General features: G+C 41.4%; 23 protein-coding genes and 6 long non-coding RNA genes across 108 annotated transcripts; 13 read left to right on the top strand and 16 right to left on the bottom strand.

Moving 5' to 3' along the window:
* Positions 1–40572: 40572 nt before the first annotated feature.
* Positions 40573–61877, bottom strand: LOC110363265 (uncharacterized). The gene is made up of 4 exons (XR_002421219.2): positions 61522–61877; positions 55817–55885; positions 53578–53730; positions 40573–41323 (listed from the first exon to the last, which is right to left on the bottom strand). It is a non-coding gene; the product is annotated as an uncharacterized LOC110363265 (long non-coding RNA).
* Positions 61878–83551: 21674 nt separating this feature from the next.
* GRIN2A (glutamate ionotropic receptor NMDA type subunit 2A) lies at positions 83552–257621 on the bottom strand. Of its 5 annotated transcripts, none has more exons than XM_021295689.2 (15): positions 256872–257620; positions 255848–256079; positions 254050–254472; positions 163225–163817; positions 151687–151801; positions 142107–142312; positions 140507–140675; positions 140233–140386; positions 136114–136239; positions 133491–133720; positions 127249–127409; positions 110887–111074; positions 96968–97206; positions 93708–95368; positions 83552–90161 (listed from the first exon to the last, which is right to left on the bottom strand). In XM_021295689.2, exons 3-15 carry the CDS (start codon positions 254452–254454, stop codon positions 90146–90148), a joined length of 4263 nt encoding a protein of 1420 aa, XP_021151364.1. In that variant the 5' UTR covers positions 254455–254472; positions 255848–256079; positions 256872–257620; the 3' UTR covers positions 83552–90145.
* On the top strand, positions 125306–128603 carry LOC110363222 (uncharacterized). The gene is made up of 3 exons (XR_002421152.2): positions 125306–125514; positions 127092–127175; positions 127666–128603. It is a non-coding gene; the product is annotated as an uncharacterized LOC110363222 (long non-coding RNA).
* A 39759-nt stretch (positions 257622–297380) lies between the features above and the next one.
* ATF7IP2 (activating transcription factor 7 interacting protein 2) lies at positions 297381–304580 on the top strand. The gene is made up of 6 exons (XM_065030512.1): positions 297381–297662; positions 300029–300210; positions 301892–302025; positions 302515–302649; positions 302886–302969; positions 304383–304580. Exons 2-6 carry the CDS (start codon positions 300039–300041, stop codon positions 304386–304388), a joined length of 531 nt encoding a protein of 176 aa, XP_064886584.1. The 5' UTR covers positions 297381–297662; positions 300029–300038; the 3' UTR covers positions 304389–304580.
* A 5287-nt stretch (positions 304581–309867) lies between these two features.
* Positions 309868–332119, bottom strand: EMP2 (epithelial membrane protein 2). The gene is made up of 5 exons (XM_065030513.1): positions 331893–332119; positions 316731–316842; positions 314509–314602; positions 313094–313240; positions 309868–312477 (listed from the first exon to the last, which is right to left on the bottom strand). Exons 2-5 carry the CDS (start codon positions 316806–316808, stop codon positions 312293–312295), a joined length of 504 nt encoding a protein of 167 aa, XP_064886585.1. The 5' UTR covers positions 316809–316842; positions 331893–332119; the 3' UTR covers positions 309868–312292.
* A 4382-nt stretch (positions 332120–336501) lies between these two features.
* LOC110363229 (uncharacterized) lies at positions 336502–339220 on the bottom strand. Its single transcript, XR_010466291.1, has 3 exons — positions 338994–339220; positions 337184–337385; positions 336502–337051 (listed from the first exon to the last, which is right to left on the bottom strand). It is a non-coding gene; the product is annotated as an uncharacterized LOC110363229 (long non-coding RNA).
* Positions 339221–385346: 46126 nt separating this feature from the next.
* On the bottom strand, positions 385347–410934 carry TEKT5 (tektin 5). Its single transcript, XM_005508467.3, has 7 exons — positions 410185–410934; positions 408920–409003; positions 407440–407510; positions 405633–405776; positions 401518–401740; positions 388454–388608; positions 385347–385686 (listed from the first exon to the last, which is right to left on the bottom strand). Exons 1-7 carry the CDS (start codon positions 410932–410934, stop codon positions 385473–385475), a joined length of 1641 nt encoding a protein of 546 aa, XP_005508524.2. The 3' UTR covers positions 385347–385472.
* Positions 410935–413270: 2336 nt separating this feature from the next.
* Positions 413271–418419, top strand: NUBP1 (NUBP iron-sulfur cluster assembly factor 1, cytosolic). Of its 2 annotated transcripts, XM_065030500.1 has the most exons (11): positions 413271–413319; positions 413393–413494; positions 413658–413794; positions 413990–414058; positions 414570–414602; positions 414991–415081; positions 415419–415573; positions 416617–416727; positions 416851–416953; positions 417678–417761; positions 418254–418419. In XM_065030500.1, exons 1-11 carry the CDS (start codon positions 413286–413288, stop codon positions 418304–418306), a joined length of 972 nt encoding a protein of 323 aa, XP_064886572.1. In that variant the 5' UTR covers positions 413271–413285; the 3' UTR covers positions 418307–418419. The 2 variants fall into 2 exon arrangements, with proteins under 2 accessions (XP_064886572.1, XP_064886573.1); XM_065030501.1 differs by lacking the exon at positions 416617–416727.
* Positions 418420–418858: 439 nt separating this feature from the next.
* TVP23A (trans-golgi network vesicle protein 23 homolog A) lies at positions 418859–429802 on the bottom strand. 2 transcript variants are annotated; one of them, XM_065030505.1, is made up of 7 exons: positions 429191–429802; positions 429041–429120; positions 424531–424567; positions 423491–423580; positions 421544–421669; positions 419717–419846; positions 418859–419532 (listed from the first exon to the last, which is right to left on the bottom strand). In XM_065030505.1, the coding sequence occupies exons 1-7, from the start codon at positions 429197–429199 to the stop codon at positions 419471–419473; spliced, it is 534 nt and encodes a 177-aa protein (XP_064886577.1). In that variant the 5' UTR covers positions 429200–429802; the 3' UTR covers positions 418859–419470. The 2 variants fall into 2 exon arrangements, with proteins under 2 accessions (XP_064886577.1, XP_005508566.3); XM_005508509.4 differs by having other exon boundaries at positions 424423–424567; positions 429191–429799.
* Positions 429803–435275: 5473 nt separating this feature from the next.
* Positions 435276–474617, top strand: CIITA (class II major histocompatibility complex transactivator). Of its 9 annotated transcripts, none has more exons than XM_065030462.1 (21): positions 435287–435564; positions 442150–442495; positions 451310–451453; positions 453136–453264; positions 453686–453745; positions 455039–455122; positions 455721–455780; positions 458658–458807; positions 459997–460137; positions 460276–460332; positions 462310–462375; positions 462834–464541; positions 464659–464832; positions 465811–465882; positions 467165–467245; positions 468665–468757; positions 469089–469172; positions 469941–470024; positions 470510–470593; positions 471223–471315; positions 472404–474617. In XM_065030462.1, the coding sequence occupies exons 1-20, from the start codon at positions 435553–435555 to the stop codon at positions 471293–471295; spliced, it is 3702 nt and encodes a 1233-aa protein (XP_064886534.1). In that variant the 5' UTR covers positions 435287–435552; the 3' UTR covers positions 471296–471315; positions 472404–474617. The 9 variants fall into 9 exon arrangements, with proteins under 9 accessions (XP_064886535.1, XP_064886534.1, XP_064886538.1 ...); XM_065030466.1 differs by lacking the exons at positions 435287–435564; positions 442150–442495 and adding exons at positions 444682–445852; positions 446215–446457; XM_065030463.1 differs by lacking the exon at positions 464659–464832 and having other exon boundaries at positions 435276–435564.
* A 1793-nt stretch (positions 474618–476410) lies between these two features.
* Positions 476411–483769, bottom strand: DEXI (Dexi homolog). Of its 2 annotated transcripts, XM_065030528.1 has the most exons (3): positions 482794–483769; positions 479337–479393; positions 476411–477040 (listed from the first exon to the last, which is right to left on the bottom strand). In XM_065030528.1, exon 1 carries the CDS (start codon positions 483261–483263, stop codon positions 482982–482984), a length of 282 nt encoding a protein of 93 aa, XP_064886600.1. In that variant the 5' UTR covers positions 483264–483769; the 3' UTR covers positions 476411–477040; positions 479337–479393; positions 482794–482981. The 2 variants fall into 2 exon arrangements, with proteins under 2 accessions (XP_064886600.1, XP_064886599.1); XM_065030527.1 differs by lacking the exon at positions 479337–479393.
* Positions 483770–484888: 1119 nt separating this feature from the next.
* CLEC16A (C-type lectin domain containing 16A) lies at positions 484889–655350 on the top strand. Of its 21 annotated transcripts, none has more exons than XM_065030478.1 (39): positions 484889–485128; positions 492714–492842; positions 493570–493703; positions 494656–494804; positions 495443–495548; positions 497436–497559; positions 498423–498597; positions 500157–500210; positions 501665–501778; positions 507083–507311; positions 508688–508817; positions 512446–512546; positions 516763–516885; positions 518328–518437; positions 518942–518986; positions 520755–520805; positions 522798–522926; positions 526693–526813; positions 534596–534747; positions 535552–535756; positions 537166–537333; positions 544879–545025; positions 549410–549529; positions 553860–568942; positions 571147–572573; positions 574147–574360; positions 587117–587237; positions 599707–599977; positions 600242–600268; positions 601321–601456; positions 605174–605260; positions 606287–606400; positions 619574–619723; positions 625953–626074; positions 638988–639103; positions 640070–640254; positions 647312–647553; positions 648329–652892; positions 654399–655350. In XM_065030478.1, exons 1-24 carry the CDS (start codon positions 485049–485051, stop codon positions 554198–554200), a joined length of 3237 nt encoding a protein of 1078 aa, XP_064886550.1. In that variant the 5' UTR covers positions 484889–485048; the 3' UTR covers positions 554201–568942; positions 571147–572573; positions 574147–574360; positions 587117–587237; positions 599707–599977; positions 600242–600268; positions 601321–601456; positions 605174–605260; positions 606287–606400; positions 619574–619723; positions 625953–626074; positions 638988–639103; positions 640070–640254; positions 647312–647553; positions 648329–652892; positions 654399–655350. The 21 variants fall into 21 exon arrangements, with proteins under 21 accessions (XP_064886550.1, XP_064886555.1, XP_064886545.1 ...); XM_065030483.1 differs by adding exons at positions 645228–645305; positions 646515–646665 and having other exon boundaries at positions 599707–601456; XM_065030473.1 differs by lacking the exon at positions 600242–600268.
* On the bottom strand, positions 622019–625955 carry SOCS1 (suppressor of cytokine signaling 1). Its single transcript, XM_065030506.1, has 2 exons — positions 625362–625955; positions 622019–623003 (listed from the first exon to the last, which is right to left on the bottom strand). The coding sequence occupies exon 2, from the start codon at positions 622926–622928 to the stop codon at positions 622305–622307; it is 624 nt and encodes a 207-aa protein (XP_064886578.1). The 5' UTR covers positions 622929–623003; positions 625362–625955; the 3' UTR covers positions 622019–622304.
* On the top strand, positions 652968–655350 carry RMI2 (RecQ mediated genome instability 2). Its single transcript, XM_065030525.1, has 3 exons — positions 652968–653466; positions 654399–654580; positions 654917–655350. The coding sequence occupies exons 1-2, from the start codon at positions 653196–653198 to the stop codon at positions 654545–654547; spliced, it is 420 nt and encodes a 139-aa protein (XP_064886597.1). The 5' UTR covers positions 652968–653195; the 3' UTR covers positions 654548–654580; positions 654917–655350.
* A 3559-nt stretch (positions 655351–658909) lies between these two features.
* On the bottom strand, positions 658910–757583 carry LOC102084597 (uncharacterized). 2 transcript variants are annotated; one of them, XM_065030448.1, is made up of 74 exons: positions 756341–757583; positions 751798–756261; positions 748489–748539; positions 746938–747098; positions 745337–745407; positions 743173–743338; positions 742341–742478; positions 741306–741495; positions 740157–740284; positions 733673–733776; positions 732038–732203; positions 730456–730638; positions 728849–729001; positions 727464–727608; positions 724384–724542; positions 723547–723665; positions 722201–722482; positions 721022–721177; positions 720394–720578; positions 719416–719598; positions 718568–718653; positions 718212–718381; positions 716826–716985; positions 715708–715787; positions 714317–714497; positions 713040–713195; positions 711076–711209; positions 709974–710132; positions 708730–708910; positions 706724–706935; positions 704948–705136; positions 704068–704207; positions 702573–702735; positions 702376–702462; positions 701734–701868; positions 701227–701346; positions 700253–700470; positions 698433–698626; positions 697446–697748; positions 696461–696690; positions 695271–695432; positions 694399–694476; positions 692853–693209; positions 691959–692315; positions 690563–690913; positions 689547–689678; positions 688491–688640; positions 687917–688033; positions 686114–686287; positions 685203–685410; positions 683821–683987; positions 682384–682496; positions 681252–681330; positions 680518–680655; positions 679623–679785; positions 678231–678352; positions 677187–677327; positions 676077–676190; positions 675554–675682; positions 674904–675065; positions 673649–673813; positions 672450–672615; positions 671013–671197; positions 670339–670431; positions 669886–670090; positions 668773–668960; positions 667987–668084; positions 667412–667596; positions 666185–666387; positions 665507–665696; positions 664734–664843; positions 663509–663628; positions 662951–663090; positions 658910–659906 (listed from the first exon to the last, which is right to left on the bottom strand). In XM_065030448.1, exons 2-74 carry the CDS (start codon positions 751856–751858, stop codon positions 659891–659893), a joined length of 11577 nt encoding a protein of 3858 aa, XP_064886520.1. In that variant the 5' UTR covers positions 751859–756261; positions 756341–757583; the 3' UTR covers positions 658910–659890. The 2 variants fall into 2 exon arrangements, with proteins under 2 accessions (XP_064886520.1, XP_064886521.1); XM_065030449.1 differs by lacking the exon at positions 751798–756261.
* A 2266-nt stretch (positions 757584–759849) lies between these two features.
* On the bottom strand, positions 759850–793479 carry LITAF (lipopolysaccharide induced TNF factor). 12 transcript variants are annotated; one of them, XM_065030522.1, is made up of 8 exons: positions 782007–782160; positions 781506–781684; positions 778749–778912; positions 770915–771024; positions 769770–769851; positions 762086–762244; positions 761539–761695; positions 759850–761223 (listed from the first exon to the last, which is right to left on the bottom strand). In XM_065030522.1, the coding sequence occupies exons 6-8, from the start codon at positions 762237–762239 to the stop codon at positions 761115–761117; spliced, it is 420 nt and encodes a 139-aa protein (XP_064886594.1). In that variant the 5' UTR covers positions 762240–762244; positions 769770–769851; positions 770915–771024; positions 778749–778912; positions 781506–781684; positions 782007–782160; the 3' UTR covers positions 759850–761114. The 12 variants fall into 12 exon arrangements, with proteins under 12 accessions (XP_064886594.1, XP_021151485.1, XP_021151484.1 ...); XM_021295810.2 differs by lacking the exon at positions 769770–769851 and having other exon boundaries at positions 782007–782157; XM_021295809.2 differs by lacking the exons at positions 769770–769851; positions 781506–781684; positions 782007–782160 and adding an exon at positions 793462–793479.
* A 2866-nt stretch (positions 793480–796345) lies between these two features.
* LOC110363242 (uncharacterized) lies at positions 796346–841992 on the bottom strand. Its single transcript, XR_010466289.1, has 6 exons — positions 841233–841992; positions 838604–838670; positions 812987–813200; positions 811602–811717; positions 806130–806292; positions 796346–802498 (listed from the first exon to the last, which is right to left on the bottom strand). It is a non-coding gene; the product is annotated as an uncharacterized LOC110363242 (long non-coding RNA).
* A 161-nt stretch (positions 841993–842153) lies between these two features.
* On the top strand, positions 842154–852451 carry SNN (stannin). Of its 3 annotated transcripts, none has more exons than XM_065030529.1 (3): positions 842154–842300; positions 843287–843414; positions 849705–852451. In XM_065030529.1, the coding sequence occupies exon 3, from the start codon at positions 849784–849786 to the stop codon at positions 850045–850047; it is 264 nt and encodes an 87-aa protein (XP_064886601.1). In that variant the 5' UTR covers positions 842154–842300; positions 843287–843414; positions 849705–849783; the 3' UTR covers positions 850048–852451. The 3 variants fall into 3 exon arrangements, 2 of the variants coding, with proteins under 2 accessions (XP_064886601.1, XP_064886602.1); XR_010466288.1 differs by lacking the exon at positions 842154–842300 and adding an exon at positions 842974–843139; XM_065030530.1 differs by lacking the exon at positions 843287–843414 and having other exon boundaries at positions 842166–842300.
* Positions 851905–868109, bottom strand: LOC102084789 (thioredoxin domain-containing protein 11). Of its 4 annotated transcripts, XM_065030502.1 has the most exons (5): positions 867974–868109; positions 865403–865551; positions 865094–865270; positions 863972–864112; positions 851905–853100 (listed from the first exon to the last, which is right to left on the bottom strand). In XM_065030502.1, exons 4-5 carry the CDS (start codon positions 864028–864030, stop codon positions 852590–852592), a joined length of 570 nt encoding a protein of 189 aa, XP_064886574.1. In that variant the 5' UTR covers positions 864031–864112; positions 865094–865270; positions 865403–865551; positions 867974–868109; the 3' UTR covers positions 851905–852589. The 4 variants fall into 4 exon arrangements, with proteins under 4 accessions (XP_064886574.1, XP_064886575.1, XP_064886576.1 ...); XM_065030503.1 differs by lacking the exon at positions 865094–865270; XM_065030504.1 differs by lacking the exons at positions 865094–865270; positions 865403–865551 and having other exon boundaries at positions 867974–868102.
* Positions 868110–868131: 22 nt separating this feature from the next.
* On the top strand, positions 868132–916889 carry BMERB1 (bMERB domain containing 1). 2 transcript variants are annotated; one of them, XM_065030507.1, is made up of 6 exons: positions 868132–868376; positions 891147–891270; positions 907388–907461; positions 910387–910501; positions 912061–912143; positions 913524–916889. In XM_065030507.1, the coding sequence occupies exons 1-6, from the start codon at positions 868271–868273 to the stop codon at positions 913634–913636; spliced, it is 615 nt and encodes a 204-aa protein (XP_064886579.1). In that variant the 5' UTR covers positions 868132–868270; the 3' UTR covers positions 913637–916889. The 2 variants fall into 2 exon arrangements, with proteins under 2 accessions (XP_064886579.1, XP_064886581.1); XM_065030509.1 differs by lacking the exon at positions 868132–868376 and adding an exon at positions 868426–868527.
* A 1984-nt stretch (positions 916890–918873) lies between these two features.
* MARF1 (meiosis regulator and mRNA stability factor 1) lies at positions 918874–943988 on the bottom strand. 8 transcript variants are annotated; one of them, XM_065030455.1, is made up of 27 exons: positions 943857–943988; positions 942402–942609; positions 940165–940833; positions 938681–938855; positions 937574–937800; positions 936558–936675; positions 935676–935848; positions 934463–934891; positions 933762–933931; positions 933498–933659; positions 932618–932807; positions 931776–931954; positions 930744–930824; positions 930162–930398; positions 929300–929419; positions 928788–928963; positions 928344–928564; positions 927504–927646; positions 926764–926897; positions 926058–926260; positions 925348–925575; positions 924335–924565; positions 924017–924229; positions 923216–923276; positions 922988–923125; positions 921811–921981; positions 918874–921296 (listed from the first exon to the last, which is right to left on the bottom strand). In XM_065030455.1, exons 2-27 carry the CDS (start codon positions 942546–942548, stop codon positions 921067–921069), a joined length of 5226 nt encoding a protein of 1741 aa, XP_064886527.1. In that variant the 5' UTR covers positions 942549–942609; positions 943857–943988; the 3' UTR covers positions 918874–921066. The 8 variants fall into 8 exon arrangements, with proteins under 8 accessions (XP_064886527.1, XP_064886531.1, XP_064886532.1 ...); XM_065030459.1 differs by having other exon boundaries at positions 918874–921251; XM_065030460.1 differs by having other exon boundaries at positions 921811–921909.
* Positions 943989–944129: 141 nt separating this feature from the next.
* NDE1 (nudE neurodevelopment protein 1) lies at positions 944130–962618 on the top strand. 7 transcript variants are annotated; one of them, XM_065030497.1, is made up of 10 exons: positions 949038–950551; positions 951656–951847; positions 952468–952599; positions 953776–953929; positions 956068–956216; positions 956548–956684; positions 957737–957916; positions 958991–959082; positions 960053–960186; positions 961229–962618. In XM_065030497.1, exons 3-10 carry the CDS (start codon positions 952514–952516, stop codon positions 961320–961322), a joined length of 1026 nt encoding a protein of 341 aa, XP_064886569.1. In that variant the 5' UTR covers positions 949038–950551; positions 951656–951847; positions 952468–952513; the 3' UTR covers positions 961323–962618. The 7 variants fall into 7 exon arrangements, with proteins under 7 accessions (XP_064886570.1, XP_064886565.1, XP_064886566.1 ...); XM_065030498.1 differs by lacking the exons at positions 949038–950551; positions 951656–951847 and adding an exon at positions 944130–944469; XM_065030493.1 differs by lacking the exons at positions 949038–950551; positions 951656–951847 and adding an exon at positions 947595–947693.
* Positions 962619–964627: 2009 nt separating this feature from the next.
* Positions 964628–1022500, bottom strand: MYH11 (myosin heavy chain 11). 5 transcript variants are annotated; one of them, XM_065030453.1, is made up of 43 exons: positions 1022352–1022500; positions 1015796–1016157; positions 1010978–1011134; positions 1003714–1003741; positions 995835–995937; positions 994115–994135; positions 991731–991823; positions 990854–990917; positions 990315–990413; positions 989150–989293; positions 986886–986981; positions 986396–986514; positions 986074–986226; positions 985493–985666; positions 985122–985295; positions 984535–984649; positions 983462–983655; positions 983181–983302; positions 982995–983064; positions 982693–982853; positions 981767–981875; positions 980748–980879; positions 980282–980488; positions 979753–979890; positions 978978–979101; positions 978329–978500; positions 977463–977675; positions 977169–977313; positions 976874–977080; positions 975700–975804; positions 975446–975598; positions 974777–975025; positions 974304–974516; positions 973381–973593; positions 972574–972735; positions 971665–971793; positions 971048–971136; positions 970691–970814; positions 970333–970541; positions 969671–969779; positions 968914–969086; positions 967765–967792; positions 964628–965334 (listed from the first exon to the last, which is right to left on the bottom strand). In XM_065030453.1, the coding sequence occupies exons 2-42, from the start codon at positions 1016135–1016137 to the stop codon at positions 967765–967767; spliced, it is 5832 nt and encodes a 1943-aa protein (XP_064886525.1). In that variant the 5' UTR covers positions 1016138–1016157; positions 1022352–1022500; the 3' UTR covers positions 964628–965334. The 5 variants fall into 5 exon arrangements, with proteins under 5 accessions (XP_064886525.1, XP_064886524.1, XP_064886522.1 ...); XM_065030452.1 differs by having other exon boundaries at positions 967761–967792; positions 1022352–1022499; XM_065030450.1 differs by lacking the exon at positions 967765–967792 and having other exon boundaries at positions 1022352–1022499.
* On the top strand, positions 993278–1027526 carry LOC110363231 (uncharacterized). Its single transcript, XR_010466290.1, has 4 exons — positions 993278–1004323; positions 1007682–1007851; positions 1024680–1026054; positions 1026342–1027526. It is a non-coding gene; the product is annotated as an uncharacterized LOC110363231 (long non-coding RNA).
* Positions 1027527–1027661: 135 nt separating this feature from the next.
* Positions 1027662–1033537, bottom strand: CEP20 (centrosomal protein 20). Of its 4 annotated transcripts, none has more exons than XM_065030510.1 (6): positions 1033392–1033537; positions 1032743–1032940; positions 1031507–1031591; positions 1030917–1031091; positions 1030558–1030700; positions 1027886–1028339 (listed from the first exon to the last, which is right to left on the bottom strand). In XM_065030510.1, the coding sequence occupies exons 1-5, from the start codon at positions 1033417–1033419 to the stop codon at positions 1030572–1030574; spliced, it is 615 nt and encodes a 204-aa protein (XP_064886582.1). In that variant the 5' UTR covers positions 1033420–1033537; the 3' UTR covers positions 1027886–1028339; positions 1030558–1030571. The 4 variants fall into 4 exon arrangements, with proteins under 4 accessions (XP_005508539.2, XP_005508540.2, XP_064886582.1 ...); XM_065030511.1 differs by having other exon boundaries at positions 1030558–1030697; XM_005508482.3 differs by lacking the exon at positions 1030917–1031091 and having other exon boundaries at positions 1027662–1028339; positions 1033392–1033536.
* Positions 1033538–1037086: 3549 nt separating this feature from the next.
* Positions 1037087–1088917, top strand: LOC102094737 (ATP binding cassette subfamily C member 1 (ABCC1 blood group)). 5 transcript variants are annotated; one of them, XM_065030696.1, is made up of 33 exons: positions 1037192–1037254; positions 1037859–1038038; positions 1049310–1049486; positions 1050377–1050502; positions 1051361–1051498; positions 1052611–1052736; positions 1055229–1055290; positions 1056169–1056300; positions 1057326–1057553; positions 1058283–1058460; positions 1059186–1059347; positions 1060122–1060214; positions 1061527–1061730; positions 1064154–1064300; positions 1064670–1064757; positions 1066173–1066242; positions 1067181–1067307; positions 1068429–1068605; positions 1069417–1069584; positions 1069953–1070130; positions 1074434–1074478; positions 1076169–1076253; positions 1077325–1077463; positions 1078331–1078538; positions 1079290–1079600; positions 1080461–1080660; positions 1080812–1080938; positions 1081291–1081392; positions 1082374–1082520; positions 1083625–1083783; positions 1084789–1084955; positions 1085688–1085882; positions 1087459–1088917. In XM_065030696.1, the coding sequence occupies exons 1-33, from the start codon at positions 1037207–1037209 to the stop codon at positions 1087565–1087567; spliced, it is 4803 nt and encodes a 1600-aa protein (XP_064886768.1). In that variant the 5' UTR covers positions 1037192–1037206; the 3' UTR covers positions 1087568–1088917. The 5 variants fall into 5 exon arrangements, with proteins under 5 accessions (XP_064886770.1, XP_064886771.1, XP_064886768.1 ...); XM_065030698.1 differs by lacking the exon at positions 1037859–1038038 and having other exon boundaries at positions 1037087–1037254; XM_065030697.1 differs by lacking the exon at positions 1074434–1074478.
* A 2713-nt stretch (positions 1088918–1091630) lies between these two features.
* Positions 1091631–1118258, bottom strand: ABCC6 (ATP binding cassette subfamily C member 6). Its single transcript, XM_065030702.1, has 31 exons — positions 1117792–1118258; positions 1116160–1116336; positions 1115686–1115811; positions 1114970–1115107; positions 1113840–1113965; positions 1113210–1113271; positions 1112302–1112433; positions 1111509–1111721; positions 1110483–1110660; positions 1109857–1110018; positions 1108227–1108319; positions 1107479–1107682; positions 1107183–1107329; positions 1106409–1106496; positions 1106038–1106107; positions 1105202–1105328; positions 1104553–1104729; positions 1103951–1104118; positions 1102336–1102516; positions 1101786–1101849; positions 1101160–1101280; positions 1099946–1100153; positions 1098541–1098851; positions 1097603–1097802; positions 1096903–1097029; positions 1096227–1096328; positions 1095352–1095498; positions 1094657–1094815; positions 1094248–1094414; positions 1093622–1093816; positions 1091631–1093114 (listed from the first exon to the last, which is right to left on the bottom strand). The coding sequence occupies exons 1-31, from the start codon at positions 1117840–1117842 to the stop codon at positions 1093006–1093008; spliced, it is 4530 nt and encodes a 1509-aa protein (XP_064886774.1). The 5' UTR covers positions 1117843–1118258; the 3' UTR covers positions 1091631–1093005.
* LOC135575489 (uncharacterized) lies at positions 1103314–1110355 on the top strand. 3 transcript variants are annotated; one of them, XR_010466310.1, is made up of 5 exons: positions 1103314–1103779; positions 1103932–1104043; positions 1104585–1105316; positions 1106335–1106521; positions 1108570–1110355. It is a non-coding gene; the product is annotated as an uncharacterized LOC135575489 (long non-coding RNA). The 3 variants fall into 3 exon arrangements; XR_010466309.1 differs by having other exon boundaries at positions 1103314–1104043; XR_010466311.1 differs by lacking the exon at positions 1106335–1106521 and having other exon boundaries at positions 1103314–1104043.
* Positions 1118259–1119091: 833 nt separating the features above from the next.
* Positions 1119092–1148237, top strand: NOMO2 (NODAL modulator 2). The gene is made up of 31 exons (XM_065030703.1): positions 1119092–1119270; positions 1119574–1119663; positions 1120822–1120867; positions 1121301–1121401; positions 1121525–1121631; positions 1121823–1121895; positions 1122401–1122553; positions 1123698–1123835; positions 1124595–1124684; positions 1125281–1125386; positions 1125771–1125921; positions 1127181–1127358; positions 1128095–1128236; positions 1128882–1129013; positions 1129748–1129884; positions 1130149–1130236; positions 1131239–1131302; positions 1132409–1132504; positions 1134773–1134982; positions 1135276–1135358; positions 1136297–1136456; positions 1136578–1136704; positions 1137344–1137457; positions 1138120–1138247; positions 1138790–1138931; positions 1139701–1139784; positions 1142187–1142297; positions 1144153–1144254; positions 1144472–1144591; positions 1145482–1145574; positions 1146452–1148237. The coding sequence occupies exons 1-31, from the start codon at positions 1119142–1119144 to the stop codon at positions 1146581–1146583; spliced, it is 3627 nt and encodes a 1208-aa protein (XP_064886775.1). The 5' UTR covers positions 1119092–1119141; the 3' UTR covers positions 1146584–1148237.
* The last annotated feature ends 5196 nt before the right edge of the window (positions 1148238–1153433 follow it).

The raw sequence follows: 1153433 nt of genomic DNA, 5'->3' as shown, positions 1-1153433 counted from the left end.
CACCCTGTTCTCCAGCCTTTCAAGAAATCCTCGGTCTTCTCTCACTAAACTACAGTACAATTTGGTTCCATTCCTGCATTCTGCAGTGTTCAGATCTTCTCACCGTACTGGTTTTGACTTTGGGCTAAAAGCCCTACACGAACAGCTGCTGTACTCTTATTAACCAACCTCACCATGTGGAGGAAGTCTCTTGTACAAACAATTCGATACAGACTTCAACACTTTGACAGGACAGTTTTAAAGCAGATCCATATCTTTTGCAGGAAAAGTTTCAAAATAATTGGGGAGATTTATGCATAAACTCAAATAAAAGTGTATGTTTAAGTATTTTGTGTAGTGGGTTTTGTTACTTTTTTGCAAGTAGGGAAAGGTTTCTAAGCAGGGAGGTTTAGGGAGAACATGACCTCTGCCAGTGGCAAATTGTAGGATCCTACAAGTAAACCTTCTCCCAGAATATATGAATATTTTCTCCCCAAATTTTCTAACGGCTGAAAAAAATGCAATGTGCCAGCAGACCACTGAGAATCATGTTGACAAAAATAACACTTAAGGAAACAACTTTTGCTGTGCTTCATCTCTTAGTTAAACCTGAATAGTTCCCATAACACACAGATACAGAGAGTAAAAGGAACAAGTGAGAACTGGGAGAAACAAACATTTTCCTTTGGAGGAGCTCCTCTCACCCAATGATTGTTTATGGCCAGACTCAAGAATACCCAGGTACAGCAGCCTCTCACTCATTCAGCAACGGTTCCGTAAGTTGCCGTTTAACTCTTGCTAACCTGTCCGAAACAAACTCTTCAAGGAAAGGTGACTGTGACTCACCCATCACTTCAGAAGGGCCACGTCAATTATTTTTTAGCAATGCTAACGTGCAGGAAAAACTTGTGTTTGACTTCTTTTCTTTTTCACAACCATCCTCTTTCCTCAGTCCCTTGTTAGACAGTAAATCTTCATTTATACAATTGTCTGAGGTAACAATGGCATCTGCAGCACCAACTATGACATTTTAATTAGCTGACCAAATGTTCTCAATCCTGGTTTCAACCTAATTAGTATATTTTGAGGTTCGAGCTGTGTACTCGTTACCATACAAATGTTTCTGCAGTGCAAACTTCCAAAGCAGGTTGAAGTGAATGAAAATACTGTCGCAGAGCTCAGTAAGTTTGAAGTGGATATTTTACACCTCGTATCAGAAGTATCCAGTACCTGCCTTACCAGATAACAAGAACTGATTCTCAGCCCTTCTGTATCCAACTAAGATAAGGCAAGGAGTAAATATCCTACATTTAGACTTATAGAGCACATTTTATCTCTAAAGTGCTTTGCAGGCATTAACCACATAATCATTAAATATTGATATTTCAATGATTAATGCTTTGTTGTTAAGTTAAATGAGAAGATAGATACAAATGTTGGGAGAAATAATCTGCCTTGGAAGCAAACCATGAATTTGTGCATAATAGATCTGTAACTTGTGTTTCAGATATGCTCCTATTAAAAATTTGGCAGCTTTAGAAATAAAACTGTGGTTGTAGTGATCCTGCTGCAATATCCTTCAACTTCGTTTCATCCTGTATCAATAATTAGGCTGAAAATAAACCATTATGCCTGGATGGACTGTTTTCCACAACAAGTATGTTTTGAGGCTTTATGTGGCACTAAGTCTGATGGATCTCAGGTCAGCATCCTGGCCCCATCTGCAACACAGCTGTAATGTTCCCTTTTGTGCAGTAAAGGGAAAGGAGAACAACCGCTAATGAGACATATGTTTTCTCTCTGAGTTTATTAATTTCTTGCATGTTCTATTTTGTGACTTTGGAGATGATTTTTTAATTAGTTCATTGCCTACAGAGGGGAAAAAAAAATATAGCTATAAAAACATTCTTCATTTGGCTGACAGGTTGCTTTGTTAACTTAGAAAAAGAAAAAAACTTAGCTGCACCAAGCAGGCAAAGTATAAGGAGCAAATCCTCAGGTGTTATAGTTTAGTACAACTTGGGCAGAGTTAAACCAATTTCCCACAGGTGAGGACAGGGTCCCAGAGGGTCTCCTTGTTATTTATTTCTCTATTACACATCTCTGCTAGGTCAGGAAGTTCCTGGTTTTCATTAATACAGTTCCTACAAGAGTTGCATGGAGGTAATGAATGAAACCCAAGAAGATTCTTTCTAATCTAGTTGACCTGCTTTATCCAGCTTCTTTCCCATCCTTGTAATATTCCTCCTGTGACCTCACAGAAGTAGAGCTCATTTCAGATAATTGCCACTTGAAGAGAAGCAATTGACAAGTTGTTTGGGCTTTTTTTTTCCATTTAGTTTTCAAAACTCCTTGGAAAGACAGTTAATTATGAAACACAAGTGATTCTGCTGGTATTTTTAATACTTGGCCAGAAATAAAATCATTCCCTCTTCTTCTCAATGACTTTATAATAGATTCTGAAACTATCAAGGACTACAGAATGCAGAAAGGGGGGAAAAAATATAGATTTAAAGCTTATTTAGATCCAAGAGCACTGAGTGTTCCTATCAGAAGCAGCTAGGACTTTTTGCTCCACTCAATGTGCAAAGAGCTTGCAGCCGTATCCCACCCAGAGGTTGCTCTCCCTGGGGAAGCCCAGAGGCATCTGGCTCAGCTTTGGGGCTGTGTAAATGCCAAACCACAGCTCCCACGAGGCCCTGCTGCATGAGAAATACTCATCACAACACTGCAAAGATGGCTTTTACAGTATTTCTAACGTGAACTGTTCTGCTTCTAGTTTTATGCATCGTATCTACATACACCCTCCAAATTCTGGTTAGGGGAAATAGACACATTTTTATAATCAAGGTGAACCATAAAAATGTGGCATGGCTAGTAGAAAGCTAGACAGAGCCACTAAAATAATCTGGAAGAAGGCTGGTAGCCAAGATATACCTGTTCTGTAACATATTATTCTTAAATACCCCCTGATGTAAAATTCTCGTGCTTTTTTCCTTTTCCTCTTAGCTTTTCACATGCAAGTGGCTTATGAACAAACTACAAGCTTCCATGGACTGTTGGAGAGGTGTTAGCTGGTATGAATAACGGGTTTGAAGAGCAACGACAAAAGCCTCTGCTCTGTGCGGTAAAGAGCCATGCAGTAAACACGCCTGGCAAGCAGAGAGCCCACTGGGCACTTTCCTGCTTTTCCAAGCACTGTGGAGTAGAAACCAGTGCTCAACAAGATTTGCCTCAAGTCAGAACAGAAACCCTGCTTGTCTACACTGAACAGTTGCACAGAAGGAACAGGACTACATTGGAAGAGCAGTCCAGATATGGAATATTCTTTGAGAGACACCACAAATTAATAGCCAGGTTCCATCTACTGTTAAGTCAATGCAGGCGGCTGAATGCACGTTCTCACTACTTATGTCTTTTCAGGGAAGCAGAAGACTTGCAATGATTTCTTTTATTTTATTTTTTTTTTTTTTTTAATATTTATAGGTTACCTTTAAGTAACACACGCATTTTTCAGTCTCCTCCATCATACATGGAAACCTTACCCTGAACAAAAACTATCTGTACCACCTCCGCCAGTGTGATTTGGTTTTGTGATGATGCCCATTGGGAACTGGCCTAGATCGTATTTGCAACCACTCATACCAGATTTTCATTTGATAAGGGGATTTCTAAATGCAAACCAACATCCCAATGGTGACAGGCTAGTTATGCACCCAGGGAGTTCTGAAGGACGCTGAGCAGCACTCTTCTGCTGTGCAACCACCATCCAAACAACTATTATTATAATTCTTATTCGGAGTCACAGCATCAATTTCCCCACAAAACATATGACATTATAGCTTGCTACAACCTTGGCACCACTAGATCGTGCTGATGTTATTTTTGGCCTGATAACACGGGCCAAGGACAGCTGTGGCACAATCCTGATCTTGCTATTATTGATGACAGGACACCAGTCTGCTGGAATGGGAGGTGGAAGAAGCATTTTCTACCCACAAGCAAACAGCAGAAACTGGAAAAGAACATAAAAGCTCATCCTATTGTATATTTTTGGGTTTTTTGGCAGGACCAGTGTAATCAGATATGCATATTAGAGTGTAACTTTTTAATGAAAATACAGAATTTGTAAGAATTTCCTCATGAGAGTTACTGCAGACTCTTATTCATCCTGGGAGAAGGCCCAGCCAGCAGCATATCCACACTGATATACCCCAAAATGCTGTCACCAATAAAGGGTTAATAGGCCCCTGTTCACCATATGTTCAGGTCAAAATAGCCTACAAAAGGAACATGAATCTCTTTTTTAAGGCATTTCCTCAGAACCCTACAGAGGTCAAGACTGCTGAACGTATTTTTCTAACCCATCCAGATGCGAAAAGCACCTAAGTCATTCCCAGAGCTCATAGAATTAAGAAGGCAATGGATGGCAGGACAAGAATGCCAGTAACACTGCAAAGATTAGTTGTACAAGGAATATTATCTAAAATAGATCTCATATTAATGCCAACAAACTCTACTTCAAATCTAGTTCTAAACTTTCAGAGGCTTGTTTTGATCTGCAGTAATTAGCATTCATTCATTCATTAAAATTCATTATTCACAAATACACGTGTTATGAAAGCAAGAAATTTGTGCACATAAATGGAAATAAAATATTCAACTATGGAAGAGTATTTGTATTGGTAATCTACATTTGACTTTATATTAGTTTTATTCTGTTATCTTGTTTAAGCATAGTGTTAATATAATTTTTGCAGCACACCATGTAATCAAACGCTGCAGCTGTGGGAATCTGTTATATTGCTACAGATTTACCCTGTGGTTCTCCACAAGGACTGGGAGTGTAATGCCAGGATTTGTTCTACCCAACTGCTCTGCTTGACAAAGATGAGACTCTTGTGACGTGTGAGCCTCAAAAGGAAATTTTAGCAAAAAAAGATTACGTATTTATTTATTTTGCCTTGGACTGAAACATTGCTTTGGGGTCTAAATATTTTACCGATTATTTTCATTCCAGTCACCACTTTCAGGTTTTATTACAGAGAAATTAAAACTGGATAGTATATTTTACCTTCTGATATCTCAAGAAAAACTAATTCACAATTTTCCTAGGAAAATATTGGTTGGGGAAATATATCCAAATTTCCCTAGAACTGTTAAAAACAGCTGACATTTTTGCTATCTTCAGTAATTATGTAAAGTTCTTTAAATCGAGTTTTATCTGGTTACAACAGATTTGGTATTTTGTCTACTATCTAAACAGCAGTTTAAGCTGTATTCCACAGTCTATCAACCTTTCACAATTGATAGATTTTTAAATGCTAATGTAAAAAGATGTTTCTTCCCAGGTTCTTTGTATTGAGCCTCTACTATTGTGTTTATTGCTTGCTGAAAATCAAAAAGTAACATCAAATAAAGGTGAGATAAAGCCATAATATTTAACATTCCTAATAAACTAACTTGAGATGAACACATCTGACTGTAGGCATAGTAAAACTCTACATCATTAGCACCTCATTTTGAAGAACTTTGGTGTTTAATATTTAAATCTCAGTAAAATAAATTATGTTTATATATGTCAAAGCAATTATCCCATCAAATGAAGGTGCTTTCACACAGCTCCAGTGTAAGTAACAGTGGTAGCGTTTTCAGTTTTTTTAATACAGTTGGAATCATTATTTTAGTAGCTATTCAACAGGAAAGAAACACTTCATGCTGCCATTTCCAACATCCTTAAAGTATTATTTTTAAAACCACCTAAAGAATTCAAAAGCAGGGGCACAATTCTCTGTTGATTACATTTTATAAGTTGTTATAAATTTTTTATAGAAAGGAATTGCTTGCTATTAGATACTCCAGGGTTTTTAAGTTATTTCTATAGAGCTATTTTTAATTTATACACACACACACACACACAAATAGCTACATTAAAGGACGCAGCAAAGTCACCCAATTGAAAGTGAGCTTATGCCAGAATTAGAGAGGCCCAAGAAATCTTCCCTCTATCTGCTTCTATGTGCAATGTCTCTGCTGCAAGTAGCACCACGAACATGGGATGTTGGAACAGAAGTGCTGTGGGAAGACTCCAGGTTCAGTGGGCAACCAGAAATCCAGCGATTTCTAACTTTTGAGGGCATTATGACAAACCCATTGGCTCTCAACTTAAAATTCTGTGTTTTTAAGGGATAAAAAGTCAGATCATACTATTACAATCGTGTTTCCTCAGCTTTGTCCTTCGGTTCAACTTCCCTCAGTGGTACTGGAGAATCTGGCAGGTGTCACATTGGTGGGGATACCTGCACTGGGCAGAATGCACATGGGTGGGACAAGAGCCCAGGACATCCCTCTCAATTCGGCACTACTGTTTTGGTTCTGCACTGTGTGCTTCATGCAGCATGGAATCACAGAATCATTTTGTTTGGAAGAGACCCTTGATTACATCAAGTCCAATCATAACCTAAGCTAATTCCAGCACTAACCCATGTCCCTAAGAACTTCATCTAAACATCTTTTAAACCCATTCAGGAATGGTGACTCCACCACTGCCCTGGGCAGCCTCTTCCAATGCCTGACAAACCTTTCCCTGAAGAATTGTTTTCCCAATATCCAGTCTAAACCTCCCCTGGTGCAACTTGAGGCCATTTCCTCTTGTCCTATCACTTGCTACTTGGGAGAAGAGACCAACTGCCTCCATCTCCAACCTCCTTTCAGGCAGCTGCAGAAAGTGAGGTGGTCTCCTCAACGTCCTGTTCTCAAGGCTAAACAGTCATAGTTCCCTTCAAACACTCCTCTAAGACTTGTGCTCCAGAGCATTACTGCTGCTACTTTGGCTAAATGAAGTTTTAGCTATTCAGAGTGTTTCATATTCATACATTAATTAGACTGGATACCACAATTTTCTTGGGGAATACAAGAATGTGGAAGAGAAACAGTAACTTCTAACAGCTTATAACCCAGTTAACTGGAACACATGGGAGAAGGAACAGTGGCTTTTCTGTAAACTCAGGAGCTTCCACTTAAATATCAAATACCTTCTATGAAAGTCAAAGACATTAGACATTGTTTATAAAAAATTTAAAGAGTTTTCTGTTACTGCAAAAGGGCAGGGCAACCTCTGTCAGCAGGATGTTTTCTGCAGGTATTAACTTCACTCCAAAAATTTCTGAGCAAGTTTCCACATTTCATCCCAACTGTTGCATCCTCTTGCAGAAGAACAAAAAGAACCCAGACTGTGAAAATCAACTATACAAGAACCACCTCCATCTGAGTTCCTCGACATGCAGAGCATGCCCAGGCCCAGCACCGTGCTCAGGTTGTGATTAACACATATCATGAGTGCAACCACATCAAAATCGACATGAAGGAAAACTCAATTCAGCTGCACATAGTTGAATCCTCAGCAAAGAGCCAGGTCATATATTCCACACCAAGGAAGAGCACAGTGCAGTCTTAAGAGAAGTCAGACCTTTAGTTTATGAACAGAGGCATGTACCAAAAAAAATAGCCTTCTCTCCCTTTTTTTCCCTCCCTCTTTCCTCTTTTTCCTTGTTTTGCTTTTGCTATTCTAATTTATGGTGTTCTGCAGAAGACAAAAGCCCAGAACAACTCAGGACACTGGCACCACGCCTGGAACAGTGACATATTGCACATATATTTTTCATACATTTTCAAAAATATCCGTGCGATGGGTTTTTTTGCATGAATTACTGTACATGTTTGGCAGAGCAACACTCCTCCCTTTATCCTGGGCAACTACACAGGCACATTCTGCCTTCAGTTCCTGCTGAAACTTCCCACAGAAAGAGACTCCTTCAGAAAAGCATCCCTTGCTCAGAGCAGCTCTGAACTATTCTTGTAACTGTCAGCAAGAGCTTGAAAAGAAGCAGTGGGAATGTGCTGCTTTATAATAGATTAGGACCCGATACGAAGCAAAAAGCAAGTACAAATTTCAGGGTATGGTTCAAATCACAAACTGAGTAACCAAACAATGCAGTCCACGGATACAGAGTTCCTTATCTGAGAATTATTTTATCCTTACTCCTAATCTGCCTTGAAGTGTTAGCATAAAAAGAGGCCTTTCTTGAATAATAGCCGCATCTGATTTCTATCTCTCAGATAAAAGATTTTTAAGTAAGTGAAGCAAAATCCACTTGGACTCAACCATGAATCTAGCTTTAAAAAGCGTCTGTGCGATTTTCTTTTCATAGCTCTATATTTGTCCTACCTGTGCTCAAATTATCCGAACACCTGCCAGGTTTCACCAGGACACGTTGTGCTTCACGGCAGCGCTGTGAGCTTGTTCCAGGGCGGTGCTGGCGCGCCACCGTGTCCTCGCGGACCCCACCTCAGAGCCAGCCAAGCTGCTGCCGACAGGCTGAACCCTCATCACACAGATGCTCGGTGGAGGACTCACGGAAAGGTGTGAAATGCTCATTTATTCAACACGGTAATTCAGAACTTTCATATTACACCTGTCGTTTGATGCAGTGAGTACAAAAATTAAGTCAAAAATCCAGCACTGAACACAGGCACTTAGGAAATTCTAAGACTGAAGTTTCTGTTCTTTGGAAGTCTCAAAACACATTCTCCTGGAAACAGGTTGTGTGCTGTTTTCTTTGTTCAGTTCTCCTTCAGTTCACACTTCAGATGCTAAAGATCTATATATATCCTTCCATATTTCATTTAAGAGCCAAGACTGATATTGCTAAGGGTACTGCCCTCTCATCTGACAGTACAACCAAAAGCCACCACTAATGTGCCTGGAGAAAACAAAGTTAGCGTGGTAGTAGGTTTCATGAAGACTTAGTGGAGTATAAATTTAAGTCGATGGCTTTTTCCCCAGCATCCAGGATTTGTATCCTTAAATGCAATAAGATTTGAAAATTCTTGTATTAAACTATTAAGAACTAGTGCAATTAACATTTCAAGGTTCAGCTTCCTGAATCATTGAGTTGTTCAACTACTGTGCAATGCCTGTAGGTAGAAGACATAGCAGACATGAAAACACTACTTGTTTCCTCATCTATCCAATAGGATATTGTTGGAATTATGCTTGAAAATCACCCTAGAACCATGCACTTCCATTTTCTTGTGAATATGCAAATCCCTTTTCATTGATGGCAAATAGTCCCACCAGGGTCTCTCTATTTGAATCAGACAGTAGAGGCCTCAGCAGATACATCCTGAAGGCAGGAGAAGGACAGGCAGGGACACACAGCGATGCTAGATAGAATAACAGAATCAACTGGAAGCATTGCAAGAGACACTTTAGATCATCAAGTCCAAACATAAACTAACTCTGGCATGAAACCATGTCCCTAAGAAACTCATTCACACATCTTTTAAACCCTTCCAGGCATAGTGACTCCACCACTGCCTTGGGCAGCCTTTTCCAATGCCTGACAACCCTTTCTGGGAAGAATTTTTTCCTAATATCCAATCTAAACCTCCCCTGGCGCAACTTGAGGCCATTTCCTCTTGTCCTATATCACTTGTTACTTGGGAGAAGAGACCAACACCCTCCATGCTACAACTCCCTTCAGGTAGTTGTAGATCGTACCCTTTACAAGCAATTGGGAAGAAGGGAGCTGCATGGTGTAGGACAGCAATCCGCAGGGTGTAGGACAGCAATCCGCAGGATTTGAAAATTCCTGGAGCTTGAGCAGCAGTGGAGAGAGCTCAGCTCTACACAGACTGAGGAGCAGGAGGCTTTTAGTTACCACACACAGAGAGACAAACCAAAAGTAGCATTTCTTTCCCATGTGAAGGTGTTTCCCATTTTCTCAGTTGCTTGCACTGAATTTCATTTGCCATTTTATTGCCCCATCCCTCAGATTTATTTGCTGGACCCTCATGAGCCAGGTCCTGTATGTACGCCAGGATACGTGTACCTGCTGTAGCGGTCAGTATAACCCTTGGGAACTTAAGCCTCAGGGGAAAAATAAAAACAATTTATTAAAAGATACTCTTTTCTGAGAGAAGTTTTCCTAAGTGCACACGGGAATAACAGATAATATATAGGTTAAGCTACAGCTGCTGTAACCAGTGTCATGGTCAGAGTGCTGAGGAACTAACCTACGGCAGAAAATACTGCTCTGAATTTTATTTACTGGGATGTCATAGTTACTCTATCGATTGCACCTTGCTACACTCATTTACTGTGCACTTTTTCTATTGCTTTATTTAATCTTCTGCATACTGATAGCTGTTGCCGTAGCCATTAAATGCCAATATTAATTTTAAAAGCAATATCATATTAAACCAGCCAAGTAACATAAGGAAAACCTATTATATCACCTGTACAGCCCTGGATTTTAAACTGTTGGAAATAAAAACAGTTTAGTCTTTTCCCACTAAACCAGTACCTTTGAGTTCCCTAGACATAACTACAGAAATTGTTCTTTTTTGTTGTTGTTGTTGTTGTTTTCTGTTGTGGCACTGACAAAGCCAGGGAGATGCTCAATGATTAAATATAGAAATTAGTGCAAATATCACTTTTTTTCCTCTGACATACACCTCGTTTGAAATGAGTCTGTACCGTCTTGCAGCCTCTGTTTCAGCAGCATTATACAAGTCTCTGAACACCCTGACTTGCAAGAAAAAATTGACATAAAGTGATTTTTAGAGGAACTCACCACACCGTAAACAAAAGAGGGAAAATTATGTCAGCCTAACAAATTAAATAGATTACAACTTGTGCATAAATAGACTGATTTAAGACCCCAAATACCTGAAAGACAGACTTCAAGTCTCTATATATACATATTTTGGGGATTGTTGTGCTTCCCTTCCCCTCACTCAAAACACTGTATTAAAATAACCACTGGTGTGGACCAGCAGAAACCAAGTTGGCCAAATCAGTTACTACTGAGTGAGACAAGAGGCGATCTCTAGTGAAATATAAGAAACAAAGGTGGAACTACTGGGCAGTGATAGACAGAGAGCCAGTCTGCCCTTAAGACTGCATCACTTCTTTGTTGTCATTGTTTGGGGCTTTTTTATGACTAGAGGCGAATTAAAATGGTCTTTGTTCATGGATTTCCTATGAACGCCATCTGGCCATGCACGTTTTTAGATGTAATTATTATCAAGCACCTTAGATCTGTTACATCCTCATCCAGGTGGTACATCGTGATTTTAAAGGATCAGTGCTAGAACCACTGAGAAAATGGATATTCATCCATTCGTACCAGCCTTTCTTTTTACTTTCCAGCATAGGTACTGCTAATCATATAAATTTGGGTAGTTCGTAGTTGAAAAAAATGACCTCAAATATAAAATCACAGACTTGGAAAAATCTAAGAGAAACACAGTAAAAATTCTGAAATGCCTTGTGTTGACAGGTTGTCATTATTATTATTATTAATAATAATAATAATAGGGGAGTAGAGGAAAAAAGTATATCCTATATTAACCTTGGACTATACCTCTATTAGGCACCTATTAGAATCCTTAAAGATTTAGGACATGATATAGGGATACTGAGATAGGCATATTGTTCACAAAAATTAGTGCAACTCCCTCAGTTCCCCACGTCTGTGACAGCACATCCACCTCTGGAGACACGACACATGATGGCACACGATAAATCAGGGTCACTGAAAACACGGGCAGAGTTCAGAAACAGCTCTTACATGAATCCTGTCAAAAATTCATCACAATTTCAGAAAGGTAATGTATTCCTCATTCCCAGGAAGTTTTATATTTCTTAACAGTGCCCCAGTATCTAAAGCACCACTTGGTCTGGCACAGCCAAAACTAGCGCCCTACTTTCTCCTGAACACACCTTGATAAAACAGCTGACTGGATCTGAGTAAAATCAGTTCAGTAGCTCTGGACTGCAAAAAGCCACAGTGACTGATGTGACCGTGTCCTCAAAAGGCACTTGGGAACTTTTGCTGACTTCCTAGGGATCTGTCTGACAGAGCGCTGAGACTCTCAGTGAGTACAGCCCAAATTTTCCCTTCATATCTACATGAACTCTGCTCTGCAGAGCATCTTCCAGGTGCCTCACATGGCTGTTCTTGACCCACGGAGGGGCCGTGGGGCCACGGCAGCACCCACCCACCCTGGTTCAGGGTGTCAGGGCTCCCCCAGGTTCTCGAATGGCCACTCTGCTGAAACCTCCAGCTTTTTGAGGGTATTCTAGTTCACAAGTACAAGAACACAAACATTAAAACACAAGCAGGGAGAATTCATACCAACATATCGGCCCCAGCTTGAGCAGCAATTTATTCACACTGCTAAGGTAGCAGAGGTTAATGTTTCTAATAGAACTATAGTATAATTCAGCCCAAATTACTCCTTCCTTCTAACACATTTTTCACAAAGACCTCTTGTTCTTTGATCCGAGCAACTCAATTCCTTCATCTGGAAAAACACAAGGAATACTGATTCGAATCCTCCGGGAACTACATCTTTCCACCATGTACCCAAAATGCAGCCCAGGCTATCAGCGACATCATTTGAGAAACGGTGAGCTAGTTCTGACAAAAGCGTTCCTCCAGGTGGGACACGGGATGGAGACAAAGCAGAAGGCAATCGGGTAGGGAAGAAAAAAGTCCGTCCTCCCGTTTCAAGAGAGAGACAGACGTTAATTTTCATGGTGTATTAATAACCACTTTCATATTGGGCTTATTAGCAATGTTTGTTATTCTTACCCGCCTTTCACAATATACATTGATATACGAATATAAGGAACAGACACACTCTGTAGTAAGTGGTTTGATGATCTTAATGTTTTGGGCTGTATTTTTATTAGGAGGAACATACGGCACAAAGAAAATAAGTCCACCATTAAAAACATCCTGCGCATAGTAAAAGCAGCGATTTTAACTCATTCTGATAATTTAAAATCCTGTTAGAGCATATATAGCCAAAAATGCCAATTTCAAACATTTAATTGGTCCAAAAGTAAATAAAGAAGATCTCATTCTCCTCTCATGGCAATTTTCACAGACTTAATTCTCCTTACTTAATTGAAGTTACTCCTGATTTACACTGATGTGAGTGAGTGAGAATTTGGGTCCGTTATTCTTATAAGACAAATTTCCTGGCTGACATTCTAGTGTTACTGTTCACACTGAGCAGTCTATTAGTAACCTTGATGGCTTCACTATGATTCAGTCTTATTTCAAATTTAAGATTGAAGTCTTAAAACTTCAAGTTTTTGAATTCCAAGAACAGCAACTGAATGCTGGGATCAAAATGCTCTAACAGATGCAAGATATATTACATACATCTTTATATATTTGTGTGCAGAAGTAAATCACATGCTAAGGGACCAACATACAGCTTTCCAAAATGCTCTCCTGTGTTCTTGCAGGACTCAGAAATCTCTCTGTGGGTTATGGTAAAGAACTTTTGCATTTCCAGGTCAGTGCAGACCTCTCTCAAACACATGCATTGTCAGTTATAGGACTGAATCAAAGGTAGAAACAGAACCACCAAACAGACCTCCTGTCACAGGTCCTGGAAACACAGGGGATTAACATAGAAAAACAACAAAAAAGAAAGCCTTTTTCTTTTCTTTTTCTTTCAGACATATGGCACACTATGAGAGCCTACATTTCCCAGTGCGATGGAAAGTTCTCTAAATCGTGCTTTTGTTTTCTGCAGGAAAAAAGTAGGCAAACAAAAAGCCGCTTATGCCTCTGTCATCTACAGTCAAGTAAGCGAGTCCTCTGCGGTAAGAAACACCAGCTGCTCTTCATGTTTTGAACAAGAGGTTCCTGAGAGCAGAGAGGAACCGAGACGGGCCGGGGTTGTGATGGGAAATGCAGGGTTGTAGTCGCAGGCTCTGTTGCTAAGAGGAACAAACGTTTCTGTTCATGGTGCCAAGTATGAAAAAGTTAAAAATAATAAGAAACCCTAAAATATCCTATTTAAGCAGTTTAAAGAAGTACTAGTTCTAGATTCACCTTTCAAGGTTTTTATTGGTTTTAATTTAGGAACCTTAAACACGTGTCAAGAAGTGCCTGATACAGCTAATAGGTGTCTTACTGCTCTTAGCCAGAGGAGCTGCTGCTTTTGCTCAGTTTGTAAGGATTTCCACTGTCAGATGAGTCTACAATCAGCCGAGACAAACCAGAGCGCTGCACACAGGTAATTCTGAGGACGGGAAGCACACAGTAATTGCACAGGCTGGTGCATTCCTGCGTTTCCCCTCCTGCTCTGGATCGGTTCCTTTCAGAAAGACTCACACCACTTTTGCTTCTCTGCTTTTCATCTTTTGGGTACAGAAAACCAGACACAGTTACATATAGGAGAAAACCGCACTGACTTATCATGCTTGATTCGTTGATGTTGTCATGGAGTTAAATACCCATTTGCTGCTGTTTACATCTGTTTTGCTTGTCAAAAATATGAAGGGCTATCATTCTTCTGAAGTAATAATCTATTTAATAGGAGACAGTGGTGTAACTTTTTCTTTTAAAAAAATATATTAAAATATACTAGCTACAACTGCCTATACTAGCACAGAAGTTGTATGATTAGAACCCTTTCTTCACACACTCAGCTTCCAGTAAAGTGATCAAGGGCAGAACTGTGTTCCAAAGACAGGTGGTGATATCCCAAAAATTCTAATTTGGAGGTTTCTGTTTTTCCTTATGCTTCCTAGACTTGTAAAGCAAAAACCAGAACCTGCAAGCTTGGAAGAATGCAATAGAGCAGACTCACATGAATGACCTTGAAGTCCCTGGAGTCCCTCAGTGTATGTTCTTATGTGAGGCACACTCTGCTTTTTCTGGCTTCCCTTCCGTCAGTAAATATATCACCCCCATCCCCACCACCTCTCTGGCTTCAGCAAAATTCTCTTTTCACGTAATCAGTTTTCATTTTCATCAGAGCTGAACACGAATCCTGAGATATTGTGTCCTGTCTCTTGGAACCACCAGGAGCTGATTCTCCACGTCCTTTACCCCACGTGCACTCAGCCCTTTGGACACACACAGGACAGCCTCAACACTCACATCCATGTATTTGTCTTTCCTGTAATTCATTGTACATCCTGCCCAGGTTTTAAAGTGCATTTCTAGTCAAAGAACACAGGGTTAGACCACCAGGCTTTCTGCTCTTGTGAGCTGAATGCTTTTTGGCTGTGTACCCGAAGCTGCCGTTTGGCTGTGTTGCACAAACGCTGTGTATCTATCAAGATGGGCACCAGATTGTATTTGGATAGTTAACGCGTCAGTAGAGCAGTCTCAGCCAAAAATATGGGTCTCTGGCAGCTTGTTTCTCCTGTGTCCAGTTCACAAAATCATCACTTAGCATTTACCCATAAATCTCAAACTTTGATAATAAAAGAAAAAAAAACAAAGGATTAAAAAAAAAAGAAAGAAAAAGAAAGTATTAAAGTGGATACCCTTTTATTATTTATGGTGGCTATTTACGGTTTCTAGGTGAGATTTTAAGTGATTTAGGAGAAGAAGGTGAGGCTGCATTTGGAGTTACTGAGTACAGCTCTGGGCTCCCCAGTCTAAGAAGGACACGGAATTACTGGAGGGAGTCCAGCGGTGGGCTATGAAGATGATTAGAGGCCAAGACCACATTTCTTATGAAGGGAGACTGAGAGAGCTGGGTCTGTTCAGCCTGGAGAAGAGAAGCTGAGAGGGGATCTCATCAACGTTTATAAATATCTCAAGGGTGGATGCCAAGAGGATGGACCAGACTCCTTTCAATGGTGCCCAACGATAGGATGAGGGGCAGCGGGCACAGACTGAAGCACAAGAGGTTCCATCCGAATATGAGGGGAAACTTATTTCCTTTAAGGTGCCAGAGCCTGGACCAGGCTGCCCAGAGAGGCTATGGAATCTCCTTCTCTGGAGACATTCAAACCTGCCTGGACACACTCCTGTGTGATCTGCTCTGGTGAACCCACTTATAGCAGGTGTGTTGGACTAGATGATCTCCAGAGGTCCCTTCCAACCCCAACCAGTCTGTGCAGCAGCTGGTGCCCTGACAAGCTGCCACCTTTTCCCACCGGTGAGTTATCCCCGTCCTTCTCATTCAGTTGAACGTGTGAAATGCAGAGCTCTTCCTCTACAGCTTAGAGACACGGCCAGACTCCTTCCACACAACACCCCTGCCCAGGAAAACAGCCATCCCAAAACCAAAAATTCAGCCAGTGCTGACTCATAACATCCAACACAAACGGATAAGGAAGCCAACAAGCTAAAGCTGCACAACCTCATGTCAGCTCAGCGCTGGCGAGGCAGACCTAACTCTTTTCTACTCAGTATCTCTAATCCAAGCGCAGATGTCGTCTCATACGTCAGTGAATCAGACCTCGCAGTTCCTTCTCCAGGAGGCTGACACACGGCACCCCAGGGAAGAGGCTAAAAGAAGTAACTGTAAACTTCAATACACTGCTGCGTTAAGTGGCGTCTGTGCTCCCTGCCTGGGCTTGTTTATTTATTTATTTATTACAGCATTCTGATGTTTGCAGAATTATGTGTTAAAGGAAATTATTTTCTTTTAATCCAATTGAACGTAAATAGCACAGCTGCACTTGAAATTGGCACAATTTGAGTAATTTCATTATTAAAGCTGCCATTTGTTTGTGTTCCTACAGTTTCTGCTACTTGTTTATTTCAGAAAATTCAGCATTCACTTTTTTCACAGAACACTTTATTTGCATTGCCTGGCTTTGGTTGTTCTGTGTCATGGATGCAACACATCCGTTTAAACACACTTAAAACTGAGAATTTCAAGAGCTTTCTGAAGCCAAGGCCAATGGAGGATTCAGCACAGTTAGACCCACAACTGCTACCATTACTACTGCATTTTCAGCTGTAAATGATGTATCATTAAAGCAGAATATGTTTTCAGGCCTTTAAAGGCATCATTCAAAGCAGAACTTAACTTAGCCAAAGCACCCCTGGGAGTACAGCTGTGGACAGGCAATATATCTTGTATATTGATCACTGCACCTCTTCCGTGGAATTTGAGACAGATGTTGTGCATGAAGATCATAGCGGTGTCGCAGAGATTTTTGCTCTTACTCCTCCTAGCCAACATCTCAGAGACATTATTGTCTCTCTAAACTGAATAATACTAGAGTCATTCTTTGTCACCTACTATGAAGTATCTTTGTGCCAGCAGTCACATCAGTGGGACTTCAAAACTCCACATCCAAAGAGAGTGATCTGGTTTCTCTTGCTACATGTTCTAAAAGCCTGTGTTCATGGGGACATGAAGTGACACCACTCCCTGAACTACTACTTCACGAAAGGACAACTGGTCTGAAGATTACAACAGCAATTATTTATGTTGTACCAACATTGTTTTCCAGCTCACTCCAGTATTCTGTGAATGACACCAACAACAGTGCCATGTGCCATTTTAATTTGTTACTCCTTTATTTTCCATCTCCATTAGTATCTGGACACTCCAAATGAGATCAGACGTTAGGTTGATATGCACCGTACAAACAGAGAAGAAAAAATAAACCATTTCCTAAGGAGCTATGAGAGTATATCAAAACATGGAGAAAGCAAAGTTGCTCACCCAAGCTGGCAGAGCTGAAGCCAAATGTTCGTCTTTAAATCATATCATCTACTAAATATCCTGCACTGCTTTCCATTTGCTCCAAGGTAGCACCTTCATGCTGCCTGTTTCTATTTTACAGAAGTGTACTTGACCTCTAAAATACACTAAAGTGAAGAAAATTGCATTATTTTGAAAATTGGTCTCACTATAAATAATTTTTTTAATCAAAATTTCCTGGTCTATTTTTTTTTAATGGTTTCCAAACAATTATTTATTTTTTGATTATTTCCTGCTTACTTTTAAGTCATACAAGGGTTCAGGGGCACTGGTCTAAGTAGCAATGCTTAAATTATGAGACAACGACAAAGAAAAAATATAGCATCTCTTCACAAGCAATGAGAAGGGAGCAAAGGAAGAGCACTTCCACCACTGTCACCGAGACAACTTGCATCAAAGCCTGATCCAATACACCCAACATACCCATATTTCAGGTACACCTTTCAGTACATTTTACATTTCAACACATGTTCCATTTTGGTAATATTTCACATACACACGTGAAAGAAGAGGAGCTTTGATGTTGATGATAGTGACAAAAGAAAGGCAAAGTCTGCATTTCCATGGGGTTTAGCTTTTTAAAACTATTTACGAAACAGTCACTAGTTTACACTTTTTAGCTGAAAATGCATAAAAGATAAACCATACAATGTTATCTGCAAATAGGGACCTAAGCCATTGAGATTAAATGATTCATCCAAGGTCACAGAAAGGAAAGTTTGGCAGAAGAAAGAAGTGACTTTTGATCTCTATCTGATGCCAAAAGGCCACTCTCACACCTTGGGCCCAGGCAGCATTTATTACCCAGACAGGCAGGATTGGGAATGCAAAAACAGGAATTCCTTCATATATTCCTTTGTATACTGTAAGAGCTAGCATTGGTCCCTGAAATTGCTTTATATGAATGTTAAGTGTGTAGCTGGAGATATTTCCAAGCTGACACTAATGCAACCCAGCAATACCATTCGCAATCTGAGCTGTGCAAAATACACCAAATATAAAAAATTTTCAAAAACACGATCTACAATTAATATCAGCTTGCACATTTCATGATACAAACCAAGGTCTTTTTTAATGGAAAAAATATACTTGACATTGAGGAACGTTGCTCAGAATTTTTTTTTTAACATTAAACAGCAGAGAGATTTGCAGAGGAAATATAAGTGGTTGTCAGACTAATATGCAACACCAAAAAACAGCTGGTACAACAGGTTTAGATTCCTGGAGTTTTCTCACATTAATTAGTTGTGGATCTTGTAAATTATTCAGCACTTTTTCAAAAATATGTTGTCCAAAGAGAAAATACCACTGGAATTAATTTAGAACACTAGCCATTGCAAACAATTAACATAAACGCTGCATGACCATGTCCCATGCTGCTGTTTTCTTGTGCACCGTGTGGCGGGGGGTTTTTTGATATGGTAATAAGAGACAGCAACAAAAGCAAGTATCAAAATAATCTGCTTAATAAAACCTTTTACACGAAATCTAAAATAAAAGGTACTCTCCAACTATATGATGTAAAGCAAATTTTCTAGAACACGTTGATCACCATGGAAATAAGAATATTCTGCACCCACACTTGGCTCATTCCTTGCAGTAGGACAAATAACTAACATCTACCATTGCCTCTCTGAGCGGTCTGCTGGAGTCTTTTTTCTTACGACTCAAACATATGCACACATGGACACAAATATAGAAACACTGCTGGGGGGTTATCCAAGCAAAGACCGGTCAAAGAAATACACTGCGGTCCTGCTTAGTTCATGTCTTCTGCAATGCTCGCTGCCCAGAAAGGGGATGCCAGGGAAAGAAAGTATAGTCTTTAGTATGGAATTTCTGTGTTTTTTTTGAAAAAAAGACAGGTAAGTATTTTAAAATAAATAAACAAATAAAATAAAAAGCAGAGAACTGTATAAAACATATAAATCAACAACCACCACACAAACAGGCTATTTATTGAGACATATGCCTCACCAAGGGGAAAATAGGAAAACTGGTGACAGAAAAGTCCCACATTTTTAAATGCTCCTAGAAGAAAAATTGGCATAAATCCTGCCCAGTGAAAATTCCACCTTCTGCACAGAGTTAGACCAATGGTATATTTTCAGAGTTGGATTTACACTGCTTGTTGTGAAGAAGGATGAGACAAAAAGTTTACATTTTATTTCCCATTATTCATTCATATTTTACTGAAAGATGCCATTTCAAAAACTGAGTTTAGAAAGCACAAAAATAAAGATTTTCTTCCTAAGGGAAGATTTCAGCTTTCTTGAAGTGAAACATTTGATTGTGCAGGAGGCGAGAGGCTCAGTTTCATTCATTAACAGCATTCACTCCAAAGCCCTACAAATTGCTAGATTTTCTCTTCCAAAAAAACAAAACAAAACAAAGTGCATTATCCAACTCAGCTTAGAACAAAACTGCCTTCTCTCTTTATCTGGCTACAGAACAGGCCAACAACACAGTAATGTAGCTGAGCAAATTGAAGACATTTTCTTAGGAGAGTCAATTTTCAGTTAATATCTCTTCTCTTTAGCCTGTGTAGACTCAATAAGCAGCCAAAGCCAAGGAATTTAAGGCTGCATCTAGCTGCTTCTGCCTTTGCCTTGAGCTTCATCCCACCTGCTCCCTTGCCTGTTCTGTCATGAAGACATCACCTTTCGGGAAGGACACAGAAAAGCCATTTGTCACCCCAGAGGGGCCTGTATCAGGTGTCTAGCACTGCTCTCTCACTGCTGTTAGAGCCCAGATTTAATGTGAGTTATCGGTTTCCATGGATGTTCAAGGTTTTGCAGTTTGTGTCCTCCCAGAGCACACTGAGAGGATAGAGTCCTTGTGCAACCCTTTGCTCCCAGAAGCTGACATAGAACACGTCATTGGGATGCTCAGAGCCCTTCATGCTTGGAGGCTTCTTCAGCTACGCAAAGCTGTAAATGTTTTTATCCTCAGATTTCTACAGCAGCTCCTTAGCATGTTCTTTCCTGTCAGTATTGCTCGTTTGTTGCTGTCTGGGGATGTCTGAATGCAAGAGCTTTCTACTCCTTTTCAAAGTTTTACTCCCGGGTAAAAGCAAATTCCCTTGTCTTCCTCTGAGTTTTCAATAGCTTGATTGAATCTGGAAAGCCTCTGAAAAATCCGTTCATTTCAACTAATCATCCAAAAGACTGGAAATGCTTTGAGGATTATCCCAAACCACAGAGTTTAGCTTTTTCTCCTCAGTCTTTTAGGGGAAAAAAAATCTCAACAACTCTCTCCTTCCACCTCATGTTTTCTCTCATCTGAGCTCTGCAGCAGAGACAAACCTACAGCTATCTCCTTGCCTATGTTTCATATTCATATCCAGCAGGAACTCTGATGTTTGTGCTCTGCCTTGAAGGGAAGTAATACTGGTAAAACTTCAAAGTCAACAGGATTTGATTTTTCAACCACCACCACAAAATCCTGACCAAAGCAATTATCAGTAGCAATAATGCAAATCAAGGAAGCTGAATTAAACTGTTTACCCACTGGAAAGAGTGGTGCCAGCAGGCAGCTGGATTAATACATATGGCCAGAAGAGCAATGTGGTTACCCATCTACTAACCCGCAGGCGAGTAAATAGTGGTTTAGTTGCATTTAACCCCATCAGGAGGTGAGACAGTGTGCCAACATGAGATGTACAAGATTTCTAAGCAGCATCTTATCTGCAGATGGAGCTGACCAGACCAGAAATCAGATGAGTTGAAGAGCTGGCTTTTTGTGGTTTAATTTCTCAGGTCAGCAGCGATACCTCTCAACCAGATCCTCTCAGATGCTCTCACAACACCATGGAAAGATCTTCCTCACCATTACTGATGCACTACTAAAGATAATGTTACATGGCAAAACATTTTTTGCTTCCTTTACCCAAGAAAATACCCACTGAATGGCAAACTGTTAAATGATTATTGAGGGGGGTTTTAATGCAAATAATTAGGGCTAAGCCTGTATTATTAACTCCTTAAATCCATTATGAAAAATTATTGTCTACTTACAATCCAAATAGTTGGAGGCCTAATTAAATTATCAAGTTTTTCTTATCTGACATTCGGTTTAGAGTCCAAAAAGCCTGTTACAAAAACACCTTGTCACTGTGCCAAAAGTTCATGCTGCTCAGCATGTCCTGTTATGTGTCTTTAATCAGGAATGATGCTGTTATGCCCCTTTTTATATGACACTCAATGCATTAGACTACCTGTGAGATTTGGGCTTTAGTCTCGCCACTGCGCAGTATCAGATACAGCCACGTATAGCACACAGGTTCAAGTAAGAACAAGAAGGGGAACAGGGAGAAAATAGTTAAAAGATAAAGGATCTAATATCCACCTGGGTTTCTGCCTCACTTCACTGATCTCAGGTGGGCTGGACACTGCATAGGATAGGACGGAATTTGCCATGCTACAGATCACTACTATTCTTTGTTAAAAGAAGAAGGATGATGAGGCATGATCCAGGTTAAACTAAAAAGGTTTATATTGTATTTCCCATATATATGGTTTAGCAGAATCTTCCTTTCCCCCTCCTGACTGTTATGCATTTATATGAGGGGATAATACCCTTGATATAACAGCAGGGCTAATGACGGACAAAATGAGGTTTTACTATCAATATTCCCAAGATGATGAGCAGGACCAGAAAACATGAACTCCACCCAAAATATCAAGATTTCAAAAGCTTTTAACATTTTTTACTTAAAAGGAAAGGAAGCCAGACAAAGAGAAGGATCTGGAGATGATATTCCGGGCAGGGACCTGAATCTGGTTCCGCCAAAGCTCAGTTTGAATATCCTGGGCTCTAAGCTGGTGTCTGTTCCAAGATCTTCCTCCTGGCAGCTGATATGTTTCCACAAAAAAGCTGTCATTTTGATGAATTTGCCAAGGAGACAGTTCTGTTGAAAATGCCCTTACCGGGTTTGTATTCATCTCCATGGTAATTCACATGTTTCTATCTTCCATGTTGGCAATTTTTTCTTTCTTTTTTTGCATCCATCACTAGTACCTGCTGCTAGAGAAATTATTCCATCCGATCCCAGAGTTGTGATGCTCCTGAGTTACCATTTGTGCTCCAAAGGCCAGAGCTCCTCTCCAGCAGAAGACTCTGAGGAGGTTCAAGTGAAGCTGGAGGCCTGTGATATGTCACCACTTTCGATGGGACAGCTCTGAGCCTGGTGTTGGGATGTGCTTTCCTGCTGGGGTCTGCCAAGTGCTGTTGAGTGGACCGAGGATGCTGAACTATGAATCATAACATGGGAAATAATAATAGTCAAGACCATCCAGTTTTCCATCTGCTCCAAGGGCCCAGACAGAAGGTTGCAGCGCAGAAGCAGCATGGTGCTTGCTGTTCCATAGCAAGCAAACAGCAGCTGAAGACATTGCCTAAGCCTGTTACATAAATCCAAACAGGAAAGAGCTGTCAGAAATTAGGAAGGATAATGCCACTCTCTGGGCAGTGATCACATCGAAAGGAAAGGGATGGGGTCAAACTATCACCAGCAAGAGAAGGCAAATAAATTCCACCTCAGCTTCAGCAGACCCAGCTGCTACACCAGGGTCGTGACAACCCTGGTTTTCCCTGTGTACTTCCTGTTTGCCCCACTCCGTGCCCCACTGCATGGGGATGTGCAGTCCGAACTTCAAGGCTGCAGCACACACGGTACATCTGCCCATCACACACCTGGGTACCTCTGACAAAGGACTGAGTTCAGCTGTCACACAGAGCCCTTCCTTCCACACAACTTCTACTGGTACTCAGGACCAGTTAAGCACCAGTTCACAGCTCCAGGAGCTAGGCAAAGGAAACATGTCAAAGCCTAAGAAGCTCTCAAATGCAGTGAAGTGCTAGAAAGCATCCAGAAAATCTGGTAAATTGAGCAAAGGGCACTGTCCCATCCCTTCAGCTTTGCATGTTGAATCAGAACTTCCCAGAGCTCCTTTCAGACAAATTATGCATTGTACTCAAAATTTTATTTGGAAGTTTTACAAGTGGATATTAATCAACATGTCAACTACTAATGATGTTCCCAAGAGTCTTAGATCAAGATTTTAAAAAAAATGTAACTGTTATTGTATTTTCACTGCTAAAAACTAAACTGAAACTTTGGTGTTACAGTAAGAAGTTATAAAAGCCAAGAAATAATAAAAAATGGGAAAGTAGGTATCCATCCAAGAGTTCTGCCAAAATAAACTACAAAGCCCTAAAATTACTTTAAGAAAGCTGCTCGCAACTAGCGTAATATAATGTATCCACATGCAAAACCAACTTAATCCATGGAGAGCAAGACATCTTTTGCACTCAGCTTCATACCAGGCTGGACAAAGATTTGAAATGAGTAACAAAAGTAGCTGCATTTTTTTCTTTTAGCAATTCTCTTTCTGTCCCTCTAAACATTCCTCTTCTAAACAAAAAACTCTACATTCCTTTGACTGTCAGATCACACACCACAGCAAGTCAATAGAAATGTTTGCTTTCCGCCCTTATCTTCCCTTCTACAAAGTATAGCGCTAGGATGCTGAATTCAGTTATGAAAATAAATGCATCACTTTTTAATGTGTGACTAAAGCATAAAGAAGTTTAATACCAGACACCAGCAAAATATATAGTGAGGGTTTATTCATGCACTTTGATACACATGAATCAGGAAGGCTCTTTCTACAGGCAATTCTAACAAGCTGTGTGGTTATAAATTGTCAAGCCTGAAAGCACAGGATCAAGGCCCCAAAACAAAACAGACACAGAGATGATAGGAGTGGAGAGTAAGAGAAAACCCAGGACATTTGTGGCAGGATGAAACAGAAGAAGCTGTACAACGTTACAAGGAGCCTCTGTTTCAAGAAAAACACATAACAATACTCAAAAAAACATGGGCCTGTTTTTTCTCCTAGTTCTTTTTACAAATCTCCAAACTTTTCTGATATGCATTCTGGCTAAGGTCAACACTAATAATAAAACAACTTTGAGCAAGACTGGAGAGTTCAGCAGTATGATGTATTTGCAAAACTAATGAGCAATAACAACCCATAAACTGGAACACTATTGGTTTTAACTCTAAGAAATGTACTCAGGGGATACAGGCTGGTAGGTTAAATAAAGAAAATGGCATTCCCTTCCTCTAGATAACAGTGGTGATGACTATATGCAGCATTCCTTATTTAAATTATATACCACTTGCACCTGTAAGAGACTTCGAAAGTAGGCCACTAACAAACATTAAAGCATTAGGCTCACTTATAATACATGATAACTGAACCGGCAGTAAACAGTGCAGATGATGAAAGACACACAGGTTACAGGAGCATTAAGGAGACATGGAGATTAATTTAACTTTATTAAGACCTTGTGAAGAACAGCTTTATCAAGGGGACTAACTTCGTGCATTTCTTTTAACATATGCCTGGACCAGCATAGGAGACAAACACCATAATCAGAGCAAATACAGCATAGATTTTGCAGGGACATGTGAATCATGTTGTTCTAAAGCCATTGTGTCTCACCCAGCATCAGAGTTAAGACTACATGAAACAGACTGCATAGATGCATAAATCCCCAGGTGACAATTGCCATCTCCGAAACCCATGACCAGGCTGATACAGCCATGGTGCCTCATCAGGCAGTTACCAAGCACAGCGACACACCAATCTGTGCCATCCCTGCCTGAGACCCACCAAGACCTCCAGGATTTCCCCCAGACTGTGGCCCTTCCTTTCCCCCTTCCCCTGTGAGCAGTCTCTGGTCAGGATTTTCACAATACAGACATAGCAGAAGTGAGCCGTGCTCAGAAATCAGTGTTTCTGTCACTCAGTTTAAGTCCTGAAACTACATGGTCTTCTAAATGGCAGAGAAAACCAGACAGCAGCCCTCATTCCCAGTCTGGGCAGAGGTGCAGGCATCAGAACACCCAGCAAACGCTCTTCTGGGCATGGGCACCTACCTCCCTTCATGGCCACAGGAGAGACAGACAGGTGAGGAAATAAAAATCAATCATTAGAGTAAGGCACAGAGTCTAGCTGATTAATAAGGAAATGGAAACTCATGCATTCATCATTTGGTGAATCAGACATTTGCATCAGTAGACCTGTAGCTGTCTGACCATCATGAACAGCAACATGCTTTTCACATCTACACGCCCGTCTGGTGAAGGACTCAAAGCAGAAAGCAGCACTCAGTACAATAGCAAGACGACTTGGTGGGGACATTAATACAGCATGCCCTTGACTCCAATTTAGCCTACAAGATGTATCTGAGAAGACTTGTGTTCAAAGGAAGATCACACAGGGAAACACCCATGCCTGTCCCACTGAGCTAATAAAAAACAGGTTTGTGAGTCCATGACAATATTTGCTCCATTCAACCTCTTCTAGGTGTTGTGGCAAAATAATGTGACACCTTTTCTGAAAAAAAAAATGTCAATAATAAGAAATTAAGTGACATGCTTGAAACCCTATAAAGCACCAAATACCAGAAACCAATAAAGAATGCATAATCTCGCTTCATAGTCCCACACACTGCCTATCCCCCTTATCCTGCACTTCTCACTTCAAAGCAGCTTAAAATACCTCCCTGACTGAAAATAATTTCCAGAGTTTGCAAAGAGATTATATCACCCATCTCAGTAAAAGGCAGTCGTTTCTGAAGTAGCATTTAACAGAGCACGGCAGCCTGGAACAAAAGGTGAAGAATAACTTATTTAAATAAAATGTGGGAAGAAATCTAGAAAGGCAGAACTTTCCTTTCAAAATTAGCTCAGGATATTGGGTTAAAAAAAAAAAAAAAATCCTGCACGTTGTGAAAATTGCAACAAGCCGTTGAAAGAATAAGATCTAAGATGTTTCATGAGTTGATCAGTCCACCTCCCCCCATCATCCTGATATGGTAACTGTATATTAACTCCACTGCTGAAGGATTTTAGCTAGAAAGCCACCAACTGCAGCTCAGCAGCATTCCTGGGTGACCCCTCATCCAACACTGACCAGACTGACTCAAATCGCCTGGGGAAATCAGGCAAGACCACACAAAGTCTAACAAGACTGTCATTTATCTGGGAGCTCTTTCTACCAGCAGATTGAAGACCCATCTAACAGACTTCCCCACCCAATCATGAGTTTGCTGACCTGAAGCAACACCCTGTGGTTTCTTTTTGGGCAGCTATTTGTCATGTTGAAATGTGCCCTGAATGTAGGTGTGTAAGCCCGCTGAAGGCAGCTATCTGGCCTGGGAACCCTGCCCTTAATAAACAAACTTACTGCACACAAACAGCATTTCAGCACCTGGAGTCATTCCCATATGCCTGGATGGCATTTTTTCCCTGCACCCTTGTTAACAGATTTTTGCTAAGGGGTACAGCTACTAGGCTGTTGAGAGGCTTCGCTAGTCATCCCATCACGGACAGAGACATTTCTATTAAAGGTACTCTGTGCCAGCAACCAAGGGTTGGCATCGCATCCTCTGACACTTTCTCACACCTGCTACCTAATGCAAAAATCACGGCATCTCAGCAGAGAAGAGCAAGGGACAGAGCTCATGGCCACCACAGGCTGCCAACAAGACAGCTTGCATTGCCTCACAAGCCTAGAAAAGCCATGAAGGTCAAGTCATCTGACTGCCTGAAGACCAACAGTGGGAAGGAATATGCTATAAAAGATTCCAATATGAAATTTAATCACACAGCATCATAAAAGAGAGACAAGTTTTGGACATCAGAGTTAACTGAGCAGAGTTGATTCCACACAGGAAGAAAACTAAACCTGCAGCAAATGGACAACCACACAACATGAAAATAACACATTCTTTTGTTTTTTCTTTACAAAGTCTCTGCACGCTCAGTATTTGAATGGCAAAGCTAAAGAAGAGAAAGCTCTTCCTTGCACTGGTAGTTTCTATGGTACCCAGACAGTTGTCCATGCTATTATTTTAGGAATTCTCTGCCGCTTTTCTGTTACATTGAGATTTTGTGGCGCAACGAGGAGTTGCAGGATACAAAGCCTCTGACAGGGGATGTTCGACACCTCCTGAGCTTTGCCCTTTTGAGCACTCAGAGCTCGAGAAGTTGACCAAAAGACGAGGGCCACTTGCTGTCAGATCACACAGCTACAGAGCTTGGAGAGGTTCGCTTGGCATTTTATCCCATGAAATCTGGAGCTACCTCAGGGACAGTTTTAGGACAGAGTGAAAGATGAAGTTATCACTCTGTGTTAACAGGATCAAGTGTCTGTCTTGAGGATGTTCACAGACATCTAATGCTAGGAATATTTTTATAGAAGAAAAAAAGCAATAACAATCTGCTCAGTCAATAATTCTTTGCTTATCCTGGATATTCTCAAAGATAATTACCTTTGAAAAAAAATGTCATTTGTTGACGTTTTCCCCTCTCAGTTAATTTATCCTGACTGCTCTAGCAATAAAATGAAAATATCTATTTAGGATTTAAAATGATCTATTGCCTGAAACGTAAAATCAGAAATCCACATTAAAATTTTGCTTGAAGAATAAAGACGACTAGATAAAAGGAGATAAGTCCCCTTCTTTGGGACACAATTATCTTTCGTAGCTTAAAAAAAAACACAATAGTGTAAGAAATCACACGTTATGAATTATTAAACACTGTAACATGAAAATTGGCCTGTAACAAAAACCCACTCCAGAGAATACTCCTGAACACCAGTATCATCACTTTCTCACGTATGCAGAACTCAGGATTTGTGCAACTCCCCGCATTGGGAGTTAACTATTCTAAGTAAAGCTGGTGATGTTATCTTGCAGCAATAACAAGAAGGCAGAGGAACTACATTCCCAAAGTATGATGTTGCAAGTTAATTTTGTGACTTTCATGGCTGGAATATGAATATGTCCCCCTGGGACACAAACTAAATCACATTCAGCCATGTCTAACACTGACAAAACCAGTACAACTAAGAGAGAAAAAAAAATCTAACTACTGTTTATTTTCTCCAAATTCATCATAGCAGCTAGAATTGAAGCTGGGACGTTTCAGATAATTTTGTAACAAACAGGGGCTGTGACAGCTGTAGTTGGAGCACAGATGAGCTCCGTCATGAGGAGCACTCATGGCACACCACAGGCTGCCCTAATGGGACATGGGTCTCTCAAGTTCTTTTGTCATAAGTCCCAGTCCCATCCAGATACCTTAGCTATTATAGAGAGTCTGGTATGTTAAGTCTGCATCACTGAATCCTAAACACTTATAATATATTTGCTAATAATTTGCTTCTTGCTTAGACTAATGGGACAAATTCACCTAACACTCAGCTCTGGATATCTATAGTTGAAAATGCAAGTTTCTGAGCAAATACATATGTATCAGAGATTTCATTATTTTATTTCATCATAACAAGGCAATGAAATCTTAAGCAGATCTTAGGTGCAGGCTTCAAATTTGAGTGTTTCGCAGATGTGATATTAGTGCATGGTGGTGTGTGTGTATGTATTGCAATCTGCACACTCACTGCTGACGGTACTGAAGGAATTCTAAGTGCCCCAAGTCCTTTCCTTCCTCATTTTTTACAAGTGAAAAGCAAAATATTGTAATAGCTTCTTCTCTGAAAGAGCTTCTTAAAATAGTATTTGTAAAATGGCCTTTGGTGGATTGCTGAGGTTAGGCGAGGAATAAATTTGGTAACAAGAAATAAAAGCCCAAATAAGGGCTAGAAAAATTATTCCTATGCCTTTCTTAAATGCAGATCTGCCTGAAGTTATACTTCACTGTGCTGTTTGTACATAACTTCAAAAAACAGGCTGCAATGAGTGTGTGCCTGTGTCTCCACCAGCTACACGGAGCCCTTAGCATTTTCACTCAATTTTCTTTCCACTTCATACTTCAGCCCTCAGGCCACCACATATCCAGCCCCGCAGCACCCCTGCTGCCCTTATTTCACCTTCTTGGGGTTGCACCCAAAGGTACGTGCGATCATCAGCCTGGGTTTCATAGTTACATGAAGCAGATGGAACCTCTTGTGAAGCTGATGCTGTAGCACAGTTGTTTGAGATACAGCTGCTGGAGTCACACAGGCATCTTGTAGAATATTCAGGCTGCCTCCTTAGAGGGTGCACCTGGAGAAAAACTGCCAGCATGTACACAGATACCAACTGCCTCTTGGTGCTCAGTGCAACAACGCAAATTCATACCAGCAAAGAAACTGGTGCAATCACTTCAATCAGATCGTATCACAGAATGGTTGGGGTTGGAAGGGACCTCTGGAGATCATCCAGTCCAACCCACATGCTAAAGCAGGTTCACCTTGAGTCATCTACACTTTAAACACAAAAGCAGCCTTAATAACAAATTAACTCTCAGAACCACTTTGGCCTTTGGCCCCTTTCAGCCATCCTTTATACCTTTGTGAGGACACTTACTGCTGTGGCTTCTTAGCATCATTTTATATTATTTGATAACTGAAAATGATTTTGAAAAACACTTTAAAAAGGCTTCTCTTCAAAGAAGTATTTCTCTTCTCTCAGTGAAACTGCTACTAAATATAAGAAATGCTGTCTTTGAAAACCTACAGAGAGCTAGGAAATGAGGCATGATTCCTTAAATATAGCTTCCTATTTCTGAAGTGTACCTTTACCTAATACGTCCATAATGGCTAGAAAAGAATAGGACTGTGTAGGCACTTGAGCGGCGCTAGAAGTAGAGAGGAGGAGGTGTTGCTTGCCTAGATTATTTCTAATAATGAAAAGGTTTTCATGCAGCCTTTAACCTACTAGAAATTTTATAATATACATTAAATATCTTTTTTCAGGATCTTCATAGTCCTTTCCTTTCAATGAAACTAATGCTATTGTCAACTGTCATTGGAGAGTTACTGATGAATTTTATAGTTTCATTGATATTTTTTGAAAGATCATCCCTCACAAAGATCATCATTACTTCCTTCTAACACCAACTGTGTTAGTTCCTTCTTGAAATTGCAGATCGTTCCAGGAGCAGAGCTTAGTTCTGTTGGCCAGACACTACTGCTGAAAATTACTGTCTCAGAAATGCGTCTCTCAGGACTTAATACATCAATGCAGACACACAGGATTCTGATAGAAAACACAGTATTAAAAAAAAAAAAGGACACCAATATCTTTTCATGAATAAGGGTGGTTTTTTTTTTCCTTTCCAGTATTCCTGTCCAGAAATATTTTGATTCCTAAACACAGTGTTTCCCTTTAGATCAGTTCTACCTGAACTGCATTTCTTTATCTGCTGTTTCTTGAAACAAGTCTTTATAGTGCTGTGTTACTTTTACCATACCTGTTAAAGCACTTTGCATCATTACTTCCAGCAATCAAACAGGCAGAGGGGTAAGATCTGATATGGCCACAGCCTTCGAGTAGCAAGAGAAGGAGAGAGAGACAATCAATATTTCTGATCTTAGAGGATATTCTAGCTAACCAATATAAAACACAATTCCACGGTTGGAAATCAAAATTGATTAAAAAAAAAAAAAAAAGACTTGAAGAGTGATGTACTGTAAGCTACTTACTGACTGGTAAAGAGGGCCCATTTCTTGAACTTTTGCACTCAAGACTGAGTATCTTTCCAGAAGATACACTTATTTTTGTATGAATTACCAAGCAGGATTCCACAGTGTGTGCAGTGCAGGGTGTCTGGGGTACAATTACAGGAGCGCCTTCTGTCATTCATGTCTCTGATTTACCATGGCTTGATCAATCTCTTCCATTTGTGATAAACTGCCTCTATCTTGAAGACAACTTGACTCATCATATCCAGAGTCACCCGTCAGGTCCTTCATTCAAAAGGGCTTGGCAGAAACGGGGATTTCACTGAAGCACCAAAGCCACCCACCTCTCACTCCCTCTGTTCTCTCTTGATCTCAGACCTTGCTGCCTTCACTAATGATATTTACCTGCTGTCACATCTTAGTCTTCCTTGTTTTTTTCAGTCCCTCTCTGCTTTATTTATGTATTTACTTATTTTGCCTGAAAGTTACAGTCATGCAAAGTTTGACTGCAGTCTGAATTTCAGAAACGACTTCTGCAAAAGGTGCTATGGCGTATCCTCTTCTGTCCAAGTCAAACTCCAAAGGCATTTGAAATATATTGCCAATTATAAGACTGCATACAAATGTCATATTAATGTATTCTGAAGCACATTACACATAACATTTGTAGTGGGTTATATAAAAAGCAGCCATCGTTTTCTCTTTAGCCATACAGGCAAATTCACCTGCTGTTCCCTGTATAGCAATGAAATTCCTAGTGATAAACAAATTAAAACTCCCAAGTTCAGACAAGATGTCTCATTACCATGGAGATAACATGGTCGATGCTATTAGAATCTCAGTATCTATATCTATATCTGATGACTTCTGGGGAAGGAACAAATTACTACAAGTCAAGCAGCTCTACCACAGTCCATTGAGAGATGGTCACTGACAAGGAGCAGATGAAAAATTTTAGCTTTTTAATCAACGAAAGACACAAACCCAGAGCTTGCTGTGTCACTCTTGGATGTCTTATCACAGGCAATCTCCTTAGATAATTCGTATTTGATTCAGCTGGCAATTTCTGCTTGTAGGAATCTCTCCAGACTCCCAGAATTCTTATGTCAGGATTGAACTTCTATCTGGAAAGCGTCTGAGTGGGGCTGTTTGCACATTGCCTTTCCCACGGCCAGAGGCATCACTGGGCTGGGAGGCCTCTGGAATGTGAATATGTAGCACATACTGCGTGCACCTTCTTTAGCTTTCAGCGAATTTTTTTTCCCCCTCAATCGATGGAGTCATGAGTGCAATGTCTCAAAGAAAACTTGAAATGAAATTTCTATTGTAGACAGACACAAAAGACGAGCAAGGGAGGAAACATGGATCAACACTCAGACTTAAATATGATGTCCTAAGGTCACTTCCAGACAGGGTTATCCTACGATTCTCTCATCATTTCTAAATCCAAAAATCCAGGCTAAGAAAAGGCTTCCTTCTTGATTCCAATGTTCAGCATAGTGACTGTTTTGCCAGTTATGCTTTTTGATAGTTACGCTTTCTTAGTGGTAACTAATTTATGAACTGAAAAAATCAGTAAAATATTTCTCTCTCTTCAGTACTAACTCCACCTGGCTTCCTAAGTTGCAGACACTGATTCATGTCTATTTATAGGTCTCTCACTCATTTCTGTCTGCCTCCGTTTGTGTTATCCCTTTGTACCTTCTAATCTGTAGAACGGAGGAGGAAAGAAAGTGCCAGCAGCAGAAAAGCCTTGTTATTTGTTTCTCAATACAATCTTTCTTCAAGGAGCAGTAAGATCTTAGGCTAAAGGCTGTCACAGCTTTCATCAAAGTTGGCTTTGGTTAGGAGCATTGTGACAATAACAGTGGATTTACTAGGTTTGCACTTCACAATCTGGAATTTTCTAGAGTTCAGTTACTTCATTATCAAACAACTTGTTTTGTCAGTTGGCTGTCCTTCGTTTCAAGGCACACCACTAAATTTAACCCAAAATACCCATATTCCAGAGTGATGTGCTATTCCTATTGTTGCACACACTTTACAGCAATAAATTCCTAGTAGGAATCATGGAACTGATGAAAGATCTGTGATGAAAGATCTGTTTCTGTCAATTAGAAACAACTCAATCCCGTAACATGTATTCCACCTTCCACAGTTTTTTATAACTTTGATTTAGGCCTGGTAAGACACAGACTCCCTTCTTATATAATAGACCTTGCCATGAAAGAGATGCCAAGCTGCCTGTGGGCTGTATAACATCACTTATTTCAAAGGCTTAAAAATAAACACATTGTCTTCAAACTATCACAACACTATTTCCTTGTGTTGTAACTGTGGTGCAGTCACTGAATTTCACACAGAAACATTGTTTCCCATCCACTCACTACAACATTCCCCTTGCCCACTGTCCTGGTTTAACCCCAGCCAGCAACTGAGCACCACACAGCCACTCACTCACTCCCCTCTGGTGGGATGGAGGAGAGAATCTGAATTGCAAAGGCTGGGAAATTCATGGGTTGAGATAAAGACATTTTAATAGGTAAAGCAAAAGCCGTGCACAAGCAAAGCAAACCAAGGAATTAATTTCCCACTTCCCATCACAAGCAGGTGTCCAGCATCTCTAGAATAGCTGTGCTCCATCATGTGCAACGGTGACTTGGGAAGACAAACACCATCACTCCAAATGTCCCCTTCCTTTCCTCCTTCTTTCCCCAAAATAGATACTGAGCACGATGTCATATGGTATGTGATGTCCCTTTAGTCAGTTAGAATCACCTGTCCTAGCCTTGCCCCCTCCCAGTTCCCTGTGCCCACTCACTGGTGGTGTGAGGAGCAGAAAAGGCCTTGACTCTGTGCAAGTGCTGCTCAGCACAAATCCAAAACACAGCCCCATCCCAGCTACTATGAAGAAAATTAGCTCTATCTGGCCAAAACCTACACAGCCACCTACACCTACAAAACCCCAAGCAACCTCCCTGCTTCCAGCCTAGTTCATTCTTTCCACCACCACAGGAGGTTTGCAATGACACGTGGCAGCTTTAGTGCACAGCAAGAGCTCAGCTCTGAACCATCACAATCCTGCAAGCTCCAGATGTACCCCCCAGTGCAATGTCACAGTGCTGAATCACACAATTCAAATCTGAATAACAAGCAACAGGTTTCTCTACATGCAGTAGGACAAGTCAGTTAAATCCAGACACAGGACAGGGAAAAAAACAAAAGCTGGCTATGAATAAGTCCCCCAGAGGTGGCTCTGAGCTCTCTGCCAAGGCAGGAGGGCCCTGAGGCAGCGCTGGGGTGTGCACAGCATACACAGCTCAGGAGCAGCCCCCGGGTCACAACGTGTCCCCCGGGACACACAGCTCCCACGGGTGGCACAGGAACGACACAGACTCTGGGGTTGCCTTTGGATTGTTTTCTGCAGCTCCTGCCTGACAGCAGTTCAGTCATATATACATCACCGTACACAGCTTTTCCAGCCTCTCCATTATGCTCTGACCCTCATATATGAACATGAGTATATTAAGAACACACTGAAACATCCCTTTCACTAAATAGATGAATTTGGAATGATTCAAACCTGGGACAAAACTGATCAGCCTTTGTGATAAATTATCTAGCAGGGACAAAATTCCTTCAAACTTATTTTTATGTGTTTTCCTCATTTCTTTATGTGTTTTCTTTTATAGTATCTTTTTGACAAAAGATGAGTAGCAAAGACATTTTCTCATTTTATATCGTAAATATTTTAGTAATATGGGTGTAATATATCAATAATATTGGTATATAATAGAAGCTGTCTTTGGTTTATTTATTAACATTTATCAATGCTTGAAGAATCCACATTCAGAATACGATTCCAGGTTGATTGTTTTCTTCACAATCTGCAATGACATTGACATTCAAGTTAAATCTTATTCATACTTGCATCCCAGCCTGATTTATTTATGATGTATCAGCTTATAGACTTAGGAGAGCACTGCACGCAAAGTTAAACAAAAAAGCCCAGAAAGCAAAAAGTGGTTGTATTGAAAATGGCTGCAGAAAAATCCCAAGAGAAACAGTATGGAGAAAAGTAGGGAAAATAATACAAGCAAAGAATAAAGATCATCTGAGAAAAATACTGTACTGCAAGATTTGCATCAGTCACCTTGAAAAGGTGGCTTTTAGGTGAGTTGGCTCCACAGAAAGGTACCATGATCTGAGAAGACTCAGAGGAAATGCAAATTCAGATGCACTCCTTAGATGATGGTTAAGAATTGTCACAATCTCAGTTACCGTTGAAGGTACAAGATTACTCAGTGATTTTAATTCTGCAAGTAATTTCTAAGACCTAGATGAATATGTGTGTTTACATGGGTTTTTCCAACCATTTAAGAATTTCAGAATCTGAAAGTGGGAGTAGCTGTTGCCACTCTACTTCAATTTGTTCATGCAACTGAAATAGTATTCAGAAATATTCCATTTGATAGATGCACATGGATACAGACACTTCAGAAGTTGGAACTGAAGCTTCTCTACCCCTGTGCTGACCTACTGAGTGATCTTGGTCAAGAGCCTTTTGAATTCAGTAGAGATTTTGGTGACTGCAAAGATCAGTGCCCTGGCTGCTCTAAGACTAAATTTAAGTTTAGGGTTACATGAAAATAGTGTCCCTAATTATCATGTCATTATGTGCCTGACAGCCCTTTCTGGGTTCAGACACATAGATCCTAGAGCAAGGCACCGAGATTTGACCTAATACACCAACTTCCATGGACCTTGGCTAATATCATTGCTTCTTGTAAGTTAATAAAACATGGATCTTCCTTTCTAATACATTAATATAATTCTTACTATTTATATTAATAACAACTGTTATTAATATCAGCATATCGCAATATTATTGTATGTGGACTCCCATTGCAAAAGATCAGCTGAACAAAGGGCAACCTAATACTACTTGTAGTCTTTAGACAGATGCAGCCTGTTAAGCAAAACCATCTGCAGTAACCTGCTCCAATGGATTCTTCTTCTTATTATAACAAAAAAAATTTACAACATTCCCACAGAGATAAGGAAAACCAAAGGCCAGATAGCATTAATGATCCCTTTTTCTTTTCCAAAACATTTGTTCATTATAAACATCATGCAGCTTAATATACAAAGGCAATAACAGTCCAACTAATGCCAAGACCACTTGGCACCTGCCAGTGTGACCACTATTAAATCCTCTGCTCCCTGGGCTCCCTTCCCTACCTGTTTTCTCTTGATTTCTACAGAGATTAGAGTCTCCTGGGGGCACAGCCTGCCTTTTTGTTCTGTGTTAGGGACACAGCAAAACAGGGTATCTAATCTCTTGTGTGAAGAACAACACAGGTGTACAAAGGAACTTTGCTGAAGTAAAAATAATGAGCAAGTAGTCCATGCTAGGTACATTTGCAATTCAGTGTCCTAGATGAATGCCAGACAGTACATCTAAGTCTGAGATATGCTTAAATATAAGAAAATCCTAAAACATGCAGCAGAGCTGAAGCAACACTTTCAATAGTTTCAAGAAATGGAGAAACCAACATAGTGTTATCTCATGTATTGAATTATCATATTCCCCATGTTGACTCACAGTCAATCATAAAGATTGGTTTCTTTTTCCTTTGCAGAAGTAATACCTGAACAGGCTTCTACCTGAAAATGAACATCATCCTGGTGATGAGGAGCAGTCCCAACACGAATCTGCATCCCTTAAGAACTCCTCCCAAGGTGCTTACATGGAAAACTCTGATTTCCACAGCCCTATCAAAGTATTTAAGGCAGAAGATGAAGGCAGGAATTAACACAATAACAGCTTAATATTTAAAGATAACACATTTTATCAAACTGTGGAACTTCAGACTGTGTATTCTGCCCTATGAAAGTCTATGTACTTCTTCCTATCAAGCCCTAATTTAACACTAACAAAGAGGCCCCAGGTCTTTTGCATGTTCTGAAACAGTTTACAGTAGGAGACCAGTTTCATTTTTAAGCAAGAAAAGTAGGGAGCAGAGGTTGGCACTACTACAGAATTCATTCAAGACTTATTTAACTTCATTCAAGGGGGTTCAAACTGTGTGATCAAGGAACAAACTCTGTTCTGGTTAAGGAACCAAAATCTTCAATAACTCTTTTTTTTTTTTTTTTCTCCTTATTTTTGACTTTTATTTTCTATCCATGGTAAGATTTTGCTGTAATTTTGTTTTTGTCATTGCTGAAACAGGGATGATATTCATTACCAATAGGACTTTTCACAGTAATTGCTTTAGAGCATCAAAGCGCTCTTGTGGTAACATTGGCTCAATTACTCAGTGTTGGCAGATGACTTGCACCGTACCCACATTAGTGGAGTGGTTTCTTTTTCTTTAATACTTATTCCTATTTGTCAAATTAAGAGCCTAGTTTCTTCCAGATGACAGAAAGTCTTAGCAAAATCAATAAGAAATTCCTAAATAAAAGAATCTGTGCACATAGCACCATTTTTCTTTTAATTGCTTCATTTCAGCAAGGCACAGGCAGACTGATTAGATCAGAATTTATGCATGCCTGAATAGTTTTGATAGGTTCTGAGATGTTATTCCAATGGAGTATTTGAAACTGGAGCTGAAAAGCGTGTTGAGTTTACAAATCTGGACCATTCCTTATTGACGCTTTGATGATTATCTTTTGTTTATTGATTATCCAGGCTACTACAGAGTCAATATCAGCCAGGATGATGAAAAAGCCAAATTAGTTGACGTAGTTTTCAGCTAAGATATATAAGCAATCATCACAATTAAAAAGAAAATTATCAAAACAAAAAAAAATAGGTATTTTAGAAGTATGTGGCTTATTCTCTTAAAAGTCTTCTCTCTCCCTCAGTTTAGATTTATGTCTGAAAAAGAAGCCCAGGAACAAGGAAATGAGAAGGAGAGAAAACAGTGTGAGGGTTGCATGTATTAAAAAACCAAACGCAATCACCATTTTTTTTTTCCTCCCATGGAAGTCAGGATTATTCTTCTTCACTTATTTCTCCTGAGTCTACTTTTGCAAGTTGTTGGGTTTTTATTATTTCTCATGTTTTTAATAGGGGCATTTTAACAGTTTGCTGAGACCATATTGCTGCCACAAGAATGCTCACAGAAGAAAAATGAGAGTCATCAGTCCATTCAAAATTATTTAGCCATTGTTTCTAGAAAAAAGAAGAACCAAACAACTATTTCCTATAACAATGAAATACTCATAGGTGTTTGTGTTATCCGAGTTCAGTGTCACGCTGGTGTACCAATGAACCACACACAAAAGGAAGAATTTATTAACACCCATTTTTGCCATTGTAATAATTGTGTCCTTTTTAAAGACTTCTGTTGGCAGAATGGCACAACATGACACCTCTGAGCAATATCACTTTATCAGCTAAAAGCAGCAGCATATGTATGGCCTTATGATTTATTTAAACATTAAATGAAGAAGCAGTAATTATTTACTATTGATCCAGGCAGCCAGTCACCTGATCTGAACAGAAAAGACTCAAATAAGAGTGGTTTAGTGAATAATAGCCATGAAATCTACCAAGAGAAACTGGTTTGCCAGCAAATAAGTGTGATTAACGAGCATGGCAAAGTTTATCAGGAGACAATTCAGGTGCAGAGTCAGACAAATCGTCTGTGGCAAATGCTGTGCCCCATTCTTCTCTTTGGAAATTGTATCTCATCATGGTAATAGCAGAAATTAGACTGCTACCAAATTTTTGTTACAAGGTTTAGCTGCTGTAGTCATCCTAAAACACAAAGGTCAAATCTCCCTTAGAGCCAAACTTTTAGAGGCTAATTGGAAGTTTTTTTTCTGACGAACAATAGCCAATTAACACATACTGCTTTCGCTTTTCACTGGCTGTCAGAGATGTAGCTCTTGGATGTCTCTCTCCTGTTAATATTATGAATTAGAACTTTTTTCAAAGGGAGCAGGAAAACAGAAATAGAAACTGTATTGCTAAGAAGCAGATATGAACAGGAAGGGGAGAAAGGGCTGTGAGAATAACAGACTAAAGATTTTCTGCAAATTCAGTCATGGTTCACAAGTTATAAGGTCATACTGTTGCATTAACATGTAAAGTTCAAGCCTTGCTAGAAGAAAGCCCAGCTGCTTGCTGGTGATGCTAAAGAGATCCCTCAACCCTCAGGACAGCTATAACCCGGGAGATGGGGGTTATCCCATGAGATGCCTGCCGTTTCAGCATCCCACCAGCCAGCAGGTAGTGACAACCCAAACAGCACCTGGAACACCTGCACACCTTGAGGTGACAAGTATTTTCAGACAAGGTGAGAAGTCACTTCAGATTCCAAAGCAATGCACAAGACAATAGGTCAAACTGCACTTGAGGAGAACTGAGCATTTCAAGGGACCAGAGCTAAATCTGAACCATGGATCTAAAGCTGGGGAACAGGGGAGTATCTAAGCAAGGTCTTCAAAACAGAGCGCATTCACATCTCTTGCATGGCAAATAGCAGATACCTGATAACACACACAATGAACTTCTTCCCTGAACTCTGTACCCAAACACTGGATCTTCTGTTACCATAGAACAACCCATTCAGATATTTCCTATATACTCTGGAACTCCACACTACTCTAGACAAAGGTTGCTCACTCTAAAAATCATTTACATATGATCACCCTGACACATTAATTCATTTGCATAAGCCTTTATACATTTGCTTGTGGTCAAAGCTCTCTGGTGCCTCAAAAAGCTGGGAAGACCTAGGAAGTGCTTCCCCAAAACTCCCATGTGGAAGGAAGTTACAGCCAAGAAGCTGGGATTAAGCTCGTCAGTAGAACTGAGTGGTTTTTTGGATCTGGATCGGTCTTTAACCCCAGACTGAATTTAAGGACACAAGAGATGCATGCATCTCTGCAGGGAGGGAAATTCTACCCCTGCCATTGAAAGCCAAAGCCTGCTGTTGTCCTTCTGCAAGTATTGCATCTACAGCTCTGTCATAACATTTCCACCAGTAGCACTGAGGAAAAGAGCTCTACAAGGTACAGAAGCCATGAAATACAAACACTGTGCTTTCATTTCCACCTGCTGCTGCAAAACCCATGTCAATGCTGCCTTGCACAGACAGGTGTGGGTGCACAGACCAGCCTAGCCCAAAACCTGTCACACTCCTATGTACCACACAAAAATCCTTGCACTTCTGATGGCGTTTGCCCTGCTAGCAGAACCTCTGACACATCAGAAATGGCAATAAAACCAAACAAATTAAATACAACACTCAACTGTTTAACTGGCCTAGTGTGCACAATCTCTTAACTGAGGAATGCTTGGATTTTTTCCAGAGTTGAACTGGGTCTCTCACCTTTTAGGGCTGGATATATAGGCTGATGAATTCTCATGCAAATGGCTTGGAATAAGAAGATTTTGTGAAGAAAAAAAAATAGTAAATTAATGAGTCTTCCTTTCCAGAGTTAAAAATAAATTTATCAGAGACAATATGAAATAACTGAGAATGAAAAATTGTTCTGAAGATATAATGGGCAAAATATTTTATCCCAAGGCCAAAGTTCATCAGTTCTCAGATTGATTTATTTACACAGCACCACTTTGGGGTATGGTAAAATTACAGAGCAACCATCTTCCAAAATTTGACAAATTTGTCATGTCAACGGATGGGCTGTAAGAACAGAAGTTCTGAACTGGGATTAAGGATGATTTGATCTTGAATGATTCCATCTAACTGCTAGTTACAGCTAAAGCAGCTAGATATAAACGTAGATTGTTATCCCTCTATTATAAATCATTCTGTTCATGATGTTGCTTGTTCAGAAAAGCTACATATATCTCACCTTGTAAACTTTCCCCCACTGTTCTCATTCTTTGCAAAAATTACACTGGACATCAGGTAGCAGAATTAGTATTGGCTGACCAGAAAAATGGATGTCTTCCCCTCTTGACATTTCAGCTATCACATTGAGTTACATTGCTTAAATCTAATCATAGCATGCTACCTTGTACCATGCTGTTCCACCTGATGCAATAAATCACTAAATCCTGTTAAAATAAGTCTATGTTCAGCTGCAGTGTTGCCATCATATCCCACTGGTTTGTGTCATGCTTAAGAGATCCAGCACCAAACTCACAGTGAAACAGAGTGCTCTGTTTCGTGGGTGTTGGAATTGTGCTTAAGTTAAAGGCATGGATTTGGGTGATCAAGACTCCACTTTTCTTCATCCAATTCAATGCAAGGCTGCCGTACACATAGGAAACTTGCTTGTGCTGATGTAACATTTCGTAGGCTGCCACCTTCCCAGTTTGGCTTCTGTAGGAAAGAAAATGTCAAATGTACGTGTCTATATGCAAATGTTATCTCAGGTCTAGAAACCTCCAAGTACTAGGATGACCTAGAAAAGTTGTTACTTAGAGCAAGCCTAAGCAATAATCACACAAGTTTGGACTGAAGCATCAAAAAAAATAACTTCACTAGTCTGTGACCACAGCTCCCATAAATAAACCTCCAAAATCAGGCAAGGTAATAAAACTACCACAGATGGCATTGGGGATTACTAATAAGAAAAATGATTCAAATGGTAATCTGTTACAGTACTTAATTAGAGCTTCAACTTGTAGAGTAGAGTTTGCAGGAAATACTGTGCAGTTATGTACAGCAAATTACACAAAGACTGCCTGTCATAATCCATTTGTTTGGCTCATAATTTTCTTTTCTGCTCCATTTTATTCACCTATTAACTGTTATAATAATTTCCAACCATGAACCTACAGTAGTTTTCGAACAGTATTTGCACACCTTGAGGTACCCAGACACTGCAAAATGTATGGTCGATAAAAATCTACTGTATCATATGTCAAAGCAAGGGAACAAAATGTAATGCCAGGCTTCCTGAAGCCTGCCATTGAGAATCTTCCCCTAAAAATTAAACAAACAAAAACCAGCAGGCCAATAATTAAAAGGAGACAGGACAGTTCACACCATCAGATGTCAGTGGTATTTATTGTAATCTCTTGCTATAGCTAACTTTGCCCATGCTCTTTCATGTTTTATTTTTTAACTCCCATAAGGGCAAGAAACACGCTAGACTCATCCACCGATTTAACATACTGGTGCCTCTGAAGAGCTATAAACTCCATTCCTGGTCATGCCTACTTATCTCCAAGCTTGAACCATCAGTCAAACATCCACTTGCATCCACTTCTGTCACCCAGTGCTTGTCCCACCCAAATAGGATGGATGTGACCAACAACCACACCTAAGGACCACAGATATTTAGCTCAAGATGTACAGAAATACACCTTCCTCCTTGGACAACTGCCAGCAGTGAGCAATATATCACTTGTGTTGGAACATTTCTGGCTCTACACAAAGCTGTAAAGATTCTTTGGCAGAATTAGGAAGCAACTTCAGACAACTTTCAGAATTTTTTGGCGACTAAAAATTTCAATGAATATAAATATTTCAGGGTTTTTTTGACATAGGTCCAAACCACATTTTAAAGCAGGAGTGAGCCTGTCTGTAAATGCCTGTGCATCACTGTAAGAACACCCTTGTGGTGCACAATGCTTTGCTTTCCTGCCTCCTTCAGCCTTTTTTAAGAGTTACTCAGCTGTAGATGGGAACAGGATCTTGGTTTACGTTTGGGTTTGCCTAATCCTGAATCCTCTAGAGAATACAGAAAATGGCATGATCCAAATGCCGCTTTCTAAAGCACAGGTCCAGACAACGTAATCAAAGCATTCCTTTGACACATTTACACAAACACACAGCAGCTTACAAACAGCCACACAAAGTGAGGATTCTGCATTGCGTGCGATGTTTGCCTCTGCTAAGCTGATTGCTTAGGCAATGTGGGGATTTTAGTATTGCAGAAATGACCTATTAGTCCTGCAGCTGTGTGAATTTTTTGTCTCCTAAGTCCAAATAAACCTGTAGCAGGCTTGCAGTAGCCTTGCCTTTCTACAAACAGCCCAGTTAACCCTTCCCCTGGCCTACCACTCTTTACTATCGGTGAGCCAACCATCTTGCTAGCTACAAGTGTTAGAATATGAATTTGTATGGTGACTGTTCTGACACGGTATTTTGCTTTCTAACAAATCCCCATCATATTGTTTCAAACAAGCCTTTTCCTTTCCCCCCAGACCCTGGCAGAACAGCATTTCCCTCCTAGGGCTCTCTGGAGATGTCCTTCTCTGTCAGGCCACCCATCATTAGGCTTAAACACAAAATTAAGTTCTTCAGCAGTCACAGATTGAGCCACAACACACGCAATCCTGTGTAAACAAACCTCAGACAGGGATAATGACCACAGAACTGCGAAATTTGATTTGAGAAAAGTATGATTCCATGAGAGCAGATTAAATTAGGGTGGGGTTTTGATGTATCGCAGAGCGGGTGAAAAAAAGAGTGGTTGTCTAAAGCAAGCTATTTGTTCAGCTTTGGATAATCTGTCCTCAAACAGCATGTTCCAAGTCCTAATTCTTGAGTAAGTAAGTGCACTTTCAACCTTACTAGACTAATGGGAATTGCTTGACCATAGCTAAGAGAGCTACCAACAGAGCATTAGGAACAGAAGACCTTAAAAAGACCAATAAAAAGAAAACCTACTGCTATCCTCTATTGATCAAGTACAACTAACTGTTGTAATTACTATTCCAAATTTAAAAAGCAATTATTCAAGTTGCAGAAATCTAGTACAGCTTTAGATAGGTATCATGGCAAGGAGATACTCTCCTGCCTTGCTTAACACATGCCACTTTTCCAGCTCACGGTGTTATCATCAGTGTAATGTCACTGACATCTATAATTCCCAATTTAACCACACAGGACCCCAAAACTGTATTACATGTGACAGTAGAGAGAGAGGAGTGTATTCCCAATTAAACCTGAAGATTGACAAAGATGTATGTGCTGCTCATTACAAAAATCTATTACTCATCCAAATCTGTCATGGAATGATTCATGAGCAATTCCTCTGTAAGCTATGCAAAAACTGTCCCGGTTCAGAATTCTTTTCTAAATTTAGATTCTACAGCAGTTCACTTTAAAAGAAATATTAAATCAGTGATGGGATGTGGAACATTATTCTTTTAGATAGGAATAAGAGGTTGTCTGGGTATTCTAATTGGTTCAATAAGCTATGAATGAGTATAACCCACTTTAAATACTAAGAATAATTTTGAGCCTGTGTTCCGCTGATTAAGAAATACCTGGTTTTGTAGCTGAGCTGAAAAGCCCTGTTAACTGTAACTAGTAAGCCTAGGCTAGTTTCAATGACAATTGAAGCTAGATAAACACATTAGAACTTTGTTTCTGCCTTAGAAACCACAAAGATTCAGCTTCACAGTCTTGCCTCCAGCAATGCTTTACATAACTGCATTTTCTAAAATGTCATCAGCACTTTCAGTGCCTGAGGACCTACCATGACAGAACACCATAGTTCTATATGTGTCACACGTATTCTGGCTACTCACCAAAATAATAGGAACATCATTAACTTGATTGACTACATATGGATCAAGAAAGGCTAAACTGTTCTTTCCACAACTTGACACAAATAAAAACATTTAGAGAACAACTTAAAGTAGATCAAAATTTCCAAACGGACTTCAGTTTTTCCTTTGGATGTGTGCGCAGATTTTGCATGAACTTGCAATTGAACATCAAAGAATTTCATTGTTCCTTAAAATCAGAATATGGACAAGCATTATCTTCTGCTTACATGGACCCCAATTAAACATTCCCATTCAACAAGGAAATTGTTTAAATTTAGTCCACTTTGTTGGCGATAGAAATCTAAAACTACACTTTACTTTCGAGGCACTTGTACTCTCCAGAGTGGCAAGATCCCAAAAGATAAACCTGACACCAGTGGGGTTTTATTGGGCAGATGACCAGAAATTATGGGCTGATGATCAGAAATTCCCTGATGACACTTGATCCCCCGGAGCAGCTCCAGCATGAGAGTGCAGACATTCAACTCTAAATTGTTTCTGTCCTGAGCTTCAGTTGTAGAACAGGAACCTTGGCAGCCTTGGAACACCCAGCTCAGAATAGAGCTTTCAGTACTTTCCCCTTTTTTTACTCTTAATGGTTAGTTTAGATGACCTTGCTGGATACAGAATATAGCACATTCCAAAATCTCTGCCTTAATTCCTCTAAAATAGACGTTTTTCTGCTGGAAGAGGCATTTCTTAACACTTTTGGAAGCTAGTTTAATTGCAGTATTCTTAAGTACTTTGTGCGAATTTAAACACAAGTGCAAATTGGAGTAAAGGTTTTACTGTAAATTGGTATTTTGGGAAAAACAGTAACGATTAATTAATAATTGCACTCTGATAACACTGTGAAAGAGGTCATGTAGGTACACAGAGATATTATGATTCCATATTGCCAGCAAAGTGCAGAGGGAAAAGATAAAACAGGGAAATTACATCCAAGAAAGGAGCCAGAAAAGCGTATTTACGTGGCCTTTCATCTCTGGCAGAAAACATGGTGATCTGGGAATTCACCTTAGCAATCTTATCATTAGCTCGCAGCCTGCCCAAAATGCACAGCAGACTGTGGAATAAATGCATACAGCTCGCAGAGAAAAACATCTTGTTTCACTAAGATCTATGTATTGCCAAAGGACAGTGACATTAAAAATAGGAATATGGCCAACAGCAGCCCCTATAGCAAGTTCACGGCAAGAGCTTGAAGGTACATGAGCAGCAGAGAAATTCAGCAAGTAACATCTGTTTCTTTGATTTTTGCATTAGACATTTTCCAGTAATAAGCCAAATGAATCTGAAAGCCAATGTAAATCATATCAACTCCACATTTTTTCCTCTTGGAAAAGACTTGCACCAGGTCAGATATCTCAACCAATTGAGAACAAAACTGAGAACAGTGCTAGGGAATAAAGAACAAAAAAATTAAACACCACAGACTTCGCTGATCCTGAATAATTGCCTCCAAATGCAGTTCATAAAGCACAGTGAATAAAACACATCTGCAGCCTTCTATCCAAACTGCTTCCCAAGGCAAGATGCCTCATGAATACAACAGATAAACGTGTGCAAAGAGCTGTTTATTCTCACTCTATTTTTTTTTCTTTTTCTTGCATTTTTCATGTAATAGAAATGAGCACACTGGTACACTGTGGGACCCAGAATGGCACTTGCTTTGGACATTTTATTTGTGAAGCTACATATCCTCTCAGGAGTCAGAATTAGCAGTCAACATCTTTCACCTCACAGGGCGCAGGTCAAATCCCCTCCTGTTTTGTGCCTCTAAGTCATTCAAAAATTGTGCCTCAAAAAACCTCCAAATAATCTCTTTCATACTCAGCACTATCCCTACCAGCACAAAAGACCACATAAGACCCAAAATATAGGAAAAAAGAAATTAAAAAAATCACATATTGGTGATACAGTCTTCAAATATTATAAGCTATTCTTCAGTCCAGAAAGAACACCTGAGGAGCGAGGATGCTGCTGTTGTGCATTTCCCCAGGGCTGAAGGACTCGCCACAGAGGACACTCAGCGAGAAGAATCAGTGGTGAAAACTGCATCACATTGCAGGGCAAAGAGATCTGCACAGGTGCAGGTGCCCTTCAGCTACTCCGCTCACCCAGCCACTCCTGCTAATACCATCTGGTTTCAAAGTTCAATAAAAACATATATTCAAAAAGATTTTTAAAAGGCAACAGGAAGGGGAGGGAATAAAGAGCCCGAGCTTATGGCAGAAATAAATTGCTAGAGTCCTATGTCTTTAAGCTGCGATAAATATGAAAGAAATTAAACTAAGAGAGCCTAAATGAACTAAAATTAGTACTGTGCCAGAGGAGAGTATGTCCATCGCCAAAGGCAAAGAAGGAGTTGATGAATAATGCAACTACAGCAGCCAAAATATAAATCCCTATTCCCCACTCAAAGTCTTTTTTAACAAATAAATTAGTCATGTCATCAAAAGCAGAGGTACCTATGCTTCCATACTGGCTGATATACAGGGATGAGAGCAGATGATGTTAGACAGGACTGAGCAGGATACAAAGTGTCATGGTGTGCAGAGTCATCAGGAAACTGAAGTGTTTCTGCTCCTTCTGCTCTTGGTGCCACAAAATCCCCAGCATTCACTGTTGCCTACTGACATCCTTCGCAATTAATGAGTGCCATGCAATTTTTACCCCTAAATTATACTTGCATTTCTCTTTTATTCTTTTCATTCTTTTTCTAGCTTGAATATCACAAGACAGGAGCAAAACTTTTTCACATTGATCTTCTTTCTAGATCCTAAGGACCAAACATAGGCACTAAACAATGAAACATGAAACAATGGGCTGCTGCTCAGTTCCAGTCTCTCCTTCAAACAACACTGCTCAAAAAAGTCAGCCTGCCCTTAAAGAGCAGCCATTTTCATGTAAAAGAGGCAGGTGTAAGTTTATAGCACTGGATTTCAGCTCTTGATGCCGATGGGGCTGCAACCAAGCTTGATAGAAATGAAAGCCTGGAGGCTTGATCTTGAATTAACTGAAAGTTGGTAGCAAAACTTCCATTAATTTGAAGAACAGCCTTCTAGCTGACTTGCTACATCCATCCATTCCCACCTCACTCCCTGCTTTCTATGCTTGTTGGAGGAACTTTGCAGATTGGCTGCTCTGTCCCCTTCAATATCATGGTGAAATGGGTAGTATAGCCTGTCTTATCCAACTGGAAGATTTGCTTAACCTGAAATTTCTTCCTCAAGACAACATGATCCAAAGGAAAGCTTATTATCTTAATTGGAAGAGATAAAAAAGAGCATAGGTGTGTTTCTAATGTCTCCTATATCTCCCAAAAGAGAAAATGTTACATCCAGATTAAGTGGGTTATCGCTTCCAGGCTCCATTTGTCTAATGTGCTACTGGAGATAATTCACCATTCTCTGAATTGTTGTGCAGGAGTATAAATTTGGTTTTCATAAAAATTCACTCTGATTGCTAAAGCCATTCAAACGCTCTATGATATCAATGCGACTAATCACATTTTCCCCTCCACGTCCCTCCCTCTCTTTTCCCTCTAAAATCGAAAACGATGCTTCTATATCAACATTAAATGAATTTGTTTGCTGCCCAGAAGCCAAATTAAATGTGTTCTTTTATATCCAGCACTCACAGAATAGGGGGAAATAAGAATAAATGAGAGCCATTAATTAAATCTCACAGTGAACCACATTGCTGCAAATGGAAAAGAAAACCTATTTTTCCCGTAACTACTATTTTATGCTAAATGCATCATAATTGCTATTCAAGACCAGATTAAGAGTTTGTTTTTCCAGAAAGCACTTTCTTTTTATTTGCGATCAGACTGCAGACTAAGTCAGACTCTCTGCATCCAAAACTGAACATGAGTTTTCTGAGTGGTGGGTGTGTTTGTGGGGCAGGAGTGACTGCAGAGATCCAAGGAACAAGGCTGAGCTGTGTGACTGGTGCTTATGGACCTCCCAGCCCAGGCTATGGGATCCTATATCCTATAGGATATATATCCTATATATGGGATATATATCCTATGGGATCCTATCCCTCCTATGGAATCCACTGTTGGCATCATTCTGTGCTCCTAATAATACACCCTTCTAAGTTCTTTGTCCCCTGGTTCCCTTCCCAAGTTCAGGAGGGCAGTGTCTCTACAGGTCAATAACCTGCAATATCATCTGTACAGATACATCCTAGGCTTTGTGTGACTTTCGGCATGTAGTTTCATAAAGAGTGTGGGCCAAGAAGTTTGCAAGCCTTAAAATCTTTTCTAGGTCTGGCCATAGAAAGACTCTCTCCTTGATAAAAGACCTTCAAGTTTAAACACAGTTTTCACTTACCCAGTTGCAAGGTTTCCAATTTCTAAGTAGTTACAAAGGTGGATTTTGTCAAAATACAAAAAAATATCAGTTTAGTTTTGTCTTCAAACAGGTATCTGTCCCTGTGCACTTCCCTCCTCCTGAGCTGATCAGAGAGAATATCCTAAATATCGTAGTTAACCTCATACCTTGTGCGAAACAGTTTGTTGGGCATTTTAAAAATAAAAGATATATCCATAAAATGTTCTGAGCTCATCTTCCTGCATTTTGTTACATTACACATGTATGAAAACCTTTTAGCTTGCAACTCTTACAACATAAATTACAGCAGGCTATATAAAACCAAACAACACACCCTGGAAAGCACCAGGAATGGCAAATTCTGAAACCACAGCCTGTGTTTAGAGATACAGATATTTCTCAGCTTGCTTTGGGACACTGGAAGGATTCCTGCTCCCTGTGCCAGTTAACGTTTTATAATCAAACCCCCATCAAAAGCCAAGCATCACGGTGACCCCTCCATCCACCAGAGGGGAGCTAGAGCTCTCTGCATCCCCCACATCCTCGCTTTGCATCACACACGGATTGCTAACAGACAGCAGTCAAAGACAATCCTTTCCCCATGGGCACGCTCAGCCCTTTTAATACTCCTAATCCCTCAAAGGCTCAAGTCAAGCTCAAATCAAATAAGAAAGGATCTTTAATAAAGGAAGGATTCAAGATCTCGGTTCTCAGATTTGAGGCCAGGGAAGCAGCAGAGGGAACACAATCCTCACCCGCTTGTAATCCCAAAGAAGGCCTGGCACTGCCTGGGGATGTCCCAACAGCTGCACAGATGTTATTGCTAAATTGTACCTCCCATCTGAGTGAGCAGTTTAAGAGTGTGATCCTGTCCTCCAAACCAAATACATTTCAAAGCCAAGTTCTAACAGCTGACAGCCCAAATGAGAGGAAAGAAAATCTTCCACTGAATACACAGCAGAAAGAGACCTCATAGTTTTACAGTGACAATAACTGACAGGTATAAAACAGTCTGTAGCCTCTGGAAAATAATATCCAGAAATGTGTGAGTAGCAAAGCAAAGATACTAAATATGTGTGTATGCCCCTAGCTATATCCATCTAAAGACAGAGTCTCTTTCTGTACACATGCACACAAAAAAATAGAGAATCTTATGTAGTGTAACATTGTGTAGATGTGTGCATGCACATGTATGAATGTTATAGTAAATATAATCTCAAGGGTTTTCCCCATAATTCAGATTCTTTGTTTCTCTTCTCTCACAAGCACAGAGCACTTGTTCTCCTGTTTTCTATTACCTTAGGACTTGCTACCCACAACTTGCTTGCAAACCCCTCATTCAACAGCCTCCGATACACTTAACCCCCCATAAATTTGTCTAATTCACAAATCTTTATAAGTGGTTCCATATTTTGTACTCTGTTTTACACGAAGAAATAGCTTCTCTGGTTTGCTTTAAACCTTGTGCCTTCTTGTTCTCCAGTTCAACTCACCATTCTTGGTTTTTAAAGGCAACTATAATTTACATACATACATAGTCTTTTCAAAGCCCAGTTATTCTGTTCAGAATACCTTTCTTTTACACATATTTTGGAGCCACTCCATCTCTGTCATCCAAGATATCCCTCCTCTTTCATCTGATTCTGTTTTGTGAGGTGATGAGAATCAGAATAATGTGCTGTATTCCATATGTGAACATACATGTGTGAATGAGACTGATTCATGAAGAGACAGAATGCAACTTTTTGTGTTGTTCAACTTTACATAACAACTTCTACGACTATATTTAGGTTTTGACTATCAAGAAGCTCAGAGAATTACCAATAATTCAAGATCTCTCTCCCTGTGTGTACAGCTCATCATTACGTGGGCATTGATGCATTGTTATTTTTCTACTGTGCATTAACTCTGCATTTAGCCCAAGGTTTTATAACCCAGTAACTCAGTATTGTGAGATTTACATTGTAATTAGAAAATGCGTAATTCAATTAATGACAAAGGGCCATTGATTGTCTTAAATAACCCTTTCCTTCTTACAATTAATCAGCAATAAAGAAGGGGTTGATCGTGGCATACAAGAACAATAGCCATCTTCTCTACTCGTCCCTATAGAAACCTTTGAAGTCTGGAAAAGCAGAGTTTTACATGGCAACATCAATTCTGTCAATACTTAACTGACCAAAAAGAAAATTATTTCAGTCAATCACAGCTTTGAAAAATGCAATTTTATGTTCCTTGAGCTCTTGTTTAACCAAACTATACCAATATTATTTAATGAATATTCTCAAGCCTTTATAAGTGTTGTATAATTTAACAAAAAACAACTTCTCAATAGGTTGCTCTGATTGTTTTCAATAACACATAAAAAGAGGGACTATAATTCCACCAAATAGTTATGTAGGATAGTTTGCTGGGGTTTTATTTTTTTTTTAGTTCAGGATTTTTTGTTTGGTTTTAATATGCAGAGAGTACATCATCTGTCAAATGAAAATAAAAGTAATTCCTAATAACATTCTGATTTCAGGGTAATTTCTACTGAATTCTGTTGGATTTATTCCTCATAATGTGATTCCAAGGGACTTTCCAACATGCGATGGTAACTCCTTTTAGTATGCCAACCCTTCTCATAAGCAATGATGCACAAAAAATTGCCTTTATAAGGCAGTAATCCACACATTCTCAAGCATCACCATAAAAGATCATAGCAAGTGATATTGTAATGCATTCAAATCTTCTCAGTGAAACTGTCTTTGAAGCAGTAGGTTTATTTTTGCTTTTCTGATGCAGTAAGATTGATAGCACAGCACGGTCAGGAGCCACCACCTGGATGGTGCAATTGCCACAGGAGCAAACCAAAAAATACCAACCCCAAAGCAGCTTTACTACCCGTTTGAATGCAAGTAGCATTATTTTACTACCAGTTTGAATACGAATAACTTTAGACTATGCCAAGCAAAATTAAGAAATATGAGGTGGCTAGGTCTAAGCACAGGAGTGCTGAAAGCCGTGTGGATGTAGAGCCACAAAGTCTAATTAAAGTCTTAAGTACTTAAGGTCCGATTGACTTGACTAGAATTATTTCATTCTCTTAAAATTCCCTGCATTTCTTTTACTCTCATTGCATTTAATTATAGTTTTAATATTTTTTCCAAGCCAATAAAACTGCCACTTGCATGTTGAAAATGTTGAAATGAGATGCTCTCAGTAGCTGAAATCTGTTTCTTAAACCTTTTTCCACAGGAAAAAAAAAAATGGATCAAATCAGCCCTTTCCCACACAATTCCGGTTTTGACAAATTGGCATTTCTAGATGAAATATGTTCTTCTACAACATCCTGTTCAGTTCTATTTAAATACATAAAAAATGTGAGCAGTGAAACTATGTGATGAAGTATATTTTATCTGGGGCTCAAATCATGAAATATTGAACATGGCTACAGGAGGCTTATTTAATAACAACTTCGATGAAACGAACCAGACCAAATCGGGTTTTGGAGTTGTCAGGAGAAACCACTCAGAGAAAAGTACCTGTCTTGCAAACAAAAACATTGTCCTGTCATTACTTCTCTCGCAGAGGTCTTCAGAATACAGAGCTGCTATTAATATTTCAAGTAAAAGGGAGTAAAATAGTGTGGCTTTAAACTTCACTTTGTGAATCTCTCTGCCCCCCAAATACAGCCAGTTTAGGATGCTGTGACTTACACAAAGCTGGGACAACATAAACAACTGTATTTACTTTTTACAGCTAATTTAGACCTTATTACATGCTGCACAAAATAACATTCACAATTAGCATAAGGCTGGTTCTTGTACCTTTTTTTTTTATGTGAATTCTTTCTCCAGTATCCAACACTGGTGACTGCCATAAGCTAATCGTATCCATGAGGCTACAGCAGACTCATCAATGGACACTGAATAGGCTGAAATTGTAGTTCTCAAAGCATTCATTTATTTTTCAGAGATGTATAATAAAGAAGATAATTCTGTTTGGTAGATCTTCATCATTTGATACCCTTCATTTAGTTTAATAATCATGTTATGAATTAATTAGTTTTAAAATTTATTTAATTTTTATGCTTATTGTCAAATGGTATGATTTTAAAAACTGGAGCAGGGTCCTGTACATTGATGAAAAGATCTAAAAATTAATAAAACAAGGAGACAATGAGGAACACAGTGCTTAAAATGTAAAATTTAAACATTAATTTGAGTTCTTAATAATGTATGTCATCTATTATGTGACTAAAACAATGGGAGATAGATTAAAATTTTGGAAAAAAAAAATAAATGTAAATCGAGTAACTAAGATTCTCAGCTATGTCTCATATAATAGGCAATAAGCAGCCTTCAACACGGCCATTACAGCAATCAATTTTAAAGACAGCCCTGGCAGAATCCAAGCTGTAGCAGCAGCTGACTAGAGACCAGCTTGCAACAGTTGAAAGTGGCAATAAAATTGTTAAGATTTGAGAAGATTTAAACAAAAAACAATCAATAGGAAAACCTCAAGTACCATGCTGTAGTATGACAATAGGCTAAAAATCAAGGAATAATATTCAAGTACAGAATCATAGAATCATTTTGACTGGAAGAGACACTCAAGACCATCGATTCCAACAACACTGGCATCAAACTGTATCCTTAAGAACCTCATCTACACGCCTTTTAAACACCTCCAGGAGACACAACCCTCTTAAATTAATATTGAATAACAAGCTTCAGTGTACCTGTTGTTCTTCTCTGTGTGCGAATTACCTAATCAATGCAGGTTCCAAATCAATCCATGTGTCCAGCTGAGGCCAACCGGGAAATGCATCTGCTGTTTCCAGAGGATTGTCCAGAAGGGAGGAGAACCAGGAAGAATCAACAGTGTGAAGACTCTGGGCATAGAAATGGTTGAGGGAATTAAAATGTAAAAAAAAAAATAAAAAAATAAAAAAATCACAGAATATTATTGCCATAAAACTAAATAGATAATTTTTGGTTGCTTCTAGATGGTTTCTCAGTGATTGCTGAGCACAGCACACAACTGATCTGCCTTGATCTCCCTCAGATCACTCTTGCCCCATTTTTCTCAGAGGTCGGACAACAGAAAGAAATCCCAGACGTGGGGAAGAACATCTCCATGTCTGAAAGGGCTATCGATTTGCAACTGCAAGCAATTGATTGGTGACTTGTTCCAAAGGTCACAGCAATAAGTTGAGATAAGGAGTAATGATACATTGTATTGTCCCCCTGCTTCAAGGGTGAACTCGGGGAGGGGACAGATGCGAAAAGATAATCAGTCTACTAGTGATAATGACAAAGATAAGAGGACAAGAAAGTTATGCTGCTCCCGCGCCCCTTTGCCCCCCTTCTCCCCCTCCAAACGACAAAATGCTCCAGGTTTGGGATCTGTAATGCACCTGTTCTGATAAATTGACATAGGTTTCTTTGATGCATTTGCAAATATCCCCTATAAGTGCATGTATTCTCTATATACCTGCGTGCACATCTAACACATGCAGAGCAGGATCCGAGCGCCCCAGGCAGCCGGGCCTCCCCTCTGCTGAGCAGCTGCAGCCGACTGACCCGACACAGCCCTCATCACATTCATTTTCACATTTGCTGTCCTTTGCTGCTGATTACAAATAGTGCAAATAATTAAACCCTTCATCTTAATTTCACAGCGTTGCCCCTGTGATTGGTCAGGGGCAGTTGCATTGGCATCATCTCAATTCACTTACTGCAGCACTTTTCTGTTGCCGCTGCCTGTGTGATAGGGATTGACTGTGGTGGTGAATTTTTTTTATATTTATGACAGAGGCCTGGGTAAGTTGTGTTTACTAAAGGAAGGGACGCCTGTGATCCTTTCCAGCTCTTCACTTCTGAGCTAACACTGATGTGCCGCTCCGGGCTCCACCGTCTCTCCACATTGTCATGTTATTTACCGCTTGATTCCTTCGAATAGTCGCAGTTAGCAGGGTGCTTAAGGAGTCCATCCTCCCCAGGGATGGATACCCGGCTTTGTTAACATCGAAATTACTGTTTTTCCTAGTCTCTTTCTTTCCCTGACACAGTCAATGAGTTGGGTCTGCAGTCACTTGGCAGAGAACAGGGAAGCGGGGGGAGACGCTGTTTTCTCACTATAATCGGTTAATTAAGCTTCTGTATGACCTGTCCTAAGTTGTACTTGCTTTATTACACCGCTGGAGTCCGCAGATTCTGCGACACGATGTAATCACTGTTTAGGAATGGTAATGCATGCAATGTTGAAATTCATACATAAATTATTTATACCACATCTGATTGGGAAATTCACCAGATAAACTACTCACAATGATGGTTCTGTTGGCTCTACATTTTTTTTGTGAACTATGTACCTCTGAGTACATTGCTTGTGCTTTGGAGAGAGATGACTGAACCAGTATAATCTTTACTCGGCATGTCAAGATATTGCAAGAGGTTTATACCAATTCTTGTATGATAGAGGAGTGTATAACTAACTGAGCACCTGGGTTTAATATTACCATTAATATTTTGTAAAGTGCTTACAGGCCAGAATGAATAAAAGCAAGTCTGTGAGAAAGCCAGAAGTGGAAAACAGGCTATAACAATGAAAACAATGATATTCATGAGTGGAAGTACCTGTCTGCATGTGCAATTTACTGATTTTATTAGTTTCCATATAACTGTAAAATAAGTTTGACCTTGTTCTAGCCCTCACATTTTAGTGGCTTGTGTTTGATCAATCATCCTTTTCGTATGAATAATTTAGTTCCAGTAATAGCACATTACTCTGAAAAATATAACTGCAGGTTATAACTCTGTACTTAAGTGTCGCAATAGCTGATGCTACAAAAGCTTATTTTCACCTGACAGTATTTTCAGAATGAGCAAAAGATAACAATATATCTAGAACCAGATTTATTTATTTTTTTAGATATTTTTGCCCTAAGCTTCAAGGAATTTTTTAAAAATACTTACACATGTAAATATTTCTGGCACAGAGGTGAAAAGCTGGGTAAATCAACAGTATTCTGGTTTGCTGGACAGCTAGAAAACAATAATACACAAAACCAATTAGTTTTGGATCAACCTGACCTAAACAGCACTTGACAGTAAGTTGCTTCTTATCAATTTCTTTCAACATGTGATTAAGGAAGGAGACCAAACCAAAAATCAAAAAATGACTTTTGTCATTAAAAGGAAAACAAATACAGCAAGGAAAACAATTTCTCTCTTAAGATTCTCCAAAAAACAAAACACCTCGGTTTGCTTATTCTTCCCCTCACCCTTTCATGAATGCTGCCAAAGATCACCAAAACGATTTGACATTTCAGTGGCCCTGGCACAAATTTCTTCTTCATTCACCCCATTTGTTCTCCCTTTTGAAGGAACCACATCTATTGCTTTGAAAGCACTGTGCTGTCATCCAGCAAACTGCTTAGGCCTAACTTCAACATCCTGTACCAAAGTGCTCAAATGTGCCTGCAAGATGTAGTTCTGGCTCAGCTAGAACCAAGTCTCCTGCCCTTCACAGCTTTGGTCTAATAGTATCCAAGACTATTTAGCACCGCACTGAACAGGAACCAGAGATGTGTCTATCACACATCCTTTTACTCTGCAGCCACAGAAACGTCAGCATGGCTTAAAGTTAGCACAGGATTCTTAATATTCTTAAAGCAGAGGTTAGTCTCATCTGCTGAGCTCAGCTGCAACAGCAGACAGCAAAGTGGAGAATATTGATAAATACTCCAAATTAAGACAAAAAAGGGAACGAGGCAAACACTATCACAATAAATACAAAAAACCCTGCAATGCTGTGTCTAACATCTGCAGAGAACAGTGGACTCTTTAAATGAATTGTTGTATTTAATTGGGACATTCTGCAGATACTGTTGGAAAAATACTTCCAAATGTGTTCACCATTGATTACACTGAGGAAAAATAAGAGGTCCAGTAAACCAAAACATTTGTACACAGAATTATTTTTCCAGAACAAATGCCCAGTGTTCTTATTGTGTTTCTAAAGCTGTGCTACCAATTACCTGGCACAAAACCTGAAGGGTTATTTTTACTTGCAACTCCAGGAACACCAGTACTGAATTGTTTGGGGACTGAACTAACAAACCCCAAACCTACCAGGCCTCTCCTCCTCCACCAGCCTGGCACGCTTCTCAGCTCCATGTACATTCAAGCTGCTCCTTCACATCTCCTCCTCTGCCTGTTTTTCCATTACAGCACTCCAGCCACCTGAGCTGGACCACCAGGTCTCAGTTACTCCTATGACACTCCATGTGTTTGTATGCAGGCACTGGAGATTGGTCTCTTTGCCCTGTTTTATCATTCCAGAGGCTTCTCCTGCTCCTATCACCTGCACCACTTGCTTCCAACCCCATCCACCACTGCCTCACGTAACTGCAGCCTGTAATCTCCCTCCCACCACTCCCAGTTTCCAGCTCTCCTGAGCAGCCACCCAGCACAGGTGCCCTTGTTCCCCCTTTCCAGGCAGATCCCATCAGGGGAAACCACCCAGACCCCTGACCCTGCCACTGACACAGCGGGGATAACAGCCCCAGAGCTGGACAAGCCCCAGCAGCCTCTCCACAGAGTCCTGGGTCCCCAACAAGCACCCACACACCCCAGGAGAGCAGGGCATGGGACTCTGCCACTGCCAGCCCTCGCTGCAGGTCTGGTGCTGGTGTGCGGCTGCTTCTGAGCCCTCCACAGACAGATTTCACCCTTCAGCAGCTATTGGGACACTGAGCCCCTTCTGCAGCTGAAGACCTGCAGGGAATCAGAGAGTAATTTGGATTGGAAGGGACCTTGAAAGATCATCTAGTCCAACTCCCTGCAATAAGCAGAGACATCTTCAAGTAAATCAGGTTGCTCAGAGCCCCATCCAATATGACATTGAAAGTTTCCAGGGAGAAGACATCTACCACCCCTCTGGGCAACCTGTGCCAGCATTTCACCACCCTCATAATAAAAAACCCCTCTTCCTTATATCTAGTCTAAATCACCCCTCTTTTAGTTTAAAAGGGCCAAGCCTTTCCCATTTCAGGCCTGTTCATACTGCCATCTGCTCCCCCAGCACAGCCCCACACACCAGGTGCTGCCTGGGCATCCTCAGCCCTTGGCACCCACAGGCCAAAGCCTCCCAGGTGCTGGGATGTCCCAGCAGTGAAAAGTGAGAAAAACACCTTCTTATCCCCATTGACTTCAGTGGTGACTTGGAGAAGTCATTGATTTAAGCAGGAGCCGGGGTATGGAACACCTTGCAAGATCAGCCCCTTTCACTGCAAAAACACTTAGAAGAGCTTGTGACGTCCTCCAACTTCTAATTTGCTGAGGTGGTTTCAGCAGGCTGGCGAGGATCGCATGACAGCGTTTACAAGCCACCCCCGGCTCAGGACTACCCAGCTAGGTCTTCATCACCCGCTGCGCAAGCCAGCAATATATTGGTCCAGAGGTTTTTATTGATACAAATCCTCCTCTGAGGTAATTTGGCTGGATCAAACTTTGCCATGTCAATTTGTAAATTTAATTAACTGTGATCTCAATAAGAGCCAAGATTAGGAACATAATGATTAATTAGATCCTTTTAGGTAACGCAGTAGTTGAATTAGCTAAACAAAAATAATGGAGAAGCTAGCAAGATAACACTCCACTGAGGGATGTTGGTTTGCCTGACAAAAGCAAATGCAAGAAGCATTATGCATTAGCACAATAAAAATAAATACAACATTAATCATTGGAAATATGTAAGTTACTTACAACTCCTTTTTATACAAAGACATAGCAATTGTAATAATCTCTTAACCCAGGAAAAAAGGAAGGTTCAGCCTCTCTGTATGATATCAGAATTTAAGAGTTATCTTTAATCTCAGGTAAGGAATCAGAGACTGGTCCCACTAGCCTGTATTTCTGAGATGAGATATTACATATGTGAAGATAATTCACAATGTTTATCTCTTATTTATGTGGGCATAGCAGGCCTTTAATTAACCAGTACTGTACAACAACAACAATTATTTTTGTCATGTTTTAAAGCTCTTCTGAGATGGAGTCAGTTTTTCTGAATCTTGGATTGGACCAGATGATCCTTGTGGTGTCTTCCAACCTGGTATTCTACAATTCTATTATTATTTTTATTTATATATTTTTATAATACGTTAATATACGAACACGCACAAAATAGCAACTCCAAGCATTACGGTCACTGGCAAGAGCACTGGGAGTAACTCAAACCCTGACTGTTACAGCAGAAACCTCAGCAGGTTCTTCCTTTCAAGAGTTTAGAATTGTACCAGTGCAGGTTTCTGTGAGCCAATATCTGAGACACCAGTTTCTCCCACATTCCTTTTAAGTTAAAGCTCTTTCCTCTATCTTTTGCAAGTTTTACTTCAAAATTAGTCTACCCTTTGCTAAGTATTTTAAAAGCACAGGATATTATTATGTAGTGATTAGAAGAGCTGCCACACAATGGTCAAAATTTCACAGGTGCGTTACAGTTTACAGAAGTCAGGAAGAAACTTCTAAAGCTTAAATACTTTCAGAAGGTTTAATCAAACCATTGGCTATCTTAGCATTTATAAACCAGACAACATGAGCAAATTGGGTTGAAAACCAATCTTTAGGTCTACCAGTAACTGGGAGTAACAAAATGTGTTTAGTAGCGGTCCCAATAGTCTGTTCCGGTTCCGCAAAGACCTTGCAGGCATCATTATTCATTTGTCCCTCTTTTCCCTTCCACTCTCTCTTTTCTCAACTTAAACAGCTAGATTGGACTAAAAGCCTTTCTGATATGGGTACAATGAAACTAAGTGTTTGACTCCTAGCAAAACAGGATTTCAGCCTAACTTTTCTTAATAATGAGTATAATACAAATCAGAAGATAAAAATTACTAATTTCATTCTAAATGCAGATAAGACAAGTTTAATCTCTTGCATTATTTCCCACCACTGTTCTTTAGACTGAAAAGATTTAGAGGATACATATTTGTCATGAGGTTGAACCATAGTGGTGTCTTCCTTACTTTGTCAAAGGAAGTCATGGCACTTGTGTTCTAACTCAACAGCAGCATCAGAAGGATGAATTCCAGATTCTGGGGCTGGTCATCACAGGCAATGCTCTTTTTACTAGTCAGTCCTGAAATTTACTGGCATTATTGTTGTAGCATAACTATGCCAAATAAGTTTAGTTGTGTTTGTTTTCCATATCCATTTAAATCTGCAATGGTTGCAATAACAGATAATAAATTGTGACACTGAGTTTCATAGGTAAGTTCTAAAATTATTGCAGTCAAAAACATTTGAAACGGATTGACAAAAAAAAAAAAAAAAACAAACCATACACACACCAATCACAAATCTTTAAATATTCAAAATTGCAGAGCTTTTTAGGGAAAAAATAAAATTTTGTGTGCTACCTATTTTATTTTATTCTCTCTACAAAACCAGACCTGCAGCTGAGGAGCTAACTCGATCATTTGCACTGAGTCACAGTTAAAGGGAGGCTGCCAGACTCAATTAATGTATCAGTTTAGTGCAGATATTGTTCTGTCAAACTGAAGGGAGAACTGTTGTTTTGGGGTTTTTTTTCAGGTCCCGGGAGTTTATTGTGTCTTGCCTGTGAAAAAAACACATTTGAGCATTTCCAACTCCTGTTGCTACTGTCGAACAACACAGAAACAAAAGCCTAAGAACCACAGGCTATTAGGACTACGCACATTAAAAAAATATGTTCGCACAGCTGAACACTTGCATGTCTGTCCAAAACAAGTTATCTGAATGTATTTTAAAGTCATTAGTTGCTATGCTTTAAATCTGATCAGCGGGACTTGCGTGTGTTCTGGTGTGGTGGTTTGGTGTTCTGGTTTTGTGGAGGTTTTTTGTGGTTTGTTTTGGTTATTGGCTTTGGTTTTTGTTTTGTTGCTGTTAGTTTGGTTTGTGTTGTTGGTTTTAAGCAACTGCAGTAAACTAATTAAGATTTACTGAAAGTATTAGCTCTTACAGGGCATCTGAGTGGATTTTATGATGCCTAATAAGCATTGAACTAAAAGTCACACATTCTCTGTAGGCAAACACAGAGCTTTCCTCCTCCACCCAGCCATATTTCGACAAAACTTAACATGCTTTGCTAACTGGTTCAAGCTGGCCAGCAGTTTGAACTTAGGGTGGGACGAGGGTCCACTGGGCAGACAGAAGCCCCATAACTTTCCTTCCCATAAGGAACTGAGTTAGAAAATAACAATGGGGAAGAGGATCAAAAAGCAGGTAACTGCGCACACACAAGGCAATGGGACTCAGAACAGCAATTATTGTTATGAGACTCTCATTCAAAGGCACAACGTGGGACTGCTTTACGACACCTGATTTCCAGATCAATCCATCCAGCAGCAGCCCTGTCCTCTCTAAAACAGAGAGCGCTCCTCCAAAAAGTTGAAACCCACCAGTCCTCTTCAGCTACTAAATGGTCTACTTCTATTTTCATGCATCACTTCAAAATCTACGAGCAGCCTGAGTATACTTATTCTCTTGAAATGTAGAAATGATTATCGCTAACATTCCTAGACTCTTTTTAAAAAAAATACCTTACAGAAGCACAAAAACACCACATAAAGAGAGGAGGAACTGCCAATCAAGTCCTACCATACTGAGAAGACAAACTTGTACTCATAACTTACCCTACTAAGCATTTGGTTCAATGCTCAGACAGTTTTGCGTCAAGGACAAGAGAAAAATAATGAAGGCAGCAGTATCTTCTCTCCCAGGAAGATGTGTGGCAGGATTCTAAAGCAGCAAACCCAGCTGCTACCAATATTTCTATTTATTAATTTATTCTCAAGTGCAGCTGAACTCCCTTTAAGGCAGCCACACACCTGTAGCAAGCCAAGTCGGTAATTTAGCCACTTAGCAGCACAATTGCACTAAACCTGGCACAATCCCTACTACTGCAGCACAATGACTAGCACTACAAACTTCAGAAGAAAGCTCCCTTGCCAAACGATTATAGGGGTTTTTCCCCTTTATTTTTAATTTGTTTTTGTTTACTTTTGGCTGGAGAAAGAATAAGTGCAGTAGCTGGTGGCATTATTCCATTACCCCCTTTGGCAAAGAAGACACTAGCATTTCGCGTCACTCACCCTGATGTTTTGCATTCCATTCCTCCCAGCCATACAGACTCCCACTGCGTTCTGCATGCCCGGTAAATAAATATTGTGACTCTCTGTAAATAAGTATTGTGTCTCCCAGCTAATGGTCAGGCTCCAAAGCTGACAGCCAATTAACCATCTTTTGGCTGCTCTTGGAGCATGTGCCTTCTGCCAACATTTGAACCCAATCCATTAAAATCAGCTCTAGCTAAGCACAGATGTTTTCCTGATTGCTTTCTGCAGACACCAGAGGACAATGAACCAAGCTGCCTGCCTCCAAGTACAGTTCCCAAATGTGCACTAACCTCTCGATGTGAATATGAATTTCATCTGGGAACTGATGTGAATTGCAAAGGTGCAATGTATTTCTATTCACTATCCAAAGAAAATACAGGAAGGGAGGGGAAAGGACAAATAAAAATATTTTAAAACCCTTTAAAAATCATCCTGCATTGCTAGTTCATAATTTATTAAACATTAGCAACTTTCAGTATGTGGACCTCAAACACATTTGGCCCTAGGGAGTCCCTTAATAGTTATAAAACTCCTAATTTCTCATTAAGAAACGTACAAACAGTTCAGAACATTTTGATATTACCCTGTCACAGTTGGAAGAAGGTTTTTACATTAAGTGTTTAAAATTGATGGTGCTGTCTGCAGCATTTTCTGCCTTTCTACAACAACAGAGTTAAAGGACAAAAGAAAAACCACTCTTTTTAGCAGAACTGAATTCCAGACCACACTTTAAGGCTCAAATGTTATACACTCGTGAAAGGATAACAAAAATCTTTAATAACTCCGTGGAAGTATGCCCTGAAGCAATAAAACTTAGAAGACATGAACAGGTCATCTAAGGGAATTCCTCTGTGTTTGAAACTAGAGAAATGTTGACAGCTGCAAAGGAGTAGTGACTATACACGTTATCTGATGAGGTATCCACACAAAATACTTCGATGGCCCTGGGAACCAGAGCCAGAAGCTGGGACCAAGCACCCTCAGGATGCACCTTCTCATTTTCTCTTTCTTCAGCAAGTGAACGTGTCCTTCTTACCTGTGTGGCCTCAAACACACCCTCGTCTCACTGGCCCTACATCTAGGGCTAGCAGATTAATTTTAAAACCTTTAGCTTCTAAGTCTTACCTAAGCTGCATTATATTTTCGAAATAATTATGTGCTAAGTTACATATGGGAACACTGATATCCATGCCTGTGTATTTGTTTAATGTTAATTTTCTTTTCCCTCTTCTGAGAGCACAACACGAACGATTTCAATGTTTTTCCTTTTTATCTTTAAAAAACATTTAGAAAATGAGAAAGCAAACCTTCTCCCCACTAAAACCGTATCTTAACATTAGCTACTAGTAAAGGACTGAGCTAAGACCCTGCACACACTAACCCACACAACATATGAACATACAAGTGGGCACACACAAAACCACTGTAGGAATGACTGCAAATGTGAACAGCACCTATGTTTTTTTCCTGCTGTTGTGCCTACTCAAACACAGTGATCCACTGCCATCTTTACAAAATGGCTGTAACCAAAACCAATGAGCTTTTCACTTTTTCTGCTGATCCCCTGAAGCTATTGGTACAACTACCAGGCAACACCAACACTAGACAAACACACTGTGTGTGCTCCACAAGCACTGAAGCCTTTTCCAGGTTTACATAGCTCTGCTTGAGAAGACCAAGTAACTGATAAACCCCAGGTCATTTAAGCAAGTTACAAGATTGAAAATTAAGACTTATGTAAGGATGTCACCCTTGTTCAGACCAAAGGTCCATTTAGCTCAATCTCCTGTCACCAGCATTGGCCTCAAACAGCCCTGGGTGCACTTGCAGCTTTAATGCTTCATTCACAGTGCCTGGTGTTTATTTTAGTAAAGCCATGACAGATCAGACAGTTCATACAAACTCAGTCTCTTTTCAGTCCCTGGTCCCAATATGGGGAATGCTTTATAAAACACAGATGTGCGGCAGTTGGCAGGGCATCCATCAGCTTCAGTCACGTTCAGTCTCTCTTAGGCCTTGGCAGGTGCACAAGAGCCAAGCACAAGTATCTGACATGAGCTCAGGTGTGGGGCAGGACACTCACTGCTGCCAAGGAAACCCACTCCATTTAATTTAATTTGCCAGAAACAAGTGCTATTTATGAGAAGTTTCTCTTCCTAGAATAAAGGAAATTTATTATAGGAGTGAAGGCCAAATCCAATAAGACCTTCCTATCCAGATCTTCCACCATGGTTCAATGTACCATGGAGTAATCAGTAGCTACAGGATTTCATACATGAATTCTTAAAAAGTTTTACTACAAAACAAGGTATCAGTCTGGAAACTTATTCAAAAATGTCTGAACTTTAAACTGTTTTATCACTGAGTCTTTCACTGGGGAGCCCAGACAGATAAAGGTAATTCTTGGCACATAGTGAATTCCAAATTAAATTTGTAGTTTGAATTATTTTTCCTGACAGTTACTGGTAACAGAGATTCCAACAGCTTCCTCGTTAAAATGTAGCTAAAGTAGTGCTAATATTTAAACTCTAGCTGTAGTAAATTTGAATGCACGTTTTGACAAATACCAGCCAATGACTGACTGCTGCAGAGAAGTTACTGGTGCAGCATGAAGAACAGATGTGCTGGTTCAAAAGCTTTCTCAGGGTAACAAGCAAAAGTTTCAATTAAAAAGAAAAGGCACATTCTGAAGTGTAGAACACCATTGCATGTGAGGTTCATAGGTTAATATAATGAACAGATACAGCTCCTTGAATCAATAGAATTCGTCAGTGAATTTGTCAGAGTCTTTTCTCACATATAATTAAGAGGCACTTGTGAATGTATTCAACAGAGCAAAAAGTTACTCGCTTTTTCAGTAATCTTTCAGATTTGTCCTGCAACATTTGGCAAACAGTGAAATTCAAACAGGCCTGTCTTCACATATCAAATTCGCTTACATTCACATTTGGCCAGCGTGCCATGAAAATCAGGTTATGATGTTAATCAGGTGTGCACCTGAGCATTTAGAATTATCAGCGTTTTATCATCATATATTTCACTTTTAACTTGAAACTAGTTCCATTTTTCAGTGACAAACTGGGAATTTTGTGTTCAAATACAAGCACTTCAAACTAATTTATTTTAAAGTGTACAAACATGGCACACAACCAAACATATCTTATTCAATTTACAAGAGGCTCAGTGCCAAGCCTTACTCACAGGTATGATATGGACAGTTGTCTCTTTTTGGCCAGAAGGTTGTTAGAAGCAAAGGGAAAACTGGAATTAGTTGCAGGGAGACTAGAGGTCTGGTGCACTTGGAACACTGCACGCTTGTGTAATTAATATCCTTGGGAACACAGAGGCTGTGAGAGGATGCGGCATGTCCTGGGGAGCAAATTGCACAGACCTACCCAGGCAGAGGCTCTTGGGAGGTGTCAGGCATGTAGGAGTCAACAGTTTAAGACTCTTGCAGCAGTAAAGCCCAAAAGAATCCTAATGTAGAGCTTTTTTTCATTTCAGTGACTCAAAAATTCCTTAGCATTTCTGGAAGAAGGGAATTTGAATCTGAGTGCAACATCAGGTGCTGCTTAAAATAAAAGATATATTTCCCCCAAAGACAACACTCCTCCTTCTTCCTCCCAACACATTGATAGGAAAATGTAAAAAAATAAAGTTAAAAAAAGACACTGAAAAAAATGGTAAAGTGATTTAACACAGCCAGTCTGCATTACTATGAGTGGGTAGAATTTGTTATCAGAAATGCTCACTTTTCCCCTAATCTTCAATGATTCCGAAGGCTTTTCTACATGGCCACATCAAAGAGTATCAACAGTGAAAGACATTTGTATGATAATATTAATTCCCACGCAATTCACACCATCTTTTGATTTGGATTACTTTGATTATTATAGACAAGATGGGTTATATTAAATGTTTCACACCCTCAGCATCGTACTGTGTAATTATTTGCTCACTTAATTGCCATAAAAAATCACATCAGCTGGGAAAAGCACTAGTAAATATATCTTAAATCTGATTTCTAAAAACCTCCCTTCTTATAGAGTACGACTAAAAGTGGATAAACCAAGATAAACCAAGAACATTCATAAATAATTCCAGTGAAGACACTAATGAGATAAAATGCTGTAGGCTCCTCCTGGCATGTGCCAAACCATCAGATTACAGTGAACGGTCTACAGACACCAGAACCTCCTAAAACATTCTTCTTACAAGCTAGAGCTTCACCATATTTTTAGGATATTAGTCACCGTATCTTTAGGATCTGGTTCATTGTATGTTTTGTGTGCAGGTGAAGCACTGCAGCACAGTGAACACTACATAGGACCAGGACTTAAACCAGAGGTCTCATTTCCGCACTTTGATGCATTCGATAGCTGACCTTACAAAAAGCCTTTATGATCCATTTGCAACATGGGGACAGTGATACCACAACAGAAAGCATATGGGTAAATACAAACACAGATCCACTTTCACATACCCACGTTAAAAGCACCAGCTACCGTGCAAGAAGGAAAGGCAAAGAGCAGGTAGATGGTCCACCTCGAGGCCTCGCTCTGAATCAGAGACAGTACATCATCTGAAGCCGATTGCATTTGCTGTGGAAGCACTCAGCACCACTGGAGAACAACCCAAGCAATTGTATAAAAAGTGCCGACAAGAAATCTCATCAGAACAGGCCAAGCGATGCTCATGTGCAGCGCTCAAAGAGCTGGAGCACACAGCACCTCCCAGCAAGGGGGACACCCGTCCTGCCACCTCCTAGCACCACATGTAGACAACCTGTCTCTGCAGCCTGACATGATCCGTGGAAGTTCTCCAGGGACAGAAAGGATATACTGTTGGCATTAAACAAATTAGGGAACAGACGTATTTAAGGCTCTCCTTTAATTTTCCCTCTGAAAACCCATAATAACTAACAAAGGATTAAGATTTGGTGATTAGCACCTGAATAATAACAAGTAATTATTTTTGAGCCAAACAAGGATAGAGTATCCTGGTTAATTTATACTGGGTAATTAAGGTAATAAATATTTGAGAGCTTATAAAATAGTCCCTAAAAGTGTCATTTTAATAGGAGCATTATTATAGGCAGCACTAAAGAGGATTGAAACAGGTACAACATACCTGTTTCAGACGCATATTTTAAAAAGACATAAATCTCATCACTTAAGCTGTCATCTAAACTAATCATTGGATAGGGTCTGTTCCACTAAGCTTGTTTATGGGCAAATCTATCATCAGATTAACTGGTGTAATTATACCAGTATCACCACCTGTGTGAACACACCTAATTTAGATGCATTTTTGTTTGGCCTGTCTTGCACCAGTTGGAAAATGATGTAACTGGAGAAAGAACAGGCTCCTGTAGTGTTTCCACCCATGGACAGGTGAGCAGGTGGAGGGATCCAGCATAAGAGTTCATCTAATTTGCTATCTGCACTGGGACACAAAGGTAATATTCCACCCTTCAGTACAGTGACAGGAAAAGAGCGCAAGCATGGACTGATGTTTCCAACTCTGCACCTCAGCAGGATAATAAAATAGCTGAAGTCTTTTTAAAAAGCGTGTCCTGCTGCAGAGCTGTTGTGTACTGAATCCAGCACTGACTTAACCCAGTTGTATTCCCTATGACCACCCAGCATGGGTGGTGACTCATCCTTTTGAATCCATTTGGGTGCCTTCACCAGAGAAATTAAGCTGCATAAATGTGGGCTCTTGCTGACCAGCTCAGCAAGCCCAAACATTATTATGTTTTATAGCCCTCCTCAACCAAATTACAGCCATTTCTTATCACATCTTGAAAAGGGAGTGACTCTTCCTTAAAAAAGAAAGATGGGAAAATACAGCCACAGAGGATTAAGGAGTCAACTTGCATGGCCAGGACCCATCCTTGCACCGGGGTCAGGGGCAAACATGTCCCCAAGTCACTGTGGCTGAGGAACAGCATGGGTCACATTACCTAGCTCAGCGAAATAATCATCAGTAATCTGGGCTTTCCAAAATGCAGTATGTCCTCCTGCAACAGGACTGTATTTGTGAGTTTGAAGGTGACAATATTTGCAGGTGGAAAGCTGTTGGAATTAATACATTCCTCCTGCTAAATTATATTTTAAAGTTGAAAGGACAGACTGCACTGAATCTTCCTTAATGAAAAGCTCATAACATGACCTGCTTCACCAGGAGAGTCTTATGTCCTGATTAATGAGAAATCATTAGTCTCATTGGTTTTCACAAGTAAGATGAATCTTTAATATCTAACAAACATAAGAAGAAAACTCTAAGAAACAGAGTATCCACCTTCATGTTTGCGTGCTAGCATCTCCTGACCAGCTAACCAGTTTGGATATGTTGCCCCCCACTAGCAACAGCCTTACAAAACAGGGGAGAAGGAGCTTACATTTTTCAGAAGCCAATCTTCAAATTAACTGCACTTCTATGCAATTTCATTTCACTTTTTTCATTCCTCTTTATGCTCAGTTTTATGTGATTTCTCAATCTAATGTCCAGCTTGGAGTTTGGTCATGACTGTTGGTTTGGAAGGTTTCATACATGGCCTTCCATCTCTGCTTTAATGAAATGCTGAGTTTGACAGAAAATTAATTCACCAAGCCACTTCTATCTTTCCTCAAAGACAACATAAACCTGTTGTTTGGTGGTGGTGGTGGAGGTTTTGTTTGTTTTTATTGCATTTTGTTGATTGATCAGAAAATTGGTGCTCCTCACAAGATTTGTCTCTACCTTCACACACTTCTTTGATTGTAAGGGTCTGGTTCAAAATTTTGCATGCCTGTTTGAAAGCAGAAGTCTCTGATTATCTATTTCCTTCTAGGCAGGTCACAAGTACTGATCAATCCTCACTATTGTTTACCATAGAAAATACCTCATTTTTTTTCTCACGTAAGCACAAGCTGTAATACTCAAAGCAATTTATTTCTGTGGAAACAATAAGCTAAACAATTAATCACTACAGCAACCCCACTAATATTCCACTCATCCGAGTTTGATTCCCAGTCCTTTCTGACCAGGTGATAAAATCCTGAGGTGAAACAAAGATGAAGCTGGCAAACATAAGGCATCTTAAGAAAAGAAAGACAGTGATATACTATTTTCTTCTTCAAAGGAAAGTATAAAATAGCCCGAAGTAGGAAATAATCCTATAATTTGATGTTATGCTTTACATAAAGTTATCATAATTTTGGCAAAACAATAAGATAAAATGAACCATAGAGAGAAGCTCTTCTTGGGTTAAATGGTTCTGATATAATAAGAGCAAGAAAAAAACAGCAATTTGCATTTGCAAAAAAAAAAAGCATGAGGATTCACCTGAGAGTGCTATTTCAACAGCTTTATCATGAATTGTCCCAATGTTAAATGTCAGCTGGTTTTGCAGCAAAATGTGGAAAGTGTTCCTTAGCTAAACAGCAGATTTTTTTGTTTCTTCATTTAATAACAAATAAATTAGGAGGAAGCTTTTGTTTTTCATCAGCTTGACAATTATATCACTGTTTTACTGGAAATAAGAGCAGTTGGCATTTTCTTCATGCCAGCTTCTGCATGTGTGAGATGAATTGTCTCTGAACTACAAGCGATAACAAGATACTCCTTGTGCCAGAAAGCAATTAATTCTTGCACTGCAGCCAGGTTAATCTCGCGAGTGGAAGCCCCTGTCGCTCAGCCACGTGGCAGCCGCAGCTTCTGCACCCAGGAAAGTCATCTCTGGGGTGACGGCTTAGTCACGGTGAGGAGCAGAGACCTGCCCTCCTGGAAATACACCACCTAATTTTATTAAAAAGAACCGTCTTTCTAATCATGTGGGGGAAAAAAAAAAAAAAACAACATAGAAATAAAGGGTGCAGTCAGAAGATTGTAAATTGATTATTTGATTTTCTTAACGTTCAAAAGGATTTAAGGGCTAAGGCAACTTATCACTCTCACAAAAATGACTTTTTGGCAGCTTTTTCTATCTATTAGAGACTTCAAAACATCTGCTGTGAATTGGGGTTTACAAGACGGGCCCAAAACTAACTTTTCCTAGAAAAGCAAAGCCTATCGACGTCCCAGAGAAAACCACTGTGAACGCTCTCAGACGAGGCAGGAACCTCCGAGTCCTGCAGGAGATGTTGCACCCCCAAACCAGCAAGCACAGCCAATGGGGCAATGGGAGCCTGAAAAACCCACTTCTGTGTCCACTCACAGAGTACAAAATGCTGATAATCTGTCCAATTAACTATGAGGATGAAAGCTCTTTTCCTGAAGTCTGCTAGCAAGAATTCCTCCATAGCTGCACCCAAATGTACAACTATCATCTCTCCTACTTCCTTAGCAATGTCACTCCAGTTACATAAACATGTCGTGCACACTAAATTTCACATCACCGATGCTGCTTGAAGCATGCCATAACATTTTCCAGCCAAATATATACACCACTCCAGCTAATATGCATATACATATATCTCCAGTACACAGTTAATGAGATGCAATTATTCACAGCTGATCAGACTCTTGTTCAAAAACCCTCTACATGAAAGCAAGAAAAATTTGAGTTGCAGGGAGACTTCTTCCTTTCATCAGTACTGTCAATTATAATTCCAACATTACGTAAGAAACAGGAGAAATTGGTTCTGATCTGGCTAAAGGTTAATAAATGCAGTGGTTCAGGGAACTAGAGCAGAAGAATACTAATGGCTCCTGCACCTGGAACGCAGCTTCCCTCTTCATCCTAATTAACTTCTCCCACGTCAGCACATTTACAGTGCATTTGTGCCCAATGCATTTATGAAATAATGCAGCTCTTCGGTTTCAGTAAGTCAAGTCAAACAGAAGAAAACAGGTTGTTAACAAAAGCCTGACCTTGTTATCACTACTTAAATAGGCTTAGATAGCATAAAATAATATTGACAGCTATTCTGCTGCTCTGTCCCTACTTTAATTAAAAAAAAAAAAGCATTTTTATATGGATTAATGTACAAGTGTATTTGTTGATTTTCCTATGTTAATATCTTTAGATTTCTCTGTAGATATTCTAACTTTTTCTCACACACCAACAAGTAACAAAAGATTTTGGCAATGCTGCATTTCTTGTGAAACCATATTCTCAACAAAACACGTAAAAAACCTCAATCAAAATGCTACAAGAGATTTCCTGGCATTGAAGCAGTCAGGAATACACACTATACATTAAATTAAATGAGGGCACAGGCAAGGGAGAGACGTGGGGAGTGACGGATCACTCATCTCTCACAGTGCCACCAGCAAGTGCAATAAATCACAGGTGAGACCTTCACAGGATGAAACATGGGTCCTGGTCCCTGTCTCAGTGTCCTGCCCTGCGGTGGCCTGGGGTCCCCGTCACACAGCTCCACGGAGCTGACACTCGGCCCTTGCACCCCTTGCAGCTGTGAGAGGAATCATCTCACCCCGACTCTGCTCACCAAATAACTCTTAATCTGCCACCTGCATTTTGCCAAGTCGGTACCTCGTCAGAGAGTGGCAGAGTAAACTGGTCTGAGAAGTTCAGACAACATTTTTGTCATTATTTGTGTCACATCCTATCTTAATTCTCATTTTGTGTCTTTAGCTCTATAAATCATGACTCCCCAGAGCTGGAGTTCAGATCCAGCTCTCCTGGCTAACACCTGGGTTTTGGAGACGGGGTCTCCACCACCAGCTGAGCATTTTGTGATTTGTGGAACATGTTCAAGGGGAGAGACACTACTGGTATAACCAAAAGTGATTAAGTTTATAAATAGCACATTAAATCAGGTGTCAGAGGGGAAGGCAGTGGAGAGACTCTGGGTTTGTAAACAGCTTGTCTCCCACCACTGTCACTGTGTGCGAGCTGGTTCCTTCAGTGAAAGGACACACACCCCGCAGTGACCTGGTGGGTCTGTGTCCAAGGCTGAGGCACCACCCTCCACCGCTCCAAACCCCACCAAAACACCAGCACTATAGGTAGAACTGTTATTTTCTCGATCTGCTTTCTTTTTTCAGGACAGGGAATCCATTCCTTCAGCAACGGGAAGGGGATATTTTTTTCTTGGTAGACAAGATGCAGAGAGCATCAGCTGCTGCCAGGAGGAAATCAGATGGAGGAAACCCACAGCAGCAGCTGGTGCAGCTGCAAACAGTCCCCGTCCGCTCATCTCTCACTCCAAAGTCTCTCTGCAGGACTGCGGAGCTGCCTCCTCTTGTGAAGATCGCTCCTGCCGCACAACAAGCTGATCCCAGAGGCGCATAAAGCAGCAATTCAGTCAGTCCCAAGCATATTCTCTATCTAATGCCAGGGTAGGATGTCTGAAAGCGGGGTAGTAAACAGGATCACAGCCGAGGGAAATGCAGAGCTTCAGCCAGTTCCCAGAGATGGACATGAATCCACTGAGCAAACGAGTATTTACCTCTACAGTAATTGCTTCCATGTTGCTATATATAAACCAGCAGCTGTGGGTAGAGGCAACTTCAGGAACAACTTGTGACTGTTGTGAGCATATAACAAGTATTCTTGCTTTCCAAATGGTTGTGTTAAACCTCTGGAAGGTTTTATTTTGGTTAAGTGTGAGATATAAAGCTTTAACTCCATTTACCTGGTATCCAGAGACATTTGGCCAAGTGTTTTCAAGGGCTGCAAACTAGTGGCCAGTAATGTGCAGAACCAGGCTCTACCAGGGACCTGGATCACATCCTAAATGACAAACCATTGGTACCATGCAGATGTGTTTCAAACATGCACTAAAAATATTTTCCTTTGCTTCTCCACTGAGAAAGACCAGCACCTCCTGGCCATATTTAACTGACGTCAGCTCACAACCTGCCCCATCCAGCAGCTGTACCTGCCACCTCTGTACCCAAGGTCCTCAGTTGTTCCTCTGCACCTTCTTCCAGGCACCTGGAGAGATACAATTGCACACAAAAGTTCACTCCTTGCTATGAAATTAGTCACTGCTGCCCTTGACACAGATCCTTCCCTAGATCGTAATGTTTAATGCCAAGGAAACGTTAATTAAATTTTGTGGAACCATGGCACAGGTAGCTCATTAGGGACTTGTTTGCTTCTTTTTATTTAAACTTTCATTAGTTCGCATTATGTTACATTACAGGCTGTAGCCACTTTCCCCTTTTCTCACTCAGCAGATCAACTTGTAGCTTCCTGGATTGTAAACAACGCAAGGTAATTAGCCCAAATAACACTCGCTCCCTCTGGGAGTGACCTTTTCCATGGCGTTACTTCCCGCCAAAGGGAACCAGCAGCTCCGTGAGCCCTGAGGAGGAGGCCCGGCTGTGAAACTCCACTTGGAGACACATCTTCACTCCACCGAGCCCGTACAACATGCATTCCTCAGAGTGAGAAATCCCACCTCTCCTATTGTGGGAGGTGCTGGAGAGTTACACATACCACAACTGAAACGTTTTAGAAGCTGCAAACTCCAGAGATGCTTCTTCATGCAGCTGCATGCCGTCACCAGCATTTGGGGTCTGTGTGATACCACAATGTCTTTCAGGCCAAGAAAAAATGAGGACCTGGTGCTTACGGCTCTGCCTTCCCCACGGCCACCTGATGGGGACACCCATCACTGCACCCAAGAACCTCCCTTGAGCTGCTCCAAAATGCACACGTGTGCTGCTGAGCAGTGAGTGACCTGAGCAACCACGCTGAGAAATAGCTGAGGAAAAAGTGAATGCAAAGAAATATTTTCGTTTTAGCTCGAGTATGGCCCACCTGGTTCATGCCAGAGTGCTTCTGCACACGAGCAGGTCAAACAGAAAATCTCCTCAGTCAAAACAAGGCAGAAACACAACTGTGCAGTCATGAGTGTGACAGACCAGCTATGTTGCTCTTACAAATGTGATTGAATGTCTCTCAGTCCTTCGGGCTTTTCCTACAACTTGAGGTCTCGATGGCAGACACATTTTCCATCGGATGGCCCAGATGATGGGTCACAGCCCCAGACATGGCCCTTTGCACAAACAACTCTCCACCTTGTAAGTGCAGAGTGAATCGTGGTATGGGAAAGCCTGGCTAAAAGAAACGAGCAGTTTTATTTGGGTTTTGTTTCTTTTGTGAAGCCCATCAGCTGCACAGCCAGTTCTCTGCTGGCCTGCACAAGTGTTTGTGCCAGAAGAGCAAGAGCTGAACTTCCCTGGATCACAGAGCAGCCTCTCCTTGTCCTGCTGCTCCTCATCAGGGTCTCCTGAACCCACACTGCAGTCCCCAGGCTCTCACCACACTTTGGCTACTCTCGTTTCCCCACTTTCCTTGAATGCTGTCCTCCCAGTTTCTCCCGCATCTCCTGTTTTGGACACAACAACCTACCGCGGAGCTGTATGACTCCTATCTCTTCCACGTGTCTTCCCATGCACTTAGACCAGCCTCCTCGAGCTGCTCCCATCAGTTATTGCCATGGCCAACTGGACAACTCCAAAGACGTGTGTCGAGTGCCAGCACTGTCTGGAAGGTTTCAGGCCTGGCTGTAGGCAAGTGTTGGAAAAAAAGATCAGAATTAGTGTTTTAGTTAAGCAGGAATTTCTATCGTCAACTTGCATTTTGGTGGATGGGTTTATATTGTCTAAAATAACTGAACAGACAGTTTTCAATATGAGAAATCCATCAAATCTACCTGATGATATGCAAGGAGCACAGATGAATGAGAGCAAGAGATGTTACTCAGAAAGGGGGAAAAAACAGTGTCCATAATGCCAGAGAACAATGGAGGATGGGGTGTTAATGAGGAGTTCCTATGAAAAATGATCAAAAGCTGGTAGAAAATACAGGCTGCGCAAAACTGATGTTATCCAGTTCTATTTCACTTTAGTCATTCAAGGTACTGAATCAGAGTTATTATAACAACCAGTCAACCATCTCAATGGTTTTCCCTTCCTGCATGTTTATTATCAGGTTTTTCAGATTAAGGCAAGAATAGTGAGCAGTTCATGTTAAAGTACAAGGTTATGAGCACATTTTTCATAGGTTGTAAAAACTGTATTTGCCAAGCTTCAAGTTGCCACATTGCCAGGGAAGGAAATTATAGACTCTAAATCCATTTGCAGCTGCACTTTATTCCAAAAGTAATCATGTGGGGAAATACAAGGATTTTAAAACATCTGCTACATGGTACACTCAACAGATAAGACATCCACACTGGGGAAAACAGATTTTCAAAGTTTTTCAGCCTGACACAGAAGCCAGTGGAGCCAACAGCACCCTCAGTACCTGCCTGTGCAATACATGCGCTTCAGCTTTTTTCTTACATTGTGCACACAAGCTGAAGATAAAACCTGACAAGGCCTTTCATACCCACCACTTGCAAACTGCCCTGGCATGGTTTGAACTCAAAGTTTTTGTTCCCTGTGCAACCTGCCCTATTTTCTTTCTTTCTTTCTTTTTTTTTTTTTTTTCAGGATCTGAATTCAGCGTTGGAAGGAAGAAAGTAGTTCATTGTTCACAGCTTAACTGATGTATTTCTGCACCAGCACCTGCGTAGACAGTTTCTCTCACAGGTATGAAAGGACATCAAGGATGGCTGAATAGAAACTGAGCCCTCTGACGCTCCACCGCAACTAGGACAAACCTGGTGCCACCAGGACAACCAGAGGTGACGCTGGAATTCAGTGTCATGTCACCTGTGGACAGAGCCCAAGTTGCTCCTGACACAACCATGCACCAGGTCCTCATTTCATTAGCTGTTGCTGGAGACTCAACATAGAAGAAATACATACATGAAGACAGGTGCCAACATTTTCAGATCGTTTAAAGGGCCACAGCACACCTGAAGAAAATGTTGCCAGAGTTCGCTGCTTACTTACCACTCCTAAAAATCTTATGATGCTGTCCCTGTCTGCCAGGATAAATCACAGTGTGTATTTGCAGGAGGAGATAAGGTATTGCTGGAGAAAGGGTACTGGGGAAAAGGGAAAGGAAAAAAAGAAAAAATTATTTTTCTTTATTCTAAAACTTGGTTCTTCAAAAGAAAAACACCTAATTTGCTGAGAGCTAAACTTCTTGCTGACTAAGAAATCTGCTACATGTGTCTTTTTCTTTCCTTCTACATATCTGAGGACAAGAGAGTTTGAAACAACTTATTCAGGCTGCATCATCTTTTACTTGATATTACCTTTCACAGAGCTGGAAAGGTTGAAGAGAAGTTCCAAAATTAGGCTGCACTAAACTAGCTTCATTAACGTACAAAACTTCAAAGTGGACAGTTTATTCCATCTGTAGCAATCAAAATGTAAATAAATACAAGAATTCAAATAATTCATCCAAATATTTGAGGGCATTGTATCACCTTTGGGAAGCGTTACACTTAGACAAGCGCATCAGGGAACAGAAAACTGGCTCTGTCACACAGGAGGTTCATCACGGTTGTGTTGGCTGGTGGGCAGCAGGGTGGCACCACACCTCCCAGCGTTCAGACCCATGTTGTATAACATGTTCTGCAGCATCTCTTATTAGAAATACAATAATTTTAATTCAGCAGTTGGACATATTTATGAGTGTAAGGAGAATTTTCTTCTGCTACCTGGATGAGCTGAATAATGACTATTTTCTTTATTTAACAGGGAAATCTGAGTGAGGCACTGACAGGTTAGACTCTGCACCGGCAGCAGCCGCCCTGTAGCTGCTGCATCCCATCCACAACACTGTCACACTCCAACCACTCCTCTTTCTGCACCAGAAAACAAGTCCCAGAAGCAAATACAACCTCTTACAGCTTCAGTACACCCGAACCAGAGTTTCTGCTGGGAAATAATTTTCTTTGAAACAGCCATTTGATACTTTATTTTCTGTCAGCAGATGGACAACTTGTACCAACCTGTTGAGTTACCCAGTGACACTCGTTCCTCCTCGTCCTCCCCCTCACCTGCCAGTTCAACAAAGGACTCCCTGGAAACATGCACTGGGGTTATTGGCACAAGCTGTGCAGGGAAGGCAATTAGAAGACATCACAATATTAAAAGAGGACTGTCACCATCTTACATCCACAAAGAGATCTTTAGTTTGATTGGTGGTCCATTAAAATGCAGGCCCTTAATGAAGATATAATTCCAGCACAAAGAGCCATTTTGGAATACGAATCAACTCTTCTGATTAAATACCTGAAACCATTATTACAGGACTTCTCTTTTTATAACCTATCTCATTAAAAAAATATTTGGATCCCTCTTGTTATAGTTAGCTCAAGTTCTCTCATTAAGTCCTCTTTTATGGTAATTTTTCTCATGCTGAAGCTCTTAAGGGGAAACAAAGCTGTTTCTTCCAAAGGGCTTTATCTTCATGCCCCTTGTAAGGACAACAGAGTGAGAACATTCAGGCCAGCCAGTCTGCACTGTACACAACCAACCAGCCAGCAAAACCAGGGAAAAGGAAGACAAAAAAGGAAACACTTTCTTATTCATGAGTCCCTGAAGACACTTCAATGAGTTCACAGGGGTCTAATGCACAGCAAATGTCACAAGCATGGTCTGCTGAAAATATCTCGTGGAAAAGCCTTTAAACAAAAATGATCTAACAACATAACTTATACAAGGTTGAAAGAAAATGCAGTTTCTGTGTAAGATCAGGACAAACAGGCCAACGAAGTTCACTAAGACTAGTGTTCTCCATGTGTTGCTGTTGGTTTCAGGTCACCAGCTTTAAAAATGGTCCTTCCTCTGCATGCTGACGTGTCACCAGTATGAAGAGCAACATGATGTCGGTACTGTCAAGGATTTGCAGTTTGTCTTGCAGGTAGTTAAGGAATGAGACCAATTTGGAGGCTTATCTTCATTGCTATAATTCATCCTAAATGTTGGTGGCTCCAGAAATGTGCTCGGCTCCTTATACCTCTCTGTACACCAGGCTTGTGCTGACAAATGGTCAGACATGGTGAAGATATGCCAATAGTCTTCAGGTAGAAGAAAAATCAATAATTGAGTATTTTTAACTATTTTATTGCTGCAAAGCCAGCTGGCCTTTGCGAAGACTGGGAGCTTCATACTTTAGGTACTGTTTCCTATGACAAAGCAGCAAGCTGAAGAGGAGCTGGAAGGAAACCACAGAGGTGAGGTGGCTCACGTGGTAATGCCAAGGTCAGCGTCAGAAACCAGTATTTCAGACTCCCCATCCAGCGATCTGTTTTGCTCCCAACTAAAAATAAAGCAGGACTTTCGTAAAATTCTACTGTCAGGGAAGTACAAGATTTTGTATCTTCATCCAGGAACACACAAGCTGACCAGCTCTCCTTGCACCTGGCGCTGTCGAGGACTGTTGGACACAGAGTCAACATTCCTCCGGCCATACTGACCACCGAGCCATCTGTCCCCCTAAAAACCACTAATATGACTGCTGCTAAAATCAGCAAATAAGGGGCCTTTCATATTAGAGAGGATTTAAGAGGCTGTTTCTTTAAAATGTGCATGCATACACACACAGAACCAGCCAGTAAAATACCAGCAGCCCTGACTTAGTCTCAGTAACAGTCACATTTCTCGTCTCCTCAAGTTCTGCAATGTCTGGTAAAGACTAAAAACCTAGGACCAGCTTTTCCCTGGGCTGCCCAGTATGGTGAAGCCAGTGGGAACACTTCACGATTAGGAGGATCAAAGCATTCCCCGGACATAATGAGTCTCCGTGCGCATCAGCGCAGCCACTTGTGCAGGGGCTGCCGAGTTGCTCTGCGTGCTCGCTGAGGTAACAGGCTGCAGTTCACTCCGAGTTAACTTGTATTTAATTCACCATAGGTGGCCTGTGTATAAATAACTACATCTCAACTTCCCATCTAAAACCCTGGGATTTTGTTGTTACGGCACTGAGGCAAACACAGCACAGCGTTACAATCAGACAGACAGCAGGAGGGTTCGGGTATCACGCTCCAGAGAACCTCAGGTCCGACGGCCCCTGTCAGCCTCAGGGAGAAGAAATGTTTCCACAGACGTGTGCAGAACCAGCTGCGGAATACACCGATGTGAGCAGTGGGCTGGCAGTGCTGGTTTATACACCCCCCAATCTACCCACCGGCTCTCAGAGAAATACCATGATCAGGTAGGGCTAGTTTCACCATTGACTCATTTTTTCCATATCAGACCATTTCTACTACCTGTGCACAGCTCCCCGGAGAAGTAAACTTGTGATTTTTCAGACTGCAGTGTGAAAGAACTGAAGACATGTGCCATTTTCTCAACGCATCAATATTTAATACCTTTCTTGATAACCTAAACTGTGGGTTCCTCATTCACTGACTTCAAAGCATTTAGTGGTCTAACCCAGTACATCACATTGTATAATCAATTCTTTTTGTTTTATGCTGAACATTAACTCAGAAAGTCCTTCAGCACAAGGAACTCAATACCACAACACATAGGCATTCAGGCCATAGAAACCCCTTAGCACACACAGCCCTGGCCCTAGCACTGCTCTGTAGATGATTTGTCATTTCTTCACTATTCCAAGCCAGACTGATTTGAAGGAGATCTCAAATGACCTATTAGACTCCAACATTAAGGAAAAAAATGTTAGTGTTTAGAAATGCCAGCAAATAAATATACACAAGGAGAAATAATTTAAGCTATCCAAATGTTTTGAGTGCAAAAATAACAGCCAAAAAAAAAAAGGTTATGGATGTCATTATGTTCTGAATACCAAAATCACCTTCTCATTGCAGAGTGGCAGTGCAGAAATAAGCAAAATGGTATTTTTTATAGACACAGAAATAGAAAAGAACATGGAGATTAAAATGCTTTTAACTAACACATGGAAATGTGCTGACCATGCAGGTCTGGTTCAAGGTGCACCTCACATTTCCATGATGTTCTGGAAGGTATAGAAACGGAGAAAACTGTTAGGAATAGACAGAGAGAATGGGTGATAATATCGAAGGAAGGTGAATATCGAGAGGAAGGTGATAGTATCGAAGTTGTTTTGTTCAGACAAGAGATACGTGAAATTAAACAGAAGTACAAACATAGTTAAGGTCACATTAGGGGCTCCCATTTGCTAATACTGCAGCCATACAAAGGAGCTGCTGTGGATTTAAAGCTGTGCAAAACAGGACCTGCTTATCTTTCAGAAATCATACCAGCATTTCTATTTAGGGTAAAAATCTAAATGGCGTAACAATTTGAGATCTGATTTTTTTGTTAAAGAGTTTAATAAATTATTTTCTTGGTTGATTAAGACTTACTGGGAGGTGTTCTTGCAGGTGAGTGGCACGTGCAGAAACCTGCACCATTTTTTGCAGGATGCTTAAAGCTGTCCGGACCTATTTGAAAGTTTCTTCCATAGCAAAAACCCTCAGCATCATTCCCACCCCTATTTTTAAACATAAGCTCTTCACACACACAGTTATGTATCAAATAAAAAGGGTAACAGGAATTAACATGCACTGCAGTTTCCAAAGCCCAGTTTAGGAAACACTCGCTGTGGCCAAATCAATGCAACAGCAGTTTTGTTCTCAGAGGAAAATCAAGGTTATTCTAGTCATCCTTATTCCTACTACTATTATCCTCTCCAAGGTCCACAAATGGTTCTTCTTTCATAACCACAGTAAAGGAACTGAGAGGCATTTCAGCTACCAGGAGAATTATACAATTTGCCATCTTTCTCTTGCTGGGAAAGAGGAGGGTAAAATCAGCACCATGACATTGTGATGCACCTGTAGCTTTTTCTTAATTTGGCAAATCTCTCAACAGATAAAACTAAACCGTCGTGGAAATCAAGAGTAAACCTGTTCAAAGTCTCTGTTTTCCCTTTAGCTCAGAGAAATGCCTGCTATGGTTCCTACTCAGTTCGTTTTTTTCTGAGCAGGACAAAGGGAGAAAGCTGCTCTTAACCAAGTCTCTGAAGAGCCAAACTTCATCAACCCCCAAACTAATTAGTAGAACTACATCCTTTCATTATGAGAGGATCTTAGGCTTTCAAACCTGGTTAACATTGTATTTTGTCTCCCTGGCATCCTGTGCTCAGATTTTCTGCTCCTTGTATCTTTGATAGGTCTTCATATACAGAGTGATGTGTTACCAGCCTGACTGCTGGAACGCTGCAATCGTGGGCTTTGAAAAGGCTCGATGACCTCACTTGACGTGTCACGTCTAACTGGCAGGCTAAGGTGCACTCTAAAAAGAGAGGAAGAAAACACCAGACCTCGCGCTTTTCCAGCATCGAGGGGGTTTTTAAGAATTGTGGCTGTTAAATTCCATCTGGAGCTGCATGGAGACCACTGGAAAATGTCTTTAACCTTACAGTAACCTTGGGCAGACAATGGCAATAATGATTATATTCTATATTACCACCACTGTTGCCTACTGCAATGCTAAGAAACTTCAGTGCATTAAAAGCATTATTGCCATAGTTAAGGAACAATGATCGTTTACATCACAAACACAGATTATTTTTAATAAGTAGGATTTGAGAATACTGATTTGAAAAGAATGCAATTGATCTCCATAATGATCATTGTCTGTAAGCTAACAGGTGGCAAATAAGTAATATATAAACAGTCAATAAATTACCCCCACAGAAAGTTTTTGAAGGCTCTTCTAGAAAGAAAATATGGAAATCAATGCAGAGACCTTCAGCGTGTGGAACTCGTTCAGTGGAAAGAAGGCCGGGTGAGAAGCTGGGCTGCGGGTGAGGAGACGCCTCCTGGAGCAGACTGACACACGGGAGAGCAACAGCCCTGCCAGAGGAGCCCACCATAGATCCAATGCAATCTGTGAAAGCCACGGTTTGGGTTTTGTACTGGAGCAAATCTGCCAAGGGGAGCTAACGCTGTTGGTAAACTGTTGAAAGAAGCAGGGAGACAAGTGGCAAGTGTGATCAATGGGAAAAACTCACCTGGACAAGGGTGGATGGTGTTTCTGCATGTAGAGACAAGCAGCCTTCAGTAGTTGGCCTTGAAACAGGTGGGTTTGCATCCAAATTACAGGAAGACACTTGTGTTCATACCGGGTGAATTGCTCAGTTTGCTGGCACTGCTATGCACAATATGTCAGACATAAAAGCTTCCTTTTCCCAGCCACCACTAACTTTTTGGGTTTTTTTACTGAGCAAAGTCTTAGAGGACTGATAGTTACCATAGACACATCAGCAAAGACTCGAAAGAACGATCTGGGAGAATATGACTATTCCCAAAGGGAGTCACAGCTGCAGCTGAGATGACTCACAGATGCACAGAGAGGGACCAGCTCCAGGGGCTGGTGGAGCTGGGGGCGCAGTGGGAACACACACCAGCCCCAGATGGAGCCTCACCTGGTCTGTCCTGCATCTCCGATTTCCTACAGAGACTCCTGGGTCTTCTACATGACTGAAGGACTTGAGCTGGGCCTTTGCTGTTCATCACCCAGCTGAACCAAAGCCACCCAGATCACCATGCACTTCTGGGCAGAAAAATCAGCCTGTCCACTGCATAAAAATACTTTCAAGATCAGACGAAGATTCACTAACCTGGGCACACTGCATTGTATTTCACGAAATGGGGGTGTTTAGATGAAAACAGAGTGGGGTCCCTTTAAAACAGCTTTCTAGCAGAGGACAATAAGCCCAGCAGTCTTTACTCATTAAAAACCTCATTAAGGACACAATTCCAATTTTATGTCTCTCATATTATCTGTGCAGTCATGTTTATCTTGGGAACAAGTAAATGGGTCTGTTCTGCTGTGAGACATCTGTGAGCAACCTTTCACCTCCTGTCTGTTATTTTTATTCTCAACATGAAGAACGTTTATCAAAACAATGCTGTGGATTTATATAATGACTTTCATCCCACTGCCTCGAAGAACATTATTCTAATTGCCAAGGGTTTGTTTATGCCCATTTTGTGGAATAAAGGAAGACTTTCATTAGCGCTAATTAGACATCCTGGAAAACTGGGTCCTACAGAACACTCTGGAGCACTGTGTGAACTTTGCTCCTTTAGCTCCCCATGCCAGGCAAATGGGCAAATCTCAAAACCTCTGTTTTGATGTAAGTCTTGATTAACCAGAACGTTAAACAAGTTTGCTGCTCTCAAAGTCACAGAAGAGGTGAAACATCGCTGCCATGTTCTCACCCCCTGGTTTGCTGTCCCCCATCCTCACCTGGTGCCCTGGAGCTCTCCGCAGCCCAGCTCTCCAGCCCTGTGCAGGGCGGGCAGATGCTGCTTCACCATCGCATTTCTGCAGCCCAGATCATCTCTTCACACAGACCCACTCTGTTTTCTGCACCTGATGTATTTTGGAATAGGGGAAAATGGTGCCCCAGGTTCACCAGCCACCTCTGACTTAGCTCCTGCCGCTCCCTCTGCTGCTGGAGCATCGCTCAGAGTAGACTTCTTGATCTGATTTTCTCATAAGTCAATTGTCTCCATCCTTTTCATGAGTTAAACTGGGAACATCAAGCATAAACTGTCAGCTTTACCTTCAGGCATCTTCACCTTTAGATAATTTCTAACAGAGGAGGATGGCTTAAAACACGTGGCTGTTAACACCTTTCAAATCTAATCAACTACTAATGAAAAAACAAAGGTGAGCCTTATTCATAGATGATGCTTCATCTTGTACCATTTAACAAGGAAGACAGACAAGAATGATACCATTGTTCATTTTCATATCAATTTGCAGAAATTATCTTTATTAGAAAAATGAATTTTTCATATATTTACAATTTTTACATCATGTTATACTTGGCACATGTGTTTTCTCCAAATAGTTATATACATTTCGGTACACACAGACATTCGAGTCCCCCATTCCCTTAATGTTTTTCTACATATTTAACAAAAATGAAGAACACAATACAATCTGTAAGACAACCATAATAATTATATATTTCTCTATCGTAAAAAGTTTGAAGCAAACAGATTTTTTTTGTTTGTTTTTTTAAGATATGTTTCAAAATATTTATACAGTATTAGCACTCAGTCATGCACTGGGTTAAAGACGGTCGGGTGAGCTGCTGTGAGCCGGAACGCGGGGGAGCAGCGGGGACCCCCAGCTCCTTCCAGCTGCAAAGTTACCACCGGGTGGACCCACCGCCCTCCCGGGATTTGCAGATTTGCAGGTGGGTGCAGGGGCATTCGGGGGTTCGCGCATCATCTCTGCAACACGGCAGCTACAACTGCCCGTGCACAGACGCTTGCGGGTGAGTTCATTTCAGTTTGCTAAACCTACCTAATAAAACAGGCAACAGTTGGAATGTCAACACTAGTTTTTAATTCTTCTCTTTTTCCCCAAACCCTCTCTTTTGAAGAATCCATTAGACTATGAATTTTATAATGAAATTCTGGATTCTCTTAAAAATTAATTATTTTATGCTTGATTCTCCTTCACCAATCCTCTTTTATTTCTACTCTAACATACTGATTTATTTCCCCAGGTGTTAAGAGGTCTTCAAATCTCTACTATTCTTTGCTAGCAAGTGGAAATTTATTACTTACTCTTTGGTTTAAAATATTACGCTCTTGAGAGCGTTACAGTAAATTGCACTAGTAAATAACAGAAGTGATAGGCTTTTTAATTTACTGTCTGTGGAATCAAATGGTTCCAAGATTTCTGGTAAGACGTTATTTATGGAACGCCAATTTCTTCTGCTGTGACGTAGATTAGTGCTCCGTGTAACCAGTACCATTTAGTACACTTGGAGTTTTTTCCCGCAGCAGAACAAGAACACTTTTCCAACTGTACTAATAACTAATTTTCTTTCTCAACAAAAGCCCAACTTAATACTGTGAATTCTTATTTTCTCAAAATAACAAATGTAACTAAACCGGCCTTAGGATGACGACTGAAGACCCCAAACTAATTTTTAGTTACATCTCTCTTTCCAGATATCAACTGAAAATGATTTCTAATCAAACTCAAATAGCAATACATTACTTGAAACTGTTAATAAATGGTTGTAAAATCTTTGTCACAATGCTGAATTTTTGTCTTGCCCCTCATCCTCCCCAAAAACTTTATACATATACATATATATAAGGCTTAGCTATAGCTCATATATATATATATACATATATGTATACAAAGACTAATCAGGACAACACATGAAATTTACATTATTCAAGTAAACAGGTAAAAACATTTTTCAAAGTGTAATTTGAGATTAGAAAAAATTTCTGGCGGTTTTTGTTTAGCAGCACAGAAACATCAGAGTTTCATCTAAGCCAGCAAAAATCATTAAGCAGGATGAAAGGATGCACAAAATGCCCTTCAGGTTTAGTGTGAATCTGATGTATTGGAATTAACATTATTAACTGACAGGTGAAGTGCTTCTGAGAGAACCTGAACTGTATGGATGTAAATTTTGCATAAAAACAGCATAGTTAGTTAAAAATCAGGTAGGAGTCAGCCTAACATGTTAATGAATTTTGTTTGTAACTTCTGGTTTCAATGGGGAGGACACAAGCTACACTGTGCACGTGGTGGGAGGGATCAAGCTGTTCTCCATCGGTGCAAAATAGATGTTCTGGAATGAATTAGACTATTTCAAAATATTATAGCTGATAGAAAGTATGAACTGTAAACAGCTCCTATTAAAAATGGCACTAGTTTCCTTCCTAGCTGCACTCCATTTTACGTGATGCAACTTCCATACCTTTGCAACATGAGGTTTGGTTTTGTTCTGTTTTAATTCTGAGTGTGAACTGTACTAAGCATCTGCTCTCCCATCACTCACACACCCCTATTTAAGTCAAAAGGTGGTTTACCCAATTTTGGAACCCAGACCTAGGTCAGGTAAAAACAAGTTAGCTAAAAATCTCCTTCTTGCAGATGAAGGACTTGGAGCAAGTTGCTCTCCAAGACACACTTGCAATGAACTGTAGAGAAAATTTGACACTACAGAATTCTCTGTTTCTGCATTAAGGTGGAAAAATTAATAACTACTCAATTCTCCCTTTGAAAAAAAAAAACTTGGGAATTACTTCAAATTAACAATTCCAAGGAACTCTGATGTGGTTTCACATGTCCTAGCAAAATGCAATCCCAATCCCAGCAAGTCCTTCAGCCCCTTCCGCAACAGGTCTCAAACAGCACAACAAATGCTGCCGGCGGGTTTGTGATCTGGGAGCTTTGGGAAGGAGACACGGGAATCACTCAAATGCTGCTGAAATGTGTCCCATGGCTCTGGGTGGTGACTCTGACATGACAGGGTTGGAAAGTGTATGCACGCACACGTGTGGATACTGTATATATATTTAGGTTAACAACGTTAAACTATTAATAAACAGCTTCTTATGGTATTTGGTAATTAAAATATCAGGCTTGTATCATTCAAAATAGTGCAACCTACATAGCAATATACAGGAAAATTACACACATTGTTCCCATTACCATTAATATGCTTGTGCATATCAAGATGACAGGATACCCTTTTTCATAGGATTAACCTTTTGCATATTTAATTGTATTCTTTGGCCCATTTTCCTGTGAAACCTCGTATGACAACAACTTTAAAACAAAAATATATTACTTTTCTTTTTTTTTTTCCAGTGACTTTCAGCAACCGAAGCCGAATTCAAATCACTTCAGTTAAAAATGATCATTTCCTCCAGAAACCACACACCCCGCAGCCCGCACACAACCCCCGCTGGTGCGGATAACTGTGAACCTCCACTTGAAATGTTCGCACGCATTTACACTTCAAATGTTACACAACACATGCTCCAAAATTTGTTTTCAACTCCTGTAATCTTGTCCCAAGAGCGAACAAGAAAGATCTTCCCCGGCAGCGTGGGAAGGCACAGCACCCTCGGCAGGACCTTCCACTGTGTCACCTGCAGTCCAAATACACGCTTTGCAAGGGGAAACTGAAGCCAAAATACATTTCCAACAGGTTTTTGCCATTAAACACCATGATCTCCATAAAAATTATCAGACTAAAGAATCCTGTACTAATGATGTAACATAAATCTCTTCAGAATGGCTATTCTTATGTACTGCAATGCATAAAACAAATTTTAAAATTGTATTCTCATAATGCATTTGCTGAGAAAAACATATTTCCTCTATTAGTGCTAGAAGTGCAAAACAAGACATTCTCCATTAAAATTGCATGTCACTGTAAATATTACCATTTGCCCACATTAAAGCTTAGTACCATTTATGAGAAGGGAGGAAACCTTCATCGATTCCCAGGCAAAGTATCATCTCACTTGGAACTTTACAGTGCACTGAATAAGTATCACAATATTTATTGGTATTTATTTTCACAGTTTTATAACGTGCACATAGAAATATAATTTTTGAAATATATTCGTGAAAACAAATGCTAATACAAAAGGGAAAGGACAAAACATCTAGTAGTATAACTGCTTATCACCACTACTTTTTAAGAGTTGGAGAGGCAAAACCATCTCTCTTAAATATGTAGTACTATATTTAGTGTGGTTATCTATTAATAAAGGTATTGCATGACAAGTTACAGAATGGTTATATTCTCTACTAATTTAGCATTGTTTTCAATACAGGTAAAGAATTAAGCAAAAGGAGTAAAAAGTGTCATTTAAGTGCAAAACAACAAAAACCTGGTAAATAGTGAGGTAACTTAATTTCACTTATATTATTTCTGGTTCTTAAATAATAGATATGACAGAATCATCACAAAATCAGCAGTGGATTCTTGCAGCTGTTTAGACTGGCATTCATTCTAAAAACAACTTCAGTCACGGCAGATATATTCTGCAGTATGTAACAAAAAAGCTCATGAACCTGCGAGAAGAGCTAAGTGCATTTTCAGTGCATTGCGGGGCGATGCACATTGTAATCCTGCCTTCCAAAGCTGCAGGACGTTGGAAGAGCACGTGTTTCAGAGAGCGCACGCTGTACACAGGGCGAGAGAAGCAGGGCGAAGAAAGGTAAATGCTCAACTGAGGTGACATAATGAGGAGCTTATTTACAAGGGTGCAGTGACCCTCCCCAGCGGAGCAGAGAGAAGCCAGGCAGGATTTCTGCTCCCATTTAACAAGGCGACAGACACCAGAGAACATTGACCACCACCTCTCCATCCCACAGACATGGCTGCTACACCGGAATGAAGGTGAACACTCCACAATGCAAGCCGAATATTGACGAGAACTTTACGCTACGTACGAAATGTGCACATCGGACAGAAAAGTCTGCACGAGCAGAGCAATGGAAGACGTGACGGTGTTGAGGCTGCTCCTGTTTAACCCACCCACAGGTGGCTCCAGCCAGAGCCTTTCCTCCATCACACCATCTACCTGTCTGAACTTGCATCTACATCTGCAAATAAACACACACCTGCGATTAAACTGTGCTCCCACCTCACCATAGCAAATACTAACATGGTGCTAATACAGTACAGGCGAGTTTGGCTAGGAAACAGCTTATATCATAAACATCACTCTTCAAAAGGCCTTTATGCTCTTTCAGAAGTTCCTTCAGCACTGTTATATTATACTTGGAAGGCTCACCTCTCAATTGAAACGAATTTTAGATTAAAAAGATAACATTGGTAAAACAAACAATTCAAGTGTATCACTGGAAAACAGTTTTTATGCTGCAAACCAGATTGCCTTATACAGGAAAGATATCTACTTTAAAAGGACTCTTGAGCTAAGATAGGATGAGAGCTGGGAAAGCCAGTTTAGCGAGGGGATGGATGACACTCCATCTTGAAAGAAACACATGATGTGATGATTAACACCAAACACAATCGAGCCAAGCCACAGGATGGTTAATGCTCTATACTAAGAGAGATTTTGTCATGAAAGATCTGTTTTCACTAGGTTTTATACACCAAACATCTTAAATGCAATGTAAAACAACAAAATTATTCACCTCTTGAATTCTTCCTAAATCCAAGCTGACTCTCAGACCTTTCAATTCATACCTCAATTCCTGCTCTACGTTGATGGAGCCAGCAAGGGAAGGAATAGTGCCAAAATCTTCCCCATCACTAAGACACATATGCTACACTGCAGAAATATTAAAATTGCAAGTTGTTCTACAAGGAACATATTCTGACACTTTTATTTCATGCTGGATAAAGAAAACGATGGCACCAAGTAGGCTGGGATTACTGCAAAACCCAAACCTGACAGGTGCTACCTGCATAAGGACAGGAGCCTATATGCACCTATACACACCTGCAAGGTTTAACTTGGTACTACTCACTTGCAGATTTAACTAGCAGATTCTGGAGGGATAAGTAACCCATTAGTTTGCTAAGCCCATCTAACTGAGATGTCTAAGTTAGGAGCCTATATTTTCTAAAAGGTTAAGAGAGGGAAGTAAAATCTTTCAGGAGGATCACACACATAAATGCTTTCAATCTTCCCATGCTTTGAGCTGCCATGCGGATGGAGAATTCTCTCTCTCCCCACGGGCAACAGAAAGAGCTCAGCCTTCCAGCACAGCAAGCCAACACTACACAGCTTTTGCTAGCTTTAAATGTACCTAAACCTATTTCTTTTCACCATGAACCCCCCCACACATTCTCGATTTCCCTTATTTCACCTCCTAAGTGTTCCTGAATGATCACAGGGAAAGACAGACGTGTTTATGAGATGCTGCCCAAACACAGTGAGCTGGCGGTGAGCTGGTTTCTGTTTGGCCACAGCGCTCTTTTTGCTAACCTAGGTTCTTAGATAGCAGAATAACGAATTCTGAGCAAAAGCTGCAAAAACATTAAATGAAATTTTCCAGAAATACAAGAACTCTCAATTCTCTTTAATTTTATCTTATATATTAAAATATCTTATTTCCATGCGTTTAAGATAGTGGGTGGCTATACTGCTCTACGAAACACAAGCAGAACACAAAATCCATTTGAAAGGAAAAAGGAAAATTTACTTTAGTGAAAAGGGAAAGACAAAAACAGGAAGAAGTTCTACAATATCTTTAAAAGAGGAAAAAAAGCAAGAGGCAGGTATGTCTATGTAGCTGGTTTTACCTCCATGTACCTACTGCACTCCTCAGCAATTCAATATCCTGCCTCCACCAAAGTTGTCGTCCAGGAGCAGTGTACCACTACAGGACATGCTACCAAGAACGGCCCCGAGCATTTACAGCCTGATTCAGTTCCAGCTGGCGCCACGGCAAATCCTGGTGATAGGAATGAGCAACAAACCGCTAGAGCTGTAATCAGGAAAATGTAACAAGTCCCCAGCACCATCCAGATAGGTACAGAAAGGATGGCCACTTAGGCAGGAAGATTCTTTTCTCCTCTTCAAGTATAGCAGCAGCTAGAGTGAGAGAGAGGGAAATACAGAAAGTCTTGATCTCGGTTTAATGCAAAGTCAGTGCAAACATATCAACAAAGCTCAGGCAATATTCAGAATTCTATGCGCTCTACGGCTGAGCTTCACAAGCTGTGGCTTGTGGCTCTACTGTTGAAGAGTTTTCTTCAACTTCTCAGCTGCTGCTTCTTTACACGTCTACATCTGCAACCACACCAGCTACTCACCTACGCCCCTACACTTTAGCTTTTTCTTCCCCCTTTATTCACTCATATTATATGCCAAGATCAAAATAATGAAAGCATGCAGATTCTTATTCCCTCTACTTTCAGTATCTGTTGGTTTGGGGTTTTTTTATCTCCTTTAAAGTAGCATCTTTTCTTTCCATGTGAACAACTGCTGCACAACATTATCAAGTCTTCCCTCTGCCTCTTTGATTTCTTTTGGTTTAAGGGAGGTGGTTGTATTGCATATTTGCAGCTAATAATCATAAATATCTGCAATCACTAGAAATCTGCTCAAATCAAAAAAGCAAACACTGCAAGATATTTCTTTATAGCTAATTTCCTTGTACATTTTACAGAAGGATAAGTCCACCTGGGTTTAGGATGTTTACATTTGGATCTCAAGGGTTTACCTAGAATATGCTGTAAATGGAAGTTTTTCTTTCCCACAACTTCATTTGTCTATATACTGAATTATGTGTGTCTAGTTAGATAGAGATGATGATGCAAAAGACTCAGAGCGATCAGCAAATATTTTGAGAGCTTTAAGATGGTGTGAAAGAGCCACCACTGGCTTCTGTGATTCACTTGGTAAAATTGTCAGTGACTTGCATGACAGGTTTTGGTATGATACCAGCAAATACTACATCTGCTGAAACATACCAGGTAGTTCAAAAGAATTAAGATTTTACTTAATATACTATGATTTGAAAATTAAAATTTGACTGAAATACTTTTATTAAACTCATTACAACAATATTTATGACTTTAGTGCCTTCCTGTAGACCTTGGACAAGTAGTACCCCTATGTCTTTGGAAAAAGGTTTTGGTTCAAGAAAAGCTGTATTCATACCCTAAACATCCTCGTCCTGCTTAGTTCATACGACTATTCCTAAGAGATGTGAATCTCTCTAAGGGCAGGTAAGGACCTTCTGTTTATAAGAACTGCATCCAGTGAGGGACCAGAAAGCACAGAACATGTATGAGGGCAAATAACTGTGACCAAAGGTTGAATAAAGAATACTCAAAACATATTTGCTCCGGCCAGCATACAGATAGCAAATAGAAATGCTTTCTGAACATACTTAAAATAAAGTATACTGAGATTTTTGGAAGCTGGAAATGGACTGAGAAGCCCAAATCTCATTACACCTCCTTTCTTCAAAAATATCATCTTTCACCATCATGGTGAACATAGAAATACATTTGTAACTATCAAGAACTCATTCAGGACTGTTTGGTAGTTAAAGTCAGCTTACATCTGCTTAATAAAAAAATAGTAAGCAAAATTCAAGAAGCTATATTTTGCCTGTCCTTATGTATCCTTTATATTATCTCCCATTTGCAACTCTCCTCTGCAGTACGCTGTTCCAATGCAAACAACCTGCATACTGTTCCTCTGGCACACAAACACCACAACTACAGCGACAGGCATGACTCTGTAGAAAAGAGGTTTAGTTTAGGGAAAAGTTAGGGTAATATTCACATTTTCCAGTTCACAGTGCTAATGGCTTCCCTGCTGACTGTTCCTCAGTGAAATGTGAGGAATAATACTTGAATAATCTAAACTTCCTCTACACAAAAAACCTAAAGCAATTCTCAGAATAGCAGGAGAATGGGAGAGCACCACCTGTTTAACATTTTCAGTATTTAAATATATTAACAATTATATTTACTTCTTTAGTTTAAATTAAATTTACAGCCGTACACTCTGTTCCTGAAAGCTTTCCTCTCTTCCCTTCCTCACTCCCTTATGATTAAAATCTAGCATGGGTTTGTTTGTTTTTCCAGTGGGGGTGAGGAGCGGTGTGTAGTCGACATTTTATTTGTGAAATAATCTGGGTGATCTTTTCTAGAAGTAAAAGTCATATAACAATGCATCCCTGTTATGTGAACATCTTCAGATACCAGTCAGTGATAACAAATATACTGTTCCTTAGTTATGTGTGCATATATTCAATTTATATAACAGACATGATTGGAGAGGTTAAAAAAAAGGGATCTGATGTTGAACAAATATGCACAATATTCTGGAAGGAAGAAGTCCCTCAAAAGGTGTTAATCCTTCACTGTGTATGCAAATAAATGGTATGCGCTCCTCACTGCTTACACTGAACGTATGGCTGTTGGTGTTTGACACTGTCTTAACAGCTTTAATACTATTAACATACAATTAATTAGATGTCACTAATACACTGTCAACACAGAACTACAGTGGGTTGGGATTTCGTTTGGGAAGTGAAGGAATAAAAGAAACACTATACAGCCCTGAGTAATCACCAGTAAGGGGCAAAAGCAAACTCACGTACACATTAGGCCTCAAGGTTACTAATAAAGTCCACAGCTCCATAGGAAGTGCCATAGAGTGATATCTAAAAATATATACTCTGGATTAGGCAGCTGTGAAATTTTTGACAAGATGACTGCAGACTTTTCAATGAACTTAATTTCTAATGGTAAGTCCATGTGAAATATAAGAAAAGCATTTGTACATTAATGTTAACCGATATCCATGGGGCTGTCTTTTAGTACACAGCAGTTCACACGTCTGGGCCTACAGCCTTCCCATTTATTTTCTGTCAATCTCCAATGAACATACTAATTCTGTGCTAACACACTATTGTTTTATTTATTGAGGTCCCAGGGTCTGGGGTTTTTTAATTATTATTTGGCTTTGAAAATGATTATGAAGCTAAAATATATTTTTGAAACCCTAGCTTTCTGTTCTCTTTTAGAGTCTTACGTTTGTAACTGTGCAAATGCATTCCTAATTCTTTTTGTCTGTGTCATACTACATGCATACCATATTGCTTATCCAGTGCTAGAAAATCATTAAACATTTCTAAGGACAAACGTACATTGAATGATACTTAGCAACATAAATTAGAATAACCGAAATAGTAAAATAATTAGATACAAACAGCATAGTTGCCAACATTATTGGGGCTATTTCAGTACAGCTTGCCATTTATATATAATGCATACATAAACGGCTATTTTTTTATCCTTTTCATCAAGACATATTTTAAAAGGATGGTTAAGAGCATACTAGTTTACCTATTCATGTACAAAAGTACACTGGGAAAGGGAGAGGTTTATATATCATCTACCATAGCAGGATACTGTTAAAGAATAAATTCTCCCCTCTAAGATGGTGGCAACTATTTTTTCCCTATAGATGAAGTGTTCATGGAAAATTTAAACATCTGATTCAATGCTAGGCATTTTCTTATACACACGTCTATTGCTACAGGAATTTAAAACCCTTGGAGTTGAGTACAAGCTATTCCTATTTGCAACGTAAGGCAAAACATGCTCTGAAATGTACATGTCATTATGGATCCGACCATCCCTGGAAGAGTATGAGGCTGTAGACTTTATAGATGACCTTAAATAATTATCATGTCTTCCTCTTGTTGGTAATGAATGTTTATAAAGATCAGCTGGACTTCGCCTAAGAGATAAGTGCTGGTCATCACGGGACGAGTGCAGGAAGGGATTATCATCTGAGTGAACAGGATACAGGGACTTGCTCCGCTTACTGTCCTCCAGAGCTCGAGTGAAAAGTGAGGCCTTGTTGCCCAACAGTTTGCTTGAGGGCACGCTAAACATGCTTGCATATGGACTACTTTGTAGAAATTTCTCTCTTTCTTTCAAGCTTATACTACGAGAAGGTCTTCCAATATCAATTTCCCTAGACTTATCAGCGATATTATCGAACGAATGTTGCCTGCTAATCCTCAACTTATTTTTTTTATGATATTGCAGAGCATTATTTTGTGACCAACTATGCTCATATATTTCTTCAGGAAGCGATAAGTTCGTTGTGTCCTGCAGCATCTGATCTTCTTCAATATCGTAGAGGTTCCCCATTCGCAAGCACGCGTCGCATTTATAGGGAGATCTGCTCGAATAGTGTCCCGCGTATGTGGGCACGTTGGAAAGACAGCTCCTGCAGTGGGTGGAATTCTGTCGGTACCTATCGTTCACGTCAACCGGGGAAGCATTCTTATCTTTTAAAGTGTAGTGCTTTGCATAAAGTTTATACTGGTCATTGTTTGGAAGACTGTCGTCGTTGTGCAAGGGAGTCCTGTTTGCGTGTTCTGCTTTCCTGTAGTTGTCATTGTGATCTTGATAAACATCAGGAAACTCTATAGGTTCTGGAAGGACAATGTTTTCAACGTACTGAGGGGTGTCCAAGCGGAATCCTGGCTCCTTGTCAGCATCAATCGTGTAGATTTTATCCCGTGGAGAGCTCTGTTTGGTTTTCAGATATGTCAGCTCCACTTCACTACAGTCTTTTGGGTATTTTGATGCTACTGTCCTTTTTTTAAAATTGTCCTTGGTTTTGTGGTGCTTGTTGTTGTTTTCGGGTTCCATATGGCAAGTAGCTCGGCTTGACGTCTCTGATACATCTGAATGGACAATCTCTTCAGGAAGGTATCTTTGGCTTTTCAAGGAAAGCTGCCTGTTTTCATCTGACCCGTTTTCTCTCTGGGAGCCTTGGCTCTGACGTACAGATTCTTGACGTAAAGATTCAACAGATTTCCTCCAGAGCTGCCTGGGTCTGGAGTTCACCTTTGCTTCTGTTGTTACTGCAACCTCTACTGTATTTGGATTGGACTCATTCAGTGTGAGAGGATGCTGACCTTGGAAAACATAGTTGTTAAGATTGTCCTTGTGTCGATTGCCAGGAAGTGTCTGCAGTTCACTCATGTTGTCACCAAAAAAGTTGTCCTTTGTCTGAAAGGATCTGTTATCAGAAAATATCAGGTTTCCCTTATCCATGACCATATCCATAATCAAGGAACCCCTCTGAATAAAATCAGCTGTTCTTTTGGGGGAGTTAATTCTTGAAGGATTGATATTGGTCATATTTTTCGCTGTTCGCAGTAGTTTTAACATGTTGCTTTGGGAATTGGTCAAAGAAAAGTCAGGAGATTTCTTCTTTTCTTCAATATGTACTCCATGAATGCAGCTGTAAATACCCTGTAACAGAAGTAACAAATTAAATCACTAGGTGTAAATTTTAAATACTTCCATTCTATTTTCAGTTAGGAATAAAGAAAAATTAAACATTGCTTATCTAATGACTGGGAAGACTAAAAGTACATATCTATCCTTTTATTATTATTTTCTTGCATCAATATGGAAGAATAATTTCCACCATACCTGTTGGAACTGTAAAGAAGAAAATTAGCCATGGTCCATGTTGGCCTCCCCTGCTTATTCCAGAAAGCAAGATTAGAATAGACCCTAAAAGGCTTCCTAGTCTCACCACAACATGTAACTAACCTTCAGGAATGGAAACTATTATTTTAAACCAGTGATTAAGCTACCCCCCTAAACAAACCTGCAGTCAGGCTATTTGCTTGGATGTTAAGGTACTCTTCACTTCCGCTGAAATAAAAAGGCTTCTAGTCACAGTATTTTAGCTCTTTTGTTTCCTATCCTGGCACATATGAAAAAAACCCAGCTCTTTCTGAAGCCTGAATTTGAGTCTATTTTGAGCAAAAGGTTGAGGTCCATCCTTTAACTTCAACCTCTTCAGTCCCCCTGTGAGCTCAATTGACATTTCTGACCCTGTGAACTTGCAGCTCTCAGGAATTTGCCTTTGAAATAAGGCCTTCTTTCCCCTCGCATCGGTTAGGAAAATTTCACGTGTAAAAGGCCAAAAGTACAAATTTCAAATGTGAAATGAGGAGGTTAAAGTGTATATTCTTCTCTAGACAATCCCTAACAGAGTAAGGCAGAATCTTTTTAATGCAGCTGCAATACAGTCCAATTTACTCAACAGAGTAATTTCTGCACATTTTAAAGCAATTAGGCATTTTAGTATCATTTCCAATTCTCCTCAGCTATTTAAAAGATCCAGCAAAAAGTCAATCACCTAATAAAAGTACTGTTTAAAAAAAAAAGACAAAACCCAACTAATTTGTCAAAAATGTAAGAACGAGCTCATACTCCCCTTATTTTACAACAAGTATCAATTATTTGGATATGTAAATCCACTTCGGGTTGGTAAAGTTATCATTGAAGTCTGTCTTAGTGTACAACCAAACATAAGCAACACTTGTACTTGACCTTTTCTCATATGGTTTATTCAAGTTTGCTATCAAGAAAAGCCTATAAAAATATTCCAGTATATTTTTACCACTTAAAATCTACCTGTTTAAGAAATACACAAAACTGAGAGCTAATGTCTGCCATCAGTTTTGTTTGTTTGTTTGTGGTGTTTTGTTTGTTTTGGTGGTGTTTGTTTGTGGGTTTTTTTGGTGGAAATCAATCCATTTCCTATATCTGAACAACTCCACCATTTCTTCATCAAAATTTCCCTTAATTGTATTTGTTTTCAGCATTTGATTTCTTATTATCCTGGCAGATGACAGTTCATACCCTAGAATAAACCAATGGAGAAAAGACCTCCCATGGAGTACAAGTGCATCCAAAGCCCACCTAGAGCATCACACTGGTGCTCTAACATGCACTTCAAATGTTCAAGTAGGAATAAAAGGGAAAATCATGGTTTTGGGAGGTAGGGTTTATGATCTCTATTGCCCAAAGGGGGAAAATGAAAGTCATACTAACCCTGCTGATTGAGAACAACAATCCCGGCCTATCTGAGCAGACTCCAGTGAAGCAGAATCTAAGTTTCCAGTAAAATAAGTGCTCCCAGACAAAGGTGATTAAACTGAGAGCCATGGCTGCTGCAAGCATGTAAAACACTCCTGCCATATTGTCGATGTCCAGCTGGCTGCTCATGACTTCGTTCTTCTCGTTGTGGCAAATACCCGTCAGCCACAGGGTTTCCAGCTCTTCCATTTCCCCTAAGGAACAAGGAGTCAAAGCACAATGCAAACGTTACTGCTCACAGGATTCAAAATCCTTTGTGAGTTAAAAATACAGCACCATTTACTGCTGCATTTGTGGAGCACTTTAGTCTTATCTACTAAGGATTTGCAAATATAGCAGGTTTGCACTCACAGCACCCTGGTTTCAGATATCCTCAGATTTCATAAATTACATGGGATGCTGGTTGCTCTAGAAAGCAGGATCTGTGATTTGGGTAAAACTTTCCCTCCCTCCTCTCCATTTTCCACACTTGTTCCTCCCTGATCCTCTCTGACTTTTCCCTTTGGCCCTTCCCTTAAACGCAGCAAAACAAACTTCACATGTTCTCACCATCCCTTTAAAACATGGCAGAAGTAGTTTTTCTTTCCTGTTAGTCCCATGATAATCTTGTTTGTCCCTTTTGTACAAGTTGCAACATTCTGGTTGAACCTCTCCTGACATGTCTGATCTCTCTCTTGTCTCTGGTATCTCTTGTTCCCTAGGGTTTGAGTATCTGGGGACTTGATTTATTAGTGTTCTTGTCTCTCATGTTATTTTTGATGTCGAACAGCTACTAACCAGATAACCTCATGAAAAACCTTACAATCCAGCTATCTACATGTCCTTTGAATCCACATGTCCCTTCCATACCATATTTTTACTCCAGTCTCTCAGCAAAACGATAGTTTTGAACATTAAAAGACCATCCACCCAGACAACAAAGATTAAACGGCAAGTTTAAACATTCAGCCTGAGCAGCACAGCCAGGTCCCGCAGCCCCGCGACGCTGCGCCGGGCCAGCTCTGCAGTGCCATCCGTCACATCTCCTCCCAGACTTGGCTGCATTTCAGTAACAGGTAACTGATTCAGAGATGGAATTTTAAACCACTTTCTGATCTACAAGCACTTTAGAAAGAAATAACATTATTTATCAAAACTCTCTGTTTTTTCTCGCCAGTAATACGTGGCAAAGCAATGACAGTCACCATCACTGGATGTAAAATCTCCCAAAGCGTGATGGCTGCAGGTCACAATAATGTCATTTTGGAAACAAAAAGCTTGACCAGCTTTACTTGTACAGCACAGGCAGCCAGTGAGGAAACAAAGTTATACATGATGCAGTATGAAGAAAGTCTATTGTGTTTCACACACCGCTTTTCTATAGAAAATAACTGTCACTTAATGCCTGGATGCTTGCATGAATACAGTATGTCCCTTTTCCTGATTTTTTTTAAAAATTATTATTTTATTCTAACAAGCAGTATCTCAAATACAGTTCTTCTGGCTTTCTGCCTTTTTTCATTTTCTATTTCCCCCCGAGACCTGGGGAACGCAGTAACTGCCCACCCTTCCCACGGCACAGACTCCCACCCAGCCTTGTCCCTCATGGGACCCCCCTCTGCTCCCTGCCGGCCCCCTGATCCCCCACCTTTCATCTCACAGTCTCCTCAGCCCTCCTGCTGTTGTCACTGACTCTCAGACAGCAGCACAAAAATTAATGGCATCATCATGTGCCCGGAACAGAGCGGTGCTGGGGTCTGGTTCTGGCTGTGCCACATCCTCACTGCCATTAAAACACCTCATGTGCTTCCAGCCAAGGAAGCAGATCCACCCGCTGCCTCTGTTCCTTACTCTTAGAATCTGTATTTCACTGATGAGATTTGGCCTGGGAGGACGGTGTCCCTTAGCAGTGTTCGCTCCTGCCAACACGGACAGAGGTGTGCGAGGAGCTGTAGTTGTTCCTGCCAAGTCTGTTTTTCATATTGCATGATATGATTAATTTTCAAGTGTTTAGTGTTCTCACTGACGCATTGCATGTGTATACATGCCTTTTTACTCTTGTGGGGATATAGCTGAGGAATTCTATTATTATTATTTTTTTATGTCATTAACTTCATTGTTTCTAGAAGACACAGCATGCAATACAGGGGGCCAGAGAGTACAGTATTGAGCTGGCTTGTGTGTTTCCTAGTTTAGGATATGGCTTCAATCTGTGGGAAGAATTTCATGCTACATATCCCTAATCCTTACTCAGTGATCAGAAAATGCATTTTCACTATTATAATCCATATGTCATTGGAGTAAAGATCAGGAAAAAAATGGCTAGAAGCTGTTTTGACATTTCAGCCACCTTCAAGCTGGACTAGCAGATCGATGACCTGCGGTGCGGGAGCATTTTGCAGGACAGTGCCAGGGCAGCAGGAAAGCTGCAGCCCACAAATAATCTGGATGTACAAGTTGCAAGTGGAACACAAGACTGTGATGGAGATATTTCCTCTCACAGAATGTGAAGGAAAAATTGAAGTAGAAAGGACGAGGTACTTTAGCAAAGGCATTTCACAAATTTGTAAGACACATTATTTAGTTCCTAGTTAATTCTGAGATTAGTTTTGTGCTTGAAGCTTGAACTGAACGTGTACATCTGAAAAAGACAGTGTATCCTCTCCCAAATTACAGTGCTCAGTCTTCAAAATACCTATGAGCATCCCCAAAGAAGAAACTCAATCCTAATGAATCTTTTAAAGCCTTCTAATCCAGGACACAGGCACAATAAATTATTAATTGCACCAGTGGAGATTTTGCACTGTCACTACATAGATAACTAGGGTTCATTACTGCATTTCCATATCTTAGAACATTTGGATTTCTTTTGTTCTGCTAAACCTCAGTGGACTGTTCCCCTCATTTCTCTTTCAAGTCCTCCCCAAAGTCTACAAATAAAAGTCACTGAGGCCAGAGAATAGAGAAGAACCCAAGTCAAGAGAGACAGCAGGATTTCTGGTTTGTGCATTAGTAGCCAGAGCTCTGACAACCAGCCCTCATTACTTCCCACAGGAAAATTCACATCTCCCAAGACTGTCAAACTTCAATTTGATTTGACTGCTGTGCCCTTTTACAATTCATAACAAAATTCACAAAGGAATTTAAACCTCGTTTTTATTACTGTTTCCTCTACGCTTCTTTCTCTTTGGCATGTACACCTAAAGTAACTATTGATAATCCACTAACCTTTCCAAAAACATCACTACAGCAACCAACCAAGCTTGTTTTGAGTGGAGATAAATGACAGTGCTTTGGCAAGCTATGAAGAACAAAGCATCCCCGAGTCCTGCAGATCCTGCTCTGCAATATCGCTTCCATTATATCTGACATTGACAGAAACCACTGCTAATTAATACCCAAAAGCAATCCACAATTTTATGGATTGCAGAGCACTGTGAATCACTGGACTGTTATATTTATTAAATTATAGTCTCTGGGAATGGACAGATGAAGCCGGTAATTCTGGTCTACGTATATAAATCATTTACCATTTACAGTATATATTTATACATACATGTGTACACATATACATACATATATATGTATACATACACACAGAAACACAGACAAAACTGTTACTAATTTAAATGTAATAACCCTTCAGCATAGCTGACCCTATAAAACTGGCAAAAAATGCTTATTACTCTTCCTGCTCATTCCACTTTACCCAGGATATTTACAGAAGGCACAACATTTTTATTACAAAATCCTCAGGTATGAGTAATTTTTTAACTAGGGTGTCTATTCATTCCTTTCAAAAATCAGCCTGTTCCAAACTTGGCCTGGAGCTGGAATGACAAACACTGAACTTTGAGGCTGGTTAAACTTTGGTTCAGAAATAATATAGAGAAGAATCAAGTCCTTCAGAAGGAATGTTGTTGTATTGCAAACCCTTCTGGGTGGTCTGACTTGTGAGGCAAATACAGAGTGATGACACCTATAGCAATAGATTAGTCCTGGCAATTGAAAGGCCAGGGATTAGTGATTGTCAGGCGCTGGAGACTTGTTGTCTCCACACATGCATAATTCTTATCAGCAATAAGAGCTTGAAACCTTCCATAAGACAGACCTTGGAAATCTAAGTCAGCAACCTCAATATATATATAAACGCCTGGCCCAAAAGAACCGAGTGCTTATGGAGATCAAGTCTGCAGCTAATTGGGGGGGTCTCAAGTTACTTATAAATATTAATCAGGCTTGTTTTAAGGCTTTTTGTTTTCACTTCAGGCACTTACTAAAAGTAATGTCACAATCATTTTCTACCTCCATCCATGCGTGGACTAGATAAACAATTAAATGACTAGTGGCAGATTTCAGCAACAAAGTACATCATGACACTAGCACAAGATTAGAAAAAGAAAAGTTCCAACAGATTTAATAAAAAATCGTGTTTCTTTTTTGTTTAGTATGTTCACAGTATATTTGACTCGCAAAATTCACAAATAACTGCATGGTGCCTACATTAAGATATTTTTAAAATTTCTATAGTGCTGTATCAAAAAGTCTGCCTCATGGTGTAAGAATCAGTGTAAGTATTTTAAGGATCTATATTTCAAGCAGTGTCTTAAGCCTCTGCACAATTCCCTCAAAACACAGTATGGTCTTCTCTAATAAATTGCAAAATTCTCACTCTCTCAGCGGTAATTCAAGACTATTTACAAGCGCTAAATCCCTTTGTGCTTCTCTGTGCCATTTGCACAGAAATGGGCCATTTGGCCATTCTGGCTTTGACTACCCCAGAAGACCTTTTTTTCCTACATTTTAGTGCAACACCTCTAAAGTATTTGACACTTCATCATTCTGGTAAGGAGTGACAAACTGGCCAGTGCACCCCCTGAAACATTTTTTCTCAATAAAAACATCATTATCCAGACACAGAAAAGGGAGAGATCAAAGGATAGAATGACACACTTTTGCTTGTCGCAGCCCTCGGCATTTTCTGCGGGCTGTGGGAAGCGTCACCCCAGAGCTGAAGGACACGCTGCCCTTCTGCAGGCTCCGTCACTGCCTCTTGGAGACATGTCACCTCGCAGGGGCTCTTTGAGAGGTGTCACTGGCATCCCCACATTCCCTTCACTTCCCAGGCCCAGCACGTTGTAAGGACCTGGCATCCTCCCTTGGTTCTCAGCTTTGCTCATGAAATCACCTTCCTGAGAGAAGCAGCATCTTCCCAAGTGATGGACCAGCCATGAGACACTGATGGATAAAGCTGTCTACCTTATGGGTCATTTCCTTCATGTTGCTTTGTTTCCCCAGTGTTTTTTTCCTCTACATCTATACACGCATCCAGGAAGATGCACACATACTGAAAATTACATGTTATTTATAAAAAAGAGAAACCTTCAAAGCATATGATCCATCATTCTCCATATTCACTTATAGAAAAGCAGTCTGGAGTAAGATTTTTTTTCTTAAGAGGGAATAAGTTTTTCAATACTTGTCTGATGCTTTCCTTGTGATTAGTACAAAAAAAAAATAACCTTTCATTATCACCCGAATATGTCCCTAGCTACAAACTTGCCAGAAATAAGCAAGGCCGAAGTTTTACAATTACATCCAAAAAGAGAACAAACAGACTAGTATAATCTTTTTTGCTGCTTATTTAAAAAGAAAATAATAAAATCAATTCCAGGAAAGAAAGCAAGATCTCTGAAGCTTGAGGGGCACCTGAGCATCTCCTCCCGTTCTCCCTCAGGACACAAAAGTGTCCGAGATGGAGAATCTAACCCTGTATCCTCCTGATGGCAAACCCAGGAGCATATGTTGACAGTCAGCAGGTCCCAAGCATCAGAAGTTCAGCATCGCTGGTGGTGTCTCCATCCCCTCTCCAAATCCACAGCCAGAGGGATTTTATCCATCGCCTCCCCCCAGCTGCCGACGAGCACCAAGGGCACCGTCCCAGCCAGCACTACTGCGGCTTGAACTTCATCCTGGTAGAAAAACACACCCCAGAATCAAAGAAAGCCCATTATCTACCTCCTTTGATCTTCAGTCTTGGGAAGTAAGCCAAGCCTGGGCCTGGTTTCAGTGTGACTTGGGAATACAGCCAGATTAAGCACAGACCCACGACAGTCCAAACTGGCCGTCCCAAGCATGGGACCGCATTTGATTTTAAAGGTGCTACGTCCTGCCAGCCCCCAGTGAATAAACACCAGCAGGAGTTTGGACAGTGTTTGATGCAGGGAAATCAAAGGAATAAAATGGACAGAGATATGACTGTGGAATTAGCTCTGCACATGAAAAATGCTTGTCAAGAAGCCATTAAATAAAAATTACAGGATGGAAGGAAAAGCAGCAACATATAAACAGTGATTAGAGTCAAAGTATTGACTATGTGGAAGAGGAAACAGAAAATGCCCTTGTGAAGAATTTACTGTTTACTTCTGTTTCATTTACCTGCATTCTCTGCAAGAACAGTCATCCTATCAGATGAGTAATTACATTAATTTTACAAGATTTGTAATTGGAAAATTGACTTTTAAAATTTGATTCTCTTATTATCCTCCAAATGATCAAAGTAAACTGCTGAAGAATTTGTTTTAATATTCCTATAAGCAATAATGTCTATAACTCACTGAGTTCCTATTTTTTGTCTTTAAAAGACAGGTGTTTTTCTGCCCTACTTCAACCATGTAGGTTAAAGCCATAGGTTCCTGGAGACAATCACTGATGGTTCACAGGCTGTCTCAACTACTTCCTTAGGTACTGTGAAGGGGTAATTTTCATCAAGTTCTTCCTTTAATTTTAACCTATTTAATTATTCTCACACATGGAGAAGAAATCTATTTCATATGTCCCTTCTGGATCCAGAAAGAGATTTTTAACATTTCAGGTGCTGTTCGGAAATGACAGCTTCAGGGTGGTTCAGAGTGCCAGCATGTACCTTCAGCTTACTGCAACCCGAACCTCGGCATGGAGGAACAGCCAAGCTAAAACACTGAGGACAAAACAACCTAATGCGGGTTTCTCTGGCAACATCATTTCTCAAATGGGCTACTGCTCTCGTGAGTGTGGGTGGGAGATCAGACTTACACAGTGAGATCCACTGCATAAAGGCACTTGCAACTGCCTGAGCTGTGGAAACCCCAGTGCCAACGTGCCTGAACCAAATCCACCCTCCTCCAACTCCAAAAAACATCGATTTGCGTGAAGGAGAGCTGCCTGGAACAATTCATTCTCCCCTGCACTGTGTTGTTTCACACACTGTCCCTATTGAAAGTGTCATCTGCGGATTCTGCAGGAACGAGCACAGGGCATCAAGGAGAGGATGCTCTGCCCAGGGGACAGCCGGGCTGCAGCCCCACGGCTCTGCAGTTCTTTGGTTGAGTCCAGCAGAGCTCCAGCCTCAGTGCATCCCAGTGATCATGGTGCACGGGATGGAGCAGAAGGTGCAAAAGCAAACAGGTATTGAGGGTAAAAGGGGCGGTGACTCCAGCGCAAAGCTCTAACCTGTGGTGCCAGCACGTAATGAAAACTGACCTAAACCAATTATAGATCTTGAATAAGAGGAGTAAATATATGCTTTCACATCAGTCAGACGTAGGACATCACCTTCAAATGACTGTGGCCGCACTAGCAGAATCATCTGCTTGTTCCAGCTGGACAAACGGCAGTTCTCAGATGTAGGGACGGGCTGTTTCACATGTGCTCTGGTGGCAGCTCCCACCGAGCGATAGAGGAGGCAGCACCCGTCACCTGGACACTCCAACCTGAGAGGGTCTTTACCCTCAACAGAGGAGTCAGGAGCCAAATGGGTCAATGTGTGTTTGGTTCAGTAAGCTCATCAGTGCCAGTTTGACCGATTATATGATCCATACAGCAGCTTTTGGATGAGATTACATAAGAGCACAGTGACCTTTTGAATTCAGTCTGGATCCCCCAAAACAACGTCCTTTACTATTCTTTTCTGAGTTATTTCCCCCGTAAAAATAGAAAGATGAACACAGATGACTGACAGCAATAAACCTCTCATGAGCTAATGACTGCACTCTGCATGCCCCCATTAATTATGGATGAATTAACAGGACGTTAAGCATGATTTTCAATATTACAATCCCTCTAACTCTTGTTTAGCTACACAAACACCCTCCACTTACACACTCACACGCTCCAGTCACATTTGTTCCACCCACTGCTTAAGGAGGACACTAAATATATAAACAGAAAATCACTGGGATTGTGGGTGTATTCTGCCTGAGCAGCACACATGGAAAATATGTCCTTATAATCGCATACGTATTTCCTTCTTGGTCCTTAACAGCCAGTGTGAGTCACACTGTCACACTGCTGTATAATCTAGACAGCAATTTGGAAGGCTTATGCTAAAATATGAAAAAAATAGCAAAGTGCTTTCCTCTTCCACATGTGAGGGGGCAAATCTCATTTCCACAGTTGCCTATTACCCCTAAGGAGTGGGAAGCAATTATCCACCCAGGAAAATAATTTTGAGTGTATTAAGCCACTCTAAAAGCACATAAAGATTAATCAGAACTGAAAGTTATTAGGAAGGGGATAACAGACTCTCTGTGGAAACTCAAACCAAACCCAGTTTTCTTCTTTACGTCTCTGTGTCTCTAATTCCTTTAAAAGTTGCAGTGTTCCAGGTTAAGGGCTGAATGCGGCTGCACCCTCTGCCCCTCCAACCTGGAGATCCACCTCCAGACCTTCCTGAACAGAGCCCATAACCTGCAGCAGCACAATGGGTTACAAACACCTCACACAGCAGATGCTTGGCCTGGTCAGCACCTCCTCCACTCCTCTCCAAACCTGCTCCCTTCACCCAGCATTAATCTGTTCCTTGTTTCCATCCCTTTCTGTTGTCATGCACCTTTTATGCCCCTATTTCTGCTGCAGCCCCATAGCTAAAGGCTCCTTGCTGTCTTTCTCTCTATCCCATGCACACTCTCTTAATCCCAAAGCAGCTTTGCCATTTGCAGTTCAATAATCTCATTTGCTTGCAAATGAAAAAAAAAAGCCATAGAGAAAGAAAAATAAATTTTCCTCACCTCCGAGGCACCAGTGATTCTGCTCCAAATCCCCCAGACATGATGCTACAGGCTTCAGAGGCAATGTCTTTCAAACTACTTTGGAATATATTTCTAGAAAAGTACCACTCTGCTCTAAACGGCACCGTGCAGCCCCAGCCAGAGCAGTAGCAGCAACACCCGGGCGTTCAGACCTGGCCCGAAGTTCCTGGAGTTGCAGGCTGGAGGAACACGGTTCCTGCACAGACCTTGCAGTCCAGCACTTGCTAAATTACACATTACTTGGCCTTGTGCCTGAGCTTTACTGAGCACAGGGCAAGATGGCACGAAGCAGCAGTTGCCAGCTGCTCGGGTAACGTGCTGGATTGGGGTACGTCAGCCTGCCTGGCTGCTCCCTACAGAGCTTTATGAAAGAAATCAAAGCACATATCACACGATTCTTCCGTGCATTTCTGTTCTCACACATCTCTGTGGCTGTGGGTGGAAGATCCAAACAAGACAATGTTGCTGCTTCTCCACAGCCGTATTATTCCAGTTGCTTTTGGACTCCTGGATGCTTCTAGTTCTCAACAGAAGATTGAGAAACAGTCTTCTGTGTCTCAGTAGAAATATTTTTATTGCTCTGCTAAAAAAAAAATATCAATGAAAGTTTCATCTTGTGACCACAGCAAGCCAAAAAACCCACACAACCACCAGCGTGCTTTAGAGAATTATCCTGAAGATCAAATATTTTAAACAAAACTGTGGATGCTAATTGTCACCTGCAAGTTGTTGCAGGTATTGAGATGTGACGTACTGATAGTAAGATGTACAAAACCAGAAATACGCTGGTAATACACTTCACTTGTATCCTTTAAAGTAGAAAAAGCAACTTCTAACTCTTCATATCAAAAAAATTCCATGTTCCAAAGCAATTATTCTCATTCTAACAAGTGTATATTTATCTCAGCTTCTACATATATGAACCTGTATAGACCAAGTGATGAAACATTTTGGGGATAATTCTATTTTTGACATAACTAAGTAGCTATTCTTTACATTCCTCAGCAACTCCTGCCCATCCTCCTGTCCTCTGTGACTTCTCCTCCTTGTCAGAGCAGCAAATGTGGCACCTTGTAGCCTGTTTCCTTCCAGCAAGACAGAATCCCAGAATGTCAGGAGTTGAAGGGACCTGGAAAGCTCATCCAGTGCAATCCCCCCATGGAGCAGGAACACCCAGATGAGGTTACACAGGAAGGTGTCCAGGCAGGTTGGAATGTCTGCACAGAAGGAGACTCCACAACCTCCCTGGGCAGCCTGGGCCAGGCTCTGCCACCCTCACCAGGAACAAGTTTCTTCTCATATTTAAGTGGAACTTCCCATGTTCCAGTTTGTACCCGTTGCCCCTTGTCCTGTCACTGGTTGTCACCGAGAAGAGCCTGGCTCCATCCTCCTGACACTCCCCCCCTTTCCATATTGATCCCCATGAATGAGTCCCCCCTCAGTCTCCTCTTGTCCAGCTCCAGAGCCCCAGCTCCCTCAGCCTTTCCCCACACGGGAGATGCTCCACTCCCTTCAGCATCTTGGTGGCTGCGCTGGACTCTCTCCAGCAGTTCCCTGTCCTGCTGGAACTGAGGGGCCACAACTGGACACAATATTCCAGGTGTGGTCTCCCCAGGGCAGAGCAGAGGGGCAGGAGAACCTCTCTGACCTACTGGCCACCCCCCTTCTAATACATCCCAGGATGCCATCGCTTTCACAGTGTAATTGCTAATTATCAGTATAATTTGTCCACACAGTAGAACTATCCTCAGGATCAGAGCACTACACATGTAGTTACATATAAACCACCCAGCCTAAGCCTAGTTATCCCTAAACCAAACCTACATCCCTCTGTATTTACCTTATTTTTCCCAGTGCCTACAAGATAAAAGAGAAGGTCGAAAGCCATTGACATTAACACAGAAAAAGCATCGTGCTCTGAGAAGTATGAAAAGACACTCCTGCATGAAGTCATTAATACTTCAGTTGGGTGCTTTACATCAGCCAGGAAAAGGGAAAATCTTCCTGTCCACTGTGCAAAAATTTCATTTCAGTGTGTAAGTGAACTGGCTTGGATACAAGAACGGTACAGATGAAGCAAGGAAAAAATCAAATGAGAAAAATCACAGGAGAAAGACATGCAGAGGAAACTGAAAGCTCTAAAACTCCTTTCAAAAGACTATCTCAGTACTGTGCAAATGTGAAAGAGAGACGAGATCATGATTTTTGAAGGTGCAATTAGATATACTTTTAAACAAATTGCTTAGTCTTATTCAAATATACAGTATCATCCAAAAGGTTCTCCCATTATATTAACATAACATTCATATCAATAAATTGTGTTTGTTCAACTCATTAGGATTATTTTTCTTACCGTTATGAAACTCGTTAGATTTATATTCATTCATTGAAATTATTCCATACTGTGATGAATGCTCTATCACATATACTGAATAATAATGCAGTGTTGCTTCCAAGTGCTTTTCTGTTTTATAGGCTTAGTCTTAAAGAATCCTACATTCTGCAGAGGCTACACGAGTGAAAGAAGTATTTCTGCCTTCATTTGTGAACGTCTGTTTACTTAAACAACCTCATTCAGACTCCACTGAGGCTTTCCCAGGAGTATCCTCATAAGATGGAACTTCCTACACATCATATATGTCCAACTGCTGTTCTTTTTAATAGTGCCCACACCATTTTCTGAGCAAATCTAGGGATCCTTTACAAGGGAAAATGAACATTTTAGCGTTCATGGGTGGTTCAGAGTACTTTCTAAAAGTGCTGAAAAATACCAGTGAAAAAAATGTCATAAACACATCCGCAGCCTCCATGGTTTGGGCATTCAAAACTTTTGTTTATCTTCTGAAGCAATATCCGAGCAAGATGAATGTGGGAGCAGATATTTCATGACAAGCTTTCATTCAACTGGGTGCCAGCTGTATCTATTGCAATTCTATAAATTATTCATATGGAAGTTTTAATACTGAGCTTTGTAGACAATTCATTTGTATTATCTTCAGCTACTAAAAATGAGTTAGAGCTATAAGCATTCATACGCTATGTAAATACACAGGTCAAAGTGTAAATACATGATAAGATTTTTCCTTCTTCTCTCCCATCCATTTTATTTTCTCCCTGACAGTCAAAGTGATGCACAAAAAAGCAGTAGCTTTGGTATTGCGACAAACTTTTTCATGAATAGCTTAAAATACCTTCCCTTCTATTTCATTTGTTTTCTTTCTCTGTGATTCTATTTCTTTTTGTTGCATAAGAAATATCAAAAAAAGATGAAAGAATAAGCATGAAGAAAATGCAAGGTGACGAGAATGAAAACCTTGGTGATGCTCTGACAGGTAGAGGGGTTAGTCCACAACTAAGACACCTCGGATCCTCCTTCAGGCTACAGAAGCAGTTTCTTCTTTAGTACAGAACAACCAATTCAACCTCCCTGATTCAACTTCGTCATCTAAAAACAGGTCAGAATTACAGCACCTAACACTTAGTAGTGTTGCACAAGCAGAAAAATATTCTAGTCATATATTCACAAATAGAAAAACAAAGCGAAGATTTTAACCAATTAATTGCAACTGTTTAAAACAAGAATATGTCATTGCATGAAACCAGCTTATGGGTCACCAATTAACTCCTCAGCAAGGTGAGCAGTGTTTCTTCCACAAGCCTCTCTAAATCCAACACATCAGGAATGATGACACCAGTATGTCTCTATGTTCACCCGACAAAATGCATCAGTCATTATGATTACATCTCTTCCAGTCATTTAGGTTTATAACAGGAATAAAATCCATGTGCAGGAAGACTAACACACTCACTGTCTCCAGTATGAAAATTAATGTCTTGGTTTTTTATGGAACAGGAGACCATTATGCTAAGGTCCTGCACTTTGCCATTTAAATTGTCCTGTTATACAGAAATCTACTACTCTTAGTCTCAGTGACATGCTATCAGTGATTTTAACTGCATATTTATTTTTCAATTGAGCCTTCTTTTTCACTGGCAGAGAAATGCAAAGTTAACACAAGTATCTATGTAAGAGAAAAATTACCAGAATGATTATGTAACACACCATGTTCTAATCTGCTGCAGGATTTCAGCCATTCATTACAAATGTTTTTAACCACCATATTTTCATTTGCATGCACGTATGAAAAGCTGGAAGTTTCACTTTGGCAAAGAAATATTTCTACAATCAAAATATAGTTCAAGCCCTATATGGAAAACAAGCCATTAGTACTGTCTATAAATACACCAAAGATGTGCAGCAAGTTTTCTACAAGGCAGAAGTGCCAAGAGGACCTAGAATTCTTCTTCTGTGCTAGAATGAAAAACAGCTTGTTTGAAATCCAATAAAACCAGTCACCTTACTTCAATTCCATAAACATTATTTTACCAGAAGGTTAAGTTAATCCACCCTAGATTAGGGATCACTTGCACCAGTTCAGACCTGAGCTAAAGAATTTTAAATAGCAAAACAGTTATGCTGAAAGATAACTCATCTACCATGTAAAAACTCCTCTGTCATTGCTCAATGGCAAAATAAAAAAACACATTTAGAAATTCTCTCTAACACTGAGGCCACTGTTACTTTGTGATGTATGTGAAAACACTCTGCAAATAGATGCAAACATCCTGGGTGGTGAGATGAGTTAGAACAGAGGGGAAGAGAATTCCTGTCTCAGTATCAATAAATAATTTTCGACTTTATTTTTGTGCTTGTTTGCTTCGTTTAAAGACTGTAAGAAAGCAGTAATAAAGGGCTCAGAGCCACTAAAGCTGAATTAACTGTGCATACCTAAGAAAGAAAAGAAAGGAAAAAGGCTCGGTCCCTACCATCTCCAACAAACTGAAGGAGGGCCAGATCGATCTGTCTCTTCCAAGGTGACCCTTTCTGAAGTGCTATTCCATAGCCCGTGGTGGCAAAGATGTACCCGCTCCCTATGGTGACCAGTTTGCAGCCTTCGTCTCTGCCAGCCTTGTAATTCAGCACCGCTGCGTCATAGATGAAAGCATCCAACTTCCTGAAATAAAAGACAACACTTTTACAAACCAAACCATGAGGGACAGCTGTTGTCAGACTTCTTTTGTCCTTGATATTAGGACCCTGTTGAATATCACATGGATTCTTTGATATCATTAATTACATATCCTGCTCTGCACTATCTAAAATTAACAAAAGGCATCTATTTTAGCGAGGGGAAAGTAGGACACATAGTTTTGCATTTCTATTTTAAGGGATGCTGTTAAAAAATACCGAGCAGGAGAAACCAAACTACAAAATGTCTTGCCCTGTTATCTTGGTATCTGTGCTTTCAAAATAGATAATAAATATCTTGAGATACACAATTATCCCCAAAACCAACACAAATTATAATAGAGCATTTAGGAATTGAAACAACAATAACCAATTAGCTTATTTTAAATACTGAAACAAACTGCTAACATGACTTCAGCACTTTTCCACACACACCCTTATTCTATGTCTCTTTCCAAAAATAAACAATGAAGATGGAGATTGAGTCCTTGAAAAGACAGAGGAAGGTATTGGAACATATCTGATACAGCTACCTAAATCCTGCTTAAAAATTAGAGAAAATATTTCTTTATGATTCACAGTTCCAAACATATTATTTCTGTGCTTGGAGCATAGCAGGTATAACAGCACTGTGGAAAATTTCAAGCATATCAGCCCATCTACCTAAAAATGTAAGAATGGGATAATCCCATGCTCTGAGGTATACAGGGAACACAACAAAATAGAGGAAAACAAAATCAGCAAGGAAAGGAAAACAGGCAATGTCCTTCATGGATAATTTTTAAGAAGCACTGTAAAGCAAGAGTCAGAAGAGACAGGCGTGCAGATATTTCACAAAATAAAAGTGCATATAATATATGCCAATAAAAGAGCCCCAGTGCATGACACGGAGCACTGCGAACATTCTCTATAGGGATGCAAATGACTGAGGCTGGCAAAATGCTGTTCATAAACAGCTGGGACCTGTCTTCACGGAAAGGGAAACACAAAAATAAATTAATTGTGAGACAAACAAGAGCATCAGCTTCAATTACATTCTATCAGTATGTAGCAGTTGTGAATTCTGTAGCTTAAATTGGTTTACATTGATAAAGCTTTTCATTTATATCCACAGAACACAGCAAGACCTAGGCATATCAGATTTTGGCTACTAACAGAAAAAACAAACCAAACCAAACTAAACAAGCAAACAAACAAACCCAAAACAAAACAAACAAAGAAGCAACCACGAACTTTCATGCATGACATAATTCAATGTTTGTTCTTAAACAATCAACCAACAGATTCATGTACAACCCCGATTTTTGTGGAACTCTAGATCAGATAGCAAAAATGTGGCACTAAAAATACCCCTGTCCATCTCATGTCAAACCAAGAGAAACCCCAGGACAGAGGTGGTTGAATTTTGTCTGCTGTCATGAAAAAGTGAAGAGTGAAGCTCCTGTCACTGCTTTCTGTAATTTATTGCTTCCCTTCAAGGATACTTACCTCAACAGTCACCATTCAAGTCCTCAAACTGGAATGTAGTGAAGTAGTTAATTTAGAGCAAGTACAGGTGGTTCATGCAACCATTAAAAAGTACAGAACATGGAGAAAACTACAAGGTGATGTGTAACAGATACAATCTGGAAACAAGATACAGTTGGCTACCAGGCACTGAGGGTGACTAAACTAGAAATGGCCAAGAGGTGCTGGGGAGGAGATGCTGGGGTACTGCCCAAGCCCTCAGGCTCCAACACAAGGCCAGACCGCCTTCTAAATGTGCTTTGGTTCAGTGCTTTGGAGACAATCTTTGGTTCATGTAGAGAGAAAGGACAAAAATCTGCATCCTTTGGGCAGGCACACAAGGACAAAAAAGAAAAGAAGATAACTGTTTGCCATACCCTCAAGGTACTTGTGACAATTCTGATCTGCAGCAGACAACCATAACCAATACAATCCAGCCTCATGGTTTTATCGCCCGCAGTTATCTGTGGGAAGGACACTGCTCCTCTCAGCGATGCCTCTGGCGGCCCAAGGGGCTGGAAGGGAACGCTCCACTCATGGGGATGGATACTGCGCAACAAACCCACCCAAGTTAAAACACACACTGGAATCTGGCATCTGGTTATTCTGGCATTTATAGTTTTGCAATGTGAGCACATAAAACACATGCTGGTAAACACAGAGTCAGCTCTTCTTCTGTCAAAACAGACTCAAGTCAGAAATACAGAGGAAAGAGATATCTATGCTAAAGACTCCAAGCCAAAAGCCTTGTGGTGATTCAGAAATCAGGCAGGTTGTCTCCTTAGCTATTCAGTAGTTTAGGAAAACCTTGGGACAGGAAGAGAAGGAACAATCCCAGCCTCACCCTCTCGCTGTGGATCCCCCCAGCTTCCCTGCAGAGTGGCACCAGCTGCAGTGGACACACACAAGGAAAGCAGGTTCCGAAGATGCAGAAGGCTTTACTTGAGGGTTTTCTCTGTACTATTTCTATAAGGTCATAATAAATCTCACTATGCAAATCAATTTAAACACATGAGGTGCTTTACTGAGAGATGCTGAGTGCTGAAAGGTCCTGTCATCAGCTGCTGCCCATATGCCTGAGTTGTAAATCAGAAAGTTGATTGCCCTGAACAAGTCCTGCTGTCTACAAATATAAACTCAGATTCAGAATATATTTTCTCCATTTCCAATGTAAATCTTATAACCTCTCAAGGCTTAATTATCTCTTCACCATGTGCTGATTACAGAAGTACTAATTCCTTGCAAAGCAAAGCAAAGCTTCAGAACATGCTGTACCCCTGGCAGCGTGGGCAGGGAGTCACAAGCCGCGAGTGAAGCTCTCAGATGGGAGGACAACCAACTCTTCCATCACTAGGAGTTGAATTTCCAGACACCATGACTTTTTAAGAACTTTCAGACAACTTTAAACATTCCTCAATAAGTTTCCAAAAAACAGAGAGCAAAACCTGGGCAAGTCTGAAAATCAGGCCGTTTCCCAGTTTGTAAAGACGGCAGGAGCATCCGCTGCAGAAGAAGACGAAGCAGAAATCTGCAGGGAACAGCAAGGACTTTCCTTTCTGCCCCGTCTGGCTGGGGAAAGCCACAGCTTTGCTGGGACGAGCTGGACACAGAGCCCGGCTTTGGCTGTCCTTTTGGTGACAGGACTGGCAAACCCAGCCCTGGGCTCGGCTCACCCTGTGTCTCTTTCTCTTTTTCTGCAGATGGACTGGTGAGCACTGGGATCTTTGTTCTCATGGCAGCAAAATCAACTGGGCTACAGAGCTGAGAAGCTTTGGATTGGTCTGAGTGCTGAGCACTCTGCTATTTAACTTGTATATTCAGCATATTCACACTTTACACACACCGAGAGAGGCTCAACATCCTGCAAACCTTAATCGCATAAAAATGAACCAATTAACTTGTTGTTTCAGTGCAGCCACTTCAGAGGGCGAAAAGCTTTGTGTCACATTGCGTAGGTTTAAACAAACTGCTAAGAATTATTAGAAAGATGAAAGAGAACTACAGAAACTGGAATGCAGCAAGAAGCCAGATTTATAACAGCCGCAAATCAGCCAAACACACCAGGCATCTCCAGTGATGGCAGAGGAAGAGACCACAGTGCTGTGACTCATCTGAGCTACCAGCAGGTCTGTAAACTTCCTCAGAACTACTGCAATAGTCCTGGGTAGGAGAGAAAACAAACATTTTGGAATATTTGTATCACAGAGACTGCAAAGGCAAATGTCCTTCATGAGGTAGTAAGGGGGCATGGAGAATTTTAGTGCACACAGCAGAGGAGAATGTCAGGTGTTATTAAATTATTAACTGGAATAAAAAACACCCCACGCGTTACTGAATGTAATAACGTGATGTGGGCGACCTGTGGAAAACAGATGTGGACAGTCTTGTACGTGGATATTTAGGAGTAACCAAGCAGTATAAGAGTTGAAAAACCAGAATAGCTATTGCAAAAACCCATTCTTCAATCTGTTGCCATATTGCATATTCAAAAATGACTGTGTAAAGAAAATTAAAGGAAAAGGTACAGAAAAGTAATTTCAGAAAAGCTGAAAACAATTCCCTGTAATTTTCCCCACCTTTATTATTGGCACATACTTCTCACCAAACTCCTATGATGAAAACTGAAAAGCAGGATTAAGAAAAAGCCCCTTTTATTACTCACAGCTTCTTCCTCAACAAAAGAATTATAGCTCCTTTGGAAAATGTTACTTTGCACCCTTAACCAACTACGGGATCCTTCAGCAATTTCATTTTCTTGATAGAAAGAAGAAAAGGGAAAAAAAAGTCTAAAAGAGCATCTGCTCAGTAGCTTTGGAGACACCAACAGGAATGCAGCAGACTAGAAATCGATGTCTTTCAATTACTTTATGTCCCGCTAAGACTTGTGTTGCAATATTCAAAAAATGAGAGGGATGCTTTAATGCAGTCCTGTTTATTCACATTTTTCCATTTCCCTGTCAAGCACTGGAGTCTATGGAACAAGTAATATTGTGTTTCCATTGCGGATCAGAGAAACGGGAGCATGACTCAAGTCACTTCCCAGTTTTCAACTACTGCAGTAAATCCAAACATACACTATCTATAGCAGAATTAATTTCTTGCCAAAGTGGGTACCATTCAGGGCAATGTTCATCTGTCAGATCCAGTACATTAACTCCAGAATCCATTTTTCTCATGCTCATTTCTTTATGTTTTCTAACACGCCAAACACATTCTTTTCGCAGCCAGCAAAAGCTGTTTATTATTACTGACACAGATTTGACTTACAGAAAACCAGAATGCATGTAACATATGATGCATACACCACCATAGGAATTTGCTTGCACTGCATTTTGCTGTAAACAGCTGCATTAAAATGACCTTTCTACATTATTTTTGACTAAGAGTTTGTTTGAACCCAAATACACACCTTCTGGGGGTTGTTCTGAAAAAATACAGGTCAGTTATGTATTTAATTATTGTAAGTGATAGAAATTTAATTCCGAGAAAACATAGTTAACTAAACCAGATCTATTTTTGAAATTTGCCTAGGTGACTTAAAAAACTAAGAGATGTTACTCCTAAATTTGGTTGTAAATAAATACAAAAGTGACTACAAAGATTATCACATAGCAAGTGTCATACCTGTTTACTGAGGCTCCAGTCATGTCTTTTGAAAGCACAATATTTGAAATTACTGTCTTATTACCAATATCAGACTGCAAGTCAGTAAATCCTCAAACGATGCTTCTAACAGCACCTTTACCCTTCTCTCTTTACCCCCAGCCCATCATCAGGAACACTTTTACCTGTTAAAGCTTTGTCTCTCCATTCTCAAAACATTCTGCAAAAACCACTACACTTTTCAGCTTTTTTGCTCTTAGAAAGAAATTGTATAGTCTGCGGAACAGATGATTGTAAAGTAGTGCTTATAATTTGATATTAGGCAAAAAACTGGCATCCACTTAAGGGTGGATTAAACATAAGCATATACTTTAGAGATCATCAATACCATTATTGGGAAGGCAGTAAGTGCAAAAATACTGGCTTTAAAATATGATGGATTTATAGATGTATTACAAACGTGATAATTTACATTTTAGCCCTTCTTTATGCGCAGAAGGGCTAAAAGAATGTATGTCAGGAGCGCACAGTGAGACAATGCCATACGTGCGTCTCTAAAGCTACATCCAAAGGACGTGAAGCCACAAGGTCACTGAGGAATGACACAGCAACTGAGGGCAGGACGGCTGCTCTAAAGTTGAGGCTTCAAGGAAAGTTCTCTAAAGTGACACTGTGATATTGCTGGAGCAAGAGAAGCTGATATTTAACCTTTAGCATGAGGGACTGATGATTTCTTCTACCCAGTTTTGACTAAAACACGTTTCAGGTTATCTGATGGCACTTCATGGCCAGCAGGGTCTTTATCTTACAGAACATATTCAAATAGCTCCTTGCAGATCTGAAGTTCGCATACACTGGATGGATTCTTGACATCTTGACATTGCCAATTCATTAGGGGGAAATTTAACAACCAGCCCACTGCAACGCTGCGGGTTAGCAGAGTTTAACCCAGTTAAATGATGAACTCATTAGCAGAGAACAAGCTTTCAACTTTTCTCCCAGCTCAAACCGTCCTCGCTTCAATCTTCGTGTAGAAAACGCAGACACAGAATTGAACAGAGGAAGCTCTGACAGATATTAACACCCTCATGGGATGTGATGGAGGCTTCACCTTCCCTGTCAGGCCTGCCCAAAAAGCCGCTGTGAACCCTCCTGCATCCCGGGGCTGCGGTACCGGGACCAGCACGTTCACACACAGGAGCCCCCGCTCACCACCCACCTTCCCGTCCCTGCAACACTTCCCTTAGCAACCAGAATAATGCAAAATTTAGTGTGCCTGTATGATTAATTTATGCAACGGAATACTGTCCCACTTCAAGTCTCAGAAGCCAAGCAATGAAGTACTTGCAAAGCGTCAGTTTATCAAAACACAAAATTGGAAAAGTTGAGTAGGGGGAATGTATTTTTAGATTAAAGGTTTTGTCCCAGTTACAATAGCATAATGAAGGATAAATTCAGCACATTTCACCAAGCACCCGATCTCATCCCCAAATCAAATGAATACTAAAACTTAGAATAGCTTCTTCTCAAAAGAAGACGAGTTAGATGGGATACAGCTACTTTCACCTCTTCATTTCATCTCCAGGTAGTTTATAATATTTAAAGACATTAGATAGATAATTGCATTAGCTAAAAAATGGTAATATAGACACAGGAGGTAACCTTTCTTCAAGAAAATCAGAAAAGCATTCACGTATTAAGGAATTAGAAATAAATTAATATGTTTTGTTTTGTTTTCTAGAGGCAAGTTGCTACGGATCAGCTGAACAGGAAAGACAGGTGTTATCTTTCTTTGGTTTGGGGTTTTTTTGGTTTGCTTTGCTTTTTGTTGTTTGTTTGTTTAAAAAAAGGCAGCACATTTATGGCCATGAAGAAATTTTTGAAAACTTGACCCAGCTTAAAAGGACATGATGATGTCTGCTTCTGTTCATAGACAGCTTGAATTTACAGCAGTATGAGCTTCCCCAGACAGTTCATGAGTGCCTCCTCAGCTCCCAATAACCCTCTAAATGCCAATATTAGTATTTGCCTGTTCTTCAAAGCCTGCAGAGAACCAGCCTCCCACAGAAATGGGAACAGCCATCAGAACAACTGGTGCCAGCAAGTCCTGCCAGCAATGGCAATGCCATGGGACGTCCCTGTCCCTGTGCTTGGTGGCACTTTGTCCTCCACACCCTGCACTTTCTTTTAAACTATTAGATTTCAGAATTGATACTTCAATGACCATATCTTCTGAAGAACGGGCCTGGATCAAACAGTAAATGTATATGGTTCTGTATCTCTGCAGTCTTTTGGCACAAATAGCAGCTGCCCAGTTGCAAACCAGCTTTCCAGTTCCCAGCTTGGGTGATTGCAGCTGTAACACCAACTGAAAATCATTCCCCTCAGAGTGTAGCACCAAAATGAGTATTAAAATGAACACTGAAACAAATATTAGATTGAAGTCCAAAAGAAAACATCAAAAAGTAAACTGAAATAAAGCTACCGCAGCCATCTGATGCCAAAATAAATGAAGCTATTGATTGTGGAGATTGCCTGAACCTGGCCATTAAGGAAAGAAAAAACTGAATGGGCTCAACTGCTTAGCAGATATTTTGGTTTTTTACAGAATGTCAGTAAGAAAATCATTATTCACATCAGATGGTTTTAAGAAAAGTGTATAAGTATTTGTACAATATTTGCATAATAATTCAGTACTTGCTGCCAAAATTGATAGGGATAAATAGACAGTCTGGAGCATAGCAAATGTCTTGCTCACCCAGGTAGCTTTAGATCTTTGTTCAGTGCCGCCAAATTATTCACCTTCCACCAGTTTCTTCTGTTTCTTTCTGAGTTTGTTTTAATTCCAGTATTCACAACACCTGATCTCCAGAATGTAACTATGCCAATTTAGCTCCACAGATGCAATGTTCTATCAATCACTACTGAAATTTATAAAGGTCCAGTGCCAAACAGGGGAAAGAGAGAGAAAGAGACACTAAGAGAGCAAAGACTTAAGCAAAATAGAATCTTCAGTGGTCTGCAGTTGTGATTATTTCAACTTGTAGGAGTACTACAGAAAAATTCTGAAAGTATTTTACATGTCTATTTCCACTCCAGATAGGAGGCAAAATGCACGCAGGCATAAAATACGATACTCCATGTAGGATTTACAGTAAAAGTTGCCTGAACTCATCAATGCCTCAGTAGCGACCCAGCTCGGTTTCAGATTTCATTTGACTGAGCAAATTAAAGTTCAGTTCAGCTTTTTTCTAAGGAGTTCCCATGGTCCTGTCTCACAGCTCCATGGAATTGTTTATTTTGTCTTTCAGAGCAGCTGCAGAACTGGTCTAAGCAGAACTGGTTCTAAGCCCCAGCCTCCAAAAATGTTCAAAAGTTACATCCAGAAAAATGGTCTACATGTGCCTTTGTATGGATGTGGAGCAATCCAGGAGCTAGTTACATCAGTCTTCTAAGGTGTTTTATATTCCTGCCCTTATAAGTACCATTGACAGTGAATTATCTGAAATATTAATTTCTCATCTTATGTCACACAGTCACACTTTGGATTTATCACCGACTTAAAGGAATGATCCCCTGGCACAATAATTTGCCCTTTCAGGGTCTGACAAAAATCTTTTCAATTAATATCCTATAGATCTGATAAATACATGGACAGTAATTTTCTTAAACTTTTCTCCTTAATAAAACAACATTTAGAGATATAAATTGGATTCATCACTCAGTCCTTTCCTTTAAAGAAAAAGGTTAATTCCTATCTTGGATAATAAGTTTTATTATAACAACAGCAGATGCAGACTCAGGAAAATATTTTTCCAAACACATGTGAATAAACAAGTTTCAGATTGAGTAGTTTAAACTGGTGAATTTTGAGTATCCCAAAAGATCTCTAAGGCTTTCACACTTTGAAAGAGGAGAACATCATTCCCTCTTCATTAAGATCAGTACATACTTCACCTCCAGGTGAAGTATCTCAAAAGTGTGACTGGGGCATGGATCACCCATCTAAAAACTCGTTATTTCAGTTGCTGTATTTGATGTTTTAATCCTGTTTTGTGAAAGACACAACAGCCAAGCAGGCTCAGAATAGGGATCTTGGATGAGTAGGCCATGAGAAAGAAGGAGAATGTCGTGTTCTTAGAGTGACAGCTGGCCAGCTAAAGCTGTCTGTAGCGCAGTTTCTCTCATCGTGTATCATGATGGGCATCCAGGAGGGCTGGAAGCAATAAGTTATTATAGACTGTGGATATCCCACACTGCCCCACTGACCTTCCCCTTTCTCACCCAAACAAACTTGAGTCAACCATCTTTGGCAATCTCTTAAAAATTTGGTAAAATAATTGCTATATGTACTGGAATACCAGAAGCCTAATAAAAAAGAGAATATTCTCACTTACAAATACTGCAAGGTGCTGTCAGTCAGAAACAGTCAAAAAATATTGAGCCAGAGCCAGTAGATTAAAAGTTTAAAAACGTCTGTCTGCTGAACATTCACGTTCCAGTTGTGAGCTGTTATTATCTGCCCACAAGAATGACAAAGATCTCGTGCTTTTTATGGAAAATTAAAATACATAATTTTTCTCTCAAACAGGTAACTTCTCTCATAGCTTTCCCTCCTCTTTTTAGGTGAAAAGATATGAATCACAAAAAAAAACCCACAACAGCACCACAAACTAGAAAGCTTTTCCTTTGATGACAATTTTGATGACAATTTTTCTGTAAAAAATAAACTCAGAATACTGCAAAAAATACTGAAATGGTTTGTGCATCCAAATGGAGATGTCAGCTGGCTGCCTAAAAGACAAGTTTGGTTTGTTTTTCACTTCAGGCGCACCACCACTTTAATTGACAGACCCAATTAACAACAGGACCTGCTGGGCACAATCTGCATTATGTTCCAGCAGCCCGAGCGGAGCTGCCAGCGCAGCCTCTGACCAGTTCGCATCTGCTCAGCAAACACCAGCCTGTGCGAGGCTGTGAGCTGGACACAATTCACAAGCACTGTAAGCACAACAAAAATCCAATTCAGGCCAATAAACTTAAGAGACTGAGGGTTAAAAGGGCATCAGAGCCTTCTAGGGTCTTTTCTTGCCCTTTCTCTGCTTAGTACCATTAGATTCTAAAAAATATTCAGAATCATATTGTTGTTTTCCCATGGGAGAGTGTGCTGGCGGGGAGGAAATAACTTCAGCCACCCACACTGTTCAACCAGATACTTTCAGGTGTTTCTTCTTGCATTATTATTTGCCATTAAAAAATGCTGAGGAGTAGAATCATCCCACATTCTACCAAAGCCACCAGCAGCTGGGGACACGCAGCAGGCCCAGAGCATCTTCTCGGGGACGGCTCCGGTGTGATAACCCACAGCATCTGTGGCCGAACCCGCCCAGGCTCCGGCAGCGCAGAAACGCCATCATCCCCACAGCAGCCTTTGCAGGCTTTGTATTGCTGTCAGTTTACCACAGTCGACTGGGGAATAAGGTATTAAACTCGATGCGTATAAAGCACCAAGCACAGCAATCTTTAACAGGAAGGCAGATGGAGTCCCGAGTAAACTTCAGCATCAAATCCCTGAATATATAGGCACAGCTGCGGCTGTAAATAACAACTGAAAACCGCTCAGGCCAGCGAGAGGGTCTGCAGCTGCACAACAAGGGGCTGCTTGCCCGGGGAACACAAGGGATTCATTACTGCAGTTGCCTTGAAACAAGCTCTATTCTCAGCTTTTTTGCAATGAAACTGAAATAAAGTCCTCGCATCAATATGCTGCCATAACACACAGTGTCAGACCATTTCTTTTCTTGAAACAAGATATGCACTGCGTGATACGCAGCTGCAGTCCTCACATCGAGGAAAATTAAGTGAGGAAAAAATTAGATGGATTCATCAGTGATGGGCAATCGGCAAGTGAAAGCTTCTCATTTTTTCTCTACAGTAAGAAAAGACTCTCCCAATTAAATGTTCTGATTTCAGCCATCAGCAGTAAAATCCCAGACAATATTCCAGTGTAGATGTGCTGGGGCAAAGGTGAGAACATGAACTACATTTCCAGTTTATTGCCATTGCATTTTCTCCTCTTGACAGTTTTACAACAGCAGAACACTCGCACACCGAGAAACACGACAGGTGAACTCAACAGCTGCAAGCTGATAGAACCCACACCAAAGAACCACACCAGGTAAGGCTGGTTTGCTTGCAAAAAGCTCATATTCTTTAACTACAAGCAAGGGAAACAGAAGAAAACAAATTCAAACAGCCACTGTAAACACAACACAATAATTAGCTACTTCCTATTCAAAGACTTATTCTTTTGTCAAGAAGCAAAATCAATAGGATCGCTCTCTCTGGTACAGACGATTCTAGAAATGGAGATTAATTAAACACAGCATAGACAGAAAAGCTTGTGATGCTTTTTTAGAACTTTATTTGATCAATAAACATCTAAAGAACACAGAGGAGCCATCATGGCTCTAGCAGAGCTGGACTTCACCCACCAAGAACAGATTAGCTAATGTCTTACAGACTTCGCTCTTCTGAGTAATGCCCAGGAAAATATCTGCCATTGCTGCTTCCATTAAGGAGTAAAAAACTCTGGAGAATTCCTGAGCTGCTCAGTGCTGCCTCAAGGGCAGCCTGAGGCTCTGCAGGTCACACAGCACACGGGGTTCAGCTGGTCCCTTCCACGCACAGAATTTAGGGAGAACCACTGGTACATTTTTTGACAAGCTTGTAAGACTGTGATTACTTTCAGTACCAAATTGCATTGAAGCAGGTACAATATTTTGCCATTTTGAAATACATTAAGTAGTACCTCAATGACAAGATGCATGAACTCCGCTCCCGTTTAACAGGCCTGGTTGCAAATTGATGCACAGATAGTTCTGCTGCTTGTTCAAATGGTGTTTCAGCAGCTTTCTGAGAGCTGCATCTGTGAATCTCAGAAATACGACACAACTGATATTACTGAGACTTTACAGATATTTTAACTTATTTTCAGAAACAAAGGTTGATTTCTTATCAAAAGGGAAAAGCCAATATAGCTGATAAATTTGCCTTCACCACTGACAGCAACAACCCTTCCTGAGACAGCTGCAATGAACCTCCCATGCGGATTCACTTGAAGGAACAGGTATAATGTCAGTGTCAGTCTAAAGCAAAAATCTCATTTCCATTTTGATTTGCAGCATTTCCCAGTCGATTCCTTTCTAGAATGATATCAAATGTTTTTGATGCTAATTGAACAAGATAGGTCCAAGCCTATTGCCCATGTAGTGAAGTTGTTTGCTCTAATTAAAAAAAAAAAAAGAGTACATGCTTTCTTTGTAAAGTAATTTTTGAGCCACTTTTAGCTTCACCTCTCAGAGATGAAACACAAAGGGACTGGGTGTTTTGTTCAAGGATTCCTGGACAGAACTGTGTGCACACTCCTCTGCACGCACAGCAATACTGCAGCACAAGACCTATCTAACCCCTACAGCAGGCCAGGAAATAAAGGCAGGAACATCATTTATTTAATACACATTCCTACCCACACTTCTGCCCTTGAGGTTTTTCATGGGCACGTTAGTGACTGGACCCAGGCAGATGATTTCTCACTTCTTGTGAGAAAGCAAGATAAGAAATCCAGTTTGTTTTTTGTGTTCAGAATGAGGAAAGGGACATGAGCATGCCTCAAACAAAACCAGAAATCTGTGCCTTTGTAGCTTTATGTTTGTCTCCTTCCCACTTTCTCCTTCCAGCTCAACTCAATAACATTATGTATTAGACATCATGGTTTGCTTTGAGAGATATTCCCAATACATTCCAAGAGGCTAACGCTAATTAAAGCTGATCTAAAGACTTAAGAGTCTGAGATACAACAAAACCAGGCTGAACTGTGACAAATAACTACTTGATAGTTTGATTTTATTCAGATTGGGTGCCACACAAGTAGCATTATGCAGTCATTAAGTATTGCCTGATTGCTGGTATTTTTTTGTTCCACCTTAAAATAAGAACTAAACCCTATACATACAGAATTAAAGGGAACAAAATCTTATGCCTTCAACGAAGCAAAAGTGGTTTTGAAAGTGAGTTGTAAATATTAATACATACAGGTTACACAAACATTCCTCAGGATTCACAGGTACTATTTATTTTGACTCACAGCAGCAGTATCAACCAGACAATCTTTGCAAGTTCTTCTCAGGTCATGGTCTATGACTGTACAATTACCAAGCAGTTAATCTTAAAAAGCTGTGCAGAAGTAGCAAGCTTCACGATATGTAAGAAAAATTGCTTGTTATACGCTTCCAGTGATGAGGATGAAAAAATAAAAGATAGAAGTATAGAAAAACCTTTGACAAGAGATAAATATGAGAACAGACAAAATAACGGTAGTAATGTAAACAGAACATACACACATTGAAGAGGAAAATAGAAATTATGTATTTGCTCAGAAGCAGATGCAGTTTGAGGAAGGAGAGACAGGTCATACTCAAAAGAGCGGTAGCGACACAGGCTCCTCACGGGGCAAGATGTATTAAAAATCATGGGATCAAACAAAGCAGAGAAGGTGAAAACTTGATCAAGTCTAGGTAAGGATGAAAAGACAAATTTTACATGGCAGCAAGAAACAACCTGGTCAAATAATTCATGAGGGAGAAAGGAAGAAGATGCAGCGCAGGTTTATACAAAATGAGGAAACAGTTGTGTATACCATGGAACAGAAAATTGGGTAGAAGAAGTGAAAAATTATGCAGAATATTAATCTGGAGGAAAAGAAGAGGTAAGGAATTGTTAATATACTACCAAATACTTGTTATGATTTCTATTCTCCTCCCTATGGAGAGTGCAACTCATTAAAGGAAAAATCTGGGTGCACTCAAGGTGCAAGTGACAGGTGAGGATGACAAAGCCTGATCCATTTGGTAACTTAAATGAAATTGTCTTTCTAGAGAGAAACCGCTCTGAGGCAAAAAGAAGGTACAGCCATGCTGCCTGACGTGTCACCGAGTTTACTGCCCGCAATCACCGCACAGGTCGGGTCTTTGCACAGCTCTTGCTATGCAGAACCTGAAGGCAGAACACACATAACCTACTTCATGCTGCTCTCCTGCTGGAATGTCCAAACTGTGACATAAGCAAACACAAAGTGACACTTGTATTGTGGGCAGGTTCAGCAGTTGGTGCTGTGCTGCTTAATCCTTCTGCAGGTGCCATCACACCAAATGCAGAGGAGCACAGCTGTATGTACAACAGCAGCTACTTAGATCAATCCAAAACACACCGCACATGGCAGCTTATTTGTACCATCTGCTACAGAAATGTCAGTCAAGGTGAGCAAAGCAGACACCTGGGATGTCCACACCGAGAAATCACTTAGAAGAGGAAAGAAACTCCAGAGGGGGAAAAATTATATATATAGATATAAAAAATGAATAGCTTATGCTGTCAAAAGGACTAAAGCTTCAGAAGAAGAGCAGCAGCTGGCACAAGAGCAGCCAGCCTGAGTTTCAGTGAGTGTGCTGAACTACCCTGCAGCCAGGTAGCCCTCCCATCTTCATGCTAAAGTGTCTGACAGGTGCCCTGATTTTAAAGGTAACAGCAGTTTTTCAGGGCTTTCAGTAGCACAAATGGTTGGTGAAAAGTACATGGAGCATACGTTCCCCAGATAAACTATATATCCAACTGAATAAGCCCTAGCCATGGCTGAAATTAAGGGCAGCTTCTGTAAAAATTCACAGCAGGAATGGTAGTGTTCAGGACTATAGAATATAGAATGATGCATTATAGAATAATGCAGAATGCAGCTCTCACCCAGGAAATACAGCTTGCACAAGCCCAGCCGGAGCAGTTCTGCCTCCTCCAGTTTTGCAGCAAGAAAAACATCACAACAAAAAGAGACCAGACAGCACCACAGAGATAGCAGTGAAGGAAACAGTAGGGAGGATAACTTTTTAAAGAAGGAAACCTGCACTCTAAGGAAAGATTTGGGGACTTCAGGGGGTTTTGCATAAGAAATACGTTATAATCCCCTATATGTTTGGGAGAAGGAGAGCAAAAATTAAAAGGACAAGCAGTTCCTGAAAAGGGAACAAAGGTAACAGCTCAATTTAGTACAGGAAGAAATGTGTCCTGTGTTCACCATAAATAACTGCAGGTGAGATGTGCCTTAAGTAGATGTACTTAAATCCCCATGGGTAACTTAGCCTTCTCACTTCAAAGCGAAACAAACTATATTGATAAATTATTATAACTGTAAGCCAGTATTATTAACAAAAATACACATGCTGTCATCAAGCCTACAGGTTTAGAAAAGGCAGCTAGAACTAACACTTTCCTGTCACCCAGATGAATACTGATACAAGCAGTGAGTCACTCTCCTGCCTTTTGAGGACTGAGAATGAAAATTCGGTCTCTTTGTCCAAGCAGACAGAACAGGCTCCTTCAGAGACAGAAAAGGATGGGTGGCACTCAAGTCTGCATCTCAGATCTTAAAGAAGGACAATAATATTTGCCAGAATACTTACCAAGATTGCCAGAAGGGGGATTGGATAGTACATTTGAGACAATCTCAACAGGTTTTACAAAGATCAAAGTCAATACTTCAGATGTGACAGTAAATTACAGGGCCATGCTAATTAGAGCAGGGAAGAAAATGTAAAAGGGGACCTAAAAGCATACCAAAGGGACGGGAGGTTGTAAAGAAATAACAAGTAGTTGTGCACCGGCCAGACAAACAGGCTGAGTCAGAAATTCACCCTCTGAAAGCACATTCCTGTGAGAGTTCTGCAAAGATAACGAGGGTGTACAAAATGTCATGTTCTGTATTGAGCCCTCACCCAAATCCAGGTCCATCTGTATTGTCTCTTTTTCAAATACTAATTCTTCCCTTTTAATCTGTTTTACATAGGACACCGAAGCTTCCATGCAGTTTTAAAGTAGTCATATAAATGTATTACATAGCATTCCTGACATCAGCCTGTTCGGTATCACAGTAAGTACAGATCAGTGTTTCTCAGTTTCTGCAAGGTCTACAGTATTCTTCAGAACTAATGGAAACAGCTTACCCAGTTTTCAAGCTGACCAAGGCATCTTCAACTCCTTTCTGATTATACTTCGTCATGTAAAGGTGCATATCAGGGTAGTTGTTTCTGATATTCCTCTCGGTGCTTCCATTTGGGACTGTTCCAAATCGAAAAGGAGGTGAATAATCATGCGGCCTTTGAAACTAGAGACAAATGGGAAAAATAGTGTTTCAGGTGGTCAAAATGTGAAGATTCACAATTTCAGTTTGAAAAAAACAGAAGCTGTATAAGCTGCCTGGAATTTCTTCTAGGCAAACGCCATGGGTTAATTCAGCTCCATTATCCCAGAAACTGTGTCTTCACACTGGCTGAATGTACAGAATCATTTACATCCAAAGTAAAACCAGCTCAAGTCCACCACTCTAATGTGACTTTCTCCCATGCATTGAAATACGGCAGGACAGCAGAACATGGAGCAGAGAGATAGTGGAAGATGTGGAAGATGCTCCTCACCTGCCAGCATCTCCCTAGAGAACCCAAACTACAAGCAGACACACTGGTAAAGAGCAACCAAAAGAAAAGAGCATTTTGACAGTCATTTCACACCTTCACTGTGGGTCCCCACACCAAGATACCAGAAGGACCATTTGCACCACAGGACCCCAATGCCCCGCCCAGAGGAAGCAGATTGACGGAGAATAAAAGTTCTCACATCTTCCTAAGGGCTCAGCAGCTACAACACTTGCCATGAAAAGGGGCTTCTGGAGCTCTCACATGTATAATCCTAGTCCCTATTTATCCTTACAGTTTAAAACTACCAACCATTTGCTCGACAGCATATAGGTTCATTCTGCAGTTTTCCACTCTATGTCACTATTGCCTCAGCACAGACAAACAGGCCAGGGAATATCTGCAGAGGAACAGCAACAGCTCAGGGCACACTCAGCTCTCACATCTGGAATCATCTCACATTAGCTTTTCCTGACAGACCTGAACATTTCATATGTGCCTTTTTGATATCCCCCTTTGAATACCAAGTGACACTTTAGGATTAAGTGAAAATGTTTCATTAAGAAATACATGAAAAGGCCACTTAAATTAGAGAAACTATTGGCTAATGAGGAAATTCAATTGAGCATTGATAAAAGCAGTCACCCGTGAATCCCACAGCAAAACATACTCTGTTTTTACCGTGGAAGTTAGAAGAGCAATCTCTATACCCTGTGCCGCAAGAGACAGCTAATATTTACACAGCCGCTGCTTCCTTTGGGCTACATGTGCAATACTTCTCTTTTTAAAGGTTGGTGTCAGGTCACCAAGAATCCCCAGGACCCAGTGCCAATTTGCAAAAAAAAAAATACAAATAAGCTTATACAAGAACTGCGAGTATTTTTCAATTCCATCAAACCTTGACTGTGAAATTATTGCTGCAACAATATTTTCATGTTACAGTGCTACAATTAAATGCTTCATTTTAATTAAGCATATTTTGACAAAGCATAAAGAATGAACTCTATTTTTCTCTATTCATTTAGCTAACAGATGTCTTACCTTTCTCATTTTCTCTTTTCACAGCTTAACTGTTTAAATTATTACTTTGCTACTACTTTACACATACTAATTGACCTATGCACTAAAATTACACTGTACACTAGTCATGTTTCTTAGTCTATATTTGCTGCCTCCTTTTTGTGTTTATTATGCCACACTGAGACAAACCCTGCACTTCAATATATGTCTAGAGATTCTACTGATACAGATGTAGCTTGCTTTTAACTTTTGTTAAATCTACAGAGAATTAATCCCTGAAGTAGCAAAAAAGGCTTCCAATATTTCCTAATGTCTATATCAAATTTTCCAATCAATAGAACTGGAAAAAAAATAATTGAAGAAACAATGCTGATTTCAAGACCCGTAAAAATTGCCACTGCTCATACAGTTTACATATTTCTTATTTTTTTAATTCAACTGTAACAAGTATTTTGCCAATTTCTAATACTGGGGTATGGCAGGGGAACCGAGGGAACAGGAAGATTATGGTGGAGTATCCAGGTAATTTAGAAATGGAGTTTGGTTCTGAATATTCTCACTTCTCAAGAACATTCATATGAGTTTAAGTTGTTGGGAGGAGCTTCCTCCCACAGGAAGGGTTGAAGGAATTGAGGTATCTCTCCCAAATGGAACATTCACGGAACACAAAAATGTTTCTGCAGGAGAGCAGAGATTAATAAAAAGTACTGGTTCATGCAAAGATCATGGGGATAACAAGCAACTGAATTGATGAAATAATTCATACATGGAATTCAAATACAGAAAATCCAGAGAGATAGATAGTTCCAAACACCACCCATTGACTGGCATTTCTTGGCACAAGACACTGAACCAACCAATTTGAACAGTCACAAGGAGATAATTATTTGGGAAAGGATTATCTGCTCCTCCTGCCTGCTCACGGGAGAAAGAAAGAGTTTAGAAATCTTTTTACTAGCGTAAAGCGTATGGAGTTCTCATCAATAATTTTAAACTGATGGTCTGTGAGCTGACGTGTCCACGGGCTCTGACATCGCAGCAAAGATCTATGTGGCAGGCGGGAGACACGGAGAAATCAGCATCAAGTCTCTACATGTGCTCATTTTCCCTGAAGCCCCACGGTGGGAAATAAAAACACATCATGTCTGCGAGGAAGCAATTTTCTTCCCAGACATTTTCTGATATGTTAATTTTTTTTAATTTCTAATTTAAATTTCTAATTTAATTGAATGCACAAGCCCCCTGCTTGAATAATAATTGTGGAGAGATCTATTATTATTCAGAAGACCAATCAATTCATTCTTGTTTCCCCATGTTCTGCTGCAACTGGGGCACATGAAACAAAACTCCAGCCCTGCTGATGTAGGAACCCCAAACAGGATGGCTGAGCTGAGGAAACAGTCCTATTTTTTTATTTGTTTTACCTATATGTCTTAATAAAACCGACAATTTCATTGAATTCAGTAAAGTGATCTTCCACAAACATTAAGTATTGACTGAATCTGCAGATTTGTGTGCTTGACTCAAAAGGTCAGTATTCAGAGCAGCTGTTTGTTACTGTTCTGGGGTCTTTGAGGAACTGTGGGAAACATTACTAAAATAGCAAAAAAAATAGTAAATATTCACCCCTCTGCTCACACAGATTTTGATGGGGAGTGATAGAAAAACACCCATATTTGAACTCTCTGCTTTCTTTTACCAGATGGAAAACATTGACAATTCGACTTCTGATCTTTGAAAAACACGGCTACTGTGTTTAGTCATTCCAAGACTGTTGTTTTAATCAGCAGTTACTGAAATGCAGTCGATATCTATGTCTGACAACTCTCAGAAAGCACTGCAAAGGTCTCATATTCAAGTGGAAAGACAGACTGGGGCAAGAGGGTCACCCCAACTACCCCATCATCCCCGCTCTGCCTTTTCACCTCCGTCTGCTCTGCTTTGACACAGATGTATCTCTAATAACTGCAGAACTTGTGCCACCCTATTGCACAAAAATATAGAGCCAACGTTACAAGAATACTGTGAATCTGGCAAAAATAGGGAACTTTTAAGTGGCATAACTGAGGCTTCCTATTAAGGTTGAAAAGAATCCCCCAAACCATGTGCATGGGGGGCATTTCTTAAAATGAGACTGTGTGGAAGAATCACAGCAGATAAATGCTTTGCAAGACAATTTTGTCCACTGCCATCTACTCTCCTTTACTCATCTTGCCTCTCATTACATGAAAAAGGCACAAATGGTCTCAAAAGTAACCAAATGGAAGCTTTGCTTGATACCTTTGGACTAATTTTCTGTACCTTTTCATGAACACAAAGCTTTTAAACATCTTTTCCATATACAAGGATGTCAAAATATAATTTTCCTCTCATCTTCTGAATCATTTGAGTTTATGAACACCCACCCCTAGGAGCTCCAGTACATGCTGTGCCATGTATTTCTGGGTGACACTCAGATGACATGGCATTCAGAAATTGATTAGCGACATTTCAAGTGTTTAAAAATTTATTGAACTTCTATATATTACTTATTAATATATATACCATACATACACACCATATATATTCTACATAATGTATATACTATACTTCTGTCTCTCCCTTCTCACTGGCTTTTGCCTATTACCACTTTGCAGCAAGAGTAAGATTTCTCTACTAAACAACAGTAAAACATTTGCGAATTCCTGAACTGTCCTACTAACAACATTGCAGTAAAGAAGGGAGAAAAAGAATTTCGCATGAAACACATTATATTCCCATAAATCAGCCTTAATTATTTGAATGTTTAAAATCCGAGAAAGCTCAGGATTGCAGAGGAGGCAAAACCTGCGTATGACAAGAAGAATGTTTTGAAATAGATCATCCTTGCTTTGCTGGACTTCTGGCTTGTTCAATTTAATCAGAAAAGGCATTGCTCCCCTGATTTATCTCTGTACGCTTCAGGCAATATTTGAAGAACTGTAAAATAAAAACAAAGGTGGCAGATCAAATAAATGATCAGAAGACCACACAAAAGCAGATGCTATCTTCTGATTCAAGTATTCTGCTATTTCTGCTTTCTGTGGCGACAAAATCCTCCTTAGCAGAACGAATAGAAAAATAACAAAAATAAGGAAGTTATTAGTCAAAAGCTAGAGAACAAAACCTGGCGCTTTCACAGCCCGTAGGTGTGAGTGGCAAAGAGCCAGCAGAGAGGGGAAGATCAGGGACAGAGGCCAGTGTTGGTGCTGTGCCGGGTACAAGCCAAACCCGGCCAAAACCCAGACTTCCCAGGAAAACGCTCTGCACTTCCTCACAAACAGGGGAAAGGCATCGCTCAAATCCTTTCTTTTGATCCTCAAGAGAAGAATACCTTTTATCTGCCTCTTACTAAGAGTATTATCTTAAAATAGAGGTATGTTTAACAGGCTTCATACTCTTTCAAAGGTTTTGCGACAACATGACTTAATGAAAACAAAACTACTGTCGTTTTTTGTTCCTTTTTATCTGGCTTTCCTCTGGCCGCGCTTGCAATTCATGTTTTGATACTCCAGGAGATCAATCAAAGGCTGGTCATAAAAAGCAGTTAAAACAAAAAACAGACACAAGGCTATGTGAGCTGTTGCCTTTGTTTTCTGTCCTTTGGGAGAAATCCCTTGTGAAGTTCTCCCCTGTGCTCTACTCTATTTAAATATTACTTCTTAATGTCAATATTTAGTTTCATTTTAAAACAGCTGGGCACAAACTGGAAAACAGCATGCCCTTGATGTATTTTGTGCACAGCCATCGCAACAGTAATTCTGCAAATGGGCTTCAGTCCCTCCATGCAATACAGCTATTACAAAGCGGTCACAAAATTGGAATAAAAATACAAGTAATTGCTACGTTTCTAAGACTATCAAAGAAAATTCACAAGTACAAAGATCTGGGATGTATACTTTCAGCAGAAGAAAGTTCAGTCAAGCTAGAACAATATGAAAAATAAGCATATTTATTATTTGCCAATGTGTGAAACTTGAGTAGAGTTTAAGGGAACCATCAGTGCCTACTGCTCAAAGTGCATTTGATACAAAGGTTCTTCAATCAGGAAAGGGTCTTCCATAAATATATCAAAATTCTGTGCCCTATCCTATGTATTTACATCTCATTCTAATGTGATAACACAAACCCCCAAATTTTCTTCTCTGTTTATTTTTCCTCTTTACTTTTGCCACTTTATGCAAGGAAAACATTCAAACATCCACAGACAATAAGTATCACTTTTTATCATCGTTTTGCCTATTCGTGCTGGCACCATTTAAATCTGAACTCTTTCTATAACTTCCTCGCACACTATATAGAGAGCAAAAAGACATCCTTCCAGGAGCACTACCTGGCTTCTGATAATTACTGGCTAGTTGCTGGTTTATTAATACTCCACACAGGGATGTTCAAATAACTCAAATATGCCTTCCCTGCATTCAAGCTGACTTCTTCATTTTTCACACTGTCTTATATTGGTGAGGCGTTCCTTTTAATCATGCAGGAACTGATTTCCATCACAAGTTCAGAGTACTTTTCAATTAATGCAGTTACTTTTGAAAAACACAACGTAAAGGCTTTGAAAACAGTCTGATATTTTCATACTCTGGGTCTCAGGTTTGTTAAAGGGTTACACTCAGAAGGAAATCATCCACTTTTAGCTTATTATCTTGCTCAGTTTTTTAGCACAAAGTACAAATTTGTCCAAGGATTATGAAGAACAGGGACTGACCTCTTGTGAGCTGAAGACCTACCTTTTTATCACTCAGTCCAGTCACTTGGTCAACAAATTCCTCTTGAATCATAAAGGCAGCTAAGTTGGCTGTATAACTGGCCAGGAAGATGACGGCAAAGAAAGCCCAGACCGACACCATGATTTTACTGGTTGTCCCTTTGGGGTTTTGCACAGGCACAGAGTTGTTGAAGACCAAGCCCCAGAGCAACCACACCGCCTTCCCGATCGTGAAGGATGGTCCGTGGGGATCTGTCATTGCAAACAGCAGTTATTTTTGTAGCAATTACATCAGACCTTGGCAAGATACCTTATGTAATAACAACAAAGTGCTCGCAAAGATATAGGTTAAAAAATATTTCAATACATATTCACTGTACTGCCAGGGGAATCAAAGGATTTAACATAGGTACTCTCTATGGTAATGACATATTTGTCAAAAATATTTCAACATTTTTATATGTGGCATTGACTTCAAAAGTTTTTAAATAAAAATGGAAAGCACAAGTTTGGAGAAGCAAACTGAGCTGTCTCTTGCAGTAATGTGTGTGCCACAGGATTGCCCCTCAGGCTTCTGTGCCAGCAGACACGGAAAATGGAAAACTGTGGCTTTAAGTCTGAATTATTCAATTCTAGTACTTTTCTCACTCAAATTATTTTGTAACTCTGGCTGACTCACATGTGCAGCCTCATCTCTGCCTTCAAATGCCTTGGCTTTGCAGGTAACAACCTGTCCCAGCTAATCCATTCTGTAATTTTTGTTATTCCTGTTTTCAGTCAGCTTTTAATTCACCCCAAAGCCAGAAGAAATGGTCAGCATGACACCTCATGCCCAGTTCACGGCAGAGTGGGTGAGCAACCCTATTATCTGCTGAAACAGCCTCGGCTGTGGAGCCTCTGAGAATAAAGGAGTTAGTTCTCCCCAGCGCAGTCACTGCTCCTCATCCATGGTCCCCTCATCCTCAGGGGAGAGGAACAAGCCTCCCCTGCATGTGACTCATGTGACCTTTTTATAAGTATCTATTTTTTAATTCAATAGCAATTCAGACAATAAGCTCTGATGCAGACACCTGTAATATTATCTCCTTCCCTACCTTGCTCCTTTATCCAAGGTGATGCACATTACAAACTCTGATTCAGTTATTAATTTAATTATTATTAAAACAATAAAACCCAAAGTGGGTGTAATCAGTGAATGTTCTCATTTCAGTGGAAACGCTCTCTAATACAGTGCATATTTTTCCTAATGCAATCAAGCCCAACATCTTAGGTTATCCTCTTTATTCTGCAGCCGTGATCAGAAGACAGAATGCACTAAAAAAACACAATGGAGCTGACTTTTGGTTTATGAAATCAGCTTCTAGAGCCAACTAAGATTGAGATGATACAGCAATAATATGTATTTTCTGAGTAATAATGATAAGGAAAGCATATGACAAGTAAGTAGGCTAAACTTCCATTTATGCCATTGCAGATTGTATTACCTGTATTACCATTGAGCTTCATCCTGCCAAAAATGCCCAGGGAAAGGAGCAACCTACATAAAGATTCCTATTTATTTTAAGCTTCCCATGTTTCAAAAGAATGGCAGCTGGATTTGTGGATCCAGAGCTAAGTTAAGACAGTCTAGTGCCATAATATGTCTTTGTAGGCACAAGTACACTAAATAATCAATTCTGGCATGGGAGGTGGCCTAGAAATGAGCAGCCTCGTGCATCCCCAGTGTCTGTGTTTACCTTTGATTTCCCCTCCCTAAACACAGTGTTTGTTTTGGACAGAGGTTACACGTTTACCATCTTACTGAAATGATCACATCATCTGAACATCATACTAATCCCCTTTTTCAGGGAACAAACCAATCATGATCTAGAAGAAACCATTAGCTTTTAATAGTCTCCAGAACTGTGTTCACCAAGCTGGAAGATCTCTTGTTATAAAACAAGGCAAGTATGATTTAGAAATTAAAACCAGGCTGCACTCTGAACTGTAAGTAAAGAAAGGGAAGGGTGAGGGCACCAGAACACATGGAATCCTCATTCTTAGGTCAAAGTGCTAATAACATACAACTGCAACATTCACTGAGAAAGGCAAGCTCTGTATTAAATCTGTTGTGCTGGTATATTTTAAGAATGAAGTTTCTATAGCCATGGATGCTACAGGGAAAGAAGCGCTGCCCTTCTGCCACTGGCCTCATTTCCAGGCTGAGCTCATCAGAATTTTCATAGGGACTATATAAAACTACATCCCATGTAACTGCTGTTTTTCCAGATTACCCACCAAACCACACCAGTTTAAACCATTATCTCTGAACTGAATTCATGAGAGTCAGGAATCTGTAGAACTTATTTCAATACTGTGACTCAACAACTGGTACCATATAGAATACTAACCAAACACTGCCTGAAAACAGCTCTCTCTGATATCACTTACCCTTCTATATGTCTTTATTCTAATGACTTGGAATACAAACATAGGCATATAAGCCCTCAAGAAATCATGTTTTAAATGAAAAGCAAACATAGTTTCATAGCTGCTTTCACTGTTTCATTCCTATGTCATGTTTATTTTAACAGATGGAGGGCAAGGGATGGGAAACACAAGATTTTTTTTTATAGCTCGAGGGTTGTGTAAAATGCAAAGCTTACCTCTCCCCTGTGCCAAGTTCCTGTTATACCCAACAGGACTGAAGTACTCAAAAATGAAGACAGCCATGGCAGACACAATGAGAAGCATCACAAACATCATCACCCAGACAGAAGCACTAAAAGGCTCTGCAGCGAAACAGACAAGAGAAAGAGAAACACAGTTCATTAAACCAGTCGCAGCACAGGAATCCTAATGTCTTCGGTTGGGCAAGCCCAGCGGCTTCCTTTAAATTCAATTTTTCCTACCACAATGCTAGCAAATAATAGTAATATACAAAGAACTGCTGTTACTATACACAAAATTCAGACAGTCAAAATCTTAAATGTAAGTGGCAATTCAAAACCAAGAGATGAAGACTTTTCTTGGACAAAGCCTTAACTGACACTGAAGGGCAAATAGGGGGTTTGACTCACTGTTTATTCAGTTTACAATCAGGTAGCCCATTCCTATTTATCTTATACTACATATATTTACCAACAGAATGGTCCAGCCATCATGACTGTGTTCCTGCAGAGCAAAAGCAATTAAGCATATGTTTATATACATTTGGTAATTCATTGAAGTAGATTTCTCTCATTTTCTATTAAAAAAAAGTGTTAAGGAGAAAAGTTAAATGCTTGCATTCAAAGTAAATATTTCTTATTTCAGATTTTTTTCTCTCCATGTCCACTTTCATCTACCTGCAATGAAGATGTTGATTTACCAACTGCAAACACATCCTTTTGACAGTTTGATTCTCAGCTAGGAGCATATTTCTGAAATCAAAATGTTTTTAAGGAAAATGGAATATCAGTTTGAAAGGCAGAAAAAACACACTTAAGGAAAAGAAGTAGGTTGGAATGGCATTTTGTATCCTAATTCTGGTAGAAAATGCAAGTGCGAGTGTGCTGTGAAGTGTGACAAAAGAAATAGTATACTATTTCAAATTAGGACAGAATAAAGAAGCACTTGAAATGACAAAAAAATCAGTTTGTTCCAATGTTTTGCCTGGTTTTTAAAGCCCAAGAGGCTCCTCCATCCCAACTTCTTCATTCTTTGAATTTAAATTCAGATTTGAACCACTGAGAATTCTTCTGTCATTGCGGGAAATGACATTATTTGCTTGGAAGAGAATAGTAAAGTAGCGAAATAACAGAATTCTCAAAAGGCAGAGAAAGTTCCCTTCAGATGCAGACAGGTAAAGGACATTGTGTAGCTGAACACAGTGAATATAAATATTCTATGGATTCACACATTAATTGGAACAAATTTGAATTCATGTAAAACTATCGTGCAATTTGGACAGCATTCTCACAGAATCAAGCAAACGAGATAAAACCTATCAGAAGCAGCAATGGTAATTTGTCAAAATCTAAATAAGGCAAAGGGCAAAACAAGCTGATGTGGAAAAGGGAGCTATAAACAACAGTTTAAGCAGAATGTTCTTTAATAATTTAAGCAGTCTGGTAATGAGGTGGAGGATTAAAAGAAGCGATAGAAAAATAAAAAGCTCTTTAGAATAGCAAGCAGTAAGATTGAACAAGTACAAAACCAATCGAATAACAAAGTCAATCTTCCTGTCACATTAGAGATCAAATGACACATCCAGGGCTGTTCTTTGATTCTCAAAGGACAGAAAGAGAACTTCCCTCAGGCAAGCAGCAGGTTTTCTAATAATCTTCAGCAAAGCTATGATATGGCAGAAAAATACTAATATATGACTTGCCAGTGTACATTTCAAATGATTGGCAATGAGAATACTGAGCAACGAAGATGTCTTCCTCCAGTAACTTTGAGTTTTACCTCAAACCACCAAAACCAATACTTAAAACAAGACAGAAAATAAACAGGGGCATAGATTTCTTATTCCATCAATGCTTCTGAAAAAAGAAAACTGACCTCACCTATCAACTCTCTCCCTCTTGTATAAAAATTCAGATTTGAGGTCTCCCTTATTTTGCTCATTTGTTGAAATAAATTTGAATCAAATCCCCACATAATCTTTACAAAATTATTTGCGGATCTAGTATATATGAATTTTAGTATGATATGATTTTTTTTTTAATGTGGATAAAATTCTGTTTTGAAGATGACACCCACATGAAAAGCAGAATGCAGCAGGTCATGAGGAAGAGGCTGCGAGCCCACCCGTTACTCACATCTATCAGACACCACCAGCAAATGGAAAATCCAGTTCAGACAAAATCCCGTACTTGCTACACGCATAGGAACAAATCACAAAAACAGGTATTTCCATGAAGTGCAATCAAGTGCTATTAAAAAAATATATCTTTGACAAATTAAAAAAAAAATAATTAAAGAATTATGTACGATGACTCTATTTTTAGTCATTCACTTACCTGAAATAAAATCAGTTCGTGAATAAGTTCTGCCAAAGCATTTTACTACTACATACACCTCATCGAAATACACAGTCAGTTCCAGTAAAGTGGCAATTTCATCTGTGTCTAAAAAAACCCCCTGAACATACTTCTGAGAGCACAGTCTTGATTTATTGGTGCAGTAAATCAGATTTTTTCAAAAGTAATGCTATTCTATAGAGCTTTAGAAGAAGAGGTTATTTTTACTTTTTGAATTATATGTACGTCCGACTAAACCAATAACATTAAACGCATTTAGAAATCTAATAACTCTGTTGTTGTGAAAAATGCAAAAGCAGCCTCTGTTAGGATAGTTGTGGTAAAGCAGGTTTTTAAGATGTGTCCATAGTAAAAATCAACTACACCTGCAGCACATTTAGAAAACACCCCTGTACTTATATTTCAAACAATAATTTCAACATGCTGCAACTGCAATTTAAATATTAATTAACTTTATAAGTCCATGACTCATAGAAATGAAAAGAAATAATCTGAATATTTTCATTAAAAGTACAGCCTCTTATAATTTAATTTTAAAATTCATTCATTAAACAGAAATGTTAACCACCAACAAAAACTGTCTGGGTATCAGCAGGTTTGGGAGGTTATTTGTTCGCTCCCTGTGTTATATTTATTTGCATCATCTCTGACACGTGCCTTTTGTGGAACAGGTCTGAGAAATAAGCTTTGCGGCTAAATAATGATTCTTGTGTAAGAAAACCCAATTATTTGCCTACTTGTAGCTGATACTGCACCAACAATCTGCTCCTCAATGGCTACACGTGATTTCAGTGGAAGTGAAGAACCTACTTTAGCAACCTAAAAATTAACCGTACAATCAGTGACACAAAAATGGCATCACTGCTGATCCAATGGACTTGAACGTACTAAACTGTTCCCTAATATTGATTCTCTTTTTCTTTCCAATTTCACTGAAACTATTTTAGTATTATTAGCACTACCTTCTGGTGCAAAATATCTTAAAAAATACTGGGTCCAAATACACTATGAAGAGCATAACAGCATTTTGTGCACTTTTGGTCCATCTCATGGCTCATTCTCTTTTCAGCTCCAGGTAAATTCAGGCTAACCAACAAATACAGAACTAAACAATAAGCACTAAAAGACAAGGGGAGGGAAATAATGAAAGGAGAAAGGAAGAAATGAGACGAAGCAAATAAGGAAAGACAAGCCAAGGCTTTGTTTCTTTATGTCCCCTCTGCTTTCTGGCCAGTCTTTCATTTCTTTGCTATATCTCTGCTGTTCAGCTGCACCAATGGAGCAAACAGCAGCTCTCCAGTGCAGCAGCACAGTGTTCAGAAGCCAGAAATATCAAATTAGCTGTCAAATATCTCCTAATCACAAGGAAGGCTCTTTTTCTTAGCTATTCTAGGAGGGGTTTTAAAATTATTTTGGAAATGTGAATGTTAAAAATATATGAAACCATTTATAATGGGCTAAACAAGCATAAAGTAGTTTGTAAAGAAGCAGGTTTTGAGGAAGTCATTTTCCCAACTGCTTTTTTCAAACTGAACTCATGATAATTGGTTTTCTCCTACAGCACCTGAAACCAACAGCACCGTCTCCATGTGCTAATAATCACATTAATCAGCACGTCAACACGATAGAAACTTCCTAATGTAAAATTCAAAACTTAACAGAAACATGCCAATGCACTATACAGCTTAATGAACAATGAAACCTACCCAGCTCTATAAAAATGCAATTAAATGATCTGGAGGGGTTGAAGAATCATACCTAGAAAAGCAGATGGTGAAACTGTGCCATTGCTCCGTGACACCATGACACTAATCCCAGTCTCAACAAAGGGCACAGAAAAGTCGACCACTTCTGAGCGCTCTTCGTTAATAGTGAGAGACCCCACAGCCATAACCGCACGATGATAAACCACCTGAGCCACAAAGAGAAGATACCACCAATATTACTCGGTAGAGAATACCTCATTTCTCCAAAAGAATTACAAACATTCCTTAGTTCTTACTTAAGAGCTCTTTTACCTAACAGAACTTACTTCCCCAATCATTCCATTCCACACATTATTGACTTTTTTGCCATGTTTCCCATTAGTCACCAAATACAGGTCATATGTGAACTTGACAGTTTTAGACAACTTCTTCAAGATATCAATGCAGAATCCTTTGCAGCACTTCTTTACGTTAATTCCCTCATTAGTTGAGTTGCTGTCAACAGAGAAGAGAGACAAATATTTCTACTGGGAAAAACAAAATCACCACAACGGCAAGATTCAGCACACTGCGAAACAGCTTATTGTCATCCTTGTGAGTGACCACCTTTTTCTGAATAATGGAAAAATAATCCACAGGATGCTTTACATGGTGTTTGCAGGTCTTACTAAGCCTAGCACAGTTGCTTGGTGAGACATAACTAGAAGATAACATAGACCTTGTCTGACATGTTTGTGCTGCAGTATCCAGCCTAGTGCACGGCACTTCTCCATCAAGACGTAGTCTACTTGTACTATTCTCTTAGGCTTAGATAAAACATTTATAACTTCTACTCTCAAGACATAAGACTACATGTCATTTAGTAATTGGAGGGCTCCCACATGTAAGCTGTGGAAAGGCGCAGCAGTTCACCGTAATGACACTGGATGCTGCACCTTCTGCACTCGGAGAAGGTGAATTCCAGGTCACCTTGGAATACAAAGACAAGGACTTTCCCTTTATGTTTTTCTGAAATGCTCATTCCATGATCTCTAGAACTTTCCAGTATAAACATCTTCAGAAGCCAATGCAATATTTCATAGGCTTTGAAGGACCCAAAAATAAAAATGAATAGTTTAGAACTCAACTAAGTGCAGCTATGTTTAAAAAGAAAAAGAAAGTTTATCTGGACTTATGAAGTCTGTGCATTAGCATTCAGCAGCCTCTGGAAATATTCAGAAACATGCACTGTATCCCCTAACATCTGCTCAGTAAAAAAAATATGTTATTATTATACTCAGTTCATAAATACGGAGACTGAAGAACAGAACAGGTGAAACAATGCTGATAAATGCACAATGAGAAATTTTTCACTGATTTCTAACAACCACTTCAAAGTTCTAGAGCAATCAAAGCAGGGGACTTTTCTCTAGACAATAAGTCACACTGGTATTGTACACTGGAGTAGTTTATCCTGTACCAAACTTCAGCCTAAACATACATTTTCAATAGGAAACATTCTCTAAATCATTAAAGACCAATTAAAATGGGCATATTTCATCATAACTGGAAACAATTCAAAGAGGACTCATTGAAACAATCCAGCGTTAGAACACAATCTCCTTTCTTGTGACTGGAAGGGCTAGTTCTAGTTGACTTTCAACTTACTATAAACTTACTATCTTGTTAATTCAATGTGACTTACCTGACCCAATTATAACCAGAACCTTTCAACTTATAAAAAGGAAGATGTGCAAACAAGAACACACTGAGGGGAACAGGGAAAGACAAAGAGTAATTGAAACAGAGAAGGAAACGGAAATCCAGATAGCAAGAAGAAAAGAACAGCAAAGTATCAGAAAGCAATTTTAAGAAGCAAGAGAAAGATTTAATGAGAAAATAAAATATATTTTGCACTCAGAAGAGGAGAGCTGTGTATTTACTTACTTAATTCTGACAAATTTACGACATGGCACAGTGTTTTTTTGGCAGCTTTCCATCAAAGGGTCCACATCCTCAACGATGACAAAGGGAGCCTCCTCCAGGGTGACAATGCTCAGGTGGTTATCGTCAGGGTCGCTGTCGGCAAAAGAGCTGTACCTTGGCCAGACAGAGTACTTGAGGCTCAGCGAGTTGTTCTCCCATTTCCCCACCTGAAACGCCAAGACACGCAGAGATAAAAGCTGCTTGCTGGTTTTGACAAACGAGATCTAATATCACATGTGCCTGGATACAGGTACAGGAAATTACATTGGCAAGACAGTTGTCTTGGGTTTTTGTTATCAAAATTACTTTGCAACTTTTTAGTAATTGCATGAAGTGAGAAGGTGCAATGTGAAAAAGACAAATAAGGTCACGTTATTTTAAGAGAAAAGAGCTTTCTAAAGCCTGGGTGACATCAGTTATTACTATCTATCCCCTGGCTATAGCTGCACTGAAATTTGACATGTACCATGTCCGTTTGAGACAGAACAGCAAGCAGATACTCCATCTGTAACGAGGATCAATTTGCAGTAATAAGAAAACTGTTCTCAAAAAAAAAAAAACTAATCCACCCACACACCAAACTGATAACCAAAGTATCATAATATCATTTCTGTATCTTTTCAAAAGAGAAAACACTACTATTCTTATCGTTTGCATGGTCATCATGAAACCCTTTACCCAGGGTTCCATCTCACCTGAGCCAAGTTTATAAACGCAAGCTCAATTGTGCATGATTTAGTTCTTATTACAAATAATGTATTTTATTCTGTTTTACTTAATGCCAACTGGGATATTTAAGAAAGCATACCCCACTTTACATTAAAATTGTAGATTTATTTACTATTCTAAATTATCTCTTCTGAATTAACCTACTACTCTTTCCACTTCCAGAACACACGATTTGAATATTTTGAACACTCTAGCTCTGCTGCTGATGCTGGACTCACAAGTGAACAGCTTCCATGTTTATTTGGTATTTGATTTTAAAGCAGCTGTACTGTTGAAGATTACATGTTACACTTCCATCATTCTGCTAGAGTTCTGAATGGTCAAAACATGGTTTAAATTTTCATTTAAGTGTAGGGTAAGAATTTAGTTTTGTACAATTAAAGTACATAGTCAAAATATGGGAGGATTTTTATATTTGCTTGTGCAGAGCTAATTATATAATTGTTATTAAGAATATGAATGGTATTATTTATACTATGTTTTGCATCTTCATATATTATTTAGTTCTTTCAAGATCATTGTACAATTTATAGTCTCCCTTTTTTACAGGGTGATGGTTGAAATGACACAGAAAAGCTGTAGAATAAGCAAAACTAAAACATGAGCAGGTTTCTGTCCTAATAAAGAGAATTCATTAAATTGTATCCATATGTAGGTGTCCTGCAGGATCAACATTTATGTCACTTATGGAAGTCAAATCTAGTATTAGATCCAGTCAATATCTGTTTTGAATGTCTTTACAGCCTTCAAATGTTTAGGGGAATACCAAACCAAACCACAGGTTATAACAACTACAAATGCTCATCGTATTTCTGAACATTATATGCTTATAAAGCGTAAGAATTTGTGTGCAATCCCAAATGTTTAGTCCTTATTCAACACCATTGAAGTGGCTTACCTATGTCTACAAAGCAAAATAAATATCTGAGTTTAAAAAAGCATGTCGAATCCTTTTTTCACCTGTAAAAGTCATTAGAAATGCTGCAGAACATGGAAAAGTTCATATGTAAAATACAAAAAGTCGAATATGAGAAGTTCAGTTGCTGCTCTCAGTAGGAGACAACAGTGAGATTTGAGTGAACCATTTTACAGTGAAATAGTTTAACAACCTGAACATTTTCAAAATTCACTTGCTTCCAGCGTTTGGCAGCGTTCATTTGCAATGTGCTGCTTCATGGTCATTACAGCTAATGATCAAATGAACTAAACGTGGCATCCCCTGTCCAACTCCAAGCATCTGGATTTGAGGTAGAAGGGGTCTGTGTTTAAATTAGCATGCTTACCTGCTAATATGAGTATCCCTGATACAGATATTCTTTATGCAACATTTTCTAAGTTAACGACAAATTATTTGTCCACTAGAACACATTAGTTTGCACTATAAACCTCCAGTACAGAACAGTAACTCTACGTACTCTTAGCAGAGACCAGAAAACATTTCCACAGCCCGTCTGTCACAGATTAACAGGTCCACAAAAATAAAATAGTGGTGAATTCACATGTAACACAGAAACAGAGTGCCTTTATTGAAGAAATGTCACCACTTCAGTGAAGAATGAGCATCTTACTCTTTCTCTCTGCAGCCTAAACCTTCCTACTTGTCCTGAGTCAGTCTCAAGGGAACTCTTTGCCATTCAGCAGCTTTTTCTTATCTCCTCAGTCTCCAAGCCATCACATTGGAAAAGGGTAGCCAGAGGACAACAGAGAGTTAAAACACTGCACCAGCCTGCAAGGTTGTCAAAATTATATTTTGATATGGTGGGAGATGGGTAGAATAGAACTTCTCACAGAATCCCAGAATGTCAGGAATTGGAAGGGACCTCAAAGCTCATCCAGTGCAATCCCCCCATGGAGCAGGAACACCCAGATGAGGTTACACAGGAAGGTGTCCAGGCGGGTTGGAATGTCTGCACAGAAGGAGACTCCACAACCTCCCTGGGCAGCCTGGGCCAGGCTCTGCCACCCTCACTGGGAAGAAGTGCAAAGAGTCCAAAAGTGCATCTAGAAAGAGAGCTCTCCTGCTTAGGCCTCTTAAGAATCCAATTAATACTACTATAGAAATTAAAAGTGATAATGATCTTATTCTGAGTAGATACAGTGGAATATCTGTGTTGCTAGGTTTGAAAGTGGAGGGGGGAGAGCATTAAGAAAGCTTTTGAAGTAATAAACACAGTAGTGTGCATTTGTAAAACAAACATTTAAAAAAATAAAATTCAAGCTGAGGATAATGCTCAAAAAAGATATGCTCCATTACAGAACTGTCAAAAATTGCATGTTAATGCTTTTACTCTGTGTGGAAATGCCACGAAATATCCAGAGATTTATGATAAATTTCTGTCATTCCTAGTTAGACTGATAATGTTGTGGCTTCAATCCCAGAGAAGATGGTATTCACTGAAAAAAGGCAATGGAACCGTTCTGGGGAAAGATGCTGGCCCAAATGATTTATGGCCCGAAGACTCCCATAAAAAATACAGTTTCAATAGTCAGTCAAACCCCTAATTCACTATTATAGGTGCAAACCAGCTTCAAGCACAGACTTGCAATGGTACATATGTAATTGTATTTCTTTCAAACTTGTACATTCTTTGCTATTTCCTCCATCTTCATTTGCCGTCCAGAATATTCCCTTTGGTTTCATCTCTACAGGACACATGAAGGAAAGTAAAAACTGGCTGAGAGCGGGGAAGAGCTTGTTTGATGTCAGACTGAATCAGCAATCACAGCGTCCTCACCTCATCCCCCGCATCGCACAAACTCCCTGGATTACACACAGGTTTGACCGCCTCATGCATTGCTGTTTATTTTTTGAAGAATGCTATTTATTTTTTGAAGTATTTGGTGTGGTTCTGTGTAACAGCTACGTAAACACAAGAAGCCTGAGACAGACAGGCACCTTACAAAGTTACGTATTGCTGTTCCTCGCAGTCACCTCTCCCGCTGCACCCTAGAGTAGTCTCTGAATAATACAAGGATGACTGACATAATCCTAATCACACACCCGCACAGAGACCAGCAAATCAGACAAAAAGAGCAAGGCCAGCTCCTGAGGAGGGAGAGAAAAGAGCAGAGTATGTTCTCCCTCATGTGCCAACACTGGCACGAACACAAAGTCTGTCACACCGGCATCTCACACAGAAAACAAACAAATAACCGCGGCCTATCAGCCTCTTCCCAGCAGATGGGAACTGTACGCAATACACAGTCATCATCCGTTTGTAAAAAATATGTTACATGACAACAGGGGTACTAAATGCACTCCCAGGACTACCCAACTAGACCTTTGAAAAGAGAAAAATGTTGAGGGATGTTCTTTCTACGTGAAACACACACGCATATTGCAGACATACTTCTGCAGCTGTCTCAGTTTTGTGAATAAAATAATGCTGAGCAAATGCAAAATCTAATTCATCTTGCTTTATAGAAAAACTATTTATTACTTTTATTTCCACTTACAAGGAAGAACCACTCTGGCAAATTTTAAGTTGATAGCTAGAAAGCATAAATTGAGTTTGTCGGGGTAGCAATAACAAGCAGCTGCAGAACAAAGCACAAGAGCAAAATCATTCCTCCAAAACAGCATCTGTCACACACCTTCTGCTGCATCCCTTCGTGTTGCCGCATGGTTCTGAAGGTCCACACTCCACAATGACAGTCTAAATTTAAATGACAAAACACGACGCGAGCACTTTCATGTCTTATTAATAGGGAGTGCTGGTTTACAGTCCTGGGTGGTTTGAAGGCGTCCATTTAAAGACTTTGAAGATTTCAAAATTTGCTGGAGAATCTCAGATGGGGTTTGTGAATGTGCGGCTGTCCCCTCGCAGGCAGGAGTGAGCAGCAGGGCCCAAAGGAAAACCAGCAGCCGGGGTGATCACAAACACTCTGGGGAGGAAGGGAAAGCTGCCACCTCCTGTAGCTTCGTTTTTCTATATAGAATCAGTAACTAGCACTCACCAGATGCTCAGTGGATGGTAGGGTTTTGGCACTGGGAAGTGGTCCATATAACTCTATGTAGCACAAGAGTTCACACTCACACCAAAGAAGACATTTTATGAGTTGACTATGTCATATGAAAGGAAGAGCTCGACAAATTGACAGCCTCTTCCGCCACCTCCCAGTAAGGGAAGACGTTTTATCACCCTCTGCACTCAATGGAGATCTTTCAGCCCTCTAGAAGCGTGCAGATGGCCATACCTTCACATCCAGAGAGGAACAGCTGCCCTGAAAGTCTTCCTGCTCTTTAATTCTTGTCTAATATTAGCTGTAAAGAACAGGAGCAGAGCACAACTTGCTGCCAGTTCCCATGGTAGCTGCGATTCCTTCACAGGAGCAGAGAGGAGGGAAGCATCCTCCTTGGGAATCAGGGATTTGAGAAACGCTGCATAATAATCAGTGCAATTCAGTACAGTAAAGGTCAAAGGAAAGGCCTTCAGGCTGAGTTAAAGCTCACTGATACAGAACCAATATGCAATTTTCACTCAACAGTAAGTGCATATTTACAGGAAGACTAAACAGCTAAGCAAAAAGGATGGAACGAAGAACATGACAACCTAGGAGATGGTAAGAACATCTTGTTTGCACTATGGGCGAAGATAATATATCACATTAGGCCACAGAGCTCTTTACAAAGGACGTACCAGCAAATCGATGATTAGATCATGCAATTTCATCTGTTCTAGTTAAAATATATGCATTTCTTCACAACTTTTAGGGAATGTCTATCATAAGGCACCAGGATCATTCAGCTGTTATGACCCCCACCCAGAAATCAATTGAGATTTCACAAAAAACTACCCTGTGCCATCTCAGTGACCTTCTATTATCACGATACTCTTACAAAACACTCTGTCAGAAGTCTGAGTGAGTGTTAGGGTTTTCAATTCTCATCCAGGGAAGTTTCAGTCATAGCATTAGACAGGACAGCTGCCTTTCCTGGGCCCATGATGGTGGATGCTCGTAGCCAGATGGAGCTCTCTGTGCAGACCTTGGTTCATTTATTCCAGGCAGGAGTCACACACCCTCTGCCCACTCATTCCTGTTTACTTACAAATGTGTACAACCTCACACAGAGCTTGTCAATCTGACATACGCTAGTTAATCAGAGCAAAATCGAGTTCTACGTTAAATCCTGCATTAATAGGAAGTTAAAGATGATTGGTTGTATTTAGAATAAACCTGGATGTAAGTAACGGCTCTTGCAATAGCATTTACCCACCAGTTGTGCCACATAGTACCTCTTACTCTTGCTTCTTGCAAAATTCATTGACTACAAAAATGTAGGTCTCTTCCATCTCACAAATTCTCCCAGAATGCTGACCATCATGGTAATTTTGCCTGTACGTATCTGGACCACCAGTAAAACATTCTTTTTTATCCTCGAACTCATATTTACACATGGAACACACTCATCTTTAAATGCAACACGGTCCTCCCTACCCTACTTAACATGTATGATAGGCACAGCTAATTAAACCACCAAATTTTCCACTGCTAATTATATTCTAGTATATGATTTTAATATTGGATTGATTTGGTTTATTTCCATGCTAAAAGTTGCCTGGTTCTGCTGGAGCTCCGCAGGTTTTTCAGCACCAGCACTGTGCTCCTGCAGCGCTTTGGTGATATTTGGGCAACACCGTTATCTCTGGCAAATTTATCAAGTTTCACTGAAAAACACACATTAAGCTTGTCTTCTTAAAATCAGAGAAGAGCAGCCCCTTTGCCTGTCAAGATTACCAGCAAGAACACAAATGTTGATGCCAGAAGTTTGAGCAGCTGCTTCAGGATCTGTCAAAACATCTCGCTGGATTCCTCCTGAACGTGCCCAAAAGTGATGTTCAGTCTTCCAACTATTACCACCCTACCAGCTTCTTTCAGAATCTGATACGGGACAAATCCCTCAGTCAACCCCATTATGTGAAGTTATCACTTCAAAGTTTTGATCCTGAGCCATTTGTAAAGGGAAATGAACTTATTTTCCTAGGGGTAACATGAATGTTCTTCAACTATGGTTGAATGGATTTTCTGTAACTTCAAGCCTCAAGTCAAGTATATCAATTTTGAGACTGAAGAAAAATTACGTTTAAGTAAAAGCAGATTATTATACTAAAACCAAGGAAAATTGAGTTTTAATATTAAATCTTGTATTTTCAGCAGAATATTGGGTAAAAAAATCTTCACATAAAACACAATTACTCTTTCTTACATAAATAATAAAGTAGCTACTTGTGATTTCTGTGTACATTAGTTACATTACAAGGATTAGCAGGCTGCTGCATCATCACTTTTTCACAAGTAAATTACTCAGATTCTAGTACTTGATGTTTTCCATATATGACTGACGATATTGAATAAGACTTCAAGAAAACAATTCCATGATACTTGTTGCAGTAAAGTAATTGGAAGTAAAAGTAGGTGCCTGTCTGGAAACTCAAAGCAGGAAACGTTTGACGTCAGATGAGTAACTTTGACAGTGCTGAAATTGAGCAAAACAGTGCAAGGAGAAAGGACCAAAGGGAAAGATATTGGCTAAGAGATTTGGGGTGAGAAATGTAACTTGGAAAAGAACGTTGAGACAGCACTACAGAGATGTTAAAATAAACCAGGGCGAGGGCAAGGTTTATTTACTCATGTCCCTAAGTCAGAGGAACTGCCCTATTAGTATTATTACTATTATCACCATTCTTATCATTACAACCCAGGCCAGGCTGGACAGGGCTCTGAGGAACCTGATCTGGGTGAATATGTCCCTGCTCATGGCAGGGGTGGCACTGGATGAGCTTTGGAGGTCCCTTCAACCCGAACTATTCTGTTATTATTTCTGAAGTGCACAATGATTCTCTGCTGATATAAACGTGGCTGCTCCAAGATAGCCAAGAGCTACATCCAGCTTGCCAGGATAATTGATTACTCAGTTTATTTGTCTTCATCCACAGAGGCAGGGATCAGCTTGTGGTCAGAAGAGTAATTCTGGTGGTGACAGCCCATTCTTGGCTGCCTTTCCCTTCTCCCCTCTGACATAATTAAAGCTGGCCCCATTCCCACAGCTCTGCGATGGAGCAGCAGACACACGCTGGAGCTGGGGCAGGCTGGCTCCACCAAACTCCTCTGGCCGTCTACCAGAAGGGCTCTGGGGCAAATGGGAAGCTAGAAGCAGATGCATAGACACTTTTTGGGGGGCATGAGCCTCCCTTCAATCACTCTTTTTCCTCCTAGAAGCCCCTCAGACACAGCGATGAGCAGTTTGGGGTTCACCAGACAGAAAGCTGTGCACACACTGTTATTTCTTGGAAACAATGTTGGTTCATATATCCAGCATTTCTTTGCTGCTGTTAGCTTATTTTACAGAAACATCACACCAATCTCCCCTGGTCCTCTGAACGATCTCTTTCAAGGTACAAAATGTAGGAAATTATTACACCATAAGCATTGTTGGCTGCCTCCCTAGCTATTTTCTCCCCTTGGTGTCTCATACTAATATTCCCCATGTATTATATTTTTTCCAGAACATGATATATGAGATGCAGACTGTTGAGGAATTTTAAAACAGGGTAAGAAATTTTCATAATGGTTACTGAGCAAACGATTCCTCTAAAGATTCAGATTGACACATTTACATAGGATTAAATTTAACCAGAGAACTAAATTTGCATCAAATGAACATCACAAAGTACATAGTGTTATCTAGGACTACTCTCTATGTTTTGCCATGGCTAGTATATTTACTGAGATGTCCTTCAGTTAATCTTATTTTTTCATTAGTATTCAACATGATGAAGATCCTTGCAGTCTTACAAACTGAAATTGTAAGTTGATTTTATGGGATCTTAAAACTATAAGAAAAGGAGTTCATAGATTTCAGCAGCAATTTAGGTAATGTAAGATCATGCTTTAGGAAGTTAAAATAAAACTGGTAGATGATACAGATGTATTTTCTCCTACAGTCTCATATTCAATACAGTTTCTAATGTCCCTTTTTAAAACACAGGACAAGAGACAGTCTGCAAAACTCAGAGCCAGGACAGTCACAGGCCGAGGTGGGAGTTTTAAAGAAAAATCACTCATTATAAGCTTTTTCTTTTATTACTTACATGTATGATTAACCCTGATATTAAGACATAGAGGACTTTTTAAAAGTGTGTAGCAGGACATAGTCTCGGTAAGATCTAGAGGACCAGCCCCAAGCTATGTTCAGATTCTAGGTCACTGCACGCTGTCTCTGTATTATATACATAAGAAAATAATATTATTTACTCTTCACAGCAACTTTTCCTTCTAGTCTATATAGAGGTTTATGGTGATCATTAGGCTACCAGGAGAACACAAGTCAAGATTCCAAAGTTCTGAGGCAAACATTATAGGGATTATCCTCCGATTCAACAATAATTTCACCATTATAAAAAAAAAGCAGTTTAAAATCTGTCAAACAATACAAAACAAGTAAATAAAAGGACTGAAGTTGTCAATATACACAAATCCATCCAAATTTAAGTAGTTAAGACATAAGTTTCAGGAGATTTTTCACTCATCCATTTTATTTTAGTAAATTGTAAGAAGAAATGCAAGGCACGTTTCACAGAAATCTGAAATCTACATGGCATATCTTCCCTGATATGTTGCTTTCCCTCTTAAAACTCCTTAGACTTACTCAGAATAAGGTAAAATTATCATTTCTGAACTGTTGTGACAAATCTGCTGCAGCGGAATATCATCATTGACACCCGTAACGTTAACCTGTCTACTTGTGATCAATGGGGTTCTACCAAGTCTCTCCCATGTCTCCGGTCGCTGCCCCCGCGGCTCCGCTCACCTTTTCCCACTCGCGGTCGTTGTTCAGCACAATCACCACCAGCCTGGGATGTGCCTGGTAACCATCTGCTGTGAAGGACAAATCTCTGCCTTCCCAAGTCACATTCATCATAAACCTAGAAGGCAAGAAAAACAAGTTCAGTGAAATATTAATGAGCTGTCCTGCAGTTAATGAGCGAGCTGGCTCGGTCACCAGAACCACTGATGAAATACATGCCCCAAATCCTGGGAACGTGGTGGAAAGATGACGTTTGGAGCACGGCGAGTCTTGAGCATTTCATAGAATCATTTTGGTTGGAAGAGACCCTCAGGATCATCAAGTCCAACCATAACCTAACTCTAGCACTAAACCACATCCCTAATAACCTCGTCTAAACACCTTTTAAACCCCTCCAGGGATGGTGACTCCACCACTGCCCTAGGCAGCCTGTTCCAACACCTGACAGCCCTTTCCAGGAAGAATTTTTTCCTAATGTCCAATTTAAATCCCCCCTGGTGCAACTTGAGGCCATTTCTTCTGGTCTTATCACTTGCTACTTGGGAGAAGAAACCAACCCCATCCATGCTCTGAGCTCCTTTCAGGCAGTTCAGAGATCAGAAGGTCTCCCCTCAGCTCCTGTTCTCCAGCTGAACCCTCCAGGTTGTGCTCCAGCCCCTCACCAGCCTCATCGCCTCCTCTGCACTCTCTCCAGTATTTCAATGTCCCGAAATTCCTGTGAAATTTCAATGTCTAGTATTTCAATGGCCAGCATTCCAGCCATCTAACAAACTTGACTTTTCTCAAAAACCATTTTCTCTCAAAATTTCCCACAGATTTACTACATAAATCCATATTTATATTTGCTCCGGTACCACATAGCTTCAGTGTTTCTCAGTGAGAACAGATTGTTTCCACTGCTCCAGGGTCAGAAAGAGCAATGAGAAATTGCAGTTTTTATTTAAAACACAAATACAGGGAACTTAGTGCCAAGAGTGAACTACCATGGCACACAGGTCAAGCTCCCCCGACTGTGATATTGCAAAAATCTATCATTTTATACATTATCTGAGTGTGCCTCACCAAAGAAAATCAGGCACAAAAGGGAAAAGAGCAAAGGGCTGGTATTGGCATTGGTGTTCTTTGGGCATGTTGAAGAAAATCACAACTTCAGACTGCCAATGTGGCAGGAGAGGGAAAACTGCAATGCGGAATCTTGGAGATCTCATGGTGCTTCCAGAAGATAACGTGCTCTCCACCCCATTTGCACGTTCTGAAGTGGATTGCATTGAATCGCACTGAATTCTCCGTGCATTTTATTGAAACAAATTCAATTCAAGCTTTCACGTAGGTGCTCTCCTTCTGCAATTCAACTCAACTCCAATGTCATTTACCTCTCAGACAGATGTGTTCTGAAGGGTGTTAAAGTTACTCTAACTGTTCTTCATACATTGCTCTGTGATATTTTACCCACAAGAAGCTAATACCAGTTTACATGCGATTTTTCTTTTATTTTTTTGGGTTTTGTAGCAATAGTAATAGTGCTTCTTTAGCTCCACATTCAAGGGAGAAGGCTTTGCATTGACTTAGCCACCTGAAAATCCCAACAGCAGAACCACACTAAAGTATATACACCCAAAAGAAACAATGGCCTTGCATCATAACAGTTAATAATTAAATGTGCAGTGCCCTAAACAGATATATTAACATCATTCAGCACCAGTGTGACAGCAGTTTGTAGAGTCACCCATTGTAATAACTCATATTTTGTGACAGACTTTCGGCGTGAAAATTTTCCCCTTGGCAGAACTTTGCTTTTCAGTTGAACTGATTTCCTGTATATTACATTCATCCAGCACTGAAAGAGCTTGCTTGGGAATAAAAACCTCATTTGCCACCATGAGAGCAAGTGACAAACCACCAGACAGAATTTGCCTGCGTATACATGAAAGAAAACAGCACAATGCTCGCTCACTGCTAGAAATCAAACGCATGGTGACCCGAGGCATAAAATGCCCAGGACTTGAGTTGTACCCTTCTCTTACGTAGCTTGGTAAAATTGCCACCCCAGATTTCAACCACCACTCAGCATATTTTGGGATTAATATGCAAAGGCCCCAGCCCAGAATTAAGTCAAGGGCCGCACAAGGTGCAGGGCTGGAGCTGCACTAACGCTCAAGTGCTCCAAAAAGAAAGATGAACCACAAATCTAAAGCGAAAAAGCAAACTCAGCGGATAATTTTAAACTGTGTGAATTCACCAGTCATTTAGTAGTGAAACACATTCTGCAAGTTAGAAAAAAAGTCCCTAATGTGTAAAAGTCTCTTAAAAGGGTATTGTCCGAGTTGTGGACAAAGGTACCACGGAGTGACACAGACTGAGCTACCCCAGTTTCTCAAATTGCGGCAGTAAAAAGAACTTCAAAGAGATTCATGTTTTCCCAAGTACATTTTTCTGCACAAAATTTATCGACTGCCTGTGTTCTTCAGAAACCAACACCTACAAATACACGGTCCTTTTTGAATTGTCATTTTTCCTCCACAAAGGACAGAAGTCCTGCTCTGCTTTTACTGGCCAAGATCCTAAACTGCTTGTCCCTGTGAGAAACAACCGTGTGCTTCTCTGTTCTGGGTTCAGCAGAGTGAAGAAAAGACGGTATTTGTATGATGCTATTTTTATAGAGTTTTAAGCCAAAGATTAATTCTGTGCATGATGTCTTTGTTTTCTAAATTGGTCAAAATATATTTCTGAGGTACTTTCAGAACTGCATATTTTTGTTCTTAGCTAAATGACGTGCCTGATAATTTGAGCTTATTATTTTAAGGGGGCAATTCAGCATACACCTTGGATTAGTAGCTAATCTGCTTTCATATCTCATTAATGCTGTAACCTTTGCAAAGGCATGATAGCAGGAGGCCTTGTGATGATATTATAACATTAAAATCTTAATTAACTTTTGCAACCTGAAGTTTGTGAGGAGGATTAGCCAGGTGATACGTGCATGAAAATTGGGATTTGGGGGGCAGAAGTTAAGCTATTATCACCCTGAATCCAAAACAGATTTTTATCATGCAATGAACCAAGCCTGTACTACATATTTCAAACATTTTTAAACATTTATGCAATTATTTTTTGCTTGTCACCTTCCTCAACAAGACTGAAAAGAGAAGTGTTGAAACACCACAGCAGAACACTGTTCCCATTGTATTTACAGCAAGCCTTGGAAGCACAAAGGTTACAAACTACTCGCCAAATTTCCATCTTCTTTTTTATAGAATCAAAGAAATGAAAATTCTGACTCTACCCAGAAAAACAGAACACGTTTGAATAAGGTGGCCCTTCCTATCATGTAAATATCATATCAAAACTCCATTGACTAATTTCCAGTAACAAACACGAGGAGAGTTTGCTTAAAAGGTCAGGCCCAAATTTTTAGGAGATCTCAGTTTTTAGAAGACCATTTGCTAGGCTGCAATATTGCTGAAACAGGAGCACCTTTCTGGCCAGCCTTCTTACAGAAGTCGGGGACTTTTTCGCCCTGAAGGCGTTTGGTAAGGGATTTCCTATAAACAGTTGAAACGCCAGCAAAGCCACCATCGTGCCTGGAGCAGGATCTCTGAGGCATTCTGCTTTGATGTTATACAACAGCAAATGTCTTTGCAAGCTATGGGATTTCTTTTGATATTTACCATGTATACGTATACACATACACGCAAGACACACAAATATTCCCCTAATAGACGCAAGAATTTGAGAGCAAAAGTAAGAAGGTTTCGTGTATTTTGTGGTGGGCAATTTTTAAGGAGAAAAAAAAACAAACCAAAACAACAATATGAGCCATAATACTTGCTGTGTCTCACAGAAAGAGCAGTTCTAGCCCTGCCTTCATAAACTGCTGTGAGAAAACATGCAGCGAGAGAAGGAAAGCTCAGTGCGGAGATCAGAGATGTCCCCCCGCAGCACTCCTGCCTGCTGGATCTGGGGCTGCCAGGCAGGGAGCATCCCCCCAAACATTCCTGTCCTCAGGACGGGTGCTCTCATGTCTCCCAGAGACCCTGCAGCACCACTTTAGAATTTATTTCTCCCTTAGAGCAGCTGCACTTACTCCTGCTCACCCATTAAGAGCAGGAGCCAAGAGACTCAGTCCCTTGTTTCTCCTTTTCGGGGTAACGTCAGCCATAGGCAACAGCATCTGAACCAGTTGCTCAATCAACTGGCTGCTCCAGGGGAAAGAGAAACGAAGATTTTTGAGATTCATGGGGCTAGAAATCAGTGAAAAATATGGCGCACAACCTGGAACCATCCCTCAAAAGCATCGCACAGCCGGGAGGAAGCGCTGCTGTAGAGACACCACAAAACACGTCTTCGCATTGAGGCGGCAGCACTCTGTGCCTGCTGGGGCCACACAGGGCTACTTACGCTTAAATAAAACTGAAACATTCTTCCAGAAAGGTGCAAGGATCATAGCATTAAAAAGATGTCATATGTACGAAAATACTTTCACAAATGCGTAAGAATTGAGGCCATCTAGAAAAGACCTGGATCTTAAAAGCTAGCAATAGTGTGCATGGATATACACATACCCAGGAAATCCTTGGAGCAATGTAATAAATTAAAACTTCTTAATTAATTGATCCCTTAAAAATAAATGCGTGCACTGTAGTCGTGATAATTATTATACCATATGACAAAAAAATACTCTCACCAAAACTAATACAGTGAAAAATCTCCCTGCTTCTCCCTTCAAAACTGTTTTGATGTTTTCTCCATTTTTCTATCTTTGTTTTTTTGGGTTGGTTGGTTGTTTTTGTTTGTTTGTTTTTTCAGTCTATCCACTGAAATACAAATGTGAAACTGTCTGTGCTAGGACCAAGTAACTGAGCACAATTAGTAACAACAGCTGCTTTTCCTACAGAAAGAATCCTTTGGTTTCTCCCCTGCCAAGGCTGAAACCTTCTTCTCCATTAACCTCTTTTCACAACACTATAGCATCCACCAATAAATGCATTGCTAGAGCAGTGAGGGGGGAGACGTGTTGAATTCCCAGTGGTACCTTTAAAACCTTCACTCTGGTGGGTGGGAGGGTGATCGTGGGAGAAACTGCTCTGAGCTCCAGTCCAGCAAAGCACCACAGGCACATTATTTTATAATGATAATTTGATAGAGATTCAGACTTTTTAAAAGAGAAATTCAGGACTCATCAGGCTCGGGGACAGAGCCAGCTCTGCAATAACAGGCTGGTTTATAATTAGCATGAAATCCACCCAGTATCCAGCTCCCAAACCCGTCACTGGCTGGGAAAAACATAATGGGTACAGCAGGGGTATTGACTAGAACACACCGCTCCTAAGCTATTGCTAAAGATGAGAACTGAGTTACCAGACCTGTACAATAAAGCCTGGAGCCTGATAGCTGCAGGGAGCAGAAAGCCCGTGGGATTCCTCGCTGCCATGACTTCAGACCCATCTTCGCTGCCAGCCAGATCAGATAATCAAACCTGATCAATTCCTCAGGTGCTGTCACTGGGGACTCTCACATTTTATTTAGTGCCTTCTTCACCATGGGGCAGAGTTTCAAACCCGTGACAACCGCAGGCAACGAAGAGGAACAGCAGAGACTCAGAGAAATACAGGTTTCATAAAAGGAACTCTCCCCCAAATCGCCCAAACAAGGAATTTCCAAACTGGGATTTAAAGCAGATGAGATACCTCACAACCAGTGTGTCATCTGGTGATGTTTCTCTTTCCTCCCAACAGTATGAACCAACCATTTTAATAATCTAGACAGCCAGCCTGCCTGGGGTTGGCATTCACCCAGCATCACACCTAAAAGAGCAGGAGTCAGTCCAAATTTTGTTCTTCTTTATCTTGAGGCTCTGAACAGCTAAATTCCTTGCTGTGGTACTAACATGAAATCTGAAGGATAATTATCAATACAAACCCCGAGAAAAAATATTTATCATTAAGAAACAGATTTCCTAAAAACACTGATAAAATTAAATCAAGCAATGCTGAATGTAGAATATATAATGTGTGGTCTGAAGGACATATAGAAATAGGTCTGAAATACACTATTAAACAAGGTAGCAATACATTTGTCAGACTGTTACCCTATTTTTAAAGACAATTTAATATCTTAGGCTATGTAGGATTTCTTTTTCTAAATTCAAATCCTTCACAGTGATGCAAAAGCTCCTCTTCTTCCTCTCTGAGCCTCCTCCTCCTCCCTCCTTTGGAGCTGTATCTCCCTAGGCCTTGAGCCAGCATAGAGGAATCAAATTTTGGGAACAATATGCTCAGCGACTGTGAAAAAGGAAGGGCATGCCAGCTACTTGTACCTCCCGTCAACTGCTCCTTAAAGCATTAGTTGCCGCTAGGTCTGGAAGAGTCACTTTGCCCCAATTCTGCCAGACAAAAGGCAAAACACTTGGGGAGCCCTTCGGAAAGGGGGGCAAGGGGAGGGAGCAAAATCAGAAAGAGCCCAGCTGCCTGGAAGCAGACTAGTGTAACTCATGAAACATGAGAAGGTTTAGTGTCTTAACGTTGTTATTATTAGCAATAGTATTTCGTAAAAAGCACTGATACGGTTCCATTTTGCTCCAGCACCTCAGAAACATCCCAAACCCTTCCCCACGAGGCCGCCTGGCTTCCCGCACGCGGCTGCTGTCTGCACAGCTCCAAGAACCTTCACGTGTATTTTGAATTTCCAGGCCTGCTTTCAGCCCCCAAGGCCGACTCTGCCCAACTCCAGAACAGACACCATGCTTGCTCTCAGTTTAATTTTTTTTATATTATCACAAAAAAGGGGAAAATGTTCTGAAAGTCCCCAATCTGGTAACTGTTTGGTACCTTCTGCTTTTTAAACAGACCTAACCTGGGAAAAAATTTGATACAGATTATCTACTATTTCTTGACTCGCCTCCTCAGTAAACCAGCACCACGTCAGAATCTCTTGGTTGGAGTGTTTTCCCCCACAATCCCTCTTCTGTGAAGTTTTACTTTCTGAGAAACATGTCAACAGTTTCATCAGTTCAGTTCCTTGCTATTTAATGCAACTATGTGGAAAATGCCCTCATACTACAGAAGAGGGCAATTACAGCACATGAATTCTTGAAGTGCAAATATCTAGTTGGTCATGTTTAAAATCTGCTCCTCAGCATTCAGTCAGACTTTGTGTGTCCCCGTGTACCAATCCAACTGCTACAAAGCTCTTCAGGGCCTCCTGAACAGAAAGCATCACTACACAAATTAATGAGGCTAAGTGGGATCCTGCTACTGACTTTTTTCCTTGCCTTCAGTATCTTTTCTCATTCATTTTTTCATGTTGACAATAATAATTCCTTGCAATTCAGAATGTCTTAAATTAGTTGTTAATACTACATCTAGGACTGGCAGTCTGGTCCTTATTCAGACATGCTTGCCTAAACATACTGTGCCTAAATACACTGTCAACCCTGGAAATCTGCTGCTTTCTTCATGCCTTTGGCCATTTGGGTGCATCAGCCAGCTTGGAGTTTGTGTCTGCAGGGCAGCACTTGCAGTAGTGAAGGAGAAAATTAAGCAAATCCAGCAGCATGCAAAAACTGAAACTTCTTCAAGCTTTAAAGTTACCAAAAATGAAGCACTAAAGTAAAAATGCTTCCAGACAAGTTGTCCCCCTCCAAAACACGTGTGACTATTGAAACCTGGGTTACCCCACGGATCGTCACGCGGGGTGTGATGCACCCCTGGGAGCACATCGGGGCTCCAATGGAGCTGCAGTGGGATCACAAAATGGGAAAGACAAACAGTCTCCTGGAGAGCCTTCGGTGAATGTAAATAGCATTTGGTTTTCTGCACAGTGAGTATGTTACTAGTGAAAAAGCATTTTGCTTCATATATAATTAGTTAAATAATGATACATCTTCAATCATACAACAAAGCAGATGATATTTATCTTTCCCAAGTCTTTTGACAGAACTCAAATGAACAAATCCTCTGTAAATTGGCTGCTGAGCTGCGTGCAGGAAAAGATTAAACAGATTTGCTGGATTATTCATGAAACCGTTGCGTCCATTTAATACCTAATTTTGCCCATAAGAAAAAGAAGAAAATTTATCTGTCAGTACTAAAATCTAAATCAAAATATTAAACTTGATGAACCAGGATCAGCTAATAAATGTGTAGCCGGCCCTTTGGCCATCACATTGCTCCTGCTCCCCGGCTGGGTGATGGCGAATAAAGGAAACTATAGAATCATCAGATGTCCAGAGTTGGAAGGACCCATAAGGATCATCGAGTCCAAGTCCTGCCCGTGCATGGGAAGGGCCTGGGCAGCTTTCTAGCCCTGCTACCAAAGTAAACAAGTCTCTAAATCTTGCCTATTATTTGGTTGTATCTGGAAACTGAATATATCTAAATAAATGTCAAGACCGCATGGTAAACACCTGACCACCTACAGATAGACACATCTTTTTGCTTTTCAGGATAACGACAACAGAGCAACAGCTTTGTCCTCCCCATCCCTCCCTGCACTGATCAGAGTGGTTGGAAATGTGAAATTTATTTCCTGGGGTTATGACTTTTACGCACATCATGAGGACTCTTCTAGACGAAGCAGGAGCATTTCTATTCACAAAGCAGCAGCATTTTCCATGACGACTGGCAGGGTGATTTTGTTTTGCTGTTTGTTTGCTTACATGTTTTTTTTTTTTGAGAGCGAGCAGCGTTTGTTCAACTGACATTGCATTAATGAGCTGCTAATTCTATCTATCCCGCTGCGCTAGTGCCAGTATTTTTGTCTTGGGAGAATCTGGGTCTTATACAGATGAGAAAAGATTATCTGAATCAATACATATATATGTATATATGTTTGTGTGTGTGTTTTTAATGTGTTGACAAGGATCCCTGTATTTTAAATCCTTTATTCACAGGGAAAAACTAGTTTTCCCATGTGTATTAGGAATGAACACTGATCAAATCATTCCAAAAACTAAAGCAAACCTGATTTGTTCTGGATCTAGAAAGCCAATAAAAGCATCTCAAAATTGCAGTGACAAAGGAAGGATAAATTGTGCGCTTCAAAACATATATATCTTCAAACCAATTTAATACACAAAGGATTTGAGAAAGAGAGAGGAGGAGCTTTCACTTCATGGCTTTCTTTACATAGAATTTCTTCATAAATGGAGATGAAAATCATTATCTAGATGGGAAGTCATACATAAAGCATTAGCAACCTCCATTTACAAGCAAATTAGCTATTATGGCATCGCCTTAGAACACTATACTGGGTTTAAAGCTGAATTAGACTGTCACTGTAATAGATGGAGTCTAAAAATCCTCTTTCTTTGCTCCATTCTGGAGCTTGGCTTTGCTCAAGCATCACCTCCCAGAGCCTCTCCCAGTCCCCAGCTCACAAACAGCGTCCCTATTCCCCAGTGGGGATTTCCAGCGCAAACAGGGGACATGGTACCACAGATCCCTGGTCCATCAGCTCTTTACAGCTCCTTGAGGCCTCTTCATCGTCAGGATGCTCCAAAACCCTTAGGTCAAGTTAGCTCCTTAATACAGCATCGTATACATTTATCGCACAGTTTAAAATACACATCTGTGACCTGAAACTGCAAAGACTGCATTTGAGAATAAACCTCCAATTTAGGCATTGATTTGCCATGTGAGGGAGAAACCTACAATTTAGTGCCGAGGATAAGAAAGTACAATGAATTTATGTAATTCACCTTGGCATGGAGAGACTGGTCAGCTCCCAGAGATTACTTAGCACTGCTAAATGCTGCTATATACTTGCTTTTCTTGCAGATTATATGTGACAAGAATAGTCTTGGGGAGTTATTACATAAGAAGGACTATTTAAAGTTTACTCATTTTAGTGTAATTCTAACATTTCTAAATTCAAACCAGCTGCTGCTGCTTCTTCTGGTGGTGGAGGAGCTCCATGAATCTCTGATACAGAAAATACATTCTAACTTCATAGTTCAGTGTTTTGCGTTGGGAGGTGACTTTATTAAACACATTACAACTTCTCCTATTGATAATTTCCATGCGCACCAAGCACTGCACACTGCAGAACATCCCGCTGAACTCTAATCTCACTGCCCTACCACGCACAAGCCCTATCCTTGTAGTTGTACAGATTTACTGGGGAAAGAAAAGATTTGTGAAGAAAGACAATTTGTGCCGAACCCTGAATACCTAATGCAAGTGTACACCAGCGTATCACCAAACCAAAGGGGTCCTTTTCAAAACACGTTTAAGTTTTTGTTGCCCGTCCAACTGAACCACAGTATTTTAAACACCAACGCTTCTGACAACAGAATACAATTTAACTTCACCAAAAATGGTGTTTGAATATTAATAGTGATCTTCTTTCTTTGTGCAGATCCCACTGGTAGGGCACAGAATTTGGTTAAAGGGTTGCCACCAGCTTTCGCTTTTATTTGGTGGTTTTGGCAAATGCATCAAGACAACCCACATGAGGATCACACACTGGGATTATTTGGCTTCTAAGGGAGCTTCTGAAGAACGCTGTGCACAAAGATGCCATTTTCACAGAAAACAACTGTTCCAGGACATCATATGGCAATCCACCCCTAATCTAAACATAATACGCACCTACATCTCAGAACATAAAAATTGTTCCACAATCTCTTATCTAAAATGAGCACTGACTTTCCTTCTTGTGCCAGTTCCATGCTGCTTTTCTGTAGAAAGCACTTCATCTGTGTTATTTGGTCAGAATAAATTTCATAAATACTGCTTAGTGGCTTCCAAATGAGATATTGTAAAGAGCTATTAAAATACATACAAGATTCCCTTTACTCGCTCTCAAAAAACAGATTAAGAAATATATTACTGTGTGGCATGTATGATGCAGCATTTTGTATAGAAGGAATACCACATCTAAAAGGGATAATTAAAAGGCAAAAAAAGAGCAAAGAATCCAGATTTAAACCTTGGCAGTTCCCATATGACAAACTATTTTGAGAAAACATCCATATCAACTTAGATTAATGCAGATTAATTTTTACAGTTATTCTAACACAGGTGACAAAAAGAAAATCCTCTCAAGCAGAAGCGATAGATTTCAATCATTAGGTGATAAAAGCTGCCTAACTAATCTAATACTTCTATAATTTCCAGGGACACCTGTTTAACGCTGCACATCTCTTGTTTTCTAAAACATTACCAGGTTCCTGCTGATGCAAGAGATTCAGGCACAGCCTCCAGAGCATGTTGGCAATTTTACCTCACAGTTGAGGTACACAACAGCACAATTTTTATTCATTCAGCTTCATAGCCTCTAAGACCAACATCTGTCACCTTCCACATCAGATCTAGAGCAGTATTTGTTCTCCACAGCACAAAACAGCAATTCCATGTGCGCGGTTATCAGCGCAGCAAATCTATTTGCACGTTCCTTTGGAATGTCTGAAAAACATTCCTTTAAAAGTGCATAAAGGGATTGACAAAAAGCAATATTCTCCTTCAAGAAATATCTAATGCCAATAGAATGGAAAACTACCATGGCTACGTAGGAAAAGACCCCCAAAGCAATAAGCCTTACTTGTGCAAGGTGTGAGACGGCCGGTCATTTTTCTCCAGTTGCCCGTAGCAGCTGGTTTTTGCTTCAGGAATGAAGGAATATTTTTCCAGCATGGCTGAGGCAGCAGTGGCAATAATGCCAAGGCCATCTCGTACCCGAGCTTCTAAACTGTAGTCCCACTCATCGTAAGACGCTGAAATGAGTCCTGAAGGGAACTCCTTGGGAGTGATTTCTGTGTTGCCACTAACCAGGCTGGGAACTATCCAAAAGAAATCATAGCCAGTGAGGCCCAGGGAACGAGCCTCATCCAGTATGTAGACAGCTTCATCCTTGGAACAATAGAGCAGGATGACGGATGAATGGATTTTCTTCAGCTGAATTTGGGTCTTGGCATCTCCAAAGGCGGTATCAAGTATGATGACATTCTGCATGTCCCAGCCCACAAAACTATTTTCCACTGTGGTCTTAATGATGTTGATGAAGTCCCGGTATCCAGGGAAGGTGGTGGTCACCAGAGAGAATACGTGCCAGTCATAATCCTGCATGATCTTCAGCATGACGATGGCTTCTTGCTGGATGGAAGCCCCAAACTGGAAGAATGTGGACATCACATCCTAGAATACCAAACACATTGAAAGATTACTAATATTGTACAAGCCTGGAGGGAAAAGAATCTCTAAATCATCTTCTCAGTTTGATCCACCATGGCTACCAGACCTTCATTGCATTCAAATAACTTCCTGTGCATTATGCTGTTTATATTGTTAATAAGCAACACCAATCATAAGTAAGCTGATTAAAATATTTGCCGAAAAGTCACAAACAGATATTTACGTAGGAAATTTCTGAGTGCTTGATCACTTGAAGAGCTCAAATCAGTAGGTACTGACAAAGCTCCCCAGAGACAGCCACCACTGTCAAACATCTCCAGCAGGTAGCTTTAGATTCACCAAACTTGTTAGGAATGTGACCCAGTAAATTCATACCAAGTTTTAGTCACAATGGAAATAAACTGCAGTGCACATGCTGTATGTACATGAAGCAGCGGGTACTTCCAGCCCTCGTGTCAGAGGGATCTTCAATCCCACAGGTTCACCGGACTTGGTAGAAGCTGCCAAACTGCGCACAAGCGGATTTATCATGGGCTCTGTGCTGACCACGCTCCATGGGGAGCAGACAACCCTTTGCTGCCCAGTGTAGGATGAAGAGGATGGGGCTCCAGGGACGAGCAGCAAGGTGCCTGTGTCCTCAGGAAGGACTTAGTGGAGGTAAATTCAAGCAATGGCTGCCTGACACAGCTGTGCTGTCAGTTTGCGAGAGAACCTGTTTCTAATATTTGTTTTAGGCTTCTACAGTAATCATAACATTTTATACAGCATAAGGATGGGTGCCTCTTATTTTAATAACATCTATCAGAAACAGGCAACACAATAACATATTTTGTTGGCACTAAATTTATGAAAATTTTCATTGGTCTATTTTTACCAAGTTGCTGTAAGATTTAAATTCATTTTTGAATTTTGCATTTTAGGTTTATATACATCATAATTATTAGAGTACCAAAACAACACAGAAGAAGCTATATAATTCTTTGTTTTTATTTTACTTCAGTAGTGGCAGCTTATGTGCATCATTTTCAGGCACAGAAAGCACAAAATCCTGATGAAAAAAAAAAGCTTAGAATTTAAAAATAAGATATTATCCATTCAAGATTTCTCATGCAGCCTTTACAGGAAAGACACACAAGGTGATTTTAATTGGAAGAGTTTTATGAATAAGGTTGCAAACTGGTATCCTATTTCACACTTGCAGGGAATAGAAACAGATTGGCAAGGTGATGTTAAACATACAATTATTAGCAAGAAAGGTAAATCAGCTCTACAAGTTCTGTATTCTATCTATGGAAATCTATTCAGAGCAAATTGAGTATCTATATATTTTTTTAATAGAAGATGAGGGGTGCTATTACTTCCCAAGTGTTAAGAAAGGGTTTTATATAGCTTGACGGCAATAAAAGTCTTACAACTTGTGTCAGACCACAAAGACTAATATTGAAGGCACAAAATACACACGACTGGTGGCAATGAAACTGTTGGCCACAGCTTCTTTGGTACCTCTGAGACAGTTTTTTGAATGTCAGTGCCAGATCTGCAGTGGTTTGGGGTTAATTACAGATGTTCTAAAACATATTTGGGAGAAGAATTGAATTAGGATTGATTGCCGAATGCTTCTAGGAGCTATTTTCTGGTGACCTGACGTGTACACTTAAAAATAAACAAGCAAACAAGCTTTTCATCTGAGGATACAGCTACAAAAACCCAGCACACAGAAAATCTGCTCAAAGTCAGCATCTAATGGTTTCACTACTGATTCACTATTAAAAAGTAAATTAGATATATGGAGACAACACCATGAATCCAAGTTCGCTGTAACTTCCTAACTGAAGGTTAAAAAATATGGGAATGCAAGATCAATCACTTTCGTTTTCTTCTCCAGCTTTTATCTTGTTTTCTTGCTTGTGATTATGCTAGATAACAGTAAAAATAAGTAATTCACAACAAATGAAATAGATTCTTTCCAGCACATCCTTCTACTCTACCGCGTTTCCATGGGATTTATGGCTACTAATGCAGTGGAGTAATTCCTTCAAACAATCCATAACCTGGGTCCTTTGTGCACCAGAAGGAATTTCTCCCGGAAGGTCCCTGCAGATGAAGCGTTTGAGGGCAGAGACCAACGCACGTGGGCATTTCCAGCTGCCACCCAGCCACTCCATCACATTTTTAAGCCAGCGCAGCCCTTGGCATTTGTCCTGGCCACAAACAAAGGTCTTGTGCACAATGGCCTGTGGCGTATTGCAGGAGCCTGACAACACAAGGAGAGCACTAAAAATACCAACCTGCCTTTTCTAAACATTTCCTTAGAAAAGGAGCATACAAAAGGAGTTTTGATACAACATTTTTGTACAGTTCCCACCCATAATGCATGAATTCTTTCTACATAATTGTGAATGTCAACTCGAGTCAAAAATCAGGTGATTCTAATGAATTTGTGATCAGAATGGTGGAAAAAAAAAAATGTAATTATACGGTGAAAACACCATATAACTTCTCATCTGAAGGAATTCAGGTAGCTCCACTGACTGCATGTGATGTTTTTATAGAGGTGAAGATCTGACTGTATGTGTTTGCAATGAATTTGAAACAGATGGAAAATTAAAAGGATATCGCAGCCTTAGGAAGTTCAGCAGATATCTAAATGCCTACAAGGAGAATATTCAAGGACATATTATCTATTAAGTTTAGGGGGGAAATAAAATGTTTATTGAAAAAAATAGCAAATAACTAAATAAAACTATAAGGGACTCAACTATTGTATCCTTAAACTTCTACAGAACTGTTTGTTTTGAGGTTTTTAAAGCTTCACATTTGTCTCAAAAAGCATCATTATTCCTCTGTTTTATACAGACCTAGTATTTTGCTACACACATAGCGTTTAAGTTGTATTTTTCTGTATTGGAAAGTGAACTGAATTGATATTTGTAAAAAAAAAAAACAAATTTATTCAGTTATTTTCATTTAACTGTCATCTTGCCATCTACCAGGTCATCCATCTAAGCCATTGCTGAAGTAGGAATAGATGTAATACATCTTTACATCAGAAATATGTTTATTTTCTTTCTTCAGCGGCCCCACTATTGAGACTATTGGTGGAGGATGCATGGAAGCTGCACCCACTATCCCATACAATAAACTTTTATCCAAAGGAATTCCACACACAAATCTCAAAGCATGAAAATCCCAAGAATGTTACACTGACACGTGCAAAAAATTAGAAGTAGTTGTGGAAATGATTAAGCAATGCTTTATTTGATATTTCTGTTCTAGCTTCTTAGCTGGGTTCTACCACAGCCACGTAAAGAAAAACAGCCATGAAAAGAGAAGGAAAAGAACAAATGAAGAGGTTTTGTTTCCTTCTGTCTTGCACATGAACATACAGGTTATAGCAAAACATCTCCCCATACGTTTCACACCAGAAGGAAGCAATCCTTTGACTGCTTCTTGCTTACCATTATTGTTCAATTTTGTATTAAATATAGAATTCTGTCATTACCAGAGCAGGGCACTTCAGAGTTCCCATGCTCATGCACAAAACAGCAGCTCTCCCTGCTGCTGTCATATCATAGATTAATACATTAGAGCAAGTTGCTTTATAATTAGTGTACTGCATCTATAAATCCATCACTATTGTCAGAGTTGCACATTTCGCTTCCTCATTTCCAACAAATTACAGGAAGATTTCCCTCCAAACATCCTCCTCAGCTATTTCCATGACATCTTATTTTCCCAGTTCCAGTTTTTCCATGGGATCAGCAGCTGCTGAGGAAAGTGCTGCCAGGACTCTATTCCTACTCAGGAAAAACCTGCAGCAGTTGATTAGTTAGAGAATGTTTGTTATCCATTATAAAATAGTATATCTTTTGCTACATGAAAATGAAATGCCAAACCAGAACAAAACAGGGGTCAACATAAGATCAAATCAATTTTCCACTTGGCAGACTTGTCGAGGACGGTTGTTTTGCTGGTAAGACAATATTATGACAGGGAGCAAAAACCAATCTGAAATACGGTTTAGAAAGCAATCCAGAGAATGATTATATTCAGCTAGACACAAAATTATAATGACAGGACTGCAAGTAGGACTTCAAACTTATCTTAATTACTTAATTCTTACTCACTTTTTGTCTTCCAGAGAGGCACAGCAAAAGTGATTCTTCTCCTATTTTACACCACTGTAAATTCAATATTCCATTTTTATAACAGATTTAAGGCAAGTGGCACTAGGTCTATATACACAGTGCAAGCTGATTCCTGTTTAATGAATTATAGTGGTTATTTAGCATTTTTATGAAGACGAGAAAAACTGAAAACTAGAAATTAGTCATGAATTTAAGCTGACTGCTTCTGCATCACATCAAAAATATACAGAAGGAAATTATTTGTACCGATCTCAAAGTAGGTAAATAACGGATCTTTCAGTGTCTTAACTTAGTACCATTTTTCTTGGATTACATGAAATAATGTAATGCTCCCCAGATAAATGTGAAATGAGTTGTATTCAGCTGTCATTATTTGGCTTCAGCCATCCGGTCTTGCTTTGCGGTACTGTACAGCCCCACGAAAATCTTCCCGTAAATGCAAACGCTGAAGCGGAGGAGCTGAAAGGAAAACCTTGCCTCCCAAGACACCCTGCACATTTCTAAACTCTTGAGTTCTTAAATTCCTGCCTCTATTCATTAACAGTGTATAACATGCAATTCCCAACACAAACATCTCACTGAGGCGCCCAGGGAAAAAAACACCCCCGTTATCACCATGGGAGCAATTTGGGGGCAAATTATACAAAATTATGTACTTTCAGGCAGAGCCGAGCAACGTGTGAGGGTGGAAATAATTTAGTAATTATTACCAACAGCAGAAAAGACTTGTTACCCAAGGACCTGTCCTCTCCTGCCTCCCACATGGCAAAACGTGCCTGACCCCCACCCGCAGGGTTCTCTGCCAAACCCCGCATAGACGTGTGAATGTGTCTCGCCATTTGTCATGGAGAAGACTAAGGCCTTTCAGCAGAGCTAGAAAAATGATAGAAAGTTTCTTTCTACTTCCAAGAAATATATAAAGGTCAACAAAAAGGACAAACCAAGGCCTTACTTTTTATTTTAAAAGTTTGCTCTGGGAGAGGAATACTCAAGTTAGAAAAGGGCAGCAGCAGGCAGGGGAGTACATTATGGCTTTCCGACATCTGACATGTCCCCTTTTATTATTTCAAGGAATAAATATCAGAGAAACACGAATTTGAAAGGTTAGCACCGGCTTAATCAAGCATGTTCTTTCCCATTTCCAGAGGGAGTCTGCAAGGATTCATTTTGCAGAGGCTTCTGTATTTTCAGGTCACGGTTTCATCTTAAGAATTTTGCTAAAGAACGGGTAGGGTTTGGTTTGTTTTCTCTTTAATGTATTCATTTAATTTTGTACTACCTGTTTGACTTATCTGACCCTATAAGAGTTGAAGTTGGTGGCTATTTCTTCTATACCAGAATAGCAAATAAATACAAAGTAATAATGACAGAGATTCTACAGATCATTGCAGAGTCCACTGGTTTTTGATCTTTTACATTCTTCATATAATAGACTATCATGTCTAATGAATTAAAATAACTCAACATGCCATCTGAGTGAAACAACATAACTTAATTATGGAAGACGAGTAGTTTTGCAGAGAGCTCATGAACCATTCCCTGGGCTGGAACACGCTCTCTGGGTTTCCATTCATGGGTTGTTCAGCGTTGGAAATTGTGATGTATCGGTCTGAGCTCCCATTCAACCAGGACAGGCAAGTGAAAATGCTTTCAAAGGCTTAATTGGAACTCACATAACTTACCTCTAGAAATATAATACCACAAAGACAGGGGATGAATGAAGGATACCATCCAAATTAGCCAGCTGATAGGTCTCTAGCAAATAAATAAAACTATTGGTATACAGAATACCTATCCCCACTGTCCCACTCTCTTACATTTGCACTGGCCCATTATTTGCCAGTGTTCACATTGTTTCACACCAGTGTTGAGATATTACATATTTTACTACCAAAGCACTGTGCTGGGCTGTGTGGGATTTCTCACCTTCCTCAAGTTTCAGTCTATGGCTATAGAGAATTATCTATCAAATCAATTAGTTAATATAGCTGAACCACATCTTCTCCCATAAGGCCATCAGAGATGAGCTTCTCTTGATTCATGGGCAATTGGGGGAATTTTAATGGATATAAAATCAAAGCACTTAGTTAACAGTGAGTCATATTACTTTTTGGAGCAGACAGCTAGTTCTAATGATATATCTTCAAAACAATCCTGCTGTTAATTGCCATGTTTACTGAAAACAACCCTGTGTATGGGGTTTAACTGTCTGATTTCAAAATGAGACCTTTCTAGCAGATTTTGGTACAGGCAGATGGATCTCTGACACAACGGAAGATTCAAAAATTCCCAAGGAAGTCCAAAAAGAGAAGCAAATGAAAAAGCAGTGGTTTATCGTCCTCTTTCAAGTAAAACTGAAGCTTGCTAATCTCTGTTTTTAAAATTTTCAACAAACAAAGCTTCATTCTAATAGTTTAATCTTACAAACTTTACTACCCAAAAGGGTTACATCATCAGTCTTTAAAAAGTGCAGCCGCCACATTTTGTCAGATTAACAGATTTTTACAGCACTTGCCTATTCTTTTTTAAGCAGCCATCAAACTCGATTTTGCTCTACCCTACTCGTAAGTTTAAACATGCACACAAATTATTGTGAACCATCTGCAGAATCTGCTAGAATCCAATTTAGTTGACATGTTTTTGGGTTCCCACTAAACTAAAACATGTCTATTTGCTAATATTTTTTCAGTTTAATGGTAGTATTTTAGCAAAGCAAAATTTCATGTGCTTACATGAAAAACAGTCTCTGCTGTGGAATCAAAATTTATGTTGTTTGAGTAGCTTATGGAAATTTTCAAGAATCGATGCTATGATAAATTTTCATTCCAGCTACTTGGTATCTAACACACTAACCATTTAATTATAAAGATGATATCACAGGGTAATTTAGAGATGTATCTTATATCCCAAGCCCATAGGAAAAGTGGTTCGGAACAAGGACTTAGAGTGGTTGAAGACACGTCTGATTCTCTGTTCAAATTTTCTATCTCATCTAGTACAAATATTGCACAAGAAAATTCTGCACGACAACCTGCTTACAGCAATATTTGCAAAAGGATTTTCATACAGCTTTAAAATCAACACCATCCAAACTATTAATCCTGGAAATCGAATCAAAACTTTACTTACCCACAACAACATTTCAATATGCTACGGCCAGGAATCCAGCATTAGATCCAGAATCAGTAACAATTTATCATTTAAAGGCAGTTGAATCAAGCCAAAGAAACTGATTACTTATAGTATGTATTGCATGTGTGCATAAATGCCATACAGTATCTAGAAAGATATGCATATTAAATATCAATAAAATGCCTTAAGACATCATCTCCTTATCTGAAAACATTTGGTCCCAACTGAAGGCTAAAATATTTCTCACTTGTGTTGAGATGAGAAGCCAGAAAACCATTAACTAAGTCATTTCCATAAATCTACACTTAACAAGCAAAAATGAAGGCAACAAACAACCTCCCCCTCCACCCCCTTTCACCAAATGGTGAGTATAAAATATTAAGTAAATAAAAGAAATAAAAAGCAAATTTAATTTTTGACTGTGTGGTTGTAACAGTGTTTTTCCTGGGACTCCTGGACTGGCCACCCCTGTGTACCTGGGCTGCTCCAGCAGCATTGGACTCAATAGCAAGGGGACAGCTGGGGAGGACAGACAGACTGACAGACAGGAAGGAAATTTTTTAAGATAAAGGTTAAACAGAGTTCAAGGAGCCATTCACAGCAGCTTTCCGTGGCAACAGAGATTTGTGGGATATATTCAAGTAGTAGAGGAAGATTATGATAAAATGAGAGATTCAAAACTCTTGATCTCTACGCATTTTGTGGTTGCTAAACAAGAGGTTGAAAATTGACTGACCTGCCTTGGAAGGAAAAAAAAAATAAATATATCTATATCACAAAAACATGGTAACTTATCCAAAGCAGAATCACAGCACAGAATGGTCGGGATTGGAAGGGACCTCTGGAGGTCATCTAGTCCAACCCGCCCGCTGAAGCAGGTAAAGCCTGCGTGATGCTTTTAAATTCTTCTAGAAGGAATGTTTCAAAATAGTGTGCTCCTCTGTTCTTACAAATAAGTAGCAGATTTGAAGTAGAGAAGGTACTCAAGGGAAATTCCATTTATGCTTATCCTTTATAGTCTCCTCTTTAGGCATCATCTTTGGCCTCTGGGCAAAGCTACAGCAGCTCTTCTGTTATGCTGATAGAAACTACAGGTTTTCTCAAAGTGAGTAGTCAGCCCATCAGTCTAGCAATAAATGTCCTTTGCCATCGTACATTTAAGAGCAGCAGGTCAGAAGCAAATTCAGTTACACAATTTCTGATATCTATGATCTATATCAATATTTACATATCACCCCAGCTTAAGGCAAGAGGGCAGTGAACTATATATCTTAGAATGAATCCTACTCATATGAACATAGCCCAAAGTCCACTACCCATGGATGATATTTCACTGGTATTTGTTGCAGAGCCTTCGAATAATCAGAGCTGAAATTACCAAACAAAATACATTTGTCCCAAAGCAGCTGCAAAGTCTCCAGCACTCAGAGTTATGACATCCAAAGGAGAAGGGACATCAGAAGAATTCAGCTGTGGGCAGAATCTACAGCTTCACAATATCAATGTGCCAACTAGAGAAGGACAAGAGCATTTAACATTGCATTTGGGGACGGAAGACAGGTAAGGTAATGTAACAGAGATATGGAGACAAAAGACTCCGTTGCACCTACTTTTTCTGATTCTACTCCTGTGGTTCCAGACCTTTAATTTAAATGTGCATCTTCTTTGGCGCATTCTGTTTAAGGATGCATTTACTTACAAGAATAACACATGTCAAGAGATTTACCGAGCATTGTTCCCATGAGCAAGTAATATTCCGGGCAGAAAAGCTTTAGCACCATATATTTAAATTACTGAGATTTTATGTGTGCAGTAAAACTATTTCTTCTATAAAATCGCTTAGCCCAAGTTACTTTTCCTTAGTTAAGTGGAGGCAAAATATCTTGAAGCATGATCCTGCTTTACAGTAAATATCAGATGGAAAACATAACTTCAAGAAATGTTCAAAATGCTACGTTTGGGTCCTTACAAGGCATAGACATTTTTTCTAGAAATTATTGCAGATTTGACAGTCACACTAGATACAGTAAACACTGCACTGCTATAGCAAATTGAGTATCTCATTTCCAGCTATAAAAAACCATGTTTGTACAATGCTCAGTGCAGCGTGAAGAGGACTGGAGCCATCTTCTTAACCTGCACAATAACTTTATGCTTTGAAGAGACATAATAACCCTTGTACTGAATACAAATAAGTAACAAAACATATTATTTCAGTTGATGTTTTTAATGCCTGAAATTTTTAATAGTTACATTTCACAACACTACACATATAGCTATTTCCTAGATAGGCACAACACCACACAAATCGATGACTTTTATAGATCCCTATGAAAATATAAAAATAAGCTTCATAGTTTTTCTAACCTAGGTAGGAAACATTAAAGATTTTTCAGTAATCTCAATGTAGTCTACAACAGTTAATAGATTTCTTCAAGTATCCATAATGCAATTCAATTGTAAGTACCCTGACATCTAAATTCAATGGGAGCTCAGGGTGCTCAACAGCCCCCAAAGGTGGGTGCAGAAAGGAACATCTGTCCAGATGTGAGAGTTGGGCAATGCCTTTTTCATTTGTGCTACCACGGGTGTCCTCAGAAAACTGTTTCAGTGCTCAGTTAACTGAAATAGATGATCTACCAGTGCAAAGTGGGAGCACTGGCTCATTTTCATTAATGGAACTGTGCGTCAAAGGGATTTATTTAGATGCCAACCCTTTGGGTTCCTTTGGGAAAAAGCCCTTTGTGTAGGATGGCTGACAAACAAAACACCTGCTCTTACCAGTTGTTAAGGGCCTTCAGTTCCACACATAAAAGATGAGCTTTCATTACATGTCAGGGACCTTAGGTAACAAAGCTTGTTAAGAAAGTTGCAATTGCAGTTTAGATTTGAATGTAATACACACAAGGGATTGTGCTTTGCCTTTAACTAGTGTATCCTGATTACCCCACATTTGCGTCCCCTAGTGCCATACCCTAGAATGGCGATTTTAAGTCCACCAACTACGGGACTGTTCTTTTTGCAGGTCCTTTAGAAATAACGCATGGACCTCCTGGTGTCCAAAATCCAGTTGGAAAAATAGCGAGGCTTGAAAGTAGCAGCCTCACCATTTCCATCATATACTTGCTATTTACAGCACGTGTAACATTTTACTATGATTAAACATCTTATTAAAATAAGGATTGTAGGATTGATCCTCAAACTAGTCATGGCTTACTGTGACAGGATGCAATACCAAAAAGGAAAATGAAAAGCTGTGACCTGATTCTTGGCAATTTACTCCCCCAAAACTCCAGAATATGGGTGAAACGTGGAAGAAGGGAGGAAGATTTCACCGCCCAGCTCTCACCAGGCAGCTCTGGCACTCCTCTCCATGAATCATAATTCTCTATAGAAAAGCAACGTGACTTCAAGTTTGCCAGATGATGATATTTCATGTTACATTAACAGCTAATTAAAAGAAGATGAATAATGAAGCTGAACTGAATCTCCCACTTTTTGTGTGAGGAAGATGGATTTACTGAGCAAGCAGGGATGGTCCTGTGTTCAGAAGCAGATATAGCTCATTTTAGGGAGAAAGGTGTTGATTTTTGAAATCTTTACTAAATACAGCAGTCTTCCTGCACAGTGTGTATTGAAAAATGGGAAAGAAAATAAAAATGAAACGCACAAATTCTGCCTTATCGTTTGACACGTTCCATTCCACACGAAGTAGAATTGCTGCCCCACATGAAGCTCTTCATGGGATGGGTACCTGACTGGCTGGAAGTTCAGGTGAGATCTGTGATTCTTCTCAGCGGACAGACATTTGTTGTTCCAATTGGAAGCAGCTATCAGTTCATTAGAAACCTCAGAGAAATAACCAGAAATAAGCTCACGTAGAGAAAAGCTCTGTTCTGATCCTCCCTGATTCTATGGGAGTAACTTGGTTGCTAAAGATCAGCACAGGAGCAAGTTCTAGGAACTAAAGTATCACTACAAAACTTACAAAGAACAAGCGACTATGCTTAATGTTACCAAAGCCATGCTTGCAGGGAATGGGTCAACAACCCACAATGTGCATCTTTTTTTCCCTACTCAGCTTTCCTTTCACAGGGCAGCCTGGCACAGGCTGCACACTCGCTGGCAACGAATTCAGAATCCCTGAAAAAAGCTACTGCAAAGGACCTTGGATAACAGGAGTGGAGGAGAGGAGCAAGATCCCCTCCACTGCAAGTTCCTCAGCACAAGCCTGGAGAATACAGGGAGATGTTGGAAACCATCGCAGAAGGGCTGGGTGTGCAGGTACCTGCTGAGCAACCCGCTCCCCACAGACACCTCACAGGGCATCCCATGAGAAACAATTTCACCTACAACATCATCTCCAAAAGCCATTTCTGGTGACAGCTCAGCCATGTCCAACACACCCTGCACCAGTTCTGGTGCCCAGGGCTGGCACTATGCCCCAGACAAACATTCGGTGCCGGAGCCACCATTAAAAATCAATGATTAGTGCAAAACAAATTAACTCCCTCATGGGGAGGAGCAGATATTTTCTTTCACTGTTTGTTGATCATGTATTATTAATAAATGTTTGGGCAACCACTAGTTCTTGATAAAAATACTAATTCTGAAAGTTCTACATGATTTTAAACTATACACCCTCATTTGAAAACACAAACATGAAATCCTCTGTCACTTGAATTTGTACTGTCTTTCAGAAAATATTTTTTAAAAGCATAGAGCAGAAGTAATATAACGTGACAGGTGACCGGACACAAATCACAGCTCACCATTTTCTTAACCATCCTAATTAGTAAACAAATACTAAAAATAACATGATTTCAAATCAAACGGTTAGGGTCAGTAAGAGTTTAACTCACTAAATTACAGCAGTAATTAGCCATTACACTCAATACCATGGCTTAGCCAGCAATAATCTGTCACCTCAGACTGTTTGCACAGTGACTGTACCATAAAAGGCATTTTCACAAAAGCTGCAATTTAACAGCTATCAATTTTCAAAGAAATAACATATTTCCTTTGAAATAAGGAGTGCTGCCTTAGAATACGCAAGTATAATGCATCTCCTTGTAAATCTTCCCGCCCAGAAGACTTATTTATCCCCAGTGATATGTAGAATAATGTAGCACAAGTCACATTACAACACCACACCTGATGAAATGTCCTGAAATCATCCATACAGAACTAGTTTCTATTCTTCTCTTTCATTGGGGGATTGGACTAGATGATCTTTTGAGGTCTCTTCCAATCCTAAACATACTGTGATACTGTGATGTGACCATAAGTCTGGTCCAAAGGTGGTGAATAAAATTCAGTGATAAAAAATTCTAACTTCTATCGTAGTCTGATAAAAATCCAAACCTGTAAAATACACTATGTATAAAATTACATACACTGAAAGACTCCTGCACTCTGAGGCTTAATCCCTCTCCAGGAGTTTAAACAGCACATTTTCCTTTGATTCTTTTATTTTGTCCAAGCAATCTTATAAAGGAGTTAAATTTATCATTATACAGTCATTCATAGACACAATACACTAACATTTTCTTGCTTACTATGAAAATATCAAACAGCTTGTGGTGATCAATTAAAATATTCCATTTGGGTTTTTTTATGAAAAATTGTTTTTCTTACAACCTCACTTAAACCCCCAGGAAAGAGCAGATTTTATGGAGTATTCATGAGCAAAATTCAACACAAAGCATAGAATTCAGTATAAATTTCTAAAAAAGAGTTAAAATAACGTACAGATACTTGGTGCTCTGACAGAAATAAGTGTCTACGGAAAAGTACTGTCTGCTCATAAGAAAGGACTCAAATAATTACTTGAAAATGAGACTACTAAGTCAAAATGAGAGCTCAACTAAGCAATGATATTTGTGCATACAGCGGTTCATTTGGAAATTAAATGTATACATAAGAGATATTTTCGTTAACTCGTTCATATCAATTGTTAGACGACGAGCAGAAGAATTTGAGAAGATGATGCTAAAAATGACTGTAGTTTCTTCATCAAACAAGCAGAAGAGCCACGAGTGGGTCCTGCCTGCTCCACGGTGATGCCAGCAGGCTTTGTGGGCTCTCCAGCTCCTTTCAGAACAGCCGCCAAACGCCCCCGCTGCGCTGGGAAGCCCACACCAGCTGCACCTTCCCTCTCACCAGGAGGAGATAATTGCCCAAACTATTTAAATGTTTTCACAGTTTACCATCTTTAACACAGACCTCTTCTGACCCCCCCCAAGCAGCAGCTGAGGAATGTGTTTCTATGAAACCAGGAGCACTTTTATTTACCGCCAGGCTTCAGCTCTGCCCAATGCAGATTGATGGGCCCCGACACTCAAACTCAGCAGCATCTCCAGAAAGACTCAGGGTATTTGATGACAAAGTGGGGCAAAAGTCTAGTTAGTGAATTTGATTCAGCTGTCTACACGCTCATAAAACAGTTTCATTTATTCCCTTCACCACAAAAATCAGACAAGTCAACCATCTTTACACTCATCACCCTGTCCCTACACAGACTGGTATGTGCCCCCATATCACCAAGAGCTTAATGTACCTCTTTTGAAAGGGTCTGTTGACCAATTTCTATGTCCTGGAGTACTATAAGAAAATCATGGGGTAGGGTAGGGATAGACACAGATGAATGAAGAAACTAAATCATTACAAGTAAGCCATATCTTTAAATAACTGCGTAGAAAGGTGTAGCAGCCACTCCATTACCAAGCTATAGCAAACTGTAGGACATCTCCATTGAATGGAACTTCCTACAAATTATTATGTCTTTGTATTATTATTCAAACTACCATTACTTTCTTGGCAAGGTATGTGATTCAACCACTAGACCTTCGGAACAAGTATTTTAGCTTCTCATCAAAATTCGGGAGGGCACACTGCCCCAAGGCCTCCTCATTAATGTGCTTTGCCATTGCACAACTTCTGTACTCCAAAATCCACAGACTGGGAAATCCTGTAAATCACGACAACACACAGTTTGGCAGACTTTGCTCTGATTTCTCAGGCCAACGAATGCTAACCAATATTAATGCCAGTTGTGTTGTGTGTCCCATTCCCCCCTTTTTATTGACCGCTAACTTGTTCCCTCCCATGGGCAGCTGTCACGCTCGTGGTGCAGCTGGAAGAAACATTCATGAGCTCCATGGTCGCTTCAGCGCAAAAATCAGTCTGGTTGGCTTCAACACGCTCTTGTGTCCCCTGCATCTGAAAAACAGCCAGCTCTGCTCTGAGGATGATGAAGGGTGTGCAGTGACTGTCAGTGCTGGCAGAGCCATGACCCCAAAGGAGAGGCTGGTGCTGAACCCTGCAGGGACCAGAGCCAGGGATGCAGACTTGTTATCTGATCATGGACTTAGTCGCCTATTATTGAAATGTATTAAACTAATTATACCTCTAAAGTTTAGGTTAGATTCAGAGATTGTATTGACATTTAAAAACTCCCTAGTGATTAGAATCTCACTGAGATTTGTAATAATATAAATTACTAACTGCAAAGCAAACCAAAATTATATCGCATTCCAATTCAAAAAAATATGATTAGGCAGACTATCTCAAAATCACGTATTCGCCTATTTAAGTCTACATTTAGGATTTACGTTTCTATCTCTGAGCTGTAGCATCAATGGGCTATTTGGAAATATTAAACATGCACTAACACTTTAAATTTATGCAAACTTTGCATTTATTTAATGCAGGTTTTGCAGGTAATGTATTGCACATCAGCTGTCTAGCTTGACACTTTTATTAAGACGTTAAACTCAAGAAATAATTACTTCATCTTTGGTTTTCCTGCTCAGCATATAGATACAACATCCTCTTTTCATATTCTGAACAGATTGTTCAAGTAATGCTGTTACACTAGGAGACAACACAGGTCTCTGCCTGCCCTTGGTATTTCTAATTTTGGCCAGGCAGACCAGCACAAGAAGTGCCTTTTTTTTTGGGTGGTGGGTGTAACATCTTTGCAGAAAGATACAAAAACCTGGACATTTAAAACCAACAATGATTAAACCAATTAATCCATGCTACCAGCTGAACATGCTGGGTAAACTACATGAAGAGAACAAGCCAAGAGAATAACAAATGTCATTTCCATCAAAGCAGATCACAGAATGCATACACCTCCCAAACCAGCGCTGTGACCTGAGGTCATGACAGCTCCTCGGGCAGGATTAGAATACTGCACTCTTGCATAACAACGCTCACCAGTATCCAATTAATTTGAGTGTTATGAGTAAGTGACACCAGCTGAATGAGATACAGGATTAAAAGTAAAGACTACAGCTACAGGAACCTCTGGAATAATCTGTTCCTCAACCAAGTTCTACCTTCTAAATGGTCATACAGCTGTTCAGTTCTCTGCAGGATACTCTACATCTTTTCCAAGTCACATCATTATACATATCCAGGTACAGCTATATCCAGCATTTGGAGGCCATGCAATAAAATGCTTCAGAACAGATTTCTGGACTCTATTAGTTACATAATATAACTACTACTGCATATTAAAAATATGAACAATAACATGTATAGTATATACAATGCTCAGAGAGAATCCTTTTACATACCCCAAAATACCTGTATGTTTATATACACAAGCAACAACATATTCCTCCTGTCATACTGAGTCCATCATACTAAGTGGTGCCTTAGTACTTGATGAGTAATTTGAAGAAACTACAAAAACAGTGTAGAACTAAAGACATTTGCTACTTTAGTCATTAAAACCTTAAGTATCAGACTTTATTTCAATCAAACAAGTTTTATTATGTCAAAAGTATTTCAGTTATTTTCCAGTAGAGGGCAAGAACAGTGATTTCTAGTTCACTTACTACCCAAAGAACATTACCTATAACTACATATCAGCCAAATTAAGCACTAGCATAGCAATACTAATCTCAGTGGATGTTTTGCAGCCTTGTGGTGAAGGTAAGCAGTGAAAAATAACTTTGTTGCTTGCTTGCTTGTTTTATCAGAGCCCAGGTTACATGTGCAGCTCTGCACCTATTCCCCCTCCAACACAAGCCACAAATCCCCTCCACATCCCAATTCCCTTCCACAATGCTGCTGCCTTCCAACTTTCTTTCCAGATTACACCTCGGAGTTGCCAAGGCCATTTAAAGTTAATGAGGGTGGACTGGATGAAATTTTCTCGGGGCTACAATTCTTCCACAGCGCTTTCAGCCCCGTCTCTCACGTCAGTAATACTCTGTGTACTGACGGAAATTTAACTCGGCTTTACTACACTCGCACATGGGCCGACTGATGAAATGCCACAGAACGGAGCAGCAAGTTTCATAACACATCGTGCAGAACAAGCACACAGACACACGCAGGAGATTGCAGGGGCGTTCTTTCCTGCAGACCTGGTCAGAAATTAAAGACTTCATCAGTTTTCAGAATAACATTTTTAGCAGCTTTCCAGAAGCAAAAGCCTAAACCCTTCAAGGCCTGATCCCAAAACTCAGTTTTACAGCTGGTCCACAGCCTTGGCTGGAAAACCTGCACTTCTAATAGTACAATGAAAGCAAATATCCATCTTATTATCTGATACAAATGATGCAAGCCTTTTCTATAATATTTTAACCCAAAATGCTAGATCTATGAGGATCCCAGTAGAGTGGTAACCACATTAGGAGTGTGTTACTCCCAGTTACAGAGGGTGGTTGGTTGGTTGGTTTTTCATGGGTTGGTGGGTTTTTTTGGTTTTTGGTTTGTTTTTTTTTTTTTTTATGATCAATGTATCACATTCGTCACCACTAATGATCTCAGAGGTGTACAACTACTCAAATCTGTGTAAGGAAAAAATGATCCAAAAGACCAGAGAGCATCCTGAGAAGGTGGCAGGGGTGGCAGTGGGGACTACTGGAGTTTAATGGCAGGATTATCCCAGAACCCGCATACATTCGTAACAACTTCCAAACATAACCCAAACGCATTCTAGAGTTTCTTGCCCAGGAAACACCATATTATGGTTAATTTATTGAATAAAACTACAGTCAATCTTTTTTTTTTTCTTTCAGATTTTACAGGTGCATGTGAAAACTTGCAAACTTGTATATATAAACAATAAGCAGAAAAAACCCCACCACTTTTTCCTCCTCTGTGCAGATCCGGCATGCCCTGCTTTCCATACAGGACGAATCTCGGATTAGACAAATCTGACCCTCCAGATTTTTAATTTAAAGCCTCACAATACCTGAGTGCTTAGCTGGTTGATACCCAGGAATAGAAAGCATTCACTTTTGCTAAAGAAAAGTAAGTACCTGTCTTTTTGTATCAAAAAGGGTTCAAACCTCTTCCATAACACTTTAAAAAAGATTAATCCTTAATTTCCAGATCTGTGAGGGATCCCTTTACAATCTCCTGTCCTGATGTGTTGTTGGGTGAGGAACCTTGCTGTTTTGTGGACGGCTTTTTCCTCTGTCGTTAAAAGGCTATGATAGAAATCACTTTTGGGCTTTTTACAAATAATGAAGAGAAAATTAAATTCCTCCTCTTTTAAATGAGTTGTTTTAATTAGAAGTGGGAGCGAGACATAGCTCCCAAGTGAGCCATAGCGCCTGGATCCTCATTCGAGACAAACAAAAGCGTCATTTGCAGCAAGAAAAGCCTGTTTGTGGGTGTTGAACCCCACGTGTGCTGAGCCATAATGATGATTTCTGCAGTGCTCACAGCTAATTTACAGGCTTTCCATAAACATAGCATTATAGTGTTTGAATGATTCCTAAACATAGAGGAGTTTATCCCAACACGTCTGTCTGTAATTATCCTGTTGAAGGAAAGCAAAGCAGACAGAGTAATCACATCTTAGAAAAGTGATTCCTGGGAAAATAGCATCTAAACCTTTCTTATTTCTGTCCTCTTTCCTAGTTCAGATTTTTGTTACTTAATGCATTTTTTTAAAAAACTCTACTTATCACAATAAATCCTTCCCTTAAGGTTAAAACCATCTGAGGTTTTGGCTGGAAATTCATTGCATAAGGAAGGGAACATGCACCTCAACTATCAGCTTGAACCAGAACCCACATCCCACAGAAACTTCTGCCATCAGTTGACAAAAAAAAAGGCACGTACTAAGTTATCTGTTTCTGGTACTTTAAGATAAAACGTCTGACTGGAATTGCTAGTTTTTAGCAAACAAGAAACCTCCACTTTTAGATTCAAATGCAGCACTGATTAGATGGCAGTGATCTGATCATAAAGTGGCTCAGCCAGAGACGCAGTGTTTGTCACAGATACACGGAAAACTCTCCAATCTCAGAATTTACTACATTCCCAGGTTTGCCCAGCTGTCTGATGGATCAAGAAAAGGACACAGCAAGTTCACAATTAAAGATGGGAAGTCTTGCATCACTCCCATCCCACAACTCACTAAGTGGATATTTAAATTCAGACCACATATATCTGAGCTGCAGAAGGCAGCACTCTGACAGCAAGATGGGTACTGGTGGGACTGGGAAGGCCCCAGGACCCCCAGCAGCTGCTGCTCAGCCCCTTTTTCCCCTGTAGAACATGACCCCCCCATGGGCACATCCCTGCTCAGCTTCAGAGACCACCCAGTCCTGGTGACCAGCACAACTCTGGGGCAGCACCCACCACCGTGTTCCCCTGGGGAGACAATGCCCAGAACTGCTGCCTAATTTTTTACTTGATCTTTTTTATTCTTATTTAATAATAAACATGTTAGCAGATCTAAATCATATGCTGAAAAACCCGACTCTCATTTTTTACAGGAACTAAATAATAGGTAGCTGCGTTTAAAATCCAGGCTCCGCCTAAATTCAAGGAAAAGTTCTCAGCAACTTCAGTGTCAGTCAGATTTGCCACTAGAATACCAGGGAAAACATATGCTCTTTTCATGAATGTGCAGTTTTAAAATGTATTTATTACTATTTATTTTATATATTATATTATTTAGTATTTTAGTATAGTATTATATTGAAATAATAATGTATTATTTATTATAGAATTACTACTATTAATAGAAACAATTGCTGTGATTTACTACCTTTGCTATGCACTGAGTTTTAACTATAGCGTTACTGTATCATCACACCTTTGATTTGGCGGCCCAATAATTCAATGTAACAACAGTTCAAGCTGAGAAGTCAAACCAAAAGAAGCACACAGGGCTCCAGGCTTCAGAAGTCAGCAGGTCTGCAGGCAGAACAGGAGGGAGCTCTTGCTAAGAAAAGCTTGTGATTGTGTTCTCTTGCTGGCCTCCTACTCTGTGGTCATTGCCCTCTTTAGTTTCCTGCTGCTTTCCAGTGTAATGGAAAAGATGTAAGCAGGAATTAAAAAAAAAACCCAAGTTTCAGGGCTTCCTGACTGGTTTTGCACTTGGGTCTTTTTTCCCCCCATTTTCTATGTATTTGTATATAGTTATCGTATATAATCAAATGTTGCCACTTAGCAAAGTATATTAAACAAAGAAAACATGATTTTAAGAATGCACCTAAGTCTTCAAAATTGTGACCAAATTGGTCTCTCCTTTTAACATTCAAGATTCTTTACATTAGCTTAAAAAACAAAACAAAACAAAACCAAAACCAAAAACAGTCACACAAAACCAATTAGGTTGCAAACTTTCATTATGAGAAGATATCGAGATAAATCTTTATGCAAACCCAGTTGGAGACTTACTGATTTGCCACATTTACTCACATGGGAAAAAGCTATTCCACAATATTCTCTGCATTCCTCTCTCAGGGTCTCAATCAGGGTACCCAACCATGGACTTTGCCAATAGTCCACCAGCAACAACTGCCTGTTTCAAAGCACACATCCTGTATGCATTGCACCGGTGGTGAAAAAAATTGTAATGACAGAGGATAGTAAGTGTCCTTTCATAGCTCTAAAACCTTCAATGATAGTCCTAATGAATAGTGCCTCTGCAAACATCTTTATGACTGCATAGATTAATTTGGCAAGGTGTGTAAAATAGTCTTAAAATCAATCTCCCGGAATTTCAGAAGATACCTACGTATTTATCTGTGCTTTTGCAAACCGCTACATCAATGCTGAACAGTGCAAGAATTTAATATGATAAGAGTTTAACCTAGCATTGCTCCAATCAATAAATAAAATTAGAATAATTTACTCTCCCATGACTAAATGCTGAATTGAGCAGTTTTTCCAGATACACAGCCAGATGAGACCAGAGATTTAATTTCATTAGGAGTGCTTTTTGCTGTGCTCTTCTAAAACTAACTCTAACTTTACCCTGAATAAATATAGCCATTAAAACTGCTTTGTAATCTTAGAGAGTGGTGTCAGAGCCAAACTGTCCATCAGAATCATGAACAGATCACATTCACTTTTTGTTTCACAAAATACCATTCAAAATAGTAAACGTGTAAATAAATAACTTAGAGCATGAATTACTTGAAGCATTAAAGCAAATGTCACATTGAACCCCACTTGGCTATGACAGCCCTTGAAGGAATCCTATTATCTATATCCATGATATTTTAAATTGCCATCAACATGAAGCATCACCGGGATCAGCCCTGGTTTGTATCAGGCCAAATGAAAGAACTTCTGTGCCACCATTTCCAGCATGGAAAGCTTTCCTCTAAAATAAGATGTTGGCTGTCACTTGGCACAGCAGGGAGACAAAACCGTCAAAGAAACCATCTACCCTTATCTTTTTCCTTTGATACATTTAACTCAGTGCTTTGCACCACTAAAGGCTTTAAATTCTTTCTCCCTCAGCAAAAAAAGTGTGTCTTACAAGAATAAAACATCATTTGGTTTAATTCACTCTACAGCAGAGAAGTTCCTCTGAAAGCTAAATGCTGTTTCCCAAGGTTACGTACATGGCAGGAGGAAAATGTCCTATCAGCTCAAGGTTCAAATTCTTGAAGGTATTGAGGTAGGTGACCAGTTCACTTAAATGCAAAGATCTACCAGAGCCAAAACTCCTTCGGGATCTAGGCCTTGGTATATTTAACACATATTTTCAATAAGTGCTCTATGTTTAATAATTGTCAGTATTCCTCCGAGAGAAATACCACAGTTATCTAACATCATCAACATGTATAATTTCAATGGAGCAAACAAAACACACTAATTGTGAAAGCTTGTACATCCTATGGATTACATTGCAGCATCCAGGGAATTAAGTGTGTAAAGGCTATGGGTCTTGGGTCAATCCCACCCCAGCTGCTTTTGGAGTGGAGAGAGCATCTCTGATAGTTGCCAAATGGCAACTGCGGAGCCTTAAGGTCCCCGGAAACCTCAGAAAATGGACTTGTATAAGTAAAACCATGATCTATAGACTTTGCTTTGGAAATCCCGTCTATTCTTCACTGTCACCCTCCAATAAGTGCAGCTTCACAGACCATGACGTCCCTGTAAGTACTGCATATTGCCATTTCTCTTGTACTGGACATATGCGAGATGCTTGACGTGATTAATTACCGGTGGTTTTGTACTGCCCCAAGGAGTTTTCAAACCAGTTTTTAATATGACAGAGTGAAGCTACAAGATAATGAAGCAGAAGCTTCAGAATTACAGAAATTATAAGCTGACACAATTAATCAGCATGTATAGAAAGCAAATAACATTAACATATTGTGCAGGTATCTCCAAAGACCACCAGAAGGCAGATCATCTTCAGCTTGGGTCTTTTGATGTCAAGACTGAATTAATATTAAGTCCTTCACTATTAAAACAAGTGGGAAACATCATTTGTTGCTCCTGGGGGAATGCAGTAAGCAGAAGAGCCATTCACAGGGAGAAAAGTCTCAGCAGAAGGTTGGAATGAAGCCAGAGGCAGAGCATCACCTCTCCCCAGCAGTCAGCAAAGCTCCTCCTGAATGAAAGATGGAATCATGGCCATACTGATGATCTCCACCCTTTCCTTGTGCTCCAGGACCAAAGAGCGAGAGACTAGAAATCCAGCATTCCTCATATTATACAAGGAGTCTCCTCAACTTCTCTGAGTTCATTTTAAGTATTGTTTTAAACTCTGAAAACGTACCTTTGTCTTTGCAAGAACTATCTTGGTCAACAGATGCCAGGCCAGAAGAACCTTTCTAACCAGCATAGAAGCCTCCCGATATGAAAGTCAGGATACTTTCCTGGACATGACTCTTTTCTGAGATTTTTCTAAACAGTTTAAAGCCCAGGATTAGTGCACACTAACTCCTCACAAATAGAATTAGTAGTTGCCAAGCAACATTCAAGAGATTACCATAAAAGTTGTATAGAAAAATAATCACCAACATGGACAAAAAAAGCACCAGAGTTTGTGGGGGAGTAAAAGAAAATGAGGAAGGAGGGACACCAGAACACAGAGTTTTCAAGCTCACCTGGAGGATCTGCTGCCACTCAGTGCAGTTCTGTGAGTAAACTACAGCTCCACACACCTAAACATCTAGGAATTTTGCCACCAAACAGGAATCACAAGCTTCTGAACCTAAAAGCAGTTCACGCTTTTAGAAAACAGTTGCTTGGTCTCCTCAGCCACCAACGTCACAGAACTGGATCTGAAACACACGCTGAGATCTCTCTTTCCCAGTCCATCCCAACAATCAGTCCTTAAAATCTGTGTTTATAGCCTTCTCCTCCTCCTTCTTCATCCCCCCTACACTGACTAAACCCCAGGGAAGACCTGGAATAAACCTGAAAAAAAATAATTCCCTGTGTAGATTCAGAAATGGCTCACTCGGTAACTACAGCACCAGGAGGCCACTCAAGTTTGATTCATGGACACAAGGCGTTTCTCACCCTTGGCCAAATCCACCCTGCTCGATGGCCTCAGTGTTACTGCCACTAAAGGGACAATTTAAGTACATTCTGTTCCTTGGTGTGCTAAAACGGTTTGAGAATAAAAGACACCATTTTGTAAGACAAGGCAGAAGAAAATTGGCTTCAAAATGTTACAAACTGATTTGTCACTAAGAATCTTACTAAAAATCATTCCCAATAAAAAACAGACATTTTTCTTGCAATTAAATTTTTAAAAATTAGTTTTTTTCCTGTTCAAAGAAAGGAAATGCTTGAAATAGGAGTGTTTGAGAGCACACGGCAGAATAATGTTACCTGAATAAACTCCACAGTCACCTCATCCTCTGCTTAACTTTTATTAGTGCTGAAATTCAACAGGTCTAAGGTTATATGGTTACATATTTTCACAAGAAGGCACACAAGGAGGTTAATATCTCATGATACTTACAGGAGCACCAAACATTAAAATCTCAAGAATTCCAGGTCCTTGGGCGGCAGCATGTACAATAAGGAGATTCTGCTCCCTCAGCAGAAACTGGAGAACTTAAACCAGCACAAATCAAATTCAGTACCGAATCTTACCTCTTTTGCCTGGCAAGAACTGACAAAGCCAGGCAGTCCATTACCAGCTCCCTAGGCCTAAGAGGCTATGCTGGCTGCCAACACTTCTTGACCTGTTTCTTTATAAACTGCCAGAGAAGGAGAAACACTATGATGCATCTGATTTACTGTCATGCAGGGTACAAATGTTTGCTGACTGCACAAGGTATAAATTTTCCCTCTACTCTTCATATATATTTCAAGATGTTAAATTGAATTACCCTCAGTAAGATAAATTGTGCATAAAGAGAGCACTTGTGATTACAAATAGTCTTAAATAGACCATTTTGCAGTGGAATAAAAAGTTGATCTTACAAGTTTCACGACATCTATCTCATTTGCCCAATGTCTGTGCGGGATGCTTAGAGCAGAAGTGTTCATCCTGCTTTTCCCGCTAAACCTTCAGTAGACAATTTAGCCTCTGACATTCTAGTTTGTGCAAGAAGGAAAGATGTCACAATACTGAGATCACTGCAGCCAGAGCTATGGATAGATTGCAGGGAATCGGATCTTTAAAAGGATGTGCAGCCTTGATAACTGTCTAGACAGAGAAGATCGAAGAGAACCTGATAAAGCAGCGAAGCCCTGTAAGGCTGCAAAGCCACCTGAGCTCCAAGTCAGCCTTGCTTCGAGGGGGTGATCGGACCAGATGACATCTAGAGATCCTTCTGAAGCTGAATTTTTCTTTGCTTCTTCAGTCTACATGTTAACATCCTCGATGACTAAGGAAGCCTTTGTGATTAACAGAGTTTGGTTAAACTTGCAAGTTGATATCAAAACATCTTGAGTTATCACAGTACCCTGTTTCAAAATGTTACAATACGGCCGTATTTTGACACCTACTGCAGTTTTACATCTCCATCATTGAAGACGGGTAGCTAATTGCAGTGTGTTTACACAGAACCATTCAGAGGATGGCACAGGAAAAATCAGTTCTTGATCTACTTCAGAAACACTTCCTAAGCAGTCACTCTGTTACATCAGAATTTCAAATTTCCTTAACAAAGGGAGCGTACATCAACAACAAGTGATGTGTCATTCGGAACTCCTAGGAGTTGAGATAGTTTGTCAACTTAAATTTGTGGAAGCCTTTTCAGGGCATGGGAACTTAGATTACAATTTTAGCAGCACGCAAGCTCTCTGCAGAACAATCCTGTCACTGAGGTGACACACGAGGCTCCATGTCCCAGCGATACAGCAGTTATCTGTGATGCCACCACAGGATGAAGCCCCAGAGATTATTAGTCCCTATAGACTAAACTATTGTATTTGGCTGAAAAATACTAGAGTTCCTCATGTAGTTTTTAGAGCTATGTGCCTCTGCAGGTTCCAAATATCTTCATTCTTCCAGCCTTGGTCCCTGTTTAGTTGTGAGGCACAATCAGGAGAGTTAGTTATAAAGTCTAGCAATTATAATAAAAATGGTTGCTAAACTCCCCAGGACAGCAATGAAATGCACACATACTTCCTAATTATTGAGTTGTATTGAGCCCACAGTATTCCACCCATCAGCAAATTACATAAATGGCTGAACAGGCATCCAAAAATCACTGGAAGGAAAAATACAAATATACCCGAGATGGGTGTCATAAGATAAAACAGGAAGAAAAAGCTTGGCTGAGAATGCAAAACAGAACAAAATGCTGGTCTTAGATGTGCAAAGATAGCCTGTAACTATTGAATATATTGCGTCAATATCAAACAATCATGCTCAAAAATAATTACTTTTTCTTAAAATATCCCTAAAGACACAGAAACACAGGCATAGGTCAAAGCAGGGGAAAAAAATGATGCGTTTGGGATCCTCTCTCTCAGGATTTTACCCATGTGAGCTGCACATGACTGAACAATGTTTCAGCGACAGGTCCTTAAACTCAGGCTCAACCCTGCCAGCTCAGAGGCTTAAACCATTCCAGTCCAGTGAGTGCGGGCTCAGGGCCAGTGTCAACTGGGAATCAGCACTTGAGAACAGAAGCCTCCAACTGCTGCTTCTCAGCAGAGAGCAGAGCAGTTGTGGACACAAGCAGCAAGCGTTGCCGGGCTCATTTTAGAAGTCTAAGCAGGTCTTTTTGGAGTACAGCAGGAGAACATCTCCAGTAAAGAGCTACAAGGGAGCAATGTTTTACCAGCACTGAGAGTCAGTGGTAGGGAAATAAGTTGTAGGAAAACAGGATTTTTAAACCAAGTAAAATGTAGACTGAGTTAAACACACAGTAAATCTGATTTGTGATGGTATCTGTCAGTCACAGTTGAGGGACCTGGGGGGTTCAGCTGGAGAACAGGAGCTGAGGGGAGACCTTCTGATCTCTGAACTGCCTGAAAGGAGCTTGGAGCCAGGGGGGTCGGGCTCTGCTCCCCAGGAACAAGCGCCAGGAGCAGAGGAAACGGCCTCAAGTTGCACCAGGGGAGGCTGAGGTTGGATATTAGGAAAAAATTCTTTGTGGAAAGGACTGTCAGGCATTGGAATGGGTTGCCCAGAGCACTGGTGGAGTCACCATCCCTGGAGGGGTTTAAAACGTGTTTAGACGAGTTTCTTAGGAACATGGTTTAGTGCTGGAGTTAGGTTATGGTTGGACTCAACGATTCTGAGGGTCTCTTCCAACTGAAACGATTCTATGATTCTATAATCCAGAACAAAAAACCAAACATAGCATCCACACATCAGCTCCCTCGGGATTGCTGGGTGCTACCAGGCATGGTAAAGAAAATATTACCATTAGCAATGCAGCATTATTTTTAATTGACCAAAAAAGCCAGTTGTCAAAGAGTTTCCAGTCTGCCAAATGAGTTTTTAGGTGTGTGGGAAGACACCTAAGGACTTTAATAAGTTTCTTACAATGAAAATATCCATTACGGTGGAAAATGGAGTGAAAACTTAATCAAATAGATGAGAAAGTGAGGGAAAGCCTCCAGCATATACTGATAAACTAAGGGCTATATTCTCAAGATTACATTATGTCTATGATGAATTCCCATGTTAGCTATATATAACAAAAACCCACACAAGTCCATGCCTGTCCCATACCCCACATAAAGGCACTAAAACCAAGAACATCCAGCAATTATTCTGTCTGTAATATCTTCAGCTACGGAACTCAGATTGGTTGAGGAGGAGGCTCAAAATCCACTGATATACTCAAAGATCTAAACTTAAAACTATTTCCTGCCCAGACAGCCTGGGAAGGGGCAGTACCCTGTGACATCAGTGGGTTCGGGCATTGCAGGGTTTTCTGAACATGTATTTTTGTGACCATAAAATGTTCAAGTAAATTTTCTCAAAACGATGGGGTCATCCTCACTGTTCTCACCTCAAAATCATCTATCCTCTTCTTGTAAAAGTGAACTAGTCCATTGAGAGTTGCATCCCCATCCAACATTAACCAACTCTCCCAGCAAGGTAAGGCAGAGGTCTGAAATGCTTCTGGAAGAGAAGTTGTGTTCTATTTTGATCACAAACCAAGTTCATGCCATACACAGGCAGTACCTATACAGGCACATTTTTCCACAGTCATCGCCTTTTGAAATTCATTCACATTTTGGAAAGAGGCCAAATATCATATCCTCTTCACAAGCTTGTTTGAAAAGCTAGATCAGTTCTTTGATCTGGTTCATGGCACAGCCGCACAAACATTGTGCTGGCACAACAGATGGCTGGGGGAAGGTGAGGAAACAGGCATGCTTCATGTTGTAGTGCTATCAAAAACAACTCACCATGAAGCCATAGCCTCCATATACAGACAATATACAAATAGATTCCAGATGAAGTCATTTGAAAAATTTACAACACCCTAAAGACACAAAGAAGCAAATCAAAAGTTCTCTAACATCCTCCATTTTCTGTGGAATCTTTATTGTTCAAAGATAGTAAACTGGCAACAATTAGGAAGATTCCAAATATTAGCTTAAATGAAAAGAAGTCACACTACCACATATAAAAAAAGAAATGCAGATGCTCTCCTACCATTACAGCCAAGAGGAAAAGCACTGCCCTGGGCCTGATACCAGAAAACCTGACAACACTGCACACAGGAAGTGATTTGCCTACAAGTCTGTTATATAACACGGATACCAAACAGGGTTCCTGCTGGCCTGGGATTGGACCAAAGAATGTGCTATTTTTGTTTTGTAAGAGTCGTGTCTATGTGTGCCCAGCAAAGGCCGCTGGTGCCCAGCAGCTCTCTCTGGCAGCCACAGTCCTTCCTGGGATTTATTCCCACTGGGACTACATGACTTTTGGAGGAGACAAACCTCGATTCTCACATTGTCAGTGAAGGAGTATCCAACTCAGTCCACCCATCGCATTAGTAACATCTTCCAATCACTCTGAGTTAAAAACTTGCCTGTCTTCCATAAATTTAAGCTCGAATACCCTTCATCCCAGATCTTCGTTACTCAACTGAAGAAGGCTCTGTTGTCCATTTAATTACATACTATGGTCAAGACACCAGCTCAGTTTATCTTGGCAAGTAAAATAATATCTTTTAGGTTCCTGCTGAAGCAGAAGTATTTTTACATTTTCACATAATATTATTTAAAGTTATTTAAACTGAAAAATATTCATGTAGAAAGTGCATAAATGGTCTGTCTGGGTATTCCTGAAACTTTCAGAACTGCCTCAGAAAATCTGTGGAAACAAAGCGCTGTCGGCGCTCCCAGCATCTCCACACCACCACACGGACCAGCTTTGTCATTTGCTGGGCAATTATTGGAGGATGGAAGGTGAGGACAACCTGCTGTCACTTCCCTTCTTTATCTTTTCTTTTGTAGTCTCTACCTACAACTGCCATACTTCATTTACTACAGCTTTATCATCCTTAACACAGAAGCACAAATAACTTCTTTATTTTGCCCTGATATTCCTTTTTGAGCCAGCACCTCACCAGGAGCAGGAAATCTCCCACTTCTTCGGAAAATGTCTGGAATTTCAGTCCGGTGTTTCTCTTCCTCTTGTCATTTCAGCACCTTTGTCCATTAATGAAGACTTTAGCCAGTACATGAGTATTTAATCTTTCATGATTTCAGACAGACCTTGAGGATTCTTGCTTGTACTGTGCAATGCACTGACATAAACCCATTGCTTGACTTTTCCATCCCCAGCTACTGCTGCTCACTTACAGCTGGAATTCCTCCCAAGAAAAAGCAGCATTTTTTTTTCCTAATTAAGCAAATACAACAAAACTCCAAACCTTAACAAGTCATTGTGGTGCAGAGTCCTGCACAGCTCTTGTACAGCAGCCTGTAAGCCAAGTTCTGCTAATTACACATTTAATTGTCTCCAGAAAGAACACTAATTTCTTCACTGAAAGAACAAAAAATTGGCTGCATACTGTAATAAAAGATATGAAAGTGCTACTGTGATTAAAAAGTCTTGGAGATGCTGCAAGGATTGTGTAGTGGCAAACATCCAGCATACAGCCATCAAACACTGACTTTGAAACTCCTTAACATATAAAAGAAGAAAAGGACGGAGAGGAATTACGATCAAACTCATTCAAGCCTAAAATAATAATTGAAACACCTTTTACTTAATGTGGAAACCATTAACAAGTTCTCACAAAAAATGCCAAACACCCCAATGCTCTAAGAAGACACCTGCTCTAGCTGCAAATAGGGTTGAAAATCAGACATTATTTCTTAGGGAAATAATAATAACAACAACAACACTAATAACCTGTTCTGAGCCCCCAGCCCTCCTGTGAGTGCAGCCGATGGGGGGACAGGAGCTTTCCCGGTGCCCCATGTCTGGGCAGGACACAGCTGGGATGTTGGACACACACCAGCAGGGATGGAACAGAACCACGCCTGGCTGACAACAGGCAACTCAAACAGATTTCCTTCCATGCCACTCAGCATCTTCAGTTAGCAAATACTGCTCACTTCATTTAAATCTGATAAGAATATTTCTGGGCGTTTGCTGCCCTTATTTATTGCTTGTCTCTCCCCACCAGCAAATGCTGGCTTATTTATGCTGAGACCCTGATAAAATCTGTGCAACACCTGCCATGCTGGAGTCTTCCCCAACTTCATCTGAGCTGAAGAGTCTGATGTGACTTGATGTTATACAAATCTCACTTTGCACTCTGCTATCAAAAACTGCCATGCCAGCTTGAGAATTGCCCAGCCAACAACAAAAACTGCTTGAAAATGGCAGTTTCCTGAAGAGCCACATTTTTTACCATTCTGGATTGCTCTTTAGAGCCGTTGCCATCAGACCTGTCAGTATCCTCCTGTGTCACCAGCTTCCCTGCTAATAAATCTGGGAGTTCGAGAGCCAATCCTCAACACCGGTATTCCAGCCCTGCAGCACATTTAGCTGTTGCCACATCACTATGTTTATTTATAGTATTTATGTTTTATCTGCAGACTTCCAAATATTCAAGACTTTCACAGAAAGGTAATGCCATTTAGGCTGTTTTAATAAAAGGACTCTGCTGCATTTTTCAGCAGAGAATGAAATAATGGAAGCAGTGAGCTTAAGAGAATTTCAGCATTGTACATAAAAACACAAAGGAAATAAAGACAACTCAGGAAGGAACAGTCAGCATTAATCTGAATAAAAGAGTGTTTACACGACTTACTAATACGACCTTACAAAACTTGATACTTAAAACAGTACCAGGAGCCCAGCACTGCTGATCTTACACAAACTGATTGGACCCTTTGAGAAAGCATCTGCTTTGCAATACTTACATTATTTGTAATAACTCGGGGAGGTGTTTTCTAAGTTCGTAAGTTTTCTCCTCATATCCCTGCTCCCCAGGAAGACTACAATTTAGAGAGAGGATTTCAAACAAATGGAGCCATATGCTAAGAAAAGAAGATGATGGACAATGACTTGTGTGGGTGTGGGACCCAGCAGATCTCCTTCTCGCAGCTTCCCATCCCATCACATTAATAACTTCAAATTAACAGCTTCTACATAAGTAGAGCCAGATTACCCAATTCTTTTCTGTTGAAATCTCCACCTAGAAATGCATCAGATGTGAGTGATGACTTAGTCCCAAGAACAAGAAGGACTCGTGGCAGCTGCCAAGGGCAACAGGCACCTTGGGTGAGAGCTCGAGGGAAAAGATTCGACTGTGCCATCATCACCTGGAGCACGTCCCGTTCTCAGAACCAAAGAGACGTCATGAAACTGTGTACAATTTAGCTCTTGCCAAGCAGAAACACACTCCTGTTTGGATGTTTTCAGATGCATGGGGGAGAAGGTTCAAAATGAAGAGCGACACCACAACAAGCAATCATTACAGCTGCCTTTTCTCTGGGATTCCTGCAATTTAAGGGTTTTGATCACCAGCATCAGTGCTTGTGTAAATTATAATCTTAGACTGCTAAACAGTAGGATATGCGCCTCTAATACCTTTAGAGTGGGTTTTAAAATTATTATTTCTTTTCTCAAAAGGAGGCCACACTGAAATCTTTGTTTTATTATAGTCACAGTTAGCAGTACAGTCCCATGAAATATCAGCTCTCGTTTGCGCCAGGTCTTTCTGTGACAGGCCTGAACTCAGAGACCAGTCAATCCAAACAAAACCACCAAATTACTGTGTCAGTGCTACAAAAACCATTCCTTGGTATTTAATGAAGCTTTTTAAGAAAAAAGGCACCCTAGGACCAATGTCTTTTCATTCAAGATTTATGAGCTCTATTAATCTATCAAGTGTGTATTTGTATTAGATCTTACATAGGTCCCTCAAGGCAAGGACACTTTAAAGCTAATTAAATAGAAACCACCACTTTCACTGTACTCAGGGCTCAGCTGAGGATGCTGTTTCTACACTTAGTTACTGAGCCTTTGCCATTTACATGATACCCAGCTTTTCCAAATTATATGCAAATATTAAAAGGGACATGAATTAATAAAAATCAGCAAGTACTCCTTGGTTTTTATACACCTGCCTATTAAAAATAAAATAGCACTGATTTAGCTGATGACCAGAAAAAGCTTTCCAATATTTAAAGCACATGTCCTCCAACAAGCATAGCTTTCTGAAAATCATATACAATGCCATTCCAGGGCTGACATGTCATAGGAGGTTTCTGCTCTAAGTTTATCTGAACCTCTGAGCAAAACCCCAGCATCATTTCAGAAGGTTGATAAGACGGTACCATCAAAGACTTTCCCAGGAAGACGAATCGAAGAGGTGAACTACTGAAGCTGCCTTATTAGTAGTACTTATATAATAGCCTAAAACACACATCTTGCATATTAAGGGTATGGAATAGCTATTGGTGATTAGACACAGAGAATATAAAAATAGATATTTATTATATTATAGATGAGGATGGGGGAACATTTTTTTAATAGACACTGTTGGAATTCAAGTTTGTTTCTTTTTGCCAGTTAGGGAATGTGTGTCAATATATCAGTCTAGTTTCAGACAGCAGGGTCACAATATATGATACATATATTATTTTTCCTAGCTTCATTCTGGGTGATGATACGTGCATGAGCAGGTGCTCTCTGTTTGGAGTAATCTTATGATTTTGCTCAGCCCAAACAATGGCACTTAAAGGTGGCAGAACAGCCATCCAAGCACTTAGTAATTTATTTGTCATAAAACCCTGCACAGTGTTCTCAACAGTGTTGAAGTGTTTAAGTTTCACATTTTTTCAGTAGGTAAGATCATGAGAAGTGCCAGTGTCAACTCCAAGATATCCACCACCTCTATAAAAGAATATATGCAAAAAATGCACATATAGCAATTAAAGCTATAGTAAACTCGCATAGCTAAAAGCACAGGAAATGTGGAATGAAAACCACATTAATTCAGCTGCTTTGCACACATGGTTCCATATTAGTTTTTTTCTAGATTAAACGTGTAGGTAAGCACATTAGTATTTTGTGACAATTTCACAGAGAATTTTCACTTAGATTATAAACAATGGACCATTTTGTGATGGATCACAGGGCTTCACGAGCAAAATACCCAACAAAGAGAAATTTTGCCTGTCTAAAATCAGTCCTGACTTAATCAGAAAAAATCTGGCTCACTCAAATAAAAAAAGTCACAGTTCCCTAGCACATATTCCAGGTGAGACAGAAGTGCTAAACAGCTTACCAAGCAACATCAGGCTAATTAACATCAGATCAGGTTTACTTGGAAGCGATTCAGCAGCCTCAGCTTTGCAGCAGGAGTCTTGTCAGGACTCAGCGATGTGCGAGGCCAAGACTGACACCAAGAAGCATGCAGGCGTCTCGCTCACAAACCCCAAAGCAAGCCGGACAGGAATTGTCCACTGCCCGTTGGGCTGGAGTCCCCAGCAAGAGCCCATCCAGGCACCGGGCTGCTGGTTCTTCGTGTTACTTTACTCACAGGTGCCGTTGCCAGCACCACACGGCTGGTTAAACCACCTCTGTGTCGCTCAGGGTCCAGAACAGGAGCAGAACCTCAGCACCCCCGGGGCTCCTCCATTCTTTCCAGTTCATGCAGTCCAAGATGCAATCAACTCGACTGTCCATTTCTTACTGAGTAATACCCATCAGAATTTTACTTCTTTTAATGAAGATATAATTAATGCTTGTATTTGTCAGGTCATGCAAACGCTGACCTATATCTTTGCACTGCTATGAGTAGTGAGAACCTCATCAATTTGACAGACTCATTGAAGACAAATTCTGATGAGAACCTTTGTCTTGAGTGTGGGCACCAAGGATGTAGCCAAAATAAGCAAAGAAAAACGAGAGACCTTTAAAACCAAATTAACTTCTTACTGCGTATTTTCTACATGTCACTGCTGTCCAGAATAGAAAGGGATGATGAAAACTAACAACTTAAAATGGTCACCATGATCAACTTATTATATCACATTAAATTATCCTTTGCTTGCTATCAAATACAATTTTTAGAGAATTTGTTCTAAAGGACACATGAAAGACCGAGACCTTCATATAAACCCGTACAAAAGCCTTCAACTGATTGTTTTCTGCTATTATATAACCAGTGCAATGCCTACCTTCTTAAATTAGCCCTTCTAGCAGAAGAGTGAGTATTTCAGGGTTTTTTTCCCCCACAGATGCCAATAGGTAGAGCTCACCAAAAAAAATTAAACAGGATCTAAACCAACTTAAACCCAAAACAGCTTCTAAATTCAAGAGTGAGTGTGTTAAGGCTTGTACTTAAAAGTGAAGCTATCCCACACCTCTTTCATCCCACGGTAATGGCATTTAATATATAAAAATAATTGTTCCAGAAAAGAAGGTCCAGAAGCACTAATGGAACCCTGAGCTATCTTACAAAGGGATTTCTTGCACAGAAAGAGTACAGCATGATAAAAATGAGCTCCAAGGACACATTTCACATTTAAGTAGAGTCTATTATCAAGATAAAGCATTTTCATGCATCATTTTATCTTGGGAGAAGCTGCGTAGCCTGAGAAATGGCAGTGTCTAGCTGTTTCTGGCATTAAAGTCCTCTGTGCCGTGACAGAAGAGTGATATGAGTCACAGATTAAAATAGAGCTTTTATCTTCTGCCTATTTCTCTATCAAGTGTAAAAGTCCATAATTTCCCAATTTATTTCAGAGGCAGCAACAAACAGATGGACCAACCCTTTGCCTCTGTCAGGGTGTCCAGGTGCCCAGTGCCAGCCCAGCCCTGCCCTGGGGCACCCACAGCCCTTCGCTCTCACTCACCCAAGGGAAACGTATCACACTGAGCCCCCCAGTTCTTTTTTCCTCCATCATTCCACAGGGACCTTAAATATCTACATCACCTGTCTTGTTCCCTATTTGATAGCTATTTTAAGCCATATATTGAGATGAAGCAGTGACTAAAAAGACTCAGTGTTGAGCTAGAAATCTAGATTTAAATTCTAATGCTCTGTCACCTAGAGAAATGCCTCTTGGTCCCAGTTTGTACTGCAGTCCATTCAGTCACTGTGGTGGCAAAATACCTGAAGTAACAAGGAAGCATATGACGTAAACCCTGGTCAGAGTTGAAAGATTAGAAAGGAAATATGGAGAAAGAAATTATGCACGTCCATCTCAGGAGAGGCAAACGGTGGAAGCCAGAGAGCCCCACAGAACACGGGTGACCCAAGGCCGCTGCACCCTCCTCATGTCACAGAGACCAAGCATCACCCCCGTGAAAAGCTTTGTGGTTTTGTGCAGAATACTGACACAGCATTGAGAAAACAAGGGCAGAAAGCTGCGAGCACTTAAATAACTTTGAAATCATAAATAACTGAAATCATTTGCCATTTTAGGAAATTCCATCCCAATTGATTCAAGTAATCTCTACTAATATTAGAGGGTCCTTCTTTTGCCTTAGAATAACACAGGGTCTGTAAAAGGACCATCATGTACCATGACAGGGCCAGCGCTCTCTCTACAGTCATTCTGAGATTCTCCTCCTATACCTTGTTGCTTCTCTCCTATGACCTTGCTGAAAATACTTCAGCCACGCTATAAAAACCATCTTAGAAAAAGGCAACCACTAGCTCATTGGACAAAAAATTAAAACATTTTTCATTACGACCAGGTAAACCAGAACTTTCCACTGGAAAACCAGAACTTTTTCCACTGGAAAAACCTGAAGTCTCAGTGCATTTCTAAGCACCTAATCCCTTGGGCTGCCCACCTCTTGCTGGGAGATACAAGGTCTAAATGCGAACGGCCCCAGAGGAACTATTGTGTCAGAAACTTCAGAGAAAGACACATTTTTCAGACTTCAGTGTGCAGAGTATGTGATACCAGCTCATTTTTACACTGACAAATCCAGCTCCCAGCACACACTCCAAAATTTACCAGGGGTAACAGGCAGTCTCAGAGGAAAAGGCCAAGAGTGCAAATGTTCTGCTCCACCGTACATGCAATCACCTAAAAAACCTTTGCTCTCCAGCCAAGAAGGCTGATGCAAACTGAAAAGAACACAGACTAACAAAAAATAGAGCTTATTAATAAAACATTTTAGATTTTAGCATGTAAAAATTAAAAAGTTAACATGACAATAGGCCACTGAAGTTCTTTTATTTTTGGATGGTGCATTTGTGTCACTTCAACTGTGTATAAAAGGTTCTTCCCTAATTCATATGGCTTTTTAGTAGTTTGCATAATGCAGAAACTAACAGCAGAAACTAAGCCGAGTTTATAATATGACTTCATTGCAGTTGATAGAAATGGAACAGCAAATGAAGTATCCATCCAATAGCTGCTCTGAACTGGAAGATATTATGACTTACCAAATTATGTTAGATCTAATTTGGCAAAAGTCACTGTAAGTTAAATCTCTCCTCAAAATTACCATCAGAAAGTCCATGTAGGTATCAAAGCAGTACTAGGATGAAATCCTAAGTCCTGTTTTATTATTAATACAGCTTCATTAACACCTTTTGTAATAGTGATTTCACATATCCAAAGAGGCTTTTCATATTTAATCTCTATACATCACCACTACTCAGTCCATTCTGTGGTGCTGGGGCACAGCAGCTGCTATTATATTGATTTTCCCTTCATATCTATATTTTGTCTCATTGACTGAAAAGTCATCAAAACAAGTTTATGCTTATTTGAAGCTAATATCTAGGCTGCCTCACTTGTAAATGAAGGTCTAAGCAGACTGTTTAGCATGTTAATATGCATGAAGCCAAGAACATCCCTACTGCATTCTCAGGGAGTCTCACACTCTAAGCATTTCTATCAGTGATTGAAGTATTAAAGCTTATATTGCAATAACAATCAATACTTTTCAGTCTTCTAATGCTTCTTTCTGGGATTTCAAAGCTATTTACAGATTCAAATGAATTAGTTCTCAATTCTCAAAAGGTAAGAAGTACCTTTGATTTTCAAGGGGCAAAAGCAACAACACAGTTGTGTCCCCAACTGGCCAATAGTCCCAGAGACCTGACACAGCCCTTGGCTTCCAGCTGCTCTTCAGGCTTTGCATACAGCCCATGCTTCCGAGTATCAAGACCTATGTTTCTCAATTCATGAACTGAAAATCAGAAATTACCAGAGAAAACAGCCAGATGAATTACAAATGCATATAAGATTTTACAGCCAAGAAAATTTTTCAAGTTGTAAAACTCTGACCTGCCTTCAACTCCATTAAGTGTTATTTCATCTGCATTCACAACTCAACACTTTAGAGCAAGTGTAACTGCCAAAGCACAATAATTGAGATTCTTCCTTGAAAATAAATCTGCGTAAATATAAGCTGTTGCAAACTTTGAAGCTTGAAATGAGAAAAAAAATAACAAAATCGCTTAATCTTTCAATATTTGTATTTTTTCCAACACACACTTAAGGGTGTCACTTCTTAGAGCTCTAAGCATCCAGAAGAACAGAAGCAGCTATAGTTTTGGATTACCCCATTAAGTTTAGGAATAATATTAAGAATGCAGTAGTGTTCAGATGACCCCAAATCATCAAACCAGGGTTCTCTACGCTATAGACAGAAACAGATGACACCAAGCAAGAATAATACTAATATAACCCTTTCTGGCAAACAGATGACAGGGAAATGGACTAACCACCCAATGCTGGATGCTCCATCGACGTTACAGCCAGAGTTGGGAGCACAGATTTTAAGACACTTGAAAAGGTTAATATGACTGATATAAATAAGACATTTCACAGTGTTCACACCCCCTTTAAATAAATATTTATTTAATTAGTCACCATATTTTAAGCAACAGCTATCACTTCCTTTAAAACCTCCTTTTCCTTGTGCTCTTAGGAAATCACATGGCTGCTTCATGAGACCAGCAGAGACAGAAGCCAAGATCCAATGCAGACAAACAAGGAGTGAGAAAACTAGCAAGGACCTATAATTTCAGTGTACAAGATCAGTGGCTTCTAAGTTAGTATGCTACGTTACTAAATAAGTACTCTCTCTTTTCCGAATAGAGCTTATTTGAGTCTTAGTAAGAAAAACATCTTAATCGAGGTAGGTGAGCAGCATCTTGAAGGTCTAGGCTTTCAGAATAATTTCCACTATTGCTCACTAAAAAATAGGATATGGGAATGCCTGAAAACATGAGCTGTGAAAATTCAGCAGGAGAACACAGAACAATAATGTTGCCTGCGATCATGCTGATGATAACTGATTTGGTTAATACCTGCTTCCAGTAAGAGAAATGGCCATGTGCAGTTTGGAAAAAAAGTGTGTCCCACTAAAAGCACAAGTTGTAAATTACCGACAAACTGCACTAGCTATAGCATTGAAATGAACCTTAAATCACTGGACTATGAAGCAACTTCAATTTATTATGTAAGCAAAATGCCAAGCGCTACTTCTATATTTGTATAAGGAAAGCTACTAAGAAAACGCCTTTGGTTAACCACTCTTCTGCTGCTTTTCATATGAGTGAAACCAAGTAAGGCCTCATCAATGCTGCCATCTACAGAGCACTTCCCCATATCAAAAGACTTTTATTTATTTGTTTTTTAATATAAGACCTTGAGATTCGACATTGCCTGATAATAAACTGCTTGGAAACCAAATGTACACCACCTCAGCTTCTACTTGCAACAGAGTCACGGGATAACGGTGATTCCCAAAGCATTTCAGAGGCAGTCGCATCCCCTCATGCTGCTGGGGCCGATGGCAGCTGCAGCAGTAACGCAGCACTCGCTTCAGCACCTTACAGGGAACATCAGCCCCAAGGAGGAACAGTGAAAGATTTGCACATAAGTAGCTGCACTAAAACTTAAAAAAAGCCTTCAGTGTATCCAGGAACATTTTCACCTTGCTTTTGCTTCCCCACAATAAAAACATGAGTAAATAAATTTATGAGTAAAATAAATAATTCATTCTGATAAATGCATTCTATCTCAAAATCCAACGTTTTCTATTTTATCTACCACTGCAACTGCTTCACGTCACAATTTCCAGCTTTCAGAAGGCAGAAGCAAATCTCTACATAGAAAAAATATGACAAAAAACATAAAAATACAAATGAAAGCAGGCAAAATTATGTCTACAGCAACATTTTGTCTTGCTTTACAATAGAGACAATAACCTATATAATGTGAAAGGGTGCTTTGAATTATATTTACTACAGACTCAGGCAGCTTTCGTTAATATAGATAAATCTCACTACAGAAGGTACAATTATGGTGAAAACTTTGCTTTGCCTTGTCTTGAGTCGGCTGTTCTGTGAACAGCAGGTCTCACTGCGTAAGCCCACGTTTCAGCCTCAAATGTACTGAATCCCATTCGGCATGTTCTCTTCTGTAATCACAATGTGCACTCCCATTAGGAAAATAGGACAGAATTGTTCCTGCATGTCCAGTGCTGAACCTTCAGCACAATATACAGTGCCAGGTTAGCTCCACAGCCCCAGAAATGTTGGTTCTTCTGGCAGAGGGAGCTGGTCCCGCTCCAACCCCTCTCAGCTCCATTACAGACACGGTCACCGAATGCAGAAAAACCTCATTTTCTTCTGCATGTGAGATTCCTGATAAAGTGTATTTGGCTATTCAAGCTGCATACATTGCCAGAACAGGTTGAAAACCAGGAAAGAAAACAAAGCCTCTGCCATCAAGCATTTTGGAATGCTGCTGGGAGGGCAAAACAGCAAGAGCTTGGTGCTGCCAGAGCTGCTGCTCCTGCAGCACAGCCGACCCCGTCCTCTCCCACCCACAGGACATCTTCCAAAAAACCACCCTGCCTTTTCCAACCCTGTCCATGGACCTTCCCAGACCAAACACTTGCCACGTTTCCACCATGAGGGATACTTGTATTCAAGATCTAACGTGATTGTCCTGCTCACAGGATCTGCCAAAAAATTTCAGCTGAATCCTGGGCACCGTGCCTGCTCCTCACCCACACTGGATTTAATTCCAGCAAATTCATCCTCTCCTGCTGACAGGCATTTTAAACAGACAATGAGCTAATAGGGGTCATCACTGGTAAGCAGACCTATAGGATTCATTGCATCAATGGTGAAGGTGGTAAAGCCCCTGGTTTTCCATGCAGAGCACCAATCCATTCTGGTAGAGGAGTCAGCACGGTGCTGCAGTGAGCACACGTGTCTGAAACTAAAAAAGCTTATGAAAGTGTTAGCAAAGCATCTACAAAACGTGATATAAATGAAACCAGCACACAGGTGACTGATCTTTGCGGTGGGTTTTACAGGCACACACGCCCTCTCACAGTGGCCAGCGTTTCCAGTGAATGATGTTCAAAAGTAGAACTTGTCAATAGGAAGGGTGGTATTTACCACTGTATCCTTTCAAAGCTCAAGCTCAGTAATTCACAAAATTCAGCCACTGGGCAGTAACGTTCCAGTCACATTTGTACAGCAATAAGATGCTAGTGGAGATCAGAGACCTCAGCTACACAAACGCACATGAAAAGATAACGCTGTTGTCCCACATGCTGGGCCACCGGGCAGTGAGATCTTCCTTCTGTTTCTAACAAAAAAAAAATCCCTTTCAATGAGTACCAGGTGACTTTTTCTACCATTTGGCTGTAGCACCACACACCCGAGGCTGTGCCAAAGATGCTTCTGCAGAGCGTGGTGCAGGTACAAATAAACACCTCCCAGCTGGCATGCAGGGATTTATTTCCACTTTACCACAACACTGCACAGATTTTCACAATTTGCCTGTTTTACAGAAAACTTGCAGGAAGAAATCCAGGATACTAAAGGCCCTTTCGACCTCCGTTTCTAGCTCATTGCCCTGTATTCATGATACACCACGCGATGCAAGGATGCAACAACACGAGCAACAGCGGAGCAGAGGAAACGTTCTCCCTTGAGCAGGTACCAGGCACCATGCAGAAAACACGGCAGCGAGCTCAGACCAGCAAACACACAATGGCTTTAATTTTTTATATAAAGTTTTCTACAAACCATAGTTCAGAGAGGAGCTGTTTCTATTCTAACTTCATATGAATTTCAAATGCTTAGTTTTATTTTTAAGACGACAGTTATCTAGAAGCCAAAGATTTCGGCAGCCTGTCTTAAGCCTGAAAATACAAAAATCTGTTGAAAGCAAAACTGCCTTGGCCAGCTCTGAAATTACCAGCACAGAGGATATGCTTTAATTAGAAAATTTTCACCAGCAGGTTCTTGTAGACAACAATTACCTGCCTTAAAAAAAAGTGATGTAACAGGAAAAACTGCCAGAACTTTTCAACAGACATGCAGGTATCACACAGATGAAAGGGGCAAATGTTTTAAAAAGGTGGTGCCAAATAATCAAGTTTGCTGCTATTTCTGTAACCAAACATGGTTACATATGAAAGAGATAGTGCTAGAAAAATCCTCTTGGTAAACACTCATTCCACCTCTTATTTGCCTTCATTCAACTTTTCCTGTATTTTTAAGTATTAATACCTGCCTCCCCACACAAGTGTTAAAAATGAGAATGTCTAATGAAAAACCATTCAGATACTATCATCTTATATCATCAGCCTAATGAGAAGCAACTTTTCCCTTGCCTTATATTCTCCAACTACAATGGAACAACAAACGACAGCTCTAACTACAGAAACCACTGATAAAAGTATACCAGCTCTTATCGTATTTGTTCAATTTCACTGCAAAGGAGCCCTTGGGCAGGTCTTCCCTCAGAGCAAACACCAACTCCTCCGCACAAGTCCACGTGCAATCTTTCTTAACCTTTAAAAGGCTTGGAGCACAGGAATTTAAGTAGTTACTAACAGCATTACAACACAAAGGCAAATCATTTTGCTCCATCTGTGTGCTAGAATGCTATAAATTGTGAAGGAAGCTGCAAAAGCAGATCTTTCTGCTGAAGGTCTGGCACAGAAGAACCACCCAACTGTTACAGATATAATGTCTGGACTGAGTGTTACTTCTGATCCATTCGCTGAGCATTAGTTTTATTTCTAAAAACATTTTGGATGCACTACTCAATACAGGATCCAGGAACAGAAGACATTATAAAATGTAATTAAAATGTATTATTAAGCTTTTCCAAAATCCCACTCCTGCATGGAATATACATAACATCAAACAGCCTACTGCATCTCAAGCAAAAACCTGCATGTAATCCTTTTTGAAAATATATTTAAATGATTATTTTTTGGGGAAAGTAAGCATCAGTACCAAGCAATTGGTGAATTCTCTGAATTACCATCTGCCTGCAGAGGTAACGTCTCCAGAGAAGCAGCCGCAGCGATGCACACTGAGGGGAGCACCCAACGGGACGAGGCGCTCAGTTCCCAGCACACAGGTCCAGGCACACATCACGGCTGCTTTACTGGAAAGCTGGCGACCTCCTCAGTGTGAATTCCAGTGTAAAACGTCTATAATTGCTCAGTCATAACCTAGTGTCTATAACCACTTGGCTGCATTACGACAACTGCTTTCCCTCTCACTTCTGATCCTTGCGGGAACTTCTTGGAGCTGGACACATCCCAGTTCTCCTTCTGCCTGGGGGATCGCTCAGCAGCCACCAGCTCAGCAAGATCGGATCCTTCTCACTTTTTTGTAAACTCCTTCATGGTCTCCACATATAGAGGCACCCAGCAAAGCCTCCCTTTGGGGTCACTGCCCCCAGCAAAAGCAGCAGAGCCATTTGTCTCACTGCGGGGACACAAAACAGCCTTTGCGTCCTCTAGAGCCACCAAACCAACACTTGCATGACACACTCTTATCCCACCAGCAATCGCTGAGCCGTCACATCTCTAAGTTGTCACATTCACGTTGCCCGCTTCACCAAAGAATATAAAAATACACTTGCCAACATCCAGCCATGTTGCAACAAATCTTTTTCAAATGTCAGATGGTAACAATGCACTAGCCGTTAATCTATTTAAATAGATGCAGTATTAATAGATTTTCTGACCAGAAAATAGTTTGAAGAGTTTTACGTGAAAGCTTAACAAAAAAATGACTATTTGGTCTAGTCTGAAAATCCTTAAATATTAGTGAGAATTAATTTTAAGAGATAAAGGAAATAGCCAAATCAAGTATGTGACATTTTCTACAAGCAACCTTTTAAATTTTTACCTTATAAAGTGATCCCTGTATGCTCTTAAAGCTAAGATAAGCTGCAACTAGTGAGCAGTCCTTGCCTGCTTTCACTTGCCAGAGCAATGCATCTCAATTACCTTAATTGTATATATTTGCATCTTTGTGCTACAATAAAAATGCATTTGTTTTCACGCAGAATTTATATGCTTTGGCATGATCAGCAACAAATCACAGTTTGCATCTATGGTAATGCTTAGGCATTTAGCACGAAGCTGCACCTACAGAAGTCTTAGAGCCTTCCAAGTTTGGGCCGAGCCCTGTCTCTGCCTCTCGGGTGTCTTTACTTCCACAAGGTTGCACTTCAGTGCAGGGTTGAGCGAGCAAAGGCTTGTGAAGCTGTCCCTTGGGTGCTCCCTCATCTCTGAGCATGCCTGTCTAATCATTTCTTTTTTTGAGATAGCCATGTTCTCCATCTTTCTGTCATAAGGAGGAAAAAAAAGAACGAAAGAAAACACAGCAAAACAAAAGATCCAACTTTCAAGGTTATTAAAAGTGCTTTATAATTAATAACTATGGGTATTTTCCCCAAAAATTGCATAATAAGAATTCACCTTCATTTCTTGTATTGACTTCTAAGTAACTTCCAACATTTCACCTTTGTGTGAATTCATTGGAAAGATTTAATGGTATCTTTATATAATGGTGATGTACCATACAGCTACATAGCACACGTAGTTTGTATAATAGCTGTTCTGCAATTTTATCTGCACAGTTGTTTGAACAGATCTTAAAATGTATCTCAGAAAATGTGAGAATGAACTGAGAGCAGGCAGAGAAACGATTCTGCTACAAGCCTAGCTTTGAAATGAGAGGCACTGTCATCTCCCAGTTTAGCAAAAAGGCATAATAATATCCATTGACCTTTTACAGTATTTTTGCAACATAGAGACCATTCTGTTTTCCAGAATTTCCCAGACAAACTTGTACATGTGTTACCCATCTGGACAGGAAATCTAACACATCACAATATGATTAATTTACTGTATAGGAACAGGTCATCTGCCCAATCTGGTGGATATACCAAGGATTTCCAGGTGGCCTGGGCAAACGTCCCAGATGCTCCAATTCTAGCAAGATAAGATTTATAGATCAAAAAAGACATTGAAAACCTGTATGTACAGTAGCCCTAATTATGGGCCTTTTTAAAAGAACCTCTATTAAGGAAGAAATCCTTCTAATGTTAAATGTTTAATCATTAATTTATTCCTGTTACAAACACATATCACAGAATCACAGAATTGACTGGGTTGGAAAAGACTTCATAGATCATCAAGTCCAACCCACTGGTCCAACCCCAGTCCATTTACTAGATCATGGCACTAAGTGCCATGTCCAATCTCAGTTTGTTTTACAAATGCGCAGTGGATTTTGGGGAGAGAAGCTCCATAAATTCTTCTTATTACTTTAACACTATTGCTCTACTACTTTAATTACTTTAGTGCATTTTGATTTTTGGCAATGACCTTTTTGTTTTATATCAGATTCACATTTCTAATTTCAAGCGAATAATCCACAAGTCTGTGTGCAGCATTTGTCGCTTTATTCCTGTGTTTCAAGCCAACAGAACAATGCTCCCTGATACAAGAAGCTCTCCTGAACCAGCTGGACCTGGTGGTGCTAAACTTCATGCTCCACAACACTGAGCGGTGAGAGCGGACACTAAACGACACCGAATTTTTCCAGCCTCCCTGACTCCAAATGATTCCTGACCAACAGATCCAGCAAGTGATGATCTGCTGCAGAAATGGGAATAACTTGGACTCCTACAGCTGAGCTTGACACTACAGCTAAGCAACTCGCTCATGTTCATGTAGGAAGACAAGTTAAATTTAGAATTTATCATTAAATTAATTCTAAATTTAAATTTAAACTGGGGTTGGACACTACGGCTAAGTGCCTTGCTCATGCTCACGTAGGAAGACCACTCCAACCACAGAGCTCTGGTTTGGAGTCAATGAACGCTCTGCTCCTCTCTTCCTTCAGCTCGTCCCTGTCATTTTCCCCTGGACACAAACTGATACAGCAGGAGAAAGGTCTCTCTCCCCTGTCAAGTGACAAAATTGAGCACAAACCTCAATATCTTCTCTGAAGATATTTTAAAGACCTGGAGTCACAACACAAAACAAGAGTCATAATTATATATATAATGGAAACCCATTTTTTTAAAGACATCATACAGTTCAACTCTGTCACTACATCTGCAGTGAAGCAAACACAGTGTGACTAGTTTTGGTCTTCTAACAGAGCTCACACCAGCAAAGTATATTAAAAAAAAACCCAACCTAACAGCATCACTTCCACTGGTGATATCATATCATATCATTACCCTGAACAGGAAAAATATGCTGTAGCCTTACGTGGAAACCTGCATTTCAGGATAGAAATTCTTTCTAAGAGGAAAGCAACAATATAAATGATCACCTACTTAAAGAACTCTTTATTGACTCAAATCTTTTAGTTATATTTTGTCACAGGTAGATTCTGGCCAGGCTACAAATGGCCCTGGGATAACGCTGTATTTAAAGAAAACGAAGGTTTTTGCAACAGCTGATATGTGTGTAACAAAGCCATAGGACTGGGCACAGTAGGTGGTGACATTAAAAACTACCTCATGTTGCTATTAAATTCCTATTTTTTTTAAAGATTCCGTCTGCTCAGCTCTATTCAAGTATTTTAAAATACATCCAGCTTAACTCCTGATAGTACAATGTAAAATAACAACTATGGTGACTTTGGAGCAGGAATCTGTTGATAATTACTCTTACAGTGGATTCTACATGTGCGACCAGCAGATTAAGAACCAGTATTTTAGTGAAGTACTTACAGGTTTATCCAGAGGAAGAGGCATCCAGAGGATTCATTCTTGTTCCATGTCTCTTGTATTATTTGTGCAACACTTTGTACAGCCCTCCATGCCATTCTTAGCTATTTGTATAAGACAAGTACACTGCAGCTACCGAATAATTCGATTCTACTATTATTTTGGTACAGAGAACATTAATACAGACCAAACCAACTGTAAAAAGAATTCAAAAAGACAGAGACCTGGTGAGGTCACTAAGGTTTACACTGAAGAAGCATCTGCCTGTGGTCAAGTATGCTGATGAAAAGGTTCTGTGTGCCCCCTCAAAACTATTCATAATGACAGCAGAAGCACAATCCTCGTTCAAGGTCAAGAAACAGGGGAAACAATCCAGAGGCGAATAAAGCTGCAACCAGCACCAGGGTGAGCGGCCACGGCCAAACAAAGGAGACAAGTCAGTTGGTAGGAGATCAGTCCCACATTAACCACATGGTTGCACTGAAGCTAGAGAAGCAAAAGCAGCCTGTGGGAAAGGATGGGGGTGCTGGCTGACAGCAGGTTTGGGGAGCCAGCAGGGTGCTCTGGCACCCAGAGGGAAAACCAAACCCTGGGGTGCATCAAACACAGCAGCACCAGCCGGTCAGAGAGGAGAATGTCCCGCTGGGTCCAGCCTTGGAGTGGCCTCAGCCGGGGAGCTGTGTGCAGTCTGCAATTTCAGAAAGACGCGAAGGTCCCTGAACATGTCTGGGCAGGTGGGGCAACAAAGCTGGTTACAGGGCTAGCAGGAATGTCCCATGAGGACTTTGGGCTTAGCTAGTCTGGGGAGACGGAGGCTGAGAGGCGACCCCATGGCTCTGCAGCTTCCCCAGGAGGGGCTGTGCCGAGGGAGGTGCTGAGCTCTTCTCCCTGGGATCCAGCCACAGGAGGCATGGAAATAGTTCAAATCTGCACCAGGAGAGGTTAAGGCTGGACACAAGCATTTATTTACTGAAATGGGTGGTCAAGCACTGGAACGTGCTTCCTAGAGAGGTGGTCAGTGCTCCGGTTAAGGGCATTTGGACAATGCCCTTAACAACACGCTTTGACTTGGTCAGTCCTGAACTGAGCAGGTACTTGGACTGGATCATCATTGTAGGTCCCTGCCAGCCAAAACAGTCTATTCTGTTCTAAAATTGGTACAGCCTGACCAATACAACACTCCAAGGTTTTGTGCTACATGCACATACACAGCAGAGGAAGAAAAAAAAGCACACACACAGAAGTCTAGTTTCTGGTCTTCTATTTATGCCATTTCTCGCCCTATATCTGAGCATAGAAACTCTCAGAGTCACAAAATAAGCAGTACTCTACCTCCATCTGAAGATATTCCTCCCCCTGTGACTAGGAACTCTGATGGAAATGCCAAGCCACCCCACAATGGCAGTCAAAGGGCAGGTGAGGACTGTTCTTGGCAGGATTCAAAGTAATGAGTAAAAAATTAGTTCCACATTCCACCTCCTCCCCAAATCAAGTCAGTTTCCTTTGTACTAGAAGGAAATGTTCTCAAAGGTGAAAAAGATCCATGAAAGAAGCCATTGTATGTGGCGCTGAGCACTCACAGAAGGCTTAGCAGTGCTTGTGAGAAATACAAAATATACTATTTCCTAAGCAAAAGATGGAATTACATGGTCTGCATGGAAGCGGACTTTTAGGTATATGTAATTTTACTAGAATTAGACCTCCTAAGTAATCACAAGATTTCCACATTAACTGTCTTTCCAGCCACAGGACTCACAAGGGGACTTGCTGCAACAAGTGAGATTTACAGAGCACCTGGTAGGAAACGGATCTGGTTATTGATTAATGTTACTTGGTGTTCCGGATGCTGTGACCATTTGTTGAAGGTATTTCATTGCTCTCCTGCTGTCCATCATTCATTCATGGGATTAATCAGGTAACTCCAGCTCAAACACGCTCCTTATTTTAACATTTCAAAAGGTTTTAATTAACTCCTGCATTCTAGTACATCAGCATTACTTGTGTGTATGTACTTCAATTTTGTGTTGAACTCAGATACCTCAGAGAGCAAGATTAAAGGAGAAAAAAAAAAGACAGTTTGGAAAGTCCTAGATGACACTTTTTGTGGCAAGAAAGCTGTATACGGCTTGTACATGTGATACAAGTAGTTCAGCAAGGCATGTTCTGCAGACATTTGAGTTATCTATTTTATAAAAGTAGGGGATTTTATTGCTTTAATAATTTATTCACTTACTGATGACATTTAGATTTCTTCTCTTTCTTGTTGTAGTGAAGGGCAGCAAAAGAGATAACGGATGCTTGTTAAAAGATTTTGGCCAATTATGCACCCAAATAAATATCCTCAATTGCCTATGGCACACAGATAAAAATTAGACAATATATTTCTTCTGAGGCACAAGGCTGTTCAGAGACATGGTTGAATAAGCACTTCAAACTATGGAGTTCCTCAACAGCTGAGCTGGAAAGGTCAGGAGAAAACTATTAAAATCTGTGAGTTCCTTCTCTTTGCAGAAAAGAGAAAGAAAAACCATGGTGAACCACAGAGAAGGGGCAACGAGGAGAAGGAGATGAAAAAAGCTATTATTGTAGAAATAGGTTCTTTTGTCAGAAGCAGATACTGAATAAGAATGTTTCCAAACCATACCATAACTTCAGTAATGTGGATTAATTTATCCCCCACCTGTCAGCCCTCTGTATGCAACATCAGGGCTTTGCAACCTCTCCCCTTCTCCCATGTGTGTGGTTACCTGCACTCCAGGCCGGTCAATACAGCGCAGCTCTGGAATGTTGGGTCAGGCTGGTGGGAAAGGACCAGTGTGAGAAATTGCTGAAAGACGCCTTCTTGGGGACTTCTCTTTCACTTGGAGTGGTGTTGAAGCTCAGGCTCTTGACCTTTGCACAAGCTGTGTTCCAAGCATGTCTGTGCAAGCCACCTTCTCACTGACCTGGACCTGACGTTGACTGCAGATTGACTTCCCAGCTCAACCACCAACCCGTCCGGTCACCAAGGACTTATCTCAAAATGGTTGTGGCTGAACCTGGCTGTCCCCAGACCTGCCCATGACATGAGGAAAACAGTTCCTTGAATTCAATGAAGTCTCTCGAGAAGAGACTGATTGTGTTCATATACTTTTTTATATAATCAGGGCTTGAATTTTGGGTAGATTATTGCAATGTCTAGTTGCAGATGTAATGAAATGGTTCTGTCCTGGACTTGTCTACAGCAAAAGACTATGTACATCAAATTATGCAAAGAGCACAAGGAACAGAAACCATATTTATAGATACACAAGATGCTCAGAAGACCAGTAATCAAGCACACATGAAAGTAGTTAACCAAACACAAAACCCAGGTTCAGGCCTGCAATTTTGAATAGACTGTGGATGTCTAAAGAGCTATAGAGCAAGTGCACTGATGTGGAAAAGCTTGTTCCACATTCAAATGATCTTCATTTCACTATTCTGCAGAGGTTTGGTTTAATAAAATCTTTGCACACAATTACTATTTGCATAGACAAAGCTGGCAAACATTTTTCTAACTCTTAAATGGCAACATTTTTTTTTAACCTGGGTCGTTGCTTCTGTTTTCTGGTTTATACTCTCCCCTGCTTCATAAACTACACAAAGCAGCCCTCCTAGAAAAGTCACTTGCTCCTGTTCCATACAACATCCCAGGGCAGCAAATGTGCCACAGTGACCGTCCCTCTGCCCCTCCAGAGACCAGCACGCCTGCTGATATGAGCATGAGCTCCAAAGGTGAGATCCATAACCAAATACCAGGCCAAATGCACAGGATGATGCACATCTTGGTAGATTGCATAAACACCCCTTGAAATACTGGATATACTAAAAAAACTGTGCTGTGCAACGACTGTCTTGAGAACGCTTATAAGCAAATATAATTAGAAAAGTAAAATCAGGAAAGAAGACCAGTGTGAACAGTTAACAATTCCACTTAAACTTAGGAGAGGAATTGTGTGGAATGTTTGTCAGTTAGGTAGGTAAATATATCTCATGGAACATCTTGTGTTCTACTAAGATGCCCAAGGTCCCTTAAGATGTTTTTCTTTGCCAGTCACTTCTATTCCAGATCACCAGTCTATAAAAAGAAAGAACTAATATATAGCAGTGTACATGCAGCAGCAGAGCTGGTATCTATATAAATATCCCTCAGAAGATAATTGCCCACTCCCTATCATCTCATGCAAAGACTCACAAGGAAAGCCTGGAGTTTGCAAAAAATCTGCTTCAGTACAAAATTCTGCTTGAAATCTTGTTGAAGTAGGTGGGAGGGCAGAGCTACAAATATGAGAGAAAGTCACCACTTATCCAATAACCTCCGCAACACTTTCAAATCCTTGAATTCCCAAGAAGCAGAGCGCCCACTTCCCAAGTCCACCGCAATCCCCACAGCTAACAAGAGAGTTCAGAGCAGCAAACCAGGTATATCAAGCCAGCATGGAGCCAATGGTGAAAATAACACCAATATCTTGTGCTGAAGTCGTTCCCATGACTTCATTTTTACTGTTCTTAGCATTCTCCACAGTACCAGGCGGATTTTTTCCCAGGGCACAGAATGGTCTTTTCCCCAAGTGCTTTACCAAACCTGTTCTCGGCAGCGCTGAGCTGGGACACAGCCCTGGGGAGGCAGCCAAGGACCCCGATGCAGCACAGAACCAGCCAGAAAGATACATTTTGCTTTTAAACCCTTGTTTCCTTACAGAATTTCAACTCCAGTGGTGTGTGTATCTAATTCTTTTTAAGTATCCTGCTTTTGGCAGTTAAAAGAAATTCAATTCAACTTGAAATTGAGGAGGCATGGGGACAACTGGACAGGGACAAAACACACACGTACCAAAACAACCACATTACCCAACCTTAAGATTCCAAACCATGAAGTAATTAGAAAAGTAACTATATTCCTGGAATGAGGCTGTCTTCTGGAAAGATATTTTCTGTAACATCCCAAACACTCTCCAATGGTGTTTATAAATTCCTCCATTATTGAAATGGATGAGTACACTGCAAAGAGGTAACTATAAAAACTGTAAAACAAAGAGTTCATTTCTTTCTAGCTGTTAATTCTAAACAACCGTATCATGAAACAGATCTTTTGCCCAGCCAAGATATTTTATTGCACACAGTAAATTCTGTTGTGGTAACATCAAGAGATTTCTTAAATGACTGACTTGTCTGTCTATCTATAACCTCTGTGGGCTTTTTGCCTGACTTGCCTGAGAAGGATGCTTTCTGGAGAATGCTGAAAGACAGAGGGAACTTTGCTAATAATAGCTATAATTACATGCTCAGGGTAATTTTGTTGGAAGGGAGCTGCACAGAGTTTTCATGTGGCTCTAATATTGCTTTGCCTCACAGTTAGGGGAGAAGTAGGAAGTCACAGGGAACCTACAAATTAGCTAAATTGGATTAAAGCTAAGAAAACCATCTGCAGATTTACCTGTGACAACCTGTTTGCCTGAAGTGATGAAGCAAACAAGCAGAGCACTGGCATATGCTGCTCAGGAGACAGCAGTAAACCACAGTGGAAAGCAAATTTGATGGCTGTGTCCTGTTCCTGAGTACCATCAAAATGTTTTCATATTCCACCACCGAAAGCGTGCCCTGCGTATTAACCCAGCGGCAGAGCCACACGTTGGGCTGAATCACCCACCTTTACTGTCCAGCCAGGCAACAGGTTCGGAATAATATAAGGATATGTCTGTTCCCACTGTTCAGTCTTAAAATATGAAAATTATATCACTGAACCAGTTTAAAAATCTGCAAAACCCTTCAGTCTTAAACATCTCTTTTATTTCTCTGCTAGTCAAATGTTAAGTCTTTTACTGATGATTACTTAGAAATCAAACTATAGTGGATGCTCAAAAGCATGAGGGACAAGGGTGGAGGGAGCAGTGTCAAGAGAAAAGAAAAACCAAAGCAGAAAGCAGCAAAGGTCTTCCAAAGGCTTATCTCTCTGCAGTGATGGCTGACGGCTGTCTTACGTGACTTGAAAAAAGAAAATAAACCCTGCTCCCTCCTTTCCACTCCACAGAGGCATCATTTGCTTTTCAGAGAGGAATGGTGCAGCAGATATTGCTGTAACAACCTGTGACATGGAACATTTCCCCCAGACCCTCGCCAGCCCCACAGCCTCGCTGGGCCCAGCACATGCGCTATAAGATTGTCGTACGACAGAAGCAGAGCGAAGCCTTTGGCTGCCGAGGTCCCTTTTCTGCAATCAAAGGTTGTGCAAACACCCTTCTGCCCTTAGAGTTTTTATATGGCTTACCACACAACATATATCCTGTTACCTTGGGCTTATACACAAGGTTATTAAGAGACACCAATGTGTCTGAAAAGATGCATTCTCCAACAGAAAGCACATTCAGACCCAACCAGAAAGGATCAGGAGGTGTTTCCCATGCCCACCTCCCCATGGATGACAGGGATCTCACCATGTTTCCACAGGCTACAGCCCATAGATCTCTACTGAGATTGCCCCATGTGAAAGTAGTTTTAGAGGTTTAATATTTTCATTCAAAGAGAAGGCTTAAAGATTAAGCAAAACTGTATTGTGAAATGCTTTGGGTAACGGCATCTTCATCAACGGAGACGACACTTCTGCATAACTGGCTACATGTGCACGTACACGTGTGCTTGTGGATGTGTGATGGTTTTCTCTCTAACAGAAAAATGATTACATCTGTACATGTAGAATTTTCCCCCAGTCTTAATATAGATATAGGCAGATGTTGTTACCTTTGTTGCAGAGAAACTGGTCTTTGGCAGGTTGCAAACTTGTCAGTTAAATGAGAATACTGCAGAATCATGAGAATACAGCACTGGGAAAGAGACTCACATAAATTCTCTAATATGAATTGCAAACTTTTTGAATTACTAGAACTGGGAGGTTTTTTGATAGCTGATTATTGGGTTCTCATGTCAGACAAAGTCCTAGAAGACCATCTGGAGATCTGGCATTTGCCAGCTCTGCTGCAACATCTGCCGGTATTTCTGCAGTTGGTGACAAAAGCAAATCTACACCAAGTCAGGCATCTCAGTATTTGTTTGTGTGTTTTAAGGACTATAAGGTGAACTTTTAAGAATGGAGTTGTGGTTTTTTTTCAAGCTTCACCTCAGACCAAAGAGCTTCTGGTGCATTTCCAGTCACAAAAGCTTCAACATATAATAGCTCTTGGGACAGAAGGCAGCCCTTTTTAAGCAAAAGGTTGTTCAGGGATATGCCACTGAAACTTTTCCACGGACTTAGTTATATTTTTTTGGCCAACAAGACAGAGACAAATCTACAGAACAGACAAGGAGACAGGTAAAGAAATTCCGTAGAGAGAATGGATGTGCCTTTTGTTTAAGGTCCAGGACTCAAATGTTCATATTGATTATTATTCCAGCAGCTGTGCAGTGAACCACTTGCTTTCTCAGTACTACATGAGGATTAAACAACTTTGTCTTTTTGAACATGGGAATATTTCAGACCCCGAGCCAACAGCATCGTCTCCAGCCTTTGCATGAATCGGGGTGCCTTGGAGATCCAACACCAAGAGGCAGGAATAGAACAGCAGAGGCTGGACAAGAGCTCCAGAGCTCCAGTCAAATGCCAACAGCAGCAGCAAGATTAAAACATCAAACGTGGAGTAATTCAATAGGAGCCAGAAAACAAGACCCCGAACTTGGACTGTCATAACAAGCTGTGAGCCATTTGGAGTGGCGGCCCATCAGAAAACTATCACTGAATGTGTCAAAAAATGAATTATCAGAATGTTAATGGCAGCCAGAGAGAAGTTCTCACTTAAACACCTTTCTATTTTTTCAATCAGCTATAAAAGAATGTACCGAAGGTAGGAGAAAGCCATTATCGTTTTGTGCCACTTTTATAGACGTGGCACAAATCAAGAAAATCTCTGCGAAGCTCTGCTAACATTTGAGCTATAAAACTGTCTGCCACTTCAAAACTCAGTGGTAGAAGCATCATGTAAAAGAAGGACACTTAAAGAACAGAAAATTACTTACATGGCTAAAGAGATTCAATTAGGAGGAATATATTAAAGAAACACATTTATACTTCTGTAGTTAATAAAAAGGCTAAGGGGGAACTAAAGTTTGATTAACTGCTTTTCAGATCGCAGTTTGCTTCATGTACTACATTACAGAAGCAAATGGTGCTTCCCTGAATATGTCCTGATCATTATCAATGCTGCAAAAACACATCATTCTGTCAAGAAAAACAAATCCTGGCCAGCCAGAAAAAAAAAAAAAAAAAAACAAACTATTTCAAGTGGTGTATTCACCAATGAAGAGAAGAAAAAGCATTTATATGATAAACAGAAAAATGAAGATAATATAAATCCTCCACTATTGATTTAATTGAAATCATTAAAACTAGCAGATAATAAAATTTTACAACACTGAATTAGACTCTAGTAGATTATTAGATTTTCTTTGTGCTTCAGTAATCAAGTACAGTCACACACACTTCAGTCACTGAGTTCTCATTATACAAAGTAATTCTTTCAAATCATTTAGAGTTCTGTTTGGCATTTGGATTATTTATACATTTACCTCTTTGCACATTCCAAATTACTGAAAACATGTTAGGTGTATCCAGAACACACGGATTTTTACAGCTTAGAAAACTTCTATGTCATTTTGTACATGAGGACAGACAGAAAGGAGGAATGTTTAGACACTATATTGCAGCATCTTTTTACCATACTAAAGGTATTTTAAAGTCTTTATGCAGTCAAAGGAAGCAGTATTTTATTTAATGTTTATGATACCAAGTAGTCACATTCCTGCAGACCACCTTTCCTTGAAGTATCCTGCAGAGCCTGCTGAAAGAACAAGATGACCTGAGTAGAATTTGATGATCCAATCTACTTTTTAAAAGCTGTTATACTATTAGTTTTTCTTAAAGATTATATCATTTTCACCCAAAATTTTTATTTTCTAGCACTTGTAAGGCTACCATTTAAAGATATACTGTAAGATATTAGTAAAATATCAGATTTGTGGGATAGTCTTGCTCTTTTTTTCCCAGCCTTTTTCATTTCACACTCCAGAGCTTAAACCTTGAAGCTCTGAGCTCAGGCCTGGCCCTGCAGTTCTCCACTTTCTGGCACAGGTAATACAAATGAGACTCAGTCTATACCATTGTTTAAACCAGACACATCTTGCAGTCCAGGATACCAAGTTTAAGAAAAGCTTTCCAGCCAATTTAAGGTTCTCTAGAATTCAAAAAGTGTATAAAAACCCCTTTAAAAAGTAAATAAATATGCAAGCATGCCCAGGACTGATAATTCTTATTCAAAGCCCGCAGTCCACTGTGTTTACATTCCTGCTCTATAGAAAACCATTTTCAAAGAAAACTTCTGCTTGAAAGACAAACGAAGGAAAAGACTCAGTTCAGGCAACAGTACTAGGTGAATGCTGATGCCTTATTTCTGGCATTAGGGATTCATTCCTTGGTTAATATTGCATTCAGTTGCCTGATTTTTCTTTTCTGTAAATAGATTTACAGCACTCACCGTATTTCAACCCTCGCTTTGTTTTGCTGCCTGTCATTGAAAGCACATCATCTCTGAAAATGCTCAGACAAGAAAACTAGGACAACTGTAACACTTGATCATTCCCATATTATAATCTCAATGTAAACAGAACAGTGAAAAGATAATAATACATTCAGTTCTTATGTTAAAATCTAAGGAATGTCTTGCCATCTGTATGTATCAAATACCAAATCCTGAGATAAAACCAGATGTAGACCTCAAGGTAGGCAATGTTTAGATCACTTGCTGCAAGTGGTGTGACAGCAACATCCAGCTGCCTCTGTCCTTCCACTTTTGTTTCCAATCATTTCTTATCAATGTTTCTAATTGTTTATTAATGCATATAAGTACCGGTGACCATGAGCACAAACTACAACATGGGACATTCCCTCTGAACATCAGGAAACACTTTTTCCCTGGGAGGGTGACCAAGTGCTGGCACAGGTCACCCAGAGAGGTTGTGAGATACTCCAAGCCTGTTTGGACATGGTTCTGCCCAACCTGTTGGACAAGGTGACCTCCAGAGCTTCTTCCCAACCTCAACCATTCTGTGCTTTTGTTTCACCACCCAGCAGATCGTCCAAACACTCAACGCACATCTCCATGGTTAATGGTGCAGCAGTACTGAAATAATGGAACTCTGACTGACGAAAGCCACATTCAGAGAACAGAATGAGGAATCATCGGTCCTCTCTACAGCCATCTCAGCCCATGGGCAACTTATTATTAGGGCAAATTAGGATAAGAGCTGAACTACAGAAAACACTGATTCATACAGGGCTGTTAGCCTGTCAATAATATGGCAAAATACATTTGTTCTGAGGTGCATATGTCAGAGGCTATTTCCTCAAAGTATCTAATGAATAAAAGGGTAGGACAGTGCTGTCGTTTCAACTTGGATCAAAACTCACATTTTATATACCTTGCAGGATTCTTTATAAATGTAAGCAACAACAGTATTTTGTTATCTAATAAATTAGGTACCATCATTAATTTAACTAAACAGCGCAGAGGTTTGAAGAAAAGCGATACATTCATAGAAAGGATATTATTTTCCCAAAATATCTTATATATGCTGATGGTCATGCTCCTGCAGTGGGTGAAGCTATACAAACGAGCAAGCTAGAACCTCAATTTCTTATGTGACATCTAAGTCAGCTCCAAATGAATTAGACTAAATTATTTTTGTGACAGGAGTGACCACAGAATAAATACCCCCATTGAAAAAATGATTCAGTAAGCAAGCTACAGCCATGAGAGAAGACTAATACAACGCACCTGGAATGCTTCTCATTTACACACCTGAATTATAAGGAAATGTTCTACATTTCCCCTTGGGAAAGAGGTGAAATATGCTCCACTGAGCTGGAAACTCACTGCTCTTGAGTTTTCTGCCTCAGGTTGACTTGGATATTCTCTCTGCAAAGCTGGCAGAGATATAGTGGGAAGTCCCAAAGGAAACAGTCACATTTATTGATGTCATGTCAAAGTCATGCTTTTTTATCTTTGTGTGTGTGTGTGTGTGTGTGTGTGTGTGTGTGTGTCTATATGTATGTTCATATATATATGCATATATATTTTTTACACACACAGTCTCCTGCCTGCAGCAGAGGAAGAGGAGAAGCTCTTCACAGCCACCTGCCCCCTGCACGCCTTGTACTCCCGCTTCCCCATCAAAATAGCCTTTCAGAGAGACCAGTTCCTCACTCATTATTCCTGGATCTCTCTCATCCTTGGGTGACGCTGACTGAGGTGCAGACCTGCCCAACAGATCTATCACAGGCCTAGAAGCAAACTATTCCAGGACTTGTTCCAGGTTATGCCAGAGTCCTTAAATGGTTTGGCCTTGTTCAGTACTTCACCACTTTGTTTTGACAGATATGCCAGACTTTGAAAAGTCATCACTAGTCAGCATCACACATCCATACAAACAGATGTAACCTATATTGTCACCGGGACTGTCTGGAAGAAAGAACAAATGGTGCCAAAGCCCTTTCTTCTGCTGCTTCAAGATATTCTTCAACTTGTGAACAAGAGCTCACTGAAACAGTGTGACTTCAAGTTACTAAATTGGTGACTTATTTCTCCAGGAAACTATCACATTCTTAGGACAAGATTTTCCTTGTGACTTCAGTTTTTATTGCTGCTAAATTAGACTACAGTACTTCTGTACTAACAAGAGGATTTTGTAATATTCTCAAGGATAAAACTCAGTGAGGGTTCTGTTATACAGAAGAACCATCCACCATGTAAAATCTTGAGCAGGAGACACAAAACTAACAGTATCATACACTGTCAAAAGACAAAATCCATTAAAACAGTTATCCTTTCCAATGTCTGTTTTACAGATAGGAAATTTAGGCATAAATTATCACAAATATCCATGACCATATATAAACCCTGGTATTGTTCCTATTAGAACTAACGCATGTATCCTAATCTTCTCGTGCAGCTGCAAAATATTTCCTCTAAACCCGTTATCTCCTATTCTACCAACAAAACAACATTCTTTTATCCCCCTACTGAAAAGTGGAAACATAAATCTTGCATCTGAAAGCTTAAAAGTTATTGCACAGTCTTCCACGCCGAGGTCCTGCTATTCTCTCTAAACCACTTTGTATTCTAGACAGTTTGGCTACATTGCCAACACATCAATTATACTTCGCATGGTTTGATTGCTAGATTTATTAAATTCAATATAATTAAATGTGAACCTTTTAGTCAGAAACCCATATGCTGTAAGTACAGGAACGAGTATGTCTGGAACTTTGGAAAGTTAACCATTAGTGAAACAAATGTATTATTTCGGATCTATAAAACAGTGATACAAAGGAGCTGCACTTAACCTTATGGGAGCACAATGGGCCATGAAGTACAAAGCAAAGATCAGTCTTCTGTGAAGTTATAAATGAAGCTAAAATACAGACGGACTGACTCCCGGAAGATCCAAATTTAGTCCATTACAAATCTTGAGTAGACCAGAATAGCAAGTAGTTTTTCTCCTAGAAATAGCTAATTACAGATTCAGAACAAAGTTCAGCAAGCTGTGCAATTACCAAAATACAGATAAATTGAATGACAGGTATAATTTCAGTTGTTACGCAACCAGCAGAGTGCAGGAAAGACCACAGAAAGCTGGTCTTGGCACTTGCACAACTGTGCTAAGATAGAGTCCCATTTTTGGAAAACAGTCATTAGTATTTTGACTGCCAAGAACAGAGTTTGACCAAAAGAGACACTTACTAACAGAAAGGTTAATTTGGCTTTAATGACCGTTTAATTTCACAGATCTTGTCCATACCAGAAAATGAATGCTAATTTATTAAAACAGCTCTATCAATTTATTATTTCTTCCTTGTAATCTTTACACTGTTCTAGAGATTTTGTCTTGAAATCTTAAAACTTCTCTAGGAATTCTTGCAAAAGAAGAAATTGTTATATTAAAAAGTCACAAAATTAGCTGCAGCAATGTGGTTGTGATCAGTGCTGTCACCACCGTTCTTTTGCTGAAATTCCTATTTTGCCCTTTTCAGTAGCCGTTATTATCATTTTTGTGTCAATAATTTAAAACCAAAATGGTCAGCACAATTCCCTTCCAACCAACTACATTTTATTTCAGTGCATACTCTGTTAATAAGCATAACACACACTAAAACTGATAAAAGTTAAACTTTTTTTTAATCACTTCAAAATAGTTTGCTATTTCCCTAATGAACAAAACAGTCTATTCTTTTTGATACAGCTAGTTTTTTAATAATATGAACTTACCTCTCATCCTCTAGAACAGGGAAGGCAGAAACAATACTGCTAATTTTATAGCCCTGACTAATCCCCTCTGCACAAGCCCACAGAACTTATGGAAAAGGAGTATATGTCCCAGAAATTTCTCAGAAGTAATAATGAGAAATGGATTTTAAAAGCTTTCATTGCTCTTAAGCCACATAGCGCTTTTAAATCACCATCTTATTTTAGCTGTTCAGTTACGCCCATGAAGGTACCATGAATTTTAATTGGAGAAAATCAGCTGCCTCTGCTTTAAACTCTGAGTCTTCTGGATCCCACTCTAAACACACTGAAAAGTGTTGTGGGCTTTTCAACCTAAGGATGGGAACTGTATTGTAAATGTAAAGAAAAATGAGGACTATCTGAAACAGAACCAGGCTCTAACTTTGCCCCCTGCAAATAACACAAATCACCACCTCTTACAATGAGCATTTTGTGTAGAATATGTTGAATTCGGAGGAGAGCTGTACATTCAACACTATCTAACCTTGAAAAATCCTGCTTTTTAAGTGGTAAAACACTACTCTTGGTAAATAACGGTTATTGCAGAAACAAATATTGCCTATTTGTCTTTGTAGACAAGGTAACCAACGCTAAGATACCTCACATTCTTAGCACTAGCTATTTTAGCCCCAAAATGTAAAGCCTGGCATGAATTATATCAATCACTGCTCATGATGTAATGTGGTCCCATCATCTTGGGATGCATCAGTCTGTGTTTACAGCACAGCTGGAGGAATGTTAGTGCTTGTTGACAAAGCACAGATCAACAATCATCTGAACTATTAATTTGTATGATTCTTATTTCCCATTCAGGGAGGATACCCGAGACTGCACAAGTCCAGAGAGGGGCTGCAGGGATAACGGGGTAAATCCAGAACCCATCGCACAGGCTGGTTTAGCCTGACAAAGTGAAGACTGACAGAGAGACTCTTGTCTACTGTGTGAACGGATGCAAGAGGAGCATCAGTGAAGTGTAAGCGCTGTCTAAATTTAAGAATGCTGCTTGTACAGTCACAGTGTGTATGAGGTAACCCTGAATAAATTTAGGTTCAAAAACAGAGAAAGGTGCCTAACCATGGAAATAGAGACGCTATCAAACATCCTTCTGAAAGCAAGATTACGTGCACAAAGCAACCTTTAATGCAATATTTGCACAGTTTGAGAAGGATTTCGTTACGCAGTTCTTGAGATGGAAGACGAATGGAGTTCCTGACCAGGAGAAGAAATCTCCTGATAAAAACTAGTAAGAAACATATAGAGGTAATTTTGCAAAGAGTGTGAGTCACAGCCCACTTGGAAACAAGCTCCTAGTTGACCTTGAGTGCACGGTCATAGCGCAAAGGTTTTCCAGACCCACCAAAACATTCCTTTCTCATCCGAAGAGGAAAACTAGAAAGATATCAGCTTCTCTGAACATTTGGATGCAGGCAGAACTACAGGACCACCAGTCTAGCATTGTGCTGTGCTATTATATTTAGATTTCAAACCAGATGGACACTGTCTAATACTTAAATATTAGAATTTTCTACTTGAGTTTTAAATAGATCATCTCAGCTCTGACTCGGTCTCAGACAGGCAGTGACACTAGAATTTACAGAAAAGCAAAGCCAAATGGATTACGAGTTCAGTGAAGGGAAGACATACTAAACACAAGGCTGAAATTTTAAATCTTTACACAGTAACCTGAAACACAATTAAAAGGCAGAGAACTGTCATCCAGAGACAATTTTTTATTATGTTTAGGAAAGTTCTTGTCAAAACCAAAACTGAGTTATAAACTGGACAGAAACAGGTGGTGAAATGAGAGCTCATTGTGTTCTACTCTGCTGGAAGACAGCAGATAGGTCTGCAGAGACACAAACCTTTGCTTGCCCCTGACACCTCTCAGGTTTGCTTCCTTCCTCCCCCAAAGCAAACTGCTCTTAAGCTAAATCATGTACACAGATGTATTAGCAAATAGATTGTTAGTCGTATAGAGAATTCAGTCCACGGTCAAGTTTGGCAGAAGCACACCAATTCCCATCTCTAAAAATGTGTTTTTTAAAAAGAGCCTTCATTTTAAGCAGTGAAGACATCTGCTTATACAAAATGACTCACCCAGCCCTTTTGCAAGCATCTTTTCTCAGCCAGCTTTATTGCTTTTCTTTACATTTAACATAATGTTAAGAAACATCAGAATTTTTCTGAATTTGTTAAGCACATTTGAAGGAGGATTTGTTTCATTAAGATAGCATGCTAAGCCAACACCACCAGCACTCAGCTGCCACAGGAATTTCTGACACACTAGGAAATAGATGCACTACAAGTAGCTCAATACTGCACTCCTGGACACACCATATGAATCCGAACAGCAACGTAAGGCTTGGGAGAAGGGCAGCAGTAATCAAAAGCAGCTTACCAGGCTTTCTGATAAAAATCAACCAAAATCGTTCCTCATGCTAATGCATTGCCTCATGTGAATTGTAGCTCGAGAGGCAAAAAGTCTTATTATGCTGCTCTGCCAAAATCAATAGCTGAACTAGTTCATCAACAATCAAAAGCTGTCTGCCCTCCAACTGGTAGCAGATACAATATTGACTTTTCTTTTAACTCAGGTTTCTGCGGCCTAGATCAGTGTTGTGGCAAAATTAGAGATGAAACTAACATCCAACATTGGGGGGGAAGGAAATTTTAAAATTAACTAGATTCGCTCAGGCTCTTCTAAAGTGATTATGCAACACACTATAAATCTGAGCAGTACCATCTGGTAGGAAGATGTACAATGCACATGCATCCATTATTTGCACATTTTCACACTGTACCAAGCCTCTGAGGGAATATATTTTACCATGATATTTGAATTGGAAAAACATCATTTAAGGACTCGAATTTGAAAGGAAATGGGTTTGCATTTAAATGCAGTTACAGAATTAAAAGTTAAACTCATAATGCAAAGTAGAACTGATATGCACATTTGCTCTTAAAATGGGTCAGGACAGAAGGGTATTTACACCATCATTTTAAATATCTAGTTTATAAAGTTAAATTTTCTACATGGACAGTGCACAAAGCATGACCTGGGTCCACTGAATGACCTCCTGCTCTTCAATATCTTTTTGGGGAATGTGAATTCTTAACTTAAGCGCAAGCAAAATAACCACAGGTGCTGCAAACACTGTATATTAATTAGATCCTCATTTCATAGTACTGAAGGCTTACTTGATTTCAAGATCTTTCCTTCATCGTGCAGGGGCATGAATTGGCGAGTCCAAAGCCAGTCTAGGGGATAAAGGCTAGAAGAGAGAATCATGCACAGCAAGACAGAAGGAAAAGAAATGCTTCTGAGAACTCTGAAATTATCCTTTCTTCATACTGGATTTATCAAAAATATGGCTGATATTGCAAACATCAAAACACTAGGCAATTCTGTTTGTTTGGATACAGCCAGGTTCCTTAGAATGGCACAGGGCAAGTCAGACTTATTCACCACATTCCCCAAATATACCTGTACCCACACACAGGATCCAGCAAATTTCAGTCAGAATGTAGCCCATGTCTATTCAGCTGATGAAACCATGTTCTATAGATGTTAAGTAGTTAAATATCACTGATGAGGTTTGTAGGTAGGACTGAGATCTTCATGTGCACCGGTTGAAGTGATCTAATAAATAAACTGCTTTTAGCAGCAGGACTTAGAGGAAGATAAATCTTTTTCCTTGCACCACTCAAATTATCCCCCATTCTTCTCAGAACTCAGAAGCAAAAGTGGATTAAAAGTTGACTTGTGTTTCATTCCAAACTAGAGAGCAGAGTGCAGGAAAGAACAAAACTTCACTGGAAAAATCCAGTTTCTATTTACGGGCAAAATCTAAATTAATTTCCTAGATAGACTTTCACAAGTTCCTTTGCTACAAAGAGATGAGCCTTTCTTTCTTTGTCAGCAATTCTTTTTCCTCAGTCATTGCACCAGTGTAGTAGCCCAACACTCTTTTCAAAGGATCATGCTCAAATTTTGCACTGAAAACTGAAACATGAGGAAATCGGGTTCAAATAAAACTTATGTGGTTACTTTCCTGTGTAGTTTTAGACAGCTATTCAAGCAACTCTATAGAAATGAAGAAAAAATATTTATGGCATATTTACAGTTATTTCTTGTCCAGCTGATTGTCTTTAAAACATCCCTTGAGATAATGGATAGAGCTTTTCATTCCTGAGTGTTTCGCCACCAACTCGTATCCAGTCTGTACAGCAGAATCGGACACACAACTGGAGAGACTTGAGGAACAACTGATCAGAACAGCCATGGCTTCAATACCCCTTGTAACAGCCTCCAGGCTGGCACTCTTCACCTTTTTCCTATCCACATTAAGAAACCAGGCAGGACCAGGTGGCAATTTTGATGAACGTTTAAGTAACACTTCACTATATCTACGGAATTGCTTGTGTTTTTCATCTACAAGCAACCATTACTTAAAATTGAAACGCATGGCTTGTATTTATTAGAATAGGCATCAGATGGGAGTTCTGGTAGAGTCAGGAAAATGTAGAAGATTGTAAGAACATGTCAAAGAACCTCTAGTGACTCTGGCCTATTTCTCAGCAGAAGGCTGCTTCACACCTCTTTATAGAGTAAAGAAAACACCATGAGAAAGCTCAAACTCATCTGTTCAAGAAGGTGTAAAATGCATTAGAGAAGTGTGAGAGGAACCAGTAAGAGAACTGTTGGGATTTTCTCACCGGGTGCATTTATTTGCATGTCAGCAACTTTAATCTAGATCATGCGTTATACAACAGGACCCTACATGTTCAGTGATATCATTGGAAAGGGATCTTTCCAACCGGGCTGTGTTGCTTTGCTGTTAATTCTCAAAGCTCGCAAAGCCAACCATTTTTATAAACCTCAGAACTAACTTGCACAAATTAATGAGTTTTATCATTAAACGCCCTTTTAAAATATCACTCTAGGCCATGGCTATGACATGAAATGTTTCTCTATAATGTACATTTTGTTTGCATAAGCATATTTGGCAGGTAATCTCACTCACAGTACAGTGAACTTCCTTGATCAGCTCAGGTATAATTGCTTCCCAACACACACGCTCTTTCTCTATTAATGCTTTTTGACAAAATCACTGCACATTAATTTTCATTACTTGTTTTCTCATGCAAAATGGGCCAGTATTTCTCGATCTTGGTAAGTTTTCAAAATGAACTAGTTTCTTGCTCAGACGGGGGAGGGTGTTTGTTGGGGTATTACCTGATTATAGCTGAGACAGTTACCAGTCTGTCAAGCACAGCTAAAATCAGAGCAGTAAGCAAAACAGGGTGTCTTCTTTACAGTGAAATTACTTGAGAAAATACTACCTACTGTTGTTCAAAGTAACAGAGAAGACCAGGGGTCTTTTTCATAGACAAGACTTTGAGCCACCCAAATGGAACAGAAAAGGCTTTGAGGACTATTGCTGCATAACCTTTCAGTAACAGGGAGAACATCTGATTGTAGAAATAGCCCAGTAAAACAGTTTACCAGAAAAGGGGATTTACTGAAGCCTTTCTCTTGCTGTTTTTTCAACTCAGGTGGAATCCCTGGAATTAGCCACGTTTTCTCTGTCCTACCAGGAGCCAGTTCCTACTTGATCCCCGACAAGGCTTTCCATCTCCCACTCAAGGCTTTTTCTCTCCAGGAAGGCTCCAACTTTCTAGTCCATGAGTATTTACTTACACAAAGCAGAAAAGCACTGGAAAGATCTCTACAAGCCCATACACCTCTGCCCACAGCCTGGAGCTGATGCCTGGAGCTGATGCCCGGTTCTGAAACACAAGTAGAGTTAGTTCCCAATTCATTTTCCTGCCTGCCAGGTGAGTATCATGGGTTATTGGGCATAAGTCCCTGGTATTTAACAGAGGAACACTGTGAGAATGTTTTAGGAAAAGGGGAAAGCTTTGGAAAAGGAAGGTAACTGAAGGGAGCTGACTCTCATGCACAACATGTGATACTGGTTTGGAGCTCATAAAATTTCATGAGAAAATGCATAGTCAGTAAGTCCCTTAAAGCTCTGGATCCTTTTCACCTGCAATCTAAAATATACATGAAAAGCACAACTTTAACCATGGAATAGATATCTATATATTTATGTGGCCAGATAGTTTAAGAACTAGGGTCCTAGACAAGGAAGATGGTGAGTTTGCAGTAGCCCAATCTCTCAGCAAAAGCAACAGTTACTAAGATGTTCTTGAAAATATCATTCTTAAATTAAGCTGCAAAATAAAACTTCTCCAGTGATCCATTTCATAAACAGAGCATTTGAATCGGTTCAGACTAGCTCTGTTGGCTTTCTGGTCCAGAAATACGACAGAAATGAAGCTTTCAGTGGGGTACTTAGGAAACACCACCAATAATTTACACTCGAAACAAGGTGTAACCTATTTTTTATATAGCTGCCTATAAAGCTGCAATTTTTCCTCTTCTGGAAACTTTGTGTATTTATATATAATATTAAGGTATCAAATAAGTAAATAGAAAAAATTTTGCTTTTCAAGTATTTTTTTCAGCCATTTTAAGAGGCTGAATTCAAATCAAACTTTTCTATGAAAAATGAAAACATGCTTCTAAAGGGAAATGCTTAATTCAAGCTGATTCTTGATCACAAGTTACTCTTTGACATTAGTACTAATTCTTGGACAGTCTTCATTTCATCACATTGAGGCAGAAGGCAAACATGAGATGCCTACACAGAGCCTATAGGTAATTGTTTATGTCCTCTCTGCTGCAAATTAAGTTCATTTATACATATGAAAACTCCTTCTAAGGTAACAGATGGGAGTTTCTGTGGGCAATATGCACATAAATTTTAGGTTTTACGTGAGCTGTGGACGAAAACAAGCATACTGCCGCCGATTGAGATGTCCCAGCTGTATTGATTTTCGAGAATGGAACGAGCAGAGTTATTCCCCAGAGCTCTCCTCCCCCAGCAGCCAACTGCTCTCCCTCCTCCCGCGGGAAAAGGGGCATCCAGGAGAAGAGCTACTGGTGGAGCTGGGGAAACAAAATACACCAGGTACAAGCTGCAGTGGAGCTGAATGAAGAAGGAAAGAGGAGGACAGGAGGAAAGTATTTGTCCAGTGGTGCAGAAGTTCATCAACTTGTTAGACTGGGCCTTCTTTTCTTTTTTCTTAAACAATTTCATTCCTCTTCTCCTTACCCATCCCATTCCCTTCACCATCCACGCACATGGAAATCCACCATGTCTCAAACAGCTCTCCTCTCATCACACACAGCAACCCCAACCATCTCCTCTTCCTCTCCCCACCTCAAAACAAGTCTCAGTCCCAACTATCAGCAGGTGCTTCCTTCATCTTCTTCATTGTCCAGTCCCCCACAACCTTCCCCAAAGCCCTGCAGGGAGGTTTTCTCCTCCCCATTCCAGTCGCAGCCTCCACTGGAGGTTCCCTGCAGCTCCCAGTGCATTCCCCACCCGAGCACACTGCTGGCAGGGCAGTGGAACACTGCCCATGTGGGGCTGTCCCCAGCAGTCTGCACCAAAACACCTTGTAGAATAAACCCAAGCTGAAAAATCCCTGCAGCTCTCTTCAGGCGGTCTTATCTCCCACCTTCACAAGGGAAAATGTTATACCCTTTGCATGGTTGCCAGAGAGCTTTTAAGAAGGGACTGTGAGGCAAAGAACACGTGGTAGAAAACATTGAAATAATAATACTAGAGAATCACATACATCCCAGGTTTAGTAGGGAAAGAAAATCCAGCTTAGATTAATGGGACTGGTGATTTACACCAGGATGGACACAACTGACCTTTTCTTTTTTTAGATCCATGCCCTCAACAAGGAAGCATCCCAGCAACTGAACAAGCAGGGATGCATCCTCAGGTAATTAACCTCTTCTCAACAAACCCCCTGTCCCTTCAGGCATCATTCAGTAACATTATTATTCAGTATCTCTGTTAGTGGGATGTCCATATGTACTCTGTACGAGTCTGCAGGAACTGCGTTCATGATCTTAGGACAAAAGGATATTTATTGGCACCAAATTTTGAGCAGAAACATTGGATACAGTCACAACACTGCCAAGTGAGATTTACCTCTTCAGTAAGGCACTGCTGAAATTCTGTCTCTGGGCATTCGAAGTCTATAGCACCTCCACAAGCTCTAAGCTTACTCAACTAGGAAAACTAAAAATAAACTCAAACATTAATGATGTGGCAAACTGACAACCATAGATGCTGAAATCCAATGCACATCAATGCTGACCTAGAACAACCAATGCTACAAGGGAGTGCACTGTCATTCCACAACCCATAGCTTGCCCTGCATAACAGAGGGGCACTTTACCGGCCATAAAAGTCACAAAGAAAACCTGCAGTCGTAATTACTATAATGATTGCAACTCCTTTTTCTTTTACTGCATTCCTTCTAACAGACAGAAAAGAAAACCCACTGCAGTTCCTCCCAAGGTTATTCTGTACGCTGGGTATGGAGCCAATGGATTTATGAATCACACAGTTTTAGAAAAGACCAGGGGATCCTCAGGAGTTGGTACACACAATTCAGTTTCCCTTTTAACTCTGTGTCAGGGACAGAGTTCCTACCCCAACACTCACTTTTAGGCTATTGCATTAAGACTGAGGGTGGAACCAGCCCACAGGACACCGCAGCCTGGTGTCTGTGCCCAGTCCCAGCACAGGTCCCACACCTGGACATGACCATTCTGGTGTTATTTATACACATGGACACAACAACCACACACCAGACCAACAGCACAAGAAACAGCGACTCCTAAGTATACAGAGCAGCTGCTCTTGCAGCAGGAACAACTTCATACAGACTGATTCAGATGTTCCTACTGGACAGGACTTTATTTTTGCCATGAGACAAGCAATTCTGACAGTCCCTGAAATGTGCAGCTGAAAGCTTCATACAGGCAACAAACAAAGCTACAGCAAAGTAGTGATGGCTGCTAAGTCGTCATCTTTAGAAGCAGGAACCACAGATGTGACACTCCCATGTTCAGGCACCTGCAAACTCTCAAGCAGTTTGTGAAATAATTAACTTATGATGCGTAAGACAGGTCCTCGCTGTAATAAACCAAGGGATTCACCTGCAGTGTACAAGAGGATGCAAAACAGTGCAAAGGCAAGCCATCTGTGTGAAAAATTCATCATCATCTGCAAAACACTGAACCCAAGTCAATTTTTGTAAGGAGCTTTATGGCTAGCATCATACCACAGAGCTATCCTTAAATACATCAAGCAGATGTAGAATGATACAGCAATATCTTCCTGAATATTCAGAAGATCAGTTAATCAAAACCGCTCATCTCAGAGGGATCATTAGGAAGTGCACTTCTCATTTCTAAATTGTAACTTCCAATCACTACTGATCGTTCCAGCAAATATACCCAACTATTATGCTTAGCCCACAGCTGAAGTCATCTCCCAGACGACTGCCGCAGCCTCCAGTTTCCCTTGTTATTCCCTCAGTGGTGCAGATATGCATGAACATAAATAATTATGGCACAAAGAAAAACAAAGTTATGAAAAACATCAAATAAATGTGATTTATTCATACCAAAACAGTTTATATGAGGTAAAGCATAAAGTAATGACATTAAGTATAAAGTCATATCCATTTTCAATTTTCAAATCCCTATTTTAAAAGAAACCTAAAATTGATGCATATTCTTAATGTTAGTTTTCCACAGCCTCAATTTCCATTTCAATGTTTTAAGCATCCAGGACGTGCATTAAATGTGACAAAAGAAAGATGCTTATTAGATCAAAAGTACTTCCTCAGAACTAAAGCATTATAAATAGAAACCTGATTAGTTATCATACTTTCTTGCAGAAATCCACTTTTTCCCCTGGAATGTAAACCTTAGCACATCTTGATATACCGCTCCAAACCTTGAACATTTATATAAAAGGCATTGGCAAACTTTATAAAAAAACTACTCCTGTTCAGCCAGTTTTGCACATGGTAACATGCTTACTTTATACCAGCACTTCACCAGACTTTGGAAACAGATAATAGTGGAGACCAACAGGCTTGGTACCCCACAACATAGCTGGGAAAATTTATAGAGTGGACTGTGGAAGGAAAAAAAACAAAACCTCTTTATTTTTACTTATCTGAGCTCTTAATTCACATTAAAGTTAAAAGTGAAACACTATACTTCCCACAGAATAAGTCTGGTTAAGCTTGGGGTAGCTGCATATGCAAAAGGCAAGATTCATTTACATATTTAACAGAAAAACAGAAGCCAGAGAGGCTGTCCCATATACCATAGACAAATCGCTCCAAAATGGGCTTCTGGAATTAAAACCAGTTGAAATTCCCAGAAATGGGAACCAGAAAAAGCTATGACCAAAGGGATTACTTTCTTGATGCCTGCATGTCTTCCTTCTATTCACCATTATGTAAAACTCTTCAGCACCAAATTCTTAAAGCCATCTCATTCAGTCATCTTCACAGTGATCTAAAGGATCAAGAGCTTTTTACAAAATCTGTCTTCAAGCCATTCGTTAAATATTCTACAACCCATGGGTGACTGCCCAGAATCGAACAGTGTGCCATATCCTGGATTTGGGACCCTGAAGCTTAAACTAATTATTTACCCAGCCATGAAGATCAGCTTGAATTTTGGAGATGCTGCAGGAGATGCACACGTGAGACAGCTGGCACTGCAAACAGTGGGGACGAGGGAGCAAGAGGGTAAAACCACAGTGAGGTGAAGGAGACTATGAGGAGGTAATGAAGATAATGAAGTGGAAGCCCTTGCACGAGAAACCTCCTCAGGTGCGGTCTTATGGTGTAAACTAGGAGGCTGGGCACAACCACAACTGATGGCAAACAAAACCACTGGAGTCAGGGGTAAAGGTGGAATCTAACCACAAGGAAATAATAGCGGAATTTTCACTGCTTTGAAGCACCTTGGCAGAGGAATCCAGTGAAGCACAGAGCCCTGAGGCTCTCCATGGTGCAGAGGAAACAAAAACTTCTAATGCTGCAATAAGAAATGCAAAAGAAGTATTTTAAGGAAAGTCACGCTAATATGAAAAGGAGAAAAAGTCAACCCACATTTTCATGCCCTGTTCTATACATCCCATCTGAAAAGCTGTCTCCCACACACTAAATAAGAGGAGGATGGTTTCATATATTGTATTTTACAAGTTGAATTAGAAATGTAATACTCCTCAGTTTTTTGTTACATGTTTTAAATAACGAAGCACTGGAAGTTATTAGACTTCGAGAGACCCACCGCAAGAATGAAGCAGCAGCTTGTGCCCGGCTGTGTCCTCAGGCGGGTCCCTGGGACCAGCCCTGCTGTGCTCCCTGCCCAAGGGATTGTCACCCTCAGTGGCAAAGGGATTGTCACCCTCAGCGTCACTGTAACTGCGTTTCTGACGTATCACTGATTTGAATCACCAGAAATTAAAGAAAGCAAATTTCATTATGTTTACAGAAGAACACAATCATAAAACCTCTGAAAACATATAACCACTGCCCAGTTGCTATTCTGTTCCTCGCCATGACAATTCAAGGAAGCACTCGTGTACCTGTTTATGTGTCATTTTAACACTTGGTGTATTCCCTACAATGAGCTATGGATGTGCAAATGACAAATGTCAAGTGCTTCTACTTTGTTCAACCTATACAAAGCACATGAATCATCATTGCTATCAGGCACACGCAAAGCTAAACAGTTTGTTTCAGCTCTCTCCCTAAAACTTACTTCTACTAAATCCTTCTGGAAGTCTTTCCAAAGATTTAGCCACATCTCAGCTGCCTCCCCCTGACACACACCTTGTTACAACTTGTGAACAATTAAACATCTGAGGCTCTACCTCACCTCAGAGACTGCGCATGTTGTCTCATTTTCAAGCGTGTTCAATTCTGCCTGTCAATACATAGGCTATAAATCCAAAAATGTTGCGATAAGAGCGATATATCACCTGTGTTAGCTGACAAGGGCTCCAAGCTTGCTGTCCCCAGCTACCAAGACCGGTGGTAGCTTCTCACCCTCTATTTATTCTTTGACTGACAGTGATGCCAAGAGGGAATCCTTTTCACTAAACCTAATTGCTTTCCTGAAATGCTGCCAGACACCTCCATTACACCCCTCATGTGCCAGGGGGAATCAGAGCTTTTCTTTACACTTCCCTCAAAATAGCTTGGCAGCACATGCCAAGATGGGGATCCTGACATTATTCACAATTTGAAGGAGGCAAACTATCACTTATCTTCCAATGGAGCCGTGTTCCTCTTAAGAAAAGAAATTATGCCATTTTCTAAGAGAGGGACAGTTAATTGCAACTACATCTTCAAGAGTATTTGAGACAAGAACAATTTTTTGTAAAGCCCTAAATTAATTGCACACAAACATAAGAGATCAGTTGAGATCCCTGTTGAGAAACTTCTTTGGTAAGTAGGTGTTGATTGCTCTTTTATCTAGATACAGTCCATTTTCACCTTCTTTTAACATGACACAAAGGAAAATACCTTTAAAATGGGAAGTGCTGCTTATGTTATAATGCATTTGCATATACCGCACAGCTTGATTAAATAATGGATTTCAGAGCATGAACTATACAAAACACATTTCTCTTAGTAATTATAACTTATTCATGTGATAAATCAAAAATGCTTTTGTGCATATGAAAACGTCAGTGGTTTTTCTCCCTCTCACGCTCATTTTTCCCCCATAACCAAGTATTTTCCCATAGTCTTACCAATGATACCATTTTAACATTGATTTCATAGAGCAAACTAATATTCATTATCATTAACAATAACAAGCAAGTTTAAGGGAAAAGTATAACAGACAAAAAGAGGCAAAAGGCTCCCTGTTTCTGGACTGAAACCATTTTGTTCAATAGCATACTACTCGCTGGACTTATTTTGCACACCGCCGCATTGCAAAAAAAGCATCTCAGTTTTGTCTGTCTTCAACAGATACTCCGGTATAATTCAAAGATGGGACACAAACTGCCCCTCCTTGAGAGACCTGGCCACCACACAAAGAGCGCTGCTTGCTTTTCCAGCTTGCAGCAGCCAGCCTCAGCGTGTCAGTCCTTCTCCCAAGGCTGTTTGCTTTGGTTTGGGTTTCAAAGCGCAGAGATCTTGCTCACACTGTGTTTTGCCCAGTGGTTCTCGTGAGCTCTGCTCACCCTCCTCCACCAGGGAAGAACAGAAAGAGGTGCTATGAAATAACATAGAACTGGATTGTCGTGGAACCGTGTTGGAGTCTGTTTGGTACATACTTGTAAAATCTCCTGATTAACGTTAGCGAGCGTCACAGATGATGTTATGAACTTGCTCTAAACAATTAAGTAAATGATTGGTATTATGCAAGAATAATAATAATCGAAGATCAGGGACAAGATTTACTTCTGCTGTTTCATAGGCCAGTGGCACAGAGAAATATTCTTACAAATACAAAAGGGATAAATACTTTAAATGGAAAAGTATCATTCAAGAGTCCGGGTACTATTCTGCTTTTGCTATATAACATGCACATCCAGAGTGTGACTCACAGTGGATTAATCCAGCCTCACATCAAGAGTATCTTCACAGGAGAGCATATTAACACTCGCTTAATAGCTTACGGTATCGATATACTTGGCTCACATTTCAATGTGTTTCAGCATATATTTCTAGCTCAACTGATCTACCCCAGTAAGGTGTGCCTGCACGGAAAAAATACGTTTTCTAGGTTTCTTCTCAGTGCACATGCAACCACGTAAATGCTAAGGTAAGGAGAAATAAACAAAGAGTAGCTTCATTTGTTGGGTTTTTTTGTCTTTTCCAGTAATCAAAAGCAATGCTGTCTACAATGAAAGGCCCAAGCAAACATTATAGAAGGCGAGCATTTCATGACCCATACATTATTTTGTAGGTACTTGTTGCCATACTGATTATTCAGACAAGAAAATCAGGTTACTTGGGCAGCTAGTGGATTACGTGCCTAGTGGGAATATTTGGTAATGCAAAATTAATATTCAGACTCGGTATCCAATTAGGGCACTTGTTCTCAGTTGGGATTTCCAGCTTATTTACCTGATGCTCTTTTGCAGCAGCGGGCAGCTCATCATTCCAAACTTCACCAGGGCAGCTCCCAAACAGAAACACATCAGCAGGATTTTAATCAACATGGCAGGTATTCTAAATGCCAGAGGAAAATGCAGATTTTCATACACCTGGTGGGCTCAAAAAGAGACTGTGCTCACTTGGAGAAAATGGGAAAAGCTAGAACAGCAAGTGCCCAAGTGGGAAAAGTATATTGGGATACTGATTTCTGATCCGGCCCTACCGCCCCCCCCAAAAAAAAGACTAAGATCATAGAATTGCCAGAAAGTATCTGTCTGACAGCATGAATAATAGGATCCTCCACTTCATTCTGTCAGAATGCTTTGACTACTAATTTCTTCCAAATCTCTATGTTGGCTAATGTCTACTGCTACAGTCCTAAAATATTACAAATATATACAAAACTCATCTGTCAGCAGAGTATTGGAATAAGCTAATACTGCATGGTTCAACAGTCCAAGTCTGAAATACCAATGAAGTAAAAATTGCTGTTATTTCCAAACCACAGATGAAGTTTGGGAAAACAGATTTACCGTACCTCAGATACAGTGTCAGCCTGAACTTCAGGGCTCTCGGTACCTAGAGGAGCGAAGGAACCTGACCCATGTGCCCTTCTCTGGGAGTTTGGCCCACAACCTTTCAAATTCTTCCTCTGCACAGAGATAGTTCTTCATTAGTAGCACCACTTTTGAGCAAATTCATCACTTACCGGGACTAGGTAATCACCTCTTAGAGAAAAGCAACAGAAAATAAATACATCAATAGAAGAAGACATCACAAAAGACAACTCATGTATCAGTTGTTCATAGGCGAACAATTATTTACACACTCGTATCTGCCTTTGTATGGTACTTAGAGGATTACAAGTTTTCCTGCATGTCTGTTTGAGTACTTAGGTACTTATAAACTCAAATGCTTACTCTGGCAAGAGCCAAGTTTGAAAATCAGGGTCTGATTCTGAGTGCATGTTTTACTTTGACTAAAATTAGAAACTACAACCTTGGGGTTCTTTTTTAAAAGTGCCATTGAACAAAAGAGACCAGCCTGTTCATTTGCTGACTTGCTAGATGTTTCTTACTGTTGTGCTCTCCTTGCAGCATGTTGATCTTTAGACAAAGCACGTGGTGAACTTGTGCTTTTCTGTCCAAAAGAGCACACCAAGCACAGCTGCCATCGCACGGCATCACCCGTGGAACGGAGGCAGGAGGCACCGCCAGACCAGCCGCAACGCAGCCCCGAGGGCTCCTGTGTGCCAGTCACACCGCATCAGCCACGGCAAAGCAGCAAAGGAATGTAAGAGACAACTTAAACTCAAAATACCTTCCCAAAGCGCTTCGTGTAGCTGCAGAAGTAGGTCTAGAACAAAAAGACAGCGGTAACATGGGGGAGGAAGAGGGAAATCAAGGCACAACTGATATGAAGAACATCAAACGTCAAGCAGAGGGTGGTCTTCTCAAATTCAAGAATGTAGACCTCAATTGATAAAGGAAACAAGGGGAGAAAGTCTAAAATGGTGAAGGTGTTCCCAATAGCACTGTTAAAGAATCATGAGAACTATTATATTACACAAATACGTATTATCATGCCATTAGAACTACACTTATGAGAAAAACAATGTGCTCAAGTTCATGAAGCAGAATCTTTTGTGGGGAGATAGAACTATTATAACAAAAATGCCCCAAGCAGAAAGACACCAACCGCCCTGCGGAGCCAGGGACCGCAGCCCAGGGCTCCGCTGGGGACACAGCGGTGCTCGAGGAGAGATGGCTGTGCCAGTAACACAACTTTGCTTCATGACTCTGCACATGTCTCTTCGTCAGGTAAATCTGTGAAAACAGAAATGCTAAGTGATATTGTGCTCACTAACTCAGGATTAATCCACATACTTCAAAAAGAAATCCATGAACTTGTGCCCGGACAAGGAAAACTACACAAATTTTTCCTAGCACTTCACAGTACCTCATGTAATGACAGCAGTACAAACAGAGCATCTGTCTGTTTACTTTTGCAAACTGAGATATATCCTCCTTTTTACCTCACTCCCAGTGCAAGAAATCCAGGCTCATCAGACAAACAACACTGAAACCAAGGATGCTGCTCTGACTTTTTTCTGCTCTTCCAAAAGCACAGCTAGGAGCGCCTCAAAACTTTCCTGTACTGGCCTTTTCTTTCCACATGACCACAGATTTTCATTAATAAGCAATTCATCACAAAATAATTGGCTTCTGCAGGTCCCTGAAAAAGAAACAGCTGTAAGATGTAAGAGTTGATGATAATTCCAGTATTAATGAATTCTGGAAGAAGTCTGAATTGCTTCAGGGAAGAAATAGACTCGGTCACTTTGAAACAGAATTTTATCTGATTTGCTGTTCAGCCTTTTTTGGGGAAAAAAATACTTATAAACAGTCCTACCCATGTGTTGCAGACCATATGCAGCATTCATTAGCACATCTTGTTAACGTTCTCCAGCCACAGTAAATTATCAGGGAAGACTTTGGCCATTTCATTAAGGTATTTTAGGAAGAATATTCCATTCCTGCAAGGACATCATTTCAGTACTTTAAACCCAGCCACACAGAATGGCAAACAAATAATGTAGCATAACTAATGTTTTTACAGCCTCCCTTGGCTAATGTTCTGCTGTACATGTATATCATATCCTATACTTGGAACAGAGCCTCTCTCAAGGCTTTCCCAGCTTAAATCTGTACAAATATTACAAATTCTGAAATGCATCACCTTCTGTAGCCTTAAGAGCTATTCCAAAGGCAGCTGCTTGGTCACAAACTCCTGATTATTTAGGGTCAAAACCACCAGTACAGACTTGAACCTGAAAACACTTACTTGAGTATTAATAGATTTTTAATCTTTCTTTCTGGTATTTAGAGGTCAGAGAATTAAGAACTTTGGAAGAAATCATCACAGTAACTGGTAATAGGCAGAAGGAATTGGATAGGAGTGAGGAACTTGTTAAAACTGGGAATCTGCAAGAGCATGAAAAACATGAACAGTTTATGATTGGCTTCTACATTCAAACCTGTATCATTTTGGGTGTCAGCCTGCAAACGCAAGCCAGGCTACCCAGCAATATATGCGCTGTAACCCACCGCAGAGCACGGCCGACACGCAGCCAGCATCGCGTGCAGGTTCCAGGGAGACGGGACCATAGAACTCAAGGCTTTCACTGTTATAAATCCTGAAACCTTCAACTGTGCAGCTCCATGGTTGTTAACAGGTTCTCTTTTTCCCTAATAAAACAGAATGACGTGCGACAAACAGTGCGATTTGTCCAAGTCGAGAGTGTGTCTTCATCACATCTCTTGAGAATTCTGCTGCTGCCTGAGGCACAAGAGAATAAAATACAGAACGGTAGAAATACCCAAAGAATGATCATAAGTTCTCCTACTTAAAATAAAAAGGTAAAATTAGCATTTCCCCAGGAAATAAAAGGAATGTCCTTTTCTAGGAGCAGAGGCTTTAGAAATTCTTGAAAGGTGGTTTTCTACACTCCTACAAGGGTCCCAAGGCCATCTCATCTCTCCAAGGCTGACAAGCACAGTCCTTCACTTTCTGATCAGCTGCACATCAGTCTACTCATCCCACTTCATCTTCACCTATTCCAGCATTTCTATAAACCTGACTAGATTTGAACACTACTTTATTATGGAATTGTGAATTTTTCCAAGCTTTTTATGAATGTAAATAAAAAGGTAGGCTTAGCAAGAACTTCATGCTACAACTGCTCATCCTCCATCATTCACTGGTCAGGTTCCATCACAATACCAGCTGCCTTCTTGCCATTCCTAACTTCTTCATTTTCCTTCTAAATACTATTCACTTCTTTCAATTTATCATCCAAATTATGTCCACCTTAGGTTAAATCCTCCTATCGACTCATTTTATGTTGTGTAATCAGCTTTTCTTCATCCTGTGTCCAGGTGCCATATTCCCCACACAGGCTCATTTTTACTAATTAATAAAACCAACTCAGCTCCTCTCCTGCAGCCGAGACTTCCCATTCCCCACTCACTGAAGTAACCAGTTCCTAAACCCACTGCCAGGCTAGCCAGGGCTCTTTAGAACGTGGGACACTATTTGCAGAAAATATTCCACAAGTTCCTCCATTTCCTGCACAGTGGGGGGAAATTGTCTCTATTTCTAACAGCAACACTAACAGAAAAAATCCAGGAACACCCTGCCAGCTTCCAGCCCAGTTCTTAGCAAGATGTTACCATTTGATCCTATTAAACTTAATGCCATTCTGGCTCTACCCCTCCATTTTTTTTTCCAAAATACCTATTTTTGGAATGTCTCAAAGCTGATATTTATTAATACTGCAAACTGCAAAATTAATGCAGAATATTATAAACTATATATTGTGTTCCTGTCAACAGGCAAAGCTAGGAGGTGTTATATTTTAATTGAAACACAATGCAAACCAGTGAATTCAACATACTGTCTTGTAGCTGTACTCTTATTCTGAGAACATTTCCAGTCCCAGTTAACAGATGTAACTAATATTCATAAACTGGAATAAACAGCCACAACGAGAAGCAGATTTTAATCCCATCCACCCGGTCATGGTGAGAACTGCTAAAATCTGGGTTAATCCTTGCAATCTTTAGTCAGAAATGAAAGTTGGTGCAATTGAAATATAGTATGGTAGAATGAGATTCGCTTGTGGTAAGGATTCAATTAAGCCAAAAAATAAGATCTGAAATAGCTTCAGTTAAAATCAAAGTGGTGCATTCCTACTGAGATATTATCATCTAGAAGAGTCACTGTACTGAGACCAAACTCAGAGCCCTTCTCTCCACAGGAAGTTAATTTGGGACAAATCCCAGACACGCTGACTTTCAGATAGGAGTTTTCTCAAAAAAAATTTTAAAAAAATATATAAATAAATCAGCATTTCTCCAAAATGATAATGACAACTGCTGGGCTGGAATGCCATGAAAAAGGCACAGCCTCCAGTTGGAAAGACGACAGAAATAAAGACAATTACTTAAATTGCAATTTTATGAAGCAGATTCTCACAAACACCCCAGTAGCAATTTTAAGTAGTTTGTATTTGTCACCGTACTCAAAAACATGACATACACATTAGATATAAAATATTTATCTCATATCTATCTATCTGTATTGGGCGGGGGATTGTTTTATTTTTAGCAAGCTGAGAGATTACACACGTCAACACAGAAAACTGTAAAAATGAAGAAGGGACGATACCACCCTCCCAGGAGCCATTTCACTTGAAGCTTCTTCTTCATTTGATTAAAGCCTGCACAGATGAGGCTGGATTAAATCTAAAACATTACAAATATTCTGTATTTGCTGCTGCGAGTCTTCAGACTTGTCTGTAGACAATTTATGTTAAGCCTGAAGTTTATGGTTGTTTTCTTGATGAAGTTACATATGAGATCACGTCTAGACCCAAGAAGCCATCACTTCCCCGCAAGCCCACGACGCCACATCTGAGCGTTCGTGTGACATCCCGCTGTGCACAGTTACCACTGGGGGCAAAAGCAAAGCGCCACTAAAACTTTCAGTTGAAAACAGTTGAGGGTTATAATAATAGAGGCAAATATTCAGCTTTAGCCTCCACGCCAAAATAGCCAGAGATTTCAAGCTATTGCATAAGCATATTTCTATAATCTCTGTTGCTCCAAAGCTGGAAGCTTGTGCTCAGACAAGGCTCTTTGAAGTTACTTTGGGAATTGGCTCTCTGCAGATGGAAAAACAAATTATTAAACCGGCTCAATAGGGAGTAGACTTATTGTACATACTTGATTTAAAAAGAAGCCAAGGGAGGGATAATAGTTTGGTTTGGTTTTTTGTTTTGTTTGGGGTTTTTGTTTGGTTTGGGTGTGGGTTGGTTTGTTTTTAATACAACACTAGAATTCTTGTTAAGAAGGAAAATATACAACCATCTGAGTTAAATCAGAAAAGCTGTTTTAATAACACAAGGGTTTTTAACTGGGTCAAACATGCAAATTAAACCTTAAAGTGACCTGATAAGCCAAAATCTAATTACAAAAATGAAGTTTAAATAGAATATCAGGTTTAACTTGAGTAAAACTAGGCAGCATATCAACAAGGTATTTCTCCAGCAGTGCAGGAAGTCATTTGAAAGAGCAACCCAAGCACCATCCCAGTCTTAACGTACCAAACTAACCCTTTATCTAGAGACCGCTCCTCTAAGCAGAATATGCCTTCAGTCTAATGTGTTGCTTGGACTTTCCACCTCAGATATTTAGCGGCTACGTCTGCATCTTTATGCCTTTTATCTAAAGAACATACTAAGCCCCTTATTAGAAAGGCAAAAAATGCTCCATGTTTATATCGCAGTGCTGAAATCTTCAGGAAAAGCATTTAAGTAGGCATTGAAGGACTAAATATTTAAAGTATACACTTGCTTTGCACTTGGTCCTAATCCTTTACTTCCCAATTAAATCCATCATGCCCCAGCCAGGATCCCACAAGCAGGATTCCTGCCTTCCCGGCAGGACTCGTATCCAACCTGGATGCTGTAAGAGTGGATGCTCAAGTGCACTCCTCAGCTTTTAAACATGCCTTTGCTGACTTAGACAATTGTTTTCATCATAAGTTATTTAAAACAAAGATTTTGAAGGCCTGTAACTTACTTATCAGACAGTAAAGAAAAAAAAGGCAGTAGAGAGTGAGAAATGAGAAAAGTTCATTCCTCTTTTGGCTTAAGTTTTCTAGTGCTTTCAGGTACTGTCCACTGCAGCTTAACAAACCAACAGGACTTACACTGGAATAACAATTACTGAACTGGACTATTACATTTTATTATTGGATGAAATAACTCACTATTTTAAGATCTCCGCCTCGTACAGTGAAGAGGGTAAACCACAAAACAGCCCCTCTCAAGCCAACAGTCACCTCATACAAAGAAAAGGAGATGCAGTCCACACTTAGAAAGAAAACAACTGAAGCAAGCCCAGAAAAAGAGACGGGTGAGGCTTCAATGGCCATTAAAGGCACACATGCTGCAGGTGACAGCTGGCTCTGCTATCAGCTACCCATGTGTGCATTTAAATTTTAATTCAGAGACCACGGGACATTTTTATGAGAAAACACTTGTATATAGTGAGAAGCTACTGAACAACTGTTCAGGATATTTTAAACATGAAGAGTGTTTATTATTTACACATGGCCTAAGTCAGCTACTCAGTGTCATTTAACTTATTCACTGACCACTGGGCATATCACACTAACTCTTATGCTGTAGAATGGTGGTGGATAGTAAAGAACAACATGAATGCAAAAGATTGTAGCCAGAAGCCTGGGTCCTGATGTGGAAAAGGTTAGAAGAAGGAAAATGTGTGTGATGACTTTTTTAATTGTTAAGACTGGAAAATATCTGGAAATTGCTATGAAGATCATTTGTTGACTTTAGCCAACCTGGAGAAAAAAACTAAATCATGCCAAATTCTCTCTTTCTTCTGCAAGTGAGCTCACCCTGCAAAGATGACGCTGCTCATTTTCAACCAGCCATTTAGACAACATCAGCATTTATGTAATTCACAATCCATAACTTCATTCTGTGCACATAACAATTTAAGTTCTAAGTGCCAGTAAACATGAGTGTCAGAATATTTTAAAGCAACAGCAAAACACATTCTTACATAGGGAGAGTGCAGAGTCAGCAAGCAACCTGACACTGTCAAAAGCAATTTATTTTCATATATTTTAACTGTCCATTTGCCCAGTCCCCAAGTATTCTGGAGCCTCTAATGGAAGATCTGAAATTCAGATTAATTGAATTGAAAATAAATTACAAAACGGAATCATAAATATATTTTCAAATGCCAGTTGCCCTAGCTCACCTAGTTTAGTTTCTCATCCTTTCTCTATTTTCTGCTTATTAAATATAAACAGGCTTGGCTTAGTGTCATAACGGTTTTTACTTTCTTCTTGGGATTCCAAATGATTTTTATTTGCTCCAATTAATCTTATTTTATCACAGCTATCATCTGTGCTGTATGTGCACTGAAAGAGTCCTGGTACTGCTAACATCAAGGGATTCAGAACTTCAGGCTGACAGGTATACCCTCTCCCAGCCAGCCTTACTTCTGCTACAAGTGAACTAAGGCAATAAATGGGAAAACACACACACACACACTCTAACACTATGATGACAACCAAATATGAAGTAGAAATAGCAAGTAGATAGGATGTAGATGAAAACAGTGTAACAGGAGGGTGTTGGAAAGCAGCTGTTTGGCAGAAGGGGATTTGCAAACAGAATGGCCTGGGTAGGAAAAACGCTAAGAGCAAGCAAAGGAAGCAAATGTTTCTTTTTACAACTTCTGTACCGGTTCGCTGTTACATAGTTAAGCAATAGTGCTCAATGTTTTGCATGCTAAGCACTGGAATCATCCACATTTTTCACTAGAAACCAGATTCCACAAGAGGAAGTTTCAGCCTTTTTGCAGATAATAGTTAAAATGCAGATGGAGAGAGGGCAGGAAGGCAAATGGAACAAAATGAAACAAAGGATAGCGTTAGCTTATTACTACAAAAATAAAATGAATGTTGAAAATAAACCAGACCATCCTAAATGGTACTTCACTAGAATGCACACACTTCCCAGAGTATTCTGTATTCTTATGCATATGTATTCTTATGATGAATTCACAAGCCTTATCTCATCCCAATGAGGTACTTCATATAGCTCTGATGCCTCCACACAATTTACCCAGAATTCTTAATTAGCCTCACACACAAAAAATAACATGTAATTTGTCTGGTAATTATATGTTCCTGTAACTCTTAAAAGCAATTCATTACAGGAATGTCATGCACTTCGAACAGATTACCTTAATTCTATTTTCTGTTTATCCAATTATAACTGTCATTCCTAATTGTTTTGTAAATTGTGTTGAGCTGGAAGGTGGCTATAAAATCCCCACTCTTTCCTCTTTCATAGCGGTTCTACACATGTAGACTGTTTCCACCAGACACTAAATCAATGCAGTGAAAACGAAGCTGTCCTATTGTTAATTCTGCTCACATGGACAGGCAAGCTCATCATGCTCATCAGCACAAACAGCCAAAACTCTGCATCAACAAAAGTACAGGCAGAAATTTTGAACCAGAACTTAAGATAAAGATAAACTTAAAAAGGAAAAAAAAAATAAAAAATAAAAGGAAACAAAGGAAAAGCAGCTTCCCATCCAGCAATCCCTTGAATGAAACGTGTTTATAGAAATATCTTGCTCTGCAATGCAGAAAAGGCAGCTGAGAAGTCACACACACTTAAAGACAGGTGTATGTGATCCTGCTGGGAAATCACACTATCTTCAGCTAATTCAACACAACAAACCACTACTATTTGTAGGCTCCATCCTGAGGAGCAGATAAATCAATGTACTTGAAGAAAAATATTAAGAGCATGAAGATGACCCTTCCTCTCTGCCTTCAGCAAAGGCATCTGGAAGAAAGCAGGGAGAGGAACCTGCACATACATCAGAAAAAGACCCAGGTCTCTCAGATCGGATCATGCCTAAATACAAAAGAAAAGATGACTTTCAAAAGTAACGGGAGTAATTTTGGAGCAGTATGCAAAATACTACAGTGTTTTCATCAAATCCCATCTACAGCCCTCCCAAGTGCTTCTTAGCGTATTACAGCCAAAGGGATTGGACTTTTGCTTTTTTGCCCATGTCCAAATACAGGTTAATGTTTGCTAAGCACTCTGTTCTATACATCTACAATCAAATGGAGATGTTCCACTGTTGCTCGTGGTCTAAAAGTTTAGGAGCGGTTTATGACCTCAGATGTTCCTAGAATTCCTAGGTCAGTTTTAGTTCAGTCTCTGTGGCTGTTGAGATGAGTGGAGTAGGAACGGATTACACAAATTGTCTAGATAGATACATTTATGAATTATTTCTTTAATCTGTACGGGAAGCTTAGAGAGCCCATGAGCCTCCCCAGCCAGGTCTGTCTTGAGAAGCCAGAGGGGCCCTTGGTTGGAGGGTGAACACGCAGTGTAACTGGAGCTCTGCACTGAACAAATTAAACCATGTCCATTTTCACAAACTGTGCATCTAGCTTATGCACCTCAACTGCAAGCACAGGGTTTTTCTCCTAAGGATATTAGGTCTAAATCTGATTTAAATAGCCAATGATGCTGCTACAGTTTTATTCATCTCGTTCAGTGAAGTACAGAAGAAAATATCTCAAGGATTTAAACAAACAATATGGTGACAGATGGTGTGGAGACAATCCAGGCTGGACTCCCTCCGTAAAAGTCACACAACTTCATAGCTCCAGGGAAGAGGGGAGGCAGAGGAGGGCAAAGGGGGAGAAAGGAATACACGCAAAGCTGGCCCAGCTGACCACAGATTTCTAACAAATAAACCCAGCTGTGGACCGCAACGTTCCTCTGTTCATCTCTACACAGCTTATGTAGCGTCCCTGAAGCAGGCAGATCTAGCCCAGATATCTTCCAAGCAAGTAAAAAAAAAATTCAGAAATTCTTCAAATTAAATTGTTACTTCAAATAAATGACAAATACAAAACATACTATCAAACTGTCTTATTCAAATAACCTAAGCACCCTCTACAAATAATTAATAGATGAAACATGAAAAGCATATTTGACATGATATCAAAGCCCTTCTGTTCACTGCGTATTTTTATTAGGATGAATATTTTCAGGCATGTATCTGGATATATTATGATTGCGAGAAATATCTTATGTGCTTTATAATAGTCTATTATTGTTTTGTAGCTTCAAGGGAACAATTTGGGATTTTATATTTGAAAATGTCCTCAGGAAAAACATCCCAAAGGTGCCAGCAGGAATGTCTGCAAGCAGAAAATGATGCTAAAGGTTTGGTATCCTACTTTTTCAGCTCAGGAGTCTGCTGTATTATAATTACCTACAGAGAGGCAACAGTTCGGAGACATTGCATGGATTATCTACAACAATGATTTACTAGAAGTTTTAAACTGCTGTTCCTCAAAACAAAGACACACAGATTTCTATTTTTAAGAAAACTGCAGAAACAGACAGTTGGAAGAGAAAAAAACCAGTACCTTTGAGATGAAAATGTATCAATCTTACTGCACATAACTGGATCCAAGTGAAGCCAAACACTCTGCTCTCCTAAATAAGAGTGGTTTATAGGATCCCACCCTGCACTCAGGCTGTGTCCACTCAAGCTAATAAAACAGTAACTTACCCACACCTGAGCTACATAAAAAAATCAACTAAACTCTACAAGATTTCAGTTTCCTACAATCTGCTTATTAGTTACAGAAATTCTCCGATCTCTTCAAAACTATCCTCCTTCTACTTAGGAAAATTAAAACCAATATACCTCCGTTCAGCTCCACAAGAGTTCAAGTTTACTCATATGGTATTCCAGAGAATCCTCCATGCTTTCCTTTGCTAAATTGATGGGAAACTTGTGTGGACAAGAGAATGAGGAATAATGTAATCATCTCGGAAATAGCTAGGAAAATCCTTTAGAAATTAAAAGAGAGTGGGAGAGCAAGAAAGCGAGGCTCACACCATTAACACAATGCTCCTCCGAGGTCTGAGACAAAGCTCAAAGCAGCGAACGCTGCAGCTCTCGCCGATCAAGCTTTACTTTCGCATGGTCACGGCCCTACAAGAGCAGCCCCGAGAACCAGCGGGCAGCTCCATCACCAGCTGGCGCTCCTGCAGCGCTGGCTCCTGGAGAAGAAAAGCACGAGATTTCGGATCCACTCGCTCCATTCACCTCAACAAGACAGATTTCAGGCATGATTTTAACCCCTTCAGAGCAGTGATTTTGGCACGTGTGCGTAAAAGGTGCAACTGCAGACTACAAGCCCAGTTTTAAAAATCTTAATGGATGTGCAAGACCACTTAAAAAAATACACATAGATTGACTTTCATGGAAATGGTCAAGTAAACACAGATTTGCAAAGGGAGGTCAATGCTACATTTTTGCGGCAGTTCAAAATAAAAATGAGAATATCTGAAAGTTGTGCTTCCCATAGCAGTGTTAGTACAGCTAGAGGGAAAAATCAAACTCAGCTGCTTGTTTCAAAGGGGCAGAAGCTGAAGTACTGTGTGTAATGGAATAGTGCAAGCTGCTGTATCTAGACCTGAAACACCAGTTACACAAATATAAGTACTTTTGCACTAATGCACATATTGAACTGCAGATGAATATTCCAGTCTTCTGCAGTATCAACCAAAGCCGAAGTTAATATGCCCAGGAGGACAGTGCCATGTACATGCTAACACCAGTTATCCGTAAGGGCAGGAATGAAAAGTTACAAAATTTAAACTTAAGATTTTCTGTAAAAATACAGGACTGCTTTTACAAGCAAACTAGATAAGCTGGAAACTACATAGCATATATGGAAGTCATGCAAATTGATGAGCACACTCCATTAGGCATGATCTCCAGAAAGGTTTCAACAATAAAAATCAAACCAAACACCCCCCCATTCATCACAGTAATTTTTAAAGCATAAGAATTGAAGCACACTTAAGCATAGTGCAAAAGTGAAGTGTGGCTTTTGAACTTCTTTTTTTAAATACGACCCTTGTGCTATGAAGACACATGGCAAAGAAGATGTAAGATATGTTGAGAAACCTTAAGAGCAGCGTATAAAGTTAAATACAGATAAGAGAGTGTAAATTCTCAGTACCAGAGCCTAGAGTCTGGGTGTGCTCTGATCATAGTTACAAGACTGGGCTTAGAGTTCTGGTGTGTACAAGTACGATATGGTTTTTGTATCTCAGGAATGAGGAAAAACAGAGCAATTCCAGCTTTGACTGTAATGAGCTGAAAATGACAGGTATTTCAATAAAACACTGGAAAAATATCCACCAAAAGAATGAAGAGGATTTAAGAGTGGAGTTTCAGTCACTACTTATTCAGAGTTGCATGTCTCAACGAACATCCCAGCAGCACTAGGGCAGAACCCAGCCAGCAGTGCACCCTCTGGGGACACGGCCTGGCCGGGCTGCAGCAGCACAGCAGCTGCCAGGGGAGCGGTTATTCACTTGGCTCCTCGGGAGGCCACATCTGGAGTCCCCCACCCAGTTCTGGGTTCCCCCGTACCAGACAGCAACACACCTGAGTGAGTCCACAGGACTGGAGCCATGAAGTGCACAAAAAGGCTGAAGGAACTGTTTTGCCCAGAAAGGGACAGGTACAATCACAGCCTACAGCTACACAGAGCTGGACTCAAGCTCACAGCACAAGAACAAGAGCCTGTGGTCACTGTACAGAAGGAATTCTAATGCCATATAAGGAAAATATTTGCATGGTGAGAAAGGTTTAGTACTGGAACAGGTTGCCCAGAGAGGCTGTGCTGTCTGCACCCATGGAGATACTCAAAACTTGACTGGATGATCTGATGTGACTGATGTGAGCTCGGCACTGAGCCAGGGTTGGCTTGGACAATGTCCAGTGATCCCTCCCAACCTCAGTTGCTGTTTGGTTCTATGTTTACTGCTTTGGAGGAGGTTGGGGTAAAAAGGGAAAGCTGAAGGTGGTGGTAGATGCAAAAGGGATTTTATACTAAACAATTAGAAGTGTTTATTGCCAATATTATCAGCAGAAAGAATGATGAAGAATGATAATTGAACCACATATAGTACTTACTTTTTGGAAAAGCAAAGATTTATTTTGCATAACATTTCCAAAGCTGTTTCAAGAAGCATCACTTTGTAATAGCCCTGTTGGAAAATTACCTTCACCTTTAATGCTGGTTGGCTATGCGTTGTAAAGTCAGTACTTCCACAACAATAAAATGCTTCAAGTTATGTCTTTCAGAAAGATTTCTGATGAGAAGTTAGAAAGACTTAATTTTGCAATACACAAAAGCAGTATGGCTCAAAGATGCTAAATATTCCTGAATGTATTTATAATACATAGGGGCTTTTCCCCACTTGTGAAGGAAACAAATCTTTTATTATTGTCATAAAACTAACCATGATGTTCTGTTTGAGAAAACTATCACAAGTACTATCAACATAATAATAACGTGGTGAAACAAATGTAACTAAGTTTAAAACCAAATGCTCAAGTCAAGAAGGACTTCCTAAGTAATGTTTGAGATCCCTCCAATGTCAACAGACACAAGACAAACAAACAGCCAGTCTGTTCCAGCATCCTCCAAGGGATGCTGATGCACAGCAGGTTGGCACAGGTGCCCCAGACACAATTCTCATCTCATTTCAGCAGACTATCCCACATCTGAACGGGTTTGGAGCGTGTGGCAGAACTGGGGACCCAAGCCAAAGAGCAGTTCATTGGCAGGAGAGCTGCTGCCGACAGCAGGTGACAAAGCCGGCTGGATGCAGAGCATGTGGCACTGTCCAAGCGGCACCTCCAGCTCAGCTGCAATCAGGTAGGTACCACACAACCCTAAGTGTCGCACTGCTTTGTCGGGAGGCTCTTGACAGCAGACATCAGCTGAAGGCAGAGCAGCTAGGTTCAGAATGCATTCCAGTTTTGTTGGCTTCACATGCCTGTCAATTTTCATAGTCTACATCGAGCAACATCTCTCCCCAGCTGGTGCAAACATGAAGCACAGTGAGCAGAGCAGCCAGCTGGGCAGCGCAGGAGGCGCTCACAGCCACGCACCCCTCACAGCAGATGTTCGCACGGGTGCTGCAGAAGCTGTACGTCCTGCATTAATCACTGCACACTCCAAATGTGGGCACAGCTCAGATTTATAAACCTAGAACAACTTTTCTTTTTTAAAGAGATTGCTCTTCATGCCAGATTCACATTGACATAGTATTTATTAGCCATAGAGAATATGGTAAGCTTACCTACTCTGAGTCATTCCAGTGAAGTCTTTAGCAGTATAGAGCGTTAGGGATGACTTCACAACTCTGTGCCTTCAGTTTAGTTCCTGTTTAGGACAGTGAAGCATCATATAACCACCACCAGACACAGAATTCACCGAACTGTTGTGCCACCCTCGTGTCAGCTGAGCTTGGTAGGCTACAAACCCGCAGGTACTACACACAGACACATTCTGAAGTAAAAGCCACCTAAACCACAGTACCAGCATAATGCCACACAGGAGGAAAATATCTGTTAGAACCACATGACAAGGACATAAATGAAATGGCCTTAAAGTGCCAGAGAACTACATCCAGGAGCAGGAGTAGGACAAAGCAGCTTTTTTGCATATCCAGCCATCTCAATGTATGAGACAAAACAGAAGACTTCAAAAGCACTGATCAACTTCACAATTTAGCCAAAACCCATGTGTTTCAGCTAAAATCCTGACACTGACTTGGAAGACAGATTTTACACTTGCAGTTCTTCTCCCTCAGATTTCATCTTCTCTGCCTTTATGACACCACTGGGAATTTCACCTTCAGCTCCCAGGAATTAACTCCTAAATGAATGGTTAATTGACTAACACATGCAAGTCTCATTACTGCGACGTTCCAAAAGCAGTTGCAAAACATTGCACATTGCAAAAGCCAAGTTGAAAATTAAGGCAATTTTAGTTACATGAACAAACAATTCCTTCAGCCAATTGAAGCTACTGAAGACAGCTCTGTTAGATTTTCTTGACACACAAAAGAGTCATTTTAATTTCCCAAGTGAAATCTTAGAAGCCAAAAATGTTTTATTAGCAAACTGTGATAACCCCTAAAATCAAGGACAGTAATACAATAATGACAACATTAGCATACAATAAAAACAGCATTCACTTCCTGAGACAAGAAAATACAATCTATTTCTTTCTCTAGAAGCTCCTACATAAAAGTAAAGAATAGATCTGTATCAGTAACCTGCTGCATTTGCTACTGAGCATGAAGTCGATTCCGTAAGGATTTCTGCCAGTGTTTCATCACTCAGCACTGGCTTGGATCTTCAAGTGTTCTTATACTGGCAGAGGACGTTGAGCGAAATATGTATCAAATAAAATTCATATATATATATATATAAAGCCAGCTTTATAAAGATGGGTAAACCTGTACAGTAACTTAAAAGGACATGAAATAACTTGGTCACTGGAATTACATTTAAGACAGCAGCATTGACTGTAATGCTCTTTCCATATAAATCAAGATGCCAAAGCCATTGTTACAGAATGTCTGCTATAACTCAGCACTTACTGTCCTCCCCTTGTATGACTCAAGATATAAAGGAAGGCCATTCACAATACCAGGAGAGACAGATCTCTTACTGCACTGGAAAAAGTCTTTCCCAGAGGTGAAAAGTTTCAGAAGTTCAAAGTTGACTCCTCAACTGTAACTAATCATTGTGTCTTTCCTGCTTCTTCCCCCCCGAAGTTATGAAACAACAGGTCTGGACCACTTCATTTCCAGATGGATTCAGAGAGTGCTTTCCTATTCAAAAGCCACTTCTAAGAAGTAACAATATTTAAAGAATAAGAAGACCTAAAGGATGCGAATCTCAGGAAATAAGCTACAATTGACATTGAAAAGCATTGTGTGCTGGAAAAGCAGTAAGTGACTTCCCCTAGTTGGACTCTCCTGTGTTAAACCAGGGTGGGAGCTGCTCATGAACTCCAAGGCCCAGCAGCCCCCACGCCAGAGAGCTCCGTCCTGCACGGTGCTGAGCACCCCACTCACACACGGCAGAGATCATCACACAAGATCAACGCTGCACTGCCAACAAGGATCTTTTTGTTTAAATTGTTACAGTGTTAAGAAAGATGAACTGCGTACATGAGTCACTTTTGTCATTCCACAGTCTCACGACAGATTATATAAAGAGATGTTTTCCAACAAAACAATTTGTCGTTATCTACGGAGTCCAGACAACTCCATTGTGGGTTTTCATGAACTATAGTAGAAAATCAGAGGTATCCAGTTAGCAAAAATATAATTTAATATAGTGAATACAAGAACTGGTTCAAGTTTGCAAGACTACTTAATTTATAGACTGTAGTGGATCACAGAAGTCCAGCTTAATATGACAGTCCTATTACTACTATTGTCCTCAAATACCTCCAGGTCTATTGCCTGCTATCTCTTATAAGCACCGCAGAATATTTGCCTATAATTTTACATTTTATGCCCAAAATCATTTTATGGACATACTATTTTGAGATTGTTCTTACAGCCATGTCATATTTGCTAGTAAAATCTATAAACTGGCCAGCATGCTGGAGACTAAGATTTCATTAGGACTGCTTTTACAACAGACAGAAAGTTGACTTTCAAGCATGAACCCCAAAATATTTCAGAGTATTTGATGAGTGATCAACAAGGACACTGCTCCATATCTTTTTTTTTTTTTTTTTAAATACAGAGAGACAATCAGAAGCATCCTTTTTGAACTGCTTGCAGTGATTATTCACGATATAGACCAACACAGTGAAGTACATAAGACTAGCAGAAAAGCTTTTAATAAATTTTCCTACCTTATCCGCCATTATCATGGAGGCCCCGCCATGAATTCCAAGAATTGGAATAGAAGTCTGAGATGAAATAAAATCCAAAATCTGAGCTACTGCCTCCTGATCAGTATCATCTCCAAAAACCACTCCATGGATCTTGGTGCCTGACATCAAGTCGCAAACATGTGTTATGATGCTCTTAGGGTCCGTCTGGTTCACCAGAAGGGTCACTACATTGACATCAACAGTCAGGTCTGCTGACATTTCCCGGGTCCAGAGAGCTTTGATATCTCTCTCTGTGATATACTTGGTCCTTCCCAGAATCACTGCAATGTTCAGGATGGGGTAACTTTTCTCCGCTCCACGAACAAGATCCAAAGGTGCCAGAAGAGCTTGGAGTACCAGGAGAGCACAGCCAATTTTCTTCATCTTTGCCAGCTTTATCCCCTGTAAAAGTGATCACATTGTACGAGAAAAACAGAGACAGAAAAATTATATACCGTGTATCTTGAACTAAGGTTTTAAAGAGAAAGCTTCCTGACACAATGTGAATTTTAGCAGCTTTTTATAATGCATTCTTCATCTCAGTTTCCATTCAAGCTTCTTATATCCCCTCAAAAAGTTTGCTCGCCAATGATGGTATTATAACTGGTCTCCCACAAGTAAGGCAAAAATGTAGCACAAGTTCAGAGCAAAGATCCATTAAAATGCTTCCTGTATAGCCAACAAAATTAAAGTGACTGACATCATTTAAAAAGTATATTATCATCCTTCTCCTTAACCTTGCCATGCTAAAACAGGTAAAACACAGAAATCTATTTTCCTTTGTCCCGAACATCTATTTAAAATTCAGTCACTGGAAGAGGTGGTTTAGCTCTAAATGAAAGCAGCGAGCGAGAGGTCTGCTGGAAACGCCAGTCCTTGTACTCCATACACCTCACAGCATCCCAGAACCATCCTGGTTTATTTCTGAAGATCTCTCCTAGACAGCTGCTCAAGCACAGTCTACCGCATTTCTGGAACAGATTCAGAAGCACAATATTCTATCTTAATTCTTCTCCCTCCTCTTAACACAGCATTCACTTGAGCATCTCGGAACTGCTGATCTCAGGCACCAAGTTGTCACTGGTGTTGAAAGGGAGGGTGTTCCACAAACACCGCATTGGTTTACTTCATGTCTTCACTGAGTCTCTGTAGGGGGCTGAATATAGACAGAGTAGAATGGGGAGAGAGATGAGCTATAGAAGTGATCTGAACTATCTGAAGGAGGCAGAAGAGGGAGAACAGGTCTGACTCTGCAAGATCTCCCTCTGTTTCTGTGGCTCGGGGGATTTCCACCCCCATAACTGGCTCTCTGTGAGCTGGAGGAAGGGAGTCCCTGTGCCACGCAAAGCCAAGCTTGTTGCAGAGCGTCACACTAGCGAGGCTGTCCAACCAGGGTGGCATTTGTCACATCTCCCCTCTCATCCTGCCAGCCCCATCATCTGCTGCTGAAACACATCAAGACAAAGACTTGGTGTATCACCACCTCTTTTCAGGGCAGACAAGGAGCACTTGAGAGAGCACCCAACCGCAAATCGGTGCCACTGAGCTCCTCAAGTCACCACGCTGCAGACCAGGGGCAGCTCCGGGGATAGCACGGAAAAACGGCAGAAGCACACAAACCCGCAGACACGAAGCCGCTCCAGCTTCCTTCGGAGCCCCAGAAACAACAATTATAACAATTAACACCCCACACATCCCCCGTTCGCTTCCCGCCACCGACCTCCCCGCCGCGGCGCGATGGCGCCCCCTGGCGGCCCCGGGGAGCCGTCCCACGTACCCAGCGCCTCAGGAGACGGAGCGGCGGCGGGAGCCGGAGGTGCCGGTGATGCCGGAGGTGCCGGAGGTGGTGCAGGGCATGCCGAGGCCCCGGGCATGTCGTGCCCCTCGGTGCCCGGGCTCAGGGCCGGTCTCCGCGCCGCTGGCCGCACGCGTGATGCCCGCCGCAGCCTGCGAGCGACATCGCATCCCGGGAGGGCAGCTAGGCGGAGAGGGAGAGAGGCAAAGGGGGGCTGGACACGGGGGGGAAGAGGAGACAGTGAAAAGCCGTCAGCCGGGCTGCACATCAGACAAGGAGAAAAAAATACATTTTAACCTCATGCGGCGTGTGAACCGAAATACGGTGACGAGACTCTAAAGTTTTTCCCCCTTCCCCCACTCCACTGAGCAATAAATTCAAGCTCTTTCCCGACAGCAGCGCCCGTGAGCCCGCAGCCGCGCGGGAAACGTCCCTCATCCTATCCAGGTCAGGAAAATCCTGGGCTCCCAACTGCCCGTTTGCTTCCAGGAGACACGCACGGGTTTGAGCGCTAAGGGAAAGCACATTCTACCTGGGAAGAGCAGCTAGAAGCAAACTAATCCACACCATCAAGGGCAGGAGTTTTCTTGACAGGTTCAAAATAAGCATAATCTGGAAAGCGGCTAAATTGGTGTGGGGTAAAGCTCTTTTTGATCTTGTAACGGAACAGATTCATTCTCAATTTATCATAAACAACCCCCGGGAGGCACACTCTAGCAGATCCCTCCACTAAAAGCATGGATTGCTTTGATTTTTCATTCACTATTCCCAGTAAATATGTATAAGGATGCTTCTCCAGGCAACCCCAATTAAATGCAGGACGCCGGCGCGCCAAGCAAAGGCAGCCGGCATTCCCCAACTGGTCCCCGGTGCTGACTAGAAACTAAGAGCCGAGCATCGCACCGCGGAGCCGGTACCGCCGCCAGCCCTGCGCGGCTCCCGGGGCCTCCGAGCCCTGCTCGGCTACCGGGCGAGCACCAGTGCTCGCCACACAGGCAATACTTACTGCATTCTCCCTCCACATAGTTCCAGTTTAAAGATCCTCAAAGTCATTTCAGTAGATTCCTTTGCAAACAACGGAGTGGAAAATAGGTCCTTTAGTGCGTGGATTTCATCCTGCAACTTGTTCCCGCCGCAGTAAGCCCGGCAGCTCTTTATCGCTTGAAATCCCGCATGATCAAGTTTTAGCAGAGCCATTGCAACTGAGATTTGCTCTTTACTTTTGGCAGGAGGCATTTAAGCGTCTTCATCCTTTTTTTTTTTTCCCTCCCCCCCCTCTTTTTTTGTTGTTGTTTAAAGGGCAATTGCGATGTTGCCGCAGCACTTCCCCAACCTCGGAGCCCCCGCGCTCCTCTCGGCTGCCCGGACGCGGCGGGGAATGGCAGCGTCGATTCCTGAAGGGGCGGCGGGATCCACCCCGCAGGCTGCGCTCCGCTCCGCTCCCCCCGGCTCCGCCGCCCTTGCAGGGGCGAAGCTCACGGGCGCCTTGTCCAACGGGGGCCAATCGCGGCTACTTTGAAGGCTCCCCCCTCCCTCCTCCCCTCCCCGTTCTGCTTTTACAAGCACCAGCCAATGAGTCAGACCCAGGCAATCGGGGGAGGGGGCGTCAGATCTGGGGGAACAGTGAAAATCCCACGTTTGGGGCAGAAGAGTGGCAAACTTGAGCACTCTTCCCACGTTAACAGCCCCAGCGAAAGGTTGGTAGCCCGGGAAACCCCAGAGCTTTCTCCTTTCCATTGATGCAGGGGCTGTCAACCAGAAATCCCTGCCATGGACTCAGGGGAATGAATGTGGAGCATCAGCTTCCACACTAAAAGCAGCTCTAAAAGCTCCAGACCGCAGCCAAATATCACAAAAATGCTCTATAGAAGTTGGCTCCATCTGGGCATCCCTGCTGCTCCATCCATCCCCCAGCCGACACTTCCCGTTTAAAAGCGTTCTGCCCGTTTCTCCCTGTCGCACTGATCCAGGACAGCCCTGGGCTCAGCCCCACCGCGCTGCTCAACAGCTCCCACTCCCTACCCACTCCCCAGCCCACTAGCACCTTCCTCCACCGCTCCTCCTCCTCTGCTCTCCTGCTTTCCCCTTCCCACCATCCTGCTCCAGCTGCCACAACTCATTTGTTTTTGCACGAATGAATATATGCACCAGTTAACTACCACATAGGTGATGTCCTCTTTTGTCCTCAATCCTTTACAATCATACATATTTCTACACTGAATGCTTCACAGCAAGGCCAATACACTCATTTTGACAGACTCATTCAACAAGGCACCTATGCCAGAGGAAACTTCAGGTTCAAAGTGTCAAGTTTCAAAGTGTCCACTCACTGGAGTTCGCTTTTCACCATTTTAAGATATCGATTACCAAGAACTCACCCCCAAAGACATTTTATATCAGCTTTATTGCTCTTGACAGTCTCTTCATAAAATTCCCCAATATTTCTATGTCTTTTTGTCATTACTTCCTTAGACACAGCATTAGTCTTTCTAAGCAAAGCAATTAAGCAGCTACAACTGTGCCTCTTTTTTTTGATGTTTTAATGCATCTTTGCATTCCACCCTTGATGCACACTTTTCTCCTGTAAATTTACAGTGATGTTTGTCACAGTTACTGGAGGTGAGGCTGTATCTCCATCCTTGTGGAAGGGTTATTTCAGTGTTATTCAGAAGACTTATTGGAGCAGCAACAAAACCAGGGATACAATATCATCAAATGCAAGGGAAATTCACAATGGTGGGAAAGAAAATGTGGCTTTAACATTAGCATATATTTAAAATATTAAAAGTGACACAATGTCTTTGGAAAATACTTAGTACACACTATGCTGTGTACAATACGTTTACTGAATTTAATGCTTTGAAAGACCAATACAAGAAATAGCCAATTTTTCTGACTTCAACAGAACTGTATGTTTTTCATTAATCTAAGTTTAGACACACTTTAGCAGTATTTCTAATATCTTTCCTCAATTACTCTTGCAGAAAATTGGGAAATATCACATTAAAAACTTAGCCCAAATTAATTTACAAATTAGAATGAAAATAAAACACACCATTGAAAGTTTGCTCAAACACATTTGGACCAATCTTGGCAGTACATATGCAGTTTTCCCAAAAACCTCACCAAATTCAAGGAGATCACTACCTACAGAGTTGAGTAAATGCTGCAAAAAGTAGACTATTTTAACAGACATTCATAGTCCATTTCTAGGTATATTTGCACAGTTTAATTTAAAATTAAAGAGAAGAGCTGCAAACATGGTAAAAAATCAACTTCACTCAGCAGAAACAAGAAAACAAAATTTGCATTTAAGTGTCTTGCAGTTACCCTTGTAATTTGTGTGTAAAAAGGGAACACTTCACTTCCAAAGCAGTGTAACAAACACTAACATCCCTGCACTTGGGAGATGAAGTGACAAATTTAGTATTTTCATGGAGAACATTTATTCTGAAAGGCAGATGGATTGATACGTAAGTGATTGCTTTCTCCACACAAACAGCTGGGCACTTGTCTAAAAGCTACAACGTGACTTCAAGAAGTTTGGAATCCTGCTCTTCTGAGGATGTTTTCCAGCTGAGGTTTCCCTCCCTCCTGCCTGCTACATAAACCCATATTTACAGCTCAGAAACTTGCTTCTTACTCAGCTTCTTCCAAAGCAGCACTGAGATACAGAAAGGTTTCCCTTTTCTGAAAACAACCTGTTGCAGAGTACGCTTGTGAACAGAAACAGCAGCCAGAGGAGCAGAAGCACAAAGAGGCCAGAGAGCAGAGGGCTCTGATGCATGGCAAGTGTCCGTCCCTCCTGCCGACCTAGTGACACTGTGTCTGGCACTCTCCATCCACTTTACCATCTATAAGATGCTTGCCTCAGCCATGTTAGACAGCTAAATTAAAAGCCAGATTTATCCCACAGATTCAGGAAAACAACTGCACCGTTTTCCTCTTGCTCTTAGAGCAGTGTTAAGTACAATCAACCTTTTAAAAAAGAATTTGTTCTCACCCAATGACTCCAGAGTTCAGCAAGAAAAAAAATACTTAACACATTACACGTCAAATTATTGCCGCTATTTTCAACAGAGGTAGTATTTGTTGCAAAATGTTAAGCCATGATTCAAGAGATCTCCAAAAGTCTTTGCATATCTCCTCAGTAGCCCTTGCTACAAGGGAACACTTAGACAAGACTTCATACATTTTGTTAAACAAGATGGTAATAAAAGATAACAGGTAACTGGCTAGGTTGAGAGAGGCTTACTTAGAATTCATTCCAACTTTAAAAAGGTTTCTAGTTCCAGCAATAAACTCCTCTTACATTTAGGGAATATTGCTGTAACCAGCAACAAGATATTTACATGTATCTTATCTCCTCAAATACTTGAATTTCATCTACCTTGGGAAAACTCCCCAGCACAAATCAAAAGCAACATTGATGCAAAGTCATTTTTAGCACCACTTAGGATCGAGTCTGAAATGAAACCATGTGATTCAACACAAACTTAACGCGCAGCAAACAAGGCTACAGTAACAAACACAGTCTTGGGGTGCAAAGTTACATATGTCCTAAATGAACTCGAAGTAGAAACAGGAAAGAACTCAATTGTTTTTAAACTTCCTAAAACATTTGGTCACAGATGGTCCGCTTATTGAAAACTGGCTTAGCTCCTCATTTGGCAGTGTCCTTCCTTGCACAATTTACCAAGTCATGCATGAAATGATGGCCTTGAGCTACTCTCAGCTTTGCAAAGGACATGAGCTGGCTGTCACAGAAAAAAAAAAAAAGAAGGAGACAACATCACTGAAAGGAGCTTGAGGCTGTTACAGCACTTCAGCTCCTCTGCAAAGCACCCCTGGCAGGGCAGGAACACCCAGGGACAGCTCAGCCAGTTCTTTCTCCCACCTCACCCCCAGTTATCAGTTATTCGAGACTCACCAGGACTCTGTCTTTGTTTCTTTTGTAATCAATTTCCCATATCAAATTAATCTTCAGCTTTATTTCCCAACTCTGCTATTCAGTTCCCAAGAGGAATTCTCTTTCTCTGGGAAATCGCGAAGTTATTCAAATCTGACTCTAAGGGTCAAGTCAGAATTTCATAATGAACTCTGTACTTTTTAATTAAAGCTGCTCTATTAACAAGAAATCTGTGTCACAGCAATGCGGTCCAGGGAAGACTGTGTCAGTAACAATCCCATTACACATTCAACCGCCTGCACAAGGTATGGGCTTCAGGGAACCAAATCAAGTGTAAATACCTAATTTAAGCCTGCTTCTCTTCTTCCCTCCCTGCTCTCCCCAGCCAGAAACTGTGAAATATTAGTATATTTCTAATAAAGCCTTCTAGGAACACCTATGAAAACACCTGCCCACTGCATAGACAGTACAGCTTGTTCGTTAATACCTAGAACAGCAGAGGAGCTGTCAAAATTTGCCATTATTTATTTAGGGCCAAATACCTCTTAATCCTCACTGAACTTGGTAAAAGCAACAAGCCTTTATGAATCAGAATTTTTAAAAAATGCTATTTTAAGTCTTTTTGCTCAGCCCCTGAACCATATCAATCTGTCTCTTCTCAGTCTATTTCTGGACAGCATGACGGGTTTCCTGGCCAAGTAGTTACCAGCTCGTATTAGTCCATCTAAAGGCTGCTCAGATTCTTGAAGTGTATAATGACAGGAGTAGTTTTGCTCTCACCTCACATGGAACATTCTATGTCTCCACATTAGTGACAGTCTACACTTATGCAGACTATATACACCTAAAAAAGCCCCTATGTGTATAGCTGATATATACTTTCAAAACTTTTACCAGAAATTTGTTTCAAATCAGAGATGACTATCATTCTGATCTTTTGAGGAAACAATACATAGTTTTAAAGTCCACTGCCTTGAATCAGTACACATGTATTAGATATTCAAGGGGCTGGATAGACTTGCCAGGTTTGAAAATAATGATCAGAAAAATATAATACCTTATGGATCTTGAAGATAGGTGAGCTACTAGCCTTGTATTACTTGTAAAACAAACTTTCATGGAATAGTATGAAGTTATTTCACTTCAAATTTGATTCAACATAACGAAAATTACTATTTATGACTGGTAAGAGACAGCAGCGACCCCTCACACGTTGTTCATTGGTGGTACATGTTTGCTAAAAGAAAGCTGTGCTGAGTGGGAAGCACCAAGATGCCTACACTGCATCTGCTTCTCAGTGCTTCACTAAGCAAATTCTTGCTTAGGGAGCTGAGACTTTTCTAAATCCAGAAAATTAAATTTAGCAAAGGTCAATGGAAGCTTCTTATCAACACAAAGTTACCTCAGTTCTAGCTGGAAGATATTTTTAAGATGAGTAGTATTTTGTTCCTTGCATCCAACCCATTTCTTGATTGTAGGCACCAGCTCTATTAAAACTAGGTGCTAAAGGCTTATGAGACATCTGAGCCAGTAGGAATAGATCCAAGATAGAAAAATCCCCCTTGGACTTAAATTACAGTTCCACACGATGAGTCAGAGCCTTCTGTTATCTATTTCTGCCATACATGTTATGTGGCTTCTGTTCATATACAGGGATGCTGTTGAGGCACTTGAATATTAGTTTTCTTTAAAGTGCAAATGTCATGGTTCTTCCAGGTTTTGCATTTAGTCTGCTCTTGCTCCAGTTGGAGCATCTCCATTCCTTCATACAGAAACAAAGCCTCTTGCTTTTCCCTGCCCAAGAAAAATTCCAGGCTGCAGTGCTCTCTGTACTAACTGTGATTATTAGTAGATCTAATTAGTTTCATGCTATTGCATTTTCAAACCTTGCTCAGCTTAATCTCACTGGTGGGAACAACGAATAAGACAAAGGAGCTTTAAACAAAATAACATATTAAAACACATTTGTCTCCTGCCTAAAATGCAGGCTTAGCTTCCCAGATGACCACAAATCAATTATTCCTATAGTTCTTTTGCTTGTGCTGGTTTCCGTATTGTGAAAAGTTCAAGGTTTAAGTAGACCTTTTCCCAGAAAAGTTACTGTTGACAATCCTATTCTTTCCTCCTCTCCCACCCTAAGGAGACAAAAAAATTAATTCCTGTACAAATTGTACGAAGAGAGCCCAAGGACTGCACAGGCTCATTTCCAGCTTTTACACATCATGACTTCTAAATCTCAGAGGTCACACTATTGCTTTAAACACAATTGAAAGCAAAACAAAAGTACCTCTCTCCCAAAATGAAGCCTTCCATGAGTTACTGGAAAGACTTCATGATCACAACCTCATTAAAGCAACTTAAAGGGATGAGAATTAAATGTTTGGTTATGTTACTGACATTCTTTAAATTGAGCTCAACTACTCTTTGAAATACCACCTGCTAAACAATTGCACGGGTACGTCAACACAAGTATTAAATCTCTTTTTCAGTTCAATAGATGAGATCAAGTATATGCTCAAGTATATATTCTGAACTGTAAGTATCCTGAGTTTTGTCTTACCATCTATATACTGTGCACATATTCAATCATGTTAAAATACGTGCAGGGTTGGGTTTTCTTCTTAGGCAACAATTACATATGTGGAATCATCTAGACAAATATTAACATCTGAAGGTATTTCACCAGCCTATTGAAAAATTTGGTCCCAGACCTGCTTTCTGGAATTAATATCCACTCAATTTTTATAAGCCAATTAACTGGAATCTCACTTGGCAGACAGATGTATGCTATCTACTTTCACACAACTATTTCTGTTCCCTCCAGTTCTTTCTATAACACAGCTTCCAAAATAACTGTGATATATGTAGGGACAAGAATATTTTTCCAGTTGAAGCCTGCCAGCTCTTATCTTCCCACTGCAAAAAAAGAATCAGATTTCTTGTTTTCTTGATTTTAGCCAGAAAGCTAAAATGCTGGAAGATGATAACCAAAAAGACTTTCTTCTTAGCCTTTCTCGCTAAGTGGAGAACAATACGCTCTTCCAAGGTACACAACTCCAGGCAATGGGTCATGAGCTACTCCATCTGTATTTACTCTGTTTATCTTTAACTACTTGATTATACTCCCATATAAAAATTCACAGAATATGTGAGTATTTGCAGGAGAAACAGCTTGTGCTTCTGCAGTATCCCAAGTTAAAGACAGTTAATATAAAGGAGCTATATTATTTAAGAAATCTCAAAACACATTGCAAGTATTACAGTAATAAGCAGTTGACCTCACTGATCTCACTGTTGTCCTAGTCCACCACAGATTTATTTCATGGTTCCAGGTTCTCCTTGATGCAAGTCTGAAAAGCTTAAAACATTGTATTTTTTATCAATTGACTTTTCATCTTCACTGGTTATCAACATTCATCCTTGAATGAAGGTGTAAGAGCTGTTCATCCTAGATAAACACTTCAAGGTTCAAAATCAAAAGAAAAATAGACTCTGTGTTTAGTCTTTGCAGATTTTCCAGCCTTTTTTTACCACAGTTGAACAAATTGATTTTTTCAATAACACCGATTCTTAGACTGGCTGTTTACTTCAGGAGTAAATTATAAAGTTGATGGAGGGGTCCTCAATAACCCCATTTAGGGGATGGGACAGGGATATTTTAATGCTCTGCAGTAGGATTTGGCTCAGGTTTTAAATAGGAGGCATGGAGTGGTGTTTAAGTAATTCATTTTAACCCCTCATTATTATGAAAAATCTCTTCCTACTATTTACAAGGGTTTACTTGGTGTCTTACCTTCTTCAAACCTTCAGCAGGTCCACTAACCATCAGCATGGCTACATGTATAAGCACAGATCTACAGATGTTCATCTTAGCTCATCTGGAACATCTGTTTTGCTTACTCAAGTTGCTTTGCCCTTGCTAACATTATGGCATTTGAAACATGCTCACAGTTGACATAATCCCTTGATGTTGTCAATCCTGAGGGCTTTGATATTTTTTCCCCTTTGAAAACAACATACAATTTTGACCTAAAAGAGAAGTCCTCCAAGAATTTTAGTGGGGCATAATCTAATAAAAAAAAATACAAACCATAAACCCACACCACTCAGCTACCGTCTTAATGACTGACACTTGAAGAAATCACCTAAGTAATCTGTATACAAAACTGCTATACATTCACTATTTCAAAAAACATCTTTTCATGCACACAGTACAATGTATCTTTTGTAAACATATCACATCAGGCAAGATTGCTGAATAAATTTGACAGTTTTTCTTTCTCCAGGCAACATAACATGTCCATGAAGGTTTGCTACTTTCAACACAATGTTAAGCTTTTGTCTTCCTTCTTATAAGCTTTGAGATAATCTGCTTCATACCTTGATTTAATCATATGTTTTGTCTGCAAATTGTTAAGTCAATGCAGTGGAGCAGTGGCAGGTCCAATGCCTTCACAGGTACAACAGCACTTGTGTAAACAAAAGTGTATTTTGCTCTCTGAAGTCCAATTAACTGCTGAGTTAAACCTCATCTCAAGATGATCAATTAAGACACTTAGAGTGCTGAGAGAGAAGAGCATGGGCAGGAATAAAGCTCAGTTTCTAAGGATAAGTGAATTTTTTTCATTCAGACTGTTTTCCAAGTAAGTTAATTTTATACACATGAAAAATAAACACACGTTTGATCTGACAAATCAGCACAGATCCAGAACCTTTGATTTTATATATAGATCCATAAAAAACACTAGCTTATGATAGGAGGGAACATTAAGCCAAAATTCTAACTGAACTTATAAACATTGTAGTATGGAGCACTCAATTTCTAAAAGAAAGACTAAAAAGGTCTAAAAAGACTAAATAATTTATTCTCTAAAGGCTTAATCTTCTATAAACCCAGTAGGTATTTTAATGAGAAACTGTACCAAGGGGACTGATGGAGAAATAAATTGTTTCTCTTATATTTCTTATATTCAAGTTATTTTTGTGTGTTCCTGTAGAAAAGATAAATGGGCCACAATAACCTGATTTACCATTTAAAATAAGGTCCAACCTCACAGTTGTTCACTTGCCCCAAGATGCAGCCTATATAGCCATATCTCAACAAAGCATGCCCTGCTAAATGAAGACACTAATAAGTGTCACACAAAGGTGCATTCGAGGAACTAGAGAGAATGCTGAGAGCCCACCACAACTCATCCGCAACAAGCACATCCAGACTGAAACAGATTGTATATGTATCACCTTTGGAACATGCGGTTGTTAATCTAAGTACTGAAATCATGTCTATTTTTAGTATCAAGTATGTCACTGTAAAAAAAATGCTCCTCTTGAAGTGTCACATGCTCAGAATAATTCACTTCATTCACAAGGGCTTCTGAATAGTTAAAGGTCTGGCTAAATCCCAAAATTCCACTATGACTACTCTTATCAATCTGAACAGTGTTGAACCTCCCTCTGAGAAAGGGAAAGGGAACAGCAGGACATAATCCACTCCCTCAAATGGATGGAAAGATGGTCAAAAAGTCAAAGGACATTAGAACTACCGACAGGGACAAAAAAGCAACTCCATCCATTGTCTTGAATGGCAATTACCTAACAAATGCTGCACGTCACCAGAGTACAGCAGTCTTGCATAAGCACAAAGCAACTGCATCCTGAACATTGCTCTATAGGAAAGGTAACCTTAGAACATGAAAAGAGCTATTTCAGCAGTTGCCATGCCTTCCAACTGCAGCAGAAGAATGACTAAGCTTGTTAAAACTGTACTGCTCGGGCTGCTTGCAGTCACTGGAACCAGTTCTACCCAGTAAAACTACTCTGGTCCTATATGGTGTGAACGCCAGTCTTCAAGTTACTTACATTTGTGCAGGCAGCAGTGAAATGATGTATTGAAAGCTTAAACTGGGCTTAAACTAAATGCTGAAAATTGTCTCAGACTAAGATTAAAATTCAGGCCTGCAACTGCACTGAAGTTTGCTCAGTTGGATCTAGAAGCCTTTAGCACATAAAGCTTCCAGGCTGGACACTTCATTATAATTCCTGCTGCACAAGCTAAGGAAAGATTTCTGTGGTTTTGTCCAAGTGTCCAAAAACTCAAGCCCAGAATGACACCAAACTCATGATTGGGGTAGATATGCTCTCAGAGCAAAGCTCTAGCCACTATTTAGATGGAATCCCCCAGTCTGTACTAATATTTGCAGAGTATCAGTTGGCCAGAACACTGAGTGAAACAGCTGATTCTAGTCAACTCCACTGTTTTGCAAAATAAAATCTATCCTGCATGACACAGCCCAAAGTTAATATTCAGCATAAGCAAGTTATTTTAGTTTGTTTCTGCATGGAAACTACATTCAAAACTGGGTTGAAGATTTCCAGCGCACAGCTATATTTATATTGTTTACACAAAAACTGTTTGAGAAGCTATCCACATACTGTCCACATCAAATTACTTTGTCAAGGTATGATTTGTAACTACTCTTGAGTCATTAACATGCAGCCCTGATTACTTAGTAGGCATCGAACCACAGGAAAGGAAAACAAATCATGTAACATCGTGCTGATTTTAAAATTGTTACTGGTGTAATGTGATGTAAACTGACAGTACATTGCAGTTCCAGCACTGCATTGCATCAGAGGTGAAACAAGCAGGCAAAGAAACAGATAGAGCTAAGAATAGCACCTTTAGCTCTTCAGAGATGGTCACAACAACTAGCAAAAGCAAACATAACTTAGCCAGAGCGTAGCTAGCACTGAAGAAATCCCCTTGGGTAGGTTTTCACCAGACTAATCTGCTTGGGGCACGGGAACACTGAGTGTAAGAAACATGCAGTCACAGCACATGTGCACATGAAATGCCTTCAAGTACTTGGGAGTGTACACAAAACAAATTAGATGATATTCCCTTCTCCCCTGACCCTGGTGAAAAACAAGTCTCAAAACCTTTCAGAGACCAACATCTCAGTTCACTGCCTGGAGATCTGAGGGGTTTTGCTTGTCAAATGCAGCAGTGGGATTGCTTTATTTCTCCAGATGCTCTTCTCCTCAGTTTGTGACACTGTGGGCATGTACTCCAGCCCTGGTCATCACTTGAAGAGCATGCCAAGTCTGCAAGTGGAACTGTAGCTTTTTTGCTTTTAAAAGTCTACAGCTACATCACTGTCATAGCCTGCCTGGAGGGGAAAAAACAAAGGACAGAAAGCCAATACCACTCTCTTCGTATCCCCTTTCCCTCCTCTGGACACACAGAGCTCAGATCAGATTATTCAGATTTACTTCCCATTCCCAAATCACAACTGAGTTTGTACTTTCATTCTGCCAATTTAGGTGGTTTTTTTCCTTTGTAAGATTTTTGAAGAAAGAGTTGAAAGGGAACCTAAGGTATCGCCAAAGCAAGCTGGGTCTCATCGAAGCACAGCCTTTCACATTTCACAACTTTCCATGCAGTGTTAGTGCCATCACTTGTGAAGAACCAGCTCTGCTCTGACACCAGGACAGAGAAACAGCGTCACCACCCGCTTTCATCCCACCATTCCTCCCACTGCTCCAGCACTGGGACCATGGATTCACTTCAAGGGGTCTGAGTTTGTACCTCGGTCCTGACTCTTCCCACCACTATAAAGAGGTGAAAAGGCACTAAATGGAAGGGCAAGAGATGCTGCAGCACAGCCAGAAACCAACCCTGCCTACAGATCCTAACTCCTCCACACCACATTCTTTTCCTCCCATCACAACCGCATTTCTGTCTGGGCAATTGTTGTGAGCCAAATCTATACTGCCTTTGCAAAAACTTTTTAAAAGTTAGGGCTGAAAGAAGCTGAGTGATTTCTGTGTAAAAAACAGGATGGAAGAGAAAATACATTATGTGGGATTTTCTCTAGAGATATGTGCCCCACGTGTATTTCACCATCTCACAGTTTCTTAACACAATTATCCACAGGACTCTTGTGATACAGAACGGGGCAAATGTTTTTCCATCAGCTTTCTTGGTGATGAGTCATTTAGTATCCTTTTTCCTCAGCTGCTTTATCTTCACATAATATTACATAATAATGTAGAACTGTTCTGTTTCCCATCAAGGAATATCTTGCATGTTTTTTAAACACATTAAAGCAGATTTACTTTGAAGTTCTGAATTATTTGTAGCTTTCTCCAACAGACGCATCACAGATATTGCTGTGTGAATGAAGGATATTTTCAGTTCACTGGTTAATCCAAGACAGGAAAACAATTTTGTTCACTTTAAATCAAAGCTTTACTTTGAAGGAAATGCTAGGACATTAACTTTTTAAAGAGATACCTAAGCAAGATAACATTCTTTAAAAACACCAAGTCAAAATTAATTCTATAATAACTGGACAAATTCAATACGATTACATAGCAACATCATACCTTTGGCTGACCCAAATCTGTATTTTTTCTACTGAATAAATAAGTGGCCACGAAAACATGGCCCAGTTCTATTCATAAGTAGAACACATTAAAAACTTGTCTCAGACTTTGTGTGTCCCTTTATCTGTCCCTGTCCCTTTATCTGGCCCACCCCCTCCAAAGAACTGCTGGTCCGGTAGGGTCCCACTGCCTCACTCTGGAAGTATTTTGGGCAGGCCAGAGAGATGTTTAATTGTTGTTCACCACTACAAGTGCACCACAGCATCTACCTGACAGCCTCACTCCCTGCCAGGGCAACCTTTTAATGCACCGTTAAATATCTTTCTCCACCAGGGCATTTTGGGAATGTTAACCCAACACAGACGCTATGAACACTGCCTCTGGTATCAGAGAGGATAAGGAAACTAAATTGCAAATAGAAATGTATTAGATGTAGAAGGAACTTACACTTAAAATTATTTTCCCCAATAAATTCATTTCAAATTAACATGACAGAGCTCACGTCCAAGGAAGAAATGATACATTTGTACATTTCAATAGCAGACAAGCTCTACGTTACAACTTCAGAGCAACAGAAGCAACGTCACTGTTATAAGTTCAGACTTTTAAACAAGTAGGCAAAGTAAAAATTATTTTTTCAGACTTTTGTTTTACCCAGAATAGCTATATTAATACTTTAAATACAGACCTGATTATATTAGCAACTCCACGATGTTGTCATCTCATTACAGACAGGGCACATGATTGGTTTGTTTATGACATTATCCTTGACCTTAGCAACACATTTGAAACCACTTAACTGCTTTAATGAATAAACACAAGAAATTAATCTAGCAATGAGAGGATTTTCACTGTTCATAGCGTAGACCATTGTGCATTAAAGGATGTCAAATACTTTCTCTTTGCCAAGTTGATTTCTGCTCTTTGAAAGCTACAGCAATATTAGCAGATGTCACCACTGTGCACAAAAGGGAAAGACAGAGCAACAAGGCGCTAACAATGGTTCCTAAAGAAAACTGGAGTGGGTCTGTACAGCCCCATTTGGTCAAGAGCAGTCGTTTGTTCCCTCAGCTCCTGAGGTGCTGGCTATTTTGTTTGTAATGGATTATTCCCCTCTCTCCATACAAAAAAAGCTGCTTTTTGTTTTGTTTTGTTTTGCCCTAGTTTCATTATTATAAATTATTACGTTTTAATTGGCTTCTGACCTAGATCTTAAGAAACAGGATATTTCCAGGCTAGAACTCAGAGCTTACATACTCTAAGTGACAGGCACAATTCTGGGACACAAGCTTGGATTAATGCGGGAAGTGGGGCAAGAATCGGAAAGCGGGTATTGACATTTCTTTCAGCTGAGTGCCAGAAACTGAAAGGGACAACAAGCGACCACAGAAACCACTAGACCCATAATGAAGAAATGGGTGAAATCAGCTAGTAAACCAATTGTACTGAACAGCTACGGTTGTAGAATGTTGCATTCCAGACCAGATGGAAGAAACCTTTTTGCTCAGCAGGAATGAGAAGAGGTCTACAGCAAGAGCCTTCTTTTGTTTTCAAAGCCTAAATCACATACAACTAATTTCCATGGCTCACAGGATAGTAGAAAGTCAGCCATACACTGGTTTGTTCAGAACCCCAGTTTTCATCAGCCAAAAAAAATTCAGTTTCTACACAGCCAGTTACGATCCCCAGCAGATAAAACAGATGGGTAACTGGCCATTCACAGCCCATTTCCATGATATGCATTCTTGTGGTCTATAAATAACTGAGTAGGGACACCTGCTTCTTGGCAACGCAGTAGAAATGCTGCTATTCTCTTCTACTTTCATCTTCTTCATTATGGCTACAGATAAAAAGGGATAAAGCAAAATTAAACAATAAAATTTTCGCTTGCCAAGTCAACATATATTCTGCCATTGCAGCCTCAGCACAACAGGCAAACAGCAGGTGCCGTCCATTCACTTGACTGAAAACTACTCAATGTCTCCCAAATTAAACACACTGAGGGAATCCTTGTTCATTTTTTTTTAATTTTATTTGAATTTTACAGATTTGCCTTTTATGAATTGCAGCAAAATCACCATGAATCTGCTACTTATCCTTCAAGTATGCACGTTTAGTCGACTAATGCTATTTGTTTTGCTTTTTAAATCTGTTTAAGTCAGAAAATGTCACGCTGCCAAAATTTGGAGAGTGACTCTGACCAATTCATTCATTCCTTCTCAACACAACCCCATCGGAGCCTTCCTATGGGGCAAGAAGATGGATCATTCCTGGTGGATCTGCCAAAGGCAACTGTGGCCTTCTGTTGTAGACACAAGCAAACTGGTAACACAACCTGCTCTCTCAGGAGTCATTCGGATTTCACTATTTATTCAGTTCCAACCAACTCGCTCATGTCTTTGTTAAAGTTCTGAACATTAAGTACAAGAGCACCTGAAACCCAACTGAGCACCAGCAAACGGGGGAGAGGAAGAGATTCCTGCCGCTGGACACAGATGCAATTAAAGAAGAGACTGTTTTTCTGTGCAGGTCCCACAGCTGCATTGTCCAAAACTGAAAGCCAAGAGGCAATATTCTTCCGCAATGCAGAAAAACAGCCAGCCCTACCTGCCAAGAGCCATTTCTATGTTTTTATATTTCTTTCATTTCAACCACTTGCACCTTCTTTGCAGATCTGGATGAAATAACTCCTCTCTCTCAAGATTTGCAACCTCATAATTCATCAGTCTGGCTTCTTCAAATACTTCATTTGCCATTTGAACATCATCTTTTTGCTATATTTTCCTTAGATGCATTTCTTTCAAGCTCCCTAACACCACTTTCCTCTATTTGTTTTCATTATGAGTTAATCATGATTTCATTTCCCTTCTGGTTTGTTTTCCTCTCCTAGGTATTCTCAGTATCTACCTACCCCTCATACTTCATAAGAGAGAACATATCAGAAATTTCTCAGCAGAAATTTCTAGACAATACACGTTTCCATAGGGAGTACCAGCTCTAATAAAAAAAAAATGCTGAATTTCCAGTCAGAACCAGAGACTGGCCCAAAAAATAAAACGGATTACTGACACCAACCTGGAATACAAAATCCTTGACTCAAAGTCACAGCTCACATGATGCTGAAGAGACCAGCTCCCCATTCAATGGCTTTGGAAGATGTTGATTTATCTCAATACAGAAGAAGTTAAAAAAGTATCTAAGTCTGAAACCAAATTATGCAAAACAAGAAAAGGTTCCTGTCTTGCTATACTAACAACTGTCATTCAAAAAGCAAAGAAAAAAGGTGTGTGTGTGTGTGATCAAAATCTACATTCTTCATAACCAATGCAGCCATGAAGAATTTAGCCTTCACTAATGAGTTACAAGTCTCCCTGTAATCCCACCCTTGACTACTTTGTCCTCCTATTGCTCTATGCACTATACCTATTTGTTCTGCATATTTTATGAATTTTCCTAAGTAGAAACTTACTTTCTAACACACATCTATGAAGTTAATATATAAATGTATATATAAACATATTAAACAAACTGCAGACCACAATTTCCATGTTTGCTTCCCAACTCCTGGATTTTGCATCAGAATCTGCCCCCTAACAAATCTGTCACACACTTAGAACCAAAGTCATTACTGTCATCGTTTGGGCTGTCAGCCCAATTCTATGCAAAATTAAATGACACACAACTAAACCCCTTAAGACTAACTAAGTTTAAAAATAGCCAGCGCACATTCATTCACACCACCAGCAATGGCATCACACCAATAAACCCAGAGTCACAGACTAATGCCCTTCAACAAGCAAGGAATTTTGGCTGAATTTTGATCTGAGATCAATGGTAATACCCTATGCTGCAAAACATGAGCTTGAGTTTTCTGCTTAATTGTTTGTGCAACGAGTATTTTACCTTCAACAGTTTCATGTAAGAAATGAAAACTGTTACTGTTCTGTTATCAAATAAATCATCTTGTCTCTCCACAATGATTAATTATTATATTGAAAATTCAAATGCTCATATATTCAGAACTGCAGGGCATGGATGTCATGGTTAGAAGTCCATTCAGATAATCAACATTGCTTTAAATGTTCCTGATCAGGTACTGATTCAGCAGCACTAGAAAACATTCATTTACCACTACAGCAGTTGTGAAACAGGCATAGTGAACCATTTTAATTAACACTTATACATCACTACAAGGTAGATAAAGCATTTTCAAATGTTTATTTTCCAGCTTTGTATGAGTTCATTTTTAATAGTTTCTTTAGCTTTTCTAAATACATTTAAAAGGTAATTTCCAACCTACATTCAATATCCTGTCCTTACAGTCACAGTTGAAATAATGTTTTAAAATAAAAGATGGATAATGACCTTCAATGAATGATGGTGCTGAGTGCTGCAGTTGTGCATGATTCACATTGCAGACCGTGCTCCGGCTGAATTTACGTGACTGCCTGGAGGTGCTAGGGACACATGTAGTAAACTGCCACTGACTAATGGGCAGTTTCTCTGTTTTATTTGCAGGAGAAGTAATAAAGCAAAGGGAATTAATTTGCATTGCCCAGGGATTTTACTCCCTAGCTAACGTGCTCTCTCGCTTGAATACGGTCAGTTCTATGGAGAGGTACCAATAAAGAAAGCTCACTGAAAAAGGTTAATGAATTTTGCAGCTTCCATAGCCGAGCTGCTCTGCGGGAACTGATACAGAGACACCCGAGTAGGCATCTCAGCCCCATACCTGTGCAGACAAAAATATATTGAGAATTGCACTTAACAGAACATTTCTATTTTTGCTATGTACAATTTGAGAGAGTAGAACTCAACATTTCACATCAGTGCTTCTTCTTAAATTCAATATAAATGTCACCTGAAGTAACAACTTAAATGTGACACCTTGGCATTTCTATACACCCTTTCTAGGAAACACCTTGTGTTTTCATTAGATGGGATTTTATGTATTTTTCATACCTTACTCGGCTCATTATTAGATTTGTGATTTTTTTATTATTTTTGCCCTGGCGTGGGGGTTGGATGCAGTTTGGGTTTGAAGTTTTGACATTAACCTATTCCAATAAACAATGAAAATTTTCACCACCATATTCAAGAAGCTTGGACTCATGATCAGTAAATAACTGATATTCAAGAGACCCTGATTATATACCTATGCGAAGTAAAAAAAATAAGTAATAATTCATATTTATGGCTAGATTCTCAAATTTGAGGGCTGATCTAAATTTAGCAATTTGCCTCATTCTACTGTGTATTACTGTTTTCCACATGCTTCACTCGGTTGCAAGTTACAGCTTAGCTATTTTCAACATTTAAGTATTAATTATAAATTGACATTCTTCCAAATGCTGTACCTAGAGACCTTTAAGAAGCATGTCAGAAATGAGTGCCTCATCTTAAGCATTTATGAAATGAGATTCACACAAGATGTAAAAGCAATGGATTTCTGTATACCACAGTTAATCAGATGCTTCATATTAGTATGAAAAGTGACATAATTGAGGATACATTAAAATAAATATTTAACTAATTGTTGTGAAATTCAGTTGTCTTTACTAAAAGGCAGCAATTGCCACCTCTCACAAACCTCCTCTGCTTGTCCCTGTGCCCACAAACCCACAGTTCCAAGGAGCTCTCTGGCCTCATGTGTAAATAGCACAAAAACAGCTCTTACCCAGGGAAAAAAGGTGCAGTGCACAGATTTTTGGAATTAGATTTCCTTTACTCAGACTGGCTAAATTTCCTTGGCACTTTGTGGTTTTAAAAAAAAGAGTGGAAAAATGCCTAAAAACCCCAGCTGCTTCTAGTAAACTTCCAACAGCTGATGCCACGCAGTGTAGCCAGAGGTAGAAAAGCTCAGTGGAATCCACGTGACACGCTACAGCAGCTTCAGGAATCCGGTGTACAGCATCCCTGGCAGATCATCACAAGGTGTGCAGCAGTAAAATCTCAATGCTTATTTAATCTCAAAAGCGCTTCTATTAAAATACTCCACAACCAGTGCCAATAACATTTACATTTTATAGCAAAATCAGAACTTAGGCAAAGGACGGAGCAGTAGAAAAACAAGGGCCAAAGGCTGAACCCTCAATGCTTTGAACAATTCACAAGTGTAAAAAAACTCCAAAAATTGATGTCTGAATGCTTTGAACCCCTCTGCCCAGGAAATAAAATGGATGGGAGAAAGCTGCTAAGGAAATTTCACTGACAAATCATCTCTATTGCTCCCATGCTCTGAAGTACCTCTAACAGCCATGCCCACCTAAGCACACCCATGCCCAAGCACCCGCTGTCTCCTTCTAGAACCATAGAAACACCAACTTGTTATTCCTGATACACCACAAAACTGCAGTCTGATCTCCCATCAGTCACCTCATCCTTAGCTTCAGTCTTTGAGCAAGTTAATCTACAAATGAACCGCTTTAAGTTAATGGTGAGGTGTTCAGATGAGTCAAGGAGGTTGGCAGGCTGTCAGCTGCTCGCTGGCCCATAAGCACAACAGGAATTTTAATACCCACTTTACTCATTTAGCTGACCCAATCCTCAACAGCACACTTACTAATTACAGCTTTAAATCCTATAAAGAAGTTTATCTTTTATTATAATAGTCTATTACAAACACCGAGCTGCAGTATTGAACATTTTTGGAAAACTGCCTCACTATGAGTTTTTCCAGACAGTATCTGCATTTCTTCCATAAACATTAAAGCATTGTTCGCCTCTCACAGCGTATTAAGAAAGCTTATAATTAACTGTGGATGAAAAGCACAGCCAAGATTTTCGAAAGTACTTAGCATTTTTGTAATGAGATATGGAAAACTAAATATTCAGGATTTTTCCTAGAGTTGAGATCCCTTTTAGTGCACCTCCAAATAGGCTCTAAAGAAATGAACACACTGAAGAATCACAACTTGCTTTTCAAAAGGTCCTAGCACATCCAGATTAAATGAACAGACTGCTCAGAACAGAGGTGTCAATAAAACCAAAGCAAGAACAATAGGATGCAAAAACACATTTATGGACTATATTTTCCCTGTAGAATTTGAGGGGAAAAGGTACTGTTACCATCTCCTGTATCTCACATTAGAGAACATAACTATCCTGCACCTTCCATATCGAGTCTCAGGTTTGAGTGGCAGTTTGGTTTTGGTTTTTGTTTTTTGTGTGTGTGGTTTTTGGTTGGTTGGTTTGATTGTTTGGGGGGGTGAGGGGCTAGGGTTTTTTGTGGTTGTTTTTGAGTTTGTTTGGGTTTTGCTCATTTGTTTTGTTTGGTTCTTTTTTTGTGTGTTTTGTTTTGTTGGTTTTTTCCCATTATTGACATATACACCAAAACCATAAATCAAACTCTCTTTAAACTTAGGTAGCTTCTCTTTGACCAGCTCCAGACAGGTAGAGAAAAGCACCCGCAGAGCGGCAAGGAAACTGGAGCTGAGGACAAAGCCCACATCTCCCACCTGCCACGGGAACATCTCTCTGCCAGGCTGCACACTGGGCTGAACTCAAACCAATATCCTGCAAGATGCTGTAAGCCTGGAGCAAAAGGAGCACGGTGTGGCCAGTGCTAGTCCCAGGCTCGGTACTAACTCATCCTGGCACAACACAGGAACTGGCTTTGTCTGGACTTGTCTTGGTCTTTCTGGAGGTCAAGCAGGAGGTGACTGTTGCTCATCTTGGTTCAGTTTTAGCTTAGCTGTGCACAATTGTGTGGTGTAAGACCTACTGCAACAGTAATTGTGAGATATTTCTGTGATTAATGTAGTGGAATAACAAATAGTTATTCCATGTAGAATAAACTATTTATGACTGTAGAATAACAATGTAGCATAGAGTATTTCAGGCACACGATGACAGAAAAGGGCTTGAAAGTACAAGAACAAGAAAGTGAGTTCTCGGCTACATGCAACTCATGAATAGTTGACTACTGGTCATTAAATGCATGCAAATTTGGGAGCTGGCTAAAACCAGATATAACAGAGAACAAAGAATACACATCCAATATACATATGTATACAGAATATTTTCTATTTGTGAAATTCAGCTGTAATGTGGAATTCCAGACATACAAAGAAAGAGCAAGGTGTAAGCACGCATTAGAAAACAAAAACAGCCCTAAGCGGGATCTAGGAAAAAAAATACCAAAAAACACACCCACAGCACCATCAACATCAATGTCCTCCTTGCAAAAAGCTGCATGGCTGCAACTGCCCCATCCCTTGCTGAGAAAGGCTAGTGACCTTAAGGCCTAGAGGGGTAACAAATGGATGAACAGAACATCAGGGGGAAAGGAGGGGTAGATACCAAGGTGCATGGGAACAACAAATTTAACTGTATTACGACTGAGACTTTTTCTACAACAGTACTCTGCTTCTCTGCAATATTCCTAGACTAATAAGTACTCATTTTGGAGATACACTTAAGTATCTCTTGATTTTCTTACCCTCCAAAAACATTCTCAGAAAACATGTGACTTATTGATATCTGAAAAGTAGATAATAACTAGAAACACCATCCTTGAAACAATACTTGGGGCTTTTGCAGAAATATCTAGCAAAATTGTTCTGAGCGGGCATTCCCACTGTTTGAGATAGATTAGTGAAGAGATTAGCATATACATGAGTTCATGCTGACATGAGCATTTATACTACCAAGTACGCAAAATGAACTACAAGAACGATAAGCAAGTATTTTATGTTTACTTTATGCTATTCAAATATCAGTAACAAACACCACCTGAATAACAGAGATCAGGCAAAACAGTTTTCAGGTTGGCAGATTTTTCCCCACAGTGGTAGAGCTAATGTGCTGCTGTTTTCACAGGCACATCCATTTTCTCTGCAAGTTTTGTTCAAGCACCTTGCAGTTTCTTTTTATCCACTTACTCAGCTACTTACACGTCGCTTCAGGTCAAATAACACTGAACACAGAAAGTAGCTTCAAAATCATTGCCAGAAGTTAAGGTACTTTAAGATGTGCAGAGAGTATGGGCAGGAGGGCAATATAACACAGACACAGTAAGACCGGTGCTTTCATTAGCTCCACAGCAATTTAGACATGACTTAAAAGCAGCATACATGGGTGCTACATAGTTCTTTCAAATATATTTCAATAATGAAACCATAAACAAAAATTAGATAGTCATATATGTACAGAGATTAGGCAGTTATGTTTGGAAAATGTAGAACAGTAACACTGAAAACTGCATTTGCTGATATGCCTTTTTATATGCCTGCACATCTGCGGTAGATTGTGCTCTTTGAGTATTCCCATTCAGAGTGGGACCTGGTTACCCATCAACACTGGGTCTGTAACATCTGGCTACCAAAAAGTTGGGAACCCATTTACTTGCAAGCATAATCTTGTGATGTTTCCTTATCTCATAAATGATTCCTTATATTTTTGTTTACTGATTTTTTTGCTCACTTGCCACAATCCTGGTCCATACCTTCACCACCTGCAGGTAGGACACTGTCCAAGCAGGTACTGAGTCCAATTGTACTGCAGGAAATCCTGTCCTTTATAATAATTGATCAAATCCAGAGACTGATTCTGAAATAAGAGTAAATCTTACAAGTAAAATAAATACAGAAGGATTTTTTTGGTTTGGTGCTACTGCAGCGTAGATGATAAACACTGAAGGTACAGCAACTGCAGGCAAATCAGCACCACTAATACACTTGACTAAATACTAAAAGTATTCATCATCATGATGCTATGAGATAATTTGGCTAGAAACGGAAAACAAACAAACAAAAAAGCCAAAAAAACACCTGAAGCCTTAAGAATATTATGACACATCCCATAGCTCTGTAACTCTCCTATGTAAAAAAGCAGTTTTTCTGCCTAGAACAATAAGTGTATGTCACTGTAAGCACCTGAAAGTAGGATGATAATCCTGACACAGATTAACATTCAAGTTTAACCTGCTGAAAAACACAGCAAACAAGCCCCGAGATCAATGTTGGACTGTACAGCTCCTTATGATGCAGGATCTGCCACAAGACTGAGGTATTGACAAGGGAAGGAGGGTTCTGCCCTCTCCCCCACAGCCATTAAACCCAAATTTAGGACAGGCTGAACTATTCTGACAGAAGAGTGCCATGCCGAACTTATATGTTGTATATTACAGAAGGTCTCATAAATCTTTGCTCGAGACAACTGCATTATTTATGTAAAGAACTAGATTACTCTGTGCTGTATCTTATATTCATGGAAAAGAGGGCTATGACAAATCCATACTAATGGAACTTTATTAACCCTTTTTATTTTAGCTGTCATTGTAAAGGAAGTCTACCTAGCACAGCCAAAATCTTCACTGTCTGCAAATACGTTTCATCTACTAAACCATGTAAGATGCAGTAGTAAAGAGTCTGTTAAACTTCTTTATAATTTGCATTTAACAGAGTAACTGGTAAGTTTCACACGAACCTCTGGAAACCACTGCACATTCTCCAAAAGCTACAGTCATTATATGAGAGAGGCAAACAGTATTTTTAGTAACATGACCACTTATACACAATATTCTTCTGCAAACAAAGCTCTGGGAAGAGGAATGATGAGTTTAAAAGTGAAGGCAATAAATGAAAATACTGTTAATAGGAAAAGGCCAGGGAGGACAGTAGTGAAAAACTATTAATAAGGACAGAAAGGTACAAACAAAAGGCCCTCAAATCATGGCTGCTAAAACTCGAGGGAAGAGGACAGAATTAGAGGATAACACACATGTAACAGCACCAGAAGCCGCATCTTTCTCCCTCCCTGTTCTCCCTGAATTCCAAGCTTCACAACAGAGGCATGGGGAGGCACCATCCCTTACCCGGAAGATGCTGCCACTACCCGATCAGCAACATAGCATCTCACAGCTGGTCAAGGCAGCAGCTCTTGCCTCATATTGACTTCAGGAATAAGCAGAAACAATTAAATCCCTACTTTTAAGATGAAAACACAGTTTTGCTCACTGCCTTTGGAGCTGTCAGCCTCCATTTTTTGGATTCTCACTCCAAATAACACACCAGATATTAATTGGAACAGCAAACTCTGGAGACCAATGACTGAGGATGAAACCAGCCTCACCACAGCCAAAAGCAAACAGTCCCACCTGCTCCTGTTTCTGCTCCTGAGACCCTTTGCTGAACTGCTACAACTCCCTATCCCAGCAAAAATATTTCACTTCCTTGGCTGTGCAGCTCAGTTCTCTGAATCAGCTCAGCAAAGGGTCTGACAGCACAAGGGTGGAGAAGGGGAAGGAACTGCACACCTGGAGGAGGTGGTGGCTGGAGGGGAAACATCCTTTTGTCAAGGACTTAGAGCTCTTAGATGGGCTGTTGTGCTAATGGAATACTTCACCCTTTGAGATCTACAAGAAATTACAAAATTGCAATATTCCTTTACTTCATGGAAAACAGTCACAGAAAAAAAGTGACATGATTAAATGAGGGGAGGAAAGAACACTGAAAATATTACTGAGATATCTGTTTCACTATCATATACTTTCAACAATTCATGAACAAGTTAATTTAAGTATTTTAGAGAGGTTATAATCAGTCAGTTATTCAGTGGCAAGTCGCTGCATCCCTGCAATCACATCTGAAGTAGCTTTTATTTATCAGCAGATGATATGTAATGAACTAGCGCTTCAAGTCTTTAAGTTACATTATCAGTGTTATGACATTTCTGCAAAACTGGGATCTGGGTTTCAGTCTTTCCTGTGCTGCATCTCATGAGGAAACCAATGGGAAATTTTTGACAGTAACCTCAGTGTGGTTATGCTTCCACTGCAACTAACCAAGGGACCCAGTTTTCAAAACATTTTCAACCCTTCACTGCATATGGATCATCTTTAAGTTCTATTTATTTTAGACTGACTGAGATTATTGTATTTAATGTAACTCTGCTTAGGACTTTCCATTTTCTGCAATGTGAAAGTAATACATTGTAAAAAGACTCTAAGGCAGTAACTTCCCCCAGAAGACCATGACCCACTACTACTCAAAAATCCAGAAAGGTAGAGAGCAACACAAAAGGCTCAATGTTCCTGAGCAGCACAGAAGAGAGCAAGGGGGCAAACTTGTTCAAACTCTGCACTATTAATCTAAGGGTTTAAGAAACAACTGTACTTCACGAAGGGCAGTCAATAAAAGGAGGAAGTGCAGGAAGCCCAAGAACAAGTTTGCAAGTTATTTCAAACACCTAAAGCATGAATAAGAAAAGCCAATCTGAGCTCGAGGTCCTGTACCGGGCCAGCAAGCCCAGAAGAATACCAAGCTCAGCTGACAACAAAAGATTGTGTATTAGTCAGTCTCTGATTTTCTTCCTGTAGGTGGGCAGCCTGAACATAAACTAACTAAACTATCTTCACTCTTGCTTCCTGCAGAATCCCCAAGACGTAAGGCCAAAATCTCCAAGTAGTTCCCAGGTAGTTTGTTTCCATTCTGACTCTTTGAGCTGTGGTTTGATAAAGTACTTTACTCACTACTTCCAGCTGATTCTAGTTTGCATAAGGCAAGTTCTTTTTTCTACTACAGCTGATGACCTTGTTATTGCTCTACCCTTTCCCCCCCCCACACTATAATACTTGTTGGTAAATGATTATATTTATTATTTTTTATTATTTTATTCAGACAAATTTTTTTGTTTATTATTCAGACAACAAACTGAGCAAAGAAGTTTGGAAAGTGGAAATGCGTTTTGATCCTCTGTATGGCTTATTTAGAAGGGTGTATCAAACCAACACAAGACTAAGTCATTTGTCACATGAGTTCACTTTCTGACATTCTCTATCAGAGACCCTGAAGTTCCATGTAACTCCTAGGACCACCCTCCCATATCTCAGAGGGAGATGAGTAAAGCATCTAGTTCCATGAGTAAGCATATAGCTAAAACTAAGAAACAATTTAAGAAATTGCTCATCTCTGAAGCGTGTTCGTGACACAGCTGAAGCACGTACTGCACCTCTGAAAATGGAGGATGGGCAGGACCAACTGCCAAGGTCAGACTACAGATAAAGCCACCATTAAATCTAAACAATAGCTACTGAGCTAGAAAACAAACTGAAGTCTAGAAGTGATATTTGGAAGTACTGATACTTGCAATGTCAGACACAGTAGCAATTAACAGTGGCAATTTAAGCAGCACCTGCATATAAAACAATTACTTAAGAACATATATTAGCTATTGTATTCATAATCCCATGCCCTAACTTAACTTCCTAAATAGAGGACTTGTAAGGCAAAGCCTGCACACCCAGCAAAAGGCTCAAAAGGCTTGGGTCATGGCTGCTGCCTCTGCTATTGCTTTACCATTTATCTTCACTTTAATGCAGGCCAGTTAATAGGACAGTTTGATGTATCATTTGGACAGAAGCAGCTGAGCCAAAAAAATCTGTTTTGGAGAATGGAAACTTTTTTTTTTTTTTTTTTTTGCATTGTGCAATTAGAAGCAATAGAAAAGGCACCGAACAGATCTTAATCAATTGCAGAAGTATTTCATTAAGCATTTAAGTTAAAGTCAGCACTCTTCCTTCAGAAAGTAGAGACATTGTAAATTCAGGGAAGGAAACTGGATGTAATAGCAAGGCTACATCTTCTAACAAAATAAGGAACAAACTAATACAATAAGCTTTTTGCAAGGTAATATTATTTACAAAAGCTGAAGTCCTTGTCGAGATGTGATACATTACTAGAATCCTAGAACAGACTATAGAAATGAATCACTGGCAGGGAGAGTTCTGAATAACTTAACTGTTGATTGAACTATGTCTCAAGATCTGAAGTTACTCCAAATTATTGCAACTTGTGCTTAAAGCGTTAACATGTTAATAATATCTGTTACACAGTTCCAGCTAAAATCTCTGAGGATATTAAAAAAGCAGTTTCAAATACCAAAAAAACTGTCATAAAGCTCAGTACTTTCAAAATCTGATCTGAGATCATGGGCTACAGCACCACTGCTACCTACTGCTCTACAGACATCTATCATTAGATTCCTCTAGCTGTTACAACAACATACCAAGTCACATCTATTGTCATTAAAAACCAGCTCATTTTACCAGAACTGTAGACCTAGAAAAGATGATTAATTTAATATCGGTATTCAGGAAAATCACCAGGTACTAATATGATTTTTTTTTCTTATTTTATTATGCAAGGGATTATTGGAAAGATAAAAACCTGTTAAAGCAGTTCACTTCCAGAAATTGATAGATTCTACCACCCTTATATTTTGAAAGAATAAATAAAATGGAAACCTAGTATTTTCTTTGAGCCTGCCATACTCCAGCCAATAAAGCAATTGCCCAGGCACAGCAAGGGCTGGTTGGTCCCCACAGGACAGGGAGCAGGGCAGGATCACACAAGAGCCCAGATCATCAGACAAATACAGGATGACAACACAGGTCTGAGGTTAAACCAAGAAGGTGGTCCAGAGATGAGAATCAGGCCCAGTGACAACCAGGTCCCAGGTCTACAGGACCCATAGTCAAAAACAAACTAGAGACCAGCACTGTCAACAGCAAAACATGACTGTGGCGTGAAGGCTGAGTTTAAATAGGGCCCAGGCCCATGAGAATGGATGGAGGCCCCAGGTGAGGCTGGTCAGGGCCATTATTGCCCTCAGGGTCCTGACAACAGTCAAAGCAGCAATTCTAAACTCTGTGCTTTCTACTGGTTTACTTGTTTCCCTTTAGAGACTGCCTGCCTTCTAAAATAAGGCAAAGACGGGAATCTCATTTTGCCTTTGATATTGCAGCTATGGCACACTCTGGCACGTCAGCTTGTTTTGACTCATCTGCATTTCAGTTTGCCCTGGATACTGTTTGCTTGCTCCACTTTATTTGCCTATAATTTACGCACTCTTCATCTATCAAAATCTATTAACGTTTTCCGATCTTCTGCTTCCAAGTTCCCCTACATGCATATTTTCATCCCTTGCTTTTGGTGCCTACAGCTACGCTCAACCACTTTCTGCCCTAAATGCTTCCTGCCATGACCTATCTTTCTCTTCTTACCCCATCATTGCTAGTAATCCATCTGCTGAATAGAAAGATGAAATTCTTAATAAATGGGTGACACACACTTTGGTTTTGACTCTTCTTAAGAATAGTCTTTTTCAGGGACTCCTAAGAGCAACCTGCACCAACTGATTCTTAGTTCTGAATACCAATTCAGATGCTAAATGATGCAGTAGGTGGATTTTTTTCTCAGTATTTAAAATAACCAATTGTTAACACAAGTTAGTTTCTCCCACTTCCTAGTCTGAGATACATTATCCTATATTTCAATAAATTAAAGACATTGCTAAATAGTAACTGATTGAATTCACATTTCACCTTTTCTTAAACTTACTGCTCAAGCAGTTTTGAAAGCCCTGATGCTATTTCAGTCTATCTAATTCAACAGACATAATTTCATAACTATCTCATATAATAGCATCCTAGTTTGAATGGGTTGAAATGATACCTGAGGCGGACTCCAGAGCTTTGCTACCGACAGCAAGTGTTTTCCTAAGAGCATGAGTCTTCTTTGCAAATACGGACAGTCACACACAGTAGCCTTTGTATTTTCTTTCTGAGTGATCAGATTTCAAGCACAGAATGCAGAAAGCACTGATATTAAAATGAATTGAACTGTGCAGTGGTAATTTATTTAAGGCAATCAAAAAGCCTTTTCTCCCTGAGCCATAGAAACAGCTCAGGGATTCAAAGTCAAGACCTCTATTCTCAGCCCATTAGCCAGTGTGTTTCCATGTCTTTATTTTGACAACTTATAGTGAAAGAACACACACTGCAACATAACACCCAAAGGCATACTGTAGCCTCAACTCAAAGCAGTGCTTTGAAACGGAAGATAAAGACACATATGATCCCACCCATTTTCTTGGTTGTTCCACATTATCTCCTAAGAAAGCTTTACACTGGACACCACATGTAAGTGGCTTGTTTAGCGTCCATCCACAACAGGCGTGTGTGCTTTGATGGCCATGAGACTGGGAGACACCGAGTCCCTCGGAGAAAGGGTATCAGCACAGCCCCTTGGACTGGTGCAGCCGAAGGAGGACATCACAACTTCTGAAGATGAAACTTAAAAAAAAGAGGGCAGTTAAAATACTTGTATTGTTTAGTGTCCTTAGAAGAGACTGGGAAATACCTACAAATCAAAAAGCAAATAAGAACATTGTTTCATTTGTTTGACTGTACAAACTAATATGCAAATCAGCATAAGACCTGGGGGTCATGCCCAGAACATCTTCCCTGCTTTCCCAGAGCCAAAAAGCACGTCTCAACTGCAACAGTACAACAGTATCCTTATTAACATTTACCTTAAGACAGGTCATACACACACAAAGTGATTCTACTTAATAAGATTCCACTTGTATAGGCTATCGAAGCCTATACCACCAGGACTGACTGGCATCTCCACCCTACAACTTCTGGCATGAATGTATAGCCAAGAGGAAAACATGCAGGATCCAAGATATGAACAATGGGACACCATAAACATAATAAACAGGCAGAATGCAAGCACGAACCTATTTTAACACACAGTATGAACTGCCAAGTTATTTGTGCAAGCATCATGCATTGCCTTTTCTCTATCATGCAAGGCCCAGCCTTCAGATGCCAGAAATTCATTAGCTACTAAATTGCAAAAGTTCAAAGCAAATAAGGCAAACAGGAAAAAAGCAGGGACCTAAACCACATTTATCCTTCAAAGGGTAGAGTGGCTTTTTTGGAGCAGCAAGTAGTCCCATCTAATAATGCTGTGTGACATCGCTGCCTTGACATTTGACTTCACAGTAACTCACAGGTTTTGCTCGTGTTGCTTAATAGATGTTTTCACTTGTTTGGAACCTTTGAACTCCTCTGTAAAGCCACAGGCTGAATGTCACTAATCTGACCGGCCATACTAAGCTCAGATATTAATACATATCTTAACTACACTCTACCTACTAGTTCACTCTCATTCAGAGGTATGATTCTGTTACCTGCTTTTCTTCCTCCCTTTTTGCACTGCCTCCAGAGTTAAGCTGAATGAATGGTAAACAACATCACCCTGCTAACACGGAGCAAACCACTTAACATCTTAGGTTATTTTTCTGCCATGTTAGCAAATTCATCAGCACATCACACCACCAGACTGACTGCAGAAAGGACAATGAAAGCAGGGACGGAACACAGTCAAGTTATGGCATTAAGGACAAGCTACACTGTGCTTTCTAGATGAGACACAAGTCTTTCAGTTCAAAGTTTTATTTTAAAGAAAAGTATGCCATCCACTGCTATTTCCCAAGCCAGAAGCCCCAAGTTTTAAATGCCTGTCAGATATTATTGCCAGAGGAAGCAAGTCAATGACTGAAAGATTAGACTACCCAGAGGAAACAGCTACAGCAATAAATCAAAGATATGAAAACTTGAGAAAATGATGAGGGGGTCAGGAGAAGAAGTTCTTCGGCCTGGACTATACTGGATAGTGGTTGGGTTTCCCCAAGGAAAATAGCCATAAAAACCTAAGGCAGAGACCATGAGACTCAAATTCTCACTGTGACCACATAAGCCAAAAGGACTCGAAGACGTGCAAGAACCTCGAAAGGTAGCGCCTTCTCCCCAGTCTGCCAACATCCTCATGAACATGGTTAAGCAAGACACCAGGCAGGTGGTTTGAGGAACACTGTCAAGGCCTCTCTTTAATAAAGCAACCCAGTGGTTATTTCTCATCTCTACTGCATAAGAATAGCATACCTAGCCTCCAATTGAAGGTGGCCAAAGAAATCCCAAACTTCATAATTTAAAATGCTGTTACTGATTATACTCTAATGTAGATGGAAAAGGTATAATTATTTTGATATTTATGCACCTGAGTGGCATGTGTCTTCCTCACAGTTTGCTGGTACTTGCAAAATGAAGGCAAACATTCTCTCATTTTCTTCTATCACAACACTAACAGATGTTGCAAGAAGACAAAACAAATGAATGCAACATATGGAAAAGCTTGGAAGCTGGTCCCCAGAAGAATGACAGATCTGTAGAGACAAATGTACCTTGGAGCATGCCAGCATCCAGTACCACTGTAACAACAGCCCTCAGGGCTTCCGTTTGGGAAGATGTAAGAAAAGTGATGTAAGCACACTTACACAGATGAGGAAAATAACTTTTTGTATTAAAGGCTAGGAGTACCCAAATAGGAGCCAGAATTATATAGAGAGAATATAATCTATTTTTTTAAGTTGACATAGTAGCATCATGAGGTACTCTTCTCATTTTCCATTAGAGTTCTCAGTAGTCACCCAGTCTCAGCACAGTGCATTCGTTACTGCAGTTCAAGGCAGGGTGTGCGGTCAACAAACACAGCACAATGAACTCGCAGTTATTTTTATACGGAGATGGCAAGTTTGGGATCCAGACAGTGCTAATTTTAAGGTATGGTTAATTCTAGCTACACAGTATTACAGTTCAAAGTCCACCTTCCATAATATTTTGATTCCTGACATTAAAAACAAACAAACATGTACTTTTACTGGAATAGGTCAGAAAAAGGGGTTTTGTTTGTCTCTCATAGGTACAAAATAAAGTGTGTTTGCAGTACCTTGTAATGCAGGAACCCAGCATAACGCCTTTTGTTCACGAAAACATGGCCAATTAATCTGATTGTACATGGCACAATGATGTTACTGACTTTGCAAGAAAACACGAGCCTTTAGGGAGGACATGAATTTTCTGTGTGACTCCTATGTGCATTTAACTGTAAACTAGAATGCTTACAATCTGTATTAAATTTTGCTGAACTTGTTTCCTTCCTTTTATATACACTGGAGTTGTAACTCTTTCAAATTTGGAAGTCCCTGTATGAAGGAAGTTTGGGGATTTTTTCCACTGAAGATAAAGGTAATGGTTAAATACCCCATACACTTAATCAATGAACTGGTCTTGGTTTTTTTGTTTGTTTTAATAGCAGTGAGAGCCAAGAGTCAGTTTGCATTTAAAATTCAAGTGTATATTTACTGTAATACCTACTGATGTTTCTTTAGTTGGGTCTGCCTGCTGTCTGCAGCCAGCACGGAGGAAAGGAAGCACATTGATACAGCAGTTACTGAGTATATCCAAGTTTGCATGAGCACTGATACTTCTTGAAGTACATTTCATGTAAGAAGTTCATATTTTAGCATGGTAATGGCACACTTAACATTTGTGACAGGGAGGATAACAAGTATCAAGTTATTAAAGACTTCGATGTGCCAAGCATAATATGCACCACAGAACACCTACAGAATATGCTGGAGAGCTCCATGAACTATTTATTTTCATTTTTTAAATCATTCTTGAAAAAAATGGAGAAAGTCCAGATTATTTCCAGAAGGAGAGTTTTCCAAAGTTTTGAAACAAATATCCATGCCCTGCAAATTTATGTAGCACATTTACTTATTAAAAAGAATTATTTTCACTTTTTAACCTGGCTAATCAATATTGGTTTTTTTCAATTAGTTCTCTCTTTTATCTACTTGTGCTATTCTAGACATGTATTAAGAATTTAGACAAAGAAAGTAAAGAGTTGGTAGATAAATTATCTATCAGCACTGTCACCACCTCTCGACTTATTTCCCTCTCATTTCACATCTCTCAGCTTACTAGATGACACTTACTGCTTGTTAAAAATCAACAGCACTAATTGTAACTGAGATACTTGATAGGCAAAAGCATTATGTAAAGATCTGTACTGGGCTACTGTACAATTTAAAGTTTACTTTCTTTCTCCATCTTCCTACCCGCCAGCCGTAAGAAGGGAAAATAAAATACATTTTCTTATCAAAGATTCAAATACATTTTCTTATCAAAGATTCAAATACATTTTCTTATCAAAGATTCACACTACACTGCACTCACTGGACTTTTGCAGTTAGTGCAATCTGTTACAGTTAGGGAGCACAGCTGGATATTTTCTTTTTAGTAATAATTCAAATGTCTCCTAATTGTAGAACAAGACTATATTCCCAAATAAATCTTCAGCTATATGTCCTGTATCTGCCAGCTCTTTATCTGCATGAAAGGCTTTTGTCTTCCCCTGGTTGTTTATTGCCCTGTGCTATGGGGAACAAGTTTTTCTCTAGCTCTTAGGAACATTTTCCTTAGCTCCATGGGTTATTCAAATCTTTTGGACAATGACAAACTTTAGCATCATGTAACTCTGAGAACCTCTCAAGGATAATTTTGGAAAAAGTCTCACATTATATTAGGCTATTTTATATATCTTTTTGAGTGTCTCTTTAAAACAAAAGCTACATAAAATTATAATTTCTATACAAAACTATTCCATTATCTTTTTATCCCTTTCCTCCCACACAAGAACATACCTCAATACTTTTAATTTCAGCACAAGAACTGGGAAAAGTTAGACGTAAAGGTTCATCTGAGTGATTGTATTTCTCTGAGGATGCAGAATGCTGTCTTCAGTCCCCATACAGAGTATTTACCAGTACCTTTAATCTTTGGGCAATTCTGCTCGTTCATGCTGTAAAAATGGTTGCAGAACTAGAGCTCCTGATATGAGACATTAAATTTATTTTACTTGTTGCAGGGTGGCATTTCTTTTGAGCTGTTTTTCAGCGAAATAAGAGGACAACTCCATCTACTTCCTGCCCCCAGCCTCTGGAGAAAAATCTTGTAGCCAGCCCATGCAGCAATTGCACCACCTGATGGAGCTATTGGTGGAATCCCAATTATCCTGCAGATTTTTCCCAAGAGCAGGTCAGAACTTACCTCCAATTATTAGCCTTGCTAAACACGGCTTCAGAAATGTTTTGAGCTAAACTCAGTTTAAGAATTGAAGTGTATGTACAGAATAGGACCTAACAGATATTGCTTGTATTCCTGATGTCCTGTTTGTCATTACAGTCAGCGATCAATTAACACGGATTTCAAGCACAGCACATGTGTTCTGCCACATGAAAAGATGCAGTATGGAAGTTCTATGTACTAAGGCATACACAAGACAAGAAAATACCATGCATTTTAAAAGTCAAGAACACAAATTCTCTATCCTGATTTATGAATATAAGGTTCATGTGATTTTAAGCCATTTCTTCCAGCTCTGTGTGTAAATGCCATATCACAACACTACTCCATCTATCCATACCGTGTTCATCTGCTCTCCTCTGGTGCAAACCAAGTCTGTTGCTACTATGTAAGACAAAAAACCGAAAAGCCACCTAACTGAAGCCACAGCAGACAAGCACTCCTGGCTAGCTGGTCTGTTCTGCTCAAAAAGCACTAACATTTTGAAGTATTATGGACCCATGCATATCAGACAGATCTTGCTTATCTATTTCCACAGTAAATTACGCAGAATTAAATTAGGTTCTCAGTCTGTAACCTCACCACAAACTAAGAATTAAATCAACTATCCAATGTCATCAGTATTGCCAGCAACCTCCTGAATCTGAAGCAACCTATATCAAAATCCAAGAGCGAGGAGGGGGGATGATAAACATTCCCATTTTCTGACAAGAGTAAAGAACTTAATTCAAGTGACAGTACCACAGCCAGCATCAGTCAGCATGTGACAGGATGGCCAAATTCGCAGGATTTGATCAAAATAAATTATTTACACCAGAAACTTTACTTTCCCCAAGTAATTTAGGAGCCTTCTGTAAGTTATTGTTATCAGCGGCCATTCAGATTCACCCAGGCTGACACCTCAGCTGTCAAAGACTGGGAGCCAGGATCCAATTCTCTCCTTCTACCTAAATCTGGTCTGCAGGCAACCTGCATTGCTGGAGGAAAAGTAATGGAATACAACCCTGAGTACTACTTCATATTTTTAACACTGATTTGGAAAATGTTATGAAATACCTGTGACTACTATTGCAAAATCAATTTTCTTTACTTCAGGATTTTTTTTGAGCATAGGTGAATTCAAGTGGCATTCAGAAACTGCATTCAATTTTATTTAAAATGTTATTTCCATCAAATTCATGTACTGAGAATTGACATTTTTATTGTTTCTGTTATATTTTTCCCTATAGAACAGGGCAGACCATTATAAATGTGCCACAATTCTGGAATGAACTGCTTGTGTTGGGGCCTCTGAGAATCAGCTTAAATTCATAAAAATGACTTTAAACCCTGACTTGAGGACCTATGTTTGACATGTGGTCAGAGCTGAAACTGTCATACAAAAATGGCAAAAACTTTGGGATTTGGTCCATGAAGCTGGACAGAGTGGTAACACTGATTCATTGATTGATAGCCTGTGCCTATGTTTTTAGTTATGGTTATTTTTTATTTATATCATTTTTCCTCTTTGACATTTTGGTGACTGACTGGAAGCTGACAAACATCTGCTTTCTTACTAATGCCAATTCAAAACTCTCTGGCACTTTTTAAAAACCTTACAATCACTAAAACCCCTGGCTAGAAAGTTCATATAAAGGAAACAAAAATCATTGCTATATTTATAGACCTCTCTAAAAAACCCAAGCAAACAAACAAACAAAATTGTTTGACTAATGAGGATAAAAACACATATATAATAGGAAAGGAGGCAAGACAATGTGGGTTGCTGGTAAACAAATTTCCCAATAGGAACACTCTAAAAACACCTTCAATATGAGTCATAATTTTTAAATAGAGAGCAGAATTCAATAAGACATTGTAAGCCTGTTAAATGTCACTTCTTCTCCAGAAGATGGAGCATCATCCTAAAATATTACAAACCAAAAAGCACAAGTGAACCTCAGAAAGTGTAACATTGTCCCAAATACCTTTGTTCCACTTCTGCTGGAGTGAATATGGTCGATGGGACAAACACCTCGGTGTGCTGGGAGAACAGAAGAGCAAGTGGCAGCACTCAAGCTGTCACACCTTATCCTTCCAGCCCCCTCCGCCACAGTGGGGTGGGAATGTTCTTTCCTGATTCTTCCTACAGCTGCCTCAGCAAATGCTGCCCAGACACGGGGATACGATCACTCTCGAGGGTAATGAAGCATCTCCAGTGAGAGCTTCAGCTACTCCCGTCCCCTCTCCAGAGCTTCTGCAGGCAGATTCAGAACCTAATGGTCCCATCAGGCACCAAAATTCATTTGGAGCAGAGCTTCTGGTCTCCCTTCCTTTGAAAAGAATCTAATGTATATATGCAAACAGAGCTTTAAGAACTGAACTGACACCAACTAAATTGAAATAATCATGGGATTCCCTTCCAATCTGCACTACTGTTCTGAACTTGATTGCTAAAGCAGACAGAAGCCAAAGTCTGACCTGAAGTAGGTGCACTGAGGAGACACAAGTGCTTTGACCTTCCTTCAGAGGAGAGAAATGACTGCACAACAGAATGAGAAGCCAACACAACTTAAGCTTATAAAACTACTTGATTTTTAAAAATATCCTTACAACAGCCACTCAGATAATGTATTCCATGTAATACAGTGAATTACACAAATTCATCATGCATTGGGCATGACACAAATGTAACATAGCATATGTGGTTGCTAGTATATAAGCTAGCACACTTGTAAAGAAACAAGTTCTGAAAGCAGCAACCTAAATATTCTTCCCTGTTCTATTTAAATTTGTAAATCAAAATACCAAGTAAAAGGGTATTGCAGTGCAATCCAGGAGAAAAACAAACAAGCAAATAAAAAGGATAGACTGTGACTTGCAAAACAAATTTTAGCAAGACAAAGGTTTTTTGCAAGGCTAGTAGTAATATTGAAAACTGGCAGGTGTTCAAAGTCCAGCCTGTTTCTTAAAGACTTTGATTCACTAGTCAGTCTACCATATTCCTAAACTGAACAAGTCCAAATACTGGCTTGTCAGCTTAGCAAGAAGAGTTACTCTTCTGCTGCTTAAAAATCCTTTCTAAAGATCTTTTCTTCTTAGGTAGAGCTAAAACACCTCTGTCTGGTCTATTCCAGAGTTCATTCCCTGTTTGCTAAGAATGCCACCCTCTCAGCTTCCTTTCCTAGAGAAAAGCTGTACCTCACATTAACAATGACCAGGCTGAATTGGTTTAGTTTTCACTGATATTACGTTTTTCCTTTTATTTGTAGGTTCCAGCAATGTTAATCACATAGCAATATAGATTCTAAGCAACGTTTCTACAACCAGATTTGCTTCTAACAAAAGTTATCTGTTGAAGAAAAATCCAGTTGACCTGGATGGCCAAGGAGGGAGAAGAACAAGCCTATTTATTTTATTTCTTGTACATATAGCCTGAAAGTTAAAAAGTACTGTCTAAATTCAAACAACTTGATGAAGGAGGAAGAGTTTACAGGAATAGAAGGCAACTGTGGAGTTGGTACTAAATATATGGTAAGCTAAAATCCAGGCAGCCTGAAAATATTTTCTTTTATAACTTGGACATGTCAGGCCATCCCAGATATATGTAGTTCTCAAATAACTTGTTCATTCAGCCTACCAATAACCTATTTGTCTAAGGAATTTCTAAGCCTCTGCTATACCTAGCAGAGCAGAAACAATGCACATTTCATAGTTATTTCTATTTTGCAGATATTTTTTACAGAGGAATAGCCAAGCTAAAGTCACATGGGTTTCTCTGTATGTGGGGCTTTTGTTTAATAGTCACTGAGGAAAAATACATGATATTTTACGCTCTAAATACACTTCCCTGGGAAATTAGAGTTGCCATATAAGATTGTAGTCTGAGTAATGATGGAGCAACTAGAGAAACTGGAAACATAATAAATCATTTTGAAAATCATGTATGTTATAGACCCTTCAGAGAAACATAAAAATAAACCCCAAACTCCTCTGTATTTTTAACTGGGAGTTTGCCACTAAACCCAGCAAGACAAAAGATTATAACTTAACAAAGTCTGTTCATCATTCCTCTGTGCTGCTACTTTTCACCTAAGGATAAAATGACAAAAAAACCCTGAATGCAAAATATTACATTTTTAAGTGTCCAAACAGCCTTTCACCACACTGTGTTCATTGACACTACTCAGAGCAGACTGTATTTGAGAATCTCAAACCATCTTCCTTCCAAAAAAGCCTCTAAAGCTGCTTGTGAGCTAATAAAATACTATGCACAGTTATGAACAAGACAAATATGTCCTCAGACTTACATAGTCTCTACATTACTGTTCCAATGTTCATTAACAGATATATGAAAAGATGTATTAATGTTGCTATTGAAAACGAGTGGCATGATTATAAAATATGAAACATTCTTAAAATTTTAAACCAGAAAAAAAGACCTCTTAACACTCAAAAGGCAGCAGCAAGTGACATTATGTTCTTCCAAAATGTAAGCCCTGTCCCCCCTTCTCCCTGCAAAAAAACACAACAACAAAGCTCTGCTTGTAAGAAAGTTTCTCAAAGTGCTGCTTCTCTTGGAATTCTAAGGAAAACGAGCCAGACCCACAGAGCTTGGCTTTCCCAGTCCCTCTCCAACACAGTCAACACAAAACCCTTCAAATTATAAGTGATAATACACTAGCATCGAAATAACTTGACACTGGCAGAAACTCTTCTACATTTAGTCATTCTTTTCCTCATTCTTGGAACCAGAATGATCAGGATGAACAACTTTTAACAAACCAATGCTTAGGTTCACAAAGTGAATTTCAGTGTGTTCAGTTCCTGTTTTTCTGCACTGCTAAACACTATCATGATCAAAAAGAAATGTACTGTCAACCATAAAAATACTAACTATCAATTAGAGTTAAAATGCTCTTCTTTTATATCTTGTCTAGCATTGGGCGGGACTCTTTAAGCAGCGTTTTAGAGAGGTTTATGCTCTTATTCTCAGCTCCTCACAGTTATGCAAAGAGGCATCCTCTGAAGCCTGAACAAAATCAAGGCAGGATCTTTTCTCCTACATAGATAAAAACAATGGTGCCCTTTCTTAATGCAGATTTGAAACACAGCCATCACTCTAGTTTATTACGAAGACTCAGACTGCACAGAGAGGAAAAATTGCTACAGAGATAAAGAATGCACTCAAAATATTCTTGTTTCCAAATCAGTTATCGGACTACCACATTAGTGCATTACAAGCTTTAACGCACTACTACACCATTAATAAAATATGTCAGTGTTCACAGGTTTAGACTACTCTGTTATGCAAGTAACAAATTACCAAAACTAGGCATCTCAGGAGCCTGTTTTCTTATTGCAATACGAAATGCTTCAATAGAAGCAATAAATCATAAAATGGTGACTGGGCTTAACAGCAACAAAATCCTTATAAGTACTAGATATCCTTTAGCTACTAATCACCATTATTACCCTAATTTATTAAATTAAATACCTACTATATTGCAGTGCACAGTCATACAGTAACAGTGATACAGCACTGATAATGCTAAAATTGAACTTTAAGAGTGGAAAAGCTAAAATGATTGTTACAGAAAAAAAGTGGCAGAGGATGATGTATGATAGACTAATCACACTTGAAACATGTATGACTGATGACTTTTAGAAAAGAGAGCCCAAAGGAAAGGCTGAAGAAGCAGCCCATGGTCAATCTCAAACATTTGTTGTCCTTGACACTGGAAAACTGTTCTAAAATTGAACTTCACTGTTGTAAGAAGAAGAAAGTGATGGTTTTAAAATTGTGTGGACAGGGAATAACACAGGAAAGAGATCCCTACTTTTCAATTTCTTCAAGGCTAGCCTACAGTATTAGTCATAGTTCTGTCATTCACTAGATTTTATCTTAGAAAAAAAAAAAAGAAAGAAAAAACCCCTGAGTTCTAGATTCCCTTCAGAGATGGTCTTTCTGTCCTGTACCAAGAGGTCTCTGATTTTTCCTGTGTCCCAAGTGGGAAAAGTCTGAGGCTGGATTTTGGGAACACCAAACCATTATATGCTGGCACTGCTGCTGAAACAAGCAATTCTGTGTGTCCTGAAATCCACTGCAACAAACACAGATCAACCATACTAGGAGGAAACCAATGGGTTTATATGTGTAAACACTAACAAAGCAATATTCTGTTTCAAAAATTCAGGTTTTATGAAAAAATGTATGTTTGTCTTTTCATATTTTTAACTATATCTTAGAGTATTTTCTGCTTCTTGAATACATCTTCATGTAATGAAGATAGCAACAGTGTAGTAGAAGAGATGGGCTCTTACCTTGGAATATCACACAGCGGAATTTTCCATGCCTGAGGCCAGTTTAGAACAGCTGGAGCTGTGCCCCTGCTATTCACCTTCTGCTTAGAGAAGCACTCTGGGTCTGAGATCCCAAAAGTTGCCCTTACCCAAGCAGACAGCAAGGAGCTACAGTCTGTGAAAACCGTCAGGACTTTCTCTTCGCTGAAAGTCAACTGGCAGATCTTTCCACCCTGTACCCACTGGGATTTCCAAGTATCTTTCAAGTCCCTGAACAAGTCCTCTCCAAAATCCTCTTCTCTGCCCCTCTTTTAAAATGGTCTGGCTGGCAATCTGTCAAAAGGCACTAAGTCAAAGAGGCACGAAACGAGTTGTGTTGGGAGGAACTCCTGCCCTAGTGGGAACCCCCACTCAAAGCAGATCCAGCTAGGTCAGGTCGCCCTGGGCTGTGTCCAACAAACCCCTTTTCTCCGCATCTCTCGTACATCATGTGCTCTGGCCCTTTGTAGGACTGCATGTCAATCTCTTTCCTGCACGGGAAAGCCCAAGCTGGACACGGACTCCGGGTGCAGTGCAGAAGTGTCAAACAGAGACAAAAATCACTTCCCGCAATCTGCTGGCAACGTTCTTGCTGGCACAGCCCAACATGTGCTAAACCTCCTTTGCTGCGAGGGCTCTGCTGACCCAAGTTCTGCTGGGCCTGGGGGCTGCTGGGTGGCCAGTCCGTGTCCCGCTGCCTCACAGGCTGCCCAGGGCAGTGCTGGAGTCACCATCCCTGGAGGCGTTTAAAAGGAGTTTTGACGAGGATCTTAGAGACATGGTTTAGTGCTAGAGTCAGGTTAGGTTGCGGTTGGACTCGATGATCCTGAGGGTCTCTTCCAAACGAAACTATTCTATGATTCTGTGACAGAAAACGGGTGCAAAGAGACTCCATGTTGCTTTGTCTGTGACACGGCAGAGCAGGCGCTCACCTTGCAGTGGCGAAGCTGGCTCACGAGCACTCATCACCTGGGATGCACCTGCATTTTACTAATTAATTCCGACGAGTAAGCAGTAATGCTTATGGCTGCAGTAAAGCTCGAACCTGTGACCAAGCGGCCCTGGGGCTGCCTGGGGAACCGGAGGAGTCGCGACATGTGGGGCGGCGGCGCTGAGAGGGGGGCGGGCGGCGCGAGCGCAGGGGCTCCTCGCGCTGTAACGGTCGCCCGGGGCCGCTTTGCCGCCTCAGCGCTTCCCGCGGCAGCGGCGGGTCCAGCCTCGCCAGCGGAGGCGAAGGCGCCGGGCAGGGCCCCGTGGCTGGCGGCGCGGTCCTCGCCGACTTTCCGCTCCACCTGCGCCCGCGGTCGCGGCGGCTCGGAGCCGCTCTTGTCCCGCGGGCGGCTGGCGGGGCGGCGTGGGGCCGGGGAGCAGCTCGGGGCAGCTCCGCCCTCCCGCCGGTGAGTGGTGGGGGCGGCCCGGCCCATGGGGCTTCCTCGGGCGGTCAATGGCGCGGGGGAGTGGCGGAGGGTGAGTCGGGCCGTGGTTTTCTGTCACCTCTCCGGCGTCTCCAGCGCCGTGGGGCAGCGCTCGCAGCCGGCTCGGCCTCTCCTCCCCGCCGGGGCCGGCCCGGTTCTCCCGCCCCAAGCCTGCGCCCGTTTGCCCCGGGTGAAAGGAACAGGAGAAGCAGCTGCCGGGCTGGGGCGGATTCACAGAATCACATAGTCATAGAATGTCAGGGGTTGAAGGGCCCTGGAAAGCTCATCCAGTGCAATCCCCCCATGGAGCAGGAACACCCAGATGAGGTTATACAGGAAGGTGTCCAGGCTGGTGTGTGTTAAGTGTGATTTTTCATAAAAATATAAAACACATGTAGCTGAAATAAGCATCTTTAAATGTGATTTTCAGATACAGGTGAGACGGCAAGAATCTTCAACCACTGGAAAACTGGTGAAATGATGACAGCAGGGCAGGGGAAAAGCTGTCAAGGGGAAGAGTATGCAATCCATTTATTTTCCATTTCGTTGTCAGAAGTGATGGTATTTGCATCAGACACTGAACAAGCACTATTTGGATAATGTTAGTAAAATCTTGCTGGCTACACAGCAGAAAGGAAATGAAGGACAAGAGGAAGTGGCCTCTAGTTGTGCCAGAGGAGTTTTAGATTGGACAACAGGAAAAATGTGTTCACCAAATGGGTTATTAAGCATTAGAATAGGCTGCCCAGGGAAGTGGTGAAGTCACCATCCCTGGAGAGGGTTAAAAGACACAGAGATGTGGTGCTTAAGGGTTACAGGTGGGCTTGGCTGTGTTGGGTTAATGGCTGGAGTCGATGACCTTAAAGGTCTTTTCCAATCTAAATGATTCCGTGATTCTGTGGTTCTATGAATGAAGGAGTCCAGGGAGAGCAAGGCTAGGGAAGGGGATTGACTGAAATGCTGTGATATTGGTTGCAGCTGCGGAAAAACTGTGTTACCATCATCAGTTTGGCTGGTTTTGCTGTTTCTGTAAGGCCGTAAGTGGACTGATCTTCCTCAAAAATGCCCTGCCATATGGTCTAGAAAAGAGCTCCATGAACTTGTTTTGCAGTGTAGGTGTGGTCTGGTTCAGGATCTCCTAGCTCTGAGGCCAAAAGCCAATCCATTTTCCTTGTCAAAGGAGGTTGGCATTTCTCCTTGAGTGCAATTTGTAAAAGCAGTGTGGGTATAGCATGTGATGGAACATCTGGAAACTGTAGAAGAAATAGAAGGAATTCTTCCATTATTTTCAGTGTTACTAAGGTGTTGCTATCTTCACACACTGTGTTTACCGCATTTCAAGAGGATGTGCTGGAAGTGACACACATCCAGAATAGAAAAATGAGAATATTTAGGAATGTCTGGAAAATACGATCACCAAGAAAATACTGAATATATTGGAAAGTGGAAGACTGGATGAAACATTGATCTTCAATTACATAAGGAGGCTTCTGTGCAGATGGAGGGAATAAGTTAATGGTCTTGGAGGACAAAATGGGAAGTAATAGGCTTAATTTGCCAGTTACATGTGAAGTGTAAACTTGTGGAAACTGGACCATGTGTTGGGATGGTTGTGGTGTTTCAGCTGAGCTCTGGTTGTGGTATTTTCAGCTGAGATTGACAAATGCTTGCCAAGGATAATATAGGTATCATTTATCATACCGTGGGCTGGGGGATGAGCAAGCGACCTGGTGAACACCAAGCAGCTCTAAATGCTTCTTCTTCTCTTCCTGACTTCTCAGTCATTTTGTGTTGAATCATGTGGAAAATAGAATTTAATCCGGCTGCACCACAGAGATAGGGGCTTCAGAAGATGAAAAACAGGTGCCTATTTACCTTTGAGATGATAGATAAACCCTGTTAAGACTCTTTTTAACTAGCTGAAGTTAAATGGAAGCAATGGAACAAATACAGCTGTAAGTTTCAATCAATCATGTATTTATATTTACTATGAACAAAGGTTTTCCAGCACAACTAGCGGGCATTTTATTCAGACTTGAATATAACCAAGGAGTCTGAAAAAACAGCATTGGGCACTGTTAGCACTAGCTCTTTGCATTCTCTTTAGTGTTCTGTTCATTGTCATTTCTAAATCTAATGTGGGGAACAGTCTTACGTTGTTAGGGATGACAACTTGATGACAGGGTTTTCCTGCTCTGAAACAAGAAGAGATATTTAAAATAGGATTTAATAAACTGCCATAATAAATGTTTATAAAATATTGTGCATTTGCAAAGCCATAAAAATTAAAGACTTTAGATAAGAGTTACTCCATGTATTTGGTTTTAAAATCTGGTTCTTTGTTGTAGGGCACCAAGGATGGAATATTCGCATAAATGTTTGAGAGCAAAAAAATCCATGGTTCTAAATGATCAAAAGCAAGTAGAAAATCTGAATAAAATAAAGAATATTTCAACGGAGGAGATTTTATATGGCTTGCAAATGAAAGATCATTCTCTTCAGCCAAGTGCCTTGGATATAATCTGCAAAAGTAAGGATTATGTCAAAAGAAAAGTGTTTTCTGAATCAAATGTGCCTTCAGTGCTAACCAGAGTTCCCACCAACAGTCAGAACACTGACTAGCACAGAATGTTCCATGTGTGTAAATGTTGATCAAAAAGACTGTCAAAATCCCGTGCCTGAGATAATTTGCAACAAAAATTCAGATACAAACCAACTTTTAAATGCTGGATGTTTAAAATGCATACTTCATAAAAGATGTAAAGATGTGAACGCCACCATCAGCAGCAGCTGGAGTGCATTTATGGTCAAGTCTGAGGTGGCTGCCCACTGATCACACGAGAGGGTGGAGGGTGCTGCTCTGGAGGCTGCAGCTCATAGTGGCAGTGAGGGTAAGAAAACTAACAATGCCATCACCATCCTACAAAAGGTGAGCTTAAAATGTGGAACAAAATCTGGAATGAAAAATTCATTCCAGTGTTAATACAGTAAATAGATATCTCAAAACAGGAAAAAGAAGATTTAGTTTTCCCTAGAGATATATGAGGTTAGAAAGTCCGCTTTTCCAAAAATATGCCCTTTAAGAGAACACTTTCTCTGCTGAACAAATTATTGTAGTTTATAATTTGAAATTCTCTGCCCTTTAGCCAGCCTGTGCTATGGGAATATTTGTAGCATTTTCTTAATCGTCATTTTACCTAACATCATGACCTATTCTGAATGCACTGGCTTTTCGGTTGCTCAGGGATGGGGAGTTGGTTCCAGTCCTGTCGGTTACTGCAATGACTGCATCCACTGCTGCTGCCACTGCCTGGGTGATGATCAGTGCAGTGAAACAGAAACACCCTGTTCTGCTTGGTTGTGGTGCAAAACACCTCTTGGACAGTCATCAAATACTTGTTAAATTTATATAGCAGCATGGTCAAGTAAAGAGTCAGGAATACTGTTCTTTTTGGCAAGATAAGTACAATCTTTATGTTGCAGGTGCAAGATTCTTCCTTGACTACGAAGTATTACCTCATTAAAACCCCTAGAGAATAATATAGTCTGTGACATTTTTCATTTTAATAAAAAGAGGGGTAGGAGGAAAGACAGTTGCTGGTAGTAAGAAAGAGTGTTTGTAAAATGAAGATGCTTCTGACATGGCTCTGAGCCTGCCTTCTCAGGTAATAAGGCTTACAGAATTCCTAATCCTGGGAAGGGGCTTTGTATGATACGTCAAAAGGCTCGTAGCTGAAAGAGATGAGAGGCACTGGCCCAGAGCAGGGTAGGAAAAGCCTTCAGGCATATCTCAGTGTTACTTCAGCAGAAAAAGCACGGTCTTTTATTTGCTTGTCTCAAGGTAGAGAGCATGTTGTCACTGAAAAAATAGATTTTTAAAAAAGAGGAAGAGGGTAAAATAGCTCTTCATGAGTATTTCTAATAAAATTTAGTGGTGGGAAAATTAACAGGGCCAACCTCATCTTTTTTTGTCCCACTCTTCCTTCTCTCCACACTTTTGCTTGAGGTTTTGGTTTCTGTTTCTTTTTGCACAAAATACTATGTCCCAGCTCTAGATCCAGATGGAACTGCTGTGGCATGTTTAAGGAGGAACATCAGTGATGTGAATGATACAACTCCTCCATCCACTGGCCTCAGTTCTAATTATTTGTACTGCAATGTAGAAAGAAGCTTGAAATGTTAACAGTGTTTGTTCTTTCTTTCCCCTCCAGTGAGCACTCGAAGGAAGAGGGCAAGTTCAATAAGCAAAGAAAATACCCAGTGCAAAGGTATTAAGCTTTCTGATGAAATCAAGAAAAAGAGTGTTTGTACAATGTCAAAAAAGGAAGAAAGTCTTTTGGGAAAGGTAACATGCAGAATGTTTGAATTGTTGTTTCATATGTGTTTTAAAACAGATAGGATCAGCCAGCTTCACTGGCTCATGGGTACTCCTGCTTGGAACCAGGGGTCTGCAGCAATTTTTGATCATCAGTCTTGTAGAAAGGAAAATCCTAAATTTTCTATGTAGAGAAATCATAAACATTTTAAAAATGTTTCAAGCTGTACTAGTGCACTGGTAGTGATTAATTAAAAAAATATTAATTTTACCTCTTTAAATTTTAGAAGGTAGTTATGTTTTGACACCGCCTGTATGCAAAATTAGTTAATTCTAATGGAGAGTGTCAAGGTACAAAATTCCATGTTTTGTACGTACCAGAAATGCCATATACACGATAGAAAGAAAATGACCCTACTCTCCTGAAACTTAGCTAAATTTTAAATTCAGCACAGAGTTTGTACAGTCATTTCAATGGTTTTAGATTTTTACGTTTGAAACAGCTTTTCTTTGTTATAGATCAAACATATGATTGGTGAGCAGATGGATATTTTAAACAGTGACTTCATTAATCAAAAACTAGAAAGTTTAAATAGAAGAGTTGAACAATTACAATGCAAAGATAACCACGAAGAAATAGCTAAAGCATTACTAGTAAGTGTCTTTGCATGACCCAGTGGACGTTTTGCATGTGTATCACATGTGACTATAATGCTGCCCTAGAGTAAGACCCCAGAAGTATCCAGTCTTTTCATCTTGTGTGACAGAAAGATCAGTTAAGAATAGTTGTATTTTTAGCCTTTGTTCATTGCAGTTGTTTCACTGTACACTTATTTCAGGTGAACTCTTCAGTGTTTCTTAGCCCATGCTCTGTTTCTTTTCTGTTGCAGAAGAAAGTATCAAAACTGGAGAGACGTATTGATGCTGTGATTGCATTTCAGGAGGAATCGCTCTCGAAAATGGCTGTTCATCAGGTATGATGCAGATGCATATGCTAAGATAGGCATTAATGCCTGCTTGTAAACAAATAGATGGCTGTGGATGTTTACCCTGAAACCTGGTGATTTTCACAGATACGTTGCTGCTGGTTGCATTAAGAACAGAAAGAACCCTATGTAGAGGTCTTAAATTGGTTGATCATTTGAAGATTTGTTTGTTTTCAGTTTTAGACTACAACGAAGTTATTTGCAGTCATCATTATTAAACAAGCTCAAAACAGGGCCTGGGCACTACATGTGTTGGCAACTTTTGCTTTGATGCTGTCCTGTTGGAGAGCCACTGGAATTTTTCTAGTGAAGGCTCAGCCCTCTTTATTATAATACAAAGTTAAAGCTTCTTACAGCATATCTTAATTGTAACCAGTGATGAACAACAGGGTATCCAGAGGAAAGAAAATAAAAGCTGGCATTTGTGTGCTTGCAACTGTCAGAAAATGTGGCTAGGATTCCCTTCTTTCATTTTGGGAGACCTTCTACAGCGTTAAATTGCTGTTCTTTTGATCAAAACAGATGCAGTGGATCTGCTGCATCCCCAGTACTTAACATTTCCTCTGCTCACACAATATCCTGCTGGCGGCCTCAGGAGATCCTGGAGCCACGTGCCACAGGACGGGCCCCGCAAGGCTCAGACAAATGCCCCGTTCCTTGATGTTCTCTTTTTCTCCAAGTACAATTTCGCTTCAAATGTTTCCAGTCCCTCTAACCTTGGACAGACGTTTTACACCTCAGATCAACTGGATTATCTTGGCCATTAAGACATAGATAAAGTCTGCAGGAATTAATTTACCACCCACACTGTAAAATCAACCTAGGAGCTTGTGTAGGCTTCAGAATGCCTAGTGGCACCTGTTCATATTAAGTATTAAGTGAGCCTGGATGTGAGGTAACAAAATGTTCCTCAGTAGTGCCATTTGTAATGCAGTCTGAGATCATGAAATTGCCGGATTTTGGGTAATGTGAGTAATTGATGGTTACAGATTAGAGAGCACAGAAATGTTGTACAATTAATATCTAACCCATTTTTCATAAAGCAAACAGAATAACTTTGTTGTTTTACTAAGATGGAAGCAAGTAGACTTCATTTCTATAAAAAATGTCTAGAATATGAATGTTCTTGATGCATAGAATATTCCACTGCTAAATGGAAAAAGATAGCAACGCACAAGTGAGTAAATTGAATGGATTTAAAATTTTTTCTCAGTGCCATGATTTAATAAGTTATTTAATAAAGTTTGTTTACTGTGCTGTTAGTTTCTTGCTTGAATTACGTCTTAATTGATGAGTTCAAATTTTAATGGTTGATGTATTTGTGTAGTTATTTTCAATGCTTTTATTTTAATAATTCTTGTACATCTCCAAACAAGTTTTATGTATTTTTTGTTTTATCAGTTCTGATGGAAGTGATACTGGTCTCCATGGAAAACCTGAAGTCAGCAAGTGCAAATAATTCAGATATTGAAATTTATCGCTGAGTCCATGCATGCTAATGAATTCACTACAGGATATACAAAGTTTGTCTAGAACTTGCCAGCTACTCGTGTCTTGTCTTTTTAAAAATGTCATTAAAACCCAATTGTGATTCTGAAATGCTTACAGATGTGCCAAATTCTTGTTGGTTTTTTAAACTGATACATGAGCATGCTTTCACCTTATCGAGATGTCTGTCTGGAGATTCGCGTTGTTTTAAAAACATTTTAATTAAAACAAAAGTCTAGCATGAGGTGCACTAATGAACACTTTTATACATCCAACCCGCTGGTTTATTATTATAACATTCTTTTTGGGGAATAGTATAGAAACAGGAGAGGATTCATTTAATTTTTTAAAAATCAAATTCTTGTAATTTAATAGATATTTTAAAACAATAGAAACACTATATTTTTTACCAAGCTTGACTCTGTCCTATAAATAATGTGTGACCAAGCAAGCATTCTGAGCAGATCTTTCCCCATGCCGATAGCAGTAAGTATCACCCTTTCATAAAAGCATAAAAGCAGTAAGTATCACACTTTCATCAAGAGTAACACCCAGTCAGGCTGTTTGTCCTCTCTGTGTGTATTTTCTTCATTGCAACTGGACTAAGCTACAGGGGAAAAAGCTTCTGAAGAAACGCCAGCCCACAGCATCTTGAATTGCATCTGAACACACACGTCCTCACGCTGCTTCCGTACGGAGCTGGCTCTGCTGTTTGGAGCCGCTCTTGGACAGCTCTGCACAGGTTGAGCTCACTTGCTGTAACAGATTGTTGCTTTTTAGGCAGAGACAATACTGAGCATCCATAGTGAGGCTGTCATTCCCATAAGACTGTTGTCCCATGTGTTTTGGGAGGGGGGATTGGTGACATTCTGCTGCTCTGGCAGCGATTACAAAGTGTTCTTGTCACTGTGTAAATTGAGACTTTTAGATAAAACACTCGTGCATACTTTAAACTTCTGTGACAACTGTGTTACAGCTCTTCCAAATAATCAGATGTCTCCACAAGCAGAAATGCCAGCAAGAGTTCAGGTAAAAAATAAACTAAGTATATTTTTCATGTTTTCTTCAAATAAAACCAATAGTTGATGGTACATAGGCTGCTTCAATAGCCTGGTGTCAGAGTTACCACTGTAGGTGCTTAGATTTGGGACAGACATATGAACCTGGAATGTAGGTACGTGGACTGTCATACTTCTTGCTTTTATGATTGTTCTATCACCCTCTTAAAGGTGAACTCACGGGAAAAGAACAATGTGAAAAGTCATTATGAAGTGTCATGCAGCTTTTCCCCTTGGGGAAGAAGCAAAGGATGCCATTGGCTTCCCATTTTAAAATGGGTGTAAAAGCACAGGTCACAGTTCCCAGGCGGAGGAGCCCAAGAGACACACTGGGACACCGGGTGTTGTTGCTCACAAGTGATCCCTGGGATCTGGGATCCATCACGCGGTGGCTGTCCCTTCCAATCCCTAATGTTCGGTGATTCTGTGATTGTGTGCTCACTGGCGTGCCAGCAGGCAGCCAGCTTTGGTAGGAAGAGAAAGAAAATACCACCTTTGCCTTCTGTGTGGTCTGGCAGTGAGTTTCCCTACACTGATTGCTGCAAAAGGATATTATCTTTTATGAAAAAGAAGATGCTGTGAAAATCTTACAAAAGCATATATTAGGTGGACCTTTCAGGATTACTGTAAACCCACAGCCTTTGTCAGGTCTGTCAGACAAGTTTTAAATTTGATTTTTGCTTACTGAGTTCTACATAAATACCACTATGTCTCTATTTTGATTTGCCTTCGTTTCGTTTGCTTTACCTTTGGGGCTGGCATAATTCAGAAGGTCTGTCTGTGAGCTTTCCTCCTTGAGGACGATGATGCATTTTAATTTTTGTCAGGGACAATTTAAAGAAACAGATGAGTAATGATGAAATAAGGCAAGAATTATATTTCACGTGTTCTTTACTACATTTACAGGGTGTTTTGGCTCATCAGTCTGGACTGGAGAACACTTGAAAGAGAAGTGCAAACCAGGGGAGGGGGGATCCTAACCCATTTTAGGAACAGCAGATGTGTGGGTTGTAATATTTACACCCCTGATAGTTAAACAGATTAAGCACAGCTTTAGGATTCAGAGGAAATACTTGCAATCTCTAGAACTACTCTGCTTTGCAAGCATGTTTGAAGAACTTCTGTTATATGCTAGTAGTGTGATATAAAAATTGTTTAAAGACTCCTTGGCTATGTAAGCTGTAAATAAATGCAAGGGAAAAGAGAAAATCTGGAATCTTCCTCTGCAGGTGCTTAGGAAGATTCTCATTCTTGCTATGAACATGTAGCAAACAAGTACTTTTGGAGAAGCTAGGCCTAGTTTTTGGTGGTTTTGTGCTTCGTGCTAATCTTAAAATTGATTCCCGATTCTTTGCAATGACTATGGGCCATGTTTCTTATTAGAAAAACTTTTAAATCCAGTGACATGACAAATCTGATTTGAACAAATATGTTACTAAATTTATTTGATAATTACTATATAACTTAATATTAATGATCCATTTTTGCAAACTGCCCGGTCAGTATTGTACCATTCAGTTGCTTTCACAATTTTGGTACAGGTGAAGAGCTTTGAGAGAAATTTGAAAGCTCTTTTGTCAGTGGGAGAGTTTTGCTGCTAATTCAGCGTGGGATGGATTAGTGTCCTGCGAGGTCTACATGACTGAAAGATGAAAATCACTGAATGATGATCTAGCTGGACTAAACTGAAGCAAACTTCTGCTTCCATCAGATGAAGGGCTCTTTTATCCAACTTTTGTACAATATCAGTTTTCATATAGGGGGTTGGCATATTGTAGGATTTTAGAATTTGTTTAGAATTTGTTAGACTTTTCAAATGGGAAAGGAACAGCTTGAACAGTTGGGCTTCAAAGGAGTTGGCTTCTCTTTCGCCACGAGGAGGCTCCATTGGAACGGGATTGGAACAGTAGAACAATTTTCTACAGAAGCAAATAAGTAAAGCCAGGAGATCCCGTCCTTAGAAATACACACACGCAAACCCCTAACCCCAAAACTTTCCAGTCATCCTTCCCTCTGTATCTCATCTTCTTTTGGTCTAGTTTGTCTTTTCCTTCCTTCCTTTCCCTTCCTCCCCCTCCCTCATGCCTAGAGATGTGTGAAAACATTATTTGCTAACAGGATTTAAACTTATACCCTACGAGCTTTTAGGTTCCAAACCAGTTTTAGTTCTACAATACAGATACTTGAAGCATAAGGAAGGTTTTTCTGCTAAAAAATATTTTACTAAAAGTAAATAAAAATATCTAAATATAAAAAAACCTTCTCAAGAAAGTAATATGGCACCTCTTTTACATCTTGCTGATAATACAGTAACAAGGTTGAGTCTGTGAAGCGGAACATGTTCTATTTCTACCCTTTCCTTTGTAGCAATGTGGGCTTTAAATGAAGTTTTCTGAACTTGAGCATTTCTGACAGTGACACAATTCCCTTTGTTAGAAACACACTTGAACTTTGTTGAGGTTTTTTTGAAGAGAAATAGAACGCCAGCTTTCATCTCCAAGAATGAGGAGTGAAAAATAGACCAAAATCTGCACCATGTGACACAGTTTGGATATCATCAGGATTGTTTCATATCTGCTGAAATTTATTCTAGTACTTGAACTTCATGATGGCACCTGCAATTTTACTCATCCGTGCAAGGTACACCTGCTTTACAACGAAGTAACTAAGCACTCCTTTGGACAGCACACAGGTCGTTGTTCTGAGTGGTTATTATGAGTGTGAACAGAGCACTTTCCAGTCTGGGGAAAAGCTTTGTGGACAGACAGAAAGCAAACACCAGCAACGTGCTGGATGGTAATATCTCAGCATCAGGAAATCAGACACTTGGGACAGTCTGGAAACCGGACAGGCAGTGACAATTCAGACATTTATACACTTACATGAAGCTAAGTTAGTATGAATACAAAGCAGCGCAACTGGCTTATTGGTTATTGTCATTGCTTAAATAACAACAGGTTTTGTCCTGGTGCCAAGACTTTGAAGCAGTTCTCACATCCTCCTGCACTCCAAGGATCCCTCCTTGTCCAGCGCTGTGGAATTTACAGACCCTTCTCAGAACCATGAAACTAGAAGGGGCTTGTGTGCAGAATGCGACGGGAATGGCATTGTCACAGACAGCTCACAGGGAGCTCCCGTTCCAAGCTTGGTTCTGCAGCCTTCAAAATGAAGCCTTTCTATAAAACTAATTTACTCCCGCATTTCCCTTTCTTTCATCTTAGGACTTCAGAGGTGATTATTGCACATACGAAAAAAACAAAAAACATCATAACATTTTCAGCTTCGTTAATTCCTCTATTTCAGTGGCACTGATGAACCATGATTTTAGGGATCTTTGCTCTCTTTAGCGTTTGGAAAGGTAGCAGATCATCTTGTTTTTAGAAATTATAGGAAGGATTTTTTTGTTTTGTCTGTTTAGCTAAAGGGCACAAGCTTGCAGAGCTCAAGACAACACTGCTGTACTCCCTCTGTTATTTTGAAGCCATTAAGAACCGTGTAAAATGAATTGTTGATGGAGCTGGGGTAATAACATAGCTAATGCCTAAGCAGCACAGCTCCTATCACCTACAGTGCATTTTTTTAAGATATCTCATAGCCAAGTACTGCAGAACTTTTCCTTCATCTTGGATGGAATACATTAAAAAATACATTTAAGAAAATACATTGATATAAACATTCTAGAGTTGTTTTCCAAGATTTGTTTCTTGTACATCCTTTCAGGTGCCTACTTGCCACGTATAAAAAAGTCCGGGTAGATTCACAGCTGCTAGGTTATATTGTAATAGTTCGGACTTTTCCCTTGTGTTCACCATGATCAGAAAGCAAAAGTTTTATGGGGTTGGGGAAATTGTTTCTGGGGAGCTGGGAGGGGCCGTTTTGGATCAGTCTGTACAAACCTGTCTGTATTGTTACCATCTCTGTGTAAACCTGAAGCCCGGGCTGGAGCAGATACAGAAGTCACTGGCCTGTTTCTAATGTCATTTTCTCTCATGCTCAAGGCCCTCAACCTGATCTTCAACCCACAGCTGCTTCTGCAAATGAGGAAAAGAAATAAGCTTACAAGTCAACTACTTATCAGAGCATCTGTGGATCTTGCATCACTCAGCGTCTGGTCTTTTAACACCATACATTTAGATGTTCAATGCACTAGTATTTTCCCTGCTTACCCTGGAAGGTCTTCAACAAAGGACAAAAATAACCAGCTTGTGGTTCTAGTACAGGCAGAAAGAATTTAATTTCACCTGTTCACACAAATACTCCACTATTTCTTGTCCAAAATTGTGTAAATATATCCCAGGCTTAAAGACAAGGTCAGATTGCTAAATGTATCAAGCTTGCTATTATAGGACAAGAATTTGTTTTAACTTTATTTTCATGTACACTTTCAGAATAAAGAGAGCATAGAAAATGGTATATTTTAAAGGCATATCAGGTAGAAAGAATATCCTAAAATATGTTTGTCCTATTCAAACTCTAGTTCGAGCTGTTTGGGCATTTGTTTTCTTGGTACGTACAACACTCGCACCCGCTCTGTTCTATGTGGCATCCCGCGTGTGCTGCTGTTTGTTCACCGTGGTGTGCACGCTTTTCGCTGTTAATTAAAGGGACAGATCTTTACTGTGGAATTGAGCTGAGTGTTCATGTATATATACATCTTTATTTTAAATACTTCGTCTATAAATGACTCGAGCATTATTAAGGCACAAAACTCTTCAAGTCAGAGGCACAACAGGTTAATTTACAAGTTTACAGGACAGTCTTCTAGATATAAGATGATTTTAACCCGCAGTTGCTTAAGAATTTCCCTATTTCATGTTGGAATAGAACTAGCAAAATGCCTGGTTCATAGTCTGTCTGCTTTCAACCTTAAACTGCACCTACTTATGTAAGACAAAGTCTTCATGCGTGCAAATTCAGGTGAAATGTATTCAGCAAACTGTCAAAACATTTTCTAAAAAAGCAGGGTAGTAATTCTTGAACTTCAGAGCATTTCCATAGGAGGGAAAAAACAAACCAAACCAACGTGATAAAAATATCAGCATCACGCCAGGCTGATGAGAATGCATTTTGCTCAGACCGATTTGGGTTTTTTACTATTATTATTACTTAAAATGTGCTGTGCTGCTTACTGGTCTGATTTCTGAAGAGTCTCGCTGGGCCTGCTTTGCTCCCAAAACACAAGTAGTACGTGCCAAATAATTTTAGGATGTTCATGGAATGGAGATGGAATGACATGACCTACTACTCATATTGGAAACAGTTCCTGGACTGTTCTGCACCTGAACTTTTGCTTTGTGAGAAATCAAGGATGAATTCTCTGCAGGAATGGGTCAGACCATTGGCTGATGTATAATGCAGTAAGTATCAACTTTAGGAGAGCTGCACTACTTTCTAATAATGAATTGTTCTACATTAAGTGTAAAACCTCATTCCAAAGCTTTTTACTTTTTTACTGCCTGTGTATTGGGTCAGCTGTAGTGAATATACTGAAATAAATACATGGTTAGTGCTTTTCTACAAAGGCAAATCTGTATTTAAGCATCAAAGCTGTGACTAGCCAGAGAAAGGCACCTCATTCATTCTCCACACTGAGCTCCCAGCTCCAACATCACCATCAGCCAAAGCCAATATTACACTGCTGAGCAGTTAAGCCTGGTATTACAGTACAGATTTCTCTCACAAAATTATTGAAAAATAGAAATCACCAAGTCATTTCAGCTTGAAAAAACTGTCCTGGAATTCCTAAGCATAGTAATTGCACTTGGATTTATTTGCTAGGAGTGTTTAGTTCAAGTAAAACCCACAAAGGAATTTAGAATGACTTTCTGAAAGGCCAATTTCCTAATGGGCAGACTCAGGGAATTCTTTTGTAAATGATATATTAGCCATGAAATCATTGTATAATACAAGCCCGGTGTAATAAACATGTTGAGTTTGGCTGTAAAATCTCAAATTTGGCATTGCTTGATCACTAATTTGCTTAGAAATTTGCAAGGTAATGCTTTTTTTTCCCCTTTCTTCCTTCCTTCCAGAAAGACTATACACCATGCCAAAATAAGGAGGTGAGTGGGGTATTTCTTACTGCTCAGACTACTCTGGTCCCCAGTTGTCCAGTGAATTTGCTGGTGAATTCTCCCACCAAAGGCTCCCTATGCTTAAATTAAATGTGAAAGAGAAGCAAGGGAATAATTAGCTGGATTACAAAAAGGGGTTGTTTACTTCTGCAAAGCAAGTGGTTTTAATAAAAGCGCGATGACACTTACTGCACATTATAAACAGCACAACCCTCGGCCTCTGCCAGAACAGATGCACTGTGGGCAGCTTTGGCCTTTTAGAATTGTTCGCTTTTTCACTGTGATCTGGGCCTCATTTTTTACTCCCCCTATACTTATCCCACCCCAAAGGGATACATCTGGTCCAGGAATACAGTTAGCACATTGATTACAAATTAATTTGCATGGGCCTTGTTTGTGATCTACTAGAGGCCAGGAACAAACTGTTAATGTCTAGTAAATGGAAAATCATGTATGATGATGAAATACGTAAAATAAACTACTCGGCTCTGTCCTGCTCAGCCCCCTGACCTGCTGGTGCAGGCATTCCATGAAACCTGCCTTGTTCAAAAGTTCTGTTTCATATCAAGAACACAGTACATTTGTAGAGAAACAATACCTTTACTACAAAACCATGTAAATGATTATATACAAAATGGTTACTGGAACTTGGTTTTGTACTGTAGTGACAGAAATAACTAGCTGCTGACATTTATTTACGCTTCCTTAATATTAGGTACATCACACCGCTGATGAGGGTGAAGGCAAACGCGATCCAGGCTAAGACGAAGGAATAGCCGTATCGGCCTCCGGACACGTCAATGAAGTATGCAGCGCTCTTGTGTAGCTCTTCGTGCCTGTCTGTATAAATGGAAGCTGCAATCATAACGCACAGACCTGGAGAACGAAGAAAATTGTCAAGTTCAGCCGCTTGAAGTATTATCAATGTGCATGAAAACCAGTCACTGGCTTCCTCCTGTCAGCTGCTTCCACCAACGGCCTTTTATGCAGACGCTCACTTTCCATCCTCAAACTAAAGTGGGAGCATTTCAGGACACGTTTTCAGTTTCTTTGGCATGGATTAAATGTGAAGTGCTGTTGTGTATTTATGTCATTTGCAATGAACACCAAATGACTCGAAACATCTGGAGAGTTTTAAAGACTAACAAAAAATTCAGGAAGTACCTGCCTGCAACAATTTCAGGGTTATTTAATTTGTTCAACCAGTTCAGAATCTCAGATTCTTTCCCTTCAAGGTTTAAATGACTTTATTCTGAGCAGCAATGTCATCCTTATTTTAAGTGCCTAAACAGTACAGAACAGAGCAGTTCACTGTTTAAACAAATCTGACGGATAAGCTGTGACCTCAAGAGCCCTACAAATTTCTCATGCAGCTCATTCTTTTTGAAACCATTTTCCCCTTGCAGCTCATTCTTTTTGAACCCTTTTCCCCCTTCCCTTTCCTACTTTCATGCAAACATCATAAAGTCACAACTGTTGAAAAATCACTCACATGACAGGAGCTGGATAACGGAGGTTAACACAAATCTTTCTCCTTGCTTTAGACGGAAGAGTTGAAGAATGAAAACCAGAAATGCCACACAACAGAAAATAGTAGATAGGACCATGGTGGCCTGGACAGCCTGAATTGATTGATATTCTGCAAAAACAAAAAAGCAGCCTTGATTAAAAATACAGTTTCTCTCCTGCCCCGTCCAGCAGTGAGTTGTCAGCAGTTCAGCAGGCGCACGTTGCTCAGAGTGGCTCTTCTCACCTTCCTGGGTACTTAGCCAGAGCTTTAAGGGCTTTTCAAAGCTTTTCGTTAAACCTGAATAAAAATACTGCAGAGACTATTTCTCCCACACCACATCCAACCGACGCACTAAAAGCAAAGAACTGACAGGTGTCCCAAAGGGCTCCAGGCGCCGACCCGAGTCCCCCGCCAGGCCTGGGGGGAGCTCTGCCTGCTGAGATGGAGCCAGCCACGACCTCCACGCTTGGCTAAAGGGTTTTCATCCTGTCAGTTCCTTCTCTGTAACTGGGAGGTGAAGTGACCAATCGATTTGTTACTACAGGTAGCTGCTGTGTGTAACTTTGCTGCACTAACTCCTCGCAGCAGCTCTCCTCTGGCAGAGCTGTGCTGCAGTGAGTAGCTCTGGGAACAGCAGACGTACCTGAGCTGGTTCGGGTACCTGATTTCAATGGACGCACAGTACCACAAGACATCAAATGCAAATTCCTTACATTGGTGTTAGTTTAGATATGCCTGTGCATAATGCATCATCTCGTGCAACACAGATTTGACCGAACCAACCTGATGCTTGGAAAGCCAAGCTGTGATACAGATACATGGCTCCTCAAATCATCTACCTCTTTCATATACACAAAGACTGAAAGTATAGAAATAAAGCAAATGTAACATTTGAGAAATTTGGGGGGTTCTGTAAAGCAGGATGTTTGGCTGTGCTGTATATTAAGGCCTCTTTGTTAAAACCTGTGTTCTGACTTTCTTCCACTTTTTCCCCCATCCCTGTGTGCAGCCAGTACTTTGGGGTCCCTCTTTGGAAACTAAAGTTCAGTCCTGAGACAAGTTCTAGCACTTCAGCCACACTTTCAGATGACTTCACTCTTTTTACCTGACCTCATTTTTGCAGAACTCCTTAGCGCTCCTTGTCAGTTGCCCGCATTTGCTCTCTTGCACTGAGCTTTCAAGTGCACCTGACAGTTCCCTCTGCTCTCCTCTCACAGAAACTGTTGGAACAGTTTGCTTTTTCAAAATGAGAAGCCAGTATCAAAGATTTAGAAGATCTGAGTAGTTAGAGCATGCAGCTTTTTGAGCAAATATATTATTTCCCCCACAAATTTCAGTGCGCTTCCCCCAGACCTCCAGCTAAAGGAGCTGAGACAGAGGCCTGGAGAGACACTCACCGCTGAAATGATCACCGATGGCCATACAGGTGCTGTTATGTGTGGTGCACACTCTCCAGACATCTGTAGTAAAAACATCTCCTACCCACCAGGCCTGCAAAATAAAAGTAAAGGGCTCTTACACACACAAACCAACCAAACACCCCCCCACAGTCTTTAGTTGTCAGTCTCCTGATCAGAAACATCAGCCAGCACAAATTCCTGTTCAGTTTTGATAATTAACCATTCAAACTAAATCCAAAATCTAATGCCATTTTGGAATAAACTGTGTATTATATTCACGTTATTTTCATTTTAAAGCTGCGTGCAGTAGAAAAGGGAACAGATGGCAATGTTAAACACCCCAAAGCACATGGGATTTTCTGCTGTTTGGGCAGAAATGTTGGCTACTCAGTGATTACTCACTCCTTAAGGTACCTGGCCAAGACTGGCTTTGTTCCTCCAGACCCTGTTGAGGATGCCCAGCTCTTTAAAGGCACAGCATTTTTTAATTCACAGGAAACAGCAGGGCATAAATCCGCGAAACAGAAACCCTTTATAGATGTTCTGGTTCCTGACACTGACCTGACTTAATCTCACCGTGATGTAGCTGTGCCATCCATGTGTAAACGCAGCTTGTACCCGAGGGCATCTGACCGGGAGTGGCTAATGACAAATTGAGATCTTCCTGTGCTATTTCTATTTTGATATTTTAACACTTAAGGTAAAATGGTACCACGGTGACTGAACAGATTTTTACGGTAGCCTGGGAAATGCCGTGAGTGCCCCACACGAGTGGCATTTCCTCAGGAAACCCGTTCCCATTCCGATCGCTACCCAGGCCTTTGTTTTGAGACTGGTGCTGGAAAAATACGACTTTTAAATATGACTCCTGGTAGCATCTGCTGCTTAAACAGACATTCCAGAAACCTCTCAGCTTACTGTGCAGCTCTGCAAACAATAATGCAATAAAAACAATAATATTTTATGATAGTAGGCATATGTGTAACGGTAACACTGTGTTTTAAGAAAAAGCATTCCCTTCTCAGGATGCCTTTCATTTGGGTTTTGAAGTCCAAATTCAATATATTCTTTTTCAGCTATGAGCACCATATAACCCTTTCAGAGTTATTTCCATGACTATAAAAAGCCTCGGAAGATGATAAAATCTAATAGAAGGTTACACAGTGTAAGTTTGTGACTGCTTAAAAGCAGCTAATGACATAAAGCAGAGGGCATGGGGTTTTATTTCTATAATAATTTGATTTGTATGGAGCAGTTCTGAACTAGAATAAGTTGCTTTGTCCACTGTCCTAGCTTTCCAAATATTCAAAGCAGCAGGGTAAGGCAACCTGCTGTAGTGCTCAGTCCATGACCTGCTTCACTGGAACAAATCAACCAGCTGACTAAAAGATAACATCTGAGTTTGTACAATTTTGCAATATAAAGCTGTGGGTAACACATCATTTCACTTGGAGCGGTCCTGGAAAAGACCATGGAATTCAAACCAGCTTCACTGACTACACGAGAATATTTTCAGCACATATATTTTTTTAATTCTAAAAGCCTGTATATACACTTATCTACTAGGGAAAGAAAGACTCCAGTGCCCAGTGAAGAGTACCCGTCAGGATAGTGGGCTGGTTTGGGAAGAGGAAAATTCAATTAAGAGCTAGATGTCAACACCAGAAGGTAAATTCTTTCTTCTAAATCTTTGTCCTGGAACAGCTTAACTGGATGGAAACAGGTAGATTCATGGTGTGTGCTTCATGACTTAATTGGGCATCTTGGATAACCACTTGTGAGGCAAACATACCTTGACTGAAATTATCCCCACGGATTGGTCACGAGCTAATTGACTTCATGTGCTTGACACAAAGGGACGACAGATTTTTTTCCCCTTTTCCCTCATTTCTATTTAACCAAGTCCCACACCTCCGCCCTGCAAGCAAGGCAGGATTTGTAAATACACTCCCTGGCCAACTATTAATGTCTCACAGGAGAGAAGATCAGCTGCATAACATGGGGCTATAACATGATGCCATACGAATGTACAGTTTGTATGTGTATAGTCTCCTCCCTGTATAGCAACACGCATATTCAGGGCATTTTTGTTACAAAAAGGTGCAAGCAGACCAGTGTGCCTAACAAAGTTACATGCTTTCAATATGCAAGATGAACATAACTAGAGAATAACTTCATTTTTATGTGTTTGAGAGAAAAGGAGAAGAAATGACACTCACATTGTCAATGGTTGAGATGAACAGCAGTGCTGCCGAGGTTATGTGAAACACAATAATGAAAGCCAGAAGAATCAACATCCTTGATCACTGGAGGCTTTAGTCTGTGATAAATCTGTTGAAAACAAGAGAATATTAGATCAATCTTTAAAAGCCGTTCACTTCTCCACCTGTCGTTCTGCAGTTTCACTGAGCAGCCCGGGTCAGCGCCAGGGTGTTTCAGAGCCGCATGCACTAAGTCTGCAGCACACAGTCCTTCCCCAGAGAGAAAAGATTTCACGTAATCAGACTTTCATCGGCACAACGGCTTTCTGTTTGGGGTGTGTGATACGTAACTAGCATCGCTGGTGTTAAAATGAATCACAACTTGACATGAAGCCAAGAGGCGCGTTTTGCAACCTGCCCGCGGGCCGGCTGCACTGGGTAGAGACGCACACAAGAGTCTTTCCGTGCGCTTCTCCAGCGAGGACAGAAAACACTCCTTCAGGTTGACTTTTAGAGAAGCACTTTTCAAATTCCAGCCTCATTTGCATGTGATGCTGGAATTGCCACGGGCTTTGGGGAAGTCTTGGTTCAACCGTGCTTTCCAAGGACAAAGAAACATGGGCTTCCAGAGGATGCTTGTAGAACAACATTAAGCACATCAAGAATGACTTCCTAGATTTAGCACCAGCTCTGTTGTACCTTAGGTTGAATTTTGGTTGCCCTTTGCTCATATAGTGACAAGTTTTATCTCTGGATGAATGATTTAATGCTCCTGCTTGCTCAAATGTATTACTCTGACTAGTAAAGCTGAATAAACCCATTAGTCATACAATAATCCAGTTAGTTATGTTATGTTCAGTCACTTAATACTCTTCATAGTCCCCCTATTATCTTCATACCTTATCTAACCCATTTATTACCATTTCACATCTCAAATGAAAACCAAAATATTCTTATGTACAAAGGAACCACAAACTTTATTTGAACTGGGATCCCCAATAAATCTGTGGGCACATAACAAACAGGTTGGGGAAAACTACTGTTACCAACACACAGAAATGTACAATTGCTTGGTATATCTATTATCTTTTTCTTCTTATTGTGTAAAAATGCTTGCCAATTAATATATGCTATATTCTATAAGGAATCTGCAGCCTTGCAGATATTTTCTTTGCATTTCATGTGCACCATTCTGTAGCATCACCTGCACGTTATCACTCATCAGTACATTAGCTCATGTTTCTCCACTTCCTTTGCTTTGGACACATTTTCTTATGTCAAATGATCCCACTCATGTAACGCAGCAAATATTCAGAAGAAAAGCCAATTATGACTTTTTTTTAAGACTTCTGTGTTGTTTTTCATGTCTAACCCTCTCCCCTACTGCCATTTACTAGAATCACAACCCACCTGGAGAAGTGAACCAAATAAAAGGGCTGCTTTAACAGGCCAAAATACAAGTAAAACTTTGACAAAAACGTAACAGACAGCACATGAAACCAGAAGCTCCAAATTGATCCCTTATATCTACACCTCAGTACAGCATTGCAACGAGCACAAAGCCAAACAGGATTAAAGTGCTTTTGAGAAGATGCAAATTGACCAGATAACCTTATATCTCCATCTAATTGGAACGACTGTACAGGAAAGCCAAGTCAAATCCTAAAATAAGGAAAGTAGCTACTCAAGTTTTTATGCCTTCCCATTTTCTCCCTGTTAAACTTTGCCTTCTCAGCCACAACAAAGAACAAAAGTGGTAATTTCCTCCAAAGAGTCAATTCTATAGATGACTCAAGACCCTCTGAATCTAGTTCTGCTTCTAGAAATGTCATTCATGGCTCTATCAAGCCCTTCTTGAATGGAAAGAAGAAGGAAAAGAAGATATTTTGTGGGTTTGCATAATGCCACATCAAAATATTTCCAATGTGCAATGTACTGGTCCTCACACAGCGCTCTCTTGTCTTGCGGTTGGGTTTCTCTGAGTTCCATTTGTTGCACAGATGGTATCTAAGCAGACAATAACGCACCGCTCATCTGCCTTATAAGGAGAGAGAATCAAATTGTACTCAGTATTATTTTAAGAACAACAATACAATTTCATCATATTACATGAAGCATCATAAAGAGAGACAGAAAAATGGAACCTAATTAAAACCAATCTTGCAAAGTCAAGACTTGCCAGCAGAGACAAATCCACTTAATCTTCGGTCAAGTGACTGTTTGTGTTTTATTGCTTTCAGCCATAAACAGAAGTGTTTCTAACAGGATGGACAAACGTGGATGGGTGATGAGGAGAAGATATTTCATGTTTAACCCAAATAAAGCCAAGATTAAAGCAAAAGGTGGTTCTGTCTTTGCAAAAAAAATAAAGAACAGAAACAATAGTTTGATGTTTCTTCTCTCAAGACCCATCCTACCAGGCAGTTTTGGATCCCTCCTCCTGACTTGCTGGCAATGGCTCCTTCCATGAGCTGCTACAACGTCTGTGCACACCGTGCTACAACTATACACAGATACGGGAATGAAACACGCTGGAGGAAGGAATGAACCAGACCAACTCCAAGTAATTAATACCAGCTAAAAGACAAGGAGAACTTGTTACCCAATCTGCAAGGCCTGAGCGGGGATCCCAGAGGAGCACAGAAAGATCTGTGGACTTCAGCCACTCCAAGCACCTTGCTCTTCCCATGGAGCCCAAGGAACGTCTCTGGTCCATCACAACCCAAGGAGTGAGGAGTGAGGATTGAGGAGGGGTTTGCAGCTAAACGCTGTGCGTGCACGGAGCCCGGAGCTGCTCCTGCAATGCTGCCAGTGACAACAGGAGCTCCCACAGCACCTGCATCCCTCTCAAGGCAGAAAGTCTGGACTTGGTTCTAAGCAACCGGTCCTCCTCCATTCCAGACATAGCTGGAATTGAGAAGTTTATTTTGCAGACTGGAGACCCTTCGTCTCCCTCTCCTGTCCCTCTGACCACAGCTGCCTGGGGACCCGTCCCCGCAGCAGGCAGCTCCTGTCGCCCTCCGTGAGCAAGGGAAGGACATGGCCATGGTGCCACATGCAGAATTACTGAGAATGCTCTTTGTGTTAATATTTAGAATCCTTACATTCATAGTTCATTACTAACCAAACACAGTGGTAACATCCTGTCTTGCACACTAGCTGTCGCCCTCTTTGTTTCTTATTCACCAGTAACTGTTTCTCAAGGGTTCTCTTCAGGTTGTTCCTGGTTGTTGTAGCAGGAGCTGGAGCCCCCACCGGAGCTCACCAAAGCACCAGTGTGTCATTGGGCAGTGGCTCTGGCCTCAAACGGAGGGCACCTGCAAGAACAAACAGGCTGGCACTGCTGTTTGACCTGCCTGAACTTGTTCTGCTCAACAGGGCAACCAGCAATTTGCACTACATTAAAATCCTATCATCCCTTACACTTAATTCATGCACCACAAGAAAATATTGCTTTAAAAGGGCTGTGAATAAGAACAGAAAATGCATTTTTAAATCTTAAATTTGGGACTCTAGTACTTGGTGTTATTACACTGAACTAGAATCTGCAAACAACTATATTAAGAAGGTGCATAGGAATGACGATAGAATCATAGAATCATTTCAGTTGGAAGAGACCCTCATGATCATCAACTCCAACCATAACCTAACTCCAGCATTAAACCACGTCCCTAAGAACCTCGTCTAAACGCCTTTTAAACCCCTCCAGGGATGGTGACTCCACCACTGCCCTGGGCAGCCTGTTCCAATGCCCCACAGCCCTTTCCAGGAAGAATTTTTTCCTAATATCCAATCTAAACCTCCCCTGGTGCAACTTGAGGCCATTTCTTCTTGTCCTGTCACTGGTTACTTGGGAGGAGAGACCAACCCCTTCCATCCTCCAAGCTCCTTTCAGGCAGTTCAGAGATCAGAAGGTCTCCCCTTGGCTCCTGTTCTCCAGCTGAACCCCCAGGTCCCTCAGCCGCTCCCATCACACTTGTGATCAGACTGTTCAAGTAAAACTTCACTGCCATCAATGTGTGAAGTGATGAGGGATTCCGCTGTATTTTTTGCATGGCTGTTTTGCAGCTCTGGGAGCACTGCCCTGCTACCAGTGCTAATACACACTGCCATGAAAAGGTTTCTTGCTCTTACAGGAGTCCTGCTCTTAAACAAACCATTGCTCAACTCTTCTGTATTAATCTGTTGATTATAGGTAAGAATATTTGTATTGATCAAAAAAAGCTTCCTAGGCAGAGTAATTTTTTACTTCCTATCATCTGAAGCAATATGTATTATGCTCTCAGGCCACGGTGTTGATGATTTTTAAGCACACTGCCTTTAGGCATGGAGGAAGACCGGGATGATGCAACAGATATTGTTCATCATTCCCCAAAGAAGTCTGAATTCTTTTAATAGTTTTTACACACACACACACACACAAAAAGCTTTTTGGGCACACTGTAGTTATCTTTAGTAGAAATAATAGAGCCACTCTTCTCAGAAGTACACGATGAAAAGACAAGAGGCAACAGCCACAAGTTACAACAAGAAATATTCCAATTGTGAAAAATGTATTAATTATATTCAATGAGCATGATTAAGCACTGGCACATGGCCCAAGAGGCTGTGGGATCCCCATTCTTGGACATTTTCAGAACTTGACTGAAGCAAGGCCCAGAGCATCCCAAACTAAGTCCCTGCTTGGAGCAGGAGTGTGGACCAGAGACCTGCCCCTCCAGCTCTGCCCATCCCAGGCTGTTCAGGAAGCCCCTGCACTCATCTCCAGCAAAGCTCTGACAAAAGAGAACATCACATAGGACTGAGCTCATCACGTGGGACCTTCAAAACAGATTTTGGGGTTACAGTGAGGATGACATTGGATGTCAACACGGATTCTTCAACCGCAAGCCTCAGCATTTAACACCACTTTGCAAAGTCTGCTGCAAAGTAGAAAAGCGCAGGTACAGCTGAGTTCCAAGTGCAGAGTGCAACTGAATCCCCAAGGAGCGAGGTGTGAGAACCCCGCTGAACACATCCACATTTGCTGCGGTAACAGGGTTTCCCACAAACGCTGTGACGTTGCAGGACACTGACACAAACCACATTGAAAACAGAAGGCCAGCTACACTAACAACAGAGATTTTTTCAATTAGTGCAGAACTGTGTCTGGGTAACACTCCCTGGTTTTGCCCAGGGAGAATGACTGCAGCAGTCACACCGATCCGTCATCTTTTCAGTAAAACAGTCTATTGGGAGCAGTAATTTGCACTTCTGTTCTGGGAGCCTGATGTGCCTCACAAGAGTGGCTGAGAAAGGCCTTTGCTATAATCCAGACGTGCAGAGACAAGTACGTTTTTACGAGATAAAACAGCACCACAATCACAGAACCACACGGTAAAAAGAAAAAGTATCCAGCCCCGGATTCCCAACAGTTCTGTACTGTAGAAGGCAAATGTCACAAAACTGGATTGCCTCCCTGTGTCAAACTACACACCCTGCAAAAAAAAAAAGCCTCAGTTTATCTTTAAGATAAAGTTTATCTTTAATGTCCAGCAGTACAAAGAAACATGCCTATTTGAAATTTTTCTGGTATTTAGCACAGCACGCGAGCAGAAAGGAAAGCTCTGTCTTTGACAGTTGTTAGCAGAAGGTTTATCACCACTTTGCAGTCCAGATGTCATCTCCGCAGCCCACACTTGCATTTCTTCCCATGCGGTTCAGTTCTGCTGCCAGGCTATTTCCCATGTTTGTGCATATTTGATTTTTGCAACCAGAGGAACGCGTACGTAGCACACTGTGTTTATCCTGCGCTCATTTGCATCGAGAAGGCTGAAACTTCCCCCACAACATTTTCTGCTGCCCCCACTTCTGAAGACCATGTCAGTTTTTTGTATCTTCGTCTGAGTCAACACATGAAGAAAATGCCCCCATGGACAACCTTGGTTTACACGCCTAGAAACACGGTGCAAACCCTGCAAAACAGCTCTGGTTCTGCACAGAGCAGGGCTGGAGATGAGCAGGATCCTCACCCACACTGAGCACACACCCAGGGAAAGGGAGAGGATCCTGCTGAACGAGTTCCCGTCCCTGCAGCTTTCCACTGCAACCAGAACAGCAGGTCTTTGGCCCATCACTGCGGATTCAATTCAGCCAAACCTTCTTGAGGTCACCAGTGCAAAACTTACTCAAAGCAAGCCGCCTTCATTATCAATTCTTCTGCCCCTCGGTGTTGTAATTAAGTCTGCATATGTGAAGCCAGAAGAAAAAGCCTGTCTGCTGGTGGCATGAGAAGTCTGTCATCTTGTGACGCATCACAAGATGTTTGGATTTACATGATCACCACTTCGTTTTGTTCAGCGTTCTTGTGCCACATCTCATGGTGTCTCATGACAGAGAACTCAGGAGCTGGCTCATGTTTTGCCTGGACCATTGTCTCTAAACTTGTATGAAATTCCACAGTTTATAAGGAACAGAGTGCTACTATTAACTTTTTTTTTTCTTTTACCAAATATGAGGGTTCTGTTTTTTCTTGTGTGCTTCTCAGAACTGGAACCAAAAGTGAAGGAAGTTCAGGCAGCAGAGTTTCTCCCAAACTAGCTTTGAGGATTCCAACAATCCTCTAATGCCTAAATATCAAACAACACAAAGGACGAGAAAGTCAGGAAATTTAACACCAAGGGAATAATTATACCAGTTGAAACAACTTTCTCCAATTTCATTATTCCTTCTGAGTTAATTTAACAGTTGGGAACACCAACATCACAAGGTATAATTTACTGAGTGATATTCCTTAAAACAAGGCAGATAATATCCAAACTCTTAGACTTCTTTCTTCACCTTGCCCTTTCAGTGTTCTCCAAGCCAACTATTGCTCTGACCTTATTCCCAGTCTGCAGTACCTATACATTAACCCATCCTTTGAGGAGTGTCCCCTGGATCCCGTCTGTCCCTGCAGGGCTGTTGGGACGCGCTGCCCAGCGAGCGGCTCCTCCTCGCTGTCCTCCTGTGTGCTGCTGTGCGCGTGCCCCAGCTGTGGCACATCTGGATCCTCTCCGTGTCACCTATAGAAAAATCCTTCTTCTGTGCAAGGAGAAGTCTAGAAAGGAGAAACACATCCCTGTACCTTTCTTCCTTATTTTTCCCCTGTATCATCAATGCATATTGGAAAAGGAAATACAACAAATGCAATCTAGCTCTATTTTAAATGGTGACTTGGGAGCCTTACTTTAAGGGAGCAGCCTTGAAACATTTCAGGACAGGAGTGCTGATCTTGAAGCTAACATTGCATCTACATGTATAAGCTGCATGCAAAGGTTTTGCTGCCCGTAATCATTGAAAAACACATCGATAGTTCTTTGGTGCGTGAAGTGAGCTGCTACTGTTAGAGCTCACAGGTGTACTACACAGAAACAGAGTTTTCTCTTCTACTGAAGTCTTATTTATAAGTGTGAGTCAGCAATTAAAAATACAGGTCTACCAAGAGATGTGGAACTCTTGTTATTTATGCTCACATATTGTCTGCTTTCAGTAAATCAAATATATTGTAGGACTGGACCCTCACTGAGCTATTCTTCATGTTCAGGTGTAGATTCCAATTCTGATCTGTTTTCATGCTCAGGTATTACAGGGTTAACAGTCAATTCAGAAACAACGTGTCCTCTTTCAACCAGCCATCTCTTTAGCCAGCTCCAAACCCTGAAGAAGTGCTGGTTCATTCACACTAGACCTCTATAATATTGGATGAGAACTCAGGAGGGAAGTGCAAAATAAGATTACCAGTCTACACAGCAGCCAGGTTCCCATCCAATTTTTTCCTGGTATGAAGCTGAGCATGAAGAACAATGTACGCTCTTCAAGAAATAAGCCCCTCGATGCTGGACTTGGAATCAAGAGTGCCAAATGTCCCCTCAGCCCCCAGATGGCACAGATACCATCAGCTCTTTTTGCTTAAGAGCAGAGAACACACTCAAGGCCTTGGCTCTTTGTGCTGCCTGTTTTCTGTGGAAGGAAAAGAGCTTCTCACTTGCACTTCCAGCTACTTCTCAAAGGCCTTCACCACAAAGCAAGGAAATCGGACGGAAATTAAACAATGTTCCCTGCATACACTCACTGCATGTAGGCAAAAATAAATTCAATATAGCAAAAATTAATTCACAGTATCTTCTAGAGTTCTATTTGAACTACAATGTTTATGCTTTTTTTAATACAACCCCAGAAAATGGAAGTACAATGATTCTGCCAGGTCTCAGTTTGCCGGTGCCCTTGCAGCAGGCTCTGTTAAAACCCAGAGTGCTCTGGCACAATTAAAGCAGTTGGCTTGATGTATTTTATTAGTGAAATACAGGGGCTGGGGGACAAACTGGCAAGATGGGGTATGGCCCAGTTTTTATCCAGCTTCTTTCAGAAAATCTCCCCTTGCAAGCAAAGCCCTGAGGTCTGCTTTTTGTGTTCATCAAGATTAAAACAAATGTCCCTCTATAGATTAATAAAGCCTTTTTGCTATTACAGCAGTTGGATGTCTGTCCATCCTGCTGGTACTGAGTGGGACTGCCTGAACAACAGCAATCTTAGAGGGAATAAGCTCAGGTTTTACCTGTTGCCCATGTGTCAGGGATACTGAAGCACCCTGGCAGCTCTTTCTGAATCTGCTTCATCAACACTAAACCTTCGCTCCTCCTCAGCAACCCTACCTGGTTACCCAAGTAGAACAGACCATGCCTACAGCTGGGCCTGGCAAATCTTCCCTGGACTTCCTCCACATTTTCTCCCCCTGTTTTCCTTATTAGATCTATGCTACTAAGCCAGAACTCCAAAGTTTAAGAAATTATAACACTGCTATCTTACACATTTCCAAACAAAAACAAGGAAAAAATTGCAGCAAAACCATAAAGTGCTAGCTTTGAGTACTGAGACCCAAAGAAGATGAAGTTTCTAACTTCTTAGGGATGCTTTTAGTAAAGTTTTGACCTGGGGATGCCAGCATTGCTGCCACTTTTGTAACTCTCTCAGTCATTTATTTGCAGACAAGCTGGGGCTGGGCTGAGACTTGCCCTGCCGCTCCTTCCACTGTGGCCCCACCGTGTGTGCCAGGGGAGGTCACTGTGCCGTGAGCCTTTGTGGGCACACGGAGCAAGGAGAACAGGCAGGACCTCGGGAAAACACCAGCACAATGCCTTGTCATGGGGTGGGGAAGTGGCACTTAAGGGGAAAACGAGCCTTGTGACGTCTACCTGAAAACCCTAAAAAACAGCCTTAGGCTTAAAAGATTTGAAATAGGTGTGTCCAAATACTCCAGCAAAACCTGGAAGAGAAGCGTAACAGTTGGTATATGCTGAGAAAACATGTTAGCAGGTACAGAAGGCAGCTACCTCTACTGACAGACCCTCAACTACAGGCAATATTTGAATAATAGTCTTTAAGCCTTCATCTTTTCAAAACTGCTCTTTGGAGATTTTTGTGTGTTCAGCAGAAAGACCATGTTTATCCTCCTCTAGCAGCACAAACCAGCACCTTCTTCAGAAGTAAATCTTTTATATAGTCTTCTTTTTCCCTAAAGCACTTCTTCTTCTAACTGCACTTTCACGCTAGATAATCATAATCTCTGATTTACCCTGTTCTGTGTCTGCTTCTAAATCCCAACACAACAGACAGCGGTGTAAAGCAGGCTGCCTTGTTGCTAAATAACACCTGACACGGTCGCAATTCATCTCTAATTCACATCGTAGTCGTTGCTTGTGCTTTCCACCATCTGCTCATCCACCTTCAGTTGATGCCGAGAGTCACGTGCCTTGGCAAAAATGCTAACAAAACCTGGTCTTTAGTGAAAGATACCCCATGGAAGCAATCTGCTCAAGAGATTAGTTCGCAAAGGGCACGTACTGTCTGGGAAGATTTAGCAGTAATTGGAAAGAAGGAACAGTTTGTATACTGCAGTTTCTGGTTTCTTACAAAACATGAATGTACTCTCTCAGCTTTCACATCTGCAAAACATGTTATAAAATGTTTGTAACTTGAAGTATGTATGGGTAGAGCTTAATTGTACACTTGGAAATTAAAAAAAAAGCACGCATCGTTCCAGGCATTGAGCGCACCATTTCCATACAGCCAGCTTTCTAAAGAAAACTGTATACCAGATACCACTTCAGGATAAACAAAACTGCGGCATACATTAAAACCTTCTTAACAATCAAGCTAGTCTAAAAGCACTAAAAGCTTGTTTTCCTAAGCTAAACAAGACAAGAACTTCTAGTTCTGACTTGTTCCTTCTCAAAGATGAAGACAGACTGGGGATACACTTGCTTGCAGGTCAGGACAAACACATGGAGGAGAAAAGAACTGTTTAACCTGAAGTTGAAAATAAATGGCTATAAATCAGCTGTGAGTACATTTAGGATGGAAACTGTAACTCTTAGAGCTGTCAGGTTCTGGAACAACCTTACAATCACCACAGCAGGGAAAAAAAGACCTGTCTCCACAAAAAAGGATGATGGGACCCAGTGATTGTGCTGGACCAAGAGCTCCAGCTCTGCACCCCTCTGATGGTGACCTCAGCAGTTTCTTTTAGGTCTCTATGTTTTTCAACGTGCTTTCGCATGACACACGTGCCCTTGGCACTCTGCTGAATCCTCTCCTGTCTTCCAAAGACCCCAGGCGAACCTGGGAGCAAAGCCGACTGTTGAAATCTACGGTGGAGTAAGACAGACAGTGAGGATGGGACTGACAACCCACCATCGGCTTTCAGGGAGGATTAACTTCTCAGGTGAGCGGTAAAGCTACAAAGGGCGAGCGAGGCCTGTCCCCTTTTCTGAGGGTGACCTACAGCCCCTCCCGAGCAGTGGTCGGGAATCACAGAGCTCTTTGCAGTCTCTGGCTCCATTCACAGAGCAGGGACAATGGCATGGGGCATACAATGAGCTTTTCCAGCCATGAGCGGCCGCCTGGGAACCTGCTGCTGAAGGAAATAACTGAGCTGAGGTGTGGCCCGGCCTCACCCCTGCAAACACTCTGCAGCCACACTTCGCTGTCAGGATTGTCCCTGTTCAACGCCTCGGCAGCGCAGGGACAGAGCAAGTATAATACCTGACCTTTTCATCAGGTTGACAGATTGAATGTGTCTTCAGTTTGATCCAGTGAAAAGCAAACTAAAAGCATACCTGCAGCATTAACTCCAGACTTTAATATAGTCCTGAGAGCAAATCCCAGCCCCCGAGCTCCACTGACTACAGACTGCTGCTTATCCAGAGATTATTCCAGATACAACACAACAGCTCGAGTGATTTATGTTGTTCCACCTAATTAACCAACAAACAAAAGCAGAAAAAGTCTGTCTTTCCAGATTGAATGCAATGTGTTTAATTCAGTAGAAATGAAAGCTGATATTGTTTTAGCTTTGGCAGATGCTCTATGGAAATTGCCAGCAATTACATGTGTTAGATTCGCTGCTGTAAAATTTTCAAACTGCTTGTTTTGATTTGGCTTTGCCCAGCTCTGGATTGAGAAATTTTGGGTTTAGTTCTTTCAGAGTTTACACATCATCTAGGAAGAGTGTGAAAATACATCTCTGTTGACAGTACAACAGTTGGCTATAAAGTAAAAGGAGCAAACTCTTCCACAACTACTACTATTGTTTCACAGCAATACTGCAGCATATGATGCGATTTAATACTCACCCTACCTTTGGAATGTCATTTTTACATTCTAATTCGTAATCAGTGCAGTGTTTAGGAATCAATGAAGTAAACCATAAATACATATCCTATAGCCATCTCTGAGGGGTGTTTGAGTCAGTCCACTTTCTGCCCCACCTACAGACTCATGTGAACATCTCCACACAGCCAGAGGGTTGTATTTTAAGGTCACACCCAAATTATGAGGCCTCACCTGGCGTGCACATACCGTCATTAAACCTGCCCGTGAAACTTCATAGGCAAAATAAAAAGGCGTAATTACATTTTCCCCATTCAGTGAAGAAATAATAATTCCTTTGATGGATGAATTTAGGCCATCAGGCTTTCTCTTGAATCCCACCCAGCAAGATCTGTTTTCTAAAAAGTAAGATACTGTGATACATTTTACAAAATTATCTTCCCTCTAAAATAGTAAAGCTTTCAACAAAAATTGCAAAGACTGAGATCCCACCACAAACATCACTTGTTTGTTTTCAGCATCCGAAAAACAAACCAACCCTCACAAACATTCAACAGCTCCATGAATGGAATTCCTTAGTGCTGTGCTTATGTTTCCCTTGCTTCCCCTCTGAGACAAATCTGATGTCAATAAAAGCTGTGCATTCCTTTCTACTTTCAAATTTGGCTGGGCTGAAGTATTCCATGGACTTTGTATAAAGTGTTTGGTACACTTCAGAGTAAATCTCTTTCTTATTAGTTCCTGTATAACACGGTGCCTCATTCTGGTGGGTCTTCTTCCAACAGGAACACAGCAGAGGGACTTGGAAAGCAGATCTTCTGCCAGCTAGCAGTATAAAAGGTCTTGTCCTCAGAGACCTACTTATCTCTTTAAGTAAAGACATTCTTGTACTGATTTATGTGGTGGTGTCATGTCTTAAATGATGCTCAAGACACAGATAGAACATTATGTGTAAGTGGAAAACCAAAATATACACAAAACACCGAGGTGAAAAGGGCAATGTCTCCTTGTGCTGCCATCCAACTTATTTTCAAATGGACAGGGAAACAGCATCATGAAAGGAGCCAAACTATGGCTAATATACTTAGTAAAAGTGGAGGAAGGTCTTGCTCCTCTACATAGGCATGTAGGACTCATCAGTACAACATTCTTCTACTCATTGTAGGAACATCAAACTCAAAATGGGAAACAACCTTGACACAGACACCAAAGGGAAAGCCATGACAATGGAAGGAAGAGAAAGATAAAGGCAACCGTTAAGCAAGAGATGCTCATCAATCAAGAGGTGAAGAGTGCATTAACTGAAAGTGGGTATAAGTGGAAGGTTGAGATAGTAATTTACTTTAAGCAATGTTGGCCAGAAACAATAACTACTGCATCTAAGAACTGAGACAGAACCTCTGTCCAGGAGAATGACGGTGCAGCAGCCTTCAGTCTTGACCTGCTCAGTCTGTTCAACAACTTCCCTTACTAACAAGGTTTAAAACATGTGTAAGCAAATAGAATACATTGTTTTTCCTCACTGGCAGATCCACAGCATAATCAACACTATTTAGGTGCTTACAAGTCTTTCCAGAGACCACAAATACATACACCACCAGTAGCATCTTGTCTACTGATAGTATGTTTATTTTAACTGATATTAACAGACTGTTTTCCTTCCCAAATGAGCATATTCATAAGAAACTGATTGCCTCCTACCAGTGGTGTTACTGCATTTCACCTTGAGCTGATGGCTATCAGCAGAATAATCCCTGGTTCCCCGGCTGGGCAGACAGCCGACCTGGTAACATCCATGTCAGCCATGCAGCTGACATCATAAAATCTGTACACACTTCTATTCAGCATGGAGGACGAACTTTCCTTCAGGTATCCCAACAGTCCATCCTTTATTCTGCAAGTTCACAAAGGGATGCAGAGGACAGCAACAGTTCTTTCATTCAGTGTCTTTGAAGAAAGGTAACAGGTCAAGACTTTAAACCTCCTGCTGAATAAACTCACATCAGCTTCTGGTGAGCATGTTTTCCATATATCTTTCTTTCCACTCCCACTTCGATTTTACCAGCCGTGCTAAGCACCTACACCCCAGCTGCATTCCTTAGCATGGCGTTTAATTTGTCACACACTCTCCTATCAAAAAGTAGCTGGACTCTCCAGTAAAATGCAGCTCCCCTCACCGAAACTCATGCCCAGCTCTCCCCCCCAATCCGTGCGGGTTCCTGCCTGTCCGTGTCCGCAGGCACCTGTCACCTCCGTCCTGGCAGCCCAGCTGTGTCACTCTGTTCTCAAACCACCCAACCCTGCCTGGCCAGCAAAGCCTTCAAAATCAACAGCACAGAGCACGTCTGGATGGCAGAATCATGACAGACTGCTTTACTTGATAGAAAAACATCTGCTCCAGCAGGCAAGAATGCTTATTTTACATAGCTAACATACCAGCACTGTACGTATGGGGTCTGAAAGTGAAGAGAAAGTGCTACCTTTTCTCTTTTGATGAAGATTAGCCAACCACAGCTGTTTACATCCAAAGTTCCTAAAGAAAACTCTAAGAAAATCAAGTGTGCATTTTGCAGTTATTCAGTGCGTTTCTTCACAGTCCTGTTTCAAGCCAGAAGATGCTTCTAACTAAGATGCTCAACTGCAATAATTACTGATCATTTACATATTACTGCCATGTGTTGGGGGGGGGGGAAAGACATTCCTGCAGCATGTGAACAAAATATTTCTGCCAAGAAATCCACAGGCAGGCCAAACTGCAGGTTTCACGGTGGCAGAATTCTGAGTAGGAGCAAACCCTGGGTCTGTGTGCTGGGGAAAGGACCGCGGTGCGCTGTTTCGCTGGAGATGTCCAAACAAGGAGCTGATCTCTTAAATTCAATATATTACAAGCACCCCATGCTACTGAAAGCCGCCTGTCTGGTACCTGGCAAACAACCTCCTCTGGACATCACAGACAGGAATAAAACCAGCAGTAAGACAGACTGGCTTATGAAAACCGTAGTTTGACTCAAGTTGAAAAACTTTTTAACGCTGTCAAAAACTTCGTCAACCGAAATCTGCACTGAATTATTTATATTTTCTTTCCACTAGGGGGGGTGTCAACTGCCAAAGCCAATCCCACGTTCCTGTAGCATACGCAAACCCCACTCAGAGTACTTTAAAGAAAAAAACACCGCACAAGTATCCCGTGGAGAGCGCGAACTGTCCGCCGGTTCGGCGCGGCCTGTCGGGCACCCGGGAGCGGCCGCGACCCGTCCCGCCCTGTCCCGCCGCCCGATGCCCGATGCCGAGCGGGTCCCGCGGCCGGAGCCCCGGGAGGGAGCGGGACCGGGGGGCCAGCCCGCCAGCCCGGGGTTACAACGACCCGCCGCCCCGGGGGATGGCTCAGCACCGCGGCCGCCGACGTGCCGAGAAGAAGTTTGTTTTGTAGTAAACAAAATCCTTGGTTTTATTCCCTCCTCCCCCCGTTTTTTTAGGTTTGTTCCTCCCCTCGCTGGCAAATCCCCCCCAGACCCCCGCCCCGCTCAGCCCGGCGTCCCCCGCAGTACTCACGGGCGCAGGGCCGGCGGGCAGAGCTCCGCGGGCAGCGACCGTCTGGCGGCTGCGGCTGCTGCCTCCTGCCCGCCCTCCCGCAGAAATGATGTCAGAAGCGAACTGGGTGTGGAAAGAAAATAATTCCCCAAAGTGCCCCTCAGCCGCCTGCCAGGGCAGAGGTGTGTGTGTGTCTGAGTGTGTGTGTGAGTGTGTGTGTGTGAGTGAGTGGGGAGGGAGGGACGGGGCGAGCGCGGGAGCAGCTTTTCCCCGCCCGTTTCCACTCCGCGGCGGGCGGGCATCCCGCCGCCCGGCCCTGCCCGGGGGCTCTCGACCCGCCCCGGGGGCGCACGGCGGGTCCTGTGAGCGCTGCTTTGGCCCGGCCCCGGGTCGCGGTCCCTGGGCAGGGCGGGCTGCGCCCCGGCCGCACGCGAGGCCACCGGGCGGGCGCTTGTTCCCGGGCGGCCCCCGCGCTCCGTCCGGGCGGCTGAGGCGGGCCCGGGCCGGGAGCTGGCCGCGTCAGGAGTGACCGCTCCGTGCCCGGCAGCGGGGACTCGTCCCACCTCAGCACACCCGTCCCGGAGCGCTGCGCACGGCGCTGCCCGCCAGGTTCCTGTCACGGAGGGCAGGGAAGGGGCGGGAGGACGGTGCCGTCCGGCGGCAGAAGGGGGGGCCTTCCCCAGGCAGGACTCGGGGAGACCCAGGGCGGAGCCCCCACAGGAGCCGTCTGTGGGGAAGGAAGCTGCGGCCCCCGGCGGGGACCCTGTCCCGGCACCGCCGGCCCGGAGCGGGCGGAGGGCGGCGGGAAGGCGCCATTTCGCGGCGGCGGAGCCGTCCCGCTGCGCTCCCGCCGCCAGAGGTTGGGCAACCGCGGCCGGCGCGCCGCCTCCCGCCCCTCAGCGGCGGGTTCTTTGGGACGGTGTGAGCGGCTCCGGGTCCCGCCACGCTGCTGAGGGACGAGCCCGGGCCGGCTGGAGCGGCAGCGGGTGCCCCGGTCGGGCAGAGCTGCCGGGGACTCGAGGAGAGAAAAACTTGTGTGTGGAGAGCTGGGGAAATCTGTGTTTATAAAGCCTCTGCGGGCAGCTCAGGTGAGCCCCTGGGGTAACTGCTCGCACCCCAGGAGCCCTCTCTCCTGAAGAGGTTTGGGAACCACCACAGCTGCTAGCAAGCCGTCAGTAATAAGCTGTGCCCGTTTTCAGCTTAGTTTTCACAAAATATATGACGAAACAATTGAAATAGTGACCATCACCAGCTGGGTGATGCTGTTTACTCTTACTCACCAGAAGAATGAGGGCTGTAATTCGGCTCTTTGGCTGCCTGGCAGGTTTTAGTGTTGGTACAGCCTCTGTTTGCTCGGAGGGCTGAAAGGTCTCACCTGCTGCTCAGGATCAGGTCTTAGTGCTGAAGTTGGTGAGGAATCTGGCTGTTCCAACATGACTGTCAAGCTGGTTTATGTTTGTTTTCCTTGGTGTCTTACCTTCTGTTACAGTTCTGCACAGACTTTCGTTAACATTTGTTTCAGATGTTACCTAAAAATCAACTAGACCGTGACTCTTTAGAATCAGACCGTACATGCAAGTTTATGAGCAGCTTTTCCTGCTCCTAGAGATTACCAGTTCTATAAGAACCATAGTGAATTCCAGCAACACCATCCGTATTCTTGAAGTCTTCACACAAATAGCAGCAATTATGTTGAGCGAAACACTCTGTTGGTTACTACTCAAAAACTCACTTCATTGCACCTTCATCCCTTTGGAAGTGCAGCATTGGTGGCCCTGTGCAGGTTTTAGGAATCTCATGTTTTGCTAAAACTTAAAGAAACACTGGAAGAGTTGCTTCAGCAGTCTAAGTGCCACCAACTCCACCAAACACTACATGCAATTTGATCAGAGTAAATGGCATTTGGTGACATTGTAATCCCTCTTACAGTGTCTTTTTCTCTCTGTTGGATATCAGCTTTAGCTCTGTTACAACTACCAAACATCAAAAATATCTTGTGTTCATTAATCACTTCAGAGTCATACACAAGAATATCCAGTGCCATGAACAGTCCCCATCTTTCACTAAAACTCCAGGTTTCTATGCGCTCATATATTCCACATTTCTGGGCAGAAGGGACCAGCACAGGCCTCCACTGGCTGCATCTTTTGTCCATCACCTGTTTTCTGGTGATCACCTTGTGCTTAGACTGGAATAGGAATTACAAGTGGCTCTCAGGAGATGCTCGCAGCTTTGGGGCTGACGGAGCAGAAGCCAGAATCTTGGGATACTGGTGGAGGAGTCAGCCCTGCTTGTGGATTGCCAGGGATTCCAGGAAAGAAAGCGATGCCTCAGGGTGAGCCGGCCCCTGGACGCGTGAGCAGCCTCACTTGCACTGTGCTGGAGCACTGGAGCTGGAGTCACTTGAAACATTCCCCTCACGCAGCTGGGGTTGCCCGTGGAATTGTGCTATGAAACAGAACACTTGGTTTTTAAACAAAAGATGATGTTGCTTATAACTTAAGTGACTAGAAAGAGGAAAATTGACCGTTCTACTTCATCACATTAAAGGCACTGCTTGCTAGTAAGTATATAATAGTGTCACTATAAGAAAACATTTACTGGTAAAAATAGACTCCTTTCTTCTCACTCAATTTCTCTTACTTGTGTTTTTAATTGTTGTACAGTTGTCATCCATATTTTATCTTAGCTAGAAGCTAAGAATAAATATTTTTAAAGCAATACTAACAGGCTGCCAGATTACTTCAGGCTTTTCCTGGAAACAAATCCAGGTTCTGCTTTTCAGACTTGCGTTGGACTGATGTGCTTTGGGTGAGGTTTTGGTGCTGGTGGTGGTGTTTTCAGTGCAGTGCTATGTGTCTGAAAGTGGTGTTGCCTTTTTTCCTGCCTCCTCCTTCACTCATTTGCATGGAGGAAGAAATTGTGAAGAAAAGGTGGCGTATCCAAGTACCTCCTTCTACCTTGGCAAGCTTATCTTGAGAGATAAGCAAAGTTACCAAGTTACTGACAACAGAATTCATAGTGGGCAAACACAAGACAACCGTTCCCTGCCAGCTCTTCCTGCTTGTTTTGCATATCCTAGACTGTGTCGTTGAAACCAGGCAGAATTCACAAATTAATAGATGTGTTTCTCCCACTTCCCACTACCAGTTATTATACAGTGGACACAGGTTGCCTATATATTTGAGATAAACTGTTTTCCCAGTGGTTATAATTCGCTTTTCTACCTGAGGAGCTTTCAGAGCAGGGTCTGAAAGTGCAGGCTGAGTAGACATCGTGACCAAGAGAGAGCATATAAAGGAAATACAGGCACAAAAGTTGATCTTTCTGGTGTGTGCACTGAATGTTGGAAGCTTAATGTGAAACAGCTTACAATTTACAGATAAGTAAAATCGGGCAGTGGTGTGTTAGTCTCATTAATTTGTAACATAAGTAACGGAATAATAAGTTTGGGTTTGTTTTGTTTTGTTTTTTTTTTTTTTTACATTCAGTGGTTTCATAGCTACAGTGTATGCCTTATTTCTATCAAAATTAGCAAACAAGTTCAGTATTTATGTAGCTAGAAGGGATCAGGGCATGCTTTGTACTGTGCAATAAGAGGTTGTAAGTAAAAACACAGACTTACAAGATCTTTGCATTTATCTGAACAGGAATAGGAGGGAACCTGCAAGAAAGGAAGCTCATGATTGCCAGTGACTCCAAGAAAGATCATGCTGGACGGTAAGAGGTTTCATCAATGAGACGGAGTTCAAATGTAGGCTTGTATGGTTGTGCTGCCATTTTTACTGTATGATAAATTGTTCTTAATATGCCAGGAAGATAGTTATGAATTAATATGTTCTGTAAGCAAGACTGAAAGTTGGAGCCTTGATTGTACTCATTGCTGCTGGTGGGGAAATGAGACTTGGAAGCTGAAGGCCCCTAAACTATGTACTTATAAAAATCCCCAACAGGACTACTTGCACAACTGATTTTAATCTAGAGATCTGAACAAGGGTGTAGAAGCCTTAATTTAGCATTCAGATATGAAGCTGAAGACTCTTAACTTCCATATTCTTTCAGTACCAGCAGATGGATTATATATTCCTTAAGATGTGAGGTGAGTTAAAGTCCAGCGTATGTCAAAAATTAGACTAGTTTGAAACATCTAATATTTTCCTTAGGACTTTTTTCGTGGTGATTGTTGTGTATGGATGAGCAAGATAATAACCCCTTTCATTGCAATTTGCCTATTATGTTTTGGTTTTTTTAAGTAGTTATCTAAAATGTAGATTGTAGGTTGTTTGATTTCTCTTAGTTTCCATCTTCCAGCAGGATGGATGCTGAATTACCCCAGTCATTACTTCTTCTGGCTGCAAAAAAACCCCACTATTTGAGAGTGAACGTACTCTTGTTTGAGCTGTGGTTTTTCCATGTTAGTTTTTCACATGAAGAGGCCGTAGTTGCCAGATCCTTAGTGAGGAGTAAAGGGACTTCAAAGCATTCTTAAAAGAGCACTGATGGAAGAACCCTCGTGTTTCTTCCATCAGTACCTACCAGGTACAGTAGCATGGGGAAAATGAGCATGCAGCTTTGGGTAACTGAAAGGTCAGCTTAGAAATGTAAAAAACACTTATAAATTTGTATTCAACTTATGAATTTATATAAACAGTTGTCTGTAATACTTTGTCTAGCAGATCCTGTGAACAGTGAAATGTTCCCTGCAATGCACAGAGCTGTCATCCACAGAGCCTGCCATGCTGCAGCTTTTATCCGTCCATTGTTTGTCACGTTTGCTTAACATAAAGTCTGACAAGCAAAAAAAGCTTTGCAGAAATACTGAAGTGAGACTCGTATCATGTTTATTTAGAGTTAAAAATTCTCACAGGAAATCCTATAAAATAAGTTCTGGAGAGTTCAAAGGTAATGTGAAACACAACAGTAAACACTCAGCATTGGAAATTTGGGAAATGTGGAGCTGAGATTCCTAAACAGCTTCCTTGGGAAGCATCTGTGTCTTGTCGTGTGATGCACACAGTGTTAGGAACAGAGACACAGGATTACCAGTCAGATTACCACAAATATGTTTTTCAGAGCAAAAATCACACTCTGCTCATGCTCAAAATCCAGCTGAATATGATTTCTTCCCCGCTGCAGACCTTAGGAGGCATGCTGTAGAACGGTTCCACTGTTGGGCAGCTCTGTGAAGGGAAGAGTGGAGAAAACAATGAGAAAGTAAAGAATGAAAAGGACTTTTTCTCCCTCACGGTTCTTTAAAAGTCCATGCAAAGGGAGCTGCCTTGCCCAATGTAGGACATCATTTCGTTAGTCACCTTAAAAACCGATGAGGCACATCAAGGTTCTCTCAGCTTTTTCCTCCTTCTCCTTCCTTTCTGCAGGTGTCAGAAGGTTCTTTGTTTTCATGGTATACTCATTAAAAGTGTCTCAGATCTTTACAAACCTTCGTGTGTCCTTGGTCAACCACCTTACTCACATACCCCTTCCCACTCCAGCCTTGGGGACATTTCCTTCTCCCTGTCAAAGGAACATGAGGAGATTAAGTAAGAGCAGCAGCTTCCCAACAACCCTTAACTCCTTCACAACTGAGCGCTTTGTTTGGGCTTGCTGAGCCCAAACAAGGAGGTTGGAAGGAGTTCTGACAAACGTAGGGAACCTTGAGGGACCTGAAGGTATTTCCTTTTCCTCATTCCCCACTTCCATCTCAGCGTACTTCTCCATTGCCTCTTCTCCTGCTGTCATCCCCCAAACCGAAAGATGCACAGGTCAAAAATATTCCTGAAAATGGATGCCTTTAGTTGGCTGCAGTAAGGCTTCGCTATGCATAAATATCACGTGCCAGGGAGCTGTGTTCCATGGTTCATACAGCAAACATATATATGATATATTAATCCACTTTTTTGTTACCGGGCTGATCTGCAGGACCTGCAGATGTGTAAAGGTGAGAAGAAATGAAAAGGGAGAGCTTACCCTTCCTTTCTTCCCCACTCTTTGTGTCTTTTCCACTCTTGTGTGTTCTCTTGGAATATGCCTTTATTTTTTTTTCATACTAATGTTGAAATTACTTTAAGAAAACCAATAAAATTTTCTGGCAAAAACTCGCCAAGACAGACTGTAGTGCTGCCCCTGGAAATGTTATTACTGGATCAGACAAAGCTGTTTTCCAGTGCAGTGATCTCATGATGAGAACTTCTTAAAAGTAGTATTTCAGAAAATAGTTATGGGTGATGGTAGCAAAAGCATTGATCCCAGAGGCTGTCAGATCAGGAGGGTATTTTGATGCTGTTGGTTAGCAGGTCACGTTTCTTTAGCCCACTTGCAGAGGTTTTCTATTTAGTCAAAAGCTGTACGGACAATGCTAAATTAAAAATTAGCTCTGTAACTGGATCTAGCTATTAAAATTCTTTAACGTTAGGATTTGACAACCCTGGCTTTGTTTGGAAAAGGAAAGGAAATGAATTGGCAAGGACTAAAGGCAAGCTGTAACAAAAAAATAAATTGTGGAGCCTCTGAAGTACAGTACAGTATGTCAAGGACTTAATACTTTACAAATAAACCTGTACGTTGCTCACCATCCTGCCAAAACAATTGCAGCAGCAACCCGACTCTCTAACCATATAGCTTTGCAAATCAAATACATAAGAAAACAGCTTCTAACTGGTCGCTCTGCTAGAGATATGAACACAGGAGAATAAATCTTGTTATTAAGGAGGAGTAATAAGGACTTGGCTGCAGAAAACTTGCCATTGTTTGAAATCTGCAGGAGTGTGTGGTTAAAATGACAGGACTAGGATTTCATTGCACAAACAAAATCCAAAACAAGGTCAAAGTGCCCTACAGGAAGAAAAGCAGCCACTTGTACTGCTTAGAGGAATAATATATTTTGCCCTTTGTCATCTAAAAAAGCACAAATCTTTAATCACTCACAAATCATTAAGAGTTAATTGGAAAATATGCCCGTTCACTCCCCCAAGAGAACTGCTCACTTTGAGCACGTTTCAAATAACATCAAATATTTAGAATGTAAGGAATGAATAAGTCACATCTTCGTCTGATCTGTAAAGTAAAATAAACGACTTAGCATTTTTATTTCTTAATAGTTTCCAAACACGCAAGGAGACTCACCCATTTGCAGCAGAAGGTGAGTGACAGACAGCTCCACCAGTGAGGACACCGTCTGGCTCTAGGTCTCTGTTCTGCAAAACACACCTCAATAACCAGCTGGGGACTCTGCCCCATCCATGTGCTGGTTCTGCTGCCCTCCCCATGGAGCAAACTGGAGCAAACGTGGAGCAGCGTCATCACTGAAAGCTGTGCAAATACTCTGCTCCCCGTAGAAACCGGTGCCCACGTCCACATGGACACTTCCAAATATGTGCACAGAAAAAGTCCAATCTGGGAACCGGGTCATCTGAAAAGAATTTTTGGATTAGCATGTTTTCTGAGGACTAGCACACACTATGAAGGCTCTTATTCTGTACACCACTTGGAAATTCATCAGCTTGGTTTATTGTTATTATATGTCTCCATGTGCGCAAGTGTTAGCTCCTTCAAAGGCTGGCTGTTAGAAGAACACAATAGTGTTATTCCTACAGAACTCTTACGTAAGTTTAAGCATTTTAATGATCACTTAGCTAAATCTCACAGGAAAAGCATTACAGAAAAGGGAGAAAACTCAGTCCCTACAGGTTTTAACACTTGCTGAAGTCAGCGGAATAAGCATTTAACTCTTTGGGGGAGCATTGGAGTGCTGCATGAGGCAGAGACGTGTAAGTGAATGAGATCCTGCCTGCAGATACACAATACTGAATTGCAGCGACTTCAGTGGGTGTTGCCACAGGCAGGACTTGGACCTGCATACTCTTAAAGCAGAAAGTTTTCATTGTAATTGCAAGTGTTAATAGTGAACGGGCACAGCATGAGCCCTATCATTAATAAAAGCTCAGTTTTTAGTGAATTACAGGAAATTTAAAAAAAAAAAAAAAACATAAATTAGAATTATTAACCGACCTTACAAATTTTACATCTGAACTCCTACTACAAAAACAGCGCAAAAGGGTATCGGGAAACAGGAGTGTGTTGTAATTCTTGCAACATTATTAGGAGTCTCAGGACATTCAGAGTTTTCTCAAAGGCAGTCATAGGAACATGAGATGGCCTTTTACCCTTATATTTAAAACAAAAAAACAAAAAAAAGGAAGAAAATATATTTGTCATCTATAGGAATTCTAACATTCATCTTTTGAAACCTGTCACTTCTTAAGCCAGTCATAAAATGTTTTGAGACCTGACCCGTGTTTTTTAAATGCAGGTACTTGCCAATACTAATATGTTATCACACATGTCTTTGTCCAAAAAAAACCCACATTAATAATTCCACGAAGTGGATGAAGCCATATTGTAATAGCTGGGACCTGTATATGTATTCTAAGTAAACTTTGGAAGGGAAGTAAATGTTGCAGCATTGCAGCAGACTGTAAAAATCCGGGTGATATAAAAGGAATGAGCAAGAGATGCTGATGAGTTCAAACAAAAAGACTGTTAATGAGTTGACTGTTAATTAGTGTGAAAATTTGAACAGCATAATCAGGAGTTGATTTAGATCAAGAAGCAGGACTTTGTTGAAGGTAGGAGTAGCATTGTAATTTTTAAGTAGAAATTATTAAAGCTGTATTTTTATTTTTAATTTATAAGAGAGGGTGTCATTAGGATGTTTGGGAAGCGAGGTGAGGCAGAGTGTGGGATCTGTGCAAATACGTTTTAGAGAACTGAAGGGACATCAGGTACGCGGATACAGAAGATGGGGAGAGCAACAGTTACGGGCATAATCTGGTGCTTTGAGCAGAAGCAGAAAGGGTTGTGTGACTTGTGCAGTAGCTGTGTTCAGGACTTGGCTTTTCAACCTGATCTGCACATACTTGTGTTAAGAAAGGGACATGTATGTGTCTAACAGGAGAGCAAATCAGCTGAGCTGAATTTCACCACTGATGGGAGGTGAAGTCTCCTCGAGACCCAAGTGCACTTCTGGGAAAACTGTTTCTTTCTCCCTCGTGCCCCATTCCAGGGCTGGAACACCCGTAACTGTTCCCTTGCCAGGCGAATGTCAGCCGACGCACAGTTGGATCCACTTCTTTGACTCTTACATTTATCCTGCAATCAGTCTAGACTTGTCTAGCGTTGCTTTGCATTCCTGACGGTTCTAAGGAAACATATGTCTCGCTGGCAGCGTGTGGGCTGTCGGATGGAGTGAGCTGCGCCAGAGTGCCCAGGCCGGCCTGTTCTCGGAAAACCACAGCAGCTTCAGCTCCCTTCCTTTTGAGAAGTCCATCTAAACTGTCTTGGGTTCTTTTCTCTGTGGTTAAAACATCGTGTAGGACGCTGTTTACAATCTTATGTGTGGAAAAGCATATTCTTATATAATACCTAGCCTTGCAGTTCTTCTGCTTTCACTTAAACTAAGTGGCTAATAGCTGGTTTATATATATATATATATATATATATATATATATATATAATATTCAAGGAGGGGCACTAAGTATTGAATCTGTTTCTCATTTTTTCCCTCTACAAAACTGCTTTGTTGGTGTGTATTCATAAAGATTTAATGGCAGACAAAATACGAAATATTTCAGAAGGGAAGGATTAAGAGGAGTTCACATGAGGTTTTGCAATTTATTTCCACATGAATTATGTAAATCACTTGTTCTGTTTAGCCTATGGAGTAACCAAAGGGGCCAAGTGCAGCTCTTGAACCCATCCTGAAGGTAAAAAGCAAGGTAAAAGGGCACTTGTAACAGTGATTAGAAGCCTCAAAATCAGATGGTGATGATTATTGTTATATTTTGAGATTGAGCAGGTAACCAACGCACCCCCGCCCCATGGGGATCTCATTGATCACTGCAGAGTTTTGGCCATTGCCTCTCTTCCATGCTAAATTATTCTTTTTGGCTAGGACACCAGTGCAGGACTGCAGAGCCTTTGCTTGCTTTATTCTTTTCATAATGCTTAGCTGGTGACTTCACTTCTTACCTGTGAAATGGACTTTATAACTTACCTGCCATTCAGACTTGTTACAAAGCTTAATCAGCCCATGCAAGAAGAATTCTATGGACCTTTCAAGACAGTGGTTATGATTAGTTCTGTAGATCTGATACAGCTCTCGCTGCAGTACTTTTGCATTACTTTCACGGTGATCTGGGATTCACTTACATCTGAAGAATGATAGAGTCAGAACAATGTTGATAGTAAGAGGGAGAGAAACTTGCCTAGCTTAAGTATTTAAACCGTCGAAGGACAGAAATCCCAGCACCTGCCTGTCGCTCTGTCTCAGTGCTGTGCCACCTTCCTGGTAAAAAAAGGTTTTCCTGATTTCCAACCTGCACCGTCAGAGCTGCAGTTTGTGGTCATTGCCCCTGCTCTATTGTTTAGCACAACGTAGGAGAGTTTGGCTTTTAAATCTTCACCAATCCCTTTTGGATAGTTGCAGGCAGTTATTAGAATCCCTGTTATGCTCCTTCACCAGCCTGAACAAACGTTCTCTTTGTAGGACATAGGCCAAAGCTCCTGCCCAGCGCAGACAGACCAGCAGCAGAGGAGCAGCAGAAAGCCCGACGGCGGCTGCGCCACCCGCACAGAGAGGTGCCCCTCGCTTCGCTGGGCTCGGCAAACCAGAAGGTACCGGGTTTTGAGCCAGCCAAGAAGTTCCTTAGCAATGACTTTTTTTTAAAATTACCTAAAGATATATTTGTGTCATCAGTTCCCTGTTTAGTCAGGTTTTAGACACAGATAACAGGATTGTTATATACTTATCAGGAAGCTGGAAATTCTAAAAGTGACAGCCATTCATAAAATGTGAATAGTGTGTGTCTAACCACTCCATACTTCTACTTGAATGTGTTCACGTGTGCACAGAGTACTCTAGGATTAAAGATTATGAGCCTGCAGGGCCCGTGTTCTGGACACCTCTCTGTGAAGTGAAGAACATCAAATATAAATCTATGCATCAAGACATATGATAATTTACAATTTTGTGTAACCTACAGTTTATCTTAGGAATTAGGAAACTATGTCTCTCAATAGCATAAGAGCAACAAGATTCTCTTGCTCCCAGTTGTGTACAAATTCATAATTAATGCTGTGTTTCTTTATGTATGTCATAGCGTGCATTTGGAAATTGTTCCTTGTGGCACAGGGCATGAACGTGCTAGAAAAAAGTTACACATAAGCAGTTTGGCTTGGTCTGGTTTTAGGTGAAGCTGTCACTGCATCCGGGTGAGAGAATATTTTGGTTTACAGGTTTTAATTCCTGTTATTTTTTCCCTATGCCAATAGGGTTTGCAATACATATAACTCAGTAAACAAAGGAGTCTATGCTAATCCAAGAGGGTTTGAGAGCAGAGCAGAAAGCAAGGGGGAGTTAAGAATATAGGTGAGACAGTATACTGGAATTGATGTGATGTCAAGGGATATATGAATAATATTAATGAATATAAGCTGTATAAGAATATATACTAATATAAACTGTATGTTATTTTTACAGTGTGTTCTAGTGATACATTTACAGAAACAGAAATACCTTTAATCGTCGTTTGTCATGGAAATGTATTTCCTCCTTGAATCTTATAACATTCAATGTGAAAAAGTGCTTATAAGTACCAAATTTTTGGTTGGAAAACACAGACAAATTTTTTCCTCTATGCTTTATTAAACTTTCATTTACTAAGAGCATAGTCCTAAACATCATTCCATAGTTTTGCTTCCTATGCCTCCATCATTTTTGCTGAGAATTGTCCATCTGCCATTTTGTTTAAAGAGCGAACAGTGGAGCAGTCTGCAACATACAGTGTGTTTAGTTTAAATTCGCAGGAACGGTGTCGAGCTTCTGTCATATTCAACCTTTGGCTGATAACAGTAAACCCTCTTTGAGGAGATTTACCGCTTAGCAAACATGTTTCAGTACATTAATGATCTACAAAGTATGAAGCCACTAAATGCATAGACAAGTTCTCCAGCCACTCATTGTAGAGCTTGTCAGAATTGGACTTTTAGAGCAGGATACAAGTAAGAATGCCCCGTTTGTGAAAAATCACACACAAATCTGTGTTAAGTTTTTAACTGCTCTCAGTGCTCTTCTATGGCAACCTTTGTCCACCAACACGTCTCTTCAGGAACACCTTTAATTATTTATCTGGAGCATCTAATCTAGTAATAGATTTTCCCCCTTCATGCTAGCGGGGTGCAAGGGAAGAAGTGCACCAAGATCACATCACGGAGCAGAATTTCCCTCTAGATAGCAAGGCAGTCTGCTGCTGTGTCTGCCAACTGCTCTCAGACAGACCCATTGTTGAGCAGAAGTTGGAAGAGATCAGACAATACAGGGAATAAATAATGAAGTGAGACATGGAATAGTTTTTTTCTTCCATGTTTTTTTTTTTCCCCCCAGTATTTTCCACGTGAAGATAGAGAATATTTCAGACATCTCACGTTATCCATCTCCTCCTTTATTCCACTCAAGGAGACAAGGCTGCTCTGCGTATGCAGCCTGAAAGGAAGAGTACTGCTGGAAAATCAGTCTGGTCATTAATAGTGCAATAAAGATTTAAAATATTTAGATATCATATGGTAAAATGCCTGATTTTAGCAATGCTATTAATGTAGTACCAGTTATACCACAGTAGCTACTACTACTACAGCTCATTTAACCTTCAAAAGGCCAAAGTTCTTCCCATTCCAAAGCTGAAGAGGTTATATCACTTTCAAAGCTGTGACTATTTTGTAATACTTATTTTAGAACCGTGGATATTGCTATTAATAGAAGCATCTCACCCATTTCTGAGTCCAGAGAAGCAATAAACATCAGTGATGGTTTGTGTCTGTGAGTCAGCTATGCACTACTGAAAGGTGTTACTTTTCCAGCTCTGGTTTTGTCACCTCTTCTATAGTGAATATGCAGTAGTCGTAATGCAAGAAATGTTTCCAAAGTACATTAGCTATGTAATTCATTAGTTTGTTTACTTTTATTCTGTACTGTCTTATTAATCTTTTTGATGAGCTAAAGAGACTCATTCTTTTCAAGTCTCCTCATTCAAGATGTTTCGCCAGCCTTGCTTTTTGGGACTGTCCTGGTTTAACCCCAGCTGGCAGCTAAGCATCACACAGCCACTCACTCACCCCTGCTGGGACGGGGCAGAGAATTAGAGGAGTAAAAGTGAGAAAACTCATGGCCTGAGATACAGATAGTCTAATAGGTAAAGCAAAAGCCATGCTCAAGCAAAGCAAACCAAGGAATTCATTCCCCGCTTCCGATCGCAGGCGCGTGTTCAGCATCTCCAGGACAGGCAGGCTTCATCATGCATAGCAGTGACTTGGGAAGACAAACACCATCACTCCAAATGTCCTCCTTTTCCTTCTTCTTTCCCCAAAATACATTCTGAGCATGACATTGTATGGTGTGTAATGTCCCTTTAGTCGCTGGGATCAGCTGTCCCAGCTGTGCCCCCTCCCAGCTTCTGTGCTCCTGGCACAGAGTGAGAAGCTGAAAAGTCCTTGTGTTGTCAGCAACAACTAAGACATCAGTGTATTATCAATATTATTCTCATTCTAAATCCAAACCACAGCACTAGACCAGCTACCAGGAAGAAAATTAACTCTATCCCAGCCAAAACCAGGACAGTTACCTACTCTACATTTCTTCTAAGAGTTTTTATTATGTAGCAGAATCTGGAGTCAAATTATTGTGTGGAGTCTTTCCGTTTAAAAAAAAAAAAAAAAAAACAAACCTGAAAAACCTTTAAAAAAGTTGTTTAAAAACCTTTAAAAAACCTTAAAAGGTGTTTTTAAAAAGTTTTTTAAAACCTTTAAAAAATATTTTACCTGGAAACTGTGCAGTAATGACCAGTTTATTCCTTCCACCTACCAGTTGGTGTCTGTGAATGTGCATCTTCACAATAAACCTGCAATTTAATAACCTTTGTCAAAAATCTTGGGGCACTTTGATCCAACATCCTTTGATTCCTGATTTTCTGTCACTTGTAGACTATCTCCATGTCCATAACAGATCCTTGGGTTTTCTTCAAATCTGAATCTCAGTTTTTCCTGCTGCCTTCTCTTTCTGGTTTGCAAGCATGCTTTTCAGTAGTATTGGGGTATAAACCGTGGGTAAATGAAGTCTGAAATTCACACAGTCTCCACTGGCTATTCAGGAATATGATAATGTATTTCCCTTTATTTATGAATTTAAATTTAATTTTATCATCAAGGTCTGGATAAGCCAGGTTTTATCACCTCCTTGGGAATGGTGAAGGCTTTTCAAGTGCTGTTTTCTGAAAGAGCTAGAAGTGGTCATTGTCCATCTAGAGTAATAGGTAGCTACTTTGTTTTGATTTGCAATGTTAGTTTTGTTGGGCAATACCTGCCTTCCTGGTTGTTTTTTTGCTCAGTGTGTAATATTAATGTCAACAAGTGGCCCTACAACATAGGTGAGAATTTCTAGACCTTTTATCAGCAGTGTCTGAAAAGGTTAATCTTCTGTAAGCCAAAGATGGAGCTGTAATGTGTATAGCTGTGTGTAGGGGAGCTGAACCAGTTCTTCGGGGTACAGAGCAGGATAATCCACAGCAAACAAGATGAGCCATTGAAGTTGGCTCTGGACCTGGGATATTGAGCACCTGGTGATTGAAATCTGGGCAGGTGCTGTTCATATGCTGTCAGGGTACCCAGCTGCATAGTATAAATATATCTGTTGTAGGTGGTTGTTGTATTAATGTTCTGCTCATCAGATATTCTACCTATGTCAAGTTGGAAGTTTGGCATCTATCATCTTCTCTCAGTGTTGGTGATATAGTATGATATGAAGCCACATTGGATTTTAACTGTTGGTGGAAGCACCCCAATTTCCCCCAAAAGAATCCACTTTATAAGACAACTAGGGTGTTTAAAATATAATCTTATTTTTCCTAGAGCAGTTACACACATGTGAACTCACACTTGCACAGGAAGGAGAGGGTGGAGAAAGCTCCGCCTTGGTCAGATGCACGTCAAGCACTATTAGTTTCTGGACAGCTTTGTTGTTTGGCTTGAGGCAGTAGAGAACAGTGTCTAAATGGGTCTGGAGTTAAGTACGACATCATTAAGCAGCATCAGGTATTTGGAAAGATGGAGACAGGCAATCCCTGAAAAAAAACTGTATTTAGGAAAACTCTCCTTATAGGATGCAAACAGAATATTTCCTGTCCATCTGTAACTTCTGTAAAGCTGTAGTACTTAAAGTTCTGCTTTTTCCAGGATGAAGTTGTGGGTTAATTGATTCTTTAGCTGAAAGGACGGGGGGATGTTCTTTGCTGTCTTATCCTTCTGTTTACTTGAAAGTTAGAAAGTTGGGGTTTTTTTAATACCTCTGCTTTTTCTTCTTCACAAACAGGACAAATCAGCTTGTTTCCTTTCTCTCCCAGAGCCCTGTATGTCTGCTCTAGTCTCAGTGCAGTGCTGCTTTGCAGAATGTGTAGGAATGTAAAGATCTTGTCCTTAGCAGCCTTTTATGCATGTGGAAGCTATTGTAGTTAGCAGATCAAAATGGACTTCAGTTGTTGTGAAAATATGGAGCCAACAGTGCTTTGTAGGTGCAAATGGTTGTGGGTTTGGTGGGATGTAGCAACATTCTGTCATCAGCACTTAAATTGCTGGAGTTCAAAAGCTGTATGGGATTTCTGAATTGTGTCTGAAAGAATATGTGAAGTCTGTTGGGATGAGTCACTCAGCCAGTGTGTTCTGTCTCATCTGAGTTTCCTCATTAGTCACATTCATCGATGTTGTTTGTCTTAGGTTTCTTCATTCAGTTGCCGAAGCTCCTGGGGAGCTTTTTACCACATCTTACAAAAATGTTGCATTGGGTCTCAGTTTGCAAACTTCTGTTTCTAGGTGCATGTCTCTGTTCTGTTTTAGCAAGCCTTGCTTGGTTTGAACACAGTAAGGATTGAATGGAGACTGGGTTTTTGCATGTCAGGCCCTCCTGGTGGGTCCCTGAAGTTGCTCACACTTGTTCTTGGTTGTGTGTTTGATGCTGCTGTTCCTGCTCTGCTCGGTGAGGCTCCTCCAGTCAGCGTCCCAACGGGAATCGGTTCCTCTCCCTCTTCGCACACGCCCCGTTATTTTTTAGCCACATGACCAACTTCTAATCAAGCTCTGTAGATGTGTTTTAGCAGGAAGCTAATGCTGCCCATTCAATAAAGAAGCTCTGCTGATTTTTTTAAATTGTCTATTTAGGTTTAAATGTAGCTGGTATTCTGTCATCACTATGAACAGGTTTGACTAAACCCAGTAAGTACAGCTTTCTATGAAAGCCCCAGAAGTGCACAAATATAAAAGGTTCTAGAGCACCATTAAGTTTCTTCTTCATATATTCTCTTTCCTTACATGTTTTTGCTCTCGTTTGAGACAGGCTGTTTCCCCTATGTGAGAAGAGCAGAATTCATTCTAGTCTATGTGTTAGAAAGACAGTACAGAAGTTCAAAAAGATCTGGAGTCTAAGGACTTTGAACCTTTTATGTTACTGAAGTCTTCTGAATGAACCATATTCAATAGTTCATTCTCCTTTTGTTGGAAGCCTGTTCCATAGTCTCTTAAATTATAATTGAAAAAATGTTTCCTTATCTGTTCTCTTCATTCCTTATGCACAAACTGGCTGCCACCATAGTGACTTACTCCCCAAATTTATCAATACATTCCCAACAATAAAACACGTCCATCTTAATTAAATTGCAAGAATATATATTCAGCTCCTCTTGTGTTTACCCTGTAACATTTGCCTAACTTCCCTCCCTCTCAGGTTTGCATATGAGTTGCTGACTGCTTGTCCCTCTGGTTCCAGCCCGGGAGCAAAGTGCTGGTCCCGGCTGCTGAGGCGGCCCGGATGGAGCCCTGGGACCGGCTCTGTGCGCAGCCCAAGCATCTCCTGCAGTGCTTGTTCATCCGGGGGCTGAGCTGGCCCTGGCAGCAGCCTCAGGGTAAGCAAGGGGTGAAAAGGAAGCTGCAGCCCTGGGGTACAGGAGACAGAGTCCACTGAGGTACACAGCATTACTCATTTTCTCCAGCGAGGCTTTACCCTCAACAAGGAGCTTCTGCTTGCTAGGACTGCTGCTAGCATTTTAAAAATTAGCTTAATCTCTGGAGTTAGCTGTGCCTACTACTTGCTTTAGGCACTAACTTAATCAAAACACACACAGTAAGAGCTCTTATCTCTTTCTTGTGAACCACAAGATGCTGTACAGTGTCAGTTTAACTTCTTTAGCCCAAAACATGCTGCTGTATGCTTGCAAGGTGGACTTGCAAATAATTACTTACACCTGAGAACAAAAATGACTTCAGTTATGCCAATAAGACAAAAGTACAAAACTAAAAAAAAAAAAAAAAAGGGAAAAAATACTTTAAAGAAAACGTTTTTTCCTGTAAATAAGAGTCCAGCTATGAGTGAGTGCTGTTGTGAAGTTCTGAATGCAGATTCATGTGCATTTTAAATGCCATAAACTGCTCATCACATTCTGTACAGGATGATTCACTTTTTCCAGCTGCTTCAATGTTGCACATATGGAATCTGTTGTACATTGTCAGCCAGTACTGCATTATGTTTCATCCTCTGCTGTATATAAACCATGCTGAGTCTTTCAGCCGTTCCTGCAATATCCTTATTTCTGCAGTGTTCCTCTCAGGAGAGAGAAGACAAGGCTTTTTGATACTTTATTTTGTAATCTCAATATGGGATCTAATAATATTATAAACTCTATTGCAATAGCTACTACAAGGACACAGAAGATTACTTGGTGCTGTGTTAGCTTGGACAGTTTGACTTCAGAGTGCTTAGCTTGTGATTCAACGATCGTGCTGTTTTGTGACTGTAGGTTCTGGATTTTTTTAGTCTCAACAAAGTTCTATTTGAGCTTTTTAATCTCCTGCAAGTTTTGACAGTCAGATGTGTAGAAGATAAAAGCTTCTTCCTGTGGCGCAAGGCGTTCTCATCTGCCTTAACCTTTCAGTGTTGATCAAATAGGATTAAAGCTTCTACTTGCATCAAAACAAAGGTTTAAAGTCATCAACTGTCAATAAACCTCTTGGCAGCTGTTCCAAAATATTTGTGATAGTTTATAGATGGCAGTGGCTGATTGGCAGCGCTCGCTGAATTCCTCAGGAGGGTGGAATTGGAACCAGACCGGGTGGGTGTGTCATGAGGAACCAGGGGGCTGCATGGATGTGCATCTCCTCATGGCTCCTGACATCTCACCCAGAACTACAGCAAGCTCGCTATTTTTAATCAGCCCTTTAGATGTTACAGTTTTTAGGTTGCTTTGTGTGGTGGTGTTTTTTTAGGGTCTATAATCTGAAATGACAGTAGCAGCAGCTTGCAGATAAAGCCCGTTTTCTGAACGTTTCATGTGACTAGCAGTTGCTGTCTCCTTCTCCTCTGGCTTATGTTTGTAACAAATCACACACTCCAGACTTCTTGTAGCTTTGTCCATACAGGGAAGTCACAAATGCCACAAGTTAAGGTATAGCATAATGAAACAATTCTTAAAATGTTGAATCGCCTCTGAAAACACTGGGGACTGATTGAAGTCATTGAAGAGCCAGGGCTGGGGAGTCATTCCCTCACCCTCCTCCCCCACATGCACCTGAAACCAGCCTGACAGGTGAGAAACAGGCTCTGTGGTGTGGTTTTTCTGCCTGCTTTGCTAATGCCCGCAGCGGTGCCAGGTGCGAGGTGTGGCTGCATGGGAGCAGAGCTGCCCTGCAACCAGGGCTTGAGCTGCTGGGAAACCCGGGCCAGGAGCTGCCAGCTTGGACATTGCGCACAAAAGCCACCTGTGCTGGCGGCAGCCCCTCTGCTGCAGTGGAGCTGTAGCAGTTCGTTCTGAACAAGTAAACCCATAAGGGAGAAATAAGAATTTGCCCCTTTAGAATATCACTGTGTTTCTCCTGCTGGCTAAGTGTAAAGATTACAGGCTCCATTAAAACCTGAGGGAGCAACACCCTCCACCTTTCCAAAAGCAGAATTGTTACTTTGTGAACTTCCTATATTCTCACTGCTTTCTGCGTATTCAGAATAAGTAATAATGTGCTGTTGTATTTTTTTTAATTATTCTTTAAAAATAATCCCACGGTGATAGTCTGTCTTAACCTGATTTCACAGACCTGTGACCAGCAGCACAGCCAGCAGAAACCAATTCCTCTGTTAAACCCCAGACTAAAGCATTGCAGTAGCTTTACTGTTGAATAGGATATTTGCATCTGTCAGTAGATATTCAAATGCAAACTCTTATTTCATAAACAAATTCAGTTTTGATATGAAGGTTTCTGTGTTTTGTTGTGTTGATGGGCTTGAGGACAGTAAACATTTTAATTAGAGTGGGTTTTTTTTCATCTCTGGGTTGTGTCCCGTCTCCCCCCAGTCTCTCCTTTCTTCTCTCTTGGAAAGACATGATTACATGAGAATCAACATTTTCATTTAAGAAAAGAGAAAGAAAAGCAATTTTGTCTGGCTTTTCAGAAACATGAAGAAACAAGCCTTATAGGTTCATTCAGTAGGTAAAGATGTATAAAACACTTATTTATAGATGACTTTATGTAATGTGAAGAACTGCAGTAGAAGAACTGTTCCTTTTGAAATCTTGCAAAATGCAGTATTGCCTTTCAGATTTTGAACTTGCAGTGGAATACTAATACGAGTTCTTCTGGGGCATTTTCCTAATGGCTTCACCTAAAATGAATGCTTTACATAAAATACATAAGCGAAAATACTGACTTGTCAAAATTAAAATCATGTTGTGGGAACAAATAATTTTCCTGAGGTTTTTGACAGGGAAGGATTCTTCTCAGCCGAACAAGAGCTGTTGTGCTGCGTGTCCCGCTCTCCGTGCGGCCTGGCTGGCCTTGGGTCTCCAAACAGTTCTGGGAGCTCGGGTCAGGTTTTGACCGTCTCCTGGGGGTTTTTTATCACTTTATCTGCGTTAAACCTCGCTCAGGACAGGACTGAGACCGGCTGCATGTAGGTGGCTCCCCTGGTTCAAATTCCTGTTCTGCTGTTCCTGGGAGGTGTTTGCCAGTCATCTGGTGCTTGAGCTGAGACAGACGCAGGGTAAAGTTCCTGTTCTGAACTCATCAATCCAGTTCATGTTCTGTCCTTCCCTCCGAGCAGCCTGGCTCTGAGCCTGTTTACCCTTCGAGGCTGCATCAGCATATATGTGTTTGTTTTCTCTCTTGTCCTCCATTAAAAAAAAGTGTAGTGACACCTATTTCATCTACATAGAGACTCGGGTGCCCAAATCATGTGGCATCAGGGCATGTAAAACTGTTTCCCTCTCTGAAATGAGCATAATTCCTACCCCACTCAGGGAATTCAGTAGGATGTCATCGGTTTAATTCTCTGGTTTTGGACTCTGTCACACAAGCAGAGACCTGAATATGCAAACATTTTCTTACAGTGTTAGTTTTCAAGTTCATAAAGGTAGTAATCTTTTTTATTCTCTTAATTCAAGTCATGTCATTCTGTGTTCAGTAACTTAGGACTCTCTGATAAATTTGACCTTCTAAGAAAGGTGCAATTTTTTGGAGTAGTTTGCCTTGCTGTCAGGAGGATCTGCCCATGACCTGTTTTATACATTTCAGCATTTCCATTTTGCAGTTTTCCATAAAACGTTAAATTACACACACACACACACACACACACACACAGACCCTTTTCTTGGATAACTGTGAGTCACATAGTTGAAATCAAACCAAAGCTAAGGCATATTAAAAGCTGACTGGAGCAGGAATGTGTGCTTTCAGTTTGCTTCCTGTTCTGATCAGGAAATTTGAATCAAACTTGGTTTAAAGATCACAGCATTCCCACAAGTTGGTGTTTGGTGTCTGCTAACACTTATTTAAAGAAGGGACCACTATAAACTCTGTATTTTAGGACTTTTTAATACAGTTAAGGTGTTTTGCCAAGACCATAGTTCTTGCTCTCCTTTTTTCCTTGTTTGAATCAAGCAAAGAGTGAAAAAGTCCTACATAGTTCTCACTAAAATTCAAAGGCTAAGTGTTTTCCTTTTCCGGGGAAAAGATGGTGAAGATATTAGTCTGAAAGAAAAAAGTGTGTTCTCCCTACTGAGACTGACTTTTTGATTATACTGAAAAAATAGCTTTAGACAAGAAGACCTATTTGATGATTATTTGATATTAAAAACTCCGTTGATATTTTTTTTACCAAGATTCTTCTGCAGTGTAAAAATGTTTGTAATCAGACAAGGCTTGGGAGGAGATTCTAAAGAAATGTAGGTATTTATCACAGTGTGATGTTATTTCCCCCCCACCTAAGTCACAGGAATCTTTCTTGTAAGATCATTTTAGAAAAAGGGACTTTGAGTTGTGTGTTGCTCAGCAAGATAAAAATGTGACTTTCTAGAGGCATGTAAATAGGATTAACCCTGACGTGTGGTTCTCCTCTGGGTGTGTGAGAAGACACTTGTGTCGCTCATTTTTCTGTTTCGGTACTTTCTTTGGCAATGAATTTAAATATTCTGAAACTTAGAATGAAATATAAGTTTGATCACAATGATTTCTACTTTCAGAAACTTTGCGCTTGTGATTCTATCTAAAAATCAGTCTGCCCTGCTTGCTTTTGGACACATCCTTGCAGCTCTGCTCCTCTCTAGTCCATGACTGTGAGGCATTTAATTTGCACTGTTGAATTGTTGCAATTGAGCACCTACTGGCTGCAAATCAAAAGTTTTGTAGCGATAACCACAACCAACTTTATGAAGCCTTTATGCATATAGTAAAACACCAAGGTGCTTTTTTTTAAGTGGAAGGTAAGAACAGAACTCTGCTCCTTTTCATTGTGTGATGACACAGAGTAAGCCTTCCTAAGTGGATTTACGTTTAAAAATCATCCAGGCCAAACCCTGCTCGCTTTCAGCTTCTGAAGCACACCCACAAGTGTCAGGCTGCTGGATAGGTTACAGGGTTGTCAGAAATCCTTTCTGCTTCAATTCCAGGTGACTTTCTTAGAAGGTACATCCTCAAATTTGGGCTGAAATGCGAGTGGGTGTGGCAAAGTGGTGACACCTTTCTGGTCTTATCACACCATGATCTCCAAATATGAGTTAATGAGGCCTGAGCGGAGCTCACGGTACGTGCTCGGTTAGCAGAGAGTGTGGGATTACAGGCTGTATTCTGAGCAGCAGGAGGTTTGTTGTTTTGGTTTTTGGGTTTTTACCCTTGATCTCCATGAGATTTAATAGGACTTTGAAGGGTGAACATCCTCAGCTATTGAGGCATGGAAGCAGAGCAATAAGCTGTGCTCTGGCCATGTGCAGCACAAAAATAAGTTGTGTACAGTAAGACTCCTGCCTCTCCTTTTTGCCTGTATGGATTTTTTTGTGTTTCTAGCCATTTGTTTGATTTTTTTCTTTTTCTTTTCGTTTTTCCTCCTGTAATGGCATATGAATCTTGGTACTTACTTTGCAATAACAGTTAGACTTCATAATTTCCAGAACCACAGCTTTTGCTTCAATATGTGGTAGAAGATTTGTCACTACTGCTTTCTGGTATTATAAAGGGGAAGAGAAGGTGAATGTAGTTTCTTCAGTCCCATGTGAGGACACTGAACTGTTGACTGAAAGACACAATGATAACACAAATTGGGTCTTTTTTCTTCTTTCTTCTATTGAGAAAACTGCTTCATGTGGTTTTTGTTGTTTTTTTTTCGTCTCTGGCTGAAACTGATTTTGTGTTGAAAACTCACTCTGCTGGAAAGTTATGACATGGCACCAATTTAAACAATCTCTGTTGTCAAGGCCTGATGTGTTTGCAAAGAAAGACTTGGCAGTTTCAGCAATGATGACTTTAACGCTGTCTTCCTTTTTACTCAAGAAGAATTGGGGAAGATGAAATAATAGTGTTTGAGTTCTGGAGATGTAAGTTTTTTCTGTTGTTCAGGTGGCTGCGGGTGGTGCAGCAAGAGTCTTCCACCCTTCGAAGAACTAAAGGCCGTTGGAGTTCCTGCTTCTGTTTAAGTACTGTAAAGAAACAAAGTGACAGTTGAGTTTATTCAGTTCAGGGGGTGACCCACACCCCCCCGGCACTGCAATGCAAAGAGCCTTTTGGTTGATTCCAGTTGCTCATATCAAGGAATTAGATTTATAGACAAGAGAAATTACAGGCACCTAAGTGTAAGCATCCTGCTGTGTAATGCACAAGGCTGTGAATTAATATAAATAACACCTGGATGCCTGCAACTATCCATTTTACCAGCTATTTGGTCCTATTTGTTGGTAACCAAGTGTCCTGTTAAGTGGTAACAGTAAACAAAAGGGTAATGCAGGTCTAAATACAAACTGTAGAGCACATGAATGCAGCGATAACCTTTGAATCATGTTAAAAGACATCTAAATTAATTCATTGTTTAGACAGTATCCATCTCTCTCTGGTCAGGTTCTCCATTGTGCTCAAGTCAGTGACTGGGCTCCCATCTGTGTTGCAAAGGCCATGTTCGGTTTGCAGTGTGTGTGTGACTGCTGAAGGACTGGATTAAACAGCAGGTATGCAACTCCTGAAGGACGGAGCAGCATTATCACCAAGACTCTTACTGGCCAGCTTCTAGATCATAAATTCATAGCAAGAACTGTAATGAGAGGAAAGCAGAGAGAGTGCTTCCTTGCTGCTTGCCAAAGCTCCCTCAAAACACTTCCCTCTAATTTAATACAGGTATTTGTTCAAAAATTAAGCCTAATTTGAACCCAGAGTAAAGAAACTGAAGCTATGTGTAGTAGTGCCACCTAGTGTAGTCTGTCAGCCCTTGGTTTTCAGGATTAACATAGTTTTACTCCTGTTGTATCTTCAGTCTATAATGGTTTGGAAAACAAACATGATGTCTTTGGAGAAGGTGTTTTAAAGGTAATTCTCTTGAAATCTGAGCCAGAATATCTTACATGAAACCAGCTCATACCTGGTGAACTTGTTTCACTGTTCTTTGCAGAATTACTGACAAAATACTTCGAGGTAACCCATGCACAGCAGGTTATTTCCTGTCATCATGTGTAGTTTTTAAAAAGAGACAGACAGGAAGGACAGAACAGTGATTGGATACTACTCTTGCTCAAGAAATATCAGATTGATACTGCAGATATTCATTGAGGATCGATAATATTTTTGCAAAAATATTCCTGGAATAAAGTAGCATTTATTATAACCAATGTTATAACCCAAATGGTAGAATTTTTGCCTACTCATCTACATAAAACTTGCTTTGGGAAGTAGAAATAAGGATTAGATGACAGGCTTCAAACAGTAAATCATTAATCCTGTGTGAGAATTCTGGAAAGAAATGGGTTTAAACTTGCTGTGGCTCTTGGCAAATCATTGAATGTATAACTCTTAGCCCAACAGCTGTTATTGCTGCTGAATTTTGGCTCCTAGCTGGTGAAGAATAGCCCCTGCAAGGCTGAACCTCATTATGACAGATACACAAAGCCATGGTGTAGATTTTTTATTTTCACTATAATGCCTCTAAAGACTGACTAATGAAAACTGGAGAAGTTTATCTGGATTTTCAGCAGTTTTAAGGAAACAAATTGAGTTCTGTGTGCCTCTAACCAAGAGGAAGTTCATTGCTGCAGTTGGAGCTGCTGGGAATTGCATGTTTTTTCTGGATTCCCAGAGGAAGCACTGTCAGCCAAAGTTAGAAATGGCAGGAGAACAGAAAGCAAAAGGCACAACTGCTGGATTTATACTCAGGATTTGTGCTATTTCACCTTCTGGCTTAGCTGCTGAAACTCTTTTCAGTTAAGAATTGTTTGTCTAGTGCTGTGTAGTTCAAGACACAGGGACACTTCTGAGGCCACTGGTGGAACATGAGAAGTCCTGTCCTGAGTTCAGATGTGTGGATATTCCTTCTTTGGAGTGGAAGTACATCCAGGTAGCTTCAAGTTTGTGTAGCTTAAGTTGTTGGGTTGGGTTTTTTTAAGTACAGATCATGTATTAAGATATCAATGGCCATGTAGCTGGTGATTCTGAGCAAATGTTCCCAATGGCAGGAGTATTTCAGAGTGCTTCCTAGCACTAATAAACAACTGATGGCTTTGAAGACTGAGGTCTTCAGGTAGAATCTGTAAAAGCATACAGGAAGAATGGAGACCTTTGCTGTTGATAGATGTGAATTATCTTACTCTGATTTTACTCCCTCTTCAGGTGGGAAATAACTGCTTACACAGAAAAGCAGGTGATCTAGTTCCTCCCATTCTTCTCTGTTAACATGTTTCCGTGATGTGTGGGTTTTATCACCAACTAATAGAGGAACATTTCAGGGGACTCGTTAAAATGTTGGTGTTGCGTTCTGCCCCCACCTCAGGTTATATGCAATGAAAAGCTTGCTGAGTGCAGCAGAGGTGGAGACCCGAAGGGCAATGTCTTCCCAGTGCTGGAGTAGCCAAGCTGGTTTGTTTTGGTGCTGCCATCTGCACGAGGTCCTTCTGCAGAGCCCTTCGGGGGAGTCTCCTGCCGCAGTCAGCAGAGCCCATTGGCTTTGGAAGGTGGTTGCTTGGAACCTCATCTCACGGCTTTGCTTTTATTCTCAAGAGGCAACCACATCAAATGGTAAATGTGGTTTTCTGAGATCCAGGGGAGATTTGTGGATGCCAGACTGACACATACAGTAAGAAGTATGTGTTTTGGCCCAGGGAGGATCAGAACAAAACTAAACAACAGCAAGCATAGATTGGGCAGCCTTCCAAGAGAGTCCAAAATCCTGAGTGGTGCTCACTGTGTCTCACTGGCCGTGTACCAACAGCCACAGGATGCTGCCTGAGCCCCTGTCCGGTGGCATTGCCCTGGAGACTTCACCTCATAGACTATAAGTAAAATGTTCATTTTAACATTTTGCAATATTAAAAAGCCTCCATGGGAACTTAGCAGGAATCTTGTGATTTCAAAAGTTACCAGGTTGCCAGGTATTTCTGAAAACTGAAAGTTTTCTTCATTTGCTTCCTTCCAGATGAGCCTTCTCTGTCCATTTTAATCCCTGCTGGTGGGTTGTGGCTTTTCTCCTTTTGTTCTGCTGTTTTAAGTGAAAGCAAAATACTGATGTAATCTTATCACCAGTTGTAGGGCTTGATTATTTTTAAGGATTTTCAAGGCAGACTTCAGCTAATGTGTAGACATGAAGGTGGAATGTGGCTGTGGCAGAGCTGAATATTCGAGGCAGTGACGGGCTTTAAAGGGAACCTGTGTGGAGCTGGAACTCTGCCACAGGCAGTAGGAGTGGCAGGGTTTTAAAACAGTCCTTTTACCAAAGGAGTCAATGGTGAAATTCTGACTACAAGTGGAACAAAGCTGTAGAAAAACAAATTGCTTACATCTGCTTCACAACTGTACTTGAATATTTCACAACCAGATCAGAAATCTGGCCACTTTTAAGAAACTTCCTCTCGTGGCCCTCCGAAGTTCAACACGTAGCATAGCTGTTAATGTCCAAAAAGCAAAGTGAATGGTCCTTTGAGAACACTCTCTGATTCTGTGTTTTTATAGATTTATAGAACACTTTTAGTTATGTTTATATGCTTTTGGGAGAAGGAAGCAACTTTGTTCTGCTCGTCTGAATCAATTTTTTGCTGTTTGAAAATCTTCATTAACTGTAATATTTTGATGAAGGAATTACAGATTTTGAGAGATTTTTTTTTTCTGGCTCAAATATTACAGGAAGCAGTGAGGAAAACAGTAGATCACGCTAAGTAGGAAAACCACAACAACACATAGTCTCAGATTAATTCCCTGATTGAAATCATTGCAATTTCCTGTATGAAAGTGGGAAGGGAGGTTCTTTTGGAAGAAAATTCCTTCCCAGTCCAAAAGTCCTGCCTTCTGTAAGCAGCAGGATTTTTTGGTCTGAAAGATGCTGTGAGCTCGACTGCATTTTGATGATGACAGATTAGGTAACAATTCATGTTGTCCGGTCCATGCCATACTCTGTAGTATTGTAGCAGAAAATCTCAAAGCTTCTCTGGATTGGCAATAAAAAGCATAGACACAATATTCATTCCACTTTGTTAAAAAGTTCGTTTCCTACTGAATAAGGCTGGAAATCCTTTTAGGCTGAAGACCAGATTTTGTTCTTGCACTTGTAAGCAACACCAATGCAATTAGAAAACTAGACTAACATGTACAGCAAAAGACAAACATTCTCTGCCTGCCTACAGCAGAAATGGGCATAAACAAAAGGAGGCGGTGCCAGCACCGAGGCTGCACCTCTTTCCTCTGGCCACACTTGTTTTCCTCTGGCCGATGCCCTGATAAGCAGTGGTTATGAGATGACCTCATGCTGAGTTCAGAGGGAGCTGCCGCGACCTGTGTCCTGGGCTGATCTGCTGCCCCAGCTGAGCTGGGACCTGAACAATTTGCCCGTTGGAGTTTTTCGGAGGCTCTGGCACTGATTCTGTGGATAGACACAGCTCTGCACCGGCTGGAGCATCAGTACTGCCCAGGCGGAAAAATGAGAGCAGAATGAGGTGAAGCTGGATAATTCCTACTTCTGAGTTGGCATTACTTGTGTTCTGTGATACCAGAGTCCACTTTAAACTGCTGAACTTGACAATGGCTGTGCTTTTTTTTTTGGCATTAGCATATCCTTAGTCACAGCATCTTGCTCTGAGATGCTGCTACACATTCCAATTGAGTGTAATTTAACATTTAGATTTTTAGCTAAACTTAATATCCCTAGAGGCTTTAGAGTTTGAAGACTTTCTAATTAAAGAATGGTGATTCCAGGCATGCAGTATTTTTCCCAGGCTGACTGTTGCACATAGCACAGGACACTGTCTTGCCAAAGGAATTGCACAATTCAATGGTAGAGACTGAGGAGCACCTTGATTTTTAGCTATCTCTGTAATGAGAACTATTTGAAATCTTGGCTGCTGGTCCAAGCAACTACTTTGATTTTTTTTTCTTTAAAACAAATGCCTCCCCCACCAAAAAAAAAATCACCCAGTGATGATGTTGGTAGAGCAGGCAGAGTGAAAGTATTGTGGCTGCTGTGTTGTGAATGGGTAACACAACTGCATCCCCAGTTTTTTCTAGATAGACAAGCACAGTTGTGTTTATTATTTTGAATGCAGAAGTCAACACACCTCAGATCCCTGGAAAACAGCCAAGGCTTTGCATTCTGTGCAAAAGGGTTTCAAATTAAATTGGCCGCTAGTTTGAAGCGGCTGGTCCCAGTTCCCTCTGCAGCCAACAGGCAGGAGGGGTGGAAGCCAAGCCAGGTCTCCTTGGGGAGAAAGAGGGAGAGATCTCGGTAAAAGAAATGCACATGCAGGGTTAAGTCACATGATACCAATTAGAAACGTCTGTAAATAACATAGTCCAATATGGGGTCTTAAATATTAAGGTATGTTGATGCACAATCCCTATGTGAAAGTGTTACATACTGCAAAATAGTTCCAGAGTCCAGTTGCTGGTTGGTGCAGCAGGGATGGAAAGCAGCTCCCACTGGTTATTCTGGTATTTTAACCATAAGCACAACCTCCTGTCAGTAGATATTTCTTCTGAAAAATTGCAGCTTTGCCAAAACGTGCATAAGATGTAGAGTAACAGAAGAAAATAAGTGGAAAACGATGGGAAAAGTACACAATCACATGCAAGTATTTGTTTTGTGTGTCTTGAGGGTGGGTACCTGTAGTTGAGTCTTATGAGACATGGTCAGTTCGAAGTTGTGAGAGCTCTCCTTAGATCTTCTCTGCATCGCTTATTTACCTCTCCTCTTACAGGACAAAGAGAGCGTTTCTATGGGAAGCTAATTTTAATTTTAATGAAAAAAATAATAAAATTGGACTCAAACTTTTTGCCACAGTGCCAGAGCCATGAAATCAATTTGGTTGACATTTACAGGAAACATGAGCAAGTGCAATGATGCAAGTATGCTCAAGCATTGATTAAGTCAGAGTTTCATATTTTTTTAATTCACATTTTCATTAAAAACGCTGGCAAGATATAGGGGGAGGGACAAGTCATCTTCATGTGTATAACATGTCAGAAATCTTCCTACAGGTGAAGTTATCTACATTTTAAAAAAGCAAACCTGTATAGAAATATGTCATAAGTGAGATTTCCCTAAATCACAAATTGGGAGCATACGTTTATTAATGATGCAAAATGAATCCGCTAAAGCTGACCATTCTAGTAGAGTGCTTTCCCAAGATAGCAAATGCCTTCATTTGCCTTTTTGAGTAACTTGTGGAGGAGCAGCAGGAAGATTTTCTGAATGTTATAGATCTACAACAGAAAAATAACTTCAGGTATTTTTATTCTCACCTTGCAATCCTTCTGGACAATGTGACTAGGTAAGCTTGGGAATTTTCACAACTCTTCTGTTATAAATTTTTTAGTTAGCAAAGTTCCTCAAACACAATTCTCTGCAAGCTCTGCAGTTTAAAATGCAAGTTGCTCATGGCTTTGAAGAACACGTATGTAATGCAGTAATAAAATGCTTCTGTCTTCATGTACTTCAAGAAGTAATAGCAAAGTAACTCAGAGGTTTTGAACTTGGACTCTCGTTGCTGTTTGTTGTAAGTTGACCAGCCAAGAAAATAGTTTAAGTTCATTATGCTGATGTATGGGATGTGTTGAGAAACTCTGGATCTTGTTTTTGAAACTAGGGCCTAAGTACTTCTCAAATTTCATCATCACTTCCCAGGAGAGAGCAGTGGCAAAGAGTTGTACATGAAACTACTGGTAGCCTGTTCAACCTGAATGCATCCAAGTTCCAACAGCGCTGATGCTGCTGGATCTCAGTCCATGTTTGTTTTGTATGGCGATGCTGTGACCTGTGGGTGTTCTGAGGGCACTCAGTCTGGGCCCAGATTTTTTTAATAAATTAGATGAATCCAATGTTCAGAGTTCAAATGACCTAGGAGATGGAGGGGAAATAAAAGATAAATGGGCAGTAACTAGTCTCCATTACACAGCAGCCTTGAAAATCAAGCTAGATTTTGACCGAGGGGATTGACTTTTATGGGTGGGGGGAAGCAGAGAGGCTTATTTTACTTTTGCTTATGTCTTAGAAGAATTACATCTATAGCTAATCAAAACAAGCAGATGGCCTCTGCTACAGTATTGGTTTTCTTTTTGCAGTTCAGTTTCCCTCAAGAAGACTTTGCTTAAAGACACATTGAATTGGAAATATGCCAACTAATTACAGGGAAGACCCTCTGCAATGGAAACAGGGTCCCTACTCTATATGTGCTCCTACCCAGCAGTCTCGTCACCAGAAGCACCCGCTGCTGGGGAGCTTCTAACAAGTCTGAATGAAAGAAGTTTGTCTTTTAACAAGTATCTGATGTATAATGTTTGGACATCCCTCTTTCTCCTGCATATGTAGGAAGATGGAACCTTGTAAATACTCCCCATGGTAAATGTCACCAGAAATGCCACAACTGCTACCAAAGCATTTCAATGTTTTATCTGATTTAAAGAGAAAATTGAAATACAAAGAATGCTATATTCTTCAGCAGAAAGAAGCTGTGTTAGAACTAAGAATTTAAAGTAAATCCACTTGCACACAGTAAAGATCCAATAATATCTTGTCTGTGCACATGCAGAGTCCAAGGCCTGTGGCAACATCTTAGAACACATTACTTCTGTCACCCAAAACAACAGAAATCTGCCCCTGTGCTCTCTCCCTCTCTCCTTCTGTTAAAAAAGATCTAACTTTGACAAACATCTTCCATATCTTGTTTTTAGCTTTAAACAATTAAACTAAAAGTGCATTTTTAACACAACACTTGAATTTGGTAGCTGAAAGGGACGGGTGGTTTTGATTTCATCAGCATAGTAAATTACTTTTTCGTTTCTGTATTATCTTTCAGATTTTATAGTTCAAGTAGAATTTTATTATCCGGTTAATGGGATCAAAGGAGTGTATTTAGTATACAATAACGATATGTGCTTTAATGAGCTAGTTAGTGGTGACTGGTTTCTCTGCCAGATTCCTTTGCCATCGGCTCTCTCTTGCTGTTGTTGAGCAAGAAAATAATAAGGAAGTGGTTTGGATCCTGAAGTCTTCAGAGAATAGGGGATGGAGGATGTACAAGGGTGTCCAAGTAGGAACCGAGGGTAGAGGCCAGAGAAGCTCCAAAAGCAGCTGAACTAGTAATTGAGAACACAAAAGAGCCTTAAATAAACCACCATTGGCTTGGTATCCAAATGGGACTCTGAACTGCAATTTATAAAAACGTAATGCTTTAAACATAGATGTATCAATCTTTGATTGCATTGTCAAAATAAATGAGACATTCATAACCTGGATGTTGTAAAGGAAAATTCAACCAATTGCCAGTGAAAACAAATTGCGCTGCAGTGAGAACCCCTAAACTCGGCACTCCCTCTCATTAAGGTTAATTAGTTGCCATCAAAAACATCAAACGATGTACATAGGCTCACTTAGGGCTCCAGGGCACATGGGAAGATTTGTGGAATATATTAAGTGTAATAATTTTCATTAAGCAAGAAAGTTCTTTATCAGAACAGTGATCGACCTCTTTCTTTACATGATCTCTCTCTGTGGACTCTTAAGTGGTTTCATCCATCAGTCCTGTTCCAGCTCCACTAAGGAAATTACAAGTCTTGTTCCTGTCTCTCTTCTAGCAGGTAGTTGTAGCAGATAGTTCTTATATTCCAGTCAGTAGCTGTTATAGATCACATTTTTCCAATACAACTTGAAAATGCATTCACTAGTGTGCATCCAGTGCTTTTGGACTATCAAAGGTGGAAGGTGCTACCAACAAGAATTCTGTTAATTTCTTAGTATATGATTAAAGTGTGGGGTTTTTTTAATGGTTACAAGATCAGTAGATCAAATTATAGCTTACTCTTCCTGTCTCTTGCCAGGTTCATTCAGTATAAAGCTACTGTATTGAATCTGTCCATAGTGAAGCTTAGTAAAGGGAATAGAAATAAGTACTGAAACTTCAGGTTTACATTCTTCATTAATAAACTAGTAAGTAGCTTTAGATGTACTCTTCTGCCAAGTGAGATGACTACACACAAAAGATACGTGTTCTTCTGCAATCTGCACCTGTGTGCATACAAAAATAGATTTTCTTTGTTAAATGGAGATGCTATGAAATCTTAGCCCCAATTTGTCTTCCATGAACAGATGACTCCAAGGAAAACCTGGTTTTTGTGTTCTGTTCTCTGTATTGTTTTCCCTTGAACCCAAATCCACAGCAGGCCCAAGCCCTGCATGAACACCTGCCACACACAGGATGGGTCAGTCCAAGTGCCCAAATGTTCACAGCTCCAGTGGTGGCGGCGTCTGCTGGAACCGTGGAGCTGCAGCCGTCGCAGAGAACACTACGGTAAGCAGGGATGTGACTTTCCCAAGAATAGACTTAACATGTAAATAAGGGAAATGCAGCTGTTTGTGTAGCTACCGATGACAGATCACAATGTATTTGTATCGCTTTCAAATAGAAGCTTTTTTGTAGATTCCAGTTAAACACAACAGAGTTGTCTGCAGCAACTAAGACAACCTGATAGTGCTACTTGAGGTGGCTGGAATATATTCTCATGACTTCTGTGAATTTAATATAGGATGTTCTACGAAGAATTTTTAAGTTAGTAGGCAATAATACACTTAAATATTGTGGCACTGTGTATTGTATAGTTGAATTCTAAGTGGCTTTATTTCATTTTTAAATTTTAACTTGCTCATGCTCTTGACCTAGATATGGTTATATTTGTTCACTAAAACAATATTTTATTATGCAAACATTAGTAATGGCTTTTAGATTAATGAAAAAAAAAACAAAAAAACACAGGTGTACAAAATATTACCAAAAGGCTGTAAATATTTCATGAAAGGCAGAGAAGGTTCAAGTAGAGTTGTTATGGAACCAAGCCATCATAGCATTTAGAATACCCAGCTGTGTACGTCCTAGTGAAACGGCATCTGGAGTGTTTGGTTTTAGGGAGTTGTGTGCGTGCCAGTGGCGGATGCAGAGCTGCCATGTGTGAATGCAACAGGATGGAGTCAGGCATGCTGACTGCTGGATGGGGGCACTTCTTGACCACGAAAACAGGAAGAAAATCTCCAGTTGCATGAAGCATACTTGTATTTCTCGGATTAGAGATGTCTGCAAGTTATTTGGTCCAACCTCTTACATGAAGCAGGTCTGTTGCTGTCACTAGATCAAGGCAGCTGTAGCAGAGCCTTGACAGCTCCAAAGCTGGAGATGTTGCTCTTCTCCCTCCAGGGCAGAAGAGATGCCCCTGCTTGAGCAGGGGGCTGGACAAGTTGATGCCCAGAGGTCCCTTCCCACCTCAGCCAGGCTGTGGTAGGCGAAAGGGGAACACACCTTCATTGAACCCTCATTCACTTAAATATGAGGGAGGGAACACACATCCACAAACAAGTGTATCATCTGTATGATTAACATTGCATAGTGACCTCTCTGAAGATATAATGATGCACTAAAATGTGTTCAGTTAAAGAGCAGGTCTAGTAGTCTTGCTTAAGAGATGTGACTTAAAGTGCTGTATGAGCCTTGGACAATGTCATCCCTCTTGAAGGTCACAAAAGCTAAAAGAATGTACAAAAACTGTAAAGTCAGAAAATCACCCAGGCAGAGAAAATGTTCATGTCATCCAAACTGGGAACAAAAACACGGAGGAAGAAATTGTTGTTGTATGAAGTGAAGAGGGTGGTCGCTTCAGTTCGGTGACCTCAGCAGAGCTGACTCCAGTTCCACAATAATGTCAGGTTATTCCTGAAAGATAAAACTTGGGATTTGGCACAATGACATTCCATCCTCTACCATATCTGATCCTGGGACATGACTCAGAAAAGTCTTGAGACAGCTGGGAGAATTGAGCTGTTTCAAGTATGTTCTGTGCCTTGTTTTGTTTTTGATAACTTCTTGTTTCCTATTTTGAATGTAGTCCCCTGCTTTGCTAGACTAAACTTGTTTGCCTTTTTGGATTTGCCTAGCATTAATGATAGCCTCACCTAATTGAGCCAAATAAAAAGCATCTTGTCTTTTTCCCAAAATAGCTGTATTTATTATAGTGTAACAGAGAACTTGAAGTGCAGAAGAGGTTCAGGAAGCTAATTCAGGGTGACATTCCCACCACACTGCAGAGGTTGATTTGATCACTAACATAGCCAAGGGCTGAATATGAGAGAGACATACTTGCCATTAAACATTGCCCGATAAGGACCTGGCACGGTACAGCTTGTCTGACCACCACTTCATGTGTTTCATACAGTTCAATTTCTGCTACAGTGTAAACCCCTGGACTGGGAGGAGTGTGCAGAAGGGGAGTTGTTCCTGTTGCTTATTTTTGAAGACTTTTCAGAGATGACATACCTTTGCCTGATCTTCTGAAACACTGTAGACAGGTAAATTTCACCTGTTTAAGACTAAACAAAGGAAAATTGTCAGGAAAAGCCTGTTGGAAGGTCTGGAGGGGTAAGAGGTACAGGATGATCCTGTCACTGAGGGTGCCAGCCCAGGAAATAATCCTGTTCTTCCATCAGAACTCTCTGCATGGAAGAAGTATTTATCCCCCTATACCATGTACTTCCATGTAATGCCTGTTAATGATGCCTCAAGGCAAGGTTAAACAGTAGGCTGGAGAGTGGCAAGAGGTTTATTTTCATCTTGCTTCTCTTCCCTTCTGCCTTATTAAGTGTTTTGCTGTCCTCTAATTTCAAGGCAAGTCTCAGTGGATAAAACCTGGTGTAGGTAATAAGCAAGCAACTGCTTGCTGTTTGCCTGCAGTTGTACATTCAGTGGTGCTTATCATATCATTCTAGGCACCCAGTTTCAGTTTTTCCTCATTAGGCTGATAGATATACTTTCAAATCAAAGCACAGGCACTCAGCAGGAATGCAAATCTCTGCTGGGTGTTGGGGCTGTGGGAGGAATGTCCCTGTGGAGGGAGCGATGGAGATAAGACTACACTGAGTTTCAAAGTATAGAGGAAGCACAGCAGAGTCTGAGATGCGGTTAGATGCAATGAATCTACATTTTTCTGAGGCCCAACCCTTCTATAAGCAGAAATGACTGAGCAAAATATATCAGCAGATATAGGAATCTATTCCTGGCTTTCTAGATAAGATTTTTGTATTGTTCCTTGCAAGCAAACCTTGTGTAAATGTGAGAAGCTTCTCAGTGTAAAAGGAAAACCCAAGGTTCCTGCTGTTTCCTTTTTGTAGAAGGAATTTAAGTGATTGGATTGAAATGGAGCACCTGGCTCAGGTCACCCTTGCAGTTACAAGTAGCCAGTTCAAAAGGGTATAAAGGATTTAACACATTGGCCACTGGACTGCGAAAACGCTTTCCAAAACTATGTGGCAAATCCTGTGTCAATAAAGATCCCAAAGCCCCAGACAACACAAGAGGATGAAGTTTACAAGTTTTTGGGCCATTGCAATAATCATTAACTTTGCTAATTGAAAAATCAGAATCTTCCCAAGAAAGGACATCTGTGCTGAGAGGACATCTACATGTCTCTCTCTAATCCCAGCCTTAAATTCCTGATTTGTAACCAAAGTGGAATTTGAGGATTTTGTTGTGATTTCTATGATTTTTATTTCTTTTTTTTAAATTTTCTTAAACAGGAAAATTCGGGACTTGCCTGTGACCCACTGTGTGCTGGGGGTCTACATCTGTTTTGACTGCTTTTTCTGTTTTCAGCTGCAAAATAAAGAATTGCAGTGTGTAATGCTTCCTGCGGAGCACCTCTGTTGGAGTCCTGGAAACTCTGCGTTATTCCTGCCATGTCACACAACTGTATCATCATGGCAATTGGTGACAATACTTCTGTTTGAAGTATGAGGCTTTCAGACTGTTAGGAATGCTGGTCTTGCTGCTTCTTTTTAGTTATTTAACCTTTTCGTAAGTCAAGAAACAACTTGCATCTGCTGTATACTGAAAACTAGTTAGAGTGCAGGATATTCATATAGAAAAGTGGCTGGACTGGACATGGATTTGTAAAAACTTGCAGAGTTGAGCACTGTAATACATGAAAGTGGGTGAAATCTGAGCTTAGGCACAGACCCAAGCTCACGAACCAGTATTGCTTCCAACTCTGGAGTTCTAGTATGTTCCTGAGCTCATTTCTTACCTGAGAAAGACCTTAATATCCATTAATTCCCTGTGCCTACAGATATGCTTTATTTCAGTACACTTTGATTATTTCAATCATGAGCTAATTTTCCCCCCTCCTTGATTTGCTGAGTGAAGGTGTCCCAGGCCTGTGTACAGATGGACTGAGGTTGTGTTGCAGGAGCTGGGAGACAAACACCCTTCCAGGTTGGCAGTAGGAGGGACAGTGAGACGTTGCACAGGGTAAATGACACCAGGAATACCATGTGTAGTCAGTTGAATCCTGATCTTAGTGTTTGGTTTGAATATTGTTGTAGCTTGTGATGCTCCTTTGAGTTTACAAAGACGGTACTGTCACTCTGGGAACTAAAATATATTTTAAATTTGTTCTTTATCACTGTACGCTTCATGTGATGTGTCTGTCATTTCACAGGTTTTCCTGTAGCTCTTGCATTTGTGATCTGTTAAGTGCTTTGGTTTATGTGGGGTGAGCTTCTTGATGATGAGAAAGACACAGCAGGCAGCCTGGAGCCCTGCTCTTCCACGTTCCTCTTCAGATGTCTGTGGAGATCCTGACTCAATGCTCATGTGTTTGTCCTTTTCTATTAAAACCAGTTGTGCCTGCACTTCATCTGCCAACACAAATCCTGATGCACAGGGAGCAGCAGTCAGTAATTTAGGGTGTGCAAAGGGGGCAGTTAAGATTGCAGAAGCATTAAGTTTTGGGAGTTGTCGATAAAAGAAGTAGGCCTGTCATCATAGCCCATCAGTATAGGCTGTGGAAGAGGCTTTATTTGGTTATCTAATATGTACATGCATAATCACACCATTGACAGTGATTATGATTAAATTATGATTTAAGGTTCTACCAGTGGAAAAAATAAAAGATCTAGGAGGTTGGTTTGCTTGACAGACTATGATTAAGTGATGTGCTGTTCAGATTTGCATGGGAATCTAGAGGTAATATGCAGATGGAGATTGCTTGGCCTGAAACCTTCCAGGGGTATGGACTGATGCTCTGTCCAATCAAGCTGTTAGCAAGCGTGCAGGGGATGACATGTTTCTAGCAAGGGTCAGCTTGCAAACAGCTCTTACCAAAGGGAATATAGGTAAGAGTTAGTTTACAATGGGTGAGTAAATAAGAAGAAGAAAACCTTTGCTTGAGAAAGGGTAGTGTCAGGTATGCCAAGTTCTGGGAGGTGTCAGGTCTGGAAGACACAAGTAGACCCTGAATGATATGAGGGGATGGATTCGTGATACAGTTGGTGTGTAAGAGTTGGGTTTTGTAAGCACAATCTAGGGACAATCTATAACACTGCTTTGACAAACTGAACACCAAATTTGTATTGTGTGTTGGCAAAAGTATGAGTGTATGTGTTGGCAAAAGCAGTTCCATTTAAAATATATCTAGATTCAGTCTCACTGCAGCTTCTCCAGGATGATGACATCCAAGGGTCACAGATACCCACTGCTGCTTGGCAAAAGAGTCAAAGCAGCCTTAGGACTTATAAAGACTTTCTGAAATAAACAGAATTTGGACAGTGTGAACCAGGAGGGAGGAGGAGAGGCCTCAGAGATTTGTTGAGCTGTATTAAGTGCTGCAGGGTACAACGCTGAGCGATCTCTAATAAAACTCACACAAGCAGTAATCAGTTAGATATGTAGCTCCTGCGGAGGCATACACTAAGTATGTAAAGTATGAAACCAAAGTACAATGGATGTTTTGGCTCGTGTTTCTTCAGAGGAATGCAAACTTAAAAAGGGAAAAAGGTGTTGAACAGCAAAAATCTAGGTTTAATTTTTCCTTTTGCTGAAGGCCTTTAGAACACAACTGGAAAAGTTTTGTCTCATGAGGCTGTGATCTGTGCTCTAGGTGGTCCAATAGTGTTTGCTTGTTGTCTTCTAAACTGATAATATTGAATACTTTTTTCAGAAGATAATAGCAATTATTTAAAAATGTATGATAACATTAATACTAATAAACAATAAGGATTGGCAGGTGTAATATTCCATTGTGTGTTAGCTCAGCCTAAATCCTATAAGTCTTGTTTTTATTGTGCTGAAAAAGAATGACTAAAAATGTCTGGAGGTTGTCTCTTCCCCGAGCCAGCAGATGACAGGCAGCTCTTGGAATTTCTCTGTGCAGTGCTAGAAGTGTTTCTGTCACAAAAACTTTGCCTAGTTTACTTAACCTGAAAAAGAACCCAAATCTCACTGTGTAAAAGCAACCTAGTAGCATAGCTATTGTTCATTTGAAGTCAGGCTCTCATAATGCTTCAATGCAAAGACAGGAAGATAGAAGATGTGGTGAGTAGATGGAAATCAAACAAAGCAAGTGAAGGAACAGAGTGGAGAACCTGTTACACCCTCCTGCACGTAAACCAGATTATTGGGGAGACAATGTCACTTCTCCTGGTGTGTGACAGTCAGTTAGAGATTCCTAAGTAACAGCACGGTGTTAGAGTGGTAACTCACCTGCTAACTACTGTCTCTAGCAAGAGAAGGGTAGTCACCCATTCAGGAAAAGGAAACTTGCTTTTTATTTGTAATTGCTCTTGTTTTTGATTGCTGTAGCTGTTCGGGTTGGTGTCGTCAGGCTCTGACTGGAATGGCTGCTCTGGAACTGCCCTGGGAGGAGCATCGGCTGCCAGACATCGGGTAATGTCATTAGCAGCTCCACAATCTGCACTGCGTTCTGAAACAGACCCTTCCAAACAAGCTTTAGCCCTCATTATAAATCAGAAGTAGAAATCTGGACAAATAAGAGCTTTTAGTTCGCTTTCCAGATGAAAGTATCATCCCAGAAACTCAGTGGCTCCTCATATTTAGGGGACTTCATACTCTTTACTACCATGACACTCTTTCCTCTTGATGTATATACATGGTGTAAAGCTGGGCTATGTTAGTTTCTGAGACACGTGAAATCTTAAAGACAGCACCGATAGCCTATAAAATCCAGTCTGATAGTCTTAAAAACCACAAAATGACCTGAATAAAAGAGATACTAATTCTTCCTCCCCCATCTCTTCTCAGTTCTGCATTGCAAGACAGCCAAGAAAACATTCCCAAGAGCTCTCCTCAAAGTCTGAGTCATTTGCAAACCTGTTATAACTTCTTTGACAGATTTAAAATAACCTTAGAGACGATGCATCTGCCAATGAATATATTGTAATGGTTCATGTAATGTGTTTTTTAAAACAAGGTTGATTTCTTTTGTTGTTGATTTTTAATCTTCCATGTACATCTTGCATATTTGAGGAAGCAGTGAGAAAGTGACACTGTGGCCACTTTTTATGGGAAATGGCATTGGAGTAATTCTGTTCATTATTGCAGTAAGCCAAATAACAAGAAAACTAAAACCAGAAGTTTGGGGTTTTATTACATACAGGATCGGAATTGGGCATTTTGTGCTGGTTTAGGGTGAAGTTTTCCCTCTGAAGGGAAATTGATTCCTGAGGGGATCTGTAAGCATAGAAAGGAGTTGGGTCCCCAAAGGTCTGAGTGCTTGAGTTCTAATAAACAGCCATCTTTACAATGATCAGCTATTTGAAAATGAAACTTTTCCTAGCAAAGAACCATCCTAAATGTCTCCCAATTAAACTGTTATGTAAATTTTTACATTTCTTTGCATGTTGAAATTTACGTAGTACCTGTTTTATTCCTTTAATGTCATCTTGTAATTTACATAAATGTGAATGAAAGGCAGCGCAGGTCACAATCTCTTCTCTGTGTCTTACAGCCTTTAAATTTATGTACCAGAGAGGAGTGTAGAAACGAATGTATACTCTGAAATGCCAGTTAAGGAGAGTATGGCAGGGTTTACAGGCTGCTCTTCATCTGTGTTTATTTGGATTACTGATTGTTAACCAGCTCTTTGTGTAGAGTGCAATGTACTCATCTATGATTTTGGTGTGCTAGTATTGTAATCTCATTGTCAAAGTTAAATAGCATGAATACACGTCTCAAAAATACCAAAACTGAAATAGAAAGCGGTCATCTGAGAGACTGGAATGTGTTATTTTCTATATTAGGAAGAATTGTACTTTCTGGTGTCACTATGGCAATTCAGTTATAAAGTGATAAGCTGATATTAGAGTTACCCAAAGAAAATTATTCCCATAGGATGTAATGACTGAAGCTTTATTGAAAACTTGAAGTACCCAGGTGGCAACTTAAAAGATATTTTAGAAATCTGAACCAGGGTGCGTGGTCTGTGTACAGTAAAGGGTCAAATTGTCAATAATGGATTTCAACACCTAAAGTTTTGGGTCCATCTCTGAATTTGCACCACTTTGTCAGTGACAGCAACAGCAGAAAACTCTTTGACTGTGGCATCTGTAAGGCAAGAACTGTAACTGTAAGAACATTCTGAGCCAATCGAGGCAGTTTGGACAACAGTCCAAAGGGCTAAAGGGCCATTAAAAGTGCTACTGTACCATCAATAGATTTTCAGCTACATAAACTTCAGTTTTGACTGAAGAAAAGGGCAAGTGGAAGAACAAGGATGTGGTTTAATATCACATGGGATGAATCAGGAGTGGGAGGACGTGCATGGACTTGCATGTGCCTCCCAACCTGCCAGTTTAATTAGCAACGGTGTGTGTATTTATATAGTTTCAATAGAAAAATAGCACTCTTTGTGTTTCTGAAGAGATACCAGTATTTCTAGAAGTAATCTGCTGCTGGCTTTGTCCAGGCAATCGCTGTGTTTTATAGCAAACATTCCAAATGATCTAAGGGAGTCAAACTCTTTTTCTCTTTGGTACAAAGTTCTGCTTTACATTTGAAGGAAAATCGTTGGCAAGTAGAAGGCTTTTTAGAGGCAGGATTTGAGTAGTATTGTACAGAAACATTGGGCATCTTTAGTCCTAGAGAGATGGAGGAGCTTCCTCAAGACTTTTTTAGGTCCTCAGAAGGATTTTAGTTTTAAAATAAATGGGTGTTAGCTTTGCTACTCTTGAGGAATGTTCTCTATGTGAGAAGTCTGAAAATAATAAAATTGGCATTTTAATTACTTGCATCACTTCTTTCCCCGTGTCCACTATGTAAGAAGCCACTTGTTTCCATTTTTGCTTCCGAGAATGCATTGAACAAGCTACTACTTTGTTTTCTGTTTACGTGCTGACATTTCTAAACAAGAGAAGAATGCAGAACACTTGTAGAAGATATTATTTTCTTCTAGTTGTGCAAGAAATAACAAATGAGAAGTTTGATTGTGATTTTGATTTGGTTTATGAGACATATTCAGAACAATTAGAAATGCCTAGAGAGTCAGACATTGTAAACCTCTCTACCCAATATAATCCCGGTCTGTGTTTCTTTCTGACTAAATGTCACTCGCATTTTCTGTGTGTGACAAACTACTTGAGCATCCGGACTACTGTTAGCAAATAAATCATAAAGATTGAAGGCTCCAACGGGTAAAGGAGCAATTAAAGGAGGAGTTGACTGTTCATTACTGTTGTTACTGAAAGGGGAGTACACTTCAACCAACCAACAAACCAACCTTATTCCTGTATAAGCTTGTTCACAGGTTTGGTGCTGAAGGCCCTGAAAAATAATAGCACAGGACCTTCCATCACAAAAATGTGCACCCATAGCTGTGGTACTAGAGTCTACTGCATCCAGCACCAGCATCCAGCAGTCAGTAGGACAGAATTCTGTAAGCAGTGGCTGGGAGGTTGATAGTGAACATAACAGAACTTGTTTGAGTGATTCTCACTGATGTGCTATCAGTGTCATCTCCTTCTGCTTGCAAGGGATGTTTCTTCTTATAAACTGCACTCTGTATGCTTGACCAAATACATTATCCAGATCTTCAGCTTCAACATGCCTCTGGAAAGTGCTTTAAAAATCAGCTTTTAGCTGGAACTGTAAACCTATAAGTCTAATGCAGCCTGATTGTTTTGCTGTGAGGAAACAGGCAAAAAGAATTCGTATTTTGGTTCCCCTTCAATATACTTTCCATAAGTCTTTCCAGAGTCCTTCCATAGTGGCCTAGGAAAGAGCTGTACAACGTCTGAACACAAAGACTTAGACCATGATTTGCTGTTTACTGTATAGAAGCAGGCAAGGGAGAGAACAGGGTGGACATAATAAAGCACATATGGTTTTGCAGTGAGAATGCTTAGCAGGGTAGTTGTATACCGCAGGCTGAACTGCAGCTCTGGAATGTATCATTGTCAGTGCCCAAGGCGAAAAATCAGTAGATCTATGCTGTGGCTAATGCTGTTCTTTGCAGTTCTTTCACTTCATTACTGAGACAAGCTGAAAAGCAAAGGTCACAATTTGCTTCAGCTGCCATTGCTGAATTCCTCAGGCAGGAAGGAAATGCCTTCTGCAAGACAGAATGTGGATGGTGACTGTTACATTCTCTAGTCCGTGATAGCATTGTGCTGGTTCTTGAATGTCCTCCTCTGAACATCTTTCCCTGTATTGCCGGTAAGCTTTTTCCCCTCTGTCCTTTACAGCTCATTCCAAATAACTTCCCACCTAGTGAGATCTGTTCTTTCCTACCCCATGTCCTTCCAAGGCAGCAGGGTGCCCATTGTCTTTTCTTCTAAAAGCCTCCTCAACACTTTCTGTGCTCGGGGGACACTCACTGCTTGTGCCAGGGAGTGGCAGAGTCAATGCACGGCTGCAATTAGTGATAAAGAGTGTGTTCCTTGGGTAGTGGAACATTTTGAATTTTGACTCCAAATATACTAGCCCACTGTTGAATGAGCAGGTCTCAGTCTTAGCAGGAAGATGCTTGTGAAAAGCTGTGGATGGGCAGTTTGGGTTTTGAGGCCACTTCAATGTCAGTAAGAAAATTGCAACTGCTGTTCTTTGGAATAGTAAAATGATTGGGAAAAAAAGGACATTTTATTTGTGTAACTCTAACAGCATTCTTCTGTAAGTCATAAAGACATTTGCTCAGCCAAATAATGCAACCTTTGGTTATTTTTCCCAGTCAAATCAATCTTCCTTCAGGAAATGGCCAGGTAAGTGATGCTGAACACATTTCAGTTATCTAAGGCCAGGTATCTGGGTCAGTACTGAATTCAGTGGTCACTCTCTGTGCTTCTTGAAACTTTCTGTGCTCTGTAAAAGAAAATCCTAAGTTAGTGCTACTCTTGCCGTCTGTATTTGTTGATTACTTCTCTTGAGCTGGAAAGAGATGCTGATTCCAGTGAAAGGCATCTTAGAGAAGGAAGCTGAGTAGTTAAATAGCAACTGTCTTTGCCCAGTGTTAGTATAACACTCTGTCTGCACTGGTGTTCTAAGACTTGCACACCTGCTGCTCTTCAGTCATAATGACAGAACTTGACAGTTTTAGAGGCATCTAGAGCATGAAAACTGCATCAGCAAACAAGGGAGGCTGGTTACTCAGCCTCTTGCAGAGGCACAGTAACCTGGATTCTGAGATACTACGGGAAATCATTTCACGTGTTTTGGGGTAGTTTCCCATCCTGCTATAAGCTGTTTTTCTAGTACTGGCCAGAAGTCAGTCAGTGGCTGGTCTGTGGAAAATGTCCTCTGGCTTAGTGCCTCTCCTTCCAGTACCCACCACAGCTACCTCATCTAGCTCTATGCGAATGTGTTCCTGACGGAGCTTGGTTTCAGAAACTCCAGCATGTTCATGTTTTCCAAATGAAATCTGAAGATTTTCATTCTAAGATTAGCATTGAAAAATGAAAGTCATCTGAATTTGGAATGAGAAGAAAAAAATAAACCACTTGTTGCAGAGCTCTGATTTCTGGCTCATTCTCAGAAAACAATTTTGTTATAAACACAGTACTACTGATGCAAGATTTCATTTACTTCAGTTCACTGCATATTTGTTGGGTTGGATTTTTTCATTAAAAACTATTTTGGAGGGTCTTTTGTGGTTACTTAGAAAGCTGAGAGCGTTGTAAAGTAGTTTTCCCAAACACACCCCGAGAGGAATGGTGAGAATAGGTGCTCTTGCTGATTCCTGATAGGATCACAGCACGCTTGTTAGCTCATGCTGGAATTAGTCTTTTCTTGTTTTCTTGGCTTCTCTAGAGTATCTGCAGCTGGGTCAAGAATCACCTTGTAGGATTACTTCTCCCTCAGTAACAGCCAGCAGTCTTCCTCTGATGAGCAAAAGTACCAAACCCAAAACTACTGATGTTAAAGCAGAAAATTAGCAATACCGCAAGCTCCATCTCAGGCTTTTTAATGACTACAATGTTGAGTGGGAATGCAGAAAGCAGAGAGAGCCTAACCCACCAAAACTGATTAAAACAGATACAAGGGGCAGGCTCGGAGCAATCTTGGGCCACTCCAGTCTTCACGCTGCTTAGTGTTGGAAAATTACCAAGAAAATGACTGTTCACTGCAGTCCTTGTAGATTTTTCTTCTTGAGTTTTTCTAAATCAAGCAGTCTTAGCTTGGAAAAGAAACTGTAAGGATAAGATGTAGAACACTTCTAAGAAGGCTCCATCGCATACTGGGGAGGGAGCTGGTGTTCCAGGGAGCCGGATACACGGCGTGGTCGGAGCCAGTGGCTCCTGGGCAAGTACCCACACCTGCAGGAGATCGTTGCATGCAGAGGATGCACTGACCCATGGCTGGTTGGTCAGATATGTTTCTTCTGGCTGGGGGAGAAGCCACATCCGTCTTTGAGCATCAGCCCAACCGAGGGACTAAGAGGAGCAGGAAACCAGCAGAGATGAGGAAGGGAGAGTGTGACACCTGACTGTAAAACCCTTTGTGTTAGCTGTCTCCTTACCTGGCAGTTCTTGTATTAGTGTTGCCTTCAACAAAGTTAATTCCCCATGAGTTATGAAGTGTTATACCAAAAATCTGGATAGGCTGGATCTACTACATTTCCCTAGTAAAAAAAAAATCTTGTCCTCTCAGAGAAGAGATCAGGTTGCTGGATACCTGCTGCCTGTGGTAAATCTGTATCATTTTGTCCTCTTTTCAGTTGCACTTGTATCTGTAGTTGTTCCTTTTTTTTTTTCTTACTTTTTTCGGGCCCTGTCAAATCAGTTGTTCCCCCTACCATGTGCCAGGGGACTTGCAAGACTATGGCAGGTCTAAATACAAAGTGGTGGCCTTAAGTAGGGAAATCTGGCTGCATATAAACTCTGTTGCAAATGTTGTCATACCGAGAATACTTCTGCTGCTGCTCTTGGAATATGAAAGATAAATGAACATTACATGCTGGAGCTATCTGCTAGGAATAAATCACAGTGCTTAAATGTTTACGTATGGAACTTGTGGAGCTCTCCAATTCATAGCTATAATTTAACTGCTGCTGGGAAGACCAGGGCAGCAGTTCTTTAGCATAAGTGCTTTCAGTTGGGGTACAGAACATAATGTATAATCTAGGGCTGTCTGCTTGGCAGGTCTGTCAACTTCCCAGCACAAAGTGCAGATGAGGAAAACCTAATATTTTTCCACCCACCCTGGGATGACCTGTTCAGTAGCAAAGCCTTGTCCATCACTTGTGGGTTAACAAACAAGCCAAACCCACTCAGCAGTCTCCCCCAACACTTGACTTCTCCATGACGCCCTATTTCTCATGACTTTGTGTAGAGCTGTGACTTTAGTAAAGTACCATTGTTTGCGTAGGCACTTATTGTCTGTTCAGTGTTCAGAACACAGGAAACCTGAGCCATGCCAAAACTCTTTACTGAACTATTCAGAGTAGATTTTTAAAAGGCATTCCCCCATCCAGCCGTACAGCCCTGCTCTCTCTGCTCGGACCAACAAGCATGAGGAGAAACATATGAACTGATATTTTGATTGGGCAAATCAATAAATTCATGCTCAGTCCAATGCACTAAACTCGTACAGATGAACTCTTCCTCTTTTTCCTGTAGAGTTAAGGAATAAGCTCAGCTTGAAGGTTCTGGAAGAGGGAGAAATATTTTGTGATGTGTGGTCAGGGCATCCATTAGTGGCTACTCATAAAACTCTCTGGTTTGAACATGGCTAATATGTCAATTGATTTCTGTAGCCCATGTAGCTTGGTGTGGCTCTGCCATACATAAGAAAGGTGAAGTGGGGACACAGAGCCCGAGCCAGCAGCAAGGAGAAGCGGAGGGATGAGAAGCATTTGTGTTGTAGCTCCCAAGGAGAGGGGCAGGGCAGGGTGCGCGGGTGGGGAGCAGCAGCGGCACAGACTGGTGCCTGTGGAGGCAGGTTAGAACAAGCAGCTGCCGCTTCGGCAGCCAGTTCAACCAAACTAGATTGAACCAGCAAGAGCACAACCCCAGTTCTGCAGCAGCTACATACGGAGCTGAGATTTCTTAGTGGCTTCTCCCTGTCCAGGCACCGTTCTGTGAAACTCTAACAGGAGTGTGCGCAGCAAGAGAGGGATTCACAGACCCTGCACAGAAAGCAGCTTCTTGTTCCTTCCTTCAGAGGGTCAAAGGGAAGATGTGTAGCACATGTCACAAATTCTATTCTTGATCGAAAAGCCATTCCCTGAAAGGTGGGTGTTTGTTTCAGGTACATCACTGGTACTGACAGTTTAGAGGTAAACAACATCATCACAAGTCTTCACCACAGCCAGCCCTGTTGACCTGCCAATACCAAAACAGTTGCCAAGTAGCTGACCAGGATAGCTGGTTTCCTGATAACAAAAGTTGTCCCTTTCAGTACTGTCATGGTTCACTCAAATACACACTCTGCTACAGAAGGACGGAGAGGTTTCTTGTTGAATTCCATGCAGATCTGGTGCGAAGGTTCATGAGCACGTCTCCAGATGTACCTGTAGCTAAGATTAACAGTCTGTATAAATTGCTCCTAAGACAGGCAAGCTCCAAAAGCAGCAAAAAAAACATGCCAAGAAAATGATTTGTGTATGCAAATATGGTTTTTACCTAGTTAGCCAACATGTCCTGCTCTGTAGTAAAATGTGTGTAGCACTAAGGATGCTTGTGTGTAGTTTGGTTTGAATTCCACCTGCTGGGTTTGGCCAGCCAGCCCTTGTTCAGCCATGGACAGACCAGCCCTGTGGCTGCTGCCTCTCCTGCTCCCATGATAAAGGTTGTCTGGTGGGGCTCTGCAGCTGGCCTTGCTGTTCCTCAAAGGAGTGGGGTTAGGAATGGACCCTGGAACCACTAACCTGGGGCCAGTGGCAGCCAGCAGGACTGCAAGTGCCACTTCTGGATTGGGATGTTTGAGGTCTAGAAAACACTGATGCTGGAGGAGAGAGTGGCCAACAGGACAGAGACTACAACAAAAGCATCCAGCAATACTGCAGCCGACTGAGGTAATGCATTAACCATGGCAGCATGGAGGTCAGTTTGGCAGTAAAATGTGTACAAAATCCTTGGTTAGCCTTGAATCAGGTCGGTGTGTGGGCTGAAGTCAGGGCAGCACCTGCAGTGCAGCAGTATCACAAATGGCCTGGACACAGGGCAGGGCTGGAGCTCCCTCGTGCCTGGGCAGCTGCACAGCCCTTCACCAGAGATTCGGATCCTTGTGCTTCTCTGCAGGGTACGCAAACAAACACAACAGATGCAAATAAAACTCCAGAGTCCATTTTCATGTTTACCTTGTTTTCCTGTATGGTGTATTTATATATGCTTGGTAGTTAAACCCAGCTAGTGCTGCATAGGAACATCAGGGGATCACGTACACATTTCTGGCATCATGTTAGGCAGCGGCAGAGCCAGAACCGAGGCAGTTGTAGGTGGAGCTGTCTGAGATAGCTGCAAGTACGAGTTTCACAGACTTCTGCCAGAACATTGCCTGCAGGGCACAGATGTGATACAGGGGGATGAATACACTCCCCTTTATTGTATGTTTGTAATAACATGACTGTGTGTGTTTCTGAAGCTGAGATTTTTCAAACAACGTTGGTCTTCCTCCTACACTACCCTAACTACACAGTAGCATGTGAGGTGCCTGGATATTTAGCCTGAGCCTACGGTGTCAGGTGCCTGTTCTACAGACACATTTCCTCCTTGTGTGCTGAGGCAGGGAACCAAGGTGGAATGCAGAGGCCACAAGCAGCATTTTGCAGGGGTTGTTGCAGGAGGTGGGGTGGTTCAGTGTGTCTGTCACCGCAGTGTCACTGCAGCTCAGCTGTGCCAGCTCTGCTGGGCTGGGAAACGGCCGATAAGGTCTTGGATCCTGGGGAGTGGGGACCCAGCGGTGCTCACTGTCCCACCACCTTCCTGACCACGCTTTGCTTGCTGCCCTCTGACCTGGAGGTTATTTTCACCACTATCCTTGTTTGTTTAAAGCCTGGTTTTCTTGTGATGAATTTTCTTGTGAATGTTTGTTTCACAACATTAAGAAATTTCCCATCAGAAGACAACCTCTGCCTTGTTTATTTAGGCATATTTCCCTTCAATTTTTTCCACTTTAAAAATTCCATTTAATATTGGAGAGCTGGGTGATAGTAATACAACTGTAAATGCCTTTAGAGAAAAACAAAATCAAAACAAAACCAATAAACACAACTGATAAGGAGTCTCATTTGTATAGCATAGGTCTGCATTGCATTAAACACACCAGATCAGCATGGGTATTTTATTATATATAAGCTTGAATTTCTTTGCATTGGCAACCAATGAAGGGCAGCCTTGGTGTTTATAAACCCCGAGAGAAAATCCAAACAAAAGTTCAAACCACTGTGTTGTCTCCTCTACTTATTTGTCTAGTATGGATACAGGACTGTTATCTGGGTTTCTAAAAACAAAAATGTGAGAGATCAAAGGACATCATAGGAAGGCTGGATAAACATTTATGGATTCCAGATGAAAAATAACTAGAGCTATGAAGTCCAAATAGTTAGGAGGGTCTTTCCTTCACCACATAATACGTAGACCAGTCCGACCTGTATCTTAGTCTCCTGACTAAGTTTTAATAGGCAGTTTGTTTTATAGCACAGCTTTCAGCAGGCCTGAGGCCAGAGAACAGATCAGAACTGGTGATGCACGTGATGCGGAGCCAGTGGTTATTTTTATGGCTTGAGGAGAGCAAGCGTGTTCTTACATGATGTGGGGTCTTAATTCAGTGACACTGAAATTTCTGTCATTGGTTAATACTTCAAGGCAATTTGCATTGGAAGAAAGATTTGCTGGTTTACATCCTCTATAAATTTAAATGCATTATTGCATAGTAAAGCATTATTTATTTGGTATTGGTTAATTATTTTTAATTGTTGGAATTGGTTGTGTGTTTACACTAAGAATTTAATCCCTTGGTTTAAAAAGGAAGCCTGTAATCTAATTGGGATGGGCTTCCTTAAAAAAAAAATGGGGGGGAAGAAATGCAGAAACAAAGTGAAAATGTAATGGGAGTCTGTAAACTACTGCTTTGGTGTCAGAATCGAGGTCCGGAGCCATCTGCTTTTGCTTTTCCTTGTGAGTGGTTTATCTACTTCTGCTATGTGAGTGGTTTATCTACTTACTTCTGCCGTGTTGCAACTGTTCTGCTGATCCTCTTCTGTAGAAGGTGTTGCCCTGGATTCTTTATCTCACAATGGTGAAAGAAAATGAGCCAAAACCCTGGTGCGTAGTGACAACCACATAGCATAGCTGCTTGTGGGCTAAAAACTCAATTATCTAACAGAAAATTCTCTTATTGGGATCAAGAAGAGAGAAATTTGAAATCTCGTCTCTGCTAAACACAATTTAAATGCATTCACTTTGCTGTTATTTCCAGAACCTATCAGGAGTTGAGTTGTATAACTACAGGAAATTAAGTAAATACAGAACCAGACATTCCTTGACTTTATATAAAAATGAAAATGCCAAAATGCACTGCTAGGAAGGCAGTGGGGGAAAGGCACGTGTTGAGAGGTACATACCATGAAATTAAAATCCAGTAATGGTATGAAAAAGTGTGACTGTATTACCAAACTGTAATGGTATTTAAACACAATTTCCCAAACTCAGCACTCCTTTATCTCCATAGTTAATATTCCTCGTCTCCTGTTATTCACACCTTAATCTCCTGTGCTGAAAGCACATGCCAGGTCTTTCCCAGGTGACCAGATGTACTGGAAAAACTTGTTGTATGGGCACTTTCACATACATTGACTGGGGACACCATCTGTAAATTCTGTGTGGCGAGACATTTAATCTGGACATGACAAATTCTGCTTCCTTGCTGTGATTTTTAAATTAAAACAAAACAAACAAAAAACCCTACTGGTAGATTTGGGTAAAATAAGCCCCCCTCACTGTAAGTGCCTTGTGGCACTGATCTGGGATTATTGTTAGTGAAGATACTTAGATCCATTGTTTTCTTACTCTGTATTTGGAGGTTGAGTCCATAAACTTTTATGAGCTATAGTTTAGATAATGTTAGGAAGTAGCTTGTCTGGAAGTAAAATTATCTCATTGTTTGAAACAGGCAGGGACAGGTCTTGGTCTTTTCTGCGTTAGTCTATTTGCTATGAAACAGATCTTATCTTTCAAGTATTATGGAACTGCATGTTAAATTTCTGGGTTTATACATGGAATACTGTAGATCTGGCTTCTTGATGGCTGTGGCTGCATGTGAGTACAATAATTAATGATCTAGTCTGTAGGAAGAGACATAAAAGCTGAAATAATGTAGATTTTTTATTGCTTTACCTTTTAAGAGATTCTCAGGTTTATCTGGGTGAGTATCTTTGACTGTTAGAAATGTGTTTCCTTTGACGTATTCCCATCAAAACTGGGATTAACTGCATTCTGGAGGCTGATTGTAAATTCGTTTATGCAGTACATCATTGGCAGAACAAAACTACAATCCAGGTTTTCTGCATTATCCACCTAACTTGAATTCTAAGAAGTAAATGGTGACTTATTTTCTAGCTGATGGCAGCTAAATCTCCGGGAATTACTGTTCTTGTGCAAAATGGTGTTCTGGAACAGTACTGGGTGTGCTAGATCCGCGGGTTTACGCAGCCGCTCATAGTGAAGTTCACACTGTGTTCAGAAAAAGTCAGTGTTGTTTGCGCTGACCCTGCACAAGTGAGCACCGGAGCCGAGGTCCTGCAGAGAATGTTCCTGAACAAAGGCACAGTCAGACGCAGCTGGAATTCACGGTGTTCAGAACTATTTTCAGCCTCACCATCTCCAGCCCAGACCCTCCAAATGTTCAGATTCAGGGCTTGGATTCAGGCTGACTTTTCATTGATGTTGATTGTGTTCAGACAAAGTGTTGTTACTTTGTTTTGGTTTGGTTTTCCTTTTTTCTTCTTCTGTCAAGAGCTGTTAAAAGAATTCAGCTCCCATAGAACTGCCTCCCTTCTGCTATATATTTATTTCTTAATTGAGTTCTTGGCATAAGGATGGGAGAAACTATTTCTAGCTATTAGAGTAGCTGTGTGAACTGGGAAAGCCTCCAGCTTTTAGAAATAAAGGCTTCAAGAAGATCCAAATTCCCAAGTAATTTTTATTCCTTTGCTTGGTCAGGTCCAGGATTTTATAAATAGGGTGAGACTATTGTCAATATATAACAGCTCAACACAAATATTATTCTTCATACGTTGTAAAAATAGTATATGACATGCAAGTGAAGTGCTTTATTCTATGGTTTGGTAGTAACAGAAGTAAACCATAAAATCTCTTTTGCCTCCATACAAAGGCACAGAGAGCGAGGAAAGTGTTACCAGTGGGAGCAGCTTTCCCTGCTGGGAAACAAACCAGGAGATGCCCCACTCCTCCCTCCCAGGGTTGATCAGTGATAGAAGCTGCTGTGTTTCTGAGTACGAAACACTCGGGTGTGCCCATGAACTCAAACCAGGTTACCAGAGATGTCTCCAGGAGCAGAGCTGCTCCTGCCTCCAGTGACCCATCACCAGGACACCTGCAACAGCTCTGTAGTCACGTATTGCAATACAAACACAAATTATTTCTGGAACTTTATATTTGGAGAAATTTCTCCCAAAAAGCCACTGTTCAGCAGTAGCTTGCTGGATGGAGCAGCCTGCCCTCTCCATATCCAGGTACAACATGATATGGCATTATTCTCATTTAGAAAAGCCAGGTGCAGCATAGTCAATGTGAGAGGGGTCTAGCGACTATCAGAAGTAGGCCACACAATCCTGTGTTCCAAAGTGATTTCCCATGGTTTTAAATCTTTAGCAACATCTCACTGCATAAATGGCCTGACACAATAGCCAGGAGATGCTACTTGTTTAACTGAAGGGGAAAAATGGAGCATGAGATGGTTCAGCCACAGCCGTGCTCAGGGAAAACTGCACCTAACTCCAGGAGGTATCAGCTTTGGTTGGGAGCTGCATTAAGCCACCACCCACGCAAAACAAAGGATGAGGAACACAGCCAGTTTATGCAGGAGACTTTCAAATCTAGCATTGTTTTGGATTTGGCTTTGGTCCAGTGTGAAATGCATTTTGGGTGTTCCTAGGGCTGCTCTGGAGGGAGAAGCCTGAGGTAGTGGGAAACAGCTCACTTATTGGAGCTGTAGTTTGCTGGTTACTCTGTAAACAAGTGTGAGTAAACCCAACAAGAAACACAAATAGCAGTAAAACATTGACTCCGTTTTGTCCAAAACAGACAGACTGCTTTAACATTAGTTAAAACTCGTTCTTCCTCAAATCCTCAAATCCTTTACCAGGATTACTGCACTGTTAATGGGTTTGAACTGTCATCTGGAGAAGTCAGGTCTCACACCCATCCCATCCCTCTGTCCCCCACACACAGTCGTGCTCTGGGAACTGGAAAGCTGAGCAGTCCAGACTGACAGACAGAAGGACGACTTCAGCACACGTTAGGCACATCACGTTCCTGTACGCGGGTTCTGTTCCTGCTTTGTCTGAACTTTGTCATCAGTTGCAGTAGAGCAATGGTGCTGTCTTTGCTCACAAAGTCCTTTGACACCTAATGATGGTACATATTTCTAAATAGTTAAGACCTTTCAGACTTGGGCAAATGTCACAAATATTTCACACAAATATCTTCGTACTTACTTGTATGAAAATTCAAAAAGAAAAGGAGAGGTAAGGATGTAAGGATTCCTTCTCTGTAAATACTGTGTGCCTGAAGCTGTCGCACTGAAATTGCTCTTCAGTTTTTGTGAAACAAGTTTGTTCCTCCTCCTCTAATTTCAAACCCCAAATCTAGCATTGCTGGACAGGAGGAGAGTGTAAGGATGAGGAGAGCATTTAAACTGGACTTTTCCAGACAAGGACTGAAACACAGATGGCACGTTATCTGACCAGTTAAATCCTGTGTTGTACTAATTCTCTTGCAGTATGGTGTTTGTTTTCTCTAACTAGTAACTCATGTATATATGTCTTGTGATATCTGTGTGGTTGTTTTAGTGTGGTCTGATTCTGTTAGAATAAGTCTACTAATCCTATTTGAGTTCATAGCATCTACAGTTGAGAATACGAGGCTGTGCAAAGGAAAGAGGCTTGATCTCAGTTTTCATTGGTTTATTTCTATAGGATTTCAATTTTTGCAAAAACAGAATAATAGTGAATTCCTTGAGGAAATAGTTGCAACCTTTGCAACTTTGACATGCATGGGATATGCAAGGTCGCTGGTTAAGTGTAGCCAATGAGGCGGGGAGGGCTGGGGAAAACCTTGCGCATGTCCATGCACTTTCTGTCAATGAAGAAGGAGTTTGCCTTCACCGAAATGTCGTGTTCCAGCTTGGACTTGTTGACCATCAACATCTGCAGAGTATCACGGGCTTCTTGCAGACGTTGCTTTAGGGTCTGTAAAGTGTCATCTATAGTGTAAACTTCAGTGACAAGCCTGAAAAAAGAGAAGGGGACAGGTTGCTCACATAACTTCAGCAGCCACTCACCATGTTCCTGTTAATGGGAATAACTGTTGCATGTGCAGCTCTAGAATCAAGATTTTCTGTGAGCTGATACCCGCCCCATTTCTTCCAGTGGTTTATCAGTGGAGATGTGGCAAATCTTGTGTAGCCACTGGGCTGGTAAACTCTGATACTGTCAGCTTTGTGTTTTGTCTGATGTTCTGTTAATTGCTCAGTGCACCATAGACAGTAAAAAAGATTCTTTTCATTTTTATTTTCTTTTCTCCCAGACTCCACTTTAACATGTTTTGGGATAGTCCCAGTTGTTTCAGCACAGAAAAACTGGACTTTATTAATTGTTTTCTGTCTAATCCTTTCAACTACAAAGTTGGCAGCACACACTGAGAACAAGTGCCAACATCAGCACTTCCTTTGAAATAAACAGCAAACTCAGATAACAATTACGTGTTACAAAGAAATGGTTCATTTGATATTTTTTTCCCTATTACAGTTGAGCTATTGGTCTAATTCTCACATAAAATAAATACACTTAACAAAGTATTTAAAAGCAGAAAAAAATCATTAAGTGAATTAGCAAAACGTTTTGCTTTCTCAGATAGGATTTTGTCTCTAAGAAATATATTTTATTTGAGATGTTGAGTTACGATGACCATAATATTCAAGAATTTGGATCAGTTAAAGCATCCAGCACAACCTGGTGTGGATTAGGGAGCTGTGGCCGAGCAAAATTCACATGCACTGGAGGAAGAGCAGGATGTGCTCATTATCTGGCAATATAACTACATCTAGTAAATGGTGTCCTTGTATGAACATTTTGGCTAAAATATTAGAAATCATATAAGACTGACAGAAAACTTGTGTGTATATTAAGGCTAAAATACTTCCAAATAGCTGTGCAACAGCTTGGGAAGCTCTCCCATAGCTGCCAGGAGGAGCTAGATTGATTCAGAACCCTGGGTACTACTTGGTTTTAAGTATCTCATGTTTATCCTTTCACTCTAATTGACGAAAACATCAAAAGACATTCTAATGTCCCAGTGACTTCAAATGAACCTTCCAGACTTTTTTAGACAGGACCCTTTGGAACATCAACAGCATCACTGGCAATTGTGGGAAGAAAGTATAATGTGACACTGTTTTTCATCCTAAATCAAGCAAGTTTTGTCTCTTGGCTACACACGATCCTGCTGAGCGACTGATGTCAATCATACCACTGCAGACACTCTTGGGGAAGAGATTTGCAGGGAGGGAGTAGAGACAGAACGAGACTCAGAGAAGTGTATTAATGTTTAAGGCCGTTGGTGTTTTGTTTGTTTGTTTTAATAAAATGCTGATACTATCATATTTGCATACATAACTGATGGTGCGGCACTAACTGAAGTGGCAAATGATCTGCTCCTATAGTAAATGTAGCAGCTGAGTGAATGCTACAGTCTAATCAGAAGTTTTTCTTGTTTTTCACAGCTAAGCGCCTGCATCCAGAACAGGCATGATTTGTGTGATATGAAAAGCCATATAAATACAGCTATCCAAAGGGATATAAAAGAATTCAAATCCAGACCAATATTTTGTGACAGAATGGATGTGGGGAGCAGAGCATGAAACTGAAGAAAACTAATATATGGATGCGCCAAAGGAAATGTCAAGATCTGATTAGGGAGGTATGAGGCTGAAAATATATATATTGCGTTGTACAATTTATGGTTTAAGGAGTTAGAAAAAGTGAAAAGACGCCAGTACAATAAACTATGATTTATTGCCTCTTCCTTGTTTAAATTGAAGCTGTTCACGTTGATAAAACAGTGTTTAGGAAAAATAATATAACTACTCAGTTTAAGCATCATGTACTTCATTAATCTTACTGTACGTGAAGCTGTTGTATACAGTGAGATTTTGCTAGGGACAAAAATAAAAGGGAGTAGTTTTCTACTTTCCATAAAAATAAGCAAAACTCTTTTACTAGACCGTGAAGTTCACTCCATCTGTGGGCGGAACCCTGGTGCAGTATTTCTTCAGGACCACCCCCACCTCCCCCCCGGAGCTTTTTGAAGGCAGTATTTTAAATAAGATATACTTGATAGTGTTCTTCTGGATCACTGCTGTGTTCCAGCTGAATTGGAGGGAGATAAATGGGATTAACATTCAGAAGAACCTTTTTTTTTGGTGACTAGGGAAGGAAGGCTTTTATCTCGGGTATCTTCTTGTATATACGGAAAGACACAACACATACTCTGTACATGATACAGGGGTCACCCAGCTGATGCCAACGTGTGCTGGGAAGCCCCCACAGCTCTGTAACCAAAATGTATGCTGTATAACCAAAATGCCTGCCAAAGGAGCTAACCTGTGCAAAGATGATACCGGAGTTGCTGTACAGCTGAAAACTAGTTGAAGCAGTAAGAAATGCTCCCTCATTTGTATTTGCATTAACTTTTCAAGGAGCTTGACCATTACATAGTTGTTTGCATCAAAAGACAGGATTTTGTCTTGGATAACATGTTCTTAAAATTAGGTCTTTCCTGAAGTGAAGTCTTGTGTTTCATAGAGTGCAGAATTAATTCGTAAGTCCCGACTCAGCCAGGAGACTGAACCCCAAAGGGTATCAGCCAGCAACATGCAATTGAGCTCTTAATTGTATCCTAATGTAACGAATGCAATTCTCATCTCATCAAACTGATTCACACTCATTAAATTTCCTGTTCCTGAAGGGAGGGATGGAGTCATTTGGCTTTTACTTACTGCAGTTGAGGTGCGTCACGGCAAAGTTCCATATTGGGCCGGTTAGTTCTTCCCACCAGGCGGGTCTGGGCCACCTTCAGCGGGTACTCCTTCGCCTTTATGGATCTCTCCAGTAACATGATTGTATCTTCTGTCTGGAAGATTTCCTGAAGGATCTGAACAAAGCAGAACGTTTTTTAAGCCTCACGTGCATACAAAATAAGAACGCGCCCCCTCTTTTAAACACTCCTGTAGGAACTGCTTCAATTCTGGCATGTTAATTGCTTAATTTAGGGGAGGAGACTACCATAAACTCATAAATCAGGTGGATTTGTATAACGTTGGCTTGATCTTGCCATTTCTTAAAAAGGACATATGGCAATCATATCAAAGCCAGGAGGGGGCTGTACACTCATACATCATATGAAAGCATTTAATGAGGTTGTTCCTGAAAAACAGGTGAACAACATCCACTAGGAAATGCATCATCTCTTTCCTATTATAAAATTAAGACATTTGTAGGCAAATTGGAATATAAACTTAATACAAGCAGAAGAGAAGCACTGAATTATTGGGATGAGAAATTCCAACCATGTTCTTGTGATGAAGCCGTTTTCATAGAGGCAGTGTTTATAGCTTTATAGGGAGTTATTTCTACTTCGCTTCATTTTACTCCTAAATAAAAAAAATCTGCTGCTTGATCTATGAACATTTTGCAAAGGTGAAATTCCAATAAACTATCATTGTCCTTTAAACCTTCATCCAATTCTGATTTTCTTTTGCCCCATAAATTCCAAAGCAATCAGATTTATCCTTTCTGAAATTGTTTCATATTCCAAGTAATTTGGGGACATTTGCTGCAAGAACATATGAACATAAGTCACGTTTTCACACTGAAACTAAATTCTCAGAGTTTTGAAAACTCCACTGGGAGCTGTGGAGACAAGACCAACTTCCTTTAAAGGCTTATTTTCTGTAAATGGGGAAGATATGGAGTGAAACATCACCAAAAAGGAGAAGCCCATGGAATTAGTACAGCATAGTTTTTAGTCATTGTTCATGTTATCATATAATCGTGTTATCCCTGAGAATCCTGTATGTGTTTCTTACATATTTTAATCTTTACGAACAAAATTGAGAAATTGCAAGGGAAAAGTTTTGTTCAGTCTTACAAAAGAAAGATGGGAAAAAATGTTTATATTTGGGTAACATTTCCCAGCCAATTGATTATTATGTTACTTTCGTTGATCAGGATTCATCACAACCTGTTCAGGCTTTTCCCGTACACAGCTTTAAAATGGAAGAGAACAAATTGAACTGATGTATTTTCTCAGCCAGTCTACTAAAATCAACGCAACTTGAATTTTAACAACCACTAAAAATGGTGTAATGTGACCTAAATTATGCTGCTACAACTTGCTTACACACTAAGATGTACCAAGTTTGCTAATGATGTTTGTGCTTTGAAAGTCAAGTTAGTTCCTGCTGCTGAAAGGTTATTTTTCGGCAAAAGCCGAAGAGTTAAGGATGCTGGGAACCTGCCCCAGTCTGAATCCTTCAGGGCTTGTTGATGTTGTATAGCAGAGCAATGCGAAAGATCTCCTGGCTGTCCACACCAGTTCAGCCCTTACAGCAACACAATTTTCCAAGAGATGAATCATTTTGGACCCCAAGGAGCAGCGTATGAACACAATTGTGCTGGTCTGAAGTGAGATCTCCACACCATGCTGAGCCCTTTGGGTCCAAGGTTGGTTCTCACAGAGCTTAAGAGCATCTTCACCCAAAAAGGAGCATTTATTGCTTAGAGACAGCTGGGAAAAAAACCTGTTTTGTTATGAAGGGAACATCATCTGGAAGAAAGTGAGACTAACAGTAGTAAATTTCTTCTTATAAGTTTTTTTTTCCTGCAGTGGTTCCTTCTTAATTAGATAATCCCTGTAAACTAGCTGTGTTTTACAGGAAATATTTATGCAGATAATCCAGTGCACTTTGGTAGCTATTTGTTTTGCAGAGGAACTACTTCTGATAAGAGCACATTGTTAGATACATTATTTTACATCCTGCTCATGATTTTACCAGTTACACATACTTATTTCTATAGATAAAAAACAAGGGGAAGAGACTTAATGAAGTTAAATATTCTTCATTGTGCATCAAGGCCACATCCTCTTCCCTGAAAACACCAAGGATTTGGGTCTTGTGCTGCTCAGAAGCAGAATTTGAGTAGTTTGTGCTCTTGTGAGAACTTTGCTAATATAAACTCTCTAAGAGAATCCAGCGTGTTCACCCGCACATGCCAAAGGTGGGTCCGGCTCCAAGGTGATGTGTGGAGAGTTTGTCCCACCTGTCAGTCCAGGAGAGGACTGTTCCCACTGCTGACCAAGCCCGTGGGTCCACGGGGACGCCCCAAGGCCGTGAGGCAAAGGCCAGGCGGTGTTTTCAGCATCACCCGCGGCATCGCAGGGTCCTCCTTTCCTGTGTTTATGTTACAGCTTCTGCCACCGCGGCGGCGTTTCCCGTCCTACGCCTCGCTGCACGCACGTCAACAGACTCACTGCCACGCGGGTCTGTTACCTGTTAGCCTCTTGCGTTAATTCTCCTTACAATTTGGAGCAAATTGTAAGCAGGTGGATTTGTTTTTAATAAAGTGTCATTCCAAATAAAACCAATCACAGAATCACAGAATCGACTGGGTTGGAAAAGACCTCAGAGATCATTGAGTCCAACCCTTGGTCCAACTCTAGTCCGTTTACTAGATCATGGCACTAAGTGCCATGTCCAATGGAACAAAGCAGCGTGTATCTCAGCCCAGTAAGAACTGAGCAAAGTTATGTCTCAACTTCAGAAAGAGCTGATTTGGGTTATTTGGTTTCTATTTCTGGTGGAACAGAGGGCTTGCAGTCTCAGTTCAGATTGTGGGTAGGACCTTTGTGGTTCAGACTGTGACCTTTACTGGTAGTAAAACACTTTTTCTCTTGGGCAGCAGGTGGAAATGGTGATTCACCTTTGTGAAACAGTGCGATTAAAGCAGGCCTGGAGCACCTCGTTAGAAATGAACCACGACTGTGAAACCAGCTCCCCAGAGCCATGCCCCAGATCACAAGTGCGCTCGTGCTCAGGTAACCATGTAATGCCAACACTGTGCTGATACCTTCTGTCCTGTGATAATATAGATCAAAACAAATCGTTCAGTGAGTGGGGTTAAATTATAAGCTCTCTTACACCTAATTAGTGCTAATTGTTCTAATCAGCTTAGAGACGAGGATGAAATTAATATCGTCTGTGAGAAAATGCTTCTCTTTATTCAGAATTCAGTAGATGATTAGTCATGAAAAGAGAGCTTTTATCTAAAAGTCACTGAAAACTCAGTTTTATAACATTTTGTGTCAGCACAATCTGCAGCAACTATACTTGTGTGCCACACGACTTCCTTAGATGCTCCAGTGTCCTGCTCAGAGGGCAGGAGTTGTCTGCAAGCACGTTATGCACAACCAAGGCAATCGATCAGTGCTACTGAGCAAACCCTTATTCATTCACCAATGAAAATGTTGTTTAAACCTGCCTGTGAACTCAAAATTCAAATACGAAACTATACATCCACCTTTAAGCCCTGCTTGGCTACACATGAGTGGATGTGGCTTAGGTTCATTGTGTGTTCTCAATTCTTTTCTTAGTTTTTTTTTTTCAAAACGCCGTCATTTAAGACAGACAAAGCAAAATGTCCTCAGGGGAACCAACTCCAGCACATCGCAGCAGCTTTGTATGAGCAGTTTTTGATTACTCATTCTGGCCACACATTGGATAAAACGACTTAGATAATGTGATATCCACGAAGGGATTGGCGGGGAGGATCACCAGACAGCGTTGCACCAGCCAATGTCATTTCTGGATGGCCTCCAAGGGCAGGAAGCAAAACCAACGGCTGAGCAGCGTGTTCCTCGAGCAGGGTGAGGGACTGGCCGGGGCAGGGAACGCTGGACACGTTCCCTTCAGGACACGAGTGAAGTTTTGTGCTGCAGCGTTCTGGAGAGCTTGGAGAAAACTGCACTCCCACTGTTCTCTCACTTCACCCAGGACAGCTGGGTACAGTGAGACGGACTCATCATGTAATCAGGGTAGACTTACGTACAGCATTAGCATTTTTAAATGCTGCAGTCTGACAGCTCCCTTGTTTCCTGGTTGTTTCTGAGGTTTGGTCAGTGTTTAGTATCTGAGTGCAAAAAGCAGCAGGCAGGTAATGTGCTGGGAGGGACAGTCTTGTGCCTCCTCATTTTTAAAATGTCTTTATATTTAATGTTTTGCCTCTCAGTTATTTAAACTTGTTTCCATATTTCAACCAAATTATTTTGTAGAAGTTATGTTTATTGAAGTTATCATATGTAATTGAATAAATAGTGTAACTGTGACTGATTTCACAATTAATTTTAGGGTGTATATCCACACTATTTCAAAGCAAAACCTATGATATATGGCAAAGTATAACCCAGAGCTTGAATCTGAAATTAATTTGGACCTGACAGGCTTTACTGTCATGTTGTAGACAAATTCTTGGCCAAGATTACCACGTCCCTTGCTCTTGTTGGTTTTAGGGGTTTGTTTCTTTCCTTTGAAGCTTAATTGAAGGTCATTATTTTATGACTTATCAATTTTCGTTTTGTTTTTTAATCAGATGGTGGTGGGAAATAGTCCCAGAATCTTTTAAGAAAAGAAGAAAAGCACATTTTAAAGAAAAATAAAATTGCACTTGACAGAATGAGACATTAGCAGGTAATGCATTCAGATAGTTTAACTGTGTTGAAGCAGAATTGGAATTGTTCTGAGCAGTAACTTTTATACATTTGTTGTGCATAACCACAGGATGACTGAGTTTCACAGGTAAGAGAAGCTGAAGTTTAGTTTGTGCCCAGGGAAAGTATCGTCAAACTGATGCAGTGCACAATTCATCAAGCGTGTTGGGAGTGGAGAGCTAGGCCTGGACTTGGGAATATTGCAAGCTTATTTATAAAGCTTCATAACAATGGGAATAGGGTTGGTATAACTATAGACAACAGAACTGAAAGCTAAAGCACGGTCTAAGTTCTACGTGTACCAAAGGATACCTATAAAATCACCAACTTTTTCTTTAGAACTGTCCTAAATATGACATTTTCACAGAAAATTGGAAAGTATTGGAGTGTAAATACTATACTTTTAAAACAAATAAGGTTTTAAATATACATCTGGACATTTAGTCTATGTCCTTACATAGATTGGTCTGTTTAGCATAGGCTGAAACAGAGGGCCCAGGGTATATAACGGTTTACAATCTCACAAAAATCCTCTTTTCACTGAATTGCAGTATGCCTTTTTCTACTTTAATTTCTGAAAATATCTATCAATTTCACATTTATATGCAATCACTTTCTATTTAACTTTTCCATTGGTCCTGTTTATTTTAAAACAGCTTTATTAAAATTAATGGGGGAGAAAAACATGGGAGCATTTAACTTGGCCTGGATTTTCTAAAATATTTTCAAAATAACAGAGGAAGTCATAACTGTGTACAAGGAAATGCTTAACTCCTTGCATACCTCCTTGCTACACTTTTAACTATCAAAGAAGAAGAGTAAGTGTCGGAGCTCTGTTGTATTTCCCCTCCATTTTATACTTCATTGTGGTTTTGGGTGCTGTGGTTTTGAGCGCATTGTCATTTAGGAGAACAAAATTAAGTGCTATGTTATTAACGTATTTTTGCTAAACTTGGTAAAAGTAATAATAAAGCAGGCAGTTTGGGCCTTGCGCATGCTCTGTTTTAAGTTACTTCGTCTGAGAGATGGACATACATCCCTTTATAGAGAGAAGATGTGTCTAGAAAGAGATGGTGCCAGAGAGATGGCTGTGGCTCATGGATCTGCTCTACAATTTAGATTCTTGTCAGGAACGAGATACTTTCTAGTCATTAAAGAAATTTCAACCCAGTCATGGTAAGCGAGATTGGCCCTGACTTTAGAGCCAATGCAATGTATTTATGCACCTTCAGAGCCTGAAAATGCTTCTTTTCTAGAAAAGCTGCTATGTATGTCTATATTTCCTGCAAGCTGCTCCTTTCTGAGAATAAGAACCTGGTTTATAAATGTATATGATCACTGCTGTCTTGAACTAAATCCTGTTTCCTCTGCCAAGCCTGTACGACCTGCCCGAGTGTGACGAGCTGCAGGGGAGGAGCAGCAGCCGCCTCCAGTTTCTCACACATAAATGTTGTGACAGAAATAAGTTCTATCTCCTACATCAACGCCAGCAAAGCCTGACATCCATTCACTCCAGGCTGCCTTTACTTAGCAGCTGTGTGTCCCTCCCTGTGAGATTCCTGTTCTTTTGTAAATAAAGACACTTGGATTCGTGACGACTGGGGTACATCCTGATGCGCAAGGGCTGTCACTTGGTTGAGATACCTCCATCCTTCCCCACGTCATTTTCCCCTGGCGCCGATCCGTGTGGAGCAGCGTTGCCGCAGGTGTGCTGAGGAGCCACCTCCTCCTGCTTGGGTTCTCCACTTGCCATATTAATAGTTTGTACCCTGACCTAGTCTCTGCAAGTCTTTATGATTTCATGAGATTAAGCAATAATTTTAGGAGGGAGAAATCTGGTTTTGTCTTCAAGCAAGTGCCTTCACTTTCACCTGTGCTTTCTCTTGGTTTCTAGGCAAAAGTCTATTCCTGGCTTAAAGAACTATTTCCTCCTTCAAACAGGTTTTTCCAGGCAAGTTTGAGCTGCCTGCACCAACCAGCTCATACCTTCCCGAATGCTTCTGAGTCACTCTTCATTAATCATCTGAAACTTCACTCTCACACAGGTTCCAATGTTAAATGATAAGATTACCTGTATACCCAGTCACCATGAAGAGACATGAAAAACCATGAATAACTGAGGTTTTAAGGCATAAAAAGAGGAAGGGGAAAAAAAGCAATCAACAAAAATATATTTTAAAAGAGATGTGAAGATCCTTTGGGGTCCGAGATGAAAGCTTTTGTGGAGTGAAGTATCTGCTACACGGATACTCCTTCCCACAGCTCACGACACTGCTGCACCTCCCTTACTCATTGCTTACAATGGCACCTCCCCTCCTATTTTAGTATTTCTTTCTATTCCTGTTGAGAGGAACAGGCTGTGTCCTTTTTAACAGCTGTAGGAGGGCTCCTCTCAGAATTTCTCAGATAAGAAGCTTGAAAAGTATTTCAGAGGCGGTAGGCAGTTGCTGCTTTTATTGCCACTGAGGTTTTCCTGGCTTTCAGTCTATATTTTATGCTAATTGTAAAATTAAGTAGGTTTATTTGTTGAATTAGAAGAAAGTTGTGTAAATATAAAGTGTTCTCAATTCTTCTAGCCAACGGATAAAAATACTCAATAGTTGCTAAGACAGGAGAGGTTTTTCTTACATTTATAAATACTATTTTTCTTAAATTTAGAATTATGTGAAGGATGGAGACACTGAGGGGATGACTTATTCAACAGATGGTGTAACTTATTTAAGAGACGGTGTAACTTAGTAAATCCTGGAGGCTTTTCAGGTATAGAGTAAAAAATATACCAGGCAAAAAGAAAAGGCGGAGTTAATTTCCCTCATATATCGATGTAATATTCTGCCTCTTCACACCCCAGGGGTTAAAGCAAACAAAGAGCAGCTCTGTTTCTAACAGCACACAGTCTCAGGGAGCCGAGTGGAAATATTCTAAATCATGGCCACTTGTTTGCTGGAGCAGGTGGTTACTTTTTCATCATTTTCCTAAACATGTACCTGTTTTTCTAGCACCTTTTGGCTCCCTGATCGGCGGGGCTGGCAGGAGGCTGGCGCTGGGTGCTGAGCCTCGGGGCGCAGAACCGCTCTGAGCGCTGCGCAGCTGGTGGAGCGGGCAGAGATAAGCTGCCGTTTAGGCTCGGCATAAATACTGGACTATGTAAACATGTCACTCACTGTCTGGTCTGACTGATTCCCAGAGGTGATGTACATAAACATCCTGCCCTGTTGGTTATTTCCCGAGACTGAAGCAAACGTAACTATTTACGTTAATATTAACTATATGGAAAAGAAATGCAAACATATTAATGAGGGGCTGGCACCATGATTAAAGGTTTTCCTCCTTTTCCTAAAGATTTGTGTACTTTTACACTAGATGTAAAATATATTTACCATAATGTCTCTTGGCATAGACTGTTTCTGGAGGCATGCTGAAGACGACATACCACCCTATTCTACATCAATTTGTTACACTGTTTTCTGTTCACCTGCCTAAAAATCTGGTCCTAGAGCAGCTCTGAGCCTGACCAGAGTCACACGTTGGGATTAGACTCTTGGAGAATATTTGCATCTCCAGCTGACCACGTGCTCTGTGAGCCCAGTGACGGTGAAATCTGCAGAGCTGTAGTACCTGCTTTGGTTTGTCATCTAACCCTTGCCAAATACACAGCTGGGTGTCTGCCTCCAGCACCTCGTATTTCCAGGGTTCTGCTGTCCAAATTCCGGATGAGTCTCACATTGTTATGATCAAGATTAATCCCAGAATCAAGTAAAATGGATTAATCATAGACTTGTGCAGTTGGGACAGAAATGAAAAATGGGATGTTTTCAGTCTTAGGATAAGAAGTCTCAGTTCTGCATTGTCTGCAGGTCACCAGTCTGTCCTGTAGAAATTCCTCTTTGGAAGCCAGAGATGGTAGAGAGATCAGAGCTTTCAGGGAGAACATTGATCTTGATTTGAGTTCCTGGTGCTAATAGAGCCATCTGGCTGTGCTAAGCTGCCGCAATGATGCATTCCTTTGCTCTGAAAAATAAGTGGTTACGTTTTCCATCTAGATTCGTCTGGCTCTTGACTGAACACTGATTCTTCTTTCTGTTCAAGCAACAAGTCTTCTATTATGATTCTTTTTTCTTCTGTAGATATACTTGTGGACTTAGCAAGTTCTCTGCCCTTATCCCTAATGTTATTGGGATAAGCTAAATAAAGCAGTGTCATCTAGTGCTACTGACATCCCTGGTTTTAGCCTGCTAAGGAGAAAGTGGAGGAACTTATTCCATCCATTGTTTGTTTTCCAGTCCATTAGTCATTCTTGCAGCTGTGATAACTTCTGGGCTTTGGAGCTGCAGGAGGAAATGCTTTGTACCACACCCTTGCTCCCATATACCCTGTTTGATTGCCGCTATAAATATGGCAAATCCTCCTAGTTCTCCAGACAAAAATCTAGCAGAAATAGACAGGGAATAATTTTACTGTCAATTGGACAGAGACACATATAGAACAGGATTTTAAGGACAGTGTTTCCTTTCTGCATGTGACTGTTCAAAATTATACAAAAGCAATTTAATCCTTTTGCACTGTTCCCCATGCAAATCACTTCCCGGACTTCTGATAGATGGGGTTTGCCAGCCTCACCAGCGGCTTCCCGCACAGAAGTGTCAGGCAGGAAAAGGCAAACAGCAGGCAGTGAAAATCTGAAGTGAGGAGCACTCAGACAATTTCCTGAATACAGCGGGGAAGTGAGAGAGAGCTGGACCAGTGAGAGCAGCTGGACCAGGAATGCAGAAAAGCAAGTGGGAATCACTGACAACCAACACTCTTTGGAGATTTCCCTTGTGCTGACCTGGTTACTTGATCTGAATTTGGAGCCTGTTCAGTATTGGGATTCGGACCAAATTCCAAGCATAAAATAAAGGGTAAAAACACATCTGATCTGCCCCAAGACATCTCTAAGTTGCTAAACAATCCCTCTAACTAAATGCAAATCTTTGTATGTTCATAGTAAAAAATGTGAGGGGACAGGTGATGTATATAATAAAATGACACTGTATGCATCTTTTCATCATGCGTGTCATCTGGTAACTAGAAATTGAAGGCATTTAGTCTTGTTCAGACTGTTTCAGACATGAAAAAGAGTCAAAGGCTGTGTGCTAAGCAGATCGAATGTCAGGATTTGAGAAAGTTATTTAAGGAGCAAAAAATCTGGTTTTCAGATGCCTACGAGGAAAGGTTCTTAGGTGAATCTCTTGGCTTCCCTGAATTGGAAAGCGTGTCTAGTTAAGGCAAACTAGCTGAAATCTTTTTTTCCGAAGACTGTATTTTGTTCATGTGCTTCTAAAAATGGTGTGAAAACACTCTGTAGTGTCAACCTTGGTTAAATTGGCAGAACCTCTATCAGTTCCAACAGGAAAGACTTGGAGTCTATTATTCAATTGTATTTCAGCAACTCAAGGTAAATGGTGCAGGAACAGGTTAGAAACTGAGGTACAAGTCCTCCAGCAGTACTAGGAGCAGACCAAATGCTTATAAAAACAGATGGACTGCTGGTGCAGTTATTACTCTGAGACTTGTACAGTTTGTAACCTGAAATGGAGACATTATGTCATGGATGGAGAAGGTCTTGGCAAAACTCCTGGCATGATGCTTGATAGAAGTAAAACCAGGATACCTTCATCACAGAAACAGTCTGTCTGTCTTTTGGTATATACAACACACTTGTCTAGACATCAAGGAAGACAATATTCTAGAATACAACTAAGCAGAATAATAATGGATCACTGTTTTTCTTTACATTTTGTTTCTATGAGAAATACAAATTTAGTGTTATTACAATAAGGAAGCGCTGGAAGAAGTGCTGCAGACTGTTCACACAGAGCCCTCAATAACATACTTGTTATCAGATACTCTTGAGCTGGAATATTGACCCAGCAACCTTCTAAACAGCAGTCCTGGAAGGGCTGTGGCAGACAGCACCAGGGAAGAAGGTGTATAGAATTGTAGAATATTTTCAGTTGAAACAGACCTTCAGGATTATCAAATCAAACCATAACCCAACTCCAGCACTAAACCATGTCCCTAAGAACCTCATCTAAACACCTTTTAAACCCCTCCAGGGATGGTGACTCCATCACTGCCCTGGGCAGCCTGTTCCAATGCCCAACAGCTCTTTCCATGAAGAATTTTTTCCCAATATCCAATCTAAACCTCCCCTGGCGCAACTTGAGGCCGTTTCCTCTGCTCCTGGCGCTTGTTCCTGGGGAGCAGAGCCCGACCCCCCTGGCTCCAAGCTCCTTTCAGGCAGTTCAGAGATCAGAAGGTCTCCCCTCAGCTCCTGTTCTCCAGCTGAACCCCCAGGTCCCTCAGCCGCTCCATCACACTTGTGCTCCAGCCCCTCACCAGCTCCGTTCCCTTCTCTCCGCTCGCTCCAGCACCTCAAGGCCTTTCTACCATAGAACTTCACCCACATCTTAGCCAGCAATGGTTTTGCTCAATATTGTATTTTTCTTTCTTTTGACAACACTGGCCAGTCTGAATTACTCCTCACCAGCATATATAGTTTTCTTCTCCTTTAGAATTTTGTTATTCTGATGTAACTACATTACTATGGAGTTTGTGATGAGTAAAGTATCTGCTGTGTACCTGTGAACTAGTAACTCAGCATTATCAGCAGCATTAGTTCATCGAGTGCAATCTTATTTGACACTTGTTTTAACCATATGTAGCATACAAACTAATCATTCATTATACAAATCTAATTACTCTAATTTCTCCAGATAGCTTACTGTTACTATTTAATGGTGTAACAGCATAGGATATAATTTTTTTCCCATTATATACCAGTTGTCAGAAGTTATGTCACAGTATAAGCTGGGCTCCATAACAAAATCCCTGTTTGTACATTAATATCTCAAAACGCACTTCATTATTCCATAAGTACACCCTATGCTACCTTATGCCATGTAGGTTCTTTTATAAAAAGGGCACCTAAAAGCATTAGAAAAGGGCAAATAAAAAACGTGAAGCAAATGTCCATAGATTAAATCCATGAGAAATGTAGATGGATGGCAAATTCAGGGACAAACTGCTGTAGTTGGCTAGACCATATAAAACCTAAAAACATACAAAAAACTAAATTCAACATATTTCATGCCTTATAAGCAGGGAAAAAAAAATAATTTGTGCTGTAACTTAACACATATTTAGCTGGTTAGTTTGCACTTCACTAAATGTCTCTAAAAATAAACTTGAAAACATCATAAACCACTTATTGCAAATAGAATGGCAGGAAAACTCTATTGTTTCCAAGTCTGCACTGAAACAAATGATTGAACATGGGACTCCTATATAAGAGGAGTTTTAATGGAAGAATTTACTAAACTCTGGGTGAAATCAGATGAAGGTAACACAGCGAGTCTTGAGAGCTTAAGATTTTATCTGTCAGTACAGAGGCAGCACCTCTTGTTATCTTTGGAACATATGTTTCAAAATTCAAGTAATACACTTCCAACATGTCACTTATTTCAGGGAAAACTTACTGAAAAGGTAATACAGATAGAGATTAAAGCAGGTCTGTCTCCTTCTGTGGCATTTCTGCCTTGTATAATATGAAGAAAAAGGCAGAACAAATGTTTGAAAAGTTCATTGTCTGACCGATTCCAAAATAGCTGCTTTCCAACCACAACCAGCCAAAATGCAGGTTAAAAATGTGGAAATGTATTTATCAAAAGCGAGAGGAAAACTTGGAACCTTGGTGTCAATGGTGGACTAATGACATTCTGTATGTAAATACTTCTAAATTGTAGATAATTTAGGGCTTTTCCCATAATGCCGCAAAATGAAAGTGCAAAAACTTCGTCTTCTCTTTCCCCTACACCACATAAATGTGCTACTGTTTGTGGCCTTTTTATTTGCACTTGCTAAAGTTAGCTCACTGTTTAAAAAAAAATCATGCCCTATTTCTGCATCAGGAAATGGCCGTGGAATATAATCCATAAATGTAAAACAGAAAAAAATACTATGTAAAAGATTTTTCCCCACTTAAAACCTGTGAGTTGCCAATGAATGTAATCAGTGTGTGATTAGGGACAGGTGTTGCCTGGTCTCTTGTAAAACCGTGTCATCCCATCAGGCTGCCTGGCTCGGAGTGAGCTCTTTTCAGGTGTGTGCGGTTCAAACTCACCCTATGAGGACAAGTAACACAGGTGTATCTTCTGAGGAGATGTTAATGCAGGAAGGATGGAAACACCAAAAATTTCTGCGCCTCTCAGGTACAACTAAGATGATACACAGCTGCCACCTCTTAGGGGCTCTTACCTTGGCCAGTTGTGCCTGCAGTTTGTTCTTTGCATCAGCGACTTCAGCGATGCGGTGGTTAAAGGCCAGGTTGGTGCTGACGTACTGGTTCCACATCTCCTCAGACGTGGTCTCCAGGGCAACCTCTGCATCCTCTCGGAGCTTCACAGAGTTGGCCCTTGCGTGTTGAGCGTTCCTGATATTGTCTTCGCTGAATTTAGCCCATGTTGCAGGAACTGAAATACTGGAAGGAAATTTAAAATAAGGGGAAGACAAAAGATAAAAGTTTAGGTGAGCTATTTTCTGTTGAGTAATAATTACACTGAGATTAAGTGTTCATTCATTGAATTGTGCGAGCACACGCATCAGGTGATTCTACTGGTTTCATACCCACTTTCTCTTTTTTTCCCTCTATAAACCAAAGATTTGGCAACACCACATGAAGATCTTGGAGAGCTGTTACTTCAATGGAATTTCTATGGTGTACTTGGATATTGTGGCTCCTAACTAAAGGTCTTTGTGGCCCTGGCATCAACTTCAGAGTAAGTAGGTTTATGTTTTGCTGTATGAAGAATAACTTTTTATTGCATGCTTCTTGCTTATTGATGCTTGAAAATAGTGTTTCAGGATCAGGTATGAATGTCAGCAACACACCTTCTTCTGGTATTTAACAGATTGGGTGAGGGTCTGAGTTCAAACCTGCTGCTGTATCTCAGCTGAGATTTGACGCGTTTCTGTGACAACGTTCAGAGAGCTTATCGCCTTAGTGGATCATTACGTTATTTAGCATGATCTCCTATGCATTGCACACCATCAAATTAGATTCAAATATCATCTACTTTTGTGAACCCAAACCTTTATCCTGGGGAAACTGAGTTAAGTGTCGCCAACCACCAGAGAACATGAGAGCCCAACCTAGTTTAGAGAAAATAAGCAAGAAACCGCAGGAGAAAGGATGGTTACACAGCTCTGGTCTGCTAGCAGAGCAGCCCTATCTCATGAGATATGAATGATCTGGATAATAAAGCATGTGGCTCTGGCATCCCAGTGGCCTTCATCACCAGAAGGAATGAGAGTAGGGAAATGGATGAGGCACTGACCTCCGAGTGAGGAGAACTGGAATTATCTCCCAGCCCCAACACTGTCCTTCTGTGTCATTTGGATAGATACCTCCATCCACTTCTCTAGGCAGTCAAGTGAACACCTCTGCTTTAACTTACATGGATGTTACAGTTAAATTCATTGTATCTGTGAGATGGGCAGAACTGACTCTGCTATGGAAAAGCCGATGAATGTACAGAGACTGAATACAGGGCTCCCGCACTGAAAAATGCCACCCAGGAACATTCCTGCCACAATATCCTGCGTGTAAACAAACCTGGGGGTGCTTGGGTTTGTGTCCACGCTTCACAGATGGCCTTCAATATCATGGTGAACATCATTATGAACATAAATCCCAGAGTCAAGTCTTTCCAAACTGGGAATCTGTGGGGCTCTAAACTTGCAGCCTGAGCCCCCAGCTTGAGAACTGGAACAGCAGAAGTGACTCTTTGGAGTTAAGTTCACCACCTTCTTCACTGCAGCACCCAGCCTACCAGTCATTCTCCCTTCACCCAGAAAGATTTAGGGTTTTTTATGGAAAGGTACAGATATTTTACTTGCCAAACTGAAACACTGAGACAAACTTCTGCCTGCATTTAGACTTATTTCTCCACATAAAACTTCCTCCTAAGAGTTATGCCTGTTTGTTAAACTCTGCAGGGACAGGTCACTATCTATTGAGTTCCACATTTGCTTTAGGTTTTAACTGAACACTGAGAATAAATATTAAGGGATGCAAAAAGAAAAAGTTAATTTTGTCAGCACTTGTTTTCTCAGGAGCCCTTTTTTCAGTTTTTTTATAGTCTATTCCTCTCTCTCCAAACTGAAGTACTGATCTTCCTAAACGATTTGGAATTCCTTAGTGCCACACATTTATTTAGGTAGCTTTAGGTAACCAGCATGGTGCCATAATAAAGTGCATAAATCAGTGTACTAAATCTGAGCTGGGATTACTCGCAGCTACTGATCCAGACAATCTCAGTGTACTTTCTGTATGGTATTGGGATTTGTTTTGTTTTCTGGGGTTTTTTTACCCCTCTATGGTGTGATGACAAATGCGTTTTCACCAGGGGCCACATCAGCCTGGCGGTTGCCTTCAAAGGGCATTTATACAGTCCTACAATTCCATTTGGCCCTTTGAAGGCAACCGCCAGGCTGATGTGGCCCCCAGTGCCAATGAGTTTGACACCCCTGCTCTACGGCCTGATGGTTATTTTCATATTCTCATCAGAAAAATAAATTTCCAAGTAGGTTTCCATCTTGACTATCTGAAATAGTTAGTACTTAATCTGTTCTTTAACACTGCCTTTTCAGACTGCAATTGATCCGGCTGGCTCTGCTGAGGCAGAAAACACCTGCTCCGCTCCCCAGCGCTGCAGGTATGGCTCAGTCTGCCAAGCGGTTTCTGGAAAATCCTAATGAAAAATGGCATTTCTTTGGGTAATGGTTGGTGGAAAAGGAAAAGGGCTGTAAAACTTACCCACATGAATCTGCTTTTTTCCCTGAGCTGACAAGAATAATTTTATTCATTGCTAGTCCTAAAAGGAGGTAGTGTTACTAGAGTCAGCAGAATCCCTGCCAAGTTTCCTTCGGATATGCCCTCCTTTCAGCAGTGAATGAGGTGATCTTTTAATGAAAAGCAGAGCATAAGTAAACAAATAATACTGATTATTTTTTTTCTCCTTCCAGCAAGACAGAGTCATTATCATTTGAGATTGTGGAGCACATCCACCATTCAAGCATTGCTATGTTAAAGAGTGATAAGGGAACTAACAAGTCATTAGCACAAAAACACTGCCCTCTATTGTAAGCTGCTTTTCCTCTGCTGTTGCTTTTGGATTAGATGAGGCCACTACTAATAAACAGTTTTTAAACTGTATACAATTGGGACATTTTAGCTTAGTAACTTTAGTTCAGGCTGTAATGCTAAAGCTGTGCTAAATCTTTTTGATCATCCTGTGTAATATCTATCTCTGTATATCGATGGCCTAATTGCTAAATAACCCAAGCTATTTTTACAGAAAATGTATATAATCCTTGGTGTACACTTGCATGCTGCTTACCACATTGCACTTAATTGCACACCTTAGCTGAATTTTTATTTTATTGGATGTGGGTTTGGAACCTGAAGACCACAGAACAGTATAAATAAAAACCAGAGAGAGGTATTTTTAGGGACATGGTTTAGAGCCACCAAGATGCTGAAGGGAGTGGAGCATCTCCTGTGTGAGGAAAGGCTGAGGGAGCTGGGGCTCTGGAGCTGGAGCTGGACAAGAGGAGACTGAGGGGGGACTCATTCCTGGGGATCAAGATGGAAAGGGGGAGTGTCAGGAGGATGGAGCCAGGCTCTTCTCGGTGACAACCAGTGACAGGACAAGGGGCAATGGGTGCAAACTGGAACACAGGAGGTTCCACTTAAATATGAGAAGAAACTTCTTCCCGGTGAGGGTGGCAGAGCCTGGCCCAGGCTGCCCAGGGAGGTTGTGGAGTCTCCTTCTGTGCAGACATTCCAACCCGCCTGGACACCTTCCTGTGTAACCTCATCTGGGTGTTCCTGCTCCATGGGGGGATTGCACTGGATGAGCTTTCCAGGGCCCTTCCAATCCCTGACATTCTGTGATTCTGTTTAGAGGTGGACTTGACAGTGTTGGACTCGATCTTAAAGGTCTTTTCCAACCACAGTGATTGTATAATTCCATTATTTGCACAAAGGATTTGAAGGTGAGGATCCAGCAGCACCTCAGCTGTGAAGGATGCTCCTCACTGAGAATCACAGCTCAGCTCACAGCTTTGCTGCAGGGCTGCCAGCTCCTGCCTGGCCCCAACAACAGCAGCTCTGAGGGGGCAGGGAATATCTCAGGATGATGGAGGGTTGGAGGGTTTCACACCAAGAAAAACCAGGGCCATACAGAGACAGAAGCCACTTCTTTCTTTATCACTCCTCAAAGGTAAGGCCAGGACTGGTGCTGTAATCAGGCTCCCACCTCCAGCAGGGAGCATGGAAAGACAAAGTTACAACAGCCACTTATACTCACGTCCCATCTATTTTTTCCACTCCATGGTAAAAGGCGATGCTGTCCGATGTGTTCCTCAGGTTGAAACACTTCTCATCGATGAAATGGGCTGAGGTTTTGTCAGCAAGATCCTGCTCCAGGGCATGCTGTGCATCTCTGTTGATACTGTGAAGGGGAAAGACTTTAATCTAAACCACCTCTAATACTGGTGTGCTAAATAGTGAATTGCTTTCATTAGCTTCCTACGGTGCTTCATTTTAAAGTTTGCTGGCATTTACAGTGCCTTGAAATTGCTTGGTGCTGTAATTTAGCTAGAGGGAGCTGCTGTTCCACTCATCCCTTCTGGCCTCTAGCCAGTATCCCCCCAAGAATTGTCTTTAACTCACTACCTGTAGAAATATTTGTCATTTTGATGACAGACAAACACAAGGGTACAAACTACAGGTAGTTGTTGTGTGGCATGAGGGAAGGCTTCAGAGCAAAAGGGGGAGCTTTGGGTGACAACCTTCGTGCCAGCAAAGCTGGGAGTGAGAAAGACCGGGGCAGAGCAGAGCCGTGGTTTCCCATCTCTCCTGATTTGGGGCACAAAGTCACTCAGCATAATTCAAATTGTACATCACCGGGAGAGCTGTTTAAATAGTTCTGCTTGTCTTGATCACAAGGAGGGAAATATGTCACTCCATCTCCGCTTTCTTACCCACAAGGAATTTTTGGAGTAACTTAATCTGCTTTGGCTCTTCCAAAAAGAGGGCGGAGCTGGCAGACCTTGGGCTGGAATGGGAGTAATGTGGATGAAGAAACAACCAAAGTCTTGCTTTCCAGTGCCTCAGGAAGACAGCAGACACATGGGCATTTTTTGCCAATATTGCTGTTTCTGTGATGTACTTGTCAGCACTGTGGGTCTGCCGGTGTGGTGACAGCACCGAACCCCAGGTACCCAGCAATGCCATGGAGAGCCAGGCAGAGCTCGTGCCACCAAATGTGAACTTGGCTTTGGTCCGATCACGCCCCCAATGTACTGCAGTGGTGGGATGAACTGCAGAAATGCATCGGACCTGACTCATGCGAGCCCTGAGTGCCATTAGTCAGATAATCGTTTATAAAATCTGCTTATGTCTTTTTCTCCCGTGATGTAATAATCAAGAACTGCACAACTTTCTCTTCCTTGCGTGTACTTGAACTGCTTCTTTTGAGAATCAGGTCACGTCAAATAAATACGACTTTTAAAATTTGTGGCAGTTCTGCATAGTTAACAGAACACTGTATTCAGAATAGTTTTACCAATTAAATGATAAGGCTTATGTATTATTTGAATTTACTAGGATATTTGTGCACTCTCAAAGAAATAAATTCCAAAGCCTCCCATAACAAAAACATCTATAAATACACATGAAAGTAATTTAGGTCCATTCCATAACTCCTCTCATACCTTATTATATTATTAGATTCCTGTTTGTTTGCTCTATGGTAAATTTCCTTTGAATTTAGTTTTGTAATTTAAAAAGACCCCTTTGAACTACAGTCCAACATGCCACATGGCAACATTGGCAGAACTAAGCTATCATTTTAGTGCCCCTAATTTTAATGAAGGATTTAAGATTAAGCGTGACTTTAAAAATTGAGTCATAGTCACCTTTAAATAGTAATTATTGCTCTTCTGCAGTTTAACATACAAATTCTATCGTCGGTAGGAATTAGAAGTGGAGGGCAATGAGCATCTAACAGGTGAAGTCTTTGCTTTTGCTATTTTCAATCTGTCATTAGGTAATAGCTAACACTGAATTCAGTTTTCCTATCTTTAAAACAGGGATTAAAAGTAAAGCCTTACTCCAGCTGTTGACCAATTTTCTGTGCGAGTTTTGTCAGTATTTCTTGGCACTCCTTGAATACATCGACCTCCTGCAGTGGAAAATATACAGTGTCAGTGCTTTCCTTCAACTTCATTTCTTCTAGTGGATTTACCCTTTTTATTCTGCATTTCAGATGTTGCAACCATCTCACAGATCTCAAATGCAATGTAGGTCAAGAAAGGATGTGTTTCGGTCCCTCTCTCAGCACTAAAAAGTTGTATATTTTGACTTGGTTTTGTATGGCTTTTCATATTTATTACAAATATAGATTTATAATATTTCATTTTTATATTTATCAAACATGTTCATAGATTTTATTGCATGGAGTCATTCTAATAAACACAAAGGCAATTTTTGCTTGCCTTAAGCATAATGAAGATACTTGAAACCTGAACCTTAATCCATTAAACTACCCTCTCTAACTACTTCTACATTTTTCTAGAGCAACAGAAATATTTTGCTAATAGTGGAGTAGATTAAAAATATATCTGATCTCAGAAACAGGCTCCCTAAGGAAACATATTGTAATATACTTCAATACCATAAATATCAGCCATAGAAATTCAAAGCCAGGTTCCACTCAGCTTAAAATAAACAAAACTATTCAAACCAACCACACAAAAAACTATGCCGAGATGGTAATTACAAACCCTCAGCCAACATTATGGTGTTCCAGCTCTTTTTAAAAAGTCTGGTTTAGCCCAACATACTCTCTTACCTAAGTGTGCACAGTTTTGAAACAGGGAATAAAGTGGTTTAAATTCTTTGGAATTCACTAAGCCCAGATTTAAAAACATAGCTCTGCCTGTGCACTTGTACAGTGCGTGTAGGAGCGACAGCAAGTTCCCAGCAGGCTTTCCAGTTATTACAAAATGAACCCTTGTTGTCCTTTCTTGTCAAGGTCTCGCTTGCTCCACAGCCAGAGCAATGCCTGGGAGACCAGGCCAACAGCCTTTCCTTTTCATTTTGAAAAAGTACACAGCCAATAAAACTTATTTTAAATATGTTATCAAAATGTTATTTATTTTTTTTTATTTAAAAGATTTAGCAATCACTACTATCATCATTTTCTTTGTTCAGTAATGCCATCTATATACCGAGGTAGTAAACCAGCATTTTCTATTTTAAGCCCTAAGAACTTCTGAGATTTTGTAGGCCATGGCCCCGAAAACAATCTAGAGACGTGTTTCTACCTTGTTCTACAGGAGCAGGGAAGACAGACCTGGAGAAGACCTCACAAGGATGCGAGGCTGTTCCTTTTCCTCCAGGAAGGGTGAATAGAACATTAACTATCCCCGCTATATATAGTTTCACCAAGTTTCTTTCTCTTTTCACCCCCTCAGCCTTCCGAATAAATGAAAGGAAGAAATTATTGCAATGTTTTTACCCCAATAAATATTTAGTTGGATTTTAGTTCTTTCCACAGCTTGAAAACTAAACTAGTAAGTCTGATCTTACCTTTATGAGGTTCTTTTCCACGTCGTCATGAACTAAGTCTATCTCCCTCCTCTTCTCGCGGTAGTACAGGCATTCCAGCGCGACCTGCGAGCAAACACGGGACATTTGTGATGGGCTCAGTGTTGTGCCGTGATACCTTGAACTGTGCTGATGTCAGGCAAGGACCATCCTTGGGGTCACACAGAATCAGAGGTGGCTCTGTTGGCTCAACTGATCTGCCTTGGTGCCTCATTCCTACTTCCCTGTTCATAACAATACATGCTCTCCAGGATTAGCTGCCGTTTGATTAGCTGCTTATGAACATGCAGCAAGGCCTCCTACATCTCAACAAGCCCAAGCTTTGCTGTGAGTGGTATGGATTAAAACACCCGTGTTGTTGTACAGTCATCCACAGCAAATCCTTTAATCTCGTCCCCCCTCATCGTCCCTTACCCGATGCCAAGGTTTGGCAGTTTCATACCTGTACAAGAGAACAACTGCAAAACTACATCGTTGAACTGGGAATTCAGTTTGCCTGTCCCATCAGATTAATTTTGCTCTTCATGTCTCATCCAGGTGTTTAGAACCATACTAAGCAATGAAACAGCATCAACTGGCACAAAACCTTTCAGCAGAAAATGTTCCCTGAATAAAAGCATCCTCAGCCCGCCACTCTGACCCAGTACAGATAACTGAAAGAGTTGTTATTGAATACTGAATTTGGGGTTTCTGTTTGTACTTGCCTAGAACCACGATAGACATAGCTTCAAGCGGCAGCATTCCACTTATTTATGCGATAACTTTGACTCTAGTTTTTGCACAGTTTGAGTTTTTCCTAGCATCATTTATTGACTCTGATATTACTGTGGCTTTTTGTGTTGCAGTTAATTCACCTTTAAGATTTTGGAGAACTTCAAAGTGTAAGACAAATGGTATGATGTCCTAAGCAAAAATACTATTTCCACCAAGCGACAGCAGGAAGTTCAGAACTAGATAAAAACATGGGGATATTGCAGCTCAGAGGGCCACCTTCTGCTCTCCTGGGATGTTCTGAGGGGGCTGGCCAGGCCTGAGGGACACTCGGCCTCAAGCAGAAAGGAAGGAGAAGAGGCGTGGAAATGTCTGGAGAGGTGTCTTTGTTGACTTTCATATTTAAAGCCCATGGTGGCCAGGCTTCCTTCTTGCGTGAGGGTCCCATTTCACCAAGATGTGTTTTGATGATAACAGTAAAAGCCACACTAGTATTCAACAGAGATAAAGGAAATAACCAGCTGTGTCAAACCTACCTTCAGTGGTCCTTGCAGTTCATCCACAGCGCATTCAAGCCGCTTCTTTGCCGTTTCCAAGGCTTGGGTCTCTTTCAGCAGACTCTCCAGCTCATAGATGAGCTCAGATCTCCAGAAGTCAATGTTGGACATCCTCTGCCCCAGGTTTCTTTTACTGTCCTCTTGCATCTGATAAGTCAGTTGATCCTTATCTTGCATCAGTCTCATGGAATCAGTGTTCATCCTACCAGCGCAGTACCTGGAGGCTTCCGAGCCTCGCAGCTGGGCCGCGGTCGCATGGTGCCAGTCGCGGGGGCTGTAGCGCGCGTGCAGGCTGGAGCGCAGTGCCGGCAGGATGGTGGGCGGCCGCCCGCTGGGGTTAAACTGGTTGTCGGAGTCGGGAGGGACCGAAACCACCTTGTGCAGCAGACTGGGCCGCCAGGAGCACAGGTGGCGGTAGCCGGGCAGGTAGTAGGACTGGTAGGTGTCCTTGGTGGTGCTGGTGGGAGGCAGGTCTGGGAACAGGCAGCTCTTCCTCGAGCCACAGTAACTGGCCACCTGCGTGGTGCCCAGGAACTCCATCCTGCAGCGGGACAGGCGGCGCAGCGCAGCCCCTCGCAGCCCCGGACACCGCCTGCTGCTGCGGGACACCTTGTGACACCGCAGGGAGGTCACCGAGTTCCGAGGGCTGTTCCATCCTCGCAGAGGACTGAAAGCTGCCTGGGTCCCAGCACTCCGGGGGATCCTCTTGACCCCCTGTCCCTGGCGCATTGTTTTTCTGCAGGAAAGCAGCACTTTGCCCTGCGGAGCAGCCCCTGGCGTGTTGGGACCTGGGGACTCAGACACGATGTGACGCTGTGGTTACAGCGCAGAGGGACTTGCCCAAGGGGGGATGTGGGTTTGTCTACACTGAGCTTACCTTGAGCAAAAGAAATACAAGTTTGAGTTCAGAGCGGTTCACATGTATCAGTCAGTGGCTGCAGGGAAGTGCAGCCCTGCAGATAAGTCTGAGCCAAATCACAGGCTCTGGGAGTCGTCTCTTACCACTGTCTAGTGATCTCTGCAGATGGTTCGGTCCGAATGCACAAAAAACCCCATAAATACCTTGAACTTTGCTCTTCTGCCTCTCACCTGTGTTCATCTTGAAAGTATAAAAGATGGGAGAGACCTTCCTCTTATGATTATTTTCCTCCAGTTTTAAATGTTGACTGACATCTCAGATAACTTAGTTTTCTAATTTTCCCTTTCAGCTTTATGGCCTGTCTGGCAAAAACCCATTTCTGAAATGCAATGCTCTAAAGTCACATTGTGACCAAGCGTCCTGTGCCAAGCGTTTTGAACATAAATAAATACTTCTAATTAGGCGCTGTATTTCACTGTCCTAAGAGTCCTTAAATCAGCACAGCTTTCTTCTAGTTTGAATGCAAGACAACTGCTATCTTTTTGTCTTCTCCAGATACATAACAATGGAACAGCTCATTAATCTTTTTCATCTTGAGGAAATGAAATAGATAAGTATTTATATGCATTACGTTACGGCACATCTTGTCTCAGAAAGCTGTCACAACAATACACACCAGCTACAAAAAGTAGAGGTAATTTTAAATAAATGGTCATTGTAAGTTAAATGTATGTTCTCGTGATATTTAAAGTGTATATGGGCGTGAGTGCTGAGCGTAGGGAGGTGAGGTGCGGGCAGCGGAGCCGCACGCGTCGGACAGACACCAGACGGGGGTGTGAACAGGTCAGACTGACGCTGCGAACGCTCACGCACACACAAAACTTTCCTCTTGCAATGACGGATGGAACGAATTCTCAGCGGCTGCCCAGCGGGGTAGAGTTATTCCCCAGCAGGAGAGATTGCAGCAGTGCTGGCAGCGTTCCCCGCTGAGCTCAGCCTGGCTCAGACGCTGCCTAAAGCCTGGTTTTGACTCAGATACCCCTGCAAAAGGAGCCCTGGCCGGCCCAGAGGAAGGGGCTGCTGGGGAAGGGACTGACTTGTCCTTTTTGTGGGGAACATGCTCTATAACCTTGGGAACAGGAGATGATCTGTTGGGCCCAAAAGAATAACATCTGAACGCATACCTGAGTAGGAAATGTGGGAAGTGCTGCTGACACGAGTGAATCTGATCCGTGTGTGTGGCAGCAGCAGAGCCGAGGGGCCGTGCGGGGCTGTGGTCTCACAGCCACATTCTCCATAGGGGACGGACAGAATACATTTCTCAGATATGTCTTACTGGCCAGTTCCTCCCACCCCAGACATTCAAACTTGCTTAAATATTTTAATCCAATTCCACATAACTTTTTTTCAGTCGTTTCCCATAGAAGATAACTACAGAGTGTTAGTACAGAAGTTGTACAAGTATCACATGGTGATGAAAATGTACAAGTCCAGATCACATCACAGGCTGGTGCACACCGCCTTGGTTTGCAGAATGATTTATTTATGTCATTCGTTTTTACATCCCAAATACGGAGCTATCTGCTCAGAAGCTGATTGGCCAGCTTAAAGTAGAATAATCTTTCCAGTGAGTGTACCCACTCAATTAAGAGAAATTGTCTAGCATTAAGGTGCAGAAATCAATATATTCAAAATTGCCATGCAGCATCGCCATGGCATCGTTTTACTGAAATTATCCATCATCTCCTAGGTGTAAAACTTCTGAAACACAAAAGTAAAGGGTGCTAATACTTCCCTTGACAACTGTACAACACTGTTAAAAAGGTGACTCCACTGTTGGAGCGTGTTGTTCTAAAACCTGCCGGGGGTGAGCGGCACAGCCCGCCCGGGTTACCGGCGCAAACCCCCGGTTAACTGCCGGGATACGCAGGTTTCCCGGTTGACAGCAGATTTGGGTATTAAGATGGTTTCGTGGCTCTGTTGCCCATTGCTCCTGTGTAACAGTTCCCGGAGACATCCCACTGCAGCGGCACAACCGAGGCCGCGGCCCCCTGCCCACTGCGCGCCCGCCCCCGCCCCCGCTCCCGCCCCCGCTCCCGCCCCCGCTCCCCGCGCTGGGCGCCCCCTGGCGGCAGCTGCTCCTCCCGGCGCACGCGCACGGGCACGCGGCGCCCTCTCCCGGCCCCGCCTCTCTGGCGGAGGTGACGCAGCGGCGCGCGCCATGGAGGAGGCGGCGGGCGGGCCGCGGCCTGAGGGTGAGCGGCGCTGCCGGGCGGGCGGGGCGGGCCGGTCCGGGCCCGGCGCTCCAGCTGTCGTTGTCCGTTGCAGAGTGCCCGGGGACCAGCAGCGCCCAGGCGGGCAGGGCCGCCGCCTGCCAGGGATGCCCCAACCAGAGACTCTGCGCTGCCGGCGCCGCCGCCGCGGACCCGGGTGAGGGCGGGCCCGAGGGGGCGGGCGCTGAGGCGCGGGGGCGGGGCTCCGACCCGGTGTGTCCGTCCGTCCCGGTGTGTCCGACCCGGGGTGTCGGTCCGTCCCGGTGTGTCTGTCCGTCTCGGGGTGTCTGACCCGGTGTCTGTCGCGGTGTGTCCCTCAGCGGAGGCGGCGGCGCTGCGGGAGCGGCTGCGCGGGGTGCGGCACACGGTGCTGGTGCTGTCCGGGAAGGGCGGCGTGGGCAAGAGCACGTTCAGCGCGCTGCTGGCCAGCGGGCTGGCGGCGGACGAGGCCAAGCAGGTACGGGCGGGGCGGGCGGCGGAGGGTCCCGGGGCCGCGCGGCTGCGGGCGGTGACTGCGCTGGTCGCGTCCCCTCCGCGCGCGGGGTTTGCAGCTGCGTGGAGCGCACGGCAGCGTTTCCACCGCACGGCTTGGCCTTCGCTAACAGCCCTCGCGGGCGCGTTTCCAGACGGGGGCGGTTGGTTTGTTTCGCAGGTTGCTCTGTTGGACATCGACATCTGTGGGCCGTCGATCCCTAAAATGATGGGTCTGGAAGGAGAGCAGGTAAGTGAAAACTCAAATGTGTTTAAAGGATTTCTTGCATTAACACTTCAGGGTTGTGTAGACTTAAAGCTTCTAAAAGCTCAGCTGATTGGGAAATGTGTGTGGCAGCAGGTAGGGAGACAAAGGTGAGACAGAGAAGTTCAGCATAATTTAGATTGTAACAGAGTTGTCAGCTTTCAGGATGAGCAGCTCTGCAAAGCAGCACCTGCTCTGTATCTGCTACATATTCATGACTATTTCAAACTTGAGTAGTGTCAGCATAATGCTATCAGCCCTAGAATATTTGATATAAATATATGGGTCGGTTTCTTGCAAAATGGTGCCGCAGTATTTATTCACTTTATTCATAGAGATCTGGCCCTTCTGCAGTTTTTAACTTGGCTGCTCCAGTAAAGCTGTATTCCGCCTATAGGCAGGATATCTATTTACCCAGTTTTTCCTTATATTCGCACTTCATGTAGTGTCTGTATTTATTTCTGTATGTAACTTTCTGTGTCACTTCCATTTTCAGGTTCATCAGAGTGGGTCCGGCTGGTCTCCAGTGGTGAGCGGGGTCCCTGTTTCAGAAAGTTCCTGGGGTTGGGTTGGGTTGGGTTGGGCACTGTCCTCTCAGCTGAAAAACACGGGAGGGAGGAGCTGGGGGTACTTGTGTCAATTCTTTTACCAATGATGTAAATATCCAGATTTTATAGAATATCTGTGTAGAATCTGGAGATAAACTACATAGATCAGAGTGCTAAATTGCTTTTGTTAATAATACTATGTTTCTAAAATAGTTTCATTCATCTTTACTGGCTTTTCTGCTGTAGTGTGGGCAATGAGTATGTGACTCTATATGAATATATGACTCTATAAAATCTGGATTTGGAATGGGTCCCTTTACTCTTTCTTTACTGTTCTGTAAACTCTATTGAGTTCTACTTCTCTTTTAGTATGTGGAGGAAAACTTGGGTGTCATGTCCGTGGGGTTCTTGCTGAGTAGTCCTGATGATGCTGTCATCTGGAGAGGACCAAAAAAAAATGGTACGTATCAACTGTTTACAACAATTTATGTCCTCGAAAGATTTCGTATCGGAGCTTGTTTAATTAATAATGTAAATATAGTATAGTAAGATCTAGGAAAAAATGGGTGAACGGTTCCTTGTTTTCTGTAGTTGAACATATTCATTTGATGAAATTAGAAGGTCAAATGCTGCATTGGGTTGGTTATTTTTGTTTTTTGCCTTGGCAAAACAATTGTTTCTGTACTTAAGTTGACAAATCAGAATCAGTACACCTAGACTATAAAATTAGAAGTAGACCTTAAAATCTAAAATATAGGGAGATATTTTTTTCTCTCTTGCACATTCTTTTATTTTAGGGTTGATCAAACAATTTCTTCGTGACGTGGACTGGGGTGAAGTTGACTACCTGATTGTAGATACGCCTCCGGGAACGTCAGATGAGCACTTATCGATCGTGCAGTATCTCGGTGCCGCGCACATAGACGGTGCCGTTATCGTCACTACCCCTCAGGTTTGAGAACTTCCTTTCCAGTGACAGAAGCATCGTGGCACTTAAAGCCGATCCTTGGTTTAGAGTGTTTAACTTCAGAGAAGTGACAGCGCAGGGTCGGAGGGAGTTGACTGTCTTGTGTTGTGCCTCAGTGGCTGGTTTATGAGTTAGACGGGTGTCTCGGTGCAGTTGGGATCTGAGTGTGGCACAACACCACAGAGCAGTTCACAGCAAAGCTCTTGTGATCTGTGTGAAGGGAAATGCGATATATTTCCCTTCCTTCTGCAAAACTGGGGTTCGCATCATTGTGAATTTGCCATTTATTGACCACCAGCTTAATGTTCAGGAGTCAGTGTGATGTTTCTAAGTTGACAAGAGCGGCACTGCTGGACACCACGTGAAGCAGCCCTTTGCCTCCAGTAGGTAACTTCGTGATGAGCATTTTTAAAAGAAAAATCTGCCCCTGGAGAGCTGACACTCAAAATACATCGAATTCAAACGTAGGTTTTGAAGCCTGTTTGGACATGGTATTTCCATGACAGCTGAAAGAATAAAATCTAATGGAAGTGAGGTGGTGAGGTGAGAATGGAACAGAACTGAATGAGGTCAGCCATATATGCTGAAAGTCTGAGGGGATTATAAGCTATTTGAAATCTATTTTGAAAAGAGATAATGAGCGTAAACCTGGTGGTTCTTGTCCTTGCCTGCTCTATTGATAACGCCAAAGGTCTTCCTGTAAACTAGAAATGTGAAAAAGTTACACTTAAAGAACTAAAGACAAAGATTAATATAGAGGATAAAACATAAATATGGCTGAATCTTTACTAGAGTCAAGTCAGATTTCAAAACAGAACCCCCCATTCACAGGTAGAAGTGTTGTACCTGTTGTGTTGCTACTCAGAATTGCTGCTAGAGCACGTAATGCAGGTTTATGTTCTTGAAAATACAAAGGGAGCAGCAACAAGTCATCATGTGCTTTCTTTAAACCAGCTCTAAGGACGTAAGTTCATGGTTCAGCATCAAAACGTAACAGTGAAAATAGCAGTTTTTCCCAATATTTGTAGGAAGTGTCACTTCAGGATGTTCGGAAGGAGATCAACTTCTGCCACAAAGTGAAACTGCCAATCATAGGTGTTGTGGAAAATATGAGTGGCTTTATATGTCCCAAGTGTAAGGTGAGGCTGGCTGTATCTTACAGCAGTTTTTGTTTTGACATTGTTTGTATATAAAATATTGCTCCAAAAATGCCCTGTTCTCTGAATTGCGATATTTTAAGTTTAATTTTCATGTTTTCCCAGAATGAATCTCAGATCTTTCCCCCAACTACTGGAGGTGCAGAGAAGATGTGCCAGAACTTAAACGTTTCCCTCCTGGGTAAAGTGCCTCTAGATCCTCAAATAGGTAAAGTTGCTATTGCATTATGTTTAAAACAAGTTTTTTTCTTCCTCTACTGATGCTACTGCTGGAAAACCCTGACTTGAACACTGATAAATTACAATATTAAACATTTTGGCTCTTAGGTAAGTATCCATTTTTAGATAGAGCATTTTTTTGAATCAGAAGTCGCTGGCGCCCTGACATAGCATGGTGCGGGAAGAGGAAAGTGCCAGGATCATTTCCCTAGCCTGGAGCTTCGTCTTGATTAAGATTAGTTTATGTATCTTCTCAGCTGTTTAATCACGTTTGCAGAACAACGTGTTTTCTCTGTGGTGTATTCACCTGGAGTGCAGATTGAACAAAAGCACAACCGCTATGAAGAGTAACACCTTGGAGACACTGAGCATTAACATTAGTGCCTTAACTTCCCTGCTGCTGCCACCACCCAAATCCTGTGGTGGATACTGAGATGGTTTGGTTCCTTGCCCATTAGCAATTAACACTTGATTTAATGACATTGAGGAACAGGTCACTACTTCCAAAATAATGACTGAAGGTTTCTGCTAATAGTATTTCTCTGTAAAACTGCAAGCTGTCATTGTGGCTGTGTTACTGACGTAAGGAGTTCTTAAAGGAATAGATGCAAATGGCTTTTTGGAAGGTGTAAGTGGTACCAGGATAAAGAGTAAAATTTAAAAAATCATCTTTTCCCTTTGCTTCACTTGCTTGTTTTTCCCTGTCCGTCAAGGGAGAAGCTGTGACAAAGGCCAGTCTTTCTTCTCTGAAGCACCTGAGTCTCCAGCTACGTTGTCTTACAGGAGCATCATTCAAAGTAAGTCTGAAAATCACGGTGCAGATGGGTCCCCGAGTCCTGGGTACAACTGCAGTATATAAAGGTGCTAGAGAGAATGACGTTCTGCCACAAATCATACAAACAGTAGGTGTGCGTAGCAGTCATGAACGTAACATGCAAATACCATGTTCACATCTTCTGGGTATCAGTTACGACAGGCTTTTAAAGTGATAATGAAACTGTATTTAATAACGGGTTTCAGTGTTTGGCTTCAGTCATTAATGTTCAGAAAATATGTGTGTGGACTTGCTCTCACACAGAAGTTCTAAGGTGCTGTTGTAATGGCACAAAAACCCACGTGAAAACTACCTGAAGAGCCAGTGAGGTGCAGTTTAAACATCCAAACGGCTGGGAAATTCCTAAAGACATTTTCACCATGATGAAGGCCCCCAACAGGGGACAGAGTGATGCAGCAATAACTACTTGTGCAATGCAAATATTATTTATATTACTTTCTCCCTGTCTTTGCAGGAATTCAGGAGTTCTGTGATCAACACCAGTTTCAAGAAGAAAAGATTATCTAATCTATGAAAGGAATAAAAATGTAGTTCTTTAATTACAGAAAAGTAACTTATGCCTTGATTTAATGGAAGGAATGTATTCTTTTTATATATTGCAAATAAATTCTTAATATAAATGTTCTTGCCTTATTTTTTTTCCGTAGTTGAAGATTCTTGTAGTTCACAGGTGGTCTCAAAGCTTCCTGGCAAGCAATAGAACTGAGCCTTCTGTGTTCCGTAGGCTCAACCTGCATCTGATGTCACGGTATTAACAACCTGAATATGAAGTTGGCATTTGAAAACATGCATATACAAGATTTTCTGTAGAAAGTTGCATATAAAGTGTACATTGCTGACACTGGGGTGTTGTGTCTAATGCATCAGCTACACACACGTCGTAGGCTTTGTCAGCCCTTCTGCGCTGGGGAGAACTGTAACACCCACTCTCTCTCCTGCTGAAAAACATCATGTAAGTGTCTTTCAGCAGAAAAAACCTATATTTAGAGTGAAATTCAGTGTAGTATTGTCTCCTTTTTGTACAGTTTTAAAATAAAAACCTCCTAGAGTTTAGGGAAGTTAATTATAGCACAAGTGCAATATTTTATTTATTACAGGTATGAGAATAAGATATTTTAACTGTTTATACATAACCGTCTGCTTCACATAAGTACTGTGTGAATATGCTACATGACTTTTGTTCGTTCTTCTACTCAACCCTAAAAAGTAAACCTTTGGTATCTTTAATAACTAAGAGGCCCTTTGTGATTGTGATTCTTCTTTTTATTGAGGAATCGAAGCTTTAAGAAATCAGTATTGTGTACAAGAGGGAAAGGCAGTTGGATTTCTGTTTAGTGTAGTTCCCAAATTAAACAATGAGCATCATGTTTTGATTACATTCTAATTCCTGGTTAAGATAATCCAACAGTTTCAGGTTAGTTGACAGATTTATTTATTTTTACTTAAAGAAGTGTGCTCTGTATAAACCATAAATATTGCTTTGGTGCCTATACAAACTGCTTTTTGGTGAAACTTAAGGGCTCCAAACCTTTCAGAAACTGAAGACTCAAACGCAAATGACATAAATTCCTTACGGTTTCATGCAGGCAGGATTCTTCAAAAGTTTTACTTAAATACATTCACGTGAAGAACAATTTTCATAAATGAGTATTTTTACTGCTCCTTTTAGATTTATCTAGTGCCTGTCTTCGCCCGTTCTTCAGTGCGGTCCTGGGCCGTGCTCCTCGGCTGCCCTGCAGAGGGAACACAGGGCTAGGGCTGGAGGAGTCTCCCCAAAGTGGGGCAGAGCCAGGGGCAGCCCAGGGTGGAGGTGGCCAAGGTGGCCCTGCCAGCCCTGCCCAGGCAGAGGCTCCCAGCACCTCGGGTCTCCGAAGGTTTAACTGGGAGCTGTCACGGCCGGATCAGCTCAGTACTTACTCTTGGGAGCATCTGCTGTGACAAAAAACCTCGAAGGTCCTCTGCTGCTGCTTTTCTGGCCCCCTAATTTGCAGTGGATGTAGCCATATAAATTAGCAGTCTGGAGGGAGATCCCAGCTATCACAAGAGCCTGTGGTCAAACATAAACGAGTATTACTAGAGTTCAGCTGGGACAACTGCACTGCTATATGGACACTGCATGTGGAGAACATCTATAAGCAAGTGTGTATATATATGTATACGTACTATTTAGATATACCTACATGACCTAAGGGGGATATTTCTTCCTTGCATTAATGACTTTCAAAGAGATCCAATTATGTCAAACACAACAGTTCCTTTCTACAAAATGCCTCTTTTTAGCAAGACACTGATACAATTTTTTTTGTGGTTCTGTCTGTTGAAAGATTCAATTGCTTTCCTGAAAGCACTTATTCAAAAAAGGGCGTAATCAACTGATCCCATAATAATTTCACTTTTTTGAAAAGCCTGATCTGTATCTGAAACTTCACATCCACGTACACAGCAAGCCTGCAGGCTTCTTTAGCCAACAAATGCCTTATTATGTGCAAATAAGATCCTGTGGCTTACAGCTTTACAAAGAGCATCGACAGATATGAATCAACATCCAGCATTAACAGTGAAAATCCTTAGATCCTTTTGTGGTACTATAGGCTTAGCAGCAGGCAGAACCCCTGCGACTTACTAATGAAATAACTTTAAAGAATGTTTTTCTTAACCTCAGAACCAGTTTCCTGGAAGCAAACATATTTTCATTTGTGTAACTTGCCTTTTACAAGCACCTGAGCAATGTGCGCCCAGTGCTAATTAGGGTTCCTCCTCCAACCAGCTCTTAGTTTAGCGAACAATCTCTGGTTTTCAAAAAGAAGGTGAAGCCGTGGAGAAAGACTGCGGGTTTAATTCTAACTGCTGGCTTCATTTTAACTATTGCTTGTTTAGCTGTGCCATTTGGGGCACTAGGAAGCAGGCAATGATTTGCCATCAATTCATACCCATAGCTGAATTTCCTGCTTCATTTAATAAGAAAATATATTTTTGGCTGTTACTGGTTATGTAGCTGTGCATGTCCAAGACACTTTTTATGTTTTCAAACTGAATTAAGAAGTTTGTACTGAGCATGGCTAGGAACTTGGCAAAATGAACTCTGTGGCAATTGTCCAAGCACTTAATGTTTACAGGGGAAAACATGAAGATTTCATAGACAAAAATATCTTAGCATAATGCAATACATGGGGTAAATTTCCTCTTGTATCTGGAAAAATCTGAAATGTTTTTCTCTTTTTTTTTTTTTTGTACATGACTTATAAATACAGCAATTATAAAATACATATAGTTCAATTTATCAAGGTTTTAAGCACTATGATACCTAAAGGAAACTGTACCAGTGATCTGCAATCCCTGCTTTTAAGAGCAAGTGACATTCAAGTCCCAAGGGGATGTGAAAACCTGAAACCCAGCATCGCTGGTTCATTTGTTGTCTTCTCCTGGTAGTTTCCTTTGACTGAAACACGCTGAGGAAAAGTAAGTTGCTCCAGTTGAAAAGTCTGTAATTTTGCCAACCACTTAAGGTTCTCAAGTTGACATCCAATAACCTAGTAGAAGTCAGGCTAAAAATTACTAATCCGTTCCAGAGTGTGGGGGTTGACTGCCAAAAACGCCTCTGATCTGTTGAAGTGATTAGTGGAATTTTGTACTGCTGGAAGATTGGATTCAAAGCCTATTGCAAAACTAAGGATCTGGATTTTCCTGCTACCAGTCAGCTGTATATTCTGTCAGCTGTAGGTCTTTCCGCGCCCCCAGACTTACCAGCCATTTCAGCTTCAGGGAGAACAAGGTGCTGAAGAAAAACACTGTCCAGATAACGGGGCAAATAATGAGACCAAGCCAAAAGATTCGAGCTTCAGCTTCAGTTGAGGCAGCTATTGCAGGCACCTAGAAAGGAAATCATTGAAACTGCTAGTGACAAAGACAAAATCCACAAAAGGCAACAAATCTACAAGGGAGAAAGAACGGACAAAATGACTTCTTTACCTAAATTCCATTTATGATGCATGGAAGAAAAACTGAATAAGAAGAGAAGTAGTTTTCTGCCTGCTGCCCTACTGTACCTGGCAGCATTTTCTTTTCAAAGTGGTCTGGTCTCTGTTCACATTAAATGAGAGAATTATTCCTTTTGTCAATGATAGCTCCCACTAACGCTACAGATTAGTAATATTTTAAAGGCAAAGTTCTGTTACACTGACAATTGCTTTTACACTTCAGAAATACTAAGTTAACTTCGCCACAAGATTCAAACTTGTCCAAGGCCTCAGAGAAGTGTGGAACTGAAGCCAGTGTTACCCGCAGAACCTCCATGTGAGTACTTCACTGTCCGTTGTATAGATTCCTGACACATGCCTTGTTCACTAATCAAGAGTATGGGGGAAAAGATCAGTCCAGTATCAGAAAAGCTATAGTATCTAATGTAGAAATTGCAGTGAGCTGTTGCAAGTGGTAACAAGCAAACTTTAAAGCTCCCCCATAAGACTTAACAGTTGTTTCCAGTTCAGACGATGGAATTCTCATAACAGTGCCCATTTCCATACATTTTCCTAAAACCTGCAGTATGTCAGCTTAATTTAAATCTCGTATGAAGCTTCTGAAACGCAAGCTTCACAAGTGGAAAATAAAACCCTGTGGACTCTTGCACTCAGAAAACTGAAAAAATTTTTAGCTCATTTTCTATGTCTCAAATGTCTTGAATTCTCTATGTAAAAATCAGACTCATCCATCCATCACGAGGCAGACAATGGTATCCAACTTGTACATACAGTTAAGTTACTCAATCTTGCCTAAGAAGCCCCTGTAAGATGCAATAATTACAAGATGATTTTAATTATTTTCGTGTACCCTCTAAACCAGTGACGTTGCAGAGGTCCAGAGAACAATGTTCCGTGCTTCATGGCCACTCTCTCCTTGCAGAGGCCCACAGGGCTGCTAGAGGGCACCCCACACCACACACTCAGCGTTTGTTCCCAGCTCAGTGCACAGCTGCCTGCACAGCTGGATTTGCCTGCAAGGGACGGCCCAGTGGGCAGCACTTGAGTGTCCTGCCGGGCTCCTGGCTGGATGGGGGTGGCAGCAAGTGAAAGCAAAACCCTGCCGTCTTGATTCTGGCAGCGATGCCAACTGCCATTCTACAGCTTTTTTGCTCAGGTTGTTTGGGGGGAGCATGAGCAGGAACAGAAAACCCTGGGATCTGGGTTCTATTCCCCACCATATTCCATAACCATGACTAAAATATTGTTTTAAAAATACTGAATTAGAACTATTCAGCATTGCTTTCAACATAGATCTTTCCTGAAGAGGATTAAAGGAGTTGGACTTGATGATCCTTGTGGGTCCCTTCCAGCTGGGGACATTCTACGATGATTCTGCGTTGGGTTTAACTATGGGAAGTTGTGTTTATGACAAGATTTTTTTCTCACTAGAAAATAAAATGCAGCTACCAGAAATGTTTCATACCGATTGTCATCAGAATGAATATTCAGAGTGTTGTACCATGTTGCGAGACCAATTTTGTTCTGAATGCTTTCAGGATGTGACAACACAATGTGTTTCCAACTCACCATTTGCATTATCATCTGTAAAAGCTGGATAAAAGTAACTGTCAAAAAGGTGCTTTATTTGTTACTCTATTTGACTTAGTATCAGCTCTACAGGCTTTCCTATGGATTCTGTTTGTTCTGTGCCTATTTTTATTAACATATTTACCCTTTTTGCTTCAAACACCCAGTGGCTTTTTCCATCTTCATCAATCTGGTTCCACCAACGCAAACCAACCAGGAGTCTTCCTGTCACGTTCTAGTGACAGAAACAATTATTTTAATTAATCAGTTGCATAAATCACTTGCCAGACTAACATTACAAAAAAAGACAAGCATGTCTGAAAATCATATTCTTCTATCAGATACTAAAATTAGTTCTAAAAGCTGTGCCAGCCTGAGCACAACAGTCATTAAGGATGGATGAGTTACTAGAAGTTTAGAGGCCTGCTCTCCTCTTTTAATACAGTAATTAGCACAATAACGTTGATTTAGGTAAGAAACTATAGGATGTATCTTTTCTAAGTCAGTTAGTTGGTGAAGCCCCCCCAATAACCAAATTTCCTCAGTAAGAGAGGAGACCAGCAAACAAAAACACACAGGGGGAAACAGGGAAGATTAATTATAAGCAAGTCAGCTACATGAAATCAAGCAAACAAATTAAGCAAATATTCCTGCACCTGGATGAATACTAGAAGTTTTCAGCATACTTGAGATGCATCAAGGCTTCACTTTTCTAAAACTAAAGCCTTGTTCCCCATGTGGAGCCCTGGGGCCTGACACAGCGCTGCAGCTTTGGGCAGCCCTTGGCATCCACCACTCAGAGCCAGTGGTACTTTATTTCTTTTCTTTTTTTTTAAGGGGGAAAGCAAACAAACAAATCTATCTATAGCAAGGCAATATTCTCACCATATTAGAGAACACAGTGATAAACAGTAACTAAGATGTGTAAATGTATTATTTCAAATGGGCTAGACATTTTATAAATCTACAGATCCCACTGTTTTTGTCAATATGTCAGTATACATATTTCATTTTTTGATTTACGTAATAGCACACAAAATACTTTCTAAAGGTAATTACTATTCAGCGTCATCTTACCTTAACTGACCAAAAGTCAAAGGATAGAAGGAGGAGAATAGTGACAAAACAGGCAACAAAGCTGTTGCTGAACCAGTCACAGAACAAGTAGGTAATAATGGCACTCACTCGGAAAAACAGGTGGAAAAAGGTGGCCAGTGGGTGCCTAGGAAAAAAAATACAGAGCATTTAGGAAGTTATGGAATAAGGAGGAATGTTACCGTATTTGCTAACGAAGTAGTATAATACAACTATTTCTAGTCTCAAATGGCATTTTCGTTTATAGCTGCTATTATTTAAGATGCTGATGTGTATCTTCATTATCAAAGCAATAGTATTTTCAAAAGCAGCCCTCAGTCTAAAGCTAAAAGATGGAATGTGTTGTTCATGTCAAAATTTCTCAAAGACAGGACAAAATCTAGAGTCTTTCCTCAGTTTCTTTGCGCTGCATGGAGGAATCAAGTGGTTGTGTACTTAAAATCCTCATTGCCTCAAGGCATAAATCAGCATCGCAAGGCGTGAATGGAGACAGATCAGATGCCTTTCAGAACTGTTTTGAAAACAAGAACAGGAACTCTGAAACTTTAAAAAAAAAAAAGCTGTTGGGTATAAGACAAAATGAACCTTCACATGTAATGTCTGAGAGCAAACACTTCCCTTTTACAGAGGGAGCAACATTTGGGAATCTAACAGTTCTTACGAATGAATGTTCATTGATTTCACTAGATATTTGTGCTTTCTCATCAAGCAAAATTTTATCAGCAACAAAATTAAGGGGAGTTTCAGTGGAAGAAGTAACTATATGGCATGAAATGTTGGCCTGTACAGTGAGATGGGGGGCTGGAGAATGCCATAATGAGCACAGTAGAATTTTCAGGGTAATATGCCAAGTATGAAAACTTATTCCATGCAGGTGTCTGTGTGAATTAGTTTAAGGTGACAATTAACTAGAGGCTATTGCATTTAAGTAATTTTTTTCCCTTGAAGCTGAGCGAATAAAATTTGCTTATTGAATAAGGCTCTTATTTTCAAGTCAGAGATTGTCTCATTAAGCTCCTCTACCTCTTTAAACAATTAACATTATATGGTGGCTTAGGTCATAATGAACTATTTAACTATCACATTTGTTACTCTATTATTGTGTATAATAAAATTATACACAATATATACACAATTATTATAAAATAAATTATAATTAAATTTAAATTAGTTATTATATTTATATCTTTGTTGTAATATTCTTATTGTATAGCCATTTAACAGTTTTAGTAGTTATCTATCCTATAATAGCAATATTGTACCTGTAGTACCACACACACACAACTGGCGAGTAAGAATGATGCACAGCTGTAGATTGTATTTACTCCTGATCATGCCCATGCAAACCTCAAACTTTCCAAAAACTTCTGACTTAAAACTAAACATGTGACATTTGTAGCGAAAGGAGCTTTTTCTGTCATAAGCAAATGGGTGGGTGGGTGGAGCAGAGGAAATATTGTGAGCTGTCAAAACCAGAGGGTGTCTTGCTACTTCAAGGCTTGATCTTGCTCAAGAAGACGTGAGGGTTCATGACATCAGTGGCGTCTTGTGTCACTACATGCTAGTCATAGATCACGAGCCTCAAGTGCATCACAGTGGCCTGAGCTTTGATATCGGTGCTTGAGACGCGAAAGTAACTTTGGAGAAGTGGTGTTGCATTTTGCAAGTCAGGTGATGAATTACGGTTGGGATGCTGAATCTGTTCCAATATGAAACCTTGAACGGTATTTACTAAAAAAACAGTTCATGAGCAAGAAGCTCATGTTTATTACTGCGCTAGACACTTTGTTGAGGCTATGGAACCAGTCCTCTTGCAAGGAGACAGCTAGCTGAGCCAAAGACACCGACCTGCAGGTCCTATCCTAGAGGAGGCATATGGAGATACCAAAACTTGCACCTCATTCTTTGGACAACTCTCAATCTCAGAAAGTGTCCACCTATTTATGCTTAAAAAAAAAATCCAAACCTAACAGAATCTGTTCACTTCCTCACTTAACAGAAACAAATGTGTTTTGTTAATTTACAGCCATCAGATGACATTTATAGCTTTTATCATATACAAGCAGAATTTTTCATAAGGAGATAATTCCAGATAGATAAAATTGTCTTTTAAAGACCTGAAGCTAAACCATCTGCAGCATTTTTGAAATGAAAAACTTCACAGCTTTTCCTAAGTAAATGAATTTATATTGAATTCATTTGTACTTTATAATGTTTTTTTCAAACCTGATTTCCAGAAATATGGTGGCATTAAGAAATCATTGTATAAAGTAACGCGATTTCGTGTACTAAGGAAAGACTACAAAAAAACATGATAACTTTTTTTGCATTCAAATCCAGTGAAGGATAGAAGTGACTAAAACTCTGCACTGGCTCTGCTTGGCATACGTTTGCTCCCAAAAGTGTAGCAATGAGCTTGCTTGGGCTTCTAGTTGTCCTGGATGTAAACATTCATATAGCGTAGAACTGGAACCCTGAGGCTGAATGATGACCATGATCTTGTTACAATAACCTCAGCTCAGCTTGCAAGCATGATGCCTGTTAGGGTAGGAATGAACTGTTATTAATTTAGTTGCATCCTATGTTAAGGAATCAAACACAGTCAGCCCTAAAGGATATCGCTGACCTCCAGGAGAAGGTTCCCAGCTCAGGAGAGCCAGGGCAGCGCTTTACCTGCTGCTTTTCACACCTGTCTGGTACTTCTGAACAAACAGGCTCTCTGGCTTGAGCATCTCCTGTTACTTGGCTGATTTGGAGAAGAAGCGATCACATACTCCTAACTGTTCCAGAGCACATGTTCTGATATTGCAACGAACTGCAAAATGGTGTGAGTGATCTTTTTCCTAACCTTCTTATGAAAGTAACCACTAGTTAAACCACTATCTACATACCTTTTGGTCTTCAGGAGCACAAAACCACAACTTGTCATAGCTTACAGAAATTTTAACCAAGTCTAAGATATATGAAATTGGGATAAAGTTAAAAGACAAATTATTGGGACATGTTGTTATGCCCCCTAACAAGACAACAAAGCTCTGCAGCACATGGGTGTGTTCCAGTATTGTTTGCACAAGATTCTTCAGAACTATGAAAACAAACTTCTGTGTGAACAATGTGAGGAGTTTCATTTCTGTATTCTAGAGCAGAAGATTTTCAGTATGAGATTATTGTCACAATGAGAGCAAGAAAGAAGAACAGTCTCTAATGAAATAAGTACCTACCTGAAGTGGATCAACTAATAGTATGGTTTATTGATACTTTGCCTGTCTATATTGTCAGGTATGATGAACCAGCAGGAACAGATCTCTAAAGTAACTGGTGCTGTAGAACCCCCACAAACACTTCAGGGTGATTTCACTTCACATTAACTCTAGTCTGGTCTCACAGACTGAATCTGTGGCTCACGTGCTCAAGGCAGTCCTAAGCTGTATGTCCGAGTTCAGTTTAATCCTTTAGGCTATGTTCTCCAAGGCTGTGCCAAAAATATACCCCTTCATTTAAAACATGTGCTGGTGCTGGAGCACAGAAACAAAGCCATGTTAATCTTGTTGCATGGCTGACTCATCATGTAGTTGCAAAGTCCAGTGCATTGGAAGGGCAAAATGCTTCAGCAGACACGAGTAAAACAGAGTAATTGGATTGTAAAGCAATGTGATTGCTTGTTTGCACATCTCTGATAACAATGGTGCTAAGCTTAACTTTTTGTTTGTTTATGCCCACAAGAAATACTCATATTGTGATGGACCAGAACGAACTGGGACAAGATGGAGGGGAAGAAAACAATATAAATCAAAGCTGATTATATACATTATTGACAAGTGCATGCATGTGTATCATTCTTTTTGACATAAAGCTTTTCCCCTGACGGTCTTTGACTGTAGATTCTTCAAAAGCCGCTGGAGGAACAACAGCTCTGTTACCTGGGACCTTGGTGTGCACAGAGCTGCAGACGCCTCCGCTAACGTGAAGTTAAACTGCGTAACCTGACAGATGAGATGGATCAAGGGGTTGTGTTTTCTTAGGTAACAGCTATATGGATAAGATACAGTATATTCCACATAACATCGCATCCTGTGGTGGGAAAACATGACAGTTCTATTGCAAATAACTTGTTGTTTCCTTCAGCCAGGTGTGTAAATGCACTGCCAGGGCACTCTGCACAGCGTGTTTTGCTGAGGATGAGACCTCTCTGGCATAACAAAAATACTGTTTGCTTTTTTTTTTTTGTGGCGGTGAGTTTTGTGGCGGTGAGTGGGAGGAGGTTGTGGGTTTGTGCTGATGGTGGTGGGCTTTTTGGTGATATGTTGGCTTTGGCAATGTAAGATTTGTTTCCAATGTCAGGAGGATGCCAAGCAGCGGGCCCGCAGCAGCCGTGTGGCTGGCAGAGCCGCGGGCCTCACCGGCTCCAGCCCGAGCCGCCTGCCCGGCGCTGAGCACCTTCCCTGTGACAAACGGGAATTCGGTGTTTAAATGGAATTCCTTGTATTTCAGCGCCTCGGAGCAGCGCAGGCTGCCCAGGCCCCGTTACCTCAGGCGGCACCGCGACGCTGAGGACTCCGCGGAGGCCTCCGCTGGGCCCGCCCGCTCCCCGCGCCCTCACCTGATCCTGGCTTTGCGCAGCGCCAGCTCCTCCTCGCTCCCGAAGTCGAGGGACACATCCTCGGTGTCGTCCACCAGCGCCTGCGGCGGGGAGCCCGTCAGCGGGGAGGGACCGGGGGAGCCCCGCCGCCCCCCGCCCCGGCACCGTTACCTGCTTCATCCTCCAGCCCCGCAGCCCGGTTGCCAGGCGGCGGTTGCCAGGGCCCGGGAGGTGCTTCAGGGAAAAGGGTCCGGGCTGCCGCCTGCCCGGGCCGAGCCCGACAAGGGCCGCAGCGCGGGGCTCCCCGGGGTCACCCCGGTCACACCAGCGGGGAGACCCGTCCCCTCCTCTGCGCGGAGTCTCTGAGTGTCTTGAGCTGCCGCCCCCGCCTCATCCCTGAGGCGCCCAGCGGGGCCGCCGGGCGGGCAGAGCCCTTGCTCGGCGTTTGCGGTGTCGGCTCCGCTCGGGACCGCTGGTTGTTCGCCAGACACACCAGCCTCGACAGGGCTTCTGGCGTCTTGCGCTGAAGATAAAGCCCCAAAGCGAAATAGTAGCGGAGAGGAGGGTGAACGTACGTGTGCAGATACGATACCCGGCTCAGGTCCCGTGTGAGGGCTCAGCGCTGGGTTGTCCTGCCGGTGTGACAGGACACTTCAGTGAGACTGGAACACTGGATGTACCGCTGCTGTACCGTGGGTACGTCGGCCCTGCAGTTAAAGATTTCTCCTGCTTTTATTGACGCTGCAGATGGATTATGCAGCAGAGCTAAGGAAGCAGGAAAGAGAAATGAGAGAAGCGAGCTGCAGGTAGGGTGAGGGTTTCACAGCAATGGCGGGAAACAGCCCAGTCAGCCAAGTGTGAGGGGGGATCGAGGGAGAGCTGATAAACTGCATCGTTTGTACATCTGACAAGCCACTAGCATTAAATAAGCCTGCAAAATAAAAACTTCTGTTCTAGTTTAGTTAGATGTTTTAGAAACACTTTCTGTTGAGTAAAGACAGAGGTTACTAAGCTGAACATTTCGAAAACATTAATTGGGAAGTAGCTTTCAGCAAGACCTGTTATTAGAGCAAGACAATGCCTAATGCATCGGAAAAACTGGTAGAGCTATTCTTAGTAAGACTTGTAGTGGGGAGAAGGTTCATTTTATAACTAATACCATTAATATTGTGGTAGTCATATTTTGGCCTTGGTAGTGTTAAAACAACGGTTTAGAGGGTTTTGGAAAATACTGCAGGCTTGCACTGAAAAACTGAACAGGTGGGCTGTAATGTGAAGGGATGGCTCATGATAGCCTACAATATTAAAATATTTAAGTAGGCTTTTATTCCCAAAGAAGATGTCTACTCTTTGAGAGCTATCATGAGATGCAATTATTAAACAATTATGTGAATACCTGAAGCTGACCTCTACTTCATTTACTGTATCAACATGCACTTCTGTTTACAAGCAACTGTGAAAAATGCAGTTGTGATTCGTGCTAAGATGTTTAATGTTCACAGGTATAACCAAATGAGGCACAGACTCTGAACTTGGAAAAGGGAAAGGTGGTTAAGTTCTATGTAAAAAGTTATGAAACTTGTTTAGGAAGTTATATTGATAGAGCGAACTAACATTTTAAGGGTTAAGCAACTATATAATAAGGGCCTACTAACAAGCTAACATTTTAAACCACATAATTAATATCTAGTTTAGAGCTGTATGTAACTAATTGTACTAAAAAAAAAAAAAAAGGCAGGACTTCATTAAATGCCAAAATAAGAAGTTTTACAGCACCAGCTGCAACCTTGAGGAGACAAGATAGCCAAGATTTACAGCAAAAAGGAGGCACCAGTCTGGTTCCAGTCGGTTTGGTAGCTTGGGTTCCAGCCAGTTCCTCCTAATGAGCCAAAGGTAAAAAGTCCACTGTGACAAAGCTGAAGGAGCCTTCATCCAAAGACCCCCAAAGACCCTTCCTCAAATTCACCAAGTGACATTGCGCAGGCGCAACAGGGGAGGGCCAAGGAGGGGTAAATGGTTATCTGAGACTCATTTTAATAAAAAGCGGGAAAGGTCATGAATATGTATAGGCATTTCTGGGGTCATTATGAATATGTAACACCATACTGTATTTAAGCACACTTCTTATTGTTAAAAGTGTGCGTGTTGGGTGGAGTGAATCCCCCGCGCACCCAGCGCTGTTTTGCTTATGCTGTAATGAACACGTGTTTAAGGAATACAAGGAATTGGATTAAATGTTGTTTATCCATAGAAAAAGCGTAAGTTATTTATTTCACAACATATTAACCAAAGCAGCTTCTGACTCAGAAGCAGGTCCCGGAACGGCACTGACAGGAGCATTCTGGCTCATTCTTGGCTGCCAGATTATTCATCTCAGCTGCTGCATCAGCTCTTCTTTCACCTCTCAGCGCAGTTCTGCCAGCATGTCTGGTGGTTTGAATTTAGTAATTCTGTAATCTTGCTGTCCTGCCTGATCCATTGCATTTTTCTTCTAAGGCACCAGAAAATAATCGTGTGCCACCTTCCTTATCAGGTAAAACAGTCCTTGCTGCTATGGAAGAGGTGACATTTTAGCCTGTCACAATGTTAGGTGTCTGATTTACTACTCGGGTGCTTCTAACTGATTTCACTAGAGATGAAATGTTAAAACTAAAAAAAAAAAAAAAAAAGAAGCAGAACCTGTGTTTTTTTTAAAACCGATAAATGTTTCTTTAACTTTCCCTCCTTCCAGTGCTTGTCTCCACTGACTCACTGTAGGGATTATGTGTTTTCCTAACTAAATATATTAGATAATCCAACAGAGGACTATCGCCACACCATGCAAATTCCAGTGTTTTCTAAGATTTTGCAGGACAAACTGTCCTATTTTCAATACTTTTTCAGCATTCTGATTTACCTACAAATTATTTGAACATTGGAAATATTAACACCACCATAAAGGTAATGTAAGTCCTCCAATACTACTTCAAAATTTACAAATTTTACAAAATTTATAAATAGTTACACTTAGTTTATGAATTGTGGTTAGGTCTTCAGGTTTATACATACGAAAACTTTGACCGTTTCTCAAATATATTAAGATTTTATTTAATTGCTGGCTGAAACATACAGCATGAAATCGTTGAAACCTATCTTGTTTGCCACTGTGTGCTTGTCATTACAAACGATCCTCTCCCCAGAACAAATAATGAACGGCCTTTCTACCGCAGAGCACTATCAATGCCGAAGGCTTGGTATGAATAACTGAGGAATCTATCTTGCTGTCTGCTTCAGCAATAAATAGGACCTCCTCCAAGATGAATATGATATTTTATTCACGCGATTAACGTGAAGTCAGCTGACTTCTTTTTATCTCTGGAGCGCTGCCCAGGATCTTGCACTGGCATGGTACCAGAGACCAGCCCTCTGAACTGCACACTGAAATTCTGAACAACTCTACAGCTATTGTTCTGTGTTCTAGATGATGTTTACAGTTTTCTGTTAATCCAAGAATAACTCTTACCTCACTCGCATTAGATACACTTACCGGGTTTGTTGGAGGTTCAATAAAAGGTTTAAATATTGAGGAGACAGGGCAAATTAGAGCGTTGCCTTCTGTTTGATTTGTAAAAGATCGTTTCCTGTTCTGGCCCAGAACCAGTGTCTGTGGAATTTTTTGGCTGTATGTACCTCAATTGTGGTAACTGGTAGCTCTGTGTTAACAGGAGAGAACATGCAGTATTTACGTGACAGATCAGGATAGTGTCTTTTAGTTGAGTAATAATACACTCTCAGTAGAGATCAAGTTCTGCCATCGTTAAGGAATGGGCAACCAAAAAAAGTCAAAGCTGAAGAGGTTTGGGCCCTAAATATAAACAGAGATTTAAAAAAGAAAAAGGCTTTGTTGATGCTTCATTTGGTTATGTCTAAATATAGGAAAAAAATATTTTTTTTTGGTATCTCAAGGGAGAGAACTGGGTTTGATCCTAAAAAGTTCACCAGTATCTGTATTCCTTTCAGTTAGGGAAAAAAAAATCGAGAAAACATTACCAGTTTTTCTTAAAAACTTATTTTACCTTCTCTATTCACTGTGTGGCTTTAGGCCTCATTTAACTCATGCTGTGGGAATCTCCAGTGAGGTTACCTGGGAGAGAAAATGCTTTGCAATTATTAATGCATTTAATTCAGTGTCTCTGTTGAGGCTGTGCAGGTCACTTAGAAACTGGCAAACCAGACCAAAGCAAGGTCAGCAGCTCTCCTGGCTTGGGTGCTTTGCTTCCCAGCATTTGGATGCAGACTTCTTAGTGGGTTTGGCTTTATCTGTCTCTTGATGCATTCAAAGCTTCAGTCATTCTCAGCTGCAGTTCTCGGTACTTGTTACTTCTGCAAATCAGCTTTTATTTCTCCATTTGGGAACTCCAAAAATACGGAACTTGGGCTGTTTGGACACCTGTCAGAAGTTTGATTTAAGTGACTTCATAGATCCACGGTGGTAAGCAGGGATAGGATCAGTTTCCCGGAGTGGCAGGTGCTTGGGCTCCCTTCCCTCCTTTGCTATGTGAATTTAAAAGGCCTGTACACAGGCAAATATCCAGTACATTTCCCGAACTAAGCCAGTCCTCTATAGGCTTGCTGAGAGAGGAAAAAAAAATACAAATCTAAACGTATTAAAAAAAGAACCTAGGGCTACCAAATGGTTGAGAACTTACACAACAGGAGGATAATATGAAAAATTGAGTACTATGTCTTCTACTCTTTTCTCTGCAAAGAAGTTGAAGTTGCTTATAAAAGCTGTAAACTGCTTTTTCATTATCACTTTTTTTTTCCTTGCTGCCAATACTATCTACATAGTCTTGTTCAGATCCCTGAGGTTCTTGCTGGACAGTTCTTCAAACACTGCTTTCACTGTCACTGTCAACTTCATATTTTGTTGTGGAGTCTGTGGTTAAGCAGCTCTTGCTAGATTTGCTTGCAGTTGTTGTTCTTATTTATTTTAAACTGGTGTCGGGGGTGGTGAAGGCAATAACTTTCTCAGGAAAAAAGTAGAATATAGACAAAACACAGAAAAGAGAAGTGAGAAAGTGATCTGGTGATGCAATGAAGTGAGAAACCTGTACCTACAGTTCTTAGTTCTTTTGACCTGCAGATTTTTGTGAAGCACACTGTGACCCTTGTTTCCATAGTGTTATTGTTTAATAGTGTAAGAGGTGGTGGCTCTTAGCATATTGTTTGAGTGTGTGTGAGGGATGGTGGTGCTTAACACATGGCGTAAGTGTGGAAGGCTGAGATATTGTGAATTATTTGTCTCAATGCTTGCTTGCTAAAATAATATGTTTATGGCCTGCTTGTTACAGAAAAATGCTTGCTCATGCTGCTTAATTGGGGCTGCTGTAAAGGCCTAAATACAGTGAGTTAAAGTGCAAAATGCATGATCACTGTGAATTTTTGAAGCTCAAAGAATGCTTGAAGCTTGTGTAAGCTCAAGGGAAGCCCCAGCGATATCAGCCTCCAACATCTGTGACCAGGCTCGCAGTGTGCTGGGACACTGCCTGACTCCAACCGCCATAAAATCACCAGGTTACGACCAGCAAGTGTGGCCATCCACCACCAGGACCAAGACCTGTCACCGGGACCAGGACCCCACAAATAGTATCTTCCCTTAATTTGTTAACACATTTTTTTTCTAGTTTCCTGAATAGTTTCAGTACCCTGAAATTCCTTGTACTCAGTCACATAGAACTTGAAGGGGTGTCTGAGGGATTAAAATTCACATAATCTGTGCTGAATCATACAAAGAAGTAGAGGTGCTCGGGACTTGTCTGTAGGTAGCAGGATCCCCCACAGAAGCCACAAGAACATCAAATGCCTTGGAAGGGCTCTGGGACGTTGACTGCCTGTTCTTCACATGGTATACCAGGTGCTATTGGAGATATCTGGCTTCCTGTGCAATACCTCTGAACCTCTCCTGGAGATCAGGTCCCAGCCTCTTGTGGCAAAACCAAAATCCAGGTTCATGTCTGTGGCCTATGAGCCCTTTTTACAATGGAGTCTGTGCTTGGGAAGGGATGACAATTCCTACCACTGCCAGGGAGGTGAGGAGCCTCAGCCTCCCAGCTCAGGAGATCACTCTGGGCTGTGCTGAAGCCTCCACAGCTGTTCCCATGGAAGCTGTTCTGCCCGACTCCCCAGAATTTGTTTCACGTGTGAAACAAATTAATTCACGATCCACACATCTTTAAAAACTGTAAGTAATCACCAATTAAACTGAAATAAGCTGTGGAAGAAGGGCAAGGACACAAACCTCTTTGTTTCTCAGAGAAGGGACTGTGTGTCCCTCATCCTTGCAGGGCAGAGCAGCTTCAGCAGGAGGGTTTGAGAGTTCCCCTGGCAGGGCAGCCCAGAAGCCACACTGCGGGGCTGCTGAGACCTGGACCTCGAGCTCCTGAAAGAGAAGGTGATGGACTTCGAGCTCCTGAAAGAGAAGGTGATGTGACTGTGTCAGTGGTGCCAAGTTGACTGTCTGCACTTACAAGAATAACAGCACAGATACTGGAATGAAAGCCATGGTAAGTTATTCAAGTGTGTTATTCAAGTGACTCAAGGTAGAGCTACTGTGTCTGATGTGGAGTTCAGTAGCTTTTGTGTCTGGTGTGCATTTTAGTTGACAAAAATCAGAAATGCTTTAGGGAAGCCCCTAAAATACATGGTTTCTTCAACTGCCAGTATAGTATTTTTGCCCAGTTTTATTGCCTCCATCATTCTGAAACTCGACACAGGCTGTGGTTTTGCACACGTCGTTTTCCTTGTTGGTTTGGGTTTGTATGCTGTTTCCCATTCTTGTTCTGTTATTTCAGTGTAAGGGGAATTACAGGCTTTTCTTGTCACATGCGCCGATATAGCAAGTGTACTGTCCAGCAGTGGTGACAGAAAGGATATAATTATTTTTTTTAATTTGCTCTTAGCTATAGATAAATTACAACTTCTGTTAACAAAATGAATGCTATTGTGCATTGTCTGCCCCGAAACTACTGCTAAGAGATCTGTTCATTTGTGATGCTCACAGACTTCTTGAAAGCCAAGGGAAGGAGTAGGAGCTTTTCTCAGGGTCTTTTCCCCCATCTGTCGGCCAGGCAGCCGCTGGATGTTACTGCAGGTCCTGGTGCTCATGGTGTGCTTGCAGAGCACCGTCCTTGGCTTCCTGATGAAATACCTTGTGCTAGTAAAAATACTATAATAAGAGAACAGCATGCTTACAAATCAGTAGTGCTTTAGCAAAATATTGCTAAGCTGGCAATATTTTGCTAATTTTCAGTTGTTTCAGGTTTTTTTTCCACTGGGAAGTTCTAGGACGTACCGTAGTATAATCATTCTGGTGCCAGCGAAAGCAATGAATTGGTATTCAAGTGAGGAAGAAAATAGTGGAATTCATACTTTAAATGTAGGCCTATCACCACAAAGATAGTTTAGAAAATATTTGATACTTGGCTGCTGAAAACAGTTTTGTGTCTTTGTGTTCATATATCTGCCTAATTCTCCACAGAGAGCTTTGCAGTAGCTGTGCCCTCTTGGCATGACAGTGAATCTGGACTGCGCAAGCTGGGCTGGCAAATTGATGTTGTTGCTATTTATGTTACTAAGCCAAAAATGCGAGGGCTACAAGTTCTTAAAATACAGTATTTTAGAGGAACGGCAGAATTCCATTGAATGGCAGACTGGCAGCAAACTCTGATATCTCAGCCTAATAAATGTAGAACCCAAGGTCGTCTCTGCAGAAATGCCCTTTGGAGTCGGTCTATCAGGATTTGAAAGCAGAATCTAAACAGGTCTTCTGTTCAGCCAGCCTCACTCCATCAGCCTTCTGAGAACACCTGTCCAAAGTTCTGTGAGATTCTGAATGACCACAAATATTTGAGGCCCTAACCTTGTTTTGAACCTGCTAGATTGGAAATTCTCAACCTTTTGAGTTCCTAACCTCACTTGAGAATGTCCTGTTCTGGAGAAGCTGGTGATGTGAGCAGCAGTGTTGCAGTGCATGCCCGCAGGCTCCAGCCACGTCCCGCTGCAGTGTTCCTGCTGTACCACCGAGGCTTGTCACGGTGTTCAGGGAGCAGTAGGGTTGGCGATACTGGAAGGGCAGGTGTGGAAGGGTGCTGAAGGACTTTTACACATTGATGGAAGCACAGAAAATTCTGAGGTGAGGAAGGAGAGAAAAGATTTGACCAGACAGTTTTAAAAACAAGCTCAAGCGGGGGAGAAATAAACAACAAACAAAACCTGAAAAAACACACACAGAAAACCAAACAAACAAAAAACCCAAACCAACCAAACAAAACAACTCCACAATCTAAAGGAAAGACCTTTTGTGTTCCAAGCATCTTCCAGAATATCACACCTTTACTTTCCTACAGGAAGTAATTTTCTAAATAGATATAAAAGATTTTACATGAAGAGCTGTAAACTTTCTTAGAATTATGTAGGAAATCCTCTATGTGTATGCACAGTGAAAGACACTCTAGTAACCAAAGTCTCCATTCTAAGATTTAGCCAAACTAAGTTCCTGCAGTCCAGCTTTGCCAGATGTAGTGAAGTCAGGGGCTAGGCTGATCATTAGATATTCACTGGGGGCAGCATTCTCTAGTGCTTGTGGACACTGCTGCCAAGTCCCTGTTGGTTTCGGTAGATGCTGTATCATGAATGAACTGTGCTTCCTTGAAAATTCCTTCCATGTTGTCTGAGCTGTTGGCTCTGTCTTCAAGCTCTGATTTTGCAGTCAGTGTCCTTAGCCTCTCTGGCCATAAATTGGATTCATACCAGAATTTTTGTTGGGGATTCTGTCTATCCAGGCTGAATATCATTGATGTACTGCTGGTTGAGCAATTTTTCATAGACATTAAAAAATTTCCCTGCTTTCCAATTGTATTCAACACACAACTGGCCATTCTAAGGATTCCCTTTAACTGACACGCAGCTTATGTAGACAAGAGTGATGTTTCACAGCAGCTGTATCTCTTTTTAAGGATCATCATGGTAGTCTTCCTCTCAAAGTCAAAAGACATGCCTTAGCTATAGAAAATGCTAAACAATAGCAACATAAGCAACAAATAGTAAAAATGTACAGCATGAGTTAGTTCTCTTTTTCACACACGTTGTTTGTGCTATGATACATTTTAAAGAGGAAAGTTAAAGTTAAAAAGGAGAACTTGTGCTTTTGATTTCTCTGCATTGAGGGGAAGTATCACTTCTAAGTAAATATGATGCTGCCCAAAGTCTATGGCTAATTTTGAAATCCAAATAATCTCAGATCTCAGCAATTCATTTCACTGTTTTTACTGGGGACAGTGAGGCAGCTGAGAGTGTGCCAATGTAAGCCAGGTTATGTCCTTCAGTACCTGGCATCTGGGTACATCATGAGCCTTAGTAGATTTTATCTAGTGTCAAGATAGTAAGAAGTTTATTTTTATTCATGTGAATGCAGCAATAAAAATAGAAATAGAAATCACATTTAATTATTTTCTCAAAATTGCAAATTAGGACTGTAGCAGCACTAGAACTTGAATCAAGTTTTCAAAGCTTGAGCCACTATGACCCCCTTCCCTTATTTTGGCTTTAGCTACAAGACAATCAGTTTTGTGGTCAAAGGCAGAGGACTCCTAGCACAGTATTGCTTGGTGTGTTTGCCTGTAGCCCAGCAACAGCTGGGGACAGCCATATAGAGGCCATGTTTCCTCCCAGATGATGATCTTGCAGATCTTTTTGAAAAATTTTTCAGGATTCCTTAAAACATGTGGGAAGAGTAAAAGAGGAATCAGCTTGAAATCTTTGTATCTTAACACCTGTGAAAAGCCAATCCCACTTTTGATATGTCTCAAATCTAGACATAACAGAAGAAACAATATTGTATTTGGGTGATAGTCTGCTGCTCAGGGTGAGCTTTGCCTGGGCGCATTAGCAGGTGGAAACACTTGCAGAAAATCTGCTTTTCTCATGCTTAAATGGCAATTGTGATGACTTGTCACAAGGTATTTGCTCACTTGCTTGTCTGCTTCTGGAGGTAACTGTCCTGTAGAGGGGAGTTCTTTGCCCACATAAACAATTTTACTATTCCCACATTATAATAGCCCCTCACAGTCAAACACACTTCTGCCCTAGAGCACTGAGCAAGGCTTTTGCAGAGCCAAGGTGCAGCAGGTCAATGAGTTGCTGAGCATTACAGTTTAAATTGAGTTTCTTCTTTTAATACACAGCTTCTCATGTGGCTTGAACTCTCCACCTCCCATCAAGAAGGAGACTCAGTCAGGAGAACTGCTGCCTAGAGAGGCCTTGAATGTGGCTGATGATGCTGAGAAAGGTTTCAGAAAACCTCTCTGGCCAAATAATGGACACAATACTTTTTTTCTTTTAATCTGTTGAAACTATTCAAGAGCACACAGGTTGCAGGAGAAGCTGATGTTGAGACTGCCTCTCTTCCCCAGGCTGTGGTAAACTCATTCAGCTTTGCTATGATAGCAAGTGTTTCCCAATTTTCTGCAAGGCAAACGCTTGGCTGCCTTCAGCATGTGCTCTGCACCACAAGGTGGGAAAGTACAAGTGGAAGCACCTTATTCAGTGCAGTTTTATGCTGCTAAAACTATGGGAAATGGTCCTTTTCAAGTAATACCCCAGGAGCAATGCTCCTCTGAATGAGTTGGAGCTTATTCCTACTCACACTTCAACGAAACTAGTGTTTCTTCAGGTTTTTTGGGGTCAATGTGGGCAGCACCTTTAAAAGAAAATATATTTGAAAGACAAATTCTGAGCGAAAGAAGAATACTCATGAAAGATCCAAGGGATTTACTTTTCCATAAGGAAAATAAATTATTTTGCTTTTTTCGGTTGCGATTTATATAGTTACACTAAAACTTGTTACCTACCTGCACTGCAAGTCAAACCAATACTACTGGGAAATGAGAGAGCTTATTTTTCCAGTGTTTTGCATACATTTCCTGATATTGAACATAAACATGAACGTTTGGAAAGTGCAGCAAATTCTTGTTATTCTACAAAGCTATTTTGGATCTTAACCAGAATTTGCAGTACTGTACTTGAACATTTTATAAAGATTTAGTAAGTTCCTTGCAGTGCATTTTTTCTTACCAGGTGGGATTATTTCTCCACTTTCAAGTGTGTCTGATGGTGAAAAGAAATCATGGCAATATTCAAGGTAGTAAAACCTCATAGCAAATAAAGAGAAAAATATTTAGATTATATTTGAATAGTTATCCCATACTCAGCCTACAAACTTGTTCAGGCAGCCATGTACCAGACTGGATTTTAAACTTCCCATCCGTAAGCTCCCAGAGAGCCCTTGAAATTTTGCCCCAGTAATTATTTCAAGGCTGTAGGTTCTGCTATAAGAGCCAGGTATCTAAAAACAAAGCTGAAAATAACTGTAGTGTAAAGCAAATTGTTAGTAGTTGGTTACTGTTTATTTAGCCACTGACATCTTTATAATGCTTTTGCTACTGTTCTGAAACCCTGAAGTTTTCTTCCCCAAACAGTAAAAATGCCTAAACACAAGCTGCTGCAAGTCCTTGTACAAAGCATTAAGTAGAAAGTTTGAAATAGGCATAAGGAGAATAAATCAGCATTAGCAAGCACTGGATAGAATCTGTTTAATTTTAGATTTTATTTTTTATATATTTGAGTCTCATAAAACACATTTTCATGATCAAAGACCTGGAAATGCGAAACATATTGCCTTTAAAAGGTTGTATAGGTGAGAAAATTAATTTACAGTATTTTAAATATTGCAGCGAAACCAGTTGTTTACTTTGTATCTTTAACAAACTGTTGTTAGCAGATGTAGCTGCTATGAATAAGAACCATGTTATTAGAATCTATTTAACCCAGCTCATAAATGATATACCTTATTTTTTATTACAACATGACTGATGTTCATATTTGGCTCAGAGGTGCTTCTCTTAAATACATGAAAGTTCTAGTAATTAGTAATATTCTTCCTTTTCATGTTGACTTTATAGATTTATTCTGTGTTATGCAGGCAGTCACAATATAGAAGACGCGTTAATGATCTTTGCACTCTTAACAATAAAAAATACTCTACTTCTAGATATGCATTTTACTGATCTGATTGAGATAATTTGTTCTGTTCCTTTTACTCTGCTCTCACTGAAAATGTTGAAGATACCCAGTCTGAAGGCACTCATTCTTTATTTTACCCCCTGTTAGAAATTGTTCTTGAGACAAAGGTGAGACACTATTGATTGCATTAAGAAGTCTTTGAAGTGCCCTAATTACACATTGCCTGGTCCTGAGCTCTACAACAGAAGAGGAAGAAATGACTCAAGATGGCAATAATCTTAAAAAAGACTTCTGAATAGATTTGAGCTGAATTGAGGCTCAGGTTGTCATAGGTTTGGAGCTGTATTTTAACATTGTGTTTGGTGGTACAGAAGATTTGCTACTTATTTAATCTGGGGACTTAAAAAACTCTTCCCTTTATGGAATTTAACTGAAAGTGTCTGCCCCTTGGAGTATAAATATGTTAACTTTGAATAAGAATATATGGCCAAGAAGTCAGGCCAAGCTTGTTTTCTAGTTATTTTTCTTCCTAATAAATTCAGGTATGGCAGAAACCAGAGCCAGATTTGAGAGAAATTTTTACCCCAAAGTTTTCACCCAGATTCTAACCCATACGACTTAGGGAAAGCAGAATTTGGTCACAACGTATTGTCTAACCTTACACTGGAGTCTCCAAGTTTTAAACCTATCTCTCTTGCAGAGGATGCATTTTCCGCTGAAGCTTTTGGATACAGCAATGACCTTGCTGGGCCCACTGCTGGACCCCCACTCCACCTTGGCCAGGAGATAAAGCTCGACCTATGGCAATCCTTCTTTCATGGGATACATATATTTTAAAATTATTTTTTCAGATGACCATGTTGTTGGTTGGAAAAATATGTTTTCTGAAGAATTGTGCTGTTGTGTCATTTCATCAAGAAGTTAATTGTTGTTGGAAATGTTATTTAAAGGCTTAATCAAATGAGGAAATAACTCTGCTATTGCAGGCCAAAGTCTCTTAACTTTTTTTTTTCACTTCATCTTTTTGATGCTGACTGAGTGGATTTTTTTATTTTATTTTATTGAAACAGTTCAGATTTTGCTCAGACATCCTTCTAACGTCTTCAGATGCAGCTATGAATCTCTTTAAGGAGATCCTGCCTAGAGTAAGGAAGATTCTTTCAGCTGCTACAGCTTCTGATGAGCACGCATTGCTTAACTTCATGCTGAAAGAAGATGTGATATCCAAGGAGTACCATCAAGCCTTGCTCCACGAAGAAGACAGAGAGGACCTCGCGAGGAAGATATCTCTGACATTTGTGGAAAAATGGGACCTCTACTTGACCAATTTGGTTCCCCTGTGTTGTTTAAACCTCTGTGGCAGTAAGCCTCAAAACGTGACAGATAATGAGCCAACAGGAAGCAAGTACATTTCTGGTAAATCAGATTTTTTGTTTGTTTTTTTGCTTTGTTAAAGATTTACTTTTGTTTATTGCATTTGAGATTGCATTGTGGCACAGTGCAAAGTGCATCACTGGAGAGCAGGTGGGGAAGAGAAGAGAAGAGAGCGGAGTGTAATGCAAGAGCAGCTAAGAAGAGATCCACCCCTCCAGGGTAGCTACAGATACCCGTTTTCATAGCCAGGCCATAATGAAGCTTGTTCTTTGCCACCTTTTACACAACCAGAAATGCAGAGTAGATTAAAGAGACCATGAGTAGGTCAGTTTTTCGCAATGGACGTGCCGGCCATTGACAGTCTGAGTAGCATTTGTTTGTGGCACATGCTGGCAATTGATGGAGGGAAATCTTATCTTTTTCAATCATATATGGGAGGAATATTCTTAATTTTAGATTCCAGATGTCTATAAGCAACAAAATTACACTGCCTGTAAGAGGTTTAAGCAGGGGATGTACCTAATGACTTATGAGGCTGGATTCAAGAGTTTTGAGTGGCAAGAGAGATTAAAAATACCTTACAATACCTGATAATACCTTAAAATACCTATAATACCTTAAAATACCTTACGATTCTGAGGCAGTAAACTCTCTTTTCAGTCTGACTCACCAGAGGATTAATGTGTATGTTGGAGAACAGGGATAGTTCTGGGACAATCCTGACACTGTCCATCCTTTGTAAAATGACAGAACCACAGCTTAAATTACAGCATTCAGAATTACTTTTACAAAGCCAAGCAACTGTAAAAGGAGAGTAAAAGAAAGCTTAGTAGAATGTTGGGGTAGTCCTGCAAAACCGATGGAACATGATCAGGGGTATGAATTTTTTCCTCCCCTAAAATATAGTATTGGGCATCACTTCTCGAGGCGTGCGTGAAAGTTCAAGGGGAAAGGCTGGAGAAAAAAATTGAGGTAGTTTATGAGAGTACAAGATACTGACCTGGAAGATTTTAGCTCTATTATTAGACACATTCAAATTAATGCCAAGAATTCATATTTTAGCTGTAGAATATCATAGCAAGTGGCCCAGTGTCACTTATGCTGGGAGTATATATAGTCTGGCTTCTATTTTAAATTAAATCCCTGAAATGCTTGAAAATATATCTGCTCCTGCTCATTTTTTTTAATGGTAGCACCTAAAATCTCCGTTCAGGGAATTTGATCCCGTCACGCCTGGCTCTGTATCTCTGTCACAAAGCCTGCATACATTTGGGACATGACAGAGGGAAGCTGAAGTGCCTCAGAAGCAGCATTGGTTTTCATCCATCACATGTTCAACTCTTGCCACTGTTCTCTAGATTTTGTAGTAGAGATGTGCTTAAAAAAAGTGGTTTCAAAGACATTAATTCACCAGGAAATGACTCAAATTGTATTAGAGGCTTCAGCTTCCTTTGAAATGAATTATTCTATGACTTTCTTTTTGAAATCCGTTAATTTTTCAGCCTTACATTCAATCATTGTTTCACTCTGGAGGAGCCTTGCAAAGAAAACTCAGGTCAGGAACAGACTGATATCAGCAGGTTTCTCACTTGTTACTTAATAGTTTTGCAACTATTTCTTCTACCACAAAACAGATCTTTACAATTTCTGGACAAAAACAGCACCAGCTTTCTCCCTCTTGCAAAGTGCACTATTGACATCTGGTTTGCAGTGCTTCCATACTAACCAACCTGTTCTGCTCCCTCCTTTTTGCAACAAACACCCAAGCAAAGAAGCTGATGGTGACCTGAGAGCCTTAGGCCATTCTGAGCTGCCTCACAGCCTCTTGTTTTCCCTCTAAGCCCATCTTTATAGACTAGGCACTAGATGAGCCAGTACTCTCATTTGCTCCAGCAAATCCTTTCTGCTCCACCTCAGAGCTGGTAAAGAAGTCTGGCTGCAGGGCTGGCAAAGGAGCTTATACCTTGTGGGGTTGTGTTGCACATTACAATGGGGCTCACAAATAACCCTCTTAAATTTTGTAGGGATTTCTCTTGCAGTGATTGTGTTATTGTCCTATCAAAAAGAGCGCTAAAATACAGAACCTGTAGTTGTGCAGCCTTTCATTATTTTCTGCTCTGAATGCTGCTATACTGAGATGTTGCTTTTCTTCTGATGTGCATAGAGGAATTCCAGGAACACAGGTCCCTGGAGGGTTAGAGAGCCCAAATCGGCTGCTGTTGTGCATTGCAGGCTGGGCTCCCTGGGAACAGATCAGCTGCTCCCAGGAGGGATACAGCTTTATCTTTTCTCAGTGAGCGTGTTCCCATGGAACCTGGTGGAAGTGCATCTCCGCTGCAAAGGGAAGAGGCTTACGCAGGTCAGCAGCTGCTTTGCTTATAGCACCTGCTGCCTTGTGCAGAAGCAGCTCATTAAAAACTTTCCTTACTGAAGCAGCAAGTCCTGAATGTCGTTGACTTCATCAAATTGCACTTCCTACACACTCTGGTGGAAATTTTGGTATAAGCCATAGCCAATGGAATAATACTACAAAAAGTATTTGCTCACTTGGGAATATATTCTCTTTCATAATTAATTTCTAATTTGTGTAGGTCTATGCATGGTAAAAAAATAAGAAAATAGGCAAAGAAGCTTGCGAAGCCACACAGCAGCAGATAGAGGCATCATGGTAGGAACACTCATAAATGAAGTTGGTTTTCAAAAGTTTGTTTGTCTTACACCAGGTAGGTGCTGGCAGAGTGGTGAAATGAATAAACATTCTGTCAGATGCTGCTACAAGCAAACCCTGAACACTGTGTGTAAGCCAGACAAGGTTTACAAGCTCCTGGTGCATAGAACATCCTACTCATAATTTTGAGCCAATGGCAAGAGACACTTGAACAAGATACCAAAGTAATTTTTGTATTGGTAGAGCCTGTGAACATGTGAAAGAAATACTTTCACTTCTGTTATACTGAAGGGAGCTGCAAGGTAAGAATGTCCGCGTGCTTCTTGCTTTATTCGTAGTGATGGACTGTCTAACAGCATGGCTTTGGGACAGGAAGGAAAGGAAGAGTTCTGGGGAGCACCAGAAATTATAACTGTCAGCTCTCATCCGATTTCGGCTTCCAACGGAATGTATCAGTCTGTTCGTAACTAGTGAAAAGTGCAAGCTCCTAGCTGTGAATCAACCGGTAGAGGTAAGCGTGTTTACTATACAGGACTTGCTAAAGGGAGGTTCCTCTTAGTTTTCCTCCATGGAATTCCCCCTGAGTCTTTAACTTTTCTACAGCAACTGATCTGGCTCATTTCCTCCTTTCTGGTATCACTTTCTATAAGCCCTGGGCAGGGATAGCAGCTCTTCTCACTTTTGGGTTCTGGATCCAGAGTGACAGAGCAGGAACTGTCCAGCTATCTAAGGTCAGTTTTTCCTCAGCTCTTGAATGCAGTGTTTTTTCATGGGAAATGCATCTTATCTTTTTGTAGATATTGGTAACTATAATGTGTCAGTATCCGGACCTGTATTGCTTGAAATAGTAGTAGGATGAGGTCTGAATGCAGGTGAAATTTTGGAGAATTTTTAACAATTTTGTTTTGTGGCTAGCTGTGTTATTTGCCCAAAAGGTTGCTGTAGTTTATTTCAGGCTTTGCTAAAAACGCACTTGTTTTTTGTATAAATGTTTGCTCCAATAGAAAGTGAAACTGAGGATTTGTAGAAGAAATTGGCTTATTTCCAGTTTTTTCACTGGCTTTGCTTTTTCTGGCTTTACGTTCCCGTTTAGGAGAGCTGAGATACTGTCTTGAAAAAAGTCTCTGCGCAAATGTACTTTTTCTGCCAAAAAAGCTTATAGGCAAGGTGTCTGCTTTATTCCATGTGGCTGCTGGGATGGGAGAGCCAGGCACAGCTGTGATACACCAGGCGATACTGGATCTGAAAAGGCAAATTCTGCTCTCAAATCACAACTCTGACACCTGCAGGACAGCACGTTATGAGTCTGCCTGAACTCGGCTGTCTCCAGCACAAGGCCAGTAATGTTTCTTTTATCTGTTGTGTTGGTCAGTATCCAGCTAAGTTCATTGAAAGGCAGAAGCTCTTTTTACCTGATATTCATACTTATAAAAACTTCTTTAAACTCATCTCTAAGGGGAATGTGGCAGAATATAGAGCAGCTTCTTTTCAAGCATCATCTCTCTTCTGCCTTTTTAGACTATAAAGCCCATGGAAAGTAACACACCACTCCATCAGCAAGATAAAGACTGTAGGTAAAAGTAACATTTTCTGTAAAATCAAGTAATACCATGGGAAAAGTTAAACTGGCTTCCAGATGTATAAGCCTTTCATGGATCTAAAATAGAAACTAAAACCTTCAAAGCTAAATATAAATTGAGCATCATTACTTGCAGTTTACAATAATCAGACCATCTCTGAAAGGAAAATCTGTTTGGTGCCTGTGGAGTAGAGCAATTGTTAGCGATGGATTTGGGGAGAGGAAAGGGAGACAGGTGACTGTAGCACGGAGGGAACGTCATGCTGGTATGTGTGCTGCACACAGTGACATAACCTCTGGGGGATGCAAAGAAGAGAGAAGAGTCTCTAAAGTTGTTTAAAAATTTTAAAAAGTCTTTAAGATTGTGGCTGCTGATAATGAGCTTTTGGCTCAGAGTACCAGTGTGTCGCTGGACTCCTTATTTAGAGTTTGATATAACCTGTTTTTTGTCAGCATGCTTCACTCAGATTCACGTGTAGCCCTTAATGGGTCTGAGGTGTTGCTGAAGAAATGTTATTTTCCTGCAATCTTTGTGTTTAATTTTTCAACCTCCCATCTTCACAGCAGTCCACTCTTATTTTTCTGTAATCTGAGACTTGGAGCTGTAATGTTATGTCATCTTCTGGCTAAGAAATGTGTGATTTGCATGGCACTACTATTCTTTTTTATGAATTGCCCTCAGCTTCCTAAGCCGGTACAAAAATAAAATTGTGAGGGGATTTCCTCTGTTCCTGGAATGACTTTACATAGTTTCATTTTCTTAATCTGTGTACTCATGTGGGAGATTATTTTATTATCTGTCAGAGCAGATGTCAACAAGGTTTTGGGAAGGAAACCCTGTAACAAATCTTCTCAGAAGCATACACCTTATTTTTGGACTAAATGCTCCATTATTGTCTGTATAATCCTTCTCCATTCTTTCAGATACCATCTGTTTTTTATTTAGTAATAGACCCCGTTACCTGGAGTCTTCAACATGTTGTTCCCTTAATGTATCACATTATCACAGTATGTTTGGGATTGGAAGGGACCTCAAAAGATCATCCAGTCCAATCCCCCTGCTGGAGCAGGAACGCCCAGGTGAGGTCGCACAGGAACATGTCCAGGCGGGTTTGAATGTCTCCAGAGAAGGAGACTCCACAACCTCCCTGGGCAGCCTGTTATAAGACATATATAAAAATCAAATTACTGGGGCAAAATGATAAATCACAGCCACCTCCCTTATCTTCAGAAGTTAAAAATGCCCCATCTAACTCTTAAGACTTGTATGTGATTTAAGTGAACACCTGCTCCTTCTTTAACTGGATTATTTTTCCTGGTACAGTGATGTTCACTAATTCTTTTACTGCTTGTCCAGCATTTTAAATTCATATGATATCACTTGGCCTCTAAAAAGAGCCCTGAAAAAAAAAAAAAAACAACATTGAGAGTCTTAGAAGTGAATCATATTGTGCTGTATATGCAGAATATGGAGCAAAACAAAGCACATCCCAGGTAGAGCCCTTGCTGGCACAGGTGCACACTGAATCATTGCACAGGTAATGCAAAGGGAACTATACGGAATACAGTGATGCAGCTGGAGTGTATAATCTGCTGAAAGGTCTTATTTAAAGACAGAAAGAAAGAAATCTGTCTTAACCAGCGTTCAAACAAGAAAGGGCTGAACTTTCTGAATGGCATGGCCATACATTCGCAGTACATCCTGCCTTGCCCTGCCTAGCACATGCACTTTGTGCTGCAAGAGAGGGCACCTGTGTCCTCGGGGACTTCGATCTTTCATCCTGCAGGTCCATGCAGGGTCCAGCTTCCTCCCCCCGAGAGCTGGCTCTAGCGTTCGCAGCCCAAACACTGAAATTATTTGGAGATTTTTTTAGTCCTCTGATGTGAAAGTGTGCCAGACACCCAGTTAGGCAGCACTGGGTGGGATCCCAAAGGGAATGTATTGTCAGTAAACTGACTTAAAATCACGTATGAAACAACAGAGAAAGTGCTGAGCAGTGCAGAGCTCATTCATCTTTGGTCTTGGATAGGGGATTGCTGGGATGCTGCAAGGAAAAAGGGGAAGCTCTGGGAGAGGAATTGCAGTTGTAAACAAGCTTGGTAATGTCTAGTTTCAGTTTGTGTGCTTCAGTTACAACACCCAGCAAACCCTCGATGACCCTGAGGTCTAATTCTCCTTGCCTCTGGCTCTCTCGGTGTGGAAATTTTCATCTTGCAAAAATTCAATCCAGTGTAGTTAATAGAAAGAGCTATGTATAAATTTGTGTCAAAACCAAAGTAATTAAGAAAAAAAGAGGGTAAACTGAGGGCCATTCAAACTGATGAAACAAAAAAGACAAGTAATCAAGTTTTTCATTCTTGAGAGGGTGGCAATCTTCATTCTTCCAAAGGGAGAAGGCTATGTTGCTCTCACTCCTGTGTTCCTGGGTCATAGCACCTTTTACGTTCAGATTTTCAGCTCTCTGGCCTGTCTTGGCACTGGTGAGACTTGCTCTTGATTGCTTCCTGACTTCTTGACCATGGTAGCTGAAAAGTATTTTGCATTACTTACATATTTATCCACAGGGAAATGCTATTGAGAGGCTGAAAACAACAGAAGCTCTTACGACTATGACTTCATTGAAGCTTAGCATTTCCATGATGATTAAGTAGTCTTACTTAGTCTCTTTCCATAGGGCTTGCCCTTTGCTATGTCTGCTGTAATCAAGCAGTTTACTAATCACTGAACTTGCATTCCCGTTATGGCTCCTGCCCAATTACTTCTTTCTCTCTAACCCCAAATTATATTGACCCAGAGGTAATGCTTCTATAGCATTATTTGCAAAGTCTGGCAACCTGGCATCCTGAAAGGCCGAACTTTGTTTAGATTTTACATTAATTCAACAAAGCAAGTCGCAAAGCAAAATGATGCAACAAACTGAAAACTTAATCTGGTGTGTTTATAAACTCATTCTTGGTTCTCATGCAGGTTTGTCAACTTCTGCTTTTCATTTTTAGCACAGCAAGAAACAATTTGAAATTTTGATGATTTTGGTAATGTAACAAGGCCACACAACATGAACAAGGAGAACTACCTGAGTGTAGGTTATTCCTACTTGTGGGACTTCACTGTGTCCACCTGCTGTTCTGAATTCTGGCTCGAGACTCTGGTGTCTTCTGCAGCAGAAGGCAGAGAGGCCATTTCTGAGCCGTTCACAGGGACAGCCCCACAGAGGGGTAAGAGAAATGAAGATTCATTTATAACAAAGCAGCACGTGGTAACGTGTGACCAGGGCTGCTCTGCCTCTCTCAGCAGAGCTGCAGTGGTAGCTGTGTTTCTCTTTTTCCATGTTGCAGGTAGAGTTCATGGTACAGCAGGTTGCTCCACATTTGCACACCTCAGGGGTCAGGCGTGCAGCTGGGGACAGCAAGGACATTCTGCTACAGGCAGAACATCTGAGAGTGTGTTACAGCTGTCCTTCGTCGCAAAGGATGCTGCTTGATGCCAAGCTGAAACTTTTCATGGCTGTGGTGCATGGTCTGTTTTAACAGCATGTGGTCTGGAAACGTTGCTGGTTATTCCTTTCATGCCGGCACCTCAGTACTATAGTGGAGTAAATCACTTGGATTGCCAGCCCAGCTGGCATTCATATCAGTGATCTGTAAACACTGAGGAGCAAATATTTGTTTTTCAAATAGTTTGATAAAGACAATGAATAACCAACAAGTAGTGTTACTCCACTACCTGCAGAATATCCAGGAAGAATGTTTGTGTTTATTCTAGTGCCTACTGCAGTAACTGGAAGGAAATAGAAGGGATTTAAAAAGAGGTGGAGGAAGAGATAAACTTTATGAAGAAAGGCAGCTGCAGCAATCTAAGCAGTTCTCATTTAAGCATGGGTGACTGGGACAGGGAGCACCCTGGATCAGTCAAATTTATCTGGTACTGTATAGCACTCTGCTTGGAAGGCTGTGCTGATTCCCAGCTCATGAGTAGGTACACACATGAGTTCTGAGGGCAAGAGAAAATTGATTACAAAATCATTGTGATAGATTCCAAAATGCCAGTGAGTGCCCTTTTACCAGAAACTAATTCCCAAGGTGACCATGCTATTTTGTATGCAAACAACCAGATGGTTTGGGAAAGAATGATATCAAGTAAATGTTCTACCTTTCACTGTTCCTTCTTGTGCAGAGGAGATGTCTCCTAGTGCCATCTCCAAGGCTTAGCAACTGGGTGTAGCATCCCAGCCAGAAGCTCCTTCCCCTGAGAAGAAGTTGTCCTGACAGTAAAGAATGGGATTCTTCTTCCATCCTCTTCACTGCAGTCTTCTCATGGAGTTGTGACTTATTCAATACTTGATGTTTTTAGTCCAGGTGGTCAGACTGCAGTACCCACTGCCCTGATTGGAGTGAAAAATAGATAAGTCTAATTGCAAGCTGTATTTGGATCTATAAATTTAAGTAACTCAGGGTTATAACTCAATGCAAGACTTGGTAAGCAATACCGGTTCCACAGCCATCAGATCTCAGTGTCATGTCAACAGAAAGCCACAGTGCAGGACTTGTAGTTTTGGTTGACAAAATCTGTGGCTTTGTCATAGCTAACTGTTTTACAATTTGATTTCAGACAGCAAGGGACAAATCATGGATTCAGCACTTCTGTCTGAGAATGGCTATCTTGATTTGCTGCACAGTGACATTGATCTGTTGCATCTGTATGCTGTCCTTGATCCAAAGTCATCTGGAAACGAAGATGATGTCTTCTCTGCAGGTTAGTAAAACACTAAAAAAATACTTGATTAGTTTAGTCATCATGCTGTGAGTTATTACCATCTCCTCTCAATTATATAGCCATATAATGGCAGTTTATCATGGTGGCTGGTCTAAATTCAGCAGACATTTGGTCTCACAACATGATAACTTTGTATCTGTGTATATAAGTGACTGCTTACAGAAACCATCATGTTTTGTAAACTGTACATATTTACAACTTCCTGCACTGTCCCTCATCAAGGTGTGAGGCTAATGCATTTGGTTTGGATATCATTCATGGAAGTAATTTATTTGCAAACATTTCTGTTGTAAGCTGGTCAAGTGTAATTGTCAACACTTTTGTAGTTTCAAGCCAAAAGCTTTGCAAAAGGGAGACTTTTAGATGAGTTTGTGATTAAGCCAGTCTGCAAACAAACTAGCATTTCTAGAGCTTTCTGAGATCCTAAGGCACCCACACAATGGACTTTCACTGCCAGGTGCTGTTTTACAACTTTTGGGGGCACAGACCAATGATTCTATGATTCTGTGACAGGGGAGAAAGCAGAAGGGCCAGGGTGTAAAGGTGACAGGTTCTTGTATGTAAGTTCCTACAGATAATCAGTTTAGGAGGTTGCCCTGGCTCTCAAACTTTCTGCTCCTGAATTTGTGTGAAGGTTTGGGAACATTCTGCTCCCCCTGAGTCTGCTGGCATAGAAGCATGAAAGTGCTGCTGACTGTGTTGTGGAGCAACAGCTGAGCTCATTTTAAAGAAATGCGGTTGAAAGTGGCAATGAAATGAGAAGAACAGATGTACGCCAGGCTTGAAGTCCTATAGCTCTGTGCCCAACAGGTGTAAAACAACACCAAATTGGAGGATACCACCTCACATCCTTGTTGCTTTCATGAGTGACCAGCATCAGCAGGTACATGGGCAAATTGGTGGAGGACTGAGCACCAGAATCTGGGATCATCCTTGTGATTAATTATTTTCCAGGCTGAGCTTTGGTTTCTCAACTTCTGACTGCTAGTAGCACCCGCAGGAGTGTTTCTTCACTCACATGGCTTCACTGCTTAGTGACTGAAAGCAGGATGAGTTAGGGATCAAGGACTGACTTGTCGTATCAGAGATGTTTCACTGATTTGAATGTGCTTTTAAGCCTTAGCAATGTCTGAGGTGATAGTGATAAATTGAACACTGTCAGAACATGGTGCCAGTAACTGGAAACTGAACATCTCTGCTGTGAAGACATTACTGTGGTCCTGGGTGTGTGTTTGGCCTTGGCCAACTAGCAGCTTCACAGGGAAATTGTAGCTGCAGTTCAGGGGTTAGTGTGCACCCAGCATTGTTCTGAACAGGAGTTTGGATGGTACCACCATCGCCTAAAGAATGAGAAGGTTTAACGGTATGGATCAGTCTGGGCCATGTGTGTAGGCCCTAGTGTCATAGAACAGATTCTGGAGCTGTTTTCTTTACTAGGAGAAATAATGTCTCAGTGTTTAGCAAAAGAAAAGTGTTGATGTTTGGGTGACTATAAATTACTGAGAGTTCTGTTCTGTTCCTATTTAGCCAACACACGATGAAGAGCCAAAGCCTTACACTGAAATAACCAATCTGCCTTTTCTGTGTGTCCTGCTATCTGTTTTTTTTACTTCTTGGTTATGGCTTTCATTGAGCTGATGTGTACTCCTTTTTAATTCTAGATCCTGAAGTTGATGCCAGCAATAACGATCAGGTCAATAATATGGATTTCCCATATACACTGGAAAATGGTGAAAATGGGGATGAATTCTATCACTGTTCCAACACCAGAGATGCTTACGCAAGAATAGGTATGAAAGCAATTTTTGTTTTTTAAATCATTATTTTCCAATCACTTGCTATAGCTATTTCTTACAAATTCCATTTTCAATCTAAAACAGCGTCATATACTCAAGTGGCCGGTCCCTCATGCATGGTCCATCTAGCCAGGGTACCTAAACCTGTGTGTGGTGGGGAAACAGATGAACAGTAGCATGTGGTTCTTGGGGGAAAATCTCTCTATTAATGGCTCCTTCTGCTTAATACTTCCTGTCTCAACTTCTCCTTTCTCATGTTCTTTATTTCCTGAACAATTTACAAGAAAAACTTAATTTAACTCTTCAGTTTCATTTATACTGCAGAATTCTGTTAATCATGGTAAGTTTCCAAGAGCTTTACTGTGAAATTCTCTGTGTCATTACTGTGTTCCTTTTTCTTTTTCCTTCTTGATAGCTGAATTAGCAGAATATGTGCTCAAAGATCATCAGGAGAAGCTGATAGAAGATGCCTTTGGTAAGATTTATGTGGCAAATTTTAATTTTCTCCTTGACTGTGTTCTGGCTAACATCTGCACTGTACTTCACCCCCAAAAATCAGACACCAGTAAAGTTTCTATACATCTGGTATCCCCTTTTTTTCTCCTGGGAACTGTGTCCCACAATTTTCTTGGCAAACATTGAGGATTCTTTGTATTTTTGCAGTCTTTTCTCAAAGATGGCAGTTTTATTTCTGATCACGTCAGCATGGCCATAGTGCATGCATGGCTTAACTGCCTAGTGCAGTATGTGCCCTCAATTAGCATCAGACTCATTCTGAGCACAGCATGGATGATATATGTAAGTTCGTTAAATCTGACCCACCCAGAGAACCTTGCATGTGTATAAATGGAGTTCCTGTGCACTTATTTCTGTCCAGGATGCACAGACCTGCCTGAGGAAGCATGTCAAATTTTACTTCTCTCCCTGATCACTACAGCACTTGTATAATATACCCATAGTAAATGATTCCTTCTTTCGGTGCTTGACCAGAGATAATTGCTTGACTTTTGGTATAAAATCATTGTTTTGGCAGTGGCATAAATACAGCTGTTTGCTATTTCAGAATATATATACATATATATAAATATTTGGCCATTGGGAAATGTGTAGAATCAGAAAGATTCACAGAATCTGTATATACCCTGTTTTATATTTGGGTAAGGTAATTTTGAACAACTTACCAAAGGTCAGTCCTTACCTAGGACAATTCTGACTTTTAAAATGCTTTTTATTGCTCCCTGGTGTGTTTAGAATTTGAGGATTTTTGCACCTAATGACAAAATTTATATTGGTTTTAGAGGAAACAAGATACAATACTTAAGTATTTGCAGTAGAAGAATGGTATGGATAACTTCACAGTTCTTATGAAACAAAATATAAAATCTGTTTAGAACCCTTTACTCTGTCTCTTAGAAACTAACCCTTTTTGTATAAAAATAAGTAACTTTACACTGTGATGTTTTATCCTTTACTTATCGTTAGAGCATTGAGAAGAACTGATGTTTTATTAGCCACTGAATTTGTAACAGTAGATTAATATTTTGCCATTCAGAAACTAATACTGGGTGACAGAATCTGTATTCATAGCTCAGTGGGCTTTCTAAATCTTAATGATGTGGATATGTGTTTTATTGCATCATTTTTTTCGTCTTTTGTTTGCAACATATTTCATCTTTGCCTGTTGGTGTGTTTCTCTTGCTTTTACCTCTTTCTGTAATTTTTCTAGGATAACAAAGGTTGACATTTGGCAATATTTCATGTTTTTTAGCAGGGAACCTTATTTGGGATGAAATAACTGCTGAAAACACTGAGAAATTTACTGACATAAAGATGCAGAAATGTCACAAACGACGTAAGTGAAAACCAGTGAGAGTTTGAAAGGCTGTAGTGTTTGAATTCTAAATCTGCATTATGGTGCTTTGGTTTTAACACAGCCTCAGTGCATCTCTCATGTAGTTCTTCACTGATACAACCAGATGTGCTTCTCCTGATTTTGCTTATCTTGTGTGGGCTGGAAGTGAAAACAACTCCCCCAAGCACATTCTTTACAATTCACAGATTTTCTTTTCCTCTAAAATGACATTAAGCATGTTGTGTTTCTTCCCTTTTTAAATCATCTGTGTGACAATGTTAACTTTGTTTTCAGTGTACCTATAGCTTAGCAAGCATTAGCTGAATGATTCCCTCTTTAATAGCGAGAACAGCAAAAATCTTTGATTACTAGTACAAAAAACTAGTACAGCCTAATTGAAATTTCACATAGTAAAATAATGTGAAGCTTTTCACATTCATATTTTATCTATTAGATGTGTACAGTTCTGAAATAGCTGAATTGAAACTCCTACCACCCCCTTCTACTTTAAAAAGTTTAAATAAGTTTCCACGGTGGAAACTTAAAATTACCAAACTGGTTCAATTTTTATCACTTGCTGTCTCTGTTTTTCTTTCAGCCTTCTTAGGCTCTGCAGAGAGTTGCTCTGAAGCCTCAGAACCCAAATACAAGAAAATTGGTAAGTTATTGGCTGAATAGGAAAAGATTATTGAACATATATTGTGTTGTGTTCCAAAGTCTCATCCTCTGTTAGGTATTGGAACTCTGCCTTTTAGGGAAAGTTTGCTCTCATAGGTTTCATGTTACAGCATTTTTGTGCATTTTCGTGTTTCCACTTCCAGCAGAGTGAAAATCACTGTAGAATCACATTCTTATTACACACCTCTGGCTAATTCATGATGCACCAAGTCTGTGCCCTCTTATCAGTAGCTATTAAAATACGCATCTTATGACCAGCTATGTGGTAGCCTGGAAAGAGTTGGATCCTTGTGCTTCAAAAGCACACTGTCCTGCTGGCTGATAGAAAACTTCCTTAGCATCAGCAGAAGCACAGCTGAACTTTTCTAAATCCATCTGAGAGAAGGAAGCAGAACAATGGAGAACTGAGTGGTGCCAAACTTCGTAATTTTTATCATGTACACCTTTTGTTTATGCTGGGTCATGTGACTGGGGCCATAGTTTGGCATTTCCTGGGTTTGTCTCTCTTTTCTTTTAAGTGCGACACCTTCCAAAAATCCAGTGAAACATCTTAGTGAGAATAATAATTGTGCAGAGATGGCTTCTTGGCCCAGGCCATGATATTCAGTCCTTTAAAACAAAGTAAGGGTGGGAGAAAGGGAAATGTCTAGGTGTTGCACGCCATTAGACCATCTGGAGGGCAGTACCTGTGGCACCAGGCAGGCTGTATCTTGTTCCCTAGGTGTAAACTGATGTTAAAGTTCTTACCCAGCTGTAGCCCAGATGGTTATCTTGGGGAGAGCTAAACCAGCAAAATTCTCTTCCAAAATCCCCATGAGAGCAAGCACCTTTGGATGAATATCTTCTATTGTGTTTGGAAGCAACATATGTGTTACCGCATGGCAGTCTACTTCCCAGGCTTCCTAAGGGGAGCTCTGACTGTACCAAATCCCGTGGGCCATGTACGTGCCAGGATGGGCAGCCAAAACCAGCGTGTAACCCAGGAGCCATCCAGAGAGCGTCTGGGTTGTGGGACTGCACCGCTGCAAAATTCAGGCTGGTGATTGCTGAGGAACTGGCATGGACAGGGAGAAAGTCATAGAGAGCACACACATGCACTGGGACCCAAGCTGGTTTTCCAACGTTCATGTGGACTTCTGGGGGCGCTTGAGCAGAATTAGCTGCTGGAAAGGTAATCAGAGTTCCTACGGAACTGGTACCTGCTGGTTGCAGTTATCCAGACACAAGTAAGGTTCCTGGAAGTTGGTACTCATTAAAGGTGGTTTACCTTTTATCTTCTTAAATTCCTTTATAGATTTGGCACTTTTTAAAGCCTATATTTATGCCACACTAACAATGTGAGTTTTCACTAAGGAAATGGCACATCAGTTCCTGTTCAAATGAAAACCAAAACCAAAACAGAAAAACTGCCTCACCCTACAGAGCTTGCATTCCAGTGTACACTATCATCACAGAGCTAACAGGGGCTGTGGGAAGCTGCGCCCATCCTTTTCCCGAAAGTGCTCAGAGTATTATCATTCTTTCTACCTTGCTTGACCCAATGAAGGTGCTGAGGGAAGGACTCTATACATAAGGTACTATAAGAACCGGGTCCAAAAACTCTGACTGACAGAAAGACGAGGTACATGACAAAATCAAGAATTTATTTAACCTGTCATAAAATGTGTCACAGTATGACCCTGCGTAGGCACATACATCAGCTCTTCAGAAGTGTAAGACTATCTACAGTAAAGTTCAGAGTGGTAAGCCAAAGATGAGATTTGTTCAAAGGAACTGAAGGAAATTAAACTTTGGATGTGCCTGAGTCTTTGTGGCTAGCTATAACAGCACCTGATCTGACTGTAGCAACACAACAATCCTTAGCTAGGAAATCACATGGGAATTCCATATGCTGATTTACATACAAGCTGAAAACACTTTTAAAAGTCTCTTTTTATACCACAGTAAAAATGAGAGATTCCTGTAACAAAATAATACATCAGTTCCTGATAAAGAACATAAACAGGTCCCACCCTAAAGAGCTCGTGTTCCAGGTGGCAGCGTACACTATAGTGGCACAAAACTCACATAGGTTTGTAGCTCCTGATAAAACATTAGACCGCAGAAAGTGATTAAATAGAAACATAATTTTTGCTGCTGGACTTGGCGGGGGGAAGAAAAGCTAAACCAACTCTGAGAATAAGGGCGTGGCAAAACCAAGGAAACTAGCAAACTAGTTCAATATACCAAGTGTATGTTACTTGATTTGTAAGAAGCTTGTGATTAGCAGATGAAACCACACAATGCACGTGAGTGTCCCTCCCAGTTTGTCCTCTTGGAAAAATAACACAAGTGCTGTGGAGAAGTTGCATCTCTTAACACTCAGGTGTTTGTGACTGTTCCTTGGGAAACCCTCCTAACACAGACTAGTTATCCTTACAAGCACTGTCGTGTCTAAGTAGAGAGTCAAGGTCCTCAGTTGTCCTTGAGCCTGTGCTTGGGAAACTTAGTACAGCCAATGTAAGACCTTGTCATCTCTTATCTGTCAATCATCCGTGTGTAAGATCATTTACATCTAAACACATCTGAAGGTTTCTAGGAAGAAGATGGGCCAGGAAAGATGAAGAAAATGAAAAGAGCAAACTACTGAGAAAAAAAAAAAATGTTCTTCTACAGAGTTTCATAAATCCATTTTAGATTTTAAGACCTGAGTAAATTTCATAAAGCTTTGTGAATTGTTCTTGCTTTTGGAAAACCAAAACACAACTGATCAGATTCAAGTGGTTTATGGTATCTATTGAGACCTCTTCTTCGGGGCCCTGAACTTCCAGCAATGAAATAACTTTCTCCTTTTGTTTTGCCTTTTTTTGTTTTCAAGTGGAAGGACCTGCAGTGCCTGCAGGGAATGGCGGTTTCTTAACTATGCCTCTCAACAGCCAGCCAGCCAGCTCCGCCTCACTAACTAACCAGTACATGTCCTTTTCTGTTCCTGCTGCCAATGTGCTGGAAAGAAGTTTTGTAATTCCTGGTATGTACAGTAAAGCTGTAGGTGTGCATCTGTACACAGGTTGATTTATACAAGGGGAACGCTCTTATAAATCTGATCCTTGACCATGAACAGTGGCAGGGAAAACAAGCATGGCAGCTGTTTCAAGCACTATAAAGCGTGGCAGTCACTGAAAGAATGCAGACTATTCAAGGGAAATTAGAAGTGCGTTGCCCCTATGAAACAGAACGAGTCTTTCATTTAATTGGTGAAGTGCAGGTTAATAAATAAGATAATGGAGTTATTTACTATGTGCTAATCTAAATATTTGTCTTAAGAATAGGAAATCACAAAAATTTCGTTAATAAGTTTTAGTTTAGTTCCAAATCGTTCTTTCTCCAGAGGTTTGTAAAGGACTGCAGGATAATGGTATTTGCAACAGTAGAGCAAAATTTAGGTTGTAATTTTGTTCACAAAAACTGAGTACTAATCCCGGTGATGGGCTGTGTAGCCCCCTTGCCTTGATCATGTTGTGGAGCAGAGGGTGCCCATGGTACACCTGCAAGTGCTAGTGACAAAGGCACAATTCAACACCTTTCACTCTTAAATCTATGCTGGAAAGGAACCAAAAAGCAGTGGATGAGTTAGAAGCCTTGAAGTATCTGATGTTAGCTGAAGCAGCACAAAGTAGCAGAAGAAATTCTGTCACACCTACAGAAACTCAGAGCTATGGCTGATTAAATTGCAAGCACTGCATCATCAAAAACACTTCCGAGTGTGGGCTCAGAGGGAAGAAGCTTGTTGGCTGTGAGCACCTGCTGTGTGTGCAGTAATGTGGGAAAGTTATAGTGCAAAGGATGGTAAAATTCATCCAGATACGTAATATTTACGCATTTTCTTTCTTCTGTATCTCTGGTCCATAAATTTACAGACTTTGCCTAAAGCACTTTTCCTTATCTTAATAAAATTTCTCTTCGTAGTATCAAACCCCAGCATCATTAAAAGCTGGGTAGTCCCTTGTATTTCACATTTGCCATACATTTTAAGAGTTTTTGTTTAGTGGATTCTATGGACCTAATTAGTTCTGGTTCATGACCTTTCCACTGGGAATATTTGCCCAGAAGCTGCCAGAAAGGATAAGTAGCTTAGAGAAAGCCTTTTATTTCTTAGAAACTTTTAGAAACCTAGAGCCTTTAAAAATAGAAGAGTAATTACTCGGCATTCATTTCAGGATCGTCAACACCTTTGATTCCAGAGTGTCTACCTGTCAGCACGGAAGGGAGCCAAGAGGACACAGACTTTGCAGATCCTCCTCAGCAGATACTTAACTTTGTTCTTGAAAGTGGCACATCTGATGTTATAATATATCCAGGTAAGAGCAATAACCCTTTATCCACATCAATAGGTAGAAAGTACTGGAAAATCAGGGCTTTCAATACAGTATTAAGTTTCCTCATATTAGTTACTGATAGCTATGATGGGCTGAAAACTATCATTTGTTTCTTGCCAGTGCTGACTTCTTCCATGGAAACGCTGGTATCCCCAAGTTTTCCAGTTAGCTTATGTGGTAAGTAGAAAATGAATTTTTGTGTATACAGTGCTTTGGATTGGGAGAGGGAGAATATCACTTCTACCCAAAGCCAATTCTCCTCTCCAGGCTTTACTCATATTGACTTTATCGAGGAAAATAAAAATCAATGGAGTTTCCTTCTTTGTATTGATCACTGGCTGCTTAGTCTAGTCCAAAACACAGAGCAGATAAAAGATTGTAAAGCTACGGGTTCAGCTGTATAGTAGCAGCCAATCCACTGTGTTTGCTATGAAGTCCAGGTTCTGGAAGAAGTCTTCTTGTCTAGTTAAAACAATATAGCAAACAATACAAAAGCCCATCAGAAGTGGAAGTTGTGCTGGTACTGGCATGGCCTGAGTGCCTTAAACGCCTGGTGCTGGAAGCCAGACTGCAGTCAGCTCGCATGGATGCCCCAAAACCAAAATTATGATGGCACATGTAACTGAATACAGCAGCTTGATACACAGAAGAGCTTATAAGGAAATCAGAGCCTTGTTCAGGGGATAAGAGGCCCACCTGTGGTAGAAAACTTTCCTCAGACACTTTTCTTCCAGCCCTCAGAGCTCTTAGAACAGGGGGGTTGATTTCAGTGGTTGATGATCTCAGTATGCCTTGATGATCACAGTTACTTGCAGCTTAGTACAAGTATCTGTTGCCCTCTGGTGGCGACCACCACCCGAAATAGCAACAAATACCCCTTGCTTTGGGGAAGCGTTTGTAGATTATATATAAAATACTAATTATTAAAACTGATTTACAGCAGCACAACATATGTGACTATGTTGCAAACTTCAGAATTCCAAATGCAGCAGCAAAAATAGCACATAAGCTACCAAACCAGTCTCTTTTCCTTTTAAAAATATTAACACCTGGTTGATTTGGCGGATGCTGCTTCCCATCTAAATGTCTCATTGTACCTTTTCTTGGTTCTCATTCTTCTTGTTTTTATTTAATGAAATAAATAGTAAGCCAAAATCAGCCACTTGCCTGAAAACTGGCATGTCCCCTCTTTATTTAATATCTTAAGTTGTTTTTTATTCTACAAGGAGTACTATTTCTATATTAAACGTATTCTTGCACTGGGAAAAGCACTTGCTTATTAGAAGCCTGCTAGAAGCAACTCTGAACTCTAACCATTCCAACTGTTGCTGGTATGCAGAGTAGGAACGGATTGGGTTTTTTTAACTACATTCTACATCAGGATGAACCAAATATTATGGTACTAAATACATCTGTACAAATGTAGAGAGATTAGCCTGTTTGGGGGTTTTGTGTGGGTTTTCTTTGTTTTTTCCATCTCTCTGCTGAGTGTGATTACCACAAGACTATTGATGAGGTTGAGTTTGTTACAGTGTCTTATCAATTTAATTCCGTCCTGCATCTGCAAAGATTTTCCTACCAAGTTTTCTCAAAACTAATACTCTGTCAGTAACAGTCTACAGAAAACATGCTTGCTCTGAAAAACTCCCGATTTCTTTGTGTATGGCAGACACTGCTCATCTGGCCGGGTGCAGAGGTCTGCAGTAGTTTGAAACCAGGCAAAAAGAAAAATGGACAGTGACAGTACTTCATCAGGAAGAGTAATGGGTAAATCCACACTTAACGCTTGGTCACAGGTGTAGAATAACAAAAGGACGCTATTGCTTTGGATGACATAAAGAAGTGAATGTGAATTTGTGCACAACACTGACATTTGAAAAGAACAGCGGATGTCACCTTGTTGTGATAGGTCTTCTGCTTCATACCACTGTTGGTCATCTTGTTTGGTGTCGTACTGCCTGTAGCAGGTTGTGTCAGTCGAATCAGACTTCTGTGAGGATTTTTCCTCCTTTCCCTCGTCAAACAAACAAGATATCTCTTTCTCTGGAGAATACATAATTTATGTTGCAATGAACTCAAAAATTTGCATTAGCCCTACGAAGCGGCATGAATGACCATCTAGGTGTTTTCAATCAGATCGTTTTATTTCTCCAGGTTTGGAAATGTTCAAAGAAGTCCGAGTTCCCCTAATTCCTTCTGAAGAACCTCTCAAAAGACCAAGTGAGTTTAGATCTCTCAAGCTTAAAACTTCCAGTATTTTTTCCTAATTTTTCTGTGTTTCTTTCCACATCGAAAAGCTACTTTTTCTAGTAATTGTCATTGAACAATTTGTGAAACTGTTACAAGTGTCTGAGCACAATTCCCGTTTTTAAGATGTTAGACTTGTCTACCTTTAGATATCTGGCTGTAGTACCTACTTAGGAGGTCAGTGTATATGCTGTTTTTATCAGATGTGTAGATACCTCCAGAATTATTCAATTCCTAGGTCTAAAAGTGTCTATTGTGCCTGCACTCCTAAGTTGAGTACCTGCAGTTGGATGGGATAAATCCTGATCTACGTGCTTTATGGGAACTGATGTATTTTGAACATATTGTAATTAGTACTTAAGCCAGTCTGAAGCAACGGTGTGATTTGTGGACTGCTTTCTTCAGCTTGTGTGTGCTTTTTACTTCCTTAGAGCCAGTGGAAGATTTCTGTGCATCACTTATGGAATATTTCCGAGATGTGTGCAAGTCTGTGGCCATGGAGCGTGAAGTAGCTCTTGATCACCTGTTTATTGATGGGACACTTGTTCAGAGCCAAACTGAAACCAAGACTGGGAAGAACAGCATAAAAGCAATGGAAAAGGAGCTGGTAACTTGCAGTCTGCAAGGGAAGGAAAAAGCAGCTCTTACAAGAAGCCAAATATTTCAGATCCCAGGAGGTAAAGACTTAGAGACTAAAGTGATTGTGGTGCTGGGAAAAGCAGGAATGGGCAAAAGCATTCTTGTCCAGAAGATCTGCCAGGACTGGTCCAGTGGAGAGCTTTCTCAGTTTGAATTTGTATTTTGGTTTGACTGCAAACAAATAAGCGTGCCTGAGAAGCGATACAGCTTGAAGGATCTGCTGCTTGATTTTTTTGTAAAACCTCAAGAGGGAAGCAAAGAGATCTTCGAGTACATATTGCAAAATCCTGCTAAAGTCCTCCTGGTTTTTGATGGTTTTGATGGGTTGCATGATCATGAGAATTTTCCCCGTTGCTCGGCCAGCCATCCTGAAAAAGCCTTGTGCAGCGTCAAGGAGCTGCTTTCAGGACTCATCCAAAAGAAGATCCTCAATGGTTGTACTTTATTACTTACAGCAAGACCAAAAGACAAGGTGTACCAGTTTGTGTCCAAAGTGGATAAGACCATTGAATTGGTAGGATTTTCCCCTCAGCAGAGGGAATTGTACATAACCAAATACTTTGAAGGATTACCCTACCGTGATAATGCACTGAACTTAATCAAGGAGCGTGAGTACCTGTTCAGTCATTGTTACAGCCCTGTTATGTGCAGATTTGTTTGTTTTCTGTGTGAGACAGTACTTGAAACTGGAGACAAAAACCTTCCTTCAACTCTTACTACAGTCTTCCTGAAATTTGTCCAGCAAAAGATGATGCCTATGCAAACAGATGTTACGGCCCTGCAAAATCAAGAGAGTCTTGCTACACTAGCCCGTCTAGCCTGGCACCTTGGAGAAAAGCACCAAAGTGCCTTGAAAAGTGATCTTCTTCCTTCTAAGGAAGTTAAAGAGTTTGCTCTGAAACATGGATTTTTCCTGCCATTTGCATTCCCCAACCATTCAGATACTGGAGAAGAGGAATTTGGGAACACATTCTCTGATTTTGTCATTCAGAATTTCCTGGGTGCGCTTCACCTTATATTAGCAGAAGAGATCAAGGATAAAAGTCTAACAAAGTACCTATCTTTTCCATCCAAGAAGAAAAAACCTTATAACTGGTTAGATTTAGTGCCTCGATTTTTGGCTGGACTGTTGTTCCTCCAGGATGACCCCTGCTACTGCTGCCTTTCAAATAAAGATGTAAAACAATCAACCAAGAAGCAGAAAACACTCTTGAAGTATATTAAAAGGCTGCAGATAAATGAGCTCTGTCCAGAGAGGTTACTTGAGCTCTTCCATTGTATTTATGAAACACAAAGCAGTTACCTTTTTCAGCATGTGGCCTTAAGGCTCAAGCCAGACCTGTCTTTTCTAGGTGTAGTTCTTACTCCACCTGATGTCCATGTACTGCACTCTGTTTTAAAAAGGTCAAGAAAAGAGTTTTCCTTGGATTTGCGAAACAGCAGCATTGACATACAAGGGCTGAAAGACTTGATTGGCCTAACGAATGTGGCATCGTTCAGGTTGGTCACTCCTTGCAGATAGTAGACATATACATGTAGACATCTATATGTAGATGACATTTTTATGCAACAACACCAGTTATATCTGTTGATTTTGCATGTTTTGCCACTTCACAGGGCCTCCCTCAGTGATACCCTCAGGCTCTGGAAATCTTTAGAACAGACAAAAGACTATGAACTGCTGAAAGCATCAACAGAGAAGTTTGTTCTTGATCCCTTTAAGGCAAAGACAATGAAGGACATCAGTGACCTTTCAGACCTGGTAGAGATACAGGACAAGATGATCAATTGGTAGGCTCACTTGTAATCAAAGGTCCTCCTAAAATACTAGTGATTTAAGAAAATATGGGTTCACTGATGGTGCTGGAGTGTGGGGTCCTCTGCTTGTCCAAAGGAGCCATAACTAAGGCTGCACAAGCTCCTGGACCATCCCAGAGTCTCCCACCCCAGCGTGTGGTGGTTGTCATGGCCGGAGGAGCAATGACAGCAACATGCAGAATTTGTATTAAAATTGCCAATAAAAAAGCCAGCTGTCATTTTTTTCTTCAGTTTTCTTTTTGATCTCTGAGCACACTACCTTCTAATTGCTTTCAGTTAACTTGGGATAACTGATTTGTCCCCCTTGTAGCACCTGGGCTATAAATGAAGGATTGTTTTGCACCAGTCACAAATGACCTGAGTGAGTCCTTTAGCTCAGACCTCAGTCAGTCCTTCAGCTCAGGGGGGAAAAGCGTGTGTTACATGATCTATAAACCCGGGGTTTCTTCCCTGCTCATAATATGGCTAGGGGATGGGTTGCAATGCAAAGTATGCACAAGTATTTTGGTGGTTTAGGGTTGTTGGTTGGTTTTTGTTTGGTTGGTTTGTTGGTTGGTTTTTGTGGGTTTTTGTTGTTGCTGTTGTTGGTTTGTTTTCTCCTTTTTTAAAAATTTAACTAAAAATGATGACTTAATTTTAACAAGGGCAGAATATTTTAATAAAATGCACACCAAAAAAATCATGTTTGACAGAAAATACTTCATTTAGAGGAATGTATTTTTACGTTTTATTGGAAAAAGAGCAAATGACTGCACTATGGAAAGTACTTATCAGATTGCAATCAATTGAATGAAGGAAGAGTGGAGCAGAAGTTATTCTGAAGTTCCTCGTTCCTCAGTTAACACAGCAGTGGTTTATCTCCTCTAAATTTTTACTAAGAAATTATTTGTAAAGCACTATATTATTCACTAAAATATTTCTCATACTTTGGTTCTGCTGTGATTTATTTAGTGTGCAAGATGCATCTGGTTGCAGCAGCTATGAAATTCCTGCCATCAAAAACCTCAGAAAACTAGAATTTGCGTAAGTGCTGTTCCTCTCTGCTCATTGATACGTGATCACATTGCAGACTGAGAAAAGTCGTGGATGTTGGTACAGTCATTGAGCTGGTGTATAGTTAGTTTATGGTAAAGCATTAAGTAAACATCATTTATTTCTATTTTTCTTTTCTCAACTAGATTTATTAAGTTACAGACAAAACTCAAAAACGTCATTTCTGGCTCCTGTGGTGATACAGATCAACATGGTTGTATCAATTTGTTTTGATTTTACTACAAGTTGGCTCCTTATCACCAGATGTAGATCTTGTGCCACATCTTTATTGTGATCCAACTACCTGGGAAATATTTTTTCCCCAGAAATGCTTAACTTTTCTATCTGAGTCTTCTGATGTAATTTGCTGCCCTATCAGAGCTTAGGCCGTGAGAGAATAAGGCCAGAGAATGCCTCCCAAATAAAATATTTAGCACCATTTTCCTGGAAGAAGGAAGATTGACTTGGAGACACTGACTTCAGAAATGAGCTGTAGTAACACTTCTCTTTTCCCACAAACTGTAAGCAGCCTCCAAGGTTATTGTATTGCTTAAAACCTCCGGCTATCGCGTGTGAGTTAATTTGGACAGAAAACACACCAGTGCAATGGAGAATTCTCATCAGGTCTTCTTCTGTTTCCTGCTTTTCATATCTGACCCACTCTAGAACTGTTACACTTGGCCTCACTTCTGATTTTATGCTGCTTTCTCATCTTGCTTTCTCTCCTACTTTCCCTTTATTTTAAATTTTTGGTTAAAATTCCAATCCTATTAACTTGGCTGAACTTGTGATACCAAGGAAACTCCAAATCGGAGGTTAGCATCTGAGGGACAAATGTTGGAGCTGGAGGACTGAAATTCAATTTATGCTTTAAGCTGCAGTAAAATGTTGATCTGAAGTTAGTCTGAATTGCCAATTTTTCATCTCCATTATCAATATTGTAATACTTAAAATGAAAAACCTGTGGGGGGAAAAAAAGAGAAAGAACAGAAATACAGGAATCTAGAACAAGTGAGACGAGTCTTGCAAAGAGTAACAAGAGAGTGGCAAATGCAGGTACGGCTGCTTCTGTGCAAGCAGTTCTGCTCTGTTTGACCTTGGCCTTGGGGCTTCACAGCAGAAATCCTTGCTGCAGATTGTGGGCAACGGCTGCTTCCAAGGGCTGTAAACTAAGCCTGCATTTGGGGCTGCAGGGGAAGAACTTAAAAATTCATAATGTTTGCTGCTTCTGAGCATGTAAAAAGTGCTGCATGTTTTTATTTCTTTCTTCCAGGCTGGGTCCAGTATGTGGCCTACAGGGATTCCTAAAACTCGTGGAAATTCTTGCAGCATTTCCATCACTTCAGCATTTAGAGTGAGTAATGCTACAGATTAACATGCCTGATGTTGCTCCTCAGCAGCCCTTGATGATGGGGGAGCTCAGGTACTCAAGAAACATTTTATTTACCGACAAGACAACTTGTTTTGATGACAAGAATATAACCACAGGCTAAAAGCTCATGCTTTTTATCTCCCTTCAGACACTTGGAAGTAGTTCCTTCAATGCCTCTTCAGTCACTTCCCCCCCAGGTTCCTCAGAGGTTAAAAGCTTGTGGGAAAGGCTTAGTATTAATACAGAGCCCTCGGGGTGCTCCCCCTTCCTGCCACGGCACCGATCAACACCACCTTCGGGGTTGATTATTTCTTCATTCCAGCTCCATCACGCACCCCAGCCCCTGGCAACCTCCTGGTGAGGCTTCTGAGGGACTCAGTCCTGTCTGCCCCAGGAGGGAACAGGCCCCCTCCTGACTCAGCAGCACTGTTAAATTGGGGGGTTAACTTCAGTACTTGTGCTGGTACTGTGCACCTTTCGGTGTCAACGGACATCCTGAACTTCTGGTAGAACCTGGAAGAGATTGAGCTTTGTGGATATGATACTGAGCTAATATCTGGTTTTGTTCTGCCCACCTATTTTCCCCCAGTCTTTGTCCTTTCCTTTACCAGGAGCAGTATTAGAAATAGAGATTCAAGAACTCCAGTTACTATTTATTCTTTTGTATCTATGACAAACCAGCTGCCTCTGAATTTTTAAGCTTCTTTACGCAGAAACAACTGTAGCAATGATAGTCAATATCCTGCCATCATCTCTGTGGGAAGATTACTGGGTTTTGAGGGGAACTTTGGCCTTACTGGCTCAGCCCATTGACTGTCTATATTGTATGTGGCCTTTTCATGATATTTTGGGAAAACAATAAAGCTCTAAAATTGGAATGAGTCCAATGTATCCCAGTGTCGTCTGTCAGATTAGAACAGGATCCAGTATCTAAAACTGTGACTATCTGAAACTCTTTCCATCTGGATACCTGAATGAGGAAAACTTCATTTCAATTATATGCCCTATCTGGAGAAGGTGCTGTTCAGGCATCTGCTGAATTTTGTCAGTTTTGTATCTCTGTGTGCTCAGGAAATCTCATTTCAGCATAGCTGGAACAGCTGTTTCATAACCATTTTAATATTCTTCAGTGTATGGTGGAAGCAAGGCATTAAGTGCTACCATTTGCATATCAAAGGAAATGGGTCAAGCCATTCAACCAGTAAAAAATAATCTTGCACTGTAAATTTGGGAAGCAGAAAGCTGCTTATTAGAGAAGCTGTAATTTGTGTGATGCTTCTTGCTGATTGAGGCTACTGCAGAGAAGGAGCTTCTCAAGATACATAGAGTGGTCTCTGAGGTGAATAAACTGCAAAAATGTAAATAAAAAGGGAAGCTAATTCTCTCTTTGTCATCACCCAGCCTTGATGCTCTGAGTGAAAATGGCATAGGAGATGAAGGAGCAAAGAGTCTATCTGAAGTCTTTCCAACCCTGAAATCACTGGAAACATTAAAGTAAGTGCAAGGTTGACAGTTCTGGAAAATTTTGAAAATACATAGATTAAACCCAGAGCCCTAAGGGACTGTGTGTTACCAATTATGGCCATAACTAACACATGGGCATGGAAGACCAATGAGTCTATGGACATACTTAATCTGTGCATTCATTGCAGAAATAGGTTAATGCTATGGCAATTCCTTATTTCCCTTCAAGGGCCATAATTTGTCTTTTTCCCTGTATTTGGTCTAAACAGACTGTCCAATTATATTAAAAAAAATAAATCCCCACATTGTAATAAATTAGAATAAATGTGCTCCACTAACAAAGCAATCTCACTTACTGTAGCTTATCACAGAATAAGATAACAGATGTGGGTGCGGAGAAACTAGCTACAGCTCTTCCTTCGTTGTTGTCATTAAAGACACTAAGGTAAGTAGTTACGTCCTGTTTAGTTGGTTTATATAGCACGTTTCATACCGCATACTTTACTATCTCTATTAGAAATATTGAACATGAAACAAATATATACACTGTGCAGCTTGCACGAAGCCTTTAGAGAGGAGAGAAATAGATGACCCAGGAGTATACTGAGTACTGTACTGATTTTTAAATCCAATCCATAATACTCGCTGATGAATAATACCCTGTACAAATGTGCGCCTGGGGCCATGATCTACTGTGAGCTTATGTGGAGCTTGCTAAGCGCAGCGCTAAGCCCTAAGCCAGCAACAAGGTGGTGTGTTTGCTGATATGGGACCAGTGGTTCATCCCACGTCATTAAAATGTCTGGCGTAGGCCTGGATGAAGTGTCTCTGGAGAGAATGCAAGAAGCCATGGTGTGCAATTCTGGAATAATTTGCTCCCATGGAAATCCTTTCAATGCTATGCTCTAAATCTTTGAGATTCATGTTCTTGCAGTTTTTTAATTTGATCTAATGTAGACAGAAATCTTCTCATCATTCATGAAGAATCTAGACCTATTTGTGTGTAGCTGTACTCGCTCAAGAAGGGATGTGACCGTTTGTCTCACTTGATACAGAAAATATCCAATTGTGTTTTAAACATGAACTGCAAATAGATAAGGATAAATTGGAAGTTAAGATGTACCAACCAGATCTGAAATTCCTTGTTCTAATATATAACCTGTTTACATTATCCGTTCTTCAATAGTGACTAAACTGGTTTGGTTTCCTGCAGCTTGTACAATAATAGCATTTGTGATTTTGGAGCAGAAAATCTTGCGAAAGTTCTTCCTGCGATGGCATCTCTAAGAGTGCTGGAGTGAGTATGAAATCTTTGGAGATGACCGGGGAAAGCTTATTTGCTTGGATATGAAATTTAAATCTTCCATGCTCAGGGCAGAGGAGACAGAATTTGTGGAAGAAAATTTCAGGGCAATTTCAGAGGGCAAATGTGGCTGTGCAGAGTTCAGCAGTTAGTGGTTAAAAAACATTAAGGAGCAGTTCACCACAAAAAAAGTGAAAAATTGGTTTTAAGATGGGAGAACAGGGCGATGGGGAGTTGGAGAAGGACCTCGGCTACAGAGAATACAGAATCGCTCAGATGAACTAACTTAATCAAGTTCCAGTTTGACCTTCTGAGTATTTTATTATGAGCTTTTTGAATTGAGGATCTATTTCTTTTTCTTTCTTCCCCCATCTACAGATAAGCCCATAGAATATTTTTTGTTTTGAATGAAGTGTTGGATTACACTGCTACATGATGTGATCTGGATTAACAAAGGTTTTTTGGGTTTTTTTCCTCAGGGTTCAGTATAACAAAATCACTGGTGTTGGAGCCCAGCAGCTGACTGACAGCCTGCGCAAATGTCCCCATATAAAGAACTTGGTGTAAGTCTCTTGATATCCTGTTTGCTGTATCTTCATTCTGCAAGTTGGGTTAGAATTCATGCTAAAGCTGTGTCCTGTATTTGTGAGATTTATAAGAGGCATGAAAAAAAAGACAACACCAAAATACAAAAGCAGACAAAGAAATGTTATAAAATGTTGTCTCTGGTTTCAGCTGCATTAATTCCCAATTGCCCCAGGCGAGCAAGCTTGTCCTGCTTTAAGCACAGTTTGCCTTGAGCCTCCCTTTGTTAATCTCTATCCTACCAGAGTACCTGACCTGCCCGGCGCTGCAGGACTTGCGTTTGAAGGCTGAACAGTAAACAGCCACCGTCAGAGGTTAAATAGGCTGGAGCTGCCAGTGTGCGTTCAGGGGAAGGGAGTTTGGTAGAAAGATCAAGAACAGTTATGGAGACAGGACTGTAGCGTATCAGGTTATGGAGCAGTGAACTGCTTTCTTGTAATAAACCTCATACCATAGCTTAAATACTTTTATAGATTGATATTCAAAAGGGAAAGGCAACTTTAAAAAGAAACTAAACAAAACACATATGTACCAAATACATAAAAAAAACCTGTGAAGCAAATTACGCTTCTTAAAATCTCTTTCCTTTCTGAATGTGCCCTTACAGGATGTGGAATCCCACCATTCCCTATGGAGTTCTCGAACACCTGCAGCAGCTGGACTCTAGGATCAGTGTGTAGACTTGGATGATCCCATAAAGGTACCATTAATTCTACCTTCACGGTTTCAAGGATCCTTGAAATAATTGCATCGTTAGCAATTAGCTAATCTGCCTGCCTGGATGCTCCTGGACTGAAGGAGCTGCAGCAGGCATGGCAAGTCAGGGCTTTCTGAGGGATTTCTACTCCCACTTTTTCTGCCATGTGCTTCCTCTTGCTCTTAAAAAAAACGGCGCAGGATGCATCAGTGAAATGTTCCCAGTGAAGAATGAGAAGCCAGAGTCGAGCCAGACACCAGATGCCCTGCAGCTTTTTTTCAGATGGCAAAAACCACACTCCAGGGTGATCTCCACCTGCTTGAGCTGTGGTTTGAGTGGTCCTGGCAGTGGCTGCAGTTGCCAACAGCTCCCTAAGCCATGCAGTAAGCCAAGCTTTTGCATGACCCAGGTTGTGGAAGACTCAGGTGCCAAACCAGCTCCACAGATCAGCTTTACACAGCAGCAGTGAAAAATTGTCGTGATCCTTAACAGCCTACAGGACAACTAATCCTTTCTCTTGTTGAATAACCATACCTACGTGGGAAAGGAGACATTAGGGGTATGAACGCTGGCAGGAAACCTCACAAAAGCAAAGCTTTCTCTAGCCTGTGTCTGGCATTCAAGGGGAGCATGTGGTAAGAGCTCTGAACATGTAGTTCAGCTCCCAAGCGACCTCAGTTTTCCTCTGGTCAGAGCAATGGCAGTCAGTGGTAGAGAGCTCTGATCTATGAAAGCGGCAATTCTTGGATGCAGGTCAGCTTTCAACACCAAGCAAAAGATGTGTTTGACATAGCTCTGCGTGAACAACCCCTTGCATCTCCCTCCAGTGCCCTTCTCTCATGTTTGCAGCACCTGCCTGTGGTAGCAGCGACCACGTTAGTGCAGTATCTGAGTATGTGAGGAAACTTTCTTCCTCATTGGCACTGAGGATCAGCAGCAGCAGGAACTCTAGATCCCACCTCCCATACTTGAAACATCCACCTGTGACTGCTGTCTGTTTTCAGAGCACATCAAAGATACGGTTTTAGTGGTGTTAATGGTAGTTAAGCTGAGGAGCATATATCTAATATTCTGTTTCCATCATTTCACAGGTAACATGAAGAGGAGAAGGTGTCCTCTATGTTTTCCTGTCCTCTTGCTGCTTTATGAATCGGTGGCTGATTTTCATGATGGTAGCAGAATGAAAATAAGTCGCATTTAAGCTTCTGGGTGATGCTTGAAGTGAGTGAATGATGGAGTTCAAAAACTTTAGAGGTCATTTAAAATGCTATTCCAACACCTCGTTGTGTTTCTGCTGAAGTGAGGAAGACTTAACCAATATGAAGTTTCAAAGATGAAAAGAGCATCTGGATATTGTGATCACCATTAAAGGTGACCAGAAATCACCAGGATATTGAAAGTATGAAATTCCGTCATCAGTTCATCAAAGACCAGACTTCAAGCTTCTGGACCTGCAACATCTGATATAGTGAGAGATCAAATATACTTGTTTCATGGTGCCAGTGGTTTGATGATTTTGGCCTTCCAAAGCTCAGTGTTCTGGATTTCACCTGCCTGTCTGGACTGATTTGAAGCATTAAGGCCAGGAGCATAAAAAAAGAATAATCAGTCTTAGAAAACAATTTGATATTGTCAGATTATCTATGAGGATCTAGAAGTGGTTCTTTTCTTGACGTGAATCACCAATGCAGTCATAAAGGATAGAAAGATATTTTCTACGACTCTCTTGTTATAGAATCATCGAATCATTTTGGTTGGAAGAGATCCTCAAGATCATCGAGTCCGACCATAACCCAACTCTAGCATCCTTCAGAAAGATTGGGAGTGGAAGAAAAATGAAGTAAATAGAAGAAATTAATTAAAGCTGGAAAACTGTTACGGATTTTTCTGACATTATCACAGAAATCTGAATACATACAAATAGCTTCAGTTTATTGCACAAAAATCCTCAAAGTGACAGTCTTCAAAGGTTTTTACTCTGTCTCAAATCAGGACTTCCATTTTTTGTTCTTCATTCACATACTTGGATTGGGATTTAGTTCCTGGCTTGCAGGTGGCAACATCTATTTTATACTTGACAGTGAAATCACTGCTGTGTGTGGTTTACGTGGCCTTCTTTTACAGAGTTATTCATAACTAGGCAACGACAGACAATAACGTATTTCAAAGTATTACCGTGTGTCTGCGCTGCTGGTCTCAGTGATATGTGGGCCAAACACCAGTCCTGCTGACTGCAGTAGCAAAACAATGGTCTCCTTTTTTCATCTTTTTTTTTTTCCTTTTTTATTTCAGCTTTGTGAACATTGAGAAAACTTGTAATCATACAGAGACAACTGTCAGGAATGGTATTCAGGCTACCTGTCCAGATTTGGTCTGGAGGCAGAAAAACAAAAAAGGATGGAAAAAGCTTGGAATATTCCATATGCCACAAATTGGGAAGGGAGGTCTCTGCTTCATGGTTAGCTCAGGGTTAGCTCAACAACCTCCTTGAAATCTCTTCTGTTAGGAAGCGCTGACAATACTAGAATTTCCCAACTCACCCCTCAAATACTCTGTTACTTGGTTTTCAAAAAGTCCTCAGTTTAAACAGTTCAAACCACCAATCTTTATGTTCTTTCCAGCAGATTATACTTCTCTGCTAAAGTTTCAGTGCCTGTGGAGTCCTGACAGCAGGGAGATGGAAGGCAGACAAATTAAGGAAGGAAGGAAGGAAGGTCTGGTTTGTTGTTTCTGTTAATCAAAGGTGAGCAGGGAAGCACACCTAGTATGTGCAAGTAGTAGTACAACAGAGCAAGGTGGAAAAACTCTGTGAGAGTATGACTGTAAGTAGAAAGTGGTATTTTTCTTAGCTATCTGCCCGGTTCTTCTCTCTAGCCAAACTCTAGCGAGAGTCATGGAAAAAAAAATCTCATTTACATGCCCCTCTTTCAGCTGTGTGAATGGAAGGTATTTTGAGCCAAATCTTGTGTGATGTTCCCATCAGCCCGTGGCACTTCAGCCGCGCAGATCCGCTCTGAGCCCTTGTCTTCGCTTCCCTTAACTAGGCTTTGGATGACACATGCCCCTGTAGGGATATATTCTGCAGCCACACTTCCCTGTGACCATATCTGAGAATGTGCTAAATATTACACAGGCAGCTGAATGTTACAGGACCCTGTCTGGACTGATAAAATCACATTGCGTAAACTGCTGTTGTCTTTCTATGAGTTATTAGGAGATGTATGCTTATAATGTACAGATTGTAAATTGTGGTTGTCTTTATACATAATTTTAAAGTATTAATAAAAGTATATCTTTTTACACTAGCTTGTAGTACCTGTTGAAAAATGCTTTGGTTTTTCTCTTGGAAATGCTATGGATTGTAGGTGCCCAGAACGCCCCGTGTGCGAGGGAGACAGGTGGGTCCTGCTGGCACTTACCAGTTCTGTGGTCTGGAAATGGAAAAATAGTTGTTTCTGAACAGGCAATGGGATCTCGCAATGCCAACTGACAGACTGCACGTCCAGGATTAGGAGATACAGAAGTGCTGACTGAAGCAACTTGCTTATAACAGCAAATAGTTGTTTTCATCATTTCAGACTTCTTTGCAGTTTAAAGTTCTAAATTTAATCAAGGTTCAAAGCCTGGATATTCTTGTGGGACAAAGCTTATCTAAAATGCTTTTATCAAATGAGCGCCTCACGTATAGAGGACTGAAGTCACTGGCTACCCTGAGAAAGCTGTTCTGATCAAATCTGTGTTCTAAAAATCTTTTAGAATGAGAAAAATGCTAACCTCCTACTGGCCACGTTCTTTTCGTTGTCCAAGAAGTCTTGCTGCAACACTCAGGCTTGTTTTACAGGGGTAGTCAGGTCCTATCATCCAAGTCCTCTCCCCATCCTTTGAACACATGAAGCTGAGCTGTTCTGAGAAATCAGAGATCTTATCTGAGATTGAGAATCTCCACAGTGAATTACTTGGTGGAATTTGTGTTGCTTGATCTGTGCATTGTGTGGCATAAACGCACTGCAGGGAAACGATGACAAACTAGTAGATACTGCAGTACGTACCTATCATGACAAACTGAACCAGGCTCAAATAGCATACGTGTGACCCTGAAAAATGAGTGTTAGCTGTGTCTGTGAACAGCATGAATTTCTAATTATTTAAACAGCAGGAATTGCTGCCTTCAGCAGCAAAATTCAGCCTTTCTTGTGTTGGTACCAAATGGGCATGCAAACACAAGCTTAACAAGTCTTTAAACTGGGCTATTCTTTATGTAGATGTCTAAGTGGGGATTTAGTTCCCTAAGTGTATCTGTATGTGTTGGGATATTGTGTCGCTGAATTGCAGGTCAGGAGTTTTATGGAACAAAACACTTGTCAGAGTTTTAAGGCCCCAAACCATAACGGATGGAACCTACGCTGGAGAACAGCTACTTTGTTCAATGACAATGGTTCATTTCTTGCAGGAGTGACTGAAAATTGCATTTGGGGGACAGAATTTTGGGGACTGGGAGCTAATTTCTACTGCACTAAGAGTTAAAAAAATGCCATTTGAGTGCCATACCCTGAGAGTATCAGGAAAAAAGTGTGATGTGCTAGTTGCTTTGTCATTGTTTCAAGAGGGATCTAAACTGGCACCCTCTGGCCCCTCAGACCGGCTGTCAAGAAATTCACATGACACTGTCAGTCTGGATCCCAAAGCCCAGGCTGGGAGCAGATGGCAGAGACACGGGCTGCAGAGACATGACGCATGGAGAGAGTTCAGGAGAAACATCTGCAATCCTGATTTATCTAAAATGTTCTTGCTACATCAACTTGGCTTAACAATGGCACAGTTAAGAAAATAAGACTTTTCTAAAAAATACAATAAGATTAAACCTACAGCGCCTGCCCTGAGCAAGATGTGGGTTCCTGCCCCCGGCCCAGTGCGCAGTTCCTGGTGTGTCAGTTCAGGTCGGGTATTTTAAGCAGTTTTTCCCGAGGATTTCCTCCATGCTGGCCATCTCAACAGTCTGGAACTATTTGCAGGTACCTGTAGAAAAACTGGAATTTCCTGGAAAGCACATTTCAGTTTTTTCTATTCAAATTGAAAAATAACTACTCTGACAAATGACTTTACTTTTTCATGGAAAAGGTCAGTCTTTATTGCTTTCATGTCTGTACATAGGAACACAAGCTTAAACAATCTGCAAAGTATTATATCGTGTTAGATAATGAATCCATCTGACATATAAAATTCACTCTCTATTTCAAAACTCACAATTTAAATAAAATATCTTACTAGCACAGTTCTTGCCGTAACCCTGCCCTGAACAGAACCTCCTTGCAGTCACTCCTGCATGTTTTCCCCTGAGAGCGCTGTCTTTGAACTACTGGCTGGTAGAGTTTCAGTGTGTGATTGTAAAACTCGCTGAAGCAGTTATGGAGAGCGTGTCCATTCAGGTGACGTGGTATCTATTCAAAGTTTATCAAATCTGAGTAACGTCTTGATTTTCTGTTATACTAGAACATAGCTTATATTATTTGTTCATACAGTCCATCCCAGAATTACCTGTGGAAGCCCAGTATGGTGCAAGAATCTCTGCAGTTGGTGCACACTCATGAGGAAAAGTCACAACTGACAAGGTCTGATGACAACTCTTCTTCTTGTCCCCTTATCCTTCTTTTCATCTCTACATTTCAGAGCTTCTTTCATTACTTGTTCCATTAACCTGGTTACAATCCATGTCAGGTGTTTAATGAATCTGTTTAAAAGAAAATACATAAATACAAAGTAACCCTCTAAACCTAAAAAGAACAGAGAAGTCATTGTGTACATTAGATTTAGCACCTGGCCATCAACTTATTGAAAAAAAAAAAAAATTCAAACCCTTTTGTGACTATGGATAATAATTCTCTGAGAAGGAAAGGCCTGAACAACCTTTCAGGGAAATCAATGCAACAGTTTCTGTTAACATCAGAGCGCACTTGTCCTTGGTGTGATGTTAACAGGGGCATGAAGATGCCGGAGACACAGGGGAAGCTACGAAGAGCCTGAATGAAGAATGAAATGCGATGGCCCCACGTTCTGCACGAGCATGGACAGACTGAGTGACGTGGTTTGCTGAACGCAAACAGGGTGACACAGTGTTGGGGAAAGGTTCTTCTGTGGATTGAAAGCAGATTAAAATATTGGAAGCAAAGAGTAAGGATTGGTAGGAAAGAAGTCAGTAGCAGAGTATGCCAGGGACCAGTTTTTATTCAACATCACCATTAGTGATGCAGAGAAGAAAGTGAACAGAGAGATCATCAAGACTGCGGGAAATAAGCTCTGTCAGGTATTCGGATGCTGCACTGCTAGCAAGAGACTCCAGACAGATCTTGTGGGCAAAAGGTGGTGGGCTTGGAAAACATCTGCTAAAGGGCTAGGCAGTAATGTGCCCTCTAACATGCCTTATTCTCCCAAGGAGAATGCCAGAAAATACGAAGAGAACAGCCGGCAGATGTAGGTCAGGGCCCTGCGCTGCCCTGCCAGAGGCACAACGCAGGGCTGGGCCGCCGTGCTCTGACTCATCCCGGCGTTTCCTTGTGTGCCCCTTACTGTAGATGCTGGAGCAGAAACAAGAAGGATTTTTGTGTCCAGTGAGGTGTTGCTGTTGAATGTCAATCAGCTACAGGACCCTGCTAACAGCCAAACACTCAAAATCCTGTTTCTTAAACCAAGAACAAGAAAAGTGGAAGCAGCAGCTCCAACACATTCCTCATTTGGAGTTTATCTGATCGCTTTCCAAGTTGAACTAAAAGCTCTGATCCACAGCAGACAGTTCAGAGATTGTTAGTATTTTGCGTTGTAGATCAAATTCTAGGCTGACTTAAAAATAGCACAGCGAAATGTCTTAGGCCTGCAAAGCAACGCATAAAGCTGTCAAATGGAAGTTTCAAATATTGCTGTTGGGCTGCTAGTCCAAGACTGTAATTTGTGGTGGCAGATATTAAATGGGGTATGAATGATACAAGTGACCAGGAGATTCAGCCTTGCCTTTCCATTCAGCTGATTTAAAAGTCCATCCTTCAAATTTCATGTGAACCTAATTTTTAAGAGAAAATTTCAAAAATTTCAAAAAAACAATGGGAAATGAAAAGGTAGCAACTCTTTTTAGATTCTCAGAACTATAGTCTTCTAACAGCCTAAAAGATAACTGTAAGCATTTAACAGTATGGCTATTACAGTGTAACTAGCATTAGAAGAAGAAACTCAGTCATGGTATTTTTGATAATTCTGTCTGTGAAGTTATTGCTCTGCACAATTTGAGCTGGATCAAAGGGAACACGGTGACTCTGTTTTGTATCCTGACTTTGCTTTCAGGTTCCTGGCCAAGTGTTTCAGAGCTCAGGGCCTGTCTGGCCCTTCACAGAGTTTATAGCCTTAAGTCCATTAACTGAGCTAGAGCTTTACCCAACAACAGATCACTCAGTGCACATCATCATTTTCCACTATACTGCTATCTTCCATATGTCTGCTATTAGCTTTTACCCTTTTTATCATATATGTTAGAAACATGCTTGTGTCCTTAGAAAGCATCGTTCAAATTACTCTGCTATTTTTTTTTACCATTGTGGCCAAATTTATTCTTTAAAATCACTTGTGGCTGGGGCTTTTAAATGAAACACATTAAATAGTCAGGCCTGAAGTACTTCTATCCTAAATTAATTGTCTCTTAATCTTCTATGCCTCATTTTAATTCATGTCATTAACAGGAGCTTTTGGAAAACTTTTCAAAACCCACCTCCTCCCTTGCATTATATAAATGAATGCATTTGGTAGAAAACCACCCAGGACTGTCCATGGCTGTTGTTAATGAGTCTAAATGGCCAGTTCATCAGTTAACCACAATTTTGTTTTCCTTCCATCTAGCACGGAATTCCCTTTAAGAACCACTGAAAAGCAATAGCAGAGCTACCAGGCAAGTCCGAGGACTCAACCTCTGTGAATTTTAATAGCACCTAAGAATTCACAACAGAGTTCCAAAAATTGTTGTCACTATAACTTGCATAAAATACCTGTCTGCTCTGTATCCTGGAGTCAACAAACCACCTTTGTTTTTAACGTGGAGATTTCTACAAATAAGGAAAGAGCATAGAGAAAAATGGCAAGGTAAAATAAGTGACGGATCATGGTGCTCATTATTTTTAAAATTCAAAGTCTGAAAAGGAAGAAGTCAGGTGGATTCTGATGCATTTATGTGTATCCTGACACCGCTAGTGATAACACCCTTCTGATCTGTTCCCTTTTGGGGCATCTCTGGTTTAGAGGGCTGGAACGGAGGCCCAAGTAAGCTGGGCTCACAGAAGCCAGGAGCAGCAGGCACAGGACGGATCCACCTGCTGCCTTCTCTCTGCCCGGCCCATCCTATCCCACACAGACACCAGACTGGCGCTGTATCGATGAGCTCGTGAGTAAAGCTCTGTCTTTGAGTCAGGATTTAGACACCGGCATTCAGCAGAAGTGCTGAGTCACGACTTTTGAGTGCTGGATTCTGCTCACTGAAGGCGTTCATCAGAATTCACCTTGATGAAGAAGTAAGGTAATGCTTGTACTCTAAGATTAAATCCAGTATTTCCTATTTGGTTTTCATCATTGATTACTTTTGCTCATTTTGTCTCGGATTAGAGTACTTAGTGATGAGTCACATCTGATTTTAAGACAGTACAACGAGAACAGTCATATTGCTTTACTCCAGTGGACTTCAAATATAAAGAAGAACCTGGCACACTCAAGCTAAAGCAGTACATAAGTTCAATTCTGCTCAGTTTATGCAGATGGATTTCTCCATTTGAATAGGATAGGAAGCTGCTTTGAGCTGCTTAGTTGTCTGCCTTCAGCCTCTGCCACCAATTATGCTCAGGAACTTGGACATAATTTTGCTCCTACTGAGTTTAGTCAAGTGAGGGTTTTGCTCCAAGAGAGAACAGAGCTATTCTGATCCACATGCTTTTTCTTTTTACATCTAAATTAGCCTTTCCACATCCTGCAGAATTGCCTCTTGGGATTTCCCCCCTTTGTTTCCCTGTCACGCATGTCACTCACCTCCTGGGCACAAGGCATCACTTGCTAAAGGCAATTAGCACACTGCAAGGCTTCAGCTGAGGTTAATCATAGCGTTTTAGTTGTTCTCAGTAATCACTGGTGAGTCATATAAGGAACACTTCTCTTACATTCAATGCAAAGAGTGTGCTGATGAGTTTTTCATCTCTGCTGGTAAAACGGAGATCTTTTCTTCCTGGGGCATCTTGTGAACCCCCATCACTCCTGGGTGTGACCCAACAGGCGGGTGGGCAGCTGTCCTAGGGAGCACATATTTCTGCTCCAAAAAGTGGAAAACACAGCTCCAAACTGGGCCCTCCTCTGCCTGCCCTGCTAGGGAACTGGCGAGGAGGAACAGCACAGAACAGGGAAGAAACCTGTAACCAGGGTATTAACACAAATTCCTTTTTGTGGTGACGTGCTGAATCTTTGCCTGGTAGCAAAATACTTACGAAAATTGTGGCCTGGTTGCTGTGTATATAAATATAACAAAATATATAAACAGATGAAGCACAGTAATAGCATTTTTTTTGCTCTATAATAATTGATCTAACTTTATGGATTTGTGATTTGATTCTCAGTGGAAACCACCATCTAACATGACAATTTCCAAATGAAAGGATTAAGGCTGAAGCTGGCACCTGTGCAGAGCTCCATATAGACTGAGACTTCTGAGCTTTGGGAAGACTCCGCATTTCTACATACGGAGGTGACACGGTTTGCAGAGCTGCTTATCCTATTAATATGAAGGAAAATTTTAAAAAGGCCGTTTATCTACACTGAACAGAACTATGTTCAGACTCTACTCTCTGTCAAACTATGTGTTCATGCAGTAGGAAAAATCCACTGAGGAAAATTATGTCTGTTCTCCTTAGATCTTCCTGACAACTAGATGCAACTCATCATGACAAATCCTAGTTGGCAAAAAAAGTTATTAAAAATCCAGTTTTTAATCCTTACAGTAGATGCTGTTGGAGTAATACGATTTGGGGTTTGAGGAAAGATATTTCGGGGGAGAAAATGTCTAGGGCTTTTCACACAGAAGATTTTGCTTAGATTTCCATTCTTTTTAATGAAATTCTTTCCTACAATACAGATCATGTGTGTTATTTGCCCAGCTGAAAAGGGAGAGGAGATGACAGCCAGAAAAGCAGCCAACAGTGTTTTGTGGGGAGTTTAGTTCTACTCCAGACTCTATCCTAGCAGAATTGATTCTAATCCAGCTGCTTGGGATGGACACCAAAGGCTGGCATGGGCACTTTCATGTGCGGTGACTATATGCAGTGGGATTTCTTCAGCAGCAAAGATCTGTCCCCCCTACTTGTTATGCTCCCATCTGCCTTTGACCAAGCTTTGTTCAACTGGTTTTGTATGATCAATGTCCCTCCAGCACCAAAGATTTCCATTTTTTCCTTCTAAACTATTGACCAAAATTGGCTACTATTGCTTTACATGGAACCGGAACAGAAATATTTAGGAGATAGTTTTAATCTGTATGAAGGACAGCTTTTAAAAATCTGTATGAAGGGAAGGTTTGTGGGGGTTTTCCTTGGTGGTTTTTTGTGGGTTTTGTTTGTTTGGAGTTGTCGTTGTTGTGGTGGGTTTTTTTAATTAGAATACTGATGTTAAATGGCATTTGTATAGTATGTTCATCAAAGTTATGTTTGTAACCTTAATTCCAAATAGAAAACAAAAAGGTATCTTGAACTCGTTTTCAAATTTACAGACAATATTCTGCTAAAAATTCTACTGGCAGATTTGATAACACATTTCAATTTAAACTGTGAATGTTTTCATTAACATACATTTGGCACAGAAAGTCCTAGCTAGAAATAGTGATTTTCTTCCCGACTTCATTTCAATGTTTCAAAATACTAAAATCCTTACAACATCTCTAGAGTTTTAGTATCGCTCAACTACAATGATAAATTCATCAAGCAAACCCTCTCGCTACAATTAACATTAGAAGAACTGGGTTGTTTTCTTATTATCCAAGACAGAGGTTTTAAAGGGCATCTGATCAATTTCTGGCTCGAGTATGGTCTCTGATTTTCAACAAACATTAGCCTGGATGTTCGTTTAGACTCAGAGCTGCTTTCAAGACCGGATTAGCAAAGTTGTTGACGAGCTGTAAACACAACACCCAGCACAGCAGCTGCAGTGGCTCAGCACTGTGAAAATTAGTCTTTAGGGACAGACGTTCTCGCTGCGCAGAGGGCACGGAGCGGGGCCGCGCCGGGCGCTCCGCGGCGGGAGGAGCGGCGGCGGCAGCCGGGCAGCGCTCCGCTCCGCGTCCCCCGGCAGCCCGGCCTGCACAGCTCCGTGCTGGCAGCTGCGGCGGTGTCCGTGTGTCTGTCGCCCCGCTCTCCCGGCGGGTCTGTCCCCAGCCCGCCCGCGGCCGCTGCCCCAGCCGAGCCCCAGGGAATGACTTACTGCGGGTCCGCGCCGCCCCGCTCGCCCCTGCACCGGGAGAAGGGGGGGCCATTTGGAAGAGATGCTGCGCAGAAGGAGCCGAGACGCTGCGAGGGTACCCGGGGCGTTCCCCGAGCTACGGCCATGTCGGGACACCGGCCCCGGCCCCGCGGCGTCACCCCGCAGTCACTTCGGAGCGCCCCGGGGCGTCACTCCAAGTACCCATCAAAAACATCCAGCTCGCTGTCCGTCTCGTAGAGCACGGAGCCGGGGTCGGAGAGCACCCCCAGATCCACCAGAGCCTGGTCCATATCCTCGGGCAGGAAGACGATGCCTACATTGAGCACGATGTACTCCATCAGGAAGGCATAGTACAGGATCAGCACGTTGACAAAAAACAACCCCACGTAAAACATATAGGGCAGCACCAGCAGCGCATGGAAGGCCCAGGACTCCAGCGAATCCAGCCGTGCCGAGACCGCGGCGGGCATGCAGCCGTGAGGGGGCTGCGGCGGCAGCGGGCACCGACCTGCCCGGTGGGGCGGGCGGCAGCGGCGGGCGCCGGCGCGGAGCCGGGAGCGGGGTGCGCAGGACCGCACTCTGCAGCCCTGGCGGTAGCAAAGGGCAAAACCCCAGAGCCGGATCCGCACCCCGGGAAGAGCCGAGCCCCGCGGGGGCGGAACAGCCGCAGAGCGGCCGGCTCGGTCACCTCCCTCCCCGGAGGAAGCGGCGTCCCGGCAGGCTGGCGGGCTTCAGCGGCGCTGCCGCAGCCCCGCCGCTGGCAGGAGGCTCCTCAGGGGCATTTCCAGCCCGGCTGCTGCAGTCCCGCCGCGGCTCCCCTCCTCCCGCCCGCAAACTTCCCGCAAAGAGCCCGCAGGCGCGTTGTCGCGGTCAGCGCGGAGCACCTGCCGCCGTCAGCGAGCCCGCCAGTCCCGGCCTGCGCGGCAGGTCCCCGCGCTCCTCCGGCCTCCCCGCTCCGCCGCTGCCCCCCCCGCACGCCGCGGCTGTTTACCGGCGTCCGCGGCCCCTCGCAGCGCCGCCCGCCCCGGGCGCTGCTGGTTGGCCGGGAGCGGCCGTGACGGGCGCCGGCGCCTCCGCCGCGTTCAGCGGCAGCCGCGTCCCGCTCCGCCGGCCCGGGGGCCGCCCCGGCGGGCTGCAGGGCACAGGGGTGGTGCTGTGCCCGGGCCGAGCCGCCCCGGCACTGCGGCAGCCTGGGGGCTGCATTTGCCCGTTTCTGGGCCCCGGGGGTTGTTTTCCGATGCCCTGCCGTTCACACGCCCCGCCGGAGCAGCGGTGCGGGCCTGGGCCCCTTCTGACCGCGGCAGAGGCATTTCTGTGCTGGCCAAGGTTTCATCCATATTAAAGCACGATCAGAGGCATTGTTCTAAACTTTTTTTTTTCTTTTTTTTTACGTAGGTGACAAACTCTTCAGCCGTTACCTACATTTAGTTTATTTATCCGGTTAATGCAAAAAAAAAGAAAAAATAACCCCAGGTCAAGACGGTCGCTAATGATGCAGTGTTATTCTGCTTTAATTTAGTTTTAAAGCCGGTTTGAAACTGTGCCATCCCAACCGATCCCCCAGAACCACTTCGTCTTGAGTTCAGGTGAACGAGGAGTGTAAAGGGGCCAAATTTCATCTCAAATTACGATGCATTTGGGAGGTATCTGCGCAGCTGGAGTGGTGGGGGGGGGGTGTTTAAGCTAAATTTAGTCTTTCCTGTTCTTTTAACTTGACAGTGCCCTCATGACCTGACAAGATCTAACCCAGAACTGCCGAAGCGAGTGAAGGAATCGAATAACCGGAGCCGGGTCCCCCGGCTGCCGCTCGGCCCTGGCTCTGGGGAGGGCCGGGCATCTCCCGGCCGGTGACACTCGGTTCCCTCTGCGACAAACGGCCCCGCAGCGGGGCGCTTCCACTTTTCTGGGGAAATTCTGACAGGAAGGGAGAAAACGCCGGGCCCCGCGGGGGCTCCGCCGTGGGCTGGCGGGACAGGACAGCAGAGCCCAGCCCGAGGTCCCGGGTGTCCCCGCAGTGCCCGGTGCCGCCTGACGGGGCTCGCGGTGCCTCCTGGGACTCGCAGTCCGGGGCGGGCACCGGCCCTCACTTCCCGGCGTGCTCCGCGCGCGCGTGCGCCTGTGTGCGCCGGTGGCCGCCGCCGGGGCCGCTTCCCGGGTCCGCCTGCCTGGGCGCCGCTCGCCCCTTCGCCCGCCTTTCTCCGCGGGACGATGAAGCCCTAGAGCCCCGCGGGCCGTAGCAGCCGTTCGCCGCCAGCATGTTCGGTCGCTCCCGCAGCTGGGTGGGCGGCGGGCACGGGAAGGCCGCTCGCAGCATCCACTCCTTGGACCACCTCAAGTGAGCGCGGGCCGGGGCGGCTGTGAGGGGAGAGGTGTGGGGAGCCGGGCTGGGGGCTTGGGGGGGATGCGGAGGGTACGGGGCGGCCCGGCTCCCACTGCGGGGGTGCTCGGGGCAGCGCTCACCCTCGGGGGGCTGCGGAGCGGGGCCGGCGAAGGGCGGCAGGGGGCGGCTGGGCCCGCCGCTCTCCCCGGTCTCTCTCCGGTGCGTTCTGGCGCAGCTCCCCAGGCCGGAGCTCCCGGAGCGGTTCAGCATGGGAAGGAGGCTCCGTGCCGTGGTGTCGGTGTCTTTCTCACGGAAATCTGCCTTTTTGCCCCAAAACGCCTTCAGGGCAGACGCGGTTCCGTGATGCCATGTCACACTCATGGCTGTGATACGCGTTTGTTTGCTTGTTTCTTAATAGTGTCTCCGACTTACTCAGTAGAGTGTAAGAGGTGATAAATACAACAAATATCGCATTCCTCTTGAGGGAGAACTATGTTTCCTGGTAGTGGATAGAATGGGAAAGTGAGGAGCCTGGTCCCAGCCTGTAAATAATACAACATAGACTTTTTGAGGTGTGTGTGATCTGGGCAGTCAGCAGTGATTCGTGACGGTGGTTTGGCTGGTCCGGGGATGTGCCCCGGTTGGGAGGTTTAGCAGCTGACGCACAAGTAAAGCTGTTGAGCTTGAGAATTATAACGCAGGTCTCCGGAGTCTGATACCCCGGCCTTGCTGCTGACTGCAGTAGGTGGAATCGTGTTTTCCAGCTCTGCCGCTGGGAGGATGGCAAGGGATAAAACGATTTTAAATTTTCTGTTCCATTTGGAGAGTTTTCTAGTTGTGAGAAAAATCAGTTCCACTGTTATAGCTTATCTTTCTACTGAACTAGAAAAGGAGGTCATTAACAGAGGAAGTATTTTCTAAATGAAATCACAGTGAACATGTAGCTCGTTGAGAAATAAGTGACTGCTAGTTTTTGACAATTAGTCAAGTTACAAGGAGGACATGAAAGGAGCCTGACAGTAATGAGCAGGGTGCACTTGGACAAGATTTGGATCTTGCAGTTACTTTATCAAGATTATTTATAGAATCTGATTCTTGCCTCTAAACTGGAAGAATGTTCAAAACCAGCAAGACTAAGTGAAATGCACCACTATTTACCAAAGACAGGGAAATCAAGTCCATAAATGCAAAACTGGTGATGCAGTAGCACTGCAGAAAGTACTTTTGAAACCATGGTAGGCCAGACTAGTAAGTCAACGTGATCTGACATTGCAGGAAAAAGGGGAAAAGCTGCGCTCAGATATAAACATAGGGATGTTCTATTTAACATACAAAGGATAGTCATTGTGTACTACTCAGCACTAGTGGAGCCCTAGATCTATCTGGTTTCAGTATTACACTTGAAGAGTAAGAATGCTGATGCATGACGAAATTTGAATAAGTTTAGTTTAAGTTTAGAAAAAAATAGGCTGGTGAGAGGGAGCCTTCAGGATGTTAGAGTCTTTCGGGCAAGAGAAGTGTGATCATATATTCTGTCAGGGTGACAGAGGGTAGAAAAAGTGATACCCCCTTTGATTTGCAGCAAAGGGAATTAAGCTGTAAGTGTTGTGGCTTGTGCTTGACTTCTTATCTGGGAGCTGAAGTATATAGTTCTCTACTAAAATAGTGGCTTTGGTTTGTTTGCTTTTTTGCATGTGATTTCTTTAATTATGAAATCTGAAATGATAGTATGTAAGGGGTACTCAACATCTTTGATGTGTTTAGACTATGTATATTTTAATTGTTTGTTTAACTAGGCTCTGTCAACTTCAGTTTCTAGCTAAATGTCGACAGCAAAGCCAGCTACCTATTGCTAAAGTGAAATCTAGGACTTTTCTAAAGTGGGTAAAGGAACAGAAGGAAGAAGGACAAAGAACCTTGGTTTTGGGGTCATGAAGGAAAGTCAGTCTTGTTAAGCTCACCATCTTGTGAACTGTGTGTTCTCATCTGTTCAGCTCACCAAGAATGTGTCTTGTGTCCCGTGTGAATGAGTTGAGTAGAATGCACCCACCTTGCTATTAGCTTAGTCTGTAACATGGTGTATTATGCTGTGTTACAAAACTGAAATTATCCCGGGCTGTCTTTATGGGAATATTTTTATTTTTTAACATGCATAATGTAGAGATTAGTCTAAATTGTAAACGATATACCTATTTAGTAAAACTGAGTTACTGCTTTTGCCAATAAATGTTGGATCTGGGACTTCCTATCAGCTCTAATGCAGTTTGTCTGAGGCTTGCTTTTGAAATTTTACTATTCAGTCTTTCCACAAACGTGCTGTAGAATGGATCAGCTAAAGGAAAATTGTGAGGCTGTTTGTATTAAGTGTTTTGATACAGTCTCTTGGTCTAGTGAAAACAGTTACAATTCAGACCAGCTTTCTAGCATCTTGCTGAACTGTGATCTAGCGGGGCTGTGAAACAGTACTATCTGCCTGAGTGCTTCTGACTATTATTTTTCAGAGAACTTGATATTTTTGTGCCCTTTGTTTAGTAATTGAGGGAATGTCAGTAAACAGAGAAAGCCTAAATACTCTGGAAACAGGAACAATGTTAGTGGTTGCTTGGGAAAATGGTCTGAAGATTGTGTCTGACGCAAGGCCAGAATCCACTTCTTCAAGGAGGCATCCAGCAGTTGAGGATGAGACCTTTTTTCACCTCCCTTTATATAGTCCTGTGTTTATTACCTGCTTCCGGTTCTAAAAGCAAATACATCAACCCCGTTTTAGGCAGCAGTCTGTCCTGTTACACAAACCTGAAGTTAGTGCATTGTCCTGTAGGTCGGGGCTTCTCCCAGTTCTCTGCAGCCGCTGACAGGACAGTCACTGCACTCAGCTTCCGCAGCCCCTCACTTTGGGAGCTGTGGCCTGTGGTTAAGGTACCAAAAAGTGTTTCCTGTTGCACCATTGAGGATGGTCTGACATTGGCAGATGCATGGTCACATCTCCCTGAGAGCATAACTCTATCTTCTTTCCCCACCTATCTGCAGATTTTGACTTTGCATTGGAATAGATGAAGAGGATTTATGTCGTTTTTCCGGGTATTTAAGTGGTGATATCTTAAGCATTTCTGAAGAGTTCATCTGGTATCTCTCGTGTTCCTGCTAAAGTGAAAGGCTTTGGAACTTAAGCTTAGTATCCTTGTTTCTAGATTAAATTTCTTTTCTTGCTTTTCTAAGAGGTATTTTATGTAGCCCTGTTGTTACCTTCATTTCCCATTTTTACTTCTACGCTTGGTATTTTAATTGCATACTGAATGCACAAAACGTTTTATACTATTAGAGTCAGGTGCTGAATGTTTCTCGTGGCTTGGTCATATGCAGTGTCCGTAAACGTGAATGGCTGAAGACTTGTGTCACAGCTGATTCATTTCCTGAAGTACTGTCCGTGCTATACGTCAGGTTTTCTCTATGAGAACAATATGTAATTACATAGTTACAGCAGCGTGGAGAAGCAAGCATGTTATGGTTATGTCTGGGGTTTTTAAATTTGAGTGCTTGACTTTCTAAACTCATATATTTTAGTGTATTTTTGTAAGTAATAAGTAGGAAAGTCATAAACAAACACTTTCTATATTCATGAGTTGCTATGTTATCCCCTTGAGCCTGGGTTTCTTGTCTTGTTAAGATGGTGGCAAAATTTCCCACTGATTTGATGGTAGCAGGTGCTTTGACACTTCCAGCATGTTGAGCTTTTGTTAAAAAAATCTCCTTTTTGTGGGTTTAGCATTTTGGAGCACCAACTAGACCCCTTTGTAATCAGTATTTAAAGATAGGCTTCAAGGATTTATGTAAATAAAAAAATACTGGGTTTGTGTGATAATTTATATTTTCATAATATGATATGTTTTGTGTCTGGTATGAGAAGCAAGTATGTGTGTGCTTTCTCATTTATTCTCAAGTGAGTAGATAAAGGAATAGCTTGGAAGTGGAGCTCAGGTTTTCTGTAAGTGCATTGTTGTGTTAGCAAATCAAGGAACTTTGCAGTAATGTTGATATTAAGTAAATTAATTTGAAGTTAATGTGTTCCTGACTATTAAGTGTTTCTTTTTGCATCTGTAATGCTCTATGTTCCATAGACTCCTGAGGTGAGGTAATAATTCTTCTTACTGCCTCTCATTCCCAGAGTTCTGCTGTTGAAGTAAACTTCATTCCCAAGTTTGCATGATGTAACTCATTAGTGAGAAATAGATGTCCACAGATGCAACAATTTATATATGACTTCAAATAAATAGGCTAAAACATGTGAAGTAGTGTAGTATTAATTACTCTCTTTAAACTCTCTCTCTCTCAGGAAAAATCCTTACTATACAGATTGCTGTGGAATGAACGGCTCTGATTGAATTGTCTGTTGTCTTCGGTTGTTCGCTGTTCCATTAACTGATGCACGCTCAGAGCAGGGACTTAGTTTTTGCTGTGTCTTTTGTTTTGGTGACCTGATAATACATATAGTGGCAGAAAGGGAAGTTTTTTCATGACTTGTATGCGGTTTTAGAAAGCCCTGGGAGTTCTTATAGGTGGTGAGACTTAAACTCTTCACTGTGGATCATCACACTGTCAGTCTCCATGGAAGGAACCTTGAGCTGTGATCCTCAGATTAGTTGAAGAGGATTTGCAGGTGCTCTTTGACTTGCTTCTTAGTGCCTTCTGTTTGGTACGGCACGTGACCAGGCAGTTTTGGTTGTAGGGGACAGCTACGAATCAACTTTTCACAGAATCACAGACTGGTTGGGTTGGAAGGGACCTCTGGAGATCATCCAGTCCAACTCACTTGCTCAAGCAGGTTCACCACATCACACAGGAATTCATCCAAAACTTTTTATAGAATGGTGCTAATCTGAGCAGTTTCTGTTCTGGATTTGGAAAATGAGTATTGATTTATGAGAGGGGGAAACCAGCGTGAAGAGGGAGTGAAAATTTTTTATTGAAGAGAAGAAGTGTGAAAAGTCAATCTTCTTCTCCTGCTATCTCTTTCCTTTTTCTTCCTCTTTCCTCTGCTGTCTGGTAGGTTAACCTTAACATGTTGTAGGCGTTACCACATTGCTGATTGGGGAGGGAAGGGAGCATGCTGTCTATAAATCTTATTAATACTGTGAATTTGCAAGAGTTGTTTACCTCTCGGGGTCCTTGTGCAGCACTCAACGCAGTAAAATAGTTATTTGATGATTAATCAATATCAAGATCAGGAAGCACACAGCATTTTACCATAACAGCATAATAAACTAATCTGAAATAGCTTCTGCTCCTGCGTGGCTTATGAGGATGGAGCATGTCTTGCACCAGGTCCTGTGAAGCTCTAGCCAACTGTGTGGCAGCTCAGTGGTTGGAGAAGATTCCACAAAGCAAATTTTGCAAATTTACGTAAACTGCAAATGTGATCAAACTTCTTAAAATTGAATTCATGCATGAAAAGGGTTCTGAAACTAATATCTTGTTTTGTCTTTGTAAGTCTGATAAGTAGTTGGACCAATCTGATAATGTGTGTTCAGATAATGGCGTTTTACTCTACAGCTGCATGTTTGCCTTGTGCAGTGATTGGCTTTTTTAGAATAGATAAAATTACAGAATAACAGAATGTCAGGCATTGGAAGGGACCTCGAAAGATCCAGTCCAATCCCCCCGCCGGAGCAGGAACACCCAGATGAGGTTACACAGGAAGGCATCCAGGCAGGTTTTGAATGTCTGCAGAGTAGGAGACTCCACAACCTCCCTGGGCAGCCTGGGCCAGTGTTCTGTCACCCTCACTGAGAAGTTTCTTCTCAAATTTAAGTGGAACCTCCTGTATTCCAGTTTGAACCCATTACCCCTTGTCCTATCACTGGTTGTCACCGAGAAGAGCCTGGCTCCATCCTCCTGACACTCCCCCTTTCCATATTGATCCCCATGAATGAGTCCCCCCTCAGTCTCCTCTTGTCCAGCTCCAGAGCCCCAGCTCCCTCAGCCTTTCCTCACACGGGAGATGCTCCACTCCCTTCAGCATCTTGGTGGCTGCGCTGGACTCTCTCCAGCAGTTCCCTGTCCTGCTGGAGCTGAGGGGCCACAACTGGACACAATATTCCAGGTGTGGTCTCCCCAGGGCAGAGCAGAGGGGCAGGAGAACCTCTCTGACCTACTGACCACCCCCTTCTAACCCACCCCAGGTACCATTGGCTTCCTGGCCACAAGGGCCCAGTGCTGGCTCATGGTCACCCTGCTGTCCCCCAGGACCCCCACTAAATTGATGGGATTAGTGGTTTTTGAAATGCGATTTCAAGTCTGGTTTTGACATAAACTTTTGAAAATTACTTTAAACCAGAAACCCCAAAATTTTGTTTTAGAAATCTATAGTGTTTCCTGGAGCCCTACAGTAGCTTCACAAAATTGGTGTTCTTGCATAATAGCTGCTTGAAATCTTTGGGTCTGTTGCTTAAAAATTGGCTTCTTCAACTTCTAAACCCCTGCATTGTATTAATAAGATTCATAAAATTTCAACCTGAATTGCTGAATGAACTTTAATGGAATCCAAAACAATATCATAGGCTGCCTCAGGGTCAGGACATGCAAACTGCTTTCCACTAAATATATCCCAGGAGTTTTGATTAACTCCACTTTTCATGGGAAGGTTGATAATATGGACAATCTGTTTTCATTCCCAAACGCTTGTGATTGTATTGCCCAGATAATCCTGAGTGCTCAGGTGTTGCTCCTGGTTTTCAGCAGATTGCAGTATAGTAATATAGGAGCTGTGTTTAATAATCTAAACTCTTGCAGTTTTAAAATGATTTGAAATTTTTCTGATTATGTATTTTACTAATTACTTTCATAATTCTGCAGCTCTCTCACATCCATCCTTTCTCTTTATTACTATATCAAAGGAAAAAAAAAAAAACAAGGAGAAAAGCAGTGGTGATTCTTGGCTTGTTGTTTTTTATTAGAATTTGTCACCTCAGCCTTTTTTTTTTTTTTTTTTTTGTAGGATAAGGGGAACTAATATTTAATCTTTAACTAATCTTTGATGTAACATCTTACTTCGGGGGGAAAAAGAAAGATTAATAAATCATCTTAGAGAGTCCTGGTCATTGCCCATCAGACTGATCTGAGTCTGTAGGGGTCTCTGCAGCCAGAAGGGATCCAACTTTTCTGGTTGGGCTTGCATGTGCCTCTGCCCAGATGACCCTTCCCTGTCTCAGCTGCTGTGTTTGTACCTGCTGCTTCTGGTTCTCCCTTTTTTTGCCCATCACTCCTCTAACTTCATCATACCCCAGAGACATTCACTAGGTGGCCATAAGAAACACCACGGGACACTGGTCGTGTAATTTCTAGTCCTGTGTTAACAGATGCGTAAGCGTTCGTTAACTCACCTGGCTAGTTATGGATTGGTTGCGTTTGTTACATACTCTGTTCAACAACTATTTTTCTTTCTGTATCAATATTAAAAGCAAATTTTAGGATTTGAAATGTACAATGGTTAGATGTAGTGAGTGTGTGTTTGTGTCTACATTGAGTGACAGTGACGAAAGACAAACCTCTGGTGCACGTGAAAGTGGCAGGAGCACATACTACTTGTGATTATATTTTCTTTTAGGTACATGTATCATGTTTTGACCAAAAACACAACAGTAACAGATCACAACCGCAACCTGCTGGTAGAGACTATTCGTTCTATAACAGAGATCCTGATATGGGGGGATCAGAATGACAGCTCCGTATTTGAGTAAGTACTTCAAAGCAAACTGGACTCTGGTTTTGTTTTTGAAGAATGATTAGAGTTGCATAGAGATGTAGTTCAAAAGGTTAGCACTTCTAAGACTGTATTTTATGAATGTGGGTAGAAAACTCTGTCCTGTAGTAGACAAGTAAGCAGGATTGTATTTTTATACAAAGAAACAAAGAATTTGCTTCTGTTAACAGGAAAGTGCTCCAAGTCCAGAGCCCCTTTCATGTACTGCTTTTATTCATCTCTCAAATCATTGATATAAATACAAAATCTAAGCTCTTTTAGGGCCCGGATTTACTCAGTACATCTGTTAATATCATATGACTTTAATTTATTCACTTTATATAAGATACCACAAATATCTTATTCTAGCTATGATATTTAGAGTTTTTGTTCAGATGTTATTTTAATCCTCGCAAAATAGTGTGATAGAAGGAGCTTCAAAACAAATATTGAGAAATTGAATATACTAAAATAAAATAAAAAGGCCCTGATTTGTTGACACCCCTTTTCTGTGTAATTTGAATGTTTAAGCATCCTTGTTAGTATTTAAGGCTTTCAGAAGATAGTCTTCTGTTGTACAGGTAAAACTTTGCAGAATAATTCTTCGTAAATGTAGAACATACTGTTTGTCAAACTTGCCTAGAATTTTCCCTGATCCTAGTAAAATGATGTTCCTGTTAAATACAGCAAGTGACTTAATGACACCTCTATTTTATTTCAGCTTTTTCTTGGAGAAGAATATGTTTGTTTTCTTCTTGAACATCTTGCGTCAGAAGTCTGGCCGTTACGTGTGTGTACAGCTCCTGCAGACTCTGAACATCCTTTTTGAGAACATCAGCCATGAAACATCACTGTGTAAGGGTACACTTTTAAACTGTTTAGCATTAAGTGATGAAGATTTGGTTGAATTCACAGTATCACAGTATGTTTGGGATTGGAAGGGACCTCAAAAGATCATCTAGTCCAATCCCCCTGCTGGAGCAGGAACGCCCAGGTGAGGTGGCACAGGAACATGTCCAGGCGGGTTTTGAATGTCTCCAGAGAAGGAGACTCCACAACCTCCCTGGGCAGCCTGTTCCAGTGCTCTGTCGTCACCCTCCCTTTCATTTAGCAAAATTTAGTGCTAGTGCCCCTTCACAAAAGAACTAGATGAATACCTAACAATATTTTAAATTGAATGCTACTGAACATACAGTGCAATTTGACTCCAAAATACCTTTTCATATAAATTTTCAGTAGTACAAAAGGAGTTGTTTGGTACTACCAAAACATTTATTTACTATATTTCAAGGAGTCCTTTAAGTCAGCAAATTAGTTGTGATCTGAAATGTTTGCTTTGCTGCTGGAGATAACTGGTGTAGAACTTGTACTGGGACCATTCTGGCATCATTGGGACTGGCATTCCGCCACGTACATTTACTTCAAGGTGTTTAGAAATGTATAAGAGGATAGAGAATTAATAGTTAAAGTACTCCACAAGTACAATGAAGAGAAAGTAATATACAAGCCTTTCAGAGTTCATGACTGTGGGAGAAAAATAGTTGTCTGAAGTGTTATTAGCTGCGAAGCCTATATAAATTGAGAGAGATGAAGTATATTCTCGGTTGTCTTGTTCTTGGGAGCAAAGACCTTTGTAGGGAACAATTTCCTTTTATTGCCACTTGAAGCCGTCACTGAAGGAGTTTGGCTAAAATTTGGGATCTTCAAGTACCAGGTAGTTCGTTGCTAGCTGGCACTTTCCATACAGCTAGTTAGCATAATGGTCTTTTTCTTTCTGTTAACCCGTGTAATGTCTCTTGTTTTTCAGACTACCTGCTCTCTAATAACTATGTAAATTCTATTATTGTCCACAAATTTGATTTTTCTGATGAAGAGATCATGGCATATTATATATCATTTTTGAAAACTCTTTCCCTGAAACTCAATAACCACACTGTACATTTCTTTTATAATGAGGTAAGTTGAAAAAGAGTTGCAGTATAATGGTAAGAGGATTTTAATTAGAAATTGATAGTAATTTGGCACATATTCTATTTAGTCTCTTGTCTCAGCATGTCCTGCATTTATTCGTATATAGGTAATATCAGTGATTGAGAATTCATTTGTGGGGATCTCTGCAAAAGCATGATAAAGAAGGTCTTTGTCCTCGTACAACTATAATAAAGTAAAAATCTGAAAGTTTGTGTTATATCGGACTGTTTCAGTAGTTCTGGAGTCTGCTTGCCTGGGGATTCATCTTGTTTATGCCTTGTTTTCTTGTGCTTTTATAAACAAGAACTTTTCTGTTACACCACTTGGTTGTAAGAGGCTTAGTCAAAGTCCAGAGGTTGAAATGGATTTTTCCATTCCACTTTTTGCCAGAAGAGGGCATTAAAGCACCGAATATGTGCAGCGTTAACATGGGAAGCTCTGGCACTTAAAGCGTTTAGTGCAGACCTACATATGCAGCTGACTGTGCACTGTAGAATCATTTTGATAACTTAAGATGAAAATATCAGAGTAATACATGGAAAGTATTTTTCGTAGTGAATCCAAATAAATATTCTGTACATGTTTTGGTTAATTCATAAATACTCTCTTTCCTCTTGTTACAGCACACTAATGACTTTGCTTTGTACACTGAAGCTATTAAATTTTTTAACCACCCAGAAAGCATGGTCAGGATTGCTGTTAGGACTATAACTTTAAATGTCTACAAAGGTATGCTTTTTATATATTTAAAAATGCATGTGTACAAAATGCTTGTTTCATTGTAGTTTAATTTTCAATTATTTCCATCCAAGGGTTTTCTGTCCATTTATTAATGAGATTAGAAAGCTTAGGATGTTGACTTCAGATACACATTTTGTTTTTTATGAAACAGGACCCCAAAGCTATAGTATCTACTTGTATATAGTATTGTTTCTTCACAGGTGAAACTGGTTACAAAAAAAAAAGAGTATCAAGCGTATGCAAGGAACTTTAGGTTCCCTTCAACAGAGATCAGAATGTGACTGTGTTTTAACAACCAACCAAAAACCCCCACCAACTCCAAAACCAAAATGCTTTAAGAAGGTCAAGTATTTTTTTACTGAACATCTTGAGCTTTATGAAGTGTGAAGCAGTAACCTTGCTGACCATGTCACTTCCTTTTGGATTTGAAGTGCACTAGAATGTGACTGTAGAACTCTGTGGTCCTGCAGTCACTCCAGTCTAAAGAAGAGCTTGTCCATTCCCAGAGGTGTGCAGTGAAGGCCAGGAGGCTGCAGTCGCACATTCCTGTGTTGGACATTCCAGTAGCATCTAAAGAAAAAGCAAACCAAACAAACCAAACCAAACTTCACCGTGACAACAGTTAAGGGCTGCAACAGGCTTTCCAAAGCAACTGGGGCATCTGTGCTGTTTGAGCTCTTCAAAACAAGGCCCTTAGCAACCTGGTTGGACTTTGAAGTTAAGGCTTCTTTGAGAATGGATTTGAACTAGACAACATCCAAAAGTCACTTCCCCCTAAATTTTTCTTGGGTCTATAAAATCTGTAATAGACAGAAAATATTACTGTGATCTCTGTAGAAAAAATGGTGCGTATTCAGAACTTTTCCCTCTGAGATGAGCATGCTGTAAGGTAGCATGTATTATGGAATACGTTCATGCAGGGCTTCTTATTCTTTAATCCATTTTAAATTATGTTTTGAATTTACACAACTTTCTATCGATTAAGTAGCAATTTGATGACAGTCTTCATTATAGAAGAATGTAAGATCATTTTGAAAACAATGAACAGTTGGCTTTGCAAATAACTGGTCGGCCTGCATAGCAGGTTCTTTATAGTGTTGATTGCGAGGGACACGTCTGCCTTTTGTATGTTGAGAAATGGGCACTTGTTTTCTACTTCAGGGAGCTGTGAACCCAGGTACGAGCTCACAAAAAGAGCAAAGTGCAGGCTTCATATCCTGTTTGTTATATATTTATGTAACTAAGTATTTTTATGGTAGAAAAAATGTTCTTATCTAGAATTTTCATTGAATGTTGTAGTGATATGGAGGATAGGGTTGGAAAAACACAGCTCAGATGTTCAGGTTATGTAGTTTTCTGACTATCCGTTTGCATATGTGCTGATCTAACACCTGCCTTTTAGTTTAGATGCTTTGTGCTTTAGCTTTTTAAACCCTTTGGGAGGATGTCACTATCCCAGTTCCTAATCCTGTTAACTGTTGTCTGTTTCTTTTGCCCTTCCTTCACTGCTGATTCCTGTGTTCCCTAATGCAGTGTCATGTAAGTCTAACTAGCTTGACTTTCAGCATTACTGCTTTATTCTTATGCTTTTTTCTCTTCTTTTTAATAAAGAATGCGCTAAAAAACCTTTCTGAATTCCACTACATTTGTTTCTCTTCAGATCTATATAAATATATCAATATCAGGCTCATTCAAGCCAGTTAAGAATTGATATGATGCTTTTGTAGATGTCCATTTCATGCGTAAGATCATGTCAGGTATATACTCATATGAAAAGCCAGCATGTAATCAAAATACAGAAGATACCTTGTGTTTCTTAAAAATCAATTGAAAAAAATTGGCAACTGATTTATCTTTTTAACAATTTCTCTTCAGTGGACAACCAACCTATGCTGCATTACATTAGAGATAAAACTGCTGTCCCTTATTTCTCCAACCTGGTTTGGTTTATCGGAAGCCACGTGATAGAACTGGATAACTGTGTGCAGACTGATGAAGAGTAAGCTTTTACAAACACTGGGTATTGAATGGAAATGCTTTTCTTGGGTGTTGATACTCTCCTTGCTTTGTCATAGTGGTCCAGTTAAGTTAGTTTCCTTGTAGACAGTTGAAGCTTTTCATTCTTGCAAAGATTTTCAGTGTTTCTTTGAAGTAGCAGCGGTTAGTGCTGTGTGCCCTGGCTGTGCTAATATTTGTACAAGTAAATTAGTGTTTGGCAACATGCTTTTTCTTCCACTTTGTTTTAATTCTGCTAAATTCAGTAGATATTCAGAAGACACAAAAGGTACTTTATGCTTCTTAATCTTATGAACTTTGTCCTTTTAGTGTTCTTTTTCTATCATGTTGGTAGAACAGCTTTCTGAAAAGGCTGTAGGAAAAAAAATTAAACTGGAATATTTACTTAATATGTGACATGTCAGACCTGAATTTCCTGTGTAATGTTCCACTATCAACTATAGAAATATTTTGTTGATCCAGGTTATTCTTGGTTTGCCTTCCCACCCCACCTTAGAGTGGGTGGCTGTTCCTTGCTTTCTTGAAGTGGAGAGGTAGATGTTAAATACAACATAGATTTATTTTTTTTGAAACAAATCTTACTTTGTTTTATGGTTGGCAGTGGAAATCAAAGTTTTGTGAAAACATTGCTTCTGAAATCTTGGGGGAAAACTTGATATGGGCATCCTAAAGCACATGTAATCCCGAATGCTGTTTGATGGCTTCATTAGTTGACTTTGCTGAAAACATCATCTGTGGGCAGTCAGTCTGCACAAGGTGATCTGTGGAAGGAATGCACATGAGTTCTCTCCTTAAATTTGTTAGACTGATGATTATATCTGAGACTTTCTTCCTACTCTTTTTCAGGCACAGAAATAGGGGCAAACTGAGTGACCTGGTAGCGGAACATCTTGATCATTTACATTACCTTAATGACATCCTTATCATTAATTGCGAATTTTTAAATGATGTGCTGACAGACCACCTACTTAATAGACTCTTTCTTCCACTCTATGTGTATTCGTTAGTAAATCAAGATAAGGTAAGCTGATAGATGCACACATGGAATTTTTAAAGGTATTATTACTTTCAGTATGCACAATGATCTGTTCAGCAGGTGTATTCTGTAGTAGGGTTAATGCTGCTGATATCTGTGTTTGTGTGTTTTACATGAAACAGTTGAAATGAGGTGACTGTAGGGCAGATACATTGAGCCTGAATTAAAGGGCAGAACAGACGAAATTTTACTCACCAAACAAATACTGTTTTGGATGACTTGGTTGTTAAATGCTAACAGTAGTGGAGACAAGCAGAGGTGTGCATTTGGAACAGGGTTTAAATCGATGCTGGGAGACGTGCAGTTTCCTTTTCTGATACAGTAACTTGTCTCAGGCTGAAAGCAGATTATAATACCTTTTCCCGGTATATGTGCAAATCTTCCGTGGTGTAAAAACTCACTCCAGGTAGAAAATAGAAATTTTTGGGTTTGATACTTGATTCTCCTATTTGCAGATAAGCTGTGTTTGAATGTGGTGTAGTTGAATTTGTTGGTAAAGCATAGCCTTTAAATTTAGTGGAAGGCTAATTTTTAATGGAACATAAACTGTTATTTTAAAACCTGTACAGGTTCCTGTATTCACCTGTCTTTAAAAAAAAAAAAAATTACTTAACTGTTTGTTGTTTGGGTTTGTTTTTCCCCCTCCCTTCTCAGTCTTCTGTAGTTGTGCTTGTTCTTAAGAGGCACGACGCTTAATGAATTTCAGCATAGTTTCATTAACCAGAGGGCAGGTTTGTTGCAAGTTAATGAATTCAGTGTGTTGCGTGTGCACTGAAGACTGAATAACAGTCTCAAAGGCCACTGAAATAAGGTGAAGCAGACTTCCTGACTTCTGTTTTCATTTCAGCTATTCCAACTCTTTCCATTCATGCATGTACAAAAATCTGCTTATTCCCTTGTTTTTGGGCAGATGTGTCTTATCATGAGGTCAGATATATCTGTGATTGTAAAACTGGGCTGTTCTTAATTCTTGAGATAAATGATAAATTTATTTGGTGATGGTTTTTAAAGTATCACCAATTTATTTTTAGAAACATTTTCCTTACTACTGATATATAAATTTAGCACTGTTGTGCTCAAGTTATACTTCAAATATTTTTGTCCAATATGATTTACTTTAGAGAAGCGTCTGTCAAGAACGTGTTTTTATTACATGGGTAATAGTTAATTGTTTCTGAACAGCTAATTTTTAGAGCAGACTTTAATGAATGTTAACTGAGAAGTACTTTTGGAAGGAATCGCAGCACAGTGAAAACCAATATACTTCTCAGATACTCATCTGTTCAGTTTAAGTTACTGAAGTGACTATGAAAGGCAGTAATTAACAGTGATTTTCCTAAGCATGTAGAGTAAGGGATACGCTTATTCAGAGTCTTAATTTCAAATAGTTTACAAGAAGTGGATGTTTAAAAGCATGCTGATTTCTGAGCATTTTGTAGCAGATTATGGAACAATAGAATATTAGAAGTTCTGTTTTGAACAAAATATTGAAGTGTAAATGTTTGTATAAATAAATCAGCATTTTTCATAACATTTTTCCATAGAGTGGAGAGCGTCCAAAAATAAGTCTCCAAGTTTCTCTCTATCTTCTTTCTCAAGTAAGTATTTAAATATTTTGTCGTATTTCAGAACATGTTTTGCATGTTTATGATCTATAAGTTACTGTATTTTCATCTGTTTTGACAAAGGCATTAAAGACAGTTCGGCAAACAAAGTTTTAAACCTATGAATTAAAAAAAAGGGCAGCGAGATCACTTGTCTTTTTATGGACCGACCAAATAGCTTCTTACTTGAGGTGACAGCATTCTGAGGATCCCACAGGACAAGGTGTCCTTTAGCGCATTCAGTGATTATAGTTTACATACACCATCTGACAAATGGTGTATGATGGAGCCCTGTAACACACTAGGACAGAATTTAGCAAAATTGCAGGTGAAATTTACATAGATGCTGTATTGCACTTTGAATCTGTTGAACCTATGGGAGATTCCAGGTTTGATCTTTTTCCTCGTAGAAAAAGAGAGGGAGCAATGATCTCATGGGGTTATTTTGATTGCTTTTTAAAGAAATAAACAACCAACCAACCAACCATAGTTCATCACTGCATGCTAATAATTGCCTCGCTTTCAAAGGTCTTGAATGGGTCTGACTTCAATCAGGAAACCTGTGGAGGTCAAGTTTAGCTAAATATTATCAAAGCAATAATTAGGTTTATTGATTTGGGGATTTTTCAGCTAGAACCGCTGTTTAGGGATCCAGCTTTGATATTCCTGTGAAGAGAATGGATGTAAGCTGACGTGAGGCTCTTGTGGCTGGACCTGAGGCGGGTCTGTCCAGAAGGCAATTGTTTGCTGGCCCAACCGTGCACGCCTTGCCTCAAAATAGTGGTTGGTGTAAACAGAGTACGCTGTTAAAACCCCGAAGCACATCTGGATAAGTGCTTTAGCATTATAGGCAGTATGGCCCTTATTCCTGTGTTAATGTAGCTGCTTTGTGGCTAGACCATAATTCATTGTGATTTCAGAGCCAGGAAAGCTGCTTCTGATCCATTTCGACTTATTGCATGACATTGACTCGTGAATCACTGCAAAGTACTTGTGTGCACAGCGTGGAACGTGCTGGAGTCCCACCAGTCACTGCATACAAGAAAGCTGGTGTATCATGATCAGTTTGTGTGGTTTCTCCAAAAACAATGTTTTGGAGTAGTTTTAATTTGAGTTCCTTGCTAGAATATCACACAACTTTCATTGAAAAGCTGATGAGGAGAGAGAATTCACACTTCTTACCAGGAAGGAAGAGTATGAAAAACTATTAAAATCAGATAGCTTAAAAGGTAGAGAAGGGTCAAATACCTGTAGAGAGGGTTATGGTCTCTTGTGTTTTGAAGCAGATTTTACGAACTCTTGCTGTTGCCAGTTGTACTTTACTGTCTATGTAAACTTAAGATACCAGTTCAACGAGGTCAAAGACGTATATTCAGTGACTGAAACTGTGAAACTGTATGTGTTTTGTAATATATATCTGATATTTCTTTCTACCTTTCCTTTAACAGGTTTTTCTAATTATACATTACGCCCCTTTGGTGAACTCATTGGCTGAGGTTATACTTAATGGTGACCTCTCAGTGTTTTCTTCTAAAGTTGAGCAAGATGTACAGAAAAACTCGGTAAGTGGCCAACTAGTCTTTAATAATTTTTTTAGAGGCAAAGAAAATATTTGAAAAAACTCAGGTATCTGGAAACTGGTGAGCTAAGGCGATTGTTTAGGAGAGAAAAGCAGCAAGAGATTTCAACTTCCCTTGTTGGATATGATAGCAGCAGAATGCTCTGTGCAATTTATGGTTTTAGGTTCTCATCAAGGTTGCAATACTTTTGTGCATGCATATATATTCATTTAGTGGTATAAGAATGTGCAGGACACAAATTAGAATAGTTGTTTCTGTGGGGGGCAGACACCACAAAGGCTTCCATCATATTGATGGGACATTTTTGTAATCCAGTCTTGTGCTTTCAGTTTTTGTTACCAGCTCTTTGGTAGTGAAATAGAAATGAGTCATTGCAACTATCCTATGAAATGATGTTCTTACGCAACTTGTAGCAGAAATGACTTAGAAAATACACCTAGCCTTATGGTAAATCCTTTGAATATAGAGGGAAATTAAGATTTTTAGTCTGAGTATTCCCAGTGTTTTGGCAGTAAAAGTGACCATCTCTGCAAGTGTACATCGGTGTGCGTGGGAGAAGGTAGAGCAGCCAAGAACAGATGGCAGTGCAGTCACTGTGTCATCGCCGCTCTACCTTCAGATTCAATCCTGTGTACATGTCGCTAGGTGCTGTTGTTACTGGTTTTTATGTGTGTCAGGTATATGATTTTTTTTCTCTCTTGTGGGTTTCATAGTCTTTGAAATGCTTGCATGTTACTTTTTAAAGGCCTGTTTAGGGATGGTAATAAGAAGAGGATGTGACGTTATTTGGGTTAAAAGGCATCTGACTGTAGTTCTGTTTAAACACCGAGCATGTCCCCTAACATCTGGTTAAAACATTTAGTTACTAACTGAATGTTTAATTTATAACAAGCAGTAGATGGGTTCTTGTCCACGTTCTTTCCCAGCAGTGCCTGTAGCTCTGGGAGTTTCAAGGGGGAGATACTTCAGCTCTTTCATGGCACAAGTCAGCTTTTCTACATTTCTTCCCACTGTGCAGTGGAAGGTGTATGGGCTGATCTTAGCCAGCAGCTTTTGGATTCTCCTGTTTTGTACTGTTGACCTTGATGTTTAGAATCTAATCTTCTTTAGAAAAAACTACAGAGGGATAGTGGAGCTGGCTGAATGCTTTAAGATCAAGGAATCTCTTGTTTGAGCGAATGTCTGACCCTGTGCTAGCTGGGGACTGAATGTCGTGTGTGTTGTGTGTGCCGAAGCAGCTTTGTTATTAGGAAATTTGTGGTGAGAGGGTGGGGCAGCAGTTGTTGCAGAAGTGAGTTTCTCTTTTCCCCCGGTAGTTGCTGTACAGAGTTGCAAAATATCTGTAGCATGTTTGTGTGCTTGCACTAATGTTATTAGGGGTTTCCTAGAAACGTCTGTTCACCTATTCTCTTACATTTGTTATACTATTTCAGTTGCTGCCTTCTTACTGGTCTTGAAGATGTGTCTTAATGGTACATAAACTGTGAGTTCTGTCATACCTGAACAGGTAGTAAATAGGAGGGGTATTGGCTTTGTAGGATAAACACTTAGCAGAACTACTAGAGATGAAGCTCTGTTACAGGGGGTGCGAAGGGATGCCACTCTTGGTGGATGAGGAAAGGAGTTCCATGGGAGAAACTTCGATTTCTAGTGAATTCAAACATATTCTTCATTGCAACCTTGGAGGGGGAAGCCTGTGCTGTCAGAAAGTCTGCTGGTGGAGGTTGGTTATTTGCATAAAGAGCAGGGAGTGACCCTCAGGAGAAGAGCACCGTGCCTTCCTTCCCACACAGGGAGCTACCGCAGGATGGTTGGAGTTGGAAGGGACCTTTGGAGATCATCTAGTTCAACGCACCTGCTAAGGCAGGTTCACCAGAGCAGATCAAGTAGATCAAGTGAGCTGATCACAGTTGTTGAATATGAACAGCTACTGCATATATATTTCATGGTGTTTTCTACTGATGTACAACTCAGTGCAGTGAGGCTCAAGTCAGTTGTAGATACGGAGGTGTAGACAACTTGAGTAAAGGTCAGGTAGGTTCTTGTTGCTCTATGATAGGACTTGTCAGAGCATGGAGTTGATACAGAGCCGTCTCAGGGGCTGGTCTTTGCAAAGTTACTACTGTGGTGTGTTATGTTGCAGAGAAATTAGAAACTTCTGTTGAGTAATGGAAGCTATTTCAGAAGCTACTTTAGAATTTCTTGTTCTGGGGTTAGTAGAGAAAAGTGATGAGCAAGTTCTTTATTTTACTTTTTGACTGAGTTTAGAATTGTGTTTGTTCTTACGTCAGGCCCAAATTTATCTTTTACTACTTCCTATCTGTTATAATTTCCCATGCTAATCATTCTGATACTCATAAGCTTTTTGTTTTGAGCATATCTCTGTGTGTTATGGTAAGCCCCAGTTATCTCTAAACCCCTGCTCTGTGCCTAACACCGCTCCTCTCTTGTAACTCAGATGTCGTGATATATTTAAAGTGTGTCAGTTTCTAACTAATATGTAGTTTCTAAAGCCCTCATAGCTATATTCATCTTCCTAGTAAGATGAATTAAGGTGGAATGGGATGTAGAGAATATGGACTGAGATTACCAGAAGCAGGGACACGTGTCTTTGTGACAGGAGACTAAATGAGTAAAGAGAACTTAACAAAACTGAAAGCTGGGAAGGGTTGCTGTGTGTAAATACAACACATCCAGGGTTATTTAGGGCAAAAGAGCAATGGTAGTTGGCATGACAGGAACAAATGGTACTTTTCACTGGAAATCAATTTGTGGAAAAAGTCACCAGCAGATCTAACTACTCACAGCTTATGAATTGGCAATAACCTGCCTGTGGAGATGTGCTGAACATCATTGGGCAGTAATGATTCCCAAACCTCCATTAAACAGGTTCTCCACCTCACAGTACAGCAAATCAAGATACGCTTTTCTTGCCATGTTTTATTAGTATGTTTGTAGGTGGCATCAGAAGAAATACTCTTCTGATGAGAGTTGAATATGTGTAGCCGGCAGAACGTATTTAAGCTTGTTAGCAGTCGTCACGCCGAGGTTTACCTTGCTTCCTGTGAAATCTCTTTTCCTGCATAATTCGGATGTGGGCCAGTTCTACCTACTTCATGTTTCTTGGTTAACCTACTTTCTCCTTCCTGTAAAAGTTGTTACTGGTACTGCCTTATTTTACCAGCACACATTGTACAAGATAAACCGTAACTGAAAATATGGTTGAAAGACATATTAAAAATATAAAATAGCAGTATCTCAAACTGTATAATCAACTTAGGTAAACTATATTCTATGTAAATTAATTTTAAGTCTGATTTTAGAATGTTTGAAATGTATAGCCTTGTTATATTTAGCAGAACAGAATATATATGTGGAATTTATCTCAACATTCTTTCTTGAGAGGGGCCAGACCATAGTTTAGTGCCTATGAGCACATTGCTGTCTAGTGGTCTCTGCTGTTGCAAAATATTAGAAATGCAAGGGTGTCACAGGTATGTGGTCTTCACGAAGGAAGTAGCTACAGGATTCTGGGAAGCAACTGTGAGAAATGAATGCAGGAAAGGGAAAATGCATTCTGCAACTTGCATTCCACTTTTTTTCCCCGAAGAATAGGACTTAATGTGTTCTTCCCTTTTCTTCTGACTTTTCTGACCAGAAGCCATCAATAAAAGGTAATCTGGTTGTCCTTCTGGTTGTTTTATAACCTTCTTATGTTGCAGTTTGATCAGACTAAAAATAGTGAGGTTTCCGGGGGACATAATAGTGGTGAGTTCCACATTGTGGGGGGTTTTTTGTGTTGTGAAAGATTCTTCCTACTATATGGTTTGTTTCAGTGCCAAGTGTAAGGTGACTTATGCAAGATTTCTATAAAAGGCTTTTTAAAAAGAAGTCAGAAAATTCAGAGAAACATCTTGGCCTTCTGATTTGTAGAAGGCTTCTTTCCAGGTCTTTTCCTAATCTCTTAATCTTTACGTACAGTTGTGCCTTATGAAGTGGAGGGAGGTATTCTTCCAGTCTCTGAGGTCTCTGATGCACTCACCTTCAATGCTTATTGTACTTGAGTCACCTGAGGCAAGGAATGGGATCAGTTTTGTATTTAGTCTTGCTTAGTTTCTCTCACTTGCTCTTAAATTGTTAACTCTTTAACCAGCATCTAAATGCGATTGGAGTATTGAGGTCTGAAAGGTGATGGAGTTTCTGTAGCAGTGTGTGCTGGCAGGAAGCCCTCACACCATGCGTTTCACTTCTGAGTAACTGCGAGGTTTGGCTGATGGGTGTTTGTAGCTCTGGGTGAGAGAGAACAGGTACTCTGGTAATCCAGCTGGCAGGCCTGGCAAGGGAGAAGGGAGCTCAGAGCATCACAACTCACAATCAATCCACAAAATTGTAGGAAACCACGTTTTGTTAGTCCTGCTAGTTAGAGAACGTCATGCAGTGTTTTGTGTCTTTCTGTAAGAATACGTAGTTCTCCATTAATAAGATGGTACGGACTCTTGGAAATCTTTCCTCTGGGAAGAATGTGTCACCTAAATTAATTTTCTTGCTCTGTAAATTAATAATTAGGAAAATTGGGTATTTACTGAATACTGTTTGCCTTCTTGTCCGAAAACAGTGTTTTGGCTTGAAAGAGAAATTTCTGGTGTCTTTGTTTAGAACACAAGTATATTAAAACCTAACAAATGAAGGGGTGTTGGTTTTACCGACTTGGTAAGGCAATGCCTGGAGCCCCCAAAAAAGGTTGATGTTTGGTGCCATTTGTTCTAGCTTACACAAGGACTAGTATGCTGTCGAGGGAAGCTTAGGATTAAAAAAACCTCATGGCATAGAGCATTGGGTTTTGTCATTTCTAATGCCAAAGACATTTCAAGAGCGTACTTCAGCCTATTAAATTGCTATCAACAAACACTTTGGATTTTACTGCCTTCACTGTTTTTGCAAAAGGTGTTTTAATTTTGTATGGACTAGTTGTTTGGCCTGTTAAGGAAGTTCAAAGATGGGGGAAAAAAAAACCCCAAACTTCTATTGATGAAATAGGTAAGTAGTTCTATATCTTCTCAAGATGGCATCTTTTTAATGAGAGGTCTTTAGAATATGTTACTTTGGAGGTAATTATTCTACTGATTTTTTGATACAACTTGAAGTTTGCTTTCTTCAAATGGATTTGAGATTTGTAAGTGGTATGCTAATTTCCTTTCTAAAAACCCTGTTTTATATGACCTGAAGTTTCTTTATCAGAGTTAAAAATGTGTTGCTGTAACTCAGTGTAAACTCTATAAATTACAGGCAAAGTCAAGTATCAGATGTTTCATAAAACCAACAGAAACACTTGAGAGGTCTCTTGAAATCAACAAACACAAGGGGAAGAAGAGGGTGCAGAAAAGACCCAACTATAAAAATGTTGGTGAAGAAGATGAAGAGGAAAGAGGATCAGAAGAGAACCAAGATGACCTGGATAAAACCAAAGGTACAGAAGCGAGTTCAAAGGGCATCCGAACAAGCAGTGAAAATGAAGGTGAGCACACCAGTAAATAAAAATGATGCTTACAATTTGGATACTTCAATTTACTGTGTGGATCTAGTTGTGATCTCTTATGTGACTTGTTCTCTTGTTGCACTAGGTAAATAAACATGGGACTATTACATTTGTTTCAGTCTTTGGTCATATTTTTGTCTCATGTTAAATCATTCTGTTAGAACGTGTACTTCTAATCTGATTTAAAACTATGAGCGTGTTTTCATATCTTGAGCAGTCTTCAGTCCTTACCACAAGTGCACACCGTGCACCCAGGTGTACGTGTTTATGGGGCACTTTATTAGCGGACTTCACAACTTTGTATCTTTTCCTTCTGTGGTAAGACAAATGGTGCAGCCACTTTACCTTTGTAAGATGGTTGGGAGTATTTTGTGCATGTTCCAATGATAAATGTGACAGTACATGGTAGAAGGTGATATTATATAGTTCAAAACTGAAGAAAACATCTTTAAATTTTAGATGTTTTTAATTTCATATATTCAGGATTTCTGAATGCTAACCTTAAGAAGAATTCATTTATAGGATGAGTGGTCTTACAGCAATTGGTTTGTTTTACTAGTTAGTAACTATTAGAAGGATGTAAATCAGAAACTAGTCTTTACTTTAGACAGAAATTGAGAAAAATATGACAGAATTGCATAGAAGCAATTGAAAACAAGACTAGTTGCTTGTTTATGCTTTGAGAGCCCTCTCCAAACATGTAATAGTTGCAGTTTGGTCTAGGTAAACAGTCTGAGAAGGTTTTCCTTAAGTGGTGTCAAATGACTTATGTATTGTCTGTTATGATTTGAAGGAAATATGACATGACCTACTGCTTAAACTGGTGCATTTAGGAGTCATCATGCAAAAGCTAGATTTGGTCCTGATACCTCTACCTAAAGCCAGTAGCTATGAAGCACTCAGGGCCAGGTATCCTGTTTTCTGTAATTGTAGAGATCTGTTTACATCCTCTAGGGAACTTGATGCCCACCTGTGCCCTAATCTCACCTGCATTTTCAAACACTTTCTTTCCAGTTAGAGGTCTTATGTTTGTTACTTTTGTTTCCTGTGGTTTGGAGGGGGGATTGCTGTTGCTTGTTTATTTGCCAAAATAATCTATATATTTTCTTTACATATGTATATGTATAATTGTCATATAGCAGTTCAATTCATTAAAGGAATGTAAGCAAACTACTGGGAAGAAAATTTGCCCACATCAATTCATTCATTAACCTTTCAGAGGTTATGAATATAACTCTTTAAATATATAGTTTCATCAGTCACTGTTAATGCAAAACAGAACTTACAAAAAAGCTTGTGATTAGTGTTTCTTAAAAATATCAAATTTTGATGGCGTCGCTCTTGTTTTGTTTTAGAAATAGAGATGGTGATCATGGAGAGATGCAAACTGTCTGAATTGTCTATCTCTGCTGTGACAGAACAGAACACAACAGATGAAGAAAAGAGTGCAGCTGCCTCTGGGAGTGAGATAACAAACTGGAACAGGTATAAAAGAACTGTAATAGATTTTGCTGGATAGTTTCCTTACTTGCCCTCCTGTTAACTCTCTCGCTTCTTTTAAAGATGTTTCAAATCTGCCTCCAATTAAAATCACAGGGGTTCATGTGGATCACAAATAAGTAAGGCAACAGAACGAAGGGATGCGACCTCTCTACTGAGCGGTTTTGGAAATGGTCTGTTCCTGGGAAAAGTTTGTGCTTTCCTTCATGGCAATTGTGATGCCTTAAGTTGATAAAATTAAATTAGAGACTATTATCACAATAAAACCAGAATATAAATGTTCTCGTTCCAGGGTTTTCTAAACCTCTAAATTAAGCCAGAAGAAGTTTTTCTTAATGATACTTACGGTCACATGTGTCAATTTTGTGTACACCTACAGGGCAAACAAACAAACAAAATTCCTCAGTTCAAGCTGAATTTTGCAGAATTTTAGTAGTAGTAGTTACAAATAAACCCTACTAACCTATGTAGTTTGCAAGGTCCATTAGTATAACTTAGGGTTATTGAAAACCTCTCTAGGGAATAGGTTTAAATGTTCCTGGGAGCAGAAGTTGCCCTGACTTCAAAATTTAATCTTGGATATGTTAAATACCCATAGGACACTTCCTCGGTAAGGATTCTGCATTCTTGATATTGGAATGCTAAAGAAGCTGAATGTGCCATCTCTGACACAAAAGTAATGGGAAATGTGTCCCTTGGGGAAGAAACGCACGTGTTTAATAGGATTTCAAATTTATTTTTTAAACTCGGGAAATGCTGCCTGGTGTTCCCAGAATTTCATTCTGTCTCCATTATAGCTTTGATGTAGCTTAGATTACATTCATTAATAAAGATAACGTTTAACTTCATTGTAATGGTGAAATTGAACCTTGACTTGAACTGGCTTTAAAATACGTGTTCTAGATTATTGATATTTTGACTAAAATACGTGCCAAATGGCTTTTAGAAAGAAATTGGCAATGGCTGCCTTGAATACTAAAGCAATTAGGATGCTCAGGTCTTGAAAAGTGCAAAATACTTCCAGGTGAGATTCCATGTCTGCATTCCAGGACTCTCTTGATCTGCAGATGTGATCTGACAGCGTTCTGCATCTTTCCTAAAAATCAACAGCATCAAAGAATGTGCAGAGCTAAAAATATTTTGAAAATAAGGGTAGGCCTTGTGTAGGGCATTTCTGGCCTTAGTTTTGCACATGAATCTTTGGAAATATAAGTGAATAAGCTGCTACAGCTTAAGATTTTGTGTTACTCTATATGCCAAGTGTAATATTTGAGCAAATTTCTTGAGAGATTTAAGTACTGTTTCAAATGTGTATAGCTTTTTTCCTACACCGATTGGAATCTCTGAATCTTGTGGATGAGGTGCAATGTGGCAGTGGAAAAGGTCTTTTATTCCATGCTTGAAGTGGGAGAAGCTTCTGTAACTGGACTAATCATTAATGATTGTGATGATTGTGATTCCTAATGTATTGCTGTCTGCAATTGTGGACACATGCTACAAGAATAAATAATTTAAAGAATACCTATATGTATCAAGGCACTAGTAAAAGGCTGGCAAAGGAAGAAATGCTTGCAGAGTTAAGAAATACATTTGAAAATACTTGACATATAGCCTTTAACATTAAAAGTGGGTTTTAAAGAGTGTCCAATAGTTATTGAAAAATAAATGGAAAACAGCACAGTTTGCAGTTAAAACTCTGTAGCTGTAAAAGGTAAGTTAAGTTTTCAATTTCCCTTACTGTTTTACTACTGAGAGGAACATAAAAAGAAAATGTAATTATTTTTGGTGTAATTTTATTTTGATGTGCCTCACTACTGGAAATTCTAAGCCTAAAGGCTTATTTTAAATGAACTTCCTTTTATGATATGCTGCACATCAACATGTTTTCCAGAATATGAAATTTTCATGCTACGTTGCTGCTTTCTTACAGCTGAAGTTATTCCGTGTCTGTGCGGTATTTAGTCTGTATGGGGACCTGTTGATGAGTGGGATTCCTGACTGTTTCAGCTGCAGATAATTGCGATTGAGACTTTGATAGTGCAGATAGACAGATGCCATGAAGAAGCATCTGGAATGAAACTTATGTCTCTCACTGCTGTAATAATTTTTTTTTTAAGTTACATAATTTCACAAATCCAAGTAGCGGGGGGCGGGGGAAACAGTGAAAAATGCATTAGAGATTACAGGGACTGTTTAATACCATGTAATATGTAATACCAGTGTTAGTGGAACACAAAGCTACTGATATTTCTGCAGGTTTGACCTCCTAAAATGTTGTTTTTAATAACATTAAAGTAAATATTACTTTTCCATCATAGGTCATTTTTTTAGGATAATCTGTTGTTGGTTTGACGACAGGCCTAGTGTTCTCTAGCTTTTGTCATGAGCCTCGTAAGGCTGGGTCAATGCTTAGGAACACTGGAGGCACTCTTGGTTTCTTTTTAACGTTGCTAATGGTTTGGGCTGTTTTTCTTGAATAGTTATGTTCTTTTGAGATCTGCAACAGGAACATCATGTGGGAAATTTGGCTTAGATACCTAGTGTTGAACTTGGGGAAGAGGAATCGTAACTCAGTGGCATTTAAGTGTCTCATAGAGGATACCTGTGATCCAGCTTCAGAAATGCACAAGCGTGGGACTGCAATGTTGTGAACCAAGCAGAGGAACAGTGGTTTTATGACTTTGGATGTTATTTTAATGTATTTTATTTGGATGTAGTGTAGGTGATGTAAGGTGTTTTTTTTTTCCTTTCACTGTTAAAAAAAATACTGTCTGGGCTGTCTGTGAAAATGGATTTAATTTCTGCCTGTGCTCTGAACTAATTTGATGCAAGCCAGTTTAAGACAAGAAGCCAAGTTACTTCACCATCAGGCTTGTGCTAATAGCAACTGAATCTCAGCCATATCTGATGTGTCCCAATGGCTTCTGGATTAAATTGACTTTACTGGTCTGTTCAGGGCACAGGTGAAGGGTGAACTTGGCACTATCTGTAGGTTCATGTTTAGGTGTCATAGATCACACGTGCTTAAATCTGGGAAACAAAGCTCATCTGCAGTCCAGAGCTTTCTTTTTTCCATTCACGTGTTCCCCGTCTTGTTAATTTTTCTTTCTTAGAAGCGTTTGATGGTGAAGTTTTGGTTGGTTTAGAATAACGTAGCTTACTCCAAACTTCTCATGAAAACCGCTTTCTTGTAATAGTAGAAACTTTTCAACTCTGTTTAGTACATGAGTTTTAAGGTAGTCTTTTTTTAACGTAACAGTGATAGCAGCTCCTTGAAGTAACCTAGGTGTACACCTAAAACAACCTGTACGAAGCTTCTGCGTACATACTAAATGTGCTACAAACAACCCAGTAAATGTGTGGACAGTCAATTCTTGGGCAAGTATTATGTAACAAATCCCATTAAAACATCAGAATTAATGTCAGAATATGAATACAAGGCATGGCTATGATCTGAGCACTCTTGAACAGGTTAATTTTTGCTTAGTGCCTGAAATGTTTATTACTGTAAATTTGCCTCTTTGATTAGTTACATGTAGACAAGATTGTTACTCATTTTCCTCTAGATATGATCTTTTTCTTCTTAACTGTTTTAAAACTACTCCTTTCACAGGCCTTTTCTTGATATGGTCTATAATGCCCTGGACTGTGCTGAAGATGATTACTATGCCCTCTTCGTGCTCTGTCTTCTATATGCGATGTCACACAACAAAGGTGAGCAATTGTTGCTTTTTCCAGGGGAAACTAAATGTGACACGTGGTTTTAGACAGGCACGATCTGTTTGTAACTGATGTTTATGTATGCCTTAGAGAGAAATTCTTTACGTGTGGGAGGCAAAAATAAGTATGCTGTAAGTAAAAACAGTTGCTAAGGATCACCTTTTTAAGAATGATTTGGTAGAAAGCTTTGTGAACATCAGATGACTTTTCTTCCATAGGTTTCTTGGAATTGGAATAAGATTTTTGTATTTCATTATTAATCTCTTCAGTTGAAACTCACTATATTCAATGTACACGTAGATGGGATCCAGTTCTTTCTCACTTGGCGTATGCTGTGACTGCTATATGTAAGCCAAGTATAAAATGTTGTAAAGCTTATTACCATATGTTGAAGTTAAATCTTTGTATGCTTTAAAGACATAGATCATGCACGAGGCCTGACAATCAGATGTGGTGATGGAAGTCATGTATTGCCTATTTCTCTCCAGCCTTGACAGTCCTTCAGTAATTCTTTCTATACAGCCTTCTCATCTGTTGTGCCATAATTGATTGAAAACTTGTGTAAGTTGTCAGTGTTCTGTGCCATAACACATCTTGCAAGTCTCCCAAGGAGCCTGGACTATTTTTAAATTAGCAAAGCTGTGTTCAATGTGTTCAATGTGTTCAATTTCATTATAATTCAGACAGTATGAGAACGTGTAACCTTTGCTATGGAATGATTATGGTTAGCTTTTTTGCTGTTTATGTGCATTTTAAATAGATTCCTTATGAAGCAATAATGTAAACACCTCATACATGCCAATAATCTTATGTTTCAGGAATCGAGAGCTGAATTTAACTTATCTTCTGCTTACGAGGATAGTTTCTGTAACACACTAGTAATTCCAATGAATCAACTGCTACAGTAAACTAAGCAAAAGAGCATCAGGTGTGATGAGATGCCTAAAAGTAAGGATTCTATTCTAGCTTCAGGGTACCTCTAATGTACAAGTAGAGTGGAAATGAGTCTTGAGGGAGCTGGGAAAGCTGAGCCCCTCCTGTTCTCCTCCACCCTCTTGATGGCTTTATCTTTTTCCAGGAATGCAGGAATGCTTCACTGAGATCATAATTTACGGGCAATTTCAGGGCTTTCACAGTCTCTTATGACGAGAGATAATAACACAACTAATATCACCGAAGACAGCACCACGGCCTTGCTGTGCTCCAGCTCTTTCTTACTCATGTCTCTGATTTCCCACCCTGCCTCTCCTCCCCCATCCCCTGCAACCAGTGTCCTCCTTCCAGAAAATGACTTTCCCTAAGGGACTTCTGAGCATCACAGTGCTAGAAAACCCTGATGTCAGAGATGGATTCTCTTCTCTTAAAGTTCATTAGTTGAAGCTGTGAATAGGCAGAATCATTAGTTGTAACTGTTGCAGCTTCAAAGACCCCTGCAAGTCTTTCTACATCATTGTAGAGGAGTGAGCCTGCACTCTAAAGCTATATTTCTTAAGATATCTCATGGTTGAGACCATAGTCCTTCAGCCCACTGTATTTGCTTTCAGTGTAATTAGCCACTCTTCAATGTCCTGTTCCCAGAAAAAAGATCTGATATCCTCTCTCGTTTCAAAGATGTTTTGCTTACATCTATAGTATTGCTGTAAACAGTGACAAATGCAGCCTCTTGCTGCTTAGCTTCAGCAGTCCCTGTGCTGTTTATTTTTCACCCTATATCCAGGGTTACCAAGAGAAATACAACAAAAAATAGCTACCTTTTAAGAGACTAAAAGCATCCTGCCCATAAACTGGAAACACGGTGCATTTAAGGGGTCAAAATCTACGCTTCATTCTTTGGTGGTCACATCAGCTCTCTCTAAATGAAACATTCTTTAGGCTATACTCATTGGCTTTCCTTGTCAACAATTTACATTAGCCTGTTGCTCTTTGGAAGCTGTTTTCCTTTCTTCCCCTGTCCTTGACCCTAGATCTTAGGTGCTGGACAGATGACGTCATCCAGTTTGGTCTTCACTGTCATTCAGTGACCCACTTCTTGTCCCTGCAGTAACCTGCCCTCAGCCTCGGGGCCACTGTGCCTGTGTCTTGAACAGGAGGGTTTCACAAGCTGCTGATTTGGTGCCCCTGTTGTTCTTTCCAAGCTCAGGAGCTGTACAGCTGCTCCTTTCTGCACCAAATTCAGTACCAGTCATGGAAGGTGCCTCAAGGCTGAGCTGGAGCCAATGTTTATAACTGAATTCAATCTAATGCAAGAGATCTGTTTGCTCACAGACTTTCTCAAGGTGTGGCGCACTGATTCTTTTGTTTAGCAAAAGGGCATGAAGATCCCTCACCAAACAGGAAGAGGCCAAGTTGTTTTCATAGTTTAAGGAAATAATAAATCTCTAGGAGTTATGTGTCTAGGATCTGATTTACTGTCTATATGACAGAGATGGTAAATGCTCTAGTGAGCACTTGGATCGGTTTGAACAGGTAATGAATTGGAAATTTAGGATGGTTTCTTGTGCCTGAATGCTGGTCTTCTCTACATCACAGGAAAATGAGTTGCAGTTTTCTATTTCAGCATATTGGCTGTTTCAAGATATGTTTCTGACTCTCTAGCTGGTCAGTTTGAATTTTGACTTTCTCCCCCATCTTAACCATTCTGGCACTGTGGAGGCGCTGTTCTCTTCTACAACAGAACACATTGTAAAAAATCTGAATTGCCTGAGCTTATGCAAGAAGTTTGGTTTCAGGCCTGTCTTCTAAGGGAGCAGCCTTCTCCATCTCTGTCATTAAACACAGACACCCTGTTGAGGCTTTTGATCGTGACTCCTTCCATCTGCATGCTGAGTCTGCACTTTGCACCATGTTCTTGAACAAGTTTAAAGAAATGTGCTAGATTTTTACCAGCAAGAAATATCTGTGTGAACAGGAAGAAAGAATCTGAAGAGGTACACATGTGCAGCTGAATAGATTTGTTGCAAAGTGTATCTGAGAGATTTTCAGTTCTAAAAGGAGCTGTTTATATATGTCGCCAGAGCATGTACTGTATCTCAAGAACACAGAATTTTGCATCCTTGGCAGGCAGACAACCAGATGGAAGCTGCTGAATGTGAGTTCTTTCACTGTGATTTCAATTTGGCCACTTTGTTGATCAACCTGCCTGGTCCTGCCTTATTCCTCCTCCATGTTTTCTTAGTCTCCTTAATGGTTTTCTGCTGGTTAATGAGTGTGAGAGCTTAATCTGCATATAGATATTCTCTAAGAAATGTTAATCAGAGCAGCTTTCCTTTCCAGAATTAATTACCAAACACTAATACTCTGATTGCCCCGGTTCCTTAAATACGCCCTTCCACCCCATCCCTTCCTTCAGTCTCATCATGAGAGAGAACATTTGTATCCCTGTCATTAATTTTCAAACAGACCTTTATTAGTTGTTCCAAAAACATATGCTTAGTGAAGAAATAAATCAGATATCACAGATGGCATTGTTATGTGGAGTTAGCAACGAGTTCAGGGTTAGAAGAAACTCTAAACCACAATATAGTCATCTTCTGTTTTATAGGGTTGTTTATTACCATTCTTTAGAACAAGGACAGAGAGTCCTCAGCAATCCATAACGATGTTTTGTTTTAAGAGGTCTTACAGTAAACCAGTCTATTCTGAGAAATAACTTGGCTGTTTTAGAGGAATAGGTTGAAGAAAGATGGGTTTAGTTTCCTTATAACGGGAAGTCAGTGAGAATCTGTGATTTGATTTGGGAAAGGTACCATAATAAAGAAGAGGTTACTAGTTACAGAATAGAATTCCTATTTTTTTAAAACATCTGTGAACTGATTGCTTACTACCAAAGCAGAACTGAAAATCAGATTTTCTTTTCTCCTTTAGCCTTTATGCTCTTCAGATGTATGGCTTGACTTGGATTTGACTTAGATGCAAACAAATAGTCTGAGAATTCCAGGTGCAGCAAAATTGTTTGGATGTCACCAACTACTTTGGGATTTGAGTGTCTTCACCCAGTCACCTCCATCTAAGGCTGAGATGTTTCAGTGATATACACACATTTAGGCTTTCTGTTTCTCCTCTGTTTCCTTGTAATAGAAATTCAAAACTAACTTGCCCAGTTTTATAGTGCCGATTCCACTCTTCTGAGAAAACTGCTACTGTTAAATACTTACCTGGAGGCATACAGCTCTTTTCTAACTTAATGTTCTTCCTTCTTTCCCCACAAAAGGAATTGACCCTGTCAAGCTGGAGCGAATTCAACTGCCAGCTCAACATGCTGAAGAGAGAAATTCATATAATCATGTGCTTGCGGAAGGGCTCATCAGGATAATGAATTATGCTGCACAGCCGGGTATCACTTCTCCAATATTTGTTTTCTTGCCAAGCTAAAATTTTTGAAGATTTAAAAAAAAAAAATAAATAAAAAGAAAAATGCTACTTAGCCACTTGTCTTTGAGGGGAATGTGTCAGTTTAGCATTCCCTTCTGGGAACAGTGAGTAGATATGGTCTGTGAAAAACAACTATCAGGTTCCCTTGGTGTTGCTGAAGCAGAAGCTCTGAATTTCTGCTGAATAGTTGTTTCTGTACTCACAACTACACAGTGATCTGCTATCTTAATTCCTACTTTCTGTGGTTTGGAATAAACAAAAATGATGAGATGTATAGTGATTTCAGCTTAGTGTAGGATTTCATCATGAAAATATGTGGTACCTTTGCATGTAAAAGTAATTCTGTTGCACAGAAAAATGATATTTGTTCAGGTCACAGCTCTTCTCTCTGCACCTCCCCTCTTAGAACTTCAAACAAATAGAACTGGTTTTCCCCTGAAACTGAGCACTATCAAATTCCTGGTTTTCTGCAGAATTAAATTTAATGCTTGTTTGACTCTCAAGACTGATCTACTGAGTGTTATCTTATGCTGATGTGTCAGTCACCAATTAAAAGCTTGTTTATATGTTTGTATATACTGCAGATGGAATGACTGCAAGATGAGGAAATGCATTTATTTAAACAAAAGCATTTCTAGGGAGGGGTGGAATTTGTGGGGTTTTACTAAGCTTGCTAAATGCTGTGTACAACGTCTTTTATTTTGGGGGGTACTGACCTTTGTCTTTAGTTTCTGGCAGAATGGTGCTAACTTGTAAAATAGTAGATGGGAGTTGAGGTCAAAAGCTGAGATGTCTGCCTGTCTCTTGGGTATATTGTCTTAGTATTGATGACTGAGCTCAGACTGTGCATTTCTAATATATATATATATATATGTATATATATATATATGTATATATATATTTAAATCCTTCTGAAACTATAAGCTTGAGGTCTCAATGCATTCTTTTACTGGGACTTCTCTAGATTGTCACATCCAGGCTGTATCTGAATCCTTTGGACTTTATTTTAAGGAAAAGCCAGGCCTTATTAGTGTGCTGTGTACAAAACTTCCTTTAATTTTAACTGTAACTTAGACCCATGCCAAAAGTCTGTGATTCTTTTGTAATTTTAGTGCAATTTAACGTCTGCTTCAGATAGATAAAGGCATTGTTTATGTCCTCTTTTCTAATAGTATTAATCTTTATTGCCTTCTTATTGCATGGTCGTGCTTTAAATTTTCTTCTACTTTAAATGACTCTTACAGTTCTTTTTTTTCTTGTAACGGTCAGCACTGTAAGCCAGCGTCAGCACTCATCCTTGTCAGAAAGGGTGTATATGACAGAGGAACAAAGTTCATGAGCATTGCAGAGAATGAAGAGAAATACATGAATTGATAACTGTTTTGTATATTGAAATTTTCATAGATGGGAAAATCCGTTTGGCAACTTTAGAACTTGGCTGCCTGTTGCTGAAGCAGCTTGTGTTCTCTAAAACTGGCAGCCTCATAAAAGATGTTCACCTTGCTTGCCTTGAGGTGAGTATTTTCTTTCAAATTACCGCTCACAGCATTACTTGTCTTTGACTCTTGTAGTATAGTTGTGTAAATTCCATTTCTGATTGCAGTAAGCGTAAGTGTAACATCTGAGCTTCTAGAACATCTTTCTACTGGTGACCATGTGTGAACATAAAGAATCAAACCCCATGTTCTGTTCTCAGCTTTGCTGTTTACTTGCTGTTTAAACTCAAGCTTCTCAAGTAGGCTTACGTTTAATTTTCTCTCTGAAATTTATGTGTAATCCATCCCAACAATGTAAAGAAAAATGATTTTCAAATAACAAAGAAGTTGTATTTTCAGAAGTGCAAGAACTATGTTCTATCAAATTATGGGCTGAAGGCTATTAGTACAGGGGTGTTAATAGGCTGTCTTTTCTGTGTGAATTTTTGGGTGTTTTTTAAATGTGACTTTTGAGTAAACGTGTATTTACTCCCTGAAACACTGAAATAAAATAACTGAAAAAAGTTATTTTATCTTTTCTAGGGTGCAAGGGAAGAAAGTGTTCATCTCCTTCGTCGTTTCTATAAGGTATGTATTCAAAATCCTGGAAGAAAAGATCCTTTACATAATACAGAATTAGAAGGAAGTCTGCAGCCGAGTCTTTATGTAATGCTCAAGGCAGCACTTTTAAAGATGGGAACTCTGTACTTGTGATAGAGAAGGAAGTGTTTCACTGGAGGATTCCTCTCCGTTCTTCTCTTTCTGTGCCACACTGACAAATGTCACACAAAGGCTTGTACTGGAGGTCAAGTTAGCAGTTATGTGCTGTTGTTGCAGCTGCCATGTATTTCATGGAACACAGCCACTGTTAAACCATTTCTGGGATTTCATCATTGACACTGATATGGATTTGTGTGTTACCTGAAATGATAATCTAAAATTTTACTTTTTTTTTTTCCCTCATTGGAGATCTCTGCAGCTTTTTGCCCCCTGTTTTTTGTCCTGTAAACAATGTGAGAAATAAAACTTTATCCCTAGGTGTTAACTTCTCTGTAAGGAGCGGTAAATCCATGACAGATTTGACATCTCTCAGATCTCTTGCTACTTGTGTTAGAATTCTCTTGAAGAATATTTTGTCAATGTGGCTTACAAAAAATGATCAATTTGTGGTGAGTTGGCCCTGGCTGGCTGCCAGGCGCCCACGCAGCCACTCACTCACTCCCTCTCATCAGGGTGGGGGGACAACATGAGATGAAAAAACCTTGTGCTCAAGGTAAAGACAGGGAGATCACTTACCAATTACCATTAGGGGCAAAACAGACTCATCTTGGTGAAAATCAATTTATTGCCAAGTGAAATAAACTTGTTCTATTCTTAAACAGTGTAAAATAATCTGGTTTAAGTTACATTCACCCTTATTTTAAATCTTTCTTGCTGCCAAGATGGTACCGTGGACCCCAGTGGATCTGGAAATTCAGGAATGAGCTTACCCAGTATGGGCTAAGCCGTTCTGAGCTAGAAACTGAACCTGCAAGAGCACAAACAAAGAGAAAAGTCTTGTTATCTCCCTGTCAACAAAAACAAATATTTCCTTCACATTCTAGACTGCTGCGTGTTACTTATCCATTGTATAGTGGTGCACTAGGAGTCCACAAAGTACGAATCAGGTTTTAGAGTGAAGTTTTTTCCAGGAAAGATAGTATGCCGGTTACCTTTTTTTTTTTTTTTTTTTTTTTTTAATAATTAATTTATGTGACTTAAAAAGATTTAGTGTAAATTAAATAGCGAGAAACAAAGATGAATTAAAACAACACTTTTGCCCGCCTCTACCATTCCCCAGGCTCAACTTTTCTCCTCCATTCCTGCCTCTTCTGTCTCCTCCTCATGGTGCGGTGGGGACATGGGGGTTTGGGGTCAGTCCATAGTATTTTATCTCTGCTGCTTCTTCCTCCTCACGCTTTCCCCCTGCGCCATGTGGCTCCTCTCCATGGGCTGCAGTCCCGCAGGACAAACATCTGCCTCAGTGGGGCTCCTCCACAGACGGCATCTCCTTCAGGGCACAGCACTTCTTCTGAGCCGCAGTGGGGGTGTCTGCTCCTCCATGGTCCCCTCTGCAGGCTGCAGAGGAGTCTCTCTCCCGTTCTTCACCGTGTTTTCCCAGAGGCGCCATTAGCGCTGCCCAAGCGCTGTGTCCTGTGGCGGGAACTGGCGGGAACCGGCTGCTCCTCACAGAGGCCCCTGCAGCCCCTGCGAGCTCCTGGACAGGAACACCCAGTACATAATTAAACAAAACCAAACCAATGTGGCTCCATAAACATGAGGATTCATTATATGTCCTTATCTCTTTTTTTGAAAGGGAGAAGAAATTTTTCTGGATATGTTTGAAGATGAATACCGGAGTATGACGGTGAGTGATACCTCATCCACCCTGCCAGCTTCTCAAACCCTTACACAACATGGGAGCGAGAGCAAGTGCTTATTGTAGCTACAAAGTGTGCGGGTACCTTTATTTCTGGGAGGAGAATAACAAAATGTGGGTGAGATTTTGTTTTTGTCTCTGTGGAGTTGTGTCTACACAGCGAAGAACAGGTTCTGGTGAGCAAGTGTCAGGGCCTTGGTCTCGCCCGGGAGAGGAGCTGCCGGCACCACAGGGCTGGCTGGGAAGTTTTCACACATTACTAAGCTTCATCTCTGACAATTCATATTTAACATGAAAATGTATTTAAAAAATAAATATCTGTTTCAATTCTTAGGTTAGAATTTGGATAAAAATACTTTTGAGTAGTCAGTCAGAGGTGTTTTTTCCACAGTGGTAGCAGCATTTAATGAGCAGCCACTCGTTGTCTTTTTGAAAAAGTGCAATCTCCAGTTGTTGCATTGCAATAAGTCTTCTAATATGAGAAGCATCTTCATATTTTGCCAGTATAAATAATAGAAATATTTAGTGAAACATTTAATTTTTTTGTATTTAAGTATTGCTGTACTCTTCATTTCAGTAGTGGCACTGATACTAGCATCGTTTCTATGTTGCAAGTTCAGTATCTGTAGGTTTTTCTATTGTACCTCTATTTCTGACACTGCATTATTTTTATTTACCATGAGACGGAGCTACACGCTAGAACTTGAACTTTGTTTTCCTTAAAGCATACTTATTTGCCTGGCTAACAAATGACTTGCTGGGTGGGCTGATTTAAGTGCTAAGTAACACTGGTGTTGTCTTGTGAGATGAGTTGCATCAATAACATGATATAGAGATTGTACGAAGTCAGTTTACTTGCTCTGTCTGAATGACAAAGAAAGTAAAAAGTTGTGTCTCCATTTATGATAGATAAGAACAAGTAAATTGAACACTACTCCTTAGTATTTTTGCATTCAGAAATAAGTTTTCTTTTTTAACATTCTTCACCTTTATAATGCAAAATACTATTTAAACCAGTGTATCCCCATGTGGTTTGCATCTAAAGTACTTATTTACATGTTAGAAATTTTAGTTGTGTTCTCATTGTCTATGTAGATTTTCATATCTCTCTTACCGAATTTGTTAATCCAGTATTTTAGACACTGAAGATGAATTGTTCTGAGATCAGAAAAAAATGGCTAAAGACTATTTTTGAGTTTGTATGTGTACAAGGCAGCAGTTCAAGACTGTACGCTGAAAATTCTGGACCTTGTCTCAGTCTGCTGCGTTCATGGTATCTGACTGGCAGAGTGGCCAGGAATGCTTCCAGTTGCAGTTGGCTATTTCGGAATGCCTAAGTGACTGCATTTTTTTTCTGTGCAGAATATTGTACAAGCTGTGGGATGGGCTTTTGTATGTTTTATCCATTCCAGCTGGCTTTCTGTCAAAAAGAAACTCATGTCTCCAGGGTGTGTGTATATAATAGAACTTGGATGAAATTGCCCCAGTGTACAGAAGGATAGATATTTCAGACATCAATTATTCATGAAAATAAGCAGCCATGTAAGGGAGAGAGTCTGTTACTGGCAAGATTGAAGGGAATTCTCTAGTGTGAAAGTTATTGCATTATTAGAGACTAGAGAGTTCTCTTTGGAGAGAAAAATATATGGGAAACTAACTTCTGGTGATTAAAGAAACAGCAAATTTGAGTCAAACCTAAAATCAAAACTGACAGGCTTTGGTTTTTAGTACTCATTAAATAGATTTTTCTGGTGTAATCTTTCAGAGTATTTTCCTATGTCTTTTTCAGTATGGAAACTTCAACAGTGTGTTAGGGAACGATGAGCAAATATAAACGAGTGATTGCATGTAAGGAGCTTAAAATAAGATGGATGATATAAAAATTCTCAGAACTTTATAACCATTCCTTCCTCGTAAAATATGTAAAGACGCAAATACTTATTGTTCTGTATAGTAATCAACATTAAAATATTTTTATAGATTAAACCCATGAATGTAGAGTACTTGATGATGGATGCATCAATCTTGTTGCCTCCAACGGGGACACCACTGACTGGTATTGATTTTGTGAAAAGATTGCCTTGTGGAGATGTGGAAAGAACACGAAGAGTGAGTAAGACTATTTTCCGTACATTCGTTCACAACAGAATGATGCTGAAGACTCTGAACAATTCTGGAAATAAACGTTTTTCCTTGGAAGCTGCATCCAGAAAATCAAAAAGACTTGCTGAAGGCAGAGCTGTGTGTAGAGCATAGAATATTTGTCTGTCTCAGTGGAGAAACTTTCTCTGCACTTTCTTGTGTCTAATCAATTCAATATGTTCTTGCACTGGGGTTCTAAATTTGTAGGCTGTGGAGACATCCACATAAAAAGGCATTTTGATGATGCTCATTAATATATTCTCTCTTTCCTTTTGGGATCTGATATTTCAGTCTGTCTTTCTTCATATTCCTACAGCAAGAATGTTCACTGGAAGACTGGCTTCATATTACTTGTATTTCTAGATATGGCAAAAAATATAGTTCTACTCAGGAGTGTTCATCTTGCCAAAGTAATTCATGATAGAGATTGTGAGAGTGAGGAGAAAAATAGCACAATATCTGTTTTTATAAATGGCACCATCTGTAGAGGTGATACTGACCTGAATAACAACATCATTATTGGCATTCTTGGAATAATCAAATCTTAGACTTTACCTGGCTATGTCCTATAAACCTTGCAGTGCCAGTAAGTCTTAAAGTTATATTACTGCATGACATTATTACTTGAAAAGTGTTGTTGTTCAAGTAGCTTTGCATTTATGTAAGCATATATGTAAGTATATTCGAGTACTCTTGAAGAAAAAACATATTACCAGGAATCTTCTGAAAACTTTCGTTTTCATTACTTACTATAAACCACACAACTTTTGTTATCACAGCAAGTTAAGTTGAATAAAGTACAATGAATTATCTTGAAAAGTATTGTTCTTAGAAAGCAAAAATGCTTCTTAGAATTCTCTCTGAGGCATTTAACCAAATGATACTTAGAAATGCAGGTTAATGGAAACTGATTGCTCCATGGTTTTTCATGTGCTATATAAAGAACAGCTTAAATTCTGTTAGTGGAGATTCAAAATTCAGTATCAATATTCCTGTACATTCTTTGGAATGGAGGGATCTTTCTCAGCAGCAAGATCTCCCAGAATGCTTCCGTGTTGGTCCTCCTTTCCCTGACCACATTACTCTAGAAATTTTAGAATTACTTAAAATTCCTGTGCTATTTTCTTCCAGCGGGGCTCTCTCTCTGAGGCTGAATTGCCAGAACAATACACTGAATTTCAGGTGTATCTTGTGATATTTCTGCTGCTTAACCTGCTGGACAGTTTCAAATGGGTGTGATTCGATTCTGAGCATCCCCTGACATGATTCTAAAAAAGTTCTCAAGTTTTATTCAACTAGCACGTGGAGAAGAGCCGTATTTGATTATATCATGAGTTCTTAGCTATTAGAGATCAGGCTTTTTTAGGCTCTCACTTCTTCTTTTGCTGTAGAAAGTCCCTCTAAGTTGCAGTTATTTTCCTCTTAATCGCTTTAGGAGGAACTGTCAGAAACCAGATATCTCTCGAGTTATCAAACGCACGTCTCCAAAATCCAGACAGCCCCCCTCTCTGACTAAAAACATTAACATGAACCAGAAGTTGCTTTCTGAAATCAGCTGCTGCTGCTTGATCCAGCCTTCTGCCCAGGATCAAATGCTCTTTTGAATTGTAGATAGTCCAGTTACTGCTGGTTCATTCCATCTCTTCCTTCTGATTTCTGTAGTCCTCAAGGTGGTACTGCTTACCAGTCACCTAGAATAATGCATATTCTTTTACATGCTTATTTGGGAAGGAATGAACAGTACGGGTCTTGAACTCTACACCTGGGACTATGTAGCAAGCAAAGACTTGTTTCCCTGCAAATTATGATTTCTTTGCACATGGTATGTGTATATAAATGAAGGAATAGGCACAAATAGGCTTCATAGTGCATAGTTCTTTAATGTAGATAGCAATTTGTTCCTACATAAGCAAGAAAGCAGAAGTCAACTGAAGAAAATTCTAAGGCCACTGCACTGCTCTGCTATTCTGTTGCGATCTAATAAAATGTTATAGGAATTCACAAATCAGATTCCTTTGCGTTTATGTTGATACTGCTGGCAAAGTGAGGGTTATCAGTATTGTAGGAAGCACAATGTAATTCCCTTTTCATCTTGATGTTCTTGTTTGGAAATGAGTGACTTAAGTTTTATAGGGAATGCATGTGAGGAAAATTAATGCTTTGTCTAGGAGGGAAAGAGGATTGAGGGGAAAGTAAGTGAAAGGTATCTGAGTCGTGGCTGCCCTCCGAATTAAACAAACAAACAAAACCAAACCTGCTGGGCTTGACTTCTCAGTTACCAGAAACGTTGGACATTGCTGTTCTTGGTGTAATTTGGAAACTTAAACCAAATACTGTGAATTCTTCTTGAAGCATCTGGTAGTAAAACTGCTTTATAGTAATCCTATTTAATTTCAGTAAATCCACAATACAGTAGGATGTGATCTCCCTAAGTGGGAGAGATCATCTCCCATTATAAAATGACTCTTCTCTTATTCATAAGGTAATGTTAATATCATATTGTTGTTAGATACCCTTGACATTCTTTGCTCTGAATAATCGTGCTGCCTTACTAGATTTCAACAGCATACCAAATTCATGGAAGAGCCAGGTATGTGACTTCCCTCCCTTCATCCCGGTTCTGCCAGAAGTTTCCAAAAGCAGCCCCAGTATGACAGCTGACCAGGCGCTCCAGTTCTGGTTCATGGAAGCTAAAGTTCTGTTGATTCTTAAAAAAAGAGCGGTGAAGGGTTTTTCGTTAATGCAGTTCAGATTTGTTTTTCCTAACACTTCCTGCAGTCTTGGGAGTTCCTGGGCAGTCATGGCAGCTGTTCCATGAATTCGATGCTTTTACTGTAAGGCAGCAGCTAATTTACAGTATGGCACAGAATTACTGAGTAGGAAATTGTTGTAAAACAACAAAATACCAGAAGTAATAAAAAATGATTTTTTCATTAGCTGTACTGAAACTACAAGTTCTTGTAGTGGAAGAAGATTATAAATGGTGCCTTTCAGAATGTGGTTAATAAAATGATGATTGTTCTCTGGCACTTTATCTAGTCTTTGCATACCATATGTCATTAATTTCTAAATCAAAACAAGAATATTAGTTTGACAGAGTAGTTGTTGAAAATTCCTTGGGCCTGGTGCAGCTTGCAGAATGCTTTGCCCTGATGTAGACCTTCTGAAAATAGAGATTAAGTTATCTGAGCGTGCTATATTGCATGTGGTTAGTTCTGGTGAACACAGCAAATTAAAACTAAAAACCCCCACTCTTTTCTCTTGAAGTCATAAACATCGTAGCTAGACTCAGTCAGAAAAGTTAGTACTGTTTTAAGATCAAAATGTAAGAGTCTCTGAAGGTTGGTTGTGTAGTTGTCTGTAGCATACAAGTATTGTAAATACAATCAGTCTTAAAATAATGGTTAAAAAAAAAAAAGAAGTTTTTGCTTAAACAGCTCCTAAAACAGTAGTAATTTGTGTGTCAGTCCCTGTCTGTGTAGGTGTGCCGGTGGGATAAAAGCTCTGCTGCTTCTATTTCATTGAAAATAAATAGCATGTTTCAAGTTCTTCCATATCCTTTTTTTTAAACTAACTTTGAAATTGCATTCTACTTTCTCAATTTAAAAAGTAGATTTACTGCACGACAACAAACTCAGGGGTTGTAAAAGTGAGTATGTTTTTGTAAGATTCTGTTAAAATACGTAGTACTGAGTGCAGCAGTATTTTAATATTCTTTTCTTAATTTCTCAAGGCAATCAGAGTTTTCTTCATGCTCCGTTCGCTATCGCTGCACTTGCGAGGTGAGCCAGAAACTCAGTTACCCCTCACAAGGGAGGAAGATCTGATAAAGACCGATGACGTTCTCGACTTGAGTAAGTAGTCCCTCAGTTTCCTATATAGTCTATGACATGGAAAAATTGCTGGCTGTTTTTTTTTTTTTTTAAGTTAGAAATGCCAAAGAATTACCTTCTTTGTGTAATTGACTACTAAGGATGATTGTGTTAAATTTGTCTTCTGTCGGATTTGGAATATTTCTTGTGGGGTTTTTTTGTTTTTTAATTTCTAAAGAAACTGTTAATAAATATTCCAGGGTTTAAATACTAGCACATGAAGGATTTGGAGTCCTTCATCTGATTTCCTGGTATGTTCGTTTTTTAAATGAACTAATCCTAGGAGGATTTTCTTCTATTCTGCTTTCACCTGTTCAAACTGCACTTAAACCATTCATGAAGTTTAAGGGACTGAAGGTAATTGCCCCAACAGCTCCACTGTGCCATTTTAGCAATACTGGGGTTTGCTTGTCATTGTGTCCTGCCCACCCTGGAGTTCTTCACATTTCTTCTGTCATTGAAAGCTGGCATATGGAAGCTTTAACTCCCGTAGTTGAACAGGACGTAGTTGAACAGGACGCTGAGCTGGTGCCAGAGGGCATCAGGCTACAACATCCAGAATGACTTGGTGATATTAAGTAGTACTTGTTATGAAGTTAAAGGCCGAGAACCTTCTTTCTGCAGTGTGCTCTGCCTACGAAGAAACCAAAAAGTTGGGAGGAATAGAATAATGAAGTAGGCTATTTGTCTGTAAATTCAATATTCCTGTGTTCATTTAACATCAAAATATGCATCTCTATATGACCTTTTGTGTTACTAAACAGGACAACTTCTAGAGTAACTCTGACCTAAATCATAAAGCTGGAGTTTTACCGTCTCCAGCACTGACATTAAGAAACACTAACTTGTTAAGTTTTAAGTTAATTTACTATAGTGTGAGACACTTGGTTTTTGTTTAAAGGTTTAAAACATGTAGAGAAGTGTGCTTTTAGGCTAGAATTGAAAGTGCATGATAATGTAAATACTATTAGTTCCATTTGTTGTAATCAAGACCTAAGACAATGTGACATTGGCACTGGCTGATAAGTAGTTACCTTTTGTTCAGGCAATTGTCTCATTAAGAACTTGGAGGTAACATTTGTAGCTTTCAATGACATGTGACTGCTAAAATGGGGAGTGTGCGTCTGCTAGAGTTTTAATTATTGAGGGTTCTTTTTTTTAAAAAAAAAAAGAAGGAAAAGGATGCTTGATGTTTCAGATGTTAATTTCTTTAATTCTCTGTGTTTAAGTGCTTGTTGATCTTAGTGCAACTAAAAAAAACCCAGTTGCCTCAGCTGCCTTAATAGATGCTATGGGATTTTGTCCAGTATCTCAGATCTTTTTGTCCATCAAGTCCATTAAGGATATTAATTGTTTCAGTGAAGGAGAAACACTGAAATCAAGTGAGCTAAGCAGAAGTTTTTTGATGTCAGAGCTGCTGTGCAGTATCTTAATGGGTGAAATCCAGATTAAACCTTAAATGAATTCTATTTCAAAAATATTATTATTAAAAACTAATTAAATTTTTTAGAAAATATATTTCTCTGAAAAAACTGAAAATGTCAGAGGGCACTCCCTCTGGCATGAAGTGCAAGCCATGCAGCTTAGAGCAGTGAAAGGTTTTGAGAACAAACTCATTTATCTGTGAATGTGCAAAGAATGCTATCAAAGCAGTTACTGCACTTGTAAAAATGTACAAGCTGTCAGACGTGGACAGACATTTACTTAGTAACTGTAAGTGTTCGGCTGCAACAGGTGAGAAGATCTCGAGGTATTGATCCAGGGTTTGTGTTTTTGGTAGCTGTGGTGTGGAGGGCAGCCAGTTGAGCCATCGCAATTCCCATTTGTTGAATTTCTCTATTACTTAGAAGATTTAAGAAAATGTACAGGGAAAATACTTGTTAAAATGTGTTCTTCAGTGGTTGGATTCTGTTCTTTTCCTACTGGTATTGTTTTGGTTTGATGAATTAAGCAGAAAGAGCTTAATGTAAACGCAACACTTTTGGTCTTTCCCAAGAAACTTTCCCAAAGAGAATGAACAGCACAAGATATCATTAATTACACTACGCCATTATTAGTTGTCAGGTAAAAATTATGTCCAGAATTTAGTTACTGTTGACTTGCTAAAGGATTAGTAATATAGAATTAACTCAGTTTCCTGTTTCAAATGAGTTAGGTATTTATTGTGATGCTGGCACTTTGCCAGAGGGTGAGATGAAATAATGAATCAGTTTCTACTGAAAAAAAAAAAAAGGTGTTTTTCTTGAATTAACTGGAAATGTGTTTATGAAGTAGTTGTTAGTTTTTTAAGAACGTACTGAAGAAAGGGTAGATCTGATTGAAATAGTGTTTCCAAATGTTATATATTCCTCCTCCCCACCCACCCAAAAAAAGAAAAAGGACACCTTTTGTCCTTGCTTATCTGTGAGTCTAGAGAAATGCTGAGCGCTCTCATAAAATTAAATGGACTGCACCACACATATCGTTCATTGCACGTGTCTTTTTATTACTTCAGTTCTAAGGCGATTGCTTTTCCATGGAATACAAGGTATTTTGGTTGGTTACAATTCCTAAACTGCTTTTTTCTGTTATTGTTACTTTACCTGAGTTGAGTTAGTACAGTGATGAAGTTCTAGTGTGTATGGTAGCATGAAGACATAGTTTCCAGTTCAAGTCTTTTCATTGCCCAAGAAATAGAGACAAGAGAATATCGGCATTTTGGCATAAAGTATATGGGATGCACGCTGTTGCGTAGGTGCTGTACCCTGGGAGGAGACCTAGCAATTGGCAAAATGTGACCCAAAAAATGGAATTGTGGGCCTTTTTTATTCATTATCACTTTGGAGATATTTTTGATCTAACAAATTTTCTTCTATATTATTACAATGCTTTTGAAATTCTTCTGAACACTGAGATGTCTCTGGTGATTATGCTCATTTGTATCCATACAGTGTGCAGAAGGAGTAGAGATTAAGGAGATCCAGTAATTATTTCAGCTACTGTTTTGATTTGAAAAAAATCCTGCAAAACTCACCATATCTAAACAGCTTGTTTCATTGTTTCCTGAATGCAGTGCTGGTGTTTTCTGAGAGCTTGATGAGAAAGGTCGAAGTTTGTTGTAAAGAGGCATTTTAATATTTGGACGCACCTGTGTTCATTGTAAATCTTTTAAGTGTAGTTACAAGGTTGTGAGCACTATATGTGACTGTACATTTAGAAATGAGTCAGATATTCCACAGAAGGTTTAGTCCATATTGCTGGGTGTGCTGCCACCACGGTGATATCTGCCATGACTTGTCAGTGTTGTTTTTTACTGTAAATGGTTTTGAAGCACTCGTGTATTATGCGATAACTGCCTCCCTTAGTCTGTGTGTGAGTTTGCAGGTGTCTTCTGTAGGTGGCTTCTTTAATGTTATGCAGCAGCTCTCTGTTTGTGTGAAGGTGACTGGTACTTGGTTTCAGGCTGCTGTGACAGAGTTTTAAATGCCACTGCCAAGAGGTAAATGATGATTCATTTAAAGCCGCTATTTCTTTGCTAAAACTGAAAAAAAGTAATATAATAAAGTCTTCTTTTTCACTCTGTCCCTACCAAATATATAGGCTTTCTAAAGGCACACTAGCACACATGGCACAAGAAATGGATCATGTTCAGTATGCTTGAAATGTGATCAGCATGTGAGAGGAAATCACAGCTATTCTAAAAAATTCCAGCAGATGCTCCTTTTAAATGCCAACATATACTTTTTCCTGGGTATCATCAGGAGGCAAGACTTTTTCTGGACTTAATGGCATAACTCATCTGTAGTGTGTATGGTGGATCAAATTTTGTATTTATTGGTGGGAATGTGGAAGAGTTTAATTGGGCTAGTTTGCTTATTTGCCAGTAGTTAATTATTTAATATTTTACTTGTGATAGTGATCTTTTCTCTGTTAGATGTAGTACAGTCTTTCCAGGCAAATAGTTGCATGTGTTCATACAGTATTTTCACCAAATTTACATCATCTTTGCTGCAAGCAGCTGAAGTCTTTGAACTCTCCTTCCTAGACTGTGTTTCCTAAAAGTTGTATTTTTCTTAGAGAAGGTCCAGAGAAGTCTTGGATCCATGTCTTGGAGGTGTAATGTCCCAGCTGGTTACAGGCTTCGTTAGTTTTGAGGAAAATCTCCAAAATGACACTACACTTATTGGCAGCAGTGTCCCATCAGCGACCATTCTGGCTCTGGTTCACCTTCATCCCCAGGTGGAATTTCAATAGGACTGAAGTTTAGTGGGCTTGAAATTCTTTCATCTAAATATGGTTGGGTATCTGTAACTGTTTTATAGCATAGCTGTAAGTATTTTCAGATCGGTTCACTGGAAATGTGTTTAACCACACAGTCATCTTTTATGACAAAAACAGAAGTAGCTTATGACCCTTCAGCAGTTGTGAACTAGAAACAGTCATGGAAATAGGGTACATTCAGTTTTATAAACTTGAAAGATTCCTGTAACAACTGCCTAATAAATTAGTAATTTTCCTTTTTGTGCTTTGATAAATTGTTACAGTAATGCTTTATGTGAAGTTTTTGTCAGATCTAAAATGAAGAGTTTCTGCTCTGGAAAACAGTTCCTGCCCTTTGAGTTCTTTGCCTTGAGTACTGCATTTTTGTAGTCAGGCAGTTGAATTTGTACAGCAGTAATTCCAAGCATTTTAATCTTGCTGTTGCACTAACAACTGTATAAATGCTGGACAAAACCAAGTATTTGAGGACTTCACAACTCTCTTTGGTGTTATGACACTTATGTTGAGAATTTCACAACAGGTTATCCACAAAATTCAGCAACCTCATATTATGTATTTGGAGGAGTCCACACCAGGTCTTAAGAAGAAAAAGGGCTGTTCCAGGAATTCGTATGAACTGAAATAAATGTTGATGGATTAATTGGATTAAAGAATGAAAGAGGCAATGAAGGGTCACTGGTTAAGAAGTAACCAGTTACATTCCAAAGTCCTATCTTGAAACACATTTCTAATTGTTGAAAGCCTTGAGGGCTCGTTAACACTGATAGCTCTTTAATGCTTGTTATTGTAACTGCTTCAAAAAGGTATCAGCTCTAAGAGTTGATGCAGTATAGAGGATGGGTCATATATATTAAGTCTGGCCTTGTTTCATCATACCAACTGTTTGAGGATTGATTCCTCCTCAGTTAATAGCTATAGTCATAAGGATTTTCTTGTTTTATTCTCTATGACTTGGAAAAAAAACTTGAACCTAGCTTGTGCATTATATATGACTTCTTGAAGCTAGTTCGGTTTGAACCAAAGTGTGTTCCTAGAAAAATGTTCATGATTAGAAACTTTGTCCTGTGAAGGAGCAGAGAACAGAGTACCAATTGTGTAGTTTAATCACTCAATTATTTTCACCGTGGAACTGCTGCCATTTGTAGCTTTTGTCTATTAGACTTGGCTCTGTGTTACATTACATGGATGTATTAGATCTATACTTCTGTTACCACTTCTAGATGTGTATATATACAATATATACAAATACAGATACACTTTTGGATCAAAAATTTAGATACAGCTTTGGATGCATTTAATATATATCATTCTCTATTATTGTTCAGGTTATTAGAATGTCATTGGTACAGTAATACTGGAGTAGGATTCTGTTGGCAAAGCGTAGCCTATGTAGCCATTTTAGATCTCCTCTGATTTTCTGCCTGGTTTCCCAGCTCTTTTTCTAAGAAGGAATGCATCTCCCATAGGCCCTATAGTAGTATTTGCCAATCCTGTATGGATTTCTTGAGCTTTTCTAGGGCATATGAGCAGGTAATAGCCATCAATCCTCATGTAACTGAATCCCATCCTGTAGGTATTGCAGAAAAGTCAGAGTGTTGTATTGATTCAACTTGTTTTCTCCATTTTCAAAAGCGCACACTTAATTCACACCACATTTGCCTTAATTATCCTCTCTTTAATGCATTAGCATATTTCCTCCCTGTTCTCTCCTGCCACCCAAACAATTGTGAATGGATCCTGCTGGTAAAGGGTAATTGGTAGAATCATTGAAACGATATTTGGAAGGGACTTCTTGGTTGTGGTGTGGGGTTTTTTGGGGGAGGAAGAGGAGGTGGGTTTTGGGAGGAGTGTTTGGTTTTTTTTTTTTGAAACTTGACAGCCTTTGTTGATAGACATCACACAACCTTTCTGGCTAACCTGCTGTGCTGTATTACGCACAAGAGAATTTCCCCTACCTCCCAAACTGAAATTTGTGGCTGGTGTCTCCAGTTGTATGACCAGCCGCTGCAAAGAGCTGTGTGCTTCCCCTTCAGCTTATAGCTATCCCACAGACTGTTCTAGTATGAAATATGGTGTTAACTACTTGTTTGGATGTTTGGACAAGTAAGTTTTACTGTTTTGTATAATCTGCACCCTCATTCCTATCTATTTAGCTAATACTTCTAGTTTGATTTTTAGGCTGTGGTGTGTTGTTAGTTAGTTTATTTTACCATGGCTATTTGAACAAATAACTCCAAACTGCTGAGCCTATCAATACCTTACTAATACCAAAGAATCAGAGCACTAAGGAGAAGAAGTGATTGAAAAACTATGACTAAGGTAGAACTCATTGCTTGCAAGTTGGATGGTTTCTATTTAAAAAAAAACCTCTAACAAAACCAAACAAAAAACAACAACAAAAAAAAAACCCAAAACAAGCAAACACCAATGCCTAAGCCCAGTCAAAACTATTGCAGGAAATAGTTAGAATGCTTCAACTTAGCTGGCTAAATCCATCGAATTTTGTGGCATACCATCTAGAATTGCAAAGATTATTAACTCAGTAGGACAGTGCGTGTGGTCATAGAATCAAATACTTGCTATGAATTGTACTAGATGAGAGGAAAAAGACCTGTGTGCAGTAAGTACGTGAATGAAAGTATTGGTTTGAAGCAAAGGAAAAGGGCAACTGTAGTAAGATAAGCAAAGGTCTGCTAGAAGGTGTCAGTGCTGGTTTATGGGATGCTCAGTAAACTTCAGCTGGTGTAAAGAAGGTGATTTAGTTGCTTTTCAAGATTGATGGGCTTGAACTGGAACAGGTGCACTGAGGAGATGCAGGAGGATCAGGGAATGGGGTATTTGCTCCCTGAGATCTGTATTTTGGCACTTGTTTGAGGGGTCCTAGAGTAAAGGTTAAGAGAGGATATATTTATTCATTATAAATGAATAAAATGGGTCGATAAGAGAAAAAAAGTAATCTCATGTAGTCTTGAAGTTAAAAGGCTTCTAGCAGTCAGAACAGTCAGGTTTCAGCCCTGTAGAAATGTAGCTTGTGTCAGAATGGAGCTGAAGTTTATAATGGGGTGGATGTAATTGCCTGCAGTGGGGTCAGCCTATCTTTGGTCGTTGGGGAAGACTTTTTGAGACTTCTGTTTAGTGAGGGAAATCGACACTGATGCAATTACAACCCTGAAATGAAGTTGAAATGAAGAAATGACCTTTAAACTAAAAGGTAATGAAGGTGGTAGGAAAAAGCAAGATGCATACAATGCACGTCTTATATGTAGCTTGTAAGATACCTGAACCACTGTTGTCAAAATATATCCTGCCCTTTCTAAGTAACTGTGACTATCATAGGGAAATGCAAAATATATATTAAAAAACCCCACCTTGTGTAACTTTAGACATGTCTTGTAAAGATGATTACACTTTTATATATTAACGTTTTACGTTACACAGAGCAACCAAACCCCAGACTCCTCAACTTCAGTATTTATGTGATTTTTTTTTCCTTTCTTCCTACAGATAACAGTGATCTAATTGCTTGTACAGTCATAACAAAGGATGGGGGTCAAGTTCAAAGATTCCTGGCTGTGGATATTTACCAGATGAGTTTGGTTGAGCCAGATATTGCCAGACTTGGCTGGGGAGTAGTTAAGTTTGCAGGTCTTTTGCAGGTAAGAAGTTTTAATCCGAGCAATTACTTTTTCTCAGTTGAAAATTTACCTTTACATTGGGTAAAAAGTGATACCAATATTAGCTCATCTATTTAAGCTCTGTACCATGCTTATTTGTTTCTTCTGTTGCTAGTCCTTTTTCTAGTTCCCGCCTTTTAAAGTGTTTCTGTTTTTCTGAAGAAGTTTCCATAGTTAACTAGAAGCACACTTGAAAATGAGGTAACTTCCCCAGTACATATTGGACTGTGATCATTTGAACATGAAATCGTATACAATCGGGATGAAGTCTCAAGCACTTTCTTTAAGTGACAATGTAATGAACTCTCTGAGAGTTCTGATCTTCCTACACAGGTAGGGAAGGTAACAGGTTGCAACTTCAAAATAATCTGTGCTTATCTGATTGATTTCACAGAATCACACACACACACAGAATTGACTGGGTTGGAAAAGACCTCAGAGATCATCAAGTCCAACTCTTGGTCCAACTCAAAAGCTTTAAGAAGTTTCTCTCATTTACGTCTCTCTTGCCTTAGCCAACACTGTATTTCCTGAAAATTCACTATGCTCAAATAACCTATTTGAATTTTAAAATTACTTAATCTTTGAGTACCAGTTTCTGAAGAGCTAAATCCAAGGTTGTACAATTTCCATAGTCCCTCCCACACTTTTTTTTTTAACACAGAAACTGGGTTTTTAGGAGGCTTAGTGGACCATTCACAGGATTTTCTTTTAATGTTGGTATTTAATCTGTGGTTTAAAAATGCTAACTTTTGCATTAGCTACTTGCTTTCTGTTTCTTTTTAGGATATGCAGGTGACTGGAGTAGAGGATGACAGCAGAGCTCTGAACATAATAATTCATAAGCCTGCCTCAAGTCCTCATTCTAAGCCCTTTCCTATCCTTCAAGCTACATTTATCTTTTCTGATCACATTCGCTGCATTATTGCAAAACAACGTCTTGCAAAAGGCCGTATACAGGCTCGGCGTATGAAAATGCAGAGAATAGCAGGTAAATGGTTATTTTGAAATTATTCTAAGAATCAAGGATTGTATGTTGCAGCAAGTCACTCTGTAACATAAGGATGTGTTAGAAAAAAATCTAAGAAGTGGTGTGCAACAGAAAACTAAATCAGCGTCTAGTTTCGAAGCCATAGATACTATTGAAGTAAAATATGTGTTTTCATTTGCAATGATAGACACATCAAAGAAAGGATGAAAAAGGACTCCTGTCTTGTTACCTCTAGCTGCCAATCATTTCACAAAACTTGGCATTTCTCTGTAAATGTGATTCAGTGATTCAAAATGAAAACGCGCTACTTAGAAAGCAGATGTTCTACTGCCTTGGGGCTGAATTGGAGCTCAGCTCACCCCATTCCTGGGTTGGGTGGTGTCCTGATGGTGTAGTGCTTAATGTTTGGATGTGGTGATGATGAGCCATCCAAAATGTTAAGTGGATTAAAATTATCAGCAGCCGGATTTCTGTGTTTGGAGGAAATGCATGCAAAGAGATGGGAGTTAATTTGAGTAAATGGCAAAGAGTGATTAAAATCTTATTCGAATACTAAGTGGGTGAAGAGTAGATTGAAGCTTACCAGTAAGCTAAGTGAATTGGTGAGTATGGAAAAGGAAACTCTGAAATACAGAAAGGAAAACAGGTGGGCAAACAAAAAAGGACAGCAGCCATCTCAGTTACTTGGTTTGTCCAAGAACAATAACGAACTAATCAGAGTTGTGAAAAACAAGGTCATAGCTGGTATTAAAATTATTGAGTTGTCCAGAGAATTATTCTGATTGTAGATGGTGTGAGATTATTTTGGTGTTTTATGATTCTGTAGGAAGTGAAGCAAAAAGTTTTTATGCTTTGAGTTTAAAAAATAGGCATGTCATCTTTTATGGCTTGCTTCATGGCAAAAAAATTAAAGCAAGATTGAGGCTAATACAAGTCTATTTTGATATTAAAATCTTAGGCTGACTGGCAATGCAAAGGCATTTTTTTGCCATTTTAAAGCAGATTGTCTCTCTAAATGACTTTCTGCAGACTTCAGTTGTAGCTAATGAATGACTTCATTTGTACAAGGAAAAACAGTTGTGGTTGTTTTTTTTGTTTTTTTGTTTTAATAACTCCTATGGCCTACTTAATGCAAGCTTATTGTAATCCTTTTTTTTCTCCTCCACTGTATTCTGAGGCTTCCTTGTGTGAATGTGGTGTGGACAGCAATGGTACAAAGGTTGCCAGAAATGTTGTCTCTTCTTTTCCAATGCAATTGTAAGCATGATTAAGAGGTAAATGCAGGCAAGTTATGTTAAATGTCCAATTTAGACTAAAACTTCCTGAGCAAATTATCAATTGTATTTTCACCTATTCTTCCTTTTATGTATTTTTGAGTAACAAAAATTATCAATTGTGATTAAACATAGCTCTCCTGGATCTTCCTGTTCAGCCTTCAACTGAGGTTCTGGGTTTTGGACATAGCTCTGCAGCTGCAGCCCAGCACCTTCCGTTTAGATTTTACGATCATGCACGACGCAGCAGCAGTGACACTACAGTGCAACGCTCTGTTTTTGCATCTGTTGACAAAGTCCCAGGTAAGATTAGCATTCATTGTCAAGTGGTTTTTGCTTTGTGATTTTTATCTGCAAAAGCTGAACTGTAACTTGTATAAGCAATGGAAAAGCTTCCTGTGAAATGTTTCTGAATACTCCTAGATAAACAAGTAATACCTGGGTGTGTATTCCAGGTACTTTTGAGCAATCCCTCCCTGGCAGTTTCCCAAATACACTGAAGTGTCTTAATATTTTGCCTTCCTTCACAAACTGAGTTAGTTTAAATCATGTTTAGCATACTCAGTGTTTGTGCAACACATCTGTCAGTTGTGGTGGTTCCTTCTTCAGTTTGGTTATGATTTTTTTGCCAGTTGGTAAAAATAGCTGGGATACTGTGCATGGCTGCGTTTACCTTGGAGCTGGCAAGGCAGAAAAGGACCACAGCTACTCCTACAACATTACTTGGCATTGGTTTTAAAGGAATAATTCTGAATCAATGAGCTCTTTGGTCTCCTCACTCTGTTTCACCACTTGACTTCTCTGCAGAGGTTTTTTTCCAGATGGTGAACTTTTCTTCTTTTGGATTGAGTAGTTTTAAAGATTAATCTCATACTGCTTGAAAGTACTTAATTTTGTTGTATTATACAAAAAGATGCACCCTTGTTTACCACCAGCTGCCAGTCATTTCACAAAACTCAGCATTTCTCTGTAAATGTGATTCAGTGAATCAAAATTCAGATGCCCTACTTAGAAAGCAGGTGTTCTACAGATTAGGACTGAATTGGAGCTCAGCTTGTCCAAGTTTGGGAACAGAAGTCATGAAAGCATTTGTACTGTCGGTCAGGTTTTTCAAGGCATGTTGTATGTTGGGAATGTATTTCCTTATTTGACACGACTTCCATGGAAAAGGTGTGGTTGGAAAGCTGCCGGTGCTGCTGCTTCAGGAGCAGCCTTCCCTAAGAAGAGTGTGCCTGTGTTCATGACAAGTGACGTCATCTACTAGTTCTTTTACTTTTGGGGATGGTGCAACACAATAGTTTGTTCAAACAACCCCATACTTACTTTGAATTCCAGGAAGTGAAGAATTCCAGTGTATGCACATGCAAATCCAGGGGAAAAACTAGTCTGAAGCTTTTACTTGATACCAAACATGGGAAACCAGACACAGAACATGACACACTTCAAATGCTGTGTTTTTGAAATGAATTTTATGATAGTGACTAATATAATAAAAATAGATTAATTTATTGGTTTACATCTGATTACAAAATAAATACAAGTGCCTCTTCCTTCTCCCCATATCTTCACTACTGAATGAATGAGGTTTCCTAGTTCCAAGTAATTTTCACAGGAATGTGTTTGTGTTTACCTCTTAATCAGGCCTGGAGTGATTTTTACTTTAAGAGAAAGATTTCATGCTCCATGTTTTAATTTCTTCATGCTATAACTTTATTTGGTTGAGTTCAGCAGAGCTCCTATAGTCTGATAATTTGATTGTACTTGTAAGAAACCAGTTGTGCTTTCCCTTGATGATGGTGGCTTTTGTTGCTTTAAAGGAGAGCTATTTTTGGCAATATTTTTAGAAATTTAATCACCTTTTTTAGTAGGACCATGTTAGCTGTTAGTGCTGTACATCCAGCATGATTTTTAAAAAATGGACAGTGACATAAATGTTTTCAGCCCTCCTGCAAATTTCACTCTGTGGGGAATTTTAGTACAACTATTGAGTCAGTTCCCTAATCCCCCTTCTCAGTGAATTTAGAGTTTTCAATAACAGTTATTTTAGTCTGCTCTGGTTCAGTTTCTGTTGTAGTGCATATATAAAGCTCTACATATTTCACCAGAGAGCACACAGTTACTTTATTGTAGTCAAACTGTGTTTCACTTTGCTTTAGTGCTTCATGGTCCAAAGTTAAAATCTGTTTCGAAAGCACTTCTTGAGATCTGGGGAGAAGAGGGTGACAGTTGTTGTAGCTTAAATCCAGATTTTGTGCGAGATGGGTGAAAGGTGACAAGAATCTAACAGACCACACTTTGGAACACCCCTGTTAATACTTTTTATATTAAGTAAGGGTTATGCAAAAGAGTGAGATGATGTAATTATCCCACATGAGTGGTCTGGTAAACTGGTCAATTCATGTCAGAGAATAACAGAAGCAAAATCTTTCACTTGATCAATTTTATTGTCATTAATTCATTGCCATGAGTATACCGTCAGGGTCTGGTTTAGGTTAATGGCCTTTGCCAGAATGTTAGAGCATTTTATGGGTAGGTTAGTTGGTTGGACTGTTCACCGTTTTGTCTATTAGCTATGTATTCATGCCATGTTTTTGGAGCACTCTGTATGTAAATAATTACATTGTTTTCAAAGAACTGAACAGATTTGGTAGGTGTCCTATGAACACAGGTCTTACGTTGAAAGTAAATACCCACTTCCTTTCCAGGGACACTCAAATATTGGTTTCAAATACCAGCTGTATACTGAGATTTACACGCTCAGTGGGACTTAAGGGAAATTGTAATGATTCTAAATATTTTATAAATATCTAAATATTTTAACAAGTGTGGTTGCTTTCCTACTCAGAAAGTTTATTTTGGAAAGGAAAATGAATCAATAGATCTCTGTTGCTATTTTCTCCATTGTTAATACCTTACTATGTGATGATGATAATAAGATTTGGGGGGTAAAATTTTGAAAAAAACTTCTCCTTAATATTAGCCATTGCAAACAAATTAGAGCCATCTTAATTTTAAAATCCAAAGGGAAAAATATAGTCTTTTATAGCTTTGTAACCCTTTAAATGAAAAAGGAAATGTGGATGAGAATTCTATATGAAGTCTGCATCACTTTTTGGGAAAACTTTAAACAGAGCACAAGAGTTTGAACAGAGCACAAGCAGTATTTGAGATTGTTCAGATTTACATGGAGAAAATGTATTTTAGTTTTGTCAAATATTATTCAGTCTGAAAGCATATTATGCACTGTAAAAAATGATGTGCCATTTTTTAGCACTGTCACCACAGGTGGACATAAAATCATGGGAGTTTTTTAAATTAATAATATGAATGCATTCTTACAATGTGGATAATTTTTGTAATTTAATTGCCTTCTCCACCCACAGTGAGAAAACAGTTCCTTTTGATCAAAGTACTATTGAAGGGCTTGACATTCACAGCTGATGAGCATCTGCACTTGTTACTGGTTTTCTGAGGTTAGATTGCTCAGCACAGTTGAATGTCATAGATGAGTTCTTTTGGAACTGTACTGTGGGACCCTGATCAACCCTTTCATGTTCATCATCATGCCCAGCTACCGTAGGAACATCAGATTGTAATAGTTTACTTAACTAGTACTAAGTTATGTGTAGTGTGAGATGGTTAAAATGTCCCATGCTCCATAATTCTAGGATACAGTTGCTTTTATAGCCCGTAAGTATATTTAAAGTATTTTTTGTTTCCTTTGTTATTTGCAAAAATAATGGAGGACAGCTGTTCAGTTTATCATCTCAATTTGTTTTTTCTAATTAATATTCTTTGAAGCATTCCAAGTTCAATATTTAGTTATGGCTGCTGCTTTCAAAGACCCAGCTCTGCTGCCTTTTTTATACCTACTTATCTTGCCTCATCATTAGAATTGTGGGATATGAACTAGATACTAATCTTCCTATCATTATCAGAATGATGTAGAACTTAATCATTTCTGTGCAGAGGTATTCAAGCAGAAGTGCCTAATTAATGTAGTTTGACAGCACTAAGATTATACCAGATACAACTAACTTGATTTATGTAATGTGAGTTACTGCTTGTGTGCACGAAATGAAAAGTGCCCTTCAAACTAAGTTAAATATGCAGGCCTGCTAGTTAGATTTTTAGTTTTATTTTAATAAGAAACAGCTTTGAAAGCAATCTTTGTTACTATTTGGGGAGTTTACTATTTACAAGGATTATTTTCAGCAAAAAAAAAAAAAAACAGCACTTCAAAATAGCACATTCTGGAACCAAGAATTCTCAAGTGTTGTATTGCAGCGCTGACATATACTAAGTCTCTCTGTGCCAGTGGAACTACGGTTACTATTCTCATTTCCTTCAACCTGTTGAAAGGATTTCTCTGAAAAAAATTGTGTCATACTTTATTATTAGAGTTCCTTTGTGCATTAAAGTACAGTCAAAATAAATGTCATCTCAACAAAGTGTCACTCACAGTGAGGATGTGCTGGTGAGGCATAAAGAGAACCAGCCATGGCAAAGATTGAAGTCCCCTGACCACTGGCCTTGGAACTGGTCTGTCGAGTGTACTAAATTGATGAGAACTGTGGGTACAGCTGCGGTCATCACATATTGGCATTGTCTGCCAAGTGTGGATACTGAAAATGTCAGTCCATCTTTCAAAGCTGCTTCAAGTTGTAGTACCTGCTGGCAACAGAGTTCCAAGTGACTGATTTGTTTTGTACGTCTGTTTTCTTGGCAGTACTTTTTCTACTCTTTCTACTATTCTGGTGAAGATAGAAGATTTCTCCTCCCTTGACATGCAAACATTTTGTGGATATAAAATGTCTTAGATGGGTGCAACTTTTTCCAACGCTCTAAGGAAAACAAAATACATTGATGTAGGCGCTTCTTTGCCGATGGCTTTAGTAACTGTTCCAAAAATAAGTTTCATTCACTTTACCAGATGACTTTGCCTCACTTCTGTGGTCATAAGTCCATTGATTATTCCTTGTTTCTCATCCTAACTAGTATTTCAAAGTATGAAGTATGTATGAGAAACCTAATGCCCATTTGCTGTATTAAAAACTATATGTGTCAGTGGCCCAAAGTGCTATCGAAGTCTTTCAGGTTCAATGTACTTTAGTTTGTGGTTAACTTTTTGCAGACTATCAGGCGTCACTGTGTGTAACCTCTGTTTAACTTATCTAAATTATTCTAAAGGATCAATCAGTTTGGTTTCCAAAATAAAATACGTGGAAGCATTTACATTTATGAAATAATTAGCTCCTTACCAAACTATTTTGTTTTTAATTGAAATAGATGTCTCCTGCCATGGTGGTTCTTTAATTCTTTCAAGTGGTGTTTATTTTAGACATAATAAATGTAATTTAAAATAAAAGTTTGGTAAAAGTGGCATTCACCCATCTAAAACTATGATGCAAGTACTACGGCAATTCAGATTCATTGTGTTTCTGCAAGTGGGTTTGAGTCTAGTTCTTGAGTATGTGCATGGGAGGCAGAGGATAAGAGGTGGGACTGCAGATTAAGTCAGATTATTAACAGGATGTATATTTGTCAGCTTTTTTCTGTGTCTTCCTTTCCTTATCCATTCTGTTTCTTTCCTGGTAACACAACCTTTCAGTTTATGTTGTTCCTGACAGCATTTTCTGACTTGTCATGTCTGTGTTTAAAGCTTCCATAGGCTTCTCGTAAGCCATGTAAATTGAGTTTTGCGTGGCTGCCTGCTGCGTGGCACCAGCAAATTCCCCGTACAGGAGATTCTCCGTAATGAGTGAATCAGCCGCCCAGTGCCGTGGGAGATTCCCCATACAAAAGAGTAAAGAATTGTGTGGTGCGTTTGCTTGCTCTCAGACCTGATTGTCAGATACTTTCCTTTTCAGTGTTCACTGTGCAGCGAAGGCAACACATGGTAAGTATAGTTAGGTGTTTTGTAGTGCATGTTGCAACTACTTTCAATAATTCAGGGGACTGCCAATCCAAAGGAAACTTTCACCTAGATGCTTGCCCATGGGAGTGTGAGGAGGACTGCAGAGCAGCCCAGTTGTGTGCATCTCCTGATGTACAGCCCAGATTGAACGTACTTCTTGTGCTGTAGGAAGGTTTTCAACTTCTGAAAAGCTGCTTGCTACCAGAACCTGGAGAGATGACTAAAAGCTGCCAAGTGGTAGGAGGAATGTCTGCCAGAGGAAAGCCTTGCTAATAAAATTGAGGAATTGCTGCAGGCATGTCGTTGCGAGGAAAGTGAGAACCACAAGAAGGGTGTAATCTTCTAGAGAAAGAGATGGAGCAAGAATGAACAATGCCATGGTAGTTGTCCCCACGTGGGCTTGTGTGGGAAAGGCAGTTCATGAACTTTTCTTTCACAGCATGTTGTAAATTCTGCAGTGTTCTAACAGTAGAATGCTGCTATGCTAGTAGATTCCAGACCTTGAAGCTTTTAATTTTTCTGCATTTTTATAATACCAATGCAGTTCAAGATCAAATCATTGAATTCTATAACAGCAAAACTATGGAAACTGTAAGTTAAAAATTCAGCTGAAACATCAGAGCAAAGAGGGAAAACTGTGGTTAATTGAAAGATACAGTAAAGGGCAATTGAAAGATCCAGTGAAGAGCAGCTTCCTGGTTTTAATCTCAGAGAGACATCCTGACTTGTTCAAACAGTCTAATCACAAATGAGTTAGCAGGTCACCCCACAGCTGGGTCTTTGACATGTGGGGATCAACAGTTTCTGTAGGATGTGACTGTATGGCAAAATAGCACATTCACGAGTCACCTAAAGAATAAATGTCAGTTGTCTTTTGGCTCATAGCATACTTCTGCACGAAATATTTGGCACAACACACACAGAATAACTACTGTTTCTGATTCAGTGTAGTCTCACGCAGTGAACGCATGATGTAGGTCCTGTGTACTCAAGGGCTTCTCATCTTGACTAAAGCAGTGAAATTAAATATTCATGGTACCCCAGTCTCAGATTATTCAATTCTGAGATGCTGGGTTTGAGAAACCAGGGATTTTAATTCCTTCCTTGTGCTTCTTTCCCAAATTGTGTACTTGCAATGGATTTCCTTGTGTTGCACGTCCTCAGTACTTTATGAAGTTGCATCTTGAAAGAGAAAGTACATGAGTGGGATGTGAGGAGGGAGGGAACTAAAAGGAAGATGGTTTGTTTGGGGTTTCTTTTTAGGCATGTCAAAGACTGAAGCAAGGGGTTGCAGAGGGAGGAGAGAGTGCAAGATTGTGTTAGGAAAGAGAAGGATGCTACAATGTAAAGAATTTGAGGAAATAGTAGACTGAAAGCCAGAAGAAGGATTAGTTTAAAAGTGCTGTCAGACACTGTATAGACCTTTCCAGTCTCGAGACTAGGGAAAAGTTTGACTTGTGAGAAGGAGGATGGAATGCAATGCTAGAATTAGATTGATTAGAGTTTTCTAAAGTTTTTATCTCTGCGAAAAAATGTAGTGCAGGCCTTCCGTCTCAGGGTCGTTTTGTTCACTTATGACTTAACCATTTTCCTTATCACGTTAAGGTCTGTGACCTGTGAATTTATTGATTATACCAAAAACTGAAGAGTTTTGACTGTGTATAAGCTCTAAGTTTTAAAATGTTTTGAATCCCTTACCCTCCACTTTCTTGTTTGTCGATGAGCATTTGTAGCATGTTTTCAGTAAGGTGTATTCAGATTTTCAGGCTTCCAAGATGAACCTGGGAGAAAGGGTGCATCCTCTGAGTTCCTACACAAAATTAACATCGCTTTGATGCAATATTTGCTCTTACTGTTCCTCAATTTGTTTATGTAGGTTAACTCTTCCAGGCTAATAATGAACTTATCAACTTCGTTGTCCTATTTTGTAGGCTTTGCTGTAGCCCAGTGTATAAATCAACACAACCCATCACCACTCTCATCCCCATCACCTTCCAGTGGCAGTGGGAGCACAGGACGCTGTGATTCAGTGACTGCAAGCTCAACATCCACTCCTTCGGTTGCACAGAGCCCATCAGGTATTAAATCACAATTTTCAGCCTTGGCGCTAAGGGAGGTAGAGTAGTTTATTGTAAAATTTAATTTATTATGTTATTAGATTAAAACAAGTAGGACTTTGTTTTTAGATCACTTGGATTTTTCAACTAAACCAATGAAAGTAAATTGTGGTTCAAATTTTAATGATCTCTTAAGCTCTTTGGAACTCTAATAGATACTTGGTATCTTTCAGCAGGGATTTTTAAGTGCTGTCAAAATAATGTTCTGCTTGTCTGACTTGTCTTGTAGCACATACAATTTAAAATGTTGTTTGTTTTTTGTTGTGTTTTTGTTATTGCTTTTTAAACTGAAGTATTGCTTTACATAAATTTGTGATGCAAACTGCCAGCCTTTCACTGCAGTGGATAAGTTGATCTGCACATGAAGCGTCTTTTTTGGAGTGGATGACGTTTGGGTTTGTATGTTTATCTGACACTCATGTTACTTTGTAACAGTAGGCCAAATATGGAGTATTTGAAAATAGTTATTTAGGATGCTAATATTGTAAAGCTTTTGCAAGAGCACTCCTCTGGCTGAAGACCACATTTGAGGAGGCTGTTGCACTGGTGCAGCAGAAGCTGCCATATAAATAGACTGACAGTATAACTGTCACAAATGTGGCCACCATGTGTTTGTGTTGGTCAGTCTTTTTAGTGGGTATGTTTATGCTGGGACTTCTTGTTGCATTAGAACACCTTCATTCCTCCTTTTTTTTGTGTAGTATTTGTAGACAATCTTGTAATGGTGTTTGTTCCGAGTGCAATCTGTGTGTGAGGGAAAGCCTCAAGCTGGAGACTAAACAAGAAGTAAATCCTGAAGGGTGCATACTGAGATGCTTTCATGCTGGAACTTGACCTACTGTCCTCATTTTGGTTATAAAACAATAGAGGTAACTTGATTCTCAAGACCTTTTCAAACAGCCCCCTCATTTTAACAGTCACTTCCAATGACTCCTTGAAATGGTTGTTCTGGTTCCCCTTTCTATGACTCTATGATTTTGCTTTGATTAGGAAGCCTCATGTAGATCTGAGCTCTTCTGCAGTCCTACAGGGAATGAGGGAATTTTTGTTAGGCATTTAGTGTTTTGTAGGTTTCACTGAACAGTGTCAGGAGATCAATGTAAGTTATGTGTCCAAAGTGACTGTCCCTGCAGGAAATACTGCTGGAAAGGGTCAGCAAAGGCTGGTTTTGGAGTTCATGAATGGTATGTAAAGCATTCTAACACCTAGACTCTGGATTAAAAAGTCCCTATTATTAAGAAACTAACATATAGTCAAAATATTCCTGCAATATGTGTAATTCCAGAATAAAAATTGGATTTTTTTTTTTTTTAATATGCAATCTATTTTTCAAGGCTGCTTTATGGGTCTGAACCAAACTGCTAATACAGTTGCAGCCAATAATGAATAAAATGTTTGAAGTAGCTATAGCTGAGTGGCTGACAGTGTCTCAAGGTCCTTAGTATAGACTAGAGAGGATTCTGAAAACCCTGGATCTGGGCCTTTGTGGAGTGGGGGCATGGGGAGGGTTTTCTCCAGCCCAAGGAGCTTTGTTGACACTTTTTGCTGATCTTCAGTGTCAGACCGGTACTGTTGTCTATTGCTGGGAACAGTGTTTCTGCATTAACTGTTTTGACCAGTTTACTGTAATGAATGTTCTCCCTTGTATAGTATTTATATGTAATTGTGAGCTGTAGTGGAAACTATTGCCAGGAGCATGACCATGAAAGAGGTTTTCTGTTTGGTATGTCCAGATAGCTGCTCCGTAGGCTTCTGCACGAGCAGCAGGTGCGCGGCTGAAAGAGGTGATAGTGTCTTGACCACTGCCTGTGTTGGATCAGGTCTTACCGACCACTGAGCTGAGTTATGGAACAAGTGTTGATATTCACCTACTTCAGCATAAGACAATGTGATTTTCCCTTAACCTGTTGAGAACAATTGAGAGTAAACTGCCTTACTTTGCCATGAAGCAGAAGAGGAACCTTCAGTGCGGTGAAGTGGCTCCTTCAAGGAGGAAGTAACAAGTAGCAGTTCCCAAGATCTTTTATGCCCCAAGGCAGCACTTGAATGCTGCCACCGTTTGTCACATTTGAATCTCCCTTCTCACTTTCCATTCCATTTTAAACACACTCACATGAGCACATGTATGCACTCTCTGTCCCTGTCTCCTTCCCTGTTTCCTCTTTATTCTGACAACTGCTCAGGCTGTTGGCCCTGAAGAACATGCCAGGTTTCTCAGGATCTTTGGTCAAGAAGGCCAGGCAAGGTAAAGGGGAGATGTGTGTGTGGACTTCAAGGAAACTACGTCAACTACCTTCCTTAAGAGCAGCATCTTGAACCACCACAGCTGTTTCTACTGTAAACTTGTGATTATAGTTTCCTAAGCTACTGTCTGTTGACAGGTATAAACTGTTCAGAGTTTAATGTATCTGAGATGGTACTTGGAATCTTCACAGAATTGTTTCAGAAGTAAGTTTTGGAACATACACACTGACTTTTGCATGAAACAGTGATAGATGAGAACAAATAAAGACACATAGTAGTTGAAAGAAGACAATGTTACAAGATAAAGCATCTATTAAGTAAAATAAAAGAGCTTTCAAGAATGCATCACAGAGAAACAAAATTATTTTAATTTGGTGTTTTCTAAAGATACTTTACTTGCCATCTCTCCTGCCTGTGTCAATCCCACAGTATCTCAGTGTGAGGAGGGAGATTAACTGAATTTACATAAAATCATACAGCTGCTGTGCATGTTGCAGTCACTGTAAGGGAACAATAGTTACATTAGCTGCATTGTCATGAATAAAAGAAACTCTTATGATTCTTGAGTTCATCAGCTATCCTACCAAATAATTGTCACTATACTTCATGGCTCAGATATTTAAAAGCCCAGTATCTGCCTCATTTGCAGTATCTGGGAATTAAGCTTAGCCCTTTACAAGATCTCTGTTCCTTAACATTGGAAGAGCAGAAGTCATCCCAGAAAGTAAGTGGAATCCCCCACAAGACAAAAAGCAGTCATCAGGTTCTGCAAATGCTGCTGTCAGGTTGGATTTTTTTCTTTGCATTTACACGTTTGTTTGTTTAATTAACATATCCATTTGAAGTGTTGCTGTGCATAAGGTAAAAATGTTCTCTTGCTAGGCATATTTTGAATCATGAAGATTCTGAGCTTAGAATACAGCTTCTTGGTTACACTTGCTGGAACTGTGCTCTTCGCTAAAGTGTTTATGTATGTCAAGGATTAAGATAAAGAAGTTCTCTTACTGTAAGTTAGCAATCTTCCAGAATTATGTATGTGTAACATCATCTACCCTGTATTTTATCACTTTTTAAGTTGTCTTAAGCTTTAAAGTGCGATTGACTTCAATACTTAAGAAAATGTTTACACTGAAGCAATGGATATTGAGTACTTCAGAAGGCATTGATCTGCTATGCCACTTATGCTGTATTTCACACTTCTGGCAGATATTGATGGTAAAAGGTCTAAAATAAGTACAAAGACCTGTCCCTTGTTGCAGAGAATACATTGTTTTCCAGTCTGTAAAATAAAATGTATGTATTTCAAGGAGAGGCTGATTAATCAAGGCTGGAGAGCCTGTAAGAGCAGTGCTTGCCATCTTACTGAAACCATCCCTGTCTCTTCCCTCTGTAGTCAGTAATGGAAATGTGGTTTGGTCTCTCCTGTTCTATGATGCAAGAAATTTCTGACTAGGTGAGAAAGTATTTTTGTTTCTAGAAAGTTTCTTTCCTAGAAACTTTCTATGCACCGAGCATCATCATCTGAACTGCTGCTATCTTTTAAAACACTTTGATTGGCTTTATTAGAGACCGAATCTAATACATTAGTTTCATATCACAGAATAGTAGGGCTGAATGGTCTGAAGTATTGTCACATGCAAAGTAGTGCACATCTTATAATTTATGGCCAGTGGAGATCAGAATAATTTTGTGTTACCAGGATTTGTGATAAATAGCTTTTCTCAAGACTTCTAAAGCATATGAGTAGATTGTAATGCAAATAAATGCCTGCCAGTCCCTCTTCAGTGTGAGTGCTGTTGGTATTGCCAGACGTAGTCCAAACTGCATTATGAACATTTCCAGGTAGGTAAAAGCAAAAAAAAAACAAAAATCAGTTAAACTCACTTATTTCTAGAGAATTAATACTTGCAGCTTCAGAAGGACTTCCCAGACTTGGTATGGTGTCAAATTGTATTCAAGATACCAGCAGTTATGGATGTGTCCTTGTCACTTATTCCTGTTGCTACTCTAACATTTATCCTTTGTCTTCATTCCAGTTTCCCTTCCTTGTTTCATTGTTAAAGCCTTCATATGATATATCGCTGTGTTTGCCTCTAGTAAGGTCTGGCAGGAAAGGACGTCGGCGGGTGTTTAGTCTGTCGGAGGCTGACAGTCACGGTGGACACTGGGTTTAGGTCTTCAAGCAGCAGCTGCAACAGAAACTCGCGCAATATCAATTCAGGCAGGTTCCTCCATAAGCTTTCAAAAGCCCATAACAGTTCATAGAACGTACTTGGTTTCCATGCTGACAGCAATGACAGTGAGGTAGGAAACTGAAGTAAGCACCATAAATGTTTGTCTCTACTGTTTTTTCGGGGAGAAGTGTAAAGCAATAATTAGCTGTTTCTGAAAGCCTTAGCTGCAGTTTCTCCCATATTTATTGGCTCTTTTGCCACAGATGGAAATTCTGCTATCAAGCCTCCAGCTTCAAAGCAGCTATGTCTTCATTTGCACAGGGGCAGCCGTGGCTGTAGTGGAATTTAGCAAGCACAGGCTCCTGAATGGACAGTAATGCAGGTCCTTGGCTACTGGCAAGAAACCTTTTTCTTACTTGGGTAAAATGGACAAGCATTCAGCATAAGACTGTCCTTGGACTCTGTAATGGCACAAGCTTAATATTTCCATGATCACCAACCTGGGGCAGATGGTTTTGTGGACTGTTTAGTTGCCTGAGGAGGGGAAGCAGATACAAAAAAGCTGAAAATATGCTTCAGACTATCTTCTTATTTTTATAACCTGTTTTAACTTGTATCTAATAAATTTCTTGCTTTTACTGTCAAGGCATTAAGATATTTTACTCTGTTAATATTATATAAGCACCCATTTTCATCTTTATAGATTTACTTTGCATCATTTCACTTAAAGTCCTGTTATTTCTATTTCTGTTACCCTTACATAGTTTGTTGCTGTACAGTTTGGGACACTGCTCTGTGGATAATATTCATTATTTCCTTTTCCTGTTCTTTTCTATCTTCTTTCACTAATGACCATCCTTAACACAAGTTAATACAATGGAAGTTGAGTGATTTGCTTAAGATTTTTTTTCTGTAAAGATCATCTTGGTAGCGTTATAAAAGTGCTGAAAAGCATCCAAGATTGCTGAAGCCACTGCAACCAGAGAGAGGTCATAATACTCAAAAACTTGCGAAATGGCTCCCTCTTTTCAAACCTTGTTTGGTACTTAAATTGGGGGTATGTGGGTGTTTGTTAGAACTAAATGTTAACATCACAACTCTTTTAAGAAAATGCCTTCACTCTCCCTGGTTTTGTTGCAGATTTGGCTTATATTTTTTTTGCCAGAATGCTATTGTTTTAGTACGTGGGGGTTGGGGAGAGGTGAACAGAAATGCCAAATTATATTATAATTCTTGATACTTAGGGGTAGAGCATATCTTAGTGACTGCTGATTTTATAGTCTGATGTACTGGTAAAATTACATTTATTTTTGCTCTTTCTATCCAAAAGTCAAACTGGAACCAAGTGCTAGGAGTTTGGGCTTTTTAAAGCCAGTTAGTATTTTTATGTGCAATACAGAAGTTCCAGGTAATGGGTAGAGAATTTAATCTCTAAACATACTGGGTGTCTAGAAACTCTTGAATGAAGAGCTTGGTACCTACCTGGATTTTAGAGACAGATATTCTGGTAATAATCCCTTCTTGAGCTGCTTTTTTTTTTTTCCAGCTAGGCTCCTTTATTTTGCCAATTGTTTATTCCCATTTCAGAGGCTTTAATAATTCAGATCATACATAAATATGTATTTATCTACTTCAATCCTTCTCTGAATTGAGTATGACTTCAAAGGCTTTGAAATCTTGAGCCTCAAATATTTTATAATGAATTATTGTCCTGAAGCCATGTATTCAATTAGCTGGGAGGTGTTACATGCAAGAACTTTCTACATCAAGAGGATGATACTTTTACATCAAGAATGCCTCTTACATACCAAATACACCTCAAGTAGCCTTTGGATGGGAGAGCTTGGTCATAAAGATGCAAGTATAACTCTCAGAGCTGTAGTTTATAGCTGGGACTGAAGAGTAAGATTTTTACTTAAGTATTAGTCCAGAAGGAATAATACATTGCAAAATAGTAGTGACAGCCGTTGACCTTTTCTGGACAACATTAACAATTCTTCCTTCCCCACGCTTTGTGTCCTGGCGTTTGCTCTCTGCCTCTGCAGGGACCAGCCACAGTTTGTGGATACCTGCTCATTTTGGCAGTGCTGCTGTTCTGGGCTACAGAAACCTGTAAATACAGTAACCAAGGAACAGAAGTGAAGCTCTCACAGTAACTAATGAAATGTGGAAAGCAGAAGAGAGAGGCTTATTACTATCTATAGCAAATAAAAGTGGGAGGCATAGAAGAGCCCCAATTTTGTATTCTGTATAAATACTGCAGCTAGAATACTGGACAGAGTATGTCCTGCTAACATTTTATCTATTTTTCTGAATGTTTTTAAGACTTTTGGATAGAAAATTTGGACTTGTTGACTGCAGATACTTTTTTTTTCTTTTTTTTTGAGACAGTTTTCAAATGCTTTCGTTTCCTTTGTGGCATTAAGAAGGGAGTCCCTTTAGCATTAGTTTAGATCCTATGTGGAAAGATTTAGGGACAATACAGCATAACTAAAGAATAAGTATGTCTGTCATGATTTCAGTAAATTTCATTGAGAAAACATATTAGTATTTTGTTTGGAGGAGTGATTTGAGAAATTAACTGCAGGATCAGAAGCGAAATAGCAGATCTGGAATAGAAACGTGCTGTTTATAACATTCCTGAGCAGAATGCCATTGCTCGATAATACTTACCAGAATGTCTCAGGTTTCTGAGTCCTGAAATTTGGTGACTATTCATACCATAATTAAGATAAAAAAATAATCTTGGCAAATGATGTTTGCTATTCTTTAAAGATTTTATAAATTCAGAAAGGAAAAATCACCGCAAAGAGACTTGCTTGTTTCTGCACACTTAAATGTTAGTGTTTATCTTGGAATTCAGAGAAACGAGGCTTTACTTCAGCGTTTCGAACAGTTCATTTTCCATTCAAGTCTTGCATCACTTCCTCTGTTATCAATCACTACATTCTCACTAAAGCTTCTTAGCAGCTAAAAAGAACAATCTGAAGTTACTTTGAATCTGTCTTTATTTTTCAAAAGTAACAAGTGATGTCCCTTGTACTTTAAAGGAGGCTTTTTTACAATGGTTACATGTTGTTTATAGTAAGGCAAGAAGCTTTAGCAAAAAGTAAAACTGAGTGGTTTTTTGAAGTGAGCGTACACCATTGTTTGGGGCTATCTTACCAGAAAGGTAAAAAACCCAATAATCTTACTGTTATTCCACCGATACCGATATCCATTCCATTCTCAGCTTTGTTTTTCTTTTCTTTTTTTTTTTTTTTCCTGCCTTATGTTCATGCTTTCTGTTCTTTTACAGGATTAATTGGAACCCTATTGAAACGGAAATATTTTTAAGGTCACTGTGTATTAAAGCCAGAATCTAATTCTTAGCTTCTGTATTCACTACATTGCCTTGTAGAGTTTTCTGCAGATGCCTGTACACTTGAACACATGCTGTTTCTTACAAGAGTCTAAAAATGGTCTGTCTTGAAGCTGGATACCTGTTACTTTAATGGCATCTATTACCCTAGTCTGAAAAGAAAAAAAACCTGATTTTTCTGGGCGTACTTGCTCAGCGTACTAAGGCTGTATTGCCTGCTCCCCTCCATTCGCTGTCCTGAGCCAAATGAGCAGTTAGCTGGGATTGAAGGGGAAAGGAACATGCAAAGAGCTGTGAAGAGTTTTTCATTGTGTGGGAAGGTGTCCTAGCATATCAGTTTTCTGTGGCATATAATGCTTATTGCCAGTTTTATCTGTATTGTATGCTCCGTGCTTAAGAGCACACAGAAAAGAAAAAATCACATAACACAAGCCTGTGTAAAACCAGGCCTGTTTGGCAGCACCTTTCAGTTACAGAAAGCACATTATTCCCCTTCCTTTTCTTTCATAATTCTGCTTTCTGTGATCAAGGTGTCACTTCAGTGTGAATCTGAAGAATGACATGAGAGAATGACTTCCAAATTTTTGTAAGAAACAAGCCACCTCTTGGGAGAACTAGTTACAGAGGGGTTCTGTCTTTTTTTTGATAGCATTTCTAAAGAGCTTCCTGGTATGGGGTGGCTACTCAGTTTATACTAAATACTGGAGAGGGTTGCTTATTCTTTCCCTCAATTTCCTCTCTCTAGGAATATTTCTGATATTGCTGCATATTCTAATACTGTGTTAAATTTTCTAGTTCCTAATTTAAACAGATTCTTGCTGGCATTTGATGTTATGCCTTCATAATATTTTGGTTTATTTCCTATTACTAAAAAGTGAATGTGTAAGCATAGTGCTTGACAGAACTGCATTTTCCACCCAGTTATTCTTCAATATTCATAAATAATAGTATACTGTTAGGCTTGATGTACATACTAAGTTGAATATTGATTGTTTCTTGGTGTTTTCTTTTATTAGATGATGCATCAGCTCTGGAGCAGCCTCAGATGACCATTTCTGGTCAAATGATGTTGACTGATGAAACTCTTCCAGCTGTCTCAAAGTCTAGCAAGAATGCTATAAAAACCAATGACATAGAAACGGCAAACCTGTCTCCCAGCCTGATTCCTGCACAGCAGCCCACGATATCCTTAATAACAGATGACAATACAGATGCACTAAGTGTGGAGTCACTTACCCTGGTGCCACCGGTTGATCCACACAGCATCCGAACTTTCAGCTGCATTCCCCCAACGTCTTTGCAATCTGAAGCTGAAGTTTCCAAGGTAAAAGAGGTAGAGGAAGAATGTTCCGATTAAAGCCAACCTGCAGGCTGTGCTGAACAGTGAAGCAAATGCAACCATATTCTTCCTTGTTTTTTCTTTGGGAGTCCAGATAATTCGTGAAGCCAGCGAGGCTATCTGGTCTGCAAAAGAGCCTCACTGCCAAAAGAGAATGTGGGCAGCTTTTACAGCAAACATCAGATGCTCAGCATCTTTAAACTAGACAAGAAAAACAAACAAACCAACTTTTGAATCTGAACTGGTTGTTTCCTACCAATTTGTGTTATGAAGAACATGGAAGTATTTCAGAGCACCTGCTTTCCTTCTGTTATAGAGTTTCAGCTGCAGGAACTAAGTTAATTGTAAAAGGTCTACAGTATTATGGCAAAGTGAAGACATTTTTGGATACCTGGGTTCAGGATATTGTATCATTACGTCTTTGAAACTGGAGACATACCATTGATCAGAAAAAATTATATACTGTAGTAGAGAGATAGCATTTCCATTTGAGACATGGTGTGTTTTTCAGTTTGGTTGGGTTTGTTTGGTTTTTGTTTTTTTAATCCCAATCTCATTCATCTTTTGGAGGTCTGCATGATACCAGCAGGCTTGGCCACTTCCAGTGTTGTCTTTGGAGAACTCTGGACTTCAATATTGTCTCTTCCGTGTGTAATATTTATTTCAAGGTTTGATTCAAAGCCAGATATATGTCAAAAAGCTTTTTAAAAGGTAAAAGCCTGAAATTTAATGACAAATGCTTGTTCGAATTAACATAAGGGATTTTTGAGACTGCTTTAGTCGTTGGTTAACCAGCTACAGAGGAATGTGAAATATTTTAAGAGATTGCTATAGGTTGTTTGTTCGCTTCTGACAGTCAAATTGCTGCACCTCCTTTGTACTGAAGGATGGCTTCTAGGAGGAGATGGGAGCAGTTTTACTATAAAGAGGTTTTTAAAATGTTCATCTTCGTGTAGGAAGGAGGTCACCACATCTAACTGATAATTCCTTTTCAAGTCTGAAACTCAAAAGGAAAGGTATTGTGTAGTTTTTTTCCTATCTGGGATAGTATCACAGTTAAGCAACATTACTACAGAAAAGTGATCCTGAGCTTGTGCCTGCCTTACTTTGCTTCCTAGATCTGATACCAAGTTGACAGAAAGTAGTGGAAAAGTGTTGATTAAAGTCTGAAATGTTCTTTGCTGATTTGATACGTAATTTAACACGAATGTAATGGAAGGTGTCACGTCAATTTCCATGTGTGTTAATTTAAATTAATAGTAAAATGAGCAGAATGTCCTTCTTGGTCTGCTCATAACATGGAGTGCTTTCTGGCTCTCAAAGATTGAAGACTGCTATTTACTGTACTTGGTCTTGTGATTTCAGTCGTCGGTGCAATGTTTCCTCTTTCTATCTCTACTAACACTGATTTCATATCAAGTAGGTGAATCTGAAAGGCTTTTACCTCTTCTTGGCTATCAGATGAAATACTTGAAGTGATTTCAAATGTTACATATGCGATTGACTAATCCACAAGTATAACTTTGCTCACTTTTTCCATCTTTTCCTTCACATAATAACTTAATCTTTAGAATGTGTATACAAGGTGTCTGCAGTTGAACACCAGCACTTTTTTTCTTCCCTCATTAGCTTATGCATGGAGTTTTCTGACCATTCCAGAGTGGCTTAAACTCTAAATTAATTCTGAGAGTTAGGTGTCTTCAGCACTGCTATGGATATGGATGAGAAGTTGGCATTGCTGGTCTAAGAGCCTGCCTTTTCTTTTGCTCGTATCCTTGGGGTGAGTTTACACAGCGGTCACTGTTGCAGGTGATGTACGTGCACCTCAACAAGCCTGGGATTCAAGTGGTAATTTGGGCATAAGGACCACATAAAATTGTATCAGCTGAACTGATGGCAGTCTAGTCTTCCTTTAGTGTGTTGCACCCTTGCACTGTACCCCTGTAATATTCTGAAGATAACTGTAAAAATGATGCCTTATTTAATTTGAAAGCATTTTATCTTAGTTGTTAACCTTAACTGTTGACCTAGATTACACAAAATGCCACCCTTAAAGAGAATTTATTTTATGTAGGAAAACATTTATCTTTATTAATCTAATTTCAAATTCAGTTATAGCAAGAGTAGGGCCATGCACAAGGAGTCTTTTTAATTAGTATGTATAATCTCACCCTGGAGCTGTACTTCACAAGAAATGGGACAGAGGAAAAAAAAAGGTGACTTTGTGCTTTTCGATGCCTTTGAGTGGTTTTGAAATCTCATGACCAGTGCGATTTACTGAGAGCTTCACAGGAAATGGCTGAGATAGATACTGGTATTAGGAGAACAGAAGACCAGGTCTAATGTCGAGTGTGCTGCTGGCAGAGCCTTGCTGGTGTGGAAAGGTGGGATATCTTAGCAGTTCTATTAAACATTCTCTGCAAAGATGGACTGTCACTGGGAGCTGGTGCTCTGTCTGCACCAGCTCTGCCGCTGATGTGTTGTTATATAAATGCTACAACTGGTACAGACCATTCTGAATCTCTGAATGCTTATGCCACAGAAGCAATTGATTTTGATTTGTTTGCTTCTAATATGAAGGTATATGTGCCTAAAATTGGACTGTGCTTCATGCTGCATTAGGAGACTTCAGAATGTAGAAGCTTTGGAGATGCTGAAATAATCTGTCATCGACAGTCTTTTATCTCTGCAAGTTCAGTGTTACTCATCTACAGTTCCTTGAAGAGTATCATATCTGTCTTTCCTTTATCAGAAAAACTCAAGGGCTGTTTCCTTATCCCCCTTTCACTGTAAAAAGGAAATTCAACCAAGAAAGTATTAGCACATCAGCCACAAATGTAATTTTTTTCTAAACAAAAATTGATGTGAGTCAGTGTAACATCATTCTTTTTAACCCAATCCAAATACCAAGTTGCAGATAAGAGCAGCAGCTGAACACCTGACTTTGTAAAAGGCTCACTACTTCAGTGTAACAATGCAGAGGGAGGTAGAATCACTCTAAAATAAATATAACAGTGTTCCAGGGCAACATGCCAACATTTTGGAGAGATGCTAAATTCTCAGTGTGTTTGTAGAGGCCATGCCTATCTTCAGCCAGATTCTGTCAACATGAAACAGTTCTATTATTCTCTTTCTTTTGAGAAGAGAAGCCAAGGCATACTGAATGTTACTTTGCTGTTTTATAGTCCGCATAGCTCATTTTATCAAATTTTACCAACCTATTGGTTAATAGAACTATGTATTGTCTTCACTGTTAGGTCTCCCTGCTTCTTGCTGGTCCCCTTTGCTTTTCTGTCATCCAGTGTACAACAGTGGACAAGACCCAGCTTTTAATTTGTGAAGAGAGTAACAGCAACAGCCACTTGGAAACTGGGTCAAAAGTGGAGGGAGGAAATGTTAGTGCCCAGTTCTAATGTCTGCTTCACCAGAGAGGTAATGCTTGCAGTGTAAAACTTGGGTGCAAAAAGTAATTGGTTTGCAGAAACTCTTTGATATAGAAAGAAACCAAAGGTTAAGCTTCCTGCTTTTCGTTCTACAAGCTGAGTGGATTAAACCAAATTCATTAGAAATGTGGTCACATATATTAATACAAAACTAAAAGCTGTATTTTGTGTGTGAAATCATGATGATATACAATACAAGGACTGAGCTCATTTCTATTCTCCAATGCTAAATCATGAGAAACTAAAATTCTGATTTCTCTTCCTTTAAGCTGAGCTTTTTTTTAAAAAAAAAGGTATAAAATGACACCTGTTAAAGGAGCTCCTCAACATTCTTCGCTTTACAACAGTTGGAATTTCCTTTGAAGTCACTTGGTGAGGAAAAATTTGGAATCTCTTCCAGGATTCATTTATTGTTTTGCAATATTGTTACGAAAGGACAGGTATGTGACATTTAAAAACTCTTATTCTGTATCCAGAATTTAAGACTCAAATCTAGATCAGTATTCAGAGTTGAAGTCAACGTCCAGTGATTCATATGAACCCTTTGTCCAATAGAGACAGAATACAGGGAGAAATAATGTTCCTTTGTGGATTTGAAGTATTATTGTGTGTAAAATTTTAAAACCAATGGTTAAGGTATTTTGTTTATAGCAAAGTCAGCAATCTTTAGAATTGAAGTTACTGTGATTTTTTTTTTTCCTAATTAAGCAGTAAGACGTGAGTGACTTAGAACTTCCACACTTAATGCAGGTGGTCTGGGGTGATTACTTTAAGCAATCTAGGAATTCAGTAATTGCCCTGCAATTGAGTGTCATTTTACAGCAGTAAATTGGATTTAAAACTGTATGCGTGACAACATAGGTAAGCTCTCAGACAAGAAGGTCAAACTCTCAGTGTGTGAAGCCACTTCACCAAAGTAAACACTTGAATCGCATGGTGCTGTCGCTGCTGTAGTGTGATCAGTCACTTCTCCCATGGCATGTGTTACAGGTAAATAACTACAGAATAACCAGTTAATAGTTTCTCTAACCTGCACATAGTACTCTTCAAAACAATCCCTCCATGCTAAACATTCTGCTGTTGTCTTCACTAACCAGCTAAAGTTAACAGGAAGTTGCATTTAAAAGAACATTGCACGGGCATCTGTCATCTAGGAAATCAGATGCTTTAGTCCTCTAGCTGAACCTGAGATATGCACAGAGACATCAGATGGGGCATCAGTGAGATCGAGGCATTTTGCCTCAAAGATGGTGTCTCTTTGATGAGTCTTGTACTTTTCAGGCAACCTAATGTTAGGCATCTAAATATATGTTGAAAATTCTCTTCCTGACTTACTGTCATTTGCAGCATGAATTAGAAACAAATAGGATAACTCTTACTGGCTCCTGTTGGCTTCTGGAAAGCAGGTGGTGATCCAAGCAGGGCTCTCTAGGGTGGGATGTTTTTAGGGGGCGGGAGGGGGAAGCGCTTGGGGTTTTTTCCTGCTGCTCAGGAATTTTGGAGCAGCAACAAAGACATGGGACGTGCAGTTCTGGACTGAGGCTCAAACAGAAGGTTCTTTCATATGGAAATGTATTTTTATATTACATTTGTACAGAATTTTCCATATTTTGATCTCCCAAAATTTTTAGATTTGCGCATTGCTCGGATTTCATTTCTTCTGCAAGGTGTTATAAAACATGTATTTTTATGTTCGTTAATGTATTATAAATGTAAAGCTAAATTTTGCTCGTCTAATAAATGTGCACTGTGGCAGTATCTGTTTTATTGTTTTGCTAACTTGAATTCATTTGTTCTTAGTATGAAAAAGAAAAAGTTGAGTCATTATTGTGACTGTCTTGTTAGCATAATGCGTGGAATGCATTTATTAGAAAGAAAATAACTAACAAGGTCTTAAGAAGCAGGTAATGACTAAGAATACTTAATGATAAAAGCTAGAGTACGATAAGCTTCAGACTAGTATAGAGTGTTCCCAGGGTTCTTTTAAGATCTTAATCTTAAGGTACATGAGGTGGTTTTTTTTCATCCTGTTCTCCATTGGTTTTGGTCCTGGGTGCTCATACTACACTGAATTTGACATGGTAATTGCAATCGGATCACTTAGGTGTGTATGAGACGGTCTGAGATTTTGTGTTTGGGTGTATTTAAGGGCTGTGGCAGAAATATTATATTCACAGTGAACACGAACATGATTTTGGAAAGGATGGAGAATAGATTCAAGTATCCAAATTTATCGACTCTCAGAATTTCTAGGAGATTTGTTTTGGCCAGCAATAGCACTGAATAATAGATTGCTACAGCTCCTGGGGACCTGCTGGAAGCCTTTTAAACTGTCGAGGATAACTTTAGGCATCTCCACTTGTGAATAGGTATGTTGGTATTTTTGTTGCAAACTGTTTACTTCATTTTGAGCTGTTTTGAGAGTTTGATTGTTTTAAGGGCGAAGAGGGGGAAATGTATTTTTCTAGAAGAATGAATGTACCTGGGATTTAAATACTACATAAAGCGTTTAATGAACATGAAGGACTGTCCTCTTATGAAATGGATTTCAACAAAGTTGTGTCTTAAATGTACTTCATTTGGAGAAAAAAAAAAAAAAGTCCTGAACATGGAAAAAAGCCCAAACACAACAGAATTTAATTCTGAAATTTCTTTCACAGGCAATAAGTATGAATTATTTAATGTAAGTTATGTTAGATATTTGGAGTAAATGTAACAGTATCTTATGTTAATTTAAAGAAAACTGTAAATAAGTGTCTGGCAAGGGAGTGAAATTAGAAAATCTTGGTGTGTGTTTCTGAAATGCAGATTTCTATAGCTAAGCTAAGTCTGTATTTGGTGGCATTGATCAAGTGTCATGGCTATTGCAAACCTGGGCAAGAATGAACAAGAGACCTTTCTTTGTAAATGGATCTTGGCAATAAAAATGGTGTTACTGAGAAAACTTCCTTCCCTTTCATGTTCTGTTGCTGGATTTGATGCATAAGGACATTCAATAACAGTGATATGCAAAATTTGCAGAAGGTTGGTTTTGTTAACAACTATGGGGTGTGTATGTGAATGTTGGGCATTTTAATCTTTAAACTGAAATAGCCAAGGAATTTTTGCATTGTGTATGCAGGAAAGACACAGCTTGAGAGAGAGAGCAGAAAGGCAGCCTGTGGAGGTGATGAGACCAAGTAGATGAGAGCAAGGGTTGGGAGTGACTGGGCAACGTTTAAACTGCCTGTGAACCACTTGGAAAGTGCCTGTCATGTGTGATTTCTTCCCCAAATATACCCTTGCGCCCTCCACCACTTTCTCTTTTCTGCATGTTGCCAGTTCAGTGTATGGATTAAATCCAACTGAGTTATTAGTTAGATTCTGGTTAATTAGCCTCTCCATCTGTAGGAATTAATTATAGTCAGTCTACGTTCCTTGTGAAATGTTATTTCTCACACCAGGCATTGCTCCAGAAGCTTTCTTAGGAAGAAGTTAAATCACACTGTACTGTGAAATAAGCAAGCTCTGTGTCGCAGGTGGGAGACAACACAGTGATTTACTATAAGATGCAAATATTAAAACGTGGTCTTTTGGAGAAAGTGATCTTAAATCTGCTCCTGGCAGTTGGACTTTCTGCATCGTGCCAGTAGTGCTGCTGTAAGGACACCCCTTGTCTAATGCGTGGCCAGGAAGTTCCCATCTGTTTGAAACTGTCTCGTGGTTCCTGTGTCCTTCTGATGCCTCAGAATTTTGCAGCCCTTTGTCTTGTCGCTGTAGAAGATCTTTTTAGACTTGGGCACTGAGTCAGGTTCAGCATCTTGCCCTGGGTTGCTGATGGTCACAGATGGACAAATTGACATGCAATGCTTTATTAGTCCACTCTTTTCTTGGTCCCCATGAAAAGTGCAGCCACTTTGAACAGTCCTTTAATAGGTAAATCCACATCTTTATCATTAAGATAAGTCCTTCTGGCACAGTTATAGAAAAAAGAAAGTGAAACTATGTGGTTTGTTTCTATATCAAGGCAAGATTTCACTGGGATTGCATGAGAGCAGCTGGTTGGGGGGGCAAAGAAATTGTATCCCTAACGGCACTTTTCTGCTGCCAGGTTGGATGAAGACAAAAGCTGTATCGGCGCTTTCTGGTGATCTTTTTGAATAAGTGATGCCTACAACTTGGAATGCAAGCTCGCTGTTTATGTGAGTGCATTCCCTGAAAATTCTGTTGAATTTTAAGCAGGTTTCTTTTATCTCTCAAAGAAGGAGAGGTGGTGAGAGTTGCAACACTTGGAGTTGTAACTCGGAACCGGCCGAATAAGCAGAAAGGTTTCAGGCGAGTGTTGTCACACAGTTCAGGCTGTTGAGCTGATGGGGAATAACTCTGGTTGGCTGGTGTTTGTTGTGTATCTGCTTTTAGCTCAAGGATTCTACCGACAGCTTATCTGTGAACATGTCTAGGTCTTAAAATTATTATTGCTTTTGGTTGCCAGTTCTCTAAAATGGATTTTAAGATGTGAAATTGTTATCAAGTGCCTTATTTTTCAGGGTTACAGTATGAGATCATTTGAAATATGTTGAAAGCTTTTGGCTGTCCTCAGAGACTCATTCTAGAAAGTTGGGAAATGTGCTTGTTGAATGGAAAATACTGATCTCATCATTCCATCCTCACTGTCTTGCCCGCAAATAAAGGTTTATATTTCACATAGGTCACAGTTTAATATTTTTTCGGCCTGTTTGGATGACCGATAAGGACGGACGAATACACAGGCTCTGTTTCCTAGTTACACATCATTTTTCTCAGCTTTAGTACGCAATAAACATTGTGACACAGGCTGGGAAAAAAAGCTGTTGTTTTACTACAGAAATAAATTTTGACATCAAGTTAATTGGGTTAAGACATCTTTGTGTAAATTTGTCTTCCTTTTTGGATCATTTATTTGAAGCAGATTTAGGTTGCTGAGGAGCTAAAACTACAGGGTACCCTTGAAACTTACGTACATTAAATGAGCACTACAAACAGTTGTAGTGACTCAATTGTTTGAGCTAAGCTGGTTGCAGGAGTTAATGTGATTGGCACAGGAGCAAAGAATGATAATATATTCCAGCCCCTTGCCAGAAAACTTATTAAAAGAATTGTTACAAAATTTGGAGAGGAGGTTTATTTTAGTATAGTTGTTAATGGTAGAGTGTTTCCTGAGCCCTCCTCCCCTGCTGCTCTCCCAAAATGGGTCACTTATTCCCAGGAAACATTTGGCTCTTTACTTCAGCAACATTGCTCTTGTCAGTGATTTAAATGGGCTGTAAACATGACTTTGTGAGGCACTCAAAACGACAGAACAAAAATCTGCACAAAACCAAGAGGTTAATGAAATCTGAGCTACCTCTGTGTATGTAACAGCATCAGCCTCCCAACGAGCACTTTGTGGAAAGCTGTAGTTATTGTGGTAATATTTCAAATATATCAACTTCACCCTCTTACTAAAGGGTTGGGAAGTGTCGTGTTGATCTGGCGGTAGTTACCAAACTGGAGGTTATGGGAAAGTTGATTACATAGTTATGCAATAACAATCAGACTTACGCCTGTAAGTCTCCCCACTTCTTTACTGCTTTGGTTTAAGGCTTTAGGAAAATCACAAGATGGGAATCCTTTCATGTAGGCTGGTATAACTGAGATGGGCAGACTCTCGATCCTCTGATATTTAAAAACTTTCTCACATAAGCCATAATAGGGAATTTCTGTTATGATTTTAAACTATGCAGTTCAGGAAGAGCTGCTTTTTCTACCAAAACACTTGATTTTCTGAGTTAATTTTGAGGAAAACTTCAGGCCTTTCTCAGCTTGTTTAAATGACAGAGAAAATATTAAAAAGGAGAAAATACGAGAAGGCGCTAGTAAAGAATTACTCATCTGCAAGAGATGATGAGGTTTTTTTAAATACCTGAAAATGGCTTTGCAAAATTGTCCTGCCTATTCTGGGCCCTAGTAAATGCATTGGGTTTGCATATTTTTGCTTTAGGATAATATTCTGAAGGTAGAAATTCAATTTTGGGTGGCTAAAAGTAAACAAACACCCTAATAGCTCTGCCACAGACTGGAGGAGGGAAGGAATTCCCTCACGTGGAAGAAAGCTTCTCTTCATAGTAGGTGTCCTACCACAAGTACTAGTTGGGAAGTCATGGTTAAGGTGAGAACTTCAACAGCTTTTTTAAAACAACCAATGATGAGTAAATTTACCCTCTGCTTCTATGAAGAGTCAGGTTTTTTGGTAGGGAATCAAAAACCCTCGAGAAATCACCAATGTAGTTGATCTTTGAACAAAAGAACACTGTTTCCCATTATTGCTTCTTAGCCTGCCTTTTATTGGCAGCACTAAATAGAGGAAATTTCGTTTTTTAATTTGCAATGTTGCTTCATTCTCTGGTCCGTTAGTCAGAGCCTACGAGTGTTGTGATTCACTGCTGATTCAGTGTGTGAGATGGTTTAGCATTTTTCTGTTGTTACTGGTTTCTGTTTAACATCTTTTTTCCTTTTTTTCTGGGGATTGAGATGGCAGCATCACAACTGCAGATAACTCCACTGCTCCACGAGCCGGTTAACTGTGTTCTAACTGCGCCCATTGTGGGACAGGAGAAATTGCGCAAGTGGTTGTTGTAGCACATCTGGTGAGGGGAGGTTGCCCGTGAGTAAGAACAAAAACATTAACAGAAGGTCTACAAAGTAGAGGCAGGATTGTGCCGGTTCACCGGCGGACAGGCCGCCAGCTCCAGCCCCAGGGGACGGCTGGGATCCCATCAAGAGCCATTTCCTGTTCCGTCTCTAACCTGCCCAGCTGTCTGCAGAGAACAGGGCTGAGAGCCTTGAAGTACTTGGTGACAGAAATTATTGCAGGAAACTAGTGGAGTTATTCTCCTGAAAAGCAACTGGGCGTTTCTGTCAGCAGCATGGAACTCAGTTTGAAGTTTTAGGTCACTGAACAGCTCTGCTGGCACTGGGTGCTCTGACAGGACGCGCTGTACCTGCTCACTGCTGAAGCTGGTGGCAGCTCCAGCTCTCCTGTCCTTGTAAGAGTTTACAGAACATTGGAGCCGTCATGCATGGTTCAATAGAAACTTTAATGCCATGTTCAGGGGAGGATTTTCAAGACAGACAATAATTAGGTTTTAATTTTAATTGAATTTATTTTTATCTGTTGATATGCAGATATAAAAAAAAAAAAATAAAAATAACTGAAAGCAAAACATAAAAAAATGTAGCTGGCCAGTGGTCATCTAACCCAGTATTTCCAGTGTTTGTTACCCTATTCGGTACACCTGTTAATCTATATGAATGCAGTTTTGGATATGTTACGATTGCAAATACTTCCTATGCACATCTTGTGATTTATGTCTGATATTCTAAAGTTCAGTGAGATCAGTGTGTTTTGGAGAGGTTGTCTTTGAATGTGAGATTTACCTGCTGCTTGTTATCCAACACATCCCTCCCCAGCTAGTGCAGCCAGTGGCACTGGAATAGGCCTTAGGACAGGGGGCTGGCTAAAGGCAGAACAACTGGCTTGCTTCCACCTTTTTTTGTAGAGGCTGTATGGAAAATGAAAAATTGCAAACAGTGGTATGAGCTCTGCCTTTTTTTTTTAATATCTCTAATTCCTGTTTCTCTAAAAGATCCCAACAAGCAACATGGAATGGTGGGGAGAGGCTGCCCCCGAGGCCCAAATGGTTCTTGCCCCGCCCTGTGCCCACTGAGTCATTGCTGATAGTGAGACATGTTAAGAGCCATTCAGATGTTTCAGAGTGATATCAAGAATTTATACCAAAAAATCTTGGCTACTTAATGTCTAATTTTGGTAAAGTTGAAGAGTCTGTTGCAAAATATGAGTTTAGCATTTTGGGGTCTTGTTTTCCATATAAGCAAATAAGGAGATTTTCACATACGTTTCTAGTGGATGAGAGTTCAAAAGTTTCTTATATTAGAAAACCTCAATTATCTTAAAGTAATACATTAATTTCCAGAATATTTAATAAAACAGACCTATAATGTTGCGTATGTGGTTACAACCTTTTGAATATTGGGGACTGCCTGCATCTCTCAAACCAGAGCCTTTTTCTCCAGTATGCGTACACATTTATTTTTCATAGTAGGTCATAGCTTAAGCTCAAAATAAAGGCGTTTTGCTTTGTTTGGCTGGTCGCAGACTTTGCTGTTCCCTTTTGGCTTCTCTCTGGTAAGAAATTTGAAACCCTTTGTAAACTTTCATGTAACTAGGTCTTGTTTCAGGTATTAGAGCTTCGAAGCTTTTAAGGAGAAAACTTATAATTCATACAAAGAATGAAAATAATAGGTATTTTGACAGGACAGTCCAAGAGAAAATAAAGATCAGTATATAGCATTTTATATGTAATCTTGACCTTGATGCAGGACATCAGTTACTTAACTGATACAATAAAAAAAATAAGGCATCTGTAAGAATATTAGATTTAACTGTCCACAGCCATGCTTGCATTTAAATTACACTCTTTATACACCACATGTGTATTACCCTGTGCAGACCCTGTTGCTGAGGTGAGAAGGTTGTCACTGAATTCCAGAGTTCTTGGGAACAAGATGTGAGCAGCTTTGCTTTGATGCTTCTCTATCCTGCAGTTCACTTGAATTTGCTTATCACAGTTTATCAGCTTCGAGGCTTTCCTGCGAAAGTCTTGTTTGCAACCACTGGCTGCTGAGAACTCGTAATTCTTACATAGCTGCCCAAACGCTTTGGAGGGGCATAGTCTTGCTTGGCTAAATTTTGTTTACAATAGGTCTTGCAAGCTTCTTTGTGAGTTTGTGAGCAGATCTTCATATTAGATGTTCTGTGGGGGAGGGTGACTTGTCAAATTCTTTAAAACCACAGATCTCTTTGAACCATAGTCTTGGCGCTAAGGTTCATCTGTTTTTACTTTGAATCTGAAAAGGAAAAGAGTCCTGACTTTTCTATAGCTGCATTCAGGTTCATTCACATGGAGCGCACGGTGTGTGATCCTGGCGTCACCTTTGCTTTAGCTTAATAGGACTTGGGCAGGTCATCAGCCCGTCTGTTCTTTAGTTCATGCTTTTCAAATATATTTATATCAAACAATTAATGGTGCACTTGAGAAGCTTAGTTCATGTTTGTAAAGTGCTTTGATGTTGATCCTAAGCATTAATCTTTTTAACTCCTTGTCATAAAGGAATGTTATTTAAATTATACTTCCCATCTTACCACTTGCACCAGATAATGTAGTTCTTGTTGAGGACCTGGAACTTTGAAAGTCACAATAAAAAACCTTCGTTTTTTCACTTGCACCATAACTCTTGAGTCATCTGAACAACTTCCAAATGCTAGCAGTCCAGGACCTATAGAGCACTGTTAGCAATGAAACTTAACCGAAATTCACTCATTATGTATTTCTAAGAACAATAATTTAAACAGTGTCCTGACTGGAGGAAGTGAGTGTGTCTGGCAGAAACTAGTTTGTTGATTTTTTTTCAGTATTTTCAAGAAAACAAATGCAGAAGTCCCTGTAGCCTGGTGTTAAAATGTACCCCTGTCTGTTGGCAGGATTTCCTCAGCTCCCTGGTTGATACTGTACCATTTATTCAGGAAGCTGAAATTTCTGGATAGTCCCATGACTAACCTTGTTAATGTGAAACCCTTAATGCTGTATTCTTGCTTAATTCCTTACTGATGGTGAGCTGAATGATTAGAAGCTGACTGAAGAACTTCTCATTCTCCTCTGCTGTAATTGCACAGATGTCCCTGATGACACTGAAACTGAAATTGTGTTGTACTGGATGCTGTACAGACATTAATTGAGTCAAACCCTGTTACAAAGAGTTTATAGTCTGCAGTGATGACTTGTATGTAGGGTGTGTGACTTGGGTGTAAGGTAGTGCCATTGTTTCTGGATTAAAGATCATATCACAGACTGCTTGATGAAAATTGTTTATAAAGTCTGTGGATGGCTCAAGAACCGAACCCAAAGCAACTGCTTTTGCTGATGATTGCTTTGTGTTTCCAGTGGTAAGAGAGATTATATGCAATATCTGATGTTAAAATGCATCTTCTGGACAAGATTTTTTTTTCCTAGTACATGTGAGGAAACATTTCCATGTAATGCTGTTCCATAGAACAGTGTGTTATGATGAGTAAATAGATATTTTAAGAAAAGTAACTTGACAAACGCAGGATGCTTGTTCAGCCAGTCTGGCTGAGGATCAGCTGGAATATTGCCCCAGCTGCCAGCAGGAGGTCGTTGAAGAGCAGTTTCCCATCTCCTCTGTAATCTGAAAAGTTCGGAATAATATTAACGTTGACACAAAGTGATGACCAGTGATCAGTCCAGCTACACTTCTGCAGAGCCTCATGAGAATAACAGCTGAGAAGTCGTCATCCCTCTGTCAATGTTGGTTTGTTCTTCCCTGTGCAAACTGTGTATTTAATGTTGCGCGGTGAGTTGCACACTGGGAACAGCGCTGTGCCTAAAAAGGGGCTAGAGGCAAGTTTCAAACGTGACTTATGGTTTGATTACATACAAAGTGTCTAAACCAGCAGATGTTCGGGGACACTAAATGAGCAAAATCTATTATTTCAAGCTTTTTGATGGAGTAAATGTAAATTGTGTATTAAGCAACTTTCATGCAAGCCTTCCATAGCCAAAATTACTCTACTAGAAATCTTGCGATGAAGTTAGCTCTTCTGTCCAAGCAGACCCGAGGCACAAGGTGTGTTTTGGGGTTCAGCAGGACATACTTTTCCTCTGCAGAGCCGTGTTGTGGGGAAAGGCAGACAAACATACAGACAGATTTAGTTCTGGCTGAGGACACATCAGTGTTAGTTCTTGTTACTCTGTTTTACATATGTAGCTGTCATGTCTCTGAATTGCTTCTAGATTAGGGAAACAATAGGAAAGAAAACCACAGTATTTCTCAACTCTGCGAATTAAAGTATAGTTAGTTCTGCAAATGGACAATTTTCAGACATTGCAGTACAAACAACAAAATTTGCTGCCTTTGTCAGTGTTTGAGAGATGGCTCAGGCTGAGTTTTACCTTAGTGTTAATTTATTGTTGTGACTTTAATTTTTTGTTTATTTTGTTTTGTTTCAGTGAAAAATGAAAAATGTAACTCACCCCACCTGAAACCAGAATGCTGGGACATGCTTCCACGAGCTCTGAGCTGGGCCTGAGTAAAGATGCACTTGCGTGCTTGCCCTGGGACTTAGATCCGTAGCTGTGTCCAGCTTCAGCCACCAGAGAAGTGAAGTTGCACGTCTTCGCTCAGACTCTCCTGTGCCTGTGAGAGGGAATCAGCCTTTCAGGTGCGTTTGGCTCACAGTCTAGAGGGTTTGTTTTGGAGCAATTCCAAATCTGTCTGCACAGTAATATGTTCCTACAAGATGTTTTATTTTTAGGTGGTAGATCCAGTAATCACTTCTGTACAGTGAACCACGAGGATCTCTGGCAGCTCTAACCTGAAAAAGCAGCAGCACCTTGTTTTGTTTGCTTTCCTTCTCTGTTCCAGGAGACTTGGGAGGATTCATCTGCAGTTCAGTGTGCAATGTGAAATCCTGTTCTTTATGTTAAAATAGGCAGTGAAGAAACAGAGTGAAGTGGGAACCTGCAATTCAACCTGCTTGAGTGAGGGTAGAGAAACAAACCCTATATGTACAAGACATAAAATAAGTACATGGCCCTCAATGAACTCGGCAGCCTTGGACAAAGCAGGTTGTTGCTCATTGCTGCTTCCAGAGTCAGTCTGCAACGTGTAGTAATGGGCAGGTGGTTGGGAGCTGCGCGCTCCAAACAGTTTGCAGTGGACAGTTTGTAAAATGAGAGGGGATTATGTCCCTGCGCAGGAGTGTCACAGAGCTGAGCAACACCTCAGCAAGGCAGAAACATCCTGAATTGGACTGTCTATTAATACCATGCCAAGAAAATCCAAAACTTTGCTGCTACCTCTGAGGCTTTGAATCTGCAGAGTATCCTCGCTCTGTGACTAGATAGGCTTGTGTGTACCCTCGCCTATTACTGGACTTAGGTGTGTAAGTATGGTGCTGTCTCCTTCATTCACAGGACCTGAGTGTATAAAAAGTATTTGGCTCTCATTCATTCACGGGGGGTTTGTTGCCTGTCACAGAGGAGCATGTTTGGAGTGATCTCCCGAACTGAAACTGCAGAACTGGTCACTGGCCTCTAACATAAGATCCAGGTGTAAGACTTATGTAGGTACATGAATTCAACGTTTTTATTAATAGAGGCTATTTATTTCTATTGATATTAGTGCACTAACTTTAATACTACTTTTTTTTCTTTCACCATGAGGTAGTGTATCATTTGGTGCACAGTATTACAGTTTGCAGTAAAATCTGCACAGCTTCTTAATGTAAAAATACTGGGGTTTTTTAAGAAGTAGATTAATAAGGATCATCTTAAGTACATATGTACATACATAAGTACATACAGACTCGGGAATGTTCTCTTTGCATCTCTGACTTCATGTAAGTCAACAAGAGCTGAAGCAGAAAGCCAAGTGAGAAAGCAGAGCATGACCTACTCTGGGTGTTTGGGACAGAACAATGTGGACTTCAGGGGAATGGTTCTAATTCTTACTGCAGAAGGGAGACCTGCAGGGCTGGGCAATGAGCCTGTTCTGCCTGCAGAGCTGCTCTGGACTCTGTTTCCCTTTATTTTCCAGCTCCTCTAGGATGTGGTTAATTCTACAATGTTGCAGTGTGGCTACAGGAGCAATATTGTTTGTGTGAAACTGGAGAGAAATGGGTGGTTAAGTCTGCTTCAGCTGTAATTAAGTCTGAAATGTCTCAGTGGTCACATTAGAAGCACTAATTTTAAGCTCACTTATTGGTTTAGAGCATAACCATTTGTTACATGAAAAGGCAAAGGGGTTTTTTTGTCCTTCAAACGATTTTCTGTGCGGAATATGAAAAGAAAAAAAAAGTGCTCTTCAAAGCATCAAGACAATAGTACCCACTACAGCCTCCTTGTCATGCCAAAATAAATCAGTTAAGAAACCTAAACCATTTTTTGAATGGAAAAAGTATCTAATCACACACACAGAATCACAGAATGTTCGGGATTGGAAGGGACCTCAAAAGATCATCTAGTCCAATCCCCCTCCTTTTTTGTCCATTGGTGAAACAAGCTATGCCTGCAAGTTCATCCCATGGGTGACTATTTCACTATTTGTGTTCCAGGGATGGACTTCTAATGTCAAGTTAGTCATGCAGCAGCTTACATTTAAATTACATTCAGGAGTGTGTCATTTCAACGTGTTTTCCCTTGCAGAAAATGGTCTTTTGTTCCTGCCTTTACCTTGCAAGTTTCCATGTCCTTGGATATATTGGCAACTCTTTTTGGGTTGTGTGTGTTGCTACCAGTTTTGATCAAATGAGATTTGAAAGTACAAAAATGCAAAATACTCTAGATGGGGTGGGAATTAGAAGTAGCTCATGTGGAATTGTTGGTAGGAGTATTTTTGTCATGCTTGTGTCACCATTTATTGCAGGGCAAGGATAAAGTGTGGCAGATGCTCTCTGTTAACCCCTGCCCTCCCCACCAAGGAAGGGGAAAAGGAAGAGAGACTTACCAGCTGGAAGATTAAAACAGCTTTACTAACAATACTAGTAATAAGAGAAATAATGCAAAACGCACAAAACCAAGATTGAGTCTCCTGAATGACCAGGGAATTGGGGGCTGTGGGGCAGACCCCAGGAACTCCTGGACTGTACTCTGCAGTAGATGGGAACTGGATTCAGGAATGCATGGACTTGAACCGGGATCATGACAACAGGCAGGGTCCTCTCCAGAAGCCAGCCGTGGATGAAGAGAACGAGACCCTCGTGATCTTCCAGCTTTAAACTGCGTATGACGTGGATGGCATGGAATACCTGCCTGGTCCCTTTGGGTCCCCAGTTCTGTCCACCCCTCCCTGCAAGTACGACCCTTTAATGACTTCTCTCTTGTGGGATACAAGAGGTCTGTCAGTGACTGTGGCTGCTGTAGTAATAAAATAGAAACATGGGCCTGCGTGCCATTCCTGCCCTCAGCTCGGTAAAACTATAAACAGCAGATGTTATCAGCTCTGGAGCAGACACTCTCTGAAGACGTGCAGCCAGCTTCCGAAAAGTGCAGTTACTTAGAAGAAATGTAACTGAAAGGAAAATTCACTGAAAGACAATTGATCTTGTTTTAACCAAAACCAGAACAGCGTGGTCCGTCAGTGAGAACAAATGAAACACCAGATACAAATTTAGCTTAAATAAATGGAATGATGTCCAGAACTAAAATATCAGAACTTCTGTATTTTGAAGCAGCCAGGGACAGAGAAGTCTGTTTTATGCATTCCCTGCCAGTGACCTTTGGACACAGTGCTTATGTAATGGAAGTTTGCTGGTTCTAATCACAAAATATATGTTTTGGGCTGTTTCAGCTAAGTGCAGAACATATTTAAAGAAATTTAAAACTGATGATTGAACGCTGAACAGTTGCAGTGAAGGAATGGCCTTGCACCTGCTGGTCTATTGCAAACAAGAATAGGTGCGAGGAGTCAGTGTCCTTGCTTTTCTTGAGAAATCTGGAAATGCTCAATAGTTGTTTAGTTTGGAAACATTCCTGATGGGAGTGCAGGAAACCTGCGGGCTGAAGAGGCTATTGCTGAGAAATAGAAACTGAGCTCCTCCCTTGGCAATGGGCACAACAGCTGAACCAGGAGAATAAAAAGTGAAACTGCCACTGTCACTTCAGGGATTTCAGCAAAGCCGGTGATAAACAGCCATTTGAAGTTTTACCCAAGTTTGAACTCGGGGCTGGCTCAACTCCTACAAATGGTTATTCTGCTCGTGCACCCTCCAGCTCTCAGCTGGTGCAGCTACAGCAGCCACTGGCTCACAGCACAGGAGTCAGCAGGTGCTGAAAAGCTCGCTGCTGAAATAGGTACGTCACTTCAAAGCTAGTTCAGTTCAGTTGCCACCTGTGCAAATGTATTAAAACATGAATTTATTCCTTTTTAATGTGGTGAGTTCCCAGCAAACTAGAGACTTTTATATTAGTTAACTTTGAGCCTGGAGGGATTGTCCTGGTGCTGACTTTGATGCTACTAAATGGCTTAGTTTCTCCTTACATCTTTATATGACACTAGCTGCTGATGTGGTGATACCAAGATGTTCACTCAACACATGTTATGGAATTAAGCTGAAGTATCATAAACAGAATTGTGTTGATAATGTTCCATCTAACAGATGGCCCTGCAAAGGTGTCTGTAAAACCCAGCTCTTTAGTCTTACCTTAGAAAGTTTAATCACTCAGCTTCCAGGTGGTGGTGGCTTCTGTTCCCCTTCTCTCCCTTGGCAGAACTGAATAAACCACTGAATATATTTCTAAGAAGACAGTACTACCAAAAGAGTGGAGTGAGATGGCAAGTAAAATGAATGATAAATAACTAGAAAGGTGTAAGGGGCATAATCATTAACAGCATAAGTCAGGAACTGACTGTGTCTAGAAAGCCAGCCCTGGGGTTTAGTCATTGCCAGTGTGTTCTGCACGCCTGTGCTGTTCCTTTTCCTCCACTTCTCTGCTGTCCCCGTCCCCTTGCACAGGTCTTCAAAGCCCCTGACAGGTTTGAGTGACAAGGTGGGGTGTGGGGGTTTTTTCACTTTGTTTTCTATCCACACCATGTCCACAGTGTTGACTTCCTCAATTTGTTGCAGTAGAAGCAAAGACTTCATGGCAGAAAGTTTAAGAAATGAGTGAATTTTTTTTTATTAGGAACTAGATTGTTTGATTTCAAAGAAAAATATTATTTGCTTTTTTCTGGAAATTTTCCCACAAATGCCTGCTGTAAGATTCCTGAATGAGCATCCACTCAGCTAAGTCAAATTAAAGACATGTTGTCAGTGTAACCTCCAGATGCTGAGAACTGGGCATTTTTAGCTGTTGAGAGAGCTCAGATCATAAAGGTCTGGGGAATCTAGGAGCCAGATGTATTAATATTCATTCAGTATCTTCCCCTTTCACCAGCACAAGGCTTTTGGAAAATGAAACAGCAAAGCAAAGGAAGCCAACTGATAGCTAAAGCCAGAACAGCTGTTGAAACTTTTTGAAAAACAACGCTTTTATACCATTAGCATTCTGAGTTGCTTTCTGAAGCTTTCTTGCTTCAGAATCATCATCTTATTTGAGCTATTTGGTCTTTTGCTCTCTCACTCCAACCCTTTGTTTAGCTAATGTACTTTGACATGGTTTTCCAGAAAGGATTTAGTCCTAAAACCAAAAAGTACTTGGAGCACATGGGCACCATCACTTTGGTGTAGATCTGCTTGTCTTTTGTCCCTTCCCCAGCCTGGGTGTGTTGTGCCTGCTTAGCTGGGCACTGCACGTTCAGCACCCACCTTGGCTTTTGGGTCTCAGACCTTCTCTAATTAACAGTACTCTGAGTGATCGGGTGGGAGGGGCTGGGATGGAGTGGAGGAAAACATTGAAACTTTCGTTTCTCTTCATTTTCTTGCAGTTTTGTGGGTGCCAATTGATGATGGCGTGGAGCAGTAATGCAGAAAAGGTTGTGAACTGAGCGAGGAACTGTGGATGTCAGTGCAAACAAGAGATAAGCAGAACAGCAGGAGAAAAAGGACAATGTCTTGTTCAGATACAGCAACAAGAATACAAACATTAGTGTTGGAAGCATCCTTCTATGTGACCAAAGTGCCCAGAAAAAGGAGAAACAGGTATTTATGCCAAACACAGACTCATCTTTAAGCCTGACTCAGATTGCTCAATACCGTGTCTTCTAGTCACTTACAATAGGTCGTGGCATTTTGGAAAGAGTAACATGCATTGGATGCTCGACTTCTAGCACAGAAGGGGAAGCTTTAGTAGCACTGGGAATAGTTAAACATATGAAATTCTCTTCTAGGAGTAGAATTCATTCAGCTTCTCAACCGAGAAATGTTCATTTATGCTGTTTGCTCATGCAGGCACCCCCTGAGGGCACAGTTTCAGCTGACCCATGTAACCAATCACATGCCATTCTCTGACAGCACTTGTTCTTTATCAGCCCATTAAGCATGGGCTTTCAGCCAGTGAAAACATCAGATATTTGGCAAAGCTTTTATAATTAGTAAGTGTTGTGGCAGAATAATGGAATTCGAGGTCTCAGAAACCATCAAGTGTGTCTGTTTGTAGCTGATAATCCCATGGAGACAACAAAATAGAAAGTGAGGAATACCGGATTGAAGGAGGCAGTATGCAGTGTTTGGATTTACTGCAGTGTCTTGCAGCAATCCAGATGCTTTCCCGAGTTTGATATTCAGTGCCCGAAGACCTTGCAGAGAAGGGTATTTTCTCCCCCTACCTTGCCTGTGTTGTACAGGTGTTGCTGTGCCATCCTGCCTGTACCGTTTGTTCCTGTCCAGTTCAGAAAGCTTTTTGTGCTTTGACAAGAGGTGCACTTCACGGACACATTTCCATAATCCTGAAATAGTTTGATATTGAGGACATGGTTGTATTGTTGGGAGGGGAGGCAGGCAGGGCTGTGCAGTTTGCTGTCTCCAGGTGTGGCTGTGCAAGCTTCCACTCGGTCTCCTTGTGTACACAATGGGAATCTCCTTCATTTGTTTTGGCTGATGATCTGACCAGCCATCACCCACTTTCTGTGCTCAGGCATGGGATATCAAGATATGGCCACTTTCTGTCAACCATGTTTTTGTTTTTCACTCTCTTGGCATGCATTTGACAAGCTTGCTTGGCGTCTTCCAAGTCTCACAGTCTTTTTCTGAAGAGCTGGCTTCCAAGCTTTTGACATTCTCTGGCTGCATGTCATCTTCCATAGCAGAAATTCTTCTCTCCTCGCATCACTGTCCATTTGGCACCGAGAGCTGGCCCGTGCAGCTCAGATGAAAAGCGATTCTGCGCTTGGAGAGCCTGAAGCCAGAGTGCTCCGGTGGTTCACTCCGTTCCGGCAATGCTGCCCCTCTTGAGCCAAGTGGGTTCTCAGTGTTTGAGATTTGGTTTATTTTACATTTTTTCTAGAAGGGTGCAAAGAACTAGGGAAAGGACTTTGTGAACTTGCTTACTAGTAAAGAGTTTCAGTATCTCCATTCTGTGAATAAAGAATCAAGTGACAGCTGTGTGATTCTGTCAGCTTCAGCTGGACTGCTGTGGGTCCTGGCAGCCCTTTCTCCCTGGCATCCGCTCTGCAGTCTGGCCTCTCCTCCCCTTTCCGTTCATAATACTGCTCCCTTGACTGTGGTGAGGGAGCTGATCTGACTAAACAACACCAAAAAAACCCACCAAAATAATTTATTTCTTCTTACTTTGCCAGACCTTTTCTTTATAGAGCCACATGAACTTTACTGCTGCCACAAGAGCGAGCTGGGGAGGGAGGGGCAGGCACAGGACTACAGCATCTTGGCTGAGATTCACTTCAAACTTCTGTGAAATCTTACTTAAAACCCTGAGCATGTCTCAAGCCCTGGGTGCCAGGCACGTGCGTTCTGTGAGCTACAGTCTTTGCTGCTGCTTTCTGCTGCCTTCTTGTCTCTGTGATGAAATGTATCATTCATTTTGTGACTCCAACATCAGTATCCACTTTAAAAGAAGCCCTTCAGAGCTATGATTTAGTCCTTCTCAGGACTTGGTATGTGCAGGAGTACTGTAGTCTCCTTTTGTTTTGATCCCTCATGCAAATATCTGCATACAAAGTACAGGATTACTTTTGTTCCTAATCTGAAGTAGAGTGCAAAATGCTGAGCAGATCTGTAGGATTTGCACTGGTTAGAGATCCAAACTGTGCTGGCAAGGAGTCCTTAATGGCATGGTGACAGTATCCTTCCCATTCAAAACAAGGGCTCAGGTCATATGAAACAGATTTCTTCTAAATGCCTAAAAGAGGAGAAAGGGAGGGGAGAACAGAAAGAGGAAAGCAGAACGCCTTATTTTTGAGTGACTGTATCCAGCGTCAGAGCCAGCAGAGTCTACACTCTTCTGCTTTTTGTTTTGTTTTGGTTTGGAAAGTGAGGGGCGATCTGGAGAGGGAAGATAGTGGCTCTGCAGATGCAGATTATGTGTTCCAGGGGCTCGGTTCCAAGTGCAAAAATTATCATTTCTCAAATGCTCGTTTCTGCACTAATGCAACAGGTGTGACTGGGCTGTGCAGCTACATTTAGGCTTTTCCCTCTGTAGTCTGGACAGTGTCTCCATCTGTGTGTTGCCCACAGAATCCAGGCCCAGAATCCAGGTACAGAGCATCCCCAGGCTCTGCCACCACAGCAGCAGCAAGTTAGGTGGAGTGAGCGCTGGAGATGTCTGGCAGGTCATAGAGCTATTTTGCAAGACTTTAAATGCAGGAGTGCAGTATGGGCTGAGTACAACTGGACCAGAGTAATGCAGGTGCTGTGATAACAGGCCAGGCTTTTACCATTGTGCCCATGAAACAGTGCTTTTTGTTGTTACAAATGGGGTGAAGCTCTTCTTCCTGGTGGGTATTTGGCCCAGTCCTAGATGTTAGAATAACTTCCTACAGGGCAAGCCCAGCTGTGATTTGTAGTGCTGTTTTATTTTCAGGACTTGTGGGAGATTTGCCTTAGCACACACGATGAGAAGGCAGCATTGAACAAGAAAGAATTGCAGGGTTTTTTAGCAGGGCAATTTCAGCACTGGCCAGTGCTGTAGCCTGGATCTGACTAAGCCAGCAGAAGGCTGAGCTTATTCATTTTCCTTGCCAAGCTTGTAGCTCGGTCACTTTAACCTTGATATAACCAACAGCCATGTTCAAGGGCTGGCACTGCAGCTCTAGTGATAAACCTGCTGTTGTGCAGTCTGACTGTGACCCCTATCAATGTATTACTTGCACAACTGTGACTTTGGTGCCGCTGAACTGATCTCAGTGTTGGAGGCTTGTTCCTCCAAACTTTTGTCCCCCTCTCCCTCAGCACCAAGCAAAGCTACTTCTATACAGAAGCGTTTCCCAAAACTGAGAGGAGAGTTCTTGTTCCACCCATTTAAGGTGTTCCTTTGTGTATCCCTGAATTGTCTTACAGCAGCTTTGGGGATGGGAAGCCATGTGAGTCCTTTTGCAGCTCTTTTGTACATGTTTGGCTGTTGAAAATCAGCGTGAAGTGTTCTGGTAAATGCCTCCGTTTCTGTTCATCGGTTCTTGAGGTGTTGCAGCTCAGTGGAGTCAGTTAATTTTTCTCACGACTGTAAGTTTCACTTTCAGGTTCTTGGATTTACTGCATTTCCCTGATGCAGTAAATGGTAGGGCGCTTGTTTAAAGATGTCCTCTCAAGTTTTGAAAGAGTAATCTTAAATCTTACTATTTAGTTTAAAAAAATTAAAACTTGCTTTCATGAAATAAAAAATGGACATCTTCTGATTTCAACATGCACTTTTTAAAAAAGATGTTTAGAAATAGCTACTGCTGTGACATTTTGTAATTGGCTCAGAATTTAAGCCTTTTGTTTCCCAACAGGAAATTTCTGAGCAAATCTTGCATTGTCCCAGGCCCATCTCTTTGTCTTCATCCTCACTGCTTAGAGTTATAGCTTGATTTGTTATCCTTGAGGGTGGGTAGAAATCCTAATGGCTTCATAGTTGTGGGAGAAAGCAGGGAGAGAAAACAGGGGCAGAAGCAAAGACAACTTCACTAAAAGAAAACAGTAGATAAGTTTTGGGATAAATAATGAAGCAAAAATGACCAGATAGGGTAAGGGGCAAAGGCTGGTTTGAATAGGGACAACCTTGTTCTGGAAAATGGTTGAAAAGAATGGATCCCAGGAGACCAAGTGCTCTAGAGAAATAAATCCACTGGCGCCTAACTATAAACATTCTATAGCATTAGCTATAATTCAGAACTCTGTTAAAATCGCACCCTTAGAATCAGATCCAAACCCAGCATGGCATCTGGAGAGCTGCTCGACTCAACACACAGTATTTAAAATCTGTGGGAAGGAAGCCAAAAGTGATCTCTGGAATTAAGAGCATCTTCAGGGCCCAACAGTTGTTCAGCACATTTGCACATTTATAATCAAAATTTGGAATTTAGGAACCCAAATTCTGCCATAATCTCACTTCATAAACCTGTTTTTCTTGCCCTATATGCTGTTTTATTTAAGATGTCTTATGAGAATGGAAACTTCATCCTGTGAAAGAAAAACATGAATACAAGTTGTATAGGTCTTTCTCATTTATCAAGTTTAAGCTAGGAAAGAGCAAATATGCATAATATATGGTGAGAGGAAGAAAAGTACTATTGCTACCCATCTCCATGCTTCAATTCTTCTCATTTTTAATGTGCTTTGGAACAAGATGAAATAAGCATCTGTATAACATGTGGTTGTGACTGAAGGAAAGCAAGCAAGTAGCTAGAGAACTTAACCTTATACTGGAATTCACCATCAACAGCAAGCAGAAAAGGTAATTGTGAATTTCCTTTGTAAATCAGGGTTTTTCCTGTCCATAAATTCCTTGTGAATCCCTGGTAAGGAGAGGAACTACAAAATGAGGCAGAATTTAAAAACCGTACAGTGCTTCTGGCAGTGATGCAGTGGTATTTATGTAGGAATTATTTTACCAGAAATACAGATGGGGGAGGGAGGGTTACATGCTATATTATTCCCCCGCAGAAAAGAAAAATCAATCCATTCTCATAAATAATATACAAAATTCTCAGCAAGATCTAAATTCAATACACTTAAGATGTCACCAGGGGTCTAGGCCTGACTGGCCGGAGAGCTGGTGAGGAAAAGGCTTTATTATTATTATTCAGTTCCATTGCTGGCAAAAGCTGATCACCCTTCCTGTCCATCCCAGGGTCTGGAGGGAAGAGAGTTTCTGCCTCTGGACAGCCAAACAATGGGTACGTCACTGCCATAGGAGGTTTTGGGAGGGCAGAGGGTTGCTCCTAGCTACTCACTCTAGGAGACTTGAGCAAACCAGGGGGTGGAAGGTTTTCTACTGTCAGGTGAAAGAATGCCAAACTTGTATAAACACAGACATTGCCTAGTTTAATTCATGAGTTGGTGTCCTGGTGGTTTAATTAACATTAGAAGAAGCTTAATGGGCCAAGAGTTTGAGTGTTCAGATTAAGGATGATCACAGGCCTTGTTTACTGGGGTTAGGAGTTTTTAAGCTGCAAATCCAATGTTAATTGCCCGGTTTTAGATCAGCCTTGCCAATTTTCCTCTGTATTTTCAGAGCAAGATAATTAAGCTACAGCTTGTTAAGAAAAGGCCATATACAATGACAATATATTTCATTGTTTAAGGGATAACTGGACAAATCAAGACTTGAGTGCAATCAAATGGCAAAATGTTGAAATTTTGCTTCTCTTGGAGTTCGGTCCTTTTGTCAGAAATTTCATAGCTTGCTTCATAGCATTGTTTCTGATGTTTGCTTTTAATTTCTCTCTTATATTGTAAAAGCTTAGGGAATTTAAATCTAACAGTATAGGGAGGGTCAGTAGATCCCAGGCTTCCTATCAAGTGTAGGTAATTTAATGTTTCTACTGATTCTGAAACTAATTGGCTGTGATGGTAAATTAGGAGCTCAGGGGCTCCTTAACTGGGTGTGCATGTTCAGGTGTTCCTCACTAAACCTCCTTGGAGCACCAGCTTGGTGGGTTTTGGTGAAGGGTTTTATGATTGCTGAAGTCAGTCTGTTGCTAGTGGTGCTGCTCCCCCAGTGCTTAATCTCTTGTTTATCAACAGATCGTGTAACACAGCAAGTTAGAGTGATAGATCATTAATTTTGCAGGGCTGTTTAGGGAACGGGGCACTCAGCTCCTTTGGTGCTGATGCTGTTAGAGCAGCTCGGCCATTCACAGCAGACCCTACAGAACTGCAGCTGCCTTGGAGTGCGTCCTGCATTCCTGAGCTGCAGCTCAAATCTTGGGTAAACTCCTACACAGATGTGCTTTTGGCTCCCTCCTTGTCTCAGGGTGAAGTGGCTTGGCCTTCTACAGTCGTTATGCACGTGTGTGCACACACATAAGCCAAAAAAGCCACCCAAACACCTACCTTCAGCACTCTCCACCAGCTTCACCTGCCTTGATTCAGTTTGCTCACAGGACATGTCCTATGGCTGGTTACGAGCTAAGTAGCTGCTGGGTTTTGCTTCCCAAATACAAGGTGGGCCATCCCAAACAAATTGAAATTGAGCTGTTTGTACTTCTTCCCTCTGACATAAGGTGGGTAGAGAAGAACTGAGTAGTTTCCCCTCTCTTGACAACTGTGGGTCTTCAAAGGGCTGGAGGCAGCAGATAACTCTGGCATTTCAAGCTTTGTAGCAAACTGGATTGGAACTGACCACCCCATGGAAGCCTTCATGGCAGAAGAGGCAGCACAGTCACATGAACTTCATGTTCTCAGAAAATCAAGGCAAAAACCCAGTACACTTTGGCAAAATCCTGCTATGTGTGTAAGCAGCAGTGTTAATCTAAAGCAAAGGAGCAGTTCCACTGAAATGTCCTGGCTGTGCCTTGGAACTGCAATTCTGCCTACACTCTATTTCTCCTTCAGCCATTTTTCTGTCCTAGACACTCTTTCTAAAGTAAGCTAACACTTCCAAAAAAACAAACATTCCTCATCATTTTCTAGAGCTGAGGATGTTGCAGGTGTTTTTAATCCCAAGTGTCCTTTTGTTTAGGGATTAAAGGCTCTTCCTTATCTCCAGCCTGCCAGATCTGTGAATAATGGACTTTTTCCCCTCTACTTGAAACTTTTTTTCAAAGCTATTTGAAAAGACCTTGGCAAATCTTTCTCTGTCAGGCAGTAATTGAATTAAGCCCCAAGTTGCTTGACGCTGTCCCTCCCTTTTCCCCTGAGTTTTTTCTATCCATTGCTTTTTGCCTATAAATAACACAGAGATAGCTAGAAAGGGAAACCTTTTTTAAGAGGTGATATTGTCATCTGGCAGCTACCCAGTGAGGCCCTATTGGCTGTAAGTCAGCGTTGAGCTTCCCTGAGAAAAAGAAAGTCTGATGTTAGTTAAAAAAAAAAAAATCTTAAAAATATCAAAACCTCACTGTCTTGTGTTTGCTGTTTAAAGGGAAAGGAACAGAGAATGTTTTATCTTCCTATGCCAACAGGCATAGCCAGATTTTAATGCTGCAGCTGAAAGCACTTCTCAGTCCCTTTTATCACTGAGGTGATGTAGAGCTTGGGTGGCATTTAATAGCAGGGAGGTGAGAGCCGAGCAGCTGGAGCACCAGGGGTGGCTGTAGGTTTTTGCCTGTGCAGTGAGCTCCGGGTGCTGGGAGCAGAAACTCCTGCACCTGCCCTGGCTCTGTGCTTCAGCTGCAGCGGTGCTGTTTGAACGAGGAACCCAGCAGACCGGGGTTTTGTGATGTTTATCTATAGGGTATGTCTTTTGTGCTATTGTAACTGCCGCTGTGCTCAAAAATAATATGGTGGAAAACTTGTGTGCAGACCACAAAATATAAATGAGTGTTGATTTAATGGTTGGACACAGAGCAGGTCAGCTTCCTGCCACGAGGTATTTTTACTTGCCCATGCCTAGGAACTGGAGTTGCACAATAATCTGTCCTGGCCAACCAGGCTTCCAGAAAACACTAACAACTTTTCCCACATCTCGTCCTATTGTTTTCTTAGTTGCATTCATGCTATTTTTCTAAACCAGTCTGATCTGGTCAGTATTACTTCATCATGTATTAGGATATGAGTTGGGATCATAACAATAGCATTTTTAAAGATTCTTGAGTTCAGAAACTCTTAATTAGAATGAAACGGACACAATGACTTTGTGACAGTGGCCTCCTTCCCCCTTAAAATGTTAAAAGACGAACTACCAAAGCGAATTACTTCTTAGTCTTTTTTTTCCCTTCTTCTCTGCCTAGATATAATGCAATGGTGTTAGCACTCAAACAGCAATAGCTTATTTACCATAGATATATTTTCATTATTTTGAAAAATATGGAGGGAGCAAATAGCAAAAAACCTACTCTCCATTTTAGACAGGATCCCACCCTGAAAATAACTTTGTTTTTGAACTCTTGGCTACATCCAAACTACATTGTAAATTTAGACAATTGATTCTGTGCTCTGGGAAAGAAAAAAAAAATGAAGCAAACTTGGAATCAAACATTAAACATTAAGTTGATTGTTGGGCTGGAATCAGATTTCAGCATAGTCAAATAGTAATCCCTGTTGAACTTGAACTCCTTGTTCACTGCCCCAGATTAAAATTCAGAACACTGAAACACAGATAAAGTACCATTAAGTATTTGCATTAAAATAAAATCTGTATATCCATATGATGATTTCCGCTTCGTGAGTTCTGTGAACCTCATTTCCAGTTCCCCCTCCCATACATCTTGCCCTTCATATGAGGCAACTGCAGATGTCTCCATCTGTCAAGGACCTGAGTGCCATGGCGGTTTTCTGGTTCCAGTAGATGTCTGCTTACATCTAACTAGAATCAACACACAAAAGCTGCCGTGGGGCACAAGGAGGCCATATAGCCCATACAGCAAAAGGGCCTATATGAGTGGTTATATTCAGAGTTGACCGGTGCTATATGAGCTGCCACCTCTTCTCTCCCAGCTATAGCATCTTTTGCCTGTACCGAAGCCATTCAGGCTGTGACACCAGCTCTTGAACACAGCCCCAAGAGGTACCCAAGGTGTTTCTGGTTTGGACCAGGATGGGGGGAGGAGGATGAAAACTCAGGTGAGCTGGAAGAAGGAGATGATAGACTGGGGTGAGAAGTGCCTGGAGAGAGGTGGGCTCATCCTCATCCCCAGAGGGAAACAGTTCTGAGGGCTGGCATGGGCTGCTTTTGAACTGGAGACTGGCGGTGTTAGTGGAGCTGAAGGAGCCTTACAGTGTTGACGGATATCTGATGTGGATGAAGGTGTGTGGATTAGCATTGACAAAAAGGAATACATTCAGCAGAGACCCTCTTAATGTAAAAATACGGAGTTTTTCATTATTTCAAAATCAAGTCATTGCTGTTGCTTCCTCTTTCTGGTGAATATCACCAAAATTCCCTAGGAAAATGTTTCCTGAAGAGGGACTATCTGTTTTCCATTCCTGCTAATTGTTTTAACTCCGTGAAATACACAGATAATTTCTTGCTCAACTGAAACATTTCACAGAGGTGAAATTTGCTTTTCTAATTGCTGTTAGGTAATAAATGTGGCTTAATAACCAAATCCCCAGTCTATGATAAGCAAATATTGCAAGGCCAGGGAATATTTGGAGTTTTAGACAGTCTTTTCCTGGAATGATAAGGAAATAGATTTCTTTGGAAAGCTGGTACAGCTCAGGGTTTTTTAATGGTGCATGACGCTGCAAGGACAATGTTGAGACACGCAATTACATCTTAGGAGTACAAAGCCCTGGCTGTTAAACGGAAATTGCGAACTAGGACAAACACTTGATTATAATAAGGAAAGGACCACATTTTCTGTAACTTCCCAGCAAGTCAGTAGGATGAAGCCCATAGCAGAGAAGTTTTCCTTTATGTAAAGCAATGCCAAGATAGGAGCATTCCCTTCAATGCTACTGCAGCCCTGTCTGGAGAGAGAGAAGGAGATTTCACCTGCTCACTGTTGAGACTGAGCTCAGTGGAATCATTATCACTGCGGGAGGAGAAAGGTTCCTGTTCTTCACAAAATCAAATAAAGTTCTCTGTGTATGTTACTGTCTCCCTCAGGACCCTCCCGGCCCTGATGAGCTTCTGCATCTGTTGGGGAGTGAATCTTCCTCCTAATGTGTGAGCCTTCCCTGGGCTCCAACTGCCCTTTAGAGCCCGCACAGATGCTCATGAGCTGTAACTGTGCTTCCAGATGTAATTGGGAGGTGGAGCGAAAAGGGGGGGAGTGAATTTTAAGGCAGGAGCCAATTTTCTTCTATTTTTTTGTGTTTATTTTGAGAATTGGAAGTAAGCCAACAGAAATCACAGGGAGTAATGCAAAGGATGTTTCTGAAATTGCTTTTCAGGAGAGAGGGAAACTGTGCCAGAAAGACTGCTGGAGAGTGGAGCACATGAGGCAGTTCAGCCTATGTAAATGTGAGGTATCTATATGTGCACATCATTGTCTTTTGAACAGGGCATTTTAGCAAAAGCTGACTAGATGGAAACTTCTGCCAGAAGACAGAAGGCAGCAAGAGGTCAGTGTGCAGTAGGGTGGGACAGAATGATTACGAGACCAAGAAGCTCAGAAAGCTCCTGGGAAAGGCTTTGAGAGGATTTCCCCTAAGTTCTCTGAGCAGGCTGACCTGCCCCATCCAGCGTGCCACAACCTGGCTGAGCTCTGCGCTCTGCAGGGACATACTAATGGGGAAACAGGAACCAAATACTATCTCAATGAATTTATACTTGAAATACATCCCCAGACCGGTGTTTTGGGGATAAATACTGAAATACTAGAGTCTGAGAGAGACGTGACAGCATCCCTTGGAGAAGATCTTCTAAAACTCTTTGTATTTGTGTGCAGTCTGTTATGTAAGCTTATTTTTCTCCATCATATAGTGTGTAAGATTTCTATAGTGTCCTAAGAGCTGGATAGCTTTGGTTCAGTCAAGCAGAAGGGAGAAAGTTAGCAGTTAAAACTGTTGAAAAATTATTTGACTCATCTAGGACAGTTTTACTTTCCTTAACCTTCTTTCCTCAGTAGAGTCACTGAAAAAAATATAACCTACTTCTAATAATCTCTTGAGTAGAAACTGGTGGATATAAACTACTAAGCAAAGTCAGTGGGCAGCTTGTTACGAACTGTATCTTGTTGTAAACTTGATATTCTGTACTGCATTGAATCCTTTATTAGGAAGGAACCTTTTGGCGCGGCAGCAGTGGTCTAGCTGCTTCTGTTAAAGTCAACAGAAAATTTCCCAACTAGCTTTAATCTGGATTTTGCTAAACACTGATACAGTATCTGAGTGAAACCCTGTGAAATCAACAGGAGCTACTTCCTCCGGGCTTAGTGGGAGCTACGGTATCTTGTTAAAGAAATCAGTGCAAGCTGTGGAGTTCCCACTGAGCTGAGGTTTCTGTGGTCTGAAATTATCTGTGCTGACCATAGCGCATCACCACACAGCTAAAGGCTGTGGAGCCTGTGCTGTGGTTGGGTTCAGCACACGAATGAGAGCAGGCGCAGGCTCAGGCAGCTGTTTCTCTGCCACGCAGTAGCTGGATGATCCTCTGATTGCTGTCCCTTATACTATGGCTTGTCTGTTATTCATAACTCACCTCAAAACCAGTCAGTCTGTGGCCATCCTTCTGCATTAGTCCTTTATGAAGTCATTGATTAAAAAACTAGGAAACTGTTCAGACAGTTGCAAAAAGCCTTTTTTAATAAAGTGCTGATCATGCAGCACTTTGACCAGAAAGTGTCCCAAGGAGATGAGGGGATGTCGCATCCTTAGGCAGCTGCTGCTGCGCAGCGTGCTGTATGGGATCTCGCTGTTCCCAAGGACCTGCTTTGTTGCAGAGATGTTTCCATGTTAAAGATATTAGCAGCTGGATAAAATTCCCCTGGAAACTAGTACAGACTTGTTATTCAAACATTTCTAGATACCTTTCAGATATCTCTATTTACATATTTTTGGCATCTAGCCTGGGCAGCACCCGTATGTGTTTTAAATTAAGTTCATTCTAAAGGTGATTGCATTTTTTGTCTCTCTAAGCTTTTGTTGAGAGTAGAACAGTTTTCTGAGAGGCTTGATAGAAAGTTTAGCACTACTGTACATATAATCAGCATATGGAAAACTTTTTATTGTATGTGGTATAATTCTGATGTGTGTCAACACACACATCTCTGCTGGGATCGTGCTGTGTAGGCATTAACATCCTGTTTAAATACTGCTCAGATCAGGCTATTTACAGGTGCTTTTCCTTGGAATTAGCAGTGTTATGTCATATTTATCCTGGTACATTAAAGAGCAGGATATGCTACCGGGCAGCCTACCATGAATGCTGTAGAACAGAACAGAGGGGCAGAGTGGGTGTGATACAGCTCTGAACATTCTGCTCTAGGCAAGATCAGGGAGAGGAAAAGGCATCTGAAAGATGGGGATTAAAAAAAAATAGTCATCATAAGAAAAACAATAAGCTTTTGCTGAAAAAAATGACACTCTGGAACCACCCCCAGGTTGCAGGATGCCCAGCAGCATCAGATTGAAAGTAAATGGCAGAAGATTTGTAGTTACCAAAAGCAAGTCCAAAACTTCATTGACTAGTAGTTGAAAGAAATATTAATGGCACCATACAAAAATACTTGGGCTCTATTATTACTGGAAATACTTGTTATCTAGCAGTTATTGGGGAAATTAAAGCAGTCCACAATGAACTGGTTCCTCACAGTATCTTGTCTGTCTCCGGTACAAAGAACTCTACCTATAGCAAGTCCGGAGGTGTGCAGCACTCAGTACTTTCTATTAGATCCACCTTTACTGACTGTCTCCAAGTAACTTTGTCTCAGGCAAGTTTTTTTCATTCTTAACATCTTTCTTATTTCTTTACAGTTTGTCATATCACTGAACTGAGTTCTCATCCCCTGGGAAGAAGAAATTTCACTGCAATTCAATAGTAGTGTACAACAGATTCAGGGCTGCCATGTCTTACCGACCTAAGAGATTTCAACCAGTAAGTGTGTTTCTTGTTAAGTATTGCATTGTAAGTGGTGTGAAACATGACTCACTAGGCATTTTATGTCCCCTGAGTGCCTGCTGGTTGCTGCCATCTTGTTAAACTGGTTACCTTTCTGAATTCTGCCTTCATCTATTCTAATGGAAGTCACACAACATAGGAGTTCCTGGTTGTAAAACACTCTTTTGCAATGAGAATTAAAAAGTCCACTAGTCCCAGCCAGGGAGTTCACCCACACATTTTCTGTTCTTCTTTGTGTGTAGCATGGTTTGATGCTGTGCTTTATAGAAAGGTGATTGTGATGGTTGACAAAGTAAATAGATTAATAAGTTGTTTAAAGGTGAATGGAAAATTAGTTTCAGTTTCTATTACGTTGTGCTTTTGGAGTCTGCCCTTGCCACTGAATTGAAAACTGAGCTCAAATTGCTATTGTTTTGTTTATGAACTTCTACTTGTACATGAAAATTAGCTTTTTAAGTTCATGGAGATAGAGTTCTACTAATTAGTTCCAGCTAAAACAGAAATTTGTTCAGACTTGATGGAATTTGAATGAAAGAATTCTTTACTTAGAATATGCTCAAGTGTGGCTGCTAGTTAGGCTTACAGCTGCTGATAAGCAGAGTAGGGATAGGAATGTTTGTGCTGGTGTTACTTACTGGGTGATATTGTTACCACAGAACTGGACTGGTTGAGATTGGAGGGAACCTTTGGAGGTCACCTGGTCCAAGCCACCTGCTCAAGCAGGGCCACGTAGAACTGATTGCCCAAGACACTGTCCAGGCAGCTTTTGAGTATCTCCAAGGATGGAGAGTCCACAGCCTCTCTGGGTAACCTCTGCCAGTAAACAAGTGTTTCCTGATCTTGGTAGAGAACCTCCTGTGTTCTAGTTTGTGCCCATCTGCACTCTGCCCCATTATCCAGATCACTGCCAAAGTTGTTAAACAGGACTGGGCCCAGTCTTCATGCCTGGGGCACACCACTTGTTGCTGCCCTCTAATTAGGCTTCACAGCAGTTTTCAGTCCACCTCAAGGTCTCCTCATCTCATACTGGTATCACTGGTGCCAAAAAGGGGTTGTGTTCTCTAAAGAAAAAGGGGATTTTTATGGCTGTTGCCTCAAAATGAGGAAACAAAGACTCAAATTACTTAGAAACCTATGGGAATCATAGGGTCCTTGACTGGCTTTCTGCCGGAGGCAGCGTTTTTCTCCTCCCAGGGCAGCAACAAGAGAGATGTTTTGTGTCTTTAGCTTTTCTTTGTAAGCAATCACTGCTGCCCCTCAGTGCCACCTGCACAGCCACCGCACACTCCTTCACCCTGCTCTCTTCATCTTCCACTTCCCCTTTCCTCACTGCTCGCTCATCACATCAGAGAGCTCTGCTGCGGTCAAATATTAATAAGAAGACCACATTTCTATTAAAACCATTGTTGGTTTTTAAGAAGTGCTTGAAGGAACCATAGAAAATTCTGATTGCTTCTCGGAAATGAGGCTGAATTGCAGAAATGCCTTCAGTGGAACTGTTTACTGGTGTGCTGCAGCGTCAGTGCAGCCACCGTGGCTGTGCAGGGGATGTAAGGACAGAGTGCTGCGTAGCTGTGGGAACACCACATGGTGTTGAGTTGCACCACACAAAACAAGCCCTTGCATTTTACAAGGCTCCTTGCTGTGCTTTACTTTATAGCAGCTCAAATGTGTAACCTGAAACATTTATTTTATGAATTACACTTTCTGAGCGAAAGGATGAGAATTCACTGCAGAATATTTTTGTCATCCTACTCCCAAAAGCCAGTAAGTTCTCTGCATCTAAACTTAGGTTATACAGCAAGGTGTACAGAGAAACATGAGGCATGGTGAAACAATACTCTCCGAAACTAAATAATTTAGCTGGAAAGCAACCTCAGAAGGTTTTTTCAGCACAGCAGTGGATTATACACTGGAAAGTGTTCTACAATACCATGCTTCTGTGCAAGGGCTTCACCTGAAAAGAACTTGCCTTGCAGCTGCAAATTAAAGCAGCATGGCTTCAAAGAGACAGGGGAAGGTAACCGGAGGGAGGTCAGCTGCAGATGCTAAAGATAACAGAAGGGTGGTGTTAAAGACAACTGAACATGCAGGCCCTTCGGTTTCTGTTACAGCCCTAACCACTGACACTGGCTTTTGGAAGGTTCATTTTGTTTCTTAGTGTCTTGCATACCTGGCCAGAAGTGTTGAGCTTCACAGGGGCCTCTTCAGGCACAAACCAGCAGTTACCTAAGCAATGCACTGATGGGTCAGCAAAATTATGCCTTGCGTGAGCATGAGTGTGTCTGTCTGTGCAAGAGAGGTGGGGACATTCCCTGCCTTCTAGAGGGAGAAGCAATGGTGGCAGTGAGCAGACCTGGCTGCGAGGAGGATGGTGAGAGTCAGACCAAGGACATTTGCCTCACTTTCTCTCAAGCTGTGGTATGGTGCTGCACCAAACATGTGGTTGGTACTGGGAAGGGGAAGGAGAGACACAGGCGAAGCTGAGCACGCAGGCCATGGGGACTGCTGCAGGGGTGGGAAACTGGCTCTGTGCCCTTGCCCTCAGTTTCCAGGGAAGGCTGAGCCTCTGAAGTGCTGCCAGATCCCTGCCTGTGATCAGATGTGGTACTTCATGGGATTATTAGAGGATTTAATTAGCAGGTGGTAAGGAGTTTAGTTCCAATGCTGAAGAGAGATATGTTAGTTCAAAACATAAAATACTTATTTGGATTTTTATTTGTATTTACATGGCACTTTTCCAAGACATTTACTGACTAGACATCTGCAGTGACTAGTGGTTTATTGTGGCATGTGTAGGATGAGCCATGATGTCTGTGTGTCAGTATCAGAACTTACTGATGGCCTATGGCTGAGCCTTCCACCCCCAAAAACAAGGGATATATGACAGTTTAATTAAGAAATTAAACATGCTGGTAGAGGTGAAATTGTGGGAACAGGTGAGCAGAGGCTCTGAATCAAAAGGCTGAACCAAGGACAAACGTGGGGCTTTAACTGTGAGTTCCCTCTATGATTGGTAGAGTGAAGGGACTTGAGGAACAAAAGTCTGATGGTTCATGAAATTACTGACTGGCCTGGAGTGTCTTTGGCTTGCAACGTAACAGTAACTTGGGATGTATTAAGAACCAGTGCATTAATCCCATCCCTACTGACCTCCCTCCTGCAGAAAACAAAAGCCTACAATGTCAGTTGCCTTATGAGAAGCTGCAGAGCACAAGTGACAGTTTAAACAAAGATTACATGGTGGCTCCTTTGATTTTTGTGCTGCTTCTCTCAAAATGTAACTGCAGATGGAGGTCAGAGCCAAAGATGTGGTGCTGAAGAGCCCAGCTGCCCGAGGGCTGCAGCCCCGTGGTGTGACAGGGGCAGCCCTGACTCTGTCCTTCCTGGGAGCTGAGGTTGTTTGTGAGGAGAACTGTGTCAAGCAGCGCCTGGCCTGGCTGTTCCAATCTGAGAACCTCATCCAAGCACAAATGCTGGAGCTATATTGGTCTTCCAGGCCACTGAGTGAGATTTGTGCTGCTCTGATCTGCTTGAATTTACTGGAGTTATTCAAGGACTAGCGTGACAACAGTATACCCAGCAGAGCTGAACATCAGGTTCTAGGGTGAGATAATAGGCAGGTGTGGAAGGAAGAATGGAAGGTTGGGAAGGAGCCTCTCTCCTCTGTATCATCAGGCAGATAGTGATCCCTTCCCCATACACAGGGAATCAAGACTGTTTGGATTAACAAGGCTTCTCTTCCTCTACACAAGTTAAAGCTTTCATTTTGAGAGGTGTACACATAACACTATGAGTCATTTTCCCTCATCGTACTAACTGTTAGGAACTTATGACTCTAACATAGCACCAGTGCACTCTGTACTCTTCTCACTGGTTCAAAGCTTTGATCCTTCCTGGCACCTCTTCTGAGCAAGGGCCACGCTGGCCCCGGCTGCCCGGCACACGATTCCTGCCGAGCACGGTGCCTGGAGCTGGGCACAGGGATGGCCCTGCTTTCACCGTGTTGGCTGCAGTCAGCGTGGAATGGGTTCATTTGTGCCAGATACAGAAAAGGGCAAAAACTCCCTCCTCCTGTTTCAGATTAAAAATCCAGCTCCATTTTTTTTTCTGCATTCAAGCCCAGCAAATGAAGCGCTCTGGCCAAGATGCTGATTTTACCCACTGACCACACATAAGAGTAGGAACAATGCACAAGTGCTTGTCTGTGATTCTGAGTCCCAAAAGACTGTGGCCTCTTCCTTATTTTTAACAAGCATATTCACGTGCTCCAGACCTCATCCACAGGAATGAAAACAGCATCAGCTTAAATTCAAGTGGTGTAAGCATGAATGACTTTGTGTGAAAAACCGAAATTTACTTAGATTTCTAAGCATGCCTTTCCAGTCAGCTAAATAAACCTTTCTTGCAGGGTAAAGGGGGGGCTTTGACACTCCCTGCCCCTCAACACAAGCACAGATCTGTCACGGGCATGAAATAGGCTTGATGCCCTAGTGACAGAGATCCCAGCTGTTTCAAGATTTTCTCTTGGGTGGGAAGGGACTTGCAAAGCAGTCATGTTTGTGCAGGGATGTGCTATGTCAGGAGCAGGGAGAAGAATTCTGTGTTTGTCCTGGCATAACAATGACTTGGCATGGGCTCTGTTCTGGTCAGCAGCTTCGTTCCTGGGGCCAGCCTCTAAGCTCAGGAGGAAAATATCCAATCAGCTGGTCCAACTGCTGTAGGGCCGTTTCTTTTTAAAAACTGCCAGCAAGTTATAACATGTGATTTATCTTCTGAGGAAATAACATCCCCACCCTTAAATCATAAATTAAAGACACAGAGACTCTGATGAGCCTTCATAAATAACATTCATCGAATCATTTCCATGTGTCACACAACTGTGCTGGAGGTTTAGAAGGGATTACCCTTCTCTTGGGAGGACGGGGCTGAGGCAGGGTCTGAGCAGGTGAGGTGTGATGCATAAGGGCGTTGATCTGCAGGACGTTTCTTGCATTCCAGTCACCTGAGCTGGAACAGTTACAAATCTCCATAGAGTTCACGCACACCAGTTTCAAGGGCTGTCCATGCAGCACTCTTTTTTACTTATTTCCTTTTCCAATTAAACTAAAAAAGTAGATGTTAAGAGAGGCAAACACTATTATTATTATTATTGTTGTTGTTATTATTATCAATAATGGTGTTTGCAGGAGTGCCAGGGCTGCAGAGTTAGAGATCAGGATACAACAGAGCAAACAAGTTTGAAAAGGAGTCAAGGAACAGAGGTTTGCAACATCCTCTCCCAGTCTTGCTCAAGCCTGCACGTGGGCAGTGAAGGTAACGTGTGACTGAGCAGCCACCCACAGCAGTGTGCTAGAGGGCAATCACAAAATTGCTTTCAGCTAATTAGCGAAATGGTGTCCTTTCCTGACAGCGTGCCAGCAGCGGGAGGCCCCTGCATCACTCGTGCCATGTTTTGCTGCCTGTGTTCCAGTAGTGCTGAGGGAAGGTTTCCCTGCAGAGCACTGACAGCTGTGCTGCTGTATCCGTTGTGCTGCTCCCCGCTCATTCGTGGTTTATTTCTAGGCCTCCTCTTGGGGCCCAACGTCATCAAAACTGATTCACAACTAAAACCCTGGGGTTTAAGAAAAAGGGATCTCAGTTTCTCATTCCACACTTCAGTTTTAATCCCTGTAGAAACAATATTCTTCTGTCCTCCCCAAAATACGAAACCTCGCTGCCGAGGATCTGCCAGGTAATCTGTCAAGCCGGGAGCTGATCAAATCACCTGAACGGATGTTTGTGTGTACCAGCTGCAGCAGAGAACAGGTGGCTCTGTGTATACCTGTTAGTGGCTTTCCAGTGAAAAAAAGGGATCATCAATATCTGGAGGGGCCCACCTAAGGAGCAGAATTCTGGCACATCTTTGCCAATAGCTTGGAAAACTTCTCAGAAGACAGGGAGTGTTAGGAATAGCAGTTTGTCTTGAAAGGATATTCAAATTCCTATAAATCACATGTTCTAACACAAAACCTGAAGTAAACCATATACCTCTCCTATCTCTTCCTCCTGGTCCATTTCTTTTCAGCGTCCGAGTTTTCCTCAGGCTACTTTTTCTTTGCCTTTTCCTTCAGTTTAATTGATTCTTTGTTTTCTTCTTGGGAACTGACTCCCTCTTCCAACCCCCATATTTGTTTTTACCCCTTTTCTCCTTTCCTTCTGGAAAGTACAGCTGCAAGAGCCGGCACCGCCACACAGTGCCTGCTGCTGGGGCTGGAGAGACCGCTGGACACTGAGGTACAGGAGAGCAGAGGTGGGATTCTCCTTATAGCTCACTTGGTAGGCAGTGGAGACAAATAAGCGTTCTGAGGGAACAAATACCTCAAAGTGTGTTAGATTATGCTTTAGGTTGAGCTTAAACACACCTAGACTTCTTAGTGTCCAGATCAGTAAGGGTTGTGACTATATTTAATCAATACCTCACTCTTTGATTTTACTACTGGCCTAGTAGATGATGTGGGCAAGTCACCAATCTGTAAAGTAGAATGATGATGTGATTTTACTGAAGACTAGAGTTTGGTTAAGTTTCACTTTAACTACCGCAGGATTTGGCTTTGTGCAGTGCTGTTATCCTGTGTTACTTTTGCCTTCTTTTTTAACCTTTGGACTCTTTTGCAATAGGAAGTTGTGTTGTTTCTTTAATTGGCAAGGGTTGGTCCAACATCTGCAGCCACGGGGATCAGAGCAGGAGTTTGGGACCTCTCTCTTGATAGGTCACAGCTTCTTTTGTCCAGAGAGCAGCTCACCCCTTTCTTCCCAGAGGGCTGCTGTTCTTTTGGGAAAGAGTGACAGAGCATGTCGAGTGCTCTTCTCTTTGCTTAGCAGGAGTTCCCTGTCCTCACTAGTGGAGGACACCGGTAGGGTTCACTGCATCGAATCAGCCCTCTGAGCCACAGCAGGTAGGAGAGGTGGTGGGCACTAAACTGATCAAGAATTACGTTTTGGTTCTTGCCTCCTTGAGAGAAGGTGAGGGTAGATCATCTGGAGCATCGACGTGTCACATAGTGCCCAGAGCACAAGTACCTGCCCTGGGCACAGCAGAAGGTGTGTGTGAAGGGCTGAGCAGAAAACCTGCCCGATGCAGCGGCTTTGGCGGTGCTACCAGATATCTCAGTTTCATTATGGATTCAGAATATTTAGTGATATAAAATTCTCAGTCTGTTCTCAAAAACAAACAACAAATCCCCTAAACAAAACCAAGTTTTTGTCAAGGAGAAAAAGCTGGTAAATACAAACCATAAACTCTGAGATTCTAGACCAAAAAAACTGTTTGCCAGCTGGATCCAAAGTTAACTGTAAAGCTTCACAGTTTTATTCAACCCTATCAATTTCTAGGGTCCAGTTCAGAGATTTTGAGCATTCCTGAGCCTCCTCTGTTTTGTGGAGTGTCAAGACACATCAAGATCACTCCATGATAGTTTCTCTCTCCTTGCTTTATCCCATTTTTCAATTGCATCTCAAATCTGAGGTCACCCGATGCAGCTGTGCTTGCATTTGCACAATTAATGAACTGCAGATTAGCACAATTGAAAACATTCTGCTATTTTCATCCATGCTGAATTTTACCCAGCAATATTTACATTCTTCATTTTTTCATTCCACAGCTTTACTAAATTCCTCTTTTGCCATGCAGTTCTCTCCTAGGGTGGATTCTACTCTGCATGATTTCCCCACAGGAACATCCTGCCTTGCAAAGGGACGACTCTTTCTTCATCTTCCGCTTCAGTGATTGATTGAGTTTACAGCCTCTGTCAGTTGAGGTGCCAGTAATGTCCTTGAAAAAACCCTCACATGTTTAGTACCATGCACGCCAGAAGAAATAACAGGATATCTGGTTATTAGTTTTCTCATACGCTTCTGGCTATTGGTACAGGATGTACCCAAGGGAAAGATCCTGCTTAGTAATCATTATGGTGACAGCTTCACACATCTGCTCACTGGGGAGGCTCTTTCTGCTCTTCCTGGAAGGCAAGAGAGCTGCACAGTCCCAGGTGCCTGCAGTTGGCTGGCACTGCGCTGTTCTAGCAGGGTGCAATCTAGCTTGTGTATGTTAGACCACAGGCATGAAAACAGCCTGTACATGTCAGAGCATCAGCATCTAAAGAAGACATGATGGCTTTGATGTTGTATAGTGTACCCTGGGATATTGTTTCTAAGATTTACAGCTTTCAAAATGCACTACATCTGCTGCTGTGACGGTGTGAAAAACAAAAAAAGGCATGGGAAAGAGCAGCTTCTCAATGCTAACCCCTTGGTTACATCTTCTCTGCTTTCACTTCTTTCCCACCACCTGAGCAAAAAGCAAACTCAGAGCAGCCAGGACCACAAAAGCAATTGTAGTGCAGAGAAGCTGCTTGTAGTTCTAGCTCAGCTGACAGTTCTTCCTACCGGTGCATCCAAGCTAAATGAGAAGCGGATGCAGAAGATGTTTTCCATATCATCATAATTTTGGCAGCTGCACACACTAAAAATACATATGAGAGAGGAGGACATAGTCTGAAACCAGTAAGGACTGCCTAAACTTGAGATTGCAAAGTGACTGAGTTTCCCTTGTATCATTTGGGACTGGGCACCAGGACAGGCTGTCTGTTGGAGAGCCTTCTCCAGTTACATTTAAGCTTGTGGGTTCAGTTTTTAGTCCGAATAGGCCTGCTTGCAGAATTTACTCTGCTTCTACTTGCAGATGCCTTTCCTCTATAGAGTTCTTTAATTATGTGGAAACACACTCTAAATATGAATATAAGTTAACTCCTACTCCCTAGGCTACTAGCAAAGCTGCAGCTGGCATAGGGAGGCAGCCTTCAAGCGTTCTGTTGTGAATTGCCGGCTGTTTTTCCTGGGAAACATTCCTGGAAGAGAATACATCAACAATTTCTTGCAAGACATTTGACTAAATCATTTAGCACACAGCACATGTGATATCTTTAACCTTATCTCTTAAGAGTGCTGTAACATCTAGGAAGCTGATGCTGCCTGCACGGAGTGTACTGAGGTTCTTGTTAATACCAGCTGAGCTCTACGTAAGTTGGGAACAGTCTGTGTCTCCTGTAGGTCAGATGCTGCCGTGTGTGTACAAAGACACTTATGTCCTGGAAGATCCATCCCACTAGGACAGCTGGTGGATACCCAGTGCTTTTTTAGTTTCTGGGATTTTCTGGATCACCTTGAAAGACGACATATGGAACGCTGTTGTAAAAGGATATGCAAACAGCGTTGAATTGGTACTGTAAGGCTCCAAGAGAAAGATCAGTTCCACGCTGATGCAGATACGCAGCCCTGCAAGGCAGCGAAGAAAATGTTCTCTGAATGAGAGTCTCTGCCACACTTAGGAGTGGGACACAAGAGTGAGAAACCTTGAGAAACATTTCGGGTTGATGCTATTAAAACAAGGTATTGTCCCAGAATGGTGGAGTCTGAAAGTGAAGTATATAAAAAGGTCATTAATAACATGTAAAAGATCTTGCAGCTGCCCAGGATGTAGGAAAATAAATGTGGGATGTTGTTTTTTTTTTCTTTCCAAAGATCATATCTCATCTTTAATTCTGCATTTATAAAGCCCTTGCTTTGTAATTTAAATAAATTGCCACCAAAACTTAAAAGGAAAAAGCTGTTCTCTCACAGAAGCATACTTGCATAAAAGGAGGTATTTATAACAAGTATGAAGCTGTTACCCCTTTTAGTTTCTACATCTTGTTCTAGAATAGAGGCCAGTGTTTGTCTAAAGGCAAAAGTCCTTGTTCATGTTTGTGGGGTTATAATAAAGGGAGTCCAGCAGCATCAGATGATCAGAGATGCACCGAGCTGGCAATGCCTTAGGCTGGAACAGTTCATTCCAGCCGGAGTGGAGACTGGACTCCATATTGGGGCATATACTGGTGTAGCTGTTTTGGCCAAATAATTGTAGAAGTGTAAAACCAGGCTTGATTAGGCCAAAAGGAAATTCATTAGTAGTGGCTGACTGTGTAGAACAGTTCGTGCTTCAACTCCCGGTTCCTGCAGCCTTATCTTTCTGAGTTGTTATCTCGTGAGGTTCACAAGGCCGAAAGGCAGAGACTTAGCGGACAGGAAGAACTCAATATATTTTTGATGTGGAGAGACTTTTGATATCCTCTTATCTTTGAGACAACGAAAATGGTTTAGATATTCACTTGCTATTTTTCCCCTTGAGGCACATGGTGAATTTTGCTTTGTTGCTGTGTTAGGCCCAGGTTAAAGCCATTGGGAAAGAAACCACATATGGAGCTGTTAAGAGACAAGGTTGAGAACAGTAAGCTGAAGTAAAAGGAGTGTCCCAGCTGGAAGCCAAGTTTGTGCTGAGGTCTTTCTCTTTTCACCCACAACCAAATCTCTGACTTGCCCTTGGCTAGTTGGCAGTCTTGTGATTAAAAGAGCAGTTTGGCTTGAGGAGAACACTTCAGCTCCTAGGGCAGATGAAGCCTTTCCTAACACGTTTGATCTCACTATGGGAGGGCTGATGCCTGCTCTCCACACCTAGTAACAACAAAAGATTACAAGCTTTCTAAACAGCGGATTGTTTGCTAGTGTAGTTTTAGCCTAAAAACGATAGCCCTTAGCGCGTCAGTTCTGAAGATCTGCGGCTGCTGTCATGTAAAAGCTTCTCTTCATGGGCACACAAAGCTCTGTGTCCCTGGAACAAAGGGCTGCTGCTGGGAGCTCCTCGCTGCCGTTTCTCACCTCAGCTGATGGGGCTGCAGTCACTCTGTGCCACTCAAACTCAGGTGCAGCAGGTGACTCCCAGGAGGGGTGGACACTGCGGTGAAGCCAAGGACTGTGCAAACCTGCAGCCACTCTGGAAACCTCGTGGGGTTTGCACTTGCACACAAGCTCCGCAGGGTTCTGCTCTCCCCAGCAGCCATCTAGGAACTGGATTGGGAGCATATGGTCAAAATTGTGCCAAAATATTTTTAACGCTTAGAGCTGGAGCTCAGAGTCCCCTCTTCACACCCAGTTTTGAAGGTTAGTTCTTTAAAAAAGAAATGTCTAAAAGGAGAAGAAAATGTTTTGCTGCCTATATGACTCTTGGCAACCTCTTTCTTGTTTAATTGCAGAGTGTGTTCAACAGATGTCACTGAGTTAACCTAAGCAGGCTATTGTGAAATTGTGTTTTAAAGCCCTGCTAGGTGTGTACATGTTGTCTTCTGATGTAGTTTAGGGCAACCGAACATAGCATTCCAGATATCCATTTAATTTCACTCTGATATTCAGTAACGGTTTCTCCACCAGAATCTTTTAAATGTCACCCAATACCCAGCCCAAGTTTAGGGCTGTTCAAGTGCCTGTGCCCTTTTCAGTTTGGGCCCCAGTGACAGAAACATTCTATTATGTTAACCGTCTTCCAGGAGTCTGCAGCATACATTCTTCTTTTATACTAAAACAAATAAAGAACATTTTTAGAATAATAAAATGGGAAAATGTTTATCTTCAAATAACTGCAGGAGAATGGGAGTCCTTGAAGGGTTCATGGACAGGACATCTTACTGAGTATTTTCAAATTAATATCAGATTGCTTCTCATCTCAGGCCAAACTGTATCTGTTAAAATGCCAAAGTAAACTAGGGATAAGAGCTTTACAAGAGCTATGTTCCTGCAAGCCACTTCTTCCTTACCACTGTACTTTAAATTGTTCTGCACCTTCTTTTTTATTTCCTTCTCATCCCTATTTTGACCATATCTGGATGATGTTCTCTTTTAGCTCCCTGTAGCTTTTTGCTCTGGGGTTGACTACAGATGCTCCAAGCTCAGATCTTCCATTTTTCATATTATCAGTCTCTTCAGACATTTATTTTTTTGCTTTTCTGGACCCATGTGCATTTCCCCTGCTCTTAAAATATTAAAGCAGTGTCATTTTAGATATGAATTAGCTAAAAGTACTGTATATTAGTTTCATTGACTACATTCTATAAAAAAACATTATAAATACAGTTTTTTCCGAAGAAAGTATAAGCAAGCTAAGAAATTCAGATCTGTCAGATGTAAGTATAAATACCCACCTCTATTAAACATACTCGGGAAGCTGTGAATAGGTGTATTCACCATGTGAGTCATTTCAGTTTGTGCTTCAGGCTTTGTGCAGGTTTTCTGCTGAATGTGATACTAACTGAAAGTGTGTGTGTTTTTGTCAGTAGGAGTGAGTGGCACAGAGTGCAACCTGGAGTGAAAACAGAATTGATGTTCAGCCTGCCCATGGCATAGCAGCAGAGTTTCCCCTTCTTTCCAGTATGCTTCCTGCTGCTTTTTCCAATAGTTTTACTTACCAGATAAGGGTTATTCTTCTGGGACGTTTTCCCAAGCTAGTTAAGCTCAGTGTTATTGTATTGTTTTTTCTTTTGGTGATGATGAATTCTTCTGTGCTTACTCTTGTATTACTCTTTAATCTCTCCTCCAGACCATTCATCCTGATTATTGGTTAGCATTTACTGCATGAGGAGGATTTGTCCAGGAGAGGAAGGGCCTCTGAAGTCAAGAGGAGTTTCAACCCACAACCGGTAGACACACGTCTGAACGAGCAGCCAGCTAGAAGCGGCACCACTCAGTGTTCCCTGGGGACTGTGCCAGCAAGCTGGTTTGGCTGAGTGGTTGCTGGCTGGTTTAAGTATCCATCTGGCTGAAGAACCTGTGTGGCACACAGGACATGTGTGCATTAGGTATAATCTGAGGTAAATAAATTCCTCTTGCAGAAGAGGTGAGTGGCATGAGTCCGATGGGCGCAGCACTGAGGCATTGCAGCAACACATTTCTGAATAATCCTGGTGACAGGGATTGAATGAAATACTCTTTCCTGTAACAAGGAATAAATTATTTCCTTCTTCCCATTCTGAATCAAAGTATGAGTGTGTAAACCACCCTTGAACCCTTTTATGTGTTACTGAGATGTGGATCATGTCTTCAGCTGTTGCCATTTCTTGTTATTTGTGTTGCAGCATTGAAGTAGCCTGGCAGGGAACAAGGTGAGAAGAACAATACTATCTTGTGCCACTTTTCCTCACGCTGAGTCAGTACCACACAAGGTGTATTTTTCCCGGTGTAGCTTTTTTTGGTGATAAAACAAACCCTTGTTCCATTACTGACTAGTTCTGGTGCTTAAATTCAGAGTTTCCTCTCTCCAACTAGTGAACATGCAGATTTCCAGAAATGGGTAAGGGTTAACTCGAAATGGCAATTAGAGCAGGGAATTTGAATATAGGAAGAAAGTGAAATATAAGTCAAATGTAAACTGCTTTTGAACGTTAGTGGAGGTGGCACTTAGTCAAAATGCTTGGACTTCGGAGCACACTGGATAAAATCAGTCCAATGAGGTACGAATTTTGAATGTGGGCTGAAAATACCTGAGTCTGAAGAAAGCTGGACTCATGTCCTGGTTAAAGACTTCAGTTTAGAATCTATATCTTAAAAAGTTTCCATCAAAAAGCATTTCAGCTCTTGTCCCAGTCAGACTAGGCTACAGAATACTGGGTTACATTTTGTTACTGTGTTCCACTTATCTCCTGAATGGGGGGGAATTCTTGGCATGTCAGAACTTTGCAATGAGATTATTGCTTAAAGGAAAGTTTCATATGTTTGGATACACTTCAAAATGCCCCTGGATTTTAAGGAAAAACAGTATTTGTATAAATCAGTGCTCTCAATGTTCAGCACAGTTCTAGAAAGCTGCCGGCTGAGGTGTCTTGAGAGTCCTGTGTTTTGCAGAAATCAACACTGAGGGATATGCTCACTCAGTTTACTGAGGTTTAATGGAGCTATTTTGGGACCTGGAACTCCTGTTCATCAACCACATATTTCTGGGTTAAATCATTCCCTCACCAGCTTGTTTTCAATTAAGCTGTTCTGTCTCTGATGGATTGTGGGCATTGTGGAGTAATTCTGGTTTGAATGAATAGACACCCAACTAAGTGACTGATTGCTACATACATCTCTGGCTTTATGTGTATTTCTGTTATTGGATCATGCAATCATCCTACACATAGGGTAAAGAAAACTTTATTTTTTCTCTTGTCTCTAGCCTTTTGCCTGAAATCTCTCCCATCTGCTTGGCAAAGATGAGCTGAAGTGGCTACACTGTCCATGGACACCGTATCTGGAATACAGTCTTGCTTCTCTAGACTTACAGAATTATCACTACCATAGTAAAGGCACTGGTAAGTCACATTTAGCCTGCAACACCCTTTCTTCTGGTCTGTCGTTTCTTCCCATAGAAGACATTAAAAGCGCAATAAAATAGCAGGTATTACCAAGGCAGCCAAGCAGCACCATAACAGGAAAAAAACAAAGACGCAGAGTGCTTGTGGCACTTGTGCCAAAGGGAGGATGGAGAGAAGGAAGGAAATGTAGTCCAGGTGGTGTAGTGACAGCTGGTGCTGTTTGAGAGCTGGGATCTCCCCGTGGCAGTGCCAACGGGATGAGGGCATCTGTGTGCACGGGAAGGAGCTGGAACCAAGCCAGTTGTAGTTCTTTGGAATGGGGGGAGACCAGGCTGGAGGTGTGTGGAGAAGGAAGTCTTAAAATCCAAGCTAACTGACACAGCTGCCGACTGATCCTTCATGTAGGCAATAAAGAGGGTTATAAAGAGGACACTATGCAGCTGCAGCAAAGCTTTCATGTGCCCTCGGTTGGACCATTCCTATAGAACATGGACTGGGACCTGAAGGGAAAAGAAAGCCCATGTGCCACATCCCTGACCAAGATCAATATGTGTTTTACCTTGCTTACCAACCCTGTGGACCTGACAGAGAGACAGCTGTATCTAAAACCTGCCACCAAGCTCTCACCAGGCCTTGGCTTTGTTGGCGTGACGTGAATCTGTTTGTGCAGTCCCAAAATGTCCCAATAAGGGCAAATTTCACTGTGGTTTGGGAACCTATTTGTATGCAAAGTTGTCTTCAGGACTCTTTCCAGTACAGGCTCTTGAACGAGAGCATTCTTTAGCCTGGGAACGATGGTGAGGATTTTGGGGTGTCTTGTCAGTGTGGAAGGTGGCCTCTTGCCCAGCTGCACACTTGTAAATTTTGACTGGTTTTGCTCTTTGTTTTTTTAGCTCTCTGCTTATAAACCTGGGGTTTCTCTGCACTGAGGCTCTGAGGGAAAAGGAAAGTTACAACAATTTCCTGTTAGAAATGTTTTAAGATTAACAAAAATAGCTTAATCACAAACTGTGTTGTGGCAGTGTTGAAATTTGATTATTTTTCTAAAAGATATGAGTCTTTTGAAAGCAAGCTTTGGATCTTTTACATTTCTAATCTGATTAAAACTCCCATCTTTGACTGCTATTTCTGCTCTTGATAGTTCACTCTGTAATTACAACAGATGAGGCAAGTAAAACTTAAGGAAACAGTCCACATTTGTTGATGGTGAGGAAAAGGAAATATTTAGCAGGGTGACTTTTGTTGTATTGACAGGGCAGGGGGGCAGTTATGCCCACGTATCTTATGTGGACAGAGCAGGGATGCAACTAGTTGCATTTATGTTATGGTGCCACAATATACCAAAAGGTGTCCGCTTATTTGTAGCATAAATATAAATATACATGTAACATTTAGAAAAGCAGATGAGGTGAGTTTACTTTTTTTTTTTTTAAAAAAAAAAGACCCAATACAAAGCAAAGGCAGCACTTTGCCCCAACCCTCCCCCCAGCCCTGTCACTGTATTTCTAAGAACATGCCACTTTCAGCTTTTCCATTTGTCACTTATACTGTGAACTTCTTAGAAGTTTTATACATAAACTTCTCTGCAGTACTGGCAGAAACCTGGCTGGTCTCTGAGGTCATCTGATATTTCAGATAATCTGGATTATGAGAACTGTCAGCCATAGATATTCGCTTTCAGTGCTGAGCTCTTCGAGTCCGCGCTGTGTGTTCTTAGGGAAGGATCTGCCCCCCGTCTGCGCGGCTCCAGTTGCATCAGGGAGACTGTGCTGGATCTTCAGCGGGTGAGGCTGCCCCATCTACTGAGAAAATGTGTTAAATTATGTCCAGACTTTTGCAATGCCAGCTCTTCCTCACAAACCTGACACTTCTGGGGGAAGAGGGAGGGGGTTTCCTGAGGCCTTTCATGTATCCGTCATGATGACAACTTTCTTAAAAAAGAAGTAGGATTACTCTAACCAATTTACAAGCCTGTTAATAGCAAAACAGAAACTGAAACTACGCATGAAGTTCTGCTGATGAGAGGTTTGAGGTTATTTTGTTCTAATTCAATGGCCATTTGACAGGAATGAAATCCACTGACTCGTAAGATCTTTATTTATTTAGAGTCTCTAATGTGAAGTATTTAAAAAAAAATAACAAAAACTGAGTTGTTTCAGCCATGCCACTAACATATCACTTGAATCACTTGATAAAAACCCAATGTTGATCTAAACCAGTGTTACAACTAAACAGTGAAATGCTAGAAAAAGGCAGCTGCTTTACTGGAAACTCTTTATTCAAGGGCTCTTTCTGCTGCCTGGGCTCCAAGCAGCTCTTGCACAATATGATGTGATTATCTGAAAGGCTGTACCTGGGAGTAAAAGGAAAACTATTGATTTTCATTTTGAACAGCTACTGAAACCTAGGAGGAAAGAGAGTGAGGGATTGCTAAATTCCAGGTAACGTAAAGCAGAGATAATGACAACTGCAAGGAAGGCAGGTGGACGGGCAGCCCAAACGGCTGGCTGCCTTCAAAGCGGCATAATTCTGTACCAGCAAACTTCGGGGAAACAGTCAGGTTTGTTTTCCAGGAAGAGATAATAATGTAGAAACCTCTTTCTTGTGGCTTTCTTTAATCACATGGAGGGGTGGTGTTAAAAGCCAGGCGCGCACAGAGAAACGCTCGCTTTGAACTACAAAAGCACAACACGTCCCGGGCTCGCTTCACTAAACGGCTGCTTTACTGAAAGTTACAGTCATCTCTTGTGTTGAGCTGACCTCCTGTTCCTCTTTTAAAAACAACAATTTGAACAGCCTTTGCTGTAACAGGATTGTCAGGACAATTCAGGCGCGCAGAGACTGTGTCACTGGAACTGACATCAAGGTGCATGTGCCATGTTGCATGTTTCTCTTCAAACATTTTTGAGCATATTTGACAACAGCTGTGCAAATCCAGTTCAAATATTTTCACTATCTGAGTAGTCATTTCTCCAGAACTGTGCCTGGGAACATTTTGCTGATGTTCCATAGTATTCTATTTCATTTCAGATTCATAGGTCACCACTTACTTCTAGTACAGACTGATTTGTCATTTTTTGCAAATGTGTGGCACAAATAAATCCTTGTCTTGTATCCTTTTGGCATTCCCTAGGAGGGCTGTTGGTCCTACATTTGGAGCACCTATAGAATGCCCAGGTATATCAAGTTCTGCTACAAGGAGAAAGGCAGAGGCACATCTGTGATCCTAGCAGGGATTTCTGTGTCACAGAAGTGACAAAGTTAATTTGCCCTTCCCTGGCCCTACAAGGCCTGATTCAGTTGCATTGAGATGAGGTACAGCTCTATTGTGCCAGAGCCGTTGCTTTGCTCAGAGCTAACAGGGGAGCGGGTTACAGCCCCTTCTGTTCCCCTTTGGCCCTCATTAAATCTATTAAATCTACTATCTTCTTCAACCAGGAGGTGTAACAAAGCACAGCAGAGTCAGGCACCCAGCCTCAGCCCACACCTCCCCACTGCTTCCCTGCCTGGGGAAGAACGTCCTCCAGTGAGATAGTAACTACTGCCTGGAGGGATTCCTCTCACCTATGCTACTCTCTTACCTCTGGTATTTTCCAAACACAGAGAAAGCTAAAGTTTAAGAAAAAGTATCCTGCAGCAAGATGAAAGGAATTGACGGCTCCTGTGCAAGAAAAATAAGAGCATACTGGCCTAAAGCCTGTTCTTTCTTTTCAGGGAATTACCAACAGGCAGATTACGACAATCTTTTTTCCAAATTATAGTAACAAACTGCATTTTCTGTGAAGATGATCTTGGATTCCAGTAAGTAAAAAAAAAAATACTGTTGTTTTTTCCTCCTGCTTTTTTCTTCCTTCCCATTTTTCCAGGAACCTAGTATTGTCTGGCATGCCTGCTTTGACCCAGCAGTGGTCTGTACGTACGAGTCACCCGAACAAATTCTTGTGCTTGTCCCTGCGTGTGCCTGCTGCTGGCCAGAAGGCTTTAGTTCTTTGCACACTCGGAGAAGGTTCTGCTGTTTCCTCCTGTTCTGAGGTCTAAATCTCCACAGATGATTGGAAAATTTCTCTCCATTGCCAGTGGCTTTGGATCAGATGCTCAGGCTTTTGTTCAGCTGCAGCCCTTCCCCTGAGAACTCTGTTTCTGGACAGCTAACATTTGATAGCCCTATCTGTGAAATCACAAGTTAAATCTTTCCAGATGCAGAAGAGGTAACTAGGCAAATAAAATAGGGTGTTTTCCTTCAACCCCTCGATTACGTTTTGTGCAAAAGGGATTTCTCATGTTTTAGCAAAAACTCAAATCCTTTTCTCAAAAGGATTTCTCAAATCCAGATCTCTTTTTAATTCAGTTTTGCAATCACTGTCAACTTTCTGCAGCAACTTCAATTGGAATTTTGCCTAAAAAGTCTGAGGAAAACTGAGACTTTAATTCTGAATTGCTTGCTAATGCAGTTCACTGTAAATCTGAAATGCTCTTGTTAGTCAGCAGCGTGTTTTTTTCTCTTGGTCAGTCTTTTATTTTACTCCTTAATTACAGCTATTTTGGTTTGGGTTTTGGTTGTTTTTTTTTTTCCAAAGAAATCTAAATTTAGCATTTAAATTTTTAACTTAATCTTCCTGGAGAATTAATGGAGAGAAAGTTTTGCATCAACTCTTTCTTCAGCAGGCTTTTCGTAATCAGTCAGGCCATTCCCCTTTTGTGACAGGCTTAGCCAAGTCAGTCACTTTACATGCTCGTTTGCATCCTACCTGCCACATTATTAATAAACTCTGAATTATTTGTCTCATCTATTTGGTACATGTTTTCAGTTCAGCATTTCATTTCCAGTATGATCCTGCCAAACTCAACAGCAGGCTTCTGCAGTAGCTCTTCAGTGACTCTGGCCTACATTGAGAAGTTTTTCTTATATTGACGTTCCGCACGACTGATTTGCCAGATCTGGTAAGCAAACAGGTGCATCCTAGGAGCCCTCCTTGTTCTGTAATACACAGGGGTGTTTCTTACTTACAGCAGTGTAGAGGTCAACACAAATAACAGAACAACTGGCAATCCTAAACTCCAAATAATTCTAATCTCTCCCAGCCACATACTCCTGTTTTGCAGAGGTTCTGCCATTTCTTGGATGCTTTTTTTAGCCATTTTGGCTAGTTAATGTGACATGACTGGATTATTTTTTTTTCCTAAGAGAGCAAGTTGTATTGGCTCTGGAAGGGTTTGAGAGCCAAAATAAAGGATGAGGTAGGATTCCAGAGCACAGGAGCAGGGCTGGAGAAAGAGAAAGGCCAAGTTGTGGGGGAAGTTGCTGGCCTGTCCCAGATGTCTGTGACACCACACTTTGAGCTGGTTAAAGAACACCCTCCCTACAGTGGTTCTGTCACATGAAATATACAGTTGGCAGCCTTCTAGTTACTGGTTCACAAGAAAGAACTAAAATTATTGAGAAGAACCTCACTTTCAGGAATGCAAAATGTCAATTGGGACTGGTTTTACTTACCAGGCTTGGCCGATGTGCTAAGACACGCTTTGGTTTAGAAAAACCCAGAGAAAGGTTATGCTGGCCATGCTGCTGAGGGTCAAGCTAGTTGGACTAAGTCCTTCAGGTTCCCTTTAACACTTCAGTGTGGGGGCCAGGTGAACAGGATGGCTGAGCCTGCTTTTTCAGAGCATCTTTTACCTCCTTATCACTTTCAGTTTGGAGGATCAACCACTCGGCACACTGTATGTGTTACAGGAATGTACTGAAGGCACCGCAGTGTTTACATAACTCCAGGAGGGAAGTGGGAAGAATTGTCTAGTACAGGTAGAAAGAGGAGCAGGATCTGCTGTGTATGAATGGTTAAAGGAATTACCTTGTAGCTCCTTGAATGAAATGACCCTTCTCCACTTCCTGTGAGTACATTTGCCCTACCAAGTAAGGACTTCAAAGTGTGTCAAATCGCCATTTTAAGGAAAATCGCGGAAATTTCACGTAGCAGCATCATCATGGATGAATGGGCACCGCTTTCCCAAGGCTAAATGTTTCCATTGTTGCTTTCAAACAGCTCCAGCAGTCTCTGCTTTGGCTCTCACTTACCTGACTATATTCCCATTGTCTCAGCAGCCCATGGCGTGTCCGTGTGTTCCTACCCACACCCCACCCTCCTCCTCTCTTCTGCGGCCTCCCAGTTGCTGGCAGCGAACGCTCCATCTGATCTGGGTGCCTGGGACTCCTGCTTTCAGCAGCGACATCCATGGCAGGTGGATTCAAGCTTGCCAACCAGTAGCTGGGTGGCTGGATTTAGTCCATTATCAAGCCAAAATGAGTCATGCCTGCTGAGAGCCAGAGCAGGCTGGCTCAGAGCCCACACCTCCTGTACTACACAACTTCTTACAGGTGCCGGTATAGACACAGGGAAGAAGTTGAAGCTACCTCTGTCCTTTGCTGTCCTCCGGCTCCAGCAAGTCTGTACTTGCCCCCTCCGAAAGGACAGGACAGATTTCACAACTTGTGTAACAACACTTTCAGAAATCCCGCAGGAGGAGACACACAGATAAGGAAACTATTGGGGCATTTCCCTATAGATTTCTCCTCGAGAAGAGCAGGAAATCCCCCACTCCTTACTTACAGGTGAGGGCACGGCCCCCTTCACCTCCGGATTGTCCAGGTTTTTGAGGGTGAGGGGGCCAGAGTGGTCACCTGTGTCACTCTGTCCTTCCTCTGCCTTGCTTACTTGCAGCCTGGTTGCAATGCAGCAGTTTTACAAGACTGCTGAAGCCAGCAGAGTTTTTTTTAAAGGGGGTTCTCATCCAGGATTACAATGATGTATGAGCCTTCTGTGAAATGGAGGAACAGAAGAAGGGAAGGAAGAACCCTCAATAACAGTAACAAAAGCACATTCAAACAATACTCTTCCCAGGCAAATCATCTTTCCGGGAGAATTAATAATCAGATGTGAAAATCCTGAACCAGATATGACTATGTCCTTCAGCATTTTCAAAATAAAACAAAGGAAAAAGCAAAATCCTGGAATGAAATCTCAGTGTTGCTCATATCCCATGCTAAAAAGCAGTACAGAGCCTCTGAACATCTGAGCGCTGGCAAGCTGCTGTGTGAGCCATCAAATTCAGGTTTATCATTGATGAGGTGGCAAATAGAAGACTAATATCCTGATCTGCAGTCTGATTCTCCTAAATTAGTTCATACACCTTCTATCTGTGCAAAACCAAGAGTTGCCAGGGAAGCACTTCTGACTGTCTCCTACTCCCAACACCTGAATTTCCTGTCACTGTCCTGTTCCTGCTGCTGTTGCTGTCACAGCTCCACATGCACTTCACAGGCAGATCTGATTAGCACAGGCCAGGTGGTGTTATTTGATGGGTCATTACACAGTGAGTAAGCCTTTCTACTGAAATCAAGTCATTGACTAGCCCTAGGAGGGACAATTTCTGTTGTATCAGCCTGATACATGCACAGCCTAGTCCTGCTTTTACTGCCTCTACGATCAGTAATGAAACTCCTCCAACTTCAGCAGAGATTCATGGAAGTCTTCAGTTCTTGAAAAATTCTGCTTCTCATACTTTTGTTCTTGGGAGATCGTTGTCTTGGGTATACGGATGGTCTTGCCCTTTCACAGCATTCCACCATCAAATGTGAGAGCCCTGAGGTGCTGTTTTTGCCAAGAAACTTTTTTTCTCTCCCCCAAGTCTAGCAGCCAGAGCACTGGCTTCCAAACAGATGCAGTGTTGGGAGAGGATTTGGTTCAAGTCCTTGTTGCTTCTCTCTGAGGCAAAGGTCCTGCACTCCAGAGGCTTGTGTGGAGCAGGGGAAGGCAGTGTGGTCAGTGGAGGCTGGACGAACAGTGGAGCATCTCTCTGGGCAGCGCAGGGGAGAGCAGGGCAGGTCTGCAACCTGCTGCTTTCATTGCTCCCTGCACCTCAGGAATCCCATCATTCCATTCAGTCATCGCTCCAGAATGTTTTCTGGATTTTAGTTATTCATGGTTAAATCCTTGTTCCTTCTCCTATGTGCACTTACATCTCCAGATGCTTAATTCCTTTTCCTGGACTTTCTCCTGGGTTATCAGCTCCATTTCCTAAAGTGGCTGAAGCAGAGGTCACAGGCTGGAGTATTTCCAAAGCAGGACTAGTGTTTGCAAGTCTGAGCTCCAACTTGATTGTATCAAGATATTTCTTTTATTTAAGCTTACAGTAAAATTAATAAGCTGGACCAGATTTGGAATATTGACTAGCTCTTCCTCCTCAAACCTCTTAATATTGAATCATACAGAGCAGAAAACTGAAACTGATTTGTAACGTAGAAACTGAGTTCAGTAAAAAGCTGGTTGTTCCCCTCCTCCATCATCAATAGTAAGTATCATTTGATGATGCTCTTTTCTTCTTCTTAGCCTTTAATTTCCTGGAGGATCATATTTGACCAGCAAATTTAGAGAACCGTGACTGTGAGATATGTTTTTTAACTGCAGTGGTTCTGGTGTCATTGTTTTACAGTAAAATGTGGCATTTGTTGTATACTCTGCATGGAATGGGCCACTGGCTGTTCTGTTTAGATTTGTAAGCATTATGCCTCTTTAAAATGATGTCAATAGCATAAAATGACGTTAACAAACAGCATTACCACGTGCAGTTTAGCTGTTCAGTAGTTACCACGAGAAGGTAATATTTATGCCAGCTTTTCCATGGCAGGTCACTTACTTTGTTAGCACAGGCAACAGTATATTTGTATTGTGCAACTTTTCCTAGGAACTGAACTGCACTGGAGGACAGGAAATAATGGGAAGCAGGATGGACTTGAATTAAAAGGAAAGGATTTGTTTTTCTTGTGTTCGGATGCCAGTGCCTGTTGAGCTGGATTGACATACTGTACAATCTGTGCTTCTCGTTATACAACCAAGCAAAAGGACGACCTGCAAAAGATTAAAGTAAAAGTGAGTGGGCTGTAGTTATTTTTCCTTAATCTGTTTTGACGTGATGACACGTGGTCTGCACAGGTCAAACCTCTAGATTCTGGAATGATTTTGTAAGGTGCTATTTTACAGAACTTCCTGGGCTGCACCTTGGCCAAAGCTATCCCAGTCTAACTGTAGAAATGACCCCCTAACTCAATAGAGAGTAATTAAAATGCAGCCACTTCTGTATGTTTTGTAACTGATGAGGCCAAGCCACTTTCATAATCTGCCTGCTACATAAAGACTTTATGACTCAGACTGGGGGAGTTTCATAAATACTTTGCTCATGGTTATTTAAAAAGACACTGTCTCATGAAGGTGTTTAATAGGTGTCCTTTTCCTCTAGTTTTTTTTTTTTCTTTGCTCTCAGCACATTATCTTAATTGCAAGATTGTGCACTTAATATGGATTAAGCTTGAATAAAAGAGAATGTGTTCATTTCAGCTCAAGCACTAGAGGCTGTTACAACTGATCTGCAGTAAGTTCAAGCTTTAAAAATTGGGACCAACAGTAGCATAATTTGTATGGGAATTAATTAAGTGGCTTCTTCAAGTCCTCAATGAAAGCTCAGGCCTTCACCATCACCAGTGGAAACTGAGCAACTCCAGGACTATGCTGGATTCTGTAAAATGTCTGAATGTTGGAGCAAAAGGCTCTAAACCAGCTGTATAATGGTTCTGCACTTGGGACTCTTTTTTTATAACAGAGGTTACAGCTGCCAAGAGAACTTGAGAGCCACCTGGATCCCCTTGCAGCTGTTATTCCCTCTCTGCACTTATTTCAAATCCAAGCTAATATTTGGTTCTATCGAATGCATTAACTGCTTCCAAAATTTCACAGTCTTCCAGGATGCTTTCCAGTCTCCTCTGACACGCTGCAGCCTTCCCAGGTTTCACATAGAATTTTCCTTTAGAGAGAAAACATTTTCTCTCAGGGTTAGTTTTGAGCTCAGTTTAGTTTCTGTTGACTTCACTAGAAACTGAATTAGGCCCTGTAAGAAACACTGAAGACCATGGGCCTGAAGCTGGCTCTGCAGTGATTTTTTTTTTGTTCCACCAATGGCCAGCATTCAAGCTAGTGGAATTACACTTGCACTCATAAATTCTCTCAAAGCCTATTTATACCATGTTGGAGTATGCCTGTGGGTTGTGTCTGGAATTTATATGCAGTTGCCTTTGAGCTTCAGCTGGGTTTGTGTACAATATTAGCAGATAATGGTTTGTATACAATTTAACTCCAGCAGCCAGTTTTTCCTTCCACTTGGATCAAAAGTTCAGATCTGGCAGATGAACTGTGGAATTTTAAATTTTAAGGAGTCAGAAGAGATAATTCTTGCCCGGTAGAAAAGTCACTGCTAAAACTATCCATCTGGGCTTCCAGTCCCAAAACTTCACATACCGATGTGAAATGTGCTGGCATTTTAAAATCACCATCTTCTTAAAACAGTATTGAAATTACAAAGGAAATGAGATATGTAGGAGAGCAAAGAGAAAATAATAGGAATTGCTGAGAAAGGCAGACCTGGACTGTGCAGTCCTCAGTTTATACTTAGTACACAGACACAGCCTTGCCTGTGCTCTTCACTTGTGGCTTTTAAAGCAAATTTGGAAGTCCTAAGCTATTTCAATATCTGTGATTGAAATTGTTACCTTGCCAATGAGCTTGTGTATGGTTTCGCGTACAGTGCATAAATTACACTTACAAGGAAGAAAGGTTACCTAGGTTTTATTAGTTCCAAAGCATAATAAAATGATACACATTACAAGTTATGCAATTCACATGGACAACTTCTTCCTGATTAGGCATATTTGTTTTTAAAGTAGATATATAAAATATTACTTAGACATCTGAGAAAATAATCAGCAAATACTTCTTGATACCTAGGGCTTTGTACTTTTATTCCTGAGAATTGTAGGCTCTTCCTAAGTACATATATGTATTACAGTAAATCTTCCAGGACTAGAATATGATACCCATTGCCCAGGTAAGGGAATGAAGGCATAGGGACTCAGAGTTTGAATCAAGAGACTTTTATCCTACTGTCGGAAAGACGTGGAATTTGTTGTGGTTTCAGCAGGGCAGCTGTGAAAGTACTAGAAAGAGAATAGGCCATAATGAACTAAAAAAAGCCAAACTTCTCTTTACTGAATACTCTGTTACTGAAACCCTTGCAGTGTTGCCTAATGGTCAAAAAAAAATCATACACAGTCTCTTATGTGCTGTGAAAAATCAGTCTAAATTACCCATACAGTTAAAAGCTGGAAGGAGATTACAAGGTAAAGTAGTTTGATATATAGAATAATTTGTTGGCAGAGTCTTGAATGAAACTGAGAGTTCCTGATGCCTCAGAAAGGGTTCTGTCCATGAGTCTGAGCTATAATGTTTCACTCAAGCTATTTACAAGGAGATATTTTTTACAAACTATATAATGCAAGATTCCAGAATCACAGGGTGGGAGATAAGTTTCCTTGTTTGGAGTTGAGAGTCCTAACCTCATTTCAGCAGCAATTCATCCAAAGGCTGCATTTTGGTTCTTTCCTGTTTTCTTTTTCTATCCCGAGTACTTCTGTGGCGAACTGGAGCATCATTTGTGCCCTACAGCTTCGGTAGGTGCTACTGTTTCACAGTCCTTCTCACTGTCTGCTCCTAAAACAAAAGCTGTCCTGCTTTATTTACATTTAAACGCCAGAGAAAATCCCTCTGGTCAGCATGTGAGTGGGTTGTATTCATAAAAGTCAAGGTGGAAGTGGAATGTGGGCCACTCTTTTGACTTTGTGTGTTAGAAGATGCCAAGTGTTCCTGGTGTGTTCTGTACTAAGCTTAAAACTGTGTGTCCCTGGCAGAAAATTGCAGACATTTAAAGTCTCAGCAGTGCTTGAGACCTTCACAACCGCAACATACAAATTAGGTGAGATATTTTTATTTAGTTCCCAAGGATAAATGACGCTGCAGCCTGTTGAAAAAGCCATCCCTTAACAACGTCCCTTAGTTGCCAGTCTGACCTGGCCACCCATCCTGACAGTCTGGCTGTACAGACAGACGGGCTGGCTGAGCAGCTCATCGCCAGCACCCTGTGCCGTGCTGGCTGTCTCTGGCTTCCAGCCTTTAGATAAACCCCAGAATCACCATCCCTGGGTGCAAACACTCCTGTCGTCTCTGAGCCACCTTCTAGGCTCCTGCTGCTTCAGCTGTCCACTCCAGGAAGCAGCTGACTGCTTTTTACAGTGTGCTGATGAAGATCAGCAGCAGATAACAAACATATGGGTTGTTGGAAGTATGTACAACAGCATATGGAATGCAATAAAACAGTTTGTGCATAAGGCTTGAGATGGTTTAGGGAGCTCTGCCTTCTTGGCCAGTAATGAATGCCCTGCAAGGTCTAAGATTTCTCTCATTGCAGCCACCTTCTTTTTCTTTTTTTTCACTTAGACAGAAGAATCATTTGCCATAACTGTTAAATTGTATCGGCAGTATTCGTCGTAAATGCCATTATACACCTGGACCTTTGTAACTGATGTCCGTAGAGAAAAAAACAACTATAGCAAATTTACACTGAACAGCAGGTTGATCATATGCTCTGTTAACAGCGCTCAGCCAGTCATTAGCGTTTGCTGTGCAGCAACAGTAATGAGGAAATTTACAGCCGCCAGAAACTCTTGTATGAAAATGGAAATTGCAATACCAAATATGCTGGGCTGAGAATAATGGAACTGAAATCATTATGTTTAAGAAAGGCACCATCTACTTTGCATACAAATATTGTACATGCCAAATACATATAAGTGATAGCTGTGTGATATGCTGCAGAGCTGTGGCCTACAAGAGCGTAGCTTGTGGCCTGCTGTGCTGTGCTGTCTTGTCTGGGAACAGCTTCTGTTGGCTGCCAGTTTTACACAGACACTCTGACAGGTATTTTCTCCTCTTCCTACAAAACCATAATTCTTTCTGCTTTTCTTCCTGGTTTTCGAAAACAAAAAGACATGCATTTGCATAAGGTTGTAATTTACACATGGTTTAGTCCCAGGACAGTGATGGATTTACCTTTAATCACGTAATTATTGAGTAACTGTGCAAGATTAGATAAAGAAGATCCCTCTGCTTGGAAAAGGAAGTTCCTACCTCATGTCTGAAAAAGGCTTGAGGTACTGAACTCTAGTTTCAGCTTGTTTTAAACAGAAACAAATTGCTATGTAATACTTGTAAAGCCTTCACAGCTCTCTTCTTTTTTACTTTGTGTAGCTGGACTTACTGGAAACCAGGGAGAAGCCTGGGGAAGTGTTCAGGCACTGGACTAACAGATCCAGCGGCCCCTGGCAGTTCAGCACCTACCTCTGGGAGCTTTTGGTTTGCGCCTCATTCAGCTGTTTACAGGAGCTGGTGTGAACAGCTTACCTGGTGAGAGCAAATGGGAGTGCAAAGGGGACAGAAAACCTAAAACAATCTCTCAAGCCTTTGTCAAAACTATTTCTGAACAGATTGTGTTTGCAGAATACATGCCAGAAGAGTCTGGCAAGAAGGTTTACTGGTTTTTATCTGGGGAGAGCTAAGAGAGTAGCTAGTAGCCTTACCCCTTGCATAGCATATATCTCCCAAATTCATCCTAGTGATAATGTTAGAGATCATACCTGTCCTGCTTTGGTGTCAAGAGTCTATAGGATACACCAGCCCCACCTCCAGATCTCTCTAGGTTTCCTGAGCAGCAGTGGCATACGGGCAGGCCAAGAAATAACCAAAGGAGGCTGTTTCACACAGTGTTACAAAATCTGTAAGCCTTACTCAAGTCTGTTGTAACATTTTTGGGAGAATATTTTATGTTCACTTTTGGTTTCAGTGCTGTATCTGGGAACCAGAAGTGTTCAAATCCAAGAGAGGATACCTAAAATCTCAGCCTGAAAGTTCAATCTGACTCAAATTCCAGTAATAATCAGTTTCTGCTGTAGGGAAAGTTTGGTTAGGGTGAAAATGTAACACAATTATCAGTTTCAGTTTGAAGGGTACAGGGGAGACTTGCAAACACTGAGCAGAGCTGCAAGGGCGAGGGCCAGGAAATTGCACACCATCGCGTACACACACTTTCAGTATCAAAACTGAAGAGCAGAGATAGGGTTTCACATCACCCTCAACCTGTGAGTTAGCCGGGGCTCTATCAAGTAAGAAATCTTTGTGATGCAACCATAGCTCTCAGATGTAATTGTAAAAAGATGCTTACTGTTATTTAATAATATTATCTACAGAAAAGTTGATCTTCCCTGGAAATTTATTTCACTGGAGCCAAGATTTCACTCCAGACATTTGTATGTTCTGATATAATAAACCTCCAATTGATTATGGCTATAATTTTTGTTTTTCCCACAGTATGTGTAAATGTTGTGACTAGAGTAGATTTACCAAGGGAAATAATGGGTCCCCGGTATCCTCCCAATCTCTTCACCTTCACACCATGTCTTGCAAAGTGTCCTTCTGTGGGAACAGGACAGTGCTGGGGACTCCTCCGCACTCCCTGACTCCATGAGCTGTGTCCTGTGCTGGTGCTGTCTCTGGGTGCCTGTCGAGTAAAGCACCTCACTTTCAGTTAAACTTTGTGAAAGATGGAAAGAATTGGTGAAATCTTCAGTCTACGACAAAGGTAGCTGAAATCAGAGGCTTAGTTTACAGTGACAATGTGTTCATCTGCCAGTGCACTGATCACTTTTCTGTCTCTCCTGACTTAACCTGGGAGCTATCTAACCAAATTAAAGGGTGGCTTTATAGCTACATGGAAAGTAGCTATATATAGCTACATTGAGATTTGATCCCACTTGTGCCTTTCTTCTGAAGTTATCTCCTTATTCCCTGGTCTGTGCTGATACCAGCACTAAATATCCCAGTATTCTTCTGAAAATTTGCAAATTATTTTTCTTATTTGCTGCTAAGTTCATTCTTCTCCTTCTGGATAATCAACATGTTCAGCTGTGGATGTGTTATGTGTCTTGACTAGTGAAACCACTGATCTCTTTTCTGCTGCTCAAAGTCCGCAGTAGAGTATCAGGAGGCCGGTTAGTGGTAGAATAAGGAAGGGCCAAATAGTTGTCTGCTTTTTTAACAGAGCTGGGATGTCCATTTGCACTATGAAAAGCAACTAAAACAGAGCACAGAAATTCCAAGAGATTTGACAGCATCTAAGTAAAGGCCTAAACTACTTATCATACTTACCTGTCCAACTGGGTGCATCTCTCCAGGTCTTTTGCCTGGGTGCCTGCACATCTCATTTTAGTACAGTAGTTGCAGTTTCCTCACCGTCTGCATTTCAGTTGCCTGAGAGAGGGAAGAATTTGATGTATATCAACTTCAGATTCCTTTCCCAATGTGCTGCACTATGACTGATGATCAAGACTTTCCTCTTTCCTCTCTTGTTACCAAGCTCAGTTAGTCCTGGGTGGCAACCACCTCAACGTACATAGAAGATGCCAGCCTTGTGCCCAGTCCTGTTCTGTCAGGTAAAGAGAAAAAATGTCCCGCCATCTCCTTTAGGGCTTCATTCCTTCTCCACCTGCAGTCATGCCATGCTGCTGTTGTAATGCCAGATGGAAACAGAACTGTGACTGGCTGGACATGTTGATGAGCAGAAAAGATAAGTTGCATTGCAATGCAGCCAGTGTGTTAACTGATGGAAGCGCACATGGAAGTACATAGTAAATTCTTTAGTGCTTGACATCATTCAGCTGAGATTGGATGTCTGCCTAAAAACTCTAAGTTTAGTTACACATAACTGGCCTTGACAGTGTTCACTTACACAGCAGGCGTAACTGCACTGCAGAAAATTGCTGGTGAAACTTCTGAGGCCTTTTTTCATATAAAGAAAGTCAAGCTAGATTAATCCAATGGTATCTTCTAGCCTTCAAATCTTTATGGCATGCAAAGGTGCTGTAAAATAAAAGTAAAGGGGCTTTGTGGAACTAGTGTCCTACCAATGGTCACTGATCTGATCCACAAATTGCGTTAAGCTGACACCACTCTACAAACAGCCTGAGCCCACGTAATACTGAGAGTGCCGGGCATTGGGGTCAGTGTCCTCTCGAGCATCCTGGCACTACCCATGGAATATCTCACCATAACCCTGAGCATGTTTTGGCCCACTATCTTCACTATAGACAACCACAGGCCTTCACTACTATCGTGTAAAAAAAAGGTTCATTTAATGAGTATTTCTATGGAAGAAGTGATTAAGTGTTTGGTAATAGATAAGTGTGTAGGAAGGCTCTGATTAAAACCATACTAATCATGTAAAGAAAGTTCCCCATTTTAACCACTCAGTCAGAACTTTCCTTCCACAGCCATGTCTGGAGGGGTGTGCACACCTACAAGCACAGCACAGTGGCCAGTGGATCTTACTCAGCAAAAAATGACCAAATCTTCACAGTTGCTTTTTTTCAGTTAGTAGCAGAGAACAGAAAACCCCAAAATTCTCTGTTGGTGAAGATGAACCTTTGTGCTCACAAGCAGAAGCAGGCCAGGCACTAGTGATTCACAGGAGACAACTCTTTAAGGTGACTAGATTTGTCATTCTTCTACATAGCTGGGAGCTACAAAAAATATACCTATAACAGAGATTCAAATGGCAACGAAAGGTGATCCTACTTTGCCTTGCTAGTGAAACTAAAAGGAACAGAATGAAGGAAGCTGAGCAAACATGGCTTGTGGCACGATTAGCTATTTGCTTTACTCTGCTTGACTGCTATTCCATCTTCACAATATCTGCTGTTCTCCTAGCTTAAGAATATAGGGTAATTGCTTTGCTATGCACAAGCATTATTTCTATCATTGTTGTCTTCAGTAACCACATCCAAAGCATGTCACTGAGGTCCAGACAAAGGGAAATACTTTTGGCATGTGGCTAACTGTCAGTCAGGAGTTTATATTCTGGCTCTTTGGGCTTTGCTGCTTTACCATACTTGAGCAGTGGTTGCATGTTGGGATGAGTGGGAGAAGTTGGGCTTTTCTTTAGGCTCCCTGCTTGCCTGTGTTTCTGTTATTCCGTGGTGGCACAAAGAGCAAATTGGACCCAGGTGTAGCAAATTTGGCTGCTGTGTTGGGGAACGGCTGTGGAGGAAAAAGTCCTACAGTGACAGGATCTGAGTACTGTGCAGAAATGTGACAACAGGCAAGTCAGTGGCCATGGAAAGTCTTAAATGGCACTTCTGTGCAATTGGGAGAAACATCCTGGAAACCTGCTGCACATGTAGTTGTTACCGTACACTTCGCACAGAAAGCAATGTAGAGTCCAAACTAAGTCGCCTTTGTCTTGAAGCTGGAATTAATGAATAAATGCATTGCTCACGCAGCTGTCAGCACCATGAATGGAGGGGTGGAAGGAGAGCCAGGGACTGAATGACAGCCCAGCATAACAGAAGAGGCTGACACAGGATCCAAAGAAGAGCTGGGTGAAGAGTATTGATGACCAGATACGGTCAGCGTGTTGCCCTAGGGGACGGTTTTTTTCTTGGCTGTTGAAAATAGCATCAGTGCTGACTGCAGCTGAAGCCTCACTTCTTGTAAATGACTTCAATCATAATAGAATTAGTGTGACCACAGCTTCACAGTGGGTACGGTTATGCTTGTCATTCAAGAGGCTCGTATTGAGCATTCCGTAGCTCTTCACAGCTAAATTAACCCGGTTCTCTGAACGCCTACAGTTCTATTAATTAGCTCTGTTCATTAGCAAGTGTTTTACAGCTGCAGCATGGTATGTAAATTAACCTACTCTGAAAGCAAATGTGTGTTTCAGTCTTTAGAAAGCAAGGGAGTCTCATTCCTGCTGCCTGTGCAGTCCTGGGGTATTGCGGGGAGCAGGGCTGGGGGGGTCCCACTGGGGCCTGCTGCAGGGACAGAGACCCCCAGGGTCCTCACGGTGGCACAGCCGTGCTGCACGCGGTGTCCTTCTGAAGCTGTCCCTTCCCGCTAACTGTAAATGGTGCAGTCTCTTCAGGAAATGTGGCTTTGCTCTGCTTCTGAGTGTGGCTCGGATTCTTCCCCAGTCCTTTACCAGATTGACTGTTTACTTGACTTTCCAGCCACAGCCAGGAGTGAAAAGGTCAGAGGAAAGAGCTGGGCCAGAGGGGGAGGGACTGGAAACACCGCTGTTCACCTACTGTTAAAATCATTGCACTGTTATGTGTTTCCATTGTTTTAGGTGCAGAATACAGCAAATTCCCTATTTGACTTTGCCGGTACTTTATTAAACAGAGAATGAGAGATTTGACAGCTGGAATTACTACAGGAATCTTCAGGAGACTCCTAAAATGCCCCTTAGATGTCACAGTCCTTAAATCTGTGCACACAGGTAAGCAGACATGTTAGAGAGCCCTTCATTAGCAATTAGAGAGGGCAAGTCAGAGTGACATTGTGAACACACAAACTGTTCTTAGGTGCTTTGGAGCAACCTACGTATACCTGCTAGAAGGAGGATCTCACTGTATTGTGTGCTGGGGAGGAGGAGGAAGACAGCAGGACAGGAAGGAAGGAAGGGGAATAACAGTAAGGAAGATGAAAAGATACATAGTTTAAAATTACAAGCCTGCTCCATCTCTTCTTTCTTTAAGAGACCTTTTATACAATTCTGACCTCGTCCTTATTTGCAGTTTTGATTATAATTTTTCCTGAGCTATCCCACATTTGCATTTCATATTAAAGGTAAAATGAAGGTACTTTATGTAGGAGGATATGGCTAATTTCTGCTAAACTTACTCTAAAGCAATAAAAGGTAGAGAGAAAGAAAGGAGGTTTGTTTCTACCAGGAAGAAAACAAAATGGGCTCAATCCTTTTGCTTTTCACTCCATGCCTCCCAGTGGGAAGCCCCTTACCATATATCTAGGTTTCATGTGGGGTAGCAGAGAACCTTCTAAGCTATATTGTGCTTGTAGCACTAACCCTGTCATGTTGGCACTCATTTGTATGGCAGGGCAAGTCTAATGTGTGGGGCCTGAAGGGTTAAGAGATACTACAGCGTGGGGCTGGGAGGACATGGAAAGAGATAATGATATCTGCTGACAGCAAACCAGTTTGGCAGCCTTCACCCTACAAAGGCTTTTTTTTTCCCAATTTAAATTCTTAAAGCTATTCACATTCAGGCATTTGCTCTGCTCTCCTATCTGTTGCATAGCGCAGTGTTCACTGCTTCCCCAATGTCTATCCCTGCAGCTGCTGGGGAAAAATACATCATTCGGCAACTAATTCCAGCTTTAGAAATGCTGTCTGCTAATCTCAGCCAGGGATGGCTGACAAGGGAATGAGAGACTGCCAGGCGGGACTGATCCAAAGAACATTTTTAGGGAAGCAGCACAGTAAAGGGTCACACGCTACTGCCTGTATGTTCTTCCTTTTTCCCTTTTTCACAATGTCCAATGCATTGTGATTCTTAGTCATGTTTGAGGAGGAAACCTATTTATTCCAAAGAAACATCAACGACCTAAGAGCTGATTTTGTAAATGATATTAAACTATTCAGTAAAGAACACTATACAACTCATACTCAGTGTTTCCTAGAAGTGGCTTTAGCTTTAAAAGGAATGTGAATGACAATAGACTTTTTATCTTCCAACTCTAAAGTACTTCATTTACTGCTTACAGTTACTGTAAGCACCACAAATCTGTGCTGATAAAGAACATTTCTGTGAAAGACTCTGCCTTGTTTGAAGTGATTTGGTCCAGCTGCTTTTACTAAGTCAGCTTTTCATGGATTTCAGGAAACGCTTGGGGGAAGGGAAGAATCCTTTTGTCATCATGCAGGTGACATTTTGCCAGATTAGGCATCTCAAGTCATTCACAGCTACATCTCTGTGGGGCCCTGATTTTGCATTTTAGGAGCAGATGGAAACCTCAGTGGTGCTTTCACCAATTTCCTACAAATGGAAAGCAGTCTAATGTATTTTAACTTTATCCGAATGCAGTTTAGCCACTAAAAATTACGGCTGCAAATCTTACAGGTTTATAGTCTCTGGATCCTGTCACGGAGCTAAGTCATAAATTCTTTTAAAATATCAAGTCTGTACTTTGTAGATCACTAGGAATTTAAGACCAAAAAAAAACCTTTTAGAAGTCTAAAGAGAGAACTAAGATATTCTCCTCCCAATGCATCATAATGATACAGTTTTCACAGCCTTTTAGTGTATGAATGGCATTTCTGGGCAGTTTAATTTTTCCCCACCAATGTTCATGTGGTGTGGTTATGTCAGACAGCAACCTCTTCTTGCTTAGAGCCTTGTAGTTTTTAAGAGAAGTGAAGCCAGAGCTGGTGCAATAAGCTCAGCCAAGGGTTCAATTCACTCTTTCAAAAACTATGCACCGCTGTAGTCTTAACACACTGTTCCTGCTCTCATGGATTTAGTGGAGAGGTAGATTCCTGGGCAGATTCATCCCACGTACATTTTCTGTTTGCTCGTTTCTTTCTATTTTAGGTTTTTTGTGGCAGGAATCTTCTGTCAGCTGAACTGGCACTAAAACAGGCTAGTCCAGTAGGGTAGAGGGCAGGACCGTGTGGAGGCCTGTTGTCTGCACTTACACACTCAGATATAATAGCAGTTAAAACTGGTCAGCAGGATATGTACCAGAGCCTTTAAAACTAAAACCAGAGATGCTATTTTTTTAAAAACTTCCACAATAAAGTTTATTCTGTTAATATCATTAAAAATATTATAAAATAATAAAATATTCTGCTTGGCAGAAAAATTATGCCAGGGTTTTAAAACCCCAGGTTTGTGCAAACAGTTTCTGTAAACATAAGAAGTCAAGTGTTCAAGCTCTATCCCAAAATACAGTATATTGCTACAAAAATAAGTTTGCTCACTGTCAAACATGTTTAAAAACCCAGAAAGCTGGATTTCTTTACACATCTCTTACATGTCCCTCTACAGTTAATGCTGTACTTATATCTGAAATGGGAAGGATTTCAGATAGTCCTTTAAAACAGGATTGAGTGGGATCTGGTTTAAGTTCTCCCTTCCAAAAGTCTTCACGATGCTCTTCCTGCAGAGCTCCTGCAGGGGCTGCACGCGGACCTTGCGCAGGGGGGTAACCAGGACCTTCCTCGGGGACCTCAGGTAATGTTCCAGGAGCTTGAAAAGACAGTCGAAAGTCTCTTTGCTGCCATCCAGGCTGAAACGCCCTGTCTGAAAGTTTATCCGGATGCTGGTGGGCCCAGTCGCAGTCTTAACACTGATGGCAAAGAAGCAATTCTTTTGTGTGCTGTCCCTGATGAGGAAGGTGCCCTCGGGCTCAGACTTCAGCTTCTCATGGGCAGCACTGACAGTCAGAGGTCCCCAGTAGAAGCCACAGGCATCCAGCAGGCTGCTTGCTCGAGTGATGCTACTGAAATCCGCTTGCGAGCGAAAGGTTCGGAAGTGCGTGTTGCTCTGTGCCTGCACAGTGCTGGGCCGGCCGGAGCCGTGGTAGCCTCGAGCCTGTGAACGATCCCGTGCTGGAGGGTCAAGTAGACATCTCGGGTCTGCTGCAACTGCATTATCTGCTGACACCTTGCTGTGCGCTACCATCCTACAGCCTAGACCAGCGGATGCGGTCTTCCATAGCGTCAGTGGCTACGGCAGGGCAGCTTTCCAGCAGCTATTCTGAAATGCCAAAGAGAGACACAATGTGAGATCCCCAGAGAAAAGCAGCTGCGGTCTCTGAATGACCAAGTTTTCTACTCACATGCCTCCCACCCATTATAAAATAATAAAATATTCATTTGCCAATTTACACTGGGCAAATAACTGCCTGCTTTCTGACAAGATTACCAGTCTATCACTATAGCAAAGTCCAAAAGCTCCAAAAATATTTAGCTAGGATCATGGAAAGGGTTGTGAAGCAGTGGAACAGACTTCCCAGGGAAGTGGTTGAGTCACTATCCCTGGAGGTGTTTAAAAGACATATAGATGAGGTTCTCAGGGACGTGGGTTAGTGCCAGAGTTAGGTTATGGTTGGACTCTTGAGGGTCTCTTCCAACCAAAGTGATTCTATGATTAACAGCTAAGGAGGATAACGTGGTTTCCCTGCTATGAGCCCACAGACAGGTATCAGGACCCAGAATGAAGCGCCAGGACACGCTCAGTGAGAAGTTGTCTTGTGCACACTCCATCAGATTCTCAAGTTCCAGAGAACAAAGCAACAAGGTTTTACAACTGAGTGGCCAATTTCTCTGCATCTCCCTCTTCCCCCTCCCCGATGGCAACATCATTATTTGATGCATCGTGTGAAAAAGGGAAAGCAGGGGAAGGAAATATATACTCGGCAGCTGGGTATGTCTCCAGATAATTGGGGAAGAGGGTGAGGCGAATAGGTGCCACTGTATGACTGAAGTGTAACCTGGAAGGGCTGCCTGTAGCACTGCCAGTTTACACAGTAATCCTAAAACTACTTCATCTCTCCTGTTAACCCGAGGCTCAGCCATAAATCCCATTCCCCCAACTTTCCCTTGGGGCAGCAATGCTACAGCCTCAGTAGCTTACACAAATCAACCTCTGTGAACCCTTCAAGCATTACTCCTCAGTCTGTCTCTCTCTCTCTCTCTCTTTTTTGTATTACATGCACTTTAAGTAGCCCAATCTAAATTGCTTCCTATTGATATATCTTTCAGCGTGAGGGACTAAATTCATCCCTCGTGTTACTTCAAAGGAATTAGCAGCGCTGCACCAGGAATGAGTTTGGCCTGAAATGTCTCCCTCTGACAGTGTGGTTCGATACATCTCCGCTGGCTGCCTTGACCTTACTGGCAACCATAGATTTTAGGGTTTATCCCTATAGTCATATATAGATTTGCAGCAGCAGCTTGTTGAGAAACCTTGAAGTATTCTCAGAAATGAATCCCTCAGCTATCTTAAAGTTCAGGGTAACATGCTAATGAGGAATTCAAAGAAAGGATGCAGCTGTATTCCTGTCTGTGCTCATTTAAAAACTTGATGTTTGGTTTTAGGGAAACAATTTTTTTTTTTTACAGTGAGGGTGGTGAGAGCCTGGCCCAGGTTGGCCAGAGAGGTGGTGGATGAACCATCCCTGGAGACATCCCAGGCCAGGCTGGACGGGGCTCTGAGCAACCTGAGCTGGTGAAGATGTCCCTGCTCATGGCAGGGGTGGCACTGGGGGAGCTTGGAAGCTCCCTTCAACCCAAACTGTTCTATGATTCTGTGATTCACTTTGGTGGTCATGTTACCTCCTCAAACAGCAAAGAGGGTTATAAAATCCTTATGCTGGCAACAAGCTGAAAGTAGCATTGGGCTTTCTTTGTACAGAAGGAGGAAACTGATGTCAGTTTTTCCAATTAGCGGGCCAGGATTTTCGCTCAGTATTTAACAAAAATTAAATTCCAGGGCACGCTGGTGAGAAATAACCACTAAGCCCGACTTTAAAAACGGCAGCGCTCCCTTGTAGAAGCCACGCATCCCCAAGAGAGAGTTTGCGGCGCCTTTCCAGAGGGCACGGAGCAAACACGGGGCACGCCAGCCTTCAGAGCCCGAAAGCCAGAGGTGGCGCCGGTACAAGAGTTGGCTGGACTCGGCCGGAGCAAACCCTTCGGCGGGGCCCGGCCCGCCTCGGCCGCCGCGCTCCGGCCCGGGGGCTGCTCCCGTCCCCACCGCGTGGCGAGGGCGCGGGGTCCCTGCAGACGAGCGGTGCCGGGCAAAAACCACTGCATATTCGCTTTATTATTATTTTTTTTTCCCGTCCTGCTACAGCTGGCACCAGAGCTCCGTCTTGAGCACGGACACGGAGCCAAAACGGGAGGAAAAAAACCAAACAACCAACCAAAATACCAAAAAAATCAACAACAAAAAAGGCAACCTCGCCCCCCACCCCCCAGCCAGCACGCTCTTGCCCAGCAGGCAAGACTCCCCTGATGCTTCCGAAATCTGACCTCTCCGAACCGCGGCTCAGGAGCGTTTCGGCGCACGCCGCGATTCGCGAGGCCGCCGCGGTAACGAGCCCCCTCTTACCTCGGCCCGGGGCTCCGCGGGTGGGCGCCGTCGCCGGAGCGCGCAGCGGGGCGCGGGCTGCGGGCAGGGGCGCGCCGGGCCCGGCGCAGCGGCGGCGGCGGTTAGTGCTGGCCGGGGCGGGCGGCCGAGCATCCTCCGCGCGGGGGCTCTGCCTGGCGGCGCAGCGAGCCGGGGCTCCCGCGGGGCGCGCGGGCGGGCGGCAGCTCCAGCGCTCTGGGCCCGCTCATCGCCTCTGCTTTCTATTTAACGCGGCGGCGCTTCCCTGCGGCTGCTTCCCCGCCTTCTCGGAAAACACGTGGCCTTCGCTTCACTTTCGCTTTCCAAATAAGTCAGGGCCGAGCAGTTCCCGGGCTGCCTGGGCTGCGAGCCGAGCGCCCGGAGTTGCCGGAGCGCCACGGGCAGCGCCGGTCCCAGCCAGGAGCTGCCCCCGCTGTGGAGCCGCGATGATGGGGCCGCGGTTGTGGGGCCGGGGCTGTGCCCCCGCGGGCTCTCCGCCGCGCTGCTGCTCGTGGTCTCCTGCCTCGGGTGACCCCGTTCCTTCTGTCCAACTACATCTGGTTTTACTTTTCCTCTTTGTGTTTTTATGGACAGCCCCGGCGAGGCGGCGGTGCCGACGGTTGGTGCCCGTGGGTGGCGGCGGGCGCGGGGCCAGGCTGGCCTGCAGGAGGCGCTGCAGGGGCGCCGAGCACACGAGGGCTCGGGGGACACCGGAGGTAGGTGATGGATGAGGCTCCGACCTGGCGGCTGCTCGAAACGTGCGGAAAACATGGCGAGAAAAGCAAGCAAGCAATGTGGGGAGTTGTAAGGTGAAGATAGCGGCTCTCCTCAAAGGTAGCAGGTCAGCATGGACAGAACGGGGGAGAGGGCCTAATATGTACCGTTAGTGTCCAAGACAGGAAGCAGATTTAGACCAATAATATTTTTTTAAGTGAGAAAAACATTCAGGGAAGTCTGTGATCATTCCACTGAGAGGATTGTGCAGATGCTACACTGGGTTTTGAGTTCTCAAAACAGAATTTCCCTGGGGTTTTCTACAGAGTAATCAGATTTAAAAGTAACTGTTCAAATCCCCAGCTGTATTTATAACCTTGCCAAGAGCCAGTGCAGGAGGCTTGGGATGCTATTCTGCTCACCCAGAGGGAGATTTGAAATCTCAAGTACCAAACCAGTGTCTTATGTACTCTCTTAAGCAGGCCTCAGTAAAGCATGTTTTCTTCCAAAGAGGATGTTTCTTAAAGTGGTAACCAGCGTCTCTCTAAAAGGCCAGTAAATCTTTCTTTTGATTATTCCTTGTCTTCTTGGAAACCAAGTGTCCTAATATGCACCTTGCACAGTAATTAATTTGGTAGATGTGCAAAAATACAGAAACTTTGTGAAGAATTCCACTGCCTCTTGAATCTGGAAGCAGTACATGAAGGTATTACTTCCAGAGCACATGTGATTTGAGACATGCAGTACGACATACAGGTTTTGCAGTCAGAATGCTTCTTTACATCAGGAGCAGAAGGAGGACGTTTATCCTCTTGCAGTTGTCGTGGTTTAACCTCAGCCAGCAACTTAGCACCACACAGCCACTCACTCATCCCCCCCATTGTTTGGAGAGAATTGGAAGGGTAAAAGTGAGAAAACTTGTGAGCTAAAGACAGTTTAATAGGTAAAGCAGAAGCCCTGTGCATAAACAGAGCAAAACAAGGAATTCATTCCCCGCTTCCCAGCATAGGCAGGTGTTCAGCATCTCCAGGTGAGCCGGGCTCCATCACGCCTGACAGTAACTTGGGAAGACAAAATGCTTTAACTGAGAACATCCCCCTGCTTTCTCCTTCTTCCCCAGCTGTTAGTGCTGAGCATGATGCCATGTGGTCTGGAATATCCCTTTGGTCATTGGGATCAGCTGTCCCAGCTGTGCCCCTTCACAGCTTCTTGTGCACCTGGCACAGCATGAGAAGCTGAAAAGTCCTTGTGTACTTGACGACAACCAACACATCAGTGAATTATTAATGTTATTCTAATTCTAAAGCCAAAACACAGCACTGTACCAGCTACTAGGAAGAAAATTAACTCTATCTCAGCTGAAACCAGGACAGCAGTCAACATGATGTTTTGTAAGGATGAAAAGGAAATGTTTCTGTCGGGTGATTGAGGGGACAGGGGCTGGCCAGGACTTGGGATGAAGTTGAGGGAGTGCATTTCTTGCTTTGAGACCGAATATTCTTTTTAAAGATCAGTGTGATCACAGACTGAATTTACCTTATGGCAGTACAGCACCTCACGGTGGGTGAACCTGGAAATCTCTAACTCTGCTTTAGCCACAAAAATTTACTGCTTATGCTCTGTCATGTGAGAGTAGTTGTCATGAATTTGGAGAAACAGAGCTCATCATTACTTTTAAGACCTGCTACAGAGGTTCACTTTGTGTTCAGAATCCTCTTTCAAACTATTTTTGAGCAACTGAGCTCAAGCTAAGGTTTGGCGTGAGCAGCTGGGGGAGGGAAGCTCAGCTGCTTTTCTGTGTAAAACGAAAGCATGAAGGAATGGTGGAACTGAAACTTACTTTAGAAGTTGAACATGCAATAGTGAGAAATGTTTTGCCGCTATTTGCTTTGGTGTAGTGTGCTCCATGTAGTGAGTAGATTCAAGGGCTCTTTTATATAAGTTCATGTTCAGACAGGCAGTGCAACCATCCCTTGCCCTTAAAAGCTTAAAATCTACTTAGGCAACACAAAGTTCCCTTCCTCCCTGCCACTCCTCCAAAGAAAAGACATTTGAAGTGCTTAATGGTGTCACAACAAGGTACATAGAGCCAAAAGTACAGCGGTGCGATTGTTCCTCAGATGAGATGGGGGTTGGCTGCAGGTTGCTGTAGGTGTGCCAGGAAAGCTCATTCATTTTTAATTTTGTAAGATGACAGGGAAAAGAAGGATCCTCCAGGTGCACGTGCAGCCTGTCTTCTGTGTACTGAGTGGCGTAGCTGACAAAGCGTCTGTTGAAAAAGTCTTCCTCATTGAGCAGGAATGTGGTAATAATATGGAGTTGCAAAGCTTCAGAGCTTGGCATGGCTCGAATGGGCAATGCAGTGAGCCTGCCAGCTTCGACACCAAAAGCCAAGTGTGCCAGGCTGCTGCTCACAGCCTGATACCACCTCTATGTGAATCACAATGAGAATGGTCCAGGGTGCTTCATAAGGTGCCATAAAATGTGGGCATCAGTGTGAAGGAGACTTGTACAGTGAATTAAGAGTTTGTGATAGGAAGAGCTGGGGTTTTAGACTTGGAGGTTCCACAAGTTGAGATTTCTTGGGATATCTTCAGTTTTACCCACTCATGTTTCCTTTCGCAACCCCCCTTCCCATCCTTCTGTTTCCTTGCTTATCTTCGCTCCCTCTACTTAAAGCCTCCGTAATCTGGGCCTTGGGAAGAGCTCCTTGCCAGCAGGACAGGCTCAGGAGAGGTGACCCTACCCAGGAGAGGGCAGGGTGTAAAGCTGGAGCTGGCACAGAGCTGCTGGGCAGAGCACGGATAGAAAGATGGTCTCTAGAAATGACTGAAGTTGAAAGCATTGCTGCCAGTTCAGGTGATTCTGATCTGTTCCTTGTCAGCTTAATGAGCGCTTATTGCAAGGTGAATTAGATTCTGCTTGGTAAGTAAGCCATCCTTGTGAAATGCCTTATTTTTTCGCCTTCACAAAGTACCATTTCATGTGGAAGAACAAATTATGTTCCCTTTCTTTCCTGCTGATTGTCTCAGAAAAGAAAGGCAAAGCCTGGGGAGAAACAATATGATTGGGAGACATTATCCCACACCCCTTCCCCCCTTGTTTCTTGGGGCAGGGAAGTAAACAATTTTGATCTGAAGGGTCATATCAGTAAAGGTCCAAAGGCTAGGATAAAGAACAAACTCTGCTTGTGTCAAAAGTGAAAGTCCTTACCCCTGTTTCATAAGCATTGCCTTGGAAAATGACAGAAAATTCAGAGGAACTGCTAGGCATTTGTGCAGGAGGAGCATGGCTCACTGGCTAGAAACAGCAAACGCTAAAGGCAATCTGGATGCCAGGAGGCAGCAAGGAGAAAACGTGGTTCTCAAGAAGGTTTTCAAGGTAAGAGAGTAATGTATATGTTGAGGATACATGAGACATTTGCCTGGTATGTTAGTTTGTTTTTCAGAACCCACACTCTTAGCCCTACTAGCAGCAGTGTAATGCAGGCAGAGCTGCTTTTATTTATGCTCCAAACCTTTCCTCACCCTCTGAAACCACTAAGAGGGAGGAGGTTGTGATACCATGTATGGTATTCCCCAGTATAAATTCCCTCAGGGGGCACTCCACACCCTGCTGAATCCATCCCCCTGCAGGGACAGTCCTCTGCAGAAAAAGAAATAAGAATAAAAAACCTGAAAGGCTTGGAAAATCAGCAGGCACTCCCCTTTGCAGCTCAGCTTTGTTCCTAATTTTTGAGAACAGAAGCAGGCACTTGTTCTGTTACAAAGCTGGATTAATTAACAGGCCAATGTGTCTGTGGAAGAGCATATTGTTTAGAATTTGGTATAGTAAGAGCATGATCAGTGTGGGAATTAATATAGGAACGTTAAATCAGCTCAGTTATTGTTGTAAAGACACTTGCCAATGAGTAATCAAAGTATTTTTCCAAGTCTAATAAATTGCTGTTTTCTTGTAAGAACAGCTCAGTTAAATAGGGTTACACATTTTACTGTTAGTGTTTTGAGGTTAGAGCCTCTCTTGTGCTGATTTTGTAAATGGTAGCTCTTACTTGAAGGCACTTGTTATCTGAACTGACCAAATCAGCAACATCATCTTTAGAAAAGGGAACTAAAACACCAAGAGATTCATTGATTTGCTTCAAGTCACAGAGCGAGACAGTCTGCAGAAGGGCCAGGAATGGAACATAATTCAGGTCTTCAGAGCCCCATACTAGAAACTTAACCACAATACCATCCTTCCTGTTTTAGTGGGTTTTGTTTTCTTCTCCAGAATCTGAATTTTCATTGAAATGAAACCCCTGAAATTGTAATTCTTTGATTTTGCAAGTAAATTAGACACCGCACTGTTTCTGAGTCTGCTTTCAGATGCGCTGAAACCAGCAGCACTGCGAGAAGTGTGAACCTCTGTCACCCACTTCAACGGGGTATTAAGGTCAGAGTTTGATGTCATTAAATGGGACATGCCCAAAAGATGTAAAAATTGTGACTAGACATTTCCTTACACATCTCCATTTCCATACTGTCCATACTATCATTTTCTAAGTTAAAAGACAGTAAAGTGGGCCTGATGAATACGGCTCATCCTCTTGTCCTTTTAAGTCATTTACTTCCAGGTAAAAAGGTTATAAAAATGACTTGCTTTACACTGATATTAATGATCATGCTCAATATCACTGAAGACAATGTGTGTGTGACACAGTTGTCACAGGATACACAAGTCTTTATGCCAAGAACAAAATACATTTTGAGACCTCGCCAGTGCATTTTTAAGCCTTGATAAGCAGCATGGCCATACGTAGACAAGGGGTACAGTTGGTCCAGAATTAATGATTTCTGTCTGAACTGGAACTGGTGCTGTTCTGCAGACAATGTGTAACTCAGATCCCATTCAGCCAGGGTGGGTGATAGAAACGTGTGGTTTTGTCTTCTGAAAAGGATCCTTGTGAGTATTGGTTGTGGTGAAGTCCACATGTCTACTGGCTGGGATGAAAAGCTGTGGTTTTTGGAAGTTAAGCAAGTTAAGTTTAACTGTGCTCTAAAACTGAGTAAGAGTTGAGCCTCTCCCTCCCAGAAATTCCTTTCCATAGTCCAAATTGTCTGAAATATAGCTCTCTAAGAGATACAAACTGTTATACTTCAAGTAATAAATTAACTGTCTGACGCTATGATGAAAGTTTCTAAGATGCCTATTCTGGAATTGTTTCTTTTAAATTATGTTAGTTCCTCCTTCTGGGGCACTTAATGCTGGTTTCCTTGAGCCCAGACTAAATGGACCCTGTTGTTGATATTAACAAAGTCAAATCAAGATTTGCATTAGTCTCATTAATTCAAAGGCTGAACAATTAACCAAACAAAAACACCCTTTTTGGTAATTAGTTGAGTGAAGAAAAAAGCAAAAAACCCCCCAAAACCAGAAAGCCTCGAATTGTTGGTGAAAGCGTTGTGAAAGGGCAGCCTGTGCTCTGGTGTTTTTTTTCATATGAATGAGAGAGCTGTGTTGCTTGGTTATGTGTGTATGTGCATACCTCACAACTGATGGAGGAATTTTGCATCCCTAAAAATGATGCTGGTGCTAATTGCAGAGGCAGCAGGCTGCCATTCTTACAGGGCAACTGCTGCTATGAACACCCAACTGGGTATTTTAAAGCAGAACCTTGTGAAGGTGGTTTGGCTTCCAGATGCACTTACTGGACTACAGAGGGTTCAGTGCTGGTGGAAGAACACAGACCTGGAATTTCTGAGCCAGTTGCTAATTTTGCTTCAGTTCGACTGCCCATTCTTACAGGCGTTTTCTACCACTTCTCTTTGTATTCAATGCATGTTTAGATTGTGTCTTGCGTGATTTACATGATTATGAATTTGCGTTTGCTGCCAAAGGTGAACGGTGTCGATGCCCTTTCTGGTGCTCCCATGATTCTGTCTGTTCAAACCACATGCAAATGTTGAGCTTCTGCTGAAGTAATTCAAAGGCTGTGGAGTCACTTTCTGTGCATTTCATTCATGAGCATAATACACATATGAGGAGATTTTTATGGTTGGGGTGAGGTGGAGCAAATGACTCAAACGTTCCCTCACCTTTGGTTTTCAGTCCACAGAAAGTGATTAAAATTTATTCTTAATACGATCAAATGGACCCAAATCTCAGTTCAGTTTTCTTGAATGTAGAGAGATTCAACAGTCCAAATTAAAAGGAAAAAATGGTCTTGTTCTTAAAGTGAATGAAGACCGATAGAGTTATTGGAGACAGAAGCTGCACGCAGAGAAATTGGAAGGTGATGGCAAAGCAGCATCTTGCAGGTTCTCATCCAGATCCGGGTGGACAATCCTGTTCCTTTCACAGTGCACTGAGACACTTGCAGATGACTTGGTTGGATTTTTGATCCTTGAAGTCATCAAGCCTGGATCTGAATAAATCACTATTAATACTCAGCCTCAAGAAAACACCTTTTCTGGGCTTTCCTACTGCATAGTATGTTTACCTCCATATTCCCACTGTCATTACTGTAATCTGCCTTAATTGACAGATCTTTTTTACAGTTGCAGTCTAATCTCAAAGTCATAAGCCACCCAAATTCTTATGATGATGGAGTATTAGGGTCCTGCAGTATCTAATACCTCCTATACCAAGCAAAGAGAAACTAGTGAATATACATTTTTCTTTTACTGTATGGATAGATCCTATATAGATTTTATGATTGTCTTATGGCCTTAGCTAGTTATGTACCATACATCTGCAAAGCTTTAGGCAAGAAATAGCTAATATGAATTTTACTTTCTCACTTTTCAAAGTACTGAGAAATTAGCCAGGTTTCTGTTCCTCACCTGGTCCTGACAGGTGGCTCAACAGTCTGCTTCACAATCCAAATGTTAATTCCTCACTTGCCAAGGAAAGGAAACCAAACCAAACCAAACCAAAAAACCATCATAATTGCTCTTGTGGAAAAAGAATTGGATTTTTTTTTCTTCAGACGTTCTCCCTCTCCAGATTTATGGCAAACCTGGGCCAGTTGCACATGTGAATGCCACAAGCTGTGTTCAGAATAGGTTAGTTTCACCATAGTCCAACTCCAGCAGAATTTCTAGGAATCAGCAGAATAAGCTGGCAATTTCTGACGCAAGACAGAAGTTTTTTAAATGCAGCATTTTTGGCATCTGGTGTTAAAGTGGTAAATTAGAAACATCATCTAAAGATATTAATGAAGCATTCTCTAATTTTAGAAAGATCTATATTGGTCAGATACAAACCTCACCACGTGTGTTTCTGGATTAATTAAGAAGGACTATTATATTATGTAAAATTAGTGTAGCTTAGCATGCTTGTTGTCTCTGATCAGTAAATTAGATAACGGAGAATGCGAAAGAGGGAAGAGAGCCCAGCCTGGAGGATTTCCTCCTGGAGTCTGGAGACATCTCACTGAATTGCTCGTTGGGAGGTTTGACGTCTGTGATGACTCATTTTTTAAGGGTAGCTTTGTCCTCTGACACTGTGAGAAGTCCTGTTATCAGTTATCTTAAACTGGAAAAAAATGCTTTGTTGTATTTCAATTGCAGATCTATTTCAGTTCATAATAACGTCAAAATACTGGCAAAGTGTCTGATAAGGAGTCTAGGGGGAAGCGTTAGGCTTACTCAAATACACAAATTGAGCTTGCCAAGGTGACCTTCAAAAACTTACTGAACATATGAGTAGCGACAAATGATCTCAAACCACAAGTCATTCTAATACAACTTTATTCAGAGAAAACCCATTTGGTAAGGTGGCTGGAACTATTCTTATGTGCAAACAGTTCAAATTTGTACTTCTCTGTGGCTGTTTGCTCCAGCTGTCCTGTTCTGGCTCTGTCTCATATCATGACATGCAGTATGGCCTGAGTAACCTCTCTGTTTCTGCAGCAGCACCAAACTATGTCCATGACGTATATGATCTGTATATTCCCGATATTACAGCCCCATTCAACATAAATTAATGCAGCCTTCAGGTGATGTGAAACCTGGGGCTCCATAATTAGATTTCTCTAATCACCACTTCAAAATTTCGGATTAGCTGTGTGTTAACTTGTCAAGAAAAAGCAGATATAGTTCTTTAAATGTCAAATGTTGGGGCTTTTTCCCTCAAGAACTTTTATAGGGAAACATGCAATTAAGCACCTACTGCAAGAATGCCAAGAAACACCAATAAACTGATGAAAGTGAATTTAAATCTTTCTCTAATGACTTCCCAGGTAAATAGGTTTACATCCTCTCTCCCCGAGACTGTAAGGTAAGGTTAAAATACTGACCAGAGGTAGGGATTTTGCAGCGGGTCAGTGAGATCTGTGTCCCTGTCTAATGCTCCCACCGCGCTGTGACGTGTGGGGAGGTGCAGCTCTTGCTTCCAGACAAGGTCCTGCACACCCCGAGAGGTTTGCCCGCCCTTGGAGGCTGCCAGAGACCCAAATTTCATTAAAAATGCCCCAGTATCTTCTGGGTACACTAAAAATGCTCCACTATCTCCCCAAGTCCATGCTCACAGTATATGCTTGGGTCTGGAGGAGATCTTTTGTGAGTTTAGATTTCTTTGCTGAAGGCTTGGCAGGAGCTTTGCCAGAGCCCTTCAGAGGATTTCCAGTTATATGTCTGTGATCTTAGGATGTTTCTCAGGGATATTTTTCTTTGTGGAGCAAGGCGAACATTTTGTTCTGCAGTATGTGCTGGTTCTTTAATAGGAATGTGATGGATAAGCTGCAGCTATGGGAGGATGGAAACTGGACTTCACGTTAGACTTGACGTCTGCATCCAAAATGCTGCTAGCGGCAGCTTGGCAAAGATCTCCAAGTAGATGTATTTAGCAAAATGAAGAAGCAAACTTGCACCCAGAGTAGAGCAGTGGGGTCCAGCCCTCAGCTGTACTGCTACAAATAGCTTATTTTTGAAGAGGTGAAAAACAAAGACATTCAAAGCTCACTTCTAGGTACATTTGTGTTACAAATTTTGGATTAGCTCAAAGGATACCACCTAACTGCCTCCATTTTCCTTCTCCATTCTGGCTTTTTTCTCCTTGCGTACTTTACTGTTACGTTCTCTGTGTCCCGTTGTCCCCGCACAGTCACTGGTGGTTGGGGTGCAGGGCCAGGCTGAGCCCCCTCCCAGGGGTCCCTGTGCTGGGGGCTGGAAAAAGCAGCTTTCCCCTGTTCAAGCACTGGGGAAAAACCACGTCCTCACTCCTTGCTTGCTCGTGGGCTATACTAAAAATAGCTCCCCACTGGTAAGTCTGCAATATATAGCAATGTGGTGTTCCAGCAGTGGGTTGCGTAGCATTCTACACTTTTCCTCCTCTGTTTCTGTATGAAACTCAATAAAAAACTTAGTCCAATAGACACACACACACATAAGAATACATTTACTCTTAGTGGCTGCGTTTACTATCAAAGTTCATAGTGTTTCCTGAAATTGGTTTCTGATCCCCCTGAAAGACTGTGGGTTTTTCTCTCTTTTTTTTTTTTTTTCTTTAAAAGGTTAATTTCAGGGAAACTGAACAACATACATGAAACTTCAAAATATCAACTGTGCAGATAAATTGCGGTATCTAGGGTGTAATGCATGTGACCTGCCTCCAGTTCCCTGAATTCCAGTGAATTCCTGGTTTCCATTAGCGGGTGGCAGGCAGAGCAGAGCGCGGTTATTTTCTGTTCGTTTTGTGCCAACGTGTGGTTGTGGCGGGGGTAGGAGGGGTGTGATTTTTGGGGGGGGAGGGAAACACTCAGCTTGAGACTGGGGAGGTAAACCCATGGGTTCTTACGGTGTTGCGCTCATTGAGTTGTTTCAGATCATGTATGAATCCTCTTCATGTGACAGACCCGCTGCATAAAATACCGAGAATGGTACAGCCTGCAAACGTTTGGCAAATAATAGATCATCTCTTGTGATTCATTCAGCATCCTTTCTCTGCTCAGCGTATGATGGTCTCTCAAATGTGTACTTGAAAGGCAGAGCTAAAGCTGATTCTGGTTTTAAAAAATGAGCTACAAGGAGAGTTTTGTGCAGCATAAAAAAAGAAAAAAATGACCGCAAGTGTCCAGAGCTGCTGACACAGGTTGCAAAAGCAATTGCTGCTTGACAGGACTGGATGTTTTTACTGCCCATTTAGAAACAGCTTTAGGAGACTTCCCTCTCTTCGTTTCACTCATACCTTAACTTTGAGACAGTGTCACTGGCAGCTTCCCAGAAGTCCTGTGGTTGATTCTGATTTGCATAAACTTTTCTGTATACTGGTATAAGCAGAGAGAAATGGGTCCAACTGAAGTATTTTCTTGTCTTTGTATCACTTCTCTTATCTCCTCCCGGCCCCCTTTCTCAGGGCTGGGAAATGTGACGGCATGCTTGCGCAGGAGGAAGCCGATCTGGGAGGGTCTGGGTCGTGGCGTTGTTATCTGCTGGGTTTGCTACGCCAAGGATGGAGACAAGTCCTCATCACCGGGGATTCAGCAGCCATTCCCCTCTGAAAACGGGATTTTGGTGCTGTCATGAGGCTGTGCAGTGACCCCATCACTGTTCCAGAGAATGGTTACCCCATTTCCTCTTCTCCTAATTGCTGTTTGCACTTCAGTACAGCACATACCACAGTCTTCCTCCTGTCTTGCACACTGATGTGCACATTGCGCTGGTGCCATCTGGTTTGCAAAACCAAGAACTGAAAAACTGGGCAACATCAGATGTGCATTTGCACATGCAACCTGAAATCTGCCCACCCACGCGTCTGTGCACTGAGTGATGCAGGGGTGCTGGTGAATTGCGTGATCTCTTTCACAAAACCAGACAGTTTGCAGGAAAAGACAAGGAAGGCCCTGTCTTAAAGAGCTGGAATTTGCAAACAACATTTACATTTTTTTAACATAGTTTTTCTATAGATAATTCTGCATTTTGCAAAGAAGAAAGGTATAAAAAGAAACTTTGCTAGCCTTCCGGAATGGCGTTTTGATGCAAACTTATTGTTATTTTAATTATGTTAATTGCCAGGAAGATGCTGTGCTGTTCGTCGGAGAACAGGATTCTGTCTCCAGGTGCTGCATGTAGAGACACTTTGCTGAGGTGGGGTAGGCTGGCAGAACTGTGGTTCCCCTCACCTTTGCTGGATCTTTAGCTGCTGCCTTGCTTAAGACTAATGGTGAGACACCAGAATTGTCCAAATTTTGAAGATAAGTGCTTTTGTGCTACTGCAGCTGCCTGTGCTTGTAAGGTGTACAATGCCAGCGTGCAAATTTCTAAACCGACACTGTTCAGCATGGCAAAGCATGCAGGTCAGGTATGACTCAAATCAGAGTGGATGGAGAAAGGGTGCCTTTGTACTGGAGGTAGAAGGGTGGAAGAGGCAGCAAAAAGCAACGCTAAACATATGTGGCCTTTTGGAAAGCATCTCTGTGCAAATGCATCCACAACATCTAGGGCGATAAAAATCACCTACTGAGCTGAGTCGAATGGCATAGTTGAAGTGGAGCTGTAAATAAAGTGGTAGGCGGTTTCCTGCTAAAACTCCCCTGCATGTCCAAGAACCCGCTGTGACTCAGTGGTGCAGTCACTGGGAACTCGGCACAGACACCCTCTTCAAGTTGGGTATTTTTACTTCTCTTTTTGCACCATTATCAAGAGGGGCTCCATTCATCCGTGGAAGAATCAAATTGACAATATGACCCATTATTTTTTGTTGTCTTAAGGTAATGAAAGCCCAACAAGACTGTTTGGACTTCTTGTTGAGCTGTCTGATTATCAGTGACCCATGCCTGCTAAGTGGTCTTTCTGCTTGGATCTTTCTTAGACTTCACGTGGAAGTTCTTGGGACTTACATCTTTGATTGGGCTCTTACCTGCTCTCTTGATGGCCTAAAAACTGAATTTTCGGTGCTTTCATTTAGTGTGCAAGAAGACACAGGAATGACTGGGGTTTGTTTAGTTTAAGGAGTATGTGTAAATATGCTGAATGAAAGGGAAACAATTACATAGTTACTTATAACACATTTTCCAATGGACCTACTGTTCCTTGAAAAATCAGCACCTTTGGAAAGGTGAACTGAGATGGAAGAAGCTGTGCCCTTGTTAAAATAACAGCAGTAGCAATGTCTAGAGATGATTAGCGTCTCACTAGCTCTAGAATATTTTATGTTTGGAGCTGTCAGATGTCATCTTACTCCTCTGCGCTCTAGATTTGGTACATCTTCTGTCATTAAGATAGTGTTTGCCCTGGACCATTTTGAACCTGAACAGATAGCTGCCTCTCCATGTGAAATGTTCTGTATCCACAAGGCTTTAAACTGGGCACTGGCAATTAATAAAGCAGATTTGGGAGATCTGCAGGTTCCCATGAGCTGAGCTAGAATGGGCTCTTCTGTTCTTCTCTTTATGCAATGTTTATTCTGTTGCTTCTTTCTTTCCTCTTTCATTAATAGCCTGTCTCCTCTCCTCCAGTTCACAGTCCTTTTCCTTTTTTTTTTTATTAATTATATGATAAATACTGCTGAAAGTTTGTCCTCATCAGACCTTTCTCTGTGTGAACAAATCCCAGTGTTCCAGGTTTAAAACTTACTCCACTCTTGGCTTTTTTTTTCTTTCTTTCCAGCCTGATGTTTTCTAATTGCTTCCTGTAATTCCTGTTTAATAGCTCTTTTAGTTTCAAGATGCTCTCTGTCTTTTGCTTTCTTTCTGATATCAAGGATACTTCATACAGCTGTTGTGGTGTTTTTTTCTGAGAATTAAGTCTACCTTCTCCTCCAGAGTTTCAGTTTAGCATCTGAAGGTTACATGTGGTTCCTTGTTAGTGAACTTCCTTTCTCGGAAGTTCAGTCTCCTTGTATTTTGACTCAGGTCGTTAACATCAAAGTAGATTCTTTTTTTCTTGCAAATTCCCATAACTGCCCACTTTTCTTCTCTTTTCTCTTCCTCAGGCCTCTCCAGTGCCGCAAACAGTAGTGCTGTGTTATATGGAAGCTGACATGGGGTTTCTTCCCCTCCAACAAGTCCTCTTCTGCTGCTCTCACAGCTGTGAATGGTGGAGGATTTGGTAGGTTTTGAAATCATAGAATCATTCTGGTTGGAAGAGACCCTCAAGATTGAGTCTTACCATAACCCAACTCCAGCACTAACCCATGTCCCTGAGAACCTTGTCTAAATGCCTTTTAAACCCCTCCAGGGATGGTGACTCCACCACTGCCCTGGGCAGCCTGTTCCAATGCCGAGCAGCCCTTTTGGGAAGAAATGTTTCCTCTCGTCTGAAAGGCAGGAGTCAGGGTTTTCACAAAGTGCACCCCAGGAGGGGGATACCCAGGGAGCTGGTGCCAGGAAGGAGCTCAGATGATTCAGAGGCACAGGGAGCAGGGGGTGGGTAGGCTGGGGACCTGGCCAGGGGCAGCACTGGAGGCCAAGGAGGCAGCTTGAGGACCCTTCCAGGCGGACAGAAAGGGAAGGTCCAGGCAGGACGGGGAGCCCAGGCTTGATGGGTCAGGGAGGGGATGCTCTGGTGTGGAAGGCTGTATACTTTTTTTTTTCTCAGAAGAAATGCAGCTCTATAGGGAAGGGAAAGGTTTTGAGATGGTTTTGGAGAAAAGGGGTAAAGGATGTGGGATAAAGGACGCTGGGTTCAAAGAACGGGGGAACTGAGAGCAATGGGTGAAAGCATTGCAGATGCGGTATGGGTGAGGAATGGCCCTTGTGCCATTACCTGGAATCCTGCTGGTTTGGGGACTGAGGACACACAGGGACCTGCCGCATCCCCCTTCCTTCCAGTGGCCTGCTGGAACCCCCACAGCCCTTCTTCTTCTGTCAGAAATATGGTGGTGTATGTCAGTACTTAGTACATCCATTTCCAAAGAGAAAGTTTAACAGACAATTTGATATCCATGTTAAATGATAGTTTTATTTCACCAGGTGACCAGAATTCTCCTCCTCCTCCCCCTTTTTGAGGTATATTAGTACTTAAGGAAAACGAGTGGGCTACGTGGGTGGTGACTGTTGTACCCCACAAACACAGGGCAGCTGCTGAGATCCTGCCTTCTGAGAAGAGCTCACCAGAGTGACTGGCGAGGCCGGTGTGGAGGCAGAACCCAGGCTGCTGCAGAGCACGGCTCCTGCAGCATCCCCGCCAGGCGACCGCGGCTGCGCGGCTGACCAGACCGCTCACGTCGGCGAGGGAAAGTGTTGCACCCATTGGTCGTGGTGAGTCATTTGCACCTTCTGCTACATCTGGCGTGAATTTCATTTTAAGTTACTCTAGTGCATCATGATTTTCAATATTTCCTTCACCAGAAGCTGGAGCCACAGAGGTGAAAATAATTACATTTACCAGAAACTGTCTTTAAAATTGGCAGCTAGTTCTCACTAGAAATAAAAGAGCCAGATTTTGAACAGCACTGAACAGTGCCATTCAAGTGCTCACATGTGCAGTAAAGCTCTATTCATCAGAAGTAGTAAAGTGAATATAATTCCCAGTTATTCAAATGCACCTGCCTGTACTTTTCTGTGAGTGGAAACAGAGCAAGGAAACAGTATTTGGGGAATGAATCTAATTAACCATGAAAAAGAGGAATTTTACCAGAAGACTAGCCAGCTTGTTTTGATTTCGAGAGAAATTTATGTCATTCTTTTGTCTTGACATAACACTGCATGCAAGTTAACACTAAGCATTAGGTTTAAATGTGCTTCTGTACACCACCACCTTGGATTACATTCCTGGTTTTGGTCTCACCCATATTGTGAGGTTGTCAGTGACTGTTGTGGCCACCCAAAGTGACGTCTGTTGTTTAAAACGTCAAAGTGGCCTCAAATAATTAGATAACTGTGCTGTAAACTCCTGGACCACCAGGATGACATGTCCTGCCTTCAGATACACAGCTCTGTGGTAGCTTGGAAAACTTTCCACCAGGACTTTACCTCAATGTCTTCCCTGGGTTTTTTTGCACATGTATTGAAGTAGTTTGCAGGGACAGGTTTAACAGGAAATTTGACTCAGCTTTTCAAAGGAATTGGGAGCAAAAGCTTTTTCACTTGCTCACTGTGCCTGCCAGGTATAACTGCAAGGGCTTTCTGCTGAAATAGAAAAGCCACACTGAGAACTAAGGGAAACAAAGCTAACCTGAACAACACTCAGTTTGAATTGTGTCTCTTTATAGCTGAATCTTTTGTTTATGGGAAGTTCTTTTTTTATCTGTAATACTATGCAAGTTCCTATAAAAGTCAGTTTAATTTTAGTATTACTCAATTTCCAAAGAAATAGTTTGGTTTTGTGTTTAGAAAACTTACTGCCAAGCCCCCTCTGCTGGAGGGAAAATTCGTGTTTTTATCCCTGCGTGCTGAAGACATCTAGTTAAAGCACTCCAGCTTATTACTGTTCAAGTAATTACAGGCTTATCATGCACAAGATCATTACTATCTATTCTTATCTGTCATTGTCTGTCATGAGTTGAGCTTTAGAGAAGAGTCAGGATGATGGCTGCAAATGTGTTCAAATCCCTCCATATGAATGAGTACTCAGTCTGTCTGTTGAAAATCCATCCTGTCATTTGGTTATTTTATCATCTAAGTTACTTTCAGTAGTGTCCACTCATTTCACCACCCCCTATATGTGATATGCATTATTTACATCTTTTGTCAGTGATCTCATTGCACACATTTAGAGTGTACTTGCATCATATGTCTATACAGGAAACAATAAAAATCTGAATCCAAGAAGCACACGTGCTTTCCAAGGGCAATTCAAACTGCAGAGACCTGCTTTGCTTGTCCTTGAAGTGTGACAAGGGAAGTTCATGAGGTGAAAGACAATGCTCCGTGCTGTTTAAACCATCCTTGTCATTTCTGTATGATAAAACCTTTTGCAAGGATAGGCTTTATATTTACAGATCAGGAAGCAGGCCCATCAAGGGCAGACAGTCCATTAGCTTGAGCACTGAATCAGGACATGGATTTAAGGCTGCCTGGTGGCCTTGCACTAATTAATGAGGCTAAAAGCCAAAAAGGAAGTGTGTCACATTGAGCATCGCCCAACAAAATTTTGCAGTTTCTGAGACAAAGTGTTGGATCCGTGTTGTGATCCTCTGCGGTGCACACTGAGAGCTGAGCTGCTTTCCAAGGAGATCCAGAGCAGCCAGAAAGGGACCATTGCCCACGGAGGTGTGGCTGAAGCTTTTCCCGCTCTTGAACTTGTTCAAAAATGGGTCTTTGAAGCATGGCAGTCCTTTAAAGAAAGAGCAAGCCCAGGGAGTGTTGCTGAGGCAGCTAATTAGTACTTGGAATACCTCTTCAGTATGTGGAAATGTGAGGTTTGTGTCCCAAAAAAACCCCAAAACTTGCTTGCCAAGAGGGCAGTCAAGCTTTGGTTCCTCCCTCTGCTGGAATGTGTCCTAACTGCTAAGTAGAGGTCTCTTCTCACTGAAGGAAGGAGGAGTATTTGTCAGCTGAGACACTTGGAGCGTAACAGCTGTCAGTGGGAAACGCTGGATTCTTGTGCCGCCTCTGAGTGCTGGTCCATGTTGCACATTAAGCAGTTATTAGATAAGCTACATGTGAGTGGTGTTTGATCTGGGCCAGAATTCAGTGGCTCACCTCTCAAATCAATGCCCCAAGCTGCAGGTTTAAAGGCCAGTCCCATTCTTTCTGTAGGTCAATGGATCTTAAATGCCTTTCCGTGAACTAAAGCCAGTTCATGGGAAGAGCAGGGAATGTTTCCTTCTACAGGCTTGTGGTGAGGTCATCATTTCAAAATGAGCTTGACAAGCATGTCCTTGAGTCCCTCTATGCTGGGAAGAGATTTCAGCCTGAATTTCCCATGTTTAAGCCTGAAACACCCACATTCCCACAAATGATCTTACTGGTTAACTGTTGGATTCAACTGGAGGTGGAAAAGATGATGGTACCCCTTTGAAGAAAATATCGCTAGTGAAGTCTCTGAAATGAGAACTATTTCAACACTCTATTATTTCATTCAGTTTGAAAACACAGTGACAATTGTCTCATCAAAATCAGAAAACTGAGGGAAGAAAAAAACATACTGAATTGGTGGTTTATGTTAAAAAAAAACAAAACCCAAAACTTTCTATGTAAGTGTATTTCAGATGAAAATGTGAACTAATTAAAGTTTCCTAGAATATATTGTAAGTACAGCACGGATCCGCAGGAGGTTAAATGAGTATTCAGTCTGAGCTGTAGCAGGCAATTAACGCTAAAATTGACAACGGGTTTGGACCAGAAAGACGTCTAAATAGCCCTGAGCTCTAGGGAAGTTAGAAAACTGAGCCTGCGTTTGGAATTTATGCCCAACCTCTTCACTCACAAGGCAGAGGGTTAAATACATGTAGTCTCAGTTTTTATCTATGCAACATTTCCTGTCTGCTGAAATGCAGCTGCATTGCTTCCCAGGTTTAAGTCATCTATTGGTTTATAATTGCAGCGTAATTAGGAGTTCCCTTTCCCTCTGAATGAGGTGATTTTATTGCAGGGTCTGTGCACACAGAAGGAAGAAGAGAGGAATAAAATAAAATTAAATAAAGGAAGCAGGAAGCACTTCAACCCAAGCAGTGGGTAATCAGAGGCAGCTCTGTGACCTGGGGAATGCTGCTTCCTCCTGGGGCATTCGACCAAGCTTTAGATAAACCTCAGGGTTTTCTGGGTCTGCTATCTAGACGTCACATCCCACCTTCACAGGAGTCTTGTGCTTTTGTCATCAGAGCTAACCTGCTTCCACAGAAGCCAAACTGTGGCCAGCCACACTGTAGCACTTGGTAATATCTGGGAACAGGAGGCAGAAGCTCCTTCGTACCTGCGTGGGACAGGGGACCAGGACTGACCGAGGATACGACTTGCCACTTTGCAGAGGCCTTTTCATGCAGAGCCTGTTCATTTCTCACCTGCTGAAATGCACAGTTTGCCCTTTTATACAGTGCTGCAACATGAAAATACAGCTTCAGAGCTTTAAAGTTTGAGGTGTTATATATTCAGACATTTACAGATAATATAAAAGTGTGAATGAAAACCAGGGAAATGAAAGCCATGATGAAAACTTGTTCTTCAGTAAGTGCCTGCGTGGGAAATGGCTACCAGGAAAGACAAAAGCTTTGCTTCTAAAGCATCTGTCTGTAGCTTTACTGATGAAACAACAAAGCAAAACCCTTTCCTGCTCATGTGCTGGGAATTCAGTGGCGCTTAATGCAAGATTACAGATCATAAACTAATTTGAGATCATTGCCAAACTGCTTTGAACTCAGTAACAGAAACTTTCCCCACAGTCTAAGAACTTAATGGCATTGCTTTTTTATGACTTTATGAGTACTCTTTACAAACATTACCAGCTTGCAACACTCCACAGCTGTATGAGGAAGATTGCAGAAGTTCTGGTAGACAGAGCTCTGTTGTTTTACAACTGGGAAATGCAGCCTTTAGAAGGAAACACATCTATCTGGTTTACAGATCAGAGGGCGAGAGAAAAAAATTCTCGAATTACTTTCAGTTCTGTTTCCTTTGGCTGGATTATCTCACTTCCCCGGCCGATCGTACGCCCAGCCAGAATAAAGGGTGGTGCAATGGCATTTATAAGAAACAAAAGGGAAAGTAGCCATAAGCAAAAGGGACATTCACTGAATACTGCCAGCTGTGAGTAAAATGTGGCACTATTTAAATGAACAGTTCTGTGACTGTGAACTTTAGGGATTTTTTTAATAAGGACTGTTCATCTCAGCCTTGATTTCACAAGTCACAACCATTATTTGGGCTGATACCAAAGAGGGTGTAAAATATGTAGAAGTACATAGTATGTGTCTCAGAAGGGACCACGTACCTTTCGGAACAGGGCCCAAGTCAGAAGAATCAGTAGATTGATACCGAGCACTGCTGGTTTTAGACGTAGCACATACTATGATTTAACTGGGCCAGCTAAAGCATTTTATGAACTCTATCTGCATTATATATGCTGAATCTCACCTATATACCCGAATGCTTAATTTTCCCAGGCAGGGTGGAACAGTGGAACTGGGGAGTGATTTGGGCCAGCCCAGTGGCACTTGACAAATGTCTGCCCTAAGTGCAGAATTCCTTCATCAATACGGTTATGCATTGTTAACAGTCTAGATGGAGGAAAAATGGGGCCTGGAGAATATTTACCATTGCCCAGATGTTCACCCGAGTGTTTGATTTGGCAGAACTGAGTGTAAAAGGGTTTGCATCAGATGACTGCATGAACGCAAACTGCCCGCGCTGCAGCCTCCTGAGCTCCACTGGTGAGTGCCGGAGGCTCCTGTGGACCCAAACACCGCTGACTTCCCAGCAGAGCACCAGCTGGAGGTACCAGGATGCAAATAAATCAGTGGTCTCTGTCAAACAGGAGGTCCAGTTATTTGATTCTCCTTCTGCCTTAAAATCTACTAAAACAATGAAAGTGAAAACATAACCCACATCTGTTAGTTAGCAATCATTGTATTATCTTTTAGGGGTCTAGATAAGGTATAGTCAGAATAGCAAGATCTGTAGATAATAAAAAGAAACTCCTTGTGCCTTTCACTTTCACCTTGCACGGTTTCTCGTAAATGCAGCTGTAACCGGCAACGGAGCCTGAGTACTCTGATAAGCTTTGCTTTGCAAATCCGAGACTGTGTGTCGTCCTTTTGGCTCAAATTGTAGCAGAGCTACAGATCTTCAAATGCTCCTGCACAAAACTTGAAATTATCTGAATATAAGTGCTTGATGTTTGGAATGTCAAAACTCCAAAGTGCAAGTAAAGATGTGCACACATTGTCACGCCTGCTCTGCACAGCCACCTTCTGCCTCGTGACATTTGCGAGTCTTAGACACCGGCCACACAGAACTGATGTCTTCTAGTTGGTTCTTAAAGCATTGACCGTTTCTATTTTGAATAAACAAGCACCGTTGGTTTTTGCAGTACAGTGCACTACTGCAAGGCTTTGAAAATAAGGTGTACTGGTATGGCATTTACCATTTATCATTGCTTTTCACGACAAGGTGAAAGCTTGCTAAGGTTTTGAATCCCAGTATTTTTGAATCCCTGAAGAGTTGCTTTTTGGTTGTATTTGAATTTCAAGTCCAAGTTTTATTCTATATTTTGGAGGGCTGCCCTATATAGAACTACATTTAGAAACAACCATTATGTTGCACAACTCTGTACATATTAGCCACTGACAAAAATTCAAAAATATATTTTGAATATAATTCATGAATAATTATTTAAATTCATGAAGATAATTAAATGTTTGTATAGTTGCCTCACTGCAGTCTTCATCACAACCATTAGTTTAATAGAAGGGTCAGGTTACCTGTACATAAGAAATTATTTTAATATTTTCCCTTGAAGAGGGTCCTTTTCACAATTTCTTTGTGTGTTCCTCTGGTTCATTTTGTTTTCCTGTTTAGTTCATAACACAAAGTTTAGAGTCTTACTGGAACGAGCTGATGAAAATTATTTCCCTTAACAGAAACTGAATATGGATCACTTGTCAGTGAGGATCGTTCAAGACTTCAGGTGCCAGCAAAAAAGTCAGACCTTCGTTCCATTAAATTCATATTTGACCCTGCATTTTCTGGGCTTAGTGGAAAGAGATGTTTCCATATCGTGTTGAATATAAGGTGCTGTGTGGACTACAAACTAGAACCTGTGATTAAAATCACTTAAATCAAGAGATGGAGGCAGTTTGTGACATTTTAATGTCAAATTATATTTTAAAATGCGACCATTCCATATGAATCTTAGAGGTCTTTTAAAGCTGAACTGATGAGATGCCTCCCAGTTGGCTCATGCAATCTTGTGCCTTTTGATTTTTTAATAATTAACGAAGCCTAAGACTATGAAAACATATTTCAGCAATTAAACATCAGATCTCCTAATTCTGTGATTTTACTTACCATTTATATCTTGTTTTGGACCTTCTAAGAGATAAACAGACCTTGTATAGCTCATACACTGGCTTCCATCCAAAACTGACGCTATTGTACACACCAACGTTCATTCATTCGTGCCAGTACTTGGGGAGTGAGCTGCTAATTGGAGGTGGTATGGTAATAAATACATTCTAAGCCTGGGCTCGTAACTACTTCAATTTTTGAAACTTTCTTTACAAAACACACAACATAATATAAGAAATCAAAAAATCAAGCTTATTTAGGCCCCAGTTCATCTAAGTACATGAAAACACATAAGTTCTATTATTGAGCAGCTTTAAACAAAAGTTTCACTGCTGTTAATTTCCTCTTTGTATTATTTTTGCTTTTGCAGTCATTCAGCTGTTTGTTCTGAATTCACGCTCTGCTTCCCCGCTGCAGAGGAGCACGAGGCCAGCTGTTCCTTCAGCTATGATTTTAGCTTTTGCTTTCGGATGTACCAAAACCAGAGCCTTCCCGCTCAGCACTCAGCAGCATTCTGCCCGTTCAAGGCCATTTGTGCAGTTTCTGAAGAGGATGCTGATACTGCTTGTGCCCAGGGTCCGGTCCAGGATCCTTTTCATCCAGCATCCCCAGGTAATCACGCGGGTAAAGCCTTAGTCACAGCTTCACAGAAAATAAATGCAGCCATTTTACATGGAGATTTTCTGATCCCAGAGTATAATTTGGTTAGTTAAGGACAGTCACGACATCTGTGTCCTAGGTGATACGCCATGGGAAAACAAGTAAAAAACATTAGCTAAAGCACAGGGAATAGTGAGGAGTGTTCACTTTTCAGACAAATTTTCAGTGACTGGAAAAGAGCTGGCTGGTCAGCCTGGCTGTGTGACTATTAGTAAAAGCCTCTCCCTACTAAGTACCAGAAATTTATTTTTGAATCTTTGAACAGGCCTTGAATATTGCAGAACTCTGCCAATGTATGCTCTGAATGGCTGTAACTTCTCAGCCTTACTGGCCTCTCTGTATATTTCTAATATTTGAAATGTCAGATTTTAATTTTAAAACCAGAATGCCACTCTTCTGGTTACTTTTCTTCAGGAAAATTATTCTGCTCTCACTCCACTGGATGAACTGGATGCTGAGGATGCTAATCAGAGTATATTTATGCAAAGTCAGCAGCTGTCAAGGGAAAACATTATGGTCTTTGTTCCCCCACATTGGTTACATAGGCTCTCCAGTCCTGTTAAGCTTCTCCTAAACATCCAGCTCTTTTATGAAGTGAAATGGCATCAGAAAGGCTGAATGACTGAAGTCTCCTAGCTACTGGCTTCACTTTAGTCAGGATGAAGATGTAACACTTTGGATGCCATTTGTATTTCCTGTTTAAAGAGTGCATCTTTTCTTGGTGCAGGAGTTTGAATAAGCTCACCTGGAAGCCAGCTTCACACACTGTTTGCAGAGCAGCAAGCAATACTGGTAAGTAAAGACTATGACTAGTAGGAAAGTCTATGATTAGTAGTAAAGGATGAGCTGGATGAGGCTTCCAGCAGCCTGGGCTGGTGGAAGATGTCCCTGCCCATGGCAGGGGTGGGACTAGATGACCTTTAAGATTCCTTCTGGCCCAAACCATTCTATGATTCTGTGATTTTTTTTTTTCATCATGACATAGCCCTATTCCGTAGAATGCTGCTTTATTTCAGTTATATACCAGCATATTTATAGCATGGAAAGGAATAAACAGGTGACACCCACTTCTGCAGAACGCGACTGGAGCTCTCTAAGCATTTCCTCTAAGTATTCTCTGTAAATGAAATGAGTCATCTAAGCTCAAGAGCATCTCACTGTTTTCATAGCCTGTAGGCTGCCATCAGTAGGGATGTGTGTGGTGAGTGACAGGAACTGGTTAAGTTTGCGTGACAGTGACAGCACTTAAATGATTTCTCATGTTAAGGCTGGCGGTGCAAGCTGAGGTTTCCACTCTCTCTGAGGGGATGCCTGAGCCACACACTGGGTGCAGCTCTCAGCTCCTGGCAGCTGCAGGGAGACTCTTGCCATAATCCTCTGATGATTCCACTCAGCGTATGCAATGTACAGCACCTGAGTGAGGCCCTCAAGAGAAAAGAGGGTGCCTTGCTAATGCTTTATTTGATAGCATTTGCCACAAAAGATAATTCACCCTATCTTAGTGACTCCTATGCAGTTTTGGCAGGACAGCCCTACAGGAGAGGTCAGACTCTTCTTGTTAGTATGATGATGATGATGAAGAAGATGTCTGTTACTCACATTAACCTGTCTTGTCCATATCACTTCTAAAATGTCACTGATTCAGAGCTACCTGCTAACTAAAACTTTGGCAGGTGGCACCTGGAGTTTTCCTGTTTCAGCAGATGACTTGCCTTGCTCCAGGTCTTTTAAAATTGCTGGTCCAACATAATTTAGCATCCATATACCAGACTGATCAGTCCCAAAGCATAAAGTACAGGCAGGTGAAGGTCAAGTGAGGGACGCAAATATGACTGACTTCCAACCCATTAATTCCAACACATTGACTCATTAATTTCAAATCATTAATTAAATTCAGTGATGATGTGATAGCCTAAAAAACCCCTGAGGGATGAGGATGGTTTTCCAGACTTCATCCAGCATGTCAGCATGTCCACATTGCATCTTATACGCAGTACAAAACAAACAGCAGGAAACAACTGAATTTTGTATTCATGTGATTCTTGCATGTAGTTCTGTGTGCAGTACAAGAAAATAAGCACAAACTAGGGTGGATCTCTTTAAGGAGAAACCTGACAGTTTGTCAAGTTGTCCTTCAGTGAAGTTTCATACAAATACCAGGGAAAGGAAGACAGTTTGTTTCAGATCCCTCTTCTCGCTTAAGGAGTGATGCATTTTTACAAAGTGTTGTTTTCTTACCTCTTTTCTGTCATGCTTAGCTCCCGTATGCTGCTTCCTTTTACTGATGGAGGATATCAGAGACACAATCGTATCCCTTTGCAGCTTACCCTCTGGTTGTGCACGGTGGCTGCAAGAGCTGCCCCCATCACACTGGAACCCCCTGAGCTTCTGGGCTGCCATGGACAAGTTGCTCAATGGTATCTGTTTTATGGACATTTGTGGGCCATGCAGACATTACCAATTATGAGCCATATATTTATAAGCTCCACACTTCATGACTTTTCTTCCATTCATCTGTGGAGCTTCCAGGTAGCCCTGTTTCTAAAGCAAGTATTTACAAACTACTAGAAATTATTTTTTTTTTTAAATGGTGATGCTTGGATTCCAAATCTTAAAACAATTAAACCGAAACAAAACTTTTTTTGAAATCAAGGTAGTGATTTCTCTGTACTAGGAAACTGAGAAATGAATCTGAACCCTTTCTGTACACATGAACCAATGAACTAGGGATGGAAATATTTTTTAAAACTCTTTTGGGTATGATGGAAGGCTGTAAAATATCAGAATTGCTGGCCAAGGAAAATAATTATTTTTTCTGGTTTTGTAATGTCAGCCTTTTACCAACATTTGAGAGGGGAGCAGAGAATTGCTTCCATTTTAAGCAGTACTGTCAGCAAGAGTGTGAAAAGGTCTGTGCTGGACAGAAAGTTGCAAGTTGCTGCTGCTTTGGAAATACCTTTTCATGGAGATCTAAGGTCAAATTCTTTTCAAAGTTCTCTTGACACCATAGCAACAAAACAGTGCCAGAGTAATTGAGGGAGATGTGGCTCCTGGACTATTTTATCTATGTGTAGCCTGGATTTTTTTTACCCATCCTGTGACAGCATCTCACATGTGTGTCAGCGTGAGGAGTCGTGTTCTTTCAGACTGCTTTGAAGAAAGGCGCGTATTGAACTAACAGCCAGAAGAAGGCAGGTTCTTTCCTTTTAATCCACAGAAACCAAACCTCTGTCCCATCCAGCGTGCTCTCAGAAAAATGTCCTCAGGTTTAGTCCAGTGTAATTTGCAGCGCCTCGGCCTTTTCCAGCTGAGTGCTGAGCTTCCTCTGCTACCCCAAATCCGAGGCTGATCGCTGTGGGATCATCTCCAGAGAACAGGCTGCTGAGGAGTCAGAGGTTTGTCCTGAAGCTGCAGAACGTGGCTCCGTGCTGAGCTGAGCCTGTTCTTTGACAAGACCTTTGCAGGTAGCTCAGTATAACTTTGCGTTTTACTGAAAGAGAAGGATTTTCTGGAATAGGAAAACAAATCCATTTATTGGTGCAGATTGCCACTGTTTCTGCCCTTCTCATAACATCGTTTCTTCAAGGAAAATCTTTTAAGAGAGACCTTTTAGTCTCTCCGGGAGATTTCACTCTTGTAGGGGTCTTGCCTTCATCTGTAGATTTAAGGGCTTAATAAGCATTAGACCTTCCTATTATACAGTAACAAATAGGAATACAATACTTTTATCAATATTTGGCACATTTATTTTTTTTTTATGTGAAACTAAATATTGATGCTGTCAAGTGACTGCAGTTTAGGGGCATAAATTACGAATATTCTTCTCCTGTGAGCCTCGCTCAAATTTTGCATTCATATACAGTAACGATCTAATGTCTTTCTATTCCTGTAAGCCATATTATTTGATTGCCAGATTACATGATTCCGTATTGTGCTTAGATGTCAGTGTTTTTATTGTCATTACCAATATTATATTTTATTTTTACTGTAAATGGTAACAAAAAGTTAACTGCTTCCTTACACTATAAAAGGAACTAAGTCCCATTTACAGAATGTCTCTAAACAGAAAATATATCTGGAAAAAAGATATGCTGAATAAATAATTCATAACATGATGGGCGAGTAGGAAAAAAAAAAAAGTCTTTTAATGTATTTTTCTACTCAGAACAAAACCAGACTTTAAAAAAAAAATAAAGTAACCGGCTATTTTAACAGAGAACAAAATCAGCTTTAAAGAAGAATGATTGCAGGAGGGTCACTTCTCTGTGCATTTTTACCCAGATATCAATTTTGTAGGTAACAGAACTTATGAAATTGAAGAATCCATCCCCTTCTTTTTCCCGATTCTTTTCTTTTTCTTTGTTCCACCCTCCTGTTTTTCCATTAGCTTACTTCTTGACTTATTTTCTAAACGAAATGCCAACCCATCCCACCAAAGGAAACCACAACATTTCAAGGATTTCAGATTGTGGCAAAGCGAATTAGCCCATCTGTAATATAAACAGACAGCAAATAATTTCTTAAAGCCCTTGGAACCAAAGTCCCCCAGCTTAGGAGATACGATAATGCCTTTCAGTGCATTATGCTCCAGATTTCCACACAAGTATATACAATAAAAATGTATCCCGAAAGCATCCCTGAGATGATTCTATGATTCTATGTCCATCTTCTCATGAAATCGGAGGATCTTAACCAACTAAACTGTTAACGTTAAGTGATAATTTCTTGCTAAGTAGTGAAGAAATGCTGTGGAAAAATACCTGGGATGGCTCCAGCAGCCTGGGAGATGTGGGTGGATGTAACCCTGGGCTGGGGGCGAAGAGCAGAAACCTGTCTGCAGGGTTGAAGTTGGGACACAGCAAGAAGCATCTGCTGCTCCAACCAAACCATTGAATCAGATTTTACACTAGTTTTTCCATGTAAAGGCATCAATCCTGAATTGAATTCAGGTGAAATGAGACCCAGCGGGTCTGAAACTCTGATGAGGCTCTTCATAAGTTACCAGGGGCAGGGGGAGGGCTGGCCCTGGGCTGTCCGAATTGCCCTTTCCTCAATAATTCACTAATTACAGCCACCGGAGCCGCTGCGCACCGGGGTCGTTGGGATCAGATGAACCACCTGGGAGAAACGTGTTTGCATCAAAGCCAGCACACCTGTGCCAAGTACTTTATTTTTCCATGTGAGCCATTTTTGTCTTTAACGCAGGAGACTCGGCAGTAGATGTGCTGGTTGTACGCGGCGGCGTGTCCGGCTCTGGCGATCGGGGTGTCCGCGCCCTTCAGCCCCCGGAGGTGAGCGGTTCATCGGAGGCGGGAACAGCGCGGGTGCTGCTCCGCGGGTGGGTCCCACACAACGGCGCTGGGCTCCAGCTCCTCCCAGCTCTGCGGTAACGCAGCCGCCTGTCGCCGGGCCGGACCGCTGGCCCCGGCCCAGCTCCGCGCTCCTCTCAGCCGGCGGCGCCGGGGCGGCCCCACGCGCGGCTGCCGCTCAGGCGCCATCAACCTGTGGGGTGGGGCGGAGCGGCCCGCGCGCCGCTTCCCGCCCTTCCCCTCGGCGGCTGCGCCGGCCGCCCCTCAGCCGGCTCCGGGTTGGACATGGCCGGGAACGTCCCGGGGCCGCCGGTGAAGGTGCTGGCAGCCCAGCTGCGGAGGGCGGTGCGGGACGCCGGCGGGACGTGGCAGTTGAGCCGGGCGGAGGCGGGCCGGGCGCCGCTGGGCCTGCGGGCCGTGTGGATGCAGGGCACCGTGCTGGAGGTGGAGCGCGGCGGCGCCCGCGGCGGCTCGGCCCGGCTGCAGGACGGCAGCGGCGCCTTCACCGTGCTGGGGGTGGAGGACGTGCCCAAAGGGCGGCCCTGCCTCAGCGCAGGTACCGGCCGGCGGGGGGCGGGCGCTGAGGGGTGGGGGCTCCCCCGCGTGTTTATTTTGAAGTAGCTGAGGAGGTTCCCGCCCAAGGCCCGCGTCACCCTGGCTGGGCTGGGGGCGCAGCCCTGTGGCCGTGCCGGAGGTGCAGCGGCCCCTCCCGAGGCGCGATCGCTTGTGTCGTGGCCACGGCGGCGGCCCCGCGGGCACCTCCTGTCCGCTAGTGAACGTGCTGCTCCGCAGCTGGGGGCCCTCACGGGCCTGTGCCGGAGTGTCGGGGGTGGTTCTTGCCTGTGTCAAACGCGCGCCTGTGGGCCGTGCTCGGCCCGTGCCGCGGGCGCTCTGTCACATAGCCCGTCGTTCACGGGAGGAACGTCCTGCAAAGCTGCGCGGCTGTAGCAGTCGCAGAAGGAGCAGCGTGTCTGTGGCTGACAGTGTGAAGACTTATGCTGCCTGCCCATGTGAGTTCCAGTAAGGATAGGGCCTGTTTTCAGTTCTTTATGGTTACAGGAAACATTCTATCAAACTAGGGTGCTGCAGAGAAGAGCTGAGTCCAAGAACTCATCAGTACTGTTAATTCAACTGGAGAAGGGCTGGACTGCAGGGCTGCAGTAATGGTGGTACAAAATAGTCGCATCACTTCATTTTCAGTCTTCTGAATTATTCTTCCTCCACTTGCATGGCAGGATGAATTGTGTGCTGGTTTCGAATCTTGCTGTTTGAAAATCTAGTAAAATCTACTGTAAAAATGGCTGTATGGATAATCAAGCCTTTTTCTGAAACGCAGTTCTAGGCAATCTTAGTTTCTTGAGTTTTTTTGCAAGTATTGGCAGCTTTAATTCCAACTGTTTGACGACCTGGTTTGAAATATTTTGCTTTCTGAATTGAAGATGAAAATATAAAGGTTAATTAAATGACCTGCTTGCTTGTTTTTTATAGGGAAGTATGTAATGGTGATGGGTGTGGTGCGGTCCTGCAGTCCTGAACCTGTTCTTCGAGCAATAAAGATGACAGATCTTTCTGAAAACCCCGTGCATAAGAACATGTGGAGCCTTGAAGTGGAGGATTTGCACAGAGTCATCCCCTAGATGCATTTTCTTCTGCCTAAAATAACTGGAAATGTACTTCTTTTTTTTTCTTCTATTGGTGTAGAGCATTGGACCATTCTGTGTATTTGTGGTTTCAAAAAACCACCAGCTACTCTTGGAGTAGAGCAAAGAGAGAAGTCGGGTCAGAGTTAAGTGGAGGGATCATTGCATGTTTGATAATTAGCACAACGTTAATCTATGCCACAGTCTCTTTTTATACCAGCAGATTTGAGAAACACTTATTTGATTCTTTCTGAGTAACGTGTCTGTGCTCTTGAGAATGCTACATGTTTGTACATATGTTAGTTGCTGTTTCTAGGAACACGTGTTTAGATGGTCATTCCTATAGCCCTGTGTTCTTGACAGCAGGGGCTGCACAGAATTCGTGTTACCAGGGTGAGCTGGATATGTGGAATGAAGGCAAAATGTGCTTCAGTCCGGTTAGATTGTGGTTGGAAATAACATCTCCGCCTGTGTTTTTCAGTAATAACCACGTAAGTAAACTTGTAAGACAGATGTGTCTTTCTAACTGTAAGCAGAGTCTTGTACTTAAGTACTTCTCTGGTTTCTGTGTTTCTGAAATACTGGAAGTGGTGCAGCAATAACCCCTCTGTTCCAGTGAAGTGAAATTAACTTTCTCAGTGTGATGCAGGATTCCTTGGAATGGGTTCTCCAGGTTCACGATGCAAATACCACCTCATGAAATAAGCTTGCTGTGCCTAAGTGCATTTTTCTTTTCGAAGGTTTCGTTTCTTGTTCCAATGTATGCTATTTTTAGTTGGTTAAAAAAATCCTTAAATACATTTTTATCTTCTGTCATCCTTTGAAAAAAACCCCCATGAAATCAAATCAAAAAGCTTTTAGAAAGCAGAACTATTACTACTCTTTATTTCCCCTCTTGTCTAAAGAGAATTTGAGTCATAAAGAAAGCATTGTGCTATCCATGTGTCATGGCTTTGTAGTTTGGGATTATATTGTCCAGCAATACAGTTATGTTAATTAGGAAGGCCTATGGGAAGAGAAGATACTCTCTAGTCAGATTTTAATGAACAACAAGAATTATCTGGTGGTAACTAAATTTTGAAAATTGTGAGATTATGTTTCCAAAGCATGTGGAAATAAATACTGTCTTTTAAGTAGATCTTTAAATGAGATCTTTACAGATTAAGGACTGGATTTCAGAGCACAGTTTCAGCCTTGAGTTTAGTATTCCAAACCAGACCACAGAAGAGGCCTTTGTATAGTGGAAGTCCCGTGCTCCGAGACCCTCCTGATGAAATGCCAAAACAAACATACAGATTTTCAGCAGTCTGGGTTTATTTATTGTTTTTAATGCTGGCAAAAAAATCACTTGTGGAATGCTGTAGCCTGTCAGAAATGATCCACAGGGTCAGCAAGTGTTTTTATCTGGTGATAGATACTCTTCCATCTGAATGCTTTTTATGCTAAGGCGGCAGTAAAACCCTGGAAATAAAGAGCTAGAAGGTTTGCTGCATCCTTGCTTGTGTCAGTAAATTTACGGAAAAAATAAATACGGCTTGTAGCCCCTGTCATACAGAGTTGGTGGATGCAGAGTGTAGTGGCTGTCGGGAGTGAGAGTAGTGTTAATCTACCTGTCAGTGATGCATATTTACTGAATGCATCTGAAAAGTTGTATTTATATAGAACTGGATTTATGTATTTATGTAGGGTTTTAAAGCCAAGACTGGATGCTTTTAGGACAGTTCACATTAGAAAGTACTTTCCTAGGAATTCAAAACTTGCTCTCAGTAAAGTTGAATGTCAAGCTACTAAACAAATATTTCTAGTGTTTGCTTTGACTTGGAGCTGAGCCGTGCTTTACCTGGTGAGTGGCTGATGCTGCTCATGGCTGTTGGCGGCTTCTCTCCCACTGAGGTTTAAAGGCCAGACTGAAGTGCCTCATCTCTGCCTTTCCAGTTCAACACTGTTCAACTCCCTTTTCCATGTCTTAACTTGTCTCTCAAGTTCTACAGTAGGATGTGGGTTTGTCTGATTTGGGATTTTGTTGTTGTTGCTGTTGCACAGCAGAGCAAGTAACTGAGAATTACAGGGTCGGGGCTTCTGTAGCCCTGGCTTGCGGAGGGGGAGCTCAGAGCTGGGATGTTGTTCTTGCTGTTTGCATCTTGAAGGGGGTAGGAGAGTGGCTGCAGATTGCAGGAAGGCTTCTGTGTACTGTGCTGGCTCTGCCATCACTGGAACAAACCTGGATTTATAGCAGAGCACATAGCAGTAGCTGAGGAGCTTTGTACATGTGCAGTTTTTATATACGACCTGTAGAAAGGACATGTTGAAGGTGAGTTGTAGGCACTAAAAATACACTTGAACAATGACTTAACCTCTTTGTGCAGGGACAGCTGGGTGTGTTCAGAGTGCTCTGATCAGCACGAGTTAGATGCAGAAGTTCCTCGTCTCCTGCAAGGCAGGCAGCAACATCAGAGCCATTTGTTTTGTGTGATGTGTAGATCTGTGAGGTATTCAGTGGATTTTATGTGTTTTCCATAAAACAGCATAGTTTGTGTACTGCATTACCTTCTTCTGAAGCGTGAACATTTCAGATGACCAGTCAAGATGTTCTAAAATGTGCAGTATTATCAGTAGTTCTATATTAAAAGTTCAGTCCTGATGAAGCCAGGGAGTGCAGAGAAGACACCAGTTTTGAAATACCGAAGTTCTGATGTGCAAAATTATTCAGCAAAATCCTGCCAAGGGGAAATCCTTCCTGCAGGATCACGTTTGTGAGGAATCACAAAGCTATTTTAGTTGTCTTGAGGGATGCTGATTCAGTACCTCACCTTGGCCCGCTCCCCTGCGAGAGCGGCAGCTCACAGCAGGCGGGGAGGCTGCTGCCAGCCAGTGGGGACGGCTGGAGTGAGCTGTCCCCACCGCGTCTTCTGCCACCTTCCTACTGAACAGCCCTACCCTGTACCTGATGTCTCACTTCTGTCAGGCAGGGCGGGCGTTGTATTATTTTCATCTTTTAATTCCCAAGAGGAGACGTTACTGTGCAGTGATTAAGACATACTTAAAAATAATTTTGATGGGTGGTTCCCTTGTTCCATTAAAGGTTTTATAAAATTCATTTCAAGACTATCTTTACCTGTAACAAACTACTCCATATTTGTGGCTAGTTATTTTATGAACAGGCATGGAGAAGAGATTGCCTTTCCACTAATACCAGTAGTCCATCCTGGTGCATGGGAAAGGCATAGCTGCCACTACAACAAAATGGAGATGTGACTGTATTCATGAAAACTATAAATAGTTGCTAAACTCAAATTATGAAAATGAAGTGCGATTTGGGGTGAGTGGGTGGGGTTTCCTCATCTACCCCTTCTCCAGATGGTGGTTCTTTTAGTCCTGTTCTGTATCAATGGTCCTGGTCTGATGCAGTATTTGTGTGTTTGGGGACAGGGGGCACTGGAGGTCTCTGGGACGTGGGTGCTGGCTCCATCTGAGGGTGACTGACCCTGCTCCTGCTGAGCTTCGTGGCTTCAGGTGTGGTTGGAGGGACTCCTGTGGCTCGTGCCTCTCTCGAGTATCTAGACAAACCGAGCCTTTGTGGAACTTGGGAACAGCTTTATCAACATGCTGAGCACAATGGTTGCAGTTTGAAGTGTTTATTGGTGTTAAAATGGCATCGTTATTATCTGTGATATGTTATATGCAGCTTCTAGGAGACGCAGGATCTGCATTTATCTCAGTGTTGCTGTCTACAGTGAGCACATAGTTAAATTATTGTCTGTATTTCTGGAGCCCTAATTGCATTGCAATTAGCTGAGAACTAAAGCAGCTGTAGTGAATGTTTTGCTCTATGTGCTGACATTTTACTTTGTTCTTGTAACTGTCACCTCAGTATTTTTTCCAAGTGCGGTGTATTTGTCATGCATTAAGTGACCAAGGAGAAGGTTTTCTGTTTTGTTTTGTTGTTTTTTTTTTTTTTTTTAATCAATAACGTGTAAATACTCTTTAGATTTCAGAAATATTTCATGCTATTTTGGCTTTGTTATGAAATACTTCTGTGTAAGTAAGCATTTATAAAATTGTTACACAGGAAGACTTTATTTCTGCCATGTTTTATATACCAGCATCTCATGTGTGGGAATCCGAACAATTGTAGGAATTTTTCCTGACTAGTGTGAGAACTGTGTTTTACTTAGAATTTGTACAAAACTAGAGTGTATGTGTTCAGAAAGCAAACGTGGGCTGAGGCAGCACACACGAGATAACCGAGACCAGCTGCTGTTTCTGTCTCCATAACTAAGGAGCCATTTAAACCCAGCCAGTTCCAACTCTGGAGATCAGTGCAACTTCAGTCTTGTGAATAATAGTACAAATGTACTCCAGCATAAAAAAAGGAAGTAAAATGTTTATTAAGATTATTCCATAGTTCAGAACACCATTATTTCCATGTTTGCATATTATGCAAAGACACATAAAACATTTTGCAGTGTTACCTTTTACTGAGGAGTAATTCCATTCCTGGTAACTGTGTGGAGAAACATATTGCATTGTTTTAATCAACAGACCTACAATATAGAAACTAATTTAAGAGATGAGGCACTTCCACACAACCTTAAGACGACTTTGTGGATAGGATGGGTATCCGTCACCTTTTCCCAACATGTAAACCGATTTCTGAGAAGAGGGTTCTAGAGACGCAAAGGGAGAATCTGAAACCTGTAAACAGAGAAGGCTTTCTCATTTAACAATGTAAGGGAATAAATGTAAGGGAATAATGAACCAGCATAAAAAGATAAAATTATTAAACGCTTCCAGTTATTTAACCATCTTATTTCTACTATCTTAGGCTTCTTGCGTGTTGGGGCCCTTCCCTGGAAAAAGGTCACTTTCTCCAGAATTTACTGAACAGCTGAGTTTCAGTTCTGGAGAAAAAAGAAGTTGGTATCTGCGCAGGTTCCAAGCTGATAACGCTGCTTTGACAAAGCAGCCCACTTGTACTGACCTTAGCTGGAACAGAGCTTGTCATCTCTTAAATGTATGTGTGCTACAGTTCAGGGCTTGTGAAGAGGCAACTTTGCCATTGAATGGCAGATGATATATGTATTTTTTGAAGTAACTGATACTCTTATGTCCAGTTTCTTCTGGTTGGTTATAGTTTCTTGTCACTGTACTGAAATCATTCCTCTTACTCTCAGGAGAAAAGCTTTTTTTTACTAAATATGCTTCATTATATTCATAGTCCTAATGCTAATTAGTTCACATGTTTACTGTTCTCTCTACTATTGCTTCTAGCTTGTCCATCTAACACAGCTGTTTGAGTGCTGAAGGGGTTCTTCCATCTTCATGGCCAGTACCTGCCATTCAGAACTGGCTCAAGCTGAAATGAAGAAGAGATGAAATCCAGTTAAGTGGTTAGTAAGTAATTAAACAATGGACGGTAACAAGTGACATGTAATACAAGCTGTTAGATGCTTAATTACAATAAATTTATGAAGGGGAAAAAGCATCACATGTATTTATGACATTATCAAAAAGCTGTGGGAAAAAGTATTTTAGCATTTTCAATACAGTTTTATCTTAGATACGCTGAACTGAAATAAAGATGTAAGGTTCTTTATGTTTGACAAATTCACACTAAGGAGGAAACGAGCAGCATTATTATTAAAGTCTGTGGGCTCTGGCTAGTTCAGCTATCTGGTGGAAGATCCTTCATGAGAATGAATTTTGAGAAGATAGTGCAGAGGTTGCTCTTACTGACTGTTTTCTCTCTTGTTCTCATGACCTCAGCAGCCTGTCGGTTCCAGTGCCTGACTGGCCTGGCTGTTACACGCTCTTTCACAACATCAGACGTAATTCTCCTTACTGCAGTTTGGTCTGGCACACTTCCTTCGCTTTAGTGGCTTTACTTATTTAAACACTTGGCTCATGTCTTTCCTCAGCCCTTCAATTTTTTTTCCCCACGTAGAGACCCTTGGACTTTTCTCAGCTGGTTCGCAACTTAAATGAAACATGGTGTCCAAAGCTGGATGCATAAAATAAGCTGAGGTTATAAGAATTATTTCTTGTCTTCAATATGTTTGTTCCTGTGTACAGCTGCAGTATACTTTGCTTGTCTTATATATATATATGTATATGCTTTAATAATGTTATTGTTGTTAGCTGAGCCTGTGAGCCACTGTAATTCCAGTCCCTTTCCTCAGAAGTGGGATAACATAAGCTAGCAGCACTAGTGACTTCAATCTTCTGGCCACGGAGCCATTCTAAAACTCCTGTTTTGAACTGATTATTCAGGCTCAGATTTAACAAAATTTGTCTCTATATTTCATATTCATTATGTTGAAGAGTTTAGATAAATTATTGGAGCTAAAACCACTTGCTGCCTACACCCTGGAGGTGTTTAAAAGGCGTTTAGATGAGGTTCTTAGGGAGATTGGTTTAGTGCTAGTTGGATTAGGTTATGGTTGGACTCAGTGATCCTGAGGGTCTCTTCCAGATGAAATGATTCTATGATTCTAAGATATTATCCAGCAATTTCATGGCATTCTGCTGCCTACACACATGGTAAACTGAATACATAAGGCAGATAATAACACGAGGCATTATTACCACACGTGGGAATGTATGCTTGTGATGCACTTAAAGATATATTGAGTGTTCTTTTTTCTAGGTTTTTATTTTATGGCTAAAACACAATCATCTACAAATGCTTGATATTTATTCCATTATCTGGTGAGAATTCAGCAAATACTTGTAAATATATTTCTTAAGCATACCACAAATGTTTGTAGTCACAAAATCAACCTCTTGAGGTGGTAGTGAGTTTAGAAATGTGAATGAATAACATTTAATTGCATATATTAAATCACCCTGCTTTCTTGTTACTAAGCTGTAGCAAAGGATGGAGCATAAAGAGTAGGAGAGTAAACTGAAGTGCTTCATTTCAAGTAAAAGCATAATTGGCTCTTCTTAGAGTAGATGTTGCCATTGCAGTCTTGTAAAAATATAGTTACATCCTAAGTTATTACCTGGGTGAGTGTATCAGTAATTAGTTCTCATTCAATGGAAATATACAAGCATAGAGAAAATTTCAGAGAAGCTTTTGTCCCCTTATTGTTTTATTCATCTGTATTATTTCTTAGTTTAGACCAAAAAAAGTAGTTTTGGGATGTTCTTGGCCATCTTCATCTCTCTTAAGACAGCAATATGTGAACGGCCACTATTAAGTGGTAAACTTACTGTTTATATATCACTTATGTAGCAGTTTGTAGTCAATAAATATAGTTCAAAGAAGACACTGTATGCAGCATATCCTGTAGAAAAGATGTGAGTATGCCTAATAGAGAAAATGCCAAAATATACAGCTGCTGTAATCCTTAGATGGTCATGCGTTCAGATCACTGCAGCACTTTTGGGTTTTAGGTACTTCTGCTGCCCAACAGCCAAGTGGGACTGGAGTGAGGTAACGCACACAGGGAAGGGCAGCTGTACAGCCGAAATGTGCAGGAACTGCAGTAATAATGCACTTACTCTGAAGATAAAAAATGAGGGGACTAAATTTTATTACTAGTAAGTGTTCTTTGGCTGTGGATTTATACAGGTTTTTTCTTTATATGAGAAGAATTATTTCCTAAAAATTCTGCACTTCCCAAGCAATGCAGATGGAGTTAGCAGAACACAACTCCAGTCCCTTTTAGAGCAGGAACTGTCCTAATCTAGTTTCTGCAGCAAAGTGCAGTGCAGCACTGTGTGCACCTCCAGCAAAAAATGTGAGAATTCATCACCAATTTACACAATAACAACAGCAATGGGCAAGGATGGTAATGCCAGCACTACTGCTCTTCTCAGGCTTTTCAGCTTGCTTTCCATTTGTAAGCAGGTTCCCGGCATACAGCTATCTGGATGACAGCTGCATTGAAATACAGGTATTGATAATCTCGAAATTCTAGGTTGTTTAAAGAAGATCGATAGATTTCATTAAAAGAGACTGAAAAGTATAAAAATAGGTCACTGAGTCGGTTTACTGTCTATAGAATAGGACTTATTGTTAATATGTATCCAAATGCATTATTCAGACCAAAAAAAAAAGATTGAAACAAAAATAATATCTGAGAATTGGAACTCTCAGGGACAATCACACCAAACTCTGCAAGTATCCTTCTGTGTTAATCTGCATAGCAAATGAGGAGGAAACGAGAAAGCCATTAGAGTGAATGGGATGGATTACTGTGTGCTGCCAAGGGAACAGCTGAGAGTGTAAGATAGACAAGGAGCAAGAAGAATAATTCCAGCAATGGAATCATTTTTTGCTCATCCCCATGATCATATTTATTAGTTTTATTTTCTCCTGTGCTCTTGAATAAGACACACAAGTGCCGCAGCGATGCAGTCAGAATGTTCAGGATGAAACGGAAGGCAACTCACCACTGAGGAGGCATCTCCACAGGGACGAAATTGCGGTGGCACAGATGCACAAAGGCGGCAGCCGCGCGGCAGGCGGCCCGCAGCTCCTGCGCCCCGCAGGTGTCCGAGCCGCACATGGCGTGGAAGGGCTGGGGGTCCACCTGCAACACAGGGGTGCGGAGGAGCAGGGGGCAGGGGCAGCACACAGCTCCTGGCGATAACCCGCAGGGAACTTGAGTAGTTCAGTCATCTGTGTCTCCCTCCCCCCCGCCTTGTTAGCACCATTCACAAACCTTTATTCTCTTCCCTATACTAGAGGGGTTTACTTGTAGTTCCAAATTCTAGACCTGCATGTTAAACAGCAGTGCAAAGGTATGCCACTATTTTGTGGATGTCAGGGATCTTAAATATATTTATGGTGATATAACACCTATTTTTTTCTGCCTGGATTGTTGCTCTGATTACTTCTGAAGTGATCCGCAACTAAACTTCTCTATCCTTGCAACAATTACATGTACTCCTTTGAAATCTGACCTCTGGGTATCCCAACAGTCCTTTTGTCACTGAGGTTATACTCACAACTCTGAAGCAGTTTCTAAGAAGTGAGTGTGGCTCTTCAAAAAACACTTTGCAGATGTTTTGCTTGGCTGTAATTGGACACGGCTTCACTTTCTTCTGTACAGGACTGCACTTGTTCACCTGGGTAAACAGAATTACTCAAGCTGGTGGGGTTTTTATTTTCGTTTTTGTGGGGTTTTCTGGTGTTTGGTTTGGGGTTTTGTAATGGTGGGGTTTTTTTGTTTTGGTGTTTTTTTGTTTGGTTCATTTTTTTTAATCAGTGTAGCGTGAATTCTCCGCATTTCCAGTGTGGGATGGTTTGAAGAAAGATACAGGCAGCTTGTACACTGCTCTAACATTTATTTTCCATTAATATTGAGAAGTACCTTGCACTCTTCATAAGCAAAAACATATGCCTCATAAATATTACAGATTACAGGCATTATTTCCTTTTCCCATTGATTTTGTTATTCACTGCTAACGCAGTCAGTAGTTGGCTGGTTGTCTTAACTTTTATTCTGTATGGCGCCTCCTGCTAGGGAGTTGCCAGGCTGAGTTTATAGTTTGATCCAGAGCAAGTGCCTGCTTTTAGTTCAGGTTTCAATACCTGGCCAGATTTAACCTGATTGTGTTTTCGCTTTCTGTGTTACGTATAGTTGTGCTAAATCTGCTGCTATGTACACCTGCATGTTTTTGTGTTTAGATTATTTTCAGCTGATGGTAAATTAATTAAGGTTCTCTTTGAAGCAAAGAGAGATGATGTTACCGGTGTAGAAGAATTACAACACTTATTTATGATAGCTATAGGAAGACCTTTTATGCAAGTTAATAACTGAATCAGTAGCAGCTAATCCTCAAAAGTCTGAGCAGGTGGTGGTATGGGGATGGAGAGCAACTTTACTGCTTACCAGGTACCACCTGGCTCTGCATTCCAAGAGGATGGGCTCTAAGCAGGAAAACGTCCAATGCACTTGGTTCCAACTTAAGTTCCTGTTGCAGAAGCAGCCTCTCTGCTTCACCTGATTACTTAGGCTCAACGCCCATTTACAGGGAATTTTGTATGTTTTTTAGCAAATTTACCAACTCCTATTCCCTGGTTAAACACTGGAAAACAAATGATACACTGTATGGTGCTGTTTTCACTGTCTGACTTTAGTTCAGCTAAGCCAGACCACTATGTCGGGTGCTCCCTGTTGTGCTCCAGCACCACTGGTGATTGTGCAGAAAGCGGCTTTCAGCTCGTTACCTGCCAGCTCTGCGTGAACTCCTGCACGTCGTCCGTGAGGGAGCCATTGGGAAGGGTCCACTCATTTCCAGCTTCATTGTCATTGGTACCAAAAAGCCCAGCTGAAATACCTGGAATGAGATTGGAGTAAAATAGTAGTTGTCATGAGTAGAGAGACGAAAATTTTAGAAGCTGTCTGTGTGCTCTGATTGTTCCATACAGCAGAGCTTGGCTGGCCTGCGGCAGAGGAGAGGAACACCCAGGCACCCATGTAGATTTTTCTCGGGGTGCACTGCCACCTTGTTTGTTGGCTGCTCATTTGCTTCTCCTGACCAGATCAGGACACTGTATCCATTCTCTGCTAATCTCTAGAACAGTGTGGGGCACAGGGAGAGGAACACATTCCAAGCACACCAAAGACCCTGGAAGCTTTTCTGTCTCCTCTTTTGTGCTCTGTCAGGTCTGACAAGCTCAGCCTGCTGTTGAGCAGTTATTCTCAGACAGGATTTGGGGTTGGGCAGACGGCATCACACCCACCCGCTATTTCTGTCTGCTTCATTGCATTGAACCAACAGAAACTGAGGTAAACACTTGCTGTTCTTTCTGGAATGATACGTACTGTGCTTTATTTGGCAGTAACTGGGAATGCCTGGGGCTGTTTCCAGGGTGTGGGTAAATGAAGTGGGAAAAAGCAAGTGCAAGACAAGCCCCAGGTGAGCACTGCAGGTGATGATAACTCAGAGATACAGAAAAAAGGACAAACAGCTGACAACAGCTGTGTGAGTGATACTTACCATGGTGCCAGCCAGCCAGAGTGACCGTACAGAGATCAAATCGAAAGTCACAGGAGACAGAAACTCCTTCCTGATTAGACACTTCTATTGTGTTGGCTTCGCTCCTTGAATTAGTGCTGTTCTTTTCAAGGGATTGATCCAGTACTTGGCAGTTCTCGTCCATGAAGGAGAAGTTATACATCTTGGCTATCTGGTTTAAAATGAAAATGCAATTTCAAATATGTCACAGTGAAGGTACATGACAGGCAAGCTCAGTCTGTGTCTGCAGGTGGGATTGGGTCAATTTTGCTCAGCCCAGACTTAGGGAATAGGAACATGGCTGTGTTAAACTTCTGGAAGAGCAGAAAAGCACAAAGCCTCCCAAGTACACTGAGGCTACGGGGCCACTTTGTTCTCCAGACCTCTCTTAGACTGTGTGAAAGGAAACATGAAAAGTTCATTGAGCCTCTCTTATTTTATCTACCCAGAGAGCAGAGGAGCAGCCCTTGGGTTTAAAATGTTGGGTTTTTGTTTTGGAGAGTTATTCCCTGATTAAAAAGTGGTTACTTCCTAACACATCTGAGAGCTGTTCCAGTCTGGTTTGAGCATTTATATCTATTTATATATATATAGGTTTGGTTTGGTTTTGATTGGTAAGTTCTGCTCTGGAAAGGAAGAATGTTTGACTTCCTGTCCTACCTTCAGTCTTGGGTAGATTTCGATCACAGTCTGGTTCATCTCCACATACAGTGATCTTGAGTTATTAGCTTCCTCATTTAGTATTACAGTGAAAGTATTGTGAACAAAATCCTTGGCAAGAAGTATGCTGCACTTTGATGCCAAATCATAAATTCTTCCATCAAAAGTCATAAGATGCTTGGTCCCCATTAACATAGCATGATCTGGAGAACAATATTTCAGAAGAAACATCCATGAGTTTTCCACATAGCAGTAAGTGCTGTGCCATTACTTGCATACTGAACATAAACAGCTTCTGGCTGGCATAATCTTAAAATAATTTCTCTTGCTATTATTTCCAGAAAGGAAACAATCAAGTAAGTTGTTTTTCATTATAGATCCACTTGAGTGTCCTGAAACTTTGAGAAACATGAATTAGGATTCAAAGCTCATCTTGATGTATAGCCATGCTACCTGGTAGGCATACTTGTAGGTGTGTGTACCCCCCAGTATACACATTATACATTTTATGCACAAAACAGCAATAATAGTAACTGTCTTTAAAAAAAGAAAATACCCTGCCAAAGCAGATCATCAAACAGTCGTAGTCCAGGAACCTGCTGCTGTGTCACTCAGACTGCTTGGGCTCTGGGACTGACCTCCAGCACCCTCCTTTGTGCTGCCTACTGGGAGGAAACCATGAAAATGGCTCTTTCTAGAAAAGCTGTTATCCATAAGGGACAGCTGGGCCCACTAACCGTCTTCTAGCATTTGCATTTAGCAATGCTTTTGCAGGTAATGCTGTGCCTGAAGATTTGGTGGGGCTGAGCTTTTTCACCCTAGAGTCAACAGAGGCGGTGTCACTGGTTTCAAAGGATGGACAAGACCCAGCGCCAACAGGTACGACTGGCACCGAACCACAGCGTTGCCTCCCAAGAGCACACAGATGAGATGGATAAATGCCTCCTGCTGATTTCTACTCTCAACACAAAAAAGTGTCAAGAGTTGGAAAATGTGCATGAATATTAAGTAGAGGAGTGTTTACTGCATGTCAGCTTCACACAAAATGTTGCCACTGTACAGGCAATTATTGTTTTACAAGAAAGACTATATATAAAGTTTGTAGGAAAATTATTAATTAGCGATCATCTCTATTTAAACTACTATTCCAAATCTGTTTTGTAAAATTCAGAAGTAAGTGGAAACAGACCCAGTTACAAACCAGAGCAGCACTCCGAAAGGGCTTACATTCAAAGGGACTCTCCATCATCCGCCGTTTGAATCTGTAATACTCTGCAACTACATTGATGTTGTAGAGGTCTTGGAAAGGCCTCATTAGCTTTTCTTCAATGAGATAATTAGTGACATTTGCCAGATCCAGGGAGCGGTCTGCTTTAGGAAGCACTGGCAGTTTGACTGCCACTGAACAGTTCCTGTAGAATACAAACAAAAGAGCATGTGCCTTATCTGCTCAGCTGATAAGAGGCAGTTGCTTTATTATGAGAAATGGGGAAGTGAAATATTCATAAGAACTGCAGTCTGGTTAGAGTGGCAAAACAAAGATACACAGCAGCTAAGACCTGCAATAACCCATGATGGCCATATATGGCCTGTTACTGTCACTGCTGCTCTCTGTGCTGCCAAGTAGCTTTTTGATGTGCAGCCTGTCCTGGTCGCCATCAAAAATGAACATCATGGCATTATGTGATGTGCCCCAAGCAAAGATTGGTCAGGTGGTTGTTCAACCCCTCAGCACACAAGCTGAAATGAAGACTAATGAAGACTAACCTGGCAGCAGGGATCCCGCAAAACCCACCACTTACCTGGCTGAAAAACTGTAAAGATTGAGTAAGGGCTTCCGGATCTTGCTCACGGCTCTAGAAACCATGACCTCTGCCCACCTGAGCATCTGCTGTGTCACCTGTTGGAGAGCCAGAGGAGATTACAGACTGCGTTCAGCACAGGACTTCGGGGCAGGGTCAGTGTTTCGTCATGAGATCTAAATCAACAGTCAGTGAAATACCACTTCAGGCCCTCTTGCATTTGTCACTTGCCTGACAGTGTCTTGTCATTTAGAGGTTAAAAGATGAGTCACCATAGCAACAAATAATGGACAGAAATGCATCCTTCCTAAAATAAAATTACTGAAATTACAGCAATACTTCACTGAGTTAATGTGCGTCAGTAGCTTGCAAAGGATTGATCTCTTTGTTAATATATACTGGTGTAATGATATATCCTTTATGCTTTTCTTTTCTACTAGAAGAGCCCAAACCTATTTGTACGTTATTTATTGGCATCACAATCCTGCCTTTATGGAAGAAAAGCAAAAGCTACATGAATGACAAATTACTGCTGCTGTGATTTCAACCCAAACTGGTAAAAACAACCTTTCCTCCAGCTGGAAAAGTCCTGCTTTCAAAGCAGCACAAATAATTCAAGAGCAGTAAATTAGCTGTGCACAAACTTGTTACATGGAAAAATAATCACACTAATTCCCTAAACAAAAATATTTAACAGTTTTTGTGTATCCATAGTTCAAAGCTGAGACTTAAATTTGTAAGCCTTATTTTCAAACCATTAAAAATGGAAAATCGAGTTATACCGACCATATCCAAGCCTGCTTTGACACCCTTTAATGCCATCCGCATTGGCTCCATCAGCCACACATCTTTCACAACCGCGGGTAAAAAAGCCTGGATTTTCCTCATGTACTCTTCTGTCTTCTCTTGCCAAACTTCATCCAGTGGCTTTGAGGTTACATCGTAGTAGGCGTCCTTCAAGGTTGTTAACGGCTCTGAAGGAAACACATCCCATGAAACAAACCTCAGCCAGCGTGCTAGGAAGTGACTGGCTGGCTGTTTATTTGGTTGTTTCCCCACAGCTCCCAGCAGGAGGGAAGGACAGACACACAGAACAGAACCGCAGCTTGGTTTTCATGCCATCAGGTGCATTTCACAGCTGTGTGCATGGGCACCGTCTTACGGAAACCTGAAAGAGGCATTTAGCTACAGCCCCGATCCACTCGTGTGCCTTATTATAAATACCTTGCTGCTTTCCAAAATAGACACAAGGTGTGCCACCAACAGAGCTCCTCAGCTCAACCTGCTCAAGGAATAACAGGACAGTTTGGTCACAACTGATTTCAAACACAGTATATCAAATAAATCTCGTTTTTGAATGGGAAGAATCTAGAGGTAAGTGGCCTAAAGTGAGGTTTTAATCTTGGGAGAGCTGAAGGTTCTCTCAGCTAACTGCAGCTGACCACATTTCTCAGTGGTTTCAATACGGGCCATAGGCCAGTGAATTAGTGACTGCTGGACAGACTTGGGAAAAACAGATGAAGTGAAATCCGATTAGTACAAGCATTCAAAACTCAAGGATGGCTTTGAACAGTCCTTGGGGAGGAAATGCTTGCCAGGGAACTGTGAGCAGAAACGCTTCAGCTCAGCAATTTGGGCTCTGTTCTCATGGCTGGACCCCAGGCTCCTGTGTCCAAGGGAATGCCTCTCCAGTAATCCCATGAGAAAGGTGGTTACACCGAGGTTACTTAGCGCTTATTGCATCATGGCTCTCACTCTGTAAACTAAGAGCCAAGGTCAGCAACTTTTGTTAGATCAAAACAGAAACATTTGTGCTATTCAGCATCTATTATACTCCATTTTCTTTTGCCCTGCACTGACATTGTCCTTATTCTTCTTGCTTTGTGTGATTTTGCTTACTTTGCAATTCATTCTGCATTTGCTGGACAGTGTCCTGAACTTTACGGAGGTAAAGCGGGAGCTTGCTTCTCAAGATCTGCCTGGTTCCGCTTTGCTTCCACACCTGGGCGACAGCTCTGGCCACGCTGTGGAGGAATCCTGCAGCCTTGTGCAAGGCTGTCGAAGGCCAGCCAGCTGCTTCAGCCAGAAAATCAACTTGCTGCACCTACAGTGGTTCCCAAAAAAACAAATACCAAAATACATAGTGATCACAGCCAAAGCTTTGACTCCATTCCAAGACAATTCTGAACTCTTCAGTGTTGGTGCAGACATAGGAGCTTTACCACTAAATGTGCTTTTTGCCAATGTATGAATTGCAGGTTAGCACAGGATTAAGCATTTAAAGGTCTGAGCAAAACAAAATGAGTGCATGCAATATAATGAGTTTTTAATTAATGATGTACAGATACTTACTGATCTCTTCAATCTCCACATATATCCGTCAAACTTCTTCATCTTCTCCAGCAGTTTGGTTTTCAGAAGGCTCCCAATTTCATTAAGTTTGTGCTGTGAGAAGATGAATAAAACCCTTGAATTTATGAGTTAGAATTGCTTGTGCTGGGTCCAAATCGCTCAAAGTTTGTACTGGTTTAAATGCCAGCAAAGATCCGCAGTGGCCTCCCATTGCTACAGGGAAATGACGTCAGTGTTATTCAGTGGTTCGAAATGGGAACAGAAGAGTCTAAGGATGAAACACCAAAAGGCCTCCAAGTATGTGAAACCCTTTTAGAAGCAAAAGCACATTCAGGGATTCTGACTGCAGTTTTGTAACCGATGTGCTGAGCTGCCCTGGCCCACCACTGCTGCTCTTGCTTTACCCACCCTCTTCAGAAGATCCACCCTTTAGGAGAGGGTCCCGTAATTTCTATGATCTCTAGGTATGGCTGAACCTTTTAATTCTCACCATGGCATCTTTTCACACCAAAGTGAAAAACAATGTTTAAAAACTGCATAATTCCCCCTTTTGCCCGGTTACTTACCAAAAGTCACACATGAAGCCTACCTGAGAGGTGCTCCAGCAAACTGAAAAGATTAAACAATATGCTGGAAAAATCACACTGCAGTTAACTACAGCTGAAGGGTCTCACCTCAGTCTTAAGAACTGGATCCCCACATCCGTGGGCCAGAAAACTCAGGCTTCCATTAACAGCTGCGAGAGTCATTTGTCCCATGTTTTCTTGCCTTTCACCATTGATGCTGAGGTAGGTATTGATGGTTGCCATCTGTTGCCCATCCGTACAAGCACTGAATTCCATTCCTTCTTCCAAATCCCCTTAGAGAATGAAAAGAGAGAGCTTGGCTTACAGGAACAACACTGAGAGACATTGTTTCAAAGCCAGCTCTTTAATTACTTAGGTGATGAGTCAGTGGCTGAGTGTGTTAGGTGTTTGTGAAAGAAAAAAAACAACAAAAAACCTAGAGGAGATAAACAGGAGAAAATGAGATCAATGTCAGTGTGTGATTCTTCTCTTGTGTGGCTTGAGAATGATTGACAAATACTGATATGCTACTTGAAGCACTAGGTTAATCTAAATAATTCACTCAGTCATAGTGATTTACAGGCTTTTTTGTGCTTTAGTCTTTCACTGTCCCTTGTTGCTGATGTTTCAGAACTGCTTAGACCATAAATGAAGGTGTCAGTCACACGTTCACCCATCACACATAAGCTGTTTCTGCCCAAGTACTGATCAGCATAAGCAGAAATGGTTGGCGAAGTGCACACAGAATCTGGGTTGAGAGAGTTGAGCTGAATCATTAATGCATCACGGCACGTACAAGTGAGGCCATGGACCTGAGAGAACCTCCCCTGCAGAAGTGTGCAGTGGTGAATCCGTAACTGCGAGTAGAGCTGGGATTGCCACAACACGAGTTTCAGACAACTGTCACACCACCAAATCTACCTGGTTTGCACAGAAATGTAGCCAAAAGGTGGATAAGTCACAACAGAAAGTGCTTGCAGCGGGTGTCATTCCATCAAACTTCAGTCATCTGAAAGTTTGGCACAGCCCGGTTCCCTCTGTTGTCAGTCAGAACTGAGAGAATCCCCTGCAGAGAGTGATTCCCCACATCCTATATTTCATATACAGGTTTCAGCGTGGGGCCGTCAGCCTCCTTCCCCTCATTGGAATTGGAATGTAACAATTCTCTTAAATGAGGCACAAAACTTTAGGATGGCTAAATCAAAATGAATCCTATGTTTGATCACTATTATAATCCTCCTCTGGCTAGTAATCATTCAAATGTCTCCCAAGCTGACCTTTGTATAACAAGCCTTGCGCTTCAGCTTTTCATCATTTGAAAGACCATGGCTGGAATTGCCATGAAACGGAGCTAGCTTGGCACCAGAGACACAAACCCTTTCTGCCCACCTTTTCATACCAGTGACAGCTGTGACTCATGGAATCTGTCCAACGTACCTCAAGTTGGACAGGACCCACAGGATCACCAAGTCCAGCTCCCTGCTCCTTACAGGACCAGTGAAACCAAATCATATGACTGTCAGAGTTGTCTGGGAAGGTACATACCTTTCAAATACCCCACGTAGCACTGAAAACACTCCTTTCCTTTCGAAGCAGCTACTTTTACTTTCTCTTTTTGATCCATAATCCCCTCCACCAGGATCTGGCTCTGAACGGATGAGGAAGCAGCAGTTCCTGTCAGGCCCAGCCAAACATCTTCAAAGGCTCGGAACTGCAGCCATAAAGGAAAAACATTTATTCATAGCCACTGCACAGAATTAATGAATGTTCAGAGATGATGCTCAAATATAAGTGCTCCCCAGGGAAAGGTAAATGGGGAGGAAAATGTTTCCCAGCGCTTGTGCACGACACAGGAGTTACGCTCTCCAGAGAGGCACAAGCATCGGGAGGATTGGTCATGAGCCGAAGGACCGGACAGCACGAGGCTGTGCACAAAATGTCAATGGTAGCAGGGAGAGAAACAGACTCTGCGTTCCCTGTGGGGCTGCTTGTTTGTGCCATGTATTCCAAAACAAAGAACAGAGACAGCTGATACTTCTTTCATCTCCTTTCTAAAAAGGGATGGAAAAATAATTTAGTATTTGTCTTAGCCTGTTACTAATTAGATCATCGCTTTGTTAAGGGGTGGCCTGCTGTCTCGTTTAATTATGACTGACCACCCACATTGCTCCTAATTAAGAGTTTGGATGGTGCTGATCACACTAGTTTTCTGTCTCACTCTGTTTGCCACTATCAGCTTCTCCACCTTATTCATTTCACAGAAATTTAAGAGTGAATAGCAAATAGAGGGGGAGAGAAAAAGGAGGAGATTTGCCTCAGGATGAGCATCGTATTAGCTGTTCCGTGCCTTTCTTAAGGCCATTTCTTTTCCTGGCAAATGATGCTTTGTGTGAGTCCCACATTCTGTTTCCTTTTTTTTTTCTTTGTTATGGTGTAAAAGCACATGCCTCACCAAACAGAGCAGTCGTGCTGAAGATGGTGAGCTAATAACACACAGCCTCTTCAAACTTATATACTGCAGTTGATACACAGTTACGGTATTTGTCCCTGAGCTCTGCCGATAACTAATGTTGGTGTCTTCCTGATCACGCTGCGTGTGCATTGCATAACTGCTCCTTCAAAAACACAACTACACAAACCAGGAGTATTTTGTGTTGCCTGATCAGTTTGCAGGACAGATGGCATCAGGCCTTTAGAAACAAAACCCCAAAACCAAGTGCCACGAAAAGAAAATAAAAACTCACTTCAATTTCCAAAGAATAGTTCTTCACAGCAGCTGTACTCTGATTTTTTAAGGATACTCCAATCAACCCCTCATCTCTCCCATGGCCAGCAAGGTGGAATCTGCCCTCCGATCGCAAAATGATGTCATCTTTGTTGAGCTGGTGTTTTCCAGAAAAAACAATTACCTAAGTATGAACAAAAAAGGTATTAAAGCTTAATTCTTCCAAAGAAATAGGCTCTGCATAAAGTAGTGAGAGGTTGTACAATGTTAGCATCCTCATGAAATTACACAATGAAGCGATGAACGAAACTTGTACTTTCAGAAACCAGCACATCCTCCTTCTCACAGCATGGTCTTCATTACACCTTCAGGTTCTGGGGTATAACAAAGAGTCTTCAGTGACAACAGCTGCAATATATTTTATTCAAACACATGCATTTTTCTTTGTTCTTACGCTCCCCCCCTACTCCAGCTGGGCATTTTGAAGGATGCCTTTGAAGAAAAGGATCCAAAAGGATACAGAGGCACCTGATTTTGAAGTGACCTCATGTATATTTTAGCATTATAAACAGCCTCTAACACATCTTGGTCCTGCAAAAAGTTTTCACTGGCATCAAACTTTGGCTGCTGTTGCCCATCGCTAACGAGGTGTGTGGAAGCAAATGAGGAATCCAGCTGAGATGCGTAATAGCCACAGAGGACTGGGAAGAGACCACATTTATTACAAGTTCCATGCTTTATGTTTGTTGTGAATATTAACGGGCAACTCGGGGGTCCAGTGTGCACCTAAGGAAGATCATGGATGGGTCTTTGGTTTCTGTGTGTAATATAAAAATAAATGACAACTAGAAGGTTACGCTAAGGTCCAAAAATTTATCACTAGCAGCAGAGCAGCCATAAAAACCAGTAAACTTTTACCTACAGGGGAAGGAAAGCACTCCTATTCCTCTCTAGTTTCCTTTTTGATCCCTTATGAGCCTGTTTTCATGTTCTTCAGGAAGAGGAAATTAACAGACCTTTGAGAGAGGAGTAGGAAAGCAAGAACACGGAGGAAGGGGGAATGTTTATGGTTGTAACAGGACCTATAGAATATCCTACAGTGGCAAACACAACCTTTCTGCCTCAGCCAAGTAAATGACACTGGTTTTTTACAGTACGTTAAGTTACAGAGTATGGCAATTCTTGTGAAAAGCTGCAGCTGAGGAAAACTGCATCTCCAAATCAGTAATTACATTTAAAGTGAAGTAGGTTCAATGTGTTTATGTGAGACTTACATTTGGAAGGTCACAGAACTCCAAGCTCACGTAGTAGTCCAGGAAAGATGAGTAGTTTGTTTCTGTTTTACCCAGAATCTTCTGTTTGGTGCATGAGGTCAGGAAAATATTTTCCAGAACAGCTTCTAACTGAAATTTATCAGGATACAAGAAGTGATTTCTCTGCAATGAACCAAGAAAACAAAGTTAAAACATGACAACAGAATCTCAGACACTCCTCTGTGTCCCATCCCAGCTCTCAGCCCCATCCCGTCCCCATTCTGTCTTTTTTTATTCTGGTAGCTTTAGGGTTTTAATGTAACATTTCCAAAATGTAGCATTTCCACTCACAATGTTTTGGCTTATCAGCAGAGTTTCTGGTCCCTGTCCTACAGAATTAACTCAACAGTTTTCCAAATTAAAGGGCATAAGTGAGGCCTCTAGCTTGTAAAAATTCCTTTTTTCTTAATTATGCTACATTTAGCTTTCTTCCTGTGCAGAGAGATATGTAAAAGGCAAAATGAAATAATGGTATTTCACAGAAAGTGGCACTCTACAGGAGCTTTCTTAAAATCCACTCAAGCTTCCATATAAAACTAAATAAATTCCCATCTATTAAGAACATCTCCCATAAAAATGGTGAGTTAACAGATACAACCACCTTCTCTTACCTCATATGTTAGATTGTGTTTGAATTTTTTGTCATCCCACTTCAGATCTAGATATTCGTTAAACAATGCTGATCTTTGCTCTAGAGACCCACATGCGTGCACGTGTTCTACACTCAACACTCTCTGGAGCTGGAAGAGAGAAAAATTAAGGCATTAAGTAATTTTCTAAAAACTGTGTTTGGCATATGGCAGAGAAGTATGTTTTCTGCGTGAAACTACATGTCTGTGAGAAGCCCCAAAAGGTCTATATATCCATAAGAGACTGCTTCAGTCTCTACTGAGAAACCCGAGGGGTTGCCAATTCTGTCCTGAGGAAAAGCTGCATCCCAAATACAACCAGATCTGGCAACATGAAACAGAATTCTTCACAGCTTGTATTTTTCTTCCTTTGAGACATGAGAAGGTTGACTTGAAGTAAAAGGTTTTTATATCCTAACAAGTGCAGAAAAAAAAAATCATTCTGTGAGACTCAAACCCAGAAATCTCACTACACCCATCCCTTCTTAGACTCCAAGGCTCATACCTGACCCGAAGCGAGCGTCACACAGCCAGCCCAGGCGGTGACGTCCCTCTTGGACTTGTCCTGCAGGGTCAGTCGGATGTCCGCAGGCTGCCCGCCATTCCCTGCCAGCTGCAGCTGCATCACAAGAGAAGGATTTGGCGAGGGAAGCAAGACTAGAACCAGCAGAAGAGCCTGCAGGGTGATGGAGCAGAACGATCCCCACCCAGTGGAGAAAAAAAGAATTAAACCTGGGACAGAACCATGTCACAACGCCATGGAACTCCAGGCGGCCTGGAAGCTCAAGGCCTCAGGCAAACATGCAGGGAAACCGCACTTTCACAACCAAGGCAACAGAAGTCCTGATATCTCCTCTGGAAGCTGCACTGGGTCTATCATGCACAGCAATTAACGACACCAGAGGAATAATGACGCTACAAGAGAACTCCTCTGAATACAACACTTGAGACACATTGACTACGTAGTGAAACACCCTGAGAGCACTCTGTGGCACCACTAAGTACCAAAAAGGCTCCAGATGAACAAACAGAACATGGCGGCGTTTGCACAGCTTATTACTGAGCAGAAACTCTCCAGCCCCAGCAGCGGAGCGCCTGGTGCACGCAGTGCATTTTCAGACAGAAAATATTCTGTAGTCTTTGATCTTGAAGGATGATTTGTGGAGTTCTTCCTCTTTTTCTCACACATGCTTTGCAAGTGCACCTTACAATGGTATTTTAAAGCCTTTCTAGTCTCATGTATTTTCACACTTGTGTTGCAATTTCCTATATACTCCAAAAATGGAGAATTTTTGTGGAATGGAAGTTTGTTCATCACTTTGTGGAATACATTTGCCACATTGTTAACATTCTCATTGCTAGGCTGGCTCGTGCACTTACGGCTTCTTACCACCCAAAAGAGGTCAGTGCTAAAATGTGCAGACAGGTACTGCCAGCCAGCAACGGTTATGCTTAGAAAGGGAAACAACACAGGTGGTTTGGACACAAGGAGCCCTTGGTGCTCTTTATGTTCTTCAGGACAGTACCTGGTTCTGCAGTCCTTTGAGATGAAAGGTACGCTAACAGCAAATACAGTACTACAGCTTTGGATTCTGCAGCCTCTTCATGATCTCACCTGCTGGTTGTACTTCCTGCCTCTCTGTTCTGACAGGGCACGGACCTCCAGTTGCTTCAGGGTGTAGTTAAAGGGGTGGGTAACAGTGGCTCTGAACCTTGTAACCTCTCTTCCAAACTTCAGAGAAGATGACACTGATATCTGATACATATCAACAGATGCAAAAGGAAGTTCTAAAGTAAATGTTGGAATTTTAGCACTTTTCAAAGAAATTAAGAAATTCTAATTATTTTTGCAGGTACACTGATGTTTCTGCATGGTAACATATTTTATACATTGTCTTTTGTCTTTATTCAGAGAAAAATGTAATACTCAGTCAAGGTGCTGCATTTCAGACACACAAAGATGGCAGAGCTAGTTCAAGTCAGACAGCTTCAGTATTTAACCACATTTGGAAGCAAATTTAACCAAAGTTCTCCTAGTTCTTTTTTGCTATTTTTAAAAAATAATGCTGACTTAAAGAAAAACAAAATCTGGTTTAAACTGTGCCAAAGCTGTCATTCTCACTCATAAAGAGGAGAATGAAAGAATGAAATACAAAAGAGCTTCAATGGAATCAGTAATGCTGAAAATGCGAAGCAGAGGTATGTGTCACTTCTGCGCGGGCAAACACAGCACATCCGTGCAACAGGGAGGCTCTTCATCCTGTTCAACCTCACATTTACTCATCTCTCTTAGATTTTATTTCTTCCTTTGCTTTATTCTTCCCATCTACTCTCAAAAGCTGCCTTAGAGTCTGAGAGTGTTTGGAATGGCCTTTATCCGGTGCTTTGAGCCACAGGCCATTGCCTTTGGTTATGCAGCAACATGTGGGGTCACTGCAAACAAAACAAATCACATGGTCTGAAAATGCTTCAAACAAGAATACTGGCTGCTCATCTTTCATAATCATAACGTTTTGTATATCCAAAGAGAACAGTTTACCTCCTACTTGAATTCCCCGGCTTGCTTAATGCCTTTTTTTTTTTTAAAGAAAACAAACAAAAAAACCCCACTTGATATTCCTGTGATTCTCCTGACATTACTTGCTCTGGGCTGCTGTACCTGCTCCTTCTCATTCCAGATGACAGTCAGATCATCCCGGTGACTGCGTGCCGAATGTTTCACGTGTAAGTTGACCCTGGAATGCCACGGGAAAGCGATGGAGAGAGGGTGGAAAAGTTCCACTATAAGAAAAAAAAAAAGCAAGTGAGTCTTCCCCACCAGAAATTGTGACCGTTCATTTTCTGATGCAGGCACAGGACGTGTTCTCCCACAGGCAGCAGGGAGCCGCTGCTTCCCGGAGGAAACACGGTCCTTGCTCACACACACCACCCCCCACAACAACCACAATGACTTCAGTGGGATGATTTCTGCTAAATATGAAGAAATGTAAGGGAAAACAGGAGTCCTTTATTTCCCAGCGAAACAGTAATCACCTGCAAAGATCAAAAGACTGATATCTACACCCAAAGAAACTCCAGCAAGACATCCAGGAAAAAAAAATCTTTCTGAAGCTGAGATAACCCTGCACCAGAAGAGGAACAGCTTACAACTCTCATATAAGTGTGTGCAGTTATTTTCAGATAATGCAGCCTTAAAATAAGGGTTTAGCACCTCAAGGTGGCAGCCGGCATGACCAGAGCTCCCAGTGCAGCAGAATAACAGAATTTACTACAGTTTTGGAAAAAACTCAGAAATGGGTGACATTAAAATAACAAAAAAATAAAATTAAATTCAGGAGGGACAAAACACACAAAGGAAGAAGAAACCAGAAAAATAAACAAAAATGAACTTCAACCGAAATGTTTTTACACTCCAAATTCAAAGGGACACTCGGGCAACATTCAGGAAAAATGTTATTTGTGGGATGTGTCTGTTTATACGTCTAGTGCAGTGACTGAAGGACAAACCTGTGTGTGGGTCACCTCAAAACCCGTTCCTTCTATCAACTGAGAGAGGTTTGCATTTATTATGAGCCACCCTGACCACTGGGTTACTGGGTGTTTGAGGCTGAATCCCTCCCAGCCAGGATCCCAGCACCGTGCCTAGAAAGAAAGTAGCTGCAATACTTGAGCTCTCTGTTTACCAATGGTGCCTAGTCCAAAACTAGTTCCTAGGTTTCCTTTGCTCTTCATTAAATACTCAAAAGCAAATATAAAAATAAACCCAAATGTTTCATATAATCCAGAACACTTCTGAAATTTGTTGTAAAATGACACTGGACATTTTAAATGGTTGATGACTTCACTCTGGCCAAACTTCTCCCTGGCACTACTGAAGTTTATTTAAGCTTTACATTCCATGTCCAGAAAGCAGAAACAGTGTTCTGAAATGGATGTTTCTAACAGCCAGAGTCATCATGATTTTAAAGCAAATAAGACCTTAGAAGATTTATGTGGTTTAGTTTATTTTCTAGTCTGCTATCAACACTGGCAAAAGAGTTGAGAAACCCACCCTGAACGTCGTGAGCTCCGAGCAGCCTTGGGAAGAGCCCAGTGTAAGTGCCTGTGACCTTCAGCTCTTTGCCGTCCCACAGAGCGATGTGCCTCAGCAAACGTGTTCTGTTGCCTCTCTGGTAAACCGTCAGGAACACAAGCTGCCTTGGAACAATTTTTAACTAAAAACAAAAGAGGGGAAACATATTAAATCCCAAGTTGTCTGAAAAGTTTAAAACCTAAGTGTGTAATTTTGATACCGTAAAGTCCTATGGGATCTAGCTTTAGAAATGCATTTAGAAAAGGTAGAGTACAATGATACCCTAAAGCCCACTGCTTTTGTACAGGCAGCAATTCATTTCTACTTGCCTTTATTTCTACAGTAAGTCATTACACATAATGGAACATAGATACAAAAATTAGTATCCCCTTTACACTAGTGTTTCCTTATTATATATTTTGATTTTCTGTTTCTCTATGTCATTCAATAATTCTTACAACATCAAGAGCCCCACTATAACAGAATAAATCCAGCAGGTAGCGCAAACAATAGTATCTATTTGTGACATCTTTTCTTCCTGATTTAGAAAAAAACGTTACGTGTGGTACCTGCATAATAAAAATTGGCAATTGGTCAGTTTGTAATATATTATTTACTTCCTATATATCCTATATATGTGTTTTGTCTATAGGAGCAAACCAAGCAGTTTATACCATTGGATACCCAACTAATGTACAGTCAAATGTTTGCTCACGCTACTGGAGAAATCAAGGGCAAAGCACCTCACAGTGACTGAGGCTGCATTTGACCTTCACTGTCCGGCAGCCACCACCCTCAATGCCGTGCTCTAGAAATGTCACAGCCATGCTCTAGAAATGTCACAGCTTTTGCCATCTGAGCTGGTGATACCAACCTGGGACATCGTCTGGATTACTTCAATGACATTAGTGTAGCTGGTTCCAGTGAGAGTTAGCTTGGCTGTCACGTTGAAATCCCTCTTTTCCATCCTGAGGAAGAGTTTGCCTTTTGCTTCACTCATATCATAATTTACCTTTTCAAGTTCCCATAAAATAATTTTTTTTAAAAAAGAAGAAGAAATAAAAGAGAAAGATAAAATAATTATTGTGCTCACATTCTTCGTACAGTATGTTAAATTATGGTCCTGAGGACCTAAGAGAGCTCTGATTTTCCCTTACGTCCACATTATAGAAGGCATGGCTACAAAACAGCATAAACTGAATATCATGCATAAGAAATTAGTTTTTACATGAGCAGGAGTAACTGTGCTGCATTTAACTGACAAATAACCCCCTTCACCCTCCTTGCATATCCTTGCTGTTGGGTATTTCTGCACTGCAAACCGCCAACATCCAGAACCTATTTCTGCTCAGTCTCTCTTTTCCTAGTAGCCAGAATAATAAAAACCATTCCTGAGAGGCGTCTACCAGAAGTCACAATTAATGCAAAGTTAAATGGAATAAATCCTTTCCAGTAGGTTGAGACTATTAGCATCTTTGAAAACATGAACATCCTCAATAACAACAAGGTCAGAGATACTAGTACTAGAAATAATGCAGCTTGATTCCTAAAATACTAAACAAGTCTAATTTGCAGTAATGTATGTGATGATAACTTGCAAACAGTTACCTTAGAAGAGAGTTCTGCTGCACTGGGGAAGTGCTGTAGGAAGGGATGAGTCTGGAGTGCTTTTATATTCAGCTCTTCACTAGAGGGAAGAAATACACTTTCGTTCAACAGTATTTCAAATCCACTCTCGGTGATGTCACAAGTTATCCGAGAAACCTCGGAGTCTGCCACAGCTTTTAGAGCTGCAAACTGCAGTAACTCCCACTGCACACTCACCCAGCCCACATTATTTGATGCATTCACACAAAGGTAAAGGAGAACAAACAGAAGAGCCACCTCTGACCTCCATGGAAAGCCTGTGCATGCACCCCGGGATGAATGTGGCCCAGTGGATCAGAAATTACTTCGGCTAGTCATTTACTAGCCATAGGAAGTGCATTAGCTTTTTTAAAAGTGTGATAGGTATTTTGGAATCTGACTTTGCAAGCATTGTCATGGCTTCCAGACTTAGAATTTACAATTCACAGTGAGTTCAACCTACAAGACTTTTCAGTGCAAAGGTCTTTTGCTAGAAACTTAAGAAATATCTGAATACCCCAAGGCTGAAAATATTACGCCTCTTAAACACCCTCAAAAGGCTACAGTTTTGTTTGTAAGGTATACCAAATATTTCTGTTCAGACACTTTTGAAGTAAAGAATTACTCTATTCATTCTTTGTTTCTTCAAAGAACTTTGAAAATTTTTAGAAGGCAGAAGAAAAATAGAGAAAACAGCAGAGAAGGAAGATACAGCCATACTGATATCAGCTTAGAAAACTGAGTGAGTCTCCATCATTTTATACAAGGTTCAGCTGTGCCAAAACGCTGTACTAAGATTTAAACAGTTATGTCATGTTAAGGTATATTTTTAAGTACTTGTCTTGCTAGAGTTTTATGGATTATTTCACCGTCTGCTGCTTCGGTGCTGTGGGGTCAGGCAAAAAGCCAAGCATGCCCAAGCTGGGAGGAGGGGAATCTCTCCGCAGCCCGTCACGAACTTCCCAAGGTGTATGGACTGTTTGGTGTGACTATTCACTTCATCAAAAATCTGTTATCCATTTCACCAGTGCTTTGGTGACTAAACCCATAATGTTTTCCACAGAATCAGAGTGGCCTAATGACAATTTTGAAGTGCTCAGAATGACCCTTTTACCCCTGATGATCTTTTTTCCTGCTGATGGCAAAGGAGAAGTTCATGTTCCGTTCCCAGGTCAGCCCCAGAGCTCCTTCAAGTTCACTTTCAGTCAGCACTTCTTGAACTGTCATCTGGGGAGGAGGAAATAAACAAATCGCGTGCCATAGCTGCTACTCAGCATTTCACTTAAACTAAGCAGTCTATGACTGACTTAAAACCAGCATCTTGACTGAAGTTTATCGTCCATACAGCCTTCTAGATACTTTCTAGACCTAAATCAAAAGCATCACGAGATGGCTTTGTTTTCTTTCCTGTGAGTTTCCATAGTCACTTGCATTATTGACAAACATTAGCGTTACTTTCAATGTATCCTTATCTGGTTTAAGCCTAGAGCCACAGGGTCTTGTTTGTCTCCTCACTCTTCTTTTTCATATACTGTAAAGATACTGCCTTTCCTTCTTTGTTTTGCTGAAACGGAACTCCACAAATCTTTTACTCCAGGGTATTTTCTTCCTCCCACAGCTGGGAGCTCATCTACAGGTTTATCCTGAAACTGCTAAAGAATCCCTCTGGAGAAGACAAGCAACACACTTAAATATCAACACATGGTGTGTTTGGCAAAGTCTGTGGGAACAGTGATTTCTGATGTCCCATGACTACACACATAACTTACACATGAGGCAAGGCACCAAAAGAATAACTATCTCTGTTTTTCTTTGTTTTTCACACAAACATTTAGAGGACGAAAGACATTTCACAGAAGATTGAGGGGGAAGAAGCAGGGGATATATCTAATATATTTCAATAAAATGTTGGCATTGAATATTCCCTTGAAACACACTTAATATGCAGGTTGAATATTAATCTAATGTTTGTTTTCAGAAAAGTCTTTAATCTTGTATCCTAGATACTTAGCCTCTTAACTGAAGAGAAGGCGACGGATGAGTTGGATGTGCTGTACTACCCTCCAAAAGGGAGGGAGACATTTCAACTGATACTTTTTTCTCCCAAGGGATGAGCAGGTACAGCTTTTGCTGATCCTATCGAGCAGTTTGGAATACAAATCTATTTCTGCTTATTCAACACCAAAACTTTTTAGGTATCTATGCTACAAATGGTTTAACCAAGGCAAGGAATTCCCTAGGTATAAAGGATAGTTGTTTTCTACCAAAAGTCTTAGTAAGGCATATCAGCCAGGAAGTGACAGTAAATCTATTGTTCTGAAGTGATTCATCCTGAAATACCTGCTCAGTTTCCTTGGAAACAGAGCATTAGCTGCATATTTAAGTTAAACAAGGATTCAGTTAAACTGCACCAAATCACCTCTCATCTGCACCTGTATTAACCTGGAGTAATTTCAGTGAGGCTGCTGGAAGCACTCTGGATATACACTAGTGTAATTCAGAGAAAAGCTCTAATCAAAGCACAATGAAAGATCTGTGGTTTATTACTTACCTTAAGAAAGAAGGGAAGTCCCAGATGATGGAGCAGTGATATTGAGTGCTTCACCTCTGCCACAAATTCAAATATACCGTTGAGTTGAAAGTCTGTGTCAACATCCATAGTCACAGTTATATCTTTGTCATCATATTGGATTTCACAGGTAGTCTTGGCTTTGTTTTCTAAATAACAAAAACAAAATAATGCCATTTTGAGGGGCCCATTTTCAAGGTATTTCAGTACTGCCTACATAAAATCATTCCAGCCAGATTTGGTTTGAAACATTCATTGTGACAAAGTCATCTATTCAGAATGACAAGCGCTTCAGCCTGTGGATGGTGGAATCCTTGAACATATGAAGTCTTAAGTTAACAGAGCTTGTGTACCCACGTACAAGCGACAAGTGAGCTCCCAACAGTAATGTGGTTTTGCAGCTAGAGCGGATGAGCTTGTACAGCCAACTGCAGCACTTGGCAAGAGTAGCCACATCTTCTAGAGAAGAGCTCTAAGCTGTTCTGACCTCTCGTGACTCCTTCTGTTCCAGCTCCAGCAGACCAACACCGCTCAAACATGACTTGGAAGCCTTTCCCCCATTTTCCTACCAGCTTTTCATATTAAAAAAAAATAAATAAATACAGACTGCTAAGAGAGAAAAATGAGATGAGAGATGTGAAACCCCAAAATTCTTTACAGAGAAGACAAAATTCCAGACATGTCTGCAACCACACAGTGACCACTGTCACCGAAAGCCTGAAAAGCCACCTGTTGTCCTGTTGCTTTTTCAGAATGGGTGAAAAGAGATGGTGCCACTAACATTATTATTGATTCAGTGCCTGCCCACCTCAGTAATTCCTACTCTTTGGTGCTCTCACAGTTGATGGGCTTTTTTCAACAAGAATATACTCCTGTGTGGGCACAATGTAAATCTGCAGCTGAGGGATGTGCAGGTAGGACTTACATCAGGGCAAGCCTGGAGGACAGACTGGCTTATGCAGGATGGGTCTGTCTCCTCTCCACACTTTAAACGACAAAAGCCATTTAGAATTAATTTCAAAGTCCACTTTAAACTAAATAGGAATTCACATTTTTTTGTGCTCTGTAACAAGGTCTTTTGTGTGATATTGGAATCTTATTTTCTGCAGCTAAGTATCTTGGGGATCATTTGTTTTACCAGGTGTTCCCACATGAGATCTTTCCTGGAATTAAAAGAAGAAATGTAACATAACTAATAACAGGTGCAGTTTAAGAATGACAATTTTACTTACATAAAAGAAAAAGCCCCTTTTTAGTTACTGTCAGCAAATCTTCGTCAGTTTGAAGCTGTTGAAAGAATAGCTGAAACATCCTCAAAGAGCTATTATATAGCAAGAACCTGGCAAGGATCAGCAGGTACACACCTGATTTCTGTAAATGGAGAAGCAAGGTGATCGCCTTGGGGTAGCCAGACGCCTGCAGTGCCTCGCTGCTGTGGACACTTTGGCAAAAGATATCCACTTGGTGACCAACATCATAGGAGTTGATTACATACGTGATTGATGTTTCTCCAGCTGCAATGTGCATGTATCTTTCTTGAGTAGTGTTTCTCCCTTGAAAAACCACATTAATCTAAAAAATGACACGTAGATAGAAGTTCTTGAAATGACTTTTGAATACTACTTAACTTTAAAACAGAAGAAAAATGGAAGTGGAAGTTCTCTCTAGTCTATACTTACAGCAAAAATCTATCTATTAACAAAAAAAATCTTAGCCTTTCATTAATCATCTATGACTTTTCCAGTACGAAGTCCATTCAATTGAATGAATTTCAAACCACAGCAGCTTCATTGATTTCTGTCAAATTCTCATTAGGTTCTCTTTTATCCCACAAAAACATGACTCCCTTTATATAAAGGATCCTTGACCCATGCATACTGCCCAATATTTACCAGATAGTAGGTACTCCAACGCTTCCCCGAAAAAGCACTTAAAGAAGTACTTCTTTAAGCACAGAATTCTCACTGAAGAACATGGGAGCAATATTCCAATTCCTGATACAACATGCTGAAACTATTCTCCTGTAGAGTTACAATATCAATACACACTGTACTAACATCAGCATGGACGAATCTGGTCCAGAAAGCAGTCAAAAAGAAATTTCCTATTTCACTAGTTCAGGTTTTAGCCATCCATAGTTTTGATATATCAAAAAAATCTCAGCTTCCATTCTGTACCTCAGAAAACAGTAGTTTTCATTCAAGCCATGGGCTATTACGTTGTAATAAAGGACAATAATTTTAATTAAAAAAAAAAAAAAGAAGAAAGAAACTACCTGTAAAGATGATGGGACTCTGGCTTGTAGCAGCCACGGCCAAGTGTGATGGAAATTCCCAGTTATGTTGGTGCTTGTTTCAAACTCCTGGATTTGTCCTTCAAGAACTGTTAGGTGAGCACCATAATGCACTTTCATACTAAAGCTCTTGATCACTTTCAGGTTCAAGATGGCCTGCGTGCAACAAAGGTAAATTGTGAAAATGCAGCTTTGTAAAAGGTAAAGCTCCTGTTAGGGTTCTTTCATTGCTTCAGGCAGTACCATCTCAAAGATCTGTCAAAAAAATTAATCTTGTATAATTTTATAACACAACATAGTTACAGATGTCTTATTTTTAAATGCAACATCTTAACACGTATTCTCCAGTACAACCTTAACCCTATTCCAGCAGTTATATGATTCATAAAGAGTAGGTGGTGTGCTGTAGGCTTGTGTATCTCAGATTAAAAAAAATAGGACAGTTAATCAGAGTCTGGGATGAAAATACCATTTGGAATGTAAACAGTGAAATCGTATCAGTACTCAGCTGTGTCTGGTCTGCACAGGGTAAACTGCAGATCTATCAGATGTGGGCTAAAAGGCCCTGCCCTCCCCCTGCAGCACATGCTGGAAGCTCAGCTCCTGTTCCTATGGAAAGCTGTGATCCAGCAAGCTTCTCTCCCCACCCTCACGAACAAACTGAGCTTCCGCACTGCCACCAGGAACAAAGCGAGCATCTGCACTGCCCTCCACCCTGAGCTTTAGGGGACAAAAAAAAGACAGAGAGAAAGAGAGCAGAAAGGAGGGGGTGGAGGGAGAAAAAGAACATATAAATGGCTTTAAAACAGCAGCAGACAGCACAATCCATATATGTTGGGACAACACCCAAATTCAGGAAAATCTTATTCCACCAGGAGCATAAGCAGCAATGTGCTTTTCCAAATCCGCATTCCACCAAGACAGACAGCACCTTCCCAACTTCCTTTCACTTCTGATGGGTTACAGATCTCAGGAGTACAATCTGTACAGCAAGGAAGTGACCTCTCCACTGTTACCTCTTCATTATAGAGTGACACTTCATTTTACCACCATCACACTTCTCTGCCCATCTTATCCCAGCTCTTTCCAAGACAGTCCTTGTATGCACGGGTACCAAATTCAAATGTCCCAAGCCATTGATTTTGCACAAAAAATTACAGCTTGCACATCCTGCAATGCATTTTCATGATGAATACTCCACCCTTCTTCAAATTATATATTGAAGGACAGAAGACACTGTTGCTCTCTCTGCCAACTGAATCAAATGCAAGGAAGGACCAACTTCAGTGGAGTTTAGGTAAAGAAGAGCACTTCTTTATAAGAAATAATTATAAATGAGAATGAAAGCTGAGGTGGTGTGACAACATAGACACCTTAATTCAGAAGGGTACTTCACTGAAGGTTAGATTGTATTTTAAAATGTTGAGAACAATCTTTCCTGTTTGCACCTGCTACATTGGGCTATATTTTGCAGCAACAAGCTATTTCTCCTGTATAAATCTCGGCTTTTAAGCGAAGCAGTATTATGAAACAACTCTGAAAGCTGTGCTATGATCTTATGCATGGTGGCATCACAGAAAACATGATAAAGATGCCAAAGTTAACAACTGAATGAATAAAATTCTACCCTCCTTGACAGTGAGGCAAAAATTCCACCTAAATAGCAAAAGCACAAAGTCACATCTACACTTTATTTTCTTTGCCATCTGACTTCTACAGCTTCTGCTTCCATCATGGTGCGATTCCAGGCAGGATTCAGGTCTCCCTGTTTGTCAGATAACTTACCTGCAACTCAATCCTGTCTTCTATTTGCAAAGTCTTCAGTGCCTCTACGTTATGAGTAAGTTTGTAGTTAAGAGACACAACATCCAACTTGTGGACAAAGCTCAGTTCTTCTGTAATCTGTTCAGTCCAAATAAAATATGACAAAAGTTAACTGGGGCACATCTCTGATACTGAGACTGCTCTGATTAATTGTAATTATTGTACTAACAACACATTAGAGTAAGACTATGAAAACTATGAAAAATTTATGGTGAAGAATTGTCTAACTTTTATAAGTCACAACTTTGTACTGTAATAGGGAATATGCTGCTCCAAATGAAGACACGTGATAAGAAAGGTTTGATACAGTTTGCAAACAGGAGTCATGGATCATTGTTGATGTCAAATTTATTTCTAGAAGCAATTGCACAGGAGAGGCTGAAAGATACTGCCTTCATTTAATCAAGACTTTTAAAACCAAACGAGCTGCTGCAGAGTATTCCTGTAAGGCCTCATGCACAGCTGTTTCAACTGAAGAAACAGTATTTACCAAATCATTCAGCTCACATCTCACTAACATGGAGGAGACACTTACTTGCTTGCTGTTCACACAGAAGTGAATAAGTCTCTTATAGAAGTCACTGTTTTTTTCTGATACAACATCAACTAACAACCTCATGGGAATGCCAATGTCAGCAGCTCCTTGAATATTATGGGTTAGCACCGCATCCAGCTCTTGTCTTTCCTGTTAATATTCCACAGCATATTTAGCAAAGTGTGTGTAGAACCCAAAGCTTGCGACAATAACCAGCTCAAACCAGACATTTAGCAAACCTGTCTGTCCTACATTTAATACTAATAAAAAACAATCGCAATGAACTTAAGGAAGTTACACCAGGAAAGAGATAAAAAAATGAAGCCTAACAGATCAGATTAAAAATATATATATTTCAGCTAAGAGGGAAAAGAGTGTAAATGTTTCTCTCTGGTGGAAAAAAAAACTCACTAGATTTCTGTTCCTTGACAAAACAGAAATGCACAGAAATTACTGGTTATGGCAAGAAAGTCAATGATCACAAGGAAGAAGATACTTGTGTGTGTACTCTACTCTCCCCCACTGACAACCAGAGAAGCCAAACTTGCAATTGTCAACAGGCAAGCAAGAGATTCACAGCCCTTCTTGTGCTGTTGTTTTACTGCAGGAACAAACAGCAGTGTCCCAATTAATCACTGCCTATTATTTTGCAATGTAAATCACAGTGATGACTCTACAAATCACAACTTCTTTCTTCTTGTGCATTGCTGTATGCTTTCATGATGAATGTTATATTGGAGCACCCACTGTATATCTGGAGGGAGATCAGCATTTGTGGGTTTGCTTGTCTTGTCACATTTGCCACATAAGGTACATCAAATAGTACAATATAAAGAAATACATACACAGAAAGAGCACAACAAGGAAATTATTCAGGAAGTGCCTGTATTCTATTAAACTATATATTTGCTTTACTGCACATTACAGGTGCCAGATTTTGCAAGACTTTACTCTGGCATTTACTACTAAAGCTTATCTATTTGTTTCCAATAAGACAGTTCAGAGTATGTCACTCAGTACTTTTACGTGCAGTCTAACAGTCTGCAGGATACTTACATCAGTGACTTTTAGTAGAAGGAGTCCTTGTAATTTACTTTCATCAACAGTGATCAATGTCTGGGAATCCAGGTTCGTTTTACCCATCAAAACATAGCCTGAACCAGCAATTTTTACTGGTGCTCCAAGATCCTGTCCAAGAAAAAAAATAAATTCACCACTTACACACTTACCCACAGATCAGATAAACTATACATCTGGAACTTCATTATAAGTAGCTCTAATAGCACCTAGGTGTACATCTAGTACATCAGGCAGTGTATCCTATAGGATGCTTCAGAAATCTTGTCAGCTTTTTATTACATTTTATACATCTTGTCTTTTTTATTTTGATTATGCCTGGCATATTTTTGATAAGTGAGCCAGCATAAACAGAACAGAGGACAACATGGCAGCTCTTTCTGCCTAAGTGAAAAGTCAATTATTAATAGTTTTTGATGCTTGGCATTGCTCCAGTGGCCCGAAGCATTCATAAATCCAGTGAAAGCAGACAGCATACATAGGTTCATTATGGCAGCTCTGTTTCTGGAAGAAGGCAGGTGAATCTTGTCTTTGTATATTCAGATTTACCCTGACTTGCACACTGAACGGACAGATCATTCTGTGATAACATCTCTCTCAAGCTTTCTGTACGCTTCTGCTGTCCCTTCCATTCCTGTCTATACAGGAAATGCAGAAACGAGACCAGACGGCAAACAATGACACGTTCATGTGAATACTCATTATTTCTGAATATTAAAACCCTGCAGATTTCTCAGCCCTGCTTTTAAAAGAATACATTAGAGCTAGTGCAAGCAAGTCCACTAACTGTAGGTACTGATTCATAGAAAGTCTGGCTTATACCGTACAAAAATACAGTGAATGACTGACTGCAAAAGTACAATGTAACATTAAAAGGAGAATGTTTTTCTTCATTGAAGTAATTAGACTATTTTCTTTTGACTTTAGCAGGTGTAAAGATCCTGGCTTAGATGTATAAATTCAAGAGTAAAGCAAAAAAATACTCCTTCCAATACCTGAATGGTTTGGCATTTGTTTTCTATAAACATTTTCCACTGAAGCTTCTTTTCAGGGTCAAAGTCCCCGTTCATTTGAAGCTCACAAGCACCTGATTTCATTCCTATTCTGATATGATATTTTAACTGGTTTTGTGCAGTGATGGACAGCTCGTTTTCCCTTGGGATGTCCTTCAGTTGAGGGAGCTCATGCCTGAATTGCATTTCCAGCGTGATCTTTGGCTTGCACTCCGCTCTCCCTTCAAGACGGGCAGTCTTGCCTTCTGTTTCAAGGACACAGACAATTTCTGCTCGGCAACTGTCTTTCTGAAAAGATCCTGTGAGCCGTGACTGAGTTGGAATACTGAGATCCTACCAAGATTTTAAAAAAAAACAACAATAGATTATGCGTACACTGTAAGATAAGTCAGTATTGAGTCTTTTTTCTTCTTCCTTTAGCATGCAAGAAAGGAGATTCTACATTACAATATCAGAGACAAAACCTGTGATATCTGCACTGCCATTTTTCTCCTTCCCAATGGTAAGATGGCAATTCTGCTTGAATGAGGTCTGAGGGAAGATCTTAGGATTGCCCCGCAGAATTTACAACTTCTGTACCTATATGAAGTTTTACATTTACAAAAAATACAAAATGCCTATTTCTTTAGAGTGGCAAAGTTTACTGAATATCCTCTGCTTCATTCAGACCAGACCAATCTCAATTTTCAAACAAACTAACCCACAAAAAAGAATAGGCCTAACAGATATTCTTCCACCTGGTGTTGTTAGGATTATTTTTTTTTAATATTAAAATTTCAAGCTTGTCTTGTGCAACATCCCAAATGAAATGTACCATCTCATTCTTTTAAAGTATTTGTAAAAATACCTAAAAATCTACTATTTTAAATACTTTAAGTGGCTTTCATTCCCTCTTCACTATAGATAACACACTTTCCTGTCATTTTTGTTTTTCTGTTGCTGCTTTTTTAGCTGAAGAAGTTAAAGCTGAGGAGTTGAAAGCAAAACATAAATGCCTATGAACATCTGGAAATAAACCCTAAATCCACAACAATCATTCTTTTAAATGTAGTCGGTGAGGCTAGATGGAAAAAAAAGAGACATTTCAAAAGTTCTACTTGATAAAAAAGACAGACCAGAGAATATATATTTTGACAAATAGTTCAGACTAAAACCACTGTTCAGCCTTAGAGGGCAGTCTTGGGCTGTGAAGGCAAGAAGCAGCAATGACTGAACTAATCCCAGCCTGCACATATATGAGACACTTTCTTTGCCAATGCTGTACAACAGGTGTGTCTTTAGAGCGGCTTTCCAACACTTAAACATTGTTACTTTAATTAAAACCCTCTATGGCCTGCATTTGATGCCAAATATCTCTTTAAAAGCCCACAAAAGCTACCTGCAGAAGCTGACATTCTGTTTCTGTTTCCAGTGTCCACTCAGCTTTATTCTGAATATACAGATCTCCTCTAGCCTTGAGTTTGCATTTGCCAGCCTGCAGCAGCAAGACACTCTGAGTGGTGGAGTCTGTGGCTGCAGAGAACAGGACAGAGTTTTCCAAAGGCAGCCCAAGCTGACTCAGCCAGGGAACCGAGTGCCTGAGTGTCCCTTGGAGTGTATACTCGTGTTCGCAGGCAGCCTCTATCTGCACATCAACTGTGCTGCCATCACACTGGAGGTTCATCAACAAGCCAACATTGCAGATGTTCTGCTGAAATGAGCCCTCAAAGGCTGCATATTGAGGCAATCCCATCCTCTGCAACAGAAAAGATGATACTATTTAAAGTACGCACGGTAAAGCAGCTCTCTTCCTAATTTTTTTCTAATTAATGAGAAAGCATTTCTTCTTTCTGAACTAAAATGCTTTTGGAAAGGACCATACAAAACAGCTTGTTTCACAGAGGAATCAAATAGAAACTGATCATAAAAAGAAACCAAAAATGGGAGGAAAAAAAAAAATTTTACAAGAGCCTTTTTTTCAGTACTGTAGAAGAAAAAAATTGTAACCCCAAAGAAAACCTCCACAATTTCTAATAGAAAGGACATTCTTTTCACTAGGTTCTAGGACTAAAGTTTATTTTCATTAAAAAGCTATAGTTAAGCAAGTATTTAATGGAAATGGCAGTAACATCTACCATCGCATTATTCCAAATTTTCATCTTCAAACACACTCCCTGTGCCAGTGGTCTCGCTCATTCCTCCATCAGAACAACTTCAATGGCCAAACCTGTCCTTTTCTAATGATCTGAAACACACAGACTATAATGCTGTATAGAAAACAAGCCAGGCTTACCTCTAGACTGACGCACTTGTTCCTAACAGTAAGTACCCATTCTGTAGCTGTTTCATTCCATGCCAGGCTCACTTCTCCATCAGCTTTCAAACTGCAAGGCCCAAAGACAATATCCAGCACGCCCTTATACTTGTCACTTGTCACGGCTGACACCTTCACCTGGTTCTCTCTGGCAATTCCCAGAGTCTGAAGCCAAGGCCAGGAATGCTGGAAATCAAGTTCTAAATGAGGCTGGATGTTAGCGGTGGCATGGAGCTGCAGGCAGGCAAACATGGCATGAAAAGAAACATGTCCAAAGAAGGTGACAGTAAAGTTGCCAGTAAACATCGACCCATTCAGTGAAACTCTTGCTGGAGTCTGAAAAAATTAAGGAAAAACTGTTGTCAAGGTGTTTTTTTTTTTCCTATCAGGCCATATATTGTTTTTAAATGCTCATGTTACTAAAAGAGAACTAGTTCCCTACTACTCTGACACCTTTTGTACTTGTCCTACATATTTATCAATGTCTAAACAAAAGGAGAGATGGCCTAAAATATTTTTTTCAGAGTTCCATAATAAAAATGGCAGGAGAAAGCCTCAACTTCACAACTCCATTAGAACAATTACTAATACCACAAAAATCAACTGCTATTGCTTCTGCTATCATCACTTCTGGTTTTAGTATATCAAACTCTAGCACTGTGAGAATGTGTTCAGTTCCCCTCAGACCTCATATTGTACCCATATTACATGAGGGAAGAACCGGAATGCATTTTGTCTGGTGTCATTATTAGAACATACGTGGGAATCAGAGTCACCGTGATTACTGCCTTTCTAGAGACAAATGACATCTTCTGCAATGTCACTCACAGAGGATGTTTTGAACGCGTTCTTAAGAATACATCAGACTATAAGGTTTACCTTCTCAAACAGTTCAATAGCCAGAGGGACTTTTGCAAATTGTTAGCTAGAAAGAGTAGAAAACAGAGTAGGAAGTAAACCATTAAATTCTCAGCTTGTGCCTCCCGTGCTCCCTTGTCCAGTTCATATCAGGTTGGCTGTATAACAACAGAATGAGACCATTTATCCAGAGTTCTCACTGGCAGAAAATAACAGTTTGGAGACTTCAGCTAGAAACAGGAATGTGACTCTTGCCTTCTGCCTGGTGCACACCTCTTTTCTCCTGATGTTGCACCTGTTGGCTCAGAAACATGCCCTACCTCTGCTTTGTATTCTGCACTTGGTGCACAGCTGTGCACTGAAGATGTAAATCTGTAGCATGTGAATGCAAGTTTGTTGATAATTCTGATTCAGAATAAGCAATCCCTGCATGATGGTGAACCTGAGCGCAACCTTCCCCATGGACTTGTACAGTTTTTGATGGAGAACTAAACTGACCTGTTTGAATCTGTGACTATTAAGGGGGTGAAAATATCCGAAAGTGTGTGCAAAACATCCAGCTAACTCAAATCTATTTCTACATCTCTGACAACGCTCAGTACTCAGATTCCCTTAGTAGTAGTTGAGACAGTGTGTTGACATCAGAGTTTACAAATTAAGTCAGTACCTCAAAATGATGAAATGTAATTGCTCCATTGCAAAGGCCAGAAAGTTGTACGTTAGCAGATTCTCCACTGCAAGCAACCTGTTGGCATTATCAACAAAGCACATTCAGAGCATGAAGAAAATCAGAGAGGACTAAAATACAAAGGAGTGAGCTAAAAGGCTGCTTTCAGGAAAAAAGCATGATGATACCAAAATGTAGCTTTAAGATTCAAGGTTAGAGAACAGTTTCAAAAAGCTGAACAGTTTAGTGGATCTGAGGCTAAATCATGTCTCTATTATTGAATTTTCACGCCAAAATGTTATCAGACAGAAAAATACCTTCAAATAGTAGGAAACTGTTACTTGCTAGACAGAACTATTTTTCATACTCTCGCTTTTGATTTTGACAGGACATAGTGGCATTTCTTATGTTTGGCACAAAAAATACCACTGTCACAAGTAGACATTTAGTCTTTCAGCTGCCACCAGCTGTGTCCCCTGCTGCAGAAAGTGAAGTCCTTGGGGAGTGCTGTTGGTGGTATGAAAACTGCTGCCATTATTATTCACACTGCCGTCAACACCCACAAACTGCCACATGATGGACCTGCAAACGCGGCTTTAGCAAGATGGGGAGGCTGGGACCACGTGTTATTGTGCCTGAGCAAGCACCCACTCCAGTTTCATGACAAAAATGTTTTGTTACCCACCACACCTTGAAAATCTGCTCTTTATTGTTAAGCAAATGATTTCTAGGCTTCCTGTAGTGGCCTTGTTTGACAAATACCTCTCTCCCTTCTGGCCTGCCAGCTAGCTCTCAAGCAGTAAATCTGAACAGTTGAGGATGCACAGCAGAAAGCGACACCAAACACACTATATAGCAGTATTTTTGCTCACCTCTAGCACACGTGGAACAATGTCCATCAGTCCTCCCACATCATGGTGAAGTGAAAGAGAAATTTCCATAGCACTGCCAGTGGTTTTCTTCTCTATTTCAATTCTGAGCTGTTCCATCTCCACTGTGGTTGTTATCCCTGCAGCAATCTTTTTGGTGAAATTCTATGCACAAAAGAAACCAAATCATTGAAAGTAACAAAAAACAACATCCCAGCAACAACTGGCAAAAGCAGAGTCTGTTTCAACACACTTAAACAACACAGCCTGGGTCATGGGAGTAGCACTGGTAAAATAAAAGTGCAAATTAATCCAAGGGGCATCATTTCAAATAGAGATTTTTCTGTTATGCTAGACCTTTTGAATGCTGTGTACCAAGAATTCCTTCTGGCTCCAAAACACATTGAGGGCGTTCAGTACCCTGGAGGATTTGAATCCTAAGGCACACATGATTAAAGCAGTGAAACTACTCGTAAGCAGGGCAGGGGAACTGAACAGAGTTCTCCTCTGCACACCCTTGTGTCTCACTGTGCCACAGGGGCTGAACCTAGCACAGACGGGAGCGTGCTAGTGACTTGAGCCTTCCAGCATGTGTTTGAACAAGCAAAATATATGAAACCTTCTTTTATGGAAAAATAATTTGAGATGCAGAAGAGCACTGTTCACAGATCTAGAGCAGAAATGCAGAAAACAACAGAAAGCAACATTTTACCAGGAAACATGATCCATGATGGTTCTGTGGGTGGAGGTTTTCAAGTGGAAAGCCATGCTAAACACTCTTCTGCTCCTTAGTGGACATCCAAAGGATGACATCAGAACTAGTTAAATCCAGTTCCAGACACAATGCAGTACTCAGGCTCACTGACACCTCATGACCTGATGGCTACCTACATGAGGCCTGCCTGTCCAGTCATCATTTACAGAGGAAAAATAAAACTGGACAAGACTCCTGTTCCTATGCAGCAACACATGTCACTCGAATGAGAACTGAATGTAGCACGTCAGTCTAGATTCAGCTCCAAGACTTCAGATGACAGGTACACAGTGAGACAAGAAATGAGAAAACATCTGTCTTTTGCATAGTAATTCAGCACATCTCAAAAATGCAGATGCTTTTGGAATTAGGTGCACAGGAATAACCTACAGTTATTAGAAATGGTTCTGATAAAAATTAAATGCAGAACTCTTCTTACCTCATAATACCCAGCAGCTTCTAAAATAAAAGGGATGCCATGTTTCTTTATCTTTGAGATGTTGTGCTTTAAACTCACAGATAGCTGGGATTTAGGAGGTTCTGTGGACAGTCTGTGAGCTTCCAACACAGCGGCAATCCTTTCACTGCCGCTCCGGAGGGCTACAGTAACTGTGCCGTTTCTTGGGCCCTGGTCACACATGGCAGTAAGAATGCTGTCCGAGGGCAAACCTATCGACAGGGAAGGAAGCCAAATCAACACAATACTTCTGGGTTGTCATTAAGAGAAGCCTTCTGTAGTTCTTCATAAAAACGACAGACCTTTTTTAAAAAGTGATCATTCAGCTAGCTGCACTGACTGATATTTATAGTAAGAAACAACATTACCTACCATATATGAAAACCACATTAAAAAAGGATTGTCAAATTAAAATGTGGCATGAACTTTGGAAGTCAATGACTTTTCTTAATAAAGGATATCTATCAGTGAGTATTGTGTCCAACTCCAGTAGTCAGCTGCTAGAAAGTTTCAAAACAGATCTCTTCATTCCAAAGAGACAAAGGCAATTTAACCATTCGAAATTATTGATAACTTCAGTTCAAACCCTTGGGTTTGCTTAGGATACAACACTTGGTCTATTTTAGTTTTCAGTGTAATTTATCCAATGACTTTCAAAGTTTCAATTCTGGCCCAAATCAAAACAAGCATTAAAATATGCCTAGAGGAACAGATCAGCATGCAGGAATACAGATGTACAAGAGAGAAATAATTCACTCTGAACTAATTCAAAGAGCTTTTAAGTAGTTTTGTATCCATTTTATTGTATTTTCTCAACAATATTAAAAGGAATGTTGCTAAGACTGGACATTTTGTTCCGGTGTGAGCAAATGCAACTCATGTTACTTCTACTGGTCTGCACTTATTTAGATAAATTCACCTTGACACCTTGTTACACCACACCATCAAGTCAGAATTTTCTTCATACCTGCATTTGTTAAAAAGCTGATATTATGTGTTAAAGTCCCACTGATTCCGCTGCGTCCACGACTCATGATATTGGAAAAATCTATAGAAAGGGCTTTGTCATCCATCTGGAAGCTAGCTAGCCCCCTTTTCATCTCTTTACTCAGCTCCAGGTGTCCTTTCAGTTTTGCCTCCATTGGGATTGCCTGAGTGCCATTCTGAAATACAGCAAAAGTGACATTGTGTACGGTGGTGTTCCCAAACACGTTTCTGTTCCTCAGATGAAGTCCATATAGTGTTTTGTTGACCATCACATTGATGTTACCTGTAACAGGCAGAAATTATTACTGTGGAGAGAGTCCTTTGGGACAGAAGTAACCAGAATTTTATAAGTAACATACAAGTTAACCATTAAGTTAATACCAGGAGGAAGTAAAAGATATTCCATTTATTATAATAGATAATTTAACCTAATCTAGAGAGCAAATCAGTTTATGGTTGAGAGAGTTTTTCTACTCGTAGAAGTGTCTGTGTTTAAAACAAATTACATAATAGCATTTCTGGCAGCTGTTTCTTTTTGTTCACCAAGCTGCTTGTGCCTTTAGGTCACAAACCACAGTGTGTTCCTTCCGAAGAAACATTTATGGAGAGACTATGACCTATTACTTGTGTAACTTTAGGCTAAACAATCCCTCTGGAGTTCTGCAGTGACCTGCTCCACCTATGGAGCCACTCAGAAGAGCAATGGCCTCAAGTCACATGTCCCCCCCATTTCAGAAGAGCTGCATAGGAAAGATGCCACCCACTAATTCCTTCAATCAAGGAAAAGACGAAAATTACTAAATTACGTTAGTTCACTAAAAGTAGTTTCAGCCCAATGACCAATGGTCCATTTTGCATGATAAATACTCTTCTGCATTCTGTGCATTTCAGCAAGGAACACATTTAAATTAAGAAGCTTTCTTAGATAGCTGCAGACTTAGCAGCAAAACACAAAGTAAAAAGGTACCATCATGAATGTTGGTTTTGCACTTCAGTAATCCATTCAGAGAAAGGAGATGAGGTATGGCCTTTAATCCAGCAAATGTGTGTTGGACTCTTCCATTTAGGGACAAAACAAGACCAACTTTCTGCTCCCTGGTTCCCATGAAATCCATGTGAAGCCTATTTTCATTAAGCTTCATCTCGGATGACATTAAAAGTCTAAAAAGAGAAATATGCAAATTGCTATTAAGATCTTATTATTATGCTTCATTCATGATTGTCAGGACAGCGTGGGGTCAAGATTTTGAGTATCTCTAAGTGTGGAGAGTCCACAGACTCCCTGGGCACATGTTCCAGTGCTGTGAAGCAGTCAATCAGACGCCTTGCAATAAGTATGTGCTATTCACCAGATGTTTAAAAAACTACTCAGTAAAGTCTCACAGATGGGCAGACTGATTTTTCTTCAAATCTTGGATGCTTTTGATATGATCCCTAATAAAAGAAACAGATAGATTTGGACAGAGTTAGAGTTGGAAACGAACTCCTCTCTGTCACAATATAAAATCTCTATTCAGCGCTGATTTAAAAGCTTAAACAATAATTTTAAATGCCACCACCATTTGAGTTCAGTAAACAAACTAATAACTATTTCTTCATATCTTGGGCCTGAGTTGAACGGTGCTGGAGAAACACAGCACAGCTTCTTAAGGAAACCTGCTGGAGAAAACAAGAAGCTCAACTCCCAGTCTTTCAAGTATAAGACTGAGACACAGTTTTCACGTTGCCTTCAATAAACTGCCCATTGAAATCTCTGGCTTTCTAGACTCAAGTATACTACACAAAATAGCTAAAAGTAAAGCAATAATATTTTCATAATGTTAGACATCCCTCCTAGAAATTGGAACCCTCTTGAAACACTGATGACAAGTAAAACTTCAGTGAAAATCCACTTGATGGGAACAGTTGAACTACATAATTCAGGGAAGAAAGATTCATTTGATCAGTGAGCGACTGAAGTCTGTACAGACTGCATCTTTTCTGCAGTTCCCCAGAAACAGTCCATTTTTTATTCTTCTCTCTTTTCTCCCTGTAAAATAAATCCCAAATAAATCATCATTCCAGAAATTTTGAGCATTCTGTTTTACTTCCTGTGAAGTGAAGTGAGCTGCAATAAATTGCTCTGTTACAGCCTACCCTGGTATTTAAACAACTGAATGTACTACTGGAAGGCCAGAACTGCAAGTAAGCTGCAGAAACACATTGAATATCTTTCTTGAATCTTTTATCTTATTCTTTCTTTTATTAGTAAATCTAATGAGCTCCAGCTAACTTGTAATAATTTCCAATTTCTTTAACTCTGCCAAATACTTACGTATTTGTGAAATTTGAAAAATCAGCTGGAGGAGCCAGCTGAAACTTGAGAGGGTCAAATTTCTATTTCTGACCCTGCCACCTCAGAGCTTTCCACAATGCTTAATAAAACTTTCTCATAAACACTGGGAAGTGCCCTCTTCCACTGGCACAGCTTGTAAATATTAGTTCCCTACTTCTGAGAGGATAAACAAGGGGAGAAAAGGCTGATCCAAAACCAGTCTAACAGCACCACCTGTTCAATCAAGTTATCCCTATAAAAAGTCCTAGGAAAGCCACCAGAACACATTAACATAACTTACTATACCAACTTATGAAAGGTAAAGAGTAAAAGTATTTCAGTAACAGGGATAACACATGAAATGGCATTTGCTCAGTGGCTTCTGTGCCAGCTATATGAAAGTAGTTACATTTAACTATGTATCACAGAACACTCTTCAGCTCCTCTAGTAACCAACATTCTGATTTCTCTACCTTGATGGAAATATTTTGCCCACGAGCTGGAACTGTATCAATTCTGGATCTGTCAGGATTGTCTGATGGAGGAAAGCCCTCAACTCGACAGCTCTGGCATTCTTCCTGTTTTCATTGTTCATTTCTACCTCCAGCATCAGCACATCCCTTCCGTTGGAATGAAGGTACAGAGAACCATTGAGGTTGCTCTCACCGTAACTCTTCAGCACTGCCTGGGCCTACACATAGAGAAAAGAACAAGACATTAAGGATACTGAAACACCAGTTTGAAAAATAAGACTGCAGACAAGTTGGGTCTGGGAAAAAAAAGAGAGGGGAGCAGAGGGGTGAAAGGTGCTTTTAGTTTTCATCTTCTTTCTCACCATCTAACTCTATTTTTCTTTGGCAATAAATTAATTCTGCCCAAGTTGAGTCTGTTTTGTCCATGAAGGTAATGGGTAAGTGATCTCCCCGTCTTTTACCTCGACCTACCATATGGGATAAAGCTAATCCTAGAGAAACAGCCTTTTGAATTGGAAATAAAGCTACAGATGACACCTGATTTTGCATGTAAGCCTGTCACCATGCTAGAGCTTTCACCAAAAAAATATGAACTATCTTGAATTTTAAATACAATTTATCTTGACTTTCAGAGTTTTCTGAATTTCAACCAAAACACAAGCCACCTATTCCAACTGCGTGTAGCCATCTAGCCAGAACAAATTCTACTCATAAAAAGTTAACTGCTTTCCCAACAAGTTACACCTCTCCACTACACTCATTGCATTCCACACAAGTTGTCCAAATTTGTAGTATACACATATATTTGTGTTCCCATGCTTGAAAGCAGTTGCAAAGCAAGTTATAGCACAGCTCCCAGGCTGACGTGCGTTCCTAATGCATGTGACAAGCAAGCGACTCAACACAAGTCTGAGTGTATGAACTGCAAAAGCCACAAGTCCAAGCAACAAAACTGCAACGGTCAGGGAACTGACCTGTGAAGACGTGTTCTTGTTGATGACGGCTTTTATGCTCACACCGTAGTCGAAGTGCTCCACTTTAGTATGCCTGGAAAACAGCTCCCCACTTAGGTCCATTGCTTGTGGAAACTCCAGCTATTTGACGAAGTAAAATGTAAACATCACTGCATTCCCATCAGTTGCCTCATGTATTATTAATAATATCATTTGATGTCTGAAGTTTTAGAAGGATGCATATATCCAAGTGTGTGTACAAAATTTTAGCAATTTGACTCAAAGACAACAGAAAATAAATTAAATGCCGTAAAAATATATGAAAATGAAAGGTCAGTGCATTTCTTAGAAGACATTGATACAGATTATGATTTCATCTGCTGGGATACCTAGAGTCCCTGTCAGGGCCAAGACTTTATTGAACTAGGAAGTTTTTAAGCATAAACCAGTTACAATTCCAAAGACTATACAGTAAAACAGCCACCAAGACATAAAAAATAAAATGTCACAAATGAAAACCATCAATACCTGGAATGAATGTGTCACATTGATGTATAAAAGGTATCTTAAATCTGCCTCACTGGATTTGTCCTGATGTCTCCCTAGACATCTGAGAACATCTTCCTTATCAACCTTCATGGTAATCTCAAGTTCATGCGTCACCTGTGTGTTAAGAATGTGAATAAGCGAATTGCATTGAATATTAACCCTGTATATTATGAAAGATGAGAGAAGTCATCCCTTCATATTATGAAAAATGAAAGAGTTGTGAGCTATTACACTGTGGCTCAGAATGAAAAATGAGCAAAGCAGGAAAAAAATAACTGCATTTGGTAAGAAAGATGAATAGATACACCTAGGTGAGAACCCGGAATACACTCCTTCCTGGTACTTATTATTATTATTAATAATATTCATGCATGGTAGTATTTTGAAAATACTATACTAAGTGTTATTATAATATTTTACTATACAACAAATTATTATATATTATTATACAAAACATTGTATTAGGGAGGCCCCAACCATATAATTGCTTTCTGAACTTTTTAGTTGCAGCATTTACATGGTGAGGAACTAAAGACCTATAGCAAGTTAGGTCTGAAAAGCCAACAAACTGTAAATAATGAATCTTTCCTTCTAACTGAATTTAATGGGAAATTTACTCACATTTTGGTGACTTGGAGTTAAAAAGCATATTTCAAGATCTTTAGGGAACAACCTGTAGTTATAAGGATGAGTTAAGCCAGCACAAATCTAAAAAAAGTGGGAGAGGAAATGCAAGGAACATAAGATATATGCAGTAAATCATTCATATGCTGGCTTTTTTGGTATGCCAGATTAAAGGAAATTCTTGTGTAACTCACATAGGGGTTTTCAGGTTGGTAACCAAGGGTAAGAGTTTGAACTGTTTCCTCCACTCCATTTATCAAAACTTTAGTTTCCAATAAATACAGCTTTAGCTTTTTATCAATGGTAAAGGTCTCCTGCAGAAGGAAGCTCTGCAGAATGGGCACTTTAAAAGGATGCCTGGAACAAAACAAGAAATAAGCAAAGTGTAAAAGATCCTAATAGGCAACCACAAAAAGAAATCTTGCAGAGTTCAACTTGAACTCCAAAATCTTCAGTTGCAGATGTCATCAGGGCATCAGGTACAGAAGCAAAACACATAGGACCAGGAACTCCAAGAAATGACTAGAGTGTGATTATAACTTCATATAAACTATACACATTTACTGGAATTTCTAATAAGGAATTTCCATCCTGGATTCAGGAAAGGCTTGGAAGAGCATGAGAGAGCATGACACTCTAAAATTCTGACATGCACAACCAGTACGTACACTTCATATACCTGCATAGCCAAGATTCCATTTCAAATAGGGACAGTATCCGAAAGCTTATGGCAGCTTTGAAAAATCTCACCTATGCCATATTCTATGCTTTCTGTAGAAACAATATCTGCATGCCAAGAATCCTATGCAACAGATGTTCAGCTATGTTCTTGGAGTAGTTTGCTACTTTCGGTGTAATGTTTTATGGAGTTTATTAAATATTTCTGCACATTCACTTAGCTGGACGTCTTCGAAAAATGCATTATATCTGGTACAGCTCTTTGTTCTTCATTTATGTATTTTTTCCATTACCAAAAAGGCACCTCATATTTTTTTAGCTCCTAAGGGAGCCTGTGCACTCCTGCTGACCCTCATACGCCTTGAGAAAGCTGAGATGTCTCCAGAGATGATCCAGATGTCTTCAGTCTGAGCATATATTTTTACCAAGGCCTTCAAGCTGTGTTTTGATAATGCGTAATGAAGAGCAAAATGTCAGGGATAGCCAGTATCTAGAAGGAATGCAACTCGTTCTCATCAGGAAGTGGAAACACGTTCCAAAATGTAAACAAGACCATTTGTTCTGTGTTTTAAGAGGGAATACCTCTGGCTTTAGAATGGCTACATTATTCCTTAGGTCTAGGAAAAATGGCATCTGGATGGCACAGAGGATCAGATGTGGATTTTGGAACTTCTCACCACTTCCAGGATTGGACAGACCATAAATTCTGGTGAAAGGTGCAACACCCCAATAGAGTTGCCAACAAATGTGTTGCTGCAGCATACGTGGCCTGTTGCCTTTGACAACTTTGTTCACAGTAAAGATGGAAAAAGCTAACGGATGCAAATAAGCAGCCTATAAAGTCGGAGTGCTTGAGCAAGTTCAGTGAGGCAGAGGGGAGGAGGCACAGGCTTTGTGCATGTGGCACTTCCACTTTGTATAAAGCCCAGAATGTTTCACAAGAGCAGCAAGACGCACATTGAATTTAGGCCTAAACATTCTTCAGAGACAAAAATGATAAGACTACTGAACCTGAAATGGAGGGTTCCACGTTTTTGATAGAGCATCTGCTCCTTCTTCAGCTCTTCTATCTGACCTTCAAACTGCAGCACGATAGGCAGGCTTTTATAATCTCTCCATACAGCCTTCACAGAAAAGTTTGTCTTCTTAGGCTGCACTCAAATCATGAGACCAGAGGAGGAAAGGACAGTTGTATCAGGTTGCTGCATTCATATTAGAAACATCAATACAGAAACCATGTTGCTCACCAGGCTCCAGGGAGGCTATTGTTTCACAGATGCTTCAGTTTAAATCCTGATCTCTGTTTACATAGGATTAGTAGAAAACTGAGTTCAGCAGAAAACAAATGCTCTATAATGTTATCACTTGAATGTAACTTACTTGCAACAGGAGCAAGTCCTATTTGGAGGACAAACTGCTGATTACCCCTTCCTGTGGTACAAACACCAAGTGAAGCAAAAATGATTTTAAGACTGGAAGGGATGTAGAAGCTAAAAAAGCATAGAAACCTAGACTGCTACTGTGCTCACTAGCAGGCAAGATATTTTGATTCTCCAAGACAGCAGAATCTTCCACACCTGCCATACATTTGCATCAAAATATAAGTAATCATACCTACAGCTCTTTCTAGCCATGCAGCCTGTTTTTGTCCTCCCTGACTTTGCCTGTAGTCTCCCAAACAGGTGAGAAGTACTCAAAAGTACACTGCACAAGTTTCTGTTTGTTTTCTTTTTGAACCTAGTTTTACACTGCAAGTTGTCAAAACAGTCAGAAATGGAAGCAGCACTAGAAGTGTTTAAATTTCAACACTAGCAATAACATCTCTTGGGAAGGTGACAGACCTGAGAAACAGTGCTGAGTCAAAGAAATTGCATCTGTATTTCTTTCTTACCATTGCCAGATTCTGATAGCTGGCTGTGACGTTAAATTCCTGTTTTGTACTCTTTATCTTAAAGCACAGAAATTTGGATCCTTCATTATTCTCAAAATGAATCTCACTCTTCACAAGCTGATTCCACAGAGATTTCAGTTCACTATAGCTATGCAGAACATTCCTCCCAAGATGATTAAACGTGGATGCCTGAAAAAAACCCAAATATGAACACATTAGCCTGGCTGAGTTAGGACAGACAAAATCCTACAGTGCCAGCAGCACAGCACAGAGGTGAAATGATTGCTTTTTCTTGGAGACTATCATTACAGGAACTCTTAGAAATAGCGTGCCAGCTTTTCCATTATCAAAATATTCTGAATGGCCATAGAGATGTAAAAATTTATTTGATCCTCTCCAAGCAAGGGAGAGAGAAAAATATTGAAAAGAAAATAGTCAATGAACGTTTTTTTCTCATGCAAGAATGTTTCTCACAATCCCCCACACTGTGCCTGAGACAGCAGTGATCTAATGAGGGAAAGCTGCAGTTCAGAATAAAGGCACATCTTAAACATAAACCTGAGTTAAAGATGTAGACCACTGCAGTGGATTCTAAAAGAAAGGCAAGCATTCCAGGCCCTCTTTTATACAGAGGCAGATAAGAAGTTAAGCTTCTCTAAGACAAATCTACACTTTGCATAATGACAGAGGCTTATCATGTCACAACAACTGTGATGAAATAAATTTTAAATCTCTATTGCATAGCACATTCTAAAATAAATTAGGAGGAAGCTTAGAACCCATAGATCAGGGGCACACTGATTCTACCCAGTGGATATTTAATCATTTTACAGAAAGTGAAAGATTTCCAACAGAAAAGACAGAAGACTGCACATTGAGAACCTGCTACTGAAAGTTCTCTCAGGTTTGTGGGAGACAAGTAACGCTCCAAGTCGTAACAAAAGAAATAACCTTTCAGTTCTCAGGATTGATCTGAACCACTGAACTATCCAGTACTCCACTTCTCCTACTGAATCTGCTGATATTGCAGAGCTACCTGTAGATTTAGTTGTTTATTTTGTAGAGGTATAGTGGGATAAAGAGTTTCAGCAAAAACACCTCAGTGGCAAAAGGTCTTCTGCAAGATCAGCACTCTAATATTAATGAAGCTCCAAATACTCAAGCAGAATTTTTACAAACCATATCAAGAGGCAGCCAAGTGCCACGAACTACATGACAGCCTGTTGAGCAGGACACTCTCCAGGAAGAGGAGAGTTGCATTCTTCTCAGGCAGAGGATGCCTTGAAATCTAATGCGTCAAACTTAGGTGAATGCTGTAATCACTGGGCTCTTAACTTACAAGTTTGGCTATTGTTCTTCCTACTTTTAAAATGAAAAACACTCTCAGCTGTTTCATGTCACTAAGGAACAAGTTCTAAACATTTCTTACATGATTATCCAATTTTCCCACTTCCTGAAACTGTTAGGTCATTGGGGTGGGGACAGGAAGAGAAATCTTTAAAGTAGTAATGATTATTTGTACACCCCCAGGCAGAACCCTGCCATCATGTATTTGGGCTGTGCGCAGGGAGCGATGGATTCCCCTTCCAAACAGACGCAGAGGTGGTGGCCCTAACACCTTTTCAAAGCTAATAAAGAGAACCTGGCTGTGCTGATTTGGCTGCCCCACAAAAAGAACAGCTTGTCAATCAAGCACAGAAAACAGACAGTTCTGTTGGGTATCTATCACAGAGCTCTATCAAAGCCATGCACTAGAGGAAGCATCACCTTACTGACCTGCAGGTATGTTGTAGCTGGTGTGTAAATGTGAACTTTCCCTTCCTTTTCATTGTCTTGATCTCTATAAAATAGTTCCACTATGAGATTCTTAATGGAAAGAGCTTTTCCAGTTGTCAGCTCCACAGTTGATAAATAAGCAGAATGCTGAGGCTGATGCAGTTTGTGAGCTGCATACACATATAGCCATGGGGTGTCTATATTCAATCCACCTGGAAGGAACATACATTAAAGCTGGCAGAAAAGTGAGATTTCAAGCTACCTAGATTCTGACTCTGCAAGAAAGCTGATAACATGCTGGGGTTTTGGAATGAGGCTAAAATGCTACTATCAATCTATTAATCTTCCATTGCCAAAATCTCTGGATGGTATATAGTGAAATTAATGTCCTCCACTAGCACAACATATTACAGAGTCTAACACATAGGGAGTTTTGCTAATAAATGGAAATTTATGAAGCCCAGTATCTAAATGGCACCAGGAAAGGGTTCTACTGCATGATCTGCAACAAAATGTGAAATCTTTACCTGAACTGTAAATCCGTAACCACTATTCACATAATTACAATAATGGCCTTAATCAAAGCTGTTCTGACATATGCCAACACAGAAATTCAACTCTGCAATACTTACGCTTTGAAAAAGACTTGTAGGTTATTTTGGAAATCAGTTTATAGACAGCTCAGAATATTTGTTTCTGACAAGCTGCTGACATGTTACTAGCAGACTCTTGAAATTTTGCTAGTTATTTATCAAATGGCACCATTCACTCATTGCGATACAGTTCAGTAATTCATGATTATTTTAGGACAGGCACAAAGTAATCTCCGAATTTTTAAAACTTCAGAATTAATCTAACCTTAGTCTGGTTCACCTTAGCAAGCAGAAAAGCATCCATTAATTCAGTTCACTGTATCAAGCCAGTTGTTTCGCATTAATAAAGATCCAAGTTTTTGCACATATGGTGTATACTAGATTTGAAAAAAATACATCTCAACAGCAAATCTACACACTGAGCCAATCATTGCCATGACTTATACTGCTTCATCCACCAAAGCAAAAATGGTAGTGGCATTCAATCCATCTCAAGGTCTAAATGTCAGAAAACTGATTTTTGGCATACCACTGGTAACTTAACTCCTATTTTAGAAAAAAACTCTAACAATGTAAAATACAGCTTCTTCTTATAAAGGCCTGCTCCCTGTAGGGATATTAAAAAAAATCCATACTTATACACAGCTGTTTAATGTATAGCTTAAAATACACCATTAAAGTTCTGCTCAGTGTCCCATTTTCTAATGTTCCTCTAACAAACTTGATCACTTTCTACAGTAAAGAATTTTTTAAAAACATGGTTCACTTGGTCAGTTCTCTCAGTTAAAAGCTAACTGGACGTTACTGGTCTACATGAGGATCATGGCCATCAGACAAAGTTATCTCCCTCTGCAGCACAGGAGAGGTTATGTCTGCGACACTGGATCTGGTTTTGGAGCCCCCAGATCAAGGTGGATGGTGAGAAACCAGAAAGGCCAGAGCAGAAGGGCCAGAGCAACAAGATCTGTGGCGAGGTGGGAGGGAGTTGGGCTTGTTTAGTCTGGCAAAGGAACAGGGGAACCTAACAGCTGCCTACAGCTACCCTGAAAGTAAATAGCAAAAATGAGGAACACAAACCCTCCAAAAAAGGCAGAGAATACAAGGGACAATGGCCACCAACTGCACTTTGAGAGCCCAAGGAACTGCTGGAAGAAGCTAGCCGGCTAAGCTGTGGAATGTTGGAGATTTTGAAAACTCAGCTAAGCCAAGCCACAGCAGATGTGATCTAGTGTTAGGAACAGTCGTGATTCAAGCAGGAGGCTGAGCTAGAAAACCTCCAGGGTCTGCCTCTTCCAAACAATATTTCTATGATTCTGCTACACACACACACAAAACTACCTCACAGAATTCCAGCAGCAACTTTCAGTGCCTGCTTTTCTAATCACAGACTGGAAATGGCTTGTGGTACTTCACCTTCCCACTTCTTCAGGCCGCTTCTGGATGCGTCTCTCCACTGCAGTCCAGCCACAAATGGCACATGGTCATTATACTGCACCTCAAAGCTGGTGCTGCTCTGCAAATAAACCTGAGAGCTGTGCAAGTGCTGCAGCTGGGTTCTATAATTCACCTGTTTTTCCAGGACTTGCATGGTAAACTGGAAGACAAGCAAATTTAAATAACACCAGGATCTAACATACACACAAAGAGTAGCAGGAAGGTCACAGCTTGTGCTGCTGCTCTGTGCATTTGCTGCTCACTTTACAGCTTTTCATGCATGCCGAGCAGTTACAGACTGGGATTTCTTTAACATGCATTTCTTACATCTATTGGAAAGTCAAAAAGGAAAATTTCCAATAATTTTAAATGAATTTACTTTGTTGGAAAAATAGATCATAATTCTAGGTCAGTCTATGCTGGGGTCACAGATCAATTCTATGCCTACAGGTACTCCCTATGAAAATAGAACATTGACAACCCACCTCAGAAAACCGTTACCTGTTCTACGATAATAACAAAGATGACCTGCAACTTCTAAGAAATAACGCAAATATTGACAGGAATAGTTTCTATATAGTTTCTGTAAGAACTTCCTACGAAGAAAACAAAAGATCACAGGGTATACCAATACAAGTAATTATTTTCTTTCTTTTTGTAGCCCACAGAATGTGCTTCAAAAGAAGGATAAACCCACTCTGAGGCTTTTAATTATACTTTACTGCATGGGAAAACTTTTTACTGATCCAGGGTAGAAATCAATTTGTAATAAAAAAATATGAAAAATAAGAACAGGTCTGACCTTAGTTCAGCTACTGCATTCCATACCAACTTCCATCTAAGTGCTGTAATATTCTGAGTTATTGTAACCCCCACCCTCCTTCCACATTGTTTAAAGCAAAGCAACCTTTATGTATCTCTGTGATCATATGTGCACAAACTCCGCAAAAAACTCAGACCACATTACATCAAAACTTTTTTAGTATTTAAAAAACCCATTTTATGTCTTCCTCTCGTTCATTTTAAATGTCAGTGATCTACACATGCCTGGGCTAAGACCTTACCTAATGCAAATTTACTAGGTCTGGATATCTGACTTGTATTATGAATACATAACACAGAAAAAAAAGTCTTAATAAATAAATTCATCCAAACTTTTTTCTCAGTTTTTTTTCTGTTAAATATTTGAAGTGAGGTTCTTACTCTTCAACAATCATGATTACCTCCATGAAATAGCTAACTAGAGATGAACTGGAACTGTTCTTGAATGCTTGGCTGATGACCAATTTCTTCTTGTTGTTGACTTCATCCCAGTGTTTCCCATAGCTCACCTCCACCTGGGAGGAAAGCCAAGACGCACTCGCTTCATGTTTCAGGTGAACCTAAAGAACAGAAACCACCTTGTTCCTGTAAAGCATGCTTTCTCATTTATTCACTGCTGTTAACTGCCTCTAGAAATACTCCCAAGTAGCAAGCAAGACTAAAGCAGAAAGGGCTGCAAATTTTCCAAAGAAAATTATTCCTTCAGAAGATAGAAATTCGGTGTACAAAGCCCAAAACTTGTAGTCTGCGTGCTGCCAGTCAAATTGCTTTTCTCAACAGCTACGGTAACTGGACTCATGTACTCTGATGGGCTGGCCCACATGGATTCACCGTGCAGCTGCAAAGCCAGGCGAGATCTTGCTTCATGGGCAATCCTAATGTTTCCTGGCTTCTGTCCAACTTGAACCAAATGCCAATCTGAAGGGACGCCACGTTTCCCTTTAATTCAGAAGCTTATTTTTCAGCCAGCTCTCTGTTCTGCAGCAAATACCCAGGAGTGGTGATTTGCCTTTAAATTAACCTTTGTGCTGTCTGTAAATGAAGACATTTTAAACAGATCTGCCTCTGTGCATGAGAGGGTCATCCAATTTCTAAAAAAGTATACAAATCTGAATCAGAAAATTAATACAAAACATTGTAAAATGCCTTCTTCTACAGAAATACATCTTCTGATGAATAAGCAAAGAGTTCCTGACTTAAGTTACAAGAAGGATAAAGCAAGATAGGTCATAAACTTATTAATACTATTGTTTTATATACAACAAAAAAAAATCTCATTCTGCAGAAGTTTTGTGAATTAATAGATTGAAAATTACACCACTGGAGAGTTCCATCACTTACAGCTATAATGGACCACACCAATTAGCAATTAACTAGATATCTTTGTCTATACAGAAAGCAAAGAGAAACAAGAAGAAAAAGACTGTTTAAGCCCCTCAGCACACGAGTGACACAAAGGGACTCAGTGCACGAGTCCATAAGTGCTTTGCTCAGTATCTCTACCTTGTGATTATAGGTGGGAGTCTGCATACAGTGGAATTCATGCCCAATATCAAGTTTGTACATGCTGTGTGCACCTGTCTCCACTTTAATCTTCTGCTGTGTACTGCATTCATGATGAAGATTTTTTGCCTCTCCTGTTCAAGTTAAATCACAAAGTTACCTATTCAAATACATGAGAAGTAAGCTTTCAAAATATTAATAGTATAAATCTAGTGCTGGCTTCAAGGTTGCTATTTTTCAAAAATATTAAAGTGAGATTTGTCTATTTCTATAGGTATATACTTGTTGATTTATCCTACAAATACAAAGGAAAGCCAGGTTTAATGATCCTGCATTTAAGAACAGTGAGTTTGTGTTTGCTGTGTAAGTGACTTACAACTATTAACACGAAAACACTACCACAGTAAAAAGAAAAGGTAAGTAGATATTTAATTCAAGTACAAGATCTGGCAGTATGTTCTGTAGTCTAAAGGTACTGACCAAAGGTTGTGAAGATCGGTACCAATACTGGTATAACTGCATGCCCATCAAGTTCAGCTCAAGGATTATCTTCACTAGCTGCTTGACATCTAGACACATTTTAGAGACTACAATGTTGTTGTCAAAACACAGTTTCTGACACTTCTTTTCCTGCTACACATATGCCCAAGCTATCAGCAATCAATAGCTTTGCACTTCTGACTACAGACATGCTGTATATGCAAAACTATTTGTAAAACTTTGGATAAAGTGCATTAGGCATTGCAACTTTTTTTTTCCACAAGCTATACTACAAATGAAAATCCTAGGAACAGCCATGTTACAGGCTTTACACGTAAGAGTTTGGGCATTCGTTTACTTCATACTTTATTAATATTTAAGATGTTTCTAAGTTCAGACAATTGGACACAGCTGGTTTGTATTAACAATGGAATAGAAATGATGCAATGATTTAGGCCAATTTTGTTTAAGAAAAGCAAAGGCTCTCCTTAGTTGTTTACCATATTTCCATGTTGTTTCATTCCTTTCTTCAGAAGCAATAAATAAATCAATAAAAACAGTAATGAAATTTATTACTTAAATGGAGTTTTACTTGGGTGAAGTAAAAGCACTACAAACTAAGCATGATCAACCTTGGCAGCTTTCTTGGGGTCTCACAGTATTTGATGATTTTCTGTTCCCACTCAGCTCTCAACACCTTGACATTACATCTTCATTTTTTAATCCCAGTACTTCTACAAGGAATCACTAGCTGACCACGTCAGGAGGAACAGTTGCCAAACTTAAGTACTAGGTACATAACTTCATAATTGCACAGCTATAGCTAGACATCTTCTAACACTGTTTAAGTGTTTGGGTATGTTTCTGTTTGTGTATATAAAACATCATCAGCAAGCCATTTTTAGCAAAATCATGGGGTCATACCTGTGTAGGTTTAAGGAAACTTTACTACTCATATTGCTACATACTCTGAATATGCAACATCCTTCACATATACATCACCCTATAATGCTTATCATGAATAGCTACTCCAAGTATTCAGTATCTCAATACAATTGTGCTGACGTTCACCTGCTTTGTTCAGTAAAATTAATGCACAGTTCATACACTGCAGCCAGGAGAACACAGCCAACTGTTTCCTGTAAATAGTGCCTCATGCTTTGAAGTGTATGTATGCAAGCATTCATTTTGTATAAACATCTGAGAACACAACTTAATTAAGAGCAATTTCCATTGAAAAAGTGATTTTTAATCAAATGTTAGACATCCTTGTGAAAAGCACATTAAAAATATTAATTGTTGTTTATATGTAGACTCACAGTAAAGTTTATCCAACTGAAAAGAGAAACTCATCACACAACTCAGATCACAGTTTAAAAATCAACTGAAATCTTTCTTATTAAGTGTCCTAATCATACAGGTAAATAACTTGCAGAAAAATGAGACAAAGAGAATGCTTTTACTTGCCCGCTTTTTCACTGTACCTAGGAGTCCATATTTTATCCTCAAACCATGAGACCACAAGCCCTCACGCTGCTGGAGAAGGCCAAGGACATGAACTCCAAGCACACCTGGCAGGTAAGTCTCCCCCTCCAATGAGTATTGCCTCAGTTTATCATCAACCTTTTTCTCCAGAAGTGCTACAAAAAGAATAGAAGTGATCATGCAGTAGTAGAACATGAAATGACTTCAGCTAGTAAATGGAATACAACAGCGGGAAAAACACAAATGTATTGTCTGATCCTGCCTAACTGAGGAACCCCAGGATGTACGGCCCATACTGCGGCTGGTCAACACAAAGACAGAACTGGATGTTCATTCTCTTTCCCCAATTACATATACAGGCTGTAGATACTGCTTGAACTTTAGTGAAATGCATCCAGCCAAAGGTGCTTCTAAAAGGATTAAATTCTAACAGACAAATCTTTTAATTAACTAACGCCTAACACGAGGATATTTACTTGGATATTAAGTCAAAGCAAAGCTGTGGGTTTGCAACAGAAGAACTGGTGCAGCCTAATTCTCAGGGGATAAGAGCTTGAAATCAAACCAGAACCGTTTTTACATGCAGGCAGTGACAAGCCATGTGAAAGCTAAGGATGGTGATTCCACCAAAAGATGACCTCCCAAAACCCAAACTGACATTCTGCATTCCTTAAAAGTTAGTTTTATTTGAAAATATTGCGTAATCGTATGGCATTTCCACGTCTTTGCCCCATGGAGACTACAGTGAGAAACACTACAGAAAAAATAAGAGCCTTAGCCTTAATTACTGGTTTATTCCACTGTATTAATTTACCTTGTAATGAATTGATGTTATACAAATTGTAGAACCCTCTTTCTGATACTTTCACTTACATCTTCCTCTTAGTGTATTTCAAGATTTTTAGAACAACAGGTCTTAAGAGACAGTTAGATACATATGTATCTCTGCACTATTTTGTACTAACAAAGTGAAAAACAGAAAGTCTTTTAAGAGCTGTTATTGTTTTGGTGTTGTTTTTGTTAAGTGATTCCTTACATCTTATTTCTTTCACCCTCTTCAACAGTAATTAAAAACAGACTTAAAAACCAATTTATTTTATAATTCCTTTTATTCTGGAACACATATTACTGCTAAGTTATCAAGACTAATCATTTTGAAAAGCAGTCTTACTGATTTGAAAGGAACTTTAGAAATACGTGTCCAAAACCAGGCAACCCTAATATACAAGGTCTCCAGAACTTACATTTATATGGCAAACATTTATTGTCCTCTAACCTGAAAGAAATGCAGCATCCTTCAATAAATTACTCAGGGATACTGAAAAAGCTATCTTCTTGCCAAGCTGTTTAGTGATGTTTCCTGACAGAATGACAGGACTGCTCTGCTTTATCAGCTTTACCTCCAGTTGGGTCATGTATCTCTGCTCTCCACTCAGCATCTGCAAATCTGTCATTCCCTACAAAAAACGAACAAATAAAAAACCAAAACCCAAGCCACTTAACCCTGAAAACTGATAAAGTTTTGAGAAAGCAATAGTATAGACTCGAGCATTTCAGAAATGAGAAGAGATGAGGGAGAGATATTTTTTTTTCCATACACCAAACAACCTCCCAAGCACCCCTGCAAACCATAAAACTTGCTGTTAGTAAATAATGGGGAGGAAGGATGGATTTGTTTTGCCAGCTATACAATAATCACAGTGGTCTGAGATGCTATCTCCTTCACCTCCTGCTGGCTTCAGCAGTGACTGAAATCACTAAGAATGTTTGAATACTGGGCCAAAAAATAATATGGTGTTACTAAAAATATTGGCAGTCTCACAGAGGTAACTACGTTTAGGTTGGACTGGATGCAAATCCAACAATCTGCAATGCTAGTTAATGTTTGGGTTCGTGAGAAATCTCCAAAATGTCCTTGTTGAAATATTACTCTAGAAAAAAAAAACACAACCCTGTTAAATAACATGCGCTCTGTAGGAAAATGCAAAGTGTTTGAAGCCGACTGACTCTGGAAGCCCACATAAGACATCCTGCTATGGGTATCAATTGCATAATGAAAAAATTGTTCAGGTCCTGGAATATAAACAAAAATGTCAGTAGAGTTTCAGTGACAAAGCAAACAAAATTGCAAGTGGGAGTTTTTTATTTCAGAGTTCAAATATTGGCATTTCTTGCTTTCTCCCCAGTGCTTTTTAAAAAGAAACAATTTTTGTGATATAAAGACCAGTATCTTAAGAGATTCTTACACATATAAAGTCCACAGAAGTGACGAAATTAGTCTGGGCTTAACTCAGAGTCTTTAGGCATGGTCAGAACACAGACCTGAAAAACTGTGTGACTACATACGCACATAATGAGTCAAAGCCTACAGGAGTCAATTTGGTCTTCTCTACCAACTTAACACTGGCAGCAACCCAAAGGTTTGAGTACAACCAAATGGGAACAAAATTGCTTTAGATTATTGGCAGAAGCCATGCCTTAAAAGCTTTTGAAATGCAGCAATTTAGCACTGAGTCTATCTCAAAAATATGTAATAAAGAGAACTGGTAATTTCTCTGATGGATTGCTCACGAAACTATTTTTCAATATATGTGTTTTTCATTGTCTTTCTTTTCTGTGCTTTTAAGTATTCATTCTAGTATAAGAGCTCATGACCTGAAAACATACCTTAATGTAATACACATCTCGGTCATCTACTATCAGCTCCAGGTGTCCAATTTGTGAATTTTTGGAAAACTCAATTCTCCCTTGGAGAAAAAGAAAACTGTTCACTTTTTCTAGACATACAGTGTTCAGCAATGCTAAATAAAACCATACTCAAAATGATCACTGCCATTGTTGTAAACAATATATTCACAGGGTAAAAACATAATAAATACCAGAGCAAAGGAAAAAAAGTTAGGAACAGAGTTTGCAAAGGCATTGAAGTATCCTCAGAACAGACATCTAATTTTGAAGGGACATTCTGAGAATACTAATTGAGAAGAGGTAATAAAACTGTCTTCAACGAACCAGCTTAGTTCTGGAAGAGATTTCTGTACTTTAGGCCTCTGCTAAAGCTTGTAAGCGGTGCTGTGCTGTGAAGATGTTTCAGATCACCATGCATGCAAAGCTTTGCACAGTGTTAGGTAAATATGCTTTTTGAAAATAACCAGGATCAAAAAAAAATCTGGATGGACAAATTCTAAGTATGTGATATAGCAGAATACATTAAAACAAAGCATCCCTTGACCAGCATGTCAAAGAAACTGAAATATGTTGCCTATATTATTACCATATATTTATCAGTCTATTTAATCTATGCGTTTGTTAATTTTGTTTTCTATGTTACACTGTGACTGAAATGTTACTTTTTAATATAATGCACAGCAATATCATAGTCAGTACTTAAACCGATTTTCCAACAAGTAATATTGTATCATAACTAACAGAATACAGAAAGCTAAAATTCAGGAATACTAAGGTGAGTTCAGCCTATGTAAAAGATTACAGAACAATCCACTGTATTTCCTAGCCTTAACTTCATCTATACTGGTAAGCATTTTCCTCTCTAATGTGGGTTTGGGTACTGAGCCCTCTGACTGTGCAAAAATAGCCTTAGCCAGGATGCAAAACCCACTGGGAATGGGTGTTACCTAAAGACACAAACGGAATGGCTACCACACAGTAATGTAGTGTTAGCATTAGATTACCGACTGAAACATATTGATGTTTCTCTGTTAATTCTAATGAAGTTCTCCTAACTGGCATTATATGATGATCTGGCTCTTGGTTGAAAAACCCACCATCAATCTCGACTTTTTTCTTAGGTTGTATAAATTGGATTCTGAATTTCTTCTGCGGGACACTAAAATTTAGGTCAACACCAAGATCCCTTTTCAAGTCTGACTTCGGAGTCCCAATGAAGAAGTGAAAGACAGCTTCATTTGGGATCCATGAATCCTCCTGAAAGAAAGGTAGAAAGGATAACCCCATTTGCAATTGGCACAGCATTTACAAAAACATCTCTCACACTGAGTTACAGCCCATGACCACAGCCACCTTCCCTGCTACAATAATTTTTGACCTATCTGCTTCTCAAGATTTTTAGGACAAAATCTCTGTTTTTCCCAGGCTGTATTTTCCATTCCCTACTCAGTGCTCATCTTGGGAAACAGTGTCTGAACACCTTGAATTTCACAGCATACTGACCTCCTGAAATTATGTGGAATCCTGCCAAAATGTATGGAAAATCAGACCACACTTGCAGTTATAAATTTAAGCTCTACAGCTCAGGCCTAAGTGACTCTGATTTGGCTGAAGGATATGGCACACAGCACCATGACCCTGCAGTGGGTGCCTTGGTTGAGAGTTTTGGCCTTGCCCTGCATAGAGACGTCAGATTCTCTGGCAGAGGAAAATGCCTGTTCCTTTTCCTGCTTTTGTTAAAGTCAGAAAAATAAAATCATGATGGGGAAGCTACTCTGCTTATTGCTCTTATCTCACTTAGAGATACAGAGCAGTGTGTGAGTACAGCCAAAGCCCAAATTGTCTCCTGGTAAAAAGAATTAGCCCAAGCCCAGCAGCGTACTTGAGCTGTGATGAAAGACAAGACTCCAGCCACTGCCCACATTGAACACCTATATTATCACTTTAGAAAAAGCCATAAATTCTTACTGTCCCCTGAAGAAGCTGAAAATCATTCCTTCCCCAGGTTTGCCCAAATGAACGTATTAAAACAACTGACAACCTTCTGCAGTGGATTCACTGGAGCCTAACTTCTACTTTTAAACCAGGTGTTTAATGTAAATGAATGATTTGGGGGTTGAAGTTGTTTGTCACAAAGAGAAACAAGTCATCAAAGTGAGGCCAGGTTGTCTAGCACTGGGTACCAATTAAAAATCCTTGGTCTTTGCTTACAGCTCTATCAGTCTTATGTAACCAAACGACTTAATGTTCGTGTGTGCTGTTTTATATACAGAAGTAGTATGTACCTACTATCAGCATCAGGTATCTGTTTTCACCATATTTTCCCACTATAATGCAAATAGAAATAATAATAACAATAATAACAATAATAATGTAGATCTTGAAAGTCAGTTAGGTTGAATATACAGTACTGAGATATACCATTCTTTCATCAGCACAATAAATGAAAACTAAAGCCAAAGTAAAGAGTGCCATAAGGGTACCTGAGGAATATAGTGATATGCAGCTTCCAGAACATACTGCTGCAGGCCTCTGTCTTGCTTAGTTAATGTGACAGCCACTCTCAAAGGTCCAGTAAGTGGGAAAACCAAACCGCTGGCTGGGTCGGGATATGACATTTCAGAACACAGCTGCCAGCCAACAACCTGAGACACTGGTGGAAGACAACAATTGAACATTCGGTTAGAATGACAAACAGAGAAAACATGCAAGTGAACACTGCACTGAAGGCTGTTTAGAACTAATAAGTAAAAAAAGATATTTTACTGAATGAAATGATCTGTTGTGGACACTTCAGAATAATCAACCTTTCTAAAACAAACATAATAGCTAGACTCACCTTCCTCCCTAGTACAAGATCTGGTTTCTGCGTGGTTTTGGAAAACATCTTCTGTCTCATCCACTGTTGTGAAGTAGAGTTTAGAGCTACAACCAAAAATTTCAAACAGTCATTTAAAAACCATTATGCTAAAGTTACAGCAATATTTACAATATTTAAACAAAATTCTCAGTTACATGCCATCTTCTCCCACATGGAAAAAACAAGAAAGATTAAGTTCTGCTAAGGTCAGTCTACATTTCCACTAATTCACATGGATTTTTCTCCACAGTTTCCATGTTTAATCTGTCCCTATCCTGACATTCTTCTGCAGTTCCTCACAGTTAGTATTAGATTCCTCTGTTCTGAGTAACTTGGTATGGTCAGCTTATTGCAACCCCACTCACTTCCTGGCTTCCACATACTTTTTTCCCCTTTTGGCTATGTATGGCTATCAGTTTCATTCTAGTCTTGCAGTTCTTCCAGAACTTCACTAAACTAAACATGTTCTCTGAACTTGATGAGAGCAAGAGAGTTAATGCAACACCTAATCAACTCTACAGTCAGGCTTTTGTTCAAATACAGCACAATACAGGTTTGTATACAGGGGAGTATGAAAAATTCATTTACACCCTTTATCATAAGGCTTTGATTTGAATGTATGTTTTCATGGTAAAACAAAGTAAAATGCACAGAATAATCTCCCCTTCCTTTTCTTGTGAGTGGCAGATTTGGACTGTAAGTCAGACTGAAACAAGTTGTTTTCTGACACAATATGTTTCTGCCCTTAGTGCGTCAGCTAGTTAAGTTCTGCTTCAAGAAAGTTACCACGGTCACTATTTTAGGAAGATGTTCTTGCTTAATCTTACCTGAAATTTATTATCTCCATAGATTCTTCTGGAGTGTTCAAGAAGACTTTGAGCTCTTTCCCTTTTTTTACCTGGATTCCTCCATCGAGACTAGTAGATGTCCTCATTCCTGTTAACCACCTTAGGCCAGCATGTCCCAGAGTCCCCACAGTTCCCATTTGGACAGAAAGCTGGACAAATGCACTGTTGAAAGATTCAGATACATAGTCTTCTATGAAAAGCACTTTCTTTTTAAAGCACTTAATTTAAAACATAGATTGCTTATCCTCTTCAATAAATACAGAGTGTTGAATGATGTAACACGTATTCTAACACTAGAATCATGACAACTAATTTGTTTCAGGAAATAAGTGAACATGTATATGTACGCAGACATACACTTTCTAATTCAAGTATAGTTTTGCTATATCTCCTAAGTAAGGGATTTGAACCCAGACTTCAGCATGAAACGTCTGGAAAGGGAAAGCGATCAGGACTGAATATCATGGTGTAAGTTTATCTGTCTATACAGTACTTATGAAGTTCAGTAAATGTATTCAGTATGTATAGAAAGCTACAACAGTCAGATAAGGAAATACAAAGTTAAATCATCCATTGGTTTGTAGATCCAAAACCTGTAACTGCATGTCTGATGCTGAGAAAAACCTAAGATGCCATCCTTGTAACCTGTAAAGCATTCAAAAGATCATCTGCATGCAAGCATTTGGGAAGTTTACTTGGAGATAAGAAGGAGTGGCCAGCTTAAACCAGTACTGGAGAAGCACAGCAACAGAGCTGAAAATCAGACAGGAGGGATAGGAAACCACTGCTGGCCATATAGCATAGTGACTGTTGAGCAATATAGCACTGATGACTGCTTGAATTCTTCAGGTATGTCCTAACTGATTACAAAGGACACTCACACAAAACTTTCACACCAGGAATTGCTACTTGAACACGAGGAATACATGAAAATGACACATTTGAAGCAGTTATTACCTTGGCTTGATATATCCATTTAGAAAAAAATCTGACTGTTGTTTGAAATCCGCATTCCCTTTGATTTTTATGTTGACAGCTGCTGAGGCATTGACTGCCAGCTGAACAGGAAAGCCTGAAATTGCTGGAAACTGCAGTTCTTCAGTGGCCAAACTCAGCCTTTTATTAAACTGGACCTCTTGCCCCTATGGCGAAAAAACCCAAACAAGCAAAAATGGAATTTTTTTCCATAATAAAAGTCAGCATTCAATTATTTTTCCAGATATAGCTACCCATTTCATTTGTCTGCTGTGAAAGTGTTTTTAACAAAGCTGATTTGAGAAACAAGGTAGAAAGCAGTCCAAAGCCTGCATGTGGCCTGGGCATAAGTTAGACACTAGTCTTACCCCAGTTAAAGAATTAGTTTTCATTCAAGCATGGATGGATTTGAATGAGAAAAGAAACAGATAAGAATCATCAGACAACAGAACAAGTCCTTGTCTAATGCTGTTTAAACCCGATATATACCAGTGTCTTTTACAGTTCAATTTAGAGAAACACTAAGTAACATTTTTTACCTTTTCTGCATTTGTCAGAAAGTAGTTTCTCAAGGCATTTACTTTCAAGGGGAAAAAACAGTTGCTTTTACCTTCAGAAGTCTGACAGCCAACTCAGCCAGATTTAAAGAATAATGTTTCATTTGTTTTCTTAAATCTTCACAATCCAAGAAGCTAAGTTCATTTCCAAAGATTTTCACGCTTAGCTCACATTTCAGCACCTCCTTTCTCACCGTCCTCTCAGAGAACTGACATGTGATAAAGAAATAAATCAGAAAGAGAATTATGTTTATATTCATTTCCTTTCTAACTCATAATAAACAATTCCTCAGTGTAGGCACTGTTACTAGTAAACAGACATGAGGCTCCCTTTTATAAATATTTCAAGATCACTTAAGACCCTGGATTAGCACTTGCTCTTTCCAGCTCAACTTCAGCTCCATACCACACAGACTGTCACTGTGAACACAGATCATGTCTAGTCCTTAGATGACTGGGCAAAAAGAGAAGTATTGCAATACATGCCCACCAATAGATGAAGCTTTGAAAAATACAATCTCAATGAATACAACATTATGGGTGCCATGATTGCTAAATAAACTGCTAAGAAGTAAAAAATTTATGTTTTCCCTCTGTATGAATCAATACAACAGCAACACAACATGAACATGAGCTTACACTATAAAAAGTAACTCTGAGACAATAAGTCCCAAGAAGAGAGATGGTCTAAGACAAACTAAATAAATCATGGTCCTCAAGTTTTCCAGATAACACATCGACACGTGAAGTCAATTCCCAAAGCTTTCCTGTTATATACATAGAACACAGCTCTCTCCAAACATAGGTAAACACACAAAAGGTCAATGTAAAATCTGACATGGAACTGGGAAGTCAGATTGCAAACAGCATGACTCAGGAACTTAACATCGAGCAGCTGTTTACAGTGCTGCAGAAGTTAATAGACAAAATGACATCAGTATAAAGAGGATCAGAGCTCAAAATAATGAGAAGAAGCCCAAAACACTGGCAACATACTCCCCTGGCTAAGAGCCACTGTCCTGAGACAACAAAACTATCTGAAAAGCTGAAGATCAGGCTCTTCGTTGCTTAGCACTTTATGCAGCTGTTAAGTTCTCTGCAAGTGAGTGGAAGGAGTTACATACGCTTCATGCACCGGAGTCACAGTACTGCAGAGCAGCTGTCCAGTGAAGATGGGCCCTAAGTTTAAGGGGAATGTCATTAACTCTTCCAAGATCTACAGAGCCAATTACCTTTTTGACTAGCTCACTCATCTTACTGTACTTTCTACCAGGACAGCTCTGGTTAGCTTTTCTCAACTTCGATTTGCCAGATGTGGTCACAAGCTGATCAGCGGGGCTGTATCGCTTCCACGTCAGCTTCTTCTGCTTGACTTTTCCTGTTGTTTCCATAGGGTTTTCTGACTTGTGGTTTCTTTCATTAGTGTTTGGAAAAAAATTGTCACTGGAAGTAGCAGACTTCTGCCCAAAAATCTTCTGCACAAGGGCTTCCGCGTTCTCAAATCGTATACCAACCTAGGGGAAAGCATATGGCATTGAAAAGCCCGACACTGAGATGTGTAAGCCATGTTCGGTTCTGTAAGCAGAAATAACAAAATACATCCAGACACAAGCTTTAGGCTTTTGTACAAGGAAAGATTTGCCATGCGAAATCACAGTGGTATACAAAGTTTAGTGTCTGCTTCATGCAGTATCCAATACTGGATATTTCAGTATTAGATCTTTCCAGCAAAAACTCTTTAGTTTATTGATAATGTGAAGCTCAGCACAAGATTAAAAAATCCTTTTTTATTCAGGTACTGGTTCATTTACAACATGATGGGACAGTTTGAGCTACTGTTACTTTAGCATGTTACCAACAGTATTTTGGTTGGAAAACAATAATACTCCTGAAACAAGATTCTGTTTGGAAGTCTGACTAAAACAGTATTACTAACACATATAAACCCGGGGTATTTGGCACAAAAAAAAAAATAAAATTTGTTCCCTTGCAAGCTTAAACTTGAGATCTGAAGCCTACATTAAACTCCTTCTTTCACACACACATTTTACCTCCAATAGAGTCCATATGCCAAACATCGCTTTCTCTTGGAGGCACAGTAGAGGCACAATTAAAGATAATGAGGTTGCAGGCAGGCCATTCAAATATCCCAGGCACTGGATGCTCAATGGGACTATAACAGTGACTTTAGTTAGGTATATATGACTATCTCCTGTGCTAAAGGAATGGTGTACCCAAGCCAATTTTCTATGGTAAGTCAACTGAAGGAATCTCACTACCCTAAAGAGGAGCTAGACCAGCCCCTCAGAAAGCAGTGACTTTTATCCTTCATTTGAATCAACAAAAAGAGCTGAATGTAAGTCACCAGGCTAGTGCACGGTACTATCAGCGTGACAGTGGGTTTATGATGATTAAGTCCATTACACAAAGGAGTCACCAGTCTGAAACAACTTTGCCATAGCAGTGAAAAGCCAGCCTTGCTAAAGGAACTGTAATGGGAAAACAGAAAATACTCCTTTTTACTGCAATGCCTCAAGTATTGAGGAGGGGGATTAAAAAAAAAAATCCATAAACTTGCCTCTAGAAGGTTTATAGCCTGCCCCATAAGGTGGACAGTCAAATTTGTCATGACTGATCGTGGCAGAAAAGACGCAGGAGAAAAGACCACTGAGGCTTCCACATTTGCACCTGCACCAGCTGCAACAGAAAATATCAGAAGTCTGTCATTTGGAGATCAGCTATTCTCGTACACTTTGTCTCACCATTCTTTGGGAAACTGCAACTCTGCTTGTTAAGAAGATGGTGAATAAAACATTAAATCAGCAGGTAAAATTATTTACTTTTTAGTACAGCAAAGACTTAAATAGACATTACTGAAAGCCTATTATCTGACTAACACTGAAAGAAGAGCATTTACAATATATATCACACACAATTGCACTGGAAAAGATGGACAGAAAATCAAAATGTTACTCTGAAGAATATTATCTAGCATTTTTGGTAAAAACAAATCATGAGCAGATAGTAAAACAGGAAGGAATTAGTCTGAATCTTTTCTTATACCGAAGAAAGCACATATATCAAAAGGAAAAATATACATTCGAATCCCTTGTTGCTGCAAAGGACGCTCACTAAGGAAGGAATCAAAAGTTAATGCTCACAAAAATAATCTAAAAGTTAATTGGTTCTTATTCTCCTGTCTTACAACAGGCAAGGTTGCATGGTATCTGGCTTGCTGGAATTACATTTGATATACTCCAATTAAGGTTATAGCAGAATTAAGCCTACATTTGCATATCTGGGTACTATTAAGTCATAAAAATTCTCTGGAGCAAGATGTAAAGGACCAGAAAATCCATTTGAGATTTTAATAATCCATATGCTACAAAGCATTAAGTTCTAAAACTCCACATACCAGAGCGGAATGTGACATCAGAATATGAGGAGTATTTCCACGTTTCCCGGTCAAAATCTCTGCTAAGGATTTCATCAGGAATAGAATCTCGAAGGTGCTCCTTCAGTGGATCATCCGTCTCCAGGAGCTGAGAGAGATGACTCCAGACAAAGGAGCCCACTTAAATTAAACAAAGAAAAGCATTTGGAAATTAGAGAAAAATTAAAACAGTTTTTTAAATTGATACATGGAGCCTTTTTATTTATTTCTACCAGAATTAATACTAAATAATTCCCCTTACCACAACAGAATTCATTCATTTTCAGCATCATTAAAATCAGTCTGATGCACCTATCTTTACCACAGTAAACTTGTTTAAATACTGTCTTATTCTTTCCAATATGGTATGTGAGGTGTCATTCATTTCTTAGTTTCATTTAATGCCTCTCAGCTAACCTAGGCAGGCAAGGAGTTAAGGTTAAGCTACATATTTACTGTTTGCATAGGATCTTCTATACTATAGTAAATTCAAAGGAATGCTGAAAAAAAAAAAAAAGATACAACTCTAATACAGATGTTGGAGGCAGGCTGTGCTGCCCAAATAATATTGGTTTCTGTTCCTTCTTCAAAGAACAAATGCAACAGAATTATTTCAAGGATGGTTTTAAACTTTAACTTAGGCAGCATCACTCACTTTGTTCTTGTAAAATCACTGACCCAGTGTACTGAAGCATTAAAAAAAAGTCTGGGATAGACAGCAAGCACATGAAAATCTTAAAATAACAATTCAAAACTATAAGCAGGAGCAAAGCCTTTTAAAGGCAAGCATTAAACAAATGTAAATTTAGGAACACCTATTAATCAGATATCCTGCATGAACACTGGAAACAACATTGGTAGACTTATCAGAGAAAATGAACAATAAAGTTTCTTTATATACAAGGAAACAAATAATGCCAATCCAAAGAATCTTTCTATGCTGTGCAACGCACAACATTTCCAAAAGCATTTAAAACAAACCAAACCAACAAAAAACCACCATTCATGACACTGTGCTGATCCATGGTTTGGCCATGTATGAGCTGTGGTGTCGGGGGCAAACATATGCCATGTATTCCATGGTTCTTAAATAGAGGCTTTTTTTCTCCTGAAGATAAAAGATACTAGACTCAGTGCTAGGTCAATGCACAGACACTGAATACTGATATAACTGCATTTTTCACAATACAACTTTTTTTTCAAATTGCTTTTTCTGAATGTGGCAACTAAAAACTAACATGTGCTCTATGCCTTCAAAAGCACTTGTTACTCTAAAGCCTATTAATTAATTATTATATTTAGGTGTTACATGAACCAAATGAAGGAAATAAAATTAATGAGTATTGCATTAAATTGTTTAAAACATAAAACATTTTGGATGTTGTAGGGCTCCTTCATAAATCAGACAATTTATGTTTTCCTCACGGAGCCACGGGGAAGATACACCTTGACAGTATTTTGCAGGCTGACACAACTTCTCTCTGTCTGAATCCTAAAGAGGGAACGAGTCCCATCCAAACCACAAGCCACATCAGCAAGTGAACACAACGCTGAGCCCAAACTCAGAATCGCTGCAGGGTTTGCTAGTCCGGACATAACATCCTGATCAAATGGATACATGGCTTCGAATTGGAAACTGGCCAGGATCCAGACACCCCAGCGTGCAGACAGAGCCGCTTTCATCTGCCTCCAGCAGCCCCACCGACACCCCTTTCATGTTGGCCCCTCCATGACAGATTTAAAAGCAAAGGATTAGTCTAGAGCTATTCTGTGTTGAATGTGGTGAAACCATTTAGAAAAATGCCTCCTTCACCCAAAATACGGGATCAGCTTAAACATCTGTGTGCTTTGTTAATAAAGAGCTGATAGGATTCTGTACTTTTATAGAACCTACGGTTTCATTTCATATGAGGCCAAAGAGCTTCTCCTTCAGATAAGCTACTTAAACAAAATGACTATTTTTAAACATTGTATAAAAGATTCTCTATGTGGCATCAGTTCTCAATTCAGTCTCATGTCAGTAATCTGGGTCAGATCAGACAATAGTTGATCACGGGACCACAGAAGTAGGAAGCATAAATCAGAAAAAACTACAAGCAATTAAAACACTATACTTATGCTAACCATTTTCCCAAATGACTGCTACACTGTTGGCCAGCCATTACACATTTGGATATATGATAAACACGCTTCACAAAGTCCTTTTCACGGCATTCCTAATACCACATGTCCCAGTTCCCAAATTTTCCTTTTTCTGTGTGTTATAAATGGTTTTTTGATGTCATTTTATCCACATTTCTCAAACTGTGATCCTTAGAGGACTTTCAGTTGACCCAAAGAATCGCCTCTGGCAGAGATGAAGCACCTCCCGCTATGCCTTGATGCTAACTGCAGGCAGTCTTAACGTTCCCAGGCATTTAAAATCATCTAAATGAAAATCATCAGGCTGTTCTTTGCAGTCTTCTGATGTGCTTAGTTTCCATCTGCCACTATCTTTACAACACTCTGATCAATATTAAAACCATATCAAAACCCATGTAACATAACTGCAAAAGAGGACAATACCAAAGAAAGATCACGGTAGCAAGTCCTTATAATAAATATTTGTATTACATCAAGTAAATGAATAGTAAATGTGGAATTTAGGAGCATTAAAAAGGTAATAAAGAAATAGTTTATACCTACAGCTTGCAATTTTCTTTCACTTGCTTCTTTCTCAACTTAACAAAATGTAATTTGCAGTTATCCATCTGTATTTCTAAGGCACTAAATAAAGGTGTTCCATGCATCTCTTTCTCAAGAGCATTCAAATAATGAAATGTTGCCAATAGAGGGAACTAATTCTGGGAAAAGTCACTGTTTACTGACCATTGCTAAAATAACAGTATCACAAATCCAATACAAAATGTCACAATGACACAAACAATCTTTTAAAAATGAACTACAAACTATTAAGGTTAAATACAAATTTACATAGATTGTTACCATTACACCTGTAATGAAAACGCTATATTGAAGTATCATTTAGGAAGGTGTAGGACTTCAGTAGCTGCTTGGCTGACCTTGACTGGAAGTTTCTTTCAGCAAAGTCTTTTGTACTTGTTTAAATAATTCTTCATGTGGACATTTCATTGCTATGTAATAAGCAGCAATCCTTATTTCCACATCTTCGCTGGTTGTTTGATACAGCTGAACTAATATAGCATTCTAAGAGATAAAAAGAGAATCAAAAAGAAAAGGACAATTGTGATTTCCTCCCCTAAAACACCTCATGTATGCACTTTCTGGTACAGTTGGGTTTTTCTTTCTGAAAGAGATAGCTCTTGCTTTATACCTACAAAGTCACAGACTCACAGAAGCATTTTGGTTGGAAGAGACCATGAAGATCATCTAGTCCAACCATTAACCTAACATTCACATTAAATCATGTCCCTAAGAACCTCATCTACACTATAATAAAATGCATGTACATATTCACTTGACTATCTTATTCACAAGTTTCCAGAAAAAATGGTCATTATGACCTGAATCCTGTACCAACTAATTTATACAGGACCGTCTGCAACGCTGAGCCTCACTTGCTAGCACTACTGTTAATGTTTTTTTTCCACCACGGGGGAGAGTTCTACTATATTTCACAAATGTGGCACAGCTAATACAGATGACAATGGCTGCGTCTTTGTTAACAGGCTAGGATCACTACCTCTGCTCTCAGTCTAAGGGTGGGACTTTAACAAATTTATTCTGTTTAATATTTCCAAGGTATCAACAAATGACAACCTATAGACTGCATAAATTCACAGGTCTAAGGAGCACCATCACGCTTCGTAACTACAAAACAAGCAGATTACGCCAATCCATGCTGTGATTTTTAAAAACCCATGGAAAATGTTTCTCAGAGTGCAAGTCCCTGTGGAACCTCTTGTTCCCTGGAGCAGGACTGCCAGCTTTGCCCATGCCAGGACTCCTGGGTTTGCCATTCTTTTTAGGATCAAGTTATTTGAGATAAACAAGTTTTGTGTCTTCTACTAAGTCATTAACAAAATATTCTAACTATGACACTGTATTGCCCATCACAAAAAGCTTCTCATATAACACTTAGCAATTCACATAATGGAACAGTGGAACAGACTATAGGAAAAATCCAGTATTGTGGGTTTGCAGCCATAACCCACACAGACATAAGCTACCCAGCTGAAGTAACTTTTAAAGAAATAATAAACATTACCTCAGTCACTGGATGTGTTACCTCAGCTATAGCAAAGTATATGACAGATCTGTTCATCAGTGTGGTCCTACCAACCTCTCCAACAGCAGAGCAGCTCTGCTGGACAACACATTTACAATTGTTCCTTATGCTTGCGTGTTCTGTAACTATTCCAGAAAGCCAAAACTCTGGGACAGCGCCAGGAAGCCATCAGTCACTTGCTGGCAATAAATCACTTACCCTGACAGAACAGGGAATGCGCCTGAAGGCCTGGATAGCAGCTAGACGGATTTCAATCGGATTATTTTGCAGGGAAGCACACAAGCTCAGAACAGGAGTTAGCGAAGCTGCTGCCAGTCCCGCATTTCCAATGGCTTTTAACACCAGTTGCATCTGTAAATACAAAGCAAGGTAGAATAAAAAGTTCTTCTCATGTTGTCAGCTGTACATGACATTTTAATGCATTAACGTTTTCTGTGCAAAATTATTTGTTTAAAATGATCACTGATTAAAAAAACTGCATTGCAATAGAAAAGTAGTCATGGATTTGATGTACAGTACAAATTTTTCAAGTACTTTGATATTTTGTCCATTTTGATCACAGACACTTCGACTTCCAATTCAACACAGAGTTCTGGACACAATAAATAACTCAAAATAATAATTTGTCAACAGCTGCCATAATGTTACCTCTTTTCTTCACTAAACATACAGGAAACCTGAGCAGCTTCAGAACCCAGAAAGCACGTTACTGCTGGCAATCACTGAACTTTTAACAACAAGCTCTGTATTGAAGTTCAGAGCCCAGGCTCTTCAATGCAATATGGTGCCTGACTTTCCTTTTACTGAACAGTCCCCTAGAAACAACTACATTGAAGCCAGCACACTTTAAACGTTCAAAAACCTTCCACGACTGTTTGGGTCAAAGCCTCCCCTTCACTGTTAGTTTGAGACATCAGGTGGGAGATGTCTCTTATTCTGCTTTGCATATTCACTAAATTTGTCATGGTCAAAGATACCTCTCCCACACCTCTGTACACCCGTTCATGGCTTCATGCTGCTGAGTTTCAAGAGGCTGCTCTTCATTCATCAGAGAACTGTGTTTCAGTGATAATTTACAGAACTGTTTTCAAGAAACTAATGAGACTTAGGCAGTCTTTCTCATAGTGCTCCTCTTCATCAGTTCCCTGTTCTGATTTACTAATCTCTTGCCTAATTTTAATCACATTTGTTGGAAGACAAAAAGAGTTAAAAAAAGCAAAGTCTTCACGAAAGCCAGGTTGGTGTACTGATTTTGGCTGGGATGGAGTTAATTTTACTCATAGCAGCCTGCATGGTGCTGTGTTTTAGATCTGGGAGAAAAACACTGTTGATAACACATCAAAGTTTCAGCTATTGCTGAGCAGTGCTTGCACAGCGTCAAGGCTTTCTCTGTTTCGTGCTCTGTCTGCCCTGCAAGGACCCTGGGTGTGGGTAAGAGGCTGAGGGGACACAGCCACAACTGCTGACCTGAATTTACCAAAGAAATATTCCAAACCATATGGCATCATTCTCAGCAACACAGCTGTGTGTGTGGAGGGAGTAGGGGTTGTTCTAAGGTATCCACTGCTCAGAAAAAGTGGCTGGGCATCATTCTACTGGTGGTGAGTGAATGGCTTTCGCATCACTTTTGGGGTTTCTTTTGGTGAGTTTGGGGGTTTGTGGTTGATTGTTTCTTTTTTCCTTCACTTACTAAACTGTCTTTATCTCAAACAATGAGTTTTCTTGGTTTTGCCCTTTCAATTCTCTCACCCATCCCAGTGCAGGGGGAGTAAGCCCTGTATCGTATGCTTCTATATAACTGATACCTCGCGGAGTTGTTCTGAATCTTGCACACTACAGTTTCCTCCCAGAAATGTCCCAAGAGTCCTCATTACACTCTGCACAGCAGGGAAACCATCACAGGAGTCGTGAGCTGAACAAAACCTATGTAAGAGAGCGGTTACACCTAAGAAGCAGCTCTGGCTTGTTCCCGGTGACTTCAACAAAGTCTGTAAACAAGCACAAAAAGAACAAGGTGTTTCAGAAAAGTCATTCTTACGGTTACAGTAACATGCCGTAGAAAATAAATGTATCCAAATATTTACATGCTAAAAGTCAATCTCAACAATGCATATTTTCAAACAGTCCTTAAAGGATTTAAACAAACAAAAAAGGACAAGCCTGTAGAGATACAGTGGAGAATTCTTTCACCTTCACATGTAAACACATGGGCTACGTTAGTGTCAACGAGTTACAGACCTCAGTTCTTTCCACCAGAAATCATGCCCTGCATGCTTACGAAGGAGTGTGAAAACAAATCTAAACTATTTTCCAGGACACTCAAAATAGTAAAGCCCTCACCAGCACGAAGTTTCTTGAAGTCCTTCTTCACTGTTTATCACTAAGAACTGACAGCTCAGTCAATCACGGGCAGTTTACCCATATTTAGATTGAAAATTAGTTTTTCTATCCCATAAACCGCAAATCCCAGGTTTCTGTATTCTCTGAAGCAAGCCTGGAACTGTTGAAAGTTCCACCACTTCAGCTGATGTTTGCGAAGCCCAAATGAACTCAAGATGAATAATTTCATGCAGATGGTGTAGAAAGCCTGCTGAAACTGAGAGCTGGTTTTGCAATCCTGGTTGGAACCTGTATGTACCACAGCAGGCTGGCTATACTCTGCAAGATTCTCCATGGATGGCCAGTGGTACACCAGCACACAAGCCAAGCATGCATAACATTTTACTTCATTTAAAAAAATATTCTTATTGGCTTATTTACGATAAAGACTATGTTTCTACCGCCTGGAACACTGCAGATTCACAAAACAACACAACAGGTCCAACTTCAGACTCTACGAGCATGACAGATGACACTGAACAAACCCAGCAGAGGAACAGATCTTTAAAGGAAAAATACACTATAAAATGGAGCCAATATTACACCGCATACAGTTAACTTAGTTAAGGAAAAATGTGAAAAGCTGCACATACAAAGGACTGAAATGTCTCCAGGTACTAAATACAAAGCTTGTAACAGACCAAACTGGACAAAAAGCTCTCTATCCAAAGTAGGGAGAAGCTGCAACAGCATCATTGTCCTCACACTGACCTTACCTTGAACCTCAAAGCTAATTAGCCCAAGACAGTCTCTGGTGTCCACAGGGTAGTTCACACTTTGGTTTTTTTAAAAGTCTCTAGGCTATAAATGCAAATCAAGCTCCACAGACCAAACATAACTGCATCCTCTTTTTGGATCAAGAGTAAAATAGCCAGTAGTTCACCACCAGAATTACCTGGACATAGTTTTGTATAAATCTGTGAAAAAGATTCTTACTGTAAAATACAAAAATGATGAGCCAGCTAGACTGATGGTAAACTAAAAAAAGAAAAAACAACATCCACTCACAGCAAGAGATTCAATCATGGCCAAGGTGGGTTTAGGAATGAATGAAAATGACCAGAAGAAATATTCCACTTTGTCTTCCTCGACTTGTCCAGAAGCTATAATTTCTTTCATTAGGACAACACATGCCTCTGTAGCACAAGATGGGAGAGCATCTATTAGTGGCTCCCTGTAACACAAGAAAAAAGTACAGCAAATCTAAAATTACCAGAATATTCAAGAATCAAATAACAAACGCATTAAGGTCGGGCTTCTTTCAAAGTAAATAAAAGGGCTTAGCAAATGCCAGATTTCATAGAAATCAATATTATCCTTTGGTTTGGTGACCTTAGGGAAATACGCCTCAGCCAAGATGTGATGAAGGGTATTGGTGTTGAAAAGAACTGTATGTGACCAGGCTTTTAAGAAAATATTCAGTTGGTTTCTCTGAAAATGAGGCCAAAATAGATCCCAAGTTTGACTTCTAAGGACCGAGATACCTTAAAACACTGACTTTTTTATTAAGGTGGGTTTTCTCTTTCATTTCACCAACAACATATGAAAATATTAAAACTTAATTGACTAGCTTTTATAATACTTCCTGCGCTTTTTCAGACTTCATCTAAGTGGAAAGGTAACACTAGCATGATAGAAAATACACATTTCAGCTCTTAAGAGTCTCTCTGTAAATATTTCATACCTACATCCTGTACTGGTGGACAGACACTTTAGCACTGACTAGGCAGCAGTTAAATTAAACTGGGTTAAAGCACTTGCATCAGAGTAAGAGTGTAGCCTGCATGGGATGTTTTTTGGTTCCTAAAGTTAATAACCTTGTCCCGAGTAAAATTACTCTAAAATTAATATAGAAAGAGGCAGCGTAGTTTAGATTACTTTCTAATATTTAAGAATATTAGGATGAATATTTGTCAAAAGATGAGAACAAACATAAGCCAAAACAAAATTTGCCCCTTTTGCATGAAGTAAAGTTTAAGATATTGTTACAAACATAAATAAATGGCGTTAAATTATATTGAGTATTGATTTTGGAGGGAGAAAAAAAATCTCATTCATTTTAATAATAGTGGATTAGTATTTCTGAAAGTCTCAAACCACTGGATCAGAACTATTCCTGACTGCAGAGGAGTAGGGGCCTTGGTCTTTAAAGCTGCAGCTCAGTGATCAGTATAAACCCTCCTGAGATCAGGCTGCTGCTGAAAGATGTGGCTCCACCACGTCTGTACTCCCAGCCCAACATTTATCTCCTCTCCCCCATCCTACTAGGGGCACGAAGGTACAGATGCCAGTAAGGTTTTCCATAACAAATGGCAGCAGATGCTTAAAACCAGCAGCATTGCTTTCCATCTAAGCCATGACCCGAGTTTCCTGTCCACATTGTTCCTGAAGCAGGAAGTCAGTCTGCGGGAATAGGCACGGGACAGGAAAGTCTGTTTTGTACACAACGTTCAGTAAGGAGAGAACGTCAGCCTTCTGTCACATAAACAAGATCCGCAATACACATTCTTCCTTTAAAGTGCTCCAAATTTAAATCCAACATTTGGGCATGGATTTAAAACATGAATCTATTTTAAATATTTACGCAACATTTATTTCCTCTCTCTATATATATTTTTAATGCAATTACTAAAGGGGCCTTACCAGTTGTCTCTGCATTTAAATGAAGATCTTTGCCATAATGCTTTTAAGGCTTCAAGAGAAAGATGTCGAAGCTCAAACACAAGAGTCATGAAAAGGTCTGCAGTCTGTAAGAAAGCACAACACAAATGTAATATTACAGCTGTACAGAAACCAGCCTTAGAGAACAGAGCACAAGAGACTTTGGGTTACACCAGCATTGCCATTGAATTACAACGGAACCTGAGAGTAAAACCTCCTTTCTTCCTTCCCTCCCTTGCTTTTCTCTTCAGGCTGACAAACACAAAAGGAGAAGGGCTTTCACTTAGGATGTCAGCCAGTCCCCTCAAGCCACAGTGCTCAGCGACCACTATGCACACCACTAGCATGCAAATGAATAATCAACCAAAAGGCAGCACTGCGGTTACAATCCAGAAGAGAAGGCCATAATCTTCTCTGAGTATGCACAGCAAGGTCCTGATTTATGACCAGAACTGCTGACATAGCCTTAACACAAAATGAAACATAGTCAAGCTAACTTTACATTAGTCTCAGGTTTATGAGAAAGATCATTTAACTGATGTTTGGACAACACTAAAAATTGTTGCTCGAGTACCTCTGGTGCTCTTACTGGGGTAACTGCTCTTGCCTCTGCAGGCAGCACGGATCAGTTAGAAGCGTGGTGGCAGAGGAGCTGTTCTCCCTGGCTAAGCCGATTTGCTACAGCATACGGCAGCTATTTTACCTACAGCACATTATCAAACACACTTTTTAGTATAAATAAATTCTAGCCCTTGATTCACAAGCTAGTCCTTGCTTTTGTAGGCAAAACTGAAAAACCTGCTTCAGGGTCACTTCATTTAAAAAAAAGTATTTCAACCTAGCTGTACAGTTGAAGATGAATAGTTCTGTCCCATCATTTATTTGCATGTGCATGGCTGAAAGCAATTAAGAGCAACTCAGAGCTGACCCACACTTTTCTCTTAAGCAGCTACCACTCCCACTCCTCACGTAACTTACACGGCAGTATGAGTTTCCTATTAGCTGAAACAAATACTTTTCAGAAACTGCTGTCTTGAGGTGTTTTGGATGTGTATTACCATCACCAGCAATAATTTTTATTTTCTAAAATGTGATGCTGGAAATGAAATTAGTCAAATATTGAACTGAACACATTATGAAGACAACAGAAGCCTTTCTATTTTTAATGGAGTACAAACCTTGCAGTGTCATCCTGACCCAAACCAGGCTTTGTATTAGCTACCCAGCCTAGCATTGTCTGAGGAAGGATGACCTTTTCTCCTTTTTTTAGATTATTTTTATTTGCACAGACACTATTTGTGTTATTTTGGCCTCAGTAGAAGCTTTTTGGAAAACAGCATTTTAAATACTAAATAGCATGTGACTGTGTTCCTCTGAGACCTGACCCAAAGTTCAAGAAGGGAGACAGGTCTTATTACTTGAAAAAATTACCAGAATGTTAAATATGGTATCTTGTATGTTCATTTCAACCTAACTTTATAACGTACAAGCTCTAGTCACAGTCCATGCTACACAGATTCACTTCAGTTCTTCATTCACTTGAGATGTGAAAGGCTTAGATATAGGACTCAGGCTCTGGTTCCAAAGAAAACATTTTTCTTCATGTAAAAATGATACAAAGGGAGTCAGTTCCACTAAGCCACATTTCCAAAGTCTGGGGAGAGACCTGCTTTGACATCCCGACCTTTCTTCCAGGAGCTGCTTCCAAAAGCAATGAAAAACTGGAATAACCCTGTGCCAGTGTTTTATTTTAATTTAAGACTGCCTAAGCATTTTCAGGAAAAAGAAGCTGTCTTTCAGTAAGACAGAATAATTTCTTATTTTGTTGTTTGATAAGCTGAGGGAATAATTTGTCAGATCCAATACAAACATTATTTGCATTTTTGTTCTTTTGGGACTTCTTTTTAGCAACAGTGTATTAATTTCATCACATCGAAATTTATTCTCCTACATGAAGGTGTGCCATGATATTAATTCCAATAGCTTTTAATTCCATAGCTAAAACTGAGTTAGATCCATACATATTCCATCCCATCCAATCCCATCCCATCATTACCTTTAAAGTCTATTTTTAAAAGATATTACCAAAGCCCAAATGCTATGGAGCTAGTGAAACACATTACATTTCATGGTCTATAAAGTTCTCGAAAAGCATTAGTAAAACATGGGCTTTATGTGCATTTTACACATGCAAATCCGCTACGGGCAGCACGAGCAGGGAGTGGAGGAGCCCCACAGGTGTGTGTGCGGCTGCTGCGGAGTTCAGGTGCCTCCTCAGCTGGGGCCACAGCACAGCTCAAGAGAAAACTTCCACAAAGATATATTTTCAGGTGAAATAATTTTAGACTGTACGTCTGACTTCATTCTACTTCACACCTGCTGACTAGACAAGCTCCCACCTAATAACTCGGTGCAAAATTTTGCAGAGAAACAGCTATTTTTACTTCCTAAAAATAAAGCTGCAGAATGAAGTGTCTGGTCAGGTGGGCTGTTGTTATTTTTTAAGGTAGGTTGTCTTGAAATGGAGATGTCAGATAAACAAGAACCTCCTTGTAGATTCCTCTGTTTGTAGTATTGTAATAACAAACTACATGCAAGTTTGGCTCTCATTCCCACTAGGAAACCTGGCCTTTATGCTGTTCTTCTAACACACAGGAGCTGGCTTTTCTTTCCATCTGCAAACTTAGTGTAGCTCTAATTAAAAAAAAAAATCCTCTGAAATGATAAACACGGTAAAGTTTAGATTGGAAGGTAAAGTAGTAAAATGCTTCCCAAAGAAAGTGTTTCCATTTATGATATACACAAACACCCTTTGAGAGCCTGACACCCTATCTGCTGCCAAGTATAAGCCCATGTAATCACAAGGGAGGTTCCTTTGAAAATGTGTTCAATGAACATCTTTGGTTTTGCCTACTAATTTATGTTCTCAATGGAAGTGTGAGGCCTTCTCTCCAGTCAATTTAGTACATCCCTTTGGAATTACACAGCTGTCTCTTCTGTATGGAACTTCTGGTTTTCAGCTGTCTGATTTCTTTTTTCAACTATACATATGTTAAAGAACAAGTGACCTCCTTGAATTGATGACCAAGCGTGAAATCAGATGGAGGTGACATACCCTTCTCCCTGAAGCCTACTGGTGGAACAGCTATGGTTATTCTCTCCCTGTCACGGCATAACTTCCCTTCCTTCTGATCCTCATCAGTTCTTTTTTATCTGGTTTCTTACCTTGCCAGTTAACCTAATTTCACCCTCAATTTCGGGCAGGATGTAATTGTGCCTGGTCATAGACCACGTTTAAGAGACCTAACAGACTGTTCCAAACACTGTCTTCTAAGGCTTTCCAATTCAAAGCAAAGACTTCTGTTCCTGGTGAAGTTGCACAGAAAAAGAACAGTCAAATTTCAAAAAGTGCCAGATCATCTTTCTTACCTGGGAAATATTCTGTCATACTCCCTGCACCCACAAGTTAAAAACATGCAAATTCTAACCATCCAACTAGGTAATAACTAGCAATTAGAATGCTTTATGAGAAAAACAAATGGTGAGACTGTGCCTTAAAGGTAAACTCTTTTGGGTGAGGCTGGGATACAGAGCTTGGGCAGCATGAATCTGACATACTCTTGCCCACGCTGCACAGCCACATTGAGCAGAGCTACCAATCCAGCATCAATCCCCAGCCACCAAACGTCAGCGCAGCCCCAGCAGCAGCTGTGTGACAGGTTCCTTCAAGCCTCTCTCAAGCGAGGGTCCCCTCTCCCCATCCCTCTGACCATTCTTCGTCAGTGTGCAGCTTGTTCACTTGACGGTCCATTAGCTACTTTACATCCACATTGAAATTCAATCTTGTCTCATAATAGCATTAAAAAATTCAACAACAACTTTGCTTCCTTGGAAATAACACAGTCTCCACCCCCATTTTCTCATCCCTTCACTATTTTCCCTGGAGTTGGGGATTTTCCCTTCCATTTATTCTTGGTTTTGTGTCCTGAAAGAAATGCATAATCTCGCCTTATTCAGAGTCAAACAATAAGGGGACAAACAAGCTATACATGCGTAACATTGGAGCTGTCTCCCAAGCAACGCTGTGGGCATTCCCGTAACTTCTTCCCTGGCCAAAAAGGACATTTTATCAGTCAGAATGAGGGATAATAAAGATCCCCTTTGAAACGTCTTGCTACACAGAAAGAACACCCTGCAACAGTGAAAATGGCTGACAAGCAGTCCAACCCTGTGCTGGGACAGGCATATGATGAATAATTCACCTCTTTTTTTAGGCAGTGGCACAGACAGCAGCCACTTGTGCTAATCTTACTAATTTACACAACAAATTTCCCACACATTAAGGCAGTGGGCCTCTTTGGAAACAGGAGTGACATCCTACTGTTACTGGGAAAAATCGTCTACCATTCTTTCAAAGACACTGAATTATGGGTGTTCAAAAGAAGGCAGGATTTAGAGAAAGTTTCTGAGGTCTACAGCAGTAATTTATTTTTTCAACATTTTCCAAGCAGTATGTGGCCCTCTAGTCTGTTCCTAAACTGCAATACATACTGCTGTTACAATGACAGCCACATAGAATTAAGCATGCTTTCGTTCTACCTTAGCAAGAACTATTAAGTTCATGGCTCTGTTAGCGTTCTATAGTCCAAATTTCCCTAGCATGCAGCTAAAAAAGCTGCCACACTTGCTTACAACTCGGAGAGAGAAACCTGTCCGATATATCACCACCCAGAAAGGCCACGGGCTGCCTCCTCTGAGGTCTTTGTCAGGCTGCGATACCAGGTCAGACTGTGATCACCATTTAATAGGCCATGAGTAACTGCTGGGGTTGTAATTTATCACAGCTGACTGAGGTTGCCCGCTTCAGCTCTTGTGACCAGGATCCCTCTTCACCCTGTGCTTTTGCCTAAAGTCTCATATCACACTACACAAACATCTACTTGTGCTCATTAATCACAGCTAAAGCTAAGAAAAAGGTGAATATACACAGTATATTAATTTCTAAGCCGGCACCACTGGCCTGCAGAGCTGTAATCCAACAGTGCACTCTTCTCCATCCCTACAAAGCCTGTACTCTGTCTCCCAGTATCTGTGTGCGTCCCCAGGGAGGAGACAGGCAGAGCTTTTGTTCTTTGACATGGGACTTAACCTGCACAAAGGAAGGTGAAGTGCCTTCTCCTAGGCTAGGCCTGAAGCTTTTTGTTAGCATTACCTGTACCTCTGTGCATTTATAGGAGAGATCACAGCCCCACCGCACAAAAAATAACTTTGCTCCAAAGTATGAGTAATCTAACAAGACAACAACATCAGAGGACAGGGAACAGATCAGGAATGAGCTGACTAAGCTCATCAGTGTCAAATTCACACAGGCACCAAGGTCCAGTACAGTGCTTTATCCATTAGACCACACTTGTTTTTTAGTAAAATCCTGACCATGAATGACTTAAGACAAGAAGTGTGTCTTTCAATTTGCATTTTTTTCACATTTTTCTATACAGGAACTTCATCATTACCAAGAACCACTACATCTGAAGGATAATGGGATACGAAGTGCCTCCTCTTTCAAGGTCATTGCCCTCAGCTAATTTCAGGTCAGCAATGATTAAGCACTATCATCTGTTTATCCTTCTGCAGGTGTTCTTGATCATCTCTGAATTTCCCAAAGATAGCAATCTTCATTTCAAAGGCAGTGACAAACACTAACTGACCCAGCTGCTGCCAGGATCAACAAAAATTACAAGACCTGATCAAGATAAGGAGTCAGGCAGACCTCATTTAGAATGATGGTCATCGTTGAAAAAAACTAAGCCACTGCATGTTCCACATCACCATATTTTAGCAGCATTCACCAATGAAAATGGTTTAGATGAGAAGAGATTCCTTCTGGACCCAAGCAGCATCCCCAGAAAATATGGTGGTTATTACTAGAATTCATCAGAAGCACAAGGAACCAAATAGCCAAGATCCAGAGGAAAGGATTTCATGTGCTAACTGTTTTGAGGGGATGAGGTAACAAGAGAAGAAACAAAGAACTCAAACATGGAAACAAAAGCACTAACATGGGTAGCATACCATATTAAACCTGTAGAAGAGGGTTTTTACAATTAAGCATCAAAACTAACAGTGATAACCCAAACCAGGCCCCTTTTTCTATGCTTTTCCACAGCAAAACAAAAATTCAGACCATTTTCTTTCACATTAATTTAGAATACAGTTCTTAATTGGTTTTCCCCGATATTCAGGAGCCACACAACTTTCCGACTCTTCAGTTTGACCTATTGTTTATATAGGAAAACGGCACTTCAAAGCATTTAATCTTTCTATAATTCCACATTAAAAAAATCCCAAAACAATGGAAGGCCAATTTCAAAATTGCTGGTCTCCTAGTCACCTCTCATTTGCGTAGGAGAACTGTCAGACCACAAAGGGCCTTACAAGGCAACGGAGGTTATATGTAAAAGCTTACCTCAAAACTCGCACTGTGTGCCAGGCAGAGCTTCCACACCAGGTCAGACACCTCCCCTCCAGTGACCTCCCTCTCAGCTTCTTCCCTTTCGTAGAGCATGCTGGTCACATACAGATCCTCAGAGCCCACTGGGAAGACAAAGAAAAATCAGATCTGGTGGTTGCTGGTCATTTGCTATGGTTAACCCTAAATGCTAAGGAAAAGTTTCTCTCTGAGCCTTTACTTCTACAGGTAAGAAACTCTCTAGTCTCCTAACACCAAGGGAAGAATATGAATGCATGCAGTCAGGCTGAATCTAAGAACACAACAGAATAAAGGCCTAAACACAGGTGGGACCCGAAAAAAATAAAGAAACTAGACAAAGAAGATATTAATGGAAAAAAGTCCACTTTCCATCAGTTTGCCTCTTACAATGGCTGTGCTACTTCATATTCATCATTCTTTCCAATTTTATCTAATCACTCCTCCTGTTGCTTCAACTTCCCAAAAACTCAACAGGACATCTAGGTGCATAGATAGCTTGCCTCTTAACATCTTCCTGAGGAAGAATCTTGGCATCCTATGTTGGCATAATGAGAAATAAAATTGTCCCGGAAATTTTGATTTTTCTTTTAGAAAAGAAAAAGACAATAAAAAAAATACAAAATGTTTCTCAACATTTAGAGCTCAACTTTGAAGTCCTTCCTCAGGCAAGCTTCCCATTGACTTCAGTAAAATCATCCTTCTAAAGAGAAGCACACAGAGCAGAGGAGGAGCAAAAACTGAAATGGTTCTCAGATGTGGCATGTCCTTAGTTTCATTAGGACTTGCAATTATTTAAGCTTCATTTGTACTCAAACTAGGAACTGCCCACAGACACAGGAAGGCTGATGTTCTGCATAGAATGTGGCTACGTATGTAAAGCAGGTAAAAAGGAGTTGGCCATTACGGAAATCTCTCACTTTTGGAGATCCATCCTGCATCACTATCGCACGGCCCAACTCCCAAAGGGGCAGCTCTCAGCAGCCCAGCCTGTAAAAACATCCACCTGCACACAGCTGAACACATTAAAGGAAATACCAGGTGCAAAGAGCTCTCACAGGCAAGATTCAGACCCAAGATTTTTCTAGGAAATAAATGTACTTTATTTTAGCGGAAACATTACATTACCTTTTTCGTACAGCATCTCTGTTTCCACTTGAAGGAGTTTCAGCGAAGACTGTGTCTGCGTCTTTGGCCCGCTGCCCTTCTGAGAGAGCAGAGTAACGAGGCTGGACTCCATGCATTTGGCCTCTGCCAGGACTCCATCTGAAACGCTCTGAACACATTCCAGTTTGGAGGACAGGATCTGCTGCTCAGACTGAGAAGAAGAGATACTTCAGGTAAAGTCTTGACAGCTTATGTCAGTCTGCCCAGTCCTTTCTCTCCCAACTTCACAGAAGATCGCAGGTCTATGACACAGCGTGAAGTCTCTTACCTAGACCTTTGACAGAGCCCAGCTTGTGGAGGTTAATATGCTCTTTATTTTCAGTCTCATTTTTCCATCACTGAAATGAAACTGCTACTAACTTTCTGTGTCAAAAGGTCTCAACTAATTTCAGTTGACAAAGCATCAGTGTTAAGCAGATCTTTTTAGTCAGCAGAGTTGAGAAAAGCAAAAGGCTGGTAAATTATGACTAGCTAGTACGCTACAAGAAACAAGTAACATTAACCTGATAAAAACAACACAAGATACAAACACTGACTGTATTTGCCGTGAACAGTGGAAAGCTGTGAGTTTGGCTTTTAGAAAAGTTTCTGTCTTTCCAAAGTTTTCTGCAAATAACAACTTGCTTTGTTACATAGCGTATTTTTCTTATCCACATCTCTCTATTCCTCTCTTTCACGCTCTTTCAGTTTACCACTGTAAGTATAACATATTTTAGTGACAGAATTCAATCCAGGCACCTAACAACCTCTTGCATTTATACTACAATGTTCATCAACCACAATGCAAATTTCCATTAGAAACAATTTCTGTGAATAACAGGCATTACAGGGACAATAATATTAATCATTTCTTTGCTAAGGATTCAAGTTTGGACAGACACACACAAATTTTATGGACCATAAATGACTACTGAAACATGTTTTCATTCACACTATGACTCTTCAAAGAAATTAAAAGGCGCTGTGGAAGGATCAGTGTCATTCCCCAACACTTACCGACACATGAGGAAGAACAACAGACTGCACAGAGGTAAAACCAGAATACCGATGAGAGCAGAGGTTTAAGTCCCTTGTCTTGACAAGAATAGGACCTTTTTGCTGATACCTGGTTGGGCATATTCCCAGAACATCCACCTAGTAACAAATGTACAGTGTTGAATCGCACGTGCACACATACAAGTAGGTATTATGGGCTACTACAATTAATTTTAATAACTGCTTTGTTTTAATAACAATGCAAGAGAGACCTAAATTCTGCCTTGCAGGACACTGGCTTTACCACAAAAGCTATGGAAAGGCAAATAATTTTAAAGACCTTGATCAGACTTCAAAATGGCCAGGGTTTGTCTATTTGTTTAACTTCACTTTGTTACTCAGAATCAGATAATTTATAAACGTGTGCTTTTTCATTTAAGGTTTTGTGGGTTTGCAGGGAAGCATTAAATCAGAAGAGCATTCCTACTAAGAAGAAGTGTAATTATATATGGGTGTCCCAAGCTTTATTGTAGAACATCTGTTTTAAGTACTGATACGTAGCAATAGCATGAAAATGAGGTAGCACACATCATGCTGAAGGTCAGTTTGGAGACTGCTCTTCACAACAGAAGTGCAGCTTTTCCTCGGGTAACCAAGTAGTGGTTTCGAACCCTCAACAGGAAGGCACATTGTAGATAATTTCATAACATTCACTACAAAAAGCAACCAGACAACCACAGCTGGCTGCTGACCAGTCACCAAGTGGCAAAACCTTTAGTTATTTACAAAGGGAATAGATTCAACATGTACAAAGGCTAACAGCCACTCTAGAGCACAACTCTGCCAGTCTCACCTCTTCAACAACCGCACTAGGAGGGGATGCTTGTGACATCTGCAGGACACTGAGAATGCCTCGCTTTATGTTCAGTGCCCACGTCTGTTCACTCCTCACAGGACAGAGCTTCAGAATTTTCCCATCGTGGAAAGAGAAATGAAGAGGATGCTGTTCTAGTATTTCCCTGAAATAAAAGAGTTTATAGTTTCTTGTTTACAACAGTGGCTGCAAGTCAGTTTATGACATTGGACTCAGATTTTCTGAACAGAGCTGTTCCTTCACAATGGATCTGTCTCATTCTGCATCTCCATTCTTTATAGCAAGTCCCTGTTCTTCATGAATTCACCCTGACCCCAAGAGCCCTTAAAAAAACAAACATATAACAATAATAAAAACCAAACACCTCAAGATAATCACGGCATCTTCGACATAACTGTAACACCTAATAAAGCAAATTCCTGGTAAATTCATTACAAGTAATTATACTTGATGGCAATGATTCTTGTTTAAAGAAAGAAAGAAATTCCATTTTACAATTCAGGGCACCGTTAGCATTGGTAAGCATGTCTTAACTGCAAAGGTACTCTTTATCATTCCTCTTCAGCTGTGACACATACAAGACCAACTGCTTTCCAATCAAACCAAATCTTTCCTGCTCTGGTAGGTGCACATACTTGGGCTCTGTCCCGAAGTCATCCCCCTGATTGTTTTTGCTATCCCAGACTGAGAGTACAGTGTTTTCTATTTTTGCAAGAGATAATTTTTTAACATTGATTTTCACTCCTAATATAATGTACTTTAACCATGTATCTCCCCTCAAAATGGAGAAAAACAAGCCATCCAAAGGAAGAATTCTACAGCAGCCCGCTGGTCCACTCCCACGCAGTGAGCGACACAGTTCACCTGCACATTAACTGCCGAACTCACTGTTCATCTCATTAACTTGGTCACAAAGACAATGTAAGAGAAAAACCTTCAAATGCACTGACACCTGGAGAAAGTCTTCCCAGGAGCAGACACTGTGCACACGGGATAAGGGTTTCTCCTAGGCAACTGTGGTTGCTTTTGCTACTATCTGGAAATTACATGCACATTCAGAGGACAAGCTAGAGCACTGTATATTCACAACAGGCGGAGGCAAATGTTAATAAGGTTCACTCATCTGAATAATTACTTTCAATAGCCAACCTTCACTCAATATTTTCTTTGCTACCTCTAATTTTTTTGGCTTCTCTGCAAAGATCAAGACACAACTGCTCCTACCTCTGTGAAAACCCTACAAATAACTTCACAGAAGATGTGCCTGTACTCCGTTTTGAACTCTGAAACCACTACTCATCCTGTGGAACACAAAGCTCTTCCAGATGAATACAAGAAGCACAGACTTGCTCTTTTTGACCCTTTGAATTGAGTCAGTTACCTCAGTTCTCAGTGTTGTTTAAAGGCTGAGAATCCAAGTGGCAGGACAAAGAGGAAGATTACAAGGCTGAGCTTAATCAGACAACAGAACTGCTTTTTTTTTTGATGACACAAGAAGCACCAGTTCTCTGGGAAAATACCAGGCCTCCACAGTGTGAAGAGGCCTTTTTGTATAGGCACCGTCAATATAGTCTATACCTTTGCAAGTCAGAGAGAAACACACTGGCATATGTTATGAATGAGCTACTAAAAACAGAAACATAAAAGGAAGAAAATTACATTCCATGAATAAATGCAGTTTAAGTATATTGGAAGAAAAAAATCCAACGTTTTGCATCATAAGAATCCTCCAAATCAAGAACTTCTGAAATGTATTTCAAAATTCAAGAGTCTGTACAAGTAACAACTGCAACTCAGAGAGCGAGCAAGCAATCCAAACATGCCACTAGACAGCTAGAGGCCTGATAATTTGTACCCAGAATAATTTTAACTGTCCACTCTTCAAATGTTTTTACATACAAAGGGATGATAATTAGGTTCAGAGAAATCTTTTTGGACCAAATACCTGTGATTTTGCTGATCGTGCTCAGATCTCGATCCTTGCTTTAAAAACAAACCAACCAAGCAAAACAAACAACAACCACAAAAACCCCTAAAACTAAACGGTGTAGGAAAGAGAGTGAACAACGTGTAGTCAAGTTGCTGCTAAGCCATATAGCTTAAAAAAATAAAATAAAAAAGACTAGAATAGAAGTTTTTCTACCTTAGACTCTCCATTTCCTTCAGAGGCTCCTCATCGGATGCAAGACTTTTCTTAATCTGTACATCATGCACCTAGGAGCAAAGATTATAAAGCAACAAATATAATTGTCAATAGGAACTTGAGGACTTTGCCACATAAAGACATCTACATAGAATGTCCCAGACTATGAAAAAAGGCTCAGTGTTACAGGAAACACAACCACGACAGCCATATCTTCAGGTTGCATAACTGAGATGGTTTCCAGAAATTTCTTCCACAAAGAAGTTTCACTCACTATTAAACACATTTTATATGGCACTACTACATCCCTTTCATTTTCAAGGCAGAAGCAATCACCTCCTGTGGCATAAAGCAGGAGCCTGGATAAAGTCTTTCTACTCAAGTTGAGAAGCAAAATTACTGCCCATCTCAGCTGACTCTTGAGACTATACCTGGTAAAGTTCTCAGTATTCAGTAGCCTTTTCACAGCTTACTTTTACCGAATTCAGAGGAGAAAATGCAGACTTAAGTTAATTATAGAATTTCCTAAAGTACTTGCAATTTGGTAAGGAAGAACCGTTCTCAAATGGTAGATCAAAAATAGTGGCTACTTGCCCCATTGGAAGTACAGCATAGACTGCAACTATTAGTAATTTCCTTTCTTAATATCTTCTACTTTTTTATTCTTTATAAAGACAAGCATCCTACTACATATTGTTTTGCTTATCTTAGGAAGCCTCAAATTAAGATAAAGAGCTAGAAGCTGGAGAATCCAGCCATTGATATTGCAAGGCAGAAGAGAGTGAATCAATCTGAAGACAGTAACCAAATTGTCATTTTTCATGTAAAAATCACAGGACCACTGACCAGTTAATTTTAACCATATGGCCATGTTAGGACAGGGATAACTACCCTATTCTTCATTGGCCTCATGTATTTGAGTATATAGTACACATATGACAGCTCCCTGCAGAACCCATTAATTATTCACTCCGTTAACCTGAAGGAAAGTCAAGGCAGACAAGAGAAGTTTATTTTCCATTCTCCCCCTGCTAAGGCCCTGTAATTTTCAAACTGGCCTACCGCAGGGCTCAGCCCAGGAAAAGGTCAGAAATCTGAAACTGGTCTGTTGCTCTTGTCACAGAGAGAGAGATCTCCTGTTGAGATCAATGGAGTGTTACAAGGCTGAATTTTACAGTGGGCTAGGAATGGCATCAATCCAGAAGATCATACAAGTTTTTCAAGTTTTCTTTAAAACACTTGCTATTTTTAAATTACTGCTACAGATATGAAAGTGCTTAAAAATAAACCAAGATCCTTCCAAAGGGACTAGCTTCATCTCTAGTTCTGCACGTCATGAGACAAAACTGTGAAACTGTCACACCACTTAGGAAAAAAAAATAAAATTATTTGTTTAATCAGTCCTTTGAAACTGGCAAATACTTAATTTGAAGCCATGTCACATCAAAGCAATTCTGCAACTCTAATTATGACATCTAGAACTGAGCTGGCTTTTAATCACAAGAAAAAATTAATGTTTTAAATGTACGAGTAATCCCAAAGAAAGATACAGTTCCACATCAGCTCAACCCAATCACTCAGATGGTTATGACAATACTCACTTTCAAAACCATGTGGCAATTCCCCAACACCTCAATGATCACCATGCACTCCAGAGAGATGCCACTGCTTTTGTAAATACCTCCCTGCAGGAAAGTGTTGGTGACTGCTGAATACCTGTAGCTGTATCTAGCTCTTTTGGGGAAGTACGATGCACTGTGTCCTAGGAAACAAAGAAAAAAATGTTGGTTTAAAATCTTTTGGCCACTGAAATCAGCTAAACAAGAGGCTGGATATTCAGAATGTTCCATTCCACTTGGATTTACAGTTGAAAGAACTGGGTTTCTGAAAGCACCCTGCATGCTAGCAATGGCTCCTGTATGGAAGGTGAAAAGAATTCTCCTCTCTCCTATGCACATAAACTTACAATTTCCATCAAGGCAGGAATCTAACTTACAAAAGCAGGAAAGGAATGCAATACATCTAGGGTATGATGCTCTTTTGACACCTTTCAGAGAGCAGCAAAACAGGACCTTTGCAACAGCAAGATGAAAAAGATCTGCTGATGCATTCAAGGCTTTCCATGCCACTCTGTGAGCTACACATACGCAGACAAAAGAAATGATGTGTTTTTTAAGTAAACAACTTTGGATCTGAAAGCCTGCCCCAAAAGATCCAGGCTGAGGAAAAGAAAGAATGGGAAAACAAGGATTACTTGTATTTTTATGAAGACACTGCAATGACCTGGCAAGTGTCCATGGGTAGCATGTCTGTGGTGTGTAAGACTGTAACAAATACAGTGTCCCTAAAAGATAAGACATCATGGTACGACTTTAACTGGGACCACTGACATGCAGAAAATGGAAAATTCAAATGATAGATTCTCTCTTCCCTCAGATGAAGATGACGACATCTAGGAAAAATGACCACTGTGGCTCCCATAACACAGAGCTGCTGCTTCTCTGCCTCACAGCAGCACTGCAACAGTGGAGCACTTGCAATGACAAAACCCCAGAGAAGAAGTAATGTTGAAAAAATGAGGGGTCTCTGAGCCACATGGTCTGAGTAGGGTGCTAAGAGGCCAGGTCAAGATCTCCTTGGGAACAAAACATCCACACACTCCCCTTGCTGTTACAACGAAAACCACTTTTGCACATTCAAGTACCTGCTGGGAATGCAAATGAGAAGCGCAAGTTACCAACTGCACCTCAAGCCGTTCAACCAAACCTTCCCAGGTCAGTTCAATATCCTGTCTTCCTGCCCGCTCCTCCTTTACAGAATGTAAGTTTTTTGTCTGCTTACTGAAGGTGAAGTCTTTCTTCACGCCTGTTTCAGTAGCTAACAGTGGGCACTGGAAAAAAACACACACATGGCCGGGTTTTGTCCTGCCCTGGTTTAGCAGTTTGCTTAGCTCTAGTGTCTATAAATACAAACTTCAGGCAGGTCTGGGCTTGGTAAAGCTTGGTGGAACTTCTCCACTACTTCTGTGAATGTCAGTCAGACAAAAGTATCACTCTTCTAAGAACAAAACAACCCTGCTGAAGGGACGGAATTTTTCAAATCCCTCCTTCCTTATCACATACAAGGCTTCAATACAGTCTTGTTTTACTCACCTGCACACTCTGCAGAACAGGAAGCTCCATAACTCAAACTCTCAGAGGATCCTGCAATGACAGGTAAGATAATAGAAAAGCACCAAAAATTTGTGTGCAGCTCAGGAGAGACCTTCCACTTTTCAATTACAATGAAAGAACTGAAACACAAGCATGACCCTCAAAACCACACAAACAAAAAACCAAAACCCAACCAACAAACAAAAAAACCCAAACAAACAAAACCAAAACACGCCCAACAGAAATCCAAGAGAGTTTTGCTACCGTGTATACAGGGAAAGACTCTGCTCTTGCCCCTTTCTACACATCTATACCACACAAACACACACACAAAGGAATTACATGCCTTAGTGTATTTATTGAGGGAAGTATGGAAATGCAACAATATCGTGGACTACCAAGAAAATTTAAAAAAAGGGGTTCTTAATTGAAGAAAGAAATACACATTCTATACACCAGTAAGCACCACACTTCTTCACATCCATAGGCCTCTAACTTTATTGCAGTTAGGGAAAATTTCTACTTAGCTAAGATTTTTATTGCACATAGCCATTCAAAAAATCAAAAGTATCATTTAGAGCAGAACAAGAGCAAGCTTTACTGCCCAAGAAAAACCTCTCTATCGCCAACACATTGAGGAACATATAAACATCACAACTCAAGGGTGCAGTTGGTTAAGAATTCCTTTAACACTGGAGAGCCTGTTCTCCAGCCTGACTTTCATTCAGACTTTGACTGGGAGGGCAGAACACACACCATACCACCAGAATTGCTTCAGACTTGCTTTGGCGTCAACAGGAGAAGCGGATGGGGCTGCTGTGAACAGACTTCGTGCCTCTCGTCACTCTGTGCACACATGTTGTACGCTAAACTAGCAAGACTTCAGTTATTGCAAGCACTGCTAGACAACATAAATGCCTATAATGAACTGGAAGAAAAATTATGTTTTCATAGGGAAGTTAAGCAACAGTGAAACTTTTAGGGTGTCCATTTCCTGTGCATCACTGTGTCTGCCTCTACAAATACGTTTATATATTTATACAGTCCTAAAATTACATTCGGCCTTTTGAAGGCAACTGCAAGGTTGATGTGGCACCCGCTGAAAAAGAGTTTGACAGCCCTGCTCTACAAGCATGACCGGGCACTCAAATGGCTCAACTGATATAAAACAAAATCACTGCAGATTGCTTTCACCCCTGGCAAACACACAGGTACTATGCTGAAGACTGGCCTTCTGGTCCCAATCTTGTGAGAACTTCTGTGATGAACTTCAGCTGAATTACAGGAATTTTGAGAGAACATGACGGACACCTGTGAGATACAGGTTCCAGGACCTGATCCTGCACTCCTGACACTCCCAGGTAACCAGCTCAGCAAGTCACCCCAAGTCCTACATATTGAAAGGAATGTGTATGTGGAAAGATCAGTCAGATCCCAGCTGCTCACATGCAGTGCTATATGAGGAACAGCCAAAACCAAGTATGTGGATCCTGCTGTGCTTCAACACATGGCACTTGTACGTACCATAGTAAAAGAAAATGCTACTTGATTATTAAATAATGTATTATATGGTTTAATTAGTATTAAAAGCATGCAGCCCTAACTTGCCATTATTGATAAATCTTTCTTACAAATAATTCCCACAAGAAGTTCAACAGTAAGTATAAACACCCCAAACCTCTGCGATGCACTATGTGCTGATGAACCTCCCCGTGAAGTGGTAACGCACATCCCTGTATTGCTCAGCTCTGTCTCCCACTAGAGACAGAGGTTAAGAGAGTCTCTTTATTCTAGTTCTGTGCTTCTGTATGTTTTACATATGCTACATATCTCAAAGAAATGTCCTTGTCCAACTACAACATCTAAAAAATCAACACTTATTTATTGGAACCGTATTTTCCCTTCTCTTAATCCCTTTTTCTGAAATGTCAAAATCATTGGCAGGAGGAAAGAAGGGAATTCACTGGTTTTGGAACAAAAATAAGAAAGTGTTTGTTTCTTCAGCACCCACTCAAGATTATATACATTTTTATTCCCAAGATAAAATTTGAGTGCCTGGAGAGTAAAATTACATTTTTCTTCAAAAGGTCTTAACCCCACACTTTCATTTTCCTCCCAACAAATACTCCTTTTTATTTTGCAGAATTAATTTTCTGTACGGAACTGCAGATTTTACCTTTAAAAAGTAGGAATAACATGTTCTTTTCAAGCAAACTTGGTCAAGTGCTACAGACGTCTGCAAAACTAGAAAACATTCTACCACAGAGAGACCAGGTCACGTAATATATGAGAATTACCACTCAACTATTAATTTTTATAAATATACCTATCTATACATAACACATATGGATTAACTTCTAACATTCCAAACACACTACATTTGGAGATAAAGTAGTACACTTCTCAGTTTTCTTGAGGGAAAGAAGTCATCCCTAAGCACCTAGTGGGTCAGGTAAGAAAAGGGCTCTCTAGCTCACTCCTTTAAACAACGGGAAAAGGTAGTGTTAAGTTAATAGCTTTTAATTAAGAAATCAGTACGACTTATTCAAGAACCTTAAAATAAACACGGTAAGACAAACTTGGAAAATTCACCTCTGTTACGTAGCATCACACTTCTCAGATGCTGAGCATGCCTCTCCGGGACCAGCTTTAAGAGCTCTCTCAGCTCCTGTGTATATACCTGAACGCTGTGCTCAGAATTTATGAACTTACTGTGGTAGGCTGAGATCTCTGGACAATCAGGCACTTTGTTAACTTTGTTAAGGTATCTACATTTAGTTTCTGCTCTTTACTTAGTTCTTTTTAAATTTTAAATTTTCTCCTATAATTTATTTTGGTTCTAGGAACAGCATGAACTTATCTCTTTTCAGTTGACAAGGGACCACACCATGGACATTCCATGATCCATTCACACTTTTCAGAATCCTTCATCTGCCAAATATTGAAGTGAGCTCAACTTTAGAACTGATACATGTTATTTCCATGTGAGATCATGAATTGCCTGGCACAATCGCAGTGTTTCTTTTGCTTTCCCTAGGAGTGCTGAAGGAAGATGCATTGTTTAACCACACTCCTTTATAGGTGGGGTGCCCTCCCACCTGCCAGCACCACCCACAGAGCTCAGTAAAGCAAAATGCTACACTACACCGAAAATCAAGACAAAGCTGCTACAAGAGCTACTGCAAACCTATAAATTCTAACATAATTTACAGCATCTCAGAAGTTTTGCTAGCAAGATAATTCCTTAGTAGAAGTATTTTGCATTGAGAGAAACCAATCTTAGCAGAGGAAAAAGTTTCTTCTACTTACTCCCTGAAGCTCCTGCCACAACAGCACAGAGTAAAATGATGGCGTGCAGCCCCATGGCCATCAAAATCACCTCCTCAGCACAGAAGTTAACAAAACCACATCAGTTCTCCTCTCAAAGACACCTCTGAGCAAGGCAGTGGAAGAAAATTTCCTTCACAAAGCAGGAGCTCACTATTCAACTCCCCTCTTGCAGCAGAGGAGGGGCTCTGGCAGGGCAGCCTGCAGAGGGGAGGGTGTGCGTGTGTAGTAAGGGGGGGAGAGACACACACAAACCTTTATCCAACCTCCAACAGCACTTCAGCCTCGTTGCAAAAAAAAAAAAGGGAGCAAAGTTAACCTGTTAGAAATTCCACAAAACTGCAAGTAGAAGGAAATAAGCATAAGGCATCACAACTTAGCAAATGCTCAGGACAATGCCATGCAATAAATTTAAAATAAATACATACATTAAAAAATAACCTAGCAATCTCTTCCTGAGGATTAATCAAACAAAAAGCACACAGGATGAAAGCAAAAGCTTTGCGACAGAAGCAAGCTCATAGGAGGCAGCTCATCCCTTCAACCAAAGTCCCAAACCTAAGATAGATAAAACGGTGCGTCAATAATACACAAACCCACTACACTACAGTCTTTCTGGTAGCAACGAGGTTTTCAGAATGTGTCAGACACAGGTTTCCCAGGGTTCACTGATAAAGACCTTCCACTCCTGCTCGAGCGAGATTCACCACCTACATCGTGTTCTCCTGCCTCATTCTTCTAGAAGGGGGTTTCTCATCCCACACCTGCCCTGGCAGCCTGTGACCATCTTCACTCCTCACACGTTACAGGATCAGTGATCACTTACACCACAGAGGCACTGTCAAAACCCAAATGCCAAGGCCTTCTGAAGGAAGCTACTGTGGACAGGCAAAGATTTATTGTGTCCTGCTGCCACGCCTCCATCTGCTGTAAGCCTCTCTGGCTTACCCTGAGCTACTGTTTGCTTCAAACCAGATTCACAAGTAGAAATCACAGGTAACAATCCCAGTCACCAGCACTACTCTCCCCGACTAAGCTCATGTTGTCACAGCCTCTCCCCAAACTTACTTTCTCCATCAGGTAACATTTGCTGAGTATAAAATGCCTACAAATTTTAGTCAAAGGGACAGCAACTTCTCCCATGTGCTTAACATAGATCAGTGACCAAAGATGAGAGCAAGACAAGTCTAAAGAGTTAATGAAATTTTCTATGATGAAAGATGGGCCCCTTTATCTAAATCCCAGATCTACCAAATGCCAAACTCAGGGACAGCTCAGGTCTGAAACTGAATTTAAAAAAAAAACAACCACCAATCAACAACAACAACAAACACAAACACCACCACACACAGCCACCCCAAACCACCAAAAAAACCCCCAAACCAACACAAATGTAGAGAGTTCATACAGCAGCTTGGATTTCCTATGATCAACTCAAAGCGGTAACTGAGAGCGCCTTCATTCTCCACCACTGCAGTTCTTCAGAATATTCTAATTTTGACACTGCTTCAGAGATTTCAATGTGGAGATCTTTGCCATTTTTACTCTGCTGAGTTACTCCATCTTGTCTTTGTTCTAATTCTTTATTTTAAGATTCCAGCTCATCTGGGCACAGTACATGCTTCACACGTTATTCTGCAGTCATTCAGCTCTTGGTCTACTATGAGCAATATGGATGGATGCAGGTAAGTCACTAGCTGGGCATGAACATAAAAACACAATGAATTTACCAGAAGATTGCTATATTGCAACAATTCTTTTCTTGAATTGCTCCTATTGCCTGTTCTCCACAGTAGTCTGACTTTTACCTGTTTATATAGTAAGATTTTTCAACAAATTTCACATAGCTAATGCAAAATAACTTAAAAGCAGAAAACTTATACTGAATTCAGTGGGAATATCAGAATTGGAAGTAGAGCTAATTTCTGCCTTAACATGACTCTCCTAAGAACCACACAGCCCAACAGCAACAAGTGACAAGCAGTGTTTGTGTGCTGAGCATCTGTGGCCCGCCCCTCAGACTAAGGACAACATTTGTAATCCACTGGAGAGGCCAACATACGTTCCTTTTTCAATGAACTGGACACTTCATAGTAAGTTTTCCGCTTAGTTTATGTTAATCTTACGTATGGCACCTTACATCTGGAGTCAGCAGAGTACATAAATAGGTGCTTAATTTTAAGCATAAGCACACTCCAAAAATTAAGCATGTGCTCAAATCTAAATGCTTTCTTGGAACAAAACCGTTTTATTAGTCATTTCATCCCCTAGTCAAACACCAGAAGCTCTTTCAGAAACCCTTTTGTCTCTAAAAGGACTTTCCTTAGAGTGCTGCTGAGTCAAACTAAGAAAATCAGACCCTTCTAATGAGTTTTTTATAAGGTGCCATACGGTTTAATAAGAGTCATGTTTTATAGCTTTAAGACAAATACTTAGCTACATTAGCATTTCAATCACATATTTAGAGTAACAACATTTTCATGCAAAAATAGCGGGCATGTCATAGAAGAAGACTTCTCTTTAAGGATTAGGAAATAAACTTTCTCAAAAGATTGAAGAGGGAGCAACAGTTTTCATTTGTAAACACCAGACATTAATGCAGTTATATTTACATTTATTTTTAAGCACAAGAAATCCTGTTAAATGTAAAGGACCAAATAAATACAGGCGCACCAAACATGCTTGAGCAGAGCTAAGAGAAACTCCAATGTCTGTAAGAACAGAGCAGCAGCTATTCAAAAGTTTCCATCAGAAGTCACCAGTGACTCCAGCCTCTAAGATCTGGACAGACCCACTGTCAGGCACCAGCATAACCAGAGTGCAGCCCAGTGTGTCCCCTTCTGATACCAAACTGAGGATCAACAGCCAGTAGTAACACTGTGAGCCACAGACTGAATATTGACATAGAACACCCATGCAAAATAACAGATAAGGTGAATTTCTATGTAAAGACATTAATTTCAGAATGGGTTACATGTCAACAGATTAAGAGACTCATGGGTCAGGCTCACATTCAAACTCGGATTGAGGCTGTGATCCCGAGGTATTTTATATATGGAAAGGACTGACTGAACAGAGAACCAAGGATCTGGGCTTTGGCTTGGAGAAAGAAAATAGATTTCAACGTCACCTGGTAACTGCATCTAATTTTCTATTTTGTTCAAACTGTCTCGCTCTGCTTTTTCAGTTACAGCTGTAAATCACACCTTCCAAAATAATCAAATTTGCATTTTAACTTAAAGTTTTAGCTTTGCGGCTTCCCGTTTCTTACGGAAAAAACTATATAAATAAAAAAAAGAAGAAAAATATCTTACCGTAGGTGTATGAGCACACTCAAGAATGTATAAATCTGAGCTTGCTTGAAGCTTCACAATTGCATACACCAAAGAACAAAGAAATTCAAAAACAAAACTCCAGGGCTTTTTTGTCAACCATACTTCAAAGAGTTTTTTCAGTGCAGCACAGATTTTGGGCCCTTTGTATTGAAACTTTTAAGTTAGGAAGTAAATGTCTGATTTGCAGTAGACTCTTAAATGCATGCTGAAGCCAAATCTTTTAAGATACAACACAGCATAACATTATGTCCTGGATACTTTACTAACTTCACTCATTTGAGTGGGTTGGTAAGTGCAGGATGCCATTCAAGACTGAAAAACAACATCTTTTAATCATTTTTCTTTCCTACTTTCCCCCAAATGAGGTTTTTCTAAAAAATCAAAACACCACACCCAAAACAAAGAACCTCTCAAAGAGAAATTTCCACCACGGTTCTGCCCCAGATAGAATACTGAAGAAAATGAGGCACATGTACTTCAAACACACTAGTTTAATGACACACAGGAGAATGACAACAGACGAAAGCCTAAGAAAAAATATTAATCTGTTTTGATGGAGGTTGCAAAATGAATTTAATAAAAAATAGCACACAACAGAGTGAGGGTGTCTGTGGACACCTGAAAAGCCTATGTAAGTGTTGCCAAGGTCACCCGAGCTTTAACGAAGGGGTAAAGTCTGTTCTGTGAAGGCCCCACGAGTTCTTTTAAATTAATTTTATCGTTATGAAACTCAGATTTCGCCCTAACAAAGCAGGAGGGCAGCGCCCCGGGCCGCGGCTCCACCTGCGGTAACAAGGCACCTGCGGCCGGTGATGGCGGCAGCGCCGCCCCCGCCCGGGGCGACCGAGCGGCCACCGCTCCCAGCCGCTCCTTCTCACAGCCATTCGGTGTCTCGACACATATTATTCGTTCTGGGCTCTACAACGAGACCTGCAGAGAACCCGCCACCGCTCCCAGCGGCTGCTCCTCACAACCATTCGGTGTCTCGACAGATTTTACTCGTTCTGGGCTCTGTGACGAGACCTGCAGACAAACCCGTCGCCGCCACGCGACCCCTCACAGAACCTTCCAGGGGGAGCTCCTGGGAAAACGTCCCAAACGCAATATTTCCCTGGGGAATTAAAAAACATTTAAAAATTAAAAGCCCCAAACCCGAGAAGCGCAGTGAGACGTGCATTTTTCAGGCTTACCAAGAGACAATTAAGCGATGAAGGGACGAAGGGACTGACCGCCCCCCAGCTGTGGCAGCGCGGCCGCTGCGCCCACACAACGCGCCGAGGGACGGACCCCACACGCCGCCCTCACCCGGCGCCGGCCGCTGCCTCCGGGCGCGGAGAGGGAACCGAGGAACACGGCGGAGGAGAGAAAACGCCGCGGCGAGGAGGGAGGAGCGGGCCGAAGGCGAGGCCACAGCTGAGGCGGCCCGGCCGGGTCGGCCAGAGCCCCCAAACCCACCAGACCCGCCGCCCCCCCGCGGGAGCGCCCCCTGGTGCCGCCCCCGCGCAGGGCGCGAGCAGCGCGGCCGGGTCAGGTGCTCTGCAGCTCCTATAGGTGTGTGTACGTATATATACACACATACACATATATATATATACACTCAGCGTTCCGGAGGGAGAAATTCTTCAAGCGCTATTCACCTTCAGTCGTCCCTGTTTCGCCTTGAGGAGGCTGAGGGGAGACCTTCTCTCTCTGCAACTGCCTGCAAGGAGGGTGGAGAATGGAGGGGGTTGGTTTCTTCTCCCAAGTAACAAGTGATAGAACGAGAGGAAACGGCCTCAAGTCGCACCAGGGGAGGTTTAGACTGTATATTGGGAAAAAAATCTTCTTGGAAAGAGCTGCCGGGCATTGGAAGAGGCTGCCCAGGGCAGTGGTGGAGTCACCATCCCTGGAGGGGTTTAAAAGGCATTCAGACAAGGGTCTCGGGGACATGGGGTAGTGCTGGAGTTGGGTTATGGTAAGACTCGATCCTGAAATGACTCTATGATTCCAACACCACTCAGGACAGCATGCCAGGAGAACGCACTTCAGGGCCTTTGTGGAGCAGGAGATGGAAACTACTCAGGGTATTTTTTTTCCTTCCACACACTGTTGTGAAATCCCTGTTGTCACATCCAAATGCACCTTGGTTTAGATCCTGGAGCAGTGCCCATCATACACCCCGCTAATGCAACAGTCCTCTGGACCTCACTGAAGCTGCTTTTTTTGTTCCAAGATGGTGCATGAAGTGAAACGTGCAACCACAAAAGGACTTTCAGGAAGCCGCCTACTCACTTCTTGGTTTCTTCTAGACTTGAGCATGACTACTTTTAGCACCTCCAAACCACACAGGCACCTGTTTCAACAGACACCAGAGTTTCAGATACCTAAAAAAAAAGTGCTTGTAACAAAAATTAATTGTAAGTGGTAACAAGAAGCACTTCTATTAAAATCAGTAGGTTTCACCACAGACTTTTTAGTGTCCTAGTTTGAAACAGTAATAAGACACTTATTGGAGAATTTATTTTTAAGCTGGATTCACGTCCAGCACATCATGCATGAGGGTATTCACCTCACAAATCCATTGGCTTTAGGATGACTTTTAATGCATTTTTATATCACATTGTAGGATCTTACAAAGAAAATAGGAACACAAGGGTTAACTTGCTAAAAAATACAGTTTACTTGAACTACAAACACTTCACACCTTTGTCACAGTACTTGCACTTCTTAGTTTTTATTCCTAGGATGACAGTGTATACTCCATTATCTACCTTTTGCTGCTCAGTTATGAAGAGCAATTAACTGAGTTTGAGTTCACAAACCACAACTCACTTCTTCAAAAATGGACTTTTGGTTAGACTGCCAGAAGTGCTTCCAAACACTGCAACAAACGGCAGCTTTCTGAAGCCACTCTGCTCTTCCTTAACAACTCCCACCTGTAAGGCTATCAGCTGCTTTCTACTTGTTTCAACAGCTTTTATTTTGGATCCAACTTCCACGACCCCAAAAAACCAGAAGTCTAATGGAAATAACACTGCCAAAGCATGCTGCTTCTGTTTCTGTCAAGAAGAAAAATTCTTTGTGCACAACTCAATTTGCTTATTAGTGTATCAACCAATACATTGCTTAACAAAAATAATACATCTCAATGCATTAAAACAAAATTGTTTGAGGTATTAATCTTGCCTTCCTGTATTTTCTGCCCCTCAGAAGAAAAAAGTGCTTCAGACAACAAAAAAGCAGAGCATTCACATGTTGATTAATAGGGATTCTTTCTGACTGAACATAATGGCATTTGATAGCTATTTTCTCCCTCCTGGTCACCAGTATGTAAAAGTGTAGTCATACCTGTATGTGTTTGTTCAGTTGTACTGCAAGAGAAAGTTTTACCCAAAGGAGTTTTAACTGAAGAACTATTTAAAGGGCCTGAGTTGCAGGAAAAACAAAACAAACCATTTTCAAATACGGCTCTGTGTGTAAACAGTTGGTCTGCAGGCCAGAGAATTCCATTTATCAGAGACTTGGCCCAAGTGAGACTCGGAAAAATTTCACCCTATAATCACATTTCTTGACTTACCATTTCAGCCACTCATGTGTTTGGAAACACTCCAAGTGTTACAATTTTCCGATTACAAGCACTAGATACCAAAGACAAAGTGTTTATTTTAAATATAATCAGTTTTAAAAACAAACAGTAACTTCAACCTAATGAAACACAAAGCAAGTTACATCCTGCATTTGTCCATCTGAAGTTTAACAAAGCAAGTTACTTTGGCACATTCTGTAGATAATTCCATACACAAGGAAATAAACGCAGACCTTAAATTTAAGGAAATTTAAGTATAGAAAGGGCAGCAGAAAGCTTTGCTGAATGCTTAATTAGATGGAAAAGCTGCCAACATTGTGTCCTCTTCTCAACCCATATGAGGAATTTAAAGAGATGGCAATGGACTGTGCCCATAAAACAAAAACTCCACATAATTACTTTTTGGTCAGTGTTCTTCTGCATTCTGGTGCCACCACCTCAGGTTTTTCAACCACCACTTTGTAGAGAAAAGGGAAGCTAAAGGAGTAACAATTTGAAGACTTACTCACCAAATTCTATACAGCAGGATTAACCAGACCAGACTGACTTGGGTACTAGAAGAACTAAAAATCCTCCCCACCATGCAAGCAATCATCAAGTTTGGAAACACTGTGTGCTTCATTGCTTCTTCCTGTCTCGCTCTGATGATAAACTGATGAGTACATTTTCTGTAAAATACTGCTTTACAGTAACATATGCAACTTGCATGAGAGAATCACTGTCTGTGCAATCAGAACAGAAAATTCAATGGAGCATCACCTGGGCACTTAAATAACATGGGAAGTGTTACAGAAGTGCAACAGGAGACAAAACCCACCAGCTGGTACTGCACCAAAGCTACAAAACCACCAGCTGTTCTCTCCATCATTCTCTTGGCAGTTCATAGCTACTGATGTAAAATCTTATGGTACAGGGAGACACATGACCAAAAACCTTTTCCAAATGCACAAGGAAGCTCTTAAACCACTTGCAGAGTGACCCACGAGCAGCAGCAAATTACAAAAACTAATTAACGCAAGGTCTAGAGATCATATTTGTGATCCACAAAACTGGATTTCAAATGTGAAGTGCTGAAAGACTTTTGAAAACTTATATTATACCAACTACTTATAGAAGGCACATTTGGCAAGAACAGTAAATGCAACATTTTTTATTTGTATTTGTTTTAGCTTTTTACTTTTACAGATATTAATACAGTGTTGGCATCACATCCTTGTTTAAATACCCGTCAGCCTTTTCTAGACAGGTATCATCATTTAACTGCGTATGACATGGTAAAATACTTCAGCCTGCAGAGCGCCATTTCCTAATTTTATTGTGATCATCGTCGTAAATAAGCATATCCAGCTTAAGTTTCTGAAAACAGAAATTCTCTTTCATTTATAAAAATCAGAGTACACATTAAATAAGCATCAGAGAAATTCCTTAAACATGTTATCTTCTTAATGAAGAAACAGTAATTAACAAACAGATCAACAATTAAAAGCCAAGGTCCTGTACCTGTGTTTTGTAGGCAGAACTCAAGCCTTAAGATTAGATCGAGGTTTATGATCTACCAGCTGACTTGTGTAAATGTACAAGGAAGTTTTCCAACGCTATAACCAAGGCTCTGTGGGCATTTTCACCAGGGTGGAGAGAAGGAAGCACTTCACAGACTTATCAATCAGCAGTAAAAAATCCCAACCAAATAAAAAACACCAAACAATTATCTGTTACAAATTCCTGTAGGAACATGTTTACTGCAGAACAGAGATATGATTAGACTTGAAAATAGCTAGGAAATTCACGTACTAGATTCAATCACCATAGATGCACAATAACCTGAGTTGTCCATTTGGTAAAGCAGCCTCCCAGAAGGAAGAAGCCTTTAGGTTCGGCTGTCTTTCAATTAAGAAGGTTTTAAAGTGAATTTTAGTGCTCATGAAAAGATGCCAACTAATCAGGCCTTTTGCCAAAGAGAGGCACCTGTCTCAGCAAAAAGCAAGTGCTGTTGCAAAAGCATCAACACCAAGCGTGAGACACTATAGGTCTCCAGAGATGTCACCCTCTCAGTCTGTGAGCTGTGGCAAGCAGGGCAGCCTGCAACACGATGGAGAAAAGATTAACTGAAGAACATCACTGACCGGTTTTGCATAAAGCAGAGAGGGAGAACATTCAGTTGCTATCAACTGGGGCTGGACTGAGCAGCCCATAAAGATCATGTTTACTTTTTACAGACCTAAGTCAGAAGCCTCTCAAGTGAATTCTTATTCAAACAATCTAGCAATAAACATTACAATTTTACTGATTTCCAGTGACAGGATGCTCAGAAACGACCTCAAGTCTCCTTGAAGCTTCAGAAAGGGCTTGTAGAGGTGCTAACCAACTTCATCAATCAATAATCAATGTTTGAACACTGCCTATAAACGTTTGTAAGAACCAAGAAGAGCACTGCAGTTTGGACAGGTGTGATCCACATCCTTTAGAGCATCAATGCAGAAGGGAATTAAGCAGCAGCCAGCTACACACCTGGAAACAAAAAACAAACAAACAAAACTGTTTTACATACACAGGAAGGTAAAATATACTTCCTGCAAAAGCCACCAGTAAAACCAGTGCCATAAAGCTTTAGGAAGGACACACATTGCTATGGAACCTTTCACTCTAGAGTTCTAGAGCTGCTTTGAGGTCCTATAGGACTTAAATGCAGATGTAGGCTATTCAAACCAGGTCAGGTCCCAGATAGAATGAGAAATCAACAAAGCTGAGAGCTTTGCTACTCCTTAGAGCTATAAAAGGTCATGTAAGAAGAGAAAAATAAAGTGCAAATTGGAATCAACCTACCCCAGCAGGAAAAGGCCACCACACGACAGCCAGGTCAAAGCTCCTGAGTCGTATGAGAGACGTGTCACTATCATCTGGTTACAGGAGGGGCAGCGCATCTGAACGGGGCGGTCATAGAATATGACTGGTTGCTGCACGTACACTGTCTGAACTGTAACTGAGCACAAAAACACACTGTTGACTCAACAGGTAAATAGGGAAAAAAGGATAGTTAATCAACTTCCTCCGAGCTAACACCAGCTATTACTGAAATATCTGAGGCTCAGAGCAATGAAATGCACAATGACAGAGAAGTCACCACGGCATCTCCTAATGCAGAAACAAGAATAAGGCTGCATTAAAGACTGCAGAAAGCCAAATGATGGTATTTATATGGGTGCACACTGAAGGATTCACAAGAATTGATTCACCTTATTCCCTTCAAAAATATTTAATGGAAGGTGGGGAACACCTGCGAACCACGATCTTTCATTTTCTGCACAGTATCTATTACACAGTCACTTGACGCCTCCTTAACCTGAGTTAGAGAAGAGATTTTGGGGCTTACCGGGGTTATGTGCTGGTGCGGGCTGGCCCATGTACGGGGGCTTCTGCTCAGGCCCTGGCATTGGGTATGGGTGAGGGTAGTTCACATTGATTCCTGTTGTCTCCTCATAAGAAGGTGGTGCAGACGGGACGGGGATGGCACCTGGCGCAGACATTGTACCTAAAACATAATAGAGAAAAAATTATAACAAAAGACATCTATTGTAGGCAAGTAACAGCTAATTAGGCTCTATTCAGATACAAAGCAAGAAGACAACTAGATTTAAATGCACCTTAATAATAATAGCCTAAAATTTATTGATTTATTTTATTTATTGATTTATTTGACAGTATCAGGTGTTAATCTTGATTTCATTGTTGTTGTTACCCTCCTTCCCTCTTTCTTTTTACAGGGTAGTTTTTACATTTTTTCTTACCACAAATTCTTCCATTAAAAATTAAAAATGCTAAAACAGGGACATGAGGCAGCTTTATCAGTATACTAAACTATCTGGTAGTTTTTCCCAGTTCTCCAAGAACAGTATTTCAGATCCCTCTTGTTCTCCTGAAAAATCAAACAGCGTTGAGAGGCCACCTGGTAGTTACTAACATGAGCCTTGATTGTGGTGAAGCACAAATATTTTAAAAAGACTACTTATCTCTGCTGTGATTTAAAATTTAAAAATATTTTTAATGAAGGAAAAAGAAGCCCCAAACAATTAAGTATATCCAACTCAACTCGAAGCTTTCACAACTTTCATTTATTTCTTAAGTTGACATTTTTGCTGCTTATCAAAGTTTCAATGAGTTTGCTAATGTGACTTTCCTCCATCAATTGTTACTTAATCCCAGAGTATAAGAATGCTAATCATCGCCTTCTCCCAAAGTGGAAAGAAATGATTGTGATTTCAACACAGACTTCTTCTCTTTCTCCCCATCTACCCACTTCCTATATTCTGCCCACCAACTTCTTTGTTGAGCCATGTCTCACAGCATCAATGCTGACTAAGCATCTTGTCTTCTCTTCCTCCTAAGGAGCACCAGACAGCTCTGAGAACCATAGTCCATTCCCTGTTGTTGCACAGCCGATCCCTCAGAGTACATACAAGTCTTTTCACTCAGTTCTACCTGGGAGAGACAACCTGCATTTGGAATATAAATTCTACATTCTTATAGTAATACAGAAGCTATAATTAACCACGGCATTAGTATGAATAAAAGGAATAAGCAAAATTGCACTGATGAGGAGGAAAAAACTTTAAAAAGTATGTTAAGAAAGATAAATACCTGCAACAATATAGCATTATTTTAAAAGCTTGTTGCTATAAAACAGCAGCTTGCTGGATACATGTAGTGTCTTCTGGTGTGATACAGCAAGCTTTCTGAGCTCAACAATTCTCCCCATTGTTCATATCCCATCTTGGGGCATCACTGGACTGCATGGCAATAACAGCACCTAAGCCTACACAACTGAGCTAACTTGGTAGACACATGCTTCAGGAAATTTCAGGTTCACAGCCCAACTTCCTTTTCTACCTCATACAGAAATGACACCTCCTTGCAAAATAAACCAAAGAGGAATGTGGTAGGTGTAGACACAAGCTGATTCGAAGCTGAGCACTAAAGATCAAAGTTCAGACCTGGTTAAACTCTCAAGGCCAACCAGTGAGCAATCCTTGCTGCGAATTTTTACAATCCAGGAACTATGCTGTAACTTGGCTGCCCAATATGCAGAGTCACAAGGACAAAGAAAAGAAGAGTGAAGAACCAAAGGGAGTACCGTTGTCCATTAAGACCTTGCTGGCTTCCTGGTCCAGAAGACAAGAGGAAGGGAAAAGAAAAATCTAATCCTTCAACTGTAAAACTGCCTTTGGGCAATTTAGCTCCTGAGAAAACAGAAGATCTCAACTTCCTTCAGGCTGAAATCAACACACAGTCACATCAGAGAGTGGAGGAACAACAGCCAGGGGAGAACCAACCTACAGCTCTTGTACAATGACCTATTGCACAACTGTTTCCAACACAAGGTCTTGAAGAATCCTTTTACTTTTGAGCTGGAATGATTATCACAGAACTTGTAACTCCAAAGTAGAGATAACCGCTGTGAAACCCTGCATCTACAGCCACTTTCTCCCAGATTACCTCATTCCATTCTGCTTATGTGCACAGATGAAGTCCAGAATTTGTTTGCAGTTTTTAGTCTGCTGTAATGCTTAAAAGCACCAGTTTAACAACCAACAGCATCAACAGATTCATCCCAGGAAGCAGTGCAGCTACCTTGTACACAGGTCTGGAACTTTTCCGCTACATGTTCTGAAAAAGGATCTTCTCACCAACGCTTCAAGACATCTGCGTAACAGCCACTCTGAGGCTGAAGCATCCTGGACTTCTGAATTAACACGAGTACTGCTGTTAGTGAGCTATGAAAGAATTGCCTAATGAACCTCCTTTCTTCTTTGGCCTCCTAAAATCTGGCTTTTTGTATTGTTTAAAATGCAATTCTTTCCACATATCACCAGCAAACACCATGCAGGGATGTGTGAGCAAAACTGGTATCTGTGCGATTCCGGAAAACCACTGGTGCTCCGGGAAAGCCCCCAGGGGAGTCCAGTATCTCAGAAACAAAGAGGTGAACAGATTCCAGAGAAAAGCGCCAAGAACAATCATAAAGGTTAGAAAAGATGACTGCTGAGAAAAAGGCAAAGAAATTGAGTTTCCTTAGTTTCAAAAGACCAGATAAATTAATGAAGACATACAGGTAGCAACGAAGAAGAACTAACCAAACCCCTCAGTGTAAACCTTAAAGAAAACTGCAAGAAACACTTTAAAATAATAAGCTTTTCCCCACGCCTACTAATAAGACTGTTTAAACACTAGGTAAATTGGGAACAGAGTTGTGGAGCCTTCCTTCCTGAAAGTTTTAAGAACAGTTACACGTCAGATATTCTATGTCATTCATCACTAAGTGGATTAGAGAACCTCTTCACATTGCTTCTAACTGTATTTTCCATTACTTTAACACTTGATTTTGAAAATAAATGCAACACCTTTTGATTTTAAACCCCTACTTTTATGTACACTGTTTCAGAAGTCAGATGCTATATCTTCCAAAGAAAGTATGGCCCAAACCTGAACAAACTGCTTGCAAACCAACCCCCGCCCCTGGAGCTCATGGCCAGGCTGGGTCTAGAACTAACTGGAAACCAGCTGCTTCTACACCAACAAAATCACCAAACAAACAAAGAAACCTACACAGAGCTCCCGAGTATCAAACTTATTCAAGTATCAGATAAGATAATAACTGCAGTATAGTGCTACGGCAATAATCATTACCCCAAGGATTAGACGGTAATGAAAAGAACAGCAAGAGGGACATTCTAGAAAGTGTTCTCAGCATTTTTGTTTAGCTTAGGCAAGACTTACAGTCTGGGTTAGTAAATAAACTGCATGCTATACTTCCCTACGCAATCTCATAAAGCACTAATAGACTTTATACAGTTTCCATTTGCCCTTTGCTCCCTACAACTAGGTACAGAGCAGCTTATAGCTTTAATAATAATATGTTTTATAGATACATTCTTATGTAAAATACCACTGATACAGACATGTCAGGGAAGAGCAACTAATGCATAATGCCTGATAACAAAGAGGACAAAAAATAAATACTACAAACCAACCCCAGATCATATAAAAAGTAATACACAATCTTAAGCATTCATATAGCATAGGGAAGACTTGAATTTCTAACATCTTAACAAACTGCACCCAGCTACTTAAGAAACAGTAGCAATTTACTAATTAGAAGATAAACAGGCACAAAACCAAGCTGATGGCAGAAGCAGAAACTGAACCAGCAAGCTTTATCCTTTCAAAGCAGATGCTCAAACACTGCTCCCAAATAATTCAGAAGGGAAGACTGGTGATAGGTACCTGACTGCAAGACAAAGGATAAGATGGGTAACAGTGAAGTCAAATACATTAAAAAGTTATCTGGAGGTAGCATATATTCAAACCACTAGGCAACATTAAAGCTATCTCAAACCAGAACATGCAAACTATGAAAGACCACCAAGCACACTAAATGCAAGATGGGGCCTTTTCGCACTGATACACACAAGAAGTCTCCATTTACATCTGGAAGTTTCAGATCCAAACACTACTAAGCACAGAGAACTGAGCAGCTCCAGCTTCTCTTTCCAGACTCTCACTACTCTTTTGCTTTGAGTCTTTAGAAATCCCTGCGGGGAGACAAAGACCAGTGGCTGCAGCTACCACCCATGTCATAACTTCATAACAAAATCACAGAATCAACTAGGTTGGAAAAGCCCTCAGAGATCATCCATTCCAACCCTTGGTCCAACTCCAGTCCATTCACTAGATCATGGCACTAAGTGCCATGTCCAATCTCAGTTTACAAACCTCCAGGGCCGGTGAGTCCAGCACCTCCCTGGGCAGCCATTCCAATGCCTGACCACTCTCTCTGCAAAGAATTGCTTTCTCATCTCCAGCCTCAATTTCCCCTGGTAGAGTTTAAGCCCATGCCCCCTTGTCCTATTGCTGACTGCCTGGGAGAAGAGACCAATCCCCACCTGGCTAGAACTGCCCTTCAGTTAGTTCTAGAGAGTGCTGAGCTCACCTCTAAGCCTCCTCTTCTCCAGACTAAACAAGCCCAGCTCCCTCAGCCTCTCCTCATAAGGCTTGTGTTCAAGAACCCTCCTGCACTCCGGGCGCACAATGGTAAGGTGGACACTGACTCACGGTGCCCAGCTGCACTAACTTTGGGCAGACGAGTCACTAGGCTCCAAAGAAGAATTAAAAAAACAGCAAAAGCACCAGCTCCCTCCTCCAGATTTTTCTTTTTGTGTTCATTTGCTCAAGAGGAAGAATCACAAGTACTTGGAGCTGTGAGCATTTTTCGCAGCCCAAATCATTTCCTTGTTAAGCACACACGGGAACAACATGGGCATGGGGCAAAACACCCTTCGAGTTCGTGCCTTTCTGCAGAGGTATGCAGCTCTGCACACCGAACAGAGTTGGCATAAAGGCAGGGAAAAGGCTGGGAAAAGCCGCTGCATTCACAAATCACTCTATTCAAACAAAACCAGATTAGTTACTTATACTGGAGACCAGGAAGACAAGTAACAAACCGTACTGACAGATCGATGCATGGATACTCTTCTCTCCAATGGAGAGTGCAGCACAGCTCTATCATCGCTTTCACAACGGTGCTAAAACCACAGGAATTTGGGGGAATGGAAGCTTTTTGAAACTGTTGAACGCTCAGTAAAACTGAGTGGTGTGCAGCAGTTTTCACAGGGGTTTGCCTTTTGCAAAGTCATATCTCGGCTGATTCAAACACTCCCCTCCATTTTAGCTCCTGAACTCCAACTCCACGCAGCCAGCTGAAACCAGAAGCAGCATCTGCATTTGCTCCCTATCCAGGACTGATGAGCAAATTTGCAGGCTGTACCTGGATAAAGCAGCACACCACCTGTGGGAACAGCAGTTCCAGCTGAAGGGCCTTGGACAGATTATACAGAAGTATGGTTTTTATGAGTGTAAGAAGTGATAGCCCAGGCCAGGAGAATGATATCTCGGGTCAGAAAACCGCCCCCATACGTATGATGTGTGAATGTTCTTGGGCCTGGTCTGTCAGTGAGTGGGAATGTACCTGAAACAAACATAACATGAGTGTGGCGTGTTTTTAATAACAATTATTGGAAAAACATCTTATGTAACATCTTAGTCCAGGCCTGTATCTGTAAATCCTATAAACTGTCAATAACTAATAAAGAAGGTCTCAGCCTAGCTTGGCTCGGCACTCCTTCCTGAACAAGATCTCTGTGTGTGCATCTGTCTGCGTCCTGGTGTTCGTCGTTTCTAATCGCCACACCACCTGTCTAAACTCTTATCTCGCTATTGGAGAAAGTGAATCAGAACTTCTAAGGTAACTTATCTGAAGAACTTATTAACCAAGCATTCATTATAAAAGCCAAGATCCTTACAGCCTTTATCACGGGCTTCAGGGCCTGTGTCTGACTAAAATCATACAAGGTAAAACTTTGACTTGAAACTAGAAGTATGCTTAGAGGCAGCTACACATTGCAGAAGGATTCAGTGGGGTTATATCTCATCAGACAACTGCCCACTAATGTTTATGTAATTAACTAAAATATAGGCTATGACCTACTTGGTTTGTTTCAGACAGCTGCATAGCAGTCCTCTGCACACCCTCACATAACATGGGTTTGTAAAGAGCTGGGCACTTTCTTTGGAATGCTGACTGGAGTACCAAACTGTAAAACCTAGTACAGATGAGGAAGACTCTGACCTTCATCAAGATGAATACAGGTATTATAGGGAAAATAAGAATGGAAGTATATTTATCACAGTTCAGAAGCTATACAGGTCTTCCTTAACATGCCCATAACAGTAGGTTTCCCTGCTATAACCTATACCTGCTACATCTGCCAGGTAATACACATTCACACATTCATTTATGCCATTCTCTGTTCCACAAAGGGAAATGTATTCAAGATTACCTTCCTCCCACAGGACAGATTTACTGAAAGAACTTTAGAGCACCATTATCTATGTCACCCTCCCAAACACAGAGACGCAGAGCAGCCAGGGTCAGAGTCTGCTCACGAGCCTTTCGTGCATCTTCACCTACTGATAATCACCGTAACTACAAACTGTCCTCTCCACACCCAAAACTGAACACGTAATTACTACCATTTTCTCACCACAGGATGCACGCCCCATCTTATGAGATCTTTTTATATTGCCTAGATTGGTATGTTAACAGTAAAACTGCAGTCTTTCTGAAGATAGGATACAAATGTGTATTCTAAGAATGCACAGAAATACCTTTTGCCCAAGGACAAACAGAAAAAAACCAAACAAACACAGGAGGGGGAACAAGTCAGACGAGGAAAGGTAGGTCAAGTCATTCACACCTTACCCAACAATTACAGATGAATCATTAGGCAACAATTTTTAAATCCCAGCTGGTTTCCTGACCTGCGCAAGAGAATAGTAGAAACGGGTTCCTCAGCAGCACGGGGGGCACAGCAACAGCACCTCAAGGATACCTGTGGGTAGATGATCTCTCTGTCCCTCATCAGGCGGGGAGGAAACAATGTCTGCACAGTCCTCACACTAACACAGCACCCAAGGAGAACCTTATGTGCACAAGTGCTGCTCCTGAGAGGCTGGAAAAGAAACTGTGGAGTCATCCCTGTCCAGCCAAACCCGAGCCTGGCATCTGCTTCTAATGCAACAGCGTGTACTGCTTTTCTAAGAATGGAAGAGCAAACACATTTACCACCTCACTGAACAATTCTCCTTATCTGAAATCATCCTTAGTCACTCAGGTACAGACTGTACAATGCTCTGCTTGCTTTTAAATAGGCTCCTCTTAAACTAAATAATTATGTCCGTATTTGACTGAAGTCCTCCCGAAACAAACTTTAGTATAAAGAAATTATAATTTTTAGTTTCAGAGTGCATGTCTGTCATAAGAGTTTTTTTATAAAAGATAGGCGTAGTTAGCTATTCAAAAGTTTGAACTGAACATTTTCATTTTTTGGCATGGATTTACAACTTTCCTATTTTTAGCAAAATAACTTTACAGTCTTAAAATAGTGCAACAGCAAATGTCCTAAATCAAAGACTATTTCTACCAAAAGAAAGATCCAACTCACCACTGTGTCTGCCTACCCCTACGGAGTGAGTTCTCAGCTGTATCAGTTCCCTAGTCTCACCAGCCACACAACAGCATCAACGCTTGTGGTAGAAGGAGAAATGACAACATTTATGCAAGAGAACATAAGCAGATTGTGAAAACACACCCAACATGCCTGACCATCTGTTTTTACTCTCAAAAAGCATCATTCCAAAACTCAGAATCAATGCATGCCCGCTCTCAGCAAAACGAGGGACATTTTTCCGTCACACACATTTATTAGGATGACTAAGAAAAGAAGTACATGGTTTATTTTTATCTTTCACTGTAAGAAGTGTTGCTGAACGTGAATTTATCCGAATGCATTACATCAAACTGCTTTCTAGAGAATTTTTACTGGGAGTTACAACACACTAGCAAAGATGCCATGCAAGACAAGGACACAAAAAAAGCAAGCATGTATCTGGCTATCCAAGTGATGAACAATGTGGCAATATCATCAAGAAAGCATGATTTTTATAAGAGCGTAAGAAGCATTTTCTTAGACTTCTTAGCAGTTTTCACTTTTGGAGGAACTTTTACTGAATGATAGATACATTAGATGAAAAGAAACAAGACATATGTAAATTCAGTCATTCACATTCAGGTGCAAGGCAGCAGATTTCAAGCAGGGATGCAGTAGCTTGTGCCCAAGCCACAGTGCTGGGCACCGGCTGTTGGGAGCACAGCAGAGGAGCTGGCAGCAGAAATGGGGCCCGAGAAAGGCTGCGGAGCAGCACGGGTGTGAGGGGCTTCCCCAAGCAAGGGAGAACACTGCACACCGAGAACAAAACCAGAAGATGTGCACGGTTGCCAGGAGCACAGGAGCCAAGCCACCATCTCCCTGCCGTTGCCACCCAACCTTGAAAGCTTGTAGCTTGTCTCAGAAACCACTGCTGCTCTATTCCCAGCCCAACCGTCTTCTCCTGGATATAACGCCCTCCACATACCCCCACTGCCCAAGCTTATTCCAACAAGCTATGGACCTCAATTTGAGACATCACCTAAGGAGGCCTAAAAGCACAGAACACAGCACAGCCCACACGGCAGAGAGAGAAACATGGGGGAAAAGTCTCATGTACTATTAAAAAAAAAAAATTAAAAGAAGAGAGAGATTTGACTTACTTGGATTCTTGTATGTTTGTTACACACGGCAGAAAGTTTCTGGCTATAGAACACTGTGGAATCTGATCTTTTAAATCCAGGAAAACGTTCACTGGGAATTCCAGCAGAATCTGTAGGCAACACACACAAAGGCAAAAGAACACGTTAGTTGGAAGGAAACAGAAGCTATGACTGGATGGTTTTTCCTAGAAGCAAACAAAAGGTGCAGTAAGCAAGCCAGATAATAATGCAGAATTTCCCCATCGGGACCGTAGCTGGCTGCATGCAAATAATTCTGTAACAATAACAGAAGGAGGAAACACGCTTCAGAATAGAAAGCTGTAACAGAATACAAAGTCAAAGGGCCTTGAACGACCTCACCTAAGGTGGTCCTAAGCGGGTGGCTGATCTAAACAACCTCTAGAGATCCCTTGTCCAACCCAAATTACTCTGTAGTGACCTAGAAAATAGAAGTCAGGTTACAGTTCTAGAAAAAGATTACAAAGGTCCAGTTCTAATTTCTTCCATACACTAAAGACTAAATATTAAGTTATGACAAAACTGATGCAAAATATATCAGTCATGATGTAAACAAAACAAATTAATTTGCTTTAATGACTTCTTCATGAAGGACAATTATCCAGAAAACTGCCTTAATTGCTGGGCTGTCTCCATTGCTGCCAGCTTGGTTCAGGTCAGAGGAGCACTAATTCATCCCAGGAACAGAGACTGGCAGCAACAATAGGGACTGCATGGCTATTAAATACTCCTCTGTGCCAAGGACCGCTGTACACCCAGCGCCATGCAGATTCTGCATCAGTGTCCTGCTATCGAAATGAAGCTGATTTTATTAGTGGACCTGACTTTTTTTTTCTCCTTATTTCAGAATATATTAAATATATCTAGTCAAGAACACAGGAATTTCAGACCATTTTAAGACAAGCTTGATTTTCTTCCTTTTTTTGAGAGATGCTCTAGAAATTCCAGTCTATCATGGTTCTAAACTTCGTAATAAGTTTTAGCCTTAACTCACAGCTAGTTTCTCTCGTGTCTGCATCATCCTTTGAGCAGTTATATATTCTAATGTTTATCTCATGTACTTCTACTATGATAAGTTCTCACCTAGAGTTCTCAACCAGTGCCTCCTGTCTGGTAAACCTGCCTCTGTGAGTCTTGCAATGTCCACGTTGCCTCCTCTTCACTCATGCCTGTGTCTGTCCATGCCAACACCACTGCCCTCCAGGATCACCCATCTTGTCCTTTCCACACCTTACCCAGGAACAACCAACCACCACCACGCACCATTGTGCAGCCAAGCACCCTCAGTGCCTCTGCAGCCACGTGGGCCAACTCCTCAGCCCAGTCTGCAGCCAGTACTCACCCTCCTTATCTATCCCACCCACACACCTGTCTGCATACCAAAAGGAAAAGAAGTAATCTGAAATTGCCATTGGTTCCCACTTTGGTAAGCTATTTATCTAGCCTTTCCCTCCCTCAGCATCCAAAAATCTCTCCCTTAAACCCTCAGTTACAAGGATAAGGCTCTGTGGACGCACATCTCCAGACTGCAAACCTCAAAGCAACATAAACAAGTTCATTTGTAATCCATGACTGCTCTTCTCCAACCAAGCCAAGCCCTGTGCCTGTCTCCACGGTCATTCTTTAAAGTTTTAAAATAGGCCTCAGGTAGCATCTCTTGATTTTACACTTTTTCTGACCATGTCTCTCAAGTCAAAAAGCCTTTCAACACCTGAAGATACCTACAGAGAACTTTGCAAGTACAAAAGACAGCATGCAAAGAGGAAGAATTGCAGGTGTAAGTATCCAATTAGGGCTGCACTCAGTCCATCCACACAAAGTACAGCCAAGACCCAGCACACAAGCCTCCCAGAAACGACACGAGCCTCTTTGCTTTCTTGGAGTGCAGAAGTCTCTGAAATATCACTGATTGCCTTCCTTACACGGTACAGCTTTCATCAGGACTTCACTGAAGTCCATAAAGATTTCTATAAAGAACCTGTCACAAGTTTGTTCCCTCCTCCAGGTTACACAAGACTAATCTGCTGCATGGGAGGCACAGTAATACATCAGTAAACACCATTAATATTTATACATTTCAGTAGTCCCATGGTCCTCGCAGTGGACTAAGCAGAAATTGGGGAAGGTTCATTAGAAAGGGAACTGTTTACTCAATCCATTGTGGGTTTTACAGTAGCCACGTAGCTGGGACAAACAGAGGAGCTGGTACAGAAGGACAGACGTGGCCACAGGCACAGTGTGTACGCAGGAGCAGTTACTGTGGTCATTCATCACTTCCTTGAGGACGGGCATTGCTCTTTCACACCACTCTTGTACTCACGCCACAGCTTTGGCAGACTGAAGAGGGAACAAGGCAGCAAAGATGACTAAATTCATTAGGTTTTTGTGACGATATTTGTAGTATCAAATATTCCACAGCTATATTTTTAAAAACCACTGACGTCCTGTTTTCTTTAGAAAGAGAAGTTTCGCCTTATGCCTAAACCGATCAACTGCCCCCAGTCACACTGTGCGACCAGACCATCCTCACCTTGGCTTTGCTGAAGTGCGAGTTCCAAGAAATCAACACCCTTTCATCGATTTCAAAATGGTCATGATCAAAACTTCCAGCATGAACACATCTACTTTTGATATTTAACACTCAGTACTTATTTTTAAATGACGTTGCATTTTTCATTTCTTATCGCTGACTGGTTTTGGAGAGCTGGTTCAGTTTAAAAACGACTGCTATAGGTTTTATGCTTTTTTGCTTTTCAACTTAATTTTGCTAATGTCCCTTCTGCTTTAAGTGTCAACTTTGAAGAGATATTTGCATTATTACTTCATATAGCCAGTGCAAACATGCGTCTCGCAATCCCGGGCACTGCTTGAAGACTAGCCTGGGGACAAGAGAAAGAGAAGGCAATAACCCATCCCTCTGCTTGGTATTTGAAAAGAAAAAAAAATGAAAAAAAAAAAAGAAAAAGAACTGCTTACAAATACAGCTTTCCTAACCCAGGTTTGCCAAGCAAATACGTTCTTGCCCTTCCCTTGCTCTTTATCTAAAATTTGACATGATTTAATCCCTTCAATTAAACAATTCCTACTCAGTTGACTTCTCTAGAAATCCCAAGTTGTCTCCAACACCACAGGTAACTAAAGGGTTTTCCCACACCACAGAGTTTAAGACAGCTGCTGATCAGCAGCACCTGGAATGAAACACAGGTTGAAAGCTAAATTTTGGTTTTTTAAACAACCAGGCAGGACACAGAGGTTTGCCGGAGCACTGGGGTTTCTGCATTGCACAGTGGCAAGCCTTAACACGGCACTTGCTTGGGCCATCAGCTTGGTTAGCTGAACTCCAGACACTACATTCCTAGTTTACCAACCTGCTGAGAAATATTTAAGTTGTGTAAATTTCTCAGGCATTCATAAGAGAATAAAATTCAGTAATAATTACAGAGAAGACTTTGATACGTTATTATTATAGTAAGATAAGCAATGCCATTTGGGTCACAATTTTACACTGACAAAACAGAAACGGTACTGCACAGTGTGCTCTCCTCAGCAGGAGAGGTTACAGACGTGTAGCATGTTACTTTTACCGAGTAATCAACAATCTCAGAATACTACTGGAAGTAACAACAGCTGGGTTTCGCTTCTCCTACAGCTTCAGTTCCGGCCCCGCAGCCGAGCGGGCAGCGGCCGCCGCCCACGGCCTCTCCCGGGCCGCCGGTGCCGGGACCGCCGCTCGGGGCGAAGCTCCAGCCTCCCCCAGCGCCCCGGGACCGGCCCGCAGAGCCGAGGCCGCTCCCGCAGCCGGGCCGGGGGCTCCAGCCCTGCCTAGGCGCCGCGGGACGGCGGGGAGCGACCCCGGGAAGAGGGCCCGGGAGCGGCGGCCGGCACCGGGCTCTCGGGCAGCGGCCCCGGCAGCGAAGCAGACCTCCCCCGCCCTGCCCGTCGCGGGAAGGGCAGCCCGGCGCCCCCCGCAACCCTTACCGCTCCGCACCGCCTGCCCGCTCTCCTCTTCGCTCGGGTGAAGCCGCCTTCCCGCGGGGCTCGTCCCGTCCCTGGCTTTCCTCCTCCCTTTCTCCCGAAAACCGCGAGCGGGCGCCCGCGGGGGTTTCCCCGGTCGGACAGTCCAGCGCCCACAGCCCCAGCCCGGGGACAGGCCCCGCCCGCGGCCCCGCTGGCCCGACCGGCCGTCTCCTCCCGCTGCCCCGCACCTACCGACAGCGCCCCGTCCGCTCCCCGCCGAGCTGGGACCCCGTGCCCGGGCTGCGAGCGGAGCCAGCGAGCGTCCGCAGCCGTGCGCGGCTGAGCAGTGACGGGAGGAAAACGAAAGGAGGAAAAAGTCCGTGGAAGTGCGAACCCGAGTGACACACACAGCGGGAACTCCCCCACAGACCGCCCGGCCTGAGCATCAGGGAACTTGGCGGTTCCTGCCAAGAGGCTTACTCATCGATTGACTTTAAAACAAGTGGCTTTCCTGTAACCAGCACAGCCAGGCTCAGCACAGGAGGAAAAAATCCCTCCCAAGATTCTACAACAGCCCTTAAGTCACCAAGATCTACAGCTAACACCATATGCAAGAAAACAAAGTGATCACAGAAACCTTCAACAAGTGTAGTTATTTTAACTAGTGCCCTTGCAAGCAATTAAATCAGATCAGTCTCTGGAAAATACAGAGTATGTCACTCCATCTATCCAACCCAACAGCTCAAAGATAAGACAGAAAAGTATTTAATGACCAGATCCCCAAAAACGATTCACCAAGGACTGTGTTACCCACTATACTTCAGGTGAGCCAGTTGGCAAGATCTGGTATTCAGGTGCTTTAATCTACCCCTGAGGGCCAAACAGGGATCATGTTTAGGCCTTTTGGCTGAAAGCATCTAAAATTCACTAAAGTCATGTTTTTGTGTTTAAATCCTTTCTTGGACCTTGGTCTATGTAACACATATAAAGCTTCAATTCAAACCCATCCCAGAGGCAGGATTCAGGTTTCATAGGACAAAAGAGGCTTTTACTCCAGTGACAATAAGCCCGCAGTGAGCTCTGCAGGCACAGTCACCTCCTGAAGCGCCTGCAGGTACCGGTAACCCGGGGTCTCATCAGGTGTGGGACTGTGAGGGCTCTGGCAGTGTGAACACTCCCAGTCCCCTGATTTGGGGGTGATGAGGGGTGGGTGTTGATTCCTTCCTACAGTTTTGTATTTGAACCTGAGAGCAGAACCAGAGTTGCAGGTGAATAAATTTTCATTATTATCAAGAAATCACACTATTTTTCTCTAGAGTAAAATATAAGTCATTTGAGCCATGGTACCCTAGCTTAACTAAAATTGGAATAATTGTTTTTTTGTAACTAAATCCCCTTCCCAAGGTGGTTATGAGCAGCCTAGAAGCCAGAAGAGAGACAAACCATGACTCTCTCCCAAGGTGAGATAAGGCACAACCTTCAACTGAAAGCCTTCTTACTCTAAGTGCCGCACTCTCCCATGGCTTTTTGCTTACATTTATCAGAGGCCGGCTCGTGCTACGGCTTTTCCTCCTCCCTGGGGACCCCAATAACATTGCTCCCTTTTGCCCTACTCCCGTTTCCACCGAATATCCAAACACAGCATCCATTTTACAGTGCACGAGCTTATTTTTTCCTTCCCACCTATCTCACCACTCACTAGTTCCTCCCTTGCCAGGCCTCACTGGCTTGCACTGGGTGGACAAAGCACCAGTTTTAGCCTGTGTGGTGGGACCCACACGAGTTCTCTTCCTGCAACACACCAAGTGATGGGTGGGGACATGGGCAGTGCCAACCCAAGGCGTGCTGGAGGAAACACAGCTAGAAATTAAGACAAATCTTTATTATCTCTCCCACCCTCCCCTCTCCATCAACCCTCTGGGGCACCATGTGCTGAGGCAGCCCCACCTGCTACAGGTGGTTCCACCCACTATAGGTGGCTGTCATGCTTTCATCCTCCCTACCGAGTCACGACAGAGCTGCCAACAGCCTCCCAGAAGTGGCAGCATACACAGAATATCCGTGTATGTGTTGTCATCACACTAGTTGCACATATTTTATTAGGGAACACCAGCAGATGTCAGTTTTGCCCCAAACATGAATGCATTTGGGATTTATTAGTTTTGCTTTCACAATAACAAGTTTCCGCTAAAGAAACTAAACAACATTTAGAAGTTGATGTACATTTAAAAGCCTGTTAGCCGTATTTTACACACTGTAATATGCCCGCAATGTATAAAATAAGTAAACTTTAATGTCACCTTATTTTTCTCCTGTCTGAAAATTACAGGACTTGCACACATATACTTTTTTGTTGTTGCTGTTGGTTTGGTGGTTTTGGTTTGGTTTGTTTATTTTGGGTTTGTTTGTTTGGTTGGGGGGGAGTCATTATTTTGCATACACTGATTTGTTAAGGCTAGAAAAGAACTTGAATTTTGATCATTTCAATAACACTAGATACTCAAGGAGAGTTGTGCCAGAATGCACTTTGAGAGCAGCAATCAATGTACACATATGGATTTACAGAGGAAGCGTGGTAGATGTATTAAGGTCAAATAACTTGAAAGAATGTAAGAATATTTGGTTTTTTCCCCATGGTTGCAATGGCTGATTCAAGTTGCAAAGCAAATGGAACAAGAACTCCGGCACAATTTGAACAGTTAGTAGAGGCAAAATACGGCCAGTTGTTTTGGGACTGCAATTGCCAGCCAATATCCTGAGCTACAGGAACAGCTAACATGTAAGTCACCTATAGCATTTCTTTTCACAGTATAAAAAAAACCTACTTCAAAGTCCCAAGGGCATGAACTTCCAGATGGGATCAATATTGATGAAAAACAAATTACTTAGACTTGCAATGGCAGGTGGTACTCAATCAAAATTCAGCTTCTGCCCATGGGAGCGTTGACTGCCTGAGAAAGCAGAGCTTGAATTGTAATTAAAGTGGTAGAGCTTAGCACTGATTTTGCTAATTCTACATCTTTTCTCTGAGCCTCACAGCCAATTTAGCTCATCTACTGACAAAAAGTTAACAAAACTGGAGAGGATTTATAATTAATTATTTAAGTGAGCCAAAATAATCTCTTCCGCTCTTGTCCCTTTACCCTCAATTATCAGATACTGTTTTCTAGGTTCTTACTGCTAAAGAATTTGGATAAAAACTTTTACAGGAAGTAAAATAAACAAATTTAATTGTACCTCTTTAACAAAACAGTACATAGAATGCACAGGTTTTTCTTATGTTTTCCTTACTTAAATAATACTGATATAAAGATAAGTATTTAGACTGAGTATTGAACCTCTTTAATTATGGAATGATGCAATTACTTCGAATTTAGAAAACTATTGTCCTAAATCATTCACTGGATTATAGGGGGAAAGTATCAGATGGTAAAAAGCTTTTTAATGAAAGAGAAAAAAGCACAGTAAAACCCCATGTTCAGAGGACAAAGCTGGGAAAATGAAGATCGATGTCTTATTTTTCCATTTCAATAGTTAGGTGATAAGCAAGTGGAAAGAACTGACTGAAGAAGTAAGAGATTCTACATCTTTCAATTACTTCCAGACAAACTGGGCTGACTTTCTGGAAAATATATCTAAGACAGGGCTAGATCATTACAAATCACATCTGTCACCCACATTGTATAACACATCCAGCTGGCGAGCTAATAGCCCCATGAGAAATAATGCATCAGTTAATCATCATCATCATCCAAATACAGACAGAACAAACACACACCACCACAGAGCAGCTGACTTGGGTCAAACTTTGCTTCTTTAAAATTGACCTGCATTTTAAGCAATAATAAAATACACATACCGTCAGTCCCACGAGTGTAAATCAATATTGTGTTCCACAGGCCCGAGGTACAAAGAAGATGTCCTGCTGCCTCTCCAGCTGATCTTATGGGGAGATTCTCTCTCTCCGACAAGCGTGGCCACCATGTGACAGGAGCTCTGAGGTTCACACTTCAGGCCTCAAAGCTGCAAACAAGAAACACATCCCACATCTCAGTGTAAAGCGCATGTTGATGTTGCCAAGATGTCCTTGATGCACTGGCAATAGCTGTCATGAGCTGGGCACACAGTTTGGCCAGATGAGATGCAGTTCCCAAAACCGCTCCCCCATAGTACACAGGAACAAGAAAACATGAATTTTGGCTGTCTGAGAAAAGCCCCCGTTGGAGGTGTTATCTGCACTGAGACACAGGATTGCTATGGGAAGGTCTGAGCCTCTGAGACTGCTGATGAACAGGAAAAAACACATTTTAGCCACAGTGGCAAACCCACCCTTTGAGAGGCACTTTGGCTTTATAAAGGTGATATTTGCTCTCAATGCAATAACTAACAGCTCACAGAGACAGGCCTAGACAACATTGCTGCGCTGTTTCTGCTTGGGTGAGCACTGGCCCTGTTCAGTATAAACAACTATACCAATATGTGCAGTTATCAAAAAGTCTGACATTTTCGGTGCCAAATTCATTTGAAAGTGTGGTGCAGTTTGCTTGTGTGACACACGAGCAGAGCCTGGGTTTCAAGGCTAAGAAACTGGGTTCCCCTGAATGCTCGTTTCCAACACCTGGCTTTTAGAAAAGCTGTGATAGGGGCCTGAGCAACATTCATTTGGGAGCTAATAACTTCACTTTAAATTATCCCTGAATAAATTCTGTGCATGGCAGAAAAAAAAAAAATAGAGAACAGAACGCCCACAAACACACCCTTCCTTTCAGAAACTTTTGTGAAGATAAATACCGCGTGACTGACAGTATCATTGCTTAGGTTCATGTATCAAAACGAAAGTATTGCTCCACACCAATATGAAACTGGTACGGGGGAAAAGAACAAAACAGGACAAACCCTCATAACAGACAAATCATGATTTCGAGTCAGCTGTTGGACACATGCTGCCTGACATAAATCCATCTTCTTTCACAGTTCCTATTTTCTTCCAGTGTCTTCTACACTTCCCCCAGTGATCCAACCCCCCTGGTGCTGGGAAACTATGGGAGGAAAAGGGTGAACTCCCCCAAAGTTTGGAGCTTTTAAACTGCTCCCAGGTCTCTTCACCCCACGCGGCACTGTCAGAGCTGCCACTCGGCAGGTCTGCCCGGTGCTCTCCCATGGGGCAGGTTTAAGGCTGAGCTTTTCCTGGCTGCTTAAGTGATTGCAACAACTCCTCCTGATACCAAACATCTGCCACCTTCTTTCCCAAGCATGCACCCTCCTCACTGCATGTACCTTGCTTACTGTGACTGTTACGGAAAAAAAAAGGACTTATTTCTTTCATCTGCAAGTTGATAATATGTGGGGTAATCTACTTGTGGAAGATCAGAATAGTAATGGATTTATGACATGAAAAAGAAGTAGCATATCGAATCTAAAACTGAAAATGTTCCCCAGGATTGCGGCTGGTTGACAGAACCGCTAAATTAATCCAAACCTAAATATTAATGCTTCCTTCTTAACATCAACTCACATAGTGTTATTTGATCATGATAACAGCTAATAACAGCCACCAGATGGCAAAACACTATCACACTACAGCAAAATATTTAAGGATGTAAATCATATCATCTCCCCTAGAGAGCGACACAGCAGTGTGGTGTCAAAAGAGGCAACGATAGATTTATTTTTCCCAGAACACTTGGCCCTTCATGTAAAGAACTACAAGAAGAATAACCATTCACTGCCAGTAATGGTTCCCCTAGTATAAACAACCAAAAAGTAACGGTTATGATAGAAAAGCTTCACATTTAAAAATGGCAGATCTGTCCTGGTTAAGTCATCCGTTATTTGATGGATTCTATACTATCTAAAAACAGAGAGGAAAGTTATGATTCTCCAATCATTTACCCTTCAAATTCATTTTCCTACTCCCTTGACAGGGTACAAGAAAGATGCAATTTTAAAAATAAAGCTGCTTCTCCCCCTTCCTCCAGAATGACGCCCGAGCTGCTGTTTGGCCAAGCTGTGCTATGGTCTCGGCTGTCAGTCAGCTTTGCTGCCTCATGTTGCATCTGACCACTGAAACCACTGTTCTAAATCCTGCATTTAAGCTTGCTGTTGTTTTACTTAAGGCAGCAGCCACACTTATTCTAACAAATGGCTTGGATGCAACTCTGTGGCCCTAAAGTAAGGAATGATACAGTGATCTCTTATGCATAATTCTGACATAATGATCTTTCACACAACTGTCATCCAGACACCAGAATTATTACAACCTAGCTGAGATGCAGGCAAGAAATACAGAAGTATATACAGAGAGATTAAGACCTTAGCACTAAAAATTCATAGTTATCCATAGTTTCCTCAAGTACCCATGTCTCTGAAACTCTGTTCCCACCATCACTCACGTATGATGTGCAAAGCTGGAGGCCACTAAATAGTCGTTTTCTTACGCTCCTCTCACTTCATGCTACAAACATTTGAACTTTGCAGTAATACTTGCTGCACTTCTGGCAATTGCAAAGTTATTGCTATTGAACTCTGCCTTGATTTATAATCTCTAGTTGTTTTAACTAATGTTACATGATTTAAGAATAGCTTTGTGATAATGTTTAATATTTCAGTTCCCCACCTCTGGCAGGACTGCCTTTATTAAAGGCACTTCAGTGAATCTCTCCAGTTCACACATCAATTAAATAGCCAACAGTCTCAGCTGGGAAGGCGTCAGTTCCTGTTCCAGAAACTCAGATAGCACGTATGTCACTTGATATTGCTTGTCTGCAGGAAGGAGCAAACCAGGAAGCCTAAAATCTGGGGACAAAATCAGCACAGAGCTAAAACAGCAATAACAATGTGAGGATTAACACCCATTTACCAAAACAATGACTAATTATGGTGAAATGCAATCTTGTCATCCATTGCCCCACATTAAGAAAGCACTTCACTGAATTTGCTGGCAGCCTCGGGTGCCCTGTCACGTATGGACACCAGATGCTCAGGACACTCCTCAGTTGAAATGAATCCTCTTGTTTTTTCAGAGGAATCCTTTATAACAGGGAAGGCAATCTGTAAACGATTGACTACCCTTACAGACAACACCAGTAATAAAAATAAGTGAGCTAGAAACCCTCACGTGCTGGTTGAAAGCGCCGGGGAATTCAGAGAGCTGGCTGATCTGCTGTACACATAGCAAGTCCGGATTGTATGCGCAACTCCTCCTGCATTTGCCCTGCAGCAAATGTGATCTGTGCCACAACTAGAACTGAATCCACGGTAACTAAAAATAAACTGCTTCCCCCCAAATTCATGGCTCCATTTAGTCCAGCTCATAAATAACTTTTTGGCATTGGGCAACGCACGCAGATCCTTGTGCTTATCACAACGTGCCAGATGGGTGGGTGCTGTTAGTAGCTTCCAAAAATTGCAACACTTGGTTTAGTCCCAGATGGTTGTTTAGTAAGTCAGGAGTTCTCTTACGAGCCCATGTTACCCCACATTTGTGTATCTCAGCAGCACAACCATCTGCCCCCAGGTGCTTTGCCACTCACCCTCAAGTTTTCAGTACTCCAGAGGGCCCTGGCAATGTGGGGGGACAAAGCCCAACCAGAGGCTGTTCTGTTACACGTGTCCGGTGGGAAGGCTTGTTCATCAGCCAATAAACCAGAACACGTGCCCTAAAGCTGGAAATGGCTCTGCTGACCTGCAGGACAGACAGAGCTACCAGCACAATGCACGTGGAAGCTGCTTTAATCAGCATGCAATTGACACTAGTTTATTTGTTCAGCAATTTTTATTCATTAAGTTTGAATTACCATCTTTTTTTTAAGCATAAAATTGCTTCTGCGTTCAAACTGGATTTTAAGCTAGACCAACTTATTTGAGGCTTTTTCCTATTAAAATAATTTTCAAGCTAACAGCAAAAACTTCACCTTCATAACCATCCGTTTTACTTTTTATATACTTGTTTCTGGAAAAAATTACCATAAGCTTGCTTTATTTTAAATTTTAGAAGAACCAGGCAGTGGACTATCTCTAAAGGACTTTCATTAGACAAGATCTCTGATCTCTGCATGAAAAGGGAAGTGATCTCATTCAGCAAGCATAATATCTTAACAAATGCTGGGGGGTTTAGAGCCTTCCCTGTAAAACAAATCCTTATGGCTTTCGTGAAGGACTTTTAAGTCACTAAAGAAGGTCTTAAGAGTTGTCATTTGCGTTCTACCGAGAAAGAATCAAACTATAAAGAATAATAAAGAATATAGATATCTTAATTTCAAATAAAAATATTTGTAAAACTTGCTTATTTCTCGAATAATAAGAATATTTTTGCTTTCATTCTTGAAGCAAGGAAATTTCTAAAATTATTTTGTTTTTTTATTATTGGCATGGAGCAACTATGGTCCTTGGACAGATGTTTCTCAGAATTATTTCTCATTTGCTCCCAGACGAGCATAATTATCAGACATTCATCTAAACTTAATTAAGAAGAAAACTGCAATGAATTTTATGTTTGATAGTTTTAGAAGTGGTAACAAGTGATTTATGTCCTAGCAAAAGAAATTCAGCTTCCTCAAAAGTAAGGGAACCAAGCAAACTCGCGTAACTTCACTTACAAAATCAGCATCCACGAGGGATTCTTTGCACTGAGCTACAAACACGTAGGATTTTACATGCTGCACAACTAAGCAATTTTGTCACACAATGCCATCTTTAAATATTTGTCTCAAGCATTCAGACATAGCGGGACTTGTCCACAAGATGGCATGCACTGTGTCCAAAAGGAACTGTGCAACAACTACAGGGCAAAAACGCTTCGGTGTAATTATCTTTCTTCATTTCATTATCTTTCTAGACAAGCGCACAAGCAAACCTGCCTGTGCCTATTTTCATTATTTGCTTATACAATCAAAAACTCTGCTTGCCTCAGAGGTAACAGACTTCAGTTCACGTGGCAAACAGAAAATGGCATCAGGGGAACCAGTTTTTGAGGCCTCAGGTGGCAGTAACCAAGTTAAGTCATACACAAGAGGCAAAGGCGTTGTAGGGAGAAGGATTATAACCTTAGCGAACATCTGGTTTTAGCAGGGTCCACCTCACTGCCTGGGAAAACAGAGTGGGAAGAAGAAAGCTCTGGGTTTTGAAAGGACTGACCAACCCCTGAAAACTCAGAATGAAGACGGCTGCACTTCAATAGGAAGATGAAACTAAGCACAGTCTAGAAAAAATTATCCCTACATACCTGATAACCAAAAAGGCATCAAATCCTCAAAGCTGTCAGTAGGTCTATCCAGATTAAAACAAAATACAGCTCCCCACCCTGCATCCTGCCACAGGTGCTGCCAGAAATAGAAACATTAAATGAAAACAACTGACCCATCTGTCTCCTTTGGATCTCACACTTACATTGTACTGTGCTTTTTGAGATAAAGTTTGCACAGAGAGGTAAGATTCTTCCATTGGACTCACCCATGAAGCTCGTTTTCAAGTCTACGTGCTTGTCTTCAGCTGAGGTGCTATATGCCCTAAAGTCACTTTATGTCAGTTAGCCTGATATAAGGAATTACAACTTGGCAAACTTGACCTTGTTCCATCTGTCATAACTTTAGCATTACTAATACTATAGAGACAGCATCACTTTTATTTATTTATTTTTAATGAATCCACTACCATTTAGAACAGTTTCCAAGCCACAACTAAGGCTGAAATGATCACAGGCTATGACCATGTCCTTTTGCCACCAAACTGAAGAGCCAGAAGGAGCTGGAGCTCGCACCGATTCCCAACTAAGCTCAGAAACACTGGCACCAAGTGGCCACTGCATAAATGTTGCAACAGATACACTTACCGAGTTGCTAAAGTCTTGCAGGTTTGTTGTTACTACAAGGTAAGTATTTTGCACTTTTTTCTTACGGTGATCAAATAAAAATCAAACCCCCTTATCATCCACCCTCCCACCTTCCTCGGTTTGTGTGAAAAGAATTCAAAGCAATCAAAGAGCCGGGATTCTGAAATTAGTAATGCAATTCCTCCATTTCTGCAAAGCCACTAAAAGTCTTTTGTTGTCATAAAAGTAGTGAACATATCCCGTTCAATTACATGCATATTTGTGGAGTACTGCAAGGCAATACTAAAGGCAACTATACGCAAAGTAAAGCCTGAAAACAGGAGCACAGAGCTATTCTGAAGAAAGAATTCAGAATAGGATACTTGTTCTATTCCAAATGCTCTGACATTATTTATGTGTGTTTCTGAATAAACTCTCTATTTGGCATTTTCCTCACCGGGGATGTTCAGAGTCACTGAACATCCCAAGTCTTCCCAAGTCACTGTTGGGTGTGATGGAGCTCAGCTGTCCTGGAGCTGCTGAATACCCACCTGCGATGGGAAGTGGAGAGTGAAATGATTCCTTGGTTTGTTTTGCTTTGCTTATGCGCGGGGCTTTTGCTTTAACTGTTAAACTCTCTGTATCTCAACCCACGAGTTTTCTCACTTTTACCCTTCTGATTCTCTCCCCCATCCCACTGAGGTGTGGGCAGTGAGCAAGTGGCTGCTGGCTGGGGTTACACAGCAACACTCAAATAGCTTAAGGCCCATAAACCCCTAAAATACATGAAATGTTAATCCAAAGAGTGGGATCCATTTTCTGATTATAAAGTCCTGACATCCAAGTTCATGCAAGCCCTAATTCTATTGAAGCCATTTTTGAAGGTAGAAATAATGACTCTGCTAGCCACACATTCCATATGAAACACTCATTGTATCTTGTGTGAGAATAACATGCACTCATCCTTTACTCTGTCTCCCACAACCCGTTCCAGCACCCACAACTAAAGCAGCTATCCAAGTCCTTTAGTGAAGGACGGCACCGTATGGTCATGCTTTTCCAGCAAAAAGGCCAGATTTGGATTACAGCCCTGGTGGTTCCAATTCAGCAAAAGCCCTTCAATGCCCTTTCCCCCCCCCGCTCTAGATTGACACTGTTGTCATTGCAAACTGGCATTAGCCTAAACCAAGATGCCTGGACAGGTTTTCCTAAACAGCTGCTTTCAAGCAGCGCTAAGAAAACTGGTCCAATTAATTATCATTGGTGGCTCCTCAGAAAGTTTATATGTATTTGGTTTCTGTCCTGTAAGCAAACTTTCACAGGAGTAAGAAATTCCTGATAGAATGGGCAACTCTATCAGAAGTCTTGGAGGCCAACAGGAATTGGATGTGTTATCCATGAGATGGTTTCAGCTACATACATGTGAAGTGGCTAAACCCCACAGCTTTATAAATGCAGCAATTAGATCAGGTGTGATAAGTACTACACCACTCCCAGAAGACAAGGTCCTTTTCTAATGCAGACATCACATTTCTGTTCATTCTTGATCATTTCATTGAAAAGAGCAAGAATCGCCAATGTGTTGATACAGGTTGGAGGGCAAGGGTTATTCTGTGTCAGTGTTTCCTCCTCCACCGGCTGCAGCTGAAGGTTTGAAAATAAATCCACTGAGCAGTCAGACTGTCCAGAGTGAAAGGAGAAAGTTCCAGCGACACCAACACGGGCAACTCGGCACGGTGACACTCGGAAGTTACAACGGACAACGTACAGTCAGAGCTGTGAGCTACCTAATAGCGAGTCTGAAGCAGAAATGACACTTAGAAGAAGCTTACTTTAAGGTTAACAGCTCCACAGAACTTGCAAAAGAGCCCAGCAGTGCTAGAAGAGAAACATATGCACTGAAGGCTTTTTTTTTTTTTCCACATTTAAACTAGAGACTATGGAAACCTGGGGCTAAATTTCATCTTACACAAGGTTAGGGCTCTTTGCGAGAGGTAGATAATAATATTGCTTACAATTATCACTCACTCCAACTCCTATTTCACACCCCTATGCTCTACTCCAGCTGGTAGGTTCTCTCAAGCATACATCAGGTACAGGCTTAGGGGAAATAGGAACAACCAAAAACCCCCAAGAACACATCCTTGAAAATAAGAAAGCTATGTGAATGGACAGCTAATAGGTAGAATAAAACATTGGTAGTCAGAATATCCAAGTTTAGCTTCCAGCTTCCTTTACTGAATTGCTCTATAACACAGCAAGTAATTTCACCCCACAGTACTACCACTGACAAAATGAGATTAATTGCCTTTATGCGGAGAGCCTCCAAGGCTGACCGCCAGCAAATGACATGGGGAAGCCAAGCCCACATTGCAAGACGAGGTGAATCAATAAGAGAAGAACATGGAAGTTCTTCTGTTGCAGATGGTTATTATGGGTCTGTGCTTTGAGCAGCTGTAATGGACAGTCCATTATTTATTGGTGTGCTTAATGACAAACAAGAGGGAAGAAAGATCAATTTAAGAGTGGCCCGGATGCAGAGACAGAAGTTAAATCAGTTGCTCCTTGAAAATAAATAAAACCACAAGCACCCTGCCCCCAAGCAATCCAACAACCTTATATCACACACACGTATATATAAAATATAACCTGCATGAGTTATTCCAGCTCTAACGTGGGAGCTACATGTCCATGTAATGTCAAATCCCTGTTTCAAAGGCAGACAGATTTACACAGTGTGCAATGGAAAACCCCCACCAGAAAAATCTTGTACTCAAGCCCACAAAATTCTCTCTAGTATTCCATCTTATTTGAAGCTATACTGCTCTTCGAGGTTACCACTGACTGCTGGCAAAAATGCCAGATGAAAAGTTGCTCTAGCAAACCAGGCATTTCATTTTCTCTTCAATAAATCAGCTCGTGTGGACCTACAGCTGTATATTATACTAATAACACATTCTCTATTAATTTATTTCTGGGTTTGGATATGCCTGCTTTGTTCCAGAATGCCCAAACCGTTCAATGTTCCGCCATTCTTGATGAGTTCAGACACTGGGTTTGTATACCCAGAGGAAAGGCAGAAATGTCAGTTACAGGAGCAGACTGGAAGAGCAATGTTAAATCAGGGTGAAATCAGCAGCTCATTTATCCGTGTAAAGGAATAATGGCAATGCTACATAGTTTTTAATTAAATGGCAGCCTGTCCATATTTTCCAGATTAGTTATGAATAAGAAAAATTTCTAAGAAAAATGAATTAAAATGTAGAAATTGGTGGAACTCCTGCAAACACATTTCATAGCTATTCTCAGTGTCCTACTGTGAGCGTTCTAAGAAACTACAGCATATCTTTTTATTATAGGAATGAATCCACTTACAAATTCCGCGTGCAAGGCATAGCACAAAATAATACATTTATTCCAACTCTCTCAAGCCTATTCCCACAGAACATCTTTTGCAGGACTATATAATAAGGTGTGAGTTTAGGTCAGACTTTATTACAGATTCAATTCTTAATTGTTCTTGGCACTAATGGAATGGGTCTCATTTAATGTGGATGAACTAGTTACGGTGGAGAAAAATGGAAAAACAAAAATTAAGTGTCTTTTAAACTAAATTAGTGGGAATTATATTTTCTTACCACTATGCCTTTTGCCTTCCCTGAAGAAAGGGCTCTGAACAGCAGATTTGGATCAGAAATTTGTTTCTACCTTCAGCAGCTCTTACTGTTGCTACAGCATAGAAAAGTTCAGGCTTTTCCCTTTTTTCTCCTCTCCAATTTGATAGCCTGAATGCAAGAACTCAGTGTATTTGGAGCCATTATTTCAGAAATTACACAAGATACGTACTTTGGAGATTATCATCAAGAACCTCCAAGCACTTTGTACACGTACAGCTCACTTACAGACATCTCTGAAAGCAGTCAGGTTGGTCACTGCACCAGAACACATCATGCAACACCCCTCTGATGGTCAGCTATTCTAGTATGGTCAAGAAGAGAGGACAAAAGGAAAATTCAGGGTAGATATAACGAAATCCTTATTTTCCTCTCCATACCAGCGTGTAATTTTAGTAGTCCTAACAGCACATTGAAACTTTCAAAGGAAGCAGACTGAAAACTATGCTGCAAGTTACAGTTTAAAAAAATCACAGGGGGAAAAAAGTATACACTGTCACTGATTTAATAACAGGAGTTTACTCCAAAAACCCTTACTGATTTCCCAAACTCAGACTAATAAGATTGAGGCTGATTTCGAGATGCCCACCAAGGCAAGTTCCACCGCATTTGGGGGTTTCCAGGATTAGTGTGTCAGAGGAGCAATGTTATAGAGCAGGGCACAGCTGGCATGGATCATAAAGAATCTATTCACCTGGTATCATTTACTTCCCCCCATGCTGTAGGTAGAAAATTGATGCAGATATGAAATATTACCCAGATTCTTTTTTTTTTTTTCATTTTTTTGTAAGAAGATCTGATTGCTTTTCTATTAGAGCAGAAAAGGCTGAATTTACTTATTAATAAACACATTGCTGCCAAATTAAAATAGTCCTGCAGCAGCCTGTTAACAGATCAACAACCCTGCGTTGATGCCAGAATTTATAGTGCCCCTAGTGTTAAACATTTAAGTTGTGATATCAACCTTCTGCAAATGAGGCTGTGTGTTCAACCATACATCATTATTCTGGGAACTGCTGACCTGAAAATAAAGAAAATCCCCCTCACTTGTCTTTGCTGCAGTACAAGCACACTAGGTGCTTTTAGCTGTGGTTATGTGAGGTGCTTAGGAAAGCTCAGTGCAAATCAAAAAAGTTCTTCAGCCAGAGCTGCGTTGAATTCTCAATTATAGAGCAAAACCTGCATGGGTGATAACAACCCTGCCCTACAGCTGACAACACTGGAGTTGCAATTCTGCTCTTTCAGCAGCCACGTGAAAGCAAACTTGGAAATATAAATGATTCATCGAAAACTGCAGGGTATATTAGTTAAAGCTGCCCTATTTGCGTTTCCAGGATAACGCAAACAGGCTTCACAGGTAACAACTGGAAATTATCGCACCACCTTTTTTTTCACTTGAATTAGACCAAATATGATAGTGCAAAAAATACAGCTCCAGCACTTCATCAGGATATTCTGTATTGGAATCCTACCAAAAGACTCCAGCCTCAGCTTTTAGGTCTTTCAGGCATTTATTTGCCACACAGGGTTAGATGCTCTCCTTTCAAGTGAAAGGCCAGAGTGCTGCTGGCAGCTGAACTCCTGGAAGATTACTAAAGCTCCCAGCAAAAGTATGAGATCAACACTTAAAGAAACAGGTGAAAGATTCCTGAGAAAGCATATTACTTTGGGAGGAAGGTGGAATGCCTCTGCTTTTCTCATTCTTCAGAGATGGATTTCTGTGAGCAGCTCCCGGTTGGGAAGCACAGGAGGCTCCCCATAGCAGGATCTCCATGTGCCTCCCTCGCTGGTGTCCTGCAGAAACACCTCTGTGTGCTCCCCGAACCCTCAGACTGCACAAGAACTGCACAACCCCCAGCAGGAGCTTCCTGGGAGTTTAGAGGAACTGTCCACAGGCGACTGGGACCCAGCTGGAGAAGCAGACAAGGGGTGGGGTGCTTCACCACCTGTGCTGCAGTAGCCTTTGACAAGCCTTAGACAGCAAGAGAAATGCTGAAGGTCTGCTTTTCTCCTGCAAAAACGCCGATTGCTCAAGTCAGCAAGATATCTGTGGTCTCCTTTCTCACCATGCGTGTCTACCTTTTATATCAGGGAAATGGAGTGGTGGTGGCCACTTGCTTCCGTCCCAGAGAGGCTGTACAAACGAGGTTAAGGCATTCTGGTTGAGGGTTATGTTAAGTAAAATGGCTCCCTGCTACTCTTCTGGCCCTTGATATTCCTTCTGAGTTCTAAAGAAACAGGACTTCCCCCATCTCTCAAAGAGAGACCCAGAAATAGCTTTCTAGATGTCTGGTGTCTTTCTGGTCATTTCTTCTCTGCTATGACACAGACCATGCACCATTTGTTATCTTCAGTGGCATATGTCAGAGCACATTTCTGCTGCAACGAGCTGTTGTTGAGGGTTTAGTTACTGTGGTGCCAGCCCATGGGATAAGCGACAGAAGGAGCCGTGTCTGTAAGAAAGCCAAGTGACCGTATTGCTGCCAGAAAGCACAACCGTGGCAAAGTTGCCTGGCTGCTTGTTTCACAACAAAAACCAAACTCTGCTCAACACCCAAGGCTGGATTACTTGCTCCTGCCCTCTCACTAGATCATAACCTGCGCAACAGCAAGGACGCTGTGTCCCTGACCACCAGCCAGGGTCTGTAAAGTTCTGCTATGCTGCTGCAAGGTCACGCAGCACAGAGGAGCTGGGGCGTCCGGCCCTTGTCCATGCAGCAATAAATATTGTTAACTCTGTGCAAGGTTGCAAACAAGACAGATGCACCTGCAGCACGGGTTGGAAAGCTAACTGAGCATTGTTTTTCTTTTGGGGAAGAAGGTAACAAACAAAAACCCCAGCGCCTTCAATCTGTTACATTAAATGGGATTAGGTAACATAATTTAAAGAGATTTCCTGTCTCTGTTGAAGAGAAGCGGACCAGCAGCACATACACAGCTGTACGTTCTCTTGCCTATTTTATTTTGTATGAATTGCCAAATAATGGCAGTGTCACATGCAGTACACGCAGCTCCTTGACAGCTTATTGCCCTGTTTTAAACTTAGCTCCACTTTCTAGCAAAGACTTTTCTCAGAACTGATGCTTCTGCCTAGGTGGAAAATGAGATTCCTTTACCCAAGATCAACTTTTTCAGGCTCATAAGAAAAGCACTAAGAAAAGGGAAAACTCCATTTTATAGCATCAACTTGCAGAGTTATCTTTGCATTTGAAATGTAATTTCCTAAAGAAAAGACATGCAAAATACTAGCTATAGACAGCAAAGAATATTAGGACAAACTATTTAAATAGATTCCTGCAACTATTTCCTTCCTGCACATATTACTTTTAAAATGGATTTCTACATCCTTTCCAAGTTGTGTGGCATCTGATTTTTCCCTAGCTGCAAGAACTCTTTGTAGCTACCCACATCTACCAGCTTGCTACGAAACAGTATTCTTTTCCACATCACCTGTGCTCCTTTTCAATTATTTTAGTTTTAAACTTTTACAAATAGATTTTTTCCAGATGATACAAGCTATTCCCTATATGTCAGCTCAGTTATCTTTTTCTTCCTATCACCTCCATCAGGATGGCAAAACTACCACCACCCTCTTTCCCTTTATTAACGAGACACAACAAGATTCAGGCTGGACATGAGGAAGGAATTGTTGTCCCTGAGGGTGGTGAGAGCCTGGCCCAGGTTGGCCAGAGAGGTGGTGGATGAACCATCCCTGGAGACATCCCAGGCCAGGCTGGACGGGGCTCTGAGCAACCTGAGCTGGTGAAGATGTCCCTGTCATGGCAGGGGGGCACTGGGGGAGCTGGGAAGGGCCCTGCAACACAAACCCTTCTGTGATTCTATGAACAACACCTACTAGTAATTAGAGTATGACGATAAAACTTAATTCCACTTCATCCTTTGCTTTCATCATACACAAGACATTATTCCCACTCCCGACAAGACCTTTCATCAACTCCTGATCCTTCAGTGATCTTCTCCCTCCAGCTGGTGCTCCCAGGCCACCCACCTCTGAACCGCGGCAGCTCCTCAGTGCCCCCTGCTGGCGCGGGCTCTGCCCCCACCACCTTCTCCTGCTTCCCTCAGCACCAATCGCATGTTCCCGTGATGCAGAGCCCGCCTGAAACTCCCCGAGGTGCTTCTGTTTCTGCAAACCATTGAACGTGCGTTCAGAGCTGAATTTATAACTTCAAGGATCCCTGCTGGCAGCAGGATTTTCACAGGTTGTGAGTTAAAGAACCTACTTGCAGAAAATTACTGTGCAGCCCCTGCAGAGTAATTACTCTGACAGCTCCTCAATCATCTCTCACAAAGTGACACTAAATGCATCAAAGCTCAATACCTGTTTTAAGACCGTGAAAGAATATATGTAACAACAGCACTTGAAGGCATTCTAGCTCATCAGTAACACAGAATGTTACCGTCCTAGGCAATGAAAGCGGCTGAAACTCTTCAGCTGCCTCTAAATAATTCAGAATGCTGTTTGACCACATCTAAGCTCAATGTTAATTTGTACTCCTCCTTCCTCTTGAGTTATGTATAACTGAACATTGATTAATTCAGTGATTAATCTCAAGTAGAAATAAAGTAAATCATTTGAAAGGGGATGTAACAGTCACAAGTGGGTTTAAGCACGGCAGCACGCACTCATTTACCAATGACACTCAGTTGCAGTTTATCAAGCCTTTACTTGGATTCACCCCAAATTGTGCACAGAAATCTTCCTCCTCCTTTCCCTCTACAAATCCATAGGGTAATCTGGACACTGCATCCACAGATACAGCCATTTGGAGAAGCTTCATTGTAAAGGGATATTACAAATGTATGTTCTCGTAAATTAAGCTTTTTTTAAAAAAAAAAAAAAAAAGTTTTGCCAGCCATTTGAACCTTAAAATTATTATGGATGTACCAAGCAACAATAGTAGATGAAAGAGAATTCACCACTTAAAATCAGGATGATAAAAGATGTTAATAAAAAACATTATCCAAGTAGATACAAGAATGGGGTGAGAAAATCCAGGGTCAAAAATACTTAACTTTGCCTGTACAGAACACAGACTATTTTGCAATTTAGGAAAGAATTTGCTTACTGTGCACAGATGGATGCTTATTAAAGCCACGCCACAGTGAACAAAGTGGATGAAGCCCATGTATCAAAAGTAGTGGAAGCAGCATTTCATCACACATCTTAACACAGGCAAGCTCTGCACTCCATTGCAAGTCCTCAAACAAATGACTGCAGCAGACATATTCTAAGTCATGAAAAGAGAACACAGCATTCTGTGAGAACTGAGTCATACAAAGAATGGCAGCATAAAAACATCTTCCTAGGTTCTTAAAGGATGGGATGTAAAACATTTTTTCATAGCACCCTGTCACTTTTCCAGTGTTACTGAGAAATCTTCCCAATCACAATTCTTTTATAAACACGATACACACCCCAGTTCTCACCTCCAGCTCCTGTGCATGTAACACTCACCATGTATCCCAAGCCATAGCAGAATATGGGGGGTCTGTTCAGCCACCCCCAGGACAAACACCCTGAGCCCTCCCCAAGCTGCTGGGCTGGGTGGCTCTTCAGAGGGGATGACATAATGGTTTGCAGCTGAGAGGATCCCTTTGAAACCAGCTGGTTTTCTCAGAGCCCTGGACAGCCTCTTTACTCTGCTCCAGCTCATCTGGCAAAGGAGAGATCATACAGAAGCCCCCACTACTCTTCCATGAATTGCTTGAGTTACTGAAGTCCAAGACATAACAAAAAGAAAATGGATTGCATAATTTTAGGTGGCAGGATTGCATATATTTTCTTTTTAATCACAGAAAGAATCATGGAAAAAAATTGAGACTTGAAAGCAGATGTCGTTACTAATTTTCTTTCTAGGTCATGTAATTCCCCATCAAACATGCCTAGATAGTGCCTTGCAGCCAGTAGCACCAAGAAACAAAGTGAGCTTTGTAGTTCATGTCAGCAGAGAACAGGGCAGTTTGTCTCTAGGACATAATTGCATAGCAATGTTTTAAATAACATTCCAAAACTTTCAATAAAGTGAAAACTAGGCTTTAGGTATTAAAAGCCTGCTTAGACTTAGAGCTTCCAGAGAGCCACAGGCTCTTTTAAATTTAACAAAACAATTGCAAAGATCCTTCCTCTGAATACCTTATATTATAGTAGGTACATAAAATTTCAGGCCCTCCATTGCTTTTCCCCCTAAGGAGAATCCACTGGATGGAATGAGCGGTGCCCCAATGCCCAGGGTAGTCCCCCAATGCCCAGGAGTGTGGGGCTGGGTCACCCCACAGCACACAGCACCGCTTCTGTGTCCCATCCTTGTCACCACCCCACTGACGGCAACGCAGCCTGAGGAACCGCTGTCCTCAGCAGGAGTGGCAGAAATGTACACTGGCTAAAAATTTGACTAGAAAAGCACCATCTGGTACATAGGTTTGCCTAGTATTAGGAAAACTTGACGAAATTATTTAAAAGAGCTTCAAAGCCCTGAAGAATTGTCTCTCCTCATATCCATAGCTGACACATTCAAATACAAAACCAAACCACTACAGATAGATCTTGTCTACCTCTCCATTACATTCCATGGAACTAGACTGACCGTATACATGTCCATACTTTACTGTTTCCAGATTTTTAAACATAAAATGGAAGTTTTCATACGCAGTTTCTGAATAGAAGAGTTAGTGATTAATAACACTCCATGAAACAGTCCAACAACACATTTAAAGACAAAAGTAAGAGCTACACTTCCAAACACAGTACACAAGCCTAAATAGCTAAATCAAGCTCTCCCTATTATCCATTCTAAATGCCTGGTGACTGTAGGAAATTATGAGCATGGCTTTTTCAGTGATGCCCCTAATAAAAACAGAAGATAGCACTACAGCCTGGACCACAGATGAGAGAAATCATTTTAAGCCTCACAGGGATTATAGATTTTAAAAAAGAACCGGGTTACTTGTATAAGTACACTTCTTAGTTATGGCCTGAAATCATTTTTTGTTCCAACTAAAATAGCTAGGCAGTATGGCATGTGATAAAATCACCAAACTACATTATGGGCTGAGTGCATTATTTAGATTAGAGAAATTACTCAAGCTTTTCATAAACCAGGCCGAAGCCTTTCTGGTGTCATTCCCCATTGTTAAGTTACAAATAACATCCCTGTATAAAGTTCTGATATAAGTGCAGGCACTTGTATAAAGTACTAGTCATTATTTATCTACTAACAAAAATCCCACGGTAACGGCACATCTCTGCTTCCCCTTCCCAGTCGGTTCGAGCACCTGCTCAGTCAGAACCGACTGTTCCATTCCCCTGCCAGGGACACGAGCCCTGACAGAGCAGAACTTGCTGCAGCGCTCACACCGCCCCGGCACCTGCACCTCCAGCAACCATCCAGCACGCCCTGCAAATCGTACTGACTGTGCCGGACCTTAAACATCGGTAGATTTGTGCGTTTAGTTGGTTGCAGACTTTGTCTTTGCTACAGCTATTTTTAAATACTGTTAGCTGCAGAAGCTCTAGCAAATCAGGTAATTACCTTGAACTGGTTTAGACCTCTGTTCATCCCACCCAATTTCAGGCATCTAAGGCATCTGAGGCGTTAATACTGTCACCCGCACTGCACAAAACGGATGCCCAAAGACAAGCTTAATCCAAGCATTCTTTAACAAGTGCTCGGCTTTGTAATTTATGGGTTTTTTTTTAACACACTCTCTCTGTACTTAAATGTTTTGGTTAATAAAGGAGGGAAGGTATTCTTTTCTACAGCAATCTCATCATTTGCAGTTAGAACTTACCCCATCACTGACACTGCCGTGTTTGGGAAGTACGTGGAGTCTGTACTCCAACAAAATACAGGAGCAAAGCGCCCTAAAGAGAGGACACTCACGCCTTAGGCCAAGCCCGCGATCTGCTTCACTTCTAAGAAACTTCTGGTAAAAATGTGAGTGTGTCTGTGAAGGAACAAAAGAAAACAGATGACTTTGCGTTGATTCACCTGCTAGAATCAGACTGCCAGTCTCATTGCTGCCAGACCACAGGGGTGACTTCACCACAGGCTGTGTGTTTGACTTGGCACTTCTCTAGCACCTCCTCATCCTGATAGAAAAAAAGATGCCATTTGAAAACAAGTGATGCAAATGTGCTGGGCTGAGTTACATTCTGCATTCTGGTGTACACTTCATTCTGAGGCTTTGCTTACACAAGTAAGTTACGGAGCTTAAATTGCAGTTTAAATAAAAATAAAATGAGTCATATCCAATCTAGCGAATCAATGGAAATCACTTCAAGGATACTAATTTCATTACTACGGATTGTCTCCTTGCAGCTCAGCTATTACAGATACTCATGGTTAAACATTAAAAGCTGCTTGAGACTCTTTCCAAAAATGAATTTCAGCATGATTTGGGCCATGTGAAAATACTGTTTATTCTAAGCTACTGATGTGTGTGTACCTTCTTGTACCGTAAATGCCCCAAAATTGCAAGCTGAACAAGTGTGAAGAGCTTGTTCCTGGTAATGACTAAAATGGTTAATGGTGCTTTTTCGTTAAAAGATCTTCCAGACTTTCTGACAACACTGGCTTATACACATCTAGTAAGGCTGTGTCACTTGACTTACAGACATTCAGTATTTCCATTTATTGTGAAAGCAGAACTTTGCACGTGTCAGTATGGATGGCACGAGTACAGAGACCTACGTACAACACAGCTGGCAGAAGAATCCCTGTTAAAATAGGATGTGATGGAAGTATCACAGAAATGGACACAGTTAATATGAAATTAAAATCTACATATAGATCACAAAGAGATATCTGCAGCTGGAAGTGCTGGGATAAAGCTTCCCATCTATCCTGCTTCTGCCACACAGGAATGCAAAGCCTTAGACCTCCAAACCACACAGGTTCTTTCTTCTGAAGAAACAAAGTCCCAAAGGCTTTCTGCAATTTTCTCCACAGTTTCTTGCCTTTTTCTCAGTAATATCCCTTAATCTTGTTAGTTTTCACCATGTTTCTTAGTTCTTCTTTGGTTCTGATTTTTTTTTCTTTTTATTATTTTCAAACTCAATGTACTGGACCCAACAGAGGCTAAAAGGGGTAGCGAGTACGTCCCTCCTTATCCCATTGCCATCGCAATGGCCATAGCGTATTGCATCAGGAATCTTTTCTCTCCTCATTCATTCACCCTGGGAATGAAGAGACAAATTCTGCCTGACCACGTCACTGCAAATCACACTCTGCCAGTGCTAATGGTATTACTGCAGACTTACATCAGCACCAAAGAACTTGGCTTTAGATTCTTCCACACAGTTCCCAGATTCCTCTTCTTTGTTGACAGCAACGGTATTATTCACGGTCTTCCCTCAAGAGTATTACAAGGCATATCTAGATTTCTATTGAAGTTAAAAAAGCTTTAGGTATGTGGTGTATTGCCTATTGTAAGAAACTCAGAATCCCTTAGTCTTTTAAATTGTTCCTGTTTGCATGTTTGCCTTATCAACGTGGAGCCCAAATCTACTTTTGGTGCTTATGTAGGGCTCCTACATGTGTCCAACTGAATTGTTTACAAAGGTGGGTCTCTCTCTGGAAGTACAAAACCATGTTTAGATGCTACCCAAGTTGTGCCCAAAGCTTTCAAGACCAAAGGAACACCAAAAAAGACATGCCTCTTTTTCCTTTCCTTGTGTACTCGGCCTTGCAGGGCTGCTGCAGGACAGCAGCTGCCTGTCCCCACCATGGGAATGGTTAGAGAACGAGGGCCAGAGCGTCCTGGAGCTCAGCACTGATTAAGGGAGGAACTTCACGCTTGTATCATAAGCATCTTCTGCCACTAACAAATAATTTACCCAAGTGCAGTCTTCTTAGACAGCATTCATCCAAAAAGGCACTACATAGGACATAACAAAGCATTTTCCCCAACTGCAGAATTTATACAGAGGATTTGTGCTTTACAAAAGGTGGCAAGAAAGAAGCAGCACAGTAGCAGCTCTGGCTAAAGGAGTGGGCGTGACAGCGGGTCTGACATCAGATAGAGGTGTGAAAAAGGCCTGAAACAGTAACATGGAATGATTCAAGATCAAAGGAATTCAACAGGAACATACTAGACAGGGAAGCGAGCAAATTGTGTCTTTCTCCGGTATTAGACAGAATTGTGCACAATCCTTAAGCCTCAAAGAATTTCTTCCCAGAATTGGCAGGAAGGGTGGAATCCCTTATGTGGTCTCCAAAGCACCTGGAGACACTTTGAGAATTGAAGGGAAATACATAAATGTAAGTTATTGCCCCTACCGAGAGAGTTGCCATTTATTAGCTCTCGCATCGTATCCATTGCACTTAATTTCCTTAAGCACCTTTACATCCTCCGGCAGAAAGACAGCATGGAAAGCTGGAGATCTAGCAGAAATGGGATCACTTTCAAAACACTTAAGTGGGGGCTTTAAACTCTTTATATCAAAAAGCAAACTAAAATTCGGGGTGGGGAAGGTGTCTAAATATATAGTGTAGTCATTTTGTTCCCTATCTGACAAATCGTCTTCTGTTGGGCCGTAATGAAATCTGCAGTTAAATGACAATCTTGGTTCATGCTGCCAAGATCCTAATGAGCTGCATTCCCAGCTTGCTGAATGGGGAACGAGATTCCTTTCCCATGGAAAATGCGGAGGGGCGGCAGAGAGGACCCGGCAGCGGCAGAAGGACTCCGAACTGCAGCACTGGCCAGGGAATTCAGAAGGCAGCGGAAAAGGAACATTGTTTCCCTGACAAAAGAGGCGGTTATAATGACAGAAGACTCACAAGTGAGGATTAGACATCGCGGACCAAATGTACAATACTCCATTCATTCCTCTTGAAGAAATGAACTACTTTCACCCAAACACAAAACAAAAACTTGGTTCCCTCTGAGAAAAGTTTAATGTGTGTCAAAGCCTATGTCACTGCACTGCTGATAACAAGCCTGGAAGTATCAGGAGGAACATACTTTTTATTTTGTGGATGGATTGCAGAAACATTTAACTCTCCATACAAAATGGTAAACAGGACTTTGTTTCCCCACACTCCTACACACACAGAGACTGGTATGTTGTGTTACCCGAACTCCACCAAAAACTGGCCAAATGCTACAGGAAAAGTTAGATCTGTCACTTTTATGGGAAAATCTCTTCTCTGTAGAGCTCTCCTTCAACTTTGTAAAATATGGCTCTAGAGAGTTGAAGAATAACATCCCTAGAAATTACAAATGAAGGAGGTCTCTTGTGTTACTGGTTTTGATACATGGACTCTTCCTTAAGCTAAACCATGGTCTTCCCATGACTCGTGCTGACAATCTCTGCTTCCAGAAAACTGAGTGTGGTGGTTTCAGATCCATGTGGATTCTTATGTGAGAGCTTGACTCCAGGTATGTCATCAGTTGCGTGCGTGTCATGTTCCTTGGAGAAGCCTAATATACAGGCTGAACAGATAAAAGCAATGACTGTACCAGGCATCGGCGAAGATATTCTGTCTTAGTTTATCACACCGTAGCTGGATAGTTCTGAATGTACAAACAGCATAAAAGCAGACAAGCAAGGAATTCATGGACATATTCTCACAATTTCTTACAGCATTCAAACAGGGACAGTCTTACTTTAACTCTACTAGGCAATTTGGAATGAAAGATACAGGAAACAAACTGCGGATGTTTTGTAATATCACTGCAGAGAGCGGGAGGCAGCAATGTCTATTGCTACACCTGCCCTAGAAGTTCCTAAAGCCCACCAGTGGGAAGGAGCTGCCACCTTCCCTCTTTCCTAATGTTCTGTAAGTCATTTCCAACAGAGCCTACCGGCCAGCAGCAACAAATCCTCCAGGAATTATTCTGAAGATGGACATCTCTGGTTTATACAAAGCTTTCTATACCACATCATTTACACAGAGAAATGAATTAACTCATATCTGCATTCAATTATAGGCTGTCTTGTAACTCCTGCTGGGAAATCTGCATTGTGCAGTTCACTTGCTAATCAGATCTTCAGTTTAATAAAACCATTTCCAATTAATGTTAATCACATTTGCAATTTGCAAATTTGTGACAGAGCTTCTAATTGCTGTTAGTAAGAACTTTCAGGACACTGGGGGACTGCACATTCGGTTCTTGATCTGATGCTACTTTGTGCTCCATCATACAACAGACTGCTTAAGTAATTATTTTTAAATCACTCTGTGACTATTCAGCTGGAGTTCTGTATCACGGGCTATAGGGAAGATGGACACCCTCTGAATACTGATGCAAGACCAAGAACTCTGCTTATTAGCAAAAACATTTATAGAAAGTGAATGTCAAAGCAGGTGCAGCATGCTGACAATCTGTGTGATCATTTAAAGCACCGAAGTACCACCACAAGATTCTCAGTTAAGCACGACTAACTAAATGTAGAGTTGGCATTGAAAAATTGGAGAAATAGCTTGGAGCTATTTCAAGATTGCAGAAATTTTGAATATATGCAAATTCATAAAAGTAATTAAACATTAAATCTGTGCAAAAAGTCACTGTGTTGTAAAAGTCTTTGTGTTTGTAACTCTGCAAAACTGTGGCATGAGTTTTCCCGTCACTCAAGAATTGCACGCTGAATAGAACAAACAACTCTCCTGATAAGGGTGCATTTGAATTCAGAAGTATTTCTTATACCTTGTGCTTGAAAATGGATGACAAAAGCAGAAATCCGTCATGGAATGCTGCTAAGGGTTTGCTCAAAACACCAAACTTATCTATGCGTTCCTTACTAAACCTGATGGTAGCTGATGCTCTCACAGAAAATCTGTGTTCAGGCTTTGGATATAAAATTAGCCCTCTGTCAGTAATTACGTGATCTTCTACCTTATTTTTGCAGTTCAGCATTCAATAGTGGTTTATCACAAACACATAAGTGTACATGACCAATCCTTTGAAATCAGTGAGAATGCAAAGATTTCTACAGGATTGTTAGCTCAGCCTATTTACTTCTGTCTTGTATACAAATTTCTGAACAAATTAGACTTTACTTATGCTAGAGCCTTAAATTTTTCTATTAAGACATCGAATGTCCTGTGACTAACTCAAAATATTTTTGTTCCTCAAAACTGCAAATGTACCACTCTCTCCCTCTCTCCAAATACTGGAATTAACTTTGCCCTCAGCTGTATCTATTAAGTTTCCGCACATTATTGCCGCAGTTAGAGATGCGAGGGCCTCGTTTTGCTCCACTGAAATCAATGCTAAAGCAGCGATTGAGTTCAATGACAATGTGCACTACAATAGGCCGTCAATCTTTGGTACCTACTGAAGAGCGAAGCGAGGAAATGGTGTCTTGCAGCTCCTGGGTAACTGTTCCTGTATGAGCCCCTGCATGACAGCTTGTGTCTTCAGCTTGATGCTATAATGGCAAAGGCATTAGCAAAGAGATGGTATTAAAGACAGCCTGCCTCAGAATGTCTTCAAAATGCTTTGAAAAAATTACTGCAGAACCCATATTCCCTGCACTTTACTGTTTGGCATACTTAGATTTCATCCTATCCTTACATTTGTGGGGTTTTTTTTCTTAATTTCTTCCTATGCAACAAGCTTTAGAAGCCTCTTACTAAGTATAGGTGAAGCTGACAAAGCTTCCTCTCTCTCCTTTAATTCTGTTTTATTCTGACAAAGCACTTTCTGTCACTGTCAGGAGAAAAGTCCTCACACGCTGAAACCCATCAAAATATGTAGAACAGAATGCTAATGCAATCTTGAAGAGATAAACACAATCTTGTGAGCACAGATGTCATTACTCTCCAGTAGCTGCTGGTTTCTCGTGCTTTAGAAGTTCCTTCATTGCCAGAGAACTACTCAGGGTTCCTTCTCTTGAGAAACAAGGCAAATGTACAGCTACAGCCAGTGCCAGACTCACAACGGAATGATGCGGCTGAACATGTTGTCCTGGCTTTAGCAGCCCTGAAACAGCACAGAGGCCCACGGTGCTCGGGATGGGGCCGCGGTGACGGTGCCACCAGAACTGACATGTTCCCCCGTGGTCCCCTCAGTGGCTGCAAATAGTAGCCTGGATTCCGGAGCGGGCGGCTGCTGTTCTGAGGCACGGCTTACTGCGCGTTTGAGTGAGCACCGATTCTTTAAACAAAGATAAAGGAAGAGGAAATAAAATTAATTCATTTCGATGTTTATTAGAATTATTATGTGAAAAACTCCCAAGTCATTGAAGTAAGAACTCTATTTTAATGTTGTGTAGAGAAACTAATATCAGACAGGAAAATACTGGATAAAGTTACAACTGGAGGATAAGAGATAAGGATAAAACCATGGAAGTGGAAGCATTTAAAAAAAATTCTTTGATTTTATTGCATAAGGTCCTCTGCCATCTACTAGTTAAGTAGAGCTGACACCGTCTTTCACTTCAGTAAGTTTATGCTGTAAAGTAACAGGAGTTATTACAGAAGAATTTTCTGTGAGGTCCTGAAGTATGCAGACAGACCACAGTTGACAGGGACTGATCCAGGGCAAGAGCACTATTTTCGTCTGCCTGTACAGTATAAGGTGAATCCATTCCCTTATCTCCATTGCCCTTTCTCTATCATGAAAGAGTTAAAGAAAGTGATTGCTTAAGGACACTTTTCAAAGCAAGCAACTTCATCATCTGCAGAGCCAAAGTTAAACTACCACACATAGGACCTTAAAAGCTCAAGAAAAAAAAAAAATAAAAGGAAAAAGAAGAAAAGACAAATTAACTCCTCTTTGGATTTGTGCCATTTTCTTACAAAGCAGTAATGTGGCATACTGATAAGAGACGGCAGAAAAAAGTACAGCTGACATTCTGCTAGAAACTATGGGGCTGGATGTCGGTAACTTTGGGCACTTCTCTCATGCTCGTGTGGCCACGCTGCTTTAACCATTCCCACGTGAAAGTGGGAGACGTGAACCTGCTGACGGGCTCGTCGAGTCAAACTCCTGCAAGGCTTTTGGCAGGACAATTCGAGAGGAATATCTCTTCTCAGCTGCTGTGTGCACAGACCTTTACTGTAACAATAGTCCAGCTTCAGTTAGAGAAGCAGAGAGGGGAAATCCCCGTTCAGAGCTCAGTCAACCCAAATCTTGCCAAAACCACAGAGGTCAAAAACCTCTGAAAACCTCTCATTTCCCTCCCTCCTCCCCTACCACCGGCTGAAGGTACCAACAAGAGAAGAGCCCCAGTTTAGTACCACCAGCCACGCACCACACAGCAGTCTCAGTCTGAAGATACTAACCATGCAGCTCTGCTGTTCCCATCCCCTGCCTGCCAGGACAATTTTTGACAGAGTAATGAATAGTTGGCCAGTCTTTCTGCCTTCAGTCCTTTCCCCCACCCACTCACCCAGTATCTGCTTTCACAGTAACCAGAATAAGCAGAGACATTCTTATGTTCTATCCATCCAGCTATCACTAAACCACTTCCCTTAAGCATCTGTAGAGATTTCAGCAGCACTGTGCATTTCTACTACACGCTGTTTATTTTTCATTTACTCTTGTGCCTTTATTTTGCCTACAGCTGTCTGATGACAACACAGATGGTATTAAATTTGAGGATGCAGAAAAGCTTCTTTCCTCTGGGATGATGAAAGCCTCATTTCCAGTGCAGGTTTAACGCTCCCTGTGCATTTCCTTGTGTTTCCTCTGGAAAGGCTGCAGCCAAGAGGCTGAACTCAAAATCCAGGACGTGACCAAGGAGGTTTACCTTGCTGTCTCCCACTTGGGTTCTGTGCTTTAGAAATGAGCGATAACGGTACATAAATGGCATACATTGGCTCTGTTTGCAGCCAATACTTGTTTTCTTAGGAGGTGAATAGTATCTTGTGGGCGTTCTCTGTGTATGGCCCTATGGTTTATATCATATTGCCATACTGGCACCAAATCTTTTGAAATGTACCCAAAATCACCATATCAAAATGCTTCTAATATTCCACATGACAACAACTACTAACCAGTCCCTTCGCCATCACAGATGCACACAGACACTACTGAGCACATGCCAGAGACATCAGTGAAACCACAAACAGCCATCTGGTACAACTGACATTACGTTCCTGAGCATGACTGAGTAAATGAGACTGATAGAGGAGTCACCACTGGAGAAAAGTATCACTTGAGCTCTGGTTACAATAGTGTCTCTTACCGAAATTTCAGGTAGTATGGCTGAAAGTGTTTCCTTGTGCAAAGGAACTTGTTTCAAAATCAGGACTTGGATTTCTGGAGGATTTGGCACAGTTTTGGTCTACTCTGATAGTTATCCAGTTAAAACTTCTCAATGTTTGATATTCATGGTATATCCTTCAGTATTTCATACATACTCCAAAACATTTCTTCCTGAGGCACTGATAAAAAGGCTAAAAAAGAAGCCTTCCTGTTGTTGGCTTTCTGCTAGAAGGTCATTTTGATGATTTTCTTTTTCTTCGTTTGTCCTCCATAAAGGAGACAGATATCCCTGGGCCCTATAATCTTAAAAGTGCTGAGAACTAACATCAGAACTTCGCTGGTTTGGTTTTGGACACTGTGACGATACACTGCTCATGGCATTGGTGCAAGTGCCAGGCAGCAAAAATATACAGGACAGAGAACAAAAAAAAGAATCAGACAATCCTGGTGCTTCAGCCAGCCCCTGCGCCATTCACTATTTATCTTCAAGAATCAGATTTCAGCTATAGTTGTTTTAAGACGCATTGACTTCAGAAAATCTCTCCCTGCAAGAGGAACAAGGCCACTGGAAAAGGATGAGGAAAAGCAATTACAGTTTAAATTAACATTTATTGCAATCAGTTTGAGATCTTTAGGAAGAAAAGAAGACAATTGTTTTACCCAGTCTGAAATGCATGTTCCAAAACACAAAGGAAGCATAAGAAAGGCAGATGCTAAGTTGTGATGGGTTTGGTTGGCTGGTTGGTTGGTTTTGTTTTCTGGCTTTACAGTTTTCTCCACAGAACAGTGGATTAAAAAAAAAAAACCCAAGTGAAAAATATTCTCCTCCACAGCACAAGATGGCCCAAGTGGCATGGGCAGTATACGGATGCTGTATAACGTGGCTGTACCAAATTTCAGCTTAGCTTTTGGTGGAGATGGAGGACAGACCAGAAAAGTAAATAATATCCTTTGAGCAACTGGGCATTTGCGATGTTATATGTAATTATCCCACGAGAATGTGTGCACACGCACTTTATAAAAAGATTCAAACACTGGGCAGCAGAGCTGCTGGAATTAGAGTCTTTCAATGCGATTTGATCTGCTGCATTCCTACAAAGGTTTGTTCGCTGATGTAAAGCAATGCCAAAAAGTTGGTTATTTTAAGCTGTGTCAAGGTCGTCCTGTTCAAAAGGGGAAGCAAACTTTCATATCCTTTGCAAGATATCACTATCTGCTTTACATCATCTGAAATTAGCTGCCACTTGGGAGTCATAAAGATCTGTCAATTACTTTTTCTCTCTTACATTAAATGAGCTGTGTTTCTTCACAGTAGCTGAGAAGTAAGTTTATATCAATGCACCTGTTTCAAGATGGTTCATATTTATAGCTTATGAACAATAATCCAGCTATGACAGTTTGGATGCAAAGATCGTGCAAGTTTCAAACAATTTGATGCCATAGTGCAGCAGTACTTTTGATATCTACTCATAATTAATAAAAGTTTTGTCTGATATGCGCAGTTTAGCATGGCTTCACTGATCTTGGACAGAGAGATGGGAGATTAAAGCTCTTCAAACGCAGAGTGTGTATTTACCTGTTCTCCAGGCCTGCTGGTTACACCATGTCCCAAAAGAGCCTCCACATACTTCATCTGGTTTTCCACAGGGATTCAAAGCTGAGGCCCATTCTGCACCTCCCTTGGCAAGTGTCCGGTTGGGGAGCGTTTGGACTAGACGCACCATGACAGGTGTCATCATCTGTCAAGTTAACAGAGACCTCATTTCAATGAAGATATACTTTAAAAATTTTCTTAATGGAAAAACGCTGAAAATCTACACAAAAGTGCTTTTGCTGTTTATATAACACAGTGAACATAATTTTTAATTTTCCTCCCACATCTGGAAAAATTAGACCGCATAAATGAAGCTTCAACAAGCTGAGCAGATCTTTTGTGACCCTTAGGAACAAACTGGCAAGTTGTTTAAAAGCATTAATAATCCTGGATCACACCATAAATAGAAAGGCACAGATGAAGACACTGTCCCTCCAGGCACTGACTGGAAAGCACAGTGCTGGGCTGATGGGATTTTCCACAGAAAGGCAACTACACAGTGAGAGTACCCAAAATACATTTCCAACTTTTTCCTTGGTTTAAGAGACTCTAGACTTCTTTGTAGCATGGCAAAAATAGAACAAATATACTGATTCTACTGCCTAATTCCCTCTGGTGCTAAACTTGTGATTCCTGCACAAAGCAGGGCCAGGCAAGTTCTGGGCACCTTCCGCAGCCTGAGCACGTTCTTATCTAGTTCTATGGAGCAGAAAATGCAAATCCATTCTGCTGGCTGGGATATTTTAAGCAATGGATGAGGAGAGGGAGGAGAATAAAAATAGCTTTATTAACATAGCCCTTGAAAGGCTAAAGTGACATATAGCAGGCTCAAAAATGTTCTATAGATCAATTAAGAAAATTAAATCTTTTACTCCTTCACACCTACCTTTTAGATGGGTTTTTCGTTTGTTTTCAGCGGATATTTTAAAGTTGGCCTGGCAAGCAACGTATCCTGCAGCAAAGCTAATTCCTTTACACTTGCAGAGCCCAAATTCACAGCAATCTGGGGGCTTTTGCAGTAATCCCATGGCAAAGGCAGAATTCTTCGTGTGTCACTTGGACATGTCTGCAGTGGATTCCATGTCGTTCCTTCCCCTCCCTCTCTCCCCTCCGTCAGGTTTAAAGGCAGCACTGACTGTCTTCAGTCACACTCATCAGTCACATTTCAGATCTGCTCCTGCCTCACATTAATGCCAATTACACTTACAGTTCTGATCTGATACGAATAATTGAGAGCTATACTTCACAACTGATTTGTCAGCTCTAGTACAGTATTTTAGATATGTATCATCAGGAGAGAGTCTTCCTTCCAAAGGTGTAAAATTAGATATTAAACCTAGATGTAGATGCTCCCTAAAATTGCAAATGAATAATTTTATGTGAAAATATCAACATCTGTCAAGGCTGCAAAGCCTTGTCCAGGCAAAATCAATCTTTAGAACTGAAGGCTAACATGACAGCAGAGGTAAAGCTCAGCATTAGGAACCAAGTAGTTCTTTTTCTGGAGATTACAGAATTTTAGATCTAATAGAAGATCTTATTCGGCTGGACTTCTCAATACAATATCAACATTTGGAATTAAACATGATACGGAAAAGATAGAAAAGGAAAAAAATAGCTCATCTTTCACATATGGTGTTCAAAAAGGTAAAGTCATTATTATACCATCTAAAAGACAGAATTAGAAAACACTTGACAAAAATCTAGCAGAAGTAGAGAAATTTGCACTTTATTTTACTAGTTTATTTTCAATTATGTATGAACTTTCAGGGGCCAGCAAGTCACTATAGAGCGTTTTAATTAAAAAATCTCTCTATTGATTGAGTGCATGAAGCTCTATGTAACTCAATATCTACTGGTGGAGCCAATATAGTTTGACCTACCATCTCAGTATAGAGTAGATGGAACACAACCAAAAAGCACACAAGAACAACACAGCTCAATAAATATTGGATTCCAAGTCCCATCTAGTTCCCTTCTTCCAGCAAGCAGCCTAACAAAACTGAGATTCCATTTGCTTAAAAACAAATAAAATAATGCATTTGAAAGTGGAATACTTTACAAATATAAATCCACTCTACTGAGGATGGAACAATTTTCACAACTATTTGGATGGCATTTTTCCTCCAGTCACCTGTTTTTTAATTCCTGCAGGCAGGATTATAAAAACAAAGAGCTAACCAATATAATGCATTTATTCAGACCTGCTGGTTGTTAAGGAATAAGAGTGTTTTCAAGGTCAGAATAATTTTGATTATCCACATCTTACATTACGTGATCATGACAGGATGTCTCCTCATGATGCCTATGAAGTCAGCGCTTGAGTTTCAAGATGTTTGTAACATAGAGAAGGAACATCAGCCACGTGTTTATTGAAATTACTTACGAAGCAGTAGGAATACACCACTCACATTTCATGCCTGTGTTATATCAGTGGACTGAAAGACAAAACCAGCGAACTTCTGGTTTGTACTTTTCATCTGAAAGTTTGAAAATAAACACGCTAGTATATTTAATAGAGCACTTTGCACGTTTCTAATTGCTGTGTAAACAAACACACGGGTTTATTAACACCTCATGATGACTCCAGGAAGGGGACCAGCGATGGACAACCTGATTTAAACTAAACCCGTGGATGGGCACACACAGGTTGTGCTGGGGACAGGCTCAGCAAACCTGTTCTGTGCTCCCGCAGCACCCACTGGGTGTCCCTGCCATTCGAGTCACCTCTGAGGGAGTTAAAACATCCCATTGATGCATCAGAAGTTACTTTTTTGGCTGATGTCTGTGAACAAGTCCCATTTAGGTCATACGTTATGGAAATATTGAATAAGAGAATAATTTGATCGGATAACGTGCAAACTAGCAGCCATCCAAATGAAGAGAAGTGACTTACTTTCACTTTTATTTCAGGCCCCAAGGAAGGATTACGATGTTCTAGCAATAATACGCTATAAGCACCTACCTTTCCCCTCAGCTAATACAGCTTGCCTTTTTTTTTGTTTTGTGAATTGAACGCTTTCAAAGGTCATGGCTTAGATTCCAGAAGCAAACTTTATTGCCTATTATTTTTTAATTCCTGAGGAAATCTCCCACTCTCCAAATAACCTCTGTTCTTTCTCCCCAGCGTACTTCACTATTTGTCCTAACTGGCCACTCCTGCAGTGCCACGGCTCAGACTCCCTGTGCAGTCAGAACATCACCAGCTCCTTGTAGAGAAATAAAGAACATTACTTCTTCTATCTCCTGTCCTATCTCCTCCTAGCTACTCATACCTACCATCGATTATATCAGTATGTTCATAAAGACTCAGCCATCGCCTGGTTAAGATTCACTCCAGACAGGTTGCCTTAGCAGATCCAGACAGATTATTCTTTGAGGGCTTCTAAGTGCAGCCAGATTGCCCCTGGGCATTGTTGCACCAGCGTTGCTGAAGCCACAACGGGGTTACAGTTTAGCTGAACTGAAAAGCATGGAACTAACAAGTGCTGAAGTAAACTGTCTGTAGTTAATACTGGCACACACATGACACAAAGGTTTGCTTTAGGAGGAAAATCTGTATCTCCTCTTTGCTTTGGCACAGGAGTCATAGTATTTTCAAATAAATGTCAATTACCTGTCTTGTCACTTTTCTTTTTGCCTGTTACATGGATGCTACTGTAAAAACAGGGGAGTAAAGTTATCTAGTGTTCACTAAAACTTCTGAACTTCAAGAGTACTTGTGCTTAGCAAAAGTTTTTCAAGTGGATTTAAATAGGATCTAATCTAGTTAATCCAGCCTCAAATCTTCTTGATAATATTTTGCTTTTGTGGAATTTTGTGAAAATAATTGTTACAGCAAATGCAGCACTAAACCTCTCATTATCATACTTTGATGTAGAAACGTGTCCGGAGAAATCCTAATTTCTTAGAAGCCTCAGACCAGAAATAACACCAAGATACTCTGAGACCTATTGTATTTTTCTAGCCAAGACCTTCCTGGTGGTAATTTCATACTTCTATAAATTTCTGCCTTTCTGATGACAGTGCACACATTGCAAAGCTTCTGCTTTTCCTAGGGCAAATCAGCAACCAGCTCCACCTGTAGACTTCTTAAAAAACCAAACAAAAAACCAAAACCAAAACCAACCAAACAAAAAACTTTTGCTGTTATTTTAATAAAGACAGAAAAGTCTTTCACTATAAAAAGTCTACATAGGGGAATGAAAAAAGCATATAAGCATTTTTGAAGGATACACTAAACAACAGATGCATAGAGCAGTTTTGTGGAAAGGAAAAGTGTTTGCTTTTCTGTGTTAATTTTGCATTCTCTTGTACACCAGAGAGCTTTGATCATGAAAAACTGAATCCAGTTGGCTCAGCAAAAAGAAATAAGGCGTCAATGAATCTCAAATCCAGAGGAAATTCTTCTGGCTTTAAAGAGAATATTGTATTTGTTGGTAGTGAATGCTTTCGTATCAGTCATCCTTTCTTTTTTGTTAGAAGTAACTCATGTGGGTACTTGTTAAATCAGTCGGATCACTGGCTACCATTCAGCAGATTACCAAGGCACCCCAGCCCTGTGTTGCACTGGCTGGCACTGGCCACGGAGGACAAAGGTCAAGCTTAAATTGATTTACCTCCCAGGGAAAGAAAAGGTAATGGAAAGGGAGATGAAATGCTGGTAAACAAGTTTTTCTCCACACTCCCTATACACCACCAGTACCGCTTGGACATTCAAGCCCAGACGCTGCCTGATTCCCTTCAGCAGCACTGTTACAGCCCCAGAGGAAACTGCAGAATATTTTATATGTATCGATAAAAGAATGAAACTGATTAATGAGGTCTAGAGTAATGTGTAGATTTTTCCCTCTAACAACTCAGCCATTTTGGGGACTGACTTGTGCACATTGATTTTCTTCTGTGCAATCAATTTCATTTTAAATTGCTCCTAGCAGTTCTGTTGTTGCTACAGGAGCTTCCACAGTTTCTCTGCATTATACTGATGTGCAGCTCATCTGACTATTTACTCAGCTTCTCCTGCTAAGGCCATGACATTGAAATCACCTCAGTTCAAGCGTTTTCATTTCTCCTACTTTCTTTGCTGGGCTCCTTGCAGACAAGCACCACAAAAACTTCCCATGCACAGTGATCTTAATACATTCTACACTTTTCCTGGTTTATTTACTGAGATCATTTTACTGCTGTTTTCCCCTTAATACATTAGGGGTATAATTGAAACTGCTACTTCAGCCTCTTCATACTACTGACTTCCTTCAACAACACTTTTTACTCTGGTAGTTTTTAATCTCTTCAGTCAAAAACTGCTCCAAAGATCCTTTTCTGGTCTGCAACTTCTACCATGTGATTCCCTCCACCAGTTCTGCTTCCTGCATTGGATCTTCAATCTCCAAAACCTTTGCTCATCTACCCCGACCTTATTTTCAACTCATATTTCCGACTATACGATCCTACCTCTGATCTGCCGATGGTTCATATTCAGTTGTTCAGCAAGCTCCTCTGGTCACCTCTGCAGCCCTGTGGTTTCCTTTCCTTTGTCCATCATGAGCAGGAAGGATTCACACAAAATTCTGCAATGGAATATCATCAAACATTTACTTAAAATTCTACCACGCCTTTAAAAAACAGCCAATTGATCTATATAGTTGCTGCTGTTGCATTCAGATCGCTGCCTATGATGTTGATCTTTCTTTCCTCTGCTGTCTTCTGCCTTCAAGAAGAAGTTGGGGGCAGCCATGAGTGTGTCTGTACAGCACCCAGGGCTCCTGTCTGCACCTTCTGAAGCCACCAGAAAACCAGTAAATCTCCAGCACTGGTACTGTTGGTTGGTGAGTGCGCACCAGCTGGGGACAGTCACATTCTCTCTCCAAAAAATAGCCTTGTTCATTTTCAGAAACAGTTTCTTGATACGCATTATCTATTTTTAAAATCTTTTTTCCTTCTAAACAAAATCTACCTTTTTGATTCAAAACCCAATTTTTTTTCCCCAATATCTTCACAGAAACATTTCGACCAGTTCCAATAATTCTGTATGTAATTAAAGCTTTACATAGATAATACAGAGGTAATTTTGAAACAAAAGACATTGCTGTAACAAGACCAGCTGAAGTACTTGTCGAGCGCAAACAAAAGCATAAAATCCATTTCATGCAACTTAAAACTTTCGCAATCTTCATAACACTGTAACTGTTTTCTCATTATTTTTCCCATTCATAAGGTCTTTCTCTAAACTAAGAGAATTAGTAAACCTCAGACTATTGAGAAAGAGTATATTGAAAAAAAGCCGTATGTGCAACTTCTGATACACTATTCAGTGGGACAGAGTAACCCCATTATTCCCTCTTTGTACAGAAGAAATTAATATTAGGTTAAACAAGATCTGATTTTGAACAGAATCTCAAACTAGTTTCTCCTCCTGCCTTTGGGACTAAGTCTAGAAACAGCTGATGGTGTTGGAACCTATAAATTATGCACATAAATGTGTATTTCAGTTCCAAAGAGGGAGCCAAAACAGTTAAATGCTTAGTAATAAATACAGAGTTATTGAAAACATGAGTGTTTGTATACACGTGGCTTGCTGGGGCCTTTTACACAAGCATGCAAAAGAGGCAGAGTAATAGGCAGCAATATTTACAGACAGAACATGTGCCGTATTGAACTGCCTGTAGTTCAACCTTGAGTCATTTCCTGCACAAAGGAAAAGAAAGCATGATGCTTGCTTCCTCCCTTGAGCTTGTCAGCACGCTATTAACTTGAGGATCCTTTAAAATCAGCAATCAAATGGTTAGCCTAGGACAAAACAAGGAAACATCTGTCAAAACGATAACTGCAATACTCACTCTTTGAAAATAATTAGCAGACTTCTGGAAACCTATTGAATCCATTATTCCTTGCTGTTCTGCATTCTTCTGAAGGAACGTACATAAGAATAATTAAAATGTAAGGGTTTGCAGTGGATATACTAACTGGAGATAGGCTGCTTGCTTGCACAGGACTAAGTATGGAGCTCTGACATTCAGCTGAGGTCAACACTTCATGCAGCTGTGACAGTGCCTGAAAACAACAGATACACAAGAATCAACAGTCACAAGTCGCAGCAAGGAAAATTCTTCACAATGAGGGTGAAACACTGGAACAGATTGCTAACTAAGGCTGTGCAATCTCCAGCCTGGAACATATTGAAAACTCAACTGGACAAGGCCTTGAACAATCTGCTCACATCTTGAAATAAGCCTGGCTTTCAGAGGTGGGTGGGACCTTCCAAGCTGCCTTACAACCTGTGTGGTTCTGGTTGTGTATCTGCTATGGAGCACAGGAACCAAATCCTCTGTTTGATTTATGATGCTCTTTTATATGCTTCTTATTGTTTATTCACTTGGCCAGTGACAGACCATAGACTACAGACACATCTTCCTTTTCTGCAGCTCTGTTGCCTCTTAGATGCTTTCCATTTGCACGTGTTTATAAGCAAAGTTCTTCAACTTCTGTGACAGATGTCTTGATTTCTACCATTTACACAAGTGAACTGAAGCTGAATTCTTTTTACTGGAAAAACAGAGATAAGGTGATGACACAGAAGGTGGATTTATAGTGACAGTCCTATGCACACACCGCTCAGGCACACAAGCATTGCACAGGGACTATCTCTACTGTCTCTGGTTAGACCAGCCTCAGGAGTGTAGTTTAGTCTCTTTGTCTATTTAGCCTTTACATCCTTTGCTGACATTATTGACAAGTATGGGAATTAATGCCCACTGTAATGCAGTGCTGCTTTCCTGGTTATAATTTAGTTACCTTCAATATCCTCCTAAGTGAAGGCGTTGCATGTTGCACACTCACAGGATGCTGCATGGGCAGCCACTTCATTAGCTGTGGAAGTTCCTGGCTAGAAGGCACTAATTTGGATTGTTCATTTGATTTCAACTTGAAGCATTTTCCTTTATACCAGTTCAAAATAAACTGTATGACTCCGAAGGTAGCTGCATGAGAAGTCCTCACACCTTGTGCTCTCAATAATCATTCTGAAAATGTCACTATGCGCACAGCGACCCAAGTGAATGATGCCACCTTCCCCTCCCTTGGCTTAGAGAGGAGGTGGTTATTGCTAATAAATTTCTCTCCCTTTTCCAGCTTTTGATGACATTTTTTATTTTGTTTTTCTGCAAGACTAAGCACTTGACATTGCAAGGGTTTGGATGACCACTTACTTCTGGTCAGTGAAAGATGGAAGCTAAAGTAGGGCTATAGCACAGTGACCATATGAATGTCTCGCTCATATAGACTGGCCAGTGATTGTCAAGAAATTCTGCCTTGCCTTTCATACTCAGAATGCCTGAGTACCACAAAATGATTAGAAGGTGGCAACTGCAGGTGTTTATGTGCCAGGGAAACAAGAACAGAAAGAATTCTTCTCATGAATATGTTACTAGATGGGTATTGGAGATTAAAGCAGGAAGATGTGGAAGGTTGGCCCATCAGAAGGGTTTGGACAGGGCTTGTTAGTCCCCATTTACCACTTGAAAATACTGAGCACTACACAGCTTTTTACCGAGTATTTCCCTTCAGAGACACGTTCAATTTTTCAACCATTACCTTTGCACTGAAGAAGCAGGAGCTGGAATACTCCATTCTTGCCCATCTGTACAAAGTGCTGTCACATTATTCAGAATTCCACCGCAATACACAAAACCACCAAGACTTTGCCTCACAAAGCTCTCCTCATGCTCCCCATGGAACTGAGAGCTCCTGCAGGGCGAAGAGCACTAAAAATCAGCTCCATGTGAGACAGGACGTTAAACCATCACTAGAAATAGTGGTGAGAACCCATAGCTCATCTTGGCCCAAAAGAAGAGCAGCAGTGCAACCAGCAACGATTGCTGCTGGCCGCCCGCACAGCCGCTATAACCTGACCGGGGGAGTCAGCGGGGTTGCTGCTCAGCAGCCTGCACCGAAAAATGTGTCATCAACCCAGCCAATGAGCCGAGTCACTGTCTGTCTGGTGAATTTAACAATGAAGAGGTTTGGTTTTCACTTTTTTAAATGCTTAGCTTTCACATCCCAGGCTAGCAAGCCTTTTTGGCCTTGACAACTTATTACAATATTTAAAGGATGGAAATGCCTCTCCTTGAACTGTCCCTTCCTCAGATTGTCAGCCCAGTCATTTGAAACTCTTGCAGTTTACATTACCTTAGTGAGCTTAATCATTTTGGCATAGCTAATTTCTCTGTGAATAGGAAATGAGATCTCACAGGCATCAAAACCACCAGGATATCTGCATCACCAATAAAGGGCTGAAACCCCCAGCTCTGCTCATTGTGGAAGGCTCTGACATTCCGGGGTACGGTGCCACGCAGCCCCACAGCCCCTTGTCTGGCTGAATTGCGCAGCCATTCACTGAATTATCATCCTTCAACTACCATATCCCACTTCAGAGCCCTGGGAAGAATTTAATCACTGTCTCTGCCCACTGAGGGCTCAACATCAATGAAAATGCAAAAGCAAATACTGAAGAATTAAAGGGCAAGCCAGCGAAGGCTGACTCACGGATGCAGGAAAGGGAATGCTAATCCTTCCTTAGGAGCTGTCAGGGTACCTCCCTCTCTGCCAGCGGCAATATTTCAGGCCCTTCTTCAAAAGGGAGCTCTGAGTATGACGATCCTCACGCTGGTATCAATTTATTTGACATTAACTGAATGGCTGTTTGAGCAGTTTCTTCCAAGTGCAGAATGAGGTGCTGGACTACGCTCCCAGGGGCAGCAGATCGTCTGCTCACTGCACACTGTTGATCAAACACAGAACTGACATCTTACACATCTCTGGAAACATCAGCAGACAGCTACTATTTTTAACCTAGTTACATCCACTACTCTATGTAATTACCAGTGCAGGTAACAAGAGTAGAAGATGAGGGCCTTGGTATTTCCTTAAAATAAATAGCCTATTTAAGTGTAATTATAACTTGGATTTATGAAGCTGTACAAGCAGCTTCTGGACAACCTTGGGATAAAAGCGAAACCAGTTAGTCTGATCAGTGCCAAAATACAGAGATGAATGGTTAGGGCTGCCAGGCCATCCTCAGAAGGTACCAGCTGCCAAAAGATGCAGGGAGAGGTAGGTGGGTATCTCCTCTCTTCAGAGAAGCTGGCAGATCCCCATTTTTCTTTTCTGTTCCTACGTGTGAATTTCTTCACTTGATAGAAAATAGAACTGCTTACTTTAATTTAAGAAGCGGCAACTTGTGTGCTGAATTCAACGCCATGCAGTCTCTTCCCAGTGCCGTTTAGGGCCGCGGTTATCCAAGGCAGCCGTGGGTCATGGCAGGCAGTCAGGGGTTAGAGACTTGTAGAGCTGAGCACAGAACAGTCTAGAGAAAATCGAGTAAACCCAGCAGCTCAACTTCTAACATTTACAATGAAAATACTAGTATTATGTTATGGCAGCAATGCTTAAACTCTTTATTTTCAGAGAACTTTAGGTTCGGTTCCTTCCAGTCAGGTCATTCCAGTAACATTTATGTCAGCATTTCTATTCTAACAACCTCCTATTTTAGAGGTTTTATAACTCACCTACCTAAAAAAAGATACCTCAGACTTAGGAAGTACAGTCTCCTTTTCTTGGTATTACTTATGAATATAGCACAAATTTCATTTTAACCCAATTCCACGTTAGTTCACAGGTGAGTTACAAAAGCAGAAGTCTTCAAGATGGCATTGAAACAATATCGGTTGCGTAGAGAGGGAAAAACAAGCCATGGAAAAGAGGAATGAAAAGGAAAGCAATATCAAATTAGCATGAAACAGACTTAAAAATAAGTGGAAAGGAAAAAGCTACTAAATGAAATGCGGTTCTCTACTTCTTCAAAAGCTGGATTTTAAAAAAATCATTACCTAGTCTCCCCAGTATCCCCATGCACCAGATCATCAATTCCCAAGGCAGAAGAGAGGGACGACCTTCTGTGTGGCAGGAACGCCGTGAAACACTCTGCACTGCATTGGCAAAGCGGCTGGTTCTGAGCCCTCGTGAGCATTAAAGGGAGCACACACAGAGCTCAGGCCAAACTGCAAGAGCTTTCCACAAAGAGCCCAATTGCATCCTGCTGCCTAAAGGGCAAATAGTCTTGGCTTTATATCTGGCAAAGAGTTCAACTCACTCATTGTCTGTTACATTTACAGGTAGCTGAGGACGCTCTAATAATAATAAATCATTTTATGCAACCCAAAAGTGTGTAGAGAAAAGTCTGTGTATCAACATGTTTTACTAGCAGTCTAGAAAAGAAGGAAAGACCTTGCAAATTCCATGAATTACAGAAACTTGACTAAACGAGGCCACTTGAAACTTCCAAGTGCACTTGCCCAGTACTGAGAAGAAAGAGAAATCCAGGCCCAGCATCAAGGCACCAAAAAATCTGAAGTGAGAATAAAATAAAATGAAGTACTATTCCAACCACTGGGGTTTTTTTGCTGACCTATTCAGAAAACACAAAGCAACATAATTTCATGCTGCTATGGCCAGCTGGACACCTTCTGGGAACAGATGTATTAAAAGGACCAAAATGTATCAACACAAACCCTTTCCTATTGTTTCTGGGCACTGGTGTCCTCCATGACATTTTTAGGGACTAACTCCTGTAGGATGGTCCATATAAAATTCTCACCTCTGTCAGCTTTGGCTACATTCCAGAGAGCATCTGGAATGCAGGATCTGTATCCCCATTCTGTCCAGCTCCAACATGCCATTCTCCTCTTGCTCTGTTTTTACTTTTCATGGCGCAGCTTAGCCAGGCAAAGCTGTGTGTGCTGTTCTTGTTTTCTTCCAGCAGCCAGAGTGCAAATTTAAAATCTAAAAACCATAACCCTCATAAACACCACAGAAACAAACTATGTTTTCAGCCTTTGCTCTGCTTTTCTCATGTTTCACCTCCAGAAAAGCAGGCCATCTCAAGAAAGTTATTTTCTCCCATGTAAGAGGACAATTATTATCTTGTTTAATTGCATCTGAAAACATGTCAGAGAGTAGGTTTTACTTAGAAAACATGTATTTTATTTTTTACTTCTAGCTGAAGAAAAACATTGTTAAAGTGGGATATTATGAGGTCATTAAGAAAGATGTTGCTAACATGAAAAACTCACTTCATACATCCCATTTCAAACTCCTCACCCATTGTTACTTTCTCTGCATTTATAGGACAAGGTTTAAAATATTAGTTACAGTGTGGGTTTTTTTTTATTCTGAAACTAAATAGGTAGAAATTTCTGTACTTGAAGCACCAAATCTGCCAATGAATGAAGTTTACAATAACGTGATAATGACAATATGTGTCTCTGACCTGTCACCAATATGAACACAAACCATCCTTTGGACTGTCAATTCAAACTAAACCCTCTTGATTTTTGGAGTCGCCGAGCTCCCTCAGCTCCCCAGGCAGCCACTGAGATCTCCAGGCGCTCAGATCTCCCAGAAATCCACCCCACTGCAGTATCACTCTAAACCACAACACACCCCTGTCTGCACATCAGACACAGATTCCACTTACTTGACCTCAATTAGAAAAGCACACATAAAATCATCCCAGACATTGCCGCATTTTTACCTCTTGAAAGCACGCTATTTTTCTTCTCTGTTTCTAACACAGAGCATAAAAATAACACTGAACCCTCTTACATGCTACTACAAAGACTGAAAGAGCATGATTAAATTTATGGAAAGTACTTGGCTCCATAGGAAATTTATGCCTTGATTTCTGCAATGTGACAGGCCTGAGTGCTTGCAGGATTAGGAAAGCAAATGTTGACACAAACAGGAAAGAAACTCAAAAAATCAGTATTTTGTGGAGAGAAAGGATACACAACTTATCATTTTATTTTCTCCATAGTTGTTCAAACAAAAAGGAAATGCAAATAAGCTGTGAAATCTGTATAGTTCTAAAATGTGCCATAGGATTCCAAAGGAGTAGTGTCAGATTGCCACCACGGGGAATGAACGTGCGTGCTGCTGTGCCTCACAGACACGGCAGGCTGCCGACATCAAAAGCAGCGCAGTAAAAACACAGCACTCATGTGCTGCGTGAAAAATGATTAATTTATGACTCTGCAGCTTTGAACCTCCTGACTCTCTTTGAACTGTTGGGTTTCAAAACGCTTTCCAGAGCGCTGTCTTTACGGAGTATGCAGGGGTACCGGGGCTTTGGCTCTTCTCTGAAATGCCTCTGCTGGGAGACGCGGGGACTCAACAACTGCGCTAAGGGCTCGGGACCAACCGGGGAGACGCCAAAAGGCCACTGCAGGCAGTTCCGCAACGTTTTCATCTCCCCCAGCCCAAGAGGAAAAGCCAGTTCAGGAGCCTTAAATTCAAACTTTTCTGCCTGTCCTTCTCTTCACGTGGATAATTGGTTTTTTCTCACTGCTACTCACTAGTTGCCTGCGCAGCCAGTCCAAACTAAGTGTATATGTTTAACTACCTTCTCTTCTCAGATTTAGCCACTCTGTAGTACATAAATTCTTTGGAGCAGGGACTGTAGTTACAGCGTAATTTGTGCAATGCTTAGCATGCTGCAGTACTGATCTGGTCAATGCCAATTCATTGTAACTTTTTACACACATTATACCTTTATACTTGAGATATCAAATTTAACTCCCTTTGAACCCCAAAGTAATGTTTTTTCACTTAAATAGCTAAAATGACTTGTTGAAATGGAAATTTAGAAAACATTTAACTTAAAAACTGAGTATCATTTCCACAAAAACAATGGATTTCCCTGTATTTTGGGTTTGTAAGGTAGCTTACCAACCGCTCATTTATGATTGCTTTTACAACTATTAAGTTATATTATTTTTAGGGGAAATCTGGGACAATTTAAGTGTGGACTAATACCCTGTTTGGCTCCAGATACATACCCAGTTCATTTCACTAGTAGTAACTCCCCTGAGTAGTTGTGCTGAATTTCATAGTTAATACGCACAATCAAGGACATTGATCTTCTTTAAAATTATATATTTTACATGTTGAAAATAATTAGCTGTTATTTTTTAAAAACAAGTTGGTGCTTATATTTTTTTCTATCTACAACTTGCCTGGAAATTTCACAGAAACAGTATAAAGTTCTTAGAATTTACACTTCCTACGAGAAAGGTACAGTGTAACTTCTCCTTTGGGTGACTGTTATGACACGTATGTTTTAAATTTAACATAAGTTATGAGGTCCAAAACTTACATGCAGTTCCCCCAGGAAAGTCTTAGACTATGGTATGTTTTGCAAATGCAGTGAATTTGCATTTCCTCAGTGATGATGTGCACTGAAAAGACTCTTTACAGAGTCACATACTGATACCTCCCATATATGTACCAGACAGTATCACAGACAAAGGAGGATCCGCTTTCAGTGCGACACACTTTAAGAGAGACATTATAAAAAGGGATATTTCAGACCATGACATTCATTCACACTTCAGTTTCCTTTTATAAAATCCCTCATTTTGGATTTATAACCGTGTTTATCTCCAGACTCCTTTAGCAAAATCTAGGAAGTTTCTCCCTGCTGCTTTCCTGAAGGAAATAAAAGAAATAGAGTTACTCTCCTATTGTAATAATCACTTTGAAAAGGGAAGAAGCCAGCTAGTGCTAGCAGCTCTTTGTTGAATTGTACCTCTGGTCACACAGTTCTGCTGTGCTGTACTTAACAAAACTGTAATGAGAACCAGCGCCAAGCAGCTTCGCTCGTCTGGCACTTCCTGCCGTCATTTTGCTGCCTCCTCCCCAGAGAACAGGGGATTGAATGATGAACAAAGGCTCTTGATGAATATAACACACTTTAATCTAATCTCTTGAAACAGTAATATTAATTACTAATGCACTTCATGCTTACATGCAGATGGTATTAGAAATATACTATTTTGTAGAGCTACAAAAATTATCTTCCCGAATGAATAATTCATTAATTTTATGTGTTCTAGTAGTGAAAAATTGTTGAGAAGTCTGACTTCATTGTCACATAGTTCTAATTCATTCTTCACACATCAGACAACCATGACATCACTCTCATTCTTATTCCAAACACAAACATGCGCATATTTCTCACTATTTAAGCCACTGCTTTTGAACCTCTTCATGTTTAGTCACATAAAGCAGTCCTTAACTTGCTTGCTTAATTCAGCAAAATTAAAGTCTGAACAATCTAGCACATGGTATATGTATATAAAGAGGTATTCATTATGCATTGTAAACACTTCCTATAGCAAAGAATATAATGCAGCTACAGCCTCATTTCCCAGAAAAATCAGTCTAGAGATCCTATAGCAATTACCTTTTCTGTGTAGAGAGATTAGCAATTCATTAGAACAAAATAGTTTGATTAAAATGTACTTAAACTCTTGTTAAAAGCCAAGTTGCCATTTAACTAAAACTACTTTAAGTTTAGCACATTAACACATTTTTTTTTTAATGGGAAAGTGTTCTGGCAATCTGTGTTTACAAGTGATTAAAGTACCCCCACAGATTATACTTCTGCAAGATATTTTTAGGTAGAAATGTAAGACTTAGAACACTCAAAAAAAAGCAGAAAGACTGTGAGTCATTTCCAAATATAATGAACCTTGGCTGCCGATAGAGAGGTCAGCAGCAATGCAGCCCGAACCTTTAACGTGGCAATTGCAGGATTCTCCCATTACGGTTAAACCGAAGTGCATGTTGTTACTGGCACTACAGCCAGACTATAGAAAGAGACTTAGGATTGCTGACTGACCACAGCAGATCTAAAATCAGGAGCTTGTAAATGCAAGATGATGGAATTTTAAAAATGATAATCTGTTTAACTTTTTTATTCATCTATGTGTACCAACAGCATTGCTGTCTTCCTTTCAGTCTTTCTTTGAAAAACATGGCATCCAACAACAAGCTTTGCATTTATTATCTGAGTTTTAAAGACATACTAACTGTCGTAAGAGTGGCAATCATCAGCAAGGAATTGGTATCCGTCTCTTTTTACATCCAAGTAGAGTCTGACTAATTTTGGTATAAATCCAAAAACATTCCTCAGCCAGGGTGCAGCACATACAAATGCAGGTATTTCTCTGGTGACACACAAAAAAATGAACTGCTAAATGCACTCTCGCCCTCTAGACCCAGTCATGCCAAATGAGTAACAAAATTGTCCTCAGAGTGAAGCCTGGCTTTACTTAATTTGTTCTGTTCACTGGAGTTTGAATCTCCTGCTACCTGTAAGCAAGTCACGTCCTCAGCTTTTTTGTGTCTTTGTTTTCTGAAAAGGGATCCAAGCAAACCTCCAAGCAAGTATGGGCAATAATTGGAAAGAAGGGCTGGAAAGGAAGTCAAAAAAGAAATGAAGCCATAGATAAGGCCAGCAACAACTTGCTAGTTTTCCACTATACACGAAGGGTCATGAAGAATGCTCACATATCCTGTAGCTTAATTCCACCTAAAGATTAAAACCAAGACCTTGTCACTGTTGCAGAGATGACTTGATTTGTTTGGAAAACAGATTCACAAAAGCAGCAAATGTATCACAAGCGATAAGTGATGTGGGAGCTCCTCTGTGATGTGGGAACTCCTGGGAGTTCCCAGACCGTGCTACTGGTGGATCCCAAAGGGAACTCCACTACGCTTGGTCCTATGACAGCTTCTCCTGTTGAACCTCTTCATTCCTGGATGTGTCACCACTTCAAACACTGGTGAAATGCAGAGGGAGCTGGAAATAGCTGAGTTATTTCAAGTTCCTGCAGCAGCACAGAGCGAAGCTTGAACACCTCTAACACCCAGCACAAAGCAGAGGCAAGCTCACTGCTAAAGGAGGCGGCAGCTGGGAACCTCATGTTAAGCTGTATTATGTAAAAAACCCCTGTCATCATCTATATTTGCAAGGGCCATGTCGTACACAGTCTTCCACGCAGTGAGGAGCAATTATTAGTTTCATTTTGCAGACTAAGGTACAGAAGCAAAACCCCCATGGGACTCCGTGGTAGTTTGGCACCTCAAATGTCTTTGGGGTAATGAAATATTTCAGGGTTGTGCAAGGTCGCACGGAGGCCGAGCAGGGAAACACGTGTCTGTGCCCTGACCCCTGTTTCTGAAGTTAATGGCACACTCTGTGTTTCTGCAGGTTCATGTTCTGGTGAAGTACCCTTCATAAAAGACTCATTGATAGTAAAGATTATTATGACCATATGAAATGGTACTTCAGGACACACCTTTTGTCCTGTAATATACACAGTTATTCTGTTTATATCCATCATTTATCCCCCCCTCAACCTTTCCGAATTACAAACTGAACCACGTATAAAATGGGACTTTCAGGTATGAAAACCTGTAAGTCAGTAAATGCAAATCAAGACTGTGGTGTTACCGCACTAAGGAAATCGCAGACTGTCCACATCTGTAGCTAAACACAATTTGTCATCACACTTGCCTCTGCCATGCCCACATTTTTCAGGACCCTTACTCCAATGTCAGTGACATTATATAATTATATTATACCATGACCATTTCTCTGCCTACTTCACAGGCTTGTGTATGTATTTAATTCTATTTCTATGCAGATAATGAAACGCTTTCTTCTAAAAATCCTTCTCACAGTTTTGCTTCTAGTCACACTTAAAGGAAAAGCATCTTAACAATCATACTGTTATTGTATTAATCTTTCAACTGGGTAAATTAAAACATTTAATTAACTTATATTTTACAGTAAATTCTGTGTTTCTGCTTCAAGAACTAAAGTGAATCACACAGCAGCTGGCCTCTTGCAACAGAAACTACATAAATACTAATATATTAAATGCCTAATCTCAGACAGTGATGTTTACAGGTTCTAATCCACTATTTGTTGTTCTTCAGCATCTCTCTATGTGTAAGTTTAAAAGCCAATACTCATTGCTTTTCAGTATATTAACATATGGCATCTCCATTTCTGTAAGTGACGGTGCATAAATAATTCATCTGGCATTAAAATGTAAGCTCTCCCAGAAGAACACTATATTTTATTTAGACTTTATACACAAAAAAGAAATGCAGCAGCAGAGAAAGACATCTCGTTCTAACTCAAAGGTTGGAAAAATATCCAGAGTCACCAGACACACATGGTGAACTATTGTTTGACTACTTGGTACCTTCAAGGGTTTTTCAGTGTATGGGAGAGACAGCACTTTATCTAATCATAAACGTTATGAGCTTCTCCTAGAAACAAGGTAAATAAATAAAAATGTGAATTTTCCTAACAAAGACACAAAGTCTGTCCCTGAACAAAATCTGAATATAATGAATAAAGGAGCCGGTAACTTTTTTATAGTTACAATTTCATAGCTTGAAAAAAGTTTGGGTTATCTTCATTTACACAACACCCAAACAAGATGAAGAGATGTTTACCATAACTGCAAATTGATTTGTCCTAGTAAGTGTTGTGCTCCGTAGAGCGGTGACAGAATAGAGCAGGAAACAACACTATAATTAGGCGCGCAGCAACTCCTGTATCTTTTCAGTACAGATCAGACAATTTGCGAACATGGAACACTAAGTACAGGAAACAGAAGACAATTTTATAGCTCTATAGGTGATATTGCCTCACTAGCTTGCATAGAAGTGACAAATACAAAAAACAGCACTGTGTAAAAAATTCCACTATTTTGCCAAAAAGGTCTTCTTGCTGTTTGTCGCAGGCTCTGCCCAGCCCAAAAAAGTCACTCTAGTCATATTAACCTTCCCCACAGCTATTTCTTACTGCAGGGAGTAGATCCCATTTCGAAGCCTTGATAATATCGCTAGTAATTTAACTTTCAGAAAGCCTCCTAAATATGCCTCATCTCCAGAGCCATGTTCTCTGGTCTGCCTTGAAAATACCTCTAAAACTATATGCTTTGGGACTCTTGCACTTTTGCATGCATTTTATTGAGTAATTTGGACTGTTACAAAAATAACCTGTGCAGTTTGTCCTGCCGTCCGAAGCTGCAGGTGGAACAGGAGAAACAAAGGCAGCCTCAGGTGGCAAATTTCTCTTCCTCCAAAGACCAAATTCTACATGAATTGCACTGAAACAGCTTCTGTGGCTGCAACCACAACTTCCCAATGCAAATGCTGGCAACACTCTTCAAACGCTAAATATAGTTTTGAATAAAAACATTTTACAAAAAGAAAACGTTGATAGAATTTCTGTCAATGCATCAGTTCTAATATTCACTCAACAGAATGGAATCCTCTTGTGCACTTAGGAAGTTCCTAATCTAGCCTAGCAAACATGCCTTGACTTTGCCATTCAAAGAAGGATAAGCTATTTTTATTCATTCTCCATAATACCATTTTCAACACTTAAATATTTTAGTCTTCTAGGCCAATTAATTGGTCAGATCAACAGCTCTACACATAATGTGGCTGGGGGCTAGAGAGTTTCTTCTCTGAATCTATCACATCCTGACTAGCAAGGCAGGATCCCTGCAGGATTAGAGCTCATGAGCTCTCTCAATGGAATAGCCAGAGAACAGCGGCAGAGAACACAAAGATCCTTCCCCTGAGACAGCAGACACCAGATTTGTTAGCAAACTCTGAGGCTGCTTTGAAGAACACGATGCTGGAACAGTGTTTCTGCACCTTCACTATTTGGCATTGTGTTGCTACCTCTTTGTAGTCTCTCTTTTCACTGATTCTTTGGCTGTGTTCACCCATTGCATACGTGTACTAATTTCCGCACTGGTAAGGTTCATGTGACTCCTTTAGCTTACACACTAAACTGATCATAAGGAACACATCAACAGCAGAAAATGGAGGTATCGTACAAGGTATTTTTCAGAAGAGGTGGGGTCTTTGTGGGAGACTCTCAACTGAAGTGCCTAACAAAAGTTTCCATTTATAATAATAGGGCTGCTGATCCAATTTTAAAACTGTGCCCAAAGCTGGTACAGCAACAACCAAAAAAGCTGAGCCAAAATGGACTTAAGGTGCCAAGTTCTTGATCTCTGATTCTTCTGTCCAGTGTATCTAGTAATTTGTTGTCCTAATTACAGCTCTTTTTTATGGGTTCTCTGCCTATTAAAAGGGAAAGGCGAGGCAAACAGAGGGAGGAGGGGGAAATGTAGTATCTACAAAGAACAAAAACTGCTTAGGTTCATTGGCATGATTAAGTCACTTCAGAACTCACTGGGAAATTAAAAAGGGCAAAAAAACACATTCAGTACAGGAATACATTTAGAGATCAATTGTACCATATGGTAAATGTGATTTAAAGAAATATAAATAAGTGATAATTGTCACTAAAACTGTCCAGCACCTATTTAATGGCTTTGCAAACTATAATAGTATATAATCATAATATGATTCTTATTTTGTTTCCTTCCTGACTTCCACTATGAAAAATGAAACTATGAAGTGACGGTACTTAGGGGAGTACACCAAGTGTGGTAAAACTACATATTAACCCAAATACAACAGCCTCACAACACACTTGTGCCCTGCAGAGCGTTCCTCCTGTCCCCATCTGCCCCAGCCCTGCTCCACAGCCAGCGCAGGCAACGGCTGGAGAAGCAATCTGCAAAGTATCTTTACCTGAACAGAGATGTGCTGAATGGCACCTGGAACATGCAAAACCGGGCAAGTTAAAACATACCGCTCCTCAGTTAAACGAGCTTTGAATCCTTTCTATTGTTTGCGTGGGCACCATCACCTCATAAAGTCATAGCAAAGGTTCTGGCTAAGGAAAGGGAAAAAAAAAAATAAAAAAAAGAAAGAAAAAACAGGTTTATATTAACTAACTTTAAATGTGGTCTTCACTGGAAGACCCTCAGATCACTTCCATTTACCAATTTGCCTTTTCAGTACAGTAAAGTAGCTGACAGAAGAGTGTGGGCCACCATTCCGTCCCTGGCTGCTGCTGTGTAGCCAGAGACAGTAGGTGGGATTTATTTTTACCAGGCTATGTATTATGTAATCAAAATACAAATGTAGATTCGATTTTCCTTAAGTGAAAGGACAGGTTTGGAGGAAAGGAGAAGGAAAAATTCAGCTCCCTACAACTACATACAAAGGCAATTCTAAAAAAATAGCCCATCCATAGGTTTGCATCCATCAATTTGGCTACAAAACCAGGATTCTGTCTAATTCGAGGGTTGACTAATTATGGCAGAACTGCATGCTGATGCATGTGGGAAAGGGAGCTTGAATGCAGAGCCCAAGTATTGTCCAGCTGGTGCCAAACTCACTGCTCTGCCAGTCTTTAATGTGAAGGCAGGATGCCCACTGCACTGCTAGCAGGGAAGAAGTGAGTGTGTTCAATTTTGACACAGCCCGAGTGTGAGTGTGAACCCTTTGTGTTTTGTGGCAGCAACCAAACACTGTGTAGCTGCCGGACACAACGGCAGGAACTGCACGGAGCCTGGCCGCACACAGCTAACGGCAGGCAGGAGGTGCTGCTTCCACTCTAAATCCATCTGTATTCACACATTTTAAAAACAGACTAGCAAATTTCATCTTCACAGCTACCAGGACATGTGAAGAGCTTTTGCAATCTTGCTGTTAATCTCCTGAAAGTGTGACAATCACTGTTTTATTTAAAAACAGTGCAGGCAAGGATTCCACTTTTCTTACTTTTCTGACACATCCAGAATTGTTTGCAAGGAAAAAAGTCAGCTATTCTAGGGAATACAACCAGCCTGCACTGGAACAAAAGTGTTTCTGCCAGAACATACAGAGACAGGAACTAATGCAAAGAAATGGAACGGCCAAAGAAACAAATGAAGTGCCTTTCTAGAAGTTACCAGACCATGCCAACAGACCCCTGCATAGACTGGGGTGAGATTTTTATCACAATACAAGAAGATGTGACCAGAACAGACAAGCAACCGAACCGACATCATCACCTATTAGGCTGGCAGTGACACAGTGCTGCTACCTCACCTGCAGCCACTCATTTGGGTCAAACACCTTCCCAACCGAGGCCCGTATCACCAGAGCAGCCTGTTCACTCCCTGGCCACAAAAAGGACCAAGCACTATCTATCGATTCATTGCAATTATTTTTTTGCTTCAGAAAGGTTATCTTCCAACTATGGTCTAGGCCCAAATCTGCATGAAGTTAACTATCCACGTTACAGAATGAGCAGCCTGTAAATAGTGCTGCCAGATCTGGTGAAGAGGCAGGTTTAACTGTGAGTCTGATTTGCTGTTCTGCCGTTTCCTTAACTCTGTTTTTGACAGTTTTTCTAACAAGTCCTAATACAGGCTTGTTCTCCAAGGGGAAAAACCTTAAAGTTGACTGAGACTTAACTCCAGGGTTTTTAGACACTGCTAGAAAAGGTTTTCTGAATTCCCTATGCAAGAGTATGCTTAATAAAATATTATCCTGAACAGAAATCCACTGAGCCTTGAAATTCCTTGTAGCAGTTAGATATCAATGTCTGATACGGAAAGTGAGAATAACTTGGTCACATATGATTGAAGACTAGAATCTTTGGGAAAATTGAGTTTAGCAGCTCAATTTAGAATTGTGGTCTCTTGCTACTGGCTTGAGCTTTCTGATATATAGTCCTTTCTTCAAGCCCAAGCCCTTGGAGAGACAAGAATCTCAGTTTTCATTATTTTTAATGTACTCTTCCAATCTTCCTGGTGACAAAGGAGATTTTGGAAATGTATTCAAGCTAGCTCTTTAAATGGAAGGAAATAACCCAATATTATTAATTCTTTTTTTTTTCTGGCATTTTAATCCCCTCTCTAGGGGCATTTGGCAAGAACGCGTTGACTCCTGGGTTTCTGAGGTTGGCAGTACAGACTGAAATACGCTCCTGTGGGAATACATGCAAGAAAGCTTGAGATGGATTTTCTAGTTCCTGGCAGCTTTTGAAGTAATTTGCAACAGTATTGGTCAAGCAAATCATTAGTTTTCTACAAAAGAAACTAGAGGAAAAGTCACAGTAAATGGCCTAGATACACATAATAGTGATAGAAGGAAAAGTCAGAGGCTCTGAACAAACTATGTCAACTGTTATATGCTGCAGTTTATCAGCCAGAACAGTTATGTACAGGTTTTTTTGTCGTCTTTGAATCTAAGAATAGTTTACAGACTCTTGACTCACCTTGACGTCGTGATTCCAGCTTCTTGCAGCCCGCAGGTGCCACAGCTGGCCCCTCAGCAGTGCCTGCAGCGGAGGAGGGCTGTGCCCCACAGCACTGAGCAGCCAGCATTTCTGTTTGTTTGGTTGCTTGGGTTTGGTTTATCTGTGCGCTTCTGTCCATCAAACAAAGGTGCCAAGGCAATCCAATAGACAGTACCGGTAAGGGACGGACAGACACTACCAGAAAAAGTAAGACTCAAATAGTTCTCTCTGCAGTTTATTCTGTAACCCTTGTTCTGCTTAGTGCCACCCATACTAGAAGTAACAGAGTTCACAAGACTGATTGCCTTATTACAAGACCTAAAATGCTTACTAATGCAGAGTGTGAGACTAACTGTCCAAAATGTTTCCAAAAATGATGAGAAGAACTGACAGTCACTGAGAAAAGCATCACTGCAAGCATTTCAATCTTTTCTGGGTAGATAAAGCTGTTTGGAGAAGGCACTTAACCAAAACCAGAAGAAAATTGCTGCCAAGGTGTTTATTGCTTTTCCTGAACCAAGCCATCATTTTCTTTTGCTCTTAATGGGATTCTACAAATCCTTACCTGAGAGTGCAGAATTAAGATGGGGCAAATGCTGAGGCTGAATTCTTCATTTTAAATGTAAATTAAAAAGCTTGTTGCTCTTACAGGAATACCTTATCTAGGCTAAGAACATTTACAACAAAAGATTTTGAGAATATTTTCTTTATGAACAATTTGCTATCATTACCACATTTCTTACGTTGCTCATGTCCTACAACTCAACATTTTGTAGCATGCACAGTTCTAAAGCATAAAAGAATCATAATTAAAGTTCAAATAATAAAGGAGAAATAATACTCTGCATATTTATGGGAAAATGGGAATCACGAGATTTGGGTTCTGTTGCTAGATCTGGCACAGATTTCCCATGTGTCCTGGGACAATTTGCCTATATAAAAATATTCAAGTACTGCAAGGGAAATCGGAAATCTACAACAGGCCTGGCTTCTAGAGCCAAACCCCTTCGTACCATGTACTTTTTTCAGACGCATCTCTGGCACATAGTCCTATACACCAAGTTGGGCTCACAATCAGCAGAACTTCAAAACTGAGCTCACACCAACCTGGGTTCTACCATCTGTAGCAACTTTGCCTCACCCAAGAGAGAGAAAACAATATTAATCTATTTAACATTGGTAGCAGAAGATTAACTATTGATGATTACAAGCATTGATAACTTTGAATAGCTCTACATAAACACTGTTGATACACCAACACGGACAGCAGCTATCTATAATGTGGTACAGCAATTTAAAACTAAGTAATTGCCAAATTTACTCTGCACATATGCCTAGATAACGTATTCAATCGTACTTTTATAAATGGATTTTCAAAGCAAACAGGTACAGGAAACTGTAGCTACCAGGAAAGGAATGTATAAAGAAGCTGAGGTTTTGTATATTCACAGAACTTACAGGAACATCAACTAAAACCAAGTAGCTAAGGTAAATAAATATGCAGCTGAGTGGAGAGCACTGTAACAAATGATATTTCCAGTCAGTATGCAAAAGAAACAAGAAGTCCAGAAGACTGGCTCGCATGCTGATATTACTAAGGTCTATAGTAACATATTGGAAGACTTTGATTTCAATTATTTATCAGGGAAAATGTGCTGAAAGACACAGAGAAAAGCTGGTGGCTTAGGAGTTCTTAGTATAAAGTTACTCCTCAGATTTTAAGCAATAAAGTGGAATATGGCTGAATGTGACATGAGATGCAGAAGAGGTTGCGATGCATATTTATCAATATATACTGAGCTGTAGTCCCTGCTCAAGAGCAATGAGTGTCATTTTTCTGCAAGGTTAAGGAGGAGTCATCAGGGTTGGGAACTTCAGCAGGAAAAGGCTGTTAAGTGAACATTGTATTAATAGCTCTGAGAAAATATGGCAAGGTCAGAGAACTTAATTTTGCTGTTGGTGCAAGTGAATGATTCCTCCTCTGCAAGTCAGGCCATCTGGAAGGTTGGCTCTTGTTCTCCCTCACTTGCCACTCTGTTCCCTCTTTTCCTCTAGCTGACACCCAGCTTGACAGGACAGAACAGACATGTCCTACTTCAACCTTTGAGGTAGTTAAATTGCTTGACCCTATTGTACAGACAAGCTGCGAGTTTTAGCTAAAGATATACCTTTGATAGAAGACTGAGCTGAAACAAATCAATGACCACTAAATCTGCACATTTAATTTTCCTTGCACCTCCTAGACAAGCTGATTCCAGCTTCAAGAGACAGTACTTGGAAGCACTTGATACTACTGACTGTACATAACAGGACTAGGGCTGGGACTGCTGAACTCCCAAAGCCCCACAAGCACATCAGATGAGAGGATGTAGTTAACTACAGAAGACAAGGAACCTTGAGGAGTCTGGGCATAAAGGAGAGTAATAGAAAATGGAGATTCAGGAGACCTGGGTGTCTGAGACATCTCACTAACTGCCTTGTCTGACATCTTCCTATCACAGAAAAATACCCACCTTCCTATTCTTGGCACATCTACACTATGGATGTCTACAGGTGACACTCTGGATGTCACATTTCCATTTACAAGGCTTTTTTTTTGTATTAACTCAGCAGTAAGAAACAGGTTTCTCTAGAATGATCTGCTTACATTTCTGCCCAGCTTTGTAAAAAGGAAGGTATCAGTTGTGTCTAGGAGCTCTTCCAAGTGTCTTGAAATTACCTGGAAACCTGGTCTAAGTGCTGTGTTGGGCCTGTGATAATCTTTTGTGTCACTTCCAATTTGATTCTTTTTAGAACTGGCTGTTGGAGTCTGCTCTGCCACAAGCTAAAGGTAAAACCACGGGATTCCCTTGTGTCTCTAGGTAATATACCGATTTATCTTGGCTTTGTTTGTTTTAAATAAACCTAAATAGCATTTGAGTGGCTGAAGAGCTGTGTCATGCAGATTTCCCCAGTAGTTTATTTTAAGCTTTTCAGCCCTCTGAACTGTAACGTCTGCTAGTCTGGCGATCACACTCCTGTTCTCGGTGTTCTGACCCACTATCTACCTTTAATTCCTATCAGCCATCTGAGCACATTGTAGGTCTCTCAGCTACAGCTGCTGATCTGCATTTAGTAAATAATGTCCCCTAAAACAATCAGAAAATCCATTACTTGGTCATATATCAGAGGAACCAGAGAAAGCACATTTCATGCCTGCCTGCAACATATGAGACTGGAATACCAGGTCCATCAAAGCTGTTAATTTAAATTTTTCCTCTCTACTATTCAAAATTCATAGCCAGGTTAAATGCATTTTTGAAACATACACATGAGCACCAATGGGATGCAGGTGCTCTGCACTACTATACAGGCTTGAGTAACAACTAGTAATCTGGATAAAACACTAAAAGTACTTTGTGCTAATACAATTTGAACCATATATGTAGACATGCCACTTATCTGGCTACACATTGATACTCCAGCAAACAGAAGTAACTTGTTATTACTTAAAATGGAAATATAAGGCACAGATAATCACTCTGGTCACAGCCTCACCCAGACATCTGATGAGTAAGCTCCGAGAGAAACCATACACTATATAAAGCAGTTACAACTGTTCACAGATGTAAATTGTACCTTAGTGATACCTTTTATGTTTGAATACCTACAATTTTGTTGCTTTTTCTGTTAAAAAAGTGTACCTAATGCCAGAAGATTGTTTCCAAAATCACTTCATATCTGAAATCCTATATCCCACCTGCAGCTACTTTCTGACTCTTTCCATAGTTATGATGGCCCAACAAGTAAAATGGAAAGGGGCTATCAGGTTTGGGACAATCTGCACAAGGTACTGTCACCGTCTCCCAGTGCTCTGCATTCTCCTTTAGCTTTTAAGCATTTTTCTTGTCCTTCAGATTGCCTATTTTCTGTTTTTCCTGCTAATATTCTCATAATAGAGTTCTTGATTCTTCTCAAGTCTAAAGGAATTAAGGGAATTGCCCTGTAAGTAAGTAACTGCTCACTCCCACAGCACCTTTCACTGTCTGTTCTGTTATCCAGTTTGCAATACCCTACAAGGCCCAGTACCGCGTGTTTTCTTTGCCAGCATTTGGGCAGTGCCAGGGCCAGCTGCTGGCACGGGAACAGCCACGGTGTTTGACTTGGGAGAGGTCTTGGCTACCCTGACTATTCACTGTCAGTGCAGCTGCAATAACCAGTAATAGCAGAGAAACGTCACAGGGAAGTCTAGTAGAGATGAGACTCTTCAAGAGACACAGAGGTCCCTAAAATGGAAAGCAGGTATTCAGGCAGGGTGTTAGAGCATCTAGGGAATAGACAGGAATAAAAATCTTAATTGTATTTAAAGGATAACAGGCTTTTCAGTGTAGTAAAGTTATCTGATTTCTTACAGTAATTAATATCAGCTTCAAAGAATATGCAATTTCAGTTTTAGAATTCTCAAATACAGCAGAAGGAAAAAAGTTCAAATATATCCTACAAACGTTGCCTTCTGCAACTGCTGACTGGAGACCTCGCCATAAGGAATACCGTATAGGTTTTCTTTCAGAGAAAAATGCAATGCTGTTTTGAAGTCTTGTGCATTCACCCTGGGGAATCTGCAGGGCACTTTGTCTTGCAAGAACGATATCTTGTCATTAATGACTCCTGACTGGTGGGTAATCCTGCAGCACAGTCCCTTGATGTGACAGGACCGCACACATGGGTGACTTGCAGCAAGATTACCCTGGCATGGTTGCTGGGTGGCAAATATAGTGCCTAGAAAACATTTGATGCTGACAGCTACTGTAAACTGCTCTGTAGGGAACAGCTTTACCAGTGTGCTAACATCATAAAAATTAAATTTACACTGAACTTTTGACATGCATAACTTAACCCTCATTTCTCAAAAGAAAGATTACTAATACCAGAATGCTCTAAAAGCTGAGTCGACAAGAGAGCTAAGTCCCTAGAGAAAAGGCTGTTCTGGCCCTTGCCCACAGATTATAGGCGACTAACGGCTCTGCCCTCTCTGAACTTTAGAAGCAGTTGGCACTGCTCAAATATGCATCTTAGCCGATGAAATGAGAGTGCAAAATTTTACATGCAAAATAGCCAAGCACAAATGTACCCTTCTTGTGCACTGCTCACTATGCAGGGTTAACACCTTGAATTCCTCTGTCATCAAACCCCTTCTCCCCATGCTGATTTGCATGTGTTAGTGTAATAACTACAGTCCAGCACCTCTCTCTCCCTAGACTGACACGTTGAACTCTGGCAGCCTTGCAGCTCTCCGGCATAAAGCAATTATTGCAGAGCAGAATCAGTTCAAATTACATCCAGCTGCAGATGGAAGTAGAAGGAAGAGAGACGAGTTACAGATAGACTAAGCTGCAGGAATGTGAAGGAGAATTAAGACCTTTGCACAAACAGCAACACAACAGCTTATGGCTCAGCTTCTAGTATAGTGAGTAATTGCTGGCTTTCAGGAAATTATTCTGAAGATCTTAATTGCAACTAAAACAATTACTTGTAACCACACTACTGTATTTAATAGTTTTTCCTACTAAGAGATAAAATACATACTTCATGTATTAAATCTTGCCTATGTTAGATGTTCTGCTTGTTCTGTCCTGGGTTTCATAGGTTGTGGGTTGCTTTCCAGGATCCCAGAGGAGTGAACAAGGTCCAGGCAAAACTTACCAGGAAAGTTACAGAAAAAAATGGTGATCATGGCGATCAGAGCTATCAAGGGACTAGAAGGAGCTGTCCGAATTGATCTGTCAATCTGAGTTTAGATTTCCAGTTAATTTCCACCTTCCCTGTTTGCATCACTCAAAAAACCAGTTTGTCTCTAAATCACCGCTAGCTCCTCTACTAACATCGGGCTATTGTAATCATTAAGTGCCATAGCAAATGTTTTCATTACATTTCTATTCTTTGTAGGTATCAGCCAAATAGTGTTTTCTGTATTTTTGTAATGGCTGACACTTCCAGTTTGAACTGTTTACTGTGATTCAGTTTCAGGAATGCTCCTAAAATTCAAAGCAAAATAAGGCAAGTTGGCACAAATGCTGAGATAACAAGGGATTTCTTTTTCTCTTGGCTACAGTAGAGAAGGTTCAGCCTAGGCTTCATCTGGAGAGATGTTCCACTGCAAGGCAATCTGTCACAATAAATGCAATACACTGGGGTAAACTATGATTTGCATTAGTGCACTTATACTGTTTCAGGAACGCTTGCTGTAAATAGCAGAACTATGGTGATAAAATGTAGTAAGGCTGTCAGGAAGTTACTAAACATTTGACTACCCAGTCTCAAAACAATATCACTCTAATCTGAATATCGAGATCCGTGTGAATGTAACTCAAGTACACCACGAAGTATATGGACCAAATAGCGTATACTGCTCTGTATGCTGAAAAGGTAAAAAATGTCTTTTAAACATGCAAATTAGCAATTAAACAGACTTTCCTTGGGTTTCCCCAGGTAACACGTTCCATATGCATCTTGTAGACCAAAGAAAAATATTGCACAAGTAGGGGAAGCAGTAAAAAAGGACATGGCTAAAAACCTGGTAGATGTTAAAAACCATTTTTTGTTTATTTGATCAAATGCACTTATAGTGGTAAACTCGAGAGAGAAAAGCTTCAGCTCCAGTGTACAGGATGGGGTGTTTGCCTGTCTGCACCTCCAAAACTGCCCAAGGACTTATTATTAACAAGACCCATAAATATACACTAGGACTTCTTTACAATTGGATTTTTTAATACCTGGAAGACAGATGAAGATACTCAGTAAAATTTAGAGGTCTGTAGTCTAGAGGCCTTGGACTCTTCAGGGGCAAATGTTTTCTCAGCACTGCTCTCCCTCTGCTGCCTCCCTCTCCTGGATTCCCTTATGAATGTGAAGCTGTTGTTCCCTTTCCTCTTTTCACCCACAAAAGAAAAATCACACTTTTCTAATGTGAAGGTGAAAAGGTGGAAAAATGTGACTGCAGCTTGGGTTTTTTGTGGGTTGTTTTTTGGTTGGTTGTTTGGTTTTGTGTTGTGTTTTTGTGTGTGTTGGTTTTGGTGGGTTTTTTGGTGGTTGTTTTCTAAATATAGGTAATTTTCTCTGTGGTTTGGGTTTGGGGTTTTTTCGTTTGGTTGGTTGGTTGTGGGGTTTTTTTGTATAAGACATTCTGGTGTTACTGGAAGAGGTGTAACATCAGAGGGAAATCAATAAAATAAAACGAAGCAAGAAGGACGAAAGTGAAAGAGATTTACATCCAAACCATTTTAGTTGTGTTAATACTCTAATTATTTGATATGAACAGATGAGTATTTTTTTTTAAACCTATCCACCTGCCTCTCTTCTGGAACGGGTAGGGAAAGGAAGGGCACAACACGGAATTCCTTTAAGAAGACTCCCAGGGAACTCTCCATAGGGAAAAGGAGGAAGAGAAAGCCTGAAGTTCGTAAGTTCTGCAAGCTTTGAAGAGAAAGCAATTAATAGATTAAAGTTAGGCCCAAATTACTGAGAAGCAAAACAAGAAAAAAATGTATTTTGATTTCTGGGTGGGCATAGCATCACATTTACTGGTTTTATTATCCTGATAAATCCGCCATTATGTTAATAATATCTAGTAAAAGGAGGGTAATGTACTTTCTCTTTGCATATTTGTTTACTATTCTATAGTGATTCATGCAGCCAGCTCTTCCAGAAAGTAGCTTAATCGCCCTGTTTATCCGGAAACTTTTCTATGAAGAAATGAAAAATGAAAACCCCCACCTAATCACACACTTAATGGTTAGCAATGACATTTTAAAGACGATTTTTAAATGTTGGTCCCTGCTCCTCTGGAGTACCTGCAGGCTGTGGAAGAGGCTAAGCTCTCGCTGATTTATTCATACCCATTTTTGCAGTCACCCAGTTTTATGCCAAGCAACTAGTCAGGAGCTGATTGCAGACTGTCCTACAAAAAACAGGTTGCTTTGCCAAAGTAAAAGGGTATTCTGGGCCACACTACTGAAGACAAAAGGAAATAGGAGTGCACTAAATTAATCAAGAAGGGGAAAAGGCAGCTACATACAGGAACATAAGATATGTGGTCTTTTTCCATGCGTGAGGGAAAGAACTAAAAAACTTTTTGGCTCTGCCTCCAGTCTTGGAACAGGGAATGGCTTTGTTGTGTATGTCTGTGGTAAAGTTAAATTGAAGGAAATGCTGAACAACTCTACCAAGTGTGGTTTCCAAATATATATCAAGGAATCAATTTTTCAGCACAACACAGATACCTGTAGTGCCAAGCAAACACTGTTCCTGCAAAGTGAAGTTTGTTACATCTTTCCGCTAGGAAACCGTCACCTCTCCTGTCTACTACAGACAGTTCCTGCAGCTTAATTACAAAGCAACATATGATTTCACTAAAACCTGTATAGTGTCATGTTTAAAATAACATGTTTTAAAATAACTGTTGGCTTCAAAGAAATAACCTGGAAGGATGGGAAACTGTCTGTATACACCAAGATACAGAGTAAGCCTGAGATGGTGGCACTTTGTCAAGCGCCTTTTCTCAGTAGCTCCCTAAAGCTTTACAATTAACTGATGCAGAAAGGAAATGCCTTGTACCTTGCTCATCAGCCTTCAAGTACAAAACATAGGACAAAGACGTTTCAACACAGCAAAAGACAAGAAATTTCTCTTTTTGCATATTTTGAAGCAGTAGAAGTGAATAGGAGATAGCTATGTTGCAGCAATATAAAGATGAGACTTTTCTGTGTCAGTATGACATATAGGACCTTTCACCTTTCTAATTATCATCTGTGTAATTACATATACATCTGCTCTTTCATGACAAAAGACAAGGCAAGCAAGCAGAAACACCTCTAGTCCCAAGTTAGGTTCTGTGCCAGAAAGGGCTTCAGCCTTCAGAAGCCTGAAGCTTCTGCTCAAATGGGTTTGAAACAATCTTTTTTTTCCCTGGCCTGGATTCACCGTCTATCATCATGAAGTACCACTTGCAACACTAATCAGAGTAAGAGAATTGCCATCACTGCCATCACATAAGAACTACGTTTTGAGGTTTTCTTTCAAATAGGCGAGTATTCCTGAAGGTGGAATTAAAGCTGAAGTGAATTGATTCTACTACTCAGATATACAGTGAGCACTAAAAGTGCTTTTACCTTTTATGAGTCATAGCAAAATGAGAGTAAGGTGCAGCATGGACACAGGAAGAGATAATTACAAATGAATATTCAGAACTGCACGGGATAACCAATGATGTTACTTTGTAATGACTGACGAACACTTCCAGATACGATGACATGCTCATTCCCATGTTCTCTCCATGTGCAGAGCTGGATTAATAATTTCTCATCCCCTTATTTCAGGTGAAATAAGAAAATACATAACTTACCTGCCCAAGCTGCTGGAGAGATTCAGCTTGGTCCCCCTTTCTCTGTTATACGCGCTCTCCAGTGGGCCTGTAAGTAAAGGTGCAAGTTGTCACTTATATTAGTAACATTTAGACTTTGACTCAAGATACTGGCATTTGCCCTCTTTAACAATCCCTCCATAGACTTGCAAAACAATTATTTCTAAGGAACAGTTAAAACACACATAAGAAAATGTTCTGTATGGACCAGTCTGTTTTCTCAATACATTTTCTAGGCTGTAAAGATGATTACTGAACACATTTTGCAGCAAGGAGAGCTACAAAACAACAGCAAATTGAATGAGAATTATAGGTGTAACATATATCTGTCGCATATTTGTTGTATTTCCAAGTGGTAGCAGTGGACGGTTTTATTTTACTAGTTGCCATTTCAGAACACAACATATGGCCATAAGTAAAGGAATCAATATTGCCAGTAACCATTCAAAATTTGAAGTTAGGAATATACATAGAGGACTGTAATTGGGTGTAACTGACAGAAGGGAACTCCAAAAAGAGCTACATTTAAAATAGCCACACTAACTATCTGAAAACTGTTGAAAGACAAGGAGACCATGATGTGAATTTGCAAGAATGGAAATAATTTATCCCTAACAAAATAAAATACAGTCAAGTCTTAATCTGATAATGAATTTCTCTGACAGCAGTACAGTCCCTGAAGAGAAACCAAAGAATCTCTATAATTAGTAACTCTTATAATCAACATTGCTGGAAACTACGCTAAGGGTCAGAGTAGCTCCAGCAGAGATCAGGATGACTGTGACAATTACAACTGAGCTCAGAATCCTTCTGCAGAACAATCTCAGTGAATTCAATAATGCTTTAAAATGTTGAGTGCTGTATTATGAAAGCATCAAACCAAGAGAATCATAGAATCATTTAGGCTGGAAAAGACCCTTAAGATCATGGAGTCCAATTGTAAACATAACACTGCTGAGTCCACCAAAGACAATATTATAAATGCCATTTATAAATTTCATGGTGGAAAAAAATCTTATTGATAAATTTATAAGGTTTTTATTCTAGGAGGAGAAAAGTACCTCCTGTACTAGCATGTTGCACAGCTAAGGAGCAATAGCAAATAAATGGGAGGAAACCCTCAGTTTTTCATCCCTCACATAGCTGAGGAGCATATTATTCGATGGCTTTAACTGAATCTGCCAGTTTGCGTCACAAGCTCCTGGGAATGTATAAAGTGGTTCTTTCTGCTCCCCAGCTGCAGGGACTGGAGGTCACCAGAGCCTTTTCCCCGCTATAGCCTTAGGCAGTAACTGGAGACAGGTGAAGGTGGCAAAGTAAGAGAAGTTTTTAAGCAGTTCTGAAGGATTAACAGCCCTGTACTATCTCCACAGAAGACTGGAAATTTCCCACACTATAAGCCTGCTCAGATCCAGCAGCCCATTTGCAAAGATAAGAAACCGATGTGAATGAACCTGCTTTGTTCCCTGTGCAATTTACTATTAATAAATATGAGTTACAAAATCACTATAGAAAGTTTCTCAAAGGCAAAAAAGATTTCAAATTATGCCAAAAGAGATTGCTGGTCTTCTCTTAAGGCTGTACTTTTATTGGATGGCTTTTACCAGCCAGCTCTGTCGTAATTGCATTCATGCTTTTTGTACAAAAGGGCATGACCCTTCTCACTGAAGTGGATGAGGATGCTTGCATCCAGCAGAGCCTACATCCACAGTTACGCAAGTAAAACAGGCACCTCTGTAGAGATTTAAATATCTAAATGGGATTTAGGTCTCTTATTATTATAAAGTGTTAGCCCAAAGGCTACACCTGTATCTGCTCACTTGACAGAAAAGTAAGTTACTGCCATGGCTCATACTTTTTGCCAGATGAACCAGACTATTACTAACTAATAGTGAAAGTAACCCAGTGTCAGTGCTTGGTCTTCCACTTCCTCTCAGAAAGGGTTCTGAACTTTTACATATGTGTTTACTCTCTCTACTGTAGTGGCTGATGCATAAAGACAATAGAAACTGATGCTGTGCTACACTCGTTAGACCCAAAGCTTAAATAAAACATTAATCTTACACTAAGCAATGACTTTTCTAAAACGTTCTTAATTCGCTGTGGTAGCTCAGGTACTCCATGCCACCGTGCATTTTTGAGAAAGCAAAACTACAAGATGGTGTGCTCAGGGCAGTCTGTACTCCGAGCCCGCCCTGTGCTAATGCTGCAGGCTGGCTGGGTAGGATTCGGCAGCAGTTCAGTTACCTGTCACCTTGAGAAGGGCTCCTGAGACACTGCAATGTATGGGTGTGACTGTACAGCTTCCAGGCAGAAGACGGCTCATGTCTGGCATGGCTTCAAGAGTGAGGAGGGGAGGGCAGGCACCTCTCTGGGTACTGGGCCTTATTTAGTTTTTCACGGACTGAGAATGGAAAGGGACAATGCACTTAGGATTGTCACATACTCATGGTGGACGCTGGGCAAGAAAAAATTACTTTTACTCCTTAGAAAACTGTGCATTATATAAACCAGCATCTATATAATGCAACAGGTGTTTGTATAACTCATGGTAACTTCTGAACTTTGCTAGAGTTGTGGAGTTGCCTTCTCTGCAGACATTCAAACCCACCTGGACACATTCCTGTGTGATCTGCTCTGGTGAACCTGCTTTAGCAGGTGGTTTGGACTGGATGATCTCCAGAGGTCCCTCCCAAGCCCAACCAGTCTGTGATTCTGTGATCTTCTGTCAAAGTCCTTTTGCCAGAAACCTCTTAAGACTTTAGATGAGCCGCAAACAAGTTGGGATCTGTTTTGCCAGCAACTATACCATGTCAGAAGAGTTGCAATACTCATCTTTTCACTCTCTGTCTTCAGTAAGGCCCAACTTCAGTGGAGGGGTGAAGAAACCCGATATTGGGCAAATTCCTAACGCATTTACATTGTCACTGCACCACCACGGGATGAACTACAACATATAATGAGATCATCCTAGGCCGGCTTGAGACAGACGAGCTCAGCGAGGTGAGGGAGGCCTGTGCTGTCTGCACCGCGGCCCGGCAGGCAGGCCCGGCCGGTCCCGTCAGCTCACCCGGCACCGGGCTGCTCCGGGGTGGCCGTGGCTGTAGCGGCGCCCTCGCCATAATCCTGCACGGAGAGTCGAGAAGGGGCCTCTGCGGGTTCCAGACGGGAGCTGGGGGTTTTCACCCCGCAGAGGGTGGCGAGGGCAGCACTGGGGCCGGGGCAGAACCGTCCGGCACCCTCAGTCCTCGAGCGGGGGGCTGCGGGGCTGCCCGCCTTCCCGCCCGGCCGCTGCGCCCTCACGGCCTCTGTCCGCGCCGCGCAAGGCTGAGGCGGCCGAGAGCGGCGGGGGGAGAAACGCGGTCCCTCAGGGGAGGGCTTTACCTCAGCTTCGCCCTCCTCGGGCCCTCCAGCCCTGCTCCCCCACACCCGCCAACCCCTCGGGGGGCGGACGGCCGCCCACGGCCGCTGTCACGGGAGGGGAGCGGAGCGCCCAGCCGGAGCCGCCGCCCCGCCCGTCAGCCGTCGCTGGCCGGGCCCTGCGCGCCGGACGCCGATTGGCCGCCGCGCGGCGCCGCCCGGCCCCCGATATAAGGCGGCGCGGGCGAGGAGGGAGCTGTCGCGCCCGCGGCGGCGGTGGGTGTGCTGGGGGCTGAGCGTGGCGGGGCCGTGACAGCCGGTGAGCGCCTGGGGCGGGGGGCGCGGCGGGGTCGATCCCAGCGCGGGGAGGCTCGGCCGGGCGCGGTGCAGGGCCCGAGAGCTCGGGTGGGGGCGGGCCCGCCATGCCGGGAGCCAGGCGCTGAGCGCGGGTCGCGTCTCGGGCAGGATCCCGCGCTGGGGCAGGGCCGGAGCCTCGGGAGCAGCGCCGGGACCCCGGGTGCTTCCCCTCCACCCCGGGCTGGGGCCGCCCCTTCCCGGGCGCCGCCGCGGTGGAGCGGCTCTTTGTGTCTGCGGCGGGAGGGTCTGCGCCCGGGCGGCGGCGGCTCCGCTCCGGCCCTGCCTCGCTCCCGGGCGGAGCCGGGGCTCCCCGCAGGCCCCGGGGGGTGACTCGGGGCGGTGCCGGGGCCGGCCAGCGGCTCTGCCCCGTCCTCCCGAGCGGCCCGTGCCGCCCGCCCTGGGGCTCGGCCCCGGCTCCCGCCGCAGTCACACAGTCAGTCACACGGCGGGGCCTCCCGGCTCCGCAGCTGCAGGTCGGGTGGGCACGGGCCGCGCCGCCACCGCCGCGCTCCCCTCGGCCCGGGGGCTCGTCCCGCCCGCCCAGCGCCGCGGAGCTCAGTGCGGGCGGCTGGGGATGTGCTGCAGAGTACGTCCAAGGTGACCATCATATGGACGGTCTTGGGAGTTCACAGGAACGTGAGTTGTGGAGGATGAACCGTGTTCCTTCCTCCGAGCACCCGCAGCGTACCCTGCTGTCTCGTGCTCTTCCTTTTCCTGACATGAATGCAGGTGTGGACATCTGTCAGGTGTTGCTTTTGAATAGACCTGGACAACTTGTACGGCTCTTGCCTTGGTTAGCAGGTAGGTGAGCTGGTATCAGATCTGCTTTCCCCAGCTGGCCGTACCAGGAGCTAATGGTTAGACACTGTTGTGTAACTCTGGGGAGCCAGGAGCAAAAGGGACTCGGGATGTGGAGCATCTAGAGACCAGAGTCATCCGTCTCCACAGGGGAGGAGCGAGGAGGAAGACTTGCCAGACAAGATCCAAAGCTGGTGTGACCTTCATTTTTCTCATAAGCTGGTTCTGAAACTTAGAGCAGACGACTCCTAGCCCGAGCTCCTGAGCTACCAGTGCCGGTATGTAATAGACTTTGAGTATTTGCGGTTTGAAGATTTGAGCTGAGTATAAAAACTGCTTGAATATCAGAAATGCATGGGTGCTATCTAGCTGCTGTTAGACAAAGCCATTAAAAAAACCCAAACCACACTTTCAGATAATTACCTCCAATTTGTAAATAGGAAAAGGATTTTTTTAATCAGCAAACTTAATGTTGCCATCTCAGCAATTTTTCTTATACGTCAAGAGTTAAGCTATGCTACAGGATACACACAGCATGTTACTTCTGATGACTCAATGTCAGGAGTGCCCCTGTCAGGACAGACCTCTCATTAGAGCTCCATGTGGATGTGACATGGATGAATATAAAGGTAGAGTGTGGCAGATGCTTTGCCAGCCATGCAGTTATGTCTGAAGCAAATATGCTCTTAACTCTACAAACCTGCTTCTAGTTCTACATAAACTGGCTGTCTTGCCTGACTGGCAGTTACAGCATAAACCTATTCCACTTGCTGTGCTGCTGAGAACGTCTGTCAGCTCTTGAAATCACATTGTTAGTAGGAATACCAGTGTCCCCACTTATTTTGGAAGTGGTGAAGCCTGAGCACTCCTGTATTATGAATGCAGTGGGGGTGGGGTATGTGCTTGTGTGCCAGTGGCAGAATTACAGCTCTGATTCCCCAGAGGGTTTTCCCCTCATCTTCTATCAGCAGTAAGGGTGCTCTTGTGATGAGGATGCAGCATTCCTCACAAGTAATCTTACTGGCATAGACAGGAAAAAGCATTTTTTCACAATTAGTAGCATGTAGTACAAGCTGCTTTTACTTTGTCTCTTAAAGATCTTAACATGGAGGCTTTTTAACTGAGCTGTTACTACTAAGTCTTTTTTATTTTTTAAGCTGAAGGTCACTCTGGCAGTTTTATTCTCATTTCCTTTGACCTGCCCCATTCAACTTACTTTAGGTGAAATACTGCAGTAGAAAGTATACCTCCCACCTTCCCCCCAAACTCAAAAAAACCAAACCTGAAGACATAATACTTGCACCTTAAATGTAACTGCTTGAGGACTTTGGTATATTTGGGTGAGCTATGCTAGACTTGCTTTTGAAGCCTCTTCCTATAGCTTTGGCGTCTATGGTAGCAGTATTTCTTTTCAGAAACGTTTCTGCAGGCATTAATGATAGCAAACTTAGCTGCAGAATGCCTATAATCATGGAAAACTTGGTTTAGAGACGAACACCAGCCTTGCATTGAATTTGTCCCCTAGCAGCCTTCTGCAATTTCAATGGCCTTTCTCTTTCTCTGTTACTTACAGCTTCTGAATTGGATAATAAAACTTCACAAGTGAAGTTCTGAGTAAAAGCTGGTATTAGGCAAAAAAAGAGAAAAGAAGCAGTTATTTATGGAAAAGTGGTTTATAGCTGATGTTTTCACTGCTTGATTGCTGTAAGAACTGAGATTGGCTATTTGCAGTTCCCACCAGTGAATCTGACTGATCTTGCTAATGAGTAAATAAGCTTAGATGCTTTGATAGCAAGCGTGTTAGGAAGGGATATAGCACTTGAAGTGCCACCACGTATATATGGATGGTGTTAGCAATTCCTTTGAAGATCAGGAATTTACAGCTTTTAATATCTGACAGTAAAAGTGATAAATGCACTCAGTGCTGCACCTGATGTAGGAGGCTGTTTTGGCTCAGGTATGTTTGAAGGGAAAAGCAAGTCTGAAAGCCAGTTGTAATCCCCTTTAGATCAATTTAAGGGGATCTACAGAATGCAGTATTTCTCCCATCAAGAAGTGGACTCTGGAGACAACTTAATCTTGATTTCAATCAGTTGCTGGTGGAAAGAGTGGTGAGGTTGCAGTTCTGCATCGAGAAAGCACAGAAACCAAAGGCCTCTCTGGTATAGTTACAACATGCAAATGTACTGTGCTAAGGATGGAATTAAGGCTGCAGGAGAGCTTTAGCTCTAGGTATACAGTGACCTAAAGCCAGACAAATAGCAGCATGAGCTAGCAACAACACTGAGGCTTTCAGCGCCAGAATGCTGCAGGTGTTTGAAAAAACGACTATCCAGAGCTAATAAAATAACAGTGCTGCCACCCCAGTTATTATCCCGCACCATTAACTAGCTGTTTGTACCACTGCCTGTCTGTACAGTAGCTTAATACCTGACTTTATGTAGGGTGCTGGCTTCATGTTCCTGGAGGGGAAGGAGAAGCGAGTCTGTCTGCAGAAGGAATGACTTTACACTTTATCTCATTGAGAACTGAAGTGCTTTGAGAAAGTGACCTTGAATTCTGTTGTCCTTGTCCTAGAAGGTGAATGTTCATGGAATAACCTTTCCAAAGATAAGTAGGCTTGTTTTCTCCTACATCTCTTAGCATTGACTATGGTCTGGTGCAAAGATATGATGAGATTTCCAAACAGAAGCTAGAAAGGGCTTCTGGATGCAACCTGATTATCTTGATAGTATTGAAGTGAGATCACACTCATTTCTGTGTCTAGAGAAAGGGAATTTACTGGGCAGTGCATCCAAAGGAAGTTGCATAATTTTTTTTCCTGTCCCAGAGTTCAAACTGAGGCAGATCCTTTGGATTTTTAATCAAGTCAAAAAGCATTCAGAATTTGAAGTGAAAACATATGGGTTTGGCCAAGAAAGTTCTTTAAGAGGAATCTGTAAGTGGCTGTCTTGCACTCAGAGTTGGACTGGAAATTGTTTAATAAGGGTAAATCAGTCTCCTGCATCCTGGAGGTCCCAGTATTCAATCTCTGACACTTTCTACCTTGCCATATCAAAGCACAATCACTTGAGAGACAGGAGAACCTAGCCCAGCTAAGCTAACTTTCTAGTGTAAACAGAGTGAGCATACATGTATAACATCCTGCCTCAAGTACAGGTCCTGCAACTTTCTGCTCTGTTTATATCTACTATTGTTAACATCTCAGTTATCTTGGAACTATTTTAGTTGGTGAGGATAAATACAAATGACCTCTTAGACTGGAAGGATGAGTCTCATATATTCTTCATAGTGTGTGAAGTTAGGAGCAAGAGTTCTACAAGAAGAGTTGATCTCCCAGTTGTTAAATCTGTCCTTTTGTAAAGGACTCATGCATTTATTCCAGGAGGAGCTGTCATGACTAAGCTGAGTTGACTGGCTAGAGCAGAGGATTAAGAAACAAAGCTGTCATACCCAAAGGAATCAGCATGTTCTTCCTAGCCAGCTCTGCACTTTGACACTCTCTACTTATGCCCCTGACTGGCATCTGCTGTAAAATTTCCTATCTTCCAGCACTGGCTGTGTGGGAGTTGCCAGTGACTGAAGTCACCCACTCATGGAATGCAAGTGGGCCTGCAAGGTGCCTGCTGAGAAATGAGCCTGATGGAGACTTGGGTCTGATCTTTGGATGGTTTATCATCAGGATATTTTCAAAAGGTGGAAGTAGGTGGTAAATTGCCTCACAACTTCAGGCAAGCAGTAGCAGTGTTATTAATTGTCATTGTGGTGTTAAACAGAAGTGTCCAAGGACAGTAAATAAGAATTAAGTACTATGCAGCTCTTCACACAAGGATGGCAATAAATTCCTACCTCTTGTAACTCTGCTGAACTGCTGCTGTGTGTGCTTTGCTCAGAAGCACCTTCCCAAACAGTGGACTTCCTGGTCCAGCTGTATTCCTTGGGATCTCAAGAGAAAAGGAATGGCAAGAGCCCAGTATGGAACCTGATAAGGCAGAACTTTGTCCCAGGACAGGTGACTGCAGTCTTAGAGAGCCCGGTTTCTCCCTCAGATAGGAACTTACAGACCTGCCTGTACTTTCCAGGTCAAACAGACCATTGCAGTCTGCAGCTGTTAAAAAGGGGAAAGGAGTAATTATTTTCTTACAGTCCAGATAGATGTAGGTCCTCTGTTAGCCAGACCTAACATCTAGCTCTTGCTTTCAGACTTCTTTCTCAAGACTGCTTGGAAAGGTCTGTGCCTTGTTAGATGTTATGCTGAGGTCTAAAACCAGCTTGCCAAAAGATCCTGCTGATACAGAGGATGGCAATGTGCAGAGTTTCATACTGTTAATAGCTGATGCTGTCTACGCATTGGAAGTCTGGCCAGGGGTAGCATTTGCAATGCTAGTGTCCAGTACTGAAAGCTGTTTTCTAGGTGACAGTAACTGTTTAGCTCTAATGTAAGGTTATGTGCTGCATCAAACTGCTGCACAGCAAGAGTGCTAGTAGGTTGCCATTGCTGCTAGCAATTGTGCAAGCTGTGGAAGGCTTAACGTGGACACACAGTGCCTGCGTGAGAAGCAGGGTAGCCCGTCTCTTGTGCTGACTCTGTACTGTTGTGGCTGAATCAAATGGTGCTGCAGTTCAGACATGCCCTGAGGAAAACAAACTACATGAAAGTCACTTGTAATCACCCACAGCTGATCACCCTGTGTTGAGTAAGCACTGCAGAACCAAGCTGATCATGGCAAAATTCATACGCCTCTTCAACTGCAGTGGGCACACAGCTCTGCTGAAGGTTTGTGGTGTGGCTTGGCCTGTTTTCTTGGGCACAACTGGGTCTGCAGGACTTGGTTGGTTGTATCAGGTATGCTACAAGCTGTTGGTTGCTGTTGTTTACAGGGGCTGGGAATGTAGCCAGAGTGTGTGCAAGTTAGTTTTGTGACACTCGTGCTGGACTTCTCTTTAGGGGATATGTCCTTGCTGACATGTGGCAGTGTGTGTGGGTCTGCCATTCCACAAGAAGTTAAGGAACAAACTTTACTCTCCAGCTTGAGCTCTGTTGGGAAAGACAGTGCATTGTAATTGCCTTGACTCTCTTGCATGTTGAAATACTGGTAAGAATTCAAGTGCAGTGGATGATGCTCACAATAACCTAATGGTACTGACTTCTCCTGAGGGGTTTGAATGAAGATGTTGCTGTTAGAGCTGAGACACTGCAACAAGGATGGGGAGGAAGAGCCTTTCCTACAAAGGTATGGGGCCCTCAACAGACTGGCAGAGCGGCCAGAAGATCCTCCCGTCGCTGCACTGCCAGTCCGTGGCACCTGCCAGGGGAAATGCAGACATTGTTCTGCACTTGCAGCTGCCCTTAGAACAGTTGGGAACCATATGGACTGCATCTGAAACCAGAGTATTGACCTGATCCCCACAGCAGTAGAGAGATAAGAGATGTTCCCAGGTAGGAACCAGATCTGGTCTCTACTGGAGCCTTCCATGAGTTCCTGTCCTGTTGAAGACCTAGGGCAGTAGGAAAGAATGGGTAATTTCTGACTTTTGTCTTATGTCCCAGTTGAAGTGGAGGAACATAAAGCTACCAGCTTTGTAAATAGTAACTGAAATTTAAGGCAAGGCTCACATGACCCTTTAAATAGTGTTGTCAATTTGGAAATTAAAGTAGCAAGAGACATTATGTATACTTATTTTTTTACCTGCCAGAACTCAGCAGCAGACTCAAGAAGTCTTGGAGCTCCTCCTCTCTCCCATTTTCCGGCCTGCTGCCTCTGTTCTAATTTTGGCTGCAGTCCCAGCACAGTACCTTGCTCTTGTGGTCTGAAAGCCACTAAGAGGAGCAGAAGCTTAAAATAATGAACTTGCCCTTGTGTTTTGTTAGTCTTCAATAAATCTAGCTCTACCTGCTTCTTTTGAAAAATGCGTATAAAGCAACATGTGTTTTTTATCAGGTCAATGAAGAACCAATTAATTACCATGTAGTCAACATCAGTGTTATGGACAGGTTTATAGTAATGCATTAGCATTGCAGTTACCTTTGCAATTAGCTTACTAGTCCTGGAACTGTTAGTATGTAAGATGGATGATTGTAAACTAAATTTTAAAAAGGGCCAGACTTCTGACCCGAATGTACTGTTTCCATAGGATTCCTTTTGGAAGACTAAAGGTAGCTGAATTGCTACCTTGTCATGGATTTGAGAGCTCACCCATGGTTTAGTATTTGTATTGAATAGCCTTAAATGTCTATACTGAACTGTACTGCTGTTATATAGTTTGTGTCTGTGTCTTGTCTCATCCTCTAGCTCCTAGGAAAAAGTGTTACCTCTGGGCAGGCTGACCACGTGCTATCCTGAGGAGCCTGTCAGGAGTTGAAATAAGTTTAGCTTTCATTTGCATCTTCAAAGGCAGTTTGAATAAATAGCTTAAAATAACTAAGAACTGTAGGAGTGTGAGAAGCTGAAAGCACTGAGTGCAAGAGGGTCACGCGCCATTGCAAAGGTTACCAACCATGAATAGAATGTTGCTGAATATGGTAGAAGTGCACAACTTCATTAAGTGTCTGTTTTTTCCACTGCAGGAGTTTGAAGATGCAGCAGGCCTGATAGTGAGGACAGAAGAATCTCCTTTAAGAAGTCTCACAGTCGGAAACGTTGACCATGTCTATTACAGATCACAGCCCCACCACTGGTGTGGTGACTGTTATTGTTATTTTGATTGCTATTGCGGCTCTCGGTGCCTTGATACTGGGCTGCTGGTGTTACCTGCGTCTGCAGAGGATCAGCCAGTCTGAAGATGAGGAAAGCATTGTGGGCGAAGGAGAAACCAAAGAGCCCTTTCTTCTGGTGCAGTACTCTGCTAAAGGACCTTGCGTAGAGAGGAAAGCGAAGCTAACTCCAAATGGCACAGAAGTACACAGCTAACTTGGAGCAACATGTGCATATGGACCATGTTTATAATGTGCGTAACCAGCAGAAGAATCTATACTGTGAAGAACCTGGTCACATGCACACTACTCATCAGAAAATGCCCCAGTGAGGCTTAAATAAGCTTTGTTTGCAACTGCATGCACTGAGAAGTTGCACTTTGCATCAACTGTGTACCCTAATTCCTCTGTGGCAGGATCTGGTTCACCTGGCTTAATGTCCATTGCTGGCAATGGACACAGGGATATATTGGTGTCAAGAGACTACTAGCATTTTTTTGTTACTTGAATGTTTAGCTGAGCCTATTTTGATGGAGCTACTACTGTAATGTGAACTACTTTACAACTGTGAACTGTAAATAGGCTGCCAGAAGCTTTTTGCTTTGTGTTCCACAGCATATGGTAATAACATCATGCAACTGTACATAACTCACAAGGGAACTCCTGAAGCACAACTGTAGGTGGGATTCCAGACCCTCAAAACCAAATCTGCAGTGAAAGCTTGCTTCTGCCACTAACTCGAGTGCACAGACATAGAAAAGTTAGAACTCCTGCTCTTAGCAGTTCATTGGACTGATGCAGAATACTTTCTTTGAAAAGAAGGTATAAGCCTTCAGTAACACATGGAGGGAGAAGCTAGGAGCTACAAAAAGGAAATAACTTCTAGTTGCAGCTAGGTAGATGAAGCTTTTGGCTGCTAGAACTGAGTTCTCTAAGTATGTAGCTACTGCAAGGAAACTGCCGCTTGGATGGATTCCAACCTGGGAACTAATGATGGATACTGAACCCTCAGGGATGGTCCAGAAGGTTTCCAGGGCTTTGACAGGGCAGTAGAGCAGGCTCTTCTCTTCTGTAGGTCTGCGTGCTGGAACTGCAGAAGTGGTTACTTAATAAAACTGGCATAAGTGCCACTAATATGATTTTTTTCCTAGAACACTTGTTTGTGTATTTAACAGTTAGGGTGTATGTTAACAGCCTGTTGTAAAAAGGCATTTTAGTCTACAAACAGCCAGCTATAGAATTCAGTTAATGTATCTTGTAGTTAAGTTTCAGTCTTTCCTACAAAAACAAATGCTGATATGGGGAAGGGAGACCGGTCAGTTTGTAGAAGTTTTTTAGCCAGCAATGGCAAAGGCCTTCCAGATACAGACATCCCTTCATTTCCTGCGATGGGAACTGTATGAAGATGTGTTAAATGGGGAGTTTGGGATCTCAAAGATTTGGGGAGGAGGAACAAGAAGACTGAGCCACCCATGGCAGCTTACATATTCTAAAGCTCTTAGGGTAGGCACACATGCTTTGAGGCCGCTCACCTGTTTTCTGTAACTTTAGCCATAGCTTCCTCATGCCTACTGACATTTTTAAATACTTAGTTGCCTAGGAGATAAAAAAGCTACTGTAGGTCTGCTCCCTGAAATAAGTGACAAATAAGTCCAAGTTCTTCAGCTCTATAGGAAGCAATAGACTTGCTCCTTGTCCCTGTACATATGGAATTACTGAGTAACATAGGCCTAGCAAACTTGCTTGAGAATTGTAAATATATGCAAGACAATAATGGCCTAGTCAGTGAAGTCTTGTCCCTCTCTGCTACAGTAAGATGTTGAATTGCATTTTTAGTGCTATATTGGTCTTTTTAATTGAAGACTATATAATTTGAAGCAAAAATTAATGCTGCCAGTAGCAAAAAGCTCTTGCTGTTGCCTCTTGAGTACGCTATGGGTACAGCTGATTGATGGCTGTTTTTCCCCTGGCACTAGTCCCCTGAGACTTGCATGAACAGCCAGACCCATGCACTTAAACTGCTGTATTCTAGGCCTCTTACAAAGCAAGGAGAAAAGGATTATTTCAGTAGGACTTTCTTTAGTTTTCAGTAGAGAACGGTTCACACATGGCTCTTGCAGGTTTCAAGACAGTCATAAGTTATATACAAAAGTGATACCAAGTGCTGAAGGGCTGGAACAGAACAGCTGTAGCAAGATGACTTTGTCCATTCAAGTTTACTGATTACATGGATGAAATATCTCTATTTTAAAATAAATTCAGCAAGAAAATGCAGTGTAAAGGGCAAACTTCTGAAATAATGGAAAAGTATAAATCAAAGGTCTGATTGCTCTTCTAGCAACTGTAAGGGAAAGCCAGTGAAAAAGAACTGGTCCTTAGTCAGAGGTGCTGCCCCTAAAAATCAGCATCTTTCATTTAAATGGATAGGTGTTTGCAAGTTAGCACAATAGTAAAATGCAGAAAGTGCTTTCCATATTCCTCTTCTCTTTAGATGTGGGTATCTCATAAGTTGTTCAAGTATACAAAAATATTCCATTTGATTTTCTTTTTCTAGCTCATGTGGGGGAAGAAGTCTTTATTTACAATGAATTTCAATAAAAATTGCATAAATACCTACCTAATACTGCATCATTTGACTTTGTGTAAGCAATCATTCTGTCCTGTTTCCACTACTGTGCCCTGTCTCTGTGGTACTGATATTATCAATCCTTTTTTCCTCTGATGTGGCAGTAGCTGTTGAAACTGATACAGCATTATCTTCAGAAAGTGTTTGACTGAAGGGATTCTTTAATTTGATCTTTGCTCTGTAGCTTCCCTTCCCTCGATGCCACCAGGAATCTCAGTAAAGTGTTCTCTTTGAGGAGGTTTTCTGATGCATCAGCTACTTCTTGAAGCTTTTCAGCCATTTCTAACAATTCCTGATTCTTGTGGTCGTGTGTGGCCTGGAGCTGCTCGCTGGGGAGCTGCAGAGTCTTGTGCTGCTTTTCCAGTGCATGTTTTTGCTGCTGTAGTTTCTGCTGCTCTCTCCTGGCTTCAGAAAGCTGTGCTTCCAGCTGCTCCTGGGCCTGAGGAAGGGCACTGATTTCTGATCTCAGCTTCTGGATTTCCCTCTCTAAGTGGGAGATGTGTCCGTGCTGTAGAACTGTCTCTGTGTGGGCATTCTTGGTACAGCGCTCTGATGAAGAAAAACCTGAGTGATGCAAAATAAACTTAAGGAGATTAGGAAGGTTAATTGAAAAGTCTTCAGGGAACTTCACACTTCGTTTCTTCCTAGAAAGACACAACAAGTTGCTATTGAAACATTCAGATAGGTAAGCAATGATAATTTTATCTGAACATCTACTGTTCAATTCCAACTCAATACCTTGGGGTTTTTTACCATAATGGTTAATATAGAAGCTAAGAGAAACCTGAACTCACACAACAAAGATAAACGAGACATTATTTTCTCTTGGTGAACCCTTTAAGCTGTATTTCAGTCTGGCTACTGTAAGCATCTCTGCACTGGACTGGTATTTGAGAGCAGAGTTTTCTGTCAGATTTCGAGAAACACGTTTTACCAAGTATCCTAATGATGGGTTAGGAGCTTGAAGTACATACAGTAGCATCACTGTTGGGCAGGTGTGATCAGAGCATACTAATGTTAACAAATGTTAAAAGCAGAAGGAGAGCATTCAAGTGTTCCTAATTCTACATACATTATTAGAAGTTAAATCCAGATGTATAAAGCTGATAGGAAATGACTATTTTGAGCCTATATATGTTATCCTAGAAGAAGCAACTTAATGTGTACCAACATCTGAAGGGTACTCTGAGGAGTAAAAATGTACAACAGGCTGTTATACAGTAAAGAGCTGTTTTAGTCAGTAGCAAGGCCTTTTTGCTGTCAAAAAACCCAAGTATTTTTACTTATTCCTTTTACCACTTTGTCCTCATGTCACTGGGGTGATCAAGGAAGCAAAACAAACAAGATTTTGGTGGTGTTTTTGTTTTCTTTTCCTGACTCATTATATGACTGTGAATTCAAGCTGCGCATATGAAGAGCTCGGCCTGTTACCTTTGCAGCAGCAGCAGCTGATAGTCTGAACCTGACAGGAGTCCAAGCTGCTGGAAAACCAAGTACCAAGTTTCTTCCTCAAGACTACCAACCACCAATAGACATGCACAACCTCCAGCTGTGTCAAATATTAACATTATTGCCCTTTTTGGACCATGTGCATCCTTCTGTCACAAAACATAGGAGGCTACAGTGTCCCTTAAGGACCAGACAGGAACTGACTCTCAACCTTGTCTTTCTGAACCAGATACATCTTCAACCTTTCACGTTCCAGTATAACAGGAGTTTGCTGCCTCTTGCAGCAGAGCTACTTACACTTCAGTACATTTAATTGGGAAGCCCACTAATAGTTTATCACTTGGTGTCATCTTTAGTCTTCAGCAGTGAGAAGCATGATTCTCTTTCTTTAGGGAGCCAGCAAAATAGAGCAGAAAAGCTTTGTTTTCTCCCCTCTGATTGCCACATTCATAACCAGATTAATGCCGTGTTACATACATCCAGACACAGGTAAGTTACACAAGTCAGAAAAAGGATATGGGATAAACCCAAACCAAAATCATTCCAAAGCAAGAAAGCCAGATTCAAGTATAAGACTTCAATGTTGACCGCTGCTCCTCCTGCACAACACGCACCGTGGACAGACAGACAGACAGTCCTCTGTCCCCACACGTGTGACACTGTTCCTGAATTGCTCACACGGTGCGTCTGGAACAGGGGAGTTGTTCAGTTACCACTTACAGTTGCCTCAAAAATCCTTTCTGTGAAATCCAGCTCATCAGCGTATGGAATATAAACATATGCTGATTTAATTTATTGAGAACTATTTATTGTATTGCAGGTAGAAAACACATACCGTATTTTATCAATAATTTGAGAGCTTCTGCCAGATGAGGCTCCTGTTCATCAAAATTAAGCTATTTTTGGAAGTGTAAGCAACATGATTTTTCTCCCCCTGCAGACTTCTGGTGATCAACCAAGTTACTCCTGCAATTACAGTTTCTCAGCTGACTGTCAGCTCACATCCAAGTTTAATGAATCATGACATGATTTTGGCAAAAAATACTCTGACTCATTATACAATGGTAATATTTTACTACATCATCATCCATTCTTTTTGATCAAAAACACAGGAGGTATCCGAAAACCTAAAAGACTATTTAAACCAAACAAAAAAAATAACGGTGTGGTGCAAAGACATTTGGAATAGAGTTAATTTGCAAAAATTGTCTCAAAAGGCAAATGCATATGGAGCTGCACAGAAAGCCTTCATATGAAACACCTTTGTAGCCAAAACTAACATACAACTGCTCTACTGCTACTGGTACTACGAGTTCAGTCAGAATAAAACAAGGATGCAATCAGAGCAGATGTTGTAAGCATTGATGTATTATCAAATACATTAATAAGAAAGTGTAGGTTGCACTGAAACATTAAAAACCCTGGACATGTCAAACCAAAACGTCTTTTATATATATATAAAATATATATATTAGGCACTTGTATATATATATATATATATATCTCCATAAACTTGTTTGGGCTGGGATAGTTTTCTTCATAGTAGCTTCTGTGATGCTACGTCTAAGATTTGTGATGTCAATAGTGTTGATAAGGCAGGAACGCTTTGGTTATTGGTTATTTGGTTATTGCTGGAAGTGTTTCCACAGCATCGGGGCCACCTGTTTGTCCCTGTGCTGCGTGGGGCTCAGCTGCCCCCCGGGGTTAACCCACAGCAACAAACAGCTTCTCAAATACTCTACTACAGGATGGAATTATTCGCTACAAATTATCAGAGATAGGGGTAAAAATTATTTCCTGCTGCTGTTGCATCGATTCACTTCCTGAAATTGGGAAGCTTCAAGGTTAAATGCACTGTTTAAAAATTCATTTGAATTAAACTGCATAACTACTGCAGTGAGATTGAAAACCACCAAATTTATACGGAGGAAAACTAACGCATTCAAAGAAAAACGAAGACGATGACATTCACATCTACTATTGCAAGATTAGAGAGAAAATAAAATAGTAATTATTTTCCAGGCGGATGACCTCAATGAACTTACACTATTCTCAAAGGATGAAATTAGAATCTTTTTTACCTTGTCACAGTGAAATTACCTGGATGCAAAAGCTGAGCAAGCTGAATAAAGATGTGCTTAAGAGAGGCACAGAATGCACACCACTGTGCGTAACTGAGCAGCAAGACATCCTAGAAAATGGAATGGAGAAGAGTTCGATTATCTATTGTAGTTAATCTGCAGTAAAGGACCAGTCTTCATGACAACTAAAACTTAGATCCCTTAAAATGCGAAAGCAAACTATATCCTAATGTTAATAAACTTTATTATAAGCTACATTCTGATGCCGTTTGTCTACTGAGTTAACATACAAAATCTCTTAGAAGCAAAACTTTTCCAGAAGTTCAAATGACTTGGAATAGAAATATTCTGAGCGTTACTCAGTAGAGAAACCCTCATAATGAGCAGGAAATCCTGTGACCTGGGAACGGTTTGAGACAGAACGTACTGGGAGCAGAAAGGGGAAGGAAACGTTTATCTCCTCACTCTGATCTTAATTTTTCCTGAGCATCCAGAGTGTTTATCTGAGGGGTTGGGCTGGTGACAGGACACTGGGCTGGATGGGATCCTTAATACGAATGTAGCTATCTGTTCTTATGTTACACATACCTCTGTACTTACAGATCTATGGCAAAACAGAAATGTAATTAATGCTATAAGAATTATATTGATATACCTTCTTGAACAATTTAATACTATGTTCACCTGAATTTACTTTCACATTTACTTACACTGCTAACATTAGAAAACCCCGCATGTTCGGAAGGTAGACTCACTTTTGCACATCCTCAGGACAGGTTCTACGTGGTTAGGTATACTGTGTCTTATTCAATAACTTGCAAACAAATCGCATATGGATATGCATTTAAGATTACAAAAGGATCTTGAGAAGTGTACTAAGGTTTAGTGCATTTTCACTTAAATTTCCTAAACTAAACAATCCAAATAATCCTCTTCATTTTGTCCTTCTCTTTATGGAAAGAGAATTCCTGAAGAGTTTGTGTGTGTTAACTCAGTAGACAAATGGCATCAGGAACTATCTGTGTCTTATTCAATAACTTGCAAATAAATCGCAACTGTGATCGTTGTGTTGGTTTTTGTTTATTTGTTTGTTTTTCCCTGCTCCAATTCAGCCAGGAAACCGAGTATTGACAGACTTGGCTAAACCCACTTCAGGGCTCCACCTTGAAAACACACAGATTTCTCAAAATAAATATAAAACAATTTATAGGTTGGGTTCAGAGGACAGGAGGAAGGGTAGTCTCTGCTGATATTTTAGTATACAGAACAGCTGAGCAAACACCAACACCACCATTAATATACAAATGTCTTCTGCAATATAAAATATGTTAGATGCATCATAACTTTCTTTTTCCCACAGGCAAGTTAGTTTAGATTTTACTAATTCTTTCAATGCATCAGGCAGTCATGTATCACAAAGTTTGAGGTTCACTTATTTTAAAGCAAATCATTCAATCTGGATGAGGGGATTGAGTGCACCCTCAGGGTTCAGAGAAGGGAACGGAGCTGGTGAGGGGCTGGAGCACAAGTGTGATGGAGCGGCTGAGGGACCTGGGGGGTTCAGCTGGAGAACAGGAGCTGAGGGGAGACCTTCTGATCTCTGAACTGCCTGAAAGGAGCTTGGAGCCAGGGGGGTCGGGCTCTGCTCCCCAGGAACAAGCGCCAGGAGCAGAGGAAACGGCCTCAAGTTGCGCCAGGGGAGGTTGAGGTTGGATGTGGGAACAATTTCTTCCCCAAAGGGCTGTGGGGCATTGGAACAGGCTGCCCAGGGCAGTGCTGGAGTCACCAGCCCTGGAGGGTTGGACAGAGATGAGGTTCTCAGGGACATGGGTAGGGGTGGACTTGGCAGTGTTGGGTTAACTGCTGGACTTGATGGTCTTAAAGGTCTTTTCCCAACCAAAATGATTCTTTGACTTTTGGTATATGGAAAATTATTTCTAATGTCATCTAGAACACAATTCTTCTGCTTGGTTAACTACCAAATAAACTGCAATACAGGAAATTATGATTCATACTGTTGACTATAGTCTCACTTTAAAAGCAGTCATTTTCAAAATGGCATTACTTTTTCCATTCATAAGCTTACCTGCAAACCTAATTTTCTTATTTCAAGCACTTGTATAGTGGCTACCATACCCAGTGTAGACCCAACAAGTCACTGATTTGGATCCAGGACATAGTGCACTTCTTCTTTCGGATCAACAATGGCAGCAAATTCCTTAAGGTGAGCAGATCTTGATGCTCCTAGTCACTCTGCGTATATCCAAAAAAAACATTTGAATCCAGTAGATAGAGATTCAAGGTTTTGTTGGTCCTGCAGTTCAGACCAGTAACATTAGTGTCACTGATGTTAAAAGTCAGGAGTAAAACAATTCCTGTCCTCAGTGTGAGGAATAGAATGTTGGGTGTTACCTTTCTTCCCATGGGAAGAAAAGGCTACTTTGGGGGTCTGAAAGATGTCTTCTCAGAACTTAAGAAACTTAAAAAATGCCTGTTTACCATCCTGCAACATGCAGTGTAATAGCTAAAGGGACTATAGAAACTGAAGAAATTGCTGCATTCTATGGTACTTGATATAACCTGAAAAAAGGTCACACAAGAACACTTTGACATGAAGCATTATAATTATCACGGGGTGTCAAAGCGTCAGACCTAGGAGGTGTGCTGTATTAAGATGTGGTCTATAGCAACAGTTTGTCACAGTCTTCAAGAATTCACTGTTAGATGTTTCCAACCTGAAAATGCTCAGTTAAATACTTGACCCCTCATATTACAATCTAACCTGAAGATTTTGACTACGTATATAGAGAAATACATGAAGAAATTATGAACAGAAAAGAGCTTTGTGATAAGAAATCTCATTTCAGCGAGCTACTATCAGAAAGTAAATTCTGCTCTTGACAGCCTCATTCTTTGCAACTGCCTTACAGTCCAGTGGTTTCATTGCTCGATGAAACCTGCAGCAAACATCTCCAGGGTAAACAAGTTGCATAATATCTCTCTATCAGAGTGAAGCTGTACCAGACCAACTGGAATATTTAGTATCTCATTTCACATTTTGATAGAGATAAATACTCTCATTTAGTAGAATGAAATCTGGAACTGAACATCTTACGTTGCACTGATTTGATCTAAATAAGTGGTACCTGTTACTAGAATGTTGGATCTGTGACAAGCATCCCTGAATTAAGTCTGCCGAAACCAAGACAGGTTAGTACAAGAATAACTGCAGCTCTTTTCCAGTCTTTCCACAAAGCTTTCCCCAACCCTATCCTGTAGCAGTCTGGCTTTTATTGTATCTATTTCTAGCTTGGCTAAATATTGTATCATAAGTTATTTTTGGTTTTTTCCTCATTGCTTCAGACACTTCAATATAAATTAGGCCTCCTGAACTCAGCCCTGCTGTTCATCTGCCACGGCTGCTGGTTTCTTGTTCCACACTGCCCTCAGTGCTACCTGATCACCACGGCGATGTGTTCAATGGAACAACGGGGTCCAGGTGAAAAATAGCCCAGGGAAATACTTTTCAGCCACATTAGTTTCCCTGTCTCATTTACTGCACAGCTACACAACCCCCTGTCCTAGGCAGCTCAGAAATGGAAATAAAGTCAGAGGAAGAAAGAACTGGAAGGTGCCTAAGGGATGCACAGGATGCAAAAGTCAGATCAGTTCTGAGTAGTTTTTCAGTTGGTTTATATTTCAAATAAGAGTGTCTGGTTTACTGAAAGGTCCTTTCTTCCTTGTGTAACCACCTCTGGAAAGATGGGAGGAGAAATATTAATAGAATGAGGTGGATTCTGATTCTGACTGCCAGTCCTGTTGTACACTCACAGCAGCTCAAGACTTCCAGACCATGAAGAATAAGATGTTTCCATGAGACATTTTTAGAAAGTGCTTTTTCAGTAAGAGGAAAATGTAGTGGGAAGAATATATACTGCTATATGCCTGATCATTAACCTGGTAAATTAATGTCCTTTTAATGATCATAGTTAAAATTTCCTCCCTGTTACAGTCTGCAATTATACATGAGAAGAATGTCTAAAATGCTGTATTTCTTTTCTCAAGTACCACGCAATTTTTCCTGTTCTTCTGTCAGAATGAGAGATCCATTTGCTAATACCAACCACTCTGCTCGTTTTAACAAAACTGAATACTTCCAGGTGCCAGCAACTCACAAGGAATCTTGCTCCAGCAAGCGATATTCAAGTCTTACAGAAGAGACCTTTTGATGTAAGAGGTTCCCAGTTTTGAACACAAGCGCGCTGAGAGGAGCTCAATGGCAGCGACTCCCACTCCATTGCATGTAAGAACCTCCAAATGACCAGTTACTGCAGCACCAGCACCTGCATATGGCTGATGTGGCACCTACATCCAAGGTGTTAAGGACCTACAGCTGCTTCCATGCAACCATCTGCATGGGGTTATGGTTAATTACCTTCACACAGGCAGTTAGGAATAATCAGCTGAACAGGATTTGCCTTGCTGCTGTGTAAAGTGGGAGGATAAAGTACCAGAATGTGACACGGGGATAGTTTAAAGACACGTTAGGAGCGTTGGTGTTGCTAGACTGGAGTTCTTTCCATGAAACAATTTTCAGGATCTAACTCAAAGCCAGCATTTGTAGGAAAAGTTCTGGAACAAACCTAAGGATGTCAGTAGTGAAGGGTCATGAGTACCATCTCCTAATGAAACTCATATCTAGAAATACAAAAATCTTTAATTGTAGCATAGCCTATCTTTTGCTTGGTCTCTACATCAGCGGAATAGAAAGTGATGTGTGATGTCAATTAAATCAAACAAATAACAGACCTGCCAAGAATCTCAACAATGACAGATCAGTAAGTTCACAGAAACTTTAAGAATGAATAGAGATCTTTTTATTGGAGAGCAGCCAGCATGGATTTATTACTGAACCATCATCCCTCAAGTCTATCATGGTTCTCTGAAGGAAGGAGCAAGCGTGCAGATGACTGATCTACTCAATGCAGCATACAGAATTCCCCCAAAGCCCACAAGAAGTTACCAAGCACACTGGAAAAAACTAAAGTTATAAGGAATAACATGGAAGGTCCTTTTCTAGATTAGCAGAAAAGAGAAAACTATGGGTAGAAATGATTGGTTTTCCACAAAAACAGCCAGCCAGGATGTGTACTGGTGCTCATATAGTTCAACATTTCTATAAATGCTTTAGAAAAGGGAGAAAAAGGTGAAGAACAACATTTGCAAGGGTTATTGGGAATCATTGAAACTACGTCTGACTCAGAAGAGTTGTAGAAAGACACTGCTAAATGACTATGTGATGAAAGAGCTCTGAAATTTCAAAGCCAACAAATGTGAAGTAATGCGGACAGAGAACTGGAAAAAACCCACAGCTACTGATTAGTTTTTACAATTAGATAAATGCTTTTGCTACTCAGTTATTTCTATCCCGATTTGTATTTATTTATGTTTTGGCTATATCGCATTGAGATAAGGGAGACTTTTTTTTTTCCAGAATATCAGGTGTGCGCTGGCAGGCAATTCCTGCCTCATTTTATCTGTGAACCCAGGAAAGAAAACAGCAAGAGGAAAGGAACTTGTTATCTCTGGGGACCAGAAGAACCAGTATTACATACCACTAATTCTATACCATGGAAATGTAAAGAAGCTGGTTAACGCTCAGGCAGCGTTTCCACCACCAGAGCAGAGCCGAGCGCTGACACCACGGCAGGGCACACACCAGCTCCCGCCCAGAGACGGAGCCTCCTCTCCTGAAGCAAAGAAATTATGAGGTCCCTGGACACATTCTGTGTTTTTGTAAGTGAATGACGCTTTTTGTCTAACTAGAGAAGCCGCCTGTTTTCTTCCTCTGTGCCTCACAAGGATGAGGCTGTTTTTAGTAGCTGGGCTAGTCAGATGAGACAGGAGACACACCAGTTTGGATTAAAATGGAACTATTACATCTCCGCAGTTACAAAAATAGAAGGAGGCTGATTATAGGTACTTACAGGTACCTGGAGTTATGGTAGGAACTGCATGTCTTTCTCTTGATCTAATCTTCTTATACATTTCAAGACTTTAACTGCTTTCCAAAGGGGATTTTTCCCCTTGCTCTCAAAACTTTAATTTTTATCCGGGTCTAGTTTTGCACTGCTATCCTCACACACATACACACAGAACCTACTCTTTAAAAAAACGCAGAATCCGAATCGTCACGTCTTAACTTTAGTCGTCAAGCAGAGTTGTTTTCACGGGGTTTGAGCGCCCTCTTGTGAGGTCTATACATCATCTCACGATAGTCACGATGTGGTTGAGGAATGGACATACCACCCCAGAACTAACACCAAGTGCTCTTACATTTAGCTGGATTCTGTTCATCAGTATTTCTTAGAAATAAAAACGTGCTAATTAACATTTGAATACAAGAGAAAATGCTGCTGGATTTCAGTATCTCTTGGTGCGGTTCAACTAAAAAAATGCTTTGACTGTTTATCTTGGTACGTTCACTACTCCTTAGTTTGGGCACGCTAACACATTTAATGCATTTCAGTATTACATTGAGTGTGAGCAGAGCTCCTGGTTTTCTTTGCTTGATACTTTTTTCTGCCAAAAGCTGGCTATGGGAATTTGAAAACAAGATTAAAACATCAAAAGCTTCAACAGATTGGATGGAAAAGGATAACTATGGGCTTGAAGCCCTGGCAATCAGTAGATTGACAGGCAACAACAAAATACCCTGGAAACAAGAAAAGAAGGGCACAGGAGTTCTTTTAAGTGTGGAAACACGCGCTGAGTAAACTTCAGTTCTACATGATGCCCTGCAAATGAACCACTCACCTATTAACAACCTTCCAACATGTTGCGCACTCCAGATTATACATAGTGCCATCCTTGCACAGAGAACAAGACAACGAGGACAAAAAGTGAGTGACAAGCAACTCCTCTGCAACCTACTGCTTCCTCAATATGGGAGGCCCTGACACACAGTAGAATGAACCAGCCAAGGAACAGAACCGCACTGCCCCAGTACAGCCTGCAGATCAGCTGCAAAGAGGTTCTATCATGCTTTGTCGGGCTCTGTCAGGATCTGTCGGGCCCAATCAGGCTTTGTTGGTCTCTGTCAGGCCCTGTCAAACTCTGTCGGGCCCTGTCAAGTCTTGTCAGGCTTTGTTGGTCCCTGTCAAGCCCTGTGGGGCTCTGTCGGGCTCTTTCGGACTGTCAGGCCCTGTTGGACTCTGTCAGGACCTGTCAGGCTCTGTTGGGCCTTGTCTAGCCCTTTCGGGCCCTGTCAAGCCTTGTTGAGGCCTGTCAGGCTCTGTCGTGCTCTGTCAGGCTCTGTAAGGCAAGAGTTCACATTGTCTCCCCACTTGACGCGCAAAGTAACAGTTTCAGAACAATGCATCTAGGTCATTCTTCGTATCAACAAAACGCTAAGAGCAGGACTGATTTTCAGCATTGCTGAGCACTCACAAACTCATGTCAAGAAAATACACAGGAACGTCTTGCAATAAGCGGTCAGTTTGTTTTCCTGCATACCCAGGTTCAGAAAACCAATGGTTCCGCAGTGCTTCTCACCGCCCTCGGTCAGGAAAGCCATACCTTCTGTTACCTTTTCTAAGCGCAAACATCTCTGTTTTAACACACACCAACCTGATTTGTGTCAAAGCCATAACAACATCTTTAGGCGATGACATTTGACAGAGGGCACAAACTATGGAATTACACAGAGAAAGCACAGTCCTGACATTTGCAAGGGTTCAGATGCTTTTATGTCAAGGGTGTTTTTTGCAGGTTATATTCATTTTGTGAGAACAAGTGACAATGACACACAAACTTTGCTTTGGAGCTACATCTCAGAGCACATCAGTTCCAGATGAGAACAGGTCTGTCCATTAAAAAAAGATTCTTACAAATAGCAGTGCTGCCTCAGACCATCCAGATAAAAGCTGCAGCCCGATGTGGGTGTACACGTGTGTGCACGAGGAGTCAAATGGAAATTCACATACCTAAAAGGCCACCTTGCAGCGCTGGCCTTGGTAACTGCAAGTCGCTGGTGACTTCCCATGCGTTCTCCTTCGCCCTTTCCGTTTCACAGAGAAGCTGTCAGGTACTCAGCAAGGAAACACGGACATCACTGGCAGGAGTTACTGTGGAGACATCAGCATTTCAGAGATAGCAGGGAGAGAACAGATAAGGCTTCAGCAAGGAATTATTGCTGTGCCACTGAATAAAGCTCAACAAGCAACAAGATGTTAGGCCTGAGGCAAAAAAATTTGGTAGTGGATATGACCTTGTTTTTCTTGTTTCCAAAAGGAAAGTCAAATTACAATAGAATATGTTCTTGGAGCAAGTGAAGACTCTCTAATCTGTTGGCAACATAACTTACACACTCTAAACCAGAGACGGGTAACATAAGTTACTGTAACCCATTCCACATCGCTATGGAGAGGCCACAGAGACCTCTCAAAATCCACTTGCAGAGATCAGAGATGGGAAATACAAAAAGGCAGCTATATATTTTTTTAGTTACTACTTACACTAGATGGCATTGTTGAGATAATGTAGGCATAAAAGAATTACAACCAAATTACACTCCTTGTGGGGTGAAATGGGATTTTTAACTATAGGTTAAGATTCTTGCATCCTAGTGATATAAGGGTAGAAAATTATAATAATGATCATAATAATGATGATGATGATGATGATAACTCCCAGAATATTCCCAAATGGCAAAAGCTGTCTTTTTCAGAATAACCAAAGCATCAAATAGTCAGCGTCAAATTCACTCTCTGTCACAAAAAGTTTCCCAATTACATAGATGCAGCTGAAGAGAGCACGGTTTTCAGAGTCTAGTTACTGCTGTCCTTGTAAAGCTGTGACAGAGATGAGCTGATACACCTGCATTACAGCTTCTCATTACCTCTCTCTGCCAGGTAACAGACAGTCCTCTCAAGTTATGCCGGTTTTAAAAAAAGTCTCTCAAGATTTTGATTTTAACACAAAATTCCAGCAATAAAATGCATACACATATACCAGTATACAGTCACAGAAGACAACAGAGATCAGGGTGTTAGCGTGATTTTAGCAACTGGACTAATAATTTTGATCTGAGACAAAAATCAACAAACCAATGAGTAACTCTGAATGTTGAATGTTATTTCTTCTGTAGTAAAGATCAATTTACAAGCTTTCCCCAAAGACTTTCGCCTTTTCACAGCCCTCCGGAGGTTCACACTTGAACTTGTAGCTGTTGTTGGGATTCGGTGAGGCAGCATATTTTGGCAAGGGAGAATTATTCCCATTCTCTGCAGGAAGAGTAGCTCATTACTTCAGTGTGTCACACTATTAAAAAAAACCAATAGCTATCTTTACATGTCCCCCACATTGAAACCCACATCGTTACCAATGTTATAAAATTAAGGATCATTTTCATTCACCTCCAAGTCTTCATTTCTTATCTCAACCCCTTTCCTCCTTTCTATTTCTCCTCATATCACTTTCAGGCTCCTCTGCAACGTCTGTTCATTCCTGGCCACTTTCTGTTTGCGACTGCAAACCCGACTCTATGGTCCTGTGCCGCCACCACCTAGCCAAAAGAAACGGACAGAAACCCTATTCCTTAAAATCCAGAACAAGTCTATGTGGAATTATGAAATTCTTCTACTATATCTCAGAAGATTTCTAGTAAAAAAGAATAATTTTAAAAACACAGCTAAACTTTTACGGGTGCATGTATGAAATGCTGGAAGGTTGCCCATGTTGTCTGAAATCATAAAAAAATACCTGACACAAGCAACAGGATGAGCCTATTTTTGCTGTTCTACCTGTCCCTGTACACTCTTGATTCTTCAACTGGCTTAGAGTACTTGAAGAATCTATTATTTAAAACCAAAAACTTGTCTGGGAAGCACATTCCTCAGTCATATCTATCCAGTTCCAATTACACCTATGTGTGCACACAGTATTTGGAATAAATTCAGAAAAAAAAATCAGAAAAAAACGTTCTACCATTTGTCCACGGATGGGGGAAACAAAGCCCCTATTTTACTACATGTTCATGCACATAGAAAAGGGTTAAAGTTTAGCACTGTTAAACTCTTAGAGTTATACAGTACCTTCATCTCTGGAATATGCAAAAAGATGATCTGCAGATGAAATGGGTGAAGTTATGCTTCAGTGGGATGGGGACAGTTCGGCATGGGCAAAGGCAAGAAAAAGTTACTACAAAAAGTCTCAAAACAGACCTTTTGTCTTTTCCCGTTTTACTGAGATTTCCTGTTTTATTGGAAAATGAATTAAATCACAGTAATCACAGAGGAAAATGTTCAGATTCAAGCTTTTCCTGTTTCCTTCTTTTTGCTTTCCAAGGGACTTCTCAAATACCTTTATGAAAGAATTACTTAGACTTCAGCAAAGCCTTTGACACGGTATCCAACAGCATTCTCCTGGAGAAGCTGCAGCCCATGGATGTGGGAACAATTTCTTCCCCAAAGGGCTGTGGGGCGTTGGAACAGGCTGCCCAGGGCAGTGCTGGAGTCACCATCCCTGGAGGGCTGGACAGACGGACATGAGGTTCTCAGGACATGGGGCAGTGCCAGGGGTGGGTTGTGGTTGGACTCCATGATCTTGAGGGTCTCCTCCAGCCAAAATGATTCTATAATTCTCCTGACAAGCTCCAGCTGTTTCCAACAGCCTGGGCATTTGACAAGGTTGTAAACCAATTGCTGTGAAAAACTGAGTATTGGGATTAAACATAATATTTGTACATTGTATAAATATTACTGAGTTTGTATGATTAATTAGTTAACAACTATTCTAAGCAGTATAAGCTTCTGCTTTTGTTTCCCAAACCAGCTCACTTAGTGTCCATTTCTGAGCCTAAACCCCAGCTGCTGAGCCTGTTCTCCAGTCCCAAAAATTCAGGATTTGACTTCTATTACTGAGCCCAAAGCCACACAACTCAATCTGTTTCTGAGCCCCATATCAGCTGCATGGGCCTGTTTTCAAGTCCAGGAACAGAAACTTTGTCTTTCTGGCCCCAAACCAGCTGCTTTCTGGCCCCTTTGCTCCGCGCGTGTGATGCTGAGTGCAGGGGGAGCTCAGCAGAGATTCTCCACAACCAGAAGTGTGAAGTTGGATGGCAGGAAGTCATTATAGCAAAAAAAACCCTTTTTATTTTCTCCTCTCTCCTGGTCAGCAGGTCCTTCCTACATTTTCATCCATGAAACAAATGGAAATCTTAAGTAGCCAAAAAGTTACCAGAAAACCTATTTTTTAAGGTTAAAACATACTTTTTGTATTGGCAAACAACTCATTAAAAAAAATAGAAAATTACAATTATATAAACAGTCAAAACTGTCTCATGTTAGCTACAAAACAGAGTCCAACAAAGCCTGACAGGGCCCAGCGAGGCCTGACAGAGCACAACAGATCCCAAGAAAGCCCAAGAAAGCCCGACAGGGCCTGACAGGGCCTGACAAATCCCAAAAGAGCCTGACAGGGCCCGAAAGGGCCAACAAGGCCTGACAAGGCCTGACATGGCCCAACAGAGCCCAACGTGGCCCGACAGAGCCTGACAGAACCCAACGGGGCCCGATAGGGCCCGACAAAGCCCAACAGAGCTCAATAGAGCCTGACAGAGCCCGACAAAGCCCGACAGAGACCGATGGGGCTCAACAGAGCCCGAGAGGGCGCTGCAGGGCTTGAGAGAGCCCAAGAAGGCCCGACAGATCGTTGCTATGGCTGATAGAGCCTGACAGGGTCTGATAGAGCCCGACAGAGCGCAACAGAGCCCGAAAGGCATCGACAAGGCTCGACAGGGCCCAACAGAGCCCGGAAAGGCCTGACAGAGCCCGACAAAGCCCGACAGCTGCTCTGGCCCGGAGCTGTGCTCGGTGCTGCAGCAGACACAGACACTGCCATGCCCTGGCAGGCAGCGATGTTACTAACTCCGGCTGCGCAAGGGGAGCTCACACCGCGGGTGCGGGGATGGGCAGCGACAAACCCACCCAGCGACGAGCTCCGCGCTGCTCGGCCGCATCCCTGCGGGGGTCAGTCCCCGGCACAGCGGGAGAGGACGGCGGGCGGGGCGCCAGTGTGTGCCGGTGCCGGTGCCGGCCCCGCGGGGTGACCGCTCGCGTTGTGTCCCTGCCTCCCCCCGCCCCGCCCCGCACTGAGCATGTGCGCAGCGCCCCTCCCGCCCCCCGCGGCCCCGCTCCGCGCACAGCAGCGCCGAGCCCCGCGCTGTCTCCGCGGCCGCGCTGTGATGGTGTGAGGTGCGGAGCCCCGCGCCGGCCGGCCTGCCCATGGAGCTGAGAAGGTCCATCTCGGCCAGCGCGGAGGCCGAGAGACCCATGAGGCGCTACGGGGCAGTGGAGGAGACGGAGTGGAAGGCGGAGGCCCTGGGGAGAAGTGAGTGGGGGCGCGGGTGCGGGTCCGGCTGCCCAGGCCGCCCCGGGGGCACTGGCTGCGGCGGGTCGGTGCGGTCTGGTCCTCCCGGCCAGCGCTTGCCGGGCGCTCCCGTTCGCAGGAAGAAGCTGCCGTGTGCTGCTCGGGGAGGAAGGTTTGTGTGACCATTTTGCCCTCTGAGGCTGCTGCCTCCCGAGGAGGCTGTGCCGGAGACAGGCGGGCTCTCGCTGGCAGGGACCGGCAGCGCAGGGCTGGAGCCGCCGCTGCAGCTCCGGCTGCCTCGGCGGTTCCTTGCGAGGGGGTTCGCTCGCTGGCTCCGCGGAGCGAAGCGGTGGGAGGGCGGCTGAGGAGCGACGGCTGGGACCTTAACTCTCCCTCGGTGTTCGTTGGGTCGGATTGAATATATAGCTTTTCATAAATATCGGTAGCTTGGAATGTGTTTCACATTAGAATGGCACAGATGACAGCCCTGTTATTCCTGCTTGGATCTCAGGCAAAGGGTGCGGGAATATGGCACTTTGTTCACTTCTTCAGTGGTTGCACTGTATTGATGAGCTCAACACACGCTCCATAGTGGAAGAGCTTTCTTGAAATCATAATTTTCAAGAAAGCAACTATTTCCAAAGTGCCAATGGAAAGAGTAGTTAAAAAGATAAGTAGTTGCCAGTTCAGGTTATCCAGGCTATACCCTGTGTTCTCTAAGATCTCCAGTTACTATTCTTTTATTGGCAGAACTATCTTCTTTACAACCTAATAAGCCTGTAAACCCCTTCTAATTTTCCAGGGAACCACTAAGGCAAGAAATATTGAAAATACTGTTGCAAAAAGCTCCGTACTAGTATAAAGAAAAATATTTTCTAAGTCTCATCAAGTGTTTGATTAGGCCACAGGAAAAAAGCTTTGTGTGTATCTGTTGTGACACCTTCATCTTGGCTGAGACTGGGGTTGGTGATCTTCTTAATTCACCATCCGTCTTTTGATGTGCATCCTGAAGTCTCACCTGGATGCCTGTGACATCCCGTGGCTTTGCAGCATCCTGGCAACAGATTTTAGCCAGTGCTTTTGCTATCTTTAGACTTCCCAGATACTGCTGTGTTCTGGAGTCACACCTCGCCCCTGGCTTCAGTTTTTCATGCATCTGTTACTGTCTGCCCTGTGCTGATGGCAGGGGTGTAACTCCCACTCGGGTGCTTCAGTCGCAGCGTTGGTTTTGTTGCAGTGCCTGGCAGGGGTTCAGGACTGAGTAACTCCACGCTTTCTAAAATGGAATTGAAGACTGTGATCACTGTTGACTGAGTTGGTTGACTCAGACATATGCAACAGTTTCGCAGGTTCTCTGGTGTGATACAGATGTATCCTTTTCTTATTCTGATAAATACCACGGGGTTTGTTCCAGACTCAGGAACTGAGTGCAGTGTAGCACTTAAAATAATAACTGGTAGCTTGAGGTGACAGAAGGATTGTGTCTTGCACGCTTTGGGCAAAAGATCATGTGTTTGGCAGGGGGCTGAGTGGGAGACCCGATCTGCTCAAAAATCTGTGCTCGGCATTGAGCTTCCACCCAAATCACAGCTTGACCAGGGACAAGAATGGGCTGTTGGCAGGACTAGAGCCAAGTGCCCAGGTGTCTGCACCCTGGCACTGCTGCCAAGCTGCCCTTTTACACACCAGATTCTGCTTAATGAGAACATTTCTCTGTGTATAACAATTTAGATCTAGAATAGGAAGTTATCTCGATGCCATTGTCTGTTCTTTGAAAAGCAGAAAGTTATTATGTTAAGACTTCGCTATTTTAATAATTGATCTGTTTGTTTATAGACTCCAACTTTGTTAAAATAATGTAGAAAATCCTATTTATGGTAGCTGTTTTAGATGATCCCTGCATGTCTTTCCTATTTTAATACTAACATTGACTTCTGGTCACACTTTTGCTTTGATTAAAAATAAATAGATTTTACTATTTGCTTTAAAGTTCCTTTACAGCATAGGTCCTAAATTGCTTGGCATAATGACAGCAGTCTCCAGAAGGTCTGGGAACAAGCTGAAAAAGCATCATCCCCTTTTTTACTAATGTCAACAGCTCGCCTTTGGTATTTGCATATTGTTTTAAATATGAAATGCTAAGTAATAGTATTAACAAAAGCAGAAGCCTCATGCTGCAATATGCATCTGCCCTTTTTACTCTGGTGATTCGTTGTGTCTTAAATCAGAGGGTGGAACTCGTGTATCTGTACAACACTGCATGACCGAGTGCTGTTTCTGGTCAGGGCCTTTTGACGTGGGTGTTGTCACAACAGAATGTCCATCCTGTTTATGTCCATTACAGAAAGAATGTCATGGAAGTTGGGTAGTTTCTGTTTAATTGGTTAAATGGAAAGGGAGCTAGTGCTAAATTCTCTCTACATGGTACAGAAAGCATTGCTGGGTATTGGCTATAACCAAAGGTGAGTTACTACATAGCAATGAACTGTAGCATCATACACATTTCTGCTCTACAACGGCCTCCCTCAGCCAGGTGATCAATGGAGTTAGTCTGGTTCACAGCAGCTGAGGATCTGATGCCCAACAACCTGAGGGTGTAATGATCTCCAGTGGATTTGCGTGCAAAACATGAAGCAGATTGTTTAAAGGTGTCTCTTTAACAAGACACTGAAGCCTTCATCTTTGCACACAGGAGAGACTTTCCAAGGAGTAGAGAACATAAAAAATGATGGTTTGCCATGTACAGAACAACTGCTGCATTTTCTAGTGCATGCATGTTAAACCACAGTCAGGCTTGTATAATAGCAATGTGGTTACAGGCTTCTCAGTGAATGATCTTTACAATACGGTCTTGGGGAGCTTGCTCTGAAGCAGAGCACTCAAGCATTTTGGTCAGTCCTCATTACCGACCGCACAGCTTCATTTAGATTCATCTGTCTTGCTGCCAGTAGGGACTCCTAATGCCCTGATTAAATCCCTGCGTGCCACACTGGGGAAATAGCCACAGAGAGACAAAGCAGTTTTCCATCCTCCTTCTGAATGTTGCACTTCTCAGATGATACATTTCTGCTGTTCTTCTTTTCCTTCCTCTTTCAGTTTGTATGAGGTGTGGAACTAAATTCAAAATTTCTGGTGAATGAGTCAGCTTCAGTCAGTATAGAGAAGCAGAAATGCCAGAAAACTGGATATTTTTTGGTGTGATTCAGTGTATGAAGTTGAGGTTTGGGCAAAGGCGCTCTATTACAGGCCAGCGCTGAAGAGGATGCTGGAGATCCCCAACACGAGCCTCGGTAGCAGCACGAAGCCTTCGTGAGCAGCTTTACCTGCTCGCCCTTCCTGCCGTGAATGTTGTATCACAGGTTATGTGCAGGCGAAGTGCTGGGAGATGGTGCCCGCCAGAACAGCACCAGAGGGGTCATTTGGTCAAGTTCTGAGATTGCTCTGGTTTGTTCCAACAGCAGAAGGATGGTACCATTCCCAGGGATCCTGGGCTGACACATGGGAAAGCTTATTTCATCATATTCAGTTAGTTAGGCAGCGGGTTAATGGGTTCCAGAATCTCTGTGCCCAACTGTGCCTACCACACAGGAAACGATCACATAATGCGTAACGCAGTGCTTATGTTTAAGCCAGTGCCAACCAATAATTGTTGCAGAAATTACAGATGAGGCTGAAGTGTCACATTTGAGACTGTTGCTTATGAATTTTCTGATTTCCTTTAAAGATCTTTTACAGAAAAAATGCATTAGACCTGGAAAGTAGGATACTTTGAACTGCACAAATCATCCCCACTGCTGGTAGCCTGTGGGATCATCGACTCTGCGTAATTTTTTTTTACTATGTTTGATAATTGATCCCTTCATTGCGTAGCATTTTTTCATCAGAGTAACCACTTGTGAGAATGTCCGTGTGTTTTTTTTCTCGAGGGTGCATTATAAAACAGGATTAGAAACTTACATTCAGGACTGGGCATGCACTGCAAAGTACCATGTGTCATCCATGGAGTTTATAGTTTTCTTGTAGTTTACTGAGCACAAAAAAAGGTTGGAACTCGGCACTCTGTAATCCTGAATCCCAAAGTGCTTTTCCTCTGTAGCTGAATTTGTTCCATTTTCATAGAAGTCTTAGGTAGTAAAATAGTTCCGGAGTCTCAATAAGTAAATAACATTGATTTATTTCCATGAAACATATTCTGCTGTCTGACATAGAAGGTATAGTAAAAATGCATTCAAAATTCAAAGATGAAAAATGTATGCTTGGAGGGCAAACTGTGAGGAATCAGCATGAGCACCCTTGGATAATTATGTTAGTTGCCCTTCAGGATCAGCAATGAATCATTAATTATTAACGTTTTGTCAGCTCGTAAAGGGCAAAATATTTGAGAAAATAATTTTAAGAGAATTTGTCATTTAATGAGGATAAATGACTTTCAGTGAGACGAGTGGCTTATTGCACAAGCCTAATGATTGCAAACAATTCCAAATGCAAGAGGTAATTTTTTATTGTAAGAACATCAGCAGTGTTTAAGGATCTTTTTATTGCCCTGAGCCATTCCCCTCCTCAAACCCTTATTGATTAGAGATCTAAGGGATTTTGTACAGACACATTTGGTTTTTTACATACTGATAAAATCGGAACAGAAGATTCTCGGTATGAAGTGGCTTAATGGTTTTGTTCTCTTGGAGAGAAGAACTCCAAAATCAGAAAAGGAATCAACAGTCAGTTCTACCACTAATGTTCTTTCAGTACATGAGGCCAAAGTCCGTTTTAGAATAATGGCATTGAAGCCAAATGAGCAAGACAGTGACCTGACCTCCGTGGGAAGTGACAGAGAAGCCCGACTGACACTTTCTTAGTTAAAACACAAAACACAGTTGTGATTTCATTGCCATCAGTGGAAGTTTCCTCCCCGATTTCAATCAAAGCGAAGCTGGGCTCTGTGTGTTTGTCTCCTGGAGCCGTGTTCACCTTCATTCTCTATAGAAAACTCGGGTGGGGGGTCTCGGGGTGTGTCAGTTCCACGAGGATTCCCCTGGGGATCTGTGGTGCTCCTGCCTGTTTGGGCTCTGCCCTCACTTCTCACAGGGCATGTCCTTGATGTCCTGCAGAGCCCTGGCGAGCAGTGCTGAGCGTGCGCTTGCTGGGGAACTGTTTGCACTGGCAGGGGTGATGCCATTTTAATCTTCTTGTCTCTGAGCAGTGAATCATTAGCTAATATGTGGAGCCCCTACGGCAAGTGGCTGTTCCTCAAACTGTCCTGTTTCACAGGAGAAGAAGGCATAGAAATTCCATTATGCTTTTGTGCCCCTGCTCTCCTTGTCCAGTCTGTATTTTCTCGCCACTCATCTTCCACCGTGGGTTCCCGTACGGGTTCCTCTGGGCGCTGTGCCTGCGAGGGCACTGAACTTGCTGCGGTTTGGCAGACTCTGAGACAGAGGCATTTTCCTTTGGGCTGATGCTTGTCTGTAGCACCGACAGTCTGTGGGATGTGATAATGAAGGGCACAGCCATGGAGTTTCGAAAGGCAGTAAAATGAAGATCCATTTGTCTCTGCCTCCGTAAGGTGTGAAACGTCCTGCGATTACTAAATTTCTTCCTTCTCTCATACAAAGAGAAGGTGACAGCCAGGTAGCTGTTTGTCTCGGTGATATAGATAAAGAGTCTGCCAAACTGCCTGCGCTTCCTCACTTCTGAGACCTCTGGGGACGCAGTCAGCTCAGCCTCCCATCAGCACAATGCCAGTTGTGAGGAAGAAATTATTAGCTTATTTAAGGAAAACTGAATCAAATAAGCATGCAAAAGCAATTAACCTGGTGAAAACAGAGGTTTCTAGAGAGTGACTCCATATCCACAGATATAAGGCAAGTGCAAAACAAATTTGCCAACTGTCATTATTTTGTGTGAGTTGAAAGATGGAGCCCTGTGCTGTTCCACCCGAGTGTCCACTGAGAAAGAACAAGCAGATTTTGGCTCTACTGACCCTGGCAATTTAATCTTTAGAGAAGGGCACAGCTTTTGCTGGGAAGCACCGGGTGCCCCATACGTTGGAGAACAAGATCCCAGTATGATTCCCCAGTGCCCAGTGGGGAATGCATTGTGAGCCCACGGCCTGAGGAATGGCAACATCCATCCACTGGATGGTCTTTCCTCCTATGAAATGTGAAACTCCCTTTTTCTTGGCCTCTGAGGAGCATCTTCTCAGTCTTTAATTACTTGCTGGAGTGGGATTCTGTTATGTGAACCAGTTTCTTTACTGTCTGAAGTGATTCTCCATACCGGGATCACTTTGGCCTTTACTGGATTGGACTTGTATGTCTATAATTTTTATCCAGTGGTTTTAAGGCTGCCTACAAGTATCTACCAGCTGATGGGAAGATGTTTAGAGCACTGTTAGAAAACTGTTATCAGAGAATCACATCACAGAGCAGGGAGAGAAAGGCAGAAAGAAACGAGGTTTCTGATGTGTGATGGTTTCAAAGGACAGTATTGTAAAGATGCGAAATTTAGAAATGCGAGTGGCTGATTTACTATTACTTCACTTGTAACATATGCTGCTTTTCATCAATTGATGCTCCTGAATAAAACTGATTGTGAGGATTTTGGGGTCAGACATTCAAAAGCAATTTTTCCTCATTTTTTGTGTCTCATTTGGGGTCCATTTTCCCATAGGAATAGCTGTTAGATCATATATACCATGCAAACTTTCCCACCAGGCTGCGTATAGCTGCATATTCTCCTGATCCTCTGAAGGACAAACTCCTGTTTAAAGTGCATAAGGTTGTATTTTCAATTCATAACATGATGGGAAAAGGTGAAAAGGATATGCAAAAAAAAAGTAATTATATTGTCAGCATCGTGACTTATTTGAATGCGAAGCAAGTTATCATCTCACACAGATTTATTTTGAAAAATAATATATTATTTGAAGCAGTCAGTCCTACAGCCCCTGGTGTGGAGGCATTAAAGACCAGAAACCAAGAGCTGGTACTTTAGGTGCTAGCAACTGCTGCTCTTTTGCACTAGCTTTAAGATAATCAGAGAGATACTAGAAGAGATAACCCCTGTTCTCACAAATGAGAGCTCTAGGAATAGGTAACTAATGCAGTGTGATTTGGGGATGTTTTTTCTCTGTCTCTGGGGCAGTGGAGGTCACGAGACAGGACAAAGGGGCTGGTGCGTGTGGTGTGAGAAGCACTGAGGTACCTGGTCCTGTTTAGTTCTGTATTCCTAAAGTGAACTAAGTATTGAAAAGAGATGTAACTAATAGTGGTACTATTATAGGATGATAACTGGGGGAGGAGAGGAATATTAAGGCCTATTTCAAGGCCTGGCTAAATTTAATGGAATTATTTCCATCTACTGCTATGAGGTTCTGATAAAGACAGGTGTCAGAGCTCTTGTACTGGCTCCAGTAACATTTTTCCACTACGTTCAGTTCTTGTATTTGGTTTACAGACATGGTGTGCTACAATGAATGACTGAGCTTAATTCATCCACTCTCCTTGATTCCTTCTCTCTTTACTGCAGCTTTCTTTGCCTCATCTCTTAAGTATGTTCATTCAAAGAGAAAAAACCCCACAACTATGACTCAAACCACTGCGCTCCTGCTCTAGGGTTTGCATATGCAGAACTGCAGTGATTTGAGGACTGGACGGACCACAGCTAATGCATCTAAAGCTTGTGTAATCCAAGTTGTGTCTGTATAGCAAAGGTATAATGCAAGGATGCTTAAATTGCAGGATAATTCCCGATCAAAAATAAAGCGCATGTATGAGAGCTCTTCCAACAGGAATCTCAGCCAGTCAAAGCATTTTTTCAAGCATTTTCCTTGTTTTATTTTGTTGCAGTGATTTCATAATTGTTGATGTGAGTTTTTTCCTCAGTAATTGTTATGAAACTTTACCTGTTATGTAAAATAGTTTTGATATAGAATACCCTGGTAATAATTTCTTACAGAGAAGAAAATCATAGCACTTAATTTCATTGTTTTAAAATTATGTGGTGAGTCACAGCAGAGTCATGTAACTATTTTCATGCTGGGAAGGTGTTACACCACTATTGCAAGCAAGAAAAAACTGTCTCCTGTGAGTCCTCCGCATTTATAGGTATTTACACCAAATCAAACATTGTCCTTGTAGCGTGTTTTCATTCACTCTGCATAAGGGAGAAGTTACTTAGAAATCCAATAATTTGCATGTTTATAAGGAGGCCATCCACTGCCCTTCACAGGAGGAAAACATACAAGGAGCAGGAAACAGGAGCTGTTCTCATAGAATATCCTTTTAATAATTTCCCCAGACTTCCTGATTCTGGAGCTGTAGAAAGGCAAAACAGCCCAGCTAGAAACCATTCCTTATCTGTTAGAACAGATGATCTCATTAGTCTCTCAGTATGCTGGCAACAGTTTTAATACTTTTAATACTTTTCTCCAAACAGCAAGGCAAGCTTGCTGAACGCTCTCCAGGAAGACTGGATAGCAATGCCAGTTCGGTGGGCAAAATCAGGGTATTAGCAGACGGGTTTGCTGGTGGGGCAGAGAAACAACCAGGCAGCCCAGGAGGTGGGCAGTGGGAGATGTGGATCTTTCTAAATGAATCGATATTGCAAACGAGCTGAAAATGGTGCAAACAGATGCAAATAGAATAGCATGACCTGTTTACAACAATACTTGAGTATTAGTTTATACCCCAGTCTGCACCAACACAAATGGGGTCAGAGATAATAAATGCAGAAGGAAGGTCAGTAAAATGAGACTCATCACCAAAGGTTCACTTAATCCAGGAGGTGATTAACTTTGCATAGTGACTTCTAAGGAAATAATTAAATGCATCCTCTTTTGGTACAAAAAAATTCCCATTAAAAATGAGAATTTGTAAACAGAACTTAAAATTGCAAACAAAAGGTAAATTCATTACTTATTCCTGTAGAATTTACTTAAATCATACTTCTGTAAGATCTATTACTACTCTGCTAATAGCAACATAACTGAACAATGATCTTACAGGTTATAGTGTTTTGTCTGTTCAGTCTATCTGATAACACTTCCTGAATAAAGTCAATATTATTTTCTTTGCTGGTTGCAAGAAGTTTTCATATAGCAACTGGGAAGATATAAACACCTAATGAAATAGGAAAATATCATTGTAAAGCCAAAGAATTGAATAGGAAAGATTACCTGAGGGGAAAGAGGAATTAAAAATGAAGCAATTTAGCTTAATTCATTTTTTAACAGATTTCTTGCTGGTGGCATCCCAGTACTTTATGGAATTACATACCTGTTTCTAGCTCTTTTTGAGCTGATGTGTAATTCATATAGGGAATTTCCACTTAAGGAACACAAGAGTCTGGTCTGTTGGTTCTGTGGTGGCTACTTCCCAGCAATGTGTGTGTGTGTTTGTGTGTGTGTGTTTGTGTGTGTTTTCAAAGATCTAGACCTGAAGCTTTGTAATGTGCAGATTTACTGAGATCAGATTCTGGGCTCAGACGAAAAAAAGAAAATCTATTAATTTTTTGAAAACCTCCCTCATAAGAAAGCTGGTATCTCATATAAGACACCTCTAACCAAGTATTTATATCACACACATTGATTTTTGCAAAACAAGGAGAATAATCTTTCATTTCCTGGAGTGAGGGGATGAGGTCACTTGTTACCTCAGTACTGAGAATTTATCTGAGTAGCATTTTAAATGGGACATATTTCCAGGCTGGGTATATATATAAGACCATCTTCTCTAAGGCTGTGGTATGTGATATAGCCAAGACTGTGGTAAGAGACAGCTGTTTGTTCAAGAAAGTGAGCAGCTCCCTTTCCATCCCAAAGCTGCTCAAATCTTGGGTCTAAGCTGCTTATGGATAAAGCACAGCAAATTAGAGGCCTCTGTCTTCCCTGAAACAGGCAGGTTCCCCTGGCACAGCCCTTCCTTTGTCCCTTTGTCCCTGAGCCCAGCGGAAGCAGAGGGCACAGCTGGGGAGCCCCTAGGCTGCCGGCCCTGTTCCCCAGCTCAGCAAAACCCAAGCTCTGCTCCAGAGCCACCTGCCAGCCCTCACAAACCTGTGGCAGGCTCAGGCAGGCTGGACAGGAACAGTAATGAGTTGTTATTCACAAACAAACGAGCTAAATTGCTGCGTTTTCTGCAAGCAGCGCTTACTTGAGTGCTAAAACAATGTAGTGCAAGATCAGCTAATTCGTGTCATCTGCAGAGATATATTTATTTACTTATCTATGTGCAGGGGGAAAGAGAACAGAGAGAAAGCAGAAGAACAGAATATTAGGAGAAGCTTCTGGTTTTAAACCTGCTGGGATATTAGGGCACTCTTTCATCAGCTTAGGTCAGTAGGAGAATCAGTGATATGAGATACACGGTGGTACATCTAGAAAGAGGTGGAAAAATGCCACTCCGCTATTTCAGTTCCATCAAGGGAAAGTAGGTTGCTTAGTTTCAGAGTGACATGTAACGTGGTCTGGGGGAAATTGCTTTCACACCTCACCTAAAGTCACTAGCGAAATGTGTGAAAAATTCTGTTGTCACAGCATCTGGCAACAAGGAATGTGGCACCAGTACCCAACCTAGAATTTATTTAAAATTGGAAATAACAGTAGGAAGTCTGGAAGACGTTCTTGCACAATTCAATTACAGTACTCCTAAGTCTGTCATAATTCTCTGCAGACCTAATTATATGGACAGCTTTTGTTCAAATGACACTCAAACCCACTTAATCCTTCCTTCTACACCACAGGCTGTTTTGCACATGGACTGTTCTGGTCTTGGAGAGTTTGTGGCTCCTTTCAGGCACTGGGGATGCTGGAGCTGAAGTCTGAAATGGTCACACCAATCATGACGATGCCCTTCCCGTGTGCTGTAATTGCTCTGAAAAATTTCCGTCTGTGAGCAAGTCCTTTTTCCACTCTATTAGTATATCTGCGATGCCTGTGAAGACACTCTGTTCTGCTAGATTTTTACGTCTGATGTGAGATAGGAACTGTACTGAGATGATACTGAGCTGGCTACTGAGCAGTCCTTGCAGAGCAGCCTGTGTCTGAAGGTGTGAGCTGCAGTGACCTTGTCACAGCCACCAGAAGAAACAAGAAAAGTTAAACCTGCCCCATTTAGAATTTGGGTATTTGAAAACTGTCTCAACTCAGAGATGCAGTCTATATTAAAACAGAGGATTCGGTTTCAGCTGAGTGGAGAATGGCATGTGAATCCACAAATTATGTCTCTGGGGTTTCTTGATTCAATACGACTTGAGTTTAAAAAGGATTTTATAAAAATACATTAATTCCAAACTCCCTTTGCTGTTTTCATTATTCTGTTTTCCTCATTTTTATGCATTTGTCCTCTAAGAGGCTGAAGAGATGTGTGCAACCTTGTTATCATTGACTGTAATGGAAATTGGCTTGGGCATGCAAATTGCCTAGACAGCCTTGGAATCAGCTTCAAAGGAGCGAGGTTGAGCCCTGTAATTGGAGTGTCAAAGCCCTGAAGGGTTTTCAAGACCCAATCTGTGAGTGTCATTAGGGCAATTTGTGTTAGTGGACATACTTCTGCATACCCTGAATTTATTTATGTCAGAAGCACTTTCTAAAAATTTCAATCACATTAAAAAAAAAAAGTCCTGGGGCTTCTTTTATTGTTTATGGGAAGACTTTCATAGAAGTTATATTTATCTTATATTCTCGAAGAAGCATTTTGTTCAATATTAAGTTCTGCCTCCTTAGGCATTTATTGCTGTGAGTGCAGCAAATCTGTTTCCTGATCTGTAAATATGGTTTGTATGAGCTTTTGAACTGCTGCCAAAGGGGGAATTGCCGAGGAAAAGTTCTCCCTCTCCCTCTAAAATGGACTCTTTAGGGAAGTGTCGCAGCCTGTTGTGAGTCACAGATCAAAGACATGATATAAAACTACAGAAAGCTAGTGGAACTCTGAGTAGTAGAAAAACCCTACACGTAAATCATAATGATAGTCCTATAAACCAGCACCAAATCATATATAGATTTACAGCTAGAAATTATTCTAGTGGCAGATAATTAGGTAGCCAATTGTCCTATTGTACCAAGCTCGTTCCTTGCATAAGCAAACACGCATAGATCCAGATGGGAGAATACAGAAGCAGAGACGGTGCCCTACCTTGAAGTGGTGGTTTAATTGGACAGGATGGATCCTTATGACTTTGTACACGGAGAAGGAGTCTGGAAGCTTTGTGCGGCAATGGCTGGCTGCAGAGGACACCAGACCTCAGAAAGCTAAACCCTACCTGAAGAAGTAAAGCCCCAGATACTGGTCAAATTAATCTTTTCTGCTTCCTGAGTCCAGTCTCCTGCAATCACAGACCATCATGCAATGCCTGAGCTTATTCACAGGACCTGGCTGATTTTTTTCCCCAGAAAGTGAGGCCAGACCCTTTAAAGATCTGTATGTTCTGATCTTAGTTTAAGCCACCTTTTGTTCCTCTCCTCTAATATCCTACTTGAAAGACTGCTTCAGAATGTTATTGCTTTGGATGGTTACTAGTTCCCAGTCTAAGCTTATTCTTTACCTCTACTTAATTTTACATCAGCCATTATCATTTAACATAAACAATCCTTTCCCCTGACCATGATCCTTTCCTCTTAGTTAACCAAAAGCGCCATCTTCGCAAGTCAGTGAGTACCACAATTCTGACAGCATCAAAAGTCAAGAGAATGCTGAAATCTGAAAAGCTTAAGTGCAAGATAAAACAAATGGAATTTATCATCCGAATACAGGATGGTAGTATAGATTTTAAGATGCATTAAGTCTAAATATCACCATTAAGTCCTTTGTATCACATTCTACAAAAACTTCAGCCTGGTGCAGATTCACAGGATCTTCGTGACCAAAAAAGGATGATCAACTGTTGAGAGATGAGCTGCTTTTTCAGGATATCGTTACAATCAAAATGAAGTCTCCTATGCACAGAGCAGTTTCTTAAGACTAGAAAGATCTTTTTCCCGGGGGAAGTGTAAGATTAAAGGGTTGCATAATTACCCACTTAGGAAATTGGAACTGTCATAAATTGACAAAAGACAAAGCCAAGAATAATTACTGCTTATAAATTTCTCAGGATAACAAACAAGACAATTTAATTGATGGGTTTTTTTTTTTGAGAGTCAAGATCTTTATAGATCTTATCATTATGGACTTGTGCTGATATATATCTTTAAATAGGAAACAATGGCAGAAAATGGTCCCTAAATTAGAAAGTTGGAACCATCATTTAATTGTAAACCTTCTAGTTAGCAAAGTACTGAAGACCGTCTTTAATTAGCAATCACTTTTACTGCCTGAATGTCTATTTCTGCTTGGGAATATGTCGTTGAATTAGAAAACTCACAGCAGGATCTCTTTCAGGTTCAGTTTTTAAAGCAGCCTGTTGTCAGTGCAATATCACTCCATCTGGAGAATTACAGCAGAAAAGGTGCAAAGCAGTGAAGTATCTCAGTGGGGCACTGGGCAGGTACAGATACTTTCTTCCATCAGACGCGAGGGGAGTCGTCGTGTGCAATGCTGCGAATGCGCTACCACAGAAAACAGAAGGACTTGGAGAGTTAGAGGAAGGAGTTAATATTGAACATGGTGAATCTGGCGTTTCAAGACAAATCCCAGTGTATAGGAACCTGGAATGGAAAAGAATAGACTGCTACCAACAGGCTTTTTGTGAAGGTAAATAATGAAAAATCAAAGGTCAAAGCTTGAATATAAGAACAAGAAAGTACAGGATGAGCAACTAAAAGGATCTTTTTATAACAAGAGGTTCTTAGATACGGAACAGACAGGGCAGTAATTCTGGCAGTGCAGTGGGTAATTGCACACAGTGCTTTTATATTCCCTGCTTATCTAATTTTAAAATTGGGTCATATGGTAGAGTGTGAGCGAGACACTTTTGCAGTGGAAACTCAAGTTGTAATATGTCTAGCCTGTAAATAGAACTGTGATAATTTAAAAAAAAGTATTCATGAGCTGGACAAATTACATCCCAATATTATAATTGTGCTTTTGCACTCAGACCGCAGCTGCTTGTCTGAACAGAGCCGTCTCCAGTCATATCAGATGATTTAATATACCTTGGAAAGAAATGATATGGCAAACAGAATGATCTCTGGTGGTTTTTAGCAACAGGGGATTTTTGTTACCATGTGGTGGTTCAAAGACTCATTCAAATTCTCTTGAATTCAAGAAAATTTTGAATGTCAGTCCTGTGTTAGTATTTTGCTTTTTTCTGGCATTCTTTTTTCCCTCAGCATTAAGCAAAGACTGGCATATCACAGCCCTGCTCCACAGAATACGGCAGGCTGTGAGTCAGTTGGAGAGAATATAAAGAGATTTCCACAGATTCCTGAAAAGCCAAGTGCGATCTTCCAAACGTATGCTTTTCCTTCAAAGGCAAAAATAGCTGCACGCCTGGAAGGGCAAGTTATATATGACACACGCCAAAAATCAAAAAAAGAAAAAGGAAAGGGAAAAAAGGCTGAAGTGAAAGACTCCTGTTGACTTCAGTGAGCTCTGGATGAGGAGAAGGGACCTGCGGAACTCATCATCTCCTCAAGACAAATCCACACTTTCCGTCCCTCAACCCAGCTGCTTTTTCTCCTCCAGAGTCTGTATGTTGTAGGGCTTACTGCAGAGATCTCTGCATAAAAGACAACTCCGGTTTTGTTTGATCATGTTGAAGCTATTTACATTGTGCTTAGTGAATGCTGATCTGACTATTTAAGGATGGCAAAAAGTACATGTAAGTTACAACAGATACAAGCTGTGCATAAAACTGCACATAGTCATTATAAGCCATGGTAGCTTATTATTATTAGAAAGAAGTAATTTCATATATTACAGAAACATTATCCTTGCTGTTCAGTGTTGAATACTAAACAAGGCTTGAGCAAAAGAAATAACCATAGTATCCATATATGACTTGTTCCAAAGGCTGATTAATTCAACAAATCAGTTCAGCAAAATTTGAAACAAAACCTTCCAAAGTTGGTGTATTTGCTGTATGATAAATAGGTCTTTTTAGGTTGCTTGTGCCTTTCCTAGCCCTTACTAATGCTGTTAGTATGTCCTGCAATCAGATTTTCGTTTGGATTACTAAAAAGATGAATGTATTTCCATAAGCAAGGTGTGCAAAAGCAGCTGTCATCCTAAAGGATAGGAGAAAGTATTTCTTTTCTCTCCAGTTGCAAGATAAAAATATTTTCCCTGCAGCTGATGCTACAACAGTGCTTTTCGCAGGGATTCTGTCCCTTACTGTGAAAGCAAGATTTCCTCTCCTCCCACAAATGGCAAGTTTAAATGCATGATAATTCATTTTGATTGTGTGGGAGAAAAGTAATTTTTCTCTACAGGTTGTACCACAGTGTCTCTCTACAGACATGAATTTCTGATCTCTTGACTGAGGAGCTGCTGAGTAAACCGCAGATGTGAAGGGCTTGCTCTAGTCTAGCAGTTTATCTCAGAACATAAATGATCTTTACACAGCACAGAACAGAGTACTTTGGCCAGTACTTTGTATTTCGGTTTTACTGGAAGCGTAGATGCATCACAATTCCCCATGGGTCAGAAAGCACACCCCCCCGTCCCCGCCATCATAATTTTCTCCTTCCCCAAATGACTGTTCAGAAGCAAGGCTATTTGGTGACTCTGATATTCCCCAAGATCCTGGCATTTAATCAGCTTTCAATATCCATCTCTGGCTCCTTCCTGCCAAAGAGGTTCCCTAGAGCTGCCAGATTTCACCGCAGGCAGTAGCAAAGCCAAGCTGTAAGGGGAGTGGACCAACCCAGAACTTAACCCTGAGACATGGAGCACGTGGAAAACCTGCTTTGGGATTTCTAGGTGCCCTGGTGTCTGCCTAAAATATTGGAAGCTTTGACGCCTAGTTTAAGCCAGTATTTAAGGGCTCCAAGTTTGCGCCCTGTGCACCAGGGAGCTGCACTGCCATTGAAACTTCTGCTTCCAGGGTTTTATGGAGAATTTAATATCTCCAGAACTGCAAGGCAGCTCTGAATCCTGATGCACTGATAAGAAACCAGGCTCTTTCACAGAGGCATTCCTTCTGACTTCATAGTAAACCAACTGAATCCAAGATTTTATCTTCCAAATACTCCGAATGCCATTTCTATGGCATTTCCTGGCACACTCAGTTTTGTCAGGAAGTTTCTGGCCACTGTTACTTGCAGGGCCAAAGCACATCTACCCACCTGTGAAGGATACAAGCTCAGTTTGCGTGAGCTCAGAGTGAATTTCATGGCTCTACACACCAGTGATTCCAAAATAAATAACTGTGTTGCTTAATTTATGGAGAAGTATTAATAGGGATTTAAAAGCTGTAATAGGCACAGTAAGAGAAGAAGAAAATTTCAGCTTCCTGCTAGAAGGGAAATTCAGCTGTGCCGTCTCCAGTATTCAGTGCTATTGATGGCAGTGGAAGCAACGTGATTCTGAGAACTTCAGCACACTGAAGGAGAGTAGAACATGAGCTTTTTGCTCCTCCAGTAATGGCCTCTGCACACTGCTATTGTCTTTAGAGATTACTTTTTTCCCAGTGTTAAAACTCATCAGGTATGTGTGCTCCTCTAGCCTCAGTGTAGCTGATTAGCTGGTTACTGAGGCTTAAAACCAGCAGCATGATTCAACCAAACCGGCTGTCATCACCAGTCTGTTCCCAGTGCAGGAGATGGAACGGGAGGGCCCATTGGCAAGCAGAGGGAAGAGATTGCCTTGGGGGAGAAGAGGAGGATACAACATTTTCTAAAATAAAGCAATATGCCCATGTACTGCTGTTTGAAACAGGTATGCAGTGATCCGGCACCAGTTCCCACAGTCTATATATGCGTATTCCTTTGAAATTTATCCAGAAATCATTGAAAGTAAGAAAGTGAAAGCCCAGTCAAGGGAGTTTGTCCAAGGTTCACTGCAGTCATGAGGGGTGTTGCCATTAATAACTAGGTGTACAAGAAGGGCTGGCAGCTCTGAAGGGGTAGGCAAGGAGCAGGGTCAGAGTCCTCAGCGGTACCTGAGCAAGGAAAGCAGAGCAGGTCTGGTGACAACAAGCAGAGTCAGCCACAGTCCAGATCTTCAGGCATATCCCTAGTACAAGGCAGGTCCAAGGTCAAGTGGAAAGTCCCCCAGTCCCCAGGGGTGGGGGGATCAAGGACCAAGGCCAGAGTCTCACCTTGAAATCTGCTTCTGCGTGAAAGGAGAGAGGAAGGAGGGGGAGCCTCTGCTGAGGCTTCTTGAGGCCAGAGACCTGCACCGTGCCCAACCCAGGCCTGAGCCCAGGCACTCGGAGCAGCAGGAGCGGTGGGATGTGCCCAGCGCCAGGGCAGGCGGGTCACCTCCACACTGGTACCACCCTGTGCCACCCTTTCCCCTGCTCTGCCCATTTTAAATTGCACACTGTTGCCTGCCTGTTAGGAAAGGCAGGAACAAAACATACTGCAGCTGTTTGCATTGTGTTTAACTATTAGCTATATTTATATGGTAATTCCAGCATAAAACATTGAATAAATACCATTCCACACACATGCCAAATGTAATCATTGTTAAGATTCACCATAGTAGAATGCTGCAGCAGGCTAGATTAGGAATAAGCAATTAGATGTAGGTTTATTTCTGCACAGGTTAGCTATTGGCTGCTGCATCCTGCTCCAGATGGGTTAAATCAAAGAGAAAAAAACACCTCGGAGCCTCTGAAGACATTTGAGGCAACAGTAAAAGGTGCAGTAAAAGGCCTGGCTACAAGACCAGTCATTCACGCCTCCAGGTGCCGAGCTAGTGACAAACTACAGGAATTATCTTTCCACATGAACATTTTTTATCTGGAATATTTTGTACTATAACAATTTGTTTTTCTGCATTATGAAGCTATTTTCATTTTCTACCAAATGTGCTGTTCTCGAGTTGCACCATCTGGTTCATCCGTTTCTAACCTGTGCCTCCTGCTCACTTCTGCTTTGGCTCATCAACTAATAGTGGCTTCCAAAGTCTTGACTTTGGTACCTGAAACAGCAATGAGTGCCCTTGCTGCACTGTGCTCTGTTAGCATTTAATATACTTCAGTGAATAAGGATCGTTTGAGAATTTCACGCAATTCTTGAGAAATCCCCGAAAGTGCTGACACAGATTTGGAACAAAACTTAGCCCTTGACAGTATTTCAACACAGATTATCTTATTATTGGCCAATTTAAGAGAGTGGGAATAGGCCTCAAGTTGCTTAGTTTAAATCCAGTCCGGGACAACAATGACTTAAACTAATTTTCAGCTGAAGCACCGTGAGTGAGTGGGCGGAGCAGGCAGGTTTGTTGCTGAGCGGTGTCTGCATCGGAGACGCCATGCAGCTGGTTTGTACTGCAGTCCTTTAAAGAGCTCTCAGAGGCATGGGTTCAACAGACTCTCATTTAAGATGGTTCATATGTGTCAAAGATGAAAAAAATGGCAGAGTAGCTGGGCCATTACCCTCACCTGTGCTGGAGCTCTCCTGTTGCTAAATGAGATGAATCTTCAAGTGACTGATTCTTTCCAATAGCAACAGATCGACAAGCAAGAAAAAGGATAAACAAGGTCCTCACCTCCTCACCTTCTCCACGCCTCTGTCTTTTAGAGATTATGATAACAAAACCCCCACATTAGAATTAAACCAGCTAATGGTTGGAGATCACAATAGGTTTCTCAGTGTACAACATGCTCACATCAAGTGACAGTAGCAGGACTTCCGCTGATAATTACAGTTTCCTTACAGCATCCCTTACCGATTTGTCTGAAACTATTGACACCAGGTATAATGCATTCTATCATTTCTGCTTGGAACACTTCAGGCTTCTTTTAAAGTTTTCTTTGCACTTATTGTCTTAATAGGCTTTTTTTAGTTGTTTTTGATTTTCATCACGGGTGGCTAATGTTCCATTTCTGGCGGGCAGAGAGGATGAAATGTGATCATTAAGTTAATATCCAGTTTAACTATACCAATCCGCATTTAAATTGAAGCAAAACCATGCATAAATAGCTTCGGGTTTACATTTTCAGTCCCTCTCCTTATCTATAATAATTTGATAATTTTATTTCTATATAGTAATTATTTTCATGCTAGTATCTTTTTGTGCACAGAGTAATAATATTTTACTTGTTTCTTTGTCACTGAAAATTATCCTGGAGATTACAGAGCAGACAAAATAGTTTTATCCTGTCACCGGCTGTGACTAATTTCAGTGTTGTCTCTACTTTTGCTTTGTGAATTCTGGCTCCTTACCAGCAACAGGGCTTAATAACAATATATGCCAAAAAACAGTTGTCTAATGAATGCCTGCTTTAGATAAAATGAAATGGTTCTTCTTTCTTTTAGGAAAAGGTAAGAGATTTCTGTGTGAAGCTGTTCAGAATCACGTCTCAAAGCACTAAACGTGTCATCCATTGCTGGCACAGAGCTAGAACTTTACTCCAAGGCTTAATAATATTAACACGTTCTTTCCCAAGTGGTTTACATCCCAGGAGTTCAAACCATTTTATGAAACATAATGAATTATCCTTCAGCGTAGCTGCTGCCAGGTTGGCCAAACAGTTCTCCACAACATGAAAACAGAAATTCAGACACAAACAGGTTGGTGATTGGTGAGGATCGTGATGGTGAAGGTGTGAAGTGGGAATCCTGACCCATGGCCTCTTTAGGGGCTTGTATTTCCAGTGTCCTCACACCTGTGCTCTACTCTTTCAAGTTTTCTGGGAAATTTGGTGTTCTAGTTGTGCCTTTTCCCACAAAGCCTGCCTTAAACATGCACGTTCTTCAGAGAGAGCTGAAGTGTGTGGTATACTGCAGCTCTGTTGTGTTTATGAGACCTATGGACTCACCTATAGAAGGGAATTGGCAGCTGTTACAGGAGCTTACCTGTTAGGAAGGGAGGTTTACAAAAGCTGGAGATTTGATGCAAAAAATGATATTGTTCCTTAATAGTGCACAGCGGAACACACATAAAGCATGGGCTGACTTCTGTCCCTTCTCCTTGGAAGACCATGCCTACCCCTCTAGAGCTGGCTCCTAATCTCTCCCCACACCAGCGTCTCCATGCCCAGTTCTCTGTCCTCACCCGCCAGTTTCTTCCCATTTCAACTGTCTGCTCTGGTTTTTCCTCTCAAAGTTCCCTTAATCCAGCTCTTGCCAATCCTCCTTCCAGTTTGAGATCTCCATGAGAATTAATGACCGTGCAGTAGGTTCACAGCACATATACTGCTATGAAGAGAAACTAAACCACTCCTTGTATCTCTGTATTATTATAACTACATCTCTAAGTTTGCAGACAAGTTGCAAACTAATATCTTTAGGTTTCTATATTTACTTCCCTCCACTTTCAGACTTGTGCCTGGCTTACATTTTTGAGATTCTTTTGAAAACATTGCCTAATTTTGGATAGCTTTCAAAAAGTATTTTCTCTGGTTTAAGCACACACTGAGTGGGATGTGAAGGAGAATCTGTGACTGTTCTGCAAGAGGTCAGGCTAGACTACTGCTCGTCGCGCTAATCCTGGTGTTGGCTCTAAGCACATAGTCAGGGTGTAAGACTTGTTCATGATTCCCCTCCAGAATTATTGAGATCACAGTATAATAGTTGATCTGATGCGAGCGGTAACACTGGGGCATTTATAGCTAGAGTTGCAGAGTGGAAATAAGATAGGTGCTGCTTTTTTTATTTCTGTTTTCTGAGCTCTTGAGAACTAATTTAAAAAAATGTGTGTATGTGTAATATATCTGTGACTTATCTTTCTAATTACCAGTATTATTTGCTTTAATTCATGGTAGCATCAGAGTAACTTCCTATCATCTCCTGCTTAATATTTTTGGAAAATAAATTTGCACCAAAGCAAATAATGCTGCAAGCAGTTAAAAATAACTCCGCAACCCCAAAGAGCAACAAGAAGCAAAAGTATACTTAGAGAATCCTTGTTCTAGCTTCTTTGGATTGCTGTCTGAGAAACAGGTAGTGAATGTTGACCTCGAATTGTGCCCATCCGTTTAGTGATCGCACAGCAGGTCAGGTGCTCTGCTGCCGAGTTCAGGCTTTGCTGCGGTTCCTCATTCGCACAGACCCGGGTGAGGTGTGAGGGAGGAACGGCCAGAGCTGGGCACAGTCCCTGAGGCGTTTTCCGTGGGGTTCAACCTTCTGCAAACAGAGTTCCCAAGGTTTTTAGGTTCTATTTCAACACCTGAGTTAGTGGCCAGGATTTCAAAAGACTCATGCTTTGTGCTGATGGCAGAGCTGGATCGACGCTTCCTAGGACATCCAGGCTAAACCTCAACTCAATATACCCCAACAAACAATTTCTAATAGGCAAATCCATCTTCCAGCAGCAGTTGTGTGTTCAGACACACAAGATGGCCTTGCTTTACCAACCAGTTTTGCATTTTGAGTTTTAAAAACAACTACTGAGAAACAGGTCTTCTCTCCTGTGTCACTTCTTTCCTCAAGATTCTGTTATCTAGAAAAAAAATAGTGCTTTTCATATTTATTTGCCCAATTTCTTCATTATGAAGTGAAGCCAGAACTTGCAGACAATACTAGTAGGATAACTTTAAAACATACATATATACACAGATGTTTTTATGTATAAAGAAAATATATTTCTATCCTACAGAATTTCTTTGCTTCCTTTTTGGGAGAACATGTCTTTGTGAACTAAGCTCATGCAGGGGCTCGGTGTTTGTTGAGATTTTGTAGTTTCATTCCTACTCCAAGTTTCTGTCAAAAATTCTTCTCAGCTGTTTGTGCTTAGTCTGTCATGAGGGACTTTGGAATTCATCTCATAATTAATTGAACAGCTTTATTCTGATGCTTTTTGTCTCCTGCTTTCTGCATAATCATGCTGAGTACATTTTGACCTATCCATTTTACTTTTCAAAGCCAGGACAGCTGAAGCAGGCCTGCTTTCAGGAATATGTCTCCATTTGGGTACCAAAACATGCAGGCGCTCTATTCTTTAGTCTGTAAATTCTTGTTCAAAATGAAGGCTGAGTATGGTGAGCCCGTGGAATAATGTTTTCCAGAGGCCAAGTTGCTCCTTCCCAAATCCACCTACTACAGTTCACTTCCTTCCACCTTCGATGAACACAGTCCACAGCCCTGTTAATCTACAGAGTAGAAAAGGTAATATATCAGTTAGAGAAATCATCGTGGAAGGACCCTGGCCTTACGAGTTGCCAAGTAATTACTACAAAGTGCTGTTTGTCTCCTCCAGTGATCTCAACGCCCCCTTAAGGATTAGCCCTACATCATTTCAGTCACATCCTTGGCTCCTCTCGATGGGGTCTGTTGGTCGAGCTGAGCTGGTGGAATGGCGTGAAGAGTTCTACAAAGATGGGAAACCTTCATCACTTTGCATTGCCTGCACTTATGCCAAGATAGAACTCTTCCAAGCTGCAACTAATTGCATTGAGTGAATTTTATAGTGATTTATGGCTATTCTTTCAAAGGTTGTAGCAGTATCAATTAAGGAACAGTAGCTTTAGTTATGTCCAGGCTGGGGATTCCTTAGAGGTATGATAGATTCTGACTAACAAAATGAATGTCACTTTGGCTGGAGGATTCTTTCCCCTCAAAATGGTTACATTGAAAGTAATAAGCAAAACAACAGAGAAACCAGTCAACGTAGCATTCGGCTAGAATACTCTTTGCTACTTGCATTAATTACCTCATAGTCAGGTAGCTCTCTGATTAAATTTGCATTCCTAAAAAACCCCCATTAAGACTGCTTGACTAGCTTAATTTGTTTTCTCTGCTTTCACACACAGATCAACTTGACATCATTTCAATGGCTGAAACAACGATGATGCCTGAGGAAATTGAGCTTGAGATGGCAAAAATCCAGAGACTTCGGGAAGTCTTAGTCAGAAGAGAATCAGAACTCAGGTTTATGTAAGTATCAATGCTTCTGGGAAAACACCATGCAAAATTAATCGAAATAGGAAAGAATGCTATTTAGAAGACTTTTATCTACTTGACATTTTAAAAGGATGAAAGATAAAGAACATCTTAGTTAGGTGAATGCTTGCAAAATGCCACTGGAAATTATTTTTGTAGTTGCAAAGGAAATTACCTTTTTTATTCAGCATGATTTGCAGAAAACATAAAAGGGATCTTTTACTTACAAAAGGAAACTTTAGCAAAGTACATGTCTACAGAACATATTTTTATGTCTGATTTCAGTCCTTTGTGGGAAGGATATTTGTCTGAAGAAAAAATCAACAGGTAGGGGATTTGCAGCTTCCAGATTCTAACCTAATTCAGGCTTTATTCCTCACCTCATTAGTGGTCTTGGACAGTTCGTGTCACAAGAGAGCACACTGTGTTCTGATCTAATAGCAGCAAAGACTGGACGTTTGTTAAATGGAAGCCATTAAGTTATGAACACAAAACACATTTTGATGTATCAAATTAAACAGCAATACTCCAAGAGAAATTTTCAAAACTGCAGAAAGGGTCAGGTGTAGGAGCCTCATTGAGGGTTAATGAATATTAATCCCATCCTGATGATGAAGTCAATAAGGTTTATATTCCTAAATCACTGAATTTAGAAGACCGGGACTTATTAATAAGGAGTAGATTATTTTGAAGTCCCATCAAGCTGAGAACCTCGGTAGATCTAAAACCTGTTGAACCCAGATTCTTGGCATTAATGAATCTACAGCAGCCTGAAAAAAACCTCATTTGCTCTATTCTCCCTTCAAAGTACAAGGATAGGACTGGTATTTTAACCCTTACACCTGGAGGTTAATGTCAGTGCCCTGGCTTGCAGTACCAGAAGTTGAAAGCCTTACCCTCAAACAGCACAGAATCTGTCTTTTGAGTATTATCCCAGAAGACTTCAGCCCAGAATCACTGCTTAGACACCTTTAGAAAGATGGACTGGTAACCATGACACTGAGCTTTATTAGTGCTGTAGTGGTACAAGTAAACAGGAAAGGTTTTGTCACACCTTCTCCTCGTTGTGAAATAACTACTCGATTAGTGGCTTCCACATATATTTAATCCAGAATCCAGAAGAAGCCTCACCACTGAACCCTGCACTTCTCTTGACATCTGTGTCAAAGCACTGAAATAAACTGTGCCAGTGAAAGAGAGCCCTGGTGGCCATCTGCTTCTTATCCTCTTGCATGTTGTTCACTTGTTCAGTTTGCTCTTGTGTGCAGTCTGTTCTTTTCATTTCCCCCATGCTCACACCCATGCACTCCTAACTCTGCATTGCCTGGCAGGTGTTTTGAGTAAGGAACCAAACACAGAGGAGTTTGCTTATTGGAAAGGGAAGATAACTGACATGGGAGCTGTGCAGCAGCGGTCTTCCTACCTTAGATATCGTCCAAACACACCCCAGAGCTACCCAAGAGCTGTTGACCGGCTGAATGAGGAGACCCCTTCTGAGCATCCCGGTCCCCCTGAGGTGTGGCAAAGCAGGTGGGGGACAGAGGCAGCAACTGCTAGAGATGGCCTCACTTTTTTGTCTTTTTGAAGTCATGGAAAGCCAACCTTGTTGCTGCTGTCTTCAGCAAGCGGGACTGAGGTGTGTGCCGCCACCACAGACCCTCTCATTCCTTTAGCAGCTGCACACCGAGATGACCACTTCTGCAGGGCCATCCACACCCCTCTCCAGCCCAGCTGCTCCCTTCTCTGCAGCAGAATGTCCTGACTCTGTCCATTGATCTTTGAGGCAGTTCAATTCAGTTTGTTAACACCACCAAATGGAATGGTCTCTGCACTGGGACTCTATTTGCAAACCAGCCAGCAGACAGCATTGATGGTGATTTTTCAAGCCTTCCCACCTTTTAAGCCATTTACACCAGGAAAGTTCTTCACATTGGCTCATCAAGTGTGAAAGACAAACAGCCTCTCTCACTCAAGCGCCTCCAGAAGGTTCCCTTAATAGCTTTTAGGAGTCCAAGCAATTGTCTATTTGACTTTGTCGCATTCAAAAATGGTTTTTACATTTTAGTCCTGATAAGTGAGAAGCATGTTGCTAGTGATGCCCCAGTAATACTGCAGCAGCTATTCCTGACTGCCTGTATCCTGGGTAGTTTACACTGACAGAGGGCTCGGTTGCGTTGGTCTTTGATGACAAACAGCTTTTAATGACCAATAGCTTTTAATGCCCTCTTGTCGAGCTTAACAGCACAACTACAGTTACCTCAGCGGTCTAAGTTTTCTACCTGTTTAACTAAGCAAATTACATAAACTCTACTTCATAGACGAATCGTGGAACACTTTCTATGTGGCCATATTTCCTATTTTTCAGTAGTTTCCCGAAGTAATGCATTGCCAGTGGCGCAACACCAGAAGTCTGGATGTAGGTTGTGATTTTTAGTAATTGTTTTCTTCTGACGGGACTCGATTCCCCTCCGAATGACCCATACAGCCCGCTGCCTGAAACCGAGCCGCCTCAGACAGGTTTAGGGCAGAATCGACTTTGAACATGTGGCTGTTAACTGGCAGCACTACGCCTGTGCTCAGACCACTGAGCTCAAGACCAGCTTTAATGAGAGCCAGATCTCTTCAATTCTTGTGCCTGCTTTAACTTTTTGTTCTGTTGTAACAAAAAGATAAAACATACACATAGCAATGGAGAAAATGTGTGGTATGTTTGTATTTTTTCCCCCTCATGCTGTTGGCAGCAGAGTAGAAATTCTTGAGTTAAACTGGGCTTTTTTTAGTTCTTAATAAAGCATGAACACACTGAAATAATTCCATATCACTTAGACATCCAGCCACAGTTTATATCTTTAGCTACATTTTTTAAAGTAATGGTGCATTCTTCTCACTGTCTCCCTGTATGACTAATTTTTTTATTCACATGTTGCTTGATCCTAAAACTAGGACAGAGTACATTGTGGCTGTGCTTTAAAATAAATAATAATAAAAATAAAAGAAGTAGGCTAGAGGGCTTGTGCTCTGAGTGTATCATCAGCCCTAATGGTGGCCGTGGCTCCTTCCTCTTAAGGGCAGCAGCCCATCAGCTTTACTTACATACACCAGCAGCTACCACAACTCTTCACAGCACAGACACTGTATTTTAACAATATTCACACTCAAGAATAAGAATAAGAAAACAAAACCCTGCAAGCTAGACCTGTTGCTGATCAAAATCAGAGCAAGCTCTTCCCCTGTCAGAGCAGCACAGGTTTAATCCATGGAAGGAAGTTGCTCTAAGATTGCTAATTGAAATGAGTGTTTTCCTTGAAGAAAGCGCACAAAGATTGAGATGGGATGATAATAAAACTTACCGTTACGGATGTTTCAAACAGCTCTGCAACAACACGTGTTGTCTTTAACTGTTAGGTCAACATTTCCCCCCCAAAAATGCAGTAGCCATAAAATAAGGGCATCTGGCAGAGAACTGCTCCAGGTTAGCATATCAGCCAGTAAAAGAAACCAAAAGAACCCACAACACCAAAAAAAACACCAAACAAACAAACAAAAAACCAAAACCGAACAAAGCAAAAAACCAAACCCATGATTTTTTTTACCATAGTAATACTACGAGGCTCATATTCCATCTCCTCATTGAACAAAATAACACCAATGACTAATGAAGGCTGTAGGACAACAAAAGGGATAAAATGAAGTATGTTGCTCTGACGCCACTACACAAATGTGACATGACAGTACTCGCAGTTGGTAACACTTCAGGATCTAAATAAAATGTTTACTGAGCAGCTGATCACTAAAAGCTTTAGAAGTGTCACCCTGTAGGGGTGAAAGGAGGAGTGGGATGGTGAAGAAATAAAAGCCACAGACTTAATCATCAGTATGATTTTAAAGCAAGTCCTGAAGTATTTGAGAATCAGGCAGTGGGATTAAATTGAAAAATTAAAGGATTTGATAGTATTAGACTTAAGAAGTAGTAGAGAGGATTGTTCAAAAAACATACAAAACTATATGTGGTTTGTTTTTCATACATATCCAAGCAGGCTCTGTGTCTCATCAGTTAGCCTGTGTCTATCAAACATACTATTAGTTCAACAGTCCTGCACTTTCAGTTTTCAAAATTAAAAGTGAGGAAAATTTCAATTATATTTGCACAAATTTCACATACATTTCTGTGATTGAGTTAAAACATCAAAGCTTGTTTGTTTTTTTTTTTAATTTATTAATTTCCCCCCACCTCTTTGCAACAGTCACACCATGAATAAGCAAGTTGCTTTGTGCTGTACTGGATATTAAAATTACTCACGATCTTCGCTCTGTGCTACTGAAGAAAGGTTAATCTCCTCATGAAGAAATATTCCACCTCTAGAAAAAGATTTGGATGCCAAATCAACAACAGTAATTCACATGATACTGAAAGTCATTCACCAGATAAGAGACCTCACCTGCCTGCAGCTTTATGATTCTGATTAAAGAGAGGGCAGCAAAGAATTCCTTTAATAAGGGGCACAGTGTATTTTTAAAGTTTAGAGGGAGTCCTTCATAGGGGCCCTTTCCCTGCAGAGCCACAGCACACAAAATGGCCGCTATGCTGGGGCAGCTCAACTACACAACACAAAATGGCTGCTCTGTCTGTGGGGCCGCGGCCCTGACACTCACAGTCCTCTTGTGACAGATTGGAGGAATTCATTTCCTTCCCAACAAACCCTGTGTGCTCCTCTAATTGTCTGCTGGGCTGTGTGACATAGTTGGCTGTGAGCTACCAGCTAAGGCCTCAAACAACTGTTTTTCCAGCAACCAGCTCCAACGCCCCTGGCTGCAGTGGGAAGCAACGGAGCTCTGGCTCCATCCCAGGAGGTCTTCTTGAAAACCGGGGGACATTTCAATGCAGGGCTGTTAAATGCATGTGTCCTCCACCAGTCCTTCAATAAAAATAAACCCACTCGCTGCTCAGGTCACCCCAAGCGCAGCACCCAGGAGGTCGTGTGCTCCAGCCCAGACCCAACTCAGTGCAGTTTATGGGGCGCAGCTCTGAAAATTAAACTGCCTGACAGACACCTTCCAGAAACTGCACAATTCCCAAGAGGTGGACAAGTCGGGTGTGTGCTTACACACATGAAAATTATTTCAAAATTCAGAAGATGCATCTTTAAGAAGGTGTAGTAGTTTATCCACATCTCTGTAGCAGGCCCACAAATCAGGTACTGTCCACAGCCCCACAGAGCAACACATACCGGTTTTCAGTGACAGACTAAAATTTACTATTGAAGGCCAATATCTGTGTTTGCTCTTAGACAAATATCAATATTTCTGTAGTCTATCGTTGTGTTAAAGAAAATCTTCCCAAACATACAGAAAAAGTGAACATTCAGTGAGAAGAGTGGAAACAGGATTTAGCCTGTTTAAGAATGAAATACTACAAATTTTTAAGTGAAGACCACAAATATTTGTACAGTTTCAATACCTGTGATTTTTCTCTCTTTTGTACTGCTTTGTAGTCCACTGTACGTTCTTTTGTCTCTGCTTTCTGGATAAAAGTGGAAATTCCTTACTGGTATACTAAACATAATGTGAGACCTCATTTCAGTAATTAAAAACTAAGCACTTAAAGATACATTTAAACAGTATAGCTTGGTGGAACTCTGAAGTGACGCAAAGACATACAGTACGGGAAACTCCAGTTGACATGTCTGATTTTCAAATTTGTGAAGCTTCTTTATTGCAAAACACAGCTTCTTGATTTTGCCGAATGAAAGTCAATAAAATTAGATGTGTGGCAGCACGTCCTTAGCCTGTCTCCCGAAGTGTTTTGTTTTGAAAAGCAAAGGAAGCAGCTGAACTCTTCTATCTATTAAGCAGATTACATGCTATGTGCCACGGTGAAATAGTTCATCTTGTGTGTACTTTAAAAGAGGCCAGCTTTCTGAGAATTCTTGGTTTTATTTTTATCAAATCAAGGGAATAAAGCAAAATCAGCTGAAGCAACTGATTAACAGGTCATGATGTTTCTCAGACCTTTGTGCAAAGTGCAAGTCTTAGCGTTTGTAAGCCTGTCCTTTGCTCCATGCTGCTATCTCCTCCTTTAAAAAGAAAAGGAGGGCAGCTGAAGACATCTGTACTTTTCATATCCGGGAGGTCTGTACTATTTCCAGCTGAATACCTGCTTGCTATGAAGAATTACCTAAAGTTTACATGCACACAATTTTCAGATTATAAAATCAAGCCTTCCTCAATTAGGTAATACCATGATTTATGTTGTGCAATCACATTTAAGCTCGGGCAACCACAGTCACAGCAGAGCAGATGCATGCTCTGTAATGACATTATCGAATCCCGTTTTTGTCTCAAGACCCTGCCTCGGTGCCCAGGATGGGCCTTCTCATTATGCAGCAATTGTGGCTGCTTGTAGCATCTCTTCTTCTATGCTCCCAACGTAAGACGTCATTAAACTATGCCAGGAGCTGTTGTGACCATCTCCAGCCAGCCCAGGAAAGGAAAATATAGCTTAAAGTCATCATATGCTGTCTCCAGCTCTTCTGGGTTTATTTTCAGAAAGGCTGAGGACTCAGCATGTATTGATACGAAGGAGACAATATGTACAGAAAAGCCTCCGCTTATAGCTAGCTAGAATTCTCCCTCATTCGCTTCTCAGGCTTCTCTTGGCTCATTTCTTAAAATATTCTCTATAAAAGGAGTTTTGGGTCAAACTGTAAGTTTTCAGTCTGTCTCTGCTGTTAAGGAAAGCAAACATACCACTTCAGAACGTGCACGCTCTCTCGTTCTCCTGTCCCGCTTCTGTTTTTTCTTTGCTGGTGAGATAACAGACCCAGGAGCCGAGGGAGCTGCTCAGGCAGCATCCTTTTCATTGCACATTTAATGTGCTATTGCTATGGATACTTCTGTGTGGCCTCAGAAGCAGTTTAGGATTCCTGTCAGTGTGGGGCATGGAAATCTACCGTAAAAATGGGTAATGCATGTGTTAGCTCAATTTAGCTGACAGGAGACAGGCAGCAAAACCTCAGACCTCTGTATGATACAGGAACAGATCAAAACTGAAGCTCAGAATCATTTATAGTGCAAAAATCTTGCATTTTAAAATGTATTAGCACATTCTGACACAGTAAATATTAATTGTATAGGTGAGATCTTATCACCCACAGTTGCTGCCTAAGTCTATGAACAGAAAAGACGTGGAGTGCCTATAATGCAGCATTTGCCGTCATCATGAAACATATTTCCTGGCTTTCCAGGTGGAAAGCAAAACTTGAAGCCTGTTATATTGGATAACCTTGAACTAAAACTGTGGAGGAACCTCTGATGGCTGTCTCGGGAGTGGTTATTTCTGCCACGCAATTTTTTAATGTATGGGAATACAGGATATTAAATAGACCCCTTAAGTTGTCTTAGGCAGTTATTGAAAACAACTTTACTTACCTCATTAAACATGGTTTATCTGTAAAAATATTATCAATATAATGCACACAGTATTTGCTTAATGTCTGTGTGGTTATTACGTTGCTAAACTCATACTGTGAAAAAGCCAAATTCTCCTCCATATTGACTTAGCAGAATTAAAATTGGTCATTGTGCGCTCTCAGTACACACTCTTAGATGACTCCCTCTTCTCCAGAGTGCTCGTAATATCTACGCCATCCAAATTCTCCACAGATCCATTCTGGGCTTTAGACCATTTTACACTATTATGTTTGATTACTTGTAATCCCAGGAACAATTACCATTTACGTAGATAAGTTTGTTGCAGCTTGGCTTTACCGTGGTAATAAACTCATGCTAGGAGTCCCACAGCTTCATTAGCTGCCCAGAGTGCATAATTAATCCCTGGGTTTTGTTGTTGTTGGGTTTTTTGTGGGGATTTTGTTTTTTTTTTTTTGGGGGGGGTGGGAGTTTCTTGCTTCCTATCAGGCTTCCTATTTCTTTACGTGCCTTTTTAACCTCTACCTTTTTCGCACTTTGCATAAAAACCTCATAAATCTCTCTTTCACTGCTGTGACATTGATGTACCCATTGCTAGAAGTGGTAGAGGTGGGAGAGTCAGTACTAGTTATTTTATAGGGGGTTGGACATAATGGTAGGATCTCAAATTTAGGGCAAATTCATGAGGGAGAAACATTTATAGTCCATATTCCTTCTAAGGCCAATGACACATCATCAGAGGTCAGACAGGATCCTCACCTTTATGACTTTTGCAGTCTGCACAGCACATTGGTATTTTCAAGTACAAAATGGTGCATCTGCTATTTGCTTCATGCGACCGCTGCCGAGTGAAGCAGCATCCAGCTACACAAGAACTGTAGACGTGAGAGGTTAATTCCTTTGGTGATGAAAACGTTCAGTAAACCAGCTTAGAAACCTTATGTTTTAATTTAGAATGAGTGCAGTAAATCTAGTAGATTTACACAAAGTGGGAACATGAAACAGTCGCTGGCTAAACTGGGAAGGTAACACTGCACTACAAAGCTTATTACGTGGAGTGTTTCTGTTCTCAAGAGAGAAAAGGCAGCTGTGATTGCTTTGTTTGAACAAAATTCAATTTTTAATTACTTTTTCAACCAAATACGTTTATCTGTTTTTCAGGACTCACTAATATAGCGTCACCTGTGACTTCTCGGTGGCTCAGTGCCACATGTGGCAACGATGACACACAGCAAGAATGACCCCGGGCACGGGCGAGAGGGAGGGAGGGTGAAGGACCAGGTGAAAGCTGTGGCCAACGGTGTTTACTCATGGGTTACTATATATTGCCAAGCAGGTCTCCTGGATTTTCCTTTCTTGGCTAGTTTTAATTCTTTCTCTGCTACTTTTTGTTGTTGTGCTGTATATTATTGATTTTCTCTTCTCTAAGGAATTCTCTCAGGGCTGTTTATTTATATATATACAGCGTTTAGTACTTTTCTGGGAGTTTGGCACCCAGCTGTTACTAGAGTGCACCAACAGAACCAGATTTTTTTTCACTAATAGAGTTATTGTCAGTGGCTTCTGATAAGATTTATCTTCTCATGGAAAGGAGTAATATTTTTTTCCTCCTTCACAGCTCTATAGCCTTAACAATACATTATAACTTCCTGTGAATTCTTGCCTTTTTTGTCCTGATTGTATCTTGCTCTAAGGACATAGGGGGCACTCTGGGATGTTGTAGAAGAGCGTGATGACGTTTATCTTTCAATAAATACACATGTTGGGTTGTTGGCTTCGTGAGATAAGGTATGTTAGGGCCTGATGAGGGATACCCTGGCTGTCCCACTGATCCGTACTGGGGTGGGAGCCTCAGGAACACGAGGTCAGGACAGAATTGCAAAACTCCAGCCTGTGCACTTTAAGCGGGGAGTATAAATACGAATCAGCTCTCAAAGAGGAAAGAAAACTGCCTGTGTTCAGTTTGATGTCTCTGCAGACCCGTCTCCTTTGCCCTGTTTGGCAGCGAGCAATCAGCCCCAGAGGAAAAGATGACATTAAGCTTCCAGCTGCGTGGCAGTCAAAAGGCTACATTAAAATGCTCAGAAAGGAAAAATGTTTTTTTAGTGGTGTGTAATGATAAACATATCATTAGCAAAGTTCTTAATGAATTGTAGACTTGGTACCTGTTAGTTGAGATGTTTGTGTCTTAAAAAAGAAAGAAAAATGCAGAAGGAGGAATTCTCATTATTATCTCTGTTGGACAGCTAGGAAAATAATGATTTAACAGAAAATGTTTTTTTAAATAGCATTTTCTACATTGAATATATGCTATGGCTGTCAGAATTTGCTGTCAGTAGAAGAGGGAGCAGCCCTGTGTATCTTTAATCTTTTGAATTAGTCATTTTTAGGTCAGTAATTTAGCAAGGTAGATCCAAACGTAACCTTTAATCCCACACTGTTTATGTTTTCTGAGTTCTTAGCTACCTGCGGTCTGCTTTGCATGAGTGGATGGTAGAATTAATTGTCTCCCATGAGACCACGTACCCAAGCTGAAGTATTCCTGATATATAATGCATATATAGCACTCACAGTTACTGTGCCTTCCGTTTTGCGCAGCTGATCTTCCCACAGGCGAGGATGCTCTATAAGAAGGGGTAACTCCTGACCTGTGGGGTTTCAGTGCTCCCTCTCACTTGCCTCCTGCTATAAAGAGGAGAATATAGATTAGTGGTGACTCAACAGTGAACTGACAAGTCCTGAAGTGGACTCTCAGTGTTTAGTTTTATACCAGGTACCTTTTCTATTCTTTTCAGCTTTGATGTGAAACTGTTGCTCTTCTGGTTTCAAAAATAAGAAAAGGTCAAATACGGAGGCAAATTAAGAAGGAAAGTCATCATCAATTCTGCTAGAGACAATACATAGCCAAACCTAGGGCTTCCTACTTCTGCTGCCTAATAACAGAAATTAAAACTACCAGACCAGTTTAAATCAACCACGGGCATAAAGTGGCCATGTGTTCTTACATTCAGTCTTCTGGATGGTACTGCGATGGGGTTACATACTTCTGAATTTAAATTGAACTTCTCTATTGTAAGGTTTTAGACAAATGAACTTCATGAATTTTTGCCACATAGAAAAATATTCCTCTCCATACTGGGGCGTCTCGAGGAAAGCTCCTCTTGTTACTATTGAAGTTGACAGTAAAACTTGATAACTGGCAGAGGAGATGGCCAAGCTCAAGAGGATTCAACAATGTCAGTGAGAATGAAATAGACAGCTTCTTTAGACGCTATTCTGAATTTCTGTGAAATATGCCTTAAATATGATCTGCAGGGACAGAGATTCTAAAGTCCTGCCATCTTCAGTTGTCCGAAATGACAGCTGAATTACAGCCGCACTTGGCGAGTTGTGGTCCAGCGCTTCTATCCACTGTCCTTCCATCAGACACATTTATTTTAATAGTTAATTGTAGGACTTTTGATTTATAACTTGACGTGCCAAGCAGGCGGGTCAGCAATCTGTTCTCTTCATTGCCAGTTCTGAGTCTTCCAGCCCGAGTAGCACCAGGTGCTGAGCTAAATAACAAGGTGATAACTCAGATAACGTGCACTATATTCATTACACGTTGCCTGTTATTTTACAGATTTATAATTAGAAGCTTTAAAAAATGAAGGTGAATTGACAGGGACAAAATGGAGTCAAATGGAGAAGAGGGGCTTACATGAACTTCTTGTGTTCCCAGAATACTTTCACCGTTCCACATTCCCCACAGTTCCCAAAGACAGCCCCTACTGATGTCCCTCCTCAAGCTGTATTTTTACAAATCCTCAGCTTGACAACACATTATCCCCTCTGGCTATAGTAATTCTCTTTTATTTCTGCACAGCTCTTCAATCACCCAAATTTCTCCATCACTACTGGCTGTTCCTGGCTGGTGTTCAGCAGGTTCAGTGGTGACACCACCAAGATCATCTTCTTACGCCCGTATTGAGATCAGATACAGGTAATCATGTCAACTCACAGCTTCCCATGACATCTGATTCTTGGCCCATCTCCTAGACCTGCGCTACCAGAGCCTTCAGAAACTCTTAACAATTTTAAACGTTTTACTTCTGGGACAGGAATATATTAAAACAGAACTAAAAATAACCTAAGTGCTTGCAAACCCTCTTAGAAGAGAGGGTAGGGAAGCAACAAAACCACTCTACGTTCATTTTTTGGTTTCGAGCACTTCAATGCAATAACAGAAAACAAAAGCATCTCCAACCTCCTCTGACAGACGTGCCGGAGGGAGCACAGATCTGTTTCTGGCTTTGGAAGCCATCGGCAGAGGCAGCAGCTCACTAGACACGCTGAACCGCTCTGCGGGCCCTGAAATCAATGAAAAAGGTATTTGATGCTTTTGTACCTGTTATTAATAGATCTTACTCTCAGATCTTAAGCATCCAACAGATTTGTTGGCCATCTCTTTTTCCTTGGCTGACCCCTAACGTGAGAGTTTAGTGATTTCCCTACTGCCTTTTACTTTTTGCTTTTTTTTTCCATCCATGCTCTAGATGGTACCTGGCTATTACCCTGGGGAATTTAGCTTTCTTCCTCAGCTGAAAACAGAAAAAATTAACTGTTACAGAATAATTCCTATGGAAACAAAACACAGCACTTCTGTGTCCAGTGCAGAGTGTTTCTTTTCCAAGCCCTGCCTGCCGTTATCCCCGCAGCCACCAGCCCAGCAGCAGCTCTGCTCCCGTTTCCCCGCTCCCCCTCGCTCCAGATGGTGCTCGGTCGAGGTGACTCACGCTGTCACCTCACTGGTGGCTCTCACGGGGATGACGGTGCTCAGAGCGTCCTCCTCCCGGTAACCGGACCGCAGAAACACGCACTTGGGCTGAGTCACTGAGCCACATCACCGCCGGCTCTTCCGACCCACTTATTTTCCCGTCATTTTGTGACATGTTTAGAAAATCTTCTGCTCACGCTGTTTATTCATTATGAGCTATTTTATCTTTTTTGGGGGGCAAACAGAGAGTCTGCTTTTAGGTTTTGATGATATAGCTTGAAATTCCAAGAGAGAACAGAATAATACGTGCTTATGTGATATCTCCAAGCACACAGAAGGCTTCCTGCAATAAGCCATCAAGAAGCAGCAAAGCAGAATTGCAGACTGCATCAGGAACACATGAAAACACTGCGAATTCATCTCTATCTCAATACTATTGCAATTACTCCAGGAATGGATTTGGACTCTTAATAAGAGGAATGTTTTATCATACTCCTAACTCATGTGTTTAAGATTGCTGGGCAGACATTTAAAGCTCAGCTTGGAGGGAAAAACTGACATATTGTAGCTGCTCTTTGCTTTACTAATGTTTTTTCTACAACATCAAAAATTGTTTTGCAGGGACTGGAAAGAATGTGCTATCTATTCCAGAGAATGGGGAGGTTAGCGAAGGTTGGTTGTGTATCACAGGTTTTAAGCAGATGCCTGGAGCAGCTTTGCAGGTAACAAAGAGGCTGGGAGGGCGGCATCTCAGCGCCCTAGGCCATGGATATAGGGAAAAGCCACTGCATTCCACCCAGACCTGGCTGTGCTGCTCCCCTTCAAGAAGAGCACTGGCTGCCCAGAGAACATCACAGTGCTCTTAAATAAGCTGGAGAACACTCTGTGTAACTTCTCCTCTTGTGCTCTGATAGATTTGACTCACAAATAGGAGAGAACGTGCTGCCGAATCGGGCTCAGCATGTTTCTCCAGCTTCTCTGCAGAAGGTTAGGGGACCCAAAGGAGTTCTGTTTTCTCCACTCTGCAGATTCCTGCTCTCTTTAAGATTCCCAAGAGCTCTTTTTACTTCCTGAAGAGGTCTGATGGTAACACAAGCTCTCCAGCTTCCAAATGAGAAATCCACTAGGATGTGCTTTTCTTTCAGAAGCAGCATGGACTTCTCCAGGGCCTCCTGTAGCTGCTTGCACCCAAGAACCAGAGCACAAGGGAAGGAAGGTTCATGGTACCAGTACAGATTGAATGGCCTTCCAAGAGCTCCTTTCCCAGGAGTTCCTCCTCTTCCCTTTGCTTTGAGGGCAACATGATAACTCTCGCTCAGGACAGCAGTTGTTTGCCCTACATTCAGTATTATGTGCTTTATCATTACAAGCAATTCTACCTAGTGCTTTCGTTAAGTCAGACAGGTGAAGCCTTCACGTGGTTTTTATGACTATGGCCCATAGCCGTTTTTTAGTCATTTAACCGTCTTTTTTGAATTGTGTTTTTTCCTAACACAAAGGCTGTTTGACACAGATGGGAGGAAAGATGTTCCATGTGCCTAAGGGGATTGTTACAGATGGTGGGTTTAGTCTTTGTCCATCATCAAAACACACCAGCATACAGAGCTGTGACTTCAGAGGGTTCAGCTGGCTTATGACTTTGGGAATTCAGATTGTCACAGAAACTGTTACAGCCCTTAAGTGCTTGGCCACATATTTACTTCTCTCCTGGGAGTTACAAAGCAGTACCTTTGCCACAAAGGGAGCATAGGGGCCATAGGGACTACTGAACATCAGTCATCTTGCTCACTTGGAACATACTGCCAATGATATTTTAAATTCCTGAAAATCCTGAGGAGAGCAGTGACCTGAGCTTTTGGGAGTTCCCTGAGCAGGGATACAGTGAAGTGTTTTAATTAGGATACCTTTGAGATCTTCCCAGAATGAAGCCAAACCTTCCCAATACAGAAGAATATCCTCTCTCCCTATGCCATGGACATCACTTTTGCAGAAACTCACTTCTTTTCACTATTTGGGAGTCTGGCCTCTAGATATCATTTGAATAGAGCAGTTAAATACTGAACACTTCTCACCAAGAAACTGTCATCTTCCTTAACCATGGTCATTTTCCTCAAATATATTAATTCTCATATTAACACTGCATGAACATTGAATGGATAAGGAGTTCTGAGGCTTGCTGACATCCCAGCACATTTTGAATATTGATTCTCTTGAGGGAGCAGTGTTTAAGACTGTTAATTGGTAAAAGTAATTTCAGTACCATTTAGCATGATGGATCTCCAGAGTAAAACAGGCTTTGCTTGTGATCAGCATGAATAATACGGGGAGCCCAAGTAAGAATAATCATCAATATAAATGTCTCTGCCTCCAAATGTCCTGAACACACAGCACAGAACCAGGGCCAGCCCCAAGGGCAGCACACTGAGCTTCCCAATAAATGTCTTACACAACAGATGGATGGAGAGCAGATCCCCAGCAGAGGTGACAGTGGCACCTAAACAAGAAATCAGCAATAAGGATCATTATCAGAGGTATTTCACTGTCATATTTTGGGAAGAGAGAAGTAAAAAGGCAGCAGGAATAGCTGTCATAACATGATGAAAGTAGGGAAACAGGCAAGATGGAGTTAACTAAAGCAGCAAATAATAAAGGGATTGACATGTTTTAATAACACGAGCAAAGCAGCGGAAGGGCAGCTCCCTGTGGAGACCCACGTTCCCTGCTGAGGCGGCAGGGAGAATGAAAGCTCTTTGGTTGTGATTAAAATAATATTTGTGTGAGAAACACCTGCTTTTTCTACTCCTCACTTATTGATGACTGCATCATCCTTTGTGCTCTCACACACCCAAATCTCTTGTGTTTCCTCTCTGGAAACACCCCTGCGACAACCCCTGTTCTGACAGCGTTTGAGGTGCTTGGGCAACAGGCAATCCACCCTCAGGCACAGGGCTATGAAACAAGGACTCTGAGATCTGGGGACAAGGGTCCTGTTAGCGACATCCAAGCTGAATAATGTACAAATGATCACAAAGGCTGAATTTTGTATTCTTCAGGGTGTGATTTCAAAATGCTCCAGCCCTCAGAACCAACACCTGAGTCATGGCAGCCAATACAGCTGAGACACTAAAATAAAACATTTGCCAGGAAGCTAATACTGAAGTTTGCTCCCTTGCAGGGCAATAATCCAGCATGGTAGCGTGCAGGATAGGCAGCAGTTCCTATGAGAACTGAAGGTGCAGTTTCTGCTAATGTTACAGAATTTTTTCAGCTCTCTTCTGTGTCTTAACATTAATGGGCTTTCTGCACACATCAAGGATTTTAAGCACTCACATCAATGATGGAAGACACTGACCCAGGCACAAGACCCCAAAATGGTTTGATGCCAAATTATGACAGTTTCCAGATCTTTGGTATCAAGGCTAAGCTATCAGTAAAGTCAAAGACAATTAGGAGTGCAATATAAACCTTGTCTTGGCTGTGCCAAATAACGTATTGGCTTCTGCTGTGCCTTCCCAGGGTCACTTATTCTCACCTTTGCTCTTTCCCCAAGCAGAACCTGTTGCTGCAGTATCTGCAATACAGCACACCTGCTTTTTAACGACTAAGTACACAGATGCTCATTACTGAACGTCACCAAACATTCTGGAAAGCAAAAGGCAGTGACTGATGTGACCTATACACAAATCAGATCCCAGTCAGACAAGTAATCAAGGGCTCAGACATTTAGTGTTAAATACCTCTTGGTATCTGATAAAAATTGGTTAATGAACAGCATCAGTATCCAGGTTTAAAGCTCAGCATCTCAAGCTGCCGCGCAGGCTGCCAGCCCACGACACGGTTGCGTCGTCAGATGAGATCTGGCCGATCCCATCAATGTGGGATGGAGTTTGTACATCTCTGACCGGGCATTTTCTGTTTCCGCAGGATGGATGACATCCAGCTGTGCAAAGACATCATGAACCTTAAGAAAGAGCTGCAGAGTTTGGTAGCAATCCCAGGTAATGGCTCACTCCAACCCAATATTAGGAAAATGGTGGGGATGGGGTCAGGAACACACCTCTGCCCTAACAGTCAGAAATCTGCCCCCAAGGCAGAGTTTCATCTCTTTCTTCTAGTCCTTTTTCTTCCTGTTTTCCTTCCCATCTTTAGTCTCCTGGTCTCTAAATTTCTCTTCATGCTGTATTTCCCTGATCCCTGGGCAGCAACCTGCAAATATCACTGAAACAAGGCGCACGTTCCTTAGTTCTTGTACTCCCTTGAAAACCTCAGGGGAAGCAGGTGGCACAGAGTCTGTCGGGTAAAAAAGACAGAGCTGAGATACCCAAGACAGAGGGGAGAACGGAGAGGGATTTACAACCATCACTGTGAATGTGATTGGTCTTTTCCTAGACGTACCAATTCATTGTCGTAGATGTATCTGCCTTCTAGACTAAAGTAAAATGGCTTTCTACAAGGAGCAAGGGACAAGTGTCTTAATTCTCTGCAGTTCACCACTCTAATGAGGAATGGAGTTGTGGGCAGTTTTGCAGTCCTTAACTCCAAACTCCAGCTGGAAACAAGGTGGAAATTTGCTTCATTACAGCTTTGCTGGTTTGGGTCACCCACAGCAGCCCTGCTCTGGTCAGGAAAAGAGTACAGACAGATCCTGCAAACACTCAGCAACTGCTCTGGGCCATTTACACCAAATATTACTGCATGGCCTCTAGCACCCTTCAGAAATGATTTGCTGCTGCCTAATTATTAAGGACAAGTCTTTCTTCTCCTTTGGTTATCCTCATTTCCACCCCCCATTCCCCCATTTTATCATACAACTTGCTCCCCAGAAAGGAGAGAGCAGGTCACTCATGAACTAGGAATCCCATCTACAATAGGCCACATATTCTTGTACAAGAGCTTTTCCACTTTTCTTCACACCCAACAAAAGTGGATTCAATCTTATTTCTTTCTTTGCACTTCTTAGTTACTTAGAGGTCACATTTTTAATTTCTAATAACACTATTGGTACATTATTGGTTTAAGTGGTATGGAAAGGATTATGAATCGTAGAAGATACAGGGAATGATTCCCCTTGCCTCACCTCCCCTAGTCTGCAGCTTTCCTACCCAGACTTCCAACTTACAGTTAGAGTTGAGCAGTTTTCATTTTTTGGTTTTTTTGTTTGTTTGTTTTGTTTTTTGTTTCGTTTGGGTTTTTTGCTTGTTTGTTTTTTGTTTTAACATTTTAGAAACTATTTTGCAATCACAAAGATTTGAGCAGAGATACACAGGTAGCAGTTCCCCCTCAGCACTTTGCAAATCTCAGACTTCAGAACTGTAAGTTTGCACAGTTCCAGCAGCACCACCTTTTGGCAAACTCAGAATCACACAGAACCCCAGAGTGTCAGGGGTTGAAGGGCCCTGGAAAGCTCATCCAGTGCAATCCCCCCATGGAGCAGGAACACCCAGATGAGGTTACACAGGAAGGTGTCCAGGCGGGTTGGAATGTCTGCACAGAAGGAGACTCCACAACCTCCCTGGGCAGCCTGGGCCAGGCTCTGCCACCCTCACCCCGAACAAGTTTCTTCTCATCTTTCAGTGGAACCTCCTGTGTTCCAGTTTGCACCCATTGCCCCTTGTCCTGTCACTGGTTGTCACCAGAAGAGCCTGGCTCCATCCTCCTGACACTCCCCCTTTCCATCTTGATCCCCAGGAATGAGTCCCCCCTCAGTCTCCTCTTGTCCAGCTCCAGAGCCCCAGCTCCCTCAGCCTTTCCTCACACGGGAGATGCTCCACTCCCTTCAGCATCTTTGCCCTAACTCACATGAAGAAAAATTTTGTCTCAAAGACAAAGGAGCTGCTGCGTTTACACAGAACTAAGTGTGAACCCAGAAAAACAGCTTCCAGAACTGGGTTCATTCATAACATTTATCATCATTTCCCTGTTAGCATATGGATTTGTATAGATACCTGCTCCTTGGTTTCAGTATTTTCTAAGCATTCTTTTTTCTATGCTGCATATTCAGCATTAATCACAGGAATTCTCCATAGGTAATGATGTAGAAGTCTTGAAGTCTTCATAGCAGTCAATAACCACCTTTATCATTTCTAAAAGATATAACACAGAAAATACATCCCAGACAAAGCAGCCTTATGTTATATTACAAATTATTTCCTCTTCCAAACCATAATTTTAAATTCTCCAAGGAGTATGACTTTGTGATTGACTTACAGAATTTCATTGTCTCAAATATTTTCAAGGTGCTTTTATCTCACCAAGAAATGGCTTTATTGCAGAAATTCCCAGCAGTAAGTGTCCTGAAGCCTATAACTCAAAATTCAGCTGTATTAAGTAGTTGTTTTCAAACATCTGATTTATTTAGCCGTTTAAAATGTAAGTTCAATCAGCAGACATCACATAGCTCAGATGCATCAGACTGCAGGCAGCTTGCCCTTCTTGCAACTCTCTAAATGCAGTTCTACTGCTCAAAACCAAAATTATTGATTTAATGCAATGTGTTTTCTCAGGTACTCAAAATTTCAGCTTCTTGAGGAAATACAGGGGCCGGGATTTGCCTCTGGCTCTCTCCTCTCTGCTCCACTTGCCATGTTTAAGGTTTGTCTTAACTACATTTGCTTTATAACCTTGATCTACAGCTCTAACACCTCACATTCTGGAGTTCTAGTTTGTGACTGGCACATCTTTTATGTCGCAAAAATGGTTGTTTACAGACAACCTCGTCATTACAGAACAGCCAGTTATATCATATGTTAATTATTCAGATTTTTGAAGAATGAGGAAAATAAACCTTTTCATTTATTTTTGATACAGGTCTGAAGAACCATTGACACCAATCAGCAATTCATTCTTAGACATCTGCAGTGTCCCCCCAGCCCCACCCCGCTGCCTAAAATCCACAGTAATGGTTTCTCTTTGTTTTTGACCAGAAAAAGAAAAGACAAAGATGGAGAAACAAAGAGAGGACGAACTGATCCAGAAGATCCATAGACTGGTACAAAAAAGAGATTTTCTTGTAGATGATGCAGAGGTGGAGAGATTACGGTAAGAACTAAAAGCAACTGAACTTATTAGTGAGATTTCACAAGTCTGAATGTCACAATGGAGTGACAAAATTTACATCGACATGAGAGAGAATTGGTCCTTTAAAACGACTTAGTTAAAAGCCTCCTTCCAGTTCCATAGGCAAAACATTAGATCACTGCTGTGGCTGTTTAACCCATTAGTGATTCAGTTTTCTGTTGACTACAGCGAAGTTTGGTCTCTTACTTTCCTACCAGAAAACATCTGGGCATTTACCATTAAAAAGAGAAGGATTTTTGCTGCTGCCAGAGGACCCACTTGGCATGAGAAGTACACACAAAATGGAATTCTGCAATGGGCATTTTTACAGACATCCAAAACCTGCCTTTTTAAAATAAAATATTTACATGGTTGGTTTTATTACTATTCTCACCCTGCCATAGCAAAAAAAGTGAGAATGCAATCACTAACAGGTCTACCTCACCTAAAGCATAAACGAGCTTAGAATGGTTTCATGTCTGTATCTTAGCTCAGAGTTGCTGAGAAACCTTCCTCCAAAGTTCATTTCCAGCTGTTGCACCGAGATCCTAACACTCACAAGTAGGCAGAGTTCTGCTGGTACTTCCCTTGGCTCTTTTAACAGGAAAGATTGGAGGCTCATCAGCCCATTCATCCTAAAGGACAATATCTCTTCCAACACATTGAAATTCTCAGCAAGCGAGGGACAGAGCTCAGAGCCCTCAGCAGAGTCAGCAGCTGACAGGGAGCCCGAGCTGCTCTCAGTCCTGGGCTCTCCAACGCTGGTTGGATGTGCAAATCACAAAAACCTCGTCAGCAGCCAGACGATAATTGTAGGCTACTGAGAACGTGCTGCTGTGCGCCACACAGATGGGAATACATTAGCGTCAACTCACATTGGCAGGAAAACCGGAGGCTTGTCTTTCAAACTCTTGATAACAAAATCTGCTTTTCCTCTCAACCGAGAGCATCAGTGTGCTCATTGTTAATGGTTAAATAACAAAACAGCAGAGAAACTGGCTGGAAATATCATTAAAAGATACAATAAAGGGTTGCAACGCCATCTTTTCATTTTGGGCCTAAGGCTCTTATGTTCAGGCGAAGAAAAAGGTACTTGGTTCGATAAACACTAACAGCAGAAAACCGTGAGATCCGGTCTTTTGGCTGAGCAGGCCTTTAAATATAAGGCGCACAATAACACCCATTTGTATCCTCTGCTTTCCTTTGCAGACGAACCATGGCAAAGCACTTGTGAGACCAGCTTCAAATAGGGGACACATTATTGTTTAAATCCACTGATGAGTCAAGATAACAAACCCAACAGTATCAGAGACAAGTAAAGAACCTTGGGGAAGAATATCTCTAAATTCTACAAGAAGTTTGTTTTCATTTAGGCAAAACTTTGCTCTCTAATAAGCAGGAAAATTAAGTGTTTTTAACAAGAACAAAGTAGTGAATTGTTGACTAGTGACTTGATCCTAGCTACTCTAGCTTTGTTGTCCTGTTTAGAGAGCAAGCATTGTTATTCCTGTAACAGATTTATTTTCCTTTTTCCCCACCAGCGAGAAAGAAGAAGACAAAGAGATGGCTGAATTCCTTCGCACCAAGTTAAAACCCTTAGACAAAGCAACACAGTCTCCTACCAGTGAGTTCCTAAACATCCAGAGAAAACAAAACAAAACACACACCACAAAAAGGAAAAACTCCAAAGACAACCAAATGAAAGAGCATTTTCCAAGGCCACGCTGGGTTAATCTCGCTGGATCACCCTGAGACAAGAGAGTGCGTCAGTAATTGCTGGGCACTTTGAATTCACGTGCCCTGTTGCACCTTAAAACTAAATCCAAGTAATCCGTGGACACTTGAAATTTGCTTTGTACGTTTTAAATATTTGAAGTACATCTGAATATACATATTGCCACAACCTGCTTTTGTAAGCAACTGGATTTATTTTTGCCTATATTTTCCTACCTGATTCTGCAAAAATAACCAGGAATAATCTCTTAACATGTATGCTAGGATATCTGGAGCTAAGTTGGCCTGTTTTACTGCAAGGAAGATGGAGACTAGAGAATAGAGAAAACACCGTAATCTTCAACAGCCACCCCAAATTTCTTACATGTTACCAACATAAATAGGTTTTTTCTATCGCCTCAACTCACAGACAGAACTGCACACACACTGATTTGTCAGAAACTAAGCAGGTTACATGATCCCTTGGAAGCTTTTATCTGTGGTTTTCAAACTCAACAGTCACAGCATGAGCTCTAAAAGTTACCAGGCTGTTGTGACCTGTCTCTGAGCTCTGAGGCAGGGACACGATCCAGTGAGAGCAGTGCCCTTCTTACAAATTGAATTTGATCCACCAGCTCAAGAGGTTTGTATCCAAACTCACCACCATTTTGCACAGATCTTGCTAAAGAGTTTCCAGATGGATGTGGAATGACTGAAGTTAGAGGTTGACAGAGACATTTTAAGATGCATCAGGAATTATTTATACCCTTTTAGTCACAGCAAACACGACTCATCATCTCCCTTGTTAGTTTACTTCCTATGTCATTGTTTTCCACACAATGTTAGAGATAAATTAAAACCTACCTTTATGTTGTTCTCCTAATAATGACATCCAAGTTGATGAGAGAATAAACTCTAGCGATACTGTTGTTCTTCAGCTCCTTAGCAGTTGGGGTGTCAATGCAGTAAGATGACTTTCTGTGAAAGGACCCGTTATCTGACCCCATGGCTGTGACCAGGGACTCCTAGATTGAACAAGATGGGATCAGTTTACCCTCCCATTGAGATGTCTGGATTCTTCAGCCCCTCTTAACCCCCTGCCCTGAAGAGAGAAGTTTGAATGCATATACCAGCTTGGTTACTAACAGAGTGGTAGATGTGTTATTCAAACAAGAGTTTAAAAATCCCGGGGGAGGAGGGTGGGGAAAGCTTGCATTCTTTAAGCCACAAGTAGGAAGAAAGAGTTTGGGCAGCTCTTGGTTTTAATGGTGTCCTGTTTTGAACGTTGCAGGCAGCCCAGCAGAAAAGAAGGCAGAACCTCCTCCAAGCAAGCCCACCATCGCCAAGGCGGGATTGGCCATTATCAAGGATTGTTGTGGGGCCACACAATGCAACATCATGTAGCCCAGGGCTACTGCATTTGTCTTTTCAAATGTTTTCATTGAATGGAACTGGAGGGTGAGGGGAACTAACAGCGTCCTGCTGACAGAATCCAGAGCAACTGGTACCACAGTAATGGGTGGAATGTACAACGGCAGGTTCTTCACTGTTGCATGGATCACTCAACACGCATGCCTAAAAACAAAAGAAACCTATATAGTGGCTGTCCAGTGACCAGAAAAGATCTGTAGTAGAGGCAACAAAAACACCCCAGTGATAAACATGAAACGAGGATATATTTCATCCAGTAAGGTGTGACAAGAGCAATTCAAATAGGTCACCACTTTGTAAGAAGTTTTTGTACACTTTTCCCCCTTGACAAACAGCACTCTGCAATTGCTGGAATGTCCCATTTTGGCTACTTTTCAAAACGAAAGCTGCAAATAGCAATGCTGTAGATAGCGCAACTGATAGACGAAGCAACTTTAGGATAACTGATGTTGCATACAAAATACTTCCCAAACTCCTGTGATGTTCAACTACTCTGATGTGCAGTTTGACTCCTAATTCTTCCTAAGAATGAGGATCAGTGACAAGGATGCTGCAAGTAAATAGATTTTTATATCCCATATGATTTCTGAATTAAGTCAAACGAATACTATTTGCACCAGGGAATCTCTGGTGAAGCTTCAGCAAGCACAGCTGCAGCAATTGGCAAATAGATGGTGTAGCACAAAGGGGCATCGTTTCTTTTGTAGATCTCCACCTCACATGGAGTCCAAGAAATAATCACTCAGAGTTTTGTCCGCTCTCTGAAGTTACATGCAGTATGAAATTATGTATCGCTGGGAGGAGAGTAGAAGACAAAACTTAATATTTAAAGAATGCTTCAAACAACTGTTAAAGGCATATTTTGTGGCCATAATACAAACTAGCAAGTGTAGGAAGACACCAGCCACCCAAGACAAATTGACTACAAGATAAATGTATAATACAGAAGTAGGTATTTGTGATAAGAAGATCACATTCTACACAAATGGGTTTAAAATTGAGGGAAATACAGAAAGACTTACCTGTGTTTCACCATTAAATGTGTTTCTGGTCTCTATGCAGATTAAACCTTGTGGAATCTAATATCTTTATATTAGCTGTCAGTAGCTGGCTTGTCTGTGTGATGGTATTCCATATAAGTGTACTGTGATAGGTGTAAATAGTGAAATAAACTTACATGGATCTAATGTGAAAATCTCAGGCTTAGAAGTAACAAACAGATAGCAAAAAGTTCCTGAAATAAAGTGTTTCAAGAGGAACTTCCATGTTGTGAAGGCAGCTAAGTGAAGTGTGCACTTATATACAAAGGAACCACAGTTACAGGAAAGGAGAAAGAAATAAACAGCAGTTAATCAAAAAAGGATAAACAGTAATATTTTTTAGAGTAAGAAAGTATCTTATTAAGGTTCAAGGAGATACTATCTAAAGTAACTCAGACTATTCGTGTACAAATAAAACTTAATCCCCAACGTCAGACTGATTCGATGAATTACTGCATCTCCAGAGTAATTTGTTTCAGAACTTGACGCTCACTTGAGACAAAGAGCCTTCATCACTAAGTTCCTTAATAATCAAGGAGAGAAAACAACACAAAATGGTTTTGGGTAAGACATGAAGCACTTAAGTTACATCAACCAAAGAAGGAGGAAAGAGGACAAAACATATGCAAAGGCTGAATAATTATATAAAATTATTGCATCTGTGGTCATACAACATCCCATTAAGCTCTGCAGCTGTTAATACCTGCTGTATCTGGTACAGGTTGGACTCCATACGGCACCTGTGTACATTAACTGAGGTATGGGGAAAACTGCTTTGCAGGGAGTACACACACTGGAGGGGGAAAAACACCCACTGGCTTCTGGAAGATTTAGCAGCCTCTTGAATTTGCTGGTATCTAATTAAGACATCAGGAATTACCAGTATTGTAAGACAAGAGGTAGCTGTTCAGTGCCATTAACAAAGACAAATGCAAGTTAAGGAAAAAACTCACTAGTGAAGCACCAAACTTAAAGCCTTTGGAGGATCATCTGTTAAAACTGCATATTGTGAACACCGATACCAAGTCCTGAAGGACTTGGCAAACAGCTGTTGTACGGCAAGAGGTGACTTACACACATTAACGCTTCAGCCAGGCTGTGGTGATGGTTGGGGTGCTCCCTGCGTGCTGCACGGCATCTACAGCCCCTTGGGAAGAAAAGGGATATCAGTAGAGCGTAGGTTTGTATGAAAAATCCATTAACAGGAAAAGGAGCCAGACATTTCTGGGATCTAACACTCATGACCAGGCCACAGAGCCCCCTCCCTTAATTAAAAGGAACACACCTTAAGGGTGAATATGTAAATTCACATACAGCACCACTGTAGCCAGTGCCCCAAAGGGACTGGAACTACAGGTGTGTTAGTGTGAGAGAACTTCATTTTCAGAAGTTCTGGCTTGGCTGAGCTGAAAAGTTTTTGCGTGAGTTTGTTTTGTTTCAATTATCAAATGCTTCCCTTCTGTTGTTACTTGGGCGGGTTGAGGCGCTTGCCTGCAGTGCCCCAGTGGTTCCTTTGGAAGGGAGTCAGTGGTGCTGCTTAGCCATAAAATCCTGGATTGTTTGGACTGTGAGGTCAGATTCTCCCCTGTGTTCAACACTGTGTACAGTGCTGTTCAGACACAGCAGAACCCTAATGGCTTCCTTCAAATGTAAGGGCTGTAATTAAACAAATTAAGAAAGAATTAAGTGTGTAAAAATCTTGGGCCTTTAAAGATCAGACTAAACCACAGAGTATTTGCAAGGGCTTAAACTTCCGTGATGCCATAAACATAACACATTATGTCATCCCCATACATAAAATCAGCAGAAAATCAGACATGCATCCTTAGGTGACCATGTTGAGAGCTGATTTTTAGCTGTTACCACCTGCAAAAGAGGGACATTGGTTGACCAAAGCACCCAAAAATCTCTTCTGGAAATCCTGGCTGTTTATCACAAAGAAGGCGTCAGAAAAAGAAGAAAAATTAAGATGGATTTGACATACTGTTTCCTCAATGAACTGCTAAACATGGTTGTATTCAGGAAAGGATCTTGGTCTACTGAGCAAAATAAAAGTGCTGAGGTGCTATTTGTACTCATCTCCAATTCGACCAGCAAACGGTTCTATTGTACCTTCCCCTAGACTTACTGAATCTCTTCAAAGTTAAACGTATTTCCAAATAAATTAAGCTGCTGTGTTCAACTAAGTATCTGTTTCTTCTTGTTACTGAAGGAAACTGGTGGAGTGGGATGCACTTACCATGCTGCTATATTTTTCAAAAACAGTAGGATGATTATTCTGCAAGAAAGGACTAATTTGATAAATTAGTGATGCTACTGAAATAAAGGGGTTTATCTCACTAAAAAACCCACAGGTGGGGCAGCTTCTGTCTAGCTTGTCGCTACTGTGCGACCTCTCCTCGGTGTTCCTGCTCCAGCAGGGGGATTGGACTGGATGATCTTTTGAGGTCCCTTCCAATCCCAAACATACTGTGATACTGTGATACTGTGTGTGATACTTACAGCCCAACTGGGCAAGCGCTCAGGGAAACAACCAACCCTGTCACCAGCAACAAGCCAAACAAGGAAAAACAAAAACTCTTTCTCTGATAGGCATTCTAGAGACAAGGCAGCTGAGGATTAGTTAGGGCTAGTGAAAAGGCTCAAAAAGGCCTGAAAACTGATCTGTCCTAGAGAAGCCTCTTCTGCTCTACAGAAAAGGCTCAAAAATAATACCTTGAAGTGGCATCTCAAATCTCTTGTAAAATGGCATTCTCTGTCAATCTGCTTTCTGTAACAGAAGTATAGCACTACTAACCATTTTAATAGTCACATAAATTAAGATGTTTTCTAATTTTTCTCCATCTGCATAATATTAAACAGTCCCTGCAAGAGGGAATAAGTTAAAAGTAACACATGCTGGAAGAGTAGAGATACTGTATCTCATCCTCTGAGCAAATACCAGGCAAATTGTGGGAAAATACCCAAAGATCTCTAGGTATCTCCCTTGTTCTATAGCACTGAACACATTCCAAGTGCCAAAGACAAACTTTTTTCTTAAATTATGTTTAACAGAAATAAGAGTTAAACCACGGTTCGCCATGCAATTACACTCTGTGCTGTTACATTATGGCAGAAAATAAGCCATATTAATTTTAGGGAGGGAGAAAAGTTATTCCCATCATGACTTTTAGAACTAAACTTCTTAGTAATTGAAACAGATAACAAAATGAGGATGAAAGAAGTGGGAGTGTTTGCAGATATCAGAAAACACAACTCATCTTTTGAAGGCACTCACATACCAGGTGGTAGAGGGATTTTACTCACACATACTTAGAACATTCACAACTACTTAAAGAATGAAATTAGAACAGTGATTATACCATTTGTGGTGTCACAATGTTATAGCAGGTTTTTAAACATTGCCTGCCCTGCCTTTTAAAAAGTGGTATTTATTACACTATTTATGGAGAGTTTCCTGCTAATTAACACCCCTCACCTGAGCAGGCCTAGCATCGGCTCTAGCAGACTGTTCCGCTTCCGTTCCATCAAGGAACAAAATGGAATTAAGAACACCAAAAGAAAAAGATAGTGAGGAGCATCTCATCCAGCTCTTTACTTTTGTCCACAAAGCTGCAAGTTGACAGAACAGACCAATTTAGTTGCAGATTTTTTTTTTAATGATTTTGTTATATTCTGAAGTTTAAAGCACCCCAGTGAAGCTGTGAATTAACTTGCTTGTCAGACTCATGGCTCCTGAATAATGACACTGTTCAGCTGGAAAACAAGGCGGTTGTAACCCCAAAGTGACTGGTTAACTTCATGGCACAGTAACACTGTGTGTGACCATCATTCACATGAATTCTAACACTCCAAAGTGAGACAAACTCACTCGGAACACCTCCCCTCCACCTCTTGCATTTACACTCCTTGCTCCAGTTTTCTCTTCAGGCTGATAAATATTAGTTTCCTTCTAAAATAAACATCATGTTGCCTGAAGAGCAGCAAGAGATCCTGAGTACATCCACCAACAGCTGAATCAATAACATTGGGAAAACCTTCCTTCTCCAGAATAGCAGGTTGTGGACATTCCAGCTCTCTTCTCTGTCTGGATAATTACATTTAACACAACACAGCAAATTAAGGATTCTAGGACAGGGTTTTTTTCAGGTCTTCAGACAAGGACAAGGGTTATGCTTGCTTGAAAATTTTATTGACACAACTGTTTGGTCCCAACACACAAAACAGCAATTGAGCCACAAAAGAAAGTGTCCAAACAAAGTAGACAGCTAAGAAAAGTCTTTTTTCTCCTCCGTCCCATGCGAAGAAAAAGTGCATCAATTGAGGGCTTCAGTGACATTTCTTTTTAAACAGACATGAACCTGAAGTAGTACATTTAATTGTTAAATTAAAGAATTTCATGGTTGTAATGCTTTTAAATCTGTAAGTCACATCATTCATTTAACCCTTTGGATAAAAAAATATATTGCGATTCCATTAGCTATTTTGTTACACTATGAACACAACTTCTCAAAAGTATTATCCTATTACCTCCAAACAGCGATTTCGTCAGAATCACACGCGAATCCAGAAAAGATAACTGACCTCCATAAACGGTGTAACCACCACACTCACTCTGACAAATACAATATTTTCCTTTGAAGCAAAAACCTGGTTTTCTTTAGGACTCCAGATGACTTGTAGCTGCATCTCATGAAAATAGAATTTCGGGTTGTCTTCTGAAACAGAGATCTAGACTGATCAGTGTTAACCTTATCAAACTTAAGGTAAAACGAGGTGTTCTCGCATTCGACTCATTAGAAGCATTCCAAGGAAGCTCACTTCTAATTTTCTCCTTCTAGAGCTGTGTGTCTGTAGTTTCACTAAGGACTGAAAATACTGTGCCACAGTGCTCAGAAAAACTTCCAAGTGTTTCTCTGCATCCCCAATGGCTATAAGTTCACTACTGGTAATACCTGCCAAAGTTTAAAAGATTTTATAACAAAATCTGACCTGTAAAATCCTGTCTATAGCCATTATTCAGTGGTATTTCCTGCTGCTGGCTGAGAAGTTAGAGCCCGTGTTCCATCTCTTGTGTATTACAATAGAATCCACCTAAAAATATTCAGTTGGCCGGTGGAAAACCTCTAGTCTAGGTTCTTTCAGTACTACAAGCAATTTATTCGCTGCCTGGCAAATACAACCCATTGTAAATGCCATGGTTACCCAGAATGGGTATAATTACTCACACACTGGACATTTCTGCTAACTAGAGTTAATTAAGGTCATCCACCGGCTTATCCTCTCTTCCAAAGCCAACGCAAGGTACCACACATAGAAGAAAGCTTCCAACACTAGGAGTAAGTTTCAAAATAAAAACAGACACAGTTAAAAGACAGCACATCAAAGAATAAGCTTCCCATTTACTGAACGTGCTTAAAAATAGAAAACAAGGTTAAGCAGAACAACCTTAGCATTTCCACGTGTAGTTAGAACTTGCCTTACAGGTGGAAATAGCATCCATACCCTCCGCCAGAAAACATTTTACTAAGACCTGCTCTGTTATCTGTAATTTATGCATTAAATGCATATTTCAGAAATATCAGAATCTTCCTAATTTCATTTCTAGACACAATAAAATGTGTGTGTCTGTATCTTAAACTCACGACACCAAGACAGTCTTTTCCTTAACCAAATCCATACCAGACTGGAACCAAATATAAAAGGGAAGCTTAAAGCATCAAGGTCCTAGAAAGCTCCTAAATGGAACTGAAAGCTACAGAAAACATTTAAAACAAGTTTTAGGAACAAAACACCCATAATCTTCTACAGACATCTTTAGCCAAAACAATTTCCAGTGCAGTTACAAGTCATCTGAAAGGTCAGAGAACAAGTTTCTCCTCTGGAGGACAATCAGCTCCCTCACTCTTGACATTTCAGGTCAGCGACTTAAAATTTCTCAACAGGCTTTTGAAAGACAGATCATGCATTTTATTAATACTGTCTGAAACAATACCAGTAAGCAACAGCCTATAGAATATAATATGCTACGTGTATGATTACACCACCAACAATGCTTCAAGAAAATAAAATCTGTTTCGTTTTAGTCAAATTAATATTTTGCTTTTACTGAACACACATTCATGAAAAACTGTAAAATTTAATAATAATTTAACGAATGCCAGAATTGTTTTTTTCAAAATAATAGAAAAAGTCTGCTCTGCTAATAGCTGTGTTCAGTGTAAAAAGAACAAAATCTTCACAGAATACATTAAATACAAATTAATTCTTCTAGGCCTTTCATTAAAATACGTAAGGGCTAGCAAATAGCTTCACTTTGTGCAGAGTCCATAGGTATTTGTCTTTCACACTAAAAATAAAGAGTTAAAGCTTGGTTACAGGTGCAAGTGAGAAGTTTGCTGCCAATTTCACCTTGTTTTTGTGTTGTTTTTTGGCTGGGCTGTCCATCGCTTCCTTGCTGGGTTGGGTTTCGGAGGACTGGCAGGGAGGCACCGACGTGTTCTCTGTGCTGGGAGATCCCACGGAACCAGAGGCCAATTTTTCTTGACCTGGGGGAACAATTTGTTTTTCTTCTTCTGTTAAAATCATTATCTCTAAAATAAAGAGGAAAGCTCAATTTATTGATGCTCTTGAAAAAGAGAATGACATTTCTCTGCTAATAAGGCAATAAAGTATTTAAGAAAAACATGTCAGCCTGATTTAAACCAAATGGTGTGTCATGTTCAGACCTGTGCAGCCAATGGGATGTTTGCTTCTGGCTCTGTATCATGTACTCTTTGGAAGGTTTAATTTAATTATCACATTAAGTCTCTCAACACTCAGAAAAGCACCATGAAACTACTGTGGTGAAAAGGTTGCCACAGGTTGGCAAAATGCAGTTTTAGTGGTGGACAAGGTCCTCCTAAAAGTCACCCCAGGGAAGTGCAGCAGGGTACAGTCAGTACTTTTACAGAAGCCACCTGCATTTCCAACACATCCCAATGTGCAATATGTATGCATATGTATTTAAATGGAACTCTACATAATCAACCATTTGTTTGATGCCTTTACTTTCCAAGTGGTCTGAATTATCCATAAGTAATATAACATAGGCCAGCCAAGTCTTACCAGCGAGAGGTGCCGGGCGTTCCTCAAACTGGATGAGGTCTGCGGACTCCAGAACCACGGGGTCGGGGCGCAGTTGTGGGGATGGGAGGCAGGAAGGAACTGGCTCACACAAGAGGTCAATGGGAGATGTGTTTGTGAGGCAAAGAAGTTCTTGCTCAGTTTGATTAGAAACTACAAAGATAAGGGAACATCTTTCAAAGTATCTGTAAGTGTGGAGGTATCACTATTGCAGAGCTGCTAAACGTGAATCTGCAGATGCAGCACTGAGGATCCAAGATCTACGCTGTACTTGAAATACTAATATCAAACTGAATTAACGCTAACTACCCTCAGATTCATTAAGAGTTACTTGGCTGGATCAAGAGCATCTAACTGATTACAACACAGCAGACAAAGCAACAGTATGTTCAACCTCTTTCTTGCCTGAGTAAATACACCTCATGGTAAAATCTGGGATTTGCCAAACTTGGGTAATAGAAGAAGGGCTGAGGAAACAAAACCTCAAGGAACAGTCTAACATAAAAGTTACCAGACAACTCCCCTGCAGACACACCAATATCCTATCAACTATGTACCACCACCTCACACAATTACAGGTGAAAATTCAGCGGAAAGTTTCAAAATAAAGTGACTTGCCCATACGAAAAGGGACAAGCCTAAACTTCTGAAATAACTCAAGAAACATTCCACAAGTTCTCCAACTCGCAGGTAATAAAAAATTGCAGAGCACAGCAAGAGATGAACTATGAGGCCACCATTTCCCAGTTAATTTTTTTTCTTGACATAGACTTAGACCAACCGGACTGTCATTATTATTGGCAAATAATAACACCAAAGTCAGCCTAACACCATCACAAAAAATAAGCACTATATTATCATCAGAACACTGGAGACATTCTTAACAGAAGCAGCTACTGACCATCTTTTCTCCTTAGCTTCATGCTTATAGACCTAAATTTCCACTAAAATCCATGAGAAACAGTACTCTGGCAGCTGAGGACAAAAGGTACTGTTGTTCTTCTCCTAAAGTCTATAGTTCCAACAGCTTGCAAGCCATAAAGCATTTCTACAGAAATTCAGATGGACTAACTCACACAGCTTTCCCTGTGCTGCTTCAGTTACTCTGCTTATTTCCCCTAAGATAACTAATTTCTTATATAAATCAATTTTGTATTACCATTGCTAGGTGTTCCTAGATTTAATTCCATTGATGAAGTGGATCCTGGGGTCTCCATATGTCCATTATTGTCAGCAAGTTGATTTCCATGATCATCCACATGATCAACAGGGGGAAAACTAGGTGAGCTAAAGCGAGCTACAAAAAGGCAAGTTCGTGTGGTTACTTAAGTTACCTCTCAATAGAAAAAAGGAAAGATAGATACTGCTTAAAACAGAAACAGCTTACTTTTCATATCATTCTTCAGTACCACAATTCTCTTATGGCCATGTCCTTTAATCCAGACCACCTATAGAATACAAAGCAGAATTTATTAAACATTGATACGTACTAACCTCAAAGCCTAAAGCAGCTTATTCACTGCCTTGCTCTGACTGAATCATGCTGCTAATTTGTGCTACACTTCCCAAGTAAAAGTTTTGTCTCAAAGTAATTTATGCTAAAGGCAAACTATAGGGCTAGAAAGTATACTAGCTATATATTAACAAAGCTATGTTTAAACACTGAGCTGCAAAAATCCATCTTGTTACTCTCCAGAAGATTAATTTACTTAAAACAAAGCTTATAGCCATGAACTGGGTCACAAAATTATCCCAGAGCACTTAGCACGTGTGGATGACAAGATGCCACAGCAAAATTCCTTTGTGTGGTGTGGCACTTCTGACAAGGTCTCACAACTCTTCAGTCCTACACCTAATAATTCAACCTGATCAAATGAGGCTTCAGTACTGTACAGTCATGCATTCAAACCAGAAATCAATTATCTCACTTGATAACCACACCAAAGATTTCTGCAGCCTCACCAGGAACAGTTCTTAAGGAAAATTTGACCAAAACATGAAAAAGTAAGTATTTTCTTGGTCTTATTACGCAATCCAGATTTTTCAGAAGCTATTAAAAATACAACTAGTATAAGCCTCCTTGGAGAAGGACAGTAATTCACAGCAATTAAACAAGCTGCAGTTGTGTGACTATTTTTAATCCATGCAGAAATCTCAGTATAATTGTGCAAACCAGAAGTCTTCACACCTGTGGAATTGCTCCCAAGAGCTCTTCTAAATTGTTGCATCCATACGCTTTAGGCTGCAGCACTTCTCCTGTGTATTTGCTATATGCTACTGGGAACTCATGAAGAAAAATCTGCTGATAATGGTAAGTGTGAAGTAAAGACCTTACATTCTTTGCAAACATATAGAGATTTGTAAGCTTCACGTACTCTTCTGCTGCACCATTGGTAAAAACCTGTTACAACAAAAAAAGACAGAATTAGAGTGCGCACATTCATATCCTCTAGTCACAATGTTTGTTCTAAGTATGAAACACCAGAAAGGAAAGGAGCTGCTGTACCTCAACCAAGTAAGGCAGGCTCTTCAGGAGTTCAGTTAAGGTCATAAATCCATATTCACAGGGGTTAAGCGAAGTGCTATGGGCTGTTTCATAGTGCTGTCGCAGCTGTTCCACCGAGAGGAAGGACGTTCCGTCCCAGGACATCAACAACACCAGCAACTGGGCAGTCAGGGTCCGCAGAGACTTTCTATTGATCAGCTGAATTTGCTTGCCAGACTCTGTGTCAACAACCTGGAGAAATGAATGAACAAAATTAGGGACAGCAAAGAGATTAATTTATAAGTAATTTGTGCAGCTGGGATTTGTTTGAGTGAAGCTGTATCTGACATTATACACCAGCATCTGATACTCCCCAAGCCAAAAGCACAGAGGATAAAGCAGCTTATTACATGGAAAAATTTACTTTAAATATCCAAAAGCTGTGTAGCAGTTTCTGTCCACATGGTAGACATGATTATACTCTTTGTTCCAAGCCAGCTGGACCTGACTGAGCTCCACCCTGAGCTCCAGCTGCTGAATTAACAGAACTGGAGCAACTACATCAGCGTATGTCCAAGTCCGTGTAGATGTAAACTGTCTTTTCCACTGACATAAAACCATCCATGCATTTACATTCAGAGTCAAAGCCTCAAACCATGGATCAAATAATTTCGGAATATAAAACATCGGAAGACTGATAACTACTATGGTTATCAGGAAATTATTGCTTTTACACAGGTGGGAAAAAAGTCACAATTTGTATTCTTAAAAGTATCAGAGTACAATCTTGTTACTTGCTAAACAAGCGTGAGTTTTCCCAGATACAGTGGAAGGTTACAAAAGAACAAGAACACCATCACAGGAATATAGAAGCTACGTTTAAAAATCTCTTTGGAATTCCCTCTCCACCTCCGACTTACTGAAATACTGTTTCTAGAACACAGTATTAAACACACTAACCCCTGTCATTTGAAGCAGGAAACTCCTTAACACAACATTGCGTACTTTTTAGAGGGATAAAGATAAAAGATTACCTTTACGACATGGCAAAGCTTTTGCATTAAAGCTGGAACCGAGCTGACATCGTAGTCGTGAAGCCGCAGGGTGTACCCAAAGGTTTTGCTGTACTCGCTCAGTACATCAGCCATCATCAGGCTGTTGTCCTTCTGAGAACGCAGTAGCTTCACAAACTGGGCAGCGACTGCTTTCACTTGTTCCACCTCTGTAAGTGTGAGAATTTTCTCCTCCCCACATTCCAATACCTACAAAACAGAAATGACACTTTGTTCAAGTGATTTACATAGTTTGGATGGGAAAAGTGTCCTCTGCAACCAAAATTCAGCACTTGTAGGCAATTGCTATGTAGCAGAGTTCAGCTGCCTCAAAAGATATCTGCATTGTAAGCAAAACTAGGTAATTTCTGAAATAAAACAAAATAGGCAATTATAGTTATTAACCTTTACTAAAACAAGTTTAATACAACTTTAATAAAGCTTAGCTCTGGTTTTGATGCACAGACTTTTGTAAATGTAATCCAATTGAGAAAGCTGTAATTTGTTAACAAGCTTAGCCTCAACATGTTAAAAACCTTGGACCATTTTACCAAAATAGCTATATCAAAGACTTTCTTAAATACAGCTGGTTAACACTACAGGTGCACAGTTTAACTGGTACTACAGTTAACGAAACACTCGTGCAGATCTCTGAAAAATGCTTTAGTACAGCTTAAGATTTTGGAACTTACAAGTAAGACATCTGGTATGGCTTCAAAGAGTTCAAGTAGTTTTGTAAACCCGTAGTAAGCAAGTTTGCACTGACGACCAAAGTGGTGATGATAGGAAGGAATAAATTTATTGAAGGGCATTCGAAAATGGGGCTGATGGCGCAGTAAGTCTACCACCTCTTTCGAAAATTGTTTGGTTCTTTCTATTTCTTCTTGTGTACGTTCTAAAATTAAAAAACAAGGCAAAAGTGATGTACCAACACGCTTATAAAAAGCAACAGAACATGATAATTAATCACCGTATTTTCTTTAACTTATCACACCAAGTCACTATTTCCTTCTGCCACTAAAGACTTTTACTATGCTTACATGTTTAAAGTCTAAAATAATCAGGTGAGGAGCACTTAAGATATTAAATAGCCAAATAAGTTCATATTTTTGCCATGTGGCAACAACCCACTCGAAGCATTCCACAGAAAATTCAACTGCATGCAGAAGCAGCAGCATTATTTTAGCTGCTTTGCCACCTGCTTTCCTGTCTGTTCCATTGCAACTGCTCCTAGAATGACAAATTCTTTACTCACTAGACATTCGTAACTTGGTTATGAAGGTAGAAACACAATTATAAAAAAAAATCCAAGTCACTCCCATATACTTTTGTTAGTAGAGTTTAAAAATAGTTAAAAACCAATTTCTTCAGCAACAGTAAGAAAAGTACAAGACATACCTCTTTTGGGAATACAAATTACCATTTCATTGTCTTGCTGTGACAAACAGATGGTTGTATCTGGAATTTCTGATATAATATCAGCCAGTTCACAGACTCCATACTCAGTAACATCCCAGTCCTTTGAGAAACACCTGGAAGTTTCAGAACATTGTATCATATGAGTACTAATGCATGCTGCGTAGGGAAAAAAGTAAATTGATAGTAAGCCTCAAATACTAAGTAAACAGAGCCCGTCATTCTTGGCTCTTTTTAAAAGAGATAATCTGCTTTTCAGCATGTTAGAACAGAATGTTCTTCCTGGTGACAGTAAGACAGATACTGCTCCTCCTTACTTCAGCTGGATCTAGCACTGGCACAGAAGTAGTGAAAGCATCTATTGGCAATCAGTCTATTTTATATTCACCTCTAAAGAAAGCCTAACACTAAATTTTTCCTTTATTTGTCATGTTAATGTGTCATGATCTGACTGCTTAAATCCAACCTTGCAGCTCTGGCTTCAGATAGAACAAATGAAATCCGTTAACCCATTTCAAACTCCAACAAAGTTAAACCCAGTGCTAAAGGAAGCAATAAAAGTCTGGCAGAGTGCTTTTAATTTTTGTTTTAGAAGTTTGAACTTCCACATCATAGACACTAGAGTTGCCGCAGTTTGGTGCCGACTCCTCTTGCACCAGGTTTTAAACCCACCAGCATTAGATGTGCCCTGCACAACTGTTCTTGTTTCATTAAGAACTCACCAGTGATAAGCCTGTAAGAATTCCCTCACAATCACTTGCTTGCTAGCCTGGGATTTGAGAAGCTTCAGTAAGTCTTGCGTAAAGCGCTTCACTTGAGCTCTGTGTGTCAGAGTCAACAAGCGTTTGGAACCCATACCAAGAATCTGAAAGAAAATTATATCTGATTACTCACATCTAGCACCTCACTAAACTCTTTTACAAGATACTTAGAAGCTAGATCTAGTATAGCAAGGCTAGAATTGAAGGATATAATAGAGTGTTTGGAAAGGCAGCCTCATGAGCCATATGCTTCCTGTGCTAAGGCATCTATCATGAAGTAATTAAGATATGCTTCCGCCATTAGTGCTATTGCAACTGTTGCACATTTGTATTGGTTATTTTAAAATACTACGATCAGTTGGTGTTCAAAGTACTGAACTAACATGACCATGGTGTTTCTTTTTTGTACCTTAAGGCCATATGACTATTTCACACAGAAATTCTTCAAGACGCAGGTTCACTGAGGAGCACTCAATTTGCTGTGTTTTTATGATAAACAGCACAATTAAAGCCTTTTACCCAAACACCAGCCAAAGGCTCTATTCCACAGGCTTGGATTAAATTAAGAGTTAATTCCCCCAGAAGTTGTTTTGGAAGGGTGAGAACAATAATAACAACAAAACAAACACCATCTCAAAAAAACCCCACCCACAATTACACTCCAGCATTCACTTAATCACCTATTTCAAGGTAAACCAGGCAATTGCACAGGAGCTATTAGACAAATCCACCCAGTAATTCAGGTAGTTGAACATAAAAGTACAATTCCCCAAATTAAAAAGAAGAGAGCCAAAAACTCACTTGCAATACATGAGGCACTGCTTCCAGCAGCTCCATTAATTTAGAATATCCATAGTCGGACACTCGGCATTGTTTGGCAAAATGATGATGGTACATAGGGATGAATTTACTGACAGGTATGACACAGGACGGTTGGCTTTTAAGTAAATCTATCACTTCTCTACTGAACTGAATAAGTTGTGGGTTACCTACAGGGCTCTTAGAACGTAGAAGCCACGGATCTACAAAAAGAAAATCATATTATTAAACCTATATTCTTCCACTAAACACTGCACACTATATGGCACTGGTTAGAGCACAGGTGAAAAATCTGTATATTCAAGCTAAAAGTTTCTCTTTTTATAAAAATTTTAACAGTTATGCAAGATGTTGACTTTATGCTACTCCCAATTTTTTAGCAGAAAGATAATTTCTGAGAAAAGATTTTTAAATAGAAATATTTACCTGTAGTAGGAGGTGGTGGTTTGTTATGGATCCATTTAATCACTTTAATGCCATTTTGGGCCGTGGCAATGTTAACTCCAGGAACACAGGTAATCAGATGTTCTAAGGGAACACCACCCTGGCCTTCTGGCACCATTTCAAGATCATTGAACTCTGACATATAACAATCAGGAAAACTTCAGAAAGAAAAAAAAGCTTCCATTATACACTAAAATACCACTACAGCATTTGTCCTAAAAATACCATTTTTTGAGACACTTCCTGAACAAGAGGCTTCAAGAGCTTACTTGTACATTAGAGAAATCTTCATAAAATGCATATTTTAAATAAGCACCTATTTGGCTCAACAAGAATTCAAAAAGGAATCATTTCATAAGGCACTTACTTTCTGTAAAAAATACAACCTTACATAAGAGCTGGAGTTTTTATACAACAGGTAGTTTCAGAGCACTACAACAGCCAACAATAACCTACCAGCCCTTAAGATAAACACCTAAATTAAAATACTTTACCTTAGTAAAGGCACAGTACCCTCGTGTGTCTGTAGAAGACTGTGAACTTGGGGAGCAAACGTCTTCAGAGACAAAACCACAAAAGGAATTCTGTAAGAATCTGGATCAAACTCGTGTTCACTGTAAAAACAAGAGGTTGAAGTTGATACGCTCGTTCCACACGTCGCTGTAGCGCAGCATGTCTGTGCTCACATATGCACTCAGAGAAAACATCCTACTATACGCTCACAATACATTGCTAGCAGCTTACAATACTGCTACATAGTCACAAGGAACTTCCATCTTCTTCACAAAAATTAACAGAGCTACAAGAAATTTTCCATGAGACACGCAACATTTAGAAGACCATACTTTCATTATCATTAGATCAAAATTTTCAAATTCAACTTCAGCAGCACAGATCAGGCAGTTCATAGTGAACACCTAATAACTGCTTTAGCAGCACAACCAGGCTGCTGTTGAACAAAACAAAAACTTAATCTCTTCAGGAGATCTTCAACCCAGCACAAATGCAGCTGGAAGACAAAGAAATATCAGTTGCAGCTACAGTTACATAATAAAATTCAAGCCAATAGAAACCTCTACAATGTATAACCTTCCTGTAGATGCAGGGGAAGGCAGTGTACCTTTCTGCTTACGGGTGTTTAAACTTGCTAGAAAATCTCACCTGAACAGACTGATCCATAAGAACTGCCTAGAAAACTCACTGTGCCACCTTGCTATTTTCTGTCTGCCTTACTCTTGTAAACAACATAGAAACAGTGGCTGGCACACGCTAAGTGAACATACATGCCTTAACTTTAACTGTTAAATACTGTTCAAATATTTTGCATGGTTTTATAGTATTTTATACACAGCTTACATAAAGTCTTTATTCAGGCAATGCTGCTTACAAACAGGCTCGTGATATTCCAACTCCTCAAATATGATAGGACTACAGTTTGCGGATGAACCATCGTGCGACTGGGACGAGCCCAGAGGGCTCTGCCGGGCTTGGCTGCTGGGCAAGAGACAAACGAGCCGCCCACTGCCTTGGTCCCGGATCGCCACCGTGTCCGTCAGTTTGTACAAGTCTGATACAATTAACTTGTGGCCAAATCTAAAAGAAAAAAGATAAAAATAAATGCACTTTGTAAACCAAATTAGAGAATGTGGTAATCTGCATTTATTTTAAGAAATGGGAATATGCTAGAAACTATGTAAATTGTTATGGTAACTAATCTATGCATCCCAATGCAGAAAAGTGAAGTAAAATACTGGAAATACAACCCTCTAAGGCAGGCCAGCATCACAGCCATTGCCTCTGGATAGATTATATACTGCAACATCTGACAAAACTAACCCCACAACACTCCATTCTGTTGCCTTCTATAAATCACTGTAAACAATCACACAAGATCAGCTTCTCTAGAAGTACTAGAGAAAAAAACAACTGAGAACTTACTTTTTTTCATAGATTTCTGTGAATTTGAACACAGGAAGACAACAAGCAGGCGCATCCTGCAGAATGGACATAGCTTCTGAGCTATAAAAGAAATATTGTAACATTGATTAAATAACACTGGTTTGTAAAAATCAGTGAGATATTTACAGATGCACTTTCATAAGCTATAAATATAACAGGACAAATTACATTCCCTTCCATCCCAGTGCTACAACAGTTGACACTTCAGATTGGGGAGTGCAAGCAGTAACATTCCAGCTAACATATCTAGGTACCGTCTCTGAAGGAACGGCATCTTTCATAGGGGGTGGTAAGATTTTCAGCATCTATAAAATGCAGTATTAAAGCTGCAGCATTGGAAGTTATCAGCTCGGACTTTACATTAAGAACTTTGAACAGGCATAAAATAATAGGGAAGAATGAAATCAAGTTGTAAATTATACAACGGCAAGTAATACGTAATTGTAAAACGCCCTGCACTCCAACCACTGTTTTCACTGGAGCTTTCTGTGAAAAAGTGTTGACAACTTCATTCCTAATGCTCTTTTTCAACATGGAAAAATTGAAACAGGAAATACTTGTACTCTCACTAGCATCAGCACTCTACTTCTACCATCCTCCATGTAGAAAATGGAGATCAAAGCAACACCAACAGCATTGAAACTGTGTTTCCCATCCTCAAACAGATAATTCATGTGCACTTTCTTGGAGGAAAGAATAAAGATGTCAAGTGTAATCTCAACTCAGCTTCACAAACTAAGTTATTGAGGTCTATCAGTATTACGAAAAAGTAGCAGCAGAACTATTAAATGCTACTGAACAGAGAACAAATCTCTTCAGATGTAACTTAAAATATAAGCAGCATAAAAACATTTAACTGAAAACTAGCCTAGTTGTACTGAGCACATTCATCAGGTCATAAGACAGATTGTACTTTATTTCTCTGTCAATTCTTTGCTCAGTATTTTAAATCACCTCCCAACTACTAAATACATGCTATAATAACTAGGAAGACGCCAAAGTGCTTATTACCTGAGGAGAGAGAGTGATTTACTAGCAGTTCCTGTTGCTAATGACACCTGGATCCTTTTGCTGCCAATTTTGTATCTGTGAAGGCTGTTGACGGCACTGATTGCTTCTTGCAGGTTTTCCATCTGAACTGAAGCCTTCAACTGGTAGTCTGTATGAGGACTGAGCTCTACAGTTTTTACCTGAAAAGAAGAAAATACTTTATACATTTATCACAAAACATTAGCCAAAAGCAAGCCAAAACAAGGGTATCACAGTCTTGTTTTGGCATAGAGCCGAATATAACACAGAACGGAACAGAGTAGGATGAATCGTGGCCAACAAGACGCTGCAACAAGAACCGAGTGCAACGAGCCTTAGCAAGACCATGATATTTCTTTAACACAGGCATCATCTCCCCATGTAGGAGATTATTCTAGAAACAAGTCACCTGCAGATCAGACAGAACCAGGACTGCTGCAGAAATGACCCTGCCTTGTTTTATCCTGATTCGCACTCCATGTCTGTTTCAAAACAAACTCTGTTTTTACTGTGATCAAGTTGACACCGGGAATACAGCTTTACAGCTTTAAAAGGTCATGCAGTTAAACCTTAAGATCCATTTACTAAGAATTTTATGTACCTAACTTCAGAATACCAGATCTATGAAGACCACATGCAAATTAAGAACCTAGGGCAAGAGATGGTCTTTTTAAAAGAACACATAATACCTCCCTTTAACAAAGTTTAAAAGTCATCTTTGGGTAGCTTTCCATTCCTACTCAAATCTAGACCACAAAGTTGTCCACAAACAGATAAGCAGGAAGTACTTAAACCAGATTTAATAAAGGTATTTTAGCCTTTACCTTGCCATATCTTGAGAAAATTTCTTGTAAATTTTGCTGCAACTCTTTTCTGGACAATCTGTAATCTATATTGCCGATCTGAATGTCTGCACCATTTGCAAAAGGATCAGGGCAGTCTGTACCACTGGTGTGGTTTACTATGTTAAATGTGAGCGGAGATGATCTATTTGAGAGGTTTGGAGACATACTCCTGGGTACAATAAAAACATTTATGAGCTAAAGTAGCATTGCACAGTTCTGATATATACATGTCAAAATTAATGAGAAAATAAACACATCAAGCACACAAACATGGCACTTTGAAAGTATTTTCCGAGTACATATGTGCGTGGGCAAAACAAATTTCACCATGAGCAATACATCATAACATGACAAATATTTCTTATGAAAAGAAAGGAAATACTTCATATTATGTTCTAAAGTCACTAAATTTATTAATATATTTGGCATCAAGTCTTCTATCTTAGCAACACATTAAAAAGTCAAACTAATTCCTATGAACTTAATAATTTGGAAAGGCCAGATATTTAAGTCTATGATAATTTGATAGGCCTGGATATATTTGTACTGAGAATGTCAAAGGCACTGAAATTAGGAGGAACAAGATGTCTATAATGCCTCTAAAGATTTTTTAGAAGCTCTAAAGACAAAGTCTGCAGGAAACAACTGTCACACAACAAGTTTCTGAAAATGAGTTCACTCCATCTGATATTTACATCCACTCAGTTGTCATGCAGCACCATCATGTTTTCCATGTGCCTCCACATAAACCAGTGTATTAGTCACATGCTCAGGGCACACACTCCATATGTAGCTGTCAATAAATAACATACATTGGTGAAGTCTCGCTTCACCTCCCCAATAAGACACAGACACTTACCGCGATGACCAGCAACTCTGAGACGCCAGCAAAGGACTGAGTTGTCTTGAGGCTGTCAGCTTACTGAAAGCTGAGGGATAGCTGACCTGAAACACGGCTTCATCTTTCTCTTTTTTATCTACAGGGGAATTGGTACTGCTCCTGGAAGCAGACATCTCTCTTCTATTCACAAATACATATAAGAAAAAAGAAAACACATTATGTCGCAGAATTCACGTGAAAAAAATAAACATAGCTAACAATGATGTCTATTTTTAAACATACTTCTGACTGCTTTTACAGGATGATTCTCCCATTCCAATTTTTTTGATTGCCAGAGACACAGGAATTGCTGCATTAGAATTACTCTGAGGAGAAGGAATTTGTTCTCTTAAGTGTTCTTGCTGGTTTTCAGTATTTCTGCTGATGGTCTTTGATTCAATGTGGCACAGCTCCTATATGAAACAGAAGAAAGGTCAGCATAAAAACATCAGGCATTCCTTGCAAGAGGCTTTGTGATGGAAACCAGATAACTGACAAATTTTTCTGTAACAGCATTTTAATTGGCACTTCGTAACTAGGAATATTTAATTTTCTGTAACTGAAAAAAGTAAACTGTCTACTAGCTAAAATATTTTTGCTGTACTGTAGATCTACTCTGGTCTCCCTTAAACCCAGCATAAGTGGATCAGTCTAGATGTTATACTCGTCACCAATAGGAAAATCAAAACTAGCCTAGGATTCAAGACTCTGTAAGTACCAGCAGTATTTCCAACTGAGGAAAAATGTAGCAAGGAGGGGGAAAACCCACCCACAAATTCATTGTCTGTTTTCCAAGCAAATGAATACAGCCCTCCTCTGGGAGTGTCGCTATACGTTAGTGCTTCATTAACCAGGACTGACAGGTGAAAGATAAAGCTGTAACAGAAGCAATCCTCAGAACATGAGGAAAAGCAAGAACACTAAACAAGGTAGAACAACAATACCTGTAAACTTTTAACATTTGTGGGTTTGCTGATAGGAATCTGGAATCCTCTCCCAGCAGAGCCTTTGGTACCACAAGACTGATCACTCGAGTCTTTGTTGAAGAGGCACAGCTTTGTGTTCTTGTTAATTTTTTTGGGAGACTTCACCTTTTCACTTCCCACAACACTGGAGCTTTTTGTTTCATTAATTTCTTTGTTTTTGGGAGTAAAAGACACTATGATCCTGTTACCAAAAACATCTTCATTTTCCATTCGCTTGCGAGCCCGTTCAGCACTTTCTTGATTTAAAAAGCGGAGGATTGCACTGCTTCCAGAAATGCTCAGCACCTTCCCTCCACAGTTGTCCGACAAACGCCTGAGTCTGTTACTGACGCTTTTGCTGTCTCTGTTCGTTGGCAGATTATAAACATACAATAGCGTATGGCATGCCTGTTTAAAGGGAGTAAGATTAATTTGATTATGTCAGAATGCTCTTGTTCAAAACCAGTATTTTTAAACTGATTCTGGTGACACATGATTCTCTGCATCCCCCCCACTACAAAGTAATTGTTTTTGCAGCGTTCAGTTTGTTTGGAAAACTCGTGCCAAGGTAGGTCCTTACATTATATTGGAGATGGAAGTTTGAAGTTAGAAGAGACTACAAACTCCATTGAGTCTTCCACTGATCAATAGATCAATACCTGATCACTTCTCCAGATAAGAAAGCACCACTGTTTGCAACCTGAGAATTCTATATATTCAACACACATAACTTTCTGAATTATTTGTTTGTTATTTCAAAAGTAAAGGTTATGAGTGCTGTGCAAAGACACACTAATTCCAGAAAAACATCATGAATACAAAATCCAGCAAACTGTCAGTCACTCAAAACTGTTAAGAATGCATCACAGAGATGTCTTAGTGCATAACTAAGTTCTTACCCTAACTTTCTGCCAGTGAAAGGCATGTAAGATACATTATCTGATAAAATATTTAGTGATAAGAATGTGACCTTGCTACCTGTTACTTCCTTTTTACTATTTCCTTCTGTCTTAAAGCAGAAAGCATATGTTCATATGGTAGTAACGGAAATACAGACAATGGTCAGACATGCAGCAGACATGCCCCACCACAAAAACCACATACACTTCAGCCTGCTCTCCCCCTAAATTAGGGGAAAAAAAGGCGGTTGACACTTTGAAATGCCTGTTGCATTAAGAATTAAAAATCTTACCGGCATTTTCAGTGGTAACCTTGGTGGCAAGTCTGAAATAAATTCTTCAAAGCAAACAAGCTCATGAGCATGATGTAAGAGTGCTTCTGAAGCTTGGTTTTTATGTACCAAAATTATACGAAAACCATGTCGATGTCTCAGGTCACTGAGTTCCAAAGCAAAGTTTACATCCGCTGAAAGAAAAAAAAATAGAATGAACAAGGAAACACATGAAAAAGCTAAATAAAATCTGAATAAACAAAACCCCAGATCTCACTGAACAAGTTCTATTTATCACTGAACATTTCCAATGAAAAAGCACCAACAGCTACAAGACTGTGCACTCAACATCATTTAAATCAGCAGGTAGCACTCAGTCTTCATTTAAAAGCAACTTCTAGCAGTTTCTCAGCAAGGCATGTACCTGCACTGCACACTACTGCAACAGCCATTTCTTCAGCTTTAGGGGGAAACCCAAGGCAACACACCACAATTCAACAGCTGAGTGGCTGGCATGTGTAACTGGATAGTATGCTGCTACAATGTAAAAACCAAATCAAATCCACTTTGCTCAAAGCATTCAGAAAGATTCCCATACGGAGGACTCAATGTTTTACTTTATTACCTCCTGCTGAAGCTGTTTGACTTCATACACATTTCTACACACACCTACTGACCCTCAACAAGACATCAGATTCCAACGCTGACTTAACTAAGCCAAGTTCTCATCTCACTGTCCCTGCTTTTCCCTTACTGCCACTGACATCATTAAGAATTCTTGAGCAACTCCATTAAAGCCGATTCCAAACACAACCCCTGGAAAACAGAACAGCAGCACATGCAAAAGTGCTACTGAAGAAAGAAACTGAATTCTTGCTGTAGACAAGCCCCACAAACACTCACTTGACACCAGAACCACGGTGGCAGGCGCGGTGTGTGTGTCAGCAAATCTCCTCAGGCTCTGTCGGAGTTTGTCATCAGCAGCGTTCTTTGCTGTAGCATTGATGTGTGCAACAGTCACCTGTGGAAATACAAAGATATGCTCTAACAAAAAGCTTGAATGTGAACTATACTTGCTTAAATTCAATTTTTTAAAACATTAACATAAACACAAGCTTTCACACAGACCTTTTATTTAAATAAATTAACTCACATATGGATTAAATATAACATGTACAGATCCCAAACTGTTCTGATGAGCAATTAACTTCAACCCTGGCTGTTCAGCCAGGTCTTACAGATAACTTTTGTGTTCTGGGTTACAGATCACAATTTACACACTTTGCTTTCCCTAAGAGTATACGCTGCTACCTTAAAAACATTCACCCTCACTGGAAATAGAGGGGCAACAAATACTGCAAACGCTCACTACAAATTTGTTTTACCTTACGTAAGCAGATAAAGTGTCAACCTGTTATCATATCTGCAATTTAGGGGGTGGGAAGCGAATTTCTGACTTAGAAGCAGAAGGTATTGATGAAAAAATATGTAGTGATAAAGGTGCCCCAATCAATACCACTCATTTACAAGTGTACTCACTAATCAGCAGAGTATCCACTAATAAAATAAGTTCACAGAACCACAGTTCTTTTAAATTAATGATTTAAACACCAATTTGAAGGTTAAGACTAGAAACACAAGTGCCACTTATTACTGGATGAAATAAAAATCCCCTGTGAATACTAAAACTTAAGCTAAACCAGTAATCTACATATAATGGAATGCAGTTTTGGTTTTAAACATATCACACCAAGAAAGTTCAGCATTAACAACCCCAGCCATAAATGAATTACAAGCTCACACACCCACCAGAGCACACAGAAGCTAAAACACAGCTTTAGTGAACAGGAATTACCATTGGCACACTCAGAACACACATGTTCTCAAGCAAGAACACCACATAGATGCTGGTTTGATACCTGGCAGTTGTTTAGCTCCTGGATAACTTCTTTATTTTCTTTACTGATGTCACACACGCAGATGAATTCCGCCTCTCTGTGACCTTTAAAAAACTTCTCACGAATCCTCTGTACAACTGCTATGGCTGAACGGCCCGTGGGAACGGAACAGTTTTCAATATCCCAGAAGACTCCAATGGGGGGCAAGTTTTCCAGGACTTGGCCTGTTATTGCAACTTCAGGAGACCCTGAACAGGTTTAACAATACAAGTGAAACATGAAAGCTGTTCAAATTTACAGTGCACATTAGATAAGAAAATATAAACCAAAGTAGATGAGATAACCATTATAGTGACAGTGAGTACAAAAAAATGACCGGAGTACGGAACAAAGGTATCCTGCACTTCAGGAGAGCGAGGTTGAGAGTTTTTGCTGTTACAGACTAAGAAGTACAAATAAAGCTTCCAGTGTTTCAACACTCAGAATATCTGTTTTATTTTGAATCAACATTATACACCCATTTCATCCCCACAAAACGACTGGAGAAGAAACCATCGCAGGTCAAAAGCCATCACAGGTCAAAAACAAACTAAGAATTAAAGTTGAAGTGTGTTAACTTCCATACTAACTATGATTTTGTAAGTGAAGCAATACTAACACTGCAAAAAGACCATGTAATCCGCACAGTATTCTCCTCTCAAGAACACTAAAAAAAGCTATATTGTAACTATAAATATTACAACTTTATTGCATATGAAGTGATAATAGAAACTACAGGCTAAGAAAATGCTTTCCAAAGTATGACTGAAGATAACTTCTTTATACACCAGCAGAACAAAATAGCTTCTATGTCCTTAGGATTTATTTTCTAGTTCCTAAAATGGTAAAAATCAGAATAGTAAAAAAAAAAAGCTGTACACAAACAATACAGTAAGTTAACTAGGTAGTCCAGGAAAGGTAAATTCAATGACTTTGCAAAAACAGATACAAGTTATTCCTTTACTGTTTAGTGTTTTATGACCTCATAGCAATTTCCAGAGAATAGTGCAATTTAAGAAAACATTTGATGTGCTGCAGTATTTACTGAGAACTTCCACTAAGTGGAAGTTCCAAACAGACACCATTTACCATATTTCTGTGGTGATTTGCCAAGGCTGCTCGCCAGTAGCAAACTCTTCTCGGTCGCTGCTCCTTTGGTTCCACAGCCGTTACATATGGGGATAGGGACAGGCGCAGTCTGGGCACTTGGAGGAGGAATATTTGGCCAGATTTTAGCAGCATCAACAAGGCTGTTTCTGGTTGGCTGTTGGGACAATTTTTCAAAATACACATATATTTAGTATACAATTTTAACACATACTATTCTACACTAGAAATGCTCAGTTTCCCTTCCGCAACAAATGCGAGGTCAGATGTAGTCTACAAGTTAATTAACAGTATCACTGCAGCAAGAAAGCTTCTATCCTAGAATCTTTCCTACCATACTTAGCTCTAGGTTTCCAAATACAAGGAAAGACACTGTTCAAATCTGCCATCAAGACATGCCATCTTTAAGAATCACTAATATGTATTCTGAAAAAAAAGAATAAAAAGTGACCCAGCATAGGAAATCAGCACAATTAAGAGCACAAGGCTGAATCACCTTCCTCCCCACAAAAACAGTGGTCATAATTCCAAACATACTGAATTCACAATTCAGTTTATTGGAATTAAGGCATTTCACTTTTATATTGGAAACTCAAATTTGGAAGCTTAAGTAATGCATCTTGCAAAGTCGAGTACATTATTTCCCTTGAATTTCCTATTAAAATTCAAGCACAGTTCTATTCAGTTCTAAAATCTACCAAATTGGTATTGAAATATAAATTACAAATTTGGGAAGGCTGAACTAAAAGCAGAACAAAATTAGAATATCCTTATAGCATCAGACATTTCACCTGACTTACGAAAGGATCTTTACCGATCAGCTGCCCAAGCAACTGTTATTAGCCTTTTTCCAGAGTCACTACTATTGAACACTTTAAGTGGAGTTGTAAAGAGAACTGTCTTTCAAATCTAGACAAAATTCTGCTTGAGTACATTACAGATCCCTGTAAGCTAAACAGTGCAACAGCCTCTTTTGTCTTCCTATTGAACCATTGCTGTCTACAACTACCTGAAAGGAGGTTGGAGCATTGAGGGGGTTCATCTCTTCTCCCAAGGAGCAAGTGATAGGAAAGAGGAAACGGCCTCAAATTGCACAAGGGGAGGTTTAGATTGGATATTGGGAAAAAATTCTTCCTGGAAAGGGCTGTCGAGCATTGGAACAGGCTGCCCAGGGCAGTGGTGGAGTCACCACCCCTGGAGAGGTTAAAAAGGTGTTTAGACGAGGTTCTCAGGGACATGGGGTAGTGCTAGAGTTCGGTTATGGTTGGACTCAATAATCCTGAGGGTCTCTTCCAACTAAAATGATTCTATGAATGTTACCTCTGAAAAGAAATCACCCTCAAAATGGATATCTGATACATTTGGACCAACTAGCAGGACACAAGCTGGTGTTTTGCCCAAGCAACATTATTTCAACATTCACCACATACCACACCTAATGAAGGAGAAAGGTGATGTGTACAAACCTTGCTCAAGCAGTCACTGCAGTAGTGAGAGCCCTTCAAGCAAACCGAAGGTGCCATGTTTAGGTGCAAAGGGTTGGCGCACACGTGTGACGGCAGCTCCGACTGTGCAACGTGCTCATCCAAGTGGCCCGTAGCCCCACTCGTGAATTCAGAACATGGGAAATAGCCAGAAGATGCGCAGCTCTGAAGAGCAGGGAACTGATGCAGCTTGTGCACGTTACCATGGCAGGACTGGAAATGGAGTTTTCCACAACAGGGCAGATGTTGACAGGAGGACACACTGTTTTCTAAGCACATGCCAGGGAATTCACTCACAACACCTGCCAAATTGCTTCTAGCCGGAGGGTTCTTCAGTGAAGACACAGACTGATAAGCAAATCCTGACCCCACTTGACAAGTAATCGTCCCAGTGCTTTTTGAGTCTAGTATCGTGCCAGGGTGAACCAAGTTACCACCACCACCACCACAGTGCAGCTGTGGAGCACAAGGAGAGTCAGAGCCATGAGCACAGCAGCTTACTTTTGGGCCAGGTGAAAGCTGAACTTGCTGTTGCTGAAGAGGATGAACATCAGGAAGCGGCACTGCAGGAAACAGTTTAGAGCCAGCATTATGAGGAGATGAAGCATCCTTCAATTCCACAGGAGCTTGCTTGTTCTCCATGTAATCCTTCTGGAAAATGAAAGCTCAGTTACATTCAGATACAGGAATAAACCAACAATTTTGTATTATAATAAAGCATTATCTTTGTTACTACTATTACCTCACTGTCTGAACATGTAAAATATTAAAAGAAACATGCCAGTTATGTGTGTGCCAGCCTGAGGTACATTGGTATCAGTGGATTCTGGAAGCAACAAAACCAAAAAGCTCTAAACCAAACAGCAATAGGTCTGTAAAACAGAATTTGAAAAGCAGAAAACTGTTAAACTAAGGCTGAGAAATAATCTGCATTTGCAAAGCAAAAATATTTATTTTAGGATCAAACATAGATGGATTAAAAGTAAAGTAAAAAACCCCACAGCCTATAGGCACATAAGTAAACATCTTTTACTTTTAATAAAGACTTTAAAGTTGTATTAAAGTTTTAGAAGTAATGCATTAGAAGACTAAAACTTTAAGACTCTATATCAAGAAGGTAAACTAACATAGGACAGAGAAGACTAAGTTTTCACAACAACTGTGTAAGTGCTTTTTGCCTACTCTTATTTAAGGTATCAAGATGTGCAGACAAAGAAAATCCTATCTAGAAACAGAGGTTTTTTTAAATGGTAGCAGTCAAAACTAAGCAAGAAGCACCAGCACAGTCAAGGTCAGCAGAGCCAACCTGCATACAACCCACCACTGCAGAGCTTTAGGCTAGTACTTGGGAACAACTTTCACTTTCCAAATTGAATTTAATGCATTTCCTACTACCCAGTAATGAATAATTGATCAGTCAAGCTCAGAAGCATTCCTTTCTACCCCATCTCATGAAATGAAGTTTTACTCTGTCAAAATCCTGTCTGGAACTGGTTTATATGTTGTTTAATTCCAGAATTTATGGCAGCTCCCTATTAACACCTGACACCAGCAACACAACAGGACACACGCTTGTCTGTTTCCCCCAGGTCTTTTACCAAAAGTCAGACCAAACATGCATGAATGAGTGTTACTTAACAACTGGAGCTTGCTTGCTCAAGCAAGTCATTATGCTGTGCTATTCCTTCTATTCCTTTGCACTTCGCATCTTAAATGTACAGAATCATACACAGTTACAGAACAGGAACATTTGAAGAAATGGAAACAAGGAAAAATTTGACATTTGTGAAGAACAGTAGCCACAACTGCTCTAACTAGCATTTAATAATAATTCAGAATAGGCTAAATTTGCCTCTAAACTCAATTGATAAGTTCTGGAAGGGTAAAGGCTACAATTCCCCACTCCACTCCTCAGCAATAACTTCACAGAGCTTTCAAGCAGTTGCCTTATACACTTTTTAAGCAGTCAGTTGCATTATTGCAAACAGCTGTAGTGAGTAAAGCTTCCCTGCTTTCACCAACAAGGCTTAGAGCACTGCAAACACAACTAAAGACCTTGAATTCCCATGCAGATTTTTGTACTTCACACTGCAAGTGCCACCTCCTCATTCTTCCCTCTCCACCTGCCCCTTTACCCAGCAGTAACAGTGCACATCATTACAGCACTCTGCACAATTTGCATGTACAAAAACCATGCTTTCAGTAAAGCAACAAATTACCGTTTTCGCACTACAAGGCAAAGACTTTTCAGCAGCAGAAAAGCAATTAGAAAGTTTCCATAGCCATGGTTTAGCATCATTCTCTTCTCGCTGAAGCCATCCGAACGATCTATTGCAGAGGTTCTCTGTCCTGTTTCCTTCCATCATACAGCCAAACAAAAAGGTTCAACATTCTTTCATTCCCCCTTCCTTTCATTCTTCCCACCTGCTAAAGAGAAAAATAAAAAAAAAATAAAAAAAAAAAAGAAAAGCATGTTTTAAGTAACTTTTAAGGTAAGGTAAAAATCCACAGTGGTGTTACAAATTCCACTACTGCTAGATCACTGAACCTGCATTATTTATGTTAAATTTAATTATGCATCTGGGACACAGCCTTGACTATTCCTGTTTAGTACAGGATACTCCTCATGACCTGCAGCACAGGTGAGGCAGTCCAAGCAAAACACTGTTTAAGTCCAAGTCACCAGCTACAGAATTCCAGAAATGCATTGCTGCTGACATGAAATAACTCCCTGAGACTTTCAGTGCATTGTCCTGGAAACAGAAGCCAGAAGGTAGATTTTTCAAGAATTGCTCATCAGTAAATACAAAACAGGTGCAACTGAACTCAGCTGAAAGAATAAAACTGCATATTCATTGCTGTTCCATTGGCTAACAAAACTACATACACTTATATTAACTACACAAGATCTGGTATTTAAACAGAGCACTAAATTATCAGCATGATTTATAAATACTTGTACTAATTCTCACAAGTGCTGCCCCACAGGACACCACATCAACCTCGCTTTACAGAACCACAAAGAAGCCAAGTGACTTGTTTCAGGCCCAGCCACACTCTACTGGAAAAATTACAATTTGCAATAAAGTCTTCTCACCCTCCAACTATGCACCACATTCATTAGACTGCACTCCTTCGGGAGTTTTTTGCACTTAATGTTAAATGTCATAACTAGGGGAGGCATTACATGACATTGAATTTTCCCCAGAATAGTTTTTAAGCAATACTTCACCTTTTTAAAGAAGATATGTTTAGTCACACAAACCCAAAAGTAGCCCAAAACAATGCGTATAAAATATTAAGTTAATCAAGTTCTACTCCTCTAGAGTATGTCGCTTTTAAAAACGTCTGGTAACGCCAACTCCTTCAGGAATTAAAACACTAACTGAAAAAGACTAACAGTCCCCTTCACTACCGACGTCCGCGCGTTGCCTCCGCGGCTCCCGAGTGCCCCCGGCCCGGCCTGCCCGCGGGGCCCAGGCCGCCCCCCGCCCCGACCCGCCCGCGGGGCCGCCCCGCCCGGGCGCGGCTGTGCCGCCAGGGGAGCGGGCCCGGCCCGGGCCGCGCCGCCAACCGGGGCCTCCCCGCTGCCGCAGGGCGCCAGAGGCAGCTCCGGGTCGGCGGGAGACGGCAGGCCCGGCTCTACTCGGCCCCGATCCCATCCGCCCTCTCACCTGAGCCGCCCCCGGCGCCGCCGCCCCTCACATGCCGCCACGGCCCCTCACACCCCTTTGTTGTCCTCCCTCCTCCCTCTCTGCTCCTTCTGCCGTCAAGCGACACCGAACGCCGGAAACCAGCGCGGCTGCCGCAAAGGCGGTTGTCGTAACGCTTCCCTCCCTCCTGCCCCTCCCGGGCGCGCAGCGGGGCGGCCCGGCAGGCGGCGGTGCTTTTAACGGGACGGTGGGCAGCGATGGCTTCAACGGGCCGTGATGGCTTCAACGGGCCGCGGCTCTCGCCGTGTGGGACGGGCTGGGGCGGGGCTGGGCGGCACCTGGCCTCGGGCTGGGGGAATGCGCGGGTGTCCGCGCCCGGGGAGACGGTGGTGGGGCCGCCCTGAGGGGCCGAGGCGGCTCCTGAGGGGCCCGCCGCTGAGGAGCGGCCCTGTTCCTCCGCACCCCGGGAGCCCCACCTTGCACCGACAGGCACAGCTGAGCTAGGGCTGCAGGTCGGGGCCGGCCCCAGGGCGTGTCTGGGGGGTCCCGGGGTGTCCGGCCCTCGACAGGTCCCGGGTGCGCTCGCTGCTCAGCGATGAGGAGATCGCCACGGCTTTCGACTGGGATCTTGTAGGTAATAATAATTTGAAGCCTTGTGTAGAATTTAAGCTTTCACTTTTAACTTTTTTTTCACATACACACCAAATTTTGGTAGGTTGTCAGGAATGGACAGTTTTAACTTTTTAAGAGCCTGAGCCCTTGAAGACAGTATATACTCATAAGCAGTTAAATGTCAATACTGTTCAGAAATCTGCTGTTTGCATATTTTAACAGAAACAACTGTAGTGTTCTTCTCTGGGTCACCTTGGGCATCATTGGCTGTGTGTAAAGAGATTCCCCAAGAAAGGTATGTACAGCTTAAAAATCCAAAGCAATTACTGGCTAACAAAAAAGTTTCTATCAAGCCACTGGACTAGGCATTAGTGTGCTCCCACCAGCTGGTAAAACCTGACATCTGCTGGCCAAACAAGCTTTAAGGGTGGGCCCTCACAGCTACCTTAGTTTTAAAAACCAGTCATTCCCTGGCGTTGTTGATGTGGGTGATACTGGCATCCCACTGAAGATAACTGGGTTTTATTCACTTTAGGATTTTTTTAACTTTCCACATTGATATTTTTCCTCTTGAATTCTCGTGCTACTAGCAGTTGTCATTTCGACAACCCTGTCTCTATTTGTAATTTCACTTTTCTTGTCTTTCTGCAGACATTGAACAGTTCCCTCAGGAGCCTGGGCCCCAGTTGTGCAGCAAACCCGCATCATCCAGGCCATGCTGGCTCCGTGGTGTGCGGCTAGCCGAGCCCTTCGGGAGGGACTTACTGACAGAGCAGGGCACGGGCCACTTTTTGGTGGCTTAGTGTCTTTTGATCATAATGAGCATTTGAAAGTTTCATCAAAAAATTGTCAGTTCAAGGTTTCAAAAGGGTTTTAAAATAGGGAGAATCTTTTTCTCGTTTAAGCTTATGCAAATCCAATTTTACATAGACAGACTGCAGAGAATTATATAACATTTTTAAAGAGACAGAAATAGGCTTCATTTCTGTTGAATTCTTGCTCGTCAGTGATAGCAAGATTTGTGTGTGGTGTTCTAATATATGTTTGTCAAATCTTTTTATTTGTAACAGTAGTCCATTAAAAAAATTTCAGTAGTTTATAATGACACTTAATGGTCAGTTCCTGTTCCATCCATACAGCAAGTTATTTAATTATTGCAGCAAAGCAATTTTTTTTTCCTGTAAGAAGTTATTGCCAAAAGATAGAGTCTTGCAACCTTACCAGAACTGAAAGTGTATACATTTTTGCTTGCTTAGCTTTCATGGGAGAATCAGTGTGGCATTCTCCTTAAAATAACCAGGACATTAACCCTAGCACCACAAAAATCTGCCATTTATTAATTATTAATCAGCAAACCAAAAATAAATGCATAAAATCATTTCTTCTTCTCCTCTGCTGATTTTAAAAGATGCATGTTCTCGTTATACTTGCAAACAAGGTGGTGATAGTAATTATAGTAACCTTTTTTAGTATTTATTGCTCGTGTACAGTAGTGTCTCTGGCATTTGTTAGGGTGCTGTTAACACTGTTTCAGAATTGGCTGAGAGGGTAAACAGCTTCCTCTGAAATCTGAGAACTTTTGCTATGTTTTGCAAGTATTTTTAGATGAGAACTATTAAAAATATTCAGTTGTACCTTTGATATCGTCTGTGTTTTGTAGTTTGATATCATAGTTCAATGTCATAATGTGAGACACTATCCTCAAACATTTGTTCGGAGAATTGAAGTAAAATGTCTTTTGATCCAAATTAGCAAATAATGTATAGATTTTTTAATTACTGGGGACATACTACGATAGTATCTGGTTTATTTTCTGTACTTAGACGATAATAAAAACATTCTTGGTTAATGACAGAATCGCAAATTGCTGTTAACCCAATTTTTTAAGTACCTAATTTAGTTTTCTATTCATAGTCGTATAATAGTTTGTCTCCATTTATTTCTGCTGAACATCTGACCTGAATGTATAGTTGTTTTGTTCACCCTTTACAGTTAAAGGTATTTTAGCTGTGGACAGATTTCTCTTAAGTGGAATATTATTACCGAACAGTGTCCATCCTTTGTTACCATCCCAGCCTGGTTCTGCAAAGCCTTCGGGAGAGGAATTCCTGATTTAGACAGTTAAGTCTTTCCAGGCCCGGACTCTGCTCCAGGCTGGAATTGCATCACAGAAGTTGATGAAACCGGGAGGGGGGCCCCTGCGTGTGGGTGCCCGTCATCCAGCAGTTTGTAAAACGTGCTGTGTGGGTGCGTGGTGACACTGGGTGACGTACGGCCACATGTATGTGGGCTGGAGCATATCTACACATAGGCGGTAATTAGTGGTTATGGTTTGACTCCGGAAACAAATGCCAGACATGCCTAATGACCAAGTGTTTGTGTACGCTGTTGGGTAGGAACACAGCAAGGGCATTTCAGAGTCTCCACAGCCCTGGGTCCCCTTCAGCCTGACCTTGCCTGGGGAGGCATGGCTGGTCCGCAGCTCGGCCCACGGTCTGCAGGAGCTCGTTCCCCTGCGCAGGCTGGCAGCTCGTTTTCTGGAGGGATGACATCATCCCGAGATGTAGATGGGTGTAAGTGTCTAACATTTCATCGACCGCTTTGTCCTTGCAACACGGGCTTCAGTGATACAGGAGCCTGGTCCTCAGTCGTGAAAAGGGGACTTTGGTCCAAAAATGTTGCACTGATTTATGGTCACTGGCTCACCTCTTGATCTTTCAGAAGAGGCATTTGGAATAAAAAAAAATAATAGCTAATGTAAAGCTTTTTGTCTTTTAGAACACTTCAAGAGAAAATGCGTATTTAAGATCACAGCGCGGTGGCAGCTGCTGATTTATACCGTTAACGCCTTACAGGTTGCAGGCGCTTGTGCCCGCTGCGGCTCGGCAAACACTGAGGAAAGGATTGAGCGCGGCTCAGGCGTGTCAGCGCTGAGCGTGAGGGCGAGCCGTCGCTCCCGGCCCTGGGGGCCGCGGCTGAAGGGAGGGGATGGGGTGTGAGGGGGGCTGGTGGCACAGGGAGGGGAGGGGAAGGGAAGGGCCGGGCAGACCCGGCCGCCCCCGAGCGCCTTTTGAAAGTAACGAAACTTTCCAAACCTCCCAGCCGGCGCGTCCTGGCGGCGCTGATTGGCGGAGCTCTCAGCGGCACGTGATCAGCAGCCAATGGGGGGCGGCCGGGCTGAGCCGGGCTGGGCTGGCTGGGGCGAGCGGCGGCGGCCGGCGCGGGGAGAGCTCGGGAGCCGCGGCGGTGAGAGGCGAGCGGCGGTGGGGCTGCCCCGCCGGGGGCGGAGGAGGGAGGGGAAGGGCGGTTTCGGTGCGACGCTGTCTCTCGTCCTGCGGTGGTAACTGGGGTAGTGAGGCAAGGGGACACGGAGCTGGGACCCCACCCGTCCCGCATCCTTCGCTGCGGCCGCGCTTCTGGAGTTACGGCTGCTGCGGGGGGCGAGCGTGGGAACCGCGCCCGCTGCTGAGCTCCCGCCCAGCTCTGTGCTCCGCATGGCCGTGGGCAGCACCGGCGCTGACCCCTCGGCTGGAGGCGGCAAGGTCAGGCCTTTCGGGAGGGGGCTTCCTTAGCAATCGCTGGAAACGCTGGGCTGGGATCGGAGGAGACGAGGGCTCTGCTGAACTGAGCCCTTTGGGAGAGAAAACCCTGAGAAGATGATCGCTCTTTTCAGTGCCGGCTGTGGGATTCTGCACTAATCCTGCCACTCCAGTGACCTCTTGCTTTTCTCTCTCCTGTGGTGGTTTTCTTTTGTATTGCTCAAACAAAAGAAAACAGGCCCTTATGTTACAGCAATACCCTTGGGAGGGGACTCTTAAGAAAATGTAGTTTTCATAGGATGGGAAAGCTTCTCAGGAGCAAAGAGGGCTTTTTGTTTTGGTTTACAGTTAGGAAAACATGTCTGATAGGAGCTTCATCATCTCTGCCATGGATAATTCAGTAGTATTTATGGTGCTGTTTTACTCTTGTTTTTTTGTTACAATATGAATTACTCTGACTCAGGCCACCAAGCATTACTGCAAAGATAGGCCAGCATTGTTCACCAAAGTAAAATGTTCTTTCGTTTAAAAAAAAAAAAAAAAGATAAAAATATTTGGTGTGCAGGGTTGTCTTGGGTCCTTTATGCTAGGACTGGAATAGAATCTATGTTGAGGTCATTGTGAATTTCGTCAACTCAGACTGATTCCCAGATTGAAGTTCCTTCAATAATTTTGTGTGTGGCTTTTTTTTTTTTTTTAGTGTTTGTTTTGTTTGTTTGTTTGTTTGTTTGTTTTTTCCCCTTAAGAATTTTGCAATTCTGCTCTCACTTGTATGAAATTGTTTCCGCAACATTTCTGCTGAGGTGTTTTTCTCATTGCAGAAGTCCACTCCCCACCCGTGAACGCTTCCTTTTCCCGTATGATGTAGAGGTTTTGTAATGCTCTGACCAGCACTTGTGCTGCCTGCATGCAGGAAATCTGGCCAGACGTCTCTTCTGGCTTCATGTGTGCAAAACCAAATAAGATGCAGCCAGCGTGTGCCTGCTATAGAGTGAGAATTTCTCTCCTTGGTTTTTCCACATTTGCCAATGTTTAACAAAACATTGCTAAAACCTCCTCTACCCCCCGCCTTGCTTCCCCCCTTTTGTAGTGAGCTTAGACAATGAGAAGTTCCTAATGGGTTTAATTAATTACTTTCCAGGCATTTTTGCGTACTTTCTCCAAGCTGTTAAAAATCAAGGGGGGAAGGCAACAGAGGGAAAAACAAGAAGTCAAAGCCATACCCTTTCTACAGGCAGCTTAGAAATATTTATGAGTGGGGTTTTTGTGCTTTGTTTTGTGGTGGATTTGTTTGGTTTTTTTTTAACCAGTTTCAGAAAACCAATAAGGCTTTAACACTTTGTCTAAGACTTGGAATTTTTCTTTTCTGTTTCAGTTTGTATCTTGTATCCTTGTGTAGTTTGAAAATCCCTGTGGGCTATGATGTAGTGCAGGTGTACAGGGAGCCTAATAGGTTTTCCTTGTGTGTTTCAGACAAAAAACATGCACCCATGGTTTGGGACAGGAGTGAAACAGTCTCTGCTGTGTTGTGTCATCTCTGGAATAAGCATAGGTCCACAGTCCGTCCGTGTATTTGCAGTTTAACAATTTTAAATTATAAGGACTATTTAGTAATAGTAACTGAAGCAGAGTGTACTCTTAACGGATAACATCTTTAGTGGGTCCATAATCTTATGTTTGCAAAGACATAATTAGAAACAGAAGGGGACAGCACCTCTCTTCATCTGTGAAAGCTGTCGAGGTTCTGTGAAACTCCGTTAAGGAAAGTTCCTTTGTATGTGACTGTACAATCTTAAAAAATGCAAATTAGTACATTCTTTTAGTCCTTCCAAAGTGCAGTGTGAAAACACAAGTGAGAGCCAGATATGAGCATAGTAAGGCTTTTGAGGCCAATGGGAGCTGTGTCTTGTGGTTCCAGAGGGTTGTTTGGAAGCTTTCGGGAGCAAGATATCTTGCAATCCACATTTATCTTAGTCTGACTTCTTTTTGGTGACTGTCTGAACACAGATACGGGATTTATTCTAATGCTTGTGTCGGCAGAATTCCTCTTTGGACACTTCTGAAATACATTTTAGTTTATGTGGCAAACCCAGGCATACCCTGGGATGGAATCTTTGTTCTTGAAGAAATACAGAAACTTGTCTGAATGGTGAGAAATAACCATCTGAAGGAACTCTAGCTTACTGTTCTCTGCGGTGCTTTGACCGCAATGATGGGTGATGGACCTTTTTGGTTTCTCATTGCACCTGCATCACCTCTTTGTGTCTGACCTCCCTCTCCCTCATCGGTAAGAGACAATTCTTTTTTTCTTCCCAAATGCACTGCAAGGATTGGTCTGTGTGTACACAGCCTTGGGCATGAGGACGTGCTCATTAACTTCAAAGGCACTTTCAGTTCACTTAAAAATGATAGAGTAGATGTGTCGTAAACGATCCTAGGTCAAGCATGTTAATTATGTTTGGTTGTGATTTTTATTTTTAATGGGCAAGGGTGCTGTTTGGAAAATCACTCCTCTTCATGCAGCTTTTCCACTCTCCCTCCCCCCCAGCCCCGGTGCATACTTTGGTAAGTACATACAAAGAGCAGCAGCCTTGAGGCTTCTTGCTGAAAGTCTCTCAGCACATAGTGGTTTTATTTGTTTGAAAGAAAACACGTAGTTTTGTCTAATTGCCATTTTGTGTAATGAAACTGCATTATAAAAACTAAAACTTAGTAACTTTTCCCCTCACCTGCCAGCTCCCCTTCCAAAGAACAGCGTAATTTCTGGGGGTGTGTAGCTAACCGTGCGCTGAGGCGTGGGCACAGCCGCTGAGCTGTGACACTGCTCACCGTTTGCTCTGTAACCTGAAAATCGCCTGGGCCGTGACAAGGGCTTGGATTGTGCAGCATTGCTGGTGGATGTGAGAATTGGGCTTTAGATTGACAGACTACTGTAAGTACTTGATACTGTGGTCTGTAGTAAAAAACTACTTATGTTTGTCTCAGTAGAGTTATTAGATAGATGGCTCTTAAGCTTGTTTAAACCAGGTGATTTTCTGGAAAGTCTCAACACAGGCGGTGGATAATTCTTTCCATTGAGTTCAGTAGATGTGCAGTGGATGCACATTTTCTTTAGCCGTGACATGTTGCTTAGACTCCAGCTTTTCCTGAGTATCATAAATAAAGTAGAAGGCAGGACTGCTGTCTAAATGATCTTTGAAGGCTTTGGCTATTTTTGTCCTCTTTATTCCATCAGGATTACCTCTAGAAAATGTTTTGCTCAGTAGATCTGGAGCTGGAACTTGATAGAAGAACTATATTTCCTCAGTCATTAGGTTTTGGCAATACAGTTTTCTGACAACTGCCATTGTCACGAATTGTTAAACTCCGCCTTTATGTACTGTCCTTGATCTGTTTGGGTTTCTATTAAATTGAAAATGTCTGTGTGGAATCTTTGCCTCACCCAGGGTTGGATGTGGGCAGGTTGTCTGGAGCATTAAGTTTTATGTTTCTCCTTTGTCAAGACTAACTCATAATATTTGCTAGTGACCTGTTTCTTATAATAGAGTGCATCATGCCCATCAGAGGGCATTTATTCAATTGTGGTCTCTAGATACTTAAGTCTTAAAGCAGGAGTGACCAGCTTGAGGTTCTTGATTCCCCTGTGGCCCTTTCATGTGTCATTCCCAGGTGGGACTGTGTCCTGTGACTGGGTTTGTGCTGGCACAGGGACAACTGGATGGTCTGGATTGCTCACCGGGTTGCTGCAATCTCTCTGCGTACCTGGTCCAGCCAGGCACGATCCCACTGAAGCCTCTCTGGAGCTTTCATCCTCACCTCCTTGGGAATTTCTGGAGCTCCCTTCTCCCATGGCTCTCTGAGGTATCCAGGTATATCATGGCTCTCAGCCATGCACGGTTTATGACATTTCAGGTTTAAAGTCAAGTAGCTTTGTCTATGTTGACCTAGGGAGGAATGTTTCATGTGTCCAGCAGTAGTGTTCATAAAAAGCTTAGGTGTTCCTGGAAGTATTAACACAGGAAATTAGTATTTTGAGTGCTTTATCTGTGTCTTTTACAAGTTTCTCTTTAATTTCATGGTAAATGTCTTTAGTGTTGTTGAAGCTGACAGTTCAGCTCATTTGGAGCTGAAGTTGTGCCTGAGATGTCTTGTCTTTTATTTGTGTTTTGTGTGCGTGAGCACAGCTGGAGCTGAAGTTTGTGGTTTGGTGCTCGGTGCTGTGTAGTCAGAGGGGGGGAAGGTGCTGAGTGCTGGGCATGCGGCGTTAAGTGTGGAGCAGCCTTGGGAGAACTGGGAAAAGAAACCTGGTTACTCAGTAGTGGTTCTTTCACAGTTATGGTGTCTGACAGGGCCTCGTCAAACCTTGAGTTTGAACTCCAGGTGTGCAGTGACCTCCTGGAAGGAGGGATGTGCTGCTCTGCACCAAAAAGTGCGGAGGTAGCTCAGTCTTAGTTCTTATCCTTTGTCCTTTAATTTTCCAGGGCGGAACAAAAATGAAACAGGGGTTTTAAATTTTGCAAACTCATCATGGAAGACTCAGAAGGACGTCAATTCAGCTCAGTGGAAGAGGAGACCAGATACTGGAAAGAGCTGGCTATGAAATACAAGCAGTGGTAAGGCAATGTCTTCCTTCCTTTAAGTTGTTTGATGGGGTGTGTAGCACCACGTTCAAAGGCACAGGGCGTTTCAAAAAGATGCAACCAAAACACCTTGTGTTGTGGGATCACCATCTTGCGAATGACTGAGGCTGGAGCTGTTTGTGTTTGTGAGAGGCATCTAGTCTTAATAATTTGGAATTCTGTGCCCTGCCCTCTCAAGTGATAAGAGTTTCATTCATGGGCGGTTCGTGGTTGCAGAGATACAATGATTTCAATTTGCATCTTTTTGAAACACCCCTATATTGCTTTGAAATTGGGTCCATCTTTTTTAAAACACCCTGCGCAGGAGAATAAATTCGAAGTGGTTCAGCTGTCTTTGAGTGGTAGCAATAGCAATGCTTCTGCATGAACTACAGCAGCCGAGACCTTTATACTGATTTGAGCAGCAAATCTGTGCTGCTGTGGCACTGCTGGTTGTGGTCCCTGCTCTGGTTTGAGTAGGACTGTGTGTGCTGACATGGTGCTGCTGTCATTCTTTGTATCTCTGAATCAAGAATAGTTTGATGTCACACACATGGAGGAGGATCCCTGGCTGAGAATGGACACACTTCACTCCTCCCTTTAGCTCATTATTTTGCTGTAAATGCAGTAAAGGGCAAAAAAAAATGCCAGCTTTCTAGATGCTGATATTGATGGGTTTGTCTTAGACCAAGTGTTCAGACTTTTCCATGCTGCTTGTTTAGCTTGCTGGAGGATTATTTCAGTAGAATTGTTCAAGAATACAAGAATATATTTCCTTCCATCTTTTTCTTTCTTTCTCACTTGCTTTGTTCGTACTTCCAAGTAAGTAGTTGAATTCAATAACAAATAAAATTTGCAGATGACAGTGGACAATGTACAAGCTAAAGAGACTCCATGTGTCCTCAACACATATAGTGTGAAGACAGATTTGGGGATTTTTCAATTTATTTGGGCTTTCTAAATTTGTTTACCATTTTGCTATGGGGTAGCTTTCCATGCTTGTTGGAGAGACATTTGCATATGATCCTCCCTTCCTATGGAATATATATGTTGGAGAAGGGCGTAGAGCCTTCTGTGTTAAGGAGCAGTATTTTTTTAACTTGAGTGTACAAGAGAGATTTTTGTTCTTTGTTCACGATGATGAATTCTGTTGCTGAAATTGCTTTCTAGTGCTGAGAATACACAGGAGGAACTGCGTGAATTCCAAGAAGGGAGTCGAGAGTATGAAGCTGAACTGGAGACTCAGCTGCAGCAAACAGAGTCCAGAAATAGAGACCTTCTGTCAGAAAACAATCGCCTGCGGATGGAACTGGAGTCAGTTAAGGTAGGAGTGGATGATACACACAGTATCTGCTCATCCGAAGTGCAACGGTGAACGAGACAGGCACGTGCAGATTCAGCTTGCCTGTTGGACAGGAACCTTCAGCATTACAAATAAATTGGACAGAAAACTGCAAAAGAGTCTTGAAAAATTAAGAAATACCGATCTGTTGTCTGCTTTGAGGGTGCTGGACACCTTGGTAACGTTCCCGATCTCCTGTTTGGAGGTTGTGGATATGTGTCAGGATAGGTTTGAGATGAGAGCAACTTGTTTGCAGTAGAGTGGAGACTAAACATGAACATAACAGAGCTGCGGTTCTCTTCCTTCTTCCATCTACTTAGTGCTTTTGTTCACAGCTTTCTTGTCTGCATTGTGCAGACACAGATAATACTGTAGAACAATCAAAATACAAACATTCCAGCTGTATTCTTGCATTACATAAGAAATCTTAGTAGTTCTAAACCCTTTTTACACAGTTGTGTATTTCTTATCTGGCATTCCAGATAAGCTGGGAAGGAGCAGCCAGCAGGTAACACACAACTGCAAGGAATAAAGCAGCTTCAGTTCTGGTTTCGTTACCGCATCTTTGTGTACTTGTGGAAAAGTAATTTGTCCTCTTTGTACTTGGTTAGCCTTCTGTGAAACTAAGAACTGAAAAGCATTAACTTCCATAATTATAAAATGTAAGGAATATTGAGATGGAACTTCTGACTAGAGTGACTTAAGAAATAATGAAGCTATCTGGAGTATGAAGAGAGATGAGTTTACCTCATTTCAGTCTCGTTAAAGATGCTGTTGACAGGTTTCATTGTATTTATGTTGTGCTGATCTTAGTTCTCGTATCAGTGCCTTAGCGGTATTAAATGCTCGACATGCTGTATGGAGTATTGGTCTGCTGTTCCATGTAGTCACATAAACTGGTGGAAGCTGATGGGCTGGGGGAGAAGGCGTAAGTTCACCAAAAATAAAACCTGCAGTTTATTTAGTTGAGGAGGGTGTGGACTATTTTCTTTCTTTAGAGGAGCCAGGATGAGAGGAGGGGACAATGAACCAGCCAATGCAGTTAAGAATGAAAACAGTAGAAACAACGTAGAACCTCAAAAAGTGGAGGGTAAACATATTTTAGAAAATCTTATTCTTCACAGCCGATAACTTTATTAAAACACGTTCTGCTTGAAACAAACCTTTTAACAATTGGCTATTCATGCAGCCTGCAAACTGCAGTAATAGCCTGCAGTGAAGGAACAGAGAGTCCATTGATGGCCAGATCAGCTGATAGTTTATTACAATTGGCTGAAAACAAAGACTCAAACCTTGCAGTTCTGGGCTTTTATCTGAATCAATTCAAGAGCAAAGCATTAAACTTGTGAAGCTATTGAGCAGCAGTGTTAACTGAGCCCATCAAGGGTTGGTGTCTGCATCTGGGTCAACATCGGTGAACTTTGTGAGGCCCACACAGCCAAGGCTTTGAGCTTTACCAGCCTAGCGTGTGTGCCTGCTCCTGCTCGGAAACACGAGTTCACACTACCTAAAAATAAACAAAAATAATGCTTTGCAGGGTTTGTTCAGAGTTTTCTGTAAAGCTAGTTGAAAGTAATCTGCCTCTTGGAGTTTGAGGGCTCTTAAATTCAGCATGTAACTATGCTTCAGAGATCTGGAATTGTAGCGGTGCCACCGCACTGTAAGCAAACAAGACTTTCGTAATTCAGAATAGGTATCCCTTTCCATCCTCCTTGTCTATGCATTTCATATGCTAAAATAGCTGTCTTCAGATTATCAATCATGCTTGACTACTTGCAGTGGGTTTAAAATTCCAGTGCATGGATTTGTTTTCAGTGACTTCAAGTGTATTGTACTTCAATTCTGAATGGAGAAAGCACTTCATGAATGCTACTCATACCGCAATCTTGGAGTTTCAAAAAAATAATCCCTGGCATGTTGAAGTGATCTGATAGCAAGGTGGTGAAGTGTAAGGCGTTGCAGCAGACAGTGTGCTGTGAAGCTTTCCCTGCCACGCGATGTGGAGCTGACTTTGCAAGTAGTGACAGAGCATCTGCCTTTAAAGGGGCTCAGACAACGCCGCAGAAGGGGCACGTGCATTGCTAAGTCACTTATGTGCTGTTTGATTTGCCTTTGATTAGGAGAAGATTGAAATGCAACATTCAGAAGGATACAGGCAAATCTCTGCGCTGGAAGATGACTTGGCACAAACAAAAGCTATTAAAGATCAACTTCAGAAATATATTCGAGAACTCGAGCAAGCAAATGATGACTTGGAAAGAGCAAAAAGGTGACCCACCTTCTGTGTTTTTGTTTTCCACCTCTATTCTGTCCTGTGAGCATGGTGTCACTGAACTGTTTGTGATGCTGTGCTCATTGGCACTGCCATTCTCAACTGATCAGATGATGACTGTGGTCAAGAGGTTTGTGGCAGATGGGAAATGTGATAATTTTTTCTCTTCCCCTGTGCACATTGCACTCTTTCATATCTTACAAGCTACAATAAAAAATAATGGTAAAACAAAGCAAACCAAACAAAAACTCATAGTCCCTTGTGAAAGAGGGAGTTCTTCTATGTGCTTGAAGGATCTGGTAGTGACACCTTGTGCACTCCTTTTCAGAGCCACTATAATGTCTCTGGAGGATTTTGAACAGCGTTTAAACCAGGCTATTGAAAGAAATGCTTTTCTGGAGAGTGAGCTGGATGAGAAAGAAAACCTCCTGGAGTCTGTGCAGCGCCTGAAAGATGAAGCGAGAGGTTAGCCAGAAATTCCTTGGATCTTTCCCTTTCTCCCCTCCTGGCTTGTAGCTGTTCACTCCTCTCCATACATCTTAGAGCTTGGCTTTTATGTTTGCACCTTTTCAATCTGCTATCTGAAATGTAGAAGTAAATGAGGAAGCTTCAAGACTGTTCCTCACTGCTCCTTGAACTTCTGACCTTGTTCCAGAGCAGCTCACAGAAACAAAAGTCTGTTCTGGTCTTCTCCTAATCATTGGTGAAGCTTCAGGGCCTTAAGGGGTTAAGAAGAGCCAGTCCAGCTGTAGCACGTGCTGGTCTGGCTTCTTGTACTCATGAAGGTCAGTTTTAATAACCATTAACCTTGTTGTTTCCTGGCCTGTGAAAAGTGCAGTCAATTAAACAGTAATGGGGCAGTAAAACTGACTTCTGGTTACCTTTGAACAGCTGCATGTGCTGGCTTCTCGGTATCTGCCAGTAAGGCTGGTTAAGGAGAGACCATGTAGCTGGAAAAACACCTTCTATTTTCAGATGTGCTCAGGTTCTGTGCCCTTGAGTGGTTTCCAGAAGCTACAGCCAGGCTGTGGGATGGAAGTGCTCTGTCCCTTGGCTAGACAACACCTTGGCTTCCACTTCGCCTCAGCCCAGGTTTCCTTCATGTGGAAACCAGGGTGGAAGAGAAAAGGGTACAACAGGTAGGATCTCAACCAGGCCAGGAGCCGGAATGAAGCCGACATGTGCCAAGTTGCCGAGCCTATCTCTGTGCCTCCACTTACAGCCCATGACATTTGGCAAGGGGTTAACTCCCTGCCTCAAAAGGAGCCTTGTGAAAAGATATGCAAATTAAAGCCAGATATAGCAACTGAACTAATGCTACAAAAACATCTTGAGCCACAGTCCTAGAAAAGCCTTTAGCTAGGTGTTGAATGTATGCCTGGAGTAAGCTTTAACAGGGATAAGCGACTTCACCTCCACAAGGAGAACAATCTTTTGGGCAAAACAAACCTTCTCACCTGTTTGTATCTTGGTGGATACAGACTCTGAAGTCTTGCTCTGTTTTGTTTCCTTCGTAGATCTCAGACAAGAGCTTGCAGTGCAGCAGAAACAGGAGAAACCCAAAACACCAATGCAAACTGCCCAGGAAACGGAAAGAACAGACACTGCAGTTCAAGCGTCCTTATCTGTGCCCTCAACTCCCTCCATGCACTGGGCACCCAACGTCAACGCACCCACCCCTGCAACATTTAGGAGAGGTGACTGACAGGGAGCCAGCACACAAATGCTGCTTGATGCTCTTGGTTTTACTGTAGTTTCTGGCTAAAGGAGGAGTGACAAGAAGGGAGCAGTGTTGAGTGTTTCAGTTAGATACACCTAAATCTAGTCACCATGGTCTCAGTATTTGTATGCTGATTTTTGGGGATTATTCATAGGCTGTTCATTTTCATTTGACTTGAACTGTCCAGTAATAATAATTGTTAGGGACAAGATGAGCTGTTGGGACTTCACTATTAGTTCACTACTGTCCAGGAGATGTTTGGCCAACTTAGGGGAAGGATTTTAAAAACTTCAGTGTGATCTTTAATGCTGTGCTCATGTTACCTGAATTTGCTTCTCTGTGAGATTATGTGCTCTTTGAGAGAGGCATTTTTTCTACTCTGGAACAGCAGGACACTGACAAGTTGTCGCAGCTGTCTGTACTAAATGTATCTCTGCTTTTGTATCGATAATATGAATTACTTTTTGTGAGCTCTGGTTATTTCAATAACACTAATTCCCTGATCTTCTTAAAAAAGCCAGAAATTTGGGTAACTGTGTTCCTGTGTATGTGTAAGTGTAGGGAGTTGTACTGTCGCATTCTGATGAATTAATATTATAGCTCTGAGCACTAACAAAGCTTGATTGGGGGCTTCAGTATGCTTAGTGTAAAATTACGTGGTTTGTCTGGAGGAATTAATGCTTCTGTAAAAGTGAGAGGATTTGGATATTTGTAGTAAAATGGGAGACGCTGGTCCTCTCTGAGGACACATCCCGCTGCGGCACCTGAGGTGCAGAGTAGGCTAGTAGAATGGATCTCTAGAAGCCCGAGTGAGAGCATGTCTGGAGACTTCAGCTTAGGACAGCCTAACTTGAGCTGTGTCAGGGACACAGTGCTTCATATTCCTAATGGATATGAAAGATCTGGAGGTGAGATACAAAAAGGTGAAGATATTGATGCTTCCTCTGCTCTGTATGTCAGGCTGTCTTCTGGCTTCCAGTGTGAAAGCTTTTTTTTGTACAATTTTTGTATTGTTAATGGGTAATGTATCCTTCTTTAACCTGTCCTGCAGGTCTTGAGGACAGTTATGGTGCAACCCCTCTCACACCTGCTGCAAGAATATCTGCACTTAACATCGTGGGAGACTTGCTGCGGAAAGTGGGGGTGAGCGATTCCCTGCTTAGCCAGGGCTCTTGGCAAGGTGGAGCTGTCTGAAACTGCAGCCAGAGCTGTTTGTGCTGCTGCTCAGAGGAGGCTTTGCCCCCAGGTTAGCTAAGCATGGCCTTGAAATTTGGTCTGGACTTTGTATGTTTCTGACCAGCCCCCAAATAAAGATGGACCCTGCTCTCTTTTCCTCAGACCTTACCCACATGGGGATAGGATCTTCCTCTCCAAATTTCTGAAAGCACATGTGCAGAAAGAATAAATTGGCATGAGTAAATTAAGAAGGGATCTGCTTCCATGAAAGGTAGCAAGGAAAGGCTGGTGCCTGCTGTTCAGTGGGTTTCTGATAAGGTTTGTCTTAAGAGGCCAGTGGCCCTTTGAGCAAGGCCTAATGTCATGTTAAGCTGTAGTTTGACTTTTAAGGTAGTGCTGATGCTGGAAAAGTTGTCCTTCTGTTTTCTCCTTAACACCCCAGTGCTGTTTTGGCACAAACATTTGTATGACTTTCTGATACAGCTGAAGAGTAACCCAGCATCAAAGCAAGATCTAGGGTGGGAGCATGTGGGGGAGAAGAGGGGATCAGTTCCCTTAGGTGTACCACCTAGTACATACAACCTAGTGTGTGTCCAGGGAAACAGCTCAAATGAACATTTAGTGATACCTCTAAGAAAGATGTCAAAATCTCCCTGAGGAAGGTGAAGATTTTGTGTTCCTGCTGGTGAACAGCAGCAACTCCTTGACCTCCCCTGCAGAAACAGAAATTTGCCTTTAGGGAGATGACTGACAATCTTTTCAAAAATTCAGAACTTGTGTGGCCCTGGGGTCTATCAGGTTCCTCTACTGGACACCTCATTCCAAAAGAATCAAAAAAACCCCCAAACACCCTTGTTGCCGTTTGGGTGTGCCACAGTGCCATCTTGTGAAAGAGAAGGGCGATATCTGACGTCTGCTTCGTCTGTGTTTCTCTTAGGCTTTGGAGTCCAAACTTGCATCTTGCCGAAACTTTGTGTATGACCAGTCTCCAAACAGAACCGCGGTGTCCATGTACATGAACAGAGATGTCCTGGAAACCCGCCTGAGCCCTCAGCCGCTGGGTGACACGGGGTGAGTGTGCGCTCTTCTGTCTCACTGAGAGCTGCTGCTGTTACAACCTAGTGACTGATACTGTTCTGTTTAGTATTAAATCTTTGTTTTGGTGGAGACAGATCTGTTTTGAACAGATATGAAGCTTAGTTATTCAGGTTTATGATCTGAATGTTTCGAATCAGTTCATAGTGTGAATTTTGGGGTTGTCCTGTGCAGGGACAGGAGTTGGACTTGACGATCCTTGTGGGTCCATTCCAACTCAGGACATTCTATATTTCTGAGATTAAAATTTGGAATGAGTAGCTGCTGAAATTCAAAGACTAACTGGAATCAAGGTTTGAAAACCACAAATTCAGATAAAATGTAATATATGTATTTTATTATAAACCCAGTGTTTAAATGGGATGAAGTACAACAGAGGAGCTCTTGATTATTAGCTCAATTTGTTTCGTGCTATATATTCTTATAGAAGTGATATCTCGGGAACATTATGGCACATAGGGACTTCGCTTGTTGCAGTTAAGATTCTCATTTGTGAGAGAACTGGAAAGGCAAATAACAGGGTCACTCAGAATGCTTTATGGTTAAGATGTGTTTCCAGGGAGCAGCTGACAGGAAGTAACTGAACTGGTTGTCTTGTTTTAAACAAACGAAGAAAAATCAGTAAGGTTATCACAAATTGCAGTTCAGCATCTGCTTAAAATGTGCCAGTCCTGTACTGCACATTATTTAGATATTCTGTAAATTAAGTGCCTGTAGTACAGTTTGTTCCAGACTTAATTATTCAGCTAGGCCCTTGTGCTGGGAATACCAGTTTGTCCTCAAGGGCCACACAAATTCCAACACCTGTCAAAGAGAGCTGCTCGCTGCTCACAGGGAAACAGCCCAGTGTTACAGTGGAAACTCAGCCCAGTTAGATAATGGGCTCGCTTAGTGCTCAGGGGGATTTTCTTCTATCTGTTGATGTCTCGTGCTGAGTGGTGTACTCTGCAAGTGACCAGTGACTCTGAAGATGGTAAAATTGAGCAAGAAATGCACTTGTGTTGTTTTTTATTTGCAGGTTAGTGAAACGCCTGGAGTTTGGAATACGGCCTTCAAATAGTCCAGGACCATTGAGCCATCCATCACAAAGTGTTGTCAAGATGCTGCTATGAAAACCTTGGCTGGCTTTGGAAAAGGAAAAAAATATATATATATTTTAAAAACTTTTTAGTTTTAAAGAGAACATCACTGAGCAATCAGGCAGCGGTCTTGGGTTGGTGAGGACTGAACCAGAAGCTGCAGTTGGCGATGGCCTTTCCCAGCCTGGCCTCTCAGCCAGGTTCTGTGTGCAGTGTGATAAAGCGATGCTGCCTCGCAGTGCTGGACTTAGACTTGCTTCCTGTGTTAGTTGCTGTAAATAACTCCCAGAAGTTGCTTTTTGACACTGCCAGGCAAAGCCACTGTCCCTCTAGCTACACCAGAGACCGTGTTCCCTGTGCACCTCCTCGGGCCTTGGCTTTTGCTGTCCATCCATGGTATCCCGGCTTAAACCCTGGTTGTGCTGACTTTCTATCACGGGTGTTGTGTGCTGCAGTCGCTCCATTAGAGGGGTGCTTATATGTGGGAAAAGGTGTATTTCCGCAGGGAAGCTGCTCAGCTCTTTGTGGGATGTTTGCAGGTCAGAATCGTGCTGCACAAAACCTGCCTCTGTGGTGGCAAGATGGTTTGGTAAGCAATGATTTGCCCTTAAGAACAAGTCACGGCTGAGGGTGAGGAATCCCAAGTGCTTGGGAGGGCCCAGACCTAAAGACAAGGTAGGAGACTTAGGACTGGCTTAGCACAGAGCCATCTCTTTCTGCCAGTTGTGGCCCATAAAGCCCAGCTGCTGCAGGAGGCAAGAGACCTGATGAAATTCCTACTTCTAACATTTTAATAGGTGGGTTTTACTGCTTTCCAAACTTCCCTTTGTTAATGTGCCTTGGGTATTAGTGGTTTTCTTGTTTTTTTTTTTTTCCTATGAGAATATATGCTTTCGGCTGTTACTAATTTAGGTTTTGTTTTTAACCTGAAGTCATTTATGTTAGACAAATGCACCTGAGTAGTAATTATTTTAAAATCAGGTTTTTTTCCACCCTTATACAATATTACTGCATTTTAGTTTGTTTTTTTAAGTGGAGTAGGTTCACTCACAGTATTAATGTACCTCATGGAAACCTGTACTTGCAAAAATAATCATGACTAAACAATTTGTATGGGGTTTTTTGCAGAGGGTGGGGAGGGGAGAAGTTACTTGACAAACAAATGTGTAATGGGTTGGGGTTTGGTTTTTTTAAGAAAATGCTGTGAAAACAGCCACTGATGCATCTACTTCTCTAGAACAGGAAATGACCACAGATAATTCCCATTATTTGGGCCATCTACAAAGTTGGCTTAACTGGGGAGCAGAATAAAGCTTATTTTGAACGCTAGTTGGTGATTCATTTTGAGGTTGTTCTGCAAGTTCTTGGTGTGGTTTATGCACAGATGTTTGCTACCAGTTTCTCATCTGTTTCTGATCAAGGAAGCTGAAAGAGACATCGTTTGTTTTGCTGAATCAAATGCAAAGATTTTCCTACGTCTCTTGCTCCTCATGGTTTCCTACCTAAGGAATGTAAATCTTGCCATAGCTAAAGATGCCTCTGGGATTTACAGTGCTTAACATTGGTGTTGCTCTCTTAAAATCTTGAACTCTGGCTGTTTTAATGTGATTCTTGTTCTCTCACACAGGGAGTTGTCACTTTTCTTACGAGGAGCAGAAGTGCATGGGCCGCTTTGTTAGTTGTGCTGGCACATGGACTGGGGTTCAGTGGACAGTCAGCCTGGAGGGATTAGTCAAGAACAAGTCGCATTTTCCTTACCCTGCCATAATTTGCCTGCTTGGTGAGCGAGGTGGTCTGCAGTCAGGTTGAGATATAGCATTGAGATAAGGTAGAAAGCTGGAAAATTGGGGCCATGCTAGCATTATGTATTTTAGAGGTACTATTAATGTAACTACAGATATAATCAGACCGGGGCAGATATGCTGTTGGGAACTGTCAAAATAATTTAGTGTAGAACAGTCACCTCTGTAATGGTACAGAGGAACTTTTTTTGGGAGAGAAGCTTTAGTTTGGCCACTGTTACGGAAAGATGCTTTCTGTGGTGTTACTAAAGGAACTCTGACTCCATATTTTGTCACAAGCTTTGCAGAACAGGGACTGGAACCTGAGTTTCTGAAGTGATAGGGCAGTGCTCTAACCATCGGACCCACCTCTAGCGTTGTGCATGCAAGTTTTCCAGATTAATTCCTTTTAGAAGGACACCACGTTCAGTTTTCTGATTCTGCTCCAAGCGTTGGTGCTTAAGACCGTTCTATATAAAGTCTGACTCCTCGGACTCCTGGTTCCCACACGCCGCCTGTTTAGCAGCCAGCTCTGAGCAGAGCCGGGCTGGGCGGCTGATCAAGCAATGAAAAGGTCTCACCTGATAGCTCTTAACCCACCCACTCTTAACCTCGCCCCCTCCCCCCGCTGCAGCTTTCCATTTTAATTCTTATTGAAGCTCTTCCTTTACTCTTTTATGAGCAGAGATTTGGGCCCCGATTCTGCTGGTTAAATATTTGAAAAGTCTGAATCTCCAGTTCATGATCTATATGCCTTCTGGAACAATGCTCAGATTTAGAAGATGATTGCATTAGCTGTCAGGCTGAATGTTTTTGCATGACTTGCTCTCCCAGTAGTCACACTGCTTAAGGTTCACTTGCTGTACAATCTAAGACATGGAGTAAGATCTGTGTATTCCATGTAGAGTCATTCTAGCCCTGGCTTTGCTGTGTGTGGCTCTCTGCTGCCCCAGTGTGAGCACAGAGCTGCTGTCTGAGAGTGCTGGAGCTGCATGGATTGGTCCTGGTAGCTCGCAGGGGTGAGCTGCGGTCCTGCTGGAACGCTCTACAAATAGAAAGCATCTGCGTGCTGGTCCCCTGCTGCAGAACAGCTTGGCTTGGATCACTGCATTCAGTGTGGGTGGCTGTTTCTCATTGTTTTCAGCCTACTTTAGAGGCTTTAGTTGGAAATATCAGCACACACAGACTTTGAAGGAGGGGTTCAGATGCCCACAGACAGATGCTCAGGGCCCTACCTGCTTCCCAGGTGCTGCACGTGTCCTGCAGTGCTTGTGTCACAGCTCTCTGCCCTTGGGGACATCGTGGGGCCCCTCAGTGACCACTGTGTGTCCCTGAGGTAACCAAACCTGGCCCAAGTACTTCATTCAGCTCCATGTATGTACTTTGTTGCTCCTTCAAAAGCAATTGCTTGGGAGAAAATCAGGTTTTTGTTCTAATGATTACAGGACAACCTTTTCTAAAAGGTATTTGAGTTGTAAAGAAGCTCTTCTGCATCCCCCATTCCCTTCGAGCGTGTGATATTGCACCCAAGTGACACCTGTACGCAGAATACTGGAGTGGTTTTCATAGCCTTTTATTGGTGTGTAAGCACATCCATGGTGCATATAAAACTGTAACAGTTGACTTAATTTCAACAAATGATTTTTTAATTTTTCTGTAAGTGATTAAAAAGGCATTTCCACTTTGTGAATGGTGCATCAGGGGTGTAGTAACCAGACAAAAAACCTATATTAATCGAATACTCAAGACAAAATGAAAGTTTAAGAAAAGATTAACTGACCAATGCCTTTTTTTTCGTTTTTTCTCCTGTAACAGTCTCACAAATCCTGTGTAAACTATAGTTCACTGGGATTTAAATAATCTGAGCTACTAAAACACTTTCTGGAAGATTCTCAAAGTGAATTACTCTGAGTATTCAAAACCACCCACCTTTTCAGATACACTCCATGATAAAATAAGTATTGGAGTAGTTTTAACGTCAGTCTATATTTTGGAGACAAGGCAGTTGTGCTTTTATCATTGTCAGAGGAGTGGATGTATGTGACCTTGACACTAAGAATAGACTTATACAGTGCTAAATACCGTCCTCCCTCCCCTTGCTGCAGTGCAATTTTTTTAAGCGTGTTTATTCACTGGCTTTTGTTCCATTGAAATCTCCATCTCTTGCATCCATTTCTTCATCACCTCCTTCTGTTGCGTTCTCAATTACTCTTCTGCCTCCAGATCTACGGGGTGCGGCAAAAGACGCTGGCTCGTTCCCCCTCCTGCAGGAAGAGAGAAAAGTAACAAAATCAGGTGTTAGGTCACTTGCGGTCCTCACAAAGAAGCAGAGAGTTTTGTAAGAGTACCTGTGGGGCTGTGGTTTTTAAATGCTGAATAGCCAAGAGCTCTAAGCCTCTTGTACAACCTTCTGTTCTGTAGTGCTTTGTGGGCAGACTGAGGCTCCCGATTGTTCAGAAATGGGGTGAGATTCCTGTTCTTGTTCTTAAAGTTCTCTGCTGAACGGTCTCATCTGCTGCAGCACTCCCTACTCTTTTTTTCGCTGTTTTCCCCTGTGGTGACTGCAACGTCTCCCTCCCATCCCCATGTATTTCCCAGCCACAGCCCCAGTCAGGGACACTTTGGTCCTCAAGGTTAATTTTTGGGGAGGTGTGAGCAAGTGAGAAGACACGTTTGTCTCTTCTTGGCCTCCATTGTGTCTGAGCTACAAAACCCTTAAGTTTTTTAACATGGCCTCTCACTTGCCCCTCGTTAAGCAAACCTTTGTAAAGGCTTGAGACCATAGACATAAGCAACAGAACAAATACATGATCACTGAACATTGTGCCAAAATTACTAATTTGATGTTAAATACATCCGACTATACACTTTTAAGTACAGCAATCATGCGTAAATATTTAAAGGCTTGTCTTGTCCTTGCAAAAGACTAAGCTGATGTTGTCCTTTCTGAAGCAGCTGTTTAAATCCAAAGCTCAATCTTCCACACGAGGGAAGTGGGTAGGAACATTGGCTGGACTAACTTATTTCAGGGGCACAAATCTGTGTTTCAGAGGTGGAAACGTGATATAGTCTGTTTTCCACACTTCTGCCCTTAAAGTTCCGTGTGTGTGTGTGCAATTAGGTGGATAATAAAGCTTCATTTCAGCTCTGCAGTTAGCGAACCCTTATTCTGGTGCCGATGGCATGTGTTGAACACAAGGATATGTCATTGCTACCCTGGCGTGTGCTTGGCAGAGTCTAGCAGCACTGTCTACTGTTTAGTGATAGCAGATATTTGTTATTGCTGTTTAACATGAAAGTTAGGTTAGTAAATTCATCACTTCTTGTCAAGAAAGATCTCTGTCTTCATCAGGAAGAGCTCTTCGCCCCCTTGGACTCCTGCTTTCTGGACTCTCACTCTCGAGTCACTTGTCCAGTAACTCTTTATGCTGCAGTAATTCATTGAAGTGCTGTAAGAGAACGTGGGGCTGGTGGGGAGTAACAGCCAGAGCCCAACCAAACTGTGCAGGACAGTTGTGGCTACAGAGCAGTGAACTCTGTCACGCACTGACCACTTACTGACATCAACTGTTGCAACATGCGTAAACTTAATACTTGATAAACTCATATAGACCCTGTGGATAAACGCTTTCTGTTTATATCTGTGCCTCTTAAACAGGTTTATGGATTGGATAATATCCACGTGGTCATTTGCATTAGCACCTTAGAATAATGCATGTAGTTGAGACAAGCCCTAAGTGTTAGTGTTTGCTTAGCATCTCTGTGTTTAGTCTACCTTTGAACAAGTGCTTGAATAACAGTCCCATGGGAACTATTAGGATGACTAAAAGGTACATGCAAGGACAAGACACCATCTTTAAATATTTGTGTGTTTGCAGCAAAATCCAGCATATGTAAAATAGAAGATATACAAATATTACAAGGCAGTAGCTCTTTAATTGTTTTTTTTAATTCCTATCTCCAGACAATGTGATACAGTATAATGCTGTGCTAGGTGACAGTGTCAATATTAATTTCTGTGGCTGTGCTCTATGTTTTAATAACAGCAAACATTACATTGCTTGTCTACTCTAAAAGCCTAAGTAGTAGCTCCTTGTAAGCAATACAGGCACAGAGTGCGGGGTAATGAAAGGCAAGATTTTAGCTCTTGTCTGTGATTGTGTGGTCTAAGTGTGATAAATCACATGCAAATAAGGTATTCCCAAACCTCAGGTGAGTTAGATGGGATCTTACCTTAGGCTCAGGTTCACAATATGCATTAAAAATACTGTGAAATTCTAATGGCATGCTGTGACACTTCATTAGTCCTTTTAATCAATTTTGCTAATCAATGGTGTATTTGATTTGAAAAAAAAAAATTGATCTTTGTGTCTGTGCACGAAGATGAGGTGTAAAAAAAGACAATTTTCATGCAGAAAAAGTCAGAGTACTTTATTAGGTACTCTGTTGGTAGACCTTGTGAGAATTGGTAAGTCTACATCAGTACGTAACCTACTTGTAAGAAAGACGTATCACTGAACAGCTGATGGTAGCTAGATTATTGTAATATTTGTCTCCTTTGATAAAACAGATTAATGCCAAGATATCCAAGCCTTCACAGTTTGCAGAAACCTCACATAATTTTTACTTGGACCAAAGAAAATGGAAATTTGTACAGCACAAGCGAGCTGCAAAGTTGAAGGCATGGTACCTGCTTAGTCATGCGAAGGTTCCTGTGTCCCTCTGAAACAGAGATAGAGAGTCCCAGGCAGTTATACTAAGCACATTGTCATGATCAGAGGTAGGTAGATTACTTTTAAATAATTAAACCAAGTACATTACAGCCAATTACATTACATTTAGATAAAACAAAAAATGAGCCTTATGCTATTCTATGTGGAAAGGGCTGGATACAGCCGCTGCTTGGTAAAGCAGGCAGGAGCACGCGGCAGCCGAGCTGGTGCTGATAGAAAAGGCCACCGCATCCTTCTTTCCTCACTATGGAGTACGTCCACATTGGAAGGTTTGTGAACGTTACTGGTAAACACGCTGGCAGAACACACGCTTCAAGAACACAACCAGGCAGGTGCTTTACTTTCATCTGAAATACTGTTGGATTTAGGTAGGAAGCAAAGTTGTACGGTGTGATGATGCAAATAGAGCATTTTCCTTACAATTCAGCCTCCTTGTTTCAGTGAGTTGGTGTTTCCAAATGCAGTGTGTGCAGGAGAGCTCACGTGTGTGGTGACTGATCACAGCTTGATCTCTTTCCCATTCAGCTTTAACAAGAAAGCGCAAAGGGACATTTTGATCTTTTCCTTGGTCTCATGACACTGAATCCCTTTGTGGTGAAGTCCAAGGAGACTTTTGGATAAGAGTCATGTAACGTGCTTTGTCTTTTGCTACCTATGATGTTGTCTAAGACTGTTTACAGTCATTGTGTGCGAGTTTTGAGTGTGGAAGTGTGAAAAGCACAAGCACTTCTACCCTTTTGTGACTGCTTCTGTACAAATAGATACAGCCATCATATAAATAATGTTTTCAAAAGCCACCAAGCCTAATTCTGTTCCTGTTTAAGCCAACAGAAGTTTTGATTAGAAAAAGAGTAAGGCCTGTGCCATGTTATCACAGTTGTTCACCTCACAGCTGAAATCCTGAGACTGCTGTGGTCTACAAAACACTTCTCACCTACTGACTTTGGCCTGTTGTATCTGCCAAGCTCATACAAGGAGTGAGTAACTTTGCAGCATTATCAGTGTCTGTTCTTTACTTGGACAAATTTTTTTTTAAATTTCTCTAATTTTGTGCCAAATTTCCAGGCTGCCAATGAGTGGGAATGGTTGTCCCAAACTAGGGCACTCTACCTGAGCTTGCTCTTCAGTGCTGTGACCTCCCGGCCCAGCGCTTCGTTACTCTCGGTAGCTTCATCCAGCTCTCTCTGCAGCTTCCTGCGGTTCGCGTTGATCCGCTGAGACTCTTCCTCAGCCTCCTCCAGCTGCCTTTTCAGTTGCTTGAGTCGTAGGTTGCCCTTCTCGGCCTAAAGGGAAATTTTAGAGTAATGCTTTAATTCAACACAGATTTAATAGCTTTATGTTCTTTATTTTACTTTTCTACTTCTCTTGAGAGTTTTCCTGAAACATGGCCTGAATCAAAGGTAGAAGCTTAAAATCTAAAAAATGTAAAAGTAACTTTGCTTTGCGGGAGTTCATTTTGCTGATAGTTAATGTATTCAGACACCGCCTTGTTGTTCCTTTTGCTTCACGGTCCTACGTCCCTGCTTTTCTGGCTTACAGGCTGGTGTGCATGAGGTAAAGCTAAAATGATAAAACATGTTTGTCATCTCTATTTATATACCAATAAGGATGTTGTGCCCAGTCCTATATATGACTGTGCATCAGGCTGTTGCAGCTGGCTGACTGACATAGACTGGTGCTTTGACACTTGACTGAGCATGGAAGAAGAATAATATTGTTCTGTCTCTTAGCAAAGGGCTGTGTAGATATCCAAGCAGTCTGCTTTCTAGAGAGCTATTTCTTTGAGGCAGAACGTGGAATCTCCCTTAGGGTAAAACCTGAAAATCCCCGTGCCACAGACCAAGACCCTCCTGGCGCAGCCCGATACCTGATCTTTGTACTGCTCCGCTTGCTTTCTCTCGTCCTCCACCTGCAGCAATGCGTCCTTCAGCTTCTTGTCCTTCTGGCGCAACGTCTTGGCTGCAGCCTGCTTCTCTCTGCAAAGGACAGTGCAGCGTTTGGTGGTGTGGAAGGTCTGTTGTCCTCACCTGCCTCAGGCATGGTGCATGAAATGGGCACCAAGGACCCATGTGTTAAAGGCCTTACTGAGTTTAACAGGTGAATTCTAAGCAAAACCGAAAGGTCATGTTCTTCTGATCAAAACAATTGTGTGTTTGCTGCATGCTAGGGGTGTTCCAGGAGGTCTGTTCTGAAACACAAGGTGATTTCCTCAAGCAATAATCCTACAAATGGCACAATGTGTTCTGGCAATTACCCTGGCAGAGTCTAGGGCTGTTATTCTGAAGTGTAGGGGAGCAGGTCCTTGCCCTTGATACCGGTAGAACTTTTCAGCAATAAACTTGTTCTGAATCAGAACCTGTAACAACTCATTACGGGCCATATGTCTAAGAAATGTTAAGTAAAGGAGAGTTTACCAAGCCTTAATGGCACTGAGAGCCGGATGACACAAATCCTGTATGCCTTCATTTGCTTTCTGTCTCATTAACTGGAACAATAAATCGAGAGCTGTGCCCTCCAGGAAACCCCTACCTGGCTTCCTGTTCCAATTGCTCTTCAAGAGAAGCAATTTTGGCCTCCAGAGCAGCAATGGTAGCTTTGAATTTGTTCTTCACAGCTCCCTCCATCTCCTGCAGCTTACTCTTCAGCTCCTTGTTCTGCCTCTCCAGTTGCTGCCGAGCGTTTTCATTCTTCTGTGCAGCTGCACGCTCTGTTGCCAGCTCATTGTTCAGCTGCTCTGCCTGCAAGGGGGAGAATATGGACACTGTCAGGAGTGTTGCATGCTTTCTGAGGAATGACAGGTGACAGTTCTTCAAATATTTATTCAGAACCACAAACAGCTTTGGCTGGAGTACAAACAGAGCATGACAGGTACTGAAATGTGCTCTACCTGCTGCACCGCTTTCCTCATGCGATCACCCATTGCGTCTATGTTGCTTTGCTCCTCTTCTAGCTCTTCTTCCAGCTGGGCAATTCTTGCCTCCAGGCGCCGTTTCTCATCCTGAAGGCTTGTCCTGTAAATTTGAATTTAGTAAGCTTGTTGTTATGGCTGTGACCACTTGAATGTGTTTGAAACTATTACAAGCTGTGAATAACTTATAAAGAAAAGAGAGCTAGATATTTCAATGAGACTAGTCATATGTGTGTGCAATTTATGTTGTCAAGACTAGATGGCTGTTGGGAGAGGAACGTATGCAGCATTCAGCAGCATATTTACAGCCTTGTGAGTAATCCAGACTATTCCTACCTTCCAGAAGTAGCACTTGCCAGTGCCTCTGCCATCTCTTCTTTCTCCAGATCCGCTTGTTTGCGAGCTCTCTCTGCGGCAGCCAGAGCCTAGGAGAAGAGGAAAAGGCAGCATAGTAAAGAAATGAGCAAGTAAGTGTTCAGACAGTTATAGCATGATATGCAGGATTATGAATTTTCTAAAACTGGTATAAGATGTGACATTGTAAATCCTACAGAAGCACTATGAAATGTACTTTATGCAGCTGTCAGTTGGTTTCTATTTTATTGGTTTTAGTCACAAGATTGCCATTTAATACATGTAGGAATAATAGCGCTAACAAGACTTCAGGAATTTATAGCTATTGCAAACACTTTGTGTTGGATCATACAGTTCATTTCCTGTTAAGCCTGGTGAACTGTGCCTTCCTCCAAGGTGAATTTATTCAGATTGATCTGGCTGTGCACCGGTGAAGATCCAACAACTTTAGTGGAGTGCACTGAGCACGTGGAACTTGTGACAAGTGCTGCTTATAGCTTTCTGTCTCTGATGGCTATTCTATTATTTCATTGCAGTTCTGGTTTGCTACTGAAGGTCCTGTGTAGTCTGCTTCATACTGCTCTAAGTTCCCACTTTACCTCTTGAAGCTGGATGAGTTCTGCTTCCAGGCCCTTTGCTTTCTTCTCATTTTCTCTGGCTGTGGCAAATATTTCTTCTCTGGCAGCCCGTGCATCATCCAGCTCTCGTTGGTAGTCCTTCATCTGAGCCTTGTTGGAAAGAATAACAGAGATTTATTTTTGTCTGGCTTCATTACAATTTCAGTAGAAAGAAATTTGGACAGAATAGAACAAATACACATTTACATAGTTATGATGCCTGCTTAAATTATTTTCTGGAGAGATGAGCTAGCGCATGTTGGACAGGTCTGAAATGCTACCCCAAGAAGAGCAACGCTTCCACTTGCACACTGTGGCTTTTGTAATGCTTATTGTCTTTATTTCCTCTGAATATTTAAGTACATGTGCAGTCTTAATCTTTCTGATACATCCCTTTTTGTTGTTTAGCTGTCAGCATATGACAGAACAGCTGATAGGGAGACTTATACTATAAACAGCAAAATGCTAATGCAGAGACACCATGATTTCTGGACAGATTTTTATGCTTTTGAGTCAAGTATTAGAACCGGGATTGAAGCCCTGTGATAGATTTTTATCCTGTACTGCTTTCTCTACGTGGGAATCTACATTTTCCTTCATGTGGGTAAGCCAAGAGCAGATAAGTGTTGACCGGAGAATTTTGGAATCTCTCCGCAATGATGAAATTAAAGATTTTTGTGGTTTGCCATGTGCAGTTTTCTGTTGTTGTTCAAACAGAGCATTACACTACACAAACTTGAATCTGGGAGTCTCATTAAAACTCTTCCTTTAACCCATAAAAGGCATCAAGTCCACAGATGTCACCAACTTTCATATTGTAACTGTATGAAAGTCAGTAGTGAGAACTACATATATATATATATATATATATATATTTGTGGGGTTACATACCTGTAATTTGCGAAGTTGTTTGATGGCTTCTTCACGAGCTTTACTGGCGGAATCCACTTGGCTTTCTAGATCCTTAACGTCCATCTCCAGCTTCTTTTTGGCTGCAGCTGCCAGGGCACGTTGCTTCCGCTCATCTTCCAGTTCCGTTTCATGTTCATGGAGCTGATCATTAAAGAAAGCAAATTAAGTTTAGGAAGGTCCTTGAGCACTCTTAAACACTCCGTGTGTGTCTGAATAATGGCTACAGCCCCATATATCTATTAATTATGATTTCTCTGGCGGCTTAGTTGTTGGACAAAATGGAAATCTATTTTAAGATTCTTGAAAGGTGTCAACAATTTGGGTTCTGTAGTCATGGAAATCTGTGTATTGCAAATGATGCTGGCAGCAGCTGTGCTGTGCCAACAGGCTGTGTCCTGTCAGCTGTAATTTCCAGTGCTTTTGGAGCCATTCAGTGCACAGTGAGAAGGCAGATCTATTAGACTCTGTCTTTTTTTCACTTGCACTGAGAATACAGGCAAGGTCCTTCTGTGGCAGAAATAACAATTCATATGTTTTGTACTATATTAGTTATAATGTTAAATTTCTACATCTCTCAGCAATTGTGCACCTGCTACTGAAATGGGGAAAAAAAAAACCTGTTATGCTGTTTTGGGCCTTTTTTAATACAATAACCTAGTCATTTATTTATTTGCAATATAATGTTTTCTTCTCACTATAATAAGGTACTTTAAATAATGGCATGAGGCTGGGGCCTTTCACTTGGTGTGGTTAGGTATTTGCAAAGGCAAAAATAGGGAATGGTACCTGTTTAAGGAGTTGTCTTTTCTTCTCCTCGTTCTGTTCATCTCTGGCCTGTAAATCTCTTTCAAACTGGACTTTCATGGCCTGCATGTTAACCTCCAGCCTGAGCTTGGCGTCTTCCGCAGCCTGGAGCTCATCCTCTAGCTCTTCTAATTGGGTCTTCATCTCTTCTACTTGCTGTTCCAGGGTCCGTTTGGATTTTTCCAATTCGTGGACCTTTCAAGCAATGAGAATTTAATAGACTTGTTAGAAGAAATACAAATCATACTCGTTAAACACAGTCTACCTGCATGATGGGCCATATTTCAGAATATCAGCTGTGAACAATGAGTGAATGAATTTGCACTGAAAATGGTAAATTAGTATTTTTTTTATACACTTGCCAACCTGTCTTAAAATAAGCTGAGATTCTCTTTGTCACAAACTTTCAATTTTAATCTAGTCAAGTTTCATAATTTATTTAGTATTAGAAGTAACATTATCATATCACTGTAATAAAATAAGTGATTGGCAATGTATCAGTTATCAGTGGAAATTTGCTGCAGCTATACAAGTAAATGTTAGGTTGGTGGCAAAGTCAAATACAACTAATAAAATCAGATTTGCAGAATTTTCAGCTTCAAAGCTGCTTAATAAACTAGTAAATTATTTAGAATCTCTTTAATGTTTTTTTCAGTATTAGAAATGAATAAGAATCTTCTTCATGCCTGAAGTTATGTTAAAAATAAAGATGACTTTCAGTTATTTTGCCAAGTCTCTTGAAAGTTTGAGCCCAAATGGAACAAACTTTGAATTCTGCATGAAATATCTGATCTCACTGGATGACTGTGTGCTACAGAGAATTTTCCACACTGAAAAGAATGATCTGTTTGTTAGCTGCTATTTTAAGTTATTTTTGTGGAAATCGTTCTAAGCCCAAAACTTACGTTCTTGCCAACATCATCTTTGGAGCTGACAAGATCTTCCATTTCAGCTTTCAACATTTTGTTCATTCTCTCCAGTTCTTCTTTGGCTTCCAAAGCCTCTTCAAGTGCTCGGGCCAGCGACAAAGCCTTTGTCTCTTTTTCTCTAGCTTCAGCTTCTGCTCTGTCCCTTTCATCTGCGTATTTGGAAGAGATGTTTTTCTCCTCAGCTAGCATCTGTGAAAAGACAGTGTTAATGCAGAAAGTCATTGATAACAGGGTTTTTCTGTTGCAACTGTCGTGTCAGTTGTTAATGGCAGAGAAAAATGTCTGTGTTTTTGATAGATACGTATAAATACAAAATTAACCAGTATATATCTAATTAAATCTTAGTTTATCTTTTGAGCCTGCTTTGTCTTTTACTGAAGCAGTGGAGTGTCTGTGAGTTCTGGAGCAGTTAGGTGATAGCACAGCAAGGGAGAACCTTAAGTCCATACCTGATCAAACTTCTTCTGTTTCTTCTCCAGGTTGGAGACCAGCTGACGCTGGTTGTCCAAGTCCACCACCAGGTCATCCAGCTCCTGCTGGAGCCTGTTCTTGGTTTTTTCCAGTTTGTCGTAAGAAGCAGCCTTTTCCTCAAACTGTTGTGTGAGACTTTCAATTTCCTTCTGAAGTTTCTTTTTGCCTTCTTCCATGATTTCTACTGTGCTGGTAAATTCCTGTATCTTCTTCTTGGAGTCAGAGAGCTGAAATTTGAATACAGAGGACAAATCTTTATAGCAGTGACAACAAAGCTGGGCAGAGAAGATGGCTAGGAGACAGCCACAACCCAGAAATCTTACCTAATTTGACCCATGTGAAGCTAGTCATTCGTTACCCATCACCCAGAAAATGAGGTAGACCCAGTATGGACAAACAGGCCTAGTGTGCAAGGCTGTCTTGGGAGCCACCTTGCATTCGTACCCATCCTAGAGATGGTGATTTAAAGAAAGGGAGACTGCTGGCTCCATTGTGGAGCTTCACTGATGCCATCTGGGCCACCACCACTGGTTCCCTGAATGTCTGGGTCCACATGCTGTGCCAGGATGGTTCTACAGATCTGAAACCTCTGGCATTACTGACAAAACTGAGTGATGGAGCTCGTGATTTAGCCATGGCACTGATACCTGTATTGTCAGTGTTGAAATATGTCTCTCCAGATTTTGTTTTGCTTCTACTTCTTCATCCAACTGCTCCTGCAAGCTGTTCTTCTCATCCTCCAACTGCCGAAGCTTGGTAGACACATTGAGCTTCTGCCGTGTTTCTTCCTGAAGCAGCTCCTGCGGTCACCACATCAATCAGCAATATAGTCATTAGCTCAGGTCTTTTTATAGTGTATTCATAAGTATCGTAGATGAGCTGTTACTGCATGAAAATTTACCTGTGTATCTTGTAGCTGAGATCCTAAGGTTGCAACGTCTTTGGTCAATTTGATTGTCTTGCTTTCTGCTTCATTGAGCAAACCGGTAACGTTTTCAACTTCAACCTGTGAGACACCACAGTGAATAAACTCAGTTATTTTGCACAACTTCAAAATCTTCCCACACACTTTTATTTTGCTGTAGATTGGAATCTTAACACTGAATAGGATGTCAGTGTTCTCCTATGCTTCTGGGTCACCTTAAGCACCAACAGTATTTCTAGCTTAATTCACAATTTTGCCATAATTTTTCTGGACAGTATGTGGGATTTAAGTCTTGTGGAACAAAATCCTACACACAAACTCTGCATTGTCTGCACGTGTCATCTTTGTGATTGGTCATATTAAGACCACTAAGGTCTAATGCCATTTATGTCTACCTTAGTATTTTTTGACTATATAACAAAATCTAGTCATATTTGTAAGGCAATACTGGTATATTCTTTTCAATGAATTGCAAAGGAGAACAGGGATTTCTGTGGGTTTTGCTTCCTTTTCCCAAGTTTGACAGAAATTGATGCCTTTTTATTGTATTACCTTATTTATCCACTAACTTAAAATAATGAAGGGAAGCTCATTGCTGCTATGAAGAAAGTTGTAACAATGATCTTGATTAGTATTGCTGGATATTGAACATCTACCAGAGAACTGTTTTAAATTATCTTTAGTTATTTCTTATTAGACCCTAACTCATAGATGAGTGAGCGTTCTCATTTTGTTGTTATTTTTCTGAGCACCTTATGTGTTTAATAGCTATCTAATCCATTTCCAGAAGTCACTTTCCTATCAATGTTCCCCTCTATCCAAAAATGAATTAACATAAAAAAACCTCTGTAAAAGGTGCAGCACAATGACTGAAGCAGCGGTGGCATTACGGCATCACAGACTGCAATGTGTACAGAGGGACAACGAGACTAAGAGCGCTCGTTTCTATGAGACAGAGTGGTTGTAATTGTTGAATTGTGTGATAACTCAAGTGGGAGTTCAAGGTAGGAACGCTACAGATGACCAAGAAATGGGCATTTCAGCTGAAGCTGGCAGGGCCGGGATTCCTCCTGATTTACCCTTACAGAACAGTTTAACCTGGTCTCCTCAAGCCTGAGGTGACACAGCAAAAAGTCAAACTCTTTCTTACCTGTAACTTATGAACTTTTTCATTGAGTTCTGTCCGAATACGCTCCCCATCTGTGTATTTGGACTGTAACTCCTGCAGCTGCACTTCCAGCTTCTTCTTTTTGTGCTCCACATCTTGTTTGGCCTGGTTCAGGCTCCTGACTTCATTAGCCAGATCAGAGTTTTCTTTCTCCAGTGTCTGTTTGGTCTTATCCAAGTTTGCTTTAGCCTACAAGCATGAAGAGGAGAAAGATGGTCTATAAAATGAAGCCGTGTTGTCTGGTGGATAGTTTGCAATAAAAGGGATTTCTGTTTACCCGTTTGAATTGCTCCAGCTGCTCTGTTAGCTCTTCCACAGCCTGAGTGTGCTTTTGCCTCATCTCCTGGACCTGGGCTTCATGAGTGCGAGTCTCCTCCTCCAGAGCTCTCTTCAGCACTGTGACCTCCTGTTCACGCTTTGCTCTGGAAGGGAACACACAGAAATGGAGCAGAAGCAGAGAAGGGTGTTCCAGTCACTGCGAAGACAGTGCTACTGCACATTTATAACACTAGACAGTATTGTACTGAGATTAGTGATATTTATTTTAGGCCTGTGTGCTACGTCTCCATACCTGAGCTCCTGCTGGGTGGCTGTGGTATCCAGAGTATCCTCAAGCTCTGTCTTCAGAGCCTCAAGCTCTTCACCTAGGTCTCTCTTTTGTTTTTCTGCTTTGTTTCTTGCAGCTCTCTCAGACTCCAAGTCTTCCTGGAGATCAGAGATGTGAGCTTCCAATTCACGGATCTTCTTGAGGGCATTGTTCTTCTGACTAGTTTCATCTTCAAGCCTGAAAAGAGAGTATTTCATCTCATAGGTTAAAAAAAAAATCATTTCACTTTGAGGAAATTGGTATACAGAGAACAAAGGTTTCTAGGATCTGTGCAAAAGAGCACCAAAGAAAGAGGGAGGACTGACACCAAATGGATCTAGCAGCTGTACTTTATCAGGACACAATGATGGCGATGCTGATCAGCCAATTCAGCAAAAGGTTTGGATGAGTGTTGTCCCCCTTGAATTTATACAGGAAATCTACTCAGACTCTGAATGGATCAATGTCAGACTCTGAAATAACTTCTGCATTTTGCCTATGAAGTCTGTTGTCACACTTCATTCTTCACTTGACAGCACCGCTAGTGCCACTGGGAAGTGGAGTTCTCATTGATATGTGGAGATAAGATTATGTGTCTATGGGCAAAAAACTGTATAACTTTTCTCAAAAGGAAATTTGGAAAATGGGGAAAGCACGCAGGCAGGATGTAACCGAGAGATGAGATTCATGGCTGCAGAATCTCAGTGGCTGGGAAGGGCAGAGGCACATAGGATCATAGAATCATTTTGGTTGAAAGAGACCCTTAAGATCATAGAGTCCGACCATAACCTGACTCTAGCACATGTTCCAGCCTGGGTTTTTAGCCCGTGCACAGATTCAGGAGGGAATACCTGGCCAGAGCAGCCTGCAGCTCTTCCTCCTTCTTGGCCAGTTGCGCCTTCAGCTCCGCAATTTGTGCCTGGAGCTCAGCGATTTGCTCATGTAAATCACTTGACTCCCCTTCCAACTTCCTCTTCACTTTCTCCAGTTCTTGTCTGCTCTTCTCTTCCTTCTTCAGCCGCACTGAAAAAGTCAGGATTTTGGTCATGGGAGTGTGTTAGTGCACAGAGTCTTTAATCTGACCTTGAGTTTATGCTAAACAATGTGCTGGCCTCCAGTGAGGCCATACATTTAACTATAAGTCATTGCGCTTCTGAAGCAACACGCAATACCTTACATCATCACGTATCTCTAGCCACCTCAGAGAATCATTTATCTATCTATCTCCAGAGTAAGTATTATTTTTTTTCCCAATTTTCTCTACTCTTATATATATATATATAATGTGTGTGTGTATATATATATATATATATGTATATATTCTTTCTTTCTTTAAAAAAGGTATCTATAGTTTGTGCACCCTGGGATTTTGGTGATTCTCACACACAAAATGGTTTCACCATAAGAAATTTGGAAAATTCCCCACAAAGTTCTCTCCAGATTATGTTTTGTTGTGTGCCAGGGCAAAAAACTGACATAAACCACTTTTGTTCGCATTACCTTCAAGTTCTGAAATCATGGATTCATGTTTGTTTTTCAGCTTTGTAAGATTTTTGGCTTTTTCTTCTTCTTCTGCAAGATTTGTTGTTAGATCACTTATTCTTTCCTCAAGAAGTTTTCTTTCCTTAAGAAAAATAAAATACTTTGCTGTTAACAAATGTGTCTGTCATTGGTGATCATGGAGCAACTGTTTGCCAACTAAAAATGTCCAAGATACTATCTTTTTATCCTGTATTTCTTGAGACTGTAGTGATAGGTTTTGTGTGTTACAGAGGAGCTGAGGAGTGGTGTACGAATTCCATATTCTCTAACCTACTGCTATTAGAATCTTGTACTTGCTCTAGTGTCTGGTAAGCTCAGAAGAGCATCCCTGTCACTAAGTGCTGGAATATGTGCTTACTTCCAGTTTTAATCGTGAAGTTTGTTTGAAACTAGTTGAAAACCAAGAGAATTATTTACTCTGCTTCAGGCCAAGATGATGTGTCTACCACTGATTGTGCTTGACCGCTGTGGGTATTTTGCTTGAAGGTATTGTTACCATAACTGGTTAGTTATAACTGGTTAGTAAAACCATTAGTTTTACACAGTTGTGAATTGTTTAAATGAGCATGGAAAAATTATCAGAAACTTGGTTGATAGTTTGGACTGATAGTCTGGTGAATCTGTACACCCATGAGACTATGTAGTCAAGAGTATTCCTGGTGTTCTAGCAGAAGAAAAGGTTTTCTCTCATCTTGCACTGTTTCCACAAAGAAAATAGCCCCCCAATGCTTACCTTGGTGAGCTTGTTATTCTGATCTTCCATTATGAGAATATCATCTTCCATTTTCTTTATCTTGCCGTCTGCTGTTACTTTTTCAAGCTGCAGTTTCTGCCTTGCAGCCTCCTCCTCTTCCAGCTGTTCCTCAAGATCCTTTGAGGGGAAAAAGGAACCCACAAAACATGAGTTTTGGAAATAAAAGACTGCTTAGATTATAGGAAAAGCTTACTGTTTGTCACTGTATGTGGGGTATGTTGTAGGCTTTGTTGGTTTTATTAAGAACTAGACAATCTGTAATGGTTGGTGATTTAGAAAGACTTGTTAATAACTTTTTAGAGAAAAGCTTATTTAAAACTGAGATGGAGGAGAAGAGAACTATGGAGGAAAGAGCATCAATTGATTGTTCTGACTTGAGTGGCACATACACCTATTGTAAGCAGGGCTGTGCAGCAAGCCCTGTCACACAAGCTGAGGTTTGCCACTCTCCATTTTTCCTCTGTGAGATATACATTATTGTCTGTGTTTGCCACTTCTGCCTCCTTACCAGCATTTGTTGTTGCATCTTTTTCTTTTCTGCTTGCAGCTGCTGGCTGCGCTCCTCCTCTTCCTCAATTCTGGCTTCCATCTCATGCAGAATCTCTTCCAGCTCTTGTTTCTTAGCAGCTAAACGGACTCTCATCTCCTCCGCTTCAGCATACAGTTCCGTTTCGGCCTGAAGTTGTTCCTGAAGTTGGTTCTTCTCTTCACAAAGCTGTGCAAATACAACGGGTAGGAAGTTAAGACCTGGATTGTGAGTTGTCCCCAGTTCCAGTGCCCTGGCAGGCAGCTCTGCCCCAGGCTCTGGTGTGAACATGTGGCCTCTGCTGAAGTAACTGCGTGTTTGTCTGCACTGAACTTTGGTTCTGGACCATTACTGTGAGTCAAATAGAAAAGACACATCTATTGTAATAGCTTCTAGAAGTGGTGAAGGAATGGCTAGCATTTCCCCGCGTCTCAGAGCTGGAAATCACCTGTGCGTGTTTCTGTTCCAGCTCCTTCAATTCACTCTCTGCTTTTTGTTGTCTTTCCTTGGTTTTTTGTAGTTCTTCATCCTTGGCCTGCATTTCTTCCTCTTGGCGGGTGACTTGCAGCAGTGGTTTCACCTGGAAAGAAGAAGGTTGTTTAAGAGTGTTTCCAGTCATGATTTATGTTACTGAGTGTGGTATTTTGAGGTGCCAGGCTGCCTGGCACAGACGGCAGCGCTTCTGCTGTCACTCAGGTACTGCGCAAATCCCGTCCAGCCAAGCTGGATTTGACAGTCTTTAACCCAGCAAACCTCAGCAGTCTTGCTCTTGGCCAACCCTGTGTTAATTCTCAGAGCCTCATGAGCACCTCTGCCTCCAAAAGTGCCGCTTTTTGAACGGCTCCAATCCTGGTTTTGTCCATTGGTAATGTACAAAAGCTACATGTGCTGCACGGGGATGTGATGTGCACAGCAGGTGTGTGGTACTGCCTGTTGCTGGTTGCAGAGGAGGTTGTTTCTACACAAGTAGGAACAGTTTTCTGAATCCAGACTGAAGTCTGTTCTTGAAAAAAGAGCCAGGCCTCTTCAATAGGAAAATAATTTGCGTGAGTGCCCAGCTGGAAGATGTTTAGTGTCCCAGTTAGAGAGCTCCTGAGCTACGCAGTGCCCCATAGATACATAACTCTGTATGTTCACCAAATTCTATTCTACTCTGTCTTCTCATTATCCACCCCTGTGAATTTTTTTTCATTTTTGGCAATTAAAGATAGTCTGAAAACATGCAAAATCTTTTATGAATCTCTGCTTGTTTTCCTCTCAAGCTAGAACTAACTTTAATGTTAATGGCATCATATACCTATCCAGAGCATCTCTAACACAAAATTTTGGGAAGCTAATGAGCCTCTTGCCATTAGCGGCAATGGACTTTGGAAGAAGGCGTGTGCCTGACATGATGTGCCGCAGTGTCTTGTGCATTTAATTCCTTTTGGAAAGCTGAGGAGGGATTCACTGATAGCAGTCACTCACTTTAGTGAACAGTCTCCACCATTGCCAGTTCCTCAGCTTCAGGTAAGCAGCACAATTTCTCTGGATAACCTTCATTGCAGTCAGCTGTTGCTGTCTCTTGGCAAAGGCTCTGTGATTAAAAACATAAAGCAAATAGGTTCAGTCTGAGAATACAAAGGTGTCTGCAAGACACACACATTAAGCAAAGAAACTCTGGCATGAGAGTCTGATTAACCACATGATTTGAGAAGTCTGGAACAAATTCTTTTGTCACTTAAACAGTGCCTGTGCTTTCTAGAGGAAAAGTGATAACTGTTTAGCTTTCTGGTATATTATTTAGTCTTGGTTTTTGGCTGTTTGCATGCCATAGTTAGGTGCAAACCACAAAGCATAGGTCCAGTTCTGGATCTGAACATCTTTCCAGAGTACGTGGGCACTTGGAAGTTGCATTGATCATATTTCTTGAAAACTATTATATTTACATTTCTTTGCTTGGCACTTTGAAAGCCTTGGTAGTGTGCAGAAAAAGGGAATTATTAATAGTTCCGTGCACATTAAGGGAAATCACACTAGGTGATCAGGGCTTCATGCCCAAACTAAGAAATTATTTTCTGTTTTACAAATGCCAGTGGTGCTACTTGTAACAGCGCACAAGACTGCAGTTGTAGGCTTGAATGTGCATTCTTCCGCTTGTACAAACATGTTTGAATGAGGGGTCATTGCCTCAGATAACTTGCTGTATAGAGGGTGTAAGGAGCCTCACAATGTAAACGCTTCCCTGTATTTATACTAATAACACTCTTCTGGGCAGGAAGTGAGCCCTTCATTGGACACAAGTTCAGTTCTACTGCAGTACAAAGATATTAATAAAATGTCTTAATATCTTCAGTTTGTTATACAGAGAATGGAAGGCTGCAGAAGGCATTCTCGTTAGTACATATTCTTACTTTCTTGCTAGGTAGCCTCGGCACTGAGCCTGGAAGGCAATGATAATGTCTGTGATCTTCAGGTCTCTCTCTTCTTCCAGGTGAGCCAGAACACCAGTTCTGAAGAAGATTTTACTCTGTCCAATTCTGTACAAGTTTGGATCAAGTTCTAATGCTTTGATCTGGAGGAAAACAGGGATATTTGTTAACTCCAGTGCTGAGGTTTAGGTTTATAAAAATTACTTCTCATTTGTGCTTATTCTCAACTGATTTTATATAAGTATAGACCTAATTATCAAGAGGATCAAAAATGCTTTCCTCACCATCAGTATGCAAGCCTGCTTCCCATCCATGAATCCTTTAGGAATAGCATTTGCAGCAAGAATTTCATATCTGTGGAAAGATGTGGATGTTATGGAGGTTGAAACACATCAGATTATTTTGTGCAGACAAATGTGTCTTACACAATGAGTAAACCCAGAGTTAGGACCAAGTTGAGGGATTCCTACCTCTGACGGAACTCCTGGAAGACAATCCTGTTGGGGAATCCCTGTCGGCAGATACGAATACCTTCCAAGACACCATTGCAGCGCAGCTGCTCCAGCACTAAGTGGGCATCAAGTTTGCCAGCCTGAAAAGGGAACAGAAAGTAACTTCAGCACAGTAGGAATGTACAAAAATGTTACCAGCTGCATATCTATGTTTGAAGACATAATTCAGCTCTGCGATGTGCTGCAGCTCAACATGAATGATACGCCAGGAGTCCAAAAAGTGAGCATTTGAAATTTACCCTTTTTTCGTGATTTGGAATGATGCAGCGGACAAAGTTGGGGTTGGTATTCCTCAAGGTGGTCATCAGTTTGGTCAGCTGCTCCTTATAGAGTTGTCCGACAGTACGGAACATGCCTTTCTTGGTTTTTGAAGCACTAGGGAGTGAGCTTTCAGTCATCTTGGCCATCTGGTCCAGCCCAACTATACGGTCCACTGAAATAGAAAAGTATGAATGGAACTGCTTAGACAAACTGTCCTCGCCTCACATGACACTTGTCACCGGCATTGTTAAACTGTAGCCTCCCAGAGAGCACCAATATCTTTTTGATGCAGTAGAAGCAAAAAGTACTAGAAGAGCCTTCTGGGTAAATAGTCTACCTCTGTCAAACACAAAAATAAGGATCTTTGTTAACTAGTGATTGAATGCACTGAATATATTTTATGTTTGCTCTAAAAAGGACAGTCCTGCAAAATATCCAGCGGGTAGGCTGGTGCCAGAACCAGGAACAACACCGCCTCTTGCCTCCCATCTGTTACCAGTGGTTCTCAAAGTCTAGCTAGTAATGTCCCTTGGTTATTTGATAATTCGGATGCACCTTGCTGGTGTTTGCATGCGCATTTATATCTGTGTATTAAATATTTATACTCTAGCGTATGTGTTACAGATCCATATAAACTTTTTAAAAACAAAGTGGTTTATATGCATACAGATATTCTTCTGTTGGAGTTTAGTTGAGATTATACATCACTAGAGGGAACCGTGCAGGGCTTCTGGGAGAGGAGTGTGTGAGGTAAGTCATTTGTAAGCCCCAGCAATAACCTGTATTAAATGAGGTTTACAGTATCACATTTTCAGCAACAATATAACAGTGTAATGAATATTTTCTATTCTGTTGTTGAATAATATTACAGAAATTTTTTGATCGTGCTTTTAACTATCTAATGACAGTTTCCACGAATATGTCTTTAGAACACATTATTATTGTTTCTTAGTTCAGTGCTTATCATTTTCGCAAGGGACAGCTGTGAGACAGTTCTGGTAGAAGTGTCTCCCTTTAAACCACGTTACTGGTTTAGGGTTGGGATTCATACCATCTTTCCAAAGGTCTGCTACGAATTTGTCTGAAGACTGGTTCAGCAGAGAAGTCACGTTGTCGTTTAGCGGATCCATGTTCTTTGTTAGCCAGGCAGATGCGTTGTAGGTAACCTGCAGGAAACAGTGCTACGTCAAAAATCAGTTCTTGATTAAGGTATCTGGAGTGTTCAAGAACACAGGGCACTGTATTAACACAAAATCGTACAAATAATAATAATAATAATGTGAAAGAGTTTCTGTTGTTGAGAGCTGACTTGAGTATTTGTTCTTACGTGTACTAGCAGCTGAAAAACTTTTTGCAGACATATCCATGGCAAGGCACCTGCCCTGCCTTTAAAAGTCTGCTTGTTAGAAAGGAATCTGAATTACTTGGACTTATTCAATGACCCTGGTGCTGGTTAATTGTGTTTTCACGTGAGCTTAGCACAGCCATGAATGTCTTACAAATCTTTTTTCATACGTAATTAAACCACTTAATATATACATTATATGGTTAAAGCCATCCCGGACAGTTTCTTTTTTACCCCTTAGGCATCAAAGAATCAAAGTTCTCTAAGTCAGAATAGTTTAATCTGTTCAGTACCTTTCCTGCATAGTGCATTATACAGAATTCGGTTTTATCCTTGAGTTGCTTGCTCTTCTGGAATTTGGGATGGTTGCCTTGTTCTTGAATGAGTTTCTCCACAAAGGATGTGTCAGTAGCTTTGGGGAACCAGCACTCTTCATCCAGCAGAGCCAGGACACCGGGAGGGTTGGTCTGCAATGGAACCGACATTGGATCAGTATCATCACAGGCAGAACTCAAGGAAGAGCAGCACCTTCTTTATCCCTGACGTTACAAATCCTCCCAGGCAACAAAGGAGCTGAAATCACTTTAACGCCTCTCTTGTACTGATACATAACTGACCCTGATGCAACTGATGTCATATCCCACCTATAGAGATAGAATCTTACTGGTCTTTCAATCAGCTCAATGCAGGGTTGTAGGTCAAGGCCAAAGTCAATGAAGTTCCATTCAATGCCCTCTCGCTGGTATTCCTCTTGCTCCAGTATAAACATGGTGTGGTTGAAAAGCTGCTGAAGTTTCTCATTAGTGTAATTGATGCACAGCTGCTCAAAGGAGTTGATCTGTGAAGAGGAAAAAAAGTGAATTCCTAACATGAAAAAGAGACCTTCCAAAGGGAACTTCCATGACAAAATGAAATTAGCTATCATCTGTTTCTTTTTACATGTTACAATAATTCAGATAGAAGGATCCATATCTTTCTAATAGAAAGTCTTGAAAACTTACAGTCAGTTCTCAAGTGGTAAATCTTTCTCTGGGGTTCACTAAGCCATAACAAGCAGACCCTGGCTCTGAACACGGAGCCCCGCAGGACCCCCTGCCCCAGCAAACAGGGTAGTCACCCTGGGGCCGTGCTGGCCAGCTCGAAAGAACCAAATTGGTTTTGTGACTCTGAACTTAGAAGTTTTTCATCATATCCAAACCACTGGATAATAAGGAGTTGAGCCAACTTGTGTCCCAGAGTACATACCTCAAAAATCTCGAATCCAGCAATATCAAGGATCCCCAAGAAGGAGGCGCCTTGTCGTTTTGTTTTATCGAGAGCCTTGTTCACACGAGCCAGAATCCAGCGGAAAAGACGTTCGAATTTTGCCTTGGCCAAAGCCTCTATGGCAAAGTCCGCCTGAAAAACAGAAGATAAAATTGTAAGTGAAAGAAGAAACCCAATTAGATGCTAATTTCTGATGAGATAATGAGACAGAAAACTGGCATTTCCCTTTAGACAAGATTTAAGAAAAAATTTAAAAAGAAAGAATAGTTTCAGGAGAAGTGAGCAGACTGCAAGTAGATACCTGTTCTTTGGTCTGAGCTTTCTGAACGACATCTCTTCCTACTTTGATCCTTGGGGTTAGAATCGCTCTTGTGAAATCTGTCACGTTAATCCCCATCAGGTGACACACTTTTTGTGCAGCTAGAATAAAAAGAGATGTTATTTCACGTTGATTTTTCTCTTTGCAGCTGAATATAAGCAGCTCAGCAAGGATGTGAAGTTATTTATCTTCCTTAAAAGCTCCTCTATTATATGTACAAGAGATACGGCTTGAAATAGAAGTAGTATTCATGCTCTAAGCAGCAAATTCACTGTTCATCAATTTATGGATTCAAGATTACTGGAAAACGAAATGATAATTGAGCTTATTATAAGTATGGCATATCTTTTAAAGCCTGTGAAGTATATATGTAATAACAATTACATAAAAAATACCGAAACAGAGTGCTTACTCAGCTGCTATTTTATGAGTTTCTCACTGTTAACTGAATTTTTAAAGTGGCAAATCATACCAGTATTGTCTGGCATAGAAGCTTGATCAGTGTTTCTCTCCTTCTTGAAGACAATATTACCCAGTTGTAGGACAGATGAAACGACCCTCAGTATAGCTGTAAGAAACAACAGAAATGAGGAACCATAATAGAAATGAGGAACAGAATAGACGCTTTTTCAAAGCTCTACTCTCTGCAATAATGAAGATTCATTCTGTTGCCTCTGGTGCTCTGTACCTCTGTAGAAAGAGCTGGGTTTGCTTTAAGAGACTTGGCCATAAACTGCAGAGTGTTAGAGCTGCTGGAGCAGCATCTCTGTGATCTATGCAGTAAACGGGCCTGCCTGGGAACACCAACACCTCCAAACCAAGTTCTGTGCTTCCCAGGCAGACCCCAGGTCTCAGGAACTCATCTCCCCTTCAGTGTAGCATTTTCTCTCCACAGTCACTTGCCAACCTGTACCTGCCTTTAAAATTATAAAAAAATATCTACCAGCATCTTCAAAAATGTGTAGCAATTCTAAAGCTCCAGTTATGCAGGAACATGTGGATATTTCGTTGTGCAACTAAAATGAAATGTATACAAATCTTGGAAGCATTAGTGTCAAAGCACAGAAAAATAATTGATTAATGTTTGATTAGTAAAGTATGTGTAAATGTGATGTTGCCTAAATTCAGGTGGTAAAATCCGCTGATGAGAGTGCATGAATATAGGGAGTTTTAGTTATTTGTCAAAGTTATACAGGAGAAGAACACTATGCTAAACAGCTTATACTTCAGACCAGGAAATCAAAGGGGTTCCCAGGCTCGAGTGATGGGGTGAGGCTGTCGCTGCCACCAGGTGTCACTTGGTCCTGCCTGCTGCAGGGACAGAGCGGTACAAGCCACACAGATGTCCTGGCAGGCCAATTTTCCAGACAGTTTAGCTGTTGGTTGTTGCTCGATGCTTTTATTTCTTTTGTCTCCAAATCAGTGACTACAAATCTGAGCTATTTGAGCTTGTTCCATTTCTTTCAAAATTAAATTGGAATATTTTGCAACTTTTTCGTGGTCTTAGTTGGAAAGTTCTGAAAAAAAATGGCTTTAAATGGTCATTACTGTTGTTATAGCTGGCTTGAATTCAGTACTCTGTTCTGGGTATGTATGTAGTTCTTCTAGTGAGAAATGTTCCCCTTCATAAACACAAATTACCTTTAAAAACACCATGCGCTATAGTATTTTTGCATGCTGACAACTGTGGAATTCAAATGGGTCAGGAGAGCATGTCATGTTCCTCCTACAAGCAGATCGCTGGAATTTATCAGACTTATAAGAAAAAGCCTTGCAATTTTTCATTCAGATGGACAGCAAAATATTGTGACAATTATTTGATACGACCCGTGTTTAAATTACTGTATAGACCTGCCCATGTGTTCTGTGCATCACAGAGATAATTTCTCTTTGCTGATGTATTCTCTCTTTTCCAATACAGGTGCCAGTTCTTCAAAACTTCTTGTGTCCTGTTTCCAGCAAGTGCTGCCTGTTTAATCCTTTGAAGGTTTGCAAAGAGTTTTCATTATTGGCTTCAGCTGCTACCACTGGTCCCCGCTGCAGCAATGGGACGAGGTAGGCCACTGATGTAATTTTTTAAGTAGAACTTCCCTAACAACAATCTAAAAGCAGTTGATGGTAATTAGATCTCCTTGCAAGGCCAGAACAGTTACCCTCACCCTCCCATGACTTCCTGAGCATCCCCACGTGCTTCTAGTACGTGAACTGCAACCTGTGTTTAGGTCTTGTGTATCTCCTGATCATACAGAACCGAGTTTTCGTGTTATTTTTAAGGTGAGGTAGAAACAAATCTGTGCTCGACAGGTTTGGCCTTATGAGAGAACCTTCATTCTCTTTCTGTGAGATGTCTGTGGTTTAATTAACCTGGTACCTCCTGGGAAGGAGGGAAATCTATGGGCACAACTCCAAGTGCACTTAGAAACAGGAGCTACGTAACGATTGGAAAGAGTTTTACACAAAGGAAATAAAGAGGCAAAGAGATTAAATAACGTGGGTACATTTAGCACTCTCCAGTTGGTAGTTCATGCAAGATCATGCTTCTTCAGAGAAACATGGGCATCAAATCTAAAGAATCTTAGTAATCTTAATTTTCTTACATGAATGTGGAATCTTACTTCATATGCATATTTTGCAAAGTGATTATTCTGGACAGAATTAACCTCTGTGTGCTTGCATCTCTATGTAGCATCACTTGCAGATGTATACCCCGAATACAATCATGCTAACAGTTCTCACCTGTCTGTTCCTCATCAGTAAAGCCCATAATTTTCATGGCTTCCAAGGTCTCCAGGAACATCTCATCATCTTGTTGAGAAGGGATAGGCACATGGCCATTAGACAGAAAGGTATAATTGTTGAAGGCTTCCAGCAACAGGTCATCTAAAAAGCAAAGAAGAAAAGCTTTATTTAAGTGTATCAACTTAATGCTCTTCATTCATGAGTTCTCCCAATGAACAACAGGAAAAAAAAAAGTGCATAGTGTTTTCACTAAAGGAAGACTCTGCTTGTATGAGGAGTCTGGGGTTTTGTGGTGCACACATCTTTTCAAAATAACTCTTCATTTAGCAAGCTTGCTTGTGTTGTTTCCAGTAGTAACTGGGCAATGTCTCTGCCCCTCGGTGGAATTTTGCACCCTATGGACTCAAATCTGAGACATTCCTCCCAAAAGTCTTTCCTTTAACGCCATGTGTAATGTACTCAGGATTACACCTGTCCCTGTGGGGATTCATATCACGTAACCGTAAGAATGGAACCTGGTAACAACTGTAGTGGGCCAGACCAAAAGACTGTTCAGCCCTATGCTGTGGCCACCAACAGATTCTTAGGAAAGGAGTGTAAGTAAACAGGGAAAAAACAGAGTTATCCATTACTTTATACATTCTTTAGCAACCCATGATTTAGGGAAAACTGTCATACTTGAGACACGATGTTCCAGTATAAATTACGGCTGATCCCTTTTTTGGATCCACTTATACTTTTCACCTTTTCAACATTCTGAAGCTGTGGGTTTCACAGTGCAATAATGTGCTGCGGGAAAGACATTCTCTTAATTTATTTTAAAACCACAGGCCAATATTTTTATTGGGAGTTACAATGTCTTTTGTGTATTAAAAACAAACAAAAAGTTGAATCACTCTTCCCTATTCATCTTCAAGATAGGATCTGAATGGGTTTGCATCTCCTGTAAATTGAAGCATCCTGTAAACTGCAAACAATTTGGCTCAAACAGGTGGACATGAATTGAAGCTTTCTTCTAATTCATTTGAGAGAATTATTTTCTATAGCTAAAGAGCTGGTTTTTTATAGAAAGGATTGAATGGCATACAATTAAAGAAGTAAAGATAAGTTACTTAAGTAAGACAGTTCAATGAAATCTGAGAATCGTCAGCAATTAACTTACTTCTCATTTGTTCAGAAGCTCCGGCAATCAAATAGTAAAAGATATGAAATGTTCGCTCATCTTTAGCCTGACGAATACAACGGGATTTTTCAAGCAAATCTGTTTGTCAAGCGTTAAAAAAAAAATCAATAATGTATTTCAGCCCTTCCTTAATTATGTCATCAGCCTCAGAACCATCAATAACGTTGGAATATTTGCCACGAGCTTGTCTAATGTGAACGTGCGTCTAATTCTGTGGCAAGAGCTGCAGTACTGGTATAATTCTGCTGTTCCGTCAGGTACAGTGCTTCCAATTTCGGAAGCTGTATATGGGGAACAGCACGCTTTCCTATAGCTGAGAGAACAGACCTGAAAATGTAAGCATGAGAGGAAGACAAACAGAGAAGCTGATGTCAGCATAAATGGAGCCACTTCCCTCCATCTCTGTTTATTCCAGCCTCAGCAATATTCGCCTTTCTTAGACAGGCAATGGAGTTTGTTTATCTTACTTCCCTCTGCTCACCCCAGGAGCTTCTTGGGAAGCTGACAGAAAAGGATACAGGTCTCGATGTTCGCTCCGACGATGTAGCCTGTCACATCAAAGTTGATGCGGATGAATTTGCCCTGTGAATGAAAAGAATATCTAGATTGGGCTGTTCTTTCAGGTTAGGCCAGGTTTTCCAGCATTAGTATTTAATAAGAAACGTACATCATCCTCTTAAGGATAATGTGCTTGGTTCCCTCCTGCCAGGACAACCCATGGAAAAGCCTTGGAGGGAATTGAACTTCTCTGATATCTGTCTGCAGAGATTTGCCCCCACATTTCGTTCAGGCACTTAGAGGGAAAGGAATCCTCGCTACTGGACCAGGGATACGACAACAACTATTTTCTACTTTGATTTGCACAAGCTCAATGAGGGGATATCATCGGATCTGCATAACTCCCTCTGCTGAGGTTTGTATGCGTGGATCCTGGATCCCCAACATTGCGGGGAGAGCAGAGGCAGGTCTGCAGGGAAAACAAGTGTCTGCCAGCACTCCCAGAGAAAAGCACCATCAAATGGTGACAGCCCTCAGCTCACATCATCCTAACTTGAATCTGTATGACTATTTCTTCTTTTTCTCCAGTAGTTTTTAATTTATTAATGACTCTTGCTAAGTAACAATCACACTTGGAGCAGGAACTGACTCTGGAAGGCCACACATAGACCGCTAAATTGTGAGAGGACAAGGGTTCTGTCACGTTCGAGCTTGGTCTTTAATCTTCCATAAAGCCAAATTCCTGTTTCAGAGAGAAATTCTAAACTGTTTTTAAGAGATTAGTTTTAAGACCCTCTTTAGAGAGAAGCGCTGATGAGAGCCACTGTCAGTATGTTGTGTTTTTAAAAGCTGCTGAACCTCCCCCCACATGGACCCAACTGGACTTGTCCTACTTACGAATCTGGAGGAGTTGTCATTCTTCACAGTTTTGGCATTTCCAAAAGCTTCAAGAATAGGGTTTGCCTGGAGAAGCTGTTTTTCCAGCTCACCCTAAAATTCATTCAGATACAGTTAACCTTAAACTTCATAATTACTTAATTAAATCCAACACATGTGCACTGGAGAAGAATGTGAAAGATAATTTAAGCCTCTAACTTTTTTTTTTCTGAATACTGCACTTCATGTGGATTTGTTTTCATTCTCTGTTAATCTTTGTGTTTATATATTTGTGCAGTTGACTGCTGTCCTGTATACATGACCCTTTTCCAGCCCTGTTGCCTGTGACAGATCACAATTTATTTAGTTGTTTAGCATCATGACTGGCCTGCCTTAAGAAAAAGGGTCATTCAATGTCATTTTTTTTCCAAGTTAATATAATTTTTTAGAAGGGATATTCTTAAAGGAACCTCTAGCATGTCTTTTTAAAGTTAGTTTATTGAGATCCTTTGCTAGCAAACGATGATGTAATTAGAATAACTTGCTGAGAATCATTTTAATGTAATGCAGCACAAAGCTACAAAGCAGATTTCATCAGGTCTATTAATGATGATCCATGCAAGGCTACTTAGGTTAAATATGGAAATGCATTGATTTATTTCAAACTAGGATCATGAATTCTCATGCAAACACGCAAACGTCATATTATATTGTTAATTGTGATTGGTAATTGCTAATGAAACAAATCATGCAGTGAAACAAGCATGCATTTAATACTCCTATTTCTAAGGAAATCAATGAAGTTGAAACAATCCTTTGCTTATGAAGAAAGTTTTTTGGAGCTTTTCAGCTCCGTCCTATGAGGTCGCTCAGTTTCATGTTTGCTTCTTGTCATCCTATTCTTTAAGTACTGCTTCTTCTTCCAAAGAAGCTAATACAGGAGTCCTAGAAGAAGTAACAAATTCCTAAAAGTCCCTGAATTTCCTCTGTACTGAGCAGCTCTTTCCAGTTACACTCTGTAGACATACAAACTCCACTGTAAGCACAGGGTGTCACTGAAATCAGGTGGTGACGGCTAAAATAGAGCCTTGTCTGCTTAACTGATACAGAATCTACCTGCTTCTAGTGAGAACACAAACCTGGGGGATAAAATTGTGGCTCCAAATGAACAGCACCGTATGCAGCTGCCAGGCCCCTGAGCACCACAGCGCTGCCTACACCAGCAATGAATTGGTCTTTTTGCAGAGAGCTTATCAAATAAAATACTAAATTGACTAAACGGCAACATGTCACCCTTTGTCATAGGCAAGTCTGAGAGGCAGCAGTTAGAATGGGGAAAAAAGACTCCAATAAAAAACCCCTCCTGTTTGCCTGGCACAGCACCAGAAGGGATATGGCAGCAAACCTGCCTGTATTCCCAAAGCCTTGGTATGCTGGTGTGGCACACTGCAATCATAGAATCACAGAAGGGTTTGTATTGAAGGGACCTTCCCAGCTCCCCCAGTGTTACCCTTGACATGACAGGGACATCTTCAGCAGCTCAGGTTGCTCAGAGCCCCGTCCAGCCTGGCCTGGGATGTCTCCAGGGATGGTTCATCCACCACCTTTCTGGCCAACCTGGGCCAGGCTCTCACCACCCTCAGGGGTGACAATTTCTTCCTCATGTCTGGCCTGAATCTCTCTCCTTGAGTATAAAACCATCACCCCTTGTCCTATCACAACAGGCACTGATTAAAGTCTGTCCCCATCTTTCTTATCAGCCCCTTTGAAGTACAGAAAGGTGCAATCATGTCTCCCTGGGGCCTGCGAGGTCCTGTCAGAAGCTGCTGTCACACACCTGCAGGCAGATGCTGCAGTGAGAATCGCTCTGTTACACATCATAGCAGCAAGCTAAGAACATGCTGACTTTTGTGGATGTCAACAATCCTCGACAGTTACATGAAGATGTAAAATTGAAAGCAATACCAAATGGAAAGCATGCAGCCATACAAATCAATCAAACACTGTGAGGTTTAGGAATTATTTCACGACAGTCCTAAAAAGTTCAACCTGGAGCACAGAAAGCATTTGGGTATTTTCATTTAGAAATCACATTGCTCGATTTCAGGCTGAGTGGCTCTTTCAGGATCGTGGGAAATTTCATTCAAACTCCAGCGATTTGAACACACACATAGAGAAGAGGGTGATGTTTGAAAGATGACCCTGCCTGTGTCAGACCTCATTCTTTGCCATGGAGCCTGACACAGTTAGGGCTGATTTGTGAGAGCATTTGGCGCTATTGTTGCTTTTTATCGTATCATACAACATATTTCTCAAAATCTCTCTGAAATTTTCAAGGTGCAACAATAGCATGCAGATCTACACTCAGTGCCTTAAACACACATCAAACAGTCTAAGTTACTCACGTAAGAAAAAGATGGACCTTGCTGTATTGAATAACGTGGTATAAAACAAGTGTCAGTATCATTTCCATTACACAAACATTTTTATTGTTTTTCCTGTATTAAAATAACCAACACACAGTTTCCGTGCAAATAAACCAGGAATACAAATAAAGACAATCTATTGCGGACATACCAAGAGTACAAATACCATTAACGTATACAGAGCAATTTAACTGAAGAAAATGAAAAACCTTGAAGCACAGGGATGAGATTTGGATCCAGTTCCAGGGTAGTCTCCCAGGACTGGAGAAGGACAGGTATTTTTATGTTAAATCCCCAGTTTCTCTCTGGTGCAACTGAGGCATTTTGCTATTCGTTATTTTTTAATGACTGAAATTGCAGTGTCAGTAGTCCCAGTCACTGAATTACTATTTGTCAGCACTTTATAGAACAACTTAGGCTTTCGCTCAGCTCCCATCTGCTGGGTATGTGCCTTCAGGTCTGTCTCAGGGCCAGTTTAATCCCGAGACTCATGTAATTCCCGAGAGGCATCAGCAGCAACCGCAGTTCCATGCCCATTAGGAATGGCCTGGAAACCACAAGTTCATTTCCCCCAACCACTGAGCAGTGACCCAGTAGGAAGAAATATGTTTTTTTACATAAACATTCAACAAAGGAAAATGCTTTTAGTCTTGGACTGTTTCCACTAAATTTAATCCCAGATTTCTAGAAAATACTACCCAAATGGACATGTACTCCCTCCCCTGCCCAAAAGCAGAATCTCCTTTAGACAAACAGCAATTATTTAAGGTGAAGGAGGCCGGGCTGCACACCCTGTGCTCCGGAGTCCTCTACCTGTGGGCACATAGGGTGTGTGACCTGCGCATTTTGACTTTTGTTTCCCACTGTCCTACTAATTACTTATTTTGAGCCGGTCATGCATTTGGGACACACTGAAATGTCTTCCTGAATTAAGCCTGTTTTGTCATTAAAGTGAATTGCTACATTTTCATTACAGAAGCTTGATTAACATCAAAAAGCTGGAAATGACGTAGGACCTGGAGTTGTACCATTGAGAACAGCAAAGGCAGTTGTGAGCCTCAGCCACTCTAATGATCTCCAGGAACCACGCAGGTATAACTCATGTTGTGGTTCAGAGCAAGAAGACAAACCTTAGTCACTAAGGCAAGGCTATGACAAATTTTGAAGGAACAAATTGCTTTAAAAAATTGTGCCTTTCCAAATTGTTCTCTCTGACAGGGGAGTAAAAATAAAAGACAAGTTTTATACTGTGACTCTTTGCTAGTTAGTAAGAAAACTTGCTAACAAAGTCAGTCAAAACTTTGGAAGTTTAAATGCTGGTATATATTTTTGTGATGTGTTCGGACAATGTCTTAGTTAAAGGCTTTCCCAAACTTCTTATTTGCCATGGACCAAGGGTGAAATAAGGACCTGAGCCCTTGCAGATTTCGAGTCCTTCATGCCAGGATATAAATAGGTGCTATGCATATGGAAAGCTATGAATATTTCTCTTCTGGTGAAGTCCATTCTGATTTGATGCCTAAGGGGGTGTCAAACTGAAGGTTTTTTTCCATAAACATAGAGCTGTGACGTAACTGTGTACTCTTAACATGTCGACTGTTTGGCAAGCTCCAGCGTGGACTTGCTGTTAGCACAGTCTGCTCAGAACAGTCCTAACGGGCTGCAAGAGGAAAAGTTGAATATGGAAGAGCTCACTTACAGTGATGGTGGTGTCCTTTTTGCCCTTATGGGATGAAGCAACAACAGCCAGGTACTGAATGACCTTTTTGGTGTTTTCTGTCTTGCCAGCACCAGATTCACCTCTGAGGGGAAAGAAAATAATGCAAAAGAAGGTCAGTGAGTAGTGGACTCCTTCTGCCATGTGGTGTATTTAGTGTATAAAAACAGGACTGGAAGCTGCCTGGCTCAGTTAGTATTTACCCCAAAACACCACCTCTCCAAATCCACCCAAGTGCAGCACACAAAGAACACATTATCAGAGCTGTATTTCTGCCCGTGAGTATTTTCACTGGACGTTGGGCCATTTAAGGCAATTCTAAAACATGATGCATTTTTGAACAGCGGTTCATCTTGCTTTGGCAGCATCAGAACATTTATGAGAAACGGAGCTGGCAAGGAGTCTGCTTGTATTTTAAGGGCAAAAAAATACAACGTTAAGTATGATGTTGTGCAGCAGTAAAAAAAAACCTCAGCAGTAATACAACAGATTTCTCTTCTGAAACACTGATATTAGACTAATGGCTTATATCGGTGCTGGAGAACAAGTGAATGATCCTGCCTCATCTCAACTCCATGGTCTAACACTCCTTGAGCTCAGTGGGACCAGATCTGAGATGGGTGCTGAGGGACACGGCAGGACCGGTGTCCCAGCTGTGCTCCCCACGGTGTCCCTGGGGACGCAGGATGGTGGCAGTGACCCCTCACTCCTGGGACAACTTCCAGGCTTAAGTTTATTTACAATTCTTGAGCTCTCTCTTAAAGTAAAACACTGGCTTTCAAAGCACTGGTGCAAGGTCCAGATTTACCCAGTCTTTTCTCAGGAGAACGTTTCCAGCCTGCTTTTCCTTCTCTCAGTGTCACGTTACATCATCTCACATCTTTTAGATACCTTTGGCTCTGATGATTATATAGACAGAAATGTTTTTGTGCCTGCTGCCCTGTTGCAGCAATCAAAAAGGGCATTAAAGTGAGTGTGGATGTAATGAACTATTTCTTCCAACCGTACCAAGCTGGTGCTCTGAGGAGGGCAACAGTCTGAATGGAAGTCAGACCGCTTTGGCTTTAAATTAAAATGGATTTAAAAATAAAAAGAACAATACATTCAAAAATCCCATGGATATTTGTCAGGTCTTTTGAAGCTGAAGCTATATAGCTGGATCCATTGCAGTTCTGCTTCTTTCCCTAATTAGGAAATATAGGAGTTAATTTTCCCTACCATGGGACCAGTGATAAATTAACATTAAAAGTATGAGTAAGTGCTGGACAGAACTTTCAAGATGGGATGACATTGATGTAAACCTTAGAAAACCAGAAACAAATCCTGCTTGAGGTACAACACGATTAGAGGTGTTTCTTCTGGCTTTTAGAGTTTTAACCCCAGAAATAATTGAGATGAATACATTCCTTTTCACAAGACCTGGGTTAATTTGCACAGTTTAGAGGCTGAATTCGTCTTTGCCTGGGCTTCAGTGCTAAAACATTTCCATGTTTTATTGATAAGAATTAAGTGTCCTGGGAACAATTCCAAACCAAGCACACCAATTTGAAGACATATGCATACAAAGTTTTCAAATAAATCTACCTTACAACTTTGTTTCTCTGGAAAAAAACAAAACAACCCTCTCTTCAAACAAACCCCCGGCTTTGAACTATTCAGTTTTATTAAAGGTTATTTGTAGTTCATCACTCCATGAGTTGCATTTCCTTTCTCCCAGGGCAACAGTGCCCATCATTTGGCTTTCCCCTGAATCCCTGTGAGTATTACCATATATGGCATCATTTTACTTGTAATTATCCTACCATACTGTAATGCTTCAGTTACTTCACATTTTGTTCTGTGCTTTCATCATTAACTCTTTGCTCCTGCACAGGCTGAGGGTTTTTGCATTTTCTGCAGATAGATTTTGAGGCTTTAACTTCCTTTTGAAGTGGACAGTAAAAAGTTCTTCAGCATGAAATGGAAAAGCTTCAACATAAAATGGAAAACAGACAGGATCTCAACAGCTACAAGTAGGAAAAAAATCTCTAAGGTCAATGAGTAACAAAGAATAATGTCTATACATGATGAATACATCTAATTTTTCAACACATCAGATCATTTTTAGATGTCCACGACAACAGGCAGGCCTCATAAACAAGTGTCCATTAACCAACATCAGTAGCCCTCATACTCTGCAGGATGCACCACAGCTGTGTGACAGCATCTCGAATACATCTGGGTAATAAAATACCAAGTGCTTGCAAACTAATGAGGAGAAATGGCTAGATCAGGGTCAGTGCCTCTAAGCATGAAGCAGCTTCCAAGGGGAAGGATCCAGGGGGAAGACAGAATGTGAGTCTCTTACTTCGCTTCACAGGTGAATAAAATTCTTCCGAGAACTATTGAGCCACAACAGAATTGGGTGTGCTGGTTTTTTTCCTCTGCCTTGGCTCTGAAGTCCCATCATTTCTGGGGCAGCAGAAACAGCTTTCCTTGTGAGCTGGTATGAGGAATCCCACCTGATTTTATATCTACATGCTGTTGAGCTCAGTGACTGAATTTTTCAAGATGGGTCTTTTTCTTGCGAGCATCTTTCAGCAGATTTGGCATGGACCACAGGCAACAGGGCTCCTCTCTTTGGGGTGCCCGTTATCCTCAGTCTGTACCCCTAAATTATCTTCCAAAGTGGGAGTTAACCATACAAACACTGTTACCACTGTCCTAACCATGATCTTTTGGGAGGAGACTGAGCATTTGTTTAACTGAAACATCTCAAATAATTCTTCTTGCCTGCCATAGGCAGAGGCAGCACATTCACCGCCAGTGCCGTCCTTTGCACCCAGCTCAGATGGGCAACACAAAAACCAGATCCAAAGCAGGTCCCAGTGCACAGCTCTGATCAGCCCAGCAGCACAACTTAATCTACTTCCCAAACACGTTTTCCTCCTCAGAAACTCCTTGGCATTCCCAGAGCAAAAGGGTCCCCAGGCTTACAGGCTTGCTTGTTTAAAATGCCACTCTCACATTGTGCGGCACAGTTTACATTTGTCACTCCCTCCTTTCTTGCCAGGCATTGTTTTAGGAACTCAGTACAGGACTTAAAGCACATAAGCTCACATAAGCTATAATGGAGTTTTTGCACAACATGAGCTGCTAAATCCTCTGTGACTGCATTCCCTCCACCTCAAATTAAAATTATCCTGTTTAGAATAGGTTTTCAAAGTGGAACAAGGTGAGATGAACATGTTGGCCCCACTGTTGTGGGCTGAGCCTGTGATGTAGCTAGGATTCTTGTATGTTCGGGTAGAAATGGGAAAAAAATGTTTCGAAAGGGTATTTTTTTGTTGAAATTTTGAAAGCTTTTTGTATTAATATTATAAGACTTAGCTTAATTCCGCTTTTGGAAACATCTAAAAAGCAACAGCAGAATTTATTTTCAGCATTTGTTTCAGTAACCGATGAACCACAAAGATCGACCGTTCGCACATCTCTTAATGCGGCTGTGCTGGCGCTGCGGGAAGGCTCCGCGCAGGAGCGGGCAGAGAGCTGCTTAAATCCCATCAGGGCTTGGCAGATCTTTGTCCTGGCCCAACTGTACCCCCCTGGGGACCCAGCTCAGAAGCCAGCCTGCTGAGCCGACTAGTTTACTGCTAAAAACCCTCCCCGATTCAACGGAGCTGGTTCAGCACCAAGTTCCACTGCGGGCTGGAGCTGCCCCAGACGTGCGGGCAGGAGCAGGGCCAGGCTGAGTGAGATTTACTGAGCTGGGAAAGAACAGAGCTTCACGCTTTCTGGAGGAGTCTTTTGAGTAATGGGACTGTGCGGTTTGGAGGATGCTCTGGATTACAGGGAGGAAGCAGATCGAGGTCCCGTGGACGGAGAGTTCGCCCAAAAAGAGAGAGGGGATGAAGGGGAAAAGGGCGGGATGGTCACCGCCTCACCCCAAATTTTGTCTGTCACTGTACTGAATTAAGTGGAAAAAGTACCGTGCTACTATGTTTTAATAGAAGCTATTCAAACTAAATGCACGTATAAAAAAAGTAAAAGGTAACAAAAAGCTATTTGATTATAAATTATTTAACAAGTTTTCACAGTCTTCACATTACCCCAAACATTCAGAATTTTGATCAGATTTCTTTTTCTCGTTTATTTAAGGTTCTTTCTTCTTTAGCTGAAGCTTGTGCACAGTCCTCTTAGCCATGTCTGCTTTGTAGAAAATATTGTGCCCACTCTTTTCAGAAAGTGGCCAAAATGTGGTTACCCCAGGATGAAGCAGGTTTAAGGGGAGATCTCTAAAACACTCCTGTGCTTAGCCATGCAAGTAACACCTGGGGAATTTTTAGTAAAATACCTTTTGTAAACTCAGTAGAATCCACTTGCGTCTGTAGAAACTGAACAACTTAAAGTCTAGAAGTCTCCTTTGAGGGCTGGTGCCTCTCGTTACATTGGAAGAAGTTTGAAAAGGGGCCAAGCCTGGACTGGCCATGGCTTAGTCCGATTCACGCTTAGGTGTTGATGCACCAAGGTTGCTCAGGTGTCTGAGCAACTGGAGGGATTTCTGGGGATTTTTCCTTCAGCAATATCTAGTGTGCTGGTCAACACAGACCAGCATTGTCTTTGCAAGAGCAAACACAGATTATTGTGTGGCAAAGTCCAGTGTCAATGTCAAAAGAGTACAGTGGCAACCAGGAATTTCAGGGAATCCCAGTAGCCAGGCAGAGCAGTGGGAGCTGCCCAGAACAGGGACCAAAACACAAGGATGCAAAAGTCTTAACAGCCTTAATTCTCAGACACATAAAATAATAAGATTTCATACCCTCAGTGCAGTGTTAGATATTGTATATTTATTATATATGTTATACTATGCCATGTTACAACACGAAAATGCAGCCACACATGTATTAGTAAGCACAGCCATGGTATAAAGTTTCTTATGTTCCAGAGAGGCAGGTTCCACATGTACATGTTAGGATGTGGGGTTTTATGGCTGGTTGTAAAGCGGCAGAGAACTGGGAATGACATGAGAGGACGGTCCACGATGCTGCCCATGGGAAAGGGCTGACAGCGAGAAGGATGTGAGCACAGGGGAGAGCACATCAAAGGCACTGTGCATGTAGTTATTAACAAAATGTAGAGGAAATAATGAAATCTAGGAAAGACGGGAATTCTGAGGAAGCATTCGAACCCATTAAAGACAGATGGAGCATTTTAAACATGCCGCAGTTAATCACACAAAGGGTAGGGATTGCAAAAGAATGCAAACAATACTTGACCACATGAGGGGAGGCTCAATGAGCTGAGTGTGAAGTCCTGAGGATGGGTATATTTATACTCAGAAACCCAGAATCACTCTTAGTTCTCGGATCTGTGCCCCAGCTGAGTCCCAGGCACTGAGGCCTTTGCTGCTATGGGAGCTCTGCTAAAAATGGAATCATTTTGCAGAAGCGGTACAAAGCACACAGCACAGTGTATTTAAAAATAAAGTGCACTGTTTCTGCTTGCAGTTTGTCACCAGTGTTTTGGCTATCCCACTGGGTTCCCATCAGGTAAACAGCAAAAAGTGGGAGGTAGGTAGCAATAAGTGGAAGAATGCAAGAGTCTGCACTGCAGCCTCACTACACGTAAGTGAATTTTTGGCAGCATCCACAACTACTTAAGTATGAAATCTTACAGCTGCACTTTTTACAATCTAGGTACCAGGCTTTGGACAGTTTGAGTCTGTAGCTATTTAAAGAAAAGATCCCTGCTGATCAATGCCACGAAGTCTTCAGTTATTGTTACATAGTTTAAGCAAAAAGATAATTTCTTGGAATTTTTAGCAATTCTATAAAATAGTGCAAATTGCTTCTGCTTGAAATCTGCCCAGCTGAAAGCCAAGTGAAGCTTCTTCTTTCTGTACATCCAAATAAGGCCAACAAGGATGATAAACCAGTTGTGTACATTGGTTTTAGCTTGACTAATCTTTTTGGTTTAAAAGACGCGTGAGGACTGTTTTAAGCTGTGGGTCACGGTGCCCATCCAACATACAGCAGTCATTCTAAACATCTGGATGAGTCACTTACTGCAGCTGTTTTCAAAATAGGAAAGACATTTAATTCTCTCTATTCTATGTGTTACTGGTGTGAAACACCTTATGTTTCCAGCTGAGCTGGCCAGGTGGAAGAAAAATAGTATTTTGAATGTATGGTGGATATCAGAAATGGAGCCTTTAGTGGATTTTCATGAATAAAAAGACATAGATTTACAAAAAAAAAAAAAAAAGTGCCCTTTTTTAGAAATCCTAATAGTCCAAATCTTAAAGATCTGAAGACTTACTAATGGAAAAATAAACTAAAGTACAGGAATAAAAGGAGGAAATGCATATTATAAATTAATCTTCATAACCATGACATGTTTCATCCTGGGAAGAATATGATGGTCAATTTTTATTTCATCATTGCTGCAAGTTTAGGTTTGTTTGTTTGGGGGTTTTTGTTTGTTTGTTTGTGTTTCTGTTTGTTTGTTTATTAATGTGTTTTTAGATAGATTCTTGATTGGTATACTTGCATGCAATGAAATCTTGTTACAACAGAGGTCAGAGCTATGCTGGCCCTTATGCTACTGGTTACATATATATATAATTTCCACTTTTTCTTAGATGATGAATGTTTTCCAGTCAACAGTGGCACTCAAAAGTAGCTGTCTGGCTGGTGGCCAGTAGCAATGCTTTTAAAAAACTGTAGTAACAATACATATTCAGCCAGTCAGTAGCCACATTTTCACTGATAAGCTAAAATGAGTTCATTTTGGGACTGTGTGTATTTACAGTACTTGACAAACTACGGCACCACTGAATGAACCTTTAAGTGATACGCATGCCCTCTTCTGCAAACAATAATTAGTCTTTACACAAAATCAGCTCCTGCCTTTGACCAGGAAAACTGGAAGATGCCTAATACAACAAACACAACTTTTTGTCAAAAGCATCCTTGATGGCATTCAAGTAAATAAAACCAACTAACTGGCTACAGAGGAACAGAGAAAAGGCCAAAACTGAAGGTCAAGGAGGAGATCCCTGGCCAATTCAATAGTCAGAGTGTTTTGCAAAATAGGTAGGAATGCTAAAGCAATGGGATTTTGTGCAGCAGTAAGTTACGGCCAGCAAAGCTTATTGCGATAAAATCACTTTCTGACCCACGGCACAACAGCTGAGCCCCCAGGCTGCTGCAGTCCGAGAGCTGGCAGCTCAAAACTCAGGGAGGCTTCAGCAAGCGGGACACGGGGAAATCAGAGAATCCAAAGCAGGCCTGGCTTAGCTGGTCTTTCACTCTTGCCTAAAGCAATTGCAGACTGCAGGAGGGTCCAGCTCGTGTGGAGCAGCTGAGCCCTGAGCCAAACCCCAGGAACCACACTGCCTGTCCAGCTACAACACACACCAACAGCACGGAACTGCAGCACCAAGAAAATATGTACAGTGGGAACTGACTGGGGAAGCGATGGTGAGTTACCAACAGCTGAAGATGAAAAGCAGTTCAGCAAATAGCCGGGGTGCTCTGTGCTCCTCACTTTTCTCCATTTCTCAGCTTCCTCTAGGACACTCTTAAAATCCCTTGTTCTGTCTGCACATACAGTTTTACAACCACACTCCTCAGTTGTTTGCTGTAAGCTCTTAAATCTCTGAATTCAGAAAGTCAATGTAAATAAATACGTTTGTGTGTTAAAGACTTCCTATGGCACTGATACCTGCTTTTTATTTTATCAACAGGTAAATGGACTGGGACTGGAGTTCAGCTCACTGAAGGTGTGGAGAATATATCAGTTCAATCAGAAATGTAATACATTTTGAATAAAGAAACATACTGTAATATTGATATATACTAAAATAGATCAGTTTACTTACGTGCACAGGATAGACTGGTCTTCTCGATCTGTGAATAAAGAAAAAAATCTGTTAATTAGGGAAAACGGCTATGTCCTGACAAAAGCACTTATAAGGATTTACATTGAACAGCCTAGACTTTCCAAAATCCATGATTAGTCCAAGGTACTGGGTTCACATCTTACTTAATTTGCCCTTCCATTTAAACTCGCATCTCTAATGGAAATATTTTGTACAAAAGATGAACAAAAGGTTAAGAGTTCAAAAATATTTTTTTTCAAATTCCATTAGAAATGAACTGTAATGAGGACAGCAGAGAGATCAGGCTCTCTCTAAGAAGATTATAGCTGAAAATTTCTAACCTGAACCTCCAGTCTTTACTACACTTATGAAGTATGGCTGGCATCCCACTTGAGACAAAGTCTGGACAGATAAGGCATCAAAACCTAAAATGTTTTAAGCTGGCCATGTAAAGCTTTAAACTTTGAAAGCAGAGCAGTTCAAAGACCCAAATGATGTACTCCATTTCAGACCAAGAGACAACTTTTATCAAGAGGACAAGCAATTTCTCTGAGATATCTCCCAAAGAATAAGAAAAGCAAGATACTTCACAAAATTCGCCAACAAGTAGGTTAGTATTTGTCACGCTTTTTACTATGAACAGGACCATGCAACACATTGTGGATCAAACTTTATGGAAAGATGGACTGAGGCTGAGATCTTGAGGCTGTGAGGGACAACGAACAACCCCTGAGGTTTCATAATGTGCCCCGCAATGCTGAACTGGTTTGTAAAGCTCCATCAAAGGAAGACTTGCAGAAAAGTCTGTGGCAACAGGAGGTTTTACAACTTGCCCTTGGTGTGAAGACGCGTGACTAGCGTGTGTGCTGGGATCAGTTCTGGAGTAAAATCTGGGACATGAGGCAGATAACGAAGGCAGAGCAAGTGTTTCTGTGTGGTTTGGCATCATTGATCAGACGTGTTGGCCCAGTGGAGCCTCTGGTCAGGGGTTCAGACATAGACGCCGTCCTCCTTTTGTTCAGCCTGTGGGTACCTGTCTGATTGTCCCTATCACTGACCCTGTGTCTCATAAATACCGCCAGATAAACAAGTTTTCTGTACTCTGTAAAGATAATGGAGATAAATTCAATTAAGTTTGCAAGTGTAATTGCTGCCTGGAGCGCAGCCAGTCTAGGAAAAGCAGCAGAGGATTCTGCTGTGGCTTGGATTGATATTAAACAACTGTTTTACTCCCTGTTCCTCAATAGCTATAACATTAACTGCTTTATTGATCACTAACACGGCAAATGGTGCCATTTAACTGCTATTTTTTGTAAAATGGTGCAAAATGGCTCATTACATTTTGATTGGAGGTGTTTGTCAGCAATCAGCACAGCAGGACTCTTCCACATAAACATTTGGGAAGGGAGGAACTGTGAGCTGTGTTTATTTTTCACTGCAGGGTATGAGCTAGGCTTTCTTTTAAATTAAAAAAAGTGAGAACATGGTAGAATTTTTGCTAAAAATACACTGTTGTGTAAATAGAAACCATGGGCATATATTGATATTGCATCACAAACCCATAAATACCATTAAGAAAATAACAGTGACTCCTTGATACGGAATTGCCAGTGGAATTTCTGAGCTCGGGAAACATTAAGAAAAGTTGGTCTCCTCCAAGCCAAGTATTTTCTCACTGCTCTTTGCTGCCCATTGATGCCCCAGTAGGTGAAACCCCCCAGCTGAAGGTCTCTCATGAACTGGTCCCCACAAGGGTTTGCATGGGTGCAGGTGTCTGGGCAGCTTTGCCGGAATATGAGAGCAGAAGGAGGATGAGGAAGGTCAGCAGTTGCACCAGGTGCCCTCTGGGATAGGAACGGGCTGTGCAAGCCAAGCCTGTTACTCAGTTTCTCCGGGAAAAGTCAGGTCATGTAGCAGTAGTAATAGATACACCATTTTCATGTGGATGATTAGGGTTTATTGATTTCTCTGGGCTCGATCAGCCCAGCCCACATGCAGAGGCAATGAAGAGGAAATGGGGGGAGCAGTTGGTCTCTCCACCTGGGAGGACTCAGCCTGGAAGCCGGGACAGACTAATCCTATTCTGTTACAACGTGAGCTGCAGATACTGGTCTCATTTACTTTCAAGGGGTCTCCCATTCCATTGCTCCTATTTACATTCTGGAATATTTTATTCTATATAGAAAGGACCGTGCCCTGTTCTTGCACCTTTGTGTGGGTAGATCTACCAGAACAGTATGACTTGCATGAATAGAATTCCTTAAACATAGTTCCTGGGGTTTAAAAAGTAACAAAACATGACTTCCAGCTTCCAATAGGAAGCTTTTTTAAAAAATTGATGCCACCTGGAAGACTATAATGTTACCTCCTGTATATCTACAGTAGATGTTTGGGACATTTTCGAATTTTCTTCTCAATTTTTAATAGGATGGAGATCCACATTTACATTCTGAACCACACCAGCTTTCCTAAACATGCACTTTATTTTCTGGAATCTGCTTAGCTTTTTCACCAGACACCTTGAGATTGCTTGTAAGAATCATTTGTCCCTCTGTTCTCGATAGACCAGCTAGCTCTGCTTAATCACAAACAAAATCAGATGGTTTATCACAATGAAGCAGCAAGTTGGCAGCTTTACCATAAAAGGGAAAAAACAGACTGAAACCATGTTCCAACACTCGCTTACTGCTTCTTTACATTTGTTAATAACTACACTGCCTAAAGGGGACATTTCTGTACAGTCCTGCTGAGGACACAGTAAACAGATGGCTTTCCACAGCAGCCTCCTTTTCTAAAATCTTGGGAACTGTGTTTCTCTCTCATACCTCCCAGTAACCACTAGCTTGTTTGTTTTTCCATCTTTAACTCAAGCTTGAATAAAAATGGCTTTGCAGAAAATAGTTAACCTTCTTGAATCTGCAGAAAACCATAATATATCTTCTCTGTGAGGATTTATTGCCGGAGCACTTAATAAATCCTAATCAACCACATGAAAATGGTGTATCTGTTACTACTGCTACGTATCCTGACTTTTCCCATTTGTATTGTTTATCGCTTCTTTGCTGTGCGCAGGGGGCTGGCAGAAGGTGGTGGAATTACTCATCCCCACTGGGCAACAGTCTCAGCTCCATTGCCGCTGGCGGAGCTGCAGGAGGATCCTCCACCTCCATCTCCTCTCCTGCTCTGCCCTCTCCTCGCTGCTGCCACCAGCACTGTTTGTGCACCCACAGGTGACCCCCCTCAGCAATAATTCAGCAGAAAGCAAAGAGGGGTGTTCACCTGGAGCAGTTTTGCCTCATGACTGCATGCTGGCGGTGCAAGAGCTTGAATGAGAGGGCTGAGACCTCAGCGACTTCCCCCACAACACAGGAGAGAGAGGTAGGGGCAGAAGCACGGGGTGATATTTTATGATTGCAATCTCTACGTGTAGTAGTGGTCAGCTGGCTTGTCTGTACAGACAACCAGTTCAGTGCGGTAGCTCCTGGGGACAGACAGATGCACAAAATGTTCTCACGGAATATTGTATTCTCTTAGTCTTAGAGATTAAAGAAAACTAAAGTGGATAAAGTTTATTCTTGTTCTGGCTGGAAATGAGCAACAGAGACCGTGCCTGGGCAATAATCATTTGCATTAGTGACACGGCAATCAGCAGATTCAACCAGACATCCAGCGCCCCAGTCAGTCTGAGCATGAGACAGTATGACTGTGATCTGCCTAAAACCAGGACTTTTAGGTGCTCAGAACCGCTTGAAACAAGTGGAAATTTTATCTGCCTAGCTTTTCTGCATATTTGGAAAGAAGTCCAATTATCTGATTTCTGTTAACCATAGCTAAGTGTTATTACGAGAGCAACTTTGATGGGACTTAAACATCAGCCCTAATGAATACATTAACTAAACAAGTCTGTAAAGCAGAGGGAAGTGCAGTGTGCACGGCTCACTGATTTTGCTGGGTGTTTGTGCCAACAGAGGAGAGGATGAGACTGTGAAGGGCTGTGATTCCCAGGGGACAAGCCTGCAATAGGACCAGCAATCTGCAGACACTGAGGCTGGATTCACCGACGGATGAAGTTTCCCTGAGACACCTGAACAAGTCGACTGCTCTTGGCCAAGTGGCCCTGGTCACAAAGTACCAGAATGTAAGTCTTCAGTCTCATGAAGCTAAGATATATTTTACTTTGGCAAGAAGAAACTATGCAAGTTTCCCAGATAAGCAGCAATACTGAAATGTCATCAGGAAAACATTCAGTGCCCTGGTCCATGTTTATGAGTAAAAATTTTTGTTTGTATTCCATTTGCAATTATGCCTACAAAAAGCTATAAACTCCCTATGTCTATACATGTTCTGTGCACACACACACAACCGTGTTGACGCCCATTTTCACCACTCCAATGTGAATACAATCTGGAGTTATTTTGAGGTTTGGTTTAGTTTTATGCGCAAAACATGAGCATGCTTTTACGAACAAACGCACAGCTTTAAAACTGGCAGGGGCCCTCTTCAGAGATGGAGAGACTCCAAAATGGCATGTGCAAGTCAACAAGCAAGTAAAGCGTGGGTGTCCTGGGCTTGTGATGCAAGACCTTGTGGGATTGCTCGCGGCTGCCGTGCCAGCTGTGCGTGGTTGGGACGGGAGGCGGTGGAAGATCATTCTCTTAAAGGTTCAACTCATGAGCTATTCCCTCCTCCTTTCTTTCTACTTGTTCTCCCTCTCCTCTCTGCTGTCATTAGAGTTCCTTGCAAAGGAGGCATATGAATAATGAGGTGTAAAGCTTCCCCAGGAGCTGGTGGGGCCAGGAAATTATTATGAGCACCACAAAAGTGATAGGAAGAAGCGTGTCCTCTTGCTGCCGCCCTGTCCCAGCACCAGCCTGGAGTGGGAGCTGAGCTCAGGCTGTTCCAGGCGCCGGTGGGGACGGCAGCGAAGAACAAACCAGCCCCAGGATGGGAGACAGAGAGAGGCCCTGATGCTGCTGGGATCAGGCTGATCTATGCTGATACTAGTCTCACATTAAGCAGAAAACCCGTATATTGTCGGGCCAAAACACTTTTTCTGTTTCGGCACAGGCTGTGATATTATAGTTTGTTCTCTTTCCTGAAAATAGCTTCTAGCCCTTTCCTAGTTGTTTTCCTGCATCCATTTTTAGGGACAAGTAGCAGTTTTGTGCCCAGCTGAAGGAGAACACTGCGAAGGACCTGCAGGAGCCAAAAGCTCCCCGCAGAGCTCCCTGCGAGGTTCAAATACAGCTGCTCCTGCTTGGAGCCCTGGCCGGGGCTGGATGCAGAGCACAGGGCTCAGGAGATGATCTGGGACATGCGTGGCTGTGGCTTAGTGGGATGAGCTCATGTCAAGTAAGTTTCTTATAACTGTAGTTACTTCAAAAATGATATTTACTGCATCATGTTATTCTAAAGGCACCTGCCCCCTCAGTCCTAAACATGCTTGATAGGCCTATCTTTGTGAATAACTCTGCTGTTACAGTAAGGAGGAAAGTCTGTTTTCAGAATATCTTCCATTTTTGATTTATTGGTCCTTCTTTGCTGCACTGTAGCTCTGCCTTCTGGGATGCACTCAAATAAAGGAACAGAAATAGCTCCAGAACATAAATGTCATATAAGCCATAGGAAGACAAATGCTGATATTGTGAAGTACTGTAAAGATACCTAGTGCTCTGGGTTTAGAGGTGAATTAACTGTATTTTGAACACTCGCATATCTGAAAATGTAAGATTCTAAAGTTAGGAACCTAAGATATAATCAGGGAATCACATAAGTAGCTTATCTTAAGGAGTTTAATCTTCAGAAGTTCTAAGGATTTTGTTATTTGGATTATTTTTTTAGCATTCTGATTAGTACATATAGGTACTTGGGACTTTATTTTTTTGGAAAGCCTTGTTTTGATGACTTTGATATCAGTCACCATTGATGTGTTGGGGTGTGTGTGTGTATATATAGTACTTGCACCAAAATTACAAGGATTTGAATGGTATTTGCAGTCAGTAGAAGCCTGCCTGGGGTAGGGCAATTTAGGCTGCCCAGAAGCCTATCACAAGTAAGATGATCTTTTTTCATTGCGGGGAAGACTTTGTGTAGTCCAAGTCTTGGTTTAGAAAATAGTCATAAACTCCGATATGCCAAACTGACTACTTTATGTCTAGTGAAGTCCCCAGGTGCATATGTCAAGCAGCACAACCACAGGAGAGCTGCAGTCCTTGTGATGACAGGGTGCTGTGCACCTGGAGAAGTGCTGTGTAGCTTCATTTGTGTAGTCAGGTGAAGTGCAAAGGGGTTTTGAATGGATTAATTCCTTGGTAACAATCACCGTTCTGTGTACGTTTGTAATTATTAAAAAGAAATCAGTATTGGGTACTAATCTAGCTGCTAAGCTGAAACTTCTAGATGCCGCTTATCGTTTTTCCCCAGTCAGATCTCAAACCCATAAGCCCTAAAGCCTTAAATCCTCACGCTCCAAACTGGGAAGCCCTAAGCATTAGGGCTGAGCCTGCGAACCTTGCTGAGCCTGATTTTCTGCAGGATCAGGCCCCCAATGAGGACATTTAAACTTCCAAGTGTTTTGCAGAGTCTTGGTTTCCTGGAGCACCGAGGTCACTGTGAGACAGTAACTGGTCACGTCCCTATAGTCTGTAGGTGTTGCAGCCTCGTATGTTAATCACTATAGCTTTTTCATCCCTAAATTTATGATTTTTCCCTAGAGCAAAAACCGCTGGGTGTGTGACTGCAGCAGGAGTTTTTGTTTGCACTGTTTGGGGCCTGGCTGCTCTCGCACCACTGCTCCTTGCTGTTATTGTCAGAAACCAGCACATCTCAACTTAGGGCTTCACCGCGTTAGACCGTAATGAATGTAGCCCCAAAACGTTATTTGAATTTGCTTTGCTGGGAGAGAGAGGGAGACAAGAACAAGTTCAGCAGCGTGAGCAGCTAACTTTGGAATAGTCCCCGCTGCTGCAGAGGGAGCGTTTTCCATGCCCGTATTTGCCAAAACTATTTGCTCGACTTTGAAACCTTCCCACATGCCTCGACACAGATGGGTAAAAGGATTGTTTTTCCTTTTTGAGTCACAGTGTTTGTGGACTGCCGTTCCTGCCAAAGAATTCCTCTGAAACTTCTAGAAAGCCTGTGTCACCCTCCGTAACAGATCTGTTCTGGCCGTGCTCCTTGCAGAAGCACACGTGGGGTTATAAGGTGTTTTTTCCCATGTTATTGTGCGGTGATTTCTACGAATTGCAGCATTAAAGTCGCCTACCTTGCAGCATGCTCCTGTAGGCTGTGTCCGCAATGGCGTAGATGTGGGGTGGCATCTCGTGCCTCTTCTTTCCCTTGTACATCTCAATAATCTTCTCGGAATAAATGGGCAGCTGTTTGTAGGGATTTACCACCACGCAGAAGAGACCTGAATAAGTCTGCAAGGAAATTCAAACAAAAGCCGGGCTTAATATCGTGTGCCATGTCTAGCCTGGGAACACAGGCATCAGCTGCATTGAACTAATAGGGTCTGAGCAAATAACACTCTTTTGTATTCTGCTTAGTGTGACAAATGAAGCAGCAATTTCTGAATGTACGTGTATGAGTGAAGTTTCCAAGCGCACAAATAGTTATTTCTAGTAAGCAAACTGCTAGAAAGTACGTGAATTTAGCAATCTGTAGAAAAGCCATGCTTTGATCTGATGTTAGAGCTTCTGGACTTCAGTTACTTCCAACACATGCAAATAAAAAATACTCAAGTACTCATGGAAAAATAATACCCAAGTTTCAAACAAATGTCTTAATACAATAGTTATGCCTTCACTACTTGACAGTTTCTGTAAGAAATTTAAGGGAAAATGTGGTTTCTGTTTACAGTTTAATTAAGGTATTCATATAAAAATATATACACAAAAAATAAGAACATTAGCTACTAGCTAATAGCTGTTCACCCAGCTTTTGTTAGTTTTTTTTTTCAATTCTCCTTCGTTTTGGAAAGCTTCAGATATTGAACTGGGAGTAGAAATAACAGCATATGATAATAGATGGGGAATCATATATCACAGTTACTAAAAGTAATCAACTTGCAGGGGTTTCCCATTTAAAAAAATTACAAATTTATGAGACTATAATTGCAGAGGTACTGGGATATTCAAGCTGGCCTATGGCTGTTAGATTTAGAACTGTGAGAGTTTAAAAAACTGAAATAATGAAATAATGGATTTTCCAACTCTGGTATAAGTGGGTTTGAGTGTTTTGGTTGCTTTGTGCTCTGTGGTGTGTGCCGTGGTGCCGGCGCTGTGCGCGGATGCTCCGGCTGCCTCGGTTCCCCGCAGGACACAGAGCAGGGCTGTGAAATGGTGTCAGGGACGTTGGCTCCAGGCACAGGGATTTCCCTGGCCTGACCATAATAGGAAACGGCACAACACGGCCCCGGCACAGCCCGAGCGCTTTATATGGTGCTCAGCAAACAGCGCTGGCGTCAGTCAGCAGAGAGGAGCCCGCTGGGTGCTCCAGGTGGGAGAACCTCGGGGTGCCCTGGGTGCTGCTGGAGACCAGCCCCACCAATACAGGCTGGGATGGCACTTCCACGGCCTTGAGTCTGATAAAATGAAAACTAAGCTCAAGGTCTTCACCGAATCTCAATAAAATCCTTTGATCTGGAAGGGAGATAATTTCTGTGTTGGGTTTTCGTTGATGCTGGAGTTTGGAGTGAAACTCTGTTAATTACGTCAAAATGAGCTTTGGTGCTGCAGGGAGAATGCACTTGAAATGTGACAGATTTTTGTCCTACAGTGACCACCAAGCCCGTACAGAAAAGAAAGTAAGGCTTTCTTCAGTAGAACTAGATTTACTGCATGCACTCAACTAATCATTCCCAAGCAAGTAAAATAATTCCAATCCAGGAAATTATTTAGGTCTCCCTTCCCTGGGGTTTGCAGGCGTCTACCTGCCGTGCTGCTGCAGGGGCTTCTGCACCCCGGGCAGGCAGGGACATCCCTCTGGAGAGCTGACGTAGAAGCACCCGGAGCTGGGTATCAAAGCAGGACAAAAGCCTGAGCTGATGAGGTTCAGGAATCCCCATTTCTAACCCAGCGGTGACTGACGCCATCTCTCACCTCAGGGAAGGTGACAAAGACCTTTTGGTTTCACCACAGGTAGTTCCAGGTATCTGCTTTGCAAGGGTTTGGGGAAACAGGTGAATGCGTGTGATGGTTTGAAGGTAAGCAAGCTGGCTAATGACTGAAAGTGGGAGGTTTGCAGTTTCTGTGACTTAAATTATTCTCTTTAGGGGGGTCTGCTCAGAGAGGGGACCCCCCGCCATACGTCTCCTGGGGGGCTGGAGTCAGAACATGGTTTGAAGTCTCTTAAGGGATCATGGCTTGTGGAGCCCTTGGACAGCCAGTGATGATGGCTATGTAAGAGAGACTGGCCCAAATACACACGTCTACATTGTGAATGCCTAGATCTGGGCAGAAGAATCCCACCTCTGGTTCCAGTGTGCATCTATAGCTGGGGCTGTTGAGCTGGAGAAGAGAAGCTAAGCGGGATCTGATCAATGGGATCTATATCTCAGGGTGGGTGTCAGAGGATGGACCAGACTCTGTTCAGTGGTGCCCAACGCCAGGGTGAGGGGCAACGGGCACAGACTGAAACACAGGAGGCTCCATCTGGACATGAGCAGAAACTTGTTCGCTGGGAGGTGCCAGAGCCTGGCCCAGGCTGCCCAGAGCGGGTGTGGAGTCTCCTGCTCTGAGACATTCAAACCGCCTGGACCCACCTGTGTGATCTGCTCTGTGACCCTGCGTGAGCAGCGCTGGGCTGGGGATCTGCAGAGGTCCTGCAACCCAGCCAGGCTGCGGTTCTGGGATTTAAGGAAGCATTTTGCACTGTTAGACACAGGCCAAGTTAGTAGTGCCCATGAACACAGGCACAAGAAACTTCATCCTACTCTCAAATCCACTGAAGTTGCATTGCTATTTTATTGATGGTAATATAATTTTTGGTCTAATTTGTGTGTGGACAAGGCAGATTCTGTTTCTTCTGAGCAATGTGAAACATGAGTTAGTGGCCAAATGCTTCTTGACCTTCTTAATCATCTTCGATGAAGAAAAAGGCCAGTATGTTTTTCCATTGTACAGCCACTCTGAATTTCTGCACTGAATCTTTTTATTTCATAGTACTGAATATAGATGCAGAGGGCAGATTATTTTTTTTCCAGCTAGGTTGACGTTGGTTTGGGTTTTGTTTTGTTTTGTTTTTAGCAGAATTGGGAATCCCCACTTGCATCAGTGATGCTCTAAAGGGAAAAATGTCAAGGTCGTGTTTTGTGTGTGTGTGTGTGGGACTCCAAGGGAGGCAGCGCAGGCACAGCAGCGCAAAGCCAGGAGATGCTTGTTTAGAGTTTTGCAAGTGGGTGAGACTCAAATTCTGTTTAGATGCCCCATATGTTTTTTTAAAGGGTATGACAGTATCTAGTAGGGCAACACTGTGTAAGGCTGGACAGTTTTGAGCGGGTTTCAGTTACTGAAAATACTAATAATTTGTTGCAATACAAGTCAAAATAATTTCAACTGTTAATTTATCATCTTAATATCTAGGCTCTTGAGAAAGAAAACTTAATTTCAGATGCACATCCATTTTTGTCTCCATGAAAAACATATTTGATTTCTAATCATTTTATCTACTTTTGGAAATCAATTTCCCCTTCCTGTAGAAAGTGAAAATTCCCCCCAAAAAACATGAAGTAAACATATTGGAAATCCTGGAACATGTATGCAGAGCGTTGCTCAGAACAACAGTAACAAAGAAATAAACCCCATACATTTTATCCCACTATTCTTCCACTAATTCTTTTTAGATCTTGCAACAATGCAGAACATCTCCAGAAAAATTCTGGTTTAGTAATTAATGCAGCGTGTTCTGATATAATAACACATAGGCCTGTATGTTCACTTGCAAACTTAAAAGCCAATAAAATGAAATACTAAGAAGGTGGAAAATCTAGCTGCTTTCAGGAATCATCGTGATGTGCATTTTAGCACATTCCTGAAGAAAATATTTGGAGCTTCGCTCTTTTATGTTACACATAACAATTCCTTGTTGTACTATCTATAACTATCTTCTGTTCTGCTGCATTTCCTACTTTCCAATGTAGCATTCCTCATGTTAATAATGAAGGATCTACGCCTGCTTCTCAAACCTTGTTACTTAAGCTCTGTACTTTCACTCATCAGTGCTCTGTGACGCAACTCCAATTTCAGATTGAAGCTGCGCGTTACTTTCCTGCAGCACAGGACAAATCAAAGCTGTGAAATCAAAGCTGGCAGCCAAGAGCCAGAGAAACGTTCTGAGCTTTCTTACTGTGCAGTTTGTAACTCCGAGTGCAGTCAGGTTACAGGGCTATTGATGTCAATATATGCTTGTGCTAATATAATATGGACTGGAAGACAGAATAATCATGGCCCTAATTCACACGAAGATTATGATTTGTTCAGGCTTGTCTGATCTGTAAGTTGACCAACACGGGGGAAAAACAAGTTTTAGTGGGTGCGTGACTTTGGTTCACTAACACACTGGAGCATGTGAGTACTCTCGCTTGAATTTCAGGGGGCTTATTCATTTATTCAAACATAAGTTTTTACTCAAGCACCCACCAAACCAGCACTTGTAAACTACCTTTCAGTGGGAGTTTTGCCTGAGAAAAGACTGCATGATTTGGCTTTTTCATATGTTCTTCTTGCAAGTTACTGCGAACTTGTTTGGATTTATATTGAATCCATTCAAAAGTCCCTATTGGATTATATTTTTTTCCCCAAAGAGCAGGACTGAGGTGTTGCTCAGTGCCCAGAGAGTACTTTCAGAATTAGCAAGATTTGGGGAAGAAACTTCCATATGGCTTAGTTTAGTTAAGAAGCAGTTATTAAAAAAGCAGGAAAGTCTTGGGGGATAAAGTGGACTAAATATATCTGGGTTTGGGATGCGGTGCGGAGGGGTTGTGTGCTGGACCGTATCCCTGACAGGGCACGGGATCCTCCTCGTTCGTGACGGGATGTGGTAGCATGCAATAGGAAACGCGGGCGTGTTCGATTCTACTTACATAAATTAAACCTGAGAAGTATCTCTCCCTTAGGTTGTGCAGCACTGAAGCTTCATTGAGGCAAGTCAGCTCTGCCATGTCCTCCACTTTGGAGAACTTCGGCGGGTTCATCTTCTGGATGTCATCCTTGCTCAGTGTCACTTTCTTTCCATTTTCTGTCAGTTCAACTGTCACCTCATCCCCTTTCTCTTCCTTGATACTTGCTGCTTCAAATCCATGTTTCTCTGATGGAATCCACACCAGTTTCTTCGCTGACCAGTCAGCCTGGGCAAGTGGGTTGTTAACGAAGTTTTTGTCCACATAGAGGAATTTTTCATCGTCGCTGAGAGGTTTTTGAGACATTTTGACTCGGTAGACACCTGCTGAGGAAGCAAAATATTCTGCTTCAAAGGGAGGCCAATGTGGAGACATTGCAGGCAAAACACTTTTGTCAAATCTGCCATGCAACAGATACAAAGCACTATAGGTCCTGAGTCATATCTCACACTTCCATGCAGATACTTTTGGGTCCCAGCTTAGAGAAATAGCTTAAAATATCTGTGTTTGGATTCCCGTCCTTTGTTACTGCGTCTGAAACTGCCTACATCAAAAGCTTCATGGCACTAAAACCAATGAGGACACCTGGGCTTATTTATTTTGTTTATGATGAAGATCAGAGAGGAAAGCAAAGCACAACCAATGTCTGTGCCATGGGACTGTTGGGATGGCACCAAGACAACCCGCTGAACAGCTTCCTGCAGCCTCATCTCCTGCCCATCACAGGGTTAACTGAATTCAGATACATACAGAATGTCTCATCACCCCAATACTGTTGGGTGCGTACTGAAATACCAGTGCAATAATGAAATAATTAGGAGAAGAACAGTTCCCGGGCTGTGTTCCAGAAAGGACAGAAATGAACTTTTCTTGTAAAGGACTATTTTCTATCAATCTAATGCCATTTCATTTGGAGAAGAATAAGATTAAGAAAAGGTCAAAAGAAAAAAACACAGGGAAAAAACAATTGTTATCAGTACTGCTGGTGAAGGAGAAGGAATTTAGAGTTATCCCCTTTCCGTGCTTCAGATAGTGGGATCTGATTGTTTATGAAGAGTAAATGTCTACCACATGAGAGAGAGAAGAAATAAGCCTGGGAGTTGCATCAGCTGTTAGATACTCTGCACCACGACACTCAAATGGGCAGGATGATGCGTCTGCGTCGTGCAGCTGCACGTGGATAAAACCGCATGGTGCAGTCGCAGCTGGAGAAAGCAGCCGGAGGTCTCTGCTCCGTGGGTGGGAGCGATGGGGGTTTGGCTGCAGCTCCTCTCCTCTGCCCATTGAGGGTAGGATGGAGCTGACAGAGCTCTGCTGATGATGCTGGAGCTTTCACATTTTGCATTTCTCTCCTATGAGACACACGGCCCTCACTGAGGAGGGCGGTAAGGAGAGGACTTGTGGGGTAACACAGGGCAGGAAAAGAGCGGTGGTGACCGAGAAACGCGCCGTGCAGGGCAGCAGAGGGGAGCTGGGGAGGAGCTGCAGGAGCAGGGAAGAGCGTGTGCCCAAGAAAAACATCTCCAGGAGACAGATGCTGTTCCATTTCCTTATTGAGAATTAATTTAGTATTTACAGCACTCAAACAAACATGAATCTTGAGGGAGTCTGGAGAACTAACAGCTAAAGATGTCAGCAATCAGCCCATAAGCAGAACAATCTTTGTAAGGACCAAGCTCTGCTGTACGTAGCCAAATGGACACCCTGTGCTCTGGGAGTATCAGAGGTTGGTTTCCAAGTATTTGTTGCTGAAGTCTTCCCACAGATTACTGGGCTTTTTTTCAAGGCTGGACTGTGTGAGGGGTCTGAGAGAGAATCATGGATCATACAGAAGGGGACATGATGCTTAAAAACAAAACTAGGATTTTAAAGAGTTAGATGTTATCCCACTAAAATTCAGTGGAAATGAGATACCCCAGCTCCTTAAACTCCCTTGACAATACTGTCATCTAAAAAACCCACAAACAAAACAGCTTTACGCTAAAGGGCTCGTTCTGTAGCCACCAGCCTTGCCTGGCGATCCATGACACAACAGCTGCCCTGGCCATCGGTGCACACATGGGGCGGCAGGGACCCCAGCCCCCGGCTCTGGGCATGGCCCCCGCAGTGTCACCCCTCTGGTCCCCACGAGGAGCTCTGCAGCCCACAGCCCTTCACTGGCTCCCGGGGGATTCTCGAAGGAGCTGCGAGAGGAAACTATGTGACCTCTGAGCAGATTAAGGCAGAAAATGTTCCCCGGCTGCCAAGAGGGCTGGTGGAGCTGCTCAGCTCCAATAATGGAGATGGTATTCTCCAGGGCCGAGCGTTCCAGCTGGCGGCCGCAGGGGTGAAGGGACGGCGGAGCGCTGCCCCGGGGCCGGGCGGTGGAGTGGGTGGCAGGGCCCAGCATGGCCGCTCTCCCATCGCGGTGGTGATGGCTGAGGCATGTCCTCTACCCCTGTGGAGGGGAACTCCTGTGGTGATGGAGAAGGGGGATTTCAGCCCATCCTAGGCCAAGAAGATAGAGCTCTCTGGCCATGCTGAAGCATCAGAAAGGTCGGATGGTGCTGCTATGGCCAAGTGACAACACATTCAAATCAATAGGAATTTGGTGTTGCTGTCAGAAACGCCAAAAATTCAACTGAGCTGCAGAGGTGAGCTTCACAGACTCAAATCCTGCTACTTCAAGGCTGGGCACAAATGACGATGGTGGGAATCAAGCTGCCAAATCATCTTGACCACCTTTTTGAGGTCAAAAACCCAACTGAAGATAAAAATGTTGGCCTGCAACAAAGGAGGTGGGATGACCCAGAAGTTCTTTGGTATTTTGTTCCCCAAGGGCCAAGGGAAGATTCCGTTCCTTGTTACATGATAAACCAAAATAATCTTCTACATATGACAGCATGAAACAGAGCTGCTGTCTGTATTCTGCTACATTCTCCTACTTCTTCCTGCGCATAGAGCTTTCTGCACCTTGTTACTTAAATTGTCTTTTTGAAAGTGAGACGAGGTTGGAATGTGTGAGAGGTGGCATGAACTGCAGAGCTCAGAAATACAAGTTTTTATCCTGTAGACCTAAGCACTATGTTTGACTAGTTTAAACACAGCAATAACAGACTCCCTATAAGAAACAGGGAATAGACAATCTGAGCTGGATCTCGTAAGTCCTCTGGAACACAATGAGGAGAAAACATGGATTTGGGTAAAAAGAACTTGTGACTGATCCTCTGGAATATGAGGATAAATTTTGAGTAGCAGCTGAGTACTACTGCAGTAAGAAAGGAAATGTAGTTATGAGGTGTGGATTGATTAATATTAATTGTTGGATAGACCAGTGAATATTAATTAAAATATATTAATATTAAAGGAGGGTTTCTGAACGGAAGGGGTAGAAGCTGAGCTCCACAAACTCGACTAGATTTGTCCTAGTGATGTTCTGTGCACTGAACTAATGAGCTGCTGAAGCTTTCTGATGAGTAAACCTGGTCCATCTCTGATCAAGACTGAACTGCACTGGGCCAGTGTATGCCAGATATTGGGGAAATGAGCCAAAGGTAAAGATTTGTTACTGCCTGTTGAGAGCAGTCCCTGCGAAGGCAAAATTTACCCCTTAGCCAGCTCATGGGTTTCATCTGTAGGGCTGGCTGAGAGACATGGAGACCAATATCTGTGCCAAGAGCTGCTCACCCATTCCTTGAGGTAGGTGATATCCCAAATCACATACAAGACTACTTTTGTACTCAGAGGGGAAGCTGTCCTGAGGAAGGGAGGAGGAGAAGGGAGGGAAAGCAATCACAAAAATTCTACTGACATGAAGTTTCTTGCCTTAGAAATGTGCCAAATTACACGAACTGGGTCCTTCATACTCATCTAAACCCCAAACGTGCGCGTCCACGTGGGCATGGCCATCTCCACAGCTGCTTCCCGCTGCTCCCGCTGTCCCGCCGCAGAGACACCCGCCTGCTCTCCGCTGCCTTTTCAGGGCGGTGACACAAGTCAAATGCTGTCTTTACAATGAGTTTATCCTGAGTATGTTGTTCCAAGGACACAGTATAAATATGTCCAGGAAGCGCACTTTAATTAAAAGGTTATTGGCCAAGCAGAATTGCCTCCTGGGTCAGAGCTTGGAGGGACTGCATTGCTCTAATGAGGAGATAAAGGATGCTCTCCCTTCCTCTGCAGGATGTGCATGTCAGTATGAACGCTTATCACGGTCGCATAGGGAATAATTATTAGAACAGAGAAACATATAAGCAAGCATGTGAATTATTTTCCGAAGCCAAGTCCTGCTCTCAGAAGCGGCTTCTGCTGGAAGAGCGAAGCAGTAACCTGCTGCCTGGCTCCAACTGCCTTTCCTGGGCTTCGGGAGTTCTTCACTATGGTCTTTACAGGTTGCTTGTGTTTTATTTTCCCAGCTGAATTACCCAGCTGAGCATTGCTTGGAAAAAAAATATAACAAAAATAAAATCTAGGGGGCGAATCCTAATCTTGCCATCGTTGTTCAGGACCTGGTTCCCCAGCACAGTCAGCTGTGTCACCAGCACTGTCACCCATCCCTCCTGGCCTGTCACCTGTCCCCACGGGGCACCAGGACCACCCTTCAAATGCTTGCTCTCATCATGGACCTTTTCATCTGCACACGGAGGTGTCAGCAGTGCTAGTTTCTGGTTGTTCAACCACAGAAGAGGGAAAGTCTGTATTTTAAGAAAGAACATTTTCAGTAATTTCACAGGGCTTGTATTTTTTTTTTTTCAATGCATTCTCCATACTTCAGTCAAATTGTCTGTAAGTGCCTTGGTCTTCTATCAGGTCTTCTCACCTATCTTAGTGTAAGTTACTACATAACTCTGATTAAGCACTTGATAGCTCTTTTAATACTCCAGAGAAATTTGCCCCAGTTGCTACCTGTGTTATAAACCATAAAAATGAGAAAAGAAGCAAAAAATACTTAAATTGCATCACGAGGGGATAGATTCCCTTCATCTGGAAAATACCAGTTATATCAGATACCATCAAATGTCATTCTATTGAGTAAAATCAGATTCTGCATGTTCATAAATAATCCATATTCTAACTGGACTTTGCACGAGTTGGAAAGCTATCTCTAGCTCTTGGTGTCTTCTAAAATTAACATACTTAAAAGAAAAGCCAACAGATTTGCCACTAGCAAGTCTCGGTGAGTTATAGAGCCGGGCTGCTCCGCGTACGTCCATGCACGCTACCATATATGGCGATGTTCTCCTCAATACTAGCTGTTCCGCAAAAATGTAATGATAACAAATTCAAAACAAATACCTTTTAGGGACTAGCACGTCCATTGCAAATGAGATAATAAAAATCATTGTTTACATCTAAGTGAATACAGCCAGAGGAGTAAAGTGGCTGCTTCATCAAGCGCTTTGCTCCCGGGGTTCATCGTTTTACCTCCCATGTTGGTGACTGGAGGGTCCTGTGAGCTTTGGGGGTTCGGCGTCTCGCTGCAAAGCTCGGGGTGAAAGCAAAGGTGGGCTTGGGTTGAAACAAGTGCATTTTAGAAAAGATCTTCTTGAGATGTATCTATTAGATAAAAATGACAAACCTTTCGATTTCCCCTGTATTTAAAATCTCTCTTATTGCTTCTTAATTATGCACGGACATACGCCTCTTGCATATATATCAATGCTGATACATGTGAGCATGCACACACACACACACATAATACAAATATGTGTGTGAAAGAAGCGTGAACTTCTGGGCTGAGGCTGAAGCTGCTTTCTATGCTGCCACCTACTGCCGCCTTCATTTCTCACGCTATTCTGGTACAGCTAGAAGCTTGTTGTTCTCTTTTCCCTTTAAAAAAAAGGCATGTCACATTTGAAATTACTCAAATTAGTGTAGTTCAGTGAATTATCAGATTAGTTTCTTTATTCCCAGCATACTAAGCTTTATTCCCAGCAGATTAAAACCACACATATGTAATGCTAAGGCGTTTTTGTAAAAATGTTTCCATCTCTTCTTCTAATTTTTAAGCATCTTTCCTGTTTAAAGTGCAAGTGGCTGACAAGCTAATTATTTTCTTTGGCTATATTTTCTTTAAACAGCATGGAAAGTGCACTAAGTTCCTTTATTAGCACTGAAAAAGTAGAAAATTTTAAAGCAGATCAGCTGCTCAGGATACCAGCTTCACAGGTTCCCGAAAGCCCGTGTTCTGGGTATTTGCGGCAGGTTCCTGCATCCCTGGCAGCACCTGGCCCGCAGCTGCTGCTCGGCAGCGTCTTTAAGGCTCGTTGAGCAAGAGCAGCGTTACAAAGAACAGGGTAGCACATCTGTACATGCTTACAAACATGCCTGGTCTCTAGTGCATTTTAAGCAGAACCTGATCAGCAATACACAAATCAGGATAAACCGTTTGAGCGCATCTGTTCCCATTTCCAATTCGGACACTATCTGCAGCCTAATTCACTGAATGCGTTTGCAAAGTAGCGCAACAGCTCGCCAAACTCCTCCGTCCCAAAGTGCAGCAGCCCCCAGCCCCGTCCCAGAGGGACCCCGCGGTACTCACAGGTGTCGGGTTTGGGGAGCAGAGGGTGAGTTGGAGAGTCGGGAACCTGTGCAGCACCAGCCGGGACAGCCCGAGTCCTCCTGCCTCCCAGCCGCCCTATATAGAGGAGGAGAATCCTGCCAGTGGGGAGGGGCCCTGGAAACCACGTCCCGCTGGAAAATCCTCTGGGTACCTGGGTTAGAGCCGACAGCCCGAGCCAAGGACCTCAGCCCCAGCGGGGCCTGACCCCGGCTGCTGCCCCTGCCCCAGCACCCCGCAGAGACATGGACTGGTTCTGGCTTTTGGAGAGGGATGAAAGGGGAGCCCCAAACTCGCAATGGGTGCCACAAACTCACAAGTACAGGGGTTTTGCTTTTTCCTAGGGTGAAACTGTTTGGCCAAGCAAATGGATTTTTAACTCCTTCCTGCCTTAGCAGCATCCTCGCCCCTTGTGGCCCCTGCCCGGGGGAAGGACACAGGGCACAGTCCCGCGTGGAGAGGGAGGTTTTCCCACCCACCATCAGTGCGTGTTCTGGGAGCTCAGAGAAGTCCCTGTTTTCAGGGGCTGTTTGGGAGAGGAGGGTCATTCCTGACACAGCGGGGGTGCTCTGGGTCTCCATGTGTTTAGGTGACATTTGGAGCCTGGGGCTGGTTTGAGCCTCCTTTGCCCCCGGGGAACACAAGGGTGGTTTCCCACCTCCCCAGCAGATTTACCAAAGTTTCCCTTGCCGGCCAGTGCACAGCTCAGTTCCTGCCAAAAGACCATAAATACTGTTTTTCATATATAAAAAATACTTCCCTCTGTCTCTATAAGAAGAAAAGTGATATACAGCTGATGGGGAGCAGCCCCCGGGATGCAGTGGAAAGAACCGTGGCAGCACTGCGTGCTGGGGGCGAGGAGGAGTGCAGGGCACTGGGACCAGAGCTGCCGGGGTCAGGGAGTGCTCTGCTCCTCGTCAAACCCCCTCACACCCCCCAAACCTGCAGTCCCGCCTGGCCTGGCCCCCCTTCCGCCCCTGCTGGTAGCCAACAGCCTTGTGCAGTGGGACCTGTGGATGGAGACATCCCAAAAAGGGAAAGCTAGGATGCTCTAGGAATTCCCATTGACGTGCCAAATACAAAATACCGAAACAACCCCCTCTCAGCAACAGACTAAATATGGTGTATACCCAAAGGATCAGAACGCGGTCCTGGGCGAAATAATTTCTCTTGACATCAACAGCCCTGTCTTCTCTGGAAAATAAACCCTCCTGGGGAAGATGGATGAGGCTCATATTGGTCTCAGCATCCTAATAAAATACCGATGAGGGGAAACGGGGCAGAAAACCTCTGCTGTCACTCAAAGTACCAGCATTTGCAGATGTGATGGGCTTGTAGCCCCTTCTCTGGCTCTGGTAGCAGTGAGCAAATTTGGGTAAACAGGAGTGAGCGAGAGCACTGGGGCTTCTTCCCTGCAGCATTTCGGTCACATTGGGTCTGGACTCGCGCTCAGGCCTCAGCTGGAGCAGCCCAGCTCTGCCAGGGCTGCACGGTGTCGGTGGCCAGAGCCTGTTCCACGCCGAGGGCCGGTGTCCATGGGGCTGCGGAGCGGCCATGCAAGGGACCCAAAAGGCAGTGGGGTCATATCAGAGTCGTGCACATGTGACTGTGTTGGAGCAAAGCCAAGGGAAATTATCACCAGCACCTAAATCCAAGAAACTCACCCTTGTTAAGCAGAAAGTTTCTCACAGGGTAGTCCACCCTAATTTTTTTTGCAGTTTCTCAGTTGCAACTTTAGCTTTTCAATAAGAATATATTGGATATAAGATAATTAAATGCAAGGGGAGTCTACAAAAAATATGATCATTTCAACATTCATCAAAGCTATTCTAAGAAGTTCCTTTTAAACCCGCGCAGCTGTTTCACAAAACCAGGCACATTTTAATAGTAGCTTAAAAAGGAGTGGAAATTATCGCGGCCGGTTTGCAAAGCGCTGCATGTGCACAGGCAGGCGTGCTGCCCGGGCCGTGTGTTTCACGGCGGCGGAGGGTGATGGATGACATGACATTAAACGGGGCTTCAAAGTCTAAAAAGTGTTAGTGCTGGGACGGGAGCAGTTGCGCTCTGGAGCCATGTGGGGTAGGAACTGATAAGTGTCAATGTGGCTTCCAACCTCCACTGAACGCTTAACGTAAGAATATACTCGTGTAATAGCCTGATTGGACTTTCCTAAGTGTCAGGGCATTTCTTTAAACCAAAGTTGCCTCCCAATTAAGGCTGTGGGTTCCCAGTGGACAATGCCTTTGGGACAACAAATAAGCTTTATTTAAAACCCCCCTGATTTGTTTATTTGTTTTAATTATTTTCTAGAAAAAATAAAGCCTTGAGCAGCCTGCCCTTGAAGTTACTCCTTGCTGAATTTGCACTGTAAATATTGTACTTGAAAAACAAAACAAAACAAGAGGTCTCAAGAAGGAAAGAAATGAACTTTCAGCTGCCTTACCACACTGTAACCTGAATACAATGGAGGGAAAAAAGAAAAGCACGGATGGTGATGTTAGTTTGTTAAATAATGTGTGTCAGGTAAGCAATTTTTTTTGTTTAAAGATGTTTTTAGCTAAGCTTACCAACCATGTTTCTCTAAGCTGCTGTGTGTAATTGCAGCTGCCTGGCGTAGCGGGGGTCACCACCTGTGCTCCTGCGGCAGGAGGGACACTGCGCCCAAACCAGAACCATCCACTCATCTGACGAGGGGAAAGAGTCACCAAGTGCCTGATGTTGAGGGTTGTGCTGCTGGGTGCAGGTCAGGAAGTGCATGAAGCACACGGGGCAGTTCTGACCCAGCCGGACACCAGTGGCTGCTGGCAACACGGCTTTGCAAGCGTCAACTAAGAGTTGGGGGTTTCTTTTCCTAAACATAATCACCCCACGATAATCACCCCTCCGGAAACCTGAGCAACAGACACCGAGATTCAGCTCGATACAAAGGGTGTGCAGGAAGGAAACGTAACCGACTCCTCGGAGCGTGTTGATAAAGCTCAGAAAAAAATGTCCCCAGTGCGCGACAGAACCCAACACCTCTGGAACGGTGCTGGGGAGCCTGTGAACAGCATTTCTTCTGATGCCAGGGGAGAGAAAATATTCGGTTTTAATTTTTTTTTTTTTTTTTTTTTTTAAACTTGTGGGTTAAGTTCTTCCAAAGCACTTTCCAGATCTGATATCCACACCAAACTTCACTGGCTCCTTGTCACCTTCACTTGTGATACCAAGCTCAGACAAAGAACAGCCTCTTTGAACACAGGTCTCTCTGCAGCAGTCTCACAGTGTTCTGTCTCCAATAAAATTCAGAAATGCATTTTGCTCTTTAAAATCCCCAAACTTCTATATGCTTGTATCTCTTTTTTTTTTCAGTTTTGTGGTATCAGTAGAAAGAATAAGGGCATTTAATGCAAGACATCCCGGTCTGTAATTAGGCTGGACAGACTTCATAAATTCTTTGGGAAAATAAGTTTTGTGCATGCTCATCTAGGTGGCGATTTTGTCTATAACCTGAACCTGTGACTCTCGGACTGTGAATTATTTTTACCTAAATATTGATCTTGCTCCTTTAGGGATGATTTTTTGGGAAGTGCAGCCACAGTGACCAGGCTTTGCGATCCCTCTTCAGCTGTTCCCGAGCGAGGCCGCCTGGTGTTCACAGGATACCGCATCTGCATCTTGAAAGATGCTCTTATGTACCCTCAGGGTAAATGCCAGATTATTAATGTGTGATTACAGCAGTATATTTTCATAGACCTGTTTCCAAGCTTTATCGTACAAATAACACTGGTAATAATTTGATTTTAATTTGCTTGTCCAATGGCAACACTTTGAAAGAAGGTTGTTCCAGCAGCCCAAATCCGCACTGTGGTGCTGAAGAATGGGATGAAATGCCTGTTGTGCTGAGAGCAAATGGGGCAGCTCCTGTGCAACCCCAAATAAAACAGCCCCAAGACTCCCTCTGACTGAAACAGACCTCTGCTCTCATTTCAGATTCACACCTTTCCCTCCGAGCTCGCTGGAACGCCCTTGGAACAGCCTCTGCTTTCCAGCTGTGGAGAGCACGAGCCCGTTGAACCGTGCGCTTGGCAAAGAGCCTTTGCTGTCTTCAACCAGAACAACAATCATATTTGATTTTTACCACTAAAAACCCACTTCCCATGGAGCTCCGTGGCACCTGGGCAGTGCTGTGTGATGCGTGGTGGGCAGATGGAAAGCAGGGGTGATGGCTTGGGTGACAGGGGAAGATCTGCACAGCATGGAAGGTCGGAGCTTGTTTCCCACAGCCTTTTGCCTTGCCATTGAAAAGACAATTCAGATTCCAGACAGAACAATTTGACCCTCTGGTTTACGGAGAAACAGGGGTTTAGAATTTAACCCCTGGAAAACCCAAGTTAAAAACACAAGCACTTCTGTGGCCAATCATATCTGCATTGTTCAAAAGCTGATTTGCGCAACTTTCCATGGATGCACTTTCAGCTCACTCCAAAATTTGGAACGTAATTTGCAAATAACAGCTTAGAATACCCTTTTTCTACTATATTTTTAGAGAGAGATCAGTGATCATGAGTATTTGCACTACTAAGGAGGCAGAATCCCCGCTGGTAGTTTTTACAGGGATTGCTCTTCAGCAGAGTCGTTGAATGCACCGGCGCTGTCAGCACAGAGCAAACAGCGAGGGCACACGAGATAAACGTTTCATTCACCTAACGGTCAATTATAATTGATGCAAAGCTACAAAAAACATCAAGATGGATTTGATGGAGGTGCATTTGCAAACGTGTCCTCCCCTCCTGGAAACAGTCCCGAGATACTTATAAATCAGCAGCCGGTCACACGAAGGGGATGAACTCATCGCTCAGGCTTCAAACGGAGAAACGCAGCTTCCCCGGGCAGCCCAGAACTGCTCCCCACAATCCACACCGGAGCAGAGGCAGCTTATCCAAATAAAATATACCTGGAATGCAAACTGGGGCAAATCAAGATTAAGGCCAAACTTTGCCGTCTGTACCACTCAAGGCCCTTTAACTTGAATTCACAAACTTCATGTTCTCTTCCTCTCTTTTTCCCCACTTACTGCACCATTTACCTAAAACTTAAGGTTTTTAAGAGCACAGCCCCATAAATGTATTTATACAAAACTCCTCTCCGTACCACTGGTAACACCAGCATCCATACATTTTGTGAAGATGAGCAGAGAACAAAAGCTAACCTGTTATTTTTTATGTACCCCGTCAGTTTGGCTTTTAAAATCAACTACCATTTCAAAACATGTGAATATCTCAGCTAAAAAAAAAAGAAAAGTTCTGGGAATCAGTAATCTATTATCAACTTTATTTTTAGTTTTGCCTGACTTGGAGTTTCATGTTGTTTGGGAAAAAAACAGAAGTTCCTCCCCATCCCATCTACTCAGCGTTGCACCGTACAATTTATAGCAACTCCTGATGGAAAAGCCTTACCCTGGTTTGTTTGTTGGCATGAAGATAAATATAGTCCTCATTTCCGGAGAATTAAAAACAACTATTCCTCTAAAGCACTTTAATTTTCTATTCAAATTTATTTTCCCATACTGATCTGAAAGTAGCAGTTTCTTCTTAAACAAGAATGATTAAAATGTGTAGTCTGAACACTTTCAAAACACCACACAGAATAGAAGTGAAAAAGCAGTATTTTTAGGCCAATTCTCGACACAGGCTTCACTAATCTGCAGTCTTCCTCGCATTGGCACTGGAGGAAGAGCGTTTGCTAACATTTGTTGCGTTAATTACAACCCTGTCATTCTGTCTCATGGGTGGATCTACCAAGCTGCAATGGTCCCGCTGGACATCCTGGAGATATCTATGCCAAGAAGAATTTCCTACATGAACTCGTACAGAACTTCACATCAGGAACTGGCATGTGAAAGAGATCATCGGTTTATACTCTGTATAACCAGGGGCTCTTCGATGCTGGTGCCAGCCATCCTTCCCGGCTCTGGAATTCCATCTGAAACTGAAACACAGGCAGAAATGTTCTCACACATCTGGAGATCCAAAGGTGCAAGTGTGAATTTCCATCACTATCACCTTTGATACACAATATCAGCACAGGAAACTCGGGCAATTTTACTCATCTATTTTTCCATGCAGCTGAATGAGAAAAGAGCTTTGCATTACTAGATTAGATTTCAGACAACTTCAACTCAGCTGTAGTGAATGAATTAACAGGAACACCAGATTCCGCATCTTACTGGGATTCCCAGTCTCTACACCAGTATTTGGAACATTCAACTAAATAAGCAAGATAATTTCTAATATGTTAAATATGAGACGTGGAGGGTTGAGTTTATTAATTGACTTGATTACCTTAATATGCAGCCTAATTAAAACAGCTACATAATTAGTATTTTAAACCCACTGCCTTTAGGTCTCCACAAACACATGCAAATAGTAATTTCAGACTACAGTTACTTATAGGTTAAAAGCCTTAAAGCTGTTACTTTTTTATTTCAAAAAGCAAGGTGCTGTCATCTCTTATGATCGATCCTGAGTTTTGTAACGAACTCTAAACAATTAAATCCCCATTTGATATTACATTGGAGTCAACAGGGCAAGGTGACCCCGCATAGAATCCATTCCAGAACTGAGGTACAAAGTTATACTTTAAAACTATTATTCCGCACACCGAGTTTGTTTATTTAAAATGGAGAAATTTCTGATAGGAATCATTATTTTCCAACAACGAGGTAATTTATTGCGGTTTTGGTATTGAAATTTTATTTCTTCAGCCCCCCCTTCTGGCAGAAGGGAAACAACATTGCCTCAATGAATTAATTAAGAAAAGGTGTTTAGTACTTTTCTCTCACTTTTTAGATGTCAATAATATCTCAGGCTTCATATTTTTGAAAATTTTGGATACAAAAGAAATAGTTGGTAGTACTAACACAATAGTACTAATTTGTCCCAACAGAAAGAACTCATCTGCCAAGCAGACTCTTTGAAGGAAAACACTGGACCAGTGATCCCTTTCATTCTGTGGCTTCAGCAATATTAATCGCAACCAGCCAGAAAACAGAGCAGAAAGGCAAAATCAGATTTTGCAGTGTTCTACTATAGAATAATGAACCTGGAGCTCAAGCTTCTGCAGGCAATGGGATGTGAGTTATGTCCTAGAAAAGGTTTATGCCCATATACAGAATTGACAGCTAGAGTTAAGAACTTTCTATAGAAATTAAGTTGGAACAGATGAGAAGGAGAGATACCTCCACTATTTAATACATTTTATTGAGAATTTAGATTAAATTCTTGTATTACACTGCCGATGTAACAAGACCGTGTCTAGCTGGCCCATTCCAGATTTGTGCTACTGGAAGGGAATGTGATTTGGCCAGTTTAACTTTCAGGGAAATGGTAAAGCAACTTGGTGAATGACCTTTCTGATACTGAGAATTGGGATACTCATATTTTCTGATCTTTTCCAGCAATTAAATCTCTGTTTCTAAAAGCATAAATGTCACAACAGATATTCTACCACCTACAAATTAGAATAGCACAGCTGTCCAATTTAAATGAGTTTTAACAGCCCAAAAGTCTCAACAGAATAAAACAAAAACATTAGATGTTTTCCCCTTTCCCAAAAAACTACCAAGTAGCTACAGCTACCAGAAGGCAACAGCGGCTTTAGAGTACCTTGCAGTGTTGAAAAATTATATCAATTGGGCTGTCTACTGTATTTTAAAATGTCTGTGTTATAAATAAAGTGCATTCCCATATAAGAAGGTCCTGCCACAGACACACGGGAAGACCAGTCAAGCGCTTCCGAGGGCAATAGGATTTGTGTGCTGTATCTGTGGTCCCCTGAGCTCAGCCGTGGAGAGGAGCAGGCCTGAGAGCTGGCCTAAGTCAGGCACGCACCTAAGCAAAGGTACATCTCCAGGTAGTTTCAGAAATCATGGGTGGGTCTTTCTTGAGCTGGATACGGTAGGACCCTTCTTAAATGAATACATGAGCAACAGGTTTGGTCAGGTCACACAGCTTAACGGTATTTTGGGTTATAAACACTGCTCTGCTGAACAATTTTTATTACAGAAGTGTCAGTTCGAACATTCCTTGTGCAGGGAAGGCGGTAGGTGTACTGTGTCCATCTGCACGTTTATGCTGGTGTAAGCATATGTATCATATGGGAAATCTAGTCACAAATCAAACTGCTGCAAAAATGACCCCACACCCACCTTTTGGATTTCTCTCAGTAGGTGGTTTGCCAAGGTTGTGCTTTGTGTAAGTCAGCAAAGGCGCTTTGGGAAGGGTATTCTGGGAACCTTCTTCCTTCCCACCATGTAAGAAGTGAGAAATAATTCCATACAAGAGAGGTCTGCTTAAGAGAGAAACGACAATAGCAAGCTATGAACTCTAGGACATACCGAGCATTAAAAATACGCCCTTTCCTCAGAACTTCTTAGACCTTAGTGTTTACTTCTAGAATATGTACAGATGTCTTTAATTATGTAAAATATGTTATGGCAAGTGTCAATATATAAATAAGCAGAGACCTAAGCCCATCCTGAACACCAACACTCTCCTAAAAACTTACACTGGAGACACTCCCAGCTGAACTCCAGGCCCGCGGAGGTGAAGCACCGGAGCGCACTTCGTGCCACACACACACCCAAGTTCTCACCCATGCAGTACGATGGCTCAGACTCTGGTGACCCACACATCCCAAACTCGATGCTTCCTCAGCACCTGATGGACTCTGACAGAGAACACTGACCATGTTTAAACCTGTGTCAGTATCCCAGCTCCTCATTAATGCACTCGTATCGGAGCATTGCGAATTTGTATCTAATCTCAGACTACTATAATCTTTTTATTGCTCTAGAAAGCAACGCACTGATATGAAAAGAGCATATCTGTTTTGTGCTTCTAACTGTAGGGCAGACTGTACTGGTGTGCGAGCACATTATCTGGAGAATGCTATAGAGCTGGCAGAAATGTTAGTTTTGAGTATGTTTGAAAACAGCCTGATGTTTGACACTGAGTTTGAATCCAGCACGTCAGAACAGCCCTGTGATCTAGTCACATTTCAACTGAAGAGAACATTTATATGTGATTTATAATGACACTAAAGAGAAAAAGATAAGCAGAGCAGAATGTACTGTGCATTCCAAAATCACTCCTTACACTGATTTTCCATTTACATCTTCGATTACGTTGAGCTCTCTGGCAAGAAACTGTCTGTCCAAGGGCACTTCAGGCTGGCCAGATTCTGGAAAACAGATTTCCGCAAAATTCTTAAGACGGTTAAGAAAAATATCACAATTAACTTTTAAAGACTGCTCAGGAGACTTAAAAAGAGAATGGGAGCACACAGCTCCCTTTTAGACTATTAATATCTAACAGTGTATTGTAATTCCAGGGAACTCAAACATTAGTGCTTCATATTCATATAATTCACACCAGCATATTATGATTTTTATCTTCACTGTAAAGGAAACTAACTAAAATACTAGACAAGCTGTACAATATAAAGTTAAACTAATCAGGCAAACAACTCTTTCTCCAAAAAAGTACTGTTATGAAACAGGTTCCATACATTAATTACTATACATACAGTCTCCATTCCCTCTTCTCGAGATGAACCTTTGTGCCTCTAATATTAACAGAGTGAAATATATCTAATTATTAAATAGCAAATGTAATTACTGTAATATCAAATACAAGTTAGCAATAGCTGCAAAAATAAGTAAGTGTTGTGCCATATAAACTATGGCTACCATTAGATGTTGTAGTCTAACCAGCTCTCAAATACTGGTATTTTAGCACAACCAGTAACACTTAACTGCAGTTGTTAAAAAACACCATATTCTTTTTTCTTATTTAAGCTGAGGCCATCCAACCACATTTCTGATACAGTCTATATGCATAAAGTGCCAGAATTGCTGAAGTTCAAACTATCAACTACTCTATGTACATATTACTTCAGTTTAAATTATTCCTCAAAGAAATTTTATTCACTTGTAGGATTTATAAGTTTTTATTTTACTCATATGCCAACGTGAAAAAAAAAATATGTGATATATGCTTTAAAAATATTGGTAGCCATTTTCCAAACACAGCGATTTTGATAACAGTATTTTGATTTTGCAGGCTGCTACCAAGTTTTCCTGCTCTTGCATCAACTGCTCTACCAAAGGATAAGGAGCAAAGGGTAAGTTTTCTTGAAAACTAATGGTATGATTTGGCTTATGTTGCAAGTAAAGCAGTGGAGAGAGTGCTCGCATCTCTTTTGTTTCCAAGGGAAAACAAAACTGTGTAGCTTGGTCACACCTACTAATTTCATAGTATCAGTGGAACCACTCAACCAAACAGTAAATATCAATTAATACAGTGTTGACAACAAAAATTCAGCCCCAATACCTGCAATTAAAACAGACGCTGCGTATTTATATTTGTTATATTCCAGGTATTCACGAATTAGCTCGTTGATTAAGAGATTTTCATGAGACAGCGGCGGCCGTGGTTCACTCTGGTCATCCAGCGCATTGAAAATTTCAGCTCTGATCCTTGCTTTTATTTCTCCAAGAGCGCCTCTCTTCTCCAGCGTGTCCTTTAAAACTGTTACCATTAAAAGAGCTGTTAATACAAAGCCAAAAGTATTCAAGCAGCATTTATCATCCGCAATACAAACACAATTTCGGCACATTCACAGCGAGCTAAAGATAAGATATCCACACTTGTGCATACGCCAGTAGATAACTGTAGGAATGTTACAGATAAAAATTAAGCCTTCGAAAGAGTCACAAGTATATTGTTCTTAGTAGTAAACACACGTCCTAGCAGTTTAGGAAGTGGGATGTTACAGGATCGAGATGTCTTTAACGAGGTGACATCAGACCCTCAGATGTTTGTGTGGAGCCTGAGGGACGTTTCTCCCGCGGGTCCCGACGGGCACCCTGAGGAGCCGGCAGCCGCCGTTAGCGTCCGGGGCGACTGCGAGGCCCAGTCAACCACCGGGTGCATGTGACACAGCCCTCCCGGTGTCCCGAGATGCCCCCGGGGCCCCCACCTGCTTTCAGCTCCGCCACCGCCGCCATGGCCAACGGCCGCGCTAGGGACCCGGATGAGCCAGCCCGGCGCCGGTAGGCGCGCACTGCGCAGGCGCAGAGCTGGGAGGCGGGGCCACAGCCTTTGGCCCCGCCTCTTAGCGCGCACCGGCCAATCAAGCAGCGCCGGCGGCTCGAGCAGGGGTTGGCGCGCTCCTCACGGCTGGTGCGGTCGGGTGCTCCCTGAGGCGGCCCGGGAGTCCCTCAGCTGAGGGGCGGGCGGAGCTCACACTGTGTCCTCATCGCTGTCCTCCCGCTTCCCCCGCCCAGGGAACGGCTCCCCAGCCGCAGGGCGAGTCCCTGTGCTCACAGGGTGTCCCCCGGCAAGGTTGAGCTATAAAGTGATTAGCGGTGCCTCCGTGGGGTTCCCTTTTGTTGGCCTGCCTGCCAGTTCAGTCAAGTCAGCTGGGGTGGCGTGAACTTGTTTTTCTCTGCGGTTTAAAAGGGTTTGAATGTGCTTTATTGGGGGGGGGGGGGTGTGGTGAGGGAAAAAAACGAGGAAATGAATCATGGAGAATGCGTGAGTTTCTCCCTGATGTGTAGTGGAGGAGTTTTGTACTGAGTCCCTGAAAGATGAACTTTAAATCAAAAGATCTCGCCAAAGACGAGCTCTTAATTAAAAGTCTTTGCCAAAATGTAACTGTACACTGGGTGTTGTGCAAGGCTGTGAGGATCCCTGGTGTGTCTGGCGGCATGCGTGTGTGCTCCATGGCGCTGGGATGAGTCAACGGTGTTTATTTTGCAAATGTATTAAATATTTCCCAAAGGAAATGCAGCCAGTATGGATGAACCAGCAGGATTTGTCATGGTCTAGATGGAGCAACCTGCTTGGGCTTGAAGGAAAATGTGAGTCTTGAGCAGTAAACCACTTAGGGCCTTGAAGTGTGGGGTGGGGTTTTTTCTTTAATATATTTCCTTTCAAAGCAAATATTTACTTTCTGAGCTTCCAAAGAGTCTCTGGAAATGGGCAATAAATAAAATTAAGGAAAAAAGAAGTCTGCAGGAGCAATGGTGAAGCTAATCCGTTCCTTTCCCACAACGGTAACCCTCAGTGAGCTGGCAGTGCTGCCTCTGTCTGTCCGCCTGCTGCCCTGATCCCCAGTGAGCTCTGGGGATCAACAATCGCTTGCCTTTGACACACGTGGCATTTTCACAGCAAAAACGTCTTTCTCTGCATCCTTCCAAATCTCTCCGTGTTGTTGTAGGTCAGTGTTCTATTACATCTCATTTCCAGTTGAGACATTGTTGCTCTTTTCCACTCTATTTTTCCTATCCAGATCTAATTTGTGTCCTACAAAGGGAAGTTCAGAGTCCAAAATAGAATTTGGGGTGGTAGGGGAAGTTTCTGAGTGCAAGGAGATGCTTTTTTAAATAAGATTGCAGTTTCTATTTTATATATTAATCTGTGTTTCAAAAGGTGCTGCTGTAATAATAATTTGTGCAATCCACATTCAGTGACTGGAACTCTGGGATCTTGCGTCTCTATCTGTAGGTTGGTCTTTGCGTCAGGTCTGGTTTTTTTCTCCTCCACACAAACATTTTGAGTCTCTCACATTTTGCTTCTGAACTTTTCTGCTTCCCCTGACATTTAATTATTTACTCTGTATTTTCACTGTTTAAAATCTCTGGTCTTGTTGCTGTTTTTTAGAACTTCTAAGGGAAGGAGTTGGGACTAGTTGGAAGGCAACTAGTTGGAGTTGCAGATATAAGTATCTTTATTTGATGAGAAATGTTATTAACCTGGTACGTGCCCATTAGTATAGGCACAGTTTGAGGCTGAAAAAAAAACCCAACGTTATATTGAAGTACTTGGAAAGTTTGAATCCTGAAAGTGTAACTGAAGTTTTGTCAGTCTTTTAGCACACAATAATATCTGAAGTGGTAAAAATTAGTTTTTCTCGACTTTCCTTGCTTCATGCTTATTTACTGTCTTCCTGTTTGGAGCAAACTTGCATATGATCTCTATATCCCCAATAATTTTTTGCTGTATCATTTCAACCATAAGTTTATATTCTATTATTGCACACAGAATATGTGTAAAAGTGTAAGCTCTTAGAGGTTGTATTATTTAGCTTTTTTTTTCTGGCTTACGGTGCTATTAATAGTGCTGTTAAAAGGGAAAAGCTCCTCCAACTTAGGTACTGGAAAGTTTGTATTGTTGGAGCTGTTAACATTTATATGCATTGCAGAGCAGACAGGAGGAAAAAAAATACCTTCCAGCTGGGGGTGCAGTGGGGTGACAGGTGTTGGGGACTATGATGGAATTTTTTCAACAGGAGTCATCATGAGTATCAAAATCAACCTGCCAAGGTATTTAAGATGATTTTAAGATGAATATAGTGGGTGTACAAAACAGGACAGAAATATTCTTAATAAAAATAAGGGGAATTGGACTTCAACGTTTACTGTAAAGATATGAACGTGACATGAAGTAAGTTATGGGTTAAGCTAGCACAAACTTGTACAGCTTGTGATGCCCAATTTGTTTGGTTTGATCTTTCTGTGATGGTTCTGCTCAGTTCATCATGGCAAGCGTGACCTCGCTGTGGGCTGAACACTGCTGCTCCTTGACCCGACACCCCGGGAGCAAGTTGATCCCCCCCCAGAGGACAGACGGGATGGATGGACGGACAGTCGGAACACAGCGGCCACCAGCACAGCTCTGAACCCTCAGTGTCAACGTACTGGTGAGTACAGAGCAATCCTTGGTACAGTTTTTGCATGTGTGATGCTTGCATTTAGTTACACACTAGACAGTGAGAACTCTCTTCTAACAACTTGATCCATTATCATAATTGCTCTGGAGTCGAAAGAACATTTTTAATTGAGGTTCTTTGTGTAATTTGTGTGATTAAAGCTTTCAAACATTACTGCAGGGTAGTACGTATCCACTCTGCTCTTTCACGCCACATAAGGTGCCGACCCATATCTGCACCGTGGATACCCAGGTGGGCTGCAGTTAGGTTAGGCAGTCTATGGATGCTGCTGTGGGTTTCACTGATGCACTCTCCATGGGCTGAGAGTGCGACACAGCCAAACACACCCGCCAGCACTGTGCAGTTGTTTCAACTCATACGGATGTTGGTGCCAACTTGGCTGTGGATGTGAAGTTATTTTGGTTCAGTTAATGCTAGTCCATTTGAACTAGTTCAGGGCTTTGAAACGAGTCTAACTGGTTCACGCTGAGAAGTGAAACTTGTGAAGGTGAGCCCAGGCTTTCGCTGTGGCCTTCCCCGGGCCGTGCCCTGCCTGTGTTCCCCGGTACCGACGGGGCACTGCGGTCCCTCCGCGCAGCGGCTGGCGGAGTCCCCGTGGCCGGGGCGGTGTCACGGGAGATGCTGCGATGGCTCTGCTGGAGCCCAGCGGTGCTGGGCCCGGAGCGCTGCTGGGGACAGGTGCCAGGCGGAGGCGCGCCGCGGGGGCAGCGCTCCCGCCCCGGTTACCCTGATGGGGGCGTGGGGAGTTTCTCTGCTGGACAAACGCACGTGTTGGGCTCCGGCCGAGCCCGCAGCATCCCGGTCCGGTCCCGTCCCGCCCCGTGCCCCGTGTGTGGAAGCTATGTGCCCCCCCCCTGCCGCGGCCGCTCGGCGAGCGCCGCTGCCCCCGCCCCCGCCGGGTGGGACTGCGCAGCGCGGGCGGCGGCGCCGCCGGGCTCGGCATCCCCGTGACAGCGGAGCCAATCAGGGCGCGGCGCTGGCGCTCCCCCGCCCGGGCACGGAGGGTGCGCAGGGGAAGCGCAACGCTGCCGCGGGAGCCCGCGGTCTCCTTGCCGCGCTCCATGGGGGTCGAGAGCTTCTGCAGCGCGGACGCCTACGAGCCCTTCTGGGTGAGCAGCGGGATGGGGCTGCGGGCTCTCGGCTCCGCTGAGGGGTGGCGGGGAGCCGGCTGCGACCGGGACGTGGCGGGGGGAGCGGGAGCCTCCCGTGCCGGCGCTCGCCGTGGGCACAGCGCGGGGCAGGCTGGCGCAGGCTGGGCGGAGGGGCAGGGCCGGGGTCCCGCTGGGCTCCGGCCGGGTGCGAGATCCTCGCGCCCGGGTCGCGGAGCAGGAGCTGGCGAGCCTCGAGTGTGGGGTGTCCGCAGGGGAGGGCTCGGCGGGGGGAACCGCTAAGTGGCGTTGATCCGGGAGACTGGGAACGAGTTCCCGGGTGACCCGAGCCGGCTCTGCCTCCCGCGTTGGGCCGCTCGGCTGCATTACTCGGGTCTGTGCGGGTGCGAACAATAGCGGTGACGGGCTGCTGGCCCGGGCGTGGGGTGCTGTCCTGTGAAGGAGGCCAAAGACACGTTTTCTGCTGGCTAGCAGCTGTATCGAGTGTTTGCACAGCAATATTTTCGCTCTTCCTTAATGAAGAGCGCAGCCCGCTGTGGGTGAGCTGCAAACCTGCCTTGCGAAGGTGAGGGATGTGCAGTGTTGCAGCGGGGGTCTTGCTCAGCTGGGACGCGCAGGTGCTGGCGGCAGCGAGGCCCCGGGGGCAGGACGGCGTGCGGAGCCTGCTGAGGAGGAGACGGTTTGCATGGAGAAGGAGACTGTGTGGCGGATCGAGGAGAGGGAGCTGGAAGTTCAAAAGGGGAAAAAAACAAGTGCGGTGAGAGCTACTGAGGGCAGTGTGGGGGTAAGAGGAAAACACGTGGATTTTCTTAAACTGTTTAAAGAACAGCTCATCGGATGTTTGCTAAATAGCGTTGAGCTAATGAGCTGCCTTTCCAGAAAGAAGTAAAATTGGATGTCTCACAAATGCCGTTGTATGTTTATCTCAAGAACCATTAAAGTATTACACGGCAAATATTATTAAAATAATTAAAACTTTAAGATATTTAGCTTTCCCAGCTGATCAAAAGTGACTCTTAACCTGCTTTTACATTGTTTAAGTTCATATCTCTTCAGCTAATTTTCAGGTTTCTCAGAATTGGCTAAATTATGAGTTGTCATCAAATGTATTTTTGTTTCCTTTCCTAGAATGAGGCATTTTATTTGAAGAGCTTTAGCAAATACGTGTTTCAGAATTTATGGAAAAAATGACTTAAGATAGTAAGTAGTTTTGTGAAAAAGATCTGCCAGTTCTCTGAACCGTGCAATTGAAACATCAGGTAGAAGTAAGAACTATGCCTAGGATGTTGCAAACAACTAGTTTATATAGGATTTCTGATGGCAGATTTTTTCATTATGAAAACATTTACAGTCCTTGTATGTACTATAGCCATTTCTGATGTTTGTGCTGCGTCATAACTACTCTGTACTTCTTTTTTTCACTAGTTGCATTGGTTCCCAAGAATATAGATCGTTTTGTGATTTGTCATCCTTTCCCAAATCACGTGGGGTCTGCCTTTCATTTCTTCCAGCTAAGGTTCCTGTGGGTGTGGTCATTAGATTTCTGGATTCTTCTAATCCTGCAAAAGAACAATTGTGAATTCCAGTTGGTGTACGATGTGTCTGGAAGAATCTTCCTTGCTGAACTTGTCCTCATAAGTAACGCGCTGTCCACTTTGTCGCATTGTTCCTGGTAGTGGGTAATGCTGGTTTTGGTGCTTATGGTACTCTGACTACTTACTTTTTTGGTATTTCTGCTGTTGCTACTACTTGAAGCTGAATTTGTAATGGATTTTTGGAAAATTGCTTTATATTTGCAGTGTTTCACTGGGCTTCTAGGTATCACCTGCGTGTGGTCTTGGCCTTGTGTCCTGTGGACTGCATCCTGCGCTGCTGGGAGCTGGGTGACAGCGGGGTGCCTGGTGGCGTGTGGAACTTCATGCTCGTGGTGGGCTGGGTTGGTGCTGCAGCCGTGGTGGTGCAGCAGCCGCATCTCCAACGTTGGAGATGTGTTCTCTGTCTAGGGTGGCACTGAGGTTGGGGCAACTTGGTTTTAAATTGTTGGGGGCACTTTGCAGGTTGAAAGGAACTAATGAACCCTTAAAGACTGTATGCTAATCTTCTTAAGCTTTGCTGCCCAGGATTTTCCTTGTTTGCATACCCAAGGAATGTTGTTGTTGAAAGTTCTTGTCTGAGAATTAAACAGATTGGTTTTATTTAATGCTTACACTGAAAGGTCAACAGCCCAAGCAAGTTCTCTGTCTTGTTTCTTCTTCTTCACTCCCCTTTTTTTCCCCTCACTGTTTAACCTATCTTTATGCCCCCACTCAGCATATTAACTTCACTGCAACCAGATGGGCTTACAAAACTGTTTCTTGCTTCCTATGAACCAGACTCCCTTTTTGGAAAGGTACTGTTTCATCCTTGCTTTCTCCAGCATCACTGGCTATTCCCTCCAAAATATGAAGAAAGGTGTAAGATAATATTTACTAATAGCTGTTGATGACAGTAAAAGCTTTAAAATAAAGCTAGTGGGCTAGGGGTAGCGTTTCGCACTATTTGCATTTCAGTTTTGTCAAGGCAGATGTAGAAGCTGCTGTACACTTTGGGCTGGTGACCTCACTGTCTGGATGCATGCACGCTCACAAATCGGTGGTTTCAGTGCACTTACGTTTTGAAACGTTCTGCTGGTTTTCCTTCCTTTTAATAAAATTTTGGGGTTGTTTCAGTTTTTCAGAGCTTGTAAACTATGCAGTACCTTTTCATGTTTGAAATTGCTAAAGGAGAAGTTAAGAGTTTTTGTGACACTGAGTTTTCAAGGGTAACCCCCAGTAGGGCTTTTATGAAAAAGATCTAAGAGGTATGAAAGACAAGGCAAGTTCACACTAAGCACTTGCTCACAGTCCCTTGCCAGCGCTCTGCTGGGTTCACAGTAAGTTTTAGTTATTCATTTGTTAGAAGATGCCTGTAAATCAAATAGAATCTGAAACTTTTGAGGTTCTTGCTTATACTTAAGAGAATGTGAGAGAAATGGCTTCTATTCATATAAGCTCCTATTATGTACTTCACAGGCAAATATGTGTTTTTAAAAATTTAGTTGAAGTTAACTTTAATTCTTTAGCTAAGTGGAAACTTAATGGCATTTTTTTTTCCACATTTTTCTAGTTGGCTTTTGGTTGTTGATTGAAAGCAAGTAATTCCATTTACTTCTAGGAGAAAAGCAAGTTTTCATCTCTGTTTTGTTTTGAAAACTAGAGTCCTGTAACTATTCAAGCCATGTATGCCTGTGTAAACCCAGGCCTATTTCTTCCCTTTTGGTGCAGAAATCTTTTGTGGAGCCTCTGTCAGTAAAGAAATTGCATCCAAACACTGTTATAGGTTTAGTACTTCTTCCTATGGAACCAAGCGACAGAAGATAAACAGAATGGGTGAGGAAAGGTGAAGCTTACCCTTGTACACAAAATCTAGGGACCAACTCAGTGGGATTTGGCTCTGCTGCTCTTGCCATTGTGCGGAGTTGTGTCTGAGGCTTTCAGACATGCTTTGTCTGCCCTAATAAATGTGTTTTCTTGAGTGTTTATCCAGAGACATTACCTCTTGTGTTTGGGTTGATATTGTTGTAGCTGGGGAGATCAACCAGCCTCTCAGTTGATTGCAGACGTTAGGATCTTGTAAGACTATAATGTGGCTTGATAGGATTATATTGAGAAAAAAAAAAAAATCTTTAATTCATGATAATGACTAGCTGACATTCGTGAGGTCATATTGTGTGATGTAAACAGCTGCTATGCTTATATTGTTTATGAGGACACCGGGACACTGATAGTTTTCCCAAAATAGACTTCTGAAGAGAAAGCAGGCTTTTTATGTAAGCATTAATTTTGTGTTTGAAGTTCTGTGACTTATGCTTCTATACATTTGCAGTAAATTAGCACGTATCTTGAAACCCTGCAGCTTCTTTGCCCTGTAAAATATGTTTCCAGTGCTTTTTTCAGTGTGTTTGTGGCAGATCTAGGGAGGGAGTTTGCGGTGCTGTGAGGGTGGTGCTGAGTGAGCTTGATAAAAGTTACGACTTTGGACTCTTCCTTCGGTTAGAAAGGTATGGAGTTTATGAATGTATTTGTGTCCAGAGTTTAAAAGAGGATGCAGATCAGAAAACTACTTAGTTGCTGACAGAGGAAGGTCATATGTGGACAGCATTTGGAACAGAGGAGGAGCAGCAGAGTGCTAAACAGAAAAACCTTTACACAAGACGGTGCCATTATTATAATTAACAGGTGATTGCCTCACGGCTTGTTGTCCCTGGGCTTTTTAGCTGTGAAAGCCAGAGCCTTATTTGTCAGCTGTCTCTTGTCTAGACCTGTAAAACATTTTTGTTGGTCATGTGGGTCTAAATTTGCATAGAAATTAAACTTACATTAGAAATTAAACTTACCTCTCTTGATCCAGAATATATCAGTTTAGGGGAAATACAGGAAAATGAAACCTGGTATTCAGTTGTTGATGGGGATTTTTTTTTAACAGATGACCTGTCATTTTATAGCTCTCAGTTCAAGGTTGCTCAGAAAAGTTAAATGAGGAAAAAAAAACCCAGCAAAATGCCCGAGTAAGTTGCACTGTTCTTTGCAATTACAATGCCGTTTATATTGAAACACTGTGCTATACTGAGACTAAGCGAAGGTTACCTCGGGCGGCAGTGGAGTCATTCTGGGTCACATCCCTAAAAAGCCTGCTGCCGAGTACTGACCTTTTGCTTACTTTTAATAGAGTCAGAATTCCGTACATTACTGTTTTCTCACTCTTTGCATCTGTGGTAGCTTCGGATACACTTTATCCCAACTTAGACTGTTATTTTAGTCCCTTTGTAATATTACTACCCAGGTGTGTTCAAACTTCTCACAGAGATTTGCACTTTGCACTCAGTGGTTGCATTATTGAACAAAAGTCTGGGTTTTGGTGCAAAAAGGAGATGAGGGCAGGAATCTTTTTCCTGTATCCTTTTAAGTCACTCTTTTCAGTGAAAAACTTAACAGAAAGGCAAAAACCATCGCTTTGATTTCTTTGATTCTGAAGCTGTGAAGAGTAAATATTTTGCTGTCATGTGGCCAAACGTTGTCTCATGGTATTGCAGACATGGCAGGGTATGGAAATGTTTTGTCTGTAGAAAGAGGCTAAACGTTTTTTGATCTTGCAAGTGCTGATGTAATCTGTCCCATGTTTCCCTGACACATAAAAAATAGCCCTAGTTTAGTGGCTTTTAGATTCTTGGGTTACAAAGATCAGCTCTTGTGAATTCGACAGCTGCAGATGCTCTGTTCTCTGCACCAGCTAATTTTTAGGCTAAAGGGAAACATGCTTTTTACTTGTCGTTTTACAGACAGTTTCAGATAATGCAGTGTTCTCTGTAAGGAAGGATTTCAGCTCTTAGTAAACATTAGGAAATACTGATGTTTGGGGTTTGGACAAGGAGGTGCAGACGCCTGCTTTAAGCTTAGAGGCTTTTTCTTGGCTGTGTTAACAAGTCAGGTCTGTAAGTCATTATTGTGATAACTTAGTCTTGCTAAAACCATTTCTAACAGAAAACATTATGAGAAATTAAGGATATTTCCCTGTCACTAGAAACACTGATACTTTTTCCTCTAAGTATTCTTTATATAAATGATTTACAAATTTTAGGACCCCTGTTTATTACGTGACTATTTTAACATTTCCCTTCTTGCTGTAACAACATTGTTTCGTGACAACCTTAAGAGACTGTAAGAATAAAGCTTAGATGTCAGAATTATTTTGAACCAAAGGAAGAAGAAAGGGCCTGGTGTCTTCCCCCATCTGAGGTTTCAATCTGAACGTGGTATTTTGGGAGGCTGGGCTAGAAGCCTTGTTGGTGAATGATTTAAGGCTATTTATTCAGGCACAAGACTTACATGTCAAAATCTTAATTAGAGATCTTTATTTTCTGAATTTTTGCTAAACTATTATATTTTCATTGCTTCCCTGACTACTGCTAGTTTTTTAACCAATGAACTTCAGATTTAATAGCAGTAGTTTTGGTGCATTCATGGCTTTATGAGGAGAAACGTTTTGTGTTCTCACTTGTTTGGTGAACACCCCCCATTCCACCCCTTGCCCAAGACTCTAATATCAACTAAGAGGAAAAGATCCTCCGTTGCATGGCAGGTTGAGTTCTTCTGTAGTAACAATAATAATAATAAAACCCCATGAACAAAAGAAAGCCCCTCAAGCTACTTTTTTTTTTCTGTGGGTGAACGTGATCTCCATGAGAGCTGGAGATCTGAATTGAATTCTTACATTCCAATGTAGTAATTGCCATTAATGTTTCTTAGTTCACCTTTGTGGTAGTAGAAGAACAAAAAGGCAGAAACTTATTGATCTAATTGGGTTGTTATTGACCTGAAGAACTGTTTGAGAGCGTGGTGGGGATATGCGCAGCTCTCCTCGGATGTGATCAGAGGAGATCCTCCAGCCTCTTCCCAGACCAGCCGCCCGGCGCACTCTGTGTTCCTTTGTTCCACTGCTTGTGGTCAGTGCTGGAGTTCTCTGCAGCAGCATAATTCCATCATTTCTCTCTCCAAAAGTAATTTTTGGGGTCTCTGGAGGTCTGGGAATGCAATCAAGTATTTGGTTGTGTGGCTTTTACTTTGTGGTAGAATCTTGGTTTTGTGTGTTCTAAAAATAAAAATCACTCTGTATTTCACTAAGCATAGGAAGCAGCTGTTAGAAAGACGATATTGTGAAATGTGTGCGAGTATTTTCATTTTCTCTTCAACTTCCTTTTTGCACAGTACACCCTTAGATGATACAAAAAAGCAGTAAACCTGTAATTTCATCCAAGTAGTGTAGGTCTTCAAAGGAATTTGCTCTACTTAAATGCTGTATAAGCTCACTTTATGTGCACCACAGCAAAGGTACCACGTGAGTTAGATTCTACACTAACTTCAGTTGCAGGAAGAACAACTGCATTGTGTCACAGGGGAGATCCGTGCATTTGGATAACTTCTGTTTATTGAGAAAAAACCTAGAGGAAAGCAATGGGAACAGTATGTTTGTCCTCCTGCGTAATGCTGCTTCATCTGGAACTGATTCTAGAGCTGTTCGAACCTTTAATGCAAGTAGTACTTCTTCTAAAATAATTTCAATATAATATGCGTAGTATTTTTAAAGGATTTATAAGCATGTGAATAGGAAGTTTGTGATGTTGCTTGTAGTGTCATATACCTCATGTAGTGCCTTGTTCACCACTGTTAGGGGTGTTGTTACTGTCTGCTGCTTGTGGTCAGTGCTGAGCAGACAGGAGAGCTGCAGGGGTGGGTGTTCCTGCTGCTTTTTGTGGGAGCTCTGGAGTATTCTTCATGTAGGAATACCAGTTGCTTGTTTTATCAACCTGTCACCTCTTGCGATTTAGCCTGAACACTAAGCACAACGGAGCAAATGTTATGCTGGTGAAGATTGGGTATGATTGTGCTTGTTGGAGGTTCTATTCTAAATATGCTTCATGATCTGACTCCAAAATGTGAACAACAGAATAAAGACGCTATATTTACAGTGTTTTGAGAACATTATTTCAGCCTTTCTTCAACATTTTTAAAGCTACATTGGGTAAAATTTGGCAAGCTGAATAACTTTGGAGAGCTCTTATTAGTTCATCACTTGAGAACAGACCTTCTAGCCTATTGCCAAATCTGGATCACTTTGTAGTTCATTGCTTTCCTTAATTCTCAAGGTGGTCAACAGTGTCACTATTTTTCCTTTTGGTTTTGATGGAGAATGGTGATACTGGGGACTTTTAAATTCAGATCAGAGTTACTTTAAAGCAGCCTTGAAGGGAGAGGTCACTGCTCACTGGTGCTGGTGGCCCCTCAGGGGCTGGATGCTCAGCCAGATCGGGGACATCTCGTGTCTGGGGGCAGGCAGGAAACTTGCTGTCCTAGATAGTGCAGGCTAAAGGCCCACGGCCTCGTGGCATCGTGGTTGAGTCAGCTCGTGGGTTTATAGGTGCTGCACTAGGGATTGTTATCTAGAGCTGCCAGATTGTGAGACTTCCTATTTCAACGAGAAAGTGATGATACTATTGCAATGAAAGCTGTCGGCTGCAATTACGGTCTTAGTGCCTGAGAGAGCTAATTACTCACGTTCTACTAAATGTAATGGATGCATTAAACGAAAAATGTTTTTACTGTTAGGAAAATAAGATAAAGAAACCTTATCTCGGTATTACGAATGAGGTGGTTCTTCTGGGGGCGATATCAAAGTAGAGGGTACACACCGATATCAGTGTCAAGTGCCATTTGAGGCGTAAGTGTTGACTGTGAAATTAAGATTCCTGTGTGGTTTTTGTAGTGTGGGCTAACGTTTAAGTCATTTTTCAGTCGCAGCTGGTTCATACAGGTGGGTTTAACAGCGTGATGGCAGCTCGCGCACCACAGGCATGAAACTGAGTGATTTTGGTGTCTCTTCCAGTGGGAATTAGAAAATGTGCAGTGGGGTCAGGTTGGGTTATGCTTCCACTGGCCTTTCCCGCTGCCAGGACAGTGGCCACAGGTCCCTCCAGCCTCGGACACCGTTGTTCCTCACATTAGCCACACTGGGGGCACTTTGTGTCGCAACTTTGGCTTACGCTCCTGTTGCCAATGCTTTTATCTTGCCTGTTCTGGAAATTTTAGACAGGAATTAATGTAGTTATTTATTTTGCTCGAGTTTATGCACTGTTAAGTAAGTGGTTTACCTGTGAATAGATGCGCGTGATTCTGGGGAACGCCAAGCATTTCTTGTGCTCTTGGAGTTAGGGGGTTTCACTTCAAATGTGACAGGAAGCCTTTTTTTTTTGCCATAAGAGAAAACATGCTATGGGCACAAAAACTGTGGGCTGGTATTTTTTCAGCCACAGGACTGATGATGGAAATGAAAACTGAGCAATAGGTTGGATACATTTAAAAATACTTATTTCCTCTTCTGGGAAATTTCAGAATTGTCCAGGGATTTTTAAAAGGGAAAAAAAGCCCCAACCTGAAACTATTTAACGTTTAAGATGTGCTTCTTCTGGACTAGACTAAAACTGAACCCCCAGCAGATCTCGCCCAGCATCCACCAAGAAAGGAACAAGGATCACACTGATTCTTTTCCTGTGGATTCCTGCAGTCATAGTTTAAATTAAAGGCTGTTTCCAGATTATATAATCTAACAGTTCTAGATAAACCAAACCCCTTTTTTCTTCCTCCTCCCCATGGCAGGAAGCTTTTGTGTTGGCTTTCAGTGGGTACTTGGGTCTGTCGTTTGGTGTGCTCTTGCAAAGTAGAAGGGTTAGCTGATCAGAGTGAAAATTGTTATTAATCTTGGAGATGTGAAAATGGGGCATTTTAGTACTTTAATAGAACTTGCTAAAATAGCGTTTCTAAAACTCGAGTCAGAAAAAATGTCATTAATTTGCTAATTGGTGTCTGTTAAATACAAAGGTCTGATTCAGTGAATGTTTCTTTATTGATCTGTAAAGAATTTTGGTTTGTGCTGGAAAAGAAAATCTGAGTTTATGTAAAAGAAAGGAGCAGCATGTTCTTTCAACTGGCAGAACTAGTCTAGACTTGTGTACCTTAACGTGGTGATTTGCCTATGAATACATGTTGGTTTCATGATGAGAGTGACATGTTTTCCAGCCATGATGAAACCTGGTAAAGCTGAATTCCCGTCTGTGCCACCACCTTGTGTAGGCGTCATTGGAGAGAATTGCACCTAGGGAATCTGCAGGAGAAATACTGCTGTGCCACCTTCTGTCACCAGAAATGGATGGAAAATGGCAGGGGCTTCTGCACCTCACCTTGGTGCAGCCATTTCTACAGAGAATAGTGTATTTACATTAAGCAAACCCCTACTAGCAACTTCTGGACCAAATCCTGGAAAAATGTTGAAGAAGATACACTGATGTTGCCGTGACTGTTAAATTCTGGCAGTAGTCTTACCCCAAACCGCCCATGTGTCCCCACTTTCTGTTCTTAACCCTGAAGTACCATTACATCTTACTTTCCTGCCTTTCATGCAGATACACCTCCAGATAACTTGCAAATATCAAAGATAGTGCATGTTTTTAGAATGTCCCCCAGCCAGTATGCACAGCAGTCATGCTTACAGCCCTTTTTAACTTTATTTAGCCACGTGGCAGTGACCTGTGCGTTACCTGCTCTGCCCTTTCTGCTAATTGCCCGATTCCTTTTACAGCAAACATTTAAAAACACTGAAAAAGGAGATAGGTGGTGTGTAGATATCAACAAATCTCCTCATTAAAACGATGTCAGTGCTCTTGTTTGTTTGTTATAAAGGGGATTACCGCCAGTCAATTTACTTGTATAATCATATTTATCCTAATTTGTGAATTGTAAACTGTTCCGCAGAGTCTGCAGACTTTCCTTCCTTGGCTGTTGTGCTGGAGCGGAGCAGCTGGGGCTGGGAAAGCCAAAACCACTTGTGCGGTGGCTGAACGTAAGGATGACTCAGCTCAGATTTCCGATGATGTTACGCAGGGAACTTCGTAAGCCTGTGGCTTCCCCGCAGCGTCTCGCAGCCGCCGCCTTGTCACGAACAACTTACGTGACCCCTATGCAGATACACTAAAACATAATCAGGCATTTTCGTTATGCTCTACCAGTATTAATTTCCTTGAATTTGCCGTATTAAGTTTGGGGATTTTTTTTTTAAGCTCACAAAAATTAAACGAAGTGAGAAGTTTTAGAATGCTGTGGAATTAGAAGAGGAAAACAACAGCTGTGTGTCTTGTGCATACTGGCAGTTGTATCTAACTGATAAAGAAATGATCGATTCTGACAGAAATTGAGAGGGAAGTGAGGAAGGAAAACATTTTTGTTAATACATTTTCAAAAGAAGTTATTTAAAAACAAGCAAAACACAACAACGTATCTTAATATGGAATGGTCAAATTTAAAGGGAAACCTGCTCTGTAATAAAATAACGTTTGGTTAGTGTCAAGTTGAAATTTTTGTGAGTTATATCTCCTGTTTCTTTTCAGATCTATTTTCCTCTCTTTGTAGTAGTGTTTGAAACTGCTTAATCAGTAGAAGATGGAGACATGCAAGGATCAAAGCTTGGCGATTCCGAGCAGTGGCATCTGTTTCCAGCTTTGATGTTGGAATAGAGGGGCCAGGCACTACTGCTCCTTTTGCTTCTGTTTCCTCATCTATAAAATGTGGATAATGACACTTATTTCTGTGACCTGCTCGGGCTTTTATAGAGGAGAAGGATTACTGACTGCCATTATGTCCTGGTAGCAGTACTGGTGTTCTGTGCACTCGTGAGCTGTGCAGCCGTCTGAAAAAACACTTTGCATCTGGCACTGCGGTGGTAGTTAACAAAGCTTTGGGCTGGGAGCATCTCTGGGATTTCCCTAACTCAAGCCAATCATAAATATGGTATGAAAATTCATTTTACTAAATAGCCTGTCATTGTAAGTAGTGCTTGTACGCATAGTGGAAATGATCATCACGTTTTTACTCCTGTAACTGTGAGTTGTAGTTTGGTTTTATGGTGGTTTATCTTGCTGTTGAGAATTGTGTTGAGAGAAGTAGGGAAACATTGAACTGTATTGATTCACCTTTTCGTGCTGTTCAGTAGTAAAGGGGCTGCAAGGGTGGTGGTATGGATTTCCAAAAAGTCTCACCGGGTTTGCTGCAGGCAGCGGGGCAGCTCTGACTCTACAGACAGCAAAGTGATGTTGCCTTGTGCTGTTCACTTTTACTGTGTGCCAGATAGCATTTCCATGCTGAAATCTGGAAATGCGGTGCATCTGAGAATTTACACATCCTTGCACAGTGGTCGTAATGGGAGATAGCTTTCATTGTCGTGTTACTTTTCTGCAAGGTGAATGTTTAAAACTTAGGAGCTACAAAAAGTGGAATAAAATTAAGTATATCACTGGATGAAACCAGTTTAATAAGAGTGTGAATAAACACACAAGAAGAGGTAAAGAATAAGACAGATAGTGGCTATTTCTTTCCTCAAATACTGAAGTTCTGAGTTTGTTTTTTCTTTGACTCGATCCACTTTCTCTCCTCAGGATTGGAATCTGACATGGCACACAGAAAATCCAGACTTCACCCCGTGCTTTCAGAACACAGTGCTGGTCTGGATTCCTTGCATTTACCTGTGGGTTTGCTTCCCTGTGTACTTCCTGCACCTTCGCTGTCATGACAGGGGCTACATACAAATGTCAAACCTCAACAAAGCCAAAACGGTATGTGAGTTTTTAAAATCAGAACTTACTAAGGTTCTCTGGAAGCTTGAGTCTATTTTCAGCTATGTTTTAGCACATTGTTTCTGTTAAGCCTCAATCTTGACCTGTGTGCACACTTCAGCTGTAACTTATTTGTTCTACTTTGTTTGATTTCCAAGCTTTATGTGTTTCTGTGGCCCTTTTATCAGAAGGCTCTCTGAAATCTACTCTGACGTTGCAAAAAAAACCCCATGCAAATCCTTTGTAGGACCAGTTGGAGAAGACTGTTTTAAGGCAACTCAATCTCAAGGCCTTTATTTCAATAAGAAAAAGAATTTATTACCTGTCAGCTTCTTAAGTTACACAGCATAGATTTGTAGAGCTGCTGCAGGTGTTGTGTTCCCCTTCTATTGTGAAATAGGTACTTAATGTTTTCTTCTCCTTTTCTGCCTTTAGAATAAGTGAAAAGTTTTAAGAAAGGGGGGAGATTTAATTAGATATAAGGAAGAAATTCTTCATGAGGAGGGTGGTGAGAGCCTGGCCCAGGTTGGCCAGAGAGGTGGTGGATGAACCATCCCTGGAGACATCCCAGGCCAGGCTGGACGGGGCTCTGAGCAACCTGAGCTGGTGAAGATGTCCCTGTCATGGCAGGGGGGCACTGGATGAGCTTTAAGGTCCCTTCCAACCCAAACTGTTCTGTGATTCTATGATAATTCACTTTTTTCTTCTAGATTGGAAACAATAAGTTTGCTTCAGATCACTCTTCTTTTGGGCATGTTGTAGAATTGCCCAAAAGAGGTGAACTGAATATTGACTCCTCTTCCACTAACGCATAATGTCTAGTGTTCATGTATATTTTGTGCTGCCTAATCTGTGTGACCTGATGTATGAAATACGCTTTTGTATTGCAGGCTTTGGGCTTAATACTGTGGATAGTCTGCTGGGCAGACCTTTTCTACTCTTTCTGGGAAAGAAGTCAAAATATTTTTCGAGCTCCATTTTTTCTCATTAGCCCTACAGTATTGGGTATAACCATGGTAAGTTCTTCTGTTATGGCCATAACGTAGGTGCCCTCAGCTAACTCTTTCTGCCTGCGTGCGCAAGTATCTTCTGTTTTCACACCAGTGTCTCTGCAGCCTGCAGTTCAGGGAAAGCGCCTTGCTATTAATTTGTTGTCAGGTGCCTTACATTAATCACAGACTTGGAATGGTGGTGATTAAATATGATAGGCAAGACGGGGGCAGAACGGGACACCAACAACTGCAACAGCAATAACAACAACAACAACAGCCAAACATAAAAAGCCAGGAGCCCTGAAACGTACTGTTAAATAGTTTTTGGGCATTTAATAAAGCAGTTGTCAAGCTTTTGTCAGGCTGACAAAAAATGCATGTTGCAGCAGCCAAGTGAGTTTACTGAGTTGTACCAGCTTCCTAATGACTCTGAAAATACACAAAATATAGAAACAGAGTAATATTTTGTCAGTGTTGTTTGGTGGTGTGGCTTTTATGGAAAGAAATCTTTTTCAGTTAAAAATAATTAGTCAGGAAATAATTGGAAAGGATGTAGTGTCATTATAATTGCATGTTGATTTGTGATGTAGAAGCAGAAAAGTAAAGAAATAGACTGACAGCATCTGGCAGTACTTATGTTTATGTGGTCATTTACTTCTATGTAGTGCGTATTCCTTTTTTGACCCCTTATCTTTGCTGCTCCAGAGAGTTTCCTTTTGAGCATGTTTTTGAATTACGCTTAATCTCTGGGTGTTAGAATGTCTGGGACATACTGATTTGAACGGTGAAATAAGGACACTTTAACGCAGTACCTTGTGTATGTGTATAATGTGTTGTAAAACTTAGAGCTTGTGAATATATATTTATCTTCTTTGTCCACAGTTGCTTGCCACATTTTTAATACAATATGAAAGAATAAAAGGAGTCCAGTCTTCAGGTGTAATGACAATTTTCTGGCTCATCTCATTGTTATGCGCCACAGTGGTTTTTAGATCCAAAATTATACATGTCTTAAATACGGTAAGTGATTGCTGGCCTTATTCAGTTGAAAACTATCCTAAATGCTGCAGTAATAAAGTAGTTGCTTGCTGATTTTGCTAGTTAAGACAGTTAATGATCCATCCAGTGTACCTTGCGTTATAAAAACAAACCAAGCCAAGCAAGACTTAATGGATCTAGTTTTGAAATGCTGGTGAAATTCATAGTCAACTATAGCAACAGTTGCCAAGAAAATTCTGCGAGCTGTGCCAGAAAGGGGGTGCATCTGAGTACAATAAAAGTGTATAATCTCTGATGTGAAGCTGTTCTGGGAGTTTACGTCGTCTTCTTGTTGATGATACAGTGGGTTTCCTGAAACACTTTGGTTGATGGTAATGTGATCTCATCTGCCGAGACAAAATGAAAGTGCACAAGTGAAATATGTTTTTGGCAGTCTGCTTTATAGTAAGGCCACCTGAAATATCCAAGTTATTGCAAGTGGCATATCACTTTTATTTCTTGAAACCTTGAAGCCATGTTGTGAATATTGAGAACTTTGAGCCACCTTCTGTCTTTAGCTGTTGGGAGTGGGGTTTTACTGGTGTGTGTGGAGGTGTGTGTCTGGCCATCCCTGCGCTTTCATTTCCATGGATTACGCTTCATGTATCAGCCCCAGTCCACAAAATGGAAGAACCTCTGGAGTTTGAGCACAACACAGCAAGCTGTAACCTAAATTCTGCTCGTCTAATTCTTGTTTTCTGTATGCACGTTAATTTACAAATGTGCTTTGAAAACTCCTTACTCCCCAGTGCATAAATGCCTTTCTCCTCTAAAGAACACCTTGATGTTAAATGGGGGCCTGCTGTGTTAGTGCAAACTGTGTCTTAAAGAAAACTGCTCTACAGAAGTTGTTCATGCTTGTGTGTTCATGCCAATGATTGGTTAAAAATAAATAGTATCTTTTATCTCCTCCACTCTCTTTACCTTCCCTTTACCAAAATAGTAAGTTACTTTAATTTGCATGGGCGTAGGTAGTGTAACATTTGTTTAGTCAGCAGTATTTACAGTAATGAGCTGGTTTATGTTTAATAGTAAGATGATGTTTTAAGTAAATTCCTTAAGCTGTCTAATTGGAATGTTACCTTCCTTTATAGGGTGGTAAAGTGGATGCATTTCGTTACGTCACCTTCTGCATCTATTTCGTCCTGTTACTTGTACAGCTCATCCTGTGTTGTGTTCCAGAACGACCACCTTTGTTTTCTGAAACAGTAAACGATCCTGTAAGTGTTCAGTCTATGCTGAGTGCTGAATATCATAACGTGCAATATTCTGTACAATGAGTTATAGGCCCAAAGTCTCCCCAGTGCCAAATAATTCAAATCTTGTTGACTTGTTTGCAATAGAGTGTTCTTTCTGCTCTGTAGTCAGCGATGCAGGAGGTGAAGCCCATAATGTGCAAAACAGGGTGTGCTGTATTTAAGAGAAAAAGCAAAAATACTGTTTCAGTCATTCCTGAATAGCGTTCCTGAAGGTCTACTCATATGTATTTATATTCAGCAGTGATTCTGGCAGTCGGTGGGAAATACTGATTTGAAATGCTGTCATCTGGTCATCCGATCCCGTTCAGCAGGCAGTAACTCGGAAGGATGCGTATTCCCTTCCTATTAAAGCTGGGGGAGAATCTACGCCTGGAAAACTCATGAATCTGGATGGATGTGTTTGGTTTCCGTATTTACTGCTCTTGTGTCAAGCAAAAATGTAACCTGCTCAGTTACAAGAGCAATTAACGTTAGAGTGTGGTCTGGATGTAGAAATTCAGTTTAATCTAGACGTGATCTTTTTTGTGTCTGTTCTTAATTATATGTTCTAGCTATATGTGTGCCTGGAGGGAGGAGGATGCTGCTGGTCCTCTTCATCTGCAGGTCCTTTTCATCTCATTTGGGGATGAAATATATTTGACAGGCTACTGCAGATTTATGGAAACCTTCTTTGCTGCTTTGATCTTAGTTAACAATAATTACAAGGTGCTTTGAAACCACAGTGGTTTGGTTTTGTGTTCTGAGTATTTCTAGGAGTGTCTCTAGGAAATAGGGCAGACTTTAGATTTTGACTTTTGTTTTGAGTGGAGTGTTTGTTGAATTTTATGATGGGGAAAAGAACAAAGCAAGTCATGTTAGTCTTAAATTCTGCTTTATTCCCTTCTCCCAAGGATATCCAAGCCAGAAATGTTTGCAAGTCTTGAGTAAAATCTCATTATATGTTTACTTAAGCCAAAAAACTACGGTGAATTTTCCAAGGTATAGATGCTGATGTCTGTAGAAGTCAAATAATGTGTTTTGTCTTGTTTTCGCTTTCTTTACAAAAGCCCAGGCTTGTTACAGTTTGTCTTCATTCCATCTGACATGAATGTCAGAAGGATTAATAGTTCCTTGTGTGGTAACTATTTACTATTATCAAAAATAGTATTATTTTAGCAGTAATCTAATATGTTTTAAAGTTTCTTTATGTGAATGAAGTCCAGTTTTGGGTAGTACAAGATCTAGTGGCCTTTTCAATTTAGAGTTTCCACCTGCAAGTAAATTTTAAAAAGTAATACAGCATCTTATGTGAAGTTCAGAATATTTTGAAATGTTGTTGATGTTGAAAGTATTCGCTGTATTTGCTGAAGTAGAAATCTGGGTCAGGAATGCTGGCGTGGCTGAAAGGTGAATGGATTTTCCCCCCTTTCTTTTTAACTTCTATGAGTTTAAAAACTACTATTTATTCATTAAGCAATAGTGTTGGCTTTTCTTGCAATCTTTTTGTTCCGGGTGTTTAAATACTTTGGAAATGTGGAACTCTTTTCCTCCTTCAAAAAAGGCATCTGTGTTGTACATACTCTTATTTTTCCCTACAAGGTTGCAAGAAAAGTTGTGTGAAGGAGATGCAGGAACCTGCTTTGTATAGCTGGATTACAACACGGCTCAGCATCGCTCGGGCAGAAACCAGCTTACACAAACAGGAGCTGAAAAATGCAAATCTGGGAAGCGCTTGGCTCTGACTTTTAATTGCAGGGCTCTAGTGATGTTTGGTGACTTTAGTAGATGGAAATACCTGAGTTCCTGCAATTCCAGTTGATGATAAAAAACCTAGTGGCTTGTGTGCCAAAGGAGGGGCTGGCTTTAGCATTCTTTAGATGCTGTTTAGAGCAGCGACAGAGGGAAGAGAGAAATCCACACTGCAAGTAAATCACCTTTAGTGCCTTTGAAATTCTTCCAGCCTGCTTTTCCATTGTTTCAATCCAACCAAATTAGGAGAGACTGTTGACCTGAGGAGCAGTTAAATCAGACGGCCCTTGGGCTGGATGGGAACATGAGCTGCCGCCTTCCTTTATGGAGACTTACGTTCCCATGCAGGTGCAGGGGTTTTTGGGGCTGTTTTGGGATGTTTTTAAGGTGCTTACAGTTTCATTTTTAATTGTGCATCTGTTTAGATGGAGTCACAGCCCTTAGCTGCTAGAATAGTAGAGCCAAACTCTTAGTTTGTGACTAACAGTTAACACATTTATGTGCTCACACCTTGCATTAAGATAGGTAGGCATTGATTATGACACCCGCAGCCCTGGAGTCTTTCCTGAAGAAGCCATCAAAAGCATGAATGACAAGTTTCATAGTGTGAACAAAACCACGAGAAACAAAAGGAATTCCCAGGGCGTCTTGTCTGCTTGGTTTGTTGCTTTTGGCCCTGTATCAGTCACTTTGTATGTAGATGTATTTCTTTTTCTGTCCTTTAGAATCCGTGTCCGGAGTCCAGTGCTTCTTTCCTCTCCAGAATCACCTTCTGGTGGATCAGTGGGTAAGATCAGGATGATGCATGAAGCACCAGTTAAAGTTAGATGACATTGTAGGATCATGCTTTCGGAGTTACATTAGCAGTAATCATGCGATAATAATTTTGGTTGGTTTGGCTGGTGGTTTTGTAGATAAATAGTTTTTGTTTCAAATTTGATTAATCTTTTTTACTTCCTTTGAAGAGTCTTTGTAATTTTAAATTTTGCCAGTATGTATTTAATGTGTTTGCTGAAAGAATGTAATAAACTTTTTCTTTGGGAAATAAAAGGTAGAAGTTATCTGCTGTATTTGGAAACTAAGGCATTCGAAACTGTTAGCTCTTTTTTGTCTAATAGTCTTGTCTTTTTTCATTAACCTGGCTTTGGTTGTGCTGTGTGATTTGGTCACAACACGTACTCTTGTGAGTTAAAACACAGAAACTTGTAAAATAATATTGGTGTATAGTTGTGGTTGGTACTTGGCCAGAGTTCCAACAGAAAGCTACATGAAAGGAACTACTTTGTAAAATTAAAGGCTAAAAAAGATCTTGAAACTTGGTAGGCATGGGAATATTAATTGTCTGTCTGAGTTTCAGATGAGATCACTTCTTTGTTTTATTTTCCCTGAAATTTGAACTCCGTGGCATATCCTGGATCCTTAGATGTTTTGGTGTCTAATTCTCACAGTAAAGACAGGAGGATGTATGTCTTAGCATCTGGACCTGTGTTGTAGGTTCTTGTGTGCATTTTTGTGAAGAGCTGGCTCTGTTTTGGGGCTGGATGTCTGGATGTAAGGACCATTGTGTTATAGCAGATATATATATATATATATACACACACACACACATAATTACACATCTCTCTAGTGTTCTTAAATATATAGTGCTGATTCTTTCTGATACAGGTTGATGGTTCAGGGTTACCGGAGACCTTTGGAAGCCAAGGATTTGTGGTCGCTAAATAAAGAGGACAAATCGGAGGAGGTGGTGCCAGGTTTGGCAAGAAACTGGGCAAAAGAGTGGGCAAAGACCAAGAGGTAAGTTCATTATCCTGCCTGGCAGTCCTTCCAAGATGTGGAGATGCAAATGCTCAGGTTACTCAGCCTCAACTTGGAGCTGTTTGTTGGCTGTTATCAAGCCAGGTTTTGTAAGGCTGGAGCGGTAGTTCTGTGTTTGTCCCTAAGCGCAGTACAGAACCAGAACCAAGGAGGGTGTGTGTGTCTTCTTTATGAAGAGCTGCACCAAGTTGCCGTTAGTCTTTCGTAATCCAAAGCTGATTATTGTTACTTTGGATATGTGTTTTTTCGCTGGAGAGGGAATGCTTTTACACAGTTGAACTTCAGTCATGTAATTTAGGAGCTTGGGCTCCCTCTATAGTTGGTGAAGCCTCAAGAGGGGACAGTTCAGGGTGTGAAAGAGAGCAGCTTATGTCTTTCCTTTGACTATATAGGGAGCCTGGGCATCTAAGCCAGATGACTAAAATTAGAAAGGCTGCATGCCTGCAGTTTCCATCCTGCTTTCATCATCCTTTACTGTACCAAACACAAGCACCTTTTCATTGAAGGAAAATTGCCTGCTTGCTTACACAGTGTATTTTTACATACAGCTTGTCCTCAGAAGTTTGGAAGTACGTAGTTTGGCATAAGCCAGATGTACAAAATGAATGTGTTCAGTCCGTTGGGCATGACTTGGCATATATCTGACTGTGATCTTTTAACTCAGGTGGTACAGCGAGGCCTTGGTTTTGATGAAGGTTCATTGTACTTTGTTCTAGGATAATAATGGCCTTTGCACTTAGGGTTTGGCACGTTATGGCCCTATTCCGCATTCCACAGGACAGACCTATAGGAGAGATTTGACGGGAATGTTACCTGTCCCTACAAAGAAGACCATTTAGCCATGGTTGTATGCTTAAAAAGATGTTTGATTGACAGTAAAATGCAGTTAAATTATTAAGAAGGGCGATGAACAGCTCATAAACGTCTCATTTGTGTAGTTTGTATTTTTCCAGTTTGCTTTATGCTTGCATAAAGGCTACATTATATACCTACTCTTATTTCAGGCAACCAGTAAGCATGATATACTCGCCCAAAAAGCAGCAAAAATCAAGTGACTCAAATGGTGATGTGACAGAAGAGGCTGAAGCTTTGATTATAAAACCATCACAGAAGAGCTCTGAAGCATCTTTATTCAAGGTGTTATATAAAACCTTCGGGCCATATTTTCTCATGAGCTTCCTGTTTAAAGCTGCACATGATCTCTTGATGTTTGCGGGCCCAGAAATTCTGAAGTAAGACCTGTATGCTTGATTGTTGTATTAACAGACGTGCTTGTATTTCACTCACCAACCTGCTTTGCCTTCAGCTGGTTCAATGGGGAACAGTTGTCATGCAAGTCAGAGACCATGCAGACAGATTATTTTGGTGCATTGGTTTTCAGATAATAGCATCAGCCGTTGAATGTTTGACTTTTTATGTTCCTTTCCAACACTAGGAAGGCCAGGCAGGAACATAATCAACAATAGCAGCAGAGTTTGTTTAATTCTAACCTGTAATGATCGCGGGACTGCAAGTCATAGTATGTGAAGCAACAGAGAGCTAAGGGGGTAGGAGGAGTTGTGTTGCTTTAAGGTGAGAAGAAGTAAAACAACTGTAAGCAGTTTTATTTTAGCTGAAGGGAATAAGAGAGTTTTTAGTGTAGCTTCAAGAGAATGCTGTACATGTAAGGTATGTGATGCTTCACGTTTTGAAGTAGAACATTGGTAGGAGGAGGCACTGATGTGTACTAGTATAAAATGATCTCCAATTTCTAAGGAGTTAGCTTAGGTGTTCTATCAATGTTTGGTACTTTGGGTACTTGTATGACCTGTATAATATTTGGAATACTCTAAGGCTGTAACCATGTTTGGTACTTTGGGTACTTGTATGACCTGTATAATATTTGGAATACTCTAAGGCTGTAGCCCTGACGTTTCATTTTGATTTGCATATATCAAGATAACTAATGCCTCTCTCCACAGATTGCTGATCAACTTTGTAAATAACAAAGCTGCACCAAGCTGGCAAGGATTCTTTTATACAGGGCTGCTGTTTGTTTCTGCCTGTCTTCAGACACTGATTCTTCACCAGTATTTTCATATTTGCTTTGTAACTGGAATGAGGCTCAAAACAGCTATTGTTGGTGTAATTTATCGAAAGGTAGGTGCATCTTTAAACATACAACAATATGTCTCGGTGACTGTGTGAACGCATTGCCTAAGCCTGAATAATTAAAGTAGTTAGGAGACTGGTAGACTGATTCCTAACCCTTAATAGAAATAAGAGAGTATCATATTTATAAATAAAGGCTTTAAGACAGAGCGATTTTTTAATTAACTAGCTAAAGTTCAGGCACCTTCTTCCCACTGCCAAACAAGAAACCTTGTCTCATTTAGACTGGTGATGTGAAACCACTTCAATTTGTGAGAAATTAAGATGCATCTGCATTTACAACTTGATTTGGGACTTAGCAGCAGCACTGCCTCATCTTGGAATAAACTGGAACATGTAACAAAGCTGTGGACTGATTGCTCTGTGTGAGAAAAATGTGTGACAAGAAGTGAAGATTCCACTTCTTACACTAAAACCCAAAACGAGCATCAGTACCCCCCCAGCAATAAAACCAGCGTCCAACCCTAATCCCGAAGACTGCTTGTTGTCTTTAATTCTCTGTTAGTTTAAACCCAGCTGCTTGCTTAAAACTCTACAAGTTGCATTTTGTAAGGTGTGCAGGGTAAACAGAATATGAAGCAGGGAAAGGCTTGCTTGTAATTTTAAAGATGAAGCTCTGTAAAGCAATTGGAGTCTGTGGAGAAGATGCAGATGAGTCAGTCTTCCTTCATGTTGCCTTGATTTTTTTCTTTTTATTTTTAATCTGCACCTAGGCACTTGTTATCACAAATTCTGCTAGAAAGACTTCTACTGTGGGTGAGATTGTGAATCTGATGTCTGTGGATGCTCAGAGATTCATGGACTTGGCTACCTATATCAACATGATCTGGTCTGCACCTTTCCAGGTGATACTAGCGCTGTACTTGCTGTGGCAGGTGAGCATTGTGTGGTGGTTCCTGCTTTGACTTTGGCAAGGTGATCTTTCCCCTGGTCCTGCCTGCAGACAGCTGTTGCTCAGACCACCACAGGGTTTACAGCAGTGCGGAGAAAGTGCTGTTTGTTTGGAAGCCGTTGAGAGCTGGTTTTGTCACTGCTGTCAAGAAGGGAGGCAGGAGGTTCCTGGCTTGGGAGGATGCAGATGGGAGCGATGATCTCCTGGGGGACTGCAGCACCTATGGTTTCTCACTTCTCACTTCTCACTTGTTTTAAATAGAAGTGGTCTTGGTTCTGCACTCAGAGTCACCGTATGAGGTGTCAGCTCTTCTAGTCCAGACAGTCACCAGGCTGTCTCTTCCTGATTGTCAGTCAGAAAGGTGATGAAAATCCCCAAGAAGACAGTCACTCCCGTCATGAGTCTCGTCTTCAGAAGAACAAACTAGCAAAAACTGGAAAACATTAAAAGATCTCTGTATGTTTGTGTGTGTGTATATATATATATATATGTGTGTACATATATATATATAGTGAGAGTGATTAATCTGTATCTACATATACCTCTGTATACGGGGTGTTGTAAATGTACATTTGTTTTAAAAATCAAAGCATCAACCCAAGCCACTACTTGATCCTCCTTCCCCTGAGCTGTTCTTGAAAAGGGAAGAAGAGTTTGAAAAGTGACTTCAGGATGCTTTCCTGTAGCATATGCAGTAGTTTGATCAAATATTTTTAATATTAGTTTGAATGAATGTTTACAGTTAAGTGCTTTTCAGAATTTAGGTCCTTCGGTGCTGGCAGGTGTGGCTGTCATGATCCTTCTGGTTCCGATAAATGCTGTGATGGCGATGAAGACAAAAACCTATCAGGTTAGAACCTTTCTGTATGCAACAGACTGCTTTTAAGAAACATGTTCTTCTCTTTGATTTGTTCCTGAGGTTTGTCCTTTTAAATTTTTTTCCCCTGCCTCTATTTATCCCTTAAAAAATGAAAAGGGAAGGGAAAGGTCAGAGGTGTTGTCTATGCAGAATAAACAAATTGACGTTTTTCAGCCTTACAGCATTATCTGTACATAATGGTCTAAAAATTTTGCAGTAGTTAAGACCAAGGTAACAGATTAACAAACTTCATAAAATGCCTAATGATTGGATTGGAATTAGTTTAGTTTTTAACTTGCTGCCTAAGAACTAAAGTGCAAACACAAACTACTGTCTGCCTAATGAACCGTAATGAGTGAAATACACGCATTTCCAGGTTGGTGGTTGCAGTGTTTCTTTTTCCTGGGAGGATGAGGAGGGAGTTGTTGTAGTTGTAGTTGTTGGCTGTTCTTGATCCTTAGTCGATTTTATTTAGAATGATTGGTTTGTAACAGAGTGCACATCAGTAAATGTAGACTCAAGTTCTCATGTTTTCATTTGCAAAATCTACTTCAAATAGCCCCACCACGTGCTTTCCGGTACAGAATTCACTACTAACTGAATTTACCAAATGTCAGATTTACTTAAATTAAACCTTTTAGCTGTAGATGTTCATGAAAATAGACCCCAGGATTTGGCTTCTACGCGAGGGAAGTGGGGATGTCCCCACTGCCGCTGGTCACAGGGTCTGGGTGGCTGTACCAGTGCAGACGACTGACTTTGCCGAGGCTGAACATGATCCCAGCTTTGTGCCGCCTTCCTTAAAACACTTCATGAAGACAGAAACTCCTCAAGAATGGCCTTCCTTATGGCTGAATGGAAAGTGTTTTGTCCTAGTGCACCATCAGAAAGCCATTGATAGTTCTGACAGTAAAGGAAAACAGAGTTTGGCCTATGGTTAGATGCAAACTGCCCATCACTGAAGCTTGATTATAGCAGCTTATTTTTGAAGTGCATATTGTACCTTGGAGGAACCTGAGTCCTGGGGCTCCCTGGTGCAGGGTTAATCCCGCTTCAGCCAGTGCCATAGTTGTTTTCATCTTGGTTTGAGTTCTTAGTTGCTTTATTTTAATTGGTTTAAAATGTTTTGTTAAGTCTGCGTATTTGTTTGTTCAGATAACATCTCAGATTTTCTGTTTGGGAAGCTAGTAAGCTTTTGATGATTATGAGGTAAATTTGGCCATGGCAAAATACAAAGCTTAGAACTTTGTGCCTCTGCCAAGTATTGTGCTCTGCTAATTGTTTTTTGCAATATTGTTTTTAGGTGGCTCAGATGAAGAGCAAAGACAACAGAATTAAGCTGATGAATGAAATTCTCAATGGGATTAAAGTTCTGAAGCTGTATGCTTGGGAATTAGCCTTCAGAGAGAAGGTATTAGAGATCAGACAGAAAGAACTCAAAGTCCTAAAAAAATCTGCTTACCTTGCTGCGATGGCAACCTTCACTTGGGTTTGCGCACCTTTTTTGGTAAGTGGAACAAATCTAGCAGTCTGCTCTTCTTTTGGGGATCATGCTGTCCAAGGCAGCGCTCGACAACTTGTTTTGGTTTTGTTCTTAATGAGTGGGAGAGTCCGCAGCAGCGGTGGGAGATCAAACGCTTCTGTCTCTGCTTCTGGCACTACTATTTTCTTTGAAATTAGTAACATCCAAGTTGGACGTATTCTGAAGTTAATGGCTGAAGTATTTAAAAATGGAAACTTCCTCTGCATCCCGCTCTGTTTTTAGTGGTGTACTTGGGGAACCTAAGGTCACATGTACTGCCAGATTGATTATAGAAGAGGTCGCTAATGTGCACAGCACCCTGCAGGTGGTGGCTGTGGCTGACAGTAAATCTGTCCTTATTTCAGCATCTTTCTGAGAGCAGCAGGTCCTTAGATAAGAGTCCTTGATGGAACAGGACATTGTGTGCCAGGGACACCTAGCCTGGGTTCTCCCAGCATCTTGGAGAGGGAAAGCCATTGCACACCCTGTGATTGCTTCAAATTCTTATTTAAAAAAAAAAAAATCCTTGATATGTGAAACATCCCCACTGTGTTTGTGGTTAGCTTACATTTAAACTAATAAAAGAGAGAGAAGGGTGAGATCACATCAAAATTGCTTCAGAGCCTATTAGAACACGGGGCCATTGCTCTTGTCTGCAGACGCAAATAAAAGGCATGACTACATTAGGATAAAATATGTGCTGTTCCAATTGAAGGTGTTTAAGTGTACTTTCCAGTCTCAGATTCCTTCCCCACAAACATTTTTATTGTTTATATTATGTTTTGGCATGATGAAAGGCAGAAGCAGTGCCCTGGGTAGGAAACATCAGCCGCATTCTCAAGTGAATGCTTTTCTAAAAGAAGCCTGAGATGGTTTTAATCTAAATACGTTGTTAAATGAAGTTGCTAAATAAAACCCTGCAGGTGGACTCCTCAGTGCTGTTCTGTAGAGTCTGAGAGGGCAGATTTGCCTAACGAGCAGCTCTGTTTCGTGCATGCTGTTGATGTGTGGCCACGGGGTTTGCCCCTGGGGCAGGGTCGGGGCCGTTTCTCCCAGTTTTCTTCTTTTGTCTCTTTTCTTCTGAACTTCTGATGAAGGAATTGTTGGAAGTGCCTACCTGAAAGCACTTTAGACGTGTAAAACTCCTTTATTTCCTCTCCTCCTCGTCCTGTTTCCATGGCCTCTTTAAAACGTTGTTCAGTTGTGGTGTCAGGAAATGATTCATTTTGCAGTACCTCCCCTGCTGCTATGTGTGATGATAAGGGTGGTTTTCCGATGGTGACACGAGCGCAGACATGCTGCTGGTGAGGTTATTCTTTGGACCCGTGTTGTTTTCCATCTCTGTGGGAGGGCTTTTTCCCTGGGACACGGTTCTCCAAACTAAAGGGCTGTACAAACACGCTACTGTACCAGGCACCGCTGAGTCAGCCACCCTGCGGAGAACAATACGTGTCTTCACTGCAGTCTGATTTTTAGCAGAAACTCTAATGTCTTCAGTGGATGAGGCTGTTCCTTAGGTATTTGAGCTAATTGTTTCAAGTCTTGTGGGAGGGGAACGCCAAAGGTTAACCTACCTCCAGGTCTTGGTTTACGTGGCAGTCTGTGGGAAAGAGTTGCTGGATCTTGTGATGTGCTGAGCTATGAGTGTTGTTGCCATGGAAGAAAACACTGTGAAGAGAATAGATCTCCAAGTGAACGTTTTACTTTAATTTTACTGTAATTCAATCATCGCACTTTTTAAAACTGCACATAAGTGTATGGATTTTTTGAGTTATTTTTACACCTTATGATTGATAGCAATGGTTGACCGTCGTTTTCTTGTTCAGCATGGATCTTGAGCTTCTCTGTTGGGAACTGTTGAGGTACTGTAAGGCTCCATCGTTGTAATGCAGTAACATTGTGGGTTTCTTGGCAAACAATCTGTCCAGATACAGTGCGCTGCACTTGGAAATGTAGGGTTGTGGAAGTCTCTATAAAATACAAAATGGGGAAGCATTGGGGTTTTTCTAACTTTTCTGTCTATATGTGTTACTCATCCTGTATCTGGTACCATGGGGAGTGCCTTAAACTGGGAGAGAGCCACAAGGAAAGCTGGTGATCATTCCTCTCCCTTCTCCTGTGGTGTGACCACAGACAGCCCGGGACATTCCTGGTTTCCCCCTTGCTATGTGAAGCAAGTGAGCGCTTGACACTTTTCCAAGAGGAGCCGTCAACTTCTTTTTACAACAGTAGATTTAAATCAAATGCTTGTTTTGCAAAAATCATTTCCAGGAACAAGGAGGTTCCCAGAACATTATTCTTTCTTTGACTTGTACACCTCTGAATTCTGGTGGTCAGACTGTGTGACTCCTGAGTTAGTGGCTTTAAAAAAATGTTACCCTAACTGTACCTATTACACTTTGTTCCAGGTTGCATTGTCGACGTTTGCTGTGTATGTCACAATAGACAAGAACAACATCTTGGATGCGCAGAAGGCATTTGTTTCCCTCGCATTATTCAACATCCTCAGGTTTCCATTGAACATGCTTCCTATGGTTATCAGCAGCATAGTAGAAGTAAGATTTCGGTCATTAGCAGTTTATTTTGTGCACAAGTAGCCACGAGGTGGAAAGATTCTATTCCTGTGCTTAGAGAATGTCCAGTGGTGAAATTCAGCCACCTCAGAAAGGGACCTTTGTGTTTCCTGTCTGTTAAATGCTGCACGAACAAAATTATCAATCCCAGTTCTGGTGGATGGGTGTTCCCGAAACAAACCCCGTTTCTTGTGGTTTGGGAAGTGCGAGTTTGATGACTATCCAAGAAACTATGCAGTGGATTTAAGAAGGGATTGGGAGTGCATAATAATGATGTCATGTATACGTGGTGCAATACAACAAGCTCTTAAATAAAATGAACAGGGTGTTTTGCATCCCCTTCCCATGCAGGCCAGTGTCTCCTTGAAGCGCCTTCGGGTGTTCCTGTCTCATGAAGAGTTAGACCCAGACAGCATCGTCAGGAATCCCATCACAGAGTGTGAGTTTCTTTTCTTGTTGAAAATCAGCGTGTCCGGGTTTGGGGTGGCTTTGCAGTGTTTGTTTTGCTTCCTGTAACAAATATACTGCATTTTGGTGCTTTTACTGATAACTTTTAGCCAGAAAGTAGAGAAGGGAGTAAGATGAAAATTACATAAAGTTTCTTCCACCTTCTCAGGTAATTACTTTCCTCACTTCCTGTGTCCAGACTACAGAGTGGTTGCATCCAGACACAGCTGGTCACTTCGAAAATCACTTATTAGAGAGTTTTAAGTGTAACCATTTGAAATTTGTAGTTAACAGAATGATAATTGATGCTGTGCCAAACTGCAGCATTTTGGAGAAGAGCAATCATGTAACACTTCAGCACCCTCGAAGGAGAAAGGATAAGTCCCAGTTCTGGCAAATGCTTCTAATTTGTTTTGTGCAGTGTTACTCCATCACTCCCGCTGTACCGAGTGCTGCTCATCAAGTTATATAGAGCCATTTAGGAACTAGATAATCATGAAGGCAGATTTACTATAAAACTAATGCCCTTTTTCTTGTAAAATAAAACCTGACTTTAACTACATCAGTCATCTCTGAATGATTTTCTGCCTTTTTACAAAGATAGTGAAATCCCCATCACTCCCTCTCTATATCATTGCAGTCACTTGCCTTTCTGGTGAGCAGTTATCTGTTGTATTTTAACTTTGTTTTTTTTTCCTTTCCATCTGTGTTTTGGGAATATCTCCTCCTTTTTCTCAGCTGATAACCATTAATACATTGCTCACAAATCTTTAGTGTGGGGTGTTTAGGGGGTTTTTGTCCATAATAGGTTGTACTTGCATACTAATGTAAGTATTTTCTTAGGCTATGTATTTATTGCATACTCAGTTGAATTAGAAGTGGTATATTTTGAGCTGTCGCTGTAAAAATCAACAGATGTCAGTACCATATGACATTTCACTGAATGGTGATTTTGGTCAAAGTTATTTCATTTGGTAGTTTGATTTGTTTTGCCCCACCGTTCTTGCGGTAACTTGACTTCACAGGCGGAACTGGCCGTTTAGCTGGTGCTTCCATGGCAGCACAAGTCAGACCGAGGCGGCCGGTTTGCTGAACTGACTTGGCCGTGCTGCGGTGCAGTTGCTGCATAAAGGAGGATGCAGCTGAATAAGTCGGGATCTTTATATAGTTGACATTTGTGTGCCTCCTGGTTACTGAATGAGCATAACCTCAGAACCACTGCTACCTTGGTAAACTCAGCAGAAGCAGAACACAAGCTTTTAGCAAAGCAGTGGGTTGTTCTGACGAAAAAGTAGCGTTACACCTCTGCCTACATGTGCTTAAATTGACTTCTGTGGCATGATCCAGAGCACAAAATTTAAGTGGTTGCATTGGCACTTCTATAAACATGAATTTTCTATTTCTTAGCTGAAGGATGCATTGTTGTAAAAAATGCAACATTTAGCTGGTCCAAAACTGACCCTCCTTCGCTGAACAGGTAAGAATTAGTACCCTTCGTTCGGCTCCTTAATCTTGCTGTATCATAAGTGATCTGCATTCGAATTATAAAATCTATATGCAGAAGAGTTTGTTGCCTTAAAAGAATAGGAAAACAAATAACATCTGTTCTATATATATTTTTTTAAACTAGGGGCTTCATGACTTAGGGGAATTTACAAAGTATGTTGTATGTATGTGATGCAGAAAGGGGAACTGTGAGAGGTGTGAGAGGAGCTGAATCCTCAGCGACTCCAGGCTCTGGCTCCGTGCTGCCGATGGGCTGAGCTCCATCTAGAGGATGCAGCCAGATGAGCCCCTTGTAGTTCTCCCTGGTCTCATGTTTGCACTGTGCCTCCAGCATCTTCCTTTTAAAACCTTCCTCTCGCTTGATTCCCATGCTGGCGAAAACCAGTGAGGAACCTTGCAGATGGTGTCACTAACCAAGGAACTGGGTGATGCAGCTACAAGCTGTGTCTTCCATCTGCCATGTCCACTGCCTTAATTTTGGCTGCTCTTTCTTGGCTTTAAACGAGGCAACCCGAGCTGGTGAAGATGTCCCTGCTCATGGCAGGGATGGGACTGGATGAGCTTTCAAGGTCCCTTCAACCCAAACTATTCTGTGATTCTAAATTGCGTATTCTTTGAGACAAGGATGCTGTTTGGGAAGCATCCATTGGTATTTACATGTGTGTTCACAGAGCGTTTGAGAGAAATACTGGACAGGTTGATTACCTGTTAAGAAGCTATGTCCTAAGTATAAGAAGAGCTTGGTGCGTTCTGAATAAGACGTTTGCATTTTCAAACAGCTTCTGTGCTGTGTCAGCATTTGCAGTGGGTGTTCACATGGCATCTGGCTTTATATGGGCTGTTCTATAGACTGTTTAACTATGAGGATGTGGCAGCAAGCAGGGCTGAATTATGTGCACTTTCTTTCAGCATTAATTTCACTGTTCCTGAAGGCTCCTTGGTAGCTGTTGTTGGTCAGGTTGGCTGTGGAAAGTCTTCGTTGCTGTCTGCATTGCTGGGGGAGATGGACAAAAAGGAAGGCTACGTGGCTGTCAAGGTGCGATGCGTCTGAAGAATTGTTCACCTCTTTGTGGGTCTTCTAGAGGGATTCTAGATTTCCAAGTGGCACAAAGAGCAGAAGAGGCGCATTTCAAATGAACACGTTTTTCAGCTTGATATCCTGGCAAGCCGTGTATATGCCTTAGGCTGTACTCTGTGTAATTGCCTGTTAAGCCTCAACCCAACAATTTCTAGATCTGTTGGTTTCAGATTTAGCCAAATAGTCAGAATGATGAATGTCTCAAAGATAAGTATTGTGGTTGGCAGCCAGGTATGAGGTGGGGAGATCCTGTTATTCATACTCCAACCTGAGGAAGAGCAGTGTTGGTTCATACCTTCTTAGACATCAGAGAATTACAAAGAGAGAGGGTACCCAGAGATGGCCAAACATGGGAAAAGCCTCTGCTGTAGTTTGTACTTTTTTAGATATCCAAGTTGCACAGAGCTCACAGAGGAAAAATGACTTGGAAGTAAATAAATAAGTAAAAAGTCCTTGTTTTGGATTTTGCTGCTGCTCTAATGTATGGGAGGAGAAATATTTTAAGAGCAAGACAAATATGTTGCATCTAAAAGCATGCACATTTGGTCATCTCTGAAATTGTTCTTGAAAAATAAAGTAGGTGAGGTCAGAATCGCTGCTTATTTGTGCAGAAAGAGAACTACTAACCTCCAAAGCAAAATGCTTTGCAGTAGCTCAAATTCTTTATTCTACTTCCCCAGCTTTCTGCAGAAATAGCCTGTCTGGGTGCGTTTGTTAAACACTTGTATTCCAGGTTAAATTGTTTTATGCAGAACATAATTTATAACTATGAGAAAGAACTAATGAATTTTGACATTCAGCAGTTGTGCAAACAGGTTCTCTAAACACGTTTCTTCCAAGTTTACATTAGAGAATCATATTTAGTTTGAAGTCCTTTATTTTCCACCAATACACTGTTACATGCACTTGTACAGATAACATTTTGGAGGAGGCTGTAGCCCAAGAACAGTTTGGAAATGACCGTAGGCAATTTGTGAGGTGATGGGCACTGCCTGCCTCACAAAGCCCTGCTGTGCTTTGACTTTGTGTGCAGACCTTTAGTCTAAAGTACTAAATAAGGAACTTTATTGTTGTTGCAGGGCTCAGTAGCCTACGTTCCTCAGCAAGCCTGGGTCCAAAACGCAACTCTGGAAGATAACATTATCTTTGGAAGGGAGATGAATGAGAGCCGCTACAAGCGTGTGATTGAGGCTTGTGCGCTGCTGCCTGATATCGAGATTCTTCCTACAGGAGACAAAACAGAAATAGGAGAAAAGGTATTTAAAACTCTCTCTACCGCAACAGTGCTGTTGCTTGTAGTGAAAGCCATATGACTTCTGTTCTACTTTATCTGAAAGTTGTATTGACTTTAAAGCATTCAGGGTAGAAATCCTCTACAATAAGAGGCAAGTTTGAGCAGTATGTTTTCCTTGTCTTCAAGCCCCAAAGGGGAGGAAGCCTGTCCTCAATTACAAATGCAAAAGTATCTTGCAATGACAGTTTTTAATCATCTCTAAGTTGCCATGGTCATAGAGCAGAAAAATACGTTGAACAGCAACAGAAGAATCTTCTGAACGCTTCAGCTTCGTTAAAAAACCCCAAACCCGCAGGGTATGTGTTTTGCCTGCTGACTGTGGTGGGTGGTGCAGCTGCCAACCCACGGCCCCAGGTTCAGCAAAGCTGCAGCTTTACCTTCGTGTCCATCAGCAGGCCAAGAACATTGTAGAGTGTGAGCAGAGTTTGTGTATTAAATCAGAGACAGCTCTGGAGAGACACAGCTGAGAAGGAAAGGAGCCTCTGGGTTGGGTGGGTTGGGCTGGGTTAATCACTTTACAACCACATTTTACATTTTACAATCACTTTACAAACACACTTTTTGACTTGCCCCTCGCTGGCAGTGAGAATTGGTAGATGTGCTTCCTTCCATTCTGTTGTGGTAACGAAGTTATTTGTGATGGAGCTTTGTTTCATACAATGCTGAAATGTCTCTAACTTGCATAAACCACCTGTGACTTGTGCGTTTCACGAACTGTATTAAGACATCTCTCTTCAGCTGTAAATACAGATCATATTTTCTTGTTTCCCCAGGGTGTGAATTTGTCTGGAGGACAGAAACAGCGAGTCAGTCTTGCTCGAGCGGTTTACTGTAACGCAGATGTCTATTTATTTGATGATCCTTTATCAGCTGTTGACGCTCATGTTGGGAAACATATTTTTGAAAAAGTTATTGGACCAAAAGGAATCCTGAAAAATAAAGTATGTCATAATGAACTTGCCTCTAGAGAATGATTTGTTTTGCTTTGAGTTCAAATGATTCCAAGTTTGTCAAGTTGCATATTCAGACTTTTGTCTCAAACGTCTGAAAAATGAAAGGATCCTTCTGAGATTTTTAGAGGACCTTTATAAAACACTGAGGTTTTTATCATGAAATATGCTCTGGTTTCTGTAATTCAGAATTATTTGGAAAAATTTACACAAGGACAGCACCTTTTCTTAAAAATGCTGCATGCCTGTCGATTGTTATTACAGTATTACACAAAGAATTCAAGCAGCCAACCATTTCATTTCCTAAATTTGAGATGTTGCAAAAACTATTTTTTTTTTTTTTTTCTTTTGCTATTTAGACACGGGTTTTGGTGACCCATGCAATCAACTATCTGCCTCAAATGGATACAATTCTGGTGATGTCTGAAGGGGAGATCTCTGAGCTGGGCTCCTACCAGCACCTGCTGAAGCAAGATGGGGCTTTTGCTGAGTTTCTTCGTACATACGCTAATGCCGAACAAAGCATGGAGGACAGCGGTAAGCTTACAAATAAACTCCCTTGGGATAAGCTGATGTGTGGCACGTTAAAGGAGTCACATTAAAGGCAAAATACTAGTAGAGGAAGGAAAGTCAAAAGATACACCTATTGGTAGAGGTGCTTATTTCTTGAGAGCATTGAAGGTTGTGAGATTAAATACACACTCTTTCTTAAAATGTAGGAAAATGTGAAGCAGATCTGTAGTAAAATTCTTCTCAGAGCAGAATTCAGATGGTTTTGACATCATGTAAAGGCCGACTGGGGTTTACACGCCCTTCCTGTGCTTATTAGGATGTGCAGATAATTCCGCTGGGGATGGAGCACGGGAAGGAGCAGCTCATTTTTGTAGCTGATGTCCCTGACTCCTGCTTCTGCTTTATGAAACAGCTGTAGAGCTGCACTGGTAGAGGGGTTTTAATTGTTTTTAATCTGCAGATGGTTGCAGTATTGGTTTTTAATAAGGGAACCTGGTCCCTTGCCTCCAGCTTGTTTTCCTCAGTGGCTTGCTGTGGTGATTCCTGAGGGGTGCTGGCACCGTGGAGCCCTGTGTGCTGGCAGGTGGCAGCTGCAGAGCAGGCTCTCCAGAACGAGGAGGAGACTGAGCCCGCTTTTCATCTTCCATTCGGAAAACCCTTGGTTCCCACCTGTTCCCTTGAGGGAATGTGGAGGCAGTTTTTAGCCTACCCCTCACGCGCCTGTCACAGGGAAAACTGAAATGCGAGGTGTTGAACGGCTGCCTTGGGCAAGGGCTGCTCCTGGCGTTTGTCTGCAGGTTCCGTACGGGAGGGCTGTAACGGTCGGCCCTGTTCTGTGGCTCTGCCCTCTGCCGCCGCTCTCCACAGCTGCCTGGAAGGAGGTTGGAGCATGGAGGGGGTTGGTCTCTTCTCCCAAGAAGCAAGTGAGAGGACAAGAGGAATCGGCCTCAAGTTGCGCCAGGGGAGGTTGAGGTTGGATGTGGGAACAATTTCTTCCCCAAAGGGCTGTGGGGCATTGGAACAGGCTGCCCAGGGCAGTGCTGGAGTCACCATCCCTGGAGGGTTGGACAGACAGACATGAGGTTCTCAGGACATGGGGCAGTGCCAGGGGTGGGTTGTGGTTGGACTTGATCTTGAGGGTCTTTTCCAATCAAAATGATTCTATTATGTTCTCTCCAGACTGGCACACAGGCTGCCCTGGGAGGCTGAGAATGAGCAGGGTCTGGTTCCTGGAGGTGTGAGGTGGCATCTTCTCCCGGCTCCCTGTCGTGTGTCCAGCTGTCCCCCCCCGATGGGGTGTTGTGTTTGGGGTGACGTGTTACGCGGAGTCTCTGGGTCAGGACGCCCCGCTCTGTCCTGGAAGGGGCCCTTGCTGCGTTTCAGTTGTCACTGTGCTGGGACACTAGTTCGGGTGGACACTGTAGCAGCAAATGCTGTGTGGGTCAGGTCTCTCACTGAAAAGCACGATGGGAAGAGGTTTTGTGGAAGCAAAATTGGGCTGACTCCTGTGTATTTTCTGTAGGTGCTCCCATAGCTACTTTGGGCACAATAAGGTGTGGTGTGGTCTTCAGTGTACAAGACAAATAAACTTTGTGCTTCCCTAGGAAGTTAACAAGTTGAGTTGTACAGAGATTTGCCTCCTTTAATAGCCTTGTTCCCCTAGCCTTTGTCTCCTCCCTTGTCCAAGTGCATGGTAGGATTTCAAGTCCTTTACATTAAACTAAGTTACTTTTTCCGTTTAAATACCAAACCTTCTTTTGGAAAGTGAGCCAGTGCTTTATCTTTTGGCAAGCTTCTCTGCAGTTGTCTAATAAAAAGCATTTTTAACTTCAGTGTGACCCCAGTCATTCGAAGAGGATTGTTAAATCACAGGGTTGGCCTGTGTACGGCGAAGTTGTTTCTCAGTTTTGGTTGAGTAAAAAATGAAAAAAAAGGGGCATTATTTATCTGATTCACAGGGATAATGTTAATATTTATCAGATGTGTAGAAGATCACTAAATATTACTAAACATCACAGGTTGTTGGGTAAGCACAGGGCGACATGTGACGGGAGTCAGCTGGAGCTGGCTGGAGGGTCTGCACACCCGCTTGGAAAGGGAAGCTCCGTGTCAGCAGCCTCACAGCACTAAAACTGGAGCAAAATAGAAAACTGTGGTTTGGTGCCTTCTGCCTGGAATACATCCTGCTTCTGCAAGGGCAGAAAACCCTCTGCTTTCACCAGAGTCCATTCAGTGGATGCCTTACAGTGTCCGCGGTGTGTGATCTCCAGAGTGACTGGAGTTACATGTAAAATAACCTGCCAGGTGGTATAAAGAGCATCCAGATTCTTCTTGCTTTGAGCAGCTGCTCCATTGGCATTTAGCGTGGGTGATGAGCGGATGCCAGCACTGCTCCTGTGCAGACTGGCCTGGAGTTGTAGATGTGCCCTGAACTCCTGGGAGTGCGTGTCCTTTTTGGTGTCATCCTGGGTGACAGACTTGGATCTGTTGCTGTAATACCTGGAGAGACGGCAAATAGTTACTTGAAGATTAACTTTCTTATGACTTTTTTCCCTTGTTCCCCATACTAACTAATGCGGCAAGTGTTAATTTTTGTTTTAACATGTGTGAGGGTTGAGGTTTTGCTGTTTTTTTTTCCAGATGGCTTCAGCATAAACTTTGGTTTGTCCTTGAAAAGCCTGGATTTATTTTTAGTGTTTGTGGGGAGTAAAAGCGGCTCCACAGAAGTGCAACTGCACCATAAGCTTCATGTGTTTTTTAACCGTCTGGTTCATCTTTGGTCTTGACTGTAGTGCCTGGAAGACAGAGATGTACAGCACAATAGAGAGTTCAAACTCTGATTTACATTGCGTGGGCTGTGCTTCAGATGGCTGTCTCCCCAGAATTTGGCTCTGTTACTTTGCAATTAAATAAAAAGCTGAAAGACCATTCAGTGTCTGTTCAGCTCATTTTTTACATGAGAACGGGCAGCACAACAAGCTTTACTCAGTTTTGGATTGGAGGGAAAGGGGTGTAAAAGTACCCAGAGAACTGCTAAGGGTCTGGACATCTGCCTATCTGGAAAGGAAGGGTCTTGGTCTGACACTTGTAGCTATTCAATGTGAACATCTTTGGTGTTTTTCTCAAATTTGGTGGACTTAATTCCCCAAGCTGTTGTCCTGTAGAAAATAGCAATCCGCCCCCTGTAAAAGATGGTACGGTACAGCAGTGAGATTTGCAGGGCTTTGCTTGGCCTCTGTATAAATTGCAGCAGAGAGAGGAAAAAAAAAAGCTGTGCGTCTCTTGTGTGTGTGTGTGTTGGTTTTGTTTTATTTGGTTTTGGGGTTTTTTTTGTTTGTTTGCTTTTTCTAGTGTTGAATTTCAAAGTCAGCTTCTTTGCTGAATAGCTTTCTATTATACACTGGGTGGTAGTGTGTATTTCATCCTAAAAATTATTTCTGCATTTTGGGCTGGGGTTTCATATCTGCAAGGAAAACTGTTGTGCCTTCATGATCCACGGTGTCCCACTAAAAACCAGCGCACCTCTATTTTTTGGATGTGATTCCTTCTAGCAGCAGGAGGCTGAGCTGAGCTTAACAGCAGAGTGGTTCGGATGGCTTGTGTGGTGCCCAGGGGGAAGCTCCGGTGCTTCTCTCCTTCCTGACAGCTTGGAAGGCAGGAGTTAAACAGTGAAATGTGTCGGCTCTTTCCCAAGTGTCCTTGTGGAGTGTGGATCTGATGGTAATTCAGGACACACCTGTCTGCAGCAGGAAACGGGAGATAACATGACGTTCTCTTAAATTCAAAATGCAACTCTTTCCTTACTCTTTCCTAAAGTAAAAGCTATTTGCAGCCTCTGTCCCAATGGCAGAAGCAAATCTTGATTGAAAATGAGTGCTGTTGGGATATCAACATGCTTGGAAGAGTGAAATATCTTGCTGTTTCACACTGACCTGTCTGTGCAGGGGGATGACCAGGGACTACCCAGTAGACGGGACTAAGTGACCTTGTGATAGCTCCTATGCATAGTCAGGTTTTTCTGTCATTGTCAATATGAAGCCACTTCAGAGTAGCTTTTTTTAATTATTCTCTCTTCATTAGTGCATATGTTGAAAGAAAGGAAGTTTCTTGGTCTTTCATTTGTAGCCATCTGATTTGGGCTTTTTCCTCAAGGTTGTCTTTTGACTGTTTATGAGGTTTGGGGTTAAAAAGATGCCCATTTTAGCAAATGTGATCCTGCCTTGGGCATTCATGGTTTCGTGGTTTAGGTTGTGCTGCTTGGACGTGTTTGTAAAAGCTGAAAACAGTTGAGTGTGTTCTGGAAAAAGCTAATGATATATACTTTTAGACTCGGATCCTTCATTAGAAGGAACTATTCAACCTCTGGAAACAGGTAATTGCTTTTTTGCCATGTGGTTTTACATTAGTGCTTGTGTTGGAGTAACACGAGTGGCTGCGGTTCATTTACAAGAGATTGAGTCGTTACTAGAAGAATTTTGTCTGCACAATAGAAGGTCTCTGTTTGCATGGTACTTGTTTGTGTGACACTTGAACAGTTGGTGTGTCAGCTTGTAGATGACTCAGCAGCAACAATTCTGATCTTGAACACTTCTGTGAGGAAGCTTGAAATAAACTTTAACGATGCACCTTGACCACGTTTAGTTCTCAAGAGGTCAATGCAATATAAGCAGGTAATCCTACAACACAAAACCAAATTTAAGAGCTGTTCGGGGAGGATGGTTTATTTGTGGTTTTTTGTTCATGTGGGTTTAGAACTTTAGTGATGCTCTAAAGCAATACGACGCTGGAACGCTTGTTGGTTTTCATATAGGAATCTTCCCAAAGAAATGCTGTGAAGTGCTTCAAGTAACCAGCAGTCCCATCTTGGTTTGCTCTCATTCAGATAAATAAAAACTAAGTCAATGAGCTTTCCAGTTTTTCCCATTCTCTGCTTTTTTCTGCTTCTAGACCACACTGAACAGTTGAGTTTTGGGTTTTTAGAGTGATGAACCAATGCTCAGCTTGCAGTCACAGGGGGAACAGCTTTAAGTTCAAGTGGTCCACAGCACTGATTTGTAAATATATTTTGCTTTTCTATAAAACCACAAAAACCTCAGACTCTAGATCTACACAAATTTTCCTGCGTATCTTTTCAGTAGATGCAGGTGGACTTTGTGTGTTGGCATAAACTATGCATAGACCCTTTGAAATGCAAAATTCTTTTTGTTACAAAAATGAATTAACTTTCATACATGAAAATAAAGTTCTGTTTACTTGACAGTTAATTCTTTAGGAGTCAGTCATTTGGTTTTTATTAGGGACATTATGGCAAAACTTGAACCTAGAGGTTTTACTCATGGCACTGTATTACACTGAATTACGTTGCTCAGAGAAAGCTTAATATTTCAAGCTGACAGGTTTTGTGTTTTAGACAATTGTCTTGTTTGTGCTGCATCTTGTTACAAATGGGATATTGTGGGTAACAAGACTTCTTTGAGAAGCGACATTCATTGAAGGATCTCTTGCTTGAATTAATCTCATTCCTCTGGTTGCCTAAAACCACCAAGCTTTTGCATGTTAATTCCTGCTTAATTTTGCAGGAAGGCTCAAAGTTAATAGCACACAATTGCTGTTCTTACAGCTTCACTCCGTCATTTACTAGAATGTCTTCTCATTGCGTTCTAAAATGAAAGTAGTTTCTAGTTAACTGTGTAAAAGACGTGGTGTGAAAAGGAGTGGTTGGGCTGTTGTTTTTCCCACAGCATGAGTCATAGTGTGACTTGGTATTGCATGCTTTAACATAAAGTATTTCCTCATAATTATATTACATTATTATTATTATTGACCTGCATTTTGTAGAAAAATAGAAAAATAAACGTTCCCTGCCTTGGCAACTAATCCTGTTGGGGTAGAACTAAACCAATTTGTTCACCTGGTCAGTTATCTGTTAGTATCTGTAAATACATACTTGTGTTCCTTGCTTTGTTTGCACGTTAGGACTGCACCTGGTGTTTAGCATTGACTTGAAACCTTCGTATCTCTTTGCTTTGCCATTTTCATGTTTACCTTTTTCACACCCCCAGATGCAAGCAGTCCATCTGGAAAGGAAGGAAAGCCTGTGGAAAACGGAGTCCTTGTGAACGAAGGCCGAGGAAAGCTCATACATAGGTGTGTAGTCTGGTTTTTTTCTTTCCCCCTTTTCCATCCTGTTACTCAGTTGTGGACAAAGAGTAATTTGGTGTTTATGGTGTTTGTTAGAGAAAAATACATAATACTGGATCCAGCAGCCTGGGAGAGCTGAGCCTGCACACACACAAACGAGCACCGCGTGGCCTCATCCTGTTCCACTGCTGAGCAGGGTGCAGGTTCTCGGGTGAGAATGTATTACAGACATGAGATATCTCCTAGATGGGCTCAGACACTTGCACTGCCCAGTAGAGCCCCTGGATCCCAGTCTTCCCAGTTGCTGGCACCTGGGCAGATGGACACCTGAGGCTGCAGCCCCGCTGCGGGTGCTGGTACAGGCTTGCACACTCGTGTCTGTGCACACAGAACTCTCCTGCTGTTCTTCCATCTGAAGAAACTAGCGTATTGTAGCAAGATACCGTGGGTTTGGCTTGGTGTCTTATGGGCTAGATGCACTTTCGTATGCTTTCCCAAGGCTTCTGCGTTTGAGTGCTGCCAGATGGGGTGAAGCACCACGTGGCCCTTCAGTCTGACCTAATACACCTGCTGCAATGCCTGAGAGAGACCAGAAGCAATCACTCTAATTGTACCTTCCCCAGATCATCTCACAGCCTGTGCCTTATTCTTACGGTGCTCTAGAGATGCTGTATTTCTGACAGCTAATGAGTGCCTGGGAGTAGAATTGCCCATTTTGATGCCAGTGCAGGTGCCTTTTTGCACTTGAGCAGCTGCAGTGTGTATGGTGATGGGGTGTGTAAAGTTGATGTTGACGATCACCAGGCATCGTTCTTTCTGCAGTTTGTGCAACCAAGACTTGTGTGAGTGGCTGGTCTGTTACTGCTGTCTGAAGATGGGTGCCTGGAGCTGAATGCTGTCAGGAAGGATGAGGAGAGCACTGAGAGAGGAGCAGGGAAGCACTGGTAACCACTGGCCTGATGGTGACTGGTTAGGAGATCATCAGTGACTTGGAGCCGTGGAGTGTTGAAGTCTCTTTATGAAGTAAACACCTACCCTGTATCATGCTAAGACTGAAAAATAAATGTCTTCCAACAGGCAACTCAGTAACTCTTCAACATACAGCAGAGAGACTGGGAAGTCGCAGCAGCAGAGCAGCACAGCAGAGCTGCAGAAGCCGCTTGCTGAGAAGAATTCCTGGAAGCTGACGGAGGCCGACACCGCAAAGACAGGGAGGGTAAGGTCCTGCTTCCTGGCCCTCTCTCCATTTCGGAGAAATCCATCGGGTTCAGAAGAAATTAGCTTCTGAAGGCTGTGTAACTTGCGAGAGAAAGGGCTGAGAGGATTCTCAGACGTGCTGCTTGATGTGCAGTACTTCAGGGAAGCGTTGCTGTGCCCTCTGCTCCCAACGCTGAGCCCCAGCTTTGCCTGCGGGAAGAATGCTGGCACCAGAACTTCTGTGTAAGATGATGGGCCTGACCACATCAAAGCTTAAAATGAAAGAAATGAAAAAGAAACAAAAACCTTGCAGCTATTTCTTGGAGAGAGGTTGTGACAAATGAGGTGACCTAATGAAGTCTGCCCTTCAGCATAAGGACCTGGAACTGGCTCAGATGAACTTAAGCCAAGTTTCCACTGTACACACAAGTATAATCCCAGGATACACAGGGCTTTCTGAGAAACCTGAGAGTGAGGTTCCTGGGAAAATGGCACTTACACCTCCTTGCAATGTTGCTTAAATCCTCTGGTTAAAGATAGATCACAGGATACCAGCCATGTGGAGCAGGGGTTTAATTAATGTGTGTATAATCTTGTGGTAAAAAGAGGGAGCCAAAAGCTGGAGCTCCCAGTGAAGTTTTTGGCCCTGCCTGATGCTCTGTGTTGCTTCAGGCCACTCCCCCCGGCCCTTGGAAGAGCAGGGAGGGCCAATATGTTCCTGCTGGGGGATGTCGGGTTTGGCACAGCCCCACAGAACGCTCTGCTGCTTGTGTTTTTATGGCCTGATGCAGCAATACTGACTTTAAAAAGGTCTTGAAGAAGGGGGGAGTTGTTGGTTTTGAAAGTTCATCTGCAAAATTATATTTTTTTTCCCCTCTGTCTTCAGGTAAAGGCAACAGTGTACTGGGAGTACATGAAAGCGATTGGAGTCTTTATCTCTTTCTTGAGCATTTTCCTCTTCATGTGTAATCACATAGCCTCCCTGGCTTCCAACTACTGGCTGAGTTTATGGACAGATGATCCTGTTGTCAATGGGACACAGCAGTACACAGATGTCAGACTGGGAGTGTATGGAGCACTGGGAATTTCTCAAGGTTTGCTTGGTCTTACCGATGTTAAGATTAGCTGTTCAGAATGTTTCTAATGCTCTTGGTGACCTTGTATCCCCAGAACTGCAACAGTGCTGAGGATTTGAGTGTGGGTTTTTGTAGGAAGATGAACAACTTAAATTAAAAAAAGGCAAGCAAACTAACCTATAAAATGGTTCAGTTGGTTATTTTTTTTTCGTTTGGCCCTGCAACCCACTTCTGTTCCCATGTGGTACAATGAGGCAGCAGTTGGGGCCAAGATGGGTGAGCCCAGCAGTGGCTCCTTGGCCTGTCACTGCACAGGGCTTGTCAGGGACACTTTGTCACAGGAGGCCCCAGCCTGGGGGCTGCCCAGACCACAGGAGCCCCGCTCAGCTTTTCCTTATGTGTCCTCTTGTAGCCAAAGTTTGTTTGTCATGAAACTTAACACCCCGAGTACTCCACGTCAGAATTGCCATAAAAATCCTGCAATAAAAACTAAACGCCGGGTTAAAATTCAGTAGTCTTTACTCAAAGAAAGTGCTCAAATATTACACAAAATTTTATAATGGAGAAACAACTTCTTCCATGAGAGGAATGTGGTGTTTTCACTGGCATTTTTATTTTTTAAATTACTTCACGTATTCACTGAGTCTGTAGCGAAGCCCCGTTCTCAGGATTATTGTACAACAGATGTGCTGATGCTAAATGATGACAAAATGAGGATAATGCTTTGTGTAAGAGGTGGAAGTGATTAAAAACAAGTCTTCTTTTCTAGGTATCGCTGTCTTTGGCTACTCAATGGCTGTGTCAATAGGGGGAATATTTGCTTCACAACATCTGCACCTTAACCTGCTGCACAATGTCCTCAGGTCTCCAATGAGTTTCTTTGAACGCACCCCCAGCGGCAATCTGGTGAACCGTTTCTCCAAGGAGATCGACACCATTGACTCCGCCATTCCGCCAATCATCAAGATGTTCATGGGCTCAACATTTAACGTGATCGGGGCTTGTATCATCATTCTGCTGGCCACACCGATAGCTGCTGTCGTTATCCCACCTCTGGGACTTGTCTACCTGTTCGTGCAGGTACGGGATGTTACCCGGAGGCACCGGGACCAGCAGTCGCTCCACATCTGGTGTTGCAGGCAGTTTGTACTCTGCGCTAGGATGGATTTTAATCTGTTTGACTTGAGTCACGCTTGACTTCACTGTGCTTTGCACGGCTTAATGATTAGCTGATGTTAGCAGAGCATTTCCTTCCGTGGTCAAGGGTAGAATGACTTCTGTGTGGAAGGCAATTCTTTAATACTTAAGCTGGTTTAGTAAAAATGCCATTAGATTTTGAGGCAAATTCTGTTTTGCTTGTTGCCCAGAGCCAAAATACAGAAAACGTATGGGCTTTTCTAAAACTTCTTTCCAAAGAGTAGACTTGAGAGGGGTATGTGTGCATTCCTGGTATGGCTGGTTTTAGTCAGAATATTGTTTACAGAGCAAGAGAAATGATAGCAGCCTTTCCCTCCTGCCTTGGGTAGGCATGGCACGCTTGCTTCCCTCTTGCTTTGTGCTCAGAATCTACTAGAGCCAGTACAGATCGGAGAGAAGCAGCTGGGTTTTGTTGTTAACTCTTGAATTAATGAATCTATCAAGGTCTGTTAGTAAACCTTAAAGGCGGCAATGTGTGTGTTTTATGCTGTTGAACTCATCCTGCAGAGAGGGAGGAGAAAATGTTCGTCGCATGAGATGGTTTGATTGGCAGTTGTTTGAAGAGAGCAGAGTGTATGTAATGGTCTTTTTAGGCCTAAACGTGTTGGGAAAGGTGTGTATTCCGCATCTAAGTTGTATCTCTGTAATTAACAGCCCAAATGGCATGGAACTCTCTCGCTATTCCCGCTGTCGTTTCAGACACAGTCTAGATGTAACCGTAATTCTCACACTCTGATTTGCAGAGATTTTATGTGGCCACTTCTCGTCAGCTCAAGCGCCTCGAGTCCGTCAGTCGTTCTCCTGTGTATTCTCACTTCAACGAGACTCTGCTGGGAGCCAGTGTCATTCGAGCCTTTGAGGAGCAGAAGAGATTCATAAAGCAGAACGACATGAAGGTGGATGAAAATCAGAAAGCCTATTATCCGAGCATTGTTGCAAACAGGTAGCAGTGGGGTTGAAGTGCTGGAAGGGGGCTGTGTAGGGAGGGCGTGTTCTGCTGCCGATGCTCCTTACAAATGGCAGCCAGTGGCTGCACTCCTGAGTCTCTGTGGATGGATTACTGCAAAGATGCATTCCCTTTTTTGGTCTTGCAGGTGGCTGGCTGTCCGTCTGGAGTACGTGGGGAACTGCGTCGTCCTCTTTGCAGCGTTGTTTGCAGTGATTGCGCGCAACAAACTCAGCGCGGGACTGGTTGGCCTCTCAGTGTCCTACTCACTGCAGGTAATTTTACCTTTTGTAAGACTGCATCAGAAAGTCAGAACCTTGCTGTGCCTTTGGAGGGAAAACTAATATATGGAACACAGAAGGAGAATTCTACCTACAAATAGCATCTGGAAAGATGCCGGAAGTTCCTTCTGTGCCCTGTCTGTGTGAGGGGATGTGGCTGAGACAGTTCGCCCCCTGCATATTAAAGGCATCTGGACTTTTGTCCTCTCCAGCACTGATAAGCCAAGATCTTGCCTGTGTTTGTGCGTTCCATGAACTTGCAGTGCTGTAGTTGTTTTGTATTTTTTATTTATTGCAGGTAAGATATTTAGTGTAAACTGCTTCCAGACTCGTGTTCTTTTTGCAGATTACAGCGTACTTGAACTGGCTGGTTCGCATGTCATCTGAGCTGGAAGCCAACATAGTTGCTGTAGAAAGAGTCAAAGAATACGCAGAAATGGAGAAGGAGGTAGGTGGAGGTGGCCACCACAGCTGTGCAAGTCGGTGCACTGTTCCAGCTGGCTGGGTGGGCTGCAAACCAAGGTTGGGGGTGCTGAGCTCAGTGCTGGCCTTGTCCTCTCTCTGGGGACAGGCTAGATCTTCATGGGTAGATCTGTGGGTACTTCTGGGGAGTATCCACTGATGTTTGCACCGTGGTGTTTAGGAGTTGTCCCGTTCTGCCCTGGGCTAAGCAATAGAGCTGTACAAGTGTTTTGATTTCCTAAGCATTTAAACATCATTTTTAAAATTAGTGTTTCTCTTTTTGCTCTCGGTATGGGGAATAAAGAGGATTTACTACTTTTGTTTTGATTCAAATCGCCCAACAACTCATTTCGTCTGCAGTGGTGCCCCTTTTGGCTACAGAACAGAGTTCCCCGTGGCATCTCTTTGCCGTGCTTGTCACTCGAACCCGACCTGAGTCGCTATTTTTGCAGTGAGCATTATGAAGACCCTTCCTAGAATTTTTTCTCAGGTTCTGGTGGCAGACCAGTGTTTACCCACTTGAAAGCCTTTTTGTCTGGTGCTGGCAGCGAATGCAGTGGGGGTGTGTTCTGTCCCACCTCTGTGGGAGGCTGAGGCTGCAGCTGTTTACTTTACCAGCTTCTTAATCTTTCAGTGCTTATGTCTCAGTTAAACTGCTTCTAGCTGCACGTCTGCCTTCCCCGGTGGTTTCCGTTCCGCGGTGGGGCGGCACCAGCGGGTTACCCGGACACGTGCTGCCTGCATTGATCTGCCCTTTGTAAGGGGAAAGTTTATCCAGCAAGCGGGACTTGAGATAGCAAAGCCCTTGGCTACATAAACGTTCATCTGCCTTAGGGCAGCCCTTTCCCTCTCTTCCCATCATCACCGTTCCCTTTGCAAATTACGCACTAACAAGGATTTGTCTTAATTCTTTCTGTGTCCAGTTGAAGGAGGAACTGATCAGGTAATGTGTGTGTGGTTCTTGCAGGCTGAGTGGAGCATTGAACAAACCGCCCCAGCGAGTACCTGGCCCGAGGAAGGGAAGGTTGAGTTTCGAGGCTACGGTTTACGTTACCGGGAAGACTTGGATTTGGTGCTGAAAAACATAAATGTGACCATAAATGGGGGTGAGAAGGTAATGAATCTGAATTTATAGTAGAGTGTTACTGTTTATAAGTCTGCATGCATAAGCCAAAGAGACGTCTAACCCTCTTGTGTCCTGTGTCTTGCGTCCTTAACTAGAAGAGCTTTTATAGAATCGGTCTTAGTGTAACTGGCAAATACAGTGGGCTCTTCTCCTTTTCAAAGGATGAAGATACACTGTTATGTGGATGCTTTTGAAGCATTTTCTGGTCTGGTTTCATAAGGAAGTGATGTTTATGCTGTCTTCTCTCCCCTTCCCAGGACATTTTGCTAATTTGTTTGCTGTAAGTAAAGAGGAGCAGAGGTTGCAGAGAGATTAAGTTAATTATAGTCTCAAGAAAACAAGCTACAAAGTAGAGGGGGGGAGTCCTGATGGAACGAGGCAGAACTTGCAAGAAAAAAATGGGACTTGAGCATAGATTCTGTGGATCTGGCCGAGCTGCTGGTGACACGTGTGCGTCTCCTCGGCTTCCTCGCGTGTGTGGTCACACGCAGCCTGCCCTGCCCTGTGTGTGTTCTCTGGTGTCTAATAATAGTGTGGGCTTGCATGGCAGCATTAAAGGCAAGACATCTATTATCCCACTTCCTTATTTGTGGTATCTAATAAGGCATTTGCTTTTTTCCTGGGTGCACGCTTTCTGCTTACAAATATGGGCAGAACACCACCTCAAAGAGCACTTGGGAACACAAATTGGGGAGGACTTCAGTCTAACTGGGAAGCACAACAATACAGTATGAAACTCAGCGCTTTTGGTATATTTTTTGCTACAAATTCAAACAAAATAAATGTCAAGTCAGCAACTATAACTGTGAAGTGTGACTCAAAGCGCAAGGGAAACCTCCTCTACCCAATTCCATCTGCCTTTCTAGACAAATGGAAAATTTCTGTGATTGGGATGAAAATTTTGACTGTTTTTTATTCCTATTATTTCCATATCCAGCCCCTTTGTTCAGCCTCAATTTGTTATGCCATTTTGGGGTGTTGATAGCCCAGCAAATATGACAACCTTCTGAAAACATGTCTGTTTCAGGTAGATGCTTGGAAATGCTTTAACTCTTCCCCAGAATAATTTGTTCCTGTATTCCTTCCCAACAGATTGGAATAGTTGGAAGAACGGGAGCTGGGAAATCCTCCCTTACTTTAGGTTTGTTTCGGATTAATGAAGCAGCCAAAGGAGAAATTCTTATTGATGGAGTTAATATTGCCAAGATCGGGCTCCACGACTTGCGGTTCAAGATCACCATCATCCCTCAGGTAGGTGTGAAATCCCGCCGTGAGCAGAACTCGTTCTGTAACAACGCTCTTTCGGTCATATACTGGGAAGAATATATTTATTCCTCTTCTGATCTATAGCTATGAAACTGAGTCATTTCGGCACGCTCTGTCATGTGCTTGAAACCAAGTTTTTCTCCTCCATTTGCTTGTGCTGGGTAACAAGTGGGAGCTTGGCCGTTCTGCTCGCTCTCAGAAATCCATATCTAACCATCCCAGTCTCGCCCAGCAACTGTGCGTCTCCAGTCTTCTTGTTGTGACTGTGTAGCCTTCATTGCCTGCCTGTTGCGATTCAAAAACAGACCATAAAATGTGGTTATATAAATCAGGGTTGCAGGACGCTGGCAGAAACCAGCGAGCGCGCTGTAGAAGGTTTTCTGCACCACTTCTTTTGGAAATCTGGAGGGGACTTTGCTTTCTCCGTTTTGATCACTTTGCACCAGTCTGGCACCACTAGGTCAAAAGTATTTCCCAAGTGTTATTTCTTCATGTCCAAGAAAAAAAATGCACTAATTTCATCAATACTGCAGCTGAAGACTTTTGAAACATTTACAGATGGTGTAATTCCTGAAGAAGCGCAAAGCTGACCTAGTAGTCCCTGCTGGTGGAAGGTTGGGCAGGGAGTGCCTGTTCTTTAGCTTAGTAGCCCAGCAAAAGGAAAGCTGGCTGTGGGGTTTGGGTGGTGGTTTGTGTGTTGCGAGGGGGGGTGTTGGTTGGTTTCTTGCCCTGGATTCATGAGTTACTCACTCACAGAAAGGTCCGGAGTGCCAGAGTCTGCAGATGGTGTAGGTCAGGCCCCAAGAGGCACAAGGAGTAAGGGAGAATAACTTGCTGTTGTTGAAGAAGTGAGGTCTCCCTCCTCAATCCAGTAGACCTAGCGTGTTTGCAGCTGCATCTGAACGTGGTGTTCTCCTTGCACTAAGAAATATTCTTGGAGCACTTGCCACGTTGTGTGTACGTTATCAATTACCTCTTTTCTGTGACCAGGATCCCGTAGTGTTTTCTGGCTCTCTGCGTATGAATCTGGATCCTTTTGACCAACACTCCGATGAAGACGTTTGGAGGTCTTTGGAATTGGCTCACCTGAAAAACTTCGTATCGTCCCTTCCTGATAAACTGAATCATGAGTGTGCCGAAGGTGGCGAGAACCTCAGGTAGGTCAAAGCACCGTGACTGCAAATTGCCTTGAACTAAATGAGAACTGAGAGGTGTGTGTGCGTCGTCCCATCTGCAACAGGACTTTGTACTTGCAGAAGCCTTACAGCGCAGCTGGGACAGGCCATAGCAGCGTGGGGATCCCCCTGTGCCCCTGGAAGAATTTGGGGAGGGATTGGGAAACTCTTAAAGCAGGACCAACTAGATTTTTTTCAGTATGTTTAAAACTCTCGAGTTTGAGAATTTAAAGTAATTTAAGAAATGTTTAGAATGCTGTGAGAGGTTTGACAGCCTGGGCAGCCTTGGAAAGGATTTTCTTAGCAGCAACCTGCTATTTCTAGTGGATGCTCTGAGCTCGCCATGGCTCTGGGCCAACACAGGCCGTTTTTCTAGGAGCTGGTAGCTTGCTTTCTGCACTGTAACAAGGGTGTATCTTCAGTCTGAAGGAACCATTTGAAGTCCAGTCCTCAGCACCACATTGATTCAGTGAAGCAGCCTGATGCAGTGATGCTGAAACCATTTGGAATATTCTCTGATTGCATTTCCAGGACTTGCTTGGGAGGGGACGTAGTTTCAGATGGTGTTAGATACCCTGCAGTGAAGTAGTAAGGCTTGACCTTATCTGTTTTGCTGGATTCTTGGCACCTATACTTCAGAACAAGGAATTACTAGGCTTCAAAATGAATACTGCAAAGTTGTCCTGACTGTTTTCTCCCACCACATCTGTGCAGCGTGGGGCAGCGCCAGCTGCTGTGCCTGGCACGGGCTCTGCTCAGGAAGTCCAAAATCCTGGTTCTGGATGAAGCCACAGCTGCTGTTGATCTTGAAACAGATAAGCTTATACAGTCAACAATAAAGTCTCAGTTTGAGGAATGTACTGTATTAACTATAGCACATCGTCTGAACACAATCATGGACTACACGAGGTAAAGTAATACTGCTTTTGTCTTGAACAATGGTGTGGGTGACCTGCATTGTGCTCTACTCAACCAAGCATCTTTGTGTTTGCTAAATGCTGACCTGTGTGTTTTTAGGCACCTCTACGCAGAGCTGCTGAGTCCCTGGTTTGATGGGTGGGGGTGTGTTCTGGCCTGGGGAGCCGCTCCGAACCCTCTGCCCAGGCAAACTAGGAAGGAGAGGGAGTCAAGGACTGGAGCGTATTGCTGGGTCTTTCCCTAATTTAGGCAGAGCTGGAAGAGGCATCAGAGCTTTAGGGAGCTCATAATCTCTTCCCCAAAGGGCTGTGGGGCATTGGAACAGGCTGCCCAGGGCAGTGCTGGAGTCACCATCCCTGGAGGGGTGGACAGACGGACATGAGGTTCTCAGGACATGGGGCAGTGCCAGGGGTGGGTTATGGTTGGACTTGATGATCTTGAAGGGTCTCTTCCAACCAAAATTATTCTGTGAATTAAAGGGGCAGGTCCTGTGCTTGTCTGAAGCTTATTCAGTGTTTCCATCGCTTCTGGTTATAGTTCGTATGGGCTCCCTCATCCTCAGCGCCTTGCTAAGGTGTGCTTGAGGGCCGGGGTTTTGTCTCATAATTTCAGTCTTAAGCTCTCTCATCCTTTTTATCACCAAGTGGCAGAGAGCAAAGTGACCAGTGATAAGGTCTTTGTGTACTTTTGAAGACCTCCGTTTGTGTGGTCAGTAGTGAAAGATAAGAGCCAGGAGCAACACCCAGGCCAGGCCCAGCACCAGCAGCACTATCACCAGAGCTCCCAGTTGGGTCACGGCAGCCAGTGACACTGTGAGTGTCTCCAGTGCCCGGATGGTTAACAGAGGCAGCAGCAGGAGGGGTTTTAGAAACCACAGAATCCCAGGATGTCAGGGTTGGAAGGGCCCTGGAAAGCTCATGCAGTGCAATCCCCCCATGGAGCAGGAACACCCAGATGAGGTTACACAGGAAGGTGTCCAGGCGGGTTGGAATGTCTGCACAGAAGGAGACTCCACAACCCCCCTGGGCAGCCTGGGCCAGGCTCTGCCACCCTCACTGGGAACAAGTTGCTTCTCATCTTTCAGTGGAACCTCCTGTGTTCCAGTTTGCACCCATTGTCCCTTGTCCTGTCATTGGATGTCACCGAGAAGAGCCTGGCTCCATCCTCCTGACACTCCCCCTTTCCATATTGATCCCCAGGAATGAGTCCCCCCTCAGTGTCCTCTTGTCCAGCTCCAGAGCCCCAGCTCCCTCAGCCTTTCCTCACACGGGAGATGCTCCACTCCCTTCAGCATCTTGGTGGCTGCGCTGGACTCTCTCCAGCAGTTCCCTGTCCTGCTGGAACTGAGGGGCCACAACTGGACACAATATTCCAGATGCGAACCAGACCAGACAGACGCTCTGCGATGAGGTTGGGAAGGACAGAGCTGAGAACCCCGTCCCTTCGTGCACTTGAACTGTCTTTGCACCCAGCAGCTACGCTCCCGTCGGCTTCTGTCTGCGCTTCCACATCTGTCTTTGGTGGCTTTCTGGATCTTCTTGTGACTGTTTTCCTACTTGTTTTACAGAGTTTTAGTCCTGGACAGAGGAGAAGTGGTGGAGTGTGGCAGCCCAGACGACCTGCTTCAGGAAAAAGGCATTTTCTACAGCATGGCCAAAGATTCGGGCTTGGCGTAGCACGTGAACCTGGTTCGTCTGTGTGGGGCAGGGGGAGGCGATACGTTCAGAGAACTGTCCCTTCCCCAGAGCTGAACCACACCGTTCCGTTTCAGACCGAGGGAAGTCAGCCAGAGCATGATGGAAGTAACACCAAAATGCAATTTGTTTTCTTTTTTTTAATTCTCCTTAGTATTGATTTTAGCCTGCTTTAGGAGAAGTGTATGCACTGTGCAAAACACTTCACAGACTTAATTTTTGCCTGAAATCTGTCATTATATGCTCACATGTAAGGCGGAGTGATTCATCAGAGAAGTTCAGCAAGCTTTTTCTTTCCATCTGCTCTTATGTTTTGAAGCCCCCCCCCCTTTTTTTTTTGTTTAAACCATTTTTGCAAACTCTAGTTATTTGCTTGTTTGCTGATTCCTCATTTGATGAGCCATCTATTGTGGGATGCACTTGGAACGTTTTGTGGCATATAGTACTATAGTCCAAAGATTTTTTCCTTCTCGTGAAATAACGTGTGCCAGACTTTCTCATTATGGCGTTTACTGTACGTGGTTAATGCTTTTATGCATTCTCCTAAAGGGTTCATGTGTTTACAGTGTATAGCAGCAAGTTCGCTATAGCGTGTCTGCAGTGCTGATGTGGAAAAGCACAAAGTTCAGTATCCGAGCGTGTCCGGAGCGACAATCACTCCAAACCCCGATGTGTGCGGCAGCCGCGGCTCCCACCGGACACCCGGTTCACTCAGCAATTGGGATCTGGGTGGCGAATCCTGGTTCTGTCTGCAGGGCCGAGGTGAGACGTTGGTTGTAGGAACCTGGGCCGCTGTGGGCTGGAACAGCAGCTCTGCCACAGCAAGGACCATTCATTAGCCTTAAACCGAAGAAACGCGCCCTTCATGCTGCTGCTGGCGACTGGAATTGTTGTGGGAAACTGTTCTTTTACAGTTGTTTAAAAAAGAAAAAAAGTTAGTTTCACTGTTTTTCAGGTTGTGTGCCAGAGGGGTCCGACAGTTCAATTAGCAACCGAGTCTGGTTTCCAAGATCTATGTTGAATGTTCAGTTTTCTGTGGGAAGAAAAAAGTTACTTTTCTCATGTTCTGATTAGTCTCATTTTAAAGGAAAATGCTGGAAGAAGTCAAACTAAGTCAGGTGGCCCCAACGCTCAGCACTCTGAGAACGTGGACTTCTGTGGATGATATTGCTGACCTTAATACTAGACAATTGTCTTCTCTAGAGTAAAGCTATTTATTTTTTTGTAAATTATGACTCTCTGAATAGACTGAAATTTTCTTTGGTATTTTTTGTAATGACTATACAAATATTTGCAAAGAACTTACAATAAAAAAAATTGTTTGAAAGATAACATATGTCATTTTTTTGCTTTGTATTTGACAAAGGGTTTGCTTTGGTAATCCAGGTATTTGCCTGGAGAATACCCTATTGGTGCTGCTGAGACTGGCCAGGCTGCAGGGCCTGATGTCGGGGGTGAGAAACTGGAGTGCAAATAACCGTGTGCTCGCTAGGGCTGGGACTGAACCCCAAGGCAGTTGTAATCCTGGATTTCCTGCTTTGGAACCGATTTCAGATCTGAGGAAAAGCCACTTTCCATTGCACACCAATTACCAGAGACTTACAACCTTAATATATTCATGTAAGTCCCTTGCAGACAACAGGGCTGCACTTAGAGCTTGGTTTGTTCGGAACACAGAACCTGCAGAATTTACGCTTCTGCCGTGTGATGTGTTTGCAGCAGAGTTGTCGGTGTGGGGGCGACTCAAACTGCGTTTGCAACCTCAAGCTGGGTGCGCTGGGAAGTGTGGCTGATGTTCCCCGTTTGCTCGTGGGCTGTTTGTGATCATTGGGGGAACCACGTGTCCCCCGTGCTGCGTTTTGCAGGATAACCCTCTAAAATAGAAGAAGGCTGGACTCTGTGCCCCAGTCTTGCTTTCCAGTGATGTGCTTATTAACACGCATCCCTCTGTTTTCCCAGGTTTCTATATTTGTACACTCGCGAGCACCAGCGGTTCTGCTCCAGTGTAATGTTCTTTTCTATTTTTTTCTAGATACCTATCAGTGCTTTGTGCTGTTCCTGCTTTGATTCGTGATCCTGATTCCAAATGTCTGTCCTCGTAAAAATGATTAATATCTTGTCTGGATGTAGCTTGAACAATAACGCCTGATGCGGGTTGGTCTGGACGAACCTTTACTCGCACGTGCAGGAGAGGGAGCGCCCGGCATCCCCGCTCCTATGGAGAGCCGGTGCGCCCCCCCTGCTCACTCCCTGCTCTTTGCGGGTCGTTTCCTCCAGTCTGTGCAAAGACCCTTCACTTCCCAAGCAAAGCTGTTCCTCTCAGAACCGTTTTGTTGCCATCTCTTCATTAAAACGTTCAAGGTCTGTGAAACCAGCCCAGATCCTGCTGGATCTTCTGTCCCAGCAGCCATGTGTACCACTGCAGCCCACGGGAAGCTGGTGGTGGTGATAAACATTAATGTATTTATCATAAACACGTTAATATTTATAAAAGAGTAAAAGAAAACCATTGAATTTACTGTGTTGGATTTCAGTGCGTGTTGATGTATCCTGGCTGACGTTATTTGCTGCGACACGGGAGAGATCTCACATCTGGAGGAGATGATGCTGCTGAGAAACCAGCTCAGGGTTTTCAGGAGACCCGTAAAAAACCCCCTGGTGTTTATTGGTGTAAATCAGTGCACAGCACCTTCATCTGCATTTTCTAGCAATTTTGGTGTTACCTTAAGTTTGGAATCATGGAACAAGAATCTTTATTTTTCTTTTCAGGTTGTTTTTCTTTCCTGTGTGTACTGTGCTTTCCCTTGGTTCAAGCTGGCCTTAAACACGGAAGAAAAAGGAAAGAGGAAAAAAAAGCAAAGTAAATTAAGTTGGAATTGAAAGCCATACCTCTTGATGTCCAGGCTGGACAGGTGACTGGGACAGTGGAAGGACTCAGGGGGCTCCTGACCTCCTTCCATTCGATGGCCAGGAGTGAAAACCAGAGAGAGCTGGAAGGCCCTGAGATGCAGATAAAGCCTCTTTAGACGAGTGGGGTTTATTGGGGTTCGAGTGGGGGGCGCTGAGCCCCCGGCAGCAGCTCTTGTGTGTGTTACGCTGCACAATCGCTATTAAAAATTAACACTGCAGAGCGTAGACAGGGCAGGTGCAGGAGCTCCTTGTGATCAGCTCCCGACATTCCTATAACTGGTGGCTTTGGACAGACTTTATTTCTTAATACTTAAAATTTCTTCAGAGCAATTTATGAAATAGGCTGTTAGCGTAGTTCTGAGCCTGCTGTAGTTACCTCCTGTGCTAATTGCGCAATTCAATCAACTAGTCTCATCTAGGAAGAAGGACCTTTGCGGAGGCCCCACAGACCTGCCCTTTTAAACACCACTTGCTGTTCCTTAAACCAGATTTTCAAGATGTCCAGGCATCACCTCCTTTATATATTTTGCTTTAACCAACTTCCAGATCAATTCCCTGTGATTATGGCCTTTCTGTGAGACCTGAGCTCCCCATTTGTCACTTACTGCCAGCACCACTTGGACACCAAGTTGGGGACTCTGGCTCATCTGAAACTCGGGTTTTTTTGTCACGTCATTTTGGGAATCCCTTTGCTTTGCCCTTCCAGCACAGCTTGTGAAAGCCGATGGTATTTTCACTTGCTCGTGCTCTGTGTGAGCCAACAGCAAACCCTGCGCCCTTTCAAAGACCTCCACCGTGAGAGTGGTTTGATTCTTTGCTCCTGTTGCCTCCTCTCTTCATTACCAACTTAGGAACGGAAAGCGAGCATTTACAAGATGTTTATATCAGAGACTGGTGTGCTAGAAGATGTCGCAGAATTACCCAGCAACGTGGGCACTTCTGTTTCTCCTTGACATCAGTTAAAAAGAAAGAATACCGAACTTATATCTCACTAGTTCAAAATCCTCCTGGTTTTGAGATGCATTGATAAACCTTCAGAGTGTTCATAACTTGTAGCTGTTGCTTGATTATTTTTTTTATTTTTTTTTTCCTGTAAGGTTTGAAGAAAGTAGAAGGAAAAACTTGTCTCTCTCCTGGTGTTTGAGCACCAGTATGGCAGCAGGTGTTGGACTTCGGTACCTTGGGCATGTGTCCAGAGAAACTGCCCACTGCTCCTAATGTGGGTGAAGAGGTGATGAAACAGCTGTGCCAGAAGGAACCGCTGGGTTTTGCTGCCCCGAGCTGATTCCGGCCAGTTTGACCTTTCCCATCCCCTCCCCACTACTCCTTTTACACCGTATTTACTTTGGCTAACTGAAGGGGAGCCGTTTCAATACTCGATTCTATTTTTATTTCAGCTTTCTAGAAAACTTTTAACAAAAGTCTCGGTAAACAGCAGCATCTCACAGTGTGGTTTGTTTGTCGCAGTGTCCTGTTGTGATTCCTGAGGAGGGCCGTGGGGACAGCTCTGATGCAGCTCAGCTTTGCTGTTGGGGGCCGTTGTGGTTTGCTGAAGCACCATCTGAAGCGACCGTGCCAGAGGCTCCACGGTGCCGGGAGTGAACTTGCACTTGAGGAGAAAACCAGGATTGAGCCAGCAGGTCGGGAAGTGAGTTGGGTGTCCCAGTGCCACCCGCTGCCCTCCCCAGAGCTGCTCTGGGGGGTCAGTGCTTCCCTGCTGCCCCGGGGTTCACCACATGGTGCAAGAACGGTGCCCAGGTGAGCAGGTCTTGGCGAAGGACTGAACTGGTTCTGCCTGGAACTCATGGCAAGCTGTACACACGTAAGCTTGCTCGCTACCAGGTAAATTCTTGTTTGCTCTCCATAAAACCTTGTTGGCTTTTAAGAATAACTTGTGCAGTCTTTAAGCATGGCAGTGTATTTGGGCTCCATTTATAGCATAAATCAAAAATGATTACAGAACCCCAGAATGTGAGGGGTTGAAGGGCCCTGGCAAGCTCATGCAGTGCAATCCCCCCATGGAGCAGGAACACCCAGATGAGGTTACACAGGAAGGTGTCCAGGCGGGTTGGAATGTCTGCACAGAAGGAGACTCCACAACCTCCCTGGGCAGCCTGGGCCAGGCTCTGCCACCCTCACCGGGAACAAGTTTCTTCTCATCTTTAAGTGGAACCTCTTGAACCCATTGCCCATTGTCCTACATGATGTGGTCTTTTAGCCTCTTTGCTTTTATAGCATAAGAGGAACAAGGTGTTTAAGTTCTGACTGGCTCATTTTCAGCAGAATAGTGAGGTTTGGTATCTGGAAAGATAACAAAAACGGAATTGCTGTGTTTCTTACAGAAATAACGTGTATCCTAAGTCATCCCTTTTCATCTACTCACTGCGGTTACAGCTCAAACGAGATTTGGTTGAGCATCAGGCATTTCAGAGTGAAACCAAGGTAACAACTCAATTACGAGGTCAATTATTCCTGGTGGTGGTGGCATTACGGTCTCTGCCATGAGTGAGTTATGCAAGGCCTGATTCTTCCATCAGGCTGCAGAACAGTCCCTTCTGAGCTATTAAGCGTTCCGGAGTATCAAATTCAGCTATCCGACCATTTTCCAAGACTAAAATCCTGTGAATATGAAAACAGAAGTGTAAGCTTGGGGCTACACCAGCAATTCTAACAAACTTTGTTACTCTTAGTTATTTCTATAATAAATTTTGGTACCTGCTTGTTATTCACCCAAGGTTTTCAGCTGGGAAACAGCTGTGGGACAGATACAGGTTTCAGATGAGCAACTATTTGAGTGTTGAGTTTGTGGGAGAAGCGATTTTTGGCACCCGAGACTGGAGTAAGATTTATGAGTGTGTTTTAGCTTCACGACTTTAAGATGAAGCAAAGTGCTGTAGCCGTGGTTTTGCTGTCAGTGGGGGATAAAGGAGTATGACACAGCATGAGATGTATCATGTGCGAATAAATGATTTTCAGTTAATTTATTGGTGCCTAGCTGGTGTCAGGCAGCTCCTGCAGTCTCTAAAGCTTTGGGGTTGAACAGGGAGAGGACAGAAATGAAATAGCTGTTCGCTGCCATTGTGTGGTTTGTTGTGCTCACACAGGTTGCCTGCCTGGGGGCGTTACCTGTCGCAGTCCATGACGGTGTTAATCCGGTGAGCTATTGTTAGCACGGTGCTGTCCTTGAACTGAGTCCTCAGCATGGCCTGAATCTGAAGGTCAGTTTCTAAATCTACCGCTGCTGTGGCCTCATCCAGCACGAGGATTTTGGCTTTCCGCAGAAGTGCTCTGGCCAGACAAACCAGCTGCTTCTGACCAGCGCTGCAGGTGAGAAGAGGGATGGTAAATGGAGAGCAGTAGTTGCTGAAGTCAGAATAAGTGATTGATTTGAAAACTAATGAAAAGGTGATAGTTCCCTTTCCCTGCAAGGGTGATTGAGGCTGGTGACACTGCGGGTAACAGTACGAACAGCCCACGGAAATGCAGTGTTGCTCTAGCACCCAGGAGATCTGCACTGGGAATGCGATTCCGGTGTTTCGGGTACTGCACAAACACACCGCAGCAACCGAGTCTCTAGCTCTTCCACGTGGTGTCTTATGATTTGATTTCATGCTGCCAAACAGGACAATAACGCATCAATTTGCTGTCTGGGTACCCTTTTCTTTTTCTTACTGAGTCAGACTCCCAGTGGCTGCCTGTTCCCTCGGCCCGGCCCCGGCCCTGCCCCGCCGCTGTTTCCGCAGATGCGGTACCTCAGGTTTTCCCCTTGGTCAGTGCATTCATGTTCCAACTGCTCCGGCAGAGCTGCAACAAAGTTCTTGAGCTGAGTCAGCTCCAACGCTGTCCAGATGTCTGCGTCAGTGTGTTGGTTTAACGGGTCAAGATTCATTCTTAGGGAGCCAGAAAACAAAACTGGATCCTGAGCACAGAGATAGTACAAACAAGTCCTGAAATGGGCTAGAAAAACGAGCTCTTGGGTTTTCCTTCCTGGGTGCAAACCTGTGGCTGACGTTACACTGAACTGGGAGACAACCACAGCATGGGGTCGTTTCCAACTTGGAAATTTCTTTATGTCCCTCCTCTCACAGATTCTTTCTAATCCCTTCTGAGATGTTAAGACTTGGACAGGGGCTGAAGCATTTTGGAAACTTAATTTCATACCTGGGGAACGACAGTTATCTTGGTTCTAAGGTCATGGAGACCTAGTTGAGCAATATCGAGTCCATCGATTAAGATCGCCCCTTCCGCAGCTTCCACTAATCGCAGCAAACCCACAGCAAGAGTGGATTTCCCAGCTCCTGTTCTCCCAGTTATGCCAATCTGTAAAGTGCAATGGAAAGCTTTTGGTTTTGGTGTTGATTGTTTTCCACAGTTGGCCAGACCCATCATGTAGTTCCTCTTGGGCTTTTGAATAGAGACAGCTTTGTGTGGATCAAATCTTCAGCGCTGTTCAAGATTCACATAGTGTAGCGATACATCCTTAAAGGGAAAATTTATTGTTTGTAATTGTTTTGTATGAAAATGAATCTTGGAAAGCCTTTAGCGAGAATAACCACAAGAGCAGCTGGAACAGGGCATTGATGTGGCATGAGATTTAAAAAGTGAAATTCCTTCGCGGTAACTCCGCTCACCTTCTGTGACATGAACTTTCACTCAGAAGGATGCCTGGTGTGCGCAGCAATCCTGGAAGCGCTGCTGCGTGCAGGAAGAGGTGAGCGGTTTGACAGACGGGCTCGTCTGCAGCTTCACGCTTACAAGTTACTGCAGCTGGGTGCAGGGCAGGGGCTGTGCCCGTCTGATGGCTGCAAAGCGCCGGGCACGCTCTGCAGCGCTCCTGAAACAGGGGCTTTGCTCACCTTCTCCTGCCCGTGGATGGTGAGACTGACGTGCTTCAGTGCCAGCTCCAAATCTGGCCGGTATCGCAAACTATAGTTTCTGAATTCAATTCTCCCTTCAGTGAGCCAAACTCGATCTTGAAGTTGGCCACTCAAAGTCCAAGGTGCCTAAATGGATGAAAACAAACAGCACTGTAAACAGCTGATTTAAATTACCAAACCAAGTGGCCATACTGAAACGAAGACATCTGTCCCAAATTCCTCTGATCTATTTACTGTTTCTAAAAGAGAAAAAGGCCTCCAACGTTCACATTGCAAATGCTGACTTTTTATTCCATGCAAAGAGACCACGCATCTTAACTGAAAATGGGGGTGAACATTGTTTGCGTGTCAGAATTCTGACATTGAGTGGTTCAATAAAAAATATTTATAGGCTCCTGTAAACAGGACTGTGAAAGTCTCCTTTAGTAGAATCTTGGGGCAGCATATGGAGAAATAATTTTGATGATTACAGAACAGGAATGATTGCACTGGAGACTTCTTGTGGCTAAAGGCTATCTGGCAGCCATCAGTTATCAGAGTCGCATCTGAGCTCGCACAATACTTGCTCCAAATATGGGCAGAAAATACGGCTCGTTCCATGAGTGTTACCAAGTGAAGCTATTTTAATGGCAATCTAATGCTTAACTGTCTGAAAGAAATAACGATGATCAGAGGTTACAAAACAAGCCTGGGCAGTTGGATAAAAAACAAATGCTGCAGCGCTTTAAAGGAAGCATAAGTGGCCTTTTAGAAGGGGAAAACTAGGGGTTTTCTCCAGGTGGAACAGAAAAGTTACTAGTGTAGTTTGCAGAGATGTTCCCCTCTGCTAGCAGGGTCAGTAGATGGTTATCTACCTCCTTAGGAGTCCTTGTGTATTCTCTCACTCTCTCCACAGAAACGATGCTGTTCTCTATGTCTGTCCAGGCACGCACCATCCAGTTCAGAACACCAGTTATCTGCCAGAAGGACACAGAAGCAGATAAATTAAGTCTTGACCTGTGCTTGTGAGGTACCTGGTACTTTATCTTAGTGTTTATTTGTAAAGACTTCCTCATCAGCTAATTACTTGAGAAATCACCCCTTAAAAGGCTAAAAATTAACCGTGGATCCTAGTGAGAGTTTGTGAAGCTGTGTTTAAAGAGCCTAGCCAGCTCTCCCTCTTAGCAGGTTTACAGGGAATGAGATGCTACTGGCTTGGATGCTAAAAGATGATGTAGCTGGTTCTTAGGCTGTTGTGTAACTAGTCTAGAAGCAGATAAGACACACTCAAGACCTCACTTTGGTTGCTCAGAGCATGCTGTGACTGAAGTCTGAGCTCGGATACAGGAGGAAAAAGTGGCTGCTGCATGTGTTTGAGGTTCATTCTCTAACTGCACACGTGCCCTAGATGCTCTGGGTTTCAGCAATGACAGCAGGGTTTGGTAGGAGAAGGCATCTAGAAAGCCACAAAAATAGTTCATGATTTCTTAGAAATGAAAATGGTAGCAGAAATTAGAATGCAAGCATGGTGTTACTTCAGTACTGAGTTACCTGAAGAGCATATGAAATGGAGAAGCCAGCAGTTCCCGGACTGAGATGTGTTCTGCCCATTGTTGCAAACAGTGCTGCAAACAACACGATGCCATTGCCCAGAAGCTCCATGTTTGTAGCAAGCCACCTGCAAGAGGAAGAGAGCACAGGGCTGTTGCTGGGTCCCCTCTTCCTTTCTCCCAAGAGAATCTGTGATTACTTTGCAAAACATTTGTGGAGCAGCTATAAAGCCCTTGTCCTGCCCTGGTTGCTCTTATCCAGCCACTTGTTCCTGGGGAGCAGAGCCCGACCCCCCTGGCTCCAAGCTCCTTTCAGGCAGTTCAGAGATCAGAAGGTCTCCCCTCAGCTCCTGTTCTCCAGCTGAACCCCCAGGTCCCTCAGCCGCTCCCATCACACTTGTGCTCCAGCCCCTCACCAGCTCCGTTCCCTTCTCTCCACTCGCTCCAGCACCTCAAGGCCTTTCTTGTCACGAGGGGCCCAAAACTGCCCCCAGGATTCGAGGTTTGTCCTCCCCAGAGCCCAGCACAGGGACGGTCACTGCCCTGGGCCTGCTGGCCACACTATTCCTGATACAAGCCAGGACGTTGGTGGCCTTTTTGGCCACCTGGGCACACACACTGGCTCATGTTCAGCTGCTGTCAACCAACACGGAGGCCATGAAGAGTAAACTATAATTTTCTTTCACGCTGCAGATTTGTACCTGTCAGCCACTGCTCCCGGGAAGCACACTCGCTGATTCTCATCCACTAGAAAATTGCTCTTCAAGATAAATCGCTCCTGGTCCTTGTGAGCGCGGATCACGCTGCTGCCTTGGAACGTTTCTGAAATGTGGGAGTAGATGGGTGACCTGCTGGCAGCCTCTGCACGCCTCAGCTGGCAGGAGGTGCTGACATAGAAGTGCTGGTGCAAAGGGAAAGGGAAGAAGTGATAAGGTTTATGCCTCCATGGACGTGCTCCACAGAAAATCTGGGAAGGTCTCAACAACTGCAAGAGCATGTAATATCTTAGTCTTATATAACCTAATGCACAGGTAGAGGAGATGGCCTTTAAAGGTGAGGTAGTGTTTCTGCTTGTGTTATGTCCTACCTTCATTAAGAAAAACCCCATGGTTAGTTAACGCAAAGCAGCCAGGGTGCTCTGAACTTGCAAAGCCTCTAAATTCATACTTGTGTTTCCCGTAGACCATCGCTTTGCTTGCTGGAGAACAGAGACGTACTTACACCTTTTCTTGCCCTTCCCTCACGTTCAGCTTAACTGACAAAGCATTTGAGGTTTCCGAGCGCAATGGCAGATCTGCGCAGCATGCTATGGATATATTAAAAAGCAGTGTAGGAATTCTGGAGAAAAGGATAAGTGCTTTTGGTGTTCATATGATTGCGTGTACACTAGTGGAGACAAGGGATGTAGCTCTAGGTAGGATCTGACATCAGGAAAGCAGAAGCCTCTTTGTGAGGTCTCTGGGATGCTCTGGAGGGCTGAGGTGATGTGGGAAGTGCCACTGACATTTCCTTGTTCAGATGCAATTCCTGATGATGAAACTAGTTTCTGCAAGTGTCCTAAGAAAAGGAAGGAGGCTTTCTGCAGGGACACAGCCACACTGCTTCAGCCTCTGCTGCCTGCGTATCCGTGAGCTCCTACCTGGAACGCAGCATAAAGCACAGTCAAGGGCACTATGGCCACTGCTGCCATGGGTGTAGCCACTAAAATCACAAGGTAGATCTCCAGCAGGTGGAACAAGAATCCCAGCAAGGACTTCAGCTTGTCAGGGATGACGGAGTCAATGGCATCCATTTCTCTGGCAAAACGGTTCAACAGGTTTCCGATGGGTGTCTGCTCGAAGAAGACCATGGGGGATCTCATGACATTCCTCAGCAACTGCAGAAACAGCTTGTGCGATGCTAACACGCCACCCAGAAGGACTGCTGCTGTTGAAAGAAACCTGCCAAGGGCTGTAAGATAAAAAAACAGTCATTGTCGCTGGCTCTGAACAAACTTGCCTTGGAGTTCCCCTTCGCGAGATCATGATTTTCACTCTGTGCTGTAACTGCTTTACCAGTGAAAGGCACTGACTTTCTCTTTGGTAGCCGTTAAGCCCAGGCTCAGAGCTGCAGGGTAAAGCACCCTGTAGGGCAGTCACAGAGGGGCAGAAGACCTTCCAAGCGAGCATGATGGGGGCCACGGATTCAGCAGCTTAAACACACTGGACAAATTCTTTATTCTTCAAAAAATGAGTGTGGCTGGAATTACCTGGAGTTACTCAACGTTTCAGGTTTCCTGCCTCTCGGTTCACTGTTGGCACAGAACAGTATCCAGCCCTTCCCACTCTTCTCAGCTCACTCAAAGCTTTCTCAATCTTTTTGACTTGGGCTGAGATGTTTCCGGATCTGATTTGTCTTAAAACAATTTTTTTTTTTTTTTTTTTTATTAGAGTGACCCAAAGAACTACTGTGGGTATTTTTACAAAGAAAGATTGAAAGAAATGTAGAAATCCACAATGTCCTTTTTTCCTCTCTCTTTACACTCAAAAGGCTTAAACCAAGATTTCATTCAGCATGGAGAAGAGCTGCCAATTGCCCTTGGATATGGTTCATTTATACTGGAGGAGTGGAAAGGAATGAGAGGAAAAGAGGCATGCAAAAGGTGCTGGATACAAGGGGGCAGTATGGAAAAATAAGGATGTCATTGTTCTTCCATTGCTGAATGTTTTATACGGGCTCAGGTAATTTAGTTCCAGCAGGAAATACAGAGGAAGACACTATTCCTCGTGGTCTGCTGAAAGGCACAGGAGAATACTTCTAGCATACCATGAAGTAGAATTTCAGGCAGTAACACTGGAAGTATTGTTGAGATCCCTTAGAAATCCTCTCTTTGCGTCAGAGCCTGTAGTTTCAGGTCCCACGCCAAACTTTTAGGGCTGGTGCCAAAGGCCCTGGAGGGTCAGAGCCCAAGGGTATGCACTTGTTTATATTCTGAGAAAACATCCTGGATATGGGAAAGGGAGATGGAAATACAGAGAACAATTAGGTGAGCGAGTTCCACGAACCTTGAACGACTCCTAGTGCACCAAAGACTCCAACTCTCAGCTCTGTGTGCTGCTGTGTCCCATTGTGAACAGGGTCGTCTGTCCACATGCTGAGCCAGTAACCACGAGAAAATGACACGGCTTGCTGACACGTGAACAGCAGCATGATGTATGCACACAACAGAAAGCCTGTCGCCTTCAGGTAGGCTGCGTAAATCGAAGTATTAACCTGGAGTGAAACAATTGGGAGAAAACAGGAGGAGAGGTTGGCAGGATCAAGCTTGTTAGCAAGGAAAAGCAGCTCCAAAACAAGGAATGATTTATTACTTGATTATATGCCATGAGCCATAGCAACCATGTTAATTCCTTTTCTGTTTTCCTCATGGATGAATAATGAAGCTGTACTTAAGTAAATCGATGGTGTTAATGAGTGATTATTATCAGCTGATGAATGTTACTGCAGTAGGTTCGTGTCACTGCTGGAAGGCAGGTAAGACTTGGCTTACACTAGGCAGTGGTTGTCATTTGCTGTGGGTGTGAGTGACAACTGTCATGTATGCTCCTGACTCTGTGAGTAACTGCTGGTGGCAGAGGTGAGGAGATCCGCGCCTGGAGCTGCCTCCTTTGGCGTGTCGCCCTTCTCACTCTCATCTCCTCTCACCACCAGAGTGTAGCCTCAATTCTTCTTCTCCTCCCCACGTGATAATGCTGCTGCGGTGTGCCCTGAGCACACAACTCATCCCTGCCTGACTCCTCTGAGCTGGAATCCCATGTCTGCTGCCTCTTTACTCCTCCCCACCAGCCTCAAGAGTTTGTGGACGGACTCAAAACTACAAGTCCCTTGTGATCTGTCCTGTTCTGTCCCTTACCACCACCATGCCCTGATTGCCTCACTGCACTTTCCCCTCAGGTTAGTTCTTGAATCAGAGTCTCTCTCCTTCAGTGGTCATGAATTATTTAGTTTCCTGACTTCCATAATGTACTCTCTGCAATGTATGTGCATTATTCCTATTTTGGAACCAGTGCTTAGATCGGGGCATCCAGGGAGAAACAGTTTGCGGAGAAGGTGCCAAGTAAAATAATACTAAAATGACTTTTTCTCAATTATAGGGCAAGCTCATACAGCTCAGCTGACTTTCCTGGAGTCACACTGGGCAGGAGCTGCTCTCCTGCCATGAGGGGGTTATAAACCCCCGGTACGTGTCTTTGCTGGTACAGGAATGTGCTGTGCTTACCCTGCCAGGCTGAGTTTTCTCTCCCTTGGTTAATGTTCCTCCAGGAGCTGCAGCAGTGGTGCGGTCCTGACTGACCGGAACGGGCTCCCTTCCCCTGGCAGAAGATTCGACTGAATTGTCCCTTTGTAAACAAAACAAAACCAACAAATGAAACCTTTCCATTTTTAGCCGAGGCAATGAGGCTTTTAAAGCTGGGTATCTTTACCCAGCCACCCCTATATTCACATCTGGTTTGAGGCCTGCGGTTTTTGGGATCCTCCAGAACGACCCAACCGTTGTCCATATTTATCCCAGGGCTGTTGACAGAGGCTTTAAGCCTCTGCCAGCTGTGGCAGCTTTGATGTGAGTCGGACCTTCCGGCCCTGTGGGGAGGTGAACAGCAAGCAAATGCATCGACATGCCTTGGATGGGAGCTCTGAACAAATCCCAGCTCCTTGTGAAACGAGAAAATGTTGGTCAACAGCCCCATCCAAGAGCGGTTTCTTATCTATTCTTGAGTGAGGTTGTTTGCTCTTATTATTATTTTACAGATCAATCCCAAACCTGTCTCACACTGGGAGCCCCCACGTAGGCTCATATGGGCTTTTGGAGCAAGTTCTACGTGTCAGAAGCAGCTTTAAACTTACCTGAAGAGCTCCTCCTGTGACAGAGCATTTCTAGAGGTGATGGTGCCTTGGGCATCTCCCATAGCTGTGAAATAAATGCATTCTTTTTCTAAATGCTTTAGAATCTCGTTTTGTCCTGTATAGCCTTTGAGACACTGGTAATACGGAGGAAAAATTCATTACGAAGGATTGTTTCTAAGGGTAGAAATATCAAGGTGAAGCTTGAAGAATAGCACATATAGTGCATAATTCTGTTTACTGCATGATTGTTGGCTACTAAGATGAAACTGTCTATTCAAGAACCAGTTTTGAGGTGATGAGTCAGCTAATTTGGCAGGCATATTTTATCCTCACACATAAAGTGCCAGCTTACTGTGACTGGATCTCTGCCTTAAATGTCCATAGCAGAACAAATCTAAGACTGGCTTTCCCAGTTTTGTTTTCTTTTCCCTCATCCCAAGTGTGAACAGCAGCAGATCCCCTCCCCTCAGCTCTTTAATGTTAAGTATAATATGAAGGAAACAATTGACTGAGAGACCCAGTAAGAATGATTCCAACTCATTTGGGTTACCTGGAAAACTAGTGCCTGCCTTCTCTTCAGCGATGTGTGAATGAAGAAATTCTGCAAAGCCACCATTTCTCTGTAAAAGTTCTTGGTAGGAACCGATTTCTGAGATTCTTCCATCCACGAGCAAAGCAATGTTGTCCACGTGAGGCAAAATGTTGATTGTGTGAGTCACCAGCACACGAGTCTGCTTGAATGAAGAGGGGACCGTTACAGTTGTGCTGGTGTTTCCCTGCTCTCCCGAGCTGTCTTCTAAAGACAGATGTGTACTCAGTGTGTGCTGTGATTTTTACTAACGTGGAGACATTTTTGTTATTTATTCCTACCACTTCTGTCTCTGATGAGGTTTATCTCCGTGGCACAGCTTTATGCCACTTCTGAAAGTGCAGAACATGGGAGCAGAGGGCTGAAGCAACTGCTTTGTGTCATGCATGGCACAAAAGAGAATGAGAACAGAAGCTTGAGGTTCCAGGTGAACACCCAGTGTGCAGGAGGACCTTCTGCTTGGCTCACTGACCAGTTCCATGCTGTTGATTTCCCCTCAGGCTGAAGCTCTTAAGTAGAATGACATTAATTGAAGAATAGGTCAAGTTTATCATCACTGATACCAGTATTTCAGAATGAAATGCCTGAAAATGTCATCACCCTGAATGGAACTGGAGTACAGCTCCTTTTCATTTAAATTTCTGAGCATATTTGCACAGATAATTGTATGTGGGAAAGGATGTAAGAGAAGTAATTTTTCCCCTAGATAACAAATTGGTATGTCGTATATTTCTAGTATACAACCAAGCCCTTTGAGTCCTGGAGTCTGATACCCTCTTTCTTTGTCAGTATTTTTGCTTCAATGTGATAATTACATTCTGATACTTGCAACAAATCTACACATAAAGAAAAAAGTATTTGTCAACAGACATATCTGTTTGAATTGGATATTCTAATGAAATAAATTATCTATTTTCTTTCTACAATGTGAAACTGAATGAAGTATTTGTAGGTAATTTATGCCATAAAACAAACAGAGCTGCTCTAACATCCCTTCTCATGTAATCACATTTATTACCCAGATCGCTTGACAGCAGAGAAATACCATGGAATAACAAAACACAACCAACACAAAAAAGAAAGGCAGAGAAGTGTTTAAGATGGATTTCAAGACTGAATTTTAAGTGATGACCATTTGGGTGATGAGAACTATAGAGGTGTCACTGAGATACTCAAAAGGGATGGGATTAGATGTTATGATAAGACGCAGTGAGCTGGAAGAGATCAGACAGCTCTTCCTAACTATACTAGAAGTAAATCTCAAAAAGGGAGACGGATAATGCTGATGGAAAACCAAAGAACTATAAACTTGCTGTGAAGTAAGGCTGGAACTGTACATGTGGACTGCATGAGAATAAAAGCAGTCTTGCAGGAGCCCCTAACTTTTCAGTCGTCCTCCTCCCAGGTAATTCCCAGCAGGGCTGCCATGTGCTTCTGGGCTGCAGAACCCATTCCGCTGCCACCGTTGTTACCGGTAGCACCTGCTGCCGCTAGCGAAAAAGAATTTGGGAGCCTTTGCTAAAGTGAGTAACCCACTCATTTTGCAATCTTTTACAGTTCAGGATTTATAACACACCTTGTCCTTCAGTAAGCCGTTGGGTCCAAGAACGCGTTCAAAAATGTGCTGTCCAACATGCGCATCAACAGCCGAGAGCGGGTCGTCTAGCAGGTAAATCGAAGCCTTCTGGTACACAGCACGAGCAAGGTTCACTCTTTGCTTCTGCCCTCCCGATATAGTTATTCCCTATAGAAAAAATGTATTGATAGTGTTTATTCCAAAGATATAGCACATTTGCCAACTGTTGGTTCAATTTTACACTGAGGTTTTATGACTTCCTTATTTTTAAATCAGTGCTTCTCTCTCATCTCCCTTCTTCCCCCCCGCCAAAAAATAGGACTCTTGAGATGCAGAGGCAAACTCTCTTGAGCAGCACCACTCTCCTGCAAAAGAGGACCCAACAATGATGTGGATTTTTTTTTGTCTTCAGCACCTCTCATATCTCTGGTTAGGTTAACTGCCAGGAGATGGGATTCAGACCCCATTAAATCATGGCCTGACTTTTCAGGAATTACTGAGCACCTGCCTCCTGCAAGTTTGGTAGTTTTGTGGGTGTTTTAAGCAGGACACCCAATACTAGTCGTGGAAAAGTCGGCCAAAATATGAACCTAAGCCAATACCTTCTCTCCTATTTCACTCTTCCGCCCCGCAGGGAAGCTCTCCAAATCAGGCTGCAGTGCGCAAGCATCTATCACTCTGTTGAACCATGTCTCATCCATCTCTTTCCCAAAGAGAATATTATCTTCCACCGAAGCATTTTGTATCCAGGCTTGCTGGGGGACATAAGCTGTTGTGTCCTATAAAAATGGAAGTGGAGGAATGTCACCAATCTTCATAAGCTCAGCTTGACACTGAGGGAACCTGTCTTTGAAGAAAAACTCTCCCAGTAAGATTTCTAGAAATCTGGAATGATCATCACTACTGACAGGTCTCAGAGAGCTTTGCAAAACACGAGTCTGCACTTTCATTACCTTACAGAGGAGGCAACAGCAGTGCAAGTATCTGACGTGATTTACCAGGATGCCGCTTCAGGTCACTCCAGTGAGAAATGGAACTGCATCTTTCAAGTCCCATTCCAATTCCCATTCCCAAGCACCAGGCTCATCCAGGAGGTCTTAAGCATATTTGGATAATTGTGGGCTGCTACATACAGCCTTTGTTAAAATTCAGCAGAAAATGGGTTTTCATGAAGTATCTCATGCCTTGGTTAAGACCACACTGTTCCTAAAGACAGCCTAATTAGAAGCAAACGTGCAGGGGAAGCCTCACCTTCATGGACATGCAGCCATCCGTCTTCTCCAGCTCACCCAGTAATGCCGACAGCAAGGAGGACTTTCCAGCACCCACCTGGCCAACTACAGCAAGCAAGGAACCTCTGGGCACGGTAAGATCTATCCTATAGAGAATATGTTAGTTTATTATCACTTTTTAGATACACTTCATGAAAAGAAAATGACCCAAATTCTTGCTGTTGTCCTGTAGTAATAAAAATGTATCAACAAAACCCCCTCATTTCTTACTTGAGGCCTCAATGGCACAGTTACTCTTCCTGTCCTGCTGAGTTTTTGCAGCAGAACAGGAGTCTTCCCTGCAAAGACACTTCCAACCAGAAAGTCTTCATCCACAGTCCTACCTGAGTTTCAAGCCCAGGTCCCCACTGTGGAGACAGACTAGCCCAAGGCACTGGATGCAAAACATTCCTGAGCATCAGAACTTTTCAACACTGTTTCTTCTCTAAAACTGCAATGCCTTTTGAAATAAGCATGTAGCGATGTCATATATAATGTCAGTATACTATCAATTTTACTTTTTGACTTAAATTACTGTAATTTCATATTTGTACAAGAAAATAATGTAAAGAAAGTGGTCTCCATATATTAAGGCAACATCCAGCTACAGGCACTTTCCCATTTACGTGCTCCCAGGCATGAAAGCAAGATTACATTTTGTCTGACTTCACAATTTTCAGAATTCAACATTACATATGAAGCAAACTCAGAAGTCTCTAGATATTCCAAACTAGTGTCACTTAGGCCCTAAGGAATTAGCTCATTCAGCATCCACCCTAACCTAAAGAACTGAAATGACTAAAGGTAAGTCTGTACCTTCTAAGACAAGGAGAAGTTTCTTTGCTCCAGCAAAAAGTCCCATTTCTTATGGTGATACTTGCCTGTACTAAAATATGACAAGAAACAGAACACTTGTAAATTCAAAGGTAGGTACAGAAAGGTCCCTATTTATGTGTCTTTATGTCTCAGTGTGTATTTATATTACATAAATTGAACCCTAGGTATGAAAAGAAGGGGTTAATTACCAGATTAGATTTCATCACTAGGAATAAATAGGGCTGAGAGACAAAGTGACAATAAGGGGCAAACATCTTTCTCTCTTGACTGCGGTAGGCACCCTAAGAGTGGGAGCTGAACAATGGAAGCTGCTCTTCTTAGAAGACAACAGCGCTGACACAAAAGCTCACCACAGCCAGAAGAGTCTCTGCCAGAGCTCTCAGGATTCAGTTCTTCCAGATTCAGAAAAGCCGTTAAGCGGTTTAAAGAAACTTTGGCCTGAAATGAAGAACCACACAAAAGAGTAAGATTTCTAAGAGAAAGGGAGCTAAAACCCAAACTGGTTTCAGATGCTGTATGTTTCAGATGCTGTATGCTTGAATGGACAAATGTAGCACTTCCTTACGTTAACTGCCTTTATTTCCACGTAGCGTAGCAAAAAACCTTATTCTTCCCTGGGTTTTCTCTTCTGCTCACACAGTGAAACTAGCACTTTTTTCTCCAACTCATCCTACAGTCTTTTCAGGGATTGCTTCTGTACATGAAGAGTTGTGAGAATCTTCTTGGGGTGCAAGAGCGAAGTGCAATTTCCCAGTTTCATAGAGGACAATGACTTGCTTTTCTCTGTGCTAGCAGGGTTCCCACCGATCTCCTATGGAGATTTTTATGTATTCTGATGTATGTGATTAAAGACAGAACCAGAAGCACCGCTGAGATCTAATGGTGCTTGTGATTGGCCTCAAAAGACTTAAGAGTTGTTCTTGGTGACTTTCATATGGAGCCTTTCTGAAGAACAATACTACAAAGTGCTTTTACCTGCAAGTCCTTGCACTTTACTGTTTCATAACAGCAATTAAATAGCCCTGACATTCAAAGCCCTAAGAAATCCCTACCTTTACGTGTTAGTGGTGATGTGTAAAAAACCAGTTATGGCCAGAGAAGAAGGAACAGAATCTGCAATTAACCTGGACAGCAGCGTTAATGGAGAACGGCAGGAAGGAGTGTGCAGTGTTGAGAATGTTGATCAGTGTTAAAGACACAAAGGCCTTCTGGGCATCCAGGACGTGCGTGTCATCCACCAGTGTGTAGACAGCAAACATGACAAACGCAATCTGAAAGGGAGCAGAGGAAAAGCAAACTATTAGCTTCAGATGGGGAAGAGAATGGCTCAAGCGTGACAGGCCCCTTCCTCGAGACTCTGGAGATGGAGGAGAAATGGAAGTAATAGCACATGTTTTATGTAGGAAGATGAACCACTCACCAGGAAAGTTGAGGAATGGAAAGAAGCTAAAGATGCTGAGAAGAGAATCTGAGATCTTTTCAGGGCCTGAAGCTCTTCCTTCCTGATACCAAGCACTTTCTCCATGAAGGTTTTCTCCCAGCCATACAGTTTAATTACTTTAATGTCGCTGAGAATGGCATTGGTGAGTTTGGCCCGCTCATCTTTATGTTTCATCTGGGTCTCCTGTAATAAATGTTGGGGTTTCATAATTTAATAGGTCAAAAAGTTTAAAAGGTGTTTAAAAACACCTTATTCCTGCCTATGAATTCTGAATAAATTTCCCTGCACTTGAACTGCATATACTGTTTTGCTTATGAATCTGCCAGGCTGGGAAATTGTTTTTTATTTTCAGAGCTTTATTTTTACTGGCAATACATTAAAAAAACACAGAAAAGGTGGGCAAACAAGGTAAAACAATGAATATGCAAGAGCTTACTCTGAACTTCAAGAAACTCTGCGGGCTTTGAATCCTTCTGTGTTCCTGCAGACCATCACAGTCAGCATGAATAATAAATATGAAGCTATTGCTTGATGTCAAATGTTACTGATACGCTTCAATAAAATACTACTCTTTTTTTTGCAACATGCCTACTGTAATAATCAGTAGCCTTGGGTTCCCTGTGATCCACTCCTGGAAAAGCATGGCAGCCTTTAATTTAGATTTAAAAGTAGTGTCCTGCCTAATTCAAGTCAGTAAAGCACTTCATTTTTATGAGGCAAAATGTACCTGAAACTGACTCCTCTTCTTGGTGATGACAAAATTCAGAGGCAAAAGAAAAAGGAATACAGCAATCGAAGCCAGGGCAGATGGGCCAAGAAGCTGCCAGGAGAGAAAAGGAAAAAGGAAGAACTTCTGCTGATCACTAGAAATTACTGTTTTCCATTCGCCCTTGCTCATCTTCCTTCTTACTTGAACTTAGGCCTAACATCCCCCATGGCTAAGGTTTTACTCCGATCTTGCCTTTGCCTTTCCTGGGAATTGTGCTCCCTGAGCCCTGTGGATCATTAACTCGCCAGGCAGGGTAACTCCTGTCATCGTGCTCTGCTGAATTTATTTGCTTCCCTTTTAGGAACTAGATTGGTGCTGAAAGCGATCCAGGAGCAAGCTGGCAATCCAAGTCATTTCTGTCTTCCCTTCTGTCCCTGGCTGTGTTACGGAGGACACCTTGTGGCTGGCATCAGGAAGTGACCCACACAAAACCAGGTTTTGTTCAAAAAACAAACCCAAACCCTCAACAAACTATTCCTGCAGCATAAATAACCCAGCTGTCTGAATTTACATCAACCAGTGAGATGAAATGGTGGCATTATACTGTGTCACAGACTTCTGCGACAGCTCTTGGATCCCAGGGTTCATCATGACTTGTACATCAAAATGGAGAGCTTGTTTCTTGTGGTTTAATTACATCTTTCTGCAGATGTTCGCTAGAGAGGTGAGTGCTGATATATAAAGAGAGATAAAAGTATTCTCTATGCAAATGGTCTGTGAGCACTAGCACAGAAAGCGTTAATTATGCTCCAGCTACTTGCAACCACATCCAGCCCGTCAGCATCGCTAGAAAGGGGAGGATGATTTTTCGGCAGCCTACAGCATGGCTACTAATTTTCCAAGGTCACCGTATCCTGCCCAGCACAGGCACAGTACATCCTGCTTCCCAAAGGAAAATCTTCAAGGCCTCTGGGAAGCTCCTGGGAATCAGCTCAGAATGCCATTTGGTGTGATGCTAAAAACAGGGACTAAAATAGGGGGTTCTCCTGCTGAGAAAATGCCATACGTTGATCTAGGGGGAAAAGGATCTTTTACATTATCATCCTTTGTTTTTAATGCAGGTTTTCCTTTCTCTGTGCTAAACTGCCGAATACCTATGAAACTCAATGTCTCCAATACTTTTTTTGAATATCATAGAACTTTGCTTCAAATAGTTTCACCGATCCCGAGGTAATCAGGATGAGGTATTTCAAGTTGCTGTTTCAGTCCATTGCCCTTTATGCTCCGGAACTGGACTCTCAGCCTGCACCAGGCCACCACATTTTGGTTGAAAAGGGAAGTGACAGGAAAATCTGGGGCAGAAGTTTATCAGTCAGCTCAGAATAACCACATACACACTCTTTCCCTAAAAGAGACTGAATGCTGAATACACAGTGAGAAGATGAAGTGAAGGATCGGGTAGGGATTCTACATCAATGAAAATATCTTCTAAAAATAAAAGCGAATCCACTATGCTATAGAGCTAAGAAAAATATGGCAATTTCAGTTTATCCAGACTGGCAAAGCTCTAAGCAGAATTTTGAAAGCTCCTTTTTCCTTTGATACCTAGAATAGAAAGGGATTGACAAGTATTGCCATCATCTTTTACCTGCCACAAGAAGACAAAGCAGATGATAATCCGAATAGGAGCAAGCCAGGTCCCATTAAAATAGATAATCAGATCCATTAGCTTTTGGACATCAACAGATACGAGATTAACAATTTCACCTACTGTGGCTGCTTTCCTTGATGCATTTGACATAAGTAGGATCTAGACAGGGTAGAGAAGAAAGGAAAGGCATCATCACATTACAGCTTTGGTCCAAAAATCAAACATGTTTATTTTCCTTAGAAAGAAAGGAAAAAAAAAAAAGAGAGATGAAGAAAAATGTCACATCGTAGGTACTGAAAACACACTGTTCCCTGGGATATGTGACTTCAATCTAGGATGAAGAATTTATTCCTTTCTCCAACCGTAATCTACAGCATAAGAAAGCTTATATTGCTTTTCCTCTGTCCTTTACCTGGATTTTTTTCAGAGGTAAGTTCTGAGAAACAAATAGTAAAATACCTCCCAAATACTGTTGAGAGATAAATATAGCACAGATTTACATCCTAAAAGTAGTTTCTAATAGCATCTCCCCTGATACTGTTAGGAACAATGTACCAACAATGTCATAATTCCTAATGTAGGGCTACAAAAAAATGAGGCTGAAAAGGAAACTACAGACTCACCTTCCTGTACACAAGCCCCGTGACTGCGGTTTTCAGTCTCAGCCCCAGAACAAGACATATGTACATATATCGTTGTTCAAACAGAGTCTGGAGACAAGCCAAAAGGAACATAGCGAAGGCATAGAAATAGCCGTGCCAGCTGGGTGCCTCTCGATCTTCAATGAACTGCAGGAAAAGGCTGCGAGACAGGAGCAAAATGTTGATGAATCCATGTAGAACTCATGAAATTTCAGACACACAAAAATGCAGAAATATCAGGGATTTTTCTGTATTTTCTCTGACTTACATTTATCAGTAAAATAACAAAAGTGTTGGAAAAACTGCTCACTGCTCTATGTATTATAATGTCCTGATTTTTGACTCTTGGTTTTGAAGATCTGATCTGAACATCTTTTCCAGTGTTAAGGATGGCTCCTGAATGTTGTGAATTTGTCAGAAATATGCAAATTGGGAGCCATAATCTAAGGAAGTCATTGACATTTCTAGAACTTCTTTTCTTAATGACTAAGAAGTGATTTTGCCCTTGAAAATGTTCTGTAAAGCAGGTGTGTGTTGTACCAACACAATCTACGAAGCATTACTGACTAAGTCAACTGACTAAAGAAGCTATTTAAGATGTGTAGGATGCAGAGACATGTTCTTTATAATTAGTCAGGGAATGCGGAGCCTTAAGAGCACAGCAAGTGGCTGGCAACCTGCGCAAATGATTTGTAGAACCATCGAATACCTCACTCCTGTTCTAATAAAGTTGTCAAAAGGCTCAGTGCAGCCCGTCCTTTCCACTGGTGGAATACAGCAATGGAGAAAGCGTGAACAGGTTTAGACTGTGGTTTGGGTGTTTTTTTTCCCCACTGAGCGGACTGTGGGCTTAGCACAACTGATAATCGAGCTCTTTCGATCAGCAAGAGGAGATTTAAGTGTCTGTGTGTGCACCTCTGTGGGCGCTGGCGCACACACCTCTGTGTGAGCTCAGGCACACAGCAGCCTTGTATGTGTGATGGAAATACATGACGAATCTGCATGTACCTCAGTAACTTTGGGATGGAGAACAAGAAGACATCACAGATAACTAAGCAGACAGTGCCGAGAAGGAAATAGGTTCCAAACATCTTCCAAAACACTTTCAGTAAGGGCCCACTCTGACTTTGCTCTGATTGTAGTAGAACCTCTGTCTCTTCAGCTTCTGCTGTTCTTGTTTCTCTCTTCTGGCCCTTTTTAAATGTAGCAGACTCCATTTTTCTAAAGAAAAAAACAGTGAGAAAGCCAGATACAATTGGAGAAAGCTTGGGAATCTCACGCTTTCAAAACTCAGTCAATACCTCACAGTGGGTCTCATGCCATGACCAGTATAAATGTTCAACATAAAACATTCCCTCTCATAAAAACCTTACAGTTCCATGCTTCCAGGGCTGGAAAGATGTTCTCCAGCAGATTCCAACACTTTAAATCAGATTTTGCACAGAGGAACTCACCCACTGAGGGGGTTAAAGACCCCCAGGTTTTCACAGCAGGGTGTTACTTGGACCATTTTATGTACACTATCCTTTTCTTCTTCTTGTTTAACAGACAAATAATTCAGTGGGATTGAATCTTTCAACTGTTCTGTTGTCCAGGTAGGAAGCTTCTAGCAGAGTTTATGTTCAGAGCTGGACTGTGTGCTGAGGCATCCTGTCTAGCACTCTATGGGGAACAGCAGGGATTGAAGCCTGTTCTGAGATGGCACACAGCACCTGTGAGCATCTTTGCTGCAATCATCTTAAAGACAAGAGAGAAACTGCCCAGCTGAGCCCCTGACACACACTCTAGATCGAGTACTCACTGCTGGGTTCTGCTGCGACACTTCTGCCACTCTCTTTCAGCCCAGGCAACAATTTCTTCAGAGCAGTCCTCCTTCCTCACTGGCCACAGGTGATCTGTCCCCAAGGACTGCCGCCAGCCTCTCCAGACGAGCCTGGGGACACACAGACTGCTGCAAGGGACCACAGGGAACTTGTTGTGCATGTAATGTTTTCAAAACAGACGGGCTTTCAGTTAGTGCACCACAGTGAGCACATAGGGATTTAAATAAAACACTGCTCAGGACTATCCTTTCCCAGAATAAATATGAGTGTTTAGGAACAGCGGCTTTGCTTCAAATTCTTATGCTTTCTTCCATCAACTTAATGAGGATTTGGCAGTAAACCCCAATTTCTAGTCCTTACTGAGAGCTGGGTCTTGGGCAGTGGGGGATAAAGCTCAGTTTAACTTCCTCTGTGGCTCAGTGAAACTGAGATGAGTCCTTATCATTGTGGCTATTAGGCCAAGGTGTGTAATCGCTTTTCTCCCAAATGCTGAGCAGAGTCTGGGCCCGTGTCCTCATTTGTTATTTTCCCCTTGCCCAGCGTTTGTTACAGGAAGGTCTGGCAGGCAGCGGTTGGTATACAGTGATTTTTTGAGATTGCTGAGGTCTATTTCAAGATTGGAAGGGTAGTTGGAAGGGGGAAGAGAATTATCTAGACTCACTAATTTGTGTTTTGAACTACTGTGAGAAAAGTAAGTTAAATTTCCATAATTTGGTCTTGTGAGAATACTTCAAGTCCCCAGAGAAAGAACTTAAATCCTCACTGCATAAGCTGACTCAGGGGTTGAGCTATTTCCTACTGGCTGTCATCTACACCTTTGCTTATGCTGCTGGGTTTTTTTTTCTGATGTTCTAGCAAAACCACATCTTTTTCTTTGTTTTCTTACCCAGAGAACCACCAATATGTAATTTTGGAAAGAAAAGAGGTGCTGGCTTCTGGACACTGATTCTGATGGGAAAAAAAACACAGGTGATATTTATATATAGAAAAGGCATGTGCCAGATGAATATAATTCCCTTTTGTGCTTCCCCAGGAAAAACAAACAAAAAGTTACAAACACTCCATTCATTGACCTGGACAGTGTAAATTGTGGAGGATCAATGGGATCGGGAGATTTTGGAAAATTAGACTTTGAATAACATCTTAAATGGGGGAAGAAATAATCTAATTCCTCATACCCAAAGACATTTATTTTCTGAAGCACCGAGCTCCGCCATACTCACACCTCAAACAGAGTTCTGCTACACAGGAAAGCAATGTGAGCCCTATCTACTGGTTTCAATAAAAAATAAACATGAGTATGGATTGAGCATTAAGATTTTGGTTTTCCAAAGAACACATAGTGAGACAGAGTACTGTTATCCCATATTTTGCTGGTTACCTTTTAAAACCATTGGTCTTTATAGAGAACGATGCATCTTACATCTCCCAGATACTCATGTTCCTGTGTGTCCCCATAAATTTAAATTCCTGTTTGAGGGAAGCAGTGCGTTATGAACAGCTATGTTATACTTACAGGGTGGTTGACAGCTTTAGAAAAGAAGGGAGGGTGATCAACTAAGCAGAATAACACGAGTTCTCCTAGCACCAGGCTAGCGTAAAGGTAAGTTGTGACATGGTGGAAATGGTCTTCCAGGAAGCCCTATGAAACAGAAAACTGCTAAGAATGAGGTAAGAACCTTCACGTGAAGTCAGCAGAGAACGCTGGCTTCTCGTGTTCTATCAGCCATAAGCTCTGAGTTTTGGTTTGAAGCATTTATTTAAAGTGTAGTTATGTAGAGCCACTTAAATAGGTAATTCCTGAAACTGGAATACCAGAAAATGCTAAATAATTGACATATTATTTATAGTGATGGTTTGATCGGAGGCTTATTGCAGTCTAGTCAAGTTGGATGACCACATTGCATTGTTATTCAGGGAACTTCGGGTGCTCTGAGGGATACAAGCTCCTTGCCCACCCAGTGGGATGAGTTGTTGATGTAAGAAAGCAGCTGCCAGGTTTTATAATAAATGGTGTGTCTACGGAGTTTTGTGAATGACAAAGAGAAAAAACATGGAAAAAGTCTGAGTATATTTTTGGAACTATATTTGGTACCAAGAAGTGGCAAAGTGTTATTTACCAAGAGGCCTGGTGCCTGAGTATCATTCAACACCGCAGGAACAAGCAGTTCCCAATTGGCTTTTGTTTAGTGGCCCCATATTTTCTCCTACCATTTAAACACACAGGTAACATTAACTTTTGTTTATTCCTTGTGTGATGGAAAGGTACAACTGTTCACCTGAGAATAAAGGCCATTCACAGTAAGCCTGTGTAAGATGTGTGAACCCAGCCAGCAATCCTCCACAAAGAAACATTCACCACAAATATCCAAATAATACAAATGTAGAATATATCAGTTTTTGTGACAGCTATTATGTTCATTTTGCTTCTATTCATACATGAAGTCTGCTGAGCTCTCAGAAAACCACACTGTCTGTATTAAAGGGTAATATGGATGGAGATCACAAAGTGTCACCAATCATTTTTCTCAGCACCTATTTTAAGAGAGGAATTTGGTTCTCACCTCACAATTAATGTGGCAAAAAGAGCTCTGCTGCTTAGAGACTTCGTACCCCTGCACATGAAAGGTACGTGGTTTCACTTACTCTTTCCAGGGCATTTTGGACTTTGGAAACAAACATCACAACTGCAGCCATGAACGAGAGCAGCCAGTAAATCCACAGGATGCCTGAAGACTGGATGCCCATCATTCTTTCCGCCTGGGTAAGGAACATGGCAAGGATCTGCGAGGAAGTACAAATGTGTCCAAATAAAGAGCTGGTAATGGAATGATGAGCATTATTATCAAATTAACGGATACAATAGAGAAAAATCAGTTAGTTTCTTGCCCCAAAATTCAAGATGTTCAGAGCCGCAGTATTGTTTGTAAAAGGCAAAAATTGAAAAGCATTATGTGCAATTTTGCACTCAAGAATGTCTCTTCAGAAAGGGCAAGTAACAAAACTACAAGGCAAGTAACAAAACTACAAGTGGGCCGACAGGCTGGGAGGATCTATGCTGTGAAGCCGCAATGACAGTGGGGAAGGACAGGCACTTGCGTTGAACAGAAACCCCATTTCATTCTAAACCACGCTAAATCGCATACCGTGGTTACGAGAAACTAGATGTACACTGCTCGCAAGGCTTTGCACCACAGCTGCAGACCCAGTGCTCTGCCCCAGCTCCAAAGCCCAGCAGAACCTCACAAAACACATTTCCCCATCAGCAATCTTGATGCTCAGAGATGAGAGAAACATGGGAAATACACTATCCACCCAGAAGGGCTAAGCTGGGCCACACGCAGACAAAATCAAAGAATTACCATTGTGATTCCCACCACGGCAGGGCTAATGAAGAATGCTGGAGCCCGTGGGATTCCTTGGCTTATTTCCCACAGTATGAAGAAGGTGTTAGAAAAACACAGTATTACCAAGATGAATCCAAGGACCTGGGGCAGAGACAGCAAACACATGTTGGAATGGAGTGAAATGGCGATACTGAATCAAATGCTCCAAGAAGGCTGGGCGGTGAGACTGGAGACGTGGGAGAGCAGGTTTGGGATGGAGAGTGTCACGGGAAGCAGCATGGAACCAAATGCAAATACAGGAGAGAAGATCTTACAACCCTTCTTCCTAAAGCTTTACTTGATTTATACTCGCCTCACTTTAACTGAGGGATTAAATGTCAAAGCAAACACAGAGATGGATCATCAGAAAAGAGTTAATGATTTGGAAAAAATAAGTTCTGTATCAAAGTTATGATAATGTTAGGATCAAACCCCATCCTTCACCCTTACCATTTTGGCTTTGAAGATGTAGGACATCCTGATATAGCCTTTGTTTTTGTGTCGAAGGTACAAGTAGTAGAAAGGAAAACAGATCCAAAGGTAGGCACATGGGATCCAAGCAATGACTGTCCTCTCAAAGCACCAAGTAAATCTTGGGGTGTTCGTATACCATGTCTGATTCCAGTCCTGCCACAGAATCAACACAGAAATGACACGGTAAAGCTAGCGTATGCAGAATTCCACTCACTAATGCAAGTTGCTAACGCGACAAGTGAGATCTATGACAACGTTAGAGGAACTTGATTTAGGGTTTCAGTGTAAAAAAAGTGGCAGCAGAGGGGCTGCTGGAGAACAGAGTGAGGTGATACAGGGAGCGGGGAAGGACTCAGCAGCATTTTAGAGGGATGGAAGTGGAGAGGAGGAAAAAAAGGTTGGAAAAGATGGCAAAAAAAAGGACATCATGTATCACAACTAGTGAGGAAAAAAAGAGAGGAAACTTACTGAATGTGCAGTAAGTAATTTGGGAATGAAAAAGATTATCAGTATTTGAGAACCATCAGAATAGTCACTAGGGAATGACTGGTGTAATGGAGAACAGCAGGAAAGAAGTGCCCTAGCACATAAACTGCATCACGACTGCATTTCCTCAGCTGTATTTATAATTCATTTATATATTTTTGACTGAACAAATAGTTGGATCTCATCTGCTAACACAATAATACTAAAAATACAGCAACTATAGATGAACAGACAAGGGTATTTTCTCTTCAGCAGCTTGTGGAGGTGGTTTGAGTCCCAAGGCTTAGGGACAGAAATCATTAGATGAAAAGAGGGAGCAGATAATGGATCACAAATTATTATGGGAGTTTATCAGCCTCTGGGATGGAAATCCACGTGAGTCTGGACTGATTAACTCATTAGAGCCCTTTCAAAGGTATTTCTGTAGTGGGTCAGTCAGCAGATACTTTCACCAGACAATAAAAGGACTAGTTTCAATGTCACAGAATAGTTTGGGCTGAAGGACCCTTCCCAGCTTCCCCAGTGCCACCCCTGCCATGACAGGGACATCTTCACCAGCTCAGGTTGCTCAGAGCCCCGTCCAGCCTGGCCTGGGATGTCTCCAGGGATGGTTCATCTACCACCTCTCTGGCCAACCTGGGCCAGGCTCTCACCACCCTCGGGGTGACAATTCCTTCCTCATGTCCAGCCTGAATCTCCTCCTTGAGTTTAAAACCATCACCCCTTGTCCTGTTGCAACAGGCACTGATCAAAAGTCTGTCCCCATCTTTCTTATCAGCCCCTTTTAAGTATAGAAAGGTGCAATCACGTCTCCCCAGAGCTTCTCTTCTGCAGGCAGGGAAGGATCTTCTCTTTCTTCCAGCACTGCAGCTGGACTACCCGCTCCCACACAACTCTCATCAAATTCACTGTAACTGGATAAAGCCTCGAGCTGTTCCCTATTTGCACGAAAAGTTGTCCCGGGGAGGCAAAGTCCATGCCAGCAGCAGCCTGCGATGGCAGAACCCTGTACCGTCCGGTCCGCCCGCCCCAGCTCCCCGCGCTGGCCCGGGCCCGGCTCGGACAGGGCCCCTGAGGGGTCCCGGCAGCGGGACGGAGCTGCGGCCCCGCCCGCGCACTCACCCAGAGCCCGGCGGGTCCGTCGCGGGGGCCGCACAACGCAGCGCCCGCCATGGCGCACGGATCGGGCCGGCTCGGTGCCGCGGGCCGGGCTCAGCGCCGGCGGGCCCCGCGTTTCCTCAGCGGGCAGCGGCCGAGAGCCCCGTTCCCGCCTGGCGTGTGAGGGAGCCCCGGAGCGCCCCGTCCCGGCTGGCGGCGGCGGGAGGTGCCGTGGGGGCAGCGGGCAAAGTCCGGCCAGGAGCTCCGCGGGGTCACCGCCCGACGGCAGCGGCGCGCCGAGCCGGACACCCCAGCAGCGGGACGGGGTGGGCAGGGGCCGGGGGCTCCCGCGCCTCCCTCGCCTCAGCCCGGCGGGCGGGCAGCCAGGGGGCGCCGCGTCGTGTGGCCTCGCCGGGGGAAGCAGCGCATTGCAGCACACGGGAGCGGGGCTGACTCCGGGGACGGAGCCGTGGCTGCGGGTGTTGGGCTGAGGTCAGTTGTCTGAGGTTCCACAAGTCCGAGTGCCCGGTCCTGCACTTGGGTCACACCAGCCCCAGGCAGCGCTGCAGGGGAGGAGCGTCTGGAAAGTGCCCGGTGGAAAGGGACCTGGGGGTGTTGGTGACAGCGGCTGAGCGTGAGCCAGCGTGTGCCCAGGTGGCCAAGAGGCCACAGGATCCTGGCTGGTACCAGCACTGGTGTGGCCGGCAGGCCCAGGGCAGTGACCGTCCCTGTGCTGGGCACCGGGGAGCCCAAACCTCGAATCCTGGGGTCAGTTTTGGACCCCTCATGCCGAGAAAGCTCTTGAGGTGCTGGAGCAAGTTGAGAGAAGGGAACGGAGCTGGTGAGGGGCTGGAGCACAAGTGTGATGGAGCGGCTGAGGGACCTGGGGGTTCAGCTGGAGAACAGGAGCTGAGGGGAGACCTTCTGATCTCTGAACTGCCTGAAAGGAGCTTGGAGCCAGGGGGGTCGGGCTCTGCTCCCCAGGAACAAGCGCCAGGAGCAGAGGAAACGGCCTCAAGTTGCGCCAGGGGAGGCTGAGGTTGGATGTGGGGAACAATTTCTTCCCCAAAGGGCTGTGGGGCATTGGAACAGGCTGCCCAGGGCAGTGCTGGAGTCACCATCCCTGGAGGGTTGGACAGACGGACATGAGGTTCTCAGGACATGGGGCAGCGCCAGGGGTGGGTTATGGTTGGACTCGATGATCGTGAGGGTCTCTTCCAACCAAAATGACTCTGTGATTCTACCAGTCCCGCGGAGAGTCCCGCAGCGCCGCGGGCCGAGCTGGCGGCAGGAGCGAGTCCGCCGGGCCCGCAGGGGGCAGCAGAGCCGGCCCGGCGCGGCAGTTCCGGCGGCGCTGAGTCAGGGCTGTGCGGGATGCGGGCCGGGGCGGCCGCGCTGCTCTGCGCGCTGTGCTGCGGGCTGGCGCGGGGCTCCGAGGACATCGTCGTGGGCTGCGGCGGCTTCGTCAAGTCCGACGTGGAGATCAACTACTCTCTGATCGAGGTGGGCGCCGCCGCCTCTCCCCGCCCGTCCGGCGGGAGCTGGGGCCCTGTGCCCCGCGCTGTGTCCGGCTGCGCGGCCTGGGCCCGGCCCGGCTGTGGGGCGGAGGAACCGGGCTCTGCTGTCCCGAGCGAGACCGGGCCCTTTGCCGGCTCGGCCCGGCAGCTCCGAGTCCTCTCTCGGGATAAACCTGGTCCCTGTGACCCTGGGGACACCGGAGTGTAAAAGCGCCTGGGTAGAGGATGCCTGGTTCCAGCCCTGCTCACGTCTTTTAACGGGTCTTCCTGTCTTTTTTGTTTCTTTTAGATTAAGTTATATACAAAACATGGTACTCTGAAGTACCAGACTGATTGCGCCCCAAATAATGGCTATTTCATGATTCCCCTGTACGATAAGGTAAGAAACTGAGATCCCAGAGCTGGCTCCTGTGCCAGCACACTAAATGTTGGAACAACACACACCCATGAAATCTTTGAATCGGGACATCATTTAGTTTGTTTTGGACCAAGCTTTCAACTGTTTCTCTTTGTAGTGCAACTAGTTTATTTCTCATTGCTGAGTATTACCATGATAATATTATCTGCAGTGTGGTGTTTGTGCTGTTTGTCTGTATGACTGCGGCACTGGGAGACTGAGTTACTGCCAGCAGCCATGTGTCTGCAGCTCTGCAAACACTCACAAGAAGTTCAGGTTCCTACAAGTGCAGATGAAGCTTTCAGGTATCTGTGTGTAGAATGTGTTTTGAGATGACTGAATTGAAAATAACTTGAATGACTAGTTGCAGATACTAAAAATATCTTAGAAAATAATCATTCAGGAAGCTCAGAGTGTATCAGAAGTTTAATAAGAAGTGTATCATTAAACTGGTTTAATGACTGGAAAAATGTTTCCATTCAAATTAAATACAAGCTGCCCTCAAGTGATCTAAGTATTTTGCTGTTTTAAAGAGCAAGTTAACTTAGATCAGAAGTAAGTCCTTCCAAATCTAAGAATGTCAGATGCTTTCTGACCTCAGCAATGTCATTCTTAAGTCTTGGAGCCTTTCTGTGTTCAAACTTCAGAGCATATATGGCAGAACGTATGTTGTGCCCACTGATCTAAAGAGAAGCCCTGTGTAGATTAATACCCTTTTAATAGGATTGAAATTTTGTTATCCCATGTTTGGGCAGAATGATTGAGTAGGACCTCCTAGTGGAGATACTAAAGGCTGATTTAAAGTGCATCTGTTGGGGCAGGTAGAGATAGATTTGAACACTTTCTAACACTGAGCTGCTTGAACATGAGCCAGGTTTGGTCTGGAATTGGTATAAACGTGGTGATACTTAATTTTTGGTCTTAGCTGGCTGGATGTGAGCCCAGCATCCCAGCCTGCGGGGGTAGATGTTGTGCTGCTTTGAACAGAGTCTCTTGGGTAGGAGGAAGGGAGAATGGGATACTCAAGTCTTGTGTTACGCTCTGTAGCATGGTGCTTGTGTTCTGACTTCTTTTTAATTCTGTAGCTAAATTGAATTTAGATCAGTGAAGACAGTTATTGTTTGTTTGTTTTATTTGTAGGGGGATTTCATTCTTAAGATTGAGCCTCCCCTAGGGTGGAGTTTTGGTAAGTGCTCATATGTCTTCTTACAATAGCACAGTAAATCTGCAGTGTGGGACTTAATAACTACCTCTAACTTGTGGCTGGCAGGGAAAACCAAGCACTTTGCAATAAGCCTAATGTATGGTTTTAATAACTGAAGTGTACTTACTGTACCAGAGGAAAATAAAGCTGTAAGATAGATGCTGACAAAGTAACCCATGAACTGATTTGATGAGTGTGGGTTTTTGACAAAAATGATTGCAATGCAAGGAGGAAAGAGGACTTTTAACATGGGGATTTGTGGATGCTTTAACTTTGCTGAGGCAAGACTTCCAGAGCAACACTTGTGTGCTTGAGTTAATGCATTTCTGTGGGAGTTTTGTGAAGGTAAAGTAGAATTGCTTTATGATTGCTCTGTCACTGAATACCACGTTGTGTCATTGTTCTTCCTCTCCAGAACCAACCAGTGTAGACATCCATGTGGATGGCATTAATGACATTTGCACAAAAGGAGGTGACATTAACTTTGTGTTCACAGGGTTTTCTGTGAATGGAAAGGTTAGACTCCTTTATCTTTTTTTATTCCATCTTGTGCTAATTCTACCTTCATAAAAGCATTCTGCTTCAGCTCTGCAAGTTATTTTTATTGATTTATACTCTGTGTTTTTTTCATTTCGACAGGTTCTCAGCAGAGGCCAGACATTAGGTCCTGCTGGAGTCCAGGTTGTACTGAGAAATGCTGGCAGTGACATCAACATACAATCAACTGTTACACAACCTGGAGGAAAGTGAGTGTGTGTGGTGCATATTTAATTCATCTCTTCATTTACACTAGATTATTTTAACTCTGCAACATCAACTGGCATGATAGTATTTCTGAAATACATTTTCTAACATATATATAGAGTCTGAATTTACAGAAGCAAACAGATGTTTGTGACTGTTTCTGAAGAGACGTAACCCCTTTCTTGCCTTACAGGTTCGCTTTCTTTAAAGTGCTTCCTGGCGAATATGAAATCTTTGCGTCTCATCCTATCTGGATGTTGAAAGAGGTCAGAGCCTACAAAAGTTCTGGTTTACCTGTTTAGTGAGGGTGGATCTACTAGACCTTGTCTTGATCAAGTAGTGTCAGGAAGGGTTTTTGTGAGTGGACAAGATTAATTAAGTTTGTGTAAGTTTAGTTTAGATAGTCAAGAAACTGCCTCGTGCAGGCCAAGTTTGAAATAGTGGAGCCAGCCAGGGAAGGACTGGCGAAGGAGCTCTTGCATTCCATGTTCTAATCCTGTACATTTTGGAGGAGCTTGCACATTGTAGCAGCTGCTCCAATCCTTCCCTCGCAGACTGCTTGCTTTCTGAGGAGCTCTGAGGTCCTGAACAATTTCTCAATCAGTAAACCAGGAAGAATACTGTTTTGTGAAGTATCTTTGTTTTAGTGCCTTCTTGTTTTGAATAGCCTGTTTCTGTTCTTGAATGTACAGCTTCTGATTGTTCTTTAGGTGCTGTAAATGAGATCTAATGCCTACTTTTGATGACAGTGTATATGTTTCTGCTTTTCAGTCAAAGACAGTGGTACGGGTGACGAGTTCTAATGCTTATGCTGCGAGCCCTCTGATTGTTGCAGGCTACAATGTCTCTGGGTCAGTAAGGAGTGATGGAGAACCCATGAAAGGCGTCATGTTTCTCCTTTTCTCTTCTTCAGTCACTAAAGAGGTAATGGTGTATCGGTACCTTTTCGATATGAGTATGGACGTAATAAGAAGTAGCTAAATAGCTTCTAGATTCATATTGCCCTGATACTCATCTCTCCTTCATTGAGCTTGGCTTATAGAAAACGTAAACTATACAGGCCCTCAAGCTGTATCTTTTTTTTTCAACAAGGCCCTTCTAATACAACATTTGTGTCCATGCTGAGTTTCTTCATGGCCTCCATGGAATACCGCAGATGTGTAACACAACAGCCATCTGTCTCATTGCGGGCAGAATTGAAGTTTAAGGTCTACATATTTTTTTGAACACAAGAAATTAGAAAATTCCTTTAATTTAAACTCTTTTGAACTCTTCATTATTGTTTTCAAACAACCAGGCTCCTCAACAATCCAACTGTTCAGGGGCGTAGAAAACTAAGACATGAACTGAAGCAGGCAACAAGTGCAAAATATAATATGATTCACATCACGTTATCGATCTGTGTATTTTCTGTAGGTCAGCAGGGTTAAGGGGTTAAGACAATATTTTTCCAGTTACACCTTTTTGCATGTTAGATTTTGGTTAGTAAATGTGTTTCCTCGTGAGGATGACACTTTTCCATGGTGAAAGACCAGCTTCTTGCACAAGGCACAAGATGTTGCCAGACAAATCCTGAAATTCACTGTATAGTAGCTGTAATTTGTCTTCAGCATGAGGTCTCAATTTCTTTTTGGTGTTTCGATGTGAAGCTAAAGTTCTATAGCTTCGGTTGCCACCCTAAAACTATTACGAAACGAGTGTGAAATGTTTGGTCCTGTCCTGTGTTTTGTTATGTAGAGGAGAGCTCTGTTCTGTAATGCTAACCTTGTCCACAGAACTGGAGTCAGTTAATGTGAAGACATGCAGGGCGGTTCTGGGGTACCAGGGGATGTTGACTTTTCCATTTTTCTGTCCTCATTACCATAAAATTGATTACTGGTTGTTTTTTCCTCTTATACCTGGACATGAATTGTAGGCCATGCTATCAGACTTTGCCTCTGAAATAGTTTTGTACTTCCCATCCTTCATTCACAGTTGTTCACATCCTTCATTTCCAACCCTCCTACATCCCCCTGAGGTTATTTTCTCTGTTCTCTCATGGGAAAAGAAGTTGTATTTATTGCCACAGGACGTTGTGGGCTGCAATATTTCTCCTGTGGATGGATTCCAGTCAAGAGATGAGTCGCTATCCTATTTGTGCAATGTTGTGTCAAAAGAAGATGGATCTTTCCGTTTTCTTTCTCTGCCAAGTGGGAAATACACTGTGGTAAGTAGCTAGAAAGTTAAATGCTTGTCTCTCCATTGGGTTGTTAACTTTCATTTTTTAAACTAGGTCATGCGTAACTTTGTAGCTGTTAAAACAGAAATAGTTGAAATGGATGAAATAATTGGAATAGGAACCTCCAACCTAAAGCATGTGACAGTCAGGTAGGTTGCTGTGATTGGGCTCAGCTGTGTGGTTTCTAAGGACTTATTTGCAAACAGGCTCTGAGTGACCTGAATACATTGGCCAGTCACAGAACCACACTTGGAGGCTGCTGGGCCACTGAGAGGTTTTTGGCTACAGCCACCTCCTCTCCTTCCAGTTCTCTGTTTCTTTTTTGCCCGTTCTCTTTGCTGTGGCTGAGCAGTGCAGGAGCATGGTTGTCAGTGCACTGTCTGGAGTGATTGTTTGGCATTCTCAGTCCATGTGATCTTGAAGTGAAAGTTCTTTCATTCCTTTAACTCTTCCAGCGATCATACGGTCTTCTATACGTAAGCTCTTGCACAGCAAAGTACCTTTGCTGTATTCTGAGGGTGACTTTTCTGTCCCTGCGGATGATCTCATATGGTTTCCATCAAACAGCCCTGAAATACTGCCTTCATTCCTGTCCCCATCCCTCTGAGTTATTTTTTCCAAGAAGTTTGCAGGCTGTTTGACCATTCACAGAGGTGTCTGCTAGTGATAAAGACATGTAAAATGGTAAAGGCAAACGATCGTGTCGTCATAGCTTCTTAGGAGTCAAAGTGATGTGTCTTCTTTCAGATACCATTCTACAGGGGAGAGAGAATTACCTTTGATGTTGCTCCATCTAGACTGGACTTCCTTGTAGAGCATGACAGTTTACAGATTGAGGTAAGGTGTTCAGAGGAAATAATCTTTTTGTGCCATTCTTGCCTGTAAAAGTAAACTGTTTTTAGCAGAAAGCAGCTGTATTATGGAAAAACTTAATTGTAAGAAGTTTGAAGACATTTATTATGCACACCCTCTTGCACAGCAGGGAGAAGACAGTATCTGGCATGGTGCTGTATTCTACACTTCAGTCCCTTTTACTAGGAAGAAACTAAATAGGGAAAAGCTGTGTGCTGTGTTCAGTTTAATGTGCATGTAGTAAACAGGCAGTAATTTTTCAGGTTGCTTAAATTTACTCGTTCATATTGTCAGATGTCTGAAGAAGAGCCTGTGAGTTTGTCCGGTTTGCCTTGTGTCGTGGCATTATGAACTGTACTCATGCGGAAAAACTGAGAATCTGTTCCTGTAATTTGGGGAACAGTGTGCCTGAAGATTGATATGTACTTACATTGTGATTTTCCTGGTAATTTTCTTTTTCCTAAAGCTGGAAATAAATTGCCTTTGCATGTGCGTGGGGTGAAAGCAGTCGTTGTTGATTGCTACTGGTGTGTGTTTGCTTTTACTCAGTAAAGATTAATGTTGACTTTTTCCTTTTTCAGCCTGTTTTCCATGTGATGGGTTTCTCTGTCACAGGGAGGGTGCTGAATGGTCCTGAAGGAGAGGGAGTTGCTGATGCCACTGTGACTCTGAACAATCAGATTAAAGGTAAGCAGGGGTCTCAGTCTTCGTGTGAGACATGAATTGAAGCCTTTGAGATAATATACTAGTACTGTTGTGATTTATTTGTAATACTAAACTGGTTTTCTTGCAGTTGACTAATTTTGCATTTTCTGCCTTAGATGAGAGTATTAGGTGTTCATTTATTTTGCTGTAAAAAATTTCTGGTATTTTCTTTCAACTGTATGACAAATTGTGTTTTGAAATACAGAAATGAATATTGGTCTAGTAAGAAAGCATAATACTGTTTCTTTGTCTTGCAATGTAAATTAAAAATAGACTAAAGCAGTGCATGCTCTCTAACTCTTTGACACGTAAGAATAGACAGTCAAGATATGCTGTGTTTTTAACTCGTCTCTTTGTTTATTACAGTAAAAACAAAAGCTGATGGCTCTTTCCGCCTTGAGAACATAACAACAGGTACATACACCATTCATGCCAAGAAGGAGCATCTCTTCTTCGATACTATTACAGTGAAGATCGCACCAAATACACCCCAGCTAGCAAACATCATTGCAACAGGGTAAGTACTGGTGACGTGATGGAAATGTCATTTGGTATGTGGACAAGTTCTTGAAAGTGCGTGGTCCTTTCCCACATCATGCCCCGACTTGCATACTGTTGTCAGGAGCTTGAGAAATTCAAGGTAAATAGGACAGTATGAGTGCAGAGTGATGTCTTCTCCACGGTATTTTGCTCACTACTAGTTAAGGCTTAGAGCTCCCTCTTAATAACCTCTCCTGTGTAAACAAAGATGCTAAAACACAGGTATGTTGAGCAATTACAGAACTGTGTGTCAACCAAGGCAGGAACAGGGAGGCTTTCTGCTGCTGATGCTGCACTTCAGGTACCCTCGTCCTGTGCAAGAGTGGAGGTATTAATACATAACTGTGTAGTCCAGTGTCGTACCAAACCTTTACATTTTATTACACAGCACTCTCAAGGTCACAGTCATCCTCTGTTTATATTGTCTTTTTCTTCTTTGTGGTTCTTTGGCTGCTGGGCATGAACCTGTATAATGGCAACAGGATGATTTTGGGGGTGTAGGCAGTGCTGGGAGAGATGTGTGAGCTGAGGAAGACAAAGGAGGTGGTTCTCTGTCCAGGAGCTTCTCCTGGAGGAGAAAATAGTGGGAACCTTCTGGAGAAGTGAAAACTAGGAATTTATTGAGGCAAAGGGCAACTAGCTCATATGGGCTTAGCTAGCTAATTAAAAAAAAATCTGTGTGATGATCAGTTGCAGTTTTTTCAGTTACTAAATATGTTGTGCTGTTGAAGGTGAAAAGTAAAACTTAACAGTTTCTAATTTGTCGTATTGTGCTTTCACAAAAGTAGGTGTACTAGGATTATGTTCAGGTGAATTACCTATCATGTTTGAGGTCTTTGACACAGAACATTTCATACCATTTCAAACCTGAGGGATGGCTATCCTAAGTCAATTGCCCACCTAGCTGAAAAAAAATTAAGGAAAAAGGCTTGAGGGGCTTTTGGGGTGAAATAGTGAAGCAATGTGCTTGCAAATAAAAACATAACATCATGGTGAGTTCATTGTAAAAGAAAAGATTCCCTTAATTGTGCATGAGTTTGCACTCGCTCCACCATGTTTGCATATAGTATCTCTTTGATATGAACACTCTTTTCAGGAGAAATCCATTTGAATTCATGTGTTAGTACCTCAACAGTGAGGTTTACTTTTTAAGGAAGGTTTAAAATAAGTATCTTTTTATGAACTTTGTCGAATCAAGATATTAATATTTCTTCTAATGCTTGGCTTATATTTCAGATTCAGTGTGTGTGGCCGGATCTCAGTAACTCGTTTCCCTGACACAGTCAAACAGATGAGTAAATACAAGGTGACCATGATGCCTCAGGACAAGGACAAAGCATCACTGGTTACAACAGAAACTGACCCTCAGGGAGCATTTTGTTTTAAGGCAAAACCGGGTACATATGATGTTCAGGTAAGAAAGAGCTTCCATTTCTTTGCTTTAGGACTGTCATGAGGTTTTGGATTTTAAACACGTAATTTCCAAAAGCTGAGAAGCTGAATTTAGTTTTTCCTGATCCTTTTCTCCTGTTTGCACTATTTAAACAATTACAGTTATTTCTTTTTTTGTTGTTGTTTTTTCTTAATAAGCTGAAATTCCCGTGCTCCTTTTCCTTCACTCTAGTTAAAAGGAGATCAAGTCATTGAGTTGTGATGTCCCTTAGATCACTTATCTCAATATATTATCCTGTGAGTGAGATGTGTAATGTGTACTGTTCTCAGATGCCTAAATGGTTCCCGAGATTGTAGGTCACAGCAGAACCTGTAGTACAGCCACCCTGAATTCTGTGTTGTGGGAGATAGTGCAGTGTGGGAGATAAGGAAGTGCATGGTTATTAAGACCTTAATTGTCCTTATAGATAGTGAATTAGCCTAACGTAGAAGCAGCAGTACATCCTGAAGTGAAGTTCACTCTGACTTTTGAAACCGAGCTGTTTGGAGGACGTTTAGCTCAGTTTCATTGCAGTTCTTTGGAGGATTTTTAATATAGAGTTTTGCAAGCATATTTGGGAGGCTGGTTTTGCCTTGCCTGGGATTTTCAGTAAATTTCCATTTTCTAATTTCTGATAAGTGGATTGAACTCAGCAGAATGGGTGTGTTTGGGCTGTTTTTTAAAAGCCAATGATGTCTTGATGTCATGTGCTCTACAGGTGATTATTCCAGAGGCTGAGACCAGAGCAGGACTGGCTTTGAAACCCAAAATGTTCCCTGTTGCTGTTACAGACAGACCAGTAATGGACGTGACCTTCGCTCAGTTTTTGGCATCCGTCTCAGGGAAGATCTCTTGTTTAGGTAAGCCAGATTTGAAAGTGAAGTGGAAGTGGGAGCAGAGAACTTGAGTGATGCGTGTGTGCGTGAGTACTCTTTAGATCAAGCCACTTGGTGTGGTTAGCCCCATCAGCAGATAGGTAAATTAACTTCCAGCAGATTTTTTTTGGGACACCTTACAGCCCAATAAGGTACTTTAAGAAAGCTTGGGGTAAAGTTATGTACCTATTTTTAATACTTGCTAGGAATAAGCAGATATTCCTTCGTCGGGAAGGAATTCTAACCTGTTTGCGTTCCTCAGAAGATGGGTAAGATCTGGAAGGAAATGCTCCTGGCTGACACTAGGGATACTGTACGTCTCAGGTGTTTTCTGGGCCCTGTAGTCTCTGCAGAGCAAGGTGGACCTAGGGATTTAGTGTTGGCCTCTGGTTGTTACTCACCATTAGATAAAAGTGTATGATTAACAGTCTTGAACTTCCTGAAGAATGCAAAAAACACTGGTAAACATGTACCTAAGAAATACAAGAGTTTTAATTGGAAATGTTTTCTACGGGAAGAGAGTAATCATTTTAATGTTGGTGCACAGGAAGCTTGCTTAGGGTGGGGGTTTTGGAGGCAGAGCTGCCAAGCCAGAACGCAGTCTAATTTTCTGCTGTCTTTTTTGTGCAGATGCTTGTGGCGATCTGATGGTGACATTACAGTCCGTGAGCCGCCCGGGTGAAAAACGCAACCTGCAGCTCTCTGGAAACACAGACTCAGTGGCCTTCACATTTGAAAATGTGCTGCCTGGCAAATACAAAGGTGGGATAATGGGGAACTGCTGTTACCTTAGTAGTAAATTTGTGACTTAATCTGTATGCTTCTGTTCTTATGGATACCGTTTACAGTGTGCCCAATGTGGAACTAGTTCTGAAAATTGAGAGAATCTGGAAAAATAATATACAGTGCAGCAAGTTTTCTTAATCTTGTGTTTTTAACCTTTTTGTCAGCTTACATGTAGCTGCTCTCGTAAGTTTTAGGGTTTTGCATGGCTGCTGTGAGGAAAAAGGGCTTTATCATGACCTGACTTGTCCCAAACCAAAAAACAGCGGCACACCCTCGTTCTTCTGCTTCCAGAGAACCTCTCCTGAGCCTGCCTTGGCCTACTAGGAAAACAAATTGTTTTCCAGGGGAAGGTGTAGGAATATATGCAGATTGCTCTTCTTATAGACGAGTCAGACCACCTTGATGTCAGGTGAGGCTGGAGTTAGGTTCTGATGTCCTCCAGGCGTCTTTGACTGTCACATCGTGGAACTCCCCAGGGTGAGCAGACGTCATTATTCCTTTTTAGAATAGCTTTTCCATTCCGAGATGCGCTGGATTCCTGGTGATGCTGCAGTGCTGTGAGCCACCTCTGCTACTGCAGCCATTGTTGTGTATCTGGCTTTGAAGATTATTGTCAGGGAAGTTAGAGTGATAGAAGCTTTTTATACCTCAAAATCTGCTCTTACTCACACAGTTTTACTTACTAAAATGCTTTGTGTGGTGTATTCTAGTGAGCATTGTCCATGAAGACTGGTGCTGGAAGAATAAGTCTTTGGAGCTGGAAGTCCTGGAGGAAGATGTTTCAGGAGTGGAATTCAGGCAGACTGGATATATGCTGAGGTGTTCTCTTTCTCATGCAATTACACTGGTATGTAGGTAACAAATGTCCTGTGTTTTTTTTAATGACCTTATGTAGGCAGGTTGGATTATGCTTGGAATTGAGGCTTTCTCATGGCTATGGGGAGTCGCGTAGCACAGCAACACTGGTGTGCAGAGTGCTTTGGGATTTTTCTCTTAAAAATGGCCTTATGTTGTTAGCTGCTGTAAAAGAGAAGTATGAATGGATCTTCAGGCAAATCCTGTTTTCGTTTTGTTGTTTGGTAGTTACTAATGGTGACTTGTGGCTTCACAGGAATTTTATCAGGATGGAAATGGACCAGAGAATGTTGGTGTTTATAACCTGTCCAAAGGAGTGAACAGATTCTGTCTTTCAAAGCCAGGTAACAGCTCTAACATGTTAGTTTAAAACACAAAGAACCAGTGAACTAATATTACTGCGAATTAGACCAAACCAAACACACCCCCCCCCAAACAAATCACCACCAAGACACAACAACAACCAACCAACCAAAACCCCAAATCAAAACAACAAAAAACAACACACAAAACCGAACTGTTCTAGTTTCTGAGCTTTCTGAGAGACATTGTTTTATTTCCATCTCTATATAAATGCATTGTTCTAAGTTTTTAGAATTCTTCTGCTGTTTTGTCCTTCACCTAAATACAGATTCCAGAAGCAAAATATTTTGGTTTTTTTGTCTCAGTGAAGGGCTTTGATCTTGGTTGAAGAAAGAGCGTGTTCAAATAATCTCGTTCATATGGGTTCTGTTTATCACTCACATTAGAATGTGAGTTACAAATAGGAGTATCATTTCAATACAGGATTCCTGAGGGATAACTGTTAGAAGTACCACAGGGTTCTCTAAGTCAGGAAAAAGAATGGCTTAAAATTAGATTTTTTTTTCTCCTCCTCCTTTTAATGTCTTAGAGCTAATTCTGTTATGGCCCCTTAGCAAAACAATTAAAAATATGTTTGGTTTTGATTCATTCTTCAGCCTTGAGCTTTTCATCCTCAGAACCACTAGTCTCATTCACAAGGCAATAATGCAAGGGTTCTATAATCAGTCAAAGGGTATCAGCTGTGGGACTATAATAGGTTACGGCTGAGCTTGTTTGGTTTGTTGTGTTTGTAATTATTTTTATCTGTAGTGATGCCTAATGGTGTTTTATATCAGTATATATGACAAATGCCGTGCAGCTTCTAGTGGTGATCTGTGCCTGAACAGAGGTGAATTCATTTACAAGTGTCTGTGTAAAAGGTAGTGAATATATATATAGTTGCATTTTGTAATTGTTTCTCATGTGATCTTGACAATTCAGCCGACACAGTAAGCTTGATGATTTTTTTTGCAGTAGATCATTCTTTGGTTCAATGTTTACAGGTGTATATGAAGTGACCCCACGTTCCTGCCACCAGTTTGAACATGAGTATTACACTTACGACACGTAAGAGCAAAATCTGGTTTTGATGTTATGCCTGTCAGTATGCTTTCTCAAAGCTTCCTTCTGCAGCCGCTTGCTTTTGTCATTCAGGATGTGTTGCTATGGCCGGCTGTAACCAACAGAGGAAAGCTTTAGTAAAGTGTGTCAGATGTGTTCTCTTGTCCTTTCTAGTCTAAAACAAATATAATCAGGTAATGATAGGCTTTAAAGATACCGTTAGTACTTTAAATGGACATTTTTGTCAGCTCTCTGTCTGTTTGATGTTGGTTTTGCTTTGTAAAAAGGCAGAGATATTTCACTGGAAACTGTTAATCGCTTGTGAGAGTTGAAATGCAAAGGACAGGGTGGTAAGTTTACCAGGAGGTATATACCACTGTTGTGGTGCTGTAACTCTGTGGTGATTCGATTCTGCTCACCCCAGTTTTTGAAAGCTGAATAAATATTCACCCTGATCACAAGTAAGCGGTGCTGATCTTCACAATTCAGCCATGTTGTATTAGTCATTTATAGGTTATGGTCTGGCAATGTACTTAATGGCTTTTTCGTTCCAAAAAGAGGATTTCTGCTCCCATAGTACTTCTAATTCATTAGCATGGCAGAAAACAAATTCAGAATTAAAATCTGATTCTTTTCTGCCGTGTTAGTGAATTTCAAGTTCTTTGAAGAGAGATGTGCTAAACATGAGAGCCAGGGCAGAGTGAGTGCCTGGTAGAAGCTGAAACCCTCTGTTGGTAGCAAAGCACCACTAGACTTGAGCATCTTGATGAACTACGACTGATATGACAAATGCCTGGGTGTCCTGCTGTGTGTAAAGGGAATGTACATATCAATCAATCCAATCAGCTTTAGCCTGGGAGGAAGCAGGAGGCACAAAGGAAGGGGCTGATTTGGCCAATGTCATGCAGTGGGTTGGGGTTCTGAGCTGGAAAATGTTCCCTTTCCAATGTGCTATCATCTCAGCACCAAGGCTTTGCTATTTAATTTGTGTATCCTCTTTTATAAAGCATTTCAGACTTTGGGATGGGAACGCAAACTCTGCCAAATAAGATTTCATTATTTTCTTTAGGATGGGAACCTTGAATTCACCCATTTGTAACTTTGATTTACAGGTCCTCTCCTAGTATCCTGACGCTCACTGCAGTTCGACACCATGTCCTTGGCACGATTGTAACAGATAAACTGATGGATGTGACCATTACCATTAAGTAAGAACAAAGAAATCTTGGGGCTATAAAAAGAGAAAGGCAAAGACATCTGTCTCATAAAATTTTACTCAGGTTTTAAACCGTGGTGGCTGTTTTCTAAGGAGATGGCATCCAGCTCTAGACTGCAAGAGGTTTCTTTGCTAAGCTGTGCTTTGAGATTTTTGTAGATGGATAAAAAATTTCCAGCGCTCATTTTGAACATTGTCACTTCATTTCGGTATAGTCGCAATCTACTTGTGTGCAATGGTACAAAGGAATAGTTTTCTGAGTTTTCACACACTTTAATGAACTGAAACTTCAGGATTCAGAGGGTATTGTTTAACTTGGGTCTGAGCTCTTCAGCACTGTTATCTATTTTTTTCACTTTTTGTTTCCCCAAAATGAGAATCTGATGCTTTAGAGCTTTGTTGCTGGTGTGAAGAGGGTTATAAAAGGAAAACCATGCAGAGTGATTACATACTAATGTGCCAATTCATGTTTAGCTGAGCAGACATCTCTCTAGGTAGCACTGGTTTGTGAACAGGTTTAATTGTATGAGGTGTCAGCTCTACCTGGAAGTGTCTGGTAACGATGAGTGCTTCATTAATGCTCTGCTGATGTCCGCTTGTTCTAGACTAGGGGTTCTCCAACTTTTTGAGCACAGAAAACATCTCGGAGAACAAATCACCTGCGGAGCGTTGCCTGGAGCTCCCTGGCTTTAATGAACCTATAGCTGCAACTACTGGGCAACAGCTGGAAGAGAAACATTGAGATAGCAGAGAGCCATTAGGGTTTAAAAAACAGCTGAGTGAGGAGGTGACTGTTGTACCAGCCTTCTGGGCTGGTTGGGTTTTTTGGGACTATTGGCAAGTGCTTTGAAGAGGCTTTGCAGCCAAATTCCAATTAGTGAAATATCAACATAAAAGGAACAGCTCTGGATTGAAAAGCAAGACAGTTGTGTTTAAAAGTCCCTGCTTGCGTACCAGATCCATGGTGGTGACCTGTTACCTTTCACTTAAAAAGGAACAAAAAACAAAGCTAATTCTTAACAATTTTTTGTGATGGCTTCTTATGTCTGAAAAGTGAGACTGTAGTAATTTATTATTAATATAATGAGACTGTGTGCATGTCTACATATTTTTAATAGGTTTTATGACAAAAAAAATTTGGTATAATTTTGTATTGTCTGTGGGCTGCAGGAAAGAATTTAAACTCTTGATGAAACTTAGTGTGCTAGAGTGATGGTATCTGTTTCTCTTAAAAAAGGCAGAATATAGGTGAAGACTGAAGCAGGGGACAGAGCTACCCTGATAATCTAAAGCAGTTGTAGGAAAAGTAATGTGATCATTTCAGTTCAATACACATAGAGAATTTTGCAATGTTCTACAAGAGTTTTTCAGGCTGTTGTAGAAGAGACAGGAAATAAGATACAAAGCATGGCTGGAGATGAGAAGATATTGCTGGGGAAGAGGGGCTGTGGTATCCAGGAAAGTGAAACGAGATGCATTGCTCTGAGCTCATTTAAACAACCCGGTTTAGTTTATCCAGCAATTTCTTCAGGGCACAGTGACAAGACAGCTGGATAGTTCAGATCTATGGGGCAGATAGGTTAGAACTCAGAGCTTTTCCTGGGAATTGCCAGCTGTTGGAAGTATTTGCTTGTGAAAGGAGGTTTTTTTTTCTCCTTGTATACTCCTGAGAGGTGGATTCTGAGGGAAAGTTCCTAATACTGGAAAAAAACAAGTGAGCTTACCAGTCTTTTTATTTTGTGTAACTCATCCTTTCTGTATTAAGCTTGTTCTCAGGTTTGGAATTCCAGTCTTTTTGGTTTAGGGCTCTGTTAAAGGTACTCTTGCAAACTGGTCTTTGGCTTAAGAATTTCTGAGTTGTGCTGGCGTGTCAGTGCTTCTGTGCTTCAGCTGGCGGCTGGTACATGGTGCAAAATCAAGACTCTGCTCACCAAAACTTCAGCTTAAGCTACGCTGTTGGGCTCTGCAAGGTGGTTGAGATGTCGGCGTGTGGCGCTGGCTCTGCAGGATGCAGGAGGAGGAGGAGGCACCAGGGCTGTAATTTCTTGAAGTGTTATAGCACGATGGGGCAGAACTTATGAGAGTTACCGGTAGGTCCCATCCTGCTAGGCCAGGTAGCTTACCCATAGTGCATAATGGATTAAAGAAAAAATCCTGGAACTTGTCTGCTGTGGTATAAGGGCAGTAATGAACAGATACAATGAGCTCTTATCCCTCAGTGTGCAAGGAGATGATTTTGTTTTCTCCTCCATGTTTTCAGGTCATCCATTGACAGTGAACCTGCCTTAGTTTTAGGGCCCCTGAAATCTGTTCAGGAGGTGCGTCGGGAGCAGCAGCTGGCAGAAATTGAGACCCGCCGACAGGAGAGAGAAAAGAAAGGCCAAGAGGAGGAAGGAACCAAACCACCAGTGCAAGAAATGGTGGAGGAACTCCAAGGACCGTTCTTATATGAATTTTCCTACTGGGCAAGGTAATACCAAGCTCCAGTGGGCGAGGTCTGTTCCATGTACAGTTGTCTGGTGTCTCCACCAAACAGATTAATGACATATTCCATGCTGTGTGGGTACTTGTGCCTGTTTTTGATGACTGTCAGCTAAATGGAAACTATTAACAGTACCACATAAAATGAATTTTGCTTAGGTTATTGTTGATATTTTTTTCCTTGGGGTATTTAGATGGATTCTTGGGTCAATTTGCGAGTGTTCTGTTCTACATGAGAGCTGCTAATTTAGTTTTCTTCTAATTGTATCTTGTGTTTTATAGGTCTGGAGAGAAAATTACTGTGACACCATCATCCAAAGAGCTGCTTTTCTACCCACCCTATGTGGAAACCGTTGTTAGTGGAGGTAAATATGAACAAAATCTAGTTGAAAGGAGTAGAAATTTAAAGCAGAAATGTATCCTTATAGATTAATAACATTTCAAAGGTAATGTTAAGAAAGTTTTGGTTGCAGCTGTTTCTTTGGGCCAGTTTCACTCTGGAATCTGGAAGCCCAGGTATTCGGTAGAGGCTGCAAGTACAGTTTTGATCAGCAGAATATGCTTCAAGTGCTGAAAGGGCACCTGGCGCAAGAGGAAGGACCACATTTCTGGATGTTACACCAGATTCTCAGAATTGTTCATATTACTCTCATTTAGAAAAACAGTTCTGCAGAAGTGATGTTCGTATTCTAAGTTTGTTACCAAATTCAAGTTTCTGTTAAATTTTGTTTGTAGTACATTACAATAATAAAAATCTTCAGCAAAAAGTGAACCTCAAAATTGTTAGGATTATCATTAGTCAGTTGATGGTACTTGTTATGTCGATGTCCATCTTGCCCTCAGGTTCCTAAGTGAACAGACTTTGTCTGAAATCACTAGAAAATGTTAGGTACCCCTTTTATGTGCCTCTTTGTTGTGCACATTCTAAATACATTGTAAGGGAAGGGGAACACAATTTTACTTATGTCATCGAACACGATATATGCTGACGTGTCAAAGCCCAGTGTAATACCAGCTAGAAGGGAATATTGTTGGAATCTTCTCCACGTGGCTGCAGTATATGTCACTTAATCCTTAGAGCACTTAGCAAATCCAGAATGTTTGCTTTGGATATGTGCTTAAAGCTTTGGAACTTAGTTACAGATTTTATGCACATTCAGATGTTTTGAAATGTGTTGAGAGGCCGTGGAATTGTGTGGGTTGATCTCTTGTTCTAAGGTGAAAGAACATCAGCTGACAGACAGAATGGCAAGTGTATTTTTGGCTTTCTCATTTGTCTTAAATCTCCTTTGCAATGACCAAGAGAGTTGTCCTGGGAAGCTGAAGGAGATTCATGGAAAAGCAGGCTTGTTTCTGGAAGGGCGAATTCATCCTGAACTGGAAGGCGTTGAGATCATCATTGGTGAAAAGGGAGCAGCTTCCCCGCTCATCACAGTTTTCACCGATGATAAAGGTGCTTACAGGTAATTAATGGATCTGTTTTGATTTTTTCGACTCTGTAGTTGAAGTGCAATAGTGACTTGACAACGTGTGCGTGATATCCAAGTGTTTTTTTTAAAATGAGTTCTTTCCTTTTATTTGAAGTGTTGGCCCACTCCACAGTGACTTGGAATACACAGTTGCTGCGCAGAAAGAAGGGTTTGTTTTGACTGCAGTAGAAGGAACAGTTGGGGACTTCAAAGCTTTTGCTCTTGCTGGGGTGACGTTTGAGGTAATGTTCTAAACAGTTTGGGTTCTGAATGAGTAATGTGTGCAGTTAGAGCTAGACAGGCAAAAAAATTAACCCATGTGTCCCAGCCAAACACAAATGGGTGTGGGATTTGGGGATAATTTTGTCACACAGAAACAAATCTCAGTGGATGAGTTTAGTTGTAGACCATGACTTGCCATGCAGCAGATATTTTACAATTTTTATATAGTGAAAGTTAGAGCCTGCAGTCCAAAAAACTGCTTTTATTTGTGTTTGTAGTCTTGACCACCTTCTCTTGATGAGTTTTATCCCTCAAAGTGATTTTTTTCATGGGCAGTCTGGTCCAAGTAGTGGGTGGTTCTCATCTTTGGGGTACTTTGTTCTGTCCCCCAGCATGTCCTGTGCAGTCACAGAGCATGACTGTTGTGGTGGCACGTGCTGTGTGTGGCTGTGAGTCCCAATGTTGAGCACACACCTCTGCAGCCCTGCGGTCTCGCAGGAGGTCAGGGATGCGCTGCAGAGGTGGCTGGTTTTCCTCTGCATACAGCTGTGTGCTTTGAGCCACCACATCTGGGCACTCCCCAAGAGGCTTCGGAATTGAACCCTTCTTCATAAAGCAACCCCTGCTTATGCCTAAAACTATTGCTTTTTCAAAAACAGATCAGATCAGAGGATGACCAGGCTCTTGCCGGAGTTCTCCTGTCTCTCAGTGGAGGGGTGTTTCGGTCCAACCTCCTGACGCAGGACAACGGCATGCTGACGTTTTCCAATCTGGTGCGTTGGAATGGATTCTTCTGAACGTGGCTGCACGTGCGATGCCGTGTTACTTTGCCCTCCAGGAGAGGAACGCTGTTGGCTCTCTGATGTGGCAGGTCTCCTTTGAAATCGTAACCCACAATGAGAGATGTAGGTCTGTCCCTCAGAGTGGACAGCACTTCACATCTTTTACTTGCCAAGGTCTAACCTGGCAAGAGATTCCTCCCCAACAGGTAGCGGATGATGTTGATTGATCTTGATTACTAATTTGCAGTCTGTAAACATGAAGCAAGCCAGTTTGTTGATGATCATTTGAGAGACTTGAGAGGAAAGAAATCTAATTAGATTATTGATCTGTACATGTGTGTGGACATGCCTGAACAGTTTCCTTGCAGACATCCTTCCCTCCTGGTCACTGTCCTGTCCTTGAGGTCTTGTGGTGAGGTTTTAGGGCCATAATTTCTTTCCCCCCTTCAGGCTTCATCTCCTGGTAGAGTTCCATTGCTTTATTTTCCAACATGCTCCTGTTTTTCAGCGCTTACATTTTCCAACCAGTTTAACCTACAGTTGGGACAGAGAACTTCAGCTCTTTAGGGAGCTCTTGCAGAAACATAATTGTTTGGAGTTGATGCATTTTTCTATCACTATCAGTAAACAGCTTGTTTTATGCCTTTTTGCAGAGCCCAGGGCAGTATTATTTTAAACCCATGATGAAAGAGTTTCGCTTTGAACCATCATCACAAATGATTGAAGTGCAGGAAGGACAGAATCTTAAAATTCGGATAACGGGTTACAGAACAGCTTACAGGTTAGTAGAGCTGAAATGCCGTGTGAAGTGCTGCATACTCTATCGGGATGCGTTATGCAAAACGTGTGTTTTCTCCTGATACACCTCTGTTCTGAAGGTTTGGAGGGTACTTTTGAAGGCACTATCTAACTTTATTACACTGTGATTAAGGACTTTAGCCTTTTCTCAAGCACGTGGAGATAGAGCTGAGCCCAGATGGCAGGACTGAGGAGAAACGTTGCTATGGGAGCTCCGTGTCACTGGCGCCGGAGGTGGCTTGTCCAGTGGGACATGAGAGCACTGGTCTAGGGATGGCAAACAGTTCATGTGTCTGACTTCAACATCCTTTCCTTGCCCTCAGGGGCAAGCACTGCTGTTCCTGCAGATAATTCTAATGCTTTAAATGGTTTTACATATACATTATAAATTCCCCTTTTCTTCCCCATGCTATGCTAAATATATTAAGTACTTTTCCTATCAGTTCTAACAATAAAACATATTTAAAATGTGCATTAAAACAGCATCTGCAGATCTGTAGCAATGGGTTCTTTTTCTCCCTCTAGCTGTTATGGCACAGTTTCTTCTTTAAATGGAGAGCCTGAGCAGGGGGTCTCGGTGGAAGCTGTGGGGCAGAAGAATTGTAGCATCTATGGAGAAGACACCATAACTGATGAAGAGGGCAAATTCAGGCTACGTGGCCTTCTGGTAAGGATTAGAACACTCCATGTCATTTACTTTTATGTTAGTTTGATAATGGAGCAATGGAATATGTTTTATTAATTAGCTACTGACTTCTGTTTTCCCATCACATTTGCCAGCTCAGATTCCCCTGAGTTTCTCTGTGTTGGGAAACACTGTCATGTAGTGAACATTCATTCCACTAAAGAGGGAAAAAACTTCAGGTAAAATGTGTGGGACTTGCTGGCAGCGCAGCCACAAACCAGGTCCCGTCAATGCGCTGGACACTCAGCAGGGTTCAGGTGTTGCAGCCCAGAATTTGGGACAGCATTAATTTCTCTTGTGAAAATACTACGACGGCATTTTTAGCAGGGTATTGGATGTATGATGTTGATTGTACGGCACGTATGTGAGGGAAGCTGTTCCGCAGGAAGTGTGGAAGTTGAATTTATGGGACCACTATGTATGGAGTAAGCAATTTACTGAGGTAGAAAGCAGTATTTAATCAGGTTTTAGTCCTGTTTGATGTATTTTCTTTCTAGTTAAAACAGTTGACAGCAGATGATTTCTTTTCATGCTGTAATGTAGTGAAAGGTCTGTGACAGCGCTTTTGTATTTCCTGGCAGTAAACATCACTAATGGTGTTGCTGAGTTAAATTTCATATTTGGGATAAGGAAAACTTTAACTGGGTAGAGTTAGATCTGTTTGGGTGGTGTATCTTAAATGGAATGTTAGAAAATTCTCTTGCTGTTTTCTGAAATTAAAGTATGGGATTTCTCCGAATGTTGCTTTTAGCCTGGTTGCGTGTATCACGTCCAACTCAAAGCAGAAGGCAATGATCACATTGAAAGAGCTTTACCGCAGCATCGGGCAATTGAGGTAATTTTTTTCTCTTTATTGTGGAATCACTTTAATATGAAATGCATCTCTCTAGGCATTATGTCTGCTCTATCAGCAGCAGTGGAACTGAATACATTCTGTTTAGACAAGTGGCTTTCAGCAAGTTAGCTCCCTAAATACAGGCCCCATATTGAGTGTGTCAGCATCATAGCTTAAAATGGAAATGAGATAAAGCCCAAACAGTAAACAAGTGAAAAGGATTCTTTCACAGTCACAAAAACTATACATCAATAAAGAAGAGAATAAATGTGTAGAATGCCTTTCAGCAGTTCTTTATGGTGTGGAACAAAGCACAAGTGACTTGAGGATGCCGTAAACTGTCATGCTGTTCTGTCTTGGTGTTATACTTATTTATTGATTGATAGATTTTTGTTATGCTTTATTTGGTCTAAATACTGTAGTCTTGATGTAGACGAAATTGCCCTTCAGACTAGCAAATCTTTATAAAGTATAATAATAACTTCGAATTGAAACCCAATGAAATGTTGTTCAATATTCCTCCATCCTTACAGATTCAGATTAGTTGCCTTGCATTTATCTCTTGACATCCAGCAAAGGTTAATTAGCCTTCGTTAGCTGTCTGGAACTTTTCAGTGGGAGATGGTCATTATTTACCCATGCCTGACTAGGGTGTCGTCCTTTGCAGCCAAACAGAAGGGCAGAAATCGTTCAAGTCTGTAGTCTCTTCTTGCTAAGAGTGCTTGCTGGTTGGGCAGGGGAAGAGAACGACAACCCAAATTCCGGAAAATCATCTGAAGGTTATGTACACAAGTGACATCCGTGTACTGTAGCTCGTACTAATAGTATCCTGGCTCTACTGCCCTTTTCTCCAGGAGAGAGAAGCATTTGCAAGACACCTGCAAGGAAGATGCACGGCCTCAGCGTGCCAGCGCTGGCCCCGCTGTCACCTGTCTGTGCAGTCATTGTTTGAGGAAATGCTTTTCCCTCCTCTGAGCAGAGTTCAGCTTTAGAAACACAAATGTTTTCTATTGTAAACAATTTTGAAAAATATAAAGTTACATACTTTTGAAGTAGGCTATATTATGACAGGGGCTTATTCCTCATTAATCAACTGTATAAACATTCTCGTGCAGGAGTAGTATAGGGCAATGACTGTCCCCTGTGCTGGGCACTGGGGAGGCCAAACCGTGAATCCTGGGGTCAGGTTTGGACCCCTCATGCCAATAAAGCCCTTGAGGTACTGGAGCAAGTTGAGAGATTGAGTTGGGCTGAGGGAACTGGGGCTCTGGAGCTTGTAGGAGACTGAGGGTTGACCTCATTCATGGTGATCAATATGGAAAGGGGGAGTGTCAGGAGGATGGAGCCAGGCTCTCCTCGGTGACAACCAGTGACAGGACAAGGGGCAATGGGTGCAAACTGGAACACAGGAGGTTCCACTGAAAAATGAGAAGAAACTTGTTCCCGGTGAGGGTGGCAGAGCCTGGCCCAGGCTGCCCAGGGAGGTTGTGGAGTCTCCTTCTGTGCAGACATTCCAACCCGCCTGGACACCTTCCTGTGTAACCTCATCTGGGTGTTCCTGCTCCATGGGGGGATTGCACTGGATGAGCTTTCCAGGGCCCTTCCCATCCCTCACATTCTGGGGTTCTGTCAGAGAAGGGAACGGAGCTGGTGAGGGGCTGGAGCACAAGTGTGATGGAGCGGCTGAGGGACCTGGGGGGTTCAGCTGGAGAACAGGAGCTGAGGGGAGACCTTCTGATCTCTGAACTGCCTGAAAGGAGCTTGGAGCCAGGGGGGGTCGGGCTCTGCTCCCCAGGAACAAGCGCCAGGAGCAGAGGAAACGGCCTCAAGTTGCGCCAGGGGGGGTTGAGGTTGGATGTGGGGAACAGTTTCTTCCCCAAAGGGCTGTGGGGCATTGGAACAGGCTGCCCAGGGCAGTGCTGGAGTCACCATCCCTGGAGGGCTGGACAGACGGACATGAGGTTCTCAGGACATGGGGCAGGGACAGGGGTGGGTTGTGGTTGGACTCAGTGATCCTGAGGGTCTCTTCCAACCAAAATGATTCTATGATTCTTACATGCATCTCAGCACAGATGCAAAATCTTGACGCCAGTGTTCAGACATCAGGCAGTCCTGTGTACGTAACTCAGGCTCCTCCAAAATATTGTGTGCTTTTGATGCTTCCTCCGTTTTTGGTTTAACTTAAAGCCATCAGACTTGTGCTGATGAAGCATGTCTGTAATTGCGAGCTGTGCACTCTTGAGAAAAAGAACTTGCAATTGGAAAGCCTGCAAGTTTCCCTGTGGTTAGTATACAACAAAATTCACTTCTTGTTTAAAATTATGAGCAATATTCTTGTTGTGCTAACTGTCCTCTGTTAACTGTTCCTCTGTTGGTAAAAACATGACTCTTTTATGTTGCAGGTTGGGAACAGTGACATTGATGATGTTAATATTATAGCATTCCGGCAAATTAATCAATTTGATTTAAGTGGAAATGTAATTACATCTTCTGAATATCTCTCCACATTATGTGTAAGTTCAAGCCTTTCATTTTTGCCAAGTGTATTTGCTGTTGGTTCCCCAGTGGTTTTTTTGCAGGGTCACTGGAAATTGTTCAGTAGCCGGAGCGCACATTTAATTCAAATTATGACTAATAATTTAATTAAGGTAAATGTGAATTACAGACAGAATTAAGATTCCAGTGTTCCTCAGTGCTTTGCTTTAATGCTTCAATTTTTTATGGGAGTATGTTTAAGAAAGGCTTTCTCAGGTTGGCCTGTACATTTTTGGCTCTGCTTCCCTGATTAGGGGTGCCCTGTCCATAAGGACAGCAGGACACCAGGGGTGACATGAGTCCTCTGTGTCAGAGAACTGCATTGATTCCTGAAATACCAGCAATTTTTGACATGTCTGCTAGCAAGAAGATACCATGTGAAAGCAATGATAGCACAGGACCCATTAATTTAAAAGTAGAGATACAAGAGAGATTACGAGATAAATAGTAAAGGTGAAATTTTCAAAATTCAAAAGACTGCACTTTCATCTGGAAAGAACTTCCTAAACACCTGTGATCCTTCTGGCTTAGAGTGCAAATGCTGAAGTATCTGCAAGAGGTGTTAGTGCGGTAGGAGTTACAGCACCATTGCTCAGTTAAAAGTTTCTCGAAAAGATACCTGCAAATATAAATACAGCGCCTGGATTTCTATCAGACTAGTCTGTTATGCATCTCACCTGCCAAGATCTCATTGCTAAGCTGTTGTTTTTTTGGGGAGACATCCAGAGGATCCAGCGCTCAGAGCAGGTGTGAAGGGAAGATGTTTCGCCTTTCTGAACAGCCCCTGCGTGTGTTTCCCTTGTTTCTAGGGAAATTTAGACCCTTGCAGTTCAGCTTAAGCAAATAGGAATTGATGTCAACATTTAATTATGTGGAAGTTGTCCAAGCTGGTACCTATTGCATAGGAGGCTGGGTCTTGTGTTGCATGTAACGCACATGTGCTGTTGGTGGGTGCACATCATCACTCTTGCTTTCAAGACACAAGTTTTTGTCTTTGAAAGATGTGCTCAGATTTGATACAGACCCAAGAGAGCGGTTTTGTAACCTCAGTCTGGTCCTTCTGCTTGCTTGGGCTCAGTGAAACCACTGGACATGCTCTGGTGAGCTGTGGTTGGAGCTGCAGCCACGGCAGCGCTGTGCAGAGTTGGTCAGAATTTAGTTGGGCTGTGTCTGCAAGGAGAGCTGGGTCTTGGTGAGTGTCTGATCCTGAGCTTTGCAAAGAATGGTGCAGATGCTCCAAGGCTGTTCCGGAGTGCTCCACAAACCCCATCACTTGGCTTGTGGTGTCCTGTGGCTGATAAATGTCTGTACACACAGGCAGCTGCAGGTAAGGAGGTGCTGCTTCTCCCAGCCTTATTTGCCCACAATATAACCCTCTTTTAATTGTGCTGCTTTCTGAGCAAATGCTGTTTGCTGAGGACTTCAGGCCTGCTCTGTAGCTTGAGGTTGTCTGGCTTGTTAAATAAGCGTAGAGAAACTGAATTCAAGCAAAGTCAGGCTGCAAATTCCTGTGAAACTGCAGGGATTTTTTAAAAGAATTACTGGGTTCTGGTTGCTGCACAGCACAGACTACCTCTAGTACACTAGACATGTGAAAATATCAGACATCAGTTGTTCCTAAATTGTTTCAAGTTCTGTTAAAAGACTGTTTCTGTGACTTTTCTCATCCCAGATTAGAACAACTCCAGGTGTTCTTTCTTGACAACTTTCTGTTTATAAAACACATGATGAATTTTGAAGTGCTTTTATCCCTTAAGATGTGGGATGTCTGAAATATCTGTTGTGCTGCAGGCTCAGAAATTCCTAGTTTGTGTTTTCTTCTTTGCCTCACAGGTGAAGCTCTACAAAAGTGAAAATCTTGACAACCCAATTCATACAGTCAACTTAGGCCTATCCCTGTTTTTCCATTTCCCACCACTGCTGCGAGATGGAGAGGTAAGAACATTGTTGAATAATTAGCTTAGGTCGCTTTAATTTATTTTCCCTGAGGACACCGAAGTGTTACTTCTGGTGTGCCTGCAGTGCCGCGTTCATGCTGGAGTGACCAGCATCTCAGAAGATTTGCAGCTTTAAACTGACTTTTGCCTTTAAATCTGATTTTTGCCTCTGACTGCTGCTGATGCTGTAGGCTGAGTGTGTTTTTTACCCACAGAATTACGTGGTGCTCCTGGATTCTTCGTTGTCTAAGTCGCAGTACGACTACACCCTGCCTCAAGTTTCGTTCACTGCCATCGGGTACCACAAACACGTCACACTGCTCTTCAGTCCCACGGTAAGTACAAAACATTGAAATGGTCCAGTGTTCACACTGAGAGCAACGTCTGGTAGTGTAGACTCGTGTATTTTGTGGTCTTGGCCAAACTTTCTATGAAGTAAATATGAAGAGGCTGATGAGGGGTGTTAAAGCGACAGTGTGGCCATGTTTCAGGCATCGGCCAGGGCTGTAATAACCTGGTTGTAGGTTATGGGAGGAGTTCAGGAAGGGGCTGCATTTGTGATGTGAGCCGGCAGGTCACAGTGACTGGGAACTAAAGGAGAAAGACAGGATTGCTGTCGGAATTCGTTTAAAGGCTTCTGTGTGTATGACAGGTATCAGCAGGCCAAAAAGAGAGCTGTCGGAATTGGAGCTGAGGTGGAGGGTGAGCAGGGTGGCTCTCAAATTAACATCAGGGGAAAACTCCCTCGAGGGAGCAAAGCGGCATCTTGCACTTCTGAACAGTGCACACAATTCAGTGAAGTGTTCCTTCTGCAGCGCCTAAATGATCTGTTTATTTTCTGCATCACTGCATGTTCAGATGCATTGAAAGATTTTGTGCTATTGTGTGCTTGCTGTGACTTTATCATAGAGGTTTGGGCAGCATGTGACAGGTAAATCCAAGCACGCCAGGTTGACCGTACAGCAGAGACTGATCAGCAGAGGATTAGCTTTAAAAACCAGCAAACCCCAGCAGAAAGGTGACAGGTGAATGAATCTGATCAAGGGAGGGGGACTGTGCTGAAGCTGAAGTAAATCCTGGAGCAGCGCACAGAGAAGTCAGATGAAAAGGGCTGACGTGCCGCATGATCCTACTGCTGACGTTGCTTAAAGCTGAGGGGTTTCGTAGGCGAAATGACTGTTTAAAAAGAAATAAGAACAAAATCCATGATCCCCACTGTTTTCAGAGAAAGCTGCCTGAACAAGATATTGCCCAAGGATCCTACATCGCGTTACCACTGACACTGCTTCTCTTGTTGGCTGGTTACAACCACGATAAGGTAGGTCATGGGGTTTTGATTATCCAAGTATTATTGTCCTACCAATTAATACTTTGAAATGCGTGGAGTAAGGGTTTGTTGAGGTGGTTATTCTGACAGAGATGCAGTCAGCAATCACCTTATGTGACACATTTTGAAAAGCCACAATGTGGCCAAGTTTTTGGACAGTTACATTCCTTTAAAAAAGCTTAGTGTGCAGGTGAATTCCTGTGCTGCTTCTGAATTTTGCTTTCTCGTTTGATGGCTTTGGGGAAAAAAACCACAGCATCATTCAAATTCAGACAACCAGGCTCAGTGATAATAGGAATGAAAATAATTGCTTTATTGGCCTCAGGAAAAATCAGGAAAAGAATCTTGCAGGTCATTGCACGTCTCCTCAGCTTTACACTCACCCTAGTGAAAAGCTCTCAAGAGGAATATGACTACCTGCTAAATAACCCCCTCTGTTAACAAGCCACACTCCTCTAGTCTTCTTTGATACGACTGGATTTCTGTTTTGCCAGTAAGAGAAATATGTCTGTGCAGTTTGATTTCCTCTCGAACGTGGGTAGGACAGTGTAGAACATGGGATTCTTCAAGATTTCCTACACATGCCTCCACTGAAATAGTCATTTTCTAGACTCAAGACCCAAACTGCTCTTCTTTGTTAGATTGCTGCAGGAAAAATGTTACTGACAATCATCTTAGGCTTTGATTATTAGAAATTCCCAGAAGTTTGGTTTGATTCCTTCCCTAGATTTGCTGCCATTTTCTGATACCTTTGGAGATGTGCCATTGATGCAACAGATTGTTTGGGGGTGCATTGGTCTGAAGAACGTCATCGTTCAGACCTGACGTGCCATTGTAACCACAAGCTGCTGCTTTTCTTTTTCCCCAGCTTATTCCCTTACTGCTGCAGCTGACAGCGCGTCTGCAAGGAGTGCGTGCTCTTGGACAGACAAATTCTGACACGGGCGGCTCGGAGGATGCAAAGAGACAAACGAAAAAACAGAAGACAAGACGGACGTGAGGTGAAAGAAGCGATGGCAGGAAGTGGTGCTGGAGCCTGAGGAAGCGAAGCCACTAAAATATGTTATTTGTTGAATTTGGGGACTTTACATTTTCCTTGTTGCTACATGAGCACCGTTTGTCACACTGGCTCCATTTTGGTTGTAAATTTTCTATGGAGTCTATAATTTCCTTGTTGTAAAGTAATGAAATGAATGCCTCTGTTATCACTGTGAGTGCATCTCCCATACTTGAAGACACTTAATGAGCTTTTTTTCTTCAGTGGAACAGGTCATGCTGTCTTCCTGAATGACTTGTAAAAGCAGTGGTAATAGACTGCTTGACTTCACTTCTGTCTCTAGATTTTGAGGTAATTTTTCCTATTGAAATACCTGTTTTACAGAAGCAGCATGTAGGGATTTCATTAAATCCATGATGCTTGAAACAAAGTTTTGGGGGTCACACCTGACCTGGTGAATTCTATCTTGGGCACTTCCCATTCAGCAGCTGATTGAAGAGTCATCTGCACCGCAGTGATTTCAGTTCTTGGCCAGCAATTCCCTTCTCTTTGATTAAAATCAAGTTTTTGCCCGATGCAGAGGAATGGTTAATGTCAGGTAAGTTCTGATGATCCTGCTGCAGAAGCAGGGTTTAAATTTCGGTTTCACATGCAGCGTGATCTCTTCAGACCTCCAGGATTCCTCCAGCTGGCTGCACTGTTCTTCCCAAAGCTGCTGGCTTGTGGGTGCCACCCAGTTGGCCCATGTGGCTGTCACATCTGCTCAGCCCACGTGCAGCCTTTTTGCCAATTGGTGATTGGTTTTTAAAAAATTATTATTATTATTTCTTTTTCACCTTAAGAAATGTGATCTTTATGAAATCTCCAACATGCACAGTCCTATAATGTAGTCTGTAATAAATAACTTTCTTACAGGCTATCTTTTGATTCTCATTTGAAGTAGACAGTTGGACATACACACTTTAAATGTTAATGGGGCTTTTTATTGACAAAGAGTATAAAGGTTAATAGAGCTTTTGGAAGATGCACGTAAATGCCTACAAAGATTGCAAAGACATTGGTACTGCCAGTAAGTGGCAATGTTTCTCTTTTACAATACTTGAAATAAAGTCCCTTTACATTCAAATGATTAAGCTTCAAACCCTCCTGTTCCTAGAAATTTGGATGCCAAAGGTTTCATGCTAATTTTTGTTGGTATTTTGCACTAATTTGGGCCTAAATAATTAAAACTTCATTTGGTGATCATTCTAATCTCTCCAAGGGAAAAATCTATCAAGATCACAGAAAAAATGAGGAATGTTGAAAAAGCATGTATGTAGAGAGTTTGAGATAAAGCTCCAATGAACTGTCACACTCTCTACATAATGACCTTGAATTTTATATTGCTGTGATGAAATACATGGGAAAAGAACAAAGTGCTGTAAGGCTTATAATATATCGTACATTTTCAATACATCTTTATTTAAAGGTGGTGAATGTTAAGGAAGGTATTGCCACTTCGGGGGAATGTATGAGGAAAAAATGCCCGTGTCCATGTGCCTTGAGGGAGTAGCAGGTATTCTGACCCGTGGGACTTGATGGTGGTTGACCTTAAACATTGGAAATGCTGTTAATAAAAAGAAAAATAAAAAGAAATTGTTAATGCTTGCTAATTTAATGCTTGCTTCTAAGGTTTGCTATTTATTTTGTCCTCTTAAAAGCAAGACTTCAGTACCAGCTCGACTGGCCTTTTCCTATTGAAAATGTCAGTTAAAGCTGCTTGTTGCATCTTTAATTAAGTTATGTTAATACAGGGAACAACTAATGTTTAGATGCTGACTCCTACTAGAAAACTTTCCAGGCTCGGTGTTTACTGTTCTTTTTTTGCAGGCACAATAGTGAAAGAATGATTAATTCATTTGTTTGGTGAGCTAAATATGGGCAAACAGCTGAAGTCAGTTGGAAATGAGAGTATGGCCCTCCGGGTAAAGCTGGCATTGCACGTCACTTGATTTTTCTATCAACAGCAACAATGAATATTACATATATCTGGCTGGCTCATCAGCGATGCACAGAATTCTATTGTTTAAGAATGAAATGGATCATTAATATTGAATTTTACATTTTCTTAATAGACAGTTCAGCTTAGTTTCTAAAGCATCATCTTTATTTAGATGGCTATCAGATTCTAAGAACAAGTGGTTTTGGTGTATAAGCAACAATGTTGTTAAATAAAGATACAGAAATTTAAAAAAACAAATGTGCTTAAAGGCAAGAAAACAAATACTTGGAGAAATGTGCATTCTCGGCAAGGGTGGAGAAGCATGGGTTTCCTCATAGTTAATAGTCTTCGTTGCAGTTAGTTTTAAAATCTAAATTTCAGTATTTGCTGAGTTGCACAAGATACCAAGTTGTATGAATTAGATTCTTGGGGCTAAGTGTTAATTTGTTTCTAATTAAGAACATGTATTTAATGTAAGACCATGTAAAGTAACAATGGTAAAGTAGTGCGAGGTTGGGTCTGTAAATCTCTTCGGGGCCGAACGGGGTGAAGTGCCCAACACACTGGCCAGCTCAGGGCTGCCCTTCCCATGGAGGATGCAATTTGGGGAGAAATCTAAAGTTATGTTCTTGCTTTCTGTGGCGATGGGCTGAGCGAGGCTCCCCACCTCCTGCCAGAACAGCCGTGATCTATGCCCGCTTCTCTAACTCACCAAAGAAAGAAAAGCAAATTAATTCAGTTGAGGCTGGCAGCAAATGTGCCACCCTCTGATCTGGCAGCTCATTTCCATGCTGTTATCCTTAGGTATTTTGCTTTCCATCAGCAAATCCGGCTGCACTGTGAAAATGAGAAGGCAGTGCTGTGGACCTTCAGCGTCACCCATCGGAGACCGCAGCTTGGATCCTGCTGTTCCGCGCGTGGATTTTGTTCTTGAGATACCGAGAGCAGGAGTGCAGAACGAGCTGCGTTAACGAGCACTGTGCACCCTTCCCAGCCCTGTGCTGAGGAAAAACAGACAGAGTGCTGGGGCTTTGGAAGGTGAGATGGCTTTGAACACCCTACAAGACATGAAAGGAACCGACTTGTCCAGAAAAGCTGAGGCCGAATATGGAATTGAACAGTGAGATCACTGATACCTAATTTTCCTCCTATTCAGTATTCCTTACTTTGCACAGTATCTGTATTTCTATTTTTTACCGTCTGAAAGTAATTTAAATCGGGCTTCTTGCAAAGGCAGACGCACTGAAACACGCGGTGCAGCCAAGGCTTGACAGGCAGCAGGTTTGATCCCAGCCCAGCAGCACTGGCTCAAATCACGCCCGGTGCTGGCTTCACCCTATGTGTGGTAAGTCGTCTTTTCCTTGCAGAGAGATTGGTGGCTTTAGAAAATCTCTGAAAGCCTCTGAAAATCCAGTAAATCTATTTCTGGTGCATTATCAACTGATGCCAGCACTCCATAATTTTTTTACTTTTACAAGAACACCAGTGAGTTTAGTGTCTGTCATTCAGGCATCTATTTAAACCTGGAACAGGCCCATATGTCCTTGTACGAATGAAGAGCAGCTCTACGCTAATTAGCATTCTCTGAGCCTTCATGGATTATTATTAGCAAGTGCAACTTTTTCCCCTTGAATGTTTTACAGAGCTTTTGTGAGCATTTTACATCAGCCAGCTTGTCCTTTCCATTTTCTATTATACCTTTTGTAATTGCTTTCTGTCTATATTTGATATGTTGTTGCTTTACTCCAGTAACTTCCATTATCACTTCTAACCATTTGCTATTACTGGGATCAACACGATTGCATTATTTACTCTGTTTGGTTTAAATATCACTTTTTTCCTTGTTCTGCCCCCTCCTTTCCCACCATCTTTCTGGGAATATTGGAGTTTAGTGACATGACGCTGTCTGAAGCCTTATTTGTTCCCTTCGTAGCCTAAGACCATGATTACTTTAAGCCCAATGATATATTATCATAAAGCGCTAAACACCCACCAGGCCATTATTGAATTTATCATATCTAAGAGCTCAATAAATAATGAAAGATAAACCTGGGTTTTACTGCCTCTGGAAGTCTGCAGGTTGATTCCTCCTTTAACTCTCATTTTTGTTGACACTAGAATAATTAAATCCCCACCATGAAGAACGGAGTTCCTTCACAGACCTCTCATCACACTGAGTCTAGCTACCTGGTTTTTTTTAATGTAAGGTTGTGGCAAACCACCACCAAATTCCCAATCCAAGCCTTCCTATTCTCAGGCACTAAAGAAACTAATAGGGGCTTAAGTAAAACTCGTGAAAAGGAACTATTGTGGTCTCCAGGTCTGTGTGCTCCATCCCTGCCCTGGGGCTTGTCATTCTTTGCGGGGGAAGGGAAGGGAAGGGAAGGGAAGGGAAGGGAAGGGAAGGGAAGGGAAGGGAAGGGAAGGGAAGGGAAGGGAAGGGAAGGGAAGGGAAGGGAAGGGAAGGGAAGGGAAGGGAAGGGAAGGGAAGGGAAGGGAAGGGAAGGGAAGGGAAGGGAAGGGAAGGGAAGACCAACAGTGAGCACTAAGTGACACAAGCTCTGTAAGAGCTGTAGGCCTGTACTAGGGAGGACTCGTGCTCATACAAAGCCCAGTCCAGCAGTGATATCTCAAGCCATGGTGAGCAGATGTGGAACTGGCCATGTACAATGAAGTCAGGACTCCACAAAGTAAAAAAGTTTAAAAAAGAATGTATTCACATGTTGTTCTTCATGTTTATAGCTATATAAATCTTATCCATGATTGTGTAATGGTTTGTGTAATGTCACTCATCAGCTGTCTTATTGATTATTCCTGCTGTCTTTCAAAAAAATTTGCGTGCCTGCAGACATTGATGTGTCATTCTAATTTGCCATGCTGAGATATTGCAGATTTGCGTTGTCTTGCAGCTGGTATTATTTCTTTTTGTTCTCCCCTGCTGCAGCCCGACCTCCCTCCATCGCTCAGCTCTCAGTGTGGCCAGCTTTGCAACCCCTCGGTCCTGCTGCATCCACAGGGACTTGTGGATGCACTCAGCCCTGCGGTCCCCTGCCCATGGTGACACTCCTTAGCGTGCCTGCTGGGATCCGGAACGTAGCACTGAGTTTCCTCAACAGAGAGATGCCTGAACTTCGCCTCTAAAAATTGTCATCTCATTTGCATTTCTCAACGCCAATACAACCAACTCTTGGCACAGTTCTGCATGACCAGGGTGACTATTTCCAGATTAACTTGTAATTCAGCCAAGATCTGAGGGGATCAGGGCCACTTTGCTCAGTGCTGCTCCGGGGGAGACAGTGGGGAACGGACACTTTTGTAAATCCAGACTCACCTCTGGCAAATCACGTTTTCTCCAGGCAGCAGCAGCAGGAGCACAACCCATCCTTTCAGCATTCTCTGGAGCTTAGATTTGTGTTTTCACAGTTCTCCTTAGTAAATGCTTGCTTGTCTCTCTGTGGCCTAGGTGTGAGAATGGAGTAACTGGTGTTATGGTGGTTCTGCACAGTGAGCACTGACTGAAGGATGGGGAAAAAGACCACAAATTTCACTGTTTATGGCATGGATGCACTTTGTGAAGTCACAATTTTGCTTTCAATGTTTTTTGTTTGTTCTGGTGAGCACCACGGTAGAAGATGACCAGACCTAGTTGAAGATGTCCCTGCTTCTGGTAGGGGTTGTTGGACTAGGTGGTCCCTTCCAACCTAAACTATTCTGTGACCAAAAAGAGACCTTGGCGCTTTGGGAATTAACTTTCATTTGTCTGTGTGCAGCTTCCAGCTCTCTGAGCTGGGACTTTGGCTCATGGAGATACAGATCTCAGGCTGAGACCCACCTGTGTGGAGCAGTTCAGGTTTTGCAGAGAAGACAAAACAAATCTTCTCAGAAACAATATTGTTAACAACCATGTGAAATGACAACAGATACCCATAGACCTTGGGGGAAGATAAGATGATTAGTTTCATCAGTACTAAAGCTGGTTTGCATGTATATCACAAAACCCTAAATAAAACCACTAGAGATTTATCACTAAACATGAATATTCAATAAATTTAATGGGTTACTTGTGAATGCAGGCATTTGTCTTAAGTGGCAGCTGAATTAGACACCTAAGTTATCCTCATTTGCTCACTTGCTCTTTTTTTCTTCTCATAAGAGAATAAGGGGCTTCTAGGCCATGTAGTGATTGTCACCTTAGCTGGATGCTCTGCTGTCACACACTGACATTCTCCTGCTGCCTCTCTCTGTAACTAGGCTTCCTGGAGCACTCAGGGCCAATATTTAGGGATATTTCAGTACCGAAGAGATGGAATTTCTAAAAGGATTTAGGCAAGCAACGCCTTTATTTCACAGGGTTTTAATAATATTAGAACTTTTGCACCAACCTAATATTACCAGGCCGCAATCACGATGACTCCAGCAGACCGAGGCTGTGCCCCAGCAAGATGTTTGCTGGGTAGGCCCAGGCTCAGATGTGGACTTGTGTGTCAATACAGCTTCAGGTAGGCTTCTGGTGCATCTTAGGCATGTTCTACAGCAAAAAATGCAAAACATTGAAAAAGCTCAGATTTTCAATAAAGAAAAGATGGGCTACACAATTAGAAGGCTTCCTCTTTGTTAGAGTCTTCAGTCATTTAAATATCAGCTGAATAAGTATGGAGAGGAAGTGGCCGAGAAGGTAAAAGATGAGGCCACAAACATATTTGGTTATTTAGCTTTTATTTTGCATTGTGCTGTGCAACATTTCTCCATCAAACTGATTAGTGAAAAACTATCCATAAAGCCCTGTCTGAGCTTATTGCCAGGTCAATGAGCCCATGTCCTTTCTGGTCATGAATGCTGTCTGTGATTATTGCTTTCATTAATTTTTATATA

The sequence above is a fragment of the Columba livia genome, chromosome 15, assembly GCF_036013475.1.
Source record: "Columba livia isolate bColLiv1 breed racing homer chromosome 15, bColLiv1.pat.W.v2, whole genome shotgun sequence".
NCBI classification, from domain to species: domain Eukaryota; kingdom Metazoa; phylum Chordata; class Aves; order Columbiformes; family Columbidae; genus Columba; species Columba livia.
This window is presented reverse-complemented; position numbering and strand designations above follow the sequence as displayed.

Excerpts from the sequence above, each read along its gene's own strand:
- GRIN2A (XM_021295687.2), bottom strand. The coding sequence starts at position 254,454 with ATGAAGAAAATTGGCTGTGCTCTCCTGGTACTCCAAGCTCTTCTGGCA. Across the intron at positions 163,818-254,049 it reads CCATGATAATGGCGGATAAG|GATGTGATGTCCACATTCTT; the intron begins GTAGGAAAATTT and ends TTGGTATTCTAG. Across the intron at positions 111,075-127,248 it reads TTGGTCAGCTTGAAAACTGG|GAAGTTGGATGCTTTCATCT; the intron begins GTAAGCTGTTTC and ends CTTTTATTTCAG.
- ATF7IP2 (XM_065030512.1), top strand. The coding sequence starts at position 300,039 with ATGGAATATTCGCATAAATGTTTGAGAGCAAAAAAATCCATGGTTCTA. Across the intron at positions 300,211-301,891 it reads CTTGGATATAATCTGCAAAA|TGAGCACTCGAAGGAAGAGG; the intron begins GTAAGGATTATG and ends TTTCCCCTCCAG. Across the intron at positions 302,650-302,885 it reads AAATAGCTAAAGCATTACTA|AAGAAAGTATCAAAACTGGA; the intron begins GTAAGTGTCTTT and ends TTTCTGTTGCAG.
- EMP2 (XM_065030513.1), bottom strand. The coding sequence starts at position 316,808 with ATGTTGATTCTTCTGGCTTTCATTATTGTGTTTCACATAACCTCGGCA. Across the intron at positions 313,241-314,508 it reads CATCGGTGATCATTTCAGCG|AATATCAATCAATTCAGGCT; the intron begins GTGAGTGTCTCT and ends TTGTTTTTGCAG. Across the intron at positions 312,478-313,093 it reads CGTTATCCAGCTCCTGTCAT|GTCTGTGCGTTATGATTGCA; the intron begins GTGAGTGATTTT and ends TTCGTTCTCCAG.
- TEKT5 (XM_005508467.3), bottom strand. The coding sequence starts at position 410,934 with ATGCGCCAGGGACAGGGGGTCAAGAGGATCCCCCGGAGTGCTGGGACC. Across the intron at positions 409,004-410,184 it reads AACTGCAAGGACCACTGAAG|GTCGCGCTGGAATGCCTGTA; the intron begins GTAGGTTTGACA and ends GTTTGCTCGCAG. Across the intron at positions 405,777-407,439 it reads AAAATTGGTCAACAGCTGGA|TATCAACAGAGATGCACAGC; the intron begins GTAAGGCTTTAC and ends TCCCCTTCACAG.
- NUBP1 (XM_065030500.1), top strand. The coding sequence starts at position 413,286 with ATGGAGGAGGCGGCGGGCGGGCCGCGGCCTGAGG. Across the intron at positions 413,320-413,392 it reads GGGCGGGCCGCGGCCTGAGG|AGTGCCCGGGGACCAGCAGC; the intron begins GTGAGCGGCGCT and ends TGTCCGTTGCAG. Across the intron at positions 415,082-415,418 it reads GAGAGGACCAAAAAAAAATG|GGTTGATCAAACAATTTCTT; the intron begins GTACGTATCAAC and ends CTTTTATTTTAG.
- TVP23A (XM_005508509.4), bottom strand. Across the intron at positions 421,670-423,490 it reads GGGTGTTTGAAGCAAAAAGG|GTGCCTGCAATAGCTGCCTC; the intron begins GTAAATATGTTA and ends TTTCCTTTCTAG. Across the intron at positions 419,533-419,716 it reads CACAGCAGATGCTCCCAAGA|GGCAGCCGAGGAGCACGGCC; the intron begins GTAAGTACTGAG and ends TTCCCTCTGCAG.
- CIITA (XM_065030462.1), top strand. Across the intron at positions 464,542-464,658 it reads ACGAATGTGGCATCGTTCAG|GGCCTCCCTCAGTGATACCC; the intron begins GTTGGTCACTCC and ends GCCACTTCACAG. Across the intron at positions 464,833-465,810 it reads CAGGACAAGATGATCAATTG|TGTGCAAGATGCATCTGGTT; the intron begins GTAGGCTCACTT and ends TGATTTATTTAG.
- DEXI (XM_065030528.1), bottom strand. The coding sequence starts at position 483,263 with ATGCCCGCCGCGGTCTCGGCACGGCTGGATTCGCTGGAGTCCTGGGCC.
- CLEC16A (XM_065030473.1), top strand. The coding sequence starts at position 485,049 with ATGTTCGGTCGCTCCCGCAGCTGGGTGGGCGGCGGGCACGGGAAGGCC. Across the intron at positions 500,211-501,664 it reads CTCTCTATCTTCTTTCTCAA|GTTTTTCTAATTATACATTA; the intron begins GTAAGTATTTAA and ends TTCCTTTAACAG. Across the intron at positions 512,547-516,762 it reads TGCGATGTCACACAACAAAG|GAATTGACCCTGTCAAGCTG; the intron begins GTGAGCAATTGT and ends TCCCCACAAAAG.
- SOCS1 (XM_065030506.1), bottom strand. The coding sequence starts at position 622,928 with ATGGTAGCGCACAGCAAGGTGTCAGCAGATAATGCAGTTGCAGCAGAC.
- RMI2 (XM_065030525.1), top strand. The coding sequence starts at position 653,196 with ATGGCCGGGAACGTCCCGGGGCCGCCGGTGAAGGTGCTGGCAGCCCAG. Across the intron at positions 653,467-654,398 it reads GCGGCCCTGCCTCAGCGCAG|GGAAGTATGTAATGGTGATG; the intron begins GTACCGGCCGGC and ends TGTTTTTTATAG.
- LOC102084597 (XM_065030448.1), bottom strand. The coding sequence starts at position 751,858 with ATGGCCATGGGGCTGCACGCCATCATTTTACTCTGTGCTGTTGTGGCA. Across the intron at positions 685,411-686,113 it reads GAGTCCCATCATCTTTACAG|ATTAATGTGGTTTTTCAAGG; the intron begins GTAGTTTCTTTC and ends GTCATTTTTTAG. Across the intron at positions 676,191-677,186 it reads GCAGGAAGTACAACCAGCAG|CTGCAGCTGGCAGGGAATGG; the intron begins GTGAGATCATGA and ends CTTGTGATGCAG.
- LITAF (XM_021295809.2), bottom strand. The coding sequence starts at position 762,239 with ATGTCTGCGCCAGGTGCCATCCCCGTCCCGTCTGCACCACCTTCTTAT. Across the intron at positions 761,696-762,085 it reads CGCACCAGCACATAACCCCG|TTACAGTTCAGACAGTGTAC; the intron begins GTAAGCCCCAAA and ends TTTTGTGCTCAG. Across the intron at positions 761,224-761,538 it reads GGTGGCCTTTTCCTGCTGGG|GTGTGTAGCTGGCTGCTGCT; the intron begins GTAGGTTGATTC and ends TTTTGTTTCCAG.
- SNN (XM_065030529.1), top strand. The coding sequence starts at position 849,784 with ATGTCTATTACAGATCACAGCCCCACCACTGGTGTGGTGACTGTTATT.
- LOC102084789 (XM_005516019.4), bottom strand. The coding sequence starts at position 858,120 with ATGGTAGCCACTATACAAGTGCTTGAAATAAGAAAATTAGGTTTGCAG. Across the intron at positions 856,097-858,072 it reads TAAGAAAATTAGGTTTGCAG|GATGTCTTGCTGCTCAGTTA; the intron begins GTAAGCTTATGA and ends TCCATTTTCTAG. Across the intron at positions 853,101-855,986 it reads GGTAATTTCACTGTGACAAG|GAAGAAACGAAGTGTGAAGT; the intron begins GTAAAAAAGATT and ends GTGTCTTTCTAG.
- BMERB1 (XM_065030507.1), top strand. The coding sequence starts at position 868,271 with ATGGAGCTGAGAAGGTCCATCTCGGCCAGCGCGGAGGCCGAGAGACCC. Across the intron at positions 868,377-891,146 it reads GGCGGAGGCCCTGGGGAGAA|ATCAACTTGACATCATTTCA; the intron begins GTGAGTGGGGGC and ends TTTCACACACAG. Across the intron at positions 910,502-912,060 it reads GCAGAGGTGGAGAGATTACG|CGAGAAAGAAGAAGACAAAG; the intron begins GTAAGAACTAAA and ends TTTCCCCACCAG.
- MARF1 (XM_065030455.1), bottom strand. The coding sequence starts at position 942,548 with ATGATGGAAGGAAACAGGACAGAGAACCTCTGCAATAGATCGTTCGGA. Across the intron at positions 924,230-924,334 it reads GCCTGCCTTACTTGGTTGAG|GTTTTTACCAATGGTGCAGC; the intron begins GTACAGCAGCTC and ends TTGTTGTAACAG. Across the intron at positions 921,297-921,810 it reads ACGCCCGGCACCTCTCGCTG|AGATAATGATTTTAACAGAA; the intron begins GTAAGACTTGGC and ends TCTTTATTTTAG.
- NDE1 (XM_065030498.1), top strand. The coding sequence starts at position 952,514 with ATGGAAGACTCAGAAGGACGTCAATTCAGCTCAGTGGAAGAGGAGACC. Across the intron at positions 952,600-953,775 it reads GCTATGAAATACAAGCAGTG|TGCTGAGAATACACAGGAGG; the intron begins GTAAGGCAATGT and ends ATTGCTTTCTAG. Across the intron at positions 956,217-956,547 it reads GACTTGGAAAGAGCAAAAAG|AGCCACTATAATGTCTCTGG; the intron begins GTGACCCACCTT and ends ACTCCTTTTCAG.
- MYH11 (XM_065030450.1), bottom strand. The coding sequence starts at position 1,016,137 with ATGTCTCAAAAACCTCTCAGCGACGATGAAAAATTCCTCTATGTGGAC. Across the intron at positions 989,294-990,314 it reads AGCTTCTGAACAAATGAGAA|ATGACCTGTTGCTGGAAGCC; the intron begins GTAAGTTAATTG and ends TTTGCTTTTTAG. Across the intron at positions 982,854-982,994 it reads AGCAGGCTTGCATACTGATG|ATCAAAGCATTAGAACTTGA; the intron begins GTGAGGAAAGCA and ends GTTTTCCTCCAG.
- CEP20 (XM_065030510.1), bottom strand. The coding sequence starts at position 1,033,419 with ATGGCGGCGGTGGCGGAGCTGAAAGCAG. Across the intron at positions 1,031,092-1,031,506 it reads GATGTAAATGGAAAATCAGT|TGTTCTCTGTCAGAGTCCAT; the intron begins GTAAGGAGTGAT and ends AAACATGGTCAG. Across the intron at positions 1,030,701-1,030,916 it reads CAGCTGGGAGTGTCTCCAGT|CAGACCTCTCTTGTATGGAA; the intron begins GTAAGTTTTTAG and ends TTCTCTCTTAAG.
- LOC102094737 (XM_065030696.1), top strand. The coding sequence starts at position 1,037,207 with ATGGGGGTCGAGAGCTTCTGCAGCGCGGACGCCTACGAGCCCTTCTGG. Across the intron at positions 1,037,255-1,037,858 it reads ACGCCTACGAGCCCTTCTGG|CTGGGACGCGCAGGTGCTGG; the intron begins GTGAGCAGCGGG and ends GGTCTTGCTCAG. Across the intron at positions 1,077,464-1,078,330 it reads ACACCGCAAAGACAGGGAGG|GTAAAGGCAACAGTGTACTG; the intron begins GTAAGGTCCTGC and ends CTCTGTCTTCAG.
- ABCC6 (XM_065030702.1), bottom strand. The coding sequence starts at position 1,117,842 with ATGGCGGGCGCTGCGTTGTGCGGCCCCCGCGACGGACCCGCCGGGCTC. Across the intron at positions 1,101,850-1,102,335 it reads GGCAGGCACTAGTTTTCCAG|CTATGGGAGATGCCCAAGGC; the intron begins GTAACCCAAATG and ends TTTATTTCACAG. Across the intron at positions 1,101,281-1,101,785 it reads TCACAGGAGGAGCTCTTCAG|GGACAATTCAGTCGAATCTT; the intron begins GTAAGTTTAAAG and ends TTGTTTACAAAG.
- NOMO2 (XM_065030703.1), top strand. The coding sequence starts at position 1,119,142 with ATGCGGGCCGGGGCGGCCGCGCTGCTCTGCGCGCTGTGCTGCGGGCTG. Across the intron at positions 1,135,359-1,136,296 it reads GGAAACCGTTGTTAGTGGAG|AGAGTTGTCCTGGGAAGCTG; the intron begins GTAAATATGAAC and ends GCAATGACCAAG. Across the intron at positions 1,137,458-1,138,119 it reads TGCTGACGTTTTCCAATCTG|AGCCCAGGGCAGTATTATTT; the intron begins GTGCGTTGGAAT and ends GCCTTTTTGCAG.